This window comes from Stegostoma tigrinum, chromosome 29 (genome assembly GCF_030684315.1).
Source record: "Stegostoma tigrinum isolate sSteTig4 chromosome 29, sSteTig4.hap1, whole genome shotgun sequence".
NCBI classification, from domain to species: Eukaryota; Metazoa; Chordata; class Chondrichthyes; order Orectolobiformes; family Stegostomatidae; genus Stegostoma; species Stegostoma tigrinum.
The window spans coordinates 23,695,983-24,715,771 of record NC_081382.1 but is presented as its reverse complement, the minus strand read 5'-3'; the positions used below and the strand labels follow the sequence as shown (position 1 = coordinate 24,715,771).

The following is a 1,019,789-nucleotide window of genomic DNA, read 5'->3' as shown; positions in this document are numbered from 1 at the left end:
CCTAATAAAAGCCAGTTCATGTGTGGATTGGCTCTTTCCCCACAGCATACATTTCACTTGCTACCTCAGGAAGGAAGATAAGCATATGTCAATGAAGTTTCTGCTCACCGCTGATCCAACACTAGGAAGGGGGAAGCCTGGATTCAATATGTTAAGGCTGATGGGAACAATCCTTGAAGCAAGACAAATTTAGTGTCATTCCATAAGTCCAGCTAACGGGATGATGGGCTTTATAAGGTTGGCACGGTGGCTCAGTGGTTAGCACTGAAGCCTCACAGCACCAAGGACCTGGGTTGGATTCCAGCCTTGGGTAACTGTCTGTGCGGAATTTGTACATTGTCCCCATGTCTGCATGGGTTTCCTCCAGGTGCTCTGGTTTCCTCCCACAGTTCAAAGATGTGCAAGCTAGGTGGATTGGCCATGCTAAACTGCCCATATTGTTCATGGGTGTGTGGATTATAGGGGGGTGGGTCTGGGTGGGATGCTCCAAGTGGTGGTGTGGACTTATTGGGCCAAAGGGCCTGTTTCCACACTGTAGGGATTCTAATCTAATCTTTATTGACCTCAAGGCTGCAATATGGATTCTACATACTCTGAGGCTGACTGGCTTGCTGCTATTCTCTAAAGAATGCTGGCTCTTATTGTTTCCACCATGACCTCAAGTGGAATGTTCAAAAATAATGAGGCTGGCCTTCCCTGGGTAGCATCTATCTTCTTCCTTTGCAACTGTGCGTGCTGCCTGTGAGCCTTTAAACAATCCACCCCACATTTGGGATTCTGACTCTTCGTCCCAACAGCTGCACCCTATTCAACTCCAAGCTTGGAGCTGTCTCTGAAAAGTTCACTTTAAAGGCTCAATACTAGTGGGGCTGGTTTGCCAATCTGGATGGTTCTGATACTGATCAAAAATTATTTAGTAGCGCTTCTACCTTTGTTTATTAGTTATCTCTTTAAGACACTTGATAAGGTGCAGCATAAGAAACATATTACAATAGAAAGATTAAAGCACCTGGTATGAAAAAGGATGCAATTACAGGGTTATAAAGATGGACAGGAGACAGAATACAAAATAATTAACAAATAAAAGGGGAAATTTGAAAACAACTTTTATATAAAGGGCTGTTACAGTATAAAATTCAAATGAAGACAGTTTACAACAACTTTTGTTATGGAATTGGAATGATAAAAATAAGGAGCACAGACTCAATGGGTGATTTGTCTCCTTCTGCATTTAATTTCAGCAAATGTTCATTCCCAGCCAGCTATATATCAATGAAAAAACTAGCAAAGGAGGGACCAGCACCTTCTCAACATCAGTTTGCTTGGTTCGTGTTTTCAAAGCTTTCACAGTTAGTGATATGAGATTAAAGGCAGGGAAAATTTGAGCAGCTCAGTTTAGGGATGTCAGAGTAGCTTTCATTGTCCATCCCTAATTGCCCTTGATAACAAAGTGTGGAGCTGGATGAACACAGCAGGCCAAGCAACATCTTAGGAGCACAAAAGCTGATGTTTTGGACCTAGATCCTTCATCAGAATTGCCCTTGAACTGCATTCTCAGCTATTCACTGAAATTGTTGTTTTGATGTGGGTACCTGAGACAAATTCATCTTCACTCAGGCACATGCCTCCTAACGACCATGAGCCACCCAATGAAGAAGGTGAACAAAAAGGCCCCCTCCTTCAATCCTCAGTAAAAACTGTTACAGCTGAAAACAAAGGCAGCAGACTGGCCAGCAAGCCACTAGTCCCACTTCTCATTCCGCACAGGAACGTCCAGCACCCAAACGCAACTTCTTTGGAATCTCTGAATTGCCTACTGAAGCAAATCTCTTATTTCATGACGTTTAGAATTTTTGGCATTGTTGGCTTTGAATACGATTGTTTGAAAGCTTATAACCTCTGGCCTAGCTCATACACAATGTTCGTTAGTTTGTTGCCATGCCATTACCTTTTATTATGTCCTACCTACATGGTCATATTATAATGGCTTATATTTTTTTCACTAATTAAATACAGTAACTTCATAATTAAATACAGTAACTTCATAATCTGTGGCATTTGTTTTTACAATTAAATAAGTCTTTGAATTCTAATCTATATGAGCGACATTTTCTGTCTAAATAAAACTAGAGATTTGTTGCCTTTAGCAAGTTAGTGCCATGATCTCATCACTCTCTTGGCAGTACATTTTGTATGTCATTTCTATGAGGGCAAATTGACCTTCAAATAACCCAGGAACAACATTTAACCAGTGCTTGTAAAATCTCGAACAGAGGCAAAATATGATCTAGCTCATAATGCTGGTTAATTAGTGGTCAACATTATCTTGTAACATTAAAGAGACATACAGGTACAGTATAAAGTTTAAAAATGGAAAAACTCCTATTGCAAAAAGGAAGGATCAAGAATTTTATTTTATTCATTCATGAAATGTTGACGTCATTAGCTGGGCCAACATTTATCACCTATCCCTTGTTGCCCTTGAGAAGGTGGTGGTGAGCTCCACTTGAATCACTGCAGTCCATTTGCTGTAGGTACCTCCACAATGCCATTGCGGGTAAGTTTTAAGATTTTGATTCAGTGACAGTGAAGGGACAGCAATAAATTTCCACATGAGGGTAGGTTGTGGTTTGGAGGGGAATTAGCAGGTGTTGGTGTTCCTGTGTTGCCCATCTGTTTCTAGGCAGTACAGGTAGCAGGTTTGGTAAGTGCTTTCACAGACGTCTTGGTAAGTTACTGAAATGTATCTTGTAGATCATACACACTGCTGCCACTGCGCATTAGCAGTGAAGGAAATGAATATTGAAGATGGTGAATGAGGTGCCAATGAAATGGACTGCTTCATTTTGGATGGTGTTGTTGGACGTGCATCCATCAAGGCCATGAAAGAATATTCCATTATATTCATGATATGTATTCAGTAGATGGTGGACAGGCATTGGTGGGTAAAGAGGAAATGATTTAGTTGCCACAGATTGCCTTTAATTTATTCTTAAAGCCAGATTTTTGATATGGCTGGTCTAACTAGTTTCTGGTCAATGTAATCTGCAGATGGCAGTGGGGATCTAATGATGGTGATGCAGTTGAACATCAAGGGAATATATATAATTTTAAAACTCCTTAGAGTATTTGAGGTGGTAGGTTTTAACCTGGGACCACAGTTGTTGAGCTGATGACTAATATCCTGCGCAGTAATCAAACTTGTAGATAACTTTGAGTTCTTGGTAAACTGATATTTCTCCAATTTGCTTTATCTCTCCTAATAAAGAATTTGAGGGGAAACAGGGAAAATGAGAGAGGCAGGGGGAGCAGGGGGAAAAAGAGAAAGAGAGGGAAAGGGCAAGCCTTCCGAGTCCAAAATCAAAAATAGAAGTTGCTGGAAAAGCTCAGCAGGCCTGGCAGGATCTGTGGAGAGAAATCACAGTTAATGTTTGGGGTCAAGTGGCCCTTCAAATTTACATTGTTCTTTTGATTTTAATTAAACCCTCCAGGTCTTCTGTTATGAATAAAAAAATTCTTCTCACAGATTTGCCCAAAACAAATTTGATGAAATATATATTCACCTTTGTGCTTTTATTTCTGGTTCAATTGTTGATCATCAATAGTTGATTGCTGATAGCCTGCAGGCTACCTTCCTCTCAATGTGTAAAACTTCCTGAAAGGTGTAAATCAAACAAGAGATATAGACCTGAGCAACTAGTCTCAGTCATTTTCATGACAAGTTAATTTCAGTTATGACAGGTTTCATTTGACTGTTTGACCTGTGGTCTACATCAACAAGTTTCCTTTTCTAAAGCCATCTTAGTCCATCAAGGGACCCTGGTATTAAAAAGCAGACAATGGAAATTGAACATTGATAATTCAACTATTGTAACATTAAGCTAAAGGGCAATTTAGAGTAATAGAAAATATATAACAAGGAGGATGTTGACACATTTTCATCTGTTTGTCCTTATTTTCATGTGATACTTGCATCTCCAATTTGCAGACAGTTGAAACCTTTGTTTAACAAAATAAACAAAATGTGTATACATAGAATGGACAAAAACGATGTCCCCAAAACCTGGTTTTTATCTAAAAGGCTATTACATTTATACTGGTTTATATTTGCCTGGAACAAAATAATTATACTAGACATTCATATCACACAAGTGCCAAGCAATAACCATCTCTAACAAGCAAGAATCTAAACCATCTTTCTTTATCATTCAAAGGCATTAATGTCAGGAATTTCTCATTATAAACATCCTAGAGGTTACTATTGATCAGAAACTGAACTGAACCAGCCTTATGAGTTCTGTGGCTATAACAGAACATCAGAGGCCAGGAATTCTGCAGTGGGTAAATCACCTCCTGACTTCCTAAAGCCTGTCCAAGGCACAAGTAAGAAGTATGATAGAATATTCCCCAATTCCCGGGATGGATGCAACTCCAATTAACTCAAGAAGTCTGACACCATCCAGGACAAAGCAATCCACTTGACTGGCACCACATCCTGAAGCACTCACTCTCTCTACCATTGATGCTCAGTAACAGCAGTGTATACCAGCTGCAAGACGCATTGCAGAAATTCACCAAGGCTCTTTAGACAGCACTTTCCAAATCCACAGCTATTTAGAAGGATAAGGGCAGAAAATACATGGGATATCACAATATGCAAGATTCCCTCCAAGCCACTCAGCATCTGGACTTGGAAATATCTTATCATTCCTTTGCTGTTGCTGGCTTAAAATCCTAAAACTCCCTCCCATACAGAACTTTGGGTTACCCACAGCTAATAAACTGGTTAAGTTTAGTTCAACAGGTGATAAATGGCTTGTGTGGACCACAGGGTATTTCCTGCTCAATATTGTTGTATGTTTGTATTATATTCAAGAAATATCTATGAATGTTGGATGTTATTTGCCAATGAACGTTTGGTTCAGCATTAGAGAGCTTTGAAATATTGGGAAAAAAATTATTCTTTCACCCTGCAATCAACTAACTGAAGGAAACAGAGTTAATCAAACCTCTTAGAGCAAAGATTCTCTCATTAACTACACATGCACATTGGTAACAATTGGTGGAAATATTTTTGCCAGGGTTTAAACTCACTACCGTTTCCTCAAGAGGAGCAAGGGACAGGAAATAAATTCTGACCCAGTCAGTGAGACACACATCCCATGAAAGAACAAAAAGAATCTTGAAATCTTTACCTCATTTGCAAAAACACTTTTTTTTCCACTGATGAAGCTTTCGAGTGTTGTATTCCTTTGACATCTCATTATTACTTGAAAGCAAATTTAAAAGTAAATACCATATTCATTGAAAACACTGGAAATTCAATATCCTGCCATTCCCAGGAGATTAGTGGCCTTTTTTTTACAGAAAGTGTAACATTTTCCACATAAGGGCATATCTGAAATTGATTACTGATATCATACTGTGCTAAGTTAAGTTTTAAACATGATTGTACTAGGTTTTTGACATCGTGAATGAGCTGAACTTGAGTCTGTATGTTTTGATACGAATAAAGTTAAATGTAATACACTCTCATTGACCTGTAATAATGCTCTGAGTTTTATCTTTCACTTTACCTTTGAACAAAGGTATGTCCTAAAAACACAGAAATGCTTCACTTATGATCAAAATTAGATTCATTCGCAATTATCTAATAGAATGCACCAAGGGAACTTTGCAAAAGGCAAACATTCAAATTTTAGAATATTCAACTCAATAACAAAATTGATGGACATATTGAAATGAGACTAGATTCATGTGGTGAATGCCAATTCACTAAATAACTTCAAGGCAAATTTAGACCTTTTCTTTTTAACAGAGATTGCCTCATACAAAATAAAATCGGCATTATGAGGAATCTTCAGGATCAGAGAGCTGTCATAAACATTTTTCCATCCCAAAGGAGTGTGGAAAACCAGTTCACAGATTTTGCTCCCCAAAACTGACTTAGGATTTATCTGGTTTCCTACCTCTCACAGGGCTCACCAGATTTTGGTTGGGTGGAAGTATAACTAAGTTGCCATATAAACCATCACAATTATGATCATTGGTTCGTATGGACCATGGGGATTTCTTGGCTATTATTGTAGTATTGTAATCAAGAGATATTTGTGAGAGTTTGATGTTATTAGTCACCTTTAGTTTAGCATTAGAGAGCCTTGAAACAGGAAACAACCTTTCTTTCACCCTTCATTCAACTAACTGAAGGAAACAAAAATTAATCAGACTTCTGAAAATGAAGAATTGCAGGTGCTGCTTATGTGAAACAGATTCTGATGAAGAGTCACCAGACTCAAAATGTTAACTCAGCTTTCTTCCCACAGATGCTGAGAGGCCTGCTGAGTTTCAGCAGCAAATTCTGTTTTTGTTCTTAGAATGACCGGTGGCAACTTTCAAGCCTGATTTCAAGTTCTACCTGCTCCAGAGGTGTGTTATAACATCACTGAAGAGGTTGATTAGAAAAATCCATAGCTTCTGTGACACACTCGATTAGAACCAGATTTAACTCAACGAACCATCTCACGGATAGAAATAAAAACCACATTAGATCAGGTAAACGACGTGCATTCTTTCCAGCTTATGTGGGCTGAACTTGGTTTTTTTCACAAGATGCCATGATAAGGTTCCTCCTGGTCTTCATGTTCTTTGGAATTCCTGTTAAATGTGTTGCAGAATAGTTTATCACACACTGGAGTGATGCAATTTTGAAACACACTTTCTCATGTAATTAAACTCGAAGGTAATTATTTATTGATATTTTGCTCTGCTCTGCGTACAGCTTTTCATCCTTTATCTGCTTCACAGAATTTTTCCAGCTTTCTTGTATGAGTTTTCACTGCACGTCTGTCACAGATTCTGTTTCAGAATGAGGAGACAGAGCTCATTTCTCACCTGGCTCACTTGGGGGAGGGCTGAATGTGGTACTCAAACCTGAGACCAACGCAGGCTGAGATCTAACTTGAATGGTCATGGCTCACCAATGTGGGGGCAGCACGGTGGCCCAATGGTTAGCACTCCTCCTCACAGCACCAGGGAGTCGGGTTCAATTTCAGCCTCGAGCAACTCTGTGTGGAGTTTATATATTTTTCCTGTGTCTGTGTAGGTTTCCTCTGGCTGCTCCAGTTCCCCACTCTCCAAAGGTGTGCAAATTAGGTAGATTGGCCATGCTAGATTGCCCATAGTGTTCAGAGACATGCAGGCTATGTGGATTAGCCATGGGAAATTCAGGATTATAGGGATAGGGTAAGGGGGTGGGATGCTCTTTGGAATCGATTGGCTGAATGGCCTGCTTCCATGCTGTGGGGATTCTATGATTCTACACTGGGCGGTAATTACACTCACAAAGCCACTGGGAATACGGACGTGCACTGGTTTCTAAAGTTAACAGCAACTTGCAAAATCATGAAGATCGAAGAAATAGTTCTTGTTTAGTGTCCCAATTTTGTTCAACTATAGCAGAAGCTAAAGGTTTTCTTGTCATTATAAACTGCATGCTTCAAATATGGAGAGATTTATACACCTATCACCAGCTTTTGTTCAGACATATGTAAAGAAATTCCAAGTCCTGCATGACAACGAATTTACTGAGAAAATAATCTTTGTTTAAATATGAAGGTCATTGTATCACTAAATTTCCACAAATAGAAAATGTTTCATTAGTACCACTCTGCTAAATAACAAATTAAATCCATTACATATTTTGTAATCTAGGCACATTGCTATTAGCACATCTCTAACCTGCAGTCAAGCCTTAAACAATGCATGCATAGACTTTCCACAGGCTTTGAGACATTTGCAGGAACTAAGTGTTTATATTATAACTGAAGCATCATTTTCAAAGCAGGTTTCTGTTAGCTTATGTATTGATTGGCTGGAATCCAAAATAAATTTAAAAGTCATCCAAAACTGAAAGCACTGAGGCAAAAAGGGAAGCATTGATCCTGTTTCAATTGAAACTTAGGCAAGGCAATACCTGATTTGAGAATATCAAATCAGCATGGGTTTAAACTATTTCAGGGAAATTGGGTGATAAAGTATGTTAGCTCACCCTGAGACTTGCATTTAAATCTAGCCAGGACTATTATATCAAAATCAAGTTCATCAAGCTGAAGGAAATCAGTGTTGGGAATTGCAGATCTTTCCTGCTTTTGGCGTCTCTGTTAATAGCAAAGCTTAGCGTGGGTCAGATGCAAAGTGAAGATCTCTCAACAAATCCCCAGTTCTCCTTAACCCGAGCTTCACAAGAGACAATCCTGTTGACCTCTGAGTCATGATGCCAATGAATCCTGACTTGGGCAGTTTTATATTATGGACTTGGCCCTCCAGGGAGCAAGGTGGAAATAATTGAAAACTCATTTCACTTGGACATTTTTCAGCCAGTACAGGAAAAATATTTTTTATCCATTATTCCAGACTGATTCACGTATGATTCAAGATGAAGGAATACACTAACTACATTTTTGTTGCGGGATAGCTACAGATTTATGTCTCTCGTCTGAGCATCCTGGTTTTGCAGAAAGCATGGTAATCATCCATTAAGATTAAACATTCTATTTTTAATAATTTCACCAAGGTCATGTATAAATATAGTGACGGTTCAAAGCAGTCCAGTTAGAACTCTTGTCATTGATCATTGCTATTTGCTCCCTGTTATTTCATTAATTCTTCATCCAATCCATTATTTCCTCCTTCAGTCCCAAAAGGTTTAACTTTAGCCACTAGTCTATTAGGATACACTTTATTAAATGTGGTCTGAAAGTCATGGTATATAACTCAATCACATCACCATCATCCAATCATTCTGTCACATCTTTAAATAATATATTGCCTTGCTGTCTTTAAGTAAAAATTAATGACTTTACTTCTCTTAAATGCACGACCTTTGTAATGAACTCCAACAACTTCCTACCATGGTATCAAGTTATCAGACTGATTGATCCCCCCGCTCCCATTTCTCTGATCTATTTAAAACATTGGTACAAGATTAACTATTTCCAAGTCTTCTTGGGTTACGTGCGTAATTAGAGAACTGTTATTAATTCTAATTTCTGCTCTCTTTTTGTAATCTCAGTTCCTTCAATGCTCTTGAATTGTTCCACCCAGTTTATTTTCTTATGATAATATAAACATCTCATGTTATAGATTAAAATGTAATTATTTATCACAATTTTCCTCATAGCTCCTGACACCTCTCTAATTCCTTTCAACGCCTGTCACACATTTGCAACCACTTTGTGTAGTAAACATTGTGACTGGAAAATAAAAAAATTCTAGCCTGTTGCTTCTTTTCCCCCACTATCTTTGTTCTCATCTTTAAGGGTACAGTACCAGTTTCACAAATGTGTCAGTGCTCTTTGAAATATCATAAGTAATTAAATCAAATATAGTTTAATGAAGAGATATGTAATTTGTTTTGAGCTCGGAATGTGGTGCAATTTCATCACATCAAAAGAAAGCAGCCATTCAGATTTGTTTCAACCATCTCCCATAACCCACAAAGACTTACTTTTCCCTCTCCTATAGGTGTTATAATGTCCTGGTTTTTGTAAATAGTGAGCTTACTTCAAAGTTGGGCAACAGCACTAGACCAGTTATGTATATATCTTGGAGAGCAGACTAAACATAATTATCCAATAGGATTCCAAACCCTGATCTTGGTCATGCACTTGACACAGTGAAAGCTACCCCAGAATATTTTTTCTCTGTCTCTTTAGTACTTGGCTATTGACCATAAAGTCTAGTGAAGTCGCAGCTGTTAAAGGACAGCAACTCACCATGAAAGGCAAATTGTGGTGATGACTGGAAGGCTGGTTAGCTGTTCCCAATGAGGAGAGTGCAAACATGCATCACTGCTACTTTTGGTCCCTGAAAATTTAACAGCCACGCTTCAGGATATATATCTTAATGTCATGATCCTCCCAAAGGTGTAGGTTACTCTCTGGTAAGAGTACAGATTCCAACAGCGTGGAAGGCTGCTCAGTCAAGGCAGTCATCCAGAGCAATCAGATCGGATTTTAAATGAGGAAAATTGTTTTTTGGCTTTAGGAACAAGGCAACAGGAACTGCCCTTCACAGTTTATCTAGACAGTGGTGTTGATGGCGATGAAACAACAAGCTAACTTGCCCACAAAACATCCACACTTTGTAAATGCAAAAGCTAGAAAACTCTGGGATTGCTCAGCAGATTGTTTGGGAGGAAGTGGTATTAATAAGAACGTATGAAGGCAACAGCATAAAAAAGGAGCAGGAGTAGACAGTTCAGCACCTTGAGCCTGCTCTGCCATTTAATAGGATCATGGCTGATCTCATCTCGGCCTCAACTTTCCTGCCTAAATAAAAACCGAAGGAACTGCGGATGCTGTAAATCAGGAACAAAATCAGAAGTTGCTGGAAAAGCTCAGCAGGTCTGGCAGCATCTGTGAAGGAAAAATCAGAGTTAGTGTTTTGGGTCCAGTGACCCTTCCTCAAAACCGGGGAAGTTCTGGGGAAGGGTCACCGGACCCAAAACATTAACTCTGATTTTTTCGTCACAGATGCTGCCAGATCAGCTGAGCTTTTACAACTTTCTTGCCTGCTTCCCATAACACTTGTCCCATTACTGATTTAAAAATCTGCCTGTCTCCTCAAATTTATTCAGTTCCCTGGCATCCACTGCATGCTGGGGTAGTAAATCATGTAGATTCATCCACTATCCTTACCCGTTATCCTAAAACAATGACCTCTTGTTCTACTTTGCCGCATAAGGGGAAACATCCATTCTACATTTACTTTGCCAATCCTCTGTGAGTCTCTTCTCATCAGACTTAATCTATTGAACTTTCCCTGAACCGCCACCAGTGCAATTACATCCTAAGGGACCAAAACTGTAACTAGTACTCCAGATGTGGTCTGAAGTTAATGGTTCAGGTGGATAATGTTTCATCGGAACTGGAAAACATTAGGGATATAGCAAACTTTGGCAAGTGCAATGAAATAGAACTTGAGTTCTCTATTCACATTACACAGTAATGGTCTGGACAAAGGAACTGAAGATGTTGTTGCTAAGTTGGTGGATAAAAGATAGATAGGTGGTGGGACAGACAGTTTTCAGGAGGTGAGGAGGCTGCAGGAGGAGTTGGACTGACTAGGAAAGTGGGCAAAGAAGTGACTCATGCAATACAATGTGGGAAAAAGTGTGAAGACATGCACTTCTGTGGACTATTCCGTAAATGCAGAAAGGCCTCAGAAATCTGAAGCAAAAAGGGATTTAGGAGTCCTGGTTCAGGAGTCCAAGGCGGATAATGTGAAGGCAGAGAAATTGGAAACAAAGTTGATAAAATCTTACAGCTTGGTACAAAAACAAGAAGCAGCACCAATAAAGTCATCATGTAATCCATATTTGGAATTATTGAACAATCATCAGGAGTTGGGGCTATGGTAGAATTTTTGTCCCATAAACCTAGTGTTAATCTACTGTGACCCCACCACCTTGCAAATCAGTTTACTCAGCACCAAAGCAGATAGTGCACTTCAGGTACTTTAAATGATTCAGTCACACATTCAAAAGTACAATTATTAACTGAGGCACCAGGGAATTACCCAGTGTAATCTCATTGCACACACCATAAAAAAACATAACAATTCTCAAAGCATATGCGCACAATATACTGACTTTTAAATTCTTACACAGAGCACAATAGACAACTCAGCAGCAGTGTCAGTGACAGCTTTTGCTGAATTAACCATATGGATTTTTGTTTATTCAGCAGGATAATAGCTAACGTAGAATGCCAATCTGTTAGATACTGTGATGAAGAATATATTTCTGAAGGATGTAGTACCCTAATTTATCTCTGAAACTCTTAGATGAAACAGATGTTTCTGTTTAAAGAAGGATATAAAAGCCTGACCAGAAACATTCATTCAGTCCATATCTTTTGTTGCGATGTAAATAAATGGGCCCATTGCCTGTTTGTTTCATTCTTTTTGCAGTGAGGCCTTAGCAGTCAGATCTACCCTGTCATTCCTGTTTTTGGTCAAACTAGGTACAATACTTGCTGGCATAACTCTATATATTCAGGCACAAAGGACTTCTTCCTCTCTTACGGATAATCTGACATTTAGAATTTTAGATTGTAAAATGTGTAAAATCCACAGAGCAAATCTGCTGTTACCTAGGATAAATTATTTGGGAATTAGGCTGAAGGAGCAATTGAAAGATCTCCAATGTTTCCCAAATTTAACCTAATAAATTTAAAAATAAAAAATACTCTAAACTCCAGCATTAGAAGGCGATTCAATATTGAGCACAAAATGGAAGTGGGGTTATGCAACCTGTGAAGGTCATTGAGTAAGCACAGTTTTACTGCTAAGCCCTCAGACTGTGGACTCAATGTATTGCTCAATATGTACTACTATTGGAGATCTGTTTGATTACAAGTTCATAACATGAACTTTTCCTGGCCAATACTCATACGTTAAATAATGCCATTAAAACCAGATTACCTATACCTTTATCTCATTGCTCATTGTGGGAGCCTGCTGTACACAAATCACCTGCTGCATTTCCTATGTTGCAACAGTGACAACAGTTCAAAATTACTTCACTGAGTATAAAGCACTTTGGAAAGTCTTCAGGCCCTTTAAGGCCTACAAATGCTAACCTTTTTCTATTTCCAGATGAAGCCTGTCAAATTGTGACACTTCTCTATAGACCGCTGATAAAAACAGTATGGAATCGCAGCATTATTGAATGGAAACATCAATTGCTGCTGGGCCAGGAAAGCTGGTTGCATGCAACAAAGAGCAGACCTACTACAGGTGCCTGTCAGGATCCAGAAACATCTGCTGGAGGTTCTCAGTGCAGCACAGCAATATAAGATTGTCCTCTTTGACAATCCTGGGACACCTCAGTGTTAGAAAACAAACACATTGACTGCTTGACAGGAAGAGGTTGTCAGCAAAAATGGATCCTCCAATAACCTAAAGGCTTTGTAACATGTCCCCAAAATAAAGCCCTGGTTATTGCTACAATGTAAGATTGCAACCATTCCACTTGACCACCGGGAGATGTCTCCCTTTAAACAAACTTCCAACAAAACAGATCAGCATGACATAGGAGACAGCAAGAATTGCAGATGCTGGAGTCAGAGTCAATACAGTATGGAGCTGGAGCAACACAGCAGGCCAAGCAGCATCAGAGGAACAGGAGAGCCCTGATGAACAGTCCTGACCTGAAACATGTGGAGTTGGAGGAACAAAGCAGGTCAGGCAGCATCAGGGGAACAAGAGAGTCCTGATGAAGAGTCTCCAACCTGAAATGTCGACTCTCCTGCTCCTCTAATGCTGCCTGACGTTCTGTGCTCCTCCAGCTCCACACTGTATTTACAGTACAACATAGAATTATCTGCTCAAACATGAGCTCTGTGGTCAGCCAGTTAACACTGACTTATATTGATTTCAAATCTCCAGCATCTTAGCATCATTTGTCTTCTTGCTGCACAATAGGAGGGAAACAGATCTAAAGAAGATAGAATACAATAGGCAGCCTGGGATAAAGTGACACTAACACAAGGGATTGACCACAGGTGGAGCTGGTTGACTCTCCACAGCTCAGGGCTAATGCCAATATTCTGGTTTCATTCTTCCTACTTTTGTCCATTGATTCATTTACTCACTCATTCATTTATTGGTGACAGAAAACAACCAAGGCACATGTTATTTGCACAAATATTCTGATAACTGGTCTTCATCTGTTTCTATGGGTGCTCCAAGTGACACCCTCAGAACCATAGCTACACAGAGCAATCATATTGAGGCAATGAGAGTCTTTGTTGCTGACTGGAGAGTCAGTTTTCCACCCTTTTGGGAAGCCCATCATATTTCAGATCACATGGGTACATTGTGGGTTATTCCCTTGTGATCAACTATCAAGGGGCATAAGCTCTCCCTGCCAAGAGCTGCCAGCCAATCAGCTGTCCACAGATTGGCACCACTAGGGAGGTGGAAACTGTTGCCAGTACTACACACACGAGGCTTTAGGTCGAAGAGGGTTACAGGTACAAGCAAGAGATGGCGGCAGATGGCCATAGCATGTGGTTTGTGGGGAAGGTGGGCTGCAAGGGCATGGGGACCCTGAGTTCAGTTACCAACCATTCCCAGTTCATTTGTACAAGGGATCTCCGAAAGCCCAGAAGCGGACACGCTTGTATTGCTCCCCACCTGCTTAATAGGAGCAACAAAATGTGGCCATTAAATACCATGACTAGTAAAAATACCTACAAGCCAACAACCACTATCCCATTATCTCCAGCCTGCTCTCCGTCACCTCCCTCTTCTGACATCTTTCTCCACTCCCATGAATGTCTGGCCTGAGTAGTACGAAATCCATTAATGTATGTTTCTACGCTCATTGGAAACAACCAGCTCAAGTATATACAGTTAAGGAGATTCAGATTGGCATTCTGAGGGGTCACACCACGTTGAATTAAGGGCACAGGCGACCAGGAGTAAGCAGTAGAGGCCGATGAGGCCCACAAACATGTTGACCAAATTATCATCTTTCCTCAAACATGGAGCATTCAGCTCTGGAATTAAAAAGAAAGATGCCTCCTCAGCACCACCCATTGGAGTCACTGAGTCATTGAGTCACTGGGAGAAGTGGTAAGAACTTTTGAAGTCTAGTGATTGTAGACAAGTTCACAATCTATATCAGTGCAGTTAGTTCACAACAGTCATTACTAAGGAGCTGAAATGGTGGTGAGAAGCAAACAGATCAAAATGAAAATCACACATTAAACAGAGCAATGTCCTAAGGATAGGGGAAAGAGAAAGCCTGCTAACAGTAAGAGGGCAGGCAGTGTTCTGATGGAGGTTCCTCACTGAGGGCTGTTCAGATGTTATTAATGCATGAGAAATAACCTTATTTTCTGAACTCTAAAGTTGTTGCTGACCTGGGAATTTTGTAGCATTTGCTTTAGTCCTAAACTTGTTCTCTTGATATGCACACTTATCTTACATGAAGTCTCCAAACAAGTCTATGCTAATTCCCAAGATATGTGCAAATGTGTGAGCAATCACAACTAGAATGGAGGGCTACCAGAAGTCAGAATGGTACAGGGCTGTGAAACTGTTGTTGCCAAAATGTATTTACAATTAACTACTCTTGAGCGCTTGTCTATCATCTAACAGGGAGAGAGGGAACTGCTGCTGTTCATTGGCTCACAATAAATTAGTTCCAGGTACAAAATAAAATGCTTGCCAAGACAATTTATTTCTCCATTTCTTTTTTCAGTTTGGGACCATTTAATTAAAAGTGAAATTGATCAATGTAGTTAATAATTGATTTTCTGAGCCAATGTTTCAAGGAGTGTCTGTAGACTTATATGGTTCTAAGGGGGTTACCAAATTTGGCAAATGTCAATAAACTAACAAATAGTGTTGTGTGATCTGAAACAGAATACAAAGAATGAACTGTTACTCAGAACGGTTAATGGTGCTCTTCTATATTAAATGATGCAGATGTACATTAACAAGTGCTTTTCTCAATAATCCTTGTGACCCTTGAGTTGATATTTATCTTTGCCACGTGGGTTTTAAGTTTACTTGCACAGAGGGGAAAAGGTCATGAGAAATCAGGCTGCACTAACTTACAGAGAAAAATTTACATTGGCCAGACTGGACATGTGATGCTCACTGAGATTTTGTGTTTTGTGCTGCACCCCACACACTGAATAGAAAATTCTATCCCTTTTTATCTGGCACTCATTTATTTTCCCATACGCGTCCACTTGAGGATTAGACAGGGTGGACAGTGAGAGCCTTTTTCCTCGGATGGTGATGGTTAGCATGAGGGGACATAGCTTTAAATTGAGGGGTGATAGATATAGGACAGATGTCTGAGGTAGGATCTTTACTCAGAGAGTAGTAAAGGCATAGAATGCCCTGCCTGCAACAGTAATAGACTCGCCAGCTTTAAGGGCGTTTAAATGGTCATTGGATAAACATATGGATGATAATGGAATAGTGTAGGTTAGATGGGCTTCAGGTTGGTTTCACAGGTCGACGCAACATCGAGGGCAGAAGGGCCTGTACTGCGCTGTAATGTTCTATGTTCTATTCAGATTCAGATCACTCTGCAGAATATACTGACTCAACTGTGTAGCAAATAGAGGCGTTAGCAATTAGCCTCAGTAACCTGAGAAATGGGGTGGCAGAGAGGGGTGGGGGGAGCAATGGAATTATGGGAGGCTCTTTTCCCTGATAGAACAAAATAAAGGATTGTGAATGCCGAAGATCGGAAACAGAAACAGAAATTGCCAGAAAAACTCAGGTCTAGCAGCATCTGTGGAAAGAAAGCAGAGCCAATGTTTCTAGTGCAGTGACCCTTCTTTGGTTGCAGCTTTGGACTCTCTGCTAAAATGTGGAATTGGGTAGAATTGCAGCTGGATGATACCCAGCAGTGATTTTCTCTCCTGGTACACAAATATCTGGTTCATATAAAATTCAATGATCACTTGATTGAGGTTACAGCGGATAAAATATGGCCAAGAAATTAAACCTTGGACTAAGTTGGGCCTTTTAAAAAAGAATGGGAGTGATTTGGAGGAAGGGGATGTTAAGGTCCCGTGTTCCTTAAAACACAAATCTCAGTGGGCACATCAAATAATGAGTTAGTCATTAAAACCAAGCATCATCTTTTGAAATTATGTTTTTGGGCAAGTTTCAAAATACACTTTAGACAGCATCTCTAAAATCATTCAAACTACGTGGCTATTCCGAAATTCACAGTGACTCCATGGTCAGCATTGTTTCAGACACACACAAAGTGGGCCCATGTAGTTCCTGGCTTGTAAAAATCTTTTGAAAGATGATAATACTTTTAACTGCCAACTCTGCAGAGGAATGGATTTGGGGAGTGGTTCACCTTTTTGTTTAGATACTAATCCCTTTTAGATACTAAGTCCTTTCAGCCCATTTCTTCAATTACACTCAGCTTTATTAAATTACGACAAGTTCCATCAAGACTATTCAAAGAAACTCTTCTGGGGAAAGATGATGAAATAATAGCCTGTATTCTCCTATTGTCATTTTGGTGATGAGTGTTGTAAGATAAACCAGAGTGTACCTGATCCTCCTGTGACAAATTCACATCAGAATAGGCTAAAAACGTAATAACAATCGGCTGCAGTGAGCATAGCAACTACTTGGGAATGGTCAGGCCAGTGGCCAAAGCTTGCCAGCCTTTAAGACTATAAAATGTGAGGCTGGATGAACACAGCAGGCCAAGCAGCATCTCCCCCAGACCATCCCCCCAGACCTCCCACTGACTGAGGACGAACGGTCAGTCCTGAGCAAGGGGCTCACCTTTGTCCCCCTACAACCACACATCAATGAATACCAGTCACGGTCGGACGCAGAGCAGTTTTTCCGCCGTCTTCGCCTGCATGCCTACTTCTTCAACCGGGAACCCAACCCTCCTTCTACTGACCCCTTCACCCGCTTCCAACACAAGTCCTCCTCCTGGACACCACCCCCAGGCCTCCTACCCTCCCTCGACCTCTTCATCTCCAACTGCCGTCGAGACATTAACCGCCTCAACCTCTCCACCCCTCTCACCCACTCCAACCTCTCCCCCGCAGAACGGGCAGCCCTCCGCTCCCTCCGCTCCAACCCCAACCTCACCATCAAACCCGCAGACAAGGGTGGCGCAGTGGTAGTATGGCGTACTGACCTCTACATCGCCGAGGCCAGACGCCAACTCTCCGACACCACCTCCTACCGCCTCCTCGATCATGACCCCACACCCGAGCACCAAACCATCATCTCCAACACCATTCATGACCTCATCACCTCAGGGGACCTCCCACCCACAGCCTCCAACCTCATTGTTCCCCAACCCCGCACGGCCCGTTTCTATCTCCTTCCCAAAATCCACAAACCTGCCTGCCCTGGTCGACCCATCGTCTCAGCCTGCTCCTGCCCCACCGAACTCATCTCCACCTATCTGGACTCCATTTTCTCCCCTTTGGTCCAGGAACTCCCCACCTATGTCCGTGACACCACCCACGCCCTCCACCTCCTCCAGGACTTCCAATTCCCTGGCCCCCAACACCTCATATTCACCATGGACGTCCAGTCCCTGTACACCTGCATTCCGCATGGAGATGGCCTCAAGGCCCTCCGCTTCTTCCTGTCCCGCAGGCCCAACCAGGCCCCCTCCACCGACACTCTCATCCGCCTAGCGGAACTCGTCCTCACACTCAACAACTTCTCTTTTGACTCCTCCCACTTCCTACAGACTAAGGGGGTGGCCATGGGCACCCGCATGGGCCCCAGCTATGCCTGCCTCTTTGTAGGTTACGTGGAACAGTCCATCTTCCGCACCTACACAGGCCCCAAACCCCACCTCTTCCTCCGGTACATTGATGACTGTATCGGCGCCGCCTCTTGCTCCCCAGAGGAGCTCGAACAGTTCATCCACTTCACCAACACCTTCCACCCCAACCTTCAGTTCACCTGGGCCATCTCCAGCACATCCCTCACCTTCCTGGACCTCTCAGTCTCCATCTCAGGCAACCAGCTTGTAACTGATGTCCATTTCAAGCCCACCGACTCCCACAGCTACCTAGAATACACCTCCTCCCACCCACCCTCCTGCAAAAATTCCATCCCCTATTCCCAATTCCTTCGCCTCCGCCGCATCTGCTCCCACGATAAGACATTCCACTCCCGCACATCCCAGATGTCCAAGTTCTTTAAGGACCGCAACTTCCCCCCCACGGTGATTGAGAACGCCCTTGACCGCGTCTCCCGCATTTCCCGCGACACATCCCTCACACCCCGCCCCCGCCACAACCGCCCCAAGAGGATCCCCCTCGTTCTCACACACCACCCTACCAACCTCCGGATACAACGCATTATCCTCCGACACTTCCGCCATTTACAATCCGACCCCACCACCCAAGACATTTTTCCATCCCCACCCCTGTCTGCTTTCCGGAGAGACCACTCTCTCCGTGACTCCCTTGTTCGCTCCACACTGCCCTCCAACCCCACCACACCCGGCACCTTCCCCTGCAACCGCAGGAAATGCTACACTTGTCCCCACACCTCCTCCCTCACCCCCATCCCAGGCCCCAAGATGACATTCCACATTAAGCAGAGGTTCACCTGCACATCTGCCAATGTGGTATACTGCATCCACTGTACCCGGTGCGGCTTTCTCTACATTGGGGAAACCAAGCGGAGGCTTGGGGACCGCTTTGCAGAACACCTCCGCTCAGTTCGCAACAAACAACTGCACCTCCCAGTCGCAAACCATTTCCACTCCCCCTCCCATTCTCTTGATGACATGTCCATCATTGGCCTCCTGCACTGCCACAATGATGCCACCCGAAGGTTGCAGGAACAGCAACTCATATTCCGCCTGGGAACCCTGCAGCCATATGGTATCAATGTGGACTTCACCAGTTTCAAAATCTCCCCTTCCCCCACTGCATCCCTAAACCAGCCCAGTTCATCCCCTCCCCCCACTGCACCACACAACCAGCCCAGCTCTTCCCCCCCACCCACTGCATCCCAAAACCAGTCCAACCTGTCTCTGCCTCCCTAACCGGTTCTTCCTCTCACCCATCCCTTCCTCCCACCCCAAGCCGCACCCCCAGCTACCTACTAACCTCATCCCACCTCCTTGACCTGTCCGTCTTCCCTGGACTGACCTATCCCCTCCCTACCTCCCCACCCACACCTTCTCCACCTATCTTCTTTACTCTCCATCTTCGGTCCGCCTCCCCCTCTCTCCCTATTTATTCCAGTTCCCTCCCCCCATCCCCCTCTCTGATGAAGGGTCTAGGCCCGAAACGTCAGCTTTTGTGCTCCTGAGATGCTGCTTGGCCTGCTGTGTTCATCCAGCCTCACATTTTATTATCTTGGAATCTCCAGCATCTGCAGTTCCCATTATCTCAGCCTTTAAGACTTGCAAGTTAACACCTGATTGAGTGAATCATCACTGAGTGAAATGAACAGAGACTCACAAATTTGCATATCTATTCAGGATCCTGCACACTGTGGCCTCGGCTGTAAATGAACCATTCTGCTGCTCTAAAAACTAAAAGAACTGCAGCTGCTGTAAATCAGAAACTGAAGTTGCTGGAAAAGCTCAGCAGGTTTGGCAGCATCTGTGAAGAGAAATCTGAGTTAACATTTCGGGTCTGGTGACTTTTCTGCTGTTCTGCTTAACTGTAGAATCTTCCACGGCCAGTGTAGGAGGTAGGCAGTGTTTTGGAGATTTATTGAAGCTGGAATGAAATAGGAGCTGGGAATATCCACTTGCATGAATGATATGTTTCAAGTGGTCCCTAACATACTCATTAGCTGGTTATCTGCAGGTATTTTTGGAGAGAATTTTTTGATATATCCAATAGCCTGAATTTAGAGTTGAAGGCTCTGTATGAAAGATGCAGAAGATACAGAATAAAAATAACAAATGTCAATGGTTCACTGCCTCCACTCATGTAGTTTGTTTTTATGGAAATTGTAAAAACGTGCGTCCTGGCTTGCCTTAGTCATGTGACCTCTATATGAGACAGCCTGAAATAACTTCAGAGAGGCTAATATCCCATCACCAAGTCACTCTTTACTCACACATGAAAAGTCTTTCACTATTGTACGCCCTCATACAGAATCAAGCACCCGAGTGTCAGTATCGCTGATAATTGCCCTTTTTATGTCAGCCAGTACTTTGTGATAGGACCAGATGAACGGCCCTAATCAGGGAACTCATATTCTATGTGGTCTAGCTGGCTGACGTGGCTACAATCACTACACACTCACTCCTGGTGACCATCTTACAGGTGGTTCTAACAAAGACATAACATGACATTGTAGCTCATGAACATGTAACAAGGTGTCAGAAGTGGAAGTGAAATTGTGTCGAAGGTTCGAAGCATAGCTGACGAAAGAGGAACACAAACGTTCAAAATTGAATGCTGCTAAAAGCCACTGGAAGCTCCTGAAAAGGAAAACAAAAAAGCAGGCTGTAACTGAAACAAAGCTTGAGTCACACAATGGCTATAAACTTTCCTCTTAGGGCTCTTGTCAAAATGAAAGTTGAAATGAAACAGAACTGGCAGCTTTTGTACCCACAAAGGCAAAACTATGAGATTGTGACAGCTTTAATTTACAAGCCAGAGCGGTTTTGAATAGTTACATTTTTTTTTCATTTTTGGTGAGAGACTGTTACAAAGTGTCTTCCACCCGAAATCTCTCTGAAAGACAGACAGAAAACTGGCTACAGGAACTTTGAACCCTATTGAATCGTATGATTTCAATATTAGGGTTCAGGGTGATAAGGAGACCATTGATCTGTATGTGACTGCAGTTACACAGCTGTAGAATCCTGTCAATTTGGGCATCTGGAGGTGATCTCAAAGATAGAATTATCCTAATCATAAGAAATCCTACTCTGACAGCATAACTGCTAAAAGAAGGGAATCTTACTTCGAGACAGTTATATACATGTAGGGGAGCTCTGCGCCTGTAAATCAAGCACTGTTGCATACATATGGGACGAGAGTTAAGTTTGTTGACCATGTGTAGGATGCTACACAATTGTTGGATGATTCTGACAACTCAATTATGGGTATGACGGAGATCTCATACTAAGATTCAGGCAATTCAATCTACACTTAACAGCAAATTGGCAACATCAAGCTTAAAGAGATGGTTTACAACTATTGTAATGAAGACAGCAAAATAAAAATCAAGTCCCAGATAGATACTGGTGCTTCCTGCCACATTGAGCTTCATAGATTTATGTAAAGTTACAGAAATGGCAATCCAGAAGTGAAACTCTTGTATGTAAAGCTAAGGTTTTGGGTCAGATCAATGCCCACTCCAAGAGGATAAATTTACCTGACAGCCCAAGGCAATGACACAACTGTAGGTCTGCAATTCCAGATATTGGGCACATATCTAAAGTCAGACATTTCAGCAGAAGCAAGTCGAAAGCACAGGCTTGGAACCCTAAATGTACCAGGAAAGATTTTAGTGTTTCACAAGCCACATTGACAGGCAAACAAACAGCATGAGGCACAAAGGGGCTGAGTGCAGGATCACAAAGGAGACTTGATGCTGAAGTCGAAAACGGAAAGGATTGCCTTATAGGACACAACTGACGCAACAGTGGAAACCTATAAAGTTAACTGAGAAGATTTTGAAACCAAACCATTGAGGACATCATTCCAGCCAGTAGACTTTGTTGAAAATGCTAACACCGTGCTTGCATGTATACCAATGTGTCTAAAGAAACCAACATGTGGGACTAATCGGAACAACAAACAGGTTTGTTAACGGATGTGATCAGTTATTTGCATAGTGAATAACTTTGGTAACTCACCACGTAAATTTGATTGCTATTTTTCATATGAAAATGGAATATTCAAATAGAAAGTGTACTAATGTGCTTCCTGGTTTGCCATAGTCATGTGACTTCTGCCATGAGGCACTCACTGGAGGTATCCATCTCACAGATGTTCTAATAATGACAAGCTATGTACTTCATAAACGTGTAACATACCACATTTCTTGGTAAAGCTCGATACAAACCAAAGGATAAGAAGCAGCAGAGCAGATGGCATTGGTAAAAGGTACCACAAGTGAAGCTGAAAGAGGAAGGGATTCAGAACGCCCATCCAAAAAGCCTCTTGTTTCTCCATCATAAAATGCCCCTAAATTTCATTATTCTATGATTAGTCTACAAGGCATCATTCAGGTGGCACGAGTCAACAGCCTTGATGAATGCAACTCCACTAATATTCAAGAAGCTTGTCACCACCAGGAAAAAGTAGCCCACTTGATTGGCACCAAATACACAAGCATCCTCTCCCTCTACCACGAATACTCAGGAGCAGCAGTATGCACCATCTCCAAGATGCACTGCAGAAATTTACCAAAGATCCTTAGACAACATCTTCCAAATTCATGGCCACTTTGATCTCAAAGGATCAGGGCAGTAGGCACTTAGGAACACCACCAGTTGCAAGTTTCCCTCCAAGCCACTAACCACCCTGACTTGGAAATATATCATCGTTCCTTCACTGTTGCTGGGTCAAAATCCTGGAGGTCCCTCCTTAAGGGTATTGTGGGACAACCTCTGGCATATGTACTTCAGTGGTTCAAGAAGGCAGATTGCCACCACCTTCATGTGGGCCTTGAAAAGCTGACCAGGGAACAATGATGCCCAAATTCCACCAATGGAAATTTTTAAAAAAGTCTACATATGAATAACCTCCTTACTTCAGTCCTAGATTGATGTTTTGGTACTGCAAACCTATAGCTCCATATTCTCCTATCAAAACTGAACATGGAGAAGCATTCTGGACTAATCATTCTATACCATTTATGATTTTATGTATCCATAGGATGCCCCCTTGCAATTCATAGCCAAGAGTCCCCAGTTTGCAATCATTACATAGCTGCTTCACATGAGGGTTCAGTCACCTGAACATTATTTGCAAGCCCATTGAGATCTACTTGTTTCCAAATGTTTCACTGATCTAGCATTGACAGAGTGCTTGCACTGGTTGTCATGAATGACCTTAAAACAGGACATTAAGGAGAATGTTCTTGCGCAGCAATAAAATTTGCTCTTGGTATCTGCACCAGGAGTTGCATAGGAAATAATAGCTTTCAAACTCTCTCCAGACCTGAGCATTTATCTGAATGTTGAGGTTCCTTTCTCTTAGCAGCTTGCAAACAAATTCTAATCACCTCAGACTCACTCATTATATATTTCAACTCACTCCACAACAATAATGTGAGTAATGAGACCACAAGCAAATATCGACTACTATTGTCAAATGATCCCAGCCTTCAAACAGCATGTAACCCAAAACGTTCAATTAGATAGCTATATACAACGTGACAATTCTCTGTTTTGGTATCCATCTGTCTCAGAAGATACAGAACTGCACTAGGGTTGTATGACACTTTGGGATTGAACATCATCTGTTGCAGCTGGAGCAGCCGATTCTTCAGTGTCAATCCATTTGCAGCTGGTATATGGAATAGAATTGGCCTGAGGTCAATCCTTATCAACAAGTCCAGAGAGGTTCAAGGTGTAGAGCTGGATGAACACAGCAGGCCAAGCAGCATCATTGGAGCAGGGCCCTTCTCTCGGCTCAAAACGTTAGCTTTCCTGCTCCTCTGATGCTGCTTGGCCTGCTGTGTTCATCTAGCTCTACACCTTGTTATCTCGGATTCTCCAGCATCTGCAGTTCCTATTATCTCTCTCAAGTCCACAGAGATGCTGTAATGTCTCTTTTTCCCCTCCTGAAGCTGGTATAACAGAGTTTGAATATTTAAAAGCAAGTGCTTTTCAATCCAATATGTAATTTGACCATCTGTAAAAGTATGAAGATGCAAGCCAGCCAGATGTCTTTAGGTGTAAAGGCCCATCCCAAATTCCATGGCTAACACATACACACATACACACTCACACACACACACACACACACACACACACACAGACACCAACGTACACATACATATACACACGCACATATGAAAAGGCAGGAAAATGGCACGAAGCCACGATGACAATTTGGAAGAGCCTGTATTGATACAATGGATAGAATGGCCTTCTACTGCATCATATCATGTCACGATTCATTGAAATAATCTTGCGTGTGCTAATAATTGTGCTGACAACCAATTTAGGGCTGCACTTAGACTTGTAGTGTGATGCACTTATACATACTGAAAACTATTTAAAACAATAGGGCTCTCTTTTTTGCAGGTAGAAAGAATATATGAGCACATAACATCAATTTAAACACAACACAACAGATTAAAGTCATTTACTGCTTCATTTCTCAGGCAATACCCTGTCCAATCAGAGGCAATTTGCCTAGTTCAGAGTTTAACAAAGCTTGGCAATTAACTATCAGTCATCATCCAACTGGTATGTTCTCATGGTAAAATCTCTACCAATCACAGTTTACTTTCCACCCAATCAGACGGTCTTCCCATTTGGTACATAAAATTGTTTCTCCTTTACATTTCTTATGAATTGCCCTGAATTGACTACCACTTCCCCTAAAACATTAGTTCTATTTTTTTCAAATGATGTGTGGAGGTTTCTTGATCCAGTTTTTAAATATTTGCATGATAAACCACAAACATCAATATAAGAGAAGGTACAGAATGCTAAATCTATGAGCAGTGAAATACTGAGAAAAGGAGCATGTAATATTGAATCGTGACAATGTTATCATTTGCACAATAACAGAGAAATCTTAACAATCACTCCAATTACCCTGTCATACAGCTATTACATGTAGGTAAGACCCACATATTACTTTGATTTTTACTTGAACTATGATATATTAGGCCATGCTAAAACAAAGAAAATGATAAGTAGAGAATGATGTTGTTTTAAGAAATAGTTTATTCTTTTAAAATGTTCTATTTATAAAATCCTTGCAGAGTATAATGGAAAGGCATTTGTATTGGAACAGAAAAGCAACTTCAATATCGGTACATTAATTCTTACAGCAGCCATTATAAAGCACACCTTTCCAAGGGTAATATGGTTATGCTAAGGTCTCCTAAATTTGATGGTTATTAATCTTGTCTATTAGTTTTAAAAGGGAGGATTCTGGAATGAAATCAAATGAACTGTTTTATTAAAATAATTACAGGAGTGACAATGATACAACTACAGGTTAACATTGTGCTGGTCCTGATGTTTCATTTTGCCTCTAGAGGCCTTTTTTCAAGTTCTTTTGCCAAAATTATTTCTTTGAACATTTTTTTTGCAATGAGATGTGCCTTTATTACAGTAATTTATCATCGACATATAAGTGGCTGGATCATAAAACAGAAGAGTCGTCCTTGTAGAAATACATTTTGGATGTTAAAATGCAGCATTTGTGCACAGTCAGCTCTATGGGGAGCTGTATTTTCACAAGAGTCAGGACTTCAGGGAGCTCTGAACAAAAGCAATTGTGCATCCATTTACAAATACAGCTTTGGCAGCCTGTTTTCTTTTTGAAAATTCCATCAGTTAAATTCTGGCACTGAACCAAACTGTTAACTCATGGGCCACCAAGATTCTCTTTTGCACTGCTTCATAAATGAGAAGCGTAGTTTCCGAGACAAAGAGCAAGCTGTCATTTCTATTTGCAGTGTGCCTGAGTCCTTCCTAACAACTTGTAGTCAAGATTCAATCACAGGAAATAATATGCCAGGGTGAACTACAAAAATAAGTTTACTGCTGTTAACATTTGATGTTACCTTCAAAGATTCCACGATTGCTTAAACAATGGTAGAATTCCCATTATACTTAACATCAATTAATTTGCATTCATCACTCTGAAATGGGCAGACATTGGGTTGAGGAACTGGCTATGTTGATGCATTTTCTGAAGAAGGGTTTAGGCCTGAAACAGCAGCCTACCTGCTCCTCTGATGCTGCTTGGCCTACTGTGTTCATCCAGCTCTACACCTTGTTATCTATGTTGATGCATGATTTCTTTGATCATTCGATGAATTTTTAGAGAGTAGGTTTCATGTATACTTGATCACCCTCATCCCCACTGCCAGTTCCCAATGTTTGAAAGCTGGTTACTTCAAATGTGATAGTGTGGCCTATTGCTTGATTTTGAGCTCTACTCCCAAATTTGGCAGAAAAAAAAATTAGATTCTGGTCAGTTTTTCCATATCCACTGCAATCCAAAGATAGGTCCTTTGAAATTTCCTGAAGGAGGGTCCCGACCCAAAACGTCAGCTTTCCTGCTCCTCTGCTGCCCAGTCTGCTGTGTTCCTCCAGCTCCACACCTTGTTATCTCAGAATCCAGCATTGGTAGTTCCTACAATCTCAAAGTAAACAGTGTAGTGCCCTAAGCTTTCAGATGGAAGGTGCTGGGAAGTTTTTTGGTATATGGTAAACATACTTAGCTTGAATCAAAAGCTTTTGGGTTTTAAGTTGGTTGATTCTGCAGGGATTTTAGCAGAAGCCGAATGCACAAAGAAATTGTTCTTGAGAATGGGAGAAAATCAATTAGAATTGTTAAAAACTTCCTTTGTGTAAAGGGTTTAGTAAAGGTTCCAAACCAGAAGTGTTGTTTAAAATCCTGAAGGGGCTATTTGAAATGAGAAAATTTATACTCAGTTACATGACAAATCAAGGAAGAGACTATCAGATTGTCATGACCAGGAATTTAAGCCACAGCTAAGTCAAACCCTGTATGGGATAGAAAAGGAAATTCTCCCGAGTGTTTCAGTAGTGTAATGGGATGCTTTTGGGATTAATGGGTTTGTAATTCATGTTGTGTTTTTCAGAACCTTTAACCACACATTATATGGTTTGGTTTATTCTATTTTAATCTCTACTCTCTCATGCAATAAAATATATTTTGTTATTAAAAACAAATATGCAACATTGAGTGTTTGTGTTTCAGTGACAGACGACCTTGTGTTAAATCCAAATAAAAGAGATCGATCAAGCCAGACCTGTCTTATCCAGTAACAACATCAGCTGGGATCATGACAAACCCAGCTGCTTCAGAAATTCTGGCATTTATACCAGAATTACACCCAATGTATTATCAAATCAGAAAGTAGTTTGGCTCATAAATTTTGAATATCTGTAATCTTTCTCTGAAATACCAATTTTGACTGGAATAGTTAGAAATCATTTCCTCAGCTATGGTACGATTGAAGGATTCTACACACTTTCTATCTGCAATTTCATGAAGGAAATCTTTTTCTTCCGACCGTCCTATTATGAAGCACTTACCTAGATGTTCATTCTGTGCAATCTCATGCATGCCCATAACATGGATGAAAACGAAAAGGTGGAGGAAGAGGAAGTCAGAGATGCATGTAGAATCAAGTCACATGGAACATGAAGACCAAGTAGAAGGTACCTCACCCCAAAATCTATTGACCAAAGCTATTTCCTCAAGTATGTTTTCAAAGAGGAAGCAATGGATGCTTCAGAAAGAAAGGATAGTATTGACTGTCTCACTGCAAACAGTTCTCCAAATACAAAAGCTCCACCAACAGATAGAATACCTTGGAAAACTGGGCTTCAGTCAGAAAATGGCATGCATATACTTACAACTGGCTTTACTTTCTACAATTATGCCAACTCTTGCTCTTCCTCTGTGCTGTTCCTAAACTTAAACTAGTGCTGTACTATGATGAGATTTATGTGCCAATGGTGCCATGGTACTTGTTTCTGCATTGGTATTGTCAACCTTTTTAAGTATTTAAAATGGCCTTGTCTCAGTTTTTTAGCCTAGGTGGGTGGCATTGCCACAGGCTCAGCATTCTTTGGGTGAAGAAACGTCTCGCCTTCTCTGCCCTAAATCGTCTCCCACAAATCCTCAGACTCTGACCCCTGGTTCTGGACACATCCACTATCAGGAACATCCTCCCTGTATTTACCTTGTCCAGTGCTGTTAGGATTTTATAAGTCTCTATGAGATCCCCCTTCATTCATCTGAACTGTAGTGGAACTAATCCCAACCTTGTCAATCTCTCCTCACACAACGGTCCCACCATCCCCGGAATCAGCCTGGTAAACCTTCGCTGCACATCCTCGAGAGCAGGAACATCTTCATAAAAAAGGAGAACAAAACCGTGCACAATATTCCAGGATAGCAAGGTGTGGTCTCACCAAGGCCCTGAACAACTGCAACAACACATCTCTGCTCCTGGACTTGAAAGGCATGGGAACAACTAGCAAACATGGTCAATGTGTTCTCCAGAACTTAACAGCATGGGAAGACATGTAAGTGAATAAAGAAATTCAGATAAGGCTAACCTGCATTTTGGATTGGTACATCAAATAGACGGTGCATCAAGCTGTATCCTGATCAACACTGACCATAACTAGTAGCAGAACATTATCTTATGCATTCCTGCCCTAATATAAATTGGGTTGTCAGGGCTTACCTATCCTATTTGCAATGCCAGCCATTGGTGGCTTTTGGTTGGGGTAAACTGTTGCAACTAATCCTGCTTTCTATGCCTGACCTGAGAACCTCTCTGTCTGGTAGTGGTAGGGGAGAAACCACTATTGAGTCTCAATACGACCTTTTCTTTAGAACAAGATGCAGTTTATTGCATGATAGTATTAGGTAGGGAATATTATATTGATAATACCTTAACTGGCTCAGTATAATTATAGAAACTGTCAGGACACAGAGAACACATGCCTGTTCCCAACTGGACCTCATGCTGTATGACTTCATCTCCACACAAATACTGTGTGCCATCACCAGACTGGGTGGAGCTTCATGAAGCTTATATCTTAACTATTTTACAACCATTATCAATTAGGGATTAAGTGCAGGATGGAGTAAATGTGGCCAACAACTGTACAATCCATCCAGAAATATCAAAAAAAGGGGCTTCATACAAGAAATTTTCAGTTGACAACAGAGTTGCAATGATGCGTGCTCATTTTCGGATGCTTGGATAGCCTAGAGAACAGATGGTAATATTTCAATCCCTTTGGCTATCTAAGTCTGCAACATCGAAAGATTCTTATCTGCATGTAGGATGAGACGTCAGACAATTGGAGTAAAGAGGCCATGGGCCTTTAAGCTAAGAAAGCAGAGGTGTCATATTGCAATAATACATCACGAAACCAGTGAAGCATGGGATCTTGGTCAAGCTTAGAATGAGTACTTTCATGTGCCAATGGCCCTATTTAGTCTAGGTATATAGGTAAGCACGCAATGTCAAGCACAGTATATTGTACATGCAAGGATTGTTTCAAGATCTTTCTCCGAGATAAGTTATGAAATTCTTTTTGTCGTATTGTCTTTCTAGCTCAGAAAGAGCACGGCAAAATTACAACTGCAGGTCTGGCAAACTGGAAATAAGGCAGGCATACGTCTCAGTGATTGGACATTTGTAGTTTGAGAAGAAAACTACAGTCTTTGGAGAAAGTGTTGGATATGGATAATTGCAGCAGGATGTAAGAAACAAAAGGTGAGCTTCACAAAGCTGGACTTGGAAGTCCTTCAAATGGAAACCATGGAACATCTCCACGTAGAACCAGAGCTCCATGACACAAGCAGTGTGCAGTCCATGGGGGAGAAGAGAGGGGAAGTGACTGAGACTAAGACCCATCCCCACCATCCTTATTATTCCTTTGCAGAGCAGGATTTAAGAAAAGGAGCTAAGATCAGCTACAGGCTACTCTTGACCCATCCTTGTATCGATGTTATTTTCTGCATTCAATACTGTTACGGTGTCAGAAATATCAGTGATGGAAGGAGGGATCTGGCAGTGGAGAGCACAGACACTACAGAGATCAGTCTCTGAAACAGTAGACCTCCAGGGCACTGCTGAAAAACCATAGAATGCTGGCTGAGGGCAATTTGGAGGAGTTGATAGCATCAAAAACATCTGCAAATGGCCTTTAAAAGTGAGAGATCCTCAGATAAGTCATTCACCCAAAATGGAAACCTTAAACACTAGCCTTTGATTAGCCATTTTAGAGAAATGGAAACTAGTATCTGAGAGATCTAAAGTGTCATTTTAGAACTGATGGTTAATCTGCCTTCCAGCATCATGACTGAAATAGTTAATGTTCTTCATCATGGTGCTTTTCTCCATCCTGATAACAACTAGTGTGTCTTTTCCAGCCAACCCTTTCCTGATTAACGTTCATGTAGATGGCAAGATACCACAGAAAGTAGTTGGTGCCAAATCATTGAATGAAGAGATGACTAGATATAGCACTTGGGACAAATGGGATCAAAAGTTCTAGGGAGAAAGCAGAATTAGGCTATTGAGTTGGGCAAAACAGTCATGGTTGTGAAGAATGAGGGAGCAAGCTCGAAGGGCTGAATGGCCTCCTCCTGCTCCTATCTTCTATGTTTCTCTGTTTCATACCAAGTATTTAAATTGCCTTAAGGTTCAACCGTCTTCCTGTCCCTTGTTACCTGCACGAGTGGTTGAGCATCTACTTGCCAAAGTAATTCCTGTGAACCCAAAGCAGCAGCAATTTTGAGTAATATTGTTGATTGAACACTTGGCCTACTCCTCTTTGTGTAAGTGCAGATGTGAAAATGCTTCTTTAATGATTTAACAGATTCCTTTACCACTGAATTGGCTAGCCTGCTGTGCAACTGCTATCATGCAATTTATTTTTGCTACAAAAACCATGCAAGTTGGAACTAAGAAGCTGGCATTCGTTCTTTCAGAAAGTTAAAAAAATCATTAACGCCTGAAGAGTTGCAACAATTTTTGTTCTAAAGCCTATTTTTATTTTTTTTCTTGCTTCTCCAATTTGTTCCACTCGGGGTCCCTCTCTAACTCTTATATTGCCTCATTCCTCTTTCTTCCACCTGTTTCATTCAAATTTAAACTTCTGCAATTTTAATTCAGCACTCGAAGTCCTCGAAAATTCATGATAATACATCACCAGTTTAATGGGCACAGTTAGAGCAGCAGAAAAGAAATGTCTGTAGATTACGTTGTTGATTTGCTCGCTGAGCTGGCTTGTTTTTGTTCATGAGCAAGTCAACAATCTCATCCATGACTTAAGCTACAGATCTTTGCCAAAACTTTAAATGCCTGTAGATTGTCAAGAGTTGCTGGACAAGGTATGCGATTCCAGATCCAAGTAAGTTCACTGCGAAATTAAATTGTAGGTGGATTGGAAACAATATGAAGTGGTTACCACACTATGGAAAATGTTTCCAGAAATCTCATCCTGAAGTTCACCCAAAATTGGACTTCATTTGCTTGAAGCCAGTGATCTCCTGAGTTCCATCAGCCATCCTGATACAGATTGCTTGTCAAGGCCTTTAAAACTGAACCAAATTAAAGACCAACCTGGAGAAGAAAGTTGGGTGGGTAGTGGAAGGTTTGTAGTGGGCTGTCAGTCATTTGCCCTGTGAGTAAGGAAGGTTGTGCTGGCATTGGAGGGCTCCAGAAGAGGTTTACAAGAATGATCTCAGGGTGAAGGGTTCCCTATATGAGGAGTGGTTGAATATCCTGGGTCTGTACTTGATGGGGTTTCGAAGGATGAGGGGAGGATCTGATTGAAACTCACAGAATATTGAGAGACCTGCATAGAGTGGACATGGAGAAGGTACTTCCACCAGTAGGAGAGACTAGGACTCAAGTCTCAGAGTGAAGGGATGATCCTTCAGAGCTTGATCGTAGGGGAATTTCTTCAGCCAGAGGGTGGTTAATCTCTGGAACTCATTGCTGCAGAGGGCAGTGGAGGCCAAGTTATTGAGGGTGTTTAAGACAGAAATAGATAGGTTCTTTATTCATGAGGGAATCAAGGGTTGCTGGGCGAAGGCGGGAGAATGGCATTGAGAAACTTATCAGCAATTATCAAACGGTGGAGCAGACCTGATGGGCCAAATGGCCTAATTCTGCCCCTGTGTATTGTCGTCTAATGGCCTTAAGTCCTCCCTTACTTAAAAAAATAAATTTAAAAATACAATTACTTACCATATCATCAGCAGCTTTCCTGCTCCTCCGATGCTGTCTAGCCTGCTCTGTTCCACCAGCTCCATACACTGTTTACTTTGCTGGCCTGTAAATTGGCAGCACAATGGCTCAGTGGTAAGCACTGCTGCCACAGTGTACCAGGGATACAGGTTCAATTCCACCCCAGGTGACTGTCTGTGTGAAGTTTGTATGTTCTCCCCGTGTCTGCATGGGTTTTCTCCATGTGCTGCAGCAGATTAGGTGGATTAGACATGGGAAATGCAGGGTTATAAGGAAGGGATGGGTCTGAGTGGGTTCCTCTTTGGAGGGTTGCTTTGAACTCTTGGGCCGAATGGCCCATTTCTAAAATGTGGAGATTCTAAGATTCAAAACCACATTTACTGTCCAAGAAGTCTCTGTTTCACACTGTATTTTAGAAGAAATTACCATGGCTACAGAAATACTCACAAGCTACTAATTAACCCTTTCCAAGACTCAGAAAGGCCATATGCCACTAGATCAAAAATCCAAACTCTAACATAAATGTTATTAAAATGTATATAAATATACAAATTACATAAAAAGTACATTTGCATCACATGGGGTGCAAGCACAGCTCTGTAGCCACCCTTTGACCAGAATTTATCAATGTATTTTAAAGCTGTCTAACTCTGGCGTATCAAATTTTAAAACCTAAATCCCAGTCACTTCTATTGGAACTAGAGCATAATTGCCCTAAACTAAAATTGCAGAATTTTAGCCTCACTTTCTTTACTTTGGTTCATAGTTGCTGGCGTGCTCAGGTTCAACAGCCCAGTGTGTAGCTTTAAAGACTTTCATTGGAGCTACAGGAACAATCCCCAGAAGTACAGTCAATCCCCATCCCTCATCTGATGCCAGCCTGACTCTACCATGAGCCATAGCTGGAAGAACTAGCCACTACTCAGATTTTCTGGACTGGACCATTATCCCAGTTGATGGGACATCTTTAAAAGACCATTGCACACCCAGGTAAGCACTGTGAGCTTGGAGCTGCCCTGCATAGTTTTTCCCCAGGCATGGCAGAGAAATGAATTTGGTACTCTGCTTTGTGGACAGGCACCTGGAGTTCTTGGTACTGAGGTGAGATAGGGAAAGGCCATACCATTCTCCAGCACTACCATAGAAGGTCACAACACCCCCAGACTTTGTCAGTTTAGTACAAGACTGCCATGCAGGCCTTGGCAGTGTATGAAGGTGACCAATCACCTTTTCCATCCACCAGAGTAAGTACCACTATCTGTTCTCTACCTCCTCCTATTCTCTCACTGTGACTACGTCCACTTCCCCCGCAACGCTCATGGTCTACCGACCCAAGGATGTGTAGTATGTACAGTCACTGCCCATTGTGCATTCCCTGGGAGTTGGTACTGGATGTCCAAAATGGAGATCCGTAGGAACAAGTGGCGAGCTGAGTTGCCAAGTACCTGCTCAGAACCTAGTTTGTTACCAGAGCATGGTAGGAGAAGAGGCCTTACAACGATGAAGTGCGATCTGCAGAGCTGACAAAAAGCAATAATCTCTTTCAATAGGCAGCTCAACACTGCCTAGCGAGAGTCTCACCTAGATGTCCAGAACTTTGTTGGAAAATGCAGTACGTTGCTCGTGATTTTGGGATCGGCTTCACTTGACTTCCCATACAATTCGCCCAGATTTCTCACCATAGTCCACATCAGTTAGGCCCCTATAAGTTTCCATCCAATAGCATTCACACCTCACTGTGCTTTCTCTGTTGGAAATATTACACTAAATGGGATGAATGAATACAGTTGTTTGAAATAAATATGCAGTAACATTACCTGCAGTCTGCTCATCAGAAATGAAGACACATTAATTGTTCTGAAAAATAATAATTTTTGCAATTTGGTGTATGTTTATTAACTTCAGCTCCAGGGTAGGAAATCTCAAGTTCGAGTTAAGGCCAACATTAACAGGAACACCACTACCACAGATTTGAAATCATCATGTCACTGAACATATTTAAATGGCAAGTTTTAAAATCTTCATAAAATAATGTCAAAATATTACATTTCTTCATGTTCCATTTAAGTGGTTGCTTTCCAAGAAATTTCACAACACATTATTTTGGATTACATCAGGAAGGAGAAGAAAGCAACTTTTCAACATAGTAGCAAGTCTGAAATAAGTCCACAGAGGCCTGTATCCTGACACCAAGTTACCCTCTACTTACATGTGCATAGTAATTGACACTGGTCCAGCTTCCACAGTGCCAGCTCTCAGAGTGAACAGAATCTCTGACATTCCCATTTATACCTGTCAGCCAGGGCCCCCTGGTTGGACCAGGTTAACAGCCCCAATCAGGGAACTCATGTTCTCTGAGGCCCTCCGGGCCGACGTCATTACAATCACTACGTCCCTCTCCTCCAAGTCTTTGGACATAGGCCTGGTCTTTGCCTCTCCTGCGGCATTTTCTTCCCACTCAGCCTCAGATACGGGTGGCCTGCCTCTTGTGCCTGGAATGTCTCGGAAAAAACTCATCCTCTTCTTCAGGCAGTAAAGTCATCAAGGCTGTGACATCTGCCATGTACATCTCAGACTCCAAGGTTTCTTTGATGTTGGACAGAGCAGGAGAACCCATAGATTCTCAAACCTTGACGCATGTTCTCAGGGTCTGGGCATGTTTTGCTTCTGCCCTGTTTGTAAGGATGCAGCTTTCATGTGGTCCATGTGCATGTTCAGGATGGCCTCTCCTACTCAAACTTTGTATGTCACAGGATCTGACCTTGCGTCAACCATACCTCTTATCCGTGTAGGGCTATTCCCATGGTTCCTACACCAAACTTTGTTCCCTTGAAGTAAACCCTTTCTCGCTTAGAGGAGTTTTGTATCTGGTATTAGCAGTTCATCATTTGTTTGAAATCCCCACAGAGGTGAACCGACCCATCGAGCTTCACAATCAATACGGCCAGAGGTGCCCGTTCCGCAAACTGGACTGGTTTGATGATTCCTTCACTTTCCAGCCTCCTGATGTCTGCATTTTCTACATTTGCCTCAAATGACGCTAGGTATGCCTTGCAGAATCATGGAATTGCTTCCTGGTCAACACACAAGGTGACGATTCATTTGACAGTCCCCACGCCTTCCAGAAAAATGTCTGAGTATTTACTTAGGACTTCACTCAAGCAGCCATTTTCTAATCGAAAAATGTTGAGCCAATCAAGGTGAATCTTTCTCGACTGATGTCACTCCACCAAGCATGGGCCCTGAGTGTCTGACTACAATCAGTGGTAACTGAACCAGCTGCTTCTCATACGAGACCAAAACTGAAGTTCTACATTTAATCTGTAAAGTTTCCCCAGTGTAGGTTCTCAGTCTGGCTGAGGTCTTACACAAACTTAAGGGTTTGAGTCCAGAGCGAATTTTCTTAAAGACTGGTTCTCCAATCACTGTTACAGCCGCACTGGTATCAACTTCCATTGAACCAGGTAACCACTTAACCAGACATTTACTCTGATTGTTTCTGATTTGGATGTTGCTAAGTGATTTAACTCTTCCAAGCCAGATGTAGGTGGGCTTCCCAGGGTGTGCACTCTCCTGGATAACCGCCTATGAAATTCTCTTACTCAGTTTAGGTCTAGTGGGACTCTTTCTGTCTCAACTCTACATACCAGCAGCATTAAAATGGCTTGCCAGCCTGGATTCTAAAGAAATTTTTAATCATTTGGCCAAGGCTTGGCTTTATTTTGGGGTTTTGCTGTAGACTGACCTGGAGTCACTCTGTTCAGGATATGTCCAGAGAGAGGCCTTTCCTCAATGTGTGTTGCCCAAACTCAGTAAGACTGACGAAGGGTGTCCACTTTCATCAACACATCCTGCAACTCATATACTCCATTTGGCCCATGTTCTAATGGCAAAGCCAGTTGTAGCACCTGTTTGATCTCCAGTTCGACTTCAGCTAGTAGGAGCTTTTAATAGTTAAAACATTAATGCCACTCTCATTCTCATTGCCACTGAAATAACTCCACAGAGGCCTGTATCCCATTACCAAGTCACCTGTTATTCATACGCACATTGTACTTGACACTGGTCTGGCTTTCTCAGAGCCAGCTCTCAGATTGAACAGAACCTGCCATGTGCCTATATAGTATCATAGAACCCCTACAGTAAGGAAGCAGGCCATTTGGCCCATCGAGTCTACAACAACCCTCCAGAGACCATCCCAGTCAGACCCACCCTCCCTACCCTATAACCTTGCATTCCCATGGCTGATCCATCCAGCATGTTCTGATGCTCCCGTTTATATCTGTCAGCCAGGGCTCCCAAATTTGACCAGGTTAACAACCTCAGTCAGGGAACTCATGTTCTGTGAGCCCACCTGGCAGACCTCATTACAATCACTACATCCTCCTTTTCAGGAACTTTGAAAAGATGTGTCAGTGGGGGATCTCAATAACCCCAGCCACAGAGGGAAAAGTGAGACAGAGTTATTCTATGAATCTACTAAATGTGCCGATGTCTGTAATGTGTCAGAATATTAGGCATGTTGGCTTGTTGGTGACATCCCTCACGACTAACAGAGTGCTGACATTCACTGTTTAACTGTGCATACACCGATGCAATGGTGATACACTGGTGGGTGGTATGTATCAGTAAAATAAAAGTTCAGCCTGAAATTAACGGACTTTAGGAAATAAGGGAAGATCACTGGAAGAAGAATCAAATGCATACCACCTTATTCTACCATCTCAGTCTGGTTGCTTTTAGTAAGAAGCGTGAGGAATAGTAAGTACATTTAACATTTCACAGAGGTCGGAACAATAGCTAATTTACCACTTAGACAGCTTCCTGAGCCTTGAAGTGCATGATACTAACAAAGCAGCTGCTTAAATCTGAGATAATGGGAACTGCAGATGCTGGAGAATTCCAAGGTAATAAAATGTGAGGCTGGATGAACACAGCAGGCCAAGCAGCATCTCAGGAGCACAAATGCTGACGTTTCGGGCCTAGACCCTTCATCAGAGAGGGGGATGGGGAGAGGGAACTGGAATAAATAGGGAGAGAGGGGGAGGCGGACCGAAGATGGAGAGTAAAGAAGATAGGTGGAGAGAGTATAGGTGGGGAGGTAGGGAGGGGATAGGTCAGTCCAGGGAAGACGGACAGGTCAAGGAGGTGGGATGAGGTTAGTAGGTAGCTGGGGGTGCGGCTTGGGGTGGGAGGAAGGGATGGGCGAGAGGAAGAACCAGTTAGGGAGGCAGAGACAGGTTGGACTGGTTTTGGGATGCAGTGGGTGGGGGGGAAGAACTGGGCTGGTTGTGTGGTGCAGTGGGGGGAGGGGACGAACTGGGCTGGTTTGGGGATGCAGCAGGGGAAGGGAAGATTTTGAAACTGGTGAAGTCCACATTGATACCATATGGCTGCAGGGTTCCCAGGCGGAATATGAGTTGCTGTGCCTGCACCTCCCAGTCGCAAACCATTTCCACTCCCCCTCCCATTCTCTAGATGACATGTCCATCATGGGCCTCCTGCACTGCCACAATGATGCCACCCGAAGGTTACAGGAACAGCAACTCATATTCCGCCTGGGAACCCTGCAGCCATATGGTATCAATGTGGACTTCACCAGTTTCAAAATCTCCTCTTCCCCGACTGCATCCCCAAACCAGCCCAGTTCGTCCCCTCCCCCCACTGCACCACACAACCAGCCCAGTTCTTCCCCTCCACCCACTGCATCCCAAAACCAGTCCAACCTGTCTCTGCCTCCCTAACCGGTTCTTCCTCTCACCCATCCCTTCCTCCCACCCCAAGCTGCACCCCCAGCTACCTACTAACCTCATCCCACCTTCCTTGACCTGTCCGTCTTCCCTGGACTGACCTATCCCCTCCCTACCTCTCCACCTATACTCTCTCCACCTATCTTCTTTACTCTCCATCTTCGGTCCGCCTCCCCCTCTCTCCCTATTTATTCCAGTTCCCTCTCCCCATCCCCCTCTCTGATGAAGGGTCTAGGCCCGAAACGTCAGCTTTTGTGCTCCTGAGATGCTGCTTGGCCTGCTGTGTTCATCCAGCCTCACATTTTATTAGCTGCTTAAATCTGCTTTCCATGGCTTGATCTTCCTAGAACAGAACACTAGCCTGAAGCTGTGGCTGGAAGAACACACTCCATTTCAGACATGGTTGGGTTGGAGTCTCTCCCACACTTACCGCCTGTCACAGGCATGTTGTAAGGACCTCCGGATTAACAACCAACCTCTTTGACTACATTATGAATGCATCTTCTGCAAGTATCACGTCCTGGAGTAGGACGTGAACCCAGAGCTTCTGGCTTAGAGGTATAGGCTCTACACACTGCATCACAAGTGCTCTATGAACTCTAACAATTTGGTAATGTTAAGAGCATTATCATTGCTGAGTTTTATTAGGTAATAGGGAGTTTCCAAACAATCAGTTATTTTATCACAGGTTTATTCGTTTATTTATGGAAGTCACCATCTGGGTATTCCTCTGAGTATGTCCGACTCCTGCTGTGCTGGCATTTACCGAAGGTTGAGTGGGAAAGGCTTTAATGTTTGTAAACAATACCTCTGCCCTAATTTGGGCCCAGTAAATTTGGCTGAAGCAAGACATCTCTATGCAATGTCTCAGGTATTGATGTGCATTAACCTAGTCACCAATTCCATCTACATTTCTGAAGAAGGGTCCTGACCCAAAACGTCAACTTTCCTGTTCCTCTGATGCTGCATGGCCTACCGTGTTCCTCCAGCTCCACGCTGTGTTATCTCTGACTCCAGCATCTGGAACTCTTGCTATCTCCATTTACATTTTTGTTTTTTTTGGAGATTTCAAATCTCATCACTTTGAGATTTGTTACTAATTACTTTGGTAATGATCAAAATTTGTTTATAGATATGTTGTAAATTGCAGTTTGGGATTTGTTATTTTTAACCAGCCCCCATGTGAATATCCAATGAAAGATGTAACATTTTTACCAGTAGAATAAGATCAACATTGTTACATTTGTTCTGCTACTGTTTGACAACACTCTTTCTCTCTGGTCCATAGCATTAAGTACATACAGTATTTCTGAATAAGACCCTGCTGAAAAGGACATTATGCATCATGGGTCATTCATAAACTACTTTCTCACTGCCTTCGGCTCCATAATTTCACCTTTATTTAATTTTTAAAATCGTTAGCAACAATTTAAGAGATGCAGGAGTGGGAATAAAAACTTTAAACTATTCCCTTCTTGAGCCAGTGGGGTTGAGTGGTTTTGCATTAACAATTAGCACATCACTAAAAGGAATTCCTGACATAAATTTTCTGTGGCAAGTTTAATGGGCAATTAATCTGGAAATCCAGCAAGTGTTTAAAACTAACAAGGAGGATATTAGCAAAATGCCCTTTTGCATGCAAAATAAATGGTGCAGAGTGTAAATTGGCCAGCAAATTCTGGAGAGTCATAACTCACATTGTATGCCTTAATACCTTGGATTTGTCCATGAATAACAGCATGAGTTATTCACATGCTTTTATTTTTCCAGCAAAATCTGATCAATTGTAAATAGATTTGATAGTTTAAAAAAAGAGTTAATTAATTGTGGGGAAAAATGAGGTCAGCTATTTTTAACAATTGAGTGTTAATTGTTCTAGTACTTGTATATTGTATTTGTACCGGCATTTTGAGTGGTAATATTGGCATTTCAGATTGATATAAAGTGATTCTCATTGAGGGGAACACAAATGTTTGAAATACATCCTCATCCAGGACTAACAACAGTGTGATTTTATGCCACATGGCCTTGATTCTTTAGCTACAGCATGGTATTGAGCTTTGTCCCTTGGAACTTCTAGCTATCTACATATTGAGCTAGAATTTGTTTGAATGTATCGAACAAGGAGATGTTTTTAACTACAACCTCAAAAAAAAGTTAAATATGTACGAGCCAGAAGTGGAACTCTATCCATGTATTAGCATTGTTCTTATTGTTTCATCTTAGTTCACTGAGTCTGATTCACCACCAGCTGAGAGACCAAATGTATTGAGAAAGGAAGTTCATTTTTGAGAGAGCAGGGTGTCGCAGATGAGCTGATCAATGTTTATCCTTCAAATCAACATCATAAAAAGGAACAGGTTGTCCAATCATTATGTGGCCATTGTTTGTGGAAGGTCTCCATGTACAAATTAACTGGCACGTTTCTTACATTAAGATAATGACTACATTTAAGAAAAGTATGTCATTGGCTGTAAAGTACTTTGAGATATGCTGTGGTCATGAAAGGCGCTATGTAAACGCAGGTCAAGATTTGAAACGAGGTTGTTGTAGAAATGAAGCTCTTCAACTAATGAGACTCAAATACTGAGTCTAGCATGGTCTAATTTCCTGCTATTTCAGGATTCATGGAAAGATGTGTTTGATCCTTTATGTTCACTTTTTTGCTCCCTTTAAAACGTGGAGATGATGATTCAGCTGCCACTCATAATTCACTTCTTCTTAAGGTCAGGAAGCAATTTCACAGTCAGTGGGACACAATCAGTGGTTAACAATCAGTAACTATCACTATTGCCAATGACTGTACCAGATCATTCCATTTGCTTCATGAGACTTCAACACCATAAAACCTGTAAGTCACATTTTTAGACCACACCATTTGAAATTAAAAATAATATTTATTCTTAAAATAAGAATTACTCAAGGAATTAGAAAGTGCAAGTATCAGCCTAAGCAAAAAGGCGCTCAATCTGACAAGTTGAGCTGGGAATTACAGTCAGGGAAGTCAAATGCACGGATTAATATGCCCTCACGATCTCCCCTTGTCACCCAGCCTGAAGGACCTGCCTTGGGGGGAAATCCTGAACAAGAAGAATGGGGCAGAACAGCAGGTTTTACATTCTCGCAAGTTGGGTGACAGGAGAGTGGCAAAATGATGGAGAAGGGATTATTATGGAAATAGGAAGAGATCGTTTATGACAGGAGGGAGAGGGATCAAGAGATCGGTTCAAGATGGTTGGACCCAGAGAAAACACTCGATTAGATTCCCTACAGTGTTGAAACAGGCCCTTTGGCCCAATGAGTCCATAGTGCCCCTTGAAGCATCCCACCCAGACCCATCCCCCTACAACCCACACACTCCTGAACACTACAGGCAATTTAGCATGGCTGATCCACCTAGCCTGCACATCTTTGGACTGTGGGAGGAAACCCATGCAGACACAGGGAAATGTGCAAACTCCACACAGACAGTCACCCGAGAATGGGATTGAACCCAGGTCCCTGGTGCTGTGAGGCAGCAGTGCTAACCACTGTGCTTTAAAGATATTTACATCAGAAATCCAACCTTTCTCACCTCTATGCTTGTTGAGTTAAAATTACTACCCTCATCTCTTAACATAGGCAATGCCAGTAAATGTACAATAGAAGAATTAATACCCTCAGCCCAGTCATACACCATCAGGAGATTTAACTCAAACGATGTAGAGTGCATCAAAAAGTCACGGCAGAATGTATGCAAATGGTGCAGAGATACTCTCTAATACATGCAGCATGTTGCTTGAAGAGGTTCATTCTAGTGGAATGTTAATGCGGTAAGTTTGTTCCTATATAACATTCTGGCCCCTTTAAGAATATATGACTATAAGAATGAGATTTATTTATTGACATTTACTTAGATATCAGGCATAACTCTCGTCAATGATGAGTACTGCCTGGGGAAGCAAAGAAGAGCAAATTAAAATCTGAATACATTTTTTGGGTAGATCCAAATACAAAAGGCAGACAAACAGTAGACCCTTTCTGAAGAAGGGATCTGACCCAAAACATCAGCTCTCCTGCTCCTTTGATGCTGCCTGGCCTGCTGTGTTCACCCAGCTCTACACTGTGTTACCTCAGACACCAGCATCAGCAGTTCTTACTATCTCTGAGTAGATCACCAGAGTCAGGCACAATGTATATCTCAGCAAAGAACACACCACCATGGTTTTAAAGGCTTATAAAATTGACGAAAGAAACTGGCTGGTCTCTCTGAAAAGGATTCCATAGAACATAGAACATAGAACATTACAGCACAGTGCAGGCCCTTCGGCCCTCGATGTTGTGCTGACCTGTCATACCGATCTGAAGCCCATCTAACCTACACTATTCCATGTATGTCCACATACTTGTTGTGAGGTATTGATTCAAATCTTTCAGTCTCTGGAACAAGTTGATATATCACATCACTTGCATATTTTGCAAAGACTGGAAATTACATGTTGTTATATCTTAGCTTTGAAAAAGGTTTGCCTAATTTCAAACTTCCCAGTGGGAACAGTCACTTGAACAGAAAACATGGAAGGACGGTTGTAATAGCTGTACTTTGGAAAATGCTAAAAACAACTCCCTTGCGATATTTCATTCAATTATTTTCACACGAGTACTGTCACCTCCTTCACAGCTCAAAAATATTCACAATTTAGCTTGTGAGATGTGTAACAGTATTCACAAATAGTAGTAGCTTCATTTTGATTCTAAAAGAGGTTAAACTTTACAATGTGCAAACATTGTACACAGCTAATTACAGGATAGTCATGTGACAGCTGGAATGCCACTTGACTGGCAGTGAGTTTAAATTAACATGTTTTGTCATTGTGGATAATTAACACATGATATGCAAAACATATGAGGAAACATGTAGGATTGATGTAAACTGCTCAACTAAAGCTCAATTGGGGGCTAGAATCAAATGATGCCATATGCATTCAAATTTCAGCTTGAATAGTTTGTGACATTGAGAACATGACGTGTCATAACTTTCTATCAGATAAGTGGATCCATCTATTAATCATGATATATACACGCTTGTTTTTCATGTTAAAATGTTGTATTTAAATCAAAATTACTCACTGTAATCCCTGGGGGCAGTAACGCCAGTTACAGTGATGTCATGTGACAGAATAGCAATTATAATGTAATTTACGATATAAGCACTCAGTGTGACAGCATCATGTGACAGGAAGAAAAATTGAGATAGACATTTGTTTCAGAGTGTTAAAAAGAATGATGTAAATATTCTTCTACACCATATGGAGTTTTTGTTTATTCAGCAGGATGGGTTAAGTGTGATTACAGCTTACGACCATAGCATGAAAGATGTGAGCTTCATAACAGAAAATGGTTTGAACCAATTGATGCATTATGTATTGTTGTGGAATAAAGTCAAAGTATGTTCTTTTCTAACGTCTTAAAACTTAGTGTGGAATTATTAGATTTTCATTTTAAATTTGTAGCTACTGATGAGATATTGATTCAAATCTTTCAGTCTCTGGATCAGACTAGGTCTACAACACCAGGTGCCGGTTGCAAGTCCCTACCCTGAGCCTCAATTGTTTGGGAAGAATGAATATCGAACAGGAAATTGCCCTGCTCTCTGGGATCCTTTACAAAAATGTCCAATCTGGCTCTGGACATTTCTGAATTACTTTCCTGAATAGTTACCCAGGAAATATTACACAGAAAATAGAATTGTCTAATTATTGGGTAACTACAGAACTAAACCCCAATCTATAGCACAAACCCTTCCACTCCCCTATCAAACCCCTTCACCCTTCAATCCCCAACCTGACCTTCTCACAACAGCCAAATATTTACACTGACCTGACAAAACCCCTTATCTGACTTGCCTTCCCCACCATTCCCTTATCTACTTATCTCACTGACCTCACCTACTCACCTACCCCATCACCCTGCCCATTCATTCATTTATCCACTCACTCGTGCACAACATTCTACTACTCACCCACTATGTAACATTCAGACTGGACCTTTAACCTTGCCTCACAGCAGTTAATGCCATAAAAAAAAGACTGCAACTTGACTTTCTCCTTACACTACAGCAGCTGCGATAGAGTTCTTTGTGGGTCACATGCTCTGCATTTCTCTAGAAATCAGTGTTGGAAGAGCCAGCCAGAAATGGGCAGCAGCATTGGGACACAGAAAAGTACAATCAGAGCAACAACCTGATGGGGATATGTTATATCTATAGATCCATACTTTACATCAAAATACAAGCTGTCTTCCTTGCCTTTCTGAATCCAGTTTGTATTTCCATGCTAGGTAATGTCACAGCAAATATTTAAAGGACTCTCCTTCCACACAGAACCTATCACTAAAAAGATATTTTAAAATGTGGCTTACATTTATGTATCTCATTTTGTGACCTCGGGACATCCCTCAAGTGCTTTGCAGCCAATGAAGTATTTTTGAAGTGTAGTCATTGTTGCAAAATGGGATGTGGCATTCATCGATCTGAGGTGGTTTTTGAACAAAGAGGACATCTAGCAAAAATCCAAACTGCATCATTCTACTACAAAGTCTCTATTTGATACGCAAAATTTGATTCAAGTGAAACCAAATCATCCAACAATAATTAGAGGTGCTCTAAATTTTGGCATTCAAGTTGAGAAGATGTTAGGGTGGTCAGAAGTTGTCTCCTAGAGACTGAAGTATTTTTGTTCATGATGTCAGTAATGTCTTTGCCTCTTACCCTAAATGTTTAGCAGATTGGAAAGATGCAGAAAGCCTTAATGTCAGGCTGTGTCTCCAGAATGATAGTTTGGAGAACATGAAGTCAAAACAAGCCATCCGGTGGGATCTGCTAACTGTATCAAACAAACCAGGCTGCTAAATGCCTTGTGAAATGATCCATTAATGTATTGGGAGGAATTGAGAAAAAATGTTCTGGGAGTGCCTACACAATTGAAATCAGACAGAAAGCTACCAATGCCAAGTTCAAAAGTGCTTCAGAACACATTTCACCCCCCATGAATACTTGGCACGGATACATTTTATGAACAAATTTTACAAAGTTGGATTTGCAGCTTGCCCTGTGGTACAATTGCCCTCTTGATCAATTTCATGCTTTTCTGTCACAATGTAAAAGATCTCAGAATAATCATTAACACTTCTAATCAGAACAAAACATTTCAAAACATATTTTCTGCACACCCACACTCTGGAACACAAACTATCAGCAGGTAAATGGTTACATATTAGACAATCCCAGATCATTATTTCAACAGTGTTTTCCACACAAATTTAAAGGAGCACTTCCTTCCAGCCGGGCTAAATCAATCGCTGAGGTAGATAAATACATTGTGATATTCGCTATAAAGCTGTGTGAATGACTCACAACAGTGATGTGCATTTCTTTTGTTTAAGATGAAGGTATGTTAATTGTAGCATGTGTCTTACAAAGGATTAATCAATTGATTTAGCTTGATTTGTGCTTTACTCAGGTAATGTAAAATATGATTGGGGATGTGATCCTCAAAGCAGATTCACCAGCGATTGCTATTATACACAATGAGGTAGTCAAAACCTTACAATCCAAACAACGGGCCTTATGAGGTTAAAATAGATTTTTTTTCATTCAGATATATTAAATGGGGGACATCTGAATTAAGCTGAAATGCTCATTTCCAAATAGCTAACAATAGCAACTTTGGTCTCAGGAGATCCATTTACAACATAAGCATTCATAACAAAGCAGAGTCAGCAGCGTTCACTTTTATCAAACGTCATTTCCACAAGTGAACTACAAAGTTTGATGTTTCATTGTCATCCTGTACTATTTGTGTTGTCTTGTGGCCTTGAAGAGTTGAGTTTGATGCCGTTATTTAGGTCTTTCTTGGTTGGGGCTGGGGAAACTATGCATGGAACTCTATCTCTGCTTTAGAAAATTGCTCTGCTAAGTAATGGAACTGTAAGCTGCGAGCATTGTAATTGTGAAACATGGGTATATTTTTCCACTAAAGTACGGAAGGAATGAGAACCCCTGTAGTTTCAACATCTCCACTAATGCGCAGAAGAAAGCTGCACATGACCACATAGCAGGCAGGTTTTCAAGAAAAAAGAGACAATGCCTCTTTCAGGTGAGGACAGGATCTTCAGTGATGAAGAAGATTACTCTAGATTTATGCAATTTCCAGGCTGCAATTAGTTCAAGCAGCTCCATAGTTTGTTAAAACTGAGGCCAATGGGATGCACCGTCACTCCAGTCTCACTGCTCCACAGGTCACAAGCGAAAATAAAGTGACTAATTTCCCAGTATGAAGTTTTCTAATTGCCAAGATGTCCAATCAAGTTTCCAAATCAACACAATTATTGGTTTATGGTTAAAAAAAAATTCAATTATGATGTTGTAATTCTTTAACACTGCATAGTCAGTAATATAGAAGTGTAACTATGACATACTCTCACTCTCTTCAGGAAAAAAGAGGCAAAATATGGGTTTCTCTGCAGACAAATATGCACGTTGCTGAAGAAACTCAGCAGGTCTGATAGCATCTGTGGGGAGAAAGTAAAGCTAATGCTTTGAGTCCAGTGACTCTTCATCGTTTCCCTGCAGCTTTCTGAAAAATAACTCTTTGAACAATTGGTTACTTGTGAAAGCAAATGATAAAGTGTAGGGATCCAGGATCTGTTGCTCTGATATTCTGACACACATGGCCAATTCATTAATTGCACAAAGTTGTCTGAGATCTTGCAGACAGAGCTTGCTCAGGAAATACCATCTTGAAAAGTTCCATCAACCACTGTCAAAGAATAAATAGGTTTCACTCTGAATGCAACAATAGGGTTTTCTTTGCAGAATTGGGAGAAATCAGTGAGACACCTTGTTCTCAGCAGGCTTTCCTCCAACTGAACCTGCTGAAAAACAAGAACATTCCCAAGCCATTTACTGTTCAAAACATCCCCAACTTGGATTAATAACAAAGTAAGAAGTTATTACCAACACGTGAATTCCAGTGAGCCTTATGAAAAAATCTTCAATGTCTACAGTGACATATCAATTTCCTCTTCAACTACTCCAGGCATTTCCACAAAAACTGAAAATAGATTCATTTTTTTCAGAATCCTTCAGGTACTTAACCCCTCCAAGCAAATTAAATATGTAGCATTTTCACAACAATGACCTCTGAACACCAGCAGAGGAGCCTAAGCAAAGCAAAAAACATCAGATAAGAACAGAGAGAAGCTTTTCCCAAAGAGAAAATCAGAAAATGGAGTTGAAAGGAATGTAGGTAAGTAGAATCTTTTTTCCAAACCTATTATTACTCCCTCCTCCAACTCAGAAGAGCAAGGCTAACTCCAATGGTTACAGCAATCACTGCATCTCCCTGCTGAATAACATAGAGAATGTGTTTGCCTGTGTAAGCTTTGCCAGGCTCCAAATCTTGGCTGAATCCATCTCTCCCAAATCACAATGTGGTTTCCGAACTCGAAGATCTGCAATTGACATGATCTTCTCAGTCCCACAGCTGCAAGAGGACTGCCGTGAACAAAGGACCCCACTGTGTATCGTTCTCAATCTCACCAAGACATTCGACTACAGTGAGCAGAGACAAACCAGTTCAGATTCTGGAGAAAATATTCCGACTGCTGAAGCTGTTCAATGGGATCACCTCCCTACATGACAACATTGGGTACAGTCAGCAGTGCAAGGTCAGACCTGCTGAGATCCACAGTGGGGTAAAACAGGATTGTGTTCCAGCTCCAATATTCTGTAGCATATTCTTCTCTCTGTTGTTGACATATACCTTCTGATCATCCAGAGAGGCCATTGACTTACATACTAGAACTGACAGATTGATTGACTGATTTATCTTTTTCCTTTTGGGTGTTTGTGCCTTAGAGGTTGGCATAACTTATTTACTGTGTAATGTTTTTAAAGTACCAGCCATTGCCTGATTACCAACGAATCCTGTAGTGTATTTACCAATTCACCATAGCATTTTACCATGCATACTTTTACAATTTTCTTTCTTCCGATCTAAGACCCTAGTTTCACCATGATCTCAGCTGTGTGAGAGATGTGATGTAATTACACCATCCTCTGAGTCAGATGCTATACAGCATCAACTCTGAAACTCCCAACTCAGCTTAGATGCTTCAATCAGTTCTCTGTTCTACTTCTCAAATTGTCATGCGATTAGACTATAAACAGTGACACAAAATAAAAAGATATCAAAAACAAGGTCAGAATGTCTGACTTTAAAATTTGTCCTGAAGTTCACTTCACCTGAAGAATATACTTGGGGCTGAACCCTACATATTTTTGGCTAAAGTAATAGGAACTGCAGATGCTGGAAAATCTGAGATAACAAAGTGTGGAGCTGGATGAACACAGCAGGCCAAGCAGTATCTTAGGAGCACAAAAGCTGATGTTTCGGGCCTAGACCCTTCATCAGAAAAGGGGGAGGTGGAGGGGGAGAGGGTTCAGAAATAAATAGGGAGAGGGGGGAGGCAGATCGAAGATGGATAGAGGAGAAGATAGGTGGAGAGGAGGCTGACAAGTTAAAGAGGTGGGGATGGAGCCAGTAAAGGTGAGTGTAGGTGGGGAGGTAGGGAGGACATAGGCCAGTCCAGGGAGGACAGACAGGTCAAGGGGGCAGGATGAGGCTAGTAGGTAGGAAATGGGGGTACGGCTTGAGATGGGAGAAGGGGATAGGTGAGAGGAAGAACAGGTTAGGGAGGTGGGGACAAGTTGGGCTGGTTATGGGATGCAGTAGGGGGAAGGGAGATTGCGAAGCTTGGCTAAGTGTGAGTTTGATTCAATTTCACAGAGGTTTCTCTGTGGGAGACCAGGATTTCTCTCACTGAATTTTACTGAACTCAACTCATTAAGTACCTACTCCACCCCCATAGTGGCCCTTTCACCTGATTCTAGACTCATCCTACTTTAGGATTAGAAGAGAGATTAACATTTGTTGTCAAATTCATTTCCATCTCAACAGATGTGCAATGGAGTGTCAATTATAACTCAGAGAAACATTCTCATCTCTCAAGTCCCACTCCAAAGTATTGAGTGTATTATCTCTGCCTTAGGGTGCAATGTTAAACTAAGGTTTTGTCTGCCTTCTTGGGGCACGATTCAGAGGGGCGTGCTCCTAGCGCCCTGGCCAACATTTATCCCTCAATGAATTCCTAAAACAGATGGAAAGCCAACCCCCAGCCTCTGAAGTTCAAGGTTGAGGTTACAGCACTAAAGACACCACAATAAAAGACTGGGGTGTACTGAAGAGCTCCATTGGTTGAAATGTGACACTGGAATATTATGTTTCTAGGGCAATAACCAGTTCAATGTTCACTCTAGTGGATTTGTGCCTGACATGGCATATTTTCTCTGCTGTAGTGCGCTAATGTGAGTAGACGTCTTCATTTGATTGCCCTTACTGGAAGAGTCCATCCCAAAGGGACAGAGGTGCTGGGGCTATGGGAGGGGCTGATAACATGCTGAAATGAAGTGCATCATGCCTGAACTGGATAAGTAGGTATTCCTCTGCAGGACATGCCGAATGGCAGGCCAGTTAGTCATTCCTGTTGATGGTTGGTCTCTAATTGCCTCAATTGCCATAGGAATCCATATACCTGAGGAGAATCCAGCCATGGACCCAAAACCAATGGTCCCCTCTGCTGGATTGTCATGGTCAGTTCAGTTGAGAACATTGTTATTGAAGCTGTTGAACACGACAATGGTCATTTCCTTGAGGCAGCGATGATCTGCTGCCTGGAAAACCTCACACATATCTCCACTGATATCCAGCGGCCACAGTGTGCATTATTGACAAGATGCAGTAACTCACCACAGCTCCTTCAACCGCACAGTCCAAACTCTGAACCACTTTAAAGTGCAAGATCAGTAGATCAGCAGAAATTTCACTGAGATTATCGCTAAACTCTGGAGAACGTTATAGTAAATATATTTCATTTCAAAGTATAGCAAAGCACTATTATTGGTTTATATTTCAGACTTAAATATGCTGGAATGTTAATTATACCATATTAAGCAGATTAATAAAGACGTAGCCATGGAGGTTTAATGATTGAGGTGGTTTTTGGAGTGCAGATCACCACATGTTAGCCTCTTTCCTTAGCTAATAAGATTATTAAGGGCCAGCAATCAATTTACATAAAAAGTCTATCATTCAAACCAAGTAGCCTTTGTTCTGCATGCACTGCTCTACAACTGTGGCAGATAATCATTTTCGGCTAAAGAGCTCATTAAATTATTCCACAGTTTCACAGGAGTGCTTGACTGGAGAGGAAGCCTAAAGTGGTGACTGTTTCAAATCAAGCATTGACAGAGGAGAAAATAAATGAAAATGGAGCAGTCTGTTTAAAAGGGACGTGGAACAGGGCCAAAGTATCCAGTGGTTGTTAATGAAGCAGCCTGTTGAAAAATATTTGTTCACTCATCAGGAAATTATATGAACAACAGACGAGAATTTATAAAGTCTCTGATGGAATTAAAGGAAGGGTGAAACTTGTCAGACAATGATCAAGATATTGCACCATACGCAAAACTGCAGCAAAGTTATAGTTTCTAGTTATTATTGAAGTATTACAGAAGATATATAAAGGGGTTTGTTTCTATTTATAATAGATAATATCAAGCATAGTCACAAATGAGTTGTGAAATAAATTCAGCACAGAAGTAGAATCAGTATTTCCACATCTTCCCATTCCGTACCTCAGTTATATAAACATTTTAAAGTGCAAGTCTGTGTAAGGAGGATTGTTCCTCCCCACGCAAGCTCGGTAATAGAGAACAAAGTGAGCATTGTAGAGAACTGTTTAATAAAGTTCGGCTATCGTAGTATTATCTGATGTTTAAAACCTCAGGGGCCAAAAGTGGGGCAGTTCACTATTTGTCAGTGAGACAGTATCTGGAAATCAGTAAAATTTAAACTGCTAAATTGGTCAACAATTCACACTCACACAGAAACAACAAGGTGTACAGCTGGATGAACACAGCAGGTCAAGCAGCATCATAGGAGCAGGAAGGCTGATGTTTCAGGCCTAGAAAGGTTTCTGTCTCTTTAAAGGCATGCTGCTACATTCAGAACAGAGCTCCAGACCTTGCCTCTTCACTGGAAGAGTCCACAAAGCCAACGTCCAATTTGACATTACTATCCTGCTATCTGGTGTGTATTTGCATCCAGCCTGTGTGAAAGCATTCCAAGCCTACACTTACAATTGTTCTCACAAGTGACATTACATTTTTAGATGAAAGTTATAGATCATATAAGTTTGACTGAAATATGAAGTTGTCTTATTTACCTGCATGGGTAGTGAAAACTGATATTACCCTGCATGCATAGTTAGCAACATATTGTTACACCCTTTGTTTCCCTTTATAACATATTATTTGCTTCTACCACTGTAAACCTATAACTGGGGTTCTCAACTCTGCTTGGACACATTTCTGGAAGCTTCACACGATTTCCAACCTCCACAAAATAATACAGCATTTACAACATTCAGTAATATATTTTCTAATTAATAACCAACAGAGTATCCAACAAGAATAGCCAAACCACAATGGGGTTGAAGCCTATACAGTTACTTCACCTGACAAAGCAGCAGTGGCCAAAAGCTTGTGATTTGAAATAAACCTATTGGACTATGACCGGGTGTTGTGTGACTTCTGACCTTGTCCACCCCAGTCCAACACCAGCATCTCCACATTAAAGTCCTGTTTAAGAGAGTTATAGTCAGATGTGTGGGAGAATAGGACAAGAGGGAGACTCCCAACTCAACACCAGAACCAACCCACACCATCTTTCCCGCTGTTCACAAACTGAGTGCTGCGATTCTCACGAGGCAGCAATGAGTTGCCAAAAGATAGGGCTTACCCCATAGTAAATACTCTGTTGATGGCGCAACCTGTCTTTTAATCTTCAGCTTTCCATCTTACCAAACCTACCAAACAGGCCAGATGTTGAAGAAACTCAACATGGAAATCAGAGCAGGCACTTGGAGGATCCAGCTCACAGTTTGCTCTGAGCAATGTTTATATTGAATAGCACCAAAACTGTCACTCAGGATGCAATCCACGTATACCGGCCCTGTGCAATCCTCATCGTCGAATCATTGGCAGATTCTGCAACCTGCCAATTCCTTACAACCATCATGGTACTTCTCCGATACACTGGCAGGGTGGTTAGGAAACACAGACTTCCATTAGGGTGGCATGGTGGCACAGCGGTTAGCACTGCTGCCTCACAGAGCAGGGACCTGGGTTCAATTCCAGCCTCGGGCGACTGCGTGGGTTTCCTGCCGTGGCCCAAAGATGTGCAGGCTAAGTGGATTGCCCATGCTAAATTGTCTGTAGTGTTCAGGGAGGTGTAGATTAGGTGGGTTATAGGGGGATGGGTCTGGATGGGATTCGGTGTGGACTTGTTGGGCTGAAGGGCTGTTTCCACACTGTAGAGATTCTATGATTGCAGGACATACCATCAACAGGCTATTGCAAGGGCACTGTATACCTAGCTTGGGGATTAGGCCAGGCTGATTCTCAGAACTTCTCACTTGCTCTCTGAGCACTCATTCACTTTGTGCCCAGCTGCATGCTGGCATCACCTACGCCTTGCCTTTCTCACTAGCATATTGGCAGCCTTCAGGTTCTGGCTGAAGTGCCATCCCTGTCATTTTGAGGTATTGTGCAGACTCAGACAACAGTTATTAGGAGGGGGTCTGTCCAGGGAAAGTGAGAAACACACCCAAGTGAATGACACACCAAGATGTCAGCCTAATGCCTACAACATGTGCTAGCACGGCAAACAGAAGGCGTAGAGATTTTCAGCCCAACTCCATTTCCCAGGTATGAACAAGGTGCAGTGTTGACGCACCCTCCATATCTCCCAGGAAGTGGTGATGGGAGCTGGAGCTGGGGGCTAGAGGAGAGGGAGACTGGGAAGGTGACAAGATAACAAAGTGTGGAGCTGGATGAACACAGCAGGCCAAGCAGCATCTCAGGAGCACAAAAGCTGACATTTCGGGCCTGGACCCCTCATCAGAGGGTCCGGGCCCGAAACGTCAGTTTTTGTGCTCCTGAGATCCTGCTTGGCCTGCTGTGTTCATCCAGCTCCACACTTTGTTATCTTGGATTCTACAGCATCTGCAGTTCCCATTATCACTGGGAAGGTGACAGCTGCTTTGTACATCTATGCAGTTGGGTCCTTCCAGGGTGTGAAAATTGACCTCTTTGGGAGCTCTCAGGTGTGCATCTAAAAATACATCAGGACAGCAACAAATGCCATCTGTGTAAGATCACACTGATTTATTTCCTTTCCCTGTGACAAGGTCAGTGCTACCACCCGTGGGTACGATTCAGAAACATTGCTGGGCTCCCCCAGGTACATGGTGCCATTGACTGTACACACGTGCACTTAGAGGTCAGTATCCCATTGCTGTGGAATTCATCAACTGGAAGGGGTTCCAGTTGATGTTCAATGATCAATGTGTGATCCTGCAGGTGTGAGACCGCTACCATGGCAGCTGCCGTGGCTCCTACATCCTGGTGCACTCTCATTTACAGGGTGCGATGAGGGTGCAGGGGCTTTGACCAGCTGGCTTCTGGGCACAAATGTTGCCCACTGTGTCCAAGGCTCAGGACACCACTGCACAGCCCCCTCAATGATACTGAGTGCAGAAATAAAGCTGCCCATACTTCATCCTGGACAGTGGTGGAGTAGATGATAGAGTTGTTGAAGATGTTGCTTTACTGTTTGGAATGGTCTGGGAGGGCCTTCCAGTATTGTCCAGAGAGAGTATGCTTCATCCACAGCCTTTACCTGAGGGAGGGAAGGTGTAGGAAGGGTTCCAAATTTCTACCACTTTAAGATGCTTTCCAATTTCAACTCTGAATGATATAGCTCTAAACTCATCATACTCCCTTGTACTTGTTTTCTCACTAAAAGAAATCATTACCCTGTCAATATTTTTTAAAAGTTCTAAAGATCTCCAATGAAAGACCCTTTAAATGCTTGTGTCAACACTAGGTTTATGCAGCTTGGTATCCAAACTCAAGTCTCAGAATTTGCACTGTAACCACTGCCCTCTCCCTGTATCCAACCCCCGGCCCTATGAATAATTCCTTCCTGGGGTGCAGTGCGCCAGCCTGAACGTCATAGCCTACATGGCCCGACCATTGCTCTTCACAACTGAAGCATGACCTTCTCCCTTTTGTTTTGCAGCAGTGAAACGAGCATAGGAGGAATCGAGGCACATGTTCATACACGTATGTAATGACAGCCAGTTCTGTTCTTGTTCAGAAAAGAGTAAAACAAATCCAACCTGATAGTGACCCATTGTTCAGGGTTATTCTGATGGAGTTACAATTGACTTACTTATATTATATTTAGAGTTTCTGTCTGGAAAACTTTCAAGACGTTACTGCTGAATGAATGAAGTGACTATTTATCCATTAAGCAATTAATGCATTTCCAACTTGCATGCAAGGCTGTATTCCACATGTAGAACTATATAATGTATTAAAGCAGTTACATTACAATTTTACGAATGAAGTGCCATTTCATGACTCTGAATCACTCCCAATGATCACATTGCCACATATTTGTAGATATTACACATAACAATGGTCCAGGTCTAAATGATAATGTTACTGTAACAGCGAAAATAGCCTAAAAATATTCAATTTTCATATTTGACTTTAATATGTGAGATTTTTGTAGACAAATAATCATTTTAGAAAAGGGCACCATTGACCTAAAATCGATGCTATTGTCATGACAAACCCAGGCAACCTATTTGGAAAATATGAAATGCACCCGAATTATCATTTTAATCAAGCAGCATTGAAACTCAATGAGGCATCAAGAAATCTACATCTCTGCTTTAATCACACTTTCACAATGGCTTGACATATTGAGAGGTGAAAGATTAATCCAGCTTTCCAGTTTGGAATGAAGTAGCGGCAGAGGTGCCAGAATCCGAAAAGGAATGGCGTATAAACAACAGCATTTGATTAAAAAAATCAAGACATGGATTGGTCACAACAAGAATATTGAATGATCTTCTCCGTCTCTCTCTCTCAGTCTCAATATCAGAAGCGCCATTGACAAAGCACTATTCACTGGAAACTTAAGATTTGAAAACTTTGCCACTGCTAAAGAAACAGGGCAAGTGAGAAGCAATTGAAATCAAGCTATTTCAATCTCACATGACAAAAGGACTTGCAAAATCTACACCTGCAAATGCCTTACCTTCCTGTCTGTCGTGGACACCCATCACACATTTATGTATGTGCCTGGTGTTGTGCTTTATTATTTTTCTTTCAGAACAGTATGTAATTAAACACTGCTCTAGAAAACCTTGAAACTGACTCTCATTAGTTTACATCAAGTGAACTGAGTCTACTTGAAAGCTAATGCTTCCATGCATTAAGAAAAAGTTAAAACAATAGTTGCAGTGACCAAGAAGTTATTAAAATAGAGGGGAGCTGCGACCACTCTTCACCCACTCATATCATACTAGGGAGCTCAGTCCCTGACGCTCCCACAATCAGTGATGGAATAGGGGTGATGCAAACATGCTATTGCTTCTTAAGTTGAAATTTAAAAATAAACTATATTCAGGTTTTCTTGTGTTGCCGAGAGTTGAAGGCGCTAAAATGCCTATGTCTTATATTAATGCTTTTATACAGTGGATGGAATAGCTTATGAAAAATTAAAGAACACTGTAACCTTGGAAGAACTTAAATTCACTAAGAGTTGGGTTATACTGAAAGGCAAGAAAACAAATAGCAGAACAGTTAGTAAAATATCTACATCTAGAAACTGAGGATAATGAAACACATTAAATTAAAACTAGGTTGGCAGAAATTAGAATAAGAATACCAGAGAAAAATGGAGGAGAATTACAGGGAGGAAAAAAAGAGAGAGAAATGGGAAGTTGATAAAGTGAGAGAACTTTAGTCAAAAGAATCCAAAGAGAAAAGAAATTTCAATTGAGATAGCTTGAGCTAATAAGACAATCTAAGGGCTGAAGAGTTCATGTTTGATTATTTGATTCTGAAGTTTAGTTAGAAAGAGGTGGGCCCCTCCTTTATCTCCTCTGAAAGATTAATACAGCAGTTATTGGACAGGGCTGTTACAGAGCAAGGTGACAGGGAAAGCTCACAAAGTTTACTCCTTCAAATCTGAGGATAGTGCCATTGATTATGAATTAGGTGAAGGGCCTAATTTTGTGTGCAAGCCAGTTAGAGTCCAATGTGGAAAGGCACATTTTGTGATCTCAAGAAATGGCCTGAGCAGACATATGTAGAGTGTGATCTATTTAAGAAACTGGCTTTTAGGCAGTGGTCATAGGCATATAAAATGGAAGCCACTTATGAAACCTTCTGTGAAACAACTGTCCTCCAGGAGTTCAAAACTTTTCCAATTCAGGTTTATGTTGAGGAACAGAGGGTACCAGGGCCCAGACAGACAGCGATTCTGTCTGATAGCTATGAATTAACACAGACCCATAAACTCAGGGAAGCTGGCAACTGCAAGCTGTCATTGGGCTGAGACAGATAAATGTGCGGTATATTGAGACAAACTGGAGAGAAAAGGGAGGCCAAACAGAGAAGATAAAATTGTCTCCAACCATTACAAGGTAGGAATCAGAAGAGAGGCAAGTGGGAAACCAATGCAAATGTTTCCACCATGGCTAACTGGAGCACGTCAAAATGAAATTGTTGATTCCAGCATTGCCCAGAAAATCAAACCACAAGATCATGTCCATAGCATTGTGCAAAAACAGCCCAGATACGAATATTCTCCTCTCTCTCTCAGTCCCAGTGACAGAAACTAGTGCCAATAAAGAAGCAACTTGGGGAAAAAATGTCACCATTCACTGAGAGCTCAAAATCTGCAAACGTTGCCACTGTTAAAGAAACAGGACAACAACTAAACAGTTGGAATCAGGCCTTCTAATTCTTACAGCTTAAGGAACGACTAAGATCTGTAACTAATTAATGATATATTCTTGTCTGCATCAGGTAAACTTTTTCTCTGCTTCCACTTTCTTTGTAAGGTCATTATTAGTGTTTGTGTGTACTTGATGTTGCATTTTCTATTTCTTTCAAGGCAGTAGGTAATAGAGCTTTACTCTCTTCCTCTAATGAAAACGTTAGAATTGGCTGCCCTTTATTTTTGATCGGGTTAACCAAGTTAAATTGATGAAGTGTGCTAAAAAAAAACTTTCCCCTGACTGAGAGCGATTTAAAAAAGGATGAGAGCTGTTACCCCTTTTAGATCTGTTGGTAACATGCACCACATAATCTAGAGTAGATAATGCACATGCTGGCCAGAAACTCCATTTCTTATCACCTGTCTTATCACTATTTCTTATCATTTCTGTAGCACCTGTTATTCCTATAGGTGATGGTCGAAACTATCAAAATAAAGTTTGAATCATTGAGATGGAGCAAGTTGAAATCTCCCATATAAGTTTGTCACCACATCATATGTATAAAAACAATTAACAAATTTGAACATCGCCATGCACAAACTATCCCCATTTATATCCTTGCAAACTTGGTCCCGTCAATCTAAGCATGAATTCACACCTACATTCCAGATGTTGCACAATAGGAACTGGTTGTTTCTCCCTTTCAGAGTTTTGCAGACTGACCTGACTTTAAGGGTCAGGATATCATAAGAAATAACCTGTAAACCAAAGGTTTTCTGTGGGCTCCACACCTCTCAAAGCCCATCTCAATGGCGATGTGAATCATTGGGACCATGTACCCAGGTAGAAATGCTAATTAGCTGTGCTTTAGGTCCCCCATAGTGAAATATATATTGGAATTCAATCAATACTCTAACGTAGAACTGTATGCAAGATAACGATGTTCCTAATACTTCCTTGTGAGGCTTGAAGACTCCTGATTTACTCACAATTTTCATAGAAGCACTTGCCATTATCACGTTAGAACATTTTGCACCATCTTCTGCGTTAATCAATCTCACGGATCCCATAGCGAGCGACCTACAATAGCTGTTGTCAAGCAAGGCTTGGAACAGATCACAAGATTCTTCTCACAACTTTATGGTACCTTAAGTTAAGCAAACTGTCTCAAAATGTAGCAAATTTATACTCATGACACTTTGGATCTGCAATTTCATTCATCAAGGGCAAAGAGAGAATAAGGTTAGCTGTGGCCATTAGCAAACTTGTCAAAAACAATTGTCAAAAGGACACCCCGTCAAAATAAACTTGAAGCTATAAGTTCTAGTGGAACAGGAGTTAGAGTAAAGCTGCCTTAGATACTAAATTTTCAACCAAACTTTATTGTTTTATCACCATGAGAAAAATGAGCCGAAAGCCAATAGTTAATTGACACAATTGGCATTCGATATTACATTATGGGTAAGCGAAGATTTGGTATAGACATTCAAAATCCTGGAGGCTAGATTAAATAAAGATAACCTTTCAGTGGAAGATGATGTTTAGGTGACACAGGTTTAAGTCAATTGGCAAATGAAGCAGAGGAACATGAAGAAAAGAAATTTCACTTGCTACTTTCTGGATTGCACCGGCTGTAAGAGTGGTGGAAGTAAGTTCAATAATGAATTTCATAAGGGAATTACACGACTACCTGCAGGAGAAAAGACATGTACAAGCTTATGGCGAAAGAGCTGAGAATTGGGACTAATTGGATAGCTCTTTCAAATGTCTATCCACAGACACAGAATGACCTTGTTCTGCGCTGTCGATTCTGTGATTCAAATGTCAACTTTGGAAGTTACAGAGATGCTCATTTGCTACATTGCTCTTCCTTTAAACTAAAAGGAATGATTGGATATGCATGTAAATATGGCATTCTCTGGATTAGACTTGTCTACACACAAATCGATGAGCTGTGTCCAGTATGTGAGAATGGCAAAAAGAAAAATTGTCCTCCTAGCTGATTGCAACTTTTCCCCAGCCTGCTCTTTTGCCAGCTGCTTCCTCCCATAAGCCCTGGAGCTAGCTCACTAGGTCTTGAACTAGTGGAAGCAATTTTTAAAAATTGCACATGCCATTTTGTAGTTCTCCTCTGGGCAAATGCATTGCCAACAGGCAAATAACATTTGCCCCAAGCACAAAAGGGCAAAATTAAGCCCCAAGTTACTTGTAAGTTGTCAAGGTAACAATTACACAACTGTTATCCCAAGACAAGCAGATTTTGAGGAATTTGAGACTTGCTAAATTCATTATCAAAAACAATTTGGCTTATTTGGAAATTTCGTTCATTGTTCAGAAAGTTGGTTCACAAATTTGATTCAGTGGTAATATGTGTTCAGCAGTTTCAAGTTCTACTGCACTCAATTATGGGACCGCTGAAAGATGCTGCAATGTCTTTGATGTTGGACAATGGGAGATTATTCCTGTATACCCTGCACCATTCTACCACAGTCCAGACCCAAATATCCAAATAAATTTCTCACATGATTTTGAAAACATTCCTGAACTGTCTTTTCATGCTGAACCATGTGTTTATATACATTTGTAAAGCCTATTACATCACACCACATTAACCTTTTGAAATCTGAGTAGAACTAATAATAGACCTCCACTTCCCTGACACATTTCAAAATTGGAAAAAATTCTCTGCATATCGTATCTGTTTTTTGTTGCCACCATTTAATAGTGAATGCTATATTTTTCAGAATATAAGTCAACAGAATTCTGTATTATCTGGGAAAACGGATAATCTCATATCACAAATAATATTCCAGAAAGACACTCTGAAATATTTCCTTTGTATCGGATTGATGGGCAACATGTAACGTGGAATGTTTCAATTAGTCATTATACAACTTTTTAGCAAGCTTTTAATCATTTACTCTGCATGTTGCCTGTGCTAAATTGCATTAGTGCATCAAGCTGTAAGGCTGGAAAGCGATCACAGGATTTCTCAGGTTTACAAACTTCAGAATTGTGAAATAAAAAGTGAAGGACAGCAGACAGTTCTGAAATGGCAGCTTTTTTTATCTTTAGAAGGTGCCTGTTTAGATAAAACCAATTGGACTGGATATTTAAAATATTAAAAATTCAGCAATTTACTGTGACAAAAATAGAATTTTAGATTATAGCCTAGGTGCAAAAGTAAGCACAGTATCGCATTGGGGAATCTGAAAGCTACAAGCTGTTACCTCATTGTCTAGCAAGGTGTGAAGATTATTAACATTTTATTTGCTGGAGTACTTCAATAGAAATGACTTTGTGTCAAAGAAATGCCACAGCATAAATACTGCAGTTCTAGCTGCAAGTCTTTAGTTCTGCAAAGGCAACCAAGCTCATTACACAATGCTAGCTCCTGTACTTTATAAAATATCCCAAAAGACTGTGGGTTCTCCATTGAAGAGACAGAAGGCTAGATGAACAGTTCTAGAGATTTTAAGAAGGCAGTTCTCAAAAAAGTCTGTATTAACTCCTTGGTGCATGTCTTCCAGATTTTTATTGAAACATTGGACTGTTTGGAATTCTGGCAACATCTCTAAGTTTCTGTGCTTTTGGTATAGGATGGGCTGAATGGCTAAAATTGTTGATAATATTCAACAGCTGCATGACCTTGAATGTTTCCTGTGAATATTCCAGTATGAGCTACAGACAGCACAATTAAAAATAGAGATAACAAGGTATAGAGTTGGATGAACACAGCAGGCCCAGCAGCATCAGAGGCTGACATTTCGGTTCTTCAGGGCCTGCAGTGTTCATCCAGCTCTACACCTTGTTATCACAGATTCTCCAGCATTTTCAGTTCCTACTATCTCCAACACAGTTAAAAACTTGATTTCTGTACTAGCAAGCAGCTTTGCCTTCTGTATCTGCTTTCTCTCTGCTGGCTGTTTGCTGCAATGTGTAACAAAGTTTCATTCCGGCTTGGACTTTACCTCAAACCAGGATCGTGAGTGGTGCCAGGAGCGAACTTAAGCCTCCAAAGCAGCTGTCGATCGAAAGGTCCCTGACAGGCAGAAGGGCGTAAGACTTTTTACTCTTATTATTATCATTATTACTACTTAATAAACAACTACACTTAAACAAACTGCTGTTGTCGAGTCTTCCCTTAATTATATTTAACCGAATCAAAAGATCCACTTGGAAATACTTTGTGATCCAAGACACTGTTGGTGACAATGATGGGATTTGGGAAAATATTTAAGAGAAGGGAAAGGCAAACTGATGCTCCGGAGACCTTTTGTATTCCAGGCTGGAATGTGGCAGATTCTGGATTCAAGTCTGTAGCCCTGACAAGAATGAGGGACTGCTGTAATCAGAAAACGAGAGAAGGGAGGGTTAGTCATACAGGCTACTGTACACAAGTCCTTGCAGGAAGCGGGCTTTCCCAAAAGCAAAGACATTGTGCCACAAATGGGATGGATAACAGCCTTGCATTCTACGTGTAGGGATTTGGAAGAGGGCCAGGACAAAAACAGGCAGCTTGAGGCTCCGTTGATGGCAGTAGAACAGTGTAACATCACCCTAACAGGAGCAGTTAAGACAGCGCAGGAGAGAGCTGAGAATGTGAATGAGAAACAGAACCAGATAGTAGGCCGTCTGGTGATGGTACAACAAAAAAAGAGAGCAAAACAGCGTTATTGGAAATTTGACCCAGTTAAAGTGCGCACGTTATTAACCTCACAATGGGACCCTGAACATTGTGATGGAGATGTTTAGTATTCATCTGATTCAGAGTCTGAATGGACGGATGGGGAAGGGGATGCTCTACCTCTGGAACCATCCTAAGAGAAGGAACAAATAGCACGACCCTTAATAACAAATAAGGCCAAAATGTTAGGAGGACAGAACCCGCAAAATTCGAGAACAGTGAGAGATTACTCTAAGTCTGAATTGCAGGATTTGGGGTGACACTTTAAACAGAAAATCGGGTGAACTCTTGAAGGCAGTTAAGTGGAAAGTGAGGCCCAGCCAAGCAAGTGACAAACAGGGACAACAAGGTGGAGATGGGGTGGGTGAAACTCAAGATAACCAGAAGGGAAATGTTCAGAGCATTATTAAAAGCAGGAATAGAGAGGAGTAAGATAGATGGACTCTACGTAAAATATATGGAAGATGCACTACTCTCCAAAGAGTAAGGAAGTAAGAGACACTACATCAGATGTGGAAGGAGGAAAGGAAACAACACTGACTGCATCTCCCACAACATCCCTGTCCTCTGGGTGCGAGGAGGTTGGGCAGTTGTGGCACGCCAGCCAGGTAATCGATTAGGGGAGGGGCCATGGCTCCAGAGTCTGTGTAAGGGCATTTGGTGGGACAACCAGAGAGCTGAGGCCTCATGTCCATATCACTGTTTATTAAAGGAAAGGCAATGTTCAGCAAGACATCGCATTATTAGACACTGGGGCAGAAGTTACTAATGTACATGGCAATCCAGATAGACATATAGGGCACAGAACAACTGTTGATGGTTTTAGTGAAGCAATATTACTGGCAGTTAGAACAAATATAAGACTGGCCTTGGGGAATGCACCAACACAAGTAATCCCAGTAATGATATTCAACACACCAGAAAACATTACCGGTATGGACTTATTAAGAGGTAGCACCTTGCAAACCCCACTGGGCAAATTCTCTTTTGGGTATGCAAGCTGCAACGGTTGCTGTCGGCAGGTAAAATGGGAACTCCTCATTATTCCTCCGCCCACATGGGTGGTTTCGACGAAACAGTACCGGATTTCAGGAGGACACAGAGAGATTGGGAATGCTATACAGGGCCTGCATTATTAGCTGCTGGGATTGTGGCTCATACAGTATTTGTGCACAATAGCCCTGTATGGCCAGTAACGAAGCCTGATGGAAGTTGGTGAATGACATTCGATCACCACTAACATAGTAAATACAGGACTGGCCGTGTCTGATGTGGTAACCTTTATAGAAAGATTGTCACGGGGCCAGAAGCCTGGTATGCAGTTACTGATGTACAAATGCCTTTTTCTCAATACCAACAGCCCCAGAATCACAAGCCCAGTTTGCTTTTGCATAGGAAGGTCACCAATATACCTTCTTTCGGCTACCACAAGGATACCCTCACAGCCCAACCTATGCCATGGACTAGTAGCAAGGGACTTCGGTATGTGTTCACTGCCACTGGACATTGACATAGCACATTGTCTTGATGACATTTTGATCTGCAGGCCAATGAAAACCGCGGTGGCAGAAGCTCTAACCACACTGCTACAACTTATGCAAGACAGGCTGGAAAGTGAACCCACAAAAGATACATGGACCAGCGCAATCAGTGCAGTTTTTAGACTTTCGGTGGACAAAAGTAAAGAAAAAAATGCAAGAAATGGCTGTTCCAACTAGCAAGTTTGAGACAAGAAATTTATAGCTCTGCTCAGATATTGGCGCAGACATACACCTCACTTGACCATGTTACTAAGATCTTTATATGCTGTTGCTTGAAAAAAGCATTTATGGTCACTAATGAGGCTGAAGCACGAGGACTTTCCCTGGTGCCTCGGATACCTGGCTTATCCTTTGAATGACGAGTGTCAGTAGTGCAAGGTATAGCCACGTGGAGTTTATGGCAGAGACAAAAGGAGAAAGCAATATCTTTGGGCTTCTAATCCAGAAACTTGACTGAGGCAGCTATTTGTTACACACTGTTTGCAAAGCAACTTCTGGCCTGCTCTTGAGCCCTGGTAGAAACTGAGGGACAGACAGGCAAGGATAAAGTTCTCCTCAGTCCTGAATTTCCAGTTCTGACATGGGTGCTATCCGAGGTTGTGACCCACAAGGTCAGTACAGCCCAACAATGCTCCATTGTAAAATAGAAATGGTACATAACTGATTGAGCCAAGAAGGGAAATGAAGGAGTCAACAAACTCCATGAACAAATAGCTGAATACAAACTCCAAGTCACGACCGGACCACACCTGCACATTCCGTACAATGGGGCACTTGGTCTGAACTACTGCCTGAAGATACTTGGGAGAATGGTCAAAGGCGGTGGGGAGTGGCTGCATTTAATCCCTCCACACAGACGATTACCCACAGTGAAGATGATAGTGATCATACCACTATACAAAATTGGCAGCCATGGTCCTACTGCTGGAAGAAGACAGTCAGTGGTTGCAGATTTATACTGATTCATGGGCGGTGGCCAATGGAATGGTTGCATGGATCCAACCTGGCAGTCACATGACTGGAAGATTGCAGGGAAGTCCCTGTGGGGAACAGAACTATGGAAACCAAATGGGCAAAGGCATAGAACATGAAAATTATTGTGTATCATGTTGATGCCCATGTGAAGAAATGGTTTGAAATCTGCTGACGACGACAATACAGTGAATGGAATATTAAAAGCCAGGACAGTTAAGATGCATCCAAAGAGTATCACACTGGGAAATCGGCTCGTGAAAAGTATCATGGAACTGTGCAGAAGATTGAGGTTTGCACTTACCAGCATTGGTATTACAGAATACAAGTGATCCAAAACACTTTGATATATAAATAAGTCATTCCTGTACCATAGTTTAGCCTGGAAAATACATTCCAATGCACAAGACTGTTCAACTATTTCAGGAACAAATGTAGCAGGCGACCTATATGTTATCCTGTAAGAAATTGACCTCAAACAAGTTGCATTGTTAGTCTCAGAGCCAAACCCAACAGAGAAAAAGTAGACAGTTAGGTTTGTGACCAATGCCAATAAAACAATTAGGAAGTCATAGTGATAGATGGGGCAGTACAGTGGCTCAGTGGCTAGCACTACGGCCTTACAGCACCAGGGACCCTGGTTTGATTCCAGCCTCGGGTAATTGTCTGTGTGGAGTTTGCACATTCTCCCCGTGTCTGTGTGGGTTTCCTCCAGGTGCTCCAATTCCTCCCACAGTCCAAAGATGTGCAGGCTAGGTGGATCGGCCATGCTAAGTTGCCAATAGTGTTCAGGGGTGTGTGGGCTATAGGGGAATGGGTCTGGCTGGGATGCTTCAAGGGGCAGTGTGGACTAGTTGGGCCAAAGGACCTGTTTCCACACTGTATGGAATCTAATCTAATAGAGATTTACAACTCAGAAACAGATCCTTCAGTCCAACTTGTATATGCCAATCAAACGTCATAAATTAGTCTAGTCCTATTTGCCAGCATTTGGTCCATTTCCCTCTAGACCCTTTCTATCCATATACCCATCCAGATGCCTTTTAAATGCTGTGATTGTACCAGCCTCCACTACCACCTTCTGGCAGTTCATTCCTTACATGTACCACCCTCTGCATGAAAATGTTGCCCTTTAGGTCCCTTTTAGATCTTTCCACTCTCACTTTAAACCTATGCCCTCGAGGTTTGGACTCCCCCACCTTGAGAAAGAGTCCTGAGTTACTCACCCTATCCATGCACCCCATGATTTTATCAACTTTTATGAAGTCATCCCTCAGTCTCCAAGGTCCCAGGTAAAATACCCCCCAGCCAATTCCGCCTCTCCCTATAGATCAAACCCTCCAACCCTGGCAACATTTTTGTAAATCTTTTCTGCATCCTTTCAAGCTTAACAACATCTTCCCCACAGCAGGGAGACTAGAATTAAATGAAGTATTCCAAAAGTAGTCTACCGAATGTCTTGTACAGTCAAAACTTTTCATCCCAACTCCTATACTCGATAGGCTGAACTATAAAAGCAAGCATACCAAACATCTTCACTACCCCGTCTACCTGTGACTCCATCTTCAAGGAACTATGAACCTGCAGTCCAAGGTTCAGCAACACTCCCCAGGACCTTACCATTAAGTGTATAAGTCCTGCCCTGATTTGCCTTTCCAAAATGCAGCACCTCACACTTATCCCAATTAAACTCCACCAGCCCATCTGATCAAGGTCCTGTTTTACTGAAATGACCTTCCTCACTGTCCACTATATCAGCAATTTTGGGGACGTCTGTAAACTTACTAACCATTCCTCCCATCCTCATATCCAAATCCAAGTCATTTCCATAAATGTCAGTAATAGAAGGTTCTCCACTCTGGCCCCATCATATTGAATTATCTGTTATTTTGCAGGCATTATATCCAAGGAGGAAGAAATTAAAAACATATTGGGGTAGAATATGGCAGCTACTTGCACTTTTTCACATATCTGCTATCTTCAATCATTAATTATTTTGCCTTTTTTTTAAAATGTCAGTATTGGATCCTATTGTTTTTTTTATTCATTCACAGGATGAGGACAGCGCTGGCTGGGATCATTTATTGCCCATCCCTAACTGCCCAGTGGCAGTTCAGAGTCAACCACATTGCTGTGGATCTGGAGTCACATGTAGGCCAGACTAGGTAAGGATGGTAGTTTCCTTCCCTGAAAGACGTCAGTGAACCAGATGGGTTTTTCCAACAATTGACAATGGATTCACGGTCATCATTAGATTCTTAATTCCAGATATTTTATTGAATTGAAATTTCACCATCTGCCATGGCAGGATTTGAACCCAGTCCCCCAGACATTATCTGGGTCGCTGGATTAACAGTCCAGCAACAATACCACTAGGCCATTGCCTCCCCAGTTTTGGATTTTTGGAATCTCATAGCGGTGATGTTAGTTAATCAAAGGTACCACTCTGCAATTGAAAGAGTTAAAATGGTGCCTTGTTCAATCTCTTATTAGCATTTCAACAGCTGATTGGCAGAGGCAGCAGATCTTCAGCTGCCTCATTCTCCCAAAAAGTTTGCACAACTTGAATGGACAATATGAAGAAAAAAATTATTATTTTAAATTATTAGTTAAAAATATATCTTTAACAAACAATAATCTAAAAGGTGCTTGTCTAAGTAAAAGTAATATCGCCATAGTAAAATGTGAGCTGATTTTGTTTTTAAGAAACTAAAAATATTTGTCTTATCGTTGTAAAATTTAAGTAAGAGGCATATATTTTTAATTTGCCACAATACTCAACTCACTTAAAATTACAGGATAGACAAACTTCCTTTCATAAAAATAATTCCCCAATGGTTCACAGATTTATTGAGATTAGGACCAAATTTCCTGTTTACTTTAAACCACAACCACCTGTGTGTATTGTAACAAGTCCACCTCTATTTTATGAAAATGGAATCTCTTCTTTGCCTACTGCTTTTCTTCTAAGAACTTTGAATGAATACTAAAGTGTCCTCACTCCACAGATGTACATCCTTGTTCATTCACTGGGGCTATTGATTGTTTACAAAGACTTTGTTTACAAAAGACCAAACTAAGCCCATTAAAAATGACGAGGACAATGAGAATTTTTTTTTCCTCATTCACCCTCAGAAGCTTAAGAAATGTTTGCTTCTCAACCAGCAGTGTGTTTCAATGCCTCTTTCCTTTACAGATGACTGACAGATGAATCAGAGCAAGTGGCCCAAGTACAGGAGCTCAGTCGTATTTCCAAGAGGGCCTGGTGCATTCAGAGTCATCCACAGCTGCAAACACTGGGAGGTCTGGTCATTGTTCTGCTGCAATGTGCTTGTTATAATAGCTTGACGAGAGGAAGAGTTCTTCCAGCTTCTAAAGCTCACATACCATGTTTCTTGGCTGATCTGGATGGATTGAATAGAAATGTCAGTAACAAAGGAGGAACAAGTAGATCCAATGTGTGTTAGACTCAAGATGAAAAAGAAACAACCCAATCAATAACTGAAGTGGATGTTGAGCTGTATGTGTGCTGTTATGTCCAACTTTTATATGGAATGAATACCTTGCAATAGAGTAGAAAAAGTCAATGTATCCTGAAATACCACAGCTAGTTTACTGAAGGACATAACAATCACTTTCAGGTTTGACGTTCTTTGTTAGTATATGTTGAAAGGAATAGTTTGGGGAACTCTTCCATGCCTGTCTATGCTATTAACAGTTTACTATTAGCATTTAGCTGTTTTTCAGCCATTTGCTGCGTTAAGTCTGCTCTAGCACTCATGAGGCCAAAAACATGTAGATGTCTTTTTGTATGTGTATATCTTTAAAGTTAAGTTGGCTGCTTGTTTCCCCTAAACCACTGCCAACTGCACTTACAAGAAGCTACCAAAGACTAAATTATGTGATGTGAATACTGTATAATGGTACAGATTGACACATTCCTGACTCCTGCATTTCTGACAATTAGATAACACTGGAAAACTATGCATTGAATTTTGACATAAATTAATCACCACAAACCAAGTGCTCTTTGAATGCTAGTAAACTGTAAAACATCATTTCATTGTTGCAGAGCCCTTGAACTCCCAGGCTAATGCTGCTACACACTAGGACACTTCAGCGCCCGTATTTGCACACTGTATCAGTGCCAATGATTTGCATTGATGCATTTGAACAAATTTTAATTTGGTTGCATGGCAGTGTTAGGTTTGTCCAACTTCATGTTTTGTGATAACCAGATATATTATTATTATTTTCTTTACCAGTATACTTAACTACATGTTGCCCTTTTAGTATTTCTACGGACACCAATACATGATGTATTTGCAGACTGCAGTTCCTTCCCCAGTATTTCCAGATTCTAAGTCTGCTCCCTACTTCATAGAGTAGCAAGCTTTCTGGGCAAACCAGCGCCAGACTCCAGGATCCCCACATTCTTTCCCCCAGTGTTACTAAAACTCATCTTTCCCCTCCATAACATGATAAGATCAACCACCTGCTGCTAACAAGGCAGAATCCCTCATAAACCTGCTCCCCATTAATGATGTGTACCCACTCTCATCTAGTCCATGTTATTCACCATTTGCTTTGCATCAGTGGCTGGAAAAATACTAAAAGGTACCAATACAGGTAAATATATAAAATAAATATATATAAATATAGGCAAATATATTTCTGGTTTTATCGAAAAATAGGCGAAGTTAGAATAATCCAAGAACACCAAGTAATCAAAAGCATTTTTTTCAAATGCAAATCAATAGTGCTGATAGTAATGCATTGTACTTATAAGGAAAGAAAATTATTTCTCATACAACTTGCTGAAGCTCTGACTTAATATTGACATAGTCATGGGAGATTGAATATTATAAACACTCTCTAGGTATGTCCTCAGAGTGCTGCTGTTACTAAAAGCAGCATTAAAATGGTTTTGGCTGATCTTGCGCTGAAGCTAGTGCCCAATGAAAAGAAATTCTCAAGAATGATGTTGACTTCAATATTTCTTTGCTTGTATTTCAAATACTCAACACAAATCAGAGAAACAGTGATGTCATGGTAATGTCACTGGACTAATAATGCAGCGGTTAATGTTCTGGAGATATGAGTTTGAATCCCACCTTGGAAGATGGTGAAATCTAAATTCGATAAAAATCTGGAATTAAAATCCATCCTAAAGGCAACCATGCAATTACTGTTGATTGTTATGAATCTCACCAGGTTCACTAATGTCCTTCAGGGAAGGAAGTCTGGCCAACCGTGCCTACAAATCCACAACAATGTGATTGACTCTGAAATGCCCTCTGAAATTACCTATCAAGTCACTCAGATCCAGAGCAATTGGGGATGGGCAATTCAGTTTGGCTTATCTGAGGTCACCTCCCACAAATAAATAACAAAATGTAGCAGAAATCAAAGTTGGGAAAGTTCAATTCTGTTACATGCAATTTGTCTGGGTATCAGAGAAGTGAGGTAATCTCTTGTCTAAAGTCAAAACCTTTTTGAATGAAATAATGTATAACTGTCACAAATATTACAAACAGAAGAACATGAGGCTCATTGACAGCGTTTTGCCATTCAATACAGCTCTGGTTGATCTTCTGCCTCAATTCCACTTTTCTGCCAATTCTCCATATCCCTTAATTCCTTGGAAGATCAAAAACCTGCCCATCTCAGCCTTTCATATATTTACAATTATTTACAAAGACCAACCTGGGGGCTAGGATAGTCCAAAGATGCACAATTTTCTGACTGCAAAATAACTTTTTATCAAAGTTTAAAAGAACTGGAGTAAGACTTACTATTTTTGTACTCCAAACCTCTTGTAATATAGGCCAACTTATCATTTGCCTTCTGAACTATTGCTGTACTCTAAGATCTGTATTCCTTGCCTGAGTAAACTCAAGCATCTTCAAACACTAATAGTGGCAAATCTTTTCAAACATATTGCTTATTTATTCTTCCTAGCAAAGTGAGTAACCTCACCCTTCCCTAGACGATCACATTGTTTCCAATTCATTAAACCTACCTTTTTGTTTCAATTTTCTTTACAGTATACATTCTTTTTTTGTCACCAAATTTGACCATATACCTTTTGGTCTCTTTGTCTGAGTTGTTGATACATATTTTGAATAGCACTGCTATTCCTATCACTGCAATAACACACATCCCAGCATTAATCAGTGTGGCATTCCTTTAGTTACAATCTGCCAACTTGAAGGTGTCCCATTTATTCCAACTGTCTTTTCCGTTGGCTAGGCAGATCTTCATAAGTACCAATCTTACAATCCCTATTAAGGCCAGTAACGTTTGAAAAGAGATGAATTTCCTAGCAATCAGCGAAAAGATCAATGAATGAAATTTGATATTTTAAGACTTTTACTTTAACAGAGTAAAAATCAACAAAGATCAAGTATTACTTAGCGTGCAACCAATACCAAGCCAAAGAAAATATGTTTCCACATTGACTAATTTATACAATCAAATTAAGTCTTACGAAAACCTTTCACTGTGTTTGCACTTCTGACAGATATTACTGGAACAGTTCCACAGCAGCTCCCCACTCTCCAACACACTGACTTCTCTCTACCTTACAAAGCTTAAACTTCCAATGTCTGTCTAATCTAATTATCACCAGCAAGGCTAACTTTAAATTTTCAAGAACTCTGTTGGTTCCTCTTTGAACAAAGACAAAACCTTTCACAAGAATCTTGCATTTTTTTTAAACACTACATTTCATTTGTCTTCTCCACAGCTGCAGCTTTTTTTTTGTCTCTCTGCATCTCAAATAGCTGGAGTCTTTTTATTTCCGCGAAGAATTCAGTAAAGATGTTAAACCATCACTTGGCATTTCAATGGGTCTCTGTTTGAGTTTCTACTGCATGGCCACCAGAACATATGGCAATGTTTCCAAGCTAAGGTGTTAATTATAATCCAAAATCTCCTTATTTAAGGACACACTGCTTCATATTAAGTTAAAGGGAACATTTTAAAGCATGATCTTTTTAATGTTCTGAGTTTAGGACATTAGTATACAACTCCCAACTCCATGCGTGCGGTAACATTTTGTGTGGCACTTTACTGGATGCCTTTTAGAACATAAGTTTGCTATGTCTACAAGATCCCCAATATCAACCCTCATTGATCCTTAAAACTTATCTTTCGGAAAACCATGTTGTCCGATCATATTATAATTTTCCAAATTAATTGTTAGGGCCGCCTTAATGATAGGTTCCAGAATTTTCCTGACAACTGGTATCACAAGAACTTTAGGAATACGTGTAGGAGTAGTTCATGCAGCCAACCAAGCCTGCTCCTCGATTCTGTCTGATCACAGCTAATCTTGGGCTTCAACTCTACTTTTTAAAAAGGTAACGACAAAGATGCACTTGTTCTGATGTTTCATAATTACTTTGATTTTAAACTGGTCCCAGCAGATAGAAAGTTAGCAAATGTAACATCACTATTCAAGAAATGAGGGAAGAGAGTAAACAGGAAATTACTGACCAATCAGCCTGAAATCTAATTTGAAAAAAAAACAAAGAACTCCAGTTCTGAAGAAGGGTCACTTAACTCAATACATTAACTCTGCTTTCTCCCCACAGATGCCACCAGACCTACTGAGATTTTCCAGCAATTTTTTGTTATTGTGACCAATTTTGAAAAATCACAGCCAATGCATCCATTACCCTTGCTGCTACCTTTTTTAAAACCCTATGGTATCGTTAATATGGTTCTGTGGGAAGTTGTTACCCTTAATCTCTTAAATTTCTCTAAAACTTCTCACTGTTTTATTTTAATGGAACATTACTTTGCATTTCAAAATTTGTTTCCTCCGATTTATTTACCATTATACCATGATCTACCATCACCATTTTAATGATTTCCTGCTCAACAATAAGCCACTCCTTGCAGATTAAGTGCAAAACTGCAGACATACTACATTTTTCCCTTTGAAGAATATAAAAGGATAGGAATTAAAAGTTTAGTCTCATCCCTAGTTCTCTGTGCTAGTGGAATGAAGCAGTTACTGTGCTGTGAAGGTCACAGTCAAAACAACTATCTTCTCGTCAGAGACAGTAAGAATTGCTGATGCTGAAGTCAGAGATAATACAGTATGGAGCTGGACAAAAACAACGGGCCAGGCAGCATCAGAGGACCAGGAAAGCTGATGTTTCGGGTCAGGACCCTTCTTCAGACCGATCTCCTTGTCACCCCGGTATTGCAGGTAAATGATTAAGTGCCACTCCATGGGCTAAAAGTCAGTGAGTTAGCGGCAAGAGGGAAGGAAACAGGACCGTATCACGGTCAAAAGGAATCAGAACTACAGAATCTCATCCAACCTAGAAAACTAAGCACTGTGAAAATAACTGTTCAACTTCCAATGGCAACAAAGCTGGTAACCAGTAATGTATACTGCAATAATACTGCAGTTTAGTTAAACACTCTTCATGAACAATACAGGAATTGAGCTGTGTTTTTTTTAACTTTTATCTTTTTGGAATCACTTCCCTCCAATCTGTGTGTGTGTGTTATGTTATTAGTTCTTCTTACATTTAATAATGAATAAATTCATCCTTTTCTAACTCGAGAAGGCCTGGTTAATGTGGCTTCATTTAAAACATAAGTTCATTTGGGCTTGGGAGGTACCCAGAAGGAAAGGGATTTTTTACAATCAATACGAAATCAATGAGGTGAGTGAAGAAGGTGAGCTACTTCATCCTTTCTCACTTGAGAGCTTAACAATTTAGGGCATCGTCTGTCTAGAACTGTAATAATTTAAGAACATAAAACATTGAACAGCATAGCACAAGAACAGGCCCTTCTGCGCACAATGTTTGTGCCAACCATGATGTTATTCTAAACTGTCCCATCTGCCCACATATGGACATATCCTTCTATTCCCTGCTTGTTCATGTCTCTGTCTAAATGCCTCTTAAACTTAGCTATCATATCTACTTCTATCACCTCCCCTGGCTGTGCAGTCCAGGCACCCACCACCCTCTGTATACAAATCTTACCTCACACATCTCATTTATACTTTCCCCCTCTCACTTTAAATCGATGCCTCCTAATCTTTGACATTTTCATCCAGGGCAAGAGACTCTGACTATGCACCCTATCAATGCCTCTCAAAAATTTTATATACTTCTATCAGATTGCCCCTCAGCCTCTGATGCTCTCCAGTAAACAATCCAAGATGGTCCAACCTTTCCTTATATCTAATACTCCAATCCAGGCAACATTATGGTAAACTTATTTTACACTCTCTCCAAAGCCTCCATATCCTTCTAAGAGCATGGCGACCAGAACTTCAGACGATATTCCAAGTGTGGCCTAATTAAAGTTTTATACAGCTGCCACATGGCTTGCCAACTTTTACACTCAATGCCCTGACTACCAATGGCAAGATTGTTGTAGCCATTTTTTAATCGACTTCTCTGCTTATGTTGCCACTTTCAAGGAGCTATGGATTTGGACCCCAAGATCCCTCAGTATGTCAATGATCCTAAGGGTCCTGCCATTTATGTTCCTCCGGCATTTGACCTCCCAAAATGCTTCACTTTCCGTCTGCCATTTCTCTACCCAACTTTCCAATTGATCTATACTCTGCTATGTCCTTTGAAACTTCCTCACTATCCCAATTCAACCAACTTTTGTGTCATCTGCAAACTTACTAATCAGCCAACCTACATTTTCATCCAAATCAATTATACATATATTATAAACAACACAGGCCCTAGTACTAACCTTGCGGAACAGCACTGGTCACAGGCCTCCGGTAGAAAAACATCCCTTCACAAACACCCTCTGTCTTCTATGACCAGGTCAATTTTATATCCAACTTGTTAACTCACTATGGATTCTATGTGAGATAATGGGAACTGCAGATGCTGGAGAATCTAAGATAACAAAGTGTGGAGCTGGATGAACACAGCAGGCCAAGCAGCATCTCAGGAGCACAAAAGCTGACGTTTCGGGCCTAGACCCTTCATCAGAGAGATGATGAAGGGTCTAGGCCCGAAACGTCAGCTTTTGTGCTCCTGAGATGCTGCTTGGCCTGCTGTGTTCATCCAGCTCCACACTTTGTTATCATGGATTCTATGCGATCTAGTCTTCTGGACCAAAGTACTGGTACTTTGTCAAATGCTTTAGTAAAGTCGATGTAGAAAGCACCTACTGCAGTATCCTCAACTAACATCTTCAACACATTCTTAAAAAATTCAATCCAGTTTATGAGACAAGACCTCCCCTGCATAAAGCCTTGCTGACTATCCCTAATTAATGCATTCTTATCCAAATGTGAGTAAGTCCTGTCCATAAATGTCCAGTAATTTCCCTACCACTGAGATAAGGCTTGTGGGCCTATAATTTCTTAGATTATTTCTGTTGCCCATCTTGAACAAAGGAAGAACATTGGCTATCCTCCAAGCTTCTGGGACCTTCGTTGTGTCCAAAGAGGATACAAAGATCTCTGTCAAAGTCCCAACAGTCACCTCTATTGATTAAAAACTGACTGAACATCAGATGCTGGAAATCAGAAACAAAAACCGAAGTTGCTGGCAAAGCTTAGTAGGTCTGGCATCATCTGTGGAAAGAAATAAGAGTTAACATTTCAGTCCAGTGACCCTTAGAACTGGAAAACTAAGGAAGGATCACTGGATCCAAACATTCACAGTGATTTCTTTCCACAGAAGCTGCCAGACCTGCTGAGAATCTCCTCTCTTGCCTCCTCTGGTATCCTAGGATAGCTCTCATCAGGCTGGGGGCTCATCTACCTTGCCCGAGATCTAGACATAACAGATGAGGAGGAATTTCTTCACTGAGAGGGTGGTAAACCTGTGGAATTCTTTACCCCAAAGGGTTGCGGAACCTCAATCATTGAACATGTTCAACACGGAAGTCAATAGATTTCTGAAAACTCAGGACATGCAGGAAAGTGAAGATGATCAGCCTTCATTTAATTGAGTGGTGAAAGATGCTCTGTTAGCTGAATGGCCATGACTCTGGTTCCTACATTTATTCCCTCCAATTTGCAACGATAAAGTGTCTTTGTAACACTGTAATGCCTAACAAGAGCGTTATTAGTCAAATTTTGACAAAGAGTCACAGACTGTGATATCATACTGATTAACAGAAACTTGGTTAAATGGGTAGATTTGAAAGGAAGAGGGGATAGAGGGCAGAAAGAATGACAGCATTTAGGGCACTAGCAATGACGCACTGGTTGCCAATGTTGGTGCAATTAAATTTAGTGATGTCCAAGCTGCCAGAATTGGAGGAGTATGGGGACCAAACATGAAAATGTGCACTTTTTTATGGTCCATTAATCCCAGCTAAGGATTTGACATCATGGTGAGAGGGGGAATCAGTTAATTCAGATGTTTGGACTGCGAGTTAGCAATGCAGGCTGACACAGGTTCAAATCCCACTCAAGCTGAAATTACCATGAAGGTCCCTCCTTGCCAACCTCTTCCCTTGGCTGAGGTGTGGTGGCGCTCAGGTTCAACCCCCACCAGTCATCTCTCTCTCTCACTCTAGTGAAAGAATGCGACTATGGCAACTTTGTTACTTCTAATTGTGGCTTCAGATACTTACTACTCTACAATCAAGAATCAGTCAAGCCCTTTCACACCACAGCAGCTGCATTCATTCATCACAGACTCACGAGTACAGTTAATATATGTTATTGAGGAAGACATATTGCTAATGAAAGACTAATCAGCTCTCAGTTACTCTGTATGAATATTATAGAGTGGTTATGGGCGGGAAAATTTCTTTCCAGCAATACTGGGAACTTTAACAAATTAAATAGGTATTTTTCGTTCACTAATATGCATATTTGCCTCACCTGGGGTCCACACACCAGTTCACATTCACTAACTTACTTTTGACTGCAATCACATCCTGAATTTTCTTATTTACTTGCGCAAGTCACCTTGTCCCTATTTAGTATTTGTATGTGTGTGATCCAATACAAATTGCCAGCAATGATGTCTCTCTACTTTCTTTAGACACTGAAGGATGCTCTGGACATCCTTGTAGTATCAGTAGCAATATAACTTCCCAACCCACAGTCCTTCTGGGGATTACCCGTTTCTGAATTTTGCAAAAGACATGAAAGATAGGACTTACCCAGCTCCAGGATGGTTCATATAAATGTTGAACAGTTCCACAGCAGGAAGTTGTTGCTCAGAGCACTGGTTGTGGCGCAGACCCACATTGCTGGGTAGCAATAGCAACAGCTAGAAGAGGTGCTTGATATAAATTACAGCCTAGCAAAACAATGTTAATTTTAGCCAATTGAGTGAATTTACATATATTATTTCCAAATGTTGATGTTATTAGGATCTCTGTAGCTTTGATGCATCCCCTTGATAAACCGAGGAATCTGGCAATGCTGCACTGGTGTGTCAGCTCTGGACTCACCCACCAGAGGAAATTGTTTCTTTCTACCTTATCAATTCTACTAATCATCTTAAACACTTCAATTAGGTCACCTTCTAGCTCAAGGGAATGCAACCAAGTCTACCTCTCCTTACAATTTAATCATTTTATTCCCTGGTAAATCTTGGCTGCACCTCATTTAACACCAATATATGTTGTTTCCGAAGTCCAGTATCCAGAACTAAACACAGGACCCAAACTGGAGTCGAGCTAGAATTTTATATTATTGTAACATAACAGGCATCTGCAAGCATGATCTGCAATGATAGCCTTGAATCTATGTCAATTGTCAGGGGAAAAACCCATCTGGTTCGCTAACGTCCTTTAGGGAAGGAAACTACCTTCCTTACCTGGTCTGGCCTACATGTGACTCCAGACCCACAGCAATGTGGGTGACTCTTAACTGCCCTCTGGGCAATAAATGCTGCCTGCATCCTGTGAATGAATAAAAAAAAGCACACGATCTTGTTTCACAAGTTCCAAAATTCTGAATAACCTTTTTGCCTTTTTCAACAGAAGGCTGTTCACCAAAACCACACTCTGACTGAGGAGCCGGGAGTGCAGTTGTGCAGGTCAGCAATACACAACACTGTCTCACTAATTCTCCAATCTATTGTCCTCAAGAACTGTTCTTAGCCAGAAGGGTTCTTGTGGTGCTATGGCAGTGTCCTTATCTCTGGCCCAGGAGACCCAGGTTCAAGTCCTACCTGCTCCAGGGGAGGGTAATAACATCTCCAAACAGGTGACTTGGAAATATCTGCAGCTCCAGCCAGTTGGAAAGGGATTGTTGAATTTACACTTATCATTCAAGCTCCACTCCATCTGATTACAGCCATCAAATTAGAGAATGTGAGAGATGGAAGAAAAAAAACTAACAGCGTAACTTCATACATTTAGACCAAAAGCCTTTCTATCAGGGCCTCCCAAAGTGGGGGTCAGGACCTCGAATAGGATTGCAAGCTGAAAGTTTGGACTCCCAAGCTCCAAGGCAGCAATGGCCATGAAGGAGTTTTGCCCAAATTATAAGAGCAGTGGAGCTGTTCCCTCCTTTACTCCAAGTTCTCACGGAGTGTTTATAACAACTCACAAGTCTCAAAATGGAGTCACAGTGGACAAACATTTTGGAAGCACTACTATGCACCAAGGCCATTGTACCTAAACCTCCTGACTAAATTCCCATAAGGCTCAGTGTACGATAAATTTCTAACATACTGAGTCCAGTAAGGAAAGAATTTGAATTGGCACCATTCTTATATAGAATAGATTAGCCATCTCTTTTTTTACTTGTTTATTAACACATGACTGAAAAGACATAAAAATACATCAAAGTCATCAAATCTCTTGCAAGTAAATCCTTCTGCCAAAAGTATTTACACTTTGTCTATTCCCAGTTTACCAAGTTGTTCATGAATGCAGTCCACTTTTTAAATAAGTTATAAATATATACGTTATGGTACAAACAAAACCCGCAGTGGCTTCTCCACGATTTTTTAAAAATTACAGCTTGTAAACTTGGTACCCTAACACAAATGTGCCTCTGTCATCGGCATTACTTGCTTGAGCTCATTTGCTGTGCAAATATCCTATTGGGCTACATCTGGTCCCATGCCAGTCTCCATTGCCAGTCCATATTGGCTGTTGTGTCCAGTCCAGTCCAGTCCCTGAGGTTTGTGTATGCAGCTGGAAGCACTATTTTGCTTTAGGTCAAGCAGATGAAGCCAAAAGCAACAGCAATAGACACAGTGGTTTGGATCAGGAAGCAAGTTTATTTGCTTTGTATTTTTATTTAAATTTGTTTACAATTTTTTGGCAACCTTAATTAGGTCCAGATTTCTAAGTACTATTCATCTGGTTATGTGAGCAGAAAGAACTTTCTAAACTCTTCAGCTTCAATTTTAACCCTTTACACCCAAGGAAATTATTTCAAAACACTTGAATGTTAAACTGGCTGAACCAAATTTTCCCTGCATGTCACCCACTGTGTCCACCTCATACATGGGAACATGGGTCTGTGATTGTAATGAGGATCTCTTAATCTAATCTAGTGTAATATTTTTATATCAAAGCAAAGTCATACTAACATTAACATGAAAAGTAAAATAGTTCCACACTCATCTAAACAGGAACAAGAATTACAGTGGGTGTCGCCTACCCACTGCTTAATAATTTATCCTGTTTTCTCCCCCATTCCTTTCAACTTTGGCTGTGCATTTCATTACCAGCCATGATTTTTCTCAAATGCTTCTCCAAGAAGCACCACAAACATAGGAATGGTTATTAAAACAGAGCATGTCCTTCTTATTCAATAGTCAAACGTGCACTGGAATCTTAACCACAGCAGGGAGAGAGTTGTTAAGTTTATAACCAATATTTTCATGCTACCACTACACCTTGAAGAGATCCTGATTGACATAAATTCTTTTTCTAAATTAATTAATTTTGAAAATTAAGAAGCATCAGTGGACGCTAAACCAAGTAGTTTAATACACATTGCAGGAAAATCTTCAAAATGATTTCAAGAAATGTAGTTCAAAATCCTTAGTAAAGTACAGCTTGAAGAAAAAAAGCAGGATAGATTCAGGAAAAATAGGGCATGTTTTGCTAATTATTTGAAAATTGTCAAAGATATTATTATCACCAAGGGAGTGAATATTCTTTCAAGGTTCCACGTGCAAAGGTAAAAAAAACATAGAGTGTTGCCTCGAAAATAGGCTGACAAACAAGGAAGGCTGATAATAACAGAAAAGAATAAAGAGGAATAAAGCAGATGCACTCTCAGACTGCTCAATTATATTAGTCATTGCAGATCGTTGATTAACTGTACGATTCACTTCCAGACACTTGATTTTACCCAAGTCATTCACTCTTGCCCACCCTTGAGGGTTGGACAACAGATTTCACTCCAGAACTGTCCATGATGTTTCTTCATTTCCAGCTTAACGTGACATGTTTAACTATTTGGAAAGATCACAGCCACTGTTAAAGGCCCAGTGCAGTGTGGGTGGTAGTAACCCAATGATATAGCAGCTGTATTGAGGGAAATGGGAGTCATTCATCATCTGGTGGGCAGCATATCATAGCCCTGGGCAATAGGGAGTAGCTTCAACCCAGCCTTCGCCCACATATGATATTATCTACTTTTTTTTAAATGGGCGAGCAATTAAGAAAGAAAATAAACAGTCCCCTCATGATAAACATGGAATGCCATAATTCTGTATTAAAGATGAAGCTTATTACTGGAGAGACAGGTGTGTTCTGTGCAAATAGATTATTTCTACAGTAACTTTGAAAATACATATTTTAAAGTGACAGTTTTGCCATCCTTTTGCTCTAGAGAGATTACTGTTACATCTTGCAAACCTCACACACAAGCATACAGCACATTGGCTTTAAGTGTAAGTAATTCTTCAGTCAGTAAGCCTGTGATGATAATACTCCAGTTACTTCACATTAATTAAAACTCTATAGATAAACTCCACCGGGAGTCAATGCAATTGAAAAGTTGCTTGGAGGTAAACCCTGAGTTAAAAATCCGAGTTTAATGTACAGGGCCAGATGTTCCAAGGTTTGGCAACCTCACACACTCTGCTCCTCCTTTGAAATGGAAGGACAGAGCTCCACATTTCCTAGAGAGGATTCTGATCCTTCAGAAATATGCGGTTGTACTTCCAATCTAACAGTTTTCCCGCAGCCCAGAACTGTCACAAGGAAAATTACATCTCCTTTTCAGAGCAGTCAGTTGCTGTATTCTGAAATGTAAATATCCAGAATCAGAGAAAGACCCTTTGACAGTTGCTGTCAAACAGTACGCACTTGGTTACGTGTGAGGTTAAGATACTGGAGGGTGGGTTGCCAGGTGGGTAGGGGTGTAGGATGCACCCTGGGTAGTGGTAGGGTGCCAGGTGTGGAGGGGTTGCATTGCCAGGGAGTGAAGTATCAGGTGGGTGCAAGTTGTCAAGGGGGCCACGTAAGGGTGGGGGTTGGGGTGGATGGGAGAAAGTAATCTAGTGGGACCTAGTGCAGGGCCAGGTTAGGGAGGAGATTAAGAATTATGAGTGGGGAGGGAGGTTTGTGTCTGGGGCGAAAGATAGGAGGCAGATTAGGTCAGAAGTGAGGGAGGAGGTTTGGGACAGGAGGTGGAGTGGGTCCAGAGCAGGGGAAGGGGCGAGAGTGTCCATAAAAGGGTGTTGCTTCTCAGGGAGGGGTGATGGGATACCAGGTCAGACTCTGGAGAAGGTGTAGTGACCAGGGGAATTGGAAAAGTACAGGGATGGTTAAATAGCTACTCAGGAATTAAACTATTTATATATCCCTGAGTAACTATGTACTGAATTGTACTCTGATTCAAATGATGACATTCAGAAGCTTACAGATGTAGACAAATTGCCCAGCATAAAATGCAATTTCCAATACAATTCCTTCAGAGGCTGCTGCAATGGAATTAAGAGATAATCATAAATCCATTGCTGATTGTTTGAATTAAACCCACCTACTTCACTAATGTCCTTTAGGGAAGGAAATTACCATACTTACCTGGTTTGGCCTACTGTGACTCCAGACCCACAGTAACATGGTTGACTCTAAACGTCTCTGGGGGCAATTAGGGATGGATAATAAATGCTGGCCTAGCCAACAATGCTCTCATTATGAAGGAATAAAAAAAATCACAAAATTCAGGCATTTTTTAAAGTTTCAAATTGATTCTATCAAATAACAACAAATAAAGTTGTTAAAGAACACATTTTGTGAAAGCGATTATCTCTTAAGGAAACCATGAAGGAAGAAGAAAGGAGCACAGGAAAAAAATTGCATTAATTTCACAATGAATAAAGTCATTGTGGTAATGCAGAAATGTGGCAGCTTGATTACATACAGCAAGATCGACACAAACAGCAATGAGTTAGACAGCCAATCAAATTGCTTTTCCCAGTGATATAGTAGAGGGATAAATATTGGCCTGAATACCAGGAAAATTCCCTTCCCATCTTTGACAATCCCATGAGATCTTTCATGTTTATCTGAGATGGAAAGCAAAGCCTTGGTTTAACATCGCATCTGGAAGCCAGCACCTCTGACACTGCAGCACTCCCTCAGTACTACATCAAAGTGTCAACAAAGATACTCTCGCCAAGTCATTGGAGTGAAGCTAGAAGCGTCAACATTTTCCCTCAACAGAAATGCCATCACTAAGATACCATTGGAGCATCAACTTCTTCATTGGGAATGCATTCTTTTCATTTCAATTCTACAACTCCTTTTAAAGAAAAATAGGTAAATCATGATGTGTAGCAGAGGGTCAGCAACGTTGTTTGTTTAATAGGAGCAGAATCTTGCTGATGAGATGCACAGGATGCTTTATTGCTCAGTTTATAGAGATTCTGACCTCCCTGTCTCTGCACATTAAATAGAGCTTCCAGTCTGTACTTGATTATGCACATAGGTCACTTGAATTTGACTAGAATACCCTGCAAGCTTTAGCTAAGAGGAGCCTACAATTTGTGCCTATACAGTCATCAGGGAAACGTTTCTTGCACTGCAGGCTATGATGGCCATCAAATAGCTTCTGAGGTATCTGCAGCAGAGCTGAGAGAGACATAGGTCCAGAGATCAATGGGAATCAGCACTCCAACAGTCTCAAGGAAGAAAGCTTGGACATTTTACCAATAGACATTCTTCTCTCCGACTGCCACCACACCAAGCATTCTAAAATACATTTATAGAGTCATAGACCTTGTGCCTTTGCTGAATGCCAAACTGGCAGGATCTATATCATCAAATCTTCACAGGCTCAGAACCAGCAAGCCACTTCTGAATGGTTAGGTGTCTTGTTCTGCTTTTGATTTTTGCAAACAAAGGGTTATCAGGTCATTTATATCCACTGTCGTATCTTTATTAATTCAAAAAGTCTAGTACATTGTCATTTCTTTCAAATTCCCAATGAAGGGATTGCTGACACTGAATTAATGCATTATTCCAAAATTGTGGAAGACTGACAACTGTTCAGGATGACAAGGCATCCAAGGCTCTAAGGAAAGGGATATACCTTCCAAAATGACCGAGCTGTAATTATTTCATGCTGGAATCAGAGACACATATTCATAAACCAAGCCACCACTGTAATTTAATTTGTAATTAAACATTAAAGAACTGCTGGGTCCAGCAATAGCACTGACAGAGGCTTAAACAAGCAGAAAGATAGAAATAGGAGCAGGAATAGCCATTCAACCCCTGAGCCCACTCCACTATTCAATATGATCGTGGCTGATCATTGCGCTCAATACCATAATCCCATCCTCCCCCCAAAAATTCTTGATCCCTTTAGCCACAAGAGCTATATTTATCTCCTTTCTCCTCATCTCAGTGCTAAAAGGTTTATCCTTTATTCTAAAACTAAGAACCCTGGTTACGCACAGCCCCCCACAATTCAAACATCCTTCCAGCATTTTATCTGTCCTATTGGAACTTACTAGGTTTGTATGAGACCTCCCCTTCATTCTTCTAAATTCTAGTGAATACAATCCTAACTGACACAATCTCTTCTCATATGTCAGTCCTGCCAGCCCAGGAATCAGTTTGGTAAATCTTCGCTGCACTCCCTCTATAGCAAGGCCATCCTTCCTCAGATAAGGAGACCAAAACTGCACACAATATTCCAGGAGTGGCCTCATCAATGCCCCTTATAATTGCAGCAAGACATCCTTGTGCCAGAAGCACTGAACGGAAGTCCAGCTGTCACTTCCAGTGGCACTAACAGGGTTACGCTTACTGCAGAATCTGATTCTAATAAAGCCCTCAGCTGCTGACAGAGGTTATGAACTGTTTGCCAGGATAACAAAAAGCTCTGGTGACATTTGTTGTTGGTCAGGATGAGAGCATGCAAATAGGCTAGTTGTACATAGACAAAGATGAGGACATGGTGTCCTTTTCTTTCATGCCTTGACTCCACATCTCATTAAATAAATAAAAGCCTACCATCTTTCTCTGTAATGGCTATTGTTACATTACCCATAATTAAGATCCAGTTGAACACACGAATATATAAATTGTGTTGCCTCAGTCACTGAATGGGATGGTTATAATGACCTGTAAGGTTGGCAACAATGTTCTTAATGGATACATTTATGAGATACAAATTTGGGCATGATTAGTAATTTTACCAAATACAAAGACAGAGACGCAGATAAATATGCCAGCAAAGTAATAATGGCATTCATAATAAATCTTTGAAGCTGTGGGTTACAGCACCTTGCTGATCATATAAAAGTAGACCTTTCTTTTGCCTGCCATCATCATGATTTTATAGTTGTAGCTGAGATTAGTAAGACCTTGGGGTGTTTCAGTAATTTAGTTGTCTCACCTAGTGTACATGACGTAGGTGTATCTCTGCTATACAATAGGGTCCACAATATCTTTTGTCAAAGTCAGTCAATCTCAGATACACAGCATCTATGGAGCAGTGGGCAGAAATATATCTTCTCCTCAGATGTCTTATCAGTAGCACCAACCACCGCCCAAAAATCCCTGAATCCATGACCATTCACCTGCCTGAGTAGAAGGTGCCATTGGACAGATGCTCCAGCAGCATCATAAATATCAGGGCCACTTTATCCTTTCAGGAAACTTATTCCATCTCCACTGAAGTTAGAAAAGGAAACATTACCAGACAGATTGCTGGCCAGGAGTTGCAACCCTTGCATGTCTGCCCCTAATTTTTACACTTGCAATTTCACTGCAAAGTATCTTTGAAATTGAATCAGTCAGCTGCCAAGTTTTTGTACCATAGGATTTAAAAAGAAGGATTGAGGTGTTTCAGTCCATCTGACCAGAGTCATACTTTAACAATCAAATCTATCAGTAATCATCCCACATTCAAGTGCACATGAAAACTCATACTTTGGATGCAACAAGACCCAATCTTTTTTATTCTATTTTCTCCAGGCAAACAGCAGACAAATAAAACATGTCAATCAAAAACTTAATGGTAAAGGGATTGCTCGCATCTGCATATGATTACACGAAAATGGTGCCTGAAGGCAACATTATCTTAAAATCTACCAACACAAACCTGAACTTCAATGCATTAACTTTTAAAAGAATTTGGTTAGTTTGAAACAGAACAAGTAAGTAGCCAATGCCTGTACAAAGTCAGTTCTGATTCATGTTACGGAAAAGAATTTACAGGAAACAGTTTTTATAATTGCTGATCTACTCATGAAACTATATTTTATAAGTTCAATTCTTAATTACATTCTAGTAGGTTTTGGCAAATTACAGAGAAAAACATGCAGTCTTGAGTAAGAGGGAAGTGGGACCTCCTTCATGTGTTATCATTTACGGTTAGTGCAAAAGAGTTATGGAACAACAAGGGTTTTGTTGTAAATCGTAAGAACCCTTTAATAATTTACGGTAGGTCAATTGTAATGAATACAACTGCAATAAATATTATTAAAATAATGCTTAGTTGAAGCAATATACAATGAGATTTCTCTGATATATTGCGAATAAAAAGGAATAATTGTAATATAAATTTTCAAGTGTAAATGCCGCACTTCTGAAAAATGTGCCAATTTTCCGGGTTAGTGCACGTAGTTCCAGTTAGTGGGAATGGGAGACTGGATCCAGGCATGTGCAGTGAAACAAAAGATCACCAACAATGCAATGTGGCATGGAATATGTTGTGCTAAGTGTTGACCTGTGAGCGTAGATTTTACTTAACTCACTGGTGCTGGTAGGAACTTGCACTCAGCCAGTGCATAGCAGAAAATCTGTCAGGTACTGCCCATCCGTTTCCGATGTGCACTGGCTATTTGCAACATTCTGGCACCACGGAGTCTTTTTTTTTAAATTAGATTACCTACAGTGTGGAAACAGGCCCTTCGGCCCAACAAATCCACACTGCCCCTTGAAGCATCCCAACCAGACCCATCCCCCTATAACCCACACACCCCTGAACACTACAGGCAATTTAGCATGACCGATCCACCTAGCCTGCACATCTTTGGACTGTGGGAGGAAACCAGAGCACCTGGAGGAAACCCATGCAGACACAGGGACAATGTGCAAACTCCACATAGACAGTCGCCCAAGGCTGGAATCGAACCCGGGTCCCTGGTGCTGTGAGGCTGCAGTGTTAACCATTGAGCCACCGTGCCGCCCTATCTGACAAAGTATATCCTATAACAGAGCATTAAAAAACATTGAACATGGACCATCCATGTGTCCTGGCGATCCATATCCTGTCCATCCCATGCTTTTAGTCCTGTCTTCCTTCCAAACCACATCCACATCACCTCACAATTCTCCATCTTCTTACAATTAACTTTTGCACTGAAGACAAAAATGCAGGTACGGTTACTATGTTGAAGATCCTTGAAACAGCTTTGGGGAAGACGATGGGAGCTGGAACACTTTTCCCAACATGGACCAGCTCATCAGTTGCACATGGAGGGCTTCACAAGCAAGGAATTTAATCTGGAAGAGCGCACTGGACATTTTACAGTTGCACTTACCTTTGTGTTAGTAAATATATGTGCCAACCCATAAGCAGATGCTCCTCTTTGTTTAGTGACACACAATTCCCACATCACTGAAATCTTTAAAGATATTTTCTCACACCTTGTACATTAGGTATCTCATCTACAATGGTGCCTTAATTGCTAATTTTGATTGTTTGATTGCTAATTTACTTTATACATCATACACACGTAAAAATGTGGATTTCTAATCTGTGAATGGCATAGGTAATTTTAACTGCATGTGTCTTCCAACAACTATACTATGTTAGCTGTAGCTCATCCTGCCAAGCACAAACCAAACAATTTTGGTTCATGAAATGTTTTAAAACATAAGACTTTAGTCAAACACTTTTCCCACTAACGGTGGGTGGATGACCTTGTCAGCATTAAAGCAATCCAGCAAGTCGTATGAAATAAGAGAAATTAAATTCAATGTTTACACCCACTACCTCCACTGAAAAACAGAAGTCATGCTGACAGCTGTGAGAAGCTTGTTCCTTTTCACCGATTTGTTTTAACTCTGTGAGAATGGGAAATATGTCTGAACATGTTCAGATTGCAAGGCAAACCTTGGAGAGATTGGAGAAGCATTTGTGCCAGCAATTTCAAGCTCCTTTTTAATCCTAAGTATTAAACAGCAGGAGAAAACAAACCTTCAATCAACAATACGATCATTATCTATTATCTTTCACACTTTTGCTTGATTCCACCCTTGGCTAGTTTTTCAAGAACTACCAACTGGATTTTAATTATTAGCAGGATTAGTGGAGGCTAAGCTGGATGGGAAACCATCCAGGCTTTTGGAATGTGTGCTCAGGATGGTTTAAACTTCTGAGTTTCATTTGTATCTGTCTTTGACCTGAACCTAGAAGTAAGGACTGGCCAGTGCTGAGCAGAATCAGGACTTGGGGGAATGGAGACTGCAATTTGAGATCTGAACAATTGCTTCACAACAGTCAGGAAAGTTATTCGAAGAGTATGGGATTCTGAGGGCATTGCAATCAGGGAAGAGGGCTGAATCCAGGATATGAAAGGCCCAAGGTTTACTTGCTAATCTATGTGCCTCTGGCCTGTGGGGAAACAAAATATATTATTGCCATTTCTGGCCCCAGATCTGTGCTCACCAGGTTTTATGAATGGACATGATACTGTGGAAGAATTCCATGATATTAAACAGGAACCATGGCCTCAGTCAATGCGTCCAATTTAAATGTATTTAAGTCTGCCTCCAGCTGACTTCTCCTCTCTTTCACATTGTCAGGGGAACTGGTTCAGAGTTAAGCTGCAAAGTTTAAACTCACCCACCCCACAGATCCATGAGGATCTGGACTCCAGCATTGCCAAAGGCACTCTCGAGGATAAAACATCAGATGCCATATCCTCCTCATTTACATGCCAGGGTTAATACTCTGAGGCACCTACACTTTTCTGACAGGAGCATCAATTCCATGCTGATGATGACACACAGGTCAGGAAGCAGACCCAACTTCAGGCTGCATCATTGGTCAAGGCAGTAGTAGTCTGGGCTGACTGACTGACAGATACCATCATGGAGGGGAAGGGAAGATGAATGCTGTCACCCTGACAGAGGACAGTAGGTTTGTGTCCCACAAAGCCACTGTCCCATCCCCAAGCTCACGTCCCAGCAATTTCTGATGGATGCAGTGACATGCTGCAAGTCCAATGGAACAGTGGTAGTGTTGGCCACATTGGCAGCAGTCTGAGCCCTCATGGCAACACTCAGGCCTTTGGTGGAAGCTGTTTATGGGGCATGAAAGCAGAGAAGCTGTTTCATGTTTATTTCTGCAAGTGGAGCATCCATTGGGAAAAGGTAGACTCTAAATTCTGCACAAAAGCCCTGTCCTTCTCTAACATAGGCCATTAAAATTGTTAAAGAGTTCTCCAGTGAGCTGGCACCTGAGATCTCTTTGTCCCATGCTTTGACTGTCACACTCTTGTGCCTGATTTCTCATCACAGATAATTCCTGCTTCTGCTCTATCCTACAAGATACATGCACTGTCAGTGTCTGCGTTAGAAGTTGTGCGTGCGTAATCAAGGTGACTGTGGGCTCGCATCATCACCATCTTCTTGGTTTCATCCAACTGTTGCAATTCTTGGGTATGTGTAAGGAAAAATGAACAAGTGGACTGGACAGTGAAAGAAGTAAGCTGTGCAAGCTAAAACTATTAGAAACTTGTAACTCAAAAAAGATTCCTAGGTGAAATTGGAAGGAAAATGTGAACTGGGAGACTAGATACAAGCACATCATCAACTTCAATGGATTAAGCTCCTCCTCGACAATCCCTGATAACAATCAGCACCATTTACTGAGCAGGGGATAGAACATGCAGGAGTATCTCTCCCTCTGGATAGCAGCTGCTGTCTCCAGTTATGAATCAACCTCTCCTGCAAGCCAAAGGGAAGCATTATTGTATGCTCTGAAATACTTCTGGTTGATGTGACTGTCACAGTGAAATAGCTGACAGAGTGTGCAAGCTGTGTGATAGCATGCCTAGCCGATAACAGCACTGTGAGGTGGAACTGAAGTTTCACCATAATTGGTCTGGGTCCCGATAGAGAGAATCTTGGTACTGAGTGATAGGATGTGATGAATTGAACAGTGGCTGAGGCTGGCTCTGGAGCTGGGATAAGATATTTGAAGATGCACTGACTGACCTTGACCACTCACATGATACCATTAAACCTCATGAAGTGATCCACAGCTACCAGTTTCCATTGTCATCTCATCATCTGTCTGGAGGCCATCTCCTCTTTTTAACTCATCAATGAAGATCTCCACTGTGACAGAAAAAGATCTTAATGCACCACTGTCTCCTAAGGCCAGCAATTGTTGAACGTTACATACCCCACCACTACAATTAGCAAGTGCACCCTTCCTCTTACGCAGTGCAGGCTAGGATTAAGCTGGGCACACTAACATGAGGTGGTACTCGCAAGTAATGAAATTGGGCTCCTTTGCAGCTAATAAACAGTGAGGTTCGTGCTGGCTTCAAGCAGAAGTCATTATAATGAGCAAGCAGTACATGCTGGACAAACAGGAGGCTGGAAAAACACAGCAAGCCAGGCAGCATCGGGAGGAGGAAAAGTCAAAATTTCAGGTATTACCTTTCTTCAGGTAATACCTGAAACGTTGACTTTTCCTTCTCCAGATGCTGCCTGGCTTGCTGTGTTTTTCCAGCCTCCTGTTTGTCTACCTTGGATTCCAGCATCTGCAGGTTATTTTTGTCTCTAATCTAGTACAAGGTTGCTACGCTGCCTCCTTCACACTGAACAAGTGCCAGGCCATCCACATCATGATACTCACATCAATTTTCAGGACCATCTAATTTTTCCCCCTTATCTTCAAAGGTTCCATTCACATAACGACTTTAAGACTGAAGGGAGCTAAAATGAAAAGTACTTTCCACATTGATAACTAAAAAAAAGACATCAAGAAGGGATTAGGAAGACAGTGGCTTACTGTTTCGTTGAAATGATAGGTTTTGGTGAGATCTTTAAAAGGCAATCATAGGGTGGAGACATGGAGGAAGTTAGGGAGAGATCTAGTAAAGGTGAGCCAGGGGTCCAAAAGGTTATACCGTCAACAGCATTAGGACAAGAGGTCAGGGTTTGGGGAATTTGGAGTGTGATTTGAATGTGAATAAAAGAAAGGTCACTACTTTAGTAATGCAACTTCGAATGTTAATTAAACCTGTGAGAACTGTGTAGTGGAGTTGCCACAATGCGGCAAAAATGCTGGGCATTCTATGTCCCAAACTGACCAAGATTTTTAGCTTCATCTGTACCGTTGGCTAGGTTAGGACATTAAACATATCTGACTGAAAGGAAGATGTGCTTTAATCATGACATCGCTTTGCTACAATAAAAATACAAAATATCTTTAAAATGAGCACAAATCCTCAGAGAATGGCCCTTTTCTATAAAGTTCACTAATTATTCATTGTAAAGAAATTGTCTCACATTGCTGGCTTCTGAGGTAATTTATCATTTCTTTATTAATTAACTTTTAAAAAAACAATGCCTCTTAATGATGATACAGTGGGGCAGTGTGTTGGGGCACTAGCATGCAACACGATAGAGTTCAACTAGGAGCTCCCCTTTCCCACTGCTCCAAGTTTCTGGGTCATCTCTATCACTGTGGGTAGTTATTCTACAGAGGGGATGTGATTATCTTCCACACGGAGGGAGGGGATATTGGAGGAAAAGGTCATTGCCAGACTGCTCACACAAGTACTGGTAGAAGTTAGGAACTCTGTTCAGGGATGATATTTTATTGTTCCCTCATTGGGACCCTCGGGTCCCTTTTAAGTCTTTCTCCTCTTCCCTTGAAATTATGCCCTTTTGTTTTGAATTCTCCGATTCTAGAGAAAAGACCTTGGCTATTCAACTTATCTATGCCCCTCATGATTTTATAAACCTCTGAAAGATCATCCCTTAACTTACAATGTCCCAGGTTATCCAGCCTCTCCTTATAACTGAAACCCTCCAGTCCCAGCAACATCCTGGTGAATCTTTTCTGCACCCTCTCCAATTTAATAACATGATTCCTACAGCAGGATGACCAGAACTGTACACAATACTCCAAAAGTGACCTCACCAACTTCCTGTACATCTGCAACAATGATCTCCTAATTTCTATACTCAATGGTCTTATCAATGACAGCAAGAGGGCTAAATACCATTTATACCAGCCTGTGTACCTTAGCAACATTTTCACAGAGGATGGTTCGTTTGTGGAATGCACTACCAGAGGAAGTGGTGGATGCAGATACATTTGCAACATTTAAAAGACATTTGGATAGGTCCTTGGATAGGAAATGTTTAGAGAGGTATGTGCCAAACAAGGGCAAGTTTAGTTTAGTTTGGGAAACTTGGTCGGCATGAATGAGTTGGACCGAAGGGTCTGTTTCTATGTTGTATGACTCTAGGTGAGCATGGGTAGCTAATCCAGCATTTGTTGCCAATCCCTAATTCCCTAGAGGGCAAGAGTTAACTACATTTTTCTTCTCAAAAAGTGGTACGGGAAATCTAAAGCTCATTTCCCCCATTATGTCGTTGAGGCTAGATCAATTGAAAATGTTGAAACTGGAGAAACAGGTTTTGTTAAGCAATGGTATTAAAAATTACAAAACGGAGTGAAGAGAACAGGTTCGTCATGATCTAATTGAATGGTAGAACATGCCCAAGGAGATGAATGACCTTGTCCTACTCACTATTTCTCTGACCCCTAGGCAATGTGGTCTGGATAGAAGACAGAGCTAACAGGAAGGGAAATATAGATTTAAAACCCTTGATATAAGCAATTGCAAATGAGCAATTACCCCCATAAAACCTCTCAGACTGGACCAGTTCACATTTGAGTCAGAGCCCAGGGAGGGAGCTGTGGACCACAGCCCCTGGTAGTGTTGCTATGCAGCCAGCGAGCTGGGCTCGACCTGAAAGCTCAGCTGATTTTTCTTTCCTCTATTGACTAAGTGCCTTACTGCCACACTGCGGTGCATCCAATGACACCACTGACTTCATTAACTCTGTGTGTCAGGAAAGCTAAAGAGCAAATGTCAGGAGAAGGTGGGATTTGTATCCAGATTTGCTGGAGTGCGGTGCAGTGCAGTGACTCAGCCAAACCTTCCCCATTTATCATCTTTAATACTCTGAAGGTTCTGCAAACAGTCTTTGTCATTTTTTTTAATAATGTGTTACAGATACACATCCAAATGCTCTAGTGTATGTTAACATTTAAGTGCACAAGTTTAATGAACTTGGATTAACGTAACAAAAACAACAATGTCAAAAATTAGTTCATGAATTTACTAGATCCACTACTAATCAACATTCTTGTCACAAACCATGTTTTGGAATCTCAGTTTATAATTGCTCTTATTCCTGGTGAAGGTACAGGAGAGAAACACAATGGCAGGCTGATGTGGAGATACCACTAATGGGCTCTCTAGACATTATGGTTGTTCAGTTCACCGATAGCTGGACTGAGTGTTGAAATCCCCTATTCCAGAATACACAGACTCTACGGGACCTGCAGTACTGATTCCACCAGCAGTTTTGCTTTTTGACCTGCCTCAGACCAGATTTAAAATATTCTTATGTCGTTGGCATTACACCTATCCATTACACCCTTTTTTTAAAAAAATATGCTCTGGCTTTTGCATTCATTCCACTTAGCATCTATCAAGTCAAGTGTAGACTTTAGTATTTAATTGTAAAAGAAGCAAATGATGCCAAGAATGAGTAAATGGGCTGTTTGTTGTGAACATTATGAAAATATGAAGAGTTTCAAAATTAACTCTAAAATTGTTAATTTTGCAATGAAGGATTGTTGGCCCCAGAAGCAGGGATCATCAACAGTTGCAAAAGCAACATTTTTCATGTTTCTTGCACGAGATATTTCTGGTGACTAAACTACAATACATATTGCAAATACTGCAAAACTGTAGACGCAATGCACCTCATTTTAATTTTGACATTTGAATAACGGTCGTAAGTATTTTCAGATCAAATCCATGCTCAGTTTAGGTGAGAATGTCAGTGTTGTGGATTTCACAGACATTCCCACTTATCATAATCATGCATTGTCTTTATTCAGATTCCAACATCATCCTCAAGGTCACATGAAAGAGCTATTAATCATTATATAAACTCTCAAAAACGTGGGAGGTATTTATGCATTGAGAATTGTAACCCTTTCCTTCCTGAATAAACAGGAACTTTACACAGTGAATGGTACAAGTTGGAATATTGTGGGCTCATATTCTGTATTGTAAACTTTTTATTAATTTAGAAAAAGCAAATGGACAAATTCAGAAGAAATGTTCTAACTCTAATGGTTTCTTTGCAATTTCCCTCACACCCTTGCTGAACTGCTGACCATCCAACAACCCTTCCTGGTTCCTATGTTCAGGGATGTTGTGAAGAGTCAAAAAAAAGTGTAGATATGAGAATCCAAGGTAGTCAAACAGGAGGCTGGAAGAACTCAGCAAGCCAGGCAGCATCCGGAGGTAAGGAAGAGCCAACGTTTCCGGTATAACCCTTCTTTAGTGAGTCCTGAAAAAGGGTACTACCAGAAACGTTGGCTCTTCCTGACGTCCAGATGCTGCCTGGCTTGCTGTGTTCTTCCAACCTCCTGTCTGTCTACCTTAGTGATGTTGGTAATGGCTTTCTCTATTCATTTACTGTCCCTCTCTTCAACAAGCTAAACTTTTACCCCTCTGCCCTTGCACAACCATTTTTGCTCTCCAAAATCCTTGAAAGTGTTGTCGCTTCATAAATCTGTACCTAGGTTTCTTGGGACTCACTGTTTAAACCCTTCCAATCAGATTTCTGCCAGCACCCCGGTACTAAATCAGGCTCTTATTAACATCAACATAACATCTGATGTGAGAAGGGTATGCCGTCCCTTGTCGTCCTACTCAACCTGTAATTCTTGTCCTAACTGACTACACCATCTACCTCTGAAGTCTCTCAACCAAGTGTCCAGGTGGGATGACACTTGCCTGGGAATATTTTTATCTAGCAAATCACAATCAGGGAATAACCTGCAATATTCCTCTTCCTGTCCTCCTCTGGTGTCACTTGAGTGTCTGTCCCACAGCTCTCTCCCACTTCTCATCTCCATGCCACCCACTGGTGATATCAGTTTCTACATGGCACCCAGCTTGATATCACAATCACTGTCTCTAATTCATCAGACTGCTTGTCTTACACCCAGTTCTGGATGAGCAGAAATTTCTTCCAAATAAATATTGATTCCCCACTTCAAACCTTATTCTCTGGCAATCAACTTCAAAGCCTCTCTCTAGTGACTATCTGAGGTTCAATACATGGCTCAGTAACTTGGTGTCATATGTCACCCTGCGATGAGTTGCTAACAACGCAGCCATGCCCATTAAGGTAGCATCTTTGGACTGTGGGAGGAAACCCAAGCAGACAATGGGAGAATGTGCAACCTCCACACAGACACCCATCCTCCACACAAGGGTGGTATTGAACCCAGGTCCCTGACATAGTGAGGCAGTGGGTCTAACCAAAGGACATAGGTGAACCAGTTGGGTTTTTCTGACAATCAACAACGGTTTCATGGTCTTCATTAGACTCTAAATTCCAGATTTTTATCGAATTCAAATTCCACCATCTACTATGGTGGAATTCAAACCCAGGTCCACAGTAAATTGCCTGCGTCTCTAGATTAACAATCCAGCGATAATACCATTAGGCCATTGCCTCCCCTACAGTACTCACTTAAAGTACTCTTTTACAGTACTCACACCATAGTGAATTCCTTTCTCTGTCACCTTTAATATGGCTTAACTCAGCTGCAGCTTCAATTCTCATCTTGAGAATCCAATATTCTCATCCTTGAGATTGCATACTACTGAGCTTAGACTTTCACTACTTTGAATAATCCTTCTACCATTTTAACTAATCACTTCAAACTTTGAGACCAAATTCCTTTTGGGATCAGGCAACCAATTTTTAAACAGTTCTAAATATCCCCCTCTGCAGGATCATAAGACTTCTGCAAACTACAAAACAAAAAGGACTTTATTCAAGCTATAGGTGTTTCCCCTAAGCCAAAAATCACAATTCCAGAACTTTCCAGCTGAAGCCTAATGCACTGCACTGTTTATTCTGTTTGATTGTAAAACTTGCCCAATGAAACAAAGCCTTGTTACTCTCCAAAAAATTGCTCTCTTTCATAATATATTATAAAATAAACTACTATTGCTATAGAAATACTCAAAAGTTAATCATCAACCTCTTGTATCGACTCAGACTAAACCCACATGCCACTAGTCCAAAATGTAAACTTGAATAATGTACAAATTGCATACCTTACAAGTCCCATTCATCCTTTACACCCATGCTGACTGACTTACATTGCCTCCCAATTCAATAAAGTTTCAATTTTATATCTCGCATTCTTACTTTTAAATCGCCTCCCCCAACTCCTCCCTCCTACTTATCAATGGAACCGGCTTCAGCCCTACACTCTCCATGATTTCGGTTCATGTCCAATCCTATCCTCTTGAGAAACCCAATTTTTATTGCTTTATTAATGGCAACTAAGCCTTCAGCTGCCATTGTTCTGACCACTGGAATTCCCTCATTAAAAAGCCCTACTGGTGTTCCTCTCTTTCCTCCCTTAAGATTCACTTTTAAACCTAGTTCATCAATCCCAATATCTCCTCAAGTGGTTCTGCAGCAAATTCTGCTTGAAAATGTTCCAGTGAGGTGCCTCGGGAAAGTTTGCAATGTTAAAGTTGCTATTTAAATATAAATTGTTGTTGTAATTCAGAAAGCAAAAAATGTAAGGATATTTAAAATAGGTGGTAAAGTAATGTTTACTTTGTGACAAAAGTGATTTTTTTCTAACTAAATCATAGAACGCCCATATGGAGGCATTCAATTGACTTGATGTAATTTTTGCCAGTGCTCTACAGAAAAGTCATAGTGAGCATTGTGCAATTTCAAGGCACTCATGCTTTTAAATAGCATTTACCTTATTTTAACATTCTTCCTAAGATCCATCTAAGCAGGATTTCACATCAGTGCTAGCATGCCCTCTGCAGCTAGCCTGCACCGATTATCATCCTAAATTTATATGCAGCACACACACACATACACATACATATATATAATGTATATTTATCTCTGCAGCACTAGTTGATAGCTACAGAGGGAGACAACATGTAAAGTTTTCACAGTTGGTACCAGATCAAGGAACCCTATGTATTCTTTGGTGTTCTACAGAGCAAGAATAGTTCAGTCCATTTGAAAGAATAAGCACCACATTACAGTAAAAAATACACAGTGACAGATAGCTTTACAGTTGTTCACTTAAAATGATCAATTTAAACAACTGACTGATTTGTGAAGTTAATAAATTGTTCAGCCGCCATATTCAACAAATCAATTTGCTTGTTTACTGAGAAACTGGCTGTTTTCTTTGAAAGAAAAGATTGCATTGAGACAATCTTATATTTAATTTTACCAGTTAACCTAAATTTAAATTAAAATCAGTTGGAGGCTATGGAACTGTGTTACCAAAAAGTATGACAATGGTGAACTGCCAAGCTCTTAGTACGGAAATATTCTAACACTAACTTTTTCAAAGTCCCAATAATAACAATTTCATTTTTATTTCAAGAAGATAATAAATATTCTGCAAATGTTTAAATGTAACCTTCTTATCCTTAACAGGTTGAGGCATTGTCAGCAAATTTTGCAGTGCATCTTGTAGATGATACACACTGCCCTTCACTGTGTTAGTGATGAAGAGAATGTAGTTGATGGCAATCAAGCAGATGCTTTCAACAAAGCCTCTGGATGCTGTCAAGCTTCTAGTGTTGTTGGAGCTGCACTCATCTGGACAAGTGGAGAGTATTCCATCAAACTCCTGACTTGTGTCTTGTACATGATGAAGACATTTAGGGGAGTCATGAGTGACTTGCTGCATAATTCCTAGCCTCTGACCTCCTATTGTAGCCACTGTATTTATATGGCAAGTCTAGTTCATTTTTGCTCAATCACAGCCCCATGGCGTTTGATATAGGAGGTCACAGAAGGACTTGTGACTTTAAATAGAGACTGATGGTTTATTTTAATGAAAGAAGTCAAAAAATTTAGTACTTTAGTACTTTTATTTAAAACAATGTCACGTTCTTTTTTTGCAATCTGGAATGAGGCATGGAATAATCTGAAATGGAAAGGATTATCAATGAACAGTGTACAGATACACAAGCAAACCTTCCACTCATTCTTGCTTCAGGAATAATTGCTGTTTATTATTATTTTTCCACATTTGTTTGGAGTAGTTATTGGAATGGCTTGGGTCAATGACTTTCCCAGTAACATTCAAAATGACAGGGATGAATTTTCCTAGCTAAATTCCCTGCCAGCAGGAGGCAGCAGAACAGCTCAGGACAAAATAGAAGTTTCCGGTCCTGAACATAATGGCAAAATAGTTTTTGTTTAACTTCGCTCGTAGGGCATGGGCATCACTTGCTGGCCAGCATTTTATTGCCTTAGTTGCCCTTGAGAAGGTGGTGGTGAGTTGCCACCTTGAACTACTGCAATCCATGTTCTGCAGGTTGACCCACAATTCCCATGGGAAGGGAATTCCAAGATTTTGACCCAGTGACACTGAAGGAAGTACAACCTATTTCCAAGTCAGGCACCGAGAGCCTGAAGCTAATTGTGACCCAGGATTCTGGAAATATTCAGCAGCCAAGGAAGAAACTGTACAAACAACAAGAACAAAGAAAATTACAACACAGGAACAGGCCCTTCAGCCCTCAAAGCCTGCGCTGTCATACTGCCCATCACAACGAAAACCCCCTATCTTCGCAGGGACTGCATCCCTCTATTCCCATCCTATTCATCTATTTGTCAAGATGCCCTTCAAAAGTTTCTATCGTAACTGCTTCCACAACCTCCCCCAGCAGTGAAGTTCCAAGCACCCACCACCCTCTCTGTAAAACAAAACACAGCCTAACCAAAGTTCTTTAAAGCTGCAATATTACCCGCCAATTTTTAAACTCGAAGCCTCGGCTGATGAAAGCAAGCATGCCATATGCCTTGTTTACGACCCAGTGGGAGAAATACAATTCATGGGCAGACAGATGTAGAAACTCAGCAGTTGGCCACAGGCCTGTTAACTGGCACCTTCCTGCCCCTGAGTCAGTTTCTCTCTACAATCTGAGGTTAAAGGAGTGCTAGACAAACCAACTGTGGTGGGTTAAAGGCCACTAATCAAAGACCAGTTGGAATATCTTAGACTGCCTGTTGGGCACTGACCAGTTGCCTGAGAGACCAAACCAGGGGATTACTGTGTCATACAGGCAGACACCGATGCCCTTCCCTCACCAACCTAATTGCGGTTGCACCTTCAGGTTGCTTTGTGTGTGTGGCTTTTCCTTACACAATGGCGGCCTGGTAACCACGGCCACTTGTTATTTTAGATATGGGAAGTTACTGAAATGGCATCTCTCAAGATGGAGATGCCTCCTCTCTTGCAGCTCCTTTGTAGGCAGAGTGGCTTCCTAGGAACCCTCAGTCTTTGAGTTCCATCCTGCCCTTAATCAGATGGTAAGTACAGCCTTTGGCCACAAATTGGCCATTCAAGGGAAAACCAATGCCAGATTCCTGCTTCCAACATAGATTTAAACCTTAAGATCATGCCCAATGTTTCGAATGAATGACCTTTCATTAGAAACAAATAAAGGCAGAGGTGAAATAGATTTTAAGAAGTAAAGGTAGGGAAATTTGGCAATTGGACATGTGGGAAGAAAGAACAAAAGACAAGGTTTATGATAGGGCAGGAGTAATTTAATGAGAAAAAAGGAAGATAGTTCAAGGCAGAAGGGATGGTTAATAGAACACATTTATTGGAAGTTTACAACAGAACCATTCCCTCTGCCTGCTGTCTATAACAGTCACAGTTTCACTGTGAAATCTATTGTGCTTTTAAGACCACACCTGTCCTGTCACAGAAAGCAGCTTTCTTTTTGTTCTTTCCTGGCCACCAGCCAAACCGTCACTCTCCCTACTTTTACAAATTCTTAAAGCCTGTTCTATCTCAAAACGTATCCTGTTTTGGAGAAAGAATCATACAACACAGAAGAAGGCCAAGCGGATTAGCCATGGGAAATGCAGGGTTACAGAGATAGCGTGGGTCTGGGTGCGATGTTCTTTGAAGGGTCAGAGTGAACTCAATTAGCCAAATGGACTGTGTCCTCGCTGTAAGGATTCTATAATGATATGACAGTTGTGTAGAAGACCGGTCGAGGAGATTATGACCAGGTGCATCTCAAATTGAGCCAAGGGAATTGAAGTGTTGAAACTGATACGCACTTGGAGTATTGCGTACAGTTCTGGTCACCGCATTATAAGAAGGATGTGGAAGCTTTGGAAAGGGTGCAGAGGAGATTTACTAGCATGTTGCCTGGTATGGAGGGAAGGTCTTACGAGGAAAGGCTGAGGGACTTGAGGCTATTTTCATTAGAGAGAACGTTGAGAGGTGACTTAATTGAAACATATAAAATAATCAGATAGTTAGATAGGGTGGATAGGGAGAGCCTTTTTCCTAGGATGGTGACGGCGAGCACGAGGGGGCATAGCTTTAAATTGAGGGGTGAAAGATATAGGACAGATGTCAGAAGTAGGTTCTTTACTCAGAGAGTTGTAACGGTATGGAACGCTTTGCCTGCAACGGTTGTAGATTCACCAACTTTAGGTACATTTAAGTCGTCATTGGATGAGCATATGGATGTACATGGAATAGTGTAGGTTAGATGGGCTTGAGATCGGTATGACAGGTCGGCACAACATCGAGGGCCGAAGGGCCTGTACTGTGCTGTAATGTTCTACGTTCTATGTAAGGCCACTTGACTCCACACCCACCCTCAGAAGAGAATCCCACCCAGACCCCTACCCTGTCCCTGTAACCCCACACCTACCATTGCTAACCACCCCACTTACACAACCCTGTGCACTATGGACAATTCCAGCATGGGGGTCAATCCTGCATATCTCTGGGCTGTGGGAGGTGACTCACACAGATATGGGGAGAATATGCAAACTCCACACAGACAGTGACCCAAGGCTGGAATTGAACCTGAGTCACCAGTGCAATACGGCAGCAGAGCTAACCACTGAGCCATCATGCCACAGAAGATTGGAGCTGCTGTCCATTTCTCACAAATAGAGGGTGTGATCTCTCTATCCTCAGCATCCCTTTTTCTCCAGCCCTCAGGTCAAGTCAGCTGTGGAGCAGAAAGTGTTTAAAGGAACCACAATGAAGATTCCAGTCAAGAAACATGGAACAAATCGGATTTTTTTTTATTTCAAGAATTAGCCCTTGTCAAAGCAACAGGGAGTGGAGAAATTGCATACAAGGCCTGAGGTCCCCTCCTGGTCTGGAGGTTCTAGCAACAACATGTACCCAGAAGGCAGCAATTTTGCACTCATCCTCCCAATATCTCTGTATCCTGAATGAAGTCAGTGTTTATGCTGCTGATGTGAAAATGGTGGTACTGCTGGGATTGTAGTTTCTGTGTGTGCCACTCTGATCTTCTGTTCATGACTGAATGCTAAATGTTAATGCACAGGTTCTCCCCAAGAGTCTTGTAATGTTCATTTCTAGTGTCTGGAAAATAAATCACAAGCATACTTTCCTTTTGTTTTCATTTTTGAGCAGACATAATACCACAGTCTCTAAGATGTAAAAGGGCCCTTTCATTTCTATTTATAAATTTACACATACAATAAAATACATGTTACAACAGCTGCATTTATATAGCATCCTCAAGGTGCTAAAGTACCACATGGTAAAAATTTGAATCATTAGATATTTTAGTATGTTAGCTGCTATATTTTTAATGATTCTGTAATAACCATTTACTGTTACCATTTAATCATTTACTTATTAAAATTCCTCAAACTACACACGTAGTCCTGCCCTGAGTAAAGGTCTGGATATCACCGGGCCATGAACAACATCAGCAAAAAAAATTTGCCTCCAAATATCTTGAGTATAAGATCTGATCACGTCTTAGGTGATTTTGGTGTTTTCTGAAATGCAAGTTTTACCAGATTCCAGCAACTCAACTAGGTAGAGAAAAAAGATTGGGTCCAGGATTCCTTCCAGCTTAAGTGCACCCCCTAGAGTTGAGTGAAACAATGACATTGAGGTCCTCATGAAAATATTTGTGGGTGGAACAAACATAGGGTGAGTGAAAGAAAAGGATCTCTTTGATGATTCAGAATTTATTGTTTGCATTAATAACCGAGCTGGAAATTGTTAAACTTTTGTCCTTGTAGATGCACTTTTATTGCCATTAAAAACAACAAAAATTTACCTCAATAAATACTGCATTCCGGTAAGATAATTTCACAACTGATACCTCATTGTGGCCAAGTCTTTCTCATTATCCCACGGACGCACTGCAAAGAAAGCAAATTCTTTGTGAATACACAAGTGGCTGCATGAATCATTGAAATTTCACCTCCCTTGAACATATTTTTTACTGAGTGCATATTTGTTGGAACTCATTTCTATATATTCATCAGTCACATCATGCAATGACCACAATTTTAAAAGAGTTTAGGTATTTTGTAAGCCACTTTTTGAATCTGTGTTTCTTTAAACTGAACTTAAGCATTTTCTGTTCTCATCTATAATTTCCTTGAATTTTAATTTCTGTAATATCATTATACGCTTTGCAAACATATTTGACTGAAGAATACTGCAGATTTGTTTTGCCAATGTCTTCTAAATGTTGCATGGCTTCTCCATTTGACTGTTTGTGCCTCGAGCTCCTAATGTCATTTAGATTACCAGAATGTTGTCAGAGGAGATGGGAGACCTAGAGACTGTCGGATTGGAGGAAACACCAAAGACCTAGGCTGCTCTTTCCATACCTTCCAATGGACAGTGCGAAACCTGCGCAGTCAGTTCCAGCAATAAGTCACCGGCTCACCCTCACCACTGGATACTGTTACTTAGTACATGGATTCTACAAAAATATTTTGGGTGAAGAATAAGAAAAACATTACAGAATGTACAGAAATGTAACAAATGACAGAATATTTCCCGACTGAACTAATGCTTTGAATAAACGGAAAGTGAAGCGAGAGCAACTTCCCTTGGCATCAAGCATATGACACAGAATGGCATCAAAAAGCTGTGATGAAACTGAATTGGGAATCGGGGGGAGGGGGTACTCCCCATTGGTTAGATCATTACCTAAACATAAAGAGAGATGGAGTTCTGAGGAAGGGTCACCGGTCCCAAAATGTTAACTCTGGCTTCTCTTCACCGATGCTGCCACCCTGCTGCGCTGTTCCAGCAATTTCTGTCTTTGATAAAGAAAGTCGGTTCTGGTTGTTGGAGGTCAGACTTCTCAGATTTATGTCATCACTGCAGTTCTTCAGGGTAGATATTTTCTAATCAACGTGTTCAGACCTCGACAGGAGGTGAGATTTGAAACTTGGCTTCCTGGTTCAGAGTAGAAACACTATTACTGTACTTAAGAGAGTCATTGCTTCAGGATATGCGTTATCAATGACCTTCCTTCCATCATAAGAACAGAAGTGGGATGTTCACTGATGATTGCACAATATTCATTATGTTCATTATTCATAACTCCTCAGATACTGAAGCATTCCATGCTCAAATGCAACAAGATATCACGTTTGGGCTGATAATGACAAATAACACCCATTGTACAGCAGGCAATAACATGTAACAACTAGTGAGACTATAACCATTCCCCCTTGAAATTCAATAACATTGCCATCACTGAATTCCCAACCACCACCATCCTAGGCATTACCATCAACTAGATGCTTAACTGGTTCATCTTATAAATACCATGAGTGAAACAGGTTGGGAATTCTGCGCAAATAATTCACCCTGACTTGTAATGGTTTTCCACTATCTGTAAAGCACAAGTCAGAAATGTGGCATAATATTCTCTACTTATCTGGGTGAATACAGCTGCAACAACACTCAAGAAGTTTGACACCATTGGGTCAAAGCAGCCTGTTCATCACCTTAAACATTCACACCCACCCCCACACATCACCTGGAGCAGTGACAGCAATGTGTATGAAGGGTACATCACAGCAACTTGACAAGGCTCTTCTGACAGCACCTTCCCAACCCACCTAAAAGAGAATTGGCAACAGACTCATTTAAAAACCACTACCCACAGGTTTCCCTTCGAGTCACACATGATGTTGAAAGGCCTTGCTGTTCCTTTATTGTCACTTTATCAACAAACCTAAACTCATTCCTTAACAGTACTGGGTATGTACCCATATCACAAAGACTGCAATAGTTTCAGGTGATGGCTTGCTACCACCTTCTAAAGGACAATAGAGATGGATACCAAATGTGCCAGAAATGCCTACATCTCTTGGTGAATAACAATGCTACCTCTCTTCAATGCAGCAAACAGATGAATGATGAAACTGGCAAAAATAAGAAGTTCCCTCTCTTAAGGCAACACACAAGAAAATTCAATAAAGTCACAAGTCTAATCATTGGTCTGTGCTGTTAGTTGGTCTAAATCTAATTAAAAGGCATGGAGCGAGTGCCCAATAGGTTTTACTGCTCCCAGGATGTGGAAGGGGCAATTAACCAGTGATGCTGTTCTATTTGCTCAGATGAGCTGTGAAGGATAAGGACTGAATCAGGATCAAGCTTTACCCTAAAGCCCGTAATAACTTGGCAAGTGAAAAATAGCTCTTTAGATCACAGATTGACTGCTTTACTTCAAATCTGCCAACATCTAGTTCCCAACTAAACTCCTGACTGGAATGCTGTGTCATTGTTGAGAATTATTTGCAGAAAGATTACAAGCAATTAGAAGAAAGCTTCTCATTGGTTAACAGTGCAGCAGAAGTGGTTACAGAAGTGTTTTCCACCCACCGCTCTGAGTCATAAAAGGGTTTATGAAATTGAGCTACTACATGAGATAACACATAAAAGATGCAGATCCACAACAAGCAATTCATTCCCAGACAAGCTCGAACAGCTCTGATACAGTGGTGGTGTCTCTATCTCTCAAGGTAGTCCCTACCTCTGAGCCTTTTGGGTGAGTTCAAGTCCCATGCCAGAACTTGACCCCTGATGGACTGTACATTCTCCTGCCATCATCACGGTTCTCAAAAGGAAATAAGTGCAGGTGAAGCTACACTCAAAAGAAAGTCTCACTGCACGCACGTGAAAAACCAACTTGTGCCAGCAACGTGTGAATTCAATGTAAACTGAATCAACATGCTATGAAAAAGTGTAATAAAGTTCACTACACAATTTTGGCCAGTTTTATATTCAGCCAGAGCAATAGTCTGATGACAGAAGCAGCTTACTGCATATTGTGTTGTAGTTAATGTTTGAAGGAGAGTGACAATACTGTCCACACCTTTCACTGTAGAATAATAGTCACCCTAAAAATAAAAATGATTATGTTTTAACATTGACCACTTCCTGACTTTTTAGTTTGTCCACAAAATCAGTTACCATTCATGATATATTCAACAAGTGCCAATCAGATTCCAAAATCATAGAATGCTTCAGAAGGAGACGTATGTGCAGAAGGAGACTTCCAAGTTTACTTGATTTGCTGCTTGGTTTACTGGCTGGTGGACCTAGATCCTGTGACTGCCTCCTCAATTTGTCTGTGTCATTCCTCCTCAGCCTATTCCAGCTCTGATGCTCCCAATGCCTGGTCTGCTCTGACTGTCCACCTGACTCTATATGTCTCACCATGCAACACTACCATTCATTAGTCTTGGGAAATGTCACCGGGGATGTCAACTACACCATTTATTATAACTGATAGCCTGATGAAGGGAAAAAAGCAGCAAGGTTGCAGAAAAAATATAACAGGTAGGAACTAGCCGGGTTGCTGCGAGCTGCAAAGAGTCAGCACAGACATGATTACAAGTGTTACCACTCAGATTACTACTATCTTCCCTTAGTTACAATAAACAATAATCAAATGAGTGGCTGGCTAGTGTACCAGCATTTGGATCTTGCGCTTTAACTTACTTCTTCTCCAGTTTATACTTTCAGATTTGTTCTATCAGAAAAAACATGCCAAATTTGCATTGAAGAGCTTTGTATTGTGAGATTATGGAAGGATAAATGCATGAATAGGTTGCTGGTTAAGATAATGAACACCCCCTATACTAAAATAATTCAACCGTATCATTCCCTGAAACATAGAATGTTTGAACCAACATGTCCTTTTGCCTAAATAGGGATGAGGGCTTTCCCTAATGCCAAAAAAATGCCTGGAGAGGTGGATGTCATGTTCAAAAGCAGCATCTTTCCGGAATGCAAAGAGAAGTTCTGATCAAAAGGGTTCCTGCCAGTGCTTTCTACCAGCGCAATGCTTGAGAAGTCAATTTATAGAGTTATAAAAAATTCACTTGGCCACTGGATTCATCTGGAATTAGAGCTTTCCAGTTTATTTCCCTGATCTCGTCTTTGCTTAATCACACTGCCACAAGACTCCCCATTTCTGTCCCCCATCTCCTCTTGATTGGATCTTTCTCTCTGTCAATAACAAGCTTCTCTCAAATTTTAGCAGCTCAGGTTTTACACCAGGTTTCTGATTGTCCCCATCTCATTGATAAACAGCAGGGAGAGGTGTTGAGCAGACAATACTGCACTATGTCACTAGTTTAAATTTGATGTTCCAACTGTGATGGATATTGGCTTGGCTATGGATAGGGATCAGGCAGCGCAAAGAACACAAATGTGGAACAGCAATCACACTAAAGTCAGCTCGGAACATGAGAGTAAAGGTGAATAGAGAGTTGATTCAGCCCACTTAGCCTATCCACAACAAGCAATTTGTTCCCAGACAAGCTCAAACTGCTCTAACTATGAATTCAGTTGCAATCGGGGAATGCAATAGTGGCATCCCTATCTCTCAAGGTAGACCCTACCTCTGAGCCTTTTGGGTGAGTTCAAGTCCCATGCTAGAACCTGACTCCTGATGGACTGTACATTCTCCTGCCATCATCACTGTTCTCAAAAGGAAATAAGTGCAGGTGAAGCTACACTAAAAGGAAAGTCTCACTGCACACACGTGAAAAACCAATTTGTGCCAGCAATGTGTGAATTCAATGCAAACTGACTCAACATGCTATGAAAAAGTGTAATAAAGTTCACTACACAATTTTGGCCAATTTTATAATCGTCCAGAGCAGTCATCCAGTACTGGGAGCAGAGATAGATGGCCATTTTGTAACTAACCTGGAAACAGAAAACCGGGATTAGGAGAAAATAAAAACAAGAACAAAACCCTGTGTCAAGGTGTTCATTAATAGAACATACCTGCAAAATATTCCATTGTGTGTGTGACAGGGAAACTCAGCATATACCCAACACCTGAAGCTTCTTCTGTAGAAAAGTAAAATATTGAAGATGCTGAAAATTTGAAATAAAACCAGAAAAATGTTGAAAATATTCAGTGGGTCAGACAGCATCAGTGGAAAGAAATTGAGTTAATGTTTCAGGTCTGTGGCTTTTCTCTCTTTCTCTCTCTCTACTGATGCAGCCTGACCTGCAGATTATTTCCAGCACTTCCTAGTTTTGCTTCATGAAGTTAAATGGTTGGTTTTGAGAGGCTTACATGTGACTTTTCACAATTCTCTTTTTTTTCAGGTCTGGGATATTGTGCCTGTTAAAGCAATCGTAAAATCAATAAAAATGTGGTTAAAGACATTGGGAGCTTTGGAAATGTGAATGGTTAAAAATAAAACCATCATTTCAGATACAGGCACTTCTAAAAGCCTTGTGAAGACACTAGTGAAGAATTATGACAGAAACCTGTAACAAATTCAAATTCGCACATTTAGATGTAACTATTTAGATGTAACTATCAGCTCAGGCATGTGTTGGGACTCTTCTGATGCAGGTGGAGAGTCTCTACCTCTGAGCCAGGTATCCTGTGTTCAAGCTGTACCTGTTCCAGAGGTGCGTAATAACATCGCTGAACAGGTTGTTTAAAAATGTAACGAAGGTTAGTCCTCTTCTCGGGTATGACAGATTATCAGGTTAACCAGCAGTTCACCCCATCCTTCTTTACACTGTCTATTCATTCTCTATATCAACAAAGATTAAATCACAAGCCAAACTGATAACAAAATATTCCAGCTGTTTGAATGTGATCCCAATTTTTGGGGAGGTATGTCAATGGCCATAGCAATGGTTGCTGTTTGGAGCAGTTTCTTCGCCCCATCACCTAAAAAATAAAAGATTCAACAGCGACAGGGGGCAATTCAACACATAAGAGTGAGAGCCAATCTCCAGAGCGCAGTGGGAGGATATGTGAGACAGACAGTCAAGTGAGTTAGGGTTTTAGTTAAGTTCTAAACAAGGAACTGCATGCAACAGGGCTCGAAGAAGAGCTGTGTCCCAACTTTGGGCTATTTTTCTGTCCCTTGCTGCAGGTACATTGATTGAAGCAGGCATCAGAGGAGCACATCCAAAAGATGGATGTAGCAAACAGCCTCTCATTCTTCTTTCCGATCATGGCTGTGCTGTGGCAAGTGAAGAGTCACCCTTGACTGAGTGTTGCAGACTGGCACATTCCAAGATCCAGGACTATACGCTGAGGAATCCGAGATAACAGGGTGTGGAGCTGGATGAACACAGCAGGTCAAGCAGCATCTTAGGAGCACAAAAGCTGATGTTTCGGGCCTAGACAGGCTGCTCGGCCTGCTGTGTTCATCCAGCTCCACACCTTGTTATCTCGGATTCTCCAGCATCTGAAGTTCCCTTTATCTCTAGTGCTGAGGAATCCACGGGGGCAAATGCTACCAAGGTGCTGTGGGGAATGACTACCGTCTGAGATCTTTCTCTTGAAGATAAATGTGGGTCTATTCAGTTCTTGGACCCTCTTAGTGCCTCAAACGCATGCAAGTATAGACTTGTACGTTTAAGAGATGCCTTTGGTTTGTTTGGATAGAGTCAAACACCAATGTTTGTTTGTTCTCTTGAGGTGCTACTGTACAGAACCGAACTGTATTCATGCTTATGTACATATATAAAGATATTTTTTGAATAAGTTATATTTTTGAGATTAAAGAAAGTGATCATAAAGGAGGGGTGGCTAAAAAGATGCTAAATAGTTATAAACTGCATCCAAAACTACTATTTGACAGCACTGTAACCAACCATCACAGCAACCCACTGAAGGTTGCATTATACAGTCAAATCAATTTAGTATCAGTTCGGTCTTTACAAGCCTTTTCTTCGGTCCCTTGTTGCTACATGAAATTCCACTCAAGCCTGTGGAGGTCACTGTCAGATAAGAGAGTCTTCATAACATAGTGTGCCCCACAACCCCACTTCAATCAAGCGGGGTGTTTGCTCCATGGGAAAGCTACTCCTGGGATGACAATCTGAACAGTTGGAACTCACTGGAAATTATTCAGTAATAGTCGAATCTGCAGAATATGAATCTCATAAATGAAGGATCTATTACTGTAGTTAGAATTTTCAACCTGAGAGCCGCTCTTTAAATTGCCAGGATACAGGCCCACAGCAATAACAACATAGCGATTAAGATCGGAAGTACACCATTTGGCCCTTCAAACTAACTCTGCCTGTTAATAAGATCATGGCTGATCTTTTAGGTTTCGAATTCCAGGTTCCCATCCATTCCCAGTAACTCCTGATTCCCCTGACTAACAAGAACCTATCCAGCTCAACTTACAACTATTCAAAGATCTCATCTCCACCAGTTTCTGAGGCAGGGCGGTCCAAAGTCACACAATCCAAATTTTAAAACAGTGCCCCCTATTGCTGGATGCACCCACAAAAGGGGACATCCTTTCCACATCCATCTTGTCAAAGCCATTCAGGGTGTTATAGACTTTTTTTCCTAAAACAACCTGTTCAGAGATTTTATTACTCGCCTCTGAGCAAATAGGCCTTGAACCCAGGTCTCCTGGCTCAGACACCATTACTGCAACACAAGACCCCCTATTCAGGATCTTAAACACTTCAATTAAGTCATACTCATCTTCTAAAGTGCAGCCTAAAAAAGTATCTTTATAAGATAATCATTCCAGGTATCAATCTAATAAAGATACAGTCACTGTAGTCCTACCTGATGATAGAGCTGCTCTTTTATTACAGATGGAGGGAGAGAGAGGACTGGTGATGCTTTAACCCGAGGGTCACAACACCTCAGATTAGGGTACAGGTTGAAAAGGAGTATCCTTCATGTAAACATTAGCTGGTGTGGGAATTGAACCCATATTGTTTACATCACAGGCCATGAACTAACCATCAGTCCACCCCCCTCAACCATCACCCAGCAATCTCTACTGAACTGCCTCAAAGGCATTTATATCTTTCCCTAAATAAGGATCACCAAACTGCACACAGTATTTAAGAGGTGACCTCACCTTTTTCCTGTATAACTGAAGCATAGCCTTACTTTTACATTTCAATTACTCTCCTAATTCAGATAACGCCCCATCAGTCTTCTTGATTTTGTGCTGTACCTACAAACTAACTTTTTGTGATTCATGCACAAGAACACCTCAATTCCTCTGCAGCTTGGATTTCTGCAGTCATTCTCCATTTTTGCTTTTCCAATCTCACTGCCTAAGTGAACACATTTTCCTGCATTATGTTCCACCTTCTAGATTTTTGCCCACTCTCTCAACCTATCCACATCTTTCTACAAACTCCTTCCACCTTTTTCACAATCCCACCTATCCTTCTGTCATCTGCAAATTTAGCCACCATGCATTCACTCGCCTTGGCTGAGTCAATGACATGCCCTTCCATCAAAAGATTATCGTTGTGATCCCATCAGTTTATGATGTGAAATTTTGAATGTGTGTTGGTAATTGAAATCACTCCACAGAAGTGGGTATCCTGTCACTGAGCCACCCTTTATCTCCATATGCATAGCACTTGATAATGGTCCGGCTTCCTCAGAACCAGCTGTCAAAGTGAGCAGGGCCTCTGACGTTCCTGTCTATATCTTTCAGCCAGGGGTCCTTGATTGGGCCAGATTAGCAACCTTAGTCAGGGAACTCATATACTGTGAAGTCTATCCGACTGGCCTTGTTTCAATCAATGTGGCAATCCTTTCTTAAACTAAAACTATTTTTAGTGTCTATTTTAAGCATCATTATTAAAGCAGTGGAAATGTCTGTAAACTGATATTTCGGTATGTTTGGAAACAGAGTTTAGAAATAGCCAGCCCAATTGTTAAGGGGAAGGAGGAGGAATGAGGGCACCTGATATTTATCTACTGAGATTGCTGATGTTTCAATTGATTTTCAGCAGCAAAGTGAAAGTCAGCAGTCAATCCCAGCTCCAAACCATGTCCCACCCCTATCCTGTCGCCCCAGCCATAGTTTTTGACTTGACAGCCCTAATTGGGAGCTCTCGGTGCAGCATATGGCCCGAGTTTTCTACTTGTGCGTATGACAGCCCATGATTTTCCCGTCCATTAAAATGAAGTGGGGGAGGGAGTGTGCAGGTGGAGAGAGGATGTCAGCTTGGCTTTAAAACTTCTCCCAACAAGTTTAGGAAATGTAATGCAAGGTTGTGTTTCTGAGGTGCAATCTTCACCGCCTAAAGAAAAGACTTAAAGCAGCTTTTAAATTGATCAGTCCTTATGACCCTGATTTGTGTTAGTTTTGTTTCCACAGTCAAATGACTGTCTCCTCACTATCTATGGTTCAGCTTTTATCTCACTAATGAATCCTGGAGTCAAATGCCATGATAGCTTCTACAGGGATTCTGCAATTATTTTCTATTGGACGCTTTACAAATGTTAAATAATGAGACATGCAGCAAAGTTTCCCTTCGTCTCAGTCACATCAGAATGCTGCTCCCATTGATGTAAGGCTTGGGCTGCTGTTCCTTAATAAACATGATGTCATTTTAATTTCATTCACATTCCTTCCAGACAGCAGCTGTCAACATCACAGAGTAAAAATACCAACTTGCCTCTGACAGCTGCCATTTGAGGCACTTTGTTCTATGCCTCCCAGAAATCTGTGCAGTCACTCACATGTTCCACCGAGCATGCTCACTCTTGGCAAGAAGAGTGCAAACCACAGGGTATTGCATTGCCCATCCTGCTAGGCTGTACACAGTTATCACCAAGATGCCACCACAGCTTCAAATCAAATGCTCTGGCACCCAATGTTCTATCGAGTTAGAATAACTCATACGGGAATGTGTCCTTAATTGGCAGCCTCTGAATATTAAAGTCAGGAATAAGAAAGTGGAGGAGGCCAAATTTCACCTCGCTGTAAACCTGATCCCTAATGTCACTGTGCACACATTTCATCCATCCACTTGTACATATGTAAACAAAACTATTTGTCACTAATTGTGCTGACAGTTTTTAATTACAGCCAGACCACAGGATGTGAAGAGACTAAGCTCTCTACCTTAATTGCCGGTGCTGCTATTTTTGACTCCAGCTGTGCTTTAAGTCAGTGAGCCAAGTCCAGGGAGTCACATCTGTCTTGCATATTGTCTATGATGTCTGTCTTCTTCTTTCTCCATTGCCTGTGATTGGCAGCTGCCGTGTTTCAGCAACACATCCCAATTACACACAGCATTAAGTGAACAGAAGCTTATAACAGGAAATGCATACACACATCCATAAGCCAAAGCATTTGGAGTAATGAAAGCTTCCTTAAGTTAGCTTTTGTCACCACATATATCCCTGTTTTCCTTGAAACTCTACATGCATTGATTTTCCAAAGGGATAGGTAGATCATTGAAGTCCAGTAGTGATTTTACTGTCAAATAAGTTACTCCCTCTTGCGTAACTGCACCACAGTACAATATTCATCCTTGTTCTCAACACACCACTACTTGTTTTAGCCAAAGACATAAGCTAAGGTCTAGTGATTCTATTACCTCAGTTGATTATCCCACAAAAAGCCTTAAACTTTGTCGCATGAAAATAAATTATACTGACCAAAAATTAACCAATATTGGTTTTATTTCTGTCCAGAAAAGTTGAAAGTATGCAGCTGTCGTAAACCCCTGTTGGAGGTTGTGAGCTGATATTAATATTGACCAGAAGCAACTTTTGGCCTAGACTACTATTTAATGCATTTTGACAGTAAGTCTGCATTAAAATGACCACCAGGTGGGAACCACCCCCTTTGTTTTTTTTAATATGAGCCTCCCTGGTGGACTGTTCTCATTTTCAAATGCACTGGCGTCAGCATGAGGAGCATGCAGCTTAATCACTTTAATTTTTCCATAATTAAACTGTAGGTATTATGGAAAATTATTCAGGAAAATAAAGTTGGGGAAAAATAACCAGCTTCTGAAAACATGAAATGAAACAATATTTGGACCAGTGCCTCGAATGTCCCTTCAGCACTGCAACCAGGCTGGCATCACCCTTGAGTTCTGCCGCAGACTGAGCAAGTCTATGAATGAATATCAAGCCAGACTTTGCCTGTGGCAGTCTGCATTAGAAATTCACCCTCCACCTATCATAAGCTTTTACAAACTGGAGCACCTGTTTTCTAATTTGAGATGATTATTTTACGAGCAATCAAGCTAAGAGAAAATGTGTGCAAAGGCTTGGAGAAAACATTTAACTGTTGCTGGCAGTCACCCAAACAGCAGCTTCTGTGGGAAGTCAGACACAACATCTGCACTCGAACATACACAGCATCATCAACAAAAAATGGCTGATACGTCAAAATGGGCTGCTGGTCCTGCCTTTTACAGGCACCTCTTCCAATCCATTCCTGAGTTGTTGTTTTTGTTCTGTTGGCTGAAGTGCAGACCTGAACTACTTTCTTGGCTTGTTAAAAATTAAGTACCAGACTAATTAAACAGCCAATTGGTATAACACAATACTACCCAATTCCAAGCTAGTTATGTCTGACAAAGGACATATTTGAGACATTATGTTAATAGCTCTGTCTCAAGCAGGAGCCTGACATAAAATAGTGATCTATTCATAAAATTATCTTGTGAAAATGTTCATTCCAAGATTCTAAGCATCAGAATTATTTACAGTTTTCATCTGTGAATGATGGAATTTCCATTACAAACCAAATATTTTGAAATTCAATCATATGCAAAATTAGATCACTTGTTAAGCAAATTAACCCACACTACAATATACAATGACAAGTGAACTCCACACAGATGAACTTGTTTTAACCTAATACAGCAACAACCCATATAGTCAAATAATAAAATCCGGCAGGACATTGCTTAAATTAAGTCACATTTCAATTAATTTTATATATGTACCCTTTAAATCACACTTTATTTACTTTCCTTGATGGTAGTTAGCTACCCTGCATCTGCTATAGTTATTTTAATCACCCAGTTTGGACATGTTATGACACATTTTTGATGGCTGCTATACTGCTATACCTAAGACAATCTTACTCTGAGAAAAACAGAAAAGATTGCCATTTAACTAGCCCCTTATCACACCGGATTGCAGTGAATTATTAAATCTGGTAGCAGTTTTTCATCAACAATATTCTATCGCCAACAGTAAAATGAATGGTAGGAGAATGAGCCTTTGATATTTACCTGCAAAAGAAAACAGGGCCATAGTGATTGAAATATGACGTTACTTCTGCACTTAAAGACTCTATGCAAAATTATATAAGCACTACAAAAGACACTATAAGTATTATTAACTAATCATTATTTGTTTAATGTTCTGTTCATTAAACAAGCTACAGTTTGCTCATATAATTGAAGCCATTTGCTAAACAGCACACAAAGGGTCCCCACTAATTCAACAGAAAAATACATCGCATGATAAAATAAGAAATTTTCAAGGATAATCCCCTGGTCAGGACTAAAGGAGGTGGTCGTAACAGAACCGGCAATTTCCTCAGTATCCTCAATTTAGAAAATTGAGTGTGAGGAGGGTTACAGTGACTAGTAATTGGAAAAAAATGCACCTATTTCAGGGAAGAGGAGAATCAGGCTTAGTTGTTACATGTGCCATAGTGTAATGATCTGCCAACACATACTACCAAGGCATGGAATGAGGAATAAGCAGATTCTAGTTTCATAGGACCATACTCAAACGCAAGATACAACTTTTAGAAAAGATGAGATGCAAGAAGAGAAAACGAGCCTGGATGGTGCTGGATGCATCTGGAATAGAATACACTCTGACACACATTCTACAACTGGATTTCCAAGCGCTGGGGCTGGTTACTTGTCCATAATAAAAATCCAAATTAAGGAGTTGGCAAAACAACCAGACGTGATGCAAGGAGAAACTATTTTATGCAATGAATAGTTAGGATCTGGAAGGCAGCAGGTAGGATGGTAGATCCAGAGTCAGTGGTTGCTTTCAATTCAAAATTGGATATTTATATGAAAGAAAAAACAATTGCAGGATTATGGGAAAAACGCAGGGCAGTGTAACTAACCAGAGATAGTAGGAACTGCAGATGTTGGAGAATCTGAGATAAGAAGGTGTAGAGCTGGATGAACACAGCAGGCCAAGCAGCGTCAGAGGAGCAGGAAGGCTGACGTTTCGGGCCTATACCCTTCTTCAGAAAATTTTGACCCTTCTTCAGGGTCTAGGCTGGAAACGTCAGCCTTCCTGCTCCTCTGACACTGCTTGGCCTGCTGTGTTCATCCAGCTCTACACCTTGTTATCTCAGTGTAACTAATCATATGGTTTTCAAAACAGACAACGCATATTCGATGGGCTGAGTGGCTTGTTTCCTCATTCTCTAAATCTCATTCCCTCATTCTCTAATCTTACGTTCCCACTCTTAAAATTTGGTCACATTCACTGGAAATGGGAGTCTTAATCTTAACCTTACCGAGATATTGGCAGCAATTAGTGAAACAATAACAAAAGAATTTGGTGCCTGTATTGTACCCTTATATATTTAACTGTGTGAAGTTGATTACCATCAGTGGTAATACTATAGGCTCAGCTAATTTTCCATAGATTAAAATTATTACATTTTTATTACATGTATTGGCACTGCTATGTTGAATAGCACTCATTAGAAAATCCAAGCCTAACATATAACTGGCCTGAATTTAGCCAAATCAGCTGAAATAAGATCCTCTCTGCAGACAGGTCTTGAATAGACCATCACGCTGGCCCTCTGAGAAATGCTGTCAATGCAGATGAAATTTCCAAGAGAATGCAAAGCAGTCATGCTGACTGCAAGTAACCTGCGCTTCTTAGTAAGCAGAACAAAAGGTGCTAATCTTCTCACCTACTGTTTAGCTTTCCAAGTGGTTTATGTCTGTGACACCCGGGAGAGTTTGACATGCCTGTTCAGTTATGGCAAATTAAACAACCGCTAACTTTTATTCAAAATGTCGGCTTAAAGCCTGCTCAAATTTTAAATTAATTGTATAATACTGGTAGCTACGTGACATTGAGTTCGCTGTATTCTAATCAGTGTTAAACTGTGTTTAATTTTAAAATATAGTACACTGATTCCCTTTCAAATTTTTATCATGCAACTAAAAAATAGTTAAGCTTTCCTAACATGTAGCAACTGATTGTTAATAGCATGATTAATACAAATGATCAAAAAGCAATCCTATCATTTCTGACGTTGTTCACAACAATATAAATAGCAGTTTTATCATGGATATTTACATGTTAAATTACATCGCAAGCTCTCTCGATTATGCAGATTTGGCATGAAACTGTTTGCTCTTTGACAAAAGAGTCCCTTTAAATATTTACAAAGATAATAGTTTCCAGTTCTGTTTTTGCTTTCCTGTGACATGCCCCAACTCACCCGTTACAGTTTTTGGCTCTGACTTAGCTTTTAACTGCAGAAGCTGTATTTAGCTTGGGAGATGGGTTTTGTTCCAGCGTACAGTACTATCCTCGTGACAACCCGTCCATGAAAATGAAGGGAACCAATGACGTGATACATGATGTATAGGCGACGTTTATTTCTTTGCATATAGAGGCTTTCATTCAGGACTTATTGTTTTTGGGAAAATGCAGCCATTTGCTAAGGGGCATAAAGTTAATATGCAGCTCGTAAATATGTTCTTGAAAACATTTCTGCGGCTCCAGGTGTTGCACATTTTTCATAACAACTCCGAATTTCAGGACTCTCAGGAAGCCCCATTATGACCTTCTCTGTTTTTACCAATAAAGTCGTCTTTTTATTTGCTGCCTCCGTAGTAATAACTTGCCGTCCTCCTGAAGAAGGCAGACGCCGGGACCTGTCAGTGACTTCCAAATAAAACGGGTCCTAATTCTGATCTGCTGTATTTGCCAGGATTGCAATTTAGGTCAGCACTTGTTAAACAAAAACTGAAGAGCTTAAGCAATCGTTCTGCGATGTAAACAGTTGGAACGCACTAGGCATTTATGTCCCACTTAGCCCCACCGCTCACAATGAATGAGGGGATAATTCAAACTCTCCTTGCCTTTAGTATTTTGATCTTGCAGAGGTAAGTTCCCCATTGCAAGTTGGCTATTCCTTCGGCACTAATGCAAACACTCTGGTCAAGATAACCACGACCTCTGCCAGCCAAATCCAGCAGAAGGGTGCTGTGTGAAGCCAGGAGGCCCTATGATGGGGATAATGCAGTGGGTGGGGAATCTGAGTGCGCAGGCGAAAGCCGTTTATGTGCTGCGCTGAAGTTCATTCAGGAATCCTCAGTAGATTGGGGTCCGATTTCAGGTGATTCAATGCAAGAGACTGGGAGCCGTCCGGCGAAATTGTGCTCATTGTTATATAAGATCATGGGTAAAGAGCTAGGATTTATTCTCTCTGATGAAGGGTCTAGGCCCGAAACGTCAGCTTTTGTGCTCCTGAGATGCTGCTTGGCCTGCTGTGTTCATCCAGCCTCACATTTTATTATCTTAATTATCACTGTCTGCTTTACCTTATTGTAGAAAATCGAACTTGAAGCAATGCAAGAAGTCAAATGCAAACGCCCTGTACTTATTGGAGACATTCTGTTTGAATTTCACAGGCTCGGGCTGTTTTATTTCATTGCAATTTACTTCAGTTCTGGGACAAGTTGCCTGCAGACTCTCTCCCTCCTGCCATGTGGTCACTTCCTCTAAGGCGACAGAATGCAGCAGGTTTTATAGTGAGAGGATTACAGTAGCCTGTGAAAACTTAACAGCAAGGCATAAGGGGAAACTGTAAACTTACTTAACTGGTTTCGAATGCCGCAATTATGTTCCTACGTGTGGACAAAATATGCTCTAATCTTGGAAGCAGCACCTCTGATTGATGGAAGCAATGACTGCTGTTTGTGTGGGAGGGAGCATGCAGTAACCACGGCAAGATGTTTGACAACCATCACGAATCTCCATGTAAATATCTGAAAATGAAACCATAAGCACAAGGAGTGGGATAATTACGAGGAAATAGAGAGCCGTGGTGCAGCGGTGGTCATGTCTAGTGAATGCACACGACAATGTAACATTAGTCCAATCTGGTAAAAGTAACCCTATATAAGAGAACTAAATCAAAACGCATGTCGAAGGCACATCAATTGTGTTTAAACATTTTAGAAACATAAACTGGATAAGTTCATGAATAGGGAAGATTTGTAGGGATACTGGCCAAGCGCAGGCAACTGGGGCGAGTTTAGTGTGGGATTACAGTCTGTATGGACTGGTTGCACTGAAGGGTCTATTTCCGTGCTGTGTGACGCTATGAAGGATGGGGCACAGAACAGGAAAATTGCATTGAGATAGAAGACCAACAGTGATCTAACTGAATGGTGAGAAGTCTGGAGAGGATGAATGGCTTACTCCAGTTCCTGTTTCCATTTCCCTTTTGTTCATAATTACAGGTGATAGAGGCATTCATTGTTGACCAAGGGCCTAGAAGATGAATATATGCAATTGAGTGGTCGTGTGACTTCAAACTATTGAGGAGGAAATTATCTCAGTTGTTTACTTTATGTTAGTCAGTGACAGCATTCTCTAGTAGTGGTGAGCAGTTTGTTATTAGTTGGTGTTGGCAGCTTGCCATTAAATATAACTGCATTATTCCATATTATCCGATATATCTATGCAGCAATTAAAACAATTGATATGTTGCAGAATGAAAGATTTTTCATCACAAATGTTAGCAGCAATTTTTTACCACAATAATTGCGTGGGTTGCTATGGGCTTGTATCTATCCTGGTTTCTCATATTAAAGTGGTTTTAATGTTTCCTTCCTTGCTCATGGACTCCTTCTTTATAGAAAGCTATAATAAAATAAACACTCTGCATCCATTTTTCTTAGATCAGGGAGCCCTGGGGTGCCGCAGGATATCTGATTGAGGTGCACAAAGTTCAGAGGAGCATAAACTAGGTTGATAGGGAGAAACTTTTCCCCTTAGCAGAAGGGTTAATAATCAGAGAGCTCAGTTTTAAGCCAAGAAGCAGGAAGTTCAGAGGGGATTGGAGGGAAAACAAATTCACTCAGAGAGTTGGAGGCATCTAGAATTCACTGTCAAAAAGAATGGTAGAAGCAAGAGCCCGCATGATATTTAGGAGCTATTTAGGTGAACACTTGAAATTCCATAGCATATGTGGCTAAAGGTCAAGTGCTGGAAAGTGGGTTTAGAGTCCAAGGATGTTTGAATATGATCATGAACGTGTTGGGCCAAACAATCCTCTTTCCACACTATAAAAGCATAGTGGCTATCTATAATTTTCATATTATCAAAGCATTTGAAAGTACTTTACAGCTAATAAATTGATTTGGAAATGTATGCACTGTTGTTATATAGGCAGATGTGGCATTCATTCTTCACACTGCAAAATGGAAAATAAATTAATCTGGTCTTTATTGATATTGGTTGTAGTTTGGATGGCAATCATTATACCATTGAAAACTATCCATTTCTTCCTTGAATATTACTGCAGGAACTTTCCTATCCACCTGAAGAGAAGCCTCCTCCTCACACAGTGCTGGAGTCTCTTAGACTATACCAAAGCATCAACCTCGGATATGTGCTCAGATCATGGTGTCTTGCATGATCCTTGGACATTCTGAATGATCAAGATTCTACGATTGAACTTAGCAGGCATCGCCCATTGGCATTCTGTGGATTTATACTTCATCCTTGGATGTTTAGAATAACAGCTAATAAGTGGGCTGTTATTTTTGGCAAAAACTGCTAACATTTTAAGAAATATAAAATGATAATCTTGGTTCCTGAATGCCTTAATGAGTTTTTAAAGCAAGTAACTGAGATAAATTACAAGAGAATTTCAGATTTTGTCCTTCATCTGCCATGTTAGCATCCCTAAGTCAATTAGGAAACAGTGAACAGTGCCAGCAGTCCTGATCACCATGCAATGTCCTCAACCTACAATGTAGCACTTGAACTGTTGCCCAGGCTCCAACTCAAAATATGAAAGCAGGTAGATCCTGGGAGTATAATTTTCTTGGTGATATAAAGGATACTACTAGTTACATGTAACAGAAACAGTATTCAATACTCAGAAAATTTTTCAAACCGCTAGACAAGTCAAAGAGGCAATCACAGCTTTCTATGAAAAGATAGAACCTTGTTTGTGGCTTGGAAGCTGTCCATCCAATGTATCTTATTTTTGTGTTTCGTTTCTTCAGCTGCCATGGAAGTTCTGAAGCCTGTCAATAGTATCCAGTGTCTCATGTGGTAAGACCATCTATTCATGGTATGAGCATCCCTACCTTCTGAGCAATTGACTCTCTGATGCTTTGGGAATTACCATACCTTGACTGAACTGGAGTGTTCCTCCATGGTCAGTGCATTAAGGAGGTGTAGGTGTCTATCTGTTCATCTTGAATAAATGTTAGTCACATGAATAAAAATGCAAAGATGGAGGATGATTCAGAAAGAATAGCCAACAGTGTTAGGTTGTGTTATAAATAAAGCTGTGCACCAGAAGTGAAAGGAACAGACATGGTTCATGAATCCACTGTGAAGTGGAGATGAAACTGATGTAATGAACACGGGATGATTTTTGAAGACTGCTTTGGAAAAATCTCTGTGCATTTGTATTATCATCATGTACATCAGATCATTTGCACTTATATTGCCCTTTTCGTGACCTCAGCCTGTCAAAAAGTGTTTTTCACTCTGTGATGTATTTTTGAAATGTACCCACTCTTCTAATGTAGGAAACATAGCAGCCAATTTGCACACAGCAATCTCCCACAAACACTAATTACATAAGTGACTCGATAATTTGCATTTTAACGATGCTCATTGCAAAATCACTCTTGGTCAGTTCACTGGGGAGAACTCTCCAGTTCCATTTTGAATGGTGTCAAGGGATCAGTACTTCAGTTTCATCTCTACTCAACAGTGGATTCATGAACCATGTCTGTTCCTTTCACTTCTGATGCACAGCTTCATTTATAACATAACCTAACACTGTTTGCTATTATTTCTGAATCATTCTCCGTCCTTGCATTTTTATTCATGTGACTAACATTTATTCAAGATGAACAGACAGACACCTACACCTCCTTAATGCTCTGACCATGGAGGAACACTCCAGTTCAGTCAAGGTATGGTAATTCCCAAAGCATCAGGGAGTCAATTGCTCAGAAGGTGGGGATGCTCATACCATGAATAGATGTTCTTACCACATGAGACATTGGATACTAATGACAGGCTTCAGAACTTCCACGGCAGCTGAAGTAATGAAACACAAAAATTATGGACAGACAGCGTCCAAATTGCAAACAGGGTTCTATCTTTTCATAGAAAGCTGTGATTGCCTCTTTGACTTGTCCAGCTGTTTGAAAAATTTTCTAAGTAATGAACACTGTTTGTGTTACATGTAACTAGTAGCTATCTTTATGTCACCAAGAACATTATACTCCCAGGATCTACCGGCTTTCAGGACAATCAGGAAACTGAGATAGATAAACCCCTTCCAATTTTCCACACAAATAAACATACACAGATTGCTAGTGAAATCAGGCACAGGCATGACGGGTCTTCAGAATGGTCTGTTATAGAAGGCTACAGTCAGTGAATACATGAAATTCAGTTGTCATTGATAACTAATTATCTAGACACCAGGGAAATCTGATGCTGTACTTACAAGGAACCATTTATCCCTTTCATAACATAATAAACGGAAACAATAAACAGAATTATTAAAGAAGTCAACGGAAGCACTATCAATTTTGGAACAGGAAGTCCACTGATCCTGATGTTCCTAGTCAAGAAGGGTAATGCAAACTCTTCATCTTGGCTTCTCAAATGCAATTTTAAAGTCACAGTATGGGCATAAACAGTCAAAATGTTCCACCTTATATATGCAGTCAGATCTCCGCAACTGCCTCAAAATTAGATGTAAATGTATTCATTTTTGAAAACACTTATTCAGAAGCACCTCCAATTAAATTGGATTAGGTCCAAAAGATGTGTTCTCCTTTCCAGGAGAGTCAGGGTGCGCAAATTTTTGAATCATAATCCAAATTGCTTTGCAACCTGCTATTCATGAAAAAAGCTGAGTTCTCCCTTCAGGGATAGGATGTGCTCTTTGGAAGAGATTACCAAAATATTAAGCAAATTTGTTTTCATTTACTCTTTATGAGCATCTTGAACTCACTTTGCAGTTCCATGTTGCTCAAAATGATTTAAACCCGGTCAATCCTTTTCTTGCCCATTTCTGGTGAATATTACTCATGTTATAGTAGGATCCCAAGGACACCAGCTGCCCTCTGCTGTCTTGCTTTAATGGTCATTACTCATTTGTTGGCCACAATATTATCTGTTGGTTAGTTGGTCATGATGGCATGGAAACTCAGCCAAACCTAGTGTTGTGTGTGGTCAATATCCCCACTGCTGCCCTTCCTACTGCATAGTTACCATATGAGCAAGCCCAAGGCCAATGCAGGGCTGTTTCATCTCCTCAGCCGACATAAGCTAGTTCAGCAATGAATTGAACTTGTGACCTTTCTTGCTTGTCTCAAGTACTCTTCTGAACATGCCAGTGAGCTTTGGAGAGACAGATACAATGTATAGGACACCAACATTTCTTTAAACACATCCACAATGAGAAATTGTTTTTATCTCATTGAACCTTCCCCGACAGGAACAAGATCTTTTCCACAGAAATAAGAAGCAAGTAAAATTCTAATCTTTTAGTTCCAAATATTTACATTGTTTATCTTAATAGCCGTTTTATATGGCCACTATCTCTCCATTGAATGGTATCTTCAATTTGTATTGGCTGTCATTTGTATGTGTACATTTCTTCTCTGTCTTTAATTCATGAATCATCCACCTCTTGAGAAGTAAAGAAAGTGACCTATTCATCTCTACCAGTATAGCTTGATGTCTGTGTGCCATGTATGTTGACTAAACATCCCATAGACTAATGGATCATGTTAAACAGCATATCCCTTTAGCTGTTGCAATAAATAAGGTGCTGACCATATTCAAGTAATCCACATTTGCAAAACTCACAATACAGAGTCCAACATTAGGATGGTCTCCACAACAGGTCTCTGTTTGCTTGATAATCCTAAGTGTGCAAAAAATTACGCTGACAACCAATTTAAAATTGTCAGTCAGGCTCATGGTGTGGTGCTGTTGTATGTTCCAGAAGCAACATTTATGAATACGCAGAGCCCTGTTCTTGCAGACAGAAAGAGCAGGTGCATGCACTGTGCCTGTTTCAACTCAACAAAATGGGTAACTGACATTCACTACTTCATATCAAACCAATCAGAGTGCCGGGTTTACGGTCAATCATAATTATTTATCCATCGCAGGATTTATTGCCCAGAGGGCAACCAAAAATAGACCAGACCGGGTGAAGATGGCAAATTTCCTTCCCTGAAGGACAGTGTGAACTAGGAGAGTTTTTTTCCCCACCAGTTGGCAATGGTTTCATGGTCATTACTGTTAATTCCAGAATTTTATTGAATTCAGTTCCACCACCTCCCATGGGTAGATTCAAGCCTGGATCCCCAACATCATTTCCTGGGTCTCTAGATTAACAGCCCAATGATAATACCACTAGGTCATTGTGTCCACTTGATTAGCACATTCTTCATGAGGGCAAGACAGAAAGCTTTGACAAAAAGTGCCCTTTCACGGCAATACTCACGCATTTCAACAATTTTCTAGCCATTTTCAAAAAAATTAAAATTGCCAAATATCTTTGGGATTGTTTTTCCTGGTTTTGTCTCCAATAACCAGAAAACAGATCCCATTGTTATTATCAGCCAGTTGTGAATCCATTCCATTCCTCTCACTCAAACACCGAGGTTCGTTCCCTTTACATCATCTTCGATCATAAACACACATACTCTTATTTTCTGTGCATTCATGCACAGTTTCCTTTAACAAGCTAAAGATTACCTCTTCTCGTCATGCTGTGTTTAGCTGTTTATATACTATTATATTTCCCACTTTGCAAAATTGTTTGCTTTGCTAGGAGAGGCACGGGAGCAGCAGCCAGTCTGCTCTGTTTTTCTAGCTGGCATGATTATCAATTAAGAGAAATAGTACTGGTTAACTTGCCTCACATACCACTGACTCTTTCTTATGTTGGACTATAGCAACATCTAAAAGTGTTTAACTTTTCCCCTGTGGGATCTAGCAGACACTCTGCTATATAAATACACTCAGTAAATTATCCAGTCAGTAACTTTGCCAAATGACGTATTGCAAGGACTAACTCCAGCATTTGCCTTCATTTGTACTGACCTGCACGAAGGGCGACTCCTGAAGTGGTTCAGTCACCCAGCATAGAATCAATGGGCTGAAGGGCCTCCTTATGTGCTAGAATTACTCTATAGTAGATTGGCTGAATTCTCTGGAAGCTATAAGCACAGTAGAAAAATCAGTGGACCAATGCACCATGGGTTTGCATTAATTTTACAAGAATACTCTATCAAGTGGAAAACGAGAAGAAGTGAAAGAAGGCTTTGCATCCATTTAGCAACAGTCATAACCTCAAGATGAACCATAGAGCTACACAGTCAATGAAGTACTTTTCAAATAGAGCTACTGTTCTAATATGAAAATGGCAGCTGCCAATTTGTACATAACACAGCACAACTAAGGAATAAGTGACATAATCATCTGCTTACCTGTTGATAAAAGGCAAATACTGACCACACTATTGGGAGAATTATGCCTTTCTTTGAACAGTGGCACATGTGACCATTTATGTCAACCTAAATGGGAAGATCAGGCTATGGCTGACTGTCTAACCCGACAGACCAATGTATGTACTTCAAACCCAAAACATTCAAACTCAGGGCTGAAGGTATTATAACTGAGTAAGGTTATGACGCAAAGTATACATCTTTTGTTGTCTTTTCTTCCTGTTAAATGCAAAAGAATTCGGCGAGGCCACTTTCAGAATACTGTGCACAATTCTGGTTGGCATTCTGTAGGAAAGGTATTGTTAAACTTGAGAGAACGCAGCAAAGATTTATGAGAACGTTACCAGGATTGGAGGGTTTGATTTAGATATAGGCAGAGGCTGAAGAGGCTGGAGCTATTTTCCCTGGAGCATTGGAGGTTGAGGGGTGGCCTTATCAAGGTTTAGAAAATCATGAGGGGCATGGGTAGAGTGAATAGCCACAGTCTTTTACCTTGGGTAGGGGAGTCCAAAACTAGAGGGCATAGGTTTAAGATGCGAGGGGAATGATTTAACAGGGACCTGAGGGACACTGAGGGTGGTGCATGTATGGAATGAGCAGCCAAAAGAAGTGGTGGAGGTTGATACAATGACAACATTTAAAAGGCATCTGGATGGGTATATGAATAGGAAGGGTTTAGAGGGATATGGGCCAAATGTTGGCAAATGGGACTAAGTCAGATTGGGATGCCTGGTCGGCATGGACAAGTTAAACCAAAGGGTCTGTTTCCGTACTGACTGACTCTTTGATTACCTGAAATTTCCAGAATATAGACAGATTTGCTGAGCCTGCATACCCTTTGCAGCACTTTGCGTCTAATTCCTTCAGAGTTGTATTCAGGTACTTAAAGAATGGTTAATTCTTTTATTTGTTACAGTACCTAATACTTACAAAGGAGACGCATAAGGATAACTTGCCCAGAATGATACCCTGCTTTAAATCCATAACCATTTTCCTATCTGTAACAATTACTGAACAGAATTAATTCTGACCTTTTGGACTTGTTGAAGAAAGATCTGCAAAGGGTAGGATGTCCCAGGCATTATGTAGATTTTGCTCCTATATTCAGACTATCAAAAAGTTTAGATAGGATTTCCGCCAATAGTGCATCAGGGCGTAATGTTGAATTGATGAAATCTGAGCAGGCACCACTGTAACCCACAAGAAGCTGTGATATTTTGTGTGTATACCCATATACAGCAACATATAACTCAAAGTACAATTGGACATGGAGCAGAGTCTGTTTAATAATCCCCAAAACCATAGTAGTAGTCAGAGCAAAACTGTCTGTGTTCCTTTTTCTTCCCTCACCCCCTCTCCCTTTGAATTTTTCAGGTCTTGCCTCGTACATCCAGCTTCATCTACCCAGTGCCCAGCCCCTCAGCATCATTCAATGTAGGGCACACAACACATGGCACACCTGCTCTGAACTGAGGTAACATCTGGCTTGAGTGGGACTAGGCGCTGGGAATGCTGCACAAACTGTGTGAATTGAAGCATCTAATTTAACGTTTCTCTTTCAGGTATGTTGGTGCTTAGCAGGGAACAACAACTAGTATTCGGCAGTCCACTAACCAATCATCTCAATGACCTATCATCTCAAGGATGGACTAACTGAGGCAGAATGTGGCCATCATGGCTGGATATATGAAACATTGTAAACTTTCGGCTACTTCATAAGTGACACAACCCAATAGCACTCAGAATTTGATGCTGCTTTTGTATCTGGCTCCAACTTATTGTACTTTTTTTTGTGCTGCCCTCTTTGTTGCCAAATATAACCTGAATGTTGTTTGATTAAACTTACATCAGATTCCAAAATTCACTATATCAGTTCTTGTCTTGCTATGCTATGAACACTGGTTTGAATAACACAACTCATCTCCATTTTTGGATCCATGAGAAGATTGTACCATGTCCCTGATACGGAATTAACTTGTGCAGCATGTTTGCAATCCCAGCAAAAAAATCAGGTCAAGAGGACACAGTCAATGAAAAAATGACTGCTTTTCCAGGAAAAGAATCAAGTAATCCAGGATCCTGACTAGTACGATAACTTAGCAGTTGCAGAGAATTTCTCTTTTTCCCAGAGGTGAAACATCTAGTACTAGAGGGCATTTCAGGTGAGGGGGGGAAAGTTCAAAGGCGATGTGAGGGACAAGTTTCTGCACAGAGTGTAGGAGTCTAGAATGCACTGCCAGAGGTGATGGTGGAGGCAGATCCGATAGGGGTATTTAAGGGACTTTTAGATAAGCATGTGAATATGCAAAGATATGGACCAAGATCAGGCAGAAGGGATTAGTTTAATTTGGCATCATGTTTGACACAACATCATCAGCCGAAGAGCCCAGTCCTGTGTTGTATTGTTCTATGTTCTAAAATTATGTAAAGAGGCATGGAGCAGTTTGAGAAATTTTTCAACATGCTCGCAGATAAATGAGAAAAGAATAAGCAAAGAATTGTAATATCCCTTAACAGAAGAGATACTTATCACCCAGTATTTACTATAAGATATTGCCTTTAAATATAATCTGTGTTTTTTGAATTTCACCGTCATTACCACGAGCAACAAATCCTTGTATTGCTTTGCTGTTCTTCAAGGCTCAAACAATAGTCCCCAGTGACATGACTATGTTTGTTCTTCATAAGTGGAACAATTCTCTATGTAAAAACAGCAATGGAACATTGAAAAAGATTACAATTAGGAGCAATGTCTTCTGAAGAATAGTTTTCAGCTGATGGGTTTGAGCATAACTTCTGTTATTCAACCTAATATGGCTCTTTGAACAACTAGTCTGACATCCAAAACTATGCTTAAGAACTGGACAGATCTTTATCAAGTTTTTACCTGACTGCTGCATGTTCAGTAAGCACTGTGGGTCAGCTCAGTTCAAATAAACTTGAAAATAGATGGCTTTTTAAATTATATGCTACTAATAGTTTAAGAACCTTGTATCATTCACCATTTCAACACACACAGTTCCAAGCAAAACTGAATACAACAGGCCAAGCAGCACCGTATGAGCACGAAAGCTGACATTTCGGGTCTAGACCTTTCCCTTTCTGAGGAAGGGTCTCGACCCAAAACATCAGCTTTCCTGCTCCTACGGTGCTGCTTGGCCTGCTGTGTTCATCCAACTCTACACCTTGTTATATCAGATTCTCTAGCATCGGCAGTTCCTACTATATCTGTAATAGGACTAGCTTTTCCAGTAAATGTATAGAAATGTACCTGTGATCATGCTGTGATCTCGCTCATTGATAGTTTGAAGGTATGGAGATGCTGGTCCATTAGTTGTTACTTATGGCCAGCTGAGATTTTGTGATAATAGCAGCAATGATGTTGTCGGTATTCACTATTCTCAAAGAGCCAGTCAGCTGGCAGCTTCTGTGCCTACACATGCACTGTTTAACAGGGGAAGGAGTAAGATTCTGATCCCAGTTTCTGTTCCCGGATCGGGTGCACAGAGAAGGGAAACTTCCCAACCTTTAAAAATGACTGCCTGTCTTTCCTCTTTTCGGTGCTGGGCTGGATTGAAAGTCAGGGCAACCAAAATAAAAAAAGCCTTAGCTATATCCCAAGTTCAGAGGTCAGCCAGACAGAAATCCTGCTTCAGGACACTGGCAGTATCTATCTCTGTCTTAAAGATACTCAGTATCTTTGTCTCCTCAACCTTCTGTGGCAGTGAGTTCCACAGATTAACCAATCTCTGGCTGAAGAAATTCCTCTTCATCTCACATCTAAAGGGACGTCCCTTCAGTCTGAGATTGTGTCCTCAGATCCTAGTCTGCCCTACTAGTGGAAACATCTTCTCCATGTCCTCCCCAGGTGTTTCAGTATTCTGTAAGTTTCAGTCAGATCCCCCTTCATACTTTTAAACTCCATCCAGCACAGACCCAGAGTCCTCAACTGCTCCTAATATGACAAACCCTTCATTCCCAGTAGTCTTTCTTGTGAATGTTCTCTGGACCCCCCTGCAAGATCAGCATATCCTTCCTTAGATACTGAACTCAAAACTGCTCAGAGGACTCCAAATGCGATCTGATCAGAGCATTTTACAGCTTCAGTAGCATCTTTCTGCTCTTGTATTCTAGCTTTCTCATAACAAAGACTAATATTGCATTTGCTTTCTTAACTGCCAACTGAATCTGCATGTTAACCTTAAGAGATTTGTGCATGTTAATGTTAGGAGAATCCTGAACTAGAACTCCTAAATCCCATCGTGCACAAAAATAGCCCACACTTGTATTCTTCCTACCAATCTGCATTACCTCATACTTTCCCGCATTGTTTTCCGTTGGCCACTTCTTTGCCCACCCTCCCTGCCTGTCCAAGTACATCTGCAGCTTTCCCTCTTCCTCAACATTACACATCCTCCACCTATATTTGTCGCATTTGCAAATGTAGCAATAATGCTCTCAGTTCACTCATGATAACGTTTGGTTTAAGCCAAACAGTGTGTTGAGTGAGAAATCATCATTATAATTGTACTCCAGTACTGTTTTGTTTGTTGCAATGTGATTTGGTGATAATCTGGTGAAGAAAGTTGAGCGAAGGCACAGGTCAGGTTTAGTCAAATAATGTAGGTGAATAACTAAATTTAAATAGCCAATACCAACAGAGTTTCACAACAAATGTTCCAGTTTCAATGTTTGTCTTGTTAAAAATTGCGTAAGTATGAGAATGATTCTTTGAAGAGTGGCAATCACGCTCAGACTGCCACTCTGCTCCTTTTTAATGTTAAGAGCACTGTTTTTCCCACAGGAAATTCCAATTCCATGGTGCAGGATGGTCAAGGCAGGGGAAGGCAAACCACAATTGCTTTCCCAAATCAATCAGTCGCACTATTCTGTGACTTAAATGTCTAGCATGACAAGGTTGTTGACTTGCTCAGACGTTTCATCAACATGCTAGGTAACATCACCAGTGGAACCTTTGATGAAGCGATGTTTTCTACTCCACTTGGAATTTATACTGTCCGGCCCTTAATGGTGTGTACATTTCCAGTTTTGATCTGTAGCGGTTTATATATGACTCCTAAGACCACTAGGAATCATGGTGGCCCACAAGTCCACAGACACTCTATGACAAACACTTACAATGATTAAAGACCCCATTCCCACAACATGCAGAACAAACGTGGTTTACAAAATACCATATAACGACTGCCACAAACATTACATCGGACAGACAAGAAAGAAACTAGCCATCAGAATACATGAACATCAGCTAGCAGCAAAATGGCATGATGGACTCTCCTTAATATCAGTACATTCAGACATTGAAGGCCATCAATTTAACTGCAACAAAAAAATCCATAGTAGCCCAAGCCAAACATAGACACACATGGGAATTCCTAGAGGCATGGTTCTCCACCCATACTTCAGTCAACAAATGTATAGAATTGGGCCCCATATACACATCCATACAGATCAAAACCGGAAATAACAGTATTCACCATCACAGACTGGACAGTATAAATTCCAAGCCGAGTAGAATAACACTGCTTCATCGGAAGCTCCACTGATGATGTCACCTGGCATGGTGATGAAATGTCTGAACAAAAACAAGCCAGCAACCTCATCCACAACCCAAGCTGCAGATCTTTTCCAAAAGCCTAGCATGACAGACGGCAACTTTGACAGGTCCTGAGAAAACACAAGTGTGGAAAGTAAGTGTGAGTTTAGGGTTCTAGGAAGTTACCGAACAGTTAAATTGGGTGCAGGTGGGTTCGGAATAAGGATTCAGATATATACGGTGCCAGGTTGATCCACATAAGGTGCCAGGTAGGTAGGGTTCAAGTTGAGTAGGATAGGGTGCTAGGAAACAAGGTGGCAAGGGTGTCAGGGAAGTGATGAACTGTTTAGGATAAGTCAGGTTTGGCAGGAGGTGAGAGAGCAGACAGGGGGGTAGTTGGGTCCCAGGCTAGGTGGGGTGGGGAGATGGGATGTGGTATCTTGTCTGATGGTGGAGTTAAGAAAAGATTTCCGCTTCGAAGTGAAGGGTGCATGTGTCAAGAACCAGGGATAGAGATGGGAATGAGGAAGAGTCAAGTCCCAAGAGGAAAGGGGGCTGTCAGATTCTGGGGGTAGAGGGGATGTTGAGTTCCAGGAGTCAAGGTGGAGGGGGTTAGCAGATCCAATGGAGGGGGCATTGTCAGGTCCTGGGGGAGAGGAGTGTGGGAAGGGTCTGGGGACGGTGTGATGGGAGAGGGGATTGTTTTAAGCTATGTGTCAATGTAATAGTTACATGTGAGTTTGACTAGGTGTTAACAGCCTAACTCTTCCTGAATAATTATTTATCTAATTGCTGCAGAACCTTCCAAATTCTTCGACTTAAATGAATACATTGGGAGGGTTCCATGCATAGTGAAACAGCCAGCAGAATGTTCAATATCCCACACCATTCCATCAGCCTCTGCTATGTCAGGGGTTCCACAGGGTCCCTGCTGTTGAAATGATAAGCTGGCCAGTGGAAATTCTGTCCCATTATTCAAAAATATATAAAACTATGCTCTTGCTGTGTTTTTGTCAGTCAATGGGGACAAAACATTTCCTCATCAAAAAATGAATTCAATTTTCACATATTACTTATATGTTAAAGTGTAAATCCTACAGAGATGATGTATTTTCCACCCCTATCTTGTACCTTATTTCGGCCATTCCTGAGCATTCATGTCATACAGAGCTCAGCCGATAGGAGGCAGTCAGACAATCCACTCACAGCCCTGGCAACTTTTCTCCAAAACACACAGCTGAAAAAGTGAATGAGTGACTCAAGTAATTTCCTTTCTACTAGAGAGATACCTGGTGCTCCCAGACACTGACATCATTCTGGTCACCACCCTGAGGAAATCACGTAATTACACATTGGTGAACTAATGTACAGTGTTGCAAGGTCAGCTGTAGGGCTGTTTTAAAATATTCGTGTTCAATTGTCCCATTGTCCAACTGGAAATATATTTCGTTGCCATATTGAAAAGTATGCATATAAATACTAATATTAAAAAATGTAAACGAACTTCACTGTGAAATTGCCAGATTTAAATCTTCCTCCAGTTCTGCCTATCCTAGACTCAGGGATGTTGCAGGCTTTGAGAGTCAGCCACGGTAAGTGTGGGTTACGGAGAAAAGATGGGGAAAAGGGTGGGATGCTCTGAGAAGGATCTGTGCAGACTTGATGGGCATTGTAGGGATTCTATGGAGAGGGCGGGTAAGTGACTGGTTCATGTAGAATTACTGTAACAAGAGCCAATGTTTCAATGAAGGAAAATTGTAGCAAAATTGCTCAATGTAACTAACTAAATTACTGTGAGCATTAATTGCTGTAGGCAGTATAGCAATTTAATTACAATGTAACAACATTCAGAACTGCAGTTACTGATGGACCTTTAATTCCACTAACAGGGACTCCTGCTGGTGTACTGTGGAACTACCATAAGGTCAGGCCACACCCTGGCAAAGGTGAAGAATTTCAAAAGAAACAAATGGTGCAACAGAAGTCAAAAAAAATGCCTCTGATAGATGTCAGTGCATCTCAGTGACTCAGAAAATATCATCAGTTAAATGAGCTTGTAATGTCTATGCTTCATAAAACATTTATTAAACTTACTTTTGTTAACTGGAGTTTTACGGAAAACCACCATCCTCTTTTCAAAGGCTATATAATGTTTTAAAATTCATTCATAGGAGGTGGCGATCAGTGGCTAGACCGGTATTAATTGCCTAACCTCAATTAGCCAGAGGACAGTTGAGAAGCAAACACATTGATGTGGGTCTCGACTCGTGTAGACTACACAAAGTGAGGATGGTAGATTTCCTTCTCCAAAGGTCATCATGAATTAGTGAACCAGATGGGTTTTGTGATTATCAAGGGCAGTTTCATGGTCACATTAGGCTAGATTTTCTCCTTTCAGGATTTTTTTTACTCATTCCAAACACTAAACCATCTACCATGATGGGATTCAAACCCACATCTCCAGAACATTACTAAAAAAAGCCATTATTAAATTACCAAAACCATAAGTTATAAACCATATTAGCTATACAAAAACCATACCAGCTATACAAAAGCCTGGTTCGGCTACATCTGGAGTACTGTCTTCCAGTTCAGGTCGCATCATTACAGGAAAGATGTGGAAGCATTGGAAAAGGTGCAGAGATTTACCAGGATGTTGCCTGGAATGGAGGAAAGGTCTTACAAGGAAAGGTTGATGGAGCTAGGGCTTTTCTCTTTAGAATGACAAAGGATGAGAGGTGACTTGATGGAGGTGTACAAAATGATCAGAGGTATTGATAAGAGTGGACAGCCGGAGACATTTTCCAAGGGTGGAGGTAGCTATTACAAGGGCGCATGGTTTTAAAGTAAGTGGAGGCAGAAGTATAGGGGAGAGGTAGGTTCTTTACTCAGACAGTGGTCGGGACATGGGATGCATTGCCAGAGAGGGTAGTGGAGTCGGCCTCATTAGGGGCATTTAAGCGGCTATTAAATAGGCATTTGGATGATAGTATAAGGTAGGGGTAGAGGTTAGATAGACCTTAGGTTTAGGGTAAAAGTTCTGCACATCATTGTGGGCTGAAGGGTCTGTGCTGTTCCATGTTCTATAACTAAAACAAGACCAAAGAATCACAGATGCTGGAAATCAGAAACAAAAACTCAACAAGTCTGGCAGCATCTATAAACAGCAAGCAGAACCCTTCAGTTCTGAAGAAGGGTTACAGGGTAATTTCTTTCTCTCCGCGGATGCTGACAGGCCTGTTAGGCTTTCCCCAGCAATACCTATTTTTGCCTACAGAATATCAATTTAGGATCATTGATTACTAACCTCAGGACATTACCATGATGCTACCACCTCACCCACTTTCTAGTGATATTATAAGAGCATCTTTATTGATTCGAAAATTTTTTTTCAGTTGTTTAATTCAATCTTTAACCAAGTCTAAATCAGTCGACAGTCATTCCATCTCATTAGAGATGTTGCTGTTTGTTGGTCTCAGGAGCTGTGTAGCATTACATCATGGCTGACCAATCAGGCTCCCTGTCTTTAAAGCCAATTTGTATGCAGGCACCTGTACCCTCCATTTAAGACACTGCACATTCAAAACAAACAAAATGATTCTACACTTTGCTGGAAGAATCAATTTGCTGGTAATTTGAAAGAATTGAATTTCCTTTCTTGCACTTTGAAAATTTCATCGAAATAATTATTAAAAAAACACATCTTACATGAATATGACTTTTTAAATTCATCGAATCATTATCTCTCGTTCAAATTTTTACTTCCCTGCTCCCCTTAATGAGTGCTATATCCTTGGGTTATATAGGTCCAATGTCTTGCCACAAATACCATTTTTAGATATGAATGCACACATCAAACCTATATCTCAATATTTCCTATTCTTTTTTCCTATTCAAATTCAACTATTTACCATGGCAGGATTTGAACCCAAGTCTCCAGACTATTAGTTGAGTTCCTGGATTAATTGTCTAGCAATAATACCACTAGGCTATTACCTCCCCTACTTAAATTAATATTATATCAAACAGATAAAACCAAAAAGAAATACCCTTCAATTTGGATCAGTGATAATGGGAACTGCAGATGCTGGAGAATCCAAGATATGTGCTCCCGAGATGCTGCTTGGCCTGCTGTGTTCATCCAGCCTCACATTTTATTACCCTTCCATTTGGAGTTGTTTTCTGCATTGGAGAGAAAGGAGCCTCAATCGAGATGCTTAAAAGTGTTATTGTGAACTTTGACCCATAAAGTTATTGAGGAGAATTCTATCACTGAGGGCAACAGAATCCGAAGGTCAGGGCCAAATAGGGTCGCAAGCGTATATTTGGCAGCAGCAACACCAGGATAGGTATGTTCCCAATTTATACTCAACATTTAATTAAGACAGTGGGTGGTCCCCTGATCTAAACACAGACCTGCCAGCTCAACAAATGAGGCAAATGTGAGGGTTCCACAAAATGAAGGTGCTCTCGGAGTTGAATGCAATTATTTATTTTGACAGGGCCAAGCAAACTTCTCTAATCAGAGGGTAAACTATATTGCTGGCAATCTTTGCAGCCTTTGCTACCAACAGCCTCTTCTTTGGGGGACAGAGGCTTTATGTCCAATAGCTACCTGGACTGGTCCAGGGAGACAGCCTCCATTAAGCTGATGGTCTCCATATGTGGTGGTAAGTCTCTCTGTGCTGGTGTACCACCTGTAAGCAATTTGAACAGGTCCTAGTTGGAGCTTGCAATTGGCTGTGTGTCCCCTTCCTGTAGGCAGCCAATCCACATTCCTGTCATGGGCAGTGGGGTTGATCAGATTGCAAGTAATTTTGCAAATCCCTCAGCCTCCACTCATACCAACTTAGGTTCAGGAAAACCCTTCTCTCTGTTGCCAATTAAGCTGTCGGGTAACCTCTTGTTAAGAATCAGCTTTCTTCCTTCATTTCTCAGTCAGTGATGTTGTGTTCACTGAGCACATTGGTTGCATTATGACCCAGAGTTTCCATTATTCTACTCTTGCTACCTGAAAGCCAGCTATGATACAGCAAATGTTTGACTTCTTGAAAGTTTAATGTTTGCAACTGCAGTCAATTGACCATCCATTGAACAAATCATATTTCTTTTTTGATAAAAGACCTGTGAATGTGCTCTTCTTCTCATATTTCAATAAACATGTTAATGCACGTCAATTATTTAAACATCTGTACATTCTTTCCCAGTCCTGCTACAGCACGTAATAGTTTAATTAAGAACTAATCACATGGGATTGTAGCATGTTTGAGGGAATATACAGCATCAACACATAGGCTTCTGGCCTGAACTGTGCTGAATGATTGGGAATTTCAATATAATGCTGGAAGATCATGAGCTGCAGTTCAGGCATTAATGAACTCCAAGCTGTGTGCATCCCAAGAGGGTTCATTGCACCAGGGATTATGATTCTGTGATGCTCAGTGAAATACTAAAACAACCACTGCCATGATACAGAGCCCAGCACTATCTCCACATCCCTTGGAGTCTGTTAACATCATTAAATCAAGCTTACACATTTCACAGCTTACAAATTGAAATGTTATACAGCATGATGTTATATTGCCAAAATCTTTTTAAAAAGCTGCAAAGAGAAAGCATTCAGAGCAAACAACTGGAATTGGAATTAACTGTTGAAAACAAACAATTGGAGGGTTTTATCTTTTAATGATACAGAAAGTGATTAGGGAAATGGAACTAGAGTGGGGAGATAATAGGAGCTGCAGATGCTGAAGAAGCCGAGATAACAAAGTGTAGACTGGATGAACACGGCAGGCCAAGCAGCACCTTAGGAGCAGAAAAGCTGATGTTTCGGGCCTAGACCCTTCATCAGAAATAGGGGAGGGGGAGAGGGTTATGAAATAAATAGGGAGAGAGGGGTGGCGGATCGACGATGGATAGAGGAGAACATGGGCAGAGAGGAGACAGACAAGTGAAAGAGGCGGGGATGGAGCCAGTAGAGGTGAGTGTAGGTGGGGAGGTAGGGAGGGGATAGGTCAGTCCGGGGAGGATGGACATGTCAAGGGGGCAGGATGAGGTTAGTAGGTAGGAAATGGAGGTGTGGCTAGAGGTGGGACGAGGGGATAGGTGAGAGGAAGAACAGGTTAGGGAGGCAGGGACGAGCTGGGCTGGTTTTGGAATGCAGTAGTGGGAGGGGGGATTTTGAAGCTTGTGAAATCCATATTGATACCATTGAGCTGCAGGGCTCCCATTTGGAATATGAGTTGCTGTTCCTGCAATCTTCGGGTGGCATCGTTGTGGCACTGCAGGAGGCCCAGGATGGACATGTCATCTAAGGAATGAGAGGGGGGAGTTGAAATGATTCGCGACTGGGAAGTGCAGTTGTTTATTGTGAACCAAGCATAGGTGTTCAGCAAAGCGGTCCCCAAGCCACACCGGGTACAGTGGATGCAGTATACCACATTGGCAGATGTGCAGGTGAACATCTGCTTGATGTGGAAAGTCTTCTTGGGGCCTTCACCCCCATCCCATGCTCCAAGAAGATTTTCCACATCAAGCAGATGTTCACCTGCACATCTGCCAATGTGGTATACTGCATCCGCTGTACCTGTTGTGGCCTCCTCTACATTGGGGAAACCAAACGGAGGCTTGGGGACCACGTTGCAGAATACCTCCGCTTGGTTCGCAATAAAGAACTGCACCTCCCAGTCGCGAACCATTTCTGCAGGCGACATGTCCATCCTCGGCCTCCTGCAGTGCCACAATGATGCCACTCAAAGGTTGCAGGAACAGCAACTCATATTCCGCTTGGGAACCCTGCAGCCCAATGGTATTAATGTGGATTTCACAAGCTTCAAAATGTCCCCTCCCCCTACTGCATCCCAAAACCAGCCCAGCTCGTCCCTGCCTCCCTAACCTGTTCTTCCTCTCACCTATCCCCTCCTCCCACCTCTAGCTGCACCCTTATTTCCTACCTACTAATCTCATCCCGCCCCCTTGACCTGTCCGTCCTCCCCAGACTGACCTATCGCCTCCCTACATCCCTATCTACACTCACCTCTGCTGGCTCCATCCCCCCCCCCTTCACTTGTCTGTCGCCTCTCCACCTATCTTCTTCTCTATCCATCTTCGCTCCACTTCCCCCTCTCTCCCTATTTATTTCAGAACCCTCTCCCCGTCCCCCATTTCTGATGAAGGGTCTCGGCCCGAAACGTCAGCTTTTCTGCTCCTAAGATGCTGCTTGGCCTGCTGTGTTCATCCAGCTCTACATTTTGTTATCTTGGAACTAGAATGGGCAGCTTTAACTGAAAAGCTATCACTAGTACAGAAGTTTGTTCATGTGCTGTATTGTCATTTCTGCTGGGCTAATGATGTCTATATCCCATGTAGAATGGTGACCACACTCTATATGGTTGACTGCAATCCCTCAGTAGCGCATGGAAGGGCCTTTACACAGGAAAATGCTGGGTACTGCGTGACATACTGTGGAAGTTCCCTGGCAGGCTATCCGGTGCATCAAATAATTTTTTTTTTATAAATCATGCCTTAGAAGATGTTTGTCTTCTACATAAGCTCACCTCTAGAAGTTTCCTTCCAGGGCTGTCCCTTATCCCTACCCTTCATCCAACTCACATATTGATCCCCGCACAGATCCTAACAACTAACTCTACAGAACATAGCGTGTTGATTTCTGAGTTAGCTGTTGTACATGGCAGCTCATCTTTCAGAACATGTCATCCTCTCCCTCCTCTTCTGCTACAGGTGGCCAGGGCCTGTTCAGGATGTAAGAAAATGTGAGAAAGACAAGTGTCAACAACTAATGGCAACAGTAAGTAGTGTCAGGTGTTTGAGAGAAGAGAAAGAGTAAGATCCTATTGGAGATAGGAAGAGTCCTGATGAAGGGTCCTGACACAAAACATTGACTTTCCTGCTCCTCTGATGCTGCCTGACCTGCTGTGTGCCTCCAGCTCCACACTGTATGGATAAGATCCTTTCTGATAACTTTTCCCCTACTTCAGACTCCATAGTTCAGCCGTAGCAGCCTCGTCCCCTCTTGTGAGTAGATGGAATGATGGTGAACCACTCACTGTGTGAGTTTGCTCCTTGGCAATGTGTACCAGCTTTCCCACAGAATGAAAAATCTCCAGGTTAGTATGCAGGCTGCTGAATCTGAGTAGCATGGTTTGGATTGTGAGAGGAGGAAACAGCAAGGAGGCTAATGATTATGAACAATAGAAGGTGCAAAATGTGAAAACAGCAGCAGGAAGGAGAACAATGAAGTGTTATGTGATTGCAAGAGAGGAAGAGAAGGCTCCTGAGGTCTGGGCCTGCAATATGAGACTGAGCAGGAAAATTTGAATTGGGGTCTTTCCATAGGGAATATGAACAATACATTGAATTCTATGCTGTTGCATGGTTCAGTATGTCATGCTGCATGAATTCCCTTGCAGAGCCATCTTCATCCAGTTGTAGGGCTACTCCTTGTGGCACCCTACTTCCAACAAATGGGAAGCGAATATCCTCCTTCCTTCCTCCTAATCTCCTCCGTAAGATCTTCCATGACATTGTCAGAATATATTGGGATCTTGCAGTATTCAGTTTCACACAGCACTGCCATATATGGCACAGAATCATGAAGCATAGACAAACTGTTTAAAAGATGCAGGTTGTCTTTTGATTTCATCAATTCCAGCTAAATTCCCTTTCCTCAAAGAAGAAGCTGTAAATAACCTGCTCAATTACACTGCTAACTCACCGATCATTTTGAAGTCAAGGACGAATCTAAAAATAGTCTATGCTTCACACCTCCGTTAGTTGGTAACAGGGAAAGCTATATTCATTCATTCTGAACATTTGAAGAAAATGAAAATACTTGTCCTTTTTGTAGTGCTTTCTGTGAACTCATGCTTTTTACATGTCCTCTGTATTGTCTCCTTGTCATTCAATGATTCTTCAGTTGAGAGAATCAGTCTGTGTTTAGTGAAGTTCAGGATGGTTCCCTTCCTCATGTGGACCAGGATCACTCCCAGTCTTTTTGTCCCTTCAGTCTCTATCCATGACATGCTTCAGTATCATGACAAACACAAACACAAACATGAAATCTGCTGAATGTTCAAACATGCCCATCCAGGGACATTGCATTTGGGGCAGCACGGTGCCTCAGTGGTTAGCACTGGCGCCTCACATCACCAAGGATCTGGGTTTGATTCCACCCTCAAGTGACCTTCTGTCTGGAGTTTGCACATTCTGTGTGGGTTTCTTGTGGATGCTCTAGTTTCCTCCCGCAGTCCAAAGATGTACAGGTTAGTGGATTGGCCATGCTAAATTGCCCATAGTGTCTAGGGATGTGTAGGCTTAGTTGGATTAGCCATGCGGTAATACAGGGATAGGGTAGGAGTGTCATGCTGTTTGGAGAGTTGGTTTGGACTTGTTGCGCTGAATGGCCTGCTACCATGCTGTAGGGATTCTATGATATCTTTTTAAATAAGATTGTAAAAATTTGCTGGTAAAACTAGTAAATCACTTTGTTTGGGTCAGGAGCCTGGGTTGAAGTCCCACCTGCTCCAGAGGTGTGTATTAACTTCTCTGAACTGGTTGATTGGAAAATATCTAAACACAAACTTTTTTAATGATCCTCTCATCCAATGGACAAAGAATGCACGAGAAACAGATTTTCTTGCTATTCATTATAAACAACAATGGTTGCGAGAATTGTTTTTCTGAGCTGTCACATGCTGTGGAGGGTAATTCCTGATCTCTTGTAGTTTTGGCAGGGAAGCACACTGTTGGAACCAGTTGCACAATCACTATGTTTGATCCATCCATCACTGGGTAATGTACATCATATTGTTACTGATAGTGATCAACAATGCCATTTAGAGTTTTTCCCTTCATCTGCAAAAATCTCATTTTTTGAATCACCTTATTATATTTTGCAAACCCTTAACCAATTGATGCTAGATCAGTTGTTAATTTTAAATCTGAAATAGACATTTGTTTAAGCAAAGTAATTACAAAGATGGATGAAAGACAGGTAAATGGAGTTAGTCTACAGATCAACCATGATCTTGTTGAATGGTGGAACAGGCATGAGGGGCTGAATAGACATTCCTATTCCTATGTTCCTTGCCTTTAGAATACTTCTGCGAGGTGTTAAGCTGTTAAGGTTGGCCACCATCATTTTGCATACTGTCACAGGTTCCAAACAGAAATCCGCAAGTTGACAATCTAATGTTGAGTATGAGGATGGGGTTTGCTGACCAATAAGACTTATACTTTTTTCATCATTGGCTCTAAACAATAGAGTGCTAAGTCTCTCAGCAATGAACATTGCTGTTAAGTTGAGATTTGTGCCAATTAAGGTTTAACTCGCGCATATTTTGGTATTGGTGTAATTTGAAATCCACAATATAACACAGCAACTCCAATATGTTAAGTCTGAGGCTCCTAGGAGTGGCAGCATTTTTTACTTGTTCTCAGTCTAACTGATTGCTCCTTGGTGGATTTGTTTGATTATGAATGACTGTCACGCTAACAGAAATGAAATAAAGAACAAAATCCAGCTTGTGGTAATACTGATATTGACAGTTGCTCATCTGTTGTAGTTATTTAATTTCATCATTTGCTTGAAAATGTCCAGATTGGTAATGAAATGTAACAAATACGCATGGATTATCATTCCTGAGCTACCTCATATTGCTGATCATTTCTCTAATACATCAAATTATCATCATGGTGTGATTGCTTACTTCATAAGCCGTGATGGGTCTTTGTGATGATTTATATCCACATGTCTGTTTTGATGGGAATTGAGTAAACCTCCAGGGCAAAGCAGATAAATTGTAGGTCTAAAGCCTGACACTTCATCTATGGATATAAATCACCTTGGAGGCCTGTTATGTCCCCAATAAGTAATAGTGTAACCATACGTTTCCATTGTGAGTACACAAGAAGAGATGTAAAATATCAACTATTTGTGCACATTAATTTGGAGCGCAGGATTTCAATGGGTCAGAATGCTTTGACTTCATTCTTCTTTGGTTCATGAGCAAAGCAGTTGCAGCTGCTGATTGGACACTAGCAGCTTCAACTTAAGATATCCAACAGATAGATTTTTCTCACATTGTAAATGAGCAGAAAAAGACACTAACTTCCCAAGAAAGGAAGATTGATATTCCATTGTGTGTTCTGGTCATTTTTGTTTTCTTTTTAAATCACAGGAATTTTGGAGTAGTTCTGTAATCATACAATTTACTTTAAAAGACAACATCACATGGAAGCATGAACAGTTTTCCGTACCTCCGGGCAAATCACTTTCTAAACAGTTTCCAAATGCTGCAAAGCAGAGACATTCCTGGCACACATCCCGGTCAATGGCCATCTCCGACAAGAGAGAATCTAATCATCACCCCTAAACATTTAACAGCATTGCTCCCACCATCAACATTCTGAAGGTTACCAAACACCAGAAACTTAATTGACTAGCCACATAAACACCGAGATAAACACTAGTCAGACTTTGGGAATTTTGTAACAAGTAACTCACCTCCTGGCTTCCTAAAGCCTTTCAAAATCTGCAAAGCAAAGCCAGGAGAATACTTCCATGAGTACTCAAGAAGCTCATCACCTAAGATTTAGCAGTCCCCTTGAATCCCATCCACCACTTCAACCCTCGTACCATCCATCACTGATGAACAGTGGCAGCAGTGTGTACTGTCTACAAGATGCACTGTAACAATTCACCAAGGCTCCTGCTAACCTGCACTCTCTACCACTTAGGATTAAGGCAGATGACACCAAGTAACACCACAAACTGCAAGTCCCCCTTCCTCCAAGTCAAACACTATGCTGATTTAGAAATGTATCATGGATCCATTGGCAAACATCCTGGAGCTCCCTCCCTACCAAAATTGTGGACATAACTACATGACATGCACCCCTGAAGTTCAAAATGGTGGCTCAACATGGCCTCTCAAGGGCAACTGTGAACAAACAATAAGTACTAGCCTAGCAGTGTTGCTCATATCCCATGAATGAATGAAAAATATGTTGCGATTATCTGCCTGTCTGGAGAATAGTCCAATCAGAGTCCTGATGTAGAGTCCTGGCCTGAAACTGTGACTTTCCTGCCTCTCTGATGCTGCTTGGCCTGCTGTGTTTCTCCAGCTACACAGTGTATTGACACTGACTCCAGCATTGCAGTTCTTGCTATCTTCAATCAGAAAACTATCCTGTCACTCTGCTGCCACAATTACTGATCAGCAACAGGACCAAATTTTAGTGGCTGCAGACCACTGCTTTAATGTCTTTAAATTAAAATTGATCCAGTGTACACCACTTATCACTTTACGGAGACTTTGAGTTGTGGCCAGTTTGTGTTTTTGGTCTTTGTCATAGAGTCATACAGCATGGAAACAGACTCTTCGGTCCAACCAGTTCGTGCTGACCATATTCCCACATTAAAATAGTCCCACCTGCCTGCGTTGGCCCATATCCCTCCAAATCCTTTTTGTTCATGAAATTATCTGAATGTCTTTTAAACATCGTAACTGTACCTGCATCCACGACTTTCTGTGGCAGTTCATTCCATACACGAACCACTGTCTGTGTAAAAATGTTGTCCCTCATGTCCTTTTTAAATCTTTCTCCTCTTGCCTTAAAAATATGCCCCCTAGTTTTGAACTCCCCCACCCTAGGGAAAAGGCCCTTGACATTTATCTTATCTATGCTTCTCATGATTTTATAAGCCTCAATAAGGTTGCCCCTCAACCTCCTACACTCCAGTGAAAAACGTCTCAGCCTTTCCAGTCTATTTTTATATCTCAAACCCTCCATTCCCGGGCTATTCTGGTAAATCTTTTCTGACCCCTCTCCAGTTCAGTAAAATCCTTCCTTTAACAGGGTGACCAGAACTACACACAGTACTCCAGAAGACTTCTTTGTGCTCTGATTCTGGAGAAACAAGGTACCCTCTTGCTGCTCTGAATCTGTTCAGCTTTTCCCCTCTTCATTTCATTTCAGTACAAATGGAACTGAAGGCTTTGGTTTAAACAGGACTGAAAGTTCCTATACTTATTTCTGCCTGAATTGCCATTTGGGAATTCTTTTTTAATGTATCCTTTTTTTTGTTCTGGGTTGCATGTTTCAAATTATAAGGGTAATTTTATGAGTCTGTGTCAGTGCGTAATCTTCCCCCACCAGCAGAGGCCTAAAAGAAAGTCAGACGTGAGTGAGCCTGGAAATCTTTGGCAATGCATCTGAATTGATACTATTTAGAAAATTAGCTCTATTTAATTGTGCACTTTATTTGTTGTAGAAATGTTTTACTAAATATACTTTTAAAATGAAAATATCTCTGGTGATGAGCCTGCTGTTTTCATACAAACATATGAATTAGGAGCAGGAGTAGGCCACTCAGATTCCCCAGCCTGCTCCTCAATTCAGTAAGATCATGGCTAATCAGAAAGGTGACAGGATGAGTCAAACTCATGAGGAGTAAAGGAAACTTCTCATTTTGTATACAGGTAGTTGCTCCGCTGATAGAATACAAGTGTTGAATATAGCTGTGACCTGAACCTAATTATTTATGATTACATGCAGCTGCATTGTAAGAACTGTAAGAAAATAAAAAGAATGAAGTGCTATCTGTCCTACTAGACATTGTTCACTATTCTAGCTCTTTGGCCCTTCCTATGTGTCTTGAAGGTGGCTGGGGAAGTGTTACAGTCAATGTGCCTCCTCTGAAAACCTTCCCTTGTCTGCATTCACAGGCAGGTGGGAAAAGGGCCAAAACATTGATTCAAGCACTAACTGAAGTTCAGGCATAGTACGTCTCAGTAACTAAAACAACACAAGAATGTAAGGACTAGGAGCAGGAACAGGCACTTCACTCTCCTCAAGCCTGCTCCACAATTTAATCTGATCATGGCTGTTCTCATCTCAACCTCAACTCCACTTTCCGTTCAATTCCACATCACCCTCACTATCTAAAAATCTGTCCATCTCCTCCATAAATTTATTCTCTGTCCCAGTATCCAACGTGGTCTGGAGCACTGAATTCCACAGATTCAAGATCCTTTAAGGGAAGCAATTTCTCCTCATCTCTGGTGTAAATCTGCTACCTCTTAGCCTAAAACTGTGACCTCTCACTCTAGACTGCCCGACAAAGAAAACATCCTCTCTACATCTACTTTGTCAATCCCCTTTAATATGTTATATTGCTCAATTAGATCTCCTCTCATCATTCTAAACCCAAGTAAGCCTAGATTTAAACTGTTCAATCTCTCTTCATAAAATATGCCTTTCCTCTCTGGAATTAACCTGGTGAACTTTCTCTGAAGTGCCTCCAATGCTATTACATCTTTCCTCAAGTAAAGGGACAAAAATTATACGCAGTATTCCGCAAGCGGTCTCACCAATGCCATTTCCCTACTTTTATACTCCATTCCTTTCATAATAAATGCCAAAGTTCACTTTTTCTTCCTTATTACCCTGTTGTACCTACATATTCTTCTGCAATTCATACACAGGTTCACCCAGATCCCTCTGCATTGAAACATTCTGAAATTTTTCTCCATTTAGATAGTAAGTTGCCTTTTTGTTCTTCAGACCAAAGCAGATAACCTCACACTTGCCTACATTAAACTCCATCTACCAAATTTTGGCAGATTCACCAAATCCATCCATATCTATTTATAAATTTCCTATTTTTTCATTTCAATTTCTTTCCCACTATTTTAGTGTTACACAAATTATATGCACTCTACAGATAGTTTCTAAATGAAAATATACACTAGCCAGGCTTCTATCCCAAAATCTTCATGAATTTATTCAAATTATGAAAAGGAATTTTTAAAATTAGTTAATTAAAGCAGTAAAGTCTGCTTTACAGAGAGATGTGGAGGAGAGTGATTTAAAAAAGACATGACAGACATTTCTTTTACACAGAGGGTGGTTCACGTGTGGAATGAACTTCCTGGGGAAGTGGTGGATGACAAAATTTAAAAGACACTTGGATAGATATATAAACAGGAAAGGTTTGGAGGAATATAGGACAGGAGCAGATAGGTGTGAGTAGTTTAGTTTGGGATTATGTTCAGCAGGGACTGGTTGAACTGAAAGGTCTGTTTCCATGATGTATGACTCTATGACTTAATGCTTAATGAAGCTTTAACAAGAAACCTTTGGAATGAGACTACACAAAGATTGGGTACAAATGCTTAATGCTTTGGAATGCAAATCTTTTCATCTGTATTTTAACAGAAACACTAATACATTCCAAATAAACAGATTAATGAAAATAGTGGACAAAACAATTTGATAAGAATTCACAAAGCATAAATTTAAATTCATATCAGTCAACACAATGCAGCTTTGAACTGCACTTTGCGGAAGACTAATCTTATACTAAATATTCATTTTATCAATATTAGCCAAATTCTGATATTAATAGGTTCTGAAAAACAATCCCACCCAAAACATTAACTACTCTATTTTCAACAGTTGACTTGTCATTTTTTCAACATTTCTGATTGTTATTGTGAACTAGTCACAATTACAGTGTTTCTTTGTATCTTAATATTGTATCATGCCATTCAAATCTATTAAAAAATACATGAAGGATGAAGGGGCACAGAACTGTAAAATTAAAAGTTACAAACCTCACTCACTTTATGGGATAGTGGCCTTGTCCTGTTCCGGGGGAAGGGTTTTAGGATCTTTAGACATCATTCTACACTCGGGCCTGATGCCAATATTTAGGGAATCTAGGTATGGCCATTTTAGGACTTGTGATATTTGGTTCTACAACTGCAGTCTGCAAAAACGGGGAAGGGAAAAGGAACTCAAATTTTTGGGGCCAAAGGCAGTCTGAAATTAACTCAATGGTGAGCCCAGAAGATTGTAAAGTCCCTTGTTGATAGGTGAGGTGCTGCTCATTGAGTTTGCATTGAACTTTACTGGAACGCTGCCACCCTCACTTGGTCTGGCCTACACGTGACTTCAGAACCACAGCAATGTGGTTGACTCTCAGTTGCCCTCTGAAATAGCCTAGCAAGCCATTCAGTTGTACCAGTCGCTACAAAGTCTCGAGGAAATGATCACCTGGCATCAACCTAGGCACCAGAAAACCCAATGGCAGAAACAGCCTTGTCGACCCTCCTCACTAACATCTGGGAGCTAGTGCCAAAATTGGGGTACCTGTCTCACAGACTTGGTAAGCAACAACCTGACATGGTCATACTCACAGAATCATACCTTGCAAACAATGTTCCAGTCACCACCATCACCATCCTTGTATATGTTCTGTCCCACCGGCAGGAAAGGCCCAGCATGGGGTCTGGCACCGTGCGTTACAGTTGGGAGGGAGTTGCTCTAGGAGTCCTCAATATTGACTCTAAAACCCGTGAAGTACCATGGCTTCAGTTAAACATGGGCAAGGAAACTGCCTACTGATTAGTAGGTACCATCCTCCCTCAGCTGATGAATTGATACTCCTCCATGTTGAACAACACTTGGAGGAACCACTGAGAGGGGGGCAAAGGGGCAAAATGTTCTCTGGCTGGGGGATTTCAAGATACCACCAAGACTGGCTCAGCAGCAGCAGGTTGGGCCCTAAGGGACATATCTGCCAGACTGGATCTGCAGCAGATGGTGAGGGAATGCGAAAGTGAAATAAATATACTTGGCCTCATCCTTACAATCTGCCAGCTGCAAATGTATCTGTCCACGACAGTATTGTAAGAGCGATCACCACAGAGTCATTATGGAGACAAAGTCCCACCTTCACGTTAAAAACAATCTCTATTGTGTTGAGTGGCACTATCATTGTGCTCAAGGGGGCAGACTTCAAACAGATCTAACAACTCAGGACTAGCAATTTGTGGGACGCTGTGGGACATCGACAGAAGCAGAATTGTACCACAGCATAATCCGTAACCTCATTACCCAGCATATCCCACACTCAACCATTACCATCAAGCCAGGGGATCAATCTTGGTTCACTGGAGAGTGCAGGAGGACATGCCAGGAGCAGCACCCAGCATGCTTGAAGATGAGGTATTAACCTGGTGATTCCACTAAACAGGACTACCTGCACACCAAACAGCAAAAGCAGCAAGTGATAGACAGAGCTAAGTGATCCCACAACCAACGGATTAGATCTAAGCTCTGCAATCCAGGCACATCCAGTCATGAATGGTGGTGGACAATTCAAGAACTCACTGGAGGAGGAAGCTCCACAAATATCCCCATCCTCAATGATGGAAGAGCCCAGTACATCAGTGCAAAAGATAAGGCTAAAGTATTCACAGCAATCTTCAGCCAGAAGTGCCGAGTGGATGATCCGTCTCAGCCTCCTCCAGTGGTCCCCAGCATTACAGATGCCAGTCTTCAGCCAAATCGATTCACTCCTCGTGATATCAAGAAACAGTTGGAGATACTGGATACTGCAAAGGCTAATTGCCCTGACAACATTCCACCAATAGCACTGAAGAATTGTGCTCCAGAACTTGCTGCTCCCTTAGCCAAGCTGTTTCAGTACAATTACAACACAGGCATCTACCCAACAATTTGGACAATTGCCCAAGTATGTCCTGTACACAAAAAGCAGGACAAATCCAACCCTGCCAATTACTGCCCCATCAGTCTCCTCTCGATCGTCAGTAAAGTGATGCAAGTATCATCAACAGTGCTATCAAGCAGCACCTGATCAGTTTAGATTCTGCCAGGGCCACTCAGCACTCATTACAGCCTTGGTTCAAACATGGATAAAAGAGCTGAATTCCAGAGGTGAGGTGAGAGTGACAGCCCTTTACATCAAGGCTGCATTCAACTGAGTGTGGCATCAAGGAGCCGGAGCAAAACTGGAACCAATAGATATCAGGGGGCAAATGCTCCAGTGGCTGAAGTCATGTCTGACACATAGGAAGATGGTTGTGGTTGTTGAGGTCAATCATCTCAGGTCCAGCACATCTCTGCAGGAGTTCCTCAGGGTGGTGTCCTCAGCCCATACATCTTCAGCTGCTTCATCAGTGACATTCCCTCCATCATAAGGTTAGAAGTGAGGATGCTCACCAATGATTGCATAATGTTCAGCACCATTCATGACTCCTTAGGCACTGAAGCAGTCCATGTTCAAATGCAACAACATCTGGACAATATCCCAAGCTTGGGCTGACAAGTGGCAAGTATCATTCATGCCACACAGGTGCCATCCAATGACCATTTCAATAAGAGACAATCCAACCATCACCCCTTGACAATGGTAATACCATCACTGAATCTCCCACTTTCAACATCCTGGGGGTTACCATTGACCAGAAACTCAACTGGTCTCGCCGCATAAACACAGTGGCTACAGGAGCAGGCCAGAAACTATGAATACTGTGCCAAGTAAGTCACCTCATGACTCCTCAAATCCTGTCCACCATCTACGAGGCACAAGTCAAGAGTGTGCTGGAATACTCCCCATTTGCCTGAATGGGTGCAGCCCCAACAACACTGAAGAAGCTTGACACCATTCAGGACAAAGCAGCCGCTTGATTAGCATTACATCCACAAGAATCCATTCCCTCGGCCACCGATGCTCAGTAGCAGCAGTGTGTACTACCTACAAAATGCTCTTCAGAAATTCTCTATAGATCCTCAGAAAGCACCTTCCAAACCCACGACCACTCCTACGTAGAAGGACAAGGGCAGCGGAAATATGGGAACACCACTACCTCCAAGTTCCCTTCCAAGCCACTCACGATCATGACTAGGAAATATATTACCATTCCTTCATGTTGCTACATCAAAATCCTGAAATTGTCTCCCTAATGGCATTGCGAGTCAACCTACAGCTGGTGGGCTGCAGTGGTTCAAGAAGACAGCTTACCATCACTTTTTCAAGGACATTTGGGATGGGCAAGAAATGCTGGCCCAAACAGTGATGCCCACATCCCACAACTGAATAGAAAAAAAACACTGTGACTAGCCTGGTATGCACCCATATAGCACACCTTCAATCAGCATACCTTACTCCTGATAATTCCCCTCACTTCAGGTACCTCATATTCCCAAGTGAACAGCCAACATTCATCCTCATGATCAGCCCCAGGCCCTCTCACACCAGATCAACCATGGCATTTAAGAGTAAAGTAAGCACTTGGCTGTTGAAAATATGGAAGGAACAGTGCAGTAAAATGGGATTTGAGCAGTTATTTCTGGGTGAAGTTATCACAGCTGCAATACCCACATGGGCACCTTCTGTGCTAAACTATTCGATTCCATAGATCCATAAATTCAATACACATAACCCAATCTCATATAACATTTAAGAAGAAAAGAAACAATGGCTGTTTAATACATTTCCAAAACATTTGCCAATCATTAATGGGTAAGGATGGTCATGACAGCACTAAGCCTGTGTCAACATTATTTTCCATTTTCGTGCCATTCCATTTATCAGTTTGCCCATTTTCTGGGGGTTGGGTGGTGTGAAATTAGCGTAGACAGGAATTTCACTTCTGCCATGTCTTACTCTCGCACAAATGAAACTCCAGACAGCTGGCTAACGAACTCATACTTATCATCATAAATTACTGATCACAAACACAGCTCTTGGAGCAGCCTGGAGCATTCTGAGAGTCTCGGCAGCACCAGTCATTAGGGCAACAGCAGGAACCGTCATCGAGGAATTGAGCATTCTGCAACAACTCCAGAGATATTAATAACTCCTTTGGGCCCCTCAATCCCAGACCTATGTGCATTACAGTTCCTCCCATCCAAGCCCAATGATTGTGCAGAGTCAGCAGTGCCTGAATTTGAAGTTTAATCTGCAGGAAGGTGTATGAAGAGGAAAGAAGCTGGTTATCACTGCATTTTAATTGCCCAGCTGTTCCCATGTCAGAGCCACATAGCCTGTCTGTCCTGACAGAGTTGCATGGACTGAAATGGTTCCTAGCAAGCAACTGTCCCAAAAACAAAACCGGAAGCAGCAATCCTTTGCGGTCTGCTTATGTTTATCACATTGACTTTGTAACACCCAGATACAATATATCATCTTCAATTCACACATGAAAATTAGATTTTGGTTAAGACAGTTTATGCAGGAGAAAACAGAGTAGGGGGCAGCGTGGGAGGTGGGAGGAGTGGTTAACTGAGGAGGCAGGGAAAGAGGCTGATATTTTCCATTCCACTACAAAATTAACAGAGGCGAATGCTGTGACAGAGTGTTACAACAAGACAAAGAATTGCTCTCATTTTGTTTTTGGAAACAAAGGAAGTGACTTCCATTCTAGAAATCGCGTGGCAACAAGCAGTCCAGTGGTTATTCCAAAGCATTGCTGCTGCGTATGACAGGGATCGTCAGTAACGTTTTGACAACAAATCCTTTAACTGGCTTGCTTTCTATTTTATCTTTTTTTAATTTGATACAGGCAACCATAAAGAAAGTAGCAGAATGTGTAGCAGTAAAAAAAAATGCACAAAGCTACTAGTCTGGCATTAAGCTGTGGCTGCTAGGACGGGATTGAATCATATGTTATCCAACTAACAGCTTATATAATAAAGGAAACTGCTTTTTACAAGTAACTCATAAAAGCTGTGAAAAATGGTGTTCTTTTGTTCGGAGGGGGTGAACGGGGAAGTAATTTTGAATTTTACTCATTTTGTCAAAGCAAGCGAACACATTCCAAAATGTGCTGAATATGAAAAATTAAATAAAAGTCAAAAGATTTTGTGGTTTGCCGACAACATTTTTGAAATTATTTCATTAGGCACGTGTCTCGTAAAAAGAACAGTCATGCATTTTCCTTTCAGTCTCACATTCAACTGGAATCAACTGCTCCTGAAACTAAAATGTTTCACACATTTTTTTAAAAATTAAAATCACTATAGTTTTGTTTTTGCAAATCCTCCAGGCCCAATTTTTTAGTTTATGTCATTTTAGAGAAATTTGTATTTGTTGCCGCTTTTAAATATTTGTCCAGGGTGAGGCATTGACCATTTCACTTACAATAGTGTCTAGAAACATTGCAACCATGACATCGGATAGTAAGGAGCTCCAACATAAATGAAATTATTGCTACATTCCTGCCCAAGTTGAGGGCCTAAATCACAGGTTTTGAGTAACAAAAATCCAAGTATCATTTTGTTGCAAGAAAATCTTCATCAGGGTCACATGCAGCAATAACATTCTAAAATGCTTTTCAACAGCACGTTAATTATGGTCAGATAGTACCAAGGAATTGACTCAATGGTAGTGCTATTCATTGTATTCGATAATGAAAAATGTTAGTGGAGACATTTTAGCTGATGGGGCGGTTTAGATGGGCATTCTCTGTGCCAGTTTCAAGTACTCGTTTCAGAAAGAGCAGTCTTACGTGTTAGGCGCTCTATTATAGATTCTTTGGCTTAGCCCAGGTTTTGAGTTTACTATTAAACAATGTTTATTAACAGTCTGTGCACATGGTAAGGCTACACAGCAGTACACTCTGGACTGCATAAGATCCAATCGTTTCGCAGGACATGAATGCTGAGGTTACATTATATCGCAACTTACCCTAGAGGTTCAGCTACATATTAATTAACCTTTTTCTCTATATTTCCGCCCAGTACTCTCTCCATTTCCAACATTGCATAAAATTACTTTTTTTGACATTACTGGTAGAAACATTTAACTGGATGGATTCCCACTTAATGGAATGTATTTCCAACACCACCATCATACCCCAAAATCTGTTGTTCACAGATTCAAGTACGATGATGGTCTCACAGTTCATGTTGATCCAGTTATTTGAAATGGTGTGGGAGGGTAATGGTCTGCCATTGGCCTGGAACTGTACTTCCAGCAGCTGAAATGAAAACAATAGGATTAGTAACATCCCAAACATCATTGTACTGAAAGCATTGGTTACCAGTGGATTGCCACATCAGAATGATGTGCTCTTTGAGGGGGATCCACCTTCTATTTGATTGGATGCCCATTCATTTTATCTCTTTCACAATACCTAATATTCAAGGGAAAATCTGACAATGGAGGGCCACTGCATGGTGAAGTTATACCATTGAAAAAGAGCTGAGAGACATGACCACTCAGCTGTACAATGACATAAAGATGTAAAGGGGACAGAAGGGCAATTTTTTCATGCAGCGGGTGGTGCGTGCATGGAATGGCCTACCAGAGGAAGTGTTGGGGGGCTGGTATAATTGTGATATTTGGAAGGCATCTGGATGGGTATATGAACAAGAAAGGTTTAGAGGGATATTGGCCAAGTGTTGTCAAATGGGACTAGATTAGTTTAGAATATCTGGTCGGTGTGGGCGAGTGAGTCCAAAGGGTCTGCTTCTGTGCTGTACATCTCTTTGACTCTACGATATCTCAAGGCCCCTGCACCACATTCACAAGTTTAGGATGAAGATAGGAATGAACCAACAGGAAGATGGCCGACCCTAGATTCACTTCTTCATAAGACTCACACAAGGACCATGAGAATCACATAAGAATTTACTGCTCACATTGGAAGATTTGAAGTCTGGACTACCGAGACCGCAGCAGTAGATACTGCAAAGCATTCTGGATAAAAAGACAATTGAGAGGAACTTCAGTTTTGAGTGTTGTTCTTTCTGACAGTATGTCTGGGACACTGGGAGAAAATAAAGAACTGTCTAGGCCCTCATTCAACTGTGCAAGTGTCATTCCTGTGCCTCAGTTTGGCTGAAGAGTTTTACTACATGTGCAGTGTTGGCTGTACAGTGTAATTGCATAAAACCTCATCAGCCTCATTCTGTCGGTTGTCAGTTGAAAGATCATTGCAACCACCTTGCAAAGCTGAAACTACTGGAACGTCCATTACATCTTAACTAGTCACATGCTGTACTTCTTTATGAACACTGTCAATCTCATAAACTGGCAGCACATGAAGAATTCTGCTCTCTCTGATCTGGAGGTTTATCGGAGAGATCTTGATAGACAGCAATAAGCCTGAAGAGTCAGGTACCTGAGGATTTCTTTCTGAAATGATGGAACTGGTCCTGATAAAAACATGTTTTCAGGCTTACTCCTAGGATGTGCCTCCTGGTCAGGAATCTCTGAAGAAATAGGTTCATGCTCTTCAAATACATCTAGAGGAGTACATAAAACTGATCAAACTTTTGGAAAAGCTGGAGAAGTGCTTCACAAATCATCATCCAAACCTGTTGGGATGAAACTACAGTAGATACAGAAAATGGTGGGAAATTTTCACAAGATCATAGAAACACAGAATTGCTATTGCTCAGAAGGAGGTCATTAACTCCACCACATCTGTACTGTCTCTGTGACCATTTTGTCATTCTATATTGAACTGCATCTGCCAGCTACCTTCGCATTCCACCAATTCATCAGTGTAATTTTGAAGTTCTGTGTTGTCTTCCTCGCAGTTTATAATCTTTCCAGGTCTTTAAGAATGTTGCCCAATCTTCTTTAATGGAAAGCACACTTTTCTGGAGATGCAGAGGTAATTCTACAAAAATGGAAAATGATCATTATCTTCTGTTCACACATGAGAATTAGATTTTGGTTAAGACATTTTATTCAGGGAAAAACGGAATGGGGGCAGGGTGGAAGGTGGGAGGAGTGCTCTGGTATGTTGGTATGAAATCTTAGCATGAAGTGTATTTTACCTTGACTAGAATATCAGGTAGCTGTTGGAAAAGATTTAATCAGACACATGCTTGCCAATTCAATAATGTTTTTTTTCTGATTCTGCAATCCATAAAAAGATTCCTTAATATCTTTGTAATCATAATTAAATATTGCTTCAATACACATTTAATTGAAAGACTGTGACCTCCCAAACCATGGAGGTTGATTTAAGTTGGCTGAAGGTACGAAGACATTGTAACTTGTCAGGCAACACAGTAAGAGTTGCTCCGGTGTCCTTGTTATTGCTTCATCACCTCCTCAGCAATGGGCTCCTTGTGATTAGGAAATGTACTGACCTGGAGTCGGCGCTGCTTCAGATAGAGACCTGAGGTCATTCTATTCCTGTGGAAATGAGTTATCCACAACTGCCATCTAAATGCATGTAATGGTCTTGAATTCAACAGCACTGAAGAGCTTTGAAAAGGACAGTGATTCTTTGTTGGCACAGAAATGCTGTCATTTCAGAATATACGTCATTTTACCTCAACTTAGGTAAAGCTTCACCTACCTTACCTGATTTTGAGCAAGCCATTAAGCCATGGTATTCTGAGTCTTCTTTCTCATTGTTTGTCTCATGGTCCCTCAACCTTGCTTCATGGTCATTCAATCATGCCTTATGATTCTTAAGATTCCTCCAAAAAAGACAGCGCTGTCTTAGATTCCATGGCTGCTACCATATTCCAGGATAGGGCCTTTGGTTCTTCATCAGAACTCAGAGCAGACTTCGGCATTATTTTTGAACAATGTTTACTAACAATCTGTATACGATGGCATGGTGACAGAGCAGCATGTCCTGTGGAGTACAGATTCCAAACTTCTGGCAGACAGCAATACTGGGGTAACAAGGTGTAGAGCTGGATGAACACAGCAGGCCAAGCAGCATCTTAGGAGCATCATAAGGGTCCAGGCCCGAAACGTCAGCTTTCCTGCTCCTAAGATGCTGCTTGGCCTGCTGTGTTCATCCAGTTCCACACTTTGTTATCTCAGATTCTCCAGCATCTGCAGTTCCTATTAGCTGTCATCAATACTGGGGTCACAGTTTACCTCAGACTCATCCAAATATTCATTAAACCCCGCCTCTACAATATAGCTATTGCCTCCCTGTTACTTCAACAAAGATTTCTAATTAAATACTAACCAGTTCCAATCAAACATTATTTTATATAACAAAGCTTTTTTTTTGCTTTGGTACTGTGACTTATAGGAATAAACTCTTACCCCTAGCATCTAAAGTACAGTGATTGAATTTCTGAATCTTCCAAACAGTAATTGTTAGGGCCTCAGCTTCGGATTGCATTTTCTTAGTCATGCCAATTTGTGAACTCCCCACATATACCATCTTTTTTACATCACTTCATCATGCTATACTTGTTAGGCCAATTCAGTCCAGCTCACTCAAAGCTTACAAGTGAAATGTCTGACAAGACAATGCCACATCTGCTGATTCAAGACACAAGTAGTGAGAGCAAGACTTCAGGGACTTGATTTTCCATTGTCCAAGGTTTGAGGTTGGCATGGGCCCAGTTTCAAAGCAGTGCACCCGGATGGCATGCTAGTGTCCAGACAGCTCTGGGAAATGCTGCTATGTTTGAAGGGCCAGTGAGGAGCCAGAAATCTGCTCAAGTCCAATTAATTGTCCATTAAGCTCCTTGAGAAGCTTGTTAACAGGCTGGAGAGGGCCAGGAGTTGATTTTCAAATTGACAAAACCATATTCTCTGGGTGCACATTAGTGCACAGTTGTTGGTGAAGTGCGGGAAGACATTAAGTCACGCTGCTGCTCAATGCAAGTTTTGGGAAAAATGGGTCCACTACAGGTCTGTTCATTGTTTGGTCAATTCTTTGTACTACAAAGCTGTTGGCCTTCTCAGATCTCCTCCCTCCAGCTGTTGGGTGAGGCAGCAGCAAGCAGAGGCATGTTTGCTGCTTCCCTTTTGTGAATGGTGACCTGGAATCAGTTTCTGCCCGCTCCCAGAGCTCTTTGCCTCTAACTGAACACCAGGCTCACCATTGTTCATTTGGGGGGGGTCGGCATTTAAAGATAGGCTCTCTACAACAATACTAGACGTAGCCTGGAGTCAGGACATGTTAAAGATCCAGGGACCAGTTTCAGACTCTAGATTGATACTAAACCCCTGTGCCATCGTTTTTATATCATCCTTGTCATGACATGCAAGGAAGAATGGCCTGAATGGTGACACGATAACAGGATCTATACATATGTACTTAACCAAATTTTCCTTTAGGAACACATAGCATACTAAACATACTCCAAAAAGATTAATGTTCTTAATAAATCCTGTCAAATTCAATGTTAATATTTTAATATTTATTGTGGACATGTGATCTGAAAACCAAAGGCAGTAAAACATATTTGAGTCGATCATTTGACTGGAGATTTTGAAAGTGGGATGCCTTCGGGTTAAGAAATTTACCTGGATCTAGGATTGACTAGCTTTTCAAATTTGAAAATTTGATAAGATGAAATAAATTCTGACCCAAAAGCAGTCAATCCATCTTTAGTACACCTCCTGCAACTTTATTTTTAAACATATGCAATGGCTATAAGTTTGAATAACAAAAGACAGTTGGTAGGAGCTTAAGTTAAAACTGCAGGTCAGTGATGCACCACGGCAAGTGTACTCCACTAGGAAATGTTTTCAATCAAAACTTTTAATGCTGAATTTTGCCCTTTGGGGCAACCACATCAGAAAGTTTAATGGCTGAAACAGAAATACAATTTTATTTGGCTTCTGGATGAAGAAAATTTGCCCCACCACCCGCACCCGCCCCCCATCCTGTCCCACCACTTCTTTCAAAGGTGATTTAACCCATTAAATGTATTTGCTAAGAATAAACCTATTGTTTGTGTAGCATGACTGATAATAGTAACTGTAAGACAGATTCCAGAGCAGTGTACTAATAGCAGCAAAAAAAATGTCCTGTAATGTTCTTAGGGTTTTTTTTTTCTCCACTGCTCAATCTCCAAACCATCAATGAGGAACATGTCATGTTAAAGAGTAACCTACTGTCTCTTAACATAGGGACTATATGCAATATCAATTCAGAATACTTTTTAGTAACACTGTCAATTTTTATGCTACTTTCTAAAGTATTGTCACAAATGCCGTGTGTCTCTTATGGTGCTGTTCAGGATCATCTGAGACTCAGTGTGGGGAGTTGAACAGTAGGGCAGAAATGGAAAACAGAAAAACAGAGTAAGTAATCAAGACATGGATGTTGAATGAGGTCTGGGATGAATTGGAAGAAATGGGAGCAGGAGCATATTGCATACGGGTTTAAGAGCATGGTACAAAACTTGTGGTGATGTCACAGAGCTGCTCCTCACTGGGCATAAGTAGTACAGTATGGGTATAGTTGAGATAAAGCCAGAAGTTTTGAATCTAACCATATTGATGTTAGAAACACATGCAAGGATGCATGTGGAGGAGCATTAGATGTTAGTCTTGATAGAACAGTCTTTTGATAATGTAATAACAAAATTAGAGAGTGATTTATTTCTGAATGTCATGTAGTATTTAGTCTTTATGTGTAATAAACAGGATTATAAAAAGTCCAAGCCTAAAGGCTGGGCTTTATCTTTCGTTCCCTCACTTATCTGTCTTGAACCCAACTTCATTGATGTGACCATAAAACCACTCAACAAAGGATAGCAGAGTTGGCTTTTCATTAGACTCCAGACAGATTGTGCCTCGAGAGCATTGGGACTAATGTCCTTCCTGGGAATTGCTAATTACAAAAGTTGAAATTAACTTGGTTGATGGAAATCCATCAGGATAAAGCTGCAGTGGAGAGAAAATGTGCATACAAAACAAACAAACAGTGGCAGATCAAAGTACAGAAGGGAAAGGAATTATATGGAGGAGAGAAGGAAAGATGACCAGCACGCTATTAGACTACATGCATGTGACAAATCTTCTTCTTCCAGAACCTAAAGAAAACTATCTTTCAGTTCCAGCCATTAAATTTTCTGATGTGGTCGTCCCAAGAGGAAAACCTCAACATTAAAAGCTTTGATTAGAAACATTAAAAACAAAAATATTTATATCAGAAGTGTTGTTACGAATCAGGTCGATGAATTAAATGCACAGGTTTAACGTTGGAGATATTTGTGGTACAAGTCAAGCATATTCCACAAAGGAGAGAAGATGGGCATCCAAAGGTAAAATTCATGAAATGACAAAAAAATTAAAATTAAATTTAGAGAGATTTATTACAAATACAAGGCACAATTTATGCAAAAAACAATTTTCTGTGAGTAAACAGTGGGTTACGTAAGGAGGAATCCAAAAATCTTTTGTAAGCATTTCAAAAGTAAATATAATGATGGAAAGCTTTCTTTATGATGACACGGTGGCACAGTAGTTAGCACTGTTGCCTCACAGCGCAAGGGAGGGGGTTTCAGTTCCAGCCTTGGGTGGCTGTGTGGAGTTTGCACATTCTCCCCGCATCTGCATAAGTTTTCCTCCAGGTGCTCTGGTTTTCTCCCACAGTCCAGAGATGTGCAGGCAAGATGGTTTGGCAATGCTAAATTGCCCGTAGAGTTCAGGGATGTGTAGATTAGGTGGCTTATTGAGGGATGGGTCTGAGTAGGATGCTCCAAGGGTTGGTGTGGACTTGTTGGGCCGAAGGGCCTGTTTCCACACTGTAAGGATTTTATGATTCTATGAAATGGATAATTGTAGAAATTTTAAACTGAAGCCAGAAAAGGAAGTCTTGTTGAGGTAGAGGACATGCCTAAGGTACTGCAGCGTACTTTCTAAGTCCCTTCAGAAAATGTTCCAATAAAAATTTGGAGAGTAGACCTTTTGAATAGGATAACAAACATTGAAAGGAAGTCCTAAAAAAACTCAAATCAAAGGCTCAACTCCTCGAAAGAACTCTAATAAATTTGTCAAACAGGATTTCACTTTCATAAAACCATTTTGACTTTATCCAATCATACTTCATGTTTCTAAGTGCATCATTAACATTTCCTTAATGGTAGATCCCAGTACTTCACAATGACTGATATCGGGATAACTGTCTATAGTTTTCCTTGTTTTTTTCTCTCCCTCCTTCCTTAAACAGCAACATTACATTTGCTAATGTTCAACCTGCTGGAACCTTTCCAGAATCTAGAGAATTTTGGAAATTCATAGCTGGTGTAGTCATTATCCCCACAATAATCTCTTTTAGAACCCTAGAATATAAGCCATCAACTCACAGGAATTTGTCACATCTTAGCCGCTTTAGTTTATCCAGTAGTTTTTCCTCTGCTGATATTAAGTACCATAATTTCCCTACACTTATTAATCCCTAGATTATCCTTTCATTCAGATATATAACTTGTGCCTTCTAATGCGAAAACAGATGTAAAATATTTGTTTTATATCTCTGTCATTTCCTCATTCCTCATTAAATTTACCCTGTTTCTGCTTCCCAGGGACCTGCATTAACCTCAATCATTCTCTTTCCTCTTTATACACCTTATAGAAGTGATTGCAATTTCCGTTTATATTCTTGGCTAGATAGCTCTCATATTCTATTTTTCCTGTTTGTCAACTTGCTGTTGGTCCTTTGTTGGTTTCTAGAACAGTTTCAATTCTTAAACTTGTAATTATTCTTTACATAATTATAAGCCTCTTCGTTTGAGTTAGTACTATCTTTAATCTCCTTAGCAAGCCATGAATGCCTCTTTCTCAATGAGCTTTTGTTTCTCAATGGATTCCCTTTTTTGCTAAACATCTTGAATTGTTTTTTAAATGTTTCCCACTGTTTAATTATGACAACACATTTATGTTTGTTTTTTGCCAATAAACCACAGTCAGCTCTCCCTCACCCCTTTTGAACCGACTTTGTTTATTTAGGATTCATGTGACTGAAGTGTATCATTTTCAAACTTAATGAGAAATACAATTATATTGCGATCACTATTTCCCAATGGATCCTTCCAACAATATTACAAATCAATACAGTCTCATTGCACATTAATGAATCAGAAATAGTTTTACTGCTCCTGAATATTGTCCCTAAAATGTTCTATAAGCCTTAACTTTCAGGCCATCTATGTCAATTTTATTGGCCCAGCCTATATGAAGATCAATATGACCCATAACCATTATACTGCCTGTGTTACAAGTTCCAATAATTTCTTGTTTAATGTCCTGTTGAATGGTATAACTACTTTTAGCAAAACATAAATGAATACTGTAAGTATTTTCTAATCCCTTGCTACTTCTAATTTCCACCCGGACTGATTCTACTTGCTGTGTTTTTTATGTCAAAACCTTCTCATATCAATACTTTTCGCTTCAGAGCAGAGACCGTTAAATGGAGCCCTAATAGGAATATTCAAAATTATGAGGACCAGGGCTTGCCTTTCTCTGGCAAGTGAATCAGCAACCAGGGGTCAAAATAAAAATCATAAGAAGAGAAGAATAGGAGCAGGATTGGGCCTTTAGAACCATCAAATTTGCTCCCCCATTCAATGAGATCATAGCTGATCTGTTTGTAATTTTAACTCCACTTTCTTGCCTGTTCGCCCCATAACCTGCCATCTAAATCAAAAATCCATTTAGCTCAGCCATTAATATGTTCAAGGGCCAATTTCCAATATTATCTGTGGAAGAGAATTCCAAAGACTTTCTGAAAGAAAGAAATCCTCCTCATCTCTACCTTAAATAGAGTCATAGAGTAATAACTGCATTGAAGTAGGCCCTTAGGCCCAAACATATCGATGCTGACCGTGGTGCCCACTCAGCTAGTTACAACTGCCTGTATTTGGTCCGGTTCCCTCTCAACCCTTGTCATCCATGTAACTATCCAAATGTTTTAAAACGTTGCTATTGTACCTGCCTCAACCACTTTATCTGGCAGCCCATTCCATATATGCATCACTCTCTGTGTGAAGAAGTTGTCCCTCAGGTCCTTCCTAAATCTATCCTTTTCACCTTAAGCCTATGCCCTCAAGTTTTCAATTCCCCATCCCTGGGAAAAAGACTCTATGCATTCATCCTATCTGTGCCCCTCATGATTTTATAAACCTCAATAAGGTCAACCTTCATGCTCCTACATTGCAAGGAATGAAGTCCTATCCTGGCTAACCTCTCCCTATAACTCAGACCTACTAGTCCTGGCAACATCCTCGTAAATCTTCTTTGCACACTTTCCAGTTTAACTGTGCCTTTCATATAAATGGAAGACTCATGTTTCTAAACTGTGGAGGAAACTAATTGTAATCTGAGGAGGGAGCAATATTTATATTTAACAGTTCCATAAAAGTGAACAAAGCTTCAATTTTAACTGCAAGATTCTGAGTTCCTAAATATCCTTCTGGAAAAGAGGATGGATGCAAAATTGGCCTACTAAAATCTGCTGTTGGAACACTGTGTCCCAAATGGTATCTGATGTGCTACTGCAGAAATCTACTGTATGCCAACCTGCATACCATCTTAATGAAGACATTAATGAATGCAGAATTCATGCCACACAAAAAATGTTACCCTGTAGCTTGTGTTTTGCCTGTGCATGTGGATGTATTGTTTCAGCCAGGACATATTTTTACATTTTAATAATTTTCTGTACTTTTACCCAAGAGAGTTTTAGTGATAAAACTAACTGTTGTTTAACTCAAGGAATCTGACTGGTGCATTTATTGAGACTGAGCTACACATAATTAAGTACATACTGAATTGGTAATATCTCATACTTCAATACATAAAAATTAAATTGATTCTGTTATTGCCATCCCAGGACTGGGATGAGGAGAAGAGTCATTTCATCTGCCCTAAGCTGATCATAATACTATCCATCAGCCATCTTCTATAAGCTGTTCATACTTTCTTTAGAACTTCTAGCACACTTTAAAACACAACTTTTCTGATGGTCAGAGTTGTTATTGCAGCCCAGATAGAATTTGTGAGTGGAGACCCTGCATGGGTGCAGCAGACTTTGAAGGAAATGTCTGGGAAATTGAATTTTCCATTGGGCACTTCCTCCGGACCTGAAATCTTCTGAAAGTCTCCATTTAAATCAGAGACTTTGCAAGGGTGACATAAAATTAAGGAAAATAGAAATGTAAGTATGAGATGCATAATCTAAGTTCAGAATAACTATTTAACATAACTCATGTTTAACTGCACACACCAATAACAACACCTACCGTAGACACCTTACACCCCTAGACCTGACAGTCCTTGGTGACCGGACCCCCACCTGGAATACTACCACCTCACCCCCCATTAACACCACCCTGACCCTAGAACATAACCCCACTTTCACCCTTGCCAAGCCAGGCCAGATCCAATTGACCTAACCCCTTGCCAGACCTGATCTGACACCACACCTGGTGAACTTCAACCTTCCCCCATATTCCCCTCAACACTGGACCGTGACACGCTCTGTTGGCACTTCTCACCACCCTCCACTCCGCAAGTGGCCCCTGATCTGCCCTGTTGGCACTTCTCACCACCCTCCACCCTGCAGTGGACCCTGATCTGGCCTGTTGGCATCTCTAACCAACCCCCTGCAGTGGACTCTGACCTAATCTGTTCCCACCGCTCCCCCACTTGTCTCTCACTTACCCTATTCCCACCCCTCCCCCACTGGACCCTGACCTAATCTGTTCCCACCCCTCCCCCACTGGACCCTGACCTAACCTGTTCCCACCCCTCCCCCACTGGACCTTCACCTAACCTGTTCCCACCACTCCCCCACTGGACCCTGACCTAACCTGTTCCCACCCCTCCCCCACTGGACCCTGACCTAACCTGTTCCCACCCCTCCCCCACTGGACCCTGACCTAATCTGTTCACACCCCTCCCCCACTGGACCCTGACCTAATCTGTTCACACCCCTCCCCCACTGGACCCTCACCTAACCTCTTCCCACCACTCCCCCACTGGACCCTCACCTAACCTGTTCCCACCACTCCCCCACTGGACCCTCACCTAACCTGTTCCCACCTCTCCCCCAATGGACCCTGACCTAACCTGTTCCCACCTCTCCCCCACTGGTTTCTCACGTACCCTGTTCCCACCTCTCCCCCACTGGACCCTGACCTAACCTGTTCCCACCTCTCCCCCACTGGACCCTGACCTAACCTGTTCCCACCTCTCCCCCACTGGACCCTGACCTAACCTGTTCCCACCTCTCCCCCACTGGACCCTGACCTAACCTATTTCCACCTCTCCCCCACTGGACCCTGACCTAACCTGTTCCCACCTCTCCCCCACTGGACCCTGACCTAACCTGTTCCCACCTCTCCCCCACTGGACCCTGACCTAACCTGTTCCCACCTCTCCCCCACTGGACCCTGACCTAACCTGTTCCCACCTCTCCCCCACTGGACCCTGACCTAACCTGTTCCCACCTCTCCCCTACTGGTTTCTCACGTACCCTGTTCCCACCTCTCCCCTACTGGTCCCTCACCTAACCTGTTCCCACCTCTCCCCCACTGGACCCTCACCTAACCTGTTCCCACCTCTCCCCCACTGGACCCTGACCCAACCTACTCCCATCCCCACCCCTGCTCCCTGATTCAACTTGCTTCCTCCCCAACTACTCTGTCCCCGAGAACACATCAATCTTGTCAGCCCCCAACCCCTGGACCCGAATCAAGCCATCTCTTCCCCAGGCTGACTTGACATTGCCCCCTAGGGGAGTGACGCCCTACCCACCACTGTACTTGGCCTGTCCACCTGGACCTTGGAGCCGAAACCTACGCTCCATACTCCACCTCTGATGGACCCAACCAGACAAACCGCCCCCTTCTCTACCAGGCCTAAGCCTTTTTGCATCCCCACCCTGACTCCCTACCTTCTATGCATTTGACAATATACTCACCTGACACCTTACTCAGTGCCAGCTCCACTTCCTGGTACTTGGGCACCTTACCCACCTGGCACCATACCTACTTGGTACACTGCTTACCTGGCACCTTATCTCCCTAGCCATCTAGCACCATACCCTCCCAAAACCCAAATATCATATTTATCCTGTGTATTTACAATTTGACAGCAGCTTCCTTGGAAGGTTCTGTGCTACAAAACAATTACCAGAATGGAAGTACAACACCTCAGTTCTGAAGGTGTCCCAAGTGGAATCTCCTCTCAGGAATGCAGAACTTTGTTTCCTTCAAAAAAAATCTGTTATGTGATTCCTACACCTAGTAAAGTCTGGCCCATAATCTTTATTGAAATACAGAGAACAAAACTGTAAACACTTTAGCTGCAAGTCTAGACTCCCCGTAGCCATATTCGGTTGTGGGGAGACATCCTTACTCTTGTGCTTCAAGTGCCTTTCGATGATGATTAATGTTTTATTTCCTTTCTTAATGGCTTGCTGTATCTACGTGTCAATTCTCTGAGTTTCTTCTACAAATCCTATTGATAACCAAAATTGAACAGTTTCTCACCAATTAAAAAATGTCGTCTTTTGCTCTTTCTTCCAAACTGAATAATCCCACATTTTCCCACATTACGCTCCATCTACTACCTTTTCCCACTTCCCCTTCTTTTTTCCTCAATCTTACCTGATAAAGAGAGGTGTTCAGCAGGAGGCATCTTCAATGGTTTCCGGAGCAGTGGTGATATCTTCAGAGGTGGCCCGGCTGCTGAGTCAGTCAGTCAGCCTGTGAGGCCTGGAGTGGGACTATCACCTCCTCATGGAGTGGAACTCTGGCGGCAGCAGAGCATGGACTGGGAAGCCAGAGTGGGACATTCTAAACAGCATGCTGTGGGCTGGGAAGCCCGGAGTGGGATTCTGGTAGGGGCATGCAGAGGCAGAGGAGGAGTGAAAGTTGGGCTCTCTATAAATTACCATTTTTATTTTGTTGTTAAGTTAATGTGAATGATGCCTATGTATGGTGATGGCACACACTTTTCACTGCATCTTATATTGAATACACGTGACAATAAAGGGTATTCTATATTCTATTCTTTATTCTCTTTTCTATCTCACAGCAGACTCTCCATGGCCTATTTGCAAATTAAAAAGAAGGTCTGCATTTCTATAGCTCCCTTCATGGTTTCAGGTGAGCCCAAAACACGTTATTACTGCTGAAGTACATATGTTGCTGTGGGGTGGGAAATATAGCAGCCAATTTGCGAGTAGCAAAGTCCCACACAGAACTACATGATGATGATGATCAGATTTTTAAGGTTTTTTTGAGGGGTAATATTGGTCAGGATCAATGCTTAAAGGAACCAGTTCTCCTAAACTACCTTTCCTGCCTTTAGAACTCTGCCACTATACATGGAGATCTGGAAGGACCATTCCGCTTCTGTTACAGTCGGCTGCATCTTACTGTTGTGTAATTTGAAACCTCAAAACTGTCATCTGAGAAAAGAATTCACACCCAGTCCTCTCACCAGGGTGTCTGCCTCTAATGATAATTCTTGTATTGCATCACTGCATCTATTGAGTGGCTGTCGTTCTGAATTGCATTCAGACAGAGACTGGGGAATGGGTCCCTGATGTAGTCTCTGAAACTATTCTGAGAATAAAGGTGTTCTGCCATGAAATGGATGTTTCCTTGGAGCCTCATATCTGTAACCCTGTCAGATATGACTTGCCTCAAGTAACATAATAGGAATTTCTGTCATACCTTTCTGGCTTTATTTATCTTTCGAGAGCATGTTTCCCCTCAACTTTTCTCAAAATAAAATTCATATACTGACAAGCAAGCTGGCAATATTATTGAAATTCAATCTCTGATCATTTTACCAGGTATATGCCAGAGATCCAAGCTAGTGAGAGGCAAGAACAATCAGGTCACAATCTAGAAGCACCAAATTGCCGTATGTTCTCTGTAAGGAACACTGCAATCCTTTGCCAAATTGGAGACTCTAAATAACATACAATCAATAGGCTCTACTGTTTTCTGCTGGATAACAGTTTTCTAAAGCACTAAATATTGTGTTGTGTACGAAGTCTTTATCTGTCAGCATGCAATTCAACTTCCATTACTTCTTCAAACAAATGGCAAGTTGGTTACCCATGGAGGAACCCTTATTTATATTTGAACTTGAATTAAGGCTGTGATCTCCACAGTGCTGGCCACTGGTTCTGCTAAAGTTCACACAAGGTTCACTGTACACAGGCTTCTGGACACAGCAGGAATTATTTCACAGAGACAGCCTGCAACATGCTCCTGCAGCACAGCTACAAGGGGAGGTGATGGCCTGGTGGCACTATCACTAGACTACTAATCCAGACACCCAGGTAATGTTCTGGGGACCTGGGGATTTGAATTCAATAAAAAAAATCCGGTATTAATAATCTAATGATTACCAGGTATCTGTTGTAGATTGTTAGAGAAAAAAAAGTTTTGTTCACTAATGTCCTTTAGGGACAAGAAACTGGCATCCTTACCTGGTCTGGTCTATATGTGACTCCAGATCCACAACAGTGTGGTTGACTCTTAACTGCCACCTGGGTAATTAGGGATGGGCAATAAATGCTGGACCAGCAAGCAATTTGTGAACCGATAAAAAAAAACTAATGTTTGATCAAACCTGTTCTATGAGACTGTACTTGTCATTTGTTTGTTTCTCCTCTGTTGTAGCCGCAGGAATATCAGGGTGAAAACTTGATGCCTATATAAGAGCAGGTTCATCAAATAAAATTTACTAGAGGTCCACCAGGGTGTATTCAATGTTCTGTTGACCTGTGGGGCACTTGAATCTGTTACCTTCTTTCTCATCCAGGTGGAGGTCCATTATATCCTGTACTGTTGCAAAATATAAAGTTCAAATAGATAGCCACAGGGCATTGACAAAAGCGGCTACAAGTAAACATAATAATTTCTTGTATATCTCATGAAAGAAAATATCTACCTTTCTCCCACCAGCTCATAACGTAGCCGATTTTGGCAAATGAACATATAGGAAGAGGAGTTCACCTGTTCCACCATTTAATAAGATAATGACTGATCTGTAGCCTAACTTCATACACCAGCCCTATGGCTGTATCCCCTAATAGCACTAGATAGCACTTTAAACATCACAGCTGGAAAGGCTTGCATTTACACTGTAAGAAATCCCAAAATGCTCCTCAACCAATAACATTCTTTTGAAGTGTAGTCACTGTTGCAGTGTATGAAACTGAGCGTTGTTCAATAAAGTGTCAAATCTTTTAGTCCTGCATTTATCAGGAAAGACAAGAACACCCAATCTCAAAGGGAACAACAATTTTGATTTGATTTGATTTGATTTATTACTGTCATATGTACCAAGGTACAGTGAAATATACTGTCTCATGTGCTTTGCAGGTATATTGTATCACACAAACACATCAGGGTAACAGAACAGAGTGCAGAATGCAGTGTTACAGCTGCTGAGAAGGTCCAGAGAAAGATCAACCTTAATATTTAAGAGGTCCATTCAACAGCGGGCGGGAATCTGTTCTTTTATATTGCTTGTGAATGGGGTTCCAACTCGTCGGTAAGTCACCTCTGATTTTCTCCAGAGTGCACTAGGAAACTATCATCCCTCACATTTTCGTTTAATTCAAAAAAAGTTGTAATTCCTGGACTTGTTCCTATTGACTGTAGGGGACAGGCCCTTGCATTTGAATGTATCTATCTCTGGCAAATGTAAGTGAGCCATGTTACAAGCTTGACTGATAATTTTAGATCCATTTTATATTCATTTCTTAGAATATTCTGGATTGTGCAGCAAGTGCTTTCCAATTGCAGAATCACATCTAAAGTTAGACATTATGTTCTGAGGTTTGCAAGCAGACAAAGCCAAGTACAGCCAGTATTCTGTGTATTGCAAGCACCTGCCCAGGCATGTCTTTTAATATGACCCACCATTGTTTAAGATGTATGAACTATCTAACTGGTATCAGTTAGCAGCGATGTTCATATGCCACAGGTTTTTGTGAGGGTTTATCCTGAGCAGCTCTGTAATGTAGAAGTCTATGCTCTACGGTCTGTCCTCCATGACAGACACCGACACAGGCATCAAATGCCCCTGCAGGACCATCAGTTTGGTGAAAAATGCTCTTTGATCTGCCTGAAACTTCCAACACAAGGAGTTGAATTCAACCTAGTGTTGCAGACTGACACATCCCAAGGTCCAGAACTATGTGCTGAGGGACACACTATAGTGCCACCAAGGCAGAGTGGGGAAAGGCCACTGTCTGAAGTCTTCCTGCTGAAGGTAAATGGGGATCCGTTCAGATATCAGACCCTCCTAGTGCCTCAATGCATGTAAATATAGTATTGTATGTGCATGATTTGTTGGGATAGAGTCAAATTCAAACGCTTGTTTGTTTACTTGATATGCAATTGTACAGAACTGAATTGTATTTGTGGCAATGTATATATAGGAGGAGATTTTTATGAATGACAAATGTTTTTGAAATTAAAAAAAAGTTATTCATTTGTGCAGTAGGCCAAACATCCTACTGGCTTCACAACGGCATCCTCGGCTTCAGGTGCATGTTGTGTGCCAGCAGCCATTACCTTCTGGCTGCACTGCCACTCAATAGACCTGCCCATCCATGTTTAGCTGGCAACTTTCAATGAGATCTACGAACTTAACCATGATGGCACTCCTGTTAAAGTGTCTTAAAAGGATCTGAGGCAAGATCCTCTTCTTTCTGGCTGGAAAATTTCTTCTGAAGATGCATCTCATTGAATTTTCCTTGTTGAACTGTTCATTTTTGCAATGACTTAAGGAAGCATGTCATTGGAATAAAATAGTATATCTGCTTGCACATTTAATTCTACATCTATTCACTATATCACCATGGTTTCCAAAGCTATACAGCCATGTCATTAACAACCACACAACAGAACTTGTCTTTTGGATGGAACAAAATATTTAAATTCAGAAATGTGTTGTGGAAATAGCTGGAAAAAATATATAAAGTGTTAAGAGAAGGAAAGTACTATATTCTTTTTGGTTTTGGCTAAACTACTGACAAAATAATACATCGTTTCATTTTTAAAAAACCCGAGTTGAAATACAATAATCTGCTTCAGGATGCTACATCATGGACTAAATGTTTAGATTCACAGAGAAATTTCAGCAGTTCTTTATTTTGCAATGCAACACAAATACAAAACAGAGGACATTGAGCATCATTTGAAAATGACTTTTATTCGTTTCTTCATAGCATAAAGATACAGCAACTTGTTCCCATGTCCAATGTATTTAGTCTTTAATTTCTTCAAATCTGCATGGCCAGAAAAGTACATACTGTCTCACTCACACACACGCACATGCACACACATACGCAGACAAACTAAACCAACAGATAATAAAGTGTGAAGCTGGATGAACACAGCAGGCCAAGCAGCATCTCAGGAGCACAAAAGCTGACGTTTCGGGCCTAGACCCTTCATCAGAGATTGAGATATTATTTTCCATATTATTCACTGCAATATCAGCTGTGATTTACAGTATGTTAACAATTCACAAACAACACTCAATGATCAACAAAACGAGGAAAATTCATACACTACACACAGCATGGGAGCATCATTTTTTATGCTGTGACTGTAATCAAGCAATTTTCCTAATTTATGTATTACACTGATAAATAAAAAAGGGCAAATGGCTGATTTATTTAATTATTAAAATAAAACAAATAAATACTATTTCTCAAATCAACATGTTGAAATTAAATTCATTTTGTGAGCCGCTGTGCATCAATATTCTCACTGTCTGAACTTGACAAAAGTTGATCATTGTATTTTTCACCTTATACAGTCTCAGCTCAAAACATTAATCAAGGTAAGTTTTCTGTAAACTTCATTGTCTCTGCCATTGTGTTAAGTTTCTGTTCTTTGTTTTATTTTGAATGCCTCTTATAAATCTTCTGAAAGTCAATATATTGACATTTTCTTCAAATATTTGAATAGTAAAAATAAGTTGGATAAATTATGTAACTATGCTTTGGTGTTGGAATATCAGCAGAGCAATGTGAAAATGACCAAAACATTCCAAGATGAAAATCTCTAAATATGAAAACCCAGTTTTTTTTCTAAAATACCTTTCTCATTGTGTTCTAGTTGTCACTGTTCTGAAGCATTTCTTACAAATCCACTCACTAATTATTGCACCATAGCTTTTATTTGCAGCCTACTTTGTTATGCAAACTAGGAGAAAACTAGACATTCTGTCAGACACGAGCACTGGGCATATTTTAACGGCTTTGACACAATCTACAGCAGTAACATGGTGCCATAATATTGGAATAACCACCAACTAGTCCAATGAATATCATTCACATTTTTCATTGCTTTCAAATTCCATCAGTCAAACCAGTGCAAAATACTTGAAGTGATACATTTTCATACAATCCTGTTTGGATTTTATCGTCATTAGCAGTCCTGCTCTTTTCATTGCCGTCCTTAGATTCACTTGCTTCTAATTAAGCTTGTTAAAATCACCATTAAATCAACGTGCTGTCATTAGTGTGCCAGTTATGAGGTGGTGGTAACACCTTCAGGGCTAGTAATGGCCACAATGTCTGAACAAAATGACATAATCACCATAATTATCAATCCACAACACTAACTTCAATATCTACACTTATGCCTTGAATTTATGGTGTTCTTCTATTGACCCTCAATTTTCTACAATCTGTCTGTGCTGCTGTAGTACTAATCCTTTGCTTTCTCTCTACACATTATTTACTGCAGGAAGTCAGCGTCATTCTCTTTATCCAGAAGTTTCTAATGTTTAGAAGATCAGAATATAATCAGGTACAGTGTTATCATAATGTGTAAACCTCATTAGTACAGTCACCAAAAATATTCCATTTGGAGTCTTTCATGCTAGTATAGATGTACGTCTGTGGATAGGCATTGCACATTTATTAAAATTTGTTTTTACTACAGAAAACAAAGAAACAAGATCTAACAGCAATAATAAACAACAACATTCCAAGTGGCAGGATTTTTACCACAATGGTAAGAATTTGAATTGTCAGCTTCATGACTTACCAATATAATGCATGCTACAGTAAACATTCTGGCATTTTCACAAAGTCTTCTTTCACAAATAGATCTGTGAAACCTCTCAAGATAGCTCACTAGCAGACCTATTTGTTATGTGTAACTAAACCTGGATTTTAAAAAGGTTGAATTTTCCAAGGTTGTCTCAGGGTGCAGGATTAAAAATTCTTCCAGTCAACAGAAAGAGGCAAAGTAGAAAAAGAGAATAATCCAACTGACCACAGGTTAAACAAAGCATTTCCCTTAAATACGTGAAGACAAAGCTCTTTTTGAAACAGGTTCTGATGATTTAAGTCAAAGATCAGGCAAATTCTACATTGGTTCAGGGCCAGAGCTCATTGGCTGAATTATTTTTAAACTCTGTCTCCTAGTATAAGAACTACTGAGCTATTCACTATACTGTTAAAAAGCATAGTTCAGATTACCATTTAGCCTCATTTATATATTCAGCGCATCACAGGGAATTACCACTTTATGTCTACTTCACCCACTATCTTCCAGAACAAACATAAAAACTGACCAAGCGTGTCACTGAATTAAATAAAGTCTTCTGTCATCCCAATCCCTTCACTATCAGAACAATTCAGGTTGTAAGAAGAGACTGCATTATTGGAGTTTTTATCTGAACTAATTTGGCAAATGTGGAAGGAATGATATTGTACCATTAAATGTCTGCAATGGACTTCTTGCATAATTATATGTGAGTTCTGTTGATGTGACAGAACTTGAATGACTGCTGCCAATTCACAAGTAATGGCAGAATAGCGAATTCTATCAGTATTTTGTTTACATTATTTCTGAATCCTTCAAACTTTATTCCATGTCAATGAATAATAATGTTTGTAGTTAATGAAATTAGTAGCTCCCATGGAACAAACTGCAAAATCCTTGACAAAGCAGCAAATCAAAAGATTAACCAACTGAAAGTTGTGACAATTTACCGAATTAGGATCATTGAAAGTGATTATCTATGAAAACACACACTTGGTGACTTCCTAAGTAAGAAAGTCAACTGAAAGCAACTAATGTGTTTGCTGTGTTACTTTCAATTGATTGTCTAGGATTGTAAAAATTAGCACTTTCAAAAAGGATCTATTTTAGAAAGCAGTCAGAATATGAAGTTCACTAATACACAGTAATTGAGGTGAATAACAGAGATAACAAGGTGTGGAGCTGGATGAACACAGCAGGCGAAGCAGTATCTTAGGAGCACAAAAGTTGACGTTTCGGGCCTAGGCCCTCATCCTGAAACGTCAGCTTTCCAGCTCCTAAGATGCTGCTTGGCCTGCTGTGTTCATCCAGCTCTACACCTTGTTAACTCAGATTCTCCAGCATCTGCAGTTCCTATTATGTCTGAGGTGAATAACAGATGTATTCAAGGGCAAGCTAGATAACCATATGATGGGTTTTGATGGATTGAAGTGGAACAAAATACATGAGGAGCATAAACAGTACATGGACATTAGTTCCAAATTAAATATTAGTAATACTTTGCAACGTCTGCCACCAAATTGTCTATCTATCCATGAAACTTTTAAAAACAAGACTTGAGGCACAGTTTCACTTTTCATGAAAGTAAGAAGAGAAAATGATTTGGCAGATGACTGCAGAGAAATACTGGCCCCAAGCATATGGACGTGTTGGACAAACATATGGACGTACATGGAATAGTGTAGGTTGGATGGGCTTGAGATCGGTATGACAGGTCGGCACAACATCGAGGGCCGAAGGGCCTGTACTGTACTGTGCTGTAATGTTCTATGTTCTCAATTAAGTGTTGGGAGGATATTTTCACAACCAAGTTGTTCAGAGATGTTATTACACAGCTCTGGAGTAAGTCGGATACGAACCTCCTGGCTTAGAGATAGGGACACTCGAACAATGCCACAAGAGCTGTCAACTGCTAGGCAAAAGGTCTGTTGGCACCTTTTCAACTTGCCCAGAATGAAGGTCCTTTAAATGGTAAATCATAGCCACTTCCAGGTTTCACTTTACCACTGGTTCAATTAGCTGCCTTCTTGGGAGAAGTGGCTCCTCTACAAGAGCCACCTGCCCGCCACAGGAGATGGGCAAACCTCTATTTTCCTTAATCAGGGACAAGGTCGTGGGCAAGGGACTGGTTGCTAAAAGACACTAAACCTTACCAGTGATCTCCTGAGGATCTCTCTCCACAGTCCCAAAAACCCACGAGACCTGAAAGTAAAAGTCACCAGTGGATCAGTGGAAGTCTAGACCACCCCCCTGTAATGATCTCTAGGATTAGGAAACTATTGGATTCTGATTGGTCGGTAGTTTCCAATAAGACTCAATTGTTCTTGAGGATGGAGAATCTGTCACCACTGAACACTGCCTCGCTCACTCTCAGGCTGAGAAATGTGGAATCTTGGCATTAGGAATGAACCAATGGAGGTAGCTTTCAAAATGGAATAGAATCTATAATGAAGTGGGCAGTCCAGTTAATTAGCTTACCACCCAAGCTGGGAATAAAATCATTGGCCGGAACCCATTTCACTATTCCATATAATTCAAATTCACAGCTAAGCATGATTACATTCATTACTTTATAATTGGTTTCATTCCCAGATTTGAGGTAAGTTCAAAATGTCAGATTGCCAATTATCCAATAACTTTCTTTTTGCACTGGGGACCAATGGTGTTCGTTCTGACATAACAGATAAATGTGTGATTCACTGTGCTTACAGCTCAGTATAAGTAAAAATACAAACCCACAATACACATTTTAGTCTTAAAATACACCTTAAAACAGATCTTTATGTGTTGGTTATTTTAAAACTTCCTTGAATACTCCAAGTTTATTTATTTTATCTTTTTATTGGCCTCTTATTCAATGCTGCATCCTATCTCCATTCCTATTAAATTCCCCATATCTGACACCATTCCCTGTTTGGAAATATGAGCATCTGGTTTACTCCATAATCTCTATGAATGCCACACAGTAACTGCGCAAAGAATTTTGATTCATTTTTCACTCCTAGTTTGGGCAGTATCATGTGTCTGTTGACCGACCCACACCGATCCCCCTCCCTAACAACAAGTCAAGTGAATATGTGTATTTAACAAAAGAAAGAAGAAAGTAAGAAAGATTTGCATTTATAAAGGACAGTTTATGACTGCAGAATGTCCCAGTGTTTTATACAGCCAATGGGCCATTCCTTTGAATTGTGTACATTTTTTTCAATGTCGATAACAGACAGAAAGCTGCTGCATATAGGTCTGAAAGGGTCAATACTTAATTGAGTGCAAAAAGCACCACCCACTGTGATGATATTCGGGAGACTTGGTGTAAGAGGTCTTGTGGGAGACAGACCTAAGGCTAGCTCCTGCCAACAGTCTTTGTAATAATGTAAAGCCTACCTTTATAAACCATAAATAATTGCTGAGATGGAATAGTCCAAATCTTATTTACTCAACAAGACTTTTGTTAAAACAGAGAGCTGCAACCCTTGCACAGCAGGCCATGAAAACCCCTGAAGAACTCACATACTATAAAGATATCAGATAACAAGGCTTGGAGCTGGATGAACACAGCAGGCCAAGCAGCATCAGAGGAGCAGGACAAGGGAGGTGCAACTGTAGTATGGCACACTGACCTCTACATCGCCAAGGCCAGATGTCAACTCTCCGACACCTCCTCCTACCGCCCCCTTGATCATGACCCCACCCTCGACCATCAAACCGGTCTTCCTGCTCCTCCGATGCTGCTTGGCCTGCTATGTTCATCCAGCTCTACATCTTGTTTTCTCAGATTCTCCAGCATCTGCAGTTCCTACTATCTCTGAAACTACTATAAAGATATGACAGGCAACACACACCTAATCTGTTCACAGACATGTCTCACACATAGCAATTTAATAATGGACACATAATCTGCTTGCTAGTGATGGCAGTTGCAGAAACTATTTTGGAGCAAAAGAACTTCCAAGCCCAGCTTTGAAATAGTGTCTTGGGATCTCTAACATCCAGAGAGAGGATGGCAGCAGATGTCTTATTTGAAAAGTGGTCCCTAATACTGCATAGACATATCAATATGGATTATACGTTCCGGGACAATGGATTGGGGCTTCAACCCTATAATTCCCCCTTATGTATCACCATTCAGCATCAGACCACAGTAATCAGGTGAAAGGCCATGGAAAAAATAAGATTCTGAAAGGGTCCCTAAAGTTCAGAAAATGCTACGAAGGTGGGGTAGAGGCTGATGAAATTCTAACCTCCCATGACACCAGGAGGTGGTCAGAAGGGGAGAGTGTTGAAATTTCAAAAATGGGAAAGGCAATCTGGCCAATTCCAAATGTTCACCACTTTCATTTTTAATAAAGCGGTTTTGAGGAAGAGTAACTAACATGCTGTTGAGAAGCTAAATATGCTAATATGGCTTAAATTTCACCTCAAATTTTAGCAGGTGTTTAGACTTAATAGTTATGGATCAAGTCTCCAAGGAATTGGGAAACCTGGCACCTGAAGGAATATGGGATTGATAGCATCTAACAAGTAAGTGTTTTTCCAGCACAGTTTGAAGGCCAATTCATGTCCACCCAAAACAAAAGCAAACTTGCTTCCTCCATCAACAATCTTCCAACCTGTGATATGTTCAACTCTTTCATGTTCTCACTTTCACCAACAAACTATCCAGAACACCCTGTTCCAGCACATGCTTTCCCATCAGACAGTCCAGCTGCCACCCATTACACAGAAAATGAAAAAAAAAGAAACAAATTAGAAATTGCTGGAAAAACTCAGTAGGTCTGGCAGCATCTGTGGAGAGAAAGCAGAGTTAATGTGACCCTTCTTGAGAAAGGTTATGAAAAAAATTAAGCTGGTTGGACAACAACCTCCACTCCCCTCCCACCCAGTTTCCCTCCTTACAAAACAAACATTCCAAATCAAATGCAAAAATTGGACGCGAAAAAATTCCTTCTGCGCTGTATCATGCATGGTGACTTACTACATTCAACTCACCCCTTTAACATATTGTGCTTGCAGTAGAGCACAAAACAACACAATTCTTGAGAAATTTTTAATGAGTCAATAATTGTAATTTTGCACTCATGTAGACTTTCTGTAGGATTTTTACAGTCCAACATCTTTGAAGAACTCTCTGCTTTTACTTGTGGTAAGGGCATACCTGAGTAAAAGTTATCAATCACAGTTATGCATTGCACTTAATAAAGGACATCATCGGCAAGTTCCAGTTCAGCTTAGAATCAGTGTTAATCCTCTAACAGGCGAGCCCCACCACATTTCCAGCTGACCATGAAACAGTATCTCACAAAGGTTATGAAAATCCTTGTCGTGAACCTGTCTTGTTCAATCCCATTCCCCAGAGTTTCATTCAAAATCCAGGGACATGACGTTGAATAATATGCAGTGTAGAAAGTCAACAGCAAATACAACCAACATACAACTATTCAAGTAATGCATCGCTGCAATTAATATATACATTTCTGTTTTTTGATATAAAAACAGTTCAAACATATTAAATTACCCAGTTCGTTCGTGTTGACTTGGTGTCTTCTGCTGATGCTACAATTGAATCTGCTTCCATTAGTTATACATGAGAAAATAAAAGTACATTTCTAATAACTGAACGACACCAGAATATTATACATCAAAAATATCCGGTGGCTTATTGATGCATAAGTATCTTATGTTGTAGTCAGGAGGGAAGATTTAAGCAAAAATACAAATACAGAGCTTGTGTTTTTCTTGTTTTTCTTCATTTCTTGCAGATTTAAGTTTCTCTAAATACTTAATCATTTTGTTCACATTATCTAAACACAGAAAGTTAAAGTACCATAAAAATGAAATTATTTTTGAAAGTTGTAAATAGACATCTTTTACATAATTGTGTAACCTCAGCAAAAATGTCTTCATTTTCCAGTGTAAAATATATTGCAAAAGTGGAATTACAGAATCACACAAAATGAACTATAGCTTAATGTTCACTTCCCCTTCCCAGTTCTGCAGCCTCAATAACATCCTTCCATTCCTTTAAATTTATCATCTTTTGGTTTCTGTTTCCACTACTTCACGTGATGCAGCTGTTCCAATACAGCAACTGGGCATGAAAACTGTTCCCAATGTGCAACCAACTGACAGAAGATAGAGAAAAGCTGCTTGTTGACTTGCCATGAGATTGTGACAACCTATGAGGAAGCACTTTGCTGTCAGATTGTGTCTAGAGATGACATTATTCAGATACAAAACTCTCTGTTGAGGAATTTCCAAAAAGGGATGCCAAAACCAGTTGCTTCATAGCTCTGGGCTCTAGCACACTAGGAATCTGTGCCAACTGACCCAGTTTCAGAAACTCTTACTGAGACTTTGGTTCAAATAAGATACTTCTGTTCTCAAAGGTTCGGTTGGCTATGAATTCAATGCTCTTGGGCCCTTTAGACCGTTTTAAGTTACATAGTTTTGACTGATAGATAAAATAATTAATAATAATAAATCATTATGTTTCATTGGAGAAAGAAAGCAGCATCGCATGTCATTTAAAAATGTGTTTTATGTTGGCTAACCACGGAATGCCATTAGCGGCAGTCATGGAGGGCCACTAGTTAAGGCCGGGGTGGGAACCTACAGATTGGAGCACACTGTTCCAATGGGTGGAGCATGTATGAAGGCAAGGATGTGGAGGCACAAATTGAGAAAGCATTACTTTGTAAAATGCACCATATCTGCAAAGATTAATTATCTCTTCATCTAATACCTACCAAAACACTGACAATGAAGAATTTATTTACCAATGCTGTTTGCAGCCACACTAAACAAAGCTTTTATTAACTGAAGTCAGATCAATATCTATTTCAGTGTTGTACTTTAGTATCAAGGGACCAACCTATACGCGTTTCTTTCATGACTTATTGGAGCTTTCCCGAAACAGTATAATAAATTACATGATTTACACAAGTGCAAAATTCAAGTCAGTTCTTCAATGCAGCTAGGAATCTAAAAATACTAAAGCCAACTGAATTCAGACAATAAGAACTCTTTCATCACAAACATGTGTGAAGACTTTGATTTATTAATCAAAAAGCTGCCTGAGTATATTTACCTCATTCACTGAAGATTGGACCTGTTTTAATGAGGACAAATTGAAAAGCAGGTACCTTGCAGAAGAACTGAGAAAAGCATGCCCAGTATTTAGATAAAGAACAATAGCTGAGCTCTGTCATGGGTAGCTTATTGTATTATGCCACTGGTTGGATCTAACTGCAGAAGACTGTGAAAGAACCTACTGTATTATTATTCATGAATTCATTGTTGTTATTATCTGATCGCACATTTCCCATTTGGGAGCATTGTTTGCCTTCTCCTTTGCAGCAAGAGCAAGTATTGTACCTTTGCAGCAGTCTTTCTTTTAATTGAAAAAATGCCCAGCAAGCATTTTACATTTTTTCAACATCAATATAGTAAACTAATATAAGCAGCTCACTTTTCAAATGACCTCTGTCTTGAAGTCACCTAGTTTCCAGTCTTAAAATTTTCATTCTTTTAACGATAGGACATTTCAAACTTCGGGAATGGCAGTCTCAATTGGCCCAAATACTTGCTCTACCTGCAAAAAAATCATATTTACAAATTGGTTAACCCCTAAATAATGTCTAATCTTTTGCTTTAATCTAAGAGCTTTCATATCTCAAGAAAGAAAGAATGCAATGACTCTAATTGAATGGGACTTATGTTCTTTTTTCATCTTGTTATCATATCACATATGTCATGTTGGGTTTATAGCTTCAATCTTTTAGCCAGGGGTGCCTTTCTGCTAAGGGAAACATGCCCACCATTTTTTCTTTGTATGAATTACATGAATTTATAGGCAAAATTCATTGCCAAGAAAACGCTTGAAAAATGTCAATTACGTTATACTAATTTATACGTGTCAACAAAAATGGAGACTGTTTAATACATCACATTCAACTGCACAAGAATGTGTACAGGACAGTACAATTGGTATATTAGAAAATGTACAGCATTCAAAGCCAGCGTGCTTCTCATAATCAGACAAGACCAAACATCAGAACAATAAAAAGGGTCAGCAAATTCAGTGAAGTGTATGTTTGAAATTCCATAGTATCTTTGTAAACCTCTGATCACATGTCTTGTGTAACTTGCTGCTATAAATGTATTTCCATCTCCCTCTCATAAGTAAGTCAAATGTCTTTTCAATTGTTACTTTACCTAGTTCATCCAATTTTTTTCATTTTTTTAAAGAATGCTAAAAGATATGTCATCCACTCAGTAATTGATGCATGTTTAACTGATCCATAATTTCATTTTTATCATGAGATACTGATGCCCACAGTACTTCCAATTGTTGGCAAATTGGCTGGAGTTTACCGCGAATTCCTGTAGTGTACACTGCACATATTGTACCATAGCGCATTCTGACAGCTGGTTCACCATTGTGAAAATGCAGAACCTATGAATGTTGCCGATGCTATTGACTCCTGACAGCTACCAAAACACGTGAGTGAACCACTGCCACTCACTTCACTAGGGGAAGTAGCCTCTTCACTCTATAATCAGTGTTTGAGATTAGAAAGGGAATTGGGACTTCAAACAATTGCCTCTCACATCGAAAATAGCCCATTGAATTTTTATACATGTGAAGTCACAATCATCTGGGCACTGAAATTACCATTCACATTCAAAGAATAAAAATATAGAATTCCACAAGGTGGTATTTACAATATCCACACTTTCAGTAGAATGTTCTTTATATAATATTATTTCCCACTGTACAATCTGCCAAAACTCTAGTACTTTTCATTTTAACAAATATTATTATTAGTCATTTTATGATCCCTGGCAGCTAACAGTTATCAGACTTCCCTCATCTGTAAATTGGCCTGTACCTCTATTTAAGACTAAAAGTTAAAGTTGTAAATGTAATTAGCCATAGACACAAAGAATTCCCTCGACATGCATTTAAGGTCCTCCAAAAGGAATTAGCATATGGCAACATTGTATTTAATGGTAGTTTTATTCAAACTGAATGCTTGTTTCACAGTTTAGAGCTATTTCTACATTACAGACACATGGTGTTAAGGTGGCATCTTATGTTTTGGATACCCAATACAAGCCTGGCATCTTTTGTCATAGCTATTTTCTTGTAGATTGTATGCTGTTAAAACTTGTTTAAACAGGAGCACAATAATCACTGAGAAATAAAAACCATCCCAGTAAACACAAAGTACAACCTTCTTAGATCTCTTGCATATTTACATGAAACTGAGCTCTTATCTTTATTGAATGCCAATTAATATATTTAGAACACATTGAGCTTCCCACAGGCTTACAGTCACTTCGCAATCAGTTTTACCCTCTCCAAAATAATACCTAGTATGGCAGATGCCTTCAAAAAAAGCAGTCCTTATTCGTCATCATCCAACACTTATACAAATTTAAATTTAAAGAGTTATTCACCCATGTAACAACTTTACAAAATGAGCAACTGTTTTCCCCTATCTCTCTAAGACCTCCTTGTTCTAAAATTACTGGAATTCCGAGAACTTGGAAATTCAGAAGCTGAGCACTAGTTTCACAAACAGGCACATTGGGATTCAAGCCTATCTTTCAAATCACTTCAAACTGCCTGGAGTGAGGATTGCAGTTCAACAGGAAATCACAGAGAACTAGTGAAATGGTTTGTCTCAGACTCTGGGGAACATTTGACAGGTCAGTCCTTCACATCTGCCTCCTGCTGGCTGACCATGGAACAGCATAACCAGCAATCGCAGCAGTTTCACACACTACATTGTTCCTTCCATCCCAACAGAAGGAATTTGCAGTGCTCAATAAATGCAGAGCCAAAAGAAAACACAAAATTGACTTTCTATGAGTTTTACGTGCCAAAATAAATCCTTTGTCAAACTATTTTGGCAAAATGGATGGAAAGCAAAGAGTTAATCAGCAAAGTTCACTAGTAAGGTTTTTGAACTGAAAGAAAACTTTATGCAGTTAGAATAACTTCTACCATTGGCAAAAGACAGCACAGTTATTGTTCCAAGACATTCAAATTTCATTCCTGCTTTTTAAGTCTTGGTAATATAAAGTTATTAAATCCAATGTTATTATTTTTAAACATAAAATTTACCACATTGTGGTCTTTATTTTCTGAACAAAATAATATTTTTCACAAAGAGCAGGATGGTCTATGAGAGCTGTGATTCACTGAGACTAATGCAATAGGTTGCATGCATCCCCTCTGCTACATAAAGCAATCACAAAATTGTTTTCAATTGTTCATATAATTAACAATAAGTGGAACCATCCATTTGAAATTGGATAAACTACTTCATAACTGTACAGTAATGCCACTGAAAGAGGAAATCCTGTAAATACATTGTCAATAAGAATCATTGAATTGCTGTCTTCCAAGCTTTTTGTATGAATATGGGGTTGTACATAAGGTCATCAGCTAATGTGAGTCTGAATGATAATTTCATTGCCCAGATTGAGATAACTTACTGTCACGAATCATCAGTTAATAACCCAAGTGCAACCAGTGTGGAAAGGTAAAATAGACGAACCCTCAAAAAGTAGTGTTACATCACAGATGTTGCATTATGGACATTTCTTTAGAGAGGCAAAGACCAAAAGGGGTGAAATGGGTCTATGCCAGCTGCAAAAACACAGGCTCACAGTGATTCAGCAGCCTGTTATACACTGTGTCTGCTTTTTATTTTCCATTAACTTGGAAAATATTCCCCAGATTTTAAATGTCAAAACAAGTAAATGTGACAGAATGACTTGGAAGTAGCTCTGTAAATGGAGTTTGAATTTTCAATCTTTGAATTTCAATACGAAGAAGATTGGGCAGATTGAAAAAAATCAGCTGCTAACATCTACCTTTTATTGCTGGCATTATCTGATTTCACCCCCAGACAGCTTTGGGCTCATTAAAGAGGCTTTTCATGTCATTGAAAGCATTGCGGTCTGCTATGTTAGCTAAACTGGGCGCCCTGTAGTATTTTAAATTTACTTAACAATCCCCAGACATGAATGCATTAAATAATGCAAAACAAATGTACATGGGACAGAAGCTCAACATCAAAAGGAAATGACTGGAGGTTTGATTTTGAGACAGCCCAATGAAATCAAATGCTACCTTCCCAAGCAACAGTTAAAGACCCCTGAATTCGCAGTGATCATCGAGGTATGACAGTTACCCCAAATGAATTCAAGGGTGATTTGACACAATGCAACTCTTCCTAGCTTTCAGCCTCAAACTGCAAACCTTCAACATTCAGAATATGTTTTTTCCCTTTTCGCACTTTAGCACAACTTTATTGATACTGACCTTTTACTTTGACATTCTAAAAAGGTTTCTGAACCTTCAATGTAGCAGAAAGACAACTGGTAAGAATCAACCCCATGAATCTGAATTGAATGCAGATGCAGTCCATTGTGTGTTTATGAGACAGTGTATAAGGCACATGACAGTCTTTGAAAACTTAGGAGTACACATAATTCCTAGCCAACTTTATTGAACGGTTCAGATTTTGATTTCATTCCCTTGATCAGTCCACAAAATTGTACAGTTACACAAAAGGGCATCGAAGTTAACTCTGCAAAGATTCTCCGCAGCTTGTAAACTTTTTTTTTCCAGAACATTGACTTGTCTCAGTTTTCAGTACAGATCCATAGTGCTGTTAGTCAGTTGTACAAAGCATCTAATAAAAATACAGTTATAATTAAACTAAGAATTTCCTCTTCTCCATAGGAATCATGTAAAAGAGTTCTCAGAAAAGGTTTGTGAGAGTAGTTTGTGTAGGGCTTCGGGATTCGTGGGCTTCGAGGCTACCAGGCACAGACGTCAAAACTGACGTCACGGTTGGCATAGAAGGGTTAGTCAAGTCAGTTAAAGTAGTAGAAGTGCTTGAAGGGCTAAGAGAGGCGTTGGAAATTTCTGATGCTGGGCCAGACGGCGTTGCTGCTTGAAGTACTGTACCATCAGATGCTTTATCAACCCCTGCATTTTCCTGACGTAATAGATTCCTTCTGAATTTTGCTCTTGCATTTTGGAACCAAACCTGCAAACCAATTTGATGTAATATTGTACCAGTTTTGAACCCAGAGAGATTTTAAATTATGTAAAACGATCGCAACAGAAAATATATTGTACCTGCAACATACCACATAACTACTACACTTCTGAAGATTCTAATCTGCAAGATTAAATTTTGAAATTCTACCACCTTCTCAAATTAACCTCTGATTAGTTTCTTGCTTTTTGTTGCAAGGACAGCGAATTAAGGGACATTCTAAAAGTGCGTAGATTTAACTGTGCAATGGAGAATAGCAAAACAGATTCCATGAAGGGGATTTTTTACCAACAGAAATCAATTTAAAGGAATTGAACAATTATAGGGGTCACTCAGTGATTACAAAGTGTGCCAAGAAAACCTAAACCTTTTATTTAAAAACCAGATACTGCTGTGACACATTTATTTCTAAAAGATGTATCTCTTTAAGCTCATTTTTTGATAGAATGAAGTGTCACCAAATCATACCAAAATAGTGTCAACTCTCAGCTTTTTTCTCTACAGTTATGGTCTCACAGATATGTGGATCTACTTTCAACAAACTTGCAGTCTTTAATTTCTTCTGACCATTTCACTTACTATTAAAACCTAAAGGTTCTAGCGTAATGATAAGTAAAAATTGAAGATTCCTTCCCTAGGCTTTAATTTAATATTTGCACAATTCCAATTGTTAATGTTTGTTTAAACAGTGTTACTCAGATAAAAGCTGAAGGAAAATGTGAACTAACTTCATTACAAGTGCCTGTACTCGTATTAACGTCTATTTCTACTGAAAGTAGCTTTCATAGAAAGATAGTTTTAAATCCTTACAATGACCTTTAAGTGATAAATTATACTATTACCCACTAGATTATTAAAATAAAAGTTCTGTCTGCATAGATGTTGGTTGTTGCAATCCAATGACAAACAATAACAGTGACCTTGCAATTCTGTGCCATAAGTAAAATATGAAACCTGTCGTCCTTTTCAGTAAATAAATGCATTGGGGACACCATTTCAATCACCAGAAGCCTGATTCTAAATTATCATTTGATTCTATGCATATAAAATTATACCTTTATGCCAAATCAATGTGTGTAATATGCCTAATACATTGATATTAAATGTTGATGAGTTGTATCCCAGCGCATTTTTTGATGAATATGTCTCAAGGTAAATAAAAATAGTTAAATCTAAATGTTGCAGCATTTTCTGATATTATGAACTGCAGGCATTTTGGAAATAGACATCCATCAATTTCATCTACAGTGCGTTTTCCAAGCAGAGAGGGAACAGGGATACAATAAGTCCTCCAACATTGACACAAGAACCACTGAACAACCCCTTTAACTGGCAATTCCTGATATGAGTACTGCTTTACTTCCTTAGCATTTGAGCACTGTTTTGTCTAATGACAATGATACAGATCAATTTAAACATGACAACACACACACAAACACATAAGCATGCAAGTCATACAAAAGATGTAAATTCTGTGATTTTCAGGCAACCCATTTCAAACCAAAAAAAAATGAGTGTGTATGTGTACACGGGGCTTCACATATTAAAACAATCCTTGAAGTTGTGTCTGGTTCTATTGCTCCAGTACTTGAGGCCAGTAAACTTCCAAAAAGTTTAAAGAACTCTGACAATATTACAGTTGTAACAGCAGTATATCAGGTGTCAATGAAATCCCACAAAAAATACTGCCTCGTGATTAACAGCAGGGTTATATTTGCCTACAATATTTGCTTTTCCAAAACCTGCAACAGCTTTGGTCAGAAGTGTTCCTGGACAATTACTCCCCACTTTGGGAAAACAGATCACCAAATTAGCCATTTCACTTAAGTAGAGTTTAAAAAACAACCCGATACTCCAAATTTCAGAATCTCATTGGTTTAACTATTTTAAAATATTTTAGAACATAAATACAAAGGTGATATAAATTGTATTGGTCAAGTGTGAATGACATTGTTTAAGATGCCCTTTTCTGATCTTTTACTGGGAGACTTGATGAAGAGGGATCAAAAAAGATTTATTTTATTACAGGTACTGGATTTAATTTCTATTCTGAAAGAAGATACTCCTCAGAGATTATCTTTTTGATTTTTTTTCCAAAGTTGGTTAAAATTCCAGCAATTTAAAAATACAGCTCCCAGAGAAAGCAATTTGACAAGCAAAACTTCTTTTCTATTCTAGTCTACTGATGAAGCGAAGTAGGGGAAAGAAGAATAAGGTGAACAACACTCAGTAAAAGGGTCAGTGTAACATTAGTAGAAGGGATTGTGAATATAGAAAAAGAGACAAAGCTTGCTGCATAGTTTGTTAAATATAAACAGCCACCACACCAATAAGACAGAACAAGGGTTCAAAACATTGGAGCAGGATTTGGGTACATTTTGTCAATTCTCACTTTGAATTCCTCCACGTCCCACCCTGACCCATGAAGTTTAAATATATTTATTGAAAGGAGCTATCCGTTTGTGACTTGGTGGTATATTAAGCTTTAAATCTAAGTTCTGATGTTTACATTTTGAGTATTGATTCCATGTATATTTCACTTATAATAGAATTTTGACTGTTTCACAGTTAAAACTATAATGATCAGTATTACAGGAAAAGACACATTTTGTTGAACCTTCCTCTTGTAGTCATCAGGATATTCACAAGGTATACCAATATAAGTAAAAGAACAATGTTCTATACTGTATGAAAGGAGTGGCTAACTTATTCACATGGGAGAGCGCAGTTCACTTTATCTCTTCCTTCAGAACAGGTGAGCAAATTTAAGGGAGAAAATGGCTGCTACAAAGGTGAACATCTTCAAAAAAAATTCAAAAGCAATAAGAGCAAGCAATAGAAACTGGCTTCAAAAAATGCCAGGCAACAAAGCTTAATAACAAAACCAATTTTTGCCCTGTTGGTTAAGAAGTGGAATGAGAGAAAAAGAATAGATGAGCCCAAACAGAGGGAAAGTAGGGCAGACAAAGGAATGGGTAAAGGTCAGCCTGGGAGAATGAACAGCTGCTAATGGGGACCATTAATGGCTGACAATGGGTTATTTGTGGCAGCAGCCCATGTGTTGACCTTCAACGCAAGGTTTCTTCACCTTCCCACAGATTGCTTTGTGAACCCCCCTCCCTTTTTATCCCTCCCACACTTTTATCCCTCTCCTGCTGTTTCTCCCACCACCTTCTCTCTTACACTCATCTCCACCCCCCACCCCCTCAACAACACCCATTCTATACACTTTGGCCCTCTCTCTTATCCCTCTCACTCTGTTTGTCTTTAACCTCAATAATCCATTGGGCTCTGCACTCCAAAAATTTCCACCAGCACCAGTACCATACCATCGGGATGAACATGGCCACAGTTTTCTTTTCTAGAAAGACTTGCAAATTGTTAAATGCTTTTTGTAAAAATGAAATGAAAGGAAGATTGATGGGAGCGACTGGACAGCCTGACTATGGTTCTCCCCAATTCCATCGCAGTCCTATTCATTGTTTCACTTTGCCATCTGACTCCCACTGCCATCACCTCATGCTGCAATCCTCATCTCCGGCTCTTCCTTCCCAAGCCACAGTCTCTCTCCTGTTTCCAGACCCAGTCTACAGGCTCATCACAATAGCTCCAGATCCCAGGCTGCTCGGTGCTCCTCCAATCACATATTGGCTTTCTCCTGCCTTTGCTGCTCATCAGGAAAGCCTAAAGTAGCATAAACAGGAGATAATAGCCACTGATCGGAGGAGGTTGACCTCAGAAAACTCTCTTTTTTAATTCACCTGTGGGATATTATGCATCACTGGCTGGACCATCATTTCTCGCCCATTGCAAGCTGACCTTGAGCTGATGGTAAGCTGTCCTCTTAAACCACTGTAGTCCACATGCTGTAGGTAAAGCCGTTAGGGATGGAATTCCAGGCCTTTGACCCAGCAAAGTGAAGAAACAATGACATATTTCTGAGGCAGGATGGTGAATGGCTTGGAGAGGAACTCACAGACGGTGGTGTTCCCATGTATTTGCTGCTCTTGCCCTCATAGGGTGGCATGGTGGCTCAGTGTTTAGTACTGCTGCCTCACAGCACCAGAGATCTGAGTTCAATTCTGCCCTTGGCCAACTGTCTGTGTGGGGTTTGCACATGCTCCCTGCGCCTCCAGATGCTGTGGTTTCCTCCTGCAGTCCAAAGCTGTGCAGGTTAGATGAATTGGCCATGATAAATTGCCCATAATGTTCAGTGATGTGCAGGCTAGGTCGATTAGCCATGGGAAATGCAGGGTTACAAGGATAGGGTAAGGTTTGCCCTGGCTGGTGCGAACAGTTGGTGTGGACTCAATGGGCCCAATGGCATGCTTCAACATTGTAAGCATTCTATGATTCTAGATGGGTTTGGAAAGTGCTGTCTAAGGAGCCTTGCTTAATTTCTGTAGTGCACCTGGTTCCTGACCATCAATGATGGAGCGAGTGGATGTTTGTGAATGTGGTGCCAATCAAACAGGCTGCTTTGTCCTGTGTGGTTTCAAGTTTCTTGAGTGTTTTTGGGGCTGCACTCATCCAGGCAAGTGGGGAGTATTCTATCACACTCCTGATTTGTGCCTTGAAGATGGCGGACAGGCTTTGGGGAGTCAGGACATGTGTTACTTGCCACAGTATTCCTAACCTTTGACCTGCTCCTGTGGCCACTTCGTTTACATGGTTAATCCAGTTGAATGAATTGTAAATCCAACTACCATGAAGGCTGGCGATGGGCTATACATACACTATAGGCCATAGCTTGGGCACTTTAACGTATATGAAGTCAGTGCTGATTGGTTGGCAAGTAGACTATCATTGGCAGATACAGTGCCTTGGAAACTGCTCCAGATGGACGATAACTGACCATTAACTGCCAAGCTTTCTTTAAGTTTAAACGATGCAGGTTGACGCCAATTGAACAAGGCATGGGTCCTGAAGAATGAACCAAATTTTGTGAAGCTGAAACAGATGCAATGTGTGTACACACTCCTTTTGTCTTTCAAGGACAGGGCCCTATCTATTAATATATCCTGGGTATTGATATTTCAGTGCCAGTGTGATACTAGACATGTGGATCATACATGCCAAATACTGGCACAGACCATATCAAACAGCATGCACCTCTGGCTGTTCACAACAGGCAAGGTACTAATGTTCACCACTAGCCTACACTTGCAAAATTCCCAATACAGAGTCCAACATTAGATGTGATTCTGCGATTGTTCAAAAAAACGCAAAACAATACCAAGTGTGCTCATAATTATTTTAATGACAAAATTAGTACTGTCATTCAGGTTCACAGTATGGCACACATGTGCCTATTTGAGGCTATCCATATTAATACACAGGGCCTTTTTCTCTGTTGATAGAGAGAATATGTACACACATTGCACCTCTTTCAACATAATAAAATATGGGACAACTGTTCATTTCCCAGGGCAATTCCTTAGCCAGAGTTGACCTACATGGTTTAAACGTAAACAAGGCTTGTCAGTTAACTGTCAGTCAACTAACTGGTATATTCTCCAAAAGCAACAGCTCTATTATTCAATGTCAACTTGTCTACCAATCAGCACTCTCTTCTCAATCAGAATAAAATATGACTCTCCCTTCACAATGGACAACTTGTGAACATCCTGGTGAATTCAAGATGAAAAGCTTCAGCAAAATGCATAGTTTTGCAACAATAATTAAGTCCATACTACCCAATGACTATCTGTAAAATAACAAGGATTGACTATTTCTTGTGGTGTATTGTATTATGATGTTCGTTGATTTCCACCACAAATGGAAATGTTAGCTGCCTACACATTCCTTGTCTTCCCTTTCCTGTAGGACTGATGGCCCTGAACTTTCACTGGGTCAGAATGTTCCAAAACAAGCCCTGCGTTAGGCTGGATGCTTCAAAGATTTAATTGCTGAGAGTTTGCAAACAATAGAGAAGGTCTTTATGTAGATTCTTCCAAACCAAACTGGGTGTGACTTCAAACAGCTACCGGGAATTAGAAGAGATAGTAAGAACTGCCGATGCTAGAGTCAGAGATAACACAAAATAGAGCTGGAGGAACACAGCAGGCTAGGCAGCACTGTGTTACCAAGAATTAGAGTCCTGGATGAGAATTACAATCCTTAGTCTAGGCAGGTTCAAGTCAGCTATAATGATTCTGTCCCAGGTTCATAGCAAAGCTAGGCTGACTCTGGGATCTTGCTATCTGATCCGTTTGGTCAGCTGAATTTTTTCTTCCCCTGCGGAAGACTAAAAGGCTAAACAAACAGTTTGACCCTATGACCAGACACAACTCTTTCAGCTGCTGTTTTTTCCATTTACAGACCCACACTTTAATGATGTATTTCACATCAAACACCAACTCTTACAGCGCAGATGGAACTACAGGCCAGAGATCAGGATGTTTTACAAGGGGTTTGGCCAAAGTAATTAGTGTACCAAAAGACCACCCCTATCCTGTATTGCAATAGCACCATCCCTATCTCATTTCTGCGCTGATATCCTAGCCCCAATACAACTCCCAAAATGTGATCAAATTAAAATATACATTTATCAAGAAAGAAATATAAAGAAAGATTATAAAAATGGTGTCATTCTTAAAATGTTAGAGCTTTTTGTTAATTGATATCCTTTCCTCTAAATTTTACTCTTACCCCTGATCTGCCAATCTGAGTGGCACCTCTTGTTGAGAGATATAATGCCACAGGCTGTGATTGCCATTCGTAAGGGATGAACCCAAACAATAAATCTTACCAGACTATTTGACCAAAGGGGCTTCACAGCTGCAATCCACCCGTTCCTCAACCAACATACACTCCAACAATAACTGCTACACAGCAATCAGGAGCGGCAACTCAAGCTGGTTTTTCCATTCCCTTGTGTACAGGTCACCAATGCCAACTGCAACAGTCTTACTGCCCTCCCTGCTAAAAACCACACTGATTGTGAATCAAATCTGATACTTCCCAATTTGTACTGCTATGTCCCACACTAAGCCATGTAGTTACCTGCAGAAAACTGAAAATGGTAGAAGGAATTAAACTGAATTGTTACAGAATATTTCTGAGGACCCTATAGTTCTCCTTTCAGCAAAAGTAGTGATTATTCCCTTTTGTAAAAAGTTTGTATACCAGATAAAATGACAATTTTGTAATAAGAAAGAAGATCAGAAGTAACTTTGTCATTGCAAAGGGCTTGGATTGTGGAACAGATGACATGGGATGGCCCCTGAAACAGACAGTAAAAATGGGTCTAAAGGAAGGCTCAATGTACCTCTGCACACTAATGTGACTGAGAAGTTAGACCAAATTACCATTTATGCTTGGAAAAGTGCCATACATGCAAGGCCACATTAGATTGAAATATAAATGTAATTACATATTATCCAAAAAACCAGTGAGGTTAGGAGAACAAAAACAGACAGATTGCCTGAGAAACAGAATTTCAACAATAATTCAACAGAGGTTTCTCACCTGCAGAACTCGTTTTGTAAGGCCTGTCTTCTGTGCTAGCTGTTTCAGGTCCTTGGCATCAGGATTGTGATTAATGGCAAAGTAAGATTTCATGGTCCTCAGCTGGTGGTGCTTGAAGGAGGTGCGCATGCGTTTTGTCTTCTGAGTGGGAGGGTACTGCTGTTCTCTGTCCATGTGGTCACCGTCATTTTCATTACAACTTAACGCTACAAAATATTACGAAGATATACTGTAAATTTAAGAAGAAATTTTGAAATGAATGTGATTACTGCTTAAAACTCTATTCCACTGCTATTTTATGAAAGCATCGGCCTTTGCATTATTGACTCATTTACAATCCCATTATCACTTAAAGATTCATTTGGTTTCTGATTAGTTTTGACTTTGAACGTTTGTCTGAACATCTGTCACAGAATGGAACTAAAATTTTTGTTTCCAAAATGAAAGAAACAAACTGGTTTAGAGCTTGTTGTAGACATTGCAGTAAATTAAAACCAAATAATTATGGAAAGCCCACTGTTATGATTTTTTCTGTTAAATTCTCCTTCCCTCCTGTCATGCCTCTGGCGAAATGCCAAAATGCAATGCATATGACGACCAACCCACACCTCATACAGGTGCTCCAATCCTGATCCTAGACCGTGAGGATTAGGTATGACTTGGATCCACAACCAGTCAGCATGTTGGTGAAGCAACTGCTTCAGGGTCAGTTTGTGCTAACCTAAGGCAAATTCAACTTTGGGCCTCATTAAATAAAAGTGGTGACTTGTTCATCCCAAGCAGCTTGTTGACTGACAAACTCTGGCTGGCTCCGATGCTGGGCCAACCTGGAGGTCGGATCAGAGCTAGTGTGGGAAAGAGAAAGGGTGGCACTGGAAAGTCAACTGTGGCACTGGAGATGGGCAGGGCTGGGCTAGGAGAAGTGCCCAACACACCTAAAGTGGAGGGCATCACCCAAATATTGTAAGTCCAGCTCCACTGTAGGCCTGGAAAATAAGTAATGGTAAACTGAATTTCCTCCAGTGCGTTAGGTGAATTTTTGATGTGAAGGCACATAACTATTCTCATCCAACTTTGGGATTCTTTCATTGAACCTCATGTTCAAACAATGCAATATATCACATAAGGTGCTCTTTGTTGGCTTATCACCTTAACAGGAAAATTCAAAAGTATTTTCTAATTATTATACATATGTTTCCACAGCTGGATCGTACACTTTTAATAACTTAGAGCCAATGAAGGTGTATTGAAAATTCATGTCTTCCACATTAGAATAATGCACCCATGTATAATATAATAGATGTTAAAAATGCAAGAAACAGGGTCAAAACACAAAAGCCATACAACTGGAAAACAGGTTTGATCTTCTGACCACTAGAAACCTAGTGTCTTCTTCTGCACATCTCATTGCAACAAGCTGCTTACAGGAGTCCAAGCTTCAATCAACACATTACCAAAGTGCCTGCCAATTTTCAAACATGCAGAATTTTGAAATTTTCAGAAATTTGACCTTATTGCATATGGTGTGATGAGTGCAAGACAGAGCTGTGTGACATATCCCTATTTTCAGTAATATCCAAGGTAATAGCTAACAGTTAGAAATACTAGTAAGAACTACCATAACAACTCTCTGGGCGGGGTGCAGTGGGCAATGGTATTAGGATTCACTCATATGATTCCTAATACCATTGCCCACTGCACCCCGCCCAGAGAGAAGGCAAGCCACTACTTCTCAGACTTTGTCAATTTCATTCTGGCACAAGAGAACATCCAACAATTTTCCTTAGCCTTCCTTGCTTCTTTCAGTGTAATCAGGAATTGCAATAGGATAAAATACTCCCTCATTCAACTCAGCTGTTTATTGTAGCATTGAATCAGACAGCCACAATCAAAACGGTAAGGGATTCAAAAGATGAGAGCACTATCTTCATCACAAACAGATGACATGTTTCAAGATTTTACATCACGAAACGATGCCTTCACTTATAAACAAACAAAATAGATTCCTCAGCATTTGTTGTGGAGTGGCTTCTCTTTCGATATTATCATAGGTTTTGGCGGAGTTAGAGAGATTGTTTCAAGATGCTATTGGAACTATGATTGAAAGTAATTACATTTCATTTTAACTTCTCACGAGCTCCACAGGAGTAAATCCTGGAATCTGTGGTAACATTTTAGCCTCTGAGTTAGGAATGAATTCAGGCCCTGCTCCAGACACCTATGATGAGTGCAGACCATAGATCAGGCTCTGAGTCCTGCAATAAAATCCATCAAGGAACAGATTTCATTGTTGTGCGTAGTATCCTGCACATTGTGTGGGTTGTGATAACCCATGAAACTTATCTTTCCATTCAGGACTAACCACATGAATATAAGCAGGAAAGAAGCATCCATATCTGCCTGATCCTTTCACTATTTAACATTCTTCTCCAAATGTAGGACAATCTTTTCATCAATATAAATCATTTCTTGTTAAACTGCTAAATCTTTTTGCATAGTCCAATTTTGTACTAGTAATTGATGTTTTAACATTGCAAGTTTTCATGACCCACAGCTCAGGCATATTAAATATATAAGAAACCAAGGAAATTGGGAACACAAGGTCTTATGATCACCTCCTTTCTTCTACTACAAATGGTGTAAATGTAAACAAATGTAATTTCATAAATAAAAATTTGTCAGTTCCAAGTCTAAATTCACTTTCAGTTATAATTTTGCAGAGGCCTTGCAACAGATCAATAAAGTGAAAGAAAAAGATCTTCCACAAACACCGAAGTCTGCAATATTTTTCTGTAAGCAGTTCTTCAGGAATATAAACTGGACAAAGAGGTGACAGTGGTACAATAGATATAAGACAGTGGGCACAAAAAGAACTTATCAGTTTTTCTTTAGATTCACAAAACTATTTCCCACTGATTTGTGTAAGAGAGTAGAAAAACCATCTGCTCCCAAGATTTTGCCACCATCATTGTGGTACAAGGGAGCACCCAATAACAACTTGCTTTCTGTTTTCCTTACTCTCATTTAGTTCCAACAGTAGTGACCTTTTCAATAGCTCCTCCCCTTTGTTTACACTTGCAATTATAAAGGTGCTACTTTCTGTCACTATCAAACAGCAGCAGCAACCTGTGCCAACACAGATTTGTATCTTGAGTTAATGAACATATTTTATGAAATCATGTTTACTTTGTTATTTTAATGTCAGGAACTGTCAGTGGAATTTCCAGAATTATATGGTTTTCTTCTATGTTAACAGAAAAACTCTGCATATTAAACATTCACACTTTCCACTCCTGATGGCCAGCAGCAGTAGTGCAGGTCATTCACAATGTGCACTGCAACATCTCACAAAGGCTCCAGTGACAGTGTCTACCAAACGTATGACCTCCACCACACAAAAGAGCAGGGCAGCAGATGCATGGAAACACAGCCATCTACAAGATCTTTTTCAAGCAACACGATAGGTGAATTGATGGCACAAAAAGAAGTAGACGGGTGTGATTTAAGAAGATGCAGCTGCAGCATGACCAAGGTTAGAACCGAATATTTAAAGATATTCAACATGTAGGAAGGTCAGCAAATGGGAAAAGAAGGTAGGGCAGTGCTGCTAATAAGGCAGAAGATCAATAGTGAGACAGGATCTGAAATTGGAAGAAGATGAATAATCTGTTTGGAGCTAATCAACAGCAAGGAGCAACAAAAATTGGTAACAGATTTTTATGGGCCCCAATGTAGTAGTGGCAATGTCAGGCCCAGACTCTAAATTAGGAAATAAGAAGTGCATGAAACAAGGGTAATGCATATTTACAGGTAACTTCAATCTACATAGAGACTGGGTAAATTAATGAGCACCAATGCTGTACAGGTCAATTGCCTGAAAGTGTGTGAGTTTGTTTTTTAAAGCAATATTTTGAGAAATCAGCCAGGGAACTGGCTACTTTAGAATGTGTATGCAATATGGAAGGGCTAATTAAAAATCTTGTTAATGAAGAGCGACCATGACAGCACTTTCCATTAAGGTCGGAAAAGAAATCACTTAATCCAAGATTACATAATAAATCTAGGCAAAGGAAAATATGAAAATATGAAGGGCAAGTTGGCTGTTGTGGACTGAAGTAATACATGTAAAAATGCGATTATAGACAGGCAATGGTTAGTATTTAAAGAATTAAACATGGTTTGCAACAAACGGAATCCCTCACTATCAACATCCGAGGGGTTAACATTGACCACAAACTCAACTAGACTCCCCAAATAAACACAGTAGCTACAAGAGCAGGCGGGAAGCTAGGAATACAGCAGTGAGTAACTCACCTCCTGACTCCTCAAAGCCTGTCCTCCATCAACAAGGCACAAGTCAGGAGTGTGATGGAATACTGCCCACTTACCTGGATGAGAGCAGCCCCAACAAAACTCAAGAAGCTCGACACTATCCAGCACGAGGCAGCCCATTTGATTGGCACTACATCTACAAGTATCCACTCCCTCCACCACCGATGTTCAGTAGTAGCAGTGCGTACTATCTACAAAGTGCATTGCAGAAGTTCACCAAAAATCGTCAGACAGCACCTTCCAAACCCAAAACCGTTTACATTAGAAGGACAAGAACAGCAAAATTATGGGAACACCACCAGCTTCAAGTTCCCCTCCAAGTCACTCACAATCCTTACTTGGAAATATATCATTGTTCCTTCACTGTGGCTGGGTCAAAATCATGGAATTCCTTCCCTAACGGCATTGTGGGTTAACTCACAGCAGGAGGACTGCAGTGGTTCAAGAAGGCAGCTCACCACCACCTTCTCAAGGGCAACTAGGGATGGGCAAGAAATGCTGGCCAGCCAGTGACGCCCACATCCTACAAATGAATAAAAATCAATACTTTCCTTTACAGCACAAAACGCAATTGGAAAAGTGAGTCAATCAAGGCTAACAAAGAAAGTTAAAGATTGCATAAGACCAAAGAATGAGGTTTATGAAGTCGTCAAAAAGTACTAAGCCTGAGGATCGAGAGCATTTTCGAATGCAGGAGAGGAATATGAAGAAACTGACAAAAAAAGTACGATTATAATATGAATATAGATGAATAAGAAACATAAAGACAGAATGTAGAAGCTTCTAGGGTATATAAAGAGGAAAGGATTACCAAAGACAAATGTCTATTACAGACAGAGCAGAAGAGTACCTAACGGGAAAACGGGAAATGCAGAGAAAGCAATGAATTACTTTTGCCTTGCATATATGAAAATACAAGAAATTTCCCAGAAACAATAGATCCAAGGGACTTGTGAAAATGAAAAACCAGAAGTAATAGTAAAAAAGTAGTATGAAACAAATAAGTGGGATTGAAATTTACCAAATTTCTGTGACTTGATGATCTGCATTACGGAACATTAAAAGAAATGGATACAGAGATAATGGGTGCATTAGTGATCATCTTTCAAATTCTATATATTCTGGAACAGTCCCTGCAGGTTGGAAGCTAAGAAATGGAATATCACTACTTAACGAAGGAGGGAGAGAAAATAAGGGGGAGGTATGACCTGTTGCCTGAAGTTGGTAATTGGGGAAATTATACAATCTGTTATGAATGATGTTACAATTGAACACTTAGAGCAGAATCAACATGGATTTATGGAGGGAAATCATGACTGACAAACCCGTTGGAATTTTCTGAGGATAATATTACAAGATTGGATGTGATGCATTTGGATTTCCATAAGTACTTTGATAAGGTCATACACAGGAAGTTAGTAAACAATAATATAGCACATGCAATATGTGGTAATATATGGACATGGATTGAAGAATGATTAATGGAAATAAAACACTGAGTAAGAGTAAATGTGTCATTTTCAGATTGGCCAGCTGTGATAAATGGGGTATGACAAAAATCAATGCTTATGCCCCAACTATTCACTTATCTATATCAAAGATATGAATGTAGAGACCAAACATAACATTTTCAAATTTTCAGATGACATAAAACTAGGCGGGAGTGTGTGTTGTAAAGATGGTACAAAGTGGTTTAAAGTTGACTTAGGCTGAGTGATGGGAAAACAACATGGAATATAATGTGGATAAATCTGAGGTCAGAGGAATGGAGATGTACAGCATTTCTTAAATGGTGAAAGAATGTGAAGTATTGATATCCAAAAGGGCCTGGGAGTCCTTTTTCATAAGTTACTGAAAGCTAAATGCAGGTTCAAAAGAACTAGAAGGCAAATGATATTTCAGCCTTTATAGTAAAAGAATTCAGGACAGGAGAAAAATGTTTCATTTCAAATGTTTCAAACCTTGGTGAGACTGCGCCTGGAGCATTGGACATAGACTTGTACAATGAGAAAAGAGAGAGGTGACTGGGCCTGTATTTAAAGTTTAGAAAAATTAGTGCTGACTTCATTGAGACTTACAGAATTCTTAAAGGGCTGGACAGAGTAGATATAGCAAGGATGTTTGACCTGGCTAGGCAATTCATAACCAGAGGGCACAGTCTCAGAATAAGGAACAAGCCATATAAAATGAGATAATCCTGACTCAGAGCGCAGTGAATCTTTAGAATTCTCAATTGCAGAGGGCTGTGAAAATTCACGGTAAGGATTGATCAGTTACAACATATTATTGACATTAAGAGATGTCACGACAGCTTGGAAAATGGGGTTGATGTAGATAATCAGGCATGATCTTGTCTGGAAAGCAGTCTCGAGGGGCTGAATGACCTACTCCTGCACCAATATTCCTTCATTCTAAGTCACACATTGCCCTGAATTTCAAGTATAGCACTACTCATTTACTGCATTAAGGTCAACATCATGGCACTCCCCTCCCAACAACACAGTGGGTGTACTTACACCACATGGATTGTGGGATTCCAATAGGTGGCTCACCAGCACCTTCTCAAAGGTATTTAAGGATAGGCAACAAAGGTTGGCCTAGCCAGTGCCACCCACATCTCATAAAAGAATGAATAATAAATTAAAGTTAATTTCCTGGTATGTATATTGCCACATGTAATATCTGTATGATTATGATGAAAGAAAATAATTACTGATACTTAAATATCATAGTAATCTATCACCCATAACAGATTTCTGCTCATGTAGCACATGCTTCGTAGACCAGCAAAGGCTCCAACCTATTCTCTTCAGACACTCAGAATTATACATCTTTTGAAGCCTTTGATCCTCAAATTAAAGACTCTGGGAAGACTTTCTTTCCAGCAGAAGTTAAATGCAATGTACTTTAGATAACGTTGTTCTGGCTTTACTATTTCATTATTGTTCAAGACAACTATGCAACATTTTGTAAACAATGGCTCAACTCCAGTTTTCAATTTCAATGTGAAATAGTATTTGGTAAGATTCATAATATTAAAAATATAATATGATGGAAGGTCTGGAGCTTATTGTTCAAGAAACTAAATATGGAAAAATATCATTAGTAAGTGGAGATTGTACAATGATTTGATAGAGGTGCTTGAAATTTGATCAGTGGCACAGTGCAAAAAAAATTTTCTTTTGGTGCTTGAGGGATATATCATACGAAGATTGAAAGAGTTTTAGGGGAAGAACATGATGTTCTGAGACTGTGAAATGTATTATTACAGTTAAGACTGGTTTAGACATAACGTTAATGCTAAGAATAGCTTAAATCGGCATTTGAAAGTAAGATTCATAAGGGGACATTAGAACAGGCTAGAAACATAGATTAAGGACTTCTGCTTGTGTGCATCTTGTTTACTAAAAGTGAATTGTGCACAATAATTGAAATTAAATAAATAAGATGATACTGTGTTAAGAGACTTCTGCCCGTTTTACACGTTTAAGATTACTACAAAATCACTGCAAATTTTCAAACTGCAACTATTTTCAAAGTGAATGTAGAACATTTCTTGTGGTTATATCATCATTACATATTCCCATACTAAAGCCGTTAAGTATAGGAATGGAAGTAAGCCATTTGGTCCACAGCATGTGTTCTATCATTCAATTACATCATGGCTGATCTGACAATCCTTAACTCCACTTCTTGCCTTATCTCTATGAACCTTGATTTCCTAATTGATTAAAAGATTAAAATACATTTAATGACACAGCCCCAAAAGTTCAGTGGTAAACAAAATTCCACAGATTGATTTATTTCAAGATAAAAAATGCCTCCTCATTTCTGTCTTAAAATGGGTGATCCTTTGCTCTGAGATGATGCAGTCTGGTCCTTGACTCTCCGACAAAGAAAACTTACATCTCTATATCTACCCTGTCAAGATGCCGAAGAATTTTACATGCTTCATTAAGTTTTATCTTACTTATCTAAACTCCATTGAGTATGGGCAGAACATATTCAACCTCTCCTTATAAGAAATGTTCCCATACCCTGGATCAACCTAGTGAGCCTTCTCTCAGCTGCCTCCAATGCTAATATATCTTTCCCTAGATAAAGGACGCAAAACTGTTCATAATATTCCAACTCTAGTCTGACCATTGCTTTGTATAGTTTTGTACAATGAATCTTTTAGAACTAAGGAGAGCAAACTATTGAAAAATATAATTCCTGTTACTTTTTTTTCTAGACAGTTATTCTCAGAACATTGTGGTTCGTACAGTCATAACACTGATTCTCACTCATCTCCCTTGTATTCCTGCTAAGAACCAGATCCTAGTTCCTTATAAACGAACATCAATGAATCAAAAATGTAGGGCAAACTTTTCTGGACTGACCTGAGTTACAATAATGTGAATTTCTTTACAGCAAGAAAAGGACTCAATAATCTTGATTGGTCTGATTCCTGATTCTAAGCTGAGATATAATAAGAAGTATTGCGAGTACTGAGCTGTTCTTGAGTTGACCCTCTGGTGATTTTTAAATCAATAATACAAACAGAAAGTGCTGGAAAAACTCAACAGGACTGGCAGCATCTGTGGAGAGAGAAACAGAGTTACTGTTTTGAATAAAATTACTCTGCTTTGGAACTCCAGAGAGTAAATTTGACTCAAATGCTAACTCTGTTTTGCTCTCTTCAGGTGTTATCAGACCTGCTGAGTTTTATCCCAGTGCTTTGTTTTTTTATTTCAGATCACCAGAACCTGCAGTATTTTTCCATGTACTCAACTGAAAGATTTTCATCCAGGAAGTGTGCCTCTACACTCAAATGTACCATCAATCTCCAGGCTGCCATTACCAGTTTAGCTTCAGTGGCCGATGTGATAACCACAATGGCCATTCAATTTATTGCTGTCATGCAGAACTACCAAGATCGGAAACTCAGGTAAGCAAGAGCTCAAACTGACTCTGTTCCAATTTGTGGGAATAGTCACTGATGTTTTAATGATATCAACCTGGGGCACTGCAACTTTAAGAAAGTGGCTGTGACTCATAAAAGTTGTGAGCGTGCCACATCATTCACAATTACTGGCATCCATTTCTTTGGCGAGCAATTACATTGTTCAAATACCTGCAGACCAACCAAAAGGCCTCACAAATGGCCCAAGGATGGACTTCATTGTACTGGAGAAGACATTAAGTGACATGGTTCTGAAGACTATTTCTCATGATAAATGGTTCAAAGGAGAACAGTTTCATTTATTCATTATTCACTAATTATTTTCTATTTATAATTAAATGGTCAGACAATAGTGTCACATTATTTCAAAACGAACAGATAAGTATAGACAGTTGTTTTCATACTTTTCCCCAATGTTTAACAGCATTAACTTCTTCCTGAAACGATTCCTTTATGCTGGCTAGTGTTGGAGGGATCTGTATTATGAGAAAATGCCAAGATCGTAAAAGGGTTAGTGTTCTGGCGTCTGATGTTACTGCTGAGAGCTACTCTCGAAGCCACAAAATGTTGAGTTTCCTACTTATAATCATTTCCCCATATTCAAAGAGTGCCAAATGTTCTTAAAAAGAAATGCTGTTGTCATTCAATACTAAGTGTTCAAGCCAGGCTCTTGGAAGAGTGTTGCAATCTGCTTTGATAGAAACGACATTTTTCGATGTATCTAACGTTTATGTTGTTATTCCCGGTGACAACATTCAGTTCGTAACAACTGATCAAATCATTACAAAAAATACCTTATTCAGAAACTTGTGCAAAAATCATCAAATCCACATCCTGAGTTATTTCCAAGGCAGGGAGAAAACTACACACAGCTTTGTATGCTTCATCTAGAGTCCAGAAAAGTACCGGAGGTTTATTTGGTTGGAATCAATTTTGAAAATGGTATTTTGTTCTTGCATTCTGAGAGTCTGGGCAACTGTCGATTGTGCTGTGGGACCGGCAGAAATACTATTTTAGAAACCTCAAGGGGGAGACAGTGTTCCAAAGCCAATGTGTTCAACTATTTTTTTCATTCGGAATCATCAACGAAAAGACATTGAAGACTCCGTCGCAAGTGTGAGATATGGGCAGATTTTTTAAAAAAAGATTATTAAAGTTCCTTTGTACAGTTCATAAACGCTGATTATCTGCTTCTCACGATTCCCACTTTGGGAATTGCTCTGCATTTGATGTGCCTCAGTATAAAACTAGTTGCTGTTCAATTATCGATCGTGCATTTAAAAATTAAACACGGTTCACCACCTAATGATCCTGCAATTTACAGCCTGCTGTTAAAAAGCAAGTAGAGGTGTTTGGACCGCTGTGATCAGGGAGTTTCCTTTCAATTAGAGAAGTTCAAAGTGTTAAGAGCCCCCGAACGCAAGCAACAATGCTGAAATACATGAATACATTAATTACACTAATCCACAGATATTTCGTTTGCATTATTGATTCCACACGCCGACAATATACAATTAAGGTTCCAACATTATGGAAAACACTGGGCTATTGTGTTTTAAAAGCCTTCTTGTCATTGCATACCTTTCAAACAACTATCAACAATGCTGCAAATCAAATTGCTATTATGTGTAATCTCCTGCCTTAGTTCGCGTTAGTGCAGAAATGTATGTCAATGTAAACATTATCTACATTTTTTTTTGAAATTCAGTCTTGCATTCAAAGCTCGTTTTGCGTTGGTCTGGCGCCGCAGTGTCCCAGCAAGTGTTTTTTACAGGAATGGTTATGTCACATGATGAGGCTTTAAATTTTGTGAACTTGTTCTAAACTGATATAATTAAATATTGAACAGAAGGTGAAGGCCATAGGTCTTGTATGGGGGATGAGACTCGTTCAGTGTTGGTACTTCATCAGAGCATACAAGGTGGACTTGCCAATCCAACAGTTACAAACTGGGGTATATTAAAAGTTTATTGCACAGGGAAAGCGCTCTGATGCTAGCAACTTTCAGGATTTAATGGCAAAGGCGAACTGGGTGTAGATAAATATTTTATTTACTAGGGTGGGGAAGGGGAGGTTCAGGAACTGCACGCTTTTCCTTCATACAAGTTTGTTTCTCTCACTTCCGATCACTTTCCTCCAATTAAAATCAACGGCCGGCGATAGTTCTGTACTGGGTCTCCGGGGGACAGGGGCTAATAATCGCGCCCATAATGTAATGAGAGAAATACGAAGGGTTTCAATGCATACGGAAGGCAACACTCATGTCACCAACTACAAGGGTAACACTTTTTTCTGGATATTTTATTCCAATGACCAACAATGTAACGTTGTCGGCCAAATTTTTTTTAAAAATCTATTCGGTAAATACTAAATACAAACATTGTAGTCTGTAAGGGCATTAAGCTCATGGAACTTGCTTCTGTTCATCTGTTCAACTACCTTCACTGAAATTGCTTGTTTCTTCAGTTAAAAGGAACAACTGGTGCTTTCTTTTCTTTTCAGAATTGCAATGCCCAGTTTACGGTGCACCAACAAGGTGTTTAGCGATGGAAATATGTAATTATTAGGCAATGGATTCATATTAGCATAATTGAAGCCTGTTAGTGGGAAGAGGTGAATTAAGTAATGATTTAAACATGAATATATTGACGAGTCAACAGAAAATCATTGCTTTCAGCCTTACTGTTGGGAAAGACGTTTAGAAAACAAAATTAAAAGCATAAAACTACGGAAGGATAATTTTACAAAAATGGCAGTACAGTGAAAGCTTATCTAGAACCACGAATTTACTTTTAAATGGCATATTTATCAAACCAGTCCAGAGTGGGTAGATCAGAAACAGGCGTCTTTTTCAACTGGGGGAGGATAGCGGGAGCTAAATGCCTAAAAGCAATCATTGGGGAGGTAGTGATAGCTCAGGCTTACAGCTCATTGACTTCACAATAACTTGTGGCAGCATATAACGTGGGGAAGCCTGAATTCGAGTGCCTCTTTTTTTTATAAATGACTATTAATGGTTTTCCCAGTGTACAGACCGTCAACGAAAAACAGAGCATTCACCAAGGTTGTAGATTTTCTAATACTTCATGAAACTCGCGCAGTCTGTAGTACTAGCCTTTCGCCAATGATTAGTGTTGAAAAAGTTTAAAATGCGCAATAATTCGGCTTGCTTTTTAAAGGGTCTTTAATGCTCGGCACAAATTAAGTCTTCGATAGTTAAATAACTCAAAGATTTCGAAACAGTTGCTTTGAAATTGCGTAAAATAGTAAGCGGTTGAGTTGAGGTTAGTTACAGGATGACGCTCTGCTAACGGTATCTTGAAGAGAAAGGGCAGCTTATAAGAGATCATTTTCAAACGTAGCAAAGGAGGAAGAGCCAATCCGATGCTGTTTAGAAATTGGCCATTTTTTTTTAACTCACTGGGAGTCCGCTGAGGGATTCGCAGTTTTGTACAGGTGTTTAGTTCTGAACGGAAAGCTTGTTCCACAAGGTTTCACCCATTGATTTACTGACCCAGAAATACTAAAGGCCTCCCAGGCTGCCGCCAGAAAAACAACTCCATTCCCCCACTAATCCCCCCCTCCCCCCCCCACCCCCGGTGATGGGCAAAAAATTAAAGTGTGAAAGAAGAACATTGGCAGAAGGTGCGTTTGAAGTTCCGGCATCCATCTGAGCTGTTTTCCACTTGTCAACCTCCATCTTCGTCTGAGATCTGCCAAGTAACCCCACCCCCCGCCTCAGTTCCAATTCTCTAAAAGCTAAAAGCTTAACGATGGTAAAAGTTACAAGTAAACACTTTGAAGGGAAATTGGCGACATTTGGAGCAATGAAAGGTTCTGAGGTCATTATTGCAAGACGCTTCCATCCAATCACGTTAGAATGTGGATAGACTTGTCTCCGCAGAAACTGGTGTATATGTTGTTGTCCATTTCCACTGGGTGCCAGATGTGCATTTTAATTTAATACTGATACCTGTAGATTTCAGGGGTACTGTATATATGAGGTGTCAATAGTCAGGATGCCACTGAAGAAAATTTGAACTAGCAATGTTCCACTCAGATTTGGAACCCGACGCAAAATATGATCAAAATACCTGAAGGGCGGCATCCCCTTTTTTTGAGATTTCTCAGCGTCCTGCGAATTTCTGGAACATTTAATTATTGAGGCAGAGAATAGGAGGGAGGGAGGAGGAAGTGTTCCCATTGTAAAGCTCCAAAAAGCAGTCGATTCAAAAGGTCAGCTCTTTCTGTTTGGCCTAACCCTTTTCTGTAAGCCAGTCCTGGTTCCCAGGATTGAAGACACACATGTAACTCTAAATAAAGATACCTCAGCACCGCCTACACATTGGCCTTGCTCACCAAACACAGAAACAAAAAAGTGTAAACTCGTTCAGATGCGCTTCTAATAAGAACGTCACAAAACTAAACATATCAACCATTCCGGCCAGATGCAGCTCCTTTCGATAGTGGAGATGCACTTTGTATGTGGGCACGTTAATGTATGAAAGCTCCCTTTCCTCCGACTTCTAATAGCTCCTGCCTCCAGCGATTGCCCTCCGTGCCACCACGGAGAATTTGGGAATCCAGGTTACAATGGGAGAGAGATGCTGAGGGATTTTGAACGCGCAATATTTTCCACAACTGCCACCCGTGTTAAAATAAGCAGCGGGTGTGTGTGTGTGCGCGCGGGTTGGGCTGGGGATGAGAGAGACACCTAACCGTGTTTACATTCCAGCGCTCCACAGAAACATTTCTCAAGCAGCATTGGAGGAAAACAGACCCTTGGCAACTTTCCGCACGCAGAGAGCTAGGGTGCTTTTAAGAAATGTCTTAAAATAAATTCAGATAAATACTTCCCAACACAAAGAATCCAGTCTGCCTATTATTCAACGTGAATATCGAGCATGAGGCCTAATTATTAAAAGCAGCAATTCACATGAGCCTTCCCGAGCAGTCTGAGATGCTGAGGTTTGGTGGGGGTGGGGGTGGGGGGGGGTAGATATTAAGGTACTTTATTCGCTTCACTAGCAGTCTGGCACTGCAATGCTTTCAAATAAAGTGGCTCTTATTTTCAAATAAATACGTTCGCCTCGTTTTGTTTTTTTTTGTTTGTCGAATCGGTTTTGAAGCTGGCACCTTTCATGTGACACAAACAGGCTGCATTCCCAAAGCGCCCCTTGCCAGCAGCGAGAAATCTCCAAACATCACATTACGCTTTAGTCGAAGAGTTGCCGCCAGAACAGTGTATCTGTTGAGAAGTGGCGCAGTATAAATATCTAAGTAAACAAGACATGCAAAGGATGTTACTGGGAGTCGAGGCTGGAAACCCACTGCGGGAGGAAATAGGGGGGGTCGGGGGGGAGTGGACCCCACAAGTGGGGGCTCCTATTCTGAGGGGAGGGCGCCAGAGGCTTCCCACTGACAAAGGGATAAGAGTGGACCATGTTGCTGGGATGGGGACACGGGATTTAATCACGGCCAAAGGCATTATTCTTTGCTTATGTTGGTCACAATTCGAAGCCACAAACAGTAGGTTCAAGCACAGCAGTTAGTTACGAACCAATGTTTCTAACTGTCGTGTGGATTGCTTCATTGCTGTCACGGGGCTAGGGTTGGCGTTAACTGGGCTGCCCCAGACTCGGGCATTGCCTCAATACAAACAGCAAGCAGCCCCATTCTCAGGAGCCAGTCGTGACCGGTGAGGCTGTCAGGGTGGGAGTTCAGAGAGCCCTACCTGTGTTGTAAGCTGTCAGGTCAGCCGCCGGTCCTGGGCTTTTCCTCTTACGGGGCCGTCCTTTCTGCACAGTGCCCATGCCGTTGTAGAATGGCAGGCCCAGGGCAGCGCTGCTCTTAGTGCCCACGTCCGTGTGATTGAAGTGAGCCTGAAATTCCCCCTGAATCAGAGTTTCGAAGTGAATCCTGCAGTACACCAGGCTGTCCTTCATGCCAAAGTGATCCCCGGTCGCCAGCATCTTGTTGCAGGTCGTACACGTGAAACAGTTCAAGTGATAGACCAAGTCTCTAGCTCTCATCACCATTTCTGATGCTGAGATGCCCAGGTGACATCTGGCGCACCTCTGCACGGAGAATCTCCTGCGGTGGGGGTTGGAGGGGAGGAGGGTGTAGAAAGGACAGATATTAAAACACTTTGGTATCTCTTGTCGAATCAGTTAGCGCTAAGCATACTTTCAGTGTCGCTGTGAATGTTCCGTCGCCATGTGTGGTGTTTGGGAAAAACAGGCTGTCTTGGGAATGCATACTTAGGATAGTCCGGTACACTCACCTCTACCACCGCCCCCGCCCCCACCAACAGACACCAGCCCACCCCCTAAACAAACAGCAGCAGTGCACCTCGTCCACCCAGCAAGTTTTGGTCGCTAAAGTCAGTTCCTGTCCGCGGTGCTGGGGAGTTTTGCCAGCTGTGATGTGCACAGGTGACAATATCTTCCCAAAATGAACTCTCCGAAACTGACGAGATGCGTTTGTTTCTAGCTGTCGGTCAGAAATGTCCATTTCAAAATCATTGCGGAGGCGATTGGGTTTGTAATACCATCCTTGAGTGGTGCAGTTCTGACCATCTCTAAGTAGGGTAGTCACTGTCGAGGCAAAACGTTACCGGCAGCAGTTTCTGCTGCACCTTCTGAATCCTATCCCGTCTTCTGTTGTACAAGCATTGATTATTTTTTTAAAAGTCATTTTAGTACCCAGATTCTGCCGCTGAAATAAATTTACTTCGTTTTATAACTGGTCGTTATTTTGATAATAAGTCGCTCCTGTGTGGAGTTTCAAGTTGAAATACTTGGTAGGGTCCATTGGAAAATTATTTTAAAGTCCAGATTGTAATGCCTGAACCTTTCGAATGCACTTTCATTGATCATTCAAATAATTACGAAACAAACATTTGTTTCAATCAACTATGACCTACATTGGGAAAACTGAATGCTAAATAAAACCGTACAAACTGTAAGTTTTCTCGCCAAAGACTAGGATAATTTAATTGCATTACTGTTAGCTTTCGCCGTTACAGTCTCAACAGAAGCACATCGATGTGATCCATGTCCATTTTGTCCCCTGTAATATGTCAAATCTGTTTGGCTAGTCCTATGTCTGTGAAAGAACATGCGCTCCTGAAATCAACACCAGGTTTGCATTTGGCGAGTTGCTTTAAATTTCGTGGCGCGGTCCTTTAATTGGAAGATCATGCATAAAACATTACGCTCGGTGCAAAACAGCATCATTAAAATATTAACTGTTTAAATGAACTATGCAAATGAAAGAATTCAGCAAAATTATTGCACGGGACAATCTGCCCATTCCCTGCATATCTCCGCTATATAGTCCTAACCTTTAGATCAACGCCAGCTCACTGTAAGAGTTTACCGAAATCGCACTGTTTGCGGATTTTGTTAATTTAAGTTATTGCTTTATTTTTCAATATTGTCATTCATAAACGTATATGTATCCCTACTTTCGAAGGGTATTGGTTTTCCGATTATCTCCTATTAATATGGGAGGGAGCATTTAGTTTTTCAGTGGCTTACAATGAAAATACGGAAAGTTTCTTATACGAAAACTGAATCATGAACAACAGCAACTGGTGCTTAACTTGTTCTGAATGTTCAGCTCCCAGTTTAAAGAACTTGATATTCTCTCTCTTCCTTCCTTGTCCAATATTAATATCTGCAAAAGCTACAGCGTGAACTGTTCAGGCAAAACAGAACAGCGCACGTCGTTCTGTATTCGCTCCAAGTTTAATTCATGTAATAGGTCAGTAATAGCTCATAGTCTATTTAATACTGTAAACAACCCAATACAATTACAACTAATCACAGGTTGGTTCATGCTTAAACGGATACGTTTCTTTCATTGTCGTCTTCACGCACTGAGAAGGAGTCGTGTGTTCTGCAGTTTATTCCTACAGACTTATCCCGACTGGATGTTGTTCATTCCATGATTTTTAACAACACGAATCTTAATTGCCGGCGTTACATTTTATCTAATGCCCTTAGAACATAATTAAACATAATTGGATACAAACAGAGCCCCATTTCTCTTTCTATTAGACCCCATTTTCAACTTTTTTAATGCTAATATCCTCATTTTTTTAAAAAATGTAAAATGAAATCCTTCAGGAGCGGGTTAGAAGCACCTTGGCAATTTAACCCTGTGCCTATGTGATAGTTTCGGAATTATTTCTCCCAGAGATAGTTGATCCATTTGCGGTGTTTGATCGCTATACTGCCCAGTAGGACTTTGTAGTAAATAAATCTTAAACCTTGATATCTCATTATATAAAATATTTAAAGAAAAGGCTCTACGTAAGCTATTCCAACCCAGTCTGCCATTTGAAAACAACGCTCCCATTTGCTTCTGTTTCAATGGGTAATTAATATGGTTGTTTGTTCTGAAGTACTTTTTATTGTTTTTTTAAAAAGTCATTAATAGGCGCACCGGTTGCACATAAGAGTGGCGGTGAATATGTATCGTTACTTGTTTGCGTATCAAGATCGACTACTCAAAGTACTTATTATAAAATTCTAAATATTCTGCCTTGCTGACTGCATGCAAAGTATTGGGCCTCTGTTTTGCCGCAGGTCACAGTTGACATTTTGACTGTTTTTTAAACATATCTAGGTACCTGTAGTAATCTTCTTTGCAATAGATGCTGCCATCCTTGGCGAAGCAGGTCAGTTCGGATTCCAGGGCCAGTTTGCATTCACAGCATTTGAGGCAGCGCATGTGCCACTGTTTGTCCACAGCCAGCAGATAATAACGGTCTGAGATCTTCCCCCCACAGCCTGCACACAGAGCCGGTCTCTCGTTACTAATGGACGGCATAGTCTGCAAAAAACACCAGCAGGATACACCCATCAGCACCCACTTTGCATCGAAACAGAGATTGGATTACAATTTATCATCAGGGAGAAAGAGTAAACACCAACCATTAAATCAAGCATGATTCAGATATTTTTTCAAAGGGACACAATGTGTGGGTCATGTCGCCTATTTGGTGTATACATTCCAGTGCAGTGTCTTTGTTTCCCAAATGTTACGGCCCATCTTTAAAAGTAGTTGCAGGACATATTCTAGGAGAAGTTGTGCTGGCTGTCATTTAGGCATTAGCTAGCCAAACGGCTAATTATGTCATTCGTCATCATTGCGAATATTTGTTTCATTCTCGCACCTGGCCGCATTTTGAGAATCGCACATGTACTCACGCTGGCCTTGGAAATACTATTACATTCAAATTCTCACCCACATAACAAAGGAAGAACTAACCGTACCAGCAAGTAAGGTCTACTTTCTCTGTTATACACAAAGACCTTTGCTTTCTACATTTCTCATGACGATAACTGCAGTTTGAAATCGCCTCAACAACACTCAAATAAATGCGGGCCATTCCCACAACCAAGTAAGTCCACATCCCAAGTATTTCGTGAACATGTAGATTCCTATTTCTTTTCCAGAAGATTAATCATATTCTCTTGCAATAACTGTCAAATTTAAAGTCGCAGTTTTATGCCATGTGTTAGTATTTACGAGATAGGCCTGACCAATACCCATCCTGAAGTCAATGTAAGCGACTGAGCCAGCCCGTTACAGACAATTCATAGTAATTTCGATGGAAGCGGTGTGAAACAAATCTGTCCGACTGAAGTCAAATCAAGTGTGTGTATTCTGTTAAACCGTGCGAATCGTCTTAAACCGCATTCTGAGAGTTTACGTGTCAAATAGGTTTGCCAAATTGCTTCCAAATTGACTCAATTTGATAGATTTTACGAAGTTAAATCAGTTTTGTTTTATTTCTTCCTTCTAGAAACCTGAAACACAAGCAATATATATTCACAAAAAATAGCTTCAAAAATATCCCGATCTTCTTCAGTAATAACGTACCCACTGTCTTTAATCGCTTTTGAAAAATAAATCTTCATCAAATAAAAAGGAGAATACTGAGTGGTATTTCCGTGAGTTTTTTTAAAAATGAAGTTTTTGGTTTGGTTTGGGAGAGCAATTTAAAAATAAAGTGAGGTTACACAAATCGGAATTGCTCATATATCGATTCTTTTTTTAAAAAAAACGTTATAAATCTGTAAAGTTACTTGATCATCCATGTACATCTTCACTTAAAATCTAATTAATTATACCGCCCTAGTTTAATCACGCAAATCGGATACACACTCCAAGTGAAACTCAGTTATTTCCTTGTGACATTAGACATTTTCGTATATATTTTAACTTATTATGCCCTCAGTTACTTAAAAGAAATAGGAATTAAAACACAGAACTTACTTCGTGAAGCGTGGACGCATAAAATGATTTTAAATAACAATTGCCCAATCTCAGTGCAGTCCTCTATAGATTTTTTGTTAAAGGTCTGTTGCCTACCGTTTCTCTCTCCCCCATGTCTACCCCCGAGCTGATTCCTGGCTCGTTCTTGGATCGTCTTTCCATCTCCTCCATAACTCCCTGCATTTCACCCCCCGAGAGTCCGTGGAAAAGCATCGCTGACTGACGGAAATTACACGTGTCTTGTTCAGATTTCGAACCCAGAACTTCCATAAGACGCAGACCTAGCCCATGCATTTAGCCACAGTTCTCTCAATCTCTTCCCTCAATGGTTTTGTTTTGGAAAAGACAAGCGAGGTCAAACCACAGCTCCGTTCTTAAAAAGCGCAGGAAAATAAAAATAATCACGTCACTTGGAACCGTGTTTTTAAGGGGGAGGGGAAAGAAGTCCGCTCTCTTTAAACAGCTCCCATGAAGATGTGTTGCCGTTAGTTGATCACAGAAAAAAAATACAGGGTTTGGTTTTTGCAATGTCTGATCTCCATGCAAAAGAAATGCTGCAGACTTGAAGGCTTGTTGTTTTTACTAAGTTACTCTTCTGCAAAGCACAGCCTTGTGTGAGTAATTGGGGAGGAGGAGTTCGCTCTGCATTTAGTGTAATCCTTTAACGCCACCGACTTGCAAAGCGTTTTTCTTTCTCTTTTGATTGACGGGTTGGAGCCGCGCGGACTCCGCGCCTTTTCTATCAGGACGTACCGTCGCCGCCACCGCCCTCCCGGGTACCTATTGGCTGTCGGCACGTCACCTCCTTCCTATGATAGCAGCGTGTACTAAACAATTTCACTTTTAAAGGGAAACTGCTTAAGGTGCCCTGGACCAAAAAAGAAACATTTCCAGAGTTCAACGCTTTACACAGAGTTAAAGGCGCAGTCCCATAATGAGTGAGTCTCATTGTTATCCGTTAAATCAATCTCAAGCCTATCGCACGTGTTTTCTTTGTTGCAGTGACTCCGCTCTCGACAGCCCCTTTCCGAAAGATACCTGAAAACTTCAGCTATGTCGAATAAACAGAAAGCAGAGACTCCATCAGCCGTTATTTACAGTAATTACATCCATTGCACAAGGCAGGACATTTCCTGGCAATACACAGACCAGAATTGGGACTATAAAGTGTTTTTGAGTTATCGATTATCAACTGCTTTAAATTGGATTGGAATGGCTAATTCAACTGACCGAAACAAGCAAAGGCAGGTGGACCCACGGATTCAACTTCTCCTAATTTAACCAATCCAATTCTTCAAGCGCATTTTCAAAGATTCCCTTTACAAAGACAGTACAATACAGTCAAGCCAAGGATCCATAGCACCGCTGCAGCTTTTTCCCGCAGGCTAAATACACGTTATCCTATAGACTATTCAAGTGATAGTTAGCTCGGAACAGGACATATATTCTGCTCCAATATGAAACCCGTTTACATTAGCGATGCCTGGCCACAATGCTGCATTTTAGAAAATTGGATAAAAGTTTCAACAACATTTACAACTGCTGTGAACTGTGAAGAGGATAACGACGGACGTAGGTGGCATGGGCGGCCACAGAGCAGATGAATTATATGCAGGGAAATAGCACATGTTGATAGGAAGAACGGGGGGAGAAATTCATGGTGGTAAAGAAGGTGCAGGACCAGAGGGACCTGGGGGGATATGTGCACCGTGATGGTAGCAGAGAAAATTGAACAATTGGTGATAAGACATGATGGAATTCGCGGTTTACAAATAGAGACAGGCAGCACAGAAGTACAGAAGTTGTGATGAACTATTATAAAACAGTTGTTCGGCTGCAACTCGCTTATTTTGTCCAAATCTCAACATCGAACCGGTTCGAATGCAGTTATGGAGGAATGGGAAAGGATTTCCTAGGCTAAGAAACATTCTTCATCAGGATAGGATATTGGAGAAGCTGTGATTGTTTACAACAGAGAAGTTGACAGGGAGAATTCAAAGTGGCTAAAATTACCGACCAAACAGTGGCTCATGAGAATTATCCCTCTTGGAGGAAAGATAGAGAACCCGGGAACACTGATTGAAGTTGTTTGCAAAAAAAGCAAGGGTTACATAAGGAAACGCCCTTTTTTCCTGAATAACCAGTCGCTCGAGTCTGAAATTCAATGGCTGAGAGATTGGCCGGAGATTCAGTTCTGGCTTTCAAAAGGAAATTGGATAAGCATCTGAGGAGGAAAAACATTGTTTGACTGCTCAGGCAAGAGAGCTGACCTGGTCACGGCGGGCTGAATAGCCTCTTTCTGTGCTAAAGTCACCCTGTGCTTTTATGATAACACGAAAAATACAGGCAGCGTCGTTTGCTATTTGTTAAAGAAACGACGCACCACTTTAAGTGCAACGCAGAGTTGATCTGCCCCAGTTTACAAAACAGTTTCATCTTATGGGTTCGCGTCGTTTTGTTTTCAATATTTTAAACTCTGTAGACAGGAGCAGTTTAAGTACCGAACTTGCTGATTAATTGTTCGAGCTTTGTCTTTAGAAGCATCTTTTTGACAATACCAAATCATATTACGAATGATCTGATACAAGTTAGTGGCCAGATATGTACTTAACTCTCCAGAAACTGTATTAATTCACTACTAATCAACGACAGCATCTACGGAACGATGTCTCAAATTCACGGTGTAACTGATGGTTGGCTATAAACTTAAAAGGCATTTCTCTGCAAATGCAGCGTTATCTTTTGCTTTTCCAAAGAACAATGAAACTCAGATTGAATTGTCCAGCTCTGCGAATTAGTAACTGTCAAGTTTGTAACTACCTGTGGTAGAATATTGCACAAAACCTTAGATAGATAGATAGATAGAACGAGGGACAGCAGGAGTCTGTGTGATTGAGTTATTTTCGTATTAACCATTTTACAAAATCATGGTACTCGGGACAGAGCAAAATCTAAAAATGCATCCCGGTGTATGGCGCAGTGATGATCCAAACATGTACTTGCGCATGTTGCCGAACAAGTTCAAGCTTTACTACTTAAATAGTCATTTCATAAAACTGTTAGACCAACCCGTATGCATGCCTTTAATTACAATAGCATGCTGACAGGATCCGGATTAATGATCTTTTCCATTTCTCAGCACAAAACAGGGGACAGTGAGTAGATCATTGATATTTCAGTAGATTATGTTGTTTAATGCATTTGGAAAGGAGCTATGTGACTGACCGATTAAATCATTGTATGTAGAATAAGATAAAGATATTCTGTGTGTGCCTGCAACGGTGTGTGCTTCTATGTGTTTATCGTTGGCGAGACCCATATGTCGCAAATTTAAAATGCAAATACCTGTAGTGCGCCCTAATTATTGTCTGTGGACGTATAAATTTCGGCCTTAAACAAGTTGTTAGAACATATTTGAATAATCCTGAGACAAACAGTTTTGTGCTTTACCTCTATACTTACTCCTGCTTCCGCTGTAAGCCTCCATTTCTGACAGATGAAAGTTTATTCCCCTTTCGTGACAAAGGACGCTGGTGTGCGCCTATGGGGCAGCTTTGAATACGTCGCAGGGGTACGCTAAGGCAAGTGAATGTGCTGCACCTCGTCCTTTCTGCAGCTTTATCTCCCTTCTACCCTGAGGGCATGCGGTTCATCCTGAACTAGAAATCATTTTAGCGGTCCCAGTTTAAATCTTTTCTTTGAAGTATACAGTAATTACCATTTTAAACCATCAAATGGAATATAAACATACACGTTCGCACGGTGTTTTCCAGCAGTGAAGATTTTGAATCCTACAGTAACTGAAAAAAAATGAGTCAAACGTTGGCCCGGTGCCATGTTCTTGTTAAATCCCCAAGACGTGGATCCCAGGCGTGACGTCTGAACTTTTTTTTTGCATTGCAATTAAAATAATTCCTATCGGAATATTCACACGACATGTATTGCAAATATAGCTGATAGCGCCAGCCATTACACAGAACGCACGGTGGGTGTGGGGAATCTTGTTTGACACCAGACTACAACCAGATCGCCTTCAAAAACAGAAATAATCGTGTTAGTCCAGGGAACAGAGCGTGCCCAATCAGAACAAGATTAAACTTGGAAATCAAGGCTTTCTGCAGTGATTACAAAGAAGCCGGGGGCCATACTGGATACAGCTGTAATTCAAACAATAGCTAAAGTGAAACCAGCGCCACATCTAATCCACAGAGTCAAACATGTATATACTGTATGTGTGCATTTATCTTGCAAATCGTATTTGTCCACGGTTCTGCCTGTCTCAATTTGCAAGGTCATGGTTGCAGGGAATCCATGTGTAGAGACAGGCCTTGACCGAGTTTCTGCTGCCATCTACTCCATGGTGCTAACTGTGGATGGGCATTCTCACTGTTTACCATATCAGGTGAATCGTAGTTTAATATTTTAAGTTTGATGACATTCAAATATGCTCTGCATTAGCTTCCGCTGCACATAATCACACACAGTTTAAATTGGCTATGGACTAGTAGGTTTAAGAAAAAACAATTGAAATGTATTCATTAAATTGATTGGCAAAGGCTGTTCTCACAGTAAAAACGGAATGTGTGTGCATTGGTAGGTATTGTTAGTATAGACTGTGTTTGCAGGTTGGATTTCTTGCGACGGGTAAAAGGTGACAGGTGAACAAATCGTAGGCCTGGAGCTGCTAGAAACAGCCTCTCTCTGTAAACGTCACCATCTCCAGTACCATCTGCTGTCAGTCGGCTACCACACTGACACACAAAGGTACCAGCTTCCAACCAGCAACCGTGACTAACTCCTAACAATAGAATTCAAATCGCAGACTGCTTAATCCACAGGATCGAGGTTTGCACAGATAACTGACAGGTTGTAGATTAGTTACAATTATCTAGCGAATCTCTTGATATTAATAGATGACATAGCTATCACTATATTCCTCCCTCCTTAAATGATTTTATCTGAATAGAAAATGCAAGTACTTCATTTGATCGAAATTGAACTGTGAATTAAAACCTGTAATTGCTTTAGGCTCCTAATATATTGCTTGATGTCGGTTTTGTGTCTTCATACAGAGTGATTGACAAGCTGTAATTAATCATCGTTATTGCTCTTGTAACTATGCATTTATTTTGAAGCGCTCATTAGCAATTTTTTTCCAGTACAATAATCTGGCGTTTTACTTTCGTGCGTTCTTTTTTGTCTAAATCAATTGATAGGATAATAGATTAAATTGCAAATAATATGCTTACACGAACTATTTAATGGTACATTAACGGCACATTTTGATTTCTGGCAACCCCTGTGAATAATATTTGGATTTCCAGCCGTATTTAATTCCCTCTTCCAATGTCTGTTTGTTAGGGTCATCTACACTTCGCTTTGCTAAACATTCGCCTCTCTCCTCCTGTGTAAGAAACTATTCGCAATGATCAGTAATGGAAAGTTGAAGTGATTATGTCTGCTTGAATTTAGAGACCCGGCTGGAGAGGAGAGAAAGGGGATGTCAGCATTGACAGACAGAAGAGATACCACAATTCACTCCAGTGAGTGGCATCGTAATACAGGTTTATCAGCTAAACGGCCGAACTTTCTCAATGTAAACACATCCCAAAAGCACTTCGGTATTATTGCAGTCACAGCTGTACTTTAGACTATCAATCGGAGCGGGTAGGGGAACTCAAATTGATTCTCCAAACTTAAGTTTTTAAACGTCTCGGGTCTTTTGCCTGCGGGCAGTCTCTGCTCACTCGGTCAGTTCTCCATTTCTATCCCACTTCCCAAGTCTGAGTGGAGGGAGTGTTCAGGTTGGGCTCCAGGAGGCGCTCACAAACTTGCAGACAACAGCAAAGAGACTGCACGATTTGCACGGGACAGTCCCTCCACACAATTAAGAATTGTTACAATTCTCGTACTAATGGCTCGAGTTGAAATTTAATTTAGTTGAGTATTTGACCTATTCTTCCCAGAGAAATGCGAGGAGGTTTTTTTGTAACTGTACAACCACAATGCAAACATTCGGATTATTTACTCTTGGTAAACTTCAGCAACATAATTTAAATTAAACAATACGTGGATGCCAGCCCATGTGTGACAGGAGTGTGAAATCTACTTACTTTAATTGTTACTGCGTATTGACACCTTCATTTGTCATGGTCTCAGTGCCTATGTTTCATTACAGAGGATGGATCCCAAGACGTGAGGAATGCGGGTTATGGGAACTCTACATGACAATGTACAGTGCTCCGTGAGCTCAATATCACACGTAAATACAAAATGAAGAACCGGTATAAGTCATAAATCATTTTCCTATTACCCCTAGCGTGTAGTTCAGTATATATTGTGTTAGCTAGGACGAGCTGGCTTTGAATTTGTCATGAGCGGAAGATTCCAGGTCATTTAAATTCCACTTGTTCATGCTTTGAATTGGCTGATGTCTATGATACAGTTCAGTGAGTTTACAATAAGTGATCAGTGTCTCCCTCACTTTCTGAACGGACCTATACATAGTTCCCTTTCACTATGAAAATCAGATTAAACCGTTCACAGAGTCGGTTGTTTCTTTTTTTTCAAAAAAAGCTCAGAACGGACAGCTCCGGTTTTGGAATTTCAGTTTTCCCAGTGTTGTGAGGAACTTGATTCTGGGTGTTGAATTCTCGCCCTGGGCCAGCTCAGCCCGAGTTTTCCAGCGCTTTCCCACTTCAGCCGCCCAGGCATAAAGCGACAACACTGTAAGAACCCTTCCTCTGCAAAATAGTTCCTGTTTGTTTTTCTACAACATTTTCTTTTTAAAATCTTCCAGGCAGAGCATATTTTCCTATTAAAACTGTTTGATTATAATCACATACCACATATATTTCGTTCCTGACTCGATTAATATCTATTAATTAGAAAATGCAGCTTGTTGAGATGGCTGTCAGTGCTATTTCATTTTCTTGCATCATTCCTCCAGACAGTTACGAAGATGTGAGTATCCAAATACGATATAACCCTACCCCTGTGCGCGCGCGCGTGTGTTTGTGATTCACTGGGGACAATATCTGACTGGATTGAAATATCCTGCTACCCCTCCCCCTCTCTGTGGTTAACAGTCCAAAATTATCATACGCCAGGATAATAATAAAAAAAACGCCCAGTCTGATTTAATTAGATGAGAACGTTATGATCTGGATAGCAACGATTTGTCCTAACTAGGTAACTTGATCAATCATGGAGCCCCATGAACAAGTCAAAAAGAGCGCCGCATTTACAACTAAAACGGCGCTTTGAAAAAAAATTCGTGTAACTATTTGTGAAATGCAGGAGATTCGCAATTCCCGATATTTGCAGCAAGATATAACTAGGATCCGAACTGTGTGATCCACCGCATTGCCAGCACTCGCTGATAAATTCAACCGCTACAGACTACACTCCTACAACGATCAGACTTAGTTAAAAACAATCTTTAAGGCGAGTTTACAATAGGCTGCTAATAAAACGGAGACGATTTCATAATTTCCTTTCGACATCAAAAGGATTCAAGACGCTTAATGTATTCTCTCAAGGAAATATTATGTCGCTCTTTAAGTAAAGAATCCCCTTTTTATTTGATGTGTTTCTGCACGTTTTCCTTTTTTTTAATGAGCAGAGTTATGAGGTTCGCTGCAGGGAGTATTCGTCTGCGGGAAATCTGTCTACAAATGAATTTTTTTAGACGCAGAAGTGTTACTAGAATGTTCAATGTATTCGCTTTCTTAGTTAGAACAGCACACAACAGTATCTGATTACCCCGCAGGCTCCGGGATCCCAGCATTCTGGTTTGAAGGAACAGCAAAACGGCGAAACGATGCTGTTTCTCCTTCGAAATGATGCTGTTGTTCATCTAGCCTGATTCTTAAAAAATATCTAGTTAATGGATATGGTCGCTTCCCCGACCTATTTGGTTTGAAACATTTCCAAGCGTTTAAAACAAAATAAAGCAATTGGAATCTCAAAATGGTCCAAATCTATTCAGCTTATAATATTCCCGAAAATGTGAGCGCGTTTTCAAAACCCAGTTTCCGTTCAGTTTCAGCTCCTTGCGACCACACTAATAGGTTTCCAATCCGGTGATATATACAAAGCAAACAACCAGGAACTTGTCTTCATCCCAAACAATTCCACATGGAACCGCATCGCTTTATAAATTGGTCCTTGGGCTTGCACTTTATCTTGACGTGAAGTACATACTTCTATTTCAGAATGTCGTTTTACACAAATTTATTATTTAAAAAAAAAGTTTGTGTTCCAAATCATGAAAGTAAACAGACAAAATGAAGTTGACATCTATATTGCTATATGTGTGACTTCGCGTGTTTAGGAACACCTGAAAGATTTTCAAACGGTAAGAAGTAAATAAGGAGGACGCATGGCAGGGACAAGATGTGTACCTTTAACTCTGTAACGCCATAAGAAGTTAATCAAAGCGAGAGTATAGAATGTTAAAAAATGATCACTTAAAACATTCAGTGTTGTTTACACCAACTGATTCGGACACATGGCTGTCAGCAGAGAGATTAGAAAAACTTCTAAAATGCTTTTGTTCTTCAGAGAAAAAAAAATTCTCCTTTACGAAGCGCACGTTTTAACGTGTATCTTATTCATTATTGGTAATAATTGTAACTTCCTATTTTGAACGTCTAAAAAGTAAATCTATTATACTCGAGTTTCCTTGTCCCGCTTCTCATTAAATTTAGCCACCTGCAAAAAATATTCCTCACATCAACCCTGCAACCAAAAGGTCGAGAGCTACATCGTGCCATTAATTAAAACTCAATTGAACACTTAAATGTCGCGCTCGCCTCATGATAGGGAGAAGCCAGCCAAAATGTCCAAGGGTCCACACACATAAACGCTGTTAAACAAAATTAGAAAGTACACTTCACACATTATTCCAAAAGTACTTTTAACATCTTTGCACATCAACTCAAGGAGCAATTAACTGGTCGTTTCATTAATTAACTACTCCCTGGTAGATTTTACTGTGGGCAGGCCATTACACTCCATTGTAGAAAGATGTAAAAAGAATAGTTATTTAATAATTCTCCCATCGAGAAAAGGAATGCCGCCAATGACTGAATTTGCGGTTTGCAAAAAAAAACTGCTGCTTTGATGGGAAACACGTCAACATCTTCCACGGGAAAGTAGATTAATTAAGTGCCAACTCAAACATAAAAAGGTGAAAGGTCAGTTATACGAGTTGAGTGCGATTATGACCATTTCAGTACTGCCCAACACCATTTCAACACTGTTTATGTAGGAGTGGGTAGAATTCAAATCGAAGTGTTTTGTCAGTTTTACAAATCCAAGCTGAAGACAACCGGAGGTGCATTTAATTTGTGATTATATTCTTGTTTTGCCAGACCACCAGTGCTTCTCCACATTATGAAACGGGCAAGGACTGTGCGGCAGGAATCTTGTTGCTGTAAGAGCTGAACCAGTTTGGAGCCGAGCTCGAAAGGATCAAATCTAGGTTACTTACCTCAGCGAGAACAGTTCATACAATCAAAGGCTGTTTACACTCAAACGGCCACACTGCTTTGAGTAAGTATGCAGGACCAGTAAGAGGCAACTTCTACACTCCTTATGTGTACGGTTATTTGTGTTAATCCGGATCAATTTTACACTGATATGAGATGATCGACAAGTGTCTTTTTCGCTACTGGTAGTCGTGTTATCAGTTTAGTGAAAGGGCCATGTGTTTAATCCCACAATGTACATTAGTTATCACTGATCTCATGAATCTATATCAAAGCTCAATGTTTTATTTTCGTTCTTTAGAATAAGCTTTCAACAGCATAATTTAATTCACTTGTGTATCGATAAGAATCTGTTCAAGTATTTCTGGACGTCATCACTCAGTTTAACACGCGACCGAAAGATATGTGAAATCTCATATATTTGGAGCTTGTGATTTAGTTTTGAATTTTGGCCGTTAGAATAAGATGCAACATAAGTAGATATTGATTGCATTTTAAAGAGATTCAAATATCGATATGATGTAGCAAACATTGAAGGAGAAGGAACAAACATTTAGAAGCTAATTTTCCATCTGCCGAGTGAAGGAGATAAAAGCGTTAACATTGGTGGGTTTTTAACTACTCCCTAAGTTAAAGTACACAGATTTCAATTCAGTCATACACACATATACTACATGTGTAAATTTAGTACAGGAAAAAGTTCCTTCTTTTACTTGGAAATTCATTCGAAATGAAAAGGAACGTTCTATTTTTGTTTGTGCAAGAAATTACTGACTGTTTACTTGTTTTGCTGAATAAGTAGCTGAACTCACACACCCACCACAGGAACCAATCTATTAAATGGTCTTGTTCACACCTCTGACCACGTGTACAGTGAAATCTACACTGCAACTTTTACTGCAAGCCACCGTTTGGAAAGCAGTTCTTTAAGTTAGTGGTCGAAACAGTTCATTTAGACTCCTGACAAATGAGTTTAAGGCGCAACTAGCTGTTACGGTGACCACCGACGAATCCTGTTGTCAGCGCATTCTGCGTTGGGAGATGTCTGGTCAGCTGACTACGTCTGATCCTGGATGTGAACAAGTCTGTTGTAGTAACTGGTCCCTGTTGTACAACAGATTAATCATTAATTCAGTCTGACTGACATCTGTTGACCAGTTGTTACCTCTCTACCCTAACAAGGCGACTGGGCTGACGAAACAGTTCAAGCATATTGGACTTTATCATCATTAGTTACTTTAGTTAATCAATTGAGAAGACTTGACCGGTCAAGCCATTAATACACAGTAAACCGGAATAATTAATACTGTCTGTTAACATTGCAAGGGTGATATGGGGTCAACTATACAGAACACAATTGTGCCATTGATAGATTGAAGTTTGGATGCTAGCCAATGGGGAGCTATGGGTTGACCATGGAATTAGACGCGAGGGATTTCTGTAAAGCTCAATATATTCATAGTAATGGAAAGAATAAGATGCAATATAAGTAGATATTGATTGTTTACATTTTTAACTGATTCAAATATCGATATGGTGTAGCAAGCATTGAAAGGAAAGGAACAAACATTCGGAAGCTAATTTCCCAATTGCTCTGTGAAGGAGGTAGAAGACTTAATCAAACATCGAGAGCTAGCGGACAGAATGAGTTCTAAGAGTAATCAATGGTGCGAGACATTTGTAAACATTTGTGTTCCACAATTTGCATTAAGAGGCCTGGTTTAACTAGTGCTCCGCACCTGCTGCCACTTGCTGAGTAAAACATGTTATTTGTTAGATTTTTGAGACTTTTCTTCCCTCGGGCGAGGTCAACACTAATTCAAATTCAACGTTACTTTCTTTACGTATACATAATTTCTGATTTTCGAAACCTGTGGGTAGATTTATCTTTGAAATCAGCGGATCCCTGCATAATGGATGTTGTTACATTAGCCTAATGGTGATGCCCAAACCTAATAAAAGGTTAAAGCAAGCGTGATTTTATTGTGTGATGGTGTGGGAAGGCGTGGAATGCAACATGACTTTGTGGACCTTAGCCAAAGTCAATAGTGAGTCACTGACCATAGTTTTAGATTAATAACGCAATTAAGTCATTACTCTGTGGAGAGGTTTGCCATACGAAGACCATCTTTCTCTCTGATTCACTCCTTTACAATCATAATCGGTAATTCATGACGTTGAATAGATGTCTTTCCAATCCATCAAAAAGCTGTCAGCAATTGATGTGCCTTATACTGTCTCGTAATATGATCTATGCTGTACATTTTGGTTGTGACATCAATTCATTCCACACTTGATTCATTAATGCAGTCCGTGGATCAATCAGCAAATTGGGTTAGAAGGCCTACTTGGATCTACTATATTTCATGCCTTTTATTCTAATCGTTCACAGAAACCATTTTCCCGTTCTACTCGTACTACGTGACACTTATGTCAATTTCATTCAAGACATTGAAGCTGGAATAGTCCACATCCTTAAAGTCTACTAACTCCCGATGAAAGTGTCAGAGGTATCAAGTACAGCTACCGGGTTGAATCATTCTACAAAGTAATGTGTCGAACATATACAAACCACAGCATTTTAATCTAAGAAACCATGTTTGAAAACACATTGGTAGGCCATATCTATTGAGTTAGCGTAATTTTTAATGACAAGTAGTATTTGGTGGAAATCTGACAAGCATAATTCCAACTTGTCAATGTGGCACTTGATTCCAAACTTGTGTTGAAAGATGGGTTTGCATTTGCAAAAATTGATCACCCGGGAGAAAGCTCATACTGGAGTGCATTTCAAAACAATTACTTGATCGCACACTTAACGTGGATCGCAACATAACATCTTGGCCAGGAACACATTGTAAGATGCTGTTTCTGGTTACAAACTGCAATGTTATCCAATAATCCGTAAATTTAACACCTTTGTCTGTGACATAGTTCACAACCTATAAGCAATTGTATCGTTCCATTGATGTTTAACATATGCCAAGAAAGAAAGCAAACGTTTACTTTCTCTTTTACTTTATCTCTTCCAGGATGCCACTTAGTTAAAGAGAATAGTTTGCACCTTTTGTTGTTAACTAGTTTAACCAACACGAATGTTATTGTGAATGAAACTGAATATCCCACTGGGAAAAGTGGACTGACCTCACTGTACTCAGCCTAGTTTAGAATTTCTTAATTGTAACAAACACTGATATTTAGTTTCGGATTTGTGACACATTAAGGTGGGCTTCAAGTTTCTACAAACCAAGTGTAAATACAAATGGACTTACAAAAAGATAATGTTCTCTTTGAAGTTTTTTTTACAAACTTCACAACAAATCAATTCTCCACATCTGCTGTAGTATATTATCTTGCCAAGTTTAACTCCTATGCAAGTTTTAGCTTGCGTAATATTCAAAGGTACATTTCACATCAGACTTAACTCTTTAAAATAGCATATATCTAAACATCCTCAGGTGTTATAAAATTACAAAATTCAACAGAGAATTGCTCTTGTCTGAAACTCAACATTTCCATCATTTGTTAAATATTGGAAGCAAACTCTTTGCATAATTTATAATACGCAGATTATTTCAAAGTTCTGAGTGGTTACCCATCGCCATTTCGTAATTAAGGATAAAATTAGCACAGTAGATCGCAGTACGCATAATGTTCTTTTATTTTCAAACAGATTCTCACTAGGTTTCTTGTTCTGGACGAGATCTAAAGCAGCACACATTCAATGAAAGTGTTTGATCGCCTGTGTTGTATTAACTTGCCGACAACATACGTTGGTGAATCAAAGATGACAACTGTAAATATATATAACTGTAAATATGTCACAGGAGATAGGCATTGAAACGATCGAGATATGGATACGGTATTTCTGGGAAAGCAGAAGCATGCAGTCTGGTCTGCCCTGACAGTGGATATGGCAATGCTAATAACGGGAAAGCGCTTTAGGAGTAAGTCAAACTATCTGGAAGCGACATTTGGATAATTAGTTACCATTGAACGGTCAATCAAACGAGCAGAAAAACAGAACAAAACCCAACAGTGGAGTTGCAAAACAAAAGAAACCTCGCCAAGCACAGGATTAACCGGTCTAAAGCGATCTAAATGCTTTTGTATTCCAAAGGTCCGGTCCCCACTATAGTGCCGGTAAGCTAATTGTAGCTTTGGTTCGGTTTGAACTACCTTATTTCAGTTAAAAAAAATCACGCCAAACTGATCTTACAACTGCAGCAATACATCGGATCATTACTTTTAACTTTCAAGTATTTTACAACATTCAGCTTTATCCTGACAGAAAACTGCACTTAATACATTGACTCAAATATTGACAATACAATGGCCTGTATGACGATGTTTTGTGCAATTATCGTCACTGTTTATAATTTCACATCTATCTGTGTTCTTAACGTTACTTCATGATGTTGAGGATTAAAATCAATAACCTTAAAGCGTCCCCGGATCTACATAATAACATTGCAACTGCTTAAAGATCGGCCTCGTACTGCACGGACCTCATGCAAATTAAAACATGCAGAATGCTTAATTGAATAAATACATATTTAATACAAGCACATTCTATCAGGGCATCATAACGCCTGGATGTTGGTTTATACATTATACATCATTCTTATACACAGGATGTCTGCAGGCGTGCATGAAATATGATATTGCAACATTCACAAACGATTAATGCATCAACCAAGCATAAATTAATCACTGGTGCTAAATCTTCACACTCTAATAAATTTGCAGTTGACTCGAATAACATCACGCCACCATTGGATAAATGATGCCTTACCGCCAACCAGTCTCGTCCTCTGCACGCAGATTTCCAGACTTTTTCTCCTCACAAGCCTGTAACCTGGTTGTTTACGGGCACTCGGACTATATACTGTTCGATCTTCACTAACTCAGACGAAACGCCACATTCAGCTGTGATCTAGAGCCTCACTCCCTTTATAATCATTGTGTATAACTGACCTCTGACCCATCCGCATCGTCAAACTCCTTGGTTGCATCAATTCTTCATCCATTTTTGAACTTTATAAAACAGGATCGGGTGACTTTTTCCTGTTAAAAATGTCTGCGACAGTCAAGTCAATCACGTTTGATCATGATCTAGGTAACGCCAATGACAACGTACCTCACATTCGTCAGTTTTTTGATTATAGCCTGCACAGTACAAATACTCGGTTTATATCTGCCGATTCATTCGACAACAATGAGAAAGACGTTTTATAATGGATTGTAATTAATCCTAACAACTGCTTTGCGAGGTTTCAGAGAACTGCCTTAATACTGGTTGGTACCGGGGACAGGGTGTTTAACATGTTAATGGTGTTGAAATAAAACGTACCTCTTTTGGTATAATTGTTGCACAATCAAACTGTCTCGGGATAGCAAAAGACCCCTTGCACCTCCCGTTTAATAAGTTCAAGACATGCCCTTTGCCTTTATTTCCCTTAAACTCACTCAGTGGAAATCAAATCCTTCCGATGAGGTGCTATACCGGAAACGAATAACTACTTCCACGTCGGTTGCGTCTATTAACAGGAAAAATCATGTTCGCCCTATTATAACAAATGTTTTTTATTAGCTTTTTATAGTCAGTCACCTCATCTAGCAAAGCCTCTTGAAAACCAAGCACATGTCCTTTCTAACGGCATTAACCCGAGGACAAACATCGGGTTGTTAGCGAAAATAAAATGTCGTTTTGTTTTTAAAAAGAGATGTACAAACTTGCAGTTATGAGTTGAACTGATACAAACTGGTAGAGGAATGTCTTTAGAATACGCGCACAGGCAAAGACTGAAAGAGGAGTAACTGCAGCTAAAAAGGAAGCTCTGATTATTACTAACAGACTACTTGATGGGCAAATGGCTGTTCCTTTGGGGCTTTGTAATTGGTATTGATTCTTAATCTTGTAACAGCTTTTATTTTATTTACGCAATTGAGATAGAGTTTATTTTCTGCCACACGAATTGTCTTTTTAGCTATCCTGTCACGATCCACATTTCCGGGATGTAAATGAACACTTCATGCGCCCGGTTATCCCACATAGCCTTTCCCAAAGTTCTGTGGTGTCATTATTGTGAAAACAGTCTGTTTGGAAGTGACAAGAATGGTAAGCACGTACTTCATTTACATCATTCATATTACATGAACCCACTTAAAGCCCCAACGTATGACAGCGCTCTTTCGCTGTAGCAGTAATGTAAGAGAAGCAGTTCAGTGCTCAGGCTACTTTACCTGCATCCATCCCAGGTTGGCATATCTGATGGAGCAGGATGAGTCAGTTTAAATTACCACTGGCTCTCCTGTGCACAAGCTGATGACCCGAGCTCTTTCACATGATGCATTAGAAATGACATTCTGATGATTGACACTTTCAGAGACACTCTTAAATTCATGCGTTGCAAAACCGTACATCATTTGGCACCCGGGCATTTCTGCCTTTAATATGTTTCAATGTTATCAAGAAGAGACTATGCATGTCGCTTTAATGAACTTAAAACAGAATCACTAACAATATAGCAACACAATTGACAACAAGTCATATATTGGGGCGGCATTAAAAATGTAAACACGTTTTCGAATTATGTACTATTAACTTGCTTAAAAGAGCTATCTTATTTTCTGTGATTGTTCCCCTTCATTGCAACATTCCATTTAACGTTTCTTGTAGTAACGATTTGAAATTACATACAGAATTATATTCATAAAACCTAACATTTGGTGTTTGTTGGAGTTTTAATTTATACAACACATAATCGCTGTTGTCCTGCATTTAATTGGACTTACCATTGCCAATAGCGAGATGTTAATCAAAATAAATTGGTGTTAAACAGTAAATCATTAAATCTGTATTGCAATGTAAGTGTAACTAATGTGTTTTGACTTAAAGCAACTGAATGCAAATAATGAATCTGTCACTGAAGATGTGCTCATTAAATAAAGCTCGGTGCACCAGGGTCCGCAGATAGAAATTATACTGTCACGTGTGTAAGGGGGAGCGGAGGAGAGCTTAACACAATCATATGTTAAAAGGAGAAAAAGTCAAGGAAGACGGCATGGAAAGAGAAAGCAGAATATGAGACAAACATTTCTTCAAGAAATGTGCTGGATCAATATCTGAGCTAAAGAGAGCTTTGGATATAATTACCCCGAACGAAATGGCCGATGCTAAAATAGAATCATGCGACCTTGAATTGGTTTTAAAATTTTCTAGACAAGTAGAAATCTGAAAACGTAATCCGATTTTGTCAAAGGCCAAATCAGAGCCAGTGAGCGACTGCTCAGTGAACACAGTCCAAAACTCTCGACACAATGCCAGTGACTCTGAGGGAACACGATCGAGAAACTTTTCCCCTAAGTCTACGCATTACTTCGGAAAATATAAGACGCTGAATTCTTTTAAAATCAAAATTGATAACCGACGATCCATTGTGGTTGCAGTTACTCCGAGGTTTCCACATTTTCTTAATCTCCTGCCTCAGAGTTACATTGCTCACCAGAAGACCAAATGCTCTCGGGGGTTATAATTTGGGTTTCAAAGCAACCTCAAGATTGGAGTGGAACCGTAGCAATCTCTTTTGCCAGCAGGTGAAAGATGATGTTATTCTTGTGTTGTCAGAGTCCGAGTTTGTACAATAATGTCAATCTTGAACAATTAGCTTCGCCAAAACGTAATCGCTATACAATGCAACCATCCTCGTTTGACAATCGACCCTAAAGTCTGTAATTCTGTTTGTCAATGTCTTTCTCTGCTCTTTACTCCCAATCACCATTCATCAATCTTTTTTCTCTGTCAGTTTTTCAATAACCGTTCAATATGTTTCTGTGTGCTGCTAAGTGGCACACGTATAGTATGATCTCAGCCCAGTTTCATCTGGAATTGCTTCGAGATGTAACTTTACAAACGTCGATTCGCAAACTATTTTGAGCAGATGTTGAACTTTCGCATTTCCGACGTAATTTTGCAAAGACATTAACTTGCTTGATTTTGAGAGGAAGTTTGCCTTATGTTTTGTTACAAACTTACCGACAATTCAACTGGAAAAGATAGTCTTGACACCCACATTTCTATCTGACTGATAATACAGCAGAGACAGCAAGAATTCATTCAACTTTCTGCTTTCTAACAAACATAGATTTCCTTGTCTGTGGTCAAATTGTTGATGTCAGCTGTAAAAAGACACACCGTTGACGCTGGACTTTGATCTTTACAAGATTCATTGAATTGAATGCGCAGTTTTGCAAACTTTTTTATTTGTTAAATGTGAAATGTTAAATGCTGCACCTCCCACCAATCCCCCACCCCACCAGCTGCCCTTCTGTGCGATATGCCTCCAGTCTGACTTCGGTACCAATTGTAAAGACAATTCTTATTCCATCCAGGACGGAGATTTCCTTTCAGTCTCTTAAACTTCTTTCCTTTTACAATGCATTACATTTTATTCTTTTTTTCATAGGTCAATGCTTTATTTGTTTTCCTGAGTACCCTCTCACTTTCATCTTACATGCTGCAGGTCTATTTTACAATTTTTTTTGCCTGTTCCTTCCTCTTCATCCTTGCATTGTAAATATCCCTTTCCATCTCTGCCCCGCAGGGCTCTTCCCCAGTCAAAGAGTTTCGTGGTTGGTTACTTCCATCACGCCCTCAAACATGGTCAAAGTTATGCCTGGTCGTGAGGCCTCAAACCATTCTAACTCAGCTGATAGTGGGAGAAGAACGCACTGACTGAAGACCAAGGTGTTAGCCAATGTTAGCCATGCCACCATTAACACAATCTAGCCAAACGAAATAAAACAAAGAACTTGCGGATGTTGGAAGTCTGAAACAAAAACAGAAATTACTGGAGATTTTCAGCAGGTCTGACAACAACTGGGGGAAGAAAGCAGAGTTAACGCTTCCAGTCCCGTGGCTCTTCAATATTTCCAAAGTTGGAGCCCAATTCTTCTCATAAACTCCACCTGCCTCTGTGAATACACCACTATTAGATTTTCCCCAAGTGTATTATAGAACCACTTATTGTCCCATTTCACACCATGTGGCTGTGTTACTAACTGCCGGTAACTGATCTTACGGTGTAGTGGCACTGGCCTTACCCCTAGCTTCAAGTTCCAGCGCGGTGGGATAACAGGTCGATTGAAAATACTAATCCTGGGTCCAGCTAACGCCTGAGATTCAATGGCATTTCACGTCTTCTTTTCATAATTTCGGGTTAGCCCACCTGTAAGCAGGTCAGCTAAGGAATGAACCTATCACTGCCCATCCATGGGGAAGACAGTCACTCTCCAAAATGTGCTTGTCTTCTGATAAGCACTATTTAGGACTCAACTCAGATATTAAGTCTATCCATTTTACAGGTAGCGTCACTTACAGAGACTTCTTTCTGAACTAGTCTACCAATGGTTTGGTGGTTGGGTCTTCTTCCTGTGTGAAATGAGAATGATTCAGTGACACGCGGCTCAGGTCATGTTTTAAGAGGGAACTTCATTCACCCTTGGGCTTTCCAGGGAGCTCAGTTGGGTTAGGGTTTTGGTGCAGAAATAGTGCTGGGGCACTCAGTAAACCGGCTCACTCTCTAGGTTAAAATAGTATCAGAGATAATGGGAACTGCAGATGCTGGAGATTCCAAGATAATAAAATGTGAGGCTGGATGAACACAGCAGGCCAAGCAGCTCTCTGATGAAGGGTCTAGGCCCGAAACGTCAGCTTTTGTGCTCCTGAGATGCTGCTTGGCCTGCTGTGTTCATCCAGCCTCACATTTTATTATCACTCTCTAGGTAACAAGGTGTGGAGCTGGATGAACACAGAAGGCTAAGCAGCATCAGAGGAGCAGGAAGGCTGACATTTCGGCCGAGACCCTTCAGAAATGGGGGAGGGGAAGGGGATTCTGAAATAGAGAGAGGGAGGCTGAGCCTTTAGCCTCAGCATCTGGTTATATGATGCTATGGAGCGTTTAAAAGAAAACGCAGCACATTTCCCAAACCATGATCACCGCACTCCACCACCTCCACCCCCAAGAATCCGGTGGCACCCCGCGCCTTGGTGTTGCTCACTTCTCGGAAGTGCAGAGTAAAACGATCTGTCGTTGTTGCCGGGAATGGGAACCTGTCTGAGCCTGAACGCTTCGTTTGCAATACACTGCGCTCGTTGAAATCTACAACAGTTGTTCATACTTGGAGTTTTAGCTGAATTTCTTCACACTGTCAATTGTTTTACAGTATTGTTGGGAATATTTTCTTTTAAGCTTTATTTTTCTCATTGATTTTACGGTAATATTTGAGGGTGGAGGGGGTGGTAGTGGGGACGAAGGAACTTGAAAAGTTCTGGAAGAAGATAGGAAGAGAGTCGGATTTTTTTTCACCTAAGGACCACCCATGTGTCAGCCCCATGTCCTCGCTCTTGTAGCCAAGAAACTGGGGGAGGGGCCGGCTGGCCGCTGGAATAGGAGCGAAGTCGAAGCCTCTGCGACAGACGGTGTGGGTTGCACGCATTTGGCAAACACTCACCAACAAAGCGGACAGATTTGGCCCACTCCCTTTCTCAACAATACTGCCCCCGCACATTGCAAGAAAGTTAGCAAATGCGGAGCGGCAATTTCATGTGTAAATGAATCCCGTTAACAATTGAATGATATTCTGGCAGCATTCAAGGGGACATAACATTATTTCATATATATTTGTGTGTATCTGTGTGTTTATACACATGTATAATGTGCGTACTTGCAGCCGGCTGCAGTCATGTTGCTATGTTGCTTTAAGCTGACCCCTTGGAAATAAATGACAACTTTTGTGCTCATTGTGCCTGACTGTTCCTGCAGTTTTGTGCAGTGGACTCATACCCGCTGGGAACTCTGGCCTGAGAACGCCCGGATTCATCTTGCAAGTGAAGGTAATCCCCGGAGAATTGACGGAGAGACAATGTATCAGCAGAGAGCACAAAACCGGAGACCAATGGAACCGTGCAGCGTTCACACAGCCAGCCGGCAGCTCCTTTCTTGGCTTATGTTGGAACTCCAAAGTGACAGAAATCAGAAAACGCTTCGGAAGTCTGCCCATCATCACGGGATCGGTGTCTGCAGTTGGTGCAAATAAAAAGGAGTGCAAACACTTTGAAGACTTGTCTAATTACATGTGCTCCAGAATAACAAGTGTTTCTATCGCTTTGCTGTCATCTGGCTAGGTTTCCTGACAGTACATTGAACGGTGTGAGACTGCCATGGTACACAAAAGAGAAATATTTTGTCGAGTTGATAGCTGCAAGGCCCGCCATGTTATGCGTACAGTCAATTCGGAGCAGCATAACCTTAATACCCTCGCTGCCAGCGATAACCCCGACTTCTGGTCCAGCACACCTTCAAAGCAGCGTCTGATTGAAGAAAATAGATCAGTCATTCCTTTCACAAAGTAATTCGTTGTGTGAAGTGCTTTGAGACATTTGAGGCACCCGCACACATGCAAGTAGTTTTGGCAAAAAGAAACTTCAACTGCTGAGAAACATGAGACGTAATACAAATCCTTTTTAAGAGAATGAAATTATTCAAACAAGACTGCAACTGAAAGAGTGAAATATGTACTTCGCAAAACAGCCAAATGGATTCAGAACTGGTGTGTGCGATATGGGTTAGGACATGAATAGCAAAACGCATTGATTAATAACAAAACTGTCATAGCCAAGGTTTGCCCCATTTTAATACGTTAGGTCATATATTTCCACGTCTAATAGAGGAAATTCTATTTGCAACTTCTCCTTGTTCTGGAAGCAATCAAATCGTAAATGTTAATTTGGTATTAGTGACATCAAAAAACCGCTCATCTAGATTCACCCAGTATTAATTAAAAAAACACCAATTGGCAACATCTGCGTCATAATTATCTTCAATTACTATAGGGCGTGATGGAGTTAGGGAAACTTTGGTGTGAATTGGTGCTCCAGGGCAGGCAGTAAATGAGTAATTGTTCCACTGCCAGGTGAGCACTGGTTGCAAATAGCACCAACCTGTGAGGAACTGGGCAATGAGTTTCAGATCCCGCAGGAAAAGTGAAGTTACAATGTTTCCAATACAAGGTCAGGTATCTATACCGTCTTTTCATACTGATGATTACAGGCTAATCTTAAAAACCGAAGGAGCTGCAGATGCTGTAAATCAGGAACAAAAACAGAAGTTGCTGGAAAAGCTGAGCAGGTCTGGCAACATCTGTGAGGAAAAGAAAGAGAGTTAACGTTTCGGGTCCGTTGGCCCTTCCTCAGAACTGTTGTTTACTTCTTGACTGTAAACCAGTTAAACCATTTGCCACACGATGCCACCTGAAAGTATGGGGCAGAAGGTTTAGAGGTTACGTGAGGAAAAACTTTTACCGCCCACAGGGTGATGGGAATGTGGAACTGCCTGCCTGTCTACGTGGTAGAGGCAGAAACCTTCATAGCATTTAAAACAATTTAGATGTACCCATGTGATGCCAAGGCATACAAAGGTGGTTGTTTTTGACTAGTGTAGAAGTGATGGGCTGAAGGGCATTTTTCTGTGCTGTTAGATCACTTTGACTCTAAGACTCTTAATCCGCGTGCATGAAATTTGTTGTCTTGCATTAGTTCAGAAAAAGAAGTGAATTCAAAGTTGCTAATTTACTCTGCCAAATGCATACATTCACCCTTCACAAATTAAATGCAGGAAACAAAATAACAGGGATTCAAGGGGAAGAAAATCTTCTAATCTTTAAACCCTCAATCGGGTTCTTACTTGTAAAATGAATAAAGGCATTGGTAGATTTAGGGATTGATGAAGTTGGAGAAAATATCCATCAATGTATTATTATGATTATTCTTTAGTGTCCCATCAAATCCATGCAGGCTTGTGCAAAAATGCTTAATTGTTCATCTAATGAGAGTTTAACATTTAATATCCATGTGGATGTGAATTCAAGTACTCATAGTTATCATTTTCTCTTTTCACATTGCCCAGAAGCCTCTATAGTTACTGTTACACCAGCTCAGGTGCCAGCTTCTTTTAATATTCTCAAACAACAATACACAAATTATGAGATGGTAAAATACAAGATTTAAGCAGTTGTGAGCTTGCTGACTATTCGGTGGTCCATGGAGTTAGATTGTTCTGGTTCTGCATTGGGCTTTCATAAGTCATGACTTATTGCTTGCATGCATTGATGACCAGTCCCACTTACCTTGTTGAATTGATAGCCAGTTGATAATTTGCACAAAGTAATCTTGGATAACTTTGATGAGTTTGATTAATAAATGGAGTGGATTAAGAGAACATATGAAGTCTCATGAGAACATTAACTTTATTCACTGCATTATGAGAAGTAGTATGTGGCTCCACAAGCCAGTAAGGTGGAATGCCAGCATGTAACTATACACACATAATTGCTGGCACAACATGTGAAAATGCTAAACTCAGTGGATTGAGCAAGGATTTTCCTATGAATGATGCAAATATATTATAGGATTCTCCAGTCAGCACATTGTGGATTGAGATTATGGAATATACATACTTAGTCATGGCAGTGTGGAATTGGACCACACAAAGCAAAAAACAAGAAAAAGTGCAGAATTGGAAATACTATGATGCAATTAGAATGAAAACTCTAGCATCATGTTCATATCAGGGAAGTGAAATCTTTCTGTATCTATGTTGTAGACCTCCATTCTTTTCATCATGATGGCTGCTAGAATAACGTGAACTTTACAAATCTTACTTGTTCAGTGAGTGGAAGGGAAAACATAACACAACTGAAAATTGAAACTCTATCAAAGAGAAAGTGATTAAATTGACTTATACAGCTCACTGGAATTTGGAGAATAAAATTAGACCTATCCTCCTATTGTTGGGGCTCAGTTTGCTGATGTACTTTAAGTGTATAGAGCTGGATATGTGGTAAGTGAAGGCCTTGTTAAAGCAATAATGTGTGATACAGTATCTGTCTCTTGCACCTGTGGGTGTTTGAAAAACCATCTGTAGAATAAATATTGAAGGAAGAGGTACTCTTCACTGCTGCAGTATGAATAGTAATTTGTGCCTTCAGGAACTAGTTAACACATCTCAGTTATAGAATGCTTATTCTGTCAATGCTGTACTACTGGCCCAGGTAACTGACAGCAATATGATACAATTGTTGCCTAGGGTTGTACTGGTAATCTTCTGCTTCAGTTAACATGTATAACTGCACATGTTACAGAATCACATACTAAAGCTGGGCTAAAATGGCCATTGCACATAGTCTCTGGATATTAAAAATAGTCCCATTGCACATTACTATTTTGATTCATGATGCTTTTGTGCTTCCTTTCACAAAGTTTAATCATCTTCTGAATGGCCATCATCTGATATGGCCAGAAACTGAAGATCTTAAATACAAGTCTTTAAAAAGTTCTTTATAATCAGAAAATGAACATTTTCCTCTCTCATTCATTACATTAGTTTCAGGATGTGATAGGAAATTAAGCCAGAAATATTAAGTCCACAAAATTAGGTAATTCACTTCCCTTTCTCGATTTAGTGATGAGTCTCTTGCTAAGAAGCACACACCAGGAAGATTATCTCCTAATTAACGATCTCTCAACAGAACATGAGGAAGACTTGAGGCATTGGCTTCGGTCCATGCTGCAAGCTCCACTCCCTAGCCACTAATTTGATCCCTCTCCCTGGCGACTGTCAGTGGCTGACCAGACTGTTCACAATTTTGGTATCAAATGTGACACTATGATTTAATCACGTATGAACACCAACAAGACTGTCTCTCTCTCTCTCTATCTCTGGAGCATTAGCCAAACATAACCCTGCCTCAGCTCATCTGCAGATCGTAATTCATGCCTTTATGGCATCTGGAATTGATTATTCCAGCAGATTCCTGACTGGCCTCTCATGTTCTACCCTCTATAAATCCAAGGTCATCCAAACTTTGTGGCCCATGTCCTAACTTCCACCAAGTCCTGTTCAATCATCACCCAAGTGCTTGCTGTTCTATCTCAGCTGCTAGTCAAACTATGCCTCTCTTTTAAAATTCTCATTCTTGTTTTCGATTTGTCTAAGGCCTCACCACACTACTTATGTAACCTTCTTTGGATGCACAAAGCTCCCAATTACCCATGCTCCTCTAATTGTGGCCTTTTGAGCATTCCAAATCTTAACCAGAAGTTGTAAAACCTTGAGTTGTCTATTATAAGTCTGTCAAAAATGCCCAGAAAAATTGTCCTTCTAGATTTTCATAGGAATTTGTAGATAACATATCACAAGTGAGTGTAATGTAAATAATAGCATGGTATTTAAACAGTATCACATGGAATATTTTAAAAATTCATACTTTTACATTTTAAATCAGTTCTGGCAAATTTACAATAATGAACATTTTTCCATGTTGAAACCAACATTGTGATCAAAATGACACTAAGCTGAAAATATATTGTTGGAAGCAGAGATAATTTTATATTTTCTTCAACTTTTCTAGGAAAGTTCAAAAGAGAAATTGCTGTAATTATTCACAATCTATGTAACATAGAGAACTAACATCCTGCTAGCCTTCTCAGACAGGTATCTGGAAAACTGTGTCTCATTGCAGGTCTCTCCAGCTCCAGTATTTTCCGCTATAAATGAGTTCTGTGAATGCACCGTTGGAACCACATCTTGTGCTCTGATCTTAGTGTGGCAAATATTAGTGAGAGTGTTTGATCTTTTTAAGAGCAGTAAAAACAGAAAAGGTTTCAGAAATTCTCGGAAAGTCCAATAAAATGCTAGTGGCTCTTGTAAAATTCAGCGTTACATCAAGTTGGAGTCATACTGCACTTGATCGAACTTAGATTAATGCAAATCTATCTCCTAACTTAGTGTAAATGTGCTTGGACAGCAAGATCAGAAAATTAATGAATTAGTGGTGATGTAATTAGTAGTGTTAATCTTCTACACTGATATCTTAAGTATCAATATTACCAATATACATGTTATGCCTAAATGAAAAAATGTCATTTCTAGTCCAAAATGTACATGTATACATCTATTGCTCTGTGTAGTAGTGAAAGTGCTAACTGTTTTATTGCATAAAAGAAGTCATTAGGTGTTAAACTGTAAAATAGATTACTGTAGTTCGACGTTAAGATCAGAACTGGTACCACAGTTCCCAACCCTGCTGTTTCACAAGCTGTTGTTTTGCTACATACAGTATTTGTTTAGTGATGTCTAATGACTTGAGTATTTAAATCGTATCTACAATGGTAAATACAAAGCACCACAGTTACATAAGAGACATCAACACTGTCATGACTGCAGACATAAATGTAGGTAATTGCTATCAATGCAAGTATGATACCTCAGAATATAATTTTGACCTGATATGAATCACTGTTCATATCTAACACTGAGACAAGTAGTGGAAGGTGTTACACTTACACATTGATTGCATCAGTCCACAGACCATATTCTCACATTACAATGATTTGTTGCACACTCAGAATGGAAGTCCACCAGGCAGTGGTCTCTATCATGCAAGAAGAGGAGATGATGGATCATGAAAGATGGTTCCCTGCGAAGACTTTGTCAAAGTTATTTGTCAGATTGCCTCATTGCCAGAATTTTCCATCAAACACCACGACACAGTTTGGCTGGCGATGAGAATTTCCTTCATTTTAAGCTCCAACAAATAAATATCCTGTGTCAGGGCCATACCTGCAGCTCTCAAAGACAGAAGAAGAGCCTATTGCCCACTTTCTTCAAAGGGCCTTTGCAAAGAAGTTCTGAAAAAAGAAGTGGTGGTTATTGCTGAACTTCATCCCAGACAATTCCATAATGTAGCACTTGGTGCCGTTTGGTCTGTTCCCAAGGATGGACAACAATTTCTTAACTGTTGCTGGAGGCCATTAGCTCAGTGAAAGATGCGCTTTCGTCTGCCAGGAATTTGCTGGTCTGCCAGTACATGGATTTGTCCATAACTAAGTAGAGACTGACACATTTCAAGATCAAGTACTTCAGATATTTTGTAGTCAACCTGTTCAGAAATGTTATCACACAGCTTTGGAGTCAGTAGGACTTGAACCCAGGTTTCTTGGTTCAGAGGTAGGGACACTATCATTAGCCCAAAAAAGCCCAATAATCCAGTTATGCTGAGGAGTGATCTAAAACTTGGAGCAAATGCTGCAAAGGTTCAATGTGGATGACAGTTGGATGGATTGAGATCTATGCCTTTCTGTCAAAGTACACCAAGGAATCTAGAACATCGAAGTACACTTGTGCAAATAGACTGTAATCAGTTTGTCATATAACAAATTACTCATTAAGTACCATGCAGAGAGATTGTTAAAACAATTCATTGCACAACGACCAGAAGGAATAAAAAAAACCAAAACAGAATACTATCTTACAAACACAGAAACCTACAGCAAAGAAGGAGGCTATTTGACCAATTGTAACTGTGCTGGCTCTTTGAAAGAACAGCTGTGTTTAGTCCTAGACTTCTTTTACACTTTCCAAAATCATGTTAATGATAGTACATTATCTTTCCATATTACCCTATACACTCATGTAAAAATCAAGTTTCTAAAACTAAATTTTTAGTCAAAAGATATGTGGCTGACCTAACATGAATGGTTGCATGATGGCTCAGCGGTTAGCACCTCTCCTTCACTGTGCCAGGGACCCTGATTTTGCACATTCTCCCCGTGTGTGTGGACTTTATCCAGTTGTTCCGGTTTCCTCCCACAGTCCCAAGATGTGCAAGTTAGGTAGATTGGTCATGCTAAATTTCCCCATAGTGTCCAGGGGATGGCTAGATGGGTTAGCCATGGAAAATGCAGGGTTACAAAGATAGGGTAGGTGATGGGTCTGGGTGGGTGCTCTTCAGAGGGTTGGTGTGGACATGATGGGCCAAATGACGTGCATCCTCACTGGAGGATTCTATAAAATGGAGTTCGATGAAATGAGAAACACCTCAATGGATTGTAAATCACCTTCTCCTATTGTTTTACTATCACTGAGTTGCCAGATCGTGGACTGTTCTCACCCCTGAAGAAGCACAAAAGTATCCAGAAGTTTTTCTTTATTCCTGAATACTTTTATTAAAAAATAAGAACCTCCATGGAGACAGAAATTAAGTGTCTACACTATATTTACCAAACTCATAAAAACCCATAAAACCCACCAGCCTTGCCTACAGAAACAGGTAACTCATCCCAATGAATAGCAGTGCCGTATGTATAATGAGCATAATTTTCAGCAGCAATTGTTTACCACTGGCCAAATCATTCCAATAATCATCCTTTGTGCAACCAAGTGTGGTGGATATCCCACATTTCTTGAATGATTTGATGACAGTCTCTGTTCTGAATACATCCCAAGTTTTTAGAACCCATTCATATCAGATTGCTGATGTCAGGGTTTGTTCAAAGTTTTGGTGAAACAAGAAATGGAAATTGTTGGAAGATCTCAGCAGGTCTCGCAGCATCTGTGGAGTGAAATCAGACTTAACATTTTGCGTCGTGTGACCCTTCTTCAGAACAGATCTTCCAGTTATTTCACATTTTCTCATGCTACCATAGAAGGACTTGGTCAGACAGATGGGGCAGAGGGATGGTTGAACAAACAGGTTAGACCACAAGGAACCACTGCAATATCAACAATAAAATGTGACCTGAATATGTTACAGATGACAAAGTCTTTTCTTTACATAGTGCTCTTGGTCATAAACTTCAAACATTCTTGTGTCATATGTTCAAGCCACCTCGCCTCTCCATCCTTTGTTGTGAATGTTGGTAACTACTTATTTTGGGATTTATTGTTTTGACAAGGTTTTTCTCTTAAACACGACCATTGGCTTAAGCTTTGTACTATTGGACATGCACTGCTCTTTTTACAACCAGTTGCCTTCACTAACTTTGTTTACTCCCCAATTTTGCTCACTGTTTGACTGAGTGGTATTTCAGAATTTGTGAGAGTCTTATATGTGTTGCAAATCTTCCTCCATTCTTTTGCTGATGTTTGATTATGAACCATTTAAGCGTTAAGCCTCTCATCAATTTTTGCTGAAAGTCACAGTTCTTTTTTCAGAAACCAGAACTGGCTTAAGTCTGGAGTCCTTATTTTGCTTATTTCAGAGTGGAAATTCAGATAGATCCTCAAGAAACTGAAGTCCATTGTGGTGATTTTGATTGGTATATTTTGCAATTTGAACTTCCAACCGTAGGCACATTGTAGCCTTTTCTCCATTTGCACATTTATTCATAGGCACCTGCCTAAAATGTTTGGACATCTGCCTCAAAACTCTAACAGTCTTCTGCACAACAAAATGTCCACTCTATGACATTAACTACTTTTAAGTTTCAACTTGGCTGTGTGTCTGCCATTTCTCCTTCATGCTGTGTTGCCATTTGAGGGAGCAGGATTGGTGAGAACACAATGTGCACCAGTGAGGTGGTCACAATTTTTTAATCATTCAAGTGATGTAGATGCCACTGACTAAGCTAATATCGATTTCTCATTCCTAACTGCACTTTGGAAAGTGGTTGTGAGCTGACTTCTTGAATCTCTGGTTTGGTACACCTACACTTCTGTTAGGTACAGATTTCCGGGATTTTGACTCTGAAATTGAAAGAACAGTATGCAGTTCCGAGTGAGGACAATATGTGGCTTGGATGGGAATATGCAGGTCGGTGGTGGTACTCCAAGTATCTGTTGACTTTGTCCGTCCAGGCATTAGAGATCAGGGGTTTGGAAAGTCTTCTTTAGGGAGCCTTGGAGAGTTGTTGCAATTCATCTTGAAAATGGCAAACACTGCCATCATTGGAGAGCTGAACACTTCAAGTTATTAAATGGGATATTTATCATCCTGCATGGGATCAAACTTCTTGAGTTTTGGTGAAGCTGCACCCATCCAAGCAAGTGGGGAGTAACCTATCACACTCCTGACTTGTGCCTTGTATCTTGTGAATGGTAGACAGGTTTTGGGGAGTCATTTTCTATGGGATGATGATAACAGAGGAATCAATTACGGTAATTGCATTGAATGTCTACGGATGAGGGTTAGATTCTCTCTTGTTGGAGGTAGTCACTAATTGGTATATGTATAGCATGATTCTCACTTGTCACTCATCAGCCCAAGCTTGATTGTTGACCAGGTCTTGCTGCATTTGGACCTGGACTGCTTCAGTACTTGAAAAGCTATGAATAACATTGAATATTGTGCAATATCACCTTATGATGAGTGATATTCATTGATTAAACAGCTGAAGGTGGTTGGGCCTACAATTGTGAGCAAATCCCGTAATGGTATCCTAGATTGAAAATCATTGACACATCATTATACTTTATTTTATGTCACTGAGTTACTTCCATATCCAAACCACATTCCCCTTATTTCCAAAGATTTTCACATTCTTCATGAGTCTACTTCGTAGCACCGCTGTCAAAATCTTTAGAGGTCCTTATGAACATGTACTTTAGTAGCATGACCAAACTTCTCTACTATCTTCTCAAATAATTCCCATTAAGTCCCTTCAACACAAATTGTCTTTAACAAAATTATGGGCTGAACCTTACTTTTTTTTGGCTAAATGAACGTTTTGTGGTTTTTTTTTTGGAAAGATTCTCACTGTGAGGGTCAGCGAGATTTCTCAATGTATTTTATCAAGCACACCTTCTCAAGAAGGCCTGATATAAGGAAAGCTTGCTCAAGGAGCATGGTCAGAGTAAGCCAAATGGTCAAACTGAGGCTGAGTTTATCAGCTTGAGATTGAGACAGAGTGAGTAACTGGAATTTGGTCTATGTTGGAATTCAACTGGTAAATGCTTTGCAAGTTTAATTATGGAGTAAAACTCAGAATCAGGCCTAGATCCAACAGCCTTTAAGGAAGCTAAAATAACCTAGTTAAACAGGCAGCTGCCCGGTAGTGGATGTTATCTACCAAACACCAGAACTGCTTTATCTAAATCAGGTCAGCTCAGTTGCCTGGACAGCTGGCTTGTGATACAGAATAACACCAATAAAACAGGTTCAATTCCTGTACCAGCTGAGGTTACTAAGTAGAATTCTTATTTGCAATCTCTCCCCTTGGCTGAGATACGGTGACCAACAGATTAAGTCACCATGAATTCTCTCTCTCCCATGAGAGAGCAGGCCTATGATCTATTGAGACTATGGCCACTTGAGTTAATGTGATTAAACAGGGGCCAACTAACCATCCTTTAGAAATAACCTTTCGTGATGAATGATCACATGATGATAAAACTTTACATGATGTTTGAAAAAGGTAGCTTATTCTGAAGCAAGAATGTTAAATTTGAATAAGGGAAATTATTAGGACATGGGGCATAAACTTATTGAGGTGGATCGGGAAAATACATTACAAGGTATAACTGTACATAGGTAATCAATAGTCTTTAAAGAACTATTACATGACTTAGAATGACTTTATGTTTCTTCAATGTGCTGAAATCCAAACAAAAAATCAGCCAACTGAGGCTTACAAAGAATTTCAGGACTGTATAAGATTAAAAGAAAGGGTTTGCAAAGTTTCCAAAAATAACAGTAATTCTGAGGAAAATAGAATACAAAGGAGGACCAAGAAGCTGATAAGGAAAAGGGAGAATAGAACATGTATACAATATATCAGAAAACATAAAAATGGACTGTAAAAACTTCTATATGCAAAAAAAATTGTTTGGCTAAAATGAATGTGGGCTCAATACAGACACAGTCAGGAGAATTTAAAAAGGGGAATGGGGGAATGGCAGTAAAGCTAAATGATTACTTTGCATCTGCTTTCATGAAAAAGATGTCAGAAATCTCCCAGAACTTTAGACTCAAAAAGCAATGGAGAATAAGGAATTGAAGGAAATTACTATTAGTAAGAAGGCTGCACTGGAGGAATCGTTGGGAGCGAAATTTGATAAACCCTATGGACCTAATTGTTTACATTGAAGGAGGAAGCTACAGAGATTGTCAATGCATTGGTGATTATCTTCCAAAATTCTATCGATTCGAGAATGAATCCTTTATTTGGAAGGTGGCAAATATCACTCACTCACCATTTAAGAAAGGAGCAACAGAGAAAACAGAACTATAGACCTTTTGGTTGAATTTAATAGTAGGGAAAATGCTAAAATCTATCATAAAGAATGAAATGAATACACACCATATGATCAGGCAAACTCAGCATGCATTTGTGAATGAGAAATAGTCTTTGATTCACTTGTTGAAGCTTTTGAAGATGTTACTATCAAAATTGCTAAAAGAGAGACAAGTGATAGGGTATTCTTAGAATTTCAGATGGCTTCTGATAATACCCTAACAGGAGACTGGTTAGAAAATTTTAAACACATGGGATAGGAGGTAATGTACTGGCAAGATTAAAGGTTGGATAACAGGTAGAAAACAGAGTAGGAATAAATGGGTCAGTCTCAGGTGTTGGCAGGTCTTAACTCATGGAAATTGCAGGGTAAGAACTTGGTCTCCAGCTGTTCAAAATGCATATTAATGATTGCAGCAAGAAATTAGGAAGGTTAATGGAATGTTAGCCTTTATTGCAAGAGGATTTTGAGTATGAGGTAGTGAAGTCTTCCTTCAAGAGTAAGGGAGCTTGGGTAAACTGCACCTGGAGTTACGTATGCAGTTGCAGTTTAGATAGACTGGAGAGTTGGGCAGATAAATGGCAGATGGAGTTCAATCCGGGCAAATGCGAGGTGATGCATTTTGGACGATCAAATTCAAGGGCGAACTATACAGTAAATGGAAAAGTCCTGGGGAAAATTGATGAACAGAGAGATCTGGGTGTTCAGGTCCATTGTTCCCTGAAGGTGACAACACAGGTCAATAGAGCGGTCAGGAAGGCATATGGCATGCTTTCCTTCATTGGGCGGGGTATTGAGTACAAGAGTTGGCAGGTCATGTTGCAGTTGTATAGGACTTTGGTTCGGCCACATTTGGAGTACTGTGTACAGTTCTGGTCGCCACATTACATAAAGGATGTGGATGCTTTGGAGAAGATGCAGAGGAGGTTCACCAGGATGTTGCCTGGTATGGAGGGTGCTAGCTATGAAGAGAGGTTGAGTAGATTAGGATTATTTACATTAGAAAGATGGAGATTGAGGGGGGACCTAATTGAGGACTACAAAATCATGAGGGGTATAGACAGGGTGAATAGCAAGAAGCTTTTTCCCAGAGTGGGGGATTCAATTACTAGGGGTCATGAGTTCAAAGCGAGAGGAGGAAAGTTTAAGGGAGATATGCGAGGAAAGTTCTTTACACAGAGGGTGGTGGGTGCCTGGAACGCGTTGCCAGCGGAGCTGGTAGACGCAGACACGTTAGCGTCTTTTAAGATATATTTGGACAGGTACATGGATGGGCAGGGAGCAAATGGACACAGACCGTTAGAAAATAGATGACAGGTTAGACAGAGGATCTTGATCGGCGCAGGCTTGGAGGGCCGAAGGGCCTGTTCCTGTGCTGTAATTTTCTTTGTTCTTTGTTTTGGTCCCTTCTCAGGTAAGATTTTATTGCCATTGAGGAAGTGCAACAAAGATCCACCAGATTTGTTCCTGGATGGTAATACTGACCAGACCTTCAAAGAACGAGAGGTGAGATAATTGAAATTAACAAAATATTTAAAAAGGATGGACAAAGGATGGTAAAATATTTCTAGACTCCCCCATTTAGGGAGTCTCACACTAGGGAGCAATTTTAAGAATCAAGGTGATGTTACTTAAGTCTGAAATGAGAAGAATTTGCTTTACTCAAAGGGTGGAAGACCAGTGTTTGAGTATGTTTGAGGTAAAGATGGATTGATTTCTGATTATCAATGGCATGCAAAAAATACAGTGAAAAGTTTTATAGATCACTATACCACAGCACCTAAATTAATGACAGAAGTCCTAAATAAGAAGAAAAAATAAGTATATAAGTTCATCACAATTGAATTAATGGCTCCTGGGTTTGGGGGTATGCTGGAAAACTGGGCTGACACCGCCTCACTGAGCTGAGATGAGACCTTTCACGCTCAGAATTGATGTCCACAGCAGGGCAAGGCCACCACACTGGGAGACCACCCTGCCAGGCACCAGACCTGTACTGCTACTCCAGACCATTACAAGCCATATCATCGCTGGGCCTGGGCAAGAGAACGTACCATCCACTGAAGTCATTAAAAGAAGGTAAGAAGCATTAACAAATGGAATTTTTTTAACAAAAGTGTAGAAAGATAAGAAAAGAAAGTAAAACTAGCAAAGTAGATGAGCTCTGGGCTCCTGGGCTGAGGATCTTGCACACTGCACTGTTAATCCGCCACAATCTTGAAAGTGTATTATAATATTCAATCAGCCATGGTCATATTGAATGGTGGAGCAGGCTCAACAGACTGAACAGACAACTGCTGTTCCTATTAACTATCCAGCCCCAGACCTATGGTATCCCTGACATTCAATCCATCCTAGCCTTATAAAATGTGCTGCTTCTGGAACAACTCATCACTCACCGGAGGACAGAGCTAGTCCCTGGACTGCAGGGGCATAGACCCCATGAGCAAGGACACCCCAGTTGGACTCCTGACCATGGCTCATCCCCTGATATTGGAGGCTGCCTTTTAGCTTCTGCGTTGAGAACCCCTAACTGATGGTTGGCTCTGTGAGGACTACTCCCTTGAAACTTTGAGATATGGCTGCTTGCTTGCTCGACATGCAGCATATTTGCAGATAGGCAACTGGCTCATCACGCAGCTGTGAAATTCAACATAGTACACTGTTGCACAGCAAGATATACACACCCTTGACTGAGAACTGCTGACAGCAAGGCAAACTGCCTAGTCATGTAACTGCGCCAACAGGCATGGCAAGGCAACAGACGCTGAGAGCATTCAGGTAGGTGCTAAGTGAGTGAAAGCAAAGAGTGCAAGTGAGCAGCCTGAGAAGCAGCCGGGTCTGGTCCATGATTTGACAGCATATGTGTAAAGTGTCCTTGCAGCAGTCTGTCAATGCTAATTGCCATGTGCCGTGCAGTAAAAGTCTGTGCTTCATGAGTGGCCTGCAAATGGAATGGAAAAGTGTTATGATAGTCCTGAGGGGCTGGCAAAGCTGGACGAGGGGAGCCTGCAGCTGGTGTCTGGAGATTATGTCCTGAGATGTTGTTTTATTTGAGCAATATGGAAGTCTTTTGGGATGAGTGCGAACTCCAGTCACCAGGCGCCTGCTGTGATTTCCATGTTGAGATTTCTCTATGTCTAGTTTGTTTGGTAAATTTGGTAAGGTAGGAATTTAAACATTAATGAGGCAAGTTGAGCCACTAACAAGATATTTAACAAGCAATAATTCCCCTTATTTGCAACTCACTGCTGCCTAGAGAGAAACTTGTGACGTCACTTGCCAAAAGCTTGAAATATGGTGTGAGATGCTCTCAATGTTGAAAATGTTGAGATAGACAACACTGGACTTCTCATTTGATTCTGCCACAAATCTCACCATAATCCATGTCACCCTGACACCAGTAGGATTCTGCCTATGGAGTCTCTTTGCAATTAACCTGTAACATTCCACTATCTACCCTAACACTGATGTTAAGATGACTGGTCTGTTGTAATACTGCCTACAAGGACCCACGCTGTGTATCGTGACCTCTGTCAGTGTTTTGACAGTTGCAAGGGCCTTTTAAACATTTAGCATCATAGATCCCTACAGTGTGCAAAGAGGCGATTTGGCCCATCATGTTTGCATCATCCCTCTGAAGAGCATGCCACCCAGACCCAACCCCCTCACCCAATCCCCATAACCCTGTTTTTACCATAGCTAATCCACTTAACTGCACATCTTTGGACAGTGAAAAGAAACTGGAAACCCACGCAGACACAAGGAGAACATGCAAATTCCACACAGACAGTGACCCAAAGCTGGAAATAACCCAGGGCTCTGGTTGCATTGAGACAGCAGTGCTAACCACTGAGCCACCATGCTGCCCCATGTTTGGGCATTCTTTTTCTTGTCAGTGGGCATGGCTCAGTTGTCTGTTCTCTGAATTGCAATTGTTGGTATAACCACACCTTGCAAATAGCCTGCAACCCATCAGTTGTTTCAGGTACAAACACAACAGTTTTAACATCACCCATCTCCCATAGTGGACAACACTCCATTATCTTGCCAGCCAATTAACAACTCTCCACCTTTCCTAGGCCACCACAAAACAAATCTGTGGCACTAAAATGGAGTTGAATCAGGGAAAAAAAAGCTTGGGAAGCACAGGGTTAGAAATAAACTGCTCCACATAACAGCAGACTTAAATAAATCATATGTGTGAAAACTTCAGGAACAAAAATATTGAAATTTACTGTGAACTTTGTTATTGTACAAACACTTTGGTCTAGAAGTTATTTTGGATTGGCAGATGAAGCAATTGGGGGCAGGGATCAATCCCCATTGAGACATATGTTGATGTCTCCAACCAGCTTGTCGAGGAATAGCCATTAAGTTCCAAGTCTTTGTGTCACCAGCAGTAGTCTTCAGGAATGTCTGATAATTCTTTTCTTTATTCATTCTCTGAGGGAAATAAGAGTCATCACCTGGGCCAGCGTTTGTTCCCTCATCCCTAGCTGCCCCTGAGAATAAGAATCTTTTCCAAATTTAGAGGGGATCCAGGAAAATTCCAAATAGATCCAGGGATGGTGAGGAAACTTCCTGATTTAAAGGAACTACACAGCAGAGCAACAGAAATAAGCCAGCGTCCTGTGTCCTGGGAACGCTAAAGAATAGGGACACAGAAAATCCCAAACCAGGCAGAAGAATTTCAAGGGAAGGATGAGCAGACGTCTGGCCAGCCAATGCCACCTTTCTGAATTTAGAAAGATGCTAAGGAACTGCCCATAGAAGCATGCAGATAGTGAAAGAGAGGCCTAATGTAGTGGAAGGACCACAGAGCATCATTACCTGAGCTGGGCAGCCACCTGAGGGCAGTAGGATGCCAAAGGATGTGGGACATTGCTGGGGCCAGCCCTTCACCAAACTAAGAGAATGGGGAATCCAAGATAACAAAGTGTGAAGCTGGATGAACACAGCAGGCCAAGCAGCATTTCAGAAGCACAAAAGCAGACGTTTCGGGCCTAGACCCTTCATCATCTCTCTGAGATTATGAAGGGAATACCTGTCATTCAGCCTTTTATTTCCTGGAGTTTTGTGTGCAGTTTTGGTCTCCAAATTTGAGGAAGGACATTCTTGCTATTGAAGGAGTGCAGCGTAGGCTCATGAGGTCAATTCCCAGAATGGCGGGACTATCATATGTTGAATGATTGGAGCGACTGGGTTTGTATACACTTGAGTTTAAAAGGATGAGAGGGGATCTGATTGAGACGTATAAGATCATTAAGGGATTGGACACTCTGGAGGCAGGGAGCATGTTTCCACTGATGGGTGAGTCCAGAACCAGAGGACACAGTTTAAAAATAAGGGGTAGGCCATTTAGAACAGAGTTGAGGAAAAACGTCTTCACCCAGAGAGTGGTGGATATATGGAACGCTCTGCCCCAGAAGGCAGTGGAGGCCAACTCTCTGGATACTTTCAAGAAAGATGGATAGAGCTCTTAAAGATAGTGGAATCAAGGGATATGGGGATAAGGCAGGAACAGAATACCGATTGTGGATGATCAGCCATGATCATAATGAATGGTGGTGCTGGCTCGAAGGGCCAAATGGCCTACTCCAGCACCTATTGTCTATTGTCTATTGTCTATATCCCATTCCATGTGGGAAAGTTCTGGTTACTCTATCCTGGGCAATGTGACAATAGAATTGAACTACCTGTACTATCAGTATTTAAATGATGAGATTACTACTAGAGTTATAGGATAGCATTATTAGAAATAATAATATACTTCCAGATATTATGTCATAAAACACAGGATGTTATTAACAATTACAACATTTTCCTCCAATTTTAATATTGCACTTATAATTGCAAACTTCATCCAGGAGCTTAATTGAATAAAAATCTCAAAACTGCAGCTACTAGGCTTAAGTGTTGGTACAAGAGGCATAAAGAATACTCAAATCTAAAATGTCGTTAGTGAAAGAAAGGAACAAAAATGAATTTTATGGTGGCTGCACGGAAATTCAAAACTTGTATCACAACCTTTTAAAGGGTTTGAAACATAATTATGGACAAGGCCATTTTCCTTGTAGGGAAATGGGAATCTTTTCAAACTTCTTTCAGTAATCATTTGTTTGTCAGAAATTTAGGCATTCTGTCTCCCTGAAACAAGAGACTTTATAATAACCTTATAATCTGTAACCTTGGAAAAGTCGAGTACATGGGAACATTCCTTTCTCTTTAGGTAATTATTGACATGTTTATGTTAATTGAAATTTAATTGACTGAATAACAATAAAGAAATAAGTCGCACATAATAGTGTCAACTCATTTATAAAATTGTTCCAAATCATGGATTTTAAGTTGGAGTTGTAGTTTTGTTGCATTTTATTCAGAAACCCTCTGATAAATGTGAGAAGATATAATCCATTAGTGCATTGAGCAGAAACTGCTTCTCATTCAACAATAGAGATAGCAGGTTGCTACATGGAGCAATTCTCTGAAGGGAAGGATTTCATTATGAACAAAGGAAGATTGGCTCACAAAACATGAATTCTGCCTATCAATTTGCTGGGTATATAGAATTACATTCCTGTGTGATTAAGTACTCAGGACAGGAGAGGTGTGTCAGGAAAATGGAGAAGTGAGAGTCAAAAGGTGCTATCTGAAGTGATACCTTTAACCAGATTCATATTAAGACAGGGGAATTGGAGTCAATCATGCAGTGGAAGGAATCAGACCAAACAGGAATTACTATGAGTCATGGCTACATAAAAATCATGACTGGGAATTAAACATGTCAGGGAATAAAATATTTACAAAAGATAAAGAGAGTAAAAGGAGCAGCAGAGTAGCTGTTCTTAGAAAGAATAACATATTGGCAGTAGGAAAAGGGAAACAGTTATCAGGAAGACAATGCTTGAATCTGTATGTCCAGAGATAATAGGGTGTAACACAAGACCAAAAGACACAGGAACAGAAGTGGGCCATTCAGTCCACTAAGTCTCATTCAATGAGACCATGGTTGAACTGATCATCCTCATCATCATTTTCCTGCCTTATTCCCATAATGCTTGATTCCCTTATTAGAAATGAGTCTCTCACAGCCATGAATATACTTTACTTAATGTAAAGCCATCCATAATAAAGAATGCCACAGATTCACTACCATCTAACGGAAGAAATTTCTTCTCAACTCTGCCTTATACAGTTGATCTGTTACTCTGAGATTATGTCTTCTAATTCTAGATTCTCACACAAGGGGAAATTACCTCTCAGTATGTATCCTGCCAAGCCCCCCAAGGATCCTGCAGTTTTAATGAGGCTGCCTCTCTTCTTCTAAACTCCAATCAGTGCCCAACATACACGACTTACCCTCACAAAAGCAATTTGTTCATACATAGGATCAAACTAGTGAATTTTCTCTGGATTGGCCCCAATGCCAGTATATCTTCTCTTAAATAAGGGTACTAAAAATGTTCACAGTATTCCAGCTGTGGCCTTGTATAAATTTAGCAAGACTCCCTATTTTTGTACCAATTCCCTTTGAATTAAAATTAACATTCCACCTACCTTCCCTATTAACTGCTGAACTAGTATGCTAGCTTTCAGTGTCTCATACACTGGGATCACCAAATCCTTGTGCTGTAGTGTTCTGCAGTCTTTTCCCATTTAAAAATATTCAGCTCTTCCATTCTTCCTACTAAAGTGTATAATCTCATACTTTGCCACATTATACTACATGTTACTTTGATTTTTACGAGAGAAATAGAATTGTTAGGTATGGCATTTGCTACGAAATGGAGATAGACAACTAAACCAAATCAGACTTTCTACCTTCATATTGCAACACAATAAAATGAAAACTTTCAAAAGATCCTCAAAATTGATCCCAATATTTCCTAGCCAGACCTTCTGCATAACCAATACCAGACGTTGTGAATAATAAATTCTCAATCCTGGTATGTAGCATACACAAAAAACTCAGCAATTTATTAACAATACAATGACTTTGTTAGAGCAAAATTAAATAACAAAATAATCTAACTGGTCTATGCTTTAAAACCCAAAATCTTTGGTTTCTAGCCCTATTCACACAAAATATAGGGAGACAAACAAACAAATACAGTTAAGTGATAAATAAAAGAAGGTAACAAGGCTGGGCAGATTATACAAGTTCTAGTCACACTGTGTTGTTCCACAAATATAAAGGATGGCTTCTTGGTTGTTTTTCTGAAGATGTCGACCATGGGCTGTTTTTCAATTTATTCAGAATCGTGAAAAATAAGTGAAGGCTCTCACAGATTGAATAATGAGATGAATGATGCGATAAATCAACTTATATGAAGAAGGGTATATTGAACAAAAACTCAAAGGTGAAAAACACTCACCAGGGTGGATACATCAATATATTTTGAAAAAAAATTTGGGATGATATTCCTAAGTTTGATTACACATGTTTAGAATAGAATCCTTACGGTGTGGAAATGGGCCATTCAAACCATCAAGTCCACACTGATGCTCTAAAGAGAATCCCACCCAGATCCACACCCCAACCTTATCCGTAACCCTGCATTTCCAATGGCTAATCCAACTATCCTGCACTTCCCTGGACACTATGGGCAATTTAGCATGGCCAATCCACCTAACCTGCACATCTTTGGACTGTGAGAGAAAACCCATGCAGACACAGGGAGAATATGTAAACTCCATACAGTCACCTGAAAACTTTGGATAAGCAACATCAAGAAATGATGAAGCATTTTGTGAATTTCATTGTGATCTTTCTGTCCAAAACAAAAAAAACTGTAAACCTTGGTACTAGAAATTAATATCCACTTTGTTAAATGTGCAATTTTGCTTTGGTGAATATATTTGTTTCTGGGCAGACTAAATCAATTTTGAATACAGGATATAAATGATCAAATAAATTGTATACATTTCAACTAATTTTATGAAAGCAATTTTGTAAAGCTGTTAGCAGTCTGCCTTAAACCAATTTAGTTCTGAAATGCAATGCTTAACAATTGAAGTCAAAGGAAAATGTATATCGCAGGCAGCGTAATCTTCTCCTCGAAATATACTTATGTGGGTTGACTTTAACCTACGTACCTGCCAGAAATATTTTTTACACTTTGGCTCAAACCCATTCCTTTTGCTGCTTTCCACCTGTTCTATGTAGAGTAAGCACATTTTCACTTGCCGCTTTACACCTGTTTGGTCTCAATATCAAAGTAAAAATTTGGGTTTATTTAATATATAATGTTAAATCAAACATTTTTAAAAATTCCCAAGAATTTAGAGTGAGATGGTGGCACAATGGTAATGCTACTGGATGAGTAATTTCAAGGCCGTAGCTAATGATGGTCAAATTAACCACAATAGACAATAGAGTATAGATTCAATTAATAGATTAGAAATTGAAAGCTAGTCTCAATAATGGTTACCATATTACATATCATTGTAAAAAAAAATCAGGTTCTGTGCTGCCTTTTAGGGGAGGAAATCTGCTATCTTTACCAAGTCTGAACAACTACACTGACCTCACCTCCCCCATGCACCCTCCCACACACTCCACCCACCCCAGGCGTATGACTCTTAAGTGTGTTGTGAATTGGCCTGATAAGTCACCAAGCTCAAGGGAAATCAGGGAAAGGTGACACATTTTGACCTTGCCAGTGACACCCATGTAAGAAGAAACTAGGGGTCATGGGATACTTGGCATATAACCCAAGCTGAAAAAACATGAGATATATGAAAGATCTAATCAAGAGGAGACAAAATCAGGGAAGAGACAGAGATTCGTATGACAACACCACTAAGGAAAGACGTGTTCAAGGAAATAAAGTGGAAAGATCAAATTAAAGATGAAGGAACTACTAAAGTTAATTTCTTCTAACTGTATAAATTGATTGCCCAAGCCTTCTGGTACACCATCTAATGTGAGTGAAGGACTTCTCCGTTATGCTCATATCTACTAAAGATTGTTCATTTTGAGCAAGACATCCAACTCGTGGGGTGTTTTGGGAAAATTGCAGCTAGCCCTTACCCCTTACACTGACATCCCTTAAAAAAGAATTTGAAAACAAATTTACACATATGCTACATCACACAATACATTGTAAATAATATCAACCTTCCAAAACTAAAATACATTTCTAATTAATAAAATGTGAGGCTGGATGAACACAGCAGGCCAAGCAGCATCTCAGGAGCACAAAAGCTGACGTTTCGGGCCTAGACCCTTCATCAGAGAGGGGGATGGGGGGAGGGAACTGGAATAAATAGGGAGAGAGGGGGAGGCGGACCGAAGATGTAGAGTACAAGAGAGTTGCAATGGGAGAGAGATTCCCTGAGGTTGGTCCGGAGGGAGGAGGGTAACTTCTTCAGGTTAGGCATCCCTGGAAGAGGCTTCGCAGTGAGGTTAAAATAGTATCAGAGATAATGGGAACTGCAGATGCTGGAGATTCCAAGATAATAAAATGTGAGGCTGGATGAACACAGCAGGCCAAGCAGCATCTCAGGAGCACAAAAGCTGACGTTTCGGGCCTAGACCCTTCATCAGAGAGGGGGATGGGGGGAGGGAACTGGAATAAATAGGGAGAGAGGGGGAGGCGGACCGAAGATGTAGAGTACAAGAGAGTTGCAATGGGAGAGAGATTCCCTGAGGTTGGTCCGGAGGGAGGAGGGTAACTTCTTCAGGTTAGGCATCCCTGGAAGAGGCTTCGCAGTGAGGTTAAAATAGTATCAGAGATAATGGGAACTGCAGATGCTGGAGATTCCAAGATAATAAAATGTGAGGCTGGATGAACACAGCAGGCCAAGCAGCATCTCAGGAGCACAAAAGCTGACGTTTCGGGCCTAGACCCTTCATCAGAGAGGGGGATGGGGGGAGGGAACTGGAATAAATAGGGAGAGAGGGGGAGGCGGACCGAAGATGTAGAGTACAAGAGAGTTGCAATGGGAGAGAGATTCCCTGAGGTTGGTCCGGAGGGAGGAGGGTAACTTCTTCAGGTTAGGCATCCCTGGAAGAGGCTTCGCAGTGAGGTTAAAATAGTATCAGAGATAATGGGAACTGCAGATGCTGGAGATTCCAAGATAATAAAATGTGAGGCTGGATGAACACAGCAGGCCAAGCAGCATCTCAGGAGCACAAAAGCTGACGTTTCGGGCCTAGACCCTTCATCAGAGAGGGGGATGGGGGGAGGGAACTGGAATAAATAGGGAGAGAGGGGGAGGCGGACCGAAGATGTAGAGTACAAGAGAGTTGCAATGGGAGAGAGATTCCCTGAGGTTGGTCCCTCACTGCGAAGCCTCTTCCAGGGATGCCTAACCTGAAGAAGTTACCCTCCTCCCTCCGGACCAACCTCAGGGAATCTCTCTCCCATTGCAACTCTCTTGTACTCTACATCTTCGGTCCGCCTCCCCCTCTCTCCCTATTTATTCCAGTTCCCTCCCCCCATCCCCCTCTCTGATGAAGGGTCTAGGCCCGAAACGTCAGCTTTTGTGCTCCTGAGATGCTGCTTGGCCTGCTGTGTTCATCCAGCCTCACATTTTATTATCTTGGAATCTCCAGCATCTGCAGTTCCCATTATCTCTGATACTATTTTAACCTCACTGCGAAGCCTCTTCCAGGGATGCCTAACCTGAAGAAGTTACCCTCCTCCCTCCGGACCAACCTCAGGGAATCTCTCTCCCATTGCAACTCTCTTGTACTCTACATCTTCGGTCCGCCTCCCCCTCTCTCCCTATTTATTCCAGTTCCCTCCCCCCATCCCCCTCTCTGATGAAGGGTCTAGGCCCGAAACGTCAGCTTTTGTGCTCCTGAGATGCTGCTTGGCCTGCTGTGTTCATCCAGCCTCACATTTTATTATCTTGGAATCTCCAGCATCTGCAGTTCCCATTATCTCTGATACATTTCTAATTGTCTATGTTTCTATTTTATTCCACCAATCTTCTCTTTTTATTCTGAAACCACTGATGCCTTATTAAACACTATTTTCATGAGCAGCAGTTATTATTGAAATGGTGTCCTCATATTCAAGCCTCACCCACATGGGTATCACAGCCTAACATTTCCCTATCTCACCCAATGGTCATACCACATCATTTTAACAAGTTCTGCTGGATAGTGTTCAGAGAGAAATAACTATTCAATTCCATTCTCCTCCCCACCGCAAACCCCCCCCTCCCCCGCCGTGACTTATGCCCAACCACACCACTGCTGTTGCATATTTGGCTGAAATCAGATAACGTAGCACAAAAGAAATATTGAACTCAGAACCTTTCTGACGTATTGAGCAGCTTCTCTTTGGAGAAAATGCATGAAAAAAAAGCTAGACCTCTATTTGTGGCAATGAAGTAACTGATGTTATTCTCACTAAGCATGGAAGTTTTCATACTTCACACTTACCCTTCCGTCAGATCTGACACTACTTCCTAGTTTGCGTGTGCCTGCTGTTGTGCTATGTCTTGCAAAAATTTTCCCATCACTTTGTCAGCCTTGATTAGTCGGTAGCTTTCAGAGCCAACTTCATCTTTCGTTGCAATCTGTAAGTCCACTATAAGAACCATAAATTTACAAAGCTATTACAAAAGTGCATCATTGCCTTCTAATTAATTAATAAACAAATTAAATGGTGAAGCTTACTCAACAGGCTGAATGGCCTCTCCTGTTGCCATGTTCCACCTTTTCAAAAAGGGACGAGATACATAAAACCAGGAAATCCAGGTATGTTAGCTCAATATTAGTGGTAAGAAGATACACTTTGCCTACTTTACAATACTGTGGGAAAACTGAAGGTAATAAACAAAAGCCTGCCACAATTTTACAAAGTAAAATAATTACCATCATTGTTGGAATTTTCTGAGGATATATTTGGGTTCGTCAGTGAAGTATTGCAGTAGAAATAACCTACCTTAACTTCCATCAAGACTGTACATATAAAGCTTAAGTAACGTTGAAAGTCAAAACATAGAGAGTTTGCTTTGTTATATAAAAAATTTATAAAGAGTAATTGTTTACTTAGGGCTCTATGCCATACCGCATCTCAAAGAGGTTAGTCTATTCTCTATTTTGGAAGTTTGAATTTGCAGATAATTCTAATTTAGCTGAAAGAATCAGTATAATCATGGACTAGATATCAATTAAATAGATTAATAAAGGCTTAACCATCTGAATGCATGATTGTCAAAGTTACATTCTGTGCTAGTAATATGAGACAATACTTTTTTTTAGCACTTGCATTTATTCACCATCACACATTGAGGTCACAACTGCACTGAATTGGAGGTATATAATTAGAAGTAATCATAAAAATGTTGATCCAAAATTCAAGAATGAAAATGAAAAAGCAAAACAAAACTAGGCTGCATAATCAGAGCTGTGGTTAATAAATCCCAGAAGTAAATACTCAGAATTTGTGATTCATTAAGGAGTCTCTGCTTGAATTACCATTCCGAATCCTGGTAAAATCATCTTCAAAAATGTTTCCAAAGTAGGGTATCGGAAGAAGAGTTATGCAACAATCTGCTGAGGAAACAGTAGATTAGACTATACAGCTGTGAAGAGAAAGCCCATCATGTGTCATGATTGTACAATTAGAAACTAAATAATTTACATTTAGGATAAGCAATGAGTAGAACAAAATAGCAGCGTAAACTGAAATTGCTGGAGAAACTAAGCAGGTAACTCAGTTCTGAAAAAGGGTCACTGGGCCCGAATTGCTGACTTTGTTTTCTCTCCAAAGATGCTGCAAGTTCTGCTCAGTTTCTCCAGCAATTTCTGTTTTTGTTTCAGATTTCTGGCATCCAAACTTCTTTGTTTCTCTGTTAAAAACAGCAACATATACAAGTTCTCAAATTTAAACTTTAGGATACATAACACTTGAATTTTGGAGATGAATCATTCTTGAGAGGCAAATAGAGGGTTGTGGTTTGTTGTTAGGGGCAGTAGAGACAATAGCAAAATCATTGGTGTCCAACATAAATATAGTCACTGTTGGGATGACCATTCTCTATTTCTCCTGCATGAGGGACATGTGGCATGTTACATTAATAATTTAAATTGCATAACATATTAAATGTGCTTATTTGTGAACAATAAAAATTCCAAAATGTTAAGAAAAAGCAGAATATTACATATCCTGGAAGCCTGGGATTTTTTAAAAGTTAGAAAACCTGGCAGATCTGGCAACAAAGATGAAGGGAGAAGCAAAGGTAGTTGTTCAGGTTGTTAACCCCTCATCAGATTTCAGGTCCCTGCAAGTTTTTGCCTTTGCATTTGTATTTAATCCATTGCCACTTCTCCTCCAGGAATCCACACCCTGAAGAAGTTCTGCTTTCCTTTCCAACAGAAAATTTGTTTGGATCTTTTACCTGCTTTATTTTGTTTGCTTTTTGATTCCTTTTCATATTTGATTAGCTATTACTTTCACAATCACATCTTTTTTCCTCAGCAACCATTTCTGCCCCTGAATTCCAATTGAAAGTTGCACATTTTGGATCTACCCACGATGACAGGCTTCTTTGAGATATTCAACATCTCCTGAGCAAACTGTTGCATCCTGAGACCCTCGCTCATTTCAATAAATTTAATCAAGTCTTTTAAAAAAAACTTGGTTTCCTCGGCACAGTTAATGTAATTGTCAAAATTTTGCTTACATTTTTCCTGGGGGCTCTTGCTTTTTATGTTCATTTTTCCCCGAGATATTTCTAATTAGCTGCTCAGAGATGTTATTTCACATGCCTCATGGCAGGTGGGACTTGAACCCAGCCCTCATGGCTCAGAGATAGGACACTACTACTACATCAGAAGAACACTAAAGATCTGCATTCTATTTTCATACCTTGTTTCAACTTCTGTCTCTGTGTTCTGAACTTGTGCCTGATCTTTCGATATTTTTAGTCAACCTGTTCAGAAAGTGTTATGATGCATCTCTGGAGCAGGTGGGAATTAAACCCTGGCCTCCTGGTCCAGAGGTAGGGACACTACTGCTATGCTACAACAGCCCTTTGTGCTTGATTTCAAGATATTTCTAATCAACCCATTCAGCAATGTCATTCCACATTTGTGGAGCAGGTGGAATTTGAACACAGGCCTCCTGATTTAGAGGTACGGATACTAATACAGCTGCCACAAGCGCCTTTTGTCCTCAATTTAACTTTTTTTTTCTTCTTTTCTATATGTAGAAGTGCTATCACATGTTCCCTGATTTTTAAATTATTGTACTCTGGTTGGCCTTTAGCTGTCTTGATCCTCATGCCTAGAATTGTCTGCCATAAACCTCTTTGCCTCTACCTATCTTTTTTTCTTTAACACACTTCATAAAGCCTACTTCCTTGACCAAGTTTTGATCATTTCTTTTATTCACCTATGAGGTGTAAGTGTAGTTAGCTAAGCCAGCAACTAGGACCTAAAGCAACTAATGGCCAGGGCCACCTGTCCCACATTACATTCTGCCCAATATTTCTCCCTGAATCTTTCCTCTCTGTTCACTCCAATCTTCTTCCACATGCTCATCTAATCCATGATTCTTAACTCTTAATCCCTTAACCCATTTCCATCTTGCATTCCTGACCACCATTCCAGTTGACAGTGCAAACAGCCTTTTCTCCTAAACCAATTAATCCTCTTTTCCAGGTTTGTTGTTATTATTAGTAAAACGTATTTTTTGCTCTATCTCAAACTTTGCTTTCTTTCCCAAAATAATTGAGCATGTTGTTTTGAAATCTTTGCCCTCTGTTATGACCAGGTGAGAAGAGGTCATGGCAGCCCTTATTTTAATCCCCTCTTGGTTAGTCATAACTGTTTTTTCTTATTTTTCTTCTTAGCATGTAGCTATCATACTTCAATTAAACTTAGGTAACCAGATGAAAAATGTATGAGAGTTAATTGCAAGTTTTCTTTAGCAAAAGGGAGTGGTGTGAATTACCTACTGCTTTACAAAGCATGATAAAACACAGAATTAAACACACACAAACATAATGAGGTAACAAAGGGAGGAAGAGGGGTGTCTATACAAACAAAATGGTAAAGACATATGCAGTTATTGATCCTAAGAATCCTTGGGTTACAAGAATTAAAAGACTGGAGCAATCACAATGTTTGCTGATCTTCGATTCTCAGTGAACAGTAATTTTTCCTAATAAAAACCAAAAGAACTGTGAAATAAAAGTGACTGGAAAAGCTCAGCAGGTCTGGCAGCATCTGTGAAAAGAAAATCAGAGTTAATGTTTCGGGTCCAGCGATCCTTTCTCAGAACTTCCTCTGTTCTGAGGAAGGGTCACCAGACCCAAAACATTAACTCTGATTTTCTTTTCACTGATGCTGCCAGACCTGCTGAGCTTTTCCAGTAACTTTTTCTCGTTTTTTTTCAGCATCATTAGTTTCTGTTATTGAGAGACAGTTTGTGAAGGGCTTCCAGTATCAGTCCATATCACTGTCTGCTTGATTGCTCAAAGCAAGCAACGGAAAGGTGGTTTTTTATATATTCTAAATCTAGCTCCATTGTCTTTTTCAAACTGACCAACCTGTTGGTAAAGTTTTATCTCCAATATGTGAAATTATCATGCTATTTTAAGTAAAACATGAAGCACAAATTTCTTGACACTTCAGTGAGCTTCTGAGCCTCTGGTTAAAACAGTAATTCTGAGACAGCTGCTTTTGTTTAATCCATGTGTGTTGCCAGAACAGAAATTTTAGGTCAGTAATGTTCTTTTTAAAACTGGAGTCATGGAGTCATAGAATCGTACAGCACAGAAACAGACCATGCTGAGCATAATCCCAAACTAAACTATTCCCACTTGCTGATGGTTGGACCATATCCCTCCAACCATTTCCTATTCAGATACCTATCCAAATGTCTTTTAAACGTTGTAACTCTATCCACATCTATCACTTCCCCGGAAGTGCATTTCACACACGAACCATTCTATGCAAAGAACAGGCCCCTCAAGTCTTTTTGAAATCTTTCTCCCCTCACCTTAAAAAATGCCCCTTACTCTTATGTATTAAAGTCAAGCGATGAGCATTTAATGTCGGTAGTGCTTATGACTGTGATCATAACACGATCTCTCCCACAGTTTATTTCAATCCTGCCAATCTGGTCTCTACTTCCACAGCCTAGGTCACTTTTGCTGTATGTCTTAGATCTCTTTACAGCCTTCAACACCATTGATCACATTGCATAATGTCCCTCCATTAAACCAGCACAGCTTGTTTGGTGTCACACTTAGGTATCCAATTATAATCAGATGATCTCAAACATCAAACCTTTTTCTATCCCTACTCTGTCACCTCAGAATGGTAATTATAAGGTTTTTTTTGCTTAATCTGTCACAGCTCTTCTTTTCCCTTCATCTCTAAACAATTATTTTATTTCTTAATTATTTGCATGAGGATAAAAGATATATTTTTTCTGCCTTACTTTTTGGTGAGTTTTTAATACTGATGCAGTTATTTTTGTAGTATTTTTCTAAGAAAGTTTACTCCCTACTGGAAACTCAACATTGAGCTGTGCCTAGAACTGATGGCCATTAACTCTGGATGCAGCATCATATTTATTGTTACCATTAGACGTAGTTTCCGAATGCTTCTTTTTAGATCATTAAATATATTTCAATTGATTTGTATGACCAGTCTGACAGAAAATGGTTGTTTCAGCTGTAAAGACTACATTTAAAAAAAATATTTTTGTACTTAGATAGGAGGCAATGGCCTAGTGGAACTGTCACTGGACTGTTAACCCAGAAATTCAGGTTATGTTCTGGAATCCAGGCTTGAATCCTGCCACGGTAGTTGGTAGAATTTGCATTCAATAAATATCCAGAATTTAGGAGTCTAATGATGGCTGTGAATCCATTGCTGATAGTTGGGGTAAAACCGATCTGGTTCACTAATGTTCTTTAGGGAAGGAAACTACCATCCTTACCTGGTCTGGCCTATATGTGACTCCAAACCCACAGCAAAGTGGTTGATTGTTAACTGTTTTCTGGGCAAGTAGGGATGGGCAATAAATGCTGCCTGGCCAGCAATGCCTTCATCCTATGAATGAAAAGAAGACTTTAAATCAAGAAAGTTGTGTAAGAACACATTTGTGGTTTTAAAAACACGTTACTGGAACACATTGTAATTATAGAGTACAATGCTGTCTGAATGAGCTGTGTGGAAAATTTCCAAACTTCCACTGCCCTTGCGTAGTGAAGAAAATTTTGTTCAGAGACACAGTCTTTTTATTGGTTTTGCAGGCGGCACCTGTTGTTGACTCAGGAGGGCTCTTCATACAGGTATTAGCCACCACTCAATAGATTCCTAGGCAAATGGCTTATGCATGGACATTAGAGCCAAAAAATCCAGCCTACATAGAGAAAGTGTCCATCTCTCCCTCTCTCCCTTAACAATAACACTAAACACTGGAACCACCCCCCCACCCGATACTACTCCCTGTATACCGATGACTGTTTCCAAATTCCGAATGAACACCACCTATAAGTTCACTGACAACACCACCCCACAGGAATGGATATCTAACAACGACGAGTCAAAACATGGAAGGGAGATGGAGGGCTTGGTGACGTAGTGCAATGAAAAAAATCTCAAAACTAAAGGACTGATTATCGAATTCAGAAAGAAAGGAAGAGAACACACCTCCATCTACATCAACAGAATTGAGGTTGAGAGGGTGAAGAGCATCAAGTTTCATGGCATAATGATAACTGATGAGCTCTTCTGGACTTCCCATGTAAATGTAACAGCCAAGGAGGCACAAAACCACCTCTTCCTCCTCCAGGCAACTCAGGAATTTTGGCATATCCATAAGGTCCCTCACCAACCTTTACCGATGCACCATTGAAAGCATACAGAACAGGTGCATACCAGCTTGGTATGCTCTACCCAGGACAGAAGGTGGTGTGCACAACCCAGACCATCAGGGAAATCAACCTTCCATCCATGGACTCGGTTTACATGGCTCACTGCTACAGGAAAGCGGCCAACATCATCACAGACCCATCACACCCTGGTAATTGCCTCCTACAACCTCTTCTGTCAAACAAAAGATACTGAAACCTAAACACGTACACGAGCAGGTTCAGGAATAGTTTCTTTTGGCCATTATCAGAGGTTGAATGGACTCTGGCCTCAAATAATGTAACCTGTCCGCCTCCAAGTCTTAGATGAACATAGCAGGCCAAGCAGCATCAGAGGAGCAGGAAGGCTGATATTTCGGGCCTTGACTCTCCTTCAGAAATTTCTGAAGGAGAGTCAAGGCCCGAAATGTCAGCCCTCCTGCTCCTCTGATGCTGCTTGGCCTGCTGTGTTCATCCAGCTCTACACTTTGTTATCTCAGATTCTCCAGCATCTGCAGTTCCTACTATCTAAGTCTTTTTGATCTGTATATTCTTTGCTTGCTGTGATCTACCTGTACTGCTCGTAAACAAAGCTTTTCACTGTATTTTGGTACATGTGACAATAAAATGGATCAATAAAAGAAAATACAGAGGAACTAGTTGCTGTCCCTTACCTTGCCTTGTGAGCTACTCTGTCCAGAAATGCTCTGCTGAATGGAAAATGGGAAAAAAATTCAGAGGCACTGAAAGGGCAAATCCTCAACCACTGCGGGTTGAATCTCACAATGTTTTCCGTTGAATTTCATTGAAGCTTCTCGCTGCAAGCCCTAATGGGTTTCTTGTACTATCTTCTCGCACTCGCCTCATTAACTACCTACCCTTAGCAGTCTCTTGACTAAAGCTAACCCAATTCTACCATTCCCTGATGCCTAAAGAGCTTGTCACTGGCAAGATATCCCACAATAGACTATCATCCCTGGTTTTGGCACCATCTTTAAAAGCCTGCAGTGTACTCAGCCAAGTGCTGGCATTCCAGAGCTGCCCTACATAGTTCATGATATATGCCTCAGACTTGACAGAGAACAGGAAATTGACACGCCATTTTGCAGGCAGGAACCTGAAGTTCCCCGTAGATACATTGCACAGAGGTGGAAAGTAAACATCCTCTAGGCCCAGCAGAGGAGGCTGCTCACCAGATCCTGCCAGCCTGGTCCAACATTGCTACCACGGTCAGTGTTGTCCCAGACGTGTGGGGAGAATTTCCAGCAGTTTATGAAGGACATGAAAGAAGATTTTGTCTGCTACCTCAATCACACCCATCAATGCCATTGCAGCCATCCATCATGTATACAACAGCATCCCTCACTTGCCTCACCCACTTTAAACCCTCTGTGCTTCCTAGTCACTGGCTCAGTAAACACTCATCTTCCCCATCTTCAGCAGCATTAACAGCTGTGCCACCCATTTTCATCCCACTCAATTCCTTCTGTTATCTCAGTCCAGGACTAAATGGTTATTATATGGCAGAAAGAGCTAAGATGTGTGTTGTTCCTTATCCCCTAAAAGGAGAGTGTTCTAATTCTTACCAGCCAAGTAACAGTCCCAACTCCCTGGACTGGTATTGGAGGCTACCTTTGACTCACTATGCTGAAGCCCTCTGACTAAATGGTGTTTCCCTTGGCATGACTGTGCTTTACTTCTGAATGATTTCAATTCATGACTATTTAGTTGAAGCACATGCAATGAGTCTGCTATGTATGCTGTTGACATTTGGTGCAGGCGTAACAGTGACGAACATAGTGATGTTCAGGAATCTGTCATCTCCTAGACTGGTTCAACAACAGCCAGAACAGTGAGGTGCCAGAAGCCTGGAGGTTGGCTAACGTGTTGCCATTATTTGAGAAAGGCAGTAATAAAAAGCTATTGAATGAAGGCCAGTGACCCTCATGTGAGTAGTGGGTATGTTGGTGGGAGGGTATTCTGAGGGACAGGATTTACATGTATTTGGAAAGGCAAAGACCGGCTAGGGACAGTCAACATGGCTTTATGCGGGGTAAATCGGTTCTCACTAATATATTTAAGTTTTTTCTAGAGGTAACAAAGAAACTGATGAAGGCAGTAGACATTGTTTAAATGGGCATCAGCAAAACATTTGACAAAGTTCAGCATAATAGACTGGTTACTGAGATTAGATCACATGAATCCAGGTGGAGCTAGCCAGTTGGATACAAGATTGGCTTGAAGGTTGGAGATAGAGGGTGGTGGTTGAGGATTACTTTCTGGAATGGAGGACTGTGACCAGCAGTGTGCCACAAGGATAAGTGTTGAGTCCACTGGTTTCTGCCAATTAAAAAAAATGATTTGGATGTGGATATAGAAGCATGGTTTGTAAAATTGCAGATGACACCAAAATTGGTGGTGAAGTAGACAGCCAAGAAGACTTTGATCAGACGGGCCAATGAGTGGCAGATGGAGTTTAATTTAGATAAATGTGAGGTGCTACATTTTGATAAGGCAAACCAGGGCAGGACTTATACAGTTAGTGTCACTGAACAAAGGGACCTAGGGATGAAGGTGCATAGTTCCTTGAAAGTAGAGTCGCAGGTAGACAGGATAGTGAAGAAGGCGTTTGGCACATTTGTCTTCATTGGTCAAAACATTGAGTAAAGGAGTTGGGACATCATATTGAGGCTATACAGGAGACTGGTGAGGCCACTCCTAGAATACTGCACACAATCTGGTCACCCTTCTATAGGAAGGATGTCGTTACACTTGAAAGGATGACAATTTACAAATAACTTTCCCAGACTGGAGGATTTGAGTTACAGGGAGAGGCTGAATAGGCTGGACCTTTTTCTCTGGAATGTTGGAGACTGAGGGGAGACCCTATGGAGGTTTATAAATTCATGAGGGACATGGATAGGGTGAATAGCCAACGTCTTTTTTTCCCCAGATTAGGGGCATCTAAAACCAGAGCGCATACGTATAAGGTGGGAGGGGAACAATTTAAAAAGGACCCGAGGATTAACTTTTTCAAACAAAGGGTGGTTGGTGTATGGAATGAGCTGCCAGTGGAAATGGTGGAGGTGGGTACAATTCAAACATTGATAAGGCATTTGGATGGATATATGTATAAGAAAGGTTTAGAGGGATATGGGCCAAATGCTGGCAAATGGGCCAAAGTCACATTGGGATGACTGGTCGGCACAGATGATTTGGACCAAAAGTTGTATGGCTCTATGATGACTGTTGAGAACAATGACAAACTGTTTGGCTTTGTGACTGCAGTCAAATAAAATGTATCCGAGTAACTGCAAAGTGCGAGTGTGCAAGGAGACCAAATGAACAGCTCCAAGATGGAGCCAGGACAAATCCGTGAGCTCATACCTGTCCCAGTGTGTAAAGTGTCCTTGTTGCAACATTGCATTGAGAGGGGCTGGTGCACTCCAAACTGTAATGTTACAGTGCAGAACCAAACTGTAAGTTCACTGGAGATGCCCCATGATGGTGCACAGAGTTTGGCACATGTTGGATGCCAATGTCCACTGAGATAGGTAGCATGCAGACACTGCCATAGGATGTGTCCTGAGACATTTGTGCTAAGTATCCAAGATAGAGGACTGAAGGAACAAGCTGGGGTTGCCAGATACTCACTCTATCTTTCATTTCATGAATTCTCATTGTCAGGTTTCTATCCAACATATGGTTGATTATAAAACTCCTCATTGACGTGCTGAAATTTGGTGATAATGAGGGTGAAAGTGAACAATATTTCCTGTGAATAGACACCCTCCCAACCCCAAACAAGAATTTAGTCTTCACATCCAGAACCTCTGTTGGATAAAGGTACTTGATCCCACCATTGAGAAAGGCTTTGCTCAACTTCTCATATGATTCATCCAGATTTCTCATCATTGTTCTCCTTGTTAAAGGCCTTATAGGATTTTACCCTGAGAATCATGCATCCACAATGTTATTGCATCAGCAAAGGAGGAATTAAAAGGAAATGAAAGAAAACAGCTCAACAATGTCTGAAGTCTGAACTGGTGTTATTGAACTGTGTTCCCCTAATTTTTATTGTCTAGCTATAATATTCATGTCTTCTCTGTTTTTGTGCATCTGTCTGAATTAGTGAGAAATAATAAAACCAATTAAGTCATAGAGTTATAAATTGTGAAATATAATTCAAGCTTGTTTTTTTGCCATCGGTTAAAAACAAATTTTTACAATTAGTTTTTATTTGCTTGTTAATGGAAAACATAGTGTGCATACTCTTTGTATCTAAATTAGAAGGTGGAATTGGGCAATTCGTGATTTACTAAAAATTTTACATTGTATTATGGGGCTCGACTTCCAATGCACCAGCCTTGTGCGTCAGAACATGGCAAATAAGGTCTTTACCTTATGACTCATGAGGCATGGTAGGTACTTAAAGGCTAGTGACCTAGTGCAGGAAAATGGGACTAGTACGGGCAGTGGTATATTTTGAGTAGGTCAGACCTGATGGGCTGAAGGGGCTCTTCAGTACTGTTTGATTCGATGATACATATGAGGTATGACGCCCAGAGTGATGCTAGCATTCCCATTTTTTGGGAGGAGAAAAGTAGGTTCATTTTTTGGCAACATGTAATGATAAAAATACTGAATATACTCATTCTTTTATGTCAAAGATGCAAGGATGCATTCTAATGTATTTATATACTTTTTTTAAGTAAGGAGACCAAAATTACATACACAGATACAACCAAATGTGACCTCACCAAAGCCTTGTATAACTTTGGCAAAACATTTATACTTTTTGATCCATGAAACCCTGATTCCTTTGTACCTCAGAATTCTGCAACTTTTTTTCCATTTAATATGTTGAATTTTCTATTCTTCCTACCAAAGTGGACAAGTTCACATATTTGCACATCATACTCAATCTGCCAATTTTTTGCCCACTCACATAACCTACACACATCCCTTTGCAAACTCCTTAGCTCCTCTTCACAACTTACTTACCTATCTTTCCTACTTTGTAACATCAGCAAATTTAGAAACCATATATTTGGTCCTTTCATCCATGTTATTGATATAAATTGTAAATAATTAAGGTCACACAACTAATGCCTGTGGCACACTTATCACATCATGCCAACCTGAAAATGCCCACCCACTGCTTTGAAGAAGTTCCGAAGAAGAGTCATCCTGAACTTGAAACGTTAACTGTTTCTCTAATTCTATTTCTGTCTCCACAGATGCTGTCAGACCCGCTGTGTTTCTCTAACACTTTCTGCTTTTTTATTCCTCTCTGCTTTTCATTAGCCAATAAATCCCTGATCTATGCTCATGCGTTTAGCCCCACACCATGAGCTCTTACTCTGCATAGTAAACTTTGAGGTGGCACTTCATCAAATACCTTTTTGAAGCATAAGTTAGAAATCCCAAACTGTGCTCTAAGCCTTTATCCTCATTAAAATCTTTGCTAAATACATGTACACAATGTCTATTCCTCATCCACATCATATCCCCAATATTTATCATCAACATGATTATACTATGCCAATATTAGCATGCTTAATCCTCATTCCTCAGAACAGAATTTTTAATGTAGACTAATAAGAAATCTATAATCTGCTCCTCAATGAACAATTATGAATGATTTATGTATAAATGCATCAATTCCCATCTATTGATTGAACTTGGCATCTGATTAATTAATTAGGTGTTTCTTCTCCTAGACTCTCTCAACTTTTTTTTAACAAGCAAAACTTTTTTTCAGATATAGTCATAACACTTTGCAAAGATAAGTGCAGAAACTTTCCTATATAATGAAACATAAATTACAATAGAATAACATTTCTCATCTTAATCATACAAGACTGATGTTGTAGTGAATGTGAATGGGACATTTCTTCCCTAATGGGATCCAAATGAATTTAAACTTTGCCTGGGATTTACTTGTAGCGGTGAGGGACCCCAAACCAGTTGCATAATCAGTGGCAGCACTGTTTTATTTCCATGGGTGAGTCCTGACACAACTGGCTAGCTTTGGTCCTTTTTCTGGATTTTGGCTTATGAGTGCCTGAAGCCTCTGGTCAAAATGTTAGTGATTTCTACTGTCAGCAGTACTCGTGCATGTGGTGACTGCAGGACAATCCAAGGTTCAACACTTTCCCAGGACAAAGATGAGCCGGGTTGGGGACCCTAGAACTGGAGGTGCAGGTTGGAGGCCAGGGCAGAGGCATGAGCCTCATTATGCATCATGCAGTAGTCCCTACTGTCCAAATGTTACGTAACCTACTGGGAAATGAATGATGTGCAAACCCCACAGAGCCAAAGGCACATCCTACAAGGCTTGTTTGTTGCCCAACACTGAATTCTGGTGGGCTCAAGGATAATTAATGTGAAGTGCCTCATTCATGAGCCTAATCAGGATTTCCACATTGGGCTCATCCTAAAATACTTCTATGCAGGTACTCCTATTTGACTATTGACCCCTTTCTTTGCTGCAGCTCTCCTTGCACCACCTTCTAGCCTGTTCCAGTGGGCTCAATGAAATTCTGTCCAGAACTCTACTGCTCTCCAAGGATTCTTCCTGACCTGCTGAATTTTTCTGTAATTTTCTACTATCAATAATCTCAGACACATTCAGAGGGAAAATAAGCTGTGATAAGTCTGCAAAGAAACTGCAAAAGCATTTACACAGGTTGATTGCTTGGGCAAGAACTTGGCAAATGGAATAAAATGTTGGAAAATGTGAAGTTATTCACTTCGATAGGAAATGTTCAGGGTTACTTCAGTGTCTGTGTACATGAATCAGAGAAAATAAACATGTTGGTACAAGCAATTAGGAAAGATTATGGCATGTTGTACTTTATTGCAAAGTGACTACTGCAGAGAATAAACAAAAAGAAAATTTAGGACAACTCCATAGGGATTTAATGAGATGCCACCCAGATGTAATGTGAACAATTTTATTTTCTCTACAACAATATAAATATGTCACACTTAACATAATAAAATAGATGGGGTAATTCACCGAAGCTTTATAAAGTAAACAAACAGGAAATGCTGGGGAATTTCTGTATTTGTTCTAGATTTCCAACATCTACAGTATTTTGCTTTTATTTGCATTTAGAGGTCTGGGACTGATCCTCAGAGAGTGATATTGGGATAGATGGCCAAATGTTTGCTCAGAGGCAAGTTTTAAGAATAGAAGAGAAATGGAATGTTTCAGGAACAAAACTCCAGAGCTTAGTGTCTGGTTTAAGAGATCCACAGGCCAGATAACAGGTTTTGGACAAGGGGTCACTTTGTGTGGAGGCATCATAATAATTTATTAAGGAACAAAAGTTATTCTTAGCCAAAGAAGGCAGTTAATATCTTAGTTCCGGTAAATCTAGTGCGTATATACAGCTCATGGCTCCTTCCTTTTGTCTCTCCCTGTGTCTACTTTGAAACTTTGCACCAAATACCTTCAACCGAGGAAGGGTCACTGGGCCCAAAACGTTGACTGTGAGGTTTTTTTCTTCATAGAGGCTGCCAGACCTGCTGAGCTTTTCCAACAATTTCTGTTTTTGTAACTTTATGACTTATTTTATCTTCTGCAGCCGTGGAGCTTGCTAATATTCCAATATTGTGCCAATGTTTTAATACTGTACTGCTATTGTACTTTGACCTTGTTGTTTCATTTGTCAGTGGTTGTGGAATTATGAAATATGTGGAATTAAGAGAGGATTAGAGACATATTGATATTGTGTCACTGGACTGCTAATTCAGAGGCCTAGGTTAAAGTTCTGTGGACATGGTTTTGAATCCTATCATGGCAGATGATGAAATCTGAGCTAAATTAAAACCTGGAATTAAAAGCTATTCTAATGGCTGCCATGAAGTCACTTTTGAATGTCACAAAAACGCACCTGGTTCTCAAATGTCCATGATAGAAGAAACTCTCACTGGCTTGGTCTACAAGTGACTCCAGCTTCATAGCATTGTGGTTGACTCTTAACTGTTCTCTGAAATGACTGAGCAAACAACTCAGTTCAAGAGCAATTAGAGATAGGCAACAAATGCTGGTCTTGCCACCCACAATAATATTAAAGAATCCTCAACACTTAAACAGCTGATTGTTATAATCCTGGATGACACTGCTAAATTTATTTTAGGATCTGGCTGGTGACCTGTAACTGTTTATTTACATTTGACAAAGTTTGACATCCAAGGTATTCACTAAGAGAACAATGCAACAAAATTTCATGCTTTTTAACCAAATGAAATAAACTTTACTCTATAAAATTAGAAACGTAAAACAATTTACAAGATATAAAACTTATATTCTAACATCTGTAATCAACAGGAGGTAAATATTGGTTAACAGACAAATTGTGGTTGAACACAATGAAATATTTTGGAAACTGAAGCGGAAGTGACTTAGAAGTCTTTGTTCAGGACCCTCTTAAGGTTTACATGCAGGTTCAGTTGGCAGTTAGGAAGGAAAATGCAATGTATAGCTCTATAAGGCTCTGGTCAGATCACATTTCCAATATTGTGAGCAGTTTTGGACCCTGCATTGAAGAACGGATGCGCTGGTCTTGAGGGGTCTAGACAAGGATTAACGGAATGATCACAGGGATAAAGGCGTTATCACATGAGGAGTGGCTGGGGACTCTGGGTCTGTACTGAGTGCAGTTTAGAAGGGTGAGAAGGGATCTGATTGAAACTTACAGAATGCTGTGAGGCCTGGATAGAGTGGACATGGAGAAGATGTTTCCACTAGCAGGAGAGACTAGCAAGCAAAGTCACAGCTTTGAAGTAAAGAAAAGACCCTTGGAACTGTGATGAGGAGGAATTTCTTCAAATAAACAGAGGGTGATTAACCTGTGGAACTCATTGCTGCAGAAGGCTGCGTAGGCCAAGTCATTCAGAGTATTTAAGCCAGAGGTACATAAGTTCATGTTTAGCAAGGAGGTCAATGGTTATGGGCAAAAGACAGAAGAATGAGGTTGACAAACCTATCAGCCATGATTTAATGGTGGAACAAATTCAATGGGCTGACTGGCCTAATTCTGCTCCTATATTTTACGGTCTTTTTTAACTACTATGAACATATTTGATAATAATCACCTAAAATCTGGAAAAGTCATACCACCTGGTCAACTGATCTCTAAAACCAATTAAAGGTACATTTGGAAACACTAAATACACATTTATGCCAGAATGAACATAAAAAGTGTTAAGTAAGGAGTTATAGCATCATAGAACCATACAATATGGAAACAGACCCTTTGGTCCAACCAGACTGTGCTGAACATAATCCCACCTGTCTGTTCCTAGCCATATCCCTCCAAATGTCTCCTATTCATCTATTTATCTAAGTGTCTTTTAAACATTGTAACTGCGCCCACATCCACCACTTCCTCAGGAAGTTCATATTTAAACATATTAGCCCAATAGCACGCAGTATGCAATTAGCCTTGATGCTGATTGAATGTTGCAATGTCTGCTTACCGCCCAGTGGTTCATTCAGCTCCCTGGGACTGGGCTCCTAAGACTGCATCCAGCACTGACTCATGGACACAAATCCAGCTCTTTTGCAGACAGGTTTGAATATCCAATTGAAACCGTCCAAGAGTAACCTGCCCTTATTACTATACAGAATGTTCCAGTGCTTTTGTTACAATTTCCACAAGCTGTTGGTTTAAAGGCACAAATAGAATCAAAAAGGGGTTTCCTCACCCCACTTGTAACTTTTTCCTGCATAAACACATCTCACATTTAATGATTGGTATCCATATTTAGATACAGTTGCAAATTATATCTTTCAAAGTTGATCTTTGATCTCAACTGGGAACACAGTTCAAACATCTGCCCCTACTCCTCTTCTTTTCTTCATATTGTTAATTCATACATTCAATTCCTGTTACATTGCAACCCTGGTCCAACTCAAGCAACAACTCAATTCACAAATTTAAGATTAATCCTCCACCTACATAGAATTCATACAAAATACACATAAAAAGAATTCATAATGAAAAAAAAGTAAGAAGAAAAAAATATTCATATTGGAAGTTGAATATAGGGCCACCAATGGTATAACAATTAACGCTTGGATGCTTAAGGTCCCATAAATAGATGAGCAGGATATCTTGGAGGGTTCGGGAGGTGCAAGACCTTGAAGGGTATTGATTTGAAATAGTCATAAATCACCTTTGGGTCAAATATGGCACAAAGATATGTTTCAACTCAGACTGTTATCAAGGCAGAGAATTGGTGCTGGTAGACAGAATGGAGTTTTCAGAAGGACAGAAGTGTATCAAAAGGAGGCCAGTGTGTGGTATCACACTTTCAGATGCCAATCACCACACTTGGTCTTGCCCAGTTTTCTTCTGCATCAAATTCTTAAACTCCACTGGTCCCTCTGCATCCTCATCTATGCAGTCATGACTCATCCTCAGTCACATCCATATTTCATAGTCACACTTTCCAAATCATACCCTTTCTTCTCGGCACAAATATGTTACAAGTATTCATACTTCTGCAATTTTTCCTTGCAGAAGAGAGCACCTTCCTTTTTTAGAGGCAAGGGGAGTCTGGATTGGCATTGGTGCCAAGGAAATCCAAGAGAAGTGAATCTTCGCTTGGACACCTTGTGTTTGGTGTCTTGTCTCCTGTCAGCTGAATTTTATTATCCATCATATCTCCCTTTTGAAAGGGCATTTGACTGAGTCAGTTCATGCTGTTGGCAGTGGTGTGACTTCTGCTCTTACCCCCAACACTTGTAGAATGTACAGTTCAATGAGCTAATTCCATGCCATTGAGTCATACAGCACAGAAACAGACCCTTTGGTCCAGCCTGTCCATGCTGACCAAGTTTCCCGAACTAAACTAGTCCCACTTGCCTGCATTTGGCCCATATCCCTGTAAATCTTTCCTATTCATGTATCTATCTAAATGTCTTTTAGGTGTTATAACGGTACCTGCATACACCAATTCCTCATTCCATTTAGGAACCATCCTCTGTGTGAAAACATTGTCCCTAAGATCCCTTTTAAATCTTTCTTCTCTCACCTTAAAAATATACTCCATACTTTCCATTGAAAGTTGCAGCAACATTTATAGAGTTGTTGCATGTGAGTGGAGTGCTTTAAATAGGTGACTTCAGTGAAGCTGATGATAACTGTCAGACAGATTGCACTCACAGAGGGAAGAAATGTTTGAATTGCAACCTCTTACCTGGTCATGGCTGGAACTCTTCACACCAACTGATCAAGTCTTCCAATTTTGGAAACTCCACCTGCTGTGCACTCACCTCAGGCACTTGGCAAAATGCAGAAACTGGGCACTGTTAGGAAAGAAGGAATCCAGAATTATAAAGGTTCATAATTGCCAGTTAATTTCGCCCCAATGCCAACCCTCCAGACCCACTACTGGTCCTGGAATTGAAACATTTTTACCCCATCTAAGTACACACAATCCTTTATAGTTATGTAATTCAATCACTCATGTTTTCTGACTGAACCACGTACATCAAAAAATAGGCAATGGTTGTGACAACATATCAGAATATCACTTTTGCCCCGTGCAATGATTGCAAACTTCTGTGGGTCAACAACGGGTTTGTTTGGTCACTGATGCTGGGGGAGCAAAAGTTGGCAAAGTCCAGATGCCGCGTTAGGGTATGTTTACGTCCTCACCACGGACGCGGTGCGCTCTGGGAGTTGTAGTTATTACCGTGACGTTTGCTTATCGAAATAAGGGGGGGAGCGATACCAGTTAGCCGGACTACAATTCCCAGCGTACCTTGCGGCCCTTTGGTGCTCTCTCCGCCTTGGTGACCATGTCGTTCCCTGGTTTTGCGTGAACGCTCTGAAGGGGCAAATACTCGGCTTGTTTCTGCCGGTTCTTTAAAGCGAACAGCAGCGTAGTTGTACAGCGAGCAACTATGGGATCCAGGATTAAGTGAGTTTATTTGCCTTTTTCTCTCTGTCTGTGTGTTGGAGGATTTTGAGACGGTGGGCGATTCTTCAGCCTGTTGAGCGACGCTAGGCCGCGGCATTCCTGGAGCTTGCCTCCTCTGCCCACCCAGCTTTCCAACAGGGCAGCACATCCAATCCAAGCCGCTAACCTCTTCAACACAGTTGGGATATAAATGTTCCCTTGGTTGCTAAGAGGTAAAGCAATAAAGGACCTATCTTTCTTTGTTACTGGGCGAGCAAGCAAGAAAAACATGAGCTGATAATACCTGGACTGTCAATGCCCATGCTTTAGTTTGGAACCTTGTTGGATGTGGGTCAGTTTCTTCCAGGCACTTGTCGCCGCGTCGGCTTTCATTTTATTTAATACGTACGAGCCACCATCATCTTGCATATTATGTGCAAGTAAATGTCACCATCTCTTGCTGCCCACTTAGCCTCTTGGTTGGATGGATGAGGTTTCTGAGTTCAACACGTGCGAAGAGTACAGAAACTGGACACGCATAACCCTGATCATGTATCGTGAAACTATGTTTGGGAGATTAATTCCCAAGTGTGATATGACCAGGAGAATAGTGGGCACCAGATAAGTTGTTCCACACGCTACAGCTGGGGATTTGATTTTTTTTTTCTTTTCTCACTTGATGGGGATAATTATCAATCAGAGTGCATCAGACAGTATCCATGGAGAGAGAGCAAGCTGACATTTTGAGTTCAGAGCTGAAGTGTGGATGGGACTGCATTTATGCTTCTGGTTTGGTGGGAAGGTGGTGGAATGTCAGGGTAGTGGGTGCTGTATGCTGGTGGAGAAACTAATTTGATAGTTCAGATTAAGTGATCAGAATGTGAGAATGACAGAACAATGGTGTGTCTCCTGGCAGACTTGAAAGGACAGACGGTCCCACTGAGATGGGGGAAGGAGAGAGAGACATAACAGAATGTAACAGGCTAAAAGAAAAGGAAGAAATGGGAGTTGGTTCACAGTTTGAAGGTGTTGAACTCAATGTTGAGTCCAGAAGGCTGTAAAGTGCCTAATCTGAAGATGAGACGTTGTTCCTCCAGTTTGAGCTGTGCTTCACTGGAATACTGCAGTATGCTGAGGACAGACACATGGGCTTGCAAGCAGGATTCTGTGTCAAAATGACCGACTGCAGGAGGGTCAGGTTTATGATGGTGCATGGACTGAAGGTGTTGCGCATAGTGGTCACCTAGTCTGTGTTTGGTTCCTCCAATGTAGAGTAGGCCGCATTTCATGTAGCAAATACAGTATACAAGATTAGTGAAGGTATAGATGAAATGCAGCTTCACTTTCTCGGTGTCTTATCTGAGTCAGAATCGTCCTTCTATTATGAATACTCACAGGCAGCTAATGTCGTGTAAGACGTAACAATAATAGTCTGACAGCTGTGAAGGTAAAAAAGAAACACTGCAGTCTCTTTTGGAATCCTGTACCTCCTTTCAAAAATGTAGTGAAAGAACTAATATACTTTAAAATCGTTATGTTGGAAAAGTGTAATGGCAGGGTACTTTATATGGTCACCAAATGGCGTGTAAATATGGCTACATAGAATCACTCATGTTTTCCATTTGGTTACTTCTTTACGCTGTGAAAAATGTGGTTTATTAAAAAACTTGGTTAAACAGCACCAATTTGGTAACTGAGCCTGAAAATTAGATTCATGTTTAACAATAAGACATATCTGGGATAAAGGAAAATACTTTTCATATGGAATACCTTTTTATTCTCAATTTGTAATGTCTTAATGAAAATCTAAAGCCTTAGTTTAGAGCATCACTACATTTTTAAAGAAAAATGAATCAAGTAAGGAATTATGGTTGGGTAACATGCAGCTTTCTGTGAGTGCTACTGTGATGTTCCAGTGGAGGTAATCCTTGTGAGACTCTAAACCTGATATTAACTCTTGTTATTAGCAACAGGAAAGAACAAGTAATGGCACAATACATTAGTTTGGAAACTGTTGTTGATGAGTTGTGTAGCACAGAGCCTCAATAAATATCAGTTTGGTGAAATCGAACCTGTGGTTTAACCCCACTATTCTTGATGAATTTTTCTGTAATGCACTGTCATGTGTGAATTGTGTTTTATAATTAATGGTTGAAAGGAGGAGCCACAGGGTGCAACTTTTAAACAATAATTTAGGCTAACAGCTAATTATCTGTAATTTAAGCAGCATTTAAATGTTAATCTTTATGCAAAATGCTGCCTTTACTTCTTTGGCAACAGTTCATTAAACTGCAACCAATCATTTGTTATGTCTTTGCACAGAAATGTTTTTGTGAATGTACACATTTATTATTCAAATGACATTTGTTATTGATATGATAATTCAGAATTAAATTTCAGAAGACGTGCAGGAAGACACCAGTTACAAAATTTGATGCTGGTTGGCAAGGAGATGTGCGACATATAATTTGCCACATGCCAACAGGTCTTTCAACTCTCATTTTTTTTTTGTGCAAGTCTGCTCCCACTGTCTGTCTCTTCTAACTTTAAGACTAAGGTTGTAACTTTTATAATTTTTTGATTAATGTATCAGATAACCTTCAGTGATTTGTCATAAATGGCACAATGTACAGACTTATATAAAGCAAAATCTGGATGTTGAAATTTTGAAACGAAAAGCAAGAGAAATTGAAGTAGGGTTGTTAGTTTAAGAAGATTAATTCTGTTTCTCTCTCTACAGATGCTGCCAGACTGCTGAGTGTTTGCAGTAATTTGTTTTTATATGGCATTATATTGATATTGGCTTGGATTGTTATTTAAAAATATTAGCTGAGGTTCAGCTTGTTTTTAACTACTTCAGGGTAAAGATCTGTTTCATTGGGCATTGCTCTGTCACCTTTTGTTGTGATGGCCAATGGCCACTCCTGCATATATCTTTAGCAAAGTATCCCAAAGCCAAGAATGGTTGGAATTTACACTAGACCCTATTATGTAACCCAAATGGAATGCAAATTGTTCTTAAATCTTGATGTACCATGCCTGTGTTAGAGAGTTTACTGGTGGAGTAGCTAAAAATAATAACAATAATAGATTTAGAAAGTTGATTTAGGAGTGACATGTATCATTCAGTCAAATGTAATGCGTTTGTAAGTTGATTATACCTCATCAGTAAACTACCACACAATTAATACAAAACGTCCCTTAGAGATCGTAGTCCTGAGCAAAGGTTCACTTCAAGTTAGGTTATTAGTAGTACTGGTTTTGTTTTAAATTTTAGTAGTAACTTCATTCTTTGCCCATCCCTGGTTGACCTGAGAAGGTGGTAGTGAGTTGTCGCTTTGGAGCACTGCAGTTTTTATAGTGAGAGTGCTCACACCCTACCACTTGGTAGGGAACTTCCAGATTTTGAGCAAGGAGCATTTTGTAATTTAGCAAGGAGCTTGGAGATGATGGTGGTTTATTGTACTTGCTGCCCTTGTGGGTTTGGGAAATGTTATAGAAGAAGCCTTGGTGAGTTTGCCCAATTTTTCCCCTACTATTTCTAATTCATGTTTTTGGCATGCTTCCACGGAAGTTAACATCTTTGTGGTATATTGTCAAAGTGAACATTTAGAGTGAGCGATAAAAGAATTTATGAGAAAAACATTTGCATGTTGCAGGTGTTACTGCTGAAGTCAGTTCTGTTCTGTTCTGTTCTGTTCAATTTCCACACATGAATTTTTCCTTCTGGGGTGGTGGGAAGGGTCGCTTGGTAATGATCAGGATGAGAGCCTTTGCTTTTGCTGCTACTTCCACTTTGTTTTATATTTCTGAAATATTGTGTTTAATTGTCATTAATTAACTACCTCATGTACGATCAACTAAATTATCACAGTCCTGTAATTGAACTGAGAACACAAACCAACTCTGTCCAGCTGTTTATGCATTTATTACTGAACTAGAGTCAAAATTAGTAGTGATCTGTATTCAGCCAGGATTGAAAATTATTGAGATATTCACAGCAAATGTATCGATTCATGATTGTGATAACTAATACTTGGTTACATTTTTATTTTTGCAAGCAAACCAAAACCGAATAAAATTCGGGATTCTCTTGAATCTAAGCGTTGTAAATGGCAGCACAAATTGCCTTTGGTATCCTTGGGTTAGAGGTGTAAAAGAAGCTGTGGTTACCACATCTGATCACTGTCTATGTGGACGTCATAGAAGACAGAATTTTGTCTGCTTGCCTTGCCATCTCCCTGTTGGAAGAACCTGCCAAAGTCTTATGATCAAAGCTCGTAGTGAGGTAACTGATGTCAGCATCAGCCACAAGTCAAACCTTCAGGAGATGAGATTACAAAGACAGAGGAAAGCATTCTTAGCCTAATTCCCAAATGGTAATTGAGATGATATTTCACTGCTGCCAATACCCTACCCTGTCATTTTAGTACATTCATTAAGTCGTATCTTTCCATGGCCCTATTGAAATTTTTCCCTTACTATAGATGGTATTAATCGGGGTGGGGAATGTGCAGCCTTTTTTTTGATACTAGTTGCAGCCTTTTGCCTATTTGTCTGCAAATACTAAATGTGCCTTTTTAAATCTGTGTACCATTTTTTAAAACTAAAAGAACATTAAAGGAAGAGAACAGAGCATTCAGTGAAGAATGGAAATTGCAGTATTACATAGTTGCTGTGAAAGATAAATGATGTATTTGCTCTGTGATGCCATAGTTGCAACAGTGAAGAAATACAATGCATATCGCCATTATGCAATTCATTAGGACCACAAAATATGCTAAACTGGAAGATGAATCCCAAAGTCTGCTCTCAAGAAAATGAATGATCAAAAGCAGCAGCAGTAAGTATTTAAAACAATGTCAGGACAAAGGACTGATATCACTGAAGCAACTCAAAAAGTAGCATATATACTTGGAAAAGGAGGTAAGCCATTTAGCAATGTGGAAATCATAAAAGAATGCATTGTTGAAGTTGTGGGATGTTTAGATTTAGATAAGGCTAATAACTGCATAGAACTACCTCTTTCAAGAAGGATCTTAACTGATCGGCAACGTGAGTTAGCCCTCAGATTAACAGAACAACTGCATACAATGTGTCAAAGCTCATTTATTAATCGATTACCTTGGATGAAACCGCTGACCTTACTGACTCAGTGCAGGTTTTTTTTAAAATTTGTGTTATAACTACAGATATTCATTGCCACCAGGAGTTACTAGCTTTGGGTACCCTTACAGCGAGGACATGTGGAATTGACATCTTTACTATCTTCAAAGAAAAATGCCGTGAAATGAAACTGAATTTATGTAATTTAGTAAGTGTATACACAGATGGTGCGCCTTCCAAGAGGGGAAAATATGAAGGATTTGCTGTGTTACTACATAAAGAATTGCCAGATTCAGATACTTTGGTTTCCTTGCATTGTCTCTTGCATCAACAGAATGTCTGTGCCAAATCTACTGTTTTAAGTGACACATTAAGTATGGTTATAGGTATTGCAAACTACATTTAGGCAAATGTTCCACGCCAATTTCGCAACATGCGTCATTCTAAAGTGCACTGGTTGTCACAAGGACAAATATTTTTTAGAACTTTTGTCTTTATTGAAAACAAATCACAGGATTTTTAGAGGAACTGAATGAGCCATGTGAACCGTCAGAAGAGGATTTCTGCATAAATGCTGCCTTTTTGTGATATAACGTCAAAGCAAGATGATCTGAATGTTTGTTTTGTTTTGCAAGGCCAGACTAAATCTATATATGATATGCGGTTAAAAGTCCAGGCATTTTGGAAAAAAGTTGACCCGATCGGAACTTGCAGCTGAACCAGTTCAGGGAAGTGTAAAGATAATTAATGGGCAACATACAAGCAAATCATTAAGGAAGTGTGATGTGAAAGAATACACAGCTATTCTAGATTCCCTGATTTGTATTCTTCAATGAAACGTTTGCAGATTTTGAGGAACTTGATCTCATACTGAAACTAGCTTTTCAACCACTCTTGGTTTATATCTCTGAAGTATCTGATGACTTACGGATGGAACTGATTGACCTCTCAGAAGATAATAATCTTAAGTCTCTATTTGATGCTAAAAAGGATCCCATTGAAATATGGAAAATTGCTGTTGAATACCCACATCTATGTCAACATGCTTTGTTGAATGCTGTCTTGTTTTGGCACAACCTACTGTTGTGAATCAACATTTTCATAAGAGATGCAAATTAAAAGATCTTAGATGCCAGATGACACTGCTGACCTGGAGAGCCAATTAAAGCTACAGTCAATGATGCTGGAACCAAATATCTGAATTCTATCTCTCAAAAACAATCACAAAAAGTCACTAAATGGTTTGTTTTACCTAGCTTTTCACTTAGTATTAGTTTCATTGTCAACTTTATCAAGCAAGTGAATGTGTCTTTGAGTTTTTATTTTGTTTAAAGTCCTCCTATGTTAACATTCTTTAATTGAAATTAGTCAATATGTTGACAAAAATATGACATTTTATTGTGTATATTAAATTCTCAGCATGCAGCCTAATAGGGTCTCTGTTAAATAAAACATGGTCTTCTAATGTAAAAAGATTTGCCACCCTGGTAAAAATGTTTGTTTTGCTTGGCATTAAATCACTTTCATCAATGTCATTGAATCTGTCCTGAAAATCAAGGTTTCTAATGGATACTAAATGCCCCACTTTTGTGTTCTGAATGATTGGTAGAAATAATGATTTAATTTAATTCAATAGCAGACGCTAGTGATGCTGTAAAGAATGTGAGCAGCACTGTGCATCTTCAGGTAGACATTATCAGATACTTCTTTTGTAAAGTGTATGTGAAATGTATTAAACAAAAAGGTAATGCTTTTTGGCTGTTTACACTTTAGTGGATTGTCAGCAATAGTATACATTTTGACTTAGTGATCTAAATTGTTGTAAACACCATTTTATTCTGCTTGTTAACTTTATTTTCTAGGTGCTTTTACCTTTTTATGACATTACATCTTGCATTGGAATATTACAATGAAACAAATATGAAATTAATTTCTGAGGGTGTCGATGTAATTCCCTACTTGAATTTTGAACAGACGGATCCCTTTCTTTGATAAAGATCTGAAATTTAAGAAGAAACACCCTTTCTCTGGAGCTGATGTAATGCTTGATTATTGCCTTAAAACATCTGACTGCTTGCTTACCAACGCAAAACTCTTGCATTCCATAGATAGTGATAGATTTTCCTTTGGCTGTCAGAAAAAAGTTTGAAAACTGCTATAGCGCTGCTGAATGGTAACACTCATTCCCAAATAAATCGCAACAGATTTGAGGGATTATTGCATTTCACTTCTCAATTAAGAATGAGACCTTGATTATCATGTTAGAAAGCAGACTGGTGTAATGTGATACTTAATTTAAAGAGTAACTTCGTATTACTGTTGTTTAATTGAGATTTATTGCAATAATTCATTTTCCTTTTTGTGTGGCTAATGCTGAGTGGTTTTTTTTTGTTGTTGCAGGGAAAATCCAGAGAAGATATTTGAAGTGTATGCTGAAGTAACCCATCCTGAATCCAGTGGTTCAGGTACAGTATTCACTTTTTTGATTACTCAGCTGCATCTTGTTTGAAAGTAGTTTCAGCTGCTCTCCATGAGCATGTTTGGAAGTTTCAAACTTGATGATATTCAAGCATTTTTATAACATTTAAATGTCCAAAGTCTGTCAGATGTGAATTTCAGAATTGAGATGCCTGATGCTTGAAGAAACCAATTCGATAAGGCTAGATAGCCATTCTTTTTCCAACTGTGTCTCAGCTTATGTCTTGTGTTCGCACGCTGGAACAATTTTCACCTGGAGTCATGTTAGCCTCTGAACCATACTATATTCATGTTATATTATATAGCTACAGTTTCAGCTGGAATTATGATGATGTTAATACCTGAACACTTGCTTAGAAGACATGGTGATTTTCTGAATCCGAATGGTTTCCTCTGTTGTGAAATATTAATGGATGTAATGAAGAGTTAATATGCAGGTAGGGTAAGGCTCCGGGATATATTGTGTGTATATTTTCTTTGTAAATAACGTCAGAATATTTATAATACAACTACAGTAATGATGCTTTAATAATTAATTTCATTGTGTGAATTTGAGCCTGCCAACTCCAAGCTTAGTGAGTCTATATAAAAACAAATTGAAAAATTGCTCTACCACAGGCAAAGCAGAGACTGTATATTGAATGTTATAAACTGACTACAATGAGAGATTAAAAAGAAAAATAGTAAAATGAAACATTAATATTGTGACTCTGAAGAAGAGTCACCGGATCCGAAATGTTGACTCTGATTTCTGTTCACATATGCTGTCAAACCGGCTGAGAATTTCCACTAGTTTCTTTTTTTGTTTCAGATTTCCAGCATCTGGATTCTTCTGAATTTTTTTTGGTCTTGTTTTAAAGAACCTTGTGTTTAAGAGAACTAGAAAGGAAGAGCTAACTTAAAATTTTAAAAAAGTGAAGAAAACATAGAATAGTATGAAAAATTAATTTTTTTAAACAAGTATGAAACCATATTCTGTGCTTTATTGAGTGAAAACAATCGAGTCGTTGACTTGAAGCATTCAAACATGGATGTCACTTTGCCTACAGAGTTTCATAGTCCAATAAATAATGTGCAAGAGATACAATAAAAGACTGTGTAGTACTTGTTGCTATAATACAGTTAGAAAAGTAAGTAATTTATAAAGAAATAAAATAGATTTAACTTTTATTTATCCATTGTTTGTGAGACAGTGATATAATTCACAAGAGTCTAATGAAGTAAATATTTTTCGAGTGACATAATATCAGTTGAAGGCCTAGGTGTGTATTTGACCTTGCAATGCAGTATTTGAGCAAGGTTGAAAAACCTACATCAGTAACTACTGACAAATTGAGAGTGACAGTAACTCGCTATACTTGGGTACATACTTTACATTGGTTAAATTTCTTCTTCATCTTGGTCTCTTGAGGGGGCAAAAAAATTGCTTGTGGACTGTCCTGTTTTTCTTTGTACACCGTTGCTGTCTCTTATTATAGATTCATGTTATGACCATTAAAAATTGAAGCTAAGAAATTAGAACTGCTATTACAGCTTGCAAATCTTAGCCTATGTACTTTGTTTACATACCTTGAGAAATAAAGTGGAATGTATAATATGCCAAACTTTTTTGTTTTTTCTCTTTTACTGTCAGCATATGGGAAACAAAGAATCAATATTAAGACAGATTACGAACCAAAAATCCATCTATCTCTTTCTTAAATACACTTAATGACTTGGCCTTCACAACCTTCTGGTGGCAGTGAATTCCACAGATTTTCCACCCTCTGACTTAAGAAATTCCTCTTTACCTCTGTTCTGAAGTGTTCTCTATTCGCTTTGAAGCTGTGACCTTGTGTTCTAGTTTCCACCAGTGAGAGAGACATCTTCTCCATGTTCACTCTGTCCATACTTCTCAGCATTCTGTAAATTTCAATCAGATCCCTCATCCTTCTCAACCCCATCAATACAGACCAGATTTCTCAAAAGCTCGTCATATATGACAAGTCTTTTGTCCCTGAGTGTTTTTTTTTTAAAGACTGGTAAAAAGTGAGAGAAAAGTAATCAAATTTCTTTATCCAGCCCACTCATGATTTGAAATAGGAAGAAGCTGTTTTTGCTTGTAAGAGAAACAGCAATGAGAGGGCATAACTTAGTGGTATACAAAAGAAGTAAAGGTAATATGAGGAAAAAAACACTTTCACTCAACAAATGGTTAGAGTTTGGAATGCACTGCCTGGAGATGTAGTGTAGGCAAGTTTAGTTACAGCATTTGAGATGGCATTGAATGATAACTTGGCACACTGTTGCTATCCAAGCAATGAGGAAAACACAGGAGATTAAATGCTGTAGTGATGCATAGTAGCTGTCCTTGTGTTTTATGGCATTAATGTCAATGTTAGATGTTTTGTTTGAAGAGTTAGTTCAAGCACCATGGACCAACTGACCACCTTCCTTGTTACAACAGTTATGATTTGACTTTTTAATTTTTGTAATGCATCTTCTCTGGTTGAAAGGGTGGGAATTGGGCGGTTGGTATCTTCGAAAGGTGCTACAGTCGGTGCCGTGGGACACTTTCTGCTCTGTGCCTGATATTTGCCAATGCCTTCACTCCTGCCATGATTGAATCAATATCATTGACAGTGGTACGTGTAAAGGTAACTTTTGGAAGAGTATTTTTATGTAAGTATCTCATATCACCAAGTAAGGTATAATGCTTTACCTCTTCCTGTTTATTTAACTGTCATGGGGCCTAGGACAAAGCTTAAATCTTTTTTTTTTAGAAGTATTACGCTTATGAACTTGATCAATTTTAAAGATGTTAAATTACAAAATAAAATCTTGTATCTTCTCTGACCAAATTTTTTAAAAACAGTACAAGGTTGTATTTACTGAAATTTCTCAATGTATCATTTTTGAAAAGCTGTTTTTCAGTGTCCCAAAACCCTACAATGTTTGGTCTTCTGAATGATCGTTGATAAAGATCTTGGTCTTGATTTCCTGGTATTTATTGGTTGAAGTATCCTGGTACTTTGCACATTTTTGAAGTACTGAATTGCTTTAGGACTTGATGAATTTTAAGTTCCTATAAGGAACTGCTTTATAGTAGTGATAATGGGAACTGCAGATGCTGGAGAATCCAAGATAATAAAATGTGAGGCTGGATGAACACAGCAGGCCCAGCAGCATCTCGGGAGCACAAAAGCTGACGTTTCGGGCCTAGACCCTTCATGATGAAGGGTCTAGGCCCGAAACGTCAGCTTTTGTGCTCCTGAGATGCTGCTGGGCCTGCTGTGTTCATCCAGCCTCACATTTTATTATCTTGCTTTGTAGTAGTGTTTGCAAAGGAATTGTTATAATGTGACTAGTCATAAACTCGGCTTTTGAGTACACCACACCCTCCAAAACATTTTTGCCTTGGGGATACAGATAATAGAAGGGTGTTTTCAACTGTCTCTCAGCAGCATATTTGGTTTTGTTTTTCCAAACTGTCTTATCAACTTGGATCAGTGACAGAGGAATGAGAACACAAACAACTCATTATTTTGGCCTACATTTCTGGTGTTGATCAGTGGGAAATAATTGGGGGAGAAAGTAAATTTACCCCATACTTCCTAGTGGCTTGTTCCTGTTTGGGAATAGCATGGTGTGAAGGGAGCTATAGGCAGATAATTATACCATGTTTTATGTGATTACACCATACTGGTAATCAATAATAGTAACTCACATTTATACAATGCCTTTTAATGTAGTTTAGCCCAAGGCACTTCACAGGAATGTCATCTAATAACATTTAACAAGGAAGGAGACATTAGGACAGGTGTTTTGCAGTTGAACCAACAAGATACTGTTAAGGACCAGCGAGTCTCCTCAAAATAGATTAGGGAGAATAGCATAAGCCCTAACTTTTATTTTCAAGTCGAGTGTAAGGCACTGTTCCAGATGCGATTACTAAGCTCCAATCAGACACACTTTCTTATATTTACAACACAGTTAAAATGCAAGAAAACAAAGAAACAGTATAACTTTATTGACGTACTTAACAAGACAATGTCTGATTTAACCACTAAACATCAACTGTTGCAATATAGGCAGCATCCCATAAACAATTTTTTTGGGAAAAATGCAGTGCAGCAAAACAGTTGTTGTTGTCACGTGCCCTCTCTCTCTCCATGCCAGTAGAAAGAAACATTGAAAGAAGTAATCTGCCCTTTCCAATTTTCTAAGAGGAAAACTTGTGTTAAGTTTTCCATCTAGTAGCAGAGTGAGCCCTTGCTGTTTGCTGCAGAAGCTAACCATGATTAAAAAAAATCAACTGAAAGCAAAACCAGAGACACCTGGGTCCTTGTGAGGCTGAGCCCGCCTCCTCATGATTCTTTTCCAGTGAAAAATATCACCCAGGGGGAGACACAAAGCTGTTTACAAACTGCCTCCTGGGAGGAGACGCCTCAACACCACTGTGACAAACTGACCCACACCCCCTGCCAACACCTGCAAAAGGAACTGGACAGAATGCATCTTTTAGAGGGACAGTATCATCATAGTATATATTAAGTAGTGTCTTAAAAGAACAATGAAAGATTTAAGAAGGAAATTTCATTGTTTAATAAGGCTAAAGTGGGTGAAGACATGAGGGCAGGAATAACGAGATTGAGTGTGAATTAAATAAAGAATGAATGAATGAAACTGTATATATGTAATTGATATTCAAGGTTTTGGATGAGCAAATCCAGGAAAGCATTGAAATTGTAAAGTTTCGAGCTAATGAAGGCATGAATGAGGCCTCCAGTGGTAAATAACAGGAAACAGCGCATTCTCCCAAACCAGAGACAGCATTAAATGATATGGGTATTAAGTAATTTTGAGAAGGCTCTTGTGGCCTGGTGGTGGTGAACCTACTTTTTTTGAGCCAGAAGGCTTGGCACAAGGCCTATCTGCTCCTTTTTGTCTATAATGACATTCCTGAAGATGGCTGATAGAAAATATTTAGTATATGAATGATATTAATGAGCTGTGTAGTGCCCAATTCAGATAGAGCACCACGGTTAGATTAAGCAAATATAACTATTTCACCAGAAATGAAGCATTAATGTTAGATATTCAAGCTGCAGTAATCAACAGAATTTTGACAGTACATAATGATAGGAGTGTCATAAAGGTATAACTCTACTGTCCAGAAATATGGCCACTAATAGTGACGGAGAATATATCGAGGAAATGGGTTTCATATCAGAAAGAAAAGCTGGCCTGAATGCTTTCACATCTTTTCTATTAAGAGCCTGTGAGTACATTGAATGATTCTACTGCTCTGTTATTGTCCATAGACCCTGTTCTAGTTGTAGCATACAAGTATTTGAAGTATTGTTGTCTGAAAATGATGCTGACCTTGCCTTTTAATCAATTTGCTTCCGTGACGTGGTGTTCTGAAAAGAAAATTTGGATTGGTATATATGTTCACATATATCTGTATAAACACATGACTAAACAATGCTCCAATATGCAGTATAGTCATTGAAGTACTTTTGAAGTGTAGTCACTCTTGTCATGAAGGAAACATGGCAGAAAATTGTGCAGAGTAAGCTCCCATAAATAGCCATCTTATCAGAAAGTGAAATTTCTTTTGGGATTTTTTTGGTTGAGCGATGAATATTGCCCAACATTGCGTGGACAATTTCCTATCCTTTTTTAAAAAAGGAATCATGTCTCTGAGAAGGCATATGAACTTCGGGTTTAATATTTCCATCGAAGAGATGATGCCTTGAATAGCACAGCACTCCCTTAATGCTGTACAAAAGTATCAGCACTTTTTGTGCTTGTGTTTTGGACTGACCCGTCACTCGGGGTGGGTGTGCAATCAATTGAATAACACCATTGATGTAGTTCTGTTTTATATTTAAAAAAAATGAAAGTTCCAGAATTACCTTTTCAACTTTTGCTATCTTCTCACATGTGCTGTGAAAGTCCTATTCATTTGCCTCCTCTGAAAACCTAAGAAGCAATGTTTTGTGTTTATTATGAATCGAATTCTTGATCCTTTTGTGTAATGTTTCCAAGGCTTGAATATTTCCTCAACAGACTGTGGTACTCGAGTACTTTGACATGGCAATGTACAGTTTAGCATGACAAGTTCTGTCTCATTGATTTGATATAACCTCGTGCTCATTGGCTTTGCAGATTTTTTGTTTTCTGTACAATATTATATCTTTTATCACCACAGCCGTCTTTTCAGGTTGATCTTTGTCTAATTCAATACCATTCATTAGCTGCTCATGTGATGCAGTAGCAGTGTCCTTACCTCAGAGCTAAGAGACCCAGGTTCAAGGCCTGCCTGTAAGAGCAGTGTGTAATAACTTCTCTGAATAGGTTGATTTAGAAAATATCTATAACCTGTTTTTTCAATAGAGCACATAACTTTGTGTGTTTATGTGCAGTAATTTTTCAAACTGATACTGTTTGTGGTTGTCCTGCTGCAGATTGTCTCCTTTACTTATTTGAGTGGGAAATGATGTAGAGCTTGGAATAGGCAGAAAAAGGGCAGAAAAATCTAATGCAGAGACTGTGAAATGACTCATTTTGATAGGAGGAATATAGAGATAATATCAAATAGTTTTCAAACTTTTCCAAGTGGGACCTTTTTTTTTGTTTCTTGGGGCTTGAAAACAACTGTGACCCCTCAGTGAGTGGTGGGTGAAAAGAATGTCTGTTAGAGCAGTGGAAGAGGTGGTGGAGTTGTGTTTGCTGTTGCTGCCCAGGAATGTGTGACCCCACTTGGCGTCACTTTTGGAAACTCTAACATCAAACAAAATGCAGTTTTAAAGGACATACTTGAGCAAAGAGGTCTTGTTGTACATGTGCATAAAACATTGACTGTGGCAGGACAGCCTGAGAGCCCAGTTTAGAAAGCAGACTGTATCCTAAGCTTTGTTGATCAGGGCATAGAGTGCAAAAGAAAGGAAGTTACCTCTATCTTGATTAAAATGTTTTGTCCTTGATTGTCATGACATATTTTGTTCTGGGTGCCACACATTTTAGAAGTGGGTGTCAAGGTATTAGAGACTGGGCAGAAGAGATTTATGAGAGTGGCTTCAGGAAAGAAGAGTCTAGCGAGTTTTGAGAAGATTTGTAGCTCAGGTTGAGGTTCTGGATGTGAGTTTTCTCGCTGAGCTGGAAGGTTCGTTTTCAGACGTTTCGTCACCATTCTAGGTAACATCATCAGTGAGCCTCCGAAGCGCTGGTGTTATGTCCGGCTTTCTACTTATCTGGTTAGGTTTCCTTGGGTTGGTGATGTCATTTCCTGTTCTTTTTCTCAGGGAATGGTAGATTGATTTGGAGCCTGTGTGTTTGTTGATGGAGTTCCGGTTGGAATGCCATGCTTCTAGGAATTCTCGTGCGTGTCTCTGTTTGGCTTGTCCTAGGATGGATGTGTTGTCCCAATCAAAGTGGTGTCCTTCCTCATCTGTATGTAAGGATACGAGTGATAGTGGGTCATGTCGTTTTGTGTCTAGTTGATGTTCATGTATTCTGGTGGCTAGCTTTCTGCCCGTTTATCCAATGTAGTGTTTGTCACAGTTCTTGCAAGGTATTTTGTAGATGACGTTTTTTTATTTGTTGTCTGTATAGGGTCTTTTAAGTTCATTAGCTGCTGTTTTAGTATGTTGGTGGGTTTGTGGGCTATGCTGATGCCAGGAGGGGTCCGAGTAGTCTGGCAGTCATTTCGGAAATGTCTTTGATGTAGGGGAGAGTGGTTATGGTTTCTGAGCCCGTTTTGTCTGTTTGTTTGGGTTTATTGCTGAGGAATTGGCGGACTGTGTTCAAAGGGTACCCATTCTTTTTGAATACGCTGTATAGGTGATTTTCCTCTGCTCTGTGTAGTTCCTCTGTGCTGCAGTGTGTGGTGGCTCGTTGGAATAATGTTCTAATGCAGCTTCGTTTGTGGGTGTTGGGATGGTTGCTCCTGTAGTTCAGTATTTGGTCCGTATGTGTTGTTTTCCTGTAGATGCTGGTTTGAAGTTCCCCATTGACTGTTCGCTCTACTGTGACATCTAGGAATGGCAGTTTGTTGTTGTTTTCCTCCTCTTTTATGAATGTTATGCCAGTAAAGGGTATTATTGATGGTCTTGAAGGTTTCCTCTAGTTTGTTTTGTTTAGTGATGACATCACCAACCCAAGGAAGCCTAACCAGATAAATAGAAAGCGGGACATAACACCAGTGCTTCGTCGGAGGCTCACTGATGATGTTACCTAGAATGGTGACGAAATGTCTGAAAACGAACCTTCCAGCTCAGCGAGCAAACTCACATCCAAAAGAAGAGTCTCTGTTACATGTAATACCAGCAGTGACTGCAAAAATTTGGGTTCAAATTAGCATCTTAATTGTAACAATGCTCCCGTAAGTTGGAGATTTTATAGCTGTTCATTTTCCAGAGTGAGAAGTTTTGATTCTGCTTTAAGCTACACAAAGCTGGCCATGCATTAAAAACAGATCTAGAAACGGACAAATCTTGTCAAGAATCCCTGAGCCTTGTGCCTTGTTTATAGCCATTAGTTATGCTAGTCTAATTTGGAAGTGCTTTCCCCTGAGTTAGTATGGCAGATTTACATCTGGTTCCAATACTATTTGAGAAATAAACATGCAATTTCCGTGCATCTACCAGTTGTAATTTCAGCATCTATCATCAGGAAAACAGCTCTCCTACCATCATTATTGTTCTAAGATGAGAGATCTTTGCTACCGTACTTGAATTCGAAACATTTTAATTGCTTATTATTAAGGTGACATGTCTGTTGGAGGTAGAGTGGTGCAGGAACTTTGGGCACACTTTATCATTCTCTTTTGTTAATGGAATCATCACATGTATTCATTTGGTAGCTTTTCTGGTTTTCTTTTTATCCAAATCCAATGAATATTCATTTTGTAGCACAAAGAATAACTTATGAATAATTTGCCATCAGTGGTATACTCTATTGAGTAGTAAAATTAAGGGGCATAAAAATATCCAAAGCACCATTCTTTCCTTTTGATGAGTTGGTAGTTCATTTGGTGCAGAATATTTAAGGTTAGAAATGGCATTGAATTCAGAGAAGTGATTTATGTGATTTGTACAGTTTGAAATATGCTGAAAAATAGAGATCTTTTAGCTTGGTGTTTAGCTGCTAGTTGTATAAAAATGAAGTTATTATGAATTTTAAATTACTTTGGATCATTCAAAGTTTTGTTAACGAGCAAGTTAAATTACTTTCTACCAATTTCGTTGTGTTCTTTGATAACATTGCGTGCTTGACTGATCTACTCCTCACTAACCATACGTTAATGAGTAGTGATGGTGATGTGATGAATATTTGGTTATGCTTATTTAGGTCTAAATGTTCCAATTTTGACCCTGGGTGAGGGTCTGCAATTGTTGTGACTCTGGATGGGTACTTTTGGGTAAGGAGGGCTGAGCTAGCTCCCCTTCTTTACTCATCCCTTCTCTTTATTGGTTGATCACAACAAGTGTAATTTGAAAGTGACCCCTTTTCTTGTTGCTTGCTAGCTGAAATACATTTACGTTTTAAAAGGAGCCAGTTCAACCAAGTATTTAAAAGTAAAGTGCACGTGTGCACAGATATGCAATCACACACACGAGGAATGAGAATTGAATCCAAAAAAAAAATCAGTTTTGGATTGTTTTTGCTGAATAGATTGTAAAATATTGTGGTGTTAGGTGGGTGATTCCAGCAGCACTGATTTTTGGCAGTTTGGAGGTTCTTGTATGTGTAGTTAGCTGAAAGGAGTTTCTTTCAACAGTGGCCTTGCTGATGGATTTTTTTTTTCTTTTTACCTGCACATGCTAGGGTCTCTGTTGGAAGTTCTCAGCTGCTCCCCTTCTCAGTCCATTTTGTGTTAGCATGATGAAACTTGAATCAGAAGCTGGCACAGTAGAATGTGGAGACCAGGGGTTGCATTTAGTTTTTAACCTTTTTTTTTGTTTGTGTACTCCTGGACAGGTAAACATCTCTGATACCTCCCTCTCTTTCTTGGACTTCTCTGTCTCCAGCTCTGGTGACTGCCTTGCAATTGATGTCTATTTCAATCCCACTGACTCCCACAGCTACCTAGACTATACTTGCTCTAACCAACCCCACCCCCCCCCCGCCCCCACAAGAATGTGATTCCATACTGCTAATTCCTCCACCTCCGTGGTGTCTGCTTCCAAGACGGGCAGTTCCACTCCTACACATCCCAGATGCCCTCCTCTTTCATAGACCATAACTTCTCCACCCCCCCTCCCCTACTGGTGATCGAAAATACTTGCAACCACATCACTTGCATTTCTTGCACTTCTGCCTTGGAAACCCCTCCCCATCCCCCTTGTCCTCACATATCACCTACCAACCTCCATATCCAACGTATCATTCTCTGCCATTTCCGTTACCTATAATGCAACCTGACAACTATTTTTCCCTTCCCACCCCTAACTGCCTTTCGTAGAGACATCTGGCTCCGTGTCTCCCTCATCCACTCTACACTCCTGGCTAGACCCACCACCTCTGGCACCTTTCCCTGCAACCGCAGGAAGTGCTACACCTGCCCTACATGTTTCTTCACCCCTCCCCCGGCACAGAACTAACCTTTCACATCAGACGAGGTTCACCTGCACATCTGTCAATTTGGTATACTGAATCTGCTGCTCCTGATGTGGCCTCCTCTACATCGGTGAGACCAAGTGTAGACTCGGAGACATTTTGTAGAGCATCTGTGCTCTGTACACAATAAATGACAACACCTTTCAGTCGCCAACCATCTTGAAGCCTCCCTGGCTGACAGGTCAATCCTGGGCCTCCTCCAGTGTCACAGTGACACCACCAGCAAACTGGGGGAGCAACACCTCCTATTCCACCTAGTGAGCCTCCAGCCCAATGGCCTAAACATGGAATTCACTAGTTTCAAAATCTCATCCCATGTCCAACCCTCCTCCTCGTGATGCAACCTGTCCATCTTCTCTCCCACCTATCCATTCCACCCATGCCTCTACCTCTGACCAATCCCCACTATTCCCTACCTGTACTCACCTTACCCAGTCCCACTCCTCCTCTCTCCATCTCTTCATTTATTTCCCAGCTCCCTTCACCCTCCCCGCTTCTGAAGAAGGGTCCTGACCTGATGCCTGGCCTGCTGTGTTCCTTGAGCTCCAAATGGTGTGTCTAAAACACATCCATGTCTTTTATTTCCCCCCAGGGCTGCTGCAGCCGGGGACATGCAGGATCATAGCTCAGTTTTTTGAATGGCATACCACCCTTTACAATTTCAACAGTGAAATTTCATTTAAAGGTTCAATATTTCTCAGTAATTTGGTCTCATGACTGTTGTCATTGACACTGACCAACATTTAATCCAATGGAATTTTATCTTCTGCAAGGTAAATATTTGAGCCGCCCTTGTGGAAACAGTGGTTATCTTTTTGTTCATCATGTTGGAAGAACCTGTTGAGCAAATAAACAAGAAAAAATGGCTTAGCGGACAAGAGGAAGATGCTACGTATAACCAGTTGGGATTTTGTAAGGCTAACTAAGCAAGACTAGTTGAAAATATCAAGGATTTAATTTTGTCACTAAATGTAGTATTTTGTCTTTGGATAAATCTAGTTTTACTTCTTCCGTTTATGTCAACTGATAAATTTAGTCATGTTGAAATACATCATCTTTATGCATGCATTATCAATTTTTTTAGCCAAAAAATCTTTTATTTTGTACTTTGCCAAATTTGAGGAATAATTCAGATCTAAACCTTAGGAAAATGTTTATTGAGGTGGCCGGAATTGCGTTTGTAATGAAGGTGCAGAAGGTGTCTTTTGATTGATAAACCACACCAGTTAGTCTCTTTGGGAACTTATGAAATGTGGTTGTACCTCTGCAAAGAGACATTTACTTTATTTTAATCAGTATTCAGTATACAGTTTTTTTTCTTAAACTAACATAGTTTAGAAAAGGGTCTGCACTGTTGTCACAGATTAAAATTGTGGGTTTTCGCCCAGTGTTCCAGATTCCTCCCACAGTCCAAAGATGTGCAGGTGAGGTGGATTGGCCATGTTAAGTTGCCCATAGTGTCTGTGGTAGATAATGCAGGAATAAGGGTTGGGTTGTTGTGGACTTGATGGGCCAAATGGCCTGCTTCCATACTAAGGATTTATTAAAATGTATGCAGTCAAGCCAAAAATCATTAAGTGAAATTGTTAATGTTTTTTAAAGTTTAGGAGTTGTTTTGAAAGTGAAGAGCTTCAACTTCAGTTTACATTGGTTTTTCTTTTGTGTTATTTGGTACTTCTCACACCACGAAATGTGAAATGGGGAATGTAATTGACTGCTTGATGCTTCACTCTTGGTATTCTCATGACAGGTGTGTTAAAAGACAAATTGTGTTGCCAGATGCTAGTATAAGACAACAAGGTGTAGAGCTGGATGAACACAGCAGACCAACCAGCATCAGAGGAGCAGGAAAGCTGAGGTTTCGGCTCGAGATGCTTGTTCAGAAATTTTCTGAATTTTCTGACCCGAAACGTCAGCTTTCCTGCTCCTCTGATACTGCTTGACCCTGCTGTGTTCATACAGCTCTACACGTTGTTATATCAGATTCTCCAGCAAAGGCAGTTCCTACTATCTCTTGCCAGATACTAGGCCTTGTTTTCTATCAGAATCTATTTTGTTCTTCGGTACTTACTGTTGACAAGAGTAAGAGTTATCGTGAATTTTATCACTGTGTATGTAATTTGTAGCCGCTGTGTGGTTGGCGAACTGGAGGAAGAAGGTTGAGGGTGACAACAAAGTTGCGCTAGTGGCATATCATAGATTGATTTGCAGCAATGCAGCATCTTTCTTGGCTCTTAGAAAACTAAGGCTGTCGACAAGAGTTTGAGAGACAGGCAAAATCTGAGATGGAAAAGATTCAGTGCCAACAGGAACTTAACATGAGAATTCCTGGTAGGAAAAAGGCTGGGTGAAGTTTGCTACAGACAATACCTGCTATCCATTGCTCAATCATCAATGCACCCATCCGCCATGGATTTGTACTGTCTTTCTTTTTGGCATATTCATCCTGGGATGTTCTGTTTTCTTGCTCGCTTGATCTCTCACACGCTGTCGCTCTCATTAAAAGTAAAAATTGCTGCAGTTTAGTTTTTTAATTGAATTTTCTAGCAATATTTTGTAAATAAATATTTTATAGTCTTTTAAAATTCTAAATCTTTTCAGTACCTGATTTTCAAAATATTCTGGTTGCTTTAGAGCAGGGTGTTTTAGAATGACTGGCAAGAATATTACAATTTGTAAATTGCAACATCATTTCTCTCTCTCTCTCTCTCTCTCTCTCTCTCTCTCTCTCTCTCTCTCTCTCTCTCTCTCTCTCTCTCTCTCTCTCTCTCTCCCCCTACTGGGTTTTGGTTTGCTTGTCCAGGCTTGAAAAAAGTTTCAATTTGTGGCCTTTCCCAGTTCCTTAGGAATGTTGCACTCCATCCTGCTAAGTCCCTGATGCCTATCGGTGTCCAGCACACCAGGTTTGTCATGCTGAATCTATCAAACAAATTAACAAACATTGCATTAAGCACAGAAAATATAGATGCATGTAGAAAGGTACAATTATAAACAGTTCCGTTCTGATGGTTGACCATGGTCCTTGTTGAAGTGAGCTGTATAGCATAGAGATGTGAGTTGACCTATTTGGTGTAAGTTTGTATTAATGCTCCTCCTATTGATTTTACCCATCTTCACTAAAGCCTATCAGCATAGCCTGTTCTTTCCTCCCTAATGTTCATTTAGCTACCCCTTTTAATATCGTCCCACGCTGTTCCCTCAATTAGTCTCTGCAGGTGGGATTTCCAAACTGTAAGCACTCTTTTACTAAAGGTTTCCTAGGCTTCCCTGATTTGGATTTATTGCTGACTGTCTTGCACCCATTGACCTTTCACTTTTGGTCTCCCCAAAAGTGAAAACATTGCATATACCTTAGCAAATACTTTCGTCTTAAAGACCTCCATTACTTGATCCTTAACGCACAATATGATTACTTAACTGATGGAAATATTGGTTACTGAAACGTGGAAAGAGACAAGATTATTCCATCTCAAACAAATATGTTTCCACCATCTATTTCTTCTGGTGATTATTCACTTCCTACATAAATATTTGCCTGTTATCTGCTCCACTTTCTGTAAGGTGGAATTGTTGCATTTTTTTTGTGACAAACCAATTGTCCACCCTCCTGGGTAGTCATGAAATTCTGCCCATCAATTTTATAACTATTTTGGTATTTGTAGCTTCTTGATTTGTTCTGTTTTGCTCTGTATTGGTACGTTATATTCTTCAGCATGAAATCAGTGTTTTCACTTTTCACTGGCTGTCCTGTGAACATTGCATTTCTGACTGCTTTGATCACAGGACCTTTATCTTGTTTCTATTCATAATTCCTCACTCTGAATTGAATTATTAGGCCTTGAGTGGGATGATTTGTTGCCAAGTTGTGTACTTAAGTAGATCTACTTGTTTTATTTTGTGTCAATTGATTTACTATATCATTCATTTGGTACCTTGTGATCTCTTGGTTACTTTGTGAAGCTTTGTGGATTATGGGAAACCTCAACCTTTGCATGGATTGCTTCAAAATCTTTCCTGAAGTAATGTTGTCAAGTTATACACAATGGAGAAGATGTGGCGCATGTCCAGTGAGATTGCAATTTAATTGAATTTGTGGGCTTCTATAGGTCATAGCCTTAAGGCAGCAGAAAAATCATTGTTAGACCATAAGATTTAAAAGCAGAAATAGGCTATTTAGCTCTGCCACTTGCTGAGATCGTGATTGATAATTCTCAAATCCACTTTCCTGTCTTCTCCCCAAAACCCCTAATTCTCTTATTGATTTAAATCTACGTAATACTGCAGCCTCTGCGATGCTCTGTAGTAAAGAATTTCACTGAATCACACTTGTTAAGAGAAGAAACACCTCCTTATCTCTTTCCTAACTGGGTGGACACCCTACTCTGAGCATATGCCCTCTGGTCTAGACTCTCCCCTTCTGCTTCTATCCAGTTAAGTCTTCTCAGAATCTTGTTTGTTTTTTATCTTATCCTTTTTTTCTATCCAGAAGTGTTGTCAAAGGCCTCCCTTCTATCTTCTAAACACCAACGAGTATAGGCCCTCCCTACTTAGCCTCTCCTCGTAATCCCTCCTTAACTGGGATCAGCCTGGTAAAAGTCTTTGGTTTGCTGGTAATTCTAGCATATCTTTCCTTTAGATAAGGGGTTCAAAACTGTTCACCGTATTCTACCTGTAGTCTGACTAGTACCTTTGCATAGTTGTAGCAAAACTTCAGTATTTTTACATTTCATTCCCTTTTTAAACACCAGCATTCCAGTTACCTTACTAATACCTTTTTGAATTTCTATACCAGCTTATTGTACTTTTTGCACAAAAACTCTTAAAATCCATCTGTGCTATGACTTTCTGCAGTCTTGACTACTTAACCAATATTTAACCCCTGCCAAAGTGCCTCAAAACCTTTACAGTTTGTTTTCTCCCTTTTCCTTATTTATTGGTCATCTTTGTTGATTCTTAAACCTTTCCAATCTTCTGGTTTACTCCCAATCTTTGCCACTTTGCTTTTCTTTCTCTCAATTTGACGTCGTTAGTTTCTCTGGTGAAGTAAAACTATTGAGATGAACACTTGAAATAACATTCAAAGCTATAGGCCAAGTGCTTGAAAATGGGACTAGTGTAAATTTGGACTAATAAAAACAAATTTCTGGAAAAACTCAGGGTTGGCAGCATCTGTAGAGAGAAAGCAGAGTTAACATTTTGGGTCCAGTGAAGGACCACTGAAGGAAACATTAGCCCTGCTTTCTCCCCACAGGTGCTACCAGCTTTTCCAGCAATTTCTGTTTTTTGTTTCTGATTTCCAGCATACGCAGGACTTTTGTTTTGTACATTTAGGGTAGTTTTTGTTGATGCAAACTCGATGGGCCAAATGTTCTCTTCTGTACTTCTGTACTTTGAGTCAATGGTTGACTTACTCCTTTTAATAGAATTGTTCTTTTTCACTGAGACATATCTTTATGCGGCATGAAATTTTTAAAAAATGTCTGCCATTGTTCCTCAATTGTCTTTGCTAAACTCCTTTCCCAGTTTACTCCGGTTGGCTCTGCTCATTCCTTCATTACCCCTATTTAAGTTTAGCATTGTTGTTTCAGATTAGCTTTCTCACTTTCAAACTGTTGTGGTTACAGTTCAGTAGAGGATATTCAATTCTGAAATCATTTAAACCTGCTATGTTCATCACCAGATTCAAAATCCACATTCTTGGTTGGATCCACAACATATTATTCTTGAAACCTGACCCAATAGGCTATTAATTTTTCCCTCCGGTTACCACTGGTAACCTGACTTTCCCCAACTATAGGAGGATTAAAGTCACCACCCATAATTGATATAAGACCAGAAGATGTTGGAGCAGAAATTAAACAATTAGACCATTCTGCCCATTGTCTGTGCTCTGCTATTTAATAATGTCTGATCATTTTCGCAACCCCATTCTCCCACTTTCTCCCTGTAACATTTTATCTGTTGACAATCAAGAGCTTACCTATCTCTGCCTTAAATATATTAGATGACTTGGCCTCCACAGCCTTTTGCAGTAACGAATTCCACAGAATCACCACTCTGGCTGAAGAAGTTTCTCCTTATCTGTGTTCTAGAGGATCTTCCCTTTTAGTGTAAGGCTGTGCCTGCAGGTCTTAGTCCCTCCTATCTGAGGAAACCTCTTCCCGATATCCACTCTGTCCAGACCATTCGGTATTCTCTAAGTTTCCATTAGATCACCCCCGCTCCACCCCACCCCCATCTGTCTAACATCCATTTGTATAGGCCCAGACTCCTCATGTTTTGTCTTTCATTCCTGGGATCGTTCTTGTGAACTTCCTCTGGACCCGCTCCGTGTCCAGTATGTCTTTCTGAGGTATGAGGCCCAAAACTGCTCTCAATACTCTTAAACGTGGGCTGACTGGAGTTTTATAAAGCCTCCGGTACATCCCTGCTTTTGTATTCTAGTCCCCTTGAATTAAATGCCAACCTTTTAGTATCTGCCTTCCTAACTACCAACTCGACCTGCAAGCTTACTTTAAGAGAATCCTGGACTAGAACTCCCAAGTCCCTTTGCGCTTCACTCTCTGAATTTTTTTCCCCTCAGTTGTCCATACTACTTCCTGCCAAAGTGTATGACCTCACATTTTCCCATGTTGTATTCCATCTGCTACTACTTTGACCACTCTCCTAACCTGTCTAAGTCCTTCTGCATTCTTCCTGCCTCCTCAATACCAGTTGTCCCTCTGTCTATCTATCTTGTATCATCTGCAAACTTAGCCAGAATGCCTTCTGTTCCTGCATCTAGATCATTAATGTATGAAGTGAACAGTTGTTCCAACACAGACCCTTGTGGAACTCTCTGCTTTCTGCCAGACAGCCAATCTTCTATCCATTTGTTGATTCTTTTTTTTAAACATGCCTTCATTATCTACTGATTTATTCTTTGTTCTACTATATTGCTACTTTTCAGAGCCCCATAAACTGGTCCTACAGTGTCATCTTGCCCTTGTTATTCCTTATCTCCAACCATATGGATTCTACAGCATTTTCTGATCCAAGATCCTGTCTTGCTATTATACTTACTCAATCCCAAATTAACAAAGCTGCTGAATCATCCTTTCCTCCCTGTCTGCCCTTTTAAAAACTCTTATACAAAATCATAGAATCCTCTAAAGTGTGGAAAGAGGCCATTTGGCAACAATTTTCCAAACAGTATCCTATCCAGAACCAGCACCCCTGTGACCGTATCACGTGGACCTGTAACCGTGCATTAACCATGGCTAATCCACTTAACATGCACATCCCTGGACACTATGAACACAGCCAGTCGACCTAACCTGAATATTTTTGGACTGTGGGAGGAAATTGGAGAATCCTGCCGAAATCCAAGCAAAATCAGAGAATTTGCAAACTCCATGCAGTTAGTTACCCAAGGCTGGAATCAAACCCGAGGGCCTGGCTCTCTGAGGCAGCAGTGCTAACAGATGTGCCTCTGTGCCGCCCATACACCTCTATATTTTAATTGTGGCTTTGATCTCCTTGTTACCATCTCTGTAATGGCTATAAGATCAACTAGTTAGGATCCATTAATCTCTGTGTCATAAATGCATTAATTGATGTATTTGCAGGTGATACTAAGCTAGGGTGAATAATTAATTCTGAGGACGAAGCTGAGTGACTTCAGAAGGGTATTAACAAGTTGGCCAAATGGGCAGACAGCTGGCAAAGGAATTTCAAGGCAGAGAAATGTGAAATAATGACGTTTAGGTAGAAGAAACATGGAGAGACAATACATGCTCAATGGTACAAATTTGAAGGGAGTACAGGAGCAGGGGGTCCTTGGGGTTCAACTGTGTAATTCTCTGAAAGTGGCCGGGGAAATTAAAGCAGTTGTTAGGAAGGCTTATAGGATTCTTGGGTTTGTTAGTAAAGAAATACAGTATAAAAGCAAGGGAGTGGTGTTACACCTCTACAAATTATTGGTCAAACTAATTTGGCATATAGTTTTCAGTCCTGTGTACCATATTTAAAGAAGGATATTAAAGCTCTGGAGAGGGTACAAAGGAGATTTTCTAGAATGATAGCAAGAATAAGGGATTTTAGATACAAGGAACAATTGGAGAAATTGGGCTTATTTTCCTTCGAGCAGAGAAGATTAAAAAGTGACTCTATTGAGGTGTTCTGAATTATGAACAATTTTGACAGGGTAAAGTGGATATTCTGTTTGTTAGTTGATATATCAGTGACTAGGTGTCACAATTTCCAGATTGTTAGCAAGAGGGCTCGAAATAAGATGAGGAGAAACTTCTCACACAGATTTTTTAGGGTTTGCAATATGCTGCTTTGAGAGAGTGGTGGTAGTGTTTATTGCAAAGGCTGTTTCATAAGTGACCTGGAAATAAATTTCAAAATGAAGAAGTTTGAGGGCCATGGAAATTGGACAGGCCAGGTAGCTGTTTTAGGAGTTGGTATAGACATGTTGGGTTAAAGAGCTTCCTGTCCTTTGAAGTTTTATGGTTCTAATCAATTTTGTTCTGAATGCTACATACTTCACATGAAGAATTATTACTTGTTTTTTCACCTTTTTTTCCCCTCTCCCTTTTGACTCTATACCATTGGTTTACTGTGCTTGTACACTCTGTCCCACTCTGGGTATCATGGTCCAAATAGTTGCCCTGAATTGCTACATATCCTTTTACTTTGTAGGTCTTCATTTACCTCTCCTAAACCTCCTTGCCCCTCAACCCAACAATTATTTTAAAGCCCTCTCTCTATAGCTCTAGATATTAGATTTGCATTTGTTATACTGGTTACAGCATGGCTCATGTGAAGCCTGTTCTCCTTAATTTAGGCTCTAACTCTTCAAATTCTTTCATTCAAACTTCTTCCTAGTCATGTCGGTGACATTGGTAACAATGTAGATGATGACAATTGCATCCCTCCCCTCCTACTAAAAGTTCTTCTCCAACCCTGAGGAAATGTCCCTGGCCTTAGTAGTGGGAAGGGAGTACAGCTTTTGGGACTCCTCATGGCTGCACAACATAGACACTATCCCTCTAATGATATAGTCTGCTACGCCTACATTTCCTGTTTCCTGTCCTGACTCGAACCATGGTGCGGATGTTAGCTCACTGATTTTCCATGATGTCCACATAACTTGCAAGAAGTCAACTGTTGAAACAATTGCAGGGACGAAGGTTCTGCAAATGTAGTCCCTTAATTCTCCATATGTCGCCAGCATTTGCACTGTCTTCAGTTGCTGTTCAGAGACCAAGTTTGAATTACCTAGTTTAAGGTGTGTGACCACTTTCTGGAGCAACACGATAAGGTCACATTTCCCTTCTCTGTAGCATCATGTCTGCAGCTTGAACTCCTGCTCAAGTTGTAGACATTTGATATTTGTTATTCTTCCTCCAAGGAAATTCCCAAAAATTGTAATTGTTCATGTTGGTGGATTTCTTTGCTTTAATTAACTTTTTGTAATGGGGATGAGTATATGAGTTGTATTCCACTTTGAACAGGAACAAAATATGAAGTTTGATATTTTGTAACCAAAACATTGGCTTGCTGGTGTTTAACAAAGTTTTGTGTGCTTCATACAGGGAGCTAAGGTATTTTTATCAAGTGACAAACCCCAGTGTGAATTTTGTCTTTCATATTAGGCCTTCTCAGAAATGCTGAGGATTAATATGAATGTTTGCAGGTAGGTTTGAACTATGTTGTCATGGAGTGCACAAATACTGATAGTACTGCTGTGTAAGATATGTAGCTCGTTGGCCTTGAATAGATCAATTATTTTGCTTTTTTCTAGCAAGAAAACAAAATCATTTCTGTTAAGTATGCAGAAATAACCTCAAATTCAGTTTTACTAAGAAACTTATAATATCTTTTGTCATTGATATGCCTAGATATATCGCTGCATTTTTAGTTGATGTAGCTTTTATATTTATAAACTTTCGACTCTAATTCACTGTGTCAGCTTCACCCCGTTTGTAGCATCCTGACCTTAGGATCAGAAGATCATGGGTTTTGGCTCCATGGCAGGAGTTGGAGTTGATAATGTAAACTCCATTGCAGTAATGAAGAAATGCTGCCTCGTCGAAAGTACCTCACTTTCTGATAAGATATTTAACTGATCCCTTGAATATCTGTGCATTGGCAGTAAAGTACCTTTGGACCTATTCAGAAATGTGCAAAGAATTTTCCTGGTATCCTGATTGGCATTCCTGTTTTTCAACCAATACTAATAAAAATAAGCTAACCTTTTTCCTTTGTAAAACAATATACCATATACAGACAGTTCTTGTTGTTTCTTCTCTGCATTACTACACTTGGGTGATTTAGTGTATTTTTGAGACTTTTCTGAGAAACCTTCAGAAATGTAAGCTTGCCCTTTACCATTGCCTGCATTGATTGCCCACCTCACAGTTAAGAGTCAACCGTTTAGCTTTGGGTCCAGGGTCACACGCAGGCTTGGCCAGGTTAGGATGACAGTTTGCCTCCTTCAAGGACCCTTAGTGACCCAGATGGGTTTTTCCCCGACAGTCGTAGAACAACAACTTTGTGGTCTTCATTAGACTTATAATTCCAGATGTTTATTGAATTCAAACTACACTCTCTGCCATGGCAGGATTTGAACCAGACTCCCTTGAATGTTACTTAATTTCTGGGTTAACAGTTCAATTATAATACCACTAGGCTATCGCTCCTCTTCCCCTCTCCCTTCAACCTGATCTGATTTGTACTTGAGAAGATGGGTATGAGGCTACCTTCATGAACTGTTGTAATTTGTGGTGCAAGTATTCCAACAGTGCTGTTTAAAGTGAGAATTTTAGGATTTTTCACCCAGTGATGAGCAAGGAATGACTGTTTCTGAGTCAGCGAACTGGGTGATTTGGAAGAGAACCTGCAGTTGGTTGATTCTTTGCATCCATTATCCTGGTTCATTCAGATTATGGACATTTTAGGTTTTGGAAGTGCTGATGAAAAAGCTGTGGTAAATTGCTACAGAGAATCTCGAAGGTGATTCTCAGCACAGTTTTAGGTTGTATTGGTGATAGAGGGAGAGATTGGCATCACCTGATTTTTTAAAAAATAGTCTGTCTAAAATGCTTCCTGCTCTCAAGCTTGTTGAATATCGTGAGAACTGCACTCATCCAGACCAATGGAAAATACTCCATCACACCCTTTTACAAATCATTCCTTTGTAGATGGTGAAAGGAGGCTGGATATTCAGGTCAGTTACCCTGTTCAAAATGTATGCTGCAGGCATGTGAATCTGTGCCCAAAATATTCACTCATGCAGTCACCGAACAATCTGAGAAAAGTTACCCTTTAAGTCAATTGGATGAAAATAGTGAGGAGAAGACTTCAGTGGAGAAAGAACAAAATTAAATCTGTCAACAAGAGAATACTAAGCTAACTGGAAATCATTTGAGGTCCTTGCAAGTCGGTAAGGAATCTTCAAAGCTGAGCAATTTTAGAAACTACCAGGCTGAAAAGTAGTGGCTCCTACTATAATGAACACTGTCCCAGGATATTGAAGATCATGGGAGATTGAGATTCTAATACCATGAAGTCTACGAAAAGTGTTAAATTCTCTTGTTGAAGATGATTGTTGCTTGCGAGTTTGCCCAAGCTGAAATTGAATAGACACTTGTTGAGCAAGTCATGCTGCATGCAGGAGTGTTTATCTGAGGAATAGCAAATGGAACTGAACACCAGTCATCATTTGAATGTTCCCATTTCTGACAGTATGGTGTAAAGAAGACCGTTGAAGCAACTTGATGTCAGCCAGGAGTTGCTTTACCAATATTTTGTTTCTTTGATAATATTGAAAATCAATTATGGACTGAAATTTGTAGCATTTTTGTATTGGTCAGTGGAAGTTGTTTCATCAACGCTATTAGCAATTTTTTTTTGGGGAAGTCTTATCAAATGGTTGCTTTGTTCCCCTTCTCCAAATATGTCTACGGTTGCTGCTTAATCAGCATTGTTGAAAAACTGTGAAGTGCAGTTTATAATGGAACATTAAACCTTTCATGTACTGCTTTACATTTTTGTTCAGTTGTGGAGAAGAAATAAATTCATTGATTTAGAAGTCTGTAATGACTAAAGAGTTCAAAAGGTTGATCCTCAAGAGGATATATGTCAATTTGATTTGAACTATGTGCTATTGATTGTGATATTAATTGAAAGATATGCCCAAATTCCTAATATGATTTCATAAACCACTTTCATGACCGTTGAGAATTATTCTCAACTGTTTTTATTTTGCTTCTTGTTGACTAAATTTCATGGTTTAATAATTATTCTCATGATCATAAACATCAACAGTGAGAGGGAGAGATGGAGACGTGCGCGCACTCGCGCACACCCCTTCTTCTCTCCCCCCCCCCCCCCCCCGATGTGGTATTATTTACATAAACCTATGTAATCAGTTACTAGTTCCTTTTGTAGATGTTCGATTATTACAAAACTTAATTCACTTATTTGGATTGCTAAAATGCATAATTGGTAAGAATTAACTTTTGGATTATAAACCTTTTGAGATTTTTATTAAACTTGTTATCACTTATGTATTTGATTTTCCTTATTCATGAGCAATTGGCAATGTTATGGAGTAACTTCAAGCTCTCAAAAATCGAAGATTTTGTCTGTTGTTATAGGTTGTCATTGCATATAATGGTTTTGAGGTAATGTCAGTGATTTTATAATGATATGCTAATACAACAGTATAGAGAACACTAAGTGAGACTATGAATACATCACATTGACTGTCAAGTTTGCTTAGTCATCAGTTAGTTCATAGGTGGCCATGGGCTTCAAGTCAGTTACAGTTTCTTTTCATTCCTGCAAAACCAAACATCTGAGAATTTCAAAGAGTCGCGCTTTGTGGAATAATTTTTCCCAATTTTGGTTCTAAATATCTAGCTGCTTTATTCGAAAACTATCCTTGTGCTTTAGATTTCCTGGCTAGCTGAAACAACCTGTGTCTACCTTATCAAGCTCTGTCAGATTTTGTATGTCTCGATTGGGATCAACCCTCATTCTTTTAAACTGTAGAGAACAAAAGTTCAATTTACTTCTCTCTATATTGAGATCAAATGTAGACTAGGTGACCGTTTCGCTGAGCATTTTTTGCCTGGTCCATAGTGGCCAACATAACCTCTCGGTCACCATCATTTTAACGCCCCTGCCCGCACTCCCCCTCCAATATGTCCAGTCTCTCGGCCTCCTCCAATGTTGCGGCGATTCGGAACACATATTTGAAGAACAACATCTTTTCTTCTGTCTGGACACTCTCTACAGGCCAGAGGACTCGACACTGAGTTCTTCAATCTCAAATAACCTTCCCACCCAACCCCCAGCTCCCTTTTCCAGCCTCACCTCTTCCCTTCCAGCGACCAACTGGATTCATCCCTCCTATCGACCAACCAAGTCGTGCCTGCAATAAGTGTCCACCTATCACCACCATTTTGCTACACCCTACTCTCTTTATCTGCATTTCTCCCTTACTCCCCCCCCCCCCAAAAAAAAAAATTCAGTCCTGAAGAATGGTAGTACCCGAAATGTTGAGTTCTCCTTTCTGCTACCTGGCTTGTTGTGTTCTTCCAGGCCCCTGTTTGTCTACCTTGAATTCTAGCATCTGCAGTCTTTTTGTCTCTGTTCAATTTACTTAGTCTATTGTCTTAAGACAACACCCTTATCCCAGGAACCAATTGAATGAACCTATGCTGCAGTGGCTCTGTTGCAAGTAAGACATTTCTTCACTGGGAAGACCAAAATTACACGCAGTATTCCAAATGAAGTCTTACTGAACCTACTGCAATTACAGCATGATTTCTTAATTCCTATACTGTAGTCCTTTTTGCAATAAAGAAACTTGTCATTTGCTGTCTTAATTCCTTGCTGCATCAGCGTCTGAACTTCCTGCATTCTGTGTATGAAGACCCTGAATCTCTGAACATCGTGACGAAAGCTGTGCGAATGTTGAAAAATATGTATATATAATTTTTTGTTTTTGGATTTTAAAGTAATGCCATATGGATTTGATCTGTAGTTCTGTGGTGTAGTTTTGTAATTAATTAGTTTGGTCTTTTTGGAACCATGATTTTTAAACTATCATGTATCAGAGTTCAGATGATTGGAGGCCTCCTGGAGTGCCCTTCTAAGTTGGTTTAATTTTTGGGGTTTATAACCAGAGAAGAAGAAAAAGAGTAAGCCATTAACTTAGCAGAAGATAGGATGAGCAAGTTTTAAAAATGCTTGTGAATTTCCCTTGAAGACCTGACTGGCGTGAGATGCAAGAATCCACAAAAGAAAGGTGTTTCTCTAGAGCAGTTGAGGGAATGTTTGGGTAGAGATCCACAACTGGTTGCTCCAAGCTGAGAAAATCTAAGATTTGTTATGGGAGTCAAAGCGGGGGGGGGAAAAAATTACAGCTCACAGAAGCGGAACTGAACAGAAGAAGTTAAGTCAGCTTACAGATTTGAAAGGGAAGGAAAATTTCTCTACCGTTTGGTTAACTGAAAAGTGAAGCTGTTGGGGATTGGATGAGATTTTGTTTTTGTTGGATGTTTGACTTCTTTCAAACAGTGTTATACACAGAGATAATGGGAACTGTAGATGCTGGAGAATCCGAGATAACAAAATGTAGAGCTGGATGAAGACATCAGGCCAAGCAGCATCAGAGGAGCAGGAAAGCTGACGTTTCGGGCCTGGACCCTTCATTGGAAATGAGGGAGGGGGGACAGGGTTCTGAAATAAGTAGGGAGAGAGGGGAAGGTGGATCGAAGATGGATGGAGGAGAAGATAGGTGGAGAGGAGACAGACAAGTTAGAGGCGGGGATGAAGCCAGTAAAGGTGAGTGTAGGTGGGGAGGTAGGGAGGGAATAGTTCAGTCCGAGGAGGATGGTCAAGGGGGCAGGGTGAGGTTAGTAGGTAGGAAATGGGGTGCGGCTTGAGGTGTGAGGAGGGGATAGGTGAGAAGAAGAACAGGTTAGGGAGGCAGAAACAAGCTGGGCTGGTTTTGGGATGCAGTAGTGGGAGGGGAGATTTTGAAGCTTGTGAAATCCACATTGATACCATTGGACTGCAGGGTTCTCAAGCGGAATACGAGTTGCTGTTCCTGCAACCTTCGGATGGCATCATTGTGGCACTGCAGGAGGCCGAAGATGGACATGTCATCTGCGGAATGGGAGGGGGAGTTGAAATGGTTCACGACTGGGAGGTGCAGTTCAATGTGAAACGAGCGTAGATGTTCTGCAAGGTGGTCCCCGTGCCTCCGCTTGGTTTCCCCGATGTAGAGGAGGCCACATGGGTAGAGCAGATCAGTGTACCACATTGACAGATGTGCAGGTGAGCATCTGCTTGATGTGGAAAGTCGTCTTGGGGCCTGGGATGGGGGTGAAGGAGGAGGTATGGGGCAGATGTAGCACTTCCTGCGGTTGCAGGGGAAAGTTATAGGGGCAGCTGTAGCACTTTACACAGCTTGGTTTGGTTTGATTTGCATTTAAATGAACTTGAGTTTTATTGCTGAAATCAAATCTGCATGCTAGTATGCTTTTGTTTGTCATAGACCTGTGTTAATTACTTTCCTAAAAAAATACAAAATGTGATCTATCAAGCCAGATTTCAATCTGTGATCTGATCTGTCTGGTGATAATTTCAGTTGGGATGATAATAGCATAAAACTTTAAATGTTCAGAACCTATCTTCTTTCTTATAAAGATAAAAAGCTTCTCTATGGATTTTACATCTGCAAATGTGAGTAGCTTCCCACTTTCCTACATTACATTTCATCTGCTCTCTTTGTTCTCACTCACTCACTTACCTGTCCATATCTCTCTGCAGTCTATCTTCATCCTCCATACCACTTCCTTTTCCAGTAAATAGCTGAGGCCGTAGGACTGACCCTTGTGGCACTCCACAATTTGCTCCCAATACCAGCAGACCTATTAATGTCATTCTGTGCTTCATATTCAATAACTAATCCTCTATCCATGCAAATACATCGTCCTCCAACTCCATGAGACTTTGTCTGTTAAATTTTTTTTTGTATGGCATCTTACTGAATTCCTTTTTGGACTTTCCAATAAGTTTCCACATCTCTGTACAAATCAGTTTTTCTTAAGTACCTGTGGGCCAGTGGATTTTACTGCATTGACTGTTAGTTCTGTTAAGTTTGTGAGGTTGAATCATGAATTGAAGCTTTGAAGGCCAAGATATTAAAAATTGCCAAAGAATATCTGCATTTTATATCTACATTAATTTGCTATTTGTCACATTCCATTTTTGTGTAGCACACTTCCTGCACTTTAATATTGTATTTGATTTGGCTCAATGTTTGTAGCCAGTGTCTTAGAATACTCTTACCAGTCGTATTTTATTATATTTGAATAAAAAGCCAAATGTTTTATGTTAGGTTGTAACTTTTCACCATATTTAAACTGACAGCCCAAGGATTTATCCTTTTAACTCCATCAGTTTCCCATCTACATGCTCCTCCTATTAGTGGCTGATGACACCTAACTCTGGCCCACCAACTTTTGACTCCTTCAATGTTGATAAATGATCACATGCATATCTGCCGTTCGTAGAATTATAACTTCCCTATAATGTGGAAGCAGGCCATTTGGTCCATCAAGTCCACACCAACCCTCCTGAAGAGCATCTCCGTCATACCCACTGCCCTACATTATCCCTGCAACCCTGCATTTCCCATGAATAATCCATTTAGCCTGCAAATTCCTGGTCACAATGAGCAATTTAGCATAGCCAGTCTGCCTAACCTGTACAACTTTAAACATCAAAATTGGAGGAGTAGAAATTTTTTTTTTCTAGTTAAATATTGGGAAGACTTTGAAGCCATTTATTTTTGGACCCTACATCAAATTCCGTCCTCCAATGATTGCTCCTGGAAAACGTCAGTGATTTTAAGCATTTCTGTTTGCAACCTTGGTGTTACATTTGACCGAGATGAACCTCCACTTCCTATTTGTGCCATCAGTCTAACATTGCCTAATGTTGCCCTCTGTCCCAACTCATTATTGCAGAAATCCTCAGCATCCCCTCTCCATCCCAGAAATTAGCATTTGCATTGTACTCCTGACTGCCTGTGGTATATAAGAATCAAAAGAACTGCAGATGCTGTGAATCAGGAACAAAAACAAAGTTGCTGGAAAAGCTCAGCAGATCTGGCAGCATCTATGGAGGAGAAAAAAAGAGTTAATGTTTCGGGTCCAGTTCTGAGGAAGGGTCACCGGACCCAAAATGTTAACTCTCTTTTTCTTTTTTTTTCCTCCTGCACAAATGCTGCCAGACCTGCTGAGCTTTTCCAGCAACTTTGTTTTTGTCCCTGTGGTAAACTCAATGTCATTCCAAAACTCTAAAGTCAATGTCATAACTCTCAGTTGTCCCAGTTTTGCCTTTTTACAATAAACTCAACATCTCCGGAATTATGCCAGTGAGCCTTCCGCTGCAGTTCCTGTAAGGCAATGTGATCTTGGCATGAAAAGACTAAAATTGCACAAATAATCCAGATGTGCTCCCAACAAGGCTTTGTCCAGCTCCAGTAAAAAGTCGTTGCTCCTGGACTTAACCTCTCTTACAAATTGCCTTCCTAACTGCTTACAACACCTGCATGCTTATTTTCAACAATCAGTGTGCAGAGACAGCCAAGTCCCTTTGTACATCAACATTTCTGAACAATCAATGTGGGGGCAGCTGAATGGAGTCCACAACATGTGCCCCCCTGTTGTAACATATCCCATTTGTGGCCAGTGACTAGGAATTAAAGCATCTTTATGCAACTGTACATATTTCGACAGTGTCTGCCTCTGGTGGATATTACACCTTCCTGGGAATAATCAGAATTCTATTCCCTCGATTTAACAATTTTAAAAAAATGTACACAAAATTCATGAATTTGACTGTCTTTTAGACCCCAAAATCATGGAAAACACTGGACCATGTTTCTGTACTTAACAAGAATGGCTGTTTACTCCAAACAAATAGGTTCTATCTACAGGTGAACCATTATGAATTTTCAACATACGAAACTAGTAGTTAAAACTCTAATCCTCTTTTTTTCTAAAAAAATGACCCATTAACACACACACAGACACAAAAACGAAACATGGGTGGAAGGAAAGATTGATAAGGCAATTCAGTGGTCCCTATCCACAGGATTTGCTGAGATTGTTTGGATCATCAGGACTTCCTGTTCCTTGATCTTCCAGCTCTACATACTTGCATTAGCTTGCAGGAGGCACAAGGCAACTGGACCTTATTGGTCAAAAGCCACAGCTTACAGCAGCTAGTAAGTGAAATCAAGTGGAAAGGACAGCTCCTTCCTTTCCAGAAGTCTGATGGCTTCCGCCCCAACATTCATACACCCAAATTGTTTAGCTTCTCGCCAGCCAATCATATATGGATTTTGTCAGGCAGGAGGTCTTTGTCATCGAAAATTGGTCACCAGGCCACAAATGAATCAACTTCTTACTGGTCGCTGGATTCCCATTTGTACACACTCCTCAGCTCCAGTTTGACTGCAGTCAGACACCTTACCTCATTGCCTGAACAAATAGCAGTATAAACAGCAATTACAATGAGTCAGGTAACTTCCTTTGTTTTGAGAAAAATCAGCAATTCTTTGCACAACCCTTGGTTTTTAAAACAGTCTTTTTTTTTAAAATTTCAGTCCACAATCAAAATAAATAGATATGTAGCCTTTACAGTAGGGCTGCCAATCTCTGTTCAATGACTGCCTATTGTCCTTCAGATCTGGGATTCCACTCCCCTGTCCTTAATTAGATCGGGTTTCCTGAAGAGAATACTTTATTGGTCAACTTCTGCCAAATGTCCTTCAGGGTCTTGTCACCAGCAATTCCCCTTTTCCTACCTGTGTTTCAACCCAACAGTGAGATTGGGACTCTGGATCAAAAATTCTGCCTTTAGTGAGCATGCCATGGGAGATTTGGTGGTGATTCTTAATAATGTTTAGTGCTTTTGTTGAATTAATTTCCTAGCTTTGCAGCTGGGTCAGTAGATGACATCAGTATCTGCTTTTCTCCCTCAATTAATTGAAGATGTGAATTTCTCAGAGGAATATACAATCATACAATAGACACCTTGAAGTATGCTGAACCAACTAGTCAGTCAGTTGAGATGTGACTTGATCACTAGTATCTTGTACAATTGATTACCATGTAAAAATAATTTTCTCAGCTCAACAGCTCTATAAAAAGAGTCAAAAGTATGACATCCTTGGTTGTTTAAAGTTGTTAAATTTAATTTGTATTCCATGAGATCCTTATGCTTTTTAATTTGAACATCTTCTAGAACAATTTAGCAATGGGCACCTCATGGGATGATAAGTAAACTGTTGGTTGTTATTCATTTATTTTGAGCAACTTTAAATATATGATTCAGACAAAGAATTTAAACCTCATTCTACTCGGGAAAGAAAAGACTAAGTAAATAAATACTTTGTGTTTCACAAAAGTTGTTTTTAGCTTTCTAACTTCAAGTTTTGTGAATACCTCCTTGGCTTTATTTCTCCAGGAATTACTAAATTACAAATTGAATTAAATTTCTTTTGAGTTTGCATATATTTTAATTTTTGTCCTCTGAAATGTGTTTTATATTTCATTTACATGTTGCAAATTGTTGAATTGGTGTAAGACTGATATCTGTGTTTAACCTGAGGAAAGTATGTTTGTATTTCTCGAGAAAAGTGGTGATGTGTTTCTTTTGCAATTAACATTTGAAGAAAATACTTTTTGAGCTGTGTTTACAGTTGGAATAATAAATTAAACTAATTTGACTGGATTTTGGTGAGCTTTCACAATTTATTGTGGCGGATAGCCTAATAAGTATTAGATATGTACATCAACCATTGAGATGCCATTGACAATTCCTACATTTTCTCATTCCACTTGTACTTTAGGTAGACCGGGATTAATAGTGAAGACTGTTATACTGTTTTGACTCTGGTACTACTGTGAGAATTGAAATTAAAGTGATGAGTGCCATTGCCATGTTTAGTGCCCAAAATAACCTCTCTTAAGCGAGCTTTCGCTTGTTAGTGCTGTAACATTAGAATATATAAATATGAAGTAGGGATCCAAAACAGATTGGAATTCCACAGCTAAAACAAGAAAATAAATGAATTCATTGGCTGTTGAAAAATACAGTTTCTCTTATTATTGTGTTGAATGACAGAAAACATTTGTTTTATTATAGTGAAACAATTTAAATTCTTTATTCGTGGTCTCTGATCTGTAAAATGGGGGAAAAATTCTTTTCCTGGGAAAAGAAGCAAACTGAAAAATCAAACCCCTTAATTCTATCTTAATGCATTTCGTGTTGATAAATTTGAACTTTGTACTGTCAAATTCAAAAGTCTCGTGAGTGTTGAATATGGATATAAGCCAGTAAGTTTAGAGTTATTATGGTTATGATTTAGCAGTGTCAGTAGACGTAATCCTTTTAAATAAAAGTGCCTTGATTAGTGTTAGTTAATGAATTTCTTCAAATGGATGAGGTCTCCTGAAACACTCTTTTTAGTGTTATCGTAAGAATGGCTTTCACCTGTATTCACCTTCTTTTGCAAATCCTCTAGTAAATCTGTTCCCACCCTATTTCATGCTAAATGTATACATGACAATTTTTAAATTATTGAATTTTAAACCTTATTTTCTGCATTTCTTCAGAAGTAGCTGGTAATATCGAGATATGAAGTTGCTTTAGTGGTGGTGCTGGCTCGAAGGGCCGAATGGCCTACTCCAGCACCTATTGTCTGTTGATTCAGATATTTATTTTACTGTATAACCTAGCTGCTTTAATGATGTTGCTGCATATTACCTTCAATGTTTTTCTTCTTTTCTCTGAAGACAATTTTCCCAGAGTGTAGATCTTGCTGTTGTTTTACCCTTTGTGTAAAGAAATAATTGGCAAATACAGACATTATGGTTAAGAAAATGCATCTTCTGGAAATTGGCATTGTAAGAATTTGAGACTGCACTTGATCAATAATTCTGTTTCTTTGGTAATGCTACAATGCCTAGAATTTTTCAACTGGAGTTGTCCTTTTACTTCTGATTTGTGTGTTTTTAAGATTTATCTTATACATTTTAGAAGCAGATGCTTGAGTTCTTGAAGAAGATTATGAAAGGAGCTGTTAGTATTTGAACATCTAGATATAATAGTTTGTCATTTTTAATTAATAGAACTTGAGTAAGGCAGTTCTGGCTGAACTTTACTGAATCTGTTTATACCAAGCTCATGGTTAGCTGATTTGAGCAGAATGTTTGTGAGGAAGGGTCACCCAAAAGGTTCATTTAGACTGTTTAAGTCTTCAGTCTGCTCCTGATCTGTGGCTTTCACTGTGATGCTAGATTTTCTTCAGTTTGAGTTTGAACAGCCAGAATCAATTGTTCCATTATTTATGCTTGTGTGTTTTATTACTGGTGCTTTAAGATGTTCATGAGCCGAAGCAGGCCCTTCAACCCAATGTGTCCATGCTGCCAAGTTTTCACAATTAAACTAGTCCCATTTGCCTGCATTTGGTCCATATCTCTCCATACCTATCTCATCCATGTACCCGTCTAAATGTTTCTTAAATGTTGAGGTTTTTGAAGAAATGCATTATATTCAAAACTTAACAATAAATGTGCCTGTGAGAGAGAACCTTTGTTTTTATTTGAATCCTTACTTATTATTTTTAAAGTTTTTTTTTATTTGCCAATATCCAGAAGACACATTTTTGTATTGCATGTGAGCAGTGCATGTTTTTGGATCACTTTCACATCAATAGAAGGAGATGTTGTAAACAACATATAAAGGTAGTTACCAAAGCTCACCCTTTACTGAAGAAACTGAAAAGTTGAGGGAGACTCATGTTGCCTGAAAAATCATTTAATGTTTCAATTAAGAGTGCACAGCATTGCAGGTTTTCTCTCAACCAGTGAAGCGTGCTTCAAGTTCAGTTATAGGAAGACTTTTGTCAGCAGTGCTGTGATCTAGTAAGGTATAATCTTTTTAAGATTGCAGAATGTGTTTATTATGGCATTGTCAAAAGTGAATTGTTTCCACTGATGGAGTGGAGTCAAAATATTATTTTTTCTTAAAAGCTTGAATTATAAACATGTAACAAAGAGCTTTAAAAGTTTGAATGTTTGTTTATTTATTTTTATTGTACCTAATGTATAAGCTTTTTTTGGAAGTAAAGCTATAACTACACAAGCTTGCTAATCAGCAAGAGACTTTTTCTACAGAGAGCAGGGAGCAGCAAGGTTTCAGATTTAACATTGGTATGGAAGAGATATAGACAGAATTTTTCCCATGTAATTTTCTTACAGATATATCAAAGTTTCTTTAGTACAGATCCAAATTTGTATAGTGTAAAGCTTTAGTTCAAATGAAATAAGATCAGAATTTGCTCTGCGGAGTATCCAGGGTGTCTCAGCTTTATCCTACCACTCCCTTCCTGCATATACATATGCATATGCATATATACAATGCAATTGCTCTTAACTTAGTGATAAATTTACAACTTTCATTGAAAATAAGTTTTTTAAATTGGCATTTTTGGCCTGTTAAATTTAGGGAACTTAGAGAAAATAGCAAAGTGTTAAGCTTTGGAAACACCGGTCTATTCTCCCAACTTGGTTCCACCTTGGTCTCTGTTTATGTTTTAAGTTTTGATGTGGGCTAATCATGTTGAAATAGGACCAGTGTTTGTTTATGAGTATTGAGTAATAGTTTGTTTCTTAATTTTATTTGGAGCTCACAATAGTGAACATGAAGAAAATTATTCCAAATGCAGTAATTTATGATCCTGTTGTTTTTGTTACTGACCAAAGTCCTGAAAAGAACAAGTTCATTTTAAAAAATAAAATTTGGATCCCTTTGTGTTAATTTTCAGACAATTGCTTGACATTATAATATATAAGCTCTGAAAATAACAAGGAACACTGCCTTTACAGGCACAGTTATCATTTATCTCTTTGGAAGTTGTGGTTCAACCAAAACCATTTGCTCCATTGCTCTCTCCAGCACATTGAAATACTTGTTCGTAGGATTAGCGAAGGAAATATGGCTTGTATTTCTTTTTACTTTGGAAAGAATTGATGAGATCTTACTGTAAGCTTCTCCACAAGTTTTACTTCCTTCCCCTTCTCTTTCAATTGTACTGCTGTGGGGAAAGAATAGATTTCTTTCAAACAAGGGAACTATTGACTCCAAGCAAGTTAATCACACTCATTGCAAGTCTGATATTTACATTTGAATTGCACTGGAATTTAGTGCACCTCTAATCTTGCTCATACAAGAGCATAGAATTTTCTGCATCTGAGGTTTAAAATTTGAATACTTGCTACTTTTCTTGCCCTTGTGCACAACAACCAATTGTCTGCAACTTGGCGCAATTTAAGAGCTTCTGCTTTGACATTTGGTAGCTCCTGTTATATATCATGTAAGGTAAAATGGTATGTTCAGAGCTGTTCAAAATTCAGGAAACCTTGCATTTAAACTAATATTTGGCAGAGAACTCCATGTTTGGTTTTACCACTTGTTTTTTGTTCCATAGCTCTGTATCATCCTGTGCTTTACATGTTCAGTCACCTTTTTTTTTACTTTTTATAAAGCTGCAGTGGTCTCATCTCAAGAACACCCTGTTGCGTAGCATTCCGTGCACGGGGTAAACATCGGCAGTGGCACAATTTCTCATGCTTCCTCACTGGCATGTAGTAAATCCATCTGCTCTATTGTTGGTCTTAGCTTCCAGTTGTATGTATCTTGTTACCTAAAGTTTGTATGTATTTATGTAAAATAGTAAACCTTCAGATCTGACATGGAACTGATTTGTGTGCTTTGTTTAACTGTAGTATTCTTTGGTTTAAAAATATTGTCTAACAAGATTTCAATTTGATTTTAAATATGTTTTAACACATAATATAGAATGTGAAAGTTTTAATTAGACAGTTAGATTTCATTAGGAGAAGATACAAACAGAATATCCTTCTTTAGTGTGTTGCTTTTTTTTGCTTCACGTGAAAGAGTGGAAAAACAAGTGGAAAAGTGAGGAAGACAATTCCATCATCCTGAATGTGCTGTTAGGCTCATTCCTTCTGTCTTTGCTGCTAACTAAAAGTATCAATCCACCTGTGAGATAAAATCCAAATAAACTTTGTGATTTTACAATGGTATCATTTCAAACAACTACTTTCTGCCTTGATTGTTTTTTGTCAGTGGTATGAAAGCCAGAATGTTTAATAATCTAGCAAACAATTCAGTCTGTATCAGCAACATGTTATGAGATTTACTAATGTGGATATATACTTCCAGCATCTTGTGCCACTATGAGGTAATGTCCTTTATGTGAAGAAGATATCTGCCTTCTTTCTCACCTCATCATCTTTACACTCTCTCTGCCTTGTTTTAATCTCTGTTGGCTACTAAGGGTCATAAGCTACCACAGCCATTACAAGAACTGAACTGTTCTACTTGCACCATTCTGCATCACACTGTATGCATCTTATGAATTGAGCTAACCTGGACGCCAGCCTCTTCAACTTTCCCAATACTTGTGAAGTGGTGCCCCTCAAGCTATTATTTAATCAGTTGCCTTTTTTAATTGAGAGGGATACCTATGATCCTTTGTGAGTTACGGCTAATTGCATATGTATTTGTTTGCAGCTTGTTACAGCACCTGACTGCCTTTATATCCTCTTGATGGAATTGGACACTCTCTCTGTGATGTAAACTGTAGGATTTAAATGTATAATTTTAGTGTTAGTTGTTGAGAATTTGGATATTTATTTTTTTCAGTTTGTAACTGGTAGAATTGTTCTGTGTCTGAAGTGAAAAATTAATTTGTAATCATTTTTGTGTTGATGGTGATTTTTACAGTTTTTTTTTTAAAAGAGTGAAGGAGTTTTGTGGACTGCTAATGAACTTCTGTTTATTCGCATTGTTTTGTTCCCACTATGGTAAATAATGATACCTCAAGGGTTTTTTTTCAGTTTTCTAGAATTTTTGGTTTTAGGGTTGGAAGAAATATCCATAGCTGAGAGACAGGCATTTAGTTTCCCTTTTGATTTTGAGTAGGATAGTCTTGTAAAGTCCTTAGAATAAGATGGCAGTGTAGCCATATGCTGCAGTTATTGAAACATGCATAGGGAATTAGGTTATTTCAGAGCGAAGAGTTGGTGTTAGTCCCAGATCAAAAGTGTTGCGATAAAGCAGTGAAGAGGTTTCTTAAAGCCAAATACATTTTTAAACAAGTGCATAATAATTTCAGGAAGAAGCTGTCTGCATTTCCAGCGTAAAACTTGAAGCCACCAGTGGCTTAAACTTACCAAGGCGTTAGATACAGAGACTTGGGGGTGACTACTGTAAGAATACTGTTTTGAGTACTGCACGATGGGTATGTTTTTTAAATATAAATGCTAGCTTGTTTCTTTTCAGTTTATAAAGGCATGCTTTGGGATTAATGGAGTGATATTTTTGCTGCATGTTTAAAAATTTTTGAATTTTTGTTGTAAGTTGGTGTTTTGGATTATTTCAAATTATCTTAATTTCTTCTGTAATATAGTTCAGTTTTGTTGCTAAAGCAAAGTCTGCAGCACTAGGCTCTTGTATTTCAGAAAGAAATCACTTTGTTAGATGCAAAATGAAACAAAGTATGATCGTAGTGTAATGTGCCTAACTGGGTCTGAGTTGTGCAGTAGTATCGTCAGTTGGGATCTTAACATCTGTTTGTTCTTGGCTGCTGTCTACCTCAGCAGCATTTAGGAGCAGAAGCTCTGCATTTCAATCTGCTGGAGATTCTGTATTTTATATTAAAGTGCTTTTCTTCACGAGCAACAATTTTTAATCATTATAATTGGTTATATAAAAGGGTTGAGGGTATTTTGAATGGTGGTAGACATGTGGGGAGGTACAGAATTGGAGTCAGAAGAAAGGGCAGTGGGAGAAGGAAGAGACAGGTATAGGATTGACTCAGCCTAATTTGCAAGTTGTGATTATGGTAGCAAGGTCACTAATGCAGAGGGAAAGCACAGGAATGGACAGAGGGATGCAATGGATTCACTGGGGAGGGAGTAAGGTAGGTCAGCATGGAGGTAAAGACCCTCAATGATCATCCAGTGAGCTATTAGAACTTCAGTATCTTTTCAGTATTATTTTTTCCCTCAAGTCAAATTATTCCCCTTTTCACTTAGCCTAAAATCATCTGAAATCCTCATTCATTCCTCTTCGACCTATCTTTCCAAAGCTGGTCTACCATTTATAAGGGACAAGTCGTGAGTGTGATGGAATGCTGTCCAATAAATGGATGGGTGCAGCTCCAATAACACTGGAGAAACTCACCACCATTATTCCTTTACTGTCATTGGATCAAAATCCTGGAACAACTTTAATGAAGCATTGTGGGTGTATATACACCACATTGAGTGCAATGGGACAAGAAGGCAGCTTACCATTGGCCTAGGCATTTAGGGATGACAAGTGTGAGTGACTCCCACATTCTGTTTGAAAGTGTACAAGAAAGAGGGCAACAGAAGGTGATGAGTTGGGATGATAATGTGTGTTTATCAAACAGTGGAGAATTGGGAGGTTGTGAGTAAAGCATTGGTGATGATATGATAGGATTGAGCAAAGGATATTGGGAGGACATAGGGAAGAGTTGCAGGGGGTGGTGGTTGGCAATGTGGGGTAGTGGGATATTAGTTTTCACTTTGTTCTGCTGCCGTGTGTGTGTGTGTGTGTGTGTGTGTGTGTGTGTGTGTGTTTTCAAATAATTGCTCAGCACCTCAGACAACTAATTTGGCATCTGCTGTGCAATTGCTACCATAAAAACATTGACTGTGTGATGAGACCTAACATAAAGGCTACTATACTTATAAAGATCTTTGTTTTTGCATGTTTTGTTCTAAAACATTGGCATCTAGACTTGTTTTACAATTATGGTACGCTAAAACTCATTTGTTAAGTACCATAATTTGCTTTGGAATTAGAGTCAAAACTAAACATTGGAAATGTTTCCAAATATGTTTGATTTTTGGCAGTTCTGGGCTAGAAACTCATTGTCTTGGTAATGGCTTAGTATACATATTTCATGGTATTACATATTATATATACCTTTCTTAGCTGTCAACAACTGCATATTTGTGTTGTAGCATGCTGTGCAATGCATGACATGATATAAAATTTATATTATGGCCTTTTTAAATGATTGTACAGTGTATACTGGCTGGCTGGACCAGAGCTTTCAGATAACCAGGTCAGACTCTGACTGTCATTTGTATGTGGAGCCAACTATGGATTGGCGAATTCTGGGCTTGTTATTGTAGGGTTCCGATGACCATCTACATTTGTGTATTTTGTCTTTTAGCCCTTTGAATTTATAATAACTCTTGGATCTGGAATTATTTGGGTAAGGCTTTGAAGCTTTAAGTCTTTAATTAATGAATTCCTTTTAGTGATTTTTGGAGACAGCTCTAAGTATTTTTCTAGAGTATTTTCTACTCCTGATGACCTAGATTTTTGAATTATCCAAAAATGTGAATCAACCAAAGTGGAAATCTAGTGCTTAGCAATTCAGTTATTGTATAATTTGAATTAAGAGTGAACTATATGTTCTGTGGTTTGGTCATAGACAATTAGAATCCATTAGTATCTCGTAAATTCAAGCTGGCATCTTCTGTACCTTTTTGGTCTTCTTTATTCATTAGTTAATAAGTGGGTTTTATGCTGCAATTTCTACTTTTACAAAATAAAGGCTTTCAATCCCCAAAGGATGATGTGAAAGTGGACCTGGTTTGAAAAGGTAGTTTCTCATAATCGTTCACAGAGTAGACCTATTTTACTTAATGTTTTGTTGGTTTATCTTTCAGAAAAGCTTGACATCTTCATCAAGTTCACAGTGTGCCGGCTTTGTTTGTTTTCGCTTGAATGCTTGATAAGATTTTTGCCCATTGTTTCCTGCCACAAGAACAAGACTGGTCATGGCAGGGGCGGGTTTTTGTGAAACCACAATATGGTCATTGTCTGGCAGTGGATAATTGTGGCTGCTTTCTGTATAACCAGCTCTCAGGCTTTGACTGTGTACCGATTCCTTTTTCCTGCGTGAAAAGAGTCTAATCCATGTAAATATGGTCCACAAAATAAAGCTTTACAGAAAGGAAAAAGTCTGCCAAGTAGGAGGTTGGAGGTCAGCAATTTAACCTTTGACCTAACAAATAAGAAGCATGAAAGTTCTAGAATTAGTTTACAAAGGCAATCTCCTGTGATCTGTCAGATTTTCCTTTCATTCAAAGAAAAAGTAAGGAGGATTGACTGACACTACAGCTTCTGACTTTGGATGCAAAAAAAATGAGTATACAGAGTTGCAGGTCCTATGTTTATTGTTGAGGCTTGGATCCAATTCAGATATTTTACAGCCAGAAAACGCTTGTGTAAAACTTATTTTAGTGATGTGATTTGTTTTTTTTTCCTTGTTTGATCCTTCAGTAAAATATATATTTTGTTGTGTCTATTCCGTATTATGGAACATGTTGCAAAATTCAAATTGCAGCAAGAAAATGTATGTAACTTTTTTGGTGTGCTTACAGCAGTATTTATGAAGGTTTGAGATTTTGATTCTTCTGCATGTGGATTTAAAATACAGGTGTTAGTATATAACTCTCTCTTCCTATATTTCATAAAATATTATCGAATATATTTTTCTTACAGTACATTTCTAATTCTTTTAGAGTATGAATAATGTAATGTTCCATAGTTTCGTGGATAATATGCACTTAAAAAAGCACTTCCAACTAAATCTTATGAACAGAAATGCAGTCCCATTTTCTTAATATCCCATAATTTTTGGTTTTTATAACCAATGTTTCACAAACAAAAATTTGGTGTCTTGTTTTCTTACGTTTGTAGTCGAATGAATTCCTTCCTAACCAAATTCTGAGGTCTTGGGTTTGTAATTTTCCAAATGATGTTCTGGTCTTGCCCAAAGCGAAACAAAATAACTCTAAATCAGTGGTAATGTTGGCTTCTGATGCACAGGTCTTGTGCAATTGCTGGCAACATCAAAGTAAACTTTGAGGTTCACAAAGACTAGTCTCTGGAAGGGACTTTTTTTTGTCTTGAACTGTGTTTTTACCCCTTTTTTCTTTGCTTCATCTGAGGTAGGTGCAGTAATGTTGCAATAACAACTGCTTTGTGCAGCACCTATGCTCGGTTCATGACAAACGACAACACCTCTAAGTCCCGAACCACTTCAACTCCAACTCCCCCTCCCACTCCCTGGACGATATGCCCATACCGGGCCTCCTCCAGTGTCATAACGACACTGCCCGGAAACTGGAGGAGTAGCACCTCATATTCCACCTTGGAAGCCTACAACCCAGTGGTCTCAATGTGGACTTTACTGGTTTCAAAATCTTCCCACCCCTGGCCTAATCCCAAGACTAGTCCTCCCTCTCATTCCCGCCTCCTTGACTTATCTGTTTTCACTCCCACCTATCCATTGCTCCCATCTCACGAACCAATCCCCACCACTACCTACCTGCTATCACCATCCCACCTAACTTCACCAGCCCAACCAATACTTCTCTGAAATAAATAAAGTCCCCTTCCATTCCCCCATTTCTGAAGAAGGGTCCCGACCCAAAACGTCGGGTCCTCAACTGTTTTCCTGCTCCTTGGAAGCTGCCTGGCTTGCAGTATTTCTCCAGCCCCACACTGTGTTATCTCAGACTCCAGTATCGGCAGTTCTTACTATCTCTCAATGTGGCAACAAAGCACTGTAAAAGGAGTTGCAAATGATTACCTATTAACTCTTGAACTTGTATTTCTCATCAAGCTACATTCCAAATTGGTGTTTGTGCCCCGTGGAGGAAAGCTTCCTTCAACTGTATTTGATTGGTTTTACTCTTTTAGTATTTTAAATTTCTGTCACAGGATGTGGGAGTTGTTGGTTAGGTCAGCATTTGCGTCTCATCCCTAAAAGCCCTCTAAAAGGCAGTGGTAAGCTACCCTTTTGAACTGCTGCATTCCATTGAGGCAGGTACATTTCTAATCCACAGAGCTTTTAGGACTGAGTTCAGGATTTTCACCCAGTGATAGTGAAGGAACATCAAGTTCCAAGTCAGGATGGAGAGAGATTTGTCCCGGAACTTACTGGTAGTGATGTTTTGCTCTGACACATCTCTCGTCTTTCTAAATGATAGAAATTGAGGTTTGGAAGATGCTGGCAAAGAAGCTTTGAGTTGTCAGCTTACAGATAGTGAACTTTGCAACCTCCACCAAAACATAGAGACAGCAATGTCTTGGCTCATAATCAAGCTTTCGAAACTCAACTCACTCGTCCAAGCAAATGGAGAGTATTCCATTATGCTACTGACTTGCACCTTTTGTAAATGATGGATAGTGTTTGGAAAGTCTAGAGTTGAGTAATTTACAGTCTCCTATTGTAATCACAGTAATTATATGGCTGGTCTAGTTCAGTATTTGGTCAGTGGTAACTCTGTTTTTATAATAGGGTTTCGGCTAGTTTTTGTAGATAATTGCCAGCAATTTTGAGCATTACGGTGATACATTGTACCTCAGTGTCATTGGAAATTTTCAGCAATTCTGGATCTTCAGATCTGAGTGAGTGTTCCACGTTTGACATGGCATTCCCAGACTGGTGCAATGATTTAATAAGTAATGGGAATCTGTAGTGCACTAGGGCATTTGTTGGGGTGCATTTCGCAGCTTCATGTGGGAATATTGTCTATTAATGGCCGGACATGCTTTCAGGAACAAATAAATTATATTACTTTTTTTTGAAAGAAACTGTCTTGACACTTGAATTGTTTTTTGAAGGTGAAAAATATGCATCCAAATATATTTGTACTTCAGTAAAATGTTCATTGATTGGGAAAGATCTTAGATGCTCCACTGTCCTGTATTACAGAGTGACAGCAAGTGCATTAACACCACCTTTTCATAGGAAGTCAACAAAACCTTTTAAAATAGAAGCACACCCTCTCCTAATAATGATTCTCCTCTCTATTTCTGTACTGGTTATTCTTGAATTTGGATTGTTTCATACAAACTCTGTTACGTTGCACAATTAGACATTGGCTATCATACCATGTTATTTGGAGGGCATTACTAAATTTCTAAGAACAAATATAATGGCATGCCCCTTCTTTGCACACAAAGCATGCATTTGCTTGCATTTGTATTTCTCAATGGCACACTTATTCTGCTCTGCAACATATTTTTCCTTTCATGGAAGACAAAAGATAAATGTAGACTCCATGTCTTGGGGTTGGAACCCTAATAAGAGCTGGGTAGAAACCACTTTATGACAAGTGTGAAGATGTTATAAACAGATTGTGAGTGAGGCTTTGTTATTATAGTTTCAGATGAGATTGTCAAGCTCCAGAGAAGGGATGAAATGGCTGCGCTTTTTTGTTTAATTCATCTCTTCATCCTTTTGTTAATTGCAACAAGATTAATTTATAAAAGATCTCTGTTTTTTTTTCCCTTGTGAATACACTCCCCAACCAAATAACCTCATTTAATTGGTTTATTTTCAACAAATTTTTCTTGCATTAATAAAAATGAGTTTATTGGTTAATAAATGTGAGAAGAAATAATAATTCATTACACACAATAGAAATAAGAAGTGAATCCAAAAAGAGTTAGGGTATACAGATCCGTCTCTCTAGGTTGCTTGTGAAATGTAGATATTTGAACATTGACAGTTGAACATTCAAATTCAAGATTTTTGGCTTTGTAGGTTAGCTTAAATTTTTTGACCTGTTTTAATTTGATGTTGGCTAGCTGGCATTAGCCAGAGCAAGAGTCCTTCTTTTACTCCTTTCCTTTTGACTGGCTAGTTTCTAGCATTGACTGAAGGAGTCTTTTACTTGTCACACAGGCAACACTTGTTGCCCTGCTCCTGCTAGCTGTCTGGGGTATCTCCTAGGCGATTACGGTTTAGTTTATTGTGCATTTCTCCCTTTTGAAGCTTCTTTGATGCTCCTTCAGGTTGTCCCAAGGTGTCTGTTTTCAAACAACAGCTGAATATCTGTTGTAATCTGGGCTATGATCTGTGCCGTAATACAGAATTCCTCATTTATTTCCATTGTATAACAGTTTCAGGTTGCCTTTCAGGGTGGATAAGTATTAGACAAATGACCGATATTGGTGATGTTACTGAAACCAGTTTGAGATGATTTTGTATCTAAACACCCAGATAGACCTGGGCAGTCTGCAGTCTAAACAGCAGGATACAGTAAAACAGCCACACCATCTTTGGCCTTTTAAGCATATGAGGATGTAGAATCTTAAAATGTCCCCATTTACTTCCGTTCTCTAAGGTCTACCTTTGAGTGCAAAAGTACAGAACCTGACCTCCTGCAAAGACAAGCTCAAGAAAGCTACTTCAAGATCTGTTGGAAGGCCATATCTTGAAGGGAATCCTGCAATAATTTCGATGCCCAACTACATACCATTTTAACCCAGTTAAACTAACCGCCAGCTCAGCAGCAGAAAGGACTGCTTTCTTTATCAGCTCTACAATACCTGCAACTTTACAAGATAAGCCAAAAAAATGAACCATGAGCTGTCCTTTGAGTTGTTTGATTTATTCTGGATGTGAGTTTGCTCGCTGAGCTGGAAGGTTCTAGGAATTCTCGTGCGTGTCTCTGTTTGAATTCCTAGAAGCATGGCATTCCAACCGGAACTCCATCAACAAACACATTGATTTGGAGCCAATTTACCATCCTCTGAGAAAAAGAACAGGAAATGACATCACCAACCCAAGGAAACCTAAACAGGTAAATAGAAAGCGGGACATAACACCAGCGCTTCATGGGAGGCTCCCTGATGAAGTTACCTAGAATGGTGACGAAACGTCTGAAAACTAACCTTCCAGCTCAGCGAGCAAACTCGCATCCAGAACCTCAACCTGAGCTACAAATCTTCTCAACTTGTTTGATTTATTATTGACACATGTATCTAGGTGCAGTGAAAAGGTTTGTTTTGCACATAGTACAGGGAGATCATAATGTGCAAAGAACTTGGGATGATAGAATAGAATGAGGGACACAAAATTATGGATAAATGTTGTTAGTAATTTAACAGGCTTAGAATTGAGGTTTAATAGTGCAGAATGATTCTCAAATGAGAGAACAAGATCTGTGGAGATCTGAGTCACCCTGTGTTGGCACCATCTTGAATCCATCCTCTTGTTTACTCTTTGTAAAAGCATTATTTTCTTTCAGTACTTTTTCTTTAAAAGCATGCGATTGAAGGATGTTGTGCTCAGACATTTTTAAGATTGAAAGCATGCATAAATTAAGTAAAATTTTATTCAAATGGAAGGATTTTTTTTAACATTTTGTTTTAAAAATAAATTGACCCTTCGTCCAGGGGCCCTTTTGAGACGCATACTTCTACCTTTCCAAAAAAAAATACTGTGGGCAGTAAGGGAGAGAAATTGGGGGTTCCAGTTTTTAGTGCGCTCGTTCTCTCTCTATTTTCCATTTTAAACGTCTACTATTATGACCCTCGATTTAACACATTTAAAATTCCCGTTTTAATTAAATTTCTTCCATCTGGCCTTTCTAACCTGCTGCTCTGGTACTATCAATTTCCATTTCTGTAGTCTTGTATTGTCGTCCTTCAGCATTACTGCATAAGCTTTCTGTTTTTGTAACCCTTCTGTGGGGAAATTTAAACAATGCCTTCCTTCTATAATGTCGAAGCCAGCCTTTTTGACTATGCATCTGGTTAACCCTTCTAATATTTCTGTCGTTAGGTTTTTATTTCTTCACTGTGCATTTTCTTGGAATGTTTTTCAGTTTTAGCATCCTGTATGAATATAAGTATTGTTCTGTTGTGTATTCGGGGAATGCAGTGTCCCAGAGCTGAGAGGAATCACAGTTTATGACTATCAGTCTTGCATTGTTCAGATGCTCCATGGTTCTGTTTATGAAAAGTCCCACTAAACTAGAAACACACTTTTTGGCCTCAGCTGTGGGTCATGTACAGCTATATTGATAAGAAGTAATAAGTGATAAATAGTAGTACTGAAATACTATTTGCTACTGTTACTTTGTGTATTTGGGTGTTGAGCTCACAAGGTGAGGAGTGACTGTTCTGGCAGTGCAACAGTTTTTTTCCAATTTACACGCAGCGAGAGCATCTCACACTTCTTAGGTTCCAGGACTGATTGCAGGCACAGTAGCACTGTGGTATCCCCTTATCCTGATTATGCTTAAACCCCAACCTGAGAAGAACACCTCAGGCCACATGTAGGAAGCAATTCCACTTCTTAACACCAGCCTTTGAGTTCCTGTCAGGTTGATGAATAATGCCAGTTGTGTGAAAATTCAGGGGTAGCTTGTTGATTTCAGTCCCTGAGAAAGTAAAATGAAATTTCCCAAATCGTTACTTTCAACTAACCATCAAAGTAAAGATAATTTTTCATCCAGTGCAGAATAGGAATGTGGGCCCAAGAACTGAAGGAAAACATCCCTCTCACTCACTATGTAACATTGTTCTCCATTTAACTTAACTGATGTGTATTTAAGGTTGTCACAGTAGTATTTCTTCATGATGTGTGAGTTTTCAAAATTTACAGTAATTGAGGTGTAGGTGTAATTTTTGTTTTAATTTTGCTAATAACATTTAAAATTTTTTAAAAATTGATACATTTTCACTGTCTTCATTTGTCCTGTTACTTTAATCCCAAAACTGTCATACACATTTTGTAAGAAGTGTATACTGTTATCATGAAGATGAGTCTACTTACAAAATATGTTCAAAAGGCAGTGACATTTTGATTATACTTTATAGCTTTGGATCTAATTTCAAAATATTTTGTGATTTCATGGATGATCCTTTATGTTATGGGTTAAATATTTGTTTCTAACTGTGCTCCTTCAATCAATCAGAAAGCAGGTCAAGCAACATTTGAGGCTAAAACAAATGTTTAAGTCGCTTCACAGCAAGTGAACCTACAGAACATCACTTCACTGACATTGAACAAAGTGAAGTAAAGTGTAGTTGCAGAGTAATACAAAAATAAATAACATGTTTTGCTCTCTCATGTTGGTGGATTGCCTTGCTTGACTTAAACTAAGTTCTATGCTTCCTTTCCATTACCACCTCTGTCTTTTTTCTGAGCCTCTGCTTTTGAGTTTTGTTTTAAGAAGTGTGACTGTGCTTCATGTGGTTTCTGAAGCCTGCCAGACCTATGTATTTCTCAGTTTCTGTAGTTTGGGTGTGAGCTGCTTATTAGAGAGCACTTAAGGAATAGGTAATTTGTCTGCTGTCTGAGAAATCAACACTGTTATGATATCAGCCGATGCCATTACCGGACAAGTTCAGGTCAGTGAAACCTGGATTGCAAGACTTTAGATTTTGTATTTACAATTTGGTTACAGTGGTGGTTAGTCACTGAAGATATTCAAACGAGGTTGCCAGTATACTTTGCACTAAAGTAAGAGAAAATGTATATCCCAGTCAAACATTACTCCTGCTATAACTTCTTACTCAACTGACGATGTTAGAAGCATTTACTTTAAGACTTACCTCACATTCACCTGATGTAATTCTCTCCGTTACCATCACTCCCTGAGATTGTCATTGTCATTGTTGCCATAGTCTGATCAGTCTCATACATTTAGAGAGGGACCACTGATGATTTTAACCTGAGGGCTACCATACCTCAGGCGAGGGGAGAGGTTGAGAAGGAGAGTCCTTCATGATAACCTCAGCCTTAGGTGATGAGAATTGAACCCGTGCTGTTGGCACCACACTGCTTTGCAAACCAACTATCCAGCCAACTGAGCTAAATCAACTCCCACTCCTTGAGATACGTAGATGCTGGCTAACTTACTGACTTTTCTAACTAACTTTGTTTCAAAAAAATCATACAGTCTAATGAACTGATAAACAGGTTAAGACCACGATCTAGTTCTGATGGCATAGAGACTGCAATAAACACAACAGACCTGGTTTTAATTTTCACTGCAATCCGATTGCTGTTATCTTTTTGTAATTTATAAAAGTTCAAGTTTATAAACAATTTACAAGTTAACTCCTTAGGTAGCTTGCTACTTATTTGTCTTTAGTCGCATTCTTTCTTGGAATGACTCCCTCGTCAAAAAATGACTTTCTGACTTTTTTCATAAAAAGGTGCACTTCACAGAACTGAAGCAAAAAATGCATTTAGTTCTACTTTAGATGACAAATTCTCAAAAAAAACCCCATTATCACAACACTAAAGCTTGTTCTTTAGCTTCTGAGCTACTTTTGTAGAGCCATCAAGTCATACAGCATGGAAATGGGCCCTTTGGCTGAACTAGTCCATGCTGAATGGGTTTCCTAAACTGAACCAGTACCATTTGCCTGCATTTGGCCCATATCCCTGTAAACTTTCCTTGTATTTGTATCTGTCCAAATATCTCTTAAATGTTGTAATTGTACCCACCTCTACTCCTTCCTCTGGCAACTTGTTCCTTATACGCACCATCTTCTGTGTGGAAAAAAGTTGGCCCTCAGGCTCCTTTGAAATCTTTCCCCTTTCACCTTACACCTATGCTCTCTAGTTTTGGACTCCACTATTCTTGGGAAAAGACTTTGGCTATTCATCTTACCTATTCCGCTCATTTTTTTTTTATGAACCTCTACAAAGTTATCCCTCAGTTTCCTATGCTCCAGAGGAAAATTAGGCCCATCCAACCTTTCCTTAATAACTCAACTTCCAGTTTCTGTAAATCTAACATGCACCCTTTCCAGTTTAATAACATGCTTCCATTGGTAGGGTGACCAGAATTGTCCACAGTTCTCCAAATGTGGCCTTACCAACGTCTTGCACAGCTGTACCTTGATGTTCACCTCCTGCAGCCAGAGCTCTGATAAAGGCAAGGGTGCCAAATGCTTTCTTCACCGCCCTGTCTACGTGTGTGCACATAGGGACTTCAAGAGGAAGTTGAAGGTGTTTGTAAATACATCTGTGCTGTATGCTGGGCTCACCGTTTAGTAAGGATTGAGATGTTCAAGGCACTTTTTCTTCCTATTGGTAAAATATTTTCCAACCACTGTTAATGACAGGGTGTGGCAGAACTGCAGGGTGTTGATCTGATCCTGTGGTTCAAGTGTTTAGTATTCATGGGGCCCGATATTGTCGCTTCCCCAGAGTAGCACCTTATTTTTAGGTACACCTTTTACACTCCTTAATAATACATAGTTAATCCCATAATTTGGTTGTAACGATAGAGTGATGGATAAGCTTGGCCTTGAAGTTGGAACCTCTGTTGAATACAGTCCTGTTGCTGTTGATAGCCATGACACATCTGTGCATATTGAGTTTGGAGCTGCTAACTCTGTTCTCCAGTCAATCCTATTGAGCATAGTAGAGGGACCACACTTATTAAGATGGAACATTGTCTGTATAAAGAGTATTGTAGTCACTCCACCTAGCAATTTAATGGAAATGTGTGTGTGACTGTTAGATTGGTGATGACAAGGACAAGTAAGTTTCCCCCTCGTGCTGCTTCTCTCGGCATATTCTGCAATGCCAGTCTAGCAACCATATTCTTTTTGGAGTTGGTCAGTTTGCTATAGTAGAAATAGTACTCCTGGACCATTGGCCCAAGGAAAATTCTGTGCCCTTGCTAGCCTCAGTTTCTTGAGAGGATGTTTTCCCACATCGGAGAATCTCGGACCCAAAGGCATAGCCTCAGAATAAAGGGGTGCAGATTTAAGAGTGTTATGTGGTTGAATTCCTGCTGAGTGTTGTGAGGATTTGGGATTTTTTGCCACAGAGAGTTGTGGGGGCCTGACTCCATGTGTATATTTAAGGCTAATGTAGATTCTTGACCAGTAGGGGAATCGAGGGTTATATCGAAAGGACAGGAAAGTGGCTGTGAGGAGTGTGTGATCAGCCACGATCCTATGAAATGGCAAAACAACAGGCTCAAGGGACTGAAAGGCACCTTCCTGATCCTGTTTCTTATGGTCTTCTTCCAAGTGGCATGCTACAGGGGGGAGATATCAATCTATCAGCTGAGTGTGGAAAATTGTATACTTTGCAGACTTGACGTCTCTCGAGGAAATTTCATTACCTCCTGAAGTTGATATTTTAGACACCCACAGGCACTGCTTTCCTGCTATATACTACTTTGGCATTATTCATTCGTTGGATGTTGGGGGGGTGTTAGTTGCTTCATCCCAATTCCTCCTGGAAAAAGTGATGGTAAGTAGCCTGCTTGACTCACTGAATTCCATGTGGTGCAGGGACGTGCACTGTGCTGTAGGGAGAGGGTCCAGGATTTTGTCCCAGTGACTGTGAAGGCATGGTGATAACATTTCAAGGCAGAATGGTGTGTGGCTTATTTCTGTGTTGGCAGGGTAATGAAGTTAAAGTTGATGATGGATGTAGTACCACCAAGGGGGTTCCTTTTGTCATGGATGATGACCAGTTTCATGAGTGTTAGAGCTGAACTAACCTACGCAAATAGAGAGCATTCCACCACCACCATCACCACCACCACCACCACCCCCCACCAGGACATAAATTGGGAGTATGGACGGGTTTCGGGGAGTCAGGAGGTGAGTAACTCTCAGAACTTTCAGTCTCTGACCTGCTTGTATGATAGAGTCATATGGCTGGTCCAGTTTAGTGTTTGTCTTTGGAGACCATTAGATGTTTATGATGGGGAATTTGGTGATAGTAATGATATGGAATGTCAAGAGAAATTTTTGGACACTGTCTTGTGGAGTTAACCATTGACTGGCACTTGCCATTCGCTAGTTAAGGTCTTGCTGCATCTTGACTTGGGCTGCTTCAGTATCTGGGGAGTTGCAAATGGTTTTGGACATGTTGTGCATTCATTGAGTTTCCCCATTTCTGACTTTATAATGGAGGAATGGACATTGATGAAGCCATTGAAGATGTTTGGGCCTAGAACTGTAGCCCGAGGAACTCCTGCTTTTAAGGCCTTTTGGACCTGTGCGGGTCTATCTTGCCTATGGGATAGAGTGTACCCGGGGATCCGAATGGAGTTGTCTTGAGGGGTGCCTGTAAAATATGACTTTGAGCGTGGCTTTCAAGCTGCCTTTTGAAATGTCTCTAAGATTGTTTTTCCCAACTCTAATGTGTCCCCATATGCTGGTGAGTAGGAATTTTGCAGGTTTGGTTGGCCTATGTGTGCCTTCGTCATATCTAAATTTAATGATTTGTCAGCTGTGCCCACTGCTTTGGTGAACAAATTAAGAAGCAAAAAAAGAGGTGGCATGTCTGTTTCAAATGAGACAGATTTCCAAAATCCTTTCCAGCCTGTGAAGTATTTTGAAGGGTGTCATTGTTGTAAATAGGAAAATTGGGTTTGTAGTTTCAAGGACAGAAACAGTAGTTGTGTTTTGATTAAGCATCTTCTGAATGTATGGAATATATCTGAATGCTTGCTGAACTCTCAAACTTATATATGAGCCCTTCCTTCACATTCACTGGAGAGAATTTAGGAGTAGAATCTCAGCACCGCCCCCCCATCCCGCATGCGCACGTGCACGTGCGCGCGCGCACAATTGTGCATCCCGTTTAACACTCGGATGGTGCCTGGTTGAGATTAGCTAATTCAGGATTTATGCATTTCAGTTACTCCACAGAAACTTGGACTGCACCCTCGTTCTTAATGTTTATAACTTATAAATTGAATGAAATATTTGGATTCAGAGAGAGATTTTAATTTGTAAGAAGTGAGATCTTTTGAGTCAATTTTTTAATGTTTTGATTTGTAAAATGAACAACAGTCTGGTGTTTTAATATTCACTCATTTGATTTATTTCCCGTTTGGATAGAGAAATGACAAGTGGCTAGTATAAAGTATATGCATCTATTTAACAGCTACCATTGTAGATCCAGATTATTTTATGCCTTAATATCACCTTTGAGGAGAAATATAATATCTTTTGAAGTTCAGAAAAGAAACATTATAAATGCTTTTATCAACTTTCCATTTTAATATTAGATAAAGTTTTTATCTTTCGTTCAACATAGCCCAAATACTTTGTGATGAATATAGAATAATTAACACAGCTGTTGTGCTTTAAAAAATTGATTAATTTGAAAGAATATTTTAGCACACTTTGTAGAATGCTTGATTTAGTTCCAAAATTCTGGAACTACACATTTGTCTTTTTTGGAGTTGCTTTCATGAAAGATTTTCTCAGATGGCACAAATTTTAAAAAGAGATGCCAAAGCTGCGCAGTCTCTGATTTATTGCAGCAACATGTTGAAATGCAAATTTCTGTATTGATGGTTGCTTGTTTGGAGATCATTAGAAACTAAAGTAATTGTTTCAGCTTTCTCAGCACTTAGCTGTACTTCATTTTTTTTTTCATTTTCTTAATAAAGGTTGAATTTCTTGACATTGATCTATCGGGACTGCAGCAACTTTGAGAAAGGGGATAAAAATAAAAAGTACCCAGAGGAGAGAAATGATTTGGCCAAGCTGCTGTTTTGGAATCAGTGTTTGTGGCCCTTCGTGCCAGCACTCGTGATGGTGTGAAAGGAAGTAAATTACTGTCTCTGTCAAGGTGTATTCTTTTCAATTCTCACTCATTATTCTCGTCAGATATGTGTTAAATTATATACTCTCAGAAATCACATGTAAGGATTTGCAAGACATAAGTTATTAGGCACTTTGATTTCGTGTATATTTTCCTGCCAGGCTGGGCCAGTTTTCATAGTTAAGAATGTCAACGGCTTTTCTGCAGTGTATCCAGCAGACACTGCTTCAAGTAAATTTGGAAGAGAACGAGACCCTGGTGTACTGTTTGAATTGTGTAGTCAATGGAATTCGTAAAATTTGCGTATGTTGTTACCCAAGAGAACAAGAAACCTCTTCTAAACTGAGTTTCAGCCTTCACCAGTTGTTTCTAACATGGTCCTGTTTTACTATTGATTTATGTTTTTTCTGTTTGAGGTTAAACTGCGATGTTGAGATCTTACCTGGGCATAGAAGTGACAAGAATTTTGAGCAAAATTCTGAGATCTAATCACGTTATTGCATTGTTTCAGTAATGCTTAATGAACTTCAGAGCTGGAAAGTCTTTAGAATATACAATTTATGACCTAAGTATGAGAGTGTATATTGCCGTTGAGCTGACTCAGTGCTGAAAAGTAAATTTCTTTCCAGACTCTCTTGTGATGATGATCATCACTGAGTTTTTTTTGCCTTCAATTTACAGTTTTATTTTGTCCAACCTTCTCCAAACAAATGTGATTTTGTGATCGTCATTGAGTATTTTGAGCTCCTTCAATAATGCAAAAAAAAAGGGTTTTGAGACCGATGTATCATGTTTAAATTTGATACTTTTCTGCAATTTTTTTTGAAGTTGAGTGCCTTTTCCAGTGTGACTTAACACTTGGAATTTTTTTTTACTGCCTTAAAAATAATTGCTTTTAGATCTGTCTGTCCTGCTTAACCCTTCGCAGTATCTCACATCCAGTTAATCAGAAAAATGACTTCCTTGCGCCTGCATATGCAGGTAGCAGCTTATGCATGTCTTATGCATACCTTTGCCCTACGGTCACTTAAATTTCTCCAGTGCCATACAAACTTCAGAGGTCCATGCTGGGCAGACTGGGGAAACTGGAAGTGAATGTGTGGCACTGCTGACATGCTGATTCTGTGCCATTTCTGTTTGACCTTAATTCAAACTTCCAGCTGTTTAATTGAGTTGCCAGTGCAGTTTTTGGCAGCTTTCCAGCATAATTTTTCACATACGTCAGCTCATCAAAACTTCCCATCTAAATTCTACGCAACTGTCATTCCTTTGTTCATAAAACTCCAAGAACTCCACATGCTCTAGCAAATCTACTTCAAGATTGTACCTGCTCTGAATTCACCTTATTTGGGCCATACTCTCAGCTTTGCATGCATTCAAGCATCCCTTTCTTTCTTTCAGTTCAGATTACAATTTATAAGAAAAAGGGAAAGAGCATCCTTTTAACAACACCCTACGGACGTCCAGATTGTTTTGCCTTCCAACACCATGACCAGCCAAACTCTAGACAATGGATCAAGGAGTGCAGTGACTGATGGCAGCTCACTTCTCAGGGTATGATACCTTCTCCAATAAGCAGTAAAACAACCCAACTGTCCTAGGGGCCCTGCTCATGTTGAAGAAGGCGGGGTGATGGTGATAGAAACTGCAGTTGGTACTACTTCTGCCACATTGGTCTGCAGTTGTACCTGATGCTAACTTTGAGGAAGAGTAGGGTGAAGCCGGCTTTGTTGTTCACCTGCAGAAGGCTGGAATGGAAACTGCAGCAGAGAGAACTATGGAAACTTGAGCTAAGGTGGGCAATGTCAAATGTTGCAGAATGGAATTAACAGGTGAAGCAGTTGTAAATGCAGTATGCTCTTCATTTAAAACTCTGTCCGAAGTGCATAGGAAGTACATGTATTGAGGCTGTTTTAATAGTGTCTACTTCTCATGCAGATCGTGTGAAACAAAGACTCTGAAGACTCCAGTGGGTCTGTTTCCTAGCTGAAGCTGCAAAGGCCTTAGAGATCACACCGTAATGTGACACAGAAAACATCTTTAATTGCATTGATGACATGGCAAACTGTATCACACTAATCCAAAGACACTAGGCTAAGAAGAAAAGATTATCAAGTTTTATGAAGCTAACTCTAAGTGGTTTCATTGTCCTTTACTGTACAATCAGGTCATTGGTGTGAACAAGTTGAGAAATATTTTCACATCTTTGTGGTGTGTCTTTGTTTTCATTTGTTTGCTTTGACAAAGAACATGTTGAAAGGGAAATCGGCTAAATAGGGGCCTCCTTAGCTACCTCATAGCTCCACTTGACATAAGTTTATGGATAGACCCCTTGCAATTTGACTTAGCATGATTTTAACTTTTTAAAAAAATTCTCTTGAGTCACCAGTAATATTCAATCACTTCTATTGAAGTAATTTGTATTTTCAGTTGTGGCCAAGATTTTCAAAACTGGAATTAAATATATCCTTTTAGCAAAGTGGCAGTCGGATATTAATATTAGTTTTTTTGCCCACTGTTAAATCTACCGAGTTTGTCATTTTAAGTAATTCATTTTTAACGTAAAATGGACTGGAATAATAAATGGCTGCCAATGCAGTAATGCTTACTTTTGACTAGAATGTGTCTTTAGAAAGAATATTTGATGTACGTGCCAAACAGGAATGTTGATTATCAAAAGTGCAAACTGGGTTTCCAAGTTGAATTTTAGTCTCTATGGGGAAGTTATTTCTGGATGCATTTGATAAAGTTCAGTGTACACTAATGGGATTATTTTTAAATTGTATAAATTAATGCTACAGAATGTGATTTGTTCTTCCTTAGATTATTTAAAAAGTGTTGTCATTTCCTATATTGAAAATATGAATGTTGATTAACGATTAGTGCCTTCAAAATTAGAGTGGTATTTTAAAACTCTGTCCGAAGTGCATTGGAAGTACATGTATTGAGGCTGTTTTAATAGTGTCTACTTCTCATGCTGATTGTGTGAAACAAAGTTTAAATTGTATGATCTAATGCATCTAAACATGCTGAAAAGCAGAAATGCTTAAAACCTCTTTAATCCTAATTTTTTTGGGAAACTTCAAAATTCAAACTCCTTTCATTTTATAGTGTGTGCTAATTACATGCCACGTTTGCTTAAATGAACAATTAGTGTTATGGTACGAAAAAAGATTCTGTTTTCTTTCTGCATTATTTGTCACCTTTCCATGCTCATTTTGATAGCGTTCTTGTTTTGATTCTATGCTTACAGGTCAGTAAGTATCTTGTGAGAGCATGAACTGCTGATTTAACTGTGAGGGAAATATTGCACTCAACCCTGATCTTTTTCTTCCCCTGCGGCCATTCAGAAAGGGTTCGACCAGTGATGAGTAGTAGTAATCCTGGCTGATTTCCCTAGCCTGAAAATTAATTGCAATGCCCTGGCCACTGATCCACCTGAGAACAGGCAAGAACTGAACCCCAACTTTTGTTTGAGATGGAAACAGAGGACATATAAACATTGACTATGAGCCTGAGAGTTTTGGCTCAAGATCCCCAAGTTGTGACTGTTCTGCAAAGTTTAAAGATTGCTTTGCCTCCATTGTTGGTACTGCTGGGGAAAACAGGCTCATTATAAAGCAAGAGAGCGGTTTCAGTTGCTATCACTATTATTACTCATAAGACCATAAGACATAGGAGTGGAAGTAAGGCCATTCGGCCCATCAAGTCCACTCCGCCATTTAAATCATGGCTGATGGGCATTTCAACACCACTTCCCTGCACTCTCCCCATAGCCCTTGATTCCTTTTGACATCAAGAATTTGTCGATCTCTGCCTTGAAGGCATCCAACGTCCTGGCCTCCACTGCACTCTGCGGCAATGAATTCCACAAGCAAATTGTCATTGTCATTGAGTTGCTGACTAACATTGGCTTCCTGTTAAGCAACATCTTGTTTTAAATTTCTCCATCATTCTTTAATAATCTCTTTAAGACCTTGCCCGTCCTTGTCTGTTATCTCCTCTAATCCCACAACCACTGATGCCTCTCCCCAAAGAAACATGACTGATCACCTCTGATTCTGGCTTTTTGTGCATTCCAGTTATTATTGCTGCAGCATTGCTGGCTGTGTGTTCAGTTGCCTAAGTTCTGGAATTCTGTCCTTACACCTGTCTATCTACCTCATGTTCCTCCTCAAGTCACTCCTTAAAACGTACATCTTTGACCAACATTTTGGTCCTTGTATGGCTTGGGATTTATATTTCATTTTCTAGTGCTGCTGTGAATTGCCTTGGAATGGTTCATTTTGTTAAAGACCCTTCTTATTTTTACAAATTGCTGATTTTGCTACACCATTTATGACTATACAACCTTTTACAGTAGCAAACTGATCTTTCTTTTTGGAAATTGAGTAAAGTGCTTTTAATTCTGTTATTTTTTTGTGCAAGACAATATTTCAGTATGATAGGTTGCTTATCCTGTTTGCTGACATCACTGCTGCTAGATACTGAGATGTTCTCTTGACTTAGTTCTAGATTTAAAGTACCATTTGGTAAAGGCTACTTCATTCCACAGACTAAATGTTACATCAGTATTCAGCCACATTTCTGTCAAGTTCTTCTGATGACCAATTCAAATAATATGGTTTGGGATCTGCTACTTTTGTATAACCTATGACCCAGCTAAGACTGGTGACTACTTTTTTTTTGAAAGGTAGACTCCACCATGAAAACTCTAATGAACAGGTTATGAAATTAATTTTGTGTAGATCTCCCAGACTTGAAGATAGTTAACTGTTGATATGACATTAAACTATTTTCTATTCTGTGTAATCAAGTAGTGTATTTCTATACTCCCCTAAATGATTTACTTATTATTGCAATGTATACAATCCATTTTGTTAGTGTTTTTAAATTGTTGTGCCCTAGTATGTTACTATATGTTTATTGACCCTGCTGCTGTAATTGTTTTAAGAAGGTTTGCAACCAAATTTACATTGTTTATGAAGGAAAAGCACGAATACAAAATGTTGAAAATAAAGCAGTTTTTAAAGTGTGATGTCTTAATAAATTAGGTGCTGGACACGTATTGGGCTGCTTCACAATTCTGATTTAAATTTACAAATTATTTTAAATTGGTTTGAATGTCCAATATAAAGTCTAGGTATGTTAACAAGATTTAATCTATGAAGTAGAGGATGCATCAACTTCTACAAATTTTTCAAAGTGGACACAGTACTGTACTGTAAATTACTGTGGCTTAATAACATAGTTTCATATGCCTAATGTCCCTTATGTCTCCAAAATCTGATGATTTTTGCTCATGATTCCAGATTATTAACTAGTTAAGGTCTTCATTTCTAAGTTTTAACAATTAGCATAATTCATACATCCTTCTTCACTTTACAGAGGAACGGATAAGTGGATGTGCTGCTGACATCAAAAGTATGAATGCGTGAAGCCAGTTTCGAGCACATATTTCAAGTGTTCGGCCAAGTTCTCATTAACTAGAATAATAGACTTTGTTTTCCAGCATAGATACAAATCCATTGTGAAATCAAAGCAAAATGGGTAAATCATGGCAGATGGGTGCTGGGGTTTTTCAATAAGCTGATCTTCGTTTTGAGGTGGCTTTCAGTTTTGGAGTAGCTCCAAAACACCAGTGAAACACACACTCGCTTGAGGCCTGATGGATGAGGTGGTGTCCTGGATTTAGAAAAATAAGATGGGTAGTGAAACTCAAGTATCTTTTCCTACTGTTCCACTTGACCTTTTGTGTTTAATTATAACTGTTTACATCTGCTTGCTGACTGCCGAGGACAGTTAGCCCACTATATTTTGGTCAATGGTGGCGGTATATACAGATCAGTACACCCTGAGTTAGTATTCTGTTGTTAATGTGATGAACATTTGGCACATAAATTTACTTTAAATCTAACTTTATTTTTTCCTATTTCTTCCATTCCAAATGATTTTCCCAGGTTAACCTGAAGTATCAACATTTACTTCTCCATAAATGCTGATAAGAGTAATAAAATCTTGCTATGTCCATTTATTTTCTATGCAGCAAGCCACAGTTTTAATTCTAACAGTCTGTGACTGATAATGTCTGTGATGCACTGAGGTACTAGGTGGTAACATTCAACTCTGCCCATTCAACACTCTGAGGAGAGGGCTATTGCAAAGCTTTTCAATAGGTTATGAAGGACAGTTTGAGCATTACTGAGCAGAAGCTCAAAGAAGACATAACCTGAAAAGAAAATCAATAGTATGTGAAGTAGACAGAAAGTGTATGTTGCATTAGAAGTGCTGATATTTAGTTGTGTTGCAGATGCTGCCTGGACTGGAGGGCAGGTCTTATGAGGAAAGGTTGAGGGAGCTAGGGCTTTTTTCATTGGAGTGAAGGATGAGAAGTGACTTGATAGAGGTATACAAGATGATGAGAGGCAGGGATAGTGGATAGTTAGACTTTCTCCCCGGGTGGAAATGACTGTTACGAGGGGGTATACTTTTAAGGTGATTGGAGGAAGGTATAGAGGAGATGTCAGAGGTAGGCTCTTCACACAGAGTGGTGGATGTGTGGAAAGCGCTGCTGGCACAAAATATTTCATGTTGAAGTATGCTATTTTGCATGAAATTGTTTTCCATATAAACAAAAGTAAATTGCCTCTTGATGTGCTTTTGCCTTAACTCATCTCCTTGAAGCCCACATTGTATTCTCTCCATATTTCTATCTTTCATCCTATACTTTCTTTTCATCCTCTTGTTTCTTTCTGTCTCTTGTGCATGTTGGTGACAGCAAGGTCAAGTAGGTTTTCTTCCTTAGTGTTGATTCCTGCACCATTTGCTACAAGCCTAATCTCGTGGCTGAGTTCTTCACTGAGGCTGTTAAAGAGCCCTAGTTGGAAATTCCTGTTTCATTCTACTTTGCTTCTTCCAAGTGGTATTCAATGTGGAGCAGTAATTATTCATCAATTGAAATTGTTTAGCAGACTGATATCCATATATTGAAATAGGCAGCAGGAAAGCTCCAAGGATTGTAAAGGGCTTATTTGATTGGTCAGTGGGATATATTTCCAATTCTGTTGGAAGTCTCCCATGTGGTCATGCACTGAACTTTTTAGGGAATGACTGAGGTTAACGTATTTCAGTGATGTCTGGTGCATTGGTTGATACTGGCAGGAATCCCAGGTATTTTCATTTTGTATCTTGTACCAGTTTGATGCACTTGAATGGCTAGGCTATTTAAAAGGCATACCTTTTTTTTGTTGAGGATCTGTAGTCTCTCATGTAAACCAGACTGAATAAGGAAGCTAAGTTATCCTCCATGAAGGCAGTGAGTCAACCTGATGGATTTTTACGACAATCTTGAAGCTTATTAGTAATGATTACTAATGCTATCTTTTTTGTTTTCCAGATGTTCTTTTTTGTAAATTTCTTAAATGCTATTGTTTGTGTTTCCTGGCCATTTAGTCCTGGATTACTTGTCTGGTTATATAACCAATATGCCCTGTTAGAGGGTAACATGCATAAGAAAAGTGACTGAGAGTTTTACAAACTTCTGAGTCAACACTTTAAGTTCAAATGTGTTATTGCAGAATCTGCCATTTAGAATACTGACATTTCTGACTGCTGACAACAGAATTTTTTGTGTTTATTTTTTCAGGCATTCAATTGAAAATTCTTCAAAGTAAAATTTATCTGTTTCCCTCCAAATATTTTTAATCAAAGTTAATTGGACTCCTCATTGTTTAAGATTAACTAAATCTGGCAAAAGTGTCGTGCTAGACTTTTAAAATGGATCAGAGACATTTATGGGAAAGTGCATCTTTTTAACTTTTACATCTAGAGGTATATATGTCTTTAAATTGGGAGGCAGTTCCTACTTTGTAATCTGGCAGTACGGTCCAGATCAATTGAAATTAACCCAGAGACTGCATTACTTTTGCAAACTGTTAAATTCTAATTCTGTCCCTGTTACGTGGAAATTTTATTTAGAAAGCAGTAATATGATGCATGGCATTCGATGTATTCCTTTTACCATCTATATCTATCTTTAATTGTATCTACAATGGTTATGTATGTGTGATTTGAGTATTTCTTAGTTTTTTAATTGATCGGTGTTAATAACAGTGCCTGAATAAATGGTTCAGGTATTTTCATATATCCTGTATCTCCTTACAAGCACTAAGAACGGCTGATGCTGTGTAAAGTTAGCATCAAAGCAAAGTACTTCAGATCTTAAAAATCAGAAGTGACCAGTAATGCTCAGCAGGTGTGGCAGGATCTGTGGAGAGAGAAACAAATTTTATGTTTCAGAAAAAGCCAGATCTGAAATGTTAACTCTGTTTCTCTGCAGATGCTGCTAGATCTGCTGAATATTGCTAACATTCTATGTTTCGATTTCTCATTAATGTTACTGGACCATGTGCCCAGTGGAAGTCCTGGAAACAGCTTGTCGCATTTTGCAGTATGGGTCATTCATCTTTGCATTTGCAGTATCATCTTGGGATTTCTGGTTAGGTTTTAGCATAATGCATCTAAACAAAACCACAGGAGAAATGGTAGGCACAGTGCCTACTGCTCCCTGGAAACCTTGATCTGTTGCCAAAGTATTTAAACCATTTATTGTTTTGGATTTTCAGTACGCAACTGTTCCTCAAATCCCTTACTAATTAATCCCGTTAATTCTTTGTAGACTTGTTCTGTGTGGTGTATATGACCCTCTCTTTGGAGGCTACCGATTTACTTTTATGTAGTGTAGGGGCCTTTGGGAGAAGTTAGTGTTCTTAAGTGAGGACTTGCAGATGTGTTAGGAATAGTTCAGGGTTGGTAGCAGTTTATTTTACCTTGTAATGTATTGCTTTACCTTTTGAATGAAGTTGCCAAGGGATCTGCAAATGTTCTGTCGTTATGTGAACAGTGCTACCAATATTATCACAGTATTCTGTAATCACCTCTGGAAATGTTGATGGATTATAATTACATTCAGACTTTTATTGCAACAAAAGAATAAGTTGGTGATGTGTTCTTTTTAACATGAAAACATGACAAGTTTCTTTCAATCAGGCAATTACCGTATATCTTTATTGCAAAGTTGAAGTCTGTATGAGAGAATTTAGTACAAAGTGAATTTATTTGTTGCATTCTTTAGTTACCTTAGCTTTTTAAAAACCCAGGTGGACATGTTGTCCATTTTGCTAAGCCAGGGACGAGGTCGAGGGAGTTTGCAGGACCGCAAGGTTATCAGGTACAGATGTGAAGTAATCTGATCAGTTATGATCTTATTCAGTGTTGAAGCAGGCTGAATGTGCTGAGTGGCCTACTTCTGCTCATTCATAGCATTGAATGTTTTGTAAAATAACAATCAGCTCGATATAATACTCCTTGTGAGACTGTATGCACCAGGCAGTTTTGTGAGATCTCCTTTATTTTGTACAGAACTGTGTTTTGATTCAGAGTTTGCTCTGGAAACACAAGTGCAAACTCCTGGTGTACTTTCAATAGACAAAGGTTATCAAGACAGTAGTAACCAAGCAACAGTGTTTCCTATACAGGAAATGGTAAAGGGAGAGAAAAATCAAGCTGCACACTGATTTGGAAGTTCTAGGGGAGGGTCCTCATCTTAAATATACCTTTGCAAGATTAACGCATATTTGTGTGTTAACTGTTTTTGATCATTTCTATGACATGGTAACATAGCTGAAATTGTTTGAATAGGTTGAAATTGCTCACATTTTGAACATTTGTACAACAAATTCTCCATTTTGTTTCTCCATAAATCTAACCATCGTCACTTTGTAAAAATTCTGAGAAAGTTCATGATTCAAATTTCCTGACATCACCACATTTTAAATCTCTACCACTACACAGTTTAATGTTTTACTGAACTTGGAGACACGAGAACAATAAGCCAATGGACATCTTCTGAATGTAGCAACACCTAAAAAGTTAGAAAGTTAGAACTTCCTGATTATCTTGAGTTAGATTTGGAGTTGGATTTGTACTGCAAATGTATAAAGCCCTGTTTAGACCATGTTGGAATGCTGAGAGTAGTTCTGGGCACTTGGCCTTATCAGGACATATTGGCCTTGGATGGAATGCATCAGACTATTTTTTTTAAAAAATGTGGGGGAAGAAAGATAGATCAAGTTGATCTGCACCGCAATGTGAGGGAATGTTTTCTATTCAAAAACCAAAAAAAAACCCAACATACTGTGGATGCTGGAAATCTGATGTAAAAACAAAACACTGGAAATATTACCCAGATTTGGTGATGTTTTTGGAAAGAGAAACACAATTAACCCTTTTAAATTTATGAACTTGCATCGGGCAAGTATGCATTTTGTTTTACAAAACTCCTGTGAAGCAGCTTAGGAACTTCATTAAATCATGGGTGATACATGCACATCCGTGTTTTTTTTTAAAAAAAACAGACAATTTGTTATCTTGAGCTTCTGCAATACCAGCAAAGACACATTGTGCTCATTGTTTTTGTGAATTGTTTTAGTGAATCGTTTTATTAACTAATGCTTTGCTTTATTTTTGAAGATGATGTGAGCAAATTGCAAGGGAAAGTGAGCTTCAGTGTGATGTTACTGTAGGGCTTCAAGATTTTGTGGCAACTAAATTGGGTGATGGTCTGGTTCAGATAAAATTTGACTAGTGGATAAAATATCCTAAGCCTTTAATATTCACAGAATCACAGTTCAGCAAGAGAAGAAGCGATGGGATTTTTAAATATTAAAAGAAGTTACTGGTGTAAACATTTTGTAAAATATTGATCAGAATTTAATGCTTATCTAAATGCGTCACCAGCCTGATTGCAGACACATTTATACAGCACTTGAGATCTATTTTGATCAAACATTAAATTTCCAAAAGAGTGCTCAGTTAATGGATCAGTCCACAGCATAGTTGACCTGAAGAGTGAAATGAAGACCCATCAGCAGGAGTGCACTGTCTCCACTTTTACCTGTATTGCATCCCTACTGACCCCTCCATCACCTGCCTGCCCATCAATTCTCATTAGTCCTTCCATTATTTTGTCAATCTGTTTGCTTCCTTGGTGATCCTGGTTGATGCGGTGATAAAATAGAATTGATATCCCGGACAATGGTGGCACTTCAAAACTAAATTCAAATTATGTTTTAACAAGGTGTCACTTCATATCCCTGCCCCAACAACTTTGCTGCTCTTCAGGTAGGTGTGCCCACTCAGTTTGGAAACCCCTTGTCCTAAATGCTTTCCCAGCATCAGGTTGAAACATTAGTGATTTAAAGCATATTTGTCTTTTTAGATCGGGCTCGGTGTTTGTTTCCTGAAACCTCTGGAAAGGAAAGCGATTTAGTAACGATTTGAGTCTTGTATTTATGTGGACATAATCTGGATGAATTTATTTCTGACTGGTAGTCCAGTATTTTAGTGCATAAATAAAGGCATCTGTGACCTAGGCAGTAACTCAAACTTACCACCGTGAAATTTAAGCCAGAACTCCACCCAGACTTGTAGAAAATTAGCAAGTCTGCTGAAGTTCAGATTGTCTTGTTCAAGTTCAAAATCTCTTACTATACAATTTTACCACATGGAATACTGAAGTAGCTGTCACATTTGGAAACCTGTCAAGTTGAGCTTTGAATATTTAGCAGTAGCGTTTTGAAAGATTTACATAGAATGGTCGTACTTTGAAAGGAGGAATTGTGAAAGGTAAGCTAGTAATACCAATGTAAACACTTGTTCAGCCTCCTCTTGCTGTGGTCTGGTTTTACACTGTGGAGTATGAATGTGATAAGCTGCTGTAAGGAGCTCAGCAATACAGTTTGTAGTTTAATCTCATTGTTGATAGCCCGCCAAGGTCTTCCCTGTCAGTGCCAGCCACTTTTGTCTTCATTTATTCGGATACAACACAGAAGACAGCTTTGTATTGTGTAGGCTGTGCGGTGTTTATAGAGATTTTAAGCCTTCAGCTGAAGTGCCAGTGAAAGTGATCATAATGTTCACAATTGGGATGTCTGGAGGACCAAGTTCAGATTGGCTCAATATTTAATGCGTCCACAGGAATTCTGATTTGTGAAAAAATTTTGGAAAATTTACCTCAAATTTAAGTTGGGCTATTTAAATGTTTATTTGCGAAAAACAATTATCCTTTGAAGAAATTACTTGTTAACTCTTTGTGTGCCTCAGCAATTATTTCATCAGTTCTCACAATTTTCTTTTCCTGTCCTGAAAATAGGAGTAATTCTTACTATTATGGTGTAGACACTATGGACATTAGCCATCTGCTACCTCATTCAGACTTCCAATCCTTGCTTGTGGTCCCAGATGATTAGCATCAACAAAACAAATTGACAGAAGAGGTATCAGTGGAGATTCCATTCCTAATGTTTAACTCTCTGTAAGAAATCGTGATCAAGTGTGGCACCCCAAATTTGGTCTGGTCAAAGGCCTACAATCCTTATGGTTAACATTGATTACTTATTTGATGAAGAAACAATGAAGCAGTTTAATGAGAGTATTGTAGTTGAAGTTGTTTGACTTTCAAAAGGCATTTGACAATAATGTGTCAATTCACAGTCCTGTTCACAACATGAAAGCCCCCAGGATTAAGGGACTGTGGGAGAGTAGATAGAAAATTGGCTGAGGGAGATAGCGTAGCAGGTTTATTTGGCTACAGAAAATTATACACTGGTATTCCCCAGGATCACTGCTTCTTGATAGAGATGCCTTAGACTAGGTTATACTGGGCATAATTTCAAAATTTAGTGTGAAATTCAGAAATATTATAAGCTTTGATGGGGCTTATACAAATTCAGGAGGACAGAAAACTCAGTGATGGGCAAACATGGGAAACTAAAATTCAAGGGGAGAAGTGTGAGGTTGTACATTTTGGTGGGAAGAATGAGGAGATTGCAGGAGCAGACACTATAAATGTAACATTGCAGCCTCCTAATAGAGTTGCATAAAGCCTCTGAAATTAGACTATTACAACAGTTTTTTTTAAAACAGCTAATAGCTCACAGACCCACTGTCGAGCTTTGGATAAGGTCTCTAGCCTGTTCAGACCTGAAGATTGGATTGGTCGGACAGAACCTCAATCGCTGTTACTTTTCTTTTATCCAGCATGCCCAGTAGATTACGATATTAATGCTGGCTGATGAATTTTCAAAAAGTAAAGTCTCAACTGTTAGTTTTGTGACAAGTGTGTAGATGAGAAGTTACTTATTATTCTCGTCCTTTCTGTAGCAGGTGATTTTCAAACTTTGCTTATTTTCTTTTCCTCTTTTAAAAGTAGACAGTGCTGTGCTTTCCCTGACCATTGTCTGTAAGGTCCAAATTAAAATGACCTTCACTGCAAAATCTTCAGGTTGAATCAAAAGGAGATTTATTATTGATTCAAACTCTGGGAATGTAATTTATGATATCCATTTTTTATATTCATGCAACATAAGACTGGAAGAAAAAGTGGAAAGAATAGAAGTTGCAAATCACTTTAAATCATTCTGATACCTTTAGTTTTAAGAGCGAGTTTTGAGAAGATTTGTAGCTCAGGTTGAGGTTCTGGATGTGAGTTTGCTCGCTGAGCTGGAAGGTTCGTTTTCAGACGTTTCGTCACCATTCTAGGTAACACAATCAGTGAGCCTCCAGTGAAGCACTGGTGTTATGTCCCACTTTCTGTTTATCTTTCCTAAACGGATAAATAGAAAGCGGGACGTAACACCAGCGCTTCCCCGGTAGCTCACTGATGATGTTACCTAGAATGGTGACGAAACATCTGAAAACGAACCTTCCAGGTCAGCGAGCAAACTCACATCCATGATTTAAAGAGTCCGATAAGTCAGTGTCCAGTTGAATTTCTTTCAGGTAGTTGGGCACAGAAGTGATTTTTATAGGGGCTGTGGTGCAGTTCGAATTACAGGTGAAGGCATGATAGTTGTAAGGATAGAAGATTGACTCTGCTGGTGAGGCACAGGTTTCTTTACAGAAATCAGACTTGAATTTAAAGTAAATTTATTGTCATACTCAAGTACAGTGAAAAGGTTTATATGTCACCACTTACAGCACCATCTTGGGCACATAATTACCTGGGTACAACTTCTTCCGTTACAAGATTACAGTGTAACTAATGTACCTGTGTGCATTGTAGAACATCACAATGTACAGTGTACAGTAAGAGATATTGTGATCAGGCTTACCTTTTAGTTAAGCCTGGAGCTGTTTCCTCTTCTGGTATTACAAGCAGACTTGCAAACAAAATTCTAAGCCTTGTAGTTAAAAGGCAGTTCAAACCAGTTTGTAGTTTCATTTCAGATAACAAGGTGTACAGCTGGATGAGCACTGCAGGTCAAGCAGTGTCTTAGAAGCCGAAAAGCTGACGTTTTGGGGCCTTGGGTCTAGGCCCTATTATCTCTGATGCAGCTTCATTTGTGCGATTGGGGCTCTAGTTGAGACACTCAATCAGTGAGAGAGTTTTGATGTTTCCTTTATCAGAAACTATTTTGTTTGGCAACAGATAAATGGGGACATTTGCATCAATTAAAGCAATAAGATGTGAATTCTTTTTGTTTAGAGCTGGCTGGAGTAGACCTCTCACCTTACACAGTTCTTTGTGTTAACTTGGCTATAAATTGCAAGGACTGTCACATTCTGGCCAGTGATGAGTTTGCGGTTGTCCTGGTAATTGCTGGAGCAGTCAACTTGCTCATTTTGTATTCAAAGCAGCTTTTTTAAAATCCAGTTACATTCTTCTTCTGAAATAGATTCTATGAAAAGTTTTTTTTAAAGAAGAAAGCAGTTGAGAAACTGTCACTTCCTACCCTATGGACCAAAAATTGGTCCTTTTGTAACCCTAGCGTTCAGGCCTTCACCTCCAGGAATTTCATAATTATTGAGTCCTGTTAATTTCTTTAGCACTATTCCTTTGCTAATAATATCAATAAGTTCCTCACTTCCACTAGACCTAATGTTGAGGGATATAGTAGGTAGCAATGGAAAGGGCCAAAATAACCCTTGGAATCAGCTCTCTTGTTATTTTAGCCAGCTCAATATTTCTGTTACTCACCACTCTGTTTTCGTGCCAAACCAAATTTCAGTCTACCTAATCAATTTTCAAGTATTTCATGATTTTTAAGCTCCCTTACTAGACTCTTATGAAGAACCGTGCTCCGTGCTTTTTTTTCTTGTTATTATACTGGTTTACTAACTAGGTTCCCCTTTCAGGATTTCCATTATATATGTTTGGCGTTACCTATTGCTTCTAAAAATTATCACGTTGTTGTCATTTGTAGAATACCTTTTAAGCAGTTTCATGACTAGGATATCTGTTTTTCCTAAGATAGTGATGAAGCTGTGAGAACGATCAACCAGAGCATTACTGATTTGACTTCTTTCTTTGTATCCCAAACAGTTTCGTTCAGGAGGCTTGTGCATATTTAATACACCCCAGTTTCTGCAAAATGTTGTAGTAAGAGACTGAAATGCTTGGATTTATTTTTAGGGTAATTAATATGCATTAGCTAAATAATACAAATGCTACTGAATCTGCACAGTAACAGTGAAGCTTATACTGGCAATTTCCTTTTTCAAAAGCAAACTAGCGAAGCAGACAGTAAAGTTCCCATTTAGTGTTATGAGTGCATACATCCTTATGCACAGAAGCAGCTGAATCTCCCAAATATGTTTTCAGCTCAGTAGAACAGAGATTATTGGTGAGCACTGACAAGGCTGAAACATTCAGTTTTGCCTTTTAGCATTTAACCTGCCCTGGACTAGGTTTGTCAGATCTTCATGGTGCAACATGGTGAAAGAACATTGCTGTTTTAGCTTCATCCCAGTCAAAACTTTGAAGTTATCTATGGAAATTACTGCTCCGTCCTGGAAGTGGTGGAAAAAAAATAGTTTTTTCTATGAAGCATCTCTTGGATTGAAGAATATTTCAGTAGTTATAATTCCACACTACAGTAAAATAATTCTTAAAATGTGCTATTGATGACAATCAGATCACCACAGGGTATATGTGTGCAACATATCTAAGTTGCCTTGGGTGTAAAGGATGCATGAGTTCATAATACAGAGTTGAGGAGAAACTTCTTCACCCAGAGAGTGGTGGATATATGGAATGCTCTGCCCCAGAAGGCAGTGGAGGCCAAGTCTCTGGATACTTTCAAGAAAGAGATGGACAGAGCTCTTAAAGATAGTGGAATCAAGGGTTATGGGGATAAGGCAGGAACAAGATACTGTTTGTGGATGATCAGCCATGATCATAAATGAATGGTGGTGCTGGCTCGAAGGGCCGAATGGCCTACTCCTGCACCTATTGTCTATTGTCATAATACCATATGAGAGTACTATTCTTTGCTTTCTGAAAAAGTAATTGCCAGTGTAAGGTTCAGCCTGTCCTTTGTGTTCCTAACTGGCTGTTGCAGCAGTACAACTGTTATACATATTGCTCATTAAGTTCAGAATTAGATAATTGGCTAATCCAAATCGTTTGCGTGAGACTCGCCAACTCCTCTGTATAACAGGTCCTTGATACATTGAAATTGTAAATACTCATAATTTAGATCCCTCCCACATCACAAGCAAGAGATAATATTCTTGGAATCATCATGGACAACATAAGAGATTTGTTTGAATCTGTCTTCCTGGAAACTGATATTCCCACACAGTGAGTATTAGAAAATATTCTTTTGTAGAGTTATACAGCACAGAAACAGACCCTTTGCTCCAACTCATCCCTGCTGACCAGTTATCCTAAATGATCTAGTCCCATTTGCCAGCATTTGGCTCATATTCCCTCTAAGCCTTTCTAATTCGTGTACCCATCTGGATGCCTTTTAAATGTTGTAATTGTACCAGTCTCCTCCTCCACCTCTGGCAGGTCGTTTCACATATGTACCACATTCTGCATGAAAAGTTACTCCTCAGATTTTTTTTTTCTTCTCTCATCTTAACCTGTGCCTTCTAGTTTCGGACTCCCTTAACCTGGAAAAAAGACCTTGGTTATTCACCCTATCAATGCCCTTCATGATTTTATAAACCTCCGTGAGGTCACCCCTCAGCCTCCAACACTCCAGGAATTAAAGCCTTAGACTAATCATCCTCCCTCTGTAGCTCAAACCCTCCAAACCAGGCAATATCCTTTAAATCTTTTCTGAACCCTCTCAGGTTTAACAATATCTTTCCTGTGGCAGGGAAACCGGAATTGAATGCAGTATTCTAGAAATGGCCTCACCAATGTCCCATACTGCCACAACAATGTCCTAACCTCTGTACTCATTTAACAATTTTTTTTCTATTGCCAGTTATGAATTTGTGACTTTTAACACAACCTTTTTTTATGCAAAGCACGAAGTTAAACTTGCCCAGCCAGCAGCTTCTCTCTTTTGCTGCAGTCTCCTTTCTTGCACGACTGAGGACTCCCAAAGATACCTTGAACTTAAACCTCATCCACCACATACAACACTTAATCATGCAGGTGATAATAAATGAGGCAATACCCAGTTGCAAATAAACATAATTTTAATGAATGGATTCAGAGTAAGATAATTGTCCTATTCATTTGCAGCTAAGGCCATCTCAGGAGCTAAAGTACAAGCTAGCCTGTGATTGGACGACATTCCAGCAGAGCTACTAAATTAAAAGCACAGATTGCTGTTTCCTCCTTTTGTTTTACAAAATTCAGTCTGTTGGCATGTTGATGAGAATACACTCTGTTCAGTGTTTAGACAAAACAGAGAACATAGTAGTAGATACTTCCAGTCACCTTTTGTAGTTTATTTTCTTTGGCATGTCATTCCAAAAGTTTTTGGGGGTTGAGGACATTTGGGAGTAGACTTAGAGTTATCTGGATAATAGTCACTTCCAGTATTTTTGCTTTAGAGTTGATGATGGGTAGACATTTTCCTGAGCACCAAAGATTTCTTTAACGTTTCTTTGATTCGACAGGTAGCTTGAAAGGTGTGAACTAATCCAGTAAAGGTTGTACTTGTAATCACTGTTAGCTCCATAATTCATTGTTCTTAAACATCATGGCTTTGAACATGGTTAGTACCGCATTGCTTTGCTGTAGGATCTTTGGTTAACTTAGTGGGTGTTAAAATAATTGTATTTAGATCTGTTTATTCCTCCTTAGAGTGAGCCTCGCTGCATGACTAATATTTGTTGTTCAAATCTTAATGCCCCCAAAATAGGTATCATGCTGTGTAATTTCAAAGTGCCCTTGAGAGTCAGCTGAATGATTGTGTCTGGAGTCACATGTGAGCCACATTAAGTGAAGGTGTCCCTAAAAGACGTAATAAATAAACCACATGGGTTTTTATGATAATTTTGTAGTAACTATTGCTGAGACTTGTTTTCAGTTATAGAATTTGTTTGAGTGAATTTCAGTTCCACCAGTTGAATTTGGGATTGTCAAAGGCATTGAGTATATGATGAGAAGAAGTCAGATGTTGTGAAATTAATAATCATGATATTTAATATAATACAAAGCTGTATCATATGGGATGAAAAATTCTAATCTAAGAATTGTAGCTAGTCCACTTCAGTTTCTGGTCCATGTTGTTAATGGGGCATTCAATGATCATAATGCCGTTGAACGTCAAGGGACAACGGTTAAATTCTCTCTTGTCAGCAGTTGTCATTGCCTGGCACTTTGGCTCAAAAAAAGTTTGCCACCTACCTGTTTTTCAGGTTTTGCAGCATTTGGACATGGTTACTTCAGTATTTGAGGAGTAACAAATGATGCTGAATATTGTGTAATTGTCGTTGAACACTCCTGCTTCTGACCTTTGTGATGGAGGGAAGGCCATTGAAGCAGCTGAAGATGGGATACTACCCTGAGGAACTTAAGGGCTCTTGTGACAGACTGGTAATATCCCTACCTCTGAACCATTTCCATCAGAATAAAAATACATCTCCGACGAGATTGGTTAGAAAATACCTACCCCTTGGAACTTCAGCAGTGATGTTGTGGAGCTAAGGTAACTGACCTCCCAGCAACTACAACTTACTTCCTTTTTGAGCTAGGTGTAACTCCAACCAGCAGAAAGTTTTTTTTTTCCTGGATTTCCATTGACTTTGGTTTTGCTAGAGGTCGTTGATGTCACACTCTGTTAAATGAGAGCTTGATGTTAAAGGCAGTCATTCTCCTCTCCACTCTGGAGTTAGTATTTTTTGTCCATGATTGCAATTAGGCTGTAATGGAGCCAGAAGCCAGCTCCTCTTTTATGATGAAAAGAAAGGGCTGGAGACCAATAATCTGTTTTCTTGTCCCTTGGCCAGCCTGATAATGAGGAATTTGGAGACCTAAAAGCAGGCCATTTTTCATGCTTAGCCTAAAGTTGGTTTAAGGGCCAGCAGTGAAAGGAAATACAAGAGAAAACATGTTTTCTATTTTCTATGGGGAGGGGTGGAGCTGGGGTTACCTAACAGGAAGGATGAATTATGTGATTATTGATTTGTTATCCAATGCTTCAGAATTGTTCTTCAGCTTGTAATTGTAAGCAGCTCTCAAAGTGAAAGTCATTGCAGTGAAAAGGTTGGTATTAAACTTGCTACCCAGCTATACTTTAGGAATTCTGTTGCGTATATTAATAATGAAAATCCCAATGTGTGTTATGCATGCAAGGAGCTGTTACATATAAAATGCATTGATTCTAACATTGTTTCAATAGTTTTCAAAACTTTCTTTATTACAATATTAGAGTTATCATGTTGGAGTTTTAAGTTTGCTGAAACTGTATTTATATAATTGAATGAACTAAATTAGTAAAATTGTATTTAAACCTTTCTCTCCAGAGAAGAAAAAATGTCTTCATTTTAGTAAACTGAACTTGCCAGAGCATATAAAAAAAGCCATGAAATTGTCAGCGGGATGAGAAGACATAAGCTTGCTGTGCCAAGTTATCTGTGAATGCATTTCAGCAATGCTTGGGGTTTTGTTTTGTGGAAGAATTGTCAGTAATCTCTACAGTGACTCAATGTACTTGTATTTTTATTTGAACATGTTCCCAGTCTTGTGTAACATTTTTATATCATTTATTTATCTTTAGGGCCTACATTGTTGTTATAGGATCACTTTTATTGGTGTACATTCAGAGTGCTGAACACGCTCTTATCACAAAAGTTGGATCAGAATTTAAGAAGTTATTTTGCCCTGAAGTCTTTATAGATGTTATGAACCATGGAAACGTGGCGAACAGTGACGATGACAGAAATTGACTGTAACTGAAGACTGACTAGCATAATGAGCAGGTGAATAGAATGCACAATTTAAGATAGAAGTGTTTTGGCAGAGAAGGCATGGAAAGGTAATATAAACTTAATCATACAGCTTTTGGGGGAAGATTGAGATTTTAGGGTCCACTCAGACAGATACTTGAAGATGACAGGGCTATTGAAAGAGTAATTAGCAAAGTACTTTAAGTACATTTAAGTCGTCATTGGACAAGCATATGGATGTACATGGAATAGTGTAGGTTAGATGGGCTTCAGATTGGTATGACAGGTCGGCACAACATCGAGGGCGGAAGGGCCTGTATTATGCTCTAATGTTCTATGTATTGGGCTTGACATCATACAGAGAGACTTGAGCAGAAGAGCAGAGAAATTGTGCTGAATTCTTCGTTGTTATGGTTAAGTCACAACTAGAAAATTGCAACCAGATCTGGTCACTACATTTTAGAACAGATCTCAGTGGTCATTGAGAGGGAGCAAAAGAGATTTTCCAGAATGATGCTGGGGAGTAGGATTTTAGCTGCAGGCTTAGTTTGGAGAAGCTGGGCTGTTCTCCTTGGTGCTAAGTAGATTGTTTCCCAAACAAGTTTTGGAAGTTGAGATGTTCAATTATTTCAGAAGGAAGTTGGAGGATATTAAGGGAAATAAGTTGTCAGGCTACTGAGATGGAGCAAAGAAGTGAAACTGATTGGATAGCTCTACAAAAAAACACAGATTTCAAGGGGTTGAATGGTCTGCTCCTTAGCTGCAATGATTCTGATTTTGACCAGCCAAGTGCAAAAGATTTGAAGAAAATGATTGCAGTTCATGCAAATTAACTAATTTGCAGCATGTCTACATACTTAACATAATTTCAAAACACAGGTATAGCCTTGTTTCTATTTCAATTAAGTTCCATTTTATTTCAAAGGCATGAGAATGGGTGTTTTTTAAATGGGGTAGAAATATGAGATGTGTAGTGGAAGGTTAACGTTGTAACCTATTGTTACAAAATGGAAGTAGCATTTACTCCTGCAACTCATTTTCTTCAACTCAAAAGAGCACAAAAATGCAGTAGCTAAAGGGCACCTTCCAAGTTTTTTAGAACTAACTAAAAACAATAAAATACAAGCCCCATGTGCATTGAAAATGCCTACGCTGCACCTATTTATTAATGGTTTGCTTTTATGGTGGGAAGGGGCTTTGACTTAACAAGCTTTAGTTAGCTTTGTGCTCCATCGCCGTACAAGTCCTTTGCACTATTAGCTTTGGTCCTGACTAAATCCTATAAATTCCAATCCACCTACACAGTTTGTTTACTTTACCTTTTTAAAATAGTGCTGCGATTATTTTCAAACACTTTAACCAGATGCCTGTTTAAACTCGTATGGCATTGGCTAAAAGAAGATTTCGTTCGATGTTGACCAGTTATTATAGATTCATTTTATAACTATCCTTGTAAATGTTGTAAGCATTATTCAGTTGGCATGTACAATGATAAAGTACCATCGTTGTTTTGTTTCTCTCCTGTGTCCCTCCAAAGAACCATCTGAGCTTGATGTTATTGTTCCTTATGATCTCTATCCATGGAATTTCATGGTTTAAATGACAGTGAAGAAATATGGACTGTCACCAAGTAACTGTGGTGTCTCGGATGGTGTGTAAAAGAATTGCACTAAAATGCATAAGTCTAGCACTTGAAACCTGTTACCATTAGTTTTGTAGAAATGTAAATAATTGTTTTTATATAATTTTATTTTGAGAAAAAATGCTTATCTTGTAAAACATAATTTAAAAAGAATAAGAACATCACCCTTGGTAGAATTGGCTGTATCTATCTGAAACATGCTTTCCTTGCTGTTGTGATGTTGTATTTGTGGTTCATAGAATATCCTTGTTACAGCAGTCTTTATAATTGCTAAGCTGCTGCATAAATCTTCACCAATTTGTTTGTACATTGGAAGGTGAAAGAATGCATCACTATTGGGACTTGGGTGTTGCACAGCTAAAATAAAATATCAAATTCTGTTGTGGACACTTTGTAAGAAAACTGTTAGTTTCATTTTTGTTCTGTTTTGCTGAGTGACACAAACTGTCGTTCAATTACTCATAATGTAAATCTATGCTGTCAGTTTCGTTTATTTAATGTTCTGGTATCAATCTTGACCACAAAGTACTTTAGCGGCTACTCCATCATTCAAGTTTTAAACAAAGATATGGGTGGCATAATGTGAAGTGAATGAAGAGGATGTATTAAAAATAACAAAAATGGAATGACTGTTAGTGTTACTTGTAGACATTGAATATGACTTAGGTCACTTAATGTATTGTCAGCATTCTGTGCTTAGATGCCAGGAGTAATTTCCTGTCGTATTTTATTCTGTATTTATGGGGTAAATACTGAAGAACTGTAATCCTGCGATGGATACAACTACTTGCAATTACTTAAGATTATATTTTGAAATGTAAAGGTGCAGAACTGTTCCAAATGTTATGATTTCAAGTGCCTCAGCTTAATGTTTTCTGTCGGAAATATCCTCACAGCTTGCAATTTGCACTTCAACTAACGCTTCTGAACTTTAGACATAAAACATAATCGTGTGGTTTGGCTGTTTCTTATTGCAAACTAAGTTTTTTATGTTTGATTTTAGTCAAGAAATTAAAAGTTGGCTAAAGTAGCTTATTTTGATATTCTTCATAGAAAAAAAAATTATCTTTCTTGTGCTCTTTATTTGTCAGAATAAAAGTTTCCACAGCATACATTTTAGTGATTTTGCTGTCTGGAACTGTGCCATTTGTTGTGATTCCAGCTGATATTAAAAGACACACGTCCCAGAATGACCCTGCCCTTGATAGATCATATGTGTTTTGTTTTATTAATTAACATGGTAGTTAATCACTCAGATACATTCACATGGGGCTGTAGATTTTCTTTGACAATAGACATTTATTTACGTCACAAAGAAGAAATTTTCAAAAAAAATAGCAAGCTGCCTAATCATGGAAGACAGTTAGAACTCAAAACACACATCAAAACAAAGTTTCAACCTGTTTTCTGACATTATCTGTTATAAAGACTTAAAGTCTAGAGATATTACACGCCATCTTAAGTCATTAGGGTTCCAGTTAACGGACTGATGATATTCTTTGCAAAGGACTGTGGAGACAATTTGATGAATTATTTCAAAGTCTGCTGTCATAAGTTATCAAAAATCTCAGAGCCTAAATCTTCTCCGTTGTAATTATCTGTGGATTTCATACCACACTTTTTCAATTTGTAATTTCACAAACCAGACCTTTTAGCTGATATGACTCGTTCCATGAACTGCCCTGAGCTACCCTAAGGATAGAAATTAAACTTAATTCAGAAAACACCAGGGTTGAGTTTAGAAGTAATAAAAATCTTAACTCAATCCTAGGTTCTTCTGAATTCGGAACAACTCCAATAAATTCAAATTTCTGGCATGGTAGCGGCAAGATAAATTGCTCCATTTAGAGCTCCACTCTGTCGGTTCTCTTTTTTTCTTTTCTTTCTTTGTCCTTCCTTTTCCCCACCCCCTCTTTTCTCCATCCTGTAGTAATTCTATCCCCCCCCCAACCCCTTTTAACTATCTACCTAAGGAGTCAGGAGGGAGCTGAGTCATGCCTGGAAACCACTAGGCAGGAGCTGAACGTGTGGGTTGTGCCCTGCAGCGACGGTGGATCAAGCATGTGCTGAAGTGAGTGGGGCAGTGAGAGCAAGCCAGTGGTGCAGCAGTGGTAAGATGAGTCAGTGAGGCAGCCCAGAATGGGATGCTGGTGGAGGCACGGCAAGGGCTGGGAAGCCTGGAGTGGGATGTTGGTGGAGGCGTGGTGAGGGCTGGAATTCTGGGAGCAGGACTATGACAGTGGAAAGGAAAGTTAGACTCCCTAGTTTTTTTGATATCTTATTCTAAATAAATTTGAATAGCGCCATATATGTACAGTGAAGGTATACACTTTTGACTGTATTTTTACAGTGAATACACGTGACAATAAATGATTCAGTTCAGTTCTATTTTTCACCAACCTGTCATAGACATGTTTCCATTAACACCACATGTATCTGCAATCAACTGAAGAGATTAATTTTTGTATTTGAAAGTAAACTCAAACATCTTTTCATCGTAGACTGGGCTAGTACTTTCTTGTAAATGCTTTAATGTTACTTCAAGATTCAGAATTCTCAAGGTAGAGCAAGTTGTGTGATCGGAATACTTATGCAGTTTGTTAGTCTCTCAAAACACTGAAGTCAAACATTCACTTCAGTGGGACTAAATATAAACATTTAAAATGTGTTGCAAATTGGTTATCACAGTTGCTGCTGACAGAACCACAAACAGTTTTGAAGTTTAAAAAACAATTAATAATACTTAAGAACATGAAACTTTCAGTTTATTAGAAAATTGATTTGTTGAAGAACCAAATGAGTATATTATTGTCTTCCTACTATTGTCTCAGAATCTTTTCTCTAACTTGATATTAATTAATTCTTTTGTGTTTACTACTCCTTTTTAAGTTGATGGGATGAATTTAATGAAAATAAAGCTGAGCTTAACAACTACCCCCACACTTATATGATTAAAAATGTTGCCTCTCATGCATGTATGTTTCAGATGTGATGTCTCAAAAATCTTATGTCGATAACATACAAACTGCTATTCATGTTAAACATATTTGATTGGAATAACCCATTAAGTACAAATGAAATTTAAAAGAAACTGTCACTCCTGCAAGTTCACTGCCCTCTTATCTTCTCTGAATGTCTTCTTCACAGCCACTCCTTAACCTTGTAAAAACCAAAAGAACTGCGGGTGCTGTAAATCAGGAACAAAAACAGAAGTTGCTGGAAAAGCTCAGCAGGTTGGCAGCATGTGTAAAGAAAAACATCAGAGCTAACATGTTGGATAAGGTGCAGTTTTGAGGAAGAGTCACCTTTACAAGATGTTAACTCTGACTTTTTTTTTCATAGTTGCAGCCAGACCTGCTGAACTTTTCCAGAAATTTCTGTTTTCTTTTCCCCCCACTCCTTAACTTTGCCATCTCAAGATTTTGTTCCTTAAGTTGTCTAAATTGCAGATAAAGCCATCTCTGATGTTTTCATTGTGTCACTCCCCACATTTCACTGCCTTTTTCTGTATCCATTGGTGGAAAATACCACTATCCAATTCTCTTGCAACTGTACTTTCAAAATCCCAACTACTAAGACTTTGGACCCATGGTTACCACAGTATTTCTGCTGCGAATATTTTAGCTGAGCTGATTATAAATAATTGTCATTATTTTTTGATCCTTTATCTGTTAATGTTGTATACAGATGGTTTTGTGTAGCCAGTTGCTCCTCATCTCAATGCAGCCTTTGTTTCTTTAGTATACCCATTATTGCTCTTCTAATTTCATGAAATCTCTTGTCATTTATGTCCCTTAGACCTTATGTACCCTGAGACTTGCTGATACATACACAGAAAGAGAGAGAGAGGTGTGCGTGCGTGCACACATGCTCTTACTGTCATCTGTGCACCCCCCCCCCGAATAAAAATTGGATTACCTACTCTTTACATGTGTCTTTCTACAGCTCTGTTGAGTATGCGCCTGTTCCATCATTTGGTAAGGTCATAACTGATCTAAATCTCCTTTATAAGCTTTGACTCACTTGCTAATCAACAAACTATATAACTCAGCCTAAAAATATTCAGTGGCTCAGCCATCTGGGCAAGAGTATTTAAGATCAACAACCAACTAAAAACAGATTCTTCTCCTGAAATGGAGATCCCTCATTTTTAAACTGTGCTCCTTAGTTCTAGTCTCTCCCCGAAAGGGAAATATCATTTCAGTATCCACCCTGTCAAATTGCCTCAGGATCTTGTATCTTGATTTGAAGCTTTTTCCAACAATGTGACTTGACATGCTTAGTGTTTCCAGTACGCTTTCTTTTTATTTTAAGAGCGTTTTTCATCTGTATACTTTAATTCATGGTCAAAGTCTCTTTTGATCCTTCTCCAGGCCTGACTGCCACAGCACATTGTGCCACCTCAAACTAATTAGGATGGATCCCAGAGGGAAAACAGAACTTTTTTTGAAAAAATGATTCAGTACAAGAATCTGAAACAGATGACTGGAAGTGATACGGTCATGCCCATCTCACACTATGACAACTATCAAGCATAAGGCTTCCAAAGATGCAGTTCTGATGCCTGACTGGTCCAATAGTTCCTTGCAAGAATTTCATCCATTGTGTGGTCAGCTGTGATCTGTGACTTTGGGACCCTGGAGGGATGCACATGTTAGAGGGAGAAGAGGATGTATAAAAAGGCAGATGGGGATAAGTAAGGAATCCAGGTGTCCTGTGTGTGCAGGGAGATCCAACTATCATCAACATCAGGGATCATGTGATTCAAGCATGTTTCAACTTCTAACCTAGGAGAGTGATGTGGTATGGAATCACTCTGAGCTGCCTGTGAGAACATTTCTATTTGAAGATCTAATCTGGCTCATGCAAAATCTAAATGGCAGTGAAGGATACATATTTGCCCAGAGTTTTACCATCGTTGAGATGGACTATTGCCCACCTTCACCACTTTTTCTGCTGTTGCCTCACTATTAATAAAAGGAGGCTTGGATGTCTGACTTCTGTGTATCATTTATATTGTTGAGACCTGATGAAGGTGGGTAGTTGGCTCCTTTGTTTTTGAAACCCTCCTCAGTTGGTTGCAACAAACATTTTTCATTTCTTTTGCAGAGTTATCACACTTCAGTTAACTTAGTTAACCAAATCAAAATGAAGTAGATCCAATCGAAGGTTTTCTTGAGTAAAAGAGAGTGGTGTTTTATTACCATTTTAAGCCTGATAAAAATAAAATGTGACATCAAGCACACACACCTCCTGAAAGAAGTTTAAAGGAAGAGAGAATGAGGGTATCTATACAAACAGGAAAGCAGAGACCATCATAGTCAAATTATTCGAATCCTTGAGTCAAAAGAGTGAAACTTGAACCCCAATTTAAGCTGTTTTTCTGCTTTCTCGGGAGTGGTGAAGCTTGTACGTACTTTTCACCAAGAAGTCAAAGTTATTTTACCTAATGTATTCACCAGCATTAGCTTCTCAGATTGAGAGGGAAAGAAGAGATTTCAGGATTGGGTGCTAGCCTTCAGTTATCAGTTCATTTTGTTATTTCTCTCCTTTTATTTTTCAAAGGCTGCTGTTTGCCTGTACTCCTACCAATCATTCCATCAGCCTTTGTTGCTGTTCTCGATCATGGCTGATTACCAACCTCAAACCATATTTCTGCAGTATCAGACAATCTCTTGATACGTTAGTGACTAGAAATCTATCTGTCTCCATCTTGAACTTGATGACCGAGCTTACGCAACGCTCTGAGGTACAGAATTACAAAAATTCACCACCCTCTGAATAAAGAAGTTCCTCCTGACCTCTATCCTAAAAAGACATTTAGGATTAACATTAACATTATGTTACGATGTTGTACCTTGATTCTAGAAATTCCACAGGGACTGAAAACATTCTTTTTTCATCAACTCTGTCTATCTCTTAAGAATTTTATAATCTTCTATCATATTAACTATTATACCTCTCAACTTTAGAGAGTATATGACCGACCTCCACTGTGTTTCCTCGGGGGACAGGTCCACCATCCCAGTAATCAGTCTGATTTAAAAAGAAAATGTTTGCTACATCCCTTAACCCCAAGTGTGTACCTCCTTTGGCAAACAGTGCTTCAGGGTGTGGTCTTACCACAACGTTCTACGCAACTCAAGATCGACTTATTTGCTTCTAAGCTCTTATCTTTTTGTATTAAAGGCTGACATACTGTTTGTTTTCTAAATTACTTTCTGCACTTGGGTGCTAGCCTTCAGTGACTTACAAACAAGGACATCAAGGTCCCTTCAGACATCAGCATTTTTTTTAGCCTCTCGCTATTTTGAAAAAAAGCTCTTCACTTCCTCACTGTAGAAAAGAGAATAAATCGAGATAGTGAAGACACCTTTATTTAAAAAAATAAGTTAAAAATGCATGTCTTTAATCTTGTAAAATGGAAAATCAAAGTGGCAGAGGTAACCATGAGTAAGAACCCGGTGTACTTATAACTGTTTCCTTAAACAATGTGTGGATTCAACAAAAAAATGCTACTATATAACGAAGCCGGTTTAATAGATGATGCTCTAGGAAACAGTGATCATAATATGGGAGAATTTAGCATTCCGATTGAGAGTGAGAAACATAAACAAGGGTAATTATCATATATATTTGAGTGACAGTTGATCGCTCATAAAAGTCGACTCCTTATTTTTGGTCAAAATGTTTAGAATTTTCCATATATCTCATATATAGGTCAAAACTACTTCTTCACAGATAACAGATTAACGTTTGTGAGTCAACAATTATCCTGTGCATAAATGTTATGATGAGGAAATGAATTTTTTTGTGCTATTATGTGTTTTGAAATTTCTTCATTTTGTGTTTTTTTAAAAAATGTCTCCATCTAGAAAAAAAACACACTAAACACCAGTGTTTCAACTGAAAGTTATTGAAATTGCAGAGGAGACAAATAACTGTGCAGTAGTAAGAGAATTTTGCGTTTCAGAGAGAACTGAGAGACCAGAGACATTGAACCAACTTCAGACAATGCCAAAATGAAAGTGTGCCAAAAGAGCTAAAGTCAGTAAGTGGCTATAGTTGAAGGAAAAATTTGCTGAGTGGTTACTTGAAAATTGTCAAAATAGAAAATGTGTTAGTCTTGAAGTCATCCGAATCCGTGCACGAAATGAATCAATGAAGGATGATATTTCTGATTTTAAGGCAAGTGCCGGATGGCGCATGAGAAGCCATGATTTAGTACATCGGCAGAGAACTGAGATTGCACAAAAGCTGTCTGCTGAACTATAAGATATTACTGTAATTATCATAATCTGTTGTGTTTCTTTCTTGTATTTGTTTAGAGACCAATTGGGCTTCTACTAATGACATGGTATTTTGGACTGTAGCATGAATTTCAGCCTCTCAAAAGTAGTAGCAGTATAAAAGTCAACCCCATAAATTTAACGCTAAAAACGTCTTAAATGTGACTTGTACACAAGTATGTACGGTACAAAGGAATGAAGGCAGAGTCGGCTAGAATAGACTGGGGACGGGTTTTGGCAAACAAGGCAACTGACGAACAGCAGCAGAGGTTTAAGAAACTAGTTCATGAATCACAACACCATTATATCTTGAAAAGGCAGGCGGGTTCTAGGGAGTACATAAACTAATCAAGAAGTTAAAGGTAATATCAAGTTGAAAGAAAACCCCAAAATGTGGCAAAGTTTAGTGTAGACCAGAATATTGAGAACATCTTAAAAATGAACCAAAAATAACCAAGCAAAAGGGAGAAGATCAATTGAGAATATACTAGCAAGTAACACTAAAACTGATGGTTGTCATGACTGATTTGAGTAGCACATTGGAACTAAAACTTTACTGTTCCTGGCATTGTCACAAAAGTTAAAGGTTTTTAAAACAAGTACGTAAAGTTCCCCTATTTTACCTGATTCTCTGACCTGTGTTGACAGAGGCCATGGACCAGGTTTTTGTACTTTACAAGAGTTACTGTTTATTACAAGTAATTAGGCTCTAGCCACAGGTAAACAACTACAAACTGTCAACATATAACACTACTAATAAAATCATTTGATTCTCTTATAACTTCCCCATGTGCGCGTGTGCGCCCACACACAAGCATGTCAGAGGGGTAAATCTAGAAAGACAAGTTAATAGTCTTTGTCCACAAATTCTGTTGATTTGGTCCTTGCTGATGCAAAGGCTTTTTCATGGCTTTCTTGTTTCTAACTGTTTGCACTGATTCACGGGGTGGCTGGTCATTTGTAAAATATATCTGTTTATCAATTAACAATGACAGCTTGCTGCAATTATTAATGGAAAGAGTAACTGATATTCTTCAGATTTAGAGTGAGTGCAGAGAGCCAAGAGCCACTGTCTGAAATGGTGGAGATCAAAACCTTTCTGTTTATGTCTTGCTTGTGGCTCCAAGCTGTTCAGTTACCTGACAACTGATCGTGTGATTGTTGGCAAGGAAAAGGCCCTAGCTTGTAGACAGTTTGAATTTTCTTTGCCACCAGCTCCTTCGGCTCCTGTTCATCTGCAATGACTTCAATTACTGGTTGTTCAAACAGCTGTTTCAGATGCTTGTTCTAGATGACAGCTTACCAGCTTTTCAAAACAGGAAGCCATCCTTTGAAAGCATTGGTTTTAACATAACGCTTTCTTATTTTAGTATGTCGTTTTTAAAAACACTGAAATAAAAAGACAATGACCTCACACATGATGAGCTGCTTCAAATACGCAAAAAGGAAAAGAAAGGTCATAGTGAACAGTCAATGAGTTGTTCAGCAATATCTGTTGCAGGCAGGTGCAATGCATAGAGAGACAGTGTACTAGGACGGCCCACAGATTTTTGTCCTGTACAAGTAATGAGGCGACCAGAACTGGACACAATACTCCAGATGTGGCCGAACTAGGCTTTTGTATAGCTGGAGCGTAACTTCACGGCTCTTGAATTCAATCCCTCTGTTAATGAAAGCTAATACACCATACGCCTTCTTTACAACTCTATCCACCTGGGTGGCAGCTTCCAGGGAACTGTGAACATGAGGTATAGATACAGTAGACAGATGGAGACTTTTTCCTAGGGTGGAGGTAGCTTTTACGAGGGACATAGTTTTAAAGTGAAAGGAAGTAGATATTGGGGAGACATCAGAGGTAGATTCTTTACTCAGAGAGTGGTAGGGGCATGGAATGCATTGCCAGAGAGGGTAGTGGAGTTGGCTTCATTAGGGGCATTTAAACAGCTTTGAGACAGGCATGTGGATGATAGTATAAGGTATGGGTTGAGGTTAGGTAGACCTTAGGTTTTGGGTAAAGGCTCAGCACAACATCGTGGGCTGAAGGGCCTGTACTGTGCTGTACTATTCTATGTTCTATGTATAAGACCCTTCGAGAATAAGATTGGGAACCAGGAAATGGCAGAGGAGTTGAATAAATAGTTTGCAGCAGTATTCATGGTAGAAGATGATGATAACATTCCAAAAATACTAGATAATTAAGGGGAAAATGGAGAAGAGGAAATAAAGACAATAGCTGTAACCTGAGCAAGGATAAAAAGAAGTCAGGAAATTAATGAGGCAGATGGCTGTTAAGCCCTCTGCACATAATGGCATGCATCCTCGGATATTAAAAGCAGTAGCTATAGAGATGTCACGGATACTGGTTAACTTTCAAAAATTGCCAGGTTCCAGAGAAGTTCTGGATATTTGGAAAACTGTCAATTCCTCCCTCCCTTTTTGAATAAGAGAGTTACAAGTTACAAGAAACAGGTAAGTATAGGCCAATTAATTTAATATCTGACGTTGTGAAAATGTTAAATTTCATTATTAAGGATCTAATAGCAAAGCATTTAGAAATGCATAGTATAACCAAATGTGGCTTCATGGCAGAGAAATCCTGAAGGAGCTGATTAGGTAGATACTGAGAGGTTGTTTCCTCCTGGATAAGTCTGAAACTGGGAAGGGGGCATCGAGTAACAACTAATCAAAGACAGAGATGAGGAGGAATTTCTTCTCTTGAAGAGTAGTCAACCTAAAGAATTCTTTTCTGTAAGGGCTACAGAGGATGTGTCATTGAATATACATTTAATCTGTAAAAGAATTAAGGCTTATATGGAAAAGGCAGGATCATAGAGTTAAGAATCATCAAATCAGCTGTGATCTCATTGAATTGATAGAGCAGCCTTGATGGGCCAAGTGGCCGACTTCTGCTCCTATGTCTTATGGCCTCCACTCCTCCTACTTTTGTACAGTTAGTTCATGGATTCTGGTGCCTGTGTTGTTGTGTCTTTCCAACCTGGATAGTTGTGGGCAACATTACCTCCAACATTTCTCAATATAAGTTATTGTGCCAGTATGAGTTTACAAAAAATAAGCTGTAAATTTTTTGATGCCTCTCTATATTTTAGTGTCTCTTGATCAGAATGATAATTCTGATGTAGCTGCTTTTGTGTACTCCATTTGGGCTGCCTGTGCTGATTAGGTAATCACAACAATGAGATTAGTCAAATAGTATCATTTTTGAGGAACTACTTTTAGTCATTGAAAGACTTGAGTATTAATGTGACATTATAAAAGTTGAATATTGATCGTCCATTTTCATTACAATTGTAACAGTAAGATGCATGGTTAAAAGTTCGAAGTCAGCCATTCTTGTGTTCAGCTCCAGGTTCTGTTTAATGTCTTTTAATTTTCAGGATTTTGAGGAAGGTGTGTGACGTGAACAAGATGCAAACTTCAAACTTGCTGCTTAGTGATTTTTCACTATAACTGCCATATATTTATGAAATATTGATGAAAGACCAGCAAGCAATTAAGTTGGAGTAATCATTTAATTTAAACAAGGTGATGTAATTAAAAAAGTTTTCCTGCTGCTTTGAAAGCTTGAAAAGAGCACACATTCTTTTAAAAATAGACATTAAAAGGGAATGTATATTTTCGGAAATACTTGCACTAGTTCATTCCCGTTAAATGTGCTAAATGACGTGTTTCCGATATGATCCAGCTTATTTTGTTCCTTCAGCAATGAAGGGAATTATTGCAAAGGATGACTACTGTGTCTGACTTATCGTCTGTAGATAAAATCTTTTCAGTGTGTTTTGACAAAAGAAATAGCTTAGTTTGTGCCAAGATTTTGTGGAAATTGTTTTAATAGTGTGGTCCCTAAGCGCAAGCTGCTAACAATTTTGTTATCCCTCTCCGAATGCACAGTATCATTGAAGAGTAACACAGCTTTCCTGTTACTGGAGAAGTACAACAAAGGAATTTTTGATCATATAAGTGGGCCATTTGGTCCATCAAGGTGTTGCAGATGTAATGCTCCGTATGAGTTAGTTTATCTAATCCCATTCACCTACTCTTGCCCATACCTTTCATTATTCAACTCTTTTAAAGAACTGTTGAATTCGTTTCAAATTTGTTCTTGTGTAAAAATTGAAATAATCAATAATTTGAATAAGTAATGCAAATTGCATGTTGGGTGGCTAGTGCTATAAAGTAAATGATCGGATAATTTGAATGAAGCCACTTTGAATTAATTAATTATTAATTATGGTTCAGTGGTGGCACTGTCAATTCTGCATCAGAAAACTGTGGTTATAAGTCCTGTTCTGGAAATGTGAACACCAGGTTAGGCTGACATTCCATTGCATGATTGAGGGAGTGTTGCATTGTTGAAGGTATTGGATTGGACGAGAGCAACTGAGAGCCCACCTTTCCTTGGGTGAAAGTGGAGATTCTGCGGTAATATTTTAAAAAGCATGGAGATCCTCCGTTTTCCCTTGGCCAATATTAGGCTCTCGGCCAACATTACTGAAACACAGCATCTGGCCAATAATGCTGTGCAGTGGCAAACTTTACAATTGAATTTCCTACATTACAACTATTGTTGTAAAAGGGCTTTGGAACATACTGTGCTTACGAAAAGTGCTATATAAACTCAAATTATTTTTAATTGAGAAGTAAACTGTATGGCACATGTGTGTGACTTAGGTTTTCACCAAGCAGGGCGGTGATCTATCATGTTTTACCCTAATATAACTTCATCTTTATTAGGTCATCCATAAAGCTGACTTGAAAAAGCCCCAAAATAACAGACAGCGTTTGAGGAATGGGGAAGAAATCATAAGTGGGGAGAATGTTGTGGAAGTGCTGAAGGTGAGGCTTTCTAGGCCTTTAAACAGGAGAACTAGAATCTCAAATTTGAAATTGTCACATCTCAAAATTCTCATTCTTTTGATTCCCCTGCATCCAACTTTGTTGAATGTCTTCAGACTAGACTGAAGACCTGAATTCCTCCTTGCAACATCCCCTTTTCTCCACTTTCTTCTGTTATGCCATCCTTAGAATTCATCTCTTTGATTATGGCGATAATTATTCCCAGCAATCTTGCCGCTTTTTTTTGTTTCTTTATGCCTCAGTTACACATCTGACTTATTGTAAAATACAATTGTTTTTGTAAATGGAATGTATTGTTGGAGTAAAAAGGGAGACTCATGAAATTGAGCCAGCTTCTTCATTTTGAAGATGGTTGAGAAGTGAAAGACTCTAGTTATGAAAATGCTGAAGGACAAATAACGTAGATGTAAGTGGGCTATTTAATTTGGAGTTACAATCTAAGATGTTGAAGATCTTTGTTCAGACTGGTTGACTTTTAAAGGATTTTCTCAATTGCTGAGGTACAGTGAATATGTGGATTAGTGGCACAAGGAAAGCAGTTAGTACTGCTTTAATTTCGTTTTGCAAACAGAAGTTTTCCAAATATCTGTAAAGTTTGGAAGAGAAAATTGTAAGGATAGTTATGGAAATAGGGAAATATAATTTGGAGCTGCCAAGTCTATACTAATGTGAAGTCAAAAAACAGATTGTAGTATTGCAGGTTACAAGAATGAATGATATTTGAGGGGTTTTTTTACACTTTAATGCTAGGAGATTTTTATTTCACACAAACCGTACTGTCTTTTTAAAAAAAAGTGTGCTGCTTCTCCATTCTGTTGAAACTAATCCCCTTGTCCTAATTTATTCTTTCTCGGGCCTTTAGAAATATGTAACTTATTACTTTAATTCAGGCTTCTAACTTGTACACTTTGTGCCACCTTTATCATTATATCCTCATTTATTGTGATTTCTCTTCTGTTTTCATCGTCGTGTCCTGAACTGGGCTTTTACCTTGGTTTCTCAATAACAGAAAGTTTGTTGCAGTTTTCATCTATAAACAAAGCTGCTTTCATGACAAGATCCCCCTTACTGAATCTTTTGAATTTGAATAGGTGGCTATATTTTGTCAGGTTAAACTGGCATAGAACTCTAAGCACTACAAGTGTACTCTTTGACTATGCACATTAAAAAGAACTTTGTTTCATGTTGCTTTGCAGAAATGACTTTCTTTTTATCATTGTTGCATTATTCTATTCTACTTAAATAGTTCTTGAGGTCCATTTGTATGTAGTCGTGCAATACAACTGCACCAAATGACAAACACCTGCACTCTCAGTCTCAAAATGAAGTACCTTTTGTCCATCCTCTTTATGGTGAAACACAGCACTTGGTAGTTTGATTTAAAAAGTAATTGTTCTACGGTTCTGTCAGAAGAGAGCTTATTTGCACTGGCTGAGACAATTCAAGAATTAATGTTGGTTTTTGAATTCTTGAGTTTCTTGATAAATACAGTAGAACAATACCTGAGAGAAAGGAATAATCCCTTTGCAACCTAGATTCATTACCTTCTGTACTAACTAGAAAAACTGAAGTGTATAGATTTTTGTGTAGAATTGTTTCTGACTTCCCACCTGCTCAGGGGAACGAAAGGATTTTGCATTTCAGTATCGTTTGTATGTATCACTTATGGATGATTTTGAACATTAACGATGTTTCTTTGATTAAACACTGTGCTCCTTTTTGTTTTAGAGTGAGCAAGCCAGAAGCCATAAACACTGGCTTAGCACCAGAATAGCTTCAATATGCTTTATAAGTTTTTAAAGTAAACATCACAAGTGACTTTGTCCTCAGATGCTGGATTCCTTTTGAAAATGGGCTGAATGTTTTTATTTTGGAATTGAAATGCTGTGAGTGTTCGAACAATTAATTGCAGTTAAACTCAAATTCAACTGCAGGTGTTTTAATTGAAGTCCTTGACTTGATTGTTGTGGGAGATGCTTTCTTGTAAAGTTTTCCATTGGCTCTTAGAGCTGTAGAATGATTAGTTTGGTTTGGTGTGAGCTGAGTCCAGGGAGTGAGAAGCGGAGGCCCAGAGGTCAGCTGCTGTTTTGCTGAGGCTATGATGGGGAGTGACAGCTGGGAGCAGCCTTTATGTTGATGCCAGGATACAAATGGAGAGCTGCCTATTTACCTTTGGGGTGTTTGAAGAAAATAAGAGGCTACAGGAAGAAAGTTTACATGATTGCTGTTCAGATCTAATTTATTTTGTTAATCATGATTTAATCCTTTATCCTGTTGTGTTTTTATACAAGAAAGGCTAGAGTATTTGTTAATGTAGCCAACTTGCCCCTGTACACCTTAGTATGCTCCTTTTTTTTAGATTTAGAATACAGGCTTTGGACTGGACTACTTCATTTTCCATCCCAATGAAGAATTCTGTTATTTTATAAATTTATTTATAAAGTCCCTACAGTGTGCAAACAGGCCCTTTGGCCCAACAAGCACACACCGACCCTCAGAGCATCCCTCTGTAATTCACCTAATTTATGCATCCCTGAATACTATGGGCAATTTAGCTTAGCCAATCCACCTAGCCTGAACATCTTTGGACTGTGTGAGGAAACCAGAGTACCCAGAGGAAACCCATGCAGACACAGGGAGAATTTGCAAACTGAATCGAACCCTGGTCCCTGGTGCTGTGAAGCATCGTGTTATGGTCACTCTTAAGCAGTCCCACACAATAAAGCTATTACTTTACCCCTTCTCATTGTATAATACCAAATCTTGGCTTGCTTATTCCCCAGTTGCTTCCTCAATGTACAGTTTAAAAAAAAAAAGTCTTGTACACAGTCGGGGAATTTATTTTGGCATAGTATTATTGCTGATTTGGTTCGAGGAGTCTTTACGTAGATTAAAATCACTCATGATTACTGCCGAATCCGTTTAGATTAAGGGGTGTTAATTTCCTGTTTTAATGCTGTCCCCTACCTTACAATTCAGTTCGCAGGACTGTAGATCTTGTCACTTAGCTCTATCCAGACTGATTTTGCATCGAGATTTCCTAAGTCAATCCCTTTACATTATTGCACTGAATTCATCCTTTCTTTATCACGCCATTGCACCCGCTTTTCCTTTTTTTTTTGCTTGTCTTTCCTAAATATTGAATATCCTATATACTCAATTCCCAGACTTGGTCACTTTCTAGCTGTGTCAACTTAATTGCAATCATGTCATACATGTGTACAACTGTTTGCACTGTTGATTCATCAACCTTATTACATATATTCCAGACATTGTACCTTTAGATTTGTACTTTGAGCAATTTTTCACTTTTATACAATAGCCCAACTTACTAATAGCCTTTTTTTCCTCTCCTTTCTGCATTTGCTTGTTGTTTTTCTATCTTTCATTTCTACCGTTGCTTCTCCCTTGTGTCTCTCTGCTTGGATTTCCATTCCCTACCACTCCCTGATCATATTAGCAAATGCCTCTGTGAGGATAACCCAGCGTTGCTGGGGTGCCACCCATTCAATTTTCACTGGCCCCATCTTTCCCTTAATAGGAACCAAAGTCTCTGCAATCTAAATCCCGTGGTCCTGCACCATCTCTTGAGCTATGCATTTGTCTTATTTTGTCTGTTATTCCTGAATCACTAGCATGTGGCATTGGGAGTAACCTAAGTTTACTACCTTTGAAATCTTACATTTTAATTGATTTTCTAGCTCTCTCTCATCTGCTTGATGGACCTCATCCTGTTTTTCTTGAAACATACGTCATTGACACTGACATGGAGTGTCACCTGGCTGTTTGTGTCCTTTCACTATCCTGCTGCTGCTCAATGAAATCCCTGATCCTGGCAGCAAGGAGGCAAATAACAATTTCTGATAACTATTGCCTCTATACCGTCCCCACCAGTACCCTATGCAGCTCAGCCGTGTTTGGTATCATAGACTTGTCTTCAGTTGATTCCCCCTGAGAGGCCAGCTGTTCCATTAGTATTCAAAAATCGGAAAACTGTTGGAGACAGATGAACCTAGTGTACTCCTGCACTTACCTGCATAGAGCTTTTACTGTGTCTCATGTCACCATTCCCTGCCTGTCTTTGCACTGTTTTTATTTGTAGTGTGATTCACCTCACTGTATATGCTATTCATGAAGAATCAGTTTTCCAGATGCTCCAATGTAACTTCAGTTGCTGATCCAGATCTGAAACATGGATTTCCAGAAGCTGCTGCTGGAGACACTTCCTGTACGTGTATTCATCCTGACTGGACCCTGGAAGTGTTCCTGATTCCCCACAACTCTCAGGAGGAACATTCCACGTGAACTGTTGTGCAACAATTTATGCTTAAATTACTTCCTATGTTTACATCTTCTAGTTTTAAAGAATATTAAATATATACCAGGGGCCTTTTCTGTCTGCTTGCATTTTAAATGCTGCTCGACCTAAACTTTAGGGCATGCAGTTGCTCAACAACCAATCAACTCTCAATTTCACTTAGATTTATTTTCAGACTTACTCCTGCTCCCAGGTAGGGTCTGATTCTGCTCAGCTGTTCTTTTCCTGGGCTACAAGCAAGTGGAAAAACCTGAGTCTCAGTGTGGATTGATAACATTGTTCCAGCCAGGTTACTGACTGTGTGTTCAGATACTTATATCCCTAACTACAGCTAAATTTAATGAGAATGAAAAGGTGGCCTCTGGAAACCAAAAAGCCATTGTTGTGGAGAAGAGGAGGTTAAATGAAAGAAAATCCCTGTTTTTCACTTTATAAGTAACTATTTATTTAACTAGTGAACAAATTAACAGAACTGCTAACAAACCAAACTAAACAATACCCCCACACCCAACTCCTATCAATTCCCTAACTGAACAGAATTCTACTGATTCTACGTTCCAAAAAACAAAAGTCTCACATATATATTCCAAGTAGTATGAAAAATAAACTTAAACTTATTCAGTGTGGACATTGCGAGACTGCGTGTCTTCCGGAATGCTCTGTCTTCTCTGCTGTCTCTCCAGTCATAAACTCTTTTCTTTCACTGACCTTGCTGTCAGGGATGTTTTCTCTGTGATGTTTCTCAGTTAGAAGTACCATGGTACCTTTTGTAGATAAGATGGTGCTTTCTTAGAGCGTAGCAATTTCTTCTGAGAGCTAGTACTTATTTCTCAGATGGTGGATTGTTCTTGTACTGATTTTCAAAAGCCCTCTCCTTTATATGCCTGGGATGACATACCAATTCTCTTACAGTAGCATTGGTCTGAGTTTATCAAAACCATCAGATTTAAATTCAGTCGGCTGTAAATCATTAAGTGCTTGGTTTAAATTAATTAGCTAATTCCTGTTCATTGGCAAAATATCAAAATAACCCTGAGGTTTCCAGTCGCACAGTCATTTGATAAATGTTTCAGTTTTAGAACTAGTTGTACATCTTCCGTTATGTGCAGATACTTCTTTTCTGTCTAAATCTCTTAAGCTTAGAAAAGCATTTTATCTCTTAAAGGAACTACACACCCTACATAACTTGGTAACGCTATTTAAAGTCAACAAAAGCATCTTGCGCCCTGCCATAGCACGATGTAGTTTGAAGTGGAGCAGGTGAGTTATGATTGGAACTTCGGCCATGATTTATCTCTCAAATAGCATCAGGAAACAGATTATCTGCTAATTATCATTTTGCTGTGTGCAAATGGGCTTTTGTTTTTCTTGTTACAACAGTTTTCAAAATTACTGAATTTGTTGCAAGGCACTTTAAGACAGTAGTAGTGAAAAGGAACTGCGCAGTTGGAAACTGTCTCTTTTGAAATGTTTGTGTATCAATTATAAAGAAAATTAAATAAAAGAAAGAAGTTTTTGTTCATAAGATTTTTCTTAATTTCCAGGAGACTTGAGGACAATCCTGAAGGTTTCCTAACCACTAGCATGTAGGTGTGCACAGCAATTATTTACACAGTGGGAGTAAAAATAGATTTCACCTTTTTGTATATGTTTTCAATTCCGTTTGGAAATTTTGAGACCACACTGATGCTGAAGTCTGGCATGGAAGGGACATTTGTTGAAAAATTTGGCTTTGGCTTTTTTAAAAAAAGCCAGTGTATCTAAAGCCTTTTGCCTATTTATTTAGAAAATACTAACTGGATTCCAACTGAAATCACTAAAACTATTTATCTCTGTGCGAACAAAGTTAGTTCCGAAAGTTACTAGTGTGTCTCCCTTTATAAAAGTGTAAATGAAGTGGTAGCACGCAATTCCAAGTGACTGGTTCAGGGCCAGTAAAACAAATCTTCTGCTTTTCGGGGGGAAAAAAAGGTAAGATTTATTTATCGTGTGTAAATCAGACTCTTTGAAACTGGATAATGATGCAAACATGAATTTGAATGGTTAGTACCTTTTTGGTAAGTAAATTACTTCATATTGACACTATTTCCCTCTGGTAGAGAAAAATGACGTTGGTTAGTCAGCTTAATTTTTAGCTTGATCATAACCAACAGTTGAAATATTAATTGAACTAGATTTAGTTACATGGTATAGTTTTATGACAAGCAAGTATTTGGTTTTATAAAAACATCAATAGATTGAAAAGTAGGGATATATTTTTGAACTTCATAAAATGCATTGTAGATAATTCAGAACAGTATAATTTATTTTCAAGGCTTGACTACTACTTTAAAGAATCAAAGTCATTAGGACTGCAGTAGCTTTGGAGTAACCAAGGTTTTCCATTTTGCTTTTAAATATGAAAGTTGCAAGAACAAGTTGCTCAAGAAATTTAAGGATTACATTTGATCATGCTGTCAAGAAATGTTACTGCTCAATTTGGATAGAAACTCAAGCATGCTACACAGTTATGCAATCTTTACTGTTGGTTTAATGTAAATCTTTTTAATAATTGATCTCTACTTGTGAGTTGTGAATGAGACGAGTGGAATGGTGGGGAATGATTATTCCTTACCTTTGTTTCTCTTTTCCTAATTTATTCTTTGACTTCTGTTCATTCTCTTGTTCTCTTATTTTGTATAACATTTATTTTATTTACTTTTAAAAGATTATTTGTTCTCAAACCTGTTTCAGATTAAAAGCTGAAAGATCTGCGAATGCTGTAAATCAGGAACTAAAACAAAGTTGATGGAAAAGCTCAGCAGGTCTGGCAGCATCCATGAAGGAGAAAACAGAGTTGACATTTCAGGTCCGGTGACCCTTCCTCAGAACTGCCAGACCTGCTGAGCTTTTCCAGCAACTTTGTTTTAGTTCCTGTTTCAGATTATTTTGCCTGTGTTTATGTTGTATTTCTGGGCTTCTTACTTTTTCCATTATTTTTATAACATCTTTATGTTGTAATTCTGAACAAAACCAACAGATGCATGATATGATCTAGTTTTGAGACAAGTAGTCTTTTGTTTGAGGTAAACAAAGTTTGATATCTCGGATATTTATGAAGAGAATAAACCCACCAACTTCCATAGTTTTTGAAGAAACTAACAAAATAAACTTTATTTGACAAAATTAGGGAAGTAAACCAATGTACAATATATTAAAAAGATGCAACTTTACACTCTAACATTCATAATTATAATGAGATAAATATGAGCTAACAGACAAACTTTAAGTTGAACACCACAGGGAGCACATTGCAAAGCAAATTCGGTTAAGATCAATCCATTTTTTTTTAAGTAATCCATCCAGATGGCTCACCAAGTCTCATTAAAATGTTTTTCGCTTTACAATGGATTCCAGTTTTTCACTGAGATCTAGGCTTAAACCTACTCTGTTATAGATTGCCTTGATGACTGAATAACCAGACGTGATCAGTCTGTTCCCCTGCCACTGCATTCCAGCATGTACTCACAGGCAGAATTCTAGATGCTTTGCAGACAGCTAGCTTCACTAAAATGATACTACTCCTGGAGATTCACTAAACATTAATATTTCTCTGCTGCACCGAACAAATATTGCTTGTGGGCATCCTCCACCCCTACTCTTAGCTGCACTGAACTATCAATGGTTTCCAGTGATTCCTTTTGCCCTAACCCCCCTAAGCCTGTTAACAGTGACAATGGTGCTGTTTGGAGCCAGTTTATTCTTCTACTTAAATATTCTCCCACCTTGAACAAAAACTGCAACGTCTCCTAAATCTTGGATAAATTGGAACTAGAGCACCTTGTTCCATGACAAAATGACCTGGTTTGACCTAACCTTAATCTGACCTTTTTAAGAGTTTAGTATCTCATTTTCAATTTCATTTTTGATCTGGTGAATAAATGGGGTTACTGCCAAAGTTAACTACTTGATTTTTAAGCTATTTTAGTCATAACAAGCATTCTCTTCCATTCCAATTTGACATTTCTAACTGCTAAACCTCTTAAAGAAATACAAACCCCATGTTTAAATATAATAGGTGCTCCAGTTGTACTTATCTTAGTTTCTAGAGGAAATCTTTATTTCCTAAGGCTAAAAATTATATTTAAACACCTAAACCTTGAAATAGATATTCACAACACCTTTCAAATAGCTTTCAGATACATATCTTTGATCTTACCTTTGTTGAAGGCTAGGTATCGCAGGATTTAACTGGGCAGAGAATGGGCAAGATTTCTTGTTACTGTTTATAACCTTTTATAAGTGAGAGATACTAGGTATTCAGGATGTGGTTGTTTGTGTGTGTGCGCGTGTGTTTTGGGGTGAGGAGGAGGGGAGCTGGGGAGGTTCCACGCAAGTTCTGAGTTTGCTGAGCAGGACTTCCAGGAAGGGAGGATGCAGTTAACTTCAGGCTGGTGTTTGGGTCCAGAGTGCGTTGGGTCAGGCAGTGAGAAAACTGCATTAAAAAATTGCACATTTGTATGACATTCTTAAAATTATGTTAAACTTCACTCATCTGTGTGTAATTCAATTAATCAATGAATCTGGATAATTTGTTTGTCTCACTGAGATCAATCATGAACCTTCTAGAATGTGGAGACGACCCACCTGGCTCACTGATATCATTCCTTCCTTTATATGTCACCCTTACTCAGTATGGCTTACATGTGACTCCAGACCCACACTAATATCAACTCTCACTGCCCTGTCAAGGCCCTCGGCACAACATTGGCTCACCACCATTTTCCAAAAAGCAAATAGGAATGGATAAAAACGCTGACCTTTAAAATGATGCTTGCATCCCAAATTAAATTTGAAAAAAACATTATTGTCATTAGGTATTGCTCCAAGTATCTTGACTTAGCCGTAATGGGATTATACAAAATCTTTAGCAAATAACAGCAATGGAGACCAGGAGACACTGAATGTAAGTTGACTGAGTTATAACAAGATTATAAAGAATCTTGAAAATAATTTGACAGTGAATATGACAAAAAACTGCATTCCTTGGACCCTAAGCAACTTCTGGAGACAACATACATTTAGATAAAATAATAGTGCTATATAAGGGCCAGTTAAATCCTGCAATACCTAGCCTTCAACAAAGGTAAGATCAAAGATATGTCTCGACAGTTAAGAATAGCACTTTGCCATTTTACACCTTTTTAAAATGTAAGTTGCTGTTGTTGTTGTTACGCTGTAATGTAAAAAAATCCGTGAATTAATGGTTACCAATTGAGATTATTTTTAAAGCATTGTTTCCTTAATCAATATCCTCATTGGTGGTATGTCAGACTTTTGGACTATTTAGTTTAAAACTGAGCACTTATATCCGTTGAATTTATTAATGTTGCCACTAATGTCCAGTGAGATGAAACCAGTTTTCATAGGGGCAATAAAAGATTGATTATGATTATAACTTGCTTAATATGATCTACAATATATTCGTTCTTGCAAAGTGGCCTTTTTGCTGTCATCAGGTGTCAGCACGGACTTGGATTAAGGTATTTAAAAGACTTAAATTTGCAATCATTGTTCAAAGGGTTTAAAAACTTTTCCTGATCACCCAGAAACTAAAATGTTCATTTGTGGAATGAAAAATTCCCTGCTTTTTTTCCAAAAGCTACAACAACAGTGGGATGTCTATTTTATTCCCCTTTTTAAAAAAGAGGGTTTTACAGAGAGCCTGAAACATCATCTTGATAATAATACACTGTTTGTAAGCTATGTACTACCCTCAACACCAAATGTGTTGTTGCTAAGGCTTGGTGTACAGCACAAAGTACATTGTAATTGTTACTTTGTCTGTTAGGGATTCAGCCATGTAAGGAATGAAAGATAACTTGTTTATCATTTGACCCCTGCTGGCTTCAGATGAGCTGGACATTCTTGTTCTTTTATTATTAACCCATTAAACAAGTCATCACCAGAAAATTCTAAACACTGAATGAAGGTTGGGCTTATTGCAAATCCTTGTTACTGTTGATGTTCGAAGAGTTTGAATGGCCCATGATTTTTCCATTATTAAACCTAACAAATAGCATATCGTGGGCTGCATAGTTAAGATTTTCAGTCGGCCATTGTTCACGATTCATTTTCACCATAGCCTCATGGGGTTGTTGGCATCACTTTGCATTTTTTTTTCTGAGCTTTCTTCAAGTATACCTTCGTTCAAATCCCAATGTTACCCACTCATTTTTTTTTCCCTCTGTGTTTTTTGACGTTTCCTTGATGCACTCTATTTTTCTTTCTAGAACGAAGCAGTCAGGTTATAAGAACTTGGAAGAGTAGACAGGAGAAAAGAGAGTAGGTGTAGGCCATTTGTCTCTTGGATCTGTTCTGTTAATCAAGAAGATCATGACTTTAACTCTACTTTTTTGCGTGTGCCCCACTATTTGCTTGTTTTGTGATTTATGGTCATTTGGGTAGTTGCCAACAGGGAATATGTGCCTTAATTTGGAAAGAAGTAAGATTAAGGATGCTTTTTGAATTCTTGATCATATTTTGTTGGCAGTTTAGGTACTAAAGTTGGTTTATGAAACGCTTGCAAAACCTGTTCGCCGCTGTAAAATAAAAATAATAATAAAACTAACAGTGTGCATCAAAGCATCAACATACACCCTTTCTTTTAAAAGGTAGTGAAAGTAAATGTGTGCTGGAAAGGATTTCTCCCTTGGTAAGGCTTATTTACAGGCCTGGCTGGGTCATCCATGAAGATGCTTTTTTGGCATTTATGTGGTTTCCCCACAGTTTATCCATTTGGAATACACATTTCTGTTGTAATACATGATAGTTGGAATAGGGAGCGGAAGAATATTTAAAATTGCTTCATGCATTCTGCCATCTCCCAATGACGTATAGGTCTACAGTATTTGGGATTTGTATTTTTATTGCTTGGATCAACACTATCAATTTGTTATAGTGCCTTTAATGTACCTAAACATCTAAGATGCTAATTACACAAGCATTCTAAAGCAAAACATAGTACTAAGCGACATGAGGGGATAACAAAGTGTGAAGCTGGATGAATATGGTGACATGAGGGGATATTTGGGTCAGATGGCCAAAAGCTTGATCAAAGCATTATGTTTTAAGAGTGTCTTTAAGAAGGGAAATGGGACGGAGAGGCAAAGATATAAGGAGGGAATTGCAGTGCAAGGGGACTGGACGGCTAGAAGCTGGTTATGTTAAGTCAAGACTTGCTTGACCAGGAATAATGAGTACTGGCAGCTGACATTTTGACCTCCAGCTTACAGAGGATAGAATGTGGACACCCAACCAAGAGTACATTAGAATTGTTGGCTCTAGAGGTAATGATTTGATATCCCAGATGAGCTGAGTAAGGGGAGAAGTCGAGTGATTTACGGAAGTGGAAATATACCAACTTAGTTGTGGTACTAATATGAGGTCGGACGGTCATCTCTGAAACAGGTGGAATAGTCTCCGACAGTTGCTAGGGAGAGGATTGCATCAGTAATGAAATGAAATTCGGAGCTAAGACTGATACAATAGCTTTATCTTCTCAATTATTTAATTGGAAGACATTGCTCGTTCAGTGAACACCCGAAGATTGTGAATTTGAGTTTGATTTATTGTTGTCATGTATTGAGATACTGTAAAAAGTGTTGTTTGCATGCTATATGGTCAGATTGTACCACACAAAGTACATCAGGGTAGCAGAGCAGAGTGCAGAATGTACTGTTGCAGCCACAGAAGGTGCAGAGAAGGTGATCTGTCCAAAAGTCTGATAACAGCTAGGGCGAAGCGGTTCTTGAATCTGTTTGTACGTATGTTCAAACTTTTATACCTTCAGCTTCGTGGAGGAGAGTCTTTGATTATATTTGTTGCTTTCCTGAGGTAGCAGGATTGAGTCAATGGATGGAAGGTCGTTTTGCATAATGATCTGGGCTGTGTTCACGATTCTCTGTACTTTCTTGAGGTCTATAGAAGAGAATTTGCCATGCTGTGAGGCATTCAGATAGGATACTTTGCATAGTGTGCCAGTAAAAAAAATTGGTAAAAGTCCTTGTCGACATGCCAAATTTCATTTAGCCTCCTGAGGAAGTAGAGGCAGCATTGTATTTTCTTGATTCTCATATTGATATGGGTGGATCAGGACAGATTGCTGATGAACATTACTCCCAGGAACAGTCTTGACAATCTCCATCTGAGCAGCATTGATGCAAACAAGGGCATGCCCTCCACTCCACTCCCTGAAGTCAATGACTAACTCCTTTGTTTTGCTGATGTTGACAGAGAGACAGTTTTTACACCATGCTGCTAAACCTTCAACCCCTTTTCTGTAATCATGAGACCAACCCACGATGGTGGTGTCGTCAGCAAACTTGTAAATGGAGTTGTGCAGAATGTGGCCGTGCAGTTGAGTGTAAAAGGAACATAGATGGGGACTGAGTATACATTCTTGCAGTGTGCCAGTGTTGAGGATTATCTTGGTGTTGTTTCCTATTCCTACTGATTGCAGTCTATTGGACAGAAATTCAAGGATCTAGCAACAGGGTTGGGAGTGGGATGGTGCATGCTGAGACCTAGGTCCCAGAGTTAGGAGATGAGTTTGTTTGGAATTAGGGTGTTAAAGGTAGCCAATAGGTAGGAGCCTGACATAGGTATTCTTGTTATCCAGGTGTTCCAAGAATGAGTGCAGGGCCAGGGAGATAGTGTCTGCCATGGTCCTGTTGCGCTGGTAGGTGACTTGCAAAGGATCAAGGCTATCTGGTAAGCTGGAATTGATGTGAGCCATGACTAATCCCTCAAAGCAGTTCGTCATTATGGAGGTCAGAGCCAGTGGGTGGTAGTCATCTGAGGCGTTCTGCATTACTTTTCTTTAGCACTGGAATGTTGGTGGTCTTCTTGAAGCAGGTGAGGACTTCCGATTGTAGTGAGGAGAGGTTAAAGATGTCAGCGAATATTCCCACCAGGATCTGTGTGTGGGGCCTGGGACTCCATCTAGGCCAGTTGCTTTCTGTGGGTTCATTCTCTCGAAGTCTGGCTTAACGTTTGCAGCAATGACCGTGGGTACAGTGCATCCTAGGCTAATTGGTCGGAAGACATTATTTCACTGACTTGTGCGAAGCAAGTGTAGAATGTATTAAGCTCATCGGTTAGGGATGCATTGTTGCCCACCATTCTGTTTGACTTTGCTTTGTAACCCGTTACCCTGTGAAAGGTATGAAAATATCATCGCAAATGTTCGGACTAGATCCCAGCAGAGATTCCTTGGCCTGTTTTTTTTAAACAGTTTCAGATTGGAAACCTCAAATTGTTAAGCTCCCAATGAGGTGGAATTAACTGGCTCCACTTAGCTATTTAGCTGCATCCTCGGTTGTTATCTTGAATTAACTAAAGAGTGAGATTATGAACTACTAAGCGTGCAGATACATGATACTGCAGTACACATGTACTCAGATTAGCTGATGATGTCAGTCCAAAAGATTAAAAGTAAAAGACCAGCCCACACTCTGGATTGTTCATGAAGAACGGATACGAAGATGTTGCAGACATTATTGGATAGCGCTGGTTGTGTTGGCAGTGGAGCAGTTGATTTCAAGATTCTTGGTTATGCAGGTTGGTTATAATTCAGCTATTGTGATTCCTGTAACCAATGACCAACATTATGTGTGGAGGACGTTTTTCTCATTGTTTTACCTGCAGTGCAGGGTTGAAAATGGCTTTTCTTAAAACTGTGGCCCTCAAAGCTCTGTAGTCTACAATTTAGTAGTTCTGCCCTATAACAGACACATGCTAGTGTTGCACTTGGATATAACTCCATTTTTTTTCATATCCCTGGAGGGTAAAACAGACATGTTTGTAAGAGGTGGCTTTCTTCTGAAGATGGCGCATGGAGGTTAAAGTCAGCTCCTTCCTTATCTCTGTGATCAGAGATAATGGAACTGCAGATGCTGGAGAATCCAAGATAACGAAGTGTGGGGCTGGATGAACACAGCAGGCCGAGCAGCATCTTAGGAGCACAAAAGCTGACATTTCGGGCCTAGACCCTTCATCAGAAAAGCGTTTTCTGATGAAGGGTCTAGGCCCAAAACGTCAGCTTTTGTGCTCCTAAGGTGCTGCTCGGCCTGCTGTGTTCATCCAGCTCTACACTTTGTTATCCTTCCTTTATCTCTCCTTGTTAAGTCTCTATCTGCTTAAATTTTCCTGGAGTCTTTACAAGTGTGATATCCTATGGCTTTACACAAGACGTTGCCAGGTAGTCACTGAATTTATATCCTCAGTTTTTTTTTGTGTGTCACAGGTCATGTTTTTAGATAAAAGAAAACTCTTGGAATTACCAGAAAAAATTGTCTCTATATATTCCGAACATTTGCCACAATGCAAATATGAATGCTTCTTCAATATCATGCTATGTATCTAGGATTCTGTATCGAGAAAGATGGACTTTGGATGCTGATTAATTTTATACTATGTTGTGCACTGCATTACGTGGTGTTTCATTATAGCATGCAGAATGCTTCTCAGGGCCTTCTTTTATAGTAAGAGTGCTGCATACTTCAAATCATTTAAGAATTTAAAAATTGTCAAGAGGAGGAAGATGAGAACGCAGTTTATTTGACTTGGTAGCAAAATTAAATGTAGTCTTTTTTGAAATCCATTAAAATCTTCTGTCTTGTTTTTGGAGACTTTCAAAGTTAGATTAAAAAAAATAGGCAAAAGAAACCTATTTAAGCTTTCTATCCTGCCTTCAGGAGATCAGGAAAAGTAGTAGATGAATTTAAAGTCTTTTCACTGGATTTTTTTTCCTAGATAATCAAAAATTTGGAAATTCACCAATTTGTTGTTTACCTAAGAAGTGCAGCAATTTACTCTTGATTTTGAAGGTGATTAATGCTGTTAGGTAAAGTTAAATTCTTAAAAAAGAAGCTAATATACACTGATGCATGACTTTATAGGAATGACAGCTGGTTAAGTGAAATATTTAATTCGGGTACTTTTTATTCCAAAATGGACTAATACAGTGTTCACACATGAACATGGACTCGAGGACATGTAAAAGACTAACAATTAAGTACCTTGCCATGTTCTGTTTTGTGGCATATTCCCATCCTGTCAGCTGGAAAATCATGTCAGGTTTAGACTCCGATTAGGATCTAGCCAATCTGCAGTGCAGTCCTTAGAAAGTCCTATGGCTAAAACTCCGTGAAATTGAGCAATGAGATTATGTGGTTTACCAGTATCAAAGCTATGTATTCTTGTCTTCTGATGGCAGTTAGAAAGTTCCTTCATTGTCGGAACTAAATCTTCATGTAGTGTGCTGTTCACTGGCAAATCTACATTTCATTTTTTGGATGAAGACTGAAACTGTAATTTTTCACCACTCCGAAGGAAGGGAAATGTTTTGTTTCTAAAAGTAGTAGAAAATAATTGAGGAGCAATAATCAAGTTTTGTGTTTTAATGTGATGATCAAATCTAGTGTGGCTAGTTTTGATTTGAATGTAAAAAAGAAATTCTGAACTTTGTAATTCAAAAGAAATTACTTGCTGTAAATGCAAATTATGTTGCCCATAGCCAAGAACAGAAGATCACCCCAAATTGCCAGGAAAGGTGAAATGTGATCTTTTGCATAAAATCTGCAAATGTCAAGTATTTCTTGTGCTCATTCTAAATACCTTCCTATACCTCTGTGATTGTGAGCTGAGATTAAACTTTTCAAAACAGAATTTATAAGAGCCTTAGTTAAAGTATTTTTTTCTGAAAATTGGAACATCTTTTATTATCATAACACAGGCTCCTTATTGAGATTGGGAGGGAACAAATAAGTAAAAGGACTTGAACAATCTATTGCTCCTGTTGCATTGAATTATAAAATTGCACGCCAAAAAATTATTTCCTGCTCACCACATTTGTTCTGGAATGTAAACCTTGAGTCCGTGCAAAATTGTGCTATCTCTTTCAAAGCTGGGGCGAAATAAAAAAAACCTGCTCTGTAATGACTATCATTTGATGTATATCACAAAAGGCTGAGAATGGCTATACTGATGAGGTGCATGTCGTGATTCTGAAGGTGCATTATAGATCTCTCGTTCGCCTGTTGGATATGTTATGTTTCCAGCATCATCAAATGTTCAAAACAAGTTGGAGTCCTGTAAACCATTGAAGTTGACTGATTGAAGCTCTGTTAAAGAACAAAATCTGCCCCCTCTGGGGTGCAGCTTTAACTTTTCATTAGTGTTGGTGTAGATTAGGGAGTAAGTATGTAAACCATAACAGAAAGTATGTTGCTGCTGCCTAAGTAGTGGACATGTTACTCAGCTGCAAAAATAAATTCTGGAGTCTGTCGGAGAAATGAATTCATGAGTGTTCAATTTTGTCAGTAATTAGCCTCCATCTTCCTTGATTCAAGGAAAAGTAGAGGATGATCTTGAGCTTCATGAGAATGTTTGTTCATTCTTTGTTCTTGATAACTTATCTTGAAACAAATGTCAATAGATAATCCATTCGGGCGAAATATGGTAGAAATGCGTGTCCCCAGCACCTTGTGATGCAAGTCTTTTCATGACACTGCTTAATCTGCTTTGGCTGTTTAAAAAAATTGTAAGATTGTCTTCTATTTTCAAATACTGCTGCTGTGAATTGTTTACTATTGACTAAAATAAACTTCGAGTTCTTTTGCATTACAAAAACTACTTGAATTGAAATTGCTGTTATATGTAAATATTTTTGAATTGAATAAATAATGGCCTATATCAGTGTGTTTTCACGGCATAGCTTTGAGTTGTTTGTATAATCACAGTGTGCCCAAAACTTCTGAAAAAGGACAGTGCTTTTAATTCCAGGGGTAAGGAGACACATCTAAAACTAGGTTGTATCTTATCTTCAGCCAACACCTGTGTTTAAATAGATCTAAGAGAATGCACAAACGATACTGCAAAACACAAAGATGGATCAGTAAGTGTATTCTTACACTGAAATTTAGAAAACTTGCCTTAGTGGTTAGCACCGCTGCCTGACAGCACCAGAGACCTAGGCTCGATTCCACTTTGGGTGACTGTATGGAGTTTGCACATTCTCGCCCTGTCTGCGTGGGTTTCCTGCAGGTGCTCTGGTTTCCTCCCACAGTCTTACACTTTTAAAATTAGAGCCATATCATGAAGTTAGGAAACCCTTTCTCATACAGAGTTCGTCGATGTGTTGAACTCGGTCTTAAGAGTTGAAAATCTGAGGGAGATGGGTTTTGGCTTGACAAGGGCATCAACAGACATGGAGCAGAGACAGGTAGATGAGAGTCAAGAGTACAGATCAGCTATGATCTTATTGAATGGCTATGTGGTCCCTGAAGTCAACTCCTGTTTTTGTTGTCCCTGGCCACTGCCTCCCTATTTGCATCACAGTTTATTGTCTTCTCAAACCTCAGTACATCGATTTCACAATTTCTGTCCTCACTTACACATATGTCAGAGGGCTCGTGTGGCAAAGTAGTCATGTCTCTATCTCTGAGCAGGAGACCCTGTTCAAGTCCGAACTGCTCCAGAAATTTGTAATGACATCTCTGAACAACTTGATTAGAAAATAAGTACACATCCTTTGTGGTCTGACACCTTCCAGACCTTTGCGACATTCTTGCTGGCCAAGCAATTGTGACCCCTCTACACTGTCTTGTGAGTCTGATCCTTTTTTGCTTTACAGACTGCAGCAAAGCTTTAGGCCCATGTACTGGAGTGTATTCCCTAAACCGGAGTTCCTTCTTCGTTATCACTTTCTGAAGTTACAATAAATTCTACCCCTTCTGTTTCTATGTGAACCCCATCCTACCATTGCTTAATTTATTTTATCCCCAGCTGAGTGGGTATTATGTTGTAAATTATTTTCATTTTCAATGTTAAATGTAGAACCAAATAATTTATAAACAATTTCATTCTGAAGAACTGAAATGATGAGGCACTGTTGAGTCCTGTTCAGCCTAAGCAGGACTGTTTTTGATTTTAATTTGTGCTGAGTTTACATAATATCAGTTAAAACTGAGAAGAAAGCGTGGGAGGAGAATGGACAATCCTTTGTCAAAGTCACTTATAAATTGTTATCTGAATTCTTTCCAGTTCGAGAATTTTTTTTTGGTTCTGTCTCCACGTTACTAGAATATAATTAAAAGACCATCATTTGACTGATAAAAGCTCTCTTACTATAGTGACAACTCTGAAAGTGCAGTTTATTTGTTGAAACAAATGTTTATGTAAAGGAATACTTTTTGTAATATTGGGGAGCTTCTTTCAAAGACAGAAGTTGCATTTATTTAGTGCCTTTTAATGTAGCAAAAACATTTCAAGGCACTTACAGAATCATCAATTAAAACATGGGACAGTACAAAAAATTGAGAGAGAGTGACAAAACATTTGCCCAAATGGCATTGAGGAGGAGAGGGATGTCTATTGACAGATTTTCAGATGTAGGGCCACGAATAAATTTGAGGACCAATTCAATTAGCAGAAATTAAAAACTGGACTAATTTCATGCCTGATGCATTTCGGCAACAAGATAGATTTAGAACATGGGGCTGTGATGTTTACTGTATATTTGCTGTTGTCTGATATGGCTACAAAGCATGGGGTTTGGATGTAACTCCCTTTTACAGTGATAATATGTGGGAACAATCTAACTTCAAAATGGTGAAAGCCTTCATTTATTTGTTCTGGCTCATTCTTGTGCACACAAATAATTGAGCTTGCACTCTTTTAAAAACAACTTCAGATTTGTGGGCTGATTGGTAAGTCGCCAGTGGATACTTGGCAAGAATTTTCTTTTATCTTCCTTGGTAATTTTTTCCTATAGAAACAGTTGCCCACAATGTGTTCCTTACGAGTACACGTTATTTCTCTAGTAATATACTTAAAAGCATTGTATTTTATATTAGATTGAATAAAGTCACAGAATAAGGTTTAAATGCATTAGAATGATTCATTGTTTCCATAATCACCATTTGTCAATTAAAATATCTAAGACTTCAGAATGTTACCAGAATATTTAAAACACAATGAAGCACAGCTAATATACTCTAATGAATAAAGTACAGTACTTGTAAAAACACACAGACACGCAAATGGAATTCTGCCAAGCAGAAAGTTTTAAGACAGTTTGATTCACTGTAGGGTGCCAGATTCTTACATGTTCCATGCTGCTGCTGTTTGCAAGAAAAGTGTCCTGTTAATGCTGAAGAATTGCATACAGAGCTGATCTACTGATTGAAGAAAGAGAATCTTTTTCGGTCAATTGCTTTTAAGGTTTCTGAATTTTCGTGATACTTGGGCTGTTAAGTGAAAAAAAAATCAAATGTTTGGTATTTAAGTTGTATAATCTGTGAAAGTTATATATAAGATGTTTATTCTTTCAAAGTCCAATCGGTAGTGTTTATGTCTCCTATCAGTCGATAAATCTGAAGTTGGCAGCTTTTTCCATATTCAGACAACCAGTAAAAAGATGATGTCTGACTTATGTGTGGTTTTTAATTTTAACCTGCTGGCTTTAATGTGGTAGCATAGTTCTAAACATGTTCAAAGGAGGGGGAATGTGGATATGGTTTTCCTCTTAATACATTAAATATTTTGTTTACCATTCAGATTTATTGCTTATGGCATGAATGCCATTTACATTGGGAACTGAAACGTTAACTTGTGTTTCTAGTGCAAGAAAGGACAGTGCCAAGAATTTGGAGCGCTATATTAACGGCACAAATGTCATTTTAACAGAGGCTTCAGATTCAAGGATTCTGGTGTGATTGACCAACAGAAAACCACCTATAGAAGATTGTCTGAAAATAATGATCTAAATTCGTTGAATGCAATGTTGAGGCCTGAAGGTTGTAAAATGTCTTTCTTCCACAGATGCTGCCTACCCAACTGAGTATATGCAGCAGTTATTGTTTTAATTTCAGTCAATTTAATTGATCTGAACAGTGCAACATGACAGTGCCCAGTACATGATAAAAAGATAATTGCATTACGACCTTTTTTTTTTGAAGATGTAAGTTGTTCCTCAAATTCAGTTTCCATTTGACAGTTTTTTTTTCCTTTTGCTCTCTTGGCTGATTTTGAGTTGATTTCTTGTGTTAAAGTTATGGAACTTTGCCATGAAGCTCAGTATTTAAACAGGAGATTTCTGTTAAGAGAGTCAGGAGATAGTTGGATGACGGTGGAATGATATCACCTGTTGTCTCCATAGTGCAATCATTTTTGTTTTTCTTTCATGGCTCCATAATATTGACAGCTTTTGGCTAAACTTAGTGGTAGGTGCAGGGCTCTACAGAAGAATTCTCAAACTGTGGGAATGAAGAAATGGAGGAAAATTATCTGTTAGTGTTAATGTAGATATCAGTGCACAATTTCTTGTACATGTCCTAAAGTTGTTTGTTTTTGGGATTTTTTTCCCCTCATGGACAAGTGACTATGTATCTTGGTAGATATCCTAATATTTTTGTTTCATACTGTCTTGAAATAGCTATAGTCACTGGTCCTTATTACATGATAATCTGGAATTTAGAGGAATATCCTACTTATTGTGGAGTAAGGGGTTAACTCTACCTTTTACTGTATGAATAACTACTGAATGTGTATAATGAGCTACATCATAGTGATATCAGTTTACACTGAACTGGCATTTGAGTATATAAGTACCAGAGATGTGCACTCTTCTATCCCTTGTGTATAGTTAAGTCATATAAAGCCTGTTACTGTTTACTCATCTGGCTGCAAACCTGATCTTACTACATTTATTGGGAAGAAGTGTAACTTAATGTAATCACTCTACTATAACTGTTCTAGCAATTGGCAGAAGATATTTATATCCATTTTCTGCCCATCACTTTTTTACCACTGAACAGAAAGCTGGCTGTCTACTATTGAGCAATGCTTTGTCATTAAAGTTTCCAAATCTCTACTGCAAATAGTTTGGTGTTGGTGCTATGTGTAAATCCTGTATAATGAGTATAATCTTTAAACAGTGTTGTCTAAAACATTTCTCCAAGTAACGCTGTATATTCTAATCCAATGAGTGTAATTGAATCCTATGTACAAGATTTCACACTAAAGTGATGTAGTTGAATGCCTCATCTTCTTTACTTGGCCAAGACTATATTTCAGAAGTCATGAGTCTTTGAATGTCATGAGGGAATCCTAGAAGCCCTACAGTGTGGAAACAGGCCCTTCAGCCCAATAAGTCCACACTGACCCTCGGAGCATCCCACCCAGACACATCCTGCTAATCTACACATACCTAACATTATGGGCAATTTAGTATGGGCAATCCACCCTAGCCTGCACATCTTTGGACTGTGGGAGAAAACCCATGCACATACAGGGAAAATGTGCAAACTCCACACAGTGCCCGAGGCTGGAATAGAACCCAAACCCCTGGTGCTTTGAGGCAACAGTGCTGACCACTGAGCTCACCGTGCAGCCCCGTGTTTAAAATCTCAAGATTTCATATGTAATAAAAATGGTGAAGTGTTGAAAATATTCAAAAGTCAGACAGAATTTGTGGAGAGTAAAATACTGTGGCAGGTTCCTGACCTATTGTCAGATCTCATTTTGTTTATCTACCTTTTGGTTTCCTTTATGAAAAATCCCACTTGGACAGTTTGATCCTCCGTGTCTGAGCAAAGAGCAACAAGTGACAAATTGACTCAGCCTCAGAGGGAATCTTTTCAAGTTGAATAAGATACTTCAGCGAGGAAAGTACTGGTAAATCCGAGAATACTTTTTGATATGTTAGTGGAGCAGAATGAGAGTACTATTGCAAACTTCCAAATTGTCTAAAAGCACAGAGTCATTAATTTGGGGACTGGAATATTATTTAAAAATATCGTATTCACTGCCACCAGCACATTCATTATCTATGGAGAGGAAGAGCATTCACTCAATGAGCAAAATGATTTCCTTGCGCTTCCAAATACCTGTCTGGTTTGATAAACAAAATAGGCACTCAGCTTTGCCCTTTGTTGGAAGCTCCACCTGGTGGCTTTGCTGAAAAGTGATACAGCCCGTACCATAGCCTGCATAGTTCCCCAACAACTTTTGTTTCATTCCCATTTGGAGTTGAAGGACTTTTCGGTTAATGGCTGTGAATGCATTTACTTGGAATAAGTTGTCCTAACACTTGAGACCTATTGGGTATCATTTATAGCTGATCCCAACCACAGAAATGTGTCGCCCGGTGGCCAAGATTTTCCATTTTGAAGTTGAAATGTGGCGTTGAATCATAACTTGCCCTACACTGATTTGTTTTCATTTGACTTATTATTGTTGCATGTACCTAGTTTCGGTATAGATAGCTAAATTGTAACATACAAGATCTTAGGGTGATTGAACAGAGTAAGGAATACACAGTTGTGCCTGCAAAGCAGGTGACCAAAAAGCAAGATCAACCTTACGTTTGAAATCTGAGGGGTCCATGCACTGGCGGGTATGTGCATGATTGTAGACTTTTCAGTTCATTATCTGTGCATGGCAGATATTGCATGATCAAGCGAGCCATGACAGAGTGGAATGGAACCTTCTGGTCTTAAAGGTTCTTGTGCCCTACTTTAAAGTCAAGTTGACACCATTTCTCTCACCAGAAGTTAGGACCGTCCCTCCGCCTATGGTAGCCTCCCCTAGAACTTAAAATGCCTGCAGGCTAAGCTCACTCCTAGGTTCACCATTGCTGCCTTCCAAATGCTGCTGGACAGGGTGAGAGACAGAAAGGACATTGATCTCCTCATACAGTCATGCAGGAAGACCACTTAGCAGACCTCTCTAATCTCGGCTGAGATTATGGTGAGTCTTGAAGAGAATTCATAATTACAGAAGAGGGGGTGCTAGTGATAAAATATAAAGGTAGATGAACCCCAGGAATGATTGTGTTTGTTGGAACTTTGTGGGAAGGTAGGGTAGAGATTGCTAGGCCCCTTGCTGAGATATTGGTATTATCGACAGCCCCACCTGAGGTGCCAGAAGACTGGAGGTTTACTAATGTGGTGCATTTATTTAAGAAATGCTGTAAGGAAAACTAGAACTCTAGGCTGGTGAGCCTTGCATCATTGGTGGGTGAGTTGTTGGTGGGGATTCTGAGGGACGGGGTTTACATACATTTGGAAAGGCATGGGCTGATTAAAGATAGTCAACATGGCTTTGGAAAATTGTCTCACTATCTTGATTGAGTTTGTTTTGAAGAGGAGGCAAAGAAGATCGATGAAGACAGAGTGATAGACATTGTCCAAGCGGACTGCAGCAAAGCATTTGAGAAAGTTCCATATGGTAGACTGGTCACATGGGGTCCCGGGTGAGCTAGCCAATTGAAACAAAATTGCTTTGAAGGTTGGAGACAGAGGGTGGTGGTACGCGATTGCTTTTCTACATGGAGGCTTGTGACCAGTGGTGTCACACAAAATTGGTGCTGGGTGCACTACTTCCTGCCATTTATATAAATGATTTATGTGTGAATATAGTAGGAATGGTTAGTAAGTTTGCAGATGACACCAAATTAGGTTGTGTATTGGGCAATGAGAAGATTATGCCAGAAATGGCCTATTGCCAGTGGTCAAAGGAGTGGCAAATGCTGTTTAATTTAGATAAATGTGAGGTGTTACATTTTGGTAGGGCAAATCAGGGCAGGACTTGTGCAGTTATTGGTAGGGTCATGAGGGGTTTTGCCAAGTAAAGAGACCAAGTGGTGCAGGTGCATAATTCCTTGAAATTGGAGACAGGATGGTGATGGTGTTTGGCACACTTGCCTTTTATCCGTCAGGTCATTGCATATAGGAGTTGGGATGTCATGTTGCGGCTGTACAGGACATTGGTGATGCTTTTGTTTTTTTAAGAGTACTGCATTCAATTCTGGTTGCCCTTCTACAGGAAGGATGAAGTTAATCTTGAGAGGGTGCAGAAAAGATTTAAAGGGATATTGTCAGGACTGGAGAGCTTGAATTATAGGGAGAGGCTGAATAGGCTTGGGCTATTTTCTCGGGAGCATTGGAGGCTGAGAGGTGACCTTAGAGAGGTTTATAATGACTATCTTTAATCGGTCCTTGCCTTTCCAAATGCATGTAAATCATGTGGATAGAGTGACTAGATAAGGTCTTTTTCTTGGGTTGGGCGAGTCATAAACTTGAGGATATAGATTTAAAGTGAGAGGGGAATGATTTAAAAAGGACCTCAGGAGCACCGTTTTCTCGCAGATGGTGGTACATGTATGGTATAAATTGCCAGAGGAAGGTGTGGAGGACGGTACAATTACAACACTTAAAAGGCATCTGGATAGGTAAATGAATAGGAAGGATGTGGGCCGAATGCTGGCAAATGGGACAAGCTCAGACTGGTGTGGACAAATTGGACCAAAGCGTCTGTTTCCGTGTTGTATGACTCTGAGTTGAATGCCACTGACCCTCCCCGGAAGGACTGGAAAGCAGAGAAGGAAAACGTCAGTGATCTCCTGTGTTCTGTAAAGATGCTTCAATGGCACTACCTCATCTCTGCTTACTCACTCTCTCCTGGGTATCACTCAGTCTCACTCTGTCGCCACACAGGCATCTCACAAAAGTTCACAGCCTGCAAGACTGAGCATTATGTGTGTGATGGGCACTCAAAGGCTCACAACTGCCTCAACCTCTGGGACCTTTCAGCCTACTCACCCTGCCACTTTGCATGGAGAGGAATGCTCACAAACTTCTCCTGTGCCTATTCCCATCATACTGTATCCCTTCTTTGTGGGTCATTGCAAGAGAAAATTGGCTCTCATTGGAACTTTGCGAAAAGGGCCGTTGAATTGGCCAGAGAAGACCAAGACTGTTCTTGTGATGCGTCTTAAGTTGGATGGACCTTTATTTGGGACGGAGAGGTCAGTTCCAGAGAGCAGGGTAATTAATGGGATGCAATTATATGCAAGTTTGTTTCTCACCATCTGATGGTGAGAAATGGTTCTTGCCACAGAGGGTTAATTGCATATATTGAATCTGATGGCAGGAATCTGAATTTTGGGCTCTTGCCCAATTAACTCCTTATGCTATGCTCACCAATATTCTTGCCACATCAGGGCATGCCCAGTTGCGCCCAGGAGTCATTAGCAGTTCTGCTTGATTTACAACTGGCATTTCTGTTATGTTTGTAATGTGTTGAAAAATGCCCTGGAAACTTTGCATTGTGGGAGAAAGTGAGTTTATGCTGATGGTTTCACTTTTGCCTCAATGTGATTTCAGAGAATAAAAGTATTGCCCAAAAGCCGGGAATGGAAGTTTTTGAATAAGATGAGAGGTGGAAAGATAGAGATGCTGAGGAGATTCCTTGATAAAGATGGCTTGAGGAGCAAAAAGTGGTGCAAGTTGGGGAAACCAGAAGCAAGAGCATAGAGAGACAGAGTGGCAGATCACAGAGCTAAGGATAGGCTAGTCTGACGATTCTATTGTTTTCAGACATGTACTTTTTCCTGGATTGTGTTTATTGAAGAGAGGTTGAGACAGAGATAATAAGTGGTCTTCCAGGCCAATAAAATAAACAGCTTGAGGGGCCTTGGAGTTTTTTTAATAAAATAAAAAGTTTGGAGCAATAGAAGCAGCACCAATGGCTGAAGTTAGGCTGCCACAGAGTGCACTTTAGCGTAGCTTCAATAGTTGTTGGGGCTGTTGAAGTTGGTTTTAGAAGCTGTTACATCCTTCTGTGTTACAGCTGAAAAGGTACAGTTCGGTCTCTGTCTCTGCCAGAATTGCAGGTGAGACAGTCTATTTTACTGAATTTGCCTTTGACATGGGGGTGTTTGAGATGGATAATATGAGACGTTATAGTAACATCTATATTGGAACAGCTACTGTTTAGTAGTCAGATAATCTGTTGTTCTATTAAGTTTTCTAATAGAGTTAAGTTATTCCAATTCTTTATTCTTTTGTTAGTATTTTATGGTATTCATGTCAGTTACTCAGTCTCGTAGCAAGTTCCAAATTCCCGTAACTCTTTGGATGATAACATTCTCTGTTTGATATCTTGATGACTATCTTATATGGATGGCCTCTAGCTTTGCACACTCCCACAAATTGAAATGTAAACTCTTATGTCTCAATGTTTCAGAATCTTAAGCTAATAATTTGCGATAAGGTGATGTGGTTATTTGTTTTCTGTCTCAAGGCCACTTCTTGTTTCCCATTTTTTTAAAAACAGTGTCAATTACCAGTGTTTATAAGTCAGTTCTCTTGTATGTTGGATCACCTAAGCAGAAAATATTGTTTAATCTAAATACTGTTGTTAGAGTTTTAATGAAAATTGGTTTAGTTACAGAAAAGCAAGTCCTCCCATGTGAACTGTAGATTAGTTAATACTTTCAATAGTAAGGTATTTGGTATTTATTGATGACTTCTTTGGACAATGATAATAAGTTCAACTTGCGCCACAACAATCTTAGACGATGAGGAGGAAATTGTACCCTTGCTTCAAGAAGGTAAATTATGGTACAGAAAAAGAAGCTTAAGGGAAGAGATTTCCTTAGACTCTTTGATAGCTTGCTTTTTCACAGCAATAGAAGTCCACCTTTGAAATCCACACTGGATCTGTAGATTAAGAAAAAAACCGTCCACAGTTAAAATTAAATCAAAATGAAACTAGGAGTAGATTTGGTTTTCTGGGATGGGTGTAAAAAAAGTGTGTTTAGTATAATTATTGTAAAATCCAGTTAATACATTTATTTTTCTGACGATATAAATACCAGACCAAATGCTATTGATTTTGGAATATTTAGAAAATCATAAAATTCATACAACCAGCAGGTGCAATTCACTGAACCTTGGATTCTAGTGAGAGTTTTTTTCGTTTTATTTAGAAAAGCCCTATGAGCCAGCCATATGCAAACTAATTATTTTTGCTTAGATATTAAATTGATATGTGAATCTAAAATTTAAATATCTGGTAACTGTCTTGCAATTAGACCCACTTCCTATTTAAATGTGTGTTTAGGCTTTCTCACTTTACCATGGTAATGTGCTGAACAAACCTAGATTTCATATGGAACAGAATTTCGAGTCAATATTTCAATTACCTACCTAGTAACCTCAAACCTAAAATATATTTCGGTGGATATTTTTGTTGCAGTGTGTGTGTTGTCATTGATTAGCAATAGTCTTCTACGGAACAAGTTCCGAACTAATTAATAACTGTACAAGTTGCCATACGTAACCAAGAGGCCTGACACTCATGACTTTCACCAGTAACGTGGGGTCAGATTCAGTTGCAATATATTGTCAATGAACATATTTAAGTTCAGAGTTTTCTGCTAATTATTGCATTTCCACAGTTGCCTTCAAAACATTTGATATGTTTATGATTTTTGTACTTCTGCTTCTTTCTAAACAAAGATATTTTGGTCATATCAAGTTTCAGTGTTTGGACAGAAGAAGCCTAAAGGGTTAAAGATGTATGTTTATCCAAAATCAGTAATGTTCTCAAATCATTAAATGGATCAACTTGTTATGAATTGACTTGCTGCAATTTTTTTTTCATTTACCCAGCAGCTACAGTATTCTAGGGATACTAGAGCATGAATTGAGCGCAAATTACATAAAGTTGCTGGCATCAACATTAACACACTGTTACATTCAAGTATATATTCTATGGCTGGATGATGTGTTTTGCTTATACATCCTACAGGGGAATTCTGAAATAATTTTATTCTGGAATTTTTGAAAACATTATTTAAGCATAAATTAATTCCAATATGTGTTTTGTTTTCTGTCTTCTGAGTGTGGAGAATTTTCTTTGTTGTTGTCACAAGACTGAATCTGTATTCTACTGATCATCATTGTTTTTACTGTGTAATGCTGTTTCATCTGGATCAGCAGTTAATTCTAATTTTGTGTCAATTAACTGCATTCATGTAATTGAGGCTAATAGAAGTACATGACAATCCCCTGCCAATATTCTGCATTTCATAATCTAATGACAGCAGAGATCTGACAAAACAAGTTGAAGCTTATGTTTTAAGAAATATTTTCTGTCACTTAGTGTTCTGTATGTACGGCATTCCTTTTCCCCCCCCCTCCTTAAATCTTTGATACTGTTGTCATGCATGCTGACAAAGGTTCAGCACTGTTCTAATTAGCCTCAAGGAACTGTTTGGAATCGGGTTTTTTTTTTGGAAGAGTTCCACGCATTAAATTGACCCTTCTGTATGTCCCCCTATTATTCATAAGTTGATCTCTGATAGCACTGTGCAGGCTCTGCTGGATGCTGGTAGCGGAACATGAGTAGCTGGCAGAGATGTAACCTAAATTTGGGACATTTATCTTATTATGCTCTGTAGTCAGCCAAGCTAGGTAGCTAATAAAATCACAATCAAAGCAGGCTCTCTGGAATTTGAAAGACCTTCTGATATTCTGGTAACACATCCAGATGACAATTTACAGCTTGTAGGAGGTTATGGTAGAAAACTGTCTTGAAGCTAAAGGGTGTGCCAAATATTCTCCTTTTTTTCCTAACTGGAGGAGGGAAAAAGGGGAAGCCTTGAACAGTTCTCACTGGCCCTAATCAACATAACAGCCTCAGCTGCCCCTTGGATCCCCTGCCAGGTCCCTATCATCTTCTGATCAAATATTAATGTGTGATACTCTGCTTGCTCGCTAATCCAAAGCCAATTAATATTATCTGTCAATTATTTACAGATCCTGAGGTGCGGAGACAATTCCCTGAGGACTACAGCGACCAGGTTTGGAATGCGTAATTAACTTTTTTTAACATAGCAAAATTTATTTCAGAGTCACTCAAGATATCACTGCTGTTCAGTTTAATGAAGGAGACAAATGAATTTTTTGGGGAAGAGATGGGGGTGATAATTAAGAGCCACTGATGAAGATGATGATGACATTGACAGTTTGAAAAAATATACAGTAAGAGGCAAAATTTGCAACCCAGCTTGGCATTTTTCAAAGCAATTCTATGAAGTAAAATCTATGCTTACTTACGTGGACAACAGATTTCTTTCTGAGTTTTCTTTGTAGCTGATATCTGGCAAATAGCTGTTTAAATGACAAATTGCAAGTTCAAGAAAAAGAGCATCGGTAGCATGAGATTCAAACATTGCCACCGTGAAATTTTGAAGTCCTAATACATGACTGCACTAGAACAGTTTCTCTAATCAGTTCTCTTGATGGCAGCTCTGAAAAAAATGCTGATTATTGTTCGCACTATCCCATTAGGATATTAAATGTAGAGTGATAGAAGCTTACTGTTAATTGTTTCCAAGCTAACGAATTATTGAAACATAAAATATGATGAAACTTTCCATTTATTTTCCCTCTTCCTTTCTGGATGTCCAGGACTGAGAGTGAACTATGGATCTCTCTGCGTTAAGATATTTTTGCGATGATCGCTAGGAGGCATGTGAGAGCTGCTTGTGTTTGTTGCTCTTTAACCCACCTCTGTCCTTGAGGAAATGGCCCGAATTTGACTGCACACAGCCTTTTGATACAATGGAAAGATCTGTATTGTTCTATATCTTGCACACTTTTATTCTTAGTTAAATTTATTGTACGTATTTAAAGCAATGAAAAACCTTTCCTTTAGAAATTCTCCCCAATGGTTCTTCTCTCCCTGCCCCACAATCATTCCAAAAATCATTATAATCATACTGATCCTTTTGGTAAAGGTGTGGAATTATTGTCGATGTACTCCAGTTGTCTTTTGGCACCATAGAGAGTGACTATTCTTAACATGTGAGGCATCCAGTGAAATCTGTCAACTCCAATATACCCTTATCTAGGGGAGTCTGTCCTCAGTCTAAAGTTTTGAGCTGAATGGTATCATTCCTATTACAAATAGCTTAGATGAACCAAGGTTTGGGGGAGCAGGCATGTTTTAAGGAAATGTGGCAGTATTTGAGCAGATGGGGCTGAAATGAATGAGGAACTGAAGGTACTACAATCTGACACATACCAATGATCTGATGGTCCACATTCTATGCTTGTGAAAGAGACAAAAGCAGGGATGGTAGTTACTCACTCTGGTTATAATTTTTCAAAATCCCCTAGATTCCTGAACGGTTCCAACAAATTTCAACTTAGCAAACGTAATGCTGTTACTCAAGTTAGAGAGAAAGCAGGGACTTCTGGCCAGGTGGCCTGACAGTAATCAATGGGAAATTGCTGGAATCAATTATTAAGGATGCCTGAAGAATGAACTCAGAAAACATTGTATAATTATGAAAATACAGCATAGTTTCACAAATGGGAAGTCATATTTGCAAAATTATCAGAGCTTTTTGAGGATGTAGCTGAGTGTAGATTAAAGGGAACCAGTGATGTAGTGTATACAAGTTCGTTAATGATAGAAAGCTGTAAGAAGACCCTTGAAGCTGAAGAAATATAAACCAAAACACAATACTGCTGAACATCTGAAATAAAAGCAGAAAATGCTGGAAGTAATTGGTAGGTCAGGCAGCCCCTCTGGAGAGAAACAGATTTGTTGTTTCAGATCCAAGACTCTTGCTCCCCTTCTTTTCTTTTTATTATCCTTCTTGTAAAGACTATATAGACACATTAAGTGAATGGGGAGCAAAGCAACAAGTTGAATGTAATGTGGGAAAGTGAGAGATTGGTAGTAAGGATGGAGAAGCAGAATATTTTGGAAAAGGAAGAAGGCTCGTATGTCTTGTTGCTCAAAAGGATTTGGGCATACTAGACAGAAATTTATGTTATTTGTATTTGTGAAAATACAGTAAAATGTAAGGAGACTGGGGGTGGAGTCAGGTGGGGAGGGTGCGGTGTTGGTTCCTGTGATAAGAGAGTTGTTCAATATTGAAATGCAGACTAAGTTGCACCAATGATCTCTGGAGTTTAGGAGGATGAGAGGTGATCTCATTGAAGCATACACAGTTGTAAGGTCTTGATAGTGTTGAGATTGAAAAGTTGCTTTCCTTGGCTGTGGAATCTAGAATGTGTGGGCAGAGTCTCTGCAGAGGGACCGATCATTTTGGACTTGGATGAAGAGAAATTTCTTTATTCTTAAGAATTGTGAATCTTTGGAATTCTCCATCCACTTGCTTGTGGATCCTTCATCATTGAAAATATTTAAAGTTGAGATGGGCACATATTACCCTTTTTTTTCAGGAAGCTGAGGGATGTGAAGAATGAATAAGCAAAGTGTGGTTTATTCGGATGATCGGCCATGATTGATTTGAATGGCACAGCAGACTTAAGGGGTTATATCATCTACTGTTACTTGAGATCTTACATATATCTTATGTTCTTCAAAGCTCTTATTTTATGAAATAAAAGCAGGAAATGCTAGAAGAAAATCAGTCAGTTAAAATATCCGCAGAGACCGAAAAAGTTTCAGGTCTCAGACTTTCATGAGGTTCCTCCACTTTTGGCTGTTACCATTATATATAACATTAGTGAGACTGAAATAATCATGAATTGTTTGATGGAGTTTCTAGGGCACCGGTGCATCAGAATTGTGTCCTCTGATGGTGGTGAGACACATTACACAGACAGACATTAGTGTATAAACCTTCAACACCTTTTGCACTTGTCTTGTTAAGAGTGGATAGGTGGTGGTTTACCTGTATACTTTATTGACTAGAGAAAGGTACATTTAGCAGGCGACAGTGTGTAGAAATAAATAGCCCTTATAGTGGGAGAGAAATCTAAGTTTGTCCCAATTGGATAGCTTATCTCAAAAGGAATGTCTAAAATGTAAAGCAGAAAATACGTGAACTTTCAAAAGTAAGCCTTCCTTTTTATAATTTGACAGATTTAAAATAAACATTTTTTTTCCATGGTTAATAAAACTTTCCCATCAGTACCACAATGTATGCACTATCAAAATAATGAATGCATGGGAGTGATTTCTCATCTGGGGGTTTGGACCGTGGTTTAAAACCCCTTGAGCTTGTTTGACCTTATGATGTCATCATAAGCTCTATATATGACTCCTGTCCTGTAAATCGTTTCGAATAATTATGAGTCTTTATCAAAAAGCAAAACTGGGAGATGTGGTTTTATTTTCCTTTTTAAAGCCTCAACATTGGTTTCTTTGTGTATTTGGTGCTTACACAAAGGACTTATTCTAAATGTGTTTCTGAATTAATGGCTTAAATCATTTGCATGCATCTCAATAAAGATCTATACCACAGTTGCCTTTAAGTGTTGTTCTTTTGTACAAATGTTTGGTTTAGTCTTGCTCTTAATTGGAAAATGGTGACCTTTTTGTCAGCAAGAGCCTATTTGCTGGTTTTTCTGATAGAAGTAAACTTTACATTGACTCTCATTCTTGTAACTGCCAAAAGAAAAATGATTTTTTTTAAAGTATTACTTGTAAAGAAGACTACCAAATCCTGATGTGTCTGCTTGTTTGTGGGTAAAATAAATTTTAAATGTACTGTAGTCATTGCGGAAGATCAGAGACTTTGGTGCTGCAACTACTAGTGAAATTTTATTCCTGAAGGTCTTTATACTACTGCAGGGGACTTTGTCACAAATTATTGTGGCTCGATCCTTTAGAAACAGAAAAAGCATGTTACTTCAGCATCTGTGACTGACTAATGATGGCTAGGCTTTTGGCTTCCCTTGAGCCACAAAGCTACTGCAGCCTTTAGAGAGGAAAAAGCGTAAGAATAAAGGGGAGGGATGAAAGGGAGTCACAAATCTGTGGCCTCGGAGATGTATGACTGCTAGGCTGGTTGTCTGCGTGGTATGATAATCCATTTTGATCTCCTCAGTCTTAATTGTCTGCTAAAGACAAATGGGCAGTAAAAGTTCATCAGTTTCATCTTTGCTTCTCAATTATGGGCAGAATAAATGAGCCATCACTGCAGAAGAAACCTTTCTTTTTGACACGGAAGTAATGTAGACCTGATGTGTTGTTAAAAGTCTTTCTCCCTCATTATTTCAGACTCTTAGTGCTGATAGATCTCAGTGTTTCATGAAAAATGTAATCTGAAATGTAAATAAGTTGTTTGATACAAAGAGATGATGTAACAAATGCATTTTCCAGATTTTAGAGGACTTGCAAATATTATTTACAGTGTGGAATCTATTCCATTTGTGTGCACATATTTATGGCAATGACATTATGATGTATGGTAGATTAATGCATAACTTAGCTGCTACCTTATTTGAGAAAATAAAAGCATTCAGCACAATAATAAGTTTAAAATTGTAAAGCACTAAGATTAATTTGAAATGAGATCACATTCTAAAAAGTTGGGAAGCAAAATTCATTGGCCTTATGGCATGAATCCTCTCAAATTTTGGGTGAATGGTTTTTCAGTAGTTGAATGGCTGATTTTATATATATTACACACGCAAGAATAATTGTTTTTAAAAATGTAACATTGTCAAGGTCGAACTGATGGGAAAGATACTTTAATTAGGTGTTTTAACTTTTGTTAAGGAATCATTTAAGTATAATGCTTATTTCTAGTTTTTTTATTGTAAGCCCATGATCGGAGTCATAATGTAGTATAACATATCTCATCAGTTGATTAAGTGTTTTCTCATAAAAGATAAAATTTACATGTGTACAAAGCATTGTTTTCAGTGGGCTGTAAAGCAAGTACAAATCTTACCCTAAGCTCCGAATAAGCTATTTTAAACAAAGTCACTCACCAAAAGGATGCAAAGTAAAAACATTGGAACACTTAAGGGAATTATTTCAGCAGGTAAGTAGTTCATGTGGTGTATGATCCAGCTAAAGTTACGAATCCCAGGTTTAATCCCTGTTATGTGTTGAGTTAGTTGATCTTTGCTGATGCAAAGGTGGAAGTTTTAAATTTACATTTGGTTTTGGGGGTGGCTATCCCAATTTTCCAATAGTTCAACAATAATTTACATTTATATAGTGCTTTGAAAATGACAGTGTCATCTTCAGTTGCTTCACAGTTCAAGTTGAACCCCTACACGAAGGTGAGAAGAGTTAGGGAACTGCTGAAATTGTATTTAAAGAAGTAAGGTTTAAGGAGACTTCTCAACAAAAGTAAGACATTTTAGAAGATAACTAAGTTCTGCTTACTACAACTGCTTTCAGAAATGATTACTCAGGGCCATTGTGTGAATGCAGAGATGAAGTTAGGGTTAGACTCAGCTCCTGATGCTTTTTATATCGCATAGCACAGTGATACTCATAGTTAAAGTTTATATGTGGAAAAAGTCACCTGGATGAAGTATCACAAGACTTTCCACACTCATTAAAATGAAACACTAACTTCTGGAGAACATAGATTGTCGTATTGTTTTTGAATTGCGACTGTTCCTCCAAACAGAAAGCAAACTGTAAAATACAGAGATAAAATAAGTTGGTTAGCTATGGAACAAAATATGAATCCAGGATGGTCACCTGAATTCTGGAACACTGTGCTTAATCTATGAGGGTGGCTGACGTCATTCTCTTGCATTGAGAGGTGCTAAGCACTTGGAAACCGGTTAACAGGCAAACAACCAGTAAAGTGAAGCATTTTTATAATGCCGCCTGGTAAATGAAACTGCTTCGAGGTTTGATAAGGACCAGTGATGTGGGTGGAGCAGGACAGCTTATCCACAGACCCTCAATTCATTTTATATTGCATGAATGGAATAACATTTATATTTATGATAAAATTACTACCTAGTTAGTGAAATTATTGAATGCAAATGTTTGGTTATATGCACCATATGCTGGAATAGCCATGGTATCTAGGTAAAAGGACCAGATTATCCAGGACCTGGTGACATGGGTTCAAATCACACATAGGTAGTGAATTTTGAATTCAGTAAAACCAAAGCCTCGATTCACAATGCTAGTCTAATGGTGACCATGTTAATGCTCATTATCATGTGAACCCATCTCGTTTACTGATGCCTTCAGGGAACAAAGTATACCATACTTACCTAGTGACTCCAGACCCATAGCAATGTAGTCGATTCTTGACTGCTTTTTGGCAGTTAGGGATGGGCAATAAATGCTGTCTCATATTTGAACTGAGTGTAGAAAGAAGCGTTTTTTGAATATCCTACATAACTATGACAAATGATTTGATTTCATTCTGATTGTAATTCCATGACCATCCAAGATTTTTTTAAAAAGAACAAGGACAAGAAATATTAAAATTGATTAAACTTGTGTGTAGCTGAAAGGAAATCAACTTAGCATTTTTCCATTAGTAATATTGGAGTAAGTTACTTGGGCTATATTTCCAAGTCGTCAGTTTTGTTTTTGCTAAGCGCCAAATGATAGTAAGTTGGCTGATACAGTTGTTGATTCTTGTCAACCAGTATGCTTTAGGTTCTGGCGCATGGAGGAAAATGAAACTTTCCCTAAGGCAAGATAGTTCTGCATACTTTCAGTTTCTACACTGTTTCTCTGAAATATTGTCATAAAAGTTTTGAAAAAGGAACTATTTTGCTATTGTAGTTTCATCCATAAGTTGTAAATTAGGTATCAAAATGCCATATAAAGTTTTTAATAGGAAACATCTTCTTAGTGCTCACTTTGAAATCTTCTTTCGGTTTTTTTTCCTTTTTTTCAATGCCTGTCTTAACTTCTTCATTTGATATCTCAAGCATATTTTTCCTGTTTAATTGTCCACAAAATGACAGAAAATGGATGAGGAAACTTGTTGCAAAAATGTAGGGACGTTTTTGGCCACCTCTTTTGTAAGCCTGCCTTTCTGTTCTAGTGCCAGCTTTATTTTGACCTTCTCCTAGCTCTTTCCTCTGACTAATTTCTAAGCATAAATTATTAATAGTAAAGGGAAATCAAAGGAGATTGAGGTGAGATGCTAATCTCCATTTCAGCAGCAAAAACACAACTGTTAATAGGTTAGTGAATATGTTTTCAAATTTCTGCCGATCTATTCAGAGCATTTCAGAATAGTTTTAGAAACAGGCCTGCCGGTTTCTTACTACAGTAATGACAACTTGCATTTGTTCAGTGGTTTTAATTATAGTTAGACTATTTTTTTAAAAAAAAAGCAGGGATCACTTAGGGTGAGAAGACCAAACAGTTATTGGGAAAAGAGCAGAGGATGTGACTGAAGCCCATATTAAAGAGATGGGTGATGAAAAGACTTTCTAAAATAGAGACTGATGTAGTCAGAGAGAACATGGTGGAGTTCAGGGCTACAGTTGCTGCATCATCAGCCAGTAGTCAAATGGAAGGCTGAAGAGGATCATGTAATTGAACGAACAACTTCAACTGGAAGAGGGGAGGCTGCAATTTTATAAGTAGAGCCAGAGAAATTTGAAGAAGTAATGAAGTTGAGACCTTGAAGAAACTTACACAGATTTTTGAAATACTCATTTGTATTTGTATCAGTGCAAAATAGGATGTTAGTTGCAGAATTTTGTTTGATTTTGTTTTGGGAAGGAACGCAGGATGCAGACTTTGGAAAGAGAGGTGATCTGAGATTGAAGAAGACCAAAACTTACGGCCTCAGGCAGTATCATAGGAATTTTCACAGTGAAGGTGAGGTGGGGATAAGTATGTGTTGTGTTAATAACAGTCATTACTGATCCATTTCAAAAAACATTGATGTGACTGAGATAGCATTTTTTGGCATGATTGCAGATGACAACCAAATTATTGGTGTAGTGGACAGTGAAGAAGTTTATCTTGGAAGACAAAAGGACCTGATCAGATGGGCCAGTGGGACAAAGAGTGATAGATAGATCGTTTAGATAGATGTGAGATATTGCACTTTGGTAAGACAAACCAGGGCAGGGTTTGACAAAGATCTGTAGCGTGGGTTCTGGGTGAGATTGTTGACTTGCTCGCCACATTGGCTTGATTTTGTTCAGATGTTTCATCAGCATGCTAGGTGACCTCAACAGTGGAGCCTCCGATGAAACGATGCTCTACTCTCCTTGGAATTTATACTGTCTGGTCCGTTGTGGTGGCAGTGTCATTTCTGGTTTTGATCTGCATGGGTTTGTATATGGAGTGCAATTCTGTATGAGGCATGGTTCTCCACCCGTAATGCAATCAACAGACATATTGAATTGAACCTCATATAAACCTATACAGATCAAAACCGGAAATGACAGTACTCGTCATAGCAGACCAGACAGTATAAATTCCAAGTGGAGCAGAATAATATAGTCTCATTGGAGGCTCTACTGATGACGTCACCTAGCATGGTGTCCAAACGTCTGAACGAAAACCAGCCAGCTCGGTGAGCAAGTCAACAACCTCAAATAAGCACAGGATTTGTAATCATAGTCATACAGCATGGAAACGGACCATTCAGTTGAACCAGTTCATGCTGACCATAACCACAAACGGGTGTCACCTGCTTGTTCCTGGCCCATATCCTTCCAAACCTTTCCTGTTCATGTACTTATCCAAAAGTCTTTTAAATGTTGTCATTGGATCTGCATCCGCTGCTTCCTCAGGAAGTTTATTTAGAACATAGAACAGTACAGCACAGAACAGGCCCTTCAGCCCACAATGTTGTGTCGACCATTGATCCTCATGTATGCACCCTCAAATTTCTGTGACCATATACATGTCCAGCAGTCTCTTAAATGACCCCAATGACCTTGCTTCCACAACTGCTGCTGGCAACGCATTCCATGCTCTCACAACTCTCTGCGTAAAGAACCTGCCTCTGACATCCCCTCTATACTTTCCACCAACCAGCTTAAAACTATGACCCCTCGTGCACACAGATTCTAAACAATGTCTCAGAAATAGTATGAATTGCCAATGCTGGAGTCAGAGATAACAGCGTGGAAGTTGAGGAACACAGCAAACCAGGCAGAATCAGAGGAGCAGAAAAGCTGTTTGGGATTGGGACCCTTCTTCAGAATTTCGATCCTTAACAAGGCCTCACACCTTATGTGCATTGCCTGCCCTAAAATGTCACCTCTTCTTTACACTGATGAAAACATTTGGTTCACTCAGGACAGTGACAATAAAGAAATTCAGGGATTTACACATACATATTAATCAATTAAAACCTAACTGATTAAAGATTTAACAGCATCTTAGGTTTGTTTAGTACTTCCTCATCAGCTGTGTGACCCTTTGAGCTTTTACTTATAAAACCTATGCCTGACGCACCTCTCTCACCAACACCTGGAGGAGTGAGGCTCCAAAAGCTTGTGTTTGAAATAAGCCTGTTGGACTATAACCTAGTGTCATGTGTTTTCTGAACTTTTTAAAATCATAATCCAATATGGGTGTCACCAGCAAGACAAGCTTTGTTGCCTGAAATGCCCCTGAACTGAAGGGTTGGCTCAGCCATTTCAATGAATTTCACACACAAATCACTCTGTTTTAAAAAAGGAAAATTGCGCCTCATGTATTTTTTTTTAAAACTCTCTCCTCTTGCTTTAAAAATGTGCCTCCAGTCTTTAAATCCCTTGTCCTCGGGAAAGGGTAACTGCCGTTAACTGTATCTATCACCCTCGTTATTTTATAAACTTCTTTAAGGTCACCTCTCAACCTCCTATGCTCCAATGGGGGAAAAAAAAAGTCCCAGCCTATCCTACCTTTCATTATAAGTCAAACCTTCCATATCCAGCAACATTCTGGTAAATCTCTCTTCTGAGTGCTCTCCAGCTTGATAATACCCTTCCTGTAACTGGGTGACCAGAACTGGACACGTACAGTTAATGGTAGGGCCGTCTGGAGTGTTGCTGAACAAAGAGACCTAGGGATGCTGGTGCATAACAGGGAGGTGAAGAAGGCATTTGGCACACTTGCATTCATTGGTTAGAACATTTGAGTGTAGGATTTGAGATATCATGTTGCTGTATAGGACATTGGTGAGGCCACTTTTATAATACTGTGTGCCATTCTAGTCACCTTCCTTTAGGAAAGATGTTATTAAACTTGAGAGAGTGCAGAAAAGCTTTACAAGGATGTTGCTGAGACTGGAGGGTTTGAGCGAGAGGGAGAGGCTGAATAGGCTGGGTCTTCTTTCCCTGGAGTGTCGAAGGCTGAGGTGTAACCTTATAGAGGCTTATAAAATCATGAGGGGCCTGGACACAGTGAATAGCCAATGCCTTTTGCCTAGACTAGTTTTAAGGTGAGTGGGGAAAGATTTCAAAAGGACCTGAGGTGTAATTGTTGTTCACATACAGCATGGTGCATGTATGGAATGAGCTGCCTGGGGAAGTGGAGGCTGGTACAGTTAGAACATTTAAAAGGCATTTGGATGGGTATATGAATAGGAAGGGTATAGAAGCATGCTGGCAAATGGGACAAGGTTGGATTGGGATGTTTGGTTGGCACGGAAGAGTTGGACCGAAAGATCTGTTTCTGTGCTATATGACTCTGACTGCTGAGTAATAATTTTTGAGTGACGCGCAGTGTGCCTGACAACATGGTTTCTCTTGTACTTATTTCAGAAAAAAAACCAATTAATATATGAACTCCAGACAATGGGGCCCCACTGTCATAAATGCAGTTCTTTTAACATTTTGGACCTTACAACAAAAATGCAGAAAGGCCTCTAAAGCTGGCAGTATGGTTGAGCCACAAAAACACGAGGGAATTTATGGATTTAAACTGTGTAAACAATTGCTGAACTGACATTTAAGCTGGACTTTGATCCACAATGTGAGACCTCGGCAGCGACCAATTTGTGGGTTGATTTTACATGACCGTACTTATGTTCTCACTCAACACCTACATAATTGGATTTCAAAGGTTTGCAGTCCACAGATTTAGGTCTGTACCTGATGTGAACTATCATGAGTGTGTTTTAATGTACTTGCCTCACAATGTAGATGCCACATCATGAGCAGTGCTAATTCATTTCCTACTGTTATAACAGCATTGAATTTAGTTTGGTTACAACTTTGCCAGCTCTGAGCGATGTCCTTGCCCAAGTCTTCATGACCATTGGACATACAGTTACAAGAACATTTGGCTGAGCCTGGCTTAGTTCTTTGAGGACCCATAAATGTGAGTTTCGAGCATGATGTCAGATAATGAAAGACAGAAACTGGCTAATTTTTTTTAGGTCTCTGAACTCTGCATCTCAGAACAATTGCAATGCTTATAAATGCCCACAACATTAAAGTAATTTGTTTGTCTGAGCAGGTATCAGCTTTTAAACCCCACACTACTCCGTCAGCCAAAAGAATGGGTATGGCAATTTTGGAATTGTTTTGTAGCTCTAATGCTTTTGTGGCAGTATTGTTGTTACTAGTGTGTTGATTTGTTTTTGACTTTAAGAAAATGTTGCATGTGTAAACCATTGGTTGAATATTGAATCTCTTTTCAGTGTAATTATTTTATTTCATGTCAATTTGAATTAACTATGTTCTGCCATCACATGCATTTCACATTTAATTGTTAAGGAATTAGCTTTCTGACGACGAGGGCATATATCTTGAATTATTAAATAAAACTTTTTTTAAGTCCCAAAAAGGTTTTGTTTCCTTGAAATGAAGAGTATTTGTTGCAGGTCGATTTTTGTTTGCCACTAGCGATATGAAAGAACTGGAATACCAAGCATGTTGAACTGAACATACTATTGAAACTTTTATTGATTTAATAACTGCATTGCTATTTATGTCAATTTTACTTTTGTTAAAATGTCAGATTTAACCCTGCCATTTCACTTGAAGTTGGTGTTAACACTTCATACGAGCACTTAGCAAAAATAAGAGAATGTTAAACATAGCATAATGGCTCTCAGCTATTTGCGTTTTTGTTGGAAAAAAGCATCACTAAAAGAAATCCCTCGAATTAGTGTGGCATTAATCCAGAGTTGCTTTTATTGTTTTTCAGCAGCTGGGTGCCCTGTGTTCAGTTAGTATGTTTGAAATTGATACTAAAACACCACCCCCAGGCCTCCTACCCTCCCTCGACCTCTTCATCTCTAACTGCCGTCGAGACGTTAACCGCCTCAACCTCTCCACCCCTCTCACCCACTCCAACCTCTCCCCTGCAGAACGGGCAGCCCTCCGCTCCAACCCCAACCTCACCATCAAACCCGCAGACAAGGGTGGCGCGGTGGTAGTATGGCACACTGACCTCTACATCGCCAAGGCCAAACGCCAACTCTCCGACGCCCCCTCGATCATGACCCCACCCCCGAGCACCAAACCATCATCTCCAACACCATTCATGACCTCATCACCTCGGGGGACCTCCCACCCACAGCCTCCAACCTTATTATTCCCCAACCCCGCACGGCCGTTTCTATCTCCTTCCCAAAATCCACAAACCTGCCTGCCCTGGTCGACCCATTGTCTCGGCCTACTCCTGCCCCACCGAACTCATCTCCACCTATCTGCACTCCATTTTCTCCCCTTTGGTCCAGGAACTCCCTACCTATGTCCGTGACACCACCCACGCCCTCCACCTCCTCCAGGACTTCCAATTCCCTGGCACCCAACACCTCATTTTCACCATGGACGTCCAGCCCCGATACACCTGCATTCCGCATGCAGATGGCCTCAAGGCCCTCCGCTTCTTCCTGCCCCACAGGCCCCGACCAGTCCCCCTCCACCGACACCACCCTCATCCGCCTAGCTGAACTCGTCCTCACCCTCAACAACTTCTCTTTCGATTCCTCCCACTTCCTACAGACAAAGGGGGTGGCCATGGGCCCCAGCTATGCCTGCCTCCTTGTAGGTTACGTGGAACAGTCCCTCTTCTGCACCTACACAGGCCCCAAACCCCACCTCTTCCTCCGTTACGTTGATGACTGTATCGGCGCTGCCTCTTGCTCCCCAGAGGAGCTCGAACAGTTCATCCGCTTCACCACCAACACCTTCCACCCTAACCTCAAGTTCACCTGGGCCATCTCCAACACATCCCTCACCTTCCTGGACCTCTCAGTCTCCCTCAGGCAACCAGCTTGTAACTGATGTCCATTTCAAGCCCACCGACTCCCACAGCTACCTAGAATACACCTCCTCCCATCCACCCTCCTGCAAAAAATCCATCCCCTATTCCCAATTCCTCCGCCGCATCTGCTCTCAGGATGAGGCATTCCACTCCCGCACATCCCAGATGTCCAAGTTCTTCAAGGACCGCAACTTTCCCCCCACAGTGGTCGAGAACGCCCTTGACCACATCTCCCGCACTTCCCGCAACACATCCCTCATACCCTGCCCCCGCCACAACCGCCCAAAGAGGATCCCCCTCATTCTCACACACCACCCCACCAACCTCCGGATACAACGCATCATCCTCCGACACTTCCGCCATCTACAATCCGACGCCACCACGCAAGACATTTTTCCATCCCCACCCTTCTCTGCTTTTCGGAGAGACCACTCTCTCTGTGACTCCCTTGTTCGCTCCACACTGCCCTCCAACTCCACCACACCCAGCACTTTCCCCTGCAACCGCAGGAAGTGCTACACTTGCCCCCACACTCCTCCCTCACCCCCATCCCAGGCCCCAGGATGACTTTCCATATTAAGCAGAGGTTCACCTGCACATCTGCCAATGTGGTATACTGCATCCATTGTACCCGGTGTGGCTTCCTCTACATTGGGAAACCAAGCGGAGGCTTGGTGACCGCTTTGCAGAACAACTCCGCTCGGTTCGCAATAAACAACTGCACCTCCCAGTCATGAACCATTTCCACTCCCCCTCCCATTCTTTAGATGACATGTCCATCATGGGCCTCCTGCAGTGCCACAATGATGCCACCCGAAGGTTGCAGGAAAAGCAACTCATATTCCGCTTGGGAACCCTGCAGCCCAAAGGTATCAATGTGGACTTCACCAGCTTCAAAATCTCCCCTTCCCCCACCGCATCCCTAAACCAGCCCAGTTCTTACCCTCCCCCCACGGCATCCCAAAACCAGCCCAGCCTGTCTCTGCCTCCCTAACCTGTTCTTCCTCTCACCCATCCCTTCCTCCCACCTCAAGCCACACCTCCATTTCCTACCTACTAACCTCATCCGGCCTCCTTGACCTGTCCATCTTCCCTGGACTGACCTATCCCCTCCCTATCTCCCCACCTCCCCGCCTATACTCTCCTCTCCACCTATCTTCTTTTCTCCATCTTCGGTCTGCCTCCCCCTCTCTCCCTATTTATTCCAGAACCCTCATCCCATCCCCCTCTCTGATGAAGGGTCTAGGCCCGAAACGTCAGCTTTTGTGCTCCTGAGATGCTGCTGGGCCTGCTGTGTTCATCCAGCTTCACACTTTATTAACTAAGATATTAGTCTAGCTTTTGAATGTCCTCTTCCCTGGAAAGACTTTTCAGATGGCCGTTAATCAGTTAGTAAAGAATGGCATGATCAACTTGTTTGCTACAAATTTACGATGCAATGTAACTGGAAAAAAATAAGCAAAAAATGCCATAAATTTATACTGCACTGTTCATGGCCTCAAAACGTGCCAGTATTTCACAGTCAGTTCAGAGCTTTATTTCTCGAAGAACCATAGAATAGTTCCTGCAGCGAACACGGCCATTCAGCTTGTTACATCTGTTTTGGCTGTCTGAAAGAGCAGTTTGGCTAGTCCAAAACCTCTTCTGTCCCCAGTAATCCTGCAAGTTTTATGCCCTCCAAGAGTCTATCCAGTTTGCTTTACACTCACTGGAATTGCCTTTGCCTCCTATCACTGTCGGTGTATTGCTTGTGTTAATTATTCACGCCATAAAACAGATTTTTTTTTCCCCACATATAGCTATTGATTCTTTTCCCAGTCTCTGCCAAGATCTGGGGATTGGGTGGGAAGAGGAAGTTTCTTCTTATCTCCTCTGTCTAGACCCCACCCTTCATTACTCCTGTCATATTTTTTTCTCAACTTCCTTCTCAAGGAGAAGAGGCTCGGCATCTGCAATTTGTCCACAAAACTGTCGTCCCTATCTCTGCAATTATTCTTGTAAATCTTCTTTGCACCCTCTCTTGAATCCTTTATATTCTTAATAAAACATGGTGCCCAGAAGTGGACACAGTGCTCCAGTTGAGACAGACAAGTGTTTTACAGAAGTTCATTATCAACACCGTGTTTATATTTTTAACCACTGTCTCAATCTGCCCTGCACCCTTCAACAATTTGCGCACATATACTCCCAGGTCTTTATTCCTGCATCCCTTTCAGACTTGTACCCACTATTGTGTATTGCTTTTCCTTGGCCTTACTACTAAATGTTTCACTTCATGTTTCTTGGCATTAAATTTCATCTGCTATGTGTCTGCCTACCCCACAAGTCTGTAACTATTTATCTTCCAGTTTTGGTCACCCTGTGTGATGATACTATGAAGAAAGGTTGTGACAGAGGTCGCAGGCAGTCTGTTCCAAATAAACAACTTGTGAGGCCTTGGGTTTTTAAAAGTTGGAACAATAGAAGCAACCTGAATGGGTGGGATCAAGCTTTCACAAAACCAGGATCTGGATTTTTAGTATTCATTTTTCAGTAGCAGTTGATGCGATTTGGAATCTGCCGTACACCTGTCCCTGCTACACTCCGTTTGAGTTTTCTCGTGATGTTTTTCCCCTTGGACTGGAGAATTATGTGGAACAATCTATTTTACTGAATTTGCCTTGGCCAAGGGTATGTTTATGGAAATGTTACTTTATTGGAGCAGATACTTTTTTGCAGTTAAATAATCTATTATTCTGTTAAGTTATCCAGTACAGTTAGGTTACTTCAATTTCTTTTTATTGTTTTAACTATAATATATGAATAAACTGTGTTTTGCTTCTGTAATTGTGGTTTGAAGGATCAATTTGACTTTAAAATAACAAAAGTTAGAGTGTAAGTTATTCTCTTAATATATTTTGAGGTAGTTTGGTCAGATCTATAACAAACTGGGGGCTCAACTGGGATCAACATTTCTAATTTTAGATTGTTTAGGATTGTTGGACTGAGTGAAAGTGGTGGTAGGAGTAACAGAGTAATTCTTGATTTCAGAAATACACTTTATCCTTGGTAATGATATAGCTGGATCATAGGTGGGAGTAGTCCTGACTGTGGTTGAAAAGCCAGTGGAAAAATCAGGCAACTGAGGTGTTACAGGAAGCATATCCTGGGATTTTTCCTGACTATGTAGTAACAAGGTCATTAAAGCCATGGGTGGCAACAGGAGAGAAATCAAAGAATAAAGTCAAGGAAGTTGAAATTCAATTTCAGCTTTCATGACACCGAATGGACTGTACCAGTTTAAAGTTGTGCCACTTGGTACAAAAAATATGCCTGCTGTAATTCAATGACTAACTAATAGTCATTTGGGATTACCCAATTTTATGGTGTATATCGAAGATCTGGTGATTCTTTAATCACAGGGGTGGCATGGTGGCTCAGTGGTTAGCACTGCTGCCTCAAGGCACCAGGGACCCAGGTTCAATTCCAGTCTTGGGTGACTGTGTGGAATTTGCATGTTTTCCCTGTGCCAGTGTGGGTTTCCTCTGGGTGTTCCAGTTTCCTCCCACAGTCCAGAGATGTGCAGGTTAGGTGGATTGGCCATGCTAAATTGCCAGTTGTGTCCAAAGACGTGTAGGTTAGGTGGATTAGCCATGGGAAGTGCAGAGTTACAGGGATAGGGTAGAGGAGTGACTCTGGTCTGAATAACCAGTTTCCATACTGTATGGATTCTATGATGATATGGAAGGAACATTTGGAACATCTATCAGAATTTTTCAATCAGTTGGAAGGCATGCTTGGTAACAATCATGGTTAAGAGTGAATTCGCAAAAGTCCAAGTCACTTCCTGGGCCATGTTATTGGACATGGACAGAAAGCACTATGGCATGTGAAAACCAAAGTTACTGGAGAGTTTTCCATACCATCTACGAAGAGGGAACTACTATGAATTTTTTATTGGAAGTTGGATTTTAGCAGTGTAATTGCTCAATTGGTTGCCTTATTGAAGTGTAGAAAATATCAGTGGAAACTCAGAGGAATTTACGAGGTCTACGTTGCTTTCTTCAGGACAATGTGACACAGGTGCTGGACAGTCTGCTCCAAAGTCAATAAAGTAAACAGCTTATGAGGTGTTCTATTTTTTTTAAATTTGGAACAATAGAAACTGCCTGAATGGGTGGGGTCAAGCTCCACGGAAGCTGTATTACCTGTCTTTTCCCTGCCCCAAGGGCCTGCCCCCCCCCATCCCTGCCTCTCCTTCTCTTTCCCCACCGACTTCTTTCTTGTCTGCCTATGTCCTCACTCCTCCCTCTCCTGCCCCTCTCTCACCTGTCCCCCTACCCCCTCACCCCTTGCTCAGTTCCGTCACTCTCGCCCTCTGGATTTTTTTCTCGATGTTTTCCTCCTGGACGAGAGAATTGTATATGAGACAATCTATTTTATTGAATTTACCTTTGTAAAGGGTGGGTTTATGGGACGTTGCTATATTGGAGCAGCTACTGTTCAGTTGTTAAATAATCTATTATTCAGTTAAGCTTTCTAATAGACTTAGGGTATTCCAATTTCCTCTTTGTTTTGTTCGGTCTTAACTGTAGTGTATAGGGCTTGGTCTGGTCCGTAATACCTGCTATTTTGAAATGATGTCTTGCAGAACCTATGCTAGACCTAGACCAAAGCAATTTTTTTTATCACCTCATCCGAGAACCACAACTATTTTTTAAAGGAGATAATTGATGAATTCAAAGAGCTTATTAAGAGACTAAAGCCACAAGATACCATGGTAGTGAACAAGTGACAATAAACTTTATCATCCATAGTCAAAACAGTAATAACATCTATTACACGTATTCAACGTAATTCTGGCACTCCATAATTAACAAGTGGTAATTATGGTTAATAGACTCAGACCTCACTACTGTCTCAAAACTTGCTGTCCTTCAGTCTGTACCTAGAACCAGGGCATGCAGTCTCAGAAGAAGGGACAGGGCGCTTATGATTGAGGCAAGGAAGAATGTCGCACCCAAGAATGGTGAATGTTTGAAGTTCATTTCACCAGAGAGTTGAGAAGGCTTAGTCCTCAACTATGTTCAAAACAGGAATTGATAGATTTCACCATATCCATGTAGAATTTCAAAAGGACATAGTTGATGTTAAGGTTGGTGAAGCAGATGGATAAATGGCAGATGATGTTCATTGCAGGGTAATGTGAGGTGATGCACTTTGTTACAAAGTATCTGGAGAGACAATATAAAATAACGGGTATTATTCTAAAGGTTGTTCAGGAGCAGAGCGATTAGGGGATGTGAATGCATTGGATTGAAGAATTTACAGTAATAGTTAAGGGATTACATACTTCAGTCACGCGGAAAGATTGGAGAAGATAACACTGTTTCCCTCGGTGAGGAGGAGATTTGATAGGAGTTCTCAAAATTATGAGGACTGTGGAAAGAGTGGATAGGGAGAAACTGTTCCTGCTTGTATTTGGATCAAAAAGCAGCAAGCACAGTTTTAAAATACTTTGTAAAAGGAGCAAATGCAGTGTGAGAAAAATCTTTTTCAGACAGCAAATGGTCTGATTTGAAAATGTGCTGCTTGGCATTGCTTGGAGACTGTTTCAATTGAAACATTCAAAGATGCAAGAAAATAGAGTAGAAATTGACATTCGGCTGAGAAGATCATCAAGCTTATGTAGTTATGATGGGCTGAATGGCAACCTTCTGCTCTGTAACATTTCTGCAATTCCTCCTAACGCCCTTCCTAAAACCCAGGTCCTTTACTAAACTTTTGGTTATTCTTATCCTTGAGTTTATTAATGTTGCTACATAACTGTATGTTGTCGTAGTTGCTGTAATGGCACATTATCACAATTGTGCGCAAGATATGCTGCTAATCATTTGAGAAGTGAAAGTATTTGTTTACCATATCTTTTATTGCTATAAACGTGGAAATGCTTTTGTAGAGTCATGGAGGTCCACGGCGCAGAAAAATGCCCTTTGGTCCGGCAAGTCTGTGATATTCAAATAATAAACAACCTAACTATTCCAGTCCCTTTTTCCAGCACTTGGCCTATAGTCTTGTATCACTTGGCATTGCAAGTGCACACCTAAATGCTTTTTGAAATGTTTTAAGAGTTTCTGCCTGTACCACCTTTTACAGGCGGTGTGTTCCAGATTTCAAACTGTAATATTGATTAGTAAATATAAACAGGACAAAATTCATAACATTTGGCCTGATCCTGTATCAATAAAATTTGATAACTAAAATGCCACTGCTGAGACCGCTGTCTTTGCCAGTCCATCATTTTGTTCAAAGTAGAACTTCTTATATGCACATTAATTCACTTTTGTCTCCACCATCCACTTGGATCTCCATAAATTGCAGTTGGCATCTCACCAGGTATTTGACTTCTTGGATGTCTTTCCTTACACTTTTTCATTTTTCAATGTTATTGCCTTGCCAGTTGAGTGCTTCACCTTTACAATTATGGTGTATCTGAAGAGATACCTGCATTCATGTAGTATCCAACCCAGATGACCCCCAAATGCCCGTCAGCCAATTTGGAAGTGGAGCCACAATTGTTTCGGCAGGTTTGGCAGCCGGTATGCATGCAACAGATTTTTGAAAAAGTGTAAATGAAATAAAATCTCTCAATCCTTAAACTTGGAAATGAAAGGACAATTGTTCATCTATAAAACTAATGGATAAATTAGCACCCAAACATCAACTTTTCATAATATTTTTCATAATTGTTGATGAGACTTTAAAAGCTTTCTCATGCCCACAAGCTCAGGCAGATGAACTCCAGGGTTGATGTATCATTCTGTAAGATAGCAGTGTGACACAACTTTAACTGCTAAAATATCAGAGAAAGACTGAAGCAAGTAACTTTTTCAATCAGACTAGAGTTCCACCATTGATGCAAGCTATAAACAAACTTCCTGTAAGCAAATAAAGCATTAATATATGGAATTCCTGTCATTGACTGTAACTCCAGAATTCTAGCCATCCCAACATTTTCCTCCTTGTCAAAGGAAACTCAATTCATCACTAACATCAAGTAGCATTTTGGTAAGACAAATCAGGGCAGTACTTGTACATTTAATGGTAGGGCCCAGGGGAGTGTTGCTGAACAAAGAGCCCTAGGGGTGCACGTGCTACAATCCTTGAAAGTGGAGTTGCAGGTAGATAGGGTAGTAAAGAAGGCATTTGGCATGGTTCCCTTCATTGGTCATTACATTGAGTGTAGGGTTGGGACATCATGTTCAGCTATACACAACATGGTGAGGCCACTTTTAGAATACAGTGTTCAGTTCTGGCCTCCCTGCTTTAGGAAACATATTGTTAAAACTTGAAAGGCTTCAGAACAGATCTACAAGGGTGTTGCCTTAATCGGAGGCTTTGTGCTAAAGGGAGATGCTGAATAGGCTGGGCTTTTTCCCTGTGGACTGTTGGACACTGAGGCATTTTATAAATTCATGAGGGGCATAGATAGAGTGAATAGCCAAGGTCTTTTCTCCCAGGTGAGGGGAGTCTAAAACTTGAGGGCATGGGTCCAAGGTAACAGGGAAAAAATTTAAAAGGGATCCGAGGGGCAACTTTTTCCACATAGATGATGGTGTGTGTATGGAACAAGCTGCCAGAGGAAGTGGTGGAGGTGGGTACAGTTACAGCATACATGAGGCATCTGGATGGTGATATGAGTAGGATGGGTATAGAGGGACATGGGCCAAATGGGAGTAGATCAGTTTATGATATCTGGTCGGCTTGGGTGAGTTGGACCAAAGGGTCAGTTTCTGTGTTGTGTGATGCTTTGACTCTATAACTGTAGCCCTTTGATTGCTAAACATAAATTTGCAAGTTTTGAAAGTATTATATATAATTCAGAAAACACAAAGGTAATGTTGACAGTTGAGGATTTGACCTTCAAGCAAATGTAAATCAGAATTATTACAAAGGGGTAGAAACAAACAAGCATGTTTTGAAGAAGTCAAAATGTTCACACTGTTTCTCACTCCAAAGGTGCTATTAGAGCTGATGAGTTTCACCAGCATTTTGTTTCTGTTGTTTCAGCTCTTAGGCCTTTACAGTACTTTGCCTTTATGTAAGCATGTGGTAAGCTTTCTTGGGTTGCTATGCATTTATGGTAGAATTTCAAGTTCTGAATGTTTTGTATTAGTGTTAGAAGTAAAAGTTTTTATGCCTTCTTAAGAGTCTTACAGTCAGGACAGTAGAAATTCATATTTTGATCTCTTGCAGTTGTTTTGCAATATATGCTTTGTACGTGTTTTCCAAGTTTAGAGTAGATTGTGCACAAAACGCTTGCAAATAGATCAGCAAACGTATTGCCACTTGGTATTTTTCTAAACAATTTTAACATGTACATTTATTTGAAAAGAAAGCAACCAACAGAAAAGGTATCAGCTAGAGTTGGGTTTTTGGGGTAACTGTTAAGGGTGGATGTTGGGGATGATTGAACCCTGCCTTTACAATATGCCAGTGATTATTTTCCACTAAGAACATCCATTTGAAATTTGGCCATAAGGAAATGTAGAAAAGGTAAGAAACGATTGCTTGATCAACCAGCACAAAATTTCTTTTTTGTTGTAATGTTTCATTTTTAAAAAGGTTTTTCGTGTGAATATGTCAAGTTAATTAGTTACCTTCCATTCTCTTTTTTTAAATGGATCATTTTAATCATTTCTGTTGTTGATTTTCCATTTCTCAAAATTTATTTACAATTTGGGATGGCACAGTGGTGCAGTGGTTAACACTGCTGCCTCACAGTGCCAGGGACCTGGGTTCGATTCCCCCCTCAGGTGACTGTCTGTGTGGAGTTTGCACGTTCTCCCTGTGTCAGCGTGGGTTTCCTCCAGGTTGTCCGGTTTTTTCCCACAGCCCATTGATGTGCAAGCTAGGTGGATTGGCCATACTAAATTGCCCGTAATGTTGATCAGGTGGGCTATGGGGTTATGGGTCTGGGTGGGATGCTGTGAGGTTTGGTGTGGACTTGTTGGGCCGAAGGGCCTATTTCCACACTGTAGGGATTCTATAAAAAATATTAATAAACCAGTGAAAAGTATGAGCGTTTTCAACCTTCCTAAACATGATGCCATTGTAATTGTTGAAGTATCTTAGAACTTAGAATAATGGGAACGGAGGCCAGGGCAGTTGAATTTCCTCCTGCAGAATGTGGGAGGTAAGGGTCACCACTAGAGTCCCTGCTGACATCTGCAGGAAGTGCACCCAACTCCAGCTCCTTGAAAACCGCATTAGGGAACTGGAGCTGGATGAACTTCGGATCATTTGGGAGGCAGAGGGGGTTATTGAGAGGAGTTACAGGGAGGTAGTCACTCCTCAGGTACAGGAAAAAGGCAGATGGGTTACGGTCAGGGGACGGAAAGGGAACCGGCAGGCAGTGCAGGGATCCCCTGTGGCCATTCCCCTCAACAATAAGTATACCGTTTTGGATACTGTTGGGGGGGACGACTTACCAGGGGAAAGCAGTGGGGCACAGGTCTCTGGCACAGAGTCTGTCCCTGCTGCTCAGAAGGGAAGGGGGAAGAGGAGCAGAGCAATAGTCATTGGGGACTCCATAGTTAGGGGGACAGATAGGAGGTTCTGTGGGGACGAGAAAAACTCACGGTTGATGTGTTGCCTCCCAGGTGCCAGGGTGCATGATGTCTCCGATCGTGTTTTTGGAATCCCTAAGGGGGAGGGGGAGCAGCCCCAAATCGTGGTCCACATTGGCACCAACGACCATAGGTAGGAAGGGAGATGGGGATTTAAGGCAGAAATTCAGGGAGCTAGGATGGAAGCTGAGAGCTAGGACGAACAGAGTTGTTGTCTCTGGTTTGTTTCCCGTGCCACATGCTAGTGAGGCGAGGAATAGGGAGAAAGAGGAGTTGAACACACGGCTACAAGGATGGTGCAGGAGGGAGGGTTTTGGATTCTTGGATAATTGGGGCTCTTTCTGGGGTAGGTGGGACCTCTACAAGCAAGATGGTCTTCACCTGAACCAGAAGGGTACTGATATCCTGGGGGGCTAATTTGCTAAGGCTATTCGGGTGGGCTTAAACTAATTCAACAGGGGGATGGGAACCAAAATTGTAGTTTTGAGTATAGAAAAGGTTGAGAGTAGGGTGATCCGAAATAAAGTTTCAGGGAAGCAAGATGGCACCGGCAAGCAAGAAGCTGGTTTGAAGTGTGTCTACTTCAACGCCAGGAGCGTCCGAAATAAGGTGGGTGAACTTGCAGCATGGGTTAGTACCTGGGACTTCGATGTTGTGGTCATTTCGGAGACATGGATAGAGCAGGGACAGGAATGGTTGTTGCAGGTTCCGGGATTTAGATGTTTCAGTGAGAACAGAGAACATAGTAAAAGGTTGGGGGGAGGTGTGGCATTGTTGGTCAAGGACAGTATTACAGTTGCAGAAGGGATGTTTGGGGACTCGTCAGTTGAGGTAGTACGAGCTGAGGTTAGAAACAGGAAAGGAGAGGTCATCCTGTTGGGAGTTTTCTATAGGCCTCCAAATAGTTCCAGAGATGTAGAGGAAAGGACAGCAAAGATGATTCTCGATAGGAGTGAGAGAGACAGGATAGTTGTCATGGGGGCTTTAACTTTCCAAATATTGACTGGGAACACTATAGATCAAGTACTGTAGATGGGTCAGTTTTTGTCCAGTGTGTGCAGGAGGGCTTCCTGACACATTATGTAGATAGGCCAACAAGGGGTGAAGCCACATTAGATTTGGTACTGAGTAATGAGCCCGGCCAGGTGATAGATTTGGAAGTAGGTGAGCACTTCGGTGATAGCGAGCACAATTCTGTTATGTTTACTTTCGTGATGGAAAGGGATAGGTGTATACCACTGGGCGAGAGTTATAGCTGGGGGAAAGGCAATTACGATGAGATTACGCAAGATTTAGGGAGCATAGAATGGGGAAGGAAACTGCAGGGGATGGGCACATTAGAAATGTGGAGCTTATTCAAGGAAAAGCTCCTGTGTGTCCGAGATAAGTATGTACCTGTCAGGCAGGGAGGAAGCTGTAGAGCACAGGAGCTGTGGTTTACGAAGGAGGTGGAATCTCTGGTCAAGAGGAAGAAGAAGGCTTATGTTAGGATGAGATGTGAAGGCTCAGTTAGGGCGCTTGAGGGCTATAAGGTAGCCAGGAAAGACCTAAAGAGAGAGCTCAGAAGAGCCAGGAGGAGACATGAGTTGTTGGCGGATAGGATCAGGGTAAACCCTAAGGCTTTCTATAGGTATTTAAGGAATAAAAGAATGACGAAAGTAAGATTAGGGCCAATCAAGGAAAGTTGTGTGTGGAGTCAGAGGAGATAGGGGAAGCACTAAATGAATATTTTTCAACAGTATTCACTCTAAAAAAATGACAATGTTGTCGAGGAGAATACTGAGATACAGGCTACTAGACTACATGGGATTGAGATTCACAAGGAAGAAGTATTAGAAATCCTACAGAGGGTGATACGTCCCCGGGCCGGATGGGATTTATCCTCGGATCCTCTGGGAAGCCAGGGAGGAGATTGCCGAGCCTTTGGCATTGATCTTTAACTCGTCATTGTCTACAGGAATAGTGCCAGACGACTGGAGGATAGCAAATGTGGTTCCTCTGTTCAAGAAGGGGAGTAGAGACAACCCTGGTAATTATAGACCAGTGAGCCTTAACTCAGTTGTTGGTAAAGTGTTGGAAAAGGTTATAAGGGATAGGATTTATAATCATCTAGAAAAGAATAAATTGATTAGGGATAGTCAGCACGGTTTTGTGAAGGGAAGGTCGTGCCTCACAAACCTTGTTCTTTAAGAAGGTGACCCAACAGGTAGATGAGAGTAAACCGGTTGATGTGGTGTATATGGATTTCAGCAAGGCATTCGATAAGATTCCCCACAATAGGCTATTGTACAAAATGCGGAGGAATGGAATTGTGGGAGATACAGCAGTTTGGATCGGAAATTGGCTTGCTGAAAGAAGACAGAGGGTGGTAGTTGATGGGAAATGTTCATCCTGGAGACCAGTTACTAGTGGTGTACCGCGAGGGTCGGTGTTGGGTCCACTGCTGTTTGTCATTTTTATAAATGACCTGGATAAGGGCGTAGAAGGATGGGTTAGTAAATTTGCAGACAACACTAAGGTCGGTGGAGTTGTGGATAGTGACGAAGGATGCTGTAGGTTGCAGAGAGACATAGACAAGCTGCAGAGCTGGGCTGAGAGGTGGCAAATGGAGTTTAATGCAGACAAGTGTGAGGTGATGCACTTTGGTAGGAGTAACCAGAAGGCAAAGTACTGGGCTAATGGTAAGATTCTTGGTTGAGTAGATGAGCAGAGAGATCTTGGTGTCCATGTACAGAGATCCTTGAGAGTTACCACCCAGGTTGACAGGGCTGTTAAGAAGGCATATAGTGTTTTAGCTTTTAATAATAGAGGGATCGAGTTCCGGAACCAAGAGGTTATGCTGCAGCTGTACAAAACTCGGGCGCGATCGCACTTGGATTATTGCGTACAGTTCTGGTCACCGTATTATAATAAGGATGTGGAAGCTTTGGAAAGGGTGCAGAGGAGATTTACTAGGATGTTGTCTGGTATGGAGGGAAGGTCTTACAAGGAAAGGCTGAGGGACTTGAGGCTGTTTTCATTAGAGAAGAAGGTTGAGAGGTGACTTAATTGAAACATATAAAATAATCAGAGGGTTAGATAGGGTGGATAGGGAGAGCCCTTTTCCTAGGATGGTGACGGCGAGCATGAGGGGGCATAGCTTTAAATTGAGGGGCGAAAGATATAGGACTGATGTCAGAGGTGGTTTCTTTACTCAGAGTAGTAAGGGAATGAAATGCTTTGCCTGCAACGGTAGTAGATTTGCCAACTTTAGGTATGTTTAAGTCGTCATTGGATAAGCATATGGACGTACATGGAGTAGTGTAGGTTAGATGGGCTTGAGATTGGTATGAAGTTCGGCGCAACATCGAGGGCCGAAGGGCCTGTACTGTGCTGTACTGTTCTATGTTCTATGTTCTATATATCCAAATTACAATGAGTAGCAGTAACTTGGCGTTTTGTGGTAGATACAAATTCATAACCATGACCTTAATACTACTTCACAATAATTTGTAAATACTGTAGTTTAATTTGTTATACCTTCACTAAAATTGGAATTCCTTGCCTTTAATCCTGCCTTATTCCAACAGTCTATAGTTATGTAGAACCAAAGCATGACACTTCCGAAAACTACTTTTTGATTTCCATCACATTCCAATGGATCTTGGTTCTTCTCCATAAAAGAAATATGTTAAAACCTCTAATGTACTGATGTAATAGGTTTTTTCAGAATGCAGTGGAGCAGTCAGAGAATCATATAGGATGGAAAAGGACCCTTTAGTCCAACTAGTCCATGCCGAACATAATCCCAAACTAAACTAGCCGCAACTGCCTGCTTCTGGCTCATATTCCTCCAAACCGTTCCTATTCATGTATTTATCCAAATATCTTTTCAACCATCGGGGTGTATGTTCCTCATAGTATAATTGCGAATGTGTTACTGTTCATATGTTACTGTTCACATGTTAAAGTTGAGCCTGTATTACTATCCCATTTGTATTCCCCCCATTACTAATAATATAAATTAGAATGAATTTATTTTTGGTTTCTGTCTTCAAGGTATTGTGCATCCACTCTTCTGCTAATTTAAATTACATTTATGATGGGTAGAGGACAAATATGTGGGACAAACTTAAAACTATAAAATGCACTCAGAGTTGACTTGTGTGCCATCATTGGTTTTTCTGCTCCCCAGAATCACTTTTTTTGCTTGTATTGGGATATAAGTTGACCTCCATTTTAGCCATGACTCTATAATCACATTAGTAGTCATCTTTGTTTTACTTGCTTTTTAACTGGATGAAAGGCATCAAGCAGGCAATATGGACTCTGTTGCAGAAATGCTGAGAAATGTGAAACATTTCCATACACAGCAGGCTCTGTGTGGCAAACACCAAAGAGAAATAGGTCTTTCAACAGAAGCATGAAGCTGATTTGAAGCTCAAAGCCATTACATATGCTGATTCGTCAAGCAGCTGTGTTGCAGTGAGGAAATTTCATGTTTGGTTGAATTGGTGTGAGAATGGAACAAAGAGAACCTGTTCTGAAGAGCATGTCCAAGACCCAATTTGCGATTGTATGCAGGGTCTGAATTTGAGAAGCCTGTACTGGAAAGAGTCCTTGAAAATTGAAATGTAATCATCAGAAATGCAATGTGTCTGTATGTTTAAAGTTTTTGAGAAGATTTGTAGCTCAGGTTGTGATTGAGGTTGTAGATTTGCTCACTGAGCTGGTGGGGTTGGTAGCAAATGTTTCGCCACCCTGCTAGGTAACATTGTCAGTGCACCTCCTGTGACGCTTTCGTGTTCTGTCCAATTTGTTACTCATATGCCTCAACTCATTGGGGTGTTTGGTACCACTTACAGTTCTATTTTTCAGTAGTTTGTACACTGGGTATAATTCAATGTGTTTGTTGATGGAGTTCCAGCTGGAAAACCAGGCCTCCAGGAATTCCCTGGCATGGACACCAAGAGACATAACCAATTCTCACTTGACTCACTACTCATGGACAACGAGGGACATGAATTCAACTGGCAGAACACATCAATAATCGCGCAAGCCAAACAGACACGCCAGGGAATTCCTGAAGGCCTGGTATTCTAACGGGAACTCCCATCACAAACACATTGAATTAGACCCAGTGTACAAACACTGAGAAACAGAACTGGAAATGGTACCAACCCTCCAACAAACTGAGGTATACAAATAATAAGTGGGATAGAACACTACGCTTCAGTGTGTTTGTATGTACTTGAATGAGGCAAATCGAATGCTGAGTACAATAAAGACTGCAGAGCAGCAGCTACTTGGGAATTTTCAGATGCAAAACGATGCTGAAAATCAAAACCCAGGTAGGAGTGTTTATGCATATCAGTGACAGCAGTTGGATGGGTGAGGGTGGAGTGAAATTATGGATCACAAGTGTGTGGGTTAGTTACCTGACAACTTAAAGAATGGAGCTTTATTAGTGTGAAGCATGTTCAACTTCCCTCAAACCATTGAGATCAAGAGATGGTATGATGATATAGTGCCCAAATTGAGGGATCTGTGTCTTTAACATTCACATCAAAAAACTGAAGTTAATAATACAATTCAGGGTTTACCCTGAATGAATTAGTTGGATCATTGCAAGGGAGGGGAAAAACTTTTCACGAAGAGTGGAAATATGCATGTTGCACTACTTCCTATTTTGAGTGGTTTGGCCACATGTACATTCAATCAGACCACTTCAACAAAAATACATCCTATCCAATTTAATGCACAGAAGGAAAGATGTGTTGTAGAGGGAAGATTCCAAAGTCCAACGTGCTACATCTGATTCAGAATAGGAGCCTTATGGTGATGCTGTTGCCAAAGCATGTAAACTTACTCCCTTATTGGAATGATATTTGGAAGCATCAAAGATTGATGTCATGAATCATTAAAATCAATGACGTTATTGAAATCAATGATGATTGAAATGCCTGATAGTACTTGCTGCAACATCGGCCTTAATATCCTGAATGGAAATATTTTAAATTTGATGCGTATGGTTAAACATCTTCACTTTCAATGTATATTTAAAAATGTTTAATGACATTGGAGTTTCTCTGGTTTGTAGCAAAAATAACCTAAAGTGATCAACTGCATTTTTGAATATATTTAAGGCATAATTGGTTATAATTTTTGAAATTTCATAGGTCAAAATTTAGTTCTTTATTTTACATTTATGTTTGCCAAAAAAAAACTCAGTTCCTGGAAGTTGAAATATCTTCGAAATTAATCGTACAGATTAATCAGGAAAAAAAAGGAACTGATATCGTCAAATCATGTATGTATCATATTGCGCTATTTTACAAAGCACAATTCTGACTATAATGAGAATGAATTGAACGAACAAAGAGAAGTCATCAAAAGTTGACCGATTGGTTGTAGAACTTTAGACCATTTGTAACTAGATTTGGGAGAGATGCAGAGCATGACCTATCTTGATTCTGTGATTGTTTAATGTTATCTATCCCTGTTTCTTCTGTTTAGCAAGCACATAGTCCTGTGATGTAGCTTCAAAGTCTGGTTTTCAGGTACATCTGATGTTGTTGCCAGTGTTTTCTTTATATACTGTTTATCAAGAGAACCTTTGTCATCTAGGTTGATGTGATTTGAGGAATGAAGGATATGTAGGGCATGAAGCTAGAGATTTAGGTGATCTAGAACTTTGCTACTTGTGAAGGTAAACAGTACCCTATGGATATGCAGTTTCAATCTGCTAAATTTGTCCCATGTAGCTCGTGAGAATCTACATGATGAATGGCACCTTTGGTGTGAAACCAGACCTTGGTTTTCAACAGGCCTACGCATTCCTACTAATACTGTCACTGATGCAACTATGGCAGCTTGATGTGGATAAGCTGAAATAATTCATTCTCTCATGTAAGCCATTACCATTATCCTGAATTCCTTCCTGTATTCTTCAAGATGTGAACAGTGTTGTTACTTACGTGCTGCCCCGATGATCATTGAAGCTGTCACGCTGAATTCATCTTGTGTTGCTGCTTTCCTCATTGCTTTATTAGGTCGTGTTCAACAGTAAGAAGTATTAAGATTTGTGATAAGTGGTATTCAGCAGGAAGTTATCTTGGCACTGTTTGACCTGAAGCCACTAAGTGTAAAGGGGCCTGGAGATAATATTAAGGACTAGCAGGCCCTCTCACCCCCCACCCCCACCCCCACTGTACACCAGCCCCCAATGGCATTCATTCCACTGTTTCAGTATCTTTTGGAGAAAGGACGGGGGGTGGTCTGATCTGTTTTTTTTCCCCTGCAATGCACTCATCCTTTGTACTGATCTGTCTACTAACATTATTTAATTTAATCATTCTCCAAAGTCTGTCAAACCACAAGAAACAAAACTGGATGGCCCTTTCAGGTGCAATCTATACATAAATTTAAGGACATGACAAATCCTCCTGGTATTGCTCAATGACGTGGGAACTGAAGCAGATTGTGACCGTTGTGTCTCAAACTTGTCAGGCAATAGCCTGGCATAGTCCTACTTAGAGGAACAGGCCTAACAAATGTTTCAGGTTGTTGTGGCACCACCCCAGAGTGTGTTTTGGTTCCATCCATATTGACTGCTGATTGGAGGTATGTACAGGTTACATTAAGTAAGGGATGACATATTTCCTTCTCTTAAAAATGATTGTTGAACTGGTCAGATTTTTCCAATAGCTTCATGCTTGATCTTACTGGTTCCATTTTTAAAAAAATTGTGTTCAAATTCTCAAATTGTCATGTTGAGGTTTGAACTCCATTCACTGGATTACAAATCCTCTAACATGCCAAACATTTATGGAAAAATGTAATGCTGTACATTTTTATCCTAGGTTGATTCTTATGCTTCTCTTTCACATATCGTGTTGTTTCTATGTGCTATGACATAAACAACTGAACTTCGATTTCAAATCTACCTTTGTCTGAAAAGGCTTAATATGTGAGCTTCAATTAATGTTAGGGTTTGACACTGCAGGATTTTCTTGCATTCCATTTTAGATCTTTATGCTATTTAACTTTGCACATAGCACAGGCATACTTGATAAATTTATCAAATATACTTGATTTTCAACTAGCAAGCACTGTGTAGTATTCTGGCTTATTGCCTGTTACAGACAGCCTTATTGCTTCCACTTTATTTGTTTAATATCCTGAGAAGTCTTCCTATATCGGCATGAAAGATTGATTGAATTTACTTTAAGTAATTCAGTGTATTAATGTTTTTACATGGCTTATGGTTTGAGTAGCTACTGTTCAAATGCAGGTCTAAGTAGATGAAAGGATGTGGCAGCTGGAATATTAGTAGCTATGTCTATCTCGTACTTTGGGAGGGCTTGCTTCAAGTTTAGGTAAACAGCCACTGCTAATCCCAACTGTCTAGGGGGATCCACTGTCAAAACAAGCAGCAGGCCCCTAAGGCAAACAGAACAGGCTAGAAATAAAGGCTGTGACTTGGGACACTCCAGCGAGTTTGCATTTGAGCGTAGCTAGAGAGATTGAGTAAGAGATGAAGAATTAGCATAAAGCCCTTTCATTTGGGAAATTTGGGAATGCTGACAGCGGCTCTGCGCATAGATCTGTGGTTACAATACAGTGAATCTATAGGAAAGCCATTGAATGACCCAGCCATATTGACTGAAAAAATAAAAGCACTAAGTACTAGTTCAGAGAAAGGAAGAACAGACTGCAGCTTTGTTTGACATCTGTTCTACTACTCACTAGTTTTGTTCCTCTGAATTCTGTGTGGATTTTGGAGAAACCTAAGAAGCCTGAACATGAATCCTGTAATCTTCAGTTGAATATTTATGCAGTGGAACACCCGTTAAGCTACCCTCTTTGGTTCAGCCCACTTCTGTTCCATTGTTACAAACGCTTAAATGAGGAAAGCATTTCAAAAGCTAAATAAATATTTGTTTGTCTGTGAACTGTTAAACATAGTTGTATAAACTGTTTGCTGTTTGTGAAATTACTTTCCCTTCCTTTTACACTAGGTCTAGAAATATCCATGAGAGAAATTCTAGCTACGACTTTGCAAAACTTCATTTGTGCATGGAGGAATATTGATTGAAAGAAGCCTTTGCAGTGTCAGCTTTGAAGACAGCTGATACCTGAGTAAAAGAGTTTTCAAAGATTGCGTAAAAGGCTGTCAGGAGAAGGTCACAGATGGTGAATTCATGCAGGCATATTGCCATTTCAACAGGCATTGAGCAAAATTTTTTGTACGTGGCTTAAGATTTTCAACTCTTTGAACACATCAGTCAAAAGCTGAATTCAGTCCGATAGTGTTTTTTTAATAAAAATTGAGACATTTTACTGAGCATTACAGAGTAGAAATATTATTCCAATCCTCATAGAGACCAGTGACATTTTGACTTAATTTCCATGCAACAAAAAAAAAGAGCTGACAGACCAGACTTCTGCCTTTACCAACCCATTTATTGTGTATTCCTTTGCTTTGGTTGTCCTCTTCAAATATTTTAACTCAAATTCTCTGGATTGAATTTCATTTGTCACTTCTTCCATCCACTCAACCAAACCATTGACATCTTCCTGCAGTCAATAGCAATTCCTAATACTGTCACCTACCTGGCCAGTTTTGTCTTCTGCAAAGTTCCAAATGTGCCTCCCACATTTAATGCTAAATCATTAATATATACTCCCAGGATCCAAGGACTCAATACAGACCCCTGTGGAATCCATGTAGACAGCACACACTCTGCTGCCCTCCTCAATCTGGTCATTTTTTCAAAATATTCAGTTGTTAATGCAACTTTCCGTTACCAAGGGTAGTCAGCATGGTTTGCTTAATCTGTCCTTCTCCAAGTAATAATTAATCCTATTTCTTAATGTTGTTTCAAGTAATTTATCCACCATCAAAATCAGATTGATAGGTCAAATAATTATTGCCTAATCCCTTGCAGTGTTTTTTTAATAATAGTATAATGTTTGCAATGTCCTGTTTACAACATTTTGTGATTGTAGTGACAATGTTGCTACCTCTGAGCTTGAAGGTATGTGCTGAAGTCCCACCTGCTCCAGAAGTGTGTCGTTACACATCTGAACAAGTTGTTTACAGATTCCTGCAATGTTGCATTCATCCAATCATTTTGGTTCCTTGCCTGTAGAAATGTGGATTAGAAAATGATCCTTGGAGCATCTACGGTTTCCTCGCTGGCTTCTTTTAACTGCAGAGGTTAACCCTGTTCCCATTGTTTCTAGATGAGGCCTTAATGTGTTTTCTTTCAGGAAATTGACCTGAGGATCTATACTAGGGATGGGATGGTACTGTAGGACAGATCTTTCACTTCTGGGATTGGAGTTCAGACCACTTCTGACTGCTTAGCATTGAATTCCATTTCTGATTCATGAAGCAGTCATTTGCGTTGTCTGCTGACTAATAAATTGGCTTCAGTTACCTCTATTCAAGTTGGCAGTGGGTATTGCTGCAGCACAGAACTGTTTCTAATTCATCAGTGTGAGTTGGTGTGCTGTCCTGATGTTAGGTCTTTATTTAATTATTTGGGGGATAAAGAAGATTGACTTGGTTTGCAATTTGATTTCCTAGCACTAACAGCCCTTCCACTTAGAAATACATAAATTTGCAACCCCCAAAATGAAAACTATTCTAATATTACTGTTTGATTTGACTCATAGTTTTCTTTGATAGTGTTATATATGTACGTTTCATCTTTGATATTGGTATGTCATTAAAATGTTTTTTGTATAAATATTAATGCCTAATCAGCCTGGCTTCCACTTGTGCCATTATGTCAGTAAACCTGTCTGGAAAGGCCTACAGTTCCTCAGAAAAGAACTTGCACTTTTTTTTCCAAAGTCAAATTGTAACAAGTCTAATAATCGATCTAATGATTCGTTCTATATAGTAAGAAGAAAGCAGATGGCATCAGATGCCTAAGTGGCAGTTGAAATGAGATTTTGAGCTGATCATGTTGACTTATTATTGTAATTAGCAAAGAATCTTGCCGGAATCTGGTGGTCATTTGAATAACAGAGTGGAGAAACTTATTGTGTATGGGATCTGTTGACCTATGTCCTGCAAATAACAAATTCAGAATAAAAACATCTGGCCAGTTAAATGAGTGCACTTGATATTATAGTCAATGAGTTCCAACAATGTTGCTCAACCCATACTGTTTTTGTCTCGTTCAGTTAATTGAAGACCTGGATGGACCAGTCAGTTAGATGTAATGCCATCAATAAATTGACCTAGTTTGATGCATCTAATTGATCTGTCTGAGAAAGTGGAATGGAAGATGTTCTGCCCAAAAAAAGACATTTTGGCAACACTTTGATTTAACTCATGTAAATTAAGGAATATGAAATTGGCCTTTGCTACCGGAGCAAATAGCTTCAGGTGAATCAGCAGTCAATTTTTACTACTATCATTTTTGTTTGCCTTGACTTGGAAAAATATCATTGACACTTTTAATATCAAATTAAGTATAAGTGACTGAGGTTAGGAAGTTACTTCCCAGTAAGTGCTTGAACTACAGTTATGTGAATTTTCGTGGCGAAAAATCAAGCAGAGTGAAAGATTGGCCGCTGTTTCTCTACCAGCTGTTTTGTGCTACAGTTGGTAGACAAATTAAATCCTCAAGATTTATGTTAAGTGTATTTCTGTGATATCAACTGGTGGGTACTTCAATGTTTGCTCCTACCTGGCCGCTGATCCTTCTAGAAAGACCTGAAAATTCTGAGTTAGTACTTTTCAGAATCTTTGTTTGTAGGTCTCCGTTTTGGACAGTTTGATATGTATTTTCTCTCAGATTGAGTACTTGGAGAATGATACAGCTGAAAAAGACTAGGAGGAGTTCTAATAACCCTGGATTTTTCAAGTGGGGAGCATGTTGTGTTTTTGGCTCATGAATATGAATGCAGTGCTGTTTCACAAAACTACCTTGCAAAGATTGAATAATGTAATTAAACCTATTTAATTACTTTTGCGGCTTTAACTCATTTTGGTATTGCTGGTGTGATCAGTTTCTTAAATGACCAATATTTTTGACTGTCAGAAGACTGTTGAATGCCAGGTTGATATGTTACAGCTGAACCTGATCTCTGAGATGTTGAGCAGAATTATCTCCTCAGGAATATTTTAAATTCAATTGTAATTTATTGTGCCCTCCACAAGAAAAAGGAACACTTATTTCAACTCGTAAACTTCTGTTTTGGAGAATAGTACTACTGTTTTTCAGTTGAATTGCATTTACTCTTTAGATTAATGGATTTGTACAGTGTTTATGGAAGGATGGCTGCTGTAGTAAACATTTTTACATGTACACGTAGAGTATTTGCAAAAATATTACAGTTGAATTATTCATAAGTCCCTTGTTCATTTACAATTGTGTGTGGGGGATAGGGTGGAATAGATCATTTAATTTCATTTGTCTATTCGTTCATTAACTGGATCACATACATCTCCAAAATAATCCCTGTATATTTCATCTCACATATCATTGGGCAATTTCTGATTTGATCTAAAGATAGTTAATTTCAAAGGCATGATATGGAGAATTGCAGCATATTTTCCTTAAGGAAATAGTTTGAATCTTACCAAGTTTCATTTATGATTTCTCTGTGTTCAGCTGTGAAATTCATTTATATCAGTCCATGCGTTCTTCCTTGAAACATGTCATCTAGTTGATCAGGCAATTGAATACACTCAATTTTTGACTGCAAGGTATTAATTAAAATAACAGTTCATTTTTATACATAATCTATTTAAGGTAAATAAAAGTAAACTGCAGTTCTATTTAGAGGATAGTTGATTTCTTTGGGAGTGGGCATGCACAGGTATGTTCATGTGCCCAAAACCCTGCATGTGACTTGACACTTGAGTCCTTCAGTACTGACTTGATTTGCTTAGCAGTAAATTGTCAGTCAGCATTGGAAGAGAGGGTGAGAAGGAAAAAAAAAATTCAAACTTAAAGTTTTCCCAATTTTTCATTGGTGTTTAATAAAATATTGTGTATGAGTGAGTTACTCAGTTTTTAAATAGAAATGAGTGATAATTAGTCATGTCCAAAGGTTGTTAAGCTAATTATTTGGATGCTGTGGCAATGACTTCTGCATGAAGTTATTTTGAGGTGGAACCAGTATAATCGGTATAGAGGAGTTATTGCACTGGGGGTCTGACATGCTTGGAGTATAACTCAGTGCAGGTAATTTTTGGATTAGAACAAAATCCCGATGTCAATGAGCACAAAATGCTGTAGAAAATGTCACCTTTGTATGTTAGTGTTTGAAAGGTTGTGAAGTTTGCCCTAAATGTACATTTACTGCAATGTCTCAAGGATGGGAAATTCCCTTGTATGTTAATCAGCTGAAAGTGAATTAAAAATGTGCCTTTTGTTGAGCGTTTCTTTTTCATATGAATATGATTCTTCATTCCACATCCTCCGTGCAACCTGGGAAGAGAGCCTGGAAATTGTGAAACTGAAGTAACTGGTGGTCCTGTGTGAATTCTTATTCGCATGTCAAACAGAGTTGTTAGCCTCTTTAGAATGAAAGGTGCAGGGTAACACAGGAAAAGTACTGCCAGGCAGAAATACAGACTGAGTGGTGGGCTGCGATAGAAGGGAGGAAGTGAGCTCATTGTTTGAGAGACAGACCGGACATTGGTGCTTGTTAGAGGTGTGATGAATGTCCCACAAATAGCAGTTAGATATAGTCTTATGATTGAGGGATGAATGTTGGTAAGGGCATGGACAGCCCCATTAACTAATGTCATGGAATTTCCTTTATACAGAAAAAGTGAACAAAACAAAACAGGTTAAATTTACCAGTAAAAGCATCTAATATTTGTGTAGTGCTTTGAATGTAAATTTCCTCAGTGTTTTTTGGGGACATTGCAGAGAAAAAGTTCACACTGAGCTGCATAAGGCCAGATCTTCAATGACAGCGCTTCCCAAATTTGTGACATCTGTGAACTAGAAGGACAAGGATTACAGTTGTGTAGGGACACTACCTATAGCAAGTTCCCCTTAAAGTCACATACCATTCTTTTTAGGAAATAGTCTTATTTGTGTTGCTTGGTCAAATTAATTACTTGTCAGTACTTTGGATGTGTCGATGCCACAAGGACTGCAGCAGCTTGAGTAAGAAGCTTTGTATGAACTTCTCAAGGGCAGTTTGCATGAGGAATAAATGTTGGCATTGTCAGTGATGTCCACATCCCACGAATGAATAATAAAAATGATATATTAGGACAGAAACCTAACCTTGAAGGCAGGTTTTAAGGAGTATTTCTAACAATAAAAGAGAGCAAGAGATGGTTAGGATAAAATTCCAGAGCTTGGTTCTTAGGCAGGAAAAGGCTTGACCACCAAAGCAAGAGCAATTATAATTTGTAACTCTCAAATGGAAGAATGAGTTGACCACAGATATTGCTGAGTGGGTGAGGGGATTATGATCAGTAGTGGTAAGGTGTAGGACTTGGCAAAAAGACATTAATAGGGGCAAGTGAGGCCATGGAGAGAGTTAAAAGCAACGATGAGAAATTTAAAATTGATGCTGTACTTTTACTGGGAACTATGGGCAGCACGGTGGCTCAGTGGTTAGCACTGCAGCCTCACAACACCAAGGACCTGGGTTCGATTCCAGCCTCGGGCGACTGTCTGTGTGGAGTTTGCATGTTCTCTCCATGTCTGCGTGGGTTTCCTCCGGGTGTGCCGGTTTCCTCCCACAGTCCAAAAAAAAACGTGCAGGCTAGTTGGATTGGCCATGCTAAATTGTCCATAGTATTCAGGTGTGTGTGGGTTATAGCGGGGTAGGTCTGGGTGGGATATATATCAAGGGGTGGTGTGGACTTGTTGGCCCGAAGGGCCTGTTTCCACACTGGAAGGAATCTAGGTGGAGTTGATAACTAGGGAACATAGTTTGTAGCAAGGACTGAAAGTAATGGCTTCTCATTTCCCAATATTTAATTGGAGGAAATATCTACTTATTCAATGCTGGATGTTGGATGAGCCATCTGATATTTGACTACTGGTGGTGGTGAGGTAGAAGCTGATTGTCATCGGTGTACAAATGGAAACTGTGTTTCCAAGACTAAAATATGAATACTAAATTTGGGCCCAAGATTTATTATCTCTTCTTTTAATCACTACTGTACAAAGGAATAATTATACCAGAAGATCAATAGAGTCTACCTCAGCAGGCAAATAACAAAAAAAGTGTGAAGGAATTGTGCCAATTTTTGCTCATGTGCATCCCTGTGTAGTTGATTGTGACCGATTGGTCCTTTTGAATTGCTAGCATGGGCAAAATAGGCTGAAGAACTGCCTCCTGGCAAATTCTATGAATTGTGTCTGTTTTTATTATTAGTCGGAACTGATAATTATAAGTTGATGTCTACCATCCATTTGAAAACACCTCTCAAAAGTAAGTTTAAGAAGCCTAGAGGATGTTATATTTGCATTTGTTTTACTTAAATGTGTTCATTTATTAATGTTAACTATCAAGTATTATGAAATGTAAAAATGCTCTTCATGGAAGATTTCATGTAACTTTCATCCTTGAGCTCTGTATGCCATGCAGCTAGTTCCCTAATGCTATTATTAATCCTCACATTTTAAACAAAATATTTGTAAATAGGCCAAACTAAACTGATAAACAAATGGGTTGAGAGAGATAATGGGAACTGCAGATGCTGGAGAATCCAAGATAACAAAGTGTGGAGCTGGATGAACACAGCAGGCCAAGCAGTATCTTAGGAGCACAAAAGCTGATGTTCTGGGCCTAGACCCTTGAGCTTTTTTTTGATCATTTTGAAATGTAACTGGTTAATTCTGAGTATTTTCAGATTGAATCGAGAAGTCTAAATAACCGGGGACTGCCATCACCAGCAAACCTATGTAACAGTCTGTCTGAAAATTATGATTTAATTTTTTTTCGTTGTTCTGTATCTTGGTTTTCAATAATTTATGCTGATGACCTAATCAGTAGAACTGGCTTAAGGCGTTAGTGAGCAAAGTAGTTCAAAGAGGCTTAACTAATAAACATCAAAATCTGGTCATCAATTTGGGGGAATTTCAGCTCTATGAAGTTGATGAGAAGAATTGGAAAAAAATTAGTGCAATGAATACCAATCATGCTAGTGAGCCTTTTTCTTTATTGAAATGGTGATGTCAAATTTTTTAACCACACCATTTGAGTAACCAGAGGTGGTATTTTCTGCTGTGCAGGTTTGTTCCTGGATAGAAGCTTGTGTGTATGTGAAAGCAAACATTAGCAACAACTGGGTCTGCTAGTTAGGGGACAACTTAAAAAGCTTTGTCTTTGTAACTAGCAGTAGAAAATATCTCTTCAAAACTTATGTTGTGACTGCACTCCAATTATGTAAATTGATTTTTGATTTCTGAAAATAATTGATAAACTTTTTCAATATGGTCAAGAAGAATGAATTTATGATTGAATGTTTAGCATGGCAGGATTTTGTTTGGAGTTAGCATCTTTAAGTGTTTTAGCTTCAACTGTAAAGTTTTAAGCAATCTTGATCAATGTGCTGTAGTCAAGAGTATGTGTATGGTTGAAAATATTGATTGGTAAGGATTTTAGACAGTGCATCTGAAGCTTATAATGTCAGCAGTAGTTTGATAATGAAAAGAGTGGAACCTAGGGGAATGGAGACAGGTGGTGCATGTCCTAAAGCCAGCAGTGACATGGCTGCTTTGAATCCCACAAGAGATACGGATCGTGCCCTACTCTTTACAGACGTGACTGCTTGGTATATGCAGTTTCCTGTTTGAAATAACAAGCTTCAAACAAGATAACAAAATAATGGCAGTTGAAATAAGAAACAATAGGATTTTCAGGGGAAAAATGTGTGTAGTCTTGAATCCTTAAAAAGATTTTGAATGAAAAACCTATAGCTTGGTTATGACTGGTTTTTCTTGTTTTTATAGTAATCCTTCTTGATGCAGTGTTCTAAATGAAAATGATATTGGTTTCAATGTACAGTATTTTACATGTGTGTACAACAGGTAACTTGATAATTGTTCTGTTCAGTTGTTTGCCTTTGATGTTCAAACCTCACCAGACTTGGCTGTTTCCTGATTTTTTTTTTGTAATTATTGAATTTGTTATGTAAACGTGCATCAGGGATGCTTTTCAACATTTAGCTGACATTACTTCACATAAGCTGGCTGGATTTGCCTTTCAAATTTAGTGTGCACAAAAAGACCATCCTGATTTTATCTAGAAAGCTATTTGAATATATTAAATTGAATAAAATAAATTTCTGTCCTTTCATAGTCCATAGACACGAGATCTAGCTCAGCGTAGTTTGTAATATTCAAAACATTGCATGGTTATTTGTGCCATCTGGTATTTATTACATATTATATTAACCCTTTTCAACCTGTAAAATTGGATTATGTGCACACTTCTCTTTGAATATAGCTTTCCTCCATAATGAAATTTCTGTGAACAACTGGCATTTCTGTATTTTTAAAATCATTTTTAACGGTGCTTAGACATTTAGTGCTCCCTGGTCCTTGGTAAACTATGTTCTGTAAAGTGGATGACATATTAGAAAAGTATTGAAAACTAATTGATAAACATAGGCATCTGAGCTTACAAGACAATAAGCAATTTTTGTGTGTTGCATGAATTACCTTATGTTTTGGACTGCACTGGAATAAGTTTATAATTGCTGAAAGATATGGGCAAATACCATCAATAATCTATTGCAGCAAAGAGTGTGAGACTTCCTGGAAGTGGAAGAAGGGCTAATTTAGTCTGATATGGTATAGTCTGACGTACTATATTAGCTGTTTATTTTTTCCTGCCTCTGAAATTGCTCTGCTGTGAATGGGAGTTACTTCTACAGCAGAGGCAATTGGTGGCTCACAGTTGAGAGTTTATTTTGAAGAACCAAACAGACTTAGTAGATGGTAGATCTGTTGCAACACGTGGCTGATGGGTTAATGAAGTAATGGGTCACAAGCCGGATTCTTTGCTGTCATTTGATTACAGCAGTGGTTTCAGCAACATCGCACTATATCATTCAGAACATTTCTACTTGAAAACTTGAGAGTACAAAATATTTTTTCATGACTTGTTATGATTGCATGACTAAGTGCATGGGTTGTTTAACCTCAGGTTACTGCTAGAAATGTATAGTGCTCAACATTCAAGAGTGCTGATAAGAGAACTGTTATGTGTGCAAAGTAATGTTTAATTTATTAGGATGGTTCAAATTGGCTTTAGGCAATCCAGCCACAGCTTGAACTGGTTTGCTGGGACTACAGGAAAATTTAATTAGCTACTTCACATCCACATGTAAAATATATTAATAAAAAGTGTAATTAACATTACAAACATTTTATAAAAATTGTTTGTGTTATGTAAACTACATGGTTTGTGAGTTGCAAACACAGGAGGAGCATCTTGTAGTAAAGGGGTTTTTAAAAAATATTCCTCTCCCACGAGAAGATATTTTTTCAAGAAAATAGTTCATAAAAGGCAATATATTATGGAACTGTTAGAGAGTTGTAGATATTTTAACTAATCTTACTATTGTTTTGCTTGATGTTTTTGTGGTGCTGCCAAGTCTCCATACACAGTGGGATGTGTATTTAACATAATATTACAGATTTAAAAGGTGATGACTATGAAGAAAAGGATTTTAAGAAATCCAAGATTACAAATTCCTAATTTTGGTGTAATGATTTTAATGTAGCATCTTGTGCATATTTTTACAAATGTGGAGAAAACTCATATATAGGCTATCTTTTATTTGCTAATTTAGTCTGATTTTTTTCCATTTGGGTTTTTTTTAACAAATGTAGCATGAGATCCTTTATCTGAACAGTTTTTTTCCTGCCCCCCACCCCCCCAACCATCCAAAATACCCCTTTTTTTTGCCTCCTGATTGCACAGGTATTCTGCTGTCCAGCATTTTCCTTAATTGCATTGTTTCAGTTGTAGGCAGGCAAAGTTTTTGATATCAAGACTTTTTTTAAAAAAAGCTATATGCGTATAAGGCCTGTAGTAATGTAGTGTTGTAGTTGCATGGTAGCATGTAATATAAAACCACTTTTTGAATAAGAAACATTTATGATACAAAAACCTAAATATTTTGCATGGCTTCCATTTTTCATTGCTTTAAAAAATGGTATGGAACACATACCTTCCATTTTTCATTGCTTTAAAAAAAGGCTATGGAGAAAGTTAAAGCTGCCTTTTGTGGTCTTCTTTTTGTCATACTCTGCCATTGGTTTTCTAATCCCATCAGCCTCTGTTTCTAAGTAACAGCCAAAGCTCTGGTAGTAAGCAGTGGCGGCCTGGGCCAAGATAAGCCCATGTGGTTTGGTGTTATTTAGTACCATCCATATGGCCAAGCTGAAGAGAGTCCCAGGAGGGGTGTTAACACTCAGCATCCCAACAACCAATCCCCTGGGAAGTTTCATGAGATAGCCCCTGCATCCTGTTCATGTGTGAATTTTGATCAGTTTTTCCATATTTAATGAAGGTTGATACTGTTTATTATTACAAGTGATTGACTGCTTCTTTCAATAATTGATAAGTATTCTCTCTTTTGACCAGTCTCCCATTTTGTCATGGAGCAAATGAGGGTGGGGGTTGGTGGGAGAGAGAAGTGTAATTGTATCGTGCAGTTAATATTCGATTTATTGGCCCCATAAGATGCATAAATTCTCTGTTTTCTCTCCACAGGAAGTTCTGCAGACATTGACCAAGTTTTGTTTCCCTTTCTATGTGGACAGGTACTGTTATCATTGTAAATTTTACGAGATAAAGATGCCATAAAATTGCTCTGGAAAATAACAAAGAAACATGGTTGTGTTTTGTGCCTTTAAAATCGCATTTAAGGCACCCCCCTCGCACATAAAAATGAGGAAACTTTTTATTTGCCTGTTAAGCAGGTATTGTAATTTACCACAGGTGCTGTGAATCATAATTCTGTTCAGTGTCATCATAATTCTGCTATTTTCTTGAAGTTGAAAGCAATGAAGTGCCTGAGAGAAGCTGTAAATTAGATCTTCACTTCAGCAGTGCTGAGCCATGGGTGGTTTGTGAAGGTTACACATACCAAACTGGTTTCATGCACTTCAATAATAATCATCAGACTTTGGCACTGTTAATTATAAGTTAACGAAGAAAGGGCATGATGCTATTTTAAAATTCACCGGGAGTAATTTGTGAATATTTCAGTTTGAAAGCATACATTCTGTTATAGTTATAATTTGGCTGTTTGGAATGAAATTAGTCTTAAATTTACAAAATAACCTAAAATTTTGCATTAAAATGCTTAAAACCGTTTTATTTAAGAATTGGACAGTGTTTTGATTTTGAAGAACTAAAGTATTTACTTACTTAATAGCGCCCTCTGTAGATATTTTCAGAAATGCTTTGCTATAGAATGTTTTTGTCAGAAGGAAGTGTCTTATTATTTATTATTTTACATGCATTATTGAGGGGATTGAGGTGTTAATGTGCGTTGTGAATGCTGTCCATTGAGTATACTGAAAATATCTTCCAAAGTATAAACAGGCTTAATTTTTTCATGACTGATATATTAATATAGAATGCAAAATTCTACTTTTGATGACTTAATTTTTTATTAATCACCAGGGATCATATCCAAGAAAATTCTTGTATAAGCCACCTGAGATCTACAAAATGTGTATGAAGTAATTAGTATTGTGTCACCCCCAACTCCCAAGATGTGGTATCTGCTCCATTTCATGCTCACTTTTATAATGCAATTGGTCTCCTTATTTGAGTCAGACTGCTACAGCACAGATACAGGCGGTTTGGCCCAGACTCGCCTGTGCCTACCAAAATGCCCATCCATGCTAAGCCCATTTCCTTGCACTTGGCCACATGCTTCTAAACCTTTACTATCCAAGTATTTGTCCAAATGCCTTTTAAATGTTCTTAATGTACCCACCTCAACCACTTCCACTAGCAGCGCATTCAACATGCATACCAGTCTGTGTATAAAAAGTTCCCCCACAGGTTCCCATGTATTCTTTCCCCTGTTATCTTAAATTGATGCCCTCTTGTCCTCTATTCGCAAACCCTGGGAAAATGACTGAGTCTATTCACCCTATCCACGCCTCCCATGATCTTATACACTTCTATGAGATCCCCCCCTCAGACTCCTACACTCTGAAGTAAAAAGACCTATAACTCAGTCCCTTGAGCCCTGGCAACATCCTTGTAAATTTCTTGTGCACTTTTTCCAGTTTATTAACATCCTTCCTATAGTGAGGTGACCAAAACTGAACAAACTACTCCAAGTGCATTCTCACCAACGTCCTGTACAACTGCAATATAACTCGCCAATTTCTCTACTCCATGCCCTGATTGATGAAGGCCAGTGTGCCAAAAACCACCTTTATTGCCCTGACTACCTGTGACTCCACTTTCAGAGAACTGTGCACCTGAACTCCAAGGTCCCTCTTTTCCACGATATTCCTTGAGTCCCTACCATTCACCATTTAACTCCTACCTTGATTTGAATTTCCAAATACAGCACCTCACGCAAATGTATTTAAATTCCATTTGCTATTTCTCAGCCCATTATATATATATACCATCAGGGTAGCAAACATTGGGCCCTTATTCAAGGAGGGATGTCAACTATATATTTTCAGGGATTCCATGATCCCGGCTGCCAGTGCTTGAGCCACGCCTCCACTTTTCTGGTCAAAGCTTCAGTATCTCTTGTCATCTAGGGTTCCCTACTCCTGCCAGCCTTGGCCTTCACCCTCAAAGGAACATCAAGACTTTGAACTCTAGCTACCACTCTTTTAAATGCCTCGCGCTTGCCAGAGGTTCCTTTTGCCTGCAAAAAATCACTCCAACCAACCGCTGCAAACTGCTGTGCAATTCCATGAAAATTTGCCTTACCCAAATGTAGAACCTGAACCTGTGAACCAGTTTTGTTCCTCTCCATAACTATTTAAAAATTAATGGAACTATGGTCACAGGCTATAAAGTGTTCGTCCACTGTCACATTAGTCACTTGTTCTGCCCTGTTTGTCAAGAGTAGTTCGAGTTTTACCCCTTCCTGAGTAGACCCCTCTGTATATTGCTTGAGAAAAATTTTCTGGACGCAGTTAATAAATTCCACCCCATCTAGACTCTTTATGCTATGACAGTCCCAGACTATGTTAGCAAAATTTAAATCCCCTACTATGATAACCTTTATTGCTCCTGCAAGTCTCTCCAGTAACTCACTTCCTAAATCCCCAAATTATAAATTACAAATTATAATGGTTCACCATTATAAAACACAAAGTAAGGGGAGAGAAGGGGTGAGGGCAGAAGTGTGGGAGTTGGGTCCGACCAAGTTGAGGGCCTGTCGACTATGGTGCTGGGAAGTCCTCAGTTGAAAAAGGTTGACCTTTCGGAGGCTCCCTTGTCAATGTTGGCCTCATCTGCACATATGCGATGGGGACGGAGGAACTGGAGAGAATGGGATGGAGTCTTTATGAGAAGTAAGCTGTGAGGATATATAGTCCGGGTAGCAGCAGTGGTAGCGTTCGCTACAGCAACAGGGTTTCCCTTGTCCATGCCTACCATCCCATCAACATCCACATCCAGAAATCATCAGATGCCATTTCTGCCACCTCTGGCAAGATGCCACCAGCAGAAACACATTCCCCTCCCCCCTCTGCCCGCCTTCTGCAGGGACCATTCCCTCCGGGACACCCTGGTCCACCCACAACACTCTGTCACAGCCCTATGGCACCTTTCCCTGCAACCAGTGAAGGTGCTACACCTGCCCATTTACCTCCTCCCTCCCCACTGTCCAAGGGCCAAATTGTACCTTCCAGGTGAAGCAACAGTTCACCTGCACTTCTCAGAATCTAGTCTACTACATTCACTGCTCACAATGTAGTCTACCCTGGATTGGGAAATGAAGTGTAGAGGGTGACTGCTTTGCAGAACATCTACATTCTGCTTGCAGAAAATACCCTGAGCTACCTGTTGCCTGCCACTTTAACATACCACCCTGTTCCTTGGCCAACATCTCTGTCTCTGGCTTGCTGCAGTGCTTATGCGAAGCTCAACACCTCATTTTCCATTTGGGGACCCTGCAGCCCTTTGGACCCTATAGAGTTCAATAATTTTAGGGCCTAAACTCTCCCACGTCCTAGCCCCCTACCCTACACACCAGGCCTTGTTACCACACAACCTGCCATTACACACTACATATTGTTAGCCACAGCCCCCATTCACAGCTGTTCACCCTCCTAGCCAGATCGTTATCAACTCCTTTGCCTATCCAGGTACTTTTCTCCCACTTTGGGCTCTATCCTATCGTTTACTCCTGCTCCATCTGCCTCCCTGTTTTCAGCATATAAACTGATATTTTCCCAGCTACTATCAGTTCTGAGGAAGGGTCGCCAGACCCAAAACGTTAACTCTGATTGTTTTCTTCAAGGGTGCTGCCTCCTGTTTCTGGACATTGGTATCCCAGAGAATGTTGATGTATCAATTTTAGTAATGTAATGAAATGACTAGGACAGATGGTTAAATGTTCTCAACTGCCAGGCAATGTCAAAAGTAACGTAGCATGAGTGTTACTTCCCACTTATCTGCCCAAGCCTGATTATTGTCAGTTTTTCTGTATGTGGACTGCATCATTAACTGTGGAATTGCAAAGAGCACTGAACACCATGTAGTTATCAGTGAACATTCATGCTTCTTTCTTTATGTTGGAGTCAAAGTCATTAATGTAGCAGAAGATAATTGGGCTTAGGAAGCCTGAGGAAGTCCTGCAACAGTGACCTGGCTCTGAGTTGAATGATCTCAAACTAAAACCATCTTGCTTTGAGATGTGTGTAATTCCAACTTGTGAAAAGTTCTCTTCAATTCCATTTGAGTTGAATCTTAAGTGTCAATAACATCAAGTCTAATGGGGACTTCATTCCATGAGGCCTACTGGGTTTTTTGCTGTTTAATCCCAAACTCGCCTCATTAATGACCTATTGTGCATGTTTGTTCAATGTTAGCTTGATACCACCATCTCACGGTAGCTGGAAGAAGTTGTCTGACAAATAATGGCCTGGATTAGTCTGACATCTCTGGTGCCAGTGTCATCTTCAAGCTGTAGTTGGATACCTGGCCAAGCATTGGCATTATGGAATTACCCTCCACTGACAAAATGATGGTGTAGCAGACTCCAATACGTCTGCTCATGCTGCATATCTAGCATCATTGACACTTACTGGTACATGCAGCTGTACCCCGTTTTCCAGTTGCTGTCCAATCACCAGGCCACACTGCTTCCTTGTCCTTACACATCTCCTAAGTCATTGCTTCTCTGACCCTGTTGCTGACGTGCATCCTATCATTGCTAATGAGGGAGTGTCATGTATGGGAAGCATTTATTTGCAGTCATCAAACATGAACACAAACAAAACTAAAAAGAGGCAGCAGTTCACACAATGAAAACGAGAAGCTAGCATGTTGACCAATGACTGTATTGCACTCTACAATTGCTGCAGCTGACTCTCATCCACTGGATCTGGGTGTCAGTAAGGAATCAAGGCAACTGACAGAGTAGTGGGTACACATCTCCAGAAAGTGGAACTGATGATCATAGATCATCTGAAGATTAATGTAATGGAGCCCCTTCCTCTTGATGAATTCCAAGTACTGTGATATGGCCCTGTCAGTGTGATATGTGCAGTTGATATTACATCTGTGGGAATTCAGCAATATTCCTGAATCCTGCCCAGATTGCAGCACTGATCATCTCATAGGGGAAGGAAATGAAGTGGTGATCGGTATGGCAGGTCAGCACAACATCGAGGGCCGAAGAGCCTGTACTGTGCTGTAATGTTCTATGTTCTACAGTGTTATCTTACATAGATGTCCTGATGCATTTATGGGTGCATGGCGGAGACCTCACACACATTACCTGTCACTCCATGGAAGGAACCAGTCACATTGCTGTTTGAAAGTGGCAGTTATCTTCATAGCCACTGGTTGAGGATGGCACCTCTGCTCCTGCTGGCCTCAGTCACAGTGCAACAGCTACCTCGGTAACCAGGAATATATAAGACTGCATTGACATGGCACCTTGCTCTTCCTGTGAAAATAGATTTCATGGCAAAAAAACTTGGCTCTCCTGTGGTCCCCATGTGCCCTGCAGCTGGGGCCTCTGCCTGAGCTGGTGCTTCTTGGCCACCACTTCTGAGCTTGTTGCTAAACTTGTTCCTCATGCATCAGTCTTTTGCCGCCTTTGCATGGCAGCCATACTGACTGACATTCCACCTGCGGTTTGATCCGTGACTACAGTTTGGCCAGGATCATTGTTTTGGAATGTATGAAACAGAAAAGCTTCTCAGCTTTGAGAGGGGTCAGTGTTGCACACTCGCATCTTAAATAATGGAGTGTCTGTCCGTGTGGCCTGTACAAGGAGTTCTCATGACTCTTTGGGATAGCTACCTGTTGGCTAGAGGTGCTGCACCCACTGAGCAACACTTAACAGCCTCTTGGGATTGTGTTGCATGCTCTGAACCCTTCCCATCCTGGCCGTGTGGCAACTGTGGAAGTTCTGATTACATGGAGTAGTATCTATCATTCTAGTTAATGTGCAGATGCAGAGGGAATCCATTTCATGCCTCGCCATGCCCATGAAAGTCTCAAAAACTGAATTGGTTATGGCTGGTATCTACCTTTTTTTTTTAAAAGTTGGAGGTGATAACATTTGCTTCAGAGACCTCCGTGTGCAGTTTGAAAGGATAAGTGATGTGGCGGACACTGCCTGTGACCAGCATTTTGCATGATAAATACCTTTGCCTCTTCTGTCGAAAGATGAAAAGCCTGCACTGTATTGCCTGACAACCTGACACTGATTCTACACACTCTTTCTGTTAGCCCCAGCATTTTGTAGTTGCAGGTCACTTCAAACACACAACAGGTATTTCCAAGGAGTACAGTTTATGATGGACACCCTCAGTCCAGCTTGGTTGCATATAGACCCCAGATTTTCCACGTAACCTTATTTATCTCGTACTTCCTTGTTAGCACAACATTGCCCCCACCCGCACCCTGGGGATACCCACCACACAGAACTCTATCTGCAACTTCCCCCTTTGCCCCCTGAATCCCAGTATTCTCTCCATGCTTCCTCCTCCCCCCACCCCACATAAACGGTAGATGCCATGATGGTGGTTGCTGTCAATAACTATCCTTTTCATTCGGTACCACTTACCCCCCCCCCCATTAAATGTTACCTTTCACTCTATAACTGATTTTGCCCCCACCTCAACATGTTCTTCACCTCTCTTCTTACCCACCCCCCACAACCTCCCCAACCAACGCCACATCTTTGAATGTCCCATGTCTCTTCAGACCACCCTTTAGCCACATCCCAAAATGCCCTATCCCATTCTCTGCTGTTCAGTATATGGACACCCAGGACTGATTGCTCTCCAATCCCATCTCCAACTTTGATGGACACTGGAAAGGACTGGCCAAATCCCAACTGCTGTTAATGTACCTCCCTGATGGATGATGCTGCATGGTTCCTCTGACTGCTGCAGAGGCAATGATCGCTTCCTGGACTATAATCCGATTTCTCCCATCACCATAATCACCCCAACCAGACCATGGACCAGTTCCTGGACGAAATGGGCTCTCCACCCTTGATGGATAGTACCAGGACTCCCTGTATAATAGTAATAATAGTGTAATAATCCCACTGACTAGATAGCTATATCTCAAAGTGCACAGGGAATAATCTATTTGGTTGAAAAGTTGTGCAGTGTGTTTGCCACAAGGTAGTTAGCACGTGTTTTAGTTGAGATTGATATCTCATTGTGGTGTACTGCAAGATATTCGCCCTCTGGACTGACTACAACATATAAACATGACCACGCAGCCTGGCTCTGTGTGTGTATAATGGTAAAAGGAGGGCATGGATGCTGTGAACATCCAAATTGGTGCTAAATGAATCAATGTTAAGGGAGCAAATAATCAGCCTGATCTAATTTGTGGACTAGGTGCATGTCCTTATGTGCAAATTATCTCTGTAGGATTTACTAGTTGCCAATGCAGATTTAAAGCTCAGAACTATTCCTCAACGCAGCGAGAGATGTGCATGAGGGTCCTGAGAGGCTGGTGGTTGTTGGATGTCTGTTGCTATGGATATAGGGTCTATGTAGCTATGCCCTGAAGTGTGTCCTGAGATGTTTTTAACAGGTGTCCAAGATGGTTGCCCAAAGGAGCAAGCAATGAGCTGGAGTCACGAGGTTCCAGCACTACTTTCATGTTAGGATTGCCACTGTCTAGTTTCCTCTTGGCGGGTGGTAGAATAGGAAGCAGCATATTGATAAGGTGAGATATGTTGTTAATGAGGCCGTTAAAAGGCAACCATTCTGTTTAATAGGCAATTCACTGTTTCCTAGCGAGAATCTTGTTTTGTTGCCCAGAAATTTTTTAGAAAATGCAATGTATTGCTCCTGATGGTGAGGAAGAATTCACCCGATCTGTCATTAAGGCCAGTATAAGATTCTGCCCATTGACGTCAGTTTTGGTATGTCTTCTGGATGCCACTGTCAGTTACTTGGTTGCCTTGGTTTCCCCTCCCCTCGCTAACACCGCTTTAATACAGTACTGTTATCCATTCTCCTAATGCAGACAGGAACAGAGTGGCCCTGGTGGAATCCAAACCGCTCAGCAGGTTGTTGTGTAAGTTCTGTTTGATAGTAGTGTCCAATGATACCTCCTTGATTTTGTTGACTATCTAAGTTACATGGAGGGGTTACTAATTGCCTGGATTGAATTTGACCTGGACAGTTTTCTTTCTTGCTAGGTAGATGTTGATATTTTGGCTTACCAGAATAATATGGCTCGGTGTTAAGACTTCTGGAATGCAAACCTTTGGTATCAGCACTGGGATTTCTTCAAGGACCAAAGCATTTGCTGTATTTTTTATCATGTGGAGCGAATTAGTTGGACACTGGTACCTGATGCTGAGGACTTCAGTAGGAAGCCATGCTTGATCTTTTCAACATTTCTGGCCGAAGATGGCTACATGTCTATTTTTTTTTGTTCTGACATGGTAGGAGCAAGCCATTGTTGAGGATGGGCATGTTTTTGGAGCCTTTTCCTCAAGTCAGTTGTTTAATTGCTTACCACCATTCATAAATGGATGTGGCAGGGCTGCAGAACTTTGATCTGATTTGTTAGTTACTGGATCGCTCATCTCTTGCATCTGTATCAACCCAGACACTGGAAAAGCCAACAACAGAAACAACCCTATCAACCCTGCAAAGACCCCCTCACTAACATCTGAGGGCTAGTGCCAAAATTGGGAGAGCTGTCTCTCAGACTAGTCAAGCAACAGCCTGACACAGTCATACTCGCAGAGTCATACCTTACAGACAATGCCCAAGAGACCACCATCACCATCCCTGGAAATGTCCTGTCCCTCCGGCAGGACAGACTCGGCATAGTGGCCAGCTCAGTGGTATATAGTCGGGAGGCAGTTGACCCGGGAGTCCTCACCGTTGACTCTGGATTCCATGAAGTCTCTTGCCTTCAGGCTCAATATGGGCAAGGAAACCTCCTGCTGATTACCACGTACTGCCCTCCCTCAGCTGATGACTTGGTTCTCCTCCGTGTTGAACAACATTTAGAGGAAGCACTTAGGATGGCAAGGGCACTCTGGATGGTGGATTTCCATGTCCACCACCAAGACTGGCTAGGCAGCAGCACTACTGATCAAGCTGGTCAGCTCCTAAAGGACATAGCTGTTAGACTGAGTCTGTGGCAAGTGGTGAGGAGATCAGCGAGAGGGACAAGCAGAATTGACCTCATCCATGCAATCTGCCAGCTGCAAATGCATCTGTCCATGACAGTATCAATAACAGTGACCACCTCTCAGTCCTTGTGGAGATGAGGTGCTGCCTTTACATTGAGAATAGTCTCCATCATGTTGTGTGGCAGTATCATTGTGCTAAAGGGGACAGACTTCAAACAGATGTAGCAACTCCGGACTGGGCATCCATGAGGTGCTGTGGGCCATTAACAGCAGCAGAATCGTATTGTAGCACAATCTGTAACTTTATGGCCTGGCATATCCCCCACTCAACCATTACCATCAAGCTAGGGGATCAACTCTGGTTCAATGGAGAGTGCAGGAGGGCAGAAGATAGGGTGGCAACCTGGTGAAGCCACCAAACAGGACGACTTGCATTCCAAACAACATAAGCAGCAAATGATAGCGCTAAGCTGTGCTGTCCTGCCACTTCCAATCATAAACGGAGGTGGATGATTAAACAGCTCACTGGAGGACGAAGCTCCACAAATATCCCCATCCTCAACGATGGGAGAGCCCAGTACATCAGTGCAAAAGATAAGGCTGAAGCATTTGCAGCAATCTTCGGCCAGAAGTGCCAAGTGAATGATCCATCGCTACCTTCTTCAGTGGTCCACAGCAATACAGATACCAGTCTTCAGCCAATTTGATTCACTTGACGTGACCTTCAGAAATAGCTGGATATGGCAAAGGCTACAGGCCCTGACAACAATCCGGCAATAGTACTGAAGACTCGTGCTGCAAAACTTGCTACTCCCCTAGCCAAGCCACGTACAGTTACAACACTGGCATCTACCCAATAATGTGGAAAATTGCCCAAGCATGTTCTCTAAGTAAAAAGCAGGACAGGTCCAATCCGGCCAATTACCACCCCATCAGTCTACTCTTCTTCTTTAGTGAAGCGATGAAAGGTGTCATCAAGCAGCACCTGCTCAGTGATGCTCAGTTTGGGTTCCACTAAGCCTGTTCAGCCCCTGACCTCATTACAGCCTTGGTTCAAACACGGACAAAAGAGCTAAATTCATAAGAGCTAGAAGTGAGGTGAGAGTGACAGCCCTTGACATCAAGGCTGCTTTCAACTGTGTGGCATCGAGGACCCCTAGCCAGACTGGAATCACTGGGAATAGGAGGCTAACATGTCTGGTGTTTAGAGCCACACCTGACATGTAGGAAGATGGTTGTTGTTGTTGTTGGAGATCAGTCAGCTCCGCTCTGGGACATCTCTGCAAAAGTTCCTCAGGGTAGTGTCCTCGGATCAACCATCTTCAGCTGCTTCATCAATGACCTTCCCTCCATTGTAAGGCCAGCTGTGGGGATGTTCGCCGAGGATTGCACAATGGTCAGCATCATTTGTGACTCCTCAGATACTGAACCAGTCTGTGTCCGAATGCAACAGATCTGTTGCGGGCCTGGGCTGACGTGTAGCAAGTAACAGTCGTGCTGCACAAATGCCATGCTATGGCCATCACCAATAAGACACAATTTAACCACTGGCCCTTGACATTCAGTTACCATCACTGAATCTCCCACTGTCAACACCCTGGGAATTATCATTGATCAGAAACTCAACTGGACTTCCCATATAAACATAGAACAGGTCAGCAAATAGGAAGACAGTGGCAAGTAACACACCTCCTGACTCCTGAAAGCCTGTCAACTCTACAAGGTACAAGTGAAGAGTGTGATGCAATACACCCATTTGCCTGGATGGGTGCAGCCCCAACAACACTCACGCTTGACACCATCCAGGACAAAGCAGCCCACTTGGCACTGCATCTACAAGCATCCACTCTCTCTTCCCCCAAAGCTAAGTAGTAGCAGTGTGTACTATCCACAAGATGCACTGCAGAAATTCTCCAAAGATCATCAGACAGCACCTTCCAAACCCATGACCGCTCCCATCTGGAATGACAAGGGCAGTAGGTACATGGGAGCATCACCACCTTCACGTTCCCTTCCAAACCATTCACATCCCGACTTGGAAATATGTCACTGTTCCTTAGCTGTCACTTGGTTAAACCAAGTCCTGGAATTCCCTCCCTAACGGCACTGTAGGTCAACTTACAACAGGTGGACTGCAGCAGTTCAAGAAGGCAGCTAATCACCACCTTCTCAAGGGCAGCTAGGGATGGGTAAGAAATGCTGGCCTGCCAGCGATGCCTACATTGCACAAAATGAATAATTTAAAAAAATTATAAAGGCTATGGAGTTAGCGCAGGAGGTGAGTTCAGGAAGGAGATCAGATATGATCTTACTGAATGATAAAAGGTAAAGTAGTCCTTCTGAATCATAGGGCTAGTCTCTCATTAACAAGAAATGACTGGTGGTGGTATAATTTGAGGGTCACCATGCCTCAGGTGAGGGAAGAGCTTGAGAAGGAGAGTCCTTCATGGCAACGTCATCCAATGCAGGAATTAATTCCATCACTTTGCTCTGTAAACCTACTGTCTAGTTGCCTGAGCTACTGGCACCCATTGAGTGGGAGAACAAGTTGGAAGCATGAAATGGCCCAATGTCGCTTCTGTTTCTGACATGCTAGCATTAATTGGAATCCTGGAGGAGACAGTATTTAATTTTGTATTTCTAGCTGTTGAAAGTGCAACATGTTGTTCTTTGGAAATGTTTAAAGTTTAAGCAAAAATTTTCATCTACTTTGTTGCTACAGCCTTGGCTCAGTGTTAATACTGTTATCTGAGCCACAAAGTTGTGCAATTAAGCCCTGTCTGAGAGAGGTGTTCACAGTTTATGTTGAGTCTTCACTGTAGCACGGAAGGACAGCTGGATCGGCAGAGATGTAGCTTTTCAAATGAAGTTTTAAATTGAAGCCACATTTTTATTCTCACGTGGTCATAAAAGCTCTGAATGGCACCATTTAAAACGAGCAGGGAAGTTTTCCTGTTTCCCTGACCAAATTTATCTCTCTGATAATATCACTAAAACAGATAATCTCTGGTCATTCAGTCATTCCTATTATGTGACTATGCGTTGGATAAATTGAGAGTCGCATTTCTTTACAATCCAAGTGTGACTACTCAATTTGTTGTGTAGCAGCATGCAATACACTGAGACTGAAAATTACAGATATTTAAAAACATAGGGGATATCCTTATTTGATCTAGACTTTAAAACTTCTTGAGTAACAGAACAAATCAAAATAATTTGGAACTTCTGGCGATGTGCAAAACATTTTTTTTTAAAAATGGGTGTCTATTTATCAAGGTCAGAAATAGCACAAAACCAGGTTATAGCCCAACAGGTTGAAGAGACAAACTTCTGGAGTCTCACTCCTTCACCTGAAGAAGGAGAGAGACTCTGAAAGCTTGTGTCTTCAAATAAACCTGTTGGACCATAACCTGGTGTTGTGTGATTTTTGACTTTGTCCACCCCAGTCCAACACCAAGCAATTCCACATTGCTAAATATAATATGTAGGGGTTAAAAGTCAGCAAAATGACCAGAAATATAGTTGGGTTGCACCTTTTGATCTACGTGATCGCTGAAGTATTTTGATAGATAGTAGGAACTGCCGATGCTGGAGAATTCATTTCTGAAGAAGGGTCTCAACCCGAAACGTCAAACTTTCCTGCTCCTCTGCTGCTTGGCCTGCAGTGTTCATCCAGCTTCACGCCGAAGTATTTTGACATGTTATTTTCTGTATTCTTTGATGGGATGTGGGCATCACTAGCAAGGCTGGTTGCCATCCCAAAATGCCCTTGAACTGAGTGACTTGCTACACCATTTCAGAGGGTATTGAGAATCAACCATGTTATGGGTCTAGAGGTACCTCTAGGCTGGGAGTGGGTAGGAACAGCAGATTCCTTTGTGAACCAGATTGGTGACTGCAAATTTGCAGTCACCATTCTTGAAACTCGCTTTGTATTTCAGATTTATTTGGCTGAATTAAAATTCCATCAGTTGCTGTGCTGGGCTTTGAATCCATGTCCCCAGAGCATTAGTCTGGATTTTACGAAGGACTACTATTTATCTCCAAAGCTTTCAAATGCTGTCTTGAATCTGAGTAATTATAGATGTCATCCATTTGTAAGTTAATATTCTTGTTGCGTTTTCTTCACACAAGTGATAATTTAAATTGAAACAAAGCGTTTGATTTAAAGCAAAAAGCTTCTTAATAAAATGGTAATTTTCTACTCATGGATTCTATGATATTTAGTTATTAGATGAATTAGAAAATTATTAAATCAGCTGCCTTTTCCCCAGAGTTGTATGTGGTGTAGGTTCCCTTTTAGAAAGCATTTGACTAAGATGTTGAAATATATCCATTTTGAGGTCCTTGTGACTTTTTCTAAAGAGATTAGTCGTGATTTTAGTTTTGGCATTGGGAATGTTGGGACTTTTGGGTTTAATGTTATTAATGTGGATTTTTGGACTTATTATTAACTCAAAGGTGTAAGTCTTTTTGAGGAAATTATCATATTGGAACAATGGACAATTACTAATGTAGAGGGCAAGCTAACAAAGATTATTGGGCAAGAAAAATAAATGCTTAACATTCTACCTCATGAGATATGGTATGGGATGGTTGATATGATTGATTATGATATGATGGGTATGATAGGTATGATATGATTTGATAGGTATGATATGATTTGATAGGTATGATATGATATGATTCGATAGGTATGATATATGATTTGATAGGTATGATTTGATATGAAAGTTCAATACATAACAGTCTAACTCTCCCATGGATCCTAAGACTTGTAGGATCTTTTCCTTTGGTTTCTTGAAGCCTATCAACTTGTGATTCCTTGTTAGTATTTTAAGTTAGCTAACTCAACTAGTTATGATCTTGTCATTTCAGTTGTTTTGGGGGAATGTCCGGTTGATGTTCATGTTGGACAAGTCAGATTCTCACCAGGAACCTGACTAGCTAGATCATAACTTTTGTTTTACCATTGTGATCTTTACTAAAACAAAAGCATGCAGTGTTACAATATAAGGACTAGGAGCAGCGATTTAGCCCCTTGAAACTGCTTTGCCATTTGATACAATCATGGTTGATTTCATCTTGTCCTCCACTTTCCTGCCTGCTGTACATAAGCCTTCAACCCATTACTAATTAAAAATCTGTCTACCTACTCCTGAAAATCACTGAATGTCACAGATCCACCATACTTTAGGGTAGTGAATTCCACAAATTCATGACTCTTCACACCTTTCTGGGTTGACTTCCATCTGCCACTTCTTTGCCCAGCTCTGCATCCTGTCAATGTCCCATTGCAGCCTACAACAGCCCTCCAATGCAACCTTATTAACACATCCTTCCACTTTCTCATCCAAGTCATGTATAAAGATCACAAAGAGCAGAGGTCCCAGAACAGATCCCTGCGGAACACCACAGGTCACCGAGCTCCAGGATGAGTACTTTCCATCTACTGTCACCCTCTGTCTCCTATTGGACAGCCGATTTTCCCTGAATCCCATGCCTCCTTACTTTCTAAATGAGCCTACAATGTGGAACTTTATCGAATGCCTTGCTAAAATCCATATACAGCACACCCACTACTCGACCTTCATTGATGTGTTTTGTCACATCCTCAAAGAATTCAATGAGGCTTGTCAGGCATGACCTGCCTCTCTCAAAACCATGCTGACTATTTCTAATCAAACTGTGCTTTTCCTAATAGTCATAAATTCTATCTCTCAGAATTCTCTCCGATAATTTGCCCACCACAGAAGTAAGACTGACTGGTCTGTAATTTCCAGGATTATTCCTGTTCCCTTTCTTGAATAAGAGAATGACATTTGCCACTCTCCAATCATCTGGTACTACTCCAGTGGACAGTGAGGATGCAAAGATCATTACCAAAGGGGCAGCAATCTCTTCTCTCACTTCATGTAGTAACCTTGTGTATATCCCCTTTGGCCCAGGGGACTTATTTATCTTCATGTCTTTCAAAATTCCTAGCACATCCTCCTTCCTAACATAAACCTGTTCGAGCATATCTACCTGTTTCATGCTGTCCTCAGAAATGTCAAGGTCCCTGTCACAGGTGAATACTGAAACAAAGTATTCATTAAGGACCTCCCCTACCTCCTCTGACTCTGCACATAGGTTCCCTCCACTGTCCCTGATTGGCTCCACCGTCAGTCTGGCTATCCTGTTGTTCCTCACACAAGTATAGAAAGCCTTGGGGATTTCCTTGATCCTACCCACTGAGAGCTTCTAGCTCTCCTATGTCCATTCTTCAGTTCCTTCCTGTCTACCTTTGTAGACCTCTAGAGCCCTGTCTGATCCATGCTTCCTCAACCTTAAGTAAGCATCCTTCTTTCTCTTGACTAGATGTTCTACATGCCTTGTCATCCAAGGTTCCTTCACCTTACCATCTTTTCCTTGCCTCAGTGGAACAAATCTATTCAGTACATGTAGCAACTGCTCCCTAAACAACCTCCACATTTCTGTTGTGCATTTCCCTGAGAACATCTGATCCCAATTGGTGCTCCGTAGTTCTTGCCGAATAGCGTTGCAATTCCCTTTCCCCCATTAAAATACTTTCCCATACCCCCTCCATGACTATAGTAAAGGCCTTTGAGAAAGATTAGAATGAATCTGGCCACAGCTGCCACATGTATTAGAAAGAAAGAATGAACATGAATTTGTACAGTGCTTTACACTGACACCACATATCTCAAGCATTTTCCGGCCGATAAAGTATTTTCAAGTGCTGTTGTAATGTAGGAATACCTCTGCAAGATGGCTGTGGTCATGACATGAGTTGGAAAGTCAAATACAATTGATGGAGAGCTGGCCTGCTTTTACCACTTTGCAGGTGGGAGTTTGCCTCCATTTTGGGGCTGTGCATTTAACCAGTAGGTGAAAGGGAGTTCCTATTTCCTGATTAATTTTTACGATGGCACTGGAGATTGAGGACTTATGAAACCAATTGGCAACATGTTGCTTGTGTGGAGGAAGCCATTTACATTTTCTTTGCAGAACTGATGTTTCCAAAATAGACTAGAGGCAAAAAACCCTGGCACATTGACAAGTGGTGGAAAATTGAAAGCCCATCCACTTCCATTCCAACCGTGTTTCCAGTTAAAAATTTTGCTTGTTATTATTTACATTGAAAGTTCCAGCCTTTTTTCCTACATTTCTACTCTGTTCGAATTTGATCCAGACATTTCATTTAAAATGGGTAGATTGCTTTTCCAGTTTAGTCTGGACTGAATGCACATTGATGAACTTGTAATAAAAGGATAGCTGGCAAACCTGCTGATTCCTACAGCCAGACAACTAGCTGTTGTCAGAGGATAGCAATGTATTGCCAAATGTGTCAAAAAAAATCAGACATAAATCCTGAAGAAGTGGGAAAAGTTTAGTGTAATAATTTTTGATGCTGCCTAAACTTCAGCATTTTTCCCAATACATTTTCACAAGCTTCGGAGTGAAGATTCTAGTTTGCTTATAGTGCTATTGTTGGCTAAGTTTTTCCAAGGGATTTACTTGTGCAGTCCAGCTAATGATCCTTCCTTTCCCAAGGTGAGCTGCTTAAAGTGAAACCCTAAGCATGAAGGTCAGTTGAGATAGAGCAGTGCGGCCTCCTAATTACAGTTGTTTCTGCATTGTGCTTTTGATCCTGGTGGTGTGACGATGTTATCATTGTGCTGGTTTCAAAAATTGAATTCTTGTTAACAATGTTTCAAAGTGTTGTACGCACTTTCACCCGGACTTTATTTCTAGCAGCTGGCACTATTAGCCATCTCTGTGCCTTCAAAACATAGAACATAGAACATAGAACATAGAACATAGAACAGTACAGCACAGAACAGGCCCTTCAGCCCACAATGTTGTGTCGACCATTGACCCTCATGTATGCACCCTCAAATTTCTGTGACCATATACATGTCCAGCAGTCTCTTAAATGACCCCAATGACCTTGCTTCCACAACTGCTGCTGGCAACGCATTCCATGCTCTCACAACTCTCTGCGTAAAGAACCTGCCTCTGACATCCCCTCTATACTTTCCACCAACATGGCTGTTTTGGATTATTACACCTCTTATAGTTTTAAGGAAAGTTCTGTCACCTTCCCCAGTTCACACCTCAGGTGACTAATATTTGCTGAAAAGTCAGTCTTACACTAGTGTGAAGCTGAGTGCAACTTTGAACAGAATGCTAGGAATTCGATGTGTGAGGGGTGTCTTAATCTATTTCTAAAAGTTTTTTAATTTCTAAAAGTTTTGTTTATATTTTATATTTTAATTTAATATTTAGCTGAACATTTGTTTTAATTGTAAAATGTTTCTAGGCTTAAGCAGGAATATACATGCTGAAGTTAGTGAATTCAGGAAAACATCTTAAACTGTTTGCTTCTGTACCTGGAGCTGAGTTAACTCAGCATGTACATAGAGCATCTCAGTGTGACTTTACGCAGAGTGTTGGGAATTGGGAAGATCAGAATGAGGTGCTCCTTTTGCTTTTTCTAAGTTCTGTGCCCTGCAGAAATTGGTCCCTAATCACCTGCAGGGGGAGAATCTAGATGTTTTGTTGAATATATGGTAAATTGTTAGGTCTGTTATATTCCTAAGGTTCAAAATAGAATAGAGACTGATGGTAAAGCTCATAAAAAGTATAAGAGAAGTAAAATGAATAATTTATCAAACCTCAAGCAGTCTCTCTTCCCCTCACCCCTCCTTGCTCACTTTGCGCTCTGTCCCTTGCCCCCCCCTCACCACGCTCTGCCCCTCGCCTCCTTGCGCTCATTCCCAAGCCAACGTTCTACCTTCCAGAGACAAATGGTGGTGAACCCGTGGAACCTATTATCACAGAGGGCTGTGGAAGCCAAGTCAATGAGTCCAATTAATACAGAGAAAGATAGGTTCTTGATTAGTCAGGGAATCAAGAGTTATGGGGAGAAAGCGGAAAAATGGCATTGAGAAATGTATCAATCCTGATCGAATAGCAGAGCAGACTATTGGGCCAAATGGCCTAATTCTCCTTGTATCTTATGATCTTCCTCTCTGACATACTCACTCACTTTCTCTCCCTTGTTCCATCTCACATTCTTGCCCTCACTTGCACATGCTCTATTCTATCCTTCCATGTTTACTGACCCCTGCCCTTGCTCTCTTCCCATACTTCCCTCTCCACCCATCCACCCACCCACATGAGTCCTTCCCTCCCCTCACCATGTGTGGAGGGAATGTCAGCTAAAGAGAAACCACCCATATTTGCAGTTTGTGTGTCAGTGACAAGCTCTTTGTCTTCCATATTTGGTGATCATCAGCACCAAATGCAGGGAGAAAGCAGCCTCTAATTGAATGGAGCACAGCAGGCCAGGCAGCATCTGAGGACTAGGAAAGCTGGCATTTTGCTTGGGACCCAAAGCATCAACTTTCCTGTTCCTCTGATGCTGCCTGGCCTGCTGTGTTCCTCCAGTTCCATACTGTGTTATCTCTGACTCCAGCATTGGCAGTTCTTACTATCTCTAATTGGATAAGCATCTTTACAGTGCAAGACCTTGTGTGTCACGTGCACATTCTTGGCTAGTCATGTTCTAGCTGTTTGGCCTGTTGATTGGACAGACCGGCTTATGGAATGTACAAGTATCATCCTGAAATGGAAGGGACGAACATATCGAGAAAATTATATCACGAGAGAAGTGGTTCACTTGGAGTTATAAGCAGGCAAGTTCATGGATCTTGATGGACTTTGGCTTAAAAGAACTGACCAGTGATATAGAGATGATGGGAACTGCAGATATAGTTGTGCATTGGTTTTAATTTTCAGAAATTTCCAAATTTGGGCAGTGTTTCATTAGATTGGAAAGTAGTGCAAGTTATTCTTTTATTTACAAAGTGAAGGAGACAACGCAGGAAACAACAGACCTGTTAGTCACCTTTCAGTTAATAAGAAACAAGTTGCAAGGTTATAGGGGATTGGTGAAAATGTGGCTACATTACATCAGCCATAATCTTATTGGATGGCAAAGCAGGCTTCAGAGACCAAGTGACCTATTTCTGTTCCTCATAAATTCTCGTTTATGTTTGACTCTTAAATGTTGTTTGGCTTCAACTTCATTAACAAAATAGTGAAAATATGTTGGTTTAATTTTATCATTTTCAGTTTAATGTTGTTTGTTATAGACTTCCTGTTCTGTTGCCTGCCTGCTGTCAAAACCTTGTCCCTGTGCTTCCGTACTTATTCCTAAGTCTCTTTGGTGGTCTTTTGGTTCCTGCCCCATCCCCTGTGCAACAACAACCACCATCACTATCAGGCAACCAGACCCCCTCTGTTCTTGCCTTTAAAGCCCGCAGTGGCCACTCCACACTCCCAGCTCCTGCTCTGAACTTGCACTGAAGTCTGGGGCTCCACCTAATGGCAGGAATTGGCTTGTGCTGGTAGTTCTCGACTTGTAATTACATCAAACAGCTTCTGGCACTAGATGGAGCCTAGTCAATTAAAACTTCTTAGGTCAGTATAATTTTAACATGCCTTTACAGTGCGTACTTTTATCTTGTATTTCACCTATTTTTAAAATTTATTTTAATTTGAAGGCTTATCTAATTTATGAATGTAGACATTTAGGATGCGCACCATTTCAACTTGATAAAACTTTAAAGTTTTTTTCTGCTTAGAAATGTACTGCAGCACTTAGCTGTATGGTGTTTCTGTTATATTTTGTGTTTTACTTCATTTGTAAGCTATTTCAATTCAGAATATGTACTACTGCCCACCTACAGTACTGTACTTCAACCATTGTTTTGCCGAGCTAGAGATATTCAGAGGAACCTAACTTCAGTTTTAATGGGGATTTCTATGGGAATCTGTGATTCATTTAAAGTTGTTTCATTTAAAGTTGTTTCATTTAAAGTTGTTTCATTTAAAGTTGTTTCATTTAAAGTTGTGACTTTAAGATACACAATCATAACTTTAATTGAGGACTTGCTGCAATTAATACATTCGTGTGTGTCACTAAACTTGTGGCAGCATGAAGCAACATCAAATCCTTGTGCATTGACTAGATTTTACAGTTAACTGCAAATGAATGTACTTTCTCACAAACTTTCTTTGAACCTTTGCCCTGGAACATGCATCATTAGAGTGTCGAACAGGGCAATGCCTTCTGGGGTACCTAGAGACTGAATGAACAGGAGAAATGCCAGGAATATAAACTGTGGATGCTGAAACTCTGAAACAAAGACAGGAATTGCTGGAGAAACTCAGCAGATCTGGCAGTTGTAGAGAGAATGTAGAGTTAACATTTCAAGTCTCTTACCTTTCGTCAGAGGTGATAGTAGCTAGGAAAATTTATGCTGATGACAGTGGCTTGTGGGTGGGAGAAGGAAAGGAGTGAATGCATAGGTGGAGATGAAGCTTAGAGAAAGACAGACAGTTAGGTCAGCAATGAGATGGCTGATATCAATGTAGGGAAGGAGAAAAGCAGATAATGGTGGCAATGAGTAAGTAAAAATTAGTTGGCTGTGCTGAAAACAGTCTGTACCATGACAGGGCCAGGGAGTTTAGGGTGGATATAGCACGTGGAATGTGATGTTCAGGCCTTAATGATTTAATTTGATATTGAGTTCTGAAGGCTGCAGCCTTCTACAAATGTTGCATTGCTGTAACCAATCTGATTGAAGGATCTTTACTGAGGCTTACAGAGCAAACCAAAAAGTACAAATTACGATATTTAGTTCAGTGCTAAATCAAGTAAATAAATCAAAATAATTTGAGGGAGAGAATTTTGGGAGTAAGGGAGGAAAGAGATCGAAAATAAAGTCTCGACCAATAATTCAAGACCAATCAACCTCCTTCGAAGTTGTCAATTTTAAGTTAGAGTCACAGAACACGAAAACATGCCCTTGAGCCCAACCAGTCCATGCCGAACGTAATCCCAAACTAAATTAGTCCCACCTGCCTGTGCTTGGCCCATATCCCTCCAAACATTTTCTTATTCATGTACTTATCTAGTGTGTTTTACATGTCGTAACTACCCGCATCCACCCTTCCTCTGGAAATTCATTCCACATTCTAACCATTCTGTCTAAAGAAATTGCCCCAATTTTTTTTAAATCTTTCTCCTCTCACTTGAAAAATATGCCCCTTGGTCTTGCAATTCTCCACCCTAGCAAAAGGAACCTGCCATTCACCTCATCAATACCCCTCATGATGGTATAAATTTCCATAAGGTCGCCTCTCAAACTCCAATACTCTAGTGAAGAAAGTTCCAGCTTATCTAGCCTCTCCATTTAACGCAAACCCTCCACTCCTAGCAACATCCTTGTAAATCCCTTCTGAACGATTTCCAGTTTAATAATATCCTTCCTTTAACAGGGAGACCAATATTGGACAGTATTCCAGAAGAGGCCTTGCCAGTGTCCTGTACAACCTCAATGTGCCTTCCCAACTCTCATACTCAAAGGCCTGAGCAATGAACACAATGTGGAATGCCGCCTTACCCACCCTATCTAGTGTGCTGTAAACTTCAAAGAATTATGTACTTGCACCCCAAGGTCTCTCTGTTCTACAGTACTACCCAGGCCCCTACTTTTAAATGTATAAGTCCTGCTCTTGTTTGTTTTACCAAAATGCAATACCTCTCATTAATCCAGATTGAACTCCAGCTGCCACTCTTCAGCTCATTCACCCAATTGATCAAGATCTCTTTGTAACCTTAAGTAACTTTCTTCACTGTCCACTATGCCACCAATTCTGGTATCATCTGCAAACTTACTTGCTTTCTATATTCTCATCTAAATTTATATAAATGACAGGCAAAAATGGGCATAAGTTAATTTTAATTCTAACTTGTTCTGGCATGTTTCATGAGTATCTATGAGCTCAATCCACAAAATTCACACTACTCCATTTACTTAAATGCTGAGTTTGTCAGCGTTTGTTATTGCTCAGCTTTCGGAGGTCAGACACAACTTGACCAGCAACTCATGGTTACCACAGGAGTGATGAAATCTTATCTCAAAAAATGCTTCCAATACTTCCATTTAATGCTTTGCATTAATTTATTAAACCTTTGTTCTTGGCATGTGTTTGAATTTGTTCTTTGTCAAAAAAAATTCATTCTGTATATAATGGAGCATTATATTGAATCATTTCAGTACTTTGCTTGAGAGAGCTTTGATGTGTTTAAAATATCAATTGCTTCTTTCCCCATATCAAAACACTGCAACTAGTATTGATGGAGAATGTTTAATACAGAAACAAAAACCCTATTTTTCATCAAAGATATAAAGGAATGAGAGAACAAAGGGGAAAATATTGTTCAAAATGGGAGGCTTTAGCTGATCTTAAGGGAGAGTTGCAGATGGCGAGGCAGTTGAATGGTAGGGTAAAGGGAAAGAGTGCCCAAAATGGAAAAAGTGAAACAAGTGCAAAATTGACAGAGAGAGGGAACAGAACATCCCTAGAAGTGGAGGAGCTAATAAACCTGGGGAGATTCTTATCTCAAGAGCTTTTTACCCACTGGAGGTATTGGAGGGTATGAGGAGATAATGGGGTTCAAATAACACTGGGGTGAAGTAGCAAAGGTGTGCCTGTGGGCTGTATCCAATCCTTGCCACCAGATGACTTCTTGTCACCATCTTCATTTTGGAAACTCCTGATGACCCTTGTGGAGCTCAGCTAGTACCTGGCGGAAACCTTTGCTTGGGACTGTCACTCTAGCTCACTGTCATAATTAAGCATAGAATAGAATCCCTACAGTGTGGAAACAGGCCCTTCCCCCATAACCCACATCCCTGAACACTACAGGCAATTTAGTATGGCCAGTCCACATAGCCTGCACATCTTTGGCCTGTGGAAGGAAACCATAGCACCCGGAAGAAACCCATGTAGACACGGGGAGAATGTGCAAACTCCACTTCTAACCTGGGTCCCTGGCGCTGTGAGGCAGCAGTGTTTACCGCTGAGCCACTGTGCCATCCTCTACTGTGATCTGGTCTCTTGGGGTCCAGAAAGATTTTGATTCTGGTCATGATTGTCCTTTGGTTTTGCCAATCGTCACCATCTGTTTCAATTTTGCCAGGACTGGATCTCTCTGCATTCGATATTCTCTGTCTGGAAGATTCAAGACCATTACAGACTCTTCCAGTGGCAGTGCCACCAGTGGTGTATTTGCCAGTGGGAGGCGGCTCAATGCATCCACGTTCACTATTTGGCCTCCCTGATAGTGCTCTAACTTGTAATTACATGCACTTGGTGTTAAATCCAACTGCTGAATTCAGCCTGAAGCAATGGGTGACACTACCTTGTCCTCTTTCATTAGCCCTAGCAGGAGTTTGTGATCGGTTATTACCACAAATTTATGTCTATAAAAGTATTGGTGGAACTTCCTGACTCCAGATATGATCACCAAACCTTCCTTCTGTATTGGTCAGATTTATGTGCTGCATTACCCAAAGTCCTACATGCATACACTGTTGGGTGCTCCTCTCCATCAGGCCATCAATGAGCTAATATTACTACCCTGATGCTGTACGGGGAGGTGTCACATGTCAATACCAGATCTTGCTTGCGATCATGGTGTGTTAACACCCTAACAACAATAGCTGTTTCTTGTTTTCCTTGAAAGCTATGTCTTGGCTGACATTTTTTAAAAAGAGTTGATGCATGGAATGCCAGGATCAAAGCCAGGTTATTGTTGAACTTCCCATAATAGTTCACTAGTCCGAGAAAAGACCTGTGCTCTGGTACAGACGCCAACACTTTCTTTTCCAGTGGTGTAACTCGGTGTGGTCGACTTTGTAGCCCAAGTAGGCCATTTGGGGTGCCTGGAACGCATCATTTTCCCTTCTATAGAGTACACCTGCTGAGGAGAAATGACAATGTCCAAATTCTGTATGCACTCCCTGTTGTTAACATATCAGACTGTGTAAAACGTTCTCCATCGTCAGCTGAAAAGTTGCTTCGCTTTTGGTACCCCAAATCATAGTCTCATATATTGGTACAAACCCTTACAGGTATTAAATCTAGCATACTTTTGGGAATCCTTATTTAAATGCACTTGGAAGCACATATGGCTCATGACCACCTTCATGAAGCTTTGTGTATATGTGAACTTTCCACATACTGGACCCAGCCTTCAACAGCAGGATCGAGCAATTCAAGCTTTGCAAATAATGACATGATGTCAAAAATGCTTTCCCAAGCCAAAGACAACTGTTGCAAGCCTGCTTTTTCGTTACTGCCACTGAAATAACTCCACAGAGGCTGGTATTCCATCTCCAAGTCAGAGTTCTGAGGAAGGGTCACCAGACCTGGAAATGTTAACTCTGTTTTTACGTTCACAGATGTTGCCAGATCTGTTGAACTTTTCCAGCAACTTTTGTTTTTGTTCCTCATTTACAGCATGTGCAGTTCTTTTGGTTTTTACTAAGTCACCCTTTATTTGCATGTGGAGAATCATTGACACTGTCCAGCTCCCTCAGAGCCTGACAGGATGTCTGATACTCCTGTTCTCATCTGTCCACCAGGATTCCCTGATTGGGGCGGTTAATCTGGTCTAATCAGCGAGCTCCTATACTATGATGTCCACCTGGCTGACATCGTTACAGTCGCTACACAAGGTCTCTTTGATAGCTCATCCCAAATGTTTGACTTCTACTATTTAGAAGGACAAGGAAAGCAGACACATGGAAGCTACACCACTTGGAAGTTACCCTCCAAACCTCTCACAATGAAGACTTGGAAATTTATTGCTGTTCCTACATTGTCATAATCTTAGTCCTCCTGACAGTACTGCAGCTCACTACCAGTTGTTGAGAGCACTTAGAAATGGACATTAAATGTTGGCCTTGCTGCTGATGCCCATTTCCCATAAATGAATAGATAATAAAATTAAAGGCCCTTTAGAAAAACATACAGGCAAAGTAAAGTCGTGTGCTGTTAGTACTGTAGGTACAATTTTGGAAATTTCTAGTTACTGTGTATTTCTGATTATCTGAGATAGTGCTTTGATGAAATGAACTGATTGAAAACCTTGGAAGCTAAATTAGGATTATGTTGTGGCCCACATAACTAGCATCAAAAAGTGAATATAACACTTCCATGAACAGGTATGTATCAAATGTGTGACTGTCTCAAATTTGGGCACATAATGAATCTTTGTGTTGTAATTGTTTGAACTAACTTTGACACTAAGCAAGGAAACACAGAAATGTTAGTTTGACTTTGGCACTTGTCTGTCATTTCTAATATAAGTGAAGACTAATTTTTAGGTGGATTTGTAGTATTGATGTTGCAGTATTCTGGCAGCAGTCTGCAAGCAGCATCTGCATTGACAGTTTTAACCCAAGGTGCATAGCAGTGGAAGTTGTGAGACAGTGTAGATGCAAAAATGATGCAGAGCTTAAAACATAAAAGAAGCAGAAATCTGAAATAAGAGGTACAGTTAAATCATGTTAAGAACAGAATATCAGAAACTAGAGGCATAAAACAAAATAAATAAAGAAGAAAAAGTAATAACAGGGGAATAAAAAATCATCAAACCAGAAAATGCAATGGAGAAGTGTAGATAAAGTAGATGAATAAAACTGAGAAACTTGATTTTAATATGAATTTCAGTTCCTGGGTGAACAGCCTGTTAACTCCCTCTTATCAACACTGTTAGTGCTCCTGCACCCCGAGGGCTACAGTGGTCCGAAAATGCAGTTTACCATCAATTTCTCTCCAGGGCATTTAGAGGTAGGCAATAAATGGTGGCTAAGCCATCAAAACCCTTATCCCATGAATGAATAAAAATACCACCATTGGAATTGCCCTAATAGGAGGAAAGAAATACTTAGACTTGTGTAGGATGCTGCATGAGCAGCAGATATTTCAAAGTTATGCAACCAATGAAGTACCTTTTGAAGTGTTTTTACTGTTACAGTAAGAAGCACAACATGCACAATTTAGGCTTCCATGAACAGCAGTATAATCATATGGATGTGAGATTGCTCGCTGAGCTGGAAGGTTGGTTTTCAGACGTTTCGTCACCATTCTAGGTAACATCATCAGTGAGCCTCCGATGAAGCGCTGGTGTTATGTCCTGCTTTCTATTTATCTGTTTATCTGTTTAGGTTTCCTTGGGTTGGTGATGTCATTTCCTGCATTTGGTGATGTCATGAAATGAAATTTAATGTCTCCTCTGAAAGATAGCGACTCTGACAGTGCAGCACTCATTGAGTGTTGTGTTGGAGTGTTAGGCTTTATTTTTGTGCTGAAACCCTGGCGTTGACTTCAACTCTGAATATTCTGACTTTGAGGTGAGAATGCCTTCAATTGATCCTCAGCTAATGTATAGAATTGACCTGTCAGCTAGCATATTAACAAGTATTACAATCACTTCGGCATGGACACAGCACAAGAAAAAAAACCTGAACATTTCAAATTCATGGGCTATTTTGTATCTTGGCCTAGTTTGCTGTTTTTTTTGTTGATAGTTGATTGTATATATAAGGAAACTAGATAATGCACAATAATGCATACACAACATCAAGCTTGCAACATTGCTGTGATCTCTGTTGCAATTGTTACTAAAGAATCAACATATTTTGATGCAATATATGCAAGTTATAATGGCACAATTTTCTTAAAATAACTTGATAAAATAATCTTTTATAGATGTCCTATGTTTAAAGCAACTTCTCCCACTGTATATTTAACATAATATTAAAAAATGAAACATTGGTAACTTTTTGATATCATTACTTTTAGAAGTTTTTGGGAAAATCTCTGACTGGAATTCAGCTATGCTGGTTCAATGACATGATTTGATTAGACAACTTTATCTAATGGTCAGTTGAAAATACACTCCTGCTTTGTTCTTCTTTCAGCCTTACAGTCAGCCAAGTTGGCCAGAACTTTACATTTGTACTCACTGACATTGACAGCAAGCAGAGGTTTGGATTCTGTCGCTTATCTTCTGGGGCCAAAACTTGCTTCTGTATTCTAAGGTGAGACAACAGAGAATATTACACAAACATTGAACTTAACATTAGCTTCTGGATTGTGACAAGCATCACATTTTAGCTGACAGACAAGATTTTCATATCCTTTCCCAACAGGTCATTGTACTAAGGGGTCAATCCTAAATGAATTGTTTTAGGGGCAAGGACCCTCTGTGTTTATCAGACTCTTTCGTGCGCAGTAGTATCATATTTGTTTTGGGTAACAGCATTTTCTTAAAACAAAATGACACAGGCTTCTCGTTTTTTTTTAACATTGCACTATACTATGCTGAACCAGGTTACTTACAGTAAAACTGAAAAGTTAAAAGAGAGCATTGGGTTATATACTAGTTTGTGGATTATGCCCTGTTTTGTTGAATTAATAGCTGACATACACACTGATCTATACTAATGTTGGATTAAGATGAAGTCCATATAATATAGACCTATAGTCCAGATTGCTTTTTATTGTGTTCTTGGACAAAATGGATGAAATACATGTAATTAAGTATTTAAGCAAAGATTTTTTAATTATCTAAATTTAATACACAAAGAACAATTTTAAAGGTCTACTCATAACACCTAAAACTTGGTTTAGTACTGAAGACACTGATAGATACAAGTTGTTCGTGAAGGGATTAAACTGTTGAAATTTATAGCTCTGGTTCTTAATGGAACTTAGTGTCAACTAATTCTGATTCTATTTTATTTTCTGAATCTGATTATCAGAGAGAGATTCTGAAATGGCAAGAGTTAGCAGTAGTTCAGAGTAGGTTCCTATGTTCTCTAAATCCTGCCACATTGCAATTTTTGTTTGTGTGCTATAGCAAAGTTTGTAATAGCCAAAATTAATTGTCTGAAATTTGTAATCTGGATGAAAAGTTAAATGAATATCTAGACTGATGTCTGTTTAATAGCAGTCTTTTGTGAGTTAGATTATCATGCTATGAACTTGTAATAATTAATTTGCAGCACCATTCCCTCAATGATTATTGAGTTCATAGAGGTAGAGAGGCCAAGACATTATCTGACATGTCACTTAATACTACTCAAAACAATGAAAATAGAGGAATGCTTGCCACCCATCATTTTCACAGTAAATGTAGTTTTAATTTTTGAAAATTCAACTCTCTACATGACTTATCCATTTCTACACAGGCTGCAATTGAATTTCTCGGTTTTAAAATATCTCAATCACAACTTCACCAAACTGGCCTTTTTCCAAAGTCAAAAGATATTCCTCTTTGCCCAAATTAAGATTTTTTTAAAATAATGATTCCGGTGCACTGCACTTCCTTCAGAATTTCAGTATTCTTCATGATGTACATGGACCAAAACTGGTTGAGCATAATGCATATGTTCAGTTTTCTTTGTTTCCATCATTGTTCCTAGAAATACATTCTAGGCTCTGTTTCTAGAAATATATTCCAGACTCCTGTGATCATCTGACATTGCATACAACATGTTTAACGAGTAATTGGTTCTTCGCCCAGGTTCTGGGTAATCTTCAACATGTACTTCTAATTTAAAGTGCAGAACAGCTACACACCCCGCTATACATGCATCCATTAATCTATTGAATGTAAATTGTTTTTATCACTGAATGTCTGTTACTAAAATTAAAAGTTGTTTATGGTGCATATAAAAGTGTACATTATATTTGAGCGTTTTAAGCATATAACTTGTTTGGCTCAAGTAACTACATTCTGTTAATCGTGTATTTTTGCTTTAATGTAGTCACTTCTGAAAAGCTATTAATGAAAAACAAGGAACTACATAAAATAAAACAAATCAATTAAATTTCTTAAACATGTTACCCAATATCAGCAGTTGCTACCAAATGAATATCTACCATTATATCTCACCTGCTTTACATTTCAAACTACTTTGAAACACCATTTTAACTTCTGCCTCACTTAATATATAATTGTGTAAACAATGCACAACACAGGTGTCAAACCTGTCTTAGCAGTTTTTGGCCTTGCCAATGATATTTCTGCTGTTTCAAAGATGGATGAACCTTGTTACTTGAAAGCTTAATTAAAACCAGCATTAGTACTTCTTGGTAAACCTTTGCTGGGTGGCAGTTTGACCAACAGAGAAAAGCGCTGGAATTGGCATTGTTACCAGTACCAGTCATTATATTTTGATGTACTAACATAAGAGCGGTCGGTGTCACAATCTGTGGTAAATGCGGGTGTGAAGAGTGCACAGAATGTGTCTTCTCTTAATGAGCAGGCCTTGTTGGTCCCATTGTTCATCTTGAGTGACTACTTCTGCCTTGAAAGAAGCTGCTGGTAACGGAGTTTATTTCTAGCACAGAGTTAAAGAAAATGTTGACCATTTATCATTGATACTGCACACCCTGTGAAACTGAAGCTTGTTGAGCATGAATTACTGTCTGTCTCGACACGTGCATTGATGTTATCTGGGATGAATAGCCTCTCACCATTTGAAATGTTCTTCACAGCATAACTTGAGAGTCATGGAAATACCTTTTTGTTTGGGATGCTGAGGTACAGCATTAGTGAATCAACACTTGTAACTTTTACTGTGTTCCCATTATACGACAGCTACAGCAGGAAGATGAGGCATTCCCAAATTGCTGTTGGACATAACAATAGCTGGTTGCTCATTGCAAAGTATGCACTGTGGTCTTCAGATGATATCTGTAACTGATGCAAAAAAACAAAACTTACATGATGCACAACACAAACCAAGAGCTAAAAACTGCATAACCCGAAAGTAGCATAAGCTAACTTTGGTTCTGAATCCCTGGTCATCGGGACAAAAAGTAAAATCCAGAACTAGGATGACAGTCTAAGGATATGAGTAGGTTATTTAGAACTAAGGTGAGGAGAAATTTCTTCACCCCGAGAGTGATGACCATGTGGAATTCAGAGGTAGCAAGAACTGCAAATGTTGGAGTCAGAGTCAACACATAATGGAGCTGGACGAACACAGCGGGTCAGGTAACATCAGGGGAACAAGAAAGTCGATGTTTCGGTTGAGACTCTTCATCAGAACTGGTCTCGTGAAGGGTCCTGATCCGAAACGTCAACTTTCCGGCTCCTCTAATGCTGCCTGAACTGCTGTTTCTTCCAGCTCCACACTGTGTTAACACTGACACTCTGGAATTCTCTGCTGAAGAAAGTGGTTGAGGCCTGATCAAATTGAATTGCAGAAGAGGCTCAAAGGGTCAATTGGCATATTCCTATTACTGTTTTCTGTTCGTTAAGATAGTGTCTGAGAGCAATGAGCATGCATTATTCTGTTGAACACTTTATTTCAATCCATATGTTTTTTATGATGCGATGTAGAGATTTTCTTTACTGCTTAATTATCATGGTGAATGATGATGAAAGTTAGCATTTGCTATCAAATTGAGAAATATGATGAATAAAGATACAGCACTTGTGATTTGGCAATGTTCTGGTTTGAGGCTTTGTTGTAGACTTATGCCATAGTAGTGTTGGAGGAGTGGTTTCTACCTCAGGAGGAGCATAATTCCTATTGCATCTCGCTATTCACTGCAGCACAAATTAGAGTTGCATTTTCACTTGCACACTATACTTCTAATTTGATATCTCTTTGTGCTTCTGAAGCTACACCACAATTTCCCATAGGTGAATAAAGTTAAAGAACTAAATTTACTAAATAACCCCAAAATCAAGAAAATATCAATTAGATTTCACCTCATGGAGTTTTTACTTCAGCACAAATTACACATGAATGAGCAGGAAAATGATACTTCAAATAATAAGTAAATTTCTCTTTTAAAGAGTTGATTCAACAAAACTATGACTTGCATCATCTGAAATACCTGCATCACACTCTGAACAAATATAGTACCACGTGCAGTTCCAAATTTCTTTAACTTGATATCTGGTGCAGGCGATTTCTCACTTTGCATTCATTGTCAGTCACGTTCAATCCAAGGTCCGGGTAGACGGTGGTCACTTGAATGATACACTCCTGCAGAATTTCCTTAGCAATGTTCATAATAGTCTTTATGGCACAGATGCCCCAGAAATGCCTTTATTGGACTGCTTCAATAAATCTTCATACAAAGGTGTGGTCAGTTCTGGCAAAACTGAAGCAGCAGCCTTAAGACAATCTACTTCATAACCTCTGCTGTAACACTCTGGTTTTCTGGCCTGTTTGTGTGTTACAACCACAGCTGCTCATAAATGTGCCTTCTCTGTTTTCCCTCCTGTTACAGTTGGCTTTTGACTTCATTTTTCTTTTGTGTTTTACCACATGGCTGCTACATTTTCAAACATCGAAAAAATGAATTACAGGTTTGTAGAACTTTAGAAGTTACAAATTTAACTGGTACTACTTATCGGTCAAAGTTTGTCATACATGCTCAGTTAAATATTTGGAAATCTAACTTCAAATAATATTTCTGAAGTGTTTTAATTAAGTAATATTCGAAAGCCATGTGCTTTGGTATTGTTACCATTTTCGATGTCTAAGATCCAAAGAAGCAGAAACATTTTACTAGTAATATCATATCCAAATAGTGCTTATTTACTAATTTCTGCCATTTTTTGCTGAAAGAATGCTGATGTGTTTCAACCTTTTTAAATCATTTTATTCTGTTCTGGTCTCCCATAACACAGTTTATGGAGAAGTTCCTTGTTTAGCCATCAACCAAGGCATGCTGTCATTATTGATGCTGTGAGCTTATTTATGTTTCTATTTCACACTTGGCATTTTAATTGGATTTTTACAAGTCTCGAAAACTATGTGTCTCTTGGGGAGTTGCTTCAGAAGGTTGGCTCTTTAACAAAAGAAATTAAATGGTGATGTCAGTCTTATGTGAGAATGACATAATATGTACCGTCCTGATCTTCTTAATAATTTGGTGAATACAATTTTTTGTTTAGTCGAGCTTTGTACTTCTTGGTCCTTTTCTCCCAGAGCAAATAAAAAAATAAGCAAGACTCTTACTTGACTCATGATTATTTCACATCCTCAATGGGTTCCTTGCTATTTGTTGTAGCAGCCCAGTTAAGCTCAAAGAGTCAATTTGTGAAGATCATAGCTGTGAACCTAAAGGTTAACACACTGAAGTATAATAGTAATGTGTGCCATTTTAATGAGCAAATTCCAGTGATTATTATGCTTTCAATACTTAATTGGAATTGGAGAATGACGCATATGGGTTCAAAATAATAGTTAAGACAGGACACAAGTAGCTGACAGTTTGAAAGAAATAATGTAAATATATGATATAGAGTAACTGACTCAGTCTTTACTTAGGCAGCACGTTGCATGAGTACTTGTCATATAAACTTCATGTAAGTTACTGTGAAAAAGTAAGGTTACCTTTATTCATGTCATGTTTTTGTATGTACATGTTTAAACTTCTTGAACATCTCTAACTTCTTTTTCTGCTCCCCTTTGCTGTTCTTGGTTCTTCAGCACTCAATTTATTGCTTAGTTTAACTCTAGTTCTCATTGTGATGTAAGGTGTGTGATTGTGATTGTTATATATTATGTATAGATAGTAGTGTGCAGGTTTTGAATTTTGTGTGTATGAGGAAGTTTGATGATTATTTGAGAATCATTTTTAAAATGATATGGGAGAGAAAGAGAATCCTTGAGGTGTTAATGAGAATTTGTTTGTAATATGAGAGATTTACAATTGAACAGAGCAAAGATGAAGAATATTAGCTTGCTTTTGATTTAGGAAAATCCCAAATTTTTTTGCTTAGAGGAGAAACCCTTCGCTTGGTAAGTTTTTGGTTTTAGCTTGAAAAAGTCTTGGTTGAAGTTCGATGTAAGAAACAGTTTCTCCTGGAGAAAAGAGTTACTTTAGAACAGTTAGGAAATGGGTGACTTCAGGGCAAGGGTTTTAGTTGCAAGCTTGAACACAGGAGTTTTTGGTTGAACACGGAAGTGGGTATTTGAAGCTGTCAAAGTTTAAGCTCAATTGTGTGATTTAAGCAAAAAAAAAGCCACTAGACTCTCAAGACTGGGAATTGAAAGAATCAGCTAAGTCAAACTAATAGATGTGATGGGGAATGAAGGTCTCTGGTGTTTGAGTACTGAAAATGATGGTGTTGGGATAAATGGGATTGTATTTTGTGGCATGTTTCAGAATTTTTCAAATGGCATTATATGTAAATAGTTTGGTTTATTCTTCTTTGTTTTTCTTATGGAAAAGAAAAGATATTGTGTGCTTTTGTTTCAGTGAAGTACCACCTTGTTAAGTAAAAAAACAAGCAAAATATGATCTGTCAAGCCAGATTTTAGTCTGGGATCTGATGTGCCCAGTGATAATATCAGCTGGGGTCCCAACATTGTGGTCTCGGCCTTGTTTACTCACCCTGACCTTCAGTATTGCCTCATTTGAAACTGATGTGCCTATCTATCATCCCACTGATGATCTGCTCCTTGTCGTCAATACTGGACTACTCTTTATTCAAAACCAGCAATGTGTTGAGTTCTTTGACCATGGCTGCTGAGTTCTGCTCACTGGTTTTTACATGCTGTGGTGTATTACAGCGTTTAATATTTGCACTGTATGCTATTGGCTGCCTGGTTCCTTTCTCCACTCATCTTTTCCCCAGCCTCGATATACAAAGTATTTGTATAGCATATTGATCACTTGTGGCGTGTCAAGAATGTAATCAAATGGGAGAAAGAAAAACATTTTTTTCTGACCTTATAACCTGGCTGTTCATTCAAGAATAGGAACCAGAGATTTACAAGCAACTGCCAAACTGACCTCATGCTCATCTTATTTAAACTAGCACTCCACAGGGACTTCATGAATAATAGCTTCAAAGGGCAAGTGAAATTAAATGGGCTTCCCTTGTAACCATTAAATATAATTACATTGTTTCACACTCTGTTTTTCCAATGAGCAATACCATAGGGCAGACCTCAGTTGCCACTTAAGTGTGACATTTTCTTAGAAACAAATGGTTGTGTACTAAGATGCAGTTGAAATGTCTATACTCATATAAAGCATTTTCTTAAAAAAACGTGCTTTCGTGGTCAAGTTCATTTTCTTCTAATTTATATTGAATTGAAGCTGAGTTAAAAATCTGAAATCAGACAAGCAAATATAAACTAAAATTACAGAAGATTCCAGTTAATGCAGTGCTGAAATGATTAGGTTTGAGAATTTTCTACATTTCAGATTTTTCATTTTAAATTGGAGAAATTGACATCATTTGACTGATATTTTGTTTCTCTGACTATTATTGCTACAGCAGCTATGCATTGTGTTTTCTGGAACAAGATCAGTGTTAATGAGATGCTCCATCTCTTTGGATTTCAGGAAATTGTCGTAACTACTGAAAGTCAAATGCTATTACTTTCCATATCTTCAAGTAAAATTTGAAAATTACATTTTGTTTTGCAGATGTGCACTTTGCAATCCAAAATACTTTAAAATGAGACATTATCTAAACATTTTTTACTTCATAGGCAAACTTCAATCAAGGAATATAAATAAAGATGTTCAAAAAAGAGTTTTTAAAAAAACTATATTTCAAGTTTGTTTTCTTTTTAATGTTAAAGGTTTTATTGTCCCTAGTTATGAACTCTAAAAATTTAGTTCAGTCACCTATTAGATGGATGTGTGTTTTTGCTTAGCTGTGTTATGTGTATTAGTATCATTTATATTAACAGATTGGGAGTTTGTGGCTCTTTAAATAGCATTTATCAACATTCAGTGTGCGTTTGCCAATGCTTAATTTAAGCATCTGGTGTCTTGTGATAGTTTTCAATTAACAGATACGTAATAGTTGGCATAGGTACTCCGAGTGAAATGTTATATGTAAACAACTGAAAGAAAAGTATACCAAAGGCTGGCTTTGATACTTGAGGAAAAATTTTATAAATATGTTCAGCTTTTCCATTATCTTTATTCATGCGATGTGGCTGTCGTGGAATATGTGCCATTCAGTCGTCTAAAACAGTTAGTTTTACCTTTATAAATAACTGCTGTCAGAAATAGGGAAAGCTTTCCTTGTAACCATATTTCTTTTGGATGTTGGTAGGGCAGAATCATATTTTAAAAGATGAAGAAGCAGTAATTTTGTATCTAATCAACAGTATTCAGTGGAAGTGCTGATCTTGTTAGCAGAGCATGTTATACTTAGTGTCAGTCTGCAGTTAGAATGCTCTTTTTGTTTTTGTCTTTTTTTTCTGTTTTCTTTTCCAGTGGGCCTCTTTCTCTTGAGTGCAGAGGGTGCAAAGTGAGAATTTGTTTTAATTGAGCAGGAACATGTGGAAGATCAGTGATATCTCAGGGGATTACTGAAAAATTCTGAATTTGTACTTATTGCAGTCTGTGTTTGGAACAGGGTCTGCTGGGAATAAATGTAGTTAGTGTGACCTGTGACCTAAGAAACTGTTGACATGGATGACAGCCAGAAACTGGCCACAGAACGCCTTTGTTAAACTCATTCATTGCTTCTTGAAAATTCTAGTCAGTGTAAGTTGCCAGCTCAAATCTGAGGAATGTAGAGCCCTCGTTCCCATGCTTTGGAAACAGAGGCTGCCCCTCAACCAGCAAGACTACTTTAATGGGTGTATGTAGCCCTAAGCTCAATTGAAATTGACAGTTTCCTGGCTCAGGATTGCCAACTGGCAAATCAGTGAAATGTGGGGACAAACAAGGCTCTTTAGGGACCCAGGCCACTGTTTGTATATAGAAAATACAACATTAACTCTTAAGCCATTGTTGTGCCCCTCAGCATTTGAACTGATGCGGTGCAAGAGATTTCTGGCCGCAGTCTTAAGAAAAGAAAGACATTTGCTAAAATCGGATGTATTAAAAGTTTTGGTCTTTTTTTTAAAAAGCTTTAGCCTTTAACCGTTTGAGGTGGAAACTTTGTATGAAGCTAGAACCTTATGGCATAAAAATTATAGATAAAAATGGCTTTACGAAGAGTTTCACCTGTGTCAAACTAAATAAAAGAAATGTTCATGTTTAGGACTGAATTCACTTTTTGTTCTGAGAATAGATTATTTATGCACTCTGAGTAAATTTTACATACACTATTGACTTGAAGGGTTTAATTTGGTCAGCTTGCACATCCTTAGATATGAATGCTATACTTATGCAAGTTGCTAATCTGTATGGTGGAATAATTATGTATTTTATTATAATTGGGTCTTAGCAAAATGTCATTGCTCAATATCAGCCATGTGAAATGCCTTTGAAGCTCCGGAGTGAAGAAATTGAACATTGCTAATGATGTGCAAGAACAGCACAGCTGTAACACTGAAGTTAGCATTCAATCCTAGAACTGAGTCAGTGAAGAATTTTGAAGAATTTGCTTATCTTTGGTTTCACAAATCTGTGCCCTGCAGCACATAGTTTATAAGCTTAAATATGAAAAATTCTCATGATTTAGAAATAATTTATTATTTACAATAATAACAATATTTTCATTAAGAGGTAAATGTCATCTTTTTGAAATTTGACTTTATTCCTGGAAACGTTGCATTAAAGGAGAGAATGAGTGGGAAGATCATAATTCAGCATGGTTTTTGGCAACATTTATTAGACCACCCAAGCTTTAGTGCATTCAAAATTGCATTGTTTTTATATGTCTTGTAAGCAAGATATTTTGACACACTATGTCATTGGAATAATTTCAGTTTTGCAAACATTTGGGTTGTAATGTTTTGAGAAAACTGAAGAATGATTTGCTTAACGATTCATCAAATATTTCACCAAAGTCTGAATATATACATAACGCAGAACCTAATGCAAAAGAATGTATCCAGAATATGTGACAGGATGTTGATTTACTTTTCTCAGCCCTTAGGTATTTAATGATATGCATTTAATACTTTTGTTAGAATTTAGTGTTAAGGAATTAAGTGCTTAGATTTAAATGTTATATGTTAACATTAAAGTTGTTTTCAGTCTTTGAAATATGCTTCTCCAAATTAGTCTGATTTAGTGCAAGATTTGGCATTATGTATTTTAGTATACACTTTGTGAGGTAGAAAATTGAAATTAAAAAAGTGCGAAAATTGATCCGTTGTATTTTGCTGTGAAGAACTAAATTACAAAGGTATGTACAATGGTGCTTAACTGGCCAAAGAAGTGAGTTGCAGATTTTAATTATATAGCTATTTAAGTTAGTGTGAGGCTTATTAGTATTGTTAGCGAAATAACTAGAAAAACTAAAAAAGGAATGTACTAATCTTTTAATGCATGCATTGTGATGCATCACAACCTCTATCACAAGACTTTCAATACTTCCTCCTCTCATACACTGTATGACACTCTTTGCACAGTTGCACATAAAATATGAGCGCGAAAAGGTATCTGTAGTTTTACTGTTTCTGTTAGATTCATGGAGCCCAATCCTGAGGCAACAGTTGCTATCTCCGATTCCATTAAATGTCAAGAAATATACTGTTAGTCACTGTATAACTGATTATCAGTTGAAACACGAATAGGAAGCAATAAGCAATTTTTGAAGATGGTGCATGCAAGCAATCAGAACTATTGGTTAGATTTTAAACTTAAACTATGAAACACAAAACTGGCATTCTGATGCAGCACACCTCATTGAAACGTACCTTTTGAGATTCAGATAAAATGTACGTGGATTAAGATGTGGAATTATTCACAAACGGATGTGCACTATTGTGTTACAGCTCACCACCTCTTTTTCAAAGGCACTTAGGGGATGGGTAATAAATTCTTGCCTAAACATCGACCCCCACATCCCATGCCCAGTAGTGAATGGAAAAAAAAAAGCAAAAATGTAAATACCAAAAGTTTGCAAAAACACAGAATTAACATCAGGAATGCGGAATGCATTCAGCCATAATGGAAGTGTTTAAGTTAGGAGTTCAGAAATATTTTTACCAATGAGAAACGTTAGAAAATTTTATTGCTGATGATCAAGTTTAAGTACAGACAACTGTATTTCTGGGTTAATATTATGGTAACCTGTGTCAGAGCTGCTTTGCCTAAAGACTGTGCCATCTGGATATGATCAAGTGTACTCCACAGACCCTCTTTGCTATGTATAAGTAATGGAGCACTGAAGGATATTACCTCAAACTTGTGCTTTTCAGTCAAATCTGCTTAAAACACATGCTTTAAAAAAAAATTGCTAGGTAAGTTTGACTGACAATTGTGAGCGAGTTATTTCGGCATATTACTTATTCAATTTGAATTTATCCTTAACTATAACATTAGGTTTCCAAAGTTCAGGAAAATACTAAATATTTCAAATGTGCAAAAAATGGGATTATGATCTTGGTTGCAGTCATTAGCTATACTTCTTTTAAAGAAATTCACCATGTGTTATTCAGAATGAATGCATTGTACGCAATTCAAATGTATTTTTCAACTGCAACATTCAACCAGAGAAAATTCTCAGTTACGATAGGTGGAGCACCAATTTCCCAAACATGAGGAAATGATATTTATAAAACTACAGCCTACTTCTTTATTCTGATGCAGAACTTCCAGGAAATCATGATGTGAGTGATTTTTTTTTGTTTACCGTTGTATCATGCCACATCGTAATTTGCTGGGTCTTGTTGTGTTCCCCTTGCTGAAATATTGAATGTGGGTTTGCTGCATTAATCACCACAGCCACTTTAGACCATTGTACAATGGCACTGGTCGTCTTAGTGTGTTTGATGGGAATTGATGTTTAAAGGTTTTTTTTTAAAAGTTACCCTCATGAATCATGCTTATTATTTAGTGGTGCATTTCTAACTGTCTGTGGGGTGTTGGTGTAACATGCAAAGTGATATAAATCATGCATATCTGGTGAAGGTGAGTTGCCAGTTTCTGGTCTTAAACTGCCATCGATGTGTAATTTAACATGTAATCCACATTGCTAATCCACTGTTGTGACTGTGGTCGTTAGTGATCACAATGTGCCCATTTGTACATTATTAAAATCCAAGTCATAAATCAGAAAACATTCTGGGAATGCAGACTGCTTGAACACTTCAACACTAAAAGCCTCTGGTTTCTGTACTGTTTGTAAAGCCTCAGTAGAAATAGGGTGGGGATCACTGTTCCATCTAATGAACTAACCAGACAGATATAAAAACAGTCCTTAAGGCAAATCAGCACTCTAATTTGAATTTGTGCTTGTTTCTGCCCATCAAATCCACCTTCAAACATTTATTTTAGACATTTTCAAGCCTGAGGTGATCACAAGGTATTTTTACTTTGGCCATTTGCCACACCAGATATCCTGCTGTGCTCCCTGTGATGTATCTTTAATTATTTTCCCAGCAAATTGTGATGATGTACATCCGCCACTGGAGGATTGGGCATCACAACAGTCTAACTTACGGCCTCCATAATGCTGTAAAATTCTGTAAATGGAAATCTCTCCCAATATGGCCACTGCAGTGAATTCTAGGGCAATGTTCCAGTGTTGGAGTCTCAGACCTGCCACTCAAATGTGCCCACTTCAATTAAACAGGTTTTGAGAGTTTCTGGCAGGGCTGACAGATTGAATAAAGATTTTAATGGGACATTCTTCAACATAGTGCTGGCTGGTCAGTCAGAGCGTATTTGATAGTGGTGATGGTTAAACACAGTGCCTGAACTACTGCATCCACCTGATGTCTGATAGTGACAGGACCTCGGAGAACAGAAATCGTAGTCCTCAAATATAAACAAGAAGGTAATCCTGTTCATCTACGTACATCTGTTTAGTCAGTGTCATAACAGCAAATCCATTTTTAGAATATTTTATGGTTGGAGGAGCTTTCAAGGCTTATTGTAGCAATGTGGTGTTACTTCAATAAAGACAATAATTGTAGAAAGCAACAGTCTTATAAAATATATAATTTTTCTTATGCAGTATTACTTGTGCAATGATTTTGAAAAAGAGTTGTCTTTGGCCTGCATTAGTTGTAGACAAACATCTTTCAAACATTTTCTGGTGAATGTGCAAATTTTAGTTTTATATTTTTCTCACTGGATTAATATATAATTATTGTAAGTGGGTCCCTGTAATTCTCAATATTATGATTTTCATATTTCTTCCTTTTTAGAGTAAGCCCCAGTGTAGAATGGCCTCAGAGGATCATAGGGCTGCTCTGTCTTTGGAGAGTGTTGATGGGGAGTGAGTTTAACTTGAGAATCACAACACCTTGGGCAAGGACTAAGGTCAAGAAAGCTTCATGGTGACCTCAGTTGGCATGGAAATTGAATCCATGCTATCGGCATCACGTTGCATCGCAAGCCAGCGATCCAGTCAATTGAGCTAACAAACATTAAGTTTTGAGGAGTGAAGTATAATAAGTATAGAACAAATGTGTTTTTATATAATAAAAGCTTCACTTTGAATATGCCACTGGGTTTGGACTTCTTTAAAAAGGCTTAAAATGCATTATTTTAGTTGAAACATTTAATTTTAGTTGAAACATTTAGTATCCAAATAAATGTATGGCACAGTAGCAGCCGGGAAGTACCAGTAGTTGTTTACAATGGACTTTTGGATTCACACTCTCTCAGTAGAAGCACTTGAGCAGTAAGCACTCCATAGTCCGTTTGGCACAGTAGCAGCTCTCAGCGAGCTCTTGGCCTCCTGCTGTTAGAAAGGGCAAAGGATGTGCCAGAACCCAGGTCGTAACAGAATGAGACCTGCCTGCAAATCTGCTTGTAGTTAGCAGGGGCCTTTTGGCACTATTCTGTAGCAGATTGATTTAGTTACAGTCCTTTTTGCTTAATATTTTCCATCTGGCAACAATGCCTAGAAAAGACACATGCAAAGCAGCATTTGACATAAATGAATGTGGAAGTTAAGTGCTTCAAAACTGTCAATCTGGAAAAAAACTCTTGAGATTAATATTGAGCTAGATTATTTGTTTTTGATTTGGGGTTGCCAATTACAATTGTTAGAATCAGTTCCTTGATAGACACTTCTTTACAATTGAAAGCATTTTATGGGAGTAGGTTTTTAAATTGAAGTGCTGTTGGAAGACGTACTGGTCCTTCAGCAATTCTTAAACTTCACTTAGCTTATCAAGTATAGATTTTATTGTGATACTTTCGGAAATTTTAAGTAGCATAATTTTTCACAATGTTGTACAAGTCCGTAAATGAGAGTTCCTGAAGATGTTCAGCTTGTCTTTTAGTGGAAGTGTTATATTAGGATTTGGACAGTGCACAGCACATTGAATAGGCCTCTTGATTCAGTTGTCTCTCTGGAGAAATCTCTATATCGGATGGAAAAGTTAGGAATTGGAGTGATGCCAGTTAAGAGTCATGTGGGACTGAACTTGTGTTCAACCACTTGGTGGCATAGCCTGTCAATACACCAATCCATTGGCTTCCCAGCTCCGGATCCACTCGGGGTGGAATAACAAATGGCACTAGTTTACAATTAGCTGTCCTTTATTTGGAGGGCATAGAATTGCTATTGTAACAGCAATCTGGTATATGGATTATATGTGCATTGTTTTATGAAATGCAATCAGTGTTACTGGTTATTTCGCACATATCAGTATCTTTACAGTTGAATTTGTCTGAAAGTCTTAATGTTTTGCTTATTTTACAAATCTATGAATAAACTGTTAGTATGATCTCTGTCATCTACAGGCATGTTTCTTTTTTAATTTAAGAAAAGAATGAATTTTATAGTTAACTAATGCTTGTGGATTTCATGGAAAAATGGCAGAGGGATGCCAATGGTGGAGTTGGCATTCTGTTCTTAGGGTTACTTCAAAAAGCTTGCATTTGTGACACTTCCTGGACTATGTTTTCAGTTACACTTACCTGAAACCATTGGTCATAAGTTGCTTCGTCAATATGCTGTTTTTCTCTATTTACCAGGGTGCAATGGCATATTGGTCACTTGAAGTGACCACTGTTGAGGTAACTTTATTTGATGTTCCCTCCAACTTCGTTGCCATCTTTCCTATTTTAAAAAAAAGTTATCCAGTGACTATGAAGATTGTCAAAAAATATTTTTCTTTTGCATCTTTCCAACAATGATTTATGAAATAAGTACATTTTAAGTGTGAAATTGTTTTTTTAACCAAATTCTGCACACTTCTCCAAACTGCATCGTATTGATTGGATTGATGATTTGTGAGAAAACAAGAGCCAGAACGTATTCTGAAATGCCCCTGCAGTGGGAATCAACCACTGTACTACTGTTGAACAAGTTGTCCAATTAAGTCTAATCTTTGAGAAGTTGGCATTAAAAATTCCTCGTATTAAACATTTATTTTCCTCTCCAATTTGACTTTTGCTCTGTTGACCTTGATGAAAAGATGGACAGTTAAACTGATTTTGACACCCTTTTGTGTTTCTGTTTGGGCCAAAAACAAACAACAGTAGGTTGAAAATATAAACAGAAGTTGCTGGAAAAGCTCAGCTGGTCAGAGGTTCTTGATTTGCCCACTGACCTGGCTTGTTTGTTTTGTCAGCGTGCTAGGTAACGTCCTCAGTGAGGCCTCTGATGAAATGATGTTGTTCTACTCCACTTGGAATATATACTGTCCGGTCCATTATCGTGAGTAGTGTCTTTGCAGTACAGTATAAATTCCAAATGGAGTAGAACAACATCACTTCATTGGAGGCCTCACTGATGTTACCTAGTGTGGTGATGAAACATATATGAATGAAAACCAGCCAGTTGGTGAGCAAGTCAACCCCCTCATCCACAACCTGAGCTACAAGTCTTCGTTAAAACCTTAAACTCAGCAGGTCTGGCAGCATCTGTGAAGAGAAATTAGTGTTAAAGTTTTTGAGGACTCTTTTGAGGAAGAGTCACCGGACCTAGAGCATTAACTCTGGTTTCTCTTCACAGATGCTACAAGACCTGACTTTTTCCAGCAACTTCTGTTTTCATTTCTGAATTAACAGTATCCACGGTTCTTTTGGTTTTTATTTCGTAGCTTGAAAAGAATTACAACTCTGCCCGTTTTCTGGATGGGTATCCTGTTTCTGTGTAGATGGTGTAATGCTGCCAACAAGCAATACTTCTGTGAAGAATTGTAGCACGAGCTCCACAATTATATTGCTACATACTGTCACTCCAAAATTGCCATAATTTTAAGTAATGCACGAGTGGCATTTTTAGGTTAGGATTTCACTTGAATATGTGCTCTTATCAATTTATGTGCAGAAGAGACAAATAAAGATATGGTGATGGCATACAAACAGACAGCTAATGTTATTTATACAGTCAAAACTAGACCTAGAAAAAATTCCAGTGGTCCACAAACTAGTTTGTGTAAAATTGATGGATGAAAAGATATCTTAATCTTTTCTATTAGATGTAATAAGAAAATAACTAGAATCAAGATGTGTAACATGGCATGAATTTCAAAAGGGAAGCTGTTGCTTTACCAATGTCATAGATTATTTGGAAGAAATAATTATTCACACAGTGAATGCAATCTGCATAGACTTTCAGAAGGACTTGAGTACGGTACTGGATAATAGACCTGACTTAAAATCAAGTTGCATGGAATTGGGACAGCTAACAAATGGTTAGGAAGATGGCTGCAGAACAATAGGGAGGGGTGGGGGGAGAGAGAGAAGGTGGAGGAGATGTGCTCAAGGTTGTTACTTGGATAGGTGGAAGGTGGAAAGTGGTGTTTCATTGGAATTCATGCCATTGACTATCACTAACTGAATTCTATAATTTGAAGTACAATATCAAAATTTCTAGGTAACATAAATGAGGGAATGTGGTTAATACTGAGGAAGACTGACAATAAAAAGGCGTGTTTTTTTTTAAAACTGAATTTGTTTTTTCTTTGTTTTTGCCACTCAGGTTTGATTTAATGGCTTTCCATTTTTCTCTCCCTGGCTACATTCCTTCTACTCTGTGCTTCTGCCACTAGACAACAAATTGTCAAGAACTGCATGCTTGTTATTGTAGCTGAGCATGGTATGCATGATCCTCTGGTGCTCAGGCTGTTACTTATTTTCCTGCTGCTCTTCCGATCACAGGCAATATCTTTCCTGCGTTTGCTCCTAATAGGCTCAGTGCCATGCAGTTCTGCCGATTTAGCTGCACGTGTCAGAGAAATGGACAGAGATTGGAAGAGCAGTGGGAAAGTGAATAAAAGTGCATTAGCCTGAGCACAGGAGCAGCAACAGTGAGAGACTGCCAGGGAGTGAGAAAGAAAGACTGGGGTTAGTGGGGGAGGGGAAAAAAAGAGAGAGCTTGCGGGTGTCAGTGTGGGACAGACTGTTGACTTTTTCCCATTCTCATTTACTTATGCTGCAACAAACAAGTTCATCCATCACAATGGGAGGTTAATAAAATGATGTTAGTACAGCATACAACATTTATTTGCCTTAATGTGTAATTCTAATGTCCAAGATGTGGTGTAGTTAGAGGATAGTTACGAAAGACAATACCTGTAAGGATACAGACAGATGGTAAGTCTGAATACGCTACACATCAAATAAAGGGTTGAAAACGACTGCACAAGGATGCTGTAATGGTGATCAAAAGCACCCAGACTGATGGTGAACATCTCCTGCCTCCGAGTTCTGAATAAGTGTTCGTGACTTACATTGATCTTGTGAATATTTTTGTTTTCAGATATGTCAGATTGTTTCATCAAACTCAATGGTAATAAAACACCAGAAAATTCCATTTCAAGTCAAGTATTTATGGAGCCTTTATACTGTAGGTTATAATGATTGGGAAAGCCTTGTCAAGCTTGGGCTATTTTACCCTCTGGAATGGAGCAGGCTGGGTAGTAATGTAATAACGACCTTTTGTATTGTGAGAGGGTTTGTTAGGATAGGTGTAAAGAAAACATTTTAATTCATAGAGTTCCCAAACATGGGAATGAAAATAAATATTTAGTCATTAATAAATGAATAAAGCAACTTGCATCTGCAGGGCGAGATGAATGGCACAAGGTGAAGATGGGCAAGTACATGAGAGGAAAAAAAGGGTATGTTTGTTAAGTGAGTTGAAGAAATATGGAAGAAGACTTGGATTGATATAATCAACAGCGTAGGCCTTTTGGCCTGAAGGCCCTGTACCTATGCTGTAAATACCAGCTAATATTGCGTACTAAGTTATATCAAATAAGGAGTAGTAGAGGAGGCATCTTAAAGCTGATCTGTGTGTATAATGTCATAACTGAACAACTTTTGAAAAATTTAATTGAATAGTACACTTGTTAATATAATTGAACCTGATAAGGCAGGGCTTAAAATATGCTTGAACTAAATGCATTCAAGGCTAAATAACTTAATTATCTATACATTTAGATCACCAAATTTACTAAAAAGAAATGTACGCACTTGTTTCAAATAGTACTACTACCATCTTGTAGCTTGGTAATTTTTCGTGTTAGTAGTATTCGTTTGATTTTGTTTCAACAAGTAATTCCTATATTTTAATATGATTTGACAGTACACAAAAAGTAGAAAATCTTACTTTTTCTGAAATCACCTAAAATACTTCCCAGTCGCATTATATTTGAATTAGAAGTTTTGGGTATCCACAAAGAATCCCACTGTGGTCGACAGCAGAACTGTTCTCTGTCTGGCACTGCTTTCAGACTCAATTTATAACTTTCCAATTAAGCTTTCTGTAAACTTTGACAGGAGGGACTCAAAAGCTGTGTTTGCTTCAAGGGCTTCCTTTGTATGCCTTAAACCAGAATGATTAGGAACTTACAGCGGAAGAGTATCTGTAACTATTGCTGCCATCACTTCATAGATTTTCTTTAACCCTTTCAGACCTATGGTCTATTATACATCTGGTTAGTGTCATGTTAGAAATTTTAAATAGCATTGACAAACCAATGAGTCCCTCAGGTGACATTTACAATTTATTGCACAGTTTATTAAAGTTACATAAGATTGCACATTCCATGAATTCTGTCATATGTTGTCTGACCCACATAGGAGGACTGAATGCCACATTAATTTTTATTTATTAAAATATTCATTTGAAGATTTTTTTCACAAGTGGACAGCAGAAGAAAAAAGCCATTGAAGACTTGCTAATTCACTAGTGTATTATCTTTAGATGATTGGTGTGAAATTTTAATCATGAATTCTGTCAATTGTAAGAAAAATTTTCAAGGTGAATGGTGAGTTACATTTTTAGAAATAATCTTTGTGTATAAAGTCATATTTTCCCTCTCTAAAATTTAGGTATAATCATTTCATCATTTTAATAATTGCCATGTTTTTGTATTGAGCTAAGTCTGTGGGTAGAAATCTGTTTCTTATGCAGCGTGGACAATAAAGTCCACAGTACATGGAAACATCAGAGAGCAGTAGCCTTTTAAGTACAGTAAAGTCTTTCACAAAAAGCCAATTAAAATTGTTGCTGACACATTTATGTTCTGGCTACACCATTAGCCTTACTGTGCCATTTAGAAGAGTAGGAAATCTTAGCAGTAAGCCACTTTTAAAAAAATTTGCACTAATGTTATAAAATTGCAGTGCATGTGTATTTATGACAAATTCCAGTTTATTTTAAATCTTCATTTAGAATCCAAAATCAATAGTCTTTTTGTAACTTACAACTCATGTTTTCATACTGCAGTTATGCTGTGATGGAAAGTATTTGAGTTGCTGTGTTAAGTTTGTATATCTTATTTACATTACGATTTAAATCATCTTGAATTTCTATTTCAATACTTCTGGAGAAACAAAAGGGGGAAAGATGTAGGAAAGAAATTTATCACTTAAATGTACACCCAGTTGTATGTCCAATTTTCTTAATCCCAATTGAGTTCTTTTGCATTTTTTAAAAAGCTTTCGCACGCATTCTTTCCCTCCTCTCTCCTTTTCCGACTTGAGCAAGAAGAGCTTAGTTTATTTTGTGCATCATTACTAAATGAACATGTTCCTCATGTATGACATTTATTTTTGTAGTCTCTTGTCTGTAACATGATTGATTTATTGTCGCATGTATCGAAGTACAGTGAAAAACTTTATGAGCAGAAAAAGCAAATCATAGTAACAAAAATGTACAGATCAGAGGTTGTTAAAAGACTTAGAGGCATACAGATTACATTGCACAGGATGTGCACTAGGTGAGATCAATATTAGCAAGATCAGCATTATTTCAGGCTTGAGAGTCCATTCAGCAGTCTAATAATAGCCAGGAAGAAGCTGTTCCTGAACCTGTTCATGTACTTGACGGAAGAGGTTGTAGGAGATCACTACTGGGGTGCAATGGGCCTGTGATGTTGGCAGCTTTTCTGTAGCAGTGAGCTGCGTATATGGAGTCCATGGATGGAAGGCTGGCTTCTCTGATGGCCTGGGTTGTGTACACCACCTTCTGTAGTTTCTTATGGCCCTGGGCAGAGCAGTTGCTGTACCAGGCCATTATGCACCTGGTCAGTGTGCTTTCAGTGGTGCATCTGCAGAAGTTGGTGAGGATCCTTATGAACATGCAAAATTTCCTAAGCTGCCTGAGGAAGAACAGGATTAGTTGTGCCACCTTGGTTGTCACATCTGCATGGAAGTCCAGGACAGGTTGGTTATCGTCATTGAGTTACTTGACGCTCTCTACCTTCTCAACCTCAGTTCCGTTGATGTAGATGTGGGCGTGTTCTTCTCCTTTGTTTCTAAAGTTAATGATCAGAACTTTAGCTCAGCCACCGTTAAGAGGTTGTTCTCAATGAACCACGTCATCAATTATATAAATAACTTTCAATCAAAAATGTATGATTCTAATGGACAAGGAATGTCTGCAGAAGGGACTGCTCAGAATTAACATCCTTCTTCACTCCATAAAAAAATCAATTATTTTATATTAACTAAAATAAATCTTAAACTTAAAAAAAACCCTGTTGGTTATATATGATTGTCACTAGATTTTTAGGAAAATTCATTTTGTTTGTATATGCAGAATAACGAGACAGATGCATTGAGCACACTGTGATCTTATGCAGAAGTGATGATATGGTTGCAGGCTGAAGGCACAAAAAACAAACCTACTTTGCAAAAAGCAACCAGGCATATTACGGTGTCTTAGCCTTACATTTGACTGTTTATGACCTATATCGTTGTTAAATTGTCACCTCAGATTTTGAAAGAAATATTTTGTCTTGTAAAGAGGCTAGTGCACTCATCACGATTAAACGCAAAACATACCAAATACAGAGGCGCATCACATTTTGACCTTTCTTTTCTTTTTACTCTACTACATTTATTGATACTTTTATGTCGATTCTTCCTTTTTGAACTTCTGAACTTGAAGTCATTCCCTCGATCTTTATTGCTTTGATTCTTTTAATGTCCATGGCATTAGTCCTCTTTCTGTGCAGTGCTCTGGGCTATTTCACCACAGAACACCTTTCTTCCTTTATTTAACCTCTGAACTAAGAAAAATATGAGTTAATCAAAAGTTCTAAGGGGAGCTAAGAGGAAGGGGAAGTATTTGGTTACAAATTAAATGTGTGTGTGTCATTGGTCATAAATTCAGGGTAGTGCTACCAGTTGTGCTACTTAAACTGCATGTGGTGAAGGCTGTTTTGGTTATAAATTTGAAACCCAGAGTACATTCTCTGAGCTTCCTATATTTAAGTGTTAGTTGCACCATGTTGTCTACACCAGGGCTTCTCTAAGTAAATTTAGAGTAATGTAACCAGGTTTGGCAGTCTCCAGTTTCAAAGGGATTTCAGTTGGCAAAAAAATGCTAGATTTGAGTGGAGTAATAGGTGAGTTAGTCGATATTAAGTAATTATTCCCTTCATGAAACGTGCGTTCATTTTAAATTAATATCCATTTTGACTCCTTTAGATGCAGATTAAAGGAACTTGACTCCCAAGTTAATGTTAAAAGTCCAATTTCAGTATGAATTTGAAACACAATAACCTGATAAAATTTCAGTTTTGATAAATTATTGTTAGCCCATAATGCTAATGACAAAGTCACAACAGAATCTTTGAGGCATTTAAAATGCATGCTTTCTAATCTGCTTAAATTTAAGCAATGAGACATATTTTCTTTCGTTAATGGGATGAAGATGTCACTGGCTAGGCAGCATTTATGTTCATCCCTAATTGCCCAGAGGGCAGTTCAAAGTCAACCACATTGCTGTGGGTCTGGAGTCACATGCAGGCCAGACCAGGTAAGGATAGCAGTTTCCTTCCCTAAAGGACATTAGTGAGCCAGGTGGGCTTTTCCTGACAATCGACAATGGATTCACGGTCATCGTTAGAGTCTTAATTTCAGGTATTTTATTGAATTCAGATTCCATCATCTGCCTTGACGGGATTTGAACCCGGGTCCTCAATGTTATCCGGGTCTCTGGATTAACAGCCCAGCAATAATACCACTAGGCCATTGCCTTCCCTTCTAATGGTTTGAATACAAACCTTGACAATTTCACATGAGGAAATTTGACTGAGTTTGCTGCAAAGTAATGCTGATTTTAAAATTGTGTTTCCACTGCCATCAGACCAAACTTTTAAAGCAGGTTCTGATTAAAGTCCTGCCTGTTTGACACCAATGGCATGATTAGAATGCATTGCCTTTCAAAACGCTGATTTCAGGTTTACCATGGCCAGTGATAGTTCTTGTAATGATACCATGCTAATAGCTCAGAATGGAGAACAAATACAGTCTGGGATGAGATTTACCAGAATGTTGCTGGGTATGGAATATTTGAGTTATAAAGAAAGGCTGGGTAGCCTGGGGCATTTATGACTGGAGTGTAGATGGTTGAGAGATGACCTTTATAGAGGTCTATAAAATCATAAGGGTTTAGATCATGTTAATGGTAGGTGTCTTTTCCCTTAAATGGGGAATTTTAAGACTAGGGGCATATTTTTAAGATAAGAGAGAGACTTAAAGATGTGGAGAGCAATTTTTTTTTTGAAGAGTGTGGTTCACATATGGAATGAACTTCCAGAGAAAATGGTGGATTGTTTCAATATTTAAAAGATAGATAATTACATGAATAAGAAAGATTTGGAATGATATGGACCAGGAGGAGGCAGTGAGACTAATTTAGTTTGGGATTATGTTCGGCATAGACTGGTTGGACCGAAGGCCCTGCTTCTACGCTGTAATGCACTCAAGATGTTCAATTTTAATTAAGTGCCTTTGTGAAGAATGAGGATAACTTGAAAAACAAATTAGTGTTGGGCATGTAATTTCAGATGCTTTTCAGTTACACTTTGATAGTAACAACCAGTTTGGGATCTTTCAGTGTTATGGCACCATAAAGAATACAACTGTGGTTATCATGTACCCTTCATGTAGAGGAAAACATCACAAAATGCTTCTTGTTAATGAAAAAGTGGAAACTAAGCATTCGAAGAAAAGGATGGACAGAAATTTGTTTTCATCTTTAGACATTTTGAAGGAATGCAAAAAAACAAACATCCTGATTTTTTTTTCTCTTGTTAGACCCCTGAGTTGTGTGAAGGGGGATTACCTCCATGTCATTTTGTCATTAGCAAATACTCCAAGAAATATTGCCTGTCTTCCATTTTTAATTTGAAAACTTGGGACCAAAGAGATTGTTATAGCCAAATTAGAAAAAAAGTTTATTCTTTCCATTAATTTGCTCCCTTAATGCAAATCAAAATTGCGACCAGCCAGCAGAACAGAGGAAATATTGATGTTAAACCTTTAAGAAATGTGCAAAATCATCGGGTGATCTATTTTGGTGTATTTGAGGATCTTGCTCATGAGTTGCTTGTGTGTTTTTTTAAACTTCTTTCTACTTTTGTCATCGACAGGTGGCTAGTTGTTTCATCACCAAAAACATTTCTAACTATTCTTTCTCCAAAGCCATTGTAAACTCCCTCTTATACCATCTGCACTTGCAAGAAGAAATCTTTTAAAGTTTTCATGTTAATTTTCATTGACACCTTTTTGAGTGGCAGGCTCTGAGTCCTCTTTGATCCAAATAGTATTAAGCTGTCTAACCTATCCATGTTGGTTGCTAGTGTACATTAAATGCTACAGAACCACTACAGTAACTTACTCCTTTTTTGGTTCCTTCTGACATTACACAACTTTTGAAGTCATTTAAAGACAGACACAAGATTGATTTTTGTTTTTGCATTCTGTGGTATTTTCTTTGCATACCTTTGTGTATGCTACAACAATCTCCCTGCTGACGTGAGAACTAGTCACCAGACTTGCACGATCAGTGTGATCGTGGTTCTGTGAGATTCAAACTGAACCATGTGTTACTTCTGTAGATTCTGGTTTTTCAGACTTTGTCTTTTGTAGACTTTGTAGTTTCTCTGTTTTGATCTCCAATTTCAACACATCACTTGGAATTATTTTAAATTGCTCATTTTAATATCCAGCAAATTCAAGAACTTTTTAAAACTTTTTGTTTTTGTTCAACATTTGTAGTTATGTAGTTGTTTAATGTATCTATTGCAGCAAATCATCTTCATACAGTTAGATTTCTAAAGAAAATATCCATGTAAAATGTGACTAGGTTTAATTTAAACAAACACAGCAGAATGCAAAGGAGTTTTGGAATGAAATTAGCCATATATTTTAACACATACATGTCGAAAGAAGTTACAGTGATTACACAGTTGTACAAAGGCCAATCCGCACCCAAGCAATACCACAACTGAAGGCATCTTTAATACTTTGCCTGTGGTATATAAGGCATTTATTGCCATTATTCTTGACAATGTTCTTGTTCTCTAGTTTGATAGAAATAATGCATGCACCATTAGATGATAGCTGAGCATCTGTTTGGTGTTTCCTATTTTTGGCCCTTGGGAGATTTAAATTACTGTATAAAAGTTACTGCTGTTGAAAAGCATTTCCCAGCTTATTTTTCAAACCTTTTTTTTGTTCATGTTGACACTTCTGCCTGAATCCATTTTGAAAGAAACCTATTCAGCAACTACATTTCTGTTTATCTTCTTCTACTGTGCATATATTTACAGAGCAAAATGTTTTATTTCCTAATTGATGATTGACCAAGTTAATTTGCAATCGAGATTTGCTTTCCTCGCTGGCTGTTACTTCAGGTATAAATAGCTTACATGCTTGACTTAATGGACCAGTGCAGGAAACTCTCATGGCTGAGTAACAAGATAAAGTTCAGCTGTGAAATCTGGCCTCCCAGTAGAGGAAGTGGTTGATCTTTAAAGTGATGCGTGTACCAAGATTGGTTTATAAACCACAGGATTGGCATTATTTGATACCGGTCAGTCAGTGCAGGAACTTTAGTAAACTACACACAGGAGACCAAAATGACATGAAGAATGCCACTCCCAGACAAAAACCAGCTGATCCACAATTTTAAAAAAATCTTTCAGTTTGAAATTTTGCCATCCTTGCACAATAAAGTAGTATTGCAAATATTATTTCATGGAATTGTTCTGCAGTATTTTCATATTTCACAATGCTTATATGATAGTTTCATAATTCAGGAATTTGCAGTGCTGTTTTCTGCAATAACCAGGTGCTACAGCTGTGAATTGATATAATTATTTCGAGTATTCAAGTTTATAGTTTTATCATTAAATTAGCAGAAATATTTAAGTTTGATTTTATGAATAATTTATTAGGTAACATTTAACTTTAGTAAAATCCAGTATATTCATTCCATTGAGAGTAAAATCAGGCAATATTTAGCAGTTCCAAAATTCTTGGTTGAAAAACAACTGAACAACTGTGTTCGTACAATTTAATTTTTGTGCAATGTTTTCAGTCATTAAGAACTTCCATTAAATTTCCGAATTAATACACAGTCTGACACATGTTTGAAACTACTGTCTTGGTTGCCTCTATAACATTTATTATATTCAAGGTCTTGTTTTATATTGATACAATCTTACTTGAAATTTATGTTGTGTTTCATGTTTCAATTCGTTTAGAGACCAATTGTATTTGAAAAAGTGGTAATGAATTTCCAAGTGACCAACATAGAATAGCAGAAGAGTTCCCATTTTAAGACGTGTATTGTAACAAACAAGCTAAACTCAACATAGACTAAACGTTACCTAATAGATATTTAATATAACTAACTAGCTATGCCAAAAAATACTTGCCTATTAAGTAATGAACTCATCTGAAATATTTCACAACCCATTTGTGCTTTACGTCACACTCCAAGCAAATATGAAGCTTTGGAAAGGGTGTTGTGTCTTACTAGAAAAATCACTGTTCTAAGTTGCGTCCATTTAAGACAAACATGATGAGAATTTTTTTTGAGAGTAATGAGTTTTTGGAACTCTGTCTGAAGAAGCAGGGGCCTTGAACATTTTTAAGGTGGACTGAGATAACCTTGCTTATCAAGGAGCTATTGGGGTAGATGGGAATGTGAAGTAACCAAATCAGTCATGATCTTATTGAATTGCAGAGCAGGCTTGAGGGACCAAGTGACTTCCTTCCTGTGTCAAATTTGCATATGTAAACTTTTCGATTAAGTACTGCAAGCTGGCTGTTTAGCAGGCTTCCATCTTGTTGACACACCAGGCTGTGTCACACCCTGCCATTTTGTGTGTTTCCTATGTCAGTCTTAGGACTTCACGTTGACTTCCAGCAAAATCCACTCCAGTGACCCACTGCTAAATCTTTACATGTCTGGATTTTTGGAGTCAAGTATATAGCTCTAACTGCTCATTGAGACTGTGAATGTTGTAAGTATTCTATATAGAATCATAGAGATATATGGTATGGAAACAGACCCTTCGGTCTAACCTGTCCATGCCAACTAGCTATCTTAAATAAAAGTAGTCCTGTTTGGCAGCATTTGGCCCATATCCCTCTAAAGCCTTCCAATTCATATACCCATCCAGATGCCTCTTAAGTGCTGTTTTTGTACCAGCCTCCACCACTTGCTCTGGCACCTCATCCCATACACGCACCACGTTTCTGTGTGGAAAAAGTTGCCCCTTATGCCCCTTTTAAAATGTTTTCCCTCTCACCTTAAACTTATGCCCTCTAGTTTTGGACAGTACCCATCCTGGGGAAAATACCTTGTCTATTCACCCTATCCATGCCCCTTATAATTTCATAAACCTCTATAAGGTCATGTTTTTCAGCTCTTGAAATTCCAGGAAAAATAACCCCAGCCTATTCAACCTCTCTCTATAGCTCAAACTCTGGCAACATCCTTGTAAATTTTTTCTGAACCCTTTCAAGTTTCAGAATGGCCTTCCTATAGCAGTGAGACCAGAATTGCGCACAGTGTTTCAAAAGTGGCCTAACCAATGTCTTGTGTAGCTGCAACATAACCTCCCAACTCCAAACTCAATACACTGACCAATAAAAACAAGCATACCAAATGCCATCTTCACTCTCCTGTCAACCTGTGGCTCCGCTTTCAAAGAACTGTTATCCTGCACGCCAGGGCCTCTTTGTTCAGCTACACTCCTGAGGCTGTTACCATTAAGAGTACAAGTCCTGCCCTGATTTGCCTTTCCATAATGTAGCATCTCACATCTATCTAAATTAAACTCTGTCGGCCACTCCTTGATCCATTGTCCCAGATGATCAAGATCATGTTGTACTCTGAGGTAACCTCCTTCGCTGTTCACTACACCTCCAATTTTATTGTCACCTGCAACCAAATCTCCTATGTTCACATCCACAACATTTTATATAATTGACGAAAAGCAATGGACCCAGCACCAGTCTGGTCATCGACTTCCGTTCTGAAAAGCAGTCCTTCCACCACCACCTTTTGAGTTAGTTCTCCGTATATTCCATGTGATCTAATCTTGCTAACCAGTCTACCATGAGAAACCTTGTAGAGCACCTCACTGAAATCCATATGAATGACGCCCCTCGCTCTGTCTTCATCGATCCTCTCCATTACAACTTCAAAAAACTCAATAGCAGATGTGTGGGTAGTAATGAGATTTGTGCAGAATGGAAATGGAAACGTTACAGTCAAGCTTCTACTAACTGTAGAAGGGTTGACGGAGGAAGTGAATTTTTAAAATGTTTTTCAGAGCAGCAACAGGGAAAAATAGTAATTGTGCTTTTCAAAATATAGCTGAGCATCTGTTTTAATTCAGTTTAGGTTAATTTCCATTGCTGCCAAGTAAATACTTTTAAGTAACCTGTCTCATCCTGCAAACAGACCTCAGACTAACTTCAGCACAGTTGTTGGGATGGGGATCACAGTGAGAGTGTGGGACCTGTTTCATAAGATGGTTTGTGCAATAAATGCTGTTTATTTGAAAGAAGGTGTATTTCTATTTGCTGAGCAAATCACAATGTTGAATCCCTAGGATTAAACAGTTGACTTAAGTTGGGAAACTGGGTAAATTTGGTTTATGTTCTCTGAGGTTTAGAAGAATTAAAGGTGATTGTACTGAAATATGTAAGGTTCTGAAAGGGCTAGAAAGATAGACACTGATGAGTTGTTTCCACTGGCTAGAGAATCTAGAACATAGAGAAGGTGCAGTAGAGGTTAAAGTGTTGATTTCCAATTAAAGAGTTGTGAACCTTTGATTCTGTACCCTAGAAGGTTATGGATGCTGCATTGTTTACTATATTGAAGGCTGTGATAGACATGTTTTTGGTCTTGGCAAATGAAGATAAGTGGAGGTGAGGCAAAACCTTGAGTTGAAGCCCAAGATCAGCCCCGATTTGTGTTAAATAGCAGGCTCTGTGATTTAACCCTGCTCCTATCTGCTTTGCTTTTGAATAGAGCAGTGATGGGCAGCAGCAAATTTCTAAGGTGAATGTCATAATAGAATCTATTGCTTGATGTGAATCAACAACAATGGGGGTCACATTGGCAGGCTCAATTAGAGGAAGAACAATTATTTAAGATTAATTATAACTAAGCACTAATTGTGAAGTCTTGAAAACAAAAATATCAAGGAAGTGCTACAGGAATGATTGTCATTTTTGAAGTGTATGCAAGGATAAAAGTAATATTTAAAAACGCAGAATAAGGAAGACTGAATCAAAAGGTACTTTGAAAATAGGGGAAGACTTGATTTTATTCAATATTTTAAAAAATGTTGTTTCACCTTTCTCAATGTATTTAATATTGAAATAGTTTTGAGTTGCCTGGTATTATTAACTGGTGTATAGTTGGAAAGTATTTATTTTTCTGGCCCAGTTGAATAGTGAGCGTTTTAACGAAATGCTGGTAAGTATACTATATTGTGACTATTTGAGCAGCTGTTACAGTCTTCACTCATGAACCAATTGGGCAAAACAGTATTGGTTTCTTTAAGACAAATGAAATTAATTCAGATTTTCTAGTGTAATGTCTTTAACAATATAAAGCATGTACCTTTGTTCATACCTCAAGCAATGTTAGGAAAAATCCTATCAAAATTGCAGTTATGCAGTCACTTGCTATCTGTCACACCTTCGCACACTTGACAGGTGTAAATCATAGGCACAGTTTTGAGGTAACTGACTAATTCCAGATTTTCCCATTTCACTGCTTTGGATATGATCATATGTAAGTTATGTTTATAAAGATATGTACCATTCAAAAAACAACTACTTTTGCCAGTCTTTTCACCAAACCTATTTCCTCTCATCCCATTGACACCATGAAGACATGAACAAATGCATGTTGCAGCATCATGAATTATTATCAGTAAAATTGGTGTTTTGTTACCAGAAACCTTTTACTTGAATGCCTCAGTTCTTTCAGAAGCCTGTGTTTGAATGTGACATTTTTCAGAGTTAGACGCTGAAATTTACTAATAACATTCACACCTGTAATTCTGAGAAACTCTGTATTGTGAAGAATTCGCTGCATATCTTTGTAGAATACTTTCAGTTGAGTTCATATGTAACCTTTTCTCATGCTGCAAACAGGATTTCAATTTACTTTTTCCCCACGTGGTTTGAAACAAGCTGGAGGACAAATTTTAAAAGCTTTTGAGGTAAAGTTTCAGATGTTTATGAGCTCTACATGGTGCTATTTGGATGAGTAAGTGTTGAAAGAACCTGTGGCCTTCCAAGCTGCTGGTTGGATCCAGTTACGTCTCCCTTGATGTTCTGCAGAAAACAATAATCATCAACTTCCTGGGCTGTATTGCAATTGCTGAGCATCAGTTGGTGAAGCTGTGTTTTTCAAAAGGTGACATGATCACAGACCATTAGTTACAAGATCCACAAAGTTAGGGGTCTGGATTTGAATTACTGGGCATTAAATCTAACCAAGCTGCATATTTTGTATTTTGGCCAATACACAGACAATATCAACATCCTCATTGCACAATGTTTGAAACTAGATGTTGAAAAGATGTTACCTGCATATATTAGGTTGTAATAACTTATTCTTTCCTATAGCAACTGGAGCTAAATAAGCAAGCGTCATGTGAAGTTTGTTTTGTTCAAAAAGCTTCAAGCAGATTGGTTTTCTAATTGGATATTTTTTTCTTATAAGAAATTGGTAATAAGTTTTATGTTAAAACTTGTATTTAAATATACTTATTAATTTTGTTATTTAATATATTTTGAAAAACATTTACAGTTTTATTTCCTGATGGATAGAGAATTTGCCTTGGACTTAAGTCCTAAAACGAATGTTCTATGTTGCCAGGTTTTTATAGAGAGAAACAATTATTTCATGCTTTTGAATAATATTACAAGGGCTGGACCTTGCAAGCAGCAGGCTTTAGCGCACATTCTATCAAGTAAAATGAGCACAGTTGGAATGCAAAACTTTTCTTGAATAAAGCTGTTAAACTTCATCCTCCAGCTGGTTTTCCGATAATTTAGAAAATGAACGGAACTGCCTTCTTATTGTGTTCTGAGGAAAGACAAATCCAGGTTGTGCCTTGAGAGTATTTGCCTGTTGGATGCTGGTAGATTTTGTGTATGGTCTTGTAGCAAGCAATCCAGTCAATTATAGACATAGTTTGAGCTTTTGAGGGAAGGCACAAACCATGAGCAGAGATTTTAAATGTTGCTGAAGCCTTGATGTGAAAATTTTAAAAAGCATATGTAGATATAAAAGCAAATTCTTGAGATAGATGTTCAAAGTATGTAAATTGCACTGGATTAATACTTTGAAATTGCTATTAAAAATAAGATTATAGCAACAGCAAAAAATTGAAGAGATTCAGCTAAAGTAGCTAAATTTCTTTTGGGTAGGCTCCTTCTTTTGAAAATATTGATGAGTTAATTCCAAATAGTAAATGTACATATCAGTCAATTGTCAAATATATTTGTATTTGATTCAAATGAATTTACCAGAAGAACTTGGATATCATCCAGGTAACACTACAAGACTTTGTGAATACCAGACATTTGAGTATAACGTGTTCCAACAGATTGTTACACAGAAGCGACATGGGATACATGTTGCATCTCCAATAGCATTTCTCACTGTTAGTTGTTTTAGAACAGAAGTGTTATTTGGTGCATGAACATTGTCAGCGATCCAATATTAAGTTAAATTCAGTATTTATTCCGTTGTGTTGTGAAATATTTGAAATATATTAATTTGTCTGCTATAATGTTTTTTTAAATTATTTTATCTATTGTGCAGGGTTACATGGAAAGGGAAGGAGATTGGCACTAAGTTAAATGCTTAGAGAACATGTGCAGTTGCAATAGACCAAATGGTTGCCACAGCACTGTAATGATTCTACGATACAATTTTGCTGTGAAAACTATAAATAAGTGCCCCTTTTTAAATAAAGCTGTTTTTCATTCTATTTTGGTTATATTCAAGCTTAGGAAAGTAATAGACAATGTGAATCAGGTTAGGGTGGTGAGTGGGTTAGCACGTTGCAATCTGTTTTTAAAAAAATTTTGAGAGATAAAAGCAAAGGAGATCTTCTCCCAGTTGAAAAGCTTTCCAAAATTTCGGTAATCTTCAGAAAGTTTCAGAGCTGAATGTTGCCTTTGTCAAAACAACTGAAATCATTGTTGATCAGATACAAAGCTCTTTCTGATTGTTTATATGGAATGAACACGCTTACTGCCATTTAAACTTTACCTTTCTTAAGTTGGACTCTGTTTTACAGTGAGAATAAACTCTGTAGTGCTGTACACATTTATTATATTGGGAGTAACAGCAAGCTGAGTAATGTGATAGAGATATGTTGAAGTTATGAAAATTGTTTGAATTATGAAGTAAGTGAGAGCTTTTACCACAACTGCACTTTCCCTATTTGATTAGTAAATTTGTCGATACTTGTGTATTGATGAAACTTTCCTGTTTGAATGTGAAATTAACTACAAATCACAATTCCATGTACTGTGAGTATTATAGCTAAGCTGTTAGATTTATCATAGAAACTCAGATTCTGATAGGAAGAGCGTTTCGTGTTGTGAAAAGTTGACTTTACAAAGCTTGTTTTAAGGCTGATAAATATTCTTTCACTGGTTAGTTTATTCCCCCAGTTGAAGTTCTAAAATAATTAAATGTCTGTGGATTCGGTAAAGTGTCAGCTTGGATCTGTTGTTACTGCACCTCCTTACTAAAACTGAATGTTGTAGGTAGAAGCCTTGCTATGGACAGGAGTGCACAACCAAAGATTCACATGCCAGTTTTAACCAAGATCCTGTCTTCTCCTATAATAAAGCAGAACTGCAGTTGCTGGAAATCTGAAACGAAAACTGTTTGCTGGAGAAACTCAGCAAGTCTGGTAGTATCTGTAGAGAGAAAGCAAAATTAATGCTTCAGCTCTAGTGACTTCTTCAGAATAGAAGCTGCTAAACCTTTCTCCAGTGATGTCAGTTTTTGTTTCTGTTTTTTTCCTTTGGATGATTATAAAAAAAACAGGAAGTGTGCCCATATAATGTTCCATACAGTCATCAATGTGACCACAAGCAAACTAAGTCAATTTCTGATTTTGGGCTATTGATAAGACTGGAAACCACATGTAAAAGTAATCAATTGGATATGAAGTGCTTTAGAAGAATATGAAGGTGTGAAAGTGGCTTTGAGTGTTGGTTCCCTACTTTTTAAAAATCCTTTATCCAGATGTCAAATGCATTTTTTGAATATTAGCTGTTTGATGCATCGCAATTGTGGGATAACATTGCAGGTGGAAGCCAAGACTGCATTGCACATTACGGACAATTCCATTCAGACAGGTGGTGGGGCACGTTTCTTCTGGAGTTTCATTCCACTGCTTTGGGATGGAATGATATTTGCTGTAATTGTAATCTTATTAGTTACATCACAAGTGCTTGATTTCTTAAATTTCTTATACGAAACAGGCATTCTCCAATACTAGTTGCTAAATGCCAGTCATTTACATACACATGTGGTGAGTACAGTAAGACAACCTTGACAGCTTTTCTTGTAAATAAAACGGAAAAGCTGCAAAGACTAAATCTGAATTTAAAAACAGCGTTTCATGTGTATAAATATGTGATGATGGATTACAAGTAATGCATCAATAACCTGTCATTTCTTGTTATATATGCAGACGGGCCTGATGATTACATCTAGCATGTTGTTTTTATTCCCATAGGTAATTTGGGGGGGACACTTTGATTTTGTGTTTTTTTTATATAAGTTTGCTCGGTAGGATTGAGTTTATATTTGACTTGGAGGAAGACCATTAGAGGAATGCTGAGCAGGTGAGATTGTGCTGATGGACAATTGTACATACGCAGCACTAGACTGAGTAAGTAAACCTGGCTAAAATAACTGAAGGGCAGCTGTCATTCAAACTGCTCGTCCATTATCCCTGTAAGACAGGTAAAAGTCAAAATCACCCTCCATGTGTTTGTAAGTCCCATGAGTGATGGCTGTATTAGCATACTTATGAAAATATTTGACAAAGTATTACAGTGTCATACATGTACTTGGTATTAAAATGTCATCCTTTTCTCATGCCTAGTGCATAAAAATGAATTTATGATGTACCACTAAAGTAAATTGCCCCTCTAGGAGCAAAAATTAGAGGTACATCACTTAATTTTTTTTGCAGGCTAGAGATCTTGCCATATTAAAAATTATATTTTGATTCATTTTGATTTTAGAGATATTGCATTTAGTTTCCTCCTTTTCATTATGATGCACTTATTATCAGCACCTTATGTTTGGCTGCCAAGGCTACAATTCATGAAACAACTTGCCATAAACACGAAGTACAGTGAGTGCCAAACTAATTTTTTTTCATTTCTATAATACATTTCAATCCCCGAGGGATGTCTCAAAGCACTTTACAGCCAATTAGATACTTTTGAAGGTTTTTCACTGTGCAGGAATTGTGGTGTCAATTTATATGCAGAAATGTGTTAATGACCAGATTACCTTGTTTTTGATGTTGTTTGACAGATTAATATTAACCAAAATTCTAGAGATAATTCCTTTGCTTTTCTGCGAAATAAAAAGAAGCCTGAAATATTTTACACCACCTGAGAGGAAATATCTGAGCTGAAGGACAGCTTTCCTGGCAGAGCAGCAATGTTCAGTATTGCATTATCAGAATCTCACTCAAATGTCAGCTTTGATTTATGTACCGAGATTATGGAATGGGATTTGAACTTGCAATATTCTGACTCCATCTTCTCCCTGGTGTTGTTCTAACCTCTGCAAGGGGAAGCCGTTCTGTGTAAGAATCCAAGTCACCTTGTTCCTTGTTGAGTCCTACCAGTAATGTTGCAGACTCCTATTAAATCCTGTCTCTTCTTGATTGAAGTTGACTTCAGTCCTAGCAGTGACAACTGCTCCTGTCTGATACAGCTAGGACTACGCAGTTGTCAGCTGTCTCATTGGCTAAGAATTCCCTGAGGCAACATCAGGGCAGAAATCTCACCATAAAGTAATCAGTGGTATTAAGCTGATACTCGATTTGGAGGAAGAGCGTGAGAGGAATGCTGAGCAGGTGAAATTGCACTAAAGGAAAATTGCACACAGGAAGCCCCAGAATGAGTAAGCAAATTCAGCCATTTAAATGACTGTCAGTGTTAAATAGCTGAAGGGCAACCATCAGTATGATGTGCAGTGTCATTACTGAGGTTTTAGCCAGGCAGTTGGGGCCCAAGGTGACCTGTAAAAATCCAGACCCATGTTATTCCAGGTCAGCAATCTCATGAATTGACCAAAATTTGTAACATAAATAAACTTGATTCCAGATGGAATTTCTGTTACGTTTCCATAAGTTTAAACATTTGTTTTTCTGGTGATGCTTTGTTGAATGTCTATGTTTTAATACTGTACGGTAATGTAACTTTGATTTTCTTTCTGTTAAAGTTGTAAGAGGTTTTCAAATAACATTGGTTTGGTCTGTATTTAATTTCAGCTATTTACCTTGGTTTGAAGTCTTCTATAAGCTTCTGAACATCTTAGCAGAATACACTGCTAAAGGGCAGGTATGGTTCTTTAATGACATGATGTAAGAATTATAAATTATATTGCAGTGTCAGATGTTTCAATTTTTCATTCAAATTCATAAATTCTGAATTTTTGTTTGAATTGAAAACTCTTGAATGTTCTGATTGTCTATTTTCAAAGTGCCTTATTAAAAGGTATTTAGCAATAATATATCAAATGTCAAAGTCAATTTTTAGGTTTTTTGAACAGTATAAATTAAAAATTTCAGTACACCAATTTTACAATTAGCTTGAAACTTTGTGGTTTTTCCATTTCACTGATGAATGATTTTAATAAGCTGGTGTATCTCAAATTAACTATAAGAAATACTGACATTTTTTCTGGGCTCCTGTGAATGCTGTCTTTTAAATACGATGACTGCAGCACATTTCTTTAGAGTGCAACTATGCATATCCTTTTCTGACACTTTTATAATACCTGGTAGCGAAGCTATTAAACTTTTTGATGTTGAGTAGGCTTATGTTCTATAAATCTAGAAATCACATTAATCAATCTGTATATAGATGTACTTTTTTTTAAAAAATGAAGTTTTTTTTTAAAATGTGTAATGTTTCAGGACTGTCAGTGGAAGGAATTGCTGGAAACACTCTACAACCTTCCGCTTCCAGAACCAGGCTCAACTGTTCACTTAAGTGTGGTATGTGAAATGTATTTCTGCACGTATATATTTTACAAAAAAAGGGTGGGAGATGTTAGCATATTGGGAATATCGTTGAATTAGTCATCCAGAACCCCAGCCCATTGCTCTAGAGGCATGGGTACAAATCCGACAATGGTAGTTAGTGAAATATGAATTCAATTAACAAATCTGAGGAGAAAGAATTCAGTTTCAGTAACGATTACCATGAAGCTATAATCAATTCTTGTAAAAAAGAATCTTGTTTGTTAATGTCGTTTTGACTTATTCGTTGTCACATATCAAGATATAGTGAAAAGTGTTGTTTTTGGTGCTCTACAAGCAGATTGTACCATATGAAGTACGTCGGGCTAGCAGAACAGAGCGTAGACTGCAGTGTTACAGCAGCAGAGAGAGAGATCAAAAGTCTGATTACAGCAGGGAAGAAACTCTTCTGGAATCTATTCATACGTGTGTTCAAACCTTTAGGGAAGAAAATCTGCTTTTCTGGCCTGCATGTAACTCTATAGATCTACAGAGATGTTGTTGACATTTAAATGGTCTCTAAAATAGCCTAGCAAGCCACTCAGTTTCAAGGGCTAGGAGGAACTGACAACAAATTCTGGCTTTGTTGACAGTGCCCACATCCCATGAAAGAATAAAAAAAAGAATGTTTTTGTGGAGATGTAGTGGGCAAGTTCTAAATTGTTTTAGAGGAGTTTAATTAAGCGTTGCTGTCTAAAGTGTACACTCACATACCATCTTTCTAAACATAAAGCAGAAGTACAAAGGGATCTGGGAGTGTTGGTCCAGGATTCTCTAAAGGTTAACTTGCAGATAGAGTCTGTGATTAAGAAAGCGAATGTAATGTTGTTGTTTATCTCGAGGGTTGGAATATAAAAGCAGCAATATGCTTCTGAGACTTAATAAAGCTCTAGTTAGGCCCCATTTAGAATAATATGTCCAGTTTTGGACCCCACACCTCAGGAAGGACATACTGACGCTGGAGTGTGTCCAGCGGAGATTCACACCGATGATCCCTGGAATGATAGGTTTAACGTACGATGAGTGGTTGAAGATCCAGGGATTGTATTCATTAGAGTTTAGAAGGTTGAGGGGAGATCTAACAGAAACTTACAAGATAAGGCATGGCTTAGAAAGGGTGGATGCTGGGAAGTTTCCGTTAGGCGGTGAGACTAGGACCCGTGGGCACAGCCTTAGAATTAGAGGGGGCAAATTTAAATCGGAATTGAGGAGACATTTCTTCAGCCAGAGAGTGGTGGGCCAGTGGAATTCATTGCCACAGAATGTGGTGGAGGCCGGGGCGCTAAATGTCTTCAAGGCGGAGATTGATAAATTCTTGATCTGACAAGGAATCAAGGCCTACGGGGAGGGTGTGGGTAAGTGGAGTTGTAATGCCCGTCAGCCATGATTAAATGGTGGAGTGGACTGGATGGGCCAAATGGCCATACTTCCCCTCCTATGTCTTATGGTCTTATGGTCTCATGTTTGCCTGCAGACTTAAACGAAGGATGGTGCATCACCAGAAGTAATGTTTGATTTGAATCAGTGTGCACACTCTAAGTGCTTAAGGATTTGAGGCTTTACCTGTAGTTATAGGTCCACTGTGAATGCTGCCTTTTACAGTTTAGGATCAAAGAAATACTGTAGAGTACATGTATCAAACTTGGATTTCCACCTTTTCCCAAATCAGTTAAAAATTAGACTGCGCTCTCTCTATCCTTGTCTTGATTGTGATGTTATAAAGAGAATTCATTGTTGTATTTTCTTGTTCTTGTTGTTTGTGTGTTAAATTGGTTGTTGTTCTTGAATATAATCAGAAAAGTCATTTTAGTTATTCTTACTTTCATCAACTGTCCTGACCACATTCATTCTGACTCCATGAACTACTAACACTAATTTGCTTGGAGTGTGAATGCATGGCAGGTTTGTAAAGTTGGAGGAAAAGTAGCTTTTAGTAATTTTCATTTATTGGGAAATACTATTCCATTTGAACACCATATTACTTCAAATGATTTTATGCTGGATGGATAGATTACAAACAAAAGCCTTATGTACTGCATGTTAAGTATCTTGTTTGCTGCATGCCCTTCCTGTTGTCAGCAATTAGTTTTTGAACCATGCTTTAGCATGTCAATGTGGCAGTTATGGTTGCATTTTTGCTATTGATTCAGAATAGGTTGTGCAGCAGTGCCCAGGATTAATGGTTTTAAATGAGATGTCAAACAGAAACTTTGTCTGTCCTCTAGAAGTAAAATATCCCACAGGATGTTTCATACTGAGTTTGGGAGAGTTACCCCTGATGTCCTGAGCAATAATTAATTCTAAATTAACACCTCGCAAACAAATTATATAACCATTGCTGTTTTTAGGACAAATTGGCTGAAGTTTCCTACATTATAACAGTCACTACACTTCAGATGTTCTTTGGTTGCTGTCAGGTGCATTGACATATCTTGAGGTTGTGAGAGGCACAGCATAAAATCAAGTCTTCCTTTCTATGTAGATTTTCCTGCAGCAGTCTTCTGAAGACGAGTAAGGGTATTGTCTCTTGTCTTAGCCAATATTTATTCTTAGGTCAATATCTTAAAACACATCATCTGGTCATTATCACAGTACTGGTTTTGATCGCTTGATTGATTAATGGATTTATTGCCATGTGTACTGAAGTACACTGAAAAGATTTGTTTGAGTAGTACAGGCAGATCATAGTAGGCAAGGATGTACAAATCAAAAAACCTTTTAGAGGCATTCAGGTTATATTTGCACAGGGCTTGATCAACGTTAGCAAGATCAGCATTATTTGAGGCTAAAGAGTCCATTCATTAGTGTAATAACAGCCAGGTGGAAGCTGTTCCTTAACCTGCCAGTGTGTGTGTTCCAACTTCTGTATCTTCTGCCTGATAGATGTTGTAGGAGGCCATTACCAGGGTGCAGTGGACCTTTGATGATGTTGGCCGCCTGTCTGCGGCAGCAAGCCATGTAAATGGAGTCCGTAGATGGATGTTTGGCTTCAGTGATGGTCTGGACTGTGCACACCACCTTCAGTACTTTCTTATGGCCCTGGGCAGAGCAATTGCCATACAGGGCTGTTGTGCCGTGTGCTTTCAGTGGTGCGTCTGTAGAAGTTGGTGAGGGTCTTTGTGGACATGCCAAATTTCCTGAGCTGCCTGAGGAGGAAGAGACATTGTTATGCCTTCTTGACTGTTGCATATGCGTGGGACGTCCAGGGATCCAATTCATTCTCCTTCAGACCCAAGCCATGACTCTTTTAAGGTCTAGGTATATCCAAACATTGTAACATGCGTGCAGCTGACCCGAGGGAGTCTTTGATCTAATTGTTATGCCCCTTCCTTGCCCAGTGTTCCCAGCTCTACCAAATTTCAGACTGTTCTCAACCTTTCAGATGTCTTTTTCCAGATCCTGCAATAATGTTCTTTTCACACAGAATGGAATAGAGGGACATTTGGCAGGTGGTGGCTCGGAATTGCTCTTTGCTACATATACCCCAAATTGAGATGTGAGATAGACTGCAGCCAACAAACCGTTATACCCTTGTGTTTTGACTGTGGTTTCTGGATGTTCTATAATCTAATCAGGTGTTTCCTTGCTTTCTGCATAATTCATAGCCCACTACAAATGATGTGATTGGACAGTGTGTATGCAGTTGCTGCTCATTTGTAATTGAAATTGATGTTTTTATTTGCATAATTGCTGGTTTAAATTTAATGACATCATACAAATAGTAATTGTAATAATGAGAAACCATTGTAGAATTAGGCAACTCTGTTTTGACATTTTTGCCTTCTGTGACAAGAATCTAACATTCTGTTACAGTTGTAAAGATTTTGTCTATTTGATGCTTTCAGACAGTTAGTCACCTGTGACATTTCCTGCTTTACAAACCGGTGATGTGTATCTAAACAACTTAATTGTCTCTCAAATTCTTGCCCCGTGAAAACTGTAAGCAGCTGATGCTATGTAATTCCTCTCTAATGTTAATCGACAGGTAGCAGTTGTTTGTCCTTGCCAGGTCATTGGCTGGCTGTGGAGAGGACCCAGCTCTCCCAAACAGAGCTTTTGTAGGAACAGCATGCCTGCCTGACCTAAAGGGCAGGTTGTCTCGGAGGCACTGCAGTTGATGGGATAGTTCATCTCATTCCAGGCATTTCATATTATGGTTCAAAAGAATGCTTCTAGTCTGCCCTCTGCTTAAGCATTTCATGGGCAATGGAGCAGGAAAGGATATCGAAGAACAGCTTATGGATGGCTTTGTTTCTTTTGGCTGTTCAGTTGCTGTGGGAGTATTTGAACCGAGTAGTTCAGCTGATGTGGTTAGACAGTTGAAATGGAAAGAGATAAAATATATTTATTTAAAATTTATCAAATGTTATCATGTCTGCCAGATGCTAGGATCAAATCCAAATCAAGAGGAAATCTTGAGAGAAGGTATTTTGAACAGCTGCGGAGAGAGCTAAAATGAGAATAAACCACCTCAATTCAGTTCCCAGGCACAAAAAGTACTATCACAATTTAAAATTCATGGATGAGAAAGTCATTACTAGATTAGAAAAGAATCACAGAAACCAGATAAAATATCCTCAACTCCACGTGCAAACAGTCTAATCATAGATATTCAGAGTGGCAATGTTGTTTCAAAACAATGATGTGGTTATAATTAAAATTTTCTGTGATATTTCAAATCTTCATTTTCATTAACTACTTCTTTCCCTTTGTTCATAGCTTGCTTCCCTATACCCTTTAATTTTGAAGGTACTAATTCAAGCTTGGATATGATTCCATGTGTACCAGCTGGCTGTTGAGCTGCTGACTGAACTGGCTCCTTTCCCTGAAAGAGCCTGTAAAATGCATGCGATTAATTTACACGTGTGCAAGTATCACAGCTCAGGCAGCGACCTGTCCTGTGCTGACCTTTTGTAAATGTACATTTCCAGATAGCCCACTTAATCCTATCTAGGTAAATATCATTAAGTAATATGGTTTGCTATACAAGATAGCAAAGTGTGAAGGCCAAGCAGCATCTCAGGAGCACAAAAGCTGACGTTTCGGGCCTAGACCCTTCATCAGAGAGAGGGGCTGGGGAGAGGGTTCTGAAATAAATAGGGAGAGAGGGGGAGGCGGACTGAAGATAGAGAGTAGAGTATAGGTAGGGAGGGGGTAGGTCAGTCCAGGGAGGACGGACAGGTCAAGGAGGCGGGATGATGTTAGTAGGTAGGAAATGGAGGTGCGGCTTGAGGTGGGAGGAAGGGATAGGTGAGAGGAAGAACAGGTTGGGGAGGCGGGGACAAGCTGGGCTGGTTTTGGGATGCAGTGGGGGGAGGGTCGAACTGTGCTGGTTTTGGGATGCAGTGAGGCAAGGGGAGATTTTGAAGCTTGTGAAGTCCACATCGATACCATTGGGCTGCAGGGTTCCCAAGCGGAATATGAGTTGCTGTTCCTGCAACCTTAGGGTGGCATCATTGTGGCATTGCAGGAGGACCATGATGGACATGTCGTCTAAGGAATGGGAGGGGGAGTTGAAATGGTTCGCGACTGGGAGGTGCAGTTGTTTATTGCGAACCAAGCGGAGGTATTCTGCAAAGTGGTCCCCAAGCCTCTGCTTGGTTTCCCAATGTAGAGGAAGCCACACCGGGTACAGTGGATACAGTATACCACATTGCCAGATGCGAAGGTGAACATCTGCTTAATATGGAAAGTCATCTTGGGGCTTGGGATGGGGTTGAGGGAGGATGTGTGGGGGCAAGTGTAGCACTTCCTGCGGTTGCAGGGGAAGGTGCCGGGTGTGGTGGGGTTGGAGGGCAGTGTGGAGCAAACAAGGGAGTCTGGGAGCAAGTGGTCTCTCCGGAAGACAGACAAGGGTGGGGATGGAAAAATATCTTGGGTGGTAGGGTCGGATTGTAGATGGCGGAAGTGTCGGACGATGATGCGTTGTATCTGGAGGTTGGTGGGGTGGTATGTGAGGACCAGGGGGATCCTCTTCAGACGGTTATTGCGGGGGCGGGGTGCGAAGGATGTGTTGCGGGAGACGCCGTCAAGGGCGTTCTCGACTACTGCGGGGTGAAAGTTGCGGTCCTGGAAGAATGTGGACATATGGGATGTGCGGGAGTGGAATGCCTCATCCTGGGAGCAGATGCGGCGGAGGCGGAGGAATTGGGAATAGGGGATGGAATTTTTGCAGGAGGGTGGGTGGGAGGAGGTGTATTCTAGGTAGCTGTGTAAGTCGGTGGGCTTGAAATGGACATCAGTTTCTAGCTGGTTGCTTCAGATGGAGACAGAGATCCAGGAAGGTGAGGGATATGTTGGAGATGGCCCAGGTGAACTTGAGGTTGGGGTGGAAGGTGTTGAAGTGGATGAACTGTTCGAGCTCCTCTTGGGAGCAAGAGGCGGCGCTGATACAGTCATCAATGTAACGGAGGAAGAGGTGGGGTTTGGGGCCTGTGTAGGTGCGGAAGAGGGACTGTTCCACGTAACCTGCAAAGAGGCAGGCATAGCTTGGGCCCATGTGGGTACCCATGGCCACCCCCTTTGTAGGAAGCGGGAGGAATCGAAAGAGAAGTTGTTGAGGGTGAGGACGAGTTCAGCTAGGCAGATGAGGGTGTCGGTGGAGGGTGACTGGTCGGGCCTGTGGGACAGGAAGAAGCGGAGGGCCTTGAGGCCATCTGCATGAGGAATACAGGTGTATAGGGACTGGACGTCCATGGTGAAAATGAGGTGTTGGAGGCCAGGGAATTGGAAGTTCTGGAGGAGGTGGCGGGTGTGGGTGGTGTCACGGACGTAGTTGGGGAGTTCCTGGACCAAGGGGGCGAAAATGGAGCCCAGATAGGTGGAGATGAGTTCGGTGGGGCAGGAGTAGGCTGAGACAATGGGTCAACCAGGGTAGGCGGGTTTGTGGATTTGGGGAAGGAGATAGAAACGGGCCGTGCGGGGTTGGGGAACACTAAGGTTGGAGGCTGTTGGTGGGAGGTCCCCTGAGGTGATGAGATCATGGATGGTATTGGAGGTGATGGTTTGGTTCTCGAGGGTGGGATCATGATCAAGGGGGCGGTAGGAGGTGGTGTCGGAGAGTTGGCATTTGGCCTCGGCAATGTAGAGTTCAGTGCGCTACACTACCACTGCGCCTCGCTTGTCTGCGGGTTTGATGGTGAGGCTGGGGTGGGAGCGGTGGGCTGCCTGTTCTGGGGGGGAAGAGGTTGGAGTGGGTGAGAGGGGTGGAGAGGTTGAGGCGGTTGATATCTCAGCAGTTGGAGATGAAGAGGTCGAGGGAGGGTAGGAGTCCCGGGGGTGGTGTCCAGGAGGAGGACTTGTGTTGGAGGCGGGAGAAGGGCTCAGTGGAGGGAGAGTATGGCTCCCGGTTAAAGAAGTAAGCGTGGAGGCGAAGGCGGCAGTTTGCTATACAGTTTGGCAATGCTGATGCCTGTTATAATAAGCCTATTATCAACCTCTGATAAAGGATTGAAGTAGATATTTTACTGTTGTAACAAGATTTTCAAAAAGTTACATACGCTAGTTCTTGGCATTAAATTAAAATGTATCTATGTGAACATATTCCGCCAGGGCAATTTTAATGAAATGTCTATTTGGTTGGAATGAGGACTCCAGAGGTCCTAGACATCAGTCTTCAACCAGTATGTTTTATTCCATGTCATTTTAAGAAATGGCAGAACACAGTAGATACTACAAAGGCTATGGGCTCTGTCAACATTCTGACAGTAGTAGTGAAAACTAGTGCCTGTACCATGAACAAACCTGTACATCGACATCAGCAATCATCTATGTATGTACTGTGCTTAAAAAGCAGGATAAATCCAATCTGGCCAATTACCAAATTATCAGTCTACTCTTGATCATCAGTAAAGTGATGGAAAAGAGTCAATGAATATGTTATCGAATGGGATTTATGGGATTTGCAAAGGAATAACCTGTTCACTAATGAGATAACAAGGTATAGAGCTGAATGAACACAGCAGGCCAAGCAGCATCAGAGGAACAGGAAAGTTGACGTTTTGAGCCCTTCTTCAGAAAATGTTCACTAATGCTCAGTTTTACTTCTGCTAGAGCTCCTGACCTCATTACAGCCTTTGTTCATGAACGTACAAAGGGGATGAACTTCAGAGGTGTGGCAAGAGTGATAACCCTTGACATCAAGGCCACACTTGACTGAGCATGGCATCGAGGAGCCCTAGCAAAACCGGTCTTGCTACTGGTTGAAGTCATAACTAATGCAGGAGGTGATGGTTCTGGTTCTTGGATGGTCAATTTTCTCAGCTCCAGAACAAAACTAAGGGTAGTATCCTCAGCCCAACCATCTTTACCTGCTTTATGCATGGTGTTCGAACCATCCTGAAGTCAGATGTGGGGACATTTGCTGCTAAATGGTTGATTGTACAATATTGAACCCTTCTGAACAACAATGTGGGTGCTCGTACACCCGGGGATTGCAGTGTTTCAAGAAGGCAGGTCACCATCACCTCTAGGGCAATGAGAGTGGGCAATAAATCCTGAGCTAGCCAGATATGCTCACATTCCCTTGAATGAATAATCAGAGAAAAAATACATTATGTCATACCACCTATAAAAATAGTTTTGGACTCAAAGCTACACCTGCTACAATAAGTTACTGGAGGTGCTCTTATACTGATCCTTGACTCCCTTCAGTATTATAGATTTTCTTTAATTGTTCATAGGTGTTGCTGCCTAGGCCACTACTTATTGTCCATCCCCAATTACTCTGTAGAGTATATATAACCAAATTCAATTTACAAATCTAAATTGACTGGTACAAGTAACTAAAACTTTATTCGCATATTATAGCTGGTAGCACAATACAAACTCTTGTACATTTTCTGTAAACTACTTCTAAGAAAAATCTAAATGTTTGAACTTTTTTTGGCAGCATTCGTATTTTACCACACCTGATACCCGGGAACTTCCTAGTATACCTGAAAATGTAAGTATGCATCTCTGGTGGTCAAATCTTCAGAAGATTATTTTAATTCTGTACCTGATGCAATAGGCTAACTTGGAATAGATTGGGTCAGGATACATATAATTTTCAAACAGTGTGTGTGATCCCAGTGTAGGGGACAGGGAGCTGCCATCAAAAAATGGTCTCCATGATCACTCGATGTGTTTACCAAAAGCAACCTTGTAGCATACTCTTCTTATGAATTTGCAGCATTGTAATGCTGCAACATGCCACAGGACCTGATTTATGGCTTAAGACTCTCAGTAAGTTAAGGAGTTGTTGATTTCAACCATTACTTTGTTTCATCAGTAGTCATTGCAGCTGATACAAAACAGCTGCTCATGGGAGTTTAAAATGTTAGACCAATTTTATGCATGTGCACACTTATTCCACCTTGCAGTGGCCTTAACCACAATTCCAACCTTTTACAAAACCATTTTGAAGAAAATTGCTGCCTAATGGTGCATGTATTTCGTTCATACTTTTGGCTTTCAAGCATATAAGAGTGACTGATCGCAAACCATTTCATTGGGTGTGAAGTGCTCTGGTGTGTGATAGTGCCAGATATCAATATTGCTGTCTTTCCTTCTCTTTTCCTTCTTCCCCTCTTTACTATTTTCTTGCCTCCTGTTAGCCTCCCATGCCTGCCTCCCATTACATTCGTTCTCTTTTTTCTTTTTAATTCTGAATTGATATGAAAGCCATTTCTTTTCCTACAGACTATTAAATGACACTACTTGACTGCTAGCTGATCAGCTCCCTGTTGCTGACTTCTTGGGAACTGAATTCTTTAATTTCATTGCTGCTGGTGATGAGTAACACATGCAGAATATGTGTTTATTTTTAATATAAAAAGGAGCTGTCAAACTGTCAGCTGTTGTTAAATTGAAAATTGAGAGTAGTGTGAAGGGAGTAATGTAACAGAGACATTAAGTATTTGGCAAATAGTAAACACTATTTCAGTAAAATGTTGTTAATAACATTCTGTTTTTGTATGCAATAGATTCCTCTGAAGATGAATTGATAGGGCAGAGTGGAATAATAGATACATTTACTTGCTTTTTGACAGAACCATTCAAAAAGGCACAATCACCCATAAATGTTTCCATTTTTAAGTATTTCTAAATGGAAAGAATTGTTCAGATCAAAGTCTACTTGGATGGTGTTTAACTGTTTCAATCAAACATTTCAGTTTACGTGAAGAAAATAATTTCCCTTACTAATGAAGAATCATTTTACTTATTTGCTAGAGGTGTATTTATCAAAAAATGATGAAATGACTAAAATGATGGTGGTTGTTGTTTGGATTATTTTCCTCCATTTAGCATTTTTCGTTCCTTGCATACAAATGTATTTTCATACGAAGAAAGTGCAAGCATAGGAAGGAAACATTTTTGTTTGCTGAACTTATTGTGTGCAAAATTAGGCAATACTGTAGTTGACTATAACTGTTGTTTGTCATCTCCATAGGAGTATTTTATTTTCCATTGGTTTTGCAGATATTATGACTGAAGCTGGAGGAATGAATGTCGCTCTAATTCCTCTAATCCAGGGGTCAAAACATAAAATAAAAATACATATTCCAGTTGTGAAGATGACCAATTAAATAACTGATCTATGTCAGGTTTTAAACAAAAACATCTATCAACTAGGTTTCTTATGAGTTTATTACCAAAACAAAACTTATTCAATAATGATGCAATGATTGGTTCACTTCACATACACAATTAATAATATAAAAGTATGAATTCTTAGCTCTATAAATGGATTCTGGGTAATCCAAATTGAGGACGGGAAAAAATTACGACTGTAAAACCTCCTTTTTTCAGGTATTTTCAGTGTTGGCGCTGATTTCCTCTAATTCTAAGAGCAGTAATTACTGTTTTATAAGCTGTTGCATTGTTTTTGAGCTTTGGAAATAAAAGATCAAAACAGCAACGCTTTGAAAAGGAGGAAGAAGAGACAAAATAGTGAACACATAGGAGGTGAGAGAAGTAAACCCACACAGCTTTCAGACTGGGCAGTAACCGGTAATGCTGACTGCCTCTTCTGTTTGGTTTGAAGTATTCCTGACATTGGAGTTTGTTCTAAGGAAAATAAACAAACAGTGAAATTCACAGCTAACCTTGGAGAAACCTGAAAGGGGGAGCTCATAGCAGCGGAACAGTTAAGTGGCTAGTCTTAAAGTGTAACTTTTTTTTGTAAATCTACAATAGTGGGTTGAGTGAGTTCTCTTTTTGAATATTTTAATATGTTTTATTGAGATCTGTCTCTCATTAAACTTTAAAAATATAAAAATAGCTACTAAGTTAGTCCTGAGCAGAGTTTTTAGAGCTATTTTCGGGGTCTTTAGATTATTAAGGTGCAAAGATGGCCCTTGCTAAGTGATGTTCTCTTCCTGTTGGATTTGGGAGATGAGGGAGAGCTTCCAGTGTCTACAGGAAGTGTGACAAAGTGTGGAGCTGGATGAACACAGCAGGCCAAGCAGCATCTCAGGAGCACAAAAGCTGACGTTTCAGGCCTAGACCCTTGGATGAAGGGTCTAGGCCCGAAACATCAGCTTTTGTGCTCCTGAGATGCTGCTTGGCCTGCTGTGTTCATCCAGCTCCACACTTTGTTATCTTGGATTCTCCAGCATCTGCAGTTCCCATTATCACTCTACAGGAAGTATGATTGGTTGTAAATCCTACTGGATTACTTGGATCAATTGGAGTGGCAGTTAGAGGTAATGAGAAATTTACAAGATTTGGGGGTGTGATGGATGGCAATTGTAAGAAGGTAGAGAAACTGCAGGTACAGTCAAGTGGATGGGTTACCTCCAAGAAAGGTAGCAGAGGAAGGCAGGTAGAGCAGGAGTCTCCTGTGGCTATCCCCATCTCAAGCAAGTATACTGTTGTGGAAGTTAGGTGGTGAGGGACTCTGTGGAATGAAGCACTAGCAGCCAGGTTTTTGACACCAAGACCGGCTCTAATGCAATGTGGGTGCATCAGGCTCCAAACGATGATTGGGGTTTCTCTAGTTAGAGGCACAAACAAACATCTCTACAGCCAACAGCAAGACGTCAAAATGGTGTGTTGCCTCCATAGTGCCACGTTCAAGGATATCTTGGAGAGCCTGAAGAATATTCTTCAAGGGGAGAGGGACCAGCCGGAAGTAATTGTATACATTGGAACTAATGATTTAGAAAGAGAAAAAGACAAGATTCTGAGGAGAGAATGTAGGAAATCATGCAGGAATTTAAAAAGGAGGTCCTCGAGGGTAGTATTAGCTGGATTACTCTCACAGGCTTGTGAGGGTAGGAACAGGAGGATTGAGCAGATGAATGTGTGGCTGAGCAGGCGGTGCAGAGGAGAAGGATTCACATTTTTGGATCATTGGAATTTCTTCTGTCGTAGGAGTGATCTGTATAAGAAGGAATGGATTGAATCTGAATTGGAAGGGGACTAACATACTAATGGAGACGTTTGCTAGAGCTGCTCAGGAGGATTTAAATTATTGTCTTGGGAATTGGGGGAATGCTGGGGGTTGTGGGGTTGCAGGGCAGGAAGACAGATTAAAGAGATCAGTCTGAAACTCATGCATTTGGGAAAAGGAGCAAGTCAAACAGTCAGGGCAGGCAGGAACAGGTAGGACTGATAAATTAAACTGCGTTTATTTAAATTCAAGAGGCCAAACAGGCAATGCCGATGAACTGAGGGTGTGGTTGGCAACATGGGACTAGGATATTATAGCGACTACAGAGATGGTGCTCAGGGATGGATAGGACTGGCGGCTTAATGTTCCAGGGTATAGGAAGGATAGAAAGGGGTGGGCAAGAGAGGAAGGGGAATGGCATGTTTTGATTAGGGATAACAACACAGCTGTACTTAAGGAGGAAATTCATGTGACAATGCCAGGGAAGTTATTTGGGTGGAACTGAGTAATAGTGGGATAGTGCTGTAGACACCAACACCCCCCCCCCCCCCCCCCCCCCCCCCCGCCAGTAGTCAGCAGGAAATTGAGAAACAAATTTGTAAGGAGATGGCAGTTATCTGTAAGAATATTAGGGAGGTTATGGTAGGAGATTTTAACTTCCCAAACGTAGTCTGGAACTGCTATAGTTTTAAGAGTTGGACAGAGTGGAATTTGTGTGTATTAGAAAGTTTTCTGATTCAGTATGTGGATGTGCCTACTAGAGAAGGTTAAAAAATTTGACCTACTGTTGGGAAATGAGGCATGGCAGGTGACTGAGGTGTCAGTGGGGGAGCACTTTGGGGACAGTGACCATAACTCTATTAGTTTTAAATAGTGATGGAAAAGGATAGTCCAGATCGAAAAGCTGAAGTTCTTAATTGGAGGAAGGCCAATTTTGACAGGATTAGGCAAGGACTTTCAAAAGATGATTGGGGAGATGGATGTTTGCAGGTAGAGGGAACGCTAGAAGATGAGAAGCCTCCAAACATGAGAAAAAGAGTCCAGAGTCAGTATGTTTCTGTTAGTGTGAAGGAGCTGTAGGGAATGCTGGATGACTAGAGAAATTGGTATTTTGGTCAAGGAAAAGAAGGAAGCTCATGTCTGATATAGACAGAGATCGAGTGAATCCCTAGAAGATTATAAAGGCAGTAGGAATATACTGAAGATGGAATGCAGGAGGGCAGATTAGGGATATGAGATAGCTTGGACAGATTGGGTTAAGAAGAATCCAAAGGGACTGCACAAAGACATTAAGGACAAATAAGTAACTAGAGAGAGAGAGAGAGAGAGAGAGAGCAGGACCCTTTAAAGTTCAGCAAGGCAGCCTGTGTGTGGAACTGCAGGAGATGGGGGAGATAATAAAACAATTCTTTGCATCAGAATTTACTGTGGAGAAGAATATGGAAGATTGGGAACTTGGAGAATTAAATAACAACATCTTGAAAAACGTCCGTATTCCAGAGGAGGAGTTGCTGGATGTCTTAAAATGCACAAAGGTGGATAAATCCCCTGGACCTGACCAGGTGTACCCTAGAACTCTATGGGAAGCTAGGGAAGTGATTGCTGGGCCTGCCACAGGTGAGGTGCTGGAAGACTGGATGTTGGCTAACATGGTGCAATATTTAAAGACGGTGAGGAAGAGCCAGGGAACTGTAGACTGGTGAATCTGACATCAGTGGTTGGAGGGAATCTTGAGGGGCAGGATTTACATGTATTTGGAAAGGCAAGGACTGATTGGAGATAGTTAACATGGCTTTGTGCATGGGAAATCGTGTCTCACGAACTTGATTGAGTTTTTTTACCAAGGAGCAACAAAGAGGATTGATGAGGGCAGGCAATGGATGTGATCTATCTGGACTTCAGTAAGGCATTTGACAAGATTTCTCATGGTAGACTGGTTAGCAAGGTTAAATCACATGGAATACAGGGAGAACTAGCCATTTGGATGCGGAAGTGGGTTGAAGGTAGAAGACAGAGGGTGATGGTGAAGGGTTTTTTCTTTTTAAACAAGAGACCTGTGACCAGCAGTGTGCCACAAGGTTCTGTACTGGGTCCACTGCTTTTCACCGTTTATAGAAATTTTGGATGTGAACATAGAAGGTATGGTTAGTAAGTTTGCAGATGGCACAAATTGGAAGTTTGGTGGACACTGAAGAAGGTTACCTCAGAGCACAATGAAATCTTGATTAGTTGGACCAATGGGCTGAAGAGTGGCAGATGGAGTTTAATTTGGATAAATGTGAGGTGCTGCATTTTGGAAAGGCAAATCAGAACATGACTTATACATACAATGGTAAGGTCCTAAGAAGTGTTTCTGAAGAGAGACCTTGGAGTGCGAGTTCACAGTTCCGTGAAAGTGGAGTTGCAGGTAGATAGCATAGTGAAAAAGGCACTTGATATGCTTGCCTTTGTTGGTTAGTGCATTGAGTATACAAGTTTTGGCGGGGGGGGGTGTTCATGTTTCAGCTGTAAGGACATTGGTTAGGCCACTTTTGAAATACCGTGTGCAATTCTGGTCTCCCTGCTCTAGGAAGGATGTTGTGACAGTTGAAAGGGTTCGGAAGAGATTTACAAGAATGTTGCCAGCGTTTGAAGGTTTGAGCTAAAGGAAGATGTTGAATAGGCTGGGGCTATTTACCCTGGAGTGTCGGAGGCTGAGGGGTGACCTTCCAGAGGCTTATAAAATCACGAGGGGCACAGATAGGGTGAATAGCCAAGGTCCTTTCCCTGCAGTGGCGTATCCAAAATTAGAGGGCATATGTTGAGGGTGAGTGAGGGAAGATTTAAGAGACGTAGGGACAACTTTTTCACACAGAGGGTGACGTATGTACGGAACAAGCTGCCAGAGGAAGTGATGGACGCTGGTACAATCACAACATTGATTAAGGGTTTAGCAGGATATGGGCCAAATGGTACTACATTAATTTAGGATATCTGGTCAGCATGGACGAGTTGGATTAAACAATTTGTTTCCATGCTGTACAGCTTTATGACTCTAAATATCCCATGCGCATGTACAAGCGTGCACACACTTCAAGAAAAGTGGGGTAAAATATCTGGAGAGATTGGCTTTCTGAAAGAAAAAACTTTAGACGATGGGTTATTCTTGAAGGCAAAAAGATTAATGTTCCAGAGTCTGTTGCTGAAATTTTCTACCTTACATGATTACATACAGCTGTCTCAAAGTTTTTCAGATACAGCTTGTTCAGGAAATGCAGTCGTCTTTTGAATCTCTTTTTCAAAGGAACAGATATGCCTCTCGCTGTACCAGTGTAAAGAGGCTTCTTTTCAACAGTGAGGGATCATCAACAGCCTAGGTGGATTAGCCATGAGAAAAGCAGGGTTACAAGGGTAGGGTCTGGGGGTGAGTCCGGGCGGGGGACTTGATGAGTCACTGTGGACTTCTTGAGCTGAACGGCCTGTTCCCACTCTATATGGATTCCATAGAATCTACCAGGTAGCTTGTTCTTAGCAAACTTTTCTCTAACACACACGGTTCTTAGCAGGCTTTCCTCCAACTCAGCTGGTTCTTAGGTTTTCCTCCAAGGCAGTTAAATAAAGAAAAAATGTGACCATGCCAGCTGCTACTGAAAACTAGTTCAAATAGGTGTGACAGCAAATTTTGCAGACATCACTAGTCATACAATTTGTAAGAAATCTTGGTTTTAAAAAAAATCTCCAGTATCCATAGTGAAATTCTATTGCCCTATTTTAAAGAAATCACTCCAGGTATGTTCACAAAACTTGAAATAAATTCCTTTATTCACAATCCTTCAAAATGTAGGTCCTCCAAGCGACATTAAATGTAAATATCTTTGTAATTTTGGTGCTTTTGGATTTTAACAATTTGTTTGATCTAGTACAAGCTACTTCTATATCTGCATCTGAAGGTGAGAAACATTGGCATGTCTTTTACTGTTAGTTTGTCATTCTTCAGGCTTTTTGTAAATTAAACAGATTGCAGAGATGGGGGGAGGGGGCTGTTAAGGTTTTCTAGATGAGGTTAGCTCAGTTGACTGGATGGCTGCAGTGCAGTTTCAGTTCCAGCACTGCCTGAGGTTACCATCAAGGTCACACCTTCTTAACCTCTCCCATTGCCTGAGGCAAGGTGTCCCTCAGGTTAAACTACTAGTGTCTAAAGAGAAAACAGCTCTATGGTCATCTGAGACTGTGATGACTTTAATACTTTACATACCCTATGCATCAATTTTAAAGTTATTAGTATGTGGCGGGCAAATGGGACAAGTTACCTATACTGGAAGTGGTAAAGAAGCAGGGCCATAATGTAGGTATGTCCAGCAGAATATTGATTAACTTGCAACTTGTGAAGTGTTTTTTGGAAGCTAACAAGGAGAGCACTACATCTGTTGGATATGGTTAGCACTGTTGCCTCTCAGTGCCAGGGACCTGAGTTTGATTCTACCCTTGAGGGACTGTCTGTGTGGAGTTTCTACGTTCTCCCCGTGTCTGTGTGGGTTTCCTCCAGGTGCCCCGGTTTCTTCCCACAATCCAGAGATGTGCAGGCTGTGTGCTTTGGCCAAGCTAAATTGCCCGGAATGTTCAGGGATGTGTAGATTAGGTGGGTTATGGGGGATGGGCCTAGGCCTAGGTGGGATGCTCTGAGGTTCAGTGTGGACTTGTTGGGCTGAAGGGCCTGTTTCCACACCTCAGGGATTCCACAAAAAAATCTAAGGGGACAAGAGTGGGTTTCTCATATTGAGAATGAAATTGAGTTAAGGTGCACAGTGTACAGGTGGGAATAGGTAGTGCTATCCTTGACTGGGAGATACAGTTTGAATTTTACCTGAGGTTCCATCAAATCACTTGCACACCATTTAGATCAACTTGTGGGCAGGGAAAAGGTCTGAAAGCTGCAGTACAAACTGCTTGGCAGATGTACAAGATGTCTTTGGTATTGCTGATGCATAGCTGTATAAAGTTCCTGTTCATCTAGATTTTTATTTTGTTTAAGCCACCTGTCAATGCGGTGATGATCCAAGAATGAGGGTTTTGGCAGAGGTAGAGTTAAGTGTCGCCAACGTGTGTCTAAAAGCTGAATAATGTCCCTTTGGTTGATGTTATCCAAAGAATGATATTAATAAGAGCATGGATCAGTACTTGGAACTACGCCGTTGTGGTGATTAGGGAGACTTGGATAACCCAGGGGCAGGAATGGTTGTTAGATGTTCTGGTGTATAGATATTCCAAAAGAAATGGGGAGGGAGGTAAAAGAGGAGGGGAGTGGCATTGCTAATCGGGGATGGTATCAGCTGCAGAAAGGGAGGTCGTGGAGGAGGGTTTGGCACTGAAGAACAGGTTGGGAGACAGATTGTGGAAAGATGCAGATGTAATAGGGTAGTTGTCATGGGTGACTTCAATTACCCTAATATAGGCTGGAACCTCTGAAGTACAAATAGTTTGTATGGAGCAGATTTTGTCCGGTGTGTCCAGGAAGGATTTCTGACTCCATATGTAGGCTGACTAGAAGGGAGGCCATTTTGGATTTGGTGCTTCCAACAAACCAGGTCAAGTGTCAGATCACTTGGTGGGTGAGCATTTTGGTGATAATGGTCCAAACTCCCTTACTTTAACTATAGTCATAGAGAGGGATAGGAGCAGACAGTATGGGAAAGTATTTAACTGGGGGAAGGGGAATTACAATGCTATTAGGCAAGAACTGTGGATTATAAATTGGGATCAGATGTTCTCAGGGAAATGCACAACAGAAATGTGGGGGCTGTTTAGGGAGCAGTTGCTGTTTAGGGAGCAGTTGCTGTAGGTACTGGATAGGTTTGTCCACCGAGGCAAGGAAAAGATGGTAGAGTGAAGGAACCTTGGATGACAAGACATGTTGAACACTTAGTCAAGAGGAAGAAGGAAGCTTACTTAAGGTTGAGAAAACAAGGATTGCACAGAGCTCTAGAGGTCTACGGGTTAGCCAGGACGGAACTCAAGAATGGACTAGGAGAGCTAGAAGCGGGAATGAGAAAACCTTGGCGGATAGGATCAAGGAAATCCCTAAGGCTTTCTATACTTAAGTGAGGATCAAGAGGATGGCCAGCTTGAGGGTAGGCCCAGTCAGGGACAGTGTGCGGAGCCAGAGGAGGTCGGGGAGGTCCTTAATGAATATTTTGCTTCAGTATTCACCTGTGAGAAGGACCTTGACGTTTCTGAGGACAGTATGAAACAGGCAGATAGGCTCGAACTGGGTAGATTGATCTTAGTCAGATAATAGGTCGGCACACCATCATGGGCTGAAGGGCCTGTACTAGGCAAGGAAAAAGTAATAAAGAGGAGTGCTAAAATGGAAAGTTTAGAGTACACCCAAGGTGATCATGTACAAGCTAGAGTGGAAGCATTTACAAGAATTCTTTTGGTGTTAGAGAAAGCTAAAGTAGAATCAAGCTGTAACTGTGACAGAGAGCAGAGTGGTGAAGGAATAGAATGATGACTGGGTTACAGACTACAGAGGGGTCAAAAAAACAAGAGAAAGAAAACACAAGGCAATTATGCTTACATTGGTGAATTTGATCAAAGGAGCGCTGCACTGTTGTCAGGATGAATATAGGGTTGAAAGGATTTTAATGTTGCATGATAAGAGAGAGAGAAAGAGAGAGACTCCAACTGGATGGTGATGATATTTGATGTCTTCATACAGCAAGGATAGATTTTGGGTAACAAAATAGTATTAGAGGGTGGAACTAGAAAAGGTTTTATTTTGGGATTAAGGGGCGATAGTGATCATATTGAAGGATAAAGGGCAAAGCCTAAGGAGAAGACGAGAATTGACAATATAGCATGCACTGAATCAAGGATGTATACTCGTAAGACATTGCGTGGGGTTGGGAATGGATCAAGAGTACGAAAGCAGAATCTAATGGTGGAGATTGGCTTAATGATGGGGAAGTGGGAAAAAATAATAATGACAAAAGTTTTGGGGTAGAAAATGACATGGAAAAATTCCAGGTTTGAGAAGGAAGCTTTATTGAGAATTGGATATGCTCAGGGACCAGCATTGTAAGCTTTTTGCTTTGTAGCTCCTGGATATTGACACATGACTTGTGGAACTTTCCATTCGTCACTCATATAAAGCAGTTTTGTCCATGCTGTGCCATTATAACTTATTTCCACAAAGATGTCACTTTACAGAATCAAATTCAGAAGAACAAGCACCTCCAGAAGTTTGACTGAAGCTGAAATGACATGAAGCCATTCGGCAATCTTATCAATAATACTAATGTCAAAATCTGAAACAGTAAGGCGCAAAATGGGTCTTTCTGTTGCCAGTAAAAATTGCTACTGCTTTTGACATGTTTTATGCCGCTGTTTTTTTGCTTACAAATTCCCAAGAGACAGATCCATAGCATGTTTCCAATGATCCACATAAAGCACTTCTCTTTATTATTTAACCTATTCCACTAGAAACTGTCAAATTCCTATTTTGAGTAATAGATTTTGGAAAATATCTCATTGTATATGGTATTATGACCGCAATAAAACCGGCAGCCAACAGTTGGTGAAAAATTGCCAACATCATTTTACAATGTTTGAATAGACGTCTACCAACATTGTTGCAGATTAAAAATACCCTGAATCCTGCCAACAGTTGCAACTGGAGCATAACTAGGAATAAAATAAGCCATAAACCTATGCAACGTATTAAACGTTTAAGAAGTAATTGCATCCAAGTTATAAAACCTTAACATTAATTTCAGGTAACTCTCAGAAACTGTATAATTTCAGACTTGAAGCTTATGATTTAAAGTGAGCCCTGGATGTCCATTTTTCTCTTGTAAATTGCATAGTATCCCAATGTTATAAACCAGCCACTCAAATAAAAATACAGATGCAGGTCTAACTGTATACAGAATACATGGCTTGCATTAAATTGTCCTCAGACTTTTTTTGTCAGGACGTGCTGTTACTGATGAGGAGAGATGGTGAGATAACTTTTCCCCTTTACCTCACCTTTGGGCTGACTGCAGTGAGGTATGTTTATTATCTCAAATGATAATACTGCTGGATAAGTTGGATTGCAGAAAGAAATTTTCCTCGTAGATATTTTGATTTGTTTGGAAGTTAATATGGTGGCTAGTCATTGAGGTATATTGACATGGAGTTGCAGATTTTCTTCAATGGAATAAAAGATGATGATGAAAAGAATTTAAAGAAAAAACAAAGCTATCTCAATATACAAGATAGAAAGATTTAAAGAAAAACAAAATCTTATCCTATTTTCATACACTGTCCATTAGAGACACAAATAAAATATATTAAACTAGTCATACACATTTGAACAAGTTGTATTATTTATTATTAAAATGCCTGTTTATTTATATTGTACCCACAATTGAATTCACAGAACCACATAACTGTTAGAACTCACTAGTAAGCCATTTGGCTCATTGTATCCGTACCAGCTGTATGAGTGCTGTGACTTATGCCATTTGCCTAGCTTTTTCCCCATAACCCTGACTATTGTTTCTATTTACCTAATCACCTGATGTTCTCTTGAATACTTCAGTTGAACTTATCTCCACCATGCTTCCAGATATTGAATGAGGTTAGTGGGTAGGAGATGGACCCAAACTACTTGCTGTATGGAAAAGGTTTACCTTGCATAGCATTTTTCTACTTATCTACGCCCTATTGCTGTTCACCCTTTTCTAAGAGGGGATGTTTCTCCCTATGGACATTGTTCAGCTGCCTCATGAAAGTGAAAGCTATCAGATTTCCTTTTGTCCATCTTCTCTGCATAGGAAGACAGCCCCATCTTCTGCACATAAGCAAGTGCTTCAATACAGAGAAGAGTTAGGTAAAGTGTGCTGACAGATGGCTTTGGAAGAAGAAATAGATATTTAAAGTAATAGATCAAAATAATGAGTAGGGACAGAGGAATCTGTTTGATTCATAAATATAGGTATATGTTTGTCTGAAATTGAAAAATATCTACTTGAAATGTCTGAGCTGTGTAGGTGACTTGTTCTCACTACCGAATTCACAAGGAATGCAGAGTGAGTTGTATCTCTAGGCATGTTTTCTATTCACATAGTCTACTGATCTTTGTTCCCTTCACATGAGAGCCATTGGCAGTACAGGAACAAGTCATTGATATACAGTTTGAAATCTTTTTTGATCCTTCCTATCAAAGCGAGATGTTGGAAACCAGAAATAGCGTTGAGAAATCTATCCCTCAAATTTTTCATGAACAAAACAAAGGAAACTTGAATGAAATTGATGGAGAAACTCAGTAGGCCTGGCAGCATGTGTGGAGAGAAAGCAGAGTTCACCATTTGAGTCCAGTGGCTGTTCTTCAGAACTGATAGGTCTAGAAAACGTAAAAGTTATGTTGGTGACAAGGCTGTGGGTTTGGCGCGAGTGGTGGGGGGGGGGGATGCTGGTGGCTGTTAAAGGCACAAGCAGATAGGTTGAGACTGAGCCCAGAGAAAGAGAGAAAGTAGGCAGACAAAGGGGCAGTTGATTGTATGCCCAGAAGAAGAAAAGCTAGTTCTAAAGAAGAGTCACTGGATTCAAAATGTTAATCTGCTTCCTCTCCATAGATGCTGCCACACTTGCTGAGTATCTCTAGCAATTTCTGTTTTTGCTGATGAAGAAAAACTGGATAGATGATAATGGGGGCGATGAGTGGGTGAATCTGGATTGGTTACACTGAAAGTGACGCAAATCATGACAGGACTGGGGTATGGAGTTGGAAGGTGGTGTTCAAACTTTAAAATTATTGAACTCAATATGGAGTCCTACAGGCTCCAGGCTCCCCAAGGAGAGGGTGAGATTTTGTTCTTCCAGTTTGCACTGGAAACAGAGTCATTTTCACATACAGGACATAGGTGTTCTGCAGAGTGGTTATCCAGTCTGTGTTTCATCTCCCCAGAGACTGCACAGTGAGCAGTGGGAACAGTTGACTAGGTTGAAAGAAGTGCAGATAAATTGATGCTTCACCTGGAAGATCTGTCTGGGGCCTTGTATAGCAAGCAGGGAGATGGCAAATGGGCAAATGTTCCACCTTCTGTGATTGCATGTGAAAGTGCAGTGGAGGTGTGAGGAATTGGGAGTAGAGGCAGAGTGGACTTGGGGGAAATAGTCTCTGCAGAATGCTGACAAGGAACGATAGGGGAATATGTGTATCTCGTGGCATCCTGCTGGACCTGCCAGAACGGAGTTGTTTTCAGTAATATCAGGAGGCAGATCATGGTGGCTCTTTTCAGTATATCATCTTGTATCACACTTATTGGACGCATGTATCTCTTCTCACTCTTCCAATTTGTATGCTTATCTGCCAGATGTGGGTGGTGTAATTTTATCAAAAATACCTTTTTTATAAGGACTGGAGGACAGCCTAAGTGGTACTATTATTCAAGAAGGGAGCAAGAGATAAACCAAGAATCTATTGGCCAATCAGTTTAACTTTAGTGGGAGGAAAACTATTAGAAGCAGTTCTGAGGGAGAGAATTAATCTATACTTGGAGAGGCAGGGATTAATCATGATCAGTCTGCATGGTTTGGTTAAGAGGAGATCGTGGTCTGACCAATTTCATTGAATTTTTCAAAGACGTAGCTAGGTGTGTAGATGAAAGCAGTATATTTGACGCAATCTACTTGGACTTCGGCAAGGCTTTTGATAAGGTCCTGCATGGAGGACAGATGGAAAATCAAGATTTCATGTGAGGGTGGTTGGAATCTGGAGCTTACTGGCTGTGACGGTAATAGAAGCAAAAACCCTCATAACATTTAATTAGTATTCAGATGCGCACGAGATGCCAAGGCACACCCGGCTATGGGCAAAGTGCTTAAATAGGATTAGAAGTTAGATGGTTGTTTTTGACCAGTGCAGACTTGAGCCAATGGGCCTTTTTCTATGTTCTAGACCCCTGTGACTCAAGGACTAAAACTCTATGATGGCATCGCCATGGCCATGGTTCAGATTTCTGAAGTTCTGTGGACATTTTAAATTGTAATTCCAAAATGTGTATTTTGAAAGATGGCTGATGCAGCTAAAAGTGGTGCTAGATCAGAGAGTGTGAGAGAGAGAGAGAAATCGTGGAATATCACACCTGTAGTTGCAAAGAGAACATCAAACAGTAGACCATCAAATGGGGAAGAGGCAAGTCAAAACAGAATGGACTGTGATCTCTGATAATAAAGTGTGAAGCTGGATGAACACAGCAGGCCAAGCAGCATCTCAGGAGCACAAAAGCTGACGTTTCAGGCCTAGACCCTTTCTCAGAGAGGGGGATGGGGTGAGGGTTCTGGAATAAATAGGGAGAGAGGGGGAGGCAGGCCAAAGATGGAGAGAAAAGAAGATAGGTGGAGAGGAGAGTATAGGTGGGGAGGTAGGGAGGGGATGGGTCAGTCCAGGGAAGACGGACAGGTCAAGGAGGTGGGATGAGGTTAGTAGGTAGGAAATGGAGGTGCGGCTTGGGGTGGGAGGAAGGGATGGGTGAGAGGAAGAACAGGTTAGGGAGGCGGGGACAAGCTGGGCTGGTTTTGGGATGCAGTGGGGGGTGGGGAAGAGCTGGGCTGGTTGTGTGATGCAGTGGCGGGAGGGGACGAACTGGGCTGGTTTTGGGATGCGGTGGGGGAAGGGGAAATTTTGAAGCTGGTGAAGTCCACATTGATAGCATTGGGCTGCAGGGTTCTCAAGCAGAATATGAGTTGCTGTTCCTGCAACCTTCGGGTGGCATCATTGTGGCACTGCAGGAGGCCCATGATGGACATGTCATCTAAAGAACAGGAGGGGGGTGTTGAAATGGTTCGCGACTGGGAGGCGCAGTTGTTTATTGCGAACCGAGTGGAGGTGTTCTGCAAAGCGGTCTCCAAGCCTCCGCTTGGTTTCCCCAATGTAGAGGAAGCCACACTGGGTACAATGGATACAGTATACCACATTGGCAGATGTGCAGGTGAACCTCTGCTTAATATGGGAAGTCATCTTGGGGCCTGGGATAGGGGTGTGGGGACAAGTGTAGCATTTCCTGCGGTTGCAGGGGAAGGTGCTGGGTGTGGTGGGGTTGGAGGGCAGTGTGGAGCGAACAAGGGAGTCTTGGAGAGAGTGGTCTCTCCGGAAGGCAGACAAAGGTGGGGATGGAAAAATGTCTTGGGTGGTGGAATCGTATTGTAGATGGCGGAAGTGTCGGAGGATAATGCGTTGTATCCGGAGTTTGGTTGGGTGGTGTGTGAGAACGAGGGAGATCCTCTTTGGGCGTTTGTGGCGGGGGCGGGGTGTGAGGGATGTGTTGCTTTCCAGCGACACCACTCTCTCCGTGACTCCCTTGTTCGCTCCACACTGCCCTCCAACCCCACCACGCTCGGCACCTTCCCCTGCAACTGCAGGAAATGCTACACTTGCCCCCACACCCCTATCCCAGGCCCCAAGATGACTTTCCATATTAAGCAGAGGTTCACCTGCACATCTGCCAATGTGGTATACTGTATCCATTGTACCTGCTGTAGCTTCCTCTACATTGGGGAAACCAAGCGGAGGCTTGGGGACCGCTTTGTAGAAAACCTCCACTCGGTTCGCAATAAACAACTGCACCTCCCAGTCGCGAACCATTTCAACTCCCCCTCCCATTCTTTAGATGACATGTCCATCATGGGCCTCCTGCAGTGCCACAATGATGCCACCCGAAGGTTGCAGGAACAGCAACTCATATTCCGCCTGGGAACCCTGCAGCCTAATGGTACCAATGTGGACTTGACCAGTTTCAAAATCTCCCCTTCCCCCACCGAATCCCTAAACCAGCCCAGTTCGTCCCCTCCCCCCACTGCACCACACAACCAGCCCAGCTCTTCCCCTCCACCCACTGCATCCCAAAACCAGTCCAACTTGTCTCTGCCTCCCTAACCTGTTCTTCCTCTCACTCATCCCTTCCTCCCACCCCAAGCCGCACCCCCATCTACCTACTAACCTCATCCCACCTCCTTGACCTGTCCGTCTTCCCTGGACTGACCTAACCCCTCCCTACCTCCCCACCTATACTCTCTCCACCTATCTTCTTTTCTCTCCATCTTCGGTCCGCCTCCCCCTCTCTCCCTATTTATTCCAGAACCCTCACCCCATCCCCCTCTGATGAAGGGTCTAGGCCCAAAACATCAGTTTTTGTGCTCCTGAGATGCTGCTTGGCCTGCTGTGTTCATCCAGCCTCACATTTTATTATCAGTTTTTTTTTTGTCTCAACTTTTATGTTTTTGGACTCACCTCTTACTCTTAGTCTCTCTGTGTAAGTGTTGCAGTTGTGTTTCTTCTCACATCAAAATTAATAATCCCATAGTTTAAGAAAACCTAGTTAACTTGACATCTTTTGAAACCTGCATTCGTTTGGGTCTGGAAGATGGGCTGGGTGAATGGGGAAGGGGCGTCAGTTCATCTCTCTTTACCTGGGCGTTTAAGAATTTGGATTAATGAATTGGGGAACCTGGGTCTGATTACAGTAACGAGTGAAAGGAACAGGCTGTGAGGATTCCATTTTCAAATATAACTTGTGTCAAGATATTCCGAAATGGATGGATGCACTCAATGGTACTGTTTTCAAAGGATACCTTTTTTAAAGTCATGTAAGCTTTCGAAATTAGGCAGTATATATGTAAGTGATAAGTAACCATTGAAAACCATTGAGCACATTTTTGTCCGTTAGTCGAGTTTTATATTTGGACACAAAACATGATACATTTTTTGGGAAAAGTATTGAGCTGCTTTTTGTCTTAGCTGCAGAGCTAAGTAATCTGTGCAGAATCTAACATAAAAAATTCATAAAATCATACAGCATAGAAAAGACCTTTTTGGCCTATTAAGGCTGCACTGACGTAAAACTACTATAAACCTACACTGGTTTTACTTTTCAGCACTTGACCCATGAATGTTACGACATTTCAAGTGCTTGTCCCAGTACTTTTTAAAGGTTGTGAACTTTCCTACCTCAATTACCTGCCCAGTAAATGCATTTTAGGTTCTTACCACCCTCTGGGTGAAAAGGTTTGTCCTCATATCTTACACGGTGAAGTTATGCTCCCATGTTATTGACCTTTCAACTAAGGGGAGCAGCTGCTTTCTATCCTCACTGTCCATGCACTTCATAATCTTGTATAGCTCAATCAGGTCTCTATCTGCTTTTTCTGCCTTAAAGAAATGCACCCGAGATTATTCAGCAATTTGTCATAATGGACTGCTTCATCCAGGCAACATCCCGGTGAAACTTCTCTGCACCTCCTTCAATGTAATCACATCTTTCCTAAAGCACAGTGACCAGAATTGTACACTATACTTCAGTTGTGGCAAGTCAACACTCCAAAAAAAACCACGAATTAACAAATACTCCACATGAACAGAATTCTTTCTGATGGTTGGAAAAGCGAAGGCATTGTGATATATTGGAAACAATCTTCAGCTCAATGTATTTCTTTCCACATGATCAGCAACTTGTTCCACAAGTAAGCATGTCTGCTTTACTTTTTAAATTCTGAAAATATTTTTTCTTTTTCAGAGAAACCTGACAGAGTATTTTGTAGCTGTAGATGTCAACAACATGCTCCATCTTTATGCTAGTATGTTGTATGAACGGCGAATCCTCATCTCCTGCAGCAAACTAAGCACTGTAAGTAGTACTGACAGCAGAAACGCACAAACATATCAAACCTTCATAGTGCTGTCAGAGACTTCTTTTAAATGCAGTTATAGTAGTTATGTGTATGTGGGTGTATATATATATGAGATATGTGCTCAGATTATTACTGTTGGAGGAATGGGGTCAGCTACCTTGTTTCCTGCCTAAAATAAAGGATATATTGAGGGCTGTATGACATTTAAGAAAATAAGAAGCTAGGAAAATGCAGTGGCGTTGTACTGTTGCTCAAGTTCTACAGAATTCCGAGGTGCAGAGATGTTTAATAGTTACAGTATGAGTCACAGGAAGCAAATATATAGTAACAGCATATAATCGAGAAAGTTAATGGAATGCAGTCCTTTCTTAGACGAGGAATTGAACCCAAAAATAAGTGAGTTATGCTTCAGTTTCACAGGCTATTGGTAAGACCACATCTCAAGTACTGTGTATGGTTTGTCTTATTTAGGGAAGGAAGTAAACAAATTGAATAGAGTTCAGAGAAGGCTAACTAGATTTATATCTGGAATGTCTGGATTGTATTAAGAGGATAATTTGGACAGGTTAGTCGTCTTTCCACTGGAGCTTAAAAGAGTGAAGAGTGAATTGATTATATAAGATCCTGGATGGTCTTGACAAGGTAGCTGTAGGGAGAATGTTTCCACTGGTGGGTCAGCCCAGAATTAGGGGGCACTGCTTTAAATTAGGGATCTGTGTTTCAGGAGAGAGCTGAGGAGATTTTCTTTTCCTCAGTATTGTGCAGTTTTGGAATACTGTGTTTTAGAAAGTGGTGGAGGTGGGGCCATTGAATACTTCCAAGACAGAAGTGGATAAGTTCTTGTTAAACTGAGAAATATGGGGTTATTGGGGTTAGTTGGAATATAGAATTTGAAACACAATAGATCAGCCATAATCTTATTGAATGGCAGAGCAGGCCAGAGAGACTGAATGGTCTATGTCTGCTTCTATTTTGTATGTGTTTGTAAGTAAAAAAACTGATAGATTTCTCGTGTCCAGTAGCAACTGACTTACCCCAATTCCAAATATCACTTTCATCTGTCAAAAAAATGGCGTTAACCAAATGAACAGTGTTGTTATGCTACTCACTTCTAAGTGGCTATTTTATGCCTGATTGTAAGTATAAGCGGGATCTATGTAAGTATTAAAAATAAACCAAAGAAACAAAAATATAGAGATTTCTCGCAAGCTTTAAGACTAACCTCGGAGTTACCATGAAATAGTGGTGATAATGTACCTTGTACAATTTAGTGTTCAATGAGTGTCCATGAGCAAAACATGTTGTCACCGTTGTGATTCAATCACGCATGCCAACCCTCTTTCCCCCAATTGTTCCCTTGAAAAGTGTTAGCTTTTGCTTCATATCTCCCCAAAAGACTTGTGCTGGATTTACTTATGCCTCATATACACACCCTTCTATATCTGAACTGTTTCAGACATTTGTCAGGTCATCAGGCCACCTTAGTAGGTGAAATGTTTTATCTTTTGTCTTGTTCTATGCAATGTACATTTGAGGATATGATAGTATTGGGTATTTGAATCATTTGTTATGTTAGCACTTTAATTATTCTGAGTATCTATTATTTACATTATCCTGTTTTCAACGTGCATTGGTGCTTAGTTGCCTCACTGATTTTCAAGCCTAGAATTGTAATTGAACTGTAACAAATCAGAGCTCGCTCAATATTGAGCTAATATTGCTGCTGGAGAATGAACTAGTTTACTTATTAACACCTTTTCCTTATTACAAAGTCTAACAAACTAATATTGCTTTCTGTGGAAGGAGCATTTCAGGGGATTAGGTATTTGCATCAGTGCTAGTTTAGAGATGCCATGATATATTATTGATTATGTTTTTCAAAAAAAAACCAGTAATATGGATAACTGTATTTCCCAATAGTCCTGAAGATAATAGAGGCAAAGTAAAAACAACCAGTGCAGATGTCTGATACAGCAGGCTTTGTTTCTGGACTCCACTTAGAGTTCTGATCATGAACTTAACTGTTTGGGGAAGTCTGAAGGTACAAATTTATTCCTGTTGATGCTTAATTTCTTCTGCCACTGAACAGTTCAGACTAAAAGAGCCCACCTTTGAATATGCTATCTCAAGGAAGCTATTAGCCCCAGTGCACTTAGGCTAAAGTCACCTGTGCAAGACCTCAAGCTGTTTCTTTAAATATGTGTATGTGCCATATAAAGGGAAGTTGTTGAGAAAAAAAAATCCAAATTCCTGTTCCTGTTGACACACGGATATGATCCCTGTGAAAAAAAGACAGCTAGGACACAACTGAGTACTGTAATCATCACTGCCTAACCAAATTCATCACTACATAACACAATCAAGATGTCACTAACCATGGAATCCCAAAAGAAATCAGCAGCTTTAGGAAAGACAAAATGTAATTTTATATAGAAAGTACATCATAGTCAATACTAAAACTTAAACTTTCTATAATTTTCACAGCGTAAAATACAGCCTCATTATTAGTCAATTGCTTTAATTTTTGAATTGATTTGTTTATATTTAGCCCAGTATCCCTTCATATTGATAGAAAACCATATGTCCTGATTCTGTCATTTTTTGTCTGTTAGGAAGCCCTTGAGCACAGTTCTTCTACCTTGATGACTTAAAGGACACTTATCAGCTATGTTTACTTCATCTCCATCTGACACTGCTCAGGCTTAGTACTACTTAGGCTTCTATCAAGTACCAGAATGATGAAAGCTCTGAAAGATTGAAAAGCACTATCATTCTAAGATGGTTTCACATCAGTGAAATTATGTCGTATTTCAGTTGCACTTCAGATACATACACTGAAAAATTGTTTCCCTTGTACTAATCAATAAGTTCTGATGTACTGCTGAACAAAGAATGGTGCATTTTCCCATATTATAGGTTTTTTCAGTGTTGCAACATAATAGAATTTTCTCTTAGCTACCTAACAGCATAAAACATTTGTGCTACTTGTCAAGTTGCTGAAACCATCTAGAAAAACGTTTATCATGTTTTGGCTATTTGGTGTTACTTTTATTACATTTGATACCATTTCACAAAATGAGCATTTTTAAAAAAACCAGTTGCGATGATAAAGTTAACTTTAGTTCATTGAAGACAAAGGGTATTGGTGGAAGGGTGTTTTTCAAACTGGAGGTCTATGACTGGTGGTGTTCCACAGGGATCCATTCTGGGACCTCTGCTGTTTGTGATGTGTATAAATGACTTAGATGAAAATGTAGATGGGTGGGTTAGTAAGTTTGCAGATGATACAAACACCAGTGGAGTTGTGTACTGTAGAAGGTTGTTAAATGAAACAGTGGGATATAGATTTGCTGCAGATGTGGGCAGAGAAATGGCAGATGGAGTTTAATTTGGGTAAGTGTGAGGTGCTGTACTTTGGAGATCGAATGTAAAGGAAAAGTTAATGGCAGGACTCTGAGTATCTTTGATGTACAGAAAGATCTGAGTTCAAGCCCATTGCTCCCTAAAAGTAGCCATGCAAGTAGAAAGGGTGGTAAAGAAGATGTATAGCATGTTTGCCTTTATTTTGGGGAATTCATTACAAGAGTCAGAATGATATGTTGCAGGTTTATAAGACTTTGTTAGGCCACGTTTAGAGTATTGTGTTCAATTCTGGTCACTACATTACAGGAAAGATGTGGAGGCTTTGGACAGGGTACAGAAGAGGTTAACCAGGATGCTGCCTGCATGAGAAGGTATGAGCTATAAGGAGAGGCTAGAAAAACTTGGATTGTTTTCTCTTGAGTAATGCAGGCTGTGGGGAGACTTATAGAAATCCTATAAAATTGAGAGATGCGTAGATATGGCTGATCAGAATTTTTTCCCTAGGGTTACAATGCCTAATATTAGGGCCATGCATTTAAGGTTAGAGAGGGAACATTCAAAGAAGACATGAGTGGCAAGTTTTTTTACACAGAGTGTAGTAGAAATCTGAAATGTGCTGCCAGGGGTGATGGTGGAGGCAGATACAGTAGGGGCATTTAAGGGACTTTGAGATAAGCACATGAATGTGCAAGGAATGGAACGATATGACCAAGGGCAGGCAGAAGGGATTAGTTTCATTTGGCGCCATGTTTGGCACAACATCGTGGGCCAAAGGCCCGTACCTGTGCTGAATGGTTCGCAGTTCTAGGTTTTATGTTTTTACACCTTTTCTGAGTTATAAAAGCCGAAGTAATTTGTTTCTATAAAGATGGTAGTATAATACCAACACAGTAATTTCTAATGTCACTAAAGGGTACTGCGAGAAACTTGAATTAAAATCTTAAGAATGCACAAATCGGACAATGATTTCAATATTTTTGTCCATTCATTTGGATGAGGATTCAGAGTATGCATCTACAATATTGTTTTGAAGCTGAAGTATGAGTAGAAATTGTGCAGGTTTTACAAACATACTCAGCATTATTTTGCACAAAAATAAATTGCTGGAGGAAATCAGCAGGTCTGGTAGCATCTCTGGGGAGAAAGCAGAGTTAATATCTCTACTCTGGTGATCCTTTGTCAGTGTTCTTCAGTGACACCTTCATTGGTGTCCTGATGAAGAGTCACTGGACTTGAAATTTCTCTCCACAGATGTTGTCAGACCTGCTGAGTTTCTCTAGCAATTTTGTTTTTTGTTTCAGGTCCCCAGCATCAGCAGTTCTTCATTTTATAATAACTATTCCTTTGAGGAACTTCCTTTTTGTTGCTTTTATGCCAATCGTCTGGCATTTGTGTGTGATCACTCAAATTACCTCCTCATTCCTTTTCTTTCTCTCTCTCCTGATCTTTCCTTTCAAACCCTGAAAACCTGCCCCTCTCACTCATCTGTTCTGAAAACCTTTTGTTGTTTTGAATCAAAGTTATTGATGACACTCTAGTTAAGTGCCTTGGGGTGTTTTACTTTTTTTGAAGGTGGTTTATAAGTGGAAGTTGTTGTTAGAGACTTCATGACGATATGTGGCTGGTAACTTATCAGGCTGAAGCCACTAATGAACGGTTGTTTAGGATGTTGTATAAATATTTGTTGAGTGTTGCCCAGTCGCAGTGAAAGTACCGCTGTGACATCATGATTGCAACATTGTTAAAAAAACGGAATGGAAGAAGTGTTGTTCGGAAATTGAGATGTCCGGGAAAAACTGCAATTACTGTTCACTGATGACAAGACATATTTTGCTGGCATAGAATTATTTTAGTATATTTACATATTGTTAACATAATGAAATATCCAAAGGGCTTCACGGGGCGCTTTCAATCAAATTTCTGACAACAAACCAAATTAAATAAATAGTAAATAACAACCGAAAGAACTATGGATGCTGTAAATCAGGAGCAAAAACAAATTTGCTGGAGGGGCTCAGGTCTGGCAGCACCTGCGAAGGGGAAAAAAAAGTTTACATTTTGGGTCCAGTGACCCTTACTGAGAATTCAAAAAGAAATTGTACACTAACTGGAACCAAAACTAAATCCTGAGGGACATTTTAAAGGATCAAAGTGGGGACAGGAATAAAAATGTTATGGAATGAATTCCAGAACATAGGTTCTTGTCTGGAGGTCATGGTAGATGCCGGTGCAATGAAAACATTTAAAAGGCATCTGGTATATGAATAAGAAGGGTTTAAGGGATATGGGCCAAATGCTGGCAAGCGGGTCAGATCGGGATGTCTGGTTGGTGCGGCCGAGTTGGACCGAAGGGTCTGTTTTTGTGCTGTATGACTCTACAAACGTGCTTGGTATTAATGCAACTAACTAGATATGGGTGAGAAGGAATTTGCTGAAGTTTTGATAGTTTTAGGAACAAAAATGAACAAGATTAACAAGCTAGTCTCAACAATGTATTTGACATTAAAGATCTTGTATGAACAAAGGGAGGCATTTTTTTCTTTCCTCATTCATGGGATGCATTGCTGACCAGGCAGCATTTATTGTCCATCCCTAATTGCACAGAGGGCAGTTCAGAACAACCATATTGCTTTGGGTCTGGAGTCACGGGTAGGACAGACCAGGATGGCAGTTTCCTTCCCTAAAGGACATTAGTGAATCAGAATGGTTTTTCCGACAATTGACGATAGATTTGTGGTTATCATTAGATTTTTAAATCCGGGTATTTTATTGAATTCAAATTCCACCATTTGCCATGGCGGGATTCAAACCCAGATCCCCAGAATGTTATCTGGGTCTCTGGAATAACAGTCCACCTATAATAAAACATATAGAACATAGGACAATACAGCGCAGAACAGGCCCTTCGGCCCCTGATGTTGCACTGACCTGTGAACTAATCTAAGCCCCTCCCCCTACACTATCCAGTAATACCAGTAGGCCATCGCCTTTCCACCTTGAAGAATGGGTGAAACAGTTGTAATAGATGACTAAAGCCAAACTTTGAAAGAATGCAATAATATGAGCATGAGATGTGTCTTAGATTCATTCAATTAAAAATATTGATTGCGTAATTTTAATATGAAATGCTGTTATTGTGGTGGATTTTCTTTATATATTATAAAGATGTATTTTAATTCAGAGCCTTGGAAAAAGTATACAGCAGAGCCAGGGAGTACTGAGATTGAATTTACTGTTTTTTCGGACATATGAAAGTCTATTTTGCTTGTTTTGTCTTACCATATTAGAATCATGCATCAAGTTTCTTGGTGGTATTTAGAAATGTTTTGGCAAAGTGTTTATAGTAGTGCTCAATTGTATGCAGCAATAACTTGTAAAAAAAAATTGAAGATTTATGTGAGCCAATAAAAGCACTATGAGAAAAGATGAATTAAAAACTTGGTCAAAGAGAGACTTTAAAGATGTTTGTAAAACATGAGAGGGAGATAGCAGGCTAGAGAGGTTAAGGATCAATTTCTAGAACATTGGACCGAGGCTGTTGAAGGTGCGGCAACAAATGATGGAACAAAGAGTGATACTCAAGAGGGTGGAATTGGAGAAAGTCATGATTCATGAAAGGAAATATGTCATGAAGGGGTTTAAATATTAAGTAATAATGACAGAATGTTGTCAGCTGCCATAGTTTTGCAATATTCCTTTTACAATATCTTCAGCTGTTTGATATCATTAGGAGTGAATCAAGTTGGTCAAAGACTGGCATCTGTATTACTAGGAACCACGAGAGGAGGCTGAGATGTGTTATGCACTCTTCTGGGTGGAAAAAGATGCAAATACTTAGTGACGCCTTTTGCACTGATGTGCTTGACTCCCCAATTGTTGAAGATGGGAATGTTTGCAGAGCCATCATCTGTTTGTCATTTCAATGTCTTCTACATTTGTGGCTGGATATGGTAGGACTGCAAGTCTTAGATCCAACTGGTGTTGGGATTGCTTAGCCTTTTCTATCTCTTGCTGTTCCATTGCTCGGCATGCAAGTAGTCCTGTGTTGTAGCTTCTCCACATCAACACCTTATTTGCCATTGTATGCCTGACACTGCATCTGGTTTGTATTCCTGTCCTGCACTCTCCATGGAATCTGGCTAATTCCCTCAGCTTGATGATAATACTAGAATGGCAGATGTGCCAGGCTATGAAATTACAGATTACATCACTCTCCTGCAGTGTTCACAGTACCTGTTTTGAGTTTCTAGATCTGTTTGAAATCTATCCTTATTAGTACAGGGTATCCTCAGTGTATCCTCTATCAAATTCTGTGTGGTGTTTGCTCCTACCACAATGGATTCAGCCCAGATTATTTAAATTCGAAAAAAACAGTTGCGCAGGAATGCAAACATTCTTGTAGGTGACCACTGGAAAGCCAGTTTTAAGTGGAAGTTTCTCACGGAGGAAGAATTTCTTAGAGTACCGGAAAGCCCCAAGGTAACTTGGCAGTCATGTCATTTTGATTGAGCATTTTAATTCTAGTCCTTCACACTGTTCAAAGTTCCTGGCATTCCAATTATGTAGAGTTCATAAATTTAATCAAGTTTCTTTATCCACTGGTATTACTAATATGAACCTTGATATACTTTTGATTATAATATCAAAAAGACTTTAAAAATAAAAACAGAAGTATATGGAAAACATTACAGTAACTTGTAAATCCTGTTCAATTTTCTTTACCTTCTAAATTTTAACAAGTATTTGCCATCATAATTTATTTCAATCTGTGGGAATAGAAATTGCTACCATTCCACAAGAATATAAAATCAAAATGTACTTTTTATAATATTTCATAGTTACATAATTTACCTTTTGATAATTGCCTTTACCAGCTAAGCCCTCTGCATTATCTGAGACAGTTGCCATGGGCATTCTCCAAGCTAAGAACAGTTAATGACTTGACTGGAAAACAAAGCACCAGATTTAAATTCTCTCATTGACCAGCTTGAACAGTAAAGAGGAAGATTTTAATTGAGAGAGACCCCTATTGCCTTTAGGGTGTTTTTTGAAGGATGGTATCAATTTGTTAGCTCCCAGTTATTACATATCTGGCTTTATTAAGATGGTTGCCATTACATTGCATTCAACTGAGAGTTATGAAGGGGACTTCTTCCAAGTCAGAAATCACAAGCAAAACACAATCTCCTAACATGTCCTGAAACTTGGTAAATCCCAAGCATGTCCTAAAACAAAATTGCACACATTTAAATAACGTTGCCTACATCCTGAGAGGAAGTTGAATGGGATAAATCTGTTCTGTAAGGACACTTCACATCAGTAATTTTTTTTCCTGATTAGGTTCTCACAACCTTGAAGACACTTTCAATTAACATTTGTTAAATACGCTAAAGTAATGAATACTGTATCCTGTGTCTTGCTCCACAGACTAATCCCATCATTACAGACAGAGGTTGGACTTGGGAATTTTGGATCGCTTTCACAGTTGCTGGTGTTAAACACTGTAAACCTTAAACAGTCTAGTTACGCTTAATAACCATTCACTTGTTGGAAATGCACCATTCAATGAAAGTAGGTACGAGTAAGTAGTCAGTCACGTTAATGAGAAGTGAGAACTGGCCTCAATTTTAGCAATAACACATTCATCAGCACCACCTTGAAAATATTACTGGCCTCTTCGAAGGGGAATAGCGCAATGGATGCTCTGGTCAGTGCCAAATTCTGTTTCCCATAGTACTCTCAATGCAGTCAGGGAGTATTTTGACATCATGACACCTGGGAACCTGAAGACAGACATCCTAACAAAGCTGCAGAGTAAGATTGCCATAATGTTGTGCGAATTTCACGACCACAGACCGACACACCTAGCAGAATTTGCAAATCCAGAAGTAATGAGGGATTTCTATGCCACAGGCCCTAAATGTGTGGAACTTCTTTTCACTCAGAAGACTATTTCCTAAAGTGGATAATATCAATAGCACTCCATTGAGCCTAATAATAGAAATAAGTAAGCCCTGACTCCCCAACCAAACAAACAAAAATCAACATAGACGTATTCGCAGAACTACAATTGAAAGGAAGTAAGAGGAAATAATACAATGAAAGAAAGGAAGCATTTTACCATTAGATCATACCTTCACTTTATGCTGTTATCAATGCTGAAAATTCTGCTTTGAGCTCTCAAGGACTTAATACAATTTTCTAAGGGACAAGAAAGTGTGTTTCAAAGTTGAAGCTATGAAACCTTGAATATCTGAATCAGTGGCTTTATTTGCAGAAAACCTTTATCTAGATAGGTCTGTGGAGTCATAAGATTGTGTCTGCTCTTATTGTTGAACCAGAAAGTGCGAGGAGCTTTGAGGTTCAGTCTGAGTCCCTCTCATTATAAACAGCTTGGTTTCACTATAGTGATTGCTAATCAAATGGTGACTGTTACATGTGTGCTTTTTCCATGCTTGACAGAAGGTGTAACCATAGCTTTTCTCCCTGGAATTGCACACAGCAGTCACTACAAGCCTCAGTTGGTGCAAATGAGGTTATCTCTAGGCCATCTACTTTTCATGCTAATTAACTGCAGTTCAGTTTTTTTTCTGATTTACAATGCCTGGTGAAAAGCACCATGTCCCTATTAGAGTGCCAAATGGATCAATGCAGATTATAGAAATAAAATGGCATCTCAGCAGGGAATTTGGTCCTGAACTGTTCAATTAAATGGGATATATTGATTGGTTTGGCTCAGAAAATGAGTGATTGCTATCGGGACTTAAATATTTTTGTACATAACTGGAATGCTTGTATTATTACTGAACTATCCATTGTCTCATGGGATATGTTGACTGTGTTATGCTATGTGTTGTCAGCATACAACATAATGGTTGCCCCATAAAATAATGAGAGATTTGCCGTTGCCCAAGAAAAAGTTGAGCCAAGCAAACTACTTTGCTTTATTGGCAATATTCTAAAAAGTGCTAGTTATAATTTCCAATGTAAATTATGCAAAAATATTCTAACTGTCAGGGTACTTGGAAAAATGCTGAAAGCTTGTATACCATTTAAAATCTTCTAGTCTTTGCAAGAACAATTGCATGTTAGCTTTAGAAGATTGTGCCAAGCTGTAAGATACAATGGGAATGTTTATTTTTGCTTCATACTTGCACTAATGTTACAGTTTTCAGAATATTGAAAGAGTATAATAGTGTAGGTAATATTCAGTGTTATAGAATTATTTTTTCATTAATGAATTTCCTATTATTTTTACATTCAATACAAGCAAAGTGGAACATTTAGATTCTCAGCCGGAATGTTTTAAGTAAGGTAACTTAAAACGGAGCCATATTAATCAATTATGAACTGAATCAGTCGCTTAGCTAACAAACCTAAGTTACCTCTGATTGCAGTTTCTAAGAATTCACTATTTAGAAAATATCCTTTGTAACTATACTATTACTTTGAGGATTGTACAAGATATGGTTGACTCTTCAAGGGTTCATCAGTTGGAATAGTGTCAAAGAAACATATAAGTAATTAAAGTAAACACCACTTTTGTCTTTCTGCAGTTATTTGTTTGTCCTGTAGCTAATATCAGTTGTATTGAATCGGTTGAATGAGTTGGAGAATAAATCTTTCTTGTGTTATGATCTTTCCATTCAGGCTAAAAATGATTATCTTGCAGATTATCAATGTGGTTTAAGAGCCAAAAGAATAGATCAATGGTTTCAAAATATATATGGTCAAGTAATCCAGAACCCCACATATTATTCTGGGGGACATGGATTCAGTAAAACCTAGAATTAAAAGGTGGCCTCATGGTAACCATCACAATCAGTAGTCCCAAAGACTCATATCATTCACTAATGTCTTTCAAGGAAGAAATCTGCCACCCTCACTTGGTCTGGTCGATCATGTGATTTTGGATCTACAATAGCAAGCTACTCAGTTTTACCAAACTACTACAAAGTCTAAAGAAAGAAATTACACTGGATGGACAAGATAACAAAGTGTGGGGCTGGATGAACACAGCAGGCCAAGCAGCATCTTACGAGCACAAAAGCTGACGTTTCGGGCCTAGACCCTTCTGGCATCAACTTAGATACTAGACACAACAATACCAAATACTGAGATAAGAAGGTGTAGGAGCAGGAAGGCTGAGGTTTCGGGCCTAGACCCTTCTTCAGAAGAGTCTATTTTGTGAAGAAGAGTCGAGGCCCGAAACATCAGCCTTCCTACTCTTCTGATGCTGCTTGGCCTGCTGTGTTCATTCAGCTCTACACCTTGTTATCTCAGATTCTGCAGCATCTGCAGTTCCGACTATCTCTGAAACAATATTGAATACTGCTCTGTCTAGCACATCAACCTGTACTAACATTTAGGGGCTTGCGCCAAAGTTGAGAAAGTGCCTCATAGATTACTCGAGCAACAGCCTGACAAGTCCGTCCTCATGGAACCATACCAAGTCCAATTTCCCACATTTCAACATCAAGAACTACGTGCCACCAGGAGTGTTCTGTCATTAGGATAGATCCACTAGAGGTGGCTGCACTGTGTTGTACAATCAGGAAGAGTTGCCCTAAGAGTCCTCAACGTTGGCTTTTTAATTTGTTCATGCAGTGTGGGAGTTAGACAAGCTTTTTGTTGCTAAACCTTAATCATTCTGGAAGGTGTGGTTGTGAACTTGGTTCTTGAACTGCTGACATTCATCTCAACGGGGTTTGGACCAAAGATAATGGGAACTGCAGATGCTGGAGAATCCCCGGATGATAAAATGTGAGCTGGATGAACACAGCAGGCCCAGCAGCATCTCAGGAGCACAATAGCTGACGTTTCATCAGAGAGGGGGATGGGGTGAGGGTTCTGGAATAAATAGGGAGAGATGGGGAGGCGGACCGAAGGTGGAGAGGAGAGTATAGGTGGGGAGGTAGGGAGGGGATAGGTCAGTCCAGGGAAGACGGACAGGTCAAGGAGGTGGGATGAGGTTAGTAGGTAGGAGATGGAGGTGCGGCTTGAGTTGGGAGGAAGGGATGGGTGAGAGGAAGAATGGGTTAGCGAGGCAGAGACAGGCTGGACTGGTTTTGCAGGAGGGTGGGTGGGAGGAGGTGAATTCTAGGTAGCTGTGGGAGTCGGTGGGTTTGAAATGGACATCAGTTACAAGCTGGTTGCCTGAGATGGAGACTGAGAGGTTCAGGAAGGTGAGGGATGTGCTGGAGATGGCCCAGGTGAACTGAAGGTTGGGGTGGAAGGTGTTGGTGAAGTGGATGAACCTAGAATTCACCTCCTCCCACCCACCCTCCTGCAAAAATTCCATCCCCTATTCCCAATTCCTCCGCCTCCGCCGCATTTGCTCCCATGACGAGGCATTCCACTCCTGCACATCCCAGATGTCCAAGTTCTTCAAGGACCGCAACTTTCCTCCCACAGTGGTCGAGAACGCCCTTGACCGCATTTACCGCAACACATCCCTCTCACCCCGCCCCCGCCACAACCGCCCAAAGAGGATCCCCCTCGTTCTCACACACCACCCCACCAACCTTTGGATACAACGCATCATCCTCCGACACTTCCGCCATCTACAATCCGACCCCACCACCCAAGACATTTTTCCATCCCCACCCTTGTCTGCTTTCCGGAGAGGCCACTCTCTCCGTGACTCCCTTGTTCGCTCCACATTGCCCTCCAACCCCACTACACCCGGCACCTTCCCCTGCAACCGCAGGGCATACTACACTTGCCCCCACACCACCTCCCTCACCCCTATCCCAGGCCCCAAGATGACTTTCCATATTAAGCAGAGGTTCACCTGCACATCCGCCAATGTGGTATATTGCATCCATTGTACTCGGTGTGGCTTCCTCTACATTGGGGAAACCAAGCGGAGGCTTGGGGACCGCTTTGCAGAACACCTCCGCTCGGTTCGCAGTAAACAATTGCACCTCCCAGTCGCGAACCATTTCCACTCCCCCTCCCATTCTTTAGATGACATGTCCATCATGGGCCTCCTGCAGTGCCACAATGATGCCACCCGAAGGTTGCAGGAACAGCAACTCATATTCCGCTTGGGTACCCTGCAGTCCAATGGTATCAATGTGGACCTCACCAGCTTCAAAATCTCCCCTTCCCCCACCGCATCCCAAAACCAGTCCAGTTCGTCCCCTCCCCCCATTGCACCACACAACCAGCCCAGCTCTTCCCCTCCACCCACTGCAACCCAAAACCAGTCCAACCTGTTTCTGCCTCTCTCAACTGTTCTTCCTCCCACCCATCCCTTCCTCCCACCTGATGCCGCGCCTCCATCTCCTACCTACTAACCTCATCCCACCTCCTTGACCTGCCTGTCTTCCCTGGACTGACCTATCCCCTCCCTACCTCCCCACCTACACTCTCCTCTCCACCTATCTTGTTTTCTCCCCATCTTTGGTCTGCCTCCCCCTCTCTCCCTATTTGTTCCAGAACCCTCACCCCATCCCCCTCTCTGTTGAAGGGTCTAGGCCCGAAACGTCAGCTTTTGTGCTCCTGAGATGCTGCTGGGCCTGCTGTGTTCATCCAGCCTCACATTTTATTATCTGGGGTTTGGACCAATATTGTTATGGAAAATTTTGATAGTGCCATTTGGGAGGATTTCAAATGATTTGGTCAGAGAATGGGAACCCAAAAATAGATTCTGAAGGGAGAAAAGGATGACAGGAAATGGAGGCTAGAAAATTATTTAAATGTTTAGATGGCAAAGGAACAAGGACTGGAAAATAAACAACAGGGGAGTTTGCAAGGCTAAACGATGTAAACTATAATGCAAAGATTCAAACAAATGATGCAAGTTTACAGACTATAATATGACGACGGAGATATATTGAATTGCCTATTACTAAGACCTGACTGAAGAAAGGAACCACAACATTCCTGGTTTACAGGGTTTTCAGATGAGACTGGAGCATTAAAATAAAAACACAGCGCTCATTAAAGGAGCAGTTTTAGCCTATGATATAGTAGAAGGATCATCGTATAAAACCTTTTAGATTGAACTGAAGAGCAGGAATGTGAAATAGGCCCCCAACATCCAAAGGGTACATATATAGGGAAACTTGGAGAAGCAAAAGAACAATTGGTTAGTAATATTGAAGGATTTCACTTATCCCAATGTTACTTCAAAAGAAAGGCATAAGAGGAGCAGAGTCTTCTAATGCATTCAGGACAACTTTTTAAAAAAAAAATCCAGTGCACATACAACAATGTCAAGATGTGAGGTGGCAGCTCAGCACTTAGTTTTAGTGAATGGAAGTTGGGCGGGTGAAAAGTGTAGCTGTTGAGGAAATGATTATAATTTAGATATCAGATGCTTATTGAAAAGGGTAAAGACTTCGGAATAAAAGGACATAGATCAGGAATGCAAGTTCTCAATGAGGCACAAGTTAATTTTACTGAACTGAGATTTGATTTAAAGTGGTCTGAAAAAATGTACTTGAAATTAAATCAGTGGGAGGAATTCAAGTAAGACATGGTAAGGATTCAGAGTAAGTAAGTTCCCTCAAAAGCGTAGGACTGACGAATCCAGAGCCTCATATGTCAAAGGGCTGAAAAGAGAAGCTTGTTACGCACTATAAATGTAACTAGTGTATGGGGGTGGAAAAGTGAGTATGGTTTTTGATGAATACTCTGGTCATTTTAGGAAAAGAGATGGATGATATAAACTTGAGAATCAGGGAGGAATGTGAAATATTGAATGATATCAACATACAAAAAGAGAAAATAAAGTGTTTAATAACCTTTGAAAGTGAATAAATCAGTAAGCGAGGATAAAATGTCATCATGCCAACCAAAATTTTTGCAAAAATGTAAATGATCTGACCTGTTAAAGCAAGTGACTCTTCATTACTAAATGCAGATTGACACAGGAACAAGCGTTGATTTGCTTACCGTTAATTCTTAAGAAAGTAAGTACCCACAGACATGGTAACCACGATGAAACCCGTGAATGTAAACTTGCAGCGTACAGCGGTTCACCAATTAAATGTACACTATCAATGGGGTGTGGGTTCAGTCAGTCAGTCTGGATGCTGCAGATTGCAGGTGTACATGCATGCCTTAACCTAACATTGACAACCTGTGGAATCAGTCAAAACATCTGACATCAAATCAAATTCAGAAGCTTTTACTAATCAGTTCATAAAATATCTGGAATATTTTGATGAGGTTGGCGGTTTCAAGGGTATTACAACATTGTACTTACAGGAGAATGCAAACCATCTATTGACCCACAATATAAGTGCAGTGTTCACTTCAAGACCAAACTGGAAAAAATAGCATCATTAAGTTACAGTAATAATATGCTTGGTACAGAAGGGTAGACCTCCACAGTTAAAGCAACCCACCTGACATTGAGATCCCAGCTGATGGTACTCTTGGATTAGAGAGACCCTCTTGTGGCATTGTGTCCCTAACCCTGGACTGAGGGGCCCAGGTTGAAGCCGCACCTGCTGCAGAGGTGTTTAATAACAACTGAGCAGAGTAAATAGAAAAATACATTAAATTTATTTTTTAATTTACTCTTGAACAAGCCAGATCCTAAAATGAAATCTGGCTTGACAGGTTACTTGTTTTGTCCAGTTAGTTAGAATGTGGTGGCTTCGCAACTAAGACTTATTTAAGACACGTTTACAGATTTTCTTTGACAGAACAAAAGTTGATTACACAAAAGTAGTTAAAGGAAAAACAAACCAAGCTGTCTATCTGTCTTTTATTCATTAATAGGGTATGGTCATCAGTGGTTAGGATAGCATTTATTGCCCATCTCTAATTGCTCCAGCGGGCAGTTAAGAGCCAACCACATTGCGTGCGTCTGGAGTCACATGTAGACTACACTAGGTAATGATAAATATGTATGACAGTTAGAATAATTTCAAAACAAACAGCAAAACAAAGGTTCAGAGATAACTAGGTGTAGAGCTGGATGAACGCAGCAGGCCGTGCAGCATCAGAGGAGCAGGAGCGCTGACGTTTTGGGTCTGGACGGTCTTCGTAAGTGGGTTCTTCAGAAGACTTCTGAAGAAGGGTCCAGACCTGAAACATTAGCTTTCCTGCTACTCTGCTGCTTGGCCTCCTCTGTTCATCCAGTTCTACACCTTATGTCAGATTCTCCAGCATCAGCAGTTCCTACTACCTCCAAAACAAAGGTTCAACCTGTTTCCTGACACCATTTGTTATAAGAGACTGACTAACCCAACTTTTTAAGTGTTGAATGAAATGATTCCTTTCATTCTGCTCTCTTGTGGAGACAATTTGACTCCTTTTGAAATCTGCCATCATGAATTCTTCCGAAATCTGACAGCCTAAACTTTCTAAGTTCTTATAACCTGTAGATTTCTAGCCAGACTCTCCTTGCTTGAAATTTTCAACAACCATACACTTGTTCTGAAATAACACGTTCCCTGTACTGCTTCTAGGAGAGAAACTAAGTTTAATTGTACACCTCACTGGTGGTTTCTGAAGTCAATTTAAGTAAAAATGGTTTGCTCATCCTCGATTCTTCTGAATCGGAAACAAAGATTTACAAAACAAACACACGCTTATGTGTTTATTGTTCACCTTACAAAAGGTAGAGTATAAACATCTTTCTGTTCACACTGCAGGGGTATACACTTTACCAAAAAAAGGAGTTAATCACTGTTCTGGAGGATTCTCTGACTTGTTTTTCTTTTAAGAAAAGACCCTTCATAGAGGTAACTAACACCCATCTGCCCGTTTTGAAATCCGTTTTTTTGAAAAAAATCATTAACGTTCCTTCAATTTTGTTTTTTATTATGCAGTACCTGTTTATTTCAAAGTATGTTTGCTATAAACTTGCAGCATGATGTTATATTAAGTTTGAGTGGATAGTGAATTGGATTCCAGATTTGTGCAAGGGAAACTGTTTTCAATATCAGATTTGCTGTTTTAGTACAAAATGATCTCCAGTTGTCAGGTGCTGTATGAACGTTGATCCTTACTGGAATTATGTTAATAATGGAGCTTTGTAGGGCTATCTAATTGAAATGCTTATGTCAACTAGTGAGTAGAGCCATGGCTATTGACATGAAAGGTAGTAATAAATTTGAGGTTTTAGCTATTAGTTATTTGGTTTGGTTACTTTATCTGTTGCATACCTTGGATAATGTGCAGTTAGCCTCGATAAGAGTTAGGAAAATTCAGGAGTGACAAAAAACCAATAAGGCAATTTATCCCTCTTGTATTACAGTTAATCCCTCGTAAAATTTGCTTACTTAGTCTGTCACCAGTATGCGAATCACCTCGAGCAAATCCCATTCACTGGAACAATTTAATTCTCTCTTCATTTACTGTGTAATGCCAATGAAATGTAAGTTGAGGCATTGGTTCTCGGTCACTGTATACACTTCGTTATGTAAGGAATAGGTTGCAAAGAAGCACGTCTAGGTCCTGTTTCCTTGCAGGACTTTAACACCAATTTCATGTCATTATGAAGAATGACAGGGCCGTGGTGCTGCTTGCAATGATGGAAATGCCATGGTAACAAAGTGTGAAGCTGGATGAACACAGCAGGCCAAGCAGCAGCTTAGGAGCACAAAAGCTGACGTTTCGGGCCTAGACCCTTCATCAGCGAGGGAGATGGGGAGAGGGTTCTGAAATAAATAGGGAGAGAAGGGGAGACTGACCTAAGATGTACAGAGGAGAAGATAGGTGTAGAGGAGAGTATAGGTGGGGAGGTAGGGAGGGGATAGGTCAGTCCGGGGAGGATGAACAGGTCAAGGAGGCGGGATGAGGGTAGTAGATGGGAAATGGAGGTGCAGCTTGAGGTGGGAGGGGGGATAGGTGAGAGGAAGAACAGGTTAGGGAGGCGGGGATGAGCTGGGCTGGTTTTGGGATGCAGTGGGGGAAGGGGAGATTTTGAAGCTTGTGAAGTCCACATTGATACCATTGGGCTGCAGGGTTCCCAAGCGGAATATGAGTTGCTGTTCCTGCAACCTTCGGGTGGCATCATTGTGGCAGTGCAGGAGGCCCAGGACGGACATGTCGTCTAAGGAATGGGAGGGGGAGTTAAAATGGTTCGCGACTGGGAGGTGCAGTTGTTTATTGTGAACCGAGCGGGAGGTGTTCTGCAAAGTGGTCCCCAAGCCTCCGCTTGGTTTTCCTAATGTAGAGGAAGCCACAGCGGGTGCAATGGATACTATATACCACATTGGCAGATGTGCTGCTGAACATCTGCTTGATATGGAAAGTCATCTTGGGGCCTGGGATGGGGGTGAGGGAGGAGGTGTGGGGGCAAGTGTACCACTTCCTGCGGTTGTAGGGGAAGGTGCCAGGTGTGGTGGGGTTGGAGGGAAGTGTGGAGCGGACGAGGGAGTCCCGGAGAGGTGGTAATTTGGATACTGTCTCAATTCAGAGAATATTGTAGTGGTTTCTGTCATTCTCAGTCACCACCTTATGCTGGTCTGCAGCAACATCGTTTGTAATCTAAGTCCACTTTCCTACATTTAGATGACACCCAGCTGTACCTTCTTACCACCTCCATTGATTGTATGTTTTCGTCCTGGGTGAGTGGTTGTTTCTTAGCTACATGTTACATGATGAGACTGAAGCCTTCCTGTTTGAATGTATTAAAAATTTAGCACCAAAACCTTTGTTACAATCTTTCCCTTCCGCTCAAATCTATTCTATCAGCCTAAATTGGCTGCCTCAGCTGGCCTCCCCAACTGTACCCTACAAAAATTCAAACTCCTCTGTAGTAACCCAGCATTTGTTTTGCCTCATTGAGCACACTCATCGCATTTATCTCTCTCAAATCTTCCTCATCACTTTCTTCTGTTGTCTCATTATGTCTAACTCTGTAGTCTTCTTTCACGCAAGGTCTGCAAAGGTTCCCTGGATTTAGGTTTATCTCTCTCCAAAGATGTGGGCAATACTGTCATAGTGAAGTAAGGTGATGTTTTGGTGAGGTACGATGCTGGTCACAGAAATGAATTTTGTTCTTAAACTTCGAGGCCAAAATTGTCGGCTATGTTGTTTGAACCACCTCGAGTGTCGGAAACCAACTTCAGTCCCCTCGTGCTTCTGCTGAAGAGGCTGGATTTTGCATGTTTGGAACTTTTTGATTTCCTGGATAGACCAGGAAATTGCTGACCGCTGTCAAACGAATGAGTGGCATGGTGGCTTAGCGGTTAGCATTGCTGCCTCATTGGACTAGGGATCCAGGTTCGATTCCACTCTCTGGCAACTCTGTGGAGTTTCTACATTCTCCCCGTGTCTGCGTGGGTTTCCTCCTGGTGCTCTGGTTTCCTTCTTTGGCCCAAAGATGTGCAGGTCAGGTGGATGAGCTATGCTAAATTGCCCTGTATTATCTCGGGATGTGCTCAATTGATTAGCCATCAGAAATGTGATGGCACAGGGGCCTGGGTCTGGCTGGGATGCTCTTCAGAGGGTCAGTGAAAACTTGATGGCCTGAATGGCCTCCTTCCACACTGATGGGATTCCGAGATGTACTGTACTATATGATGATGATGATGAACCTATGGGCTTCAGTTGCAAAACAATGATATTTAACGAACCGTATCAGAGGAGCAGGAAGGCTGATGTATCGGGCCTAGACTAGGGGTCTTGGCCCAAAACGTCAGCTGTTCTGCTTGTCTGATGCTGCTTGGCCTGCTGCGTTCATCCAGCGGTACACCTTGGTATCCCAGATTTTCCAGCATCTGCAGCTCCTACATCTCTGAAACATAGTTAACAAACGGACAGTTTTCAGATATTAATCTTGTAAAAACTAATAAAAAAACTCCCTAAAGAATGTAGTTTCAGGAACAAGATGCACAGACTGATTAGCTTATTTAAAAACCATTTCTGCAGTCGCACAAATGACAGACAGGGTGTGTTGTTTCTACTTGGCCAGAAAAACAAAACATTGTTGTATTCTCTTCTTTAGACTTGTATGCTAGCTTTAGATTGGGTGCAGTAAAGTGGTTCCAGAACTGGAGCAGTAACTTTGATTGTGATTCAAATCTCACTGGCAGGTTAGCAGTTGTGATTATCTTGTTTTTCAGAAGTGTGTGTGTTTTGTGGCGTTGACTTATTATCTGTCACCTGGCAATGGAAATGTGAGGGAGGTTCCCTCATCTGGATGTAGTGATTGATCTTGTTTGTAAAAGCCTAACTTAAATGCACATCTTCCTAACATGCCTCGAACATCAGTGCAAAGCTGACAAAGGACTAATCGGGTATAAACTCACTACCTTCAATGCAGGAATCTGGTCCACTGCTCAAACGGTGTCCTAATCAAGGTACCTGTATTGTGTAGTCCGTATGTGCTGGCTTTAATTGAAATTCATTTCTGTTGAATAAAAACATTTAATCTCTGTTTATATGCCAGCATGGTGTTCTCATGGTTTACTAATATGTATCAAAGGTTGATTAACCCTGCACATTCTTGTTCATCAGCTGAATTTCTGATAATTTGTATGAACTGCATCTATAAAAACTAAACATGTCTTCATAATTGCACAATATATTTTGATACCCCAGCCATCTTGCAGCATTATTGCACCTTGTACTTAGTTGGGTTACAGATTAGGTTTAACAAAATTTTAGGAGTACGGCATGCACAGGAGGTAACAAGAATAATGGATACAAAGAATGTGGAAATATTTAAGTTGGCATCCTATTTACGGACATCCGTTTTTAAATGTAATATGTTTAAATGTGTGTGTCTGCATGCACTTCCAGTCTACATTATTTGAATTCTTATTGTCACATTTCCCACCTAAATTTGCACAGATAGTTTTGTATTGTGTCTTGCCACAATAAACTGGTAATCTGGCAGTTTCGTTGCTTCATCACCAGACTCTCAACAACATGGCAGCTAAAGGTTCTGAAAACGTTCAGGTATAGGTCTCTGAAACTCCTAACAGATCCTTGAAATGTGAAAGTTCATAACAAGCCCCTTACTTTTTTTTTAAATCTTGGGTCTCTTCGGTTTTGGAGTAGATTTGTAGCTCGGGTTGTCGGTGTTGAGGTTGGTTAGCTTGCTGAGCTGGTTTCTTGTTTCGCATATGTTTCATTACCATGCTTGGTAACATCCTCAGTGCAGCCTCCGATGAAGCTGGTGTGTTTTCCGACCTGGTTTTTAAATTCTAGGGTCAGTTGAGATGGATTGCCTCACTTCTGGTTTTCCTTCATAGGGGAATGTATATGGAGCCGACTTCTGTGTGTTTATTAATGGCTTTCTTCATGGAGTGCCGTGCCAGGATAATGGATATCCAAAGAATTGGGTCAGAAGATGCCTACACGAACAGCATCAGAAAGCGACTGCATGCCTTGACACACTCATCACACTACCCTACGTTAGGAACACGCCAGAACTCGCCACAAGACTCCTACGACCACTGGGCATCAGAGTGGCACACAAGCCCATGTCAACCCAACAACAACTGCTCACCTGACCTAAGGACCCACTTCCCCCAGTGTGCAGGACCAATATCATCTACAAGATCCCCTGCAGAGACTGAGAAACACTACATCGGATAAACAGGAAGGAAACTAACAACAAGAGTACGTGAACACAAACTGGCTACAAAAAGACATGACCAATACTCAGTCTTCGCAATCCACGTGGACAAGGAGAACCATGACTTTGGGACAACACCAAGATCCTGGGACAGTCTAGGCAGAGACAGAGAATTACTGGAAGCATGGCACGCCACAAAGCATGCTATTAATAAACACATTGAACTCAACCCCATATACATTCCACTACGAGGGAAACTCGAAAGTGAGGCAATCCATTTCAACAGAACCCAGAGTTTAAAAACCAGGCGGGAAAACACACTGACACTTCATCAGAGGCTGCACTAAGGATGTTACCAAACATGGTAACGAAACGTGTGCAAAACAAGAAACCAGCTTGGCGAGCCAACCAACCTCAACTTGGGTCTCTTGTTTCAGTTTGTTTTTAATGTTCCCTCTATTTTAGCTTACTTTAAATATTAGTCATTTGTGCTTGAACTAATAAACAACATTACCAAAAAATTAAAATAGACTTACTATCATCTAAGTAATCTTTTCATACTATCAAAACACTTCCCCACTAGAAATGCAGCAGAAGTGCTACAATGAAGAATTCTAGCACGACAATTTTAAATGGGCAGTTTGTATTAAAAATGTGGGCATAAATCTATATTGAAATTACAAATTGTTAGTTTAGCACATTGTTGCTGTGGAATCTCGTCTGGAATCTGCAGCAGATTTTACTTGATGGGATGGAAAGTTACAGAAATCTTCTTGCTATATTACTGGTAAATGGTCTAGCCGTTGTGTTCTGAGTTTTGATATGCAAATATGGCCTAATCCAAAATTTTTCCTCTGAGTGGGTCAGTAACTAGAGGGGCACCTATTCAGAATCATAAAGGATCTAGAGGGGTCACAGGAGGATTTTTTTGCTCATTGTTTGGTATCTGGAACACTTTATCTGAAACGATAGTGGACACTAATTCCCTGAATAATTTTAAAAGGACCTGGATAGATACTTGAGAATGATTTTACATGGTTATAGATGAAAAAGGGAGATGTGGGATGATTCGAACATTTCTGAAATATTTCCATTGTAGCTAGAAAGAGCACACGTGAAAGTTACTGTCATAACATTCTGGAAGGTTTAAGCTAACCAACGATTATAGATTTTGATGATAGGATCTGTTTAGATTTTTGAGTGCTACTGTCGTAAGCAGAAACATAATCAGATTGTGTTTGATGTAATTCTTTATGCTGTACTTGATTCTACTTGTGCCCATGCTGGGCATTAATGCTAGAGAAGTGCCAGATCTCCCTCCCTTTATTTAGTGAATGGAACGTGACTCATGATGTGAAAAATCACAAGTTGTGCAAAATGTTTGAATCCTATTGATCAAAATGTTTAGGATTATGAGGGATATGGACAGAGTGGATGGAAAGCACCTATCCCCCTTAGTTGAAGGATCATGAGGGACATCATTTTATAAAGAAGGACAGGAGGTTTAGAGGCAATTTGAGGCAAATGTCTTTCACCAGACGGTGGTGGGCATCTGAAATAGCAGAAACAAGAAACATTACAATCTTTAAAATGTATGTGGATGAACCCTATAAGCTCGACATTCTCAATAACAGTTAGACTTCTGTTCAGAATTATTTATGGAATTAGCTTTGATAACTTCTTCATGTGGAGTATTCCAGAGCCCACCAAATCTCGAATTTAAAAAAAATCTCCTTGCTTCACCTTGACCTCGTTTCACTGAGTTTTAGATACATGACTTCTAATTAGTGACTCTCACAACAAAAGCAATGCTCTTTCCCTTATTTGAAAGGAAAGCCTCTCATTAACTTGAAAGCTGTAAGCTTGGATATTAAAAAGTCTGTGCATCTGCAGCTGCTTGCAGACATATCTGAAATTGAAAGATATGTATCAATTGGCAGTGTGGTTGGCAACCTAGGCTTGTTTTGATGTTAAGGCAATCATCTTGAATATCAGCCAATTAATTTAAATCAGGCCATAGATACCAAAACACAATTACATTTAGATCTGATGGTGTCGACAACCTGTGACCAGTCCAATTACAAGAAAATTGACAGGATGTCAAGGGTGTATAAGAAGAGAATTTTTCTAAATCAGTGAGGGAGCAAACTGCCATTGAATGAGTAATGCTCTGGCTGTGACATAAATGTTTAAGCTTTCTGATTAAGTACCATCTAACAGGTGCCAAGACAGTCTTAGCTAATATTCCGGACGCAAAGATTCAATGAAGAAAGAATTCCTGACTGACAAATAGCAGAAAAAGTACAGAACAATCAGGAAGATGCACCCTGACTGTAGCTTTGAGAGTCTATGTTTTAAGTTACTGTTTCATATTATTTTGGTTTATATACGTGGAACTTGTTTTTGTTGGACGGCATGCCAATAGAATTTTGTTCTGTTCAAAAATAGTTAATAGCCAAGGGGGATTTGACTGGTTTTATAGTAGGTCTGTTGATTTGCTCACTGTTAGAGTTAGATAAATAAATTGCTCTCTGATGAAGGGTCTAGGCCTGAAACGTCAGCTTTTGTGCTCCTGAGATGCTGCTTTGCCTGCTGTTTCATCCAGCTTCACACTTTGTTATCTTAAATAAATTGTTACTTGCTTACAAAGTGCGTATCATGGCTTTCTTTCAGTTAATCTCTCCTTTATAACCAATTAGAAGGTGAAAGGCAGATTTAGCATTTTTTCCATTTCCTTTAGCAGATTATGAGGCAAGGTTAGTCTCTCTGTGTTTCGGTTTTAATTATCTGAGGGATTTAACATCCCTTCCATAACACCCTTATACAACATAACTGAATATTAACTTGGAGCAGGGGTGGGCCACTTGGCCCCTTAAGCCGACTGTACCAGCCTTTCAAAACATTGCACAACAAAAATAGAAGTTGCTGGAAAAGCTCAGTAGATCTGGCAGCATCTGTGAGGAAAAATCTGAGCTAACGTTTTGGATTTGGTGCCTCTTCCTCAGAACTGATGGTAGCTAGGAAAATGTCGGCTTATATGCAAAAGATAGGGTGGGAGGGGTTAAGGAGTAAATGATAGGTGGTGATAGAGCCCAGAGGTGTGTTCAGATGAGGCCAACTTCGAGAAGGCAGTTTCCAAAACGTCCGCCTTCCTCAACAGAGGATTGCCGAGCACCATTGTCAACAGGGCCCTCAACAGGAACGGACTGATCTTCTGCATTTCTGCCTTCACCCCATCTCTTCCCTTCTGCAATAGCAATAGTTTCTATTATCTCTGATACAATTTTAACCCCACTGCGAAGCCTCTTCTAAAGTTGCCTAACCTGAAGAAGTTACTCTTATTCTTCCGGACAAACCTCAGAGGATCTCTCTCCCACTGCAAGTCTCTCAATCTCTTCGGCTTTGAAACTGCTCCATCCCTGCCTCTTTAACTTGTCTGTCTCCTCTCCACCTATCTTCTCCTCTGCCCATCTTCAATCCCCCTCCCCCTCTTTCCCTATTTATTTCAGAACCCTCTTCCCCTCCCTCATTTCTGATGAACGGTCTAGGCCCGAAACGTCAGCTTTCCTGCTTCTAAGATGCTGCTTGGCCTGCCATGTTCATCCAGCTCTACACCTTGTCTCAGGTTTCCCTTGTCTGCCATCCTCCAAGGACTGTTCCCTCCGGGACACCCTGGTCCACTCTTAGTTTACTAACCTCTTCCCCCCGCCCCCCCACCCACCCCATAGCCCCATGGCATCTTCCCCTGCAATCACTGAAGGTGTAAAATCCTGCCATTTTATATCCTTCATCCCCTATATCCAAGGGTCCAAACATACGTTCCAGGTGAAGCAACACTTGACCCCTACTTCCCAGAATCTAGTCTACTACATTCGCTGCTCACAATGTGGAAATGAAACGTAGACTGGATAATCACTTCACAGAACATCTTTGTTCTACTTGCAAAAAAAAGGCCCTGAGTTTCCAGTTGCTTGCCAGTTGAACCCAGCACCCTATTTCCTGGCCAACACATCTGTGTCAGGCTTGCTACGATGTCCCAGCAAAGCTAACACACATTGGAAGAACAATACCTCATTTTCCACTTGGGGACCCTGCAGCCCTCTAGACACCATATGAAGTTCAATAATTTTAGGGCCTTTACTCTCCCATGTCCTATTCCCCAACCCCTCACACCCGGCCTTGTTATCACATAGTTTGCCATTACACGCTATCTACTGTTAGTCACCAACAGTCCCCTTTAATAGCTATTCACCCTCCTAGCACGACCATTATCGACTCCTTTGTCTGTCTAACTGTTCTCTCTCTTTGGGCTCTATCCTGACCAATCGTTTACTCCTTACCTCATCCCACCAGGTACTGCCCTGCAGCATGAAGTAGAAACCTCCACTTGATAACCCACAAATGTACAAAACAGCCAAACAAAATGGCCACAGAATGCTTCAGGTAATGATTAATGATGCCCATAACTGGCTCCACAGGTACAAGCAAGAAATGTCACGCCAAAAATCACCATTATACCAAAATGCTACCGACCAGCAATGACCTACAGCCCTAGAATAGGACATCTCCACCAATCAACAGAGGATCAGAACTAAGAAGATAGTCCAAATACAGGAGAAGCTGATCACAGACAAGGACAACAACAAACTAGACTCGTGAGTAAGAAACCTCTCCAACAGTCCGCTTACAAAAACTGAGAAAGCTGTCCTAATACACCGACTAAACTATAACCACAGAGATGCAGACAGAACAGACTTCACGGCCATTTTGGAAGCTACTCTAAAAAGCAACAGACTCATGGATGAAATTCAAGTTGCTATCTGACAAAGTATAATTCTTGTATTGAACCGGAGGAATGACTGGGACACCCTAAACACACCAGAGAGAAAAACACGCGAAGAACTCAAAAAAAGCCAGGGACATCATAATCCTACCAGCAGACAAAGGGCACATGATCGTCATTATGAACAAACCAGACTACATTGAAAAAGCAGAGGCACTGCTTGCAGATACAGAAATTAACAGGTGATGAAAGACCCAATGATGCGGCTAGCAAATAGGGTCCTCAAACACTGAGGAGACTAAAGAATGCAGGACAAATAATCAAGACAGACCTTAACAAAAATGAAACCAGAAGGATCAAGCACCCCCTGCTTCTTTAGACTTCCCAAAATACACAAACTAGATGCCCCCTCAAACCCATTGTCTCCCGAATGGGCACACCTACAATACAAGCTACCCAAGGACCTACAATGAAAACTGAAACATCTGGTCAACGGCTCACCCCAGGAATTCCTTAATAACTTCAAGAACATCCAAATCAACAACAACACGATTATAGTATCCTTCGACATTACAGCACTATTCATGTCCATTGACATCCAACTAGCTAAGGAAACACCGGCCACATTACTAAAGGAAACAGGAACTCTGACTATCAGTTCCATCAGCAAGGACAACAAACTCAGACTACTGGACCTATGCCTCACCACACACTTTACCTTTGTCTTTAATGGTCAAGTATGCAAACAGATTAATGGCACACTCATCTTAGGACTTATTGCAGAAGCAGTCATGCAGAGATTGGAATGCATGACCCTCCCCTGCATGCAGCCAAAACTGTGGATACGATACTTGGATGACACATTTGTCATCATTACACACTCTAAGTTAGAAGAGACACACCACCTAATCAACAATGTATTCACCAGGATCAAATTCACAAGAGAAAAGGAGAGCAACAATCAAGTTCTATTCCTAGATGTCGGATAAGAACAAATGATGAACGGGGAATTCCAAACCACAGTATATAGGAAGGCAAACCACACTGACCAAATCCTCAATTTCCTCAGCAATCACCCCAACATCCACAAACAAAGCTGTGTAAGGACGTTATTGAAATGGGCTGTGACCCACTGCAACATAGGTGCTCTTCCTCTTCTTACAAAGTTCAGCTATACCAGGTGACCTATTCTTTGCTGTCAGTGGATACCCCACCAACTTCATCTGCAAATGCTTACTAGATAGACCACACCAAGAGGACACAATATGACCTAATACACTCACAACCAACTGTATGTCAAGAATTTATCGGAACTGACACTGAGACTCCTGTGACCACTAGGAATCAGGATAGCAGACAAACCCATAGCAACATTATGACAAACACTCACCAGGACCAAAGACCCCATTCCGACGACATGCAGGGCCAGCATAGTGTACAAAATACTGTTCAAGGACTGCCAAAAACCTTACATAGGCCAGACAAAAAGGAAACTGGCCATCAAGATGCACAAACACCAGCTAGCAGCAAAATGACACTTTGAACTTTCCCTCATTTCAGTACACTCGGACCATGAAGGATATTAATTTAACTGAGATAACGTTGCCATCTTAGCTCAAGCCAACCACAGGTATGCACAGGAATTCCTGGAAACCTTGATCTCCACCCATAATGCAGTCAATAAATATGTGGAATTAGACCCCATGTACAAACACTTGCAAAAAAGAACTGGAAATGACACAAAACACCTCAACAGACCGGATCATATAAATACCAAGAGGAATAGAACAACATCACTTCATCGGAGGCCACGCTGATGATGATACCTAGCATGGTGATGAAACATCACAACCAGTTCACTCGGTGAACAGGTCAACAACCTCACCCACAACCCAAGCTACAGATCTTTGCAATATTTCTTAAGATGTCTTAAAGATGTAGAGGCAAACATGTTCAGCCAGATTTGGGTTCTTCACATCTGAAGGCATGGTTAAATTGTTATTATTGTCCTGTGCAGAAGATCAAAGCGAAGTGCTGGTGTCTGTTTGAGTTATAGGGCTGGGGGATAGGGGATTCCATGGAGGCATTCAAAAACAGGAAAGAATATTTTAAGTGGCAGCATTTCAGATATAGACAGAGCAACATATTTTATTGGGTCTAACAGTGCAATTTTCATCTCTCAGTGCGTAACAATGTAGATGTTGGTTTACAGTGCAAACGAGTAGAATGTGATGGCAATTTTCAGTTATTCTTAGGAGCTTAGAAATGCTTGAAGGAATTTTAAACAACTCCATGTAGAAATAATACTTTAATTAGTTCACATGATTGCGTGGTTATTTAGGCATTTTTAAAAAATTCATCTGTATTGAAATTTAATTTTGATGAAGAGATTTAGAGCTGCTCAAATTGCAAAGTGTTTCCACGTAAGATCTGTGTACTTAAGTTGTGTTTCTGTGTTGATATTGAGCATGTAGTTTGCTAATACAACTAACTCCCTTCATTGGATTCAGTGTGGTGACCCCTTGGAGGCAAAATGTCTTTGATGAAATTGAAGGAGATTAATAATTACCCCTTGATGAATATTCATAATGACTGGATTCTCTGGGCAAAATGTACACCATGTGATTTTTGTTTGTTTCCTGTCAGGTTTTGATGGGTCACTCTGTCACATTGTAGCTGAATAAAGGTGACCTTTACTGACATTCCGTTACGTAGATCTTTCTGCCTTTATGTTTCATACAATTACATGAATAGGGAAGTTACTAATCTGTAACAAAGTTCATAGTGAGAAAATATTGAATGGTTGAAATTATTTCACACATTGCAAGAGTGAAGTATTATCAATATGATTATAAATGTGTAATGAGTTGCATCCTTGAAGTATTCCAAAAATAATTATTTTAGCATTTTCATGAGCAGTTTTTACCAAATTAAGTTGCACTTCATTTGCCAGGCAGGCATGCCACAGAGGTGTATGATGGGAAAAGTTTCATGTATTATTTAGATGCAGCTTAGGCTACATTAAAGCAGGTCATTTTCCTTGCATTTTAAAGGATCCGATGCCTCTTTTGCGTGTCACTGTGTTTGTGTTTGAATATTTATAAATAATAAATTTGTTATAAATGTATCTGCTGGTTGACCCCATTGTATTAATATTAAAATGTGTTGTTGTCAAGAGATAAAGTAGATTAACTGAACCAACATCTATGGATATAATTCACTTTGCATAATGGGATATTTGTTACCTTTTACTTTTCTGATATTTTGATTTCAGTTAAATATGATTTAATTCCAAAAATACCAAACTTAGAAATAGAATTTCTTAGAAGCTTTAATGCAGTAAAGGCTAAGGCACTGACAGATTAAGAACAAGTGAGTATATAATTTATAAATACTATTTTAAATAGCTTAAAAATCATATGATGGCATAAGGTCAACATACTCTTGATTGTCACAAAATTTGCAACCTGAGATGGATCAACCAGCAGCCAATCAGAACTCAGCTCGCAAAAATGTTAATAAAACCCGAAACTGAAATCATCACATTTCTTAAAATTTTTTTAAAAAAACTACTGTTTTTCTTGAAGCAAGCCTTTAACACACAGTTCTAATACATTGACACAGTTTGAGATAGTTAATTTGAAATTTAATATCTCATATCGGGCACTTTTATTAAAAGCTTGCGGACATTTTCATTTCTTCTTCGGCTTATTATTTAAAACAGTTAAATCAGAAATAGGTATGCACATTTATACAAATTGGTTCTTGTTCATATGTTCCAGACACAGTATGTTCAAACACCTATGCTTTAATGGGTATTAACATTGTCTGCTGGTACTTCAGATTGTCAGATTGAAGAACGATTATTTTCATGTTTAGTTTTAAATGTTACTTTTAGCTCTTAAGCTCGAATATTGTGGGTGGCTTATAAGAACAAGACCAGAATTTCTTTGTTATAAATACAATTGTCAGTAATGTTAGTTGGGAAGTGGAGGTTAGATGGTGGGTTACGTTCACGTGGAGTTGACAGATGCTATTCCATTACTGTGGTTCAATTAAAGTAATTTCAAGTGACAAAGAGCCTTCCAGGATATTAGATTGTAAGGTGGAACCTACCAGAGATTCAGATAGTACAGAGTTTAGAAAGCTGTAGTGCTAGTTTAGAAAATGTCCTGCTACCCTTGTTAAATATAGCTACAATTTAGATGCCAAACTTGTATATGTTAATTCTACAAGATATTCATTTCCTTTCCTGGATCCTGTCCTCTTCGATTTCTGACTGGATAATGCTTGACAACATGTCAAGATGAGTTTCTGTAACAAGCTGTTAGTATGGAACAACTGAGTGTGCAACATTACAAATCTGAGAGCGCCCTGGTTATTTATCACAACAGTGTAAAAATACATATAAAGGATTGACACCATTTGAATGAAGAGTCCGATTAATAATGTTTGTAAGGCTGTAATGAACTGTTTAATGATATGATAGTTGTCATTGTTTAATAAAGAATCCTATCTAAATTATTAATAAAATATCCTTTTCAACAGAAGTTGACTGAATTGTGAAAAGTAATGTTTGAAGCTTTTTCTTTCTTTAAATTTATTAACATTTTTCAGTATTGCACCTGTAATTCTCTTCATACTAAATTTTGATCAGTTCTTCTGTAATTCACTCTAGTGGATATAGGTAACAAAAACATTTCTAGTACTTCAGGCATGTATGATTTTGTTTATTTTTTTAAAAACATGACCTGAAGCACCCGGTTTTATATGTACATTCAGCTTGTGTCCTTAAGATCACGAGTAACAGTGTGCATAAAGATGGAATGTTTTCAAGTCAAGCACCATAAATGATAATGATTGAAATGTCAGCACCTTCAGTTTTCAATCTTTCAGGAAATACTGTCAATTTTTATAGATATCCTGAGATTCTGTATCTCTTTAGTTTCATGGTCCATCACACAAGTTTCTATCTGTCTTCTCTCTGGAGATATCTGTGAGCAAATTTTGCTGTTAGTTCCAAAAGCATTGTTACATGGTCAGCTCTATCATATTTCTCAAGTGAAACAGTAAAATTGGTTTCTGATGTTGTTATTGCAACAAAAATTGGATATGAAAGGACTATTGATTTAAAGACTGTGAAACTTGAAAGGACTCTTCAACTCTTTTTGAAATATACCATTGGGAAAAAAATATTTGACATGAACAAGAACTAACCTTTTATCTTTTAAATTGCTGCTGTGATTTTACTTATAGCATTTAATTGCTGTATGTTGGGAGAAGACCTATTTTTCATCTGTGCATTGTTTGCAGCGTACGTTTCCCACGACCATGGCTGTTGGAATAGCGAATCCTTTCTCACTTGGATTTTTTGGACTTGTAAAGTTAATATTCAAACATTAACCCTCTTGACGAGTGTTGAAAATAATGGCCCCGGTTTTCTGATGCCATATAGAAGTTGCACATGAGGACTCTGTAGAATCCCCATTGTAGCAGACTCTGAAGACATTGCCTGGGAAATTGAAATTTCAGCTGCTTGGCCCTTGGAACCCGCTGAAAGTATCCATTTAAATCATAGAATTTAAAAGTTTCCAATGAGATTAAAACACAGTCTAATTCCTGAGTAACTATTCAACTAACCTCATACTTACCTCATGTACCCCCTCAACTACATCTCCTCTAGACCACAATACACCCTACCTGACTAACCCTTACTAACACCTCCCTGAGATCTGTAACCCCCACCCCACCCTACTCTGTTCCATCCTCTTTCCCTGAGCCAAATATGCCTCCTTGTCCCCATTTCCCTGCTCTGGACTTGATCCACATCCCTTCATCTGGTCGGCATCCCCTGCTGTTGGAGCCCTCTCTCCTCTCCTGAAGATGTTTTTGCATTGGGCAGTTAAGATCCAACCATATTGCTGCTATTCTGCAGTCACTTGTACCAGGCTCTGTGAGGAATCAACTTTCCATCCCTAATGGAACGCCAACATAATCTAGTGTAATGAGCTTTAACATCAAGTGATGATGGTCACTGTTATAATTCCAGATTAAAATAAATTACGCCTTCTGCTGTGCTGGGCTTCTGTGACATTACCAGGATGGTAGCCTTGGTTTCTGGATTACTAGTCTAGTAATGTTACCACAATGCCACTTTCTAGCCTTGATTTTGAGAAAACTGAATGTGCCTTTAAAGGACAGTACAATATAAACTTGTTTTTTCTTCTCGTGCTAAAGTTAAGGAAGGGTGTAATATGTTGTTCTCTGCTTTGATGTGTTTCATTGCCTGCATAGATATTCTTTAGCCAGGTGTGCTTTGTAGTCTTTTGTTACAGTACATGTCTTAAAATGTGAAATTTTGTCATGTCATTCTTTCACCTGCTTACTGGAAGTTCGAATGTAGTTACCACCTGTCTATGGAGATTTTAACATTGTCTTCTTTATAGTTATTGAAATGAAACTGTAATGTTTTCAGCATCTGTTTTCTATAATACACTAAACCACTGATTTTGTGCCAGCTGATAGAGAATTGCTTTTGATGCTTAATTGGAGGTCTTCAATTTAAACAGAATTGAATGGTAGGAGACCCCATAAATACCTGAGTTATGGGATGCATTTTTTATATGTGACACTATTTGCAGAAATTGAAGGTGTTTTTGATTTTACTTATCTTTTTGAAAGGTTGGAGCTACTTTCACTGATGCATGGTGAGTTGAGATTGTGTGACCTGAGCATAGCTTCTGGGTCCTAAATATTTCGTCAACCATGTGATCGGCTGATAATAAGTTGGCAGCACTTGGCATAAGAAATTGTTTGCTAACCTGCCTGTGTGGAATTATGTTTCACATATCCTTGAAAAACACATGAGAACTATAGAAAAGTCATTGTCTTCTGCTATCTCTACCCCATAATTAATGCCATTGCCAATATATTGGATTTAGCACAAATAACACCTTTATGTAGAGAGAAAGGGTGGAAAGGTACTTCAGCTCATTGCATTGTTTGGAGAAGTGAAGCATGGTGATGCATTTTTACAGTCAGGCAGAAGTGCTTCAAAAGGCCTTTGCCCTCTTTTTGATTTGAAACATTAAATAATTTGTATCAGCCATGTGGCTTTTAGGTGTGAATGCGACTGCATATCACAGTGAATTGCAGATCAGCATTTTTGGGTCAGAAAGGAAAATTATTTCTGACCAGACTTCACTACAGTATGGAGCGGGAAGAGCACAACAAATCAGGCAGCATCAGAGGAGTAGGAGGGTCTAGACCTAAACCATCGACTCTCCTAGTCCTCTGGTGCAACCTGGCCTGCTGTGTTCCTCCAGCTCCACACTGTATCAATTCTGACCCCAGCATCTGCAGTTCTTGCTACCTCTGAGTCTATTTACAAGGGTTTGGTTTTACCTGTACAGAAAATCTCTCCAGCACTTTGTAATGTGTAATTTATTTATTTCACATTAGAACTTGTCTACTTGTTGGTTTGTATAGAATTCCCTTGGTTATAATGCAGAGGTGCTGGATCATTATCCTATCTTCTGTGCAACATGCCTGTTCTTTAGGGTACGGTAACAATTAAGAAGGTTCTGTGTTGATATTGAGGAAGAGGCTTAACTATCTGAAAGGAATAAAGCAAAGTACAGTATTGTAATCAGTGTGAGGGCTCCTCTTCGGCATAACACGTTGGATTATTCGCTTGAGCTATTAGTACCCAGACCAGAATGAATGAATGATTTTAACATTTATTTCAGAGGTACTGTTTGTGTTTATATTTATGCTGATCATTTACTTTTTTATTAACATACATTACTTGGTTATTCCTCAGAGTCAACAATTGGATGGTATAGTTAATCGAAAGATTTCACTTCGATTGAACTTGGGACAGCTTGTTTGAAATTTTAGTTTGTGTTTGATTTGATAAGCAATTTTTCTTTTCCCTCCTAGTTAACAGCCTGCATCCATGGGTCAGCAGCTATGCTATATCCGATGTTTTGGCAGCATGTTTACATTCCTGTCCTTCCTCCTCACCTATTGGACTACTGCTGGTAAGATGTTGAACAAAATTTAGTTTTAGATGACAGAAATACTGCTCACATAAATAACGTCTGCATGATTGGGCAAGAGAAACAAGAATTCTGTTGCATGCCAAAGATTTGTATTTTGCTATCCCCTTGGCAATTTACCTTTGTGACTATCAGTATGCAACCATACAATATTACTGGTATTACCCACCTTACCCCAATGACAACTGTAGAATTCAAGTTGGGGGGTGGGGTGGGGAAGAGGGTAAGCTTCTTCCACAATTTTAAGATAATGAACAGTTCACAAGCCGATCTGTGTATGTGCCTATTTCAGTTTCAGATTTACTTTAGACCTTGAGAAATGGAGTAATTTATCAGAATATTTAAGTTGAATTTTCGCCGTGCATTTGGGAGTTTGATTTTCCTATATAAGTTGTTGTGCAGGTATCCCTGGTAAAAGGAGCGTGAGACTGCTGCCTTCCCCCACCGCATCCCAAAACCAGCCCAGTTCATCCCTTCCCCCAACTGCACCACACAACGAGCCCAGTTCTTCCCCTCCCCCCACTGCACCCCAAAACCAGTCCAACCTGTCTCTGCCTCCCTAACCTGTTCTTCTTCTCACCCATCCCTTCCTCCCACCCCAAGCCGCACCTCCATCTCCCACCTACTAACCTCATCCCACCTCCTTGACCTGTCCGTCTTCCCTGGACTGACCTATCCCGCCCCTACCTCCCCACCTATACTCTCCTCTCCACCTATCTTCTTTCCTCTCCATCTTCGGTCCGCCTCCCCCTCTCTCCCTATTTATTCCAGAACCCTCCCCCCATCCCCCTCTCTGATGAAGGGTCTAGGCCCGAAACGTCAGCTTTTGTGCTCCTGAGATGCTGCTTGGCCTGCTGTGTTCATCCAGCCTCACATTTTATTATCTTTGCCTCAAAAATGTAAGTGGCTTTTTCCAAATTTCTTCTGGGCAAGGAGAAATGGGAGCACTCCCATTGTCCTGCAAGCAAGTCTTCAATCATGCTTATGCCAATCATGGCTTCTCCCCCTCCACCCATCTCTCTGCAACCATCACCTCCCCCGCCAATCCCACTTCTTGTGTTCCCCTAGCAAATAGGTTATCAAAATTATCTCATAATGCCGGGGACAAAAACAAACTGCTCTTGTGCTGTAAATCTGACCTATTAGCCTGTATCTCACTAACTTTTCATACAATGCTGTTGGCCTGTTTAATAACACAAAGAAATGTAAGTAACAAACCACAACATCACTCCTTCAAACTGCTACTAAAGTAGAATATACAGATGACATAACATAAGAGCTGCAATTTCTTATTTAACAAGAATACATTTAATATGTCTAACTAAATAGAGCTACTTAGGATGATATATGATCCAGCACGGAAACAGGCTGTTTGGCACAACCAGCCCATGTAGCTTTTGTACTATAGTTGAGCCTCTCCCCACCTTACCTCTCTCAAATCTATTATTGTGCTAGTAAATATTTAAAATAAAAGCAAAACTTTTTTAAAGTTCTCTGGTTAGAGCAAGTTCTGTTGTTTTGTTCATCTTTTGCTTCACTATTCTGCATTTCAGTTTTTGCTTTCAGTCTGCTATCCACACCTTTGCTAAACAGGTTTTCAGTTTGTTCTACTGATCACTTCTTTTGGTCTTGAATCGCCATTCCTTTTATTATCAAATTTCTTCTGTCTTCCAGCCTCTATCTGATTTTATCCAAACTCCACAACTTTGCACTCGATTAAAATCTATTACTTTTCCCACCAGTTTTGGTGAAAGATTATTGAGCTGAAACTTCAATTTTTTTCTGTCTTCACAGATGCTGTCTGATCTGCTGAATATTTCCTGTGTGTTCTGCTTTATTTCAGATTTCCAGCTCAAAAATATTTTAGTTTTGTTTAATTGAATGCAGAAGTTGTGAGCAGAAAAGCAGATTTGTTTTTCGGAGAGACAAAACAAAATAAACCAGACTGACAGAGCAATCACTTGTGGTGTCACTTGTAGGGAGGAGTGAAGAGATGTCTATTACACTATTCTTAAGGAAATAGCCTGCCTCACCATCACCTGTGAGATAACTTCTGTTTATTCATCAGCCAGTACAAAGAAGCCCTTCCAAGGCTGCACAGCACAGGAGGGTGTCTAGGCCTTTTTTACACATCAGATGTAAGCCATATGAAATATTAGGATTTTATGTAAAATTATGAATGACCTCCTGTAGTATGTGCAGTCCCAAGTTGATTTGGGGCCAGAATGTCCATGTGTAGCTGTGCTAGTTAAACATATACAAGCCCAAAACCAACAAGGAACATCATTCCACCTTTGTAGTCAATCCCCTTACCATCTGTCGTTTTGCATAATATTCGCATTCTAGGTTTTCAAACTTGCATGAATTCCTGTCATTAGATGCTGACAATCAAACAGAATGTGAGTGTGGGAGGTGCGCAAATGCAGGAAATCAGTTCACATGTTCTCATCTCAGTACAAGCAGGGTATACGTTCATAGTCTTAGAAAATTCAAGGAGTCAGTACTCTGCTTCTATTAATAATTTGCACACTTACATTAAAGAATAAATGTTATGTTAATTCAATGGAACAGCCATATAGCAAAGAAGCATAATGCAAAACCCATGTTCCTATTCCAAATTTTGACAGATACGTAGCACTTTAAATATTAAATAGTGATTGGATTATTATTTTAAGTTCACAAAGAAAGATCCTGTAAAAGATAACTGAACTTAAAAATAGTTCTATTTTATGCATATTTCTTAGCAGTGCTACCAGCTGAAGTTCTTTTTTTGCTTCAGCTTGTAGATTCTCTTCATTATTAAGGCTGAGCGCAGCTTGGTTGGTTGAGAGTTTTGATTCCAAATAGTTAAAGGTGAACCAGAAGACTATGTAACTTAACAAGCAAACCTGTCAAAGTCAAAAGACTTGCCAACAGCTGTTTCCATAGCTGTTTCGGTTCATTCGTTAGTACGGCTTCAGACATTTCATACACTGTGTAGATAAATATATGCCCATCAGTCTTATTTAATCTACGTTCATATTGATAGATAAAGGGCTGGAGTTTTCATTCATTTATTTCCGCTGGATAAAACAGAATGGATAGCTATTACCACAAACTATTTAAGAACAACAGTTCAAAGAGGTTTTAAAGGAATCATTTTTTGAGGGCTATGAAAAGTGATTAGCGTAACCTTTCAGAGCAACCTATGCCAGAATTACATACAGTCATTTAGACAGGTTAGTGCTGCAATTACTTGAGGCTTTTGTAGTAATAGCTGATTTGGTTCTTTCTATTGTCATAAAGAGAAAACACTTCCACTGATCTTTTTTGAATTTGTTAAAGAGTTTTTGTGCCAAGTATTATGATACTGGCTGATGTTATTACTGGACAAATCAGACCCTCAAGTGAAATTGGCATTTTTAGACCTTAACTTTTGTTTTTTGTTGTTAATCTGTTACTGAACACCTAATGTTCAGTAACAAAAATAAAAAGCTTATTAAATAAGAAAATCTTTAATGCCTGATAGAAAGATGGAAAAAATATTATAATAAACACCAGAAAAAGATTCAAACTCTCACTACTTTTTTTTTTACCAACAAGGTCCTTACAAACACCTAAATTTAAGCAGAGACAGTGCTTTCTCCGCATACAGCTTCTTGCGCAAGTTGGTATGGCTTTAACCGGTTTCCTTTTATTGAATTTTTTTGTATTTACTAGATGCTATTTGTCTTCAGTGGATATATCTTCCTGAGGTGCCCAAAATAAACCACTCTTACTTTTAGCTTCAGAGAAAACTCATAAGTATCCTGGACTCAGTTTCTGGAGGTTTTTGCCAGATTTTGTTACATGTGAGTTTTAACGTTTTAGCCTTCACTGTTTAGCACACTGATGCATATTCTAACTGACTTTTTGGTTGTTCAGTCTCTTTGTGTATGGCTGGATCCCTGTCACTAGACAACAACAAAAATAATTTTTTCTCTTTACCTTTTAAAGCACTGAACTATTCACCCCAGCTGTTTACTTCAAGATTGCAAAACCTTTTTAAGGTGCATGTAAGTAAACAGGCTTTTGGATCCCTTGTTGCCAGATTCCCACAAAATATTCTTTTAAGAAACTGAACCTAAAACTATACATCCCCCTTTCTCAACACACAAAATACAAAGTAAACTTAGCAATACATTGTTTGTAACACAAGTCAGGCAATTTTCCTATCTTCCTAATTGAATTGCTTAATGTTGGTTTCCTCAACACCTTGAAAAGCTACCATTATATTTTATCATACACTCCTCCGTCCTATGGTCTTTCAAATTCAGTATGCAGTCAGGGAATTACTTGTCCAGGCTACTCTATTAGTTCGAAGATTTTCTGAAATGTTCCTCACTCCATTTAGAAAATCTTTTGTTTTTGCTGTTAGGAATTCCAGAGATCAATTAACCAAGATCCTTTTTATCCTCCTCTGTCTTTCTATTATGAATCTCGCACAAATTAGGGGTGAGAGAATCAGAAATTATTCATTCTTTCCTCCACTGATTGAAATATATTTCTCTGACTGAATCCAGTTGATCATCACTGAGCTGATTTTATTCGTATGTTAAAAACATCTCGTATGTCGGCATGGTTGACATTTGACATCCTGCATTTTGAGTTTTAAGCACAGTTTTCAAAGCAAAATGTATCAGAGATGTTAGGAATTATTCTTTTGAAATCAGGAAAGCTTCCACTAATCACACAAGTAAATTCCCTTTCCTTGTCAGCAGCAAAAGTTCAGTTGGTCATCTGCAAGTTTCATTTGGTATTGTCATTGTGGCATGTGTGTTCAGTGCATGGTAGAGTAAAAAAATTAATATTGTGTGGTCTTTTGGTGCTGTTGCTAGAAAATTATAACTCTTTTGAAAGAGATCAATCAATATTTTTCCCTTCAATGTCAACCTATTGTTCAAGAATAATAGTCATGTAACTTATCCTAATTAGTTTCTTAGTCCAGGTTTCTTTTCAAGATTTTCAAAAATGTTTTAAATATTTTATTTAGAAATGCTCAAATGGAATTCACCATCTATCTTCACACTCACTGTTTGAAGATTGAAATTGCTTTGTATTGTGGTTACAGTAATTCTGTTATACTGAATTCTTACTTGCTAAATTATTTCACAGGTGTCTTTTAAAAAAAATATTGAATTTGAACCTGCCATTGCCAGTTCCATTCTTTAATAGAGCAACTTGTGTTCATCCTGAGGCTCTAAGAAATTATTACTTTGAATTATTTCTTCTCAGCAGGTCAAACCAAATTGCTACTGGCATAATTTTTGACTCTATATTAGTTCAAACCTTTTGTCAAGTAAGTTGCCCTAAAGGAACATGAAAAGTCTACATTGCTTCCTGTTACAAACAAATATGTACCAGTACTTTAGTGGCTTGCTATTAATATTGATGAAAGGGTACTTTAAAAAAAATTTTGAAGATTTACAGACTTGAATAATGATATTACATACAATCTTACACTATTACTTGTGTTTTAGTTTAATTCTGTGCATGAAGGAATCTTCTGTTGATCAAAGTTAAAATTAAAAACTGCCTGTGGCTTCAAATAACTTTCATCATCTGTTGTTGTCTCTCATGCTTTCTTTTCCTGTGCTTTTTTTTTCTTTCTTTTGATATATTGCTCTCTTTTTCTGTGTGTGTGTGTGTGTGTGTGTGTGTGTGTGTGTGTGTGTGTGTGTGTGTCTCACTTTTTGCTTATCTTTCGCATTATGCATGTTTCTTCCTGTATGTGCTGCCGTTATATATGTCTGGTTCTTTAATGCCTGATAGTTATAGAACAAGAGTGATACATGGAGTTACGAAGAACTGTGGATTGAATGAGCGGCTGGGATAAGAAGCTACAGCTGATATGAACCTTTGCTCCCATTCAGTTTATTTGGACCCGTACTAGTGACATCAGCATAGCATGACTGAGAGAAGGACAAACAAATGGGCTGATATTCAACAATGTGGTAAGGGCTGCCCAGCTAACTACAGAGGTTTCAGCCACACAGGAAGTGGAAGTCCTGGAATGGGACTCAACCGCAACCAAGTGAAGGCTTTTTGTTATGATGAGTTGGGAAGAATTAAGTTGACTACCTTTTTTTGTTTCTAAAACTTCCTTGTTAGTTCATAACAAATGTTTGTATTTATTTTACCCACACATATAACTAGTCAAAATTAAGGATTAAAGAAAAAGTAATTCTACACTGATGAATCCTGAAGAAAAATTAGAAAATGTTACATCAAATGCAGTACAAACTTGGGTACAGTATAACGTTACAAAAAAAAATTGTGTCTGGGACACATAGGTAGGATGGTTAGTGTGGATGGGATGCTGTTCATAGGGTTGATGCAGACTTTATCTATACTGTAGGGATTTTTTTGATTATTCACACAACTGAGCTCAGACCTTTTCAGATTTGAATAATTCCTTTAGTGTTGTACCAAAATACGTCTGGTATGCAGATACTATTCCCTGAGATGACACCTTCCTAACTTTCCCATATTATCGCCTTTCTGTGGGAGAAACTGTTTTATAGATTTAACTTCAGCTCGAATGTTTGCAAACTAAAATAAAAGGCTTTTCAAGCTATTGGTGTCCGCTAAGTAAATTAATCAATTCTTGACCTTCTAACTGAAAGCAAGCCAATGTTTGCCTGTAAAACTGTCTAAGTAGTCTCTCTTATGGTGGATTTTAAATAAAATACATGGCTGCAGAATTCTGCACACAGACCAAAACCTGCATACCACTTGTTCAAAATCAAAACTCTGAAATAGTTGATATTAAAATATGCATAACTCTCAAATTTTACATTACACCAGGCACTCTATTTGAGATGATACGGAGCAAACAGGGAGAGAAAGTGTGTTTCATTCCATGCTAGTACTAATCCACCTTGTTTCTTATAAAAGTGGGCAGCACAGTGACTCCGTGGTTAGCACTGCTGCATCTAAGTGACCGAGAGCCAGGTTCGATTCCACCGTCGGACATGCATCTGTGTGCAGTTTGAATGTTTTCTGGTGTCTGCATGGGTTTCTTTTGGGCGCTTTGGTTTCTTCTAGCTGTTCTGGTTTCTTCCCACGATCCGGAGATTAGATTAGATTAGATTCCCTACAGTGTGGAAACAGGCCCTTCGGTGTAGGTTAGGTGGATTGGCCATGCTTAATTGCCTATAATGTCCAACGATGTGCAGGTTAGGCGGATTAACCGTGGGAAACACAGGGTTACAGGGATAGGGTAGGATGTTGGGTCTGTGTTGTTTGCTGTTTAGAGGGTCAGTGCAGACTCCACACTAGGGATTCTGTGATATTTCTTTCTCTGTCTTGCTGCTCAAATGCTGGTGCTAAGATAGGGTATTATTTTGTATTAGTGATAATGGAAACTGCAGATGCTGGAGAATCCAAGATAACAAAGTGTGAGGCTGGATGAACACAGCAGGCCAAGCAGCATCTCAGGAGCACAAAAGCTGACGTTTCGGGCCTAGACCCTCCTTCAGAGCTTTTGATGGGTCTAGGCCCGAAACGTCAGCTTTTGTGCTCCTGAGATGCTGCTTGGCCTGCTGTGTTCATCCAGCTCCACACTTTGTTATCTATTATTTTGTGTTCATAAGTTGGTCCCATTGTCTCCTCAAGTTGACTGCTTTTCTGTCAGGAAATGCATGTTTTTGACATGTGATGCCATTGACATGTTTTAGTACCTTTTAGACAAATTGGTAATTTCAGTTGAGTTGTTTCATTCCACATTAGTTTCCTAAACCTGCCTCAATTTGTGGTCGGTGTTTGCTATAACTATTTTTAGGTCAGCATTGGTTGTTTTAATACCATTTCAGTGCATGAAATGTCTCTACTGTTAAAGATAATGGAATGTTATGATATTTTACCACTATCAAGATACCTAGAGAAAGCAGTTAGGATGGAGCAAGGGACTTAGATTTGGAAAGAGTAGGAAGACCAATGTTTGAAGATCAGATTGGATTTGCAACAACTAGGGATATTGGAGCTTGGTTTAGAAAGAGCTCAGAGGATTGAAGCTTGGACTTGAACATGACATAGGAGATAGAGTAGCACCTAGGATTTATATAGGTGGGTATAGGGATTCATCCTGGTAAACAGTTAACCAATTTCTTAGGATTAATTTTGCAATAATTTATTTTCACAACATGCAGATTGATCTTTGTTTAGTGCTGGGATGTCCTCAGCTCACCAGGGTTACAATATAATTGAAGTTCTTTCTTTGTTTTGTCAGTGATTAGAGAGTTGGCACCTAAATAACAGTTCTGGATTTAAATAGTTTGCTTATATACAGTATAAAATTTAGTGTCGATAGTACTTTGGAACTTATACAAGGAAAAGTGTCATAATGGTGATTAGTTATAACTGTTAACTTTTTGCTAGCATATAATTTGGGTAACTCTTTCCAATTGCCACACGTGAACTTACTGCTTGTATTCAAAGATGATATTAAAAAAGCCTGAGTTATTCTGTAGTGTTTAAAAGATAATCTTTGTGTAGTTTATTCTTTAAACAGTCATGTATTCATAGGTTTGGCTGCAGAGAAAAGTGTCTATATGATGGATGAAGATCAAATCCTCACCAGAGTATGTATTTAATAATGTTGGAACTGTTACCCATCTGCAAACTACTAAAGAAGTTCCTTATTATAGTTTTTGCTATGATTCAACTTCTTAAATTTCAACTTCCTGCTGACACAAATTGCTTTCAGTAGGTAGAATATAATCATCGGAAATAAACTTGAGGTGTCCATTTTGTCGCAATGCAGTTGTGCAGTAATACAGAATAATTTGGGAATATTGAAAGCTAGAGACCTATTTAGATTCCTTTAAAGAATACTGTTGTCACGTTGTGTTTTAACATTCCATTTATGTTGCAGAGCAGTTTCCTGAATTATTTCTCTGTTTGATGTGACCAGCTCCACTTTTGTAGGTACAGTCCATTTTTTGTTGGAGAACAGTGTGCAAAGAATCTGGATCAAGCATGAAACTGTTGTGCTTGCATAAGGTTGTGTCCATTTATGATCATAAATCTCCTCACACCTCAGTTTTCATCTAACTGCGTCGAGATACATATCCTTCATTTATTTGTCCATCATTAGCAGTCTCACTTCTCCATAACTGTAGTATTCACTCAGTTATTCCTTGGTGATATTCCTTTCACTCCTTGAGTAAAGAAGTTTTTCTTTTATTCCCTAATTGATTTATATTCATAAGTCAAATGTTTGATATCACCATTAGTGTCAGTAATGGCTCAGTTAGTAGTACTCTGAATTCTCAGTCATAAGTTGTTAGTTCAAGTCCCACTTCAGGATTTAAGCACTAAAGCAAAGGTTGACACTGCATGCAGAATGGACAGAGCGATATGACATTAAACTAAGGCTGTGTTTGCTCTTGCAGTAAAAGCTCCAACAGCAATATTTTTAAGAAAAGTGGAGTTATTCCTTGGATCCTTTTCAATATTTGTCTTTTAATCAATAACAGAAAGGTGGATGATTCAGTTATTATCACATTTGTTTGTGGGAACTTGCTGCCACATTTCCTGCCTTCAATCAGTGACCTAAAGTGTAAGGTACCCTGAGATAAGATCAAATTATTTTCAGGATAGCTTCTAAGAACAGCTATTCTGGAGCCAGCGAGGGAAAATGCTATACTTGAGTTGGGTCTGCACTGTGAGATAGATTTAATTAATGTTCCCATTGTGGAGCCACCCCTGGGTAACAGTTGACCCTATTATGATTGAATGTTACGCTCAGGTTGAGGAAGAAATGGGTACGTTCAAGACTTTGTCTGTTTGCTTAAATAAGCATAATTATGAAGGCATGAGGACTGAGTTGGCTAAGGTGAATTGGCAAGTTAGGTTTCCAGGATCCATGGGAATGTACCAACAAATTAGAAAAGGATCCCGTTATCATGATTAACTAGAAATACTAAAGATAATATCAAACTAAAGGTAATGACATGTATCTTTATGTATAAACAAGTGGCAAATTGGAGAATTGGACAGAATATAGAAAGCAGCAAAGAATAACTGAAAATTAATAAAGAAGGAAAAACTAAAGTATAAGAGAAAGTTAGCCAGAAATATGAAAATAATTTGTGCTTATATAAATATTTAAAGAAGAAAAGTGTTAAATAATTGAGTGATAGTCTTTTAGAAACTGAGACTGAAGAATTACGAATGGAAAATAATGAAGTGGCAGGTGAATTAAAACAAGTATTTTACATTGTAGTGAAGACAAACGCCATCCCAGAGTCAGTGATAAATTAAGAAATGGAAAGGAAGGGAAGATCTCTTGAAAATCACAATCACCAGAGAAATGGCCCTGAGCAAACTGTTGGAGCTGCAAGCTGACAAGTGCATAGCTCCTGATGGACTTTGTTGTAGCATCTTTGAAAGGGAATGGCCTATAGTTTTAATTTTCACATACTCCTTTGATCCAGGCACAGTCCCATTAAATTGGAAGATAGCGCATCTAACATCTTTTGTTCGAAAGGGGAAGGGTACAGAAATCAGGAATCAACAGCCAGTTAACCTGCCTCAAAGGGTAAATTGTTTGAAGCTATTTTTAAAGAGCTCACAGTGAGGCATTTGGATAAGTTCAATGTAATCAGAGTCACCACTGTTCTGGGAAAGGGACACCATGGTTGACAATCTATTGGAGTTCTTTGAGGAGGTATCACATGTCATGGCTAAAATGTAGGTAGATCTCTGGAAGGCATTTGATAAGGTGCTATGTTATAAGTTATTTACATAAAATGAAAGCTCATGATGTAGGATGTTAGCACAGCTAGCAGATTGGCTGGCTGTGAAGCAGAGAGTGGGCTAAAATGGGTACATTTCAAGTTGTGTCGATGTAACAATTGGTAAGCTAGAGGTATTTGTGCTGGGATCTGAACTGTTTACAATTGGATGAAGGGATTGAAGATATAGTTACAGTTATTAATGGCAGAAAGGTATGGGGTAAAATTTTGGTAAGAGAACATAAGGCTACAAAAAAAGTTGTGATTGGAAGCATGGGAAATGGAGCACATTGTGGTCAAATGTGGAATTGTCTATTTTGGCAGGAAGATTTTTTTAAAAACCATATTATCTATATGATTGGTAGATTACAGAACTCTGAGATGCAAAAGGATTTGGTTGTCCATGTGCATGAAGCACAAAACATTAATATGCAGTTACAACAACTAACTGAGAAAGCTAATAAAATGTGTTATCATTTATCTAATATTAAAGTGGAGAGGTTATGCTTCAGTAGTACAGGGCAGCTGTGAGTCTGCATATTGAGTATCATTCTCTGAAAAGATGTTGGAAACTGTGTAATTGAATATTTTTAAGGCAGTAGTAAATAGATGCTTGTTAAGTAATGGTTTGAGAAGTTAAGAGTAGGCAGGGATGTGGATTTGAGGTTATAGTCAGGTAAGCGATGATCTTATTGAATGATGAGCAGGCTCAGGGGGCTAAATGGCCACCACATAATTCATTCATTTATATGTAAGTTATTAATATGGCATGTAAATAACTGAGGCTAAAGTACTGATTCTTATGGTACTCCACTGGAACTCAGCCCAATCCAAAAGTGACTGTTTATTCCTGCACTGTTTTCTTGTCATGAACCAATCTCAGTTGTGCTGCTCTGTTACCTTACACCCCACAAAGGATAGAAACAAATTGTGCTCTGATCCCATCATTTGACACCAAAAAATGCAAGGATGCAAGAAATCGTATTTTCTTTTCCATATTTCTCTCTCCAAAAGAATCATAAAAACTAAGAGGAAATTGAGATAAATACTAATTGCTTAATTTTCTCAGTATTTTAAAAAAAAGGCCGTAGAATTTTCAGGGGAAAATAAACTGTTTGTGAGGAAGATAAAGGAGCTTGGAAAAATGCAAAGAATCTGAGTAAATGTACTGAGATTTCAGACAACTGTAGTGACAGCCAGATGAATTAGAAGATGTTAAGAGTGTGAACAATAGTTTAACAAGTGCAGGCCAGAGAGGAATATTAAGAGAACACAATGATAAGGTGAGAGTGTTGGAGTGACAAAATCATTGGTTTTGAAAGGCAAAGAATGTGCTGATTGGCCACCAGAGAAAATGGAAATGGCCTTGGAGAAATAAAATGTTGATCGACAGGAATCTCAGGGTTATAAATGCCATGAAGATGGTGTACTTGGGAAAATGCCATAGAGTTCTTATAGAGAGTGTGGCAGGATCAATGTTGTTGTGGTAGGGCCCATACAAATGATTATGGAAAATATCAGAGATGTGGCGAATGTGTGATATCTGTTTTGAGCAGAGAAGGTTACTGTCACTTGGAAATATGACAGAAACCAGGAATGTGGACTTCAGAAGTTCCAACTATATTGCTGGCTGAGTTCTGATATGAACTTCCTACCCAAGCAGCAGCTTCCATTCCCAGTGATTCTGGTATAGCCATGTTCTCATTATGGCACCTGTTCACTTGGAGAAGATGAGAGCAGTGGTTCAGGTCTGAAGTAGTTAATTTTAGTGTTTAAGGCTACTGAAGCAGAGGCAATGCCTGCTGATATTCTAAAACATAGGGGAGGCGCACTCCTGGCATGCTGCACATTTCATATCCAGTATCTAAGAATACTGTGGTCAAGACAATATTCAAGAAGGGAGAGAAAGTCCAGTTAAAGTAGCTGTAGGGGAGTCTATTAGCCGTCTGTCATTGGTAAGGCCATTGCAAGAATCCTCAGCTGCCTCCTCCCAATCGCCAAGGATCTTGGTCCAAAGTTGCATGGTTTGCACCCTTACAGAGGTACCATAGACACTGTGCAATAGATTCAGCGTTCCTGACAAAATGTCTGTGTTTGCTGCCTTTCTGAATTAACCTTCTCTGTTATATTCAGTCACAAATTAGGCTGTTTCTAGAGTCAAAGGTATGCTTAAAGACATCTCTAAAGTGTGTTTCTGTCACCCTGCTAGAAGTGTCCTCCCATGACTGAGTTTCAAGTTGAACAATTGTTATGGTCCGCATATAGACCAGTATACAGTCATAGAGTCCTACAGCATGGAGATAGTCCCTTCGGCCCAAACTAGTCCATGCTGATCAAAATGTCCATCCATGCTAACCCATTTCCCTGCACTTGGCCCCTATCCTTCTAAACCTTTCCTATCCATGTATTTGTTCAAATTCTTTTTAAATGTTGATAACGTACCTGCCTTAACCACTCCTGCTGGCAGCTCAGTCCATACACATACAACCCTCTGTGTATTCTTTCCCCTCTTACCTTAAACTGATGCCCTCTAGTCCTCAACTCCATGACCCTGAGAAAAAGAATGAATGCATTTACCTTATCCATGCCTTTAATGATCTTATACACATCTATGAGACCGTCCCTCAGCCTCCTGTGCTCTAAAGTAAAAAGGCCCATAACTTAGTCCCTTGAGTCTGGCAAAATCCTTGTCAATCTTCTCTGCGCTCTTTCCAGTTTAATAACATATTTCCTATAGCAAGGTGACCAAAACCGAACACAATGCTCTGAGTGCAACCCCACCACGTCCTGTAAAACTGCAACAAACCTTCCCAATTTCTATACTCCACGCCCTGATTGATGAAGGCCAGTGTGCCAAAAGCCACCTTCACTGCCCTTGTCTACCTGTGACTCCACTTTCAGAGAAATGTGCACCTGAACTCCAAGGTCCCTCTCTTCCACTACACTCCTTAAGGCCCTACCATTCACCATGAAACTCCTACTGTGATTTGACTCTGCAAAATGCAACATCTCACACTTATCTGTATTAAACTCTATTTGCCATTTCTTGGCCCAGTTGCCCAACTAATCAAGATCCTGCTGCAGTTTCTGATAGCCTTCCTTACGGCCCATGATATTGTTTATTTTAGTGTCATCCACAAACTTACTAATCATGTCTTGTGCATTCTCATCCAAATCTTTGATATGGATAAAAAACGGCAATGGGCCCAGCATCGACCCCTGAGGCACACCACTAGTCACAGGCCTTCAGTCTGACGAGCATCCTTCCACTATTACTCTCTGCTTCCTATAATCAAGCCAGTTGTGTATCCAATCTGCCAGCTCTCCTTGGATTCCATATGATATAGTCTTCCAGAACAGCCTTATCACCTGGAACCAAGGCCTTACTGAAACCCTGATGCAAATATGTTAGCCAGGGTACCCACAATTTCTTCTCTAGCCTCTTGCAGAGCTCTTGGATATATCTGATCAGGAGCAGGAATTTTATCTACTTTCGTAAATTCTAATACTTCCAACACCACCTCTACTGTGATATGGGCAATTCCCAAGATATTACCACCAGCTTCCCCAAGTTCCCAAATCATCTTGTCTTTCTCTATGCTAAACACAGAAGAGAAGTATTCATTAAGGACCTTGCTCATCTTCTGGGTTTCCACACATATATGTCCACTTTAGTCCTTGAGTGGTCCTATTCTCTCTCTAGTTATTCTTTATTCTTCGATACACTTAAAAAAACTCTTTGAATTCACCCTAATCTTGTCAGCTAAAGCTATCTCCTTTTTGCCCTCCTGATTTCCTCCTTAAGTAGACTGTTTAAAAGAGGTGAATTTGTGAGTTGACAAATGGAAATAGCCAAAGGCCAGGATTTCATAATTTAAAACTTTTACTGTAACAATCAATCAATCTAAATCAAATGCTACAATTAGTCAACTAATGCACTGAAAAGAAGGTGCTTTAATATTACCTAACATGATTGAGATATGTCCACCAACTCCTTTCACTATGCATTGTACTTCTGCTAGATATATAACATTCACAAGGTACAGTTGAAGTATATTCCCAGCTTTCCAGCAGTCTGTCTTCTGCCTGTCATGCAAGGTTGGATCTTCCAGAATCCTTTACAAGTTTGTCTGCTCAGATAGAATCTCCCAAATTAAACCACCCAAAGCTCCTTCTGTGTGTATCCTCAAACATGGAACTAGCTTTTACCAGTGTCGTCCTTAGCTGGTTAAACAAATACAGTCTAACTGCTGTTCTCAGCAGCAAAGTTATCTCCCTTTTTGACTCTACATCCAAAAAGCAACTGTCCTTTTCTTTGTCAAGGTGTGAAAACTGCATGATTTTCAGTAGGTATTGATTTGGTTTTTTTACCCCATGACAACCAGATCACATGGCCCTGACTCCAGGTAGAAGTTTTATGGGATCAGCATCCCTTCCCAATCAGAACATTCTGCCTCAACTATTAATGGTGCTCTATTATTGATTACACCAAGGCGTCAGCCATTGGATTTCAGTTTTGCAGGTATGTACCTTGATTTTGCAGGTTTTTTTTTTGTAAAAAGTATATGTCAATTTGTGGCAGGATCATCCATTTATAGTTTGTTAGTAGTCTTTGCTGCTAGGTAAGCGATAAGGTGACAATGATAATTCCACTGCAAAACCTTACTGAGCGCTACTTGTATCGAATTCATGACTGTGATGCTACTTATCCCATTTGGACCCTTGTTGCTAAGGTATGATAATATGATATATAGTCCCATATTTACTCTGGCAACATCAAAAAGTCATTAAACCAGTTGCCAGCAGGGATAACTAGAGTTTAAACTGAAGTGATAGGGGCTTGAAACATTTAAATAGAAGGAGACTGTTCCCTGTGGATGATTTAAATGTTAAGTACACAGCCATCTCAGGATTACATGGAATGTAATCTGAAAACTATTATCTCCTGTTGAAATGAACCTTCAATTTACTCACTGCACAGGAAGGGCAGGTTCTATTCATTTTCACTGCCAGCAGGTGCCCTTTCTTTGCATAATAGGCTTCATATGTGTAATTAACACATAAGGGTTGTGGCTGCCAGTTTTCTTTCAGGTGCATGCTGGTAGGTGTTCTAGAGACGGTGCTACAAACCACAAGAGCTTTTTCTTTGGAGCTGTAACTTATACATTCAATGACTTTTTGATAAAGGAATTTTGAGCAGTAAAACATTCAGTCCTGCTGCTGAGAGTGCAGGTGTGGTTGGACTAAATAAAACTGCGTTGGTCCTCTCCAGAGAACCAAGTAGTAGGATTAATTTCAGAATTTTAAAATTAAGGTATAGCATATAAATGACATGTCAGTGTGTTTATTTAGAGTAACTTGCCATATAACTAGTAATTTTTAAGAATGCGCTTATTCTGGATTAATAAACGCTGACTGATTTATTCAGTGTGGCATGACCCCGTTTAGAATTTATAAGGCACAGACTATGTTTGTCTGAATAAATTAATTTAGCAGCAATTTTATCACCTATGTAGTTTCTAAAAATAAGCCACAGCTGCTTTGCTGTTTCACTATAAACAAGATTCTGCATTTTTGCACTTCTATAAACCAACGGAGCAGATTTTACCCCTAAGCCCAATGCCCTGTTACTGTTGTTAATTAGATTTATTTAATAAGGTAATCTGTTCAAATGTGAATTTATACTTTTACCACCCACTAGCACATAGAATGAGAGCTAAAAGTATGACCTTTAAAGGACTGACTTTCAAAAATGTCCTAGGGAAGCCATCCTTTGTACAAGTGTGGCTTTAATTAAGATTCGGTTGTGACAAATTCTTGTGCAAAGAATGAAATGTGCTTATTTAAATGAAGAAGATTTGTTAATTTTGAACAGTTTTTATCTAGCTACAAATGGTGATCTGAACAAAATTTAGGTTAAGAAAAATGCTGTTTTTAAAAAATGTAGGGGTAAGTGGATGTTCGTCACTTATTACAGAACTTACGTAGATGCCACCTGTTTGCAGGGCTTCAACTTTCATGAATATTTAATGCATGAGAAAAGTTATACATTTCTTGTCACTTGCCATTTTGTTTTAACATTACAAAGTTCAAACCATATTCGGAATGATCTGGGAGCAATTTGGTCAGGCAGGACGACATTCTGACCCCATTTAAAGGGGAAATGTAATATGTCATTTTGTGAAATGTTACAAATGGTGTCTCTCCATTTCCACTGGAGCTGTGCTCTTGCTTTCAGATTCTGGGGATCAACTATTTTTGCCATGAACTCTCACTAATGCAACCATGTGAAGCTGTGGAATAGTTTTGTAGACCGTTGTGTTTGCTACAGCCCATAATGGTCATTTTTGATGCCACTGGAATGGAGCCTTAGGATGCCATTTAAATGAATGTCTCCAGATTGCCTCTAGCTAGCTGATAACATGCGATGGATAAGGAACATTTTAGTGGCTGCTTGATATTCAGGCACTACTGATAAATTCAAATAAATTCACATAACATTTAATCACCTATGGTCCCATCAGTGTTACGGTCAACTGGAAGCAAATTCTGCAGAAAGTTGTGGAAGGAGCAGTCATAATGTGGCACTGAGAGTAACCTGATCCTCTGTTGCCATAGGCAGATGGTTATGCGGATAGAAAATAATCATTTATACAAACTCATGGGGTCGACATAACAAATCTCAACACATTCTGTGTTATTGTGCAGTAAATTCTAGATAGTCAATTCGATAATGAGGTAGAAATTCACTGTGCTAAATGTTTATGTTGCAATGAAAGGTGATTTGTTTTTTTTCTCTCTGGGACTTTGACAGAAAGCTAGGAATCTGACCTGAGGCAGTATTGAATTGCAGATATTTAGTTAAGCCTGAATGCAGCTCTATCAAAAATGAACACTTTTTTAATGTGTTCGAATTTCTATGTTTTTACCTGTTTGTAATTTATTTAGTGTCCTAAGCATGGCCATTGTCACAAGAGTGCTCTGGGTGTTATGTAAATGCAAAATCCTTCCATCCCATTTATGCAGTTAGCACTGAATAGCTGTATTTATGTAGCTGATTACATTTTACAATATCAAGAAATAATTACAGACAAGGGAAGTCATTTGGACAGGTTTAATTCATCTATCCAATACATCTTAATGTCTCCACCTTGTGTCATGCAAATCAAGTTTTGCCTTTACTGCTGCAGCCAGTTGTTTAATCCAAGTGCCAGCAACTGTGTATTTCTCAATTCCATCAATACCTTGTATTAATTTGAACTTAAACTCCTAGTTCTACTTCCAATAATTTTAGTAATACTGGGGTTAACTTTTTCTACAGTTACAATCTTTGAGATTATCAGATACACACTTGCAAAGTGAAACAAAATAAATTGGTCCTTCAATTCCATAATGAGTTGTGAAGAGGTACCACTTTGAATAAGATGCTAAACTATGTCTGTTTGCTTAGGTTTTCCATGACGCTATTCAAAGAAGAACAGATTTTCTTTTCTTGGCGTCCTCTCATGTTCTTTCTCCAGCCCCCATTAAAAACAATTGGATGTGGTACCTATTTCATTTGCTTTTTGTTAGTTATTGGTGTATCCATTATTTTGGCAATTGGCTAAAATAAATATATTTTAAAACTGAATGCAAATGTGCATCAAAGACGTCATGCATTAGTGATCCAGGTTTGTCGTATATACCTCATTGTGAAGAGTTTTTTTGTTCTGAAGAAAAGAATTCTTTAAAAAGCTATGTCGTAACTTGAGCTAAAATTCATTATCCTGCATATAAATGTAAACTCCACTAGTTATTGTGCATGCTTTAAAACAACTTGCTGAAGAACAATGTAAACAGCTTAAAATGTTCATATTAAAAACCCGTGGTTACATATGTTCAACTTTAACAAATCTTTAAATCGAGAATTGTACCATATGTTTTATGGAAAGGCTTCAATGAGAATCAGCACAGGGCATTATTTGGCCTGTGCCTGTGCAGCCTGTGCAAGCTATACTGCACACACACACACTTTCGGGTTATTGATCCATTCCTTTGATTGATGGCAATTCCAGTGCATGTCCAAATACATTTCAACTGGTATGCAAATTTTTACTGGGGTAATGGGAACTGCAGATGCTGGAGAATTCCAAGATAATAAAATGTGAGGCTGGATGAACACAGCAGGCCAAGCAGCATCTCAGGAGCACAAAAGCTGACGTTTCAGGCCTAGACCCTTCATCAGAGAGGGGGATGGGGGGAGGGAACTGGAATAAATAGGGAGAGAGGGGGAGGCGGACCGAAGATGGAGAGTAAAGAAGATAGGTGGAGAGAGTGTAGGTGGGGAGGTAGGGAGGGGATAGGTCAGTCCAGGGAAGACGGACAGGTCAAGGAGGTGGGATGAGGTTAGTAGGTAGCTGGGGGTGCGGCTTGGGGTGGGAGGAAGGGATGGGTGAGAGGAAGAACCGGTTAGGGAGGCAGAGACAGGTTGGACTGGTTTTGGGATGCAGTGGGTGGGGGGGAAGAGCTGGGCTGGTTGTGTGGTGCAGTGGGGGGAGGGGACGAACTGGGCTGGTTTAGGGATGCAGTAGGGGAAGGGGAGATTTTGAAACTGGTGAAGTCCACATTGATACCATATGGCTGCAGGGTTCCCAGGCGGAATATGAGTTGCTGTGCCTGCACCTCCCAGTCGCAAACCATTTCCACTCCCCCTCCCATTCTCTAGATGACATGTCCATCATGGGCCTCCTGCACTGCCACAATGATGCCACCCGAAGGTTGCAGGAACAGCAACTCATATTCCGCCTGGGAACCCTGCAGCCATATGGTATCAATGTGGACTTCACCAGTTTCAAAATCTCCCCTTCCCCTACTGCATCCCTAAACCAGCCCAGTTCGTCCCCTCCCCCCACTGCACCACACAACCAGCCCAGCTCTTCCCCCCCCACCCACTGCATCTCAAAACCAGTCCAACCTGTCTCTGCCTCCCTAACCGGTTCTTCCTCTCACCCATCCCTTCCTCCCACCCCAAGCCGCACCCCCAGCTACCTACTAACCTCATCCCACCTCCTTGACCTGTCCGTCTTCCCTGGACTGACCTATCCCCTCCCTACCTCCCCACCTATACTCTCTCCACCTATCTTCTTTACTCTCCATCTTCGGTCCGCCTCCCCCTCTCTCCCTATTTATTCCAGTTCCCTCTCCCCATCCCCCTCTCTGATGAAGGGTCTAGGCCTGAAACGTCAGCTTTTGTGCTCCTGAGATGCTGCTTGGCCTGCTGTGTTCATCCAGCCTCACATTTTATTATCTGCAAATTTTTACTTACAGCATGCTTTCAAAGAGTGAGTTCCAGATCTTCTCAAATCCTCTAATTTTTCCAGCAATTAATTTTAATCTGTTACCTGCTTATTAAACTCTCAATTGAAGGAATTAAATCTTTCCTATCCATTCAATCTAGGCTCCTCCTAATTTCAGGCACTTCAGTTCTTCTTATCGACATCCTCACTTCCAGAATGAACAATCCCTTCAATCCCAAACTTTCCTAAAACTGACCAATCCTGACAATGTGCTAGATCACCTCTGCTACTTTTGTCTTGCATCTGCATTCTTCTTGTGTGGCAGTAAATAGACCTTCTGCAGTCTAACTAGTGTTACCAAGATTTCTGCAAAACCTCAATGCTTTTGTGTCTGTACCTTGACTAATAAAGGAAATTATACAAATAAGTGTTTGGTAGTATGAGCTTGAGTATTGCTTTAAAAAAACAGTTTATCAAAGCTTTTCATCTTGTACTTATCGGAACAATTCAAAAGCAATGCCAGTTTAAAAAGAAAATGACTCATACTATTAGAGAAAAGAATGCTTATTGTTTGACAGATGGACTGTATTTGCCAAACAGTGATGTTATTCTGGAGAATGAATTACTTTGATGATAACTGACTATTAACTATCAAGCTTTCTTTCAATTTTGACTCTGAATTAAAGCAGTAAAGGATATTGACTGAAATTGGTCAAAGTATTCTCCTAAGAAACAAAACAGTAAATTGCTGTCACTGTTTTTGTTGGTTTCAAACTGGTTTGATAAGTGTTCATTTTATTTCTGTCTACAAAGAACAGGGCCCCAGGTATTAATACAAATAGTTTTCTGCATGTACAAATGTTCCACATTTCAGTTCTGACTAATAATCCTAAATAATCGTTGTCAGCGTAACTTCGAACACACTCAGGATTACTTAGCATATGTTGTCTAATTTAGGAATCGTATCTGATAGGGGACACAATTTTGAATTTTTGAAATCTTGGCTGGTATGGTGCTTAACTTGTTGCAAACAGCTGAAGGGGTTGGTATGATCTGCTATCTGATGTATTGCCTAGATATCTAGCATCACAGCAGGTCTGAAATTCATGAACCCCATTACTCACAAATGTGACAGGCAGAACAACTTTTGACTTGACAGCAGCATCCTATTAATTGCGAACATTATGTCGGGTGATAGTGCATAGCAGCAACATGAAACAGTTAGCTTCACCTGCTGTTCACCATCATTGGCGAACTTGTAAATCGAACTCAAGTTTACTGTGCAAGCTTGATGCTGAAATACAGTGCATCAAAACAGTCTGGTAGGATAATGGCTACCATAATCTCGCTGTAAACTCCTCGGGCAAACTTGTAAATTGGTCAAGGCTATCTGTTTAGGTCCTGAAAAATGCCCAGGCCACCTTGAAATAAAATATCTCAAAATTTTGAACCACAGTTGAAGCCAACTATTATGTTGTATTTCTACACAGTCGGAATACACGTCTGTTTTCAGCAGTACTAAAGGAGACAGTCACGTGGAAGGATGATGCAATTAATGACATGATCAAGAAAATCTTTAACATAGTTCAACATTTCCAAATATTCTTAATCAGTGAAACTAATGATGTCTGTATTTCTATTTCATATGTTATACCTGCTGCAGTAATTTATATGAAAAATTCTATTATCATTCATAATTCATTTTGTACTTCTGCTCACACTTGGCTGGTCTTCACAATTTTCCTGTACATATGGAATGCTCATTTAATTTTCTCTGCTAGTTTGTTCATCATGTTTAAAAGTGAGTTTATCTGACATCTTAGCTGCAAGTTTCATTATTATGTCTGAGTTACCAGAGTAATTTTGAAGATTGAAAGCAAGATGTGATCCTGTTAATTAAGCTCTGCAGCTACAGATTTGCAATATAAGCTGTGTGACAGTTTTTGTTCCTATCTGGCTTCTGAACATATTAAAAATTACCAGTTTTCTTGGATGGAGTGACCTTCCTGTTTCTCTACAGTTCAGTGACCAGGGTTCCAGTAGACAAGACGTTTGCAGTCTCTAGACTTCCTGCTGCGGTCAAGGCCTTGCTCTTCTGACATCGAGCTGTCATTTTCCTGAATATACTTAATTAAAAACATGTTCGCTGTATGTCATCTGGAAAGGGTTTAGACTGTAAGACCTTTCTCTCAGTGATGTGTGAACATTCCTGTGGATAGTAGCTAAAGCACATGCATGAAATCTTATTTATACACCCAAGTGAAGTGCTTGATGTCAAGTACCATAATGTGATACTTCTAAGTACTTTGGTTGTATTCACGACAAATCAGAGCTGTTGTCCTTTTATTATTTTGCATGTCAGATGTGAAGTTGTGTTTTCATGTAAATGTGGAAATTTAGAATTTTTGGGACTGTATTGAAATATGAGTGTTTTATCTTTGGTGTTATCTTCCACAGCTCATCAATTAAGCAAGTTAGTGGGACAGAACAAGATACTAAAATCTAATCTTAACTCAGAATCGTTAATTCAAATGATTTGATAATCATGCCTTTTAAGCATTAAATTCTACCTTGCTACTTAATAACCATTTAATTCACATTAATCCAAAACCTTTTAACAAGGAAGAAAATCAATATCAGGAGCAGACTAGCTGTATTGAAAAAAAAATCCCAATTTGCGGTTGGTCTGAAAAATGATTGGGTGTGTTTTTAATGGAAATCCAAATGTAAGAACATTGTTACAACCTTAATTTAAGGTGGTACAAAATCGTGAAGAAGATGTTGCATTGTTTTTCCACTATATTTGGAATTTTTTATTATTTTTCTATGATGGTGTCTGTACTTTCATTGAATTCCCTTTGGAATATCTTTGTCTTTGCTCCCATCTGAAGAAAAACTGTTCTGAATTGAAAGAAATCCCAGGAGTAGTTCGTGAAACACTCATCTTTTATAAAAGCTATTTGTCAAACATTTAGAGGGTACTTTCATCATCTTCAGTGGGAAGTTTCCCCAGTCACTCACTCAGGATTGTTTTTCATTTGTGTAGAGTTGGTAATAGAAGCACATTATTGTTTGTGCATCTTGGGATTGATGACAACAGCCATCAGGTAAATCACTCCAAACTGTTAGAAATGTTTATGGATCAATCTTCTAATGCACTAGTTACCAGCATGTTGATGGCTAACAAATATACTTCATATCTCTCACTTACGAACTTGGATCCTCCCGCACAAAACAGGGTCCAAACCAGAGGGTTATGTTCCAACCATTCAAATCCTGTCAGATAAACAGATTTGGACTTTGGACAGCTGGTTATCTTTTCTTAATGTTTGTACTGTTTGTAGATTGACAGTTATGTAGTCATCAGGTATATAAATAAATAGTAGGCAAGCACCGAACTCTCTCTTATCTCAACATTGTGGACTGATTGCTGATTTAACAATAAGCGTACAGCTACTTTTGTTCAATATCTTTTAGGGGCACCATGGTGAAGACAAATTCCAGACTTGTTACTGGCCTCTGTAAATGGAAATGCAGTAATTTTATTTTCAATTATAGGAATGCTGCTTACTGGAATTGGAAGTTTCTGTATGCTTTTCTTCACTTTTGTTTTTCTTTGAAACCCAGTTCTGTCATAAAACACAGCAGTAAAATTAAGTCCATCTCCTCATCTTTTATAGGTTCGAGAAAATTTGGTTCATGCTCTTCCCAGTGCTTAGGAAGACTGATCCTTTTCAGTTTTCTAAAGGAGCTGTTGCTTTTTAACCGTGCACAATCCAGAAGTCAACGACATTTTTGTCTTCCGGTTGGCAAGATGAGAGAGCTGACCTAGAGGAGCACCGATCAAGTCAATAACATTAAATATTAGTTTAACCACCAGTACAAATGAGTTGTTTTGCTTGGTTAATTATACCATAGGAATGCGCAGATGAGAACCTTTATTACCTCAACTGAATTGAGTATTGAATTTGGATAACTAATAGCCCAGAGACGCAAGCTTCCAACTTCCTGCTTGAGATCCTGAGCCTTTGCAGATTAAACTGAGGTTCTCTCAAATGAACACGGTTTTGAGATAAATCTCTTATTCAGAAACCAAGCCAATGCTGGAAATCTGAAATACAAACAGAAAATCCTTGAAATGTTCAGCAGGCCAGTCGGCTTTTGTGGGGGTAATACAGAGTTAATACTTTAAGTCTGGGTGTCTTCAGAAGATTGGTGGAACTTCAGAATCACTCTGAGTGATCATAGACTTGAAACCTTGGACATAACCTGCTCTTTGTGAATAGTAAGCTTCGAGGCAGGAAGGGTATTAATTAGGCAGGCTTTGGCTTCCCTGAACCCCTCTACCTTGACCAGGAATTTGAATCCAGGGAAGGCTAGCAGCATGCCTTGGCAGTGCCTTTCCTCAAAGAAGCAGTGTGTCTCTCTTATCAGCTTTCCACCCAGCAGGGAAATTCCTGCCTGTGTCAGATTTTGGCATGTGATTTAACTTTAATTGTAAAAGCTAAATTGATTTCTACAGAAGTCTGAGTTTGAGAGCATCAGTCTGAAATTTTAGTAATCTTGATTTATTTCAAGATAAGTCAAAAGTACAGATATGTTTTCAAAGCTTTTACAGAATTAGTTCGATGATATAAAAATAATGCCGTGTGAAGATGGCGATTTTTCATGTTCATCAATTTCGGATACCAGTTCGCAACACTGACTGGGCATAGGACCCCTGTTGTATTCTGTTGACTGAAGTTCTTCTGATCTCTAATTAGCTTATTTGTAATTGAACTTCGCCTTCATATTTCATTGCCAATTTTTAGATTGGCCAGACAACGTGCAACCAATTCCTGACTGATTTCTTTAGAACTAATGGTCACTTTACTCACAATACTTCCAAATTTCTTGTAATTCACTTTCATTACATTATCCATTTTATAACAGTTTGCCCATCTTAGCTAACTAAACCCATGGTTTTTTTACCAACACATTGTGAAACCAATGCAGATTCGTCTGCTTAAAGTATGTGGTGTCACCTCATCATAATTAACTATTGTCCCAACTGATAATTCTACAAAGATCAAAACAACGATAAAGACTACAGAACCATTTCACACATATTATACATATATGTGTAGAAATATCCCCATAGGCCACGTTTGCATACTTAGCTAAAAAATAAAACCGTTTTAAAATACATAGAACCAGTGTCCCAACTAAAATACTTTTTGCCTGAAAGCATTCTCACCTGTTAACCTAAACTTGTATTCACTTGAGACACGAAACGTCAATAAAACCATAACCAATGAACTTACTTTTGGCCTGGACTGTGTGATTGTCTTTCTTACTAAAACTGTTTAACAACTAACCACAGTTTTAAAAAAATTAAAATCTTCACTTGCTTGATTTACTGAAACATAATCCAATTCAACAGTGCCCCAGTAGAATTTTACCTTTTAAATTCTGTTTTTCTCTCCACAGATGATGCCTGACCTGCTGAATTTATCTAGCATTTTCTGTTTTTATTTCTTACTCTGTTCTGTGATTGCAAGTTCCCAGGTTTCCCAATTCAAAGGGAATTTTCATTAGTTTTCTAGTCCATACATAAAAGACATTTTCTTTGTAATTGGTTAAGTTATTTAATTCTACTACATCAACCTGGGGATTTCAGCATGCTTTCAAACTGACAGTGGAGGTCTGCTCACATTTACGAGAACCGTCTGTACCACAATTACAAATTGTACACCCTTTATTTAAAGCATTTTCTGACCCTTGGGTACCTAATCTATCTTGTATATGTAAAAAATCCATATCTGAAGTTTGACATAGCTATGTGCTGCTATATGTGCAACAATACAGTCAGGACTTCAGTTCTTGAGAAATATTTAATGCCGCTAAGGGTAAGATTAGTTGCTATCAGCTAACTGTCATTCACTGCTGAGAATCACTTGTACATCTCACTTCTGATGTCATTCATGACTACGAAACCATTCTCGCCAGTGAAGTACATAGATAGCAATAAAAAACTTGTGGTGACTGACAAGGCTTTAATTCAGTTCAACACTTGCAATCATATCAAACTAAGAAGATTCATTTTGAATGGAATGTAATTGCTAGCAGGTTCAAGAGATGACTCAAATTGAATTATAATCTTCTATTCAAGGGCAAATATATATGTAGTTTGTGGAAAATCCTACAGTTTTGTTTGGTTACCTTCAAGGATCAAAGGAAGAAAAAACGAGAGTTTGAGAAGTTTAATACTTTTCATTTCTTTTAGGACATCACATAACTATAGAGTGATCTTCTATATGACAACCATACATGTAAATGGAAGCTATTAGCAAGTGGTAGACCATTCTGTGTAATCTTATTTTTTTGCTTCTTGTCAATTAAAGCATTAAGTAGTAAATGTCAGTCCATAATAATATACTAAAATTCTTGTTACTAGAATCCACTTTCTGTTTTCTCAGACTTTTGCTGTCATGCTTGCCACAGTTCTATCATGGTTGGAGTCATCATTGTTTTTATCTCACAGAAGCTAGAACGAGGGGCCATTGTCTTGAATGGGTGACCCCTGATTTTTAAACTGAGATGAGGAATTTTTTTTTCTGAGGAGTGAGAGCCTTTGAAATTTTTTTCTTCAAAATGCAGTGGAGACAGAATCTTAAAATATTTTTAAGGCCGGGGCAGATAATTCTTGATTACCAAGGGGATATAAGATTATTGGGGATATGCAGGATTGTAGAGTGGAAGTTAAAATCAGATCAACCATGCTGTTATTGAATGGCAGACTTGAAGGGCTGAGTGGCCTACACCTGTTCCTTGTTTATACAATGATAGTTGCTTTCCATCCTCCCAAAAATAGTACCATTAATCTTCATGATGGTGATTTTGAGATCTGTTCTTCTCAGTAATATTCCCTGCAGGGACATTCATTTACATTCTATAATAGGCTTGGCTACTTTAATTTAACAGTTAATAAATTTAGTTCCTGTCACCCATTTCTGACATAATTTTGGCATCCTCATTGTCTCTTTTCAGTAGCCTTAGGCCACCCAGCTGCACACATCTATCCCCTCCTTCCCCCACCTCCTACCATTCTGTCAGATTTTCCCAGCTGACCTGTACAAATTCCCAAAGTAGCCTTCCAACCTCCACACCCACCTTTCTCAACAAAAGCGTCTTTCAAGATGTTTGAGGTTGGATATTCCCTACATAACTTGCCCATGACTTCAGAAAATCTGATGGTGTTAGATTGGCAATGCTTCATACATTTACAGGCTGGTAGATTTCCATCTACCTAACTCCCAAAGCTTAAGTCTGCTTGATTCCAAATTCTACGATTAAATATCTCATTATATGCCCTGAAGAAGGGTAATACCTGAAATGTTGACTGCTCCTTTCCTCTGGATGCTGCGTGGTCTGCTGTGCTCTTCCAGCCTGCCCTTTGTTTACCTTGGATTCCAACATCTGCAGGTTTCTTTTGTTATTATCGAAATGTGGGGCTATATTTCCACCATTTTCCTGTATTATAGGTTTTAAAGAAATAAACAATTAACTAACATGAATTACAGAAGTTAAGTCATTTATCTCAACAACCGAGGAAATAGTTTATGGAGTCTGATCTCCAAACACTCATTCCCCAGCAATTACTTGGCACTATTTTTCTGTAGGATAGCACATAATGGAAGCAGAGTTTTCCCTCAACTTGGGATTCTTTCAGCCTGTGTTTCAGTTGGATTACTAGCCAGCCTCCCTGCACTGTAGTGGCCATTGATTGGGTTGGTACTAACTGGGCAGATAGAGAGAATGTCAGGCAAGTGATTTGTTAATGTGAGATGTATAATTTTAGCTGACTCAACTCAGCTGAAATCGGTTGTCAAAGATTAAGTAAATAGGGTTCATTCCAATAGTGAAAAATCTAAAAGAAGCTTCTTTTAGGGGTTGTTGGTTGGATTTGATGGGAATAAAAAATTCAATGCCTGTTGGCATGTTTTCTGCCTTTAGGCAGAACATGGTACTTGAGGCAAGAGTTGGGTTTTGGTTTACATTCTTGCCATTCTCTTGTACCCCTTTCATCCTATATTAGATTGGAAAAAAAAATCCGCAGTGTCACAAAAATTGCCAAATTATCTTTTCTGCACATAATCCAATGGTCCACCGAAACTGCAGTATTTCTGCATGTACAAAATTTAACCAACTTGAAACAAGATCCAAAAATACAATGCTGGGTACAAAATGCAGCCCTTATTTATATAGTTTTAGACTCTTTCACAAAAAAACCATTTTTTATTTACAAATACTTCGACAAATTTTCCATAACTACTGAACAGCTGAAACTTTCCCTCTATATTAATAAACCTATAGTTCTGGTCTTTTATAACCTAATGGGCATTGTGAACTAACCTACAGCACATGAGCTACAGTTTAAGAAGGCAGCTCACTGCCATCTTTTCAGGGACAAATACTGGCCTTTCAATGATACCCGCATCCTGCGAATGAATACAAAATAATAAAGCTTTATATCCACAATGCATTTGTGAATTTTTGTGGCGTCAGAAAACTAACTATGTCTGTTTGTAAGTGTGCTGTGCAAATCTTGTGCTGCATTCAAGTGTAAAAAGAATGGCAAAACATAGGTAAAACAGAACTGCATTGGACAATTGGTTCTGGACACTTCCCAACAAGTCACCCTTATGTTGTGTTGTTAAATTTGGTCCTCACATTTTGACTAGGAAGAAGAAGTAAGTACACGCGAGAAAAACAGTGAGACGCTGCTTTTCCAGTCATAACTCCGTTAATCCACTTCCTAATGTAAAATGCCAGTTTCTTTATAGAAAATCTCTGGCTGATCTTTTTCTTTCAAAGACAAGTTTCATGAATATTTTATGACAAGAAATCTTCAAAAAACTTTTCACCTTTGATACATACTGCACTGCAGGTTAATAATAAGATGTTAAATTTGAAGCATAAGATTGAAGATAATCTTTCAATCAAGGCCTCGCATGAATTATCTCGTATAAATATGTATATTGTATAGATACGCCATATATATAGAAGTAGGTCTTTGATCTGTTGCTACTTTATTGTCTGAGGAGGTTTATATAATTTGTGCTTCATTCTTTTGATGGCTTAACATATTCAACCTGTTGACTGGTGTGAACTTTTTCCCATTGTGAGTAGTCATGTTCCTGGTGTGTGTTATGTTCTTTCTTTTTTCAGCAGTTCTGTGTACTTTTGTAAATGTCTGTGGAGTAGTTTGGGGGAAAATAAAACAATGTAGTTTTTTCACATGCTAAGTGTTCCATGAATGTGAAAACAAAAGCTGGGAGTATGCACCCTTTAAATATATCCCTGGAAGATTTTGTGATCTGCTGTGAAATTATTACATGCGAACAGATGCAGGTTTTAATCATGGGTGTAATATTGTTTTAAAAGTATCCCTTGAAACTATTTACATTGTATCAGTTAGCGGGGCAGCACAGTAGCTCAGTGCATAGCACTGCTGCCTCACGGACGGGACCTGGGTTCAATTCCACACTTGGGTGACTGTGTAGAATTTGCACATTCTTCCCTGGTTTCCCCCAGGTGCTCTGGTTTCATCTCACAGTCCAAAGATGTGCAGGTTAGATGGATTGGCCATTGGAAATGCAGGGTCACGGGTCGCTTAATCGGATGGGTTTGGGTGGGATGCTGTTTGGAGGATGGGTGTGGACTGGATAGGAGGAATGGCCTAAATCTACATTGTAGGGAATCTATGAAGTTTAAATCTTAACATTATTAGTTAATCGGTATTAAACTACTAATATATTCTTTAGGCCCTGTATCTCCATTTGAGCAGTGTTGGCATTTTGACTTGCAGTTGGAAGACACTGGTTTGATCCTGCAGAACCAGTGTGATGGATAAAATTGAATTTACACTAACTAGACCTTAATGTTTTTGGATCTATGAAAATATGTTGTAAACAAGGAAGAGGGCTTGCCCTATTACACAAAAATGCTTTGAGCTATTCAAAATTAGCATTTTTTATGCAAGATGGAGTCCTACTGTCAAGAATGATTGTAGGGGTTCGCCCTGCACAATGTTTGAGTAGTCTACTTATATGGTTACAAAATGTTCACTCGACTGGCTACCTCCTCTTATTCCACCTTCTGACGTCATCATTCCTTAATCACAAAAATGCATGATTTCCTCTTCCACCCTCAACCTCCCCTCCCCATCTCAACATTGACCATATCTCCCCTTGATTAGCTCGTTCATGTGACAGGCAAGATTCTCCTAAGTTTTAGCAGCTGAAGCTTTACCCCAAGTGTCCTATAATCTCCATTCATTGGTCTCTCCTCATAATTGTACTTGTTTTGACATTTTTTTAAAAAATTCAGTCGGTCAATAGCACAAAATTGAGAATAATGAATTTGATGGCCAGTTTTATACACTGCATAATTTTCTTCTCCAGTAGCTTTAATGTAAATATAAGCAAAAGTAGCAATGTGTACAATAGGTTTTTGGTTCATTACCATCTGTTTTATGCTTCTGCAGAAGTTGAGTTGCACCTCTAACGACTTCGACCATAATTTTATTGTGAAATATTAGTTGAGTGTCTTGTATACCTCATGCATCTTCATGATATTGTTATAATTTGTTCAGTTTTATGTTCTGATTAGGCTATCTGTAGCTGTAAAGATTTGTGGTTGTTTTGAGAGAGAAAGGATGAACATTCTTATTTCACCTAGCTGGAGCAAACCTTCTGAAATGGATCCAAAATGACCGTTTTTAGTAAATGTCCTTTATGATTATGAAATTAACTCAGACGAAAATCATCTAATCATCTAATCATCAATATCATAGAATTAATCATTGGTTTAAGATCAATAATTAATATAGACTCTCTTTTCTAACTTTAGTGCTCCAATGCCCTACCTCATAGGAGTGCATTCTAGTTTAATGGAGGTAAGTTTATTTGCTTTATCAGTAGAATTGAATTATATTTCCTGCATGTCTTTAAAATCTGATGATTTATTCTTTCTAATTACTTCAACAAAGCTGTATTTAAAATCGTGTGCGCTTACACAGATCAGCTTATGTACATTAGAAGGTTTCTTAATATTTTTATTAAAGCTAACATTAAGAATCGGTATTTAAAAATGTTGCTAAAATTGAGTTGCTTACTTCAGTCTTTGAATTGATACTGGAAAACCATCCATATCTAAAATCTAAGCTTTCTGTGGACCATCAAAATCTATCAAAGCAATAAAAAATTCAGCACTTTTCATCCATGATGTATTTATTCATTCATGGGCAATGTGTGTCACTTACCAGGCCAGTATTTACTACCCATTCCTAATTGCCCAAAACGCAGTTAAGAGCTAACTACATTGTTATGGAGTTTGAAGTCACATGTAATCCAGACCAGGTTTGGATAGTAGATTTCCTTCCCTAAAGGACATTAGTAAACAAGATGGGTTTTTACGACAATTGATGACAGTTAGATGGTTAAAATTAGGCCAGCTGTTTATTCCATATTTAATATTTGAATTTAAATTTCACCATCTGCCATGGCGAGTTTCAAACCCAGGTCCCCTGGGGTTCTGAATTACTTGCCCAGTGATATTACCACTGCCACCCCCATATGCCTAAGGTTAGCAAAATAAATGCAAGATAGTTATTGTGATGCATGTCTTATGTACGTATTTTCTTGTTCTCTTTCTGTCAGCATTTAAAATAATTATTGTATTCACCTTACTTACCAGTACTTTATTTTACCTGAAGGAAATATTAAGTTTTAAACATTGTCATACAAGGCAATACTCATGAGTTATTACTCTGTAGTCCTTTTAAGATCATAAGAACATAAAAATTAGGAACAGGAGTAGGTAATTCACTCCCTTGAGCTTCCTCCACCATTCAATATGATCGTGGCTAATCTCATCTCTGTCTCAACCCCACTTTCCTGCTAACTCTCCATAACCCTTTAACTTGTTACTAATTAAAAATCTGTCTATCGCTTTACATATCTTCAATGTCGCAGCTTCCACTGCATTCTGGCGCACTGGTTCCACAGATTTGTGACCCTTTGAAGGAAGTTATGCCTCCTCATGTTTTAAATCTGCTATCCCTTGTCCTAAAACAATTACCTTTCATTCTATATTCTCCACACCCTCTCTCTGTGTACTTTGTAAAGCCTTTTAGTGTTTTATATCCCTCAATTAGATTTCCCCTCATTCGTGTAAACTCCAAAGAACATAGGCTTAAGCTGCTCAAAATCTCCATGAACCATCTCTGGAATCAATCCTCTGAATTTCCCACGAACTGCCTCCAATGCAACTGCATCCCTCCCCAAGTAAAGGGACCAAAACTCTCTGCAATACTCTGTGCTGTCTCACTAAAACCTTGTACTGTTTCAGCAGCACTTTGCTACATTTAAGCTCTATTCCTTGAGCAATAATGCTAAAATTCCATTTGCCTTCCTTATTGCCTACAAACTAGTTTTCTGTAGTGCATGCATGAAGGCTCCCAAAACCCTCTGCACTGAAGTACTGTGAAGTTTCTCTCCATTTAGAAAATTTATTGTTTTATTCTTCCACCAAAATAGATAACCTCACACTCACCTTACACAAATTAGTCCATCACAATTTACCATTTATTAAACCATGCCAACTCTGGATTTTAATTTTACAAATATCCTGTTATTACTTCCTTAATTATGATTTCTAACCATTTCCCAGCAATACAGCATAACTGCGCTTTGCAAAAATTCAGTTCATAACTATATTGCATCTATACTTTGATAAGGAAGGTGGAGTACACTTCACAGCTTTCTTGAAGTTATATTTTCATGGATCCAAAATCATAGCCCTGAGTTTTCGTCTACTCCCCCCTTCCACCCATGCTTTTAAGCTGTATGCTATTTTTATCTTAGTTTTATCAGTAACAAGGAAGAAAAATTTAATCAGCCATTGGCTGTGAAGTCAAATGGTACCGTTCTGGCATCTTTCTGGATTAGCCAGATATATTTGTTACAGTTAAGCTCATCTCTTAATTATGTCTAATGATTTTGACTACAGATTGATGCTTTAGTTTCTGTACGGTGAGATTTAAAGTTGGCAAAAACCAATTTTTAACACTAGTAGTGACTTTTTCTCATTGATATCCTTTTATTGGTCTCTTGGCAAGACTGGCAAACAGTTAGATGACAAACCATCGCCCATCTGTTTGCCGGCTATACCAGTTGCTATAGGACCTCAGGCTAATGTGGCTAGTATTTCACAGCTTCTTATATGGCAGCATCTTTGATCTGGTCATCCATTTGACATTCAGCCAGGATGATATAGCTGAGATTGTAAATATAAATTTCTTGATCATTCGTTGACTTGAACAAGAAGATTTGATCCCTGCATAGACATTGGTCCATTCACTTAAGCAACATTTCTTTACAAAAATATAAAATTTACCTTCTTGATAAACATTTCTTTAGAATCATAACAAAAGGTGGGGATTGCTTTCTGTACCAAGTGCCCTTATGAATACTTACAATTTAAAGAAATATTGAGGAATATATTTGCCCCTACTGCAAGATATCCAGTTACGTGCTAGAATTTTATTCCAAGTGCTTTTAGGCTTTCAGCTCACACTCATCCATTTTGACGTGAAATTGTCACGTTAGACTAACCGAAAAACTGACTATTAGGACAAAGTTAGAAATTGTGCTATCTTGGCCCTACCGTTGCATTTAGTTAGCATTAGCCTTTACACTGTGATATCTAGCTTTCATTCTAAATTGGAAAAACACCAGTTTGAAAATGTACTAACCTACTTACTTTGTCATTGCCAGTTGCCAAAGTTGCTTCCCTAAAAGCCTTGATTCATTCCTACCTACAGAAATATGAGGAGTGGATGGTCAGGCAATATCTATCAACTTAATCAATGAAGTTGAATGGGCTGGGAATCTACCTAAGTGTCAACAGTTTGGTACAAAATTTAGAGTTTTCTGAGCTTGAATCTGCTACTGTACCATATAGATGTCCCTGATTAGAGATGACGTCTGTCCAAAATATTTAGCCTGTACACATTATAAATATGCATGGTGCCACAAGACACACTCACTACTGATGATTGCAGGGGAGATACCAGCATTGTCAATGAATATATTCGGCTGTAGTAGTTGCAGCTTTTGCAAATGATATTCACTATATCTTTTAATTTTGTAAGTGACCATATCAGATTTACCAATTCTGTGAAATTGTGGGAGTGAACATAAGAATTATTTAACATTTTGCATTCTATTGCAGAAAGACAATAGCTCATTGAGCTAAGATTAAGCTACTTTATCCATAAGGGAGGACAGACATTGATGTTAGCTACTTGGTAATTTGCGTTTAATACATGGATATGTGGATACTATCAGTAGGGGATCTTGCTAATGGTATTTGATGTCCTTTATTGATCAACTTGAACATCTTAACTAAGATCTAGGATAGATGATAGGTGATCCCTTTCCTAGTTACATATAAAATAACAAAGATTATCTGTGCGCAAAAATATATCCCTTGATTGACACACATGTCACAATGCCTCTGAATGTAGGATTCTGGTCAATTGTTAAACCAAAGCTAAATCTTGTTGAGATGCAGGACTCTTGTCTGCTGGCTCGAGAGCCAACAAGAGACCCATGTTATCCCATTCAGGAAAGGCCCACTGAACCTTTCACGCCCATCAGGCAGTGCCTTCACTTCGAATCAAAATATGGTGATAGAAGTCCTGTCCAGCAAGAGCTGCTGGGTCTTTGCAACCACAGTTCTTGTGCTTAGCAGTATCACAGAGGAGACTATGGTCGCTGACAGAAGAGAACACCTGGATTCCCAGGATCAAAAGTGTTGGGTGTTCTTTTGGATTGTGAACCTCAATAATGGTGGTGGTCGTCAGAGAAGAAGGAAATCAGAAGCAAGTGCGGTAGAATGTATGAGATAATAAAATGTGAGGCATGATGAACACAGCAGGCCCAGCAGCATCTCAGGAGCACAAAAGCTGACGTTTCGGGCCTAGACCCTTCATCAGAGAGCATATCACTGCGGTAGAATGTCTCCCAGCAAGCACTTGCCTGCACAATGCCTAGTTCTTTGCTCAGGTGCTGAATTTCTTTTGTTAAAACACCTATCAGATCAAATGACAAGTGGGTTACAGCTTTTGTGAACACCTATAGTAACAGGCCATTCCACAGCGGGGCAATCCCTGCGGCTCTTATTTACCAGATAATGACCTTAATCACTGCCAAACACTGGTCAACCATGGGTCCTCTCAGCCAGAAAGTAATTCTGGCGGAGGGAGGAGAACTGCAGGTTTTGAGTATGCAGCTATCCCACTGAACAAAATGCCCTTCCGATCTTTTCGTTTGCCACCAAACAAGGTAAAAGATTCTGTCCCCCGTTTGGAGCTTGTGGGACTATCATCACAATGGCCTTTACAAATCTAACTTTATTGGGAAAAGGATTTTCAAGGCCACCAGGTTCAAAAAGCGATCAAAAACCGTGAATATGTACTACAGTCCCGCTGTGGGAGATAAAAGGTAACAAAGACTGGCCTTAGCAAACCTCTTCTCCAGTTAGCCCAGCTCCAGGAAGATAGCTGTCTTCTGCACCCCAATTATACTTTTATGCAAAGGATGTGAGTGAAATATTTTGAAGATAAATTTTAACGCTGAACTAATTATGTCTTCTTTCAGTTAGAGATTGCTTCAAACAAATTAGTGCATTAGATTTCAGTATCTACTGTTAATAATGCAATGGTCCAACTTACAACATTTTCATCTTTTTAAACAAACTTTCAAAAATGCATAGTTAAGACTTGCCAGCTGATTAGTTAATTGTGGGTTGAATTTTTATTTTTGCAATCCACCCTTGGGCGACTGTCTGTGTGGAGTTTGCACATTCTCCCCGTGTCTGCGTGCGTTTGCTCCAGTTTCCTCCCACAGTCCAAAGATGTGCAGGCTAGGTGGATTGGCCATACTAACTTGCCCATAGAGTCTGGGGATTGATCTGGGTTGGTGTGGACTTGTTGGGCCAGTGAGTCTGTTTCCATACTGTAGGGATTCTGTGAAGATCTATGAACAATCTGGAAACACATAGGAAAGTTATTTAGACATTAAATTCTAAGAGCTAAGTGAAAATCCTGTGAAGTTTCTGATTCAACAAAAACAAGTGCAGTATTCACAAATTGATTATTGCACAATGTTGTATAAACTTAAATTATGGCATTAGGTTTATATGATGTTTGATGACTTTTTTTTACTAGAGGTTGTGAAAATTTGTTTTGACCAGAATAAAATTCAAGTTGTAAGCACTCAGCCATTTTCAGGTCTAGGAGTAAAGGAGGTGAGTTGAAAGATATTACAGAATGAAATATTAACTAGTGCTCTAGTTTTCCTCTCATCACCTAATTTGACTTTATATGCACTTTTACATGGTTTGTTGAACTGGAACAATATTAAAAGCTGTATCAAATATCAGAGAGCGTCCACAGCTGAATACATTTTACAGTATGCTCTGAATACTGAAGTAAAGTTACAGTAGGTTAGCTTAATTCAGATTAGGTGAAGAATGGAATTTACTCTGAACAAATCTACATCAGAGGATCTTGTGTTTTCATTTTGATACATGAAACCTGTTGATTTATGAATGCTGTAATCAGTTTGGGTATTGGGCAGTTCTGTGAATAACAGTCAAAATTGGGCTAACTTAAATTCTAATGTTCCATTTATTTTCTTTTAGAGGTATTTTTCTTTTCTTTTAATTTGACTCTGTACCTGATTGCATATAGTCAGACAAAAGAAGTATTAGAATTGCCTTTTTGGGCTTTTGTAATAAATCCAGTCCCTATTATCATTGCTGTTTTAATGTCAAAAGAATTGATAAACACACTGTCACAGAAACATTTAAGCTGTACAATCTACTTGTCTGCTTGGTTAGTAGGTGGAATATTCTACCATTTGTAGCTGTACTCAGAAGTATATTAGGTAGTACACAAATGCACATCATCAGTAACCAATTGAAATAGTGGACGGTTACATAAGTTCCATATTTACAAAATAAGATGATGATTAGATTGACAAGGGAAATATTTTCCAAACTGGTAAATAAGATGGATTAACATTCAGTAAATATATCTTTAATTAATATTTTCCATCAGCTGCTTACGTGAGGGAAAGGTTTGGTACCTAAAGGAAGTTGCAGATGGATATTAAGAAGTGGAGAGAATAAACGAAAATCTTGCCAATGAAGTATAATGTTGGAAAATATGAAGTTAATCACTTTGGCTAGAAAACAGTGCTATTTAAAAGGAGAATGTCTGCAGAATCCTGAGGTGTGAGGGATTTGGCTGTTCTGGTACATAACTTTTTGTGATTAATATGCAGATAACACACATAAGTGGTAGGCATGTCTTAATTACGAGTGGTATTAGACTTAAAAGTAAAGATATTATGATTTAGTTATACAGGACATTGGTGAAATCAGACCTCGAGCACAATCTTGTTAATTTTGGCATCTTGATTTAAAGAAGAATTTAAATGCATTAGAAGCAGTTCAGAAGAGATTTACCGAATTGATACCTGGAATGGGAAGTTATTTTATGAGGATAGTTTGTACAGGCTGGGCTTGTTTCACTAGCGTTTAGAAGAATAAGGAGCTGACTTGATTGAAGTCAAGGCCATCCACAAGATAGGTGTTGAAAGGATGTTCTAATGGCTGAATCCAGAACTTGGGTGTACTATTTAACATTGGGGATCATCCTTTTAGAACTGAGGTTAGGAAAACATTTTCTGAGTGTTGTGCAACTCTGGAATACTCTGCCTCTAAAGAAGCCAAGGTGTGACTTTCAATTGTTTAGCAGACAAATGTGAATAGATTCTTGTTAGGCAGGGGAATTCAGGGTTACTGGGGGTAGATGGGAGTGTGAAATTCCAAACACAGCACATTAGCCATTATCTTATTGAATGTTGAAATAGGTTTGAAGGGCTGAATAGTCTGCTTTTTTTTAATGCTTGTATATGTTGCGTGAGTACACTGAAACAGCAGAACGGGCTACTTACACCGTAGTAAGTATGAGAGAGAATGCAAAAGAGTGGATTTGTGATGCATCTTTTTAAGATAGTCCTATTTGCCATCTCTGTCAATGCTAATAATCCCAGATGCCCACTTTGTTTGTACCAAGGGCCGTCTCTTGCGTGAGCAATATATAATCTTTAATTCTATCACAGTAATAGGCATAATGATACTTTTGGGCATATTAAAATACACAACAGAAAATGTTCTATTCAATTTAACAAAGGGAAAATTGCTTCAAGTTCGTATAGTTGCAGATCTTTGACAGCCAGTTTGTCACAGCTGTTTATGATACTATAACCTAAAATCACCTGTTTAAGATCAGTGCTGCTGAGGACTCTCGGAACAGGAAAGTGGAAAATGCACAGAAGGGGTTAGTAGCCCACACGCTGTGCAAGGATCAAAGAGATTAAAGGTCAAAGGACATGTCTTGCTTAACCATATCTTTCTGTTGAATAGCTGCTTCAGATTGTAAATCTGACGAGGATTTCATTAAGTCATTCTGTCTGCTGCTGGGGCATGAAATCATAAAATTTTATATCATCAGCTTTTCCTGCTTCTGGCAGCCAGATTGACATATTGGTGCCCATAAAAAGGACAGGTTTATGTCTTCTTGGAAACGAAGTATATTCTCACCACAATCCCTGAAATCATTTTAGAGTCAAAGCTCTGTTAAAAAGTTAAAGTACTGAAAGATACCAAAGCTAACGTTGATTTTAGAATATTTTGTATAATTGATTTGAGCTTATTCCAGCTGTGGGAGCAAAAAGATTAGCTTTCTTTGGTGCTACTTGACGTTGAAGTCTTATCTTATTCCAAGGGTTTGGAGAACACTTCTGTATATTTTTAATTATCTGAAGTTGCATTCCGCCACCCTGAGAAAATGATAGCAAGTGACAGAGTGTGGTTAAGTTATATCTTGAGGGAGGGTTTAAAAAGACGTATCGTCAAGACAGATAGTACTAACTACTTTCTGTTTAATAGACTGGTGAATAAGGCCCCCTGTAGTTTGTTTGAAAAGTTGATGCATTTTAACTGTGTTGATGTCATTTAGAAAATTCAAAGCACCGTTTGCACTAAGAAAACAGCCCTTACTGATTAAGTCTGTAATTCTTGGTAAGCTACATTTATAGATGTAATAAACAATGTGCTCAGCAGTTGCTAAGATGGATTTCTGGACCTCTTGATGGCATGGACTGTGTCATTCATAATACTAATAATGCAGAGTTCAGTTTCCATCAGTATGGGGATTTAAATGAACACATCTTTTGAAAATTGGACCAACTGACAGAAACCATGGTTTATTTAATTATATTCCAATTGCTATTTGTAATGCACTGCCCATAGTTTGATTCTGATAATACGTGGAAATGAGATGTATATAAAAGGATGAATTTACAAATTGTTTTCAGATCTTGTGTACTGTTGATATTAAATCATTAAAGATTTAAAGCTTGAAGCTAATACAATAGATAAACCTTCAAAAAGCATACGACAGACTGCGGTCTGATATGTTTGCATCCGAGAATGAGGCTCTTCTTACCTAGCTTCCATTGCATGTTGTAACTTTTTTTCTGAGATCTTTTAACTTAATAAGAGTAAATTGGTTTTGCATCCAAGCATATGATGCCTAGTTTTTGTTGATGATTTTAGATTTCAAATTACATTTTTAAAAACAGGTGTGTTGATGTGTTTCCTTAAAATGTCAACAAAGCCATTTCACGTTTTTCTATAACAGAAAGTGAGGAACATGGCCTTAGAAGATGTTGTGTTACTAAATGTGGACAACAATACACTGGAAACACCATTTGATGATCTTCAAAGCCTTCCTAATGATGTGGTTAGTATGACCTAGCTCTCATTTCTGTTTACTTTTATTACTGAACTCAAAATTTAATATAGCAATTTGTTTTGAAGCTTCCTCTCTCCATTACTCTGTTTCATGTCTGCTTGACAACACTAGCTAGTCTCTAAAGTGTTTTGTTTTCCGAAAGTAAGGGGCAGGATTGCATGAAAGTAGTCTGGTACTTTACTAACAGTCCTCACATTTCACTGCACCTCATTTTCCTTTTACGGCCTGCATTTAAAATGCTGTCTTTCTGGAGGGGTATAATAGAACAATTTGATTTCTTTTTTTTAAAATCCATTTATGTTCTTGTTTTGTCAAAAAATATTCATTACCTTATTCGCTGCTGTAGTCTTTACCTTTACTGCTTTGTGCCTGTGCCCTGCTTTTTCTCCCCTCTAATTCTATTTATTTTTTAAAAAATGGAGCGATATTGCTTGCTAAATGGTTTGAGCTTGGCAAGAAAGAGACATGTCCAATTTGCCTTGCACTGTTTCAATGCCACCTGCTACTGGAGTACTCATTAATTAATAGATCAAAGAAGCAAGGCAGAGGTGGTAAATTGTGTCAATTCAAGAGAAGACAGCAGTGTACTTTGATCTAAACAAAGTTGTTTCAGAAAGAAAAAGAATTTCAATTTCTTTTCAATCCCCTGTGATCGATGTTCTGATGTCTTTTTACATTTTCCGTAATGCTATGATTTTTAAGTTTTATAAAGGGAAGAATAGATTTAGGGTGTTATTTAAAGGTCTAACTGAAGAAAATGTCCCTTTTGATGTAGGATGCTGACTTTAAAAGTACAGCAGATAAATGAGAATGGCATACACTGCTACACAGTCCAGTTCTTTTGTGTTTTCTTAAAAGGTGACATTGCTCACATCATTGCTCGATGTGGCATTGAGATGTTAGATGTGTAACTAGTTATTGTGTTTCATTCAGCATCTTTATTTTGCAACCAAGCTTACCGTCTGTTTGAAGTATTGTCCTGCTTTGAGTACGTGCCCTCAATGCTGTCAGCATTTTGAGTTTATGGCAGTAAAAGCAATTTGACATTTACAGACATGAAAGTACATATTGCTCACAAAAATTCTCCCCATAGGCTTTATTGTGCACTCATCGTGCCCTACAATTTGGCACTGCAATTGGGAAAAGAAAATTAATTACACTGTAACAACTGTTCTATTTCAGTGGACATAACTTAATCCTTTCAGCAACCGAAGTTCCAGTAGCACGAGCTAGCTCCGGGGATTAAATGAAAGGGTTTTGCAAATAAGAAACAAGAAAAATGATTACACAACCTGACGTTTACAGCTAAATCAATAAACACCTTTAATTATTATTTTTTTTTAATTTTAAAATTGCAGTGGCCTGGTTAAATTCCATATTAGGATATACCTCCATGCCGAATAAATTAATCACCATTTTAAAACTTCAGTGTAGAGGGATAATTTTAAAATGTGGAAACAAAATGGATTTTGAGTGAACTTTCTGCTCAGGGAACCCAGAAGCGCAGTTGTTAGTGCACTGCATTACAAATTGGAAGGGCCAGTGTTAGATTCCCAACCAAGGTGACACTTGCAGTTTATTTCCTCAAAAAATGAAGTGTTTATTTCTGTCAGGATGGCAGGTAAAGTTGTGCTCAAGTCTAAGAACAATGGATGTCTCTTTGTTCAATTTTCAAAGATCAAATTTTATCATGCTAAATTTAAATTCTTTCCTAACAGCACTATGGCTGTCCTTACATTTCCAAGGACTGCAGTAATTTATGAAGACAGTTCATCATCATCTTATCCAGGGCAATTAGGGATGGCCAGTAAACACTAGCTGAACCAGCAATGCCCAAATAAACATCAGTTTTGTTTTTTTTAACTTTAGCTTTTTGGCCTGTGCAGTAAACAGTTTTTCATCTATTCCGTACTGCTTTCTTATTCTTAAAAAGCACTGCTATTTAATGACCTGAGGTATACTACAGTGTTAATGTCACTGCATAAGTATATATTTTTTCTCCCTTTGAAGCATAAGAAGGGATGATGTACAGAGCACAACAGAAAATCTAGTCGTTTCTTTGGACAAAACCCGTGTATTACTGAAAAAGTGCTCATTTTATCAAAGCACTTCATCTTGCATTCATTAGGATGGTTTGTATGAAATAACAAAGTATAGGGGGATCAAAATTCTACTGTATGAGAGGAGAATGCTGATTGGTAGATGAATTACGATGGCGGGTTCATGATGATTGATGGTGAACTACCGAGTTTTGTTTTTTAATTTAGTTACATTGACTCTGATTGCCAGAGTTAGTCCATGCCAGAAAGTCCTGTTATTTTTATCCCGTAGTTTATTTTCTGCTCTGCTTTCAATGTACCTAATTTTCATGTGGCTGAACAATGGAAATATATGTCTATATGTCATTGTTAGGTTTTTTTCACGTTTTTTATAATGTTGTATTTGGCACTCAATGTTTGAATGGCAACAACTACAAACTATTCTCTTTGGTGTCCAGTATTAAATCCAGTCAATTGAAACCTCCCTATTTGCAAGTAACAATGTGATTTGTTTACTGCTGCTGTGACAGATTTTCTAGCAACAGTAATACAGAAAACACTATTTCAGGAAGTAGTTTGCTAATATAAATGAACAATTGAGATGTACATTTAAATGAGACATGTATAGGTACTTTATTAGCTACAGTCTCTGAATAAAAGGTCACCTTTTTATTATAGTACTAAAAGGTTATTGATAAAATGACTGACTCATTTGTCGTCGAAATGAGTTACTTCTCAGCTGAAGTGCCCGAAGTACGTTTTCAACTACAAGCACTTTCTTCCCTCCCCTTTAATCACTGGTTTTTACAAAGTTTAAGTCAACTAAAATTAGGCCTGAAATTTTCTTCTTTATCTGCCCTTTCATTCCGTTTCCATAAAGGTTTAACCTCCACATAATCATCTATTTTACTATTGTTGGGAAAGGGGAAAGTTTAAATTTCATCACACCATTCAGATATAGCTTACAATTTGCAAACTTGATCAGTTAGGACTATGTTATCGTATCAACTACAACAATATTCGTAATAATTATAGTAAGACTTTTTCTGTAGGCAGTGACCAATGGATTCTGTGCCTTCCATTCTACAGGCAAAAGGTTTTGGCAGTAATTCTATAAAAGGTTGGAAAAACAGTTACTCCTACAGCTAATAATCTGGATTAAATCTAAATTGGCTTTTAACTTCATAAATCAAGTGCATAAAACCTATCAGGTTGCTCAACAGCCATGGCTGTCTTACAATCATAAAAAGACAAGCCATGAAACTTCAATGTTTCCTCTGATTTCAAATTACCACTTAGTAACAGTAAAGCACTGCAAAGAAGAGTTATACAGTGATTGTCTACAAATGCCGTTGGACAAACCCACCTGAAGTTAGCCGGAGCATTCAAAAATCCGTTTTTATCATCATTTACTATTCTTAAACCATCCCTTCTGCTTTCAACTGGTAGATATTCCCTGGAATTGTCCTTTATAAGCCTTGGACTTATTGTACAGCTTTGAAAATCTGTCTCAAATATTATTTTCTGAATTAATTGTTAATCTATGCAAGTTAGTTCTGTTAATTTTTGGTGACACTTCTGTTTCAACAATAAAAAGTGATGCAATTCTAGAAAGAGGGTCATAGATACAAATTTAATTCAAGACATTGTTTACAATAAAAGAGAAATGTCATCATGCAGAATATTTTGAGGTTGTAGCATTTATATCCAGAGTTAATTGTTGAAATGTAAGTTGTCAACATGGATGTTGCAAAATGGTTGAAGAGATATGTGAATAATGTGGGTGCATGTGATCAGGACTGTTTACTCACCTGAAGAGTAAATGTCAATGTAGGCAGGTTTACCTGTAACTACGAAGTATTTGTATGTATCTGCATTTTGTCTACCATGTACAGAAATGTGATCTCCAATTATACACAGGTAATGTACCCTATCAAATAATGATTTGCGCAGTAAAAGTGTCTGGTTTTTATGGAACTAATTTGTTTTAACACTGGATCATACTGTTGGATGATGGCAGATACTCTACTCCAATTTAGTTACTTTGTATTATTTTCATGAATAAATATAGTTTATTACTTAAGAATTTTAACTGAAGAATGTATAATTTGCAGCATTGGATATGGCATGTTTAGACATCTGCTTCATTTTGTTTTTTAGTGCATTTTAGAATGGCAAGGTGGAAAAAAAGAACCAGTAAACTACAGGCACATCAGTTTAATGTCTGATGTGGGAAGGTTACTAGAATGTAGCGTTCGTAATAGAGTGCCAAGCAGTCTGATTAAACAGAGTCAACATCGATTTGTGAATGCCAGGTCATATCTGAGTAACCCAGTTGAATGTCTTGAGGCAAGCACCACTTTGGTAGATTAGCAAGTATCTATGAGTACTGTTCATATAGATTTCCACAGAAACATTTGTTGATATTTTGCATAAAGAAAGAAAATCATCAAAAAGCAAAAGGTTGGTAGTAGGAAAGAGAGACAGCAGTAATAAACGGAATGTACTCTGATCATGTGATTTGATGTCACCCTCTGGGAGCCGTACTCAGACCTTATCCTCAAACTATATAGTTTACAGATGTGAATGAAGGAATCAAGTTTTATATGCTGAAGTTTGTACGTGCTGTTTTTTTCTTTCTTGTACAGAAGGGTTGAACTCCAGGGATAATGCAAGAGTGGCTTCCCTTGACATCAAGGCATCATTCAATCAAATATGACATCAAGGAGCGCTAGCAAAATTAGTCAATGGGAATTGGGCAGGGGTGGGGAGGTGTGAAATCTACACTGGTTAGAGTAACTTCTAGCACAAAGCAAGGTGATTGTGCTTGTTGGAAGTCAGTCATCTCAGCGCCAGACCATTATTGCAGGTGTTCCTCATGATCGTGACCTAGGCCTAACCAACTTCAATTGCATCATCAATGACCTTCCCTCCGTCATAACATCAGAAATGAGGATTTTTTTTTGATGATTGTACGATGTTTAGCACCACTTGTGACTCTTCATATTGAAACAGTCTAGGTCAGGCAATGAGTTGGCAAGCTTGTGTGCAGTCAAGTCTTTTACAACTAGCATAAGACACTTCAAACCAGTACAGTACACTCTATACTGCAAAGATGTTATGCAAAGTATATTCTCTTCTGTGAAGAATTACCTCTGCCTTCCTAGGATTGAGATTTTGTCCCAAGAAAATTGGATGACGTGGGTGAAGATTTGCACAGTTTTTCCAAACTATTGAAGCTTCATACAAAGACGTATGGATGAGCTTTTTATGAAAAACCACACCAGCTTTTCCAGACATTGGATCAGCTTCATGATACTTTTCCCCTGGTCATACTTGAAGCAGCATATTCTTTAGAAGCTCCTAGCCAGGAGATGCACCAAGTTGGTGAACCAGAAAGTACAGTCAGGCCTGGGTTTTGTATTTCAAGCAGAAACTTGACTACACAGTCATTCATGCAGCCCATCAAGCTTCTTTTCATATTCTTCAAGACCATATAAACAGAATTTTTCAACTACAGAATTTTTCTATGGTGATACATGTCCATGTGACAAACAGTGCTAATGGAAATAGCACCACGTGCAGCCACTGTAGATTTGATCTGAACACAACAAATTCCATGCATGCAAAATCTTCCAATGCAAGGAGCAAAGTCTGCAAAGGTATTTGTTAATTATACACAGTCCTTTATTGAAGTCTTTTCAAAAAGTGAATCCAATTTTGCAGTCTTGCTGAAAATTCACTCATCCCTTCATCTTAAATTTGTGAATACAGCCGAAGAATTTCAAGATATTATTTTGGTGCCAATGAATCTGAATGGTAATACCATTCGGCACTTATTTGATAATACATCTTCTTATTCAGCAGCATTGCCTTGTCAAAGTATCTTTTCAAACAAATATATTGTGCTTTTCAAACAAATATATTGTGCAAGAGTGCCAGAGGCTGAAACCAATAAAAGGGTAGTCTTAACAAGCACCTGTTGGTTTTCACACTGGAGCAGCCACTTAGGAGGCAACAAGTCCTCTCAATACCATAAGGTGTGGGTGACATTACAAATCCTACACTGACTTAAGCTGTTGAAAGTCCAGTTAGGTCAATCCAGTGTAATATGAGGTGTCTGATTTGTTTATTTTAATATCATTTAATTTAGAGTTTGGATTTAGAACTAGCAATATATGTTTCTGAGGAAGGGTCACTTGACCTGAAACATTAACTTTGATTTCTCTCCACAGATGTTGCCAGACCTGCTGAGTTTTTCTAGTAATTTCTGTTTTCGTTGCGATATGAGTTTTGATCTGAGTGTACAAGGCCAGTATTTCTGAGGGCCATGATTTTATTGAAACCAACATAGAGTCATACAGATATGCAGCTTAGAAACAGACCCCTTTGGTCCGATTTGGCCACACTGACTGACCAGATATTCGAAATTAATCTAATCCCATTTGCCAACATTTGGCCCATATCCCTGTTAACTCTTCCTATTCATATACCCATCCATGGTAAAAATCCAGCCTTTTAAATGTTGCGATTGTACCAGCTCCACCACTTCTTCTGGCAGCTTATTCCATACACGCACCACCCTCTGCATGAAAAAAGTGACCCTTAGGTCCCTTTTTAAATATTTCCCCTTTCATCCTATTCTTATGCCATCTAGTTTTGGACTCCCCCACCCAGTCAACAGACCTTGTCTATTTACCATATTTATGCGCCTCATAAATTTATAAATCTCTATAAGGTCACTCCTCAGCCTCCAATTCTCCAGTGAAAATAGCCCAGCATATTCAGCATCTCCCTATATCTCAAACCCTCCATCCCTGATAACATCCTTGTAAATTTTTCCGGAATCCTTTCAAGTTTCACAACTTCCTACAGCAGGGAGACCAGCATTGCATGCAGTGTACCAAAAGTGGCCTAACCAATGTCCTGTACAGCTGACATGACCTTCCAACTCTTATACTCAATAGACTGGCCAATAATGACAAGCATACCAAACACCTTTTTCACTATCCTATCTACCTGTGACTCCACTTTCAAAAATATGAACCTGCACTCCAAGGTCTCTTTGTTTGGGAACACTCTCCAGGACCTTACCATTAAGTGTATAAGTCCTTGTTTGTTTTACTGAAATGTAGTACTTCACATTTATCTAAATTAAAATCCATCTACCGCTCCTCAGCCCATTGGCCCATCTGATCAAGATTCTGTGTACTCTGAGCTAACTTTGTTTGCTGTCTACTATCCCTCCAATTTTGATGTCATCTGCAAATTCACTAAGCACACCTCCTGTGTTCACATCCAAATCATTTGTATAAATTATAACAAGCAGTAGATCCAGCACTGAAGCTTGTGGCACACTGCAGGTCACAGGTCTCCAGTCTGAAAAGCAATCCTCTAACACCACCCTATGAGAGAGAGGATTCCCTGGTCTGGGAATAGAAATTTGTTTGCATTGGACAAAGTAAACATTGTCTTAGACTGCTTTTACTTAGAAAATTCAGTGGGATTTTTTTGCTTAGGGAAAACACCAAAAGCTTAGAAGAATTTTGGGTTTAGTTTGCCACCATTTTTGTTTAAGTTTGATGTATGAAACAGTCTTGCCTGAGCTCAGAGTTAATTCAGAAAAGTTAGGAAATGGGTTATCTTGGTGAGGGGAGTTGTTTGAAAGTTCCAGACCAGAACTGTTTAGTTAGAACTCTGAAGGGGTCATTTGAAGCCTAGAAAGTCTAAGTTCAATTGTGTGAATACTCAAAGCAAAGACTATCTACCTCTGCAGACTGGGAATCGAAAGGAACAATTATGTCACGTAAGGATGTACGAGGGAGGAAATTGTAAGGGTTGTGATCCAAATTTCTAATTTCACTCCGGCCACAGTGGAGGTGCTGCAGGACTGGAGGATGTTAATGTGGTTCCACCTTTCTAGAAAGGTGGTAGAGGTAAACAAAAAAAAATTACAGACTAGTGAATCTCACATCATTGGCAAGGAGCTATTGGATTAAAATTCTGAAAGAGAGAATTACTCACCCATTTGGAGAGACAGGGTTTGATTGGGCTGTTGGGGGGTTGATATTCAGCATGTCTTTGTCAGAGGAAGGTCATGCCTAACAAATTTAATGGAAGTTTTCCAGGTGAATCGCAAGTTGGTTGCCTGAAAATGGAGCATTTTAGCAACCTAGAGAGGCTGAATAAACTCAGGTTTTTAGAGTAGAGAAAGCTCTTGGGTTGGGGGGGGGGGGGGGGGGGGCGGCGGGCGTGGGCGCGAAACCTGTTTGAGATATATAAAATTGTGAGGGGCATGATAGGTTGGAGAGGAAACAGCTGTTCATCTTACTTTAAAATGTCAATATCTAGGGGACATCATATTAAGCTGAAGGCCAGGGAGTTAAAAGGGATTGAAGGAAATATGTTTTTAACCAGAGGGTGGTTGGAATCTGGAATACACGTGCCTAGGAGAGTAGTAGAGGCAGAAAACCTCGCAATCTTTAAAAGGTACATGAATGAACATGTGACATGCCTTAACGTTCAAGGGCAATGGGCCATGCGCTGGTATTACTGTAGCCAAGCCATTCGACCAATTGAGTTTGACCTCCAATGTGCTGTACGACTCTAAGGGAATACAAAAAGGTTAACCTAGAGGAAGGAATTGGTTTATAAGAGGAAACTAGCTAGGAAAATGAAACTGCACAGCAAGAATTGCTACAGGTAATGAAAAAGGAAATGAACTTGTAAATTGAGTATTGACCCTCTAGAAAGTGAGAGTAGACATAGTATTAGCTTATAAGGAAATGGTGGGCATAAGGAAGAGATAACAAGGTGTGAAGCTGGATGAACGCAGCAGGCCAAGCAGCATCTTAGGAGCAGGAAAGCTGGTGTTTTGGGCCTAGACCCTTCATTTCTGATGAAGGGCCTAGGCCCGAAATGTCAAGGTTTCCTGCTCCTCTGATGCTTATTATCTCGGATTCTCCAGCATCTGCAGTTCCTATTATCTCAGTGGGCATAAGTATTTTGCTTGTATCTTTGTTATAGATGATACAAAAAATATTCCAATAATATCAGTCAATCAGGAGTTGGAAGGGAGGAGGAAACTTAGTGAAATTACATGCACGTGGCAAGTTAAATTTAAATTGAGTTACATTTATTGTCACAAACTCAAACAAGTATGGTGAAAAGTTTATATGTTGCCACCCACAGTGCTATCTTAGGTACAAAGATACCTAGGTACAGCTTCTCCACTTACAAGATCTTAGAAAATACAGAAATAAAAAGTACAACATTATGGAAATGCAGGTTCAGAACACAGCCCTCCAACCCAGACCATACTGACACCTAGCCTGCAGTCCACATTGAGCCTTGGCCCCAGACAGTTCCAGGCTTCACTTACAGGCTCATGAGGCTGGGAGATAGCAATGGAATCATTTTGAGACTGGGAGACCACACTGAGGCCGTGCCAGGCTAAAAGACTGCCACATGCCCTCAGGAGGCCTCCTATGCTGTGCTGTAAGTTTCCTAGAGTTCTCTGGATTCAGGAAAATTTCCACTAGACTGGAAGTAGCAAATATAAGCCCTCTATTCAAGATGGGAGTGAGGCAGAAAAGAGATAACTGTTGATCAGTTAACTTGATGTCTGACAGGGAATATCCTAGAATTGATAACAGATTGTAGCTGCGCATTTAAAGAAACTCCATTTTCTTTGAAATCATGATTCTTTCTGAGTAGCTGTATTTAACAAATTTATTAGAGCCCTTAAAAGCAGTTGCATATGCTATGTATGAGGGGAGCTTGTAGCCGTACTGTACTGGGATTTCCAGAAGGCATTTGATAAGGTGCCAGATCAAAGCTAGTTGCAGAAAATAAAAGCTCTTGCACAAAAGTTGCATAACTGGATATGTATCTTATTGTCAGAATGTGGTAAGTAAAGTCTTGCAGAAGTCTATGTTGGGGCCCCAGCTCTTTGCAATTTACATCAGAGACTTGGATGAGCACAATGAAGGCAAGATGACTAAATGTGCAAGGAACACAAAGGTAAGAAAGTGAAGAAGACAACGAAGTTGCAGATGGTTATGGATCCTTTGAGTGAGTGGGTAAAACTTTGGCAGATGGCGTATCACATAAGAAATTGTGCAATTGGTCACTTTGGCAGGAAGATTGAAAAAGCAGGGTATTACTTAAACAGAAAATGACTGCAGTATTCTGAGGTGCAGAGGGATTTACGTGTTCTTCATTATTCACATAAAGTCACTTGCAGAAATGGCTCATGATCAGTAAGGTTAACGGGGACAGAGCATTGGTGAGATGGCGTCTCAAACACACTGTACAGTTTTGTCTCTTTATTTAAGGAGCGTTGTTAACGAATTGGAAGCAGCTCAGAAGAGGTTTGCTAGATTATAAACCTAATTGAATGAATAGGTTGTCTTAGAAAGATAGTTGGGACTGGCTGGACTTGTTTCACTGGAGTTTAGCAGAGTGAGGGGTGACATCATTGAATTATATAGATCCTGAACAGTGGGATATGAAAATGTTGTTTCTTCCTGTGGTTTAGTCCAGAATTACAAAATTACAAGGCACAGTTTATTCAAGACAGATTAGTTAATGAGCAAATGAACCTGTACTAAAACAGTAGTCACCTGAAGTAGGTTACATTCTGATCCCATGCTATTGCCTTGGTTTGAACACCAATGTGTTCTTTGCTTCAGTACTCCAAGTTGTTTTCACCATTTAAAAGAATAGCCTGTTAAATTGGTCTAACCTTCATTGTGTGTGGATGTGCAGTGTTTGAAGATGATCTGTAACTGCAGGAATCCGGTGGCTTATGAAATGGTAGGCGAACGAGCTTTTCCTGAAAGGGAATTCAGCATCTTGTTTTTCTGGTCACTACATCACTCTTAAGTGAAATGAGGGAGTTTGATTTCTACAAGAACTTGATTATAAATATTCATCTGGATATTACATTGGATCAAGGAAGAAGGGCACAGGGATAAAGTAAAAATGAGAAGATGGAAATTGTATTTCTTAGGTCAGTGGACTCAATGTCACTGGTATCTAGCAGTCAACCAAAGAGCAGTCCAGACGTAGATTTTGATACCACAGAACAAAGCGTTAAACTTGTGAATGTGAGAACAGTAGACTTCAGGAATAATAGACTGGTAATAGTAGGAGATTTAATATTTAGGTTTTTGTTTTACGGTCATGATGTAACATGGAATCCAAAATTGCAATAAATTACTTTTCCAAAGAGCATAGCTTGTTTTTAAGCAGACAGTTAAGAATGATCATTTCTTTGGTGAAATGATACCAGTAAGAGATTTTACAATCGCAGAGCAAAGTCAAATAACAGGGTTTTAAGCAAATACTGTGCTAATCATCAGTGAGACTGTGACTGGAATCTTCTGAGTCCTGGAAATGGGGAGGAAATGGAAGGGAAGGTTAAGTTTACAATCAAAAATATTGGGAGCAAAGCTCTGCCTATTCCTGCTTCCACTGACAGAAACTAAGCTATTCATTGACTGACTGGAGACAGGTTAAGGTAAATAACTGGCCAATTAAGGCCATTTTGCACCTTTTCTGGATTAAAGATGTCAAAATTGCTCCCCTTGCTGCTTTGCTAGACTGCCTAGTTCTTCAGGCAGTCACCCAGTGACTTCCCAAGGGGTCTTCCTTTAATTGTGCCTCTTTGCACATGAAGGAGCCCCTCCATGTGCACTAGCTGACCCCACATTCCAACTCTGCTGCTGATGTTCTCACCAGGGTGCAGACTCTGACACTTTGTAAAAAATTCTCAACACCCTTTTGTTCTGACACAGAGACAGACAGTCGAACCAAATCAACCTTTCTACCTTGGTATTCATAACACAGTAAAATTAAACCCCTAAATTGTCACGTAAGTTGTTTCTAATCAGATGCTTGAATAACCAGTCCTAGACTTTGAGAGTAATTAATTTCTAGACATTTTTTTGAATCTTAAACAAAAGAGTTAACCATTTATTTGATTCACAGTAACTTTAGCAGAGAGAAAATTAAACAACAGGAAGCTAATCAAGCAACTCCTTGTTGCTTTCTGAAACCTTGATTAAGGTTACTTCTTGGATCACCCAGGCAAAGGCAGCAACACTTCTAACTCTGGTTTCCTCTCTTTGGAAGCTTACAAGCAGACAAGGCAGGGATCTTTCAAATCTTCATGCTGTCTTAGCAGCGGCCCAGAATAATCTCTTGGAAAACATAGTTCAAAGAAACATATATATTTTTGATTCCGCCTTGATAGACTGACTCCTCCCGAGATCTCAATATTGTTCAACCACAATCATTGCTTGAACATCTGCCACTTCCAGACTTGCCAGAACCAATTCCCAAGTACTGATCTGACAAACAATGAAAGCTTGTATGGTCTGTTCTCTTTTCACACAAGCAGATCCAAAATTCACAAAACACTTCCAGCTCACAATTAAAAGTTAATAAAAGAATAAAAAACAGAAAATCCAGTGAGCATTCTAATGCTTTCTTTGTATCTAATATTGCTCCTTGTCATCCCTGCAGCCTCAGCTCTGTTGGTGGCACTATTGAGCTTTTGATTATTTAATTGGGCCAGAAGTTTGGAGAGGCAGGCTCCTGTCCCTAATGTCTAGATGATGGCCTCTTCATGTGCTGCTCCTGATAAAAATCCTTAAAATGATGTTGCCAGTCGCACGCATGGGCTTGGCACCCCCATTTAATCCCAACAGCACTACCTTGCAGTAAAATTCTGAACAGTGTCATTTTGATATCCTGGTATATGCAGATTTTATATGTTGGATTTTATTTTTAATGCCCAAATATGGAAGAAGTTAATATCCTTTTTTTAAAATTCACTTGTGGAATGTATGCATCACTGGCTTTCTGGCATTTATTGTCTGCGCTTAGTTGTTACTGAGAAGGTGATGGTGAGCTGTCACCTAGAACCTCCTGTAGTCCATGTGCTGTAGATAGACCCATTACGGAGGGAATTCCAGAACTTTAACCCAGGAACAGCAATATACTTCCAAGTAAGGATGGTGACTGGCTTCAAGGGGAATTTGTAGATGGTGTTTGTATCTATCTACTGCCCTTGTCCTTCGAGATTAAAGTGGCCCTTGGGTTTGGAACGTGCTGTCTTACGATCTTTGGTGAATTCTGCAGTACATTCTTGTAAATAGTACTCACTGCTGCTAGAGTGTTGGTGATGAAGGGATATGATGCTCGTGATTGTCATATCAAATAAGCAGGCTGTTTTTCCTTGGATGGTGTCAAACTTCTTGAGTGTTGTTGAAGCTGCACTCATCCAGGCAAGTGAGGAGTATTCCATCACACCGCTGACTTGTTCTTTTTCAATGTTTCAGTTCTAAGTATAAACTTGTAACGTTAATAGTTATACTCCTGCCCGTTCTGACATGATTTACAGGCTAGTTACAATACATAGCTGAATAGCCATTGTATTTACAATGCTAATTTATTTTGTTTTCAGAACTTGATCATTTCACACTAACGAATGTGTTACTGTCAAGGGGACCATCTTTGAGATCACATGTTAAATTTAGGATCTCTCTTTTCCGAGGTAGTTGCAAAAGACCAGATGTGATTTTCCTGTGCTAGTGACCAATCCAAAATAAAGATGCAGCATTATCAGTTAAAAAGAACTTGCATTTACAATCCATGTTTCACTATGTCCGGACGCGCTGTACTGTTTCATGGCTACTAAAATACTTTATGAAGTGTAGCCTCTTTTTGGTAAAGATAGTCACAATTCTGTACATAACAAGGTCCCACAAACAACAATGGAACGAGAGAAATTACCTAACAATAATTTAATGTGATATTTTGGATCCACCTGAGATCATACAGGTCCTCAATATAACGTGGCTTCTTTCGGATTGTAATTCTGGATGTGCAACATTTCCTCTACGCTGGACAGAAGTATCAAGTCAGATTATGAGCTCAAATATCTACAATGTACCTTTTCAACTATGAAGCAAGAATTCTCCCACAGTTTCACGACTGATATCAGTTAGACTTGAGAGTAGATTTATGAAAACCTTTTCTCTAATCATTCATAATTTCTTGTGTGTTTTGTGTCTTTGCTCACCTGAGGACTTTTGATGATGTGTTGTGCACTAAAGATGATGCAAACAGCTTAGGCTTGTCTGATTTACAGTCAAATTTTTGAAAATTGCTCTCCTATTCTGAGAGGATGATATAAGTCAGGTCTGACCAACCTGAGACTGACATCAGTGTGACCCCGAGGAGGCCCGAATGTCCTAGGCCTGATCCCCGATTTCCATCCCCCACCCCCAGCCAGACCCTGTGGAGCTCGGCTGACCAGCCCAACTCTCCTCACTTAGCAGCAAAGAAGTCTTGCTTCACCAGCACCCAGGACTGCCCAGAATCAGAAACGCTACCGCCACAACCTGTCCCTGAGGAGACCAGACCAGCCCAGCTCAAGCCTGAGCTCTGACATCGTGGTGCCCTGGCCTGGGGAATGCCCCACTCAACCGGATGCGATTCACTTACCTGCAGGAGCAGCAGACTCGCAGCACTGACTCCCCGGACCATCAGGATGAAGGAAACAGGGAAAACATGCTTGTCTAAAGGTGAGACTGAAACCACACGGTTCCAAGACTCCCCTCCCCAGCATTCTCCTAGCAAATCTCCAAAAGTATCAAAAACAAAATGGATGGACTTAGATCTAGGCTTCCCTACCAGAGGGAACTGACTATTGTGTGCCCTGCTTCATGGAGACTTGGCTCACCCCACCATTCCCAATTGAGCCCTACAAGTTGACGGGTTCTTCATACACTGTATAGACTGCAGGGTATCCTCGGGCAAGGAGAAGGGTGGTGGGGCATGCTTTCTAGTCAGTGTTTCATGGAGCCCGGACGTAGTGACCCTGGCAGGCCACTGCTCCACCGGACCTAGAATACCTCATACAGTAAAATGCTATCCCTACTATACCTACCATGAGAGTTCACCTCCACCCCACATGATGTGAAGAACGCTGTCGATGAGATTTACACCACCACAAACTTCCCCGAGGCCCTATTAATTGTGGCCCGTGATTTTAACCAAGCTAACTTCAAGCAGGTGATGCCAAAATACCGCCAACACATCTGCCCCACCAGACGATCAAACATTCAGGGCCACTACTACACAACCATCAAATATGGCTGACACTCAATCCCCCACCCACACTTAGGTATATCTGACCAAAGCACTGCCGTCCTCTTCCCTTTTACAAACAGAAGCTGAAATGGGAGAATCCCTCACAAAGCAAAATACGATGCTAGTCTGAGGCAGCTGAAGACCAGCAGTTGGTCTGCTTGCACTTGGTGGACTGGACAGTGTTCATGTTCAGTGGAAATCCTAGATGAGTGTGCCGCGACCGTCATGGACTTCATTAGTAAATATGTAGAAGACTGTGTACTAAAGAAATCAATCTGCATGTTCCCCAACTGTAAACCTTGGATGAACCAGGGAATCTACTCCTCCTGAAGACCAGATGTGCAGTATTCAAGTCGGGTGACCCAGAGTAATACAGAAAATCCAGATATGACCTCGCCAAAGCCGTTGGGGAGGCCAAGAGACAGTACTGGACCGCATTTAGAGACCCAAATCTATCAAATAGACTCCCACCATCTGTGGCCAGGCCTAAATGACATTACAGGATATAAAATGGAAGTGTAAGATAGCAGACGATGACACATTCGTCCCTGACACGTTCGATGCTTTTGATGCTCAGTTTGAGCAGAATACCACCGTCATGACACTCGATCCCCTACAATCCGACATAACAGATGCGGACGATGCTGTATTCCTAGCCCTACATTCATCCCTGGACAACAAAGACACCTATGTCAGACTCCTGCTTGTTGACTACAGCTCCACCTCCAATACCATTATCCCCTTCAGACTGACCTTAAAACTGCATGATACTGGTCTCGGCCGTACACTCTACAACAGTGTATCATTGGTGGACCATTAATCCAGAGACCCAGATAATGTTCTGAGGACCCGGGTTCAAATCCCGCCATGGCAAATGGTGGAATTTGAATTCAATAAATATCTGGAATTAAGAATCTAGTGATGACCATGAATCCATTGTCAATTGTTGGAAAAGCCCACCTGATTCACTAATGTCCTTCAGGGAAGGAAACTGCCATTCTAACTTGGTCTGACCTACATGTGACTCCAGGCCCACAGCAATGTGATTGACTCTAAACTGCCCTATGGGCAATGGATGCTGCCTGGCCAGCGTTGCCCTAATCCTGTGAAAGAATAAAGAAAAAAAAGTGGATCCTCAGCTTTCTAACCCACAGGCCGCAATCAGTTAGGATGGATAACTGCACCTCCTCCACAATAACAGTCAACCTGGAGTCCCCAGTGATGCGTCCTTAGCCCCTCCTGTACTCCTTGTACACCTACGACTGTGCTGCCAAATTCTGAATGAACACCATCTACAGTTTCTCTGACAGCACCATCATAGTGGGACGGATATCTTTTAATGACAAGTCAAAATACAGAAGGGAGATTGACAACTTGGTGACACGGTGCAACAAAAACGATCTATCTCTCAACGTTGGCAAAACTAAACATCTCACCATCGGCTTCAGAAAGAAAAGATGAGAAGACATCCTCATCTACATTAACGGAACTGAGGTTGAGAGGGTGAAAAGCACCAAGTTCCTCGGAGTAATGGTAACCAGTGTCCTGTCCTGGAATTCCCATGTAAATTCAACAGTCAAGAAGGCGCAACAACACCTCTTCCTCAGATGGCTAAAGAAATTTGGCATGTCCATAAAGCCTTTCACTAACTTCTACAGGTGCACCATTGAAGGCATACTCTCCAGGCGCATAACAGCCTGGTATGGCAACTTCTCTGCCCAGGACTCTAGCCTCAACTAATGTAACCTGCCTGCCTCTAAGACTTTTTGATCTGTACATCCTTTGCTTGTTGTGTCTGCCTGTACCACTTGTAAATAAAGCTTTTTACTGTATTTTTGTACACGGGACAATAAAATCAATCGTAAGCCAAAAGGAATGGAAATAGCTGAAAAAGTTTTGAAATTTGTTAAATTGGGAGAAAGTTTAGTTAAATAGTAAAATCTGATCAAATAAGAATTGCCAAAAAGGAAGACTGGACAAGCCTTTAACCATCTAAGCTTTATTGCATTGAAAATAGTTTAGTGTTTTTTTCAGGTTAATATTGCAATATCAAATGTACTCTTAACACAGCTGAATTTCTATTACTGGAGTAATATTTATTAAGACACTTAAGAATGAAAAATATTTTAGATAAATAGATCCCAAGCTCATCTCTTCTGTATACCTCAGAATCAATCTTTTCCAAATATTAATTGTGATCAATTTAATATCTTAGTTTTGATGTAAACAAAATACGTTAATCAACTGTAGTAAAATTATAACTTTGCAAATCAATTATATCATTTGGATCATATCTTCTATTATATTCGTTTTTGTACCTACATTGCACTTCACAAAAGATAGATGTCTTAATGCTACCAGAATAGAAAATAAGTTTGGAAACAAACATCTAATATTTCAGACAGATGCTACGCCATCTAGTTACAGGTCTAGACAGTGACATTAAATCTCCTTGATTTTTAAATGATTATTTTTTTTGGGTTCTGACAATTTCAAAGCAGCATGGAACTGATTATCCTGGAACTGCCGACTAACACACACAAACAGCATTCACTTGTGCACATATTTATCCCAGAGTCTCTTTTAAAAGATACCAGTCATAGGGTGTGCCCTTGAATTATCTCCTTTGGTTCAGCATTATACAATGATACATTCTTTGTAAGAGTAATCCTATGGGACTTATTAAAACCGAATAAAGGAAGTTTGATGCCATGCTCATATCCTGCCCAGATGTCAAATACAACATCCTCATATACTGTACTTCAGTCAGTTCGCATTTTCATTAATGCATTCGGCAGGCATATCTCAGCATATGAACATTGCTGCTGATTAAGCCCAAGGGTACTGACAGCAGCTTTAGCAGCATCTTTGTTTATACCATTTGCTACAATTACAATCAAAAAGAGTTAGCACAGTTATAATTGAAGATATAAAGTAATGAGCATTTTGTGCTAAAATGTAGAAACGATCAGCAGGTAATATTTCAAATTTGCACTTTCATATCCTTGACAGATAAACAAACTCTAAAGCACTGAACGTCCAGATAAATCTACTTAACTTGGGATAAAAATGTGAAATATACCCTGATGATTTGGATTCTGTGTATTCTATATAGATCTATTTGACCAAGGTGTAGCAGAAGAAAAAATATACTGAAGAGCAAAGAGAGCCGTACTTCTTGCTGTTTAGAAGTGGCAGGAATATGGAGAGGTATTATGTGGGAAATTCTCCCTGTCTTGGACCTGATTGGATAAAAATGCCCAATGTCGTTGTTTTGATAAGGTGATGTAACTAGAATGAGGTATTGGATTAGCAACGTAGCTGGTCATCTGTTCAATTTCTTATTGTAAATTCAAGAAATTAATTTATTGATGAGGTTAGGAAAAAAATCACAATAGCTGTGATTTTGTTGTTGGAAATCTAACTTATTTATCAATGTTCCTTAAAGAAAAGGAATGTTTCATCCCCTACCCACTGTAACCTGTGTATGACTCCATTCTCATATTAACTTACGAACATGTATTGCCTTAAGACACCAGCAATGGCTATGAATGTTATTACCAATTTTGTCACCATGCTAAGAACGATTTTTGTAAAAAAAAAAGTTTGGTTCTCAAATCTGAAAGTCAATATATAACATTTTGGACTCTGTTTTCAACTAGTCAGAGGACAGTAAAAAGTAATGCCTGGAATATCATGGAATTTTACACAAATATTTGTTGAAATGGCATCAGTACTAAAGCTTCAACTAAAATCAGAAGGAAAATGCAGATTTCTGCACTATTTATTTGTTATAGACAACGACAGTTTATAGGCAAGGATTTTAATTTATTAAAAACCTAAAAATTAAGTCCAGATTGCACCTGATGTATCACTGGCTTGCCTTTGGGCTGTTCATTTGTTAATATTCAAGTATGCAAACTCTTCTCCAGAAGTACCAGTTATAATGAACTGTATGCATGCATAACACCATATCTGATCTCTCCATGGATGATGTCTGACCTGCTGAATGTCTTCAGGATTTACTGCTTTTGTGTCGGGTTTTTGCCATCTTTAACATTTTCACTTTTGTCCCAATAACATCTGTCTCCTTTAAACTCCTAATGGTCAAAGCTTGCAGCACAATAACTGTTTAGTGGACAGTGCAATGTGATTTGAGTTTCAGTGATTAGATCCTTACAGTCCAGTTTTTGTGCTAGCTGGTACTGTTTGTATATGTTATGGATATCATGTGGAGATAGGATGAGACTTATCCCTACCTGCCTCCAAAGTACTATCTGCCACCTGTCACATTTATGTGGCTTGTGCACTGCCGAATTGTGGCAACTGTACCCTAGAATCAGTTAGCATTTTTAGCAGAAAAGGAAGGTAAAGGGAGAATGTTTGGAAGAAATATCACAATGATATCCTCGATTTAATAGAATTGACATTTGAGCTGTGAATTGGATATAAGGCTTCTACACTGTTGTAAAATCAGTGTTTTTGAAGAGAGCATCAGTGGTATTTGCAATGAATACTTTCTTTATACGAATGGTAATGAGACTGTTAGAACATACTCACCTGAAGTACAGCTTTGTGAATTGGAGGTAATTAAACAACCCCAGAGCTAAATACAAAGGCTGGGCAAGTTAAGTGATGAATAATCTAATGCACAGGTGGTTGACATAGCCTTTTTGGAGCAGAAACAGCTTTAGATAGATGGCAATATCTTCAAAAGAATCTAGATGCTTGATGGATGAGCAGCATTTATGTATAGAAGGCTATTGCTGCTATGGAAAGCAAGTTTAGAACTGTAGAATGTACCTAGTTTACAATATATAAGGTTTATTGAAGTAAAATAGAATACATCCAAAAGAGTTACAGCTAGAGGAAAAGGCTGTTTTGTCCTGCCACCTTTCTAAAACAGCAAATCAGCCAGTCCCAGTTCCCTTCATTTCTTCTTATAAATCTTGGCCACTTTTATTCTAATGCATCATGTCTGCTGACTGGTTAATAGTGCTGGTGGGAATCTTTTGAAAGCAAAACTCCAGAGCTTATTTCATTAAGGTTAAAAAGGGGCAGAAAAATTTAGCCACCAAACCTTAGATTCACCTCATCTAAATCTGCGTATAAATTTTAAAATGTTAAAGACCTGGCACAAACTCCTGTGAAGGACCCCATTTTTCACATCGTGTCAATCTGAAAGACCCATTTGTGCATACATTTCTGCCAGCCATCCATGTTAGTATGTTACACTACACCATGAGCAGCTGCTTTAGACAATAGCCTTTTACGTGGAACTTTGTCAAATACCTTATGAAAATCCAAGTACTGTAAATCAATGGGCTAGAGTTCCAATAAAATTGGTTAAATAGGATTTCTGTTTCAGAAAACCATATTTACTCTTCCTGGTTTACCTTGAATTTTTCCAAATGCTCAGTTATAATCTCCTTAATGATTATTTGTAAGAACTTACCCACAACAGACATCAAACTAACTGCCTATAGTTTCCTGGGTATTTTTTTTGCCTCCTTACCTTCTTGTGTAGCAAGCTTATTACTGAACTTGCTAGTTGATGGAACATTTTCAGAATCTGGTGATTTTTGGAAATTGACACCAATGCATCTGCTACCTCACTAGCAAGCTTTTTAAGATCCAAGGATATAGTCCATCAGGACATGGAGATTTATCAATCCACAGCTCCATCAGTTTGTTCAGGACCACTTTCCTAGTAATTATAATTTCACCATGTTCCTTTCTTCATTCAGTCTCCTGATCTACAGGTATTATTGGGATTTTTTTGTATCCTCTATAGTGAAGGCCAAAGCCAAATATTTATTCATTTTATTCACCTTTTCTTTATCAACTGTAACTTGCCATTCTCACTCAGTGGAGAACTCCTGTTCATTTTATTTACTTTTTACCACTTCCTTTAAAATTCATGTGCGGGACTTGAATATCGCTGGCTCATCAGCGTTTATTGCCTGTCCCTTGTTGCCCTTGAGAAGGTAATGGTGAGCTGCCACCTTGAATGGCTGCAGTCCATCAGATGTGGGTTAACCCACGATGCTGTCAGGGAGGGAATTCCAGGATTTTGACCCGGCAATACTGAAGGAACCATGATATATTTCCAAATCAGGATAGTGAGTGGCTTGGAAGAAACTTGAAGGTGATGGCCTTCTCATATGTCTGCTGCCCTTGTCTTTCTAGGTGGAAGTGGTTGTGGGTTTGAAAGGTGCTTTCGCAGCATCTTTAGTGAATTTCTGCAATGCACGTTGTAAATTGCAGCAGTATGTATTACTGTGTGTCATTGGTGGAAGGAATGGATGCTTGTGGATTCAAGGCCAGTCAAGCGTGCTGCTTCAGTCTTACATGTTGTGAAGCCTCTTGAGTATTGTTGGGACTGCAGTCATCCAGTCAAGTGGAGCGTGTTCCATCAGACTCCTGACTTGTGCCTTGTAGATGGTAAACAAGCTTTGATGAGGTAGGAGGTGAGTTACTCGCTGCAGTATTCCAAGCTTCTGATCTGCTGTTGTAGCCATTATATTAATGTGGTGAGTCCAGTAGAGTTTTTCGTCAATGATAACTCCCAGGTTGTTGACAGTGGACATTTTGGTGATGGTAGCACTATTGAATGTCATGGGCAAAGGTTAGATTGTCTCTTATTGGTGATGGTTATAGCCTGGCATTTGTGTGGCACAAATGTTACTTGCCACTTGTCAGCCCAGACCTGGATATTGTCCAGATCTTGTTGCATTTGGACATGGACTGCTTTAGTATCTGAGGAGTCACAAAATGTGCGGAACATTGTGCAATCATTGGCAAAAATCCCCACTTCTGACTTAATGATGGAGGGAAAGTCTTTGATAAAACAGCTAAAGATGGTTGAGCTGAGAACATTAGTCTGAGGAGCCACTGGAGCTGAGATGACTGATCACCAACAATCATGACCATCTTCCTCTGTCTAAAGTATGACTCCAACTACCGGAGAGTTTGCCCCCCTGTTACCCATTGATTTCAGTTTTTCTAGCGCTCTTTGTTGCTACACCTGGTTGAATGCAGCCTTAATTTCAAGGGCTGTCACTCTCACCTCACCCCTGGTATTCAGCTCTTTTGTCCATGTTTGAACCAAGGCTGCAATGATATCAGGAGTTGAGTGGCCCTGGGTGTCACTGAGCAGGAGCTGCTTGATGGTACCTTGATAGTCACTGTTGATGACACCTTCTGTCACTTCTCAAATGATTGAGAGGAAACTGATGGGGCGGTAATTGGTGGGGTTGGATTTGCCCTGCTTTTTATGTACAGGACATACTTGGGCAATTTTCCACATTGTCAGGTAGATACCAGTGTTTTAACAGTAACTGTCTGGACAAGCTTGGCTAGGAAAGTAGCAAGTTCTGGAGCACAAGTCTTCAGTACTGTTGGCGGAATGTTGTCAGGGCAATTAGCCTTTGCAGTATCCAGTATCTCCAACTGTTTCTTGATATTACATAGAGTGAATCAATTTGACTGAAGACTGGTATCGGTAATGCTCGGGACCAATGGAGGAGACCGAGATGGATCATCCACTCAGCACATCTGGCTGAAGATTGCCTTATCTTTTGCACTGATGCACTGGGTTCTCCCATCGTTGAGGATGAGGATATTTGTGGAGCCTCCTCCTCCAGTGAGTTGTTTAATTGTCCACCACCATTCATGACCAGTTGTGCCAGAACTGCCAAGCTTTGATCTGATCCGTTGGTTATGGGATCACTTAGCTGTGTCTGGTACTTGTTGCTTTCACCATTTGGTGTGCAAGTAGTCTTGTTTGGTAGCTTCACCAGGTTGACACCCCATCTTCAGGTATGCCTGGTACTGCTCCTGGCATGCCTTCCTGCACTCTCCATTGAACCAGGGTTGATCCGCTGGCCTGATGGTAATGGTTGAGGGGGGTTATGCTGAGCCATGAGCTTATAGATTGTGTGCTGGAGTACAATTCTGCCGTTGTTATGGCCCACATGCCTCGTGGATGCCCAATCTTGAGTTGCTAGATCTGTTTGAAGTCTGTTGCATTTAGCACAATGATAGTGCCACACAACACGATGGAGGTTGTTCTCAGTGTGAAGACAGAACTTTATCTCCACAAGGACTGTGTGATGGGCTGTCTTACTGATACTGTCATGGACAGATGCAACTCCAGCTGGCAGATTGGTAGGGATGAGGTCAAGTGTGTTTCTTCTCCCACCTAGAGTGCCGTTGCCATCCTCAGGGTTTCTTCCAGGTGTTGAGCAACATGGAGGAGTACCAATTCATCAGCTGAGGGAGGACATTATGTGATAATCGGCAGCAGGTTTCCTTGCCCATGTTTAACCTGTAGCTATGGGACTTCATGGGGTCCGGACTCAATTCTGAGCACACCCAGGGCAACTCCCTCTTGACTGTAAATCACTGTGCTAGTCCCTCTGCTGAGTCTGTTTTGCTGGTGGGACAGGACATATCCAGGGATGATGATAGTGGTATCTGGGATGTTACCTGTAAGGTATAATTCCGTGAGTGTGACTATGTCAGGCTGTTGCTTGACTGATCTGTGAGACTGCTGTCCCAATTTTGGCAGTAGCCCTCAGATGTTAGTGAGGAGGACTTTGCAGGGTCGACAGGGCTGTTTCTGCTGTTGTCTTTTCCGGTGCCTGGCTTGATGTCAGGTGATCCATTCGGTTTCATTTCTTTGAAACTTGGTAATGATTTGTTCAACTGAATGACTTACTAGGCCATTTCAGAAGTCATATGTAGGCCAGACCAGGAGAGGGTGGCAGCTTTCCTTCCCTTAAGGACAACCTGCTACGGCAGGATTCAAGCTCAGAACATTTACTGGTCTTTAGCGATAATACCACTAGGCTATCGCCTTCCTTAATGTTTAGATACTTACAAAAAATTCTTTGCTGTCTATTTCTTGCTACCTTCCTCTTGTACAAATTTTCATCCTGATTAACCTTTTAGTCATTCTCTGACCTGCCACGCAACTTTATACTGTTATATGCTTCAATCCTTAAGTTTTACCGTCTCAATTTTTTTTTGGTAAAGATTCATGGTGGGTCCTCCCATTACAACTTTTCCTCAGTAGGAATGCACTCATTGACTATTCTGAAATATTACTTTAACTGTTTGCCACAGGCCGCCTTCTGTCCTCTACATAAGAACTAGGAGCAGAAGTGGGCCATTCGGCCCTTCGAGCCTGCTCCGCCATTCAGTAAGATCATGGCTGATCTTTTTGTGGACTCAGATTCACTTACCTGTGCTCTCGCCGTATCCCTTAATTCCTTTACTGTTGAAAAAAATCTACCTTAGCTTTAAAAATGTTTATTGAAGTAACGTCTATTACTTCACTGGGCAAGGAATTCCATAGATTAACAACCCTCTGGGTGAACAAGTTCCTTCTCAATTCAGTCCTAAATCTGCTCCCTCTATTCTTGAAGCTATGCTGTCTTGTCCTAGCTTCACCTGCCAGTGGAAACATCCTCTCTATCTTATCTATTCCCTTCATAATTTTATACATTTCTATAAGGTCCCTCCTCAGTCTTCTGAATTCCAATGAATATAATCCCAATCTATTCAGTCTTTTCTCATAAGCCAACTCCCTCAACTCCGGAATTAACCTAGTGAACCTCCTCTGCACCCCCCTCCCATCCCCAGTGCCAGTACATCCCTTCTCAAGTAAGGAGACCAAAACTGCACATAGTACTCCAGGTGTGGCCTCACCAGCACCTCGTACAGCTGCAACATAACCTCTCTACTTTTAAACTCAATCCCTTTAGCAATGAAGGACAAAATTCCATTTGCCTTCCTAATTACTTGTTGTCTCTGCAGACCAACCTGCTGTGATTTATGCACAAGGTCACCCAGGTCCATCTGCATAGCAGCATGCTGCAACTTTTTAACCATTCAGTAATAATTCTTTTTACTATTACTCCTATCAAAATGTGTGACTTCACATTTACTTACATTGTATTCCATCTACCAGACCATTGCCCACTCATTCAATGTATCTATGTTCCTCTACATACTTTGCTCTGCCACTCATCTTGGTGTCATATGCAAACTTTGACACCCTACACGTGGTCCCCAACTCCGAATCATCTATATAAATTGTAAATAATTGCGGTCCCAACACCGATCCCTGAGACACCCCACTAGTCACTGCCAGCCAGAATAGCACTCATACTGATATATCGACTGTAATTTCCTAACAGTATTCCATTGTGTTGTGACCTCTTGAGGTCTGTTCTGTTGATGAGACAAAAAATATTTGAGAACAGTGGTGGTGAGAGATTGGGTGCAAATTATGATTAAATGAGTGATGTTATATCATGTTAATGCTTAAACTTCTGTGGGACAGCTCTTCCAATCATAGCACAAGTGTCCAGACATTAATGAGGTGGACTTTACAAAATACTACACCTGAAAACTGAACTTGTGCTTGCCAAGGTTGGTTAAAATAGCACATACCATAATAGAAACTGGGAATTACTGATATTTAAGACCCATTATTACATGTTCAGCACACAGAGGAGACTTCCAAATGAACTGTTGTGAAAAAATGCAGTCTAGTCATTCAATATACAGCTCTAACTCCAAGAGGCAGGGAGTGCCTTTGTCATTTCCAGTGTATAGTTCAATGTCCCATGTCCATTCAACTTTTTAAGTAGTAGCTTATTAGACCATTTCTGAGGGCAATTAATAGTTAACTTTGCATTTATAGGGGGCAGCATGGTGACTCAGTGGTTAGCACTGTGGTCTCACAGCGCCAGGAACCTGGGTTCAGTTCCACCCTTCGGCGACTGTCTGTGTGGAGTTTGTACGTTCTCCCCGTGTCTGTGTGGGTTTCCTCCGGGTGCTCCAGTTTCCTCCCACAGTCCAAAGATGTGCAAGCTAGGTAGACTGGCCATGCTAAATTGTCCATAGTGTTCAGAAATGTGTAGACTAGATGGGTTATCAGGGATGTGTCTGGGTGGGATGTTCTGAGGGCCAGAATGGACTTGTTGGGCCGAAGGGCCTGTTTCCACACTGTGGGGATTCTGTGATTCTTAACCAGATTGCTGAAGAACTGGAGTCAGAAAAATTCGAACTGGGTTGGGAACTTTGACATTTTTTCTTATATACCAGGCTTTTATGACATCTATGAAACAAAAGCAGAAATTGCTGGAAAGCCTTATAACCTAGTTCACTTCAGCTCATTCCAACTTCATGCCCATATAGTTGTTCCTATTCAGTTTTAATCCACTCTTCTCCTCTTCAAGCTACAATTAAAAGTCGATCATATTATGACCACTGCAAAATCAAATGCTGTAACTCTGAGGTCATTCATTCTTCCTGTAAACTACACAATACCCAGTCTCGTATAGCCTACTGTCTGGTCAGTTCAAGAACCTGCTGCTCTAAGAGACTACCTCAAAAGCATTCCATAAACTCTTGATCTGGAACTACTGTTACCAATCTGATTTTTCTAGTTTGTGTACAGATTACTCTCCCTTTATCGGAGGCATTCGCTACTTCTTGTATAACTCACCGCACATTATGGTTACTGTACTGGCAGCCTGTTGTTCACTCCCACAAGTTCCTAATTTGCACTCGAACTGATTCTATAATTTGACCTAAAGCAACATTATCTCTAATTATTGCACAATACCATCTTGGTTAGGAGAGCTAGTATTCTACTTTTTATCTCACTTCCTATTCTTCTTGAATATCATGTATCCCTAAATAATCAGAACCTGATTGTTGTCATCCTGAAGTCATGGCTCTGTGATGGCTGTCATATAATATTTATTAATTTGATTAACTTTATTTTGAATGCTACATGCATTCAGATATGGATCTTTTAGGTTTCCTTTCGTTATCTTTCTAGCTTCCAGTCTTGACTACTGTAGTTGCTTATGTTTTTTTTTGCCTCTGTTCCTTCCGGCCTTCTCTGACCTTCATTTCCCACTTGAGTATTTTGTTCTCCTGCCTCAATTCCACCCTTGATTCCAGTCTTTTGTACATGTGTTGCTCCGCTCAAAAATTACAATGGACTTCTCCTCCATCTGCCCCCAGGCTTTGCCTTTGTCTCTGTCAAAAGTGTGTTAAAAAATTCCAACACTTTCAATCCTGAAGAAAAGTAACACTGGATTCAAAACATGAACCATCTTTCTCTTTCTTCTCAGATGCTGCCAGTTTGCTCGAGAAATTCAGGCAATCTCTGTGTTTGTGCTAATAAGTTAATCCACTTTCCACAGTATTCTTTTTGTAGTTTTAAAAAAATTAAGCTATCCTGAAATCTGTAATTAATAAAGATTACAATAATGAAAAACCAACAATAAGCTTTGACCGTAATTATATATTTTCTGCATTTGTCATTATAGCAGCACATTCTGAGTGATCATCGTCTAATATTTTCTTTAACTTCAATACATTTCCTGTAAGGTGTTAGAGTCATGAAACTCCAACCCCAATCATCTTTTATATCACTTCAAATCTGGTCTTATTTCCTTTTCAGTTGCTATTTTTAAAAAATTATTCCCATTTTTGATTACAGTTTTTAAAAAAAAGTCCTGCATTTGTTGGGGGAGATCTACTTTTGACGAAAGTGAATACATTATTTATGTTTTGGTTTTTTAAATATGGTAATGCATTGTGAACCGTCACTGCTTCACATTCACTGTATTGTCCTATGACATAGCCCTAGTAACAAAGAATGGGAGTCTCACAGCAGGAAAATTGCACCTAGCCTCAGGCAAGGTGGTGTTTGCCGGCACACACGTGCTTCCACTGTTTTGAACAAGAGATGAAAGTACTGCCACAAGGCTCATGACCACTTGACAATTTTTGAGATGCAGTGGCTATGGGGAGTGGGAAATGCTGCAGGTAGAATGATCATGTATTACCCAATGGACAGATCGCAGAATGACCTTGATTTTAAGACCTTGATTACTATATTCATTTTCAGGGCATTATATGCCTCATATGATTTTTTTTTCTGGTTCTAATGTTTGGCAAATTTTTATTTTCTGGTAGTTTTATATCTGTCTTCTACCCTATCTGTATAACTCATTTCAAGATGTCAAAATTCATTCTTAATGATGCAGTAATAAACCAAATAACCTGACAAGGCTAGAGACCAATATCTGCTGGAAGCAAGCAAAGCCAGCAGACCTTAGTGACACTACATGCTTCAATCCAACATAAAACGTTTTTGTATCGATTCAAATCTGTAAGTAAACTGTTTTTCACTTTTTCCATTCATGTAAACAACAGCTCCCAGTAGATAGCTTTTGTGAGTGATGTATTAATTACTAAGACAACATCATCTGAATTCCTTTAGCCCGTTACTATTCTGTCAAACAATTGAATTACATCTGCAAAGCATTTGAAATGTCACCAAGAATTCCATGTTTTTAAGTTATCTATCAGCTGCTTTTTCCTGCTGATTTTATTGCCCTGAATTGTGTTTCAATCAAAGACACTTACAGCTAACAAGAAATGCCATTTTTCAAAATTACCAGCAATCGTATCCTTTCCAGTCTTCACAACTTTAATTATTATTTTCTTTGAAATTAATTAACGTTTCTAACTCTTACTCTATAACTTTTTTTCCATTTTATGTGAAATATTTTTAAGCATCTCATTACTAACAAATATAATTAGAATACTGTCAGTAGCAAAGAGTGAGTTTTAAATTCACTGAACCAACTTTATCATTTACAGACTTTGGGATGTTTGCCTGGATTTATGTGCTTTACTTCCAGTGTTTTATAAATGTGTTGAAGCTTGTAAGAGTCATTCTTCTTTATGTTGTTTGATTTTACATCCATCCTTAATGTTGTCTGATGATTAATTTTTGCAAAGATGTCAGTTAAATGTTTACCGCTGTTGAAAGTTTTTTTACAATTTGCGACCCAAACAACCTTTTCCTTTAGAACACAGTTTTACCTCATGAAGTACTGGTAGAGCTTGCAGTGCATGCCTGTGAAAGACATTGCTCCTTCGCCAGAAAATTTATCACATTGTGCTAGATAATACAGAAGATTTAAAATGGGAAAACTGAAATGTGTTCAATATGTTTTCCTTCTCTTTTGTCTCCTTGTATTCCTATGTGCAGAAGTTGACGCATGAAGCATGAGGAAAATGTGCAGTATTTCGGGAGAATTGATTCCTAAACTGCAGCTTAGTTGATGAGGTCTGCTTCTGATGATTGCAGTCATGAAACTGATTAATTTGGTTTGTGATCTGACTTTCAAACGTTATTTTGTGAAGTGCCATATCTCACAGGCTGTCTTGATTTGGCAACAAAGAATTGATGTTGATACTAGGAAGATTACTTAATAATATTCCCTGACACCTCAGATGCACCTAGCATAATTCTCAGTGCTGGGGTCTGTTCATCTAAGATACTACAGTTGTTAAAATGGAGAAACGTGCACGTCTCGGTAATATCTTGGGTGAAGTTTTCGTTGGCTATATGTTGTATCTCCAGCATTCACTGAATTGTCAGTATCATTCTGACAGAGGATGAATGATAGATACATTGGATGCAGGAACTTAGAATTGGTTAAGGACTGCACAATATTGTTATTCTGTGTCAAGCCAACTAGTTTGTTCAATGCAGTTGTTGTTACGGACACTGACACTGGGCCTGTTCAGCAAATACTTCTACTTGTGCTGCACAAACAAACACAGCCTGATCACTATTTTACTGGTTTTGCTTCCCACAAGGGGAAAATTCAGTGCCTTTTAAATGCATTACGTCTCAAAATATCTCCTTATTGATGAGTATTCCACGTTCAAAGAAACTATTCTCTTGTATATGTTATAGGGTCTTAATTTGTTTAACTTTTAATTCCCTTTTTATTCCTTAACTCTGAAGAGGCATAACAATGTTCACAGGCTCCAGATTGGAATTGCTTAAACAGAATGTTTGTGTACCAGTGTCCCATTTTGGAATTGTAACATAGCTGAAAGAATGGCGTTGCACTTAATGTAATATTTGCTTTGACTGCTTTTAGGACAAAAGTAGTCTTATGATACCACTTGTTTTACTATTAGTTGTACTGCTAGGAATCGCTATTTTGATAACAACTTTTGTATAGTGTCTATAAACATGATTAAATGACAAAAATCACTTCACAAGAGCATGCCAAATAAGTTTGGATAAGAAAATAAAATTTGGCCGTATAATGGAATATCAAATGAAGCTTAGTCAAAGAGATGGACTTTAAAGTGTGACTTAAAGAACAAATAAAAGGAAGGCAGGTTTAGGGATGGAGTTTGAGAACAGACGTTGGGCTGATAAAGACATCGTCGCCAATAGTGGGGCAGGGGATATCAGGGATATACAAGAGGCCACAGTTGGAGGAGTTAAACATCTAAGGTTGTAGAGACATGGAGGTAGGGCCACAGAAGGATTGAACACAAGTTGAGAATTTTAAAGTTGAGCTCGTAGTACTGAGAGCCTTTGTTTGTCAGGCAGCTTAGGTTGATGAATAAATGGAACTCGGGTTTTGATGATCTGTAGCCTATGCAGGGTTAGAGAGAAGAGGCTGATCAAGGCTGTGTTGAAATAGACCTAAAGAGATCATCTTATTGTTAGAATAATCTTAAAATCCTTCAGAAAAATTCCGGGCTTGACGATGGTTTATCTACTGCTGGAGACAGACTATTATTCTCTTAGTTTGTAAGCAATATGTCTTGTTTTATGTTACTGTGTGTTGCTGTTCAGCAAACGTGTGTTGAGTGGCTTGAGTCTGTTGAATTTCCTATTAACTTAAATTCTGTCTTCTCAATCATAAGCTGTGTGACAGTTAATTTTCCCATTGGAATATCCTGTGCCTCGACTTTTCTTTCTGTCACAAATGCTGTCATTTCAATCATCACTTACCCTAACAATCCATGTATATCTCTATTATGTCCAACCTCAATATTGAAGTAGATTGGTGCATTACAACTTCAAATCTAGTATTAGAGAAGACATGTAATACTTGACACTTCTGCATCCGTTTTCAGTGAGATTTGTTTGATCTCGCACAATTTCCTTATGTATTCAGTATCATCACAAATAGTGCGTCTAATTTCATTTGTATCAGCTACATCAAATTCTGTTTCCTACATGAACCATCTGCTTACTATACTCTGCTTTGAAATTTATTTTAAAATTTATAGATTTTCTTATTCTGAACAGAAAAGAAACTTGATTTGCTGACCCTCGAGGTATTTTAAAGAGTCAGTGAATCTGTTTTTAATCAGTAGTGCTGTGTATTTCAACAGAGAGAGGTTTGCTTTCCATTGCTGGGATTGTTTTAACATATACTGTCTGGGAAGTTGTGTATTTTCTGAGAATTGCAGTTTGTCTAATGTGCTTGAGGCCTCACTTGTCCATCATCATTCACTCATAATTATTCAGATGCAACAGTCATACCTTTGCAAACATAATGCAAAATCACTGCTGCATGAGAGGGTTGTTATATAGTCACTCACTCACTTCTAGTTTTTCATTATTTCTACCAATGTGAATTGCTGCCGTTGAACTCCTTTCATGCATTCTAAATATTCTCTGTAACTATGAATTTATTTTGAGAGTTTGCCCAAATGAAGCAATGACTGTATATTGTATTTTATTGTCAAATAAGCTATCTTTTTCCTGGAAGGTGCTGGAAAAGGTATTCTTTTCATACTTCTGACAGAGGCAGAGGAGCAAGAAAATAGATGTTATAAAAGACAACAGGATTATTAATGTGACAAGAGAAAGAAAGGGATGTAAAAAGGTTATAAATTAATGCTATGAAAAGAAAGAGTAAGCCCTTGCTACTAAGTGCAAAGTAAAAATGTATTCAGAAACAACATGGCAGTGAGGGAAGTGGGAGGGGGAAGAAAATATAAGAAAAAGGACAGTGTGTGCCGACTGGTTGACCATTCTATGGAGCAGCTCCATTCTTTCTGTAGGAATGACCCTGACGTCCCATTGCTTGCCATTTCAATAAACCACTTTACTCTTATGTAAATATATCTGCCTCAGGCCTGCTGCAATGTTCCAACAAAGCACAATGCAAACTCAAGGAACAATACCTAATTTTCCATGTAGGCACTCTACACTTTTATAGTTTCAACATTGAATTCAATAATTGTTTTATGTCTCTTTCTCTCTCTTGTGTTCACTTCCCTGACCCCTTACCCCCAGCCAGGTCGAGTTCATATTTTGTATACTTTGCACTTAGCAGTGACGACCCATTCTCTCTTCAGTCTGGACCTTCTTTCTCAAATATTAATGACCCCTTGGTATTTTGCATTGGCCTCTCTCATGTCTGTCTTGGTCCTTCTCTTCCTCTGTCAACAGTATAAAAAGAATGTATTTTCAAACATTTTTCCATTCTGAAGCAGTGTCATGCCGGCCTCGAAACACTTACTGTTTCTGTCACCACAGGTCCTGCCAGACCTGCTGACTTTCTCCAGAGTTCTCCGCAATTGTGTCACATTTCCAGCATCAGCTTTATTTTGCCTTTTAAATGATTTTTTAAAAAATCTATATCACTTGCTGTAGTTATTGTTTCAAGTTATACACTGCAGTACAAAACCAAAACGTTGACTTTGGAATATAAATGCCAAGGAAAAGAATCATAATGTTACTAAATACACTGCCTGAGAAATACATCAGTTTTTTTTATCTCACCTAGTAATATCTGACAAAGATGAACAACAATGTGTATTTTCATACTTCAAGCTTCTATTCATTAAGTATTGAATGTTGGCACATATACTTTAATTGTTCAAGTGGTTTCTCAGATTATTTTGAAAAGAATCAATGTTGTGTGTACGCAAAAAATTTTGGAGCTCTGGTTGATGTGTGGTTTTATTTGGATTTTGCTTATTGCAGCGCTCTTTGGATCAAAATAACATTGTGGCTTGTTTTGCAGATGTAATAGGAAAAGCACTGATATCTCTGCCTCAGTTTAAGATGTGACTAACTTTAAGATGAAGCTAACTTTAATCTTGGGCTTAATTGGAGAAAATTCCATCACCCATATCATCATGAAGTTTGAAGTTTGATGTTTGGTTTATTTTTGATACTTCAAGATACTGATTATCTCTTTTGGTTCCTTATTTTTATTCAAATATACAGCTGTCAGCTCTAAAGAACAGACTTAAGAAAGTATCAACAACCACAGGTGATGGAGTTGCTCGTGCATTTTTAAAGACTCAAGCGGCTCTGTTTGGCAGCTACAGAAATGCTCTGAAGATCGAACCTGTGAGTTATAAGCAAGGCGTTCTTAATGATAAGCCAGCAGCTCCTGAACGCTGCTGATAAAGTAAAGACCAATATTTGCATTGTTTCATTTTGAATTGCACATAAATAGATTTTCTATTATAATTATTAATATAGAAGAGCATACATAACATTTGCTTTTAATAAATATAAGTTAATGTATAATACATGAAAAATAAGTTGCGTAATTTCTTATTGTACAATAGGAAGCTATAATGTACGTCGAATAAATTAAGTTGCAGTAGGTAAACAAATAATGTCTTATCATATGTAACTATTTCATAAATATTTTTAAGCTTGGAATTTCATTGTTTTAATTCAGTTTCCTTTTATAATTTCTTAGCTACTGTTCTCCATCACTACTGTACTGTTTTCTGGTAAATGAGAGGGTTAGGGAAACTTGAGTCATTTCTGATGTGCTTTGCACAAGAATTTTTCCATATCAGCTATGGGAATGACTGTCACAAAAATTAACATTATGTGAAAATAGATTGATTTATAGTCTCTTGCCTGCAGAGCAATCGTTAGATATGCATTTCGAACGCATTGTCATATTGATTCTGTGTGCGGAAACTAAATACTGAAAGGATGCCATTAAACTGTCATGATTAGTATATATCTTGTTTTGCAAAGAGAAACAAACTATTTTGGGAAGATGTGAGATAACAAGGTAAAGAGCTGGATGAACACAGCAGGCCAAGCAGCAACAGAGGAGCAGGAAAGCTGACGTTTTGGGCCTGGATCCTCCTTCAATTTCTGAAGAAGGCTCTAGGTCCAAAACATCAGCCTTCCTGCTCCTCTGATGCTACTTGGCCTGCTGTGTTCATCCACCTGTACACCTTGTTATCTCAGATTCTCCAGCATCTGCAGTTCTTACTATCTCTGATACTATTTTGGGATGATAACTGCCTAATCACACAATTGATAGTTCACCTTATTAAGGCACAAGATAACAGGAGCAGTAAACATGGCTCAGCTACTCATTCTCTGACTCCCAATCTACGCTTTACCAGCTCATCTCCGTGGTGGTGTTGAGAGTTGGTCTCAATGCCAGTGAACTAATGAGGGAAAAAAATTGCTGTCGTTTTTTTGCTGATATGCAGTGTCCACAGTTGGAAGTGTATATGTTTAAACTGATTTAGGCTTGACTATGATTCTGACACCATCTCCAGCTGAATAAATTTGGTGGTCAGTAGTTAATATTATAATGTAAGTATTAGTAAGCGACTAGAAGCAGCTGCAAACAAATAGTGACCAGATTCAAAGCCAGCGATGAGATTGAAATTAAAAATCATTAAAAAATGACTGTTTAATGACTTTATTATTATTTTAAATCCTCTGATTCTTATTTTCACACGTATGAAATGTAGGCACTGCTGGTCTGTATGATTCAAGCGTGGGCGTGAACATCTGAACATAAAGGTGTGACATGTGAAAAGAGCACTGCAAGACTTCTCAGAATGGCAAAGTACAACAGAGCAGACGCTCAAAAATGGCAGATTATTAGGAAAGGTGACAAAACAACTTCGTCAATAAGATGGTTCTGCAGGTTTCTAAAAAGAGAGAACTGGATAGTGGAGTTGAGAGTCCTGTTGCCAGTTCTTTTTATTCATTTGCAGAATGAGGGGAGTGCTGGCCAGACCAGCATTTACTGCCAGCCCTCATTATCCAGACGACATTTAAGGGCCAACCAACCACATTGCTGTGGGTCTGGAGTCTCATATAGGCTAGGCCAGACCAGGTAAAGATGGAAGTTTCCTTCCGTAAAAGACATTGGTGAACCAGATGATAGGTTTTGCTGATAATTGGCAATGGTTTCATTGTCATCATTAGACTCTTAATTGCAGATTTTTGTTGAATTCCAATTCCACCATCTGCAGTGGTGCAATTTGAATCCTGGATCCCTGGATTAACTATCCAATGATAATACACTTAGGCTATTGTCTCCACTGAAGAATAAAGGGAAAGAGTGCATTAAAATTCAGGTAAGTATAGCTGAAGGATAAGTGATACAAATCTAGAGAAATTTGTAAATATCGTTTGGGGAAATGTTGAAACAAATAACCTACATTTAGTATGTTGAAGAACAGATGACAAGTAAAGATTTACTATAATGGATGTAATTGGCATGTAAGTTAAGATGTTGACAGCTGCATTTTAAACTCATTGGAGTTACCTGAGGTCAAATTCTAGCAAGGAAGATAAGAAGCCATAGCTAGATGATTGCTGTTCCTGTCAAAGTTTTGGTGACAGTGGAGGTGTAGTGTTAATGGAAAGAAATAGTGAAAGAAATTAGCCTCCTTGATGTGACAGATATGTGACAGAATAGCTTACTAAGATTTTGCGCGATTTGATACAGACAGACGGAACAAAATTAACTACACAAATGTGGAGTCATATTCTTCAGGCTGAAACTGCAAAAACAAAATGAATTAAAATATTCAAGTTTTTACCAAACTCTTCTATTTTTCTTACTGTTAATCAAATCTTCCTTTCTATCTACTTTTATTTCCATATCTAATTTGAAATTGAATTTGCTCTCTTTAAATTTTGCTTGCTTTTCAGTTCCTGAGCCTTATTTCTCAATGAGATGTATGGTTGATTTCCTTGATTACCTAGGCCTTGGATGCAATGTTGCCATACCAAATTATGCTTTCAATATACTCCTAATAGCTAGAGTACCCTGATGATCTAAACTGGTTAATTAGTTCTTTCTTACTAGCCCCATTGTGCTTCTCAATCTTTTGAGAGTGAAATGGGCAATCCTTGTTAGGAAAAACCCAGATGGATGATTAAGTTTCTTTATGACTCAGATGTCAAGTTCATGTAAATTGTCATAGTTGAATTTGTATTTGTTTAATTCAGTCAGTACAACTTTCCATACTGACTGCCCTTATCAGTGGGCCTTTTTGCTTGACTGTATTCTAACTGCTTTGCCGCATTTTGAACTTATTCCTACTATTTGGAAAGCAATGGCCTAGTGGAATTTTTGCTGGATGGTTAATCCAGAGACCTAGAAAATGTTCTGGGGTCCCGGCTTTGATTTCCACCATGTCAGATGGTGGAATTTGAATTCAATTAATATCCAAAATTAAGAATCTAATGATGGTCATGAAGCCATTGTCAATTGTCAGAAAAAACCCCTCTGGCTCACTAATGCCCTTGAGGAAAGGAAACTGCTATCCTTACCTGGTCTGGCCTACATGTGACTCCAGACCCACAGCAATGTAGTTGACTCTTAACTGCCCTCTGGGCAATTAGGGATGGGCAATAAATGCTGCCTCGCTAGCCAGTAGGATTTTTTAAAATTGCTAAACATGAGTATTGTTGCAACATTTTATGTTTCAAGGGAAACTAACACTTTTTTTATTACCATGTTCTCTATCTGCATTTTTTTTAGAAGTTGTCTCTCAATTGCGATAGGTTGCAGAGGTCTTGTATCCCTATTCAGGGGGACCTTAACTTCTCCTGACCGTGTTAAAGATAGTTTCTCCTTGTGTCCTGGCCATTACTGCTGTCTCGGCCATCATTACTTAACCAAGATAGCCTGCTTGCTCCCGTAGCACCTTGCTTTATTTAAATAAATGGTTCTGATTGCATCCTGGGTTTTAAAGGAATTGACTGAAAATATTGTAGCTGTGCTCTAATGATTGGAAAATTGCATGTAACAATTTAGGAACAATGAGAAGGGGAAAATGTGGAATTGCAGATCTTTTCATCTAACACATATTACCAAATTAATACAGTTTTCCATGATGACCTGTGTGTGCTAGGATTTGTCTACTGTTTGTAGTGATCCATGAAGATCAAAGTGGGTTGAGGTATATGCTGAACAAAAGTTAAATTGGTGTTCTGATTATAACAGGTGTTATAAGGTGTTAGGAGGAAGGTATAGAGAGAACGTCAGAGGGAGATTCTTCAACCAGAGAGTTGTGAGCACATGGAATAGTTTACCAGTGGTAGTCGTGGAAGCAGAGTCATTAGTGACATTTAAGCGACTGCTAGACATGCACATGGACAGCAGTGAATTGAGGGGAATGTAGGTTAGGTTATTTTATATTTGGATTAGGATTATTCCACAGCACAACATCGTGGGCCGAAGGGCCTGTACTGTGCTGTACTTTTCTATGTTCTATGGGCCTGTACTGTGCTGTACTTTTCTATGCACTGTAGCATCAATAGGTTTCAAAAAGTATCTGTGCATCCTAAGGTTGCCATCACTATGAATATAGATGTGAGCACACAAGTTAGGACTACATATAGATGACTTGGCCCCTTGATATGCATCAACTTCTATGAAGCAAAAGCTAAACAGGAAACTAGCCGCAATAGGTTTGAGCTAGCTTTGTTTGTTGTTTGGCAGTACAGAATGGGAAATGAGCAACATTCTATTTGAGTGGAAGTTTTCTATTTGGCAACGTTCAAACAGTGATGTTGAAGAAGGCCTCTGAGAATGGAGCAGAGGTTGTCTTACTCTGTGCCATAGAGAGTAGAGTGCTAAACATACAGACGGCAATGAATTGTGGCTTGTTCCACAATTGTCAAAGGCACATGAAAAAGTCAGTTAAGTACCTGAAAGGGTTAACTATCATCATGGAAAACGCTCTGTCCATTAGGATGTGAAGGATTGTTTATGATGGAGTTACCCAGAGTTGTTGTTTTCCAGATGTCTCCACGTTGCCCCGGAATTTATCAGTAGTAGTAGTAATGTGTACTTACTCTTAAGTGTGGCCTGATGTCCTACAAGAGATTATCATGTATCTCCTGTAATGTAAGTATTATTAAGTAACATTTGGAGAACTGTTCTGCCTATGAAGACTAAACTTACATTCTGCTGAATACTTTGTGTGAGCATCTTTTCCCTATCTGGTATAAATAACTTAGTCTAACACCAAGGGGGAGGATTGGTGGCATTAAATCCAGCCTAGGCTCCCACAATGGTTCTGGTAGATGATCACATCATTATAAAAGGGCACCAGAGGTGGTCACCTGATGATTTAATTTTGTTATGCAGTTATAAGAGACCAGACCCCATGTTGTATTTTCAGTGTTGCCAGAGCCCACTAAACATTACAAAGGGGCTAGGAAGGTGAGATTCTGTACTACCAGGGCAGTCATGTCCCTTATCTGAGAACTTGCAATGGAATATGGCTGCTGGTAAATGTGACTCAAGGGTCAAAATGCTTGAATGGGAAATAAGAGATCGAACATAGTAGAAACTGATCTTACAAGACCATTAGATTGTATTTGGTCACACGTTTATTCAGGATATAATGCAAGTGTCTGTAACCACATGAGGTGAATCTTTGTTGTATCAACTATTTAAAGGAAAATTTATCTTTTTATTTGAACCATGCTACAGCTGTTAATTATTGTTTGAATAGTGTTCGTTTTGTTTAGTTTGTTACAATAAACATTTTAAGAACTCAGTAATGCCCATTTTGGGTTCTACCAGGGCCGCTCAGCTCATGACTTTGCTACAACATTGGTTCAAACATCGACACGAGCTGAATTCCAGAGGTGAGTGTTACCGTTAACCATAAACTTAACTGGACTCATCATCTAAGTACAGTGGCTGCAAGAGCAGGTCAGAGATTGGGGCACGTCAGAGACTGGGGCAAGTAACTCACCTCCTGACTCCCCAGATCCAGTCAACCATCTACAAGGCCACCGATCCTCCTCCTTGGTGTTAATCTAAGTTATTTATACCACATGGGAAAGGATGCCCACTCAAAGTATTCAGCAGAAGGTATGTTCAGCCTTCATAGACAGAATAGTTCTCCTACAAGTCAGGAATATGATGGGATACTTCCCACTTGCCTGGACAGGTGCAGCTCCAATAACACTCAAGAAACTTGACACCATGCAGGGCAAAGCAGCTTGCTTGATTGGCACTATATTCACAAACATATGCTCCCTCCACCACCGTCTCTCGGTAGCAACAGTGTGTTCTATCTACAAGAAACACTGCATAAAATCACCAAAAATCCTTCGACAGCACCTTCCAAACCCATGACCCACTTCCATTTTGAAAGAAATATATCACTGTTCCTTTAATATTGCTGGGCAAAAATCCTGGAATTTCCTCCAGTGGCTTTGTGGTTAAGCTCCAGCACATGGAATGCCACAGTTCGAGAAGACAGCTCACCACCACTGCCTCAAGGGCAACAAGCGATGGGCAATAAAATGCTGGCCAGCCAACACTGGCCACATCCCATGAGTGAATTAAAAAGAACTGAAATCATCTTGCCAATCATTCTTTTTCTGTGGCATTGTGAGGGAATCTTTTGTTTTCTAAAAATTGATAGTCTTTACAGAGATTGAAAGCTGTGATTTAAAGGTATTCTTGAACTCCTTAAATATCCAGCTGGTTAGAAAGAACCAGTGTGGATTTGTAAAGGGGGATAGGACATGCCTGATGGGATTAATTACATTGTATTGAAGAGGTGGCCAAAGCAATGGACAAGAAAATATTTGAGCATGTTATTAACATGGATTTCCAGAACACATTTGAAAACATATTCTGTAAGAACACTATTTGGATATGTGTTGGAGCTCATAGATTGAAGGCATTTTATTTTGTGGCAGATGAAGCTCAATGCAGAGAAGAATGTGACATGACACATTTTGGTAGAAAATAATATGGTGAGACAGCATATTGTAAAGGGCATATACTAGTCTGCAAAGGCTTGATCTCATCTGATCTTGGAAGCTAACTGAATTCTGGACTGGTTAGTATCATGCCTCACAGAGCCAAGGACCTTGATTTGATTCTAGCCTCAGGCAACTGTCTGTGTGGCGTTTGCACATTCTCCCCGTGTTTGTACGTTCCCCCTGTGTTTGCATGGGTTTCCTCAAAATGCTCCGGTTTCCTCCCGCTGTTCAGAGATGTGCAGGGTAGGTGGATTAGCCATGGGAAATACAGGGTAACACAGGTTAGGGCGTGGGTCTGGCTGGGATGCTCTTTGGAGGGTTGGTGTCGACTGAATGGCCTGCTTCCACACTGTAGGGATTCTATGATTTGGATTAGAGATCACCTGAGTATACCAGGTGCAGTAGGCTTCTGTGCATTGCTGAAATAGCTCAGCTGGGTGAGCATGAAGCTGAAGACGTAAAGGTCTCTGGTTCAATCCAGGGTTTTGATGGTAGTTCCATTTGTTTTACAGAGCTCTTGAGCACTTTGGTAGTGTCTCTACCTCTGGGCCAGGAGGTCTGGGTTTAAGTCCTACCTACTTTGGTGTTGTGTAATAACGGGTTGATGAGAAAATATCTAACATAAAGGACACTACTCTAAAAGGTGTACATGAACAGAGAGATATCGATGTATATCTGGTAAGTTGCTTAAGATGGCAGGACAGGTGGGGAGAGCATTATTAATAAGGATGGAGAAAAGAGGAGTAGGGAGAAATTTTTCGAAGACACTAGTTAGACCTCAGGAACATTGTGTACTATTCTGGATGCAATGCTTCATGAAGGTATAAACACATTGGAGAAAGTGTAGAAGCAGTTTATGAGAAGTGAACAATGTTGCAGCTAATTTGGGGAAAGTATGAAAGATGGTTTTCTAGAGCAGTGCATTGAGGAACTGAATAGGGAATGGGCTGAGATAATGGGAACTGCAAATGCTGAAGAATCCAAGATAATAAAATGTGAGGCTGGATGAACACAGCAGGCCAAGCAGCATCTCAGGAGCACAAAAGCTGATGTTTCGGGCTGTTTAGTTTAGTACTGTGCAATGAAAAAGAGATAATTAATAATCCTGTTAGAAAGGAGGGTTATGAAAGCATAATTATAATGTAGCATTTTTCATGGAACTACATCACTTTCAAACAAAATGTGAAACTAGGATCTTAACTCTAAACAAGAGAACTATGAGGAACAAATTGGCACTGTGGTCCGGTGATGTGGCCTGCTGTGGCAGTTGGCTGGAAAGAAGACTGACCTCTTCACCAGTACTCTACCTATCAACATCTCCAGGTCACTGCTTGCAAAATGGAGAGCAAGCTCTTTCTTTCCTCTGTTCTGAATTTTCAGGTTTGAACACCATACAATGAAGACCAGTTCTGAGCTTGCAGCATCTGAAGTGTCTTACGGCTGGGGTTTAAATAAGGTACCAGAGATGTGAAAGCCTGAAGTCCCTGGCAGCTCTGAGTTAGGGCAGACAAGGCACCATGAATCTCTCTCCCAAAACACGTTAACTATAAATGGGAAAATTTTGTCCACAGCCTCTGAATGAGGGGGCAGTCAGATTAAACTGAGATAAGAAGGAATTACCTCATTCAGAGGGTGGTGAATCTTTGGAATTCTCTACCCAGGAGGGCTGTGAATGCTCAGTTCTGCAGTATGTTTAAGACTGAAATAAATTTGTACATCGAGAGATACAATGCAGTGCAGAAAAGTGGTGTTGAATTAGAAGCTCAGCTGTGATTCGATTGAATGGCGGAGTGAGTACGAAGGGTTGAATGGCGTTATTCTGACCATGTTTCATATTTCTCATGTGACAAGATCTGTGCAAAAAGAGTACAAAATAAGACAGTTTGAATGCACCAACTTCAACATGTTCCTTTTGGTTTCCTCTTATGCTCAGCCCAAGAGTGTAATAAAATAACTATCATCCACAGCTTTTGGTCTGTAAGATAAATTGTTGCCTTCAGTTGAAAAACCTACTGCTAGTGTGAAATAATGTCCTTTCACTTCTGCCTTCCATTATAAATCATTCTTGACTCTTTTCTAACCTTTGGTGTAAACAGATGATATAGTCATTTTTTAAGGCAGTTCCATAGTTTTAATTGCCTGAAGTGGTTGGATTTAAAATTAAACCGCTTCACGCAGTGTGTAGTGATGCCCTGTGCTGGCGGACACAGGGCTGTTCTACATGCCTCCTGTTTCAATGTACTTTCAGTTTGATGTACTGAGTGTGAGCTTTGCTGTTTTGCCCCAAGCTACAAGTTACCATCGTTGGACAAGTTATTTTCAATTCCTGTCAGCCAGTTCAAAAACAACACAGAGAAAGATGAAGACTTGCTTTCTGTCAGACTGATCTGTTGTCCAAAGACATTGATATTATATAAGACAGTGTAATTTTTCAAAATATATGGGAAAAATGTGGTTAGTTAACATTTTACTTAGCTAACTTAGAATATGGTTTGAGGATGCAGGACTCTTTCTCAAGGTATCAAGCCATACTCAGTCACGAAAAGGTTATTAATCATTCAGAGCAGAGACCGAAACTTTGGGGAATTACAGTTTCTTTTGCACAGCCCAATTACAAATGTAGTTCTGCATGTTTAAACATAAGTATAGGTAGAATGATTCAATTTATATCTATCCAATCTGATCCTCTTCCATTTGTCTTATGCAACTGCAGCTTCACTGATATTAGTAATCATAATTAGAACTTCATTTATTTCTAATGTTTTCTGGACATTTTGATCTTTGTATCTTAATTGTGCTGTTTGCAAAATGCTCACCAAGAATTGTATGCAGTGTATGATCCATCTAAAGTAACATCTATTACATATAAGGCAATTATGTGTTTATCAAATTAGAGGCTAATATTGTTTTGACAACACTTAATATAACTGAAATGCACAGTTTTTTTAATATAAACGTTTTCTACTCAACCTGTTCAGAGATGTTATTATACACCCAGGTGCAACTTGAACCTTAGCATCCTGACTCTTGCACCACAAGAACAGTAACTTTTTTAGGGAAGGTGCTTCTAATCAACTTATTTAGATATGTCCCAGGCCTTCTGACATTTTATGGAACCTATTTTCTAATCAACCTATTAATAGATACGTAACACACATCTGGAGCAGGTGGGACTTGAACCTAGGCCTCCTGGCTCAGAAGTAGGGACATTACCATTGTGTCACAGGCGCCCTCAATAACTTTTAATTTAGTGCTTCCAAATGATATATCCATGGAAAACATTAAATACCTGTTAAATTGAAACATTTTGATAGTGCTTAAAAAACAGTTACACATTTAAAAAGCTTCTAAGCCATTAATTGTAGATATTTTGTGTTGTGCTACTGTCTGAATATATTTAATCATGCAAAATGTAATATGAGAGCGTGTATAATTTGTTTTAAGATCACATACCCAAAGTTGAATATTGATGTTATATTGTTTTTCAATTTTTCACTGAATTAAGTTTAATTAATGTATTTGATACTATATAATTTCAAAGTGATAGTCTGTAAAGGAACTGTGCATTATGACCATATAGTGACCCTGATATAAATGATTAAACAATCCTTAGATGTAACTAATTTGGAATAAAATTAAGATTTTTTGCAGCAATGGGTCAACAGGCAACTGCTAGTAAGACTGGAATTGAAACCTTTTGAACATTTTCCACAAATTTGAACGTTATGAAGTATTATCAGGCTTTGAACTATTTGATTGACAACGTGGTATAAAATGCATTGATTGCCCAGCAATCATTTATCAGATTTCTTAACAAGCCTGGTGAGTAAGTACTCCACCTGAGCCTGTACTCCCTTGATTGCTATTTTTTAATGCTCGTAAGAATCCGAAGTACTTTTTTATGAATCTGTGACCAAATGCTTCATGTTAGAAATTGGAAATGTAGAAAAATTATTTGGAGATTCTTAGCTGTCAATTTAGTAACTTGGAACTTTGTCCCATGCCTCTGTAACAAAATCTATTTTGTTTTTACATGTGTCTAAATACATAGCAATTTAGAACTTTACATATATGCTGTTTGCGATTTGTCGGGGAATGTCCATCGTATTTGGTGGAGATTTATTCAACAACAAATCTTTAAACTCGGTGGTACTTCCATTGCGCTAAAGAAACATAATTGGTCCCAGGTATTTCAGATATACTGGCAATTGTGTATTTTGTTTTCTCGTGTTTTCTATTTAGCTGTATCCTAATTAGACAAACTTTAAACTTGTTTAGTTCTAGTAAACACACACAAAATTGTAAAGATATATTAAGGTAAGGCTTACCTTATTTTGCTACCTAAAGGGTCTCGAGGATAGCAGTGGAACTAGTTAGGTAGATTAAAATGCAGGATCTGGGATCAGAGCAAGTAGGCTGGAGAAACCATATCAAGTTTATCTATTCCCTAATAAAATTGACTTTGTCACCAAGATTATCTCTGGAATGCAGTTTCACCAGGACTGAATCTGTATCTACCATGTAGGATATGCCTACCAGCCATAAGGTTGAGAGCAAGAGTGAAGTGATTGCGAATCACAAATTTAATGAACAAAATAAGTAAGTCGGTAAGTGAAGGAGAGAGTTCAAATTAATAATAAAGGATTGAACAGCATTCATTAAAAATAGCACTAACTGAGTTATATCATTAAGTTGGAAAGACTGAATGCTTTACTTGTGGGAGATGTGTAGTCTTCATGAGCAGAAGTGATCATGTACAGATAAAGATTTGAGATATTTGGGAATTGATTATCATTTGCATGATAAATTTAAAGGATCTGTTTTGTCAAACTATGCCGACATATCTTGAATTAATTTTCAACTGAAATAGAATGAGCTTCAGTTATGAGTGAGTCAGCCATGGCTCAGCAGTCTCATTCTTGCCTTAGAGTCAGAGTCGGTTTGAATCCTGCTTCAGATATGTGAGCACAGAACTTTGACTGACATTCCATTACTGCACTGAGTGAGTCTTTGGCATGAGGTTAGATTGAGACTGTTTTCTCAGTTGGGCAGTAAAGAACTTGTGGCATTATTTCAGAAAGAGTTTGGAGCTTTCTCACCTGTGCTCTATCCAGTATTTATTCCTCAGTCATCAAAACTACGACTGATCAATTGATCATTACCAAAGTGTTGTTTTTGAGACCATACTGTGCACAAATTTCCATGTTTTCAAATTGCAACAGAGCATATAGGGCATTCAAAAGTGATTTACATCCAGAGATTAGGATAGGTGACTCTTTATTTCTTTTTGTCTTTTGCACCATTTGGAAAATCATTGAAACTGCTTTATAACACCACTTTTCGATTGTGATTTTATCTGAGTAGAAATCCTTTTGTTTCCATTGATATTTTACTAGACATGGAATGAGAATAAAATTACAAGCATCTATGTGTCCTCTTTTAAATTGAACAATAATGTCACCCTCTCCAAAATATATATCTTTGCCATTCTAACACGATGAACTAGTTATCTCTGGTAAATTTAAAATCGTGTGCATTACCAGCAAAAATAAACTTAATGTAATAAGCTGTAGTTTTAAAGCACAGCGTTTAAACTTGTCACAAAAATCCAACAAAAGTATCCAAAGCTCCACTGCGTATGGTGTCACAGTTCGGTTTTAAACTTTAAAGAAATATAAACAAGAGAAAGGAGACATTCATTGATCTTGTTTAATAATTAACTTTCTGTTGCAGGTCCTAATCTGATTGCTTTGTGTTGCCTTCAAACTCAAAACTCTCATTGCTCTTTGCTGAATTTGATCAAATCCCTTTTTATTGTGTCAATATATACTGCACCAGGTGACCATTAGTCTGTGCTGTAAACATGAAGTCTGAAATCACATTTTTACTTACGAAATATGCTGTGAATCTCAGGGGATTATTTTATTTTACTCGGTTTTATGCCTATTATTTCTGCCGAAAACATCTTTTGGCACAGATGTCCCTGCCCAGTGCACCATCATTAATGTATAAATGACAACACGTGCTGAAGGATCAACGATTCTGACTGTCTTACTGTAGGTTTATTGAAGAATAATTTCTGTTGATTACAAAAAATAATAAGGCCAATGGGAAATCATGCATAATATGTGGCCTATGCTGTACTGCTGCCTACAGCTAAACAGTATTAGACAGTCAGAAATTTGTGTGCTTCCTGTTGATTGCCTTGCTAAATTAGACTAGGTCACTCTTTATATTATGAATTTTGTAATGATGCTTCGGCAACATTTTTAAAAGTTAAATTAATTTTAATTAATGTATTTTTTACTAATCTTTTTGACTTCCTTACATTTTAATATGGTACTTATGCTAAAGTTTACTGAAAGGTGTGCTTGTCTTCACTTTTCGATTTCCTCAATAAGATAATGAGTATCGTCATAGGTGATCAATTTTTTTTAAGAGTACCAGCCTGTGCAGAGTGGTTTGCTGTCTATCCGAAGTTTGAGCAACAACAGACTCACTTTTTACGCAAGTTTAGATAGAATTGGACAGCGAATGACACGTGGTGTGTGTTTTTCAGCACTAGGAAGGTTGCCAACAATAATGTCAAGAAATGTTATATGTGATACTTTCTACAATCTACTAGTATTTGGGTAATATCTTTAGTCACTAGTAACTAAAACCTTAGCTTGATAATCTTGTCAGAACCCTGCTGGGACAAATAGAAGACAACTGTCATCCTCAGTCAGTAGTATCAGTCTTTTATATGTCTTGCTTGGTAGACAGCTGAGCAAATACCTTGCTTGTTCCCAGAATTTGTATACCCCCCAAAATATGAAATAATTTAGTAGAGGAGGGCAATATGCTTTATGTAAGAACCCATTTGTACTTTCCTATAGAGACAAAGGCAAACTGTTAGTCCTCTTCATGTTACTCATTGAGCCTTTAGTACTGAAGTCAAATTTCTATTTTTGTCACCAGGAAACTCAAGATGTTAGAGCTATTTGTTAAAAAAGTTCTGTCTTATTATGTAAATTCCAGATAAACTGTCAACAATAAATACTTTACATACAGCTTCTGCTGCCTGGCATTTTTGCAGATATAATTGTTTCCCAAAAGCAATAATTTGTAGAAATTCTGTAGCTGAGTTAAATATAATATGCCTGTTGATCCAGGTTGTCTAATTAAGACCTTAAGAAATAGTAGGAGTATAGCCTTTGGCATTTCAAACTTGCTCCACTATTCAGTAAGATCATGATTAATTTACATCAGCTCCACCTTCCCACAATATCTCAATATCCTTTAATTCCCTTTGAATCCAAAAACACGATGATTACGATTTCAATATGCTGAAGACTAAATATTCATAGCTGTCCTGGTTACAAGATTTCAACAATACACAACTCTGAGAGACAAAGTTTCTTCTTGACTTCCTCTTAAGTGGGTAACCCACTGTATCTGAGCTAGTGATTTTTAGCTCAAGGTTCCTTGGTCAGGGGAAACCTCCACCATCTACCTTGTCAGTTCCATTAAGTTTAATGACATTTCCTCTTCCAACCTTTTGGCAATACAGACCCAGTCTACTCAACCTGTAATTACAGACTGACTCCTTTGGTGAAGGGATGCTCTAGTGAATTGTTAGATTCCTGTAAAACAAGTCTATTGATCATTTCTGAGAGAGATGAAAACTCTGTACCATGTAGTGGTTTCGCCAAGCCCTGTATAATTATTGTAAGAGTATTAGATTCTAAGCTCTTTGTAATACATGTTCTTTCTTTGTTGTTTGCCATATCTATTAACTTTCTATGACCACACTCATGTAAAAGGAATACTAGGTGTCTCTGAATGCCAACAGTTCTAACCATTTAAGAAATATTCCCTTTTCAGTTTAGCTTCCAAAGTGGATAACTTCACAGTTTTGTGCATGATATTCCACCCAGCTGTGCTCTTGTATTCTTGCCCATTTGCTATTCCTGCCTGTCCTTTTGCATGCTGCACATAGTTTACTTGCTCACCTAACTTTGTATTGTGAGAAACCTTAGACATATTAAGTCTGGTGCCCTCATCTTGTTTTTTAGATGGTAAATAATTGAGGCCTGTCCATTAATCAATTCTCAATCCATTCAGTTACAACTGAGGTTGGGGAAGCACGCTGTCACTCTGACTGCTATTCCATAGGCCACAACATAAAATAAAAAATATATTTTTAATTGCTAAGTGACAATTTACATACCTTATGTATATCAGTTTTCAGACAAAATATCTATCCATCAAGTTTCTTAATAACACAATTACGGGTTTGCAATTAAAACAATTTATTTAACAAAGATGCCTAATTGATTAAGCTACACAGCCAGTAATGTAAAGTTATAAGCACAATACTATGACATAAAAAACACAAACAACACACACAATCTTAAGGGAAAGACAAGAAAGAAACAGATTTATTTGCAGAGACTGGCTTACTGGGGCAAAAACACACACTTTGGCCAATGGGTTATTCCTACAGGAAAGAGAATAAAGCGTAAGTTGCTCTAGAGTTTATCGTTTTTATGTTCTGGCATGTGAGGTCAAGTCAGTAATCATACTTTTGAGGTCTTGCAGACACAGCTTGCTCAGGAAGAACAATCTTGAAATCATAGAATCTCTACAGTGTGGAAACAGGCCATTGGCCCAATAAGTCCACACCGCCCCTCCGAAGAGTATCCCATCACAGATCCATCTCCCCACCCCTGCATTTCCCATGTCTAACCCCCCTAACCTAAACATCCCTGGGCACTATGGGCAATTTAGCATGGCCAATCCACCTAACCTGCACATCTTTGTTCTTTCAGTCAATATTTCACAAGAACAAATAGGTTTCACCTTGAACTGATGTAGAGATTCACTTTTCAGAAGTAGGAGAAATCAGCTGAATGCATATTCATATCAAGATCTCCTCCAACCCTGATTATTTCTAAGTAGACATCATTCCACCTGAATCTGAGAAAAACAAGAACCTCTTCAAGTCAGTTCCTGCTCAAACAGCCTCACCAGCATATACACCAAGCTGGTATCACCAGTCAAGTGATTTTTTTAGGAAGCTGTGTTTTAAAAAAAGTCTTCAATGCTCAGTGAGCTTTCAGTGACTTCTTTTAAAGAATGCACTCTAGGTATATCACAAAACTTGGAATAAATTTATTTTTCCACAGCCCTTCAAAACACCAAATCCTCCAAGTAGTATTAAATATAAAGAATTTTCAATACTCCATGCTGATATGCTGTTGTCATCCAATTAACTTTAATCTTGTGTCAAAACCTCCTTTTGGCACTTTATCAAATCTTTAACAATAAAGTGACTGTTGCGCTATTGGAAGACTCATTCTCTCCCATTGTCACACTATCAGGAATGTGTGACTTTTGGAAGCTTAGCAATTGCCATGATAAATTTGATAAATTGTTTGTTGCTAGTGCAGTTGCTGTGGATGTACTTTATTGTATTAATCAGTATTTCAGTAAAAAAAATTTCAAGTAGAATGCCTAAACCCGTAACTTAAAAATAAAGTTGTGTTTTTTAAATAAAGTTAAATATTTCACACTGTGCTATAACTTGTATTCTGAAGGATCTGGGATCTGGGAGTGTTGGTCCAGGATTCTCTAAAGGTTAACTTGCAGGTAGAGTCTGTGATTAAGAAAGCGAATGTAATGTTGTCGTTTATCTCAAGAGGGTTGGAATGTAAAAGCAGCGATGTGCTCTGAGGCTTTGTAAAGCTCTAGTTAGGACCCATTTAGAATATTGTGTCCAGTTTTGGGCCCCACGCCTCAGGAAGGACATACTAGCCCTGGAGCGTGTCCAGCGGAGATTCACACGGATGATCCCTGGAATGGTAAGTTTAATGTATGATGAACGGCTAAGGATCCTGGGATTGTACTCGTTAGAGTTTAGAAGGTTGAGGGGAGATCTATTAGAAACTTGCAAGATAATGTATGGTTTAGAAGGGGTGGACGCTAGGAAGTTGTTTCCGTTAGGCGGGGAGACTAGGACCCGTGGGCACAGCCTTAAAATTAGAGGGGGCTAAATTTAAAACTGAAATGAGATGGCATTTCTTCAGCCAGAGCATGGTGGGCTTGTGGAATTCATTGCCACGGAGCGCATTGGAGGCCGGGACGTTGGATGCCTTCAAGTCAGAGATCGACAAATTCTTGATCTCATAATGAATCAAGGGCTAATTGGGGAGTGCAGGGAAGTGGAGTTGAAGTGCCCATCAGCCATGATTTAAATGGTGGAGTGGACTTGATGGGCCGAATGGCCTTATTTACTCTCCTATGTCTTATGGTCTTATGGACAATTAAACTCTGTCCTCAAGACCAACAACAACCAAATGTTAAATTATCTCAAGTAAACAGAACCAAAGGTACAATGTCTTAAAGAATCACAGACCTCACCCTGATGGAATTCTAAACGTTGCAGGCTATAGAATAACATCACCGTATCCTCCTAAAACAACAAATCACTGTGACTTACTATAGTAACATCATCAGATTTCATTGGTAGAAATAAGCCCGGACTTCGATATTCCTGGATTGGAAGTGGACAGAAAACCTGATTTTTTAAAAAAAATTTAAATTGGAAAGCAGACAGGGTGGTGAGCAGGACTTATGGAAAGCCCATATTTGCAAGGTTTCACTTTGCTTATTTTCTAAGTTTTATATGGTGGTGGTGAGGGCTTATATGGCTAAGATCAGGAGACCTTTTGAGGCAGGAATTTGTGTTATTGTATGCAAATGCAGATTCTAGAGGCTGCTGTCACTTTCAATGAAGATGGACAGTTTTACCATCATTGCTCTTGCCATTGCTGAAAATGAAAGTCCCCGGCATAAAATATTTTTGCGAGTCATTAAAAATAATTCAACCACTAAGTTTTCCCCCATTCTGTGAAATCTCTCAGTACAAGAAAGCACGTGATGTTCAGCAAGTATAATCAACAAATACAATGTGAGAACAAAGCAAGAATATAGTTGAGGCCGTTTGATTGGAGAATGATTTGAAGAAGATTTGTGCATTTCATAGTGCTGTCTAATGTCTAAAGCAGCTTGACGCTTTCCTAATTTTAAATAAGCAATGCTTATTTTGAATTCACCACCCACTGTATTGCCAATCGTTGACCTTCCACAATTGTCTTATTTCCCTTATCCTAACTAGTAGCATGCCAGGCCTCTGTCTCTTGGGTTATTTTTTTAAACCACTTCTTTGGTGATCCCCTACAAAATTAGTTTCATCCTTACTCCGAGCAACAGCATAATCTTTGATGCAAAGTGAGCAACTTTGCATTGAATTCAAAACTTTGACACCAAAATTGTTACCTTAGAAAAAAGTCACGCATTTACGTAACTCATCTTGTGACTTCAGGATATCATAAAGTGAATTACAGCTATTGAACCACTTCTGAAATATAATCAGTGGAGTTATATACAAAATATGTTTATGAACTTACGCACAGTGAGATCCTTCAAGCAAAAATGTAATAAACACGCAGATCATCTGTTTTAAAATGTGTTTGATGATGGATGAAAATCTTGGCCAGCTCATTGACAAAACACCCTGTTCTCCTTCAAATAGTGTTATAGGATATTTTACGTCCACCTGAGAGGGCAGATGGGATTTAGGTTTAACATATCTGACAAATGGCACTCCAACAGTGCACCACTCCCTCGGTACTGAACTGAAATGTTAGTGCTAATTATCTGCTTAAATCTTAAGAGTGAAGCATAAAGTGGAATCTTTGAGCAAATGTTAATAACCTATTTTACCCAATATCTTTGTGTATGCATGTGATATTTGGATATTGGTGTATGCCTGTAAACATTTGCAGTCAAATTAGTGTAATTAATTTAAATTCAGGATTTCTGGTTATTCTTTTAGCAGAGATGTTAACAGAATCAAAATTTCTCACTGCGAAAAGCTACAGAAAACTCTATATATAAAAACTGGCATGAGAACATGAATGTAAATTTTGTCAAGGGTTTGGCTTTGTGATTTGTTTCGTGGTTTTTAAAGTCTGAAATGTTGAAAATATGCAAGCCTAGTTGAGAACTTTTTTTAAACTGAGTAGAGAGGCAATAATTAGACTCAGAAACTCCCATTTTTTTGGAAAAAAAACCTTTTTTTTCAGTGCACTTTTAACATGTTGTGATACGAAAATTTATTGTCAGCTGAAATGTATTGTTTGCAGTCATTAAAATAAATTTTATGGACAGATTGATTGTTGGCAGGCAGCCAGAAAACAAGTATGTTGTAGATTCTTACAAAATCTTCATTATCTGAAGTCTGATGTTAGATGGATTGCTACAAACCTGTCAGATATTTTGGCTTGCAAGAGAGGTAATTCTATTCCCTTCTTTGAATTAGTTCAACTTTGTTATACATTTCACCATTTTTTTTTTGAGCTAGTGTCGAGACTCTTTTTGGTCATTCCAAGGCTTACGTAGTTGCACTTAGTACAGGGTGTAGCAACAAAAAATACCTGTACTAAGTAGGGAACAAATAAAACATGAGAGGATCACAAATTGCAATGGTATTTGAAGATTTTAGTTTCTCGTTGATTTCTAATCATTCATTAATAATTTCTGAAAGTTTGTTTAAGCTTTGTAATCCAGATCTTTGTAAGCATTATTCACTCTTGCAGCATGCTTATTTTACACTCTACATATCAGGGGAACAAGAAATGCACAGTTAGTTATATTTTCAACTTCTGGGAAAGTAGCTGCAATTTTTCTGGCAATAGATAAATTCCCGTTCCCTATTCACTGTCTTCAATGAATAATGTATTCTTTCCTCGATAGCACATAGATTAGTCAGTTTCATTTGTTAAGAAATATTTCAGCTTTGACTTGTACCTGTCCTTCATTGCTACATATTGAAATTGTGTATGAAAACTCAGTCTATTACCATAAGCTGTTGTATGCTAACCCAGCAGCTTTGACAGCCTGACATAACCTGTTTTGTCATTGACTGTGTAAATCTGACATGTTAGTTCATTTTTGTTTTTTACGCTCAGCAAAAGTTTGCTAATGGCAAAATATGTTTTGAATAACGAGTCAGACCCTTCAGTATTTCACAGATTTCTGATGCACAAATATTTCTCCTAAACAAAAGCGTAATTTTAGTTTGCTCAACTAAGATTTCTAAACCCCACCCCACAAATTAAACATAAATGTGTTTTGTTGAATAATTATCGTGTTTGCTAAAGTAAATGATTATAGATTCTGGTATGATTTAAAATTTAGGCCAATCAGGAAAGGTTGAAAAATAATGAGGATTGTTGTATACTCAACTTCATTTTTGTAAAAGAATTTGAAGTAATAATCTTCCAGACTGCTGTTGGGTAAGTCGAAAAGCTTGTGCATGTGTCCAAATCAGGCATTTTCCCAATGCCCATCTCAGTTCCTGACTTCATTACAACCTTGGTGTAAACATGGACAAAAGAGCTGAATTCCAGAGATGAGCATAGAGTGAGTGCCTTGGACAGCAAGACTACTTTCAAGCAGTATGGTAACCAGGAGCCCTAGCAAAACAGAATTCAGTGAGAATCAGGGGGACACTCACCCTGTTTTCACTCATACTTTGCACAAAGCAAGATGGTTGTGGTTGTTAGAGGCCAGTTATCTCAGCTCTCAGACAACACTGCCGGAGTTTCTCAGGGTCGTGTCCAAGGCCCAACCGTCTTCATCTGATTCATCAATGATCTTCCCTTCATTATAAGGTCTGAAATGAGATTGCTTGTTGAGAATTACAAAACATTCACATTACCTTAGAAGCTGAAGCGGTTCATGTCCAAATGCAGCAAGATCTGGAAAATGTTCACGCTTGGACTGAAAATTGGCAAGTAATATTTGTGCCACATATGTCAGGCACTCCAACAAGAGACAATCTAACCATCATCCCCTGATATTACCATCACCGAATATCTGACTATCAACATCCTAGGAGTAACCATCGACTGGAATAGCCACGTAAATACTGTGACTATAAGAACGGGTCAGAAATAACAAGTAACACGCCTCCTGACTCCCCAAAGCTTGTCCACCATCCACATGCACAAGTCAGGACTATGATGGAACACTTGCCTGGATGAGTACAGTTCTAATAACACTCAAGAAGCTTGACCACATTGTTGAAGTTGATGTAGTTTATATAGATTTCAGCCCAGTCTTTGACAATATCCCACATGGGAGACTGAAAAGAAGGTAAAAGCACCTGGGATGCAGTTTAAGTTGGCAAGTTGGATCCAAAATTTGCTTATTGGTGAACTGAAAGTGACGGTAGATAGCTGTTTGTGTGACTGGAGGCTGATGCCAATGGCATACCACAGGGATCTGTGGTGGATCCCTTATTGCTTGTGATTTGTATAAATGATATGAGAATGTTAGGGCCGTGATAAATAAGTTTGTGGATGACAAAGCTTGGCCAACAGTTCAAAAAGAATGTCTTCTCTTACAGAAGCATATAAACAGATTGTCCACTAGGCTGATCAGTGGCAAATGGAATTTACCCTTGAAAAGTGAGAGAGATAATCAGGTGTTTTTCATGATGGAACTAATTAAAAGGAATTAAAGTAAGGTTGTTCATTTGGATAGGTTAGCATGTATTTGATTTAACATTTTCTTCCACTCCTTTGTTTGATGTAATTCTTTATACCATACTAAGTTACTGCTTTTGCTCATGCTGGGCATGAATGCTACAGAAGTGCCATACTTTGCCCCCTCCATTTAGTGAATAGAATGTGATTTATGTGAAAATCAAAAAATTGTGCAAAATGTTTGAATCATATTGATTGAAGTGTATTAAGTTATGAGGGTGGATGGAAAGCAGCTGTTCCCCTTAGTGGAAGGGTCAATAATGAGGGTGCGTAACTTTCACGTGAAAAGTAGGAGGTTTACATGGGTTTGAGAAAAGTGTTTTTCACCAAGAGGGGGTTGGAAACCTGGAATATGCTGTCTGGGAGGTTAGTAGAGGCAGGCAACCTCACAGTCTTTAATAAGTACTACGATGAGCAATTGTAAGGATATAAACATTCAGTGCTATTGACCAAGTGTTAGAAGGTGGGACCAATATAGATATTTGAGTAGTTTTGTCCCTGAAGACTGGAGCTGAAGGGCCTCTTCTCCACCGAATGATTCTAGGACAAAGTTGCCCATCTAATTGATTCCACACACTCAAACATCCACTTGCTCCACATTAGCACTCAGCACTTGTGTGCCACCTGCAAGATGCACTGCAGAAATTCACCAAGGTTTCTTAGCACATCGAACCCCATGACCACTTCCATCTTGAAGGACAAGGGTAGTAGACACTTGGAAATACCATGACCTGCAAGTTCTCCGCCCAGTCACTCACCATCCTGACTTGGAATTATTTCTCACCTCTCCTTCAGTGTCACTGGATCAAACTCCTGGAACTCCCTCTCCAATAGCATTGTGGGTCAACCTACTGCACATGGATTGCACTGGTTTCAGAAGGCTGCTAAACACTATTTTCTCAAGGGCAACAAGGAATGGGCAATAAATGCTGGCCCAAAAATACAAGCTTTGGCAAGATTTATGATGTAGTTGCAATCTGGTTTAGCCAATTCAGAATTGGTTTTGATTGTTTTTTATTTATAATGCTTTACATCTGTGTGCAGACGGAGCTGAAGAATAGATGTTTGCTTACTGTCATTGTCAAATGTCATAGACGTATATAACATAGAAATAGGCCTTTTAGCCCATTGAGTGCCCCAGTCAAAAACAAGTACCTAACTATTCGAATTCCAATGCTACAAGACCTAAAAAAAGACTTAAATGTTCTCAACTTAATAGTTCAGATTTGATTTATATTGTGACGTGCAACACAATTGGATTCCTTTGATTCTGACTACATCATCCCCCTTGTAGCACTGACTTTGATTGACTGACATCTAGTGGTCACATTTAAATCACAACTCACTGTCTTACTGATCCAAGTTGGAAATTTTCTAGAGTTGCCTACTTACGTTATCTACCAATGATCATTGTTACATTTACATTGCCACATAATTTACATTGCATTTCATTTTGCAGCGCTAAAAGTTAATTATCATTCTATGTTTGATTTGTATCAATCAGTCAGCTTTCTTTAGCACACTTTGAATAAATTGTGTTGCTGTTCACACACTTTTCTATTAACGTTGGTCATGATTCACTCCATAGTGATCCTTGGATAAATTATAACTGGGATAGAACCTTGGGGATAACTCACTTTTTTGAGTTTGGATGATATTAATTCGCCTTGAGAATTGCACTTGTATATTATGAAAGTAACTGAACCTTTGAATAATTTACATCCTTTCAATTTATTTAAACTGCATTATCCTGAATTTGGCTTTCCTACTAGTAGAAAATTGTTAATTAACATTTCTGCACATTTCTATTTTGTAGTTTAGTTTGAGCTATTATTATGCAGATTCTGGTTTCAGTCCAGTCACTATCAATAAATTTGGATATTATAACTAGCATAAATTACAACCATAAGTAGCATTTGCCATTCAGATTAACACTTCCAGACCAATCATTTTCAAGTATTACAAAAGCTCTGGTGGGCAGTTTTGACTCTTTGAATTCAGCAAAATTCTAAAATTAAAAGCTAGACAAATGGAAATGGTGTTGATTGACGTTTTAAGAAAAAACTTGTCTATAATGTCTCTGAGGGAAGGAAATCTTCCGTCATTACCCAGTAGCCCTATGTGTGACTTTAGACATGCTGACTCTTAACTAGACTCTGGACAATTGGGAATGGACAATAAATGCTGGCTTGGACAGCAACACCACCGTCCTATGATCGAATGTAAGAAAATGTGTAAATCATCCCTTTAGCCTTTTTTAAATTCCAGAAAATATACAGCTTGATTATGTAATCAGTTCTTGAAGTTTATTCATTGGCTTCTAGATATTGTTCTAATATCCTATTCTGCATTCCTTTCAATGCCTATATATTTTTACCCATCTGTGGTGCCCAGAACAGAACACCATACTCCATTTGTGTCCTGAACAGGGCTTCGTATACCTGTAGCATAACTTTTGAGCCAGTTCTTCAAATCCTTTAGATATAAAGCTAGACTTTTGTTAGCTTTTGTGATTATTTCTTTTTCTACGGTTGACTTTTAAATTGGAGTACCTGGCCCCTAATTCTCTTTGTACCTCCATTGCTTCCAATTTTTCACTGTTTAGAAAGTACTGTGATCATTTTGGTTAGAAATTGGGTTACCTAATGTTTAAGAAATTGAAATCAATTTGCCTTGGTTTGGTTCATTCATTTAATCATGGAATTTTATGCTTATATTTACGTAGCTTCAATGCTGCCTACCTTTGTATTGTTGGCAAACTTTAAATAAGTGGATCCTGATCCTGTCAGCCAGGGTTTGTTTTTACAAATTGCAGTGAATAGTTGCCCCAACATAGATCCCTATGAGACTCTACTGGTCATATCCGTCTAATCAGAGAACCTGCCCTGCAGTTTTAGATATGACTTGCCAAGTCTAAAAATTTCCCAATGTCAGTATCTGTCCACCTTGGATTGATCATTAGCTTTATGCTACTTACTTCTGACTCCTCCTTGTGTAGCATTAATGCACCATAGTGTTATTACTAGGTGAGGACTTGGTGCTGTTGATCTGACACCCAGTCATAGAAACCAAGTCTTAGCTGTTGAAGCAAATGGTTTTCCCAAAGTGTTTTTCAGCTTTTACTTGAGCTTACTTCCCCTCTCACTGGGTTTCTGTAGTTCTGTACCAGGCCACTTGATGGAGCATCTTTCAGTCATGGAATGTTTTATCTAACGCTGGGCCAAAATAAACTCGACGAGTTATTTTTTGAGCTGGAGTTTATGGACAGTTGAGTATGGTATGGGATTGGTAGTCATGAGTATCTGTGTGGTAGGGGGACTATGGTAAAGGGGTTCATGGAGGAGAGGTTTTTTTTTCACAGTCAGAAGCAGCCTGTTTTCAAGGGCAATGTTTGAACACCCGTCATGGTCACCTCATATACCAGGGGCTTGTATGGACAGGCCGTTGTGGACAGGCTGGATGGAGATTGGGGGAGGGGCAGAGCCTGTAGGGCTGATAGGATGGGCTATCAGAAGGAGGGTGTGGATGTTCAGGGACCTCACTGACATGTTCAGGTGGAGCTGGAAGCCACTGGCAAGGGGTACTCGCTGCCACCTTCCATAGTGCTCGAAATCGAAACTCCACTAAGGGAAAGAAAATGGCTGTGAGCACACTTGGTGTGGATAGGGTAAGTAACTTATCCTGTGAGGGAGGGGACAGCAAACAGCCACCAATGACATCATTTTGAAAAGGATGGAGTGGTGTGATCCAATGCCATGTATGCAGATTGTTTGCCTTGCTTCTACATAATGCAGCAAGCTCTCAGCACAGTCAGCCATCCATGGAATCTTGACTGTGGCCATGAGTCACTGCCCTGATACTGTCACTAAGCCGTTTGAGACTACACAATGAGACTAAGACCAGATGAAAGGTTAATGCAGCGAAATTTATACAAGCGCAAAATGTGTGGCAATCCATTGTTACCCTGTCACAGAAATGCTGTCAGTATGTGGCCTTCCTCCTCTCCCCCTCTCTCAAAATAACTTTGTGTACTCCCTGATTTCCCAGCTGGGATGGAGGAATTCTGTTCGACAGTGGGCCCCTTGGCTCCTGGAGGTTTAGTTGGATGACCCCAGGCTTGCTTGTGGCTAGAAGGGCCTGACATGTTCAGGGTCCTCTAGCCAGAGGCAAGTCATTGCTCTTTGGCTTGAACTTCAGAGGGTCTGAAGGAAGGAGGCAGGCTGGAGGTGCAGGATGTAGTCCCCTCTTGGTGTCTCAAGGTGAGACTCCTAACGGGATCTGCATGTAGGGGTTCCTCTTCCAGCTGGGTGCCCTGTGAGGTTGGGGCTGGGGAAATAGCCTGTAGTTGTTTGTACCTCTCGAGCACATGACTCGCTGCACTTCTGCAGGTTATTTCTCTGCGGGCCTGGTGGAGCTGCAGGCTTTATCTGTACAACACAAGAGGGAGGTGTCAAGGCCAGTAGTTAAGTGGTGTGTAATGGATAACACTGACAGTGAAAGTTGTAGTGATTGAAGTGTGGTACGTACTTGGTTCGTGGGACATGGCTGTTTATATATTCCAATAGGAGTGGTCTTGGTGTTCTCCTGCAAAGGACAGGGTTCTCCCCTCGTCGGGAGGGAAGAGCCTGATGCCAGGTTTCCCTCCACTCTGCTCTAATCTGTTATGAGCTCTCTTCTTTAATGAGAGTAAAGGGGTGTGGGGGCTGTGTGAGGTGAAAGTGGATGGCAGTTAGTGCTGGTGGTAAAGTGGTAAAGCATTCCAAGAGATTGAGGAGGCATGCTATGGCCGTCCAGGGTTAATGGTGTGGGAAGTCTGGAGAAGGTGAGAGCAAGTAAGGGAAGAAATTGCAGGCAATATGAAGGTTGTAGAGCATGAGCTTCATTGGGAGGTCAGTACAACCGCGGAGAGAGAGAGTGTAATGTGACAGAATGAAGAGTGTGGCTCTTTCCCTGACGCAGTGGAGACAGTTGTTGTTGACCTTCTTGCAAACCCATGGTCTGTTTCTTCAGACCATGAATATGGCACTGGCCTCGGTCCAGGTACCGAGATCTGATGGTGTGGCCTCCTTTGCGTATCCTCTGGGAAGAGGATGCTCCTCGTTAACGTCCAAGATCTCCATGCCTATGTTGGAGAATCACGGTGCCAATTTCTCCTTTACCGACATCTTCAGAAATATCCTTGAGCAAACAGAGCAGCTAGTCCAGGTGCACAGGGTCTTTTTAAATGTGGCACAGCTACATGAGGTGCCAGTCTTTTGGTGGCTAATTGTTGAGTGCCCAGTCATTCCGGGAGCAATTTAATCAGCGATCCTTGACATTCGATGGTATTACCATCACTGAAACCCCCACTGTCAATATCTTTGAGGATACTATTAATGAGAAACTAAACTGAACTTGCCATATGAATACAGTAGCAGCAAGAGCAGGTGAAAGGCTAGGAATCCTGCAGCAAGTCACTCACCACCTTACGTGCCAAAGCCTTGCCATCACCTACAAGACATCAGCTTGGACTGTGATGTAATACACCCCACTTACCTGGATGTGTGCAGCTTCAACAGCATACGAGAAGCTTGATACCATCCAGGACAAAGCAGCCAACTTGATTGGCACTGAATCTACAAGCATCCACTCCTTCAACCACCAACGCGCATTAGCAGCAGTGTGTACAATCCACAAGATGCGCTCCAGAAGTTCAGCAAAAATCCTCAACCTTCCAAATCCAGAACCACTTCCATCTCACAGGGCTTGAGCAGCAGGTACGTGGGAATACCACCATCTTCAAGCTCCCCTCGGAGCCACTCATTATCCTGACTTGGAAATATATTGCCATTTTTTCACTGTTGCTGGGTCAAAATTCTGGAACTCCCTCCCTAGCAACATGTGGGTCAACCCCCAGCAGGTGAACAGGAGAGGTTCAAGAGGTAGCTCACCACCACCCCCTCAAGGGCAACTGGGGACAGGCAATATATGCTGGCCTGGCATCAATGCCCACATCCCATGACTGAATTTTTTTTTAAAAATGTCATGGAGCAGGGTAGTAGTTAATGGGGCAGTTTTATAGGATACAGTGAGATACCTTCCACCAAAAACCCAATGCAATTGGAATTTAGCCATAACCTCAAAATTCAGCCCAGTGTCAATGGCCTAACTTTAAATGAGTAATCTTCTGAAATCTGTTGTGTAGGTAATGTTCTCTTCCTGTGCTAGGCTCGTATATGAGGTGTCAGTAAAACATCTGGAAATAAGAAGAAAATATATTTTTAATTTTATCTCCAGAAGGCCAGTGTTTACTGATATAATAACAATGAGTGACCAATGCATAATATTCCTGGGACCCAGGTTCAAATCCTGCCAGAAGGTAGAATTTGAATGCAATAAAGGATCTGGCATTAAGGGTGTGATGGTCACCATGAAACTGTTAGTTGTCTGCAAACAATTTTTTCACTAATGTCCTTTTGAGAAGAAAACTGCCAACCTTACCTGATCCTGTATGTGACTCCAGACCCACAGCAAAGTGATTGATTGACTCCTAATTGCCCAGGGGCCAATTCAGTATCGGCAAAAAAATGTTATCCCAGACAATGACACCCCAACCATGAATGAATTAACAAAATGATACCCTGTGAGTTGCAGGCTGATTTGCAATATTCCATCTTAAAATTTACAAAATTATATCACATTCCTGTGAGTTTCATGAAGTTGCTGCATTTAAACGTTAAACTCCCTGCAGAAAGCTTGGCTAACGAGAGAATCCAACTATTGCCCTATAATAATCAATGTCATTGCGATAGCTATCAACATTCTGGGTGTTACTGTTGACTAGAAACTGAACTGGACCAGCCATATAAATACTGTGGCTACAAGAGAAGATCAATGGTTAGGAGTTCTGTAGCGAGTCCTTCAGATCCCATCTCTCCAATGCCTGAGTACCATCCACAAGCCACAAGTCAGGAGTGTGAAGGAATGCTCTCCATTTGCCGATATGGGTACAGCTGCAGCAACACTCGCAAAGCTTGTAACCATCCAAATCAAAGCAGTTCACTTGACTAATACCCTGTCCACCAAATTTAACATTCCCCTGTTTCACTGCCGATGTGCAGTTCTGGCAGTGTGTACCGTCTACTATGTGCACTGCAGTAACTCACCAAAGTACTTCAGACAGCACCTTCCAAACCCACGATCAATACCCCAAGAAGAACAAGTGCAGCAGATGAATGGAAACACCACCAGTTGCAAGCTCCACTCTGAGCCACTCATCATCCTAACTTAGGTCAAGAATACTTCTTACATTGCCTTCTCTGGGCCAAATGAGTATAGGCAATAATGCTGACTGAGCCTGCAATCTCCATGTCATATGAATGAATTTTTTAAAAAAGAGTAATTGAGTGTCCGTGCTCTCGATAATGCAAAAACTGAATGACTGAAAGTAAGCTGTTAAAGCTGATTATGAAAAAAAATGTAAATAACAACAGCCTTCCGGGTAGATCATAGATCATAGAATCCCTACAGTGTGGAAACAAACCCTTTGGCCCAACAAGTTCGCACTGACCCTTAGAGCATCCCACCCAGACCCATCTCCCATAACCCCCCTAAGTTACACATCCTTGAACACTAGGGGCAATTTAGCATGGCCAATCCATGTAGCCTGCATATCTTTGGACTGTGATAGGAAACTGGAGCACCCGGAGGAAACCCATGCAGACGTGGGGAGAATGTGCAAACTCCACACAGACAGTTGCCTGAGGGTAGAATCGAACCCAGGTCCCTGGCTCTGTGAGGCAGCAGTGTTCACCACTGAGCAGCACTTGGAGTAGATTTCAAATTTCCAATATTTGTAAAATTGAAACTGCAGAGTCTTATCCCTTTAGATAATGAATTACTGATGGAGATTTAAAGATGTCAGTTTCTTTTCGAAACAGTTCCTTAGTTTTGTCTCTTTTTTCCTTGTTTGTCTTAATCCAGTCTTTATTTCTCATTCTGCACCTGATCTAACATTAAATTTGCATACTCAAATTCACCTTCCTCCTCTATTCTTCTTCTCTCTTTGGTTTATTCTCCATTTACTTCTCAATTCGTAAATCTGATTAAGGTTAAGACTTTTAGTCTCATCATTTAGTGGTGTTCAGGCATGATTATCTTTCTCACTTCAAAAAACTTACGAGGCAAAATATTTACCAGATGAAATGATAAGACAGAGCCTAACTAAGCAGGCACACTTGATCCTCTGCTCCCATAAATTCTGGCCCAATACCATCATTTGATGAAAGTGTTAAGCTTCAAAATTTGCTAAGATATCTTCGTGGTGTATGTTTTTCCAAGGTGAAGAATAACTCTGCAGTCCAGAAAGTGAGAAGATAGGGAATAAATCAGACGGTAACGTGCAACAAAAGAATTATGCATTTGAAATCTCAGTATATCGTCAAAGAAAATGAATGAGACAGTATCCCAACATGTAAGGGTAGTAATAAACTCTTAGAAATTATTCCAAAATACTAATTCAGTCAACGTATTCAAATGAAATCCAAACTTGTCCTGTTCAACTAAGTGGTGAAATTGAATTACAGTACCTCACTTGGAGAATCAATCCATTTAATGTAATGATGTGCTGGAAGAATTTCAGCAGTATCGTTGTTACGATGTTAGACTGTTATGTGAAATTTTATAGGGGTCTCAGCAGCATGAGCTATGGTGAGATGAGAAATCTGCCTAGGCCTGTCACAACATTACGAACATCTCACTGTATATTCTGTGCTATTGCTGAGCATCATGGCAAGTTTCTTGCTAGGCAGCACCAACTTTCCAATGAAGGGGGATTATGGCTTGTGAAATGCCATATTAACACCTCAACTCACCTCATCAATATTCTGCTTCCTATTTTACCAAGCATGCCAAGCAAGCAAGATTTTGAGAGCTCTCAACTTAGGAATCAGAGCGGGAGCTTGGCAATTTTATCTTGCTCCTGGCCGCCAGAAACCTCCATGTTGTTCAGCACCAAACGCTATCTTGGAGCACCATTTGTGGGCACCAGCCACGCACACCTATGTCCATAGGCATTGACATTGGCATCTATCACTTGCCAATCCCTTGACCATCACAGCACATCTCTAATCCAATTCCAGGCTGCTCAGAAAGTGCAGATTTGCATGACAGGATGCACCAGCAGCTGGCAGTGCAAGGACACTCTGTGTGCTCAGGCTGGCACCCAACTCAGGAATTGGACCAGGCTGAATCACAGGGCAGCTCATTTGCTCTCTTAGCACTGGCTTACTTAGCACCTTCCTGCAAGGGCTGTGGGCATCTTGCTGTATGTCAGCCGGCTATGCCGTGTGCCAGCAGTTTACACAACAGGTGGCGTGGCGGCCTTGGCAACCTTTTATCCTTTCCACGGAGGCAACACGGCAATCACAGGATTTGCTGTAATGCTGTAGCTCTTGAGCAATGGACACCATTGCATCCCATTTACCTGTGTGGAAGCAATCAATTTTTTTTAAACTATTCTCATTCTTTGTTTTGGAACTGTGAATTGAAGTTAAGAATTTAACTTTGAACAACAGCTTGTTTTAAACAAGCACAAAGACTGAGTTTTCATGCTAGGAACTGCCTGGAAAGATAGTACATCTTAATTACTAATCTAGGGAGATGAATTGGTATCAAGCTGTAGCTATGCTGTTGCTATGCTCAGAGCTGGCAGCAGGTTGGATATTGAATTGGTCCATCGAGAGAGAGAATTGGTCCTGATTATGTCTTGGTAGGAGGCAGTGAGAGTTTTGGAGACTTCTGGAGATGGTGCTGTTTTGGTTTTGTTCTCCCTCTAGCTTCTTACTAATTATCAAATTGTTGAAGGTTCTGAGGAAAAAAAATCCAAGATTATAAGAAATGAGTAAATATTTCTAGGTCTGCTGAAACTGTAAGCATTAACTGGTGACCTCAGAATTCAAGCAAGATATGCAGTCCCGTTTGCCTGTAATGAACCCATTGTCCATTTATCCCTTAACTATGTCTATCGGTATATACATGGGGTTGTGATCAAAGAAGATTGCACTTTACGCTATAGGTAATAATTGGATCACCTTATTGTTTACACGTGTTCAGCAAAATCATATAATTCATAATACATTTTTTTTTACATTATACACATGGTGTCTCTAAAGGCTGCCTGGGAATAATTGAATCGTTTTGGATGGTCATTGAAATTTTAATTTCAGTGTTAGTGAGGCTGATTTAGCTTGTGGTCCTTGTGTTGTAACACCCGTCTGCCACTCCTGTTCCTCCCTGTGCATGTCAGTGAAGCCCCTGATTGCCAACGACGCAGGGTCGACATCTGCCTGGATGTGAGCAGGTACCTTCCCTCTGAGTGTCAGTCGCTTGGGGAATTTCTCCCCCTGCCAGCTGTAGAGCTTTTGCAGTGAGGTGTTCCTAAAATTATGCTCCATTAGCTTTCTAAAGCTAATGCTTCCACCTTGGCATTGGTTTCTGAATTGGTGAGTGTGCCGATGCTAACAGAGGTCAAGGAGATGGCTTCCGGCCAGAGCACTATTTCTCCACTGAGCTGGTGGACAAGTGGTATCTGCAGACAGGAGAGAAAGAATGCAGTACTGCCGGTTATTAGAAGTAGAATTCCATCTGTGTTGCTCTAAGATTCCGCACACAGATCAGCTTGATCGGCATGCTGATCTATTGACTTCCAGTTTTGGAAGTTTGCTACTGGACATGCTGCTTGGAGAGCTGTGCACAGAAAAATGTTAGAGAGTGTATTGATTAGAAGAAGTGTGCAATGAGTGAACCTGACAGTGCAGTTACTAAGTGGAGTGAAGAACAGCACCTACTCAGTTGGCAGGACATGGATGTCTCTGCATCCCTGCAGAAGAGGTCTGAGTCTGTCTCTGCAAGAGCCAAGATTCTCTCCTCACTGGGGAGGAACAGTCAAATGACAGGTGCCACTTCTCACAGTCTGACCTTTTGTGCTCTATTTTGGGCTGTCCTCTGGAATAAGAGGAGGGGGAACAATTGGGTGAGGTGAAACTGGGTGGTACAGCTTTTAGTACTGGTACAGGTGGTGAGGTGTTCCCAGGAGTAAGTAGGTGTTGCAGAGGGCAATGGGGTTTGTGGTGTTGAGGTTGGGGTGAATGAGCCCAGCTGAGGGTAGATATTGCATGCAATGCTGAGAGTGGCAGAGCATGAGCCTTGGCAGAAGGTCAGTACACTAGCAGAGACAGTGAAAGATAGAGTATGACAGTTACACTAGTTGGGCAGTGTAGGCCATTGACTTTTTTGCAATACTGCTGGTCATTCCTTCTCACTGTTGAGATGGTACTGACCTGGGTGGTGAGCTGAGACCAGGCTGGTGATCAGGGTTCAGTTCCACCCTAGGGTGACGGTCTGTGTGGAGTTTGCACATTCTCCCCATGTCTGTTTGGGTTTCCTCCGCGTGCTCCAGTCTCCTCCCACAGTCCAAAGATGTGCAGGCTAGATTGCCCATAGCGTTCAGGGATGTGTAACTTAGGTGTGTTAGCCTTGGGAAATGCAGGGTGTCAGGGAAAGGGTAGAGGTATGGGTCTGGGTGGGATGCTGTTCAGTGGGTCAGTGTGGACTTGTTGGGCTGAATGGCCTATTTCCACACTGTAGGGATTCTATGATTTGCTGGTCTCCTTAGTACCACTCCCCACCCTCACACCATCATCTCTAACGTGGTCTCACTCTGTCCTTGACTGAGCATGGCGGTTTCGGAATGCCAGTGCTGGCCTGGGTGCACAGTGGCCTTTCCAAAATGGCATGGGCACCAGGAACACAGACATTGTAGCAGAAAGCAAGAGCGTGGCATGTGGTGAAACTGGGGCTAGAACTGAACCTGTGGGATACCAGAATTGGTAGGTGTTAATGAGGCATATTGCATAAGCTGCAGCGAGAAATCAAGCCATGTCTCGCAATGAGAATCTATTGGGGGGGAGAAAACGCTCAATGCAACTCACACTTAACTAAAACCAATGTAAGATTCCACCCAATAAGTTGTTGGAGCACGCAAAGGATACGAGGTTCATAGCACTACTGAAAAATTTGGACACATGTATGTATGATGTACTATTTTCCTTGCTCATTGACTCTAGATAAAGTAATCCATTAATTTCCTTAATACACTATATAGATAAGTAAAGTTTTGCATCTGAGAAGTGGGAGCGCCTCCTTACTTTGATTTTCTAACCTTTGTGTTTTATGCTGAAAATCAGTATGTATAATTTCTATAAAAAGCAAAGTGCATTTTTTTTCTTTACTACAGTATCTTAAAAGCAGATATTGTGAATTAAATAAATATGTTTAAATTTAGAACTCCAGACCCTAACTTCAATTTTAACTAATGTTGCAGCTCGTGGAGAATTTCAGTTGCAAACACCTTTAGCTGGTCAGTTTTGATTCTCAGATGATCATTTAAAAATTGTTGTTTTGTAAGCATTTAGTATACATTAGAAAATGCAAAGATTCTTCAGTGGCATGTTTCAAAGTGAAACAGTTCATTTTTCTCACATACAACCATGTTGTGCTTATCAGATGAACGAATGTAAAGTAGCTTTATTTAGGACTTTTAACTTCTGCAAGGGTTCCAATAGTAATCCTTTAACTTGTATTTAATACAAAAAGTTCAGACTGTACAGGCAGGAAACCATCTGCAATGGAAACAATAAGTTTAAGTGTAAGCTGTGCTATTTTATGATCCTATTTGATTGCAGACTTTTTTTGCTCCTATTAATTTTTGGACAAGTAAATGCTCTTTTGTTTATTTTAGGGATGGAACTTATTGACAACTTGATTTTAGATTTGTTTCTTCCATACATCTGTGCAGTTCCTCAATATTGTTTCTGCCTCTCTAAGATAGATACTGCCAAGTTCTTTCACTCCTGGTTTATGAAAATGAAGTTTGCATTCAAGTCTTAACATTTGGAAGAAAAGTGCAAGCTGTCATTTACAATATGGGACATTTCCTGCAATTGAATGTGACTGAAATATGGTAGGACAGACAGGAACTACTAGAAGTGCAGTGTCATACAGCATGGAAACAGACCTTGGCCCAACTCGCCTGTGCTGACGAGACATCCTAAACTGATCCCATCTCATTTGTCAATATTTGGCCCAAATCCCTCTAAACGTTTCTTATTTATGTACTTATCCAAATGCCTTTTAAATATTGTTATTGTACCTGCCTCCACCATCTCCTCTGGCAGCTTGTTCCAAATACAAACCACCCTCGACATGAAAAAGTTGCTCCTTATGTCCCTTTTAAGTCTTGCCCCTCTCACCTTCAACCTACGCCCTCTAGGTTTAGGGACTCCTACCCTGGGAAAAAAGACCTTGGCAATTCACCCTATCCATGGCCCTCATGATTTTATAAACCTCTTTAAGGTCACCCCTCAGCCTCTTCTCCAGGGAAAAATGCCCCAATCTATTCAGCCTCTCCCTATAAGGTCAAAGCCCCCATTCTAGTCAACATCCTTATAAATCTTTTCTAAACCCTCTCAAGTTTCACAACGTCTTTCCTGTAGTACGGAGACCAGAAATGAAGACAGTATTGTAAAAGTGGCTTCATCAATGTCCTGTACAGCCGCGATATGACATCCTAAATCCTATACTCAATGTACTGACCAATGAAGCGCCTTCACTGTCTACCTGTGACTTCACTTTCAAGGAAGTATGCATCTGCACCCCTAGAGTTCTCTGTTGGCAATACTCCTTAGGACCTTACCATTAAGTGTATAAGTCCTGCCCTGGTTTGCCCTACCAAAATGGAAAGCCTCACAAGTATCTAAATTACACTCCATTTGCCACTCTTCGTCCCATTAGTCCATCTAATCAAGATCCTGTTGCAGCCTGAGATAGCTTTCTTCATTGCCCACAGCACTACCAATTTTGGTGTCACCTGCAAACTTACTAACTAGACCTCCTATGTTCACATCCAAATCGTTTGTATAATGACAAAAAGTAGTGGACCCAGCACTGATCCTTGCGGTACACTGCTGGTCACTCCAGTCCAAAATGCAAACCTTTACCACCATCCTGTGTCACCTACCTTCAAGCCAATTTTATAATTAATTGACCAGCTCTCCCTGGATTCCATGTGACCTAACCTTGCTAACTAGTCTACCATGCAAACCCTTGACGAATGCCTAGCGAAAGTCCATATAGACAGTGTCTACAATTCTGCCTTCATCATTCTTCTTTGTCACCTCTTCAGCAAAATTCAGTCAGTTTTCCATGTTGACTATCCCTAATCAGTCCTTGTCTTTCTGACTGCTTGTAAATCCTATCCCTCAGAATCCCCTGTAAACAACTTACCCACCACTCACATCATGCTCGTCGATCTGTAGTTGCCTAGTTTTTCCTTACTAGCTTTCTTAAATAACGGCACCACATTAGCCAACATCCAGTCTTCTGGCACCATCTCTTTTGGAATCAGAACCCTCCAAGGTATCCGCACTCATCCCATCCTAGCCTGTTGAGTATCCTGAATTTGAATTGCTCCACTATTGATGGCTTTGCATTCAGTTGGCTGAAAACAAAGCTCTGGAATTCCCCCTTCAACTTTCTAACTCACTTTCTGCCTTTTAAGGTGTTCCATAAAGCCACTTCTTCAACTAACGTTTTGGTCATTTATATAAATATTACTTTATGTAGCTTGGTTGTCAAATATTGCTCCTTTGAAGCCTTTTGGGATCAATTGTTGCATTTATGGCACTATAAAGTACAAGCTGCTGTTGGTCGGTTTTCTTTGATTCTTTCTGGGAAGCTTTTATTGCTTACAGGTAACTCCAGCCTGTGGTCAGTCTTCTTGAATGACTCAGGACGATGAACACTAACAGAAGGTCAGTGATCTCCACGGGAGTCAGATTTTTCAGTGTGCGTTATAGGACAGTGACCAGGAGCTGGGGATCTTGGCTGAGTTTATTTTCTCTCCTACCCCATTCCCATCACCTTCATAACTACATGGCGAGATATTCACTTGCATTGCCTCCCCAAGGCTGTGGGCTGACTGCTGCAAAATGGGATTAGTGTGGCCAGATCTTTGTTGACTTGTCATGGACATTACAGACTGACTCACCTTCTTATTTGTTGCAAATGTTTGAGACCCAGACATCAGCTTATCAGCAGCAAATGCATTTCTGGCTCTGTCTTGAGTCCTTAAGCAATTGGCATTCAGCTGTTTTTTTTTTACTGCTCCATAGCTGCTTGTGCCCAGGATTTTGACCGAGTTCAGTGTCACCAGTGTTTCTCTGTCAGGGCAGCTCCCAATAGTGGTCTGTCCCAATAGAAAAATTGAGGATACTCAAGAGGCCTAGTTTAAACAAAAATGTATTCTGCTGAAGCAGTTTCTTTTTAACCATGATGATTTTGTAAAAGGAGGTAACAAAGTAGCTCATGAAGGTTCAATTATATCAAAATATCGGCTGCTATCTTTTAAATTAGTTATTTAAAAAGAAAACTATCTTGGATGTCAGAGTTGTATCGTCAGACCACATATCTATCTGCTCTGATTTGAATTACCCAAAACACAATAGCTTAAATTGTTTCTGAATGCATAAGTAGAGATGTTAGCCCATCCATAATTTTCACAGAACTGATCATGAACCTTTGTTATAAAAGAGATGCTATTAGATCATTTTGTGCCACTGTGACACTTCCATAATGCAATATGATATGCGACACCTGAAAAGTGCTTGGTATTAAAATATCTTTAATGATGGAAGTGATGGTAATTTGCTAAAGTTGCACAGGTGATTAGTAAGGATTTACACAGAGTCCATCTGTGGCAACATAGGTGAGGCCCAGCTTGGATTTAGGAATTATTGATATAATGAGAATGCCCAGGGGATGTTAGGTCTGCATCTTAATGTCAGGCCAGGTGAGTAGAAGGGTATCATGCAAAACAGGTAATGACTAGCTTTCCATTTCTCACATCTGCTTAACAGTGCAAAAAGATTTTGATTATTTCTTTCTATTTGCTAAAAATTCAAGATATAGTTGATCGATTCTTGCAGTGATCAATGTGTAGAAATTTTGAAAATGTACCTTGTTTAAGTTTAGAGATTATGGTCTGAATTACAGCATAATACATAATTTCTGTAATTGCAGTACAAATATTGGTATTTATCCATATAGTTTACAAATAGGGAAATTTATCGAAAAAAAGCAAACTGAAATTCCCCTTGAATAAATGCATTTAAAATTCAATTTTTCCTTACAGCATCAACTCACATTTCCGACTCCAACTGCAACAAACAGTTACTGTTGAAATTTTCTTTGAAGTCAGGCAAAATTCTTCATAGAGTTGAGGAACTACTGGAGTATCTGAGAGCAGTTTGTGGAATAGTCCTTCAGAATATAGTAGTGCTGAGCTTCATAACTGATGCCCTGCAGCATTCTGTTCCAAATATTTTCTGTCATGCTATCATGCTGAAAAACCTTCTCTTTAAGATGGTTTCTCTTTCTAATGTGGTCTCCAATGCCCCCTTCCCAGAACAATGTATTTTCTCCATATCTTTCTTCCTTCTTCCTCTGTCTCCCAATCCACCACTATTGTGAAAGTTTTGAAACCATCACAGTCACACCAACTATGAACTAAAGTTATTATTTTCACATTCCAATCTGATGAGGTGGACCAGTACACAATATTCCTGTGAACTGGGGTATTACAAACCATGAAAATGTTCTCCAGGTATGTTAACAAGATGAACCCAAATTTCCAATGTAGATAGGTTTTTGCTAATTCAGGATCATGAGTAATATGGACAACGTGGATAAATAGAGTTAAGTACTGATCATCCATGAGGCTAATTAAATAGTGGAGGATTGGCCCGTGCGTGAAAAGGTAGATTAGATTAGATTCCCTACAGTGTGGAAACAGGTCCTTCGGCCCAACAAGTCCACACCGCCCCTTGAAGCATCCCACCCTAACCCATCCCCCTATAACCCACACACCCCTGAACACTATGGGCAATTTAGTATGGCCAATCCACTTAACCTGCACATCTTTGGACTGTGGGAGGAAACTGGAGCACCCAGAGGAAACCCACGCAGACACTGGGAGAATGTGCAAACTCCACACAGACAGTCGCCGAGGCAGGAATCGAACCCGGGTCCCTGGCGCTGAGGCTGCAGTGCTGACCACTGAGCCACCGTGCAGCCCCCAAGTAGATTGAAGAGTACAACATAAGTGAGAAGTTAAATGATCTGGAAAGATGAGGAGCATGTGAGAATTGATGAACGGGGTGGAGGGGGGCATGGCAATTGGAGTTAATAGAAAGAGTTAACTTTTTTTAAACTTTCTGAATAAAATAAAGTTTACAATAAATTATTTTACAAATTTGGTTATTTAGCAATTACCTTACGAGATATAATGTCTTAAAGTTTCTTTTTCTGAGGAGAAATGTCCTCCAGAGCCCAACTATGTTTTCTCCATTAATTGTAAGAGGAAGATTTGCTTCAGTGTTTCATTTAAGCTTGTTTATTTTGAGAGCATATTTTGGGTCAGGGTACATCTAATATGCATGTTTTCATAACCAGACATGTTGGGTATTGTGTGTGTGTGAGATGAGCTAAAGAACGATTTGGAAAAATGGAACATTCTGGAGGGTTGTAACAATAGTGAGAGATGTGAGCAAAGGCAAGTGTGCAGATGGTCAGCATTCATGCAACTAAAGATACAGATACAGAAGAACTGCAAGGACAAGCTCAGATTGTAATGACCAAAGAACTTCCTTGAAAAGTAACAAGGTTTAGGGCACTAAGTATTCCTTACTAGTGTGTAACATTTGTGAAGGCGTGTGCTTCATCCCTTGGACTAATCCATAAGAATTCTTTTACGTTCCTGCTCTATGTGTCTTTCTGTAGAATTATGTTTTCTTTTCTTGGTTCCACCAAATCATTTGGAAGTTATTAAGATGATAGCCTCGTGTTTATTTTCTCATAGCTACTCACAGATTTGTTTTCAAAGACTTCAGGAATAATCTCTGTTCAGTTTCAGAATGGTAGATGAGAGCAGTTTAGTTGGCTTGTGATCTGGGTCACATGATCAGGTATGGAATGATTTTCTTGATACACTGAACTTTCTAGGAACATTGCCTGGCTTTATTGAGAATTTGGTTTTTTAATGACATATTTGCAGTTGAACTTATCTGGAACCAAGCATTGTGTGATAATAAATAATTGTTGACTTTTTTAACAAATAATTCAAGCAGACATTGTTGGCCCCATTCTGATTCTCGTGGTCAGGTGAATGTTGTTATAAATTTATATTGTTTTTGCTGACGATATCACCCTCGTTGAAAAAATAGTGAAGGCTGCCCTCATCATGAAACTGAAGTACTACAAATACAGAGAGAACTAGATAGCGGAAGGTCACATGGTTTGCTGTCAAACACTGGGCAAAGCAAGCCAAACATGGAAACCGTTGCTTTGTTGCATGTCCATGTTTTCTCTTTGGTCATTATTGTTCACTGTTGGCTTTACAATCTGAGCTCGTACTCTCAGTTCTTCTGTAACTGTATTTGTGGTCTGTATTCATGCAACTGTATACAGAAGGATCTGAATGCTTACATTTGTTCACATCTCCCACTATTGTTGCAACCCTCCAAGATGCTCAGTTTTTCCAAAGTTTTCTTTATTAGCTCATGGTACACAAACTCCAACTATCCTCTACAGTGCACATCACATTTACCACTTGCCCCACCAGTTCCGTCTTGCTCTCCTATCTTACCCCAGTGCCCTTCCACAGCAGAGGAGCACATACTTGCAAATTTCTAGCCCTGTGTTCAAACCTTTACATGCTTCACCTTACCTCTGGAGCCTTCTTTTAGCCCTTTATACAAGCCCCTTAGAAAGTCTTACGCATAGATATGTGTGTCTTCCAGGCATTACTGAGACCTGTAATATATATATTTGTTCAGGTTTTGACTGGGCTACTACACCTGGGTTTCTGAATGTACTGACACAAAATACATAGAGCTCATTCGTGTGATTTTATTGAGAACTATTTACTTGTCCTTCGGATATGCTTACACCAGTGTTGTTTTCTTATTAGTTTGGAGTTTATGCAATGGATAACAATTAAAGGCCACATATTAGCAATTAATGCTAGAAATCTTAACCTCCATTCAGATCAGTGTTTGAATACAGTCTCTAACATTCATTTTCGTACATTTATTGATACACTTTAACAATGATACTTCATTAATATAAACAGGCATATTAAATTGCAGCCCTAAATCTCTGACAGCTAATTATTACAATGTACATTGATAATAAACAGTTAAAATTCATGTGACAGCCCTTACCAATGAACAGTAAGCTATAGCTCATGAGAGTAAGTGGAAAAGCAGAGCACGAACTGTATTCACAGACAATGGCCGATATACTATGGCCTTTCCCCATGCACCTGAATACAAATGCAATCTTCTACCCCTACTCATGCCTAATTTAAGAGGCAGCGTATCTCTTAAGTAAAAATGCTTTTGAAAAACTTACCACACAGTGGCCGATCTCTTCATCAGACTGTCATATTTGGGATATTTTAAAAATGTATAAACTTCTCATTTCTATGGTTAGATTCACTTGCCAACACCACCAGCTCGAAACAAGCAGCAGTAAGATTGGGAACTGCAGCCGTGACCTGGAAAAGTAATCGGGTGTTTTTCTTTGTCTATTCTGTAAATGGATTGAGATGTATTTTGGTATACAGTCCTAATGTCTTCATCATTGGCTTGGTGTTTCTGTTTGATATTGATAGAAAATGTTAGAAGTACTCAGCAGGTCAGGCGGCATCTGTGGAGAAGGAAACTGAGCTAATATAAGAGAGAGCTGTAGTTGTGCTTTGTGCTGAGGCCTGGGTGGGTTCCATATATGCAGTACGGTGTTCTGTTTGGGCGTCACAATTCAGTACATCCTTGAAGGAGATACAGAACAGATTCCCCAGAATAATAGCTCAATTTAAGAGTTAAATTATGAGGACATGTTGTGTAAATTTGGTCTCCCTTAATTTTAATCAGTGGTGAACTAATTGAGATATTTAAAATGATAAAGGAAACAGGTAGATGTAGAGAACCTATTTATTCTGGTGGAATAAGGCAGGAGAGATCAATTTTAAATTGGAACCAGGAAATTCAGCCATAAATCAGGAAACTCATTTTGACATAAGTAGGATTAGTCTGGAATTTCTCTGCACAAAGAAACAATCTATGGCTCAACTGAATTTTTGAAGACTGGGATCGATGGATGTTTTCAACATAAAGAAGTGTTGCAGAGATGAGGACGTAAAGTTGAGGTACAGCTAAGCTATGGTACAATTGAATGGCTGACTGGTATGAGAGGCTAATTGGCCGACTGCTGCTCATACATTGCATGGAGATAGGGTGTGGACTTGCAGATTAGTTGAGATTACTACAAGGGACAAAGAATGTTGTGATTGTGCGTGAATATTCAAGATAATTGCAAAAAAATGTCAAATGGTCCATAATGAAATAAAAATGTAATGATTTGCTGTTGTACAATAATGGGAAACAGAGAATACACCTCAGCTGCATGAGCACAGACTGAATCTGATTTCTGCAGTGGGTTTTGTGGCTTTTGTCTGATTATGAGGTTAGAAAGTTTCAATATATCACTGCGTCCTTGGGTTATGTTGAAATTAAATATGTAATGGCAATGCAAAGCATTTTGAAAAAAAGCATTGAGCAATTTCTCTACTTCCCGTTTGTCACATGGCCAGTGGCTTGTAGGCTGTAGTTTGCTGATTTCCCTATTAGTTGTATTTCTGATGGCTTATTACTTGCTCATTTGTTTCAATGGATTTCCTTTTGTTCAGAAATATTCATTACTCAATCAGGTGAGGAATTGTTGCTTTTTCATGATCATAATATTCACAGATTTCAATAGTAAAACTTTGCTTTGGAAAGGCCATATTTGAGAATCTCCATTTTGGATTTAACCAGATTAAAGAACTGTCTGTATCTAATTTATAGCAATTGCATAAAAGCAAGATTGAGACATGTTTTTTATTAATGAACTTGTAGTTTAATTGAAATAATTTGATATATAATTTAAAGGAAAAATTATGTAGTGTTTTAGTACAGTTGTAAAATGTTTGATCTAATGTAACTATATTAGATTGAGTCTAAAGGCAATTCACAAAACAACTGTCGTGTAAACAAAATGTGTGCAAAGTACAATGTTGGTAGTTTAATTCCTGTGAATGCACTGTAATGTTCAGGCATTCTTTGTGAGCTTTGGATTTAATACTGAATACTTTTAAAAATTTATTTTCACTCTTTTAAAATCTCATTCTCATAAGGAACGGTTTTGGAATGGAACAGGGATTTTGCCATTCCTTCTCATCCCTGTCCAGCTAGCTGCAATTTTACATTGCAGGTGTCAGATATTTCCACCCCACACTGGTTGGGTTCACCTTAACTGCGCGGATCAGGTTCTGATGATACTGGAACACAATCTGCTATTGTAGCCTGATGTCTGCACAAGGGAATAATGGTGGTTCTTTACCAGGCTAAACCTTTTGGGTAGGCTTCTTCTGGCCTGTTTATAATACTGCTGTTTGTTGTGAATCTTGCAAAAATTATCAACACATATTGATCCATGGTAAATAAATTGGGTAATTTAAGTCTTGTAACAAAGTATGGCAGTTTTAATGACAATTTCAGGTACAGCTTATGTGACTGTGCCTATGTTTTGTAGAAGTTGTAAATCAATGGTCTTGATTATTATTTGCCTGTTTTTAATCTTACCTTTTGAAAGTGTTAGATACATAGAAAACCTTCAACATTATAGGTAGGTTGAGGCTTGTACCATTTTAGAAAGAAGAGAGTGTACAATTGCCCAGTTGGTACATGATCTGTTGTTAACAGTGAAGGTGACTCATAACAGTAGAAGTGAACAGTGGGAATTCTGGAGAAGGGGTTTTTAGGGCATAGAATATTGAGAAAGGAGTTTATACTGTGTGATACCGTGTTGAAAGGTTAAAAATGTGGATAGAGAAGTCTACGGAAATTAGAATTCTCGAGGTGGGCTGTTGAGAATTGTTATAGAATGAAAAATCTGTCTCAAGAATGGGAGCCATGCGAGGTGTGGAGGGGAGATGAAGATCAGTAAAATATCCAAGGCTTAGAAGAAATGGCAGGTGGATAGTTGGGCTTGGGTGTTCCAGCAGCATTTATACCTAGGACAATAGAAGGGGATACAAAATGATGGTTTGTGAGGATCAAGGACATTAAGAGAGAAAACGATTTGTGGCCTGAGTAAATTCAGGAAGGAGAAGGGTTTATGACCTGGTAGACTTTTTGTGGCGGTCAGGAATCTTACCATCAGTAAGTGTCCCACAAAAATGTTATTAGAGTACTTGCAAAGCACCGAGTTGGAAGTTCTGTTTAATTATCTAAAATACTTGCTGCACAGTACTATAATTACTGACCATATGTTAAGAATTTTGTTACAAGTACTTTAAATAACTAATATACATTCTCTAGCTGAGTGCAGGGGAAATTATTCTAGAAACTCATTCTGAAATAAATTTGCGACACCATTCTTGGCCTTGATGTGAAACACGATTGAAATGTTTTCTAGTGTTTATTCTATATTTTCTCTTAGCTTAGATACATCAGGTGCATTTAATTCAAAAATATTTCTACTTTATTATATTTCAGTTCAACTATTTTTAAAAATTATGCCAAAACAATTTGTAGCCAGTGTGCTTTCATCACACCGTCATGTCATATAGGAAAATGTCACTCTTGAAAGTCTCAAATGCGAGTTGTGTGTCTACATCATCGACTCGGATATATTCTTAAATTACAGTGCTCAGCAAAACACATGTCATTAAAAATGAGCTTTTATTAAAACAGCTCATTGCTTTCTGAGGCCCTGTTTGGAATCTTGTTCCTCTCCTGGCGATTGCCCTGAGGAGCTAAATTTAAAAAAAAATGCCCTTTCATAAATTTTGATGAGCAGAATAATTTTTAACGATAGGATTAAAATGGCCATGTTTCCATAATGACGTTTAGTGAGCTGCTGTTTATCAGAACTAGCACTTGTGTTCAACAACCAAATACTGTAGTATCGATAACCCAGGCAGTAGGCCCTCTTTCAACCTGACAGAATGTGGTGGATGATAGGTGTTATTGGCAGTTACAAACTCCTGCAGGTATTAAGTTGGTCAGCCATTTAAATGGTCCAGTGGAGTCAAACTATACTTAGAATAAAACCTGTTATTTATTTTAACAGCATTAAAATTATGATTGTGGTTTAAAATTGATCAGTTGTTTACCTTTTAGACAACTTTATACATCTCTACAGTCGTGAAATAGATAGAGCTGTGTCGACCAAATTAAGGGAGTTTGCTGGGCCACCTTGTCGTGCTTGAATTAGAGATAAGACACCTGTTTAGATTGCCCGTGCTCAGACTCCACCTTCACTTGACGTTCAGACTTGATTCAATGTTGGTATTTTGTGCCGTTTTGCCATTATACACATTCCATATTCCACCCCCACCCTTCCAGACATGAATCTTCTGACGATCATCTGAAGTGTAGTAGCAGCAGTAGGTCTGAGAAAATCACAACAGTTATAAAATCTGAAAGAAAGGAGTAGAAAACTACCAGCTTACGTGAAAACTCAAGTGTTTGTTTTACGCAGCTTAAAATGCAGTTGAAGTTTGTTGTCGAATTAACTTTCTATGAAAACCAAGAAGCAGTAATGTCTCTGGGACCGGCTTGTATTTTACGAATAAACCAAAAATGATCTGTTATCCTCTTTCAATTTGTGATACCAGCTTCTCTTTCCAAAATTAATTAACTGCATGGACAACCTTTAAGCAATTCACTTCAGTCGTGTTTTTATCGCTTCTCAAAATTATTCTCATCTGTAGGATTTGAAGTTATAAATTATATAAAAGTTAACATGGCCAGTAGCACTGTAAGAAATATCTGAAATTATCTACCACTGAAGCTGTTAACGTAGAGTTGGTGTGTGTGTGTGTGAGAGAGATGTGCCATTTCCTGGCACATAGCGGAACTTGCACCAGCTGTGAGCGTCTGGTGCCATATCCTTAGGGTGGCTGAAACATTATACCAGCCAGAAAATGTGTGAATATGACTGCTGTACTAAATCTGAATGTCTACCCTGATGTCAAATCATATTCACTCTGCTCTCCACCCTTTACCCTCTCAGTTATTTTAAGCGCAGAATTACATCTGCAGCATTTACCCAGATTTGATTACTTGTGCTCAGGATGAAACATGTTACTGAATTTTTCAGTTTGCTTTTAAGGTAGATTGACTTTTTGCACTTAACACATTTGTCTTTTTTTTTATATAAAACAAAGTGAAATATTTTTAACACACCGTAGCCCACACCCTGAGTAGGTACAGACAAAGAAATTCTAATGTCCACTCAGTTCTCAATGCTCATGTTTGGGGTATTATTAATTACCTAGAGACTAACTAATTGTGCTAATAATTTACATGAAGTGTCCCATGCATCAGCCTTAATTAAAGAACATCATTTTGTCATTTATGGCTGATAATACAATGAACTCCTTAATGCTATCAGGACTGAGAGAGTTAAGAGGTTTCTGTCTTGTTCAAATGATTTTGTGGTCAGGTGCTCACATGTCTGAGCCACCCTCAGCGATGTCAGTCACACAGGAGTCAGGTCAGCTGCTGTTATACGGTAGAGATTACACAGTTTAGTCATTAGCTGTGATAAACTGCAGCTGATGCCAGACGCTAACCCTTTACACCTAATTAGCCTCATTAATGAGCTTTCCCACTCTCCAAAGAGTAATTTCTTCTGTGGGACAGGAGGAAAAGATATATATATACCTTGGCCAGGTAGATTGCCTTTACTTGGCAATTAATGCATATACTTGTAAACCCAGTGACTTGCTTTGTTTCAGTGATGTGTTGGCTGGGGGAAGTGAGCATGGCAGTACTAAACTTTATTACTTTAAAAACAAAAACAGAAATTACTGGAGAAACTCAGCAGGTCTGGTAACATCTGTGCAGAGAAAGCAGAGTTAATGTTTGGTGCCCAGTGACCATTCTTCAGAATAGTTCTCTGTTTAACCCTGCTTTCTCTTCACACATGCTGCCAGACAAGCTGAGCTTCTTCAGGAATTTCTATTTTTGCTTCAGATTTCCAGCATTCACAATTTTTTGTTTTATTACTCTAAATCTTGTGGTCTGTCTTTTTTTTATTACACTGTGATTATGTGCTCACTTTAACTCATTAATTACCAGACTGGTAATTCACAGCATGCCTTGTCTCCAGACCATAACTGGATACCCAGGAGTGACTTCTAAGCAGTAATTTAATGGAGGATAAATCACAAGGGTGAGGCTGAATAGCGATCGTCATCTAATATCTCAGAGGAGTCTGCAGCTTTCTGAATCACTGACCACTTTTTTCTTTATTGTTCATTTATGGGACATGGGCGCCCCTAGTTGCCATTGAGAAAATGGTGATGAGCTGCCTTCTTGAACCACTGCAGTCCACCTGCTATGGGTTGCTCCACAATGCCATTAGGGAGGAAATTCCAGCATTTTGACCCACTGAGGGAACAACAATATATTTCCAAGTCTGGATGGCGAGTGGCTTGGAGGGGAACTTGAAGGTAGTGGTGGTGTTCTCATATATCTGCCCTTGACCACCTAAATAGAAGCATTCGTGGATTTGGTAGGTGCTGTCTGAGGATCATTAATGAATTTCTGCAGTGCATCTTGTAGATAGTACACAAACGCTGCTGCAACTGAGTGTTGGTGGTGGAAGGGGTGAATATTTGTGGATGTAGAGCCAATCAAGTGAGTTGCTTTGTCATGGATGGTGTCAAGCTGCTTGAGTGTTGTTGGGGCTGCACCCATCCAGGCAAGTGGGGAGAATTCCATCACACTCCTGACTTGTAGATGGTGGACAGGCTTTGAGGAGTCAGCAGGTGAGTTACTTGCCACTGTATTCTCAGCTTCTCGCCTGCTCTTGTAGCTGCTATGTTTATGTGGGGAGCCCAGTTGAGTTTCTGGTCAATGGTAACCTCCAGGATGTTGATAGTGGGGTATTCGGTGATGGTAGCACTATTGATTGTCATGGGGCAGTGGTTAGATTGTCTCTTATTTGTGATGGTCATAGCCTGGCATTTGTGTGGCACAGACGCTACTTGCCACTTGTCAACCCAGCCTGGATATTGTTCAGATCTTATTGCAGTTGAACACGGACTGCCTCAGTATCTGAGGAGTTGCAAATGATGCTGAACATTGTGCAATCATCGGTGAACATCCCCACTTCTGACCTTATGGATGGAAGGTCATTGATAAAGCAGCTGAAGATGATTGGGCTGTGGAACTCCTGCACAGATGTCCTGGAGCTGAGATGATTGACCTTCAACAACTATGACTATCTTCCTATGTATCAGGTATGGCTCCAACCACTGGACAATTTGCCCCCTATACCCATTGATTCCAGTTTTGCTAGGGCTCCTTGTTGCCACACCTGGTCGAATGTAGCGTTAAAATCAAGAGCTGTCACACTCACCTCACCTCACCTCACCTCATCTCTTCTGTCCATGTTGAACCAAGGCTGCAATGATATCAAGAGCCTAGTGGCCCTGATGGAACCCAAACTGGGAGTCACCTGAGCAGGCGTTGCTTGATAGCACTTGTTAGTCACTGTTGATGATACCTTCCATCACTTCACAAATGATCAAGAGGTAACTGATGGGGCAGTAATTGGCGGGGTTGGATTTGTTTTGCTTTTTATGTACAGGACATACTTGGGCAATTTTCCAGATTGTCAGATAGATACCAGTGTTGTAACTGTAACTGTACTGGAATAGTTTGGCTACGTGAGCGGCAACTTCTGGAGCACAAGTCTTCAGCACTGTTGCTGGTATATTGTCAGGGCCTGTAGCTTTTGCTGCATCCGGTATCTCCAACCATTTCTTGATATCACATGGAGTGAATTGATTTGGCCAAAGACTGGTGTCTGTAATGCTGGGGACCACTGGAGGAGGCCAAGATGGATCATCTGCTCGGCACTTCTGGCTGAAGATTGCTGCGAATGCTTCAGCCTTATCTTTTGCACTGGTGTACTGGGCTCTCCCACCATAGCGGATGAAGGTATTTGTGGAGTCTTTTCCTCCGGTGAGTCATTTAATTGCCCACTACCTTTTGTAACTGGATGTGGCAGGACTGCAGAGCTTAGATCTGATCTGGTTGTGGGATCGCTTAGCTCTGCCTACTACTTGCTGCTTGTGCTGTTTGGTGTGCAAGTAGTCTTGTTTTGTGGCTTCACTAGGTTGACACCTCATCTTCAGGTATGCCTAGTGCTGCTCCTGATACGCCCTCCTGCACTCTCCATTGAACCAGGGTTGATCCCCTGGATTGATGGCATTGGTTGAGTGGGGGAATATGCTGGTCTATGAGGTTACAGATTGTGCTGGAGTACAAATCTGCTGCTGTTGCTGGCCCACAGTGCCTCATGGGTGCCTAGTCTTCAGTTGCTAGATCTGAGGGAAAAAAAACTGTCCCATTTAGCACGATGATAGTGCCACATAGCACGATGGAGGTTGTTCTCAGTGTGAAGGTGGGACTTTATCTCCACAAGGACTGTGCAGTGGTCACTCTTACTGATACTGTCATGGACAGATGCAACTGCAGCTGGTAGATTAGTAAGGATGAGGTCAATGATTTTCCCTCTTGTTAGTTCCCTCACCACCTGCTGTAAACCCACTCTCGTCGCTATGTCCTTTAGGACCCGATCACCTGGGTCAGTCGTACTGATGTTGAGCCATTCTTGGTGGTGGACATTGAAATCTCCCACCCAGAGTATATTTTGTGACTTTGTTATCCTCAGTGCTTCCTCCAAGTGTTTTTCAACATTGAGGAGTACTGATTCATCAGGCAGTGAGCACGGTACATGGTAATGGTGCAGGATGTTGCCTTGCCCACGTTTAACCTGAAGCCATGAGACTTCATGGGGTCCAGACTCAATATTGAGGACTCCTACGGCAACTCCCTCCTGACTGTATTTCACTGTGCCACCACCTCTGCTGGGTCTGTCCGACCAGTGGGACAGGACATATCCAGGGATGGTGATGGTAGCGTCTAGAACATTGTCTGTAAGGTATGATTCTTTGAGTTTCTTTGTGTCAGGTTGTTGCTTACCTCGTCTGTGAGAAAGCTCTCCCAATTTTGGTACTAACCCTCAGATGTTAGTGAGGAGGACTTTACAGGGTTGACAGGGCCCTTTCTGCTGTTGTCTTTTCCAGTGCCTAGGCCAATGCCAAGTGATCCATTCAGTTTCATTTCTTGGAGTCTTTGACTGGGGTCCACAGAACATTAGCTGAATTTTTGGATTAATAGTCTTACAATAATACCACTAGGCCATTGCCTACCCTTTTCTGAAATGGTTTTGTATATATTAATAACTTATGTATTAACTCAATGGATATACACACTGTGAAATCATAAAACACCTTTATTTCATTTCTGTTCTTATCATTTGGAGAGTGCATGCCATTGAAATACACAAGAGGTTGAAGCATTCTTCTAAACATGGGAACAATAAATGATGTATCAATGTAATTGATGTCTAGTTATAATATATCTCATGGAAGAATTCAATAACTGCAACGTAAAAATGAAATGTTTATTGAATGTTGAGAAATGTGGAAACCTTCAACTAATGGTTTAGTTGTAACTGTACAGCACAGGTCAGTTCTAATTCAGTTTGTGCTGAGCCAAGCAATCCCAGCTAACTACTAATTAGGCTGACAGATTGCCCTTGATATTCCTGGGTTAAAAATAGTTGAAAGGTGAGCAAGGATTTATGCCCTTTACTGTTATCCAATGACCTTTGCTGCAAAGTGCATGTGTACACACATGGGATGATGGCACACCAAGTCTGTGGTGTGATGGCAAAGTAGAGAGTTGTAAAATGCCAACACTTGTGTTGGTTCACAAAGAATGACTGTTCAATGCGGCTGAGGGCTGAGGAGCAATCGCTCCTCTGCAAGCATTCTCCCAGCAAGCACATCATTGCAACAAAAGTGTACAAAATTGGTCAACTTTTGAAAAAACATTTCTGGTGGTAATTGACTAAATAAAAAAAAAATCAGTGAGTGTGCCTTGACCATTTTGATTCAATGCAAAAATGGTGCTGGGAGTTTTAAGCATGGCTGTGAAACAGAATTGGCGTTATCAGAATTTGCCGTAGTCAAAATTTTTTTTTTAAGTTTTGCACATACTGATCAGACCAGGCAAAAAGTAACAATGGAATTTATGTACCTGTATTAACAAGATATTTAACAGTGCTTTTTACAGTTGTAGGTTGAATTTACAAATATACTTTAGTTCAAAGAAGACATTTACTGATAACAAGGATTGGGCAAGTCTGTTTCTAATCATTGTTAGATAACCATTTACTGTCAATTGAGTAATTAAGAAATAGTGACATGCAGTTAACGGTCAGTACAGTTTCATCTCATTTATTTTGATGTAACAGTAGTTTGTATAAGAGGTTTCTAATCTTAATTTCAGTCTTTTTTGACAGCGTAATCTTGACTGCTTATTTCATTCCAAATCAGGTTTACTGGACACATGACTGGATTTTTAAAATTTAGTAAAACATTCAGTCACCCACATTTAAACAAAATCTAAGAAGGAACAATTAACATGTATCATATGATTGTTGCTGTGTGTATTCCTGCCCCTTTATCTCACATACCATTTGAAAACTTGGTTTCAAATTGAAATGTCTCCCATTGGAGTACCTTTACTAAACTTGACCAGGAGCACTGTAAAGATTTATAATACGCCAGATGTTAAGCTTTGTACAACTGTCATTTATCTCCAGCTCAAGGTCCGTCACACCTACTGAACGAAGAAAAGAATGTTTTATAAGAACATAAGAAATAGGAGCAGGAGCCGGCTACCTGGCTGTAGACCCTGCTGTGCTGTTCGGATAAAATCATGGCTGATCTTTTCATGGACTCAGCTCCGCTTACCCACCTGCACACCATAACCCTTAAATTTCTGAAAAGCAAAGGAGTTATTTTTGCCTTAAAAGTGATTAACTTTCCTTCACCAATTTCCTTGATATGTACGGGCAGTTAGGAGGATAGAATATTTCTGGCTTAGAATTGCTGTGTTCTTTCTAAACTTTATACTGTTAGCGAGTTTTGAGAAGTGAGTTTTGTGAGTTTTATACTGTTCAAATAGTTATTGATATGGTCGCAAAATTAAGGTGTCTCTGAACATTGATTTGTTTCCTTAAGACCTGTCTACAGTCTTTGATATGCTTGGTTACAGATATCTGCTCGAAGACCTCTGCACTTTCATCCAGCTGGGTGATACTGCACTTAACAGGTCTCATTCTTTACCTATCCAGTCACAACGAAAAAATAACTTGCAATACCTTCTCATTTTGTTCTTGCACTGTTACCTGTCTTTCTCCCCCTCCCCCCAACAAATCCTAAATCAGGCTTTATCCTCTGTTTCCCCCCTCCCCAGCCACTCATTTCTCATCTGCAAGCTGCCCTTCGACAAGATCATCCAAATATACAGTGCAGCTTTCCAAATATACACCAATGACACCAACTATACCTTACCACCATCTGTTTAGACAACTTCACTGTCATAACTATAAGATTTGCTTAATAAGAAAAATGACATTCCAATTAGTAGAATTGGATCTTGAGCTTGCTCCAGAATTTAATAAATTTTGGTTGATCTTCAACTTAAATTTTGCTGTTCCACCAGCTCAACCCTCTCGTCCCTTGATTCTCTGAGTGATTTAAATAATTGCAACAAGGGAACATCCACAACCCTCTGGAGTTGAAAGTTCTAAACATTCATAATTCTATATGTGAAGAAACATCGTATCCCAGCCGAAAAAGATCAATTCCTTATCCTGAGACTGTGCCCCATTCTAGATCTCCCCAGCCGGAGAATGTTTGTCCAATGTACTGACCGAGCAGCAGTTCCAAGTAAATAGTGGGAAAACAGAAGCCATTATCGTTCCCTTGCCACTTCCTCCATCTTTCTCCCTGTCAGCCATCTGAAGTTGAAGAAAACTATCTACAACCATGGTTGTATGTAGATCAGCTTGTATTTGACCCCAAGATGATCTTCCTATCACATGTTTCTATTACTAACAAAAACAGGTTTTCAACTCTGTATCACTGTCTCATTGCTCCCTCTCAGCTCATCTACATTCAGGCCTTTGTTTCTTCAAGAATTTACTATTCCAATCCATTATTGGGTGGCCTCCCTAGTTCTACCCTGTACAAGCTAGAGGTCATTCAAGATGCTGCTTCTGGCATCGTGACTCGCACAAAACACTGCAGACCTAGCTCCACTGTGCACTCTGACCTACTTTGGCTCTATGGCAAGCGATATCTTGATTTTTAAACTCTCATCCATATTTTCAAATCCTGCATGGCCTCACCCCTCCTCATTTCTGTGATCCCTTCCAGCCTTGTTAGCTCCTAGGATGTCTGCACTTTGCCAGTACTGGTCTCTTAAACTTTCCTGGTGCTAATTGGTGGTCATGTCTGCACCTGTCATGACAGTATGATCTGGAGTTCACTCCCTAAATCTTTCACTCCTATACCTCTCCCTTTTCTTTTACAGCACTTCTTTAAATTTACCTCTTACACCAAGCTCTTGGTCATCTTCCATATTATTGCCTTATTTGGATTGGTATCAAACTTTGCTTGGTACCTGCTTGTGAAGTGTCTTTGTGCGTTACTTGTAATAAAGGTAAAATATAAATCAAAGTTGTCATTGTTGTCCCTGTTAATTAAATCTGACCAGCACCCCACACTTCAGATTGTACAGCCCAGGTCAACACCATCAATCCAAGTCTAATACAGATGCTCTACTCCAGCCTCCTTATGTTTTCAACCATTTTGACCACGTTGCTGTATAACTTTTGTCATGATAATCAATTAAGTTTTGTAAATTACATAGACTATATAAAGCTAGCACACGTGCACTGTACAAAAAGAAACACGGCTGCATGGCATTTGAGTTAATAACTGTTAATGCAAAATAAAATAATCACAAAATGTAGGTAGACCTTGAGGGTAACAGAGTTGGCAGTTTCTGGCCTTGTGAAATGCTGCCCATCTGCTCACTGTCAGAGTAAGTTAGTGGTGCATTTGGATTCGTGCCCTAGAGTTTCATCTCTGAGCTAGTCATGTGACAGTCACCACGACAACTCGACAAGACTTGTAAACTGCTGCTTGTAAAGCCAGATGCTCTAGTGCACATGTGGTTTAATTATATGTCGGATTTTTTTTGCAATTATCTGAAAATTTGCTCTGCTGTCTACATGCAAATGCTTAAAGGTTTTAACGTTGATTTAAATTGTTTCAATAGGGTACCTTTGCCTTGCTCATACAGTACTCAAGATAATGGTTTAGACTGTAGCATTACTCCGATTTGGAGTGTTACTCAGAGCGATAACAGTACATTGGAGGCTATTCGATGCATCAAGCCTGTACTGTCTCATTGAAAGTATCTAATTAGTTTTGCCTTCCTGTTCTTCCCCTGTAAATTTATCACCTTTGAGTAATTTGTCCCATTCTTTTTTGAAAATTATTTAATTTGCTTCCACCTCCCTTCCAAGCAGTGCATTCCAGACCATAACTTGCTATGTGAAAATAATGTCTCTTTGCCTCGCCTTTAATTGAAATTGTGTCCTCTAATTATTGCCTCCTATGTTACTGGAACAGCTTCTCTGTCAATATGTTTGATAAATAAATTGAAAAGAAGAATGTATTGTATATAACGTGGGGTAAAATGAGCAGCTTTATCCCCAAATTACAGCCAAGTTGACCAATGAAATTGCGTTAATGATTTTAAAATATGTTCCTGTATTGAACAACAGCAACAACTTGCTTAATATATTAAGCATTCCAAGATCCTTTATAGAGGAGAAAAGGATACTGAGTTGTATTGAGAAAATTTCAGTAAATATACTCAAATGAACATGGTGAAGTGAAGAAATTTCACTAAAAAGGAAGCTTCAGGAAGGGAGTTTGAGAGTATGGCAAGTCAGTTATGAGCCTAGCAATAATAATTGATATAGGTGAGGGACACATAAAAGGGATCCAATTTGTATCTCCCATAGAAATGAATGAAATTTTAGAAATAGATTGGAAGAATTTGTAAACCGATGCAGTGAAATGGAGGCCTGGGTGCCAGCAAAGTCTGATGAAGAGGTTGCCAGAAGGGAAATGTATGATACAGTTTTCACTGAGTTGCTTTTCATGTTTGGTAATGCCTGTGATGTCAGTAGGAACAGCATTAGAGAAGTTAAGTAATAAAAGCGCAACTGAAGATTTTCGGAGTGGTGGGTTAAAACAGAAACATTTGAGAGGTAGAAATAAGTACTCTTGGTTTTGGATAGGATAAAGGGTTTGAGGAATCCACTAAGACCTGCAATAGGTTAAGCAACTGGAAACTTCATCAGTTGCTGAATAAACTACTTGGATTTTGATTAATGTTAAATTAGCGAAAGTTCTGGCTCATCCACAATTTAATGTCTAACAATCAATCTGACAAAAAGTTGGTGTTTGGGATTGAGGCTAGAAGCAAACAAACTAAACTCTTCACTGATGGTATATTTATGTATAATACATAAATAAACTATTCTGGTATCAATGGATAATGATGCCAAAGACTCTGTGAATGGAGAAAAGAATAGATAACAACTGGAATCATGGTATTCCTCAGATGACCGTGCAGTTGGGGACAAATTTCGTTGTGTTATATTTATGATAATTCAGCTGAAATAATCATGGATAAAGGTCACAGTTGCCAATGTGAATTTATTAAAATTATAATTTATGAATTTAATGAAAATGGTGATGGGTATTTACTGATTGTACTGTAATTACTCTGTGCCTCAGGATAATAATTACCTTCCAGGAAAAAAAAATCATGCAATAAACAACGTAGTAAGGTTAAAATCAGTCATACCTCAGTCAGACACTGATTTTGCTAATGTGTTGAAGTTAACAGACTGTGAGGCTTGAAATGTTAACTGTGAAAGGAAACTGATCATATCAGAGGTGAACTGCTTTGAGGTTTATAAATTCCAATGATACTTTTTTTGGAGCGTTATATTGATTCGATATGCTTAGTTAATACTATTACACAATAAGTTTATTAATGGCACTGTATATAAATAATGTGGCAATATTTGTGCTGTCTACAGTATTAAAACCAACAGAAAATTGTGTTTGTATATTTCCTATTTAACACAGTCATTTCTGATATGTCATCAATTGGCCATTTTTATAATTCAGTTCTCCTTGTAAATAAATAGAAGGTGATGGCATAGGTGAGTCCTGAGATCTTAACGATAGAAGTACGGTTGTCATCTCCTTAACTTTAGGTCTGTACTCAGAGTGTGAATGTTCACCCACTGAGGTTGCCTATACCCTACTAGAATGCATAAACATGCACTCCTGCAGGAATTGTTGGACCATTGCATATTATTCATTTGTGTTGTGCTATATTAAAGAAGGTAACCAAGAATACTGATTTAATTTTTTTTTTAGAAATTCTCACTTAACATTCCTTCCAGAGCTCAGGATGAGTCATCATGTCAAACAAGGTCCAATTATCTTTATTAATAAGATTCCATGGTAATAAACACTACTTCAACCACTCTCTCTGTAACTTAAAGATTCAGTTAAAGAACTGCCCGCAATCCAGACTTTTGCTTCATTACGGAAAAGTCTAATAATAAGAATTCATTTTTTGGCCATGCTTTGACTGAACCATAAAATAGAAATAAAATAGTTATCTCCTCATTATATTACTTAGACCTCAGCATTCTCACAGATTGGAGGATTTCCAATAATGATGGAAAAGTGTGAAGATGACATTTTTAGATAAATTTTATTCACATTTGTTGGCTGTGTTTGAAACACTCAAAAGAAAGACAGCTTTTACCCAAATATGTCTTTGTATGGCAATCACTGTTTCCAGTTCATAAAATTTGAAAGCTGCTGACTTTTCCACTTTGAATTCATATTTTTCTCATTAAAATTACAAATTAGTCTTGACTCTCAAAAAGAAATATCAAACATCTGAACGTTAGGAGAGTGCCCCAATCCTACAGTGCATTACTCCGTCTAGTTGCAAGAACATCTGATAGTACCTTAATGCAGTTAGCTGTAATGTGATTAAAGTATACAGTATTGCCTTCACTGAGGACCAATAGTTCTTGTCAGCTGAGATGGATGTAGATCTTAACTAGTGTGTTATGCTGTTATTGTGACCGGGTTGGAAACTAGTTGTTACTGAATATTTCAACAGTAATGCCATTCTGAAGCGGGATGATGGACTGTTAAATCATAGCTTTTAGGTCCATTTTCTTTTGGTTGCAGTGTTAGTTAACAGCGTTGATTCAGTGTGATTATTGCTTAGAAGTTTGGAACCCAGTTCTGAAGCAGGGTCACTGGACTCGAAACATTAGCTCTGCTTTCTCTTCACAGAAGTTGCCAGAACTGTTGAGTTTCTGCAACAGTTTCTGTTTTTGCTTGAATATCTGTTTGGTTTGCCAATGCTATTTCTGTATTATTCAATCTACTTTGAAGTCTCAAAAAGAAAGTGGAGAGGAGGAACTTTGAGAAAGTTAGACACCCCTAAATGTAATGCGGACTTCAACACAACCAATTTGGTTTTCAAATTTGGAGTCGGATAGTAATGGCGATGAATAAAGGGAGGAGGCATAATCCATGTTTCGTGAGGTGTTACAGAAGTGGAAACTGCTTAAGATATTGGAAGGAATGTTGTTCTTGATATTTTCTTGTTCATATGTTGGTATAAACAAAAAGCAACTGAATGTCATGATCCCCATTCATGAGGAATGTTTTCAAATTATGTTTCAAAGGCTGAGGAACGTTCTGGGTACTTGATTAGATATTGCAGTGCTGCAGGTAAGCCTGAGGGTGTTGTCTCAGGTAATGATGAGGACATTGTAGAAATTAACTCCAGAGTCTCAGCTGACCCTCGCAGAGTGAATTTATTTACATGATAAACATGATATAAGAAACACTATTTGAAAATGTGACTTTTTTTTTGAGCACCCCGATTTTAAATTCAAGAATGCATCTCCAAAGGTTCATTACAGATAATGTGCATAGCTTCTAGCAATCACCCTTTAATTGTAGCTCAAGTGCATCTATTTCTTGATTTCCATTTAATGGTCCAAGACCCACGTTCGAGTCCCACCTGCTCCAAAAGTGTGTAATACCATTTCTGTGCAGGTTGATTCCTTTAAAAAAAAATCAGTAAAGCCTACAACTTTACCTTATAATCTCGTGATTGTCTGCAGGAGGAACCTATAACCTTTAATGAAGATGTCTTTGTATCACACCGCTCGAGTGCCATGAGGCAGTTCCTGCAAAATGCAATCCAGCTTCAGCTCTTCAAACAGGTGAGCAGTTAACGTTAAGCTGTTCAGATGGTTGACAGCTCAGTCACCTTTGTACTGAACTGCAAATATGAATTGATTCTCTACTAAGATTGACTGAAATGACTTACTGTCTATATGAAATTCCAATAGTTAACTTTTGGCTGAAAAGCTTGTGATTTCAAAATAATCTGTTGCACTACAACCTGGTGTTGTATGACTTCTGATTTTGTGCACCCCAGTCCAACATCGGCACCTCCACATCATCATTAAAACAATCATTATGAAAGATGCCAAATGCCACACAAGTTATCAAAACAAAATGAAATAGTGAGTGGTGCTTTTAACAAAAGAATTTGACTCTAGTAAAATCTTTACTTAAATGTCTCATCAGTTCATCACTTCACCATGTGTGTAAAACCTGAACTGTAGACAATCAAATGATGAAAAGACCAAATGCTTTGCAATGTAGGTATTCAGAAGAGTGAATAGAATATCTTCGAAAGAAAGCGAGGAGACAGCAAAAATCTCTGGGATGAATTAATCAGAAGAGGCATCATCAAAAACCGAAAAAATGAGTTAAGTTGACCATTTGTAAAGATGTGACAGTATACAGACACAGCACAGCTCAAAAGCCATAACAGTGGTGAAGTGACTCAAGAAAGGCCAAAAGATTCTTGGACAAGCACCATCGAGTAATAAACAAAGTTAGAAGTCACACGACACCAGGTTATTGTCCAACAGATTTATTTGAAATCAAAGGCTTGCAATCTCAAATAAACCCGTTGAACTATAACCTGGTGACACGTGACATCTGACTTTGTCCACCCCAGTCCAACATCAGCACGTCCACGTCCAGGAAGAAGCAAACATGGCTGCCAAGAGGCAGCGATAACAGTTTACAATAGAAGTGACTGATGCAACATTATATTCAAGCCTCAGCAAGAGGAAAGAACTGAAATAAAACATGTCAAAAAGAATTAGGCAGTGATTATAAAACCAGAGGGAGTTTAGAAATATTTCTTTATTGAGTTAAATATTCAAATAGAAACTTTTTGGAAACCTCATTTCAAAGGGAGTGGAGTTTATTTGAAAGTTCACTTCTGTATGTGTGTTGGAAAATTAGATGTAGCTATCACTTCTGTTTATGAGCAGCAGTTTTAGTAGTTTCATAAGCTATGTAGGAATTGTCCAGTTTTCTTCTGAAGTACTGACTTCTACTTTGCTGCTATCATATTGCTTGTAATTTTTTAAATATTATCAGTACCTACAGTTTTTGCTTCAGCAATTAAGTTAGATGAGCCCTGTGGTGCTGTGATGGATTGATCATCAATGTTATAGACCAAAAGTTTAACATTTTCTTTGGCTGTTACTTCTTCAAATAGAATAAAATTAATGAATTTCATTCGTTATTGTATAATTAAACAAATTATTTATACAATATTCAAGTTATAGAAATTGTACAACTTTCCAGTATGTGAATACCTAGATTAGAGTTCCAAACCCTGCAATTTGCCATCATGATGGAAAAACAATAGACTAATGTTCAACATTTTTTTCACAAGCCTCAGTGGACAAACTGCTTGTGCTTCTATTATCCAGCTAAATATAAATAATGCCCATCACTATTTTGAAAATTTAGCAGACAGTTATTTTTTATGTCAAACTGCACTCTAATATTTGAAACGTGCAAAATTCTATCAATCTATTCAGAATTTCAGTCATGATGTAGAATGTTCAAGTTGATCAAAGTCAATGAAATAAACGACCTAAGATTTCTTTCAGTTTGAAACATGCAAGAATCAGCTTCTAATTGTACTCTGCCTTTCTTGTATATGCCAACTATTTATTATTTCGTGTTCATGTTTCTGATGGTATTAGTGACTGCATATAATGAATGAGAGACTTCTACTTATAAATAACACCTTTCTAAACTGTAGCTTTTCATTCAACCATGTATTCTACACTAAAAACAGAAGAGTAAAGTTGCAATAATTGTGTATTTGCTTTTATCTGATTCTTTTAATTTTTTTCCATTAATCAATCCTTCTTAAGTGATTTGACATCATCGAAATTGTAAATACTTTGCTTGCTGTGATATTTTTCTTCCTGAAAATGTTGCACATTTGACCAGTTGTCTTAAAATAACCTTTCTTTTTTAGTTCATTGATGGCCGACTGGATCTCTTGAATTCTGGGGAAGGATTTAGTGATGTGTTTGAAGAAGAGATAAACAATGGTGAATATGCAGGTATAAGACTTTACTGAACAGAGTTCACAATTATGAAGCTGGAAAAATAATTTTTCTGCTGATATTTAGAGCTCTCCTTCGATCGCTCAGCTTGTAGAGCAGAAGACTGTAGTGTGTTGTAAATCTGTCATCCTTAGGTTGCCGGCTCAATTCCAGCTCGAAGGAGTTCCCACCTTCCTTAACAGGTTGATGTTAGGAAGGATGATATGCTAGAAATTTTGAAAACATGGGATGGGTAAGTGCCCTTGGCCAGACGGGATATACCCAGTGTTATTACAGGAAGCAAGGGAAGAGATTGCTGCGACTTTGGCAATAATCTTTGCATCCTCACTGGCCGCTGGAGTAGTACCAGATGAATGGAGGGTGGCAAATATCATTCCTATTCCCTTTCTTGAACAAGAGAATAATCCTGGAAATTGTAGACGAGTCAGTCTTAGTTCTATGGTTGGCAAATTATTTGAGAGGATTCTGTGAGAGAGTACCTATGATTATTTGGAAAAGCACAGTTTGATTAGAAATAGTCAGCATGGCTTTGTGAGGGACAGGTCAAGCCTTACTAAATTCAAACAGTGGATGTGGTGTATAAAAATTTTAGCAAGGTATTTGATAAGGTTCTCCACAGTAGGCTCATTCAGAAAGTAAGGAGGCATGAGATTCAGGGAAATTTGGTTGTCTGGATACAAAACTGGCTGTCCAATCGAAGACAGTAATAGATGGAAAGTACTCAGCCTGGAGCTCGGTGACCAGTGGTGTTCCACAGGGATCTGTTCTGGGTCCCCTGCTCTTTGTAATTTTATAAATGATTTGGATGAAGAAGTGGAAGGGTGGGTTAGGAAGTTTGCTGATGACACGAAGGTTGGTGGAGTTGTGGATAGTGTAGAGAGCTGTTGGAAGTTGCAACGGGACATTGACAAGATGCAGAGTTTGGCAAAGAAGGGGCAGATGGAATTCAACCGAGAAAAGTGTACAGTGATCCATCTTGGAAGGTCGAATTTGAATGTAGAATACAGGGTTAATGGCAGAATTCTTGGCAGTGTGGAGGAACAGCGGGATCTTGGGGTCCATGTCCATAGATCCCTCAAAGTTGCTACTCAAGTTGATAGGTTTGTTAAGAAGGCATATGGTGTGTTGCCTTTCATTGGCAGGAGAGTTGAGTTTGAAAGCAGCATGGTTAAGCTGCAGCTCTATAAAACTCTGGTTAGACCACACTTGGAATATTGTGTTCAGTTCTGGTTGCCTCATTATTGGAAGGATGTGGAAGCTTTAGAGAGAGTGCAGAGGAGATTTACCAGGATGCTGCCTGGACTGGAGGACAGGTCTTATGACGAAAGGTTGAGGGAGTTAGGGTTTTTCTCATTGGAGCAAAGGAAGATTAGAGGTGATTTGATAGAGGTGTACAAGATGATGAGATGCATAGATAGAGTGGATACCCAGAGACTTTTTCCCAGGGCAGATGTGACTATTACGAGGGGGGGGTATAATTTTAAGGTAATTGGAGGACGTTACAGGGGAGATGTCCGAGGTAGGTTCTTTTCACAGAGAATGGTGGGCATATGGAATGCGCTGCTGGCAGTGGTGGCGGAGTCGAATACTTTAGGGACATTTAATTGACTCTTGGATAGGTGCACGGATGATAGTATAATCTAGGGTATGCAAAGTAGTTTGATCTTAGAGTAGGGTAGTGGGTTGGCACAACATTGTGGGCTGAAGGGCCTGTACTGGGCTGTTCTACATTAAAAAAACTGGCATGCCCATAAATTGCTTTTGACTCAGACTGCAAGATTTAGTTTGTAATGTTGGCTGTTTTGCTTTGATTAACTTTCATTGTTCTGTGTAATACAACATATTACAATTTTAAGCTGTTATATTTATGAATCTGAAGACTTTTTTTAACAATTTATAATTAAGATGAGCTTACTACTGTGGCAGTTGTTACAGTAGATTGAAATAATTTTGTCTCACTCTCTAAAGAATATGTATTGATAGTTTTAAAGTTCTTAAAGTGTGAAGCATTTCTGTACACAGTAATTCCATGCTTCTGTCAGCAAATGCCAGTTTAAACTAAAGTTAAATGTTATCAAATGCAGATCTATATGAAAAAATTTCGAAGCCTTTACTCCTGAACTGTGGAACTCTACACCTAAACTTTGAGTGGGATGACTTTAACAATATAAGTGCTGTGCTAATATGTCTAAAATGCACATGAACTTCAGGCATAAGGGGTTTCTGATTCCTTTCTCTGACCTTTCAAATAGTGAATGGATTTGTTATGCCGTTTTATGTATGTGTGTCTTATAAAAGCAGATGGCTATTAAAATCTTGACATGTAGGCGATCGTAAATCCAGAAGTAAATAACTTACCAAAAATGTAAATCCAACCTGTCTGCTTTAAAAGTTTTCATTATTGTTTTTGAATCAGCCACCTTTTTTTATATTCCCTTCAATGCTTCCAACTGGGTTTTTTTAAATTTAAATTGATGGTATGAGGTTGTCACTGGCTAGGCCAGTATTTAATGCCCATCACTAGTTATCCAGAGGGCAGTTAAGAGTCAACCACATTAATCTAGAGTCGTAGGCTAGACCAGGTAAGAATGACCGTCTCCTTCCTTAGGACATTAGTGAACCAGGTGGATTTTTCCTGACAATCAACAATGGATTCGTGGTCATCATTAGACGCTCAGTTCCAGATTTTTTTTAAAATTGAATTCAAATTCCAGCAACTGCCATGGTGGAATTTGCAGCTGGGTTCCCAGAACATTACCTGGATCTGTAGATTAAGAGTCCAGTGATAATACTATTAGGCCTTCATGTCCCATTTTGTAATGTTGTGGTGCTCCACATATACAGAACTAAATTTTACTTGGGTTACAAAAGTAAATTACTTTTCATTAAACAATAGATTGATTTTTACACTAGCATTAGAAAAATAGGCTAGAGATAGTGAAATTTATACTGAATGAAGACTCTGGGCTGAATCTTATGATATGTTAGCAGAGAGTTATCTTCATGAACATAAAATGGGTAGTCGCAGTCTTTTTCCCAGGGTAGAAATTTCAGTTATTAAGGGACAAAAGTTTATGATAAAAGGGGGTAAGTTAAGGAGATGTGAAAGGAAAGCTTTTCGTCCAAAGGGTGATAAGTGCCTGGAATGAGCTGCCACAGGTGGTGGTGGAGGCAGATACAATAGCACTGTTTTAACAGGCATCTTGACAGATGTATGCATAAGCAGGGAATGGGGGCTACATACTGTGTGGAGGCAAGAGGGGTTTATGGTTTAGAAAGGCATCATGTGTCAGTGCAGTCTTGGTGTGCCAGAGGGTTTGTCCCTGTTGTTTTGTTCTGTTCTTTGAAGACTAGTGAGTTTTCTTTCACTGTCATCCAAAAATTATGGCTGTACAATGCCCATCTTGTATCGTGCTGGCCTGATGCTTCCACTTGCCATAGCCAGAAGTACTATTGCTGGGCTACCTTGGGTTCCCTGACACCATGCAATCTTTAAAAGGCTGATGTGCACCCTGTCAAGCACTGTCAATGTGAAACCCCCCTGCGTATTTTATGATGTTTATTGTGATCATGGAAGACGAGAGGAATTTGGTGCTGTATTTTGCAGACAGGGATCTGGAAGCCTTGCGAAGTGGAGTGATGCAGAGGAGCAATGACCCCTTTCTCCAGGATGACCAGAGGAAGCCTCAACCCTATCTTTTGCCAGTCTGGACAATGTTGCCACATAGGTCAATATAGTAATGGGCATATTTGGAGGAACACCCAGTGAAATAACTGTACAGAGGCCAGAATCCTATCACCAAATCACCCTTTATTCACTTGTGCACAGCACTCTGGCTGTGGCCACCCAGCTCAGAGTCAGTCCCAGGAACTGAGGAGATTCTGAATCTCCTGTTACTGTTGGTCAGCCAGGGCTTTCCTGATTGACCCAGGGTAACAACCCCAATCAAAGACCTCAATCACTATATCTGCGCCCCCCCCCCCCCCCCCCCCGCCCCACTCAACCCCAAGTCCTAGGATGTAGGCATGGTCTTTCTCTCGTTGCTTTTCCTGTGATGTTTTTACCCCAGGCCCAGTTCCTCTGTCTCAGACTCTGACATGGGCAGCATGTACGGCTCTGTACCCTGTCTGTTGTGTCCAGAGTGTCTCAGGAGAGTTTCCTCCTCCTCTTCCGGCAGTAACCGTAATCAAGGCTGCATTCATCTCAGACAGGTTTCCTGGACACTACACGGAAGAGAAGAACTTACGGTTTCTGACAGGCCTTCTGACTGTTCTAAGGGGCCAGGTAATGTTTTTACTCCTGCCTGCCCCATTCGCGAGTAACAGCTTTCAGGTGATCCACATGTTTGTTCAGGACTGTTTCACCTGCCTGAACTTTGAGAGTCACGGGACCTGACCTTGCATCAACTTTGCCTCATACCTATACAGGGTCATTTCCACATTTTTTCACCCCTGAATTAAATTGTCTCTTTCGCTTAGAGGCAGATCTGAAAATACCAGGTTTAACCTGATGCGGAGCCTTCTCCCCAACAACAACTGTGCGTGTGGGTTGGTCCTATAAATGAACAGGAACCAGGGCAGTTTGATATCAAGCAACACTGTAACCTGCTTCTTTAGGCCGGCCTTCAATATTTGGACTGTTCTTTCTGCTCGACTATTGGACAATGGATGGTATAGAACTGCCCTTATGTGCCGACTGCCATTTGACTTCAGGAAATTTCCTGTTGGTAAATGACGTCCCGTTATCTGTGACCAATACTTCCAGGAATCAGTGTTTCATGAACGCTGTTTGCAGCTTCAAACTCAGGGATGACTTCATGCAAGTCCAAACACTTTGAATGGGCATGCACAATAACCAGGAACATTGACCCCACAAAAGAACTGGTACACTTGACATGTAACCGAGTCCAGGGTTTAACCAGCCATTCCCATGAGTGCGGGGCTGCTGCTGCTGGCAGTGTTTGTTGTTGGCATTCTGGGCACTGCCCCCCAACACAGCTAAATTGGCTTCCAACCCTGGCCAGCAGACATTGCTGCTTGAGAGCATCTTCATCATGGAAGTCCCCTGGATGCCCCTGATGAAGTTCGGCCAGAATCTGGCTGTGACCTATACTTAGGACAATCATTCTTGCTCCTCAAAGTAATATGCCATCCTCTACGATGATCTGGTCTCATCGGCTCCTAACCCTAACCCTAACCCTAACCCTATCGCAGCTTTCAGTCCTGGTTGCGATGGCCCCTCTGTCTCCTGCATAACCATCAGCTGGTTTAGTTTTGCTAGGACAGGATCTCTTTGCGCCGTCAGTCGGATATTGTCTGCGGTGACTGAAAGGGTGTCCCGGAAGTTTAAAAACATCACAGACTTTTCCAGGGGAGGAACCAGTGGTGGAGTATCTGCCAGTGGGAAATAGCTCAGGGTGTTCGCATAAGCCATTTGGCTTCCTGGATAGTGTTCTAGCTTGTACTTGTACGCACTGAGAATAAGGGCCCAATGCTGAATTCTACTAGAAGCTATGGGTGGCACTGCCTTTCCTTCCTTCAGTAGCCCTAACAGAGGTTTGTGATCTGTTAATATTTTCAAATTCTCATCCGTAATGGAATTTCCTCATACCAAAGGTGACTGCCAAACCTTCCTTTGTCGATCTCAGAATATTTATGTTCAGCATCTGCCAAAGCATACGCTATTGGGCCTTCCTCTCTGTCAACACTTGGAAGGTTTTGTGTCGATGCCTCAGGAAAAGTTAAATCCCTTATAACTCAAAATGCTGCTGGTCCACAAGCAGTCAGAAGGATTACTCATTGCTTTTCATCTGCCCCAATGTTATTAGCCTAGTAAAAATATCACATTCTTTCCATATACTTGGCCCAGCCTTTGGCAGCAGGACCAAACAGGTCAAGCTTTCCAAATAAAAGCTGCCAGAAATGCTTACCCCAACTCCAACATTACTGCTACAAGCAAATGTTCTTCAGGCATGTACAGTTTTCTCCTGTCACCTCAGAAATATCTGCACAGAGGCCAGTATCCCATCATCAAATCACTCTTTATTTACTTGTGCACAGGGCACTGACTGAGGCCATCCAGCTCAGAGCCAGTCCCCTCTACTGAGGAGATTCTAAACCTCCTGTTACTATTGGTCAGCCAGGGCTTTCCTGATTCAGGTTGTCAACCTGGGCCAATCAGGCACCTCGTAGTCAATGGGGTTCCCTGTGGTTTCAGTCATGACATCCAGGCATTCAGGAAGGTCAGTGACTTTTATACTGTGCCAGTGTAGGCACTATCGTCATCTTTCTGTTCAGCCCATTTCTGCTACTGCACGCACCTTCCACAAAGGCTCATGCTTTACCATTCTCACTATTGCATGTGACATTTAGCCTCACTGGCTCTCATCTACCGTATTTTCCCACACTGCATCACATTGTCAGTGCACTGTCTACTGACTCACTTGGGACATTTTCCAAGGTTTCCCCCACCTTCACCACCACTAATATCAATCCCCCCAACTATCATCATGACAGTACAGCAAGATGTACCCCCCTGTCTGATGACTGCGGCATAGTGGCCCGGCTTTGTGCCTGTGCTGAAATAAAAAGCAGCACAGTAGTCCTTCCTGTGAGCATTTAAGTTGCAATTGAAGGGACAAAGTGCAAAAAGGAAGGAAAGAATGCAGTGAGTGAACACTGAGAGCAAGCTAGCATCCGTGATACGCAACCTGTTCCAGTCTGAGTAGGGTGCCTATCCATTGACACAAAATGTCCTTACAGCAGCATTCCAATGATAATTGCCAACATGCCTCAAAGTACAGCATTGAAGTGTGAAAGTACTGTAAGTGGAATGGAGACGTCACATGATGGTACAGAGAGGACATTAGGTATCAGATGCCAACATTTGTGGATTTCAGTTGCATATGACCAGAGCCATGAAGCATGTACTGAGACCTTGGTTCTGGGTATCCAAGATAGTGACCCTTGAGGCGCAAGAGACAAACAGGAGTTGCCAGTACCAGCTCTGACTTCCATCTCAGGAACTCTGAGCATCTAACTCCTACCTGTCCCGTGGTACAATAGGAAACTACATATTGGTGAGTCCAAATTTGCAGCTATTGAAGCTGATAGCAAGCAATAATCCCTATTACTAAGCATCTTGCTACACCTGAGTGAGAATCTTGACTCGACATCTGAAATTTTGATCAAAGGTGCTACTAATTGTTCCCATCACTGAGATGGGCTGTGCTGGTTGTCTCATGCATTCACCTGGATTTCCCACCTTAGATCACATCATTCAGGGCCCTGTATGATTCCAACCTTAAAAATCATGTTGAGATTATCGATCAACCAGTGAGGATAGTTATAGGTGGAACATTAACACTGTGATAGCAGAAAGGAAGTCGCTGCGAAGTAAAGCCAGACAAGAATGAGGTGGAAATGATTACATGTACCGTAAGTGTAGTCTCAGAACTAGTGTCAACAAAATTAAAATTACAAGAAAAAGTGACGAGAACACAACAAAAAATTAAAAGAGCAAAACTGAAAGGAGAATGTTCAAGTGCAGAAGAAAGAATGAGGCAGCACATTGCTTGTGCAGGAACAAAACCCATATTCAAAATGGGAGGTAAGACCATCTTTATTAATGGTCTTCCCCACATCTTTTATGATATTATGTGCAAGCTTTAAGATTTAATTTCAATCTCCAATTTTTAGAATCAGTGCATTTTGAAATTATTTTGTTGGAGTTGTGCCAGTGATATTAGTATGTATTGACTTGTTTGAATACGTTTGGTATATGTATTTTTTATTTTTATCCAAAGTACATCAGTAGATTTTTCTTTTCACTGGCGAGAATATTGGCTTCCATGTGACTGTGATTACCTTGTGGTCCCTTTGTATAATAAAGGGATGACAGGCTCAAAAACAGTAAAAGGAAGATTTGGTAGCAAAGTTCCTATGAAAGATACAGAAAAGTTGAAAGTGACCCTTTGACAATAAGTTATAGGTGTGAGAGTGACAATAATAACATGGACAATGACTGACTAAGGTATGATATGTAAAAAAGGTATTATTATGGCAGTAAAAGAAAGGGGCGAAAAAGGAAAAGTGTGAACAGAATCAAGAGAGCATGATGTAATTTTAATTTTGTCTTTTTCTTCCTTTTTTTCTTGTGTTTCTCATCATATTTTTTTCTTTTGTTTCTTCACGGCAATTTAGTATTGTACTCTGAATTCAAGAATTCAGAAGGCGGTCACATCAAAGGAAGTGGACAGTTGTGCCCATTTACTTTTGTGGATAAATACAGAGATGTTGAATTTATTTATTTATCTGTGGGGATTTAAATGAGGATGGATTTGCTAGATGGCTGGTTTGCAATGCGGAGTGATGGCAACATCACAAATTCAGTTCCCGCACTGGCTGAAGCCATGAAAGTTCTGCCTTCTCAACCATGCCCCCTCATCATGAGGCATGGTGAATCTTAGGTTAAATCATCACCATCTGTCTCTATCAAGACAATAACCCAATGGTACTCCAGGATTATGATGATTTTACCTTTTACCTTCTTGATTGATTAATATTTACATAGTTGTGGAAAGGTTAACTTGTTTCACACTGTACACTTGGAAAAGCTCACGAAAAGAGACCTTCGCACAAAGGAAAGCAAGAACCATGACTGAAAATTTGAGGATAATAAAATTAAAAGAAAAATGATCGGTAATGACTTGAGGAAAAGAAAAGGTAGAAAAAAGAAGAGATTTTATTAGAGTAGAAGTACAGTAGTAGAGTAGAAGAATGAAATTGTTGCTCAATGTCAACTTATAAATCCACATAATATTTTCTACCTGTAGAATATTTTTAGCTAGCTTCTTGTAATCACTCAAACTGCTTGCTGTTACTATTGTACAAGATTGATTTTAGCAAACCATATCCTGTTTATTTCAACAACCATTAAGTCATTGCCAATATCAAAGTCTCAAACAGAGCACAGATCATATGTATTTTCTTTATTATTTGATATACTGGAAAAGTAAATTGTGTAAGTTTATAGTTCCATGAATCTGTTTAGGCTTTTCATTCTGTTATTACTTTTGCTTTAATACAATTATTGCCATAGTGTTGCTTTCTTCTTTCTTTCTCTTATCTAAGATTAATTTATTTCTACTCGCTCCTAACCTAGGTTTAAAAAAAAGTGTCTGCTATGTTATGCCAACAGAAACCTCAAGGAAGAGAATGCTTGCAACTTTAGCAATATTTGGCAGTTTGCATGAATGGAAATGACCCATCTAATAAATTTGCCTTTTACAGTCATGGAATTACATTTGGTTCAATTGAACAAAACATCAAGCAGAGCCCATAGTAGATGGCCAATGCAATACTGTCTGTTGCACTGAGGTTTAAGGAAAATTTCTGTTCTTTGATGTCAGTTAATTGTATATCAGTTGCAATTAATTACATGCAGAGCTTGAGTAAAAGTTACCTTGAGGCTGTTGAATTGTTGCGAACAGCTGATTCACTGATACCCTTTGAGGAAGTTAGCCTGCTGTCCTTACCCGGCTTATCTGTTACACGACTGATACAGTTCAGCACCAACCACAATGGTTTATCCTCGATAGCCGTTCAGCCGTATTAAATAACAGCAAACAAAGTCGCCATTGGATAAGCATATGGACGTACATGGAATAGTGTAGGTCAGATGGGCTTGAGATCAGTATGACAGGTCGGCACAACATCAAGGGCCGAAGGGCCTGTACTGTGCTGTAATGTTCTATGTTCTATGTTCTATGTGTAGACAGACACTTACTTCAATTGTGGAGAGTTTGTATTAGCTGTATGCCTGTAATGTTTCACTCTATAAATAAATTTTATACTGAGAAAGAGACAGCACAGTATGGAACTAGAGGAGCACAGCAGGCTGGGCAGCATCAGAGGAACAGGAAAGTTGACGTTTTAGGTCTGGACCCTTCCTCAGAAATGAGGAGGGGAGCTCAGAAATAAATTGGGAGAGGCTGGGGCTGGGGAAAGGTAGGTGGGATGGTGATAGGTGAGAGCAGGTAGGGAGTGGTGGGGATTGGTCACTGAGGAGGGAGGAGCAGATGGATGGGAGAGAAAATTTGACGCGTTGTGTCAGATCAAGGAGGTGGGGATGAGAGGGAGGGTTGCTCGTGGAATAAGGCCGGGAGTGGGGAGATTTTAATACTGGTAAATTCCATGTTGAAGAAGCCTGGATCCGATACCATCCTTCGCAAGCTGATTTTATAGAATAGCACAATGTCCAGTTTAAAATTACAATCCATTTTAATTAAAAATTAACAGACTGAATTTGATATCGAAGCAAGTATTTTTGTCGTAAGATGTTTACATACCCACTGTCATTATCCCAGCTGATTGTTATTCTCGACAGGTTAGATCCCAGAGTGAAACCTGACTTGATAGATATAAGTCGATAAAATGTGGAGCTGGAGGAGCACAGCAGGTCAGTCAGCAACTGAGGAGCAGGAAAGTCAACGTTTCAGCTCTGGGCCCTTCATCTGTTCTGATGAAGAGTCCAAACCCAAAACATCGACTTTCCTGCTCCTCAGATGCTGTCTGACCTGCATTCGTCCAGCTCCACCTTTTATTGACCCTGACTTCCAGCATCTGCAGTCCTTTCTATCTCTTTTGATAGGCATAAGCAAATTGTAAAAATAAAACTTGTGTGATCAGTCACTGAATATTCATAGGAGGCTGCCAGTTTAGTTTTGACAAATGAGCATAAGTTTATTGCACAAAAAAAGCAAATTATATCACAATCCAAAAGAACTGTTTGAAACAAGCTCGTTACAAATATCAGAAAGGATGGTTCAATTCTTTTAACCTCAATATTAACCTTACAGATACTGAAACCTCAGCAGTGTCACACCCATTGCCACTTTGAAGCTGGAAGTGCTGAAGGAACCCAGTAGGGCTGGCACCATTTTTGGGCTCATGGGGGTGTGAGAGAGAGACAGAGAGAGAGAGAGAGATATAGATATTCTTTTCCATCCAGTATGACTCTTTGACTTGAAATGTCACCTCTGTTTCTCCCTCCACAGATGCTGCCAGATCTGCTGAGTGTCTCCAGCACTGTTTTTTTTCAGATTACAACACCTGCAGTAGTTTCTTTTGATCTTCTTCAATGATCCCTATTCAGTTGGCATTGCTGTAATTGTCTTATTTTTGGAAAAGTTCTGCATTCACAATCGTAAAATCCCTGCAGTGTTGATACAGGCCCTTCGGCCCAACAAGTCCACACTAAACCTCAGAGCATCCCACCCAGACCCATCCCCCTAAAACCCACCTAATTTACACCCCCCTGAACACTACGAGCAATTTAGCATGGCCAATCCACCTAACCTGCACTACTTTGGACTGTGGGAGGAAACCCATGGGCTTCCCTTCAGCCCAGACTGCTGGATTTTCCTATACTAACACCATGCCTTCTGTTAAGGACGTCTCTCTAGACCCACAGATGCAGACTGTAACTCATTGCCTTTTTGAATGCTCTGTCTCTGTCTCCCTAGGTCATTGGACACATTATTGCTAGGCAGCAACTCTGTTTTTTTACTGTTTCGACACATTGAACTGTTAACTCCCAGCTGTTCTTCAAGGCTGTAAATCCTCCATACAAATGCATGTATGAACACACCAGACACCAGGTACCACATTCCAAACAACCTAAAATGAAACTAAATTTCATGTCTTCCCCCTTTCTACCACACAATAATAAAAATATGATTTCAACTTAAATTGCTCTTCCAATTTAGAAAGCAAGTTCTCAAAAATAAGGTGTTACATGCCTTTGTTGCATGTACTAATAGCCAGTTGCACTTCGCTCCTCCAAACTAAAGCCAAATATCATCTTATATTCTTGTATCACACAGTACAATTGTGTTTTATCTAAATGAGGTTAAATCTCTCAAAATTAGATTTTTGCAATTACTTTGAAAGAATAATTATTTCTGTATATATTATATATATGCACATTATATACATTGAACAACTGCAATCCTTTGAATTGAACATTGTTCTGACCTTCCAACTAAATCACTTTTCTGCTTTTTGTAGGAAGTGACAAATCTTATCATCAGTGGCTGTTAACAGTGAAGGTGAGTGGAATCTATCATTCTTACCAAAATGCAAAAGGAAATAAAAACTTATATTAAATGGAAAGATGGCCAGGAGTAAAATGAATGTAGACTCCCCTTGTATGTTCCTTAAGTCTGCATATTGAACTGAATTGCTACATATAAACTGTGTGAAGAACACAGCCAAGGATCTATAATCTCCAGATGTTAGCCCTATGTTATGATTTGATAATCAGGATACAGGAGTGCATTACCTTTCTAGCCTTCACAGGCTTGTATCACAGACCTTTTTTCATCTACCTTCTTGAGCCAATTGCTAGAATGTGCTTGATTACATGATTCGGAGAAGTAAACTGGGTGAATTACTTACCTTCTCCTGTGTAAATAGCTGCCTGGATCTATGCTTGGTAACTCAACTTAAATAGTGCTGCAAGTTGATTCCCACACAGTAGGGATTTGCAGTATTGATCGTTACTTTATAGCAACATCGACATTCTAATCATTCTCTATTATTTGTAAGTCATCCTGTTCACTATGTACTAAATATGTTTTTGTATTTATTTCCATTTATGTTTTATAACAGGTTTACAAAACAATAACTTAACTGGCCTTTATAGTAAATTTCAATTCATTTTCCAGTTAAAAATATTAAATTTTCTTGGCATCCCAATTATTTCCAAGCAACATGAATTGAAAATACCATTACTGATATAGGTAGGAACAACTATTCTGTCAGACTTCTTACCATAATGTATGTAGATGTGAATAAGTTTTCGACTTATCTGAAAGGATATGAAAAAATTGATAAACTCAAATTTCAGTTCTGAAATTACAAGTGAGAGAATATTTTAAGCCTCTCACCTCACGTAACATGAACTTTAAACACTTTCATTAATTTTGTGTACTGTCTGGGCAGAGAAAAGTAAAAATGTTTCTTAATTGAAAAAGTCTGTTAGTTAACTTAAATTTCTTGTGCACGTTGTAACTTGGGTATAGAATTTCCAGTGCACTACTTGTTGGATGAAAGAGAAGTGTTAAGATTTCAAAGCAAGCTTCTTCAGTTCAAGTAATTTCCCAGCTGCATGATCATGTCCCTGGGTTGCTAAATTCAATTTTAACTCCTGGTAAGACATTCTTAACTATTGGGCCCTAATTTAAATCAAGACATTCAGCTGCTCAGTTGTTTCCATCACAAAGCAGCATTGGCTGTTGGTGGAGGATGAGAATTGGATGGCCCTGAGGCACTGGGTAGCCATGTTATTGAGCTAATGGGCAACAGAGGTTTAGACCTGCCTTGTAGAGTGCACTGGAACACATTAAATTCCATTGCAGTCCCATGCAGTATGAAATGCTGAGTTGTATTTATTAATTAGATTCCCACTGGAGACTGCACATTCACCACCAGAACCTACAGTGATAAAGCTGCAGAAATGTGGGAAATCGAGCTGTTCTATTTTTAAATGCACTGTCAGTCAGTTCCTGTTGATAGAAAGAACCATTTGAATATTCCACTATGTATGGTGCTGCTATCTTAAACATTTCAATACATACATTGACAGGCGAGTTCAGTATTTATGTCATACACTGGACAACTGTCTATAAATAGTTTAAAAATACAAGCTTTAGGTTTTAATTGATTTATATTGGTATTAGATGATTATGTATAAGCAATTGAGTTCTTTAAATATTTAGTACTGGATTCTTCTTCCTTATTTCAGTTCAATATAAATAACATTCTTTGCCTATTAGGCCTAATTATTTCATTAGCACGAGAACAAGAACTAATCTTGAAAACATAAACTCAAGGGGCATTCCTCTCTGACCTATAAAATTGATTGAAATTAAATGATAGTTGTCTCAGCCTTTAAAAAAAAATAAATTTGTTCAGAAAGAAAGGGTTGATGCATGAATAACTGATGAATCTGGTGTTTTGAGAATTTCTTTTAACAGTGATGACACAGATAATTCTGAGTATTGTTCAGAATGCAGAAACAATGTGGAAATGTAACCTCCCATTCCACACAATTACTCTCAAGACTAATGCTTCTTCAAATGCAATATGAAAAATTAATTTGAGTTCAACTTTGTTGCATTTGTAGCATTACTGTGTTTAAAGTCACTTTACAGAACTGTTCTCTAAATCTTAATAAGTCAAATAAAGGGATAGACTTCAACTAAGTAAGTAAGAGAGACAAATTATCCCTGCCTGCAGCTTTTGACACCATTGATTCCACCATCTTCCTACTAAATCCAGCAGAATGGGCCTGCACGTACCTGGTTCCAATCTTAACTCTGCAATCCTAGTCAAAGAATTGCCAGCAGTGGATTTATTCTTCCCATTTCAGCACAGTTACCTCCACTGTCCATCAACGAGCTATCCTTGGCCCCTTTCTGTTCCTCATTTACATTCTGCCCCTTGGCAACGTTATCTGGCAACACAACATCAGTTTTCATATGTATGCTGATGACTATCTCTCCCAATCCTACAACCATCTCTAAATTACCAGGCTCCTTTTTTAACATTTAGTAATGGACGAACCTCAATATTCTGCAATTAAATATTTTGAAGATGGAAACCATCTTTGATCCCACAAGCTGTGGTCCTTTGGCATCAGCTCCATCACTGCTCCATGATGACTGCCTAACATTGAACCAAACTGTACACAACCTGGCTGCCATAATTGACCCCAAGATGAGCTTCTGGCCATTTATCTGTACCATCATCAAGATCACCTATATCATCTGGCCCTGCCTCCATCCTGAGTCTTTTGTTACTGAAGCCTTAGTCAAGCCTTTGTATCATCCAGACTTGACTATTCTCATGCATTCTTGGCCAGGCTCCCACATTCTATCCTTTGTAAGTTTGAGGTCATCCTGCATTAAACTTCTTGAAAGTAAAATGTTGTAATTTCATATCCAAACCATCAATTTGTACTTAAAGTTGAATCTCTTAGTAATCCAAGATCAAGACGATTACTAAAAAAAAATGCCAATTCAGTTTCGTTTCAGTGTTCGTGCGATGAAATTTTAAAAGCAATTGCTTTTTTAAAAATTATCTGCCCTGACATAATTTTAAAGTGTTAACCTATTAAATATATTTTTCTTGATTAAATATGCCATCTGGTCCTTCCAGTTTTAAATTCACTGTGTGATGAGTTGAGACAGTGATTCTGAATGGACTGCTGAAAACCAATAAAGTAAGCAGTTTATGAGGCCTTGTTTTGTTTTAAGTTGGAACAATAGAAGCAGCCTGAATGGGTATGGTCAAGCTCCCACCGAACCAGAATTGTTAGTTTTAGCTTTAAGCAGTTATTGGGTCATGAAGCTGGATGTGGAAGCTAGTCTGTCATAGCTAAAAGCTGGGGTTCTGTTCCTGCTGCTAGAATTGCATGCAAGACAATCTATTTTTCTGAATTTGCCTTTACCAAGGATGTGTTTTTGGGATGTTGCTATATTCAAACAGTTAATCAGTAGTTAATATATCTAGTATTTTGTTAAGCAGTTTAATAGAGTTACAGTTCAGCCAGTTCTTTTATTTCCATTTTGTTTGTATTCTAACTGTCGTGTAAAAATAAAGTGTCTTTTGTTTAAAGTCAAGTAGTTTGACCAATTGAATTGCATCTGGAATGCAATGCCTTTTATATACCTTTTAAAGTAAGAAAAAATTAGGGTCAAGGCTATCTTAGTGTGTATTGAGGGGGGCTGATGTGGTCCATAACAATAGAAATGTGCTACGTCTTGTGTTTTAATTTGCTTAATAGGAATTGTATAGGTGTTTTTCCTGATTTGAAATAATGCATAGTTGCAGTAGTATACTAGCTATCTAAAGATCATTATTTTAAGAAAAGGGCATTGTGACAAGTTATTTTTAAAAGCACAATACAGCAATACAAATATGAGGGTAATTTAAATGCAAAAAGTAAAGAGGGCGAGTTGCTGTTGTTTAAAATTGAACGTTTTGAGTTCTGGAAGAAGGAATGTGTTTGTGTTTTGAATTTTGGCTGCTGTTTTTCTGTCCCAACACCAAATCTTCAGGAGTGTCATGCATTGTGATGAAAGACTTTATCTAAACAATGTACAGTTCTTTATATGTTTCAAGGGTATGTCATAGAATGTTATACAACACTTCTAATATCTCATTTGAAAGAGCATATGTTTAGGAAACAATTTTGTGTTCCCTCCCAAATCCCTTTCCTTTATTTCTGGAGTCTCCTTCATGATTAGTAATCATTTCCTCAACCAACTCTCTGACTGTTCTATTTTCCCTTCATGTACTCAGTCTGCCACTTGTCAGTTTGAAATATGCTCATTTTACTTCACCACCTTCACATACATCCTGATCTCTGTTACCTCAGCAGGGAATTGATAACTTTCTAGAAATAGAATCCTCTTCATTGCTGCACCTCACCTCTTCATGCGGATGCATTTTATAACTTAACTTTACAGACTTAATAGCACAAAAAATGGAAGGAAGCAGAGGGAGAGTCTTGAGACACTAAGAAAATAAAATACAAATTTATTTTAGAAACGCGAATAGGTAGTTTGATAATAATAATCATCAAAACAAGATGATTGAATTCAAGGAACAATAGATTAAAAGATGTAAAAGGAAGCACTTGAAAGCATAAAAAAAGTTCGGAACAAATAAAAATCTGTAAACCTACTAAAAATAAGAGACAGCAACACACCAAACTTGCTCCAGGACTGTATCTTCAATAACTCGTTGTTCATCAGAATCTTACACTGAGACAGATTACCATAACTGTTTGAAATTTTGGAAGTCCAATTCCTACTTACCAGAGTGCAAATATGTCTACTTGGAAAAACATCATAGATTCTCATCATCGGAATGACCCTGTTGGACCAGGTCTTTGGTAGAGGTGTCCAATTAACCCCAATCTCATTCTCAATATCATGCTCTGCCCTCCTACCTTTGCAAATTTTCATTTTCCTATCTGCATTCCATTAACAGCTACTTCTCCCATTCTTTCAGCCGTAGTATTTTTTTCTTAAAATAAATTCTCTTTTTGATATTTTGTCAGTTATTTATATCTGTGTTTTCTGGCTACCGATCTACCCACTTGTTTGCCCTTAATCTATCAGTAGCTTCATAATTTTAAACACCTCTAAGTCTCCCCTAACCTTCTGTGCTCTCAGCAGAACAATCCTTGTTTCTCCGTATATCACATCACTGGTTTTATTCTGGCAGATCTCTGTGCTTTCTCCAAGGCCTTGACATCCTTTGTTGAATTTTGTTCTGTTGTTTCTTTCATATTTTTGCTGTAAAAATATTCAGGGGTGTATGTCCTTCACAGTATGACTTTTCCCAGTGAGAGAGAGTCAAGTTCAGCCAATTATCCTTATTATTTTAAACCCTGTATCCTCAGAATGCTTGTCAGTGGCCCTTCATTTTCTAATGCTTTTAATTTGCTTTTATTGTGTATTGAGAATATTAATGATATCCTGTAACAAACGATTTGTCATAGCTCAGGTCTGTTCAGAGATTAGCGTTTAACTGCTTTCAGAAATTTTTCTGCAAAACTGCAGCTATCAGGCATGAAATCAAGCTATAACATGCCTGGAAATGCATTAAATTTGTCAAGGGTTGTGCCACTGCCCCAAATCACTTGTCCTATTTAATTCTGGGAAGTAATCATTTTTAAAAAAAAGAAGCCTTGGTTCTGTGGCTGAAGCATGTGAAATGTATATGTCATCTTAAAGCATTTATAATATTATAAACGTATTCTGCAAATGAATTAACCACCCATATATTAACAGAAAGGAAGTGGAGCCATCATAAATACAATGAAGACTAAGGCAAATCCTGCAATGAAGACAGTGTACAAGTTTGTAAGTAGGCGATTTTAATTTGGTTGAAAAAGATGAAGTGTAAAACATCTGTTAAATTCAGTAAATTGTTCATGATGATTAAATGTGAATAGATACAAAATGCTGACATTCAGTAGGATGAGGTGTATCTAGCTGAAATTTGTGACTTCAGTGACTGTACAGTCAAGTGTTAAAAGTGAAGAGCTAATCTTAATTTGGGGTAATTTCAAAATCTCATCAGCAGCATTGTTCGGGTTTTTAATTACTTGGAGGTAGAATGCTAGTAAGTAGCCAGGGAAGTACTTCCCTTGCTGCTGATTGAACCCTTGTTCAAAGAAGAATAGGCTTTGTTTGCCTCAAAATGTTTTGTAATGTTTCCATACCCAGGTGGGGCATTTTTCTCTCCTCCTCTAAGGGATAAATGATTTGCTGTCTCCATCTTCCAAATGCCTGTAATTGCAGGAGGAATGGAAGTAAACAACACAGGAGGTTGAGGGGTAATTTGATTAAGGCAGGGTAATAGAGAATGTGAAGATGAGATTTAATGAAAGTTTATTTTCTAGTTAAACAGGCTTTTGGACTAAAAGGAAAAGATTGTTTGCTCTGATTCAGGAGTCAATGAAGAGGAATTATCCATCGTAACTCCCTCTGATAGAGTGAGGAAAAGACTTGGAAACACTTCTTTTTAAATTGTTGGAAAACTGAGTCTCTAGAGCAGGGTCCACTACAACATTAAGCGAAAATGGATTAAATGTTTGATGCAGATCAGTGGTATGTCCAAGAACATAGTCACTACAAATATAATTAGCTGATGAGCTATTAAAATGATTCTTGTTAGCTTGACATTGATATTGAGTGGTATCTCCTGCCTGGATGCCCATCTGGGGGCGATCTAATAATGCTTCTTCCAAGACTCCGCTATGGGCTCTTCCTTCATGTGTCGGGCTGATTATCTAGACAACTATAGACGTTGGCAATAAAAGAATATTACAGGTGTCTTTGTAGAATGCCTAAAGCGCTCTAGGGAACGTTTTGACCTTATTTTTAAAATCCTGTGCTGAATTGCATCGTTAAGTCACTAGTAAATTATTCAGATTATGACAGAGTGTAAAATTGGTACCTGGTGTCAGAAGTAATAAAATTTGAAAACCTAATTGTGCTTATCATTAAACAATTGAAAAAGATAATGTGGTGCTACTGAGCCAATTGCTTTCTGAATTATCTTAGCATTTGCATATATGTGAATTTCACCCTTCAACATTTGCTTCCATTTAAACTTCTCAGGAGCTCAGCTATTTTGCTGTAGAGCATTCTGTGACTAAGGTGACTTATTTGCAGGGTTCTACTTCTGTCCTTTAATTCCACCATCTGAATCATTTCTCTTTTGCAAGATATTGCAAATTAGCAGCCTTTTTAGTTCTGACGAAAAGTCAGTAATCTGAAATGTCAGTTTTGATTCTGTATCTATAAAGATGCTGCCTCACCTCTAGAGTATGTCCAGTGTTTTCTGTTCTTATTTTAGGTCTCCAGCATCCACAATATTTTGCTTCTGAAACAAAACGTTCACTTGGCCAAGAATCAAACATTTCCGTTCTTTGCTGTAGAGCTATTCATTTTAATCTTGATCAAGTGCTTACTTCAATAATAATCACTGTTTAAAACTTTGAAATGTCCATCAGTATTTAAAAGTTTGCAGTTTTTGTTTGTTCTATTTTCTCCTCTTGGATTGTTCCAAAATAGTGGAATAGAAATGGTTCAACGAAAAGTCTTGTTGCCAATGGAAACAAATGAAGTACTATGAAGAGGTTTAAATTGAATTCTCTTCTGCAATTCTAGGCAAAAGATCATGCAAAAATGGGAATAAAAGAAGTGAAAAATCGTTTGAAGCAAAAGGTATTTTTTTCTTCTTACAAAGTGTTCTGCGTTAAGTACTAAACCAGCAAACGTATTTTGTGATCAATATGAAATTGTTTGAAGCACTGTTATGACCACACTTGAAAATGCATTAACAGAGACAATATTGAGTGAGCTTTTTGGAAAAATGTGGATAGCTGCCCAAGGTCTTTTCTTTCAAGAATGCTCCTTTGTTTCCACCTGAGTTTTACTCTTGATGTCTGAGCAAATGGTTAAAGCATTAGAGATAGGGTGGGTAAAGCTTTCACTTTTATGCCCAGCAGCAGGCTTTAACTTGAACATCACAAGTACATCTCTATTGGACTGTTATCTATGTTTCTATTTACTACAGTTCTGAACTTTGTGGTCTCAATGAGAATACCAGTTAATGACTTACTATGGTTAGTTTTCATCCAGTGCGTAAAATGTTGAGACTGCCCAAACTAATTCACTTTAGATTCTTTATTCCTTCTCTAAATAAATTTATACCTGTCCCAAATGCCAGTTGCAAGTGTGGTAAAGTATTTGTGTTTCACGGAAATGTAATTAAACAATATTACAAGTCAAAGATGGAAGGCAGTAGGAGGAAGGGGCAAAGCCAAGAAGTGATTACAAATGGAAGCTCATTAATTTTTCGAAAAACAATTACTCAGGATACAATTAGTAGTCACATGGACAAATGTGGACTGATTCAAAAGTGTTAACATGGATTTATGAAATTCTGACTAACCAGCTAGGGTTTTTTGAAGAGGTAGAAAAGAGTGTTGATGAGGGTACAGCTGATGTTGTGGTGTGCATGGATTTCCAAAATGTGTTCAATACAGTACCACACAACAGACTTACGAGAAAAGTAACTGGTCATGGAATAAAAGGGACAAAATCCATTGTAAATATAAAATTTGTTGAGGTATAGGAAGCGGAGTGTAAAGGTTAATGGTTACTTTTTGAGCTGGAAGGAGGTTTGTGGTAGAGTTCCCTCGGGTCACTGTTGGGACCTTTGCTTTTCTAGATATAAATGATCTCGGTCTTGTTGTATAGGGGGCAATCTGTGTGGACAACACAACTTAAGAGATTTGTAAACTGAGAGGACGTCAGTAGAGCATTTCAAAAGGACATTGGCTCGGTGATAAAGTGGGCAAATAGCTGGTAGGTGAAGTTCATTGTGAAGAAAGTAAGGTGATGCACTTACAAAGAACACAAGATACACTATATTCTAAAAGGTGTACAGGGACAGAAAGTGCAAGACGGGTAGATAGAACTATTTTTTTAAAAAAGGCATAAATAAAAGCTAAAATGTGATTTGTTAAAAGTTTACAAAATCATGAGGAGTCTGAACAGAATGGATAGGACGAAGCTGCTCCTACTTGTAAACAGATCAAGAAACAGAAGGCACAATTCTAATGTATTTTGCAAAAGAAGCAAATGCAAGGTGAGAAAAAGGTTTTTACACACTGAGTGATTAATAGCCAACACAGCTACTTCATTAGCAAACAATTTTTAAAGTAATCCGTAAAACTTGAGAACAGGCATGTATCATTCACTTCCAGTTTTCTTCATGTGGATCATGTGAACCATACTGTTGGTGGAACCTGGCTTCAAAGTTTGCATTGAAAACAGACAAGTTAACCTCCTGAACGAAAGCCAATCTTACCAACTAAAAATGTGTAAAAATATACGTCCTAGAAATAAATCCATGAATAGCGACATTCAGACCTCCTTTCATAGTATTGAAGTTTGCCATAATGCACAATTTAATAAATATGTTTCAAGAAGTAAGATTTTCTTCATATTTCAAAAATGATCTCTTATTGCAAATGTATTAGAAACCTGCTCCCACACTGTAAACAGTTGACACAACAGTATCGACCTTAATATCACTATCCTTCGAGTCCAGTTCTCTAGTTCATAAAACATAGAACAGTACAACACAGTACAGGCCCTTTGGCCCACGATGTTGCGCCGAACTTTTACCCTAATCCTAAGGTCTGTCTGACCTCTAGCCTTACCTTATACTATCGTCCATATGCCTATCTAGTAGCTGCTTACATCCCCCTAATGAGGCTGACTTCACTGCCCTCGCTGGCAATGCATTCCACGCCCCTACCACTCTGAGTGAAGTATCTACCTCTCACATCTCCCCTGTATCTACCTCCACTCACTTTAAAACTATGCCCCCTCGTAATAGCTATCTCCACCCTAGGAAAAAGTCTCTGGATGTCCATTCTATCTTATCTCTGATCATTTTGTGCACCTCTATCAAGTCACCTCTCATCCTTTGTTGTTCTAAAGAGAAAAGCCCTAGCTCTGTCAACCTTTCCTTGTTAAGACCTTCCCTCCATTCTAGGCAACATCCTGGTAAGTCTCCTCTCCACCTTTTCCAATGCCTCCATATCTTTCCGGTAATGATGCGACCAGAACTGAACACAATACTCCAGATGTGGCCAAACCAGGCTTTTGTATAGCTGGAGCATAACTTCATGGCTCTTGAACTCAATACCTCTATTAATGAAAGCTAACACACCATACACCTTCTTAATAACTCTACCCACTTAGGTGGCAAATTTCAGGGAACTGTGGACATGAACCCCAAGATCCCTCTGCTTCTCCACACTGCCAAGAATCTTTCCATTAACCCTGTATTCTGCTTTCAAGCTTTCTGGCACTATACCTGTGGACAGTGAGGACAAAAAGATCATCACCAAAGGCTCTGCAATCTCTTCTCTTGCTTCCTGTAGAATCCTTGGATAAATCCCATCAGGCCCGGGGGACTTATCTATCCTCAACTTCCTCAAAATTCTTAACACATCTTCCTTTCTAACATAGACCTTCTCTAGCCTACCAGCCTGTTTCACACTGTCCTCCTCTACAACTAGTTCCCACTGAGTTGTGAATACTGAAGAAAAGTATTCATTAAGGATCTCTCCTATCTCTTTAGGTTCCGTGCACAAATTCCCTTTACAATGCTTGATTGGCCTTACCCTTTCTCTGTCATTCTCTTATTCCTCATGTAAGTGTAAAAAGCCTTGGAGTTTTCCTTGATTCTCTCTGCCAAGGTTTTCTCATGCCCCCTTAGAGTTCTTTTAAGCTCTTTCTTCAGCTCCTTCCTGGATAACTTGTATCCCTCTAGAGCCTTTACCATTCCTTGTTTCCTAAGCCTTACATAAGCATCCTTCTTCGTCTTAACCAGTCATTCAACCTCTCTTGAGAACCAAAGCTCCCACACTTGACTGCATCTTCCCTGCCTGCTAGGGACAAACATTTCGAGCCGACACAGTATGCATTCCTGAAACAATCTCTTCATTTCAATAGTGCTCTTCCCTGACAGCACCTGTTCCCAATTTATGTTACCCAGTTCTTGCCTAACAGAGTTGTAATTATCCTTCCCCCAAATATAAACCTTACTCTGCCGAATGTACCTATCCTTTTCCGTGGCTATTGTAAAAGTAACAAAGTTATGTTCGCTCCCACCAAAATGCTGTCCTACCAACAGGTCTAACACTTGGCCCGGTTCGTTGCCAAGCACCAAATCCAAAGTGGCCTCTCCTCGTGTTGGTCTATCTACATACTGTGTCAGGAATCCTACCTGAACACACTGAACAAAATCCATTCCATCTAAACTATTACAACTAAAATGTTTCCAATCAATATTTGGAAAGTTGAAGTCACCCATGACTACAACCCTGTGACTTCTGCACCTTTCCAGTATCTGCCTCCCAATCTGCTCCTCTACTCTGCAACTGTTAGGAGGTCTGTAAAAAACCTCCAACAAAGTGACTGCTCCTTTCTTCTTCTGGACCTCAACCCATACTGGTTCTGTAGACATCTCATTCTCGAACTGCCTTTCAGTAGCTGCTGTACTAGCCCTGACTAACAATGCCAGTCCACCGCCTCTTTTTCCACTCTCCCTATTTCTTTTAAAGCATCTAAATCCCGGAACTTCCTACAACCGTTCCTCTCCCTGAGTTACCCAAGTTTCTGTAATGGCCACATTGTAGTTCCAAGTACCCATCCATGCTCTAAATTCACCTACCATATTTCTGATACTTGCAACATTGAAGTATACACACCTTGAGCCATCTCTGTGTCCACAATTAGGCTCCACCGACCACATTTCTTTATAAACAACCTCACTCTCTGTTGTGTCTGTTGGAAGGCTGAATACCTCATCCTCTGAATTATAAATCCGGTTCCCCACCCCCTGCCAATCTAGTTTAAACCATCCTGTATAACTTGAGCAAACCTCCCTTCCAGGATATTCATGCCCTTCCGGTTCAAGTGCAACCTATCTTTACTGTACAGGTCTCGCCTTACCCAGAATGTGTTCCAATTATCCACATAAAGGAAGCCCTCCCTCCTACACCAGCCCTGTAGCCACGTGTTTACCTGCAGTCTCTTCCTATTTCTTAGCTCGTTACCACGTGGCCCTGGTAGTTATCCAGAGATAACTACCCTGTTTGTCTTGGACTTCAGCTTCCAACCTAATTCCCTGAATTCATTTTTCTCATTCTCTGTCCTTTTTCTACCTATGTCATTGGTACCGATATGTACCATGACTGCTGGTTGCTCACCCTCTCCCTTAAGGACCTTGAAGACACGATCCGAGACATCACGGACCCTGGCACCCGGGAGGCAACATACCATCCGTTTATCTCGTTCGCGTCTACAGAACTGTCTGTCGGTGCCTTTTATTATCGAATCCCCCACTACAAATGCCGTCCTATTCTCCCTACTTCCCTTCTGTGCCACAGGGCCAGGCTCAGTGCCACAGACCTGCCTTCATATTTCTCCAAAGTCTCTCCAATACGCTGACAGTTTGCAGGTGGATGATCCTGAGTACTGCTTCATCGTGATGCACTTTTGAAGATAATGCTTTAAAAACCTAAGCAAACTTAACTACCTGTAATAAAAATAGAATTCTTGTAAGACCATAAGATGTAGAAGCAGAAGTAGGTCATTGAGCCCATCGCATCTGCTCCATTCCATGAGACTGCAGCTAATTCGATGATCCTCAACTTTCCTGCCTTTACTCAATGACTCTCAATTCCCCACTGATTAACAGCCTGTCTGTTTCAGCCTGAATATACTTAATGACCAGCTTTGACAACCCTCTGCGGTAAAGAATTCCACTGATTCACTATCCTCATCTCTGCCTGCGATTATTACCTCTTTTTGTGAGATCATGCTTTCTGGTCCTAGGGCCTTCCAAAAGGTGAAACAACCTCTCTACACCTAACCTTCCAATCTTCGACGAATCTAGCATGTTTCAATAAGATTGCATCTCATTCTTCTAAACTCCAATGAGTACAGGCTCAGCCTAATCATCCTCTTCTCATAGGGCAGTCCCTCCATCGCTGGGATCAGCCTGGTGAATCTTCTTTGCAAACTGCCTCCAATGTCAGTATTTCTCCTTTCATCAGGAGCCCTGGTATGCTTCATTTAGCAATTTGTTAAAATTTACCTTTGTGGATTTTCAATCGTAAGTCCCAATTTGTCCATTAGGACTTTTTTTATCATAGCTAAAATGCTAAACTTTAGTGCCATGTACACCAGTTATAAGTTCAGATTCAGACTCCACTTTTCATTATTGACGTAAATAGCTCAAGACAAGAAATCTCTTGCCTCACCAGACGCACCTCAGTAGAAAGGCCGTTGAATGAAGCAATGACCTTTTGGGGATGGGACAGTTGATAAAAGATTGAGTCCGTTTTGATGGCCCTGAAAGCTGAGCATTAATGACCGCTAAGGCAGGGGTGGGGAGAAAGAGTTCCAAGGCCAGTTTCCAATCTCTGGGTCTTATTAGACCATATTAGACCCTTAAGGCATCGCTAAAAACCTCTTTGTTGGTGGTACATGCCAAGAAAATGTCTTGAAAAGAAATTAATACAAATAATTAATTGACTTTGGCAGCAGTTCCTTCTGACATCATCTTTCTCCAATTGTAAGTGAGCATTGGTGACAGCATTCTCCATGGAGAGTTACCTTCTATCTCTCTCTTGCACTCCCTCTATCTCTCACTCTCACCCCGGCCCCTCACTTTCGCCCACTCCCTCACTCTCGCCAGCCCCCCACCCTCACTTTCGCACCCCCCCACCACCTCCATTGGCGTTTATATCTTCCATACCAACTCTACCCAGTATCAACCACATGGAGATCTCAGGAGCTAGGCTGAAATGAAATAACGAAATCCGAAAGCTCCAAGACAACCTTCACTCTGCTTTTTTTCAAAAAAAAAGTTGCCAGTCTATTCAAAGCTTATAAATATCAAGTGGTTAATCCCTTATAAAAACAAGCAAGCTTTAATTCTTGTCCCAAATCAAAGATGATGACCCTTCAATCGTTTCTTTGTCAAATTTAAACTGTAAAGTTATAAAATCATGTGGGGCATGGATAGGGTGACTAGCCAGGTCTTTTCCCCAGGTTAGAAGAGTCCGAAACTAGAGGCATAGGTTTAAAGTGAGAGGAGAAAGATTTAAGGGACGTTTAGGGGCAAATTTTTCACGCAGAGGGTTGTGCATGTATGGAATGAACTGCCAGAGGAGGTGTTGGAGGTGGGTAAAATTACAGCATTTAAAAGGCATCTGGATGGGTATCTGAATAGGAAGAGTTTCGAGGGATATGGGCCAAATGCTGGTAAATGGGATTAAACTAATTTAGAATATCTGGTCAGCATGGATAAGTTGGATCAAAGGGTCTGTTTCCATTCTGTACATCTGTATGACTGTTTAACTCAGGATCTCCTTCTGAAATAAATGTGGCTTTTGGAAATCAGCAAAGCTTTTTCATCAAGAACTACAAGGAAAATGTCAACTAAGAAGTATTCAAACTACTAGAGCAGGGACTTTTCTGAAATTTTTTAATTTCGTTTTTATTTCTGTTTTTCAATGTTTGGATATTTAAGTAACTTTAATATCATGACAGTTTTGCAGTCCACCCACCTTTCCAAGAGTGTTTATATCTCCATAAATTTGTAACTGCCACATTGTAGGTTATGGCTTATAGAGCAGTCCAGAAGAAACCTCAGCCAGCCCCCTTTTCCCTACGCACAATAATTGGATCTGTCAGACACAGAAATTACACCTGCCATTTTGAGTGCTCCTTGGTTCTTCCTGACTCTGAAAATTTGAGCATAAATCTTTGCATTATGTAGCCCCCCTGTCACCCTCACTTAGTTAGAATGAATGACTCGTTTTAAAATATGGTGCATGTAATAGATCTCTACTCTTAAACGTTTCCATGTATTTATAGGAGCCTGTGAGCTAACTTACTGCTTGCGATCATAAATTTAGCTCCTAACGGTTCTGTGACTGAGCTTTCCAGGCCATCAGAAGCAGAATTGCTCTAATTTCTACCCCAATTCCTGGAGTGAATGAGACAGCAATGGCACCTAAACCGGCAAGATTCAAATTTATAACAGCATTAGCTGCAACAATTATTCTGATGTCAGTGTAAATTTGTTTAAAAATGGGTTTCAACTTTTCTTTTTGAACACAGCATTTCCAATGAACAAGATAATAAAATGTGAGGCTGGATGAACACAGCAGGCCAAGCAGCATCTCAGGAGCACAAAAGCTGACGTTTCGGGCCTAGACCCTTCATCAGAGAGGGGGATGGGGGGAGGGAACTGGAATTTATTCCCTCTCTGATGAAGGGTCTAGGCCCGAAACGTCAGCTTTTGTGCTCCTGAGATGCTGCTTGGCCTGCTGTGTTCATCCAGCCTCACATTTTATTATCTTGGAATCTCCAGCATCTGCAGTTCCCATTATCTCTGATTTCCAATGAACATCTGAGTCTTCCTTCATGGTAGTAAGAAAAAAATTATTGGCTAATGAATTGCTTTTCTCTATTCCAGTCTCAGCAGTTCAATAGAATTGTCTCTTTTTATGCATTGTGATTGATTTGTTATTGACTGTGATTTTTGTTTTTACCTTTTCTATGTTCCTGACATCATAATGCTTAGATAGCTTTCTCCCCTAGTACCTTCTCTTTGCCCCTTACGCTTAATCAGGAATGTTCCTGGCCTTGCAAATCATCTTTTCCTACCATGCAGGAAATGGCAGAAAATGGCTACTCTGTAGCAGGAGATGATGTCCAGCCGAAGACTATTACATCCCCCATGTCTGAGAAGAAAGAAGGCAAGCAGCGAGAGGACCGGCGACCAATAACAGTGCACTTTGGGCAGGTATGTAGTTAAATTTTCCAACAGATGCATGGAGTTGACCTTGCTACAAGGACCAGAGTAATTTAATCATTAAAATGTGGCATTTTATATCATGCCATGCTGCCTTTTAAACCTTTTTCAAGAGTGAACGCACATAAATGAAATGATTCCTTTTCTTATGCTTCTCACAATTTCTCTTCCTTTTTATTGTGTTCTTTGATTTTTCTTATTTAATTGCCGAGTGCACTCCAGAGCTGCTCATTTAGTCTTCCTTCATTTCTCTATACTCTGTTCCTTATAAGAATGATATATGATGAACTGATGTCAGTGTTAGTTAAGCGTTGAAGCTCATATTAATGGGGAAAAGCAGTTTGTGGGAATTTCAGCATGTTTCCCAAAAAATACAATCCTTGTAATTGTTTGAAAAGCACAATCCAAAAGCTCTGCTGAGATTTCATGGTGAAAATGTGCATACATTAAGCTATTATTAGTGATATTTTATTAGACATCAGCAGTTACATTAGGAATTTTTCTAAGAATTGTTCTTAGACCAGCATTTATTGCCCTTCTCTCCTTCCTTTTGAGGAGGGTTGGGGTTAGGGTTAACAGTTTATATCCGTGTTGCGTTATGTCTTCCCAGGCTATCTTTGTTGTTCTGAGTGGTGAAAGTTGTGTATTTTGGACATGCTGCTGAACAGAACTTGACTAATTTTTGCCTTTTGTCCAGTATATGGCACACACCGCAGCTTTGGTGTGCTGGTGGCAAAAGGAAACTCAGTATTTAAGATAATAGATGGGTGTTATCAAGTGGACTGCTTTACAACGAGAGGCATGGGTAGAGTCGATAGGCAGAGACCTTTCCCCAGGGCAGGATTGACTGCCACGAGGGGTCATAGTTTTAAGGTGTTAGGAGGAAGGTATGGAGGCGACGTCAGAGGGAGGTTCTTCACCCAGAGAGTTGTGAGCGCATGGAATATTTTGCCAGTGGTAGTCGTGGAAGCGGCGTCATTAGTGACATTTAAGCGACTGCTGGACATGCACATGGACAGCAGTGAATTGAGGGGAATGTAAATTAGGTTCGGTTATTTTTGGATTGGGATTATTCCACGGCACAACATGGTGGGCCGAAGGGCCTGTACTGTGCTATACCTTTCTATGTTCTATGTTCTAAAACAGATGGAGTTGGGCTTTTTGAGTGTTGTTGTAACTGCACTTATCCATGCAATTGGAAAGTAATTCCATCACATCCCTGATTTCCCAAACTGACTTCTGCAAGCTTAGGCATCTATGTAGCTGGACTGATTGAGTTTCTGGTCATTGGCAAAGGAAGATTCAGTCATGCTCATATCGTTGAATGTCGTGAGAATGTAGTTAGGTTCTCTATTTTTGGAGATGGCAATTACCAGATGCTTATGTGTCACATTCTACTTCATGTTTGTGCTTTCATGTTGTATCTACAGTCATTCCTCCTTATGTGAAGATGGTTCCATTTCTGAGAACCCCTGTAAATGATGGAATTTGAGAGTGCAAAGCCTGTTAAAAATGCAGGTCAAAAATGGCGGATATGCGCATTTGCCCTTGGACGTTGAATTTTGTTGCTACTTTTCTGGCACAGACACAGAAGATTTATGTATGGTTGGCCGTGTATTTTTATCTGTTGAAAAATCATGTACCACTTTGAAATTTATAAAGAAGTTTAGATTGACAGGTTTAGATTGGCTGACAAAATTCTCCTAGGATAATATGCAATATGTGTCATATTTTAAACTAGACTACTTTAAGTTCAACAGAGACTTCTCTCATTCTGTACAAAAATAACTTTTGGAACAGGAATTTCAAGATGAGTGTGACCTATTATCCAGAATATTGTGGGGAACTGTGGAAAAAGAGTGGAATTTTATGATGTCTGAATTAGAGAGTTTAATTTATCTGGACAGCCTTTTAAAACCAGCAATAATAAGCATTCATAAGTCTTTTATCTATCTTCTTTCTACAAACTTGTGAATTTTCAATGTATATATGCTTTAAAAATGAAGTAAAACAGCATTTGTTGAAATAAATGCAATTCTTCTGAAGTGATTAGAAACTTAACATTGTGCTAATCAACTAACCTCATACATTAATCATGCAATCTGCTGAATTAATTAAAATTTGGTTAATAATTTTAAAAGTATCCACTTCTACTTCAGCCTCTCATCCTCCTCCTCTTTGCACTTCTCCTTGTATGAATCCTTCCTAAGGGGAGAAGCAGCAAAACAGACAGCTTTCATTAGCTCTGGTGAACAATTGGCTAAAGGTGGTCAATTTGGGTATTTAGTTATTGAGGAAAATTTGAAATAGATTGAAGGGAACAGAATGTGATCAGACTGTCTCGTGAAGTATTATTTGTAGGACAGGTAGATGATGTGCTGATAATAGAAATTAGCATTGGTGGTTATAGAATAAATCTACTATATATCCCTGTTCCATTAAAAGTTTAGAGGTTGGTTGGCTCGCCGAGCTGATTTGTTGTTCCGCAGATGTTTCATTACCCTGCTGGGTAAACATCATCAGTGCAGCCTCCGACACTTCAAGGTAATGAAACATCTGCGGAATAACAAACCAGCTCGGCATGCCAACCAACCTCAACACCTACAACCCAAGCTACAAATCTACTCCAGAACCTTAGACATTAAAAGTTTAATAACTGCACAGTAGCCCTTCTGGAGATTAAGGCATTTCCGCTGGTGCACATTTAGGATTGTACTGGTGCCACGTATTGCCAAGTTTGTGCACACTTCTCTGCTAATATCTGATGTCTGAGAAATTGATTGAAACTAGATAACTCATTTCATTTAATACCTTGTAAACAATAGACAGAGCAGTTGACTCATTCATAATTTCCCTTTAGCTCAAGTCACGCCCAAATCAAAAGACTTAGTGAAATCTTATTGCACATGTTCAAAAACTGAAACCGCAGAGACAACAGAAAATAACATTGTGCCAACTTTAGTGTGCATAGCAATGAGTCGATTTTACAGTATGACAACAAAATGTGTAAAGCAAGGGGAGCAGGGTAATCAATGCAAACAATAAACCTCAAAACAAAAACATCTAATAATGAGTTTAGTTATTATATTGTATGCACATTATTTATATTAAATGTGCAGCACATTTATTTGTAAAGTAAAAACATTCCATGCAAAACTGTTGTTTGTAACAATTAAAATTTCCTTTGTTCTAACTTATTCAGCATAATCTCTTCCCAATGTTAACATGCTTAAAATGTTGAGGATTATATTGGCTAATTCCAAAGAGATTACCCTTCTTTTTAAGTGCAGGTGGACACCTTTTTAGGCTTTAACTAGCAGCTTGAATTATGACACTGAGCAAATGCTTTCTATCTCTTAATTTCAAGTTATTTTTCCCAACACTCAAATGTAAACAAACAGTGTTATAACTTGGTTACTTCCGCCAGTTGTTTGTTTGAACCTGTTGTATGTGCAGATACAACTCTTATAACCTCAAAAGTTCATTGAGGAGCTATTTTTAATTAGAAGATTTACCGTAGTTGTTTCAAAAGATATGTTGTACATTTCATTTCCTGGTGCTTGACTGTGTTTCTGTCCATTTTATAAAAGTATTGATTTACCAATTTGTAGAACATGTACATAATTTTGTATTGTTCTAAATCTATTTTCTTTTCTATTTCATGTTTTATGTTGCTCAGGATCTTTGTTTTTTGGAAAGTTTAAAAGTAAGGGGTAGAAGTTTAAAAATGAGAGGGCTCCCATTAAAGATGGAGATGAGCTTTAATTTTCACTTCAAAGGTTTTAATTTGTGGAATTCTCTGCCCCAAAGATCAGTGGTTATAGGGATATTTAATATTTCAAAATCTGTGTTGTTTAGATTCTTAACTGACGAGGAAGACAAAGGGATTAGAGGTTAGACAACATAGTAGAAACCTGAAACCGATCAGCCATAATTTTATCAATTGATTGAGCAGGCTCAAAAGGCTAAGTGTCTAATCCTAATCCTAATCCTCCTCCTAATTTGTATGTTCATATGTATACCATAGAGGTTTATTTGTTGAACTCTTACTCGCTCTTCCTGTTGCATGAAAATTTTCTCTTTTTTGAGTGCACATAAGCTAAGGCCACTGATTTTTGAAATAACAAGTGTAATATGTAATTTCATGTGTTTTCCAAGAAAAATGCTCATTGTTGTAGTTGAATTTTGGCTAAAATAACAGTTGATATTTATGGATCGAAAGCATTTTCTCTTTTATCATAAGTGACGCTGCTTTTAAAAGCCTATAAAGGCATCCACCTGTGCATAAAAGGAGGGATAACCACTGTTGGACTGCAACAAACCTCGGCATCTTAGGTGTGTTAAGTTCAAATACAGATAATGCTGTTATTGTTAGAATAAAGGAAATTTTAATTGTTGCACATAACGATTTTGTATGGAAATGTTTTATTTTACAAATTAATGTGTTGCACATTTAAAATAACATGAATACAAAAAAACGGACTCGATGATTGGAGGTTTTTGTTCCCCTTGCTTTATGCATTTTGTTATCAGACTATAAAATCTACTCATTGTGCCAACCTCATTATGCATAGAAAAGTTGTTTTTTCTGTGTCTCTAAGGTTTTTTTTTAACATGTGCAGTAAAATTCCATTGATATAGTCTCTAGATAATCAAGCCTGGTGAATGCAATAACAATTGGATAGTCAGTAGAATGCAAATTGTTTCATAGAGAGATTGATACTAGAATTCGCCTAATTCAGCATGTAGGGCAATTAATGAAAATATTCTAGTTTTTCAACAGAAAATAAATAAGTTCTGCTGACTTCTCATTTCCCTGCTGGGTATATTGATTTGTGAATGTGTAAACACTGGCTGCATTTCACATTGTATGCACATTATCTCATTGCCAGAAACTGCTCTGGCCCTATCAAACTTATGCCTCTGTTTCGAATGTTTGACTCTCAGCAAGTTTAGTTAGTATTCGTATATGTGATTTCAGCAGTGGAGTCTCTTTTATTTTTGTCTTTGTGCGTGTGCTTGCCAATTCTGTTTAACGTTGCGAAAGCCTAACCACAAAACATGAAGCTGAAGCTCTAACGTGTTATGAAGGATATATACGTTAGCATAATTGTGTTGAGACAGAGACGCACACATGCGTTTAGTGAAAGCAATATATTTTCATTCAGAGCAATAGAAAAAGATACACCCAAAAGTGGAGCTAACTAATTGACTTTCTTACTCTGGTTGATTTATATTATTTGACTAGTACTTATTCAAATTTTCTTGAACATTTTTATTTGATGTTTGATTTACTGGCTGCCATGAGCTGTGGAATACAATGTACATGTAAAAGTGTAGACATAGCAATAAAACTGCATTGAAAACTGATGGGACTTTATGCAATTAAAGTTTGTTGAAGTTCATATGTATGTCATTGCAGCTGAGAGGTGTAACTTTATAAAATGCAAATTAGATTCCATTAGTAGCAAACAAGCTGGAAAAATATTTTTCCAAGCAGAATTTCAGGTTTTATTAAAAACTGAAGACAATAGTTATAATATTTTAAAGCTTTCCTATGCAGATGATGAGACAAGCTTTTTTTTTTAATCATTTGTCAACTGCTTAATACATCTGCCAGCATTATCCTGGTGTGCGCAAACAAGACAGAATTTTAAAAATGCATGCATGTGGATGAGGGTCAGGCCCCGTGTTTTTCTAATACAGCAGGTTCGCTGGTACAACTGTAGAAGTAGATCTAACCAACAGCAGTGAGATGCCTTAATTGAGACATGCTGTCAAAGTGACAAACATATTTGCATAAAATGTATTTATTTTCACTGTACCGGCCTGCAGTTTGCTGTTGGTTGAACATTCTTAATCAGCTTTTTCTAACTGAGCCTGTGAAAGCTGTTCTATCCATTGTGCTCTTCTACATTGCATGACAGTTTGTCCAAAGGGGGAAGGGACAAAAATCTGTTTTTTTTTAATGCTGCTGTTTTTGCCATTTTTGTATTAAATCAGCTGGCACATTTACAACCCAAATGCCATCAGACTTATTTTCTTGGATAGAGCACATGAAAAAGCCATGCTTTTACTGTTGCCTTTACCGTAACTGTTCAAAACAGTTTTCAATTCTGCACATCTGTCACAGGTGCCATGATCTTAATATCAATATTCTTTGAAAATTAGACGTTACTTTTCAAAAAGTGATGAGCTTCAAGTCAAAGAATGAGTACAGACAGAAGTAAGACTATGGGCAATAAACAGCTTTTTTTGCAATTTGATTCAGAAATCTTCAGTATCTATGTATAATGGGATAGTAGGGTAGCAATGTTGACTGCATGTTTTTGAAAAAATATTTCCGCTAGATAGCTTAAAAGATTCAGCGTATAGCTTCTCCAATTTTAGACTCAGTTTTTTGGCAATGTTTCAGTAATTGATATGCATTCTTGGAAACCTTGTGACTATAGAATTTCATCAGATAGTAACTGGTGTGAAGTCACTTACCCGAGCTTAAAATAGTACCTGGCATCCTCTTAGCTGAATTATTTTTCTCCTGGTCGATCTCCAGTTAAATTTCACCTAGAACGAGCAATATATTTTTGAAATTAATTGTTATTACTAGATGTTATTCATACTGTTGCTGAGTTCCATAATCCCTTAAGTCAAAACATGAATGTAGTTGATGCAAGAGACTTAGTCAACAGTGGCAAAACCAAAGTGTAATATCAAGTAAAAATAATGGCCTTCAGGCATCTGACATATTTCTTCCATAATCACAGTATTGACAAGGTTGATCAGTTTAAAACAGAGGGATAAAATTTATTGAATATGGGAAATACTAATCAGATCAGGCAGCATCTGTGGAGATGGAAGCACCGTTAAAAGACTGGATTTCTTCTTTTTCTGGGTTGGTCTAACTCTCATGGCCTATAAAAATTCAAAGTGAGACCCAAATACAGAACCTCTGTCCCATTTCTGCTCAATTCCATTTATTAACAGTGTGGTAGTTAGTGGTGAATGCTTCACAAAGATTGTAGATCTGTGCTCCCCAGGGTCGTTTTAAGTTAGTACTGAGTTCAAGCACATCCTACATTCATGGTTCTAAGGGCTTAACTACAGTGTGGAATGAATTTAGAAAGTACACATCAAACAATCTTAAGTGGCACATAATATCTGTTTCAGTCTCTAAAGTTTTTTTAAATCTGAAGCTTAAAATGGGGAGTAAAGAGTTGTAGCTCTGAGTTGTAATAGAGAAAAGGAGACATTTGCTGCTGAAGCTCTTTGATAGGCCATCTGGTCTAGCTTAGTAAAATAATTTGGCCGTTGGTTCCTGTAGTTTTGGTTGTCTTAATTCAAATTCTTGCTTTTATTAGCGCCAAGCCGATTATGAATGTTTGGCCACATTTCAAAAGCTCTGTTTAGCACTCCTCCCATTGATGTATTTGAAGAGGCCATGAAAGGATGTGATTAATGAGTATAAATTTGTTTATTTTTAAAACACATTGACTAATTGAGAGTATTTAACATTTTCAAATGGGTTTCACGCATAAGGGTTGCTTTCTATATAAAGCATGAGTGAGAGCACACCTCGGTTGTTAGATTTGTATCTTCATCTGCACATGGTTCCTGAGGTCCACCTGTCATGATTGAGTAGCTCATGGAGGAGGACTGGGAGTGGATGAGAGCAGGTAAGGGCTAGGGGACCTAGCTGCCTTTTAAACAGCTAGGCTAAGATCACAGAGAACCAAAGTGAGCTTTCTAAACAGCCCACTTCAGCATGCTCCCCCAGGACTGCCTTTGAACTGCCCTTAGAGATTATAGGCAAGATTTCACCTTGACCCACCTCCTCAGAATGAAAATAAGATGGGTGAGATCTTTTTTTTTAAGAAACAGGAGGGCTAAGCCTGGAAATTTCCTGACTTGAGCTTCCTACTTCAATGGTGCCGATCCAGGGCAATGAATTTCAAGTTGATAACTTTTCATTAAAACTTGTGCATCTACAGTACTTTGCTTTATACAAAATACAAAGTTCTAGTCAATTGTAAATAGCTTGTGCAACCTGTCAAACTCAGAAGGCCAACTGTTCAAATATGTCTTTGTCACACTCACATTTTATGGCAACTCAATTTATTTATTCATTGGAGAATATGTTCAATTCAAAATATTTCTCCTCTGAGTAAAGTTTGAATTTTTCATAGATATCAACTTTTAACTTTCATTGTCGATCATTTTTCCCACACACACACGTACAGTACAAACTTTTTCACATTTTGAAGCAATGAATGTTATTGAAAGTATTGAATAGATCTTTTCAATGCTAAATATTCACTGTAATTTCCAAATTTCTTTGAAGATATAGCAATTGCATGTAGCAAAATATTAATTTAATTTTGTGAAACTGTAAATTTGTTGTTCACTAAATAACCCCAAACATTTCAAACTTGCATTTCAAGTATATACATTGGTTCACAAATAACCCTGGAATTCTCAAAGGACCTGAATCTGGTGACTTCTGAACATTTGCAGTACATTGTCGTAGTTCAAGATTATCCTGGCAGTAAATTCTTAATACTGGAAATAATACAACAGATTGTACAACTGAACTCAATTTGCTCCTGGCTCAGTCCCAATCCACATCTCTGGAGTGATATATTATTATATAATCCTTGACTGAAGGTTTCTTTGATTGTTGGGCTTTTCATCAAAATATTTAACAGCTGTTATTTTTTAAACACGATCAATACTTTACATTTTAATTTTTAAAGTACGTGTTTATATAAATGTGAGAGAAGTTCAAGAGAAAGTTAATTCTAAATGGTTACAGTGACTTGCATTTATTCAGTTCCTTAATGTTTTAAAACATCAGGTGCCTTATTAGAGGAAAAAAAAATGATACCAAGTCACATAATGATATAACAGGATAATGAGTAAGGGCCTGATCAAAGGCAGGTTTTAAGAATCATTTGAAAGGAAGGAAAGAGACATGGAGATACAGAATTTTATACCGAGGGATTTTTAAAGATTTATTCATGACGTGGGTATCAGTGACTAGGATAGTATTTATCATCCATTCCTCATCTTCCTTAAGCTAGTTGCATATAAAAGTCGACCACGTTCCTGTGGATCTGGAATCACATGTAGGCCAAACTAGGTAAGGATGGTCAATTTCCTTCTAAGTGACGTTAGTGAACTTGCTAGCTATTTATAACAATCAACAATAGTTACAAAGTCCCCATTAAACTAATTTTTAAATTTAATGGATCTTTTCAGAGTGAATTTGATAGGTTTCTGCCTGGTGCTGTGGTTTCCTTCCACAGTGTTAAGATGTGCAGGTTAGGTGGATTGGCCGTGGGAACTGCAGGGTTATATGGATGCAGTGAGGGTCTGGCACTGGGAAGGGTTATGTTTGGAGAGTTATGCTGACTTGATCGTTAGATTGGCCTGTTTCCGCACTGTAGATATTCTTTGATTTATTTTCACAAGCTGCATGGTTGAATTCAGACCTGTAATACCAGAACCCAAGGCCTAAACAACTAAATGTGTGGCTATTCAAAGTGGGGGATAAAGAACATTGGGAGTGCAAAAGAGTTCAGGGGTGCAGAATCCTTGAAGGGCTATAGGGCTCAATGAAGCTGCAGAAGTAAGCTGAGGAGGGTCATGGAGGGAATTGTTGGCAAGAATTTTAAATATGAGTCATTCTAAGCACTGGTGACAGTTGTATTACACAATCAACTGTAATGATCTTTTAAAAATAGTGGTTGTCATTTTGCCCTCCACTGGTATTGGAATGAAAGCTGTAGGTTCCTCTGACCCTTTTTGATTTTGGTCTTATTTTGAAGGACAGAGAACCAGTGATCAGAGCGTTGTCAATGTATCTTTGCCAATTGTTATTTTTAACAAGTGGCTAAAGTGAACATCTGCTAAAGGGAATGTAACTGCACCAACTTTTGTGAAATTGCCAGATGCTCACCTGATTTTTCTTGCCACGTGAAGATATATTGTTGGCTAATGGTAATTGAATGCATTTAACTTTTTTGCTTCTGTGAGAATGTTTTCGACGGCAAGTAATTCCTTTTTTAAATGCTGTGATCATAGAATTTTTAAAAAGTACCCAGCAGAATAATCTTCCCTGAGATATCTCTTTGTGGAGTTCCATTACTAACAGAAGTTGAATAGCTTAGGTAATAACGTTCTGATGCTACGATATTGTATTGTTTGTATCTGTATTGTTTCTGCTGATTGTGGTTGAATGCCTCATGAACGTGCAGTTTAGGCTGGTGAGATGTCTTTTTATCCAGCGGTACATTTATCCTTCATCAGATAACTAGATTGTTCTGTTTTCTTTATTCTTCCATGAAATCTGGGCGTTTATTGCTCATCATTAATTCCTCAGAAGACAGTTGAAAGTCAACCACGTTGCTGGGATCTGGAGTCACATGTAGGCCAGACCAGATTAGATTGGCTGCTTTCCTTCCCAAAACGACATAATGTCATTATTTGACATGGTCACTAGCTGTAGCTAATTAGACAAGCTTTTTTGTTAATTCCAGAGCTTTATTGAATTCAAATTCCACGAACTGCCATGGTATAATACTTGTAATAAGGGACAAGATCAGTAAGTTAGAGAGAACATTTTGGATCAAAGGATCAAGGTAAAGAATCAACTTTTGTGGAACTAAGAAATAGCACAGTCCAGCAAACATTGGGGAGAGTTGTTAGCACCCTGCTTGGTTGCTTGTAACATTGGGCATGAAGTTGCATTTAACATAAGTAATACAATAATGGATAACTTCAATTTACAAGAACTGGACAAACTCAAATCAGCATTACTCCAGGGAAGGATGAATTCATGGAGTTTGAGATTTGTTTTAAAAAGCCACCAGGGATCAGCACATTTTAAATTTTGTGATGTAAGTGAAAATGATCATCAAAAAGAGATAATTAATAATCTGGCTGTTAAAGAGCCTTTGGGAAATAGTGACCATAACATAATGAAATTCTAGATTGTTTGTTTGAATGTGATGTTGTTTATTCTGAAAGTAAGGTCTTAAATCTGAAGAAGAGAAACTATAAACATATGAGGGGCAGATTGGCTGTGGTAGATTGGTAAAATATGCTAAAAGGTTTGGCATAAGATGAGCAGTAGCTAGACTTTAAAGAAAACAAAGTGGTCTGCGACAGATATGCATTTCTCTAAGGTACAGACATCCAATGGGAAGCATAAATCAAGCATGGCTAAGGAAAGAAGTTAAAGAGTAGAATAAAGGAAGTGACTAACAAGGATTTGAGAAAAAGTTGGAAGCCTGAGGTTTGGGAGCAACTTAGAATCCAGCAAAGGATGGCCAAAAAAACTGGTAAAAGGGAAATCAGACGTGGGCAATCTAGTGAGGAACCTGTGTGGACTTTAGGGATGTAAATAGGAGAATTGTAGGTTAAATACAGATGAAGGCAGGAGAAATTATCTTGAAGAACAGGCAGAGAAGCTAAACAATTGTTTTGTGTCTGTCTTCACAGAGGTATATGTAGAAAATCTCCCAGAAATACTAGGAAAGCAAGAGATTTGTGAAATTGAGGCACTGAAATAAATTGGCGTTCATAAAGATGCAGTGCTTGAAAAGTTAACTGGACTGGAGGTTGATAAATCCCCTGGACCAAATGAGCCACGCCTCAGAGTGTTGAAGGAGGTAGCTTAGGATTGTAGATGCATTGGTGATTATCTTTCAAAATTCTGTAGATTCAAGAAATAGTCCTGTGATTAAAATATAGCAAACATAACCCCAATATTTTAGAAATGTAACAGCAAGAATGTGGAGAACAGCAGACCTTTTGGTTTGACAGATGTAGTTAGGAAAATGCTAGAATCAATTATAAACTGAACACATGGTAGGTATTGGTAAAATTGGATTAACATGGCTTTATGAAAAGGAAAAAGGAATTCTGTTTGACAAACTTGCTGTAGTTTTTAGAACTTGCTATTCATGGGTGTATTTGGATTTTCAGAAGACTTTTGATAAGGTTCCATACAGGAGGCTAGTAAACAAAATTAGAGCACATGGGAATACTGGTGATATACTAGTATCGATTGAGACTTAGTTAACAGAAAGCAGACAGTAGGAATAAATGGATCATTCTCAGATTGACAAGCTTTTACTCGTGAAATACCACTAGGATCAGTGCTAGGGCCGACACTGTTCACCATTTATATAATTGTGAATGTGGGAGTCAATTATAATATTGTCAAAATTGCTGAGGACAGAAAACTAGGTGGGAAAGTAGGTCATTAAGAAGATGCAGGGAGATTTCAAGAGTACTTGGACAAATTAAGTGAATAGACAAGAACATGAGCAATGGAATATACTATGAATTAGTGTGAAGTTATCCATTTTGGTAGGAAAGACAGAAAGACATAATAGACTGGATTTTCCAATGGCCAGGTAATGGTTTGGTAGCAAATGCACATGGAAACCCTGAGGAATCTCCTCCATAGCAGACACTGCAGGTATTGCTCAGGAGATTGAAGAGTCTGCTGGTCAATTTCCCTACACCCTCCAAAAGTCTCCATTTAAATTATAGAATTCTTCCATGGAAATTAAGTAAGTAGTTACTCAGGAAAAGTTAGACTATTAAACATGCAATCTCACTCCTGTATAACGACTCAACTGACACAGACCTCCCTCTCAAACACCCAACTACCTTCCCCAGAACCTTGTGTGACACTCCTGGACACGACCTGCCATTCGTTCTGAACTCTTCCGATCTCCCTTCTCACACCGTAGACTTGAACTCCCTGCCTCTCTCTCTTCCCCACCCTGGCATCCTCAGGTCATATTTACTTTATGTACTTGATGTTTGACAGCAGCTGACAGTGTGTTTGACTGTGATTCTGGATGCTTAAGCGTCAGGGTACAGCCGCCAACTGCTTTGAAAATGCATGGTTTGACTTTCCCAATGGTTCTGCACAGTACAAGTACTGTCAGATTGGAAGTACAGCTTTGTATTTCTGATTGGAATCTCGTCTCTGAAGTACTGAACTTTCCACTTTCACAAAAAAAGGTCTGGAGGGGAAATCTGCGTGAGGTTGCCACTCCTTGGAAAACCCAGCCCAATATCTCTTCACTGGTGAAAGCTTGAAAGGGTTCCTGTCTGAAAAGGCCTGGGTGTCCTTGTTCATGAGCCATGAAAAGCTGGAATGCAACAGTCCCTAAGGAGAACAGAAGTAAAAATGTCTTGCAACAGTTGTAAAGAGCCTTGCCGAGACTGCGCCTAGAGTATTGCGTACAGTTTTAATGCCTTTACCTCAGCAAGGGTTTACTCTGGAACCAGGGGACATAATCTCAGAATAAGGGGTAGGTCATTTAAGACTAAATGACTATGCATGTACTGTCAGCTTGGAAGTACAGCTTTGTATTTCTGATTGGAATCTCCTCTCAGAAGGAGAGGAGGAATTTCTTCACTCGGGTGATAAATCGTTGGCATTCCCTACCCTAGAGAGCTGAGGAAGCTCAATGATTTAGCATGTTCAAGACAGAAATTGGTTTACTAGAGACTAATGGGCATCACAGGATATGGAGATGATTTGGGCGAGTGCATTGAGGTAGATAATCAGTCATGATCTAATTGAATAGTGGAGCTGACTCTACAGGATGAATGGCCTTCTCCTGTTACTATGTTTCTAAGCAGTAGCTGCTACTGGTAGTGTAAAAGGGAGTGGCCTAAGATCACTGAGGGACCCAGACCGCAGCAATGGACTCATGGGAAAGGGTTTATAAGAGAGAAGGCATAGATGGGTCAGAGGCAAGCCAAGCAGCGTTCATTTTAAGCTGCCAGTCTCTTAGCCAATAAAGATCTCTGAATGAGCCCTACATGCCTTTGAAAGAGGGACCATCTCCCAGAAGGTCACTGGCAAAACCACTAGGAGGCTGTACTGCTTCAATGTAATTCCTGAGCCAGGACAAAATTCTGGAGAGCTCAGAATAATTAGGGCCACTTGGTTCAATGATGATGCTAATTGCCATGCTGCTGTAAGTGGGTGCGTTCTGCTCATAGGCCTGTTGTGGCCTCCAACTTAACCTCAAGAGGTATCTACTCCAGGAAAATGATGTTTGGCTTCTCCCATAATTAAGTGGACCTAGTTGCCATGATATGTAATACATATAACCTCAAAAAGAGTACAAAATATCCTTAAGCTCAATAACCACTGACCTGAGCAACCCTGCAATGGGTTGGAAACTTTTTAAATGTTGCCTCGCTTGTCTTGTTCAGTTTTATACTTGTCACAGAAATAGTTTTCTTGCAGAGCTATGGTCTTCAAGTCAGCACTCAACATTTCTGACAGACCACGTGCATTGGGTACTTAGACATTGAGTATGGACATATTGGATGCCTGCATAACTGAACAAGACATTTTCCTTCTCCCTTCATCTCCAGTTTTTTTAAGCCTACGTTTTCTAGTTTCCTAGAAAGAAGCAAAGGAGTACTATAGGGACCCTATTAGGAGCTCCCTAGTGCTGCGAAAAATGTTCTAACCTATAATGTGTTTCATCACTTAAAAATGAAATATTCTATATGAATGATATTCGCACCTAGCTTTCTGAACTAAAGTGATGTGCAGGTGCAAGCTCTCAGAGCTGTAACAATGGGGCAATTAATTATAATTTTAAAAATGGCTCTGTGCATTAATACAGTCTTAAGATTGGCAAAGCACCAGAATAATGGTGAGAATTTTACTTAACCTGTAGAAGCTATCAGCTGCTATATGGGAATTTCTGTACGTTCTAATGCATGGATTGGAATATATTCGTGCAGATTTTTGACAGGAACAATGTTGTCTGTTGCTTAGGTTGTATAATCTCTGATATTTATTCATGACAGCATAAGTCAGTTGTAGAGGTTGAGATGACAACGATAAAACATTTTTAAAGTGACATTAATTCGATCCTCCAATATATTAATGCCTTGTAATAATCTCTTGATATCATTTATCTCTTTTGCTGTGTCAAATTCCTGGATCTCTCTCTTGAAAAGCACTGCGGGTGTACCTACACTACATGGACTGGAGCAGTTCAAGATGGTAACTCATCAGCAGCTTCCCAAGGTTAATCAACAATGGGCAGTAAATACTGGCTCAGCAAATCACAAGAGCAAATAACAAAGACAGTTTTCTTTCCAAGATCTGATAATAAGTCATTAGCTTAACAGGTCTCTGACCAAAAAATGATATATGATATACTACAGTACAGCACAGGAACAGACCCTTCAGCCCACCAAGTCTGTTGGCTTTCCTCATCAATGACAACTGGCTGTTTTGAGTGCACCAATTTTAAGTGGAATGCTTGTGCTAAGAATACCAAGTGATTGTAATAAAACCACAACATAGGAGCAAAAGCAGGCCAATCAAGTCTGTTAAACCATTTACTAAAATTAATGGCTGATCTGATAATCCTCAATTCCACTTTCCTGCCTTTTCCCCATAACTCTTAATTCCCTTGCTGATTAAAAATCTATCTCAGCTTTGAATACACTTAATGACACACCTCAACAGTCCTCTGCAATAAAGAGTTAATCAAAATCGTTAATTTCCAAGAGAAGAAATTCTTCCTCATCTCTACCTTAAATCTGGAACCTCTTATTCTGAAATTGTACCCTCTAGTTTGAGACTCTCCCACAATTAAAAACAACCTGTCCCTGTCTGTGCTGTGAAGTCCCCTAAGAATCTGTGATTTTCAATACGTTTGCCTCTCATTTTCTTGTGTTCCAGCAGTACAGGCCCAATCTACTCATCATCTCCTCATTATCAGGTATTAACCTAGTGAACCTTTTCTGGACTGCATGCAATGCCAGTGTGTCTTTCCTTACACACGGGACCCAAAACCGTTCTTGGTATTCCAGCTGTTGTCTTGACTAGTGCCTTGTATAGTTTCAGCAAAACCTCCCTACTGTTAGACTCCAATCCATTAAAGTAAAGGCCAACATTCTATTTAATGTTCCTATATCTCGCTGAACGTGGATTCATAGTTTTCTGCAGTGTTTCTCCAGTTAAATAATATTACCCTTCTAGTCTTCCTGCTGAAGTACATAACCCTACATTTTCCCACATTATATTCCATCTGCCAAGTTTTTGTCCATTTGTTTCACCCTGCGCAGACTCTTTGTTCTTCCTCACCACTTGCCTTCCCACCTGTTTTCATATCATATGCAAACTTGGTTATAGTACATTCAATTTCCTCCTCCAAGTTGTTAAGATATATTGTAAGTAATTGCAGACCTGACACTGGTCCCTGTGGCACACTTTTAGTTATGGCTTGCCATCCCAAAATGTCTAACTGGCTGTCTTAGAGTAGTTAGCCATAACTCTTGTCCATGCTGATTTACTACCTCCTACACCATCAGCCCTTACTAAGCAACCTATTGTGTGGTTCCTTCTTCCTTCCACAGCCAAATCATGTTTGTTTGTATTTTTTTAATAAAGTTATTCATGCCTCCAATCTCCAAACTCACCCTCAACTCCATGGTCCTTGTAATTTCCCTTTCAGCCTTTTCCCATTGCAACGAAATTTGTGAATCTCAACTGCCTGAACATGACATTCTCACTGGCAGCTAAACGTGGTCTGGTTGTAAATTGCCCAGACAGAAATTTATCCCACCGTGTTTGTCGAGATTCTGGATCTGTATTTAGCTTGTTCTCGGTACTTTCAGACTCTTTGGTAAATTTTAAGAGTTTCTCATAAAAGATTTGACTTTGCATCAGTAAAAGTCAGAAGTTCCCAACCCTGTAGAACAGAGCTTTAATGGCATCCCAGATAATAAAATGTGAAGCTGGATGAACACAGCAGGCCCAGCAGCATCTCAGGAGCACAAAAGCTGACGTTTCGGGCCTAGACCCTTCATCAGAGAGGGGGATGGGGTGAGGGTTCTGGAATAAATAGGGAGAGAGGGGGAGGCGGACCGAAGATGGAGAGAAAAGAAGATAGGTGGAGAGGAGAGTATAGGTGGGGAGGTAGGGAGGGGATAGGTCAGTCCAGGGAAGACGGATGGGTCAAGGAGGTGGGATGAGGTTAGTAGGTAGGAGATGGAGGTGCGGCTTGGGGTGGGAGGAAGGGATGGGTGAGAGGAAGAACAGGTTAGGGAAGCAGAGACAGGTTGGACTGGTTTTGGGATGCAGTGGGTGGAGGGGACAAACTGGGCTGGTTTTGGGATGCGGTGGGGGAAGGGGAGATTTTGAAGCTGGTGAAGTCCACATTGATAGCATTGGGCTGCAGGGTTCCAAAGTGGAATATGAGTTGCTGTTCCTGCAACCTTCAGGTGGCATCATTGTGGCACGGCAGGAGGCCCATGATGGACATGTCATCTAAAGAATGGGAGGGGGAGTTGAAATGGTTTGCGACTGGGAGGTGCAGTTGTTTATTGCGAACCGAGCGGAGGTGTTCTGCGAAGCGGTCCCCAAGCCTCCGCTTGGTTTCCCCAATGTAGAGGAAACCACACCGGGTACAATGGATGCAGTATACCACATTGGCAGAGGTGCAGGTGAACCTCTGCTTAATATGGAAAGTCACCTTGGGGCCTGGGATGGTGGTGTGGGGGCAAGTGTAGCATTTCCTGCGGTTGCAGGGGAAGGTGCCGGGTGTGGTGGGGTTGGAGGGCAGTGTGGAGCGAACAAGGGAGTCGCGGAGAGAGTTGTCTCTCCGGAAAGCAGACAAGGGTAGGGATGGAAAAATGGCTTGGGTGGTGGGGTCGGATTGTAGATGGCAAAAGTGTCGGAGGATGATGCGTTGTATCCGGAGGTTGGTGGGGCGGTGTGTGAGAACGAGGGGGATCCTCTTTGGGCAGTTGTGGCGGGGGCGGGGTATGAGGGATGTGTTGCGGGAAATGCGGGAGACACGGTCAAGGGCGTTCTCGATCACCGTGGGGGGAAAGTTGCGGTCCTTAAAGAACTTGGACATCTGGGATGTGCGGGAGTGGAATGCCTCATCGTGGGAGCAGATGCGGTGGAGGCGGAGGAATTGGGAATAGGGGATGGAATTTTTGCAGGAGGGTGGTTGGGAGGAGGTGTATTCTAGGTAGCTGTGGGAGTCGGTGGGCTTGAAATGGACATCAGTTACAAGCTGGTTGCCTGAAATGGAGACTGAGAGGTCCAGGAAGGTGAGGGATGTGCTGGAGATGGCCCAGGTGAAATGAAGGTTGGGGTGGAAGGTGTTGGTGAAGTGGATGAACTGTTCAAGCTCCTCTGGGGAGCAATAGGCGGCGCCGATACAGTCATCAATGTAATGTAGGAAGAGGTGGGGTTTGGGGCTTTTGTAGGTGCGGAAGAGGGACTGTTCCACGTAACCTACAAAGAGGCAGGCATAGCTGGGACCCATGGCCACCCCCTTTGTCTTTAGGAAGTAGGAGGAATCGAAAGAGAAGTTGAGGGTGAGGACGAGTTCGGCTAGGCGGATGAGGGTGTCGGTGGAGCGGGACTGGTCGGGCCTGCGGGACAGGAAGAAGCGGAGGCCCTTGAGGCCATCTGCATGTGGAATACAGGCGTATAGGGACTGGACGTCCATGGTGAAAATGAAGTGTTGGGGGCCGGGGAATTGGAAGTCCTGGAGGAGGTGGAGGGTGTGGGTGGTGTCACGGACATAGGTAGGGAGTTCCTGGACCAAAGGGGAGAAAATGGAGTCCAGATAGGTGGAGATGAGTTCGGTGGGGCAGGAACAGGCTGAGACAATGGGTCGACCAGGGCAGGCAGGTTTGTGGATTCCCCCCCTCTTTTGAAAATAAAATAAAATCTAGTGTGACGTAAATTCAGTACAAATATTCTATTGCAATGTCATGCTGAATGTCTATCGCCATTCAAATGCACTGACCACCAGAAAACTGTAAAGTGAACCTAGAAATCTGTAAGCAGCTCCATTACACAACGCATCTTCAATATCCAGAGAGCAAGTTTAGAAATCATACTGGTGCTTTTAATGTTACTTATTGCAGATTACTGTTTGAAATACCCAATTTTATGTAACTCAGTAAGGCTGAAAGTTTGGAAGAGTGACTTTTCAAAAAGTCAATTATTCATGAACGTGACATTTTCTTCATTGATTCTTAAAATACAGTCTCCACTGTTTCACCAAATGTAAACTTGGTAGCAGTGGATCTTAGATTGGAAATGCAAGGTCGTCAGCTGCCTAGTTCTTGAAAAGTTAAAAATTATGCAGTCATGTGCCAGAGGTGCCCTTGAGGGTTTTATGCTCTGAATTTCCAGCAGTTGGACTTCGTTAGGAGCCTGGCGTTGTTTAATAAGGAGGTTGGACTGCTGGCACCTCCACTGCTTATTTGTTCTCAGAGGGCTCCAGGGCTGCTGCAGTAAGCAGATCGGCCAGAGCTGATCATTACAAGGGCATATGCTGCCATGAATAAAAATGTCACAGAATTTTTGTCCTAAGCAGTGGAAAATGTCACTCCTGTCAAACAGATATTACAGGACTACTGTGTAGTCAGTACAAATTGGTTAGTTGCATGTTCTGAGTTTTTGACATTCATAGATTAAGTCTGAAGAAAAAACAATGTTGACCTATTTATCTGTTATTGCTGATGTATATTTTTTTGCATGTAAAAGCATTTGTCAACTACTAATTAAAAATTTTTCAGTAAAAAGTGAAGTAGGGTGATTTGTTCATGCTGACAATGAGTATTTGACTAACCAATACAACTGGGATATATTGCAGGTGTTTTCTGTAATATCCCATACACTGATAATGATCCATTGATAATGAGCTTTTTTTTAATGGCTCACGATTTGTCCATTCAGGGCCCAGCTTAAAACCTTCAGCTGAAGGAAGAGAAATACGTTTAAATATTTAAGTCAACAGATGAGCGGCGTTAGCTTTGAGCAGGCCACTGAGAGGTAATGGACCTTAACAAAGTCATAAGTTTTGAACTAGACTTGACAATTCATCCTCTGTATCCTTTCAAAATATATCTTAGGCTCACTGAGCTTAAACAAGGATCAGCAAATGCTGAATATTCATGGATATCTCCCAGTTCTTGGAGACAGTCAATTGTACGTAAGCAAACTGAAGTTAAATGATGAGAAAGGAAAGGATATGTCACGCAAATATGATGTGACAAAGCGTATTGGAGGTTATTGTCAGGAAAATGCGTATGGTGTGTTTTATTAGAACCAGTCTTATTGGATCCTTTTGTATTTTTAAACCAAGCACTGGCACTTAATAGACTATGCCACCTTTCAAGCAAGGGGCCACACAGATGTGTGCGCTATGATCAAGCCAACAATTGCTGGGCCAGCCACCGACGAATCTGCTTTACTGTTTCCATCAACTTGGTCCCCAAACTGGCAGAGGCAGGAAAACCTGTGCTGCAGCACACCCGATTTTGCTGGACTCAAAGACCCTGGGAAGAAAGACATAGTTGGGCGCTGCCTCACAGCCAAACTGGCGATGACCAGCTTCCAGTTGGAAACTGCCCACAGGCCTTGTCCACCCTAAAGACCACCCATAGCTAGCATCTTCTTAAAATTGCTCTGTGTCTTGAAGAGGAAATGCCAAAACTAGTTCGATGAGAACAATTAGAAGATGTAGGATCTCCTAGACCACCAAAGCAAGGTGTTCCAAACTGGCAGCTGTACCAAAACTCGAGCAAGTGGAAACAAGGCCAAGTAGCAAGAGAGAGAGCCCTTGAGCTAAAGAATACATGATGAGTGGAAAGAGCACAAGACAGTCAAATTTGCCAACAACGATGACTTGCAAGGTTCCTTCATGGCAGTCAAAATCATCTATGGTGTTAGTTCCAGGGAACAACTCCACTGAGAGCCAAAAACGTGGTCATTAGAGACCAAGAGGCAGTCAACCCCCACAGGAGAGGACACTTTGAGGATCTCCTCAACCAAGATGCAGCTTTCTTGTTAGTGCTGTCAAAACCATTGTACAGTGCGCTGTCACATCCCATTGCATGTCCGAAACGCTGTCAGCTCGAAAAAGCCATCCCACAGCTGCAAAACAACAAGGTCTGTGAAGCAGGTGGAATCTCTGCTGAAGTACCATGACAGAGCAGGGAGAGACTCTTAACACAAATCCATGATCTCATTCGCCTTGTCTGGAAGGAAGAGAACGTGCTAGGAAATCTCAGAGACACTGCAAATGTGACTATCTTCCAGAAGGAGACCGGTCCAACTGGAAATTAGAGGGATTTGCCTACTATCTGCCACAGAAAAGGTCATTGCGAGAAGCCTCCTCATCCATCTCCTCCCAGTAACTAAAGAGTTCCTCTAGAGTTTCAATGCAACTTCCACCATCAAGAAGCACAATGGACATGGCCATGCGTGGTTAATCCAAGTGCAGGGACAACCCCAACCTCTGTACATCACTTTTTTCAATCTCTCAAAGGTCTTTGATGCTCAACCATGAATGATTGTGGAATAGTCTCCCCAAATTCAGCTGTCTGCAAAGATTTGTCACCATTCTCTGCCTGCTCCGCAAATGGCATGCAAGTTGTGATGCTCACCAATACGACTCTATAAGAGTGCAAACTGGTGTTGAACATGGCTGTGTCATCATAGGAATATGCGCTTCTGCATATTCCTTACAGCAACACTCCAGGCCAGCTCCTCACGGCTCCCAGAGTGAGGTAGCATACAGGGGAATTGTTCAACCTTTGACCCCCTCCAAGCCAGAGCCAAGACCACCCCAACTTCTGTCGCCAGAGCTGCAGTCTGCCAACAATTCCCATGTGCACACGCCCAAAGGCCGGGCTACAAGCTATCATTCATGTATTGACCATGGCGTTTGAGAATGGGCTTCAAGCTAAACATTCAAAAAACAAAGGTTTTCTATCAGCCAGCTCCTGCCGCACAACACTGTCCTCAACCATCAAAATTCACAGCGACCCCCCTGAATAATGTGGGTCATTTTCAATTCCTTACCAGCCTCCTCGTGGTGCAAACAGACATTGACAAAATCCAATATCAACTCCAGTGCACCAGTGCAGTGCAACCTTAGAACATCTGAGGAACAGAATATTTGAAGTCTGAGACCTTAAACCCAGCACCCAAGCTCATGATCTGCACATAATCCCCACCCTCCTGTTGCATGGGAAATGTGGGCCAAGTACAAAAGACACTTAGCTCTCCAGGGATTTTATCATCAGTGTTGCCGTCAGAAAATCTATCAAATCCTCTGGCACATGTACCAATAGCAGTGTCCTCTCCCAGGAGAACAGACTCTGTATCTCTGCACTGGTTATACATTACCAGCTGTGGTGGGCAGGCTACGTTGTCTGCGTGCCTGACACCAGACTCTCTAAGGAAGTGCTTTCCTCTGAGCTCCACAACGATAAGAGATCTCTAGACAGAAGAGGAAACACTACAGGAGCACACTGAAAGCCTCCTTAAACAAATGCAACATCCCCACCAACACAGGTATATCACTTGTCCTAGAACATACTAACTGGAGAAGAAGCATCCATGAAGGCACCAACCATGTTGAGCATCACTGACTGGAGGCCAAGCACAAGCAATGGAAAGACTGCAGAATCCAGAGTGTTGTGCCCATCTGCCATAAGTGGGGCAGGTGGTTTTTGAGACAGAGTTTGTGGCTCTGGGATTGAACTGTTCAGGCACTGCAGAACATACCTTCATTTGGATGTGAGTTTGCTCGCTGAGCTGGAAGGTTAGTTTTCAGATGTTTCGTCACCATTCTAGGTAACATCATCAGTGAGCCTCTGACGAAGCGCTGGTGTTATGTCCCGCTTTCTATTTATCTGTTTAGGTTTCCTTGGGTTGGTGATGTCATTTCCTGTTCTTTTTCTCAGAGGGTGGTAGATTGGCTCCTCATCAATGTGTTTGTTGATGGAGCTCTGGTTGGAATGCCATGCTTCTAGGAATTCTCGTGCGTGTCTCTGTTTGGCTTGTCCACTACATTGGACAAACAGGCAGAAAGCTAGCCACCAGAATACATGAACATCAACCAGCCGCAAAACGACATGACCCACCATCACTCGTATCCTTACATACAGACGAGGAAGGACACCACTTTGATTGGGACAACACATCCATCCTAGGACAAGCCAAACAGAGACACACACGACAATTCCTAGAAGCATGGCACTCCAACCAGAACTCCATCAACAAACACGTTGATTTGGAGCCAATCTACCACCCTCTGAGAAAAAGAACAGGAAATGACATCACCAAACACAGGAAATGACACCAACCCAAGGAAACCTAAACAGATAAATAGAAAGCGGGACATAACACCAGCGCTTCGTTGGAGGCTCACTGATGGTGTTACCTAGAATGGTGACGAAACGTCTGAAAACGAACCTTCCAGCTCAGCGAGCAAACTCACATCCAGAACCTCAACCTGAACTACAAATCTTCTCAAAACTCGGTAATACCTTCATTTCTTCATTCCCCCCCCTTCCCCGATTTGGAGTGGAAGCAAGCCATTCCTCAACCCTGAGGGACCAGCAGAGAAGAACAGCGTTGTCTATGTGGATGCCCTGCTAATGCTGGCTATCGATATAATAATGTGGCGAATGTAGTGGGAGCTCAGTTTCATGCTATGTTTGGTTTTATAAACAAAATCAGTCAGGGAAATAGGAGGCAATGGAAAACTCTCAACTAAGTTCAGAGATAGTGGGAACTGCTGATGCTGGAGAATCTGAGATAACAAGGTGTGGAGCTGGATGAACACAGCAGGCCAAGCAGCATCAGAGGAGCAGGGGTCCAGACCTGAAACATGGGCTTTCCTGCTCCTCTGCTGCTTGGCCTGCTGTGTTCATCCAGCTCTACACCTTGTTATCTTATTTAAGTTCCCATTTTTTTAGTTAGCAGTATTTTCACCAAAAAAAATTGACTAACCAAAAAATTGACTACTTGATCGACCATTTCTTGGGATTCCTTTTCCCCCTCTTTTTAAAAAGTTACATTTAGTTTCAGACCAGTAAATTGGGGCCAGGTTGTTATTTTTCTGTCAGGACATTTAGTGTCCAGCAAATATGCCCTAAGGTTGGTTGTTTGAGTTTCTGACTGTCAAAGGGTTATTTCACTCCTGCTGATTGGTGCATGACTCTCTGGCATAAGTCAATAAATGTCACCCTCTAACCAGGCAGTTGTGGTTAATTTTTGTCTTTGAAGAATGAGGAAAATAAATCAATTCACTGGCTGCAGATAGGGCTTCTGATGTGTTAGTCATTAGTTAGACTTGCTTTTGCTTGTTTAGATTTTTGAATTCTTTGTGTGACATTAATGAAAGTAAGAACTGATAACACATGAACAAACTAGGGCATCTAAGCGAATAGAATAAGCAACTGTATATCTGCTTAACCAGAACTGAGCAAGACACGTCAATTAGAATACTAGGATTCAATGCTAAATAAGGCACTGAAATAGAAATAAATAGACAAAAAGAAAAACAGGATTCGGAGAAAGATGTGGTTTAAAATTAATTTAAATGCTGTATCTTCGAACTGTCAAACAATTAAAATTTGAAGGAATGAGACTTTACACTTTATAACATGAATTTTTCGTGCCAGAAAAGTTATTTTGGCAGTAATTAATCCCTAGCCTAGCAAATGTAGTTCGTATTTACTGTTCAAATGCCAACAACTTTATGCATTTCACTGGTGAGACAGGCAGATGCTGTTTTTGCAAAGCTTGAAAGCAATGTTCAGATATTTGAGTTTAAGCCCAAGTGTACCTGTCCCCTGAAGTTGCTGTACCAGTAACATATAAATAGCTGTGAATGCACTTAATCCCAGTTATTTTGATGAGCAAGTGATCTTTATTAAACTGTATATCTTTGAGCAAGGATTTGCTCACAGAACTTGTTTTGTGCATAAAAATTGGGCAAGGTTTACACTGACTTCTTAAAGGGACAATGGATGTGTTTGATTCTTTTGTGGGTATTTATATACTGTTTGTTGCACGTCGCAACCACCTTGCCTTATTGGGTTTTCTTTTACATTTCAGGGATGTCTCCCTATCAGTACTTCATTATTTTGAGTTTGGCACACAAACATACAGGAAATAGGGGGACAAAAAAAACTATCCTGACTGCATAATCTCCTAGGAGTGGAAAAGAACCAGAAGGAAAAAAAAATACTGCTAACTCAGGAAATATACTGGAAAATTCCTCCAGCTCCTGAGGTAATCAAGCAAAGTGGCAGGAGACAATAGCCTATTGCTCCTTATAGCCTCTATTAACCAGTGCTTGCCTTCAATAATTGAAAATGCCTTCCTCACTTAGGAGCCTGTGACGTTTCTCCTTGAAAATCATACTGTATGAAGAAGTGAGCACTGGATGGTTTTGAACGCACCGAATAATTGAAATTCGGGATGACAGTTTCTGAGACTATGGGAGCTATACCTACTGAGACATTTTGGTCATGCCAGTCAATACACAGGGACATCCATTTGCAAGCTCTCTCCACTTGTGTCTTGGACAAGTTCGAGGAGATCCGTTTCCAACACCTTTGGTTAAGTGCCAACTTGCCTTGGGGTGTCTCCTACAGCCAAACTTCTAAATTTTCAATATGGAGAAACATTGTTGCCCGTTTCTATTGTGCCCTTTGAGCAATTGTACCATTTTCTGCCGCTCTCATGTCTTAGCTTTTATGGCAACCTGCAGTCCTTTAAGAGCTACCACTTCATCAGATTTTGAGTGATTGATTTTGCACTATGAGCAAACATCACCTGTACCAGTAGTTCATTAAGACCATAAGAAATAGGAACAGGAGTAGGCCATTCAGATCTTCAAACCTGCTCCACAATTCAGCAGGGTCATAGCTGGTCCAGTTGTCATTCCTCACATCCACCTTGCTTCTTTTCTCCATAAAGCTTGATTCCTTTACTGATTAAGAATCTATGTATCTACCTCAGCCTTAAGTGCACACAAGTACTCTGACCCACACATCTCCATGTCAAGGAGTTCCAAAGACACACAACTGTCTGAAAGAAGTTTCACCCCATCTCAGTCTTAAATTGGTACACCTTAATTCTGAGACTGTGCCCACTTCAGCTCCAATAAGCAGAATCCCAGTCTTTTTAATCTTTGGTCATAAGGCAATCTCTCTATACTTGGGATCATCCCGGTGAACTTCTTCTGAGCTATCTCCAATGAAATGATATCTCTTCTTAGATAAGGGGACTGAAACTGCTCACTGTACTCCAGATGTGATCTCACCATTGAGGTAAAACTTCCCTACTCATACTCCAAACCCCTTGAAATAAGGGGCAACATTAAATTATCTTTCCTGATAACCGGCTGCACCTCTTTACTAGCGATAATGGGAACTGCAGATGCTGGAGAATCCAAGATAATAAAGTGTGAAGCTGGATGAACACAGCAGGCCAAGCAGCACCTATTTACTAGTTTTCTGTGTTCCCTTCCCCCCCCCCCCCACCCCAGTCCCTTCACGTTGCATCTTTCTGCATTTTTGCTTCATTTAAATAATACTCAGTTCTTTTGTTCTCCCTTCCGAAATGAACAACTTCACATTTTTCCACGTTTTACTCCATTTGCCAACTCTTTGCCCACTTACTTAACCTATCAATATCTCTCTGTAAATTGTCTCCATCCCTCTGGCAAACTGTCTTTCCACCTATTTTTGTGATCTGCAAATTTGGTTACAGTACATTCACTTCCTTCCTCCATCATTTATATATATTGTGAACAGTTGCATCCTAGCACTGATCCCTGTGGAACCCCACAGGCCACCAAACCTGAAAAAAAAACCTTACCTGTGTCCTGCACATGTGCCAGTTCTCTATCCATGTCATTCTCAATACTGCCTCCAAATGAGTCTCTTATCTTAAGACTTAACCTTTTGTGAAGTATCTTGTTCAATGCCTTCTGGAAGTCCAAACACAGCACATGAACTGGTTCCCTTCTATCCCCTCTCATTGAGATTTCTTCAGAAATCTCCAATTAATTAGTCAGGCATGATTTTCATTCTTCATAAAACCTGCTTCATTAGATTATGATTTTCCAAATGTTCTGCTGTACTTTCTTAATAGTTGATTCCAATATTTTTCCAATTGTAGATGTCAGGTTAATTGGCCTATAGTTGCCCAGTTTTTGTCTCCCTGCTTGAATAGGAGTGCCACATTGGCAGTTTTTCAGAGGCTCCAACGCTTCTCCAGAATCTAAAGATTTTTGTAGCTACCTATTTTAAGATCCTAGGATACAAGTAATCAGGGCCTGTGGACTTGCTGGCTTTAGCCCCATTAGGTTGTTTCATATGACTTCTCTAATGTTCGTGGTGGTACTTAGTTCCTCCTCCATATTCTTGAATATTAATCAGGTGTTTGAAGTATCTTCTACCATAAGATTAATAGATTCCTATTATCAAATTTGGCACGGCAGACTACCTTTTACTACTACCACAATTGCACCAATGCCAGAGCATTTCCAAAACCAGTTTTACAGGAACCTCCCACCCACAGCCTCCAACCTCATTGTTCCCCAACCCCGCACGGCCCGTTTCTATCTCCTTCCCAAAATCCACAAACCTGCCTGCCCTGGTCGACCCATCGTCTCAGCCTGCTCCTGCCCCACCGAACTCATCTCCACCTATCTGGACTCCATTTTCTCCCCTTTGGTCCAGGAACTCCCCACCTACGTCCGTGACACCGCCCACGCCCTCCACCTCCTCCAGGACTTTCAATTCCCTGGCCCCCAACACCTCATATTCACCATGGACGTCCAGTCCCTGTACACCTGCATTCCGCATGGAGATGGACTCAAGGCCCTCCGCTTCTTCCTGTCCCGCAGGCCCGACCAGGCCCCCTCCACCGACACTCTCATCCGCCTAGCTGAACTCGTCCTCGCACTCAACAACTTCTCTTTTGACTCCTCCCACTTCCTACAGACTAAGGGGGTGGCCATGGGCACCCGCATGGGCCCCAGCTATGCCTGCCTCTTTGTAGGTTACGTGGAACAGTCCCTCTTCCGCACCTACACAGGCCCCAAACCCCACCTCTTCCTCCGGTACATTGATGACTGTATCGGCGCCGCCTCTTGCTCCCCAGAGGAGCTCGAACAGTTCATCCACTTCACCAACACCTTCCACCCCAACCTTCAGTTCACCTGGGCCATCTCCAGCACATCCCTCACCTTCCTGGACCTCTCAGTCTCCATCTCAGGCAACCAGCTTGTAACTGATGTCCATTTCAAGCCCACCGACTCCCACAGCTACCTAGAATAAACCTCCTCCCACCCACCCTCCTGCAAAAATTCCATCCTCTATTCCCAATTCCTCCGCCTCCGCCGCATCTGCTCCCACGATAAGACATTCCACTCCCGCACATCCCAGATGTCCAAGTTCTTTAAGGACCGCAACTTTCCCCCCACGGTGATCGAGAACACCCTTGACCGCGTCTCCCGCATTTCCCGCGACATATCCCTCACACCCCGCCCCTGCCACAACCGCCCCAAGAGGATCCCCCTCGTTCTCACACACCACCCTACCAACCTCCGGATACAACGCATTATCCTCCGACACTTCCGCCATTTACAATCCGACCCCACCACCCAAGACATTTTTCCATCCCCTCCCCTGTCTGCTTTCCGGAGAGACCACTCTCTCCGTGACTCCCTTGTTCGCTCCACACTGCCCTCCAACCCCACCACACCCGGCACCTTCCCCTGCAACCGCAGGAAATGCTACACTTGTCCCCACACCTCCTCCCTCACCCCCATCCCAGGCCCCAAGATGACATTCCACATCAAGCAGAGGTTCACCTGCACATCTGCCAATGTGGTATACTGCATCCACTGTACCCGGTGCGGCTTCCTCTACATTGGGGAAACCAAGCGGAGGCTTGGGGACCGCTTTGCAGAACACCTCCGCTCAGTTCGCAACAAACAACTGCACCTCCCAGTCGCAAACCATTTCCACTCCCCCTCCCATTCTCTTGATGGCATGTCTATCATGGGCCTCCTGCACTGCCACAATGATGCCACCCGAAGGTTGCAGGAACAGCAACTCATATTCCGCCTGGGAACCCTGCAGCCATATGGTATCAATGTGGACTTCACCAGTTTCAAAATCTCCCCTTCCCCTACTGCATCCCTAAACCAGCCCAGTTCATCCCCTCCCCCCACTGCACCACACAACCAGCCCAGCTCTTCCCCCCCCACCCACTGCATCCCAAAACCAGTCCAACCTGTCTCTGCCTCCCTAACCGGTTCTTCCTCTCACCCATCCCTTCCTCCCACCCCAAGCCGCACCCCCAGCTACCTACTAACCTCATCCCACCTCCTTGACCTGTCCGTCTTCCCTGGACTGACCTATCCCCTCCCTACCTCCCCACCTACACTCTCTCCACCTATCTTCTTTACTCTCCATCTTCGGTCCACCTCCCCCTCTCTCCCTATTTATTCCAGTTCCCTCCCCCCATCCCCCTCTCTGATGAAGGGTCTAGGCCCGAAACATCAGCTTTTGTGCTCCTGGGATGCTGCTTGGCCTGCTATGTTCATCCAGCCTCACATTTTATTATCTTTACAGGAACCTTTTCAGGCTGTGTATTGCAAAGTAAATCTATGTAATGGTTAAGAGAATACACATGTCATTTAGTAGCCAATGTTTAAATTTCAAATGAATGCCAGGCATTTTTCCATGAAGTGAGGGGAAAATTAGAGGCAGATCCATGTTTGACAATTGTTTTGCATTACTACAAGAGCAGGTTGCAGAAGGTTAATCACAGGGAGCTGTAAGTTACTTGTATTCCATGAAGAGGCATCAGCTAGAAACAGAAGAGATGCAGTGAATAGGCCAAAGACCTCAAAGACATAAGAAAAAAATATAAAGGAACTAATCAGTGTCACATAGATAACCATTCTCCTCTAGCATCACTTCTCATACGCATTTCTTGAAATATAAATCAGTTTCTGTGTAAATCACTAAGTCTGTTTATAGTGAATATAAGCTCTATCTCCACATTGATATCTAAGTATGTATTATTTGTTGTAATTCCTTGATATCTTAGTAGTTCTGTACTCCTAAACAAATAATAGACATTTCTAAACAAATTAAGCTTCAAGTCTAAACTTATTTTGAAGGTTGCACTGATGGGCATAATGGAGTAAAAACCAGGGCAGATCTGTAACACAGAGCTGAATTTAATTTCCATTGTTCTAGAAACCTGAATAATCTGAAATACAGTGTTGACTTTTGTTTTATTATTATACACTTCACTGAATCTCTTTTCTATTAGTGTTATTTGGCACTACTGCAGTGACCATGATGCATAGGCAGTAGCAAATTACTAATAAGCCCTTTCAAGCATCACTAAGAATAGACTTTTTCTTTCTTCAGGTTTTATTGGTAAGCTGCTTATTGTAACAATTAATTAAAATGTTGCTTGAAATGTATGACATGGTATCATTTCTGTCATGTAAATGAAATAAATGATTCTTTGCATATTCCTAATACTGAGTTCGTAAACTAGAAAAAAAAAGCCTGCAGAATCACAGAGCCTCAGGTCATTTGAAAATATGGAACTAAGGAAAAATTCTTATTAGCAATTTTATATCCAAAATATAGCCTTGTCCTCGAAGGATTTTATTAAATCCAGATGAAATCTGACCCTGTGCAGTTTGTGGATGAAGTCCCAAAGCATTGCTGGGGGGGAAAATAAATCTCAAACCGTTCTTCCAGTAAACTTATGCTTCATTTCCTGTTAAGCTAAATGATTGTGTGAAAATTGTATTTCCACCTGTTTATATTCAAAACTCTCTGGATTGCTTTCTAGCAGAGGAGGTTACTAATATTTGGGAGCAGTGAAGGACACCATATTCTTCGGGAAATTTTAAAACTGCACATTCTCAGGAAAAAAGGGTCTCATCCTTTCCCTAGGTCAATCATTGTTCTTCAGATCATCTTGGATAATTACAGTGGCAATCTATTTTTTGTTTATTTTTAAATTCAATTTTGGTTTTTTTTCAATCTTAAATCATTTCCTTTTAATTGGTTATTTGAAAAAGGCATTGGGTTAAAGAATTTTCTTTTATAATAAACATGTTTTAGCCCAATGAATGATCATTATATTTGGAAAATGTACACTTGATCATGAGTTGGAATTTAATGATCTCTTGTTGTGATGTGTTTGTTGTGATAGTTTATATTTCATTGATATTATTTTTAAAGTTTCCAATAGCAAGCTCTTTATGTCCCTGGGTATGGCAATCATATTTGCATTTCAAATACAGTAACTTCAAGCAAACTACTTAATTAATGATTCTATCTTTAATGGTATTAGCTGGAAGACAAATGTTTGCCTGGATGTTAGGAAACATTCTTGTATAGATAGTAGTTAACAATGCACCTCCCTCCAGTATTATCAAGTGTATCAGTTGGGCCATTGAGGTCACATTCCAATGATATAAGGTTCTAAATCTACATTATTGGTGCCCACACTTCCATGGACTGAAGATGCAGCATAACTTGAAAATCAGTTCAGTGATTTAATTCTCAAGTGTAAAATCACCCTGTTTTATAATGTATACTGGTGTGGAGCTTTATTTTAGAAGTTTTTAATTAGCCCAACAGTCCAACTGATGACTTTCTTTAAGCTTAAATCATTCAGTCTGTACTGACTAAAAATGAGCTGAAAAGAAACTAAAAACTGGTCTTCTGCTTTTAGCAATAACTTGAAATAAACCTACAGTGTGAGATGCTCCTAGCATTAAAATTTAGGTTTACCTCACTGACAGTTGTCCAGGATGGACATTAGTCCAGAACTTCAGCCATACTATAACTGTGAAAATACAATCAAGGTGTAAAATAATCATGTATCCCATTGTCTGTTGGAATTACTGCACTGCAGTGTGGCAGGCTCATCCTTAGCCCTGTTAGTGATATAGAGGTGGGGTGCGTTTTAATACATTTATGTTGTTGACTTTATTATGACTTAACAGGAAAAAAAGCTTGAAAATTGGAAGCTGCTAAAATTGAAAAATGTTTTGATAGACATGAAAAGAAATAGGCCAAGTGTGTTCAAATTAAAGAGTAACCAAGGACCAAGTGGAGAGGAAAGAGAAAAATGAATGTGAATTATACTTGATTGGTTACATTGACCAATGTTAGTTTTGTGAAGGTGGAGATAGTAGAAGTCTTGTATTCTCCATAGCAGAAGAGCCATAAGATATACCAGCAGAAATCGACCATTCTGCCCAATGGGTATGCTCCACCTTTCAATAAGATCATGGCCGATCTGATATTCCATAACTCCACTTTCCAACTTTGCACCCCATAAGCCTCGATTCCCTTACTGACTTAAAATCTGTCTCAACCTTGAAAATACTCGATGATAAAATGCTGAGGCATGTCAACAGGATCACATTTATGGGCAGACTACATTTTTCGAAAGGAAAACTTTCTGCTTGCCCCCAAAAGAATGATCAACTAACGCAAGCATGCAGTCTAATGATCTGGGCAACCCTGATTAAACTCATGAATGACGAAAAAGAACATATTATAGCTGAAGTACCTTTAAGGAGAGCTTTTCAGTTTTATTTATTTTAATAAGTCAACATGTTCTATTATTGTGCCAAGTTTCCCCTGTTTGAATATTGGATGTCATCTTCTGCATAGTGACATTACAATTGACAAACCAGGCTATGAGTATCATAGAGAAAGAACAAAATCCAAATAAATTCAGTTCATGAAAGTTTCAGTCTTTGTTCGCACACAACTAAATGGATTTAAGTCATAATGTCTGCCAGAGCTACTTAATTTGAGTACTGTACTCATGATTTGAATAAAAATAATTGTGAGGCTCTGCAGCTTTACATGGAAGTGACATGTCTTACAAAATTATGTATATGTATGTAAGAATTTTCACTGTGGGTTTTGACTGTTAGATTCTTTACTCTTTTCTATTGCTCCATAATTAAAAATAATGCCTTTCTGAAAGTTGGTACGGGATAAATTATTTAAAAATATGTAAAAGTTTATTATAGCCGAGCCCATTGTGTCAGATCAAGTTCTTGATATGAACGCACATATCTGAGATAATGAACTCACAACATGTGCAAATGTCTATGCTTGTATTATTTTATAAGTTGCTTGCTATGTTTGTTTTTATTTTAATTGAATTGAAAGATGCTTCTGTTCTGATGTTTAAGTTTCCACTTTAATACAGCCAGAGAAAGTCCCTCCACCTCGCCCACCACCTCCAAAGACAAACAGTGCTACTTTGCCCGTGAGTAGACAGAAGCTGTGTGTCTCCTTAATTGCATTTAACACCATCTAAGTTGCTTTGCTGACTACTTACCCTTTTCTTCAGTTGTGCTATATGGGTCCTATAGCAAAGGGGTTGGATCTTTGCTCAATTTTCTCTTGGACAGGTGTAAAACTCTGCCTACTTCTTCATCTAGTTCCTAATTCTTCTTATGTATGGTGATTTAGTTATGATTTGCATTTGATTAAAGCTGTGGCAATAATGTGGCTCATTTACATTTTTGTAGGAATCCTGGGTAACACCACTAGAACGCTAATGTCTGGATACAAGTTTTTAACCTCAACTGCATGCTTGAATTTGGCAGTTTGTATTAGTACTCAGAAAACACGCATGCAGTACAACTCAGAGGTGGCCTAACCTTTTCACTAAGTACATATTTGTTCTATAACCCACAATATTTGTACAGTGTGCAGTGCTCTCAATTGGCTCCACGCTGCATTATGCATGTGGCACATTTCACGGGATATTTTGTGGGCATATTTTTTTGCAAGTGTTTTGTGATGTTTTCAGATTTCTCAATGTTCAGAATTTTGGAAAGTGAATTCTGTAACCTGACCAATGCACTACAGAAGTAGTGCAACCTCATGACTGCATTGAAAATTTGCACTTGATGTGTTGAATTAGTATGTGACTATTCAAACAAAATGCATCATCTCAGAATGCCTTGACAAATATTGAGAGCTATGATTCTTCCACTCAAAGAGCTCCCTATCCCAGTATTGTTGGAAAGTGGAGGTTAAGTTATTCCTCACAGAAAGAACGGAATGTCATCTTAGTACAAAATGGTGTAATTAAAGGTGTGCGAGCAGATCATCTGTCAGTTTCTCAGTTGTTGACTGGCACACAACCAAGTAAGTGAGAAATATAGAAATAGCTTGACCTCAAAAAAGTGGGTATTGTCAGTTATTGGGAAGTGTAAATGGGAAACTTGTGTACCATTTAACAATTCAAATGATGGACACAACAGGTAAACTTAAGGAAGTACTGTTCATTTCAATACTTGCTCTTAATTGTCTTCATGAATGTTTTATGGTTTATTTCTTGGATTCCAAAAATCAGCATTACTGAAATGTCATTCCTAAGTCATTTGAGCCAATTCAGATGTATAGCCAAAAGCTAGTATCCTAAGTGGAGTAAAAAAAGACAATTGTATCAAAAATGTATCAGCATTTTCAAAATTGATTTTACACTTCACGTAGTAACCTGCTTTAGAATAATACTGGTTTTGAGAATCATTTAAGAAGTGTGTGATACTCAGCTTGGAAGTCACGAGCAGTGAGCGCAATTTCTGCAGACCCATTAACTATAGCAATAGGGAACCAAGCGTATTAGCTGACTGGGATGGGGACATGTTTGACCTTCTGCCCTGGACTCTGCAGTTTGCTATTAATCCAAAGGACCAAAAGGATGGTTGCACAAGTATTAGCTGAGATTTGATTTGAAAGAAAAGTTAAACCAAATAGTATCAATTAAGGAAGAGACATCATTATTATTGTTTTTTTTACTGTTTGCTCTAGCACCTCAGACAGTATTGTATTCTTCATAACCTGCCAACCCTAATCCTCACATCGCAGCAAAACAAAGGCTATGCTTCTGCTTTGTCAGTGCCTCACATAAGAAACGTTATAGTTCTTAAGTATGATATGAGGGTTGGAATCCATGGCCCCAACACACACACAGTACCATTTGTGCCAAGGTTGGTTTCCAGGAGGCATACAATTCTATCTTGGTGAGTTATATCAGAAGGTATGAAAATTGAAAGTATATAAGAGTGTGATAGGCTTCTGGCTTAAAATGAGAAGACTGCAAACTTTATTTTATTTAATACATTCAAATCCATTAATTAAATGTAACAGATTATCTCTTGGTAGTACCACCAGAAATAACTGACTAGCTCACTGTACCAGATCTTGCCAATTTTTTAACTTCTATTTCAGCATCTGTCTGCGTGTCATGCCTCTGATTAATAACAGTTCTTTCATACATACTTTTACCAAATGCTATAGAGATACAAAATGTAGTTGTAAACTTAAACAATATGCGAGGTTTTGACAGACAAGGGAAAAAGTTTGTATTTCAAGATCTGAACACAGTCCGCATTGATGTGAGCATTACATTCACTTTTCTTCCATCAGCTTGGCTGCTGTGAACATCAAGCCACTGCAGTTAATCAATTATGCCTATCAATCCGTAATTCATCAGATATGGCTGATTTGGAATATAATTTACCTGGTGGTAAAAGCACTTACAATTCACTTTGCTTTATCAAAATGAGTACAGGGTGTAGAAATTTAATGCCAGCTATGGTTGTTAATTAATTATAAAGCTATCATTCAGCACGTAATACTATGCATGCAACAATCCTCCAGTGACATTTCAGGAGCAGTTAAAGAGCAGGTTCTCTTCCACTTTAGCTCCATCCAGGTTTTACTAATATGTCTCCTTTTTTTAATAAGTAAAATTCACTTACTTTTTTTAAATTTAAAATAACCTCCGATTGTATCTTATCACCATTTAAAGAGTCCACAGAATATATTAAATCCCAGCAGATCATGGTGTGTTACTTAGTTTATGTTACTTGTCAGAAAGGACTCATTGTTCATTGATGCTGCCAGCACTTTTCATTTACAGGACTTGCATAATCTTGACATAAGCCAGTGAGGTACAGTGCTACATTATATAGTGCAATGCCCTGCACAAGCTAAACAATTAACATCACATTTTAACATGCTATATTTATCATATTTTTAGATAAAAGGGTCGGTACCTTGTGATTATGTATTTAGTAATTGTCCAGCTGTACTTAATCAAACTATTTTACTTTTCGTTAAGTACAAATTCATTATGTAAAACTGGCATATTGTTACGTTGCTGTATGCATTGCAGATAGAGCTGCTGTTTTGAACATAAGCTTGAATTTTAAGTTTAATGGTTAAATGTGAGCAGTTGGGTCTAAAGCAAATTCAGCTTTGCCCAGTTGGATTTGTCAGGTTCAGAACACTGTGGGGAATCTGCTTTTTTTTCTGACTTTCCACTGAAGTCCCTTTAGGCTATGGCTCCAATTCTTTTCTGCATTTTTCCCCAGATATATCTAGTGTTGCTGACACTAGTGGGGTAATCGCCGGCTTTTCAAAGCTCTGGCGGAAAGGTGAAAGTATTAGCAGCACGATGACAGGCAAGCTTCACGCATCACCTTCCAGCTCGAGCTTAATTAAACAGCCTCTTTTTTCTTTTTTTTTCCTTCTTCGTTCTATCATCCCTAATGAAGCAGTCTTTTCCATCGATCCTGCTGATTGCCAGGCCTCTCCTTTTGTTTGTTGGCACTGAGCCATTCAGCTGCGGTCTGACAGCTCAGCTCTGCTAATTAGCTCTGTTGTTCTTTTCCCCCATGTTTCTCCCTGTTGCAAGTTCAGGCAAACTTGCCACAAACTTAATCCTTCTGTTCCTACCAAGGGGTTCACATGCTTAAGCTGTCTCCATTGTGTGGAAGGGCAGCTTTGTCTGGGGCCTGGCCCCCTCCTCAGCAAGTTCACAGACTGACCTTTCCTGACCTCTTACTTCAGTATCACTGGCTACACTGAGGTCATGGTTTGAACACCAACCCCCCTCGCTGCTAAACTTTTGTTGTATTCTACACAGAGTTAAACCCATGAATGCTTCATTTAATTTCTTTTGTTGCTTCTTTTTAAATTGGGGAACATCAGTGTAGAATTGGACTTTTTCTATAAATTCTCTGAATATTGCTCACAAATCTTTTGCACATAAGATGAATATTAAAAATGCTATTGTAAACATCCTGAACATATTGCTTGATGAAGTTCACAACTTCATAGATTGTTTATGATCTTACGTTTCTAGCCCTGAATAGAAATGGTCAATATAGCCAACTTACAGATCAGTAAATTTGAACATTGGACTTCTGGTCCCTGGCACTTACACTGAAACATTTCCCAGGTTTCTAGTACAGCAATTCCAGCAAAGCAACATCTGTGGAATCTTTACTGTTACTTCTTCATGTTGAACCCATTAATCAGAAATTGTTCTTTAATGGTTTTAAACCAGCTGCAATAGGTTATATAAAAAAAACTTAAGTGAAACAACTAAATATAGTTTAAAAACTGACATTACATTCCATTTTGTTTCTGTATCAGTAATTGGTAACCCCTCTCACTATCTGTTTTACTTTCCTAAACAAAAATTAGTTAAAGGCATTTGATAGACAAAACAGCAAGGGAACAAAATGAGCCACAAAAGAAGCCAGCAACACAGCATCTTCACACCACTGTGGTTGTGAAATCATGTTCCAACAATGCTCATAAGTGGGAGGTACCACCTTGGAGGGGGGAAGTATAAAAGCAATGCATACCGCTTTGAATTGCGCAGTGCCACTGGTTTGAGACTTTTTTTAAAAAAAAGCAGCTGGTTGAATCCTGGATATTTGAACATTTATGTGAAAGGACTGAAGCACATGGAGTGGTGGGGGTGAGATGTCGGGGGGGAGGGTAGGAGGAATGGGCAAAATGGTAAGAATTAAAGAGGCATGCTCTTGTGACACCATTTTCAGAAGCACATTAATTATAATTTAAAGTATATGATATGCATTTTATAATAACCTATAATACTAAACATTGTTTGCTGGCTAACAGCAATTTTTTGTAGCATTTGTATATTTTTGGCAATTTGGACGATATTCCTGAGTGTGTTTCAGCCCAGCAGCACCATTACTACTTATTAGTTTTCTTAATTGCTTTTAAATAGCAGCTCTATTAGGTGATAACATCCAATAATATTGGTTATAAGAATTTTATGCTATGATATCACCAGTTTAAAGCTGCTCTGTGTTACAGCTGAATCTAAATTATCTGTTTTGTGGCAATGTTAGCCCTTGCATACGTTTCTGCTCATTGAGAAATAAGGCTTTGCACTGATAGACTACAACGGGTGTATGTATTTATTATTCCAAAATACAGATGACTATAAATGTAGCATTTGCTTTTTAGTAATAGATCCCATTCCTCCAGTGCAACATTAACTTTCTTTTCCAAATGTGAAGCCCTTTTCTGTCAAGTGCTAAAAAAAATAGCTATTTTTGATAGTCAGAATGAGGGCTTGTTTGGGGATGAACACGTGGCACCTTTCCACATGTGATTGCTCTGTTGCTGAGAGGCAGCTGTTCCCCTGTATTTCAGTTTCTTGTGTATAGCTCTCCCTCTTGAATCTGGCACTTCCTGATTGGATACCTCTTGAAACACAGAGGAGTGGAAATGGAGACCAGAGAAAATCACATTGAGAGGGATGACAGGGGATAAGAAAAAATAGCCAATGGGCAACCTGAACCAGGGGGAAGCAAACAACTGAATCAAATCTATGCAGAACCTCAGTGTCTTTCCTTTTATTGTGTAATATCATGCTCTCATTTAAGAATTTGAGTTCAAGACAGACTGGTTGAGAAGAAGGCGAGGTCAAAAACTGTGTTCAGACTTATGTAATGAACAATTCTAAAGAAGCCTGTTGATACCGACCGCTACAATACACGGTAATTAGAGATATACCAAGCTGTAATCTTACCATTAGATTCTTGTACAGCTATTCTCCACATGTGGGTTTGTCAATCTCTGTCACACATTGAACTACCACCAAGACACTGTGCAATTTCTGCCCACTAGAGGCAGAAGCCATCACAAGCTTCCTACAGAGTCCCCAAGCCCTTTCACAAAAATCTGCTGTTCACACATTTTCAAATATCATCTGTTGTAGAACTTATAAGTCACATAATTAGGAGCATTAAGACAACTATACTATGAATCTGAAGTTACATGCAGGTCAGACCAAGCAGAAATGCGAGGTCCCTCAAATAAAACAAAGAACTGCAGATGCTGGAGATCTGAAACCCAAAAACAGAAAGTTCTGGATAAACTCAGCAGGCCTGGTCACATCTGTGGAGAGAAAACAGTTAACGTTTAGAGTGCAGTGACCTTTCTTCAGAACATTACAGTTCTAAAGAAGCCAATTCAGAAGCCTAAATAAAACAATAAATTTTATTTAACAGAAAAGTTCAATATCATGTGCAGTAAACATAGCAACAAACACACCAGTACACAAACGTGTAAACTGCTTTTATTGGAGTGCTAAGAACTATCAACCCTTATGATTTCTATAACGCTACCAACAGAAGCTGTTTGGTATGGAAAGTTTTACTAAACCCTGTGCCTGGTAGTAATACAGAATATAAGTTCAGGTGTGAAACAAACGTTTTTGGTGTATGAGGTATTGTATTGATTCTGTAATTATTGTCTCAGTGTCGACAATGACTAACTCTATGCTGAAGTATGAAAAGTATTTTTCGTATGTGATACTGGATTCTTCAATATTGATGTCTCATGAGATGATTTGAGAATCCATGAGTACTTCCACTGACAACTGAGAATCCACTACAGTAAAGGTATATGTGGGTTGAGAGAATCAATACCCTGGACTGAGTTAATGTTTAATCCAACCTCAGACTTCAGGTGTTGCACATAAACTATGACATCATCCAAACCTGTTGCACATGTTTCAGCCTCAGAATCATTCCCCATTATCTGCTCATTAATGTTGAGCTTCTAAATGTGCAGTTTTTGAGCATTCTCACGGCATGGTGAGCTTTTCACAAATTGACTGTTTTAATTCTTTCTGTTCTGAATGCTCGCAGATTTCACTTAACATGGTTACACTCCACACTACTTAAAACATATTTGTTGCTCTATGTTTCCAAGCATCTTGCTTTTGTTTTAGATTTGTGCCCTTGAATGTGTCTTAATTTAATGATCTATTAAGTTCAAGATGTAGGTTTCTTCTCATGCAATGTACAGTGCATTTCATATAAATAAGCATCTGGCAGGTTTCTTTCTTTAGGGACATGTTTAATGAACAATGTCAGGAGAAGGTCTTATTCAGCTATGGATGGTATCCTTGTTGAGTTGTTGATAGTGATTGAACAATGCTTTCATGAACTTATTTGATTATGTCAAGACAGTCATTTGACGACCTAATAACAGCTATTGTTTGGATCAGGTTTCCAAAGTTTAAATAAGATTTATTGAAGGAAGATGTGAAACAGAGTTTTTTTTTCAATTAAGGTTACAGCAGTGTTATTGTTACACTTTACCTGGGTAGACGTAGATTCATCCCTCATGATTAAAACACAGAATCTGTACTTGGTTGACTAGGGTGTCCTTTATAATTAATGGCAAGTTTGACTCAGGATGTTGACAAACTAAATCTGAAGTGATGACAAGCTCTCTGCTTGGGTTTCTTCCATAACTGCTTGGCCTGTTCTGCATACATGTGTTTTAACTATTACATGAAAATTCTAGTCTACGCATTTCATTCTTCAACATCTGGATAGCTGGAACTGATTTTTTTCGGGACAACGTCTGCAATTGTGTTTTAATACTGACAAGTTTTGTTCTAATACAAATCTGTGTATTTCAGGCACGTCCACCAAGACCACCAGTTAAGAAGCCAAGAGGCAATGCACTGCCAGTAGAGTCTCGAATATCCTCCATTTCAAGCCCAGAGCAGTAAGTATTGGCTGCTAGCTTTACCAGTTAAAAGGTAACGTAAGAAACTAACCTATGTAACAATTCTTACAGTTAATACTTCAAATTTTCTCATTTTTCAGCCAGTTATAGGCAGCAAGTTTGGCATATTGACCCCACATTTACGATGTTGAATTCTTTTTTCTTCCCTAAACTATATTGTCAAGTAACATATACAAATGATTTATTGCACAACTTCAGTCAATGTTACTTATGTTACATTGCATAAAGAGTTGCAAGAGAAGTAGTATACTTAAAAGTGCACCAGATGTGTTAACCTTGGCAAAACAGAAATATTCTGCAAACTTTTCAGGTTTTAAAATCTTTACATATATAACTTCTATCTATTTTGGTTAATTTTCATTTTTGCCTACTGTCATATCTCTATGATATTTTGCAATAGCAGCATGTCAAATTGTCTTATTATTGGTCTTAACTTGACTATGTTAACTCAGTAATCTAAGTTCAACGGGTCTGCTCATATAGGTTAAAGCGAGTGTTCAAGTCTGCTTTGGTTTTGAGAAACTCTTGGCATTAGATTGCCCAAGTAGAGAAGTGACAGTGTGACCTATCATTAAACATAAACATATAGCCAATACATTCTATATTCCATGTTGATGAATGAAACAAGCTGGCGGTTTATCTGGCTTTATTCTGTTATTATTAAGAATGAATTTTAAGAAACAGAAAAATAGAGGATGCCATCTAGGAATGTGAAAAGATTAACATGAATCAGACTGGGCTGTGTGTCAGGGTAGAACAACAAACAGAATTGTACATTTGAAGGTGGGATCACTAAATGAATTCTCCAGATTTTGGTGCACTTTGAATGGGGTCAATTCACATTTGGCCTTTCTATCCTGAAGGTGTTGATAATCTTGAAAATGGAATGAAATATTACTCCTTTTAAATATATCCCATTATTGTTGTTGTACCACCATAATCTGAAAGGCAAATGTCTGTACTTTTTGGCAAAGAAACACAAGTATAATGTGAAAAAGTTCTCAAAAATGTGTAGCTAGTGGTTAATTGTCTGAGAGGGCATTGACTTATCCATGTTTTTTGAAACTTTACGTGGAACCCAGTGCTGCTCTGTTGCTCATGAAACTGCCAGCATTTGCCATTGTTACTGAAACTGACAGCAACTTCTGGAGATTGCACATGCGAGGAATAGCATGGAAACCTAGAAGTTGTTGTCAGTGATTCTAAGCCTCTCCAAAGACTGCTCACCTCTCCCCAATCCCCAAACTGAAAACGGGTAAATCAATGGAATTGCTGATTCTACTCCTATTCTGTTACTCTCCTGTTAAAGACAAAACCCGAGGGAAAATTGGTGAATGAAGTCTAAACTGGATCTTGCTGTGGCAAAACTGACTTCATAATTGGTGCTAAATAGCCTTGAAAAACTAATCTTCTAGTTGTTCATTATCAAATTTTTCCATTAAAAAATATATTTTAAACAAAATGTAAGTTTATTTATCTTTATTTAAGCCTAACTATATCACAATCCACTCATAATTATTTCAGTACTTCCTGTTTTGCTGTGTGTGCAAATGTTTCAATTTGATTGGCTGCCTGCCATTCTGCTGACATCACAGCTGCAACTTGACAAGGAGCATGATTTAGAGCAGATTTGGACTTCCCTGGGGGAAGGAGTGAACTATGTGACAGAGAACACTGGGTAGCTTTCTTTGAGTTTTGCTTCACTGCTGACCAAAATTTCTAAGCTATTGCTTAGTGAAGTATTCTCAATTTCAGGGATCCTTTACCACCAGCAAGTACTTACAGATGCAAAATAAACTTGTGCATGGTGCAGAAATGTATTGGTTTGTGGAACAAAAGCTTTAGTTGTATTAAGTATTAGGTGTCATGGAGTTGTTTTCTCCAGAGCAGAAATAAGAGATTTGATAAAGATGTTTAAAATTATGTTGAGCTAAGCAAGGAAGCCCAAGGTGCATCGTAACATCTCTGATTGATTCAAAAATATCTAAAATCAGGAGAAACTTTTCTAGTGCAGAAGGAATATGAACCACAAAACATAGATGGAAAATAATCTGGAAAGAAACCAGAGCCAACTTGGGGAAGGAACAAACACATTGATGGATGGCAGTAATTTTAAAACTCTATTCAAATATGTTACAACGTAGCTCTAAGACAAGTAGAACTTGAAGCTAGAACTTCTCACACAGATACAGGGATACTGTTGCACTACCAAAGACCTCCTATGTAGCACTTTTCAGATCATTAGATTCTCTGCATAGAGGGCAATGGAAGCAGATTCCGTAATAAAATTAAAGAGGTCATTTGATAGTTGGAGAAGGACAAATTTACTGGACTGTGGGAACGTGCATAGGAGTGGCATTAATTGGATGGCTGTTTCAAAGAACCAATGTAGTTGCATTGAGCCAAGTGGCCTACTACAGTGCGGTATCATTCTCTGACTTAATGGACTTTATGTGTATATATAGAAATGCAATTTTCAGGGCTCTTGTGGTGCAGTGGTAGCCTCTCAACTTCCGAGCCAAAAGGCCAGGGTTCAAGTCCCACCTGCTCCAGAGGTGTATGATAACATCTCTGAACAGGTTGGTTAGAAAATAGGAATAAATGTTAGTCTGCCTTATAATCATCTAAAATACAGAGGAGATAGATGACTGGCATTGGTTTGATTTTAATTCCTATAAGTCCAGACAAGTAGACAAGCACCTTGGGTATTAAAACTGTTTTAATGAACCTTGCCCAGTTCAGCAGATAGTGCGAGGCAGGGATTGTTGCAGCACCAATGAATTCGTAATCGAGCTCAAGCAAAACAGTGGGAGTTCCAGCCACAGCTTTTAGCAGACTGGATTTCACTTAGACTGTGGACCATGGCTAAACACAGCCTCAAGTTTTGACTTCAACTGTGCAAAATGTGTATTTTAGATTCTAAATCTTTGATCGCAAAGTCCACATTACTCTAAATACTTACCCAGTCAATCTGGGCTGGGCCAGACCCAATCCAATAGAGAAAAAGAAAACTCCCCAGCAGTTTCTGAAAGTAATTCATTATTTCCAGGGAAGAAATATGCAGAATATAATGAATCATTTAGTTTTAGGGTCACTTTTTTGGAAGTTGCCTGGTTGCTATTTCCTTCCCTTGATGAGTAGAGCACGTAGGAGGCGAGAAACATATCTGTACAGTTGTGAGTTAGATGGCAGATGAATCAATGATTATAGGAAGCTCATAAATGTAAGCCCATCAGTGTGTAATACATGGAAAATGTTGAAACCTAGGGCAGCTTGATGATTTATTTTACCAAGTCGGTTTAGTTTTGTTAAAGTGTGATTGTGATTCATGTTTGATCATTCTGTTTGAGGTTCTGATGCTGAGATTTATTTGGTGCACAATTGTATTTTTGGTGATTGAAGCTGGGTAACATGTCAGGTTAGACCATAATTTCACAATAGATTTTTACTTGTTATCTTGTGTTGTCACCATCCTGGTGGCTTTATGTTTTGATCATTACAGCAGTAAGCCATGACAATATAGACTTGTTCTTCTGAAGCGCCGTTGATATGTATGAATTTAGACAGAGGATTGGACAAGACTGACAAACTGAACCCTTTATCTCTATTAACACATTTTGCACATGAAATAAACTCACCTCTCATTAAACACAAATTGTGGCACGTACAGATGACCTGAGAAAGAAACGTAGCCCAACGCAGAAGAAACCTAAGTGAGTAATAATCATGTTTCATATTATTGGCTGTAATGCTTGCACATTTATTAACTCATTTGTTTTTAATATAAATTTCAATTAACAAGCTATCAAACAAAATAGAATTCTGAATGGAGTTCCCTTGTATTGAAAGGTATGGGTTTATACCTGTGTTGTACAGACTACGTGGGAAGGCACAATACAGAGTTGAATAGCTTTCCTGTGGAAAATAGGCTAAACCAGTTTGTTTTTGCATGTTCCAATAGTTGTTTGAGAAGCCCTGAGTGCAGAGCACTGACCTGCTGACCTCATTGAGGAATGGAAATGTAGCACAAAAATATAAAGGAAGAAAATAATTCTCACATTTGTTAAGATGAAACTAGTGATAAATTTCACCCATTTTTAAGAAGTTTTGTTTTGATGGTATAATCTGGTATCCCAGATAAAATTACCTTGTTTGTTCAGGTTTTTAGTAATGCTGTCAATGTCAATATCTTAATGATTGTTCAGTATTTATCTTCTCCATCATCATAAATTTTAATTTCCCAGCTAAGATAATCAACCGAGAAGTTTAAATCTTTTGAATGCAAATCTTCTATTCTAGAATATATACTTAAATTATATTGTGCTCCTTTTAATCCTTCAATATTGTAATTCTGAATATTGTTGAATGGATAGTCAGTATTTGAGATCTAAGAATAATGATCAAGTCTTGTTGCAAATTACAGTCACTTTCATACTTTCTTAAAAAGACATACTTGTGTGGTATTATCCGAAATTTTCTTGTAACTTCAGCTTGCAGAAGTTACAAATTAGGAGAACATCTAATCTAAGGTTAGGTGGTCCATTTGTGATTCCAATCATGTAATGCTTTATTTCTGTTATGTAACTTTACTGCCTCCTTGTGGAATATGGTAAGCATTGCAATACCAAGCAGCTCTAAAATAAAGAGTTAGTAATTTAATGTTTTGATTTCCTCCCAATGCCTTTATCAAATAGAAATAAAAATGAAGGCACTTAAAATGTACATCTGTCAAGGTTAAAAATTAACAATCATATTTTGTTAAACAGAATTAAATCTTAATTCAGAATAAAATGTTTTATCTGCATTGTTCTAGCTTTAGAATCATTAATTTAATTGATTTATCATAAATAATGTGATGCATCTTTTTCACTAAATTTGCTCTCAGACAGACCATTTGATATACCTGAGGTTGAAGATTTTCATTCATTTTTAAGAGTCCACATGAGCTGATTATGTATAAGTAATCTGAGGGCGGTATTTCTAAATTGATAGTAACCTACTAATAGATAATTCCATGTAGCTCTTTAATTTGACAGTGGGAGCAACCTTCTCAATGCCTTTCTAATATTTTTAATTAGGACTGAACATTAACCTCTGTTGAACTGGTCAGGTAATTTGTAATTGAACTCCATTAGAAAAGGAAATGGAAGGATATACCCCAATGTATTAAAATTTACATCTTTTATTAGCATTGTTCCATTATTTGTATGTATAAAACTATAGGAACATCATTAATATTTAGCAAACAGTTCACCACTTAGAATGTATATGAATCCCAATAAGCTGCTAGTTCCTTTGAGATAAAGTGCCATAGAGGTTAATACATTCAGTATGTAAAATCTTTTTTAATTGATGCATTTCAATTAAATATTTCATTTTGCTTCCTGGTGTGGTTTTAAAAAGACTAAATGTACTGGATTTTTTAATAGAATAGCTTTAGAAGAAAATAGGAGACCTCAATTATGTTTCTTGACTGTCATTCAAAGTAATTAGGTAAATACAGCTGCAAGATATGGAGATCATGCAGTCTAAGGCAGCAATTGCTCGTTTATCTAAACATGATAAACAAAACTTGTATTTATCTGTCTGTCTTTAAAGTGGTAAGAGGGCGTTGGATTATAATTTAAATAGAAACAACGTGGAGGAAGGCAGAAGATTGGTACGAAGTAAAGTTTTAAGAATCTGTTGCAGATGTGATGGGCTGAATGACCTCTTACTGCACCATGTGGACTCTGTAGTACAATGTTCTATGGAATCGGAGGAGTGCAGTTATCTTGAAATGTTGTATCTCTCAAAGAGAATGTATAGATCAGGAGATGCCAGTCATGGAGTGATTTGAAAACCAGTCTGAGAATTTTTCAGTCGAGCCATTGCTAGACCAAGAGCCAGTATAGATCAGTAAGAATAGGGCTACTGGATGAACAGGACTTGGTGCAAGCTTAGATGTAGACAGCAGAGGTTTTTATGACCTCAAGAACTTTGTTTCTAAGAATTCTGACAACATCTTGAAATTATGTTCAGGTGGTGTTGTATTTTTGGACTCTCACTATTGGTTTCTAAGCTCGCTCTTCCTTTTATTCATAAGTCTAATCCCAAAATGTTGCAGTGTTACCTTAATTTCAAATATGTCACTTTTTGTTTACAACAAGTAAAGGATGCAGCATAATTCTTCAGGGTTCTGATATTATCACAGGAGTCCACTAATTTCTTCCTCATTAACCAATGTCATTTACATGTCACCTTTCTGACACTTAACCTTCAGGGCATTCCACTTCCTTGCTATTCCCTCTTGTTTGTTGAACTCATCTGCAGTTCTCTATCTTAGTGTGGTTAATATTATGTTTGTAAAACAGCAGTATGGATGGTGCCAACATGGCCACACTTACTGGCAAAATGATTATTTATATAAGCAAGTAACATGTTAGACCATTTCAAAAAACATCAGGAGTAAACTCCTTGATGGTATGTGGTATATTGATAGGATGAGTAGACCAGACACAGGAAATTAGGGATCCAATTGGTTTATTGTCAACCATCCACAGGTTTCGTAGCATTTTATTTTCCTTTAATGTCTGCCTGGATATCTGGACAACTTTGTTTGAATTCAGTTTCAGAGCTTAGTTTGGTGAGGTTTGAACATCGTCCTACATTGCCATTATCGCTGGAAGTTTGTACCTAACATTCAAAAGTTGCTTTGAATTTTCAAGAGTTTCGTCTTTGACCTGTTGCCCTCATTATACTGCCTGCCCATTAAACCAGGAAAATAAATACAATCAGGACAAAATTACAGCAAAAAAAAATCCTGAAATCCTCCAATTTCCCTCCCTGCTGCACCTTCAAACAGTTTACGAAACATGAAACGTGGTTTGTGTAAGTGAATGTAGCTTCGTTTGAGATATGAGTCCTCCAGGAGGAGGGGTGGGTAGAATATTTTTTCACAGGGACACCATTTCCAGGTACATTCTAGATAGGTGCCGCTGGAGGAATAGCAGCCAGTGAGATTTTCGGCAGTGACTGCTCATCATTACAAATTTCCATGGAATGAAATGGTGATCTATTCCATTGGATTGCTATCCCAGTGATGAGCACGATAATCTAAAGGGCTGCATGACCCCAGACTTTACCCAGATTACTGTCACTTAGGAATATGCCTGTTGTCTCTTTCACAACAATATCTGTGGTCATCTAGTTGGAAACCTGTTTAGTCTTTAACATCTGTATTCATTTAAATAACAAATCAGTACCAAATACGCATTAAAATAATTGAGGGGTTACATGGAAACCTTTTGTCCACTGTCAGTGGAAATAGCAGCATTATTTAATGTCCACATACACACATGCAGCAGAGCTTTTGGATAGAAGCAGGAACTTTGATTTGTTCATCAGTCAATTTTGGTGCCATTAATGATACTCAGCCACAGAAAGCTGAATTCTGACCAGAGTTCAAATTTAGGAATTTTCTGATGTGTGTGGCTCAACTATTTACCATATAAACTCACTGAAGTCCCAAAGCAGCTGATTGGCACTGGGAAGTAATTATGGTGGTCTTTTTCAGTGTTGTAACCATCCACAGGCTTGACCTTAATTTTAATGCTCTTGTCCCTTACTACCTGGGACCTGCTTTACAACTTATTCACAATGGGAAGAGAAGCTCGGCCTTTTAACTTTCTGTTGCTGTCTGTATGCAAACAGTTGATATGCAAGGGTGCTTACTCGACTATGACTGAGGTATGAGTCTACTATAAGTAATTATTGAAAGGAACCCTTTCATTCCATTATACAGCATATAAGAGCTATATTTATTTTAAATTGTGTAGCTAAGGATGAGTTAGTGGAAGTGGTTTGTGAACAGCAAAGCATTGCAAAATTATTTGTGAGAGCTTGCAGCCTAGCGACCTACTTGTCCGCTGGCACATGCTGTGCATTTTTTTGATATTAAGCTGTAAATTCCTTTTGCTGTCCCACTACTCAGCACCAGACTTTCTGTAAAATACAGCAGAGATTAGTGTGAAGGGCCACATTGCTGTGGGCACAATATTTTTTAAAAAGTAGCAACTGTGTTGATGTAAAAGCTGTAAGCAATTCCAAAAATTCTGTTTATTTCACTATATGTTTAAGTTATCTAACAGGAGAAAATACTGTTTTGAGGATATAAACTTTAAATTAGTAGAGAACACAAATGTCTGTTGATGAATTGGCTGATTGTCCTTTTTTTTGATTGTCCTTGTATTTGATTGGTGCAGAAAATTTTGACTTCACTTCAAGTTCCATGAATTCAAAGAATGTTGAGCTGACAACATGTTTGTGCAAAAGGGTGTTCTTTGCGACACAGAGTTATGCTTTGTTGTATTTAACTACATCCGGCACCAGTGGGAAAGCGAGGTGTGATAGGATGCCATACAGCCATATGGCACCAGCTCGTGTTTCTGATTGCTCATATTCCACCGTCCCAGTTTTGGAGAGCAGCCACTTCCACAGAGAAGAAAAAAAAATTGTAGACATGCAAAGGCAGTGGTAAATTACAGAAACACTTTGGCAAAAAGCTCTGAGGCAGTTTGACTGTCTTTCCTTAGCCAAAAAATACTATAATACACAGAACTTAAGGGATGTGAAAGCAAATTAAAATAATTTTCAGTGTAAAACAATTAAAAATAATTGCTTTCATTGTCACAAAAATTAACCTTTGAGAAAATTAAAAACGTAAGCCCCTATTCAGAATGAATGCTTCCAGAATAAGAACAAAAAAAACTGAGAGCATTCACCTTTTAAACACACTGCTTATTTTCTAAGACACAGTCTTTAGTTTAGCATTTAATAACGTTGTATATTTTGCAGTTTACCCATGTTTTTTTGGCTGTAATACCTCTGAAAATAGGACCTTTCATCTACAACTAGTAAAACTTTAAATGGATTCATGAAATGTTGAATGTTTATTCAATAGTATGAAACACATTTTCCAAATACTCTTGCCAAGTATGCTTAATTCTTTGTATTCCCATTGTAATAATCAAGACCTGAATTTTCGAGCATTGTGGATCAAAATTTTAGGACAATATCTTCAAGAATCCAGAATAACACAGTGCTTTGGAATAATGTTCTGAAGGACTGTCTTTTCACCTTCACCAGGTCTGAAGCTAGCCTAAGAATCCAGAATAACACAGTGCTTTGGAATAATGTTGTGAAGGACTGTCTTTTCACCTTCACCAGGTCTGAAGCTAGCCTAAGAATCCAGAATAACACAGTGCTTTGGAATAATGTTCTGAAGGACTGTCTTTTCACCTTCACCAGGTCTGAAGCTAGCCTAAGAATCCAGAATAACACAGTGCTTTGGAATAATGTTGTGAAGGACTGTCTTTTCACCTTCACCAGGTCTGAAGCTAGCCTAAGAATCCAGAATAACACAGTGCTTTGGAATAATGTTGTGAAGGACTGTCTTTTCACCTTCACCAGGTCTGAAGCTAGCCTAAGAATCCAGAATAACACAGTGCTTTGGAATAATGTTGTGAAGGACTGTCTTTTCACCTTCACCAGGTCTGAAGCTAGCCTAAGAATCCAGAATAACACAGTGCTTTGGAATAATGTTGTGAAGGACTGTCTTTTCACCTTCACCAGGTCTGAAGCTAGCCTAAGAATCCAGAATAACACAGTGCTTTGGAATAATGTTCTGAAGGACTGTCTTTTCACCTTCACCAGGTCTGAAGCTAGCCTAAGAATCCAGAATAACACAGTGCTTTGGAATAATGTTGTGAAGGACTGTCTTTTCACCTTCACCAGGTCTGAAGCTAGCCTAAGAATCCAGAATAACACAGTGCTTTGGAATAATGTTGTGAAGGACTGTCTTTTCACCTTCACCAGGTCTGAAGCTAGCCTAAGAATCCAGAATAACACAGTGCTTTGGAATAATGTTCTGAAGGACTGTCTTTTCACCTTCACCAGGTCTGAAGCTAGCCTAAGAATCCAGAATAACACAGTGCTTTGGAATAATGTTGTGAAGGACTGTCTTTTCACCTTCACCAGGTCTGAAGCTAGCCTAAGAATCCAGAATAACACAGTGCTTTGGAATAATGTTCTGAAGGACTGTCTTTTCACCTTCACCAGGTCTGAAGCTAGCCTAAGAATCCAGAATAACACAGTGCTTTGGAATAATGTTGTGAAGGACTGTCTTTTCACCTTCACCAGGTCTGAAGCTAGCCTAAGAATCCAGAATAACACAGTGCTTTGGAATAATGTTGTGAAGGACTGTCTTTTCACCTTCACCAGGTCTGAAGCTAGCCTAAGAATCCAGAATAACACAGTGCTTTGGAATAATGTTGTGAAGGACTGTCTTTTCACCTTCACCAGGTCTGAAGCTAGCCTAAGAATCCAGAATAACACAGTGCTTTGGAATAATGTTGTGAAGGACTGTCTTTTCACCTTCACCAGGTCTGAAGCTAGCCTAAGAATCCAGAATAACACAGTGCTTTGGAATAATGTTCTGAAGGACTGTCTTTTCACCTTCACCAGGTCTGAAGCTAGCCTAAGCAAAAGTGATGATTATCCATTTTCTGTGTCAGCCACTCAGGATCTCAGCTGAACAGCAGGTTGGCAGCACAGTTAAGAGGATCAGCATCAGTTTTTTGTGAATTTCACGTCTGCTGAACACAGCTACCACAAACAATTAATATTTGCTCAGGGTGAAAGCTCAGTTGTTGGTCATGGTGAATAGTTGAAGTTTACTGCTGTTACAGTATGCAAAGCAATTGAATGTGAAATGTTCCCTGGAAGTGTATTTGAACATGTAGAAAGATTTGGTGCAGCCTGGTCAAAAGAGTATGTTACTAGGAATTCTCACACTTTTCTATACACTGTATATATACTTGCTTCATATTTTTATAGTTAACTATACAGAAAATATATAGCTTATAACAATTTATTTGATTTTTGACACTATATCCATCTGGAATAGCTTGCTTACATATTTAAATGACTTCATATTAGATGACAATGTTCCTTTGGAACTAAAAGCAAAAACCTCAGAATTTCTGTTTTTTTTCTTATTGGTGTCAATTTATTTTATATACGTTTGGGTTTGTCATTTCGTTTCTAATCACTGGATTGAAATTCCTCTTTTAATGCATTCTGGCAGGAAAAAAACCATCAAGATGTGGTCCTTGCTCATTAAAATAAACCCACACCATCATATGCTATGAAGCGAATCTTGGATCTTGTAGAGCTGTATTTGTTACATGATATTTAACAAGGAACAGCCTCTGCTGTCATTTTTGTCACATACTAACAGTAACAGAGGACATGATAACGAGATGTTAAAATAGAGGGGCAAGTCATCCACATTGTAACTCAGCCAAGGGATTAGGAGCCAGTCATCCAGAGCTGATGGTGTTTACAGCTGAGACAGACAGGAAATCTTTTTCCTTATTTGAGATTGCTTTCTGCGTACCAGCACTTGCTGTGACCTACCTCTCCACAGACAGATTCCTCAGTGTGATATCCAAGCAGGTAGTAAATGTCAGAATGGCTACTGAATCAGATTAATGAAGAATATAAGTGTATTGCTGAGATTATATTTTTAGTCATTTAACAGGAGACTGGAAATCAAGAGAAACAAGGAGGCAACACATTTCTTTGAAAGCTCAATGTGACCCCTGCAGTCACAGTTTGTTTTTGCATTCGCAAAACAATTGTTTACAATATTTAAACATTTCAATGTTTTATCACTTTTGGGTTTTTTGTGATTTATATAATTTCAATTCTTTCCTACAATCCATATGTTGATTCTGAACAACACATAACTATGACTGCACTTCAGTATCGAAATGAGCAGTCTGATATGTAGTCATACATTTGGAGTGGCCCCGTATTTCAAGATACGTTATCAAATGTGTCGGGTGCAGGATTCCCCACATCTGTGACAAATGAGGAACAGCATCCTTTGAAGCTTTACCCCAATTACAGTTTTTAAGTCAGGAATTATTATACAATAACTGAGGGTCTTACTTCCATATCGAATAGAGTGTGCAGTGCTGTTGCATTTTATCACCATCATTCCCCGATGGCACAGAAAAATGTCCAGGGTTTCTGTTGCTGATTGTTGCCCAACAGTCCCTTCCAGAAGTACACGAGGTGCATATTAGGCAAGGACTGGATTATGTTTAGATGTGATGTTGACCACTGATGAACCATCTACCTGCACTCTCAATCAGAACTTAGGTTCAAAAAATACCAGAAAGTGACTAGTGCTTTAAGAGATCATGTTGCCACAAGGAGTCATTATTAAGGAGAAACCTTCCCTATCAAGGGTGGCTTAACATTTCAGTACAAAACTTGACCATATTGCTTCGCAGAAGTTACGTAGTGGAGTTTCCAAGAAGATGAAAAGTCAGCAAGGCAGAGGTAGAATTTCCAAGGTCTTCTCCATTCCCCCGCTTTAATTTCAGCAGAAAATCTAGATAAATGTTTTAGACATTTTGCCCAGTTTTTGTCAAAATTAAGGTATGAGACCATGTTCAAGTTCTACCATCTTCATTTTATCGGAGAACTGTGACATGAGCTGATGACTTTATTCCTATTATTGTCTGTTTCCTTGTGTTTTCTCTGGCCCCAGAATGTGTCCATACATCAGAGGCCAACACAACAGCATAAGAGATAGGCCTGAGGTATCCACAACACGCATCAGCCAGAAGTGCCAAGTGGATGACTCAAGTCATCCTTCTCCAGAGGTCCCAGCATTACAAATTCCAGTCTTCAGCCCATTTGATTTATTCCATGTGACATCAAGAAATGGTTGGAGACACTGGATGCTGCAAAGGCCGAGGGCCCTGGCGACATTCCAGCAGTAGTACTGAAGACTTCTGCTGTAAAACTTGTCATTCCCCTAGCCAAGCTGTTCCAGTACAGCTACAACACTAGCATCTACCTGACCACCTGGAAATTGCCCAGGTATGTCATGCACACACAAAGCAGGACAAATCCAAAATCAGTCAATTACCGCCCCATCAGTCAACTCTCTTTCATCAGTAAAAATTACGGAAAGTGTCATCAACAGTGCTATCGAACGGTGCTGCTTAACGATAGCCTACTCAATGATACCCAGCTTGGAGTCCATAAGGATCACTCAACTCCTGACCTCATGACAGCCTTGTTCCAAGCATAGACAAGAGAGCTGAATCCCAGAGGTGAGGTGACAGTACTGTCTTTGACATCAAAGCCGCATTTGACCAAATGTGTCCTCAAGGAGCCTGTGCGAAACTTAAATCAATGGGCATTGGGGAAACTCTCCACTGGTTGGAATTGTATTTGTGCAAAAGAAGATAGGGTATAGTTGTTGGAGGTCAGTCATCTCCGCTCTAGGACATCTCTGCAGGACTTCCTCCACTAGTGTCCTTGACCCAAACAACTTTTGCTGTATCATCAGTGACCATCTACCCCAGTGTCATTAGGCCAAAAGAGAGGATGTTCACTGATGCTACATAATGTTCAGCACTATCTGCAACTCCTAAATTAATCCATGCCCTAATACAACACAATCCAAACAACATCCACATTTGGGCTGACAAGTGGCAAATATCATTCATGCTAATCAAGTGCAAGGCAGCCACCATCTCCAAAAATCAGTAATAAGACCATAAAACATAAGAACAGAAGTTAGGCCATTCAGCCCATTGAGTCTGCTCCGCCATTCAGTCATGGCTGATCAGTTTCTCAACCCCATTTCCCATTTTCTCCCAGTAACCATTGATCCCCCTTGACAATCAAGAACCTATCTATCTTTTTCTTAAATATACTCAATGACCTGGTCTCCACAACCTTCTGTGGCAGTGAAGTCCATAGCTTCTAGCTAAAGAATTTTCTCGTTATCTCTGTTCTAAAAGGCCTTCCCTTCACTCTAAGGCTGTCCCCTTGGGTCCTAGTCTCTCCTACCAATGGAAACATTTTCCTAACATCCACTCTGTCCAGGCCATTCGTATTCTAAGTTTCAATTAGATCCCCCTCATCCTTCTAAACTCAATTGAGTACAGACCCAGCGTCCTCAAACATTCTTCATACGTTAAGCTTTTCATTCCTTGGACCGTTCTCGTGAACCTCCTCTGAACCCGCTCCAGGGCCAGTACATTTTCATCAGATGTGGGGTCCAAAACTGCACAAAGTACTCTAAATGTACCCTGAGCAGAGCCTTATTGAGCCTTAGAAGTACATTCCTGTTTTTATATTCAAGTCCTCTCAAAATAAATGCCAACATTGCATTTGTCTTCCTAACTACTGACTCACCCTGCAAGTTTACCTGGAGAGAATCCTGGACTAGAACGCCCAAGTCTTTGCACTTCAGACTTCTGAATTTTCTCCTCATTTAGAAAATTGTTCATACCTCTATTCGTCTCTCCAAAGTGCATGACTTCTCATGTTCCCGTATCGTGCTCCATCTACCACTTCCTTCCCCACTCTTCTAACCTGTCCAAATCCTTCTGCAGCCTCCCTGCATACTCAATACTACCTGTTCTACCTATCTTTGTATCGTCCGCAAACTTAGCCAGAATGCCCTCAGTTCCTTCGTCTCGATCATTAATGTATGAAGTGAAAACTTGTGGTCCCAACACTGATCTCTGTGGAAAACCACTTGTCACTGGCTGCCATCCTGAGACCCATTTAACCCTGCTTTCTGCAACCTTCTATCCATGCTAGTACCTATCTAACTATTACCCCTCGTGGATGTGAGTTTGCTCACTGAGCTGGAAGGTTAGTTTTCAGACGTTTCGTCACCATTCTAGGTAACATCATCAGTGAGCCTCCAACGAAGCGCTGGTGTTATGTCCCGCTTTCTATTTATCTGTTTAGGTTTCCTTGGGTTGGTGATGTCATTTCCTGTTCTTTTTCTCAGAGGGTGGTAGATTGATTTGGAGCCAGTGTGTTTGTTGATGGAGTTCCGGTTGGAATGACATGCTTCTAGGAACTCTCATGCATGTCTGTTTGGCTTGTCCTAGGATGAATGTGTTGTCCCAAACAGAGACATGCACGAGAATTCCTAGAAGCACGGCATTCTAACCGGAACTCCATCAACAAACACATTGATTTGGAGCCAATCTACCATCCTCTGAGAAAAAGAACAGGAAATGACATCACCAACCCAAAGAAACCTAAACAGATAAATAGAAAGCGGGACATAACACCAGCGCTTCACCAGAGACTCACTGATGATGTTACCTAGAATGGTGACGAAACGTCTGAAAACTAACCTTCCATCTCAGCGAACAAACTCACATCCAGAAACTCAACTTGAGCTACAAATTTTCTCAAAACTCGCTATTACCCCTCATGTTTATGTGCCTTTGAGAGAGATTTGTTCTGTCCTGTTATTGTTGAAGAAGGATGCTATAAACCTGGTGCCAAGGGGTCCTTAGAAAGCATAGTAAATAGCTTTTTTTAAAATTAATTAGTTAAAAGTATGAGTGTATGGAGTCAGATCACATAGATCTAGGATTTTAGTTTTGCTTTCAGTTGTTGAAGTTAGCTGATACAGCTGCTAGATATAACTCACTTTCTCCCTGCTGCTGCAAAAGCTTGAGTTCTCTCGGCTGCCAGATTCATTTTATTTGTGTTCCTTCTCCTGGACTGGAAGAGATCGCAAGTAAGGGAAATCTGGTTTGCTGAATTTGCCTTTGCCAAGGGTGTGTTTATCAGATGCTGCTATATTGAAACAGTTAATAAGTAGTAGTTAACATTAAGTATTCCAAAAGAGTTTAAAATTATGTCAATTCTTCTTTTATCATTGGTATTTTAATTATAATATTGGAATAAAGTGTGTTTGCTTAAAGCCTAATAGCTTGACCGATTGAACCACATTTGGAAGACACCACCTTACCTTTGCCTCTAACTAAGATGAAAGGGTCTAGGCTATCTTGTGTTAATGCTTTCAGGGACTTGGTCTGGCCCATACACCTTTGACATTCAATCATGTCACCATCACTGAGCCCCTCACTGTTCACATCCTGGGGGTTACCGTTGACCAGAAACTGAACTGAACTAGCTATAATAATACAGTGGCTACAAGACCAGATCAGTGGCTAGGAGTCCTGCAGTAAGAAACTCATCTCCTAACTCCCCAAAGCCTGTCAAAAATTGCTTCTTTAGCTGTCATCATCTTCAGTATTAAATGCAGTTCCCATCCTAATGAATAATTTTATTTACAGAATAGTGTACATGATTTGTGTTAATGGCCAGTATGGCTGGATTTATGCAAGAAGTAAAATCATATTTTATGGTATATTTGTGTAAAAATGTTGAGAAAGATATGTACATGCAAAAAGTCAATGCAAAATGTGCCTTTATGAACTATTAACTGACTCCCAAAGTTGCATTTACATTCAAAGCACATTTGTGCATTCATTACTGAATTTTTCAGCATTGTGTCTGGATAAGTTTCCTAAACAGTTATGATGCTGATAGTGAAAAAACTGGATCTGTTGTGAATTGTAGGAAATTATTTTCTATATCCTGCCAAAGAAACATACTACAAGCAGAGATCGTAGGAACCGCAGTTGCTGGAGAATCTGAGATAACAAGGTGTAGAGCTGGATGAACACAGCAGGCCAAGCAGCATCAGAGGAGCAGGAATGCTGGTGTTTCAGGCTAGACCCTTCTTCATCCAGATTTTAGAAAAAGAATTACAATGGCCAGTCTGAAATAAACTCTATTTAAATGATGATGAAGTACGTTGGAGTCAGAATGTGTGACAGGATGCAGAAAGATGCCAAAGTCGAAAGGAATTCCAGTGAATATTGGTAATCCATTTCTTAAGCATAAATATTTTATACAGTTTCTTCCACCTGAGAAACTGTCAAAGTATCAATATTAGGGGTCTGGTATTTGAATTTGGGATTATGACGAGTTTAACAGGATGAATGCCTTGATTTGCTGTCAGAAAACTATAACTTCAGGAATGCGATGATATAAACAGCAGATTCTTTTTATCATTATGAGCATTGTTGATTCAGTGTAAAATGCTCCAGAAAGAGAATTATGTGTTTTTGCAACACATGGCAGAATTATATTTTATTTTCCCTTTCCTGTCAACCTTTGTGAAGTCTGTATGGGAACGCATTACTTCCTTCAGGCATCTTACAAAGCATAAGGCAATATGTTTATCACTGAGCATTTCAACAGGGTGAAGCCTTTTACTCCTTTTCCATGATTTGGCAACTCCACTTGTGAAGTGATGCTATAAACTTAAACTTTGAGGTGTAAATAACTATATTTGTTGTTTTCAGAGCTTTCTGTTTATTTCAATGTTCTTGCATTAACAATTATATTTTTTAAGTTATTTCCTATGAGAAAAAAGGAAATAACATATAAATCTCCTGACCCAGCCACAGTTCGGTTTGAATTCTGATCGTAGTCCTTGGACATGACAAATCAAATCCAAATATTTATGCTTAAGAAATGGATTACCAATATTCACTGGAATTCCTTTCGACTTTGGCATCTTTCTGCATCCTCTCACACTTTCTGACTCCAACGTACCTCATCATCATTTAAATAGAGTTTATTCCAGACTGGCCTCTGTAATTCTTTTTCTAAAATCCGGATGAAGAAGGGTCTAGCCTGAAACATCAGCTTTCCTGCTCCTCTGATGCTGCTTGGCCTGCTGTGTTCATCCAGCTCTACACTTTGTTATCTCAGATTCTCACATTCTGAGATTGAGTGAGGCTTCTGAGCTTACAAAGCCTTATTTATCATTAACAATCAAGTGATAAGTAAACAATGGAAATGTGATGTTTGAAGTTGACAATTACAAAAATTCTAAATTGTGATTGGAGCCAGAGCCAGCTGCATGGTTGCTATTTTCAGGAAATATACAATGATTTACACAGTGATAGGGGAGGTGGTGGCATAGTTGTAATTGTGATAATGGGAACTGCAGATGCTGGAGAATCCAAGATAATAAAATGTGAGGCTGGATGAACACAGCAGGCCCAGCAGCATCTCAGGAGCACAAAAGCAAGGGTCTAGGCCCAAAACGTCAGCTTTTGTTCTCCTGAGATGCTGCTGGGCCTGCTGTGTTCATCCAGCCTCACATTTTATTACCTGGCATAGTTGTAACGGTGACTGGACTAGTAATGCAGAACCCCAGGCAAATTTTGAGAACACCGTTTTGAATTCCATCACATCAGCTAGTGGAATTTGAACTCGAGAAATATCAAACTTTAAAAAACTTAATGCCATCCAGGGTAACCATTAACAATTGATGTAAAAACCACCCTGATTCACTAATGCCCTTGAAAAAAGAAAATTTATCATTGAACTATGACCCTGACACACAACAATATGGTTGACTCTTAATTGCTCTCTCGGTAAGTAAGGATGAGGAATAAATACTGGCTTTGCCAGTGACACAAACACCCATGCAAGAATAAAGAGGAAAAGAATATATAAACTACCTTAGATAAACAGTTGATAAATCATTTGCAGTTTTAGTCTGGCAAGAAAGTTATTTCGAAGTGTGCCTCCTCTGGCAAGGAGCAACACAGCAACTCTGAACAGTTTTCCAAACTTTACCCCTTAAGAAAAGTTTGCTTCTAACCCTAGGGCATCATAATCAATTTGCTATTTAGTAGTCTCCTCCGTACTGTATGATTCTATTCCCTCTATCGTGCCTCTCCTAACTCTACAGAAGAGCCATCTAATTAGTTAGATTCCAAAGAGGAGTCACTCTGGACCCTAAATGTTAACTCTGTTTCTCTGTCCACCAATGCTACTAGATTTGCTGGGTTTCTTCATAATTTTCTGTGCTTGTTTCACATTTCTGGGATCTGTAGTATTTTACTTTTAGTCATATTTGCTCATGTTCCTGCATTTGGTCTGCATCACATACTTACCCTATTCCGACTACTGAATCTCCTTCCACCTGCCTTTCAGTCAGTACATCATAACATATGTTTTAAAAATATCGTCTTATCACTGGTTCCTTTGTCACTTCCCCTAAGTTTGTGCCCTCTGGTTACCACCCTCCTGCTGGTAGAAGCAATTTTTCCATTTTTCTCTATTACCTCTCACAGTTTTGAAAATGTGTCTTCACCTTTGCAGCCGCCAAGAGATCATTCCTAGCTTCTCTTGTTTTGTTAATAATGTCTTCAGCTCAAACAGTTCCTGGAATGTGCATTCTAGGAATGACGCAGCCTCCTGGGTGTGGCCGAGTGTAAAATTCAGAATCCCTTATGTTCTAGCACAAGAAGTTGGGGGTCAATTACCTCATATGTGGTTATTCCTTACATACAAAGTGTCCAAGATCTTCCATGCATGTGAGCACCAACAGTTCGCTTTAAAGTTTACATGAAATTAAGAACTGCAAAAATTAGTGATTTTAATACTTCTAGTATAATGGTGAACTGAATTTCCATTCAAATACCACATTCCCTTACTGCCCAGTAATTGATTCTTCCACTTCATTATTTTTTAACATGTAACATATGACTTTATTGTAGCACATCTTTACCTAGCTGTTACTCTGCAGTTCCAGCTTTTATTGATCAAATGTAATGCTTAAACTTAGACCCTAATCAGCGAACCAACATTTCCAACTAAAATGATACCAAAAAAGTGTGGCTATATTTTACAACAAATATTGATAGCTCAACTAACAACTTCTGAAATAGTGGTTTGAAAGTTGACCCTTCAGAATCTCTAAGCATGAGTTAGAGTTTATATGTGGACAATGATTTTCAGCCTTTGCTCCTCACTGAGTAAATTAAAATTTTCTTCCTGTTTTCTTCAGCATCGTAAGACCTACACGACACTACACAGTCTTCCTTTCTGAGGATTCCTCTGATGATGAACTTCACCATGAAGAGGACTCTGTATCTGCCTTCTCTGAAAGCTTTCTCTTCACTTCTTTTGAATGGTCTATTGACTGTTTCATTTATATTCTTTTGCTTGAGAAATTTATGCATGACTTCTTTGAGTAAATGTACAGTATACAGTTTCTATGGTCTGCATCTATACATAATTTCTAGATTTGAGCAAAAGAAGCAGACCACATATATTGAATGTCTAACTTAAGCTATCACATTCCCTTTTCTCAGTGAGTTTCTGTTACAATTCAGTACATTTACATCCAGAACACACTAGTGGCTATTCCTATTGATAGTACGGTAACAGATTTGTACCCGCCAGTTATTTTGGTTATTCTTGTAACTGAAGCAAACAGTGCAATGATACTGATTTAATACTTGCTAGCCAAGAACTTGCCAATGTTTATTTCATGAGAGTTGAAAAATGGATGTGTTTATCAGTAACAGTCAGCATTTACTCAATAGATGACACATTGCAACATTCATAGCTCAGTCTCAGCCTATTAAAAATGAATCATGAAATATCAAAATATACTAAGAGCATATTTTACGGCTATACTGCAATGTATGTTTTGTTAGTTTGAGAATCTAAATTTGAATCTCCCTTCTCATTTCTTCTTGCTGTCTAAAGTAATCTGTAATAATAATTCAAATGCCCCCATTTTGCCAGTCACAAATCAGCCACCATGCATGCAATATGGTGGCCTAAAATTATAACCGACATTAAAATCTTTATTTGTACTTTTGTTCTGACATTGACATAAAGGACTGGCTTTGATGTCTGTTAAAAGCAGACAAGTAATTTGAATATTTCACAATACTGTGCTAGAATAATTGAATTGACCTGTATCGTTTAAAAACCTAAACTATGAATTCTGGTGAAAGCATTGCCACCTGATAGCCTGTTTGGTTTCAATTTCTATCTTAGTGGTAACTATAAATCAATAATGAACCTAGTTAAATATTGGAAAACAGACCAAAACGTCACAGAAATCATCTAAACATCTCTAAACTGATAACACTGGTTTTGATTATTTTGTTTTATTTCTATTCCTATACCTTCTAAACAATTGCTGTAACCTGTCAAGCATTGCATTTCTGTAAATAATAATTTTAGCACATTACTAAATAGTGGGGCATTACAGAAAATAAGGACTTTATTCTGTAAGACAATTTGCTTGTCACATCTTCCTTTTGAAGGTAATAAGCTTCATTCAACACTTCCTGTTCGAGTATTCTCTGCAGGATATAAATGTGTAATTTTTTAAAAATTGCTTTTGATTTCCCTTTTCAAGATGAGTTGTAGCCATAAATACAGGGAGTGTTAAATGATCAGAAGGTCCTTTGAGCGGTCATTCATTTCTGTACGAAAATATGGCAATCCTTTGAGCAGGACAGGGAAATTAATTCAATACTTACTTAATCTGAGATACAACGTAATGCAGCAATAGTTCATGAGGACAAGTGATATGATTGACGCTCAGTCAACGCGGGAGTTTGACTCACCAATGTATGATCAAAATTTTCAAAATAACCTATGTTGCTGCAGTGGCCAGTCTACTAATTATAATATTATGCTTGATTGGAGACCAGAGTCCATAACTACAAGAAGAACTGGATCTAGGCCACACACCCTCCAAAGGTAAACTAAATGACCAAAATAACCAGTGCTGCAAAACAAACCATTAAAAACACTTAAGAATTCCTTCTTTTAGGAGACCTGTAAACAGAAGAAAAATTTTAGGACACATTTTCAATCAGTGCAGCTTCAAAAGTCAAGATACCTACAAGTTGCATATTCTTTGTAGTGAGTCATGAAATTAGTATGAAAGACTGGATTCCACTAGAAATCATTTCTGGATTAAAGTTACGCAAGAGCACAAGAGATTGGAGCAGGACGAGGACATCTGGCCTACATTCCTGTCTGCCATTTAGCACAGCCAGGGCTGGCATTGAGCTGGATGTACCTGCATACACCTTTCATTCCAGCACAATGCATAACATTGAGAACTATTGTGTGCTGCCATGAAACTTGGAATCTTGACAGCTGAGACAACAAAATAGTGTTGACTTCACTTTCACATTCTTTAGTCATGGGAAATATTAAATTGTTAAACTGTGTGCTTCATTCTTTTAGACATAGTCATAACTTTGTCTTTTTTGTCTCCAATTACCAGGCCCCAACCATATAAAGCTTTAAAGGAATCTGATATAGCTGATGGAGAGGCCTTGGTTACAGAGAAAAGGACTGGGTCAACTATCTTTCCTAACCTCTCCATGCCGGGCAGGAATATAGATGTGAATTTGTTGGATGACATTTTCAGCAGTATAAAGATAACCTCACAACACCAGCCCCTCAGCCAAGCCAAAAGTATGGAAGATCTGAGGACACCTAAAGAGGAAGAAGTAGAAAATCCATTTGGGCATCAGGTTTGTGGCAATGATTTTCTTACTATTTATATATTTTGTGACTTCCCCATCATAACTACCTTCGTTATGATATGGAGATGTTGCAGGACATTTTTGCAGTGAGGAAAGAACAGTTACTGGTAAAATTTTTAAAAAGGATAAAGCCAAGGCCCACTTGTGCAGTAAGACCAAAATGGGGAAAAAAGAATCTTTGCAGAGAAGTCCAGTAATTGTGTCCTTGAGCCTCAAAGGTCTGTCACATTTTAGAAGAAAATAAAGATTGAGTGGTTGAAAATGTTCTGACTAAGAATGGCTGTTCCACCAGTGGATGCCCAAGGTACTGGGTTGGACATTCACTGTGGAAGCAGCATGGCAAGAAAGTCAGTGCGGGTATGTTTTGAATCATAGTATCCCTACAGTGTGGGAGCATGCCATTCGGCCCACCAACCCTCAGAATAGTATTCCATCCATACCCACTCCTTGCCCCATCCCTGTAATCCTGCGTTTCCCATGGCTATTCTACATAGCCTCCACATAAACAATTTCAGCATAGCCAATCCCCCTAACCTGCATATCTTTGGATTGTGGTAGGAAACACATACAGGCATGGGGAGAATGAATGAACTCCGCACAGACTGTTGCCCGAGGGTGGAATTGAAGAACCAGGGTCTCTGGCACTATAAGGCAGTGATGCTAACCACTGAGCCACCTTACTGCTTTGCCTGAATTGTGGGCACGGGAAGGAGTTCCCTCAGCTGAGGAACCTGACAATGTGAAGTGGGACACTAAGAGTCTTTGCCCTGTCCTTGATACTGACCCCATTTCTTCCACTTTATCACTGAATGACTGTAAGAATGAGAGCTTGTCCCAGTACTCTAAACACCTTGTGAATGAACTGTTTTCTTCAAAATGAAGAATCATTATTAGATCCACTGAGAAGGCCTAATCTCATGAATTATTGTAGGGTATCTACTTGTGCGATGTTTAAACAGTCCATTTTGTTCTGGATGTGAGTTTGCTCGCTGAGCTGAAAGGTTCGTTTTCAGATGTTTCATCACCATTCTAGGTAACATCATCAGTGAGCCTCCGATGAAGCGCTGGTGTTATGTCCCGCTTTCTGTTTATCTGGTTAGGTTTCCTAGGGTTGGTGATGTCATTTCCTGTTCTTTTTCTCAGGGAATGGTAGATTGATTTGGAGCCAATGTGTTTGTTGATGGAGTTCCGGTTGGAATGCCATGCTTCTAGGAATTCTCGTGCGTGTCTCTGTTTGGCTTGTCCTAGGATGGATGTGTTGTCCCAATCAAAGTGGTGTCCTTCCACATCTGTATGTAAGGATACGAGTGATAGTGGGTCATGTCGTTTTGTAGTTGATGTTCATGTATCCTGGTGGCTAGCTTTCTGCCAGTTTGTCCAATGTAGTGTTTGTCGCAGTTCTTGCAAGGTATTTTGTAGATGACGTTCGTTTTATTTGTTGTCTGTATAGGGTCTTTTAAGTTCATCAGCTGCTGTTTTAGTGTGTTGGTGGGTTTGTGGGCTACCCTGATGCCAAGAGGTCCGAGTAGTCTGGCAGTCATTTCAGAAATGTCTTTGATGTAGGGGAGAGTGGTTATGGTTTCTGAGCCCGTTTTGTCTGTTTGTTTGGGTTTATTGCTGAGGAATTTTGTCCATTTTGTAGTTAGAAACAGTGACCAGCTGCATCATCTTTAATTAGATTTTTTCACCTCATTGCCTTATCTCTTTCCTTAATCACATTGCCACATGAAAGCCTGACCCTTGCCCCGTTCCCTCGATCTCATCTCATGACTTCTCAATTGAATCCTCCTCCTTGTCTGTTCACCCCCTCCCCATCCATTCCCCAACCCTTCCCTGTCCCTTCTCCAACCCCCATTCCTTCTCTATCCCCTGTCAAATTTGTCCACCCATCCTTCCCTGCCCCTTCACCCTTTTCAGCCCTCCATTCTCTTTCAACCCCCTTCATTCTCCTTCACCCCTCAAGTCTACCTTCTACCCCTCACTGTAAATTCTCCTTTTCTTCTATCCCTCCTCCATTCCCCTTCTCCGTCCCCTCCATACCTTCTTCCTTCCCCATGCCACCCTTCTGCCACCCTCCTTCTCCCTCCCCATCTATTCTCTGTTTTCCCCCCTTCCATTCTCCTTCCTAATCTCATGAATTATTGAAGGGTATCTACTTGTACAATGTTTAAACAGTCCATTTTGCAGTTAGAAACAGTTGACCAGCTGCCTGTCTTAAATTAGAGTTTTTCACCTTATCGCCTGATCTCTCTCGCCGTCCATCCACCTTCCACCCCCACCCACCCCAGCACATCCGCCATTCCCTCCCAGTTTCCATCCCCCTCCCCTGTCCTTTCTCCTCTTCTCCCCCTCCCCGTCCGTTCTCCACCTTTTCCCCTTCCACCCCTCATCTGTTCTCCTTCCCCTCACCTGACCACTCTCCTTCCCCACCCCCATCCATTTTCCTTCCACCAAACCCCCCACAACACGTGCTTTCTCCTTTCCCTCAAATCTGTTCTCTTACCCACCCTCATTCGTTCTCCTTCCACTCTCTTCCCCTGAGTCTATTTACAAATGGATATGGACTGGCTTAGTGAGTTGACCAGAAATTGACAGATGGGGTTTACTGTAGATAAGTACGTCGTTATCTGTTTCAGACGGAAGAGCAGAAACCTATTATCTGAATCAAGAGAAATGTCAGAGTGCTTCAGTGCCAATCACCCAGATTGCGTGAACCCACCTTCTGCGATGTGTTCTCCCAAGGCAGACTTGCATAGCACCTAACTTGATTGATCTTTCCTAAAAGAGGAAACAGAGGGCTCTCCAAGCTGTAGATGAAATCACTATGATCTCAGTTGAATACTGCAAGTCAAAAATTTCAGTAATGAAGATAGATTGAAGACGTTGGGAGTATTTGCCTCGGAGAGAAGACTAAGTTGTCTTCCCTGAATTAGTGGTTTTGCAGTTGAACTGGGTGAACTGGCTGCTGAAAAAGTAACTGAAAAAGACCAGATCCCACTGGGCAGCTACTCCTCATCAAAGGGGTTCATGTACTTTGTTTAAAAGCCCATTCTGTTGTTTAGTTTTGAGTGACATGATGAGCAAAGGGGTAGTCTAGCCATTTTTCTTGCAAACAAGTTCAAACTGCGTAACAGGCAGGTGCCTCGTAATTTTGTTTTCAGTAATGCTAGAAATCAATCGATGAAATTTATCTATGATTTCATAGAGAGAAACTAGCCCATATTTTGAAATCTGGTAACCATTATCAGTATTAGCACAGTGGGTTATGTTACTCAAAATCCTAAGTTGATAATGATTAAAAATAGCTTGGAAATATGACCACCCCATAAAACTTTATTGACTGCATTTTTTGTAATTTATAGTAGTGCCCAGAGAATTCAACTCGACTAATGCATTGTATGTTGTTTTCATATGCATGTAACCTCTCAAAGCCCTAGTCAACTAAATTATGACAATGTACTGTTATGATTTAAAAATGTTTGTTATTTTATTCTTGTGTGCACCTTTGCAGTGGAAAGTAATGACTTCAGCTGAGAAGAGTAAGACCATGTCAGTAGGACTGCATCATACTCTGCCTCATACAAAGTTACGCAGCACGGGTCAAGATGACATGGCTCTAAGTATCAAGTCTATCAGTAGCTCATCGCCTGGCAACATTCATTTCGAAAGTTTCTTCACTGGGATTGATGCTGAGGCTTTGAAGAGGGACAGTGCTTCCAAAACAATTTCAAGTGGACAAGGCAGCATTACAATCCCAAGGCCTCATGGTAGGAGGTCAACAGAGAAAGGAATAGTGCTTCCGCCTCCAGTAGCTGTCAGTCGAGGCGTCAAACAGTCAGTATTTCCAGAAGTTAATCAAGTATCAACAGTATTACGGGACAGTTCCAGACAAGATAGAATTGTCTCCAGCATTGACCCAGCTTCAGAGATGTTACAAGAAACAGTTGGTGTTGAAAAGAAACGTCAAGCACCAGACTTAAACCAATCATTGAATTCATCTCCTCATCCAATGTTAAGTTCATCTGCTGTTGATATCCTGAAACCTATTAAAATCAGTGCCGAAATGGATAGGAGAAACGATCTTTTAAGTCTTCTGGATCCACTGAGTGCCAGTTCCAGTCTTGGTGGGAGCCAATCTCCAGCTCCTAAAAGTTCATTAACACCGGCACTGTTTTTGTCTTCACCTCCGGCTCCTAGTGGTTTCACTCCATCAGGATCTGACCTTGGAATAAGTGCTCCACCAGCCTGCTTACAGTTCAGCCAAACACAAGGATATTCAACTCCCAGCCCAGCATCAATCGGTCAATTTCCACAGCCACCATCTTATCCATTTTCTCAAACAATGCCAGCAGCTCTTCATTTTTCTCCAAGGCAGCCCTCTGCAAGCCATTTTGCTCCAACTCCAGCATCTGCTTTTGTTTCAAGCTATATGCCTTCAAATTCAGGTTTCTTCCAACCCCAAATGCCTCACAGGAACTACTCAGCACCTTCCCTTCACCACTTGTACAGTCAGCCCTCTGCTATCCCTCAGTCTGGTACGTTTATTCAGAAAAGTGCAATTTCAGCCAGCCTAGGAGGTATAAGTTTTACGAAAACTGCAGGAAAGGCAGGTCTAAGTGTGGCTGATTCCAGTCTAGCGGTGGGTGGCTCAACGAAAAATGTGACTGAGCCACCATTAGTCCCACCAAAGCCCCCCAAAGGTCTTGAAAGAATATTACAATCATCCAATCCTGGCAAGGCTCAAGACCCATTTACCGATTTGCTTAATGCAAATAAGGAGGCAGCACCATCACAAAGTAGAGTGGACCAGCTCAGAAAAAAATGGGAGACCTTTGAATAAAAATAGCAATTAAAATGTTCCAATAATAGAGTGACAGAAGTAGAGCTTTTCTAAACTGCAGCCTTTGGGTGCCACGTGAAAAAGTATCAGGTGTCAAGGGGTACATTTATAAATGCTGGTTGAGTCTGGTTTCTCTTGTAAAGAATTATAAAGAATGCATATTGTATTAACAAATGTTATAGTGAACAGCTACTACACTACACTTCTACGTTCGTCAAGCCATTTATCATGACTCGAGTGTGACCTGTTCTGTTTGGTGATAAATGTGACTTTTACAGTAATTTTTCTGATTAAGAAACACTCCAACAAAATCGCTGACACTTGGATTGAGGTTGCCTTGTTTTCTTGATTCCTGATGTTTCTTTTTGAAAGCTCAATAATGTCATTGATGTTTAAGTCACTTATAGTAATGTACTAATATTGCAACTCGCCGTTTCTCATCATTGAAACTAAACCTTTGCATCATGCTACAGCCATTTAACTCCACAACTTGTAGCTAACAGTGCAGATATTATGTTTGCTATATCTTTCTATTGTGCTCTTGTGGATCCTGTAATATTTTGGTAATTATATGGGATACCATGCAATGAATGTTATACTTATCTAAATTTTATCAAACCATTTGAGTTTTCCTACATTACAGAGTAAAATCAATGCCTCCTGAATGCAAACTTCTTTTTGAAACTGTTAATTACGATAAATTATTGTGAAATTAATGTAGATGTACGTGGATGAAACCAAAAAGGAAGCAAAGTAATTCCATACAACACTATAATCATGCATTTCTCTTACAGCTCAATGTTGCTGCTGTGATTCGGTCTTGTTAGTAAAGTATTTATACTGGCTTTGCTGTGGGATAGATGCTGTGTCTATTGAGTGTACCTAGGCTAATGGATAATTAGATTTGTTTTAAAAAATTCACAGCTCCATATCTAATGTACAGCTACCACTAGTGGTATTAGTAACAAGCAACTTTGGTTATTAGAAGCATAGTGAAGTGCATTGCATTCCAACTGGAGCAGCGCTCTTGCGGGTGTTCTATAGTTGGGAATAAATGATGCAAGCCTGTTCTTACCACTAACTGTTCAAACAAAAATACCAGTGCACTGGGCAATGGGAAATCAGAATCTTGTGCTATTGCAGGATGGTAATCTTCAAATAATAATAAGTCCTTTCAAGGCACAGAAATGAAATTTTTGATGTGTTAATCAGCTTTTGAACTCATGCAGACTACGAAGTTCCACATCTTCGTTTGCATAAAGACAGTGTTCTTTAGCTTTTTGCAAATAATTTTGGTGATGATCAGAGGAGAACACCTTTTGAACTCCTTCAAATTGTTATAAAAATTATGCTGTATCATCAATCTGACCAGATTTTAGCCACTTCAGTTTACTATGGTCAAGTAGTGTTTTGTTACCATTGTGTCAAACAGTAAAGTTGCCTAAAAGGAAATCTAAAAGTATAGTCTATACCTGGAATCTCTGTTAACTCATTTCTGATTATATTCATACAAAGATAATTTTGTTGCAGATTGAGAAGAGAAGGTGTGTTAATGTGCTAGAATAATTTTTTATTTTTCTTCTGTCCAACGCTTATAAATTTGAAACTGCTTTTCCAGCTGCCATTTAAGAATCATATCTGACATATTCTGCATTTCTTGAATGGTACACCTAGTGAAAAGAGATTAAAAATCAAAATTTCCAATTAAGGACTGAGTATATCAATTCCAATTTTACTTCTGTTCCACATTTGTATTTGTTCAGCAAGTTACAGAAACAGTGTTGATTAGAAATTCAGAAGGTTTCCTTAGGCCAGCAACCTATTCCTGGTAATTTTCTTACCTTCAATAATAGCCCGAGCTGAACTGAAGTTTAAAAGCCATCACTGAGTTATACTACACATGAATTATATTCTTGCAAGTAAAGTAATTGATCATGAATTCAATTGAATTTTCACAAGTATCAGTTCCTAGATTTGATAACAGTGACAAATTGAGTATTTATAAATTATTGTATATTTACGTGTTACAAAGCAACGTTCTTGATGTTCATCCTTTCCCCAGTTTGATCACATTAGTTGATAATGTTTCTGATATTGAGTCAGTTTTCATATTTCCTCAGTAAAACTGGATCTGGTGGTATAGTTTCATTGTCCCTTGTGTGTTCCATTAGAACACAATTGCCTTCAAATGCACGCAGTTTTATTAAGCTTGAAAATTTATTCTGCTCCTTGCAGTGCTCTGAGCAGGGGTTTTCCTGTGCCCAAAAGGAGGGGGTCACCTAATCACATTTCTTCAGCAATGTTGAACAAAAGATAATCATAATGTATACAATTTGCATATTTACTGACTTTCATTTCGGATCATGGGTGCACACACCCTCACAAATGCACAAAGCCTCTCCTCAGCTGTTTAAAGATTCAGCAAATGTCAATACATTTCATGACACATTGTCACTCAGATGAGTTCCAATAATTTATAAGGTAAGGATCAAAGTAGGTTTGTGATCACTGCTACAACATGATACAGGTATCGTAAAACACTTATATTTTCAGTATATTATGTGCATTTGCCTTTCAAAATAAGTTAATTTTCTGATTTATTGAAATATTAAAGGTGCACTTTTTGAATTGATCATCAAACCCAAGTATTATCCAACTTTTAATTTTGCTTTGCATTTTTAAACAATCTTCCACCAAGTACTTTCACATGCGTTACGCAAGTAGCTGGAAACATTAAGTGTTATTTTTGCTATTAATGGTTGCCTAATAACACAAACAGCCAAAACCTTTGTTTTAATTTAATTGCCAGGGCTTATGAACGAATGAGTTGAGACTTTTGGTAGCATGAAATATTAACTTTTTTGTGCTGTTAGTAGGACATCTAAATGTTAATAACTAAGAATCATGATACAAAATCACTCTAGGATAAGCTTGCAGATGAGTGCTCAGAGTTTCCTTTTAATGTTTTACATAGCATATTTTGCACTGGAACATTACATACCAATGACAATAATGGGGATAGTTTAGTTGGCATAGATACTCTGCAATTGTACATTGGGTTTGCCTTCATAGCCAAAATTCTTTCTCATGTATTAGTGCAAAAAAAGTGATGAAAATATATTGTTTTAGGTTCATGAAATTACAGAAGGTAAAGGTGCTACAGTTTAATACTAATGCACATTTTTATTCAGATTATTGTTTATTTCAATCCATGCTTAAAGTGGCTGTAAATTAAACAAAGAGTCAGTGTGAAAATCTCTTCTCCAACTAAACTTAACTTTTTAAAAAAAAACTAGGAGTTGATTCTAGATGAATAACTGATTTCAAGGAATTTCTGTAAATCCTATAAGATCTCAGTACTGACACAGGTTGGAATACTGTAATGATGCAGAATTTAAATGTTTCAAATAGATCTTACATTCTGAATGATGTACAATATACTTTTGGGAAAATCCAGCTTAATTTGTAATTCAGTGTTTTGTATGATGCTTTATTCATTTCTGTTATTTGTCACATAAACTGTGGTGCATACACTTCCTGGGAATTAGGCTTCCTTATTAACTTGTGCCTCAAACATTTGTGGAATGTACAATGCTTTGGTAGTCTGAAGCTAATGTTATATGCAAAATAGTCTCAATGTTAGTGAACCTGTTAGATTTATCCTAAGTCAGTAACTCCTTACGTTGATAATAGTGAAGCCCAGGCATTGTACAATATGATGTAGGAGGCTCTAGTGTGTTTTCAAATTCGTTAACGCTTGCACAGTGCTTTTGTAACTTGGCCAAATAAGTTGCTGCTAAATAAGTGTACCGAGTTTCTGAATATATTGTAAAAAAAAATATTTTTGTTACAGCAGTACTTGTCAAGCATGCAGTTTTGTTCTATGCACCTACTTCTGTTTTAATGTATTTGTCAGTGATACCGTGAACGTGTTTTATGCATTGAATTTTAAATTGTGCGGTCAAAATCTTCAAGTTTCCCAAAAGGGTTTACTTCACATATTTAATAACAGCAAAGCAGATTTAATAAGTGACTGTGATGGTTTTTCCAGTGAGCTTCAATCCAGACTGACTGCACATATAAGTATATCATCAGTGAATTTCAGCTGGCATTAGCATTAAACAATAGCTGATATACCTTTACTTGTGATTGGAGTTATAGTACATATAGTATTTGTAACTGAGGCCTCAGTGACACTTTAATCTTAACTGCTATTAGCAGTGTTTCCTCAAGTATTATAGAGGGCCCATGGTTTTCATATTTAAGTACTTGTTTTTTTATAGTTGAAGCTTACTCACATTGGTCTCAGTTGAACTTTTTCAAATATCCATTCAGGAACATAAAAATATGCCAGGTGTTTAGTATGGCCTATTCAAACAAAAAGTGTAATTGAGGTTATCCCAAAACTGCAAAAGGCAGATTTTTGAAGAATTAGTCAAACTCCTACCCCTGAACTTAGAGTTCATGATCCATGGCTATTTTCCCAAAGTTGGCTGTATGTACAAGTTTCTGCATTTTTCTGTCCAAAGACACTGTTGATTTCTGAAGAGAATTGGAATCAAAAATTATATAGATACTGGTTCACTGCACATTTTACTACTAGTAAAAAAAAATGTATAGCACAGAAACAGCAGGGCTGAGATTCAGTGCAATAATATTTTTGTTCTGTTATTGGTTCTGACTCATACGACTGTGAACAAATGACTTTTGTAATTAAGATGGTGGAATGGAATTGTAAAGTGACAGAGTGATGCCATGGGACTTGAAAGTAATAAAAGTAATGATTCTCCTGTGTAAACTCCCTCTGTTTTTGCTCCATTATTTATTAGAGGTGTATATTTTACTTCCCCACAGCTGTACTTGTGCAGAAAGTTTAATGACTCTTAATTGTTGTCTATCTCGGAAGATACTGCCACAGGTATTTTTTATATTTTCACCCGGCAGTGCTCCAGGTTTTCAGAAACTGTGAAAATTCATACTGGAGACATGTTACTGTCCTGAGGTTCAGTTATTAATGCTCAGCTAAAAACCTAACAAATAAAATTGAGTAAGTTACTAAAAGATTTTCTGCAAAGTCAGCTAAAACCAAGCACCCAATAAACTCAATGGGCTTTGAATATTGCAGCAAATAAGTCCAATTCCAATGGAGCAAAGAGCTAAAACTGCAACAAGAAAACCTCAGACTTCTAAATGTGAGAGTTTTCAAGTGTATATTTTGAGGATTTCAAAAATCCAAATTAAATTTGCCATAACTCCTATGAAAGTATGATTTTTTTAATGTAACATTTCAGTAACTTTTTGCCAAACTGTGTTTATTTACAAAATTATTTTAGTCTGTTACCAATCCAAGAGAAAGCTTAAACTTCTGTTTTTGACCTCAGTTTTACTGTTGCCTAACCACTGTGCCAGCCATGACACAGTAGGTTGCAATCCCACCAATGAGGAAGATTGAGGTTTGAATTTCCACTCCAGATGTTCAAAGTAAAATCTAGGTCAACACTTCAGTGTTCAGTGGATGGAAGGCTGCACTGTTAAAGGTTTTGGCTTTCAGGACAAAAAATAAACCAAGACTACTCCTGTGGAAAAGGACAAAGTATCTCATCCAAAAGGAAAATCGGAGTCCCGGCCAATGCCTATCATTTAATCAACAGTATTGAAAGAAGCTAGTGACAGCAGTGATCTAGTGGTAATATCACTGGATAAGTAACCAGAGCACCATGCTCAAGCTCTGCGGCCATGAGTTCAAATCTCACCCTGGGGTGATGCAATTTGATTTCAATTAAAAAAGGTTGGAACTAAAAGCTAGCATAATGGCAACCAATCTGTTGCAGGAAAAATCCATCTCATCGATTAGTGCCCTTTAGGGGAAACTGTGAGGTACCAACCTGGTCGGGAATAAATACAACTCCATGCCTCAGTAATGTGTTTGACTCTTAACTGCCCCTTGAAATGACAGTAATCTGTTCAGTTATTCAAACAACTGAAAAGCCAAAAGAAGGGTTTGAAACCAATTGGGCCACCTAACATAGACCCATGATCTAGAAATGACAGTATAGGGGAGGCGATAGCCTAGTGTTATTATCGCTGGACTGTGCATACGGAGACCCACATAACATTCTGGGGACCCGAGTTGAATCCCGTCACAGCAGATGGTGGAATTTGAATTCAATAAAATATCTGGAATTATGAATCTAATAATGACCATGAATCCATTATCAATTGTTAGAAAAACCCGTCTGGTTCACTAATGACCTGTAAGGAATAGATGCTTACCTAGTCTAGTGTACATGTGACCCAGACCCACAGCAATGTGGTTGGCTAAGTGGCCATCTGAGCAATTAGGGATCAGCAATAAATGCTGCCTAACCAGCAATGCCCTCCTCCCATTGATGAATAAGGGAAATACATGCTGTACACTCTGAGAAGTCCTCCTAACATTTGCTAAGATTGACAGTGATGTCCAACGGAATAACCAAGCAAAATTTCTTGCAAACAATGTACCAAACTTGACCACCACCATCTCTGGATATGATCTGTCCTGCCAGCAGGACGTACCCATCAGAACTACTACACAGTCAACAAGGAGTCCACAACATCAATTCCTGACCTCATGAAATCTCAAGGTTTCGGGTCAAAAGTAGACGAGTCAACCACCAGCTGTTCACTACAAAGTCCCCATTCTGTCAGCTGATGAATCAGTACCGATCCATGTTGAACACCACTAAGAGGAAGTACCACATGGGGCAAGGGTGCAGAATCAGCTCTGGACGAGGGACTTCAATGTCTGACCCCATGACGGTTATAGCAAAGCTGGTTGATTACTAAAGGACTGCACGGTGTTTGTGGAGGGAGGTGAAGGAACAAATGAGGGAGAAACCAAATCTGCCTGAACTTTTGCTCACCAAACCACCTGCCACAGATATGTCCACTTCAACCACGTCAGTAGAAGTGACTGTCATAGACTCCTTGTAGAGCTGAAGTTTTGTCACACTTAGAGCCATACAGCACAATGGAGAGTAAACTATCACCGTGTTAAAGGGAACCAACTTCTAAAACATTTAGCAACTTAAAACTGGGCATTCATGAGGCACAGTGGGCCATTAGGAGCAGAATTATACAAAACAAAATCTGTAACCCTATTGCTACAAGATTGAGTCAGAACCCTGCAACAAGTAATTTGCCTCCTGACTCCCCACTTGCCTGGATGGGTGCAGCTGCAACAAAAGTCAAGAAGCTTGACAGCATCCAGGAAAAAGCAGCCCACAAGGTTGGCATTACATACACAAGCATCCACTCCCTTCGCTACTGATGCTCAGTAGCAGCAGTGTGTACTGTCTGTAAGATGTACTGCAGCAATTCACCAAAGCTCCTTAGACAGCATCTTCCAACACTTCAGCTACTTCCACCTTGAAGGACAAGGACAGGAGATAATTGAAATGCCATTACCTGCAAGTTTCTCTCCAAGCCACTCATCACACTGTCTAGGAATGGTATCACAATTCCTCATCACCTTATTAAAATCTTGGAGTTCCCTTCCCAGTAGCACTGCACGTGCCTCTACACTTGTGCAAGGACTGCAGAGGTTCAAGAAGGCTGCTCACAATCACTCGCTAGGATAACTAGTAATGGACAAAAAAAAAACTGGTTATGGAAATTTGTTGTGTGAGTATTCACTTTCACGTTTCACTCCATTAAAGACATGTCTACATGCTGCATTCGGAGTTTGTGAAAGGTGCAATCAAAATGCTGGTGAAGGTAATAGTCAGGATAAGGCAGCCAATGCATTTTGTGGTGGACCAGCGATCCAGAGTTCCAGATTTCACTATGGCAAATCGAGAACCTGTCTACCCCTACCTGGTTTAGGTCATGTACTCTTGTCCTGAGGTCAATTTAAAATTGGCTATCACTATTTAAAGAACAAGTGCAGAGGAGGTTTATTTATGGAGTAGATAATTACATAGAATCAAATAAACTTTAAACAGCTGCTAAGACAACAGCTTCGCTTTTGTTAAATGCAAAACGACAGCATATAAAATCTGAATGTTCTGTCTGCAAATTTTGACATTTTTGATTCTGAATTCATGTGACGACTGTGCAGGTAATCAGTCACGATCAGATAGTCACTTACAAACCATTTTAATGTCTTGACCTTTATTCCAATGAACACAAGGAAGCTCTTTTAAGAATGTGGCGAACTGATGTCATTTTAAATGTACAAGGTCTTGTTTGAGAGTATATGAAACATATAGTTCTACAGTTGGAAATTCTAAAAATCTCAGCCACTGCGCTAACCAATGCTCAGTTTTACAAGCTGCTAACACACAGAACTCATTCTGTTTTCCCCATAGTGACTTAGGGCTGAATCTATTCTGTTTTCAACGAAGTGTGAGTTTTGTCCGGTTTTATACAGGGCTTATCTCCATGAGACGCAGTTTGTTTATTCATCACATCTTACCAAATTTACCTGTAACTATTTAAACCCCTCATGCCCATCCCTCTCTTCTGACTCCAGCCCCATTCTGCCACCATACCCGAAATGACCTACCACTGCCAGGATATCCCAAATGGATTGGCATTAGCACCATCTTTAAATGCCCTTTATGCATCTGATCATGCATTGTTCATCCAAAACTGCCCTGTAGAGTTCCTGATATTTGCCTAGATTTGGCGTAGAAGGGTAAATTGATGGCCTTCTTCATAGACAGGGGTCTGGAGGTCCTGTTAGATGGAGTGGTGCAGAATGAAACATCCTCTTCCCCGGGACCAGAAGAGGACCATAACACCATGGCAGCTTGGTTCAAGGTTACCACCCAAGTCAGTGCAGTTTCAACCATCAGGAGCAATGCCCAGCACTGTGGGAAGAAGGTTGATGATCTGTGCCACTTGACCAGAGTAAGTAGTAACATTCCTCCAATCCCTCTCTGCTCCCCCAAGCTCCTCCCCTCACTCTCTCCATCTCTTGCATTCTCTCCATCTCTCTCTCTCGCGCTCTCTCCATCTATCTCTCTCGCGCTCTCCCTCTCTCGTGCTGTCACACACACACCTGGCTTTGTGTTAGTGCTAAATGGCCCAGCTCTCCAGCAGTATTGTGAGCCTGGTATCTCTAGAGAAGGCAAGGCAGGGACGATGTGAGCATCCAGGTGGAATCAAAGTGCATGAGTGCGAAGAAAGTGGCCTGACCTTGTCTAGTCCATGAGTTGGGTCCATAGCCCTGACAACAGTGTTCTCACTGTGAAATTACAATGACAGATGCTGTTGCACCTTGAAATGCAGAAGCATTGTCTAAATGAATGAGAGTTGTGTCGGGAGAGTTCTTGGAGGCTGGCTTGTTAATCTACATCCCAGAGTACAAAAGGAAGTGGCACTGAAAATATTTGATTGTTGTCCTCCAATATGCTATAATTGTTGGAGCACTTCCCACAGATTGGAGGGTGACAGATATAACCCCACTATTTAAAGAGGGAATCAGAGAAAAAGGAGAATTACAAACCAGTTAGCCTAATTATGGAGTTCAATCTGGGCAAATGCGAGGTGATGCATTTTGGAAGATCAAATTCAAGGGTGAACTATACAGTAAATGGAAAAGTCCTGGGGAAAATTGATGAACAGAGAGATCTGGGTGTTCAGGTCCATTGTTCCCTGAAGGTGACAATGCAGGTAAATGGGGTGGTCAAGAAGGCATATGGCATGCTTTCCTTCATTGGGCGGGGTATTGAGTACAAGAGTTGGCAGGTCATGTTGCACTTGTATAGGACTTTGGTTCGGCCACGTTTGGAATACTGTGTACGGTTCTGGTCGCCACATTACCAAAAGGATGTGGATGCTTTGGAGAGGGTGCAGAGGAGGTTCACCAGGATGTTGCCTGGTATGGAGGGTGCTAGCTATGAAGAGAGGTTGAGTAGATTAGGATTATTTTCATTAGAAAGATGGAGATTGAGGGGGGACTTGATTGAGGTCTACAAAATCATGAGGGGTATAGACAGGGTGGATAGCAAAAAGCTTTTTCCCAGAGTGGGGGACTTAATTACTAGGGGTCATGAGTTCAAAGTGAGAGGCGGAAAGTTTAAGGGAGATAGGCGTGGGAAGTTCTTTACACAGAGGGTGGTGGGTGCCTGGAACGCGTTGCCAGCGGAGGTGGTAGACGCAGACACCGTTAGTGTCTTTTAAGATATATTTGGACAGGTACATGGATGGGCAGGGAGCAAATGGACGCAGACCGTTAGAAAATAGATGACAGGTTAGACAGTGGATTTTGATCGGCGCAGGTTTGGGGGGCCGAAGGGCCTGTTCCTGTGCTGTAGGTTTCTTTTGTTTCTTTGTTAATTTCAGATGTGGGTAATATACTCAAATTTATTATAAAAGACATGATAGCAAACACTTAGAAAGTATTAACAGGATTAAATAAAGTCAGTGAGAGCTTGAGAGGCAGATCACACTTAACCAATCTACAAGAGTACTTTTAAAGTAGAATAGAAAAGGGTGAACTGGTGGATGTGGTGTATTTGGATTTTCGGAAGGTTATTTCATCACAACCCCAAGTGGTTAGTGAGTAAAATTAAAGCACATGCAATGGGGTAATGCATTGGTGTGACTTGTCAGGCAGAAAACACACAGTGGGAATAAATCAGCCTTTTTTCGGTTGGCAGGCAGTGATTGGTTGGATGATAAGAATCAGTGCTTAGGTTCTAACTGGTCACGGTATATATAACTGACCTGGATGAGGGAACCAATGCAACATTTCTAAAATCGCTAATGATATAAAACAAGATGGGATTGTGAGTTGTGAGCGGGATGCAAGGAGGTGGTCCAGAAGCGTGGGCAAAGACATGGCAGAAGAAGTATAATATGGATAAATGTGAAGTTGTACATGTCAATGTGTGAAATAGGGAATGGCACACTATTGTATGAAGAGAAATTAGTGAACACAGGCCCAGCCGAACCAGAGTTTAGAAGGATGAGAGGGGATCCGATTTTATCTGAGAACATTCAAGTAAGAGACACTTAAATTCTTAGGTATTAAAGGAGCATGGAAAGAAAGCGGGAGTATGGCATTTGATAAGAGGATCGGCTGTGGTCATATTGCATGGAGGAGCAGACATGAAGGTCCAAATGGCCTACTCTTGCTTCAATGCTTCTATAAATCTTGCCCTCCACCCAGCTATTTAGATTCTGGCTTAGTTATTGCCTACATGACACTTTGAGCTTAATAAGTTGTCCCCATAATTTCCAAGCTCAGTTTCATCTTCATAATTAGTCAAATCAGTTCTTTTTAAGTAAAGCTAATTATTTCAGCCACATTTTAAAAAAAAAAATTGAGTGCCTTTCACCTTCATAATTGTTAAACTTAATTCATGGACCACCCATCAGTTCAACCTCCACGTATAGATATCACGACAGCTCAAACAATTCTGGGACTTAATAGCATAAACAAGATGCGTCACCTTTGGAAATACAAGTCCACTAAACTTTGTTTAATTTCCCTCTACCTTAGAGCAAATGTTTTCGGAGAACAGTGGAAAGAAGCAATTTGGAAACCTATGGCATGTGTTATAGTGTTGATGGAAATAACAGAACTCAAATTTCAGAGGTATGGTAAAGTTATAAAATAGAAGTTGTTGGCTTATTCAAAAAATTCTTGTCCGTCATCAGATTTTAAAAAGTGAGCAAAAATACACAGTCAGGAAGCTGGCCAAATTTCTAATTGATAAGAAATATGCCAAATTGGTGAGGAATTTGGTCAATGGAAATAGATAAATGAGAGTGGAAATGGATCACGTGTGGACTACAATGCACAATTATTTGCATTTTTGTGCACTCATCCAGAAACAAGCTCTTAATTGTTGACCCCATTGTGTGCTGCCTTGATCATAGAAATAGTGAAAGTGAGGCCTTAATCCTGGTTTATTTTGCCGTCTTTCTATATGTTTTGAGGACTAACATGGATAGATGATGCAACAGAAAATACTAAGCACTAAAAAGACACAAATGGAATAGCAACATAGACATTGAAATAGAAGTGGGGTTTATAGGACAGGGAGTGGAAAAAGAATGTCATGAATATTGCTGCTGCAGCACAATTCCCTGATACATATTCAGTTAGGCTCATCATGTTGGTAGTGATACAATCAAGGCAAGCAAATGTAAGCATTTCCAGCTCTTACAAATAGCTAAGCTCAGTCTTACTGAGGAGGGCCAAAAATATGAACAGTAAGCAGCAAAGTAAACCTATTTAACCTACTTATTGGTATCAATGTAGAGAATAAATCATATATTCCTGGAAATTATTTTAATGAAAGTTCATTCTTTGGACACAGCTCCCCACTTGGCAAACCCCACCCCCACCTTCCCCAATAACTGGACAATAGAACAACACTAGGCTCCAATTCATTTCCAAGTGCAATTTGTGTTTCGTTGCAGGCAGTGTAGTGCAGTGGTTTCTGGCTGTTTCCTTTTATGTTTAAGATTCCATGAAACTCAGTTCACCTCAAATACGTCAAAAGCAGGGATTTGTACCTTTTATCAATCTTTGTAGATTCAACCAAACTGGCATTGGTAAAGGACAAAATTTGGTCTCACTCATTTCCATGTTCACCAATTTCAACGATAGGATTGGATCAATAAAAGTATTAAAACATTTGAAATCTATGTAATAAAAATGTGAGAGTTGCGTCTTAATAATCCATTGTGGCTGTACATAATTGAAATTAGTGGATAGCTTAAGAATTGACAGTGTTATACAATGATCATGAGTAGTACAAGTAGATCTGCTATGACTGGTGTTTCGTTAACACAAATTGGCTGTAACGCAATTGATGAATAGCAGACGCTATTTGGATGACATAAACTTTCTGCTGTACAGATATACCGATTTTCTATAGAAATTTCCTTATTATGCGATTTTCCACAGTGCAAGCTCACACAAGAATGCACCTATTAGGCTAAAGGAGAACTACCTACATGGTGTGGGGTGTGGGTGGGGAAGGGACGATTTTGTCATTATAGCAGATAAAAATGAATTTAATGTTAAGTTTGATTGTGTGGAGGAAACATTTATTGCAACTTTTAAGAGTTTTGCATAATTTAATGTGGTAATTAAACTGAATAATATCGCACATGTCAGTCATTATTATTTGGCAATTGATATTGTACAGAATATATTTAGGGCAAAATGCATTACGGAGTCTCTTTATAAGTGCAATGATGAGTTCCAGCAGCAACAGCACATTTTATGAAAGTACATGTGCATTATATATACTGACTTAAAGTAAACTAATGTAACAAAAAAGGAGCAGCTGCCAATGATTTATTTACTAACATACCATAAGTATCCTGGAGCTAGTCAATGACTTACAAATTATTATTGAATTTCTGTTAAGTAATGGAAAAAATGAAATGATACAGTTCATGGGGAAATTTACAGGCACCTTCAGGAAATAGTTCATATTTCTCAGGAGATCTTTCAGGAAATATACCTTTTGAGAGGGCATCTAACCATTGTCCTTGTCATTCAATGGAATGACCATCGTTGAATCCCCAACCATCAATATTCTTAGGATTATTATTGACCTGAAACTGAACTGGACTAGCCATATGCACACTACGATTACAATAGCAGCCAGAGGCCAGGAATTCTATGGCAAGTAACTTATCCTCTTACTCCCCAAACCCTGTCCCACCATCAACAAGGCACAAATCAGGCATACAATGGAATATTCTCCATTTGGCTTGATGACTGCTGTTCCAATGGCAGTCAGGAAGCTTGACACCATCCAGCGCCAAGTTACCCACTCAACTGGCACCACATCCAAAAATATTCACTTCCTCAGTAGCAGCAGTGTGTACCATCTACAAAATTCATCTTCAAAAACTATAGTCACTTCCGTCTCGAAGGACGAAGACAACAGATGCATGGGAACACCACCGTATGCAATTTCCCCTCCAGGCTATTCACCATCCTAACTTGGAAATATATCATATTCTTTTAATGCAACTGGGGTCAAAGTCCTGGAATTCACTCCCTAACAGCACTGTGGGTCTACCAATGCCAAATAGACTGCTGTGGTTCAAGTAGTCAACTCACCACCAGCTTCTCAAGGGCATCAAAGGATGGGCGAGAAATGCTAGCCCACCAGAAAAGCCCACATTCCAAGAAATTTTTTAAACATTCAAGAAATAGTTGAATACCTTTCTACTTGTTTGTTAAATGAATGCCAAAATATTATATTTCAGCCACAAAGTAAGTTATTTTATTCAATTTTCCTTTTTTTTGATATTGCATCAATTTTTTTGCATTTTACTGAAAGCATTTCATATGGCAACTATTAAACGAAAAATTGGGTCAGGTTTGGCTGTCAAATTAATGAAGCTAATGGAACTTGTCATTATTTATGTATAAAAGGTACAAAAACGTCAGGTAATAAGGCAGATGATTGGTTAAATGTGAATTTCTAGAAGTTGTGGTCTGCCACATGGTCATTGTCAATGCTAATCGGCATTTTGTGTGCATACATGTGAACTAGGAGCAGGAGCACTCATTTGACCCTTTAAGCCTGTTGTGTCGGAGGCGGAGGCTTGACTTTATAGAGGTTTATAAAATCATGAGGGGCATGGATAGGCTGAAAAGCTAAGGTCTTTTCCTCAGGAGAGGGGAGTCCAAAACTAGAGGTCATTGGATTAAGGTGAAAGGGGAAAGATTTAAAAGGGACCTGAGGGGCATATTTTTTTGCAGAGGGTGATGCGTGTATGGAATGAACTGCCAAAAGAGTTGGTGAAGGCTGGTACAATTACAACATTTAAAAGGCATCTTGATGGGTACATGAATAGGAAGGATTTAGACGTATATGGGCCAAATACTGGCAAATGGGACTAGATTAATTTGGGATATCTGGTCGGCACGGACAAGTTGGACCGAAGGGTCCGTTTCTGTGCTCTACATCCCAAAGACTCTCACCCTCTTTTCTGTGCTTTTCTCCCAAATCCTTAATTTCATTGGATAAGGAAATACCCTGTTCACTAAGCTCCCAGACGGAAGGAAACTTCTGATTCCTTGCTGCACAGTTGTCAACTTGCGATTTCAGCAACCTCATCATTAAAGCTGAATCTGAAGTGTACAATGACAAGTCAAACAAATAGGAAAGATTATTAGATGTCTTGCTGCAGCAAAACTGGTCCATTCTAGCTGAGCTACCATTAAGTAAAGAGGCCTGAGCAAACAGTGATTAGGGGTTGGTATGGCTGCGTACAATTTATATCTCCAATCATTATTGTACAACAATATTGATTTTGTTCTCTGACAATGTCAGCTTCCTAAGCAGTTTCGTGATAATATTATTCCAGCTTAACCTTTGTAGAAATCCTGGAATTCCCTCCCTAACACCACTGTGGGTTACCCAACACCAAATAGATTGCCGTGGTTTAAGAAGTAAGCCCACTGTAAACATTTTGAAGCCACCACCATGACGGGCATATTGTGGTGATAAAATATTTTTCTTTTTGCTTTATTTTTGAGGTATTATTTGTGTGGCTTCTCAAGTTTTGTTTCTGAAAGTCTCATTTAAGCTGTTTTGTCACCACAACTTTCAATCAACATTTGTCTTAAATTAACTAATTTTTTTGGCAGATGTACATTTGCATTTTGAACTGAAAACCTGTATAATTGCTGGTTATCATTGAAATTTACACTGGAACTACAATGGTTTCGTTGATTCCTATTTTATTGCTACAAGTTTTTGTAATTAAAGTAACATCCATATAATTAGGTCATAGCAAGTAACATGGCACTGAAAGAGCTGTCAAAATTTACTGTTTGGATAAAGTGGCCAAATAATTTAACAGAAGACTGTACCAAAAGCAAATAATTTTTTCATCCATTTTACTAAAGTCCTGGCAAACATGAAGATTTCTGAAAATGCCAAACTTAACCTATTATGTCATATATGTTCAACATGAAATAGATGAGCATTAGAATTATGCACATAGGATTGGAATTTCCATGATATGTTGAATGAATCACTTTTATGGTAATCTAGGTCCTTGCTCGCCTTCAGAGTCTTCATGATGGGGAATTCATGCCTGACCTCTTTGAGGAGGCATCATGCGGGATAGATAAAGGAGAACCAATGGATGTAATATATTTGAATTTCCAAAAAGCATTTGATAAGGTACTGCACTTGGTGTTGAGGTAATATCGTGGAGTGGCTAAATAGTAGAAGTCAAAGTTGGGATAAAGATGGCAACCTGTAACTTGTAGAGTGTCACAAAAATCAAAGAACAAAGAAAATTATAGCACAAGAACAGGCCCTTCAGCCCTCCACGCCTGCACCAATCCAGGTCCCCTATGTAAACGTATCCCCTATTTTCCAAGGATCCTTATCCCACTGCTCCCTGCCCATTCATGTATCTGTCTAGATACATCTTAAATGATGCTATTGTGCCTGTCTCTATTACCTCCGTTGGCAATGTGTTCCAGGCACCCACTACCCTGGACACAAGAATCAGGCCCACCATTATTTACAATATATGTTAATGACTTGGATGATGAATGTGAATGTACTATCACGAAGTTTGCAGATGACACAAAAATAGCTGGGAAGGGAAATAGTGAGTGTGCACTGAGGCTACAGAGAGATACAGACAGGTCAACTGAGTGGGCAAAAAAAAACTGATAAATGGAATTTATTGTGGGAAGGCAAATGGAATGTTGGCCTTTATTATAAAAATAGGGAGGTCTTGTTGAAACTACATAAAGCACTAGTGAGATCACAGGTGCAAAACTGTAAACCGTTTTGGGCTTCTTATCTAAGGAAAGATATCCTAATATTGGAGGCAGTTCAGAGAAAGTTCACTCAGCTAATACCAGGAATGAAGGGATTTTTTTTAATGTGAGAGGAGGTTGAGCAGTTTGGGCTTGTACTTAAAGTTTATAAGAATGAAAGGAGATCTTATTAAAACAGGAGGAGGAGGAGATTTGATGGAACAAATGGCCTACTTCTCCTTCTGTATTTTATATTGTTACGGTTTAAAATGGTTGGTGATAGCTGGGAAAAGAAGAAACAAGGTATGTAAAATATTTTAAAAGGATTGAAAGTGTTAGAAAAAATGTTTAAAGAGGGAAATTTAATTTGGTCAGGATGTTCAAAATTATTAAATCAACAATACAAAGTTTCCTTTCTTTCATTCATCTGAGCTCTTTGAGACAGCCACGATCACATGTGCATAATTCATGTTAAACACACGTATCATTTTATCGAACAATTCCTCAATCGAATTTGTTAAATTCAACTTTGTACTATTACAGTGATCATTATAAAATGAAACTTACGATTTATGTTGAGGAGTTTGGGATATGTAACAGTGCTATTGAGATGAATCAAATGTTGCAAAGGTGACCCTTTTATTAAGGTTTTTGGTGAGTGTGCAAGCTGTGGTGTTATAAAAGTACTTTGCATCCTAATGAACCTCGGCCTAATTTACAACGATTATGGAAGTGATCAAGATTTGATTCTACCCATCATGATGTAGTGGCAGGACTATGCATATAACACAATGAACAACCTGAAACAAAGTTCCTCATTAGGTTTGAACTTACTCACCTGCAAATGGCAACAGCTTGAAGAGTTTAGATGAGCCAGTCAAGTATTAATTCTTGTAAAATATGAGATTGTTGGGTTTTATCACTGATAATGGTGCTTTCATGGTTCATTGTAATCTGAGCTTCAATAATGCGAATGTTTTGTAAATCTCTTGAGCTGTTTGTTCACTGTGTAAGGCGTTAAGTTTAATATATTTAGCCTCCTTTTGATCAAGTTAACTGAAAGTAATAATTGTTTTTTTTATATAAAGTTTAATAGAAATAATGCTATTTGATGCTGAGGACAAGGATCCATTCAAGAGCCTTAAGTGACCCAGTGTGAATGTAATTCCTGTTTAATGTGATTCTCATTAAAATGGCAGATTATATGTTCATCTCAATCATTTCAGGATGTATAATGTAAGTTCCCAGTCCTTGGCTGTTCACATCAATATCTCCTGCAGCTCTAGGAACAAGAGTAGGCTATTCAGCCCTTCAATCCCAATCTGTCATGGTATGCAGTCACTATTAATGACCTGTTGATATCATAAAGGACAATCTTACTCTAACAGTTTAAAACCTATACAGAGCTTTAACTGAAAGTTATCCCAAAACACTTCTAGATGTGTGAACAGACAATGACCAGATGTTGGGGTAGTAGTAATGTTAGTAATGGACAAGTAATCCAGGCTCTCAGACCATGCGGAGATCGTGTTCAAATGCTATCGTGGTAACTGATAGCATTTGAGTTCAAAATATGCCAAGATTTTAAGGATTATTCTAGTGCAATGGTAGTGTACCAGCTGACCCAGAGGTTTGTGATGACGGTAAGAAGCATTCATGGAGTTAGTCTCAGTGAAGGTCACCATAAAGCAATTATCAATGGGTTTTTTTTTAAAAAAAACCATCTGGTTCATTAATGTTCAGTAAGGAAACCTGGCCTACATGTGATTCCAGACCTACATGTGATTCCAGACCATGGCAATGTGGCAACTGCCCTCTAACATGGTTCAGCAAGTCACTCCATTCAGGGAGAATTAGGGATAGACAACAAATGCTCGTGGCACTCACATCCCATGGAAGAAATTTTTTTAAATTCCAAAAGATAGTTAATTGGAGGAGTGACTAAACTAAAAAGATTGTGAAAGTTGGGGGGCAGGCATAGAGATTCAGGGAGGGGACTTCCCTTCAGCTATGTTGGCTGTATGCAATGACTGCACAGCAACTTGAATTGTTGGTCCGTGGAAATGGAGGAGGCTGCTGAAGGTGTCCGAGTCAGGCGAGTGCAGAGGTCTGCGAGAGGTACGCCAGAACAGAATTGAGGAGAGATCAGGTCATGACTGGTTGTAAGAAGGTGGAAAATAACTTTAATTTGATGACACTGAAATAACTGCACAGAGACTGGTATCTCGTCACCAAGTCCCTGTTATTTACTTATGCACAGTACACTGGCTGTGAGCCCCCAGCTCGGAGTCAGTCCCCTAATCGCCTGTTAATATTAGTCAGGCAGGGCCTTCCTGATTGGCCCAGGTTAACAACCCCAATTAATAACCTTATAGTAAATGAGGCTCACCTGGTTCCAATCACTATATTTCCTCCACCTCTAAGTCTGAGGATGTAGGCCAGGTTTTTCTTTTGTAGCTTTCTGTGGGCGTTTTCACCCAGGCCTGGTTCCTCTGATTCAGACGCTGACACATGTGGCATGTATAGTACTGTAGCTGGTCTCTTGCATCCAGAGCATCTCATGAGAGTTTTCTCCTCTTCTTCCGGTGGTAACGGTATTGAGGCTGCATCCATCTTTAGCTGAGGTTTCCTCGACACTAGAGGGAGGAGGAGAACTTACGGTTTCTGACAGACCTTTTGGCTGTTCTAAGGGGCCCAGGTAATGTTTTGATCTTGCCCCATTTGAGAGGAAATAGCTTTCAGGTGATCCACATGTTTGTCCAGGACTGTATCACCTGCCCAAACATTGTACATCATTGTACCTGACCTCATGTCAACCTCGCCCTGTACCCACAGAGGGCCATTTCCGTGGTTCCAAACATCATCCCCGAATTAAACAGTCTCTTTCACTTACAGGAGGCCTGTGGCTGACATTGGCATTCCTGCTGCCATTTCACCCTCCACACCCTCCCCCCAGGTCTGGAATCATCAGGTTTAACCTGGTGCGGAGTCTTTTTCCCAACCGCAACTGTGCTGGAGCTACCCCTGTTGTTGCATGTGGGGTAGTCCTATAAATGAACAGGAACCAGGACGGTTTGTTATCAAGCAACACTGTAAGCTGCTTCTTTAAGCCGGTCTTCAATGCTTGGACTGTTTTTTCTGCTGGACTATTGGACGATGGATGGTATAGAGCTGTCCTTATGTGCCAAGTGCCATTTGACTTTTGGAAACATTTGAATTCCCTGCTGGTAAATGACATCCTATTGTCCGTGACTAATACCTTCGGGAGTCCATGTATCATGAATGATGCTCACAGCTTCTCAATCATCATCCCTGAGTTTGACCAGAATGCACATCCAACCACTTTGAACGTACGTATGTCCACAATGACCAGGAAAATTAAGCCCATGTAAGAACCGCTAGAGGTGACATGTAACGGAGTCCAACATTTACCCGACCATTCCCTCAAATATGGGGGTGCAGCTGGTAACAACTTTTGTCCTTGTTGGCACTTTGGGCCGTCCCAAATCAATGCAGCTTTGTTGGCATCCAGACATTGCTTCTAGCTAGTATCTTCATCTTGGAAACCCTTCGATGACCCTGGTAGAGTTCAGCCAGAACCTAGCAGCAACCTTTACTCGGGACAATCAACCTTACACCCCACAGTAATATGCCATCCTCTGGTCTTGCCAGGCCCCAGAAGGTTTTAATCCGGGTTGGGGCGGCCCTTCTGTTTCCCCCATTACCATCAGCTGTTTTAGTTTTGTTGGGATGGGATCTTTTTGTGTCCATAGTCGGAGATTGTCAGCAACCACTGGAAGGGTATCTGGGAAGTATAGGAAATTAACTCTTCCAGGGTAGGTACCGCTGGTGGTGTTTCTGCCAGTGGGAGGCAGCTCTATGCATTTGCACTAGACACTTGGCTTCCTGGACAGTATTTTAACTTGTACGCACTGGGAATAACTTGCAATGCCTCATCCTGCCAGAAGCTATGGACAGCACCACCTTGTCCTCTTTGCGTAAGCCTGGAAGGGGTTTGTGGTCTGTTACTGGGACAAATTCCTATCCATAAATGTATAGGGGTAACTTTCTCATGTCAAAGATGACCGCCAAACCTACCTTCTCCATCTGGGAATATTTGCACTCGGCATCAGCCGAAGTCGGGGAAGTGTGCACTATGTGGCGCTCCTCTCTGTTGTGCCACTGGTGAGCCAACACTACGCCAATGCCATACAGGGAGGCATCACATGTCAGAACTGCCTCTCACTTCAGATTATAGTGGGTCAACACCTTAGATGATGACAGCTACTTTTTCACTTCCCTAAAGACTATATCTTGGCTACACGACCATTTCCAATGCTGACCGTCTTTCAAATGGCACGTGTAAGGGTGCCAAGATGGAGGCCAGGTTACATATGAATTTCCTGTAATTCGGTGACCCAAGGAAAGACCTAAGGTCTGGTATATATATGTGAGAGCCAGGGCTCCTTTGATCATCCTCACCGTATCCTCCAATGGGTGTATCCCAGTTTTGTCAACTCTGTAACCTATGTAGGTCACTTGGGGTGCTTGGAACACACATTTTTCCCTTCCAAGGTGCACACGTGCACGAAATGTTTAAGAACTATGTCCAAGTTCTCCAAGAAGCTGTTTATTGGTCTTTCCTGTTATTAGTACATCATCCAGATAAATGGTGACCTGGAGTAGCTCTTGTAAAATGTTCTTCATGGTCCACTGGAAAAGGATGATGATGTCCCAAATGGCAATCTGTATGTTGGTACAAACTCTTGTGGCTATTAATTATAGTGTACTTGTGAAACTCCTCATCCAGCCACAATTGCAGGTGGGCATGGCTCATGTCCAGCTTTGTAAAGGACAGGCTCCCACCCCTCAAAACCAGGCCCAAACTTTGCATACAACAAGCGAAGGATTGGGTTAAATTGAGCTGCGAGAAGCAGTTTACAGTTCGATTAAAACCCCTACAAGGGTGAACTGAGCAATCTGTATGACCGGTGCTGCAAACTGCACTGGTTTGCTGATCCCTTTGCTCTCCAGGGTCCGGATTTCTGCTTCTCCACTTTTCCCCTTTGATCATCGCAAGGCCTTCCTGAAAAACTCCTGTGTATACTTCACTGAGGCAGGCATTTTACCGATCGAAAAATGTTGAGCCAATTTAGGTGAGCCTTTCTCAACCAATTCCACCCCAATAGGCTTGGGCCCGAGCACTTTACTACCATCAGTGATAACTGCACTAACTGCTTCTCATGTGAGACCAGAACCGAAGTCAAACCCTTAATCTGCAGCCGCTCCCCAGTCAATGTTCTCAGTCTGGCTGAGGTCTTGTGCAAACTCAGGGGTTGGAGACCTGAGCAAATTTTGTTAAAGGCAGCTTCTGCAACCACATATAGACGTACTAGTATTGATCTTCACGGGAACTGGGTGTCCGTTTAACCAAACATTAGTTTTAATCGATTCTGATTTGAACACCGCTGAGCAATTTAACTGTTCCAACCCAGGTGTAGGTGGGCTTTCCAGGGTGCTGGCCTTTCTTACTCAAGTCAGGCCTCGTAGGCCTCCACTGAGTTGAGTCCAATTACCGACAGCAACTATAATGGCTCGCCAGCCCAGACCCTGAAGAAATTTTTAGCCACTTGGCTGAGTCTCGGCTTTGTTGTGGGGTTCTGCAGTGGGTTGGCCTAGTATCCCTCTACTCAGGACATGTCCTGTGTGAGGCTCTGTGATTGCCTTTGCAATCGCAATTGCAATTTGGGGTATCATCACCCAGAGACGAAATGATTTGGATGAAGGAGTGGAAGGGTGGATTAGTAAGATCGCGGATGAGACAAAGGTGGGTCGAATTGTGGATAGTGCAGAGTGCTGTTCTAGGTTACAACGGGACATTGATATGATGCTGAGCTGGGCTGAGAAGTGGCAGATGGAGTTTAACCCTGAGAAGTGTGAGATTATTCAGGTTTGGAAGGACAAACTTGAAAGCAGAATACAGGGTTAAGAATCTTGGCAGCGTGGAGGAGCAGAGGGATCTCGGCGTTCATGTCCACGGTTCCTTGAAAGCTGCCACCCGGATGGATAGTGTTGTTAAGAAAGCGTATGGTGTGTTAGCTTTCATTAATAAAGGGATGGAGTTCAAGAGCCGTGAAGTTATGCGCCAGCTATACAAAAGCCTGGCTCAGCCACATCTGGAGTATTGTGTCCAGTTCTGGTCGCCTCATTACGGGAAAGATGTGGAAGTGTTGGAAAAGGTACAGAAGAGGTTTTCCAGGATGTTGCCTGGAATGGAGGGAAGGTCTTACAAGGAAAGGTTGACAGACCTAGGGCTTTTCCCTTTCGAACAACGAAGGATGAGAGGTGACTTGATAGAGGTATACAAAATGACCAGAGAAATAGATAGAGTGGACAGCCAGCCTAGGGTGGAGGTAGCTATTACGAGGGGACATAGTTTTGTAGCGAGTGGAGGTCGATATAGGGGAGAGGTCAGAGGCAGGTTCTTTACTCAGAGTTGGGGCATGAAATGCATTTCTGGACAGGGTAGTGGAGTTGTCCTCATTAGGGGCATTTAAGCAGCTAGTAGGTAAACATATGGATGATAGTATAAGGTAGGAGTAGAGGTCAGATAGACCTTAGGATGAGGGTAAAAGTTCAGCACAACATTGTGGGCTGAAGGGCCTGTAGTGTGTTGTATTGTTCTATGCTCTATGCTTATATTCAAGTGGTATTCCCCAAGCTCAGTTGGACAGATGCGGGTGCCCACTTCCATTGGGATGCCCTGTAGCTCCCATACTCCATTTGCTGCATTTTCTCATGACAAAGCCAGTTGTAGTGCCAGTTTGAAATCTGGTTGGGCTTCAGCTATTTGGAACATCTGCACAGTTATGTCATAAATCCCACATACCAAACGGGGTCTCTGCATCTCATTCAGGGTTAACCCAAAATCACATGCCTCTGTCTGTCGTCTTAACCTTGTCTAAAAATCCCGAAACAGATTCCATAAGCTCTTGAACAGCCAAATAAAACTGATAGCATCTCAAGATAGGAGGAGGATTATGGTTGTAATATTCCTTGACCAACTCCATCAACTGTTGAAAGGTTTTAGTCTCTGGTGCCTCTGGGACGGTTAGACCCGTTATAACTGAGAATGCTATGGGGTCAACAAGCAGTCAGGAGGATTACTCTGTGTTTTTCATCTGCCCTGGTGTCATTTGCCCAGAAAAAATTATCACATTCTTTCCACGTACTAGGCCCAGTCTTCAACAGTAGGATCAAATGAAACATGCTTCCCAAGTAAAGGCATGATGCCAGAAATGCTTACCTCAACTCTAAGATGACAGTTGCAAGTGAATTTTCTTCAGGCACATACTGTTTTCCCCATTTGCCGCTGAAACTAACTGCACAGTGGCCGATATCCTGTCATTAAGTCACCGTTTAATTACTTGTGCACAGTACACTGATTGTGGCCACCCAGCTCGGAGTCAGTCCCTGACCTGAGGAGATTCTAAATCTCCTGGTTGTATTGGTCAGCCTGGGCTTTCCTGACTTGCCCAGGTTAACAATCCCAGTCAAGGACCTCGTGTTCAACGAGGTCCACCTAGTTCAAATCGCTCCAGCGCTCTTATTCGACGGTAAGCACATTTCTATTGGTGATGTTGAAGCACACACCCTGCCATGTGTTTGCTTAGACCATTGAATCCCTACAGTGTGGAAACAGGCCTTCCGCCCAACAAGTCCACACCGATCCTCAGAACATCCCACCCAGGCCCATCTTCCTATAACCCTCCTAACCGACACATCTCTGAACACTACAGGGCAATTTATCACAGCCAATCCATCTAGCCTGTGCATCTGTAGACTGTGGGAGGAAACCAGAGCATCTGGAAGAAACCCACGCAGACACGGGGAGAATGTGCAAACTCCATACAGACAGTCACCGAGGGTGGAGTCAAACCTGAGGCAGCAGTGCTAACCACTGTGCTGCTTCTTGGCAGTGAGACTTTAATTTTGTTCTTTGCAGTGAAATGAACAAATTCTAAAGGTGGAAATCATAAAAAAAAAATGTAAATTAACAGGAGATAACAAGGTGTAGAGCTGGATGAACACAGCAGGCCGAGCAGGAAGGCTACTGTTTCGGGCCTAGACCCTTCTTCAGAAAATAGACCCTTCTGAAGAAGGTTCTAGGCCCGAAACATCAGCCTTCCTGCTCCTATGATGCTGCTTGTCCTGCTGTGTTCATCCAGCTCTACACCTTGTTATCTCAGATTCTCCAGCATCTGCAGTTCCTACTATCTCTGTAAATGAGCAGAAATTAACTTACGCAACTGCCATAAATTAGTGCCACTATTAGAGTCTTTTTGTTTTTAATTATTTTTGTAAGGTGCCCATTAGTTTTCTTAATTTGTACCTACAGGCTTGATGTTGAGACTCTATCCAATATAAGAGCCCGAGTCTGTAATCTATTGAAAAAATGTGTTGGAATGCTTCTTGTTCATTCACTGGGCCAGCATTTATTACCTGTCCCCAGTTACACTTTGTGAAGGTGGTTGTGAGCTGCCTTCTTGAAACGCTGCAATTCACTTGCTGAAAGTCAGCCCACAATGCCTTTTGGAAGGAATTTTAGGATTTTGATCCAACGACAGTGAAGGAACACCAATATATTTCCAAATCAAGGTGGTGTTTGGCTTGTGGGGGCAACTTACTCATGATGTATCTGCTACCTTTATCCTTTTAGATGGAAGTGGCATATTATAATCCTTTTTATTGCTATTCTTCTACAGGAATATTTAGATTATGTTTAGCACATATTAATCAGTAGTGGACTGTAGTTGAGTTGAGTATAAAACTCAGGATGCACTGTCACAATTCACTAAGATTTCCTGACACACGTACCTCCTGCTGTATATTTTGTCACAGTGGACAACAGCATCTCCACATTTTCCTCCCAAGTCTCTCTCCTTTTTTTCAGGGACACATATTGCCAGTTATTTAATTGTTGTTGGGTCAACATATTGGTTTTCACTATTGAGCACCAACACCATAAGTCAGACCACAGCAGGTCAAAAAAGACAGCCCATCAGTAGTGCACTGTTTCTTTGCCACCAGCATTGGCACAGCTTAAAACATGTTTTGGTAGTGCAAGAGAAGATTACATTGGATCGATGTAGAGTTGAGGGAATGGCAGTTTTAGGATGCAATTAGTTTTTATCTAGTTATGATGTTGTCCTTGTGATGTCGGCTCTGGGATTGTCTTTATTCCAATCTCTTGCATTGCAGATTTGCATTGCTTTTCTGAAGAAGGTATCTATATTTTGAACTGTTTTGTGGTGTTGGTTCTTCATGAATGGAATTCACAGATGATTAGTAGACTATGGTAAGAAAATGTAAAATTGTAAATTGAAGTTTAGCTGAGACAAAAAGAATTTGATCATGGGACAAACCTGTCTATCATTGTATGTCACACTGGCCTTGTGTAGGCCATGCATAGCTCCTCATGCCAACAAATTCTGTCCTGGGTTCACCTTTAAAGAATATCTAAATAAATAAGTCTTTACACTTATTTATTCTTTATTTTGCACAACTGTTTTTCAGTTACAAGTATTCAAATATAGAAGTCCACAAAATTTACAACAACATCTTATTTTGCAAATACAAAATACACACCACTTATTTTGTTAACATTTTGAATGTTATGGAAGTTACCAGAGACTGTATAGAAAATCCTTAAAGTAGTTCACTGTCTAGTTTTGCTTGTTTATCATAGAAATTGCTCCTATTTCAGAATTGGGAGGCACTGTTTAATTATATCCTGCATTACTTGTACCAACCTGTATTTCGTTACATAAACCCAATGACCAAAGCTTCAACGTTTGGCCACTTTGACAAATAATGAATATTGCCTTCATTTCCCAAATTAATTGGTGCGTCTTAAGTTTGTGAACATCCTGTTCATTCAACTCCATGCTGTCATATGGTTTAAAACTCCTGCTAATAGAATTACTTTGAAATAAGTTTATGTCAATCATAACTGGTCTGACATTAACCAAGTAATTTAATCAAACTGTTCTGATGTGTTACTACAAACCTCTGAAGCGGGTGAAACTTAAACCCTGGCCTCCTAGCTCAAAGGTCAGGGCACAACCACGATGTCACAAGTGGCCTTTAGTTTAATTTGTACCCATCATGTCAATTGCCTCTTTAAGTCTCTTCAATTGTCATTTAAATTCATTTCCATGTCTGTGCCAAATTTTCCAATTTCCCCCACAACAATCTAATCTGTACACCACAAGATGTCCAACTTCAACACTCAGTCATGCATATCATGTCATGTATCTTTAGCATGCATCTTCACTGCATTCCTTCTCCTACATTGATTATTTGTCTTCCAAAATATTACATTTAATCCTCAATATTTAATAAGGCAATGGCGCTAACACACTCTTATCTCTGCTTTCCTATTCAAACTGTCTCAACTCTCTTCAGACTTTACCATTTGGTGCAATTTCTCTCCCTCTTTGTCACATCATTAGTAGCAGAGACCCCACTTTTTGAAGCATGTTAACTGGAACCAGTTGTGTAATCCTTTCTGTGTCCCTCTATTTAGGTGACTGTGTGCTTCATGATCAAAGACAGTGTCATTTATTACCACAGTAGATTGTAAGAATCATGAAATTTTGAGCATTTGGAACTTCAGAGGTTATGGCCATTGTTTGTCAATTATCAACATGGGCGAGATTACACTCTGTTGTTGATTACAACCCCTTAAAGGTTAAAGTTGCCTCATCAGAATTAAACTAGATCAGTTCAAAGACATTGGTGAAGAGCATATCGTTCAAACTGGTGATCAACTGAAGAGTTGAAGTTTGGCCTGAGCTATCCATTCTCTTGTTCATACAACTTGCACAGTTCAGATCTTTAGTAATTTGCAGTCAAATGTCTTTTTATTGATTGTCATTAGTATTTTAAATGAATTTGAGTTACTTCTAAAACCACTCTGCTTGTTTCATTACTGGCATAAACAGCCTGTCCAAACCATATTTTTTTGGGGTTGGGGGGAGGGGAGAAAGAGAGAGATGGGGCATAATTTTACTTAGAAACTTACTCGATACTGATCTTACTATCACAGCAGATATGTTTGGGCTATGATATAGCTAAGTTTTCATAGTATTTATCTGTTTAGACTGTCAAAAATAATGTAGTCTTATAATTAACTTTGTGAAGATGTGATTGATTTGTGTCTATTCATAACATCTTAGATTTACTCTTAATTATCAAATCATCGAAGCTAGATACAACCCTCTTTAGGTCCTCCGGTAAGTGATGGTTTGTTAAGTATTATTAAAGGGAGAAACCATATATTTTGAGGGAATTGACCCTATTTCTATTAGTGTTTTTCACCTTTTATTAATGTTTTTTTATAATCTCAGATTTATTAATATTTTACTGAGAGAAAAACAAATTTCGCCAAAGCTTTCTGTCTTGCTCTCCTCAGGACATTGCACAAGAATACAAATTCAAGGTGAAAACCATGAGAGAAGAGCACTGATTGGTAAAGGTATTGCCATGGACAATGTACCCATTAATATCTATTAACAGTTAACAGCCAGGTTTTGTTTAAATTTAAACCCGGTAGATCGACCCAATTCAATTTATTAAACAAAAGCACTGTATTACTCAGTTTTGTGAGTAAAGCTGAGGGAACTCTTTCCCTTGTTGTGAGACACATGAAACAGCCCCATCAGCTGATCAGGTGTTGTTAAATGGGATTGCACTTCCCAATAATATCTCGAAATGTAGTTCAGGAGATTAGTACACGCATAATCACTTAGGATTAGGTGATGAGTTTCTCACTGACCGTGTCGTAAATTGGTTTCTCTTTGTCCTGAAAGGGAGGTCAGAGACTCAAACGTTGAGATGTAAATTTCCAGGGAAATGTTTCTGCTGAGCTTCACTATTTGCTAATTCAATTTCCTTTTACATATTTAGATTTTAAGACTAGAGCAGCACAGTGGCTCAGTGGTTAGCATTGCTGCGTCACAGCGCCAGGGACCTGGGTTTGATTCCATCCTTAGGCGGCTGTCTGTGTGGAGTTGTCAAATTCTCCCCATGTCTGCATGGGTTTCCTCCCACAGTCCAAAGATGTGCAAGTTAGCTCAATTAGCCATGGGAAATATGGGATAACAGGGATAAGGTAGGGGGTTGGGCCTGGATGGGACACCCTTTGGAGGGATGGTGTTGGACCCAACAGTTCAAATGGCCTGCTTCCACACTGTGGGGATTCTGTGTTTCTTTGGAAAAAGTACATCATCTTGGATTTCAAGTGGGACTAACATGATCAGGTGTTAAGAAATAAATTGGACAGTAATTTCCACCATCCGTACTTGCACAGTTAAACATGAAAATCAGCAAGTTGCTCTCTGAATTGCTCCAGTCCTAGCATCTCACCAGGAACCTCTCCATTGAAATACAATCAAATTATGACAGCTCACATTATAGGTGCCCATTAAACATGCCAGAAAATGTCAGAGTTTCTCTATTCAAGTGTAACTGATTTTTAGAAAGTGCTATGAATATTGGCTACTACTAAATAGCCTTCTTGGCATTGAAAATTTACTTTTACAATGTAGAGTTCATTCCTTCAAATTTGGAGTACTGTTGGAGATTTTATAGAAATAAAATTTTGTTTCTTTTCCTGCTGTTTTACTCTTGTTTTCCTATACCTCATCTTTATTTTAATTTTGCATTTAATTAAATTTTCTATTTTACAATTCCTTGTTTTGAGTCTGTCGTTTTGTAAGACATATTTAGTTTGATTGGTTGAAGAGTCATTGGCGTTGCTTGCCTGTTCACATGAGGCACAGAAACTTTGTTGAAGCCATTAGATTTGAAATGGTTCCTCGTTTACTGTAAATACCCACTCAAACTCTATAACCAACTGAAGTATATTGGATCGTGGGTGCCATATGTTAACCAATTAACTGCAGACCCTGAAACAATGCTTGCAATTGCTCATACAATTAACCGATGTGCCAGATTGTAACTTCGTGGAAAGATCAATGCAATTTAGGAAATGCAATAATGTCTCATGGGCTAATAACTAACCCTAGATTTTGGGAGTCTAGAATTTTTAAAAAATTTACCAGTTTAATGCTAAAGCCTTTCGGTTGGCATGATTGCATTAGGTGGTAGTGATATAACTTCCACTTTCTACCATCACCAGACCATTACGCTGCTCACACAATAAATGTGGAACACTGTTGTAACATCTAAATGCAAATTTTAGATATTTATGCAGTAAACTAATCAAAAATCTTTTCATGCTATGGTACCAACAGCGATAGTTACAATGAATTTGAGCCACTGATTTCTATCCAATGCAAGTCAAAGATAATCTAGCACTGCATTACAACTAGTACCTCTATAGATCCTCATCTAAAGTAGCATCTTCAAGTGAATCGCAATTATCTTTACAATTTATATGATGTACTTGCATTCAGATATTGCACAATGTAAAATTCTTTAAACAAAGATAATTTTGCCAAAAAATCCCTTGAATCTAGTCAGATCAACGCTTTCCACCTGCAGTCTTAAGTACGTCACTTACACAGACTAAAATCAGATGCGGTGGATGGTATTTTCTTTGCTAATGCACACATTGTCGAAAAGATTTTGTAGATTCTCTATCATGAGTTATTTTTGTGCTATGATTGCTGAAGATTAGGTCCTCCTCTTTGGTACAACCAGTTTGAAACTTTTATTGAGAATGCTGGTAATTCGTCATGTTCAGTACTTTTTGTATATTGGGACAGCATCTTCTGTTTAATGTAGTGAATTTGTTGCTAATCTGTTTTTGTAATGTTGTAAAGACTCTACTGCAGAGTATGGCCACATCAGTGTACAACAGTTAAATCACCCAAAGGTTTTTTGAAAAAAATATATAAATAATAAAATAAAACTACATATACTTTAGGTCTTCCACGTCTCTCTCAATGGTAGTTTAGATGACTGCTTAGAATCTTGATACAATTACTCAGTTCTCAGAGATGAAAGTACTATATATTAGCCAACTGAGAAATTGTTAATGGAATTGTGCTATTATATCACATTGCTTATTATGTCAAGAGAGTAATTTCAATCAGAAAATCTGAGTCTAGAAGTATTAGTTGTCTTTATTTTATTTATTACATCCATTAAATCCAGATTTGCTCTCAATTTGTTGCAAATAAATTTGTTGCATCTTATATTTACCGTTAGTTCTATGGTGAAGATATTGTGGGACAAGATACATTTCTTAGCTGACAAAATCATACCTGAGGTGCGCTCTCTTAAAATTAAAGGCACCACAGTCTACGACAAATCTTTCATCCAGTGTCAAGTAAAAATTATCTACAAATGCAATCACTGTTTAATGTTTCTAGTGCAATCTGAGCAACTCCATGAGCCCTCATCAGCAGTGTATATTATACACAGAAGACATTGCTAATCTGAACGCTTCCCTTCGTTAATATTAGCATACACTTTTTCATGTTCCCTTTATTTTGTTTTTTGCTGATTTTTTTTTTCCAGTACGGTATAGGGTCTCATGCAGGCCAATTGATAAGACGCCTCAAGACATCCAAATAAAAATGAAAACACAGGCCTGGATCTAAAGTGTCTCCCCGCAGGGTCAGGGAGAGCATTTCCTGCCATATCCTCCTCCTTCGGGGCTCCAGGTTGAGAAGCCACACAGGGAAAATTGTAATAAAAGCGATTGTGTTTTTTTAACAAATGCTGGAAGAAATAATATGTTCTTTCAATAACGTGTGAGTTATACGATATGCAATACAATGCAGCACAGGAAATGGCCCTTTGGCCCATCAAGCCTTCCCTGATTACTAATCTTTATTTAGACCTGCAGCTCATTGTACATATGCGGTTTCCATCCCTATATTCACTTTCCATTCATGCATCAATCAAGATATGCCTGAGATGTTGCTTTGTATCTGCTTCCACTACCTCCACTGGCAGTGCATTCCAGGCACCCATCACTTTCTGTGTGAAATATTTTCGCTGCACTTCTCCCTTAAATTTACTACCTCGAACCTGTGCCCTCTTGTAGTTGACTTTCCACCCTGGGGAGAAAACCTCTGACTACTCACCCTATCTATGCCTCTTATAATTTTGTAGACCTGTATAGTTGTAATCTGAAGCTTACAAACATGATATACAAAACATCGGGGAAACAAAAGTCAATCTATTGATGAAACAATACATCATTGCACTGCATCCATTTTGAAATATGTATAATATTCAGTAGTATAGATTACCTCGTCTGCACTTCTTTCATTTTCTTGCACTCTAGTCCATATGTAGAAATGCATTTCAATCAATGTGCACAAATCATCTTTACAGGAAATCTCATTAACATGTAGCATTGATGCAGTTCTATACTGAGATGCATTTTATGGTGAAGACATCCAAATTATGTCATGTATAGAAAAAACAATTTTAGTTTTAATTTGCATTGATATGGCTCCAAATCAAATTGAACACTGCAGCTCTTCACCACTATCTTGGCTGCTTGTTATTAGCATGCAGTTTAATGCATTTACTGAATTAATGATGTAATGGGAGATCTTATGTAAACAACAGTGTTTAGTTTACCAGCAAGTGTAAAACTGTTGCTCAAGAATAATTGTGCAAAAACAGGGTTTTTTCATAAAGCTATAAATGCAATTTTGCAATATACCAATTCTGAGGGAAGTCTTGCACAAAAAAAAGTTAATTACATGGTTCAATAAATCATTCCAGACATTCAGCAATGACAGTTCTACTGGCAAAATGATCACCAAATTCCATGGGGTAGAACTTTGAAAGGATATTTGTTGGTCATCCCCTCTACTACTTTATTTCTAGTATTTTTTTTAGAAACATCTAACAAATGTACTCCATGAACTATTTTCCAATATAGGAAGAATAAAATATGGGAATGTGAGTAGACGAATTACCCCTTGGGTCTATTCTGCAATATAGTAAGATCATACTAGATTTTCACTCAGACACACTGACACAGTTTTGTCCTGCATTCCCCCGTTATTTTGGTTAATACAAATTGATTCATTTCAGTTTTAAAATTACCAATTCATCTCTTGTCAGTTCCCACTTGTGGAGGAGGATTCTAGCACCATTTGCAAATAAAGTGTCTCTAAATTTTACTCCTGAAAGATCTGTCCCAAATTGTTCTGCCTCCTAGTTTTGCTAGATCTCCAATCAATGGAAATAGCCGTTCTATATCCACACGTTCTGTTTCCTTTTTACATCTTGAAAACTTTGATCAGATCACACTTTAGCATGCTAAATTCCAGGGAATCCATTTTATGCAATCTCTCCTTGTAATTTTACTGTTGCAGCCCAACAAAACATGCTGATAAATGAGCACTGCAAACCCTTTAAAGATCAATACATCTTTCCTAAGGTTTTTGACCTGAGCAGGTATTGCAAGTTGGTTGTGCTTGATTTGGAGACTTTGCAAAGCCTGTGAAAGGCACTTCTGGTTTAAGGATCTTCAAAGTTGCCAGAGATCGATTTACTGTCAATTAAATAAATAATGGAACTTTCTTGATTACAAAAACGCTTTACACTCTTAATTCAAAAAAATTATTGCTTCCTAGGGCAGAAAAGGCAGGTGTATTGACTTTGAATGGAAAGTTTTAGCTAGTTGCCCTAAACTAAATACCTCAGAACTATTTAATACAAAACGAATAAAATTTTTACCTGGCTGCAATGGGATTTAGTGACTTTATTTTTAATTTAAATTTTTCAAAAATGGTTGGCCTGGGCTTAAAGCAAATTCTATTTGAAGTATCTAAAAATAGGAAGTGTTCAATGCACTATTGCATTTGTTTCATGGTTTTAGATTCAAATCAAAGTGTTAGAGTTTCAGCACATTGGTTCCTACTTTCACCTGACCTGACTGAAATGGATACAATTTACATCTGAGTATGGAAATCATTGTTTTAAACAATGAGGTGTGAATTAATTCTAGGTCAGGAAAAACAATTATTCCATGTTCCATCATACTAATTTTAACAATGCTGCCTATCACTTCATTATATAATTTAGAGATACTGTTGACAATACGTTTCATTTCATAACCCATTTCTGTTATTTGTGGAGACTATCCTATAAGGAAAGTGGAAGCAAAGCATTTGACTAAAAACCTATATTTGAAGTAATTAGTCAGGCAAAGTAAAACAGATCCTTCCCTTAGTTAATCTTAGAAGTAGCAAACTGCCACCGTAATTATAATTCAAAATGTGCCAAAAGATATCGTGAGTGGAGTGAGCAATTATTTAAAAAGCTTTTGAAACCTATGTGATGCACCTTTAAGGTATTTAGTATTATATGAAGTTGTGTGTTGCATTTGTGAGCAGCAAATAATTTGTGTCTAACCACTTGTGTGCTTCTAATATTAACCTATTTCCACATACTATCACCTTAGTTCTTCCTAACTGAGCCATACATGGTGTCACAGAATAGTTATAGCTAGATTGAACTAATGGATTACTTTTTACCAATTGAAACCCATTTGTTGTCTTCAGTTTCATCTCAATAAATAAGCTTCAGTTTACTAATGAACATCAAATAAGCCTTTCTGTTGGTGGAGGCTTCATTGTGTTCCACATCTCCACTCTTGCTCCATACTTTTCCTGCTGACTGGGACTATAGGTTCCCTGGGTTGTCCTCTTCTTTTTCATAGTGAGCACCAGAACTATAACAGCTATGATGCAGATAACAAGTCCTCCAGCTGTAGCCACAGAACCACCGATAATGGAACGTAATTTCCTTTCTGTTGTAGAACATCACCGATGAGTAAAATGGAAGTGAGAAAATTACACTGTTTATTGATCTTGTCCAACATCTCACATCTGACCATAAGTAACAAACTTTCATCCTAACTTTACGAGGAGACTTTTCACACAACAGCAGTTTGCCAATAAAATGGGCAGGAACAGTATACCAATGAGAACTGTTGATGCAACAAACAATACGTACTTCTAAGCTGTGCACAAACTTGATCATGATCAACATGTCTTTAATTAGACATGGAAAACATTAGACAATGATATAAGTTCCAGAGAAGATTAATTTTGTATAACAGGTACCATCACTTAATGTGGAACCCTTTCCCAGTAAATATAGACTCAAGAAAAGAAAAACCTCTACCATTTACATGCAGCTAACTTTTTTTAAATGTAACTTCATTTTCAAGGCCAGCTGGCATTGTATCTGCTTTTAAGGAACTAGTTAATACTGAAAATTAGTTCACAGTTAGTTATATGAGAACAGCTTTCCATCATAATTTCATGTCGGAGAACAAGAGCTCATTTAAATGCTTTTCAGTCAACACAAGATGCTGACGGAGGATTAGAATAACCAGTTAAATCTACTTCTGAGACTGAAGTGATCTTAGCTGATGTGATGCTGCATCATTACGTAAATGGAAATGCTTGAATCTGTCATGGTTGACTTCTGTAGATACTGTGATAAGTTATTTCATCCATGTGGCATTGCAAGAAGCAGCATACTGAGGGCGAATTTTCCCATTGGGTTTGGCGGGGGGGGGGTCACCAGCTGGATTTACCATGAGAAAATTGCACAGCCAAGATTAATTGGTGATCACTTTCTTGATGAAGCAGATGCTTGGAATGAGAGAATTTGCTTGTTGTATCAGAAATCAGTAGTATTCAGGAGGCATATCACAGCAGAAATGCTACCTGTCCCATCAGGTAGGAAGTCTTTTCAAAACAGAAGTATCTGTTTCTCTAAACATTCATTTGAGTAATCATATCAAGCGCTCTTCAGGTGGCACTTTAAGGACACTATCCATCTCCAATCGAGCCCCTGCCACTTCTTGTTGGCTTGGATTATACGTCCCTTCTGTCTGACGTTTTTTACGTGCAGTAAGAACCACAAAAATAAGAGATATTACAATCAGTAGCACACTTCCACACACCACCGGCACAGCTATTGCCAGCAGTGGAACAGCATCGGCCTTTTTCCCTCTCTGTAAAGATAATAGGAAACAATAAGTGGCTGCACACTGCTGCAGATTCTGTTAAATGCATGTTCACAGTACCCTCTGCATCACTATCGGAACTGACTAAAATGAAAGGTACTTGATTCAGATACCAAAAACAGACATGCAACAGGCAAAGCACAGGAGAAGGAAGCAAACAGACAGAGAAATTATGCTTGGAATTGTGAATCAAACAGCAAACAGTGTGCAGATACCAAATTAATAATGTGGCTTGGATTACCTCAAACATTGACCCACACCAGTGGCACTTGTGAGATCTGTTCATAGAAATGTGACCCATTACAATACTTACCTGTATAATCTACTCACAAACAGCAAAAAATCTCACTTTCAGTGGTTTACACAGGATTGAGGTAATTGATAAGGTGGGTTTATCATCTGCAACACAAGGAGAACTTTTGGCATTAATTCAGACCGTGGGTATTTGTAAATTCTAGTGTGCTTTGTTTAACGTGAATAATTAAAGTTCCACACAGATCAGCCTATATAAACTCACGTCGGAGCAGTTCTGATAAAATTGTTGTTCTTGGTGACTTCACTGCTTTATTTATCTTTTTACACTGATTATTACATTTACTTTTCACAGTGCCTCTTACAATGCTCTATTTTATTCAACAGATACGTGTAGATCTATTACTTAAATTACCACATCAGTACCTTATAAGTCTCTCAGAATACAGAAATTAGTGCTAATCATTGCAATGCACTACAAATACTTTTACTATTAAAGGGTAAAATCTATTGCTTTGTGTCTATTCTGTCCCTTGTTCTCGCCATTATGCATGGATTTCTCTGTCAAGAGCATTTTGTTTTCCTGATAGAGTAACTTACAACCCCTGAATTAGAAAGCACATTTTCTTTTTAATTTAAACTCCAACGAAGTTTCCAATTAGAAATTTAACTCTCTGCAATATTTGCCTTTTTATTTCTTGTTTACACAACAGTTTATATAACTGTTTAAGTCAAAACAGGACAATTTGCATTATTGTCAACAATGGATTTGTGTCAAATCCAATGTGTGGAGATGTTAATTGCTTTCATTCAATTTTTCTAACCACTATTTTTTTAATTACAGCTCACAACAAGCAGCATATTTGATGAGTCTGGCAGTGAAGCTCTTTCAGGTCCCTCAGAAGTACATGTTTGATGAGGGTTCGAACTGTTCTTTGCAAACAGTCAGTGTCTTTCTTCAACTAAGTAATTAGATAAAGGCATATTAAATAAAATGCACAACTAACAGAATTACATGTTAATACAATGAAATAAACTTTTAAATTTGGTGGAGCTTTTTCACAGATTTTGATCATGACCATGACCGACATTTCTCTTTCTGCTCGGCCCTGAATGTAGTTTGTTATGGATATGGAAAAGCAAGAACTAATCACTCACATTATTTACTTATGTTCTGGACCAAAGTTTAATTTTGTGGAGGAGTCTCATTCCTGCTCCCCATTCATTTCAGTTTTACTAAAGTTCCTTGGTGCCAAACTTGCCCTTGAGCAAGGGCATGCATTTCCACCTCATTTCCACCTCATTTTCAAGTTCATGTTGCAATAACTGGGTTTATTGGTAAGTAAGCGTTTCTTGATAAAACATGCTGCTGATAACTCCTTGCATCAGTGCTGATAACTGGGAATAGATCAATAGTGCAGTAATTAGTAGAGTTGGATTTTTGTCCATTTTGTAAACAAGACATAAATGGGGCAATGTCCAACATTTTCAGATAGATGCCAGTGTTGCCACTGTACTGGATGAGTCTGACTTGGAGCCGGGGGCTGGGATAGGATCACGTATTGTGGTCCGATAACTGGGCCTGGGGCTCTAGGGGACCTGCTGTGCCAGGTTGGTGATGAGGTTAGCTTTGGACCCTAGGACCTAAAATTTCTGCTTCTGCTCAGGGATTGGCTAATTCTGGAGAGCAGTTCTTTAGGTCTTCATAGCTTTGATGATGCCAGGGCACATAGCCTTTGATGATTCAGGTGTAATCAGTGGATTCATGATGTCACATGGAGTGAACACATTTGGTTAAAGGCCGGCCTTGGTGATAATGGGCAGCTTAGGGAGGCTGGAAAGCATTGTCCACATGCCACCGTGGGTGTACAAAACCTCTGTGGAGTGCAGCAGTTCATGAAAACAAAAGGCCTTTTTCAGACCTCTATGACTCTGAGGCAGCTCATGGAGTATACAAGTTCATACAAATAAACTTTGTTAAATGATTGTAGACAGGAACATAATACAAATATGTTAACCAGTGCAGAGACAAAATCTGACCTTAAATCATTGGACAGTGATTAGACAGCTGAGATGGCAGTCCACCTTTGTTTTCTTGCCTGGAGGTAATTTAACGATCATTTAAAAAATATCCAAGAGGTAGAACTTTGGATGGAATACTTACTGTCTTATGGATTTTAAGGTTAATAGTATTCAATTTTCTTCAGATAATGTCCCATTTGGCCTTCTGCCAGTCCCCTTAAAATCCACACAACAGGGCGACTGAGGCCCTGTAGGTTGTCTGAAGAAGACTTAAATCCAGCCTTAAGTACATACTATAGTGAATCACATTTATGAACAAATGATAAATACCTTGCTAATGGCAGAGTTACTATTTAGTACTTAATAAAGGACCAAGCAATCAATGTGCTTGGATCCTTATGGCACAATGGTAATGTCCCTACCTCTGAAGCAGGGACCTAGGTTCAAGACCTTCCTGCTCCTAAGGTGTGTCATAGCCTCCCTGAACAGGCTGATTAAAAGAATCTGCAAAGAAGTTGAGAGTATTTTCCTAACTCTGATAAACAGGTTGGAGATAATAACCAACCCCAGTGGAATAAGGACTTCATAAGGAGCCAATATCAATTAAGCAAATCACCAGCTCTTCATTACAGCTGCAATTGTCAATGTGGTAATAATTTCTCCAAACTAATGCATACTGAATGTTGTCAACAGATTTCTTAAGATAGCCTTTGGTATTTATTGACATTTCTATTCTGCTTAATGCTGACCAGGAAATAGCACTCTCTTTACAATGTTAACAAATCAGTACATTTGGGCCAATCGGCTGTGAGTGGTTCAAAGCATGTACTGCAGCCACAATAGTGTCATAATTTTGCCAAAACAAAATGCAATACCATTCCAGTACTAATCCATCTTTTGAATTTCTGGAGAAAAGATATTTATTATTTTACCTTAGGAATTTAAGCTTAATGTTAATTTTGAGCCGACTGTTGGCAGCACAAAACAACCGTGGAATAGTTATGGTATAGAAGGATGCCATTTGGCCCATTATGCTCACAGTGTATTTTCTACCCATTTTATATTAATACTGGAAATTATAACAATGGCCTTCAATAATTTATTCTTATTTCAAATAAGTGATTTTTAATTTCTACTCATCTGTATGAAATAACATTTATTTTACGTTCTAATTAGGTTTGGATATTGTACTATGACAAATCGTGTGGCATCAACAAATGGGAATTCTGTTAGCCACCCTATCTAAACCTGTTATAATTTCGTACGTCTCTGACAGATCTCTCCACGGTCTTCAAGGAGAACAAACCCATCTTATCCAAACGAAACTGGTAGCTAAGATTCCTCATCCCTGGAACCATTCCGGTAATTTATTCTTTGCCATCTCAAAGATCCTCATATTTTTCCTAAAATGTGTCACAATGATGTAAAATGTGGACTAGTGAATCTTGAACTCCATTGTACGATTCAGTACCTGCGATTTTGGTGGCTTAAAACTGTCTTAAAAAAGGAGCCAGAAGTGTTAACTTAAAATGTCCACAGGCATCCCCTAACCTCATAAGTCAGTCATGTTTCTTGAAATCCCCATGGATTAAACAAAAGGACTGAACCAAAATTATATTCTGTCCAGAGGCGACGAAAATAGCCAAGAAAACCATCTCAGTGACATCCCAAAACTACTTCATCTCCTAACTGATTTTGTGTTGGAGATGAAACATCACCTGCAGATGCATTACACAAACAAGTTGCTATTTCAAATGGTCCCTTGTTTGCAGAGCAGAGAAGATAGATTTTTGACTACTGAACAGAAAAAAGATCCTTTTGCCCCTACTCTCTGCCTCCTGCTGGTTAGCTAAGTCTCTATTCATGCCAGTACATTATGCCTAACCCCATGCACTCTTATCTGTTTAGCAGCTTTCTGTGTGGCACCTTGACAAAGGCCTTTGAGACATCCAAACAGATCATATCTACTGGCTCTGCTTTGTCTAACTCTCTCATTATCACTTCAAATAATTCTCATAGATTTGTCAAGCATAACCTCTCCTTGGTGTAGCATGCCGACTCAGCCTTATTATACCATGTATTTCTAATTACTTTGTAGTCTTATTTTTTTAATAATGGACTCTTAAATCTTATGATCAAGGTCAGGCTAACCAACCTATAGTTTCCTGTCTTCTGCCTCCCTCCATTCTTGAACAGAAGTGTCCATTTCCCAGTCCTCTGAAACCCTTCCTAATTCCAATGAATCCTGAAAGATCACCACCAATGTTTCAACAATGTCCTCAGAAATCTCCTTGCGAACACCACAGTGTAGTCATCTGGTCCGTGAGATTTATTTTCCTTCCGGCCTTTCAGCTTCCCCATCACCTTCTCCTTAGTAATGGCCATCTCACACTACCCACTGACTCTCTTGAAGTTCCAGTGTGCTGCTGATATCTTCCACCATGAAGACTGATGCAAAATACTTACTCAGTACCTCTGCCATTTCCTTTCTCTCCATTACTACTTCTCCGGCAATCTATTGCCCACCATGCCTCTCTTATATTTTCTCTAAAAGGAACTCTTGCAATCTTCTTTAATATTACTAGATGGCCTACTTTCATATCTCATTTTCTCCTCACTTTTTTAAAAATTGTCCTCTGCTGTTTTTTAAAGGCTTCCCACTAATCTTCACCACATTGCATGCTGCTTCTTTTGCTTTTATGCTGTCGCTGACTTCTCTCATTAGCCAAGGTTACCCACTAAATATGTTTCATCTTCCTTGGAATGAAGTTGTGCTGCGTCTCCCGAATTATTGCAGCAACTCCTGCCATTGCTGCTACTCCATTTTCCCTGCTAGGCTTCCATTCCAATCAACTCTGGCTGGCTTCTCCCTCGTGTCTTTTAGTTACCTTTACTCAACTGTAATACTGTTACTCATTCCAGCTTGTGTGTCTCAAACTGCAGGCTAAATTTGATCATATTATGGTCAATGTCTCCTATGGGTTCCTCCACCTTAAGCTCCCTGCTCATGTCTGCTTCATCGCACATCATCAAATCCAGAATTCCTATTCCCTAGTCAGCTCGACCACAAAGAATTAATTCCAAAGAACTATCTTGTCAACATTCCACAAATTCCTTTTCTTGGGATCTGCTACCACCCTGATTTTCCCAATCCACTTGCATATTAAAAGCCTCATGACCATTGTAATGGTGCCTTTCTTATGTGCCTTTTCTTTCCTGATTAATTTTCTGCCCCACAACCTAACTACTGCTAGGAGGTCTGTACAGAACTCCCATCAGGGTCTCATTTCCTTTACAGTTTCTCAACTCTACCCACACAGATTCTATGCTTTCCAACTCTATTTCACTTTTTGCAATCAATTTGACTTCATTTCTGACTAACAAGGCAACCCCGCCTCTCTACTCATGACCCTGTGCTTTTGATAGGACAAGTATCCTCGGATATTTAGTTCCCAACCCTGATTCCCTTGTGTCCATGTCTCTGTGATACCCACTGCACTGCGCCTAACAATTTCAATCTGAGTTATAAGCTCATTTATCCTATTTCATGCACCTGGTGCTTTTATTCACAACACCTCAGTGGTGTTTGACTGCACCCTTCTCAGAATTGTCCCCTTATCTGCTGTGGCTGACATTAGATTCCTGAGCTTTTCCATTACTTGTCCTGGAGACATTTAAAAACCTCTGCTGAGTCCTGCCCCTCCCATGAACATTTTCCATGATTTTCTATGCAGCTGAACCCACTCACCTGACAATTTAGTTTAAAGCTCTATCTACAGCCATTGTTATGCATCAGAACTCCAGACCCAGCATGTTTCAGATGGAACCCATTCTCATTGGAACAGCTCCCTCCTTCCCCAGTACTGATGCCAACGTCCCATGAATTCAAACCTATTTCAGCCACACATTTCCCCTTTTTAATCTTGTTGACCCTGTGCCAATTAGCTCATGGCTTAGGTAGTAATTGCAGATTATAACCTTTTTGGTTCTGCTTCTAATTTAGCCCACAGTTCTTCTTATTCCTCAGCAGAACTTCTTTCTAACAACATCATTGGTACCTATGAGGACCGGGACAATTGGATCTTTCCCCTCCCACTCCAAGTTCCTCTGTAGCCCAGATGAGATCCTGAACCCATGCACCAGGCAGGCAACACAGCCTTCGGAACTCTTCATCCTGGCCAGAGAGAACAATATCTATCCCGCTGACTATAATATTCAGATAACAACTACATTTCTTCTTCCTCCCCACTCTTGACTGGCTCCGTGCGCCATGGTGCAATGGCCAGTTTGCTCATCCACCCTATCAGCAAAGATTTGGATGAGATGAAATTTATAAAGGATGACAAGCTGTCCAAAAGAGCTTTGAAATAATCAAGTCTGGAGTGAAAATGGCAGTGATGATGGTTTCAGAATTAAATGTGCTGAGGCAGGGGTGGAGATGAGTTAAATTTACAAAGCTGGGAGTCTGTGAGCTACAGAGGATATGAGGTCAGAAGCTCCATTCGGGAGCAAATAGGTTATGGAGGTTTCAAGCAGTCAACCACAAGCTGTGACAGTCAGTGTGAAGGGAGACAGCGCTGACAATTGGATCCAAAGCTATTGTCTTTGGTCTTTCCCAAGGAAATTGCAGTTTAACCAAAATGGGTTTGCAGAAAAGCAGACTAATAATAAAAACTGGGGTTGAGAAGGGGAACGGTTTTCTAATTGTGGTGTTGGGAATTTTCTTAAAACAGTGTGTTTCTGGTCCAATGATGAGGCAGTGTTTCCAGACCTGATTCTATGAAATGAAATGGATCACATATCAGGTGGAGAATGTTTTGGGAATATTGTTCATAATAATGCCAGCTCATGTTGTTTATGGATGAGGAGTAATTTTGAGAATTTATTTTTAATTGAAGAAGGGCCAGTTTTGGTGGGGTAAGTAGACCAGTGACAAATCACTTTCCCAGAAGTATTTTGTGCTATACATGACCTGAAAGTAATTACACTCACTCCACAGTATTCGTGGACCTGAATACTCATGAGGCCAGTTCCTGACACCATTCTTGTTCCCTACCATTGACTTGTTGGGGCTGATCACGCTGTACCTTGTAGCAAATAACAGGTGGGATATTGACTTTTCTTTTGTTAACCGTAGGAAACCTATGCTGCTCTCTCACACAAATAACAAGGTTTGATACATTGACACTGATCTGGAAAAATGTTCCATTCTGCAACATAGACCTTCCACACTGCAGTTTCAGAGAAGGGACGCATAATCTTATATAAGGCAAGAGTGTCAATGTATATATTTGCACAAAAATGACATAAAGCCAGCAACACTTAAATGAAACTGTTCCTTCATCCCCGTGTATTTTTGGCTTTGGATGTGCTGAGTTAAAAAAAATCTTTAAATACACCAGATATAAACAAAATAAATACATATCTCTGTGGTGGTATGAAACAGGAATAACCCATTCTTTTTAGCTAAGAAACCAAACTGAAAGGTCAAAGCTCTCGCGCAGGGTAACATCAACTTTGAATGAAGATTAGATAAATCAAGATGACACAATTGGGCAAATAATTCCTGATTTTAATTCAATTTACCACTTATCAGCAGTGAACTATGCTTAAATTTCACTCTGTATTTGGACTTACTGATTGATTCTTTAAGAAATCTGGTAGGTCCAGACTAAGGTGAGAAGCAAATGGCAGGAAGATAAACTAATTGCAGTCTATTATTCATGAGCTGTTCTAATTGCTGCACTTACAATCATAATGTAAACATCCAAGAAGTGTTTGCAACTTCTATGATACTTTATGTCATCCTTTTAATGTTTCTGATGAGTAACAAGCTGTTAACATAATGAAGCTGCATGAATAATAAGCTCCTTCACTATATCTTAATCTTTATGCTAATTGTAGACACAGAAGCAGCGTGATAAAACACACAGCCATGTGTCTCTAAGATTACCAATTAATGCCACAATCCCATCAGTGACAGAAGATTAATGCCATCCTTAACAGAAATAACTGTCAGTCACATCTGTTTGTAAACCTGGACCAATACTCATTCAGATAAATATCCCAGCAGGAAGTACCATGTGTATGTGTCACTGGGTTGGATAATTATCTAAAGTGCCACTGGTATAAGCACGATCCAAGTCTTCCTATGCATTCTGAAAACAGATCCTCGTAAAGATCATTGCACTGAAAACAGAAAAAGCACATTGAAACTTGTGGAGCACAGCCAGCATAAAACACAAATGGTTTATTCCAATGCAGTGCACAATGTGCCATTCAACAAATGTTGGTAGGCAAAAATGATTAGAACAATCTTAGAGCAAAGGCCTAGTAAGAGTTATATCAGTGAAATGTGCTGCTTGTTAAAGAAGGAATCAGCTCACGTGTTAAAAGGAGAGCCAATGTATGAGAGCTAGATATTACTGGCAGTTTATTCCTCCTCAATTTATTAATGAATCAATGAGCATGGAGTTCCATACTGGCAGCCCAGATTAAAGAAATAAACTAGACCCTCTCACAAAGTAAACTACCATTGAACAAAAGTTGATCAACCATACAATCTCTACCACTTACAAGGACAAGGGCAGCAGATAATGGGAGCACCACTACATGCAAATTCCCATTTGAGCTATTCACCACCCGGGCTTGGAAATATATCACTACTCTTTCAGTGTCATTGGGACAAAATCCTGTAATTTCTCTTCCTAATGGCATTTTGGATCTATCTACTTCAAATGGACAGAAGCAGATCAAGAAGGTAGCTCGCCACCATCTTCTCTGGGCAAATAGGGATGGGCAATAAATGCTGGCCCAGCCTGTGATGCCCACATTCCCAGAAATGAATTTTAAAAAACTGCATTTCAAGGAGCTGGTGTTGGAATCCTGAACTGGAGACAATTAGTCTTTTTGGAGGCGCTAAATCAATTGGAGGAAAGGATGATTAGGAGACTTCCCCTCCCAAGTACTTAAAAACATACACCCAATGACATATTTGGGAAAGAAAACTATATGACAGACAAGAAGATACAAAGACAAATGATTAAGACACATCACTTTATGCTTTAAACATTTGCCAACACCAAGAAATAATTTTCCATTTCACATTACTAACAGTTATGAGGTGAGGAGAAGCAAAAGCAAATGAGAAGTAGGAAAGTCAAGGTCACAAAGTCATGCTCGGTGTCAGACAAGACATTCTGATAACATTCACTTGATGGCACACAACAGCACGCTACATGGTAACCCACATTCTTTCATCTACTGCCGCCCAAAAGAACACAGCGTGTTCTAGATAATTCCAAGAAGACACTGGCAACTGTGTGAGTCCAGCCTGTGAAACAGGTGGATGAGGCAAGGAACCGTTTAAAAGATAGCAGATTCAAGCATTCCCATGTGATGTAAACAATCAACCCACATGCACTAACACATGGAATAAAAGTATTAACAGTTCCCTGCAGATCTATAAAATAATGCAGCATATTGTCTATTTACAAAATGGAATTTACATGCAGTTAGCTATGAGCCATCAAGAGAGTTCAAACTTTTCTTATACATAAACTGTAATCAAAGAAAAGTGATTGATGCAGCTTGTCGTCATGCACATTCTTCTTCAAGCTGGTTAGTTTGTGGCTATATCGCTGAAAGGAAACCCTGAAGGCAAGGTGACACTTTGATTTTGTTAGAAATGGCAATAAATTTTGTTACGGATGCTCATAGAGTTGGTTTTGCTCATGGATTCATAAAAACTGTTCATGTTAAAATTCAGAGAAACATTGAACTAGTTAGATTGTTAAAGATTAAGTTAAGTTTTCTTGTTGGCGAAATTATTGTGTTCAAGTTCTGTTGAATATCACCAGCCCATGAACCCTAGTTGGTTAATCATGGGCAAATATTTGCTATAAATGTTAACCACTTTTGTAGCTTAGATTTGATTTCAAGTTCTTCTCCTTAGCACTAGTGTTTAACTAAATAAAATAGGGTATGCCATATTCTGTTCCAGAGTTCCAAGACTCACTCAGGAAGGACGCAAGGTCCATATGTTATGATTCAAACTCAACCTATGCCAACTTTAATAACAGGGAATAGATGCAGCATCAATGCTAATGATCTGTGTATTGACAATATACTGAGGCTCCATCCTTTAACTAGTTGTGAATTCCTAATTTACTGCTACTAGTTTGAATTCTCAACCATCTCATTTCATGTAAAGCTGGCCAGAATCTTAAGATTACTACTTGAAATCAAGGTGATTGGTCCTTCACTTATCATCACCTTCCTCTTACACTTCAGGATAAATGCTAACTATGGGATACTGCAGCTTTGAAAATATTGTCACTCCACTAGTAAACGAATCAGATGGAACCATTAGAAAATTGCCATTTGTTAACAAAGTTATCCATTACTATGACAGAAATCAATCTTGGAAAGATATAGAATAATTAATGACTGTCATTCACCCCTAAATTTCTGAGTATTGGAAACAGAAGATATAGCAATCAACAGCATAACAGCACAAACCAGTATAGGAGCTTCCAATAGATGGACCTACATTAACGAAGTTGAGGTAAGCACTCTTGTGGTGCAGTGGCAGTGTCCCCAGTTCTGAACCAGGAGGCCTGGGTTTTAGCCCACCTTCTCTCGACATACGTAATAACATTCCTGAACAGGACAATTAGAAAATATCTACCGCAGTTGAGAATGATCAGCTTAGTTGCAGTTAGGTCATGATTAAGGGATTGCACATTAAATGTAGGAGATTTTGAATACAGACAGACAGCAGATAGCTCTTCAAAGTTATGAGATTGTATAATTCATTTGCAGGTTTGATGGTTGTCAAAATGTGTTAACATTCATGATTAGATTGGTTAGGTAGTATCGAGGGTGATCTGGCAAGATGGATACAGAACTGGCTTAGACAGAGGAAACAGAGGGTAGTGGTGGAAGGATGCTTTTTGGAATGGAGGGTTGTAACTAGTGGTGTTCCACAGGAATCAATGCTAGGACCTCTGCTGTTTGTGGTCTACATAAATTATTTGGAGGAAAATGTAGCTGGTTTAATTAGTAAGTTTGTGATGATACAAAGATCGGTGGTGTTGCTGATTGTGAAGAGAATTGTCAGAGGATTCAGCAGGATACAGATCAGTTGGAGGCTTGGGCAGAGAAATGGTAGATGGAATTTAACGTGAACAAATGTGAGGTAATGCATTTTGGAAGGTCAAGTACAGGTGGAAATTATACAGTGAATGGCAGAACCCTTAGGAGTATTGATATGCAGAGGTATCAGGGTGAGCAGGTCCACAGATCACTGAAGGTGTCAGTGCAGATAGATAAGGTAGTAAAAATGGCTTGTGGCATGCTTGTCTTCATCGGAAGGGGTATTGAGTATAAGGATGGGCAAGTTATGCTGCAGCTTTATAGAATGTTAGTTAGGGCACATTTGGAATATTATGTACAGTTCTGGTCACCACATTACGAGAAGGATGTGGATGTTTTGGAGAGTGTGTAGAAAAGGATGTTGCCAGGTATGATTATAAATGGCATGGATAGAGTGGAGAGCATGAGGTTTATTTCGCAGGGTGGAGGGTTCAATTACTCGGGGACAGAGGTTCAAAGTGCGAGGGAGAAGTTTAAAAGAGATGTGCGAGTCAGGCTTTTCACACAAAGCGTGGTGAGAGTGCATGGAATGTGCTGCCAGAGGTGGTGGTGGAAGCAGACACAATAGCAGCTTTCAGGAAGCACAAGGATGAATACATAGAGGAAGGGAACAGAGGGATATGGATCCTGTAAGCGAAGACAGTTTTAGTATGGAAGGGCAAAATGTGTCAGCACAGGCTGGGAGGGTTGAAGGGCCTGTTACTGTGCTGTATTGTTCTTTGTTCTTTGTTTGAAGAAAGAAAATTATCTGAACTTGTGTGTTGCGTATTTGTAATGATAATGTGCTCACAGCTTTAAGGATATTATTCAGCTGGACAGGGTTCAGAAGAGATTGCCACATATGGAAGGTTTGAGATATAAAGAAAGGCTGGATAGACTGGGACTTTTTTTCACTGGAGTTGAGGAGGTTGACAGTGACCTTATAGAAGTTTGTAAAATCGTGGGGTGTACAGACAGTGTTAATAGGAGGTATATTTTCCCTAGGATAGAGATTTCAAGACCCAGGGGCATATTTTTAAGGTGAGAGCAGAGAAATTTAAAAAAGAAATGAGGGGCAATTTTTTTTGTACAGAGGGTGGTTTGCATGTGAAATGAACTTCCTGAAGAAATTTTGGATGTGGGGCTCAGTTACAATGTTTAAAAGACACTTGGGTAAATACATGAAATAGGAAGATTTAGAGGGGTATGGACCAGGAGTAGGCAGGTGGGACTAGTTTTGTTTGGGATTACGTTCACTGTTGACTGGTTGGACCAAAATGTCTGTTTCCATGCTTTATGATGCTATCAGGGAAACTGCGCTTCCCAGTTACTCTTTGTTTTCTTCTACTTCTTTAGAGCTGGTAGTGTAAAGTACAAAGTCAATGTGACATTATACTGGCAGGGGAGACCAATAAGTTATGATATTCCTTGCAGAGAAAAGACAATAAATGAAAATGCTATGATTCTACCAAGTATTTTGTAACACATAACCTGGCTGAGGACAGCAGTGGAGGCTTCCACACATTTAGATATGCACTGCAATATCTACTGAGGTTACACGTGTCAATGGAAGAAACTAAGTAATTTCCAGATCACTTACAAAATGTTAGGACCACCAAAAATTTGCCTACAAACTTTCAACAGAATGAAAGATGTGTTGACTTGGATAATATTTGATACATATGAGCTCTTCAGATACCTTCTTGGTATATATCAAATCCCTGGGCTTTGTTTGATGGAGGAATACTTGAGCAAATCTAGTGCCAGATAAGGTTTCTTTTTGGTTTCTTCACATTTAATGCATTGGACAAGTCTAGAACTGAAAATAATTTTGCCACAGCAACATTGAGCAGAAGAAGTAAAGGTTGCTTACATCAAGCTCGCACTGTTCACCTGCAAAGTTATCGCCACAAACGCACACAAACTTGTTGACCAGGTTATGGCAGGTCCCTCCATTCTGGCAGGGATTTGAATCACATTCATTTACCACTTCTTCACATCTAGGAAAGTTGAAGGTGGAGATTAATGAACGAGGTGAAGTCAAATTAATTTGATAACCCTTTGAATAAAGACAAGATACTGTGGATGCTGAAAATCTGAAACAAACATGGAGAATGCTAGAGAAACACAGCAGGTCTGGCGGCATCTATGGAGGGAGAAACTCAATTAACATTTTGCATCTGGTATGACTCTCTGTAAGAACTGAAAAACAATGAACAAGAGTCATAATGGACCCGAAATGTTAACTCTGTTTCTCTCTACACAGACAATGCTAGATCTAACTGGATAAACAAATCTCTTTCCCAAAATGACATTGTATGGTGCAGATTGCTGATTATTTTTAATCTCGATCAACACTTTTCCTGCTGTCTAGAGTTCGCATACCTGTAACTACCAGCATTGTTCATTAACACTGTACTTTGCGTCCAAAATGTTATTTTATTGCACCAATAACAAGGAACCTTTCATTCCCAGCAATAGATTTCACGTCAACTTCTCAAAGTAACAAAAACTGTTACACTCCACGCTCAGATTTTAAAAGATTTTCTTAATTTCAAAGTAATCACAAAGGTCTCTTAAATTAATAAAATAGGCAACACAATATTTAATGTTTCCATTCCAGTACTTTGATCAGTGTACACTTTCTTGACTACACAAATAGATGTTTCTGTGTATAAAAGTGAAAAATCCTTAAAAGACTCATGGCATTCAGACAATATTCAGATCGGTTGTTTTGAAGAATGTTACTTCTCAATTGTGTGGCAACTCGGAGCACAGTTTAATCTCTGCGATGTCAGAATGATTGCAAATACAACATCAAAACTCTGAAGAACTTTGAGGATTTGGAGACGATAATAGTTCAGGAGATTTCTAACAAGTAGGTTATTCACCGCACAAGATTACAATATTTTCTTTTCATAAATGTTCGTCAATTGTCTTCTGAAGACATAAAGAAGTATGTGCCCCAATTAATTGAAGAAGTTAAGCCAAAAAAGGCATTATTTAATTCCAACCTGTTGTTTTCCACAGATGGAAAAGTTGTGGTCAGGACAGAATTAAAGGCACAGTTCTATATACAGTAATTATCTATGACCATATTTTCCTTTGAAACAGTCATCCAACCATGCTTTAAAATGACTAATAAATGAAGGATCAATTAACTTCAATGAAATTATTTTCCAAGTCTGTTATCTTATTCAGAATCTTACATTGGCAATGACAAATTATCCCTCACCCCCTAATTTCATTTTGGTTGAAGATTGCATTGGTCTTGACTCGCAGTGTGGAACATGGCATCAGATTCCCACCCTATCTAGTTTTACTCAAAGTTTGTTAGTTTCGTAGCAGTGTCCTTTTAGTCTTGAAAATGCAATTGCAATTAATGCAATACTTATTTCTATAAGATAGAATATACCAAGAATATCTTTTAATCATAGGACCTATGACCAGCATTGTGTGTTTCAAACTTCACATGTACCGTGTGCTTGTCAGTAATATTTTGTTAGGACAATCGTTCATACAACCGATAGTTTCATCAGAAACATAAAATTCTGCAGCTACAGATTTTTGTAGAAATAATTTCTCCAGCAACCACCAAACAATGTTTTAAAAATCTTAATAAACTTTTTTATTTATCTACTCATGACTCAGATGGCATTCAGAAAAAATTCAGATCAGTTGTCTTGAAGAATAGTGTTTTGTCATTGCATCCTGATGTTAGACAATAGGTGCTGGAGTAGGTCATTCGGCCCTTCTAGCCAGCACCACCATTCATTCTGATCATGGCTGATCATCCACAACCAGAATCCTGTTCCTGCCTTATCCCCATATCCCTTGATTCCACTATCTTTGAGAGCTCTATCCATCTCTTTCTTGAAAGTATCCAGAGACTTGGCCTCCACTGCCTTCTGGGGCAGAGCGTTCCATATATCCACCACTCTCTGGGTGAAGTAGTACTTTTTTCTCAACTCTGTTCTAAATGGCCTACCCCTTATTTTTAAGCTGCGTCCTCTGGTTCTGGACTCACGCATCGGCAGAAACATGCTTCCTGCCTCCAGGGTGTCCAATCCCTTAATAATCTTCCCTTCCCACCAAGCATTCCTGTCCACTTACTTCTAACCATCTCTCAATTGGATACCAATGTGTTTCTGTAGAGTAGTGGGTATCATATTCACCTTACATGCAAAAGGTCCTTGGTTCGTAACTGGGCTGAAACTGGGCCGCTTTATTTGGGGCGGTGTACTGGCTTGGTGGTTAGCACTGTTGCATCACAGCACCAGGAATTCAGGTTTGAATCCACCCTCGGGCAACAGTGTGGAGTTTGCATGTTCTCCCCATGTCTGCGGGTGTTTCCACTGGATACTCTCAGAGTGCAAAGATGTGAGAGTTAGGCAGATTGGCCATGCTAAATTGCTCATAGTGTCCAGGGATGTGTAGGCCAGGTGGTTTAGCTATGGGAAATGCAGGGTTACAAGAGCAGGGGAGGGGGCTGGCTCTGGGTGCAATGCTATTCAGAGGGTTGTTGTGAACTCGATGGGCTGAATGGCTTACTTCCACACAGGAGGGATTCTATGATTTGGGATGAAAGTCTCACCTAATGAACCAAGTTTAAATATTTTAAGCTTAGCCTATTGTTGTTGTGAAGAATGAAAAGTTGATCTAATTAAAAATTATAAAGATCTTGGGGGATAATATCAGGTGGATTCCCAGAAGATGTTTCTTCTCGTGGGGAGACTGAAAATAAGGAACCTTGTGAGTAAAACAGTCTCCATTTAAAGACTAAAGATTAGAAATTTCAACCGGGAGGTTCATCAGAGGCTTGAAATTCATCTCCTCTGAAGGTAGCAGAGGCTGGGTCTTTGAATTTATTCAAGGCTGAGTACAATAGAATTTTTGACAGACAAGGGAGGCAAAGAAGTGGTGATGAGATCACAGGCAGATCAGATATGATCTTATTCAATTGCGGAACAGCTCCAAGTGTCAAACAGCCTTCTCCTGCTTCCAAAACTTATGTTCCTGTGTACTCTTTCATGGTGAGATATCTAGACAAATAAACTTACTATTCATAAATTGCCATAATGCTTTAAAATTCTGCCGGGTAACATTCGAACAATTTCTGCAAAACTTTTGCTAACACTTCACAATATACTTTGTGTCACTGTGTCTCGATGTTGATCCCTTTCCTCTAACCATTCCTGTCTATTTACTTTGAGAATAGAATACCACATGCACTAGAGTTCCAAACATGCGCTACATCAAGAGGGCCCCTTGTACCGCAATGGTAGTGTCTCTACCCTGGACCAGGGAGACCTCAGTTCGAGTCCCACCCGCTCCCAAGGTGTGTAAAAACATCTCTGAACAGATTGATTAGAAAAATAGGTTATTTTTTTTTAAAAAACCGCACTAAAGGGCTCCTATGACTCAATGATAATGTCCCTACCTCTGAGCCAGAAGTCTAGACTCAAGTCCCACCTACTCCAGAGATGTGTGATAACGTCTCCAAGTGCGTTGCCCTGTTTCAGGCCAGTTCCGAACCAGGGACCTTTTGCATGTAAAGCAAACGTGATACCCACTAGCCTACAGAACCACATGGGTATCCTATTGAGAGATGGGTAGACATAAATGGACAGAGATGGTTGGAGGAAAGGGATTAACATCAAGACACAATGACAAAACATATTCTTCAAGACAACTGATCTGAATTTTTTCTGAATGCCACATGAGCCATGAGGAGATGAGAAAGTTTATTCAGGTTTTTAAAATAACAATATCTGACACCACACTAAAACAAGAAACAATGTTATTTCTTAAAATATGGAGCAGTAAATTTATTGGGATTATAATAATTGTCATTACCTTACTCCAGTAAAGCCTGGTTTGCAGGTACAATTGGCACCCCACAACCCATCAGTGCAAAGACCTCCATTGTTACAGCTGAACCTCTCTCCACATTTGACTGGTGGGTAGGACCATCTAAAAACAAATTTAATATGTTCTTAATTCACATGAAAATTAGATTTGCATCTTTACAAATGCTTCTTGAATATTCAGCACATTCCCAGTGCAAGAATAAGAATTTGTAAATATTTTCAGGTTGTTTGTCTCAAGCCAACTGTATGCCATTTGGACAATAGACACATCTCACAAAATTGGTTCTCTATGTCATTTATTGAGCTGTTAGAAGGTAAATATCAGTTGGCCTGGTAACATCAACCTTTTAGATATAAAAGGTATATATTTTGGAGCAGAAAGAACAATTCACCACAGAGATTAATGAAATATTACTGAATTCTCCCCTTGGGTATTTTGTGGGTTTTTTTTCTTAATTTATTATATTTTGCAAAGTATTAATGGATTACATTTAATGGATGACTTCCTACAGAGAAAGCTAATCCAGATATTTACTTTTAACCATTTTTTCTGTGTTACTGTCTCACTCCCATCTCCAGCCCGCTCCTCAACAGCAATTTATATGGTTAATAGAATATGGCTTTTATCCACCCTTATGCTACCCTGGATAATAAGGAGATATAATTTTCCAACAGTTTTAATGTCAGTGGATTTCTTCGGTCCTTCTGCTTGTCTCTATTCCCATATAATGCACAGAAGATATATTCAGTGTTACACTTTTATACCTTCAAATATTCTATAGTGCTTTAAATGCTTTTTTTCCTGAGGAAGGAGCTAAGGTTAATAGTAACTATATGGCATTATTTACATTGCAAGGAATTCTTTATGTGAAACTCGGATTTATTGTAGCGTACAATTGTAATACTGTAATAGGCAATTTGTAATTCTAAGCCTCACGTGCAAAGAGAATTCTTCAATATTTTTAAAATGTATCACTATTAATACAATTATAGAGAAATAGTTTCATACTAAACTTTTGCTTGTTACATATTCAATCAATTTGTCACACACATCAATATACAAATAAAACAATTTAAATGTGTTTATCAGTCAAATAGGAGATATATTTAAATCAAAACAGTTAATCGTCATTGAAAAATTTTATCTCACGTTTGTGTTGGTAATGAATATTTACAGAATTGAAATTAAATTACTAATTATGCATTTTTAAAAATTCTGCTTTATTTCCATTTAAATCCTGACAATACCTCTGCTTACAAATTAAATGAGCAATCTGGAGACGGTTCCACAGCTCTGCCAGAAGAATTGGCAGAGCATAGGTTTGGATGACAGATTAGGTTGTAAAACATTCAAGGACATTGTGAAATGCAGCTTGTAGCACATATTGACAGTGCAAGTACTCAGCCAAATACATGGGGATTTGGGTATCTGTCTTTGGTTTACCATATGTTTATAACAATTATATGAGTCAAAAAAGACCTTTAAAATAATTGACATTAAAACATTAGGAATGAAAACAAAGATAAATCAGATATTAGATGAGCCTGGAGGCAATTGTTATTTTAATGCCTATTACTTGGGTGCTAGTTATTTTTGAGTAGTTTCAGTATATAGAATCGGACATATAAAGAACAGTATGCTTACTCGCAATATCGTCCAGTGAACTGGTGCAGACAGTTGCAGAAGTATGAGTTGATACTGTCAATGCAGGTCCCGTTGTTTCTACATTTGTGGTTCACACAGTCATCTATATTACTCTCACAGTTTTTGCCAGTGTAGCCCAGGTTGCAGCTACACTTGTAGCCTTCCAACAAATCGCTGCAGTTACCATGAATACAGAGAATGGATGCACAGTCATCAACATTGAGTTCACATCTGGTGCCTTCCCATCCTGCCATGCAGTTACACTGGTAAAAGTCAAATAGGTCTACACATGTTCCATTATTATGGCATGGATTTGAGGAACATACCTCTGTGCCAAAGCATCCAATATGAACTGGGGGCTTATTTACTAGGATGAACTGTTCAGTGTCTGTAAAAATATTTTGCTTGAAGTAAGGCAGGTATATTCCACCAATTTTAACCACACCAAGACAACCTGTAAAACTGCTGCCTAGGGTTATATTCACATTATGTTGAAGAAAATTTAAATTCCCAGCAGTGACTGGACTGTTAAAATTGGGATTTCCATTAAGAACCATGGTCCACCTTGAGGACATCATTAAAGGCTCCACCATTGTAATGAGCACTGAATGCCACTGTCCATCAGAGATATTGACATTGCTAGAAAGAGTGATGGCTTCTAGACTATTTCCGCTATACAGTCTGAACTGCAAGTTAGAGTTATGGATACCAAACCAAATGGACTCAGCGCCATTGCTAGCCTGTAGCAGATCAGCATCCACGTTTCTGGTTTTGAAGTCCATGGAAATGCTTATGAGATCTCTTGTGATAAACTTGTTGCCAATGTAGATCATTGGATTTTCACCTTGAAATGTTACATTAGCATAACCTGTGAACATCCAAAAAATAGAAAGTAAAAGTTATCTCCTGGAAATCCATATCGCTCATTCAAAGTTGGACTCTTTCAATAATAACCTTTCTAACACTTGAGAGTGCTTTTGAAGAAACAAGTGTATTTGCAACTAAACATTCCTATGTTTAGAATCAACTGCCTCCAAATGGATATGTCTGCTTTGGAAATACGCATGCATGTGTGTGACTGCCAAATTATATTGGCCGATCGTTACATCTTAACCCTGCTTTTGTTTGTTTGGCGGCAAGAGTGCTGTTTCCTTAGCCTGCACTTTTTGCTCTTCGCTAATTCCCCTTGGAACGTTGGTGATGTATCGCCTTCTCGAATAGTCTACTGGGAGGAGCTACTTACAGCCACTGTACTGTTAGCAAAGGACTTCCAATATTTGACCAAGCAACAATGATGGGAAAGTGATATAGTTCCAAGTCAGGATGGTGAGTGGCTTGGAGGAGAATTTGCAGATGGTGGTGTTCTCATGCATCTTCTACCCTTGTCCTTCCAGGATCGTGGGTTTGGAAAGTGCTGTCTAAACAGCATTGGTGAATTATTGGGCATCCTATAGATGGTACACATTGCTGCCACTGCATATTGGTGATGCAAAGAGTAGATGTTTAAGGTGGTGGGTGTGATACCAGTCAAGTGGGCTGTTTTTCCTGAATAGTATCAAGTTTGAGTGTTTTTGGAGTTGCAAGTAAACAATATCCCATCATGCTTCTAACCTGCTCTCTGATGAAGGGTCTAGGCCCAAAACGTCAGCTTTTGTGCACCTGAGATGCTGCTTGGCCCGCTGTGTTCATCCAGCTTCACACTTTGTTATCATGCTTCTAACCTGTGCTTTGTAAATGGTCTGTTGGCTTTGAGAAGTTAGGAACTGAGTTACCCACTGCAGAATTTCTAGCCTCTGACTTGTTCTTGTAGCCACAATATTTATATGGTTGGTGTAGTTCAGCCTCTGTCAATGCTGGTAACCTCCAGGATGTTGTTAACAGGGGATTTAAGGATGTGAAAAGGTGTTTGGAATATGTCTTATTGGACATGGCTATGGCCTAGCACTTGTGTGGCATAATTGTTACTTGTCATTTATCAGCTGAAATCTGGATTTTGCCCAGGTCTTACTGGAAATGGATATATGCTGCAGCTTCTGAGGAGTCATGTGTGGTGTTGAGTATTATGTAATTTTCAGTAAACACCTTCACTTCTGACCATATGTTGTAAGGAATGTCATTGAAAATGCTGAAGATAGTTGTGCTGCGGACACTGAGTTGTGGAGATCCTGCAGTGATGTCCTGGAGCTGAGATAATAGAGTTCCAACAAACACAACCATCTTCATTTGAGCTCAGTTTGATTCTAACCAGTGAAACTTTCTCCGCTTATTCCCATGTTTTGCTGAGGCTCCTTGTTGCCATATTCATCAAATGTTGTCTGTTTGGAGGATTTGAGCTACATGGAGAAGCTGAAGAGGCTGGGGCTATTTTCCCAGGAGTGCCTGAGGTTGAGGGGTGACCTTATAGAAGTTTATAAAATCATGGTGGGCATGGATAGGGTAAATAACTAAAGTGTTTTCCTCAGGGTAGAGCATCTAAGCCTAGAGGGGATAGGTTTAAGGGGAAAGATTTAAGAGGGAGCTAAGGGGCAATGTTTTCATGCAGAGAATGGTGCATGTATGGAATAAGCTGCCAGAGGAAGTGCCAGAGGTGGCTACTATTACAACAGTTAAAAGATTCTGGATGGGTATATGAATAGGAAGGATTTAGAGGCGTATGGGCCAAATGCTGAAATGGGACTAGATTAATTTAAGATATCTGGTTGGCATGGATGAGTTGGACCGAAGGGTCTGTTTCCATGATGTATAGCTCTATGACTCGATGTCAAGAGCAGTCACTCTCACCACCTCCTCTCAAACCGAGCATCAGTGAGCAAGTTATTGCTAAGACATTGCTGTGCCCAAGGTACTTTAGGGGCACATGAAACTTTTCTAAACTTTTGTTAAACTAGCCTTGATGAGCAACCAAATCAGACATTCTGACATTTTACTGTGTGATAGGGAGGCTTTGCAAATTTGGGATTCAAAACTTGGAATACATTTGAAATTCAGACTTTTTCATTTCTTCTAATCCCCCAATATTTTGTTCAAAAGTAGGTTCCACTTTAAAACTGACTTTTTAGTATTCCATACTAATATTTCCTATGCAGCATGAGACCTCATTTAACTGTGTTGCAGGAGTAACTAGCTTTCTACAAGTAGAAACAAAGGATTTATCAGGAGCAACACTAACTAATTAGAAATGCAGTGTTTGAAAAAAAAACAGATCTTGGTTCTTAGAAGAAATGAAAACTAACCTCAAAAGGGGAATGGGGATGGTGATCATTCTGGCATCATGAGTACCTATTCTTGGTCATTGGCTGAGCGGTGACTGACACAGAATAGTCCCAAAACAAGCATTTTCACTGTGGATAGGTGAGGGGGCGGGGTGGGGAAGAGAGAGAAACAGAGACAGAGAGAGGGTCACAGAGTGAGAGACAGAGAAAAAGAGAGAAGGATCCAGGGGAATGAGACACTCTTCTTGAGAGAAGACTAAGCAAACCCTCATGCCAGGCAGTAGGAAGACCAAATACTGTCACCACCAAAGACTGCACAACATCAGAGGTGAACACTCCACCCCTTCAAAATTGTTACCTTTGTTTCTCCCAGTCTAAAAATGGTTTCAGAATTGGTGAAACGTTCTCATCTGTCACTCTCTTTATCTAATTAACTAATGTATTATATCTAAACCACAGCATCTTAACAACCCTCGATAAACTTTCAGAAATTGCTGCAAACTGTTGACTGCCTATATGAACGCCCCATCCACCCACCAATAAATAAATCATTTTTAAAGTGAGTTCTTGTAGTCCTTACATTCGTATCCACCCGGAAGATTCTGACAGCGATATCCTGCAGGGCACGGGTCAGTCTCACACCACACTTTACTTTCACAGGTCCTTCCACTGTACACCAGTGGACATTGACATTCAAAATCATTCCATGTCACAGTACAATAGCCTCCGTTTTGGCAAGGAGCATTCTGCATACAAACAATCAATATGTCAATGACACAAGTCAATTTTTTCTTCACCTCAAATTTTTTTGTCCCATCTGTCAGTGACTACACCACCCGCTATATTTCTCACACTACAACAGCAATTACATTCCAGAAATGCTTAATTGGCTGTAAAGTGATTTGGGCTGTCCTAAAGTCCCAAAAGATACCATATTTTTTGGAAGTCTTTGTTTTCTTTAGCAGATTTTAATGGGAATAGATAACGGTTAGTTTTAATTTTGTGTCTAAAGAAGTCAGTGCAGTGAAAATTTGCAAACATGCTTTTGGTGAAAATTTCAGCTCCTACTCACTGAGGATAATTTAACCAGTTCTATATCTTCAGGAAAATGCTGCTTCAAAATATAACATGAACAGCAGCAATTGTTAAACAAATGAGAAAACCAGCAGGAACTCAATGCTGTTTTGAAATCAGCATCACTCTCAGTAACAGCTTAATATTTTTCATGTAGGAATACATCAAATATAAAATGAAACGATTCTGGTAAGTTCATAAATAGTCTGTTTTGAATTGTGTAACTATTGCACTGTTCTAGCTGAGGAATAAAGATTAAAAGTTTATGCCATACTGTCAGATATCACAAACAGAAATAGGATTGCATGTGTCAAAGCCGCTTCAAGCGATGAGCTCTTCTTTTCCATTTAAAATCCATTATAAATTTGTTACTTAAATACTTTATTTCACAATCGGCAGCTTGAGTCAGTTGATAACATTCTTGTTTCTTGAGCTCAAATGTTTTGGATTCAAACGTCACTCTCAGTCTTGAAGGCAAAAAACCAGGCTTGCTTTGACAGAAATGTTGTTCTTCTGATGAGACACGAAACTAGAGTCATAGAGGTCTACAAGACAGAAAAAGGCTCCTCGACCCTTTGACTCTGCATTGGTCAAAACTAACCACCGAACTGTTCTAATCCCATGTTCCAGTACTTGGACTATAGCCTTGTATGCCTTGGTAACGCAAATGCACATATAAATACCTACTCAATGTTATGGGGGTTTCTGCTGCTCCCATCCTTATGGGCAGTAAAAGTTCCAGATTCCCACCACCCTCTGAGGGAAATTAAATCTCTGTAATCTTACCTTTAATTTATGCCCCAGTCATTGATTCCTCCACCAAAGGGAAAAGCTCCTGCTTGTCTACCCTGTCTATGACTCATTATTTTATACAGCTCAACAATATTCCCCACCCCCAACCTCCAACCTCAGTCTTTACTGCTGCAAGGAAAATAATCCCAGTCTGTCCAATCTCTCTTCATACTGTCTAACCCAGGCACCATCCTAATAAATCTCCACTGCACCCTCTCCGCGCTATCACTCTCCTCCTATAATGTGGTTTCCAGAACTTCATACAATGGCCTAACCAACATTTTGTACATTTCCAGCATAACCTCCCTACTCTTAAACTCTACGCCTCGTCTAAACAAGGCATTTATTCCAAAAGGGTCTAGGCCCGAAACGTCAGCTTTTGTGCTCCTGAGATGCTGCTTGGCCTGCTGTGTTCATCCAGCCTCACATTTTGTTGTCTTGGATTCTCCAGCATCTGCAGTTCCCATTATCTCTCCCATTTATTCCCAATGCCTTCTTAACACTTTATCCACCTGTATTGATACATTAAGGGTCTGGTAGGTATGTACACCAAGGTCCCTCTTCTCAGTGCTTCCTATGTCCTCATTATGTATTCCCTCACCTTGTTTGTCCTGCCCAAGTGCATCAGTTCATGTTTATCTGGACTGAATTCCATATGTCACTGACCAGTCCATCCATATTCTTCTGTAAGCTAAGACTAACCTCCTCTTTATTTACCACTCTACCAATTTTCATATTATCCACAAACGTATCGATCAACTCTCCTACATTCAAGTTTCAATCATTTCCATATCACACGAACAGCAAGTGTCCCAACACTGATCCTGTGGAACCTCCTAGACATAAAAACAGTTGCAAAATCAACTCTTAATTACTGCCCTATGCTTCCTGCCAATCAACTATTTCTGGATCTAATTTGCCAAATTTCACTAGATCCCATGAACTCAACTTTGTGATCAGCATCCCATGCAGGAGCTTATTAAAAATCTTGCTGAAGTCCAAGTAGACCACATCAAATGCATTGCCTTCATCTACAAACCTGGTTACCTCCGAAAAACTCAAACAAGTTGGTCAGACATGACCTCCCGTTAGCAAAAACATACTAACTGTTCTTGATTTCCAAATGCAGGTTAAATCTGTCCCCCATCTCCTCCCTGCTGAACCTTCTCTCTGGATCCTAACCCTGTCAGGTCAGTTTAAGTCCTCCCCAACAGCACTCGTAAACCTCTCCACAAGGATGCTGGTCCTATTCCGGTTCAGGTACAAACCATCTGCCCTTGTATGTGTCCCACCAACCCTAAAGCGGTCCCTACCTCCCTGAAATCTAAATTAATAAATTTAGGGGACAGATTTAATAATAATAATAATAATAATGAGATTTAATTAATTTAATTTAATAATAATTCCCTGCATAAATTAAAGGTAAGATTACAGAGATTTAATTTCCCTCAGAGGGTGGTGGGAATCTGGAACTTTTACTGCCCATAAGGATGGGAGCAGCAGAAATCCCCATAACATTGAGTAGGTCTGGCAGCATCTGTGAAGGAGAAAACAGAGTTAACGTTTCAGGTCCAGTGACTCTTCCTCAGAACTCAGCACACCAGACCAGAAACATTAACTCTGTTTTCTCCTTCACAGATGCTGCCAGAATTGCTTCCTATAGTCTCCTCACCACTGAGGTTAGACTGATTGTAGTTTCCTAGTTTATCCCTTGCTTCCTGCTTGAATAATGATACTATATTTGCTATCCTCCAGTATCCTGGCACTTCTGTGGCCAGAGAGGAATTGAAAACTCTTGCCAGTATCCCTGCTATTTTCTCCTTAGCCTCACACGACATCCTGGGATATATTTCATCCAGCTCTGGAAATTTATTTACTTTTAACCAGACCACTCAGAGCCTTCTCTCTATCTATGTTAATTTCTTTAATAATATCACAGTCCTTCTCCCAGATTCCGATGTCCACATTATCTAGTGAACGCCGACATGGAATATTCATCTAGAACACTACCCGTGTCTTCTGGCTACATTCACAAATGACCACTGTCATCTTTAATGGATTTTAGTCTCACCCTTTTCCTTTTCCAGGACATTCACGAACCTATCAGAGTTCTGATCTCTTGTAGGGCCTTCTCTGTCCTGGCTTTAAAAGCTCTCCGGGAAATATTATAAAAATTTGGTCCCTCAAGAACTTCTCATTATGACTACCCCAGTTAATGTTGGGGAAGTTGAAATCCCCTACAAGCATTACCATATTACTTTTACACTTCTCTAAAATTTGCCTACGTATCTGCTCTTCAATTTCTCTCGGACTGTTCAGGGAGCTTACAGTACAATCCCAGAAATGTGATTGCTCCTTTTTGGTTTTCAATTTCTACCCAAAAGGACATTATTGACGACCCTTCCAATATGTTATCCTCCTTACTGCCGTAATTGATTCCCTGTTCAATATTGTGACATCCGTTAAACAAAAGCCAAAAGAACTGTGGGTGCTGTAAATCAGGATCAAAAGCAAAGTTGCTGGAAAGGCTCAGCAGGTCTGGTAGCATCTGTGAAGGAGAAAACAGAGTTAATGTTTCGGGTCCAGTGACTCTTCCTCAGAACTCAGCACACCAGACCAGAAACATTAACTCTGTTTTCTCCTTCACAGATGCTGCCAGACCTGCTGAGGTTTTCTGGCAACTTTATTGTGATATTCCTTCCTCTTTCACCTCTTTTCCCCCTGTTGTCTGAATGCTCTATATCCTGTTTTATTAAACTGCCAGTCCTGCCCTTCTCTCAACCATGCCTCAGTGATTGCAGTGACATCATACACCCATGTTTTAACATGTGCCCTCCATTCATCTTCCTTGGTCATCGGACTCAACATTAAAGAGTACCATTCAATCTTGCCAAACTCCCTTGTGTCTTAAGTAGGCAACAATTCCTAAGCCTTCCTGATGCCCTTGCCGCTCTTCTAATTTTGACTGACCATCTCCTCCCTGCTGAACCTTCTCTCTGGATCCTAACCCTGTCAGGTCAGTTTAAATCCTGCCCAACAGCACTCGTAAACCTCTCCACAAGGATGCTGGTCCTATTCTGGTTCAGGTACAAACCATCTGCCCTTGTATATGAGAGATAATGGGAACTGCAGATGCTGGAGATTCCAAGATAATAAAATGTGAGGCTGGATGAACACAGCAGGCCAAGCAGCATCTCAGGAGCACAAAAGCTGACGTTTCGGGCCTATGCCCTTGTATATGTCCCACCAACCCTAAAGCGGTCCCTACCTCCCTGAAATCTAAAGCTCTCCCTCCAATAGCATCTCTCCAGCCATGCATTCATCTGGAATAACCTCCGTTTCAAAGCTTAATAGCCCATGGTACCAGTAGCAATCCAGCAGTTTTTGGTCCTGCATTTTAATCCACATACTAGATGCCCAAATTCTGCTTGCAGGATGTCATCATTTTTCTACCTATATCATTGATTAGATTAGAATAGATTCCCTACAGTGTGGAAACAGACCCTTCCTGGAATCTCTTCTGTGGCCATCTCCTGTGCTTTCCCCCACTCAGTCATCTCCCCAACAGTATCCAACACTGTATAGCTGTTAGAAAGGGGAATGGCCACAGGGGACTCTTGCACAATCTGCCTTTCTGTATACCACTTGGTGGTCATCAGATGGTGCCTCTTCAGCATTTATCAGTGGTGTGACCAACTCAGAATGTGCTGTCTGTGAAACTCAGCATCTCGGATGCTCCACAGTAAATTCATCCGCAGTTCCAGCTCCAAGATGTGGCTAGCCATTAACTGCAGCTGGACACACTTCCTGCATGTGTGGCAACAAGGACCAACTGAAGCTTTCATGCTTTACTGCAAAGCACAGGAGAGGCATAGCAAGGGTGTGAGATCTGTACTAACGACCTCACTTAAGTCCCTCAGTTAATCCTTTCCCAATAAAATAATCATACCTGTGCAAAAACATTATAAAGTTACTTCCCTTATGTTAACTTTCCTTCCCTTACTCTAGTTTGGTTTCTGATATTAATTTATTATGCTGACCCTGGTCTTCACTTAATCCTGTTGCTACTCAATTAATTCCTTCTTTCAAAACAAATACATGCTTTAAAATCAAAATCAACCCACCACTTCCCTGTGACAGCACTGTTTGACTCACTTTCCCTGTCAGCAGTGCCCTGAAGCTGCAGTTGTTAAAGTAGGACTCCTTCTCTCTGCAGTCCCCCGATTCCCAGGCCTCAGTTTATCCTGTTGCTGCCTTCCTCTTTCTGCTATGTTGAAGCTGAAATGCTGGGTGCCTGACCCTGGGGCCAAGACCTTGCATCTCAGCAAATTTTTTTCTCCCAAACAATACAAGGAAGATCTTAAATAATTGTTCACTTATGCCCAGTTATCTGTCATCACAGCATTGGCTGAACTTCAAAAATAAATTTATTGCATGTGTAACATTTTGAGATATTTGAGACAGCCATGATTGATGTGCTACTTCTACCTTTTCAGAAAACTTCTAATTTGTAGAGTAGTGTGACCAATCTTAAAACATTAAATCTGAAACAACTGGATGCGTAAAGTATGAAAACATGTTATTTTCTTACCATACAAGAATCATCACTGACACAATCCTTGATCACATTTACAAGTGTCTTATTGCTGTAAATGTCAAGCGATGAGCTGTAATTTCCCTCTTCCAGCGGGTAAAACTCTAGTTGTATATTGTTGAGCCTTACATCCTGCAGGCAGCCCTTGAAAGGTCCTCCCCATTGAGCAGAATCATGAGGATCTTGACCAATCTGAACAATGTCAAAAGGTTGAATCTTCACAGAAGACAACAGAAAGTCGAGCAGAATAACATCTGAAGCAGTAACGGTTACCCAGGCTTCATCAAAACGAATTTCTATCAGTCGCTTAATGCCATCAGCAAGGTTCATTGATGAGTTTATCATCAAAACGTTTGTTTTGATGTAAATGCTGCTGTTATTCAGATATATTGTGAGATAAGGAATTGTACCATGCCTGAATTGCATTAGGAAGCCAGCTACCTTTCGTGTACGGATAAAAAAAGAGATAACAAATTTTGTGCCCGGATTGTCCGTGATAATAAAAGTTGCCAAACTGCTAGAATTCTCGTTGCTGAATGTTGCAGACACGTATTCTGCCGAGGGAGAAAAAAATAGATTTGTTGAACATTTAAAAATATGTGCAAAAATCCCTGAGAGGGAAATACATTCATTAAATAGTTCATGGATAATTCAATGAATACTTTGTTCAATGTACAACAGTTTTCTATTGAATGTGAGTAGCATAAATTTAATGTTACTTAGAGATTAACCAAATACTTATCGGTAATTTCTCTCTAAATAAATCTTAAATTCAGCTCAGAACTTGTTTATTACACACCTACATAAAAGGTGCAAGGTACTCCTCTCATAAATTATATTCTTTATTCACCATGTTCTTCTGGCTTCTGTTTCAGGGCACTGTTAGGATGCAATCTGATTTCTAATTAACAATATTTCCCACTTGTCTCATTTTCTACTGATTATCAATTTTAGTGATCAAAAACTACTGTTGATTTTCATTCACTGCAATTCAGTTATTATATAAATGTGAGCATGTTCACTGCAGAAGCAAAAACAAGAAGGCACATTACTACCTGAATGGCTGTAAATTGGGAGAGGGGAGTGTGCAGTGGGACCTGGGTATCCTTGTGCATCAGTTCCTGAAGGTAAACATGCAGGTACAGCAGGTAGTAAAGAAGGCAAATGATATATTGGCCTTCATTGCGAGAGGTTGAGTACAGGGGCAGGGACGTGTTGTTGCAGTTATATTAGGCCTTGGTGAGGCTACGTGTAGAATATTGCTGTTTTGGTCTCCTTTTCTGAGGAAGGATGTTCTTGCTCTCAAGGGAATGCAGCAAAGGTTTACCAGGCTGATTCTGGGGATGGCGGTACTGACGTATGAGGACATGTTGACTAGTTTGGGACTATTTTCACTAGAGTTCAGAAGAATGAGGGGGAGTCTCATACTGACTTATAAAACTCTAATAGGACTGAACAGGGTAGATGCAGGGAGGATATTCATGATGGTGGATGTGTCCAGAACTAGGGATCACAGTCTGAGGATTGTGTATAGACCATTTAGGTCAGAGATGAGCAGACAGTTCTTCACCCAAAGAGTGGTGAGCCTGTGGAATTCATTACCACAGGAAGTAGTTGGTAACAAAACATTGAATGTATTCAAGAGGTGACTAGATATAGCACTTAGAGTGAATAGGCTCAAAGATTATGGGGAGAAAGCAGCATTAGCCTACTTGTAATTGGATCATCAGCTATGGCCGTGAAGAATGGCAGAGCAGGTTCGAAGGACCAAATGGCCGCCTCCTGCTCCCATCTTCTATGTTTCTATGTTTTTAATTCCTAAGCTTTACAGCGTATGTTATCTGTCAGTTTGTTTATATAGAAGGCAAGCTCAATTTTATTTAAACAAAATAAACTATTAGAATCTTGGCGCTGCTGTTACTTTTCCTGTTTAAACAATTTTTGATGTAATCAGAATGGAGTGGTTACTGAAAATAAATAATAAGAATGTCATTAACAGCCATCAGGCAGCTGGGACACATGCACCAGTTAGCACAAGGTTTAGGAAATAAAAGCAACCTTTCCTAGAAATACTTTGAGGATCTTCCTCCTATTTGAACATGTAAACATTTAGATCTTACTGTGACTGGAAAAGGCAAAGGTAAAAAAAAAGAAAGAAAACAACAAGGTATTTACTGTCCTTGAGAAGTATAGCGTAGTACACTCAGTTCAGTTAGGAAGAGAGTTTGTAGGATTTTGATCCTGAGTGAACAAACGGTGGTGAAGTTGCAAATTCATGCTGGTGTGTGGTTTTGAGGTGAATTCACAGATGGTGATTTGCCTTTGTGCCTACTGTCCCGCGTGATAGCAGAGATCATGACTGTACTGAGTGAATCTTGCAGATGTTGTGCACTGCTCCTACTGTGCTGCTGTTGGAGGGAGTGAATGATAAATTGCTGGGTGGGGTACTGATCAAGGGGCCTGCTTCAGCCTGAGTGGTGCCACACTTCTTGAGTGTTTAAATTGCACTCATTCAGGCAAGTGGGTGGTATGTGGCAAGTTAAAGTGAATCCATTCATCAATATTCTTTTCTTTTTAACCCTTTAAATACTTCAACCTGTTTGCATCATACATCTTGCTGTCATATTTAATGACTCTGTAGTTGACCTTCAAAACATCAGAACCAGTGTGACTATCTTTATAATGCCAAATGCACCTGCTCACCCTGGGATACAGTCTGTGTAAGAGTCTGAAAGGGTTAATACTGAGGAGTGCCTTAAACATTATCCACTAAGATGATGCCATATGGATTTAGTATGAGAACACTCTAGGAACTCAAGTGAAAGCTAACACTGAGATCATTCTCAGTGTCTGTAACAGTAGCCATCGTATCTATATAGCATGCACTTAGATGCAAACTATAACTCACTCAGACTGTAAGAACTGCAGATGCTGGAGTCAGAGATAATACAGTATGTAGCTGGAGGAACATCAACCTTCCTGCTTCTCTGATGCTGCCTGGCCTGCTGTGTTCCTCCAGCTCCACACTGTATTAACAGTAAACTGTACCTTGTTTCTGACAAAACAATCAACCAGTTAGTCTAGCAAGCGGCTTTCTAATACCGCACTAAACCAAATGGTACATCTCTACCCTAACAGAGGTTGGTGCCAGGAAATCTATCCCAGGGTGAGCGGTGGGAATGATTGGCCATTCGTCAGGGTGAGCAATGGGAATGACTGGCCATTCCCCAGATGAGCAGCGGGAATGATCAGCAATTTGTCAGGGTGAGCAGCAGTGCAGATTCTGTTTGGCTGCCACATACTGCATGCTGGCAGTGCTTGAAGTCTAAAGATTTCTTTCAGACACAGCATTAGGAATCCTACTCATGCAGTGAGCAGAAAGAAGAAACCCTCAAGGCAAGACTCAACAAGACAGAATCTACAATGAATGTAAAAGTATTTTAGATCTGTTATGCAATACAGGCAGATTGTTAGGAACTCCCTGGAACTTTTTTTTTAGTCACTATGAGGCAATTACAGATTGCATTGGGCATTGGAGATCAAAAGGAATAGCCTTAAGTTGGCACTGAGCCAGAGAGTGAATGGATATTCGAAGTTCCATGAGTAAAGATTAAATCCCTGTTGGGTACATAAAACTTAAGAAAAAAGATATACCAGTGCAAGGCTGAGAAGGCTATAGTAAAGATTTTACAGCTTTGATCACGTGTCAGCATTACACTGAGCAACAACCCGAGTAACACAGCCACAAGAAGGGAAATCAAGGGCCCAGGAAGCAATCAAACCAAGGCTTCAGACCTGGGGACGTTGTAAAACCAGAATTAAAGCAATAAAAGGGTAACTTTCAAAGCCTAAGCAGACAATGACTGATTGAAGATGAAAGATTGGAGACTTCATTTGGGTGGGAGATCCACTGTTAAAATGACAGGAAACATTTATTGAAATTATAGCCAGAAAGAATTATCCAGAAAAAAAATGACAGAAAAGGGGATCTTAGAGCTGCAAACACGGGGACATAGCCAGAAAATAACATGGTTGAAGTGTACAACTCTGTTAAAGCTATAAGCAGTGAGTTTAATTCAGTATAATAATGTGAAGCTGGATGAACACAGCAGGCCAAGCAGCATCTCAGGAGCACAAAAGCTGATGTTTCGGGCCTCGACCCTTCATCAGAGAGGGGGATGGGGTGAGGGTTCTGGAATAAATAGGGAGAGAGGGGGAGGCGGACCGAAGATGGAGAGAGGAGAGTACAGGTGGGGAGGTAGGGAGGGGATAGGTCAGTCCAGGGAAGACGGACAGGTCAAGGAGGCGGGATGAGGTTAGGAGGTAGGAAATGGAGGTGTGGCTTGGGGTGGGAGGAAGGGATGGGTGAGAGGAAGAACAGGTTAGGGAGGCAGAGATAGGCTGGGCTGGTTTTGGGATGCAGTGGGGAGAGGGGACGGACTGGGCTGGTTTTGGGATGTAGTGTGGGAAGGGGAGATGTTGAAGCTGGTGAAGTCCACATTGATACCATTAGGCTGCAGCGTTCCCAAGCGGAATATATGAGTTGCTGTTCCTGCAACCTTCGGGTGGCATCATTGTGGCACTGCAGGAGGCCCATGATGGACATGTCTTCTAAGGAATGGGAGGGGAGTTGAAATGGTTCGCGACTGGGAGGTGCAGTTGTTTATTGCGAACCGAGCGGAGGTGTTCTGCAAAGTGATCCCCAAGCCTCCACTTGGTTTCCCCAATGTAGAGGAAGCCACAGCGGGTACAATGGATACAGTATACCACATTGGCAGATGTGCAGGTGAACCTCTGCTTACTATGGAAAGTCATCTTGGGACCTGGGATGGGGGTGAGGGAGGAGGTGTGGGGGCAAGTGTAGCATTTCCTGCGGTTGCAGGGGAAGGTGCCGGGTGTGGTGGGGTTGGAGGGCAGTGTGGAGCGAACAAGGGAGTCACGGAGAGAGTGGTCTCTCCAGAAAGCAGACAAGGGTGGAGATGGAAAAATGTCTTGGGTGGTGGGGTCGGATTGTGGATGGTAGAAGTGTCGGAGGATGATGCGTTGTATCCGGAGGTTGTTGGGGTGGTGTGAGAGAACGAGGGGGATCCTCTTGGGGCGATTGTGGTGGGGACAGGGTGTGAGGGATGTGTTGCGGGAAATGCGGTCAAGGGTGTTCTCGACCACTGTGGGGGGAAAGTTGCGGTCCTTGAAGAACTTGGTCATCTGGGATGTGCGGGAGTGGAATGCCTCATCCTGGGAGCAGATGCGGCGGAGGTGGAGGAATTGGGAATAGGGAATGGAATTTTTGCAACAGGGTGGGTGGGAGGAGGTGTATTCCAGGTAGCTGTGGGACTCAGTGGGCTTGAAATGGACATCAGTTACAAGCTGGTTGCCTGCGATGGAGACTGAGAGGTCCAGGAAGGTGAGGGATGTGTTGGAGATGGCCCAGGTGAACTTGAGGTTGGGGTGGAAGGTGTTGGTGAAGTGGATGAACTGTTCGAGCTCCTCTGGATACAATGCATCATCCTCCGACACTTCTGCCATCTACAATCCGACCCCACCACCCAAGACATTTTTCCATCTCCACCCTTGTCTGCCTTCCAGACAGGCCACTCTCTCAGTGACTCCGTTGTTCGCTCCACACTGCCCTCCAACCCCACCACACCCAGCACCTTCCCCTGTAACTGCAGGAAGTGCTACACTTGCCCCCACACCTCCTCCCTCACCCCTATCCCAGGCCCCAAGTTGACTTTCCACATTAAGCAGAGGTTCACCTGCACATCTGCCAATGTGGTATACTGTATCCATTGTACCCGGTGTGGCTTCCTCTACATTGGGGAAACCAAGCGGAGGCTTGGGGACCGCTTTGCAGAATACCTCCACTCAGTTCGTAATGAAAAACTGCACCTCCCAGTCGTGAACCATTTCAACTCCCCTTCCCTCTTTAGATGACATGTCCATCATGGGCCTCCTGCAGTGCCACAATGATGCCACCCGAAGGTTGCAGGAACAGCAACTCATATTCCACTTGGGAACCCTGCAGCACAATGGTATCAATGTGGACTTCACCAGCTTCAAAATCTCCCCTTCCCCCACTGCATCACACAACCAGCCCAGGTCTTCCCCTCCACCCACTGCATCCCAAAACCAGTCCAGCCTGTCTCTGCCTCCCTAACCTGTTCTTCCTCCCACCCCAAGCCACACCTCCATTTCCTACCTACTAACCTCATCCCGCCTCCTTGACCTGTCCGTCTTCCCTGGACTGACCTATCCCCTCCCTACCTCCCCACCTGTACTCTCCTCTCCACCTATCTTCTTTTCTCTCCATCTTCGGTCCACCTCCCCCTCTCTCCCTATTTATTCCAGAACCCTCACCCCATCCCCCTCTCTGATGAAGGGTCTAGGCCCAAAACGTCAGCTTTTGTGCTCCTGAGATGCTGCTTGGCCTGCTGTGTTCATCCAGCTTCACACTTTATTATCATGGATTCTCCAGCATCTGCAGTTCCCATTATCTCTGATACAGTTTAATTCAGTAAACCCATTGGGTATTAGGAAACGTTTAATTAGGCTGCAAATAGAGGGTTTCATTTAGAGTAGCCACGAGAAAGTGGAAATCCTCCATTCAACTGCAAAAACATGGGAAAACCTTTCAGTACGACCACAGAGCAGCAAAAGAGATATTACTGTAAAAGTAAAAATCTTACAAGCAAGGAGTACACAATCATAAAAACTGAAAGAACTGCACATGCTGTAAATCAGGAACAAAAACAGAAGTTGCTAGAAAAGCTCAGCAGGTCTGGCAGCATCTGTGAAAAAAAATCAGAGTTAACATTTCAGGCCCAGTACTGGTATTATCGCTGGACGGTTAATCCAGAGACCCAGGAAATATTCTGGGGACCCAGGTTCAAATCCCGCCATGGCAGATGGAAGAATTTGAATTCAATAAAATATCTGGGATTAAGAATCTAATTATGACCATGATTCCATTGTTGATTGTTGGAAAAACCCATCTGGCTCACTAATGTCCTTTAAGTAAGGGAAACTGCCATCTTTACCTGGTCTGGTCTTCGTGGGACTCCAGATCCACAGCAATTTGGTTGACTCTGAACTGCCTTCTGGACAATTAGGGACAGGCTATAAATGCTGGCCTAGGCAGTGATGCCCTCATCCTGTGAATGAATAAAGACACTTCCTCAGAACTGCCAGTCACCAGACCCGAAACATTAACTCTGATTTTTGTTCACAGATGCTGCCAGGCCTAATGCACATAAGCATATTAGGCATGGCATTGAAAATAATATTTGCAGGAAGATTTAAGTTCAGACATGGACTAAATAAAGCAAAGATCTGGACTTCCCGGAGAAAACAATTCTCATGATGCAGAATTGCTTCCAATTTGCTTATAATTCAGAAATTGAACAAGTTAATATGCATCAATACACAACTGGAACCATTGTTGATAATGTTATTGTTCACCAGGTTGTAAATAAGCAACAAATACTTCTGAAGAGATATGAAGACTTTGACAACTCTATCTTCAGAACAAATTAAATTCTTAAAAACAGTAAAATGGAACAATTCAACATTTGGCAAATCCACAGATAAAATCATTAATGATTTCTACATATTGATGAAAAAATTGTGACAATGGTGATTTAAAAATCAGAATTTATGAGACATGGTTATTGTTGGAATTGCTGATGAGTCTCTCTTCTATTAATTATAGTTGAAGGATGATTTGACTGTACAAAATTTGTAGAGAATGTCGTGCAAATAGTGAATTAAGCCAAAATATGGAAGCAGTACAGATCAAACCTGAGGATAAGATTAAGAGAACAAGCAGAACAGCAGAATTTATTCAATTCTTTACATTAAAAAACAATGGAAATATACAAGCAACGAGTAAGCAAGTCGAGTAAGCAAAAAAAAAGTCACATATTAAAGGAATAGTAAACAGTCATGGAGAGACCCAAACAGGAGACAGCATCAAGTGAGATTAGTTACGTTGGCTTAAACAAAAATTATATCATGCTGTAAGCAAGATAAAAACTTATGAATTTACTGGATTGCCAGAAATGATTTCTCTGCTATCAATACCAATGAGACGTCCAAGCTGCATTGATCAGCAAGGCTTGCAAGCAGAAACTAAACAACCTCACAACCAATGACTGGTATACCTCACTTGACCTCACTGATATATCTTCAGCTGAGGTAAGTCGTAACTTGATAAATAACTAGTAATGGCAGATTAAAGTATGAAATAGATGCTGCAATGACGCAGAAGAGAAAAATTCAAAGAGAAAATGTTGTTTCTTTATATTCCCAGAAAGAATGTTCCGTAACATTGACAGAAAACATGCCAAGCAAAAAGCAAATCATCAACCAGCAGAACTGAGGAACTGAACGTGGCGGTTCCACCAATTATACAATTGCTAAGTCCAAATAAGGACATCCAAGGTAATCAATGGATTAAAGCAGTCAACACCTTTCAACACACAGATTGAAAACAAAAATCTGTGAACACAGACTGATGATATGATGCATGCAACCCCATGGAAGCCATCAGTGAGAAGGTTTGACCAATTTCCAGAGATCCAGGACACTGCCTGTGAAAAAAATTGCTTGTTTCAACTGGACAGCTGCTCCCTGTGAAGGGAATCCAAGAGATTAAAAGTTAAAAGGAGGTCTTCAGCCCTCACAAGGAGCAAAATGAAGGTCACCAATCTTGTGCTCAGAGAAGTGCTGTTAATACAAGTCTAAAGAGAATACATTCTGGGAGTATACGGAGACCTTCAGATTGGCTGAGTTTGTAAAGTCAGAGGCTTGGAGGGAGATGGGGTACCAGCAATAAATATATCATATAAATATTGGGAAAAAAAACTTGTGGGAAATGTTTTATAACAGTGTAAGAATCTTAAAGGCTTAAAATTGAAGAATGCCTTAAGCAGCACCAGTGTGGATTCAGTACAACAGTTTAGGATCTTGAAAAAATTGTCTTCTTAACAATGTCTATTGCATTAATGTAATCTGTAACTTGTTGCTACCATGCAACAAACTACATCTTTTTGAAGGCTCAACCATGGTGAACAGCACTGAACATGCAGTGTGGTCAGGATTTCTCATACAACAGCAAGAATGATACTCAATGCAGAATGTTCCTGTTGAAGTGAAGTCTTATAGTGACACTGCACACTTGGGTGATATAGCAAATCATTGCATTCCTAATACCTTCCAACAACCCTACAAAAAGCAGTGCCAGAAATTACTGTAATTATTGCTGGGTGGAATGAGGGCAGATTTATTCAATAGTTGGTAGGGATTTAACAGTGAATACAGTCTACACTACTTTGTATTAGGTCCATTACCATTACCATTATGATTTACCTACAATGAGCACTGAAAAACCATTCTAGGTTGTAGAAATTAAACATTAACCCCACATGCCTCCAAGAGAATTTGGAATGCAGTTTTGAAAGCTGCAGAGCCGTAAATAAATCCAAGTGACTTCAAGGAAACATCAAATGATAGACATGGGAGGTTTCAACAACAAGTCTAACAATTAAGTTGCATTTGAAATGTTTGAGTATTTATTATATCAAGCAGTACTCAGAACTTGAAAGAAACTTTTGAGTTCAGGAGACAAGATCATGAATTGGCCAGATCATATTCAAATTAGGTATTGAAAGCCTGTGTTGTTTTGTAGAAGTTAGTTAAAGTGTAGATTTATAACAATATTACTGATTTCTCCATAGCGTACCTAGACCCTTCTTCTTACCTAATACATTCTTCACTCACTTGGGCAGGTTGGAGACAGACACCAGCACTGCTATTCACCCTGTAGCCGTGATGGTTTCAAAGTCTTTCATTGTGATGTGTCCAAAATGAGTAAATGCAGTTTTATTTGGTAATTTGTTTCTTCACTGCTGAGTTATTGCAACATTTTAGAAAATTTGAAACGTTTTCTATCAGGGAGGAAAGTGTGAGTAAGTTATTGAATTATCCAAAATAGCTGACTTAATTGATATGTTGTAATTATTGGTGGCAAATGTCATTTGACAACTGTCCAGTCCCATAAATAAGATGCCAATCTGTATACGTTGCAACACCAGCATCTTTGGATTTACTGATAAATGTTTATTTGTGAAGAATCCACTCTAAACTATTTTTATTACAATATCTTGATGCCTAGTAAAGATGTCATATTCCTAGCATTGAAGATACAGATTTTAGTCAATATGGACTTCTAAGTTGACTTTAAAAGTGGACAATGTGCTATTTTCAAATCTAAACTTTATGCATTGTGCCTGATTAAAGGCATGATTGGGCATGTAGAATAAGGCATGTGCTGAGCAAAAGCTATGGAAGCTAGGCTTTAGCATAGCTTTAGTCTTGTTAATGAAATTGGAGTGAAATGATCATTTCATGTTTATTAATAATTTCCTCTTTGTGCTGGGCTAATGAGTGGGGATTTAAACATCTGTATGGTGCATTGGAAATGGAAATGAAAATAAAATGGTAATAGTTGCATTTTTTATTTACAAAGAGGAAACTCGTTAAATATTCTTTATAAATTAAGTAATGAATATGGTATTGTGCAAAATAGCTTTTTTGTTTTCACACATGTGCTTGACATTTTTCTTATTCCTCAATACTTGCAAATTGCCTATCAATTCCAGCTGTGAGGTAAAGACTAGGATTATGCTTAGTAGCATAAATATTCATTATTTGAACATTTTGTTTGGAGCTTTTCACAAGAAAGGGTTAAGACAGGCTCATGATCATGACAGAAAATTGACTCTGATCTCCTAGGTCATAAAAGTAGCTCTAATCTGAATTGGCTCTCAATATCTCTCTAATAACCACAGTAAAATAACTAATAAGCTTACCGTGAATGCATGTGGGGCCTGCAAATGGCCGGAAACAATCACATTTATAATTTGTCCACAAATCGACACACTTTCCATTCCTGTTACATGGATTCTGCCGGCACCAGTTTATCTTCTTGCAGCCAAGTGTAAATCTCAGTGACATATTTTTTGAAATTGTTTGTGGTAATATAGCCCTGTTATCAATTTCCAAATCCTGTATGCAACCAATAAAATAATCCTGAATTGGAAAAAACATTCCTGGGAGGCCACCAATGTGTGTCGTCTGAAATGCATGCAGTGAGGGAAGGGTAACTGCATCAATGGCCTTTGAGTTTGAACAAGTGTAATTTGGGCAACTAGGATGTGTCAAGTTGACTTGGAAACTTTCACCCATTTGAACTGTTAGCTGATGCCATTCACCATCATTAACTTGATTAATGAATGAAATGCTAATTATCTGACTCTTTATCACAGCTATGGACATCAGCTGACCACTATAAAGTTGAACATGCATGTATTCAGTAAGTATATCTCCTCGGTAGAGTAACAGCACATTTGGTATGGTTGTCCTAAAGCGGAGACTGATGCTAAATGGCTCATCTTGAGCTGCTGTTCTATTCTGATTAGTATTTGGAACTTGTACAGTCACATAGCCACTAAATAAGGAGAAAGTTGTTGATTTTGAACAAGAAGCATCATAATAACCAGGAGGACATTTGCAATTGTAACTGTGAGTGCCATCCAGCAAGTTTGGGATACATGTTGCTCCATTATCACATTGGTGTTCAAGGCAGCCATTTAAGTGAACTGAGCAATTCTTTCCTCCCCAGAAGACACCATCGTCATCCATTGCAGGACAATGGCAACTATAATCCGCAATACCATCTTCACACTTGCCTCCGTTTTCACAAGGATTGCTTTCACATTCGTTGATATTGATTTGACACATCATCCCTGAGGGAGAAAAAGAAAATCTTCAAGCAGCTTACATGTAGTTTCAAAACAATGACATGCATTCCTGTTTATGTTCTGAATGTGTTATTTTAAAATTCAAAAAACCAAAAGTAGTAACAGCCTACTCAAGGCAAACTAATAAAAATCGAACACTTTAGTAATAATCATATTGTGAATATGCGTAATGCATGTGCAAACATTTTCATCATGTTCCTAGTTAGGTAAAGGGGAAGTACAACGAGATCTAGGTGTTCTTGTACATCAGTCAATTTAAAGCAAGCATGCAGGTACAGCAGGCAGTGAAGAAAGCTAATAGCATGCTGGCTTTCATAACAAGGGGAATTGAGTACAGGAGCAAAGAGGTCCTTCTGCAGCTGTACAGGGCCCTGGTGAGACCGCACCTGGAGTATTGTGTGCAGTTTTGGTCTCCAAATTTGAGGAAGGACATTCTTGCTGTTGAGGGAGTGCAGCGTAGGTTCACGAGGTCAATTCCTGGAATGGCGGGTCTATCACATGTTGAAAGATTGGAGCGACTGGGCTTGTATACATTTGAGTTTAGGAGGATGAGAGGGGATCTGATTGAGATGTATAAGATTAAGGGATTGGACACTCTGGAGGCAGGAAGCATGTTTCCGCTGATGGGTGAGTCCAGAACCAGAGGACACAGTTTAAAAATAAGGGGTAGGCCATTTGGAAAGAGTTGAGGAAAAACTTCTTCACCCAGAGAGTGGGGGATATATGGAATGCTCTGCCCCAGAAGGCAGTAAAGGACAACTCTCTAGGTACTTTCAAGAAAGAGATAGAGCTCTTAAAGATAGTGGAATCAAGGGTTATGGGGATAAGGCAGGAACAGGATACTGATTGTGGATGATCAGCCATGATCATAATGAATGATGGTGCTGGCTTGAAGGGCCAAATGGCCTACTCCAGCACCTATTGTCTGTAATCATCTGTCTGTCTGTCTCAGCCTTACATGTGCACATGGACTCTTGGCCCACAGTTCTGTGACAAGATGTTCCAAAATTCACAAGCCTCTGACATCACCTCTCATTCTACTGAACTCCAATGAATAGAATCCCAACCTGTATCCTTATAAAACTATCCCTCCATATCGTGGATCATCCTCGTGAATCTTCTCTGCATACTTTCCAATGAAGTAACATTTTTTCTTAAACAAGGAGATCAAAATTGCTCATGTTGTACAGCTGCAGCTAGAATTCCTTACACTTATCCTCCAATCCCTTGAAATAAGGGCCAACAATCCATTAGCCTTCCTGATAACCTGCTGCACCTATCCCCATGTATCCCCAAGTCCTTTCGCTTTGCAGCTTTCACCAGCTTTTCCGCATTAAATAAGATTCTGTTCATTTGTTTTCCCTTCCAAAATTAACAATGTTCACCTATATTATTCGATTTTTCTGCTCACATACTAACAAACATTGCTTTAAAGCTTTTTAAATCTCAGACTAGGATTCATAGCCATTATAATCATAAGCTTGAAAATGTCTTCTGTTTGTCTTTTTCAACACTAATTTCTGAAAGACTGGCTCAGCTGGCAATGCCCCGGAAGAATAACTTAATAACATATTTATATGTTTGGCTAACTGAGGAAGCTGGTGAGATAGTAGGAACTGCCGATACTGGAGTCTGAGATAACAAGGTGTGGAGCTAAAGGAACACAGCAAGCCAAACAGCATCAGAGGTGCAGGAAAGCTGGCGTTTCGGGTCTGGACCATTCTTCAGAAATGGGGGAGGGTAAAGGGGCTCTGAAATAAACAAACAGAGAGGGGGCGTGGTGATAGAAGGTGGATAGTGGAGCAGATAGGTAGAGAGAAGACGGACAGGTCAAAGAGGCAGGGATAATAGTGTTGAGTGTAGCTAGGGAGTTGGGATGGGGTTGGTCAGTGAGGAGGGAGGGGCAGGTAGGTGGGAGGAAGAGTGGACAGGTTCAGGAGGCAGGGATGAAGCTATTAAAAGGTGAGTGTAGGTAGGAAGCGGGGATAGGGATTGGTCAGTGATATAGGAGGAGCGGACAGGTGGGCGAGAAGACGGACAGGTTAAGGAGGCGGGGACGAGGAGGAATGCTGGTGTTGGGATGAGGTTGGGGGTGGGGAGATTTTGAAGCTCGTAAAGTCCACATTGAGACCATCGGGTTGTAGGGTTTCAAGGGGGAATACGAGGTGCTGTTCCTCCAGTTTTCGAGTGGCATCGTTGTGGCATTGGAGGATGCCCAAGATGGACATGTCGTCCAGGGAGTGAGAGGGGGTGTTGAAGTGGTTCGCGACTGGGAGGTGTTGTTGTTTTTTGCGAACCGAGCTGATGGCTGCTTTCCTTGGAAAAAGAAAATTGAGAGCTTATTTTATATCGGTGTCCAAATCACAAGGGGTCTGAATATAAATGATAAAGGAAGACGCATATCCATTGGTTGGTCAAGGTTCGGAGGAAACTGATTTGAGCTATAGGACAAAAAAAAACTTGAGAAGACAAACTTTGTTAAAGAATTGTGTTGTCTCAGTCGTTACACCTTACACCACTTATTTGATATCTTTCATTCTGGATTCTTCTTAAGCCAACAAAAACAATGCAACAGTGACGCTATGACGATCATAGGCTATTCTGCTTCACATAGCTGGCTGGCTGATTTTGACACTGTTGGCTAATGTCTCTTCTTGGCATTTGGCTTTGTGGCACTCTGTTCTTTCTTAGTTTCAATCATGCTTATCCCAACAAGAACACCATCTCACTGACGATGAACACCACAGTAGGGTTTTGGTCCTTCCTGAAAATCTATACATCTTGGTGATATCATCTATAATGGCAGATTCTGCTACAAGTATGTGCTGATAACACAAAGCAACTCACCTTCATGATAACTTGAAACATTAACTCTGTTTCTCTCGCCACAGGTGCTGCCAAATCTGCTGTGTTTCTCCAGCATTTCCTGTTTGTACTTCACATTTGCAGCACCTCCAGTATTTTATTAGAACCAGAAGAACTGCGGATGCTGTAAATCAGGAACAAAAACAAAGTTGCTGGAAAAGCTCAGCAGGTCTGGCAGCATCTGTGGAGGAGAAAACAGAGTTAATGTTTCAGATCCGGTGACTTGCAGTATTTTGCTCTTTATTTGATTGTCCAAATTGTACGTGTCCACTGAGCCCAAATTTGATAAGGGAAGACTGAACTCTTCCTTAGTTCCTGTGGGGTTTTGCCCTTAACACCATCAATCGCCCTGACTGGCACGGCAGGCAAGGTCTGGAGTTGCAGTGAAAAAACATGCTAATGATCTCAAGCTGAGTTTCCTGTTGTATAATCCACACCAACAGCAAGACCTTCCAATATTACGTGCCTACATCCTAGCTTTCCCATTGACACAGGTCCAAATCCATTTCAGTTTGCTTCTTTAGTTTCTAATGGACCTCCCTGCTTCAATCGTCCACAAATGGCAAAACATTCAAAATGCTGCAGCTCAAACTCTGCACTTGTATTATCCCAGCCTGCAGTCAACTCCATTGACTCCTTCAGCTTCTAAGAATCAATTTTGAGCTTGTTATTTTATGCCGATAAAGGTGAGAATTATAAAACCAAGATGTTCTCAACTCAGAGTCAGGAGACAGAATCCCTACAGTATGGAAGCAAGATCCTGGGAAAAGCGAAGCAGAGACAGGCATGGGAATTCCTAGAATCCTGGTATGCCACAAAGAAAGGCATCAACAAACACACAGAACTCAACCCCATATATATTGCACTATGGCAGAAAACGGAAGTGAAGTCATCCAGCTCAACGGACTCCAGAGTTTAAAAACCAGGCGGGAAAACACAACGGCGCTTCATCAGAAGCTGCACTGATGATGTTACCCAGCAGGGTAACGAAACGTTTGCAGAACAATGAACCAGCTCAGCAAGCAAACCAAACACAGTATGGAAGCAGGCCATTTGGCCCATTGAGTCCACACCAACTCTCTCAGCCAGAACGAACGCCTACTCCATAATCCTGCATTTTCCACGGCCAATCCACCTAATTTGCACATATTTGGATTGTGGGAGGGAAACCCATGCAGGGAGAATATGCAAAGTCCACTCATAGAGACGCCTAAGGTTGGAATTGAGCCCAGATTCCTGGTTCTGTGAGGCAGCAGTACCAGTCACTGAGCCACCATGCCACATTAATGATTATATTGCAGCTTCTTCGCGTGATCAGCAAACCCTTAGATTCTTGTATCTAGGTTGCACATTATCTGTTGTCATCGAGATTTGATGGCAACCTGACTCAGCTATTGATACTGTTGCATCTGAAACAGACGTTTAAGAACTCAAGCCCGGTTAGGCTAACAATTATGTAATACTGTCAGTGATCTAAACATTTTTAATAGCTAAAACATTATAAATTTACAATTTAAAAACAAGTTTTCAAAATTATTTGTACTTTCAAATGAGCTTAAACAAGCTTGTCATTGTATCAGAGAAATTAGGAGGCCATTTTACTCCGAAAATAATGCACATCAATAAACACTCTAACACTCTATCCATTTCTTCCAGTGATATTGTTGAAGAATCTACATCAACATTCCTTTTGTTAGGTTGGTTTTGTGCAGTGATTTGTACCACGGAGATTGCAACAATTGTGGTGGTTTACAATTTGTTCAAAAATTAATAAAAGTAATCCTTCAAATAATTCATCAGTGCTGTGTTTAAAGCAAAGTTTTAAATTTTCCTTATTTCTCTTTTGTAAATATATTCTGGGCTGAATCTTCCAATTATTTTTGGCTAAGTCCTAATTGTGTCAAGGGTTTTGGAGGGTTTATTGCCAAGAGATCGAGACATGATGTGGAGGTGCTGGTGATGGACTCGGGGTTGGGGGGGGGGGGGGGGTGACAAAGTCAGAAATCACATGACACCAGGTTATTGTCCTGAGGTTTATTTGAAATCAGACAAGCTTTTGGGGCATAGCCCCTTTGTCAGGTGCAACGAGACAGCAGAGGACACAGACCCAGAGTTTATAGGCAGACAGATCTCTCTGCCCTTGATCTCTCTCTGTCTATAAATGCCGGGTCTGTGTGCTCTGCTCTCTGACTGCACCTGATGAAGGGGCTGCACTCCTTAAACTTGTGTGATTTCAAATATAACTTGGTGTCGTGTGATTTCTAATATGAGATTGAGCAAGTTGTCTCACTGTATCTTACCAAACTCACCTCCAAAATTACTCATCATGCTCTAATGGTGTCCCCCACACCTGATTTCTGACTCATCTTACCATGCGCCATTCCTGCCTTAACTGACTGGATACCCACCGAAACACCAGCTCTTGTTCCATCTTTGAAGGAGCACTGGCATTTTGAAGCTGCCCTATTCAGTCACAGGCAGAGTCAGAAGATATTGGAGAAAAGGAAGATGGCACTGCGGTTCTAGGGCCTTTTGCCCTAGTGGATGGGGTTGGTGCAGAAGAGGGTTGTCCTCTTCCTGAAGGACTGGCAGAGGAAGCCCTGCTGCCAGACACTGCTAGCCTGGTCTGAGGCTGCCACCCATATCAATGCAACTCCAGAGTGTGAAACAGCAGCCAGCCCTTCCAGAAGGTTAGTGGCGGTCCCTTCTCTGCCACATCAATGTCACGCTATCTGTGCCACCGCAAACACCTCCCACCATGATTCTCATTTTCTGTAACTCTGTCCCTCACCTTCCTTTCCCCCTCAGCTCCATATGCCTGCTGTTCTGCCTCATCCCTTTCAGCACACCTCACTACCTTGGCTCCACACATGCTCCTGAGCCAACAGCTGTGCCACCCACTGTAAACCTTCTCCCCTTTCTTCTCATTACAGGAGAAGACAGGCCTTATCTGAGCACAGACAGCCAGCATCAGGCTCCTTCTCCATTACAGGGAGAGGATATTGGCTCTCACAAAGGAGCACTGGGATTGTTCTGTGGGCAAGTATCCTGTCAAACAAGTAAGTACCACTCCACACACCATGGCCATCTCGCATTAGCCCTGCTGGTGGTGTCACTCCTCGCACACCACCTCTAACCACAGGCGACGATTCTTTCTGTCTCCAGGTTCTGCTAGCCAACCATAGGGTGAAAATGTGCAGGTCCACGGAAGCCCCAACTTTACCTTGCTGATGATTCCTCATAGGCCTCAGTACTGTCATCCTCAGAAGGCACTCTCTCCTGCGTCCCCCATCAGCCCAGATACCGACACCTTGGAGGGTATTTGGGATTAGAGAGTGGGACCACGATCTTGTGAGCAGCTCACCGTGACTGCTCCATAGCTGGATGAGACAAAAATGCCCCAGGCCACTGGCACTTATGGCGCTGCCAGACAGCAGGAAGCTTGTCCTGGTTGTTAGCTGTCCTCTATCAAGGGAGATAGTTTTCGTCAAGGGGTCCCAGCAGAGTAAGTCAAGGATCGACTTGGGCACAAATCCAGACCGGTCAGGATCAAAATCATCCCCTCACCGAGAGTGGGAGACAAAACATCAGAGAGTCCACCACCTGCTTGGCCCTTTCTGCCCTATGCTGAGCTGTTTTCTCCTGGAATGAGAGAGATGGAGGGATACAGTCTGATGAAAGTGAGGGATACAGTCTGATGAAAGTGAGTAATACAGCTGTGAGTACGGCAGTTGGTGAAGGTCAAGCCAGGTGTCCAGAGAGAGAGTGGCTAGGTAGCGCACAGGGAATGCAGGCCTAGGAAGATGGGGAGGTGTGGAGGTTCAGGTGGGTTAGAGTGAGAGAGAGGAGACGCTGTTGCATATGACAGTGAGAGGAGAAGAGTGTGAGCCTTGGTGGGAGGTGAGTGTTATAGCAGAGAGAAAGAGTGTGAGGTATCAGGGAGAAGACAGTGGTGCCTCCCCTGGCCATTAGGAGATGATAACTGACCTTCATCTTTCAATGCTGGTGGTGGTGGATATATGGAATGCTCTGCCCCAGAAGGCAGTAGAGGCCAACTCTCTGGATACTTTCAAGAAAGAGCTCTTAAAGATAGTGGAATCAAGGGTTATGGGGATAAGGCAGGAACAGGATACTGGTTGTGGATGATCAGCCATGATCATAATGAATGGTGCTGCTGGCTCAAAGGGCAGAATGGCCTACTTCTGTACCTATTGTCTCTTGGATCAGATAGCTATGACATCAATGAACTGGATGGCAACCTCAGAGCAGGATGCCAGGGTCTGATGGTATGGACTTCCTCTGCTGGCCATCAGGGAAGAGGATAATCATCCTCAGCATTAGCCCAGTCACCAGGACCTCCAGCTTCCCGCCCACAAAGCAGACACATGTCACAATCAATCCAGACTTGCACTGCACCGACAGCGTATCACCGGGTGCACAGTGGGTCTGGGTTGACAGCGTATCACCGGGTGCACAGTGGGTCTGGGTTGAGAGCGTATCACCGGGTGCACAGTGGGTCTGGGTTGAGAGCGTATCACCGGGTGCACAGTGGGTCTGGGTTGAGAGCATATCACCGGGTGCACAGTGGGTCTGGGTTGAGAGTATCTTTGGGTGTACAGTGGACCTTTAAAGATGGTGAAGGCACCAGGAATGACTTTTCTTTTTGGGATATTCTAACAGTAGCGAATTCTTCAATGTACAGCAAGTGGGAAAATTGTGCTAGCAGCGTACATATGGGGAACCAAAGGAGTGGGGTGTGAAGTTCATGAGACAAGTTTGGAAAGATAGTATGAGAAAAACAGGAGTGAATCCTTCCATAAAACTCATGACATTGAAACTTAGCCAAAAAAAAATTAAGATTCTGCCCACTGTTTTTGTGAATCCCTTTTTAACTCTCTCCTGTTCACATTTGGCCCTGGTATTTTGAAACAGCATAGATTTTACAATAATTCCATTTTGATTTTAATCCATTCTCCCTGTATTAATATTTTCAGCAACCTAAGGCAAAGTGTTCATGTGATGAAATTTAAAAGTATGTATTTCAAACAAACATTTTTTACAGCATTTCTGCAATACCATTTTGTATTTTTTGGAAGAGAGAGCCAACTTTTAACACCATTCGACTCTGTTCTTGCTACCAAATGCTTCCTTTCCCACAAAATCCCCTTCCCTATATTAGAAAAGAAGCAAAGAAAAGATAATTGGTGGGCTCTATATGATTTGAAAATCAACCAAATTTGTAAAACGTAAAATAAGTTCAGTGCAATACATTATTTTATACTCTGCACTCATGAAATAGTATTACTGTATCATACTGAAAAGGTTATATATCCATATAATATTGCAACTTTATACTGAATACTAATTGAGAGTTTGGAAAGACAATCCTTACATACAAGTTTCAATTTTAAAAGTGAATCAATACGCCATAGAAAATTTACTGCCTATTAGGTGATTTACTTTTATATTTGTTTCAAATGCAACGATTATGCAGCTGATATTATCTAGCTTATTTTTGAAGGTCCTGAGAAATTACATAATGATGCTCAAAAAATTAACGGAAACAACTTAGAAGAGGCATAACTACACATAAATACATTGGCCAGATTGGAGTTAAACTAAAGCAATGGTAGGAGTTCTTTCATGCATATCTTTCCTGGAATGTTACACTCCATTACACTGTGACAACAGGTTAAAATTAAGCTTCTACTTCACAGAAAGGCAATCTTAAATGCACAATAAAGAAACAGCACCAATACCTGTTATATGAAAAAGTCCACAAAGGAACACTTGAGGAAGGAAAGATTTCATTGTGGTTTCCTCTATGCATTTGTGCAAGTGTCCGACTATAACAAAACACTGAATGTGTATGTGCTATCCTGGTGCCAGTCAGGCAAAAGCGATTAGTAATTAAACCAACCAATATACAGAGGGCTGCACTTTTATATAAGTTTGTCTCACCAGTAATCTGCCTCCGTTTCATCCCTACCCAGCTGGCTCCTGTCAAGACTGACATGAAGAATGCTTATTTCCTCAATTTCTAGTGTACTATATATTGCTACAAAGACCAATCACCATCAACGTAACCTACAGGGTTGTACTATACTCAGGAAATAAGTCAGAGATCCACAAAAGGACTTTAGACTGCCACAAGGTTGCAGATATCAGTGCATGATTCTAACTTCAGGTTGGCAATGCAAAGGTGCAGCCCGCATGGTAAAACAGAGATTTAACTGTACATTGGACTTGCTTGTATTTTGCTTTTAATTGATTTGTCCTAACTCTGTTTGGTTCAGTCAGAAATGCTTATAGATTTCAAACGGCGATGTAACTGAGCCCAAGCAGAAAGTGCCCTTAACTGTATATTTTGTGCTTAAGCTATGGAATGGTTTCACTTGAATGTTCTGAGCTATGTCTATAGACTAAAGATTATTCTGTAACCTCCCTTGTTCATTTGCTTATAAATCTACTTTTTAATAAAACAGCTTGATCCATTATGCAGATCAGGTGGCAACCTAATCTCTCACACAACGTCAACTAGGAAAGCTGCAGCTCCAGAGTCACTCCCCAGTTTTTAATTGAGCTGACACATATCTGGCTCCCTTCCCCCCTCAGCAATTCCTGCCCTACTGTCCTTTGAATCCTGAAAACACAATCAGTAAAAACAAAGGCAATGCCTGGCTAACTACAACACAGGAGCTGTCTCTTTCAAAATGTGCATAAGGAGGCAAATGGCTTCTTTGCTATTTTTATATTCATAAGCCCATAAAGGAGGAGAGATGACCTGACCATGGAAACCACTGGTAACATCAACAAAAATAATGGTTTTGTAATCTATGGACACTTTCTGTATCATTAAGACTGAATATTTTCATTTACACTGCAAAGTCTGCAATCGTCCAATGTTTCTCAAAGTTTAAGTTCCGCTATTTGTTCAAACAAATAAGATCATAAAAGTTAGGTTTGATGTCTTTATTCTCCATACAATGTTGAACAGTGTAGATTTATTAATGTCTCAAAGGAGGTGCATAATTCTCAAGGACAGTAACTGAAAAGTCTTCCTAATGTGTTGGAACTTAATATTTTAAAAGCAAAGATCACTGGCACCTTATGTATGTATATTCAAAATCATCATGTGTGTTATACTCCCACAGGAGGTTCTAAATATTCTTACACTAAACACAATAGTTCGTGAGAACAGCAGCAGGCTAGTAATTTGTATTTGGATGTGGTCGATATATGAAAAATTAAATCTAACTGAGCAGGGCTGTGGGATCCAAGCTCATAATTATATTTGCTAAACACCCTTCATTTTCAAAACTCAAATGCAATTAACAAAGACATTTCTTTCCTCTGCTAGCAGAGAGAGGTGAGAAAGAGTTGCAGATGAAAGGACTATGAAACAGAATTTTAGGGAAAATACATTCATAGAATTCCTACAGTGTGGAAACAGGCCATTTGGCCCAACAAGTCTGCAAAGACTCTCCACCCAGACTAACTCCCTCTTTTCTATCCCTGTAAGCCTGCATTTCCCATGGCTAATCCACATAACCTGCACATCCTAAGACACTATGGGCATCTTAGCATAGCCAAACCACCTAACTTGCACATCTCTGGACTGAGGAGGAAACCGGAGCATCCGGAGGAAACCCATGCAGACACTGGGGGAATATTCAAACTCCTCACAGACAGTCACCCAAGGGTGGAACAGAACCTGGATCCCTGGCTCTGTAAGGCAGCAGTGCTAATCACTGAGCCACCGTGCCACCCATATTTGCATGATGTATTGTTTCTTGGCATTTAATATGCCATAATTTGTGCTTATTGATAGGTTGTCAGCTCAGTGTTTCATGGTCCATTATATTAGTAATGCTTTGTAATAATAAGCATTCAGAGGAACTAATCTTAATACCAAACTTAAGAATATGCAAACTGATCCATAAATTCACAAGTATCATCTTTTCTGTCCATGACTGGTTAAGAAAGACCACTGTTCAAGTTAAAAGGGCCCAGATTCAAATAGATTTTTTCCCTTTCTTCATGGAAATGCCATGGGGGTCACTTTAACGTTGGAAGATGGTGTATAATTAACAATAATTCAATATAGCGCATTTTACAGCACCACCCATAGTTGAAAACACTCCATATATTTTTGCGTCATAATATTTTTTGATCCGGGATATGGAGATGCCATGTTGGACTGGAGTGAACAAACTCAGAAGTCACATGATATGAGGTTACAGCCTAACAGGTTTATTTGAAATCAAAATCTTTCGAAGCGCAGCTCCTCTGTCGGGTGAAATCAGGTTCACAATTTCAAATAAACTTGCTGGACTGAAACCTGATCTTTTGACCTAGTTATTAAATTTAACCAATGTCTCCCAAAACATGAGTTTTCAATGTGTTTGGAGATTAAGTGGCCTGCTCACCACCTTAGGGCTTTTTTGAACAAAGCTGTCCAAAATTTATCATTATGCAGTTATAGCCCAATGCTCTCACACAGTATATTGCAAATGATGCTGCTCCTGCCATGAGTAAGTTGTAAATCATGTCATGCCTGCATGCAGTGCATAGCAATGTAGTTGCTGTATGACTGCTTAAAAGTAAATTTCTTAGTTCAATTGAATCTGATTTTCACTGGGTATTACTATACTCAGCACGTTGCCAGTTTTCATTTTCCATAGATAATAAGCTCAATACTTTAAAAGGGAGCTAAACATCAAAAGCAATATAACTCGGAGATAAATCAGGGGAAATCTATTTTATCTTGGTATGATGTACAACCGTTTGTTGAATATATTTTATGCTGATTCAGGTTCTTGTTTTATAGTCATTACCAGCTTCCCTAATCCACGGACTCAACTGACTTGGGTCACGGGTTAATTTAATCATAATCTGTTCCATCTGAAAGTGGTCAGCGTGAGGCGTTCAGTCAAAGCTTTAAAGTCTGATCTGGTTCTGACTCACTAGAGATCTGAGGTCTTCCTCTTTGATATGCTGTGTTTCCCAACTGAAATGTTTGTGAAACTTTTTGTTGGTTCTGTGATGCTAATTTGATGTAATAAGCTGCAAGCAGAAGTTTTAACAGTGTGGCCATGCCTTGCCTAATTTACACTGCAGAGAAGATTAGCCTCTATTATTTTGCTGTCAGCTTCGCTCCCACGCACATTCATGCAGCCCACTGAATTTATGAGAGGGGTCAGTGTGACTAAACCACCTGCTGCTGTTTATTCAGTTCCACCAAATTCCATTTTTTCTAAAAAGAAATTGTTCTGCAAAACTGAGAATGTGGCCTTGTATTTTAGATTCTCGTATCTTTGATACTAAAACTTGCTCAACTTCCATGGCTGTAAAAGTCATCATCACTTTCCAAAAGGCAAATCAAATCTGGGTCAATGGTCAATGACCAACTACCTCTTGTTGGAATGTTGCATTAGAAATCTCAGCTGCGAGCAACTGGGGTTTTCGATGAAAACCTCAGAAATACAACATGTTGCAAGATATTTTGTTAAAGGTCTATGGGAATTAAAGATTACAGAGACTGAATTCATTGCCATATGATTCTATTAAATCTCTTCCACTACATGCATTGTATTATTATATGTGCAGTGCACTGACTGAAAGTTTCTCTAGCCATTTACTGTTCATTTGAAAATTATGAATATTGCAGCATAATTAATATTCGTTCTTTAAAGTGAGTCACAACAATGTTGCCTATTGAAGACTGAACTAGCTGTTAAACTGTTTTACTTGATGATGTAGGAAATTTTAAGTAGGATATTAAAGCCTTGAATTTCATGAGCAGCTTAATATCCTGCTCCTGCACAGCTTGACTTTACATTTCATCTGAGCGAAAACCCATTGAACTTTGACTAGATTGAGCAGGCTCAAAGGGCCAAATGGCCTAGTCTTGCTCCTAGTTTCTATGTTTTCGATCCCATCAATACAAATATTCACAATGTACCTACAGCAGAAAAATACCATCTGCACAAAATTGTAAAGCTCAGTGTCCATCAGAACACAAATATCTCCCTGCAATACAAGCTTCAAAGGGCAGATTATGGCTCTGTCTTAAGTAGCATGGAGATTGATGATAACCATGGAAAGATACAGCAAAAATGCAATCAGAATTTCAACACTGAGAAAAAGAATTGGTTGTCCCCACAGGTTTAAATGTTGAATTCAGAATCTCACTAATGAGTGGTGACTACCTTATTTCCATACATTTGCATCTTATTAGTAGTTCAACTCGCCTCATTTGCAGCAGCTCTCAATTCTTCTCTCCTTTCCTCGGAAAGAGAATAGTATCAATTCCTGACTGACAGTCAGAGTGAGCACTTGGCAGCAGCAACTCACTGTGTGCTTCTCTAGATCTTCGACCTACTCTGTATGAAATATCCCTCCTGCTCCATAGGACACCACCCTCCTCCACTCTGTATCCAAACTAATCAGTGTGACCAAACCTCCAGCCTCACCACACAATCATTCCTGCTCTTCGAACAACTCATACACCACTTCAACCAATCAGCACTTCACTTTGGAGCTTAGAGACAGTTAAAACTTGCTTCTGCCGGGTCACTTCGCATACTGGAAAATACACACTTACTTCATGCATCCACAATGGATTATTCTTATGGCTTTTGGCTTCATTTCGTAACACTCACTTACTTTGCACTCACCTGGCTTCTGTGGTTTGCTGTGCTTCTTAGCGGATTGGGGGGGGGGGTGGGGGCAGCTCAGCACAGTGATGAACTCTGAGCAATCAAAAGGGGTGCACATGTTGCAGTACAGACCATGCTCCATCAAGATCACATCACTTGCATGTGCCAGAAATTACAAGATAAATATGTTGCATGTACTTCAACTACATGGCCGTGCCTGAAAGTCAAAGATGAGTAGTCCTTACTAGGGTCAAGTACAGTCAGTCAGGGTACTGCCACATTCTGGTCAAAGGGCCTGTCTGATTCCAGAACTAGGAATAGGCCAGGCTCTAACCCTTTTGGAGTACTGAAGTTCACTGCTATGCATTGTGTTTCACTCAGGACACTGCACTGACCTGGGCCTTTATCTTGATCCAGGCTGGCTGAGACTGGAAGCATGGCCTCCTTTGCTGGTCAGCTGGAAATGTCCTCTTGTCCACCAGTACTTCCCGGTCTCTACAGATAAGCCAAGAAGCTAGCCTACCTTTCTAGGCCATTTCCTCTCGGACAAAGGAGCAGGGTCACAGTGTGAAGGGCATGTCTGTCTTGGAGTGCATGAAATATTGCTCCAGTAGGCGCTAAACACCATGCAGCTGCATGAACATCTCAAATTCCTAATGCAGTGAGCACTTCCAACACTCCTCTCTCATGATTCTACCAGACCATTGTTGCATTATTACTGAGACAAAGAAGACTGTGTGAGAAATATTGTCATGAGCAATGGCAGACAGGCCCTGTGAACCTCACTTGAAAAAACACCAACACAAAATGGGAAAACAAAAAGAAGAGCATCTCTTCCAAGTATTCAAAGACAACAAATTCCTGAAAAACTGGGTCAGAAGATGCCTATTACACGAATGATACCACTCACCCCGACACACACTCATCACACTACCTTACATCAGGAATACATCTGAACTGACCACAAGACTTTTATGACCACTGGGCATCAGAGTAGCACACCAACACACATCAACCCCATGCCAACTGCTCACGTGAACCAAAGACCGACTACCCACTCTGGCTAGGACCAATGTAATATACAAGATTCCCTGCAGAGACGGTGACAAACACTACATTGGAGAAACAGGAAGGAAATTAACCACAAGAGTACACAAGCCTCACTGACAACAAAAAGGCGCGACCAATACTCACTCATCTCCATCCACATGGATAAGGAAAACCACCAATTCGATTGGGACAACACCAGGATGCTGGGACAGGCGAAGCAGAGACAAGAACTGGAATTCCTAGAAGCCCGAGTCTCCACGTAGAAAGCGATCAATAAACACACGGAGCTAGACCCCATATACACTCCATTGTGAAGGAAAACCGGAAGTGAGGTAATCCAGCTCAATGGACAGCAGAGTTTAAAAACCAGGTGGGAAAACACACTGGCGCTTCATCAGAGGCTGCACTGAGGATGTTACCCAGCAGGGTAATGAAACGCCTGTGGAACAACAAACCAGCTCGGCGAGCCAACCAACCTCAGCATCCACAACCCGAGCTACAAATCTACTCCAAAACCCTACGGGAAAACGCAGCCCAAAGAATTTGCAACATGCAGTATTTTAAGCTTAAAAATTTATTAATACACAAATAAAATAAATTAAATAATAATGTAACAGGATCAAGGTCACCAAAGAAAGCATCTCATATTGTATGGGTATTAGCTCATTTCCAAATGGTTGATTGCATGTATTTCCTTTCGGACAGAACATAGAGCGAACACTTACACTGATTCTTGCTGTTAATTATTGTAAATTTTATCAACTGGCAAGCTGTCAAGTAAAAGAATAACATTGTAAATGTGGAAATGAATATCTCACACAATTTACCAAATGATTGCCAGTTACAAGAAGCCTTCTATACTTGTTCTATACTTGCTTTCAGAGACAAGCAAGGTCTGCACAATGATTATTTTTGCTGAGTTTTGATGCCTGTAGTCCTGAACATTAAATGAGCAGACTTCTTACCTGCAGAGTAGTATATATTTGTCCAATTTCATTTCAAGATATATATTCTGATACTAAAAAAAACCAATATGTATTCAATTGTTGAATAATTTAAGCCTATCCGAAGGAAATGTTTTGTATGCAGGCACCCTCAAGCTGTAACCAATGAAAGATGACTAACTGCATGATGTGCGCTTGTTCTAACATTTATTTGTCAGCCAAGACAATTTATTTTTCCTCTTAGTTAAACAACACAGCTACGACTCGGAATTCATGCTGCAATCTTTATGCAGTTCTTGTACTACTGCTTCAGTTACAACACTGAATCTGAAAATTGTCCTGGATACGATCATTTCTCCAGACTATACACTTTGCTCAATTTGCTTTCCGACAACAAGAATAGCTTTTTAAAAATGTTAAAGTCAAAGATGGAGAATATTTCATTTCGATTTGGTGTGAAATGGGAAATTCCTCATGTTAGATAATCTACCCTATTTTAAAATTGCCGCCTCTAAGACTCTGTTTGACTGGTAGGGCAATGTCACCAGAAAACAAGGTACAACGCTCACTGTCAGTGCATATAGTTTGTACTGATAAGTAAACTGTCCATTCTCTGATGCTGAATTTTTACATTTGAATTAGATTATTTTGAGAAGTGATGTATCACTGTTTTTTTTTGTGTGGCTTATTACTAGGACAAATTTCTAACCACAGACCATTTACAATAAAGGCCTTCTTGAATATTGTAGAAAGAAATTCCCATAGTTGTCTCTAAAAAAGTAATTACTGAATGGCTCCTCATCAAGATAGATGTGAATCACCATAAATCATATGTCATTTGAGTGGCTAGTTACAAATGGAGAGAATAGGAGAAGAGAACTTAACTTTAAACTGATGGAAAAGCACTGTGGCAGGTCTGTTACTGCTTCAGTCCATGAAACACAAGTGCTGAAAGTCTCGCATTTCGACTGAATGTGTACCTACTTCTTGAGACGTGCACACGAACGATGGCCACTCAGACCAGGAAGCATCCCACAGTTGTGTATATATCCCTCAGTATGAAGCAAAACCCTTTGGGAAAAAATAATCTAAAACACTAGAACTATTACCTGTAAATCCAGGTGCACAATGACACTTGAATCCATTGTTTTGATCTTCACAAGTGCCTTTATTCATACAAGGACCAGACTCACATTCATCGATGTTCACTGAGCAATGCTCTCCTTCCAGAAAAAAAACAGAATGATTAAAACTCTTGTTACATAAAAAAAATTCTCCTCAACAGTCTACAAGTTGAATTATTATTTAAGCACCTTCACATGACCTGAAGATATTGCTGCAAAGTATCAGAAGTCACGTGTTAAACCCTTAATAGTAAAGGACAGTGTTGAACAATGTCAAACACAAAGCAATCTAGGAACGGCAATAAATCATTCTTACAGTGAATTATAGTAGCACTCTGATCAAGTATTTATTCCCTATTGAGCTAAGTTATCACCATTTGCTAAAGTCCAACCTGGACAGGACAGATACAAAATATCAAGAAGGTAGAAACAATGTGGCTCAAGTTTTGATATTTGCTTTAAGAATTATGAACAAGCATTGACAATCAAACACCTTTTTGTTAAGTGTCCAAAATAAAAGACACAAAACTGGAAGGTAAAAATAATTGTATTTGGAAAACCTAACAATTTTGGTATTTCACATTTTATTTCAGAAACGTCCAGGAATCTGATTTTGAGAGACACAGAATATTCAAAAGGGGCACAATCTGTCCAGTGTGCTTCAACAGCATAATAGCACAATAGAGTCACAAGATTTTTCAATATCTTGTAAAACAGTCATCTTTGTTAGGGACACAGAAATCTTTTGCATTGGATCTAGCTGCAGCTACTTCAGTTGATCAGTGCAGGGTCACTGAATGATCCTCTCTGAACTGATTCAGACATGACTGAAGCTGTGATTTGGACAAGGCTTGTGACGACAATTCTGCGAAATTAGACTGAGAGATCTGTATTTTCAATAAATATACAAACAAGTATTCACTGTTTAGGACAGTTTAAGTTTAGCATGCACATTTATTGGGGTATTATTCAGACTTGAATATTTCTCATCTCTAAGATATTTTAGCTATTAGCCTAGGATTCGAATATGTTGATAAATGGACTGTACGAGTCCATTTATCAACATATTCGAATCCTAGGCTACGAGTCCATTTATTGCCATTATGGTATAATTGTTATATAATGTTGCCATGGCACTATTTTTAGGAGCATGTGAGAAAGCTGATGGTGTTCCTTGAACTAGAATATTCTGGTTCAGAGCAAGTTGTAATGATCTGAAATTCACTGCTTGAAACATGGTAGAATCAAACTTAAAGTTTACTTTCCAAAAGGATTAGATATGCACTTGGACTGGAAAGCTTTGCTGGACTATGTGAAAGGAGCAGGAGTGTAGAACAATTGGATAACTCCTTCAAAGACCCAGCACGGGTATGACGGGCTGAATAGCATTCTTCTATGCTGTATCTAAGCTTTCAGGATTCTAATTTTGGTCATTTCAGCACTTGACTAGATTAATCCTTTTGCTAGCTTAGTGCTCTTGCTGTGAAACACTGTATAGGGAAACTACAGCATAGTGACTAAGATAGTATGGTGTAGTGCTTTTGCTGTGTACAAATGGGAGAAAATAAACCATTGTCTCACCTTAAAATTCTGCAGATTTCTACCCTTTCAAAATAAATTTCCCAAAATACCAGATGGACAACATTCAGACGTTAAAAATATAAACTTGATTCACAGGACAAATTAATAATCAATTTGTAGAATGCCTAAATATCTCATGAGCAGAACACATAACTCACCATTGGTGAAATGATGGATAATTTTTGAAAGATTTTGATTCTAAGGAAGGTGACTCTGTTCTGGTATTTAAAGCTGGGAATAATATTTTTATACGATAACAGAAAAACTGATCCAGGCCAGCAATAATGTAAATGATTTTAATCAAAGCCATTGTTGCCTTTAAGAGGCATTAAAAATAAATTCACATACCACATATACTTGAATAGTTGAGTCAACCCACAAAAAAATCCAAACTCCTTCTACTTAGCATCGGCTTGATATTGAAGAGGAACTTGCCCAGTTATAAACCTAGTCATTTGAAAAAGTGTTCAGCTCCTCATGACTGGGTACATCAACATATGTTGTCATGGTTACCATCTCATTACTGCATTTTGTGTTCCCATCCATCCCACCGTCTGATATGAAAATATGGCATCATAACATAGCTGTTAGCCAAGCTGTAATAATGCTGGAAAAATCTAATTTCAGACCAAAACCTAACTGAATAGATTGTAATTATTATTGTGGTAATTTGATTACAGTGGTTTTCAGTCACTGAACATATTCACACAGGCTGTCAATGTAATTTTAACAAAAGAACCTCAGTTCATTTTACAAGACAAAACCATATATATAGAAAACAATTTTGAAAGATCTTATCATAAACAGCGGAAGAATGATTTAGCCCCTTTTCCCAGCAACATTCTTTATAGACACTCAATTTCAATGAAGAGTCAATCCTAACTTCATTTTAAAATTTCATCCTTACGCATCTCCCTTCGATGACTTTCTCTCTCTTCCCCAGATGTGATTCAGTCCATTACTGTCTCTTCCTGAGACAACAGACAGGCCAACTCATTGGCTTTGACTACTTTGAGGCTGCTAAAACAGGAACAGGAAAGCTTTGCTGGACTATGTGAAAGGAGCAGGAGTGTTTAGTTTAAAACTAGTTTAAAACTTCTATTCAACTCTGATGACCTGTAGGCTTCCACAAACTAATAACCATCTTTTTGCTGAAATAGATTTTTTCTACTGAACTTGACTTGCTTGTGGTTATCTGCCTTTTTTATAGGTCATAAAAGTTTCGCATAGTATATCAATGAGCAATTATCTCACCAGGTAACTTAGTTATTTACCATAGACAATACAGTGTTGTGCTGGAGAACACAGCAGGCCAGGGAGCATCAGAGGATCAGGAAAGGTGATGTTTCGGGTCAGTACCCTTCTTCAGGATTTCTGATTTCTGAAAAGGGGTCCGACGCAAAATGCCAGCTTTCCTGCTCCTCTGGTGCTGCCTGGCCTGCTGTGTTCCTCCAGCACCACACTGTTATCTCTGTTACTACTGTAATAAACAGTGAGTTTGGTGAGAAAGCAAGGTGATAGGAGAAGGTAGATTTCAATCCCTCAAAAATATTTAAGTTGACCACTACTTTCTGGTTAAAATTGTGACCTCAGAAATGCAACTTTTATATAAGTACAAACTGCCCACATACATACTGCAAATTGTTCTAGAATGTTTGATAGTGTTAGCAATGAAAGGCACCATTGTCCTTATTCAATATTTCCACCTCAACCTCTAAGAAGTGGTATCAAGAGTTGAATATTAAAAGCAATGCCCTTTTTAGAAGCAAATTAATTTGCAATTTCAAGTGTAGTGAGTGTAAAAAGGGAGTTAAGTCTATTTTCTGTATTCCACACCATTTCTAAACCTGAAATCTTCATTTTAGGTTTCAAGTTTAGGCTGACCTGCAAAGCCACGTTGACAAAGGCAAATATAGCCAGATGCATCAGCATAACTGAAAGTGGGCTTGAACTGTGGGAGATGGGCATAATACTTTTGAGTGGAGCGTTCCAAACATGTGCCATTATTCAAACAAGGCTTTGTTGCACATTCATCGATATCGACTTCACAGTGTGATCCAGTGTAACCTGTTGAAATAGAAGCAAATCACAAACTTCAGATGTTAGAACATTCAATGATAGGATTATTCCCAGCATTGCAACCAATTTGGAATATTGTTCATTTTATCATTCTGAAAACAGTACTACAGCAATACTATTTGCACAGCAATTAACAGTACTGGTAAAGAAATGTGACTGTATTGCTCAAGTTCCATACTGAAATTGAGAAAAACCAGGAGGTTAAAGAAATGAGAATGGAGGTTGAAGCCAGAAAACCCATTTGTTTTACAATAAATGTCTTGGGTTCTCTTTTGCATCCATCTATCAAAACACATGGTGATCTTAGTAAGGAACAATGGTGTTCTGAGCAATATGGAAGCAGTGCACTGTCTTTCTCTAGTCTCCCTAATCTATAGGTCACAATATAAATATAATTATTTTATTTGGTTCTCAGTGTGACCACTTGTATACTTTATTTCTCTGACTTAAAACGATCCAGTTTATTTAATAGCCACAAAATTATTAACTCTTCGTAGACAAAACGTATTCAACGTTTATGCAAAACTGGTTAACACACAAATTTGAATATAAAAAATATAACCGTTTACCCTCTAAATAACCCAAAACATATGAAGAAAAATGTCCACATAGACAACACCTACTCCTCTGCCTTCAATCTACTTTGTTACCTCTTCAAAAAATTCAATCAAGTTAGTGAGACAAGATTTCCAATGCACAAAGCCATGTTAACTATCCCTAATCAGTCCATGCCTTTCCAAATGCATTTAAGTCCGGTTCCTCAGAATCCCCTCCAACAACCTACCCACCACTTATGTCAAGCTCACCAGTCTATAATTCCCTGGCTTTTCCTTTTCACCTTTCTTAATTGACTGGAACTACCATTGTATTAAGGGCTTGGATGGAGAAGAATTTGTTAAGTTTGCACAAGAATTTTTTTTTTCAGTATGTGGATGTACCTACCTGAGAAGGAACAAAACTTGACCTTCTCTTGGGAAATAAGGCAGGATAGGTGACTGAGGTGTCAGCATGGGAGCACTTTGGGGCGAGTGAATATGATTCTATTAGTTTTAAAACAATTATAGAAAAGGTTAGACCTCAGTTAAACGTTAAAGTTCTAAATTGGAGTCAGGCCAATTTTGATGGGATCAGGCAGGAATTTTCAAAAGTTGACTAGGGAAGGATGTTTGCAGGTAAAGGCACAGGTGGAATATGGAAGGTCTTTAAAAATGAAATAATGGGAGTCCAAAGACAGTACGTTCCTGCTGGTACAAAGGGCAAGGCTGGTAATTGCAGGGAATGTAGAGTACAATGGGACCGCGTTCATATGGGCTGATGGGTCCAGCAGTGGCAGGTGGAGTTTAAAATAAAGCTGTCACCCCTATATTTAGCTGCTTATTAATCCCTATAGCTTACTTCAACTTCTGGTTACTTAGATCATTCAGACATAGCTACATTCTCGACAAAACATTGTCAATTATGTTTTTCCACGCAGTGTGAACAATCTTTAAGCAATGAAGCTATAGTAGCGAACTCCACATCAAAAGTTTGACTTCTGAATTTTTTGAAGGCTGAAGGACTATGATTAACATATGAAAATCCTTTCCTGCAGGCAGGACAGACAGAGCTGTTAGCAATCCCATGGTTTGTTCTTCTACCATACAGTATCACATTTGGTGTTTTAGAAAAGTATTTCACGATCTATGCTTGACTCATCACAGAGCTGCACCTACCCCAAGTCAATAGGATTGCTTGCTGTTTTGGAGAGTTTAATGAAGTTAGGGGCAGCCAAGAAAAATTCATTGATCAAAATGTTTTCATCTCTTAAAAGATGACTGGCCACACTACCTTGGTTTTCTCTTCAAAGAAATCCATTACAGGAGCAACTACAGTGCTGACATTTGGCAGGAAGTTGAAATTGAAGCCACACATGCTTGAAGCTCATGACATTTCTTGTTTAGCTTTAGGGGCAGAGAACTCCACTAGAGTTTGTACCTTTGCTATTCTTGCCAGCATTTGTCTATGCTCTAGTATATACCTCAGGTAGGTTTCCTATCCCTTTGCAAACTCACTCATAACAAGTTCTATTGCTAAATCAGCTGATTAAACTTTCTAAACACAGCTAATTGTCCCAAGCGGTCTGTCCAAGTGTCAGCATCTATCAATATGTTGCCAAGGCATACTACACAGTGAGGAACACTGATCATCACTAGCTCAACAGTCTCAAAAAAGTAAATGGGGCATTGTTTAACCCAAATGCCATCACTTAGCATTGGGAAAGACCATCTGATTTGACAAAGGCCAATTTATCCTTAGCTTAGGGTATTAAAAGTACCTCTTAATATTCCTTTAACAAATCTATTTTACTAAGATATTTGGCACTGACAACCCTATTAATACAGTCATTCATTCAAGGAACTTGGTAAGAATCTGCCTTTGTTACTGTATTGACCCTTCTGTATTCTGTACAAAATCTGGTTGAACCATTGGGCTTAGGCTCTAAGCATAAAACCATAGGATGTAGAAAAGAAGTAGACCATTCAGCTCATTGAGTCTGCTCCACTATTCAATGAGATCAGGACTGATCTGATAATCGTCAACAGCACCTTCGAGACTTTTCTTCTCTATAACCCTTGATTCCCTTACTATTTAAAATTTTGTCAATCTCAACCTGAGTATGCTTCACAACCCAGCCTCACATGACTGGGGAACTGCAGGTACTTCTACTGGGATTAAATTGGATGTTTTCTAATAGAGCTGCACAGAGATGTTATTATCTTCCTCTGCAGCAGGTGGGACTTAAACCTTGTCCTCCTGGCTCAGCGGTAGGGACACTGCTAATATAATCGCAGGAACCCTCAGCTGATTTGGTAATATAGTGAATTTCTAGTTTTACCTGGGTATGTTTCTCTATAAGTAAACCATAGAGATGCTGTTTCATCAAAGCAGATTCTCCTACATCCATGTAATGTTGGGCTAAAGCTGATATTACATTTGCAGAGTGCTTTGTTGTGGTTGGCTGGCTCGCCGAGCTGGTTTGTTGTTCCGCACATGTTTCATTACCCCGCTGGGTAGCATCATCAGTGCAGCCTCTGATGAAGCGTTGGTGTGTTTTCCACCTGGTTTTTAAACTCTGGGGTCCATTGTGACGGATTGCCTCACTTCCGGGTTTCCTCCGTAGTGGAATGTACATGGGGTCGGGTTCAATGTGTTTATTAGTAGCCTGCTTCGTGGAGTGCCATGCTTCCAGGGATTCTCGTGCTTGTCTCCCCCTAGCCTGTCCCAGGATCTTGGTGTTGTCCCAGTCAAAGTCATGGTTCTCCTTGTCCATGTAGATTGAGATGAGTGAGTATTGGTCGTGTCTTTTTGTAGCCAGTTTGTGTTCATGTACTCTTGCTGTTAGTTTCCTTCCTGTTTGTCCGATGTAGTGTTTCTCGCAGTCTCTGCAGGGGATCTTGTAGATGACATTGGTCCTGTCCATGGCAGAAAGCAGGTCTTTAGTTCGGGTGAGCAGTTGTTGTAGGGTTGCTGTGGGTTTGTGTGCCACTCTGATGCTCAGCAGTCATAGAAGTCTTATGGTGAGTTCTGACATGTTCTTGATGTAGGGGAGTGTGATGAGACACTCAGAGGCTGCACTGAGGATGTTACCCAGGGTAATGAAGCGTCGGTGGATCAACAAACCAGCTCGGTGAGCCATCCAACCTCAACACCCACAACCCAACCTACAAATCTACTCCAAAACCTGCAGAGAGCTTTAAGTTCTAAGAATAGCTTTGTTTGGTCCCCCTGTTATTTTGGCTCAAAAAAATAAGTGTAGAAACCTACACTCGGTTCGCAATAAACAGCTGCACCTCCCAGTCGCGAACATTTCAACTCCCCCTCCCATTCCTCAGAAAACATGTCCATCCTGGGCCTCCTGCAGTGCAACAATGATGCCACGCGAAGGTTGCAGGAGCAGCAACTCATTCTGCTTGGGAACCCTGCAGCCCAATGGTATCAATGTGGATTTCACAAGCTTCAAAACATCCCCTCCCCCACTGCATCTCAAAACCAGCCCAGCTCGTCCCCGCCTCCCTAACCTGTTCTTCCTCTCACCTATCCCCTCCTTCCACCTCAAGTTGCACCCCCAGCTCCTACCTACTAACCTCATCCCAGGCCCTTGACCTGTCCGTCCTCCTTGGACCGACCTATCCCCTCCCTACCTACGCTCACCTTTACTGGCTCCATCCGCACCTCTTTAACTTGTCTGTCTCCTCCCCACCTATCTTCTCCTCTATCCATCTTTGATCCGCCTCCCCCTCTCTCCCTATTTATTTCAGAAACCTCCTCCCCTCCCCCATTTCTGATGAAGGGTCGAGGCCCGAAATGTCAGCTTTTGCGCTCCTAAGATGCTGCTTGGCCTGCTGCGTCCATCCAGCTCCACACTTTGCTATCGCCGATTCTCCAGCATCTGCAGTTCCTATTATCTCTGTTCGACCTCCCTACCAGTTCAATGTTATCTAATAGGGAACTGGGTTCAGGATTGGTCCAAGGTTCTTTTTTACCTCATTCCCACTATCATTTTCATCCTCACAGGCCTCAATTCTTGACATACCTGCACTTTTTTTTAAATCATCCTCTCGGTGCTGATATTGTTTCAATATATGATACAGGCAATGTTTTTTCCAACGATCTGGGACATCAATCAAATAAAGTTACTTTACCAACCCTTGCAACTATTTTATATGGACCAGGGATAATGGTGCACTTTGTAAGGACAGTAATACTAACATGTCATCCCTTTTTGAAACATTCAAGATTCGGTAGCCCCCACTACTTTATGATTGTTTGCAATGCTATAAGGTGTTCCTGAGTAGAACACCCTAGAATCCACATTGCAGACTCCTGTAAACCGCTTCCAGAATGCAGATGCAGAGTCTAACATTGAGGATCTCCTTATCAGTTCTAGGAAACATTTTTAAAATTAGTTTTAGAGGATCACTTATCTCATGCCCATAAACTAAGTTAAAAAAAAGTGTATCAGAGATAATGGGAACTGCAGATGCTGGAGAATCCAAGATAATAAAGCGTGAAGTTGGATGAACACAGCAGGCCAAGCAGCATCTCAGGAGCGCTAAAGCTGACATTTCGGGATGAGACCCTTCCTCTCTGATGAAGGGTCTAGGCCTGAAATGTCAGCTTTTGTGCTCCTGAGATGCTGCTTGGCCTGCTGTGTTCATCCAGCTTCACACTTTATTATCTTAAAAAAAAGTGAAACCAGTCGACGCATTAGAGAATCTCTGACAAATAATAGAAACTCGAGCCCTTTGTCCCAATCAGGAAGACGTGCATGACAGGATGTCACAACCATCATTTTGAGTGGTGATAGTACCTTTCCAATGCTCCTTATGGTTGGGGTTGGTATGTTGCAGATGTAACATTTGTTCCAGTCAGAATTCTCATAACCTGCTTAAAAATTTGTGACAAAAAACTGGAACCCTTTTCTAACTGAATCTCCATCAGTAAACTCAATCGAGTGAACAACTGGGTTAACTTTTCCATCACTATCTTAGCAGTGATTGTTCTCAAGGATAGGGCTGCTGGGACTTGAGTAGCCATATATATTTATAATTGTAAGCACCTGCAGGCATCCCACTTCTATTTGTGGTAAAGTTTTCACACAATCTACTGGTCACACCTTGCTAAATGGTTCTTCAAAAACAGGTATCTCTCATTACCAAACACGACTGACTGCATGTCGTGATTTTCTCACCATCTTGTACATATGGCACGTTTTACGAAACAGTACCGCATCCTTGTGAAGATCTGACCAGTAAAAATGTTGGCTTATACATGTTTGGATCATCCAGATCTCCACAAGTCCTCTACAGGAATTCAACAAGTTATCCTCAATATTTCTGGATGAGCTCTGCCCATCAACATGCTTTGCCTAAACAGTGTCCAGTTTTCCTCTGGCCGCCTCATCTGCTTAGCTGCCTTTTCAAAGGAAATGAAACATGCCTTAGTGTTCCTTTCATCACAGTTTGGGAGGACTTGCAAAAATATGAAGAGCTCCCCATTTGACTTGGAGGAAATTAGAAATTAACATTGACAATCCACCAGTCTCATTATATCATCAAACCTGATCTCAGACCAACTCACAAATCTCTTTTTATTATTTCTTTAGTCATCTTTTGTTGGTTTTTAAAACGTTCCTAATCCTCTGTCTGGCCACTAATCATTACCATGTAGTATGTTTTTATTTCATTTGATACAATCCTTAACTTCCCTGGTTAACCATGGTTGATTGATCCCTTTAAAAGGATTCATCTTTTTCACTGGCATATTCTATGTTGTGAGCCATGAACTATTTTCCTTCATATCTGCCTCTATACATCAACTCCTGGAATTCATATCTATCCCAGGCCACTTCAGCCAACTCTGCACTGGTCCTGACATAATGAGAGAGAATACATTGTTCCAGTGCTACTTCTGCAGCTGCAGGTGATATTCTGTTCAAGACATTTTCTTCCTTTCTGATATCATACATCAGGGTATGAGTTGGCACAGTCAGTCACATCATGTTAACTTTATATTGGAGCTCAGGGACGCCAAGGCTTGTAGGTTTCGCCACATTACTTTGACTGTAGAGACACATCTACATGGGATTCGCCTTCACTTGCTTTCTTAATGCTTGTCCGCTTTGCGTTTCCTTGGAGCTGCCAGTCTCTGTATACTTCACATTGCTTTATTAGCACACACTTACTCACCTCCACACTGACTTCCGGGCTGCCAGTCACTGTCACATTGCTTCTTTTTTATTGCATGAGGTCTCTGGTACTGAGTTAAAAGCTACTGGATTCTGGGCGAAGGGAGAGGCAAGCAGCCTCCCTAGTTGGAGAGCAGAACTGCCAACAAGGACGTTTGTGTGGAATTGTGATTCATTAACATCAGACATTCATGCGGCAAACACACTGCACGGCTTCAAGCAAATGGCCAGGTGTGAAAGTCAATGGGGAGCAGACATTTGTAGGCTGAAGGGTGGACTGCGCTAAGTCTGGGGGTCTGTGGTCAGTCCGGAGGGTCTATGATCAGTCGGGGAGATTGCAGTCAGTCGGGGGGGGGGGGGGGTTCTGCGGCCAGTCAGGGAGACTGTGGTCAATTGGGCGGGCTGTCACAGTCAATGAAGGGACTTGTCCTATTCTAGTCCAAGGACTGACCACAGTTAGCCAGGCACATGATGCTATCTGAGTCTGGGGATTGTGTCCAAGATTTGGACAGGCTCACACTTGTGGTTCAAATGGATACAGTCCAGGAATTACAGGTAGGTCAGTCGGGGAACTGTGGAGATGTCAGTCTATGGCAATAAGGCAAAAGGAGGGATTGCGAGTGATGGTGGTGGTGAAGCTTGAACAGAGCTGGTAAGGTGCCTCCACTGACTGAGGAAGACGGACAAAGAGCAGGAGGATTTCTTTGTTTGGGAGGATGAGGTGGGTAAGACCTGTTGCTTAGGCATGCTGAGTGCAATAATAAGAGCTGTCATCCTTGACCCATGATGAGAGATGTATGCAGTGACAGAGTTTGAGTGAGTCGTAGCCCAGTCAGTCTGAGGTAGCTGAGAACAAAGTGGTAGCACTAGCCCCTTCGGAAAGCAGAAGGTCACTGACCTTTTCCCTGCACTTCCAGGCATCCTATCTCAGCTGGGACACAACATCTTGAGATTCAGGCTGGTCATAAATGGGGACAGTGAGCTCTGGGGCAATCATGTACCCTCCTCTCCACCTCCCTGTCTCCAGGTCCCTATCAGCTAAGCAGAGAGTGAGCTCTCCTCTCCGTTGGGCCATGCCTTCAATGAGATGGACAAGCAGCGTGGCTGAGGAGTGATTCCTGGCTCGCAATGTCTTAAGTGAAGTGTAGACTAACTTTACATATGGTGCAGTGCCTAGATCCCAGCGCAAGCCACGTAATGCCCTGAGAGAGACATTCAAGAGCCAAACTGTACAATTAGTGAGGGGTAGAGAAAAGTCATGGCAGACCAGATTAGAAGAAGAAGTAAACATGCCACATTGGACCCATAACAATAGGTTCTCACAGAAATCAGACAGTTGAGCTGGGAAACATTTCCTTCTACAGGCTGATCACTAAATGAATCAGAAAGTGCAAGCTGACAGTCATAAGCCCAGACACGGGCACTGGCAGTAAATGGGTAGTTAGCATAAAACGTGTGACTTGCAAGAAATGTCTTGCTTAAAAAAAAAATTTACTCTTTCATTGACCTTTTATAAAAAAAAACACAATCCAGGTATGCACAATCCTTCAAATTCACATCTTCAAAAGTAATTAAATATGAAGCTACTGTAACAGTAGAAACATATAATAAGGCCATTCAAACCCTCAAGCCGAAGCAATTTCTCAGGTAGCTCATGGCTTATCTGCATCTTAACTTCATATAGCTTCCTTGATTCTAGAACCCTTCACATCCTTGTCTCTAGCACTCTTAGTTTTAATTCTTAGCTCACCAAGCCCAATAAAGGGAGACAGTGTGGTCACCATCGGCACGTTCTTGTCAGATCAGTTCCATACTCAAGAAAAAAATCAATTAGGTTTGTTATTGATGACTTGCGCCTTATGAATCAGGTCACAGAATCTCTAGGGTGTGGAAAGAAGTCATTCAGCCCATCATGTCTGCACTGACCCTCCATATTGCATCCCACCCACACCCTCACTATCTCCACATTCCCCTTGCTTAAATCAACCTAGTCTGCACATCCGCGGACATTATGGGGTACTTTACCATGGCCAATCCACCTAATCTGCACATTTTTGGACTGTGGGAGGAAACCCATGCAGACACAGGCAGAATGTGCAAATTCCACACGGACAGTTGCTCAATGGTGGAACTGAACCCAGGTCCCTGGTGGTGTGAGGCAGCAGTGCTAACCACTGTGCACCTTGTCACCCACGGTCAGCTCATGTTTGTTAAGTGTTCAGTCACTATGCTCCTTGTAATAGATTCTAAGAGAATGGAATGACGCACAGAACGTTTGTTTCCACTAGGTCATCCAGAAGACATCAAAAAAAAAATTCAGCTCTCTTCCTGATGTCAAAACAGCATTTGATAGGAGGACAATTTTCCCATCTTAATTCATGAGTGCAGAAAGAACCTCATTCCATATGTCTACATGAATTGTTTCCTGAATGATTCTTTGCCACAACCAAAGGGAGGCTAGATCTCAAATTAGACATATGGCATAGAAGTAGGCCATTCAGACCTTATGTTGATTCTGCCATTTAATGAGCTTGTGACTGAACTGATAACCCTCAACTCCACTTTCCTGCCATTTCCCCACAATCATTGAATCTCTTACTGATTACAGCCCTGTCTATCTCAGCCTTGATCATACTTATGACCTAACCTCAACAGCCCTCTGCAGTGAAGAATTCAATAGGTTCATGATCCTCAAAGAAGAAATACCTCCGCATCGCTGTCTCAAATGTGTGACCCCTCATTCTGAGATTATGCGCACTGGTCTTAGATGCTCCCAGAAAGGGAAACAACTTCTCTGCATTAAAATTAATACATCACTGTCTTTTATTTGTTTGGATGCAGATGAATCTGTTTTGCTTTGGCATTTTCTGTTCATACTGAATAGAAAGTAAGTTTGAAAACAATCACATCCTACAGTTGGCGACTTCTATAAACTCTTGATAGGAACACATCTTTGTATTAGTGGTAGCATAAAATGTAGAGTTTCAACCGCACTGCAGATGGCCATGTTAAGCAGCGCCCGAGCTCCAAGCTGACATTCAATGTGATACACATTTTTCAGTGGGTTGTCACCTTAACATACAGGGCTCACCACATTATTGGCTCAGCCAATGGTGGCTCCAGTTCTAGATGGTGCATTCAGGTAGTGACCTCCGGTTGTTAACCAACCTCCAAATCCTTCTAATCCAAGGCAAAGGTGTAAAAGTAAAACAAAAGGCTAGTTTGGAGACTCCAATTACAGCACTTCTCAAGTTTAAAGTCAAAAATTCTGACGTAAACAAGTGAATTACATGATGGTGGTCGATCTACAATTCATAATAGTAGTTTTCACAGAGTAATCTCTGTGTATAGGTAATGATGATGTGAGTTTTCTGGGAGATTGTTTCTGTAGTTTTAATAATCCCCAGCCCCTCCCTTTTGCTCCTCTTTGACATATGTACTCACCATCCCAGCAGAGACAAGTGTAGCTTTTCACTCCTTCCAGACATGTCCCGTTGTTAACACATGGATTGGACGCACACTCAGGGATGTCTATCTCGCAATTTGTGCCCATAAATCCTGTTTCAGTGCAGTTACACATGTAACTACAGAAACAAAATGGAGCATGTGAGTATTAACTTAATTTCAGCAAATAAGATGAAGAGACATGTACTTTAAATGTCGACGGCAAGTCATTTTGAGGGGAACAATTGATTTTGTTCCTTATGAAAGAAGGCTGATGCTTTGGCAACAGTATCTCAAAGTCCTCTTGCACTTTGTCACAGCTTTATATTTGTGCTTTCAAGTCCACTCATCAAGTTTGTCAGATCCACCAATAAAGGAAATTTGATGGAGATTGAGAAGTTTATGAGCTAATTATCTGTGTTACTGGCTTACTGCTTATTGGTGCAGGTCTGAAAGTAGGCCCTTCACTGACTTCTTAAACTCATGAATAAGAGGCAGAGTGTTGCAGGATATTTAACCTGCCTACAATTTAAATTCCACGACCCTTTTAAAATGCATTAGTCAACCTCTTTGTGAAATTGCAACAGTGAGTTTAATATTAAACATTCCCTGGAGATTTTAAAAAAATCAACTTTGAGTTAACTTGAGATAACTGTCAGTAAATTAAGCAGGGCAACATTTGAAAGGAATTATTATCCATTATATATCTCATGCAATACGTTACAATTGTTGTAAAGCAAAGTTCCAAACTTCCAGGTTATTCAAAGATTTTCTGCATTAAAATGATCTGTGACTCTGTGTAAGGTTCCATTATTGAACAAATCACTTTTTAGAAGAATATAGTGGTATCTGAAGGATGAACACTCATCCTGTCCAAGATGAATACTGTTCAGAGTGCAATTTCACGTACAGCTGTGAAGATACATGTAGGATGTACGTGATCAGTCAAGAATGGTATACATTGATGAAATAAATGGTGCAATAATGTGATAATACCTACATCAGTCAATACAAATGTAATTTCAGTGTGGTTCCAATCTCAAGTTCCTTTGACTGTATATTATGCATTTCTTCCTCTCCACATCCTAAGATTTTAGGCAATACAAAAATATATAATTCTTCTCCATTATCCTTACCACAAACCCCACACACCAGGGCTCGTCATCACATGGGCTGCTACCGCAACCAGCCCATTGTCAGCCACTAACAGTCATCAACAGCTATTGAACCTGCCAGGCTGACCTTTCCTATTATCTCTGCTGCCAGACCTGTTGAGTTTTCCCAACAATTTCTGTGTTTATTTCCAGTATATGGAGTTCAGTGTCTTCTCTTGTTCGGTTATATCTACTTGATCGATTAAAATGCTCTCAAACTTGTAATTTTCCGTGAAAACAGTGATAGCTGTACCTCTGGCCGATCTTCACCGCTTGTTAATCATTTGGCTCTGAAGACTATAGGTACCGAGAACAACATAAGTTCTCTTTTGCCCAATTCTTGAGGGAAGAAACTTTAAATTGGGTAAAATGGGAATTTACAGATCCATATGAGACAAATTTTGATGTACTAATGAAGAATAATTCAATTTAATCATGTTGATTTTCTTTTAATGTGTTTGTGTCACATATTTTGCTGTCATTATTTTACGCTTGAAATATGCATGAAATTAAGTCATTAAACTAGGAATTAGAAAACAGCCTTGCATTATTTTTGCCAGGGTGAGAGAGCTCGTGCATGATCCATGAATTGTTCTTGCAAGAACTATTTGTTTCCAAATATTCAAGAAATTAACAAGTAAAAGTTGAACGATTTTGATGGAAACTGTCCAAAAATTATTAATTAAATAATTTTTAAAAGCAAGTAGTGAGGAAGATTACCTAGTATTCCACATATTATCAACATCAAAGCATGGTGAGGATTTCCTAGTAATTTTGATTTTTGGAATTAGCTTATTTCAAAATACTTCTTCAATTTTGTGACAAAGTAGCAATTTTTCAAAGTCTTTCTGATATATTGGCAACAATTGCAACTTCCTTCTTTTGTTTTTCTATTTGTGGGTCAAATGCCAGTGATCGGTTTAGTCTTTTTGCCTCGTGCGTCAATCAGTCCTCAGCCATTATAGTAAATTTTAACTGAGGCAATTAGTTCAAAGTATTCTGTGAAATACCCTTTTTTATTTCATTTGGCAGCTTGCAACTTGTATTAGTTTGCAACCATCTCTCACTGTATCCATGAGTACATCAAAGGAGCTGACTGCAAGGTGCAAATATTGTAAGTTGCGAACTGTGCCGCCACCTAGGGGTAGAAATTAGAACACCAATTGAAAAGTCAAGATGTGACAAATTGCTAGGCTTTCTCATTTCCTTTCCCATCTTAAACTGAATTGCCGTCCCTTAATTCTATGAAGATTTCAATAACCAAGAGGGCAAGTAAGTGGCCTGTTCACTGGACCGTATGACTTTAGCCAACTGTAACGTGATATATTAGAGCAACCCTCTTTCCAACTTGCCCCTTCTTACTATTGGGAACTTACTATATCGCTGCTAACTTTCCTGTTCCCATGCTTAAAGTTGAAATTTGTGTAGAAAACCAGAAGTGTAGTTTTAGGTGTTATTCCCAAATCAGAGTTGCCTCTTTTTTGCTGCTATAGTTGGCTTGATGCAAACATAACAATGATCTGGGAACACAGATCCTGTATTTTGGAGACATCGAAAATGGAAACACATTGGTCTAAATTTTACAGTGGTAACAATGGCAAAACTGTCAGCTTTCACTATAATTATACCATTGAAATGGACAGCAACTTCTGGAGATTGCATATGCACAGAATAATGTGGAAATGCAGAGATTGCTTTCAGTTGTTCCACAGTCATTTAGGCATCTGCACTCTGCAATCAATGGAAACCCTATTGTGTAGATGACAGCTCCATTCCTTTGCCTGGTCTTGCTGTAAAATCATTTGAAAAAGTTCCACATTGTTAAATGTATACTGCTATGAATTTCATAACTACCATCTCACTGGATATGAGGAACTAATGTTATATTATGTACTAAAACCAAATTTCATTTTTATAAAGTTCCACATTTTTCTCAGCTCACTTTTACAAGTTTATCTATATTTTGGCTTCAATGTTAATCAGATCAGAACTAATTTTTTTGTAAGAATATTTTACTTAAAGGTGAAGTATGCAAGTGCTTTTAACTTCCTGGTTTCCTTCGTGAATAATTGAAAATGTTTGGCTGCTGATCTGCTTGCTGACATCATTGCTGCCACATTCCCTCTACGAAAAACCAGATGTAACTACCACTGGAAAAGCAGGACATGCAGGCCGAAGACTGTTGAAGCTTTGTGGCTGCTTTTAGCAAGTCCAAGAGTGAGCATCACCATGACTGCAAAATTTAGTCAGTTAAGTGTGTAAGATTGTAACAGGTTTAACAGGCTAGATAAAAAGAAGTTTATTCCCCCCCCCCCCCGCCCAAGAGCTGATGATACAAGTACTAGGGGACACACGTTCAATGTTTTGGGAAAGTGAGATGGGAGGTGTGAGAAAGTAGTTCTTTGTTGCTTGAGGCAATGTCCTGGAACTTGATGGCTGCATGGGTCATACTGTCTTAATTGTGAATGATTTCAAAAAGAAATTGGACCCACATCAAGAAAATACAGCAGGGCTGCGGGTGTAGAGCAGAGATATGGAATTAATTGGATTGCTGCACACAAAACTGCCATGCCCTCAATGTGTTAGTGATTTTATGACTTCTGAATCAGATAAAGGAAAAATTGTAAACTATTGAATTTTAAGGACACTGTTTCACCTGAGAGTTTTAATTGATAAGCCAGTAAGTGCATTTATCCTATAAAGTCGTTCTTTGGCAAATTTAAACATATTTCACATGTAATCTTGTTGATGAAATTGCAATTTCAAAGGGACACTTTATTTACTTTTTTCAAACAATGTCAACTGTCCATAAAATGTCTCTCTTCAACTTCTCTTTTATAAATCTGTTTTCTAAAGGCCTTTGAACTCAAGATTACTATCAACTACAGATTTACCTCGAATAGTGAAAATTATTTTAAGTTTCTCCACTTGTCCCACAGCATCAAAATCATTTTGGACAAAGAAACCAAAGATATTCTGAGTGATGGATTCTGCATCCCCAAGTCACCCCTTCTTCATAAGCTCTCTGCTAACTTTGTTGTTGAGCACTCCATTTTTGTTTTATTCATATCTTCTCATTGTTTCATTCACATTTGTGCTGTTCATTAACTATTGGTTCATCCAGAGCATCATTCTTTTATCTCATTCAGAGACAGGAAGAACTGCAGATGCTGGAGTCAGGGATAACACAGTGTGGAACTGGGGGAACACAGCAGGCCAGGCAGCATCAGAGAACAAGGAAAGCTAATGTTTTGGGTCTGGGCCCTTCTTCAGAATTGGGGGAGGGGAGAGGGGGAAGGGACTCTGAAATAAATAGAGGAGGGGTGGGGCTGGGGAAGGTAGGTGGGATAGCGAAAGGTGAATGCAGATAGACAGTGGTGGGGATTGGTCAGCAGGATGGATGGGGCAGATAGGTGGGAGAGAAGATGGAAAGTTTGTGTCAGACCAACAAGGTGGGATTACAGCCAGAAGGCCTAGACAAGGAAGGAGCAACACCGCATATTCCACCTCAGTAGCCTACAGCCCAATGGTCTAAACATGGAATTCACCAGTTTTAAAATCTCCCCACCCCCTGGCCTCATCCCGTGACCAGCCCTCCCTCTCATTCCTGCCTCCTTGACCAGACACAACCTGTCCATCTTCTCTCCCACCTTTCTCCTCTTCCCATCTTACTGACCAATCCCCACCACTGCCTACCTGCACTCACCAATCACCATCCCACCTACCTTCCCCAGCCCCGCTCCTCCTCTCTATTTATTTATGAGCTCCCTTCCCGCTCCCCATTTCTGATGAAGGGTCCTGATCCAAAACCTCAGGCTTCCTGTTCCTCTGATGCTGCCTGGCCTGCTGCACTCATCATTCTTTTAATTCCCGATTTAACATGTTGGTGGCAGGAGCCTCAGCAATGCTTTAGCAGGTATAGGACAAAACTGGATTCGAACTCTCAACCACCACTTTTTTTTACCTGAGTCTGATATATTCTTTGCGCTCACTTGCCTAAAATCAGCTTTAGCCAGAAAAAAGTTGCCGATCCAATAGCAGTTAGAGAATGAGATGTCATCAAAATATCTGTTAGCTCAACATCAATAAAACAGACTTGCATAAACCCCATACAAATCGTCAACAACTTGTATAACAGCTATAGCGACTCACCTAGGTTTCTTTCATCCCTCTCTGGAAGTTTGCTGCTTACACTCTGATCCCTCTCTGCCAGTAATGAAATCCTAGTTCATAACCTCTTTACTTCTAGAATAGACTTAAATGAATTTTGAACTGCACGTGAAACTCCTTCTGCACAAAATGCATCTACAACTATTGTGAGCAAGAAAAGTCATTTCAGTACGATTAACTATTTTCATGGAGTCAGCACACCCTATCTGATTTTTTTTCCTGTCTGTATATCTCTTCCCTTACTGCGCAGTAGACTGCAACAATTAATCTGAGGCTGTGCAGTGCCTAATTCTGCCTTCTGAATATTCCTAAAGCCTCTTACTTAACGTATTTAAAAGACAGTTTGATTTTGTTTTTAGCCTGCCCTCAGAGTTTCTCCTTTTTCCTCCCAAAGCATGCCTTTTTCCCTGCATGTTAGGAACTCTGATATGTTTCATTCCTTGTTCTAATAAGCACTGCATAAATACAAACTGGTAATAGCAACAGCGCAGGGACAGAAATTGTACTTCCTGCATCACTACACCGCCCATGTATGGCAGTATGACAAAAGCAGCAAGGGAATTTCCCTGTTCTTCCTCACATGCAAAAAAATTATACCATATCCAGATCTTCAAAAATAGGTTTCTGTTCAAAAATGCAGCATCATTCTCAATCATTAGCTAATATAAAGTAGAAAGAAGATGCGTAAGATAGCTATAAGTAGCTGTCAGTTCTTCTTAAGAACCCAAACCCTAACCCCATGTAAAGTACCATTTCAAGCTAATGTACAATCACAGAGCACCGTGAGGTGGTTGACGAGATATTTGCTCCCTCAGGCTGTTCCCCACCTGGTCAGTCTGTGAGCAGGAAGACATACTCCGAGGGAAAAAGACAGCATCACAGTCCAACAATGCTGCGCTGGTGAATCTCCCAGGCAGTCATGTCTAGGGGAATCTTACAATGTTTGTTCTTTTGGCTCAGGCGTTATGCATTATTCCAGGAATTATTTTATGCACGTTTGTAATTTAGATCTAAAATTTCAAACAATCCACACTTAATGACGTAAATGAAAATAAATCTCTGCCTTTTTTTTGTATGAGAATTTTTTAAAAGTACCATACTGCTACTTCCAAAATCTTGGTCATAAAAAAGGACCTTCAAAAGCCATTCTTACTTTATAGCTGATCCTGCTCAGTTCAAAAGCAGAACGTGCTAAAACATTGTGTCCCTCCTGCCGTAAATTGAGGCCCACTTTTAAAATATGCACATACAAAACAGGTGCTGAGTAGACTATTCACGCCCTTGAATCTGCTCTGCTATTCAATAAGATCATGGCTGATACATTTGTATTTTCAATGCTACATCCCCATCTACCCCGATAACCTTAGATTCCATTGCATAAAGAGAATCAATCCATTTACACCTTAAAAATATTCAATGGTCTTACTACCACCACAGTTACAGTCACACAACCCTCCGAGGGACAAAAAATTCTCTTCTCTGCCCTAAAGGAACAACACCAAATCATAACACATTGATTCACCCACAAGGGGAAACATCCTTTCTATGAACTTCCATTCAGGATCTTCTCCACTTCAATTTAATCATCCTTCAGTCTTCCAAACTCCAGAAACAAGCCCAGTCTGTTCAACCTGTAAGGCAACATGCTTATTCCTGGTATCAATTTATTCAACCACCTCTGAACTGTCTCTAGTGTATTTACATTCTCAAATAAGGAAGCCAAGATTACACACAAGGTGCCATCTCACCAATACCCTGTACACCTGAAGCACTACACTCTTGTTTTCATAAAACCTGGAAAAAAAACTGCGGATGCTGCAAATCAGGAACAAAATCAGAAATTGCTGGAAAAAGCTCAGCAGGTCTGGCAGCATCTGTGAAGAAAAAAATCGGAGTTAACGTTTTGGCCCGGGTGACCCTTCTTGCTGTGAGGATAAGTCACTGGACCCAAAACATTAACTCCAGTTTTTCTTCACAGGTGCTGCCAGACCCGCAGAGCTTTTCCAGTAAATTCCATTTTTGATCCTTACTTTTATGCTCAATTCCTCTCATAGTAAAGGATAATATCCCAATGGCCTTCTCGATTACATGCTCTCCTGGTATACTAAGATTTGGTGACTCATATACTAGAACATTTCAAGTTACTATAGCCACTCTCTATTGAGGTCATTCTCTGCTGTTTTGTTCCTCCAGCCAAAGTGAACACTTTCTCATTTTCCCACATTATACACCATCTGCCAGATTTTGGCCACTCTCTCAATCTATCTATACCCTCCTGCAAGCTCCGAGAGTTTTCTTCACAAAATACTTTCTTACCTATCCTTGTGTGAGTGGCACCTTCATCTACTTCTCAGTTGGTCTCCTTATCTAAATCTTGAGGAAGTAAATTGCTAACATTTAAGGGCCCAGCACAGACCTCTTTGAGACACCATGCATCTCATCCTGCCCTAGGTTTATGTCTCCTGATTTCCTCACATGGCATTGTGTGTAAGCAATTATTTATCTTTATTTCCATTCCAGTCAGTTTTAGAGGATTCCCATTTCCTCTGAGGTATTGAGATAACACAGTGTGAAGCCTGATGAACACTGCAGGCCAAGCAGCATCAGAGGAGCAGGAAAGTTTGACGTTTTGGGTTGGGACCCTTCTTCAGAAATGGGGAGGACAAGGGGATTCTGAAATAAATAGGGAGACGGGAGAGGCAGATAGAAGATGGATAAAGGAGAAGATGGTGAGAGGAGAAACCTCCTCTGAGATATTGTTTAGGTCCATTTCTATAACTATACAGTCAAAAAACTTTATGTAGTCAAAAATCAAAATTAGAATAATAAAATATAAGCAGAAATATATGGGCTTCAGATTGGTATGACAGGTTGAGACAACATCAAGGGCCAAAGGGCCTGTACTGTGCTGTAATGTTCTATGTTCTGTGTTCTATATTTCTTCACAATTCCAGGCTGGTCACTTGGTAATGTAGGATTGAGCAAAAATACCCATATTCTGAAATACTACACCAAAACCTTGGACTTGTCAAAAAAAACCTTTTTAACATAAACTAAAAGGCAGCTTGGCTATGCTCTGGGAAAAATATACAGCCACAGGGATGTGTCCTTCAATTTTCATCCACAGGATGATTCTACTTCAATTCCTCCCACTTCTACAGACAAAAGGGGGTGGCCATGGGTACCAGCATGGGCCCAAGCTATGCCTACCTGTTTGTAGGACACGTGGAACAATCCCTCTTCCAAAGCTACACTGGCCATATCCCCCACCTCTTCCTCCGTTAAACTGATGACTGTATCGGCGCTGCCTCGTGCTCCCACGAGGAGCTTGAATAGTTCATCCACTTCACGAACACTTTCCACCCCAACCTTAAGTTCACCTGGACCATCTCTGATACCTCCCTCTCCTTCCTGGACCCCTCTGTTTCCATCTCTGGCAACCACTTGGAAATCGATATCTATTTCAAGCCCACGGACTCCCACAGCTACCTAGAATACGCCTCCTCCCACCCACCTTCCTGCAAGAATGCCATGCCCTGTTCCCAACTCCTTTGCCTCTGCCACATCTGCTCCTGAGATGAGGTATTCCACTCCCAGACATGCCAGATGTCCTTGTTTTTCAAGGATTGCAACTCTGCTCGACTGCATCTCTTGCATTTCCCTCAACTCATCCCTCACATCCCCTCCTCGCAATAATAACAAGGAATCCCCCTCATCCTCATGTACCGCCCCACCAACCTCCGGATCCAACGGGTCATCCTCCGCCACTTCCGCCATCTGCAATCTGACCCCACTACCAAGGACATTTTTCCCTCTCCACCCTTATCTGCTTTCCAGAGAGACCACTCTCTCCGGGACTCCCCTGTCCGCTCCACACTCCCCGCTAACCCCACCACCCCCAGCACTTTTCCCTGCAACCGCAGGAAGTGCTACACCTGCCCCCTCACCTACATCCCAGGCCCCAAGAAAACTTCCACATCAAACAGATGTTCACCTGCGCATCTGCTAATGTGGTGTACTGCATCCGCTGTTTCTAATGTGGCCTCCTCTACATCGGGGAAACCAAATGGAGCACCTTCGGCCCAGTTCGTGACAAACGACTGCACCTCCCAGTCGTGAACCACTTCAACTCCCCCTTCCACTCCTTGCACGATATGTCCATCCTGGGCCTCCTGTAGTGCCACAATGATGCCACCCGAAATTTGCAGGAACAGCACCTCATATTCCGCTTGGGAACACTGCAGCCCAATGGTATCAATGTGGACTTCACAAGCTTCAAAATCTCCTTGCCCCCACCATATCCCAAAACCAGCCCCATTCATCCCCGCCTCCCTAACCTGTCTGTCCTTTCTCCCACCTCAACCCACACCCCCACCTCCTACCAACCAGCCTCATCCCCACCTCCTTGACCTGCCCATCTTCCGTGGACTGACCAAACCCCATCCTAACTCCCCACCTACACTCACCTTTACTGGCTCCATCCCCACATCCTTGACCTGTCCATCTCATTTCTACCCATTTGGTCCTTTCTCCATCTTCTATCTGCCTCCCCTTTTCTCTATTTATTTCAGAATTCCCTTCCGCTCCCCCATTTCTGAAGAAGGGTCCGGACCCTTAAACGTCAGCCTTCCTGCTCGGCCTGCTGTGTTCATCCCACTCTACACCCTGTTATCTCAGACACAGGGATGGCCGCCTGGAACCATTGTTCAGTCTGAAAATCCAACTCAGACTTTGACTCAAATAACAATGAACCAGACCTGACATTCTAAACTGTATCAGAGATAATGGGAACTGCAGATGCTGGAGATTCCAAGATAATAAAATGTGAGGCTGGATGAACACAGCAGGCCAAGCAGCATCTCAGGAGCACAAAAGCTGACGTTTCGGGCCTAGACCCTTCATCAGAGAGGGGGATGGGGGGAGGGAACTGGAATAAATAGGGAGAGAGGGGGAGGCGGACCGAAGATGGAGAGTAAAGAAGATAGGTGGAGAGGGTGTAGGTGGGGAGGTAGGGAGGGGATAGAACACCTCCGCTCAGTTCGCAACAAACAACTGCACCTCCCAGTCGCAAACCATTTCCACTCCCCCTCCCATTCTCTTGATGACATGTCCATCATGGGCCTCCTGCACTGCCACAATGATGCCACCCGAAGGTTGCAGGAACAGCAACTCATATTCCGCCTGGGAACCCTGCAGCCATATGGTATCAATGTGGACTTCACCAGTTTCAAAATCTCCCCTTCCCCCACTGCATCCCTAAACCAGCCCAGTTCATCCCCTCCCCCCACTGCACCACACAACCAGCCCAGCTCTTCCCCCCCACCCACTGCATCCCAAAACCAGTCCAACCTGTCTCTGCCTCCCTAACCGGTTCTTCCTCTCACCCATCCCTTCCTCCCACCCCAAGCCGCACCCCCAGCTACCTACTAACCTCATCCCACCTCCTTGACCTGTCCGTCTTCCCTGGACTGACCTATCCCCTCCCTACCTCCCCACCTACACCCTCTCCACCTATCTTCTTTACTCTCCATCTTCGGTCCGCCTCCCCCTCTCTCCCTATTTATTCCAGTTCCCTCCCCCCATCCCCCTCTCTGATGAAGGGTCTAGGCCCGAAACGTCAGCTTTTGTGCTCCTGAGATGCTGCTTGGCCTGCTGTGTTCATCCAGCCTCACATTTTATATTCTAAACTGTAGCTAACTTTTACCCTTTGGACCATCCCACCCAGACAGTGTGGAGCCTCTACAGATACCAAGACACTCAACTTCAATCAATATTTATGCACAGAGACATTGACCATTCTATTTAATCAAAATACATTCACACCTACTGTTAACTATCAGGGAGCCAATTGCCTCAAAAGGGAATACCGATAACACAATAACAAGCGCAGATTTGGCACGAAGGGAAGAGACTTGCAGTTAGTGTAATTGCAGGCCCTATACCTCAGTGGAGAGCACGACTCGCCCCGGGAGCTATCCCCACAGCTACTACCAGGAGAAAGATCCGAAAGGCCCCGAAGTGATCCCTAGAGCCATCTCCAGACAGCAATCCCAAAACCTACCGACACGGGGGAACCGGCGACAACCGACCACGACCGGCAGGCCTGACAATTTACGACCTCCGAAAGCCACCAGCTTGATTGATAAGGCCTCAGGCACATTCCTGAGGTGAAAACCTGTTCGCGGGAACCACCACAAAGTAAGGAAAACCAACAAATCCACTCCGCGTCCCACCGCGTCAACGGACTCGACACAGCCTGAAGGCCGCTACCGTCCGAAGTCTTCATCGAAGCTCCGGCTACGGCAAGAGGGAACGGCCAGCCGTACTTCAAAATGGTGTTTACCCCCAGTGGTGAGCTTCAATACTTGAGACCCCAAAGTATCCAACCTAGCTAGCAGGGAGGGGATGGTGGGTGGCAACAGTGCAGGGAACCCCAAGGGTTGGAAGCCTGATAAATGTTTCTGTGATTAAAACCCTGTTGTCTAGTTCTAATAATGTTTAAACTGAATTTGATTTAATAGTGTTTAGTTACTGTCCTCTGTATAATTGATAATGTCAATTTCACAATTTATTACATTTGCCTTTATTTCTTGCGTTATACTTACCTTTTGTATTTAAATAAACGCAAAGGTTCTTTTGCCCTGAAACACTTGTCCACTGCCTTCTTAAAGTCACATTCTCTAAATAAGACCAGTGTCAGAACTTGGGATCTGGGGGTGATTTGAACCACCTAAAAATCAGCAAATGACTGATCGTAAACCGGAACCCCTACAGTAATAAGTAACTGCAAACAAATTAATCGTCTAAAATCATCTTTGCCATTGAGGGTGTCAAAAATGTTTCTACATAATTTGTGGATGAATTAAATATTTTCTGTTCTCTTCAGAATTATCAACTTTTTTTGTCTTTTTTTTTCAATTCGCTTTTTGCAAAGTTTCCATCCGTACCCTGACTGAATTTTCTCCAACTCCGACTAGATCCAGGTGTGACACAGTAATGAATTTGCGATGACCTTGATGCACATTAGAATGGCCGTTCTATGAGGTCTACCTGTTTTGTAAGAAAGTGAAATCATTAGTGTCAATGCTGTGATAGGGAGGCAGTGCAATGTGTTCCTTACCCATTCATCATGTCCTTGCATGTTCCTCGGTTGATACATGGATTGCTGGCACATTCGTCAATATCTGTCTCGCAGTCAACTCCCTCATAACCAGAAGCACATAAACAGTCATAGAATGCAATGTTGTCTCTACACGTACCACCATGCTGACAGGGGTTCGATTCGCATTCATTTATTTCAACTTCACAGTTCAGACCTTAGGAAATTAAAAGATAAGTGTTGATTTTAAACTAAATTTTGTACTTTTGATTTTCAGTAGGAGCATTTCTACATAGAATACAATCAAAGATTTAGAAAATAGTTTTTATTCAGTAGAATGAAAACGAAGGAAGTGTGATAATGAGGGAGAAACAGGTAAATAAAGATGGAAAGGTGAAGAATTTTCTTTGGGGTCACTCAGAATTCAAGCATTAGCTCACGTAGATGTCAGCTGAACCTCAATCTGATAGACAGTGCTTATGTTATTCCTCCAGTCAGAACTGTGGTGACAGTCTGTTTCAGTAATGGTATTTTGAAAATAAACTCAAATTTAAATTTTTAAATTTAGGTTTGAAAAGCCCTAGCAACCGTCTATAGTTTAAGATCTTTAACTCGTCATTGTCTACAGGAATAGTGCCAGATGACTGGAGGATAGCAAATGTGGTTCCCCTGTTCAAGAAGGGGAGTAGAGACAACCCTGGTAATTATAGACCAGTGAGCCTTACCTCAGTTGTTGGTAAAGTGTTGGAAAAGGTTATAAGGGATAGGATTTATAATCATCTAGAAAAGAATAAATTGATTAGGGATAGTCAGCACGGTTTTGTGAAGGGAAGGTCGTGCCTCACAAACCTTATTGAGTTCTTTGAGAAGGTGACCAAACAGGTAGAGGAGAGTAAACCGGTTGATGTGGTGTATATGGATTTCAGCAAGGCGTTCGATAAGGTTCCCCACAATAGGCTATTGTGCAAAATGCGGAGGAATGGAATTGTGGGAGATATAGCAGTTTGGATCGGAAATTGGCTTGCTGAAAGAAGACAGAGGGTGGTAGTTGATGGGAAATGTTCATCCTAGAGACCAGTTACTAGTAGTGTACCGCAAGGGTTGGTGTTGGGTCCACTGCTGTTTGTCATTTTTACAAATGACCTGGATGAGGGCGTAGAAGGATGGCTTAGTAAATATGCAGACAACACTAAGGTCGGTGGAGTTGTGGATAGTGACGAAGGATGCTGTAGGTTGCAGAGAGACATAGATAAGCTGCAGAGCTGGGCTGAGAGGTGGCAAATGGAGTTTAATGCAGACAAGTGTGAGGTGATGCACTTTGGTAGGAGTAACCAGAAGGCAAAGTACAGGGCTAATGGTAAGATTCTTAGTAGTGTAGATGAGCAGAGAGATCTCGGTGTCCATGTACACAGATCCTTGAAAGTTGCCACCCAGGTTGACAGGGCTGTTAAGAAGGCATACGGTGTTTTAGCTTTTATTAATAGAGGGATCGAGTTCCGGAACCAAGAGGTTATGGTGAAGCTGTACAAAACTCTGGTGCGGCCACACTTGGAGTATTGTGTACAGTTCTGGTCACCGCATTATAAGAAGGATGTGAAAACTTTGGAAAGGGTGCAGAGGAGATTTACTGGGATGTTGCCTGGTATGGAGGGAAGGTCTTACGAGGAAAGGCTGAGGGACGTGAGGCTGTTTTCATTAGAGAGAAGAAGGTTGAGAGGTGACTTAATTGAAACATATAAAATAATCAGAGGGTTAGATAGGGTGGATAGGGAGAGCCTTTTTCCCAGGATGGTGATGGCGAGCACGAGAGGGCATAGCTTTGAACTGAGGGGAGAAAGATATCGGACAGATGTCAGAGGTGGTTTCTTTACTCAGAGAATAGTAAGGGAATGGAACGCTTTGCCTGCAACGGTAGTAGATTCGCCAACTTTAGGTACATTTAAGTCGTCATTGGATAAGCATATGGACGTACATGGAATAGTGTAGGTTAGATGGGCTTGAGATTGGTATGACAGGTCGGCACAATATTGAGGGCTGAAGGGCCTGTACTGTGCTGTGATGTTCTATGTTCTATGTTCTAAACATACCAAAAGGCTACAACAAGAAAAATAGACTTGTAAATTTGCAAAATTTAAATAATTGATGATTTGAATATAATATTGGTTGTTTCTGCAATTGGTGAGCAGTTTAATGAGTGCATAAACATCATGACAGTTTTCATAGATAAGAGATAATGGGAACTGCAGATGCTGGAGATTCCAAGATAATAAAATGTGAGGCTGGATGAACACAGCAGGCCAAGCAGCATCTCAGGCGCACAAAAGCTGACGTTTCGGGCCTAGACCCTTCATCAGAGAGACTCTCTGATGAAGGGTCTAGGCCCGAAACGTCAGCTTTTGTGCTCCTGAGATGCTGCTTGGCCTGCTGTGTTCATCCAGCCTCACATTTTATTATGACAGTTTTCATGACAGTTTCTGAAATTATCTTTAGATTTGGGAAAATATTCTGTGTTTCAACCTCAATTTTTCCCATTATAGCTGCTTGTCTGAAATACCGTAAAAATGTAAACTCAACAGATACTTACAGTCATTTCACAAGCTCAGTTGGAATCATAGAACTGTTAGTGCAGAAGAAAGCCATTTGATCCATCACGTCCATGATAGATCCCGTAAGGTGTGCTTCCAGTTGGAATATATCTGTATTTTGCTGGGGGTCCTAAAGTTGTACAGTTTGTAACTATCTATCCCATGGCATTCAGAAGTCATGCATCATAGCATTTAATTCTAACAGTTCCATTCGCCCTGAGGAATGGGGAAAACTGCAGACCACAAACTGATGAAACACTGCTGGTCCTTTAAAGGGCATAGTGTTGGCCCTGCACATGACCACAACAAATGGCAGGTAATGCTGCTGTGTCTCTGACATTGTAAAAATAAACAACCTGTTTTTCACTCCTTAGGAGCACCAAAGTCAGGTCAGCCATTCCCAGAGCAAAACTTGTTGGAAAATGTACAATAAGTCAGAATTTAGAAAACAGGTTAAATATTATCTGATAATAAATATAATTTGTTTACCCATTCATGGAAGAACTGCTGAAAATATAGCTTTGAGACTCAGTGAGTGACAGTGTGTTTTATCGCATGTAAAAACTTGCAGTGTAGCTAGTGGAGTTCAAGATGAAGTACAAACTTTTGGTTATCACCACAATGTCTAGTGCTCCAATAGGCCAAACCAACTCTCCTTATGAATGGAGTCCAACAAGGTATTCATTGGATTCATAGACAAAATTTAGGTACTGAATAGTAAAAGAGTAAATGATTAACTCTACCTTCCGTAATTGTATGAAATTTTTAAAAAAAGGGACATTGCCATTATTGTAAAGTATTTTTGTCAGTCAGTTTCCTTTATTTGCATCTGGACTGATGACTGGTTACACTCAATAGAATTCTTTGCTACCAAGCCCTGTACACAACTGCGTGTGAACATACACACTCCTGTGTCTAACATGTCCTAATCTTTATCTGATTACAATATAAAAAGTTTTAGGTAATATAAATAAACTCAGTCCATCCTCAGTGTAAACCCAGGGAACAACACCAAATTATTCTACTGGGCATCTTACAGTCTTCCAGACTGAACATTGAATTCAACAATTCCAGACAACAATCTGCACCATTTTGTTTCCCTTATTTTTAGAGGTTTTAGATTAGCTGTTGCTTTCCTCTTTTCCTTTGCTTTAATGTTCTGCTATTCACACCTCCTCTAGATGTGCTTCATTTCTTTACTTGTTCCCATTATCGATTACTTTTGCTCTTGACCCCACCTCTGCTGCACTGCTAATTTCTGGATTTCCTCTTTATCATAGACTTTCTATTTTGCTCTTCATTCACCATGAATTCACCGCCCCCTCCCTTAATTTGTCTGGAACCTGTTACCTTTCTACTCTGTACTAGGCTGGAGCAAGATCAACGGCCTTAAACATTGGGCTGAATGTTAATATATGAGAAATAGGAGCAGGAAAGTATCATCCAGTCAGCCAAGCCTGCTGGGCCATTCATGACTGAAATTGGGCTTCATCCCTGGAATGACTGTACACAAGGTCAGCCAGGTGGACTTCACAGAATAGGGGTTCCCTGATTGAGGCTGTTAACTTGGTCCAATCAGGGAGCCCTAACTGACAAAGTTAAACAGGAGTGTCAGGTTCTGTTTACTCTGAGAGCTGGCTCCACAGAAGCTAGATCAGTGTCAAGGACTCTCCATGCAGAAATAAAGGGTGACCTGGCGATTGGATACAGGCCTCTGTGGAATTATTTCAATTCCCACTTTGCTGACTGATCCCTGTACCACTTGATTCCCTGAGAGAACAAAACTCTGCCTATCACAGCCTTAAATATGGTCAAAGATAGAACTCCACAACTGTATGGAGAAAAGAACATTGTGATAATGGTAAATATGAACTTCTGATTTTTAAATTCCATCATATGGTTGTTATATTTGGGATGTTTCATGGAGTACATTTTTTTTTTTATAAAGGAAGACTTGTGGACCTAAAATGACTATAGTGGTCACCTGGCCACAAACTGAAGCCTGAATTGTGGGATCCATGTGAAATAAACTAAAGCATCTGCACTGAAATGATCATTTCATGTAAAGTCATTGAAACCAGACAACTGAGTCAATGTGAAGAAATTTGCATTTTCTGTTTAATTCACGCTGTTATGACACCTTCATATATTGGAAGATAAAAGGCCTGTCTGCCAGTTAGCCAACTTGGAAATACAGTGGAGCTGGACTCTGGAATTTATAATGAACTATAGCTCAACAGCTACTTTTAAGCAGCAGATCAGAGAGAATCCATAAGAGCAGAATCTGGGAGCTGTTCTCTCTCTCTCTCTCTCTCTCTCTCTCTCTCTCTCTCTCTCTCTCTCTCTCTCTCTCTCTCCCCCTCCCCCTGCCTGGTTCTCTCATCCTAAATAAATAGTGCCTAGTGAAAAACAACTTACATAAACAGCTATTCGCTGAAGATGTGAATCAACAACTAATCAATTCTGCTGCAGGCTTAAAACCTTAAGGATTATAAGGACTTGTAAACTTCATATCCTTATTTCTCCCCATCAGTACCAGACACTCTTCTTTTAAAGGTTATTACATGTGTTTGTGTGTATGTTTGATGTTGTGTTCTTACTCTTTGTTCCCATGGGCGTACCAAATAATAAGATTTCTCTTTTTTTTCACTTGGTAGTTGGCTCTATCAATTTCTCGTAAACTGTGTTTTAATTAAAAGTGCAATTGCTGCTTGCCAAAAGAAGACAAATATTGATGACCAAATAGTGATAAAGATAAGGGAAGCCAATACCACCTACACATCTGGTTGTACCAGGAAACCCAGAAATTCACAGAGAATCAGCTAACATCCCCATGTCTGACCTTATGATGGAGGGAAGGTCATTGACAATGTAGCTAAAGATGGTTGGGCTAACAACAGTACCCTACAGAGAAGTCCCAGAGCTGGGATGACTAGCCTCTAACCAACATAACCATCTTCCTTCATGCCAGCTCTGACCCCAACCACTGGAGAGATAGCCTCCTGATTCCTAATGACTCTAGTTTTGCTGGAGCCTCTTGATGTGCCACACTTGATCTAACTTAGCCTTGATGTCAAGGGCTGTCACTCTCACCTCACCCCCTGGAATTTAGCTCTTTTGTTCATGTTTGAACAAAGGCTGTAATGAAGTCAGAGACTGAATGGCAATGGTAGATCCCAAACATGGAATCACTGAGCAGGTTATTGTTGAGTTGGTGCTACTTGATAGCATTTTTTATGACACCTTTGATCACTTTACTGTTGATCTAATGGGGTAGTAATTGGCTGAGTTGGATTTGTAATGCTTTTGTGTCCTGGACCTAATCTGGCAATTTTCTTGGGAGTGATGTGCGCGGTTCTGTTGCTATACTACAGAAAAGATGTGGAGGGTTTGGAGAGGGTGCAAAACAGGTTTACCAGGATGTTGCCTGGATTGGAATAATAGCTATAATAAGAAGTTGCCAAACTTGGATTGTTTTCACTCATTGGAGGCTGAGGGGCGACATTGTAGACATGTATAAAATTATGAGTGGCATAAATAGGGTGGATAGTTGGAGTCTTTTTCCCAGAATGGAAATGTCAAATAATAGAGGGCATGGTTTTAAGGTGAGAGGGGAAAAGTTCAAGGTGACGTGTGAGGTGAGGTTTTTTGCCCCCAGAGGGGTGATAGGTGCCATGAACAGGGAGGTTGTAGAGGCAGATATATTGCAATGTTCAAGAGGCATTTAGGCAGACACAAGAATAGGCAGGTAATAGAGGGATATGGACCACATGCAGACAGGTGGGATTATTTTAGGTTGGCATTAAGGTCAGCGCAGACACAGTGGCTCAAAACGCCTGTTCCTGTATTGTACTGTTCTATGTTTCTCCACATTGTCGGGTAGATGCCAGTGTTGTAGCTATACTGGAGCACTTAGGCTCGGGATTCAGCAAGTTCTGATACAGGTCTCCAGTATCCTTCAGTACCCAGCTACTTTTCCCAGTTTGGCTGCCTTTAATCAGGAGCCATTTCTCCTGCACCAATCTTTGAGCCACACATGTATCCTCTCATAATATTTGCCGTATGTTAATTTGAAAGTGGCTCAGCTTATAATGTGGGGATTATGACCTTCGAGATTCTATTTTTTTAATGTGGCACCTAGCTTCTCTTGCTGACAATACAAACCTCCTACTGCATCATGCCTATGTCACTGGTACCTACAGGGACCACAACAACTGGATGATTTGCCTTTCACTGCACCTTCCTCTCCAAGTCTTGAACCCTGGCGCTGAGCAGGCAGCATTGCAGTTTGCATGTATGCTCTTTGCTGAAAAGAGATATGAACAACACCCTCATTATACAACCATAACTACCACCACAACGTTTGTTTCTGCTCCCCCCAACCTTAAGGACTTCCATGCTGCCATGGTCAATTAGTTCATCCACCTGAAGCCCTTACTTTCATCCAAACAAAGTGAAAGAACCTCAAGCATGTTGGACAATTGCAAAGGTTGAAGGTCCTGCCCTCTGGGTCTCCTTAATGTGCTTCATTTGCTGTCATACCTTCCTTGAACACTGATTAAATCAGACCCAATCTTAAGAAGTGTAACTGCCTCTAGGTACAATGCATCCAGGTAAGTTTCCTCTTTTCTGATGTGTCACAGTGCTTGTAATTCAGCTTCTAGCGCATAAACTCAGATCCAAAGCTGCTTAAAACTACAAATAAATTTTCCATCATGAACAGGAAATATCAGAACACAGCCACAATAGTAATTGCCTTAAATGGATAGAATAGTGTTTTTAAAAATATTTTCAAACAATAAAACCGTGTTTGCCTTTTCCAAATGAGGTCACATTCTTTTGTGAGCAGATTGGCTAAGATTTTAGTGTGTGCGTAATGTGTTAAGAACCTGTCTTTATGGTGCTTTATGGTGAATTTGTGCACATGATCTATGTGGACGCAAAGTCTTGTAATGGCATATAGTGCAGCAAAAGAGAGAGAAAGTCAACTTCAATCTGAAAATGGTGCAAGAGGGAGTGAGAGAAAGTGTAGAAGGAGAGACTTAATACAACTCCAGTGAAGTGACAGAGAGAGGGGTGCCAGAGACTAAAAACCAGTACATGAGGAAGATTGAGTATGGAACTGAAGCTGCTCTACCTGTGGCCTACGTTCTGAGGGAGATGTGACAGCGCAGGGAAACAGATAATTAATCAATTGGTGAGTATTTTGCTTGTTGGGTCTTTCAAAATTCATGCAATTTATGAACATAAGAATTAGGAACATTAGTAGATCCATGAGTCCCTTGAGACTGCTCTGCCCTTCAACAAGATCATCATTATCATTTCTGCTTTAAATTATACATTCTTATCTACTCCTGATAAATTTTGATTGCTTTGGTTAACCCAAGGTTATCTGCCTCCACCATAAAATTATTAATTGACCCCATTCTCCACTGCCTTCTGAGATACAGAGTATGAAAGCCGCACAGTCCTCCGAGTGAAAACAAAAACATTCTCCTCACCTTTGGCCCCAAAAACCAGGCAAAAAATTTTCCAAAGATGTGGGCATTGGTGAGTTATTTGGGGAAATTAAGTGAGATTGGTAAAATTACTTCTCAACATCAAGAAAAAAGCAAGGTTTGATTCTCAACCAAGCTTTGAACAAGTGAGACATGAATCTCAATATGAGAGGCAAGAGGCTTGTTTGCACTCATTTGAATGCAGTAGCATGAAACTAGCACCTAATCTCACCACATCGAAATGAAGTTTCCTGTTCTCTCACCCACCAGGCAGAAACCAGTCTAACGATAATACCATTAGGCTATTGTGTCTCCCTTGATTAATGTTAAATTCTATTGGAATTTCAGTTAGTTTGGTTGGCGAGATGGTTAATGCAGAATGATGCTAACAGCATGGATTGTTTGCCCAATAGGGCTGTGACTGTTCTTTGTGGGTGAGCTTTGTCTGCCCCATCCTGGCAGCGCAATGCCCCTCCAGCTGTTTCTCTCCCATAGTCCAATATGGACTATGGCTAATTACTTCCTTACTTTATTAGATTAAATTCCATTTTGATGCAAATAACCTGACAAGTTCCTCCCTTTTAGAATTTGTCATGCCCTTCCTTTTATACAGAGTAGCATCGAAATGTCATGCTTCATCTGTTTGAGGTTACCAAGTCTACTAACGCTCATCTTTGTCATCTCACCCCAATCCCTCATCTCTCCTACAAGAACCCACCAATTTTAATTTGTTCATATCTTTTTGAAAGTGGCTGAGATCAGGAGCTGAGAATCACAGGACGTTACTGCTTCCCTCACAGAATTACAGAATCATTACAAAGTAGAAGGCGGCTACTTGGTCTATTGTCCCTGCATCAGTTCTAATATCTCATGCTAATCTCCCCATAACACAATGACAATCGCATTAACCATTCCCTCTTGAATTCCTGAATTGAACCTGCCTCCACCACTTTGCCAGGCAGCGCATTCCATATCTTAACAACTCACTGGCTGAAAAAATATTTTTTCACATTACATTTGCTTTTGTTTTTTTTTGGAAATGATGCGCAAACTGCAAGTGTATTTGTTGTCATTGCATGGTAACAAGACATGAGTGCTAACATTCACAACTCCTGTGTCCATCCTTAGCAATCTTTAATCCATGCACATCACTTGTAGCCGTAGCAATGATTGCCACGCTTCAAAAGCACTTACTTGATTATGTGGTGCTTTGAGATATCTGGAGGTGGCAAAAGATGCTTTACGATGTATGATTTGTTTTTATTTTATGATAAAAACGGAATTTAATCTACTTAGCAAGTTTTGACACAACTATGGGGAAAAATCCAGGACTAATAGCAATTGTAAATTGTACAAATAACTGAGATCAAATCTATAGGATTTCTGTTTAACATACCAGTGGTGCAATGACTTTGGAATTTTTTGGTACTTCAACAATCTTGTTTTAACTTTCATTTATGACTGCAAGTAATTACACAGAATTGAACTCTTTCAGTATCTAATGGAACTGAGTGCTTGAACCTTGGTTGCTGATAACACTGACTGCTTTAGCTTCACCCCCTCATCTATCAGACATAACTCATGGCGTCAGCCCTCTGGAAAGCAGCACGGTACCAGGGTTTGAGTGGAACCTGGGGCTTAAGTGGGTTTAAAGTCTCTCACTTGAGATGTCGCAGGTTGTTTTGATGCTGCTTTTACTATTCAGGGTGATTCATGAACAGTACAGATAGCAGACAAGAATGTTTCAGGCAGTGTCACAGGTCATGGCACGTCAGTGGGAATTGAAATAAACTAACAAAAAGAAGCCAGCCAACAGAAGGCTTAAAGAATGAATAGCTACAAATATAGGATTATTTAATCATCTGTAGCACCCTAAATATTTTACCTCTTGAATCTGTTCCAGATTAAATGTATTTTAACATAACTCAGCTTTTATGTCTCTATTACATTTTATACATGTTATATCTCTGTTACATCTTATACATTGTTGGAAACTGTTTGAAAGAAATGTTTTTCATATATTTCTGAAAAACACAATTTGGAATCCTACTGAGAAGAACACAACCCGAGCATTATTAACCTAGGGACAGCATATTGAAAGAAGAATATTTTCTTCAGAATTGAAAACATGTGAGTCAAAATGCTATCATGGGAACAGGTTTTACAGTGCAAGTAGCATTAGAAGTTTACAAAACTCATCCCTCTTTATCCCTTAAACAGCTGATCCAGGACATTTGCAGCTTAATCAGCTGATGTATAGTCACATTACTGGCCTTCAACACCGGTAATCCGCAGAACTGATTTCTGTATGTACACAGGATAAGTCGTAAATCATACGTACGCTTTAGCATGGGTATTACGTCAACCTGTCCATTATGTATTTTAAAAAAGATCAAAAAATTAAAACTTAAATATGATTCAACTTGTTGGACTGACACCTGACAAATATTCCCTGCATTTAGATATTGCAGTTCTGTGTTTACCTAATTCTCATTTAACAATTTCAGGAATCTGCAATATTTCAAAGGGAATTCACATCTGCTTTTGGCCGTTCTGAGCGAGAAGATGCTTTTTCATGTATTAAAAATGCTGTTACTACTTTCAAGAGTGGGTTTGGATTATTTTCGAGTTTTTTTCATTCAATGTAGTAAGAAAAACATTTTAAAGTGCATGAAACTGCCAGTCTGCCAGAACGCTGCTTTCTTCTAGTCCTGGATATGTGTCTTTCCCTCTACATTGCATTGTCAGAAATAATTTTATCCAGAAGTGTGCTCCCAGAGTTTCTTGAGTTTTTAGATATTCTACAATATTTTCCCAAATCCATGCAGGAACTGCAATTTACATTTTTGTGCAATTCACAGAATTTCAAAACCAACTCCAAGGTTTTTAATGTGGGAACTCTGCTGACTAAATTACTGAATTGAAGTGATTGTGTTGATTTCCAGACCACATATTCTACATTTCTTTTTGGAATGCCATTCATCTGAGGGACTTTCATTATATTTCACAGGAGGTACATACGTTGTTGCGTGGCTTAGTATGGAAAATTATGGGTGAAATTTTTTTTTTAATCCAGTATATGAGCAGGTAAATATTGCCTTAGGAGTGTACAACTGAAAATGTGTCATTGTTAACGCGATTCATGCCATTATGCACTCATCACATAAAGGGGACCAGTTTTCTCAGTTAGCCAGATGGCTGATTTGCGATGCAGAGTGGCACCAGCCAAATGGATTTAATTTCCATATTGGCTGAGGTTACCATGAAGGTCCTGCCTTCTCAAGCTCAACTCTGGCCTCAGGTGTGGAGACCCTCAGATTAAACTCACCATCCATCAGCATCAGCCCTGTCTAATGAGGGAGCAACCTTATAGTTCTTTGAGACTATGATGACATTACCTTACTCATCAGATTGAATAGTAGTGTGATGGAAACTTGATTTCACACAGTCATAGACTCTTACAGCATGGAAACAGACCCTTCGATCCAACCAGTCCACACAGACCATGTTGCCAAACTAAACTAGTCCCACCTGCCTGCAAAGATAGTAGGAATTGCAGATGCTGGCGAATATGAGATAACAAGGTGTGGAGCTGGATGAACACAGCAGGCCAAGCAGCATTAGAGGAGCAGAAATGCAGACGTTTTGGGCCCAGACCCTTCTCCCACTGCCTGCGCTTGACCCATATCCGTCTAAACCTTTCCTAATCATGAACTTCTTTAAATGAAAAATCTCTTCAAATTCCTGTTTGAACCAAGAGCTGATAGAAAATCAGTTGTCCATAGTCAGCAAGCCAATTGGCAATAAAAACCAAAAGAACTGCGGATGCTGTAAATCAGGAACAAAAATAAAAGTTGCTGGAAAAGTTGAGCAGGTCTGGCAGCAACTGTGAAGAAAAGAATCGGGTCAGACCTGAAACGTTAACTCTGATTTTTTTTCTTTACAGATGCTGCCAGACCTGCTGAGCTTTTCCAGCAACTTCTGTTTTTGAAGCCAGTTGGCAAGCCTGCTGGACTCTGTTGAACCTTTAATCAATTAACTTAATGATATGATTTAATATGACTAATTATGATAATTCAGAATTCATTGTTTTTCTAAAAAAGAGTAGGCTATCAGTATTTTCCAAAAATAGTCATGATATTCACAACTTTACCATGGTCCTGGATTTGATTTGCTGAATATGGAAACATTTCCAATTTGCTGCATAAGAATGTCAGCTGTAGCTTTCCAGACTCTAAAATACTGATATAACACCAGCTATTTTAGTTAGGCAGGAGATGGAGAAAATGTGGATGATGGTCACAAATTGTCCGTTACAAATAAATCAGTAAATTCATTCTCCTGATCGTAGTCAGTTAACTCAATTGTCAAACAAGAAATTAATCAGATCATAAATGAGTACATCCAATTTCTCAGTCAAATATAGAAAGAAAAGTTTGGTTCTACGCTAAAATTAAATAATGTGTTCACTTAAGTTGCTTTTTTTTTTGTTTTTGAGGGGTCTTGAGATTTCTTAAGGGCTATGTTCTTGATTTCCAGGCTCACTGGTTCCTTCATTAGGTGATACAATCATTAGCTACAGTACCTTATGGATTTGCATTGATATAGTTTGCTACTTGGACTCTCACAGAAGCAGAATGTGAAGAAACCAGCAATAATCACCACTTTTCTATTAAACTTAAAGCCACAACACAGAAGGAAAACGTTAATTTCCTAGACAGCACAGGGCCTAAATTAGCACTAGAAGCAAACATCATTAAAAAATAACTGGCACACTTCAATGCACAAAACGTCATCCCTCTAAATATACCCCATGGATTGGTGAGGATGCAAATAGGCTATTGCATGTTTGTATCAAAAATGGTCACAGTACCTCATGTAATTCATAATGTGCAAAAAATGTGATAACACATAAATGCAATATTCATGAAATGAAATTTCAATATTAAATAATACAATAGACAGTATTCATTACAATCACATGCATTACATTCCCTTCGTGTTGTTGTTCCTGAATTCCTGCAACTTTCATCTCGATTCATTAACTCAATTTTCATGTTTCCAATTAAGTCAGCGTTTCTTTCTTGAAAAGTTTTATGTTATTTTCTTCCCTTCGTGGCCTTCTTTCTTTCTCCCAATCCCAGCTCCTGTCCCTCTTCCCCCTCCCAATCCCAGCTTCTCTCTCTACTCCCCCCAAACCTAGCTTTATCCCCTCCCCCAGTACCAATTTCTTAATCCTTACTTTGCATCCTCACTGCTCAAGTATAAAGGAAACAGCAGAGAGATTTAAAAAGAAGTTCAGACAGCCACAATGAAATGTCCTTGGCGAGTAGGATTAAGGAGAATCCCAAGGCAGTTTATATGTATATTAAGAGCAAGAGTACAACTAGGGAAATGGCAGATCCAGTCAATAACAAAGGGAATGTGTAGCCAGAGGAAGTTGGTGAAGTCCCTAATGAATAAAGTTATAGAATTGTACAGCACAAAAACAGACCATTCAGTCCAACATGTCCATGCTGAGCAGATATCCTAAACTGATCTAGTCCCACTTTTTAGCATTTGGCCCATATCCTTCTATACCCTTCCTATTCATGTACCTATCCAGATACCTTTCTTAATTGTACTAGCCTCCATCACCTCCCTTGGCAGCTCATTCCAAAACAAGCACCACCATCTGTGTGAAAAAGTTGTCCCTTTGGTCCCTTTTAAATTTTTTCCTCTCTTACCTTAAATCCACGCTGTCTAGTTTTGGACTCCCCTACTCTGGGGAAAAGACCTTGATTATTCGCCCTATCGATGCCTCTCATGATTTTATGAACCTCTATGAGGTCACTGCTCAGACTCTGACCCTCCAGGGAAATTAATACTTTGCATTGGTATTCACCAAGCAGAAAGACTTGGATGATAGTAAGTTTAGAGAGGGGTTGTTAATGTTCTAAGCCACGTCAATATTAGGAAGGAGGAGCCATTGGTGAAATAACATCACAGAGGTTGGTATGCTGTCACCAAGTCATCCTTTATTTACACATTAAGAGTCCTTGACAAGTTCCTCAAAGCCAGCTCTCAGAGTGAACAGAATCTCTGATACTCCTGTTCTTATCTGTGAGACAAGACTCCCTGATTGGACCAGATTAACAGCCCCAGTCAGGGAACTCATTTTCTATGAGGTCCACCTGGTTGGCCTCGTTATAATGACTATATCTGTCCCCCTCTGAGTCCAAGGACATAGGCCGGTTCTTTTTATTGGAACTCTGCCTGCGGCTTTTAAGCACTGGGTCAGGTTCCTCCAACTCTGCCTCTGATCGGGGTGACACGTAACACAAAGTAGTGCACATCTTGTGCCCAAAGCATTTCAGAAGAAATTCATTTTCCTCTTCGGGTGGCAAAGGTGTTGTCACAGTGACTTCCACTGTGCCCATCTCACATTCCATGGTAACATCAATGCTTGACAAAGACAGAGAACCCATGGGTTTCAGAACAGTCAGAAAGGTAGTCGAGGAGCCAGGCATGTTTTGCTCCAACACCATTTGTGAGTTTGCAGCTTTCATGTGGTCCACATGCTTGTTGTGTACTGTTGCACTTACCTGAACTTGGTATATCTCTGGGCCTGACCTCACAACCAACGACTGCACCTCCCAGTCGCCAACCACTTCAACTCCCCCTCCCACTCCTTGGATGACATGTCCATCCTGAGCCTCCTCCCGTGTCACAACAATGTCACCCAAAGGTTGCAGGAACAGCACCTCATATTTCGCTTGGGAACACTGCAGCCCAATGGTATCAATGTTGACTTCGCAAGCTTCAAAATCCTCCCGCACGCCAAAACCAGCCCAGCTTGTCCACGTCTCCCTAACCTCTCTGACCTTTCTCCCACCTATCCACTCCTCCCACCTCAACCCCCACCCCCACATCCTACCTCCTACCAACCAGCCTCATCCCCACCTCCTTGACCTGTCCGTCTTCCCTGGACTGACCAACCCCCATCCTAACTCCCCACCTACACTCACTTTTGCTGGCTCCATCCCTGCTTCCTTGACCTGTCCTTCTCCTCTCCATCTATCTGCTCCTTTATCCATTTCCATCCACCACCACCCACCTCTATTTATTTCAGAATCCCCTTCCCCTCCCCCATTTCTGAAGAAGGGTCCAGACCCAAAACAGCAGCTTTCTTGCTCCTCTGATGCTGCTTGACCTGCTGTGTCATCCAGGTCTACACCTTGTTATCTCTGGAGTTACATAGACTATTTTTCTACCAGTCCCTCCACAACGTACTTAATTTCATGTTATGGAATTTTGATTTTGTTTGATTAAAATGAAGACTTTTGAGAAAATAATTAGTGAAAGATTCTTTCCACCATTTTGTGAATAAGGTCAGAAATCTCCTTCTTCAGGCATTAGCATTCAGGTGTTAGGAGAGAGGTTCTGAAAGCTTGTGTTTTCAAGTAAACCTGTTGGACTATAACCCAGTGTTGTGCTATTTTGTTCACCTCAGCACTTCCACATCATAGTTTGTGAATAAGACAGTAGGGAACATAAATTCATGATTATACTAGAAGAACAAAAGGGAAAGCTAGGCACACAGAGAATAATTGAGAACAGAAATGCTCTATCGCAAGGGGTAGTTGTATTAGACACTTGATAATGATTTAAAGAGGAATTGGATACTTTTCTAAAAGGACAATTAATGAAAGCAGGAAAAAGAGATTAGAGTGAACTACTTAAGCTGAATGGTCCTTCTGAGACGTAGAATTCTATGATTCTGTTGTTTCTGTATTTTCTTTTAAAAGTTTCATTCACATTTAGTTGGATGAACAATTCAACTCACTGTAAATTGGTGGGATTGTGTTTATGAGCCAAAGTGTGCTCCTGAATTTTCTGAAAGCTGTCACAATCCCTAGCTTCTGGTATCATTGTCACTCAACAGCCAAATTGTATAAGACTGATTCAGGAAAACATTAGTTTTTCAAACACATGGGCATCATACATTGCGAGAATGAATTAATATTTAGTGGCTAACTTGAAACTTTGTCTCATTCAAAGGCCACCTTTATATAGGTTTGTAAATGTAGCACTGAGAAAACGTTTCTGGGAAGAGGAAATGGAAAATAGGCTGTCAGTGGATATATTTTGTCACATTTCTTTAATAGTTGGAGCAAAGTGATTGCAGTTTCACTTTGCAATCATAATTGTGAAAATAAATATGTGGGATGGCACGGTGGCACAGTGGCCAGCACTGCTGCCTCACAGCACCAGGGACCCAGGTTCAATACCACCTTCAGCCAACTGTCTGTGTGGAGTTTGCACATTCTCCCCGTGTCTATGTGGGTTTCCTCTGGGTGCTCTGGTTTCCTCCCACAGTCTACAAATGTGCAGACTAGGTGGACTGGCTATGCTATATCCATAGTGTTTAGGAATAGGTGGGTTGTAGGGGGATAGGTCTTGGTGGGATGCTGCGATGGTCAGCATAGGCTTGTTAGGCCAAAAGGTCTATTTCCACACTGTAGGGATTCTATGATGTGGGCTATCAGCTATGAAATAAACAAAGCAGAGTCCCAGAATGTTGTCTTTGCCCCATGATTGGTATAAAATAATCAGCTCAGTGAATTTTGCTCAGCAGTGTAGTGTTAGTGCTGCTGGCCAGGCCTGTATTTATTGCACATCCCCAATTATATTTAAGAAGGTGGTGGTGAGCTGTCTTGTTGTACCACTGCAGGCCCAAAAGTGCATATACACCTACTGTGCTGTTAGGGCTGGAATTCCAGGGTATTGACCCAGCAGTGAAGGAACCCATATATACTTCCACATAAGGATGGTGAGAGACTTGTACAAGAACTTGCAAGTGATAGCATTCCCACATACCTGCTGCATAATTCTTCAAATTGAGAGTTTGGAAGATGCTCTGAAAGGAACATTGACCAGTTGTTAGTGCATCTTGTAGATGGTACACACACCTGACGGTGATATGGAACAAGAGTTCATTTGAGGGCATCTGCCAATCAAATAACTTGTTTTATTTGGGATGACATTAAGCATCATGAGTTTTGTTGGGGCTGCATGCATCCAAAAATGGGATGTATCCCATTACACTGCTTATTTGGGCTTTGTAGATAGTGGGCAGGCTTCGGTGAAACAGGAGGTGAGTTACTCATTGCTAAATTCCCAGCCACTGCTCTGTACCTGTAGCTACAATAATTATTTGGCTTGGATCCAGTCAGGTTTCTGGTTGAGGGTATGCCAATAGTGAAAATTCAGTGATGGTAATCTCATTGTTTGTCTAGATTAGATCGTCAGATTCTCTGTCTTGTTGGTGATGATCATTGCCTGGGACTTGTATGTTGAACGTTACTTGTTAGGCTTGAATGTTCTCCACTTGCTGCTTTTTGGTATGGACTGCTTCATGATCTATTAATTGTGAGTGCAACTGAGCATTGTGTAATCACCATTCAACATCACCACCTCTGAACTGATGATAGGAAGTACATCACTCAACCAAAAATGGACAAGTCCAGGACAATATCCTGAAGAAGTCCTGCAGCAGGATACTTGGCTGAAATAAATGGCTTCCAGCAATTGCAGTCTGTTTCCCTTTGACTAGGGAGAAGAAAATATTTCCATGATTTCCACCAACAATAGTTTTACTAGAATTCTTCAATGCCACATGAAGTCAAATATGCTGCCTTAATTTCAAAGGCAGTCATTCTCACCTGACCTCTAGAATTCAGCTCTTTTGTCCACATTTGAAACAGGGCTACAGTGAGGTGTGGAGCTCGGTGATACTCTAACCTGAACATTAGTGAGCAGGTTATTACTGGGTAAGTGCCACTTGAGAGCACTGTTGAGGGCACCATCACTTTACTGCTGATTGTGAATGGCTGGATCAATAGGTCAGTAAATGATCAATTTGGATTTCTCCTGCACTTTGCGATCACAAGCAAACTGGGGAATTTTCCATTTTATTAGGTAGCTATTATTGTGGTCCTGAAGAAACTCGCCTAGTTCTGTCTGTAGTGTTACAGCTGGGATATTGTCAGGGCCCAAATAACCTTTCCTGTCTTCAGCATTTTCAGCTGCTCCTGGATGTCACATGGTATCAATTGCACTGTCTGAAGACCGAGATCTATGATGCTGGAGATCTCCCCTTGGCAGCCCTTCCTGAAGAGATTTGCAAACACTTCAGCTTTGTCAGTTGTGCTGACATGCCAGTCTCTACCATGTTGCCAGTGAGGATAGTTATGGAGCTGCCTCCTCCCTTTAGTTATTTTATTGTCCACCGTCATTTATGACTAGTTGTTGCAGAGGGTTGACCTTGTCTGTTGGTTGCTTAGCGTTGCAAAGCATGCCATTTGAACTTTCATTTAGTTTTCCTGCCTATTCCAAGTTTAGACTGCCATTTATACTTGTGTTTTCTCTTTCTGGAAACTGCTGATATTAACGTAATTTCTAAGCATAACAGGGACAACAGATGAGGTGCCCATGTAGACAAATTGGCAAGCTCATATTGTCAGCTGTTACTGGTTAGCTACAGACTACCCTGACAAAAATTATGACAATGATTTCAGTTGGTTTCGTAATGGTTTTCTGGTGGTTACGTGTATGTGTAATGAATAAGGATGATTTCAAACTAGGGAGATTTTTTTTAACACCTTTGGGCCAGTATTATTGAACAAAATGTTCTGAACAAAAGATTCTCTCAGGGGTACTTCAATGTGGTAATGAATATTTTGATAGCCTTTTCTTAAATATAAATCTGTGTGCAAAAGGGATAGTAATTACTGAATCCTAGATCTGGAACCGTTATTACAAGATACTAAAGGTCAGATTGGACCAACATCTCTATTTCTCCAAAGTAAATATTAACATTGAGACAAACACAAGGTGCCAAAGTATTATTTCAACTAGGATTAATGTACACAGTTTTGACATAACCATTCTGCAAAATATTTCTGTAAGAAGCATAGCTAAATTGCAGTATGACTGGTACATTTAATTTTTTTACATCTTACAGCAGAAATTACCTTTGTAGCCAGGAGGACAGACACATAAGTATTGATCCACATCATGGATGCACGTGGCTCCATTTCTGCATGGTCTGGACGCACATTCGTTGATGTCAATTTCACAGTTTGGCCCTTGATATCCAGGAACACAGAAGCATTTATATTCATTTCTCCCTTCAAGGCACAGAGCTCCATTTAAACAAGGATTTGATGCACAATCGTCAATATCGTTTTCACAGTTGATCCCTGTGTAACCAGGTTGACAATCACAGGTATAATTCCCAATTCCATCCAAGCAGGTTCCATTGTTCATACAGGAGTTTGTAAGGCATTCATTCGTTTCCGTTGTGCAGTTTTCCCCTTCATATCCTGGAGAACACAGGCAATTGTATCCATTCACTCTATCTATGCATTCAACATGAACTCCTCGGCAAGGATTGCTCTCACATTCATTTATGTTAATGTTGCACAGAGTACCTCCAAACCCAGGTAAGCAGGTGCAGTTGTACAGCAGGCTTCCTGGTGTACTCTGGCAGGTGCTGTTATTCATGCATAGGTTAAAATGACAGGCATCAAGCTGTATTTCACAATTCTTCCCTGCATACATCACAGGATACTGTTGACACTGACAGACGTAGTCATTTAGTCCTTCAACACAAATTCCACCATTCTTGCATGGTTGTGATGAGCACTGGCCGATGTCTGGAGAACATAAATTACCTGTATAATTTAAAAAAGTAATATCTTATCAATATATTTAGATGAAATTAATGTCCAGTTGCCTGTGTTAAATCATGTAATATTGAAGGTCAGATACATTAATTTTTAAGCAACTAATCTTGGCACACAGATGTGGAGAGGCTATTTCCCCTTGTAGGACTAGAGGGCATAATCTCAGAGTAAGGGGTCAAACATTTAAGGCTAGGCTGAGGAGGAATTTCTTCTTTCAGTGGGAAGTGAACCCATGGAACTATTTACCACAGCAGGGTGGCATGGCTGGGTCATAAAGCTATATTTGTCTGCCCATCCATAAAGCTCCTCATGCTTCGATTGTTTCAGTCATCTTACAGATAATAAATAATGTATGTTTGGTTGAAGGTCCAGACATCCATTACACAACTGAATCAGCTAAACTGAAGGAAAAGCATTTCTTGATTGATAGATCCAGCCCTATGCCCCACACTGTCAATTGCACAATGTTTAGTTACGCAAGATGAAGAGATTTCAAGTGCTCAGCAACTTCTGTTTTGATATTTCAAAGGGTATGGGCAATTGATAATTTTATTGTGTAGAGTGGGTGGGTTTAGGCCAGTGTGGACTTGTTGGGCCAAAGGGCCTGTTTCTACATACTGTAGGGATTCTATCATATTAACAAAACTTTTTTAAAGAAGTGGAAAGGTGTGAATGAATTACTTTTTATCAAACATATTTAAATATATTTTATTGTTGCTGTAGAGTTTATTGGTTCTACATACAGTGGTTGAACAGCTTTTCTATATTAATTGGCTTGGAAGGTATGAAAGACCATTGTGGTGTAGGAGTGCACAGGCTAGAGAATGAGGTGAAACTTGACAGGTGTGTAGAACGTCTTTCAAACAGTTCTCTCATAGAACATAGAACAAGACAGTGCGGAACAGGCCCTTCGGTTCTCGATGTTGCACCGACCTGTGAACTAATCTAAGCCCCTCTCCCTACACTATCCCGTCATCATCCAGACAATCCTCTGAGATGCCATGAATGACACTTGGAAAAGCTGGCCCAACCCCTTGAAAATTCCAGGGATGTTGATCACCACTATGGAGCTGGTCAAGTCAGGAGCGCAGGGTATGGGCTAACAAACTGAACTAGTTCACACTCTTAAAGGCCACTACAAAACATTGGTGGATACAGGGTAGGGGGTTGGGTCCCTCAGAATCAGGCTCTGAATGCTACACACTTTACCCCTCCCAGAGTGTCGCTGACTCTGAGAAAGTCCAGCCCACAATTTCAGTATAACTCCTGCATTTACGCAGAATAGGCCAGACAATTGGGAAAGACCTATCTTGATAGTGCTGTAATCTCTCAATAAACTGTATTTAATTTCAATTTGGAGCAGCAATAAACTCAAAATGCTTCTGTTGCCTGCGCAGATCTTTATGCCCTCCCACACATTGTCACAAATACAGAAGCCAGTCTTAGCACCAACATTTGCATTCAGTGATCACATTTGCTTTTTATTTTGTCTGGATCGATATATAGAATGCCTTGGGGGAAGCAGACTATTTTACCATTTCATTTTGCATCAAACACACCTCCTCACATTTCAACAAAGGATGGTCATGGTCTTTGAAGTCACTTAAAATTTATTCCACTTGCCCATTCCTGGCAAAAGGAAGATGGATGAGGCAGCAGAGTAAGTGACCATAATTAACCCTGCAGTTACATTGCACAATGGTCAAAAAAAAATCCATAGCAACAGGGGAGAGAAGATCTACAGTATCTGTGGTTTACAAATAGAGGTCTCTGAATCTAAACTAGTTAAGCTAGACTATTGTCTCATGTACACTGCACAACCAGGCCACGTTAGTCAAATATATGAGCTAAATCATTGCACTTTCTGAATCTTAAGCTGGATACATCTCCTAAACTGCAAATGAATTCTTACTATCTCTGAAAATCAAATGTGTTGCTTCAGGAAACATTAATGTATATTTAAATGAGCTATATTTGGAAATATGTTAGTGATATACCAGGTTGACAATCACAACTATTATTTCCAATTATGGTAACACAGTTAAATGCACAAAACTGTTATAAATGCAATGTGTCATATTCCCGCCTTAAGGACATTCAATCATTTAAGATAAAAAAAAGGTACATCTCAAATTCATGTGCAAATGGCAAAATGAAGTTTCGCTAAATCTTACATAATTTAAAAAGCAAATTTATTTTATGTGCCTCTTGTCCATTTTTAGCATGCAATATGCTTTAAAACTGTTACCTGTCATTAGCTGTTTAGAGTCCCCTGCCCCCTGTTGTGCTATTGTAAAATTGCACTCCACATATGAATGAGAATGGCAAGTTTCACTCTTTATTGTAATGCATATTGTGCCACATCAATAAGAATGTGCTCTCCTTTCACGACCTTGCCTTTTTGTGAACGTTCTGTAAAAAGTACAACCCTCAGTGATTGAAGTACAGCAACATGTTAGGTATCATGAATGCAGAGCTAGCTGAACTTTTGTGTACAAAATAACGAGCCTAGTGTTCATTTGGGATTTCTGGCTAACTGTTGTGAAATCTGCAATTTGTTCATTATAGACAATACTGCTCGGTTGTGCTTCAGAGTTGTCTTAAAAACAATGTAATGTGGATGAAAAAAAGAAGTGATCAGCGTGTGATTTTCTGATATGTGCTCCCAGCAGGTCACAGTCCTGTAAGTGCAGTTTTGTAAAATCATCGTTTATTCTCTGTACCAGTTTTATTTATGTAATAACTATAGCAAGCTTTTTTTTAACCATTTTGCACGTTTTGTTTAACAGATTTCCATCCGGTTATGGCCAGAATAATGAGCGAATACACTGCTCAAATAATAACATGTACAGTAATATGTATTCTGGGCTGCTTAAAGGACAGTAATTTCTTAGCAATGGCAAAGAAATGTTCTAAATCGTGACTGTCGAGTCTGGGAATGATTTTGAGACATTTTATCATGTAAACTTTAAAGAATTCTCATCAAATCTTATCTTCTGCTGTTTTAAATGAAACACTAACTCTCATCCATTTTCAATTTATTAACCCCTCTTAAATTAGCAGGAATTTGACATGAACTCAATAATATCACACATGGTCATTTCCAGGATCAAACACAAGCATGTTACAATTAATATTTAGCTATCCACTATGCACAAAGTCTTAATACCATTCTGTTTTTCAAAATACTATGTATTTAATTACACACATATCATATATATGTGTATGCATGCAGTGCCTGGGGAGGTGGTGTTAAAGCTTTAGGCTTCTTTTTGTGAGTCACTGTTTACTTAAGTTGACATTAACAGCCAAATCTGACAGTGTCCTTGAAAGGTGATATTGCTCACACAAAAGGAATAGTGTCACCGGAAATTTATTATATTTTTATTCACTCATGGGTTGTGGACATCGCTGGCTGGGCCAGCATTTCTTGCCCATCCTTAGTTGCCCTGCAGAAGGTGGTGGTGAGCTGCGTTCTTGAACTGCTGCAGTCCTTGTGCTATGAGTTGACCCACAACACCACTAAAGATGGAGTTTCAGGGTTTTGACCCAGCAACAGTGAAGATTAGTGATATATTTCTAAGTCAGGATGGTGAGTGGCTTGGAGGGGAACTTGAAGGTTGTGATGTTCCTGTGTATCTGCTGCCCTCGTTCTTCTAGGTGAAGTGGGTTTGGAAGGTGATTACAGACAATGAGAACTGCAGATGCTGGAGAATCCAAGATAACAAAGTGTGAAGCTGGATGAACATAGCAGGCCAAGCAGCATCTCAGGAGCACAAAAGCTGACGTTTTGGCCCTAGACCTTTCATCAGATCCTTCATCATCACCCTCTGAAGAAGGGTCTAGGGCTGAAATGTCAGCTTTTGTGCTCCTGGAGATGCTGCTTGGCCTGCTGTGTTCATCCAGCTTCACACTTTTTTATCGTGGGTTTGGAAGGTGCTGTCTAAGGATCTTTGGTGAATTTCAGCACTGTATCTTGTAGATGGTTCACATTGCTGCTACTAAGCATCGGTGGTGAAGGGAGTGGATGTTTGTGGAGTGATGCCCATTAAGCGGGTTGTGTTGTTTTGGATGGTGTCAAACATTTTGAATGCTGTTGGGGCTGCCTCCATCCAGGGCAAGTGGGGAGTATTCCATCACACTCCAGACTTGTGCCTTGTCAATGATGGACAGGCTTTAGGGAGCCAGGAGATGAGTTACTTGCCACAGTATTCCTAGCCTTCTCAAAATCTTCTCAAAAAATTTCTAGCCTCTGAATTGATCTTGTAGCCATTGTGTTTACATGGTTAATCCAGCAGTGACTCTGGTCAATAGTAACTCCCAGTGGGGGATTCAGTGATGGTAACACCAGGGATCAAGAGCGTGGTGATTAAATTGCCTGGTATTTGTATGGTTTGAATGTTACTTGCCAATACCCAAGCCTGGGTATTGTCATCGATAAAAAACCCCATTTCTGACCTTATGAAGGTAGGTCATTGATGTAGCAACTGAAGATGGTTAGGCCGAGGACACTGCCCTGAGGAACTCCTGGAGAGATGTCCTGAAGGTGAGATGACTGGCCTCAAAAAACCACAAACATCTTCCTACGAGCCAGGTATGACACCAACAAGTGGGGAGAGTTTGCCCCCAAATACCCATTGATTCCAGTTTGGTTTGGGATCCTTAATGTCACACTCAGTCAAATGTGGCCTTGATGTCAAGGGCTGTCTCATTCACGTCACCCCTGGAATTCCGCTGTTTCGTCCATGTTTGAACCAAGGCTGTAATGAGGTCAGGAGCTGAATGGCCCTGGTGGAACCCAAAATAGACGTCACTGAGCAGGCTATTTCTGATCAGATGCTGCTTGATAGCAATGTTGATGACACCTTCCACCACTTTACTGATGATCGAGAGTAGACTGATGGGGCGCTAATTGGCCGGATTGGATTTGTCCTGTTTTTTATGCACAGGACGTCACTTGGCAATTCTCCCCATTGCCAGGGAGATGCTAGTGTAGTAACAGTTCTGGAAGAGCTTGGAAGGGGAGCAGCAAGCTCTGGAGCACAAGTTTTCAGTACTATTGTTGGAATGTTGTCAGGACCCGTAGCCTTTGCAGTATCCACCCTCCAACCATTTCTTGGTATTACGTCGAGTGAATAAAATTGGCTAAAGACTGGTATCTGTAATGCTGGGGACCACTGGTGGAGGGCGAGATGGATTATTCAGTTGGCATTTCCAGTTGAATATTTTTGCAAATGCTTCAGCCTTAATGTTGCACTAGTGTGCTAGACTGCTCCATCATTGAGGAATGGGACACTTGTGGTGCCTCCTCTTCCAGTGAGTTGTGTAATTGTCTACCACCATTTACAACTGGATGTGGCAGGACTGCAGAGGTTAGACCTGATCCATTAGTTGTAGGATTGCTTAGCTCTTTCACTTGCTGCTTATGCCATTCAGTACACAAGTAGCCCTGTTTGGTAACTTCACCAGCCTACTCTTTCCGTTGAACGTTATCTTCTGACAATTGACATTTCAAACTGAGCTGAGTAATCGTAAGATCTACACAATATTCTATTTGAGTCATTTTAGAACAGTTGAGTTAGAATTCCATGTGAAATCCTGACACATTGTCCATGTTAAATGCTTCAAGACCTCACCAACTGTTTGACTCAGTTATGATCACATCAGTAATTTACTTACAAATTTGGAGCAGCTCACATGTCAGAGGGACTCGAAATCCGGAAACTCAGCAAGAAATCTATCTAATGGAGGTAAATTGAGAAGACAGGCAGGCAATCCTGAGAAGGGCCATTGTGAGTCAAACGTCCCAAGAATCCAGTTTTGCCAAGCCAGGAGGAGTTTAATCAACTCCCCTCACCTTTTCAAAATTCATTGACAAAGGTTTCTTTTTTAATAATAAATTTGCTAAGCAGAAACTCAGAACATTTGTAATTTAAAATTACATCATCATCCTATTGTCGTAGCAGGGCTCCAATTTGAATGGGCTAATGAAGCTTTCACCAATTTCAAGGCCACAATCAAAATAACAGATCTGAAGGATATTGAGAATAAGGTAGAAGGTGCTGCCATGCTACCTTAATTGCCCTTCTGCCTGGCAGAGCAGATGAAAATCAATCCAATCATATTCTGGTCATGCTGTAGTCTAACACAGACAAAGACTGCGAATCCATACCAGCCTGCTGCATGTCCTAATGAATGCAGCACACAAACCCCTCATAAAACCAGTTACAGCTACCAACACCAATTTATAGTTTATAAAAGTATAAAACAAAATGAGAAAATATAGAGCTGATCACATCGTATTTGTTAATGGTTATGGTCCCAAAATAAATTGCTTGTTCCTGAATCATTCTCTGGCCTGGGGTTATTTTATTGAAAAAAAAACTTAAAATAACATGACAGTATTACTGTGTGAAAACCTCTGCTACAAAAATGACAGAAGAGAAAATGTGACAATCTAATATTGGGAGCAGGTTATGAAATAACTAATTGGGAATGAGTTTAAAGCAGGCTGTTTTGCTGTTGCTGACTGCAATGCTTTGCAAGTTATACTTAAAAAAAAATCGTTGGTTGGTATGTGCAATATTTATTACAAATTCTGAACTGCCTTTGAGAAGATAGTGCATTGCCTTGAACTGCCGCAGTCCACATGGTGTAGTTACGCTTGACATGGGTATCAGGGAGGCAGTTCCAAGACTTTATCCCAGTAACAGTGAAGAAACAGCAAATAAAGAGTCAAAGCAGGATGATGTGTAATTTGGGAGGTTGACTTGGAGCAGACGTTCCCATGCATCCTCTGCCCTTGATCTCAAGGGTATGCAAGTTGGGGAATTAGAAAGTCCAGTGAATGAACCTCATTGAGTTGCTGCATTGCATCTTCTAGCTGACACACACTTCTCCACTGTGACTGCTTATGGTGTCTGATAGGGTGGCAATCAGTGACCAGCTTTGAGCTGGATATTGTCAAGCTTTCCGAGTGTTGTTGGAGCTGCGCTTACTTAGGGCAAGTGGAGAGAATGCCATCACAATGCTGACTGTGTAACTGGTTGACAGGTTTTGAGGATTCAGTAGTTGAGTTATTTGCAGCACAATTCACAGCATATCTTTTGCTCTGATATGCTGTACTCCTTCATCCATTAGTGTTTGTTCTTCTGTTGTTTATTTAATTTCTCACCACCATTCGTAACTTGATCCAACCCATTAGTTGTGACATTACGTAGTTTTGTCTCCAGTACATAGCAACTACTTAGCATGCATCTAATCCTGTGCTGCAGCTTGACCAAGTTCCCATGTTGTTGCCATCTAAAGAAGTATGAGGCTCTCATATGCGTTTGCACGAATTATCACAGATTAAGTTGCAATTTACAGCCTCATCAGTTCTGTAAGAACAGACGGTAAGAAAAAAAGTTACCTCCTGCAGCTTGCTTTCATTTCTCAATTTTTTGTTATTTGTTTAAGGGATGCAAGTGTCACTGGCTCAGTCAGAATTTATTGCCCAGGGAGCTTTTGAGAGTCATCCACACTGTTGTCTGTATGGAGTCACATGTAGGGCAAATCAGGTAAGGCTGGTATTGAATTCCTTCCCTAAAGGGCATTAGTGAGCCAAATGGGTTTTTACTGACAACTGCCTAACTATTTATTCCATTTTTTAATTGAATTCAAAATTCACCATCTACCATGGTGGGATTTGAACCCATGTCCCCAGAGCATTAATTTGGCCTCAGAATTACTAGCCCCGTGACATTACCATTACGCCACCATTTCACCACTTGAAAGTATACTTTGTGAGGATGTGATGGTGAACAATTAATCTATTTATCTCAGTATCCAGATGATGTCAATACACAAGAGTTGCAATTCCTTCATAATGCTATCTAGGTTTCTTAATAATATTGTTAGCTAAGGATTTCTTCTTATTTTCAGATGTGAAGATTTACACAAATGAGATTTTAAACAGCAAATGTTAACAACCAATACAGCTAACGTCATTACAAGGAACTAAAGCTGTAGCCATGAGCTGTCCTAGAGAAGTGGTTCAGGAAGGTTTTACAGAGATGTTAAAACTAATAACATACATGTTCATGTTAAAAGCAGGGCAGTATTGCTTTGTACTGACTGACTATTTTCTTTTAAGATGACAAAAAAATTCTTCATGCAAAAGATAGTGAGCCCACGGAATTTTCTACCACAGTCGGCTGTGGGGGCCAAGTCACTGAACATATTCGAGGAAGAAATAGATATATTTTTAGATTTTAAATGTATCAAGGAGTATGGAATGGGAATTGGAAATGTGTCATTGAGATAGATGACGATCCATAATTATACTGAATGGTGGGAGGAGGCTTAAAGGGCCGAATAGCTTACTCCTGCTCTTAGTTTCCAAGTTTCTATGCTTTTAAAATATATGTTCAAGCACATTACACATTTCCCTGCCAGGTATTTATCATGAAAATGTGTTTAATGCTCAAACCACTTTTATCCCATTTTAATTAGAGGAATGTTAGCAATATGGGAGAAGGAACCAAAACAATTTTGTTTTTATATTGAAGCCAATTTGATGGTGGTTTCCAGATTGGCAAAGACTATTATTGTTAGCAAGTGCTTTATGCTGGCTTAGTGGATCAATAGAAGTTATTCTGACCTTTTTAAGCATGTAAACTTTCTCACTTGCAGGAATCAAAGTATTTCTTTTTACGGAGGCCACCCTGGTAGAATAGAATAGATGAAAGGGAGTGATTGGAAATGTGAGGAATGGGTATCAAAGGAGCTGTACTCAAGGGCAATTTTAAAAAACAACCACCCAAATTAACCATTGCATTTACTAAATGAAGTAATATGTTGATCCTTTTTGAGTTTGTCAATGTAATATGGAAAGTTAAAACACTTACTGCACATATAATGATCTTTACATCACTCTATAAGTATTCTTCTCCAGCAAAGTTGGTTGTGGTAGTGTGTTTGTCAGTGAATTACTAAAGTGCTCAGTGATGGGTTTTACACCAGTTAACTGGCATGATCAGTCTTTGTCCAATATGACCCAGCGTCATTTGTATTTGCATTGTCTTATTTTGTCCTGTATGCTTTACTGTTCCCTCAGGATTCCGAGCTGGTGATTTATTTTCTGAGCTGCCAAAATGTAGCTAGAGTGTGACTGAAAACCTTCAGACAGCTACAGCAGAAGGAACTCCACAGAGCTCTCTTCAAACAACTGGTCAAACTAAGAGCTCCACCCTTTTTCAAAATGATCAATCAATCTCTTTCACTAACAAGGGCATGGTAAAAACCATTATGTACGACAAAATCATTTTTTGACAGTTTTGATGAATGTTGAAGCTGTATTCCATTTTTGTTTAAGTCTTTGACTGCCTTCCTATACTGAGGTAAGCCACTCAGGGATATAATGTCAAGAGTACCAGTTACCATTATTATTGCACCCAAGTGGTCATTGGTGTTTAAGAGTTGACACCAAAGGTGGAATTTGTTTTTGGCAGATTGTCAGTTTTGTTGAGTTTCATGGAGTTTTTTTTTCCCCACGAGGCCCAGTGCATATTCTTGTGCTATTTTACCAAACTCACCTAAGCCAGAAGAACTCGCCTTTTCCTAGGTATTCCAGAACTGAGCGCCATCTCTGTCACTGGCACTGTCTTTACATTGTGCATCCAGACAAGCACCATTACTCTGGACTTCCACTCCCTGGTTGCCAATATCTGCCTCAGATATGGCAGAGCATCCCAATTTTCAGGCAGGGACCTAGAGGTCCTGGTGGATGGGGTGATGCAGACAAGGAAGCCACCACAATATGCCATGTAAACGTGGTCCAAGGTTGCCATCGGGGTCAGTGTATAGCCCTGTAGGTGGAAGGTCAATGACGTTCACTGATCTGCCAGGCTAAGAGCGAACATCTTCTCTCCAACACCCCCCACTAAGGCTCATGCTTTTCCCTCTTGCTATCCTCTTCAGCTTCCCTCCACACTGTTAACCCAGTATAGCTTCTGTGCTGCTTAATTGCTCCTTCAGAACACCTTACCACCTTTTTTAGCAGCTTTGCCACTCACTTCTATCTCTTTCATACCTCCCTTTCCATTATTCCAGGAGAAGACAATTCACAATAGGGCAGAAAAAGCCAAAATGGCTAATGAGTTGTCCAACATTCTGCTTCTCACCCATTTCAAGTAGAGGGTCCTGACCCTGAGTGCCCTGAGTGGCTGACTGACTGTATCCACACCCTTGATTGGAGGTTAGTGGCTGTTCTTCACTGACTGAGCCAGTACCCTCTGATTGAAGGGTCTCCCTTGGCTTGACTGATGACTGTTCATGACAAGCTTCCTGGTTTTGTATCTGTGCTAAAAGACAAGAGGTACTGAGAGCCTGGTAACTCTGGCTGAAGGGGCACACCACCATAAGCCAAAGTAAGGCAAGTAATGTAGGGATGCTGAGAGTATCCAGGACAGCTCAAAGGGAGTGAAGTGAACACAGAGAGCAAGTGACCAGCCCTGGTTTATTCCGCAAGCTGGGTACCTGTTGTTGCACACAAACCTGTACAAGGTGACAGTCTAGAGGAGGAAATGGTGAACTAGAGTCAGTAGGTAACTGCTTTGGCATTTGTGTCAGGATCGTCAACATCTAGTTTCCTCGTAGCAGAGGAATATTTACCAGCTGCGAATTTACAAGGTGGGATCTGCAGTTAATAAGGCCAGCAACAAATAATAAACCATAGATAACACAGTGCGGCGCTGGAGGAACACAGCAGGCCAGGCAGCAGAGGAGCAGGAAAGCTGACAATTCAGGTCGGGACCCTTCTTCAGAAGAAAGACCCGAAACATCAGCCTTCCTGCTCCTCTGATGCTGCCTGGCCTACTGTGTTCCTCCAGCTCCAGTGTCATCTCTGACTCCAGCATCAGCAGTTTGTACTATCTCTGAGTTAATAATAAACCATATTATTTATTAGGCATCTCGCCATTCCATTGCGAGAACCGTGTCCCAACACCTGGAACACTGTTGGAAAATGCAGCTACTTGCTCTTGACATCGAGAATAACTTCTCACACAATTCTCCCAGATTTTCCGCTCTCGCGTAGATTGTTCAGGCCCTGTAAGATTCTGCCCCAAGTGTCAGCTGTCTATACAACCATGAAGGGGATACCACTGCTTCACAATCGTCGTCACAAGTTTAGAAAAGAGAAATAGCCTTTGAAAATTGCTGGTAAAATGATCAAGAAGAGGAATTTTGGGCCTGAGTATTACTTTTCTCTTCTTACTTCAGGATGCTATGGCTAATTGCAAAGTCTCTGCATTATCAGGACTAAGACCACAAATCGAACCTGAGACAGTCCTCAGTCAGAATCCACAACAAATCAAGCCAAATACTAATGAAATGAGTCATTTGCAGTGAAACTGATCACTGATGGCAAATTCAGAACGTAGTTGGATCAACTGTTCATCCAAAACTAGCTCCAGTTAATTCCAGTCTATAATGTAAATTAATGAAATGAATAACTGTTTTAAATGAATTATTGGTTTATAATTGCCTAAAATAAAGGATGTGATGCATGAACTACACTATACTAAACTGTATCTGATTTGTATAAGTCAATAAGTTTGAAGTAATCATTCCCACAGGCTCCCATTATGTTTTGGTTCAATATAGTCAGGAAGCCATTTTCTCTCTTGTAATTCTGCACATTGTTTTGGGCATTGTGGGGTGGTTGTATGAAAGTTTTATGGTTCAACTATTATCATGATTTTATGAAGACATTTACATTGCAAACCAGCGCAGCATTCAGTGGCAGTTGCCTGCTGTGTCCAAACTGCAGTAAACATAACTCATGACAACCACAGTGCTGTTAAATGCCTATGAAGATAAAGTTTATGCTGTGGTTTGGTCCCAGTGGAGAAGTTAACACAGTAACAATTGGAAGCTGCACTTCATAAACTTCAAATTTCGGATTGTTTTTATCATTTGATAAAATTCAAACAGCCAAACCCATGAGAATAGATACAAGTCACTTCTTAAGACTGCAACACAAACATTAGATCTAATTTATTTAATTTGTACCATTTTGCTGCAAGTGAAAATTAACCATTTACACATGCTGTTTACCCATTGCCCCATGCTATGGTTATATTTATTGCATTGCACTCTGATATCTGATATCAAAAGGTACTCCCTTACAATCAGTTCTAATATCGCACACTTATCACATGTTCCATGTGCACGCATCCAAGTTTTGATTCACCACAATGCTTGCAAAATTGTTACTGTTCTCTTATTTGTATAAAGAAGTATATTTACTGCATGTTTTAAACTGAATAGCATGTATGTCTCTATGTTACTTCTGAAATCTGTTTCGGTGAACATATGCAAGCATCTCAAAGTAAGTACACTTTGCAAGCTGTGGAGGAGAAGATGTTTGCACATTTAGTAAAATAAAATGCAAAGCAACTTAAGATTGTTATTGATGATGTTCTATTTGTGCCAAGGAAACAGAGAATTATCTAAGGATAATACAGAAGTATTGAAACATTGTTGCTGGTCCCTGGCTTTTATCAGAGCAACAAACAGTCGCTGAATCATTATCAGGTCCAAAGCAAGATAACCAATTCCTGATGCGTTCTTCTTCAATCCCTTTTTGCCTCAGATGAACAGAATTATTTGTCCAAACCAATCAATAGGTCAGGCTTGTTAATAGCAACATCAGTAATTAGCCATTGCCCTCTGGATGTTGTGCTGTTCTGTGTTTCAAGTTAGGCTGCTGGAGAACTTCAGAAACAGGAGTTTACACATTTAGTCAAAAGTTACTCATGAGCTATCTGTTCTATACAATGCTGTAGGCATTATTTTATTCAAATCACTTTTACATAATTTAGCCTGTTTTATAACATAATGGCAATAGCTAAAAATTTAAATTTGCTGCAATGTAGTGCCTAGGTTAGTCATATTTAATTGAAACCCACTCAAAATATTTTTCACATTTAACCAGTTGGGGGCCTGCATTTTCAGAACCATCGTGGAAATGGTAGCTGTGAGCAGCTGTACCTGTATGATTATTATACCCAGCATCAAGCAATGGTAAACCTGGCACTTCTCTTGGCATGACATCCTACACTCTTCATTGAAGCAAGATGGATCCTCTTTCTCCATAGTAATAGCTGAATGGTGGGATATGCCGGGCTATGAATTAGCAAATTATGTTTGGAACAGGATTCTGCAGCTGTTGATTGTCCACACCACCTCATGAATGCCCGGCCTTTACTGGCTAGATCTGTCCAGAGTCTGCTCCATTTACCACGGTGGTGACATCACGCAAATTGATGCAGGATATGTTCAATGTGATGATGGAGGTTCTTCTCTGTAAGGATTAGGTGGGTGGACACTCAGCGATGATTTTGGTACGCACATATCCACGACAGACAGGTTGTCGAGAATGAGGTGAGGTATGATTTTCCTTTATTGTTGGTTCCTGACCACTAGCTCAGTCCAGCAGAAATATCCTTCAATGGTCTATCAGTTGTGCTGGAAATTTAAATGTGCCACCGAGAGCACATTCTGCATTCTTACCATCATCCATACTTCCTCCAACTCATGTTCAACATGGAGCAGTATTGATTCATCAGCTGAGAGAAGATGGTGCATGGTAAACAGCAGGAGGTTTCCTTTCCTGTGTTTAACCTGATCCGGTGAGAAGTGATGAGGTGCGGAGACGATGTTGAGGACTGCTAGGGAAACCCTCTCCCGACTCTGCTCGGTGGACAGGACGTATCTAGGGATGGTAATGGTGGTGCCTGGGACATTGTAAGATATGTTTCTGTATGACTATCTGTCTGTGAAGCAGTTCTGCCCAATTTTGTACTAGGCCCCAGATGTTAGTAAGGAGGAGTTTCAGGGTCAACAGCACTGTACTTTTCATATTATCATTTCTGGTTCCTAAGGTGCCATCTGGTTCAATTTCATTTTTTCAGGTTTTGTAGAGATTAGTACAACTGATTGATCTGCTCAGCCATTTCATTGGACACTTCAGAGTCAACCACATTTTTTGTTCAATTCATTTGTGGGCACCCCTGGCTGGGCCATCATTTCATGCCCATCTGTAGTTACCCTTGAGAAGCTGGTGGTGAGCTGCCTTCTTGAACCACTGCAGCCCACTTGCTGTAGGTCGACCCACAATGCTATTTGGGAGGGAATTCCAGGATTTTGACCCAGTGTCAGCAAAGGAACTGCAATATACTTCCAAGTCAGGACAGTGAGTGGTTTGGAGGGGAACCTGAAGATTATAGTGTTCCCATATATCTGCTGCCCTTGTCCTTCTAGATGGAAGTGATCATGGTTTTGGAAGGTGCTGTCTGAGGATCTTTGGTGAATTTCTGCATTGCATCTCGTAGTTAGTGCACACTGCTGCTACTGAGCATCTGTGGTGGAGGGAGTGAATGCTTGTGCATGTAGTGCCAATCAAGTAGATTGCTTTGTCCTGGATGGTGTCAAGCTTTTTGGGTATTGTTGGGGCTGAACTCATCCAGGCAAGTGGGGAGTGTTCCATACCACTCCTGACATTTGTTTTGTAGATGGTGAACAGGCTTTGAGGAGTCAGGAGGTAGTCACTCGCTGTAGTGAGTCCAACTGGAGTTTCTGGGCAATGATAACACCCAGTTATAGTTGATAGTAGGGGATTCAGTGATGGTAGCACCATTGAATGTCAATGGGCAGTGGTTATGTTGTCTCTTATTGAAGATGGTCATAGCCTGGCATTTGTGTGGCACAAATGTTACTTGCCACTTGTCAGCCCAAGCCTGGATATTGTCTAGACCTTGTTGCAGTTGAACACGGACTGCCTCAGTATCTGAGGAGTCACGAATGGTGAAGAACATTGTGCAATCATTGGCAAACATCCCCACTTCTGACCTTATGATGGAGGAAGAATGACAGGCACAAGAATGATAGTAAAATGTAGGATATGCAGGGTAGTTTGACCTTGGAGCAGGATAATAGATCAGCACAATATGGTGGGCCAAAGGGCCTGTACTGTACAGTACTGTTCTATGTTCTCTTTGTTCTAATAATCTGCTTCTATAATTTTCAAACTGAAGACGAGAACTGACTGTTGGTGTCATTAAAGATGGACATCTCCTAGGCATTCACATGGTATTCCACTGTCCACTTTTAAAAAAAGATGTGCTTAAAAAGGAGACTCAAGTGGTTCATTTTAATATTAAATGCAGAATTTCAAGGCTCAAAATAATGTTGTGGAACAACAACAAAAAGCTAAGCAAATACTTTAGCCCACTTTTTCTGGTCTCCGATTGTTGGAAACCAGAATGCACCCCGAAAGATGTCCAGCAGGATGCAATGTGGTAAATAACCAGAAATTTAAGCTTCCCGTAGGCAATTCGTCTACTTCTGGAAGCCTCCAAAAGAGACACCAGTTTTGAAAGTGTTGTCACCTATTCTTACTGATTGCAGTCAATGAGTCAGAAAGTCAAGGACCCAGTTACACAGGGGGCGATCAAAATATAAGTCATGGAGCTTACAGCTAACTTTGTTTGGAATGATGGTGTTGAAGGCAGTGCTGTAGTCAATAAGTAGGAGCCTGACATAGATATCCTTGAAAGCACCTTGGTAGGCTCTGACTTACTTTAGTTAGCCAAGGTAAAGCTAGAATATTTAAAAGCTGCTGTCACTTGTGGTTAACCATAAAACTGAGATCAGCCCCACAATTATTCATACTGGCCATGCAGCCTGGATACCATCCAATGCCCACCCACGAACTCCTGATCTACCTGTCCCATGGATACCCAAGCATACTCCTTGGCACCTGACCCACTTTACAATCTCACCAACAGCCTGGCACACTACCCCTCACTTACATTCTCCCTAACACCATTACCCACACACCTTGTAACCCAACCACCTGGCAGCTCACCCACCCCTCACATTTCCCCCCAGCCCATCATCTACTCTCCTGGCTATCAAGCCCCTACCACAGCTGGTATTCTACACTATCAACCATTCATGGCATCCTGGCCCCTCACCCACCTAGTAGCCTACACCCTCCCACTGTCCTGGATCCAATCAGTTAGAGTTGTTCTGACAGTATTCTGAAATGCGTGGCTATTATTATCTGAATGATAAATTACCACTGCATATAACAATCATTGTCTTACCAGCCTCGCATGAAATACTATATGTATCAGTAACTATTTACTAGGGAGGTGATCGCCTAGTGGTATTATTGCTGGACTGTTAATCCAGAGACCCAGAAAATGTTCTGGGGACCTGGGTTCAAATCCCACCATAGCAGATGGTGGGATTTGAATTCAATAAAATATCTGGAATTAAGAATCTCATGATGACCATGAATCCATTGTCAACTGTTAGGAAAAAAAAACCCTCTGGTTCACTAATATCCTTTAGGGAAGGAAATGTGTCATCCTTATCTGGTCTGGCCTATATGTGACTCCAGACCCACAGCAATGTGTTTGACTCTAAATTGCCTTCTGGGTAATTAGGGTTGGACAATGAATGCTGCCTAGCAGCAATGCCCACATCCCATGAATGAATAAAAAAACCCCCACCGTATTAAAAATCTCAATGTTTGCGTGTGGTTCCGATCAACATTTTCCATTGTGCTGCAAACAATTGCATTGTTCCCTCATCTCCCTATCCCACCCTACAAGAAGCATTGTCATTGTTGGCCCAAATGTATAATCACGCTCATATAGGCAATTCCATCGTAAAATTGGACACAGGAATCAGACTGGAGGCCTGTGACCAGCAATGTGCCATACGGTTGGGTACTGGGTCCATTGTTTTTTCTCATTTGTATGAATAATTTTGATGTGAACATAGGAACTATGGTTAGCAAGTTTGCACATGACACTAAAATTGGTGGTGTAGTGGTCAGTGAACAAGGTTACCTCAGAGTAAAACAGGATCTTGATCAGATGGGCCAATGGGCTAAGGAGTGGCAGATGGAGTTTAATTTAGATAAATATGAAGTGCTGCATTTTGTAAAGGCAAACCAGGGCAGGACTTATAGATGAAATGGTAAGGTCCTGGGGAGTGTTGCTGAGCAAAAAGACCTAGGAGCACAGGTTCATATTTCCTTGAAAGTCAAGACACAGATAGACAGGGTAGTGAAGGTGGCGTTTGGTATGCTTGCCTTTATTGGTCAGCGTATTGAGTATAGGAGTTGGGAGATAATGCTGCAGATGTACAGAACATTGGTTCGGCCACTTTTGGAGTATTGAATGCAATTCTGATCTCCTTCCTATAAGAAGAATGTTGTGAAGCTGGAAAAAGTTTAGAAAGGATTTATAAGGATGTTGCCAAGATTGATGGGTGTGAGCTACAAGAAGATGCTCAATAGGCTGGGGTTATTTTCCCTGGAGTGTCAGAGGGTGAGGAATGACCTTATAGAGATTTATAAAATCATGAGGGGCATGGATGGGGTAAATAGGCAAGGTCTTTTCTCCAGTGCAGGGCAGTCCAAAACTAGAGGGCATAGGTTTAAGCTGAGAGTGGAAAGTTATAAAAGGGGCCTAAGGGGCAACTTTTTCCTGTCAAGGGTGGTGTGTGTGTGGACTGAGCTGCCAAAGGAAGCGGTGGAGGCTGGAACAATTACAGCATTTAAAAGGCATCTGATGGGTAAATGAATGGGAAGGGTTTGGAGAGATATACGACAAATGCTGGCAAATGGGACTAGATTTACATTGGATATCTGGCTGGCATGGACAAGTTGAACCTAAGGATCTGTTTCCGTGTTGTATATTTCCATGACTCTAAAAAGGATCAGAATGGTTGGCTTCAGTTAAGGGTTGAATTATATGTGAGCTTCTTGGTTCAATGTTCTTTTCATTTAACTACTGCACCTGTGAACTATGTGTGCTTTCTTTCAAATCACTTAACTAAAAGAAAATCACCAGTGTATGTAAAAAAGGCTGTACTCAAAGATATTTGGAAAGACACCAAATTAAGCTTGTGAACTTTGATGTTTTGCATCAACAGAATCAGAGAACATAAATTTCATGCACAACGTAATTCACAATTCCACCCCAAGCAATTCTAGTTGTTGTTCTATCCGAAGTATTAATGAGTTAGTACTGGGGAGAACAGTGATCCATCGTGTAATGCAAATCATCAGGCCTGACTTCAGATGATAATATTGGAACCAGTTGCTGTTAATGTACCTCCGAAGTACCCAAGTTGGCTGAAGGATCTGATTCCAGTGTTGTGAACAAATTTCCAATGTTTTCATACCTAAAGCTGAATGGGAGCACTGCTTACTGCTGTCTGATAGTATTTAGTGATTCAAAGGCGGACAAATAAATTAACTGATTAAATGGAAAAGATGGTGTACCAGGTAATCATAATTTAATAACTATGAAAGTTTATGCTTTGCTGTGGTTTTGCATCAATGGCTTTTGCATTGCAACTTGTCCTTAGAGGGACAAGATAATCTCTTCCAAACACTTCATTCATAGTGCACTAATACATGTTTGCCCATTTCTGGAACAAAGATGAAGGAATGATTGACTAAAAGGAAAGTCATAAGCTTACTTTAGGTAATGGATTGAAAAGTGATTTTCTTTTGTTTTAGCTTAGAGTAGAAATTGAGGAAAAGCAAATTATTCAAAAAGGAGGTAGCAGCTGAGTATGTGATTGTATGTTACAACATCTAAACCAAGCTAAAAATAAACTCCCACTTCACAGCTCTGCATTGTGCTACAATTTTAAGTGAGCTTTTGCTCACTGGAGGTTTATCAATTGATGAGCAGGTTCAATAGGCCCCCCCCCCCTGAGAAAATTAAACTCTGCTGCTGTGTGGTCAATTTTGGGATCTTTTCCTACACAAACTGTTAGATTTATTTTCATCTGAAAGCAGTTTAAAATATTAACACTTTCAGAATAACCTCTCGGGCTTCACATTGATTCAGATTATTTCACTAATACTGTCAGTTGGAAAACACAGTAATCCATTTTAGTGGAGAAGAGCTAGAAGAGCTAAAAGAGCTGGAAATCCCACAGCCAGGAAGACGTCTAACAGAGAAAATATTGTCTTCACAATTCATTTGTAATGCTAAATAAAACTGATAGAGACGCTGCTGACCTTATAATAATGGAAGACAATAAAATTGCTGCACAAGGTTTACATGTTAAAATGCCATATATTATTCTACTGAGAATAGAAATAAGTAGAGTGCTTAAGTTATGAGGCAGTGTATTTAGGGTTGGCTAGCTCAGTTGACTGGACAGCTGGTTTGCAATAAAGAGGAAATGTAAACAGCACGGGCTTAATTTCTGTACCGGCTGAGGTTACAATGAAGATCCCACCTTCTCAACCCCACACCTTGCCTGAAGTTTGGTGACCCTCACATTCAACTCACTGCTAATTGTTTTTCTCTAATGAGAGAGTGGGACTAGGGTGACTTTATTATTTTGTGTATATTTCTTTGTGCTCCATTTTCTCAGTATGTTCCCACTTAATGGCATGTCAACTTCCCATTTAATACTACCGAAAAGGTAGCCTCAAGACACTGATTCACATTTAATGATAATCCATAACCTTTATGTGATTTTGCATGAGTTAAATTAGCAAAATAAGGAATTCAAGACAGTTTTGTTGCTGCACGCTGTTTTCTTGTGTATCATTTTAATAAATACATAGAAACTAACAGTGAGCGTAGGCCATTCGGCCCTTTGAGCCTGTTCCACCATTCAATATGATCATAGTTAATCATCCAACTCAGCATACTGTTTCTGCTTTCACCCCATACTCTTCGAGCCCTGCAGTCTTGAGTACTATATCTAATACCTTCTTCAATGTTTTGGTCTTAACTGCTTTCTATGGAAAAAGTATCCACAGGCTCACCATTCTCTGAGTGAAGAAATTTCTCCTCACTTCAGTTCTAAAATATCTTCTTGAAAGCATTCATTTTCATTTTCTTTACAGCCTGGTATAACATTTTCAAATGCTAATATATTTAAATACTAATCATATATTCTTTTGGTGGGCCTTTTAATTTAAAATGTCTGTTTGACATTCCATTCACTGATAAAAGGAAAGGAGTTGACCGAGAGGTACCTAATAGAGAGAGTTACATCTGATGGTAAATGGTACAGAGTAAGTAAAGTACAAATGCAGTTTTGTGGAATAAAAGGCACAGACTCAAGTGGATAAGTGTCAAAACTGGTATTAGTTTCAGAAAGACCATCAGATAAATGCTGACAAATATATGAAAGCAAGTTCTGGAGAGGGAATTCAATGAAAAAGTCCAGGCAAGGAATGATAAAGGGTTCAGTTGTGCATGTTGATAGATATACTGAATTCTTTTGCCAAATAGATGAGCTAGCATTCTTATCTAATATTTGGAATGTTTTCATTTTGGTGTGTGAGCAATATAAGTACTACACCTTTGGTATAATTCTGCCACAGCATGCAAATACGTATACTCAGAAGATGGACAATGAAAATGATAATCTCAGGAAAGATAACTAGTTTGCCATTGTCTGAAACACTGTTACATCACCAGCATTAATGGTGTTTAGGATCACCAGAGTTAATTTTATTTGTAAACTTGCAGATGTACTAGTGGTCAGTGAAAACACATTTTTGTGTTGAGTGTGGAGAATTTCAGTTTCCGTCAGTTAAGGGGGTGGACAGTGCAATGTAGATTTGATTGGGATGTCATAATGTGCATTTAATGGAATATTCGACTCTCAATTTTTGTAGGATAGTGCTGGTGGGATGGGATTCATCTGCATGATATACTGCAGACGTAGCTTAAACTACATAACTTTCCAAAAGGCAATCTTTTGCTGGTGAGAAGATGATGCCGCTTTGAAATCAAATGGTATGCGATTTCCACACAACGAATTCAGTATTAAAAGACAAGGTTGTAAAAGAATCTTAAATCCATGCCCTCCTGCATCCCCAACACCCACTCACCAGTGAGCCACTCAAGATTTCACAAAAAAATTCATGTTCATTTTGCTTGCATCCATTAATTACAGTCATTCAGAAACATTGAATGAAGGACTAAAATATTCAAAGAACCTAGCTAATAATACACGAAATCAACAAGACTCTGCTCTTAAAAAGTAACAGAATTAATGCTGAGTGGGTGAATTCGAAACAGAGTTTTCTGTTCCTTAGGTTGGTTTGCAATCTCTAATGTTGTAAGAAAGCTCGCATTCCAGTTTCTGCATTTAATAATTTGCAAGGTTTTTAACCAACAAAACTCATTTTTGCGTATACCTCATTTTATTATGCTATACCTTGACCTAAAATTTTAACTTGTTCTAGCACTGCCAATTTGAAGGACAAGGACAGCAAATATATGGGACACTGACACCTGCAAGCTCCCCTCCAAACTACTCAACATCCAAAATTGGGAACATATTGCCATTCTTTCAGTGTCGCTGGTTCAAGGCCCTGGAAATCCCTCCCCAGTTGTAGATGTATCTACTCACAATGGACTGCAGTGGTTTAAGAGGGCAGCTCACCACTACCTTCTCAAAGGCAACTAGGGATGTGGTGATAAACATTGATTCATTAATTGGGGTCACATATAGACCCCCAAACTGCAGTGGTGATGTCGAGAATGGCATTAAACAGGAAATTAGAGATGCATGTGATAAGGGAACATTGGTAATCATGGGTGATTTTAACCTGCACATAGATTGGGCAAATCAAATTAGTCACAATGCCATAGATCAAGAATTCCTGGAGTCTATACGAGATTTTTTTGGGCAATATGTGGAGGAACCAACTAGAGAGCAGGCCATCTTAGACTGGGGACAGTGTAATCAGAAGGGAATCATTGCCAATCTAGCTACATGAGACCCCTTGGGGAAGAGCAACCATAACATGATAGAATTTTATTATCAAGATGGAGAGTGAGGTTGTTGATTCAGAGTCTAAAATGTTAAACCTTAATAAAGTTGGCCTCGATAGATTGAGGAGAGTTACTTAAAGGGACGACAGTGGATAGGCAATGGCAAACATTCAGGGAAAGCATAGGGGAACTGCTACAACTGTTTATTCCTGTCAGTCACAAAAGCAAAATGGGTAAGAGGGCCAATTCATGGCTGACAAAGGAAGTAAGAGATGGTATCTGATCCAAGGAAGAAGCATACAAATTGGCCGAGAAAAATAATAAATCTGAGGATTGGGAGTAGTTTAGAATTCAGCAGAGATACCAAGAGATTAGCTAAGAAGGGGGAAATAGGGTATGAAAGTAAGCTTGCAGGGAACATAAAGACTGATGCTAGGAGCTTCTATAGGTGCGTGAAGAGAAAGAGATTAGTCAAGACAAATGTAGGTCCCCTACAGACAGAAATGGGAGAATGTATATGACAAAGAAATGGCTGAGGAAATGAATACTTACATTGGTTTTGACTTCACAAAAGAGGACACAAATCAGATACCAGAATTGCTGGAGGAAGCAAGATTTAGTGAGTGGGAAGAGCTAAGGGAGATCAACAATGGTAGAGAAATGGTACTGGGAAAATTGATGGGATTGAAGGCGGATAAATATATAGGGCCTAATAATCTACATCCCAGAGTACTTAAGGAAGTAGATATAGAAATAACGGATGTATTGGTGGTCATCATCCAGAGTCTGTAGACTCTGGAAAATTAGATGGCGAATATCACTCCAATATTCAAAAAGGGAGGTAGAGAGAAAACAGTGAAATGTAGACCAGTGAGCCTAACATCAGTTCTATGGAAAATTCTTGAAATCATTGTCAAGGATTTTATAGCAGAGCATTTAGAAAGCAGTGGCAGGATCAGACAGAGTCAGCATGAATTTATGAAGGGGAAATCATGCTTGCTAAATCTGTTGGAGTTCTATGAAGATGTAGCTGGTAGAGTTGACAAAGGGGAGCCATTGATGTACTATATTTGGACTTTTAGAAAGTGTTTGACAAGTCCCACATAAAATATTAAAGCTCAAAAGAATTGGGAAAGTGTATTGAGATGGATGGGAAATTGGTTTACACAGAGGAAACAAAGTGTAGGAATTGATGGGTCCTTTTCAAATTGGCAGGCAATAACTAGTGGGGTTCCACAGGGATTGGTGCTAAACCCCAGCTATTCATGATATATATTAATTATTTAGATGAGGGGACAAAATGCAACATCTCAAAGTTTGCAGATTATACCAAGTTAAGTGGGATGGTGAAATGTGATGAAGGTACAAAGATCCTTCAGCATGATCTGGACAGTTTGGGGGAGTGGGCAAAATGACAGTTGCTATATAATTTGCATCAATGTTAACATTATTCGCTTTGGAAGTAAAAACAAGAAGGCAGATTAATACCTAAATGGCTGTAAATTGGGAGAGGGGAGTGCACAGTGGGACCTGGGTGTCCTTGTGCACCAGTCGCTGAAGGTAAGCATGCAGGTGCAGCAGGCGGTAAAGAAGGCAAACTGTATGTTGGCCTTCATTGTGAGAGGTTTCGAGTACAGGAGCAGGGATGTGTTGTTGCAGTTATACAGGGACTTGCTGAGGCCACACCTGGAATATTGTGTGCAGTTTTGGTCTCCTTTTCTGAGGAATGATGCTCTTGCTCTCGAAGGAGAGTGGCAAAGGTTTACCAGGCTGATTCCAGGGATGGCGGTTCTGAGGAGAGATTGACCAGGTTGGGATTATTTTTGCTGGGGTTCAAACGAATGAGGGGTGATCTTATAGAGACTTATAAAATTCTAATGGGACTGGACAGGGTAGATGCAGGGAGAATGTTCCTGATGGTGGTTGTGTCCGGAACCAGGGGTTACAGTCTGAGGATTCTGGGTAGACAATTTTGGACAGAAATGAGGAGACATTTCTTCACCCAAAGAGTGGTGAGCTGTGGAATTCATTACCACAGGAAGTAGTTGATGCCAAAACATTGAATGCAGTCAAGAGGTGACTAGATGTGGCACTTGGGGTGAATGGGATCAAAGATTATGGGGAGAAAGCAGGATTAGGCTACTGAGTTGGATGATCAGCCATGACCATGAAGAATGGCGGTTCAGTCTCAAAGGGCTGAATCTCCTCCTCCTGCTCCTATCTTCTATGTTTCTATGATTCAGCTAGTGCTGCCTACGTGCTGTGGGTTAATGAAAAGAGTGGCAGCAAGGAGATTAAGCATATATGACTGTGTCAATGTCTGCCCTGATGTATGATATCAGAAAGGAAGAAAATCTCTTGAATAGAATATCACCTGCAGCTGCAGAAGTAGCACTGGAACAATGTATTCTCTCCCATTATGTCAGGACCACTGCAGAGTTGACTGAAGTGGACTGGGATAGATATGAATTCCAGGAGTTGATGTACAGAGGCAGATATGAAGGAAAATAGTTCATGGCTCACAACGTAGATATATCCCAGTGAAGAAGAAGAATTCTTTTAAAGGGATCAACCAACCATGGTTAACCAAAAAGTTAAGGATTGTATCAAATTGAACTAAAAATGAACTATGTGGTAATGATTAGTGGTCAGACAGAGGATTAGGAACGTTTTAAAAACCAAAAAAAGAAAATCAAAGAAGTAATAAAAAGGGAAAAATAATCTTTGAGGGTAAACTATATTATGGATCAGACCAGACCCCCTCAAAATATTTAAGAAGATAGATTAGACCCTAATTTTTTCTTATTTTAAAGACAATTGCTATGTTCCAGATGCAACTTGTCTGGTCAAACTATTCTCCGTTAAGCAAAATACAATTCATTCAAACACTATAGTTAAAATACAGCAAAAAAAAGAACTTAGTGTAAATCAAGTCTACTGGAAAACTTAACAGAATAATAGATATAGCAAGTATTACTAATTAACTGTTCCAATATAGTAACATTTCATAAACCCACCTCTTGGCAAAACAGCAAATTCAAAAATCAGATTTTCCCACAAGCAATGCTTGCAATGGGAAGAGAAACCTCAGCTTCTAATTGTAATAGAGAGGAAAAAGAAGCTTTTACTTCTTTGGAACTCCAGCAGCTTTTGTTTAAAAGTAAGCCTAAGAATCTAAAAAAAACCTAGAAATCCTGGTCTGTGAGATATGGCCACACCTGGCCAGGCTGCTTCTATTGTTCCAACTTTTTAAATTGCCTCAAGACCTCACAAGCTGCTTACGTCACCATAGACTGCTTGACACTTCTCATTCAATCTTTTATTTAAAAGAAACCAGTAAAAAAAACTCTTAAAGCCACAGTATCATCACAATTAGCAAATAACATCAAAGTTTAAAGTGAACATGCGTCCTTTAAAGAATGAGGCTGGGAAAATAATACTGTGGACCCATAAAATAGCAGAAGGGTGTAAATGATACTTTCTATCAGCCTTCATAGAAGAAGATACTACTGGCATTTCAAAAATCCTAAATAACAAAGGGGAAAGCAAGGATAGGAAATAAATACAATAACAGTGAATAGAGAGTAAAGGTACTAGACAAACAATGGCTCTAAATTCTAACAAGTCCTTAAGGTATGATGGGTTACATTCTAAGATATTAGAAGAAGTAGCTACAGAATACTGGATTAATTAAAGGGAAGGTAATGGTGTGGTAGTGTTATCACTAGACTTCATCCAGAGACCCAGGTAAGTTTCTGGGTACCTGGGTTTAAATCCAGACAGTGGAATTTGAATTCAATTTTTGAAAATCTGGAATTAAGAATCAAATACTGGCCACAAATCCATTGTCAATTGTTAGGAAAAAAAACCACCTAGTTCACTAATGTCCTTTAGTGGAGGAAGCTGCCATCCTTACCTGGTGTGGTTTACCTGTGACTCCAGACCCAAAGTGATACAGTTGATTCTGAACTACCTGCTGGGCAATTAGAGATAGGCAATAAATGTTGGCCTAGCTAGTGACACCCTCATCCCGTGAATAAATTTTAAGAAGTATGAATTAGTAGTAATTTTCTAAGAATCCTTAGATTCTGAAAAATTTCCAGAGGTTTGGAAAATTACCAATGTAACACTTATATTCAAAAATGAAAAGAAGCAAAAAGCAGGTTAGTCATCTTAACATCTTTCATTACGAACATGTCAGAATTTATTAACAAGCAGGATAGATGTAGGGGAATCAGTGGATTTTTTTTTGGATTTCCAAAAAGACTTTGATGAGGTATCACAAATATGGTTGCTTAACAAGATAAGAGCCCATGGTTTTTGGGGTAATATATTAGCAAAGATGGAGGATTAGCCAACTAATAGAAGGCAGAGAGTTGGGATAAGGGACCAATTTCAGGAAAGCAACTTGTAACTACTGGAGAGTTACAGGGATAAATGCGGGGGCTACAATTATCTACTGTATATGTTAATGACTTGGATGAAAGAAATGAACATTCTGTAATTAAGAACAGTATAGTTTGTGTTCTGAAGAAGAGTCACTGTACCCAAAACATTAACTCTACTTTCTCCCCACAGATGCTATATCCAGATTTAACTCTATCTGGCATTTTTCAGTACATTGACCCATTTGATCAAGATCTCACTGTAATCTCAGAAAACCTTCTTCACTGTCCACTATGCCACCAATTCTGCTGTCATCCGCAAACTTACTAACCATGCCTTCTACATCCTCATCCAAATCATTTTTATAAATGATAAACATAAGAGGACCCAGAACTGATCCCTGTGGAACACTGCTGTCACAGGCCTCCAGTCTGCAAAGCAACCCTGAAACATCACTCTCTGGTTCCTGCTGTTAAGCCAAGTTTGACAATCCAATTGTCAATCTCACCTGAATCCCATATGACCTAACTTTACTAATTCATCTACCATGCCAAATCTTGTCAAAGGCTTTACTAAAGTCCAAGTCAACACATCTACTATTCTATCCTCATCAATCTTTTTGGTGACTTCCTCAGAAAACTCAATCAAGTTTGCAAGGTATGATTTTCCTCGTGCAAAACAGTACTGATTATCCCTAAGCAATTTTTTACCTCCCTAAATGTTCATAGAGCCTATCTTTTATAATCACCTCCAACAATTTATACACACACAAAGTCAGACTCACAGGTCTATAGTTCCCCTGCTTCTCCTTATAACATTTCTTAAACAAAAGTACAGCATTTTCCATCCTCCAGTCATCAGTTATAGATGGTGCAAACATTTCTGCATGGGGTCTTGTAATCTCCTCCCTTATTTCCCACAACATTCTGGGATACAACAGACCAGGTCCCAGAAATTTATCCACTTTTATATTCTCTCAGACCTTCTAAAAGTTCTGTTCTGTAATGTGAACTGTTTTTAAAAATCAAAATTTATTTCTCTGCATTCTCTAACCTCCACTTCTTTCTCCACAGTAAAAGCTAACGTGAGATATTCATTTAGTATGTCTCCCCTCTCCCTGGGTTCAACACAAAGATGACCTCCTTGATCTTTAAGAGACCCTACTCCCTCTTTAGTTACCCTTATTTGGCGACATTTTGAATTCTGTTTGATCTACTTTCTTTAACTATTGTCAGAAGCATGATTCAAAATATAGCTTACTTTGGGGATCATATTGTTATTCTGGCCAAATATTCATGTTTTCCATGCAAATACTTTCCTAGTCACATTCTCAGGCCAAATGGTGCCATTGGTGTTTTCAGTGGAGGATCCAGATTAAACTGTGATCTTTCCTGCACGTGGTTCAGTGCTAGGTCATAACTATCATGTTTAGTACAATTCAAGAATGGATTAGCATACCTTTGAAATGAGAGTTTATGTGTAATCCCTTAGGCTTTCAAACCTGTGTGGGGCAAGTGGTTTTCAAAAAAAAATTGAGTGTCATTATTAAATAAAGCACCTGTAGAGCAGTGTTAAATTTTAATTGGATATACTAAATCGTAAAAATTTCCATAACTATCTGAAATGGTTCATTGTATTTTTAATTAGTCAGCTTAAATTTTTAATTTGCCTTTTTGTATTCTCACCACAGGATCCGATGAAAGTCAGCCTTGAGCTAAGTCAGAACTCTTTACTCAACTGCACTGTCGTGGCTGTCAATTGCTAAATCAGATTAAAAATAAATAACATGGTGGCAGATTGCTGCCACGCTGTTGTCCTCTCGTTGGTGTAATGTGATGGGACAGGTACAGGAGAATATTGTTTAAGTTGAACTACTCTTTGTGGTCTGGTCTACTATCGTTAGTGGTTATGAAATGCAGTAGCCCTTACTGGAAACTTAGCACTTTAAAAATCACCCCCTAAGCAGCTGCAACCGAAGAGCTTAACTTGGAAAATTACTTCAGGTGCCCAAATTAAATTTACACTTGTGTGCACTTTTCAGCCTAAAGCCCAAAATAAGGACATCAATTTGTTGGTTGGTTTTCAATTTGTTACACAATGTTTGACAGCAGTGTATCAGGTTTTCTGTGCATTATCATTACCTTCCCCAGTGTATGAGGCATAAGCAGGAGAATTGAAACAAGTTTGCGGGAAGTGACTCTCTTCGGGCTGCTTAGTAAGTCTTCCCTACCTTCTCCCTCTGGCTTTATCACTGCCTCTGGCTACAAACCTGCATAATCCAGCCAGAATCAGAAAAGCATTTGTTTTCTCTACACTGTTCATTAATATTTTAAACATTCAATGTGTCAGTCAATATTTAAGATTTGAAATTCTAATACCTCCACCACTGTTGTGTACACTATAATGTTTTATATATCATGTCACGGAGTCTTCTGTACTGGGTTAATAGATTTATTGAGACCACACAATTGCTTCTTTTATTATGAGTGGAATCTAATTCAGAACTGTTCATGTACACCTTGATGATAAATTTTTTAGTGAGTGTTATCTATGAACAACTCCGTTATTGTGTTAATTCACCTAACCTCACATTTGACTGGTGTTGTCTGTACTATCCACATGCTCCATGTGTTTAAATTGTTTCTGCCATTTGCGGTTTAATCATCCCAAAATAATTTGCTCAGAAGGAGCTGAAGTGGAACCTCCAAACCATCGGGGAAGAAATTGCCTGAAGTCTTGAATGATTCCAAATACTCAGCAAATGTGTCCTCACCCATACTAGAAATGAAATTAAAAGTGGGAAATGGAGCATCAGCACCTATGTTAAAGGGTGCTGGTGTTTTGTTTTTAATCTTTTTAACAATCTTACTTACAGCCCTTCCGGTCTCCATTCTGCAATCTGTGGTTTGGATTGTCCCACTCTATGGCCATCACTGAAGCAGTTCTGGATCAACTTCCATGCATATTTTACAAGGGCAGTTAAAACACCACACATACTTAACAACTCCCTCTGGGAACCGGACAGAACCCAAAAGAGAAATGGATGTCCACTAAAAGTGAGATTCAAACACAGCATCACCCTTCCCTCACTTTTGAACAAACTTGACCATTAAGCTCCATCAGACCTCAATCATGATGAAATTAGTGAAACATAGCTATGAACCAGACAACTGTACAGAACATTGAGAGAATCTCAATACCCATCCAGATGTCTCTTAAATGTTATAATTGTACCAGCCTTCGCCACTTCCTCTGGCAGTTTATTCTATACACGTACCATCCTCTGAGTGAAAAAGTTACCCCTTAGGTCCTTTTTAAATCTTTTCTGCCTCACATTAAACTTATGCCCTCTAGTTTTGGACTTACCTACCCCGGAGAAAAGACCTTGGCTATTCACCCAATCCATGCCTGTCATGATTTTATAAACCTCCAAGAGGTCACCCGTCAGCTTCTGATGCTCTGGGGAAAATATCTCCAGCCTATTCGGCTTCTCCCTACAGCTCAAACCCTAATTTAGACACTTAAACACAAGGAGCATTTGAGGTCTTACAACTAATTATTAAAGTCATATTCCAATACTTTTTCTATTCCCAACTCATTTTAGGTTCCATCTGAACCAGTATTGTGCTTTAAAAAGTTGTTATGGTAAAATGGGTCAATGAAAGAAATGTGCCATTATTTAGTAATGTAATTACCCACAGTAGTTAGTACTAAGTGATACAGTGGACGTGCCAATTTCTAGTTCACTTTAATGTACTGGCCCTTGTTAATTCAGTCAAATTCATTGTTTATGTGGAAAAATGACCAAATCTACCCAATATAATTCATCTGGAATGTAGAACTCAAGCAATGTAAGATCCCAAAAGTAGTCTATTACCTGGGCACATTTAATTCAGCAGTCATTCAAAAGGGTATTAGCAGTTTTTTATACCCCCTTCAAGCAATTTGGAATGATTATTATCAGAGATAATGGGAACTGCAGATGCTGGAGAATCCAAGATAATAAAGTGTGAAGCTGGATGAACACAGCAGGCCAAGCAGCATCTCAGGAGCACAAAAGCTGACGTTTTGGGCCTAGACCCTTCATCAGAGAGGGGGATGGGGTGAGGGTTCTGGAATAAATAGGGAGAGAGGGGGAGGCGGACCGAAGATGGAGAGAAAACAAGATAGGTGGAGAGGAGAGTATAGGTGGGGAGCGAGGGAGGGGATAAGTCAGTCCAGGGAAGACGGACAGGTCAAGGAGGTGGGATGAGGTTAGTAGGTAGGAGATGGAGGTGCAGCTTGGGGTGGGAGGAAGGGATGGATGAGAGGAAGAACAGGTTAGGGAGGCAGAGACAGGCTGGGCTGGTTTTGGGATGCAGTGGGTGGAGGGGAAGAGCTGGGCTGGTTGTGTGATGCAGTCAGGGGAGGGGACGAACTGGGCTGGGTTTGGGATGCGGTGGGGGAAGGGAAGATTTTGAAGCTGGTGAAGTCCACATTGATACCATTGGGCTGCAGGGTTCCCAAGCAGAATATGAGTTGCTGTTCCTGCAACCTTCGGGTGGCATCATTGTGGCACTGCAGGAGGCCCATGATGGACATGTCATCTAAAGAATGGGAGGGGGAGTTGAAATGGTTTGCGACTGGGAGGTGCAGTTGTTTATTGCGAACCGAGCAGAGGTGTTCTGCAAACCAGTCCCCAAGCCTCCGCTTGGTTTCCCCAATGTAGAGGAAGAATGATTATTAACTTTGGTTTGACTGAGCTTTAAGTGATGAAACAAAAATCTGAAAAAATTATTTAATGAAAAGAAATCCAACACATTTTTCCCCTACACTGATCTCAAGAAATGGGAAAACCTCATCAGTGCCTTCTGTTTGAAATGCGCCTTCAAAACAGACCATTTTACTTTAAATTCCTGCCTCTAGTCAGCATCAAAAAAACCATTGTCAACCAACTTTAACATGCTGATATGCAAGTAGATGTAACAATGAATATAAAACATAGGCTGCATAAAAACATTGAACTGGAACAAAGCTGATGAATTCATTGAAAGCCTTCAGCCTTTCTCTGAAGAGGTTCAAAGAGAGCAGCTTTAAAAATTAGCAACAGAAATTATAAAACATAAATTTTCATGTGGAGAAAAATAAAAGTTTTCTAAGCTATTTTAATGATTTCTGAACACAATTTTGATCTCAATGATCCTCATTTCTCCTTTATATATGCCTTATTCAAATCTTGACAAAAGGTAATGAAATCTGCCCATTTCATACATACATATTGTCAGGACTGTCATCATCAACCTGTTTTGTTTTGCTATTGTCTTTAGTCTGAGAAACTCAGTTGTTCAACAATAACCGATCCTAAAATGAGATGTAAATGCTGCTTGAACAGCAGAGTATTTGTAACATTCTCTGTTTTTATTTTTCATTTGCAGAATCTGCATTATTTTCCTTCTTTGCTGAAGATAATGTGATTTCCTTAGTTCTCTCTAGATCAGAATTCACAATGGAGGGCTTACAAGCAGGAATCTATCCATTAGTTCCTAATGCCTCGAGGCCAATGCGGTTTTTCTTAAATCTAAGCGGCCGTCGTTGGAATCCAGGTTCATATGCTGATTATTAAACAAGACCACAACAAGGACAACCACATATTTTACAATTCCGGATGGCTTATTTCCAGATTGACAAACAATCAAAAAAGTGGTTGCATGACAGGCACAAAATAGGAAATGTGAAGATTTCTAAACTGCAATGTGTCACAGAGAGGAAGGAGGCAAGTTTGAAAAGTCAACAAGTAGCAAGACTTCATCCTGGATCTCTACTCCAGTGTGAATTCCAGGCTTGGTTCTACAGCTGGAACTGGTGTCCAAGCAGTCAGTTTCAGGAGGTGAGGATCAACAGGGAAAGCTATAAGCCTTCCATTTTTGGCATCAGTTTTGGAAAAGCTGACAGCAGCTCACATACATACCCATCTTCTCTGCCACTGCTTATAAAAGGTTCTTTCATTTTGCAGAAAGTGATCAAAGGATGTTTTGGATGTTGCATTTTCTCACAAGTAGTTTCAAGTATAAAAGCAGTGAAGCACTGCTGTAGTCACACAGATCTCTTGTCTGAGGTTATTTGGAGCTTAGTGTTCAGATCTGAGCTCCTCATCATATGAAAGAAACTATAGTTCATGTTTTAACATGTGAAATACACCAAGGAATTAGAGCTTAGTGTCATGAAGGCTGTCTTTAGACCATAATTTGGTGATGTCTGGCAGTTCTGGGTAACTCTTGTATCTTAATATTAAATATCTGGGAACATTTTGAAGCATCATATTTGATAGTTATCCATTGTTCACAAGGGTCTGTAAAGTAGGTTTTCACCAGTATTTTCAGTGCAGTATTACTGTAGCAAGCCTGTGTGTTCAGTACATTCCTGTACAGTGGTGAGTCCTGGACGATGGAGGTGCTAGACAGGAGAAGGTGGCGAACAATTGTACTGACAGCTGAGGCATCTGACAGTCACTGATGGTCATGCTCTCTGGAGACTGGCTGCTTGGAAGGATGTTGGAAAAGGACAGCGGAAATAAGAAGTTCACCTGGCCAAGAGGAGGGCCCAGAAAAAAAACCAAAGGTCAGCAAATTGAGAACCTTCTGTCAGCCCACTGCTGTTCTTTGCAGTAAATTTAACCAGTGTTGGCCTCCTGAGCCACAGCAAATAATACTTAACACCAGGATGACCAGCATGGCATAAACTATTGTGTCTCAAGATCAAGGGCAGGCATCAAGTTTGTAGAATATAGAGATGACTAAATGCAAGAAACTTTGATTCTTGACTGCATTCAATTACAACGAGTTTGTTCACAGCACAGTGGCTCAGTGGTTAGCACTGTTGCCTCACAGTGCCAGGGACCTGGCTTCAGTTCCACCCTCAGGTGACTGTCTGTGCGGAGTTCGCATATTCTCCCTATGTCGGCATGGGTTTCCGCTGGGTGCTCTGGTTTCCTCCCACAGACCAAAAGGTGTGCAAGCTAGGTAGATTAACCATATGAAATTGCCTTAATGTCTAGGGTGTGTACATTAGGTGGATTAGCCATGGGAAATGTAGGGTTATAGGGAAAGACAGGGGGATGGCTTAGGGTGGGATGCTCTTCAGAAAGACGGTGTGGACTTGTTGGGCCAAACAGCCTTTGACACTCTAGGGATTCTGTGATTAGCAATAGTACTTCTATTGAACAGAATTTTTTTTCCCCAATGCCTGGAACACGTTCTGAAACAAGACAAAACTCTTCTCCCCAGTAAGGTCAGAAAGCCAATATGTATTTCACTGGTTGCTCACGAGACTTGCTTGATGTTTTGGCAGAGGTCTTACAATGGGGTGCCCGCTCAGCAGGAAACAGACTTGAATTTAACCTTGCGAATTGAAGGAAAAGCATGGTCTTGCAATGGCTGAACTGCAAAAGGTGATGCACAGTTGGACCTATTCCCTAAGTCTGCAGTCCGTCAACTGATAGAGTCCAACTCGTCCATGCTGACCAGATATCCTATATTAATCTAATCCTATTTGCAAGCATTTGGTCCATATCCCTCTAAACCCTTCCTATTCAAATACCCATCCAAATGCCTTTTAAATGTTGTAATTGTACCAGTCTCCACCACTTCCTCTGGCAACTTATTCCATACACCCACCACTTTCTGCATGAAAAAGATACCCTTAAATCACTTTTATATTTTTCCCCTCTGACCTTAAACCTATGCCCTCTAGTTTTGCACTCCCCTATTCTGGGGAAAAAAAAGACTTTGGTAATTCACCCTATCCATGCCCCTCATGATTTTATAAACCTCTATAAGGTCACCCCAACCCCCAACCTGTGACGCTGCAGGGAAAATAGCCCCAACCTCTTTAACCTCTCCCAGCAGCTCAAGCCTTCCAACCCCAGCAACATCCTTGTAAATCTTTTCTGCACCTTTTCAAACTTAACAACATCTTTCCGAGAGCAGGGAGAACAAATTGAATGCAGTATTCCAAAAGTGAACTAACCAGTGTCCTGTAGAGCAGCAGCATGACATTCCAACTCCTGTACTCATGCACTGATCAATAAAGGCAAACATACCAAATGCCTTCTTCACTACCCCGGCTATCTGTCAGTCCACCTTCAAGGAACTGTGAACCTGCACCCCGAGGTCTCTTTGTTTGGAAACACTCCCCAGGGCCCTATCATTTAGTATGATCTGATCTGATTTGCCTTACTAAATGCAACTCCTCACAATTATCTAAATTAAAATCCATCTGCCACTTCTTGGCCTTGAATTATTTTAGGAGCATTAATAACTTACAATAGCAAGCAGATTGATCTGTTATTTAAATGTGCTTGTTAGAAGCAGCTATTTGCAAATGAACAATAGACAACCCATGCTCATCTATGAAAAATGTGTACTTTGGGATGTCTTTAGAGGTAATTATGGAACTTTACCCCAGTGGGATAGGGAACTACAGACAGTTTGAAACGGTGAGCCTATTGCCGTTCTTTGCAGTAAATGCAACCAGTGTTGGCCTCCTGAGCCACAGCAACTAATAGTTAACACCACGTTGACCCACCATGGCATTAGTGGAGAATTACTTCAGAGCTATATCCGAGCATAGTGGAGATCTAAAAAAACGCCTGTTAAGCAATATCTCAGTTGGTTCCAAAGTAAAGTTTTGGAACTGGAGACTAGATGGCAGATAGCCCCCTCACAAGCAGCCAGTTCGATGAGGAAAATCAACGGAATAAAGTGGAAGAGCAGAAAAGAAAAAAAATTAAAGGTTCAAACATTTTCAGTTTTTTTTTCTACGAGCAAGTTTCCATTACATTAATTGGTCATTCATTCTCAAGTTTCATCAACTTCATCACAGCCCAAAAGAAAATTTATGTAGCACCTATCTCATCTTCAAGATGTCCAAAGGTGCTACACAACCAAGGAGTCACTTTGAATAGCCATTGTTGCAATGTAGAAAAACACAACAAGCAAGTTATGCTCAGCAAAACCTGAGCATGAGTGAGATAACTGGTCAATTCATCTGTTTCATTAATGATGTTGATTGAGTGACTAAAGTTGGCCAAAGGTACTCTGCTCTTCTTCAAATTACGCAGACCTGCGAGGGCAATTGGAGCCTCAATCATCTAAAAGGTGACATCTCCAATAACATAATACTCCCTCATCACTCCATTGAGACCTATTTTATTAATTATCACAGAAGTTCAGTATCTGGCATCCTGCACTAAATATGCTGCTGTGTGATCAGCCCAAATTTCCCAGTCCATGAGTGCTCCCATTATTCTTTCATTTCTACACAGGGAAAAAAGACATCATTGAGGCAGCACATGTTAACGGTCAGAGAGGCAGGGAATTCATATCAATTAGTCTAGTGAGACCAGCAACCCCTTTCTACAATGTAACTCATTTTTATGGCAAATTACCTCCCTTTGTTCTCATAATGAGCAGATGCCATCATTTCTGGCTTTTAAAATCACAAAAGCAGCAAATATATCACATGATTCAGTCACCATGTTTAAATATCAAAAGTCCAAGACAATGTATTAACTTAATAAATCCTTACATTCACCATCAGGTTTATGTTTGAGAATAAGCAACCTTGTATTATTTGAACAGAGATTTGGATACTCAGTAAAAACTTTCAGGCTATTTTTAATCTAGTACTCTACTGTCTTTTTGTATTTTACCTGGAATGTCATTTCCCAAAATTCAGCTATCTTTTGTTGGTACAAATGGTAAAAATGATAGTGTTAAGGCTATTTGTAGAATGGTGGTTATATTACTGGACTAATAATCCAAAAGCCTGTCATATTTATCTAGGGGCATGTGTTCCATTCCCACCGTTGCAAGTGTGGGAATTTAGAGTCAATGAATTAAATTGAAATGAGAAAGGCTATTATCAATAATGATGACAATAAAATTATCAGATTGTTATAAAACACATCTAAATCACTAATGTCTTTTGATTCTTCCATCCAACCTGATCTGGCAGGTATGTAATTCCAGATTTGCTGACCTCTGAACTGGCTTAGCAAGCCAACAAGTTTCATAAAAACAGACACAATCATCATTTACAGATTCCAGGAGCTTAAGCTTCCAACCCATCGCTTTTAGACTGTAGTTAGGTAAGGACAATACATACTGGCCTTGTCAGAAATCTATAGACATTGAATGAATAAAAATAAAACATTTCAAGATAGTTTCGGAAACTGAAAAGTGATTGTTGAACTTTGAAACTATTCCATTCCAACTATGTCTGTGATGTTGTGTTTTAAAATTGGAAGTAGTAATTATGATGTTGTGATAGAAAGTGTATGATTTATAGGTATATTTTATTATTATTTATTTTTGAGTTTGGATTTTTGAATTTGAACTCTGTTGTTTGGATATTGTGTATCTCTGAAGGGGTTTCATGATTAACTTGCATTTCTGTAGTCATGGTAATATCTCAGAGGGGGTTTTGGGAGTTAATGGTACTTTATTCACATTGGGAGAGTTTACGAGCATACAAAATAAAAATTGTAGTGCACAAAGCTTTCTCATAGAGAACTCTGGAATTTTTTGGGCTTAGGGAAAACACCCATAGTATGGAAAACAAATGTGGGATACCTATAAATAGTTCGATTCATTCAATATTATCTTCATTTCTTTTGTGGTAAGCTTCTGTTTTATTGCTAAACTTCTTTGTACAGCATTCGGTGTTTGTGCTTCAGTGAAAGACCATTTGTTTAAACAAAAATAAAATGATCTATCAAGCTAGATTTCATTCTGGATCTGACTTCTCCATAATAACATCAGTTGAGATCATAATATTTTTGTAAATCTCAAAAATATTACAACACTAATTGCGTGACTTGAATATTTATCCTCAGCTAGGCCTGACACAATAAAACACAGCTTAGTACCAGCTACTTATAAAGATCTGCAGATTGAGAAACATTTTCATGTTGAAGGCACCTCTGTGATGGGTTCTGTCAGTCCTCATGCTGTTTCGTAGGTGGTATAATGCCTTGCAGAGGGGAAAATAATATTTTGCATTTCAGCAAGCACAGCTCCTGTCAACTGAACAGCATGTGACACTTGCATTTTTGTTTGTGGTTCTCGCTGTCTCACCAGGCAGTGATCTCAACAACCTGCATCACGGAAGGGAGTGCTGTAGTAATAAGGTTAACCCAGTGAACTCTCAGTCGGAGATATTTTGACAGGTTGGCCAGCTAATCACAGTTTCATATCAATGGTAACTTAAATCACTGTTCCATTAGAATTTCTAACTAATTGTGGTGCACCTGCCTCTATTGCAGATTTCTAAAGCCTTAGCAATGGCATTCAGTTGAGACAGATATCAATTAGCTGAACAATAGTGACAGACCAATCCATTCTTTTATATTTGTTCCCAACGGGGAATCTCAAAATCATTAATTTGATTTTCTTTTTATGATCTACATGTAAGATTGCAAAATAATCAGTGGAAATTTTGGCCACTCCATAATATCAAGCAACTACTACCCAAGTTAGAGATCTAGGACAGTGTTGAGGTTGAAAGAATGCCATATTCCAGAAATTTTTTTAACTATGGCATTAGAAGGAACAGTCCATGGGGAATGAATATCTGGGGAGTGGCAAGAAATGCATCTGTATCCTTGTAATACATATCACATCTACCAGCTGATCAAAGGAGGAGCTAATGTGAACACTGCTTGATTAAGGTAAGAGAAGGCAAGAACATTTGATAGTGACAGTCATTCAAATACAAAAGGAAAGTACTTGTGTAGATATAATGCTGTCCAAAGAAATAAAACAAAATCTGGCTAGAGAAATACAAATCCAAACTGTACTGGACAATCCTTCTTCAAGATGGTATCGGCATTGGCAGCTTCAGTTGACGGGTTATTCTTGGAGTTTGTCACCCTGTTCAGATTTGTTTCCACCGAATCGAGTTTCCCATCTTGCCTGGGACTTGCTTGGGGCTAATTTCTTGACTTTCAAGTTAAAGTCATTTCTGATGATCTTTGACCAGATGTTGTTTCCACTGCTGGAAGGCCCCTGGTTCCCAACTATACTCTCTAAGCCTCCTCCACTTTTGGAGTTTTACATTTTGGTGTCAGAATATGGAAAACATTGTCAATGCTGCATTTGTTTCTCATTTTCTCAGATGCTCCCATAATATTATTATTTGTGTAATTGTAGCATATGAGCCCAATGTAGATGACAAAACAAAATGCATGCCTTAATCAGGTTACTGCGAAAATCAAGGGAGAACATGGAAGTGATGATGTCAGGGCATTGTCTGGCCTCAGTCCAGACACTTGGATCTGGTCAGCTGGCTACTTTGGGTGCTCAGGGTCCATGGTTTTGCATAACTACAATCTGCGAAATTGGTCACAACCAGTCCTGAAGATCCAGATTTAACAATCTGGAGATTAGCCATAATTCAATCAGGGGTCTGCTCAGAGGTTGGGCAGGGGTCTTGTCAGTTCATCAGTTGGGGCTGATAATCCAAGTCAGTCAGAGGATAGGCCATCTGTCCCGGGGTGAGGGTGGGGGGTCTGTACACTGTCAGTCTGTAGGGGTTCTCAGGGCCTGCTGCTGTGGTGGGAACTCTGGAGAAGACAGTTGTGAGGATTGGAGGCAGCATGCTGGGATAATACTTCTACAGGATCCAGCTCATTGTACAAGGTTGGGAGACAATAGAGCATGGGACAGTATGAAGTATTGCTGGAGGGAGGGGGCAAGTCATCAACGTTCACTGCCACCTTGGGTTGGGTGAAGGGGCAAAGAGAGTAATGAATCATAATATTCAGCATAACTAAGCTGTGAGCCTGGGCCTCAGTGTTATAAAGTGGAGGTCGACACCCCCCTACTCTGATAACTAAAACCGAAACACCCAGAAAGGAGTGCCTCACCCTATAATCTGTTATAAAGGAGTGGGTAAATAAAATAAACCCCTGACATTCACTTTATAATCAACAAGTAACAATTTATCTGTGTAACTCTAACAGTGAACAAATTAGCTAAACTATTAACAAACCGAATAAATCCCTTCTAACAACTAACTGTTCCTAAATAAAAAAAAGATTATAATGGTATGCTGTTCCAATAAATACAAATCCCACTTATGTAAAATAAATAAAAATTAGAATTTAGTCTCTTGAAATTACAGGCAGGTGACATCTTCTGGAATGTTCTCTATCTTCTCCAATGAATTTTTCTGTCAGGAATGCCTTCTCCGTTGAATTTTTTTTGTCAGAAACATTGAGTATTTGTGCAATAGGTACTTTTAATTTAGACGGAGCTTACTGTAAGGTTGAAAGAATTCAGTGAGAGCCAATTATTCTTTCTTTTCGAGCTGAGAGCTGTCCTCTTAGCAGATGGCGGCTGGCTTTCTCACGATTTTCCAAATGCCCTAATCTTTTATAACCTCGTGACCTATCAATTTCTTGAAACAGAATTGGTCCTACGTTGTAAAAACCATCAGATTTAAATTTAATTGATTTTTAGTACCTAAGGGCCTAGTTTAAATTAATTGGCAAATTTCAAAAACCTGCTGTCTTGGTAAAAATGCTGCTTTGCATGCTAACAGTACAGCCTTTTGATACAAATGTTTCAATTCAAGTGCTCTGTGCATCTACAAAGCAACAAACATCCTTTTTGAGTCTCTAAGCATAGAAAAAGCTCATCTTTTAAAGGGACTATGCACTGCTTTCCCCATAACATCTTACAGACATCAACATTTTACAAACACCAAGTTCTAATGCCCTGCCTACCAATCCATGATGACTCTGCCCAACTACGCAACACTCAGGAGATAAGTAGGGAAATGATGAGCTAAATGAAAGAGTGCAATGGAAGTATGGGAAGGCTCAAACTCAATGGGCGTGACAAGGAGTGGGAGACAGAAAGGAAAAAGAAGGTTTGGGGAGTCACCTAGATTGACAGGCAGCGCCTACAACTTACTCTGTGAAGGCTGCTGTGTTCCCTTCCATCCACATACATATCCCAATTGTGCCACTGAAAAGAAAAATCGCTACCCATGCGCCCATAGTGGGCAGAATAAATGTTCATCTTTAAGGGATTGCTTCTACTTGTGAGAGATGTGAGTACCTTCAAGAGGAAATTGCATGAATCAGCCACTGACACAGTACATGTTAAAGACATTGCAGATTTCTGGTTGTGAACTTCATACAGTGTCCAACAATATCAACCACAAGTTCTCACCAAGAGCAACCTTGACCATGCAGTGGATGATTACAATCCCTACAAATTTAGATCAAAATTGCATTTGCCTTCTTAATTACTTGCTCTACCAGTAAGCTAACTTTATGTGTGTAATGCTCAAAAACAGCTAGATCCCTTTGCACTGGAGTCCCTCTCCATTGATTTAATAGCATGTATTTAATTCTTTCTACCAATGTGTATGATATCATACTTTACTATATTAATCTCCAACTACCACGATTTGCCCATTTACTCAACCTATCTATAGCCATTTACAGGTTCCTTGTGCCCTCGTCTCAACATGCGCTCCCATCTATTTTGGTATGGTCAGCAATTTTGGATACATTACATTCTGCCCTCGTCTAAGCCATTAATACAGATAGTAAATAATTGGGGCCCTTGGACTGACATTAGATGTATTCTACTAGTTAGGTCGTTCAAATCTGAAAAAAACCCATTAATCTTGACTCTCTGTCTTCCGTGTACGAGCCAATCCTCAATCTATGCTAATACATTACCCCCAAGAACGTGAGCTCCTATCGTGTGCATTAATCCTGGACAATGTGTGGCCCATTTGATTAACTAACTTGGATTTTAGTCAATGATAATTCTATTTGGCTTGTGGTTAGTAGTAAAACTATCACCATCAAGTTACTGCTGAGAAGTATTTTCAAATGGAGCCTTCAATGGTTTCTTATAAGCGATTGTAAATAAATTACTGCAGATTAGAGGCAGACCGCATTCACAGAATTGACCTCAGATGCTAAGCGCCCAGATTTTCTTTCTGGCAATAAAGATATAGGACAGATGTCAGAGGTAGTTTCTTTACTCAGAGAATAGTAAGGGAATGGAATGCTTTGCCTACAACGGTAGTAGATTCGCCAACTTTAGGTACATTTAAGTCATCATTGGATAAGCATATGGACGTACATGGAATGGTGTAGGTTAGATGGGCTTCAGATCGGTATAACAGGTCGACACAACATCGAGGGCCAAAGGGCCTGTACTGTGCTGTAATGTTCTATGTTCTATGTCAGGAAGTCCAATATTAATAAGCAAATAGAGCTGTCCAAATAAAGCTTTGTTTCTGTGACTTGTTCACCTATGTGTTACTGTCATTGTTGGGTCAAGCGTTAAAAAGTTTTGACACAGTTCCTGAGTTCTGAGATCTGTTTCATTGCAGATTTTTTAACATGATTATTCGCGTACTGCGTTAAAAATGACAATAAGAAAATCAAAATGGGGAAGTAGAAAATTGATGAATGTCACAAAGGGTGACGGAATACCTGTTTGGGAAATAGTAGATTTATCGTAATTACACCATTAAATCAACAATTGAGATCCTCAATAGGGCAAAGGGCAGGCAGGCCACATACTCCTGCCCCAGCCCTGACAAGTCAGGGGCAAACATGTAAACAATGCGAAAACCACCTGTTGATTTAATGACTTAACTGTCAGGGAATGTACAAAAATATTGACCACTTGATTAAGAGCAATGATTTAGGAACAGAGGAGAGAAGATTGTTGAGATAAAAGATTCCGATTTTTGAATTCCTAATGCATTCCCCTCGTAACAGCCCTTCTCCTTCTTTGAACCAGCTCATCAAAAGCTCCTCGCTGTTGAATGTTCAGTTTGTCAAAACCCAGCTGGTCAAATGCACATGCTGAGATTCTCAGCAAGCAAGGGCGAGGAGCAGAGAAGATTGAGTATTTAATAACTCAAGGAATATAAACTTCACAGTGGCTGCTTCCCTTCAGTTCCAGTGCTAATTAAATCTCTTTCACCTAAGAATCCCAGCTCTCTCATTAATTCATTTTCTGTGCATAATATGAGTTGATCTAGCTGTGCTTTCAGCCCTTTCAATCTTCTTTCATTTCCAGATACACATCTTTGTAAATTCTTGCTGGTCACAAATGGCTTGGATTTTTGCAACACCTGACAGCCTCTGCACCATTGCAAAAATATCGGGAGAGGCGAAAATCTGGAAAGCATGCCCTTGAAAACGACACAACCATTTTGGTGGTAGTGGGGGCAGTGGGTGGTGCAGAATGCTTGTTGAACTTGTATATTCCAGGGAGAAAACTGTAAACAGCTTCTTCCAGTCATACTTGGTTTTGGTGATCTTGGTACGTAAAACATAATGTGTACAGATTAGGAGCAGTCCAGATATGTGCAGGTTAGATGTTAGCCATAGGAAATTCAGTGTTACAAGGATTGGGTGAGGTGGTGAATCTAGATGGATGCTCTTCAGAGGGTCAATGTCAAATTAATGGGCCAAATGGCCTGCTTCCACACTGTAGGGATTCTATGATTCTGTGTGGAGTCCTTTGGCAAGGTGGGCAATAGATTTTCATGAATGAGCATATGTTTTTAAACAAAAACAAAATAGATACCTAGAACTGTACTTTCAGTTTTAGTCCATTGGTCTGCCTATGGTGGACATGAAAATGTGTTAGCACTGTAGATGCAAGGGAAAATGATGGTTGATAGAAGCGTTGGTTGGCAGGAGTTGACACTGAATTGGCAGAGGATCATGGCTCGGCATCGGGGATAAGAGGGCTTATGGAGCACTAGCAGGGATTCTTAGGTTAGCATGGGGAACACCATTGACTGGGTGGGGGTTGACATGGAGGATGTGAAGGGCTATTGAGGTGGATAGTAAGGCATAAGTTGGCATGGAGGGTGTGAATGAAAATGTCAGTCAGGGGAGTCATGACTAGGGATGGCATAAATGAGGCATGAGCATAATGGCTCAGTGGTTAGCACTGCAGCCTCACAGCGCCAGGGACCCGGGTTCAATTCCAGCCTCAGGCGACTGTCTGTGCGGAGCTTGCACATTCTCCCTGTGTCTGTGTGGATTTCCTCCGGGTGCTCCGGTTTCCTCCCACAGTCCAAAGATGTGCAGGCTAGGTGGATCGGCCATGTTAAATTGCCCATAGAGTTCAGGGGTGTGTGTGGGTTATAGGGGGATGGGGATGGGGATGGGTGGGATGCTTCAAGGGGCAGTGTGGACTTGTTGGGCCGAAGGACCTGTTTCCACACTGTAGGGAATCTAATCTAATCAAGGAGTGAGGGGTAAGGCCTGATGGGAAATTTTATATTTCTTTTGAAATCTTCAACCTAGAACCCTAAGGCCAATCCATGAAAAAAAACAACCAAGCCAGATGAAAATTTCCAACTTCCAGTCCACTTTCTTCTGCATATGGTTTGCAGAGCTAGAAAATGTCCCAGATTCTACATTCCTCACATGGAACTAAAAATGCAGGTCTATGAAGCTATTTGTGTTTGAGCAGTGAAAATCCTCAAGGCGCTCTTGTTTTTCTGATTTGTAAGGTATATCTCTGTGGCTGGTGCCATACATCGTGTGAAAACGTTAATTGTGCAATTTTCTGTAATTTAGAATATTGGTCGACGGCTAAGTAATATTTAGTTGTTCTTGCGTTCAGTTAGTTTGTTGCAATAACTGTGTTAAAACTTGAAACTTTGTGCGATTCCTTTAAGTTAGTCATTTTGGATTCAAAACTCATCAGTCTTAATGATGAGAGGGTCTAGGCCTGAAACGTCAGCTTTTGTGCTCCTAAGATGCTGCTTGGCCTGCTGTGTTCATCCAGCTCCACACTTTGTTATCTCTAGTCTTAATGGTGACCTTTGTAGTGATTGTAACAAGGTCAGCTTGCTAAACCTCACTGAGTTGGAGTTCCATGACTGGGGTGTTTAATCTGGACCAGAGAGCCATGGGTGACATAGAAAGGTTCTGTGTCAGGGATACGGCGACTGTAAGTGCCTGACTCTGTATGACACAGTAGGGAGGTCAAAGACTGTTCATTTGTAAATAAAGGGTGACTTGGTGATGGTATACCAGCCTCTGTAGAGTTATTTCAACCGTAACAAAATTTGTAAATATATAAGGAATCATTTGCAGTCATACTATACCTTGTCACAGCCAAAATTGTTTTATAAGTATTTACTTTTAAACAAAAGGAAATGGGGTGATGCTAGTACACTAAAAATTAAAACAGAAAGTGCTGGAGAAGCTTAGCATATCTAGCAGAAGAGAGAGAAACAAAGTTAATGTTTCAATGATCCAAAATGACGCTCCTTCAGAACTGAAGACAAGTAGAAAAGTGATAGATATTTAGTAGTAGAAAAGGGCTCCTGACATTTTTCCACAGACAAAACTCATCATTTTTCTACCTCACTTCAATTCTGAAGAAGAATCAGATTGGACATTGAAAAGTGAACTCTGTTTCTCTCTCCACTGTCAGATCTGCTGAGATTCTCCAGCATTTTCAATTTGCTTTTTTGGACATTTATCGTTACTGTCATGTATCTAATATGATGAACAATTTGCTAGCAACCAAGTCCTACAATAGCACATGAACTGAAAGACTAGATCAGGTCATGTTCAATGAGGCTGGAATTTCCATGAGAATATTGGGAGAACCTCCTGGTCCTCATCACATACTTAATTATATCCACTTGAACCAGTGGAATAAGCAGGTGGAGCTTTCATTTATCAATTACCTGAAAGACAGCATCTCCAAGAAATGCAACAATCTGTCAACATTGTTTTGAAGTGTCAGGTAATATTATGTGTTCTAGCCTTTAAATAGGTGTCAACTTTCATGCTTATGACTCAATTGGAAAAATACTGCCAATCAAGTCAAGATGAGTGTCATGGACCAAACGTCCACAAAACATATCAAAGAGAAAGCCTCGGCTATCTTATTTCAACGTATTTAATGGCAAGTGTAAGTTGCTGCATTTTAGGTGTGGTTTGATCGGTCAAAAAAACTAGGCTTTAAGCAAAACATACTTTATTCTTGCACCACAGTTAAAATAGAAACAAAAAATAAGAATTGGCTTAACTTTAACTCTATCAAATTACTTAACAAAAAAATTATTTAATTACTACTCATCATTTCTACTACTGTTCCGATAAAGCAGCATCCCATAAACACACCCTTGGCAAAGGCAAGTTCAGCAAAACAAATTTCCCTCACTTGTTACCTCCCCAATCCAGGAGAAGGCATAGCAACACAATGAATTTAGCAGCTGAGAGAGAATTCAAGCTTTTGTAGCATCAGGGAAAGAGTGAACTATATCTAGTAGCTTCAACTCCAAAACCCCAACTTCAACAACTGAAAGCAAAACTAAAACCTTAAATCTGTGTGAGCTTGACTCCAACCACTCATGCTTTTGTCTAATTTTTCTAAAAACCCAAAACTAATCACTCTGCTTTCCCTGGAGCAGACACCTGGGCACTAGGTTTACAGCACCCCTGTTGAAGAGAAATAGGACAAAACACATTCCTCTAAAAGGCACATATTGTCACAATTACACATTATTTTTCCCCAAAATTATGTGTCTATTCTAATCTCGCCATCTTACTAAATACACTTTTCTGTGTTCTGTTATGTATTCACATAGGGTAGAAAGTCACTTGGTCATATCAGTTTGGCTGACAAAGTGTACAGCGTCTAGTATTCAGTGGCACTGTAGTCAATTGAATTAAGTAGCAGATATTGTGCATAATGTGCAGCCGATCTAATCAGTCTGTGTAATTCTTGTAAATGATTCATTTACTGCTGGTTTCCAGTGAATTAGCAGGAAATTTGTCAACTTTAGTTCTCTCATAAATATTTCATAATGATGTAGTGTCCAACAAAATGGGTTTCTCAAAGTTATAAAAATACTTCAGTTAGCAAAATAGATCCTACAAACATCTATCCATCATTTTGTGATTCTTCCACCTTACTTCGCTATGGTAAATACACTTTTATAAATCTTCCCCTGGTAGATTAGAATTACTGACATGGTGAATTCACAATATGCATTCCCATTTATAGGATTTTAAGTCTTTTATATTGTAATCACTGCCTTCAACATTATTTTTCAATAGAAAGTGAACTTAATTAGAATGCAACTCTAATTACAATTCTGTTAATGATAAATTGGACCCAGATCAATATCAACCTTGACACCTCTCATTGCAAAATCATACCTAAAATAACTAAGAAAGAAATCATATTTTAATTTCAATTTATTAATGACAATCATATACTACAAATGAAACAGTTCTGGAATCTAAAATTGTTTCAATACAGCACTTGAAAATTCCACTAGTCCATCCTGACCTTGAGATTATTGGCACTAACATCAGAGCATTCACGAATTAATTAAAAACAACTTTTTTTGGATACAATTGTGCTCTAAGTTAACAGCAGCCTGATATGTGTATCTTTTTGTTTCTATTTCTCTCTTTACTTCCCTCATAGGGCCTTTCTTCTTCACTTTTATCAAAGCTTATTTATAGGCAGTTTTTACTCCATCATAATAATTTACGTGAGTTTATCTATGACATAAATCATAAAAAGATCATCTAGAGTGGCAAGTAAATCTAACAGATACCAGGCATTAATTGAACAAGCTGTTGAGAAAATTTAACATCCAATACAGGGCACTTTATCCCATTGGCTGGATTTTATGATCCCTTAACCCTTCTCCCTTGTGTACTTTTGGCAGGGTCATCTTCCATATGAAGGTGAGTAAAGTGGCCACTGCTTGCCTGGTGACTGAGTGATTTCAATCCACCTTTACGAAAGAGTTGGTCAGTGGAAAGCAAATGAGGGTGGGGAAACCGCTTTTTTCCAAAGCTTGTGGAAGTCTAGAAGGAATGGTGATGTGGATCTAATACACCACCCCACTCCTAGAAAGATTGCACTGAACCCTCCTTTTGAAACCCCCAAGTTAGGGTCCAAAACCATCCCAGTCCTTTTTCCCTTTCCTAGGGTTCCTGATACTGCCCTGGCACAAAAAGACCCAACTTAACCATCTCTAGTGAAACTTCTTCATGAGCCTTCTTGTAGACCCAGCAATGCCCACTACTCTCCTGTGGCACTGCTGGGACTGCAAGAGCTCTTTGCAAACTATGCCCTGTCTTGGGTTGATTGATATTATTGGTAGAATACTTGAATGAAATGAAATAATACAACAATACAATAATTAAAGTGTTAGCTTTTCATTTCAGCGTTCCACTTGTATTTGCCCACTCTGTGTGAGTCTCGTGAATAGAAAAGATGTTGGCTTTGTCCATTCAACAACTGTGCCTTCTTCAGGCTGAATATAAAATGGCACCATGCCATTAGTTACTGGTATGGCTGCAGTTTATCTAAACACATAAGAAACACATCAGAGCGTATGAGAGTAACTTGTGGAGCTGACAATGAATGTGCCTATGTGTCATGCCTACATTATGTTGTAAATGTGTACTGTGAATCTCAATTCTTCTATTGTAATTTTCTTCTGTTGTTTCCATTTCAGAGAAGGCATAGCTGTAAACTTACACATCATTTCATTTCAGATTGTATAATTAGCAATGACAAAGCCTTTCTTTATACAGCCACATTTGAACTATTCACCTCTCATCCAAATCATCCTGCTCAGCCTGTGACTAATGCATTAACCTAATGAATCTCCAGTGAATGCAGCATGACTCCCCTATACCTGTTACTTTCATCAAACATGTTGATTGTTCCGGCAACTCAGTTCATATTTGAATGTATGACTCCTTCAGAGAAAATCAAACAGAATAAAACAATTGATTCAGTCCTTTGAAGGTCTTACATCAGACAATGTTGTTGTGCTAATCCACGTATTACCACTTCACTTTTATAGAGGATTAGTATTTATTATTCCTGGCTCATGAGTGCCAGGTAGAAAACTAATGAAGGCTGGTGTAGGTTCAAAAAGGTTAACAGCTTAAAATGGGACGTGAATGTAGGATAATTGAAGGCAACAAGTGCAAATGTAACTGTAGCAGAACTTAATGTTGTCACAATTTATGTTACATATGTCCCCAACATTTGTTGGGGTGGGGGAGCATGGTACAGGGAACACACGGTGTCAGGGGTGGTGTAGAGATTAACCTTAATAATGGGGCATAAAAAGGCCAGTGGTGGATTGGCAAGCCACTTTGCGACTTGACTGATTTTCATTTCCACTTGAGTAATCCATCTGATTCAAGAGGTCCCAGATTTTTCTGGGGATTTTCCTCAGGTTTGATCAGCACACTTGGTAAAAGCTAAGTCTCATGCAGCTCATTCTAGTGAAGGCATTACTGTTGAGCTGCCTGCCTTGTCAGGAGTGTATAATTGGGGCAGGGGTGCTGCAGGATGTGGGTAATGGAAGAAACTTTTCATAAATTGTGCATTTTGATCATGGCTCCTACAAGCCACAGTAGCACTCCAATTTCACTGGCTGAGGAGGTGTTTTAAAAGGCAATTACCAAACTTCTGTTGGAGAATCGTGAGTGTGCCAGGATTCTGCCACATTCCTTGGCAGGAGCATGCATACTCCCTGGCAATAGACTTTACAAAGTCACCCTCAGAAGCTGTTGGGCCCCTAAGTTACCTATTCAAGGGGCCAGATAAATTTAGTCTTGATTCTAGCAAAAGCTTAGGGCACAGATATTACCATCACTATACAGTGTACCGTGTGCTATTTCACTCCCAACAGCCAGCACAATGGTATACACTCCTAACTCTCTAAAAACAGATACAATCTTGAAGAAAATAATTTTTCATATTAGTTGCACATGACTTATAAAGTTCTTTTGTTTAAAAGAAGACATTTTTATTATGATTGTATATCATTTCAAACAATAAATATTCACATTTGTATCGGCAACTTTTGGAAAACATGACTCTAAATAACCTAAAGATCTAAAAATTTTCTGAAGAAGGGTCTAGGCCCAAAACGTCAGCGTTCCTGCTCCTCGGATGCTGCTTGGCCTGTTGTTTTCATCCAGCTCTACACCTTGTTATCTCAGATTCTCCAGCATCTGCAGTGTCTACTATCTCTAAATATCCTCAGGTCCTTTGTAATCAGTAATTTCCAAAGATGGAGTCCTCATCTTTTACCATATTTCAGTCCAAGGTCAATCGGAACCCAGAAGAAATATTGGCCTAGATTTTCTGCAGGATAGATGGCAGTATCTCATTGGGACCGTGAAGAATCCTCGATGTAGCAGACTTAAGGAATTGCTTGGGAAATTGAAGATTACACTGGGCAATTTCTCTACACCACAGCCCTCAGAAAATAGCTAATGAGATCTGACAATTTGGAGGGCTTTGCTACGGTTAAGTAAATTGTTACTCAGACCACTTACAAACCTAACCTGATAACCCTGTCTCCCTACCATAAGAAATAGGAACAAGAGGTGGCTATTCATTCCCTCAGGCCTGCTCCAACATTTAATAGTATCATGGTTGATCCGACATTCCTCATGTCCAGTTCCTGCCCATAACTCTCAATTCCCGTACTTATCAAGCATCGATCCAATATCAGCCTTAAATATATACAAGGACCCTGGGCCCACAGCTCTCTGTGTCAAAATGTTCTAAAGACTCACAACCCTCTGAGACAAGAAAATTGTCCTCATCTGCATCTTAAATTGCCTAAATACTGAGACTATACCCTCTGGTCCTAGATTTTCAATGAGGAGAAACAACCTCTCAGCATTTATCTGTCAAGCCCCTTAAAAATTCTATATACTTCAATGAGATCAGCTTTCATTCTTCTAAACTCCAGTGAATAAAGGGCCAAACTTTAGCTTTTGGTCATAAGACAATCCTTCCATACCAGGGATCATTCTAGCGATCATTCTCTGAACTGCCTCCAGTGAAATAATATTTTATTAAATTAGGGGACCAAAATTACTCTAGATCTGGTCTCTCCAGCCCTTTCTACAGTTGCAGTAAGACATCCCTACTCTCATACTCCAACCCGTTCGAAATAAGAGCCAACATTCCACTAGCCCTCCTGATTACCCGCTGCCTCTGTGTGCGAGCTTTCTGTTTAGTGTACAAGTACCCCCAAGTGGCTCTGTGTAGCAGCCTTCTGCAGTTTTTCTCCATTCAAATGATATTCTTCTTTTGTTCTCCCTTCCAAATTGAATAACTTCATATTTTTTCACGTTATGCTCTGTATGCCAACTCTTTGGCTACCTACTTAGGAAAATCTCTCAGTAAACTGTTTCCCTTTCATAATCTGCCACTTGCTATTGTGTCATCTGCAAATTTTGCTACATAACATACACTTCCTTCCTCCACGTCACGTACAGCTATTATAAACAATTGGGATGCAGCACTGAGTCCTGTGGATCTCCACTGGCCATGGGTCACCAACACAAAAAAAATCTCCTTATCCCCACTCGCTGTTTCCTGCCGATGAGCCAAATCCCAATTCATGCCAATATACTACCTCCAACACCATAAGCTCTTATGACAACTTTTTGTGAGGTACATTGCCAAACATCTTCTGGGAGTCCAAAAACAAGACAGCTACAAGTTTTATCCAAGGTAAACAAACAGGAGGGTGGAAGAACACAATAAGACAGGCAGCATCTGGAGGAAAGTAGAAGTCAACATTTCATTTATTATCCTTCTTCATGACTGGATGTGGTGGTGAGGGAGGTGCAGATAAAGAGATCCATCAGGTACCTTCCCCTGTAACCGTAAAAGATACAACAACTCCCTACACATCACCTCCCTCACCTCCATTCAGGGCCCTAAACAGCCCTTCCAAGTGAGACAGAGCTTCACCTGCACCTCCTCCAACCTAGTCTACTGCATCCGGTGCTCCCGAAGTGGCCTTCTCTATGTCAATGAGACCAAACATAGACTAGGGGACCATTTTATTGAGCATCTTTGCTTGACCTGTAACGGCCAACCTAACCTCCCTGTCACCATCTATTTCAACTCCCTGCCCAAAGCCTCCCTCTGACACGTTTGTCCTTGGCCTCCTGCAAAGGCACAGTGACTCAAAACACACACACCTTACCTTCTGCCTGGGCACCCTACAGCCCGGAGGTCTCAATATTGAGTTCTTTAATTTCAAAAATCTACCCACCCATCCCCGGTACACTTTCCAGCCCCACCTCTTACCTTCCATTTCACCTTCTGACCCTCCCTCTCAGTCACCAACTGCATCCATCCCTCCCATCGACCAACCAGGTTGTATCTACTACCAGTGCCCACCTAACCTGACTATTCCGCTACCACCCTTGCCCCAAGCTCTTTATCTGCATTTCCCCCTAGCCCCACATCCAGAGCTGAAGAAAGGAAGGTAGTACCCAAAAAGCTGGCTTCTCCTTTCCTCCAGATGCTGCCTGGCTTGCTGCGTTCTTCCAGCCTCCTGTTTGTCTACCTTAGATTCCAGCATCTGCAGTTTTTTTTGTCTCTATTAATTCTAACCATTCTGGTTGAGATTTCCTCAAAAATTCTAATAAATTAATTTCCCTTTCATGAAGCCAAGCTAATTCTGCTTGATTACATAATGATTTTCCAAATGTTCTGCTATGACTTCCTTAATAATTAATTCCAATATATTTCCAACAATAGATGTTAGTCTAATCAGCCTATTGTTACCTACGTCCCTCCCTTTTTGGATAGGCATTTTACATTAGCAGTTTTCCAACCCTCTGGAACTTCTCCAGAATCCAAGGACCTTTGGAAAATGGCAATCAATGCATCCACTGTCTCTGTGGTTACCTCTTTTAGAACCCTAAGATGCAAGCCATCAGGGCCAGGGGACTTAGCTGCCCTTAGCCACATTAGTTTGTCTAATACTAATGCTAGTTGGCAGTGGATTAGGGCCCCTCCGCTCTGTCCTTTATTTCTTTTTTTCTCCTTCCATGCTTTTTTTTCCTCTTTCTACTTACCTCCCAACCTCAGACACATTGGTGCTGGTGAGTTGAACCTGTGCAGACTCAGAGAACCCTCAGCCTTGAGGTGAAGCCCAGTGCGGACTTAAGGGACTCCCAGCCTCAAGGTAAATCATGGGTGGGATCTGGAGGGACGTCAGCTTCAAAGTGAAAATCAGTGCAGACTCATCTGGTCCATCTGCTTTGAATTTTTTCCCTTTCTGTAAGGTTGAACTTTTAACTTTATTTCTTTATTTTTCTAATTTACAACCTAAAATTTTGTACCTAGGCATCTTTGTACTTAACATGGTGCTGGAAACAGCAACTTTGTATACTTTTTACTGTACTCATGTGTACATTTGACAATAAAATCTAATTCTAATTCTAGTGATGGTGATGACACTTAAATCTTCCTCTGTATTCTTTACTATTAGTGGGATGTTCGAAGTACTTACTACTGTAAAATGTCTGACAGACCTCCCTCTCCAGACCTACTGCCACACCAGCCCCTGTCTCACTGTCAGGTCCCACCCCACTTTCCTGCCACCTCCTACCTCTACCATTGACACCTACCCCCATCTGGAGCTGACAGCCCTCCCCTCACCATCAGGACTGACACCAACCATTCCTTGCTCTGGACCCGACACCTCTCCCCATCCCCATCCCCAACCCATCCCCACACCATCCGCTGCTCTGGACCAGATAGTGCCCACCACCACCCTCCCCACCCCTCATCCCCTCTGGGCCTAACAGTTCCCTTCCACCTCGTCCTAACCTAAACACTTTATTACCAGTCCATCTTGCCACTTTGGGCCCCAGCACAAATGCTACCTGGTACACAGCCCTGACCCCACCTGGTACTTTACCCACTTGGCATCCTGCTTACCCAGCACATTACTTCTTACCCCATCTGGCAACCTATCCTCCTAGCACACTAAGCTCAAACTCACCTTGTGTGCTTACCCTTTCACAACATTGGCCAAAGGGGCAATAATGCAGGACAATTACATGGCAGAGTACGGGGAGCTAGTGCGGTAAAAATGTAGGCTGGGTGGTTTGAGCGAGCCATCACAATGTCAGCACAGCTCCACATTTCTGAAGGAATCCTGATCAGAATCTCCGGTCAGAAATGGGGAGCTCCTTTTTTTTTAGAAAAAGGAGTGGAGTGTCAATCTGTGTGAGACTGCCACTCCTTGGAAAAATACAGGAAATATTTTTTCCAGGATTTTTGTTAATCACCTGACAAAGTTATAGTGGAACATGAAGGATTCCTTGTTAAGATTCTACCCCATGCCTTGTGTTTGCATGTAGCCAGCAGTGGTGGTTTGGTGGAGTATGGGGGTAAAATTTGAAGGGTATTGTTCTGCCCTATTCTCAAATTGATATGATCAGCTCTCAGAGCCGTATTTTCTTCTCCTTCCAATCAATTGTTGGTGCTGATGGCCTTCCATCTCAAAGTGAAGGAAGTGATTTTACTTGTGGGCCACTAATAAGCTGACTAAAGGGGCTGAGCGCTGTCAGAGTTGACAGTTGCTGCACACAGTCTCGCTGTCAAACATTGGCTATGACATTGTCTCTTTTTGACGTGGGCTTGACTCTTTTGCATTTTTGCTTTAATTTAAAACATTATTCGTGAAAATCGGTTGAAGAAACCACTTACACTGCATGAAAAAGTGATAAGGGCTGGATCTAAAGATGAATGTTAAGATGCAAAAATGTACTCATACTTTACATATTAAAATATACCAAGTAGGGAATGAAATTGTAATGAAGACGTCAGGCTAAAATGTTCTGGAGCCCAATCCTGTCTTAATAGTGCATCCTATTGTGTTTCTGCATTCTTCATTTTCAGCGCCTTATGTCAAGTCGACAAGGCAGTGATCTTGAAGCCCGCTGTCATTTTTGCAATAAGAGTATTTGGAACAGTCTCGCAGAGATGATCAAACAGGCACATATGCCCTCATTATATTGCTGGGAGGAAAAAATGGGTACATATTCATTTTTATATCACTGAGGATTGTACATTGACACTTCACCTCAGATCCACTCTGGAGAAATCACAACTATATTCTGCCTTTTCATCACCAGTGACCCATGAGTACTGGCTCTGCCACTATCCTCGCAGTTAGTGGGAGGATCATTGAGCAATTGCTTGTGTCTTTGTAGAAGACAGTTCTGCCAGCAATGAGGCAAAACTTTTGTGTAATCAGCCACAATAGGCTGAATGCTGTGACCGTATGGCCGAAAGGCATCTCCACTGTCAAGCTCAGATCCCTCTATTCTCAAACGGTCTGTGTTCTAACAGTAGACAATAAATAAAAGCTACAAAGATGCTCTGAGGCTCTCCTTGAAGCATTGCCATTAATGACTGGAAGGAACCTGCTACTCATTGCTCCAAATGGCAACAACATATCCAGCATGCTTTGAGTGTAAGGCCTATAACGATGAGGGAGAGCAGCGACCCAGAAGGGAAGGAAGCAGATCTTGCTATCCTGATCTTGTGGGATGTACTGCCCCATTTTATCAAAGACCTACGGATAAAAATTACACAACCCTGAGCTAACATCAACCTTGAATCAAGGACAGTTGACAATATCCAATGCTCCTTGAAACATTCAAGGGCAATTGGTTCTATCTTTTCCAAATGGCCACCAGAAATCAGATAAGTCCCCTGCCTCCTGGCTGTTCCATGTATTGCTCTGCAATAGGGAACAATGTGAGTTCACAACTGTTGCAAGCTGTTTATGGTAACTGCTGTGGTCATTCTCACCGCTACTGGTGTACCAGTCTGTGAAATGGTTCGGTAAGTCTGTCAAGCTTGCTGTTTGTAGCACCCAGCTCACTTTCTCTACTTGGCAAAACTAAGATCCTGTAATGGAACAGTTTTATTCATATTAGACCAACATTTAAGTAAAAAGATTAACTCGAGTCTCAAAAACACAAGCATGTCTACTATGGTTAAACTGGTACCCTGTTTGTATACCCCTCGTTCTCACGTACCACCCCACCAACCTCCGGATACAACGCATCATCCTCCGACACTTCCGCCATCTACAATCCGACCCCACCACCCAAGACATTTTTCCATCCCCACCCCTGTCTGCTTTCCGGAGAGACCACTCTCTCCGTGACTCCCTTGTTCGCTCCACACTGCCCTCCAACCCCACCACACCCGGCACCTTCCCCTGCAACCGCAGGAAATGCTACACTTGCCCCCACACCTCCCTCACCCCTATCCCAGGCCCCAAGATGACATTCAACATTAAGCAGACGTTCACCTGCACATCTGCCAATGGGATATACTGCATCCATTGTACCCGGTGTGGCTTCCTCTACATTGGGGAAACCAAGCGGAGGCTCGGGGACCGCTTTGCAGAACACCTCCGCTCGGTTCGCAATAAACAACTGCACCTCCCAGTCGCAAACCATTTCCACTCCCCCTCCCATTCTTTAGAAGACATGTCCATCATGGGCCTCCTGCAGTGCCACAATGATGCCACCCGAAGGTTGCAGGAACAGCAACTCATATTCCGCTTGGGAACCCTGCAGCCCAATGGTATCAATGTGGACTTCACCAGCTTCAAAATCTCCCCTTCCCCCACCGCATCCCAAAACCAGCCCAGTTCGTTCCCTCCCCCCATGGCATCATACAACCAGCCCAGCTCTTCCCCTCCCCCCACTGCATCCCAATACCAGCCCAGCCTGTCTCTGCCTCCCTAACCTGTTCTTCCTCTCAACTATCCCTTCCTCCCACCTAAAGTCGCACCTCCATTTCCTACCTACTAACCTCATCCCACCTCCTTGACCTGTCCATCTTCCCTGGACTGACCTATCCCCTCCCTACCTCCCCACCTATACTCTCCTCTCCACCTATCTTCTTTTCTTTCCATCTTTCAGTCTGCCCTCCCTTCTCTCCCTATTTATTCCAGAACCCTCATCCCATCCCCCTCTCTGATGATGGGTCTAGGCCCGAAACGTCAGCTTTTGTGCTCCTGAGATGCTGCTTGGCCTGATGTGTTCATCCAGCTTCACTCTTTATTATCTTGGATTCATCAGCATCTGCAGTTCCCATTAACCCTGTATTGAAATCATTTTGGCATATTAAATACATAAACAGCTGCACTTACATTCTTTTTATTTTGAAATCTTTACTAAATCTTTCTCTTGCCATCAATCTCCATACCCTTGACAAAATAAAACATGTTTTTATTCTCACCATACAGCAGACCGTGAGACCAAGGATTCTTAATCTTATGCAAGAGAAGTTTACCCACAGGGATTAAAAGGACAATGCAAGTATTGTCCTATACCGCTAAATTTAACTCTTGGCACAATATATAGTTTTATTCTTTTGTTTAAAAATTCCAACTAAGATCTCATTAATATGAACACTAATCAAACCAACTCCTGGAAGTGACTGAGAAAAAAATAGTTACACTTTAAGCAATGCGCAAAGAGGCAGAATTATAGAAATCAGTGGAACATTTCTGTGGTGGTTTTATGTGGATATACCTTATCGTCTACTTGAAAGTGTGGAACAACGGTCCAGGGATTTTGCACATAAAAATATCCTTCAGAATGAGTGTCCCAGGAGGCACTGCCACTTGTTTGCAGTACAGAAAACCAGACTACTTTTAGGGTATGGAATTTGAAGAGGCTGGGGTCACAGAGGAAAGAAAAGAGAGCAACTAACACATTTACTTATTGACCCAAACAAAAACTGAAACTGCTAGAGAAACTCAGCAGGTCTGGCAGCACCTGCGAAGAGAAAGTAGAGTTAACATCGAGTGACTCAAAACTGAAGAAAGGTCACCGATCAGGCATGTTAACCTTGCTTCCTTTCCATGGATACTGCCAGACCTGCTGAGTTTCTCCAGCAATTTCTGTCTTTGTTTCAGATTTCCAGCACCTGCAGTTCTTTGATCTTTTTTAAAACTTACTGATGTGCACTGGGCTACTAACTCCCCATTTCGGTTGCCATTATGGTGAAGAGTGACACTGGAGGACATATATTATTCCACTGGAGGGCATGATATCAAGCTGCAACACTTAGATCATTTTGCCACCATGATGCTTTGGGTCATTATATTGCCCAGTGCCTATGAAGATGCAATACCAATGGACTGAAAATCACATGCTGTAATTGTAGCTTAGTTACATAATTAAAAATTTTACACTTTCACCGACCTATGCTTGTGGACATCTGCAGGATGTAAATTACAGGCTTGTAAGGCTATATTGCAGTGGAGTCAGATTGCACTAATTATCCCTACGCACAAGTGACTGTAAAGTAGGCTTTTACCAAAACATGAGCAGCCTGATCAGACCCCAGCGCGCAGATTAATAATGTCAAGGTCTCACATGGAAAACATACATTTCATTCCTGAGATTTCTTCACAGATCAGTACTTCCATGTCAGGCATTTGACAACCTTAACCCAGCAGGCATGTAAGCTTTAGTAAGATTATGAAGAGCGTGGTAAATGTGGATGATTATATTTTAACTTCACCTGATTGGTACACCTGAGATCTCTCATGGACTGAAATGCTTTTTTAAAAGGAAGGGAAAATAGAACTGAAATGGTAGCAGTGGTTACCTGACCTCAGATTAAGGCAACTTTGAGACCTAAGTGGAATAAACAAAACTACGTACATTAAAATTACTATTTTAAAAGAAAATCAAAGCCAACCAGTTGAATATCTCCTGTTTACTTCACATTGTGTGATGATTGCTTGTATTAGAAAATGAAAGGTTCAATTAGAAAGACAATGGAGATAAACTCTAGAAACTGAACTGACCTATATTTCAATAGCCACTTTTGAGCAGAAGAGGAAAGAGAAGAAAACAAAAATATGTGACAATAAGAGCTGAAACTCACTTACCCTGCCTGTTTCTCTTATCATTTCAAAATTGGATCCAACAAGAAAGCAAATTTCACAGGGAGGCAATAGCCTAGTGGTATTGTCACTGGACTGTTAATCCAGAGACCCAGGTAACATTCTGGGTTTGAACCCTGCTGCAGCAGATGGTGGAATTTGAATTCAATTAAAACAAATCTGGAATTAAGAATCTAATGATGACGATGAACCCACTGTTGATTGTTGTAAAAACCCATCTGGTTCACTAATGTCCTTAAGGGAAGGAAACTGCCATCCTTACCCGATCTGGCCTACATGTGACTCCAGACCTACAGCAAGGTGGTTGACTCTGAACTGCCCTCTGGGCAATTAGGGCAGGTGTTGCCAAGCCAGAAATGCCCTCGTTCTGTTAATGAGTAAAAAAAAAATTGGGAAAACAACCATTTCCCAAAAACACAAAGATATTTATAGATTCTGTGACTGGTGCAGATACAAATAGCAATTAACCATAGTCTGGCCTCAGGGTTAAAATTTAACATTCAAATATTTGAAGAATTTATAAACTGTGTATCCTTATTTCTGTCCCACTTTGTAAAAAATCTATTACCTGTGTTTGTACCAGTTTGTTTAATGTCAGATTTTTGTTATTTTTGCACACTTAGTAGATAATAAAATTCCTCTTTCTTTCACCTTTGTAATTAGCTCCTTCATTTTCTTGCAAACTACATTTTAGTTTAAAGTATGATAGCTGCATACAAAAAATAAATGGGAAATAGAGAGTTTGAAAGGAAGGGAGGAAGGGTCACCGGAACCAAAATGTTAACTGTTTTTTCGTTCACAGATACTGCCAGACATGCTGAGCTTTTCCAGCAACTTTGTTTTTGTTCTAGAAAAGGGAGGGAGCTGGTTTGCCTTCTTCGCCTGGTCATAACAAGGAGAAAGGGGTGAGGAAGGGCTCAACAACATCGACACAACCAGTGACCAGAGGCTCACGGGGTTGAATCTGTGGATGGGCAAACAGTGTCGAAACAGTAGAACCAGGGTCGTTAGCGCAGTTGAGTACTTTAAAGGGTGTATGGTCAGCTGCTGGCAAATGAAAGATAGTGCCAGAGGTATCTCAGCATGTGGAGGGAATCTGTCACCTACATCTAGCACCTTCAGCAGGCAGATCTGCAGCTTGCCTCTTGAAAGGCAGTCAATGCCTGTGGCACTACAGTTCAAAGTAACATTGAATTTTCTGGCCACCAGCTTCTTTCAAAGGCCAACTGGAGATACATGTGGTATCTCCCTAACAGAAGCCCACAAATGCACTTGTGCATACACATCATGCACTTCTGACATGACAGGGAGAAGTTGCAGTCTGTCCAGTTCAGCCAAGGTGTCTGAGCTCTCTGATTTGCAGCCATTGCCGAATTCCCAGAAGTACAGGAGATCCATTGACACATGTTGCCTACAGAGCTCTCCCAGCTGTACATGATGTGTATGTGAGCATTCAAGGCTGTCATCATTCCTCAGGTCGTATAACCAAGTTATAAATGCTCAGAAGATTTAACAGATTTCTATGCAGTCTAGGGATGTAGGCATCACTGGCTGGCCAGCATTTATTACCCGTCCCTAGTTGCCCTTGAAAAGGCAGTGGTGAGCTGTCTTCTTGAACTGCTGCAGTTCTTTGCTGTAGGTTGACCCACAATCCTGTTAGTGGTGGAATTGGAACCTAGTGACAGGAAAAGAACAGCAATATATTTCCTAGTCAGGATAGTAATCGGCTCCGACGGGAACTTACAAGCGGTGGTGTTCCCATATATCTGTTGCCCTTGTCCTTCTCGATGGAAATGGTCATGGATTTGATGCTGTCTGAAGATCTTTGCTGACTTCCTAAAATGCATCTTGTAGATAGTACATCCTGCTGATACTGAGCATCGGTGGTGGAGGGAGTGAATGTTTGTAGATCAGGCAGGCTGCTTTGTCCTGGATGGTGCCAAGTTTCTTGATTGTTGCTGGGGCTGCATTCATCCAGGCAAGTGGGGCATATTCCATCATACTCCTGACCTGTGCTGTGTGTCTTTAGAAGGTGGATAGTCTTTGGGAATTCAGGGGGTGAGTTACTCACAGTCATATTCCTAGTCTCTGACCTGTTCTTGTAGCCACTGCATTTATATAGTCCAGTATAGTTTCTGGTCAATGGTAACCCAGAGGATATTACTAGTGGGGGATTCAATCATAGTAATGCCATTGAATGTCAAGGGTGATGGTTAAATTGGGGTTTTTTGGAGATGATCATTGCCTGGCATTTCTGTAGCATAAATGTTCCTTGTCACTTGCAAAAAACTAGATTTTTTTTACCAGATCTTATTGCATTTGGATTTGGACTGTATCTGAGGAATTGTAAATACCGTTGAACATAGTGCAATCATCGGTGAACATCCCCACTTCTGACCTAATGTTGGAGGGAACATCATTGTTGAAGCAGCTGGAAATGGTTGAGCCTAGGACACTACCCTGAGGAACTCCTGCTGAATGCCCTGGAGCTGAGGTGACTGACCTGCAACAACCATGACCATCTTCCTATGTGCCAATTGTGACTCTAGCCAATGGAGAGTTTGCCCCTCATTGACTCTACTTTTGCCAGAGTCTCTTGATGCTGCACTCATTCAAATGTGGCCTTAATGTTAAGTCAGTGAACTCTCAGCTACTGAGAGCTGTTGATGTTCAAATTTCTTTTCTGTGTTAAGTATGAACCCTGACAGACGTGTGAGAGACAGTGTCATCATACTGCCAGCAGTGTTACATTACTAGCTGCAATGAAATGACAAATATTGACCACATGAGGGACGGAGATCGCCAGCACCATTATTGTGTGTGAGAAAGTCCTGCACGGTGACAAGTTTGCAGGAGTTCTAATTCACACTCATAGGAACATGAAGCATTGTGTGGAGGAGTAGTACATAGCCTGATCCAGCATAACCAATCATGCATCCTCTTGTAGCTCTGGATCTAGATTTGCTGAACTGTCCATGGACATTAGCAAGATGACCTATTGTTGCCAGATCCAGGGAAATGCACTACGCTTCTCTCTTGGAGATAGTAAGAACCGCAGATGATGTAGTCAGTGATAACACAGTGTGGAGCTGGAGGAACACATCAGGTCAGGCAGCAACAGAGGAGCAGGAAAGCTGACGTTTTGGATCGGGACCCTTCATCTTTTTTTTCCTGAAGAAGGGTCCCAACCCAAAATGTCAGCTTTCCTGCTCCTCTGATGCTGCCTGGCCTGCCATGTTCCTCCAGCTCCACACTGTCATCTCGCTTCTCTCTTGGGCAGCTTTCAGGAAGGGAGGCATCACTGACCTGTGTTGCTGTGTTGCTGTGTTACCCGCTCTCACCAGTGTGTGGGGGTGATGAGCCGGGGTTGCTTGATGCTCCTGGGTTGGAAAGAGTGAAATGTTGTCCAAGTGTCTTGTAAATGTTGCCCCTGGATGTTGGAGCCTGGAATGTCCTGGTGGTTCTTGGAGCTTCCTGCCTGCCATCCCGTTTCATTTGCCATTCCACCCTCACACAATTATACAATGAGCTAAGAACATTACCGCATAAGGAAGCCTGACCTGAGCCTGTGGGGAAATACCTCCTGCTTTTAGGCCTGCCTTCATACACCTGTTTCAAAAGTAGATTCTGCTCAATATGTCTGCAACCAGAATATTTCTTCCCAGCTGATAAAAATAACTAAATCTCTTATTCAAGCTCTTTTTTAAGAAAAGCAAGCAGTGGCTACCTTGCTTTCTCACCAAAGCTGCCGTATGTCTGGAAGAAACATAACATGAAAAAAAAGTAGACACTATTCAAAAATTCTGAAGCATTAATACAAATCAATACATTTACTCATTGTGTATTTCTCAATTTATACCCCCTCATTCTTAGTAAGGTGACTCTTCTCTCCTGCTATTTCCAGGGATCATACCTCTTTCTGTCCTTGACTACTTTGTTAATTACAGTGATAATGGGAACTGCAGATGCTGGAGAATCCAAGATAATAAAATGTGAGGCTGGATGAACACAGCAGGCCCAGCAGCATCTCAGGAGCACAAAAGCTGACATTTCAGGCCTAGACCCTTCATCAGAGAGGGAGATGGGGTGAGGGTTCTGGAATAAAGAGGGAGAGAGGGGGAGGCGGACCAAAGATGGATAGAGAAGAAGATAGGTGGAGAGGAGAGGATAGGTGGGGAGGTAGGGAGGGGATAGGTCAGTCCAGGGAAGACGGACAGGTCAAGGAGGTGGGATGAGGATAGTAGGTAGGAGATGGAGGCATGGCTTGGGGTGGGAGGGGTGAGAGGAAGAACAGGTTAGGGAGGCAGAGACAGGTTGGACTGGTTTTGGGATGCAGTGGGTGGAGGGGAAGAGCTAGGCTGGTTGTGTGGTGCAGTGGGGGGAGGGGACGAACTGGGCTGGTTACACTTGCCCCCACACCTCCTCCCTCACCCCTATCCCAGGCCCCAAGATGACTTTCCATATTAAGCAGAGGTTCACCCGCACATCTGCCAATGTGGTATACTGCATCCATTGTACCTGGTGTGGCTTCCTCTACAATGGGGAAACCAAGCAGAGGCTTGGGAACCGCTTTGCAGAACACCTCCGCTCGGTTCGGAATAAACAACTGCACCTCCCAGTCGCAAACCATTTCAACTCCCCCTCCCATTCTTTAGATGACATGTCCATCATGGGCCTCCTGCAGCGCCACAAGGTTGCAGGAACAGCAACTCATATTCCGCTTGGGAACCCCACAGCCCAATGGTATCAATGTGGACTTCACCAGCTTCAAAATCTCCCCTTCCCCCACCGCATCCCAAAACCAGCCCAGTTCGTCCCCTCCCCCCACTGCACCATGCAACCAGCCCAGCTCTTCCCCTCCACCCACTGCATCCCAAAACCAGTCCAACGTGTCTCTGCCTCCCTAACCTGTTCTTCCTCTCACCCATCCCTTCCTCCCACCCCAAGCCGCACCTCCATCTCCTACCTACTATCCTCATCCCACCTCCTTGACCTGTCTGTCTTCCCTGGACTGACCTATCCCCTCCCTACCTCCCCACCTATACTCTCCTCTCCACCTATCTTCTTTTCTCTCCGTCTTCGGTCCGCCTCCCCCTCTCTCCCTGTTTATTCCAGAACCCTCACCCCGGGCCCCTCTCTGATGAAGGGTCTAGGCCCGAAACATCAGCTTTTGTGCTCCTGAGATGCTGCTGGGCCTGCTGTGTTCATCCAGCCTCACATTTTAGTATCTTGTTAATTACAGTGCACTTTTTGCTCTCCTTGGATGTGTGATTTTACTATTCCTGTGGTTCAGACCTCTTGACCTGTGTAATCTTTTAGCCTCCTGCATAAGTGTATTCCTATTGCTGCACACCACTATTCCAACATCCGGAATTTCCACCTGTCTCTGCTCCCAGTGAGCAATGTCCTGAATCAACTGGAATCATTTTACCTACTGAACAACCAAGTGTATAATCTGAAGTATTAACGAGTTTAACACATCAGGAGCAAGCTTTCTTAGACAGTTCACATTTTGAAATCGTGTTTTGTTTACAAAGTAGGCCGGTTGCAACATCTAGAAAATGGCATTGTGATATGAAAAGTTAGTGTGTCAACCCTCTTGACTCATTTCTTCACATTTTTATCTCTCTTTGTCTGGTCAAAGTTGGGTTATTTCACTTTACATTATTAGCCAGTGGATATTCTAATCAAATAAACATTGAAAGATCACAAGCATTAGCATTTTAATTTTCTAATATAGTTCCTTTTTCCCCCAAATTGTGTTACAGATTTAAAAAAAACCAAATCTATAAGCGAACTTTGGCTTATCAACAACTGACAAACATGCATTAAAAAATCATTCCTTTACAGCAAGAAACTGCGCTAATGCATTTCTGGCATTGAATGGATCTGAAAGACAAAAAGAAAATATGTGTGCGAATGGATCAACATAGCAACCTGTTAGAGTCACAAGTCCAAATTTTACTTTGCTCATGGGCTTTGTGCTGTTCACATAATCATGGCATAAATAAAAATGCTTCAATTTTCAACTTGACTGCTCATTCTGCTGCCATCCCCCTCTAACGTAATGTTTAGGAAGACTAGTGAAAGCTAAAATGCCTGATCATTCAAATAAAAATGTTTGCTTGTCAGTGAAAGTCTGGGCACCAGGGACTTTTAATACAGAAAAAGTCTCCAGTGATGGAACGTCCCCCCTGTTACTATGAAGATGGGGAAACCCAGGAAATTGAAAATTACTTGGCGCAAGACTGGTGATTCTGAAAATGTTTTACATATTCTAATTAAAGTACTTCAGTTTCCCCAATACTTCTACTTGCTAATACCATTGTAAGACTTGGGAATTTTTAATTTAAAGCTGTATTATGAAAGAAATGACTGGTGGTTATATTATCTGGCATTTGCTTAAAATGTTTGGAGTTCTGCTAATTTAACAGTTTCTTTTTGAAAACGAATAAGCTTTTAATATAAATAGCAGGCGCTGTCTCATCACACTGTTCTGAGAGTTCAGAAAAGTTATCAACAAGGAGGAAAACGCGGATCTCTGCCTTGTACTGACAGTAGTCTGTTATCTATAGCGAAAATAGATCAGTTTTGAAATATCGGATTCTCACTGCCCCCAGTATGAGGATGATGAATTGCCTGCTTCCACTCCCTTATTTGGAAATTGATGGAGTTAAAACAAATTCCTTAATGACTTTTGACAAACAGACATTTGGGAAAATTGTTCAGATATACAAAGCTTCCACGAATGCCTTCTTATGTACCATCCCCACAGTTACACCTCTATAAGGAATATGATAACAGCCCCAACCCCATTTTGATTGTTTCAAGGTCTCTCTCGTTGTGTTTTAATGGACCGCATTATTTTGGAATGTTATATAAAAGGGCCCAATGTTAAATGATCTTGTAGCCTAGTATAAAACCTACGACAGTGGGATTGTTGATGATTTAACCAATGAGAAAGAAGGACCTGATAGATGTTATTCTCTTCACTCACCAGTAACTGTAGACATGTACAATGCTGGCCACAATGAACAAAATACACAAAAAGAATCCAGCCTTGTAATAACTATCAGTATGTACAGAGCTCAACAGAACGTACTTAGACCAAACCTTGTAGAGTGCTGATTATTTTTCTTGCTTTGTGTCATCTTTGTATATAATGTAAAAACGTTACAGAAAGTGAGCTAAACTTCCATCAACTAAAACCAATATACAGAGCAAAAGTATTGCAGATGCTGGTAACCTGAAATAAAATATGAAAGTACTGAAGAATCTCAGCTCGTCTGTGGACACAGGAATAGTGAGTATTTCAAGCCCAATATGCCTTGTTGGAACTTTGGTGTTCTGAAGAAAAATCATCTTGAGTCTGTTTCTCTTGAGGTTCTCCGGCACTGTGTGTTTCCGGAGCCAATATGTGCCTCATTCTCTGACAGCCTTCAGTCTGTTTGTCTCTCACAATCTCATCCTAATGTGGATCTGAATTTTTCTGATAATCTGAGTCAATATATGCCTTATTCCCTGGTTTACTAGTCATCATGTACCTGACCCCTCGTGGTCTAGAGTGATGTTGATTTGGTAACCTAGAGCAGTCATTTGCCCGATTCCCGGATGATCTTGTTTCAGAATATCTTAAATTCCAAATAATGTACAGCGAGGATATATTATTCTGACAACTAGGAGTTGACATGATTCTGGCTTTATGAAAGTCTAAAGGCAGTATCTGTACAAGCCCATGATATACACGTTTGATTCCTGAAATCTAGAGGAGGTGGTATAATGGCTTATTTCAGTGTATTTTTATATCCTTACTGGTTTAAATGTAGCCATGTTTTGAAAAATATGAATATTGGTTTAGAAAACCATATCCTATACACCACATCAGCTGAACTAATACTCATTTAGCTGACAGTCACTGTCCTCAGCCAACAGGGAAGGTGATGGCCTAGTAGTAATATCACTGGACTGTCAAATCCAGAGACCCAGATAATGTAATGGGGACCCAGTTTGAATCCCACCATGGCAGATAGTGGAATTTGAATTGAACAAATATCTGGAATTAAGAGCCAAATGTCGATATTGTCGATTGCTAGGAAAAACCCATCTGGTTCACTAATGTCCTATAGGGGAGGAAACTACCTTCCTTACCTGGTCTGGTCTACATGTGACTCCAGACACACAGCAATGTGGTTGACTCTTAACTGCCCTCTGGGCAATTAGGGAAGGACAGTAAATGCTGCCCAGTCAGCAACACCCTCATCTCATGAATGAACAGTAAAATACAACTAGCATCATTGCAACTAAGCTCATTGGATTCTGGTTAATACTTGTTGGTCTGAGGGTGCTGAGACAAATTATGGGGTTACTGCCCCATGTCTGAAATGAATTAGCTCTGTACAGATGGATGACCAGATACGTGATCCTCCCACTCCATGCAAGTCTGCATAGTCCACCTACTGGAACTAAAGGAGATAGAAACGTGAGGAATAGCGAGTTTTCAGAAGATTTGTAGCTCAGGTTGAGGTTCTGGATGTGAGTTTGCTCGCTGAGCTGGGAGGTTAGTTTTCAGACGTTTCATCACCATTCTAGGTAACATCATCAGTGAGCCTCCGACGAAGCGCTGGTGTTATGTCCCGCTTTCTATTTATCTGTTTAGGTTTCCTTGGGTTGGTGATGTCATTTCGTGACATCACCAACGCAGGAAATGACATCACCAACCCAAGGAAACCTAACCAGATAAATAGAAAGCGGGACATAACACCAGCGCTTCGTCGGAGGCTCACTGATGATGTTACCTAGAATGGTGACGATACGTCTGAAAACTAACCTTCCAGCTCAGCGAGCAAACTCACATTCACGTGAGGAATAATTGAGGAAGCTAATAAAACTGCAAACACGTGAAACGTAAAAATGTATAACACAAGACATTTTCAGTTTAACCATACATCTGCATTCTTTCATGGAGCTCTCCTCTAAGTGGAGAGTTGTAGATAATCCTTGGCCATAAGAAAACACTGGAACATTTCCGTCTGAAAAAGCACTGATGAACAGAAATGTATGATGAACAGTGAGAATGAATTAATATCAATTTAAATGTGACTATACTTAACCAAAAATACTTGGCAGAAACAATTCTCTGCACAGTGATTTTCTCAAATCTCTTTTTGTTCTCTTTTATTTCTGCTTCATTGTTATAGGGAGGATTTAGACGGATATGCCTAAATGCTGGCAAATGGAGTTAGATTTATTTGGGATGTCTGGTCAACTTGGATGAGTTGGATTGAAAGGTCTGTTTCCATGCTGTATACCTGTATGACATGATCTACCAAACTATTCTGAAACTCAAAACGTATATTGCGGTTACCAAGTGAAGTTTTGGATACAAATGCACCACCACGTTCAAAGCATTCTGCACTGTATCCGTAGCTCTACTTAATATTCATTAACAGCAGTGTGTACTATCTCCAAGATGCACTTCAGAAATTTGCCAAGGATTTTTAGACAGCTCCTTCTAAACCCACAACCACTTCCATCTAGAAGGACAAGGACAGCAGATACATGGGAGGACCACCACCTGAAAGTTCCCCTCCAAGCCACTCACCATCCTGACCTGAAAATGTGTTGCAATTCCTTCAGTGTCCTGGGTCAAAACCCTGGAATTCTCTCCCTAAGGGCATTGTGGGTCTACCTTCTGCCCATGGGCTGCAGTGGTTCAAGAAGTCAGCTCATGACCACCTTCTCAAGGGCAACGGGGATAGGCAATAAATGCTGGGCCAGCCAGTGATGCTCACATTCCATGAGTGAATGCAAAAGAAGTCGTCCCAAGAGTGTTAATGCTGTTTCACAAATCAGGCACAAACCTACTCTTAGTGTTTGATAGCATCATTTTCTACAAACTTTTTTAATACTCAGTGATTTTGTGGTGTAAGCACTTAGTAACATATGGCAAGGTCCTTCCAGGCAGAATTCTGATGCTTTTAATAAAGTACCAGGTAGAGATTTAAATCAGATAGTATGCTATGTTCTCTGTCACATGTGGAGTAAAGTCAAGGGTGCCATTAAAGACATGTTGTCCAGCATTGACAGTCTCATTTCCTGACCTAGAAATCTAATAATCCTCAGCTTATCTCATGATCCATGGGTTGGTCAGTGGAGAGATACTAGCATTGAATTTTACAATGGAAATTTGACTTTTTGTTAATTTTGCTTAACCATTCTAATATTTAATAATTAAAATTATTTCACATAACTTCAGCTGTTCTTTCCATTTTTGGGTTCATTCTCTCACAGATAATTTCTGGAGGACAGATAGGTGACCTGTTCCAAGGTTTGTCATTACTGTTTAGACAATTTGAACAGCTTTCAATCAATAAGCATTAATGGGTCAATGAGCCATATGGCAGGAGATCATTTAAAAGTTCAAAGCCTGTGTTAAGTGAGTACTAAAAGCTACTAGCAAGAGTCTTGACAGAGGTGTAGTTGTAAAAACAAATTGCTGATGTGTCATGTAGCTACAGATTCAGCTACAGAAATTAGAAATTTCAAATTTCTAAACAGAGAGATGATTTTGCTCTGTTATTACCTTGTGGTGTTGTAGTTTTCAATAGAATCACTTGACAAAATAAGGTTTCAGATGTAAAGTGATGAGCTTGTATAAGATTCCATCATCTTCTTATTTTGAACAGGCAATATTGCTTCATTATCAACTATGATGTAAATCTAATACATAGTTTACTTTTTAAAATGCGATTGTTGCAAAGGTTTTTGAAGAATGTGTAAAATAATGAATTTCACTCAATTAACAGTGACTACTGTCAACCAAAATCAAGTTCTTTATCTTGGATAAACATGAAAACAGATTGAATTCCATAATAAATCTGGAATTAAGAGTCTAATGAAGACTATGAAACCATCACTGATTGTTGAAAAAAACCGATCTGGTAAGCAGTATAAAGAAGGTTAAGTTACGTTTTCATTAGAAATTAACGTAATGATAAATTAAACTCTGCTCCACAAAGAGTTATGCTAGAAAATGCAATTCTATTGAGAAATGCAGAAATATTGCTTTCAGAACCCTAGGCATTCTGAACATAATGTTCCACAAACAGAAGAATTTTTCTAATGGCTTGGCAAGGTCCATAGGCAACGCTGCTTCCAGTGTCCGTGGAATTAATAAATTTTGAAGACAGTAGCGCACAAGAAGCAGTGACACACAGAGAAACTCAATTTGGAGCACCAGCCAAATGCAGCAGCATTGAAATCCTGACAATCATCTATCAGACATAAAGCACCACAGCGAGCCCAAAAGCAGTTTGAAGTCTTGTGCATTCAGTGTCGGCAAATTCTTCTGTTTCCCATAGCAACTGTTAATTGAAAAACTGTGACGTGGTTTGAGACGAAAGAAAAGGAAAGCCCCACTGCATTCTTAGCTAATGAAGCAACCAGGACTATTCAAAGCCATCTTCAAATAATTCACTACTCTCCACCCTTACAGGATAAATATATTTCTTTTGCACAAAAATATGTGCATTAAGTAGCTGTAGAGACCACCAGCGTTTAAGTTCAGAGGCACCAAATTTGGCTGTAGTTTGTGCCTATGTTGGCAACCATATCCACATGTTCACTGTAAAGTATATTTTCAAAAGATAGGTATATTCAAACTTGTGAATTACAGAAAAATAGATATTTGAAATGCTGTTGAACTCAACAAAGCTGAACAAATTTCATCAACTGACTTAGGCCATGATCAGCCATTTACTGATTCCAAGACAGAGCTCAAATTAGGAGATTTATATACGTCACTGGCCTTGATCTGGGTAGAACCAGTACAGGATACAAGGCATGAACAAATAGAGCTGGATAAAAGCACAGGCTGAGGTCACAAGAAACGGTTCTAATGGTGACATTCATCTGGCAGTACCATCTGGCCCACTCACTGTCAGAATCGTCAACAGCTAACCTTTTGGACAGAAGATTATATTCTTTTAAATGTCATCTGCGGTTTCTGAAACGTTTTCACAATAGCTATAACTTAAAGCCTATAACTAATTGATTTTCAATATCATCCACATGCAGCCAAGATTAACATTTATGCTTCTATTGCATGTATTTATTAACTTCTTTCAAAATGCTAAGAAGATGAATAATATAAAAATGATTGAATCATGACAGAAAATAAATTTAAACATCCACATAACTCCAGAATTACACTGAAGAAATCATTCTAATGGGCTAATGAAAAATATAGTTTAGAGAAGGAGAAATTTGAATCAGAATATAACCTGGATAAACATCTAGTGTGATACACATTCCCAACATCACTTTCCTAGTTGCCTTCCCTATCATTGATCATTTTACTTAAAGTAATGCAAGGAAAGTTTCAGGCTTATGCCCAATGACATTTCTGAAGCTTTTTATGTTAGTTTTGCTCGTAACTCCTTTTTCATGTTTATCTTACAGTCAGAGCCACGTACCCAATGTGACTTCTCTAACTATTTATTTAGATTTAAAATATTAAACCTAGACATTAATCTTCCTGATGAATTTGTATTCTACCATAAACAAGATACTTTTATAGCAGTCTGTCTGAACATCTCAATTGAAACATGCACCAGTGTGAACTGATCCTTAATCTCAATATTGAAGGAAATCATGAAGTGTGTGAGTATAGGTGCAGGGAATTTCCTACTATCATGCATTTTAAAATATAACCGAACAATTTGCAATCCATCCATAAAGCGCAGTGTATTATTATAATGTAATTATCAAACACTGCTAACTGGTGTAACTATGGTTACTGCAAGAAAATGCCAGTCAACTGCTTTTGTTTCACAGGTTCAGACGTTAAGCAACATAAATCCACTTAAAACTAAATGTAAGTTAGTGGCAAACAGGACATCGACCTTACTTGAAAATGAATAAATCAGGTAAAATGCAAAGTTGATTTTCAATGATGAAATGTAGTTTTTAAGTATTAAGTATCACTCCACACAGACAGGCACTGCACAAAGGATTCAGCTCACATGATAATAAAATACGAATAGCTCTCCAGCAATCCAGCTTAGTGCTTTGGAAATAAAGACCATGTTGATTGAGTTAAGCCAGTCTATTCCTGGCAGTTTCAATAGGCAGTTACTCTGTCAAACTAAACTTTAGATCATGGTGTTAGTGAAGAAAGTTTAGTACAAAAGACTGACAGCTAACCTACCCCAAATGAAGAGGAACAGCAGAATCAGCTCAGCAGAGAGCTGAAACTGGGAAGAAGTTCTCTCTACTTCCATGGTTACTGAAGCATGCAGCCTAGAGATTCTGTGTAAAACTATTTGTAGCAGCTCCCACAGTCATCTGCCTCTGCAGCATGTCCTTCGAAAACTGCCTACGAACTGATGAGAAGAACATCACAGGCACTCCATGCTCTGTCACTTCTGTGAACACCAATGATGCTGTGGCCCTGTCCAGTTCTACAAGCTTTATTCAACTCGTTACAGCATGTTGTAATACATGGTCTGGAGTTTTGAACTAGACTGGGCGTGGATTAACTCTGCCTTGATCAATGATTCCCCAACAACTAAACTTCTAAGTATTCTTGTATCCTTTAGCAACAAGAAATCTTCATAGCACATGGTTTCTGAATGCCTCTGGTCTGTGAATCTTTAGAGAATTAATTAATTTAACAGCTTGCCCATTAGCTAATGGTGTGAAGATTATCTATTATACAGAAATATTTCATATAATTTCAAAAGTGTAGTCTTCAAATGATATCTTACAGAAAGTTACTACCTTGAAGGTAGGATGGCATTACCTAATCCTTTATTATACTGATTGTCATAATAGTCAATAGTTTGGTATAATATTGTTGGATAGTGAATCAAATTTTATCCGAGGTTTAAGATTACAAACATCACAAGCTCCTTTTTATTATCTGTGAAGGATTTTAATGAAACTGAGCAGCTCTTTATTTTGAATTGATTTTCTTAAATAGTTCACTGTGTATTAATACTTTAGAAAGTCAGTCCATGTCGTAATCGCACAGTACTTTTGGGAGTCTTTATATTCTTACATTGAGGTTTCTTGTCCTGATTTGTGAGCACTGGGATCAGGGCAGGCTAAAGGGTTAAAGCAACTTTGTTTGATCTTGGCCTCGCCTTGAAATTAGTTGTAAATGGACAGTGTCCTGTCTACGTGTGGTTGCATTCATTGAGGTTTTTCCCTTAATGGTGTCTGTTATGGATAGATGATTTGTGCTGGTGAATTCTGAACTGATTTCTCTGAAAGTTCATTATTGACAATGGTCTATCTTTGACAGTGTGTTCATGTATTGTGCAGTGATACATGTATTTATGTGTGGCCTCTCAATCAATGTGATTATATGTTGCCTAGCGACAGGTGTGTTCAACTGACTTCCAAGATGGTGGGGGCGTGGGCAGCATTTGGCTTCTGAGCTCACGGCATGGCAACTCATGAGCTCACGTGGCAGGTCTGGCCGTTCTCATACAACTTCATCATTGTCTTTCCAGCTCGATAGGTAGGTCACCTTTTCTTTTGCTTTTGATTTCCCTGGGGCCTCCTCCTGGCATCCCCCTATGGAAGGCCAGGGCCCAATGTATCTCCATCCCCGGCTCCACCTTGGATGACGAGCTAGGGCCATGCCAGTCAGTGTCCAGCGGAGGTGCAGGACCCCCACCCGCGCAGTATGACCACCCCTGGCTCAGAGGTGGCTGGTGCAGAAGTAATGGTGCAAGTAGCAGCAGAAAAGGAGTACATTGCCAGGAGCCCAGGGATGATGTTGAATGGTGGCAATGGGAGGAGCCAGAGAGGGTGACCACTAAGGAGATGGAAAGATGAACTTTTGAAGCTGTTTCAGTCTTAGTAACATCAATTTAATATTAATTTATTCAGTATTTGTTCAGTATTTATTCAGCTCAGTATTGTTTTTTCAGTAATTTATTCTTTAGTGGAAGACGGTGCCAGAGCATGGCAACATTATACACCTTTCACTGTACCTACTTACAAGTGACAATATGAAATAAATCTAAATGTGTTGCACAGTGATAACTGTGCTCATGTGTTGTGCAATTGCAAGTAAAAGGTGATCTAAACCACACTGGAAAAGTCATGATTTTCAACATTATGTAGTTCTCTCTAGAAGTGTAGTAAAAGCTTGCTATCATATGCTCACAGTACGCTGTACACACATAGGACTGCACAACTGCCGCAATACTTATTTTCTTACTGTATCCAAATATGTGTTTGCTAATTCAATTATCATAAATTAGTAATTCCACATTTTTTTTCCATTATTCATTCACGAATGAGGGCATTGCTGGCTGGGCAGAATTTATTGCTCATCCCTAATTGCCCAGAGGGCAGTTCAGAGTCAATCACGTTGCTGTGGATCTGGAGTCACTTGCAGGCCAGACCAGGTAAGGATGGTAATCTCCTTCCCTAAAAGGCATTAGTAAAGCAGATGGGTTTTTCCCAACAATGAACAATGGATTCATAGTCATCTTTAGACTCCAGACTGCAGACAATTAGTGAATTCAAATTCCACCATCTGCCATGGTGGGATTCAAACCCATATTCCCAGAATGTTATCTGGGTAACAGTCCAGCGATAATACCACTGGGCCTCCCACCAAAGCCAGAGGCAAAACTCCTATAAATAATTTAAATATGTACTACATTTAAGAACTGACGGGATTGCTTCTGAGTGTGTTGTTAGTTGGGATTTGGTTTTAGTTCATGATGAGCTCGTGTTGTGGTCAGTGTTTGGGTTAGTATTGGGATGGACTGTCTTCTGAGGTAGGTCACTGAGTCAAAGTGGTTAACAAAGTATATGGGATTCTTGCTTTTATTAGCTTAGGCATAGAAGTAAGTACGGGAAGGTTGTGCTGGAACTATACAAAACATTTGTTAGGCCACAGTATTGCAGAAGTGTTGTATGCAGTTCTGGAATCCACATTATAGGAGGGATGTAATGGGACTGGAGAAGGTGCAAAGGATATTTGTCAAGATATTGCCTAAGTTGAGAGTTTTATCATGAAATGAGTTTGGGTGGATTTTCTTTGGAGCAAATGAGACTGGGAGGGGCGATGTTATTGAGATGTATAAAATTATGAGGGTCACAGACAGGAAGGCATTTTTCTTCTTGATGGAGGGATAAATGACTGGAAGCATAGATTTAAGGTAAGGGGCAGGGGGGTTTGCGGAGTTGTGAGAAAATATTTTTTGTACTCACATGGGTGCTGGGAATCTGGAACTCACTGTCTACAAGGCTGGTTGAGGCAGAAACCCTCATAGCATTTATGAAGCATTTAGATGTGCTTTTGCCATGTCATGACATACAAGGCTATGGGAAATGGCACTAAAATAGTTAAATGCTTATAGTTAAGCCTGGCACAGGCTTGGTAGCATGAAGGGCCTTTTTCTGTGCTGTAAATGTCTATGATGCTGTAACTATTAATTGAATCCCACTTTGCACCAGACAGTTCTCAGATGGTCTTCACAATCCTTTGTCTGACTTGCAAGGGACTGGGAGACATTTCATTATGAAGCATGAATTGTTTTGCCATAGGAAACCATAAGGATGAAACATATTGCATTTTTAATGCAAGTTTAGTATTTAAAACTGAGGATAACACTGGGAAAAGTGAGAGAGTAGGGCAATGGTATTTTGGATTGCAGTTGCAAGTGATTCATCAAAGCATTATTATGTATACAATGTACCAAAGTTCCTCTCTTTGCGCTGTAAGCAACCATGGTTCTATAATATGTTGTAGACTGATGTAAATAAGTTGACTGCGGGGCAAATACTCGGCAGATGGAGTGTAATGTAGGAAGATGTGAAGTTATTCACTTTGGCAGGAAGAATGAAAAGACAGAGTATTATTTAAATGAAGAATGACTGTAGAAATGCAAAGTTTTGAGAGTTATATGTTCTTGTGCATGAATCACAAAGTAGTAGTGTGCAGGTATAGCAAGTACAAGAAGGCTAATTGGATGCTATCCTTTATTATGAGATGAATTAAAGAAAGAAGTAAAATTGTATTGTTCCACTTACGCAGGCATTGGTGAGACCACATCTAAATATTGTGAAAATTAAGGTCTCCTTATTTAAGGAGGGTTGTAGATGCATTGAAGACGGTTCAGAGGAGGTTTGCTAGATCGATACCTGGAATGAGGATATGTTGGACAGGTTGGGCTTATTTTACTGGAGTTTAGAAGAATGAGGAGTGACTTGATCAAAGAGTACAAGATCCTGAATGATCTTGACAAGCTGGAAATGAAAAGGATGTTTTGCCTTGTGGGGAGGTCCAAAACCAGGGGCACAGTTTTAAAATAAGGGCTCGCCATTTTCAGACAGAGATTAGGACTATCTTTTTCTGTTACAGGTAATGCAACATTGGAATTTTCTGCCTTAGAAGGTGGTGGAGGCCCTGTGTAATTGAGGCATAATATCTTTCTTTTGATGTTTAATTCCTCTCATAGTAAACAATAGCATCCCGTTTTACCTGCCATTCCTGCATACTAATATTTTTAAGTCAGAAGCAGATAGATTCTGGTTATGTCAGGGGTCTTGAGGAGTTTTTGGGGCAGATGGGAGTGTGAAATTTGAAACACAAATCATTCAATCAGTCATACACATATTAACTGGCAGAGCAGGCAGGGGCTGAATGGCTCCTATTTTATATCTTTATATGTTTGTCTGTAAGTGATTCGCTCTGTTTGGAAATTGGAAAATAAAGAGCACTGGCTGGAACATCTGGACTACAGTGTTGTACACATTTCCCTTGCTCTAGTTGTGCATTTAAGAGGCTCCCAAGCCCAGTAAAAAATATCCCTATACGTTACATGTCAACATCGAAAAGGAAATTTGGGCATCAACTATTAAATTCACTGAATCTAATATTCTGCCTGAAAACTAGCTATCTATCTGAATCCAATTGGCTTTGTGTTTCAAAATTCTCAGATTCAGCCATGTTCAGAGCAACCATTTCAAATCTTCAATCTGTAATTTACAATTTTCAGAGTTTGTCCTTGAAATATTTCTTCAAAATCTCCAAAATAAAAGTCATGTTTGCACCATTTGCAGCAGCGTAGAATCATTCCTTCGGTAAATTTCTACAGGGAATGATCAATAAATTTAGTACAAACAGAACAAAGAGAAATAATCATTAGTCATAGGAAAGCATTGACTTTACCACTGTTCTAGGGCCCTTTTGCACAAAAACTTGCTCAATTCTTTTAATGCCTCCTTGTTTGGTTTGGTGTTTAGTTTTTTCTGAATATGCTTCTGAAGCAGTCCAGGTCCACATGCAGCAATATGCGGACAATATCTAAGTTTGGGCTGAGAAGTGGCAAGGAACATTCAGATCACATAAGTGCCAAGCAATGGCCACCTCTAACAAGAGAGAATTAAACTATCTCCCCATGACATTCAATGGCATCACCTATCCTACACTATGAACATCCTGGGGTTTACCATTGACCAGAAACCAAACTAGATTAGCCACATGAATAGTGTGGATACAAGAGCGAGTTAGCTGCCAGGAATCCCACAGTGAGTAACGCATCTGCTGATTTCCCAAAGCCTGTGTACTATCTACAAAGCACAAAGAGTGTGATGCAATACACCCCAATTGCTTGGATGTGTCCAGAACCAACAACACTCAAGAAGCCTGACACAATCCAGGACAAAGCAATCCATTTGATTAGCACTATATCCACAAACATTCACTCCCTCCACCTCTGATGCTCAGCTACAGCAGCATGGACCATCTACAAGATGCACAGCAGAAAATTTCCAAAATTCCATGTTTCCAAAGCACAACTTCCATCTAGAAGGACAAGGGCAGCAAATACATGGGAACACCACCCCCTGCAAGTTTCCCTCTGAATCACTTACCACGCTGACTTGGAAATATATCACTGTCTCTTCAGCATCAATGAGCCAAAATCCTGGAACTCTATCCCAAGTGGCATTTTTGCGGTTAAAGAAGGCAGCTCACTGCCACCTTCAAAAGGACAACTAGGGATGGGCAATAAATGCTGGCCTAGCCAACAAGACCCTCATCCCATCGATGAATAAAAAAAGTTTGTCCATTAATAACTATGTGTACATACAAGTTCAACAGATGATGTAACATGTTTAAAAAGCATCTTACAGATTACAGTGTTATTAATAAATTTGTGTTACACTGATTCTGACAGTTTTTAACAACTTATACAATCTTCAGTGAAAAAGAATTGTGCAAAATGCCTACTATTCATGCTACATAATGATAGGATCAAATTACTTTCAACATATGTTTAATTTAACAGTGAACCCATAAGGGGCAGTACACTAACAAATTACCAGTGTGTATATAATTAAGGAGAAGGATTTACTGCCAATCTCCATTTAACAGCCCTTAACTTCATTAAAAACTAAAAAGCATTTGGGAATTAATTTCAGCTTTCCCAGTGATGTTAAATGGATCAAATCAATGACAACTTCTCACTATGTAGTAAAACTATCATTTGTGTGTAATCATCCCAGCAGAAATGAATTCTGCTGAAAAAAAACTTTAACAAAGATTTACAATTGATTGTATACTTTTAGGTGAAAGATATGATTTTGTGCAAATTATACGGATTGGGTACATCATCAGAAAATCTGAGGCTTGGTGGGTGGGAAGGATGGTTACTGAAAATGTCAATTAGTAAGTATATTCCACTTCAAATGTCCAGCTCACTACAGTAAGGCTTCGGAAATTGTCATCAGCCATCCTTTACTTACAATGGTAAATGAGAACTGAACACATAACTTTTGATGTTGAATTATAATGCTGGAAGTGTTGACCTGCAGATTCAGAATTCAACTGCACACATTCATTCCTGGCCTCTGTTGAGTTTATGAGAAGCTTGACAGAGGCTGCATGGAAAACACAGCCTCAACTGAACAACTGAGCAAAAGCTGTGATGTGATCATGGGAACTGCAGATGCTAGAGAATCCAAGATAATAAAATGTGAGGCTGGATGAACACAGCAGGCCAAGCAGCATCTCAGGAGCACAAACACTGACGTTTCGGGACTAGACCCTTCTGATGAAGGCTTGCTGTGTTCATCCAGCTTCTCACTTTGTTATCTGAGCAAAAGCTCTTAGGTGCTCAACGCTGTAAGCAAGTACCGAGACAAGTTTCGCAATGCTGCCTGACTTTGTGCTCTTGATGCCACAGAGTTCAGCTTGAAGATAACACGGTGTGGAACTGAAGGAACACAGCAGGCCAGGCAGCTTCAGAGGAGCAGGAAAGCTGACATTTCGGGTCGGGACCCTTCTTCAGAAATGGGGGAGGGAGGCGGGGACTCTGAAATCAGTAAAGAGAGGAGGGGTAGGGCTGAGGAAGATAGGTGGGATAGAGATAGCAGAGTGCAGTTAGGGAGTGGTGGGGATTGGTCAGTGAGGGGGGAGGAGTAGACAGGTAGGAGAGAAGACGGATAGGTCAAGGAGGCGGGGACAAGAAGGAGGGTTGGTCATGGGATGAGGCTAGGGTTGGAGAGATTTTGAAGCTAGTGAAGTCCACATTGAGACTATTGGATTGCAGACTCCCAAGGCAGAATAGGAGGTGCTGCTCCTCTAGTTTCCAGGTCGCATCATTGTGATACTGGAAGATGGACATGTCATCCAGGGAGTGGGAGGAGGGGTTCAAGTAGTTTGCGACCGAAAGGAGTTGTTGTTTGTCGCGGGCCAAGTGCAGGAGCTGTTCAGAGTGGTCTCCGAGCTTCCGAGTTCAGCTTGGACTTGTGCTTACATGTTTTAGAATAGAATAGAATAGAATACCTACAGTGTGGAAGCAGGCCATTTGGCCCATCAAGTCCACAATGATCCTCCGAAAAGCATCTCACCCAGACACACCCTGCTACCCTGTAACCTGCATTTCTCATGACTAACCTACCCAGCCTGCAAATCCCTGGAATCTACGGACAATTTAGCACGGTCAACCCACCTAACTTGCCCATCTTTGGACTGTGGAAGAAACTGGGGCACCTGGAGGAACCCATGCAGACACAGGGAGAATGTGCAAACTCCACATCGACAATTTACACGCAGGTAATCTGTTTTCTAACAGTTCTGAATTACCATCTTTCTTCAAGAGGAACTGTTATTTTACTCCAAGCAGAATGTTTGCAACGTGAAAACAAAAGCTTTCCAAGCTATAGGATTTCCCCCTTCACAAGAAAAATGTAATTCCTGATTCTGTTAACTGAAAGCAAGCAAATTTTCTTCAAACTTTACTCTGTTTTAGAGCCATAGAGATATACAGCAAGGAAACAGACCCTTCAGTCCAACTCGTCCATGGCAATCAGATATCCTAAACAAATCTAGTCCCAGTTGCCAGCATTTGGTCTATATTCCTCTAAACCCTTCCTATTCAAATACCCATCTAGATGCCTTTTAAATGATGTAAACATACCAGCCTCCAGCACTTCCTCTGGCAACTCATTCTATATACGCACCACCCTAGGCGAGAATTTCCCCTTAGATCCCTTTCATGTTTTTCCCCCTCCCCTTAAACTTATGCCCTCTAGTTTTGGGCTCTCCCAGCCCAGGAAAAAGACTTTGCCTATTTCCCCAGTGATTTTATGAACCAACATAAGGCCACCCCTCAGCCTCCAATGCTCCAGGGAAAATAGCCCAAGCCGATTCAACCTCTTCCTATAGCTTAAACCCTCCAACGCTGGCAACATCTTGTAAATCTTTTCTGAATCCTTTCTAAATGCACAACATCCTTCCTTTTGGAGGGAGACCAGAACTGCATGCTATTCTCCAAAAGTGGCCAAACCAATGTTCCTGTTCATTCATAAGATTCCACCCAGTGGAAGTAAATTCCAATTAATACCTCAGGAAGTAACTCCCTCATTTTCATTTTAAAAGACCAGGCTCCAGGAATACTGACAAGTTGATCATTACATCTTCCCATGCACACAAACCAAAACCCACATGCCACTAGTTCTAAATATATAAACATAAATCACACACCTTACATCAACCTTTCAAAAGGTATTTAATAAATTGCTACACAGTAGACATGTCAGCGAAATTAGATAGTCAATCAGGACAGTGAAGCCATTTTCAGATCTACACATCTTTTTTCATGTTAACATGTATTTCTGACTTTAGGTTTCTTAAATCAGCTACGTGCTCAGCTTTTATTGAAAGGAAAAGTGCCTTTATAAATTGTGCTCGGCAAGTATACTTTTGTTTAGGTAAACAGAAAGGCTCATTTTGTGTTTGCCTTTTTGACTTCTTTAATATGTGCTTATAGTTTTTGGAAACTTTCTTTCCAAAAATGATTGGATGGTGGTCTTTAAGCACCTGAGACCAATTGTGAATCCAGAATCCACTTTAAAATCCATTTCAGGTCACGTTCCAACTACTCTATCCAGAACAAGTTGGTTTCCAGATAAGGAACACTTTTTGTGGAGGTTTTGTGCTGTAAAAATTAATGCAGGAACACTTGACTGACATATAGAACAGGAAAGAATTTTTTTTCACAACTGTGTTGATTTGTTTTTCTCACTTTTGTCATTCCTGCAGACAGACAATATCAAACAAAACCACCAACTCTTTTATCCTGTTGATCGATAATATTTTAACTAATCTATCTGGGACAGTTTGTGCTTGAATGTAGCACGTACCACAGCTGCAAAGTGAAGTCTATGAGTCAGGTACAAGCCCCATTAAAACAAGAAAAAGCAGTATGAATGTGCTATTCTCTAATCCTATCTTTAGGACTGTTTGAAGCTTATGAAGACAGATTCATTTGCTGGTATTCATTTTACTCTGTCATTCAAAGTATTTCCTACAAGGTTTTGTCTTGTGAGCTTCCAAGTTACAATAATTTCTCTCTATCCCATCCCCAGAACGTAAGCCATGCTTTAAATCTACTTTCAAAAGTCTTAAGAAAATGAGAATACAGATCTGGAAATATCAGACTTCTCATTTGCTAGGATCTCCTAACACTCTGAATTTCAACTCTTTGAACTTAAAATTAAATTACTTAGAATTGTGTCTGTAGCTCTGAATTACTAGGGTTGAAGAGATGAAAGAGAATAAAAAGTCCTTGTGTACTTCATTCCTGAGGCTTCTCTCTCAGAATGTAAAACTGCACGTTACAGTAGTTTACAAATACGATACACAAATTAACCAGTCAGTCAGTATGATACAATTAGAAGAAGTATTCATTTAATTAGTGCACTTTTGAAAGCGTTGCTTATAATAATTTTAGGAATGCAGCAGATACTAAACTTTTATCTCCTATGTTGCCAGTGCATTTGTGAACAGAAGGATTAGTGCATTTCTGTAGAGTTCTGTTGTATTACGGGTCTGAAACGGTTAATGCTAAGGACTCGCATAAGCACCATCCACTTATGATTACATCAGACAAACATATGAATTAGGAGCAGAAGTAGATTATTTTATTTAACCTCTCAAGCCTACTCTATCTTTCAAAAAAGTCACGACTGATCTTTTTGTGTTTCACAAGAGCAAGTGTAAATTTCAACGAAGTCACCCCTTGCTCTTTTAAACTCCAAAGGAAATAACCCCAGCCTGTTCGAACAATTCTCATAAGACAAATTGCTCATTTCAGGTATCATTCTAGGAAATCTCCTCTGAGTCAATGTATTTATTCTTCCTTAAGTACAAAAGCCAAAACTGTACACAGGTTTTGAGATATAGTCTCATCAATGTCCTCTAAAACTGTAGCATACCATCCTTACTTTTAGTTTCAATTCCTCTCATAATAAAACATGTCATTAGCCTCTTGATTCTGTGCTGTACCTGCATGGTAATAATTTGTGATTCATGCACCAGAAAACCTAAATCCTACTGAACCCCATAATTCCAAAGCATACCACAAATATAAATCACCAAAATGGTAATTAGTCTCCCAAAGTTGTTGTTATCAGGAACAAAAGAAACCAGGTTTCTTCAATGAACTCAGAAGTAACACATTTATTAAAGGCTCAACCTGCTAATGCCCTTTGATTATCTATCTTCGCAAGCTGTAAAAGCTCCACTGAATAAACACCCCAGCAAATATCTCACTCGGTAGCTTATCCACTCACTTAGTCTATTTTATATGATTTCTTGGAAAAGCCTGTTTTTTTACTCAACTCCAAATCACTTTCTGACACTTTCCGAAAAAAATCTAATCTTTACAGCAATGAAAATCAAAAACTCATTGACCTGCACTTTAGGATCCTAGTTCCCAAATAAAATAATACAATATAAGCTTGTATGATAAACCTTTAACTAGTTGTTAACACACAATAAATTCTATCTTATCAGCTACAAGAGACTCTTCTAGTTAGATCAGGAAATCGTTTTCCTCAGTCACCATAAACCAAGCAGGCCCTGCCATTTCCTACATTTAAAATGGAAATTGGCAGCAATCTTCATCATGAGCAGCGGCTGCTACAGTACAGTGAGCTTATGTACCTGTACCAAATAGCACAAAATTTATCGCTTTCTACTGAGTTACAACAGCAAAGTCTGTGACTAAATCAAATTTTGGAGAAGAAGAGGTATAGGGTACCCCAATGCAGCCAATATCAATCCTAGTAATGGTTTATTCAGCACACTGTTCACTCATAAACACCATTTTGTTGCCGTAGTAAACGTTAAGTTCAATCTTGGTAACAATAGTGGGAAAAGCAAGAGAAAACTTTACACAGCTGTAAAGAAAATCAATCCTTCCTATTCTATACAGAACTGATGAAACGTAAACCATTTCCTATCATCAATCATAGCATTAGTTTCAGATCACTGAAAGTGTTTTAACAGACTGAAGCATATCTGATCTTTGACTGCCGCTGGGAGATCTGGTCACGCCTCAGACAGGAGAAATGCAAATATTAACAAATGGTCTAAGTCAGGTCAGATTTTGGAAGATTTCAAACCTATTTGGTTCTTGATAACTCTCATATTTATATGACATGGTCCTCTTTGTGCAGGGGAGCTAAACTTCAATCAGGTGCCTGTTCCTCTCCCTCTCTTACAAACAAATAAGAACAATGCACGAGTACTGGTGTATCCAAATCTCCTGCAAGCACTCTACTCATGTTCATCTGAATAGGGTGTGAGTTGTACAAAAGAAAATGCATTCCTTCCAGAAATGTGATTTGTACATGTAGTTGTAGAAATGGTTCATGCTGTCTCTTAACAATTGGGAATCTACGGGTTATATTAGTCTATACCATTCGTTTGTCAGCATTACCTAAGTCTTAGGCTAGTTACAGAGGACTTGATTGTTGTCTGTCCTCTCAAACAATTGGATAAAGCAGGAGATAAGTTAATTGCAAGGAAAAACAGCTAGAAAATATGAAATAGGATAAAATTGGTAATTGAATTAATGTGAAGGTAATAGCAGTCTGATTCAAATTGCACTCATCTCCCTGCACTGTTTGTATCTTTGAGATCTCAACTGTGACCTTAAGAGCAGGGCTTCGCATATCATGTGTGCAATGCATTGCAGAGGTCAGATTTTGATCCAGGGTCAGGACTGCAGTAGAACAAACCAGCAGTGAGCTATATGGAGAATTATTCAGTAGACCAGCCATCTTCTCTAATACCATGCATCACACTATTCCCTGATAATGGGAACTGCAGATGCTGGAGATTCCAAGATAATAAAATGTGAGGCTGGATGAACACAGCAGGCCAAGCAGCATCTCAGGAGCACCTGAGATGCTGCTTGGCCTGCTGTGTTCATCCAGCCTCACATTTTATTATCACACTATTCCCTGACTGCTTACGAGCAGCCGATGTGCATTCCAATTTCTGTCTTTTGTTCTATTGCGTTTCTGTACATTTAAATAGACATTAAACAAATTCACAGACAAAACCTAGTCCACTGGAGCAGCTTTGTTCAGCATTTGGTTAGTCTCTGAAAACACTATCTAAGAACATAAAGCTACGGCTAGGTTCCATTACAGTAAGAGAAAAGATGTAAGATAATGTTTTTTACAACTTCATACACGGGGGGATTTGCAATGAAGAGAAAGGAACTTGCATTTGTACAACCTTTCACTAAGCAAGACATCTCTCGTACCTCCACAAACAGTAAAGAACGTTCTGAAGCGTACATTGTTGCAATGCAGGGACACATGACAACCAAAATGTGCACAGCAAGATCTCACAAGTAAGAAATAAATTCACGAACAGACAATCTCTTTTTAGTGACAGCAGATGAAGGATTATTGCTCCTCGAGACATCTGTCCTTCAAAAAGTATCATGACATCTAAGGCAGCAGACAGAACATTGGTTTAAAACTTCTGGATGTGAGTTTGCTCGCTGAGCTGGAAGGTTAGTTTTCAGACGTTTCGTCACCATTCTATGTAACATCATCAGTGAGCCTCCGAAGAAGCGCTGGTGTTATGTCCCACTTTCTATTTATCTGTTTAGGGTTCCTTGGGTTGGTGATGTCATTTCCTGCATTGGTGATGTCATTTCCTGTTCTTTTTCTCAGAGGATGGTAGATGGACTCCAAGTCAATGTGTTTGTTGATGGAGTTCCGGTTGGAATGCCATGCCTCTAGGAATTCTCGTGCGTGTCTCTGTTTGGCTTGTCCTCGGATGGATGTGTTGTCCCAATCAAAGTGGTGTCCTTCCTTATCTGTATGTAAGGATACGAGTGATAGTGGGACATGTCGTTTTGTGGCTAGTTGATGTTCATGTATCCTGGTGGCTAGCTTTCCGCCTGTTTGTCCAATGTAGTGTTTGTCACAGTTCTTGCAAGGTATTTTGTAGATGACGTTCGTTTTATTTGTTGTCTGTATAGGGTCTTTTAAGTTCATTCGCTGCTGTTTTAGTGTGTTGGTGGGTTTGTGAGCTACCCTCTTGGCATCAGGGTAGCCCACAAACCCACCAACACACTAAAACAGCAGCGAATGAACTTAAAAGACCCTATACAGACAACAAATAAAACAAACGTCATCTACAAAATACCTTGCAAGAACTGTGACAAACACTACATTGGACAAACAGGCGGAAAGCTAGCCACCAGGATACATGAACATCAACTAGCCACAAAACGACATGACCCACTATCACTCGTATCCTTACATACAGATGAGGAAGGACACCACTTTGATTGGGACAGCACATCCATCCGAGGACAAGCCAAACAGAGACACGCACGAGAATTCCTAGAGGCATGGCATTCCAACCGGAACTCCATCAACTAACACATTGACTTGGAGTCCATCTACCATCCTCTGAGAAAAAGAACAGGAAATGACATCACCAATGCAGGAAATGACATCACCAACCCAAGGAACCCTAAACAGATAAATAGAAAGTGGGACATAACACCAGCGCTTCGTCGGAGGCTCACTGTTGATGTTACCTAGAATGGTGATGAAACATCTGGGGACAAACCTTACAGCTCAGTGAACCAGCTTACATCTCGAACACAATAAAGACCCACTCTCTTGTGGACTGAGAGGACGAGAGTGCAGTCTTGGAGGTGAAAGGAGGACGTCGGGTTGGCTGTGCGCCCTTGCGACCAGTGGATCTTAATGCTGGCTTTGGCCTAACGCTGGTTCAGGGGAGCAGCCAACCTGCAACGATGGCTGCGGCAAGTGCTCGTGCCCCAGGTCAGGGGGTCCGGAACACCATCCGTGTTTCCGTAAAGAAGGTGGATGAAGGTGCACCTGTGGACCGCACCTTCTTCGTGAAGAGGGTCCTGTTGGACTGTTGTGGGTTCGCTGCTGCGGACATTTACTGCCTGCAGGATTTCCCCGGAGGGGGTTTTTACGATGTGACCTTCCGGAGTGCCAAGCTTTGCGAGCGCTTCCTGGAGGTTTTCAAGGAGAAAGGAGGTGAGGGCCCCCTCTCTGTATTGACCGCTGTCCCACTGTTTGTGATGCCAGCACAGAGGAGCCGTATGGTGACTGTACACATGTACAACCCGCATGTGCCAGCAGTTGATGTCCTGACCTTCCTCGGAAGGTATGTGAAGGTGGAAGGGGACCTAACTGACATCATGGACCCCTTTTGGCATCTGGGCGAGTAAGAGGCAGGTCAAGGTGACGCTGAGGATGGGCGCAGACGGGAATGTCGCACACCCACCGTCCAGCTTCGCGATCGGCGGGAGCAGGGGCTACCTGACCTATGCAGGGCAACCTAAAGTCTGCCATGCCTGTGGTAGGTCAGGTCACATGGCGGCCGACTGCAAAGTCACCATCTGCAGGAACTGCAGGGAGGAGGGACACTTTGCTAAGGATTGCCCACGAGAGAGAAGCTGCAACCTTTGCGGGGAAGCGGGCCACTTCTATAGGGCATGCCCGCGGCGGGGTACCACCTATGCCCAGGTCGCCGGCAGGGGAAATGTGGGGCCAGCCCCCCCGGAGGAGAGGAAGGCACCAGGACCCAGCAAGGACCCCACTAATGTGCAGGAGGGCCAGGCCGTGCAGGAGGGCCCAGCCCTGCAGGATGGCCACGAGGCCAGCAAAGCACCCCTGCAGGCTCCAATCCCCCCCGACAACCCGGAGCCAATGGAGGCGGCGACAGGCGACCCAGGGGAGTGGACTACAGTCCGGAAAGCGAGGAGGAAGGTGCGTCGACGGGCCCAGGAACCGCAACAATCAGGAGGGAAGAGACAGCTACAGGGGGGCTATAAGAGCTCCTCTGACGAGGAGGATTCGGAGAGGGCCCACCCGAAGCAGAAGTTAAAGGTCTCGAGGGGGAAGGAAAGCAGCACCCCGCTTCCAGGTGACGGGAGGCGTCCTGAGGCTCACTCCGACACCCAGTCAAGTGCCGCTGGAGCACTGGAGGGCCCCCCGGAACTTCCAGGCGGGAAGGAGGAAACAGCACGTCCCCAGCCTGATCCGGAGCCGGACCCTCCTGCCTCCGCACCCCTGACGGGGGGATGCCACCCGGAAGGCAGCACAGACGGTTTCCTGAGCCCAGAGAGCGTCCAGCAGTTAGCCCGGGCAATGGGCATGAAGGGACAGATGGAGGGGCTGGACCTTGGACTTGGGGAGGGTACTGCGGTCACTGCCCACAATGGGGGTACGAGTTGCGAGCATTAATGTGCGCAGCGTCAAGTCAACCGCGAGATGTGTGTCCACGTTGGCCTACCTGACCACCGTCAAGGCGGACCTCCTGTTTCTGCAGGAGTGCGGGATACCGCACCTCGGCAGGTACGGGAAATGGTCCGGCGCCTGGACCTGTGGGCCTTCAATCTGGTCGGGGGGTAACGACTGTCGCTCCTCAGGCCTGGCTATTCTGCTGCGGGGGCACAACTTCACCATCTCTCAAGTTCAGGAGGTGGTGGGGGGCGCCTCCTAGTGGCTGACATCACCTACAGGAATGCTCCCCTGAGGCTGATCAACGTGTACGCCCCAGTGGTACGGAGTGAGCGGTTGGACGTCCTGCAGCGGCTTCCACCCCTGCTGGCTACGTCCAGGCCGGTCATCCTAGGCGGAGACTTCAACTGCATCATTGATGCAGATGGAAGATCCGGCGTGGGGACAGCGGGTGGGGGGATTCAACTGGACGTCACGTCCAGATTCCTGATGGGCACGGTGAAGGACGCCAAGCTGCTCGACGTCTTCAGCACCCCTGCAGACGGAGCGCAGCAGAGGTACACCTGGTCGCGGCCAGACGGGTCTATCCGCTCAAGGATAGACTTCCTGTTTGTGTCACGGACGTTCTCGGTTAGGTCCACTGGTGTCGAGCCGGTGTTCTTCTCTGACCACTGCCTCCTGTTGGCCGACTGTCACTTACAGGACGACCGGCCGGCCGGCAAGGGGACGTGGAAGCTCAACACGACTCTGTTGACCCCAGAGAACGTCGAGGAGCTTAAGAGGGAGTACACCGGTTGGAGAACCGTGAAACCCCTCTTTGAGTCTCCAGGCGACTGGTGGGAGACGGTGAAGGAGAACATCAAGAGGTTCTTTGTCCTCAAGGGTGTTCAGAAGGCAAGAGAGAGGCGGGGAAAGCTGTCGCGACTCCAGAAAAGGGTGCAGAACCTACTCCTTCTGCAGTTGATGGGGGTCGATGTCACGGAGGACCTCCGCGAGGTGAGGGGCCAGCAAGCCTCGCTCTTCGCCGCGGAGGCCTCCAGGATAATCTTCCGGTCCAGGGTCCGCTCCGTGGAGCAGGACGAGACGTGCTCGCGTTTCTTCTTTCAGAAGGTGCACAAAGAGAGCTCTGTGCTTAGCCGGCTGAAGGAGGACGACGGCTCGGTGACGTCGTCTCGGCCCGACGTTTTGAGGATCAGCAGATCCTTCTATGCCGGACTGTACAACACGAAGCCCACGGACAGCACGGCCTCCGAGTCGTTCCTGTCGTCTATCACGGAGGTCTTAGACGACGGCACGAGGGAGTGGCTGGACCGGCCGATATCCCTGGACGAGCTGGCCAGAGCCCTCAAGTCCTTGCAGAGGAATAGGACTCCCGGAAGCGATGGCTTACCGGTCGAGCTGTATTCTGCTCTGTGGGGCCTGGTCGGCCAGGACCTGCTGGAGGTGTATGATAGTGCGCTTCGGGCAGGGGAAATGTGCAAGTCCATGAGGAAGGGCATCATCACCCTCATTTACAAGAGGAAGGGGGAGAGGGAAGAAATTAAGAATTGGCGTCCCATTTCACTTTTGAACGTGGACTACAAAATCCTGGCCAAGGTCATTGCCAACCGGGTCAGGTCTGTCCTGGAGTCGGTGATTCACCCTGACCAAACCTGTGCTGTGCCGGGCAGGAAGATCGCTGAGAGCCTCGCGCTCATCAGGGATACGATCGCCTACGTACAGGACAGGCGGGTGGACACCTGCCTCGTCAGCCTGGACCAGGAGAAGGCCTTCGACAGGGTCTCTCATGCTTACATGAGGGACGTCCTCTCCAAATTGGGGTTCGGGGAGGGCATCCACAATTGGATCCGGCTGCTCTACGCCAACATCGTTAGCGCAGTCTCGATCAACGGGTGGGAATCAGACAGTTTTCCTGTTAGATCTGGAGTCAGGCAGGGCTGCCCGCTCTCTCCTGCCTTGTTCGTGTGCTGTGTGGAGCCCTTCGCCGTCTCCATCAGGAAGGACGTGAGCCTGAAGGGCGTGACTATCCCAGGCAGCGGAGGCCTTCAGGTCAAGACCTCCCTGTACATGGATGATGTCGCCGTCTTCTGCACCGATCGTCGGTCGGTGAGTAGGCTGTTGGACATCTGCGGCCAGTTTGAACTGGCCTCGGGTGCCAAAGTCAATAGGGGTAAGAGCGAGGTCATGTTCTTCGGGAACTGGGACGACCGCTCCTTCATCCCCTTCACCATCAGGACAGACTACCTGAAGGTGCTGGGTGTTTGGTTTGGTGGAGCTGGGGCATGCACTAAGACTTGGGAGGAGCGTATCTCCAAATTTAAGCAGAAGCTGGGCAGGTGGACGCTCCGGTCCCTCTCCATCGCGGGTAAGAACCTGGTTGTCAGGTGCGAGGGGCTTTCGGTACTGTTGTATGTGGCGCAGGCCTGGCCTATTACCTGGACCTGCGCCGCTGCGGTCACCCGGGCCATCTTCCACTTCATTTGGGGGTCGAGGATGGACCGGGTCCGCAGAGATACCATGTACAAAGACCTGGGAAATGGGGGAAAGGGCGTACCGAACGCCACCCTCGCCCTGACGGCTACCTTTGTGTGTGGCTGCATCAAGCTGTGCGTAGACCCTCAGTACGCAAACACCAAGTGTCACTACTTACTGAGGTTCTACCTGTCCCCGGTGTTGCGAAGGATGGGCCTGGCCTCGTTGCCGCGGAACGCTCCGAGTAGTTGGACCGTTCCGTACCACCTGTCCTTCGTGGAGAAATTTTTGAAAGGAAACACCTTTGACCACAAGGCCGTCAGGCAGTGGTCAGCACGTAGTATCCTCGGGACCCTTCGGGAAAAGGAGAGGGTGGATCCCGTCGTGTGGTTCCCCACGCAGACTGCCAAAGTCGTTTGGCAGAATGCCTCATCGCCAGAACTTTCAAACAAGCACAAGGACATTGCTTGGCTGGCGGTGAGAGGGGCTCTGCCAGTGAGATCCTTTATGCATGCCCGGAATCTCTGCACCACCGCACGCTGCCCTCGAGGTGGCTGCGGGGGGGACGAGACTGTTGATCACCTCCTTCTGGAGTGTGCCTATGCGCAGGAGGTTTGGAGGGGGATGCAGTGGTATTTGTCGAGGTTCGTCCCGAGCAGCTCCGTGACGCGGGACTCCGTGCTCTACGGGCTGTTTCCGGGGACGCACACCGAGACCAACATCAACTGCGCCTGGAGGACCATCAATGCGGTGAAAGACGCTCTTTGGTCTGCCCGCAACTTGCTGGTCTGCCAGCTGAAAGAACTGACCCCGACCGAGTGTTGCAGACTGGCGCACTCCAAGGTCCAGGGCTACGTGCTGAGGGACGCGCTAAAGCTTGGGGCAGCCGCCGCCAAGGCGCGGTGGGGAAAGACCACCGTATGAGCCCCCTCGTCCAGAAAAGGGAAAAGAATCCTATCTGGTAACTGGGCCCAGCTGGCGCCTTCCCCAACTGATCAGGGGGCCAACTGGGACTGTGCGGGGTGACGACTGCCGGGGCGGTTTCTTTGCTTTGTTTTCTTTTTTCTCTGTTTTGTTTTTTTTTCCCTTTAGTTGGTGTACGTACCCCCGGGTAACCCGGAGTGGCTTGCATGACTGGGTAGGTGTATAAATGTTTTATTTTTTGTACATTCTATGAATAAAGTATATTTTTTCAAATAAAAAAAAAGGTGACGAAACGTCTGAAAACTAACCTTCCAGCTCAGCGAGCAAACTCACATCCAGAACCTCAATCTGAGCTACAAATCTTCTCAAAACTCATTTAAAACTTCTTCTGAACAATTATAACACTGGCAGTATAAGATTCCCTCAGGAGCAATTGTTGCTCTGTTCCCTGGAATGATGCGTGACCCATTCCAGCTACAGGCCCCTTAGCCAGGATTGTGAATTAGGAGCAGGAACAGGCAAAATGCTCCTCAGTAGTATGTTAGTGAAGCCAAGAAACCTCAGGCCTTCAATTAATGTTCTGTTACTCTCCTTGAGGAGCTTATTAATGGACTGGGAATGCCAGAAAATAATTTGGAATTTACAATTTGCCTAATCTAACCAACCAATCTGATGCCTGTTACTGCACTGAATCTGT

At 39.9% G+C, this 1,019,789-nt stretch overlaps 3 protein-coding genes and 3 long non-coding RNA genes across 16 annotated transcripts; 3 read left to right on the top strand and 3 right to left on the bottom strand.

Annotated features, from left to right (window-relative positions):
• Positions 1–175,041: 175,041 nt before the first annotated feature.
• On the bottom strand, positions 175,042–224,216 carry LOC125465463 (LIM/homeobox protein Lhx2). 7 transcript variants are annotated; one of them, XM_059638221.1, is made up of 5 exons: positions 209,345–210,144; positions 207,597–207,799; positions 204,693–205,051; positions 189,682–189,887; positions 175,042–177,719 (listed from the first exon to the last, which is right to left on the bottom strand). In XM_059638221.1, exons 1-5 carry the CDS (start codon positions 209,540–209,542, stop codon positions 177,672–177,674), a joined length of 1,014 nt encoding a protein of 337 aa, XP_059494204.1. In that variant the 5' UTR covers positions 209,543–210,144; the 3' UTR covers positions 175,042–177,671. The 7 variants fall into 7 exon arrangements, with proteins under 7 accessions (XP_059494204.1, XP_059494203.1, XP_059494199.1 ...); XM_059638220.1 differs by lacking the exons at positions 175,042–177,719; positions 209,345–210,144 and adding exons at positions 177,735–182,199; positions 224,096–224,216; XM_059638216.1 differs by lacking the exons at positions 175,042–177,719; positions 209,345–210,144 and adding exons at positions 177,735–182,199; positions 223,538–223,699.
• On the top strand, positions 213,674–216,659 carry LOC125465464 (uncharacterized). Its single transcript, XR_007250249.2, has 3 exons — positions 213,674–214,114; positions 214,610–214,791; positions 215,427–216,659. It is a non-coding gene; the product is annotated as an uncharacterized LOC125465464 (long non-coding RNA).
• Positions 224,217–254,175: 29,959 nt separating the features above from the next.
• Positions 254,176–271,316, bottom strand: LOC132206056 (uncharacterized). Its single transcript, XR_009442788.1, has 4 exons — positions 271,160–271,316; positions 270,867–270,975; positions 258,734–258,846; positions 254,176–254,331 (listed from the first exon to the last, which is right to left on the bottom strand). It is a non-coding gene; the product is annotated as an uncharacterized LOC132206056 (long non-coding RNA).
• A 144-nt stretch (positions 271,317–271,460) lies between these two features.
• On the top strand, positions 271,461–794,457 carry LOC125465413 (DENN domain-containing protein 1A-like). Of its 5 annotated transcripts, none has more exons than XM_059638169.1 (24): positions 271,461–271,592; positions 279,078–279,142; positions 393,292–393,335; positions 435,727–435,776; positions 462,655–462,774; positions 497,878–497,947; positions 498,526–498,606; positions 507,521–507,574; positions 525,544–525,654; positions 560,242–560,342; positions 591,286–591,331; positions 600,215–600,316; positions 633,635–633,760; positions 691,420–691,521; positions 693,660–693,735; positions 705,820–705,860; positions 711,618–711,689; positions 713,505–713,561; positions 721,609–721,740; positions 754,871–754,930; positions 762,443–762,531; positions 782,315–782,440; positions 784,568–784,820; positions 788,344–794,457. In XM_059638169.1, exons 1-24 carry the CDS (start codon positions 271,576–271,578, stop codon positions 789,670–789,672), a joined length of 3,324 nt encoding a protein of 1,107 aa, XP_059494152.1. In that variant the 5' UTR covers positions 271,461–271,575; the 3' UTR covers positions 789,673–794,457. The 5 variants fall into 5 exon arrangements, with proteins under 5 accessions (XP_059494152.1, XP_048414845.1, XP_048414846.1 ...); XM_048558888.2 differs by having other exon boundaries at positions 693,660–693,747; XM_048558889.2 differs by lacking the exon at positions 754,871–754,930 and having other exon boundaries at positions 693,660–693,747.
• A 29,688-nt stretch (positions 794,458–824,145) lies between these two features.
• Positions 824,146–1,000,110, bottom strand: LOC125465260 (protein crumbs homolog 1-like). Its single transcript, XM_059638411.1, has 13 exons — positions 999,831–1,000,110; positions 927,879–928,580; positions 908,802–908,997; positions 896,358–896,497; positions 885,992–886,174; positions 882,512–882,625; positions 864,932–865,867; positions 854,061–854,617; positions 848,184–848,349; positions 844,392–845,259; positions 842,733–842,849; positions 838,750–838,876; positions 824,146–825,455 (listed from the first exon to the last, which is right to left on the bottom strand). Exons 1-13 carry the CDS (start codon positions 999,901–999,903, stop codon positions 825,234–825,236), a joined length of 4,401 nt encoding a protein of 1,466 aa, XP_059494394.1. The 5' UTR covers positions 999,904–1,000,110; the 3' UTR covers positions 824,146–825,233.
• LOC125465373 (uncharacterized) lies at positions 931,180–937,883 on the top strand. The gene is made up of 3 exons (XR_007250228.1): positions 931,180–931,275; positions 936,051–936,151; positions 937,690–937,883. It is a non-coding gene; the product is annotated as an uncharacterized LOC125465373 (long non-coding RNA).
• Positions 1,000,111–1,019,789: the final 19,679 nt, after the last annotated feature.

What these genes read in the sequence shown, in the direction of transcription:
- LOC125465463 (XM_048559045.2), bottom strand. Translation starts at nt 209,542, where the DNA reads ATGCATGGGCTAGGTCTGCGTCTTATGGAAGTTCTGGGTTCGAAATCT. An exon ending in ACATGGGGGAGAGAGAAACG is followed by an intron (nt 207,800 to 209,344) that starts GTAGGCAACAGA and finishes TGTTTTTTGCAG; the next exon opens with ACTATGCCGTCCATTAGTAA. An exon ending in CCTGACAGCTTACAACACAG is followed by an intron (nt 189,888 to 204,692) that starts GTAGGGCTCTCT and finishes AATATTTTGTAG; the next exon opens with CGTTAAGTTGTAATGAAAAT.
- LOC125465413 (XM_048558888.2), top strand. An exon ending in ACTTGCTTCTGTATTCTAAG is followed by an intron (nt 462,775 to 497,877) that starts GTGAGACAACAG and finishes ATTTAATTTCAG; the next exon opens with CTATTTACCTTGGTTTGAAG. An exon ending in CACCTATTGGACTACTGCTG is followed by an intron (nt 560,343 to 591,285) that starts GTAAGATGTTGA and finishes TTCTAACTTTAG; the next exon opens with TGCTCCAATGCCCTACCTCA.
- LOC125465260 (XM_059638411.1), bottom strand. Translation starts at nt 999,903, where the DNA reads ATGGAAGTAGAGAGAACTTCTTCCCAGTTTCAGCTCTCTGCTGAGCTG. An exon ending in CACTTGTCTCTGCTGGGATG is followed by an intron (nt 886,175 to 896,357) that starts GTGAGTACATAT and finishes CTATTTCAACAG; the next exon opens with GTTACACTGGATCACACTGT. An exon ending in TCTTCCGGGTGGATACGAAT is followed by an intron (nt 845,260 to 848,183) that starts GTAAGGACTACA and finishes GGATGTTCACAG; the next exon opens with GTTATGCTAATGTAACATTT.